The sequence below is a fragment of the Mobula birostris genome, chromosome 17 (assembly GCF_030028105.1).
Source record: "Mobula birostris isolate sMobBir1 chromosome 17, sMobBir1.hap1, whole genome shotgun sequence".
Taxonomy (NCBI): domain Eukaryota; kingdom Metazoa; phylum Chordata; class Chondrichthyes; order Myliobatiformes; family Myliobatidae; genus Mobula; species Mobula birostris.
Window position 1 is genome coordinate 43,393,584 of NC_092386.1, and position 1,153,433 is coordinate 44,547,016.

The window sequence follows — 1,153,433 nt, forward strand, 5'->3', positions numbered from 1 at the left end:
GCAAGCAGGCCCACCGGTGTGTGGACATGCCCTGGTGCTTAATAACCCCACTGCCTTGTGGGAAACCTCAGGAGAGATGAAGGTTATGGGAGTAAACCAAGACAGCAAATCCGGAGTGGAGCCCCTTAGGCAGCTGGACTTCATTGAACATCCTTCCGGCAGCTCCTGCAGCCATGTTGGTGCCAAACATATTGATTCATAAGCTTTCCTTTGGACTACACTGGTGAGGCTGAGAGGGGGATCTTGACAACTGAGCATCTCAGAATCTCCATACCTTCCTCCCAGGCTTGTGAAGATGATCATCATCACCCATTGACCGTCAAGACAGATGGATGTCAACTACAACAATATTTGAGTAATACTGTAAGTAAATTGTTTGATTAAGCATTCTTTGTTCATTTAAATAATTCATTATGGGTTAAATGTGAATGGCATACATCACCATGCTACCACAAGATAATGCGCACCTCTCTAAATTACAAAAGAAACTAAAACATGTTCTCCTGGGCTCCCGTCTTTTTATTTCAATTAGTTTTATGTTTTTGAGTTACAAAGCCTAACAAAGACATTTCATTGCAACCATGTGGTGCCCTGGTAAGACTCCACGTGGAATATTGTGTTACCCTAAGAATATACTTGGGATAAAGAAGTGTAATAACAATTTAACAGATTGCTCAAGAAGAACAGGGTGAGCTGCCTCAATAACTAACACGCAGTAGCACTCATAGTTACTGTAATGAAATGCTTTGAAAGGTTGGTCACGGCTAGAATTAACTCTTGCCTGAGCGAGTTCCTGGACCCGCTGAAATTTGCCTACCCCCACAACAAGTCAACAGTGGACAAAAACTCACTGGCTCTCCACTGGGCTTTGGACAACAGTAATGCATACTGTTTATTGATTACAGCTTGGCTTTTAATACCATCAACCTCTCAGTACTAATCAACAAGCTTCAAAACCTGCGCCCCTGTGTAACTCCCTCTCCAATAGTATTCCTGATTTCCTTATCAGAAGACCACAGTAGGTACAGATTAGTGATAAAATTTCCTCCTTGCTGACAATCAACACAGGCACACTTCAAGGAATTGTGCTTAGCCGGCTGCTCTATTCTCTCCACACGCATGACTGAGTAGCTAGGCGCAGTTTGAATCTCTACAAATTCACAGATGACCACGAGGAGGAGTACAGAAGTGAAATAGGCTAGTCGAGTGGCATCACAACAACAACCTTGCTCTCCAAAGGACTGTGAACTTCAGGCAGGGGAAGTCAGGAGAACACAGGTTAATCCTCCGTTGAGGGGTCAACAGAGGAAAGAATGAGGCAGTTTCAAGTTCCTGGGTGTCAACATCTCGAAAGATCTATCTTGGGTCCACCATACTGATGCAATCATAAAGAAGGCACACCAGTGGCTATACTTCATTGGGAACTTGAGAAGATTTTGTAAGTCAACAAAGACTCTAGCAAATTTCTGCAGATCTACCATGGAGAGCATTCTTACCGGTTGCATCATTGTCTGGTAAGGAGGCACCTGTCACGAAACATCATATTTCACAATTAATGTCAGGAACAATAAACCTGACTCTGATTCTGAATCTGATTTCACAATTGGGCGAATTGTCCTACGAGGAGAGATTAAGCAAATTAGGCTCTTACTCTACAGAGGTTAGAAGAATGAGAGACAATCTCATTAAACTTACAATATTCCTCAGCTGCTTTACAAGGCAGATGCAGGGATAATATTTCCCCAGCTAGACTGTCCCGAACAGGTTCAAAATAAGGAGCTGACAACTTGGGAGTATGTACGAAGTATTTTATTTTAACCAGAATGTACTAAGTCTTTAGAATTCTCTACCCGGAGGAGTTGTAGAGGCTCAGTGGCTGTGTAAATTCAGAACAGTGATCGATTAAGAGATTAATTAGTAGATGAGGACAGAAAGTGGACTCTAAGGTAAAAATCTGCTATGAGGGGGTGAGAGGGTGCCACAGTTATGACTGCTGCCTCACGGCTCTACAGAATCTGCTTGATCATGATCAAAATCTGTCCAGAGATTGCACTTTTAAATCCACTAGCTCAGTGTCTCTCTACTGACTTAGTTCATGTCACAATATTTGGGAGCTTGTCTGGGATGCGTTTGGCCAGCGATCACAGCAGTCAAAGTGGGTGAGTATTTTTTTTAAAGATTAGTACTCACACTTAGATCTGTTTGGTTCAGTGATCACAAGATCGTGAAGTATCATGAACACGGCGGAGAGCTGAACTAGTAGATATTAAGCTAATATGATGTGTACGCATGCATGTGTGTTTATGTAAGAGAGTAGACACTTTGTGTTAATTTGGCAAAATGGGACCACAGTTGCAAAGGGTGATTACTAACTGTTTGAGATGCCATTAGGGTGCATATATGCTCGTTTGGGGAAGCAGTATTTTAGCAGACGCATTCTTGAGTATGTTTGAGCATTTTAAGAATAAGTCTGTAACCTTGGTGTAAAGGGATATAACAGGCATTACAAGTTCAGACGCACATAAGTGGCAAATTGCAGAGTAAGTACCCTGTGGTTTTAAGTATGTACTGTTTAATTTTTATCAGTCATTTATATTTTGTGCAGTGTGGGAATTAGTGTGGAGATATTTGAGGGAGATGTTATACCCAGGTAAATCTGTCAGGATGGCACCGAATGAGATCAAGTAATGTCAGGTCGAGACCCCTGATAACCCGAGTCAGCCCGTGACTTTGATTACAACCATCCAGAAGCCCTTCACCCCAGGGGAGAAGCAGAGCATTTTGTCAGAGCTGCAAGTTGCCTGCGGGTATGCAGAATTCTGGCACAAGCTGGAGGAAATTACTGAAATTCACCAAATGCACCCTAAAGATATACATGTGTTGGTAAAAACGAAGTGCTTGAGAAATATGTGGGACAGTGTGGCAGAGTAGGGGGGTGCAGGATGGTATGTGGCAACTACCAGCAATGCCAGCAGTGAAGAGAGATATTGCTTCTTGACTGGGAAGTGAGACAGCGACCGGGCATGGTGAGAGTAAATGGGGAACGATAATGTCAGAGGTTCAGAGAGATGATGAGCCTGCCATGGATTATGCAGAAGGTAAATATCAAGTGTATGAGGAGTATTCAGGGTGGGATAATCTAAAGAGGGATGACCCAGTTTTCCTGAAAATGCTGAAGGAAGGCCTGAGCTTTGGAACTAGATGGGAGAATAGTTTAGCTCATGGTGGAGTGGCGGAGCAGACTCAATGGACCGAATGGCCTACTTCTGCTCCTTTGTCGTGTGATCTTGTGAGCTCAGCCCACCAGGAAGTTTTAGATTTGGAGTTAGCAGTGGGATCAACCTACTCCAGGACAGTATCATGGGCTGGTGAGATGGCCCAGAGGAGGGGGAAGTGGCTGTACTGAACATACTGTAGCTGTTGTGACATCACAGAGAACTTGCTTTGTGTGCCAGCAGCTGAGGCACATAGCAAGGAACTGCTGGAATAGGCGTGGGAGGGTAAAATGGATGATTTGTTACAGCTGTGGCTTCTTGGGCCGTGGTTAGAGGCAGTGTCCTGAAAGGAGAGCAAAGTGTGAGAATCACTCACCAAACCAGGCAGGATCCATAACAGCGCCTTTCCTTTCTGATTTGACCACTGACCAGATTGTACAGCTGGTGAGGTCAGACTGATGGCGTTCTCTTTTGCCATTGGTGGTCATCCACGGATGTACACAGGAGGTTTATTAGGAGGCCAGCAATGCAATATGTCAGTGGACAAGAGGTCATCAGTAGTGATAACTGATCTACCTTTGCCCATGACTGGAGAGGCAATTTACGTTACCAGTACAGGAGGTGAAACAATGAGGATGGAGAGGAGTCAGCGGCAAGTACTTGAGATTGAGGGAGTGCAGCTTCCTGTAGGTTTCTGGGTGAGCCCAAACAATGAAGGTACTATCCTGGGGATAGACACACTGAGTAAGGCAGGTGGTATCATAGACTCAGGAAAAGGAGAAATAACATGGACAAGACAGGGGCAGTGAACATATGTGACCCACAAAGCAGCTAACATGGCCCACAGAGAGACAGCAGCCCCAAGCAGGGAGGGGAGACAGGGTGATCGATGTGTTTGAATCATGTCAGGAGGTCCCAAGGGGAGGGCTGAGCGCAGTCAGGAGCTGTCAGAAGTGGTGCAGTGGCCTGAGGAGGGAACAGTGATTAAATTGAAGGCTGACCAGAAAGGGGATAATAAGGAGCCGAAAGGGAACAAGTGGGCAGACATCAGTGTGAACAGGGCAACAGGAGAGCAAGAAGCAACAGAAATTACAAGTGTACAGGAAGAAACTACAACTGCCAATTTAGGAAGATTACATAGAGACATGAAGGACCCCTGTAACCAAGGTAACACATTGAGGGATTGAGCAAAGTAGCAGCAACGTAATGCGGATCAGAGAGAGCCAGAGGGAGAGAGGATAGTTCCTCCACGGGTGACCAGGTCATGGTAAGGGGTAAGGGAGCTGCTTGAAAGGACAGGTTTCACTCCCAGGTGGATAGAACCACAGGTGGTTCTCCAGACAAATAACACCTGCATTGGGATACAGACCCGGCGAGGCAGCCAGTGGAAACACTGGACTCAGGTTAAACCGTGTGACCCACCTCCTTGTCGCCCCCACAGACTGAGCGGGAGATCAAGTGCACCCAGCAGGGAACTCAGGTGAAGAACACCAGCCGGCTGCGTGAGACTTTACCACACCCGATGGAGGCAGACAGACAGCAAACACAAAGGGAGAGGACACCGAGAGACTGTGACAGCAAGCCGTCAATAGCATGTTAATGTGTAACGGTAGCGGTACTCTGTCATGAAGGATGGTTGCTGAAGGTAGATGATTAATTTTATTACTCAGAATAAGAAAAATATTTGGGGAAAATAGATGGGAAGGGATCCAAGTTAAAGCAGAGACATCAGGTTCAACAACTTCGATGGTGTGGCAGACCAGGAAAGAAAAGACAGTCACCCCACCCGGAACGGAGAGTGAATACAAATGAGCTGGGCACTCTCAGCGGTTGGGCCAGTGATTGACTGGACAGTCTGGAAGGGGATGCCACAGGAGTGTGGGCCTTGCTGTCATTCAAATAGAGACCATAGAGACCACCCCAAGCCCTCCTGTACATCGATAAGAGGGCCTGTGTGCTGGTACATTTACCTTGCTGGTGCCCATGACCAGAGAGTAACTACTGACAGCCACTGAAGGGTTTTAACTATCAGAAAATGAAGGGGTGAAGATAAAGAATGTGATTAAACTGCAATCAGCCACCAGGGAAGGAATACGAATGACAAAGCTGCATTTAAAAACTGTTGGTTAATTTCCTGGAACAATCTCTACTTAAGAGTCTTGTAGAGAGCCACTATGGATGATAGAGTAGATGTAGGTGCACATAGGGATATGCCAGGTAATTGGGGAAAAGGTTCTGAAGTACAGGGCAATTTTGCTGCCTATTTGATTAGATCCTCCTTAAAGTTTGACCTTTCCCGGGAACAAACTTATTTTTGTCTAGGAAGGGCAACAGGAGGGACTGTTAGGGTGTATAGCAAAAACTAATTTCACCAGCAATCAATTTTCAGACCTGAACATGGATTGTAGATTGAATTTAAAATGCAGCCCTGAACAATGGAGCTGTGGGCTACAGTTGATTGCAAACCAGACAATGCTGATTAACATTCATTTGGGTGTCTGGAGTGTGGGTGCAAAGGAGGAGGTGTTTGCAAACTGTATGTAATTCAAAGGAAGCATTGTAATTACATTGTAACTTTAGAATTGTCCTGCTGTTACCTTTGATATTTAACATATAAAATGTCACGTAATATTGGGTCAAGGAAGCCTCTTCTTCCAAGAGTGTCATAATATGATGCCTGTTACTCGTTTTTGCTGAATAAAACACTTTTAATATCCACCATCTTTTTTTCCAGTCCACATGAAGTATCTCAGCCCAAAACATCGACTTTTATGCTACCTGACCTGCTGAGTTCCTCCAGCATTTTGTGTGTGTTGCTGGGATTTCCGGCATCTGCAGGTTTTCTCCTGTTTATATCCCACTAGCTTCAATGTCTCCCCGGTGACTATGTTCACGTTGCAACAGAGCGAGTGCAAAAATTCGACTCTAATGTAAAAATGAAAGGGGTGATGGGGAGGTGGAACAGTTAAGACTGCTGCGTCACAGCTCCACAGAACCTGACTTGATCTTGATCAAGCTCTGTGTGGAGTTTGTTTGTTTTGTAATGTGTGTGTTTCCTATGCTGCTGCTAAGTTAACAAATTTCATGTCACGTGCCGGTGATGGTAAACCTGATTCTGGTTCTGATTCTATGGATGCTCCACTTGCCTCCCACATCTCAATGCTCGGCTGCTAGGTTAGCTGGCTCTCTAAATTACCCTGGTATAACTAAGCAGCGAAAGATTCAAAGAGGAGTTGATGCTGGACAGAATAAGTAGCAGGAACACAAAGAAGGAAGGATATGAATGGAACTGGTCGGCTGGGGGCCAGAATGAACACAGTGGACTGGATGGCTTTCATCTGCATTAAAAACTTCAGATCTTATTGAATGCTGGAGAAGGAATAAGGGGATGAATTTCTCATCTGCGTTTGGCAAAGAATAACGCACAGAAATAAAATACAAAAGCAGTGAATTATCAGAAACAGAATCAGAAATGGGTTTAATATCATTGACATATATCATGAAACTTGTTGTTTTGCAGCAGCAGTAGTGCAATACATTAAAAAATGTAAATTAATAAATGTAATATAAATTATATTTAATATAGTATAATTTATAAATCAATTATATAATAAATATATACATAAAATTAAGTTAGATAATTAGTGCAAGAAGAGAGTAAAATAGAAAATGGTGTTCATGGGCTAGTTCATTGTCCATTCAGAAGTCTGATAGCAGAGAGGAAAAAGCTGTTCCCCTCTGTGTGTGTCTTCACAATCCTTTACCTCCTCTCGATTTCAAAACAAGAAGAGAGCTCGCCCTGAAGACATTTGTATCACTGCAGATATTCTAAAGCAACTTGAACTGAGATTCAATTCTTAACTGGTTATATATAGGGTGGGAAATGAAATCTGCTAAATGACTTTGGTCACTAAGCGCCCAAGGCTGGCCAAGCTAAAGCAGTAGCAGTCCGTGCTGTAAATACTCCACAGGCTGGGCCTCAGCCATGGGAGGAGAACCAGAGTCAACATTCCACGTCAGAGACATTTTGTCAACTCCTCTGAATTACAGATAGGAGAAAATTTGTCAGGCTTTGGACTGAAGATATGATTCCCTTCATTAGCAACTATCCGATGGAAATACTCAGAGGAGCAGAATCCCAACCTTCAAGCATGTTCATATCAATGTAAGTGATAAATAAAAGGCCAGCACCGGTAAATGATATTTAAGATTCTCAGTGCTCTAGGATTGTTTCTGAGCAATCTTTTAAGTGCAGAATATCTCCTTGTTAAGGAAAATACAATGGTGTAGATACAATATACCCAGGTGGTTGAAAACTGGCCTTATTGTTCAATCTGTACATCAGTAGAGACAGCCAGCTCTGATTACCTTTCAATCATGGACTTCAATATCTATTCCTTTCTCTGTGGTAATAGGATACAAATCAATACCAAAGTTCAGAGTTCATTTTATTATCAAAGTATGTATACTTTATACAGCCTTGGAATTCATCTTCTTGCAGGCAACCACAAAATAAAGAAACACAATACAATACCTTTAAAAAACTCACACAACAAAGGCTGTCAACCAGCCAATGTGTGAAAAAAGAACAAAACATGCAAACAATAAAAAGGTAAACCACAGAGTCCCTGAAATTGAGTCCACAGCCACAGAGCTAGTTCAGCGCCATGACGACTGCTGATGGTTGCAGGCTACAGACACAGAGCCGGTTCAAAGCTAAAGCGCTTTAATCAAAAACACAGGAAACATGAACTGCAGAGACTACAACTGCAGAGCCCATTCAGCGCTGAGGCAAATGAAGCCCGTCCAGGAGCCTGGTGTGGTTACTGGGCAGCAACATGCCTGAACCTGGTGATGTGTGACCCAATTCTCCTACACCTCCCGCCCAGCGATAGTAATGAGAAGAGGGGACGACCGGTCAAACAAAGGCAGACGGTGTGGATTAAGGATCTGACAATGGGTTCATGTTCTACCATCTGGCACGACGCAGCATACACCCCCAACGATGGCTGCCCCAGCTGTACCTGCAATCTAGATAGTCTAGTTCAGTGGTCTCCAATCTCCAGGCCGCGGACCAGAGGCTGGGGACCACTGGTCTAGTTCACCGAATCACCCAGGAGATTGTTTAGTTAGCTCAAAAGTACACCCATAAAAGGGAAATTACAGGCTGCAGTGTTCACGGTTCAGAAGAAATATATCTAGAAGATGAAGAGTATCAAGTAGTTCTGTAAGCTGAATGTAGCATATTGCTACTGGTCACTGGTGCCATCTTGCGAAGGATGGCAAACCAACAAAAAGAAAACATTTTAATTCCTTGGATGAATACAGCCATACTGTTTTCCTCCCACCTTTAGATTCGAGACCTCCAAGAGGACCACAAATTTATCGTAGGGTCTGGAGGCTTGTGTGCCTCAATGACCCAGAGTGCTATGGTGGCTAGAGTGAGGGCTTTGTGCTTTGGCGCTTGGTAGGGTCATCCATGCCAAATAGGTCAAAGGGTAGAAGCCACTAAGAGTGGCTCCTAAGAGTCTGGAGGTTCAGATCAGGGCTAACAACCCTGACTGGTAAAACAGAGTTGTTATGGAAACAGCAATGAAGAATCCTTCTACACTTGAGTACGATGGCACTCCTGAGTCTCCAGCAGGGACTTGCAGGGCTGACAGTAGTGAAGACCGAGAGGGATTGACTGACCTGATGAAGGAAGCCCTGAACACCGCCAGAGATGGAGAATCTTCATTGCTGCCCTAAGTACCAGCAGCGAAACAGGCAGTAAGTTAGATTAGAGTGTAAAGTTGTTATTTTTCTTGTAGTCTAACTGTTTCTATACTTGCTTTTATTTTTATATATCACCTACAGTATATGTGTGTAATTGTGGTATACTTTTCAGTAAACTTTCAGTAATTATATTGTAGTGGATTATGTATTTTTTATAAGTTTCTTTACAGTCAGCGTCACATCATTGAACTTGACTATTTTATAGATTGCTTCTCATCAATAGAATGTTCTTCATCTGTTCAGCTTGTATAAAATGACCACGACTTATTTGTTATTTGTTCTTGGCTTTGTCTTTGTTCTTTGTTTGTTCCTTGTTCATATAACATCTGATAAAACAGTGGTAATTACCAAGTTTTATGCCTCTGACTTCTGAGGAACATCTGGATCATAACATCTCCAGATCAAACAACAGCAAAAAATTGAGCTACCAAAGGACTCCATTTCCTTTGGTTAACCTTGTGGGCTGAGGCACAGATCTGGAGTGTGTGTGTGTGTGTATAGCATAGTTCTGCTCAGCATCAACCTCCTAAGTAGATTAGGAGATCCAATTCATGAAGTTTCAATAAATTTCAATCTCTTTTATCTTTCTTCATTCTCTCTACCAAAGTATGCCACCTCATACTTGTCTGTAGTTGATTTCTACCATGTGTTCACTGATTATCCCTGTCTATGTCATTTGCAACCTTTTTCATTGTCGGCTGTGCTTCCGAGTTTCGGGCCACCTGTGGGTTTTGAAACACTCTCGGCACCTACAAGTCCAAGTAATTCACATCCATCAAGAAACTCAACCCTTCCTGAAGGGAAAAGTAGGCAACACCACTGCACTGATACCCCTCTGTGAAAAATCCTTTCCCACTCTCGTTTTACATACAGTGCTACACATTTTATCATTGGTTTCAATTTTCCAAGCAAGATTAGAAAGTACATTTTATGAAATGCCATTCAAGCTTCCGTTTAAGCAACATCAACTGCAGTGCCCCGATTTTCACTTAACTTCACTTGGCAAATACAGGGATCAAGGACCCTCTCCAGTCCCTTACAACTCAATACTTTTGCCTCTCTCCTAATGCTGGTGCAGAGTATTTCACAATGGTTTATAGTAACATCCTATTTATTGTGGCTGTGACTGATACCAGCATGGACTACATTCAGCACAGTTTCGACCACTAGAGTCATATATTGCAAGGGCCTGACACTCTAGCACCCTTCAATATGCAAGAGGCACATTTGTCCCAGTTCATAATTAACCATGTGTTGCATTTGCGTGGGATTTCCTCTGTGCAATTGATTGACTGTTGAAGCTAATGATGCACAGAACATCCTGAAACAAAGCAGTCAATTACCAATCAATTAGCTAACGATAAAGGGATCCACTCTGCAACCAGGGTTTCAGAGCATGGGGTCAGCAGTGTGAATCCTATAAGTTAATGTTCAGATTTTCTCTTTGAAGGATATTCAATAATCAAATCTACTGATATACAATGATAGGCATAATTCGTCTAGAAAATCCTGCATTATAACTAATGGAACTGCCCATATTTACTTTTTTTCCACATGACAACAAAAGGAGTCCATTTGGCATCAGTATATTCTTATCAATGGCATTCCCTAAAAAACGGCCATAACCACCAAGTTTTATGCCTCATTCTTGAGATCTGAAGAACGTCTAGATCGCAATATGTCCCAGATACAACAATAATTTTTCTCAAATGCTCTGCTCTGATTCTCCAAACACAATTGTACTGTGGATAATTTCCATCCAAAAGTCTACACCGCTCCTCTCTTAACTCTACCATTATCACGCCTGTAGCATTTGCATCCTAAATTGTCCATCCTGCTCTTCCCCCAGCCATGCTCTGTTATGGCTGTAACATCTCAATCCTCAAAGCCAATCCGTGCTCTGATTTTATCTATCTGTAACCCTGTTAAACATTGAGCATTGAGATTTCTCTACCCTTACTGTATCCTATGTTATCCTGATTTGACTTGCTCTCAATGGCTACTGCTTTATTCCACAATTTAATCCTGTTCAGTCCCATCCTTCAAATCTAGTTTAAACCCTCTGTGTAGCATGATAAATGCTTTACTCACACAAAAGGTCCATTTCTGTCTTTTAGCTCTGTGAAAAACTTTGTATTAGAAACTCCACAAATTACCACTGAATAACCAATGTATTCCTGCCTTAACATGTTTCTAGCCTGTGATCAGACTGAAGTCAAAGCCAGTCACAGTCCCTAAAGAGAACAAACAGGCTGGGCCGTTTTCAACCTTTCCAACATTCACTGTTTCTGTTTCAGATTATCTGGATTTACAATTTCTTTTATATTCTAGAATGTGTGTTAATTTTTTATATTAAACCAGAGGACGTAGATGGCGCTGCCAAGGCAAGCTTTGATTGTCCACCCATAAATGGCCCCTTAACGAGCTGCCCAGCCTACTTTAGAAGTCAGTCAACAATCAACCACATTACAGTTGCAAATAGACAAAAGAATAAAGGCCATTTGTGAATCAGGTGAACTTTTACGGCAATCTAGAACGTGTCATTATTTAGACTAACATTTTATTCTAGGCCTATTTAATTACTAAAATTTAGATTCCCCTGTTGCCATTGTGGGATTGGAATACAAATCTTTGCATCAGCAATCCAGACCACTGTATGTCTAGCCTGGTAACTTATTCATGTCACATTCGGTATTATAGTGCAGAAGGACTTGCAGATTGGCTTAACATTGCTTTCTCTACTGCACACAATATATAAATACTTTTTTTAAAACATCAAAACATCAGAAACTATTATATTTGATCTAACATCTGCTCTGGGAAAGGGCAGGTTGGTACTCTTTCTTAATACAGAGTAAACAGGAGGACTACAATGAGATCTGTGCTGGTTTAGTAAATTTTGCACTGGCATTAAGAAGCAATGTGAATTAAAAGCATTACCCCATGATGTTACTTTCTCTTTGCTTAATACTCATAGGGTCCAAACTACATTTCTCAGAAATAAACTTTAGGAAGTACTTTAGGAAAGCAATAAACTAAATGGAAAGAGTATCCAGCTTCCTGTGCTTTGGAGCAGAGGTCAGTTCGGATGTCTTCCTCTCTGATGTTTCAACTAAAGCATATGAAATAGTGGGGTTGGCTTGAGGATCCTGGTGGCCTCCTTCTGCTCTTCTCAAATACTCTAATGCATAATCACAAGCAATTTTCTTCACTGGCCTTAGACCTGGCAGTGTGTTAAATACTTAGCACCCTCTAGAGCAGAGGTTCCCAATCTTTCCTATGCCATGAACCCCTACCATTAACCAAGGGGTCCGTGGACCCCAGATTAGGAATTCCTGCTCCAGCGTCTAGAGGGTGGTGCAACTGTGGAACAAGAAGACAACAAATGTGGGAGGTAACACACACAAAAAATGCTGGTGGAATGCAGCAGGCCAGGCAGCATCTATAGGAAGAGGTACAGTCAACGTTTCGGGCTGAGACCCTTCGTCAGGACTAACTGAAAGAAGAGATAGTCAGAGATTTGAGAGCGGGGGGGAGATCCGAGATGATAGGAGAAGACAGGAGCGGAGGGGTGGATCTAAGAGCTGAAAAGTTGATTAGCAAAAGGGATACCAGATTGGAGAAGGGAGAAGATCATGGGATGGGAAGCCTGGGGAGAGAGAGAAGGGTGGAGGGGAGCTCGGAGCGTGGAGAGCAGGCAAGGAGTTATAGTGAGAGGGACAGAGGGAGAAAAAAGAGAGAGGGGAAAAAAAGGAGGAAAAATATATATTAAATAAATAAATAAGGGATGGGTGCGAAGGGGGGAGGGGCATTAACAGAAGTTAGAGGTCAATATTCATGCTATCGGGTTGGAGGCTACCCAGACGGAATATAAGGTGCTGTTCCCCCAACCTGAGTGTGGCTTCATCTTGACAGTAGAGGAGGCCATGGATAGACATATCAGAATGGGAATGAGACATGGAATTAAAATGTATGGCCACTGGGAGATCCTGCTTTCTCTGGCTGACAGAGTGTAGGTGTTCAGTGAAATGGTCTCCCAGTCTGCGTTGGGTCTCGCCAATATATAGAAGGCTGCACCGGGAGTACCGGACGCAGTATATCACCCCAGCCAACTCACAGGTGAAGTGTCGCCTCACCTGGAAGGACTGCTGGGGCCCTGAATGGTGGTGAGGGAGGAAGTGTAAGGGCATGTGTAGCACTTGTTCCGCTTACAAGGCTAAGTGCCGGGAGGGCGATCGGTGGGAAGGGATGCGGGGGACGATTGGACAAGGGAGTTGCGTAGAGAGCGATCCCTGTGGAAAGCAGAAAGGGGGGAGGGAAAGATGTGCTTGGTGGTGGGATCCTGTTGGAGGTGGCGGAAGATACGGAGAATTATATGTTGTTTTCAGAAAAGTTTGGATAGGTACATACATGGATAGGAGGGGTTTGGGGGGATATGATATGGCCGCAGGTAGGTGGGAGCAGGCAGAAGATTGGGTCAGCATGGACTAGATAGGCTAAAGGGCCTTTTCTATTCTATAGTACTCTATAACTCTAAAGAAGGCTCAAGCAGCTTTATCTTCTGTCGAATCCAGCCAGCTAATTGTTCACCTGCAATGTGAGGCAATATATCTAAGCTTGAATGCATCCAAGGGTTTAAACTTCTCCGCTCGCTCAGAAGAATAATTTTGTGTTCAGAAGGCCTACCATAAGGAAACACTTTTGTCCTTTTGTCTTAAAAAGCCGATTCATTACTTTGACAAGTACTTCCCTTATCTTGAAGAAGTAAACTGAGATTAAATAGCCATTTAATACTCATCTACTTACTAAGTGCATTCTGGGTCAATCTTTTTCCCCATCATCTCGTTTTAGCTTCTGAAAAATAAAAATAAAGATAAAAAATATCAATGCTAGGAACACAATAGTTAAGGCAGAATCAGTGAAGAAAGGAACAGTTTATGTGTCAGGCAGATAACCATTCATCACAATATTTCCAGAATCTCTGGTTTTATTTCAGGTTTCTAACATTTATAGATTTTGTTTTTTCATTTTCTGATTTCAAATTAGCACTTACAATGGATAGGGAGGTGCAAGACAGCCATCAAACATAAAACTGCCAAAAGAGGAAAAGTGTTATGTCCAGAATTTTGAAAAATATGAATTTTGACATAGTGACACTTCAACTGAATTTATTAATTCTGATTTGTTAAAAAAATGACTGACAGATCAAGAATGAAAAACCAACCCTAACTTACATCCGATTCTTGTCACAGACCTTTGCTTTCACTGGCGGTCTGACAGCAAAATTCATTTAGAGTAGAATGATCACTATCTAGCATGACTACTGTTGCCATGGCACCTTAGGGACTTTTAACATAATTGGAGCAGTTCCGAAAACTTGAAGTTGCTGTGTGAAATTTTGGTGGTTTCAACAATCTACTCTCTGGATTAGGAAATGGAAAATGTGGAGTTCATGAGATAAATCTGCAACTCTGCCGACTCTCTGATAGCAGTTCATTTAACTTGTACCTTTTTACTTCTGGCTATGATTCCAATAGCAAATCCTGTTAACCATTGTGGTGAAATTCAGTATTGTTAGAAAATACACAAAGACGGTGAAAGAAATAAAAACTTAGCATGGTAACAATGCAGTAATATATATAAAAAAAACAGATGGTGCTGGAAATACAGGTCAGACTGCATCTGTAGGACGAAAAACAGAGTTTACATTTCAGATTGAAGACTTTTTATCAGAACCGAGAAGGAGAGGGAGAAAAAATTACTAAGCAGTGTAGAGGCTGGGAGAGAGAAGGTGTCCCTGCAGGGTAAAACCATGATCACCGTGCGATAGGCCGTAAGCAAGATTACCTGGTCAATAAGTGAATAGGAGCAGCCAGAGAGTGAGAATATGGATGAAAGAATGTAAAAGTTGCAAAATGCCGAGCAGGTGGACACGCCAGGCAAGCCAGGTTGGCCGTGTCTTCCACTTCTGGAGAAACAGAGAGCAAACAAGCTGAGCCAGGTGGACACAGATAAAGGCAGAGAAATCAATTTACCTTCAGTTGTAGAATTCAATATTGAGCCCAGGAGGCTGCAACATCTGTAGGTGCTGTTTCTCAAGCTTATATTCAGCCTAATTGTAACAGAGCAGGAGAGGGAGTTGGATGGTGAATTAAAGTGACAGGTAGCTGGGAGCTCAGGATCAGCCCCGCAGAGTGAACACAGACACTCTGCTAACCAATCTACATTTGTATTCTCTAGTACGTGGGAGACCACAGCGTGAATACCTGATATTGCACAGCAGACTGGAAGAAGTGAAGGGGATCACTGATTCACCTGGAAAAACTGGGTCTGTGGATAGTGGGAAGGGAAAATGGTGGTGGCAAGGGCTACTGGTAATCCCCAGAAATCTCTAGGACAGCCCTGACTCTGTGAAGTCAATAGTCTTTTGGGGTGGGGGAGAAGCAAATATTTTACCAGGAGTAAAGCAGAGGTCCTTTCATTCAAAAAGATTAAGAGCCACTGATATAGAGTAACAGTAATATTAGAAAATGTCTGTGCATCATGGTGATTATCAGCTGCTGCTGAAATTATACATTTCCATCTGAAAATTAACTGTGGAAGGAAACAATTATTCTTGAAAAATCATTATTAAAACATTTCCCTTTGCTGCTGTTAGATTTAAATTACATAAAGCAAATTATTACTATGTAATTCAACCGCTGATTGCTTTTAGAGAAGTCATTTGCTTTACTGAGATTAAAATCAGCATGCAGATTCTTTTTTTCTTTGGATTGAAATCTGTGCATCTCTTTCATGGGTCTTGACTCCAAATGGGAGGTTGATTGTAATCATTTCTAGTATCAGAATTAAAGGGATGAAGAGAATGGGCAGATCAAACTACAAGTAGTATGCTTGTTGGAACGTGCTTTCTTTTCTCAATATCACACGTGCAGTTGCTCGAAAGATGGGCACAGAGAACTGGCAGCCGTAATTTCACAAACGAGAACATCTGTGGATGCTGGAAATTCGACCAACACAGTCCTGGTGTGTTACCATGATTTCACCATCTGGATTCATGCACAAAGACCTTTGGAAATGTTAATGCTGGAGTAGAACCATTCACCAATCTTTCGATCTTTCATCTCCAACTGTCGCCGAGACATCAACTGTCTCACTTTCACCACTCCTCTCTCCTGCTCCAACCTCACTCCCTCTAAACACACTGCCCTCCACTCTCTCTGCACTAATCCCAACCTCACCATCAAACCTGCAGACAAAGATGATGTCGTAGTAGTCTGGCGTACGGACCTCTATCTCACTGAGGCCAAACGGCAGCTCTCTGACACCTCCTCTTACTTACCCCTGGAACAGGACCCCACCAAAAAACATCAAACCATTCTCTCCTGTACCATCACCGCCCTTATCAACTCTGGAGACCTTCCATCCTCAGCCTCTAAACTCATAATTCCCACACCCCGTACCGCTCGGTTTTACCTCCTCCCCAAGATCCACAAGCCTGACTGCCCCAGTAGACCCATAGTTTCTGCCTGCTCCTGTCCCACCGAACATGTATCTGCCTACCTGGACTCCATTTTGTCACCCATAGTTCAGTCCCTCCCCACCTACATCCGGGATATATCCCATGCCCTCCACCTCTTCAATAACTTCCAGTTCCCTGGTCCCAACTGCTACATTTTTACTATGGATGTCCAATCCTTATACACCTCCATTCCCCATCAAGAAGGCCTCAAAGCCCTCCACTACTTCCTGGATAATAGACCTCACCAGTTCCCCACCACCACTACCCTCCTCCGGTTGGCAGAACTGGTACTCACACTTAATAACTTCCCTTTTGGCTCTTCCCACTTTCTTCAGACCAAGGGTGTAGCTATGGGAACTCGCATGGGCCCCAGCTATGCCTGCCTCTTCGTTGGTTATGTGGAACAGTCTGTGCTCCAAATCTATTCTGGTAGCGCTCCCCAACTTTTCCTTTGGTACATTGACGACTACATTGGTGCTGCTTCCTGCACCCATGCTGAGCTCGTCAATTTCATCGACTTTACTTCAAACTTCCACCCAGCCCTCAAATTCACTTGGTCTATCTCGGACACTTCTCTCCCCTTTCTCGATCTCTCAGTCTCCATCTCTGGAGACAGACTGTCCACTGACATCTTCTACAAGCCCACTGACTCTCATAACTACCTCGACTATACCTCTTCCCACCCTGCCACATGCAAAAATGCCATTCCCTATTCCCAGTTCCTCTGTCTCCACCGCATCTGCTCCCAGGATGAGGCTTTCCATTCCAGGACATCGCAAATGTCCTCTTTCTTTAAGGATCGTGGGTTCCCTTCTACTGTCATCAATGATGCCCTCATCAGCATCTCCTCCATTTCCCACACTTCGGCCCTCACCCCATCCTCCCGCCACCACAACAGGGTCAGAGTTCCCCTTGTCCTCACCTACCAACCCCCACCAGCCTCCGGATCCAGCACATTATCCTCCGCAGCTTCCGCCACCTTCAACAGGACCCCACCACTAAGCACATCTTTCCCTCATCACCCCTCTCCGCTTTCTGCAGGGATTGGTCCCGCCACGACTCCCTGATCCACATGTCCCTCCCCATGGATCTCCCACCTGGCACTTATCCCTGTAAGCGTAAGTGCTACACCTGTCCCTACACCTCCTCTCTTGCCACCATTCAGGGCCCCAAACAGTCCTTCCAGGTGAGGCAACACTTCACTTGTGAGTCTGTTGGGGTCATCTATTCCTCCTCTACATCGGTGAAACCCGACGCAGATTGGGGACCGCTTCATCGAGCACCTCCACTCCGTCTGTCACAACAGACAGGATCTCCCAGTTGCCAGCCACTTCAACTCTGCTTCCCACTCCCATTCAGATATGTCCATACATGGCCTCTTCTACTGCCACGATGAGGCTAAACTCAGGTTGGAGGAGCGACACCTTATATACCGTCTAGATAGTCTCCAGCCCCTTGGTATGAACATAGAATTCTCCAACTTCCAGTAATTCTCTCCCCCTCCCTTCCCCATTGCTATTTCACTCTGCCCCCCTCCCCCAGCTGCCTATCACCTCCCTCATAGTTCCGCCTCCTTCTACTACCCATTGTGTTTTCCCCTATTCCTTCTTCACCTTTCCTGCCTATCACCTCCCTGCCTCCCCTCCCTCACCCCTTTATCTTTCCCCTTACTGGTTTTTCACCTGGCACCTACCAGCCTTCTCCTTCCCACCCTCCCCCCACCTTCTTTATAGGGCCTCTGCACCTTCCCTCTACAGTCCTGACGAAGGGTTCCGGCCCGAAACGTTGACTGATCGTTTCCATGGATGCTGCCCGACCTGCTGAGTTCCTCCAGTGTGTTGTGAGTGTTGCTTTGACCCCAGCATCTGCGGAGTATTTTGTGTTCACCAATCCTTCAGCATGCTGATGAACCCTGAACTTTTTCCATCCAGAGCAACACACACAAAATGCGAGGAACTCAGCAGGTCAGACAGCATCTATGGAAAGGGATAAAGAGTCAATGTTTCTGACAGAGACCCTTATCCAAAGACCTTTGTATGATAATGGTCAAATCATTGAAACAGAATATTTCCTTGAGAGGGCAATTTTAATTGCCTGACACAACAGGAAGAAGGAATCATTTCCATATGATTAACAGCAAGTAAACATGACTGAGATAATGACAGACCAAACAAAGAGCGGTGGTTCTGATTGAATTGTCGCAGGTGCAATGTTTACATAATAAAAAAGTGACTGTTCAGGGCAACATTTAGCAAATTGCAAGAAAACATCTAGAGTTAAAGACAGCAGAACATTATATGATGAGTGAACAGCGTATCAAACAGAATAGCAGACTAGTATTTGTATACTATTAGAATTATAGTAAACTATTACAGGAGCATTCTGAAACTTGACCAAACCCAGATTTACACAGACAGGTTCAAATCCAGTTGATATTATCTCTAAAGGACCTGAGGAAGATCACCTCACAGATGAGAATCGGATTTATTATCACCTACATGGAGTGAAATTTGTTGTTTTTGACAGCAGTACCATACAAAGACATAAAATCTAGTTCAAAAAAAAGGAATAACAAGGTAGTGTTCATTGGTTCATGGACCATTCAGAAATCTGATGGCAGAGGGGAAGAAGCTGTTCTTAAATCACTGAGGATGGGCCTTCAGGCTTCTGTACCTCCCCCCTGATGGTATTAATGAGAAGAGAGACTGTCCTGAATGGTGAGGGTCCTTAATGATGCAGGCTGTCTCCTGGGAAACCAAATCTTGAAGGTATCCTCAATGATGGAGGAAGTTGTTCCTGTGATGGAGCTGGTTGAGTCCTCCAGCTTCTTGCGATCCTTTGTGTTGGAAGTTCCGTACTGGGCTATGATGCAGCCAGCCAGAATGCTCTCCACCGTGTATCAGTAAAAATTTGCTCAACTTCAAGTTCAATTTCCATTCAACCAGATGCGTGAATACAGCCAAACAAGACAGTGTTCCTCTGAGGCCAAGGTGCAAAACACAATGCCACAGGCCCACAGTGAAACATACAGTGAATTCACCTTGAATTCTGAGCAGGAGAAACTAAAGTCAGATGTATCAGTATTACAGTGGAGTAAAGGGAATTACAGAGGCATGAGACAAGACTACTGCTACTGCTACGTCAACTCAGGCCTATGGGGCCGACGTCGGGCAGGATGACGGACTCTCCACTTCTCCCTCTCCCTCATCAGTGTGTTCAGTTCATCTACATTAGCCGCGCCACTGTCTTCTAGGAGTGTGTTGACCATAGTCTTGGGAGGGCACCCAGGGTTCATCCTCCCGTGCTTGGGCTCCCATGTGATGACTAGGCTGGCAGGTAGCTCGGGGTGGCATAGACAGTGCCCCGCTAGTTGCAGTCTTCTCGCCTCGATGTTAGTGGTGAGCATCGGTAGGTTGTTATAGAGCTCGACATTCGTCATGTGCTGTTGCCAACTCATGTCAAGAGCCATCCGGAGCATTCGTGTATAGCAACCATCTAGAGACTTTCACATCGTCTTGGTGAGTGTCCACGTCTCACATCCGTACGTGAGAATGGACTCTAAGACTGATATGAAAATCCTCTTTTTAAGCCCTCTGATCAGGTTCGACTTCCAGATTTTCTTCAAGTCATTCATAGCCCTCCACGCCAGCACCTTCCGTATCTTTATGTCCTTCTCCAAACTCACCATTCTTGACCCGAGGTACTTATAGTCAAAGACTTTCTTAATGGTATCATTCTTTACGGTCTTGAGAGTACCTTCGTCGCAGTTAAATGCCATGTACTCTGTCTTTTTAGCGTTTAGGTGAAGTCCAACTTTATTGCGTTCTATTTCCACTTTTGTCAGTAGCTGCTGTGCTTCCTCCATCTGGTCAGAGAGCAGGACTGTGTCATCTGCAAAATTGAGATCTGTGAGCGTAACTGGTCTGACCCTTTTGGTTCGCCCTGGTTTTATGGTAAAACCAAGCTTGTCATGATCTTTGGTAGCTTGTCGCAGAGCGTAATCAAGGACAGTTATAAAGATGTAGGGTGCCAGAGTGTCTCCTTGCAGCACACCAGCTCGGAGCTCGAACACTGCTGTTTCTCCATCTGGCGATACAACTTTTGCCATGGTTTTGGTATAGCTGGACTCTATTGCTCTCAGTAGATGGTCTGGCACTCTGTAAGCTTTCAGGATCTTCAGCATTTTACTTCGGTGAATGGAGTCAAAAGCTTTGCGAAAATCGATGTAAGTAAGCACAACTGGTAGGTTGTTCTTCTTGACTTCCTCGATGATCCTATGGAGAGCAAGTATTTGCATTACTGTTGTGTGCTTCTGCCGAAAACCATTCTGATTGAATCTTAACTTAGGGTTAATGGCGATGCGAATCCTGTTCAAGAACATCTGATTGAATAGCTTTGCTAAAATGCAGGTCAAGCTGATACCACAGTAGTTATCTGAGGTAGATACAATTGATTGGAAAAGAACACTGGCAGGGATGATGGCAGAGCAGTAATGGCTGGAATTTCTGGAAGCAATCTGGAAGGCACAGGATATATACATCCCAAAGAGGAAGAAGTATTTTAAAGACAAGATGTCACAACTGTGGCTAACAAGAGAAGTCAAAAGCCAAGGTCAAGAGCAAAAATGAGTGGGAAGTTAGAGGATTGGGAAGCTTTCAAATACCAACAAAAGGCAACTAAAGAGTCATTAAGAAGGTAAAGATGGAATACAAAAGTAAGCTAGACAATAATATTAAAGAAGATATAGAAGTTTCTGCAGATACATAAAGTGTAAAAGAGAAGTGAGAGTGGATATCAGACTGCTGGAAAACGATGCTGGAGAGGTAGTACTGATGGACAAGGAAATGGCGGATGAATTGAATAAGTATTTTGCATCAGTCTTCACTGTGGAAGACACTAGCAGTACGGTGGAAGTTCCAGGTGTCAGAGGTCATAAAGTGTGTGAAGTTACCATTTCTAGAGAGAAAGTTCTTGGGAAATTGAAAAGTCTGAAGGTAGATAAGTCACCTGGACAGGATGGTGTACACCCCAGGGTTCTGAAAGAGGTGGATGAAGAGATTGTGGAGGCATTAGGAATGATCTTTCAAGAATCTCTAGGTTCTGGAATGGTTACAGAAGACTGGAATATTGCAACTGTCAGTCCACTCTTCAAAAAGGGAGAGAGGTAGAAGAAAGGAAGTTATAGGTCAATTAGTCTGACCTCACTGGTTGGGAAGATGTTGGAGTCACTTGTTAAGGATGTGGTTTCAGCGTGTTTGAGGCACATGATAAAATAGGATATAGTCAGCATGGTTTCCTCAAGGGCAAGCCTTGCCTGACAAATCTGTGGGAATTCTTTGAAGAAATACCAAGCAGGGTAGACCAAAGAGAATTGGTTGATGTTGTGTATTAGGATTTTCAGAAGCCCTTTGACAAGGTGCCACAAATGAGGCTGATTAACAAGCTATGAGCCCACTGTACTTCAGGAAACATTCTAGCAGGGATAAAATAGTAGCTGATTGCCAGGAGGCAAAGAGGGGGAATAAAAGAGCCCTTTCCTGCTTGGCTGCCAGTGACTAGTGGTGTTCCACAGGGGTCTGTGTCGGGACTGATTCCTTTTAAATTATATGTTAATGATTTGGATGATAGAACTGATGTTTTTTTTTTGCAAGGTTTGCAGATAATATGAAGATAGGTGGAGGGGCAGATAGTTTTGGGAAAGTAGAGAGGCTACAGAAAGACCTAGACAAATTGGGAGAATGGGTAAAAAGGTGGCAGTTGGAATACAGTGTTGGGCCATGCACTTTGGCAGCAGAAATGAAAGGATAGACTATTTTCTAAATGGAGAGAAAATACAAAAAAAAACTGAGGTGCAAAGGGAGTTGCAAGTGCTTGTGCAGGATTCCCTAAAGGTTAATTTGCAGGTTGAGTCTGTAGTGAATGCAATGTCAGCATTCATTTCAAGAGGACTACAACATAAAAGCAAAGATGTAATGTTTAAATTTTATAAAGCACTGGTAAGGCCCCACTTGGAGCATTGTGAGCAGTTTTGTGCCCATTGTCTTAGAAAGGATGTGCTGAAACTGGAAAGTATTCAAAGGAAGTCCACAGAAATTATTCCTGGATATAACAGCTTGTCATATGAAGAGCATTTGATGGCTCTGGGCCTGTGTTCACTGGAATTCAAAAGAATGAGGGATGATTTCATTAAAACCTATTGATTGCTGAAAGGCCTTGACAGAGTAGATGTGGAGAGGATGTTTCCTATGGTGGGACAGTCTAAGACCAAAGGAGACAGCCTCAGATTAGAAGGGCGTCCCTTTAGAATGGAGGTGAGGAGGTATTTCTTTAGCTAGAGAGTGGTGAATCTCTGGAATTTGTTGCCACAGGCAGCTGTAGAGGCAAGTCTGTATGTATATACAAATTGATAGATTCTTGACTGGTCAGGAATGAAGGGATAGGGGAGATGGCAGGTGTCTGGGGCTGAGAGGAGAAATAGATCAGCCATGATGAAATGGCAGAGCAGACTCGATGGGCCAAATGGCCTAATTCTGCTCCTTTGTCTTATGATCTTATTGTCACAGTTAGTGGTCGCTCAGGTCATAGGTCGCCAGTCAAGAGTGAGACGACAAAGGCAACCTTGGCTCTTTCTGTAAGAAACATAGATGGCTGGAGCTCAAAGTATAAGATGCACTGGGACAGAAAGTTGTGGAATGGGGTTGAGGATAAATTGAAGCATTCAGGCACCGGAACCCAGGGCTCCAAGGGAGGAGGTTGACTGGTGTGGGGTTGCTGTATCAAGAGAGAGAGTTGGTCGAGAGATGGGTAATGGTTTCCTGCTGCTTCTGACTTGTGTGCTCATGTCAATGGGCAACTATCTTCAGGCAAGCAAACTCTGCTGAGTCAATCATTGAGTTCGTCCATCTTGTCAGGAATTGTAGATGAAGATTTACTCAAAAGCAGAGCAGCAGGGATGACTTAGCAGTAAAAGATTGTTTACTAATTAACTGACAAATAACAAGCCAAGAGTGGCCACAAAACAAGGAGAACAATACGAAGCATGATCGTCAACAAGGTAACTGAAAGTTGGGAGTGACTGGCTGAGGCAGGCTGGTTTGATGAGTGAACAAGGATCGTGGATGAGAACTGGGTTTAAATAGGCTGCAGGTGATGAGTTGGAAATGAGGTCCTGTTAGCTGGGTGGTGAGTGGAAGGTGTCTGCCTGACTCTGAGTGCACAGTGAATGGAATTGCAGATGTAGTTGCCAACCCAACTGTGTTTCCGGCATCATACGTTGTCTGTTTAGAGTCCATGTTTGTTTGTACTTCATTGGCAGAGTTTCAGGCAACTTAGTAAAAGTGAGGATTTAGATCAGTACAGGAAGGCACTCAAGTGTGATCCCACACTGAGGAGGTTGTTGCAAGTAGTTGGAAGAAATAAAGAAAGGTATGTTAGAGTGAGCCTTCACTTCGTGTATGCAGTAGTCAGGTTAAGGCTCACTCTAAGATGCAAGATTCTTAGCTAAGGAACTACTAAGATTTGCAGAATCAGATCAGGACAGATAATGCAGGTAAATTCATGGCTGTGAAGGGCAAATGACATACAAATCATATTCTCAGCCTCCATTGGACTTGCAAACAATATGACCAGAATACAGAAATATAGAATCTGGAAAGAATTGGATGAGCAAAGGAAGAAGTGGAATTAAGTTTTGTTATCCATGTTGATTTATTGATGAATATTAGTATCTCCCACATATAGGAGGCACAGCTTTGTGGTTAATGACACAGAGACCTATAAGAGCACGAGTGCATTGTTAATACCTGTTCCAAGTCAAAGACAGAAAGAGGAAGTAACTCAGAATGATTTATGAGAGTACGTAAATGACACTGGATTTCAAGTTGCAGAAAACATCAAAGCATTAGAATGAATCTGGAGCCACACAGGAATGGAAGATAACAAGAAATAATGTGTGGATTGGAATACCTGTACATTGAAATGCTGTACGTTAAGGAAAAAGCCAACCCAAAAGTGTAGCCTGCATTGCCACCTAAAATGCAAACATGGCTTCACATCAATCAAAGTAACTTGTACAAATCCCAGAGTAAGCAAAGGAACTGTGATGAGTGTTGTAGAGTGGAACACGAATGATGGTAATGTGCTGATGGCAATACAGCTGCAACATGCAAGCAAGACGAAACAGAAATAGCGGGTACTCATAGAAAAGGAGGGAGCCCAAGGGTGCTAGCTTAGAGGACTGAAATACACTTTGAGGAGTCCAGATCCCTCGTGTACAAATATACATTTTGCAAATATTATTCCTTTCTTCTGCTTAAAGTTTTATAAGCAGGAAAATTGGGACTGGATATGACCAAAGAAATGGTTCTGTAACTCTTTAAGAAATTTATGTGGATATGAGAAGTACTTAACATTTCAGCCATCTTTTCTTTATTATTGAATGTAATGAATGCTAAAATTTTATCTCACACTTAGAAAAAATTAAACTTTGCTGTGTTTGAAGTTATTTACAGAGTTCAACAGCAAAGAAAGCCAGTATAATGTTTTACATTTCTGCTTTAATCATCTTTTATTTCCTTTTCCTTTTATTTTAATGCTCATGTTTGTATTTTTATCTGAACAATTGGAAGAAGCGGAGACCTGAATTCCACAATGGTCTGGCTATTGTTGTGCGCTATGTAATCATTTTAATTCTGGGTACTACTTTCCCACAGAATAAAAATTGGCAATTTTGGAATGGTATTTTGGGAATGGGACTGACAAAATTTTGGGATAATTTGTGTTCCTTAACATGAATGGATCTTTACCCAAAATGTGCTCATGCTTTTTGTAGTTCTAGCTGATTATCTGGATCTTGTAAAACTTGTGAGAACTTCAAAAGGCCACTCAAAGGAAAGATAAAATATTAGTGGATCAACGATTTTTTAAAAATCCATTCTGTTTTGGTTTTAACTGTTCGCATATTCACTCTGTTGAAAGATGTGAATTATGTATGAAATTAAAGGAAATTCAATTGTTTTATTTTAACGAAAGGCGTCTTTTTTGTAGCATTTAAATACTTGTGACTGATCTGCGAATGGCTGAACCAAAACTAAAATATTCCTTGTTTTGATTAAGTTGTAACTATCAATTACTTCTGTGTCATAGAATGAATATTAAAACTAATTGTTCTTTATAGTACCAATTGAAACACTTACTAAAACAAAATCTAACTTGGCTACTGAGTTTTCATTAAATAAGAGTAACCAACATTATACATTACTCTGTGTGTAAAGTAAAATCTTTCCCGTATGGAAATAATGATATGTACAACTATTCTATCAGCATTTTGTATTGAGCCTGCTCATGTAGTATTGATAAGATACAGAATCCTAAAGCTCTTATACTCAGAACAAGAAAATAGTATTGATGTATCCGATTGACATTCCTCTTAGAACAAGGAAAGCTATGTTACCGAGTTGGCTCTGATATTGATGTGCTTGAGCTAGAGGTCAGGTTGAAATACAGATGACATCTTGCTGTAACTCACATGCATTGTGGGAATTAAAACAAAAGCAAAGTGAAGTGGAAAGGCTCACAAATCATCAGCTTTGTCTCACAGTGGCAGCAATTACAGAACTGAGTAATTACAACTGCAGTAAATCCTGGTGTTTACCGTATGAATTGCATGCAGTCCTGTGCTCACTATGATTTGCTAGCCCCAACTAGTGGAGAGGGAAATGCCAGTTAGAGGAAGTAATTAAGGTTGATGCCTGAAGTCTTTGTTCAGCAAGAAAAGGAGTAGATCTGAAAGCAAATGATTCCCTCAGAAGTCAGGATATGTCATTTAGGGGAAGAGACATACAACCAAACCGAAGTACATATTTAACGTAAAATAAATCAACATTAAAGGAGTCAGGTACTGTAAAGGTAGTTCTATGTTATCACAAAAGTTTTATAAAGCTTTTTCCAACATGCTGTGCTTTACAAATAGCCTTTAAAATTGGCTGTGACCTGAAAGAAATGCTGGAGGAACAATCCATTCAGAGCTACAGATGGACCATATACAGATCCTTCCCAGCTTATATGCGCCCAACATGTGTGCAGCCTGAATGTAGAACGAGTGTTTGGGAGGCTGTTGAGATGTATTTGCTGGTTGCTAAGGGGCTGCATGTATCTCCTGCTGCCTGGGAACTCAGTTCACAGCTGCGTTTCTGACTTGTAAACTGTTGGGGTTACAAATAGTTCAGAGGAATGGAACTCTGCTGTAAATTGGGGACAAGCTGTGTTGATTTGTGCTTGTTGAAAATTTAACTGTTGGTTTTCTTCTCTAAACCCCTATGGTTCATCTGTTTACCTAAAAGACATCTGCTGAGAAGTAATAACCTGGGTTCCACCTTATTGATTCACCCCTGAAAAACTTTTGAAATTGTAATGCTAAAATGTAATGCTAGAATGAATCTTGTTGATGAACCCAAAACTCACCCCATCCACAGATGTTTGTGATGTTAAGCAAGATGATGTTTCCTTGAAAAGGAACAGAGTAATTCATAGAAACAGGACTGAGAAGAGATCATTTATAGACCTTCAGCAAACAGACAAGATTAAGATAAAATGGTCAAATCAATAAGAAAGGTGATTTACTCCAATTAAGTTGTTACAGATACAACTTCTATATAACACTAGGAGAGTTCAGGGCAAACTTTAGCGACTTATTGGGAATTGATCCCTTGTACCCATGGGTACCGATTCCTCTAAGTAATTGTTTGAAGCTGTGCTATTCAAAACATTTAGAGTTTAAATGAATTGTATATGTGAGCAATGTTTAAAGTTAAAAGAGAACAGTTTGTTAAAGGAAATAGTGGACTACTATACTTACAATGGTTAAACTGTTAAAGTAATATTTGGCTGTAATGCATTGTTAGCCTTGCAAAGAGTTGCTGCTGTGGTTCCGGTTATAGTCATAGAGAACAGCCTTTCAGCCCAATCTATTCTTCTGGCTAGTCCCATCGACCTGCATCTGGACCGTAGCACTCTGTATCCCTCCCATCCATGTACTTATCTGAACTTCAAGTTCAAGTTTACTGTCGCCTGACTGTACATATATAACCAAATGAAACAACGTTCCTCCGGACCACAGTGCACCCACAAAACATATAACACACACAGCGCACTTCTCTTAAAAGCTGAGTTCAGAAATTATAGCTCCAGAAGCTGGAAAGGATTAGTTGCTGCAAAACTTCAGGCCAGAGAAAGCTACTTTAGTAATTGTTCATGACTTCATGCTGCCTGAAAACAGGAATCATTAACACACTTCAAGAGCTTGGCTTGGATGTTAACAGAACATATAAGGCAAGAGTGTGAAACACTGTATTCTTTCGTAGCTTGAATTATGAGATGTATCTAAATGTATCCTGTACATTATCCAGGCCATTTGATTGTGCAGATAAGAAATAAATCTGTAAATGTTCAAAAGCAGAATACAAAATGCTTAAAATAAAATCAAATTGAAAAGAGTGTAGCAATGACCCCACCTGCATGGTGATGTCAGGTGTATCACAAGTCTCCATTCTTGGCTAACTTCTTTCATTTTTCTGCATATTGTGAATGGAGAGGGAACTTTTCACATCCAACAAAATCTATTTCTACCAATCCTCCTCTATCTCAAACACCAGAAATTTATCAAACCACGAGGGAAAATTCTCCCCCGTGTGAATCTGATCTCTTCTAATCCAGTTGATCAGGCCAAGTCTTTGATTTTCAAACCCAGTTGTCCTAGTTCAATGAAGAGCCAAAACTACTTTTCATAATTCGTTTCCTTTACACCACTGCCAAACTGCTTGCTGCTAGATTCATCTTGAATTCAGTCTCATTGACTAGTTTAGAGATTATATTTCATCTACTCAAACTGATTTCTTTGATCTGTAAAAAAATGTTTTGGAACTGCACTGCAGCAACTAAGAGGAGACAGACAGAATTATTGTTTCAGATCAATGACCTATTTTTTAGCATCTTTAGTAATTTCATTTGTTTTACATAAAAATGCAAATGGCACTCTTGCCCCTGAAGGTATGTTCTAGGGTTCCACTCTCACCCAATTCCACCCCTTACCCCCGACCCCTTGCCTCCCAAATCCATGGCTGCACCAACTGTACTGATAATCTGACAAAGCCATTTCCTGGGGAGAAGAAAAATGAAAAGCTGTGAAAATGATATTCCAGTAGATATGACTAACATAAGTTTGCAAAGATTAAAAAACATTTTGCTAAAGCTTTTTGGCACACTATTATGTGTGGTATTAACATAATATTTTTCTAACACTACTGCTTCTCAAACTTATGAATTTAGTGAGAATACATTTAAATGATATTATACCCTTGAGTTGTTTATGTGTATTAAAACAGCACATTTGGGTCACAGATACAATTAGACTGCACAGCTGACATTCAATTTAGTTCATCCATTTCAGGAAACACGCTTGGATGAAACTTTGAATCTTTTTTCTGAACACAAACAAAATCAAAGGACAATCAATCTATCCTCAGTCCAGACAACCCCACCAATGTAAATTGGCCTACCTATTTCATTTCAGTTGCTAATGGTCCCTGCTTCTTCAGTTTGTGACAACTGCACTGTTGATTGAACTGAGATGAACGAAGTGATTGATCACACAAACAACAGGAATTCTGCAGATGCTGGAAATTCAAGCAACACACATAAAAGTTGCTGGTGAACGCAGCAGGCCAGGCAGCGTCTCTAGGAAGAGGTGCAGTCGACATTTCAGGCCGAGACCCTTCATCAGGACTGGCCAGGCAGCATCTCTAGGAAGAGGTGCAGTCGACGTTTCAGGCCGAGACCCTTCGTCAGGAAGGGTCTCGGCCTGAAACATCGACTGCACCTCTTCCTAGAGATGCTTCCTGGCCTGCTGCGTTCACCAGCAACTTTTATGTGTGTTGCTTGAAGTGCTTGATCAGTCTGTTTCCAGATCTCCAACAGTACTTGAAGCTGTACATATTGTGACAAAATCTGTTCTTTATATAGAATATCTCTTGTGTTTCTGAGCTAGAATTTTAAGATTGTTGAAATTTTGATTTTAAGGGCAAATTTTAAGATTGTTGAAATTTTGATTTTAAGGGCAAATTGGCCAAATGCACAGTGGTGGAATTTATTCTGGTCTTCTAATGAAACTTCATTATTTTAGCAATGAAAATTTAAATATTAGAAATATTTAAGTTTGTTCAAGATCTACGAAATACTTGGAAGGGAAATAAACTGCACAACTTTTCACCTTTGTTATGATAATTGCTAATAATAGATTCTATTCAATTGTTTATAGGAAACAATTTAGAATAAGCAAATTTCAGTCTACAATTAAAAGTTCAAAGTAAATTTATTACCAATGTACATATATTTCACCACATACAACTCCAAGGTTCACTTTCTTATGGGCATTCAACCAGTGTGCAGAAGACAACATTGTGCAAATACAAAAAGTGAGAAATAATAATAATTAATAAACAATATTTATCAAGATCATGAGATGAAGAGTCCTTGAAAGTGAATCCATAGTTCGTGGTAATATTTCAGTGATGGGACAAGTGAAGCTGAATGAAGATATCCCCACTGCTTCAAGATCCTGATGGTTGAGGGGTAATAATTGTTCCTGAACCTGGTGGTGTGTGTCCTGAGGCTCCTGTACCTTCTTTCTGATGACATCAATGAGAAGAGAGCATGGCCTGGTTGGTGGAGGTTCCCAATGATGGAAGCTGCTTTCCTGCAACAGTGTTCCATGTAGATGTGCTCACTGGTGGGGAAGACTTTACCCATGATGGTCTTGGCTGTATCCACTATTTCTGTAGGCCGTTCCACTCAAATGCATTAGGTAGTTCCATACCAGGCCATGATGCAACTAGTCAATATGCTCTCTCCCGCACATCTATAGAAATCTATCAAAATTTTAGATGACATGTTGAATCTTCACAAACTTCAAAGAAAGCAGAAGTGTTGCAGTGCTTTTTTCATAATGACACTTACATGGTGGACCTAGGACTAGTCCTCTGAAATGATCATGGAGGAATTTAAAGTTGCTGACCCTCTCCACCTCTCATTCCCTGATGAGGACGGGATCATGGACCTCTGGCTTCCTTCTCGTGAAGCTGATAATCAACCCCTCGATCTTGCTGACACTGAGCGAGAGGTTGTTGCTGTGGCACCACTCAGCCAGATTGTCAATCTCCCTCCTATATGCTGATTCGTCACCACCTTTGATTCTGCCAATGATAGTGGTGCCATCAGCAAACTTAAATATGGCATTGGTGCTGTGCTTACCCTCACAATCATAGGTATAAAGCAAGCAGAGCAGAGGGATAAGGACACAGCCTTATGATGCACATGTGCTGATGGAGTTTGTGCAGGAGCTATTGTTGCCAATCTAAACTGACTGGGATCTGTAAGTGAGGAAATTGAGGATCCAGTTGCACAGGAGGTATTGAGGCTTAGAGCTTGAAGCTTATCGATTAGTTTTGAGGGTATTCATCTTCCCTGTCCAGATGTTCCAGGGTTGAGTGAAGAGCCAATGAAATTGCATCTGTTTCAACCTGTTGTGACAGTAGGCAAATTGGAGTGGATCCAAATGGCTTCTCAGGCAGGAGTTGATATGTTTCATCACCAACCTCACAAATTACCACATTACAGTGGATGTAAGTGTTACTGGACAAGTCATTAAGGCAAGCTACCATGTTCTTCTTAGGCACCGGTATAATTAAAATCTGCTTGAAGCAGATGGGTACATCAGATTGCCACATCAGATTGCCAAGTGAGAGGTTAAAGATATTGGAGAACACTCCAGCCAGTTGATCAATAAGTGAATTATACTATAACACAAAACTGCAAAGTGGCCAGAAAAATGTTTGAATTTTGTGAATGCACAATCTAACATATAAAGTCAAGGAGACTGATTAAACAATTAAGACAATGGAAGTTGTCACTCTTGGGGATTGGGAGGGGGCTTAAGAGGACCTTCAAAATGTAATATTAGGAATCAATAACTGTACATCAAAGTACTTTCCTGGAATATAAAATATGATACTGATAATACTGTAACAAGATCAATGTATTTGTTACAGTCTAACAAAAATTGAAGCATAGTGGAAAACTAGTTTAGAGGACAACACGTTTTTATACATTATTAACAATAGGAACCTCAAGAATGAAAAGTGCGGCTGAAAAATCCAAATACCCTGAGAGCAATTATATCTGGTATGTAAGACATTCACTTGCTTTCCCTTCATTCTCCACACCATATTTTCAGACCTTTGGAATTACGTATGAAGCTTGGACTACCAAATTAGTGCTGATACATTTAAAGTACGCAAGTCAATAAAATCTATACAGAAATAATGAACTGCATTAGAAAAGAAATACTGTATATTGAAATGCCCCCATTGGCTCTGCTACGTCCTCAGGGAACGGTTGACTTGCACAAATGGTCACAAGTCATACAAAATACATGCCCCCCACACTGGATGCAGTAACATGATGCATATTGAAATGAATCTCAGACATTAAAATGCTTTCTCATGACAAATGATACATTCTCTTATCCTCCAATAGCGACAATCTTCTGAGAAATTTATCTTTTCTAATTCTCCATCCGAGTTTGCCAAAATATGCATAAATATGAACTAAGTATTAAAGCCATTGAAATATTTACAATAAAACATATATACATTTTATGATATTTAAATTAGTCAAACTCTAATGGATACTATATAATGATGGTAACTACATACTGTAACAGTAACATTCTCTGAATGTAATTCATGAATATACCTTGATACTTAAATAGAACATTAAACAAGTTACGTCCATTGTCCATTTAATTTTTTTTTCTTTAAATTATGTCATATTTTATGCTTTCAAATAAATCCACCCCATAGAATGTATTGGAGGTACCAATTTTGCTGTGATTTGTAAAACAGCAACTTTGATCATTAATAATTTAATTCATCCCATCATATCTCGCTACCTTTTGAATATTGCAGCATTTTAAATCTTTCATGGTATTTGTTGGGAATGCATCTATTTGGCAAGATAATGTATTCACACATTTTAAAGGATAAGCAATAGAAGTCAAATTCCTTCAGTAAGTTGCTAAATGCAGTTTATCAGATAAAGATCACCATGGTTTATAATTGTGAAATTAAGAATGACATATACAGTCATGTTTGCTGAGATTAACGAGGTGACTGGACAGTATTACATACACGCGTTATGTTATGTTATAATAGACAGCATATGCATAAACTGAATGATATTGCATAAATACAATGATCCTGTTCACTATTAGTGCACAACAGTATTAATAAGGATGCAGCAGAAATTCTGACTATTCACTTGGTTGGTCATTCCAATTACGTTTCATTGAATTTCCACATAACAGCACAGTCCATCAGAATTAGTATTCACTTCACTAATATTGAGTTCAATTTCCAGTGTTCAACTTTTACATATGTACATAAAAATATCCCATGACACGATTCTGAAAAGCGAGGGAGCTCTTCCAGAACTTAGCTAGTATTTGTCCCTTGAATTCCCACAGGACAGAAGAACCAGAATGTCCCACAGGACAGAAGAACCAGAATTTCCAATCAAAATAACAATGAAGATAAAGGTGCTTGCAATTATTAGTAACCAAATCTTGGACAAGGAATCACTGGAGGATTCAAATGCTACAGTCCTTTGATACTGACTACATCAGTTTACTGTATGATTATCACTGAAATATGGCTTATATAATTTTCTTTTAATTAAGTATCTTTAATTGATGACCCAAAGTTTGGGGGTGTTGTGGATAGTGTGGAGGGCTGTCAGAGGTTACAATGGGACATTGATAGGATGCAAATCTGGGCTGAGAAGTGGCAGATGAAGTTCAACCCAGATAAGTGTAAAGTGGTTCATTTTGGTAAGTCAAATATGATGGCAGAATATAGTATTAATGGTAAAACTCTCAGCAGTGTGGAGGATCAGAGGGATCTTGGGATCCGAGGCCATAGGACGCTCAAAGCAGCTGTGCAGCTTGACTCTGTGGTTAAGAAGGCATACGGTGTATTGGCCTCCTTCAATTGAATTTAGGAGCTGAGAGGTAATGTTGCAGCTATATAGGACCCTGGTCAGACCCCACTTGGGGTACTGTGCTCAGTTCTGGTCACTTAACTACAGGAAGGATGTGGAAACCATAGAAAGGGTGCAGAGGAGATTTACAAGGATGTTGCCTGGATTGGGGAGCATGCCTTATGAAAACAGGTTGAGTGAACTCGGCCTTTTCTCCTTGGAGCGATGGAGGATGAGAGGTGACCTGATAAAGATGTATAAAATGATGAGAGGCATTGATCGTGTGGATAGTCAGAGGCTTTTTCCCAGGGCTGAAATGGATGCCACAAGAGAGCACAAGTTTAAGATGCTTGGGAGTAGGTACAGAGGAGATATCAGGGGTAAGTTTTTTATGCAGAGAGTGGTGAGTGCACGGAATGGGCTGCCAGCAACGGTGGTGGAGGCGGATACGATAGGGTCTTTTAAGAGACTTTTGGATAGTTACATGGAGCTTAGAAAAATAGAGGGCTATGGGTAAGCCCAGTAATTTCTGAGGTAGGTACGTGTTCAGCACAACTTTGTGGGCCGAAGGGCCTGTATTATGCTGTAGGTTTTCTATCTTTCTATGTAAGTATCTAAATAAAGACTATGCTGCAAAGATGGGATATATGTTTCAAACTCATCAGAGTCAGATTTAGTTCATGACAGCAGATGTATCATTATAAAGGGCTGGATTTTCCACATAGCAGCAAACTAACTAAGCTGAAGCCCACCAAACCACTCTTATCTGGAGTGGACTTTCAAGCATAAACTTCCTCAAGACTTTCGACTGGCCCCAGGGGCCCAGCATGGAATAGACAAGTCCCACACCCCTCTCAATCGCCAGTTAGGTCATGCCCCTAGGTTTACTGATTAGAAAGAGTTTGATTGCTTGCAAACGCTTTCTTCAATTTTTTTCTGGAGGGGGATGTGGCCACTGCTGGCATGGCCAATACTTATAGCCAATTCCTAGATGTCTTAGGAAGGTAGTAGTGAACCAGCTTCATCAGCTCCTGCAATCCTTTAGGGAAACATACTCCGAAAGTGCTGTTACACAAGGAGTTGCAAGATGTAGGACAAGTAGTGTAATCAGGACACTGTGCAATTTGGAGAGGCAACCTCTAAGTGGGAGTTATGGCATTCACAAACTATAGTCATAAAATACTTTAATCCTCCTTAAAGGTAAATGTGCTTAAATTGACAGTGTTTTTAAAGATGCAAATATGGAAGACATTTACCCTTCATCCTAGCACCCAGTTGCAGTCTCCGTTGAGATTGTGGCTCAATCCTAGTTTTTTTAAATTCATGGGGATGGTTTTTGGGACAGAGATGGGAGTTAAGGATCAGATTAGAGCTTAGTCAGGGATGTTGGGGAGCTAGAGGTGAAGTTAGGGGTTAGGGACAGGGATGTGGAGGAATTAGAGGTCAGGCCACTGCTCTGTGCTCCAAGTCTAGCAAGGTGGATGGGTGATGAAGGACATCCATAGATGTTGGAGTAACCCAGGTTGGTGGGTGCCGGGATTGAACGCCTGTGCAAGCAGGAAGCATGAGGAAATGCAAGGGCCGGGCCGCTGGTGATCCTGGAGTTTGGGGTCCTGTCACCAGCTAGTCCAGGGTCAATACTGAAGATCGAAGCCCAAAAGGTTGATTGGAAGTCTGGAAGTCAAAGCCTAATGGCCCAAGACTGGATTCTGGAGGGCTGTATTGAAGTTGGAAGACTGCCCATGTGTGTGGGTGGGAGGGAGGAAAGGGGCTTGTTTTTGCTGTTGTTTTGTTGCTTCTTGCAATCTGCTTTGCTGTGCTCTGTGTTGTTCTGCTGAATGTTGTGGGTATGCTATATTGTGCCAGAATGTGCGCTGACGTGTGCTACCCTCACGTGTTTTGGTTGTTAACGTAAATGTCTCATTTCACTGTATGTTTCCACATGCACGTGATAAGCAAATCTGAATCTAAAACCCTCAATGGCATTCTTCTCCTTTCAAATGAATAGACTTGCCACTTTGTGTTAGGCCCAACCTGGTGCAGGAACAGTAGGAAGAATTTCTAATGCTACAGCTAAGAAACAACCGATGACCCAAAGTACAGGAGTTGTTAATTTCAGCCTTTGATGGCAGATTCTTGTGGAAAGCACAGCAGAAGATATGGCCATTGATGTGATTACATAGTCTTTGTTGCTGGATACCCGTAGTCCTCAGCATTACTTTATTCAGTGGTAGAGCCTTGTGCTATTGGTTTACAATTGTTTTGAAGATTTTGGAATCTAAATTCAAAACAATAAAAAATGGGGACAATCTGAAACACCCATTGTGGTTTATGGAACCATGTACAGTATATATTTCTTAAAACTGAATATGTATGTTTCAAACATACTTTATTCTTTTCCAAATACACGGGGACACGTTAAAATTATAAAAGGTGCCATGAAAGTAGCATTGTGAAATTATAATAGAGATAACTATTGTCAGACATTGCTGACACTTGACTAGCCTGTGCACAAAAATCCAAAACCATTTACAGAAATTTTACACAAATAGATTTTGACCCTCTGAAGTGTGGACCCATCTCAAAGCACTTAGGAGTTTACATGTGCAGATATGCAGCTACAGATTAGGAACCCTAAATCTGCACTGGAATGTAACCATTGTTGTACGTAGAACATAGCACAGTACAGGTTTCTTAAATATCCCTTTTGTATCAGCCTCTACCACCACTTCTGGCAGTGCATCCCAGGAACTTGCCACTTTCTATGTACCTCTGACCACTTTCTCCCATCTCACCTTAAAAGGATGCCCTCTGGTGTTGCCCATTGCCACTCTGGGGCAAGTCCACTCTATCTGTGCACCTCATAATCTCATCTCTATCAAGTTGCGTTTCACCCTCCATTATTCCACAGAGAAAAGCCATAGCTTGCTCGACCTTTCCTCAAAAGATATATTCTCTAATCCAGGCAGCATCCTGGTAAGTGTCTTCTGCACCCTCTTTAAAACTTCCACATCCTTCTTGTAATGAAGTGACCAGAAATGAACACAATATTCCAAGTGTGGTCTAAAAGAGTTTTAAAGAGCTGCAACATTACCTCACAGTTCATGCACTCAATGCCTCAATTAATGAAAGCCAGCACACCACCTGATGAACAACCTTCAGATGCTCCCTGTTATCCATTGTATGTAGCTCCAAGCATATTCTCACTTTTATAAATTAACTGTTGTAAATATTTCAAGTCATCACTAAAAGTCACAATAACATTATAATTGCTTCATTTTTATATATACTTATTGTAATTTAGTTTCTATTATGTATTGCAAAGTACTGCTGCTGCAAAACAACAAATTTCATGACATATGCCAGTGATATTAAACCTGATTCTGATCTGCACACTACACTACAGATTTTATTGTATGCCTTATTGTTGACACCAATAATTTATCCAAGGACCTGAGTTTCTTCAAACTCAAAAAATATATGCTTTATGAACAAGCTTTTGATTCTAGCTATTAGGTTTAAAAAGTTCACTTTGTAGTCATGCGCTTCAATTCAATCATGCAGCTAATGAGCTACCAGTATAGGAAACCAATTGCATGGTTAGGTGCAATGGCCAGTGCCTGAGGTCATTGCCCTGCACTGTAGTATGCAGCAGGCTCCCTGCTGATGATAGTGTATATTCAAATGTTGTCATTTGTGCACAGAGAGGAAAATGTACCAACATGCACATGCACTACACAATACAAAACTTTTAATTCATAGTCTGAAAATCAAAATTACATTGTTCCATTATCAATGAGAAGCCACTTACCATGGACTGTACATAGAGGCTACACATCAACATTGTGGATAATAAAGGTTATGTACTACTTAAATACAATAAAAGCCAGCTATTAATTTTTATATGATTTCAGAGCAAAGTGCAACATTTTTTCAAGTTAGATACAGTTCAATTTGATGTAACAGTAACAGTATTATTTAAATATTTGAACCTTGTAGCTGAAGCAGCATACTTTATTTCAAGCAATCCTGGAATCATGTCTGATACAACGATTTAAAAAAAGAGAGAAATAAATACATACATACATCATAGGAAGATGCAGCAGACAACCTATAACCAACTTCTCCACAACATTTTCAAATTTTTACTGGTACATATCTTAAAAACAATTTGTGCATACAGACAAACACAATGAAGGGAAGCAAATAAAATTGTGTTCAAAACCAGTGGGAACAATAATTTAGCCATGCAGCTGCTTTTTCCGGAAGTAAAAGCAGCAGAGCAGCATCTCCTGACTTACGGTATATAAATGCACCTGAAGTCAATGTTAAATAACACACAGTCCAATTTTCCAATGCTATCAGCAGTATATTTATTTTTTAACTTAGCCAATATGACTGAGTAGCTATCTCTTACTCAAGGCAGATATTTTAACCCTGATTTGTTTTCTTTGATTGACTATAAGATATTTTTTCAGCTTCTTTGGTGATTTATAACTTAAAGAAAGCTGTCTCTCTTTGGGATGTCAGAATCGGAATGTTGCTCCTCCTGTGTACTTGTGTCGAAGTACTGTGGGTCAAAGTCTGCTGTCTCGTTCAGATCAATGTCCTGCTCGTCACTGCTCTCAGCACTGTAATCAACCTCTTCAAGGCAACGTGGTTCATCCTCCTCAAGGACTTGTGTAGTAGGACTGGATGGGGGGATAAAAAAAAAACGTTTAGCGCACAAATCAAAAACTGTGTCTGAAACCATCAACCTCCAATAAAATGCATTTGCAGGATTTGGTTACTTGTGGTCTGTGCTAAAGCATAAAAATGATTTTTTTATGATAAGAAAATTCAGGTCACCAACTTCAACTAACACAACAGATGATGTCATTTCATATCAACACTGAATAAATTTGACTTGCACCATAAAAAGCCAAAGAGACAACTTCAACAACAGCCTGAATATTCTTGCCTCTTTTTACTGCAAAGGTACCGTTTAATCAAGAAGAACTGGCTGAACAAAAGCACTCAGAAATGTTCCATAATAATCAATATTTTATCATTTGATTGGCACAGAAAACATTCTACTTGGTCTCTAAGGTTCCAATGTATCAATGAACCAAAGAATTCTATTTCAGTGATAAATTATAATGCAACAATTAACACAGACTGTTCTGGATTTGTCAAAAGATACTTCACAAAAATAAACAGAGACACTTTTTGATAAACAGAAAGTTGAAACCAATGCTTCTGATGATATAATCCTGCTAAAAGAGAACAGTGTAGCCACCCAGAAAGCAGGGCATTGTATAATGATCCAAAATAGTGACTTCAATCTTTTTAAAAGCAGAAACTCAAGCCTTAGTCATAGAATGTGACTTGCAGAACAATAAAACAAAACTAACTTCACTCCCCAAAGAGTAAAACAGCACACGTGAGGACAGTACATAATTTAGATCTTCTTTTTGAAGAAAATCATCAATATTTGCACTGCATTTCATAAGCATTTAAAAAGGGAATTGTACTGTAGCTATCCCTGCAGACATGAAGAACCATGTGATAGGCTGAATGACCCACCTGTGTGTGGGCTTCAGGGTCAGAATTACAAAGTGCTTTCTTTGTAATTCCACTTATGGGCTGAGCCCAGGACAGGTAATCCCGAGAAATTTAAAGTTGCTGACCCTCTCCACTTCTGATCCTCCAATGAGGACTGACTCATGGACCTAGGACAGGTTCTCCGAAATAATAGCACTGAGGAATTTAAATTTGCTAACCCTCTCCATCCCCGATCATCCGATGAGGACTGGCTTATGGACCTCTTGATTTCCTCCTCCTGAGGTCAACAATCAGCTCTTTGGTCTTGCTGACTTTGAGTAAGAGGTTGTTGTTATAACACCACTCAGCCAGATTTTCCATCTCCCTCCTATATGCTGACTCATTATCACCTTTGAGTCGGCCTAAGAGAGGGGTGTCATCGGTAAATTTGAAGATGGCATTGGAGCTGTGCTTAGCCACACAGTCATAAGTGTAAAGCGAGTAGAGCACACAGTCTTGTGGTGCAGCTGTGCTGACGGAGCTGCTGTTGCTAATCCAAACTGACTGGGGTCTACAGGTGAGGTAATTGAGGATCCAAATGCACAAGGAGGTATTGAGACCAAGGTCTAGTTTTGAGGTGAACATACGAGCTAGCTGTTTGCAGATAATACACTAGGCCATCTAGATCTGTTTGCTTCTCAGAGCTCTACGGTTTCTCACCATTTAGATAATATACGGGCCAACCTTCACTAAATCGGCACCATTGGGACCTGAGGAGTTCTGGATTAGTGAAAATGCTGAATTACAGAAGGATCACATTAAGCATAATCAGTGCTGGATTATCGAAGGAACCGGATTACAGGTAGTCGGATTAGTGAAGGTCGACCTATACTTTGTTTTTCATCTAATGAGAGCATTTTTTCCATTTTCCTACATTATTTCCTATTTTCCATCCCCTTATCCTAACTACTTGGATAACTTGGAATTTCTTTATCTTCTCTTTATAATTTACTTTCCCACCCACCTTTGCACTATCAGTAAATTTAGCACATACCTTAGTACCTTTATCCAAGTCATTGATATAAATTGTTAAATGATTAAAGCGCAACATTCATCACCGCAGCAAACCACACATTACAGCTTGCTGACCCAAAAACGGCTCAATTATGCCTACTGTCCATTTCTGATTAGTCAGCAAGGATTCAATTTATTCTATCACAAACAGCAGAAAGTCTACAGAGGCTGGAAATCCAAAGGAGAAAACACAAAACGCTGGAGGAACTCAGCAGGTTAGGCAGTATCTATGGAAAAGAGTAAACAATCGATGTTTTATGTTGAGACCTTTCTGAGAAGGAAGGGCGAAGATGCTAGAATAAAAAGGTGGGGGGGGGCAGGAAAGAGGTTAGTTGGAAGGTGATAGGTTAAGCCAGGGTGGGAAAGCTCAAGGATTGGAGAAGAAAGAATCTGATAGGAGAGAAGAGTACACCATAGGAGAAAGGAAAGGAGGAGGGGACCCAGGGGAAGCAATAGGCAGGTGAGAGGAAGTAAAAGGTCAGAGTGTGTTCTAACTTGTTACTTATTGTAAGTAACATATTCTCTACACCATAGCTCTTATTTTCTGCAAAAATCTTTGATGTACTCTTCATTAAATTCCTTCTGGAAATTTAATGCTTCTGGAAAGTAAAGCTTAGTACAATCACCAGTTCCCCAGGACTCCAGACTCCAGCTGGGGCTGCGGGTTTATGAGCAGAGCACATAAAATGTTGAGTTGTTGTCATGTGACCCCTGCATTGGGGAAGAGTTGTCAAGCTATCCCTTGCAACACAACCAACATCAATAAACTTCCTTTCACACAGAGCTTTAGGAGGGAGGCATCTAACACTGCAGGAGAGATGCAAAGCTTTTGATACTTCAGAATGCAGGTCAAATCTTGAATATTTGGTTTGTATCTACGGCTGTGGGAAAACAACACTTTGGTTATATAAATATAGATTACTACCACAAGTTATACATATTCAACCTTTTAATGAAATAGCCTAATTAACTAAAGTTAAGGCATTGATTAGTTTTCCATACAGTTCCATGGAGTCAGATATGTGCGGCACCAAATTGAACCCTAGGATTCGCCAAGTTCACGCTAAGCTTTTTGCCCATCTGCCACCACTTACATTCTGTACGGTCAAGCATGTACAAGTGAAATTTTGCTTAAAATTACTTCTGATTTTTTCATCCTTTATTAGGCAGGGTGACGCTCTGCACATCTATAAACTTCCACACCCAATCTTGGCAGTAACATTAAGAATATTCATAACAAAGATGACAGCATCAAATGTTGGCTCTCAATATCTCATACTAACAAAAGTCAATTTTCTTTTATGTGTCTCCAAGACACTAAGGTAATGCAGAAACATGTAATGGCTCAGAGGCATTCTAATTGGTCCTTCTAGCAAAGTGGTAAAACACTTCTGAAGGACCTAAACTGATTATCAGCCATTAGTGAAAATGCAGAGGTTTGAGAAACAAGATTCCTGTTAAGACACCCTGAGCTACTTGGGACAGAAGCAAAAAAAAAACACCGGTTTCACTGGTCCCTCCTGGGAACTGCTAAAGATATTGGTTGGCTGCACTAAGTGCTTTTTAATTTTTCATTAGGCAAGTATAGTGGTTCAAAATTCAGCCTAAGTTGGCATTAGGGTCTACAACTTCTCAGTTTTACATTGTAATCAAATGAAACAAGATTCACATTAATTTTTGAAAGCAGATCACATGCCAAGCAGAGCAATTTTATTTTTAAACATAATTAGACAGACCTGCTTCAATTTCTATTTATTTATTTTATTTCCTACATCCAAGGGAGTAAAAATCTTTATGTTGCATCTCCATGGCAACGTACAAGCAATATAGTGGAAGGATATTGCCCAAACACTAAAATTGTATACACAATCAGATCAATGTACAGTAAAGGTATAAAGCTCTCTTTGAATAACATCTTTTTATATTTTTTTTGTTTTACCTGTTAATTGTGAAAAGTTATGAAATATTATTTCAGGTTGGCTACACAGAAGTGGTTGAAGTCCTGAACTTTGACCTCTCTACAGGAGCACAGGTGCAAGGCCTTGTCTGATAAGTGCATAATGTTGGAGTCAGATTTCAGCGCAATTGAATGTAGATTCAAGATTAATGAAAAAACTGCACTAAGAATTTAGCAGATGAAACTGATGAGGTGTGAACAGTCTGTCAAGAAAAGGCTTCCTGCAGTGATTGTAATCTTTCTAGACTCACCAGCTCTTCCAATTTTATGAAGGAACTTAAATGTAATTTAAATATATTGACTACAGATTTTAACTCAATAATATTTAACAATATGCAGGAAAATATACTCATACAAAACATCAATTTTTTTTGTCTTTAACAACCTTTGCATAAAAATATTTGAAGACGTAGATTTATTTTTCCTCTTCAGCAAGGCACAACTTAAATAACAACCCTGTTACATTTCTTTTTCAGAGCTACATAAAATCTTCATTTGGACACAAAACTATCACTTTTACTCAAAATAAGTTAGATTATCAAAACGTTTCTTACTGCATATACACTTTAAAAACCTACCTCAAATTTAAAGGAATACTAGAGTAAATATACAGATGAAACTAAATAAATATGCAATATAGCAAACAAATTATTTACAAAAACTTTATATTTGTATCCAAACTAGTTTGATTGCATCTTGCTCAACAGCATTACTGCCAAGAATCTGACTGACTGTTTTTTAAATCTGCAGCGTTCAACAGACATCTCCATTAAGAAACCTAACAAAAGAACAAGGAGGAAACTGACACCCTTGACATGAGCAATGTTCTACTTATCAGTCAGCAGGAGAAACTATAATATGATCTAGACCAAAAAAAATTATAAATTTTCTCTCAAACTCACATCAAATAAAATCAGCTAGGGGAGAAATAGGAAAGTGCAGTCATTAATTCTGGCATATTTCCAGAATAAAGTAGGCTGCCTTTCAGACAAGTCTGCAAGTACATGCATTAAAATACTAATTGGTAGTTTAATAGAGAAATCAAGATTCTAAACAGGAAACTAAGGCTGAAAATGTTTCTTAATTGTTTTTCAACAGGGACAAGATTTTTTTAGATTAAAATTATAACTAGGGCATAGATATAATTTTCTTGAAGTATGTTTTACACAGCAAAGGTTGACATATAAAAAATCTTGAACATTTGACATTTTACATGAAACATGAACCATATTATCCAGTGTGGTTTCTGAAAACTGTTATGTGATGCATTTGTTGTAAAAGATCAATTGTTGCTTTAAAGCTGTTTGTTACGGCTTTAAGCACTCTCAAGTACTCTTCCTCAGATGCTGCAGAAATCAATATATCCTCTTGATTACAGACACAATGAATAATGTACCTAACATTTTAGGACCAATATTACACTGTATAATCATTTCACGTATGCAGACAAGTGAAGCATTGGTTTGCATTGTCAACATTCAGCTGGGCATACACATAGAACAAACTATTGCTGCTAAAAAGAGAAACTTTGTCCCACCCATCTCTGCATCTAGATCCTGGAATTAGACAGAGAGTACTCTTCATCATCCTACATTCTGCTCAGAGTGGCCTCAGAGTCATCACAGGGATGGAACGGCTTGTTAGACTTTGGAATGACAATTATTGGCAACATGTCACCTTGTTCTCACCAACGTGCCATGGTTTTCCAACTTCTTGAGCTCCTATTCTATTTTAGTCTTGAAAGTTTTGGCAGTGATATATCTGTGCAATTTATTTGTTTCATATCTTGTCATAAAAACAGGTACTATGCCCTTCTGCACAGGTTTACATATTGAAAAAGAACCATATTGAAAAGAACACTCCCAGTTCCTAAAATGTGTGGTACTGTGACTATATTGCTAGATCCAGTTGAATTTAAAGAGTCTTCAGCCAACCTCTGTCCAGTATCATTAATCAACGAGTGTAGTTTGCAATGATCATTTGCAAGTTGGTTTCCTGATCCCTATGAAGAAGAGTGCACATCAACTGCCTTGCTGTCTTTAGCACTTCATCTCAAATAGGCCAATCAGATGAAATTTAATCCTGACAAGTGCAAGCTGGTGCATTTTAGTAAGTAAAAACTAGGGAGTGTTGATGAACAGACAAATGTACTGATCCAACTTCATTGTTACCCGGAAGTGGCAACACAGGTTCATAGCAGTGAAGAAGGCATATAGGCACGCTTTCCATCATAGGTCAAACCACTGAATATAGGATTTGGGACATTATGTTGCAATAGAGAACACTGGTTAGACAGTATTGTGTTATGTACTGTTCAGACCATCATGTTACAAGTACGATATGATCGTGCTGAAGAGATGTTCCCTGGATTTGCAGGGAGAGACTAGATTGAGATTTGATCAAATTAGATCAATTTGATTTCTCTTTGGTATACCTAAAATGTGTAATGAAACGGAAGCTTGTAAGACAAAATCGTATTAGTTTGGAATGTGGGGATGTTTCGACTAGTCTACAGCCATGTTTTGAGAACTTAGTGTGAATAGCAGTCTACAGTCTTGAGAGCAGAGAATGGTGAAAAACAGGCTTGTCTAAGGAAGTATTAGAGTTAAGTGTTTTGATGGATATAAAAGGGGTGAATTTCTTCACGCAAATGGGATTCTTCTCTGAGACTCAGTTGCAACTAATGCTAAGAGCTGGGAATTGAGACAAGGACATCAAGAGGGAGAGAGACACTGGAAAAACTGCTGAACACTTGCAGTTCCCTCTGACAGTATATTGCGTGGCGTGGCTTAGGACTGGTTGATAAGTATTTAATATTTTATTAACCATTTGTTTTCCTTCTGTATTTTATTTTTTATACTGTATAACTCTAACAAAGCAATTTATTATAACCTTTAACGTATGTACAGTGCCTTCTTTGCTTAGTTGCTGAATTAGTAAAGAACAAGGAATTAATTTTAAACTATTTTTGTTACAGCTGCACTTATTTTTCCTGGAACAAAGGATAATGTAGAATAACCTGATAGAAACAAATATGATTATGGGAAGTAATGGGCAGGGTAGATAGTCAAAACTTTTCCCCCAGTAGGCTAATCAAAAACAAGAGGTTTAAAGAGAGAGAACGGAGATTTAAATGGAACTTGTATGGAAAGAAGGCAGTGGTTGATATCTGGAACTTGCTGCTAGAGGTGGTGGTGGAGGAATCAGGTACAATTATAATATTTAAGAGGTATTTAGACATACATTTAAATAGGAAAGATAAGAGGTTATGATCCTACTGCAGCCAAGTAATGCTAGTGTAGATGGATAAAAAATTGGGATAGACATAGTACACCAAAAGTAGTTTTTCTTCATTGTAGGACTTCGTGCACGTGTCTCACTCCGTAAGTGAGCACCTGCAGTCCATAATTACTTCCAGAATTTGGCCTTTTACTCTGAGGTGGCTTTTGTTTTTGCAATCTATTTAAGTCCTTTTGTCATTCAGTCCAGTGTTGCGCAGAGGACATTCTGCCCAGAGACAAGTCAATCCCTCTCACTGCACACTCCTGGAACATATCAAAATTACTTTGCTGTGCCAAGTTCTTCAACTAAACAAAATTATCCAAAATTGCTCTTCCAGAGTTTTGCCTGTGGTGGTAGATTTATAGCTTTCAAATGTTTCTGAGACTGCTGGGTTAATGGTGATGATGATTTTGTTGAATGTGACATTGACTGTCCTGTGAGCTATCGATAAATTAACTAGCATTATATACATATCTCAGTATTTTTTTTGTACTAAAGTAGTCTTCCACTTGCAAAAGATTTCTACGTGTTCATTATTGTTTCTTTCCATTACTTCCATAAGATGATTAGCATGAAATAACACTCACTCATTCCAGCTACAGCTATCTGCTATTTTCTTGTCTTAGCAACTTAATCTTCAGATATATCAATTCTGAGTCGAGTCTGTCATTTTGTCCAAAGCTCTACTTCCACCCCTGATCTTGCACTCAGTTAATTCTAGGTCTGTCATTGGGAGTTTTCTCACTTTGACTGCAATCCTCCCAATTTCACACAGGCTCGCTTGCTGCTGTGTGAGCCTTTGCAGAATGAAATTTACATCATCAGCATAGTACCTAGTTCTGTTTCAGTGTAAGGTGTTATCCATCAAGGCTTAAGAGCTCCCACAAACGTGACTGCTCATTATAATGGCTTCACAAGATTAAGCAGAAAGTTGCGCAAAAAAGTGTTGGAACCCAGAGAACAGTCAATCATTGAATACTCTATTTAAAGATGTAACAACCTAACAGCAACCATGAACCTCTAACAATTGTGGCTACAAATATTAAAATAACTTTATACATAACACTAATTAATGCCTTGAAATATTGCTGAGATATTGCCTTTTGACATTACAATACTGTGAGAATATGACTGCATTTGCAAGAAATACTTCTCAAAAGTTGTTAGCTAGTTTTGGCAAAGCAATTGGCAATATGGTTTAGAAATTCTGCACTACATAAGAACACCTGCCAAAATGGACAACATAATTATTGTGTTTCATGATGTGCCAAGATTTGTATTGGAACTCTGTTTATTTTCTGATCCTTGGGGTTCTTCTGGGAGTCAAGAATCGCGAGCAGTTTTAACTCTTAATGACTGTCAATTTTAAAATACAAACAAACATACAAATACCAAGCAAACTAAATAAAGATCTGAGAAATGAAGCAGAGGTGAATGAAAAGCTAAGATGGCGAAAATAAAAGATGGCACCTCTGAAAAATCCATCACCTCTACAACTGAGATGAGAGAAATTCCTTAGATAAACTAAACCAATCAATGGTTACACAATTACATCATGTGGATAATATGCCAAATCTTAGCCAATGAAAAATGAGGAAGGTGATTAACCATTCGTTTAACTGTTATACTGCGTTCTGCCAGTAAATGGGGATGAGCCACCACATACTGTGAAAAACACATGAGTTTGTTAAAAAGTGTGGGCACGTGGCCAAGTGTTTAAGGCACTCGACTAGAGATCTGAAGGTTGTGAGTTCGAGCCACAGCCGAGGCGGCGTGTTGTGTCCTTGAGGAAGGCAGTTAATCACACAGTGTTCTGTGGCGACACTGGTGCCAAGCTGTCTGGGTCCTAATGCCCTTCCCTTGGACAACATCGGTGTCATAGAGAGGGGAGACTTGCAGCGTGGGCAACTGCTGGTCTTCCATACAAGCTTGCCCAGGCCTGCGCCCTGGAGAGTGAAGATTTTCCAGGCGCAGATCCATGGTCTCACAAGACTAACGGATGCCTTTATTATTTATTGTTAAAAAGTAAAAATGATTAAAATACAACTTTGGTCTTACATTAATTCATTGTATAAACAGTGGTTTCCAACATTTGGTTGACTCAGGGCAATGAAGCCAACTCTACAATGTTCTGCAATGTCAATCTGAATAACAACTGGAAGTAATTGAGTGGCTTGAGGTCACCTGTTGTAAAGAAAGGCGCAATGCTTCTCCAACACTGTATAATGAGGTGTCAAAGGTAGAGACCTGGGGAGATGATTATTGCACTGCCTACAAAATACTGTAAGTGGCCTCTTGCCTGCCAAAAGCTCAGAAATTTGCTCCATCACTGCATCTCAGTTGGAAACATTTTTGTCTTCTGTTACAGAGTTTCCAACAAGGACAACTTCAAGATTTGCTTCTATTAACAGCATTTTAGATATTCTTTCTTCTGAAGGACACTGCTTTACAGTCTGTGAAGCAGTTTATTTCTTACTCAATTATCTGAGTGACATACAATGGCTGACATCACTATTGAATAGGCACATCATGCCAATGGTTCCAGTCATACATTAAACCAAGCACTAAAACTAGGGAAAGATTGAATTTCTACAGCCTGTTTTAATTAGGTAGCATAATTGAAATGCTTTAGGAATCAAATTTCATTCTTGAAGTGGAATGATTGCATCTTAACTTAACTACAGCACACTGAAACAACATTTAAACATCATTAAGACTTCTGAAGGAGAAGAACCTTTACACAATCAAGCTTGCTATATAATGGAAAATTATGTTTAGTGCTCTTGAAGGCATGTATGTACTTAATATGTTTTAAGAAAATTCATCTATGAGCAAGGAAGCTAATATTTATCTTAATGTACATGTGGAAATTATGAATATTTGTCGTAAATGTTTTATTCATGTTTTTTCCTCAAACTTAAAGTAATTGACCTTTATTAAAATCATTTAAGAATTTATTCATATTATTTAACAATTACACTTCCATTTAAACTAGGTATAATGAGAGGAAATCTGCTCTTAAGTAGAGATGCGCAGAATTAAATGTTTGCGTGATAGCTCAAAACAACTCAAGCAGTTTCAGCAATCGTAAGTAGAACTGGTATAAATTGGAATGCTGCCTTGCCGTTGACCATTTTATGATACAGCCCAGGACCAATTTCATCCTGTAATTGCACTTCACACACTCGTGCAAGGACCTCCAAGTACAGCTAGAGGAGGAAAAGAAGTGGGAGATGCTAGATCCTACATCATTTAAATTATTTTAGAATAAATTGTGTTCTTTAATAATTGTATAATTCAATTTTCTTGCATTCCTTTATACTCTGTGGTTAAGTGAGTCTTCACATTTAATTCAATATTAAAATGCTTTCCAAAATACATAAAATTTCCAATGAGTGCACCAGATGTTTTATCTGCACCAGGTGCATTGAGATGCAGCTACTGAGAGACTGTGTTGGGGATCTGGAGCTGCGGCTTGATGACCTACTGCTTATTAGGGAAAGTGAGCAGGAGATAGATAGGAGCTACAGGGAGTTAGTCACCCCGAGACTGCAGGAGTTAGATAAGTGGGTGACTATCAGGGAAGGGATGGGAAGAGCTCAGATAGTAGAGAGCACCCATGTGGCCCTCCCCCTCAGTAATCATTATCTCGTTTTGGATGCTGTTAAGTGGGGGGGGGGGGGGTGACCTGACAGAGGATGACCACGGCAATCGGGTCTCTGGCATTGAGCCTGATTCCATGGTGCAGAAGGGAGAGAAGATGATGAAGAATGCGTTAGTCATAGGGGATTCCATAGTGAGAGGAACAGACAGGAGGTTCTGTCAGCCTGACAGAGATACCCGCATGGTGTGTTGCTTCCCAAGTGCCAGGGTATGGGATATCTCGGATCGGGTGCAGGATATTCTGAAGGGAGAGTGTGAACAGCCAGAAGTCATGGTACACTTTGGTACCAATGACATAGATAGAAAAAGGGAGGAAGTCCTGAAGAGAGAGTTCAGGGAGTTGGGTAGGAAGCTGAAAAGCAGGACCTCCAGGTCCCAGTAATCTTGGGATTGCTGCCTGTGCCACGTGCTAAAGAGTGTAAGAATAGCATGATCAGGCATATTAATGTGCGGCTGAGAGACTGGTGTAGGGGACAGGGCTTTGGGTTCCTGGATCATTGGGGCATCTTCTGGGGGAGGTATGACCTGTACAAAAAGGACTGGTTACACCTGAACTCAAAGGGGTCCAATACCCTAGCAGGCAGATTTAATAGAGCTGTTAAGGAGGGTTTAAACTAATTTGGCAGGGGGATGGGAACCGGAATGATAGGGCTGAGGAAGGGAAAACAGAAATAAGTCAAAGATAGCATGCAACAGAGATGATAGAAAGGACAGGCAAGAGATGAGGCATAATCACAGCCAGTGGGATGAGTTACAGGGCAAAAGAGGCGTAATGCAGTTAAAACAGAAAGCAACGAATACTGGACTGAAATTGTTGTATTTGAATGCACGCAGCATAAGAAATAAAACAGACAATCTTGAAATTCAGCTACAGTTTGCCAAGTATGACATTGTGGCCATCTCTGAATTTGGTTAAAGGATGGCTGCCATTGAGAGTTGAACGTCCAAGGACATACAGTGTAGCGGAGAGATAGGTTAAGTAGGTAGAGAGGGTGGTGTGGCCCTGTGTATAAGAAATAATATGAAATCATTAGAAAAGAATGACATAGGACCAGAAGGTGTAGAGTCTCTATAGATTGAGTTCAGAAATGTCAAGGGTAAAAGGATCCTAATGGCAGCTGTATATGGGCCTGTAAACAGCAGCCGGGATGTAGATTACAAATTACAGCAGGAGATAGAAAAGGCGTGTCAGAAGGGCAATGTCATGGTAATCGTTGGGGATCTTAACATGAAAGTGAATTGGGAAAACCAGGCCAGTACTGGACCTCAAGAGAGAGAATTTGTAGAATGTCTGAGGGATGGCTTTTTAGAACAGCTTGTTGTTGAGCCTACTAGGGATCAGCTGTGCTGGATTGGGTGTTATGCAATGATCCAGAGGTGATAAGAGAGCTTAAGGTTGAGGAACCCTTAGGGAACAGTGATCACAATATGATTGAGTTCACTTTGAAATTTGAGAAGGAGAAACTAAATTCTAATGTGTTGGCATTTCAGTGGAATAAAGGAAATTACAATGGCATGAGAGGGCAATTGGCCAAGGTTGACTGGAAAGGGACACTAGCGGGAAGGACAGCAGAGAAGCAATGACTGGAGTTTCTGCAAAAAATGAGGGAAGTGCAAGACAGATATATTCCAAATAAGAAATTTTTAAATGGAGAAGGTCACTACCGAGGCTGACAAGTGAAGTCAAAGCCAAAGTAAAAGCAAAAGAGAGGGCATACAAGGAAGCTAAAGCTAGTGGGAAGATAGAGGATAGGGAAGCTTTTAAAAACTTGCAGAAGGAAACGACGGTCATTAGGAAGGAAAAGATGAATTGTGAAAGGAAGCAGGTGACTAATATCAAAGAAGATACTAAAAGCTTTTTTTAAGTATATAAAGGGTAAAACAGAGTTGAGGGTAGATATAGGACCAATAGAAAATGACACTGGAGATATTGTAATGAGAATCGCAGAGATGGCAGAGAAACTGAATGTGTATTTTGCACCAGTCTTCACAGTGGAAGACATCTTCAGTATACTGGACATTCAAGAGTGTCAGGGAAGTGAAGTATATGCAGTGAAAATTACAACTGAGAAGGTGCTCGGGAAGCTTAATGGTCTGAAGGTAGATAAATCTCCTGGACCTGATGGAATACACCCTCCGGTTCTGAAAGAAGTAGCTAGAGAGACTGCGGAGGCATTAACAATGATCTTTCAAAAATCGATAAGATTCTGGCGTTGTACCGGATGACTGGAAAATTGCAAATGTTACTCTGCTATTTAAGAATGGTGGGAGGCAGCAGAAAGGAAACTATAGACCTGTCAGCCTGACATCAGTGGTTGGGAAGTTGTTGGAATCGATTGTTACAGATGAGATTACAGATACCTGGAGGCCATGACAAGATAGGCCAAAGCCAGCATGGTTTCCTGAAAGGAAAATCCTGCCTGACAAACCTACTGCAATTTTTTGAGGAAATTACAAGCAGGGTAGACAAAGGAGATACAGCGGATGTAGTGTACCTAGATTTTCAGAAGGTCTTTGACAAGGTGCCGCACATGAGGCTGTTTAGCAAGATAAGAGCCCCTGGATTTACAGGGAAGTTACTAGCATGGGTGGAGCATTGGCTGGTCGGCAGAAAACAGAGAGTGGGAATAAAAGGATCCTATTCTTGCTGGCTGCCAGTTACCAGTTGAGTTCCACAATTCAACGTATGTCAATGAATTGGACTATGGGATTAATGGATTTGTGGCTAAATTTGCCGATAATACAAAGATAGGTGGAGGAGCGGGTAGTGTGGAGGAAACAGAGAGCCTGCAGAGAGACTTAGATAGTTTAGGGGAATGGGCAAAGAAGTGGCAAATGAAATACAATGTTGGAAACTGTACGGTCATGCACTTTGGTGGAAGAAATAAACAGGCAGGCTATTATTTAGATGGGGAGAGAATTCAAAATGAAGAGATCCAAAAGGACTTGGGAGTTCTTGTGCAGGATACCCTAAAGGTTAACCTCCAGGTTAAGTCAGTGGTGAAGAAGGCAAATGCAATGTTGGCATTCATTTCTAGAGGTATAGGATATAAGAGCAGGGATGTGATGTTGAGGCTCTATGAGGCACTCGTGAGACCACACTTGGAGTATTGTGTGCAGTTTTGGGATGCTTATTTTAGAAAGGTTATACTGACATTGGAGAGGGTTCAGAGGAGATTCATGAGAATGATTCCAGGAATGAAAGGGTTACCATATCAGGAATGTCTGGCAGCTCTTGGACTGTATTCCCTGGAGTTCAGGAGAATGAGGGGAGATCTCATAGAAACATTCCAAATGTTAAAAGGCCTGAACAGACAGATTAGATATGGCAAAGTTATTTCCCATGGTAGGGGAGTCTAGGACAAGAGGGCACGACTTCAGAATTGAAGGACGTCCATTTAGAACAAAGATGCGGAGAAATTACTTTAGTCAGAGGGTGGTAAATCTGTGGAGTTTGTTGCCACGAGTGGCTGTGGAGGCCAAATCATTGGGTGCACTTAAGGCAGAGATAGATAGGTTCTTGATTAGCCAGGGCATCAAAGGGTATGCGGAGAAGGCAGAGGAGTGGGGATGACTGGAAGAACTGGACCAGCCCATGATGGAATGGCAGAGCAGACTCGATGGGCTGAATGGTCCACTTCTGCTCCTGTATCTTATGGTCTCATATATCAAATGCTTCAATGGTAGTTAACTAACTAGCGATGGGGCATTTTGGCACACTCCATCATTTGAATTGTTGAAACTACTTCAGAAGTAATAATATTGAATCAATAATCTGTCCCAATGGTTGGGTTACTGAATGCAAAGGTCAGTAGTTTGGCAAGGATGCCTACAGTTTCAATACCTGACCTGCGGGAGCTTGGCAATCTCCTAACCATCTCTATGTGTGCAGCACAGGTAGCTGTGGTAGAAGAGAGAAAAAAAATGGTCAGGCAATACACACAAAATGCTGGAGGAACTCACCAGGCCAGGCGGCATCTATGGAAAAGAGTACAGTCAATGTTTTGGGTCAAGACTCTTTAGGGTTCCTTTTTCTGATTGGATATTGAATAATACTGAAAGGAAAACTTTGCCTGAACTCACAGCTCATGGTTGTTGTGTAGGCCTCAGATAATAAACTTTAATGTTCTGTGTTTTCTCTTTGATCTTTTGATAGTCCACTGCTCTTTTAGACAATGATATGTCTCCATTTAAATACCGTTTAAATAGACACAAACATTTGAAAATTAATTCATAGAATTTCAATTCCTAAAAATTAAAAACATTTTGATAAAACACATACAGAAACACTGACATTTACCTCTTTACTCAAGGCCAAGAACCCATTCAAGTGAATGTGTTTGCCCTGCTGCTATAAAGCTGAGGGACTAGAGATGAAGGTCACTTTGGTCCCTCAGTCCACAGCTATATATACTGCTGGATTCTCAGAGTTGCAGGTCAGATACTCAGCTTGTTCCCAGTTTCAGAGATTCTTAAATCAGAGATGTGCTGATTCAGGAGGAAAACAATGTTGAAGATTTTAGACCTGGTAGAGGAGATCTGAACTATGGTTATCCTTTCAGGATAGAAAGCTGATCCCCTCCATGATTGGATAATGTGCTGGCACTCATTACCTTCACTCACACACAAGGAATCCGCACTTTTGTTTTTTTTAACTGAAAAGGATTTTTTTTAATATAGATTAGAAAGGATGGTGTAGTTAATTACAAAAGATGCTCAGCAGAACTGGAGAGGAGTGAGATATAAATGCGACAGGAAAGACGGATGCATTGACAGAGAAAAATGATCACATTTCTTTGACCCTTCTCTCACTCTCCTCCTCTTGCTCTCCCCCCTCCCCCATATGGAGGGACTAATCCACAGTTCACAGCTTCTCAGTGCAAGTTCTACTCCAAGGTCATTTTCTAGGGGTGATTTGCTGATTTTGGGAAGGCATGTTATACGGTATTGCATTGCATTTTGGTAATGCCAGTTTTCCCTTAAACTTTGAAGAATCTGCGAGCTGTTGGGAAAAATATTACTTTAGCCTATATAGTGATGGGCTTCAGGATCTATAATGTCACTATTCTTGGAGCTCCAGGCAGATGTTTTTTCATGTAGATGTTCAACACAAAATGCAATGTGGGAGGGTCATAACTATATCTAAGCAAGAGTGAGACGGATGTTTGGAAAAACATTTTAGCAACAACAAAACAGTGTACACCAAAGGCATCTCTGGCCGGGACAAATTTAAAGGGAAAGGGTTCAATACAGTTGAGGCACTACCAAGGGAAAAGGGAAGGATTATTACAATTGATTAAGGTAGAAGAGTAGACTTTGGTTCATTGGCCAGGCACAACATTCTCAAGAATGTAACCAGGCAACAATGACATTAGACTGTTTATCCTTTGAAAAGTTATGGGAACTACTGACACATCGTTGAGAGGAAAATTGCGCCATAGAAGCAATAGCAGTATTTCCTGTTTTTTTTTCTTCTAGTCCTTTGAAGCAGACTACTATTTCAACAAATACAGTATAAAGTGGCACAAAATACAAGCTGCAACCACACCAATGTATATTGGCATTTTCTATGGGATCACTGAAAGATTTTGTTGGTTACTCTTAGATCAGCAGGTAAATGAACAAATATGTAAATACTCTGGGTTTTGAAACGTAAGATCTGCAAACATATTCCTAAATACCTAATGCAACACACTATTATAAAAGCAACTGTAGAAAATAAAATAGTCATCTAGAACAGGGGTCCCCAACCTTTTTTGCACTGCGGACCGGGGTTTCATATTGACAATATTCTTGCGGACCGGCCGACCAGGGGCAGGGGGTGGGGTAGGGTTGCCAACAGACAACAGTAGCAGTCAAAGACGTTATGTTTACCCAGAGAAAGACTACAATGACCATGAAGCCTTTGCGGGCACTAGTGCGCATGTGTGACTTGCGCCGGTTAATTTTCTACAAATCGTTTTTGGCGATTCTATTCGGGGAGGGAGGGGGGTGTTAACCACGACCGGAATATAGGTGAGAAGTGACTAATACACTCAATTTCGTTTCTAGAAGGGTTTATCTAACGAATTTAATATTAAACACACAGCGCATATTTTCCTCGCATGAATATAGCAATAAGTCAATTATCAGGGTAGGACAGGTGAGCTTGAAGTAAGTGTTGAAAGAACTTCCAATAGAAGTGGCAGAAGCAGGTTCGATATTATCACTTAAAGTTAAATTGGATGGGTATATGGACAGGAAAGGAATGGAGGGTTATGGGCTGAGTGCAGGTCGTTGGGACGAGGTGAGAGTAGCGTTCAGCACGGACTAGAAGGAGATAGATGGCCTGTTTCCGTGCTGTAATTGTTACATGGTTATATAAGTCAATAGCATCATAACATTTTAGGTAACGTTTGGATATTAAACACACAGCGCATATTTTCACCGTATGAACATATAAAATCATTGCAACACACCAATATCGCTGAATCAGTGGGAGCCCTGGGCTTGTTTTCCTGCAACAAGACGGTCCTATCGAGGGGTGATGGGAGACAGCGATACTCGAATGTGGTTCCCTATGTCCAGTCTATTCCACAATTTAGTTTTTGTTACATTCATTGCAGAGATATGTTGGAAATGGAAGCAACGTTTTCGGTGCTTTCGTGGCTATCTCAGGATATTGAGCCTTGACTTTGATCCAGAATGCTGGCAGAGATGTTATGTCAAACATACTTTTCAGCCCGCCGTCATTTGCAAGCTCGAGGAGTTGATCTCCTTCCCGCGCTGACATGGACGACACATGCGTAATGGCTCAACAGTGGGCGTGACAGGGAATGAAGAAAGGTGCAGCTGACTCATATCGCCAAATCACATCGTTTCCTCGCGGCCTGGTAGCGCATGCTCTGCGGCCCTGTACCAGTCCGCGGCCCGGTGGTTGGGGACCGCTGATCTAGAATACTGCATATGCCTTATTTGGGATAGCAATAGCTGACACTAAATGGACAGGCATTTTCTTTGTGGAAATTTGATTATATTTTTGGACCAAACTATTAAGTATAAAAGGATGAAAGTCAGTTGATGTTCAGAAAGCAGCACTGACTATTGCCTACTGACATCCACAGACAATGGGTGGTCAACAACCAAAGTGTGGCTGTGATAAAAATTACACACTGATATCTCACAACTTTTTCAAAGGAACATCTTTGCAGCATTAAATAGAGATTTTGGTCACGCTGTTAACATATAGTTCCTTCAATATTATTAACAACTGGAGTACAGGCTGTAGTTGACAACATCCCCAGTGTACTTCCCCTAATTGAACATTACTTGAAAAAGTTTTGCTGGAGAAATAACTATACAGAATCAGAAATTAATATTTGTCCCATGTCTGAAACATGCATTACAATACTGGCTTCTTAAATTCATTCCAAAGTTAGGATATGCTGTCTGATAGATATCCCAAGACTCGAGAAGTGAATTGCATTAAGCCGCCGATGAGGAACCTTTCAATGAGTTAACAGATTAACGAATTTCAAATAAAAGGATAACATTAACCATAAATGATTAATCAAAGAAAAACAAACACTATCTCAAAATCCTGAAACTGGAGGTACTGGTGATGCTCCTGATCTACCCAGTTACTCCAACAATTACCCCAGACTTCCCTATTGCCCTATTTCTTTCCGCTCCATCTACCCATCACCCACACACTCCACTCACTCTTCTGAACTGCCCAGCCCACCTCCCTTACTTGGTTCTATGCTCCTCCTTCCTTTCCTATCATCTGCAACCCTTTGTTGTCCCTACATATCACCTCTCAGCCTCTGTTGCCATTTCCACTCCTCCCTGCTCCGTCTGCCTAATATCCTTCCTCACCTGGATCTACCCATTGCTTACCTGCTCTTGGCCCAGCCTTTCTCCTCAGCACTTTATACTGGTTATCTCCCCTCTATATTTCAGTCCAGATGAAGGATCTTGACCCAAAATATCAAATGTCCATGTCCTTCCACAAATGCTGCCTGGCCCATTGAGATCTTCTACCTTTTTGTTTCTACAAAACTAAACTGCCTTTCAGAAGCTGACTACCATCAACCAGGACTTGTATCCAATACTTACATACTCTACTGAACTCTTACACACTTCGCAAGGGTGCAAATCTCATTCCCAGCCACCACTGGAAGAATGATTATACTTGAGTAGGTATGAAATAGATCTGCAACATGCTGTCAGGACTGGCTCACTTTAACTTTGAGATGTGTTCCTCTGGACAAGAAAGAGAACATGAGATTTATTAAAGATGTAGAAAATTAAGGAGGGTCTGAAAAATGTAAGAAGCAAAAGGACATATTTAACTTAGCAGATCAGCAAAATGCAATTAGGCAAGTTGGCTCTTCTACTGTCACAATAAAAACATAATATGACAAATAACCTATTCGTGTGCTGATGGCTTGAATGATTCAAATCTCAATGCCTTCAAATACTGCCAGCTAATTAACCTTGACAGCAACATCACCCAAAGATGCTGCAAGAAACAACTCCTTCTTTGCACTCTGTCCAGCCCCCTCATAATTTTATGCATCACGATAAAATCTTTCCTCAACTGCTTCCACTTTACATAAATTCTGCTGCATCAGTCTTTTCCCATAATTAAACTTTTGCTTTCTTATCAACTTCTGTATAAATCTCCTTTGAACTACCATACCGCTCATATTATGTGGTGACTGAGACTGCATTACCCTAGCTGTGACCCGCAATTTTCACATGCCTTCTCAGCTCATACATATATTCAAAGCTTTAGTAGAAAATATAATAGAAATTGTAACAGAATCACAGAAAAATCAGGACACAGGAAGCAGCAATTAATCGACCTCCTAACCCTAACAAACTTTCCAGTTCTTGATCCACAGCTCTCGAGGTCATAGCTCTTTAACTGTACTGAGCACTTCTGTCTCTACCAAATTTTTTATCAATGAGTTCCAGACCCCTGCAGCTCTCTGGGTGAATCAGTTCATGCTTTGGTCAGAAAAGCATCTTGTGTCTTATGTATTGACTTGCACTGTCTTCTTCAGGGATAGTTGGAATTATTAGTTCTATTTTGTTTCTGTATATTACTCAGTATCCTATCAACGATCAGGCAAGATCATGTGCAATTCAGCCAACTTCTCCTGTTTGCCACTCATGCTATTTCAACTTTGAGTAACCTGTTGGTCCATCTGAACTCCAGGCTCACCACTGCAGCCATCCTTTGGAGTGAAATAATTCAGAACGTGGTCTGGACGTGGGTCCCGAGGCCCTGCTGCACTCCCCAGATTGCCTAAGTAGCCTTTTAGCAGCTCTTTGATTACATTAAAAAAATAGCTGAAATAGCATTAAATCTTACTTATAAGAAACTAAAATTTTAAAATAAATGTACTTAAAACATTAAACAGTAAGAAATTGAGAGTTTAGATTTAATCAAATAAAATCTAGTCCACTTCTTTACTGAACAGCTGCTGTGTTCAGGGCAGTGACACATTAACATCAGTGCATATCTGGCCAACAGTTCTGATGACTTCCTTTTGAATCAAGGTTGACAACCTCAGCACGTTCTTCATTCAGCTCAATGCCAAATCTACAATGGAGTCAGAAGTCAGAGACACTAGAACTGGCATAGAAGATGCATTCAAACTGAATTGCAGTCTGGCAGTTAGCAGTCAATATGTAATCTCCCAACATGTATTCCCCCAACATGTATTCCCTTGCCTAGACTCACCTACACAGACACCAAGTCATAGTCCATCTACCATTTTTTTCCTCTTTTACCTAAGAGCTCCATGCATTTCAGATCCAAGATCAACACTCTAAAATACAAACCCCATTTCCAGAAAAGTTGGGATATTTTCCAAAATGCAATAAAAACAAAAATCTGTGATATGTTAATTCACGTGAACCTTTATTTAACTGACAAAAGTACAAAGAAAATATTTTCAATAGTTTTACTGACCAACTTAATTGCATTTTGTAAACATACACAAATTTAGAATTTGATGGCTGCAACACACTCAACAAAAGTTGGGACAGAGGCATGTTTACCATTGTGTTACATCATCTTTCCTTTTAATAACACTTTTTAATCGTTTTGGAACTGAGGATACTAATTGTAGTAGATTTGCAATTGGAAATTTTGTCCATTCTTGCTTGATATAAGACTTCAGCTGCTCAACAGTCCGTGGTCTCCGTTGTCTGATTCTCCTCTTCATGATGTGCCATTCATTTTCAGAGTCAATGGTACTTTCACATACATGCAACTCACCCATGCTGTGGGCACTGATGCACCCCCATACCATCACAGATGTTGGCTTTTGCACCTTTCGCTGATAACAATCTGGATGGTCGTTTTCATCTTTGGCACGGAGAACTCGACACCCATTTTTTTCCGAAAACTAGCTGAAATGTGGACTCATCTGTCCACAGCACACGGTTCCACAGTCTTTCAGTCCATCTGAGATGAGCTCGGGCCCAGAGAACTCACCGGCGTTTCTGCATAGAGTTAATGTATGGCTTCCTCCTTGCGTAATACAGTTTCAAGTTGCATTTCTGGATGCAGCGACGGACTGTGTTGAGTGACAACGGTTTTCCGAAGTACTCCCGAGGCCAGGTGGCTATAATTGTCACAGTAGCATGACGGTTTCTTAGGCAGTGCCGCCTGAGGGCTTGAAGATCACGTGCATTCAACAGTGGTTTCCGACCTTGCCCTTTACGCACTGAGATGTCCCTGAATTCTCTGAATCTTTTCACAATATTATGTACTGTAGATGTTGAAAGACCTAAATTCTTTGCAATCTTGCATTGAGAAATGTTCCTTTTAAACTAACAATTCTCTCACGAATTTTGGCACAAAGGGGTGAGCCACGACCCATCCTTGCTTGCAAAGACTGAGCCTTTGATGGACGCTACTTTTATACCCAGTCATGATACCTCACCCGCTATCAATTAGCCTGCTTAATGTGGAGTCTTCCAAACCAGTGTTACTTGAATATTCTGTGCACTTTTCAATCTTATTTTAACTCTGTCCCAACTTTTGTTGAGTGTGTTGCAGCCACCAAATTCTAAATTTGTGTATATTTACAAAATACAATTAAGTTGGTCAGTAAAACTATTGAAAATCTTTTCTTTGTACTTTTGTCAGTTAAATAAAGGTTCACGTGAATTAACATATCACAGATTTTTGTTTTTATTGCATTTTGGAAAATATCCCAACTTTTCTGGAAATGGGGTTTGTAGTTTCAAGCAGGCTAACGATGGTAAACTACCTGAAGAACATCTAAGATAGCAACTTTATGTTTAAATACTAAATAGCTGATTATTGCTTTTTCTAATCACATGATATTATAATACAAAATATCTTCAGAAATGTTATAACAAGAGCTTCCCATCACATAGAAGAAACATTTTCAAAGGCCAATATTCATGCTAGCCATCTCCAAAAGATGCAAGAGTTTGCATCTGCGGCTGGTCTAAAGTAACATCAGCTAGGGGCTTGAAGATACATAAGGGTAGGATGATGTGCTTGAAGGAGACAAGACTGGGACCGTGCATCGACCAGTATTTCTTGAGGGAAAGGACGAGTAAGTCAAATGAAGTTCCGCGGCAGGATGGAACCCAAAGTCCGCAGAGCATCAGTAACCCAGGCGCCATCTCAGAAGAGTACATCAACACTACAGACCACTGCTCACAGGAAAGACAAGGCCAGCCAGCAGAAAGTAAGCTGCAGGTGAAGAAGCCATGTGTGAAGTGACGGAAACCCTGGAACAAGAAAGAGCTGGCAACAGTCAATGAGGATCTATGCAGACTCCTCAGCAGTCTAAAGGGCACAGTTGAGAAGAGAATTGAGAGGATGGGCGACCTCATACACAACTGTGGAGCAGAAATATTTAGAGTGGGAGAAATAATTAAGACAAAGCTGCCAGCACAGCCCAAATCAAGAAGACAAAAGGAGATAGAGGGCCTCATTAAAGAGAGGCATCAACTGAGGAAACAACGGAGAAAATCAACCATGGAGGAAAGAGAAGGAATCAACATCCTGCAGGCAAAACTAAAGGCACAACTGTCGACTCTAAGGAGCGCGAAAAAATCTCAGGCTTGGAAGAAAGAAGAACACACTCAGATATGATTCTATAAGGACCCCTAAAAGTTCGTGAAAAGTATTTTCACCAAGTCGATGAATGGAACTCCTAAGACGTCAGAGGAAGAGTTGGAAGATCGTCTGAAGTTGACATAGTCAGACAGCTGGAGAGCTGAACACATCTTCAGATATGCCACCCATCCACCCTCCACATCAGCAGTTTGACATCTGTCCCCCCAGATGTAGTGAGATAATAAAAATAGTAAAGCAGACAAGGGCTGCTTCAGCACCAGGGCCAAATGGACTTCCATACAAACTCTACAAAAATGCACCAAAAGTCCTGAACCTCCTATGGAAAGAGAGGAAGGTGGTCCAGAAGAATAAACTTATTCCTAGAGAATGGTGGCGGCAGGAGGAATTTTAGTTCCTAAAGAAAAAGATTCCTCAGAAATTGGACAGTTTTGACAAATACATCCTTTAAATTTTGAAGGGAAAATATTTTTCAGTATCAAAGCACAAAGGTTGTCTACTTAACCTGGAGAAAAACAACTTCATCGACACTCACGTGCAGAACGCAAGGACGCTGGGTTTCTCTGGCTGCTTGGAAGACACACGTATAATTTGGCATCAAATACAAACTGCTAAAAGGGCAAGAAGAGCCCTCCATGTCTTGTTCTTGGCCCTAGCCAATGCCTTTGGGTCAGTCTCACATAACCTCCTATGGTCTTCATTTGAATTCTTCTGTGCACCAGGATGTCTTACAACCCTGGTCAAAGCCTACTTTCGAGATCTGCTGTTCTCATTAATAACTGTAGAGTGCAACACAGCCTGGTAGTCTGTGGAGGTAGGCATAATGGCAGGTTGCACCATCTCTCCACTGGCCTTTACCATGACAATGGAAGTAATCATTAGAGCTTCTAAGTGGGTAGTAGGAGGAAAGCGACTGAAGTCAGGACTATACCTACCACTAATCTGGGTATTTATGAATGATTTAACCATCCTGACAACTACCATTCCATGTATCAAATGTTTGCTTGAGAAGCTCCATTCAAACATCAAATGGGCCCGAATGACGATTAAAACAAGGCAGTCTAGGAGCATTTCTATAGTCAAGGGAAGGCTGGTCGACTATAAATTCCACGTGGATGGAAAAGTAATTACTACTGTGTCAGAAATGCCAGTTGAAAGCTTGGGACGTTGGTACGATGTAAACCTCAGTGACACAAATTAAGTGAAACTGGTTTGAGAGAAGAAATCAGCAAAGGGCTTAAAGCCTTCGATATGAACTTGCTGCCAAAAAACCTCAAGCTCTGGTGCCTTCAGTTTGGATTGCCCCCTCGGGTGTTGTGGCCACTGACTGTGTATGAAGTCCCCATCACTCATGTTGAAAAGCTGGAGAGGACAGTTAGTTCCTTCATTAAGAAGTGGATGTGCCTACCAAGATGGCTAAATAACATCAACACGTATGGAAAAGGAGCTTTGGAGCTGCCTGTCACGGGGCTGACTGAAGAGTTCAAGTATGCCAAGGTGAGGCTTGATATGACTTCCTTGGAATCTCATGAAAGCATTGTCCATTATATTGCACCCAGGACCTTAAAAGGGAGAAAGTGGTGTCTAGCAGAGTCAGTAAACCAGACAAAAGCAGCACTCAGGTTTGCAGACATGGTGGGCCAGGTGCATTCTGGAAGAAGGGGTCTTGGCTCAACACAAAAGCAAGTGCGAGCTACGGTGGTGGAGGAAGTACAGGGACAGGAGGAGCAGATGAGGTATGCAAGAACAGTGTCTCAGGCAAAACAGGGACAGTGGGCAAGGTGGGAAAACATTGAGAAAAGACAATTCAGCTGGAAGGACTTAAGGGAAAAGGAAGGAAGAAAGATTAGCTTCCTTATAAGAGATGTTTATGATGTCCTCCCAACTGCCAAAAATCTGAACCAGTGGTTCAGTCAAGACCCAGCTTGTCCACTCTTTGGAAGAACAGCAAGCCTCAAGCACATCCTCTCATCTGGCAAAGAAAGCCTCACTCAAGGAAGATACACATCGAGGCACAACCAGATTCTCAGATGTTTGTCATCCAATGTGGAAAAGCAAAGGCTGAATAACAACCCTAAGCCCCATATGACTGGAAGAACCACCATCCCCTTTGTCCGGCAAGGACAGATAGTGCCACCCTCAGTGATACGGTTGGTGTCAGGAATATTGGAGCCTGCTCCTGACTGGAACATGGCTGTCGACCTTGGTAAAATGCTAATATTTACCCTGGTGAAAGCCACTACTACCCTCAGACCAGACTAGGTCTTGTGCTCCAGCAGCCTGAAGGCTGCAGTAATCTCAGAGCTGGAAAGATGCAGTCTGTGAGGCGCACAAGTGGAAACACGTAAGATACGTTGAGCTGGCAACAGATGCTAAGCAGCGTGGCTGGAAGGTGCAGATTCTTCCAGTAGAGGTTGGCTGCAGAGGAGTTGTGGCTACTTCCATGCTCAGATTGTTGAAGGGATTGGGAGTCGGAAGCCAGGGTTATAAAAGACCCCTCAGAGGTAGCCAAGCGAAGCAGCCACTGGTCATGGATGAAGAGGAGTGATGGCAGCTGGGCCCTAAAATGACCCATGGACGGCCAGATGTGAAGGGGGGTGCACCTGGGACGCTGGGTCACACTGTTGAGCCCTCGGGAGTTGTAGTGGGTTAAACTGAAACATCTAACAAGGGGGGTGCCCACCTGATGAGCCCTGCGAAGCATCTGCCACCTACCAAGCCCCACCTCAAGATTTCTATGCTATGACCTGAGTTAGAACCTGCTTATCAAAGGGATTGAAACACCTAGTCCTGTGAGCTCCAACAAAATATACATGCCAACATCAATACTCTAAAATAGTATCAAGCATCCTAATGATGGTATACTACCTGAAGAACATCCAAGATAGCAACTTCATGTTTACATATTAAACAGCTGAATATTGCTTTTTCTAGTCAGATTATATTATAACACAAAATATTTTCAGAAAGGTTATAACAAGAGCTTCTCATCATATTGAAGAAACATTTTCAAACGCCAATATTCATGCTAGCCAGCTCCAAAAGATACAAGGATTTCCAGTGGAATTATTATTTGCACAAGTTCGCTTATGATCTCAATGGCAAATACAAACAGAAAATAATCAAATATCTACCACATGAAAGATATGAATAGTCCAATCCATATCTTATACCACTCCACTGGTCCATACAAAGGATACTGTAAAGTAAGACTGTCATACTTTTTAAAAACAAGAAAACTGATCCTAATTGCTATTTAAATGTCAATTTATTAATTTTTTCTATGTAAGAAAGTTGTATATTAATGTTACATTCTAGCATGATTAGAGGTAGGGCATCACAAAATAGATGTTTAGACAATATAAAAGCACACACGTTATGAAAAATCTTACTTTATTGGTTAGCATTCTTTCCTCAACCAAAACCTACAACTTAATTTTTCATTCATCCTGTAAAATTATGTACCATTTCAACACAAACTATAGACTTTCAAAAAGAAACTCACAAGTTTGAGGGCATGAAAGGCAGTTTAATTCAAAATAATTTCTTTTATGGACATCATAGTATTAAACATTCTGTCAATACATACACGACGGACATCTTCTAGAATGGGTGCAGTATTATATGAAACTAGCAGCTGTCCGATGATTGGGTTTAGTAATCCTATTTGACAGTTTATCACAGAAAATGGGAAATTATTCACTTAGATTAGGTAATCATGCAGCAGAGACAATTTGTTGATGGCCATAGCTGTTATTCAGGAAAGCAGGAAGACCTCCTTGTAGACACTCCATAAGTGATCTGAGGGAAAAGGGTTCTTTCCAGAACAGAAGGGAATTGGTCATAGATCTGTTGTAAGTTTTAAAAATTTTAGAGATTGGAGAACACCAGTTAACAAACATGGCATTTAACAAATTACAAAGAAATATAGATTTGAAATTCTATTTTTATACAAAAACTTATGGTGTACTTCACCTTCCTAAGTTACTAGAATTTATTTTTGTTGACAAATAAAATAATTATGTAACCCAGGTAAATTAAACCTAAAGATGTAATGTTAGAAAGCTCCACCTGCAGAGGGATGAAAATGAGGTTTTCCGATTAAGGAAAAAAAAAGAGAATTTGAAAAAAAAATGCTATGCGAGAATGAGGCGTGGCTGTCGCAGGCGTGGACAAGGAAAGAAATGCAGCAACAATTAGAAGCTGAAGGCATGAACTATTAAGAGTGGAATTAGTAGTGAGTATCTTACCCTACTAACTTGAAAACCTCAAGGTGAAACCCCTGGAGGAGAGACAATAATGATAAAAGATTTATTGAAGCAATGGCTATAACACAGCAGCTATAACAAGACAATATCAGCGGAGACGAGTGTCCAAGATCCCTACTGTGTAGTCAGGAATTAATTCTGTAAAATCATACCAAGTGATTTGGTCAAGTTTTTTGTACAAGTTTGTGAGTTGACTTACCGTGGATGATAAAGTATTTCATTCCAATGAATCAAGAAAGAAGATGGCGAGCTACCCAAGATTCAATGAATCAGAACAGGAAAAAAATGTGTATTGACGCAGAGGATTTAATACGGTTGGATGTACAAGTTTATTTTCATTTGAAGAATCTGAATTTGATTTTCTGCAAGAACTGATTATTTTTGCAAAGACATTGATAAGCTACTGAATGAGATTTACTTTGTTTAAAAGTTGTGATCTTGAAGAATTGTCGTGAAGGAAGTTAAACTGTGTATATACAATTTTTGCATTTGAATTTAAACTTGTAGATGTACTGCCTGGAACTGAAACTGAAGTTAACTATAATACTTGAGAATAGGAATTATATTTGCTTTTCTAACTAACTAGGGATAAGTATGAAGGAAAGTGTAGTCCATAAACTTTTAAATAAGGAATGACACTAGTTCTAATTAGTTAGAGAAATTAGAGTAATAAAGGAACCTCACTGATTCTAATTAAAAAGGAATTTGTTTTGGTTTGCTAAGGTTTGGAACTTAAAAAGAATGTTGGAATTTTTAATTGTTCTTGCTCATGTAAATATTTTGTACATATTGTTTTTCTTATAAACAAAACTTATTTCCAGAAGTGTGTGGTTTCTAATCACTGCCTCCTTCAGATAACTAGAATCTTCTGATGGCCTACTAGCACCTAGTCACACACAAGACCAGTGCTACACTGGTGTTAAACTTACTCTAAATTTTATGTTGGCATGCTACATATCAAAACACAACATCTAGAAGTTAATAACTAATTCCAAAGCTATTGCCATTGATATTCTCCTTAATTGATTTCTCTGATCAATACTATATTAAAGCACTAATTGACATTTGTTTAAAGAAGATATTTTGTTACCATTTAGCATGATGAAACACTGTCAAGGTCAATAAATATTGATTATATTGTTTTCAAATAGCTGAATTGCAAATGATCACTTTATCAGTTCGGCTAAATGGCGTTTGACCACTGCTCCACAATCTAGATGATGAAAGCCCCTTAGTGCTGTATCAGTGTCAATCTCTAGTCAGTTTAATTGATGATCAATTAAAATTATTCTGTCATCTACTTTACACTGATCTACTACGAGACCGATCTCAACCAAAGAATTTGCACAACAAAGAGGTAATACATTTTAGAATCAAATCAAAATGGAGATTCAAACTTTGCATTCTAGATTAGATGTGCTACTTTCTGTACAAGTTTTTCCCATTGTTTTGTGATGTTTTTACTTTATCTGGTCAGTGAGAATTTGCAAGATTTAAAGATGTGCTCAAAGACTCCTTTAATAAAATGCAACATCCTAATAGACTCCTGGGAATAAATGGCTCCTAACCAATTGAAAAGGGAAGGTGCAGTTGGGTGGTTCTATGAATCTCAAGTGCATACATCAGGAGCACCCTCTAGCCTTGCATATGTGCTGAAAGGAAAGGACCACTTTACAGATTATCACTGTTGCCTCCTGCCCCACCTTTACAAGGTTCTGTGGTTCCCATAATGGTGTCATTAGTCACCTTAGAACACACAAAACAGAATGGAAAGCAAGTATTCTCAATCCCAAAGAACTGCTTAAGAAGATCTAGTTACTAAAATTAATTCCTACACGTTAAAAATAAAACAAGATTTAAAACATAGATAGCTGTAAGCTTATACACTACAGAGAAGGCAAATGTATAGTTATGAAAAGATCTTGCACAGTGTGCTTTTTTCTTACTAAACTATAGCGTAGTCAGCAATTAAGTAGGACTTGACCTCCTGTTTTCTTTTTTCGTCTCCTTTGAGTTCCACACAGTATGAGCTTAAAAAACTTTTAAGCTCACAGTGTGTGGAATACAAAGGAGATACTAAAAATGCACAACATTACACAGCAATAGTTTGCTACTTAAGTTAAAACATAATGAAGTGATTATATAAGGGGTGTGGCTGAAAGATCAGTTGATGCAGATGTAGGGGAAATTGCTAACAAGGTTACTGTATGTCATAATTTAAAACTGAGAAGCAGCTGCCCTTCATTTACTTACGGAAGTACTGATAGAGTTCTTTTCCTCCAAGTTTTATTCAAGATGCTAAGCCAAGTTTACGAACAATAATCTTCAAAATCCAAAATCCCAGATGTAAAATTTATAAGCAAAAATATCACTGGGAATATGTTTACTTATATGATCTGTGCTTTCTTGATTTGGTTATGTTTCTATGGCAACATCAATATTAAAAAAATTTGGATAGACATACAAAATAAAATATTGGAAATGGCTGGTACATTGACTGGGAGGAGACAATTTAATATGATACATTATAAAATCTTTGCTTGACCAATGAGCTTACTTTCATGGTCCCTTACTCTCCCCTCCTTCTCTCCTCAGACCTGAAGCTTAAGTACAGAAACAGATATTGTGACATTGTTCATCTTGCTGTCAAATTCAGAGTTACCAAAGTGAAGCTTCTCGTGATGCTGTTTTATATTCTGCAGATTAAATTATTTGTATCTGTGAATTCATCTTCAAAAAAATTTAAACCATCTAAAGTTATGAAGTATTTTCTATTTTATAGGCTGAATATGTAAAATGATATGAAAATCTTCAAGTTATGTTACACCCATACTACTTATTTTACTGTGACATATGGTTGATTAAATGGTACTAAAATTTTACAAGAGAAGTGCCAATATTTTTAACAGTTAAATGTGTTGTATTATATTTAATTCCCTACCCACAGCTGTTTGTATTTAGAAAAAGAATAATACATCTTTTTTCACTTTATGTGAATCACTGCTGCAAACAGGTATACAAAAATTAAGCTTCCATTTCAGGAATGCAAACCTACAGATCAACACTATTTCCATCATGAAGTCACCAAGGGAAGTGGGAAAAAAGTTGAATGGAGAGAAAAACCATTTGCTTGCTAAACATTCAGCTACACAAGAACTTCCTGAAAAGAATGCCAGTAACTATTCAGTATTTCATTCATCATCAAGAGCAGTGATAGTGAAATCAGTATGAGGGAAGAGAATCAAAATATACAATTGAGAATTGAAGCAATAGCTTCAAAAGAACTGGAAACAGCTGTATAATTTTGTAATTTGTAGTCAATCACTGACACGCTATGGAATCTCCAACATCTGTCCTGAATAGGCTAATACAGTCTTGCAAATTGGTTAATGAAAACCCATCAAACCCTAATCTGTTTTGAATTATGCACATCACTGCCAATAGAGTTCAAAAGTTATTTAGAGATTTGGCAGCATTTCTTCAAAAAAGTTTAGTTTTACAAATTTCTTCTCTTTCTTTTGCTAAATCTTTGTAGGAGCCTCCTATAGGAATTTATGCTCATTGTCAAACAACAATAGCCTCATGGATTTGTTTATGGAAAACAAAACTGTAATTCTAATGATTGTTTCACAGCAAGTATTCATTTTCTCATTCTAAACAGGAAATAATTTACCCTTGTGCCTGGCTTTTTATTATCATTGTGTTCCACCATCTTCACATTTTTGCTGCTCTGAAAGCAAGTTTGAGTGTTCTAACTAAAACTTTAACAGATTTGCTTTGAATACTGAATTATAATTGCTTCTTAAGAAACTTGTGATTACGTGAAAGGGAATAATTGAAAGCAAGGAGCAAATGTGTCATAAAAGAAAAATCAGGGCATTTCAATAGTTTATATGGTGGTCACTAACTGCAATATAACACTTAACTGTAATGAATAGAATTTTATGTGGATTTGGGATTTCTGACATGCGAGATTACGGGTGAAGCCTGGTGGTTTGCTATTTAAGAATTGCACAGAATTTCATAGTACTTTCTTCCAAATTATCTGATCGTAGCCTTCTTTTAAATGTCTACTGCTTTATTCACCAAACAACTTATTCCTATACTGAGTCCTGAAGAAGGATCTCGGCCTGAAATGTCAACTATTTATTTATTAATTTCCATAAATGTTGCCTGATCTGCTGAGTTCCTCCAGCATTTTGTGTGTGTTGCTTTGGATTTCTAACATCTGCAGACATTTTCATGCTTACTCCTATACATCTTACTTTCTCATTCCCACTAGATGCCTATTGAGCTTTCCAACATACTCAGTGATCCGGAATATCTTTCCAACACATAATAAATTCAAGTTGCTGCTTTTAAATAGAATGCATGATAGATCTCCTTTTCCCACACACATTGTGCATAATTCAAGGAAGAACTCCAGTATCTTTTAATTCTCCCAGCTAAAGTTTGGCATAAATATGGCCTGATCTACAATGGGAATATAGACAAAGAGAACATATATTCTTGCTCCCATATCCCTACAGCAGGACAGGTATCTGCCAGAGACCTTTTCCCATCTGGTAAGCAGCATTCTGTCTTGTTGAGTACCTGCATTTAAGTCAGTGGACTTTATTTTATGGACATAAGTTCCCACCCACATTTTCCTTGACTGAATGCAGAAGGTTCACCTTACTGGCCTTTCTTGCAAAGTTACTTAATTATTTACTTAGAGATACAGTGCAGAACAGATCCTTCCAGCCCAATGAACCGTGTCATCTACAACCCACCCACATCTAATCCTAGCTTAATGAAAGGATCATTTACAATGACCAATTAACCTATTAACCAGTACGTCTTTGGACTGTGGGGGGCAACTGGAGCACCCAGAGGAAACTCGCATAGCCAGGAAGAAAAAGGTACAAACTCTTTACAGACAGTAAACTGCAATACCCTGAGCTGTAATAACGTCGGGCTAACCGCTACGCTATTGCGGCACCTCCAAGAGTGATCATGTTCATAAATGATAAAAACAATAACATTAAAAGCCTGTTAAGAGCTCATGGTTTTCAAGGAGGCCAGTTCTTTCTGAACATTTCACACTCACAGAGTGATGCTGCCCTGCTTAATTAGCAATGTCAGCATGGTCTTGCAATATACACTGCAAATTCTGTGCAGAAATGTTTGACTATGAATCCAAGTCCCAAACTTGTTGGCATTTACAAGTGTGCTTGTCAGCAGTTCAAAGCAGAACAACATGCTTTTAGCAGAAATATCAGGCCAACATTCCTTTTATGAAGTTCAATTTCAACAAAACAACGACTTGTATAGCTCTTGCAGAAATTTCTTTTGGGCTCATTATCAAACATTTTTCCTAGTGGTCTGGTAAATAAATTCTATATTCCTGAGAGAATGATTTCTTGTGGCTTCAAGTGTCATTAGGGTTTGTGCACTCTGTGTGTGCTGTATTAGTTTCAGTCAAACAGCTTTTTTGTTCCATTCCCTCCCCCATTTGTTTTCCATTTGGCATACCTTCTGAAAAGTATGATTAAATGAAACACAGAATAAATTGCTCTTAAAAATTTGAGCTGGCATTTCATTACATTTATGCCCTCTGCAAATGTCAATTCTGAGAATGTCACCATTTATTTTGTGCAAATTGTTGGAAATGAAGGGTAGGAACCAATCCATAGGTCTAATCAATATAGAGTGCAGAAGCACACATGCACAACTGTCAGCAGAAGAATGCCTGATCCTAGTCTTCCCATTAGAAGTACAGTGTGACTAGAAGCCACTTACTATGGAACATTAGTTGGAGCGTGTTCTGTAGTATTCCAGCAGGCATCTCAGGAGTAAAGGTTTATTGATCGACTTCACTCCCACTGAATACAACAAAACAGGATGAATTCTCTCTTCGCTGATTTTGCTGCGACTCAAATGACAGCCATGCTCCAGTTCCTACACTACACCAGTAATGCACAGGAACAGCATCCACTGAAGGATGAGAGAACACTTATTTCTTCTTATCAAGTGAGATTGGCTGAAGGTGCGAGAGTGGGAAAAGAAAATGTATGGATAGACAGATAATATATAATTACCAGAACTGAAATGATTACAGTTTCAAATTCTGATACTCTGAAAGCCTCAACTTTCTTTGTTTTGTGCCTCTCGTACAGAAACGTGCTAATCAAACCTATGCTATCAAATCTCTATTTACACCAATAACAATTTGCCTGACTTGGTCCATTAGCTACTATGCCCTGGCAATTCAAGTGTTTCTTGAATTTCCTCTTAAATATTGTGTGAAGAGTTGATTTCACCACCCAATCAGGAAACGTGTTTGACTATCAGTTCTTCCTCAGCCTCCTGAGTTATAGGAAGAGGTTGAGCAGACTAGGACTTCATTGCTGTGCTGTAGAAGATTGAGGAGTGATCTTACAGAACTGTATATAATCATGAGAGACTTAGATAGTGTGAATGCACATAGTCTTCTTTCCAGACAAAGGGAGCTAAAAATAACAGAGCACAAGTTTAAGGTGAGAGGTTAAAGATTTAAAAGAGACCTCGGGGGCAACTCCTTCACACAGAAGGTGATGCACATATGGAATAAACTGCCAGAAAAGAGTGGTTGAGGCAGGTACAATATAAACATTCAAAAGGCTTTTGGATAAGTACATAAACAGGAGGGGTTAGAGGGTAATGTGATTGGTATCCACCATGGTCAGAATAATGAGATGGGCCAAAGGGCCTTTTTCCATGCTGTATTATTCTACGACTCCTCTAAAATGACTCCAGGTTAACTCATAAGTCTAAAACTCCATCTTAAGAAGGACATTAGGAGAGTCAGAAGGAGCCATGAGAAGGCCTAAGTGGGCAGGATTAAGGAAAACCCCAAGGCATTCTACAAGTATGTGAAGAGCAAGAGGATAAGACGTAGAGAATAGGACCAATCAAGTGTGGCAATGCAAAAGTGTGTATGGAACCAGAGGAGATAGCAGAGGTACTGAATGAATACTTTACCTCAGTATTTACTATGGAAAAGGATCTTGCTGACGACAGTGATGACTTGCAGCAGACTGAAAAGCTTGAGCATGTAGATTTTAAGAAAGAGGATGTGCTGGAGCTTTTGGAAAGCATCAAGTTGGATAAATCGCCGAGACCGGATGAGATGTACCCTAGGCTACTGTGGGAGGTGAGGGATGAGGTTGCTGAGCCTCTAGCAATGATGTTTGCATCATCAGTGGGGATGGGAGAGGTTCCGGAGGATTGGAGGGTTGCGGATGTTGTTCCTTTATTCAAGAAAGGGAGTAGAGATAGTCCAGGAAATTATAGACCAGTGTGTCTTACTTCAGTGGTTGGTAAGCTGATGGAGAAGATCCTGACAGGCAGGATTTATGAAGATTAGGAGAGGTATAATATGATTAGGAATAGTCAGCATGGCTTTGTCAAGGGCAGGTCATGCCTTATGAGCCTGATTGAATTTTTTGAGGATGTGACTAAACACAGTGATGAAGGAAGAGCAGTAGATGTAGTGTATATGGATTTCAGCAAGGCATTTGATAAGGTACCCCATGCAAGGCTTATTGAGAAAGTAAGGAGGCAGGGGATCCAAGGGGACATTGCTTTGTGGATCCAGAACTGGTTTGCCCACAGAAGCCAAGGAGTGGTTGTAGACAGGTCATATTCTGCATGGAGGTCGGTGACCAGTGGTGTGCCTCAGGGATCTGTTCTGGGACCCTTACTCTTTATGATTTTTATAAATGACCTGGATGAGGAAGTGGAGGGATGGGTTAGTAAATTTGCTGATGACACAAAGGTTGGGGGTGTTGTGGACAATGTGGAGGGTTGTCAGAGGTTATAGCGGGACATTGATAGGATGTAAAACTGGGCTGAGAAGTAGCAGATGGAGTTCAACCCAGATAAGTGTGAAGTGGTTCATTTTAGTAGGTCAAATATGATGGCAGAATATAGTATTAATGGTAAGACTCTCGGCAGTGTGGAGGATCAGAGGGATCTTGGGGTCCGAGTAAATAGGACGCTCAAAGCAGCTGCACAGGTTGACTCTGTGGTTAAGAAGGCATATGGTGTATTGGCCTTCATCAATCATGGGATTGAGTTTAGGAGCCATATGTTGCAGCTATATAGGACCCTGGTCAGACCCCACTTGCAGTACTGTGCTTAGTTCTGTTCACCTCACTACAGGAAGGATGTGGAAACTGTAGAAAGGGTGCAGAGGAGATTTACAAGGATGTTGCCTGGATTGGGGAGCATGCCTTATGAAAGCAGGTTGAGTGAACTCGGCCTTTTTCGACAGAGAATGAGAGGTGACCTGACAGAGGTGCATAAGATGATGACAGGCATTGATCGGGTCCACAGTCAGAAACTTTTGCCCAGGGCTGAAATGGTTGCCACAAGAGGACACAGATTTAAGGTGCTGGGGAGTAGGTACAGAGGAGATGTCAAGGGTAAGTTTTTTATGCAGAGAGTGGTGAGTGCGTGGAGTGGGCTGCCGGCAACGGTGGTGGAGGCGGATACGATAAGGTCTTTTAAGGAACTTTTGGATAGGTACATGGAGCTTAGAAAAATAGAGAGCTATGGGTAAGCCTAGTAATTTCTAAGGTAGGGACATGTTTGGCACAACTTTGTGGGCCGGAAGGCCTGTACTGTGCTGTAGGTTTTCTATGTTTCTATGCTTCTAGCCAACATCTTAGTGAACCTTTGCAACAACACAATAATGTCCTTCTTATAGCGTGGTGACTAGAATTTCACACAGTACTCCAGCAGTGGACTAATCAATGTTTCATAAAACTGCCCAATAACATCCCTCCCCTTGTGTCCTATGTTCCATCTAATGAAGGCAAGCATCTCATACACCTTTTCACCATCTTATCAAATTGTCACTCTCAGGGATCCTTGTACACCAAGGTCCCTCTGTTCCACTATACTCTCTAGGTCCCTACCATTCATTCTCCATGTCCTGCCCTTATTAATCCTCCCAGTGTGTATTACCCTGACACTTAGAAGGACTAAGTTCCAATTTTACCAACTGATCTGTAACCCAGCACCATTTCCTCACTGTTAAAAACACTAGCAATCTTTGTGCCATTTGCAAGCGTACTAATCATACTCCAACAATCATATCCAGATTGTTAATGTATGTATACGCTATACATTACTTACAGAGCAAGGGTCTCAGCAACAATGCCTGTGGGTACATCACTGGTCACAAACTTCCAATCACAAAAACAACCCCAATCTTCACCCTGTGTGCCTGCCTGGCCCTGTGTTCCTCCAGCATTTTGTGTGTGTTGCTTGCATCCTAGCACCCGCAGATTTTCTCTTGTTTGTGATTGTCTTGCTATCACCAAGCCAGTTTTGGATCCTATGGCTCCAACTTATTGGATCAGCCTTCCACATGGGACCTTATCAAAAACCTAGCTGACCTCCAGGTGGTCTACTACAACAGCCCTTATCAATAGATTTTTTTTTACCTCTTCAGAAATTCAATCAAATTGGTCAGAAAGGGTCTCACCATAACAAACGTCTACGTTCTGTCCGCCAGAGAATGCAGGATCTCCCAGTGGCCACACATTTTAATTCCACGTCCCATTCCCATTCTGATATGTCTATCCACGGCCTCCTCTACTGTAAAGATGAAGCCACACTCAGGTTGGAGGAACAACACCTTATATTCCGTCTGGGTAGCCTCCAACCTGATGGCATGAACATTGACTTCTCTAACTTCTGTTAATGCCCCACCTCCCCCTCGTACCCCATCCGTTATTTATTTATATACACACATTCTTTTTCTCCCTCTGTCCCTGTCACTATACCCCTTGCCCATCCTCTGGGCTTCCCCCCTCCCCCTTTTCTTTCTCCCTAGGCCTCCTGTCCCATGATCCTCTCATATCCCTTTTGCCAATCAACTGTCCAGCTCTTGGCTCCATCCCTCCCCCTCCTGTCTTCTCCTATCATTTTGGGTCTCCCCCTCCGCCCCCCCACTTTCAAATCTCTTACTAGCTCTTCTTTCAGTTAGCCCTGATGAAGGGTCTTGGCCCAAAACGTCAACTGTACCTCTTCCTAGAGATGCTGCCTGGCCTGCTGCATTCACCAGCAACTTTTACATGTGTTGCTTGAAATTCCAGTATCTGCAGATTTCCTCGTGTTAATGTGATGTTTAAATAACCACTGCCTTTTCAAATGCAAATTAAGTATGTCTCTCGGGGCCTTTCCCCAATAACTTCCCTATCATGGCTTTCAGACTGATTGGCCAGTAATAACCAGCCTATCCCTCTGGCCCTTCTTAAATATAGCCATCACTTTAGTTATTCTCTAATCATTTGGCATCACTTGTTGGCAGTGAAAATTAAAAATCTGTTGTATTCCAGAACAGTCTGGGATACATAGACTCATGCCCTGGGAATTATCCACCAATAAGACTGAAGATACCCAATATCTTCCTCTTTTTTAATGCTACCCAGTTCTAAAATTTTCCAGCTACAATGTCCTCCTTCTTCATCAATATAGAGAAGTAATCATTTATGACCTCACCGACTGTTATTTCCTTTGGCTCCAAATGCAGCTGTGAGTTTTTGTCCTTGGTTGTGCTTTTGCCCTTAAAATATTTTAAAAAATGCTTCAGAATTTTTCTTAAAATTGTTGCATCATGATAGCTCACGTCCCTTTGACCTCCTGTTCCCTTTTTTTTAAACACCCTGTACATTTTCCATACTTCCAAGGATCACCCCTGCTTTCAATTCTCGAGAGTGATTACATACTCGTATTTTTTTTCATCATCCAGCCCTCATTATTCCTTGAAGATCAGGGTTCCATGCGTTTTTCTCATTTCCTTTCACTCTTATGGGAACACATTAGCACTGAAATCTCACTATGAATTTCTCATTTTAATGTTTTGCACTTGTTGGCTGTTAATCTACCTGCAAGTAGCTGCCCCAACTCTACTGTTCCCTGGTCCTATATTATGATTGAAAAAGAAGAATGGCCTTCACTCAGTTCAGGACCAGGTTATCCTAAATCCATTCTATAACTACCTTGAAATTTACAGGGTTATGGTCACCAATTCAGAACTGCTCTCCTACCAAAATTCTAACCACTTGTCCAGCTAACATTTCCTAAAATTAGGTTCAATATCACCCCTTCACTCATTGGACAATCTACGTATCATCTCAAACAGCTCTCCTGGACACATTTAAAGGATAGTCAGAGGCTTTTTCCCAGAGCTGAAATGGCTAGCATGAGAGGGCACAGTTTTAAGGTGTTTGGAAGTAAGTACAGAGGACATGTCAGGGGTAAGTTTTTTACGTAGAGAGTGGTGGGTGCGTGGAATGGGCTGTTGGCGACGGTGGTGGAGGTGGATATGATAGGGTCTTTTAAGAGACTCCTGGACAGGTACATGGAGCTCAGAAAAATAGAGGGCTATGGGTAACCCTAGGTAATTTCTAAGGTAGGGACGTGTTCGGCACAGCTTTGTGGGCCGAAAGGTCTGTATTGTGCTGTAGGTTTTCCGTGTTTCTATATTTCTAATACCAGATCCTCTGGATTTTCACACTAAAATGTGAATGTTATCAGGACTGACGAAGGGTCTCGGCCCAAAATGTCGACTGTACCTCTTCGTAAAGATGCTGCCTGGCCTGCTGCGTTCACCAGCATTTTTATGTGTTACATAATCCTCAAATTGACTGCTCAGAAACATTATTAAAAGATCATTCAAAAATATTTTTTTCCATTGTCACTAAAGTAAAAATTGTCTCACATCTTCTTCTCCAGGCAATGGCTGGGATCAAGATAATACAGTGAGACAAACTCACTGAACCTCCAAATAAAAGAGAACTACAAAAGTATGAATGATGTTTTTATAGAGGACCATAGTAAAAGTCCAAAAGTTGATTAGATATTCGGCTTTGTATTGTAAAGCCCAGGGAGAGGTTTCGCTGCAAATGTAATGGTTTCTCTGTAGCAGCAATGTTTGGGTTATGACTGGAGATAACGGGGACTTTGGAATGTATACAGTCCAATGAAAGGAGTGGTTTTTCTTTCTTGTGTGCCCGAGAGCAAGGTATTCGTGGTCTTTTGCTTGGCAGAAGATGGAGAGAGAAGGTGCCAGAATGGAGAGGTCATAGACTGTAGGGCGGATTGGATGCGGAATGGGGCCAGGAGTCAACGCCACCCAGGGAAAATCAAAGGAGAACAAACGGCCGGGAAAATTGTGAGCTCCAACGTGAGCATTAGACTGTTTCATTAAAATGGGCCCCTTTCTTTTTGTTTTCTTCACTAACCCACTAGTCAAATTAAGAATGATAAAGCTAAATCGTTTAATCCACACAAACAAAAGATTTAACACCACAGATTACACACGTTTGGCGGAGCCAGAGACGGTCTTCCATAGACTAATGCTGCTGGCCGAACCTGAGGATTACAGTATTAGTTTTAACAGACAAATTAAAAATAGCCAATTACAACAAAATGGGATGAGAAAATGTATACCTTTAATATTAAGCTTGAAGACTTACACTTTTATTTTACACTTTCTACATTGAAATTTACACTATGAGTAGCAATCCTCGATATAGATTACTTGACATACAATGGCATGCAAAAGTTTGGGCACCCCGATCAAAATTTCTGTTACTGTGAATAGCTCTGCGAGTAAAAGATGAACTGATTTCCAAAAGGCATAAAGTTAAAGATGACACATTTCTTTCATATTTTAAGCAAGAAAACTTTTTTATTTCCATCTTTTTCAGTTTCAAAATAACAAAAAAAGAAAAGGGCCCGAAGCAAAAGTTTGGGCACCCTGCATGGTTAGTACTTAGTAACACCCCCTTTGGCAAATATCACAGCTTGTAAACGCTTTCTGTAGCCAGCTAAGAGTCTTTCAGTTCTTGCTTTGTGGATTTTCGTCCATTTTTCCTTGCAAAAGGCTTCTAGTTCTGTGAGATTCTTGGGCCATCTTGCATGCACTGCTCTTTTGAGGTCTATCCACAGATTCTCGATGATGTTTGGGTCAGGGGACTGTGAGGGCCATGGCAAAACCTTCAGCTTGTGCCTCTTGAGGTAGTCCATTGTGGATTTTGAGGTGTGTTTAGGTTCATTACCCTGTTGTAGAAGCCATCCTCTTTTCATCCTCGGCTTTTTTTTACAGATGGTGTGATGTTTGCTTGCAGAATTTGCTGGTATTTAATTGAATTCATTCTTCCCTCTACCAGTAAATGTTCCCCATGCCACTGGCTGCAACACAAGCCCAAAGCATGATTGATCCACCCCCGTGCTTAACAGTCGGAGAGGTGTTCTTTTCATGAAATTCTGCACCCTTTTTTTCTCCAAACATACCTTTGCTCATTGTGGCAAAAAAGTTCTATTCAAAAGGTTCAAAGGAACATCTAAACAAGCCTGATGCATTTTGGAAACAAGTCCAAAATGCATCAGGATGAAGTTAAAATAGAACTTTTTGTTAAAGATAAAACGGCAGCTCAGTCTTCTCAGACCAATAACTTGATATCATGTACTACTTAGATTTGCAATTACAACACTGTAATTTGAACTTTGTACAGGACATAGCCCTTGTATCCATACAGCTGGATTCTAGCATGAACAGCATTTCCAAGAAAAGTAGAACTTTGTTTTCATTTATACTTTATTTTGTTTTAATGCTTAGGAAAGAACTGAGGTTATCTGGCAAGAAAAGATTGGCAGTACCATTCTTAGATATAATCTCAAATAATAGATGAAGCATTTATGTAAACACGAGGAAATCTGCAGATGCTGGAATTTCAAGCAACACACATAAAAATTGCTGGTGAATGCAGCAGGCCAGGCAGCATCTATAGAAAGAGGTACAGTCGACGTTTCACGGCGGGACCCTTCATCAGGACTAACTGCAAGAAGAGATAGTGAAAGAAGAGATACTATCTCTTCTTTCAGTTAGTCCTGACGAAGGGTCTCAGCCCAAAACGTCGACTGTAGATGCTATAGATGCTGCCTGGCCTGCTGCGTTCACCAGCAATTTTTATGTGTGAATGCATTTATGTGCCTGGTATACGACTTCACATTAGCACTGGGGGAAGGTAAAAAGGGTTAACAGATAATAACACTCTAGCATCAGGTAGAAGTACTATTCAACTGAAGAATCTGGCATCTTTAACCCAAGCCAGATTCAATAATTGAAGAAAAGCACTTCATAATTTCTATTGGATATTTTCCTTCAATAAAGTAATTAGCACAAAGGTGATATGTTCAATATTCCCCCAGCTATTGGGAAGGAAGCATTCACAAAAATAAAAAACAATTATAATCCTGATACAGAGACTACATAGAAGTTTATTTTAACATTTGTCACTATACCAGATACAAATAATATCTCATGGAAGTTTTTAGGGTAATGATTTAGTTTTGTTTTCTGCCCATCTAGTCATGAAGCTTGGAGTTATTTCACTGAATATTGCCAAACAACTTGGGCAGATGCTTTAGACTAAATGTTTCAAAGTGGATGCTTACAAAACGAATCCAGTTTAATTTATCATTCCGCAGTCCACTACCAACCATACCTGGTCACATTGCATCTAGTATCAATCAAATCATTTTCCACATCCAGGAGGCTAGGCCGCAGCCGATATTCCACTGATGTCATCTTTTTCAGGCGCAGTAGACTAATGCAGAATTTAGCTCCCATCTCTTCTAGCTGTCTTGTCCCTATCTGTTGGCCCTTTAGAGAAGATGAGATAAAGAACATGTGTTACAAGACATACTGCTGCTGGTGAAATGCTCATAACTTTTCATTTATATTTTTTCATACATCTTCGATTTGGTTTGTTCTGGTATGTATTAGAATTAATGAGCAAAATGATTCTAGTGATTTTAGAGTGTGAATGCTCCGAGTATTTTAATGGTACATTGTGCTTCTTACGTACTGCATATTGTCAACATTCATCTTCTCCTGACATGGTCCAGAAGCAATTAGCATGGAAGAACAGAACCCCCAGATGTTGAGCGCAGGTTCTGAGTACGCTCATGGGGTTAATTAGGAAAAAGTGGATAACAAAAAAAAATAATCAGGGAAAGGAATAAACTACAGATGATGGGAAGTCAAAAGAGAAACAGGTCAAAAACATTAATCTGTGAAGTTAAGATTTCATGTTGATGTCCTTTAATCAGACAAAGGCAAATTAGAACACAAACATTTTACATTACAGAGCAGTGATCCAAAAATCGCAGTATTCACGACACATGGAATAAATGTGACAAAATCGATATTGTGATTATTTACTTCTATGGTAACTTGGTTTTGGAAAACAAGGATAAACCCAGTAAAACTTCTGTCTTGCCATATTACTATTCTGACAATGGGCATATTAACCAGAGCAAACTCTAATTCTATCTTGAGAAAAGCTTGCAGTCAGGAAACACCTACAGCCAAAATACCTTGGTGTCAGGGAACAGGCAGAATTGAAGGATTGGAAGCGCATAACATTTGATGCCAATTGTGCTTTAATTCAAAAATAAAAACTGAAAACTCTGTAGACAGTTAGAGGATGGGCAGCATCTGTGAAAGGAGAAACAGTTAATGTTTCAGGTCTAAAACCTTTGTCTGGTCCACAGATGCTGCCTGATCCACTGAGTACTTTGCACTATTTTCTGCTTTCATTTCAGATTTCCAGCATCTTTGATTTTCGTTACTGCTTTTATTCAGGCTGGTGGTATATGGGGGAGGTCATACGGATTTGTTCTCTGCGGTGGCATGAGCGTTAGAGAGTCAGGTGAATGGGTTCAGCTATCACAGACAGGACTTGTCAGATTACATAGGATACAGAACAGGAGGCAGCACAGTGCTCACTGACTAAAAGAGTAACTACATTTTTCAACAAATCATATTCTGATGAAAAATACATTGCTTATAATAGCAAATTGATCTCTGAGGTAGAAGACAGACAAAAGAAAAATCTAGATGTTACAGCCCTCAAACACTCATTTGCATTCAGATTAAATTGTTGTGGTCTCTTAAATCCAACCCTTCATTATCTGCTGACTTGCATTCAACTTCATCTATATTGCGTAGAAACCCAGCACACTATTCTATTCTATGCTTATCGAATCTCTAGTTATGCACAAGGTGCTATTTCTCCCAATGTGTTAGGGTCCAAAGAGCTGCCCATTGCTCAGCCCTATATTCTTCTTTATCAGACAGTCTGAGCACTTCTACAGCTTCAAAAATGTCCATCCATTGCTCGAACCCTTTTTGTACAACCAGATTCAACTATTGCAATGCTCTCTGCCTAACCTCCTACCATTCACCTTCCACACACTGGACCTCATCAAAAGTTCTCATTTTCCCAAACAATATCCATATCTTAGCTGATCTATATTAGCAGGAGATATGAAACCACTCAAATTGTAATTAAATGCCTCTGACATTGAACACCTTGTTACATTCAATCGTAACTTCTGTAGAATTGTTCCTCCATCACTGACAGTTGTGTCATCAGATAGCTGTCCCCAGCACTTGAATGGCCTCCCTATACTTTTCTGCCATTCTCTCTCCTTCTACTCCATTGAGATCCTACCTAAAATCTACCCCTTTGTAAATAGTCATTTCTATTTACAAAGCTTTGTCTCAGTAAGATTTGTGGTCTGATTATGACATTATGAAGCAGACATGTAACATCTTTTCATAAACTAACTGCTCAGATTGATAGTCATCTAACACATTTTATTCAGTAGGAAGCAATTTCAAATTCTCAATGATCAAATTCAGACTCATAAATTACTTGAAGGTGACTGGCTGCTTATTTAAAATACAGTTTCATTATATGGCAGTTGCCGATACCCTCCTCTCAATTGTCTTGGGTGTGATAGATAAATCCAATGATAATAAGAACAAAGATTAGGGGTTCCGCAGCAGATGGCCAGAAGCTCGAGTCATCATACAAGATTCAAAGATAGTATTAGTTTGTATTAATGATGGCATGAATATGTGCCTCAAACTCAGTTGAGGTTAAACATAACTCTATGGTTACATACACTGTGGAGACAAAGTAAAATGCAGAAGATGAAGCTAACAGGACTCCATATAAAGTGTTGTGACCAGAAATGTTAACTGTCCAATTCCCTCCACAGATGCTGCCTGACCCCACTGAATTCTTCCTGAAACTTGTTTGTCTTACACACAAACTGCTTTAGTTTCAGACATAAGGCAGACATTGGGATGGAATTTGTGGTTTGACAACATTCTGTGACTGCATTCCTTCTGTGACAAATAGCTGAACATAAATATCTAGTCCAAATCTATGGAGGCAAATTTCCTCATGGCAATGGTTTTTTAGAAAATACAGAACTCAGCATATCATAAACACGAGATTCTGTGGATGCTGGAAATCTTGAGTAACACACACAAGATCTAGTAACTCAGGCAGCATCAATGGAGGGCAATAAACAGTCAATGTTTCGGGCCCAGGCCCTTCTCAGGACTGGAAAGGAAGGGGCCAGAAGCCAGAATAGGTAGGGGGAAAGAGTACAAACTGGCAGGTGATAGGTGACAACAGGTGAGAGAGAAGGTGGGAGATGGTAAGTTAAGGAGGTAAAGAGCTGAAGGAGGAGGAATCTGACAGGAGAGGAGAGTAGACCGTGGAAAAAAGGGAGGACAGGCTGTCACCAGGCTTTCAGTCCTTGGCATTGGACTTGCAGACATTGATCCCCGATTACCCCAGGATTTCCCGATAGCAATAATTTGGCCTTGGGCCTTGGCCCCAAGACTTTGACCTCAACTTCCTGACTCACATAGACCTCCAACCCAGATAATCGCACATCAGGGGATCACCGGTCCTTGGAAGCAAAGTTGATGAAATTGATGAGATCATTATGGGTGCAGGAAGCAAACCAATGCAGTTGTCAATATAGCGTAGGAAAGAGTTTAGGGTGCATTACGAGTGTAGGTTTGAAACATGGACTGCTGTATGTAGCCAACAAAAAGGTAGGCATATCTGGGGCCCCTGTGGGTGCCCATGGCCACACCGAGCTTAGAGAAACTGGGAGGGGCCAAAAGACAAATTGTTGAGGGTGAGAACCAGTTCTACCAGGCAGAGGAGGGTGGTTAAGGAGGGAAATCGTTTAGGTCTGTCCAGAAAGAAGAGAAAACTTTAAGGTCTTCATTAAGGGTGGTAGTAGTGTATAGGGACTGGACGTCTGTTGGGAAAATGAGGCATTCCAGGGAACTTAAAGTGATTGAGTTTAAGTGTCACGGATGTAAGTACAAAGGGACTGAACCAAGGGGGACAAAATGGAGTTGAGGAATGCAGGCATGAGTTCAATTGGGCAATGGCAGCCAGAATCATTGAGCCTATCAGGATAGTCAGGCTTGTAGATCTTGAGTAGGAGGTAGAAACAAGCAGTGCAGGGTACAGCATTGCTCGTTCCAGCATATGTATTGTTTATACAATTTGTTTGCATAAATCTCTGTATATGTTACATACATACCATAGATAGGCGTGTGGTTGGCTTTGCAACACAATATGAGGGGTGATTGATAAGTGTGTGGCCTAAGACAGAAGGAGTCAATTTTAGAAAACCGAGCACATGTATTTTTCAACATAGTCCCCTCCTACATGTACACACTTAGTCCAGCGGTCGTGGAGCATACGGATCCCTTCTTTGTAGAAGTCAGTGTCTTGGGCCTCCAGAAAGTGGTCCACAGCAGGGGTGATTGATAGGTTCGTGGTCTAAGGTAGAAGGAAATGAGTTATACAGCTCTCGTTGCATGCACGTGCAGGTCAACTCTTTGAGTGATCATGCAGACAGTTTGAAGTTAATAACTCATCTCCTTCTACCTTAGGCCACAAACTTATCAATCACCCCTGCTGTGGACCACTTTCTGGAGGCCCAAGACACCGACTTCTACAAAGAAGGGATCTGTATGCTCCACGACCACTGGACTAAGTGTGTAAATGTAGGAGGGGACTATGTTAAAAAATAAAGGTGCTAGGTTTTCGAAAATTGACTCCTTCTACCTTAGCCCACGAACTTATCAATCACCCCCATTTCTAAATTCCCTAATTTATTTTGTAGCGGCATTATTACAATCGTTTATTCCAATCTCTGGAACTTCTGACCATTTATAAAAGTATCTGTATCAATTCCACAATGTTATTAGATGAATGCATAAAAATGATTTTCGAACTGTAATCTCATTTGTGTGTTCCAATGATAGATGCTTTTTCACTTAAAATGTGCATGTGAGCCCTTCAATAAGATTACTGTCCTTAGCAACTCCAAAGTAGCTACTCTCATGTTTCATGAATAGAGGCTGGTTTCTTTGAATGACTATCCATCGAGGACCTTTTTTTCCCCAAAGGGCACTGTTTCAAAAATAACCAACCCCTTTTTAATCACAGAGGCAATGTCTATTTTCTGTTAATTTCATTCTATTTTATTATTTTATCTTTCTTCTTCAGAGTAATATTGCAAGTAGAAAAATAAATTTAACATACTTAAAAAAAGAAGCTCATGACCTAATTTCTTACAAAGTGCTTAAAATACTAATCTTATCAGTTTGGACCATTCAATACAGATTGAATTCATAAGAGACAATATGCAATTTGGAATAGTTTGAAGTTAAAATACGGATGATGCAAAATATAGTTAGGACCAAGCTTGCAAGTACACAAAAGCAATTTAAAGCAGCAGTATTTGTACTTGGAAGCAGACCAAAATATACACAGTGGCTACTTTATTAGGTACATGAATGGAATCGGTGTGGTCTCCTACTGTGGTAACCCATCCACTGCAAGATTCAATGTGTTGCATGTACAGAGATGTCCCTCTGCACATCACTGTTGTAACACGTGATTACTTGAGCTGCTGTTGCCTTCTTGTCAGCTTGAACCAATCTGACCATTTTCCTCTGACCTCTCTGAATAACAAGACATTTTCCTTCATAGAACTGCTGCTCACTGGATGTTTCTTGCATCATTCTCTGCAAACTCTAGAGACTGTTGTGCGTGAAAATCTCAGGAGATCAGCAGTTTCTGAGATACTCAAACCACCCCGTCTGGCACCAATAATCATTCCACAATCATATTCACTTAGATCGCATTTCTTCCCCATTTTGATGTTTGGTCTCAAGAACAACTGAACCTCGTAACCATGTCTGCATGCTTTTTGCATTGAGTTGTTACAACAATTGGCTGCTTAGATATTTGTATTAACGGTAGTGTAGTGGTTAGCATGAGACTATTGCAGCTCAGGGCATCAGAGTTCGGAGTTCAATTCTGGCCCCGTCTGTAAGGAGTTTGCATCTCCTCCTCATGAATACGTGGGTTTCCTCGAACATCCCAAAGACGTACCAGTTAGTAGGTTAATTGGTCATTGTGATTAGGCTCAGGTTAAATACGAGGGCTGCTGGGCAGTGTGGCTTGTTGGGTTGGAAGGGCCTGTTCTATATTGTATCCCTAAATAAAATTAAAATTAAAATTAATGTGCAGGTATACAGTTGTACCTAATAACGTGGCCATTGAGTATATATTGGTCATTCGATCTTATTCTAAGAAGATCATAGTGAGCTTTGTTTGTGATCTTTAATATTAATTTTTGAAACAATTAGGTTGCTAGGCCGCTTCAGAGAACAGTTCAGTGAAGAGTCACATCTAAGCCCGTCCAAGAAAGGAAAACAAATATAACGTTAGTAGAGCTGCTATATTGCTACCCTCGCCCGGTTTCACCTATCACCTACTACCTTGTATTTCTTCCTCCCCTCCCCCCACCTTCTTACACTGACTTCTCATCTCTTTTTCTCCAGTCCTGATGAAGGGTCTTGGTCCGAAACGTCGACTGTTTACTCTTTTCCATAGATGCTGCCGGGCCTGCTGAGTTCCTCCAACATTTTGTGTATGTTGTTTGAATTTCCAGCATCTGCAGATTTTCTCCTGTTTGATAGTGCTACCAACAGCTTGAAACCTACACTCAATATTTTAGGGATAGCTCCTTCCTCTCTGCCATGAACACTACCTCATTATTCCTCTCTCAGACTATTTCTAATGTAACTTGGTATTTCTTTATTCCTACATTGTACTGGTCCACAAAGTAACAAATTTCACGACTATATCAGTGACAATAAATCTGATTTTGATTGAGATGCTCAAGTTGTCGGTTCAGCCTGCACTCAATGAAAAAACATTGGTTGACGTGTTTCTCAAAGAACAATGGTAAACGCAGTGGAGGTCACTGTTATCAAGGAGTAAAATCAGTGAACAAGCTCCAGAATGTGATCATGTACATGTTGACCATGGATTTCAGAAAACAGGACTTTGAATTGCTCTGCTCCATTGCCATGCCAGTAAGTCAGCAAAGAACTTAAAAATCACAAATAGAAAGGCTTGATTTATCATTACATGTAATAACAGGTACTCTCCAAACAGGAAGGGAAAAGCTATGACTTCTTCATTCAAATTTATATCAGTTCAGTTCGAGTTTAATTATCATTCAACCAAGCAGGAATACAGTCACACGAAACAGTGTTTAAAATATGGATTTGATAAATATGCTAAGTATAAATAACCAAGCAAAATCCCTAAAATCAAAATGTCATTACAGTTAAAAATGAAAGAATTAAAATACCCTTAATGTAATTTAAACCTAATGCTACTCACTCATTCTTTACTTAATGTTCTGTATACAATTTGGCATTGAATTCAACACCCTGACTCTTCCTAATTGGGTGGTGGGGGTAAGCGGGGGAAGAGGGAGGAACTAAATCTTGATAAAGTGTCTTCAAGCTGACTGGCTGTTTATACTGACATCTTTAGAGAGCTGGCTTGGAGGTGCTATTTCCCTTGAGATCTTTAATAGATTGTAAACCACAACAAGAAGTCCACAGAAAGGCTATGAGCAAATGCAAATATGATGAACGAATATTACTGTTAGTTTGATGTGGACTGCAAAACATCTGCAGATATTCCATTACAGATAGAAATGCAATTTAATAACTTATGCTGCTATTAACATTATGGGTTATCAGATATTGCAAAAGCTTTTCTGAGGCACAATTAAGTGAATATCTTTCTCAACAAAGCTGGACCAGTAACCTACACCTGCCCAGGTGAACAATTAATCATAATTACTGGCTTTTTAGGAACAATGAAGCTTTGTCACTGAAGCAGGTTTCTATTTCAAAATAAACAAGCAGTATATCTGGACAGCAGCTCTGCAGCATTTCGGTTATTCTATTCCATTACTTCACTATGTATAGAATGGGCAGTTAGTTCGTATCAAAGCCTTTAAAGATTCTGAAGATTGACTTACATCTTGGATTACTTTATCTTAAAGGCAAGAAATAAAAAGTATTAAATCTAGCTCCCTCTGTCTTTGGATATTTTAGGTACTACCTAAGCATCAGGTAGCAAGTATTTTATTACTTATTAATTGATTACCTTGAACAAAATGGATTGACAACACATTGTCTTTCTACTGAACTAAAAGAACTTAAGTATGTGGGCTACTGATACTGAACTCTGTTTCAAAGAAGCTTGTCAAGTGAAACTAAAATGGAGATAAACATTCAAGCAATCAGAAGAATGGAAGCTATAGACAATTTACAAAAATCAGATCACATAGGGGATGGAGTTAGTTACTTGCTTCAAATGGCTGCCAACAGATACCATCAAGGTATAAAATAATCAGAAAAATCAGCTGACACATTATAATTAAACATATTTTCTTTAATTATTTTGAACTAAGCTGATTTCCTCATTCAAAAAAGTGTTACGAATGAGAAAAGAGAAAGAAATAAAGTTAAAGAATACAAAGATGAACTCTTTTGCTAAACACGCTGATTAATGTTTTTTTCTGAGAAAAAGATAGACAGCGGATTTCAGCAAATTAGACCATTGGTTAATCGGGGCAGCCACTTATTTGGCGGCTCTTAAAGAACAAGAAGTAATGGAGAAAACAGCGGGATTCCCTTTGTTTATTTGAAATACTATGCCACTTAAATGAGACAGGACTCTGTTGCCGAACAGTCTCTAAATAACACCAGTCAAGTGCTCTTGTGTGCCCATTAGTCACTACACTGTGCTTATGGCAAACAGTTTTTAGATAGCATCAGTTGCATGTTTTGTGTTCAAAAAGCAATGATATTTGTCACTGCTAGTTAGCAAAAAAATAAGCAGAATGACAATTTAGAACTGTTTTGCTTACTGTACTTCCAAGCATTCAAGCTTGGAGATGCCAGAAACAGCTGGGAGTGAAAATGAAATGATTTCACCACTTCAGCAAGTTAAGCACTATGAAGTATTTGAAAGTATTGACAATCACCTTGAATATTACAATGAAAATGAAGATCTGGAGGACGCAATCAGCGAAAGCATTGTACAAAATCAATCGATGATCTGCACTAGGTGTCTATGCTGACTTTGTTCATTTACAGTCAACCAAAAGGACAAGGTAGTGTACACAGGATGAACTCCTCTGTCAATAACTACTAAGGACTAATACAGTACTGTAGTAGTATCGGTTGTTCTAACTTGTTCAGTACAACATTTAAATATATAACTTGTTACTCAGTTACCATTTAACTATTGTCTATTTTATACCTTCGCCTAACTGGGGCAACAACTTAACTGGGCCAAAATATACTGGTTCCAATGTGTTTCAATTAACTGGAATCCACTGTATATTGTATATTAAGTTACAAGCTACAGTAAGATCAAAATCAGCATAACACTTGGAAACATTTAGTAAAATAGTGTAAAATACATTTTTTCAGCGCAGGTGTTGAAGTAAGTTCTATAGTTAAAAGGAAGATCATCTATCTTTTTTAAACAATGACCTGAAACATTAACTCTGTTTCCCTTTTTATGAACCTGTCTGACCCATGTTGTTTTTCCCTGGAGTTTTCTCTTTTGAGTTTTGAATACAGGCAGTTTTGGTGTCAGACTTACGTTTTTCTTCTATTCTGGCTGTTCCTTGGCACCTTTTCACGGCAATACTAGAAGTTGCTCTGGGTAACATGTCATTTCCTTTATATCTTGTTTGATATGAACATATTTCAGGAATATTTAAAGAGAAGTAAATTACTATTAAGTACTATGAATCCCCCAATCAATTACTGAAAATCATTTCTAAATGGGGGAGGATGGAGTTGAATATAGTTTAAAAAAATGTAAAGTTCTAATCATACTTCCATGTAATGGGATGTTTCTTTTGACTCATGGCATTAAAAAAGATTAAAGATCCTGGGAGCCACTCTGAAGTTTACTGCTTAAAGAGCAATGAACTGAACTGGATCCCACAGAGTTACGAGCTTGAAAAAGAAACAGATTCTACAATTTAGAGACTGGGCAGCAAAATTAAAAATCATGCAATTTATTTATAATATTTTTGAATGAAATTTAAAGTTCTCTTTTACCTTGTACTTTCCCTGATCACAGCCACAGTATGTGCTTTCCATTGTATAGCTCCTCGTTACACCAACTTCACGCCACACAACGACCCGTGCAGTGGATTCCTTGGACTTTTCCACCACAAAACTACAGCTGCTCATGCAGAAGGCTGGTGCAATTTGGTTCAATACTTTTGGCAGAGTCTAAGTAGTCAGATGGCAAGAAAATAAAATTAGCTTCATGGAACAGAAGTTTCTAAATACAAATGATATTTTACCTTAGAACACTAAAGATAAATTTTGAATGTTCTGCCAGTTGTGGCACAGGAAAAGAAACTGGAGGCACATGATAAAATAGGTCATAGTCAGCATGGTTTCCTCAATGGAAAACCTTGCCTGACAAATCTGTTGGAATTCTTTGAAGAAATAACAAGCAGGATAGAAAAAGGAGAATCAGTTGATGTTATGTACTTGTATTTTCAGAAGGCCTTTGACAAGGTACCACACATGAGACCGCTTAACAAGGTAAGAGCCCATGGCATTACAGGAAAGATACTCGCATGGATAAAGTAGTAGCTGATTGGCAGGAGGCGAAGAAAGGGAGCCTTTCCTGGTTGGCTGCCGGTGACTAGTGGTATTCCACAGGGGTCTTTGTTGAGACCGCTGCTTTTTACATTAAACGTCAATGACTTGGATGATGGAATTGATGGCTTTGTTGCAAAGTTTGTAGATGATACGAAGATAGGTGGAGGGGCAAGTAGTATTAAGGAAGTAAGGAGTCTACAGAAGGTCTTAAAACAGATTAGGAGAATGGACAAAGAAATGGTGGATGGAATACTGTGTCAGGAAGTATATGGTCATGCACTTTGGTAGAATCAGAATCAGAATCAGGTTTATTATCTCCAGCATGTGACGTGAAATTTGTTAACTTAGCAGCAGCAGTTCAATGCAATACACAATCTAGTAGAGAGAGAGAAAATAAAATAAAACAATAATAAATAAACAAGTAAATCAATTAGGTATATTGAATAGATTATTAAAAAATGTGCAAAAACAGAAATACTGTATATTGAAAAAAGTGAGGTAGTGTCCAAAGCTTCAAAGTCCATTTAGGAATCAGATGGCAGAGGGGAAGAAGCTGTTCCTGAATCGCTAAGTGTGTGCCTTCAGGCTTCTGTATCTCCTACCTGATGGTAACAGTGAGAAAAGGGCATGCCCTGGGTGCTGCAGGTCTTTAATAATGGATGCTGCCTTTCCGAGACTCCGCTCCCTAAAGATGTCAGCGAAGAGGACGTGTAATAAATGAAAGAATAGACTGTTTTCAAAACGGAGAGAAAACTCAAAAACCTGAGGTGCAAGGGGACTTGGGAGTCCTTGTGCAGGATTCCCTAAAGGTTAATTTGCAGGTTGTGTCTGTGGTAAAGAAGATAAATGTGATGTTAGCATTCATTTCAAGAGGATAAAAATATAAAAGCAAGGATGTAATTTTGAGGCTTTATAAAGCACTGGCGCAGCCTCGCTTGGAGCATTGTGAGCAGTTTTTGGCCCCTTATCTAAGAAAGAATGCGCTAACATTGAAAAGAATTCAAAGGAGGTTTTCACAAAAATAATTCCAGGATTGAACAGCTTGTCAATGAAGAGCGTTTGATGGCTCTGGGCCTGTATTCACGAGGATTCAGAAGAATGAGGAGTAACCTAATTGATACCTATTGAATGATGAAAGCCCTCGATAGAGTGGATGCAGAGAGGCTGTTTCCTATGGTGGGAGAGTCTAGGACCAGAGGGCACAGCATCAGAACAGAGGGGCGTCCTTTTAGAACAGATATGAGGAGAAATTTCTTTAGCCAGGGAGAGGTGAATCTATGGAATTCATTGCCACAGTCTATTTAGTATATTTAGTGCAGAGGTTGATAGATTCTTGACTGGTCAGAGCATGAAGGGATACGGGAAGAAGGCACGAGATTGGAGCTGAGAGGGAAAACGCATCAACCGTGATAAAATGGCAGAGCAGACTTGATGAGCTAAATGGCCTAAATCTCCTACATTTTATGGTCTTGTGGTCTAAAATCAGATATCAGCAATAGTAACAGTAACAATTATGTTAAAAAGTTCTTTCAGAACATATATGGGCATCCTTATCTGATCTTGCCTAAGAATCCAGACCTATTAATATGATTCATTCTTAAATGCCCACTGAAATAGTCAGGGGAAATTTAGAATGAGAAATACTGTAAATACTAGCTTAGTCGGCGATACTGAAATCATTTAAATGAAAGACTGCAAATATTTTCTTAAAAGGCTTCATTTTAAAGAGGGCAGTATTTAGGGAACAAACCTCAGAATGTGCAGTTTATCAATGATCCATAGTAAAATCGTTAAATTCAGCATGAGCAGAAAGCTCAAGGTATTATGAGTATTCAGATGCCAACGTTGGGCAGAAAACACAAAGTTAATGGGTGAATAGGACACAACATAAAGATAAAATACAAGAGCAGAATTTTAGGTGACTTGGCTTTTATCTAAAATGGGTGGCTGAAGGAAGATCAGTCAGGAGTGCAGTTAGAAAGTCATAATAAAGTTATGCTTCAAGATTCCAGTAAGAAATGACTAAGGTACAAACAACGTTAAAGAGGGTTATTAATAAAAGATCTTTAAGGTAGTTCTGAACGTTTTTTCTGCCCTGAAAACTATTGAGAACTGAATACTGGGTAAGTGCATGTGAATTACAAAACATAATAACATGAGAAAGTAACAATAATCAGAAAATAAAATAAAGTAAGATTGCAACATTAAAGTCAAATATTACAAAAACAAGCTATTCTTGTTTTACAAATTGCTATACAATTTCAATCTTAGCTACTGAACTGCTAATAACGAAAATAATTACTTGTCTTGAAAATTTCATATGTAATATTGAAGTTGGACACATAGCACATGCAGTACACACCCTATAGCCAAGGTCTTCCTGTAGGTCACAAGAGGAAGCACTAATGTCAGTCTGCCACACTGTCTCCTTTATGCTGCAGCCATACATGAAGACATTTTTCTTCCGAGAGTGGCCATGATAGTCACAAAAAACCTGTTGAAACAATGGACAAAATAACTGTTATTAATTTCCAATTTCAAAGTTCAAAGTAAATTTATAACTAAACTACTTGTATGTCACCATATACAACTCAGAGATTTATTTGTTTCTGGGCATACTCAATAAATCTATAGAATAAAAACCATAACAGAATCAATGAAAGACCGCATCAATTTGGGTGTCCAATCAGTGTGTAAAAGACACAAACTGTGCAAATACAAACAGAAAAAAAAATAAATAAATGAGCAATAAATATTGAGAACTTGAGGTAAAGGGTCCTTGGAAATAAGGCCAAAGGCTGTGGGAACATTTAAGTTGAGTGAAGTTAACCCCTTTGGTTCAAGAGCCTGATGGTTGAGGGGTAATTACTGTTCCTGAACCTGGTGGTGAGAGTCCTGAGAATGCTGTACCACCTTCCTGATGCCAGCAGCAAGAAGAGAGCATGTCCTGGATGGTGGGGATCCCCGATGATTGGTGCTGCTTTCCTGTGACAGCATTTCATGTAGATCTACTCAGTGGTGGGGAGGGCTTTACCCCTGATGGACTGGGCCATATCCACTACTTTTTGTCAAGTTTTCCATTCAAGGGCATTGGTATTTGCATACCAGGATGTGATGCAGCCAGTCAATATACTCTCCACCACACATTGATAGAAGTTTGTCAATTTTCCTTCATTACATTCAAATGCAGCACCTGTTCGCATGATAAACTATGCCACAGTTTTTATGTCAATGCTTCCTTCCATAGAAATACCTATGCTTACGATGGAAAAGACTAAGGTAAACATTTACACCATCATTACATAATTAAACCACTGAGTGGCTGCCAGCTAACTTGTTAACAGTTTTTCTCAAGTTCGGATGCCAACTTGATTCTTCCAGAAGCCATGTTGCCTGGAATTTGTTTCATTTTGTTGCAGTTCACATTGTTTGCTTTAGCTTCTTAATTGATTATTTGTCAGCTTTGATCTCCAAACTCTCAGTCAAAACAAAGGTAGCCACATACAATGCTTGTGTCACCAGCACACTGCTGTACAGCAGTGAGACTTGGACAACGTACACTAAACAGGAGAAAAGGCAAAGCACCTTCCATTTAAGGTGCCTTCATCACATTTTGAGCATCTTCTGGATAGACAGAGTAGCCAAGTAGAGGTTCTCTCCCTTGCCGGTCTCCCTGCTCAGGCATTGTAGGCAGCTCTAGCTGGGCCATGTCTGCCACATGTAAATTGGCCGCATCCCAAAATACATCCTCAACAGTGAGCAAGCTGACTGCACCAGGTAGAGAATCACTCTGAAATAACACCTGAAGTCAGGTGAGGAAAAAGTGCTCCCTCAATACAAGAAACATCCTTTCCATGTCCACTCAATCTAGGCCTTTCATTATTCATTAGATTTCAATAAGATCTCCCCTCATTCTTCTAAACTCTAGCAAGTACAAGCTCAGAGTCATCAAATGCTCCTCATAAGTTACCCATTGCATTTCCAAAATCATTTTCATGAACCTCCTATGGACACTCTCCAATGTCAGCACATCTTTTCTTAGATAAGGGACCCAAAACTGCTCACGATACTCCAAAATTTATTATCAGAGTGCATACATGTCACCACATGTAACCCTCAGATTCTTTTTTGATTGATTGGAAGTTGACTGGAAGTATCCCCTTCCAGTCAACTTTGACCAGCTCCTCTCTCATGCCTCTGTAATTTCCTTTACTTCATTGTAATACTGATACAGCTGACTTTACCTTCTCCCTCTCACAGTGGAGGGTGAATTCTATCGTATTATGATCACTGTATCCTATGATATCTTTTACCTTGATCTTCCTAATCAAAGATGGCTCATTACACATCACCCAGTCCAGAATTGCCTTTGCCCTAGTGGGCTGGCTAAAAAGCCATCTTGTAGGCACTCTAAAAATTCTCTCTTGGGATCCAGCACTAACCTGATTTTCTCAACCTACCTGCATATTGAAATTCCCCATGAATATTGTAACACTGCTCTTTTCACACGCCCTTTCTATCTCCCGTTGTAGTCTGTATCCCACATCCTGGCTACTGTTTGGAGACCCGTAAATAACTCCCATCAAGGTCTTTTTACCGTTGCAGTTTTTTAATTCTTACCACAAGGATTCTACATCTTCCGATCCTATGTCACCTCTTCCTAAAGATTAGATTTCATTTTTTGCCAACAGGGCAACCCATCCCCTCTGCCTACCTGCCTATTCTTTGGATACAACGTGTATCCTTGGATGCTAAGATCACAACAATGATCCCCTTTCAGGCACAACCCAGTGATGCCCACAGCGTCACATCTGCCAATCTCTAATTGTGCTAAAAGATCATCTACCTTACTCCGTCGACTGTGTGCATTCACATATAACACCTACGGTCCTGTATTCATCACCTTTTTCATTTTTGCCCCCATGTTATACTTCAACTCATCCCACTGACTGCAATTTTGCCCCATCATCTCCCTGTCCTTCCCCAGTCTCACTAAACACTGCATCTATTTATATACCAATTGCCCTATTCTCCAGTTCCCAACAATTTAACTGTTGCAAAAAGAAACCAGCACTTTTACCCCTTTCATTCACAAAAAAATACAAATGTACAAACATTTTGGAACAAATCTGAAACATTTAAGGAAAAGTGAGGGGGAAAAAAACTGGCAGCAGTCTTCAAAATATACCAAAGGAAAGTAAGTATTTTCATTGTCCAAATAATTAAATGAGGGCTCTGGTTAGTTAGAATTTAGACTTTACGGCCTTCAAACATTTCAATACAAAAAAAAGCTGACCTGGCCTATGATCTGGCAATTAATTTTAAGAACAACTACAATTAGGAATAGATAGTGCAATGCAAAGATTATATGTATTTCATCTCAGTCACAAAAAGGGAAGATACCCATGTTAGACTGTTGTTCATTAACTACACCTTCACCTTTAATACTATCATTCCAAGAAAATTCATCACCAAACTCCAAGATCTGGAAGAGAACACTTCCTTTTGCAACCGGTTCCCTGGCTTCCTGACCAACAGACTGCAATCTATAAGGATAGTCAGCAACACCAACACCACGATCATTCTGAACGCTAATACTCCACAAGGTTGCGTCATCAGCACCCTACTCTACTCCCTGTACACTTATAACTGTATGGCCAGGTTTCGCTCTAGTGCTATCTACCAGTTTGCAGATGATACCACCAGAGTGGGCCATATCTCAAATAACGATAAGTCAGAGTACAGGAAGGAGATAGAGACTTTAGAGTCACGGTGTCATGTCAACAACCTTTCCCTCAATGTCTGCAAAATAAACAGCTGGTCATTGACTTCAAGAAAGTGGGTAGTGCACATGCTCCTGTCTTCACCAAGCGCTGAAGTTGAGTGGAATGACAGTTTAAAGATCCTAGGAGTGAACATTACCAGTAGACTGTCCAGTTCCAACTACATTGATGACATGGCCAACAAAGCTCACCAATGCCTCTACTTCCTCAGGAGCCTAGAGAAATTACACAAGTCCCTGTTGACACTTGGTAATTCTTACCGATGCATCCTCTCGGGACGCATCACGGCTTGGTATGACAACTGCTCAGCCCATAACTGCAAGAAACCGCAGAGATTACTTGATTTAGACATTGTGTACCTAAATGTATCATCTCATCTTCAGATGCTTGGCAGTGGTGTAGTATCATCACTGGCAGATGGGTGTCATTGCAGCATAACAAGTTTATAAAAGGTATTGTTCTGATAAATGCAGATCTAAGAATCTATGATGTAAATATAAAATGAAAGAACAAATGACACTGAAATACAGATACCATTGAGTTGATGTGAATATATACAGATCCAAATGAATATAATGCTCCTGTAAACTGATTAGCTATAATTTAATTGCAGTATTTTAACTACATTTATAAATTAGACATGTTATGGAACTTCCGCCTGCTGCCTAATGGAGTTACACACAATTTCTGTGGCTGCGTTTAATTCTTCCTTTTCCCCAGTTTAAACTCTGAATTATTAACTTGTATTTGTCGGATCTTAGAGGGGAATAGTTGTTATTATGTCACAATCTTTAAGAAGTGGAAAGCAGCTTTCTGAATCCAGCAACGGAAAGGGAAAAACTTTGAAAGAAAAATCAGAAGATATGCCTGTTTGGGCTGAGTGTTTAGAACATGCATTGATGGCTCTCGATGAGAAAATAGATAACAACATTTCTGAGATGAAGTCGTTTCGACAGAGTTTTCATTTCATAGAGGAAAGTATTATTTCCTTAAAATTCTGAACTTAAAAGAGTCGAAGCGTCAGATAGCGGATATTTCAGCCCGCTTGGAACAGTCTCAACGCAAGATTATCAATCTGGAAGCAAGATCTCATTGGAATAACATTCGAATTGTTGGACTGAAGGAAGGATCTGAGAGTGGGGATTTATTGGACTATTTTGCTAATTTGTTTCAATCCCTGCTTCCGCATATTTTACCTCAGCCTCCCGATATTGAAAGAGCACATAGAATTTTCACTTTGAAATCTCAAGATCCGAATAAGCCAAGGTCAGTTTTGGTCAGCTTTCTTCGTTTCAAAGTTAAAGACCAAATCATAAAATATGCAAGGAAACAGAGTTTTTAAATTCAAGGGTTCCGAGATTCGTTTTTATGAAGATTATCCACGGGAAGTCATGGAACAGTGGTTCAAATTCGTTCCAGCTATGAAGATAGCCCATGATAAGGGATTATTCCCATCACTTCGCTATCCAGCCCGATTAAAATTATTTCCTAAAGATTCGACTCCACGTGTTTTTCTAGATCCCAAAGCAGCATTGGACTATGTTAATTCTATTTTGGAGGTGGCCGAGGTTTGAATGGCATTAGGTCTGCTGAATAATTTTCTGAAAGAAAAAAAGCTTTGAAGATTTCTGGTATGTTGAAGATGTCCTTTGATATATATATAGCGAGGAGTGCTTAGTTAATAGATAAATAATTAGTCTCAGCTTTTCTTCTAAAAAGTTTTTTTTTATTGGGCAGTAAGTCAAAGGGATAATGGCACTGATTTTTTTTCATTAGAGATTACATAGACATTTTTCGCTTTGTTTAATTTTATTGTCTTAATTTTTGAGATTGTTTTTGCATTCCCCAGTTTATTTTTAATGATTAGGCATAAACATCTTTGTTTTTCCTCTGCAGGGCTTTCTTATTCTAGGGCCGTGTGTGTTCTTTTTGTAAAGGGGGGGGTGGAATTAAGGAAAACTTTTAAAATCACTATTATAAATTGGGCAGCTCGCGGAGTTCTGTTTCTTTTTTCCTCTTTTATGGGGACACATTCCGGCGTTTTCTTTGCCGGATTTCTGGCTTTTGGGATGGGGGAAGGATTGGGGTTAGTTTTGAACTATAGGTTTCATTGTAGGATTAATTTTAGTTTTCTTATATCATATTTTTTCCCATTATGGAGTTCCGGAGCATGTGTGTTTTCTATATGGTTATACTTATCATCGCCATTTTTGATTAGCCCGTGTTGGTATGCGTATATTTGTGTGTTAAAAAAAAAATTCATGGTAGTTAAACAGATAAACGTTATTAGTTGGAACGTACGTGGATGGAATCATCCTATTAAGCGAAAGGAGACTTTTTAAATTATTAATCAATTCCAACCCAATATAATTTTCGCTCAAGAAACGCATATCAGAACGGGCGATCAAAATAGATTTTTTAAAATGTCGAAGGGCCTTCAACATCATGCCACTTGTCAAAATAAAACAAAGGGAGTATCTGTTTTTATTAAATCTAACATTTTATTTATCCAAGAAGACATTGTGTCAGATACTAATGGTAGATTTTTAATTGTGAAAGGAACAATTTGTAATAGAAAAATTGTCCTGGTTGATCGATATGGACCTAATGTAGATAATCCTTTTTTTTTAAAAAACGTATTTGGTTTATTGCCAGATTTAAATAAATATGTTGTTAATGGGTGGTGATTTTAACTGTTGTTTAAATTGTGATTTGACAGAGACAGATGTGAGAGTACGGAGGAACATCTGGAGAAACTTCTGAAATGCCCGCTTCGCTGCCACTGCTACTGTGTGGTAACTGGAATCTCCGGAGCAGAAGGTCCCGAATCCTCAGTTTTGCTTGTTTCAGCAGCCGGAGCAAGGTCGAAGGCGCTCGGCAGAGGATGGTGCTCGGGAGGCTGTATCGGAGGGGCTGGTCAGAGGCTTGAAGTTTTCGGATGGACCGACTCAGTGTCGGCTGCTTCCAATGCATCAGCAGTTGTCAGTGCCTGGAGGTATACCGCAGGCAGTTTCTCCCTTTTGCTGCCTGCTATTGGGGACTCGGGAGTCAATCGGGACTTGAGATTTTTTTTTACCGTGCCCATGGTTTGTTCTTTATCAAATTATAGTATTGCTTTGCACTGCTGTAACTATATGTTATAATTATGTGGTTCTGTCAGTGTTAGTCTTTGGTTGTCCTGTTTTTCTGTGATATCACTCTGGAGAAACATTGTATCATTTCTTAATGCATGTATGCATTTCTAAATGACAATAAAAGAGGACTGAGTGTTCTCATAATCTAATCTAACCTAATCCTTTGATTGACAAGAGCTCAACCAATCAGCGGCTTCCGAGTTGTTCAGCATCACTTATTAACTTTTTTAATCAATTATGGTTTGGTCGAAATTCGGAGATATCTACAAATGTACATCCTAATGACAGAGATTATTCTTTTTATTCACATGTTCATAAAAAAATTCAAGAATCGATTTTTTATAGCTGATTTTTGATTTTTGTCCAAAGTCCAGAAATGTGAATATGACGCTATCGTTGTTTTGGATCATGCGCCTTTAAGCTTAGCTTTTGAATTGAATGATGTCGGTATTGCAAACTCGCCTTGGCGTCTTCCAGAAAATTTATTACAAAGTTCGGACTTTGTCAAATTTATTGAGACTCAGATAAAATATTTTTTTCTTTTTAACAATACGGGAGATGTGTCAAAATTGATTTTATGGGATACATTTAAAGCATATTTGCGAGGTCAGATAATCTATTTAGCTAAGCTTAAGAAACAGACAAAAATAGAGTTAGATAAGATTTCAAAACAAATTAAAGACTTGGATAATATTTATGCAATCTCTCCTAATATTGTTTTATTTAAACAAAGGATTGAACTTCAATCACAATATAATTTACTATTAACTTATCCTATTTGAAGAAATTTGCTTAAATTGAAAAGTCAATTTTATGTGATTAGAGATAAAAATAATAAGCTATTAGCATCCCAATTAAAAGCAGCTAGAGCTAAAAGACAAATTTTAAAAATTCGTAAGGGAGACGGTAGTTTAGCTTGTAATTAGGAAGACATTAATAAAATTTTTCAAGACTTTTACATTGAACTTTATAAATCTGTTTCCAGCTGATCCTTCTAAAATCTTTTTACAAAAGATTGATTTTCCTAGAATTTCTGTTGAAGATCAACAAACTCTTGATACTCCTGTTACTGAAAAAGAAATTCAGAAAGCTATTTTTTCAATGCAGTCTGGTAAAGCTCCTGGATTGGATGGTTCTTCTGTAGGATTTTATAAAAAATTTGAAAAATTGCTTTCTCCATATATGTTGGAAACACTTAAAGATTCTTTTTTGACAGGAGAGTTACCTTCCACATTTTATGAAGCTTCTATTTCTTTAATTCTTAAGAAAGATAAAGACCCTACTGACTGCGCTTCATATAGAACTATTTCATTATTAAATGTGGATGTTAAAATTCTTTCAAGAATAATGGCTAATTGACTGGAGAATATTCTAGCTAACATTATCTCTCAGGACCAAACAGGTTTTGTAAAGGGCCGTTATTCCTTCTCTAATACTCGGAGACTGTTAAGTGTTATATACTCATCCTTTTCTAAGACTCCCCAATGTGTTGTTTCTCTTGATGCTGAATAGGCATTCGATAGAGTTGAATGGAAATATTTATTTAACATTTTAGAGAAATTCAACTTTGGTACTAATTTTAATAAGTGGATTAGAATGATATATAAAAGCCCTATTGCTACTGTTATTACTAATAATTGCAGATCTCCTTTTTCTGAACTCTTGCGGGGTACGAGACAAGGATGTCCGTTAAGTCCCCTGTTATTTAATTTGTGTTGGAACCCTTGGCCATTGCACTTTGTGAAGCTAAAGACATCCATGGAATTTTCATAAATGGGACTGTTCATAAAATCTCCCTTTATGCTGATGATCTCTTAGTTTATGTTTCCAATCCTGAAGAATTCATTCCTAGTTTATTGAAATTATTAAATGAATTTGGAAAGTTTTCGGGATATAAACTAAACCTTTATAAAAGTGAATTATTTCCCCTAAATGATTCTGCTTCTATGTATGATGACATTCCTTTCAGAGTTATGGACTCTTTTAAATATTTAGGTATTATCATCACTAAAAATCACAGACACCTTTACAGAGCTGATTTGCTCCCCTTAGTGGATTTTATGAAGCAATTACTTTGTAGATGGAATCCACTTACACTTTCATTAGCTGGCCGAATTCATGAAGTTAAAATGATACTTTTACCAAAGTTTTTATATGTATTTCAAAATATTCCCTTTTTTTTAAACTAAGAAGTCTTTTGATCAGGTTGATTCTATTATCTCATCTTTTGTTTGGAATAATAAAAGACCAAGAATTGAAAAATATCATTTACAAAAATTTTAAAAGGATGGAGGTCTTGCTCTGCCTAATTTAAGAATGCAGTATTGGGCTGTTAATATACGTTATATGTGTTCTTGGTTATATTAGGCTGATAAAAATGAACGACCACCTTGGGCTGATTTGGAATTGAAAGCTGTGAAACAATTTTACTTAACCTTGTTATTAGGAGCTTCTTTACCTGTACAACTGGCCCAATTTTCTAATCTAAATTTATATCCTATGATTAAGCAGTCATTACGAATTTAGTACTAATTTCATAATTTTTTAAATCTCAAAAAATTTATCCTTCTTAGTTTAATTTATTGAAATTATTTATTTAAACCTTCATTAAGTGATCCTACCTTTTTTCTTTGGAGGAATAAAGGAGTCTATTCTTTCATGGATCTATTCCAAGAAGGCCGATTGATGTCTTTCGAGAAATTAGTAACTAAATACTCTCTCTCATACTCACATTTCTTGCAATATCTTCAGGTCAGACATTTCTTACAAGAATATTTAAGTCACTTTCCAAATATACAGGATTCTGACCTGTTAGACATTATTTTAAAAATTAATCCTTTAGTGAAAGGTTTTATTGAGAAAGTTTATAATTTACTGTTACAACAGTACAATTACCCTTCACTTAAGATTAAGCAAAATTGGGAAAGAGAGCTTAACATGACCTTGATAACAGAGGATTGGTTGCGAATTCTGAAGTTGGTTAACTCTTCTTCGATTTGTGCTAGTCACTATTTAATTCAATTTAAAATTGTACATCGTTACTATTTGACAAAGGAGAGACTGTCTAAAATGTTTTCTAATGTTGATTTGTTTTGTTGATCTTCAATAATAATTAATAAAAAAGATTTTAAAATGAAATAAATTAGACATGTTATGAAAAATTCAATTTGATTTGTTTAAAACAGAGGTATTTATTGTGGCAAGAAACCACAGATCACATTTAACAATAGTTCTGAAAGTTCCACTTAATAGTATTAAGAAAAATTATGGATTACACCTGAGCTGTTACAGCATGAAAAACATGACAGAGAAAGGCACCTCAAGATTGTATTTTCTGATAAATTATTTTAAATGGCTACGGGAAAAGAAAGAATCCCCTATATTAAAACATTTGATTGATCTATGGAATAAGATAAACATTGATGATGAAATAAAGAAATCTTTATTAGCAAGGAGAGTAGATATTATTATTCCATGTAACTAAGTTCGAAAACTCAATAAAAAAATTATATTAAAAAAGAAAAAAAAATAGAAGTTTAATGCCTGAAACAAATGCTCCATTTAGAACTCCTCATGGTGATCTATGAATTGAACACAAATACATGCAATATACAGCATAAATGGAGCTTTCTGACTTTGTATCCAAATTTAAAAGTAGAAGATGTGTGCTTAAATGGCACTGCAACTTAAGTTATTTTGCCTACCAATTGGACTTTTTGCTTGATGTGTATGGAATTTGAAATAAAGCAATCCAGTATGGTTTCCAGCTCCTTTACTACATACCAGAGGGGTACGTTGTATACTGGCCAGGTACTGCAGTAAGCCCTTGGTATGGTAAATTGTTGGATGAAGTTCAGGATGAGGGTTTGACCACTGACGGTTGAGATCTTCTCCACTTAATGAGCAACGATGGCTACAAAACAAAATTTAGAAGCGTGAAAATATTTCTTAGTAACTGTACCTTCTTAGGTTTAGCATTCATCGCTTCACCTCTCATCACCATTAAGTATTTTACAAGATGCTAATATAAAGGCTAAAACATCAGAATCAATCCCAACTATAATCAAATGTTAGCATAATTTTAAAAATAAATTTTTTACTATCTTAATCTGGTGATTTTGTCTATAGTTAATGTAAATGCACGTTTTCCTTGAAATACTTGAGTGCATATCTTCTGAAACAAAACTTTGTTGAATCCATCTGGTTTCTCAATTGTCATACTTGGAGACGTGTTATTGTTTTGGGGCATTTTTTCCTGTACTCAGCTTCCAGATAAACTCATGAATCTCATAGAAACAAAGATTAAAGCTCTCAAAAATGGGTACTAAAAAGCTGGAGGAAGTGTTTTATACTGCGCTCATCCTATAGCCTGTGCTGGTAAATGTCTATAAAGTACACAAATATTCAAATTCATTTTAGGTGCCTCTAGCTTGGTCCTAGCACAGAATGGATAGCAGTTTGAAAAATTCTATTGCCTGACTCGAAAGTGACCAGAAAGTGTCATGAAAGCAAGTTACAATGCAGGCAAGATCACATTAACATTTCCATTCAACTAAATTTAAATACAGAGATTCTAGGCATCTATAAGAAGACACCAGTTTGTTAAGAGCTTAATTTTTGTTAATATTTGTACAATGTATCATTGATTCCTTGTGTAAAAAGGAGAAAACTATGACTGTGCTTATAAGTGTTTTGGGTTGATGTAGGTAGTCCCTGATGAAGTATTTATTTACTTACAGAGACAGCACAGTAACAGGTCCTGATGGCCCAAGGAGCCCACACCACCCAATTACACTCATGTGACCAATTAACCTACTAACCCCTACGTTTTTGGAACGTCGGAGGAAACCAGAGCACCCAGAGGAAACCCGAGTGGTCACAGGGAGAATGTACAAAATCCTTACAGACAGTGGTGTTATTTGAACTCGGTTCACTGGTACCATAAAGCACTATGCTAACCACTTTGCTACCATGCCACTCTTAATAAAATTGTCCAGCTTAATTAAAATGTTTTGAAAATTTTCACTTAAAACCAAGGAGTAACAGAAACAAAGGATGAAGTAGGCTTTAAAAAGCTCTGTGCTGGCTTAAGCCTAGCCCTAAGAAGACCTTGACCCCATCCCTGAACATTACTGCTGCACTCGCAAGCTGAGCACCCGATCCAAGAATTCCATAAAATCATTTTAACAGCTCTTATAGATAATGAAAACTTATTAACAACTTGGGTTTTGATCCAGCTGCCACGTTTTCTTTGATTACAAAATTAAATTAATATAATAAAAAAAAACACCAGTACAATCCATTGGAACAGTGTCTGGCCCTGTTAAAACTATGCAAATTCTTCCCTGGTCAGTTAAACCACAAAACATAACTCATACAGAAGAAGCACAAGGCAATGATTGTCCAGTTTAAGAAAATATTCCACCAATAGGGGACCTCGTAGCTACTTGTTAAATAAAACCCCTCAACAATCTAAATAATTTCAGTTATATTGAAATATATAGTTCTCTAACAAAAGACAGTGAATCTCCATAATTCTTCAGAGACTTAAGAGATATCTAAAGAGGATGTAGATAATTTTTTTCAAAGTTTGCAGAGTTGCAGCTTTTTGGATCTCTAATAGACGTGGAGATGAACCTTGGGGCAAATCAGCTATGATCATGTTGAAAGGTGGCCTACACCTGCTCCAGTTTTCCAGTGTGAATTATTGTGCAGACAACTCTACCCTCAATCCATCTGCTGATGAAACACAGTTTTCCACATATTGTTATCTCTAGAAGATAATCTTCGAAAACAGAACACTCATTTCCTTTACAAACTTGGTTTAAAACCCTCCTGCCCAAATCTCATTTATTCAACACATTTCGGGAAACAGTACCGCAGCATTAAAGCCAGGACTAACAGGCTCCGGAGACAGCTTCTTCCACCAGGCCATCAGACTGATTAATTCACACTGATACAATTGTATTTCTATGTTATATTGACTGTCCTGTTGTACATACTATTTATTATAAATTACTATAAATCGCACATTTAGACAGAGACGTAACATAAAGATTTTTATTCCTCATATATATGAAGGGTGTAAGTAATGAAGTCAATTGAAATTCAATTCAATTTGGCTCTCCGGCTTTCAATAAGTTCTGATGAAGCAATGCATAGATTTTAAAACTCTCATTCTTTCTATTAAATCCAAGTTCTCAAACTTCTCTAGCCCTACAACCCATTGAGAAATGACAGTCCTTTTATGCTTTAAATCATTATGCCATATCTCCTGGTGCAAAAACTTGGGCTGTTTTGCAAGTTTAAAAGTGCAATATAAATGCACAGTAATGCTGTTGGTATTAGTATCCAGGGTACCCAAACTCCAAAAGGCAAATTAACACATATCTGTAAACTGCTTATACAATGTGATTCGATATCGGTAACCCATTTCCTAGGTCAAACAGAAGTTCTTAATAGTTCTTAATATTAACAGTATACTTAATATCTTTCTTCCCAATATTTATCCTAACTGATGGATTTACATTTTGCTTTTGGATATGTATTTAAGAACTGTCTTTTGTGGTTTAAATTTTCTCAGCAATATAACATTTAGTACTTACCTTAGTCTCCCAATTCACTTTTGGTATAAAAGTCCCCTTATACCATCTCTCTGCTTTCTTATTGCAGGAGTATAATTCTTAAGAGGCTTGATAGAGTAGATGGAAAGCTGAAGTTACTCCTGGCTGGGAGACTTAAAACCAGGGTCACTGTCTCAAGATAAAGGATCAGCCACTCTGAGGACTAGTGAATCTTTGGAAATCATATTTAGGAGAGTTGTAGAGTCTCAGCCCATGAATATATTAAAGGCAATGATTTTCAGATATAAAGAATCAAGGGAAAACAGAAAAGAAGCACTGAATTCTTTTAGTCATGATGTTATTTAATTCCAGAACAGAACGAGGAGCGGAATATTCTTCTTCTGTTTCTATTTCTTATGATTTATTTTAGAAATCTGGGTTGCAGGCTATAAAATCTAGAAAAATAAAGAAAAACAAAAATAAAGAAACAGAAAATGGTGGAAATATTCAGCAGGTGGGGATGCATCTGTGGTAAGAAAAACAGAGCTAAATTTAATCTCGACGATCATTGTCAGAAAACATGCAGATGTGATGTGTCAGCTCTGTTTTGCTTCCCAAAGATGCAGCCTGACCTATTATTTCCACCCGTTCCTGGTTTCGTCTTTTCCTCTCCATCATTGTCTACACAACACGTGTGCGTATTTTTACAATTTCAAAGAAGTAGATTGGAAGGAGGGATAGGTGCTCAGAGGAAAGATGTGACAGAGAAGTACTAACAGAATTTGTTTTTTAAATTATAAAAATGAAGCACATATTAGGTATATATTTCAGTAGTGATTAACCTCCACTTAATCATCAAACAGCAATATTATTCTCAACTTAAAATGTAGAAAATGATCATCTCACCTTCCATTAATGACTCCATCTGGGTTCAGCATTGGGACTATTTTAAAAATATACGAGTCCCGCAAGCTTTGAGCGGTCAAATTATTGGACATTAAATATTCCAAAGTTCCTTTCATTACCCAGCTGGAGTTACTTTCCCCAGGATGAACACGAGATGTTAAGAAAATGTAAGGTCGATTTCCTGCAAGAAATATTTATACATTATATTTTTAAAACACTGCCTTACTTACCTATGATTATTTAGTATATTTAATGATAGAAAAACAAGGATGTTCCAAAATGTTTCAGTGTCCCAAAGCAGCCTTGATGGACGATCATTTCAGGAAAATTGTGTAAGTGCCCAGAAAACATGAAATAATATGGCAATATGATTCATAATGAAAAATCTGAAAATACAGTATGCTTTAACTTTATAAAACTACAAGAGGAGTCACAGTACACATTTCTCTAGAGGTCTTGTCTGTTCGAGTACTTGACATTAAAACAAGGTGACCTTGTGGCCATTTGATGTCGTAGCAAATCAGATACACTGATAGTTCTCCCATTGTCAGGGATCATTCATTAACCGACGTAAGTGTAATATCATTTAATTCTCATGCTACTGTAGATATAATCACATTCTGCAGAGATTTTCTATTTAATCCCTTTGTACATTTGATAAAATGGTTGATAGTATAAGTAACTAGACAAAAACTTGCACTGAGGTTTTTTTTAAATTCTTTCTTTTCATGTAAACCTTTACACATACAAATAGGGGAAAAGTGGCTACACTAATTTATAAGTACTGTAATGTCTTGGTTAAGATTTCTACTGCTATGCTGTAAGGTATTTCATTTTAGTAGTTTTCTGTAAAAGCAGCGTGTCCTGCTAGTAAAATATTTTGGTTTCAGCTAAAGGGGGCATGTTGTTCAACTTAGGAATGTTGTGTCAGCCAATCAGGATGATGGGATTGGGAGAAGGTTCTGGAGAGAGCTGATGGAGAGAGATTTGTGGCAGACAGTGGTGGAGTTCTTGGTCTTGGCAGGAGATGTGGCAAAGAGAAGATCAGACGAAGCGCTCATGGGATTCGATCGGATGGGAAGACACGATTACAAGGAGTGCTTTGCGAGACGAAGGAGTCCAAAGTAGGAAGCTCAACCAGTGATTGGAGATGGCAATTCAGTGCTGTAAGTAATGGTTGTACCTAGCTTTTGGAAGAGATAAGCTCCAACGGTCATGTGCACATTTAGACTGGTCTAATTGTAATGGGCCCTTTATTTTTTCCCTTTCTTTTCGTTCTCTTAATAACTGTTTGATAAAGTTGAAATTCGTGATTATACTTTCTTTATAATCTTATACTGGTGTTTGATTTGCCATTTCCTGGCAACTGGTAATTCAGTATGGGCAGTACTTACACAGCATTAGCTCAAATCGAGGTTCCGGTAACCAGAACATTCATGTTTGGTTGAACCCCAAATCATACCAACCTGAGACACATATTGTTATAAAGGTGGCTTTCTCGCCCCTGAATCACGTGGCTGTTGGCAGAGTTAGCATCAAGCCAAGTTTGCATGAGCTCGGTGAGAGGGTTTCAGTACATTGTCTGTCAACTAATACTGACAGTTTTGTAAAAGAAGAATTGAACTGAACTGAATTGACGACTTTATTTCTTACATCCTTCACATACATGAGGAGTAAAAATCTTTTATGTTTCGTCTCCATCTAAATGTGCAATGTGCAATCAATAGTAATTTATAAAAAATAGAAGTGAATGTAATATAGAGTACACTCAAATCAGTGCGAGTTCATCAATCTGATGGCCTGGTGGAAGAAGCTGTCCCGGAGCCTGTTGGTCCTGGCTTTTATGCTGCAGTACCGTTTCCCGGATGGCACCAGCTGGAATTGATTGTGTTTGGGGTGACTCGGGTCCCCACTGATCCTACGGGCCCATTTTACACACCAGTCCTTGTAAATGTCCTGGATCATGGGAAGTTCACAATTACAGATGTGCTGGGCTGTTCGCACCACTCTCTGCAGAGCCCTGCGATTAAGGGAGGTACAGTTCCCATACCAGCCAGTCAGGATGCTCTCAATTGTGCCCCTATAGAAATTTCTTAGGATCTGGGGACCCATACCAAACTTCCTCAACCACCTGAGGTGAAAGAGGTGCTGTTGTGCCTTATTCACCACACAGCTGGTGTGTACAGACCATGTGAGGTCCTCGGTGACGTGGATGCCAAGGAATGTGAAGCTGTTTACCCTCTCAATCCCAGATCCATTAATGTCAATAGGGGTTAGCCTGTCTCCATTCCTCCTGTAATCCACAACCAGCTTCTTTGTTTTTGCGACATTGAGGGAGAAGTTGTTTTCTTGACACCACTGTGTCACAGAGATGACTTCTTCCCTGTAGGCCACCTCGTTATTGTTTGAGATAAGGCCAATCAATGTAGTCTCATCGGCAAATTTAATTAGCAGATTGGAGCTGTGGGTGGCGACACAGTCATGGGTATACAGGGAGTAAAGGAGGGGACTCAGTATGCAGCCCTGAGGGGCTCCTGTATTAAGAGTCAGAGGGTTGGAGGTGAGGGAGCCCACTCTTACAACCTGCTGGCGATCTGACAGGAAGTCCAGGATCTAGCTGCACAAGGCAGGGTCAAGGCCGAGGTCTCTGAACTTCTTGCCAAGCCTGAATGGAACTTTGGTGTTGAATGCTGAACTGTAGTCCAAGAACAGCATTCTCACATAAGCATCCTTCTTCTCCAGAGTCTTTTTTTGAAGCAGGAGGGCACTCTACACTGGGAGAGGGAGAGATTAAAAATGTTAGTAAACACACCTGACAGTTGTGCCGTGCACATCCTGAGTACTCGCCCTGGGATGCCGTCCGGTCCCACAGCCTTGTGACTGTCCACTTGTTGGAAACATCTACGTACCTCAGCCTCAGAGATGACCAGGTTGCAGGTTGTAGCGGTGGCTTTCCTCAGAGGCTCAGAGTTAATAACATCGAACTGAGCGTAAAAGCGATTGAGCTCATCTGGGCAAGAGGCTGCGATGTTGGCGGCAACACAATGTTTGGCTTTGCTGTCGGCAATGGTATGCAGCCCTCGCCACAGGTCATGTGTGCTATTCGTTGTGAATCTTGACTCAATCTTGTCCCTGTATTGTTGTTTCGCAGCCTTGATAGCTTTGCACAGATCATAGTTGCTTTTCTTGAGCTCCAGTTGATCGCCAGCTATGTAAGCTCGATGTCGCGCTGTAAGTGCTGCTTGCACAGAACTATTGATCCAGGGTTTCTGGTTCGGATGACCCACCAACTTCTGAGGGACAACATCGTTGATGCACTTCCGGATGAAGCACGTGACTCCATCTGCAAACTTGGAGACATCCTCATCATGGAAGACATTCCAGTCGACATCATCAAAGCAGTCCTGCAGCATGGAGGCCGAGTCAACTGGTACTTGAGTGAGGTATCAAAGTCAATTGGTACTTGAGTGAGGTACCATACTTCCGGTAAGATGGCAGCACATATACATACTGTAGCCTCTCAGAAGCCAACCAAAGGTGCTTTTTTTTATTTGTTAAGTGTGTTTTTATACACAGTAAGACTATTCTTGACTTCAATAACTACATGTACAGCAGGTCCACCACATCAGTGAGCTGCTCATTGTTCAGAATAGCCAGCAGGTTGTTCAGAGAAGGCAAGTCGGGCCATTGGGCCAAGGGATTTGAATTGGGCCTTCGGGCTGAGGCATTCAAGTCGGGCCGTCAGGCCACAGGTGGAGCCGGACTAGGTTTGGGAGAGCTGACCTGGGTGTAGACCATGCTGCTGCCTGCTACCTGGAGGTTGGTGCCTTCGAGCTGGCCCAAAGGCGGCGTGTAGTAAATGGTCAGTTGGGGGTGGCTCTCTTGTTGGTGCTGCCCTCCAGTGTTGGATCAGTGGAATTACAGGCTGGACTGATAGGAATCATCAATTTGCTCAGGGTCTTGGACTAAAAATGTGTTTCCTCATGTGACCATTTTCTCCCCCTTTCTCGACATTTTGAATGAGCTTGTATGTTTTTGCAGCTTGGTCCCAGAGGAATGGTCTCATGTATGGTTTTGTATGTTTCTTCTTTTATGTTACTGCTAAGGCTAATAAAAATGGCTTCATTGTTATGTTAACTGCTGAGAAAGTGCTTCTCTTTAGCAGCTTGTTTGGGTTATGATTACTGATAAAGAGAATTGTATTCATTTGCTAACCAATTGGGATAGATGTTATTCTTTCTTGTGTGTATGTAAGCTATTGTTTTCTCGGGCTTTGGGGCAGAAGACATGACAGGGAGAGAGAGAGAGGAGACGCGATGCTGTAAGCTGGGTGACGGAACAGACCCCGAGAGGGAGTCCGAGGCCCAGGGTTTTCGGGAGGAGAAATGAAGAGGAAGGACGTGCTGAACGCACTCTGGTCGACCACCGTGGTTGGTCCCAGGCAGCGAGCCGAGGGGATCGAATGGTGGAAAGAAGACTCCGTTAATTGAGCTCCAACGGTTGTGCACGAAGTGGTTGAACTCTGATAAGTTTGGCACCTTTTACTTTCCCTTTTATATTGTATCTCTATTAATTACATAGTTCCAGTAAGATTTATAAAGCGTAATCATTTAATCGCCTATGGTGTACTGTCTGTTAATTGGTGGGGCAGGGTACATCACACAGCATCTACACAAACTTGACTACCTAGTTTGGCAGGGGCGAAGGCTGCTCCCTCTAGACGAAAGCAAGTACAGCGAGCCTGAGGCTTAACCAGGGGCTACAGTTTAAATGACAATTAAACTTGATTTGATTTGAGTGTCTGTGGAATGACACTCCTTAGCGGTGAATTTATCTTCCTTTACATTGACAAAAGATAGAACAAGATTGTGACTAAGATCAAATTCAAAATGCATTTACAGCAAAAGTGAATAAACTGTAATGGTGAACTTGAGATTATATTTACAAATTACTTACTGAACTGGTACAGGTTCTCCCAGGACTTCGACTCTGGCATGGATGTAATGGTCAGTACAGGGCAAGGATTACCTCCCAAAGTTTCACATATTGAATCCCAGCGAAAATAAATTTGCTGAGGGTCATGTAGTGTCTCCAGTTTTTGAATATGCATCTTTGTTAGAAAAGAAAGAAAATTCTTACGATCATTTTATTCTTTTACCTTATGTTTCTATTCCGAATTTTCAATCCTTACTGCTGACCTTGTACTCATCAGGACGGATTGCATATAGACGGGAGGAATACGGGTTTATCATTTTACAAAATGAAAACCCCAAACAGGTTTCAGAAGGGAAAATGTGTACAATAAAATTCATGACTTTAATATAAATCACAATTTAATATATTATCAAATTACCTAAGCTCAACACTAAAATGTCAAACCCAGGCATTATGCATGCTTTGTAGAGTTCTGAAAAAAGTAACTTTCTGAAACAAAATTCTGAGTGACCATGCCAGACAGTGGCTATGAAGTCTTTCTCCTCGCGGAGGAGTCCAGAGCGATAGGATAATGAGTCAAGAGGGAACTCTTCCCAAAGAGGATTGCGAATCTTTGAAATTTTCTGCACCAAGCAGCAAATGACAATTTTTTTTAAGATATGGAAGACCAAGACTGAGAAAAGAATTATGGGGAAATAAGAAAGTGGAGTGGAGGGCCAAAGTTTAGTCCAATTATGATCTTATTGAATATCATGACAGACTTGAGGGTCTGGAAGGCTGTTCCTGATTCTTATGTTTGTTACAAAAGAATCTAAGTCACAGGTTTTGGACATTTTAATTGATCTTAGACAATAAACAAGTTTATTTCATAACATCAATGTAAGATAATATGCTTAATGTAGCGTATATGGATTTCAGCAAGGCATTTGATAAGGTACCCCATGCAAGGCTTATTGAGAAAGTAAGGAGGCAGGGGATCCAAGGGGACATTGCTTTGTGGATCCAGAACTGGTTTGCCCACAGAAGCCAAAGAGTGGTTGTAGATGGGTCATATTCTGCATGGAGGTCGGTGACCAGTGGTATGCCTCAGGGATCTGTTCTGGGACCCTTACTCTTCATGATTTTTATAAATGACCTGGATGAGGAAGTGGAGGGATGGGTCACTAGGTTTGCTGATGACACAAAGGTTGGGGGAGTTGTGGATAGTGTAGAGGGCTGTCAGAGGTTACAGCAGGACACCGTCAGGATGCAAAACTGGACTAAGAAGTGGCAGATGGGGTTCAACCCAGATAAGTGTGAAGTGGTTCATTTTGGTAGGTCAAATATGATGGCAGAATATAGTATTAATGGTAAGACTCTTGGGACTGTGGAGGATCAGATGGATCTCGGGGTCCAAATCCATAGGATGCTCAAAGCAGCCACGCAGGTTGACTCTGTGGTTAAGAAGGCATACGGTGTATTGGCCTTCATGAATTGTGGAATTGAATTTAGGAGCTGAGAGGTAATGTTGCAGCTATATAGGACCCTGGTCAGAGCCCACTTGGAGTACTGTGCTCGGGTCTGGTTGCCTCACTACAGGAAGGATATGGAAAGCATAGAAAGCGTGCAGAAGAGATTTACAAGGATGTTGCCTGAATTAGGGAGCATGCCTTATGAAAGCAGGTTGAGTGAACTCGGCCTTTTCTCCTTGGAGTGACGGAGGATGAGAGGTGACCTGATAGAGGAGTATAAGATGATGAGAGGCATTGATCGTGTAGATAGTCAGAGGGTTTTTCCCAGGGCTGAAATGGCTGCCACAGGATGGTACAGGTTTAAGGTGCTGGGGAGTAGGTACAGAGGAGATGTCAGGGGTAAGTTTTTTTACGCAGAGTGGTGAGTGCGTAGAATGGTGGAGGCGGATCCGATAGGATCTTTTAAGAGACTTTTGGATAGGTACATGGAGCTTTGAAAAATAGAGGGCTATTACCCTAGTAATTTCTAAGGTAGGGACATGTTTGGCACAACTTTGTGGGCCGAAGGACCTGTATTGTGCTGTAGGTTTTCTATGTTTCTGCTTTCAGTATCTGCAAGAAAAACTAAACAGACTTTCAACATGAAGCTAAGACTTCTTATAGGACTTAAAAATTGTATTTAGATTTTGAAGGCAGCAATGTACAACCACCACACACTACATAACATGCAGGTAACAGCTGCAATACCTACTTTACAAATAAAAATTGCAGTTCAACATTTTATGCACGTTACCTGCAAAGTAGAGTATGTATATGGATAGTGATAAGCAAAGTAGCACACATCATCCTTATGAGTAAAAGTCATTGTAAATGTCAGTGTGTAATATGATTTTCCTTTCTGACCACCTGCTGCAATTGAGCTTCTGGAGAAATGATTCCTACAAAGGAAAGGAATAACTATGTTAAGATATTTCACAATTTGCACTTTTCAGCGCATTGATTGCAGCTAGATAGCTAGATCATTGATTAATTTTTAGTTGGACAACAATTCATTATTTACCATGTTTGGTTCCATTGGAACAGATTGGATAATCAATTCACTCATACCAGGTTGAAATCTAATTTTCAGAAAGATATTTCAATTTCCTGATTAACATCTTGTACTAAATAAATTACTTGCTCCTTTTTATTAAAACATATTTGCCTCTGCCTTGCAAAACTTTAGAAAAGTTATCTTTTTCTGTTGGATTTTCTTAAGAATAATTTTCTGTTTAGCTTATAAACTGGCTGGGGAACGTAAAAATAAGGAAACATGGCAACTTATTGGTGTTTTGTCTTTAAAGTAAAACTGGAAAAAACACTTCACACCAGTGATTAGTGAATAAATCGCTGCCAATGGAAGCAGGAAGTCAGGGTAGGAGCAAAAATCAGTGCATTTTAAAGGGCTGGCATCTTCTGATGTGTTGGGGTAATGATCTTTTTTTTCCCAGTATTAATTCATTTATGGTTTCTACTTCTACCACTCTTTCAAGCAGAGAGTTCCAGAGCCCCTGCCCCTTTACTGATTTAGAGCAGCTTTACTGATTCTTCCTAATACCCAAAAATTCCCTGTTCTGACAACACCCTTATATATATTCTTCACAGTATCTGAGAAGCTGGGAACTACAAAGTGGAATAATGTAAACACTCATTTGACAAATTCAGATTGTTCCCAAGTAAATGAAAGGATGACAACTTGTGATAGCCTTGCGATGTCCCAAAGCATCAAGTATTTTGTGAGTTTAAATCACTAACAATCATGAAAGTGTTACAGCCAATTTGCCCACAAGATGATCAATAAATTGAAATGTGGTAACAGCCAGACAATTAGCTAACTGAAGCTCTAGGAACCTTCCTCTCCTTCAGAACCCATAGAACCTTTTATGTTCACCATGATGGTAAAAGAAATTTTAGTTTAATAACTCATCTAAAGAAGCATTGGTATTCCAGCCTATATATTTGTGTTGAATTTATTGGAAAATGGAGAATGTATTTATCATTGGAGGAATTGACATGTAGCCAGGGGGTAAATATGATTAAAATAAATCCTGGTAAACACGAAATATGCAGCATTTTGTTATAGATAATGTATACACTCGTGCACTAGAAAGGCTGGTTGATAATTACATTTTCTTTAATCATTACCAGTGCCACGTATGTTAACAATATACCAGCAAAATAGAAACCATGGAATCCAAACAAAAGCTAATTGTGCTAAATTGAGCAGTTCAAACCACAAGCAATTTATAATAAATTAGATACTTTGCTTCAGATAAAATTTGTGGTCAGTTGGAAAATGCTGTGCCCAAGGTTTTTTTGGGGCTATAAACCTCCTCTAATGTATTGTTGTGAACAGAAGAATAAAGTTCTGTTGATAATGTTGTGCAGCTCCCATGCCAATTATATATGCCATCCTATTCTGAAGGTCTGGCTGTTGGACTTTTACTATCTCAAAGGTGAATACAATTCAACTCATGTACTCACCCACCAGCGCCTTTACTTCCTGAGAAAACTAAAGAAATTTGGCCCGTCCCCTAAAGCCCCCACTAATTTTTATAGATGCACCGTAGAAAGTATTCTTCTAGGGTGCATCACAACCTGGTATGGAAGTTGTCCTGTCCAGGACCGAAAGAAGCTGCAGAAGATCGTGAACATGGCGCAGCACATCACACAAACCAATCCTCCATCCGTGGACTCACTTTACACCGCACGCTGTCGGAGCAGTGCTGCCAGGATAATCAAGGACACGACCCACCCAGCCAACACACTTTTCATCCCTCTTCCCTCCAGGAGAAGGTTCAGGAGCTTGAGGACTCGTACGACCAGATTTGGGAACAGCTTCCTTCCAGCTGTGATAAGACTGCTGAACGGATCCTGACCCAGATTTGGGCCGTACTCTCCAAATATCCGGACCTGCCTCTCGGTTTTTTTGCACTACCTTACTTCCCATTTTTCTATTATCTATTTATGATTTATAATTTAATTTTTTAATATTTACTCATTATAACTATTTTAATATTTAATACTTGTAATCTAGGGAGTGTGAAGCACAGAATCAAATATTGCTGATTGTACGTTCTAGTACCAATTGTTTGGCGACAATAAAGTATAAAGTACTGAGAAAGACAGAAGAGCAATCTTAATACTTGTAACACCAATTTACTATTTTCAGGAGTATGATTCCACAGTTAAAACTAATTTGACTGTGGTCTGCAGAAGTTGTTAATGGAGAAAATAGATATTATTAAAAAGATAATTGTGCTGTTAAGTATTAGCCTTAAATTGAGTTGAAGAGAAAATCTGAGGATTAGGTGAACAAATGAAACACTGTATCTTTAATCAAAGATACTTTGAAATAACAAGGGGAGTGAATCCTTTCTTATTAAAGATTAAAGGTCCCAAGTGTTAAAACCATTTCTAAAAGCACAGATATTGCCTGATCCGCTAAGAGTTCCTCATGTGCTTCTTATCATTTTTTAATCCTCCTCAATTATTGAACGTGAAAAGACTCTAATGCAAGTATATCCTCTTAAGAAAAGTGGATAATGTTTACATCAGTCAATTATTGCCAACAATGATTAATCTAAACAAAATAGCTAAGCCTGTATATGCTTGTGGATCTTAAATCATTGGAACTGGAAGTTTAGTGACTCGTATTCTGCTAAAAAAAAACAGCAATTTTACTATGAACTGTAATAAGGGCAATGGAGTCATAAGAGAGACCACAGATGCTGGAAGTCTGGAGTGACACAAGAAATGCTGGAGGAATTCAGTAGATTAGGAAGCAAATATGGAGGGAAATGGACAGTTGACATTTTGGGTTGAGACCTTTCATCAGGACTGGAAGGAAAGAGGTAAGATAGCCAGTATGAAAGGTGGGAGAAAGGTGAATCCAGATGACCAGAATGATAAGCAGATGTGGGAGGGAATGATGTAAAAAGCTGGGAGATGATAAGTGGAAGTGACAAAGTGACAAAAGCCTGAAGAAGATGGAACCTGATAGGAGAGGGTAGTGACCACAGAATAAGCAGAAGGAGGTGAGGAGGGGAACCAGAGGGTGGAATCTGAGTGAGATGGCTAGATCAAGAGGATGGGGAAGGGGAAAGTGGTGATGGGATCACTGGGATAAAGGAAAGGAAGAAGCTCACAGAGTGTCGTGGAATTTAGAGAAATTGATGTTCATGCCATCAGATTGCAGACTATCAAGGAGGAAAGTGAGGTTCTGTTCCTCTTATCGGTGTCTACCCTCAACTTGGTATTAGATGCGGCCGTGGACAGACATGTTGGTGTGGGAATGGGAAGTGGAATTAAAATTGCTGGCCACTGACAGAGCCTGGCTATTATAGTAGACAAGCAAAGGTGCTTGATGAAACAATCTCTCAATCTGTATCTGGTCTCACTGATATAAAGGAAGCCACACTAGGAACACCAGATGCAATAAATTATACCAAGGGACTGACGTAAAGATTACCGCACTTGGAAGAAGTGTTTAGGGCCCTGAATGGTGGTGAGGGAGGTGTAGGGGCAGGTGTAACATTTAGCATGGTTGCAGGGATCAGTGCTTTGAGGGGAATTGGCAGGGTAGGTCAAACAAATAAGAAAGTCATGGAGAGAGTGATCCCTATGGAAAATGGATAGGGGATGGAAGAGAGTGGGAACTTATGCCGAGTGGTGGAATCCCATTGGGGACAGTGGAACTAGTAAAGAATGAGATGCTGGATGTGAAGGCTTATAGGTTGGTAGGTGAGGATGAGGGAATCTCAATCCATGCTATGTCCGGTGAGGGCAGTATGGGGTGGTGAGGACAGAAGAGCAGGAAATAAATGTGATGCAGGCTGACTGATAGCAGTGGGGGGGGGGGGGTCCCGTTTTCTGCAAAAAGAGGAAATCTGAAATATCCTGGAGTGGACAGCCTCATCACAAGAATAGATGCAACAGAAATGTCAGAACAGACAGTAGGAAAATGTATTCTTGCAAACACAATGGACTCTTAAGATTAAGTAAACAATTTTATAATCAGAATTGCAATCAAGTTAAATATCACTGACATATGTTATGAAATTTATTGTTTTGTGGCAGCAGTTCACTGCAATACATAAAAAACTATAAATTACCATGTAACACAGTAAAAAATATTAAATAACTAGTGCAAAAAGGAAGCAAAAAAATACTGAGGTAGTGGTCATGATTTTGTTGTCCTTTCACAAATCTGATGGTGGGGAGGAAGAAGCTGCTCCTGAAACGTTCAGCGTGTGTCTTCAGGCTCCTGTACCTCCTCCTTGATAGTAGCAATGTGGACGGAATTAAGATGGCGCCAAGTGGCTGCCTCTTTAAGCTATCTGCGGAAACAGCTTAAATTCCTCTCTTTAAGCAACACACATAAAAAGGGTCTCAGCCTGAAACGTCAACTGTACCTCCTCCTAGAGATGCTGCCTGGCCTGCTGCGTTCACCAGCAATTTTTACGTGTGTTGCTTGAAATTCCAGCATCTGCAGATTTCCTCGTGTTTGCGTTCCTCTCTTTAATGTGGTTGGGGTTCTATTGCGGTCCTGATCTGCAACACCACTCAAACTGCATTTATTTTAACAGCAGTTGAGTTCCTACTCCTGGAGCTCACTGGCCAGCCGTTTTCGGACATTCTCCGGGCGGGGCGTGGATAATACCACCCCCAGGGTGCAACCCCGTGGACGACTGATTCCAGGCTAATGTTGCTGACTGAAGTGTCACAGGAGAAGACACATCAGGATTTTGCTACAGCAGATATGTGGACGGAGATTTCTGTTGTCAAGCGATTGCATTCTCTCTTTCTCTCGATGGTGGGGAGAGTTTACTGCCGATTCTTGAGTCAGAGAATCTCGGAATAACAAGTGACGCAGCAGATTGTAGCAGCATAACAGTGACTGTACTTCTACCCTTTTGCTGCGAAATGGGTGACAACTCTGTCCTTTGTTAGTGAGACAGAGTGAGTGAGCGTGAGTGAGAGAGAGAGCGAGAGCGAACGAGAGAAAGAGGGAGAGAACAAGAACACGTGCCAGCCAGCGACATATCGAACTATCGGGTAAACAACAGTTTTTGTTGACTGCAGATCATGCTCCTTCTTTTGGTGCTTTGCCATTGCTTGATGGGTGGTGGGCACTGATGATTTTTTGTTGAAATGAATGGGGGGAGGGGGAGGTTAATGTGTTCATGCTTGATGCTGCTTGTGTGAGGGAGAGGGGAGAGGGAACTTTGGAGAAATACTTTTCTGTCATTCATTCTTTTGGGCTTCTTCTGTTTTTCATGGATGTCTGCCTAAGTATTTCAGGTTGTATACTGTATACATTCTCTGATAATAAACAGAACCATTTCAAATGAGAAGGGGAATGCCCTGGGTGATGGGGGTCCTTAATGATGGATGTCACCATTTTGAGGCATCGCCTTTTGAAGATTTCCTCAATGGTAGAGAGGCTTGTGCCCATGATAGAGCTGACAGAGTTTATAACCTTCTACTGCTTTTTCCAATCCTGTGCAGTGGCCTCTCCATACCAGACAGCAATGCAACCAATTAGAATGCTCTCCATTTCTGAGAATCTTTGGTGACATTCCTCAAATTCCTCATGAAGTATAGCTGCTGTGGTGCCTTGTTTGCAATTGCTTCATGTGGGCACAGGAACATCTGCCTTTTTATCACTTGTGAGATCGCTCTGCATGGAGACAGGAGACTGCCTTTTTATTGCTGGTGAGATCACTCTGCTACGAAGAGGGAGAATGTTGGCCAGATTTTCTGCGTTTTTGATATGGACTTGGACTGTCAACTTTTTTTCAGTCTCACGGTTTTTTTGTATTCTGTGTTTTTCACCCGATTTTTCTCTTTTTTTGTGTGTGGGGGAGAGGGATTTGGAGGGTTGATGTGCCTGTTAGGTTTTAGTTCTTTTTTTTGTGCGGTGAGGAGGGATTTTGGGGTTCATGCCTTTCGTGCTACCTTTCTTTTCTTTCTTGGTTTCGTGGCTATCGGGAGAAGAAGAATTTCAGAGTTGTATACTTTGATAATAAATGAACCTTGGAATTAAATTAATTGTAAGCTCCAGGTAACACAGAAAATGCCACAAAATATAGCTTAATACACACCTACACACGGTAAACAGCTTAACTTCTGTCCTTAATGTGAACCAACTATCTACAAATTTTGTCAGTGAACCCTTAATTAGATTCTAACAGGGTTTTTCAGCTAACTCCTGCTTTTCTTTTTCTAATTAAATTAAATGCAAGATATATTATCCCTAAGAACCCGAAGGCTAGAAGGGAAGAATCCTCATCTTATCTGAAATCCTGAAGCTTCAGAAAGCTGAGATGAACCAAAAATGAAAATATTGTCAAGTTTTTGGAATATTAATCAGTGTGGCAGTGATTGTAAAATAGAGCCATGACCTTCACCAAGAGAGTGAACTGCAGATAAAATAATTATTTCTTCCTTGCAAAGAAGGCAAAATTAAACTAAATAAACTAAAAATCTATAATTTCATGGTTAAGAAAGGAACAAATTTCAGTGAGATAGTCAGCAGTAAACTGAAAAAGGAAAATAAAATTATGCAATGAAATATAGTCCTGTATATATACAGAAGAACACACACACACTCTTACTTGTAGTAACAGATGTCTGTTCCAGTTCGAACCCACTGTGGTCTTCCAAGCATGGCTTCTTGGACTGAATACATTAGGGGATGCATACCTTTCAAAAGAAAATGTGATTTCAGTGTACTTATGGATAGAAGTATAAATACCATTGCTCCTCAGTGCACTTCATAAATTAAACAATGTGAGATTTTCCTGTACTTTCTATTCTGTTGATTTTATCACGACAAAAGACTAAACCACAAAGAGAGAAATTTCTGATGGTGTTCAGAGCAGCTTGTGAACAGTATGTTTTTGGTCCGTCAAGAAAGAAGTTGGATCTGGTTCTGCGGAATGAAAGGGCCAATTGAAGCAAGTGTCGGTGGGAAAATAGTTAGGGAACATAGTCTCATAAGATTTAGATAGAAATAGAAATAGGTAAGAGGAATCTAAAGTTGAACTGCAATGAAAAATGTGGCTAGCTAGCATCATGTGCAACCATGGATTGGCATGTAAAATAGAACAGATGATCTACGAAAGATTGCTTCAAGTACAGAGTAAATTATATTCCCAGAACGATAGAAGGTGTAGGAAATAACATTAGAACTCACTGGATGGCAAAGAGGTAAAATAAGGAATGGGTAATACTGAAATACACTTTTCAAATAAAAAACTCATATGAAACCAACAGAATGGCCCAGAAGCAAGTAGAAAAGAAACAGGAAGGCAGTTAGCACACATTGGAATCAATTACGTTGCACAGGTATGTATTAACAAGTAGATAGTAGAAAGAGAGATAGGGTCAGAGGATGGTTGATAAACCTACAAGTCCTCCCCAGCTTATGTAAACCTGACTAATATGTACCACTCATACATATAAACAACTGGCAGGATGGAATAGCCAACTGCTGCAAGGCAATAGCAATCTTCTACCATGTGGAAACTTGACTCGTGATCCAATTATTGATTTGTGAACTGTCCAGATAACACACAGTTCACAGAAACAGAACCCTACCATAACATGGAGGGGGCCTGTATTGAGCAATTTTTAAATCACTTTTCACTGAGGAACTTAATGTTGTAAAGATCTCATAAGAAATGGAGACAGTTGAGATAACAGACAGGACATGCTAAGAGGAACATACTAGATAGGTAGCCAATACTTAATGACACTTACAATGGATGGAGTACATCCATGGCTGCTGAAGGAAACAGAAAATTGTAGACAGGCCTGTCATTATTTTCATTGTTCCCTACATACATAGAAGTGACAACCACCAGCAAACATGACACCCTTGACTAGTGTGTAACTATCGTCTGATCAGTATAACTTAATAGTGGGCAAGATCTTAGAAACATCAATCAGGGAAAAAGTGGAAATATTGAGCAAATAAAAGAGAGCCCACACAGATTTGTAAAATACAAATTGTGTTTAACTGTCCTCCTGCGGGTTTTTGATGTGATAACTGAGAAGGCTGAATAGCTGGTCAGCAAAATTGAAGACCAGGGATAAAGGTATCAATGACAGCATGGATAATGAATTGGCTTAAGAGCAGAAGGCAGAGTTGTAAACAAACTTCTGGAGGGGCTGGCAGTAAAATCAGTTTTTTAATGCTTATTAATAAGTTGAACATGGATTGTGCAGGGTAAAATTTCCAAACTTGAGATATAGATTGACAGAAAGTACTGGCAAGCAAGCAGCAGATGAAAGTTAATAGCGACAAGTATGAAGTGATGCAGCTCAGCAGAAAGGTCAAGAGTTAATAAAGTATAAATGATGCAGTTCTGAATGGTGTGAAGGTACACGGTGAGCTGGATATGTGTATCCTTTTTGAAAGTAGCAGTATACATTGAAAGCACAGTTTGTAAAAATGCAGAAAAAGCATAAAAGCAGGAAGGTTACGTTGAGCCTTTATGAAACATAGTCATAGACTAATACAGCACTAAAACAGCCCTTCATCACGACTAGTCCATGCTAACCACTGCATCGTCCCTTATAGTCCCAGAACCACCCCCCCCCCAAGCTCCTTCCCTCCATGTATTTATCCAATTAACTCTTAAATGTTGTAATTGTACCCACCACAATCACTATTGCTGGCAGCTCATTCTCGCTACTCACTACCCTTTGAGTAAAGAAGTTATCACTCAGGTCTTTTTTAAATCTTGTCCCTCTTGTATCTGTGCATTCTAGTTCAAGACTCCCCAACATTGGGGTGAAGACTATGACCTTCCACCTCATCCATACCCCTCATGATTTTATAAATTTCCTTAAGGTCAGCCCTCATTTTCCAAGCAATGAAGTCCCAGCATGGTCAACCTTTCCCTAAAACTCAGACCCTCTAGTCCAGTTAGCTTTCTCACAAATCTCTTCTGCACCCTCTCCAACTTGAAGTGTCTTTCCTGTAAATAGACTGTACACAGGTAGCAGGTATTTGTAGTAAGCACAAGGTGGACATAGCAGATATTTGTAGTAAGCACAAGGTGGAGATAGCAGGTATTTGTAGTAAGCACAAGGTGGAGATAGCAGATATTTGTAGTAAGCACAAGGTGGAGATAGCAGGTATTTGTAGTAAGCACAAGGTGGAGATAGCAGATATTTGTAGTAAGCACAAGGTGGAGATAGCAGATATTTGTAGTAAGCACAAGGTGGAGATAGCAGGTAATTGTAGTAAGCACAAGGTGGAGATAGCAGATATTTGTAGTAAGCACAAGGTGGAGATAGCAGGTAATTGTAGTAAGCACAAGGTGGAGATGGCAGATATTTGTAGTAAGCACAAGGTGAAGATAGCAGATATTTGTAGTAAGCACAAGGTGGAGATAGCAGGTATTTGTAGTAAGCACAAGGTGGAGATAGCAGATATTTGTAGTAAGCACAAGGTGGAGATAGCAGGTATTTGTAGTAAGCACAAGGTGGAGATAGCAGGTATTTGTAGTAAGCACAAGGTGGAGATAGCAGATATTTGTAGTAAGCACAAGGTGGAGATAGCAGATATTTGTAGTAAGCACAAGGTGGAGATAGCAGGTATTTGTAGTAAGCACAAGGTGGACATAGCAGATATTTGTAATGAGCACAAGGTGGAGATAGCAGATATTTGTAGTAAGCACAAGGTGGAGATAGCAGGTATTTGTAGTAAGCACAAGGTGGAGATAGCAGATATTTGTAGTGAGCACAAGGTGGAGATAGCAGATATTTGTAGTAAGCACAAGGTGGAGATAGCAGATATTTGTAGTAAGCACAAGGTGGAGATAGCAGGTATTTGTAGTAGGCACAAGGTGGAGATAGCAGGTATTTGTAGTAAGCACAAGGTGGACATAACAGATATTTGTAGTAAGCATGAAGGTGGAGATAGCAGATATTTGTAGTAAGCACAAGGTTGTGATTGTCAGAGATTTTAATTTCCCACACATAGACTGGAAAACCCATTCTGTAAAAGGGCTGGATGGTCTGGAGTTTGTAAACTGTGTGCAAGATAGCTCTTTGCAGCAATACATAGTGGTACCAACTAGAGAAGGGGCAGTGTTGGTTCTGTGAGGGAATGAGATAGGTCAGGTGACAGAGGTATGTGTTGGGGAGCACTTCGGGTCCAGTGAACACAATGCCATTAGTTTCAATATAACTATGGAGAAGGATAGGACTGGAACCAGGGTTGAGAGTTTTGATTGGAGAAAGGCTAACTTTGAGGAGATGCAACAGGATTTAGAATGAGTGGATTAGGACAATTTGTTCTACGGGAAGGATGTAATAGAGAAATGGAGGTCACTTAAAGGTGAAATTTTGAGGGTACAGAATCTTTCTGTTCCTGTTAGATTGGAAGGAAAGGTTAAGTCTGAGAGAGCCATGGCTTTCAAGGGATATTGGAAACTTGGTTTGAAAAAAGAGAGAGATCTACAATAAATACAGGCAGCTTGAAGTAAATGGGGTGCTCGGGGAATATAAAAAGAATCTTAAGAAAGAAATTAGAAAAGCTAAAAGAAGATATGAGGTTGCTTTGGCAAGTAAGGTGAAAATAAATCCAAAGGGTTTCTACAGTTATATTAATAGCAAAAGGATAGTGGGGGATAAAATTGGTCCCTTAGGGAATCAGAGTGGACGGCTATGTGCGCAGCCAAAGAAGATCGGGGAGATTTTGAATAATTTCTTTTCTTCGGTATTCACTAAGCAGAAAGATATTGAATTGTGTAAGGTAAAGGAAACAAGTAGGGTAGTTATGGAAACTATGATGATTAAAGAAGAGGAAGTATTGGCACTTTTAAGGAATATAAAAGTGGATAAGTTTCCGGGTCCTGACAGGATATTCCCTAGGACCTTGAGGGAAGTTAGTGTGGAAATAGCAGGGACTCTGACAGAAATATTTCAAATGTCATTAGAAACGGGGATGGTGCCGGAGGATTGGCATATTGCTCATGTTGTTCCATTGTTTAAAAAGGGTTCTAAGAGTAAACCTAGCAAATATCGGCCTGTGAGTTTGACGTCAGTGGTAGGTAAATTGATGGAAAGTATTCTTAGAGATGGTATATATAATTATCTAGAAAGACAGGGTCTGATTAGGAACAGTCAACATGGATTCGTGTGTGGAAAGTCATGTTTGACAAATCTTATTGAATTTTTTGAAGAGGTTACTAGGAAAGTTGACGAGGGTAAAGTGGTGGATGTTGTCTATATGGACTTCAGTAAGGCATTTGACAAGGTTCTACACGGAAGGTTAGTTAGGAAGGTTCAATCGTTAGGTATTAATATTGAAGTAGTAAAATGGATTCAGCAGTGGCTGGATGGGAGACGCCAGAGAGTAGTGGTGGATAACTGTTTGTCAGATTGGAGGCCGGTGACTAGTGTTGTGCCTCAGGGATCTGTAACTGGGTCCAGTGTTGTTTGTCATATATATTAATGATCTGGATGAAGGGGTGGTAAATTGGATGAATAAGTATGCAGATGATACTAAGATAGGTGGAGTTGTGGATAATGAAATAGGTTTTCAAAGCTTGCAGAGATTTAGACCAGTTAGAAGAGTGGGCTGAAAGATGGCAGATGGAGTTTAATACTGATAAATGTGAGGTGCTACATTTTGGTAGGACTAATCAAAATAGGACATACATGGTAAATGGTAGGGCATTGAAGAATGCAGTAGAACAGAGGGATCTAGGAATAATGGTGCATAGTTCCCTGAAGGCGGAATCTCATGTGGATAGGGTGGTAAAAAAAGTTTTTGGTATGCTGGCCTTTATAAATCAGAGCATTGTATAGGAATTGGGATGTAATGTTGAAATTGTACAAGGCATTGGTAAGGCCAAATTTGGAGTATTGTGTACAGTTCTGGTCACCGAATTATAGGAAAGATGTCAACAAAATTGAGAGTACAGAGAAGATTTACTAGAATGTTATCTGGGTTTCATCTCCTAAGTTACAGAGAAAGGATGAACAAGTTGGGTCTCTATTTTTTGAAGCGTAGAAGGTTGAGGGGGGACTTGCTAGAGGTATTTAAAATTATGAGGGGCATAAATAGAGTTGACGTGGATAGGCTTTTTCCATTGAGAGTGGGGGAGATTCAAACAAGAGGACATGAGTTGAGAATTAGAGAACAAAAGTTTAGGGGTAACATGAGGGAGAACTTTACTCAGAGAGTGGTAGCTGTGTGGAACGAGCTTCCAGCAGAAGTGGTTGAGGCAGGTTTGATGTTGACATTTAAAGTTAAATTGGATAACTATATGGACAGGAAAGGAATGGAGGCTTATGGGTTGAGTGCAGGTCGGTGGGACTAGGTGAGAGTAAGAGATCGGCACAGACTAGAAGGGCTGAGATGGCCTGTTTCTGTGCTGTAATTGTTATATGGTTATACAGAACTCCGTGCAATCTCACCAACAACTTGCATAATTGCACAAAACATTTCTATTCCTAAACTCAGTGTTCTGACTGATGAAGGCCAGCATGTTAAATTCCTTCTTCACCATCCTACCTACTGTGTAGCCTCTTTCAGTGAACTGTGCACTTGTACTCCCAGTCTTGCTGTTCCACCAACACTCCTGGCCATTCACTCTATAAGTTCTCTCCTGTTTTGACTGTCAGAAAATGCATCATCTCACAGTTATCTAAGTTATAAGTCCATTTGCCATTCCTCAGTCCATCTTCCCAACTGATCAAGGTCTCTTTGCAATTCATTGTAATCTGCTTCACCATTGACAAGGCCTCCTAATTTAGTATCACACTGGACAACAAATTTTTTCAAGAGTGTTGCTTCCTCAGAATTTTTTTTGTTTATGATAGACTGCTTGAAGATGAACACAAATATAATTTCAGACTACTTGTATCATGTAGGAATTTGGAGAAACAACAAATTAACTTTTATTGAATATAATCTGTTTAATTGCATAATGGTGTTGATGCTTTGCAATAGTTCAAATGAGTTAAACATATTTTGTTAATGATTTTTATTTGTACTCAGTGTCTGAGGCTTCTCGCTTAAGTGTCCAACAATAATTCGCCAGCATTGATGGATTCCAGTTGCCCTGGTATCTTTTCTCCATGACCGCAATGTCCTGGTGAAACCTTTCACCATGCTCGTCACTAACAGCACCAAGACTTGCAGGGAAGAAGTCTAAATGGGAATGCAGAAAATGAATCTTTAGTGACATGTTGCATTTCATGGTTTTATATGATTGAAGCATACTTTCAACCAGCTGCATGTAGTTTGGTGCTCTGTAGATGCCGAGAAAATTTTCAACAACTTCCTTGAATGCCTTCCATGTGATTTTCTCCGGTCCCACTAGAAATTCTTCAAATTGCCTGCCATTGATGACCTGTTTGACGTGTGGACCAACAAAAATGTTTTCCTTAATCTTGGCATCAGTTATTCTGGGAAGCATCTGTCTCAAATATCAAAATCCTTCATAGAAATTTCTGTGCCTGGAGATAGCAAATTCCACCCTTACAGTCCTGAACCCAATAATTATTACTAAAATCTGTCCTGCCATGCAGCAGCTGGGCCAACTAAGCACGCCCAAGCATGCCTGGACAAGATAGGAAACTTTCCAGCTTACATTGTAGGCAACATGTTAATTGACTTGAATTATGAATTGAAATAATAAACATAATTTTATTTTAAAAATGGTGCATGAGAGGGAAATTTCATGGTGATTTTCATGATCAGTAACCCAAAATTCATAAGATGCAACTAAAGATATTCAGGAAGCAAAATCATTGTTGTCCAGTGTCATCAGCAAATGTGCTAATTATGTCATGTACATAACAAAGGTTTCATCGCTGACCTTTTCTTCCTATCATTGAGCTAATTCTAATTCACCTTGCTATCTTCCCCTGAATCCCATGCAACCAAACCTTCCAGATCAGTCTGTAGGCAATCTGTGCCTTAGTTTTTTTGTCGTACCTGTTCAGGTATATGCATTGAAACAGATGCAATTTAAACCAGTGGTTCTATCTGCCCTTTCATTATAAACCGATTATCATGATTGCTAGGCTTACATGCTTAGGCTGTTGCACAAACCCTTATATTCTCACTGAGTTCCCTATCTCATCCCACCCCCCTGCCAATCTTACTTAAACCCTTCCTCATGGAAAAAGTAAATCTCCTTGCTCAGATATTGATCCTAATGCTGCTCTTGTACAGGTTGTCTCTACTGCAAAAGAAATCCCAATGATACAAGAGCCTGAATACCTGCCTCCTGCACCAGCTCTTCAGCCACACATTCATTCAGCCTACTGTTGTATTCTGGACCCACTAGCATGTGGCACCAAGACTAATCCAGAGATTACTACTCTCGAGGTCCTACAATCTATGCATCTAGAGTAGTGCACCCAATACTAGTTACCACACTTGAGAAAACACCTGACGAGTGGTTACAAGAATAATTTCAGGTAAAGGGCTCAGCTGGGGAATATGGGCTGCTCTCCTTGGAGTAAAGGCTAACAGAAATTTTGATAAAGATGTACAAGATCAAGAAAGGTTTAGATAAGCCAATGAACAGAATTGCAAGGAGGATGGATCAACGACCAGGGCACAGATTTTAATGATGGAAAAAAGATGCAGGACTAGATAGAAGAGCAGAAAATGGAGGAAGAACCTTTTTTGCTGCATACAGAGAGTGATTATAATCTGGAATTCTATGTTTTTATGTTAACTTGTAGCCTAATGTTGCATGCAAAATAAAGATGACCTACACTACCTCTTAAACGCACTGCTAAATGTAGGTTAGAGAGATCTCGATTAAATACTTTGAGAATGTGTGTGTGGTACAAGTGTGAGTTAGTAAATGGGGCTGCTGGCAGTATATTATAGTTTATGCCCTGTAAACCTATTTCAATAAAAATGATGTATTAAAAACCTCAAGGCAGTTATGATAAACATGAGATTCTGCTGATGTTGGATATCTTGATCAGGTTTTGAAACTGATAATGATATCCATGTCTGAAAACAGTGGGATTTTCTAGATTTCGATACCTGACAAATTTATTTTGCTGAGGATGTAAGTGGATGGAGACCCACACATTGGAGAGCCATGGCAAAATATTTATTCTCCTATTTAACAGCCATTTGAAAATCCTCAAAAAAGAGATATTAACTGATTTTGTTCTGACACAAGCTGGGCCAAATCAACAACTTCCAAGGTATAAATGCAAGAGATTCTGCAGTTGTTGGAAATCCAGAGTAACACATACAAAATGATGGAAGAACTCAGCAGGTCAGGCAGCACCTATGGAAAGGAATAAACAGTTGATGTTTTGGGCCAAAACCCTTCACCATGACTGGATAGGAAAGGGAAGAAGCCAGTAAAAGGTGGGGGAAGAAGTACAAGCTGGAAGGTGACAGGCTAAACCAGGTTCGGGGGTGGAGGTGGCAGGTGGAATGGGGGAAGAGGGATGGTAAGAAGCTGGGAGGTGATAGGTGGAAAAAGTAAAAGGCTAAAAAGAAGGAATCTGTTAGGAGAGGAGAAAGGGAAGGAAGAGAGTCAACAGTGGGAGGTGAAAGGCAGGTGAGGAGAAGAAAAGAGGCGAGAGGGAAGCCAGAGTGGGGAATGGAAAAAAGGGGAGGGGGAGGGGGAAAATTTACCAGACGTTAAAGAAATCAATGTTTATGCCATCAGGTTTAAGGCTACGCAAACGGAATATGGGCTGTTGATCCTTCAGCCTGAGAGTGGCCTTATCGTGGCAGTAGAGGAGGCTATGGACCAACATGTTGGAATGGGAATGGGGATTAGAATTCAAATGGTTGGCCATGGGAAATCCTGTATGTTGCGGATGGAGTGAAGGTGCTCGACAAGTCGGGTCTCATTGATGTAGAGGAGACTGCATTGGGAGCACCGGCAAACTTGCAGGCGAAGTGTTACTTCATCTGGAAGGACAGTTGGGGGCTCTGAATGGAGAGGAAGGAGGAAATGAATGGGCAGGTGTAGCATTTACCCCACTCACAGGGATAAGTGCCAGGAGGGAGATTAATGGGGAGAGACGAATGGACAGGAAGGAGCGATACCAGGGAAAGTCGCGAGATGGGGGGTGGTAAACATGTGTTTGGTGCAAGGTCCCACTGAAGATGGCAGGAATTGTGGAGAATGATGTGCTGGATGCTGAGGCTCGTGGAGTGGTAATTAAGGACTGGAGAAACTCTATCCCTGTTGACGAGGCAGGGAGATGATACTTCCAAGGTTATTTAAGAAACAAAATCATTAAAGCAGAAATCCTATCTATATATTAAATTAAATTGCTAAATACCCTTACATGATAATTGGCAACAATATCTGTACAAAGACAAAATAAAAGGTTTAGTTGGGATTTAGCAACTAGAATTATTTGAATCAGGTCATCTTTGAGTACTGACAAAGATATTCTAAGATCTCATACAAACTTAATATCACTGATGATTGTGACGAGTACAAATTTCAGATTGTATATTCTATACATCCGCTGATATTTAAATGAACCTTTGAAACTTTGAAATAGCTGCCGAGGAATATTTAATTGCAGTTCAGTTCAATGTCATAAGAAAAATGAATGTGCTTAAAATACGAACTGGAAAACCCAATCCAAAATACAAGAAAGTCATTGCAGTGATTAAGAGATTGATTATTATCTTTCACCATGTGGGGGTAAAATAAAATTGTGTCATAATTTAGATTAGATTCAACTTTATTGTCATTATGCCGAGTACAGGTACAAAGCCAATGAAATGCAGTTAGCATCTAACCAGAAATGCAAAGAATAGTGTTATTTACAAAATAACTGCACATAATTAGTAAGTGCTACAGCATACAAATATAAAGGTATTGAGACAGTACAACATGGGTGCAATACTGCTTAGCGCTATGATGTGAGGTTCAGCAGGGTCACAGTCTCAGGGAAGAAGCTCTTCCTGTGCCTGCTGGTGCGGGAGTGGAGGCTCCTGTAGCGCCTACCGGATGGGAAGAGAGTAAGAAGTCCATGGTTAGGGTGAGGTGCATCCTTGATAATGCTTTTCGCCCTGCCCAGGCAGCGTTTATGGTAGATGTTCTCAACGTTGGGCAATTGGGTGCCGATAATCCGCTGGGCAGTTTTCACCACACGCTGGAGTGCTTTGCGGTTCGATACAGGACAATTGCCATACCACACTGAGATGCAGTTGGTGGGTATGCTCTCAATGGTACGGCGGTAAAAGTCCGTCAGTATCCTGGGACAGAGGTGAGCTTTCTTGATGCTCCGCAGGAAATAAAGGTGCTGTTGAGCCTTTTTGATCAGGATGGAGGAGTTCAGGACCAGGTGAGATCCTCAGAAATGTGGACACCAAGGAATTTGAAGCTTGATACACACTCCACTACGGCTCCGTTGATATAGATGGGGATGTGAGTGTGGCTCCTAGCATGCCTGAAATCCACAATGATCTCCTTGGTCTTCTGGGTGTTAAAGGCCAGGTTGTTGTCGGTACACCACGTGGCCAGGTGCTGGACCTCATCCCTGTAGGGCGTCTCGTCAACCCCTCTGATCAGGCCAACCACCATGGTGTGATCTGCGAACTTGGTTATGGAGTTAGAACCATGTACAGGAACACATGTCAAGGGTGAAAAGGGAGTACAGAAGAGGGCTCAGCACTCTGAATCTCCTATCTAAACAATGACTGAATGCTTTAAAAAAGGATGTTTTTCAATTTTGTCGGGTCTGCATTTTGACCAAAAAGAAAATTAAATGCTTATAAAATAGTTAGCTACCAATAATTTAAAAATGTAATATCTTACCATAGTTGAATTGACTATTAGACTTTTCACAGTTGATAATATTGAATCGGTAAGGAATAGCATTCCGCATTCCACTCACTTCAAAATAAAACCATTGGTGATGATGATTGCTGTTTATATCAGAATTAAGGATCAGATCATATTCAAACCTAGAAACAGACAAAGGCAATTGAATAAATTTCCCTTGCAAGCTTCAGACAAAAGAAAGACATCAAGGGAAAGAAACCTCCAATAGTGTGAAATGAGCTCACAGTTTCTCAATCTCAGCTCCCCTTTATACAGTAACACAAGAAAGTCTGCAGATGCTGGAAATCCAAAGCAACACACACAAAATGCAGAAGGACTTTACATTGTCATATTATGCTTCCAATTCTTAGATTAATTAGAAAATTTACTTCAAAGTATATTTTATTGAAAAGCATTTTCAAATATCCTATGCCATGAATCTCAACTATGGTATAATGTAGGCCTCTCCTTATACTGTACCTACTCAGGACTGAATTATTTGATTCAAGAAGGAGCTCCAGTGAGTACGATGCCAACCGCTAGTCATGAAAGTGGATGGAGGATGAATTGCAAACATAAATAAAAGAATTAGGGTTATAAGTGGAGAAAATGGCATGACAGTGCTACTGGTGGAGGGGGATTCAAAGATCTTAGAGCTTGGAAGAAAAGATGCCTAGATTCATTGAAGGGGAAACCTTCAGTAGGTTTCTAGCTAAGGCACATGCAGTAATTTCAAAGGAGTAGCATATTAATTCTGAATGCTATCTTACTCAAATAATATTGTTTGTCCCACCAATGGAGAATCAATGCTGCAGGTAGATTAAAAAAAGTTCACACTGTAGCAATTGAACTTGAGAAGGGAGATGGGGTAAAATGAAGTACCATTGACTGTAGATTTTAAAAGGAAGATATTGTTCTATTGCCTCTCACTCATCACCACAAATATTCTGTTTAGTTGTTAACCTTGCTCATTCTAAATACCTCAGCTTTAGTATTTTGTTCATGTTGAGTGTATGTAGTGCAAGCGATCAAAACAATCATTGTTATCTTGCAGAGAAGCTGGCCATAAAGGAACAGCAGGATTAGTTTTACGATCAGAATAAACAAACAAAGATTTACTTTAATTGAAGAAAGATATAAAAAAGTAGAAGATTAGTTTGATTAATCCCCTCTTAAATGATGAAGTGACAACTCACATGGAGTATATCCAAATGGGGAAGAAAATAAGGCAGGATATTAGTATACAGTGTGATATACAACTTTTGACAAATTTCCACATAAAGTTATCAAATAAACTTCAGGATTGTGAATTTCAGACAATGTCATGTAAAGGGAAAAGCAATAGCTTTTGCCAACTAAGTTAATCACAGCATTTTACATAGAGCTTTTAAGTTAACTTTAAAAAAAAACAAGTTCAGCAATTCATTGCTGGCATCATAAATGAAGACCTCTGCTCAAATTGTGGTGTTGCCAATTTCATTGCAATATTTGAAGTAGTTTTGGTGTGGACAGTAAAGGAAATAGAGGAAAGGATGTTAGAAGGGCAGCCATTAATCACAAACTATAAGATATCTGAGAGCAAATGCCATCTCCAGACTCTGTTTTGCATATCTCTAAAAGAGAACAAGAGAAATTGGATTAAAAAGTAAATAATTCAAGATTTAGAAATATTCTAGATATTTCAAATGACTGAATTTGTTTCTGCCTGCTCCCAAAACAAAATCATCAATCTTACTTTCTAATTTGAACTGCTTTTCGAAGATTTCCAGACTCGAATTGTGAATTGAACCTCAGAGTTTCTCCATCTTCGGGTATAGGATAGCTAAGGGAAAAAAGGACAATACTTAAATACAATACATCTACAGGAATGGATTCTCAATATTCCTGGATTTCAGCGCTTTAAAAGGGATAGAGAGGGGGGAAAAGGGGGAGGGAGGGGTGGCATTACTGATCAGGGATACTATTACAGCTACAGAAAAGGTGGGTATTGTAGCGGGATCCTCTTTTGAGTCAGTATGGGTGGAAGTCAGGAACAGGAAGGGAGCAATTACTCTATTGGGAGTATTCTATAGTGCCCCTGGTAGCAACAGAGATACCGAGGAGCAGATTGGGAGGGAGATTTTGGAAAGGTGCAAAAATTACAGGGTTGTTATCATGGGTGACTTAAACTTAGCGAATATTGATTGGCACCTGATTAGTTCCAAGGGTTTAGATGGGGCAGAGTTTGTTAAGTGTGGCCAGGACGGATTCCTGTCACAGTATGTTGACAGGTCGACGAGGGAGACTGTCATACTAGATCTAGTATTAGGTAACGAACTGGGTCAGGGCACAGATCTCTCAGTGGGTGAGCATCTGGGGGACAGTGACCACCGCTCCCTGGCCTTTAGCATTATCACGCAAAAGGATAAAATCAGAGAGTTAGGAAAATTTTTAATTGGGAAAGGGCAAATTATGAGGCTATAAGGCTAGAACCTGCGGGTGTGAATTGGGATGATGTTTTTGAAGGGAAATGTACTATGGACATGTGGTCCATGTTTAAGGATCTCTTGCAGGATGTTAGGGATAAATTTGTCCCGGTGAGGAAGATAAAGAATGGTAGGGTGAAGGAACCATGGGTGACAAGTGAGGTGGAAAATCTAGTCAGGAGGAAGAAGGCAGCATACATGAGGTTTAGGAAGCAAAGATCAGATGGGTCTATTGAGGAATATAGGGTAGCAAGAAAGGAGCTTAAGAAGGGGCTGAGAAGAGCAAGAAGGGGGCATGAGAAGGCCTTGGCGAGTAGGGTAAAGGAAAACCCCAAGGCATTCTTCAATTATGTGAAGAAAAAAAGGATGACAGGAGTGAAGGTAGGACCGATTAGAGATAAAGGTGGGAAGATGTGCCTGGAGGCTGTGGAAGTGAGCGAGGTCCTCAATGAATACTTCTCTTCAGTACTCACCAATGAGAGGCAATTTGATGACAGTGAGGACAATATGAGTGAGGTTGATGTTCTGGAGCATGTTGATATTAAGGGAGAGGAGGTGTTGGAGTTGTTAAAATACATTAGGATGGATAAGTCCCCGGGGCCTGACGGAATAGTCCCCAGGCTGCTCCACGAGGTGAGGGAAGAGATTGCTGAGCCTCTGGCTAGGATCTTTATGTCCTCGTTGTCCACGGGAATGGTACTGGAGGATTGGAGGGAGGTGAATATTATCTCCTTGTTCAAAAAAGGTATTAGGGATAGTCTGGGTAATTATAGACCAGTGAGCCTTACGTCTGTGGTGGGAAAGCTGTTGGAAAAGATTCTTAGAGATAGCATCTATGGGCATTTAGGGAATCATGGTCTGATCAGGGACAGTCAGCATGGCTTTGTGAAGGGCAGATCATGTCTAACAAGCCTGATAGAGTTCTTTGAGGAGGTAACCAGGCATTTAGATGAGGATAGTGCAGTGGATGTGATCTACATGGATTTTAGTAAGGCATTTGAAAAGGTTCCACACGGTAGGCTTATTCAGAAAGTCAGAAGGCATGGGATTCAGGGAAGTTTGGCCAGGTGCATTCAGAATTGGCTTGTCTGCAGAAGGCAGAGAGTTGTGCTGGAGGGAGTACATTCCGAGTGGAGGGTTGTGACTAGTGGTGTCCCACAAGGATCGGTTCTGGGACCTCTACTTTTAGTGATTTTTATTAACGACCTGGATGTGGGGGTAGAAGGGTGGGTTGGAAAGTTTGCAGACGACACAAAGGTTGGTGGTGTTGTGGATAGCATAGAGGATTGTCGAAGATTGCAGAGAGACATGGACAGGATGCAGAAGTGGGCTGAGAAGTGGCAGGTGGAGTTCAACCTGGAGAAGTGTGAGGTGGTACACTTTGGAAGGACAAACTCCAAGGCAGAGTACAAAGTAAATGGCAGGATACTTGGTAGTGTGGAGGAGCAGAGGGATCTGGGGGTACATGTCCACAGATCCCTGAAAGTTGCCTCACAGGTAGATAGGGTAGTTAAGAAAGCTTATGGGGTGTTAGCTTTCATAAGTCGAGGGATAGAGTTTAAGAGTCGCGATGTAATGATGCAGCTCTATAAAACGCTGGTTCAGCCACACTTGGGGTACTGTGTCCAGTTCTGGTCGCCTCACTATAGGAAGGATGTGGAAGCATTGGAAAGGGTACAGAGGAGATTTACCAGGATGCTGCCTGGTTTAGAGAGTATGCATTATGATCAGAGATTAAGGGAGCTAGGGCTTTACTCTTTGGAGAGAAGGAGGATGAGAGGAGACATGATAGAGGTGTACAAGATATTAAGAGGAATAGGTAGAGTGGACAGCCAGCGCCTCTTCCCCAGGGCACCACTGCTCAACACAAGAGGACATGGTTTTAAAGTAAAAGGTGGGAAGTTCAAGGGGGATATTAGAGGAAGGTTTTTCACTCAGAGAGTGGTTGGTGTGTGGAATGCACTGCCTGAGTCAGTGGTGGAGGCAGATACACTAGTGAAATTTGAGAGACTATTAGACAGGTATATGGTGGAACTTAAGGTGGGGGGTTATATGGGAGGCAGGGCTTGAAGGTCGGCACAACATTGTGGGCCAAAGGGCCTGTACTGTGCTGTACTATTCTATGTACTTAGTAACATCATTAGTGAGCATTAAACTACATAGTTGAAAACTGACCACCTTTATTGAACTCACCTTAGAAAATCAAGATCATACACAGTTTTGTCAATTACATCATTTGCATGAATTAGTCTCTCAATATCCTGGAATATTTTTGTTCTGTAGAAAAATAATAGTTATATGCAGTTTTTTCATTTATTTGTTAACAGTTTCTTTGTCAAGAGTATTGTTTTAACTGCAGTTTAAAATAAAGGGAATTAGAAAAAGTAAACTATTGAAACAACATCAAGAATTTTCAAAAGCATCCCATGGATCTAAGTCATTTATTTAGTTTGAAGTTTAAATAACTAGGACACTTCTTTTAATAAATACAAATAACTAAAGCAGTTCATAACAATTAATAAAAAGTTAATGAATTACAATTCATCTTTTAAGAATGTTGTCTGAATAACAATTTTCTTTGTTTAAATCTTGGCATTCACCTTATGATTAACAGACTTGAGAATTAAACTAGAGCTGAAGATTACTGATATCCATATCTTATCTTTAAGAAGAAAGATTTATACTCATAATTCTGTGCATGACCAATAATATTATTCTAATATATGTATATTTTGCATTCCTGAGAGCTATAAATTGTAGTATGCTCTATTTTATTATTTATAGAAGAACTTGTGTGCATTACATCATACGAAGTCTTTAAAGATGAGACAACTTCAATCTCAAAATTTTTCTATTCTTCCATTTTAATGCTAAAATACAGGACAGTTAACTTCTCCAAAAATCCAGCTAGTGATCATTTTAAATGTAACCATACTTTCCTTTCAGTCTCCCCCTCTTTTTAGAGCATACTGACATATGAATCCATATTTTACATTGAGATTGCCTGATTTATCATTGCTCTTAGTCTGGCAGTGCCTTTTTCTTTCAATGAGGTTTCTCAATACAATGCTTTGAGATAGCAATCACTGGCATGCTCACCTTTGTACACCGTAGGGTCTTTCTATGAGAGGTTCCTTGAATGGAGGTGGAATATGGCCAAAATAATCAGGATAAGCCACTTCACCATATTCGGGAACAGATTTAGTCTTTTTAACAATTTCAATATAAAGATCAGGGTCATGAAGTGGTTGCAAGACCCCTGGCTCCGGTAACTCTGAAAATCCTGGTTCTTCAGAACTTAAAGAGGAGTCATCCTCGGCATCAGTGTCAAAGCCAGAACAGCACAATTGACCTAGCTGGGTACCAACCTGTTGCCAAGATGGAGGCTGACCAAATGATGAAACAAATAAAGACTTTCCACACCCTGAGATCTGCTGACAGGTTTTGCTGCAAGTTTCTCCCAGGGTCAAAAATCTGGGTTTGTTCTCAACTCCACTCTCACACCCAGGTTTGCAACATTTAACATCTTCAGAAGCATTATTACAGTGCAGTGACATACTATTGAAACCTTTTGTAATCTCACGGTTTAGGCATTCTGCAGGTGGATGCCCATTTTGTTTAGAATACTGACAGTTGACATTATTTTTGCTATTCTCTGTACTGTGCTGATCCATGTGTGTTACAGGTTTATGGTCCTGTCCAGCTCCTTGATATACTTTAGGTAGAAAGTGCTGGTTTTGTTTAATATCATTTTCTTTAACACTTGCCCTAATTGTATTACTATTTGATGATGGCTCCTCGGCTGTGGGCACAATAATGGGTCCTGTCCGCTTAACATCAATTGTTGATGGATTGGTGTTGCTTTGTTCAGCAAAATTATATGCCTAAAACAAAAAATAAATAAAAATTAATATTCATTCAACTGAATTGGAGAATTGTTTCCATACAAAATTTGTAGACCATAAAGCTGGGCAAACTAAGGTAAGTCATGACTGAACATGTCTTTATTTAAATCTATTTTTAATTATATGGATATCCCACAAGTTAACAGTAATGCCAACTTTTCTTTCATCTATCTGAAACACTGGTGAGGTAAACTAAAATATTTGGTTTAATGGAAAACAAGAATGTGGATTTATCCAGTCTCTATAAAATCCCTTGAACATCCCAGGTTGCTTTGCATCCAATAAACTGCTTTTTAAGATCTATTTTTATATTGCAGCCTATTCCAAAAACTGATCTGTAACACAAGGTTCTAGAAGGAGCAAATGAAAAAATAACCAGTTTCTGATAAATCCCGTGTTACAGCTGCTCATATTATAGAAATTTGCCCGTACAGGATCACAAATCACTACACAAAACTTTGAATAAAATTCACTCTCATTGAAAGTGTTAAAGAAATTAAATAAATCAACTCAAAGTTTCTTTTTGGCCTGCTTTCATGATACACCCATAGATGAAGTGGCTTTGGAGAGCAGAAACTCACTGTACGATCCGTTTTCTAGGAAAGCAAACTCTCACCCCCATTACATGGGGAATCACTCTAAAAATAAAAATGGTTAAAGCTGCATTGGTAGCCAGAGTTTGAGGTACATTTTTTGTTCTTCTTCAAATAATGTCAAAAGAAATTCACACAGCAGACAGGGCTATAATTTGATTTCTTAGTACTAAAGGCCTTTAGTATAGGGAAAGCTGTATTATCTGGATGTAGTATTACTACACAGAACTGTCTGTCCAGCAATTTCCCATGACATGACTGCACAAGTATCAAGAAATGAGAGTTTTCTTATTTGTGAATTCACAAGGGCAAATTTCCATTACCTGAACTGCTGTATTCAGATACAGGGTTACCTGTAAACTGTTTGACACTGAACAACTTCTCCACTTCTATCCTCAAATAAAAGCTGTTTCTGCAGTAACCTACATATGCTTGACTCATTCAATCATATATAGAGAAACCTTTGTTCCTCTTTCATCTGTTTTCTACTAAATTGATAAGAGCATTTGTACTACATTCTACTTTTGCCCTAATTCATAAAATTTCATCTATTTTTGCTCCCAGTTTCCATCTTTACCCCATCTTCATGGTCTATCACTGAGATGAGCTCTTTTTTTACCTTGACTACACTAAGCGAAAAATCAGCAGCAACACACATTTCAGCTGGCTGAGCACAGCATGAGGGAAGTGTTTAAGGAATTTCACCTACTTTTGGCTCAATAACCACTTGATTGTTTAATGTTGAGGTCCACAGAAAATAACTTGCTAATTCAATAGGTTTCAATAGGTGCATTTTATGTCAGAGAAATGTATACAATATACATCCTGAACTTTATTTCTTTGCAATTCTTAATTTATTACTGCTTTATCATCCAGTGAAAACAATTCTTAGTTCTTACCATGGATTTACTTGGCAACCACTACAAAGAATGCTGGACAATAATGGGTCACTAAGCATCAGCCTATGTGAACTAACCAGATGTTAGAGGTAATCAAGCAGAATTGGGAGTAATAATGGATCAATCAGAATGTTTGGAGTTCTCTCTCAAGGACTTTAGCTCATTATATTTACTATTATTTGGAAAAAATAATAGAAACACCAGTAGATTAAAAAGGAAACCATTGCTCATATATTCTGTTATTTATTAATCTATAATTATTTTTGGAAATTACTTCATCCTTTCAAATTTTGTTTGACCCTACACAGTAGTATGCAAGAAGCAGAAAAGAGAGAACAACAATCAAAATAACAAGCATATAAAAAAACTCCCCCTGGAAGCTAATCATAGGTGTTAGTAAAGCCAAACATTAAACTTTACATCAACAAACACTACATCAAAACAAGACGAGAAGAATACCATGCAGAACTCTGAACCTATTCACATTACATCACTTAGCCCACACAATTCTGGGCCAAACACGATCAACATAATTTTAAAATAGAAGTCATACTTACTTTTACTCATTAACTAATGATATGGCTCGTTACCTTAGTTTTTGCATTTCAATTCAAGTACCCAAGTGTGGACCAAAGCTCCAAAAACACCTGGAACAAGTGGTCCTGAAGGCAGCCACCCAGATCATCCCGTAACACAGTATTGATTAAATGGTACTTGAAATCACTATTGACACAGAAGATAAATATAGATGCTGGAAATCCAGAGAAACTCAAACAAAATGCCGATGGAACTCAGCAGGTCAGACAGCACTTATGGAGAGAAATAAACAATCAATGTTCAGGCTGAGACCCTTCATCAGGGCTCACTAATAACAACTCATTTCATCACACATAATGGGTGAACTTTGGGATGGAGCTGTTTTGCTTTCAATAGACCGGACACTGGTGCAACTTCACACATTGCTACATAGATTCCAGTATGATAATTCATTGAAACTATTCAGCTAGGAATCCAACTCGATTGGGAGCACAGAATGTCATCACTGGAGCTAGGATTTCATGGGGCCATGATCTAATCTGTGTCCACATATTTGTAGGTAGCTGGTATCAGCTAGCCAGCTGACGTGGTTAAATCTATTTTTATTCTGTTGCAGCATTTATAATGGTGGTTCTAACCCATTACCTCATGGAACTTGATATAAGTCTGTCATTTTCACTAAATGCTGCAGGTCAGATATGGCACCAAGTCTTAAGATTTCCTTTGGGTTAATATCAAGCAAGGAGCAAGCTGCAGAAACAAGCAGCACAAATATAAAGTAACTTTCACGTAATCTAAACCTTGTGCTCATGTCCTCAGTTCCTGAAATGTGTGTCACGTACATCTGACCGAAAATATCAAGCTGCTAAAGTTTACTAAGGACACTGAGAAGATCTGCTCAGACGACAACTGTTTTCAGTAATTTCTGATAGTTTTACCTTCAGCTCCCAACACCAGGAGTTAACATCAAGGAAAATGCATCCTCAAGGTAGTGTCATTCTGATCATTTTCATCTCTTTGCCACATCATTCAATGTAGAATGTAATGCGTTGCAGCTTTACTGAATAGGTGCAGGTGTCGCTGGCTGCTCTAATGGAAAACAAAGACTAACACCTGCATTGCTGCCTAGTTCTGAAATGTTTAACAGAGAAGTGCCCAAAGCAGAAAGGGTTGTTTTTACCTGAAAGTCTTCTGTGAGCTCTGGGAAAAACTGCTTGTATATTTCCAATTCTTCTATTGGCCGCCCTAAATCTTGCACTGGCTTTAACTTGCTAAGGTCAGTTTCAATATCATCATTCTGGGTAAAAAGTGTAAAGAACATGATTTATTTCTTATATTAATAGAGCTCCAAATATTTCTGCAGTCAAACAATGCTAATTTTTTTATACCTAACTTAAATACTTTTGCACCTTGTATTCATCCTGTTTAACTACTGTTTCTGGAAATATTTATCAAAATGATTGTTTTTTTTCCCCATATATTCTAAGTCATTAAGTAATAAGTTTTATAAGCAATGCTTAAAGAACGTGATTAGAATCATCCACCAAAATTTAAAATCTCCAAGGAATGTTACTGAAGAATTCAATTTAGAAATTCCATCAAATTATCTTCGAGTGTTATCTTGCATTGAAAATAAGCTGCTTCCTTTGAAATAAAGACAGTGACAAAAGTAGAAATTCTGAAAGCTATAGATTATACTTTAGCAAAGCAATTCACCAGATGGTTTGAAATACAAAAAAAACTAATTTCATTACAGGTTATACCACGAGAAATGTTAAAGGATATGAATATAATAAGTATTGTAAAATATTCACATTTGTCAGAAGAGATGCATTCAGAACTAGATTTCTGTAAAAAAAACGTCTCCTTTCACTACCTTCTGCCATTGCAGCAAAAGCTGACAGTGACATGGGCTTTTCCGACACGAGTACAAGTTAACAACAAATATATGTTCTTGTAATATTAAAAACAGATAACTCTCTCTACTATAAATCAAGGAAAAAAGTTAAATGGATGAAAAATTGAAGAACTTATGAACTAGCATCCCTACAAAGTATCTTGTCAATATAAAACATTGTTCTGTGAGGTCTAGGTAACATTTTCCATGTTTGCTTAGCACAACCTCTGAACTGAGAAATACAAATGTATATAGACACATCACAAACATCTCAAAAGATTATTTTGAGAAATACTATGATGTTTCTACATTAATCCCATGCATATGTACAAACCATTAATTTCAATAAAATGGTAAAAAAACAATTTAAAATTTGAGCTGCTCCCTTCCTGATTGTAAGAATCCTTTTGATGTATGATTTTACATTCCAAATATTTCCCTCTTTAATTTATTTAATTCATTATCGCCACACAACTGTAACAAAAATTTTATTTTAGCATCAGTCTTTCGAATTAGTTCATCTTATAAAACGTTGCTCCAGTACCTTCTGGTTTTCATTTTCTTCTTCTTCAGTTTCATTGTCTATTTCCACTTCAGTTTCATCAGTATCATCACTTTCATCTACAACATCATCAACTAAAATAGAAGAATTTTTTAAAATGCATATACTTTCAAATACATTTCCTGTTACTTTTATTTTAGGGCTGAAGAAATGTGTTACAAATAGTCAAAACCTACCTTCAGGAGCTAAATTATAGATCTGTGCAACAGGACCGCTTATTGGAATTACTGGCAACTGGAATTGGTAAACACTTTTAATAGTTGGAATGGGAAGACGATTTTTAGGGAAACATTTTCTCATAATGAGGCTAGAGATATTGACCAGAGGGTCTAGGGTTCTCACTGAAAGACAATCCTGAAAAACAAAATAACACATCAGTCAACTCTCTCTTTAAATGTATTATAATCCCAGAGTGCGGTTACTGATTCATAAAACAAAACACTAACACATTTGTTTCGTGTGACTTTTAAATGCATTAGTAATAAAAATGCTAACCTTCAATAGGAAACATTTAAATTATAAATTGCTTTACTTTTCGAAAGTTCATACAGTAAGCCGACATGTAACATTGGAAAGTAATACTTAAGTGTTACTACAGAAAAAAAATCATGAATCACAATAAACCGTCCTTGTCAATACCTTACTCTCCATTGACCTGCAATCTCTTTAACCTATGTAAAATAGATCCCTCACCTTTCATGCACAGACTTACAAGGTACTAATTCAGAAAATGAGGTTGTAGGAATTTGCCAAGTTGCCAGCATGAAACCAGGGTCCAGAGAGAATTAAGCTCAGCACCCCTTTATTAAAACTGAATAAAACATAAAACATTTTATTGAAATGCCACCTCTAGTTGAAAAGCCTGTTAACCTTCACTGATTGGGGACATTATTTATGAACATTAAGAACATTATTTATGTAAGGTCTCCACCATCCAAGAAATCATGAGGTGGCACAGTAGCATAGTGGTTAGCACATTACAGGTGCTCCAGATTCTTTTCCCAACGCTCCCTGTTTGCACGTTCTCCCCGTGACCTGGTGGCTTTTCTCTGGTTGCTCCTCCCACAAAGACATACCGTTTGGTAGGTTAATTGGTCACTGGAACTTGTCCCATGATTAGGCCAACATTAAATTGGTGGGCTGCTGTGTGGCATGGCTTGAAAGGCTAGAAGGGCCTATTCCACACTGTATCCCAATAAATAAATATGCAGATTTGAGACATTGTGATTTGCTCTTTGACCATCCTTCATATTCAAAGATGATTGTTTCAAGGAAATGCTTTATTTAATTGACAGGTTACTTTTGTTTTTATCTTCCAATCTATGCCCTTTCTATACTAATGTGCCCAAGCAATTTCCATGGTAGTCAATATCCTCCCTTCAATTTCCAAACCCAGGGTCTTCTATGATTTAGAAGATGCTTTTTTGTAATCTAAATATATGTACAGTCAATATAAATTGCAAGGAAAAAGTGTCTCAATATCCTGAATCTTCTCGTATACCTTATATCTGCTCACTGCTTTCTGTTCTACATCCACCTGGGTATCTATTCTATTATTTATCTCCCTTCAATTGCATGCATTCCTTACGGAGTACATTATCAAAGGCTTTTTGCCATCTTCGAAAATTTGCATGTGCTGCATTACACAGAAAATAAGCAGGTCAGGCAGCATCTATGGAAATGAATAAACAATTGATGGTTCGAGCCGAGAACCTTCTCCGACTCAAAACATTGACTGCTAACTTATTTCCATAGATGCTGTCTGACTTGTTGAGTTCCTCCAGCATTTTGTGTGTGTTGGTTTGGATTTCCAGCATCTGCAGAATTTCTTGTGTTTAATTTACTGCATTATCCTGAATGCTCTGTTACTTTTCTTAAAAATTAATGAGTTTGGTTGAGCATGACCTCATATCAATTTTGGTTATTCATTATTCATTTTTTCTAAGTTTCCAAATCACTGCTTTTTTTCTTTTTGTAGGGATTTTTGTTCTAGAACTAATATTAGACTCATATTAGGTCATTGGCCATCTTCTTGGAGCACCAGCACAATGTTAGGCATGCAATGCATACAGGTCTAATTTTTTCTTTCTTTCCAAAATTACATGGAAGATTGCTTTAAAACCTATATGCATTAGAAGAGTGCTAGAAAGTTTGTCACAGATTACTTACTGATGGGTTCTTTAGTCATTGAAGAGTTCATTATGGGAGCACATAAAAGATTTTATGTTCACCATTTGTTTAACAAGTTTAAAATTTCTAGACATATTTGATATATGTTTATTACTATATATTAAGATCATAAAGTATGAGCAGAATTAGGCTATTTGGCCCATCTAGTCTGCTCTGCCGTTCCATCATGGCTGAATTATTATCACCTCAACCCCATTCTCCTGCCTTCTCCCCATAACCTTTGATGCCCTTACTATCAATCTCTGCTTTAAATATACCCAATGACAAAGCCTGCACAGCCATCTGCGGCAATGAATTCCATAGATTCACAACCTTCTGGCTAAATTCCTCATCTCTTTTCTGAAGGGATATCCTTCTATTCCAATGCTTTGCCCTCTGGTCCTAGACTCACCCACAATAGGAAACATCCTCTCCACGTCCATTCTATCTAGGTCTTTCAATATTCAACATGTTTCAACGAGATACCTCCTCATTCTTCTAAATTCCAGCAAGTACTGGCCCACAGCCATCAAATGTTCCTCATATGTTAACCCTTTCATTCATGGGATCATTCTCCTAAACCTCCTCTGGTGTCTCTCGAATGCCAGTACATCCTTACTTAGATAAGTAGTCCAAAACTGCTCACAGTACTTTAAGTACAGTCTGACCCTCTCTGTAAAAAAGTTAACCTCCAAATACCTATTAAATCTTGCTCACCTTACCTTAAACCTATGCACTTTAGCTTTTATTTCCCCAACTCTGCGAAAAGGACCAAGTGCATTCATCCTATTAAACCTCTCACTATGGTTTACAACTCTTGTAGATCCACTCCTCAGCCCCCTATGCTCCAAGATAAAAAAGTCCTACCTTGTCCCACCAATCCCTATAACTCAGTCTCAAGTCCTGGCAACATTCTTGTAGATCCTTTCTGCACATTAATTTTAATAAAACATCTTTCTATAGTCAGGTGATCAAAACTGAACACAATTATTCAAGACCAGCCTCACCAACGTCTTGTACTATCACAACATAGCATTCCAATTTCTATATTCATTGCCCTGACTGATGAAGGCCAGTGTGCCAAAACCCTTCTTTACCACCCCAGAACCCTGTCAAAGTCCAAACTTAATCTGACTTTCCAAGATACACTCAACACTGCACATATCTGAATTAAATTCCATTTGTCACTCCTTGGCCCACTTATCCAACTGATTAAGATCCTATTGTAGTTCTTGATAATATTCTTCACTGTCTGCAATATCATCAGCATATTTACTAATGATAATAGTTATAAGGGGCTTAGCACTGAGCCAGGTAGGCACACCACTAGCCATGGGCATCCAGTCTAAGAAGCAACCTTACTCCATTACACCAAGCCAAATGTGTATCATTTAACCACCTGTCCTTGGATTCCATGCAATCTCATCTTCCAGAGCAGCCTATCATGTGGAACCTTATCAAAAGGCCTTACTAAAGTCTATATAGACTATACCGACCACCCTACCCTCATTGATCTTCTTCAAATAAATTCATAATACACAATCTTCCACACACAAAGCCACACTGAATACCCCAGTCATCCTGTCTTTCCATAAAGATGTATATTTCATCCTTCAGAGTGCTCTCCAGTAATTTACCTACATTGATGTGAGGCTTACTGGTCCATGGTTCTTTGCAGCTCTTCTTAAATAAAGGCACAAAATTCACTGCCTTCCAGATACATCCGTGACTAATGATAATACAAGTATCTCAGCCAGGGTTCTTGCAATTTCATCCCTAACCTCCAGCAGTGTTCTTGGATATAACTGGTAAAGCCCTGGATATGTGTGTACTTCATATATTTTAAGATGTCAGCATTTCCTCTCTGTACTATAAACTATCCTTAAAACACCATTAACTTTCCCAAGTTTTAATGTGTTCAGGTCTTTCTTCTCTGTAAGAAAGGAGGAGAAATATTCATTGAACACCTTGCCCATTTCTTGCAGCTCCACACATGGATGTCCACATTGGCTTCTCAGGGGCCCTTTTCTCTCTGTAGTGACTCATTTCCCCAGATGAGCTCAATACCTTTTATGCATGCCTTGACATTCTATGACATAACACACAAACCCACATATTTCCAGTTGACCTTGTAATTTCAGTCTCTAAGGCCGATGCTCAGGCATCCTTCAAGAGGATAAACCCACAAAAGGCGTCTGGTCCAGACAGCATATCTGATTGAGTGCTATAGATCTGTGCAAACCAGTTGGCTGAGTACTTACAGACGTGCATAATTTCTCACTCCTGCAGTCTAATGTTCCCATCTGCTTCAAAAAGACATCTGAAGTACTAGTGCCCAAGGAAAGTGTGGTGATGTTCCTCAATAACCATTGTCCAGTAGTGTTAATATCAATCACAACAGAATGCTTCAGAGTTTTGTTATAGCGTGAATCATGATGGCAACCATAGGTCGTACCTGGATTTCTTGTAGGGTTCTGGATCTCAAATGTCTGGTCTTAAATTCCACAGGTCTAGCCCTCAGCAGACTGTGAATCTCCTGGTTCATCCAAGGCTTCTGGTTTGGGACAACCTGGTATGCTCTCAAAGGCACACACTCATCCATGCAGCTATTGATGAAGCTGCTGATGGCCATGACATATTCATTCAGATTCGAAGATGAGTTCTTGAAGATGGTCCAGTCCACCAATTCAAAGCAGTCTTGCAAGCACTCCTCTGTCTCCCTTGACCGTGCCTTTACTGTCCTCAGCACAAACCCCAGTCTCCACCTGTATGCGTGGAGCAGAAGCACAGCTGGGTGATCAGACCTGCCAAAGTGTGGGCATGGGATGGCACGGTAAGAGTCCTCAGTGGTGGTGTAACAGCAACCAAGTGCATTGGCTCCTCTGGTCAAAGTTCCTTTGATGATCCGGAAGCATCAGAGTGCACTGTCTTGTGACTGTTGATCACAGTGCTTAGCTCCTCCTATGACAACTTGGCATTTTCCAGGGGTGAAACGTACACTGTTATCAGTACCACGGTGGATATTTCCTCAGCACATAGAATGGATGACACTTGACCACCAGATGTTCCAAGGCAAGGGAGCGGGACTGAGATAGAAATGCCACATCTGTGTGGCTCTATGCATTAATCATGAAGGAACCACTAGTGCCTCTGCCTTTACCTGATACTACCGTCAAGTCCAGGTGGTGCGTGGTGAAAGCAGTCCTGTGTCCGGAGTTCAAATTCAGATTCATTTATTTATCACATGTACATTGAAAGATATAATGAAATGTGCCATTTGCATTAATAACCAAGACAACCCAAGGGTGTGCTTGGGGCAGCCCACAGGTGTCACCACACATTCTACAGCCAACACAGGATGCCTACAATGCTCGGCAGAACAACATAGAACACCACAAGCAACAAAACAACAAGAGAATGACCCCATTTTCCTTCCACCCACTCACTGACACATCCACTCACATACATAGATTGTCCTTTAACCCAGAACAGGGCTCCAAGCCTCCAGTTTCCAGTGGTCTTACAGACAACTGGTCTCTGACTTTGCCAGTTTACTCTCAGACTCATAGTTCTAGGGCTTCCACTTGCGGACTTCCGATCAAACTTACGTCATGTCCCCCTATTGGCCCTAGTTCAGAGGTGTCAGGGAAGCAACATAAAAGCAAGTCCACCCTTAGTGTGGTGTGTTGTTTGTGCTGGGGAAAGGACAAGGCAGACAAAGGCCGTCCTTCTTGCAGTATATTTACATTATTGGCAGACACATCATTTTAGTCCATGAGTTAGTATTATTTTTGTTGTAAAGTCGAGACAAGTTTGTCCTTGTGGGTTGGGTGTTACCTGCATGCGCACTGTGCACCCATGTGCGATTCTAGTTCTAGCCAATGACAGGACCCCAAACTCCAGGCCTTAATCTCTGGACTCAACAACTCACATACTAGGGGGTCATCAGCCCTCATGCCTCCTGTTCGCAGGACATCCAATCCCAGGACCCACCAACCTGGTGGGCCAACAGACTTCGAACTCACTGGTGCTCATCCACAATGCTTGCTAGACTGAAATCCGTGGACGTCTTTTGTCACACATCCTCATCAATAGCCTTTGACAACGGAGCAGAGGCCTAGGCTCCGGATGTCCTTCGTCAAATGTCCATATCGCTGGGTTTTGAGCGCAGAAGAAAGGTCTAGAATCCAGAGATCCTTTGTCACCTGTGGATGTCATTGGCCATGATGTCCCTTTGATCTTGCTATGAGGTCTTCATTTTTATTTTCCTGAGACAGATGGTAGGGAGGGGAAATTTTAGGACCGTGTTTCAGTTTTACCTGGAGCCTCTCCTGGCAGCCACGTTTCCTGACACAATGGAGAGGATCCCTGAGCTTCCAGCTACTGCCCTCACTCCTGGGTAGTTTACAATACCGGAATCTGTCAGGCCTGAAAATTGCTAGTTCTTTTACATGACTTGAAACAATGTTACTTACTGCTGTCCCCGTGACTACAGAGTTCAGCTGTAGCAGTTGTAAATGGAAGCACCGATAACTCCCTTGACAGCTGCACACAAATTTGCCACTCTTCAGCACCATTTAATAGACCTTACAGGTGCACCACAAGACTGTGTGCTCAGCCCCCTTTGCAGTCTCTGTACACTTCATAAATAACCATAGCAGCAACGTCATATGTAACTTTGCTGACCAACGGCGGTGATGAGTCAGAGTACGGGAACGAGGTAAATGGTGCCACAACAGCCTTTCACTCATTGTCAGTAAAACTAAAGATTTCAAAAAAAGGGAGGGAGAAGATGCACCAGTCTACATTGTGGGTTACCAGTGGTGGAGAATCAGCAGTTTTAAATTAAAACATCAAATGACCTGTTCTGGGCCCAGAACATTGATGTAATCACAAATAAGGCATGCTAGAGCCTTTACATCTGTAGAAGTTTGTTACTCTCAGAAAGTACTGCTGAAAGTATTCTGACTGACTCTATCATGGTCCGGCATGGCAATTTGTATGTGCAGGAATATAACAAACTGCAGAGAATAGTGGAATCTGCCCAACATGTCATATGCCAAGCCTTATCCTCCATCATTAGTACCTACATGTTCTAACAGTGTTCTTTCTCATAAAAATTTGTTTAAAATTTGTTATATTAATTATGTTATATGGAGCAGTGTCTCAGAAAGGCAGCGTCCATTATTAAGGACACCCATCACCCAGGACATGCTCCTTTCTTATTGTTACCATCAGGAAGGAGGTACAGAACCCCGAAGGCACACACTCAGTGATTCAGGAACAGCTTCTTCACCACTGCCATCCAATTCCTAAATGGACATTGAACCCATAAACACTACCTCACTTTTTAACATATTATTTCAGTTTTTGCACTATTTTTAATCTATTCAATATACATATACTGTAATTGATTGATTTATTTATTTCTTCTTTATTATGTATTGCATTGTACTGCTGGGGCTGCTAAGTCATCAAATTTCACGCCACATACCAGTGATAATAAACCCGACTCTGATTCTGGTTTATGTTTTCCTTGTGAATGCTGCTTATAAGATGTCATGCCTAAAATGCGTCCTCAGATCCGAACCCCGGGGCAGCCCAGGGTTGGCTCAAAACCTCACTTATCAGTTCATCATATTAGCAGACACAGAGCACAGCAGCCGGGGAAGGCTTCATAGCACCATCACTGAGAACGAGCAAAATCAGCTCTCGTCCCGACCAACACCGTCTTTTCAGTCTATGTGGGCCACATTTAAATTGACCCAACGATGGGACAGGGAAAGGCTCCAGCACCCTGGAGGGAGGAGTGAAGATCACAGAGTATAAGCAAAATCGGCTCTTGCCTCCGACCTGGACCAGTGTTTAAACTGTCTAAACAGCACATTGTACCTAGCACTTGGACCCAGACACCCAGGCCATGTGCCTGTGATGCTGTTGCAAGTTTTTCATTGCATACATGTACTTGTGTGCAATACAATAAACCCAACTTTGATATACTTAAAAACTCTTCGGATTCTCCCTAATCTTCTCTGCCGAAGCTATCTCTTGCTCTCTTTATATCCTCCTGATTTCCTTCTTGAATATACTTATATTATACATGGATACATTAGATTAAAACATGCAGGTATTAAATTAAGCAAAGTAAAATTGACTGAAAAATTAATAATTCTTTCATTTACTGGTTCAAAATATTTTATATGGGACTTTTAAATATTAACTTTAAATAGCTGGTGATTGCAATGACAACCATTTAAAATGCAACATAGATTCTTATATTCAAAGACTTATCAAATGAGATGCTATCTACTTTTCAACACAGCACTCTAAGGTTTCCTCACACAATTGTGCATTAGCTCATCATCCATCAAGGTACTTACCTGAGACAAATTATATAAGATTTTTATCCCTTCTGCATCTACAAAAGCTTTCCTTCCCAATTTAATACTTGTCACATTTTTGATGCAGGTTAAAATTCCCTTACGAATCAGCATATGCCGATGTCTTGTGTCATGCCTATGCCAGTCGATATATATTGTAAGAAGAACAGGAAGGTACCCTCTCTCCACTGATCTCCTGGCATTGGTTTCTACAATAATAAAAACATATATTTACAAAACCTTACCTGCAAGTAAGGAAATGCATGAATGCTGTTTCTTAACTATGTGTACTGATTTGTTGTGATTATACAAAGAGCAGAAAAGAGTACAGAAACCACCTTCTTAAAAAAATTTCGTAACCTTAATTGGAGAGATTTCTCATATTTGGATATTGGGATAGATGAGGTTAAAATGATTTTTAAAATATATCCTGCAGAAAACTACACAGTATTTCTCTAAAGGTGCCCTTTTAAGGTTTACTATTACAAAATCTAACACATGAATCAGTTTTGATTTATATGGCTTCATAATGTTGTCAACTTAAATTCTATAGCAGTTTTGTGCAGCTACACGTGGCTTGTTTACATGGCAACTGCAAAAGTTCCAAACTATTTCATCATCGTGTTATTACCTGCAACATCTGAAGCTGGTCGATTGCTTATAATTAACAGATGTTTTAGAACAAGAATTTGCATATTTAGCCAGCTATAAGAAAATGAAAAAAACTTGATAAAGAGCCATTACTTCATCCCAATATCAAGCCTTAAAGCACTAAATTATCCATGAATACAACTGAAATCAAAGATTTCACTTTAAAGAAAATATTCCACCATAACCTGACCTCCATTAGCAGAATTTTGATGTTGCCTAGGAATGAAACAAATCAAAATTCTGCCAGATGCACAATAATTATGAAAGTGGTTGGGATGGGTCAGTCGGGTCATGCAAGTGTTGAAGCCACAATTTGAAGTACATCAGGTGGAATCAGATCAGATGTAGTTACTACTTAACAGCTTCGAGCAAAAGTCAAAACTGACAGGATCTGGCTTGTTTAGGAGTGTAACTGCAAAGGTGAGAAACAACAGTACCTTAGGTCAATGTTTAAAACGGAGTTTTAGCACTGTAGAATTATGTGCTTGAGATGAAAAGGACAATAAGAGAAATTGTACAATCACACTGTAATCAAAGAAAACACCTATTTTTAACAATTAAATTACATAAACATCTAAAACACTTACTCGATTTTAACAATGCTGCCAGTGTGTCTAATGCGACCCTGTGGAAATAACAGAGTTGATAAGATGTAATCATTAACAAATTGCTGCAAGAATTAAAGAAAAAATCCCTTTAAAATCTTCCATTTATGCTGCTAATGAGGAAACAGATACAATGAATTAAAAATATACATTTGTTATTTTACAATAAACTCAAAACCTGCTTCTGTTGTTGAATGAAGCTGACAATGTAGTCTATTTGATGTATAAAGAGCTAAAAATTTGCATGTTGAATTGAATTGATTTAACTTTATTTCTTACATCCTTCACATACATGAGGAGTAAAATCTCTTATGATAGGTCTCCCTCTAAATGTGCCACGTGCCATCATAGTAATTTATAATAAATAGAACAGTCAATGTCATGTAGAGTACACTTAAGTCAGCGTAAGTTCATCAGTCTGCGGGCCCGGTGGAAGACGCTGTCCCTGAGTCTGTTGGTCCTGGCTTTTATGCTGCAGTACCATTTCCCAGATGGTAGCAGCTGGAATAGACTGTGGTTGGGATGATTTGGGTCCCCAATGATTCTACGGTCCCTTTTTACACACCTGTCTTTGTAAATGTCCTGAATCATGGGAAGTTTACAACTACAGATACGCTGGGCTGTCCGCATCACTCTCTGCAGAGTCCTGCAATTAAGGGAGGTACAGTTCCCATACCAGGCAGTGATGCAGCCAATCAGGATGCTCTCAATTGTGCCCCGGTAGAAAGTTCTTAGGATTTGGGGGCCCATATCAAACTTCCTCAACCCACCATCTGAGGTGAAAGGGGCGCAGTTGTGCCTTTTTCACCACACAACTGGTGTGTACAGACCATGTGAGATCCTCGGTGATGTGGATGCCGAGGAACTTGAAACTGTTTACCCTCTCAACCGCAGATCCATTGATGTCAATAGAGGTTAGCCCATCTCCGTTCCTCCTGTAATCCACAACCAGCTCCTTTGTTTTTGTGACATTGAGGGAGAGGTTGTTCACTTGACACCACTGTGTCAGTAAGATGATTTCTTCCCTGTAGGCCAGCTCGTTATTGTTAGAGATAAGGCCAATCAATGTAGTGTCGTCAGCAAATTTAATTAGGAGATTGGAGCTGTGGGTGGCGACAGAGTCATGGGTATACAGAGAGTAAAGAAGGGGACTTAGTACACAGCACTGAGGGGCTCCTGTATTGAGAGTCAGAGGGTTGGAAGTAAGGGAGCCCACTCTTGCTTGATGCAATCTGTTTAAATAAACTGGAAATTTTATTTGCAGACCTTGCTCAATCAAATCTTGTACATTAACCACTTTTGCATGCAACACACACACAAAATGAGACCCTTTGGCAAGTCTCGGCCCGAAATGTCGACTGTACTCTTTTCCATAGATGCTGCCTGTCCTGCTGAGTTCCTCCAGCATACTGTGTGTGTTGCTTGAATACATAAAATGCTGGAGAAAACCAGCAGGCCAAGCAGCATCTATGGAAAAGAGTAAACAGTCAACGTTTCGGGCTGAGACCCTTCATCTCACCCTGAAATGTTTATTCTTTCCATAGATGCTGCCTGGCCTGCTGAGTTTCTCCAGCATTTTGTGTGTGTTGCTTGGATTTCCAGCATCTGTAAATTTTCTCTTGTTTGTGATTGGATAACTACATTTTCACATTGGCATTAAAATTGGAAAGTTACTAAATTATCTTATAATGAATAGACTAACTTACAATATCAAGCCGATAACAAAATGGACAGAAACCATTTGGTACAATATCTGAAAAGTTTGCAGCTTCAATCCTGTGGTTTATTTACCACAGTTGGTGCTCCTGATTTGGCCTTCTCTGCATAGGTGAGACGAGACAGACTGGGTAAGCACCTTAGCTCCCTCAGCAAACGTCTCCCAGTGGCTAGCCAGTTCAATTCCACTTCCCATTCCCACGTCGACACATCTGCCCACAGCATCTTCCACTTCAGGTCGAGGAATCTCATTCTGTGTGGGCAGTCTCCAATCTTGTGGCATGAACATCAAATTCTCAGACTTCTGATAGCTGCTCCCCCTTTGTTCCTTTTACCTTCTTTTCTTTACTATCTCATTTTGACCCCCACCATCCTATCTCTTTCTCTTCTCTCACCTTTTCCATCTGTCCATCATTGAGTCTCCTCTCATTGGTGTCCTTCCCCACCCTCCACCCTTAGTTCATGCTCCACCTTCCTCTCCTAACATTCCATCACATTCAGCCCTTTGTCATTTACACCTGTTACTTCATAGCTTCTATTATTTTCACTCTCCTGACTCCTCATCTAACTATTGCCTCCCTCGTCTGGATCCACTTATTACATGTCAGCTCTTGTGCCGCCCCTTCCTTCTACCATATTATACTGGCCATCTCTCCCCTCTCTTTTAGTCCAGATGAAGGGTCACAACTTGAAACATCGATTATCCACTTCCCCCAATGGATGCTTCTTGACCTCCTGGATTCCTCCAGCACTCATGTGTGTTGCTTTGTATTACAGATAATGCTCCCTCTGTCAAGTAGATATGAAGCTCTCTTTTAACCACCAAATTAATTGAAGCTATAGTCCTGGTATTAAAGAAAATTGTGATTCCTGTGCTAATTAAAAGGTCTTAAGGAATTAAACAACACAAAAGTAACTTGGAAAACGGGTATTAACAAAGTGTTGCATAAGAACATGCAGAAAATAAACATTCAATTTCATTTAATAATTGAAAAAAAGATGCTGAAGTGAACATCATAGTAAAAAATGCACTTAATTTCATAGCTTACGCTGATTGTAATGTTTTACTTGGGAAGCAAGTAAGAAGTGGATTCTGACAAATAAATTTTAACCAAAAGTTCAACTGTTGATTTAGAAAAGCGGTGGTAAAAACCTGAGGCTAGTTTAGGAAAACAATGTGAAAACAACATGTTCTGAACTTCCACTGACTTATTTACACATCTCTGAACATGAAACTGGACATCAATCAGCACATAAGGGCAATGTTTCAGAAAATAAATTTGGAAAAAAAACTTTGGATTCAACAATTATCCTTGATAATAGTGAAAAACTGTAGCTTCATGTAGTTTTATTTAGCTGAAATGGATTTATCATAAAAATGTATTTTTAATGGCAATCTCTACTCCAAAACAAGGGAAAACTCATTTATAAATTACTATAATGGCCATAAAATATTGAACTATTCCATTTAGGAGTTATGATTGTGTATACTAGTCAATTTCTTAGATTAAGAACAGAATCATTTAAAACATTTCTTTTATAATGTTGGGGGGGAGGGGGGAAGGGAGAGAATTCCATGATGAAAATAAATTCACTAAACAAGTTGACAATAAAAGGTTCATACCTATATAAGAGAAAAATAACTAGTCACTTGTAATAGAAAATGGAAATAAAAATAAGTCCAGGAAAAATGCTTGGCACATTTAAGGTTAATTGTACAACTATGTATATCAAAGCTTGTCCCATAAATTTCAAAATGCCACTCAGATACAAATTGTTTGTCATACACTAATGCTTCGATGGTTATTGTGCTGTAGCTAAAACTACACTAATAGCCTAAAACAAAAAATGCTTACTCAGAATATACGTGTCTTAGCAAAATGTCATTTGTTGGCTTTTGCTAATTTCTTCTTGAACTTTCATACAGCCAATATAGCAAAGATACTCCAGAGCAAAGGAGGGGAAACTTGGTGAAAGAACTACCCAGTACTTTGTTGCCCCAGTGTTTCACCCACATTAATCTCCACATACTTCATCCGAATCTACGCATTGACATCTTTCTTCACTTTCCACCTGACAATTCCAATATTCTTCAACTAGGCCACTCAGATCCTAAATAACCAAAAGTTCAGACCAAATACATTCACCCAAATGTTCTGTATTCATTAATCTGCAATCAACTCCCCTGCCAGGGAACTCATGGTTAAAATTCACATACCTGTTTTCAATTCAAAATACAGGCTGCGCACCATACCACTCCATCCAAACAATACAATCTTTGTAACTTCTTCCAGCCATAAAATATTCTGAGTAACCTGCACATCTTCAATTCGGTCTTTTTAATCTTACCAGATCTTAAAATCAATCCACCATTTGCAGGTCCAAAGCTCTGGGCTTACCTCCTGAAATCCAGTGTGGAAACAGTATTGTCTTATAAGCATAACTGTGTCACTAACAATTTTACGCATTTATATTGATTGCATTGAGCACTTCATTACTGGCCTGTTCTGCCTAAACCTCTCTATTTGCATCTCCTTCTTTAAGATATTTTACAATTGTAAATATTCTACCTAAATCATGTTTCTAATGCGGACACTAAAGGTGTGGAAGTTGATGTGGAAGTAAGCCTGAAACTTTGTTATAGTCAGAATCTTGGGTGAAAGTAAAAGTAAATGCAGTATAAAACGGCTATGGTAATTCCTGGATTTCTCCCAGTCAGAGCAAGGATAAGCTTTCTTTTATCCTCATCATCCAATTCAACAGATTCAACAAGTCTCCACATTCAACAGATCAACACCTCTGTACTTCTGACACCTTCAATAGGATTCCACGACAAGATACATCTTCCCCTTTCCTAACTTTTTCAGCATTCGAAAGAGAACATTTCTGATTCATTCTTCCCTCTGCACCAATCAGTGCCTTTCTCACAGTTCTTTACCATGCTGCTGCAAGAGGTGCATGCCAGCCCTTTCTCACCTTCCATTTCTATCCATCCAAGTCCAAGTCGTATGTGAAGCAGTGCAACACTTGTATTTCTTCCAAATTTGTGTTTTACTTTTGGCATTCTCCTCAACATTTGGGAAACCAAACACGGAATGGATGACTGTTTTGTGAAAACACCTCTGCCTAGTCAAGGGTAATTCCCAAGCTTCCAGCCATCTATCACTTGAATTATTCTTCCCATTTCTACTTTGATTTCTCTGTTTCAATCAACCCCAGTGCAAGTTCAAGCAATAACAATTCATCTTCCATCTCAAGACTCATCCTGAATTCAATGATCAACCATTCCCATTGTGCCAGAGCTGACCATTTGTGAGGTAAGCTGCAATATTATCCGCTTTTCCCTTGCCACAGATACACATAATTGCTGAGTATTTCCAGTAGTCGCTATTGGTTTAGTTTTCCAGCAACCACTGTGCTTTGTATCTCATGGTTCCAGCATGTTTTTTTTTTCCTCTTTGTCTTTGTTGCCCTTACTCATCTTCCTCTGTTTACACTCCTCCAGACAGATCAGCCATGATTAATGTCTGTTAGCCAGTAATCAGCTGATACAGCCCAGATGGCACAAAAAAATCCAGCTCTGCAACTCCATAAATTAATAAATCAATCTCTGACCCTATCACTTAAATGGTTTATCAGGTTTCTACTTCATCAAAAATGCAGCCCCACCATGGAGGTGTTAACATTAGGTAAAATTAAGAGCCCACTGAACATTGCAGGTGACTAGTCAACACTGCAGCAAATGAGGCCATGAGTAATAAACGTCTGATGTTCAACAGATTGGCAAAACAAATCACCTTTAATTCGGAGGTCACACGCAACCATTGCCAGAATAACATGAGATTACATACGATATTCAGCTGTTACAATTCACATAATTTTGAATATTCATCGAAAATATTACAAAACAATGTGTTTCAAATCAGAGTCGAATATCTAACCTGCCAATTTATAAGTCAAGTCAAAATAAAATTTTTTATAAGAGTACATGCATATGTGTCACCACATACAATCCTGGGATCCTTTTCCTGCGGGCATACTTAGCAAACCTATAGAACAGCAATTGTAAGCAGGGTCTATGGATAACAAACTGTGCAAATACAAGTATAAATAAATAGCAATAAATTATGAGTATTAAATAACAAGATAAGAGAGTCCTTAAATGAGCGTAGTTATACCCTTTTGTCCAAGAGCCTGATGGTTAGGGGGATAGTAACAGTTCTTGAACCTGGTGGTGCGAGTCCTGAGGCACTTGTATCTTCCATTTGAGGGCAGCAGAGAGAAAAGAACATGGCCTGGGTGGTGAGGATCTTTGATAATGGATGCTGCTTTCCTACAGCAATGTTTCATACAGACATACTCAAGGGTTGGGAGGGTTTTATCTGTGATGTACTGGGCTGAATCCTCTATCTTTTGTAGGATTTTCTGCTCAAATACATTGGTGTTCTCGTATCAAGCCATAACGCAGCCAGCCAACACACTTTCCCCCACACACCTATAGAAGTTTGCCAAGGTTTTTGATGATATGCCAAATCTCCGCAGACTCCTGAGGAAGTGGAGGTGCTGTCATGCTTCCTTCACAATTATATTTATATGATGGATCCAGGACAGGTCTTCTGAGATAGTGATACCAGGAAATTTAAAGGTACTGACCCTTTCCAACTCTGATCCTCAAGGACCAAGGACCTCTGGTTAACCTCCCCTGAAGTTTACTATCAGTTCCTTGGTCTTACTGACATTGAGTGAGAAGTTGTAATCATACCACTCAGCCAAATTTTCAATCTCCCTCCTGTATGTTGATTCATCATCACCTTTGATACAACCCACAACAGTGGTGTCATCAGCAAACTTGTATATGGTGTCGGAGCTGCACTTAGCCTCACAATCATGGGTCTAAAGTTAATAGAGCAGGGGGCTAAGTACACAACCCTGTGCTGATGGAGATTGTGGAGGAGATTTTTTTTTGCTAATTCAGACTTACTGGGGTCTACAAGTGAGGAAATCCAGGATCCAATTGCACATGGGGTTATTAAGGCCCAGGTCCTGGAGTTCACCGATTAGTTTTGAAAGAATGATGGTGTTAAATGCTGAGCAGTAATCGATAAAAAGCATCCTGATATGTGCATCTTTACTGTCCAGATGTTCCAGGGTTATGTGAAAAGCCAACGAGGTAGTATCTGCTGTATATATAAATAAAAAGCTCTTGCAAAATAAATAAATGCTGGTACTTTCATAAAATTAATGTGCACTTCTTCATACTTATTTGAAATATTTTGATATAATCTATCTCCTTCCGTCACATGCAGAAATCTGGAACAGTACTTTGAAGTTCCAACTACACAGTTGATGATTACTTGGATAGAAGACTTTCTGCAATTACAGACAAAATTCTGAATATAAATCTCTGCTTCAGTTTAGGAAGACTAAAATTTTAAAAATACAGTACTGTGCAAAAGTCTTAGGCACGTGTAAAAAAATTCTGTAAAGCAAAGATGCTTTCAAAAACAATGAAATGATAATTTTCTAAACATTAAAAAATTTACTATAAAGAGCAGTAAACAGTAAAAAACTGTATCAAATCAACATTTGGTGTGACGATCCTTTGCCTTTAAGACAGCATCAATTCTCTTAGGTACACTGTCATGCAGTTTTATAAGAAAGTCGGCTGGTAGGCTGCTCCAAACATCTTGGAGAGCTTACCACAGCTCTTCTGCAGACCTTGGCTGTCTTGCTTGCTTCTGTCTCTCCAGGTAATCCCAGACAGCCTCAATGATGTTGAGATCAGGGCACAAGGGAGCCCATACCATCTGTTGCTGAAGATAGTTCTTTATGACCTTGGCCGTATGTTTGGGGTCATTGCCCTGCCGCAGAATGGAGTTGGAATTGATCAGGCGCCTTCGTGATGGTATTGCATGAGGATGAGAATCAGCTTGTACTTCCCAGAATTCAGGATTCCATTGATGTGACTAGATTAACAACTCCATTTGCTGAAATGCAGCCCCAAACCTGTAAAGAACCTCCCCTGTGCTTCACTGTTGGCTACAGGCACTCATCCTTGTAGTGATCTCCAGCGCTTCTACAAACTGCCTTCTGCTTGAGCCTAAAATTTTAAAATTTGACTCGTCAGTCCAGAGTACTTGCTGCCACTGTTCAGCACCCCATTCCTTGAGCTTTCGTGCCTAGGTGACACTGTTGGTTTTATTTCCACTTCAGAGAGATTTTTTTTGGTAGCAACTCTTCCATGAAAACCATTTCTGACAAGACTTCTCCGGACTGTACAGGGGTGTACTTGAGTTCCAGTGGTTTCCGCCAGTTCAGAGCTGATAACAGTGCTGGACCTCTTCCGATTTAGAAGGGATGTCAGCTTGATGTATCTTGTTTGCTGCACACAGTTTCCGTGGCCATCCACTCGATTTCTGGTCCTCAACCTTGTCCGTTTCTTTGTGGTTCTTCAGAAGAGCTTGGACAGCACATCTTGAAACTCCTATCTGCCGCAAAATTTCTGCTTGGAAGAGACCTTGCTGATGCAGGATAACCACCTTGTGTCTTGTTGCTATGCTCACATGTGCCATGATGTAAGGTTTGATGATTTGAAGGTTAAGGTGTCACATCTGCCACAGTCTCACCTTTTAGTTTGGTTGTCCTTCTTTCAGTTTTTATTCCTTCTACACCCAGTGCTGTTTCAGTTAACCAGTTTAGTTCATTCAACTCAATATGTTCATGTTTGTTATCTTTGTTTAATCATGCACTGGGCTATATACCTACAAAGTAATCAAGCTTCTTTAACGAATTTCAAAAAAATTTCTGTAACATTTAATATTTTGGAAAATTAATATTTGGAAAACCAAAATTTGCTCATTTCCATTGACACGCAGATGCAGAAGACAAAATATAAACATCTAAAACAAAATTTATATTAAAAATCCAGAATGTCTTAGACTTTTGCAATAATCTGCATTATTAACTCATTCAATCATCCTAGTTACATCACCCAACTTTCTGCATCTGTCAAAGACAAATTTAACCCATGTAACATATTCTTTTGAGGTTGTTCTACAATTATTTGCTGATGTACAATGCTCATAAGTAAATGCAGAACTTAGATATTGTCACAATGTATTTCTGCATGCTGGAGCACAATTTCCAACCTTGGTTCTCCAGCCCTAGAGACTAGGCTATCATCCAATTAACCTTTAATATTGTTTTACACATATGCACACCAACATTTAATCATCTCTAATGTGAAATCCAAACCCTCCTGCTAATGCACAGTATATAGTTCCATGAATTTTTGAAAACACTATGATTCATCTTAAGTTCTGAAATCAAAAATTGGTACTCATACAATAGGTCTCAGGTGATCTACATGGAAGCTTGAAATGACTTTCAAAACCTATCACAAGGAATATAAATGCTGCAAAACAGTGCAGCACTTCAAAAGTTATTTCTAATTTCAGTGCACTTATGCATAAATTTTACTTACATTTTCAATGTACTTATGCCTTAACTATACATTATTTATAAGTACCTACTTTACAAGGCTTGTGTTCTTCTTACAGAAAGGACCAATAATCTTGAACATAAGTTCCACAACACCATTTTTGCCCAAGAAAACAGCGTTGACAGCTAAAAACACAAGTGGTAAAATGAAATGTACAAAATCATACACTGGTTACAAGACTTAAGCAAATTCCAGAAATATTTCAAAAGCAAGCATAACAAGGCATACAGTATATTTTGAATGGTGATTTTGGAACAAATTAGATTTTCCTTAATCTACTTTTCAAATAGTTTACATTGAAGGTAGGTGAGCTTACATTAATGTTTCTACCTGAGTCAATTCCAAACATAAATCAAAAGGAAAAATATTCTAATAGCCCCCCCCTCCAAAAAATGCAGCTATTTTCAAAATTAAGTTATTAATGTACAAACGTAATTGCCTTAATATTATTTTACTTAATGTGTATTTATCATTTTTAATAGTTAAAAGTTAGTTAATATCTGGATGAAAACTTGCACACATGAATGTTACCAAAGTCAGTCCAAGAACCCTTCAGTGAAATGAATTCGACAAGTGCCACACTCAATACTTACCATTATTAGAATACACTCGCAACAGATGCAAACAAGGTAAAATTAGCTTGAAGTTCTGCAGGTTTTGTTTCACTAAATTCAAGGTAATGCCCAAGGCTCCATTAATCCTGGCTTTGACTCCAAACTTTTTGTCTAGTAAAGAAAATTTTAAAAAATGATGTAATGTGAACTTCAGTGCATTCAGCTGAGATTTTTCCAGATCTTTTCAACAGATTTCTGACTGACTTTTCACTACTTTCTAATGCACTTGTCATTCAAATGTATTAAAATATATTTAAGAATAATTTCAAATTAACATTCAAAGTCAAAGTATGATGTTGTTCATTTTAATTCTCATGTATGCAGGTAATGCCCTCCCCACCACTGAGACATCTTCATGAAATGCCGTTGCAGGAAAGCAGCATCTAATATCAGGGACCCCCACAACCCAGGACATGCTCTCTTCGTGCTGTTGCCATCAGGAAGTAGGTACAGGAGCCTCAGGACTCATGCCACGAGGTTCGGGCACAGTTATTACCCCTAAGTCATCAGGCTCTTGAACCAAAGGGGATAACTTCACTCAACTTCATTTGCGCCATCTATGAAAAGTTCCCACAACCTATTGGCTCACTTTCAAGGTCTCTTCATCTCATGTTCTCAACATTTATTGGTTATTTATTTATTATTATTATTCTTTCTTTCTTTCTTTTTGTCTTTGCACGGTTTGTTGTCTTTTGCACACTGGTTGAGTATCCAAGTTGGTGCTGTTTGTAATGATTAATTATTTTATGGTATTATTGAGTATGCCCACAAGACAACGAATCTCAGGGTTGTACTTCATTTTCTGTGACCACCTCCAAGTTGCTTTTACTGGACACACAAAACATACATTCTTTTTAGTACCACAATAGGGTATAAAGTTAATGGAAAAAAATAAGGTACATCTCAATGTTTTTATTCCTAATATTATGTTTCTTTTCATGTTTTGTAGTGCAAATAATCCTTTTTCTCCTCAGTCATACTTCAAAGAGATTGATTTATCCTGCTGTCAGCCAAATGCCACTAAAATTATAAATGTATTTATATTTAAAGGTGCTATATATAAAAATACTATAACACTGCTGTCAATAAAGTGTGTGCATGAAACTGTAGAATAATAAAATTCAAAATGGCTGAGCAACATCTTTAGAAGGAAGTCTACCATCCTTATCTGGTCTGGAATAATGCAACTTCAGCTTATCATAAGATTCCATTCCAGATATTTTAGCACAAAAATACTGCAGTTCTACTACAGTGCAGAATTTGAGAGAGCTGCACTCTCAGGAGTGCTGTTATTCAGATGGGGTATTACAATTAGGCCATTTTCTCTCTCTGATGGTTAAACAGATTAAGAAACTGAAAATCTAATCGCCTATTTAAGAAAGGAGGAAGATAAAACAAGAAGTGACAGTTCAGTGAAGCTGGCATTTGACATTAGGGAAATGCTGAATTCCATTGTTAAGGAAGATTTGAGATTATATTCAGCAGGCGGATTTAAAAAAACTTCAGTAGGTGAGGATATCTGTAATTCCAGGATGCCCTTGATATAGTGCCACACAAAAGGTTACCACAGAAAGTAAAAGTTCATTGTATTCAAAGAAATAATCTAGCATGGAGAAAGGATTGGCTGAGAAAAGAATCAGGTTGGCAAATGGACTGCCAGAGAAATTAGTGCTGAAGCCTTAACGATTTGCAAACTACACCAATGGCTGAATAAAGGTACTGAAAAGTGCAATATCATTTACATGATACAAAGGAAAGTGGAAAAGCAAGTTGAGAGAACAATCCAAAGAGTCTTGAAGAGGATACAGAAAAATTAGTTACGTTAAGTGAATGGAGGATAAGAATAGCAATTGGAATATAATTTTGGAAAACGTGAAATTATTCACCTTGGAAGAAAGCAGAATATTGTTTAATTGGAAAGATACGAAAGAATTCTACTACAGAGGGAGAGTTAACAATCAAGAAGGCAAATGGAGTACAAAGGGGTTTGAATACAGAATTCTTTATCTGATGCTGGTGACTCTGTTCCTTGTGTACTGTGCACAGCTAGAGAGAGTTATCAGGTTGATCCCTCGGATAATAATTGGTTGAGCAAGTTGGCTCAACACTTGAATTGGGTGGTGAACGTACAGAAAGCTGTGAGGGAACTTGGTAAGTAGGAAAGGACCATGTCCCTTTCATGAGTGATCGAAAAATTGCTTGCATACTTTCATACTGAAGGATCACACATTAAGGGCTGACGTGAGGAAAAATTTCTCTTAGGGTTGTGAATTTTTGGAATTTTAAATAGTTAGATTTCACCATTTATTTTATTCCAGTCTTAGTTAGATTAACATTTTTGCAAAAAACAACAGGTGCTGGAAATATAACAAGAATAAACTGGAACAATCAGGTTAGACAGCACCTGTAGAAAGAGGAACACTGTTAATGTTTCAGGTCCAAGACTTTTGTCAGATCTTCTGTTATTATCAAAGTTGACAATCCTGAAGAACTGCCACCAAAGTAACTGATCCTAATGAGTGGTGGGAGGATCAAGGCCTATTCCTGCTCCCAGCACTTTTGTTTTTGTGTGTTTCAAAAGCAAATTGTTAGCAGCAATAAAAACAGTTTCATTTTGGACAATATCTGATGAAAGCCAGCTGCATTTTAACATTTAATAATCATTTTACAGGGCATATACAGTACTGTGCAAAAGTCTTAGGTACATATAAATAGCTACAGTGCAGAAGACTTTTGCACAATACCATAGTAACTTTACATATTGCACTGTACTGCTGCTGTAAAAACAAAAACAAATCTCATGACATAGGTGAGTAATGATAAACCTGATTCTAATATGGGTCTTTATTGTGGACTGAGTGTGGGAAGGGAGCAGAGAGAGGGGAATCATGGTTGGGAAAAGGGGAAGGGAGGGGGGAGAGTGTGGGAAGCACCAGAGAGTGTAATGATCTATTAACCAATTATTTGGAATCAAGTGACCTTGTTTGGTGTCTCAGGGCAGCCTTTATCTGCACCCATGCTACTCCACACCACTGGCGCTCCTGCCCCACAACCCTCCTGTGGTGCTCTACCCTTGCCATTCCGAACATCCTTTGCTCCCACCAGATTTACAAACTCGCTCTCCACTCCATGTTGACAATACCGTACTGTGCTAATAACTTCGGCACTGTGGCTATATATATGTGCCTAATGCTTTTGCACAGGACTGTAGTAGTATAGGGAAATAGTTGCCTATTTAAACCCCTAATTGAATTTGTATGGTCACTTTAGCTTCCAGCACATTTTGATAACGCTTAAAAGGGGAAAATCAGTCTGATGCTTTTTTGACAATCACAGGTGTACGTGTAACTTTATTACGTGGACAAGAATGACAACAAGCAATTTTATGTAGAGTACACACCAAGCTGGGTTGTAGCAAGGATGTAACATCATATGGGCTTTTCCTGCCTAATGTATTTGTTTTTCAATAAGAATTCATTTTTCTGCAGGATTGTTCCATATTTAGCAGTCAATTTGCAAGCATATGATAACGGAATATAGGATCATCGCATCTAAGTCTACACTGCCCACATTTAAAGTTCATGAACATACATGACAATACTGACTGATGTTTCCTCACAAACAAGGACACTAAGGCCAAGTGTAAATCATTAGATCAAGCCTTGGGCAGTACTTTATTTCCTGCGGAGCATCAAGAAAGCTCACCTCTGTCCCAGGATACTGACGGACTTTTACCATTGTACCATTGAGAGCATACTCACCAACTGCATCTCAGTGTGGTATGGCAATTGTCCCGTATCGGATCACAAAGCACTTCAGTATGTGGTGAAAACTGCCCAGCAGATTATTGGCACCCAATTGCCCACCATTGAGAACATCTACCATAAAAGCTGCCTGGGCAGGGCGAAAAGCATTATCAAGGATGCATCTCACCCTAACCATGGACTTTTTATTCTTCTCCCATCCGGTAGGTGCTACAGGAGCCTCCACTCCCACACCAGCAGGCACAGGAAGAGCTTCTTCTCTAAGGCTGTGACCCTGCTGAACCTCACATTCAAGCATTAATCAGCATTGCACCAATATTGTACTGTCTCAGTACTTTTATATTTGTGCGCTGTAGCACTTTTTAGTCGCAGTTATTTTGTAAATAACACTATTCTTTGCATTTCTGGTTAGATGCTAACTGCATTTCATTGGCTTTGTATCTGTACTCGGCACAATGACAATAAAGTTGAATCTAATCTAATCTAATCTAATTTATCTATGTGCCACAACTATTAGGCATTTTAACCAGCCATTAATATCATAATTTAATTAAGATAAACTATTTGCTAATTTCCCTTAATCTTGAAAGAGTTGACATTTGCATGCCTGTGGTTTATCATATTGATTTTCGGAGAAAAGTCCTCCCACTGACACCATGTGTAAAAAATAACCATAAACAAGTCAAACGTACATTAAGATGCAGAATCACCATTATCCAAAATTGCAAAATCAATGTTCCATTTTGTATGACGAATGTATTTCACTAAAATATTAATCAGCACAAAAGATGTGCTGACCTCAATAATGTATTATTTATAGATTCATGCTCCTTTGCAAATTCTTTGGATGGCATGCTTGAATTGTAAAAGAAACCTTCAAACAAAATTTCACGAGTTCTATAAAACAGGCAATAAACTTAGATTTAAACATCTTTGTGTATAAAAGCCATTTATTGCACATAAAGAGAAAATAAAGCATCTTATTAAAGAAAAGGTTACATGGAAAATATGTTTGATTGAATAACCCATGAGACAACATGACAAAAATCAGCTAAATAGTTGGACTAAATGAGTACAGATTTGCTCATTATATAGCTCTATTTATAAACAAATCATGCCCTGATCTAAAACTAAAATACAGTATTTTGTCTGCCATATACTGAAGAATATACTAGGCTAATTAAATACTTTACAAGTACATTATGAGTTTAGATTACTTTATACCAACAGAAATTAATTTTGGCATCTTGTCATTTAGTAAATCTTCCAAAATACAGTTGTCATGTTATCAATGAGAATTAGAATGGAAGGGTGTCTGAGATCATCATAGTGGAGTAATATATTAAAAAAATGGAACAATTTATCCATAATCCAGAGAAATAACATGGAAATTCAAAATGGAATTTGTAATCTTTTGTTTGGATCCATTTATGTTATCACACTATCACCCAATCCTTTATCTAAAACACAATGGAGAAAGGGATTACAATTTTTTTTAAACTTTAAAATTAAATATCAATGAACTTCATTGACAGAACTTTCACACAGTACTTAAAGGAAACCTTTAATAACCTATTCAATCATATGATGAAAATTCTTGATCTAATTTCTGTATGTCTTCAAATAAATCAACGTGACAATACCGTGTGGAAAACGAATGAGCTTGTATGGTGCAAAAACATAGAACGCAGATAAAAGACAAGGATTAAAAGTGCAGAGCTTGGTAAGTGGAGCTGGGGAGTAGGGATGCATGGGAGATGCTGGGGGAATTATTGTATTAGAAGAGGTCTAAAATTTGGGAATATTGTGGCCTGGTGGGGGTGGGGTGGGGGTTAATCATAAATATTAAGGAATAAACAGCTAAATCGGAGTGGTGGACATGGTATATGCCAGGATACAGTCAATCAAGGTTTGAAGTTAATTGCCAGAAGATGGAAGATGCAAAGCTTAGAAAAGACAGAATTAATAACAGATACTGTTTCTACATCCAATCTGCTGAAGCAGAAGAAAAGTTGAAAATGATGTAGTCAGACTCCGGAGAAAAAGAGCTCAACTCCAAGAGTAAATGACACCAAGATGGAAAAGAGTCTCAGACATGAATGCTGTTAGTGACAAAGACACAGAATACAGCAACAGCTTTCTTCTGATAGTCATTAGAAGCTGTAGCTCATTGTTTTTCTGACAGAGAAAACAAGCACCAATGTAAAACAGCCATTATCATTCGTGACTGACTTGCTTTTACCAATATTGTGAGAGATCCAGACCTAAGTGGAAAGAGAGTTTATGCTAGAGATGGGCACAGATCTTAAGGCAGCGTGATTAATAAATTGAAATTTTTTTAAGACCACGGGTCTTTTTACAAGAGGCTAGTTCCTTTAACATAGGGATTAATTTACAACTTCAATTAGCAAGAGAAGATGAATGGGCAGCAGTACAGATAATATGACTAGGGGAGCAAGAAGAAAACTTCAGGCTAGTGACACAGAAACCAACAAACTCCTGATATTTGGCGGAGAGGGCAGCGAAATATGGATAATGGGAAAATGTGTAGATCACAATAAAATAGCCAAGTTATCTTTGTCCCTTAAAATGAGCCAAAATCCTCAACAATTTTAAAAGAGGTTTAATTGCATACACAAAATGGATGTGATTCATGGCCAAGCCATTTGAGTAGCAAAAGTTTAATCTGCACTTTGACCACAGGGTCAAAGACAGAAGCCATAAAAAATAACCAAGATTTTCTAGGGACAAAAAGCATCAGAAATGGAAGTTAGTGAGTGACTGGGTAAATCAGTGCCTGCAGGTGGTTTTATTTTCAACCTCAGTAATGTCTTCAATGTGGCACTTAGCCAATAAAGAGATTTTTTTTACACTTAATATAAAACAGGACAAATTTCAAATGGACCACAGTAAAAGGTGTTTAAAAACCCACAAAAATAATCAGCATGATTTTAGTATGTACTATTTTTGTTTGAAAATAAAACACATTTTCCCCAGATCAAACTGTAGACCAAAGAGTAACATCACTTATCAAAACTGAACGAGCAGATTCAGTTACATTTTTTATCTACCTGTAATGTTAGTTTTCTACGAAAATTTGGAGGTCTTGATGGATTTGAAAGGTTGAGTGATTTGCAATGTACCAAGTCTGACATGGTTACATAATGCAAAATGAAATAAACAATATGCATACACAGGCAGACTTCCATGACAGTACACACTAAATTAAATGTTTTTACTAATACATCATAAAACATAGAGTTCATTCTGTGCTGCGCAGGGAAAAGCATACTGGCTCTAGATAATTTCAACATATTTCTTTATTAAACATGATATGTGATGTATGTTAGAGATTACAGATACAGCGCCTATAAAAAGTATTCCCCCCCCCCACCCCCCGGAAGTTTTGATGTTTTATTGTTTTACAACGTTGAATCATAGTGGATTTAATTTGGCTTTTTGACACTGATCAACAGAAAAAGTCTCTTTTCAGTCAAAGTGAAAACAGAACAGAACAAAGTGATGTAAGTGAATTACAAATATAAAACACAAAATAATTGATTGCATAAGAATTCACCCCCTTCAAGTCAGGATTTAATCGATGCCCCTTTAGTCTGTGTGGATAGTCCTCTATCAGCTTTGCACATCTGGATACTGCAATTTTTCCCCATTCTTCTTTACGAAAATGCTCAAGCTCTGTCAGATTACAGGAGATCACGAGTGAACAGCACAGCCCCAAATCCTCAATTAGATTGAGGTCTGGACTCTGATCTGGCTACTCCAAGACATTAACTTTGTTGTTTCTAAGCCATTCCTGTGCAGCTTTGCTTTATGCTTGGAATCACTGTCTTGCTGTAAAACAAATCTTCTCTCAAGTCACAGTTCTCTTGCAGACTGCATCAGGTTTTCCTCCAGGACTTCCCTGTATTTTGCTGCATTCATTTTACCCTCTACCTTCACAAGCCTTCCAGGGCCTGCTGCAGTAAAGCATCCCCACAGCATGATGCGACCACCACCATGCTTCATGGCAGGGATGGTGTGCTTTTGATGGTGTGTGGTGTTTGGCTTCCGCCAAACATAGCATTTAGTCTAATGGCCAAAAAGCTCAATTTTGGTTTGATCAGACCATAGAACCTTCTTTCAGTGGACTTCAGAGTCTCCCACACGCCTTCTGGCAAACTCTTGTCAAGATTTATTGCAAGTTTTTTTTCAAACAGTGGTTTTCTCTTTGCCACTCTTCCATAAAGCTGTGACTGGTGAAGTACATGGGCTGTTAAAGGCATCTCCCATATATGTGTGTGCTTTAATTTAATATACATGTAGTTGTACACAAATGAGCACGAAACTGAATGTCAGTGAATATCACGAACGGCACGGATAGTTATGGGACGAAACAGTGCGAGTTAAAAAGCACAGAGAAAGCCGAAGGATGCGCGAGTAACAGTGAAAGACACACTGAATTTAAAGTGAAAATAATGTGGTGACGGCTTCAGTCAGGAAAATTGATGAATTTGATAGTGCAAAATGAAGGCCAGGAGTTGTCTATCGAGAGGGCTGAACTATATTGTAACACGAACAACGTGGAGGAGCAAAAGAAAGTCCCTACACCTCTTAGCTTAATGGGTGCAAGGACATACAATCTCTTACACAACTTAGTAACCTCCGAAAAGCCAGCAAGCAAGACATTCAATGAAATTGTTACAATTTTACAAAATCACTTGAGTCCTAAACTTGCTGATAATAGCTAAGAGATTTAGATTTTGCAAAAGGAACCAGTCAAAAGATAAAAGACTTTCTGAATACATTGCAGAACTACGCAAACTTTCTGAGTACTGTGACTTTAGAAATGGACTTTCTGAAGCATTAAGGGACAGGTTTGCATGTGGAATGCATAGTCAAAGCACTCAAAACAGGCTACTGTCCAAAAGAGACCTAACCTTAGAACGGGCATTGACCATTGCAATATCGTTAGAGACTGTAGCAAAGGATGCAACAGAACTACAGGAAAGGAAGTTAGAATGTGAAATACACAAGATGTCCCTGAATGGTGCAAAAAGCCAAAAATGTTATCGATGCAGCAAATCCTTCCATGATGCAAATGTCCGTTTGTGCAAAGAAAAAGTCTGCAGAAAGTATCACAGTCAAGGTCACATGGAAAGAATGTACAAGACAGACAAAAAGCACAACCTAGTGAAAAGTCTCAAACACAAAACTAAGTAAAAGCATAAGGTTATTGAATGTAATGCAGAATCAGACCACATGGAGTCTGACAAAGGTGAACAGTCATAACCAGAACTGCATAGAATTACCGAAGCAGATCGCAATATAATATGGATCACAATAGATGGGTCTGGTGTAAAGACTTTAAATGGAGCTGCATACAGGGTCAGCTTTGCCTATAATTCCAGAGGCTGATTACAACACACTGTTTTCTAAGATACCATTAGAGAAGACCTCGGTGATGCTGAAGACCTACACAGGTGAAAAATTGTCTTCCAAAGGTAAACTGAAGGTGAATGTGATGTGTGGAAGACAAACACAGCATTTAGAACTTTACGTATTGGAAAGCGGAGAGCCAGCACTTTCTGGATGTGAATGGTTCAGAAAAATCCAACTGGATTGGCACTCAATCAGTATGGCATCAACAGGCAACTACAGCCCAAATGGTAGCACTCAACAGAGGCTGTCACAGCTTGTTTAATGCTAATCAGAAGGCGTTTGAGAGGGAAACAGATAAACAGATCGAAGACTTGGCCAAAAGCTGATTGGGATGCCAAGAAGATCAACATGCACCCCCACAGGCAGCGTTACACCTGTGGGATTGGCTGTTTTCACCATGGGAAAGAGTACATATTGACTCTGTTGGGTCATTCATGGACTCCATGTTCCTGATTGCTATGGATGCTCATTCAAAGTGGTTGGAGGTAATACTAATGAAGTCAACCACCTCAGCAAAGACTGTTTCCACTCTGAGGACAATCTTCATCAGAAAAGGCTAACCAAAACAAATTACAAGTGACAATGGGCCACAGTACATGTCAGAAGAATTCTGACTGTTCATGAAGAAAAATGGCATAAGACATTTCAAGTCAGCTCCTCACCACCCAGCAACCAATTGGTTGGCTGAAAGGTTTATCCAAACATTCAAAAAGTCCATTAAAGCAATGGACAAGAAGGACGTTTCTCTACAGCACAACGTGGACAACTTCTTTTTTTGTGTATCGGAACTCTGTTCATGTGACAACAAATCAAACACCTGCAATGCTGTTAACAAACAGGAATCTGAGATCACACATAGACCTCCTGAAACCAGATCTATGGAGGGAAGTGCAGAATAAACAGTTCAGCCAGTTGCCAAGTGAAGTAGCAAGGAGCTTCGAGATTGGACAGGAAGTCCTAGCATGTGTTTACCAAGAAGGCAAGTGGACACCTGGTAGGATAGCTACAAGAACTGGACCGCTGATGCACACAGTAGATGTTGGAGATCAGGCATAGAGACGTCTGTGAACCAGATACTAGATACTCAACCCAAACACACACTGAGTCGACTGCATCCAACAGGACAGACTCATTACAGTCACCTGACTTACCTCTCAGTGATTGTGACACTGACAGCAATGTGACACCAGAAACTGAGAACGTTGTCTTAGACAAGACACCTACCAAACCTGACGTCACTCCACAGGTGCAGAGGCGTAACAAGAATGCTATTGTTGATAAAGGCACCTGCCAAACCTGATGCCACTCCACAGATGCAGAGGCGCTACACTGGATCTTTAAAACTGTGAAGTTAGTTATGTTCTGTTATTGTGAAGGCATGCTTATTTGGTATATGGGTTTATGAAAGGGAAATGGAATGCTTTGTACATATACAGTTTTATGTTGCATTAATCTAAAGGGGGGGAGTGTAATGTATGGGTCTATTTTTTTGAGAGCAATGACACCCCCCACCACCTCAGCACTACATATTGATTTGTTCTCTGCCCATGCACTATTGTCTATGCATGTGCATTGCTCTCTCTCTCTCGCTGCAATGTGAATACACCCATTGAAGCCATTTCCCGTGTGCCTGCTTTTATGTAATATACACGTAGTTGTGCACAGACACAACAAAAACTTCCAAGGGGGGTTTAAATACTTTTTATAGGCACCATATAATGCACTGTGTGTTAAATGGAACCTGAACATGATTCATAACTACATAATACTTGAAGTGAAATGAACTTTCAAATAATTTAATGTGACTGACTCTTGATATCAGCATAGTCCCAAAAATACATGAGATTCCTGACTAAACCATGTTTTACCAACTGCGTATCAGCCTGGCACCATGGGAGTTTTAAAGTGACTAGATCAGTCCCACTTCAGGATTGGAAGACATGAACTTACCTTAAAACTCTGCATTGTTAAAAATACCATAGAATACAGCATGGAAACAGGCCCTTCAGCTCAACTCATCCATTTTGGCAATGATGCATATCTAAGCTAATCCCATTTATCTACATTTGGCCCATATCCCTCTAAACCTTTCCTATCCATGTACCTTCCCAAAGGGCAATAACATCTCCTCGGGCTGCTCATTCCATATATACACCCCCCATTGTGTGGAAACTGTTGTCCCTCAGCTGCCCTATAAATCTTTGCCCTCTCACCTTAAACCTATGGCTACTTGTTCGAGTCTCCCATAGGCCCACTTACCTTTACCTGTTCTGTTGCAATACCAGATGAGCTCAAATACTTTTAGTCTCACAATCATCAAGATTTTTTACATGAGATTTTGCTGTGTCAGAAGTCACTGCCCCCCTTGACAACATAACAATAGTGAACACATCAAAACAATTAACTAGCAATGCAGCACTTCGGAAAACTTGAAAACATAATGCCATTGTGGAATACTTCTTTTATTACTTCTACAGTTACGTGCAGACTGTTTGAGTAGATTCCTTTCCCTTGGAGTCTTTACAGATTTGGCTGGATTTCATTTACAATGTTGCAGCTTGAATGCATTTCCTAAGCTAAAATCAGCAAGCAAAATAGGTAATTTATTCAGTTCACTTTTGTGGCATATCATATGATTTTAATTGTGAACCCTGTGTTACCACTACAGAATCACCATTGTGCAGAGGATCCAAAGGTAAATACTAATTTTGGTACCACCGTAATCACTGTGAGATCTGTAGTACCACTGTAATCACTGTGAATAGTTAGGTTAGTTCCACAACTGAAAGGCATTCTGTTTTACTAGTTTACCAGTGTCTGGTGCTCTACAGGCTTTACCGAAGGCCAAGGAGCTAGTTAATTATCCAGATGTATACTGCAACGAACATAGCGCTTCTTAAAAGATCACAATCAATACTTTATAAAGGAAACACTGTGTCAAAAATGTACTTCCTTTGAGCAACTGATCTTCAAGTTTGGTTCAATGATTAAAAAAACAAACCTTTTGGTCCAATCTTTGCCAGAATAGAATGTAGCTGTATCATAATCTCTTCATTTGGTGGAAAATCCTTACTGGCACTGAACAGCAATTGAAGCAGAATCTGACTCCCTCCTTTGGAGACCAAAATGCTGCACCTGCGCCCTCCACCTGGAAAATACACATTACTTTTACAGAGTAATTCATCTATATGGGGCATGTTGCAAATAGACCTCGATGTATGTTTTATTTTATGAATCGCATGAATCTAATTTTCTGGATGTTGGCCTAGATTTCATTACACAATTATTTTTACACAAAGATATTTGTTTCTATCAATAACATTAAAAATTAGAACAAACATAAAACACCATCATGATATTCAAAACAAGAGTCTTGGTTGCCTGTTGTCAATGTTCTTCTCCAGAATTAACAACACCTGTACAAATTTTTTTCCAAGATTCTATCTCACATTAGGAGTGGCCCACCACTTCTTACACGAACAGAGACCTAACCAGATCCTCTCCACCAATGCAGTCACTTACCTGGTTGAATTTGACCACATGTTGAATAACAATTCCTCCTAGTCACTCTTCACAGATCAAAGATGTATCTACAGGCATTCACGTGGACTCAAGCTACGTTGGTTTTTGTTTTAAAAGGTCCAATGCTCCCAACTCTTTTTATGGTACACCAACAACAGCATTGGTACTACTTCCTCCAATTCAAAGGTTCAAGCGTTAATTTTATTGGCAAAACATGAATGTACAATATAACTCTGAAATTCATCTTCTCCAGATAGCCATGAAGTACATAAAAACCACGGGAGTCGTTGAAGATGTCAACACCCCCCCCCACATGATAAAGAAAAAGAAACAAAACTCGCAAACCCAAACCCTCCCTCGCTCAAAAAACAGATCACCCACCCAGAAGTTGGCAGCCCACACCTCACACTGCCTCCCTCACAAAAAAGAGCAGCACCAACATCACCAAACCCCCAACCCCCTCTCCTACATAAAAAAAACAACAGATCACCCATACCAAAAAACCAACAAGAAAATCAGACCCCAAATCTCCACCCATTCCCTCACACAAAAACCAACACATTGCCCACCCGGAACCCCAACTCGCCATTTGGCAGCAAGAAAGGAAACACAGAAAACTAAAGGAGAGCAATATAAACTACAGTCCAATAATCACATAGATCTCTCAATTTCAAAAACATCCTCCCGCCAGAACTGAAGAGAGCAGCCACTCGAACTCAGTCCTTCCACGAAGAGTTGACCACTGCACCGTCAACCTGCAGGCATCTGACTCCCGCGCCACCAACCTGTAGAGAGCGACCGCTGAACTCCTCTGCATTCACATTCATGCTTCAATCTTCCTTGGTGCTTCAAAATGGAGTCAATCATGGTGCCGCATCCTGTCTTTGATCTTCTGCACGAGACAGCTCTTGCTCATGGTCCTCTTCGAGGACAGCAGAGTGCCAGATCACTCAATTAACTCCGAACTGCACTTCATAGACTCCAGTAGTCTCCGAAACACAAGAAAGCAGAAGGCTTAGAAAAAGTGAAGTAATTTAAGAGATTTGCAATCTGGAAGATGACGCCCGAGGAATCGTTGTCCACTGGCGCCCTAGGTCTTGTATGGAACTCAAAAATTTCATCACTTGTTTTTAATTTCCACCCTGCTCTTGCCTTAACATTGTCCATCTCCAACTCTTCCCTTCCTTTACTGGTTCTCTCCATCTCTACCTCAGGTGATGGGCCAGACAAAAGTCCAAAGATTCCCTTCAGTTGGAGGTACCAAAGAGTTTTCTATCCCTCCATAATTCCATTTGAATTCCCAATCAAACAAATGGTCTATGGAGGTTCATTGAAATGCCAAACATGAAATTTTTCACTTTTCACTTGGCCTTCCACCACTACTCCACTTTTTTGTTAAAGTGCTGATATGGATATCAAACACTGTTGGAGTGCTGATATTGCATGGATCAGACTAGAGAGATAATCGGTGTAGCTTTGCTTTTGTGTGTTATCTTACTGACACTTAAAGCAATGGCATTACACAATCATTAAGATACTTAATCTAATAAGAGATGTATTTTTCTTAATTTTTACGTTATTCTCTAAACACCAAGTTCTCACTGAGCAAGCAACACCTTTCTGCTCTTGAATGGAAAAAACAAGCAATATTGTCAACTGATAGTTTTAGATCTCTTAAAACGCTAGTGCAGCCAATCTAATACCAAAAACCTTTTAAGAAATTACTTTGAAGTTGCATGTTCTCCTTGTTCAGGTCCTCTGGCTTCCTCCCACATCTCAAGGACATGCTGTTTAATTTGCCACTGTGAATTGCCCGTGGTGTAGGTGGTGCCACAAGCATCAGAGGGATTGATGGGGATGAGAAAAAGAATAGCTTACAGAGAAATACACAAGAGAATGAGATTGATGAGAATACTCAAGAAGCTAACAGAGTCAATGCAGTTCTCCTACATCATAAGAAAAAGCAATTTTTACATCCATCAAACAGAAAAGAAATAAAAATCACTTTTTTCACTTCAGTACATTGACATTACTGTATAAACATAGATTGATGTGGGATTAGCTGAAATTTAAAAAAAATAATTAGAATGATTGACGAAGGAAAGCTAGCAATTCTGCAATGAAGAGAACTGTTTTAGGTAAGTTTTTCTTTATTGCGTCCCCCATATAGAAATACAAAGGAAGTGAGAAAAATTATTTATCCGAATACAGCTTTGATATCCTACATCTGTATATGCATGTAAACCTATTTATCATAATTCAGAGTACATTACAGGAATTCTGCTCACTTTGACTTGATCCCAGAACAATACATTATATTTCCTTCCTGATGTTGTGTTTTTTTTAACTACTTGTTCATTCAAATTTCAAGCCAGAAAAACATGATTTAATTTAAGAAGGTTTGGGGAGTCAAACCATTAACATTGGGAAATTGGTAGGATAAACAGATTTTTAAAAACTTGCAAATATTCATATACACACAAGTATCATATATCACCATATCCAAGTATGGGGTAATGCAATTTGGGAAGTCAAATTCTGGAAGAACATGTACAGTAAATGGAAAATAGCATTGAGAACTTCGGGTGCAATTCCATAGCTCCATGAATGTAGAGGTAGAAATGCATAGAATAACTATGTAATTTGAGAAGATTACTTTCATAAGCCAAGATATTGTATATAAGAGTTAGAACATCATCTTGCAGCTGTATAAAATCTTCAATAAAAGAGGCTTAGACAGTGAGGAAGATTTTCAGAGCCTGCAGAGGGACTTGGACCATCTGGAAAAATGGGTGGAAAAATGGCAGATGGAGTTTAATACAGACAAGTGTGAGGTATTGCATGTTGGAAGGACAAATCAAGGTAGAACATACAGGGTAATGGTAAGGCACTGAGGAGTGCAGTGGAACAGAGGGATCTGGGAATACAGATACAAAATTCCCTAAAAGTGGCGTCACAGGTAGATAGGGTTGTAAAGAGAGCTTTATTTGGCCTTTATTAATCAAAGTATTGAGTATAAGAGCTGGAATGTTATGATGAGGTTGTATAAGGCATTGGTGAGGCCAAATCTGGAGTATTGTATTCAGTTTTGGTCACCAAGTTACAGGAAGGATATAAATAAGGTTGAAAGAGTGCAGAGAAGGTTTACAAGGATGTTGCCGGGACTTGAGAAACTCAGTTACAGAGAAAGGTTGAATAGGTTAGGACTTTATTCCCTGGAGCGTAGAAGAATGAGGGGAGATTTGATAGAGCTATATAAAATTATGATGGGTATAGATAGAGTGAATGCAAACAGGCTTTTTCCACTGAGGCAAGGGGAGAAAAAAACCAGAGGACATGGGTTAAGAGTGAGGGGGAAAAGTTTAAAGGGAACATTAGGGGGGGCTTCTTCACACAGAGAGTGGTGGGAGTATGGAATGCGCTGCCAGACGAGGTGGTAAATGCAGGTTCTTTTTTAACATTTAAGAATAAATTGGACAGATACATGGATGGGAGGTGTATGGAAGGATATGGTCCGTGTGCAGGTCAGTGGGACTAGGCAGAAAATGGTTCAGCACAGCCAAGAAGGGCCAAAAGGCCTGTTTCTGTGCTGTAGTTTCTATGGTTCTATTACACACAATTCTGGTTGCCACTCTAGAGCAGGGATCCCCAACCTTTTTTGCACCGCGGACCGGTTTAATATTGACAATATTCCTGAGGACCGGCTGACCAGGGGGGTGGGGGAGGGGTGTTCAAGTAGAGTTAAACTCACCTCAACATGTCTTTTACAGTTAGGGTTGCCAACTTTCTCACTCCAAAATAAGGGACAAAAGTAGCAGTCAAATCCCAGGAAACTTTACCCCAGAAAGACTACCATGACCATGAAGCCTTGCACGGGCACCGACGTGCGAATGTGATGTGCGCATGCGCATACCTGCCGATTTTTTTTCTCCACAAGTCGGTTTTGCCTTCACCTTCCTGACTATACTGTACATACATTATTTCTGCTTTATATAGGCTGTGTATTTATCATATCATTCCTGCTTTTACTATATGTTAGTGTCATTTTTGGTTTTATGTGTTATTTGGTATGATTTGATAAGTTATTTTTTGGGTCTGGGAACGCTCAAAAATTTTTTCCATATAAATTAATTGTAATTGCTTCTTCACTTAATGCCATTTCGGCACGGAAGGTTTCATAGGAACGCTCTACCTTAGCGGGGGAAATACAGGACAAGGGCGGTCCTGTATGGGACAAACCAGTTTAGCCCAATATACGGGATGTCCCGGCAAATACGGGTCAGTTGGCAACTCTATGTTCAAGTTCAACAGTGCGTAACAGGGAATGAGGAAAGGTGCAGCTGACTCATATCGTTTCCTCACGGCCCAGTAGCACATGCTTTACGGCCCGGTGGTTGGGGACCGCTGCTCTGGAGGAAGGATGTGGTAGCAACAGAGAAAATGCAGAAGAGATTCATCAGGCTGTTATCTGGAATGGAGGGTGGTAGTAATAAGGAGAAACTACATAGAAACACAGAAAACCTACAGCGAAATACAGGTCCTTTGGCCCACAATGCTGTGCCGAATACTAAGGTGACCCATAGCCCTCTATCTTTCTAAACACCATGTACCTATCCAGGAGTCTCTTAAAAAACCCTATCCTATCTGTCTCCACGACCGTTGCCGGCAGCCCATTCCATGCACTCTGCATAAAAAACTTACCCCTGACATCTCTTCTGTACCTACATCCAAGCACCTTAAAACTGTGCCCTCTTGTGCTAGCCATTTCAGCCCTGGGAAAAAGCCTCTGACTATCCACACGATCAATGCCTCTCATCATCTTATACACCTCTATCAGGTCACCTCTCATCCTCCATTTACTCAACCTATTCTCATAAGGAATGGTCCCCAATCCAGGCAATATCCATGTAAGTCTCCTCTGCACCCTTTCTATAGTTTCCATATTCTTCCTGTAGTGAGGTGACCAGAACTGAGCACAGTACTCCGAGTGGGGCATGACCAGGGTCTTAAGTAGCTGTAACATTACTTCTCGGCTCTTAAACTCAATCCTACAGTTAATGAAAGCCAATGCAGTGTATGCCTTCTTAGCCACAAAATCAACCTGCGCTGCAGCTTTGAGTGTCCTATGGACTTGGTCCCTCTGATCCTCCACACTGCCAAGAGTCTTGCCATTAATACTATATTCTGCCATCATATTTGGCCTACCAAAATGAACTACCTCACACTTATCTGGGTTGAACTCCATCTGCCACTTTTCAGCCCAGTTTTGCAACCTATCAATGTCCCGTTGTAACCTCTGACACTCTTCACACTATCCGCAACACCCCCAACCTTTGTGTCATCAGCAAATTTACTAACCCATCCCTCCACTTTCTCATCCAGGTCATTTATAAAAATCACGAAGAGAAGGAGTCTCAGAACAGATCCCTGTGGCACACCACTGGTCACCAACCCCCATGCAGAATGTGACCTGTCTACAACCACTCTTTGCCTTCTGTGAGCAAGTCAATATTGGAACCACAAGGCAAGGTTTTCTTGGATCCCATGCCTACTTTCTTTCTCAATAAGCCTTGCATGGGGTACCTTGTCAAATGCCTTGCTGAAATCCATATACACGACATCTACTGCTCTACCTTCATTAACATGTCTAGTCACATCCTCAAAAAATTAAACCACCTGCCTTTGACAAAGCCATGCTGCCTATTCTTAATCATGTTATGCCTCTCCAAATGTTTATAATTCCTGCCTCTGAGGATCTTTTCCATCAACTTATCAACCACTGAAGTAAGACTCACTGGTCTATAATTTCCTGGGCTATCTCTACTCCCTTTCTTGAATAAGGGAACAACATCCCCGCAACCCTCCAATCCTCCGGAAGCTCTCCCGTCCCCACTGATGATGCAAAGATCATTGCCAGAGGCTCAGCAATCTCCTCCCTCGCCTCCCACAGTAGTCTGGGGTATATCTCATCTGCTCCCAGTGACTTATCCAACTTGATGCTTTCCAAAGACTCCAGCACATACAATTTCTTAATGTCTACATGCTCAAGATTTTCAGTCCGCTGTAAGTCATCTTTACAATCACCAAGATCCTTTTCCATAGTCAATACTGAAGCAAAGTATTCATTAAGTATCTCTGCTATCTCCTCTGGTCCCATACACACTTTTCCACTGTCACACTTGATTGGTCCTATTTTCTCACGTTTATCCTCTTGCTCTTCACGAACTTGTAGAATGTCTTGGGGTTTTCCTTAATCCTGCTCGCCAAGGTCTTCTCATGGCCCCTTCTAACTCTCCTAATTTCATTCTTAAACTTCTTCTTGCTAGCCTTATAGTCTTCTAGATCTCTATCATTACCTAGTTTTTCAAACCTTTCATAAGCTTTTTTTTCTTCTTCACTAGATTTTCAACAGCCTTTGTGTACCACGGTTCCTGTACCCTGCCATCCTTTCCTTGTCTCATTGGAACGTACCTATGCAGAACGCCACGCAAATATCCCCTGAACATTTGCCACATTTCTGCTGTACATTTCCCTGAGAACATCTGTTCCCAATTTATGCTTCCAAGTTCTTGCCTAATAGCTTCATATTTCCCCTTACTCCAATTAAATACTTTCCAAACTTGTCTGTTCCTATCCTTCTCCAATGCTATGGTAAAGGAGATAGAATTGTGATCACCATCTCCAAAATGCTCTCCCACTGAGAGACCTGACACCTAACCAGGTTAATTTCCCAATGCCAGATCAAGTACGGCCTCTCCTCTTGTTGGCTTATCTACGTACTGTCAGGAGTCTTTCCTGAACACACCTAACAAACTCCACCCCATCTAAACCCCTTGCTCTAGGGAGATGCCAATCAATATTTAGGAAATTAAAATCTCCCACCACGCCAACCCTGTTATTACTACACCTTTCCAGAATCTGTATCCCTATCTGCTCCTCTATGTCCCTGTTATTATTGGGTGGTCTATAAGAAACACCCAGTAGAGTTATTGACCCTTTCCTGTTTCTAACTTCCACCCACAGAGACTCAGTAGACAATCCCTCCGCGATTTCCACTTTTTCTGCAGCCGTGACACTATCTCTGATCAGAAGTGCCATGCCCCCACCTCTTTTGCCTCCCTCCCTGTCCTTTCTGAAACCTTGATAGCCTGGCACTCAAAGTAATCATTCCTGCCCCTGAGCCATCCAGGTTTCTTTAATGGCCACAATATTATAGCTCTAAGTAATGATCCACGCTCTAAGCTCATTTGCTTCAGTATAGGCTAGGTTTACTCTCATTGGAACATAGCAGGCTGAGTGATGACCTTACGGATTTTCTTAATATTATAAGGAGCATAGATAGGATAGAAGGCTGAAGTCCTTTCCCCAGTGTAGTAAAGTTGAAAATTACAGATCATAGGTGTAGGGTTATTACGGGAAGAATTTTAAAGAATATCCAAGAAAGTTTTCTGACACAGAATGACCAATAACTGGAATGGAGGTGGTAGAGACTGATACTCTTAAAACAAATAAAAGGCATTTGTACAGGTGCTTGAAAAGGAACATTTGGATATGAGTCTAAAATAGGCCAATGAGATTAGCCCAGATAAGCATCATTGTTTGTATGGACAACGCAACCTGTTTCTGTGCTTTATGATTGAGTGATTCTACAAAAATCTGAAAATATAATTGTTCTGTAATTTTAATTCCATTGTTTAAGCTACCCTTTCCCAATTAGGTTTAGTTTCTCGTGCAAGTTCCTCCTGAAAGAATACCCAAGGTAGGTCTAGAGTTTATTTCAGAATCAGCAGTGACCTTGTGCATCCTCAACAATTAAAACTGGTGAAAAAGGATCAAGTGTTTTCCTGGCATATATGGTGAATAAACTATTCTCAGGCTTCCAGCCAGACAGAGATATCGATTTTAACTAATGTTTCAATGACAAACTCTGCCATCTTCATCATGGATTATGTCTACTCTGGTTATTTTTTTTAAATAAGCCATAAGATATAGCAGCAGAAGTAGGCTATTCGGCCCATTAAGCCTGCTCCGCCATTCAGTCATGGGCTGATCCAGTTCTTCCAGTCTTCCCCATTCACCTGCCTCTCCCCATACCCTTTGATGCCCTGGCTAATCAAGAACCTATCAATCTCTGCCTTAAATGCACCCAATAACTTGGCCTCCACAGTCGCCTGTGGCAACAAATTTCACTAATTTACCACCCTCTGACTAAAGTAATTTCTCTGCATCTCTGTCCTAAGTGGATGTCCTTCAATCCTGAAGTTGTGCCCTCTCGTCCTAGACTCCCCTACCATGGGAAATAACTTTGCCATATCTAATCTGTTCAGGCCTTTTATCATTCGGAATGTTTCTATGAGATCCCCCTCATTCCCCTGAACTCCAGAGAATACAGCCCAAGAGCTGCCTGACGTTCCTCATACGGTAACCCTTTCATTCCTGAAATCATTCTCGTGAATTTTCTCTGAACCTTCTCCAATGTTGGTATATCCTTTCTAAAATAAGGAGCTCAAAACTGCACACAATACTCCAAGTGTGGACTCACCGGTGCCTTACAGAGCCTCAACATCACATCCCTGCTCTTATATTCTATACCTCTTGAATTGAATGCCAACATTGCATTCACCTTCTTCAACACCAACACAACCTGAAGGTTAGTCTTTAGGGTATCCTGCACAATGACTCCCAAGTCCTTTTGCATCTCTGCATTTTGAATTCTCTCACCATCTAAATAATAGTCTGCCTGTTTACTGCTTCCACCAAAGTGCATGATCATACACTTTCCAACATTGCACTTCATTTGCCACTTCTTTGCCCATTCCCCTAAACTATTTAAGTCTCGCTGCAGGCTCCCTGTTTCCTCAACATTACCTGCTCCTCCACCTACCTTTGTATCATCGGCAAATTTAGCCACAAATTCATTAATCCCATAGTCCAAATCATTGACATACATTGTAAAAAGCAGCGGTCCCAACACTGACCACTATGGAACTCCACTGTTAACCGGCAGCCAGCCAGAATAGGATCCCTTTATTCCCACTCTCTGTTTTTTGCCCATCAGCCAATGCTCCACCGATGCTAGTAACTTCCCTGTTATACATATATACACACACACACATATATATATATATTCAGGATCCAGTATATATTCAGTAATACCATCTTACAAACCTGTAAAGAAGCTCAAATTACAGCTTATGTGGGTCAAAGATGACCTGGGACTCAGGACAGCTGGCTTTTACAGGATTCGCTGTGAATGCGGAGCAGGGTATATAGGACGAACAGGGCACAATATAGAAACCTGTATTTAGGAGCACAGGAGAGGTATCCGTTTGGGTTACTTGGAGAAATCGGTGGTAGCAAAACATTGCATTCACAATGGCCATTGACTTCGATGGCACAAAATTACTGTCCCACATCAATGGGTTTTCGGACCACCTGGTGAAGGAAGCTATTGAAATAAAACTAGAGGAAAAGAATTTTAACAAAGATGAAGGTCTCGCTCCAAGTAAGAACTGGAATTCGATTGTAAACAAAGTGGGGCAGCAGAACCTAAATTGGATGAGGACTAACCAATCAGGAGGGATGGATGATGGGGACTATTTATATCACAAGACTCGAAATAAAATCCAGACCAGCAGGAACTTGCGAGGAAAACTAAACCCAATTTCTAAACAGTTATTGGGAGAGGAATAAAAATGACAAAAAAATACATATTTTCAGACTTTCACAGAATCATTCATCATATAGCACAGAAACAGGTTGCATTGTCCATACAAACAGTGATGCTTATCTGTCCAAATCCCATTGGCCCATGTTAGACTCATTTATACGTTAATTAAAATTGATGTTTACAATTCAAAGCTCTTCATCAATATTTTTCAGTTGAAGATAAAAGTATCTTCCAATAAGTTATTTTAATGTTTTTTTCTTTCACTGAGAAAATTATTCACTTCAGTGTAAATTTGTAAACAGTAGATTAAGGATCTTCTTTTCAGATGATGAATTTACTGTTTTTAAACACTAGGTGGCACTAGGAGTTTATAGAATGCTTCAGAATTTTTGATATTTCAAAAATGTCTTTAGGTGGAAAAGGAAGAAAATAATCCAAACTCTGTTGTTAGTTTATTTGGAATATACTGTTTATTTATTATTGTTCCTAAAGAGTTCATACTGGTTTAGGTTCAGGAACAGTTATTACCCCTCAACCATCAGGCTCCTGAACCAGTGGAATAACTTCATTCAACATCACTTGCCCCATCACTGAACTGTTCCCACAACCTATGGATTCATTTTCAAGGACTCTTCATCTCATATGTATTGCTTATTTATTTATTTTCAACATCTCTCACCCCATTACCTCTTCCCACCCTATTACTTGTAAAAACCCCATCCCCTTCTCTCAATTCCTCTGTCTCTGCCGCATCCGCTCTCAGAATAAGGTTTTTCATTCCAGAATGAAGGAAATGTCCTCCTTTTTCAAAGAAAGGGGCTTCCCTTCCTCCACCATCAACACTGCCCTCAACCACATCTTTTCCATTTCACCTACATCTGCTCTTAACCCCATCCTCACGCCATCCTACCAGGGATAGTCACCTATCACCCCACCAGCTCAGCATCCAGCACATAATTCTCCGGATTCCACCACCAAGCACATCTTTCCCTCCCCCCCTCATCCCACTTTCTGCTTTCCTACGCGACTCACTTGTCCATTTGTCCCTCCCCACTGATCTTCCAACTGGCACTTACCCTTGCAAGCGGAACAACCACTACACCTGCCCCTACACCTCCTCCCTCACTACCATTCAGGGCCCCAAAAAGTCCTTCCCGGTGAGGTGACACTTCACCTGTTGGTCTGTTGGGGTCATATACTGTGTTCGGTGCTCCCGGTGTGGCCTTCTGTATATCGGTGAGACCCGACATACAAACAATGTAGATTGGGAGACAAATTTCACCAAGCACCTACACTCTGTCTATCAGAAGAAATGGGATTTCCCAGTGGCCACCCATCTTAATTACACTTCCCATTCCGATATGTCAATCCATTGCCTCCTCTACTGTTGCGATGAGGCCACACTCAGGTTGGAGGAACACCACCTTATATTCCATCTGAGTAGCTTCCAACCTGACGGCATGAACATTGATTTCTCAAACTTCCAGAAATGGCCCACATGCCCTTCACCATTCCTCATACTCTTTTCCCTCTCTCACCTCATCTCCTTGCCTGCCCATCGCCTCCCTCTGGTGCTCCTCTCCCCTTTTCTTTCTTCCATTGCCTTCTGTCCTCTCCTATCAGAATCCCCCTTCTCCAGCCCAGTACCTATTTCACCAATCAACTTCCCAGCTCTTTACTTCATTCCTCCCCCTCCCAGTTTCACATGTTACCTTGTGTTTCTCTCTCCATTCCCCTACCTTTTAAATCAAGTCATTTTTTTACCTCCAGTCTTGCCGAAGGGTCTCGGCCCAAAACGTCAACTGTACTTTCTTTCCATAGATGCTGCCTGGCTTGCTGAGCTCCTCCAGCATTTTGTGTGTGACAATAGACCCACCCCTGCTCTCCATGTATAACAGAGTTGCTGTGCTAGCCTGAAACAGCTAGTCATGCTTCAATAATTTGGTCTGACATTTTCAGCTATTTTACATATTATTTAAATAGACTGTAATGAATGTAAATAGACAATAAAGAATGTAAATGATGCACAATTTTTAAAAACTTTCAATTACCAGTTTATGAACCTATAAAATTTAAGATACACCATATGAATATTCATATATTGATCACGTGTGTAAAGACAGTACCTTTTATTTTTAATCGATCAAACAAAAATGCAATTAGCCACATTGGAGTTACCATAAGGTTAATAACTAGAGTTTAGAACATCTTAAGTAACTAACACATTAAATGCTTTCCTGATATTCACCACTACCAGCATGAGGAAGTAATACAGTCTATATGGCTACAACCTATAATGCTGTGTATCTGGAATCATTGTAAAGTAACATTTTACTGAACAAGTTCCCTTTCTCAAACACTTTTAACATCCAGGTAAAAATGGTATCATATAAGGACAACTTAAATTCAAAAACAAAAAATATGTTCTTGTATACACTCACCCACTGAAACCAATTCATTAAGTATGTTGAGAATATTCAATGTAATTTGCAGGTCACGAGTGTTCTGAAAAACAAATTTAAGTTTTCTTCACCATCAGTCAAAAGCATCCAACTGTGTAACAGCAGTCTCTTTTTTTTAAAAGAATTCTTAAGTATGCTGTAAAAGACCAGTCAAGACATAATTGTATTTAACTCTAATAGTTCCATGGGAGAACACTATTTTGTAGAAAACAGTGGAGTTAAGATTTTTTAATAAATTATTTCATGGAGAATTGTATACAATAAATGTCCCAAGGTTCCTCATTATTCAATGGATTGGGACACTAATCCCCAAAAGAAGATAATAGATATTGAAATCCCTGGTCCAGGAAGTAAGTTTAACAAAGCAATATGAAGACAGGGTTAAAATAATGACACAGAGGGATTAAGAAATTTCCGTGCTGACGGGTAGGGCTCAGGGCTTCGCTGGCACAGTCAGTGTAAGCCATTGTAGGGACTGTCTCGATCCTGTACTCTTTCTCATCCTCTCCTGTTAGATGCATTTGAAGTTGCTGTCTCCCTTTCATATACTTGACTGCACAGTTCTCTCCAGTCATTAATCCTTCAAGATTGTAATATAATGTTCCTTCATCTAAGACATTCCAGATTTAAGATTATTGTATTATTATTATATTGAAAGGAAAACAATGCATAGTTACAGAGCAAAGTCTCAATCAGAATTTGAATACATGTTTTTTGTTGACAGGTTGACAATAAAGGAGATCTTGCTTGGTCCAGCATTTAATGAGATAGTAAACAGATATCCTGTTTTATCAGTCCAAACGTTTTAGACCGAAATTGCCACTGGAATCAAGGTTTAATTCAAAATATTCAGAAGTATTTTACTTTAGAAGGGACAGGAAAAAAAACAGAAACAGGGGTGGTAGGGGCAATGTTGACAGTAAAAGCAGTAGTGAGGAATGATTTTGGCTTAGTGAAAGGAATTAGAATCAATTTAACAGAGACAAGAACTGACAAGATTATTAAAAACACTGCTCATGACAACTTATAGGCAATCTTACCACATCAAGAAAAAGGTTATGCAGCAAAGGTAATACAATTAATTGTAAATCTTTAGAGCAACTGGCCCAATCAATCTGAAAAAGCCTGAAGGATGATTTCATAGAATGATTGAGACAGCTTCCTAAAGCGATATGTCACTGAACACTCCATTTTAAACTTAGTCTTGAGTAATGAATGAGGAGGATTAATATGATATCAGATACCAAGGATCTTCAAGGATAAGATGAAACATGACAGAATCCAATATCGAGTGGCACAATTTAAAACCAAAAATTGTCCAAAATGGGTGTATAAAGCTTAAGTATATTGAGAAATTAGTTTAAAAAATCTGCAAAAAAATAAGAATAAGGAACATTTAATATTTTTCAAGTAACAGACATCACATTGAGAATAAAGATTCAACAAAAAAAGTCTACCCATGGCTGATAGAGAATAAAATGTTCGATTGAGGAACTAATTATCAGGCAAATAAGGCCAAGTTTGTTAAAATAGTACTCTTGTATTTTCAAAAGATGTGAAAAATATTGATATTAAACAGGGCTGTCAAGATTCAGGTAAAATATAATGGGTTGAAAATTGATTAAAAGACGGGAAACAGAGAAATTAATATATAGACCTTTTACATGTTGGAAGCTTTTATTAGTGGGGTTTCAGAAAGATCAATATACATGGAAAAGTGTGGTGTGGTGTACTGATAATTGCTGACAATACAAAACAATATGGGAAGGTGAGTTACAGGAATCAATCAGCTTCAAAGAGATGTATACAGGATACACAAATGACACAAATATGCAACATGGCATAGACTCATACAGCATGGAAAAGGGCCCTTTGGCCTAATGGCTGATGTTGGCCAAGATTCCCATCAAAACCAGTCCCATTTGTGCAAGTTGAGTCTATATCCCTCTCAGCCTTTGCTATCCATGTACTTGTCCAAGTTCCTTTTAAATGTTGCTATTGTACCTACCTCAGCCTCTTCCATGCACTGACCACCCTCTGGGTGAAAAACTTGCCTTTCAGTTCCTGTAATCTCCCCCCTTCTCACCCTAAACCTACTCACTCTTCTTCTTTATTCCTCAACCCTGCCAAACAAGACTGCATTCATTGCCTGCATCTATGCTTCCCATGATTTTATACACCTCCATAGGATCATTCTACCCTCTCCTACTCTCCAATGAAGAAAGTCCAACTTGTTCAACCTTTCTATAACTTGAGTTATCTTTAGTTGAAGGACTCTATTCACTCTTTAGGTGCTCCTTTTTCTTTAACATACTTACAGAATTGCTTTGGATCCTCCTTAATATTCACATTCAAGGTTATCTTATGGCCCCTTTCTGCCCTTCTGATTTCCTTCTTGAATATACTTCTGCATCTCTTGTACTCCTCCAGGGATTCACTTCATTGCAGCTGCCTGTATCTGATCCATGTCTCCTTCTTTTCCCTGACCAAAGGTTTAATATCTTTTGTCCTTGGTTCCCTGCTCCTGCCAGCCTCGTCATTAATTCTAGCAGAAACATGAAGATCCTGAACTCTTGATATCTCACTTTTAAAAGCCTCCCACTTGCAATATGTCCATTTGCTTTCAAACAACCTACTCCAATAAACTTTTGCAAGCTCCTGTCCGATATCAACAAAACTTTCCTTATCCTAATTTAGAAGTTTAACTTGTGGACCAGATGTCCCTCTCCATAACAAAATTAAAACTAATAGAACTATGGTCTCTGTTCCCAAAGTGTTCCCTACTGACATCTCAGTCACTTGTTCTGCCCTATTTCCCAAGATCAGGTCAAGCTTTGTCCACTCATTTGAAGGGTCTTTGATAGATTGCTAGAGGATAATCCTCAGGCAAAATGTAAGAAGTTAAGTTTGGTAGAAGAAAATAAAAGTTATTTTTAAATCATGAGAAATGGTTGATTGAGAGATTAGGATGTGGTGCTGTGCAGACAGTTAAAGTATAGGTACAGATTAAATACTACAAGGGCATTGGAGTACAAAGGATAAGACTAGTATGTGGGGGGGGGGTTGGGCAAGAGTACATATAGTGTGTGCATTTATTGCCTCTGTATCTAACGAAGAATAGAAGATACCTTGGAGTGGTGCATTGTAAAGTTACTAGATTTAATCTTGGGTTGGACTAGCCTACATTTTCTGCAATTTAGAAGAATGGTAGGTGACTTCATTGAGCCGTAGGAGTTTAAATAAACTGATAGAATAATTGCTGAAATAAAGACAAACTCAGGACAACATAAGGAGAACTTTACACATACTAGAACAGGTTATTAAGAACGGGACAGAGACAACGGTAGTGGGATCAGACGCTGAGAAAGCTTTTGATTCAGTTAGTTGGGTATTCCTATACAGAGTGTTAGGAAGATTCAGCTTTCAAGAAAAGTTTACTAAGGTAATCCAGACTTTATATGACAGTCCTACAGCTCAAATTAAGATAAATGGGGACCTCTCTGACTCTTTTATTTTAGAGAGAGGAACTAGACAGGGATGCCCAATTTCTCCTCTCCATTTTGCACTATACATTGAACCTCTTGCCCAACTAATAAGACAGAGCATAATTGTAAAAGGTATCAAGGTGGCAGGGATTGAACAGAAGGTGGCACTATACGCAGATGACGTTTTCATCTATTTGAGTGAACCAGAAAAATCATTAATAGGATTTTTTATACTGTTGGATGAGTTCAGGAAAATATCAGGTTATAAAATTAATGTAAAGAAAATGCAAGTTTTGTCCTTAAATTATACAGCATCCAAAAAACTGCAGGATACGTATGATCATAAATGGGAAGTTAAATCATTAAAATATTTAGAAATAACCCTGCCAAAAGATCTTTCAACATTGTCACAGGTAAATTATGGGCCATTAATTTCAGAGATAAAAGCAGATATACATAGGTGGAATCTTATCCCCTTTTTAAGTTTAAATTCAAGGATAAATACCATAAAAATGAATATTCTCCCTCGGTTGCTTTACCTTTTCCAGACTTCACCTGTGGAGGTGGATGATAATCAATTTAGGGAATGGGATAACTGGATTTCCCACGTTATCTGGCAAGGAAAGAAACCTAGAATCCGATTTAACACCTTACAGTTAGGAAAGGAAGGAGGAGGTATGGCACTTCCTTGTTTGAGAAATTATTTTGCTTCACAGATAACCCCTCCGTTATATTGGTGCAATAGGGAATATAAGTCTAGATGGAAGGAAATAGAATTTGGATTGATTGACAGTTTTCCTCTACAGGCCTCAATAGCAGGCAGAGGATTGATGGCCCAATCGGAAAAGATTAAAAACAGCTGGATAAATCTCACATTAAAAGTATGGCAGAAGGAGGCTAATTCATGTGGAATCAATAACATGTTAAAACTTTTCAGATGGTGTGCTTATGATAACGAATTTCTTCCCAGCAGAGGAGATAAAAGATTTGAACTGTGGATAAAGAAAGGTCTTACAACCTACCTCTCATTCACATGTAAAAGTGTATTACAAAGTTTTCAATCCCTGCAGGACAAACATGGCCTAGAACACAATGACTTTTTTAGGTACTTTCGAGTACGACATCATGTTAACCAGAATTGTAGATATACAGAATTATCAACAGTAGAATTAGAACTTTTCAAGATTCTGAATTCGGCTTACAGTTCAATACCAAGTAAATCAATTTCTCGATTATATAATGCCCTCTCTCATACCAAAAATGAAAACGCATTGTATGTTAAAGAGAAGTGGGAGAAGGAAGCAAGGTTGGTACTTTCAGAGGAGGCTTGGGGGAAAATATGCAGCTTCCAGTGGTCTTTGACTAACTCTTTGATTTGGAGAGAATATTGTTGGAAAAATATTATAAGATACTTCAAGACCCCATACCAAGAAAAATATAAAGACACAAACGTGGCGTGTTGGAGAAGGTGTGGCTCCAAGGAGGCAAATCATTTCCATATTTTTTGGGATTCCCCTAAATTAAGTTTATATTGGGAAGGTATTCACACAACATTGGTTAAGGTATTTAAGACTCAGATACCTCTGAACTTTGAGACTCTCTGCTTGGGGCATGTATTGTTTTTGGAACAGAAGAAAGATATAAAGCTGCTGCAGGCCCTTTTAGCAGCAGGTAAGAAGTCAATCACCAGAAAGTGGTTAAATCCAACATCACCTACATTAGAAGATTGGCATGAAATCATTTTGGAAATATTTAAAATGGGAAAGATGACTTACCCTCTGAGAATTCAAAAGGAAAAATTTTATCAAACTTGGAATAAATGGATTGAATTTATAATCCCAAAGTGAGCAGACTTTAGATGACTCTCCAAATGGTTTATACGGTGTCTCACCAACATAGTAATAGTGTTAACGTAAGCACCCTTGGCTCGAATGTTTACTGTTTTTTTTTTGGAAAATGTGGAATTAACACAAGTAAAGAAAAGATCTGGGGAAATTTTGGATCAGAAAGAAATGGACCAGAAGAGATACATGGAAATTACTATTCAACCACTATTATTAATATTTTGATAACAACTATTATCATTATTTAGTTTAATAGAGTGGAATTACAATTGCACATAAACATCTATTTGAGTGCCTAATTATTTTCTATATTATCTCAATGTGCACTTGTGATGTACAAATTAATATAGATTTACTCACATAAAAAAATGGAAAAGGTTATATATGTAAAAAAAAGTTTGTGTATTACTTGTGAATACCTTATCCAAATAAAAATAAAATTTAAAAAAAGAATAATTACTGAAATACGGTTTTACCCAGCTAGAGAGCATAGAATTTGGTATCGGCTATTTCAATAGAGGGATGTGAACACCTGTTTCTGATTTTTACATTTGTCTGTGTAGGGAGCAGAAAAAGAAATTTTGATAGTGTGACATAAACAACTCTTCCAATAGAATCTAAAGTGTACTAATTATTAACCAAAGTAGTTGACGGAATAATAAAGGTTATCTGTACCTCAAGTGCTGATAATATAATTTCCATTCCAGTTGAACCTTTGCCCATTATATCTTTCTTTGTTCTTTCTGCAAATTCAAATCAATCATGAAATATTTTAAAAACTCATAACATAGCTGTAACAGGAAGTGTATTTTTGCTTACAAGCTGTGATAAGAAAACAATCATTTGTGTATTTACTTGGAAATTAGTTTTTCCATTAAATACAACCGTACATGAATTATTTAATGTAATATTATACTGCAACTAATAATTTAGATTAATAAAATCCTATATATTAACAAAATTTTAAAAACTAGAAATCAAATACAATCCCAAAAGTACTGACTGTTGTCCTATATAAAGGAAATAAGAATTTTGACATTCCATTTTTTTGTTTGACCTTGGATGAGAATTTAATTAGAATTCTTTGGAAAAGAGAAACCATAATTTGAATTCCTTACCTTTGAGCAAAGATTAGAACATGCATAACCTATAATAAAGATAGCTGCAGAACACAACCTGAACAGAACAAATCTTGTAGAATACGAAAGTAATTCTTACAAAATATTACAATTGGCAATCAAAATACTATGGTCTTGAATACACTATTAACAATAACAGTGGGGGGGATCAGAATTCACTGTTAAGAAATAAATGGATAGCAACTTACAGTGATTGCAAATGTGTACAAAATCTGAAGCCTGCTGTCCAGTTTTATTTTTATTTAGGAATACTGCACAGTAGCAGGCCCTTCTGCACAACGAACCTATGCTGCCCGATTACACCGGGGTGACCAAATAACCTAATGTGTGTGTCTTTGGAATGAGAGAAGAAACTGCAACACCCGGAGGAAATCCATGTGATCCCAGGGAGAATGTACAAACTCCTTACAAACGGTGGTGGAATTGAAACTGGCTCACTAGCACTGTAATAACACTGTGCTAAAAGCTACACTACCATGCTGCCCTAATTTGATCCGTGACAGCTTTTTCTTGTCAACAAATTTGACAAGTTCAACTTCAAGTTCAACTTCAGTTATCATACAAATATACATGAATATAGCCAAATGAAACAGCATTCTTCAGGGGCCAAGGTGCAAAACACATTACCAACAGCACACTGCACATAGTACGTAGCATAAATAGCATATATGATAATGATTTCAGAAAAAAAAACATACAGTCCCAAAGAAAAAAGGTAACATAGCCGAAGTCCGAGTGGCAGGATTGTAGGTTGATGGTATGTTGTCCTGGTCCATCTTGTTCTTCCTCCTAGAGAACACTGGAGGGCAGTAATGAGCAATCGCCAAGTTGGTGGGGGGTTTACTGCACCGAACGAACACCAGACAGCATCACCAACAGGAGGGATCAGCCGCCAACCCAGTACAGATTCTAGCGCATCCACAGAGGTCCCTGCTCTCTCCCACACCACCCCTGGGTGACTGCAACACAGTAGTGTAATGGCTGGCACAATGCTTTTCAATACTAATGGCCCTGGTTCAATTCCCAACACTGGCTGTAAGGGGCTTGCACGTTCTCCTTGTGACCACGTGTGCTTCCTCCAGCTGCTCCAGTTTCCTCCCACAGTCAAAAAGGTACCGGTTGGTAAGCCAATTGATTATTGTAAACTGGCCCCTGATTAGGCTAAGGTTAAATTGGGAGTTACTGGGTGGTGTGGCTTGAAGGGCCAGAATTCAGGCAACAATGCAACAACAGGACACAATAAGTCCAGGCCAATCACTATTGAGCAACTCGCTAATGGATAGTCTTGCAGTACTTGATGTTCTTGGTACCCAGCAGTGACTTGCACTCACATGTAAGAACACATGAAAAACATGTAAAAACAAACAAATACATCTTTGATTGGACCTGGAGTGGCTGCTGAGTCCAAAGGCACCACCACCTTACCAGAAAACAAGTATCAGTTTGCAACAGTTATCTGTGGGACACCCAGCAGGTATATATAAAAACCTGTTAAGATCTATTTCTTTGAGTTCAGCAGAATTTTTGGCAATGTGGTATTCCTTAATTATTCCCACGCAACATCTCCAAGAAAGAAAAGTGTGGAGTGTCATTGCTTTAAATGGGTATAAGACAAAACTAATTTGAACATGTCATTTAGCCGTTGCGCTGATCAGATCATGGCTGCTGAATGACCCATCTGCAAATCCTGGGCTTCACAACTCAATAATCTTGATTAACTAGAAATTCATCTAAATTTTAGTATGCTTCAATAATCATTAATCTGTAATTTTATGATGGTTTGGCTAAATTTTGAAAAACGTTTTTCATTCTTTCCCTTAAGTTTTGTTGAAAAATAAATGGAAGTCAAGAAATTTTACCATTCTCCCCACCTAAGTATGTTGATATTTCATTTTTTATTTAGAGATATAACATGGTAACAAACCCTTCCAGCCCAATAACACCCATGTAACCAATTAACCTACAAACCCATATGTCTTTGAAATGTGGGAGGGAATCAGATCATGGGGAGTCATGGGGAGAATGTACAAACTGGCTTTGTAATAGCGTTATGCTAACCACTTAACTACTGTGTCACTCTAATTACAGATGGCTCTAATATTTTCAGTTGCTTCAAAGTATTCTTGTTCGAGTGTTAAGGTTAGGGAACTAGGGATGAGACCACAATCTAAGTAAATGATATGCAGCATCAAACATTAAAAGGCCTGCTGCTGTGGATTAGAGTATGCATATTTATTAAACTGATGCATTGATTATGTACGTCACACCTGTTGAGACTGCATATTTGTACGTCAACATTAGTGTTGCAATGAATATAGGAACAAAGGGCACAATAACTTTTTGGTGGACACCAAGTCTTTCCAGTTGACATTTTTAACGAAAACATTAAAAGCATTTGCTATATTCCATTAGAATCACACCAGGGGGAGTAAAAGATTCAAGATTGCGGGGGGGTGGAGGGTTAAGGGGGGGAGGGTAGACAGTAGTATTTCATGTAATCAAGTTTGAAAACTCAATAAAAATTATATAAAAAAGATTGGTGGAGGGGCAGGTAGTGTTGAGGAAACAGGATGCAGAAGACTGAGACAGATGAAGAAAATGGGGAAAAAAGTGGCAAATGAAATACAATGTTGGAAATTGCATGGTCATGCTCTTTGGTAGTAGAAATAAATGTGCGGACTATTTCTAAACAGGGAGAAAATCCAAAAATCTGAAAAGCAAAGGGATTTGGGATTCCTTGAGCAGAACACCCTGAAGGTTAACTTGCAGGTTGAGTCGGTGGTGAGGAAGGCAAATGCAATGTTAGCATTCAGTTCAAGGTGTAGTTAAGACAGAGATTGATAGGTTCTTGACATGGCATCAAACATTACAGGAAGGAGGCCAGGAAATAGGGTTGAGGAGGAGATGAAAAGGATCAGCCACGATTGAATGGCGGAGCAGACTCGATGGGCCAAATGGCATAATTCTACTCCCATGTCTTATGGTCATATGATTTGCTGAGCTTTTTTTTTAGTTGCTTGTGTTTAATTTTACATTCCCAGCATCTGCAGGTTCGGCATTTGGATTAATGCATGATTATAAAATGGTCAAATATCCTAAACTCCTGCACAAACAAAACCAAATTCCTTGTCATACAACAAAGGTCTTCTTACTACCCGACTTCTTTCAAAGCCCACATGATTTATTTGGTGCTTTACCTCAAGTTATTTAACTTCAATGTAAAACCAACAGGTGAACAAAGTGTTACTGCCAAAATAAATTTGTAATCATAAAAAAAAGATTGCAAAGAGTTCGATGTGGTTAAATCTAACAAGATTGTGCATGAAGATTTTCAATAGAAATACAGTACATCATTGTAAACTTGGTCCAACATTTCAGGTATAGTAAAAACTCTGCTTTCTGGTGTTTCATTGTTTGACTCCATTTTAGAGGGAGGGACTGAGGTGATAAAGGGACAGTCCCAAAGGAGTGACTAGACTGACACCGACATATTTGACATCACAGCAGCATCATAATTGCACTAACATTGGGTTAACTGGTATATTTGATCAACCTGTCAAGCTCAACACCAGATAAGCTTTAATAGTTTACTGAATACTTCTCTACTCTCTATACTTATGACTGTGGCTGGGCACAGCTCAAATACGATATAGAGGATTTGCCACTAAGGCTTCTTCCGACTGAGAGAAATGACACTGGCCAGAAAACGCATATCTCCTAGAGGTATGGAGGTTAACACGCGGGCACTCTGGTACGCTGGAATCCCAGAAGACATCTGTCTTTCAAATGTCTGCCCTCTTACAAATAAAATAGATGAGAATGCTACTCATCAGGACTAACAAGGATTATATCTGTATTTCTGCCCTTTGTTTTGTTGAAATGTGGCTTAACTCGGACATAGCAGACAACTTTGTTCAAATGCCTATACCAGCTACGTAGAGCAGATCGTAATAGTGCACATCATGGGGTGGTGGCTTGTGCAGGTTTATAAATAACGGACGGTGTAGGGACGTGTCAGTCATTCTTTCTTTTTCCCTGCTGACTTAGAGGTTCTTTTCAGTCACTGCAAACCATTCTGAATTTCACTCTGTTATCCTAGTTGGTATTTACATTCCCCCTCAGGCGAATGCTCAATCTGCACAACTGTTGGCTGGTAACATCTATGATCTGGAAAATAAATTTCCCAATACCGTCATTTTCATTGTGGGGGATTTTAACTATTGTAACATGAAATTATGACCCCCCTCCCATATCCCACCAGATGAATCGCTGCCCCACACGTGAAGACAGAACTTTGGAAGACTTCTATACCAACATTAAAGGGGCACTGTGCCATTTCCCCCCAAGCACCTCTTGGCAAGCCTGACCATGTCATGATCGTGCTTGTTCCCAGCAAGAATAAAAACTGGAACAGTCTAAACCAAACAGGATCATCAGATGGCAATGAACTCCTGAGGCCGTTGCACGGCTGAGAGACTGCTCAGGATCCATGGATTCGAAGGCCATGGAATGCTGGCGTTGTCACAAAGATGAGTGTACTGACACAATCCTTCTGTGATGATGTGAATCTTCCTAAAAATATCATTGTGAGGTATAACAATGATAAGCCATGGTTCACCAAGGAGTTGGGGACTTTCAAATCTGAAAAGGGTCATGCCTACAGGTCTGAAAACGGAGAGGGATATAGCTCTGCAAAATGGTATAAAGAATAGGCTAGAGAAAGACTTCAACAACGATAGCCAGACAAATATGGCATTCCTCGCAAAGTCTTACCGAACTCAAATAGAAGTGCTCCCAAGTCTCCTACTCCCTTACCTTGGCCAATCAGCTCAATGCATTTTATTGCTGGTTTGATAAGGACAATCAACATCTATCTCTTCTCACAGCCGATCCTCACATGCTGATGGCTCACAAGCACACCAATGCCACCATCCTCCCTTCATCCCAGCTTTATTTGTCTTCTTCAGCCCCCACTCCCCTCTTGCTCCCTCCCTCCATCCCACCCTAAACTTTCGGTGAAGCAAGAAGACATTTGCAAACTATTCTGGAAAAAGAGAACATTAGGAAAGCTGCAGGCCTTGATGGTGTCTCACCTGGTACTCTAAGGCACTGTACAAATCAGCTAACACCTGAGATATTTAACAACTCCCTACAATTGGGCAGGGTTCTGGACTGCTATAAAGCTGCTTCAATTGTTCCAGTTCCCAAGAAACACAAGATTACTGGACTTAATGTCATAGACGAGTCACTTTGAGTTCAGTAGTTATGAAAACCTTTGAACACCTGATGTTGGCCTTTTTTAGCTCCATTACTGATCCCCTTCTTGTCCCGATACAGTTTGCTTATAGAGCAAATCAACTGAGGATGCAGTTAACTTGTGCCTTCATTATGTTCTTTAACATTTTGACTCCCCCAAAACCTATGTGATGATCTTGTTTGTGGGTTTTAATTCCACCTTCAACACTATTGTTTGGGAGTTTCTCCACAGCAAGCTAACCCAGTTGGCTGTATTCTATAGTACCTGTCAGTGCTTTACTAACTTCCAGACAGGAAGGAAGGCCGGGCTCCTACTTATCCGATCCAATGTCTATAAGTACAGGCTCTCCCCAGGGATGTAGTCTTTCACCCCAATTCTCACTTTATATAAATGACTGTACTTCCACAGACAAATCCACTAAAATCCTAAAGTTTGCGGATGACACGACTGTAGTTGGTCTCATCCCTAATAATGATGTGACCTACCATCAAAAAGAGGGAAACAGCCTCGCAGCATGGTGTGCGCTTAATTACTTGGAGCTTAATGGTGTCAAGCCAGTGGAAATGAGGATTCAATTCCACCAACCTGACTCCCCTTGGAAATTAATGGTCAGGCTGTATATGTGGTTGACTCATTCAAGTTCCTGGAGACCACCATTACCAATACATTAAAGTGAACCATTACCAATACATTAAAGTGAGACAAGCACATTATGCTCCTCACTAGGAAAGCACAACAGAGGCTGGTCTTCCTACGTCACCTTAGGAAACTTAACATCTCAGGGCGTACCCTGATGAATTTTCACTCAGCTACCATTGAGAGTGTTGTGACCACTGTATCAACGTTTGGTTTCCCACTGCTTCATCCCTCTCCAAGTCTACGTTGCAGCGAGTGGTCCACACTGCGGAGAAGATCATTGGCTGTCAGCTACCAATAATAAAAGAGCAAAGAAAAGAGCTGAAAAAATTACTACTGACTCCATCCACTCTAGCAGTCAGCAATTCACCAAATTGCCATCAGGGAGATGCTACAGGTCCATCACCACCAGGACTACATGTCATCTCTGAAGCTCCTTTCCTGTAGCTATCCAGCTCCTCAACAGAACTTATGCAGATGGAATACCCCAACTGTCCCTGCCCAACATCTGTTAAATGGTCTTTCCTGCTCTCCTTGTTCTGTTGACAATTATTGAATCTGTTCATATGTTCACATTTATTTAAGTTTGATTATTGACATTTGCGCATGTGACTGTTCTGTTAATTGTTGATTCCTCATGGCCGTTTGCGCTATTGTCTTGTAAACTGTTGGTTGCTATTGTGTTGTCTGTTATGGCATTATCCCAAGTTTTACTCTTGGCACTGAATCACAATTAATTCTGGTATGTTTCACGTACTGGCAATAAAGTGATTCTGATTCTGATCATAATGTGCTATGTTTAAAAAGAACACTCCCCGGTTTATTCTATCTAAATATTCTATACTTTAGAACAACTATTAAATCTTGCCTGAACATCTGCTAGATGGAAAATTCCTAGCCTCTCAATGATTCTAATGGTGTGTTTCTACACACACTATGTAACAACCTACAAAGACATGAACAACTGATATCAATTTGGCAAATTTTATCACTCTCACCTTGAGCAGAAAATGCTACACAGTGCTGCTCTGAAAAATATGGTACTGACACTGTTTGGTACCATATTTGATAAAAACTTTCTAATAGTTCCAATGGATTTGGCACATATAATGCAATTAGTGAAAAAAAGGTTCTCCTGCTGCCTTACCTAACATTTCAAATCCTAGCACTAAAGATACTTTAATTAGTTTATTTGCAATTAATAAGGCATTCGTCCATGCAGATTGCCAACATAATGGAAATGTACTTTACAACTATCATATATGAATCTGTTTGAGGAAGTTTGGGAGTATGAAAGATGCTGCATAGCTGTATTCAGGTAATAAATACTTTTACCATTGCTTTTTGTGGACATTTCATTTCAAATTTCCAAGCTGCACAATTTTATATATTTTAAAGAATGAAATATTAGTTATCAAACCTTCACAACTAAATACAAGATCCCACCTTAAAAAAGAGTCAAGAATGCAACATGAAGAGAAAGGTAACGGTGAAAGGAAGACTAGGTCCCACAACATACTGTGTTATAGTGTGGAGAAAGAGAGAAAGACCAAAATTGTTGGTATGTCTCTTTTCATCAACCTAAAGAAACAAATCACAAAACATTAAAGTTGAAATGTGAAGAATAAGAAATATACAAGGGGTTGTCTATATTAATTACAGGTGTTCAAGATAAAATTATTTAGGTGATTCCAGCATACAAATAGTATCTTTTAGCTAACATAGACAGTCCTGTAAAGAATTAAAGTGATATAGTCAGGTGGGTGGAACAGATATACGTGGATGGGGAAATCTCATGCTGAGAAATGGCAGGGCATCAAAAACTAGAAGGCACATAATGAGAATCCTTGGCAGAAATAGCAAAGCTTTAGTACAGTGAATGATTAGGTTTTGGAATGCACTGCCAAGTGATAGTAGTGAGAGCAAATTCAATTGCAGCATTCAAAAGGAAGCTGATTAAATATCGAAGAGGAAAGAATTTGCAGTGCTAAGGGGAGAGGGATTAACTTATGTACAGCCAGTACAGGCTCGATGTTTTATTCTGCACTGTAAACATAGCAATTTTGAAAGAGCCAATATGCTCATGGCTACATTTACTCCTAAACTCAACATTCCCTTTAGAATGTCCTGTAAGATCACCACTGTAAGGTGTAGGGTTAGCACCTTTGGAAATAAAGACACAATAAACTGCAAACACTCAGCACGTCAGACAATACATGTGGAAAGAGAATTAACAGAATGACCAATTTAAATGGGGTCTGAGAATGCAGCTGCCAGGAGAAGTCTAAGCAAAGTGCAGGAAGCAACATTCTTCTTTAACCACTGCGACGAAAAACCAAGTTATCAGAATTGATGCTAATGAGAGAGAGATTAGTGAGACAATGGAGAAACATTCAAAATGCTAATAAGAGAGAAGAGAGAGATTAACGAGAAAGAAACACATTTCAGAATATTGACAGACCGGTTGCTTTGAACCTGAACTGCTTGAAGTTTGATGGACAGGTGATACCTCAGCAGTGGGATAAAAAGAACAGGTTCGCTAAGGCACGACACACACCACGAGATCAGGAGATAACGAGACCCTGGAAGAGCAGTGTGCCCCCACAAGTTGGTAGGAGTTGGAGGTCTGATTCGAGGGAACCGACCATAGACTGACAGGGTGAAAAGGGACGATCGGCGGGAACCTGGTGAGTGTGTCCGCCCTTGCCTGGGTGCCGGGTTCACCGCGGAAGAACGGTCGTATCCGGAACAGAGGGGTCAGAGTCGGTGACCACAGAAGACATAAAAGACAGAGTCGAAACCACCTGTGAACATCAAAGGTCTGCTGAATCAAATTTGCATTCTCTCTCTCTCTCCAACAGCACAACAGTGATTACTGCGAACTGTACTAAGCTGAACTGAACTCTGCGTCAATTGAGACTAATCATTTTACCCCTAGACTGCGGTAGAGCTTGGTTGATTCTTATTACCCTAGTTCTGTGTACATGTGTGTTTTATCATTGCTATCCTGTTGCATTTATATCTGCACGATTAGAGTACTGCGTTACTTATTTCTTTAATAAAACTTTATTAGCTTCCAGTAATCCAGACTCCAATTAGTGGTCCATTTCTGCTGGTTTGGCAACCCAGTTATGGGGTATGTAACACCACACAAAAGCCCGTAATTCCATCAACTACAGAGAACTATGAAGGATCCTTCTCAAACTTGGCTACCCACAAATACCTATCATCACTCTGCTCTGGAATGACATGCAAGCCACAATCCGTACCAATGGATTCATCAAATATCCAAATCCAGTTCAGCTTAGGGTCCAAGGCTATGTGAACACAACATCTTCCTCACTGAAATGCCTTACCAAATCTGCTGAATTTACAGCAGAAATTATTCAAACCTCATTACCTCTACTCCAAAACTAAGATCTCATCTACTTCAGACACCAAAGTACAAATATGTACTGTATTTGCACACTTAGAAAGCAAATCCTAAACCATCCTTGACTTCTTTGCTGAAGTGTTAAGAAGATAAGCCTGCTATTAAACGCCCATAAGAACATGGTCCTACTGCAAAACCCATCTCTACTGATCAAGAATCCTGATGTAACCTTGGTGAAAGTGGGTTTTTGCCATATGTCAGGAGCCAACCAGATTGGAGCAGATATAACTGTTGAATTATACCAGTGCTAATGTGCCAATACAGTTACCACTGCCTGGAGAAAAGAACATTTGAAGACCAATGTATCCAACTGACATCAAGCTCATGTCCTACAGTCAGCAGTGCCCCCACCCTCCTGTATTAGAGGCACTGTAAACTTCAGGCAATCATATTAGAGCACTTGAGAAGTACCATTAATGTTGCATCTACAAGATCCTCCAAAATCAGCAATAGAACCAATGTCCTCTCCCAACAATCATCAACACCACTGAGGTGCTGATCGCACTGTCAACTGGCTTGACACCTTACTCTTGGAGTTCGGCATAAATATCCAGAAGGACATGGAAAATGATTCAAGGTCATCCTTCTTGAAAATTGTAACAGCTTTGCTGATCCATGGAAATCCCTGGTCCAAGACTGCTCAAACTGGAAAAGTACTGAATACTTTGCATCCATATGCTCTCTTCAGAGATGCTCAAACACAAACAATGCACACAAGTTTCAACACCTAAAGTACCTGTAGCAAAGCCCATTGATCCCAACAAGAACTTAACTAATTCAGTGTGCTAGGAATGTAGCTATCTGCACCAGGAGAAATTTAGGGCATCAAATGAACAGGGTTCAACAGAGTCATTTTTTTAATGGAACATATAAGATTAAGTGTCAAGTGTTAATTTAATTTTAATTCTTATGAATAAAATTGGCATTGGAAAGGTGCATGTGATATTGATTTTTCAGTTATAAGAAGAATATAAGTCAGCAGTGACCTCTAAGTAATTTAATGAAGCTAGGTTATAAAATAACCACTCGGGACCAAGCAAGATTTTTGCAATGTCACAAGTGGCTGAAAAATTATTAGCTGGAACTGTAAAAAAAAATCTAAGTTACTGGACAAATACTGAAATAAGACTTAATAGTTGAACTGCTTTTGACGTAAGAGGATGAAACACATTAAGTTTCAATGCTGTTTAAAGATATAGCACCAGACAATTTATTCTAGAACTTGAACCTGTAGGAAGTGCTATTAATTCCTCTTCTACTCTAAGGAAGTATTAACCCTGAAAGGAATTTATATACTTGTGCTTAAGCTCTTTCCCAATGCAATGTGCAGTTTGGCACCATTTGTAAAGAAACCATGACATTCAGCGACAGAAATGTCACAATGCTGTACCTTGCGTATATGTGTTGCAAATAAACGCCAATAGTTTTGTAAAATAAAAAGGAGCAGCTGATCAGAACAAAACAATATACAAACTAGGAACAGGAGTAGGCCATTCAGCAGCTCAACCTTGCTCTGCTGTTTAATAAGAGCATAGCTGATTTATTTGTAACTTCAACTCTGCATTCTCAATTTTTCCTGCTCATTTATTACTTTGTTCATTAATAATCTATCAAATGCTGCCTTTAAAACATTCAAAATACTGTTTCCACTGCAGTTCGAGGGAAGTCAGTTCCAAAAACTCCTTGAGAGAAAAATTAAACATTTATCTCATAGAACATGGAACACTATAGCACGGTACAGGCCTTTCATCCCTGTCTTAATTGGACAACCCATTATTTTTAAACGATGAGCTTGCTTCTAGATTCAAGAGGAAATATCCTCTCCATATTCAAATTCAAGATCTTATGTTCCAATTAAGTAACACATTTTTTTTCAAAACAGCAGATACATGGCAAGCTTTGCTGAAAAAAATACAATTTTTCAATTTTTTACCGATATGATAAAAATCAAGATTCTCATGTGGGATTAAAGTAAAACTCAAATGTTCTATGCATTGAAAGCAGATTTTCTTAAAATGCAATTGGTGCTATTCTGAGGAAATTATACTATATGCATACATACTTAAATTTTTAGGGCCAGAGAAGTTTGTTCAGCAGTAATTATCTCATTTAACAAGGTAAACCTCTCTTGCTTTTTTTTTAAAAAGTCAGTGTGAAATAGGGTGTAACAAGCTGAAATCTCTGTCAATCAATGATTCTGTGCTGCAGAGCAACAGAATATCAGTGCCATGTGCTTCTGGATTTCAACTTTTACTATGCATGTACAGATGCCTGGATTTGCTGTGTAAATACCACTGGAAAAACAAGGGTTAAGCCATTGTTGTGACCACAGATTCACAACAATATCTGATGGCGAGTTCGATTAAAAGCAATCCATCCAGACCCTCTAGATCAAACACTTTGGGAATTAACAATATCATTACTGTAAAGATCAGTAAATGTACAGGGCCAAAGCTCCCTTCAAGAATAATATATATACTAGTGGGCAAAGTGATTCTCCACAACTTAAAGATGCTGTATCTTCATGGTGTTGCATTGAGGTGCCGGGTCTTACTTGATGTTTCTCTAAGTTCTTTGTTAATTTTTATTTCAGAAGTTCAAGCTCATACTTTATGGTATTGCATCAATTGAGCATGCAATAATCAGTAAAGGAAATCAACTTCATTTATCCAGAAAGGGAAAAATCTAAATCACTGAAGATTACACCTGTATGTAGAAATGTTCATTCCTTGTTTTGCGATTTAAAAATATAATCTTCTCAAATAAGATGATGAATTTTACAATTCAAATATAAACTTCTTTTCCCCATCTTCCTTCACTCCTTGAAATCTATTTCATTCCATATACAATTTGACTCTTAAGACACCCACTCCAGTTCTTCCTTCTCTTCCAACAGTACTGTAAAATTCTCATTTCTTAAATCTCATTTAAGATATTCACCTTTTGGTCCCATGATTCACAAATGCCTTGCTGCCCACAGTCACAATGTTTTTCTTCAAGCAAATTACTTTCAAGTTGATGGAGAGGGACAAGTCTAAAGATCAAGATGCTCCACTCTAGCAAAATTTGTCCTACACTCACAGTTTTTCCCCACTTCATATTAAAGCTAAGAACACCTAAAAGTTGAGCTGGATTTCTTGAGAAGTAACTTAACATTTAGTAGCTGAGAGGGTCTGCCAACTAGATGCTATCCTTTGCCTGTAGAATTATTTCAGAACTTCATCCCCAATTGGATTATCTCTAATTTCATGACTGTGATCTCCTAGTCCAAAACCTCCTATTGAATATTGAAGTCATTATGTTTACATCAACTGTTACAATATCCACTGACTTTATACAGTTACCATTGCTCCATTAGCATTCCAGACTACCTCCTTTGCTCCAGTTTGACATACCATTTGAGCATAATTTATCTTAATCTAAATTTCTGATCATGCATCTTCAGAAAGTGTCCATTGCTATAGCATCAACTACTGCTGGTGCTAGATTATACTTTTCTTCCAGTGAAATCTTCAACTATGCCATTTAAAAACTTTTCCAATGCTCCCCAGCCAATCTTCCATGCTCTCACTCTTCAGTGTCTGTAACCCACTTGTACACTCCCTGTCAGCCATATTAACATGGTCTCTGAACTACACAACCAAGCAATTAAAAGCTTTCTTCCCTTTGAGAACTCTACTGCAACTCTGGGCTCTATCTGTGATTAATAAAAGCACTTTCCACCACAGATCATGGCATGAAGGATTTTACTTGATATTTAATTGATAAGTACTAAACAGTAGCTACTTACTCAGATTGAACCTTGTTACTTTTGTTGCATAAACAATTGAACCAACAGCTTATAAATTGCCACACAACAATCAACTCATGCTAGTTTCTGAGAACCATGATAACATTAAGGGACCTAAATTACAGATTTTACTCATAGATCAATGATTACTAATGATGTTCCTCAACTCACTGGTGGAAAGTATTTTATTAAACATAGGTAGTGCACCCTGCACCCAGTGCCTTTTGATTTGGCATTACGGAAATGTTATAGCACTTTAAAACATAAACATGGAATGATGATGTTAATGTACATGAAAAAGGCAATGATAGAAAACCATAAACACAACATCAATGTGATAACTTTACAGTTGCTGCAGTTAAATTCTGTACCCCAGTATAAGCATTTTATGACAATATTAAGAATTTCACAAATTTAGCAGGTGCATGTAAAAATTTTAAAACCATTATTAAGATGCTGTAATATTACCTTTGGTATTTCAAAACACATTGATTGGAAATTCAAATCAAAATGGACTTTCAGTAAGAATTGATGTATCATGCAACACTAAATGTACAAGTGAAACTGTTAAGTTCAGAGAATTCAAAAGCAGCAAAGCCATGCAATGGTCAAAACTTACTAAGGGTTGGTAGACTACAAGTGACCCCTACATTATAGTCATTCGGGTATCAGAAATTCACCCCTGCAGAATTTGCAAATCACTGCCCAACAATTTATGATACGGAATAAAATTTACTCCTCCAAAACTTTTGTGAAAAAAGTAAATAGATGAATACAAAGCTTATTTTCCCCTCAACTTTCGTTGCTCGACATCTGCGTGAATGACGCAGCTTTTTATTTATGGAAGATCACTGTACTGACAGTTTTGTATAATGCAGGGGCCCCCTGTACCCAGAAAATGCTAGAAACAAGATAGCAAATCAGCAGTAAGTTAAAATTTTGTGCATTATCTCTTGATAAAAAGTTTTGATGAAAACCTCAAAACTCAAAATGCTCCAAACTTGAAATACTCCCCTGCATAGTTTTACAGTTTTCTGCTTTCATTTCAGAGTTCCAGCATGTGCAGTTTCTCTTAAATCTTCAAGCATTCAATTCACTCATTGTGTGATAATTTAGGCAAAATAAAGCTGAACATAATCTTTTTTGCCTGTGCACTCAACATTTTATTTTCCATTTTTCTATGTCAAGAGCCTGCACCTATCCAATTAATCTCAAATGGCACAGCATATCACCAATTCAATTTTTCATTCCCAAATTTAAAATTAATGATCTAATAAATAAAGTGAAACTATAATACCAGGTAGTGCCATAATCCTGATGCTATGCAATCACTAAAATTAATTCCAAAACAGAATCCTACCTGACACTTGTAGGACTGAGAAAGGGAATTCTGCTGGACAAAACATAAGCAGATTAAAAAGTGTCATTGCTTTTTGTGAATGCAACACTGCCTGAATATATTGACTAAACGTTATTCTGAATTAACAGAATTAACATTTTCAATGCAGAAGGGATTAATGTACACTATATAACGTAAGTGGAAGTTGGGGGACTATACTGAAACTATACTCCATAGTTTAAAAATTGTTCAACTATTTTCTAACAGACAAGATTAAGAATGTAAATACACCCACTAATTCACTTTGAACCTCTTACATCAGTCTTCTAATACGTGTATTTTAAGAGTGTGTTTTGAAATGAATACTAAAAATAATTTAACTCCACACCAAATAATATCAAATGGCTAAAATAAGAGCATACCCTACATTAAATATACATAACAGTCTACTATATGTAGTTTCCATTTCACATTCCCTACAATGTAAATAAACTCATTTTTGTGGGACACAAGAACCAGCAAGCTACCTTAATCGCATCTCCCTGTTGGAAATAAGATGGATATCTTCTCGTAAACACTATTTAGACAGTACAATTATGTTAAACCCATTACTTTGTTGGTCAATTCAGTCATTTGACTCAACCAATCACCTTTGAAACATTATGGAATTTTTAAAAATGTTACACCATCGGGATAACTCCAGCTTTTTTGCTACCATAAGCTGATTTGCATATTTAGAATTGAAATGTGTCATAGTGATGCTTAATAAAAAACACCCAAACAACAAGTAGCAATGCCAATTAACAGATAATTTAAATGAATAAAGTTCTTCTCTATAAATTCTTAGCATACCAGATTGCAGAGTGTCAACTAACTCTAAACTTCCTTAGGCATGTCCTTCTCCAAGGAATAAAGAGAGTAGTTCAATTTTGTAAAAGTTGACATCCAATGCATCATAGGAGAAAACATTTTTCTCCCTTTGAACTTTGTCATTGCCCTGAGATGTAAATCGATTCTACTCTTCACGCTCCATTTCTCTGCAACTATGTTACAACAACAAGCCATCCTTGGTGCAGCAAGCAAGCCATGTAATTTGAAGGAGGAGGAAATGTGTGAGAAGAAACCAAAAGGCTTGGTCAATAATAATCTCACATTTTTTTTTACAGTAAAAAATTTAAGTCAGACAGATTTACGAAGTGAATTCCAGAGAATTGTGGTTGAAGTACATCCTTGGGATGTGGGATGTGGGTTTCCTCCAACTGAAGCACCTGGAGGAAACCCACATGATCACAGAAAGAACATGAAAACTTCACACAAACACCACCTGAGGTCAGACTTGAACCATTCTCTGGCACTCCACTAGCTGCAGCATTGTGCTATCCACCTGACAATTTTTCTTCCTCCAATCAGTTGTTAGGACGCGAGTTGATTTTGCTTCAACTGCTGTCTCTCCAATTTATCCTCCAATATAGGCTGTAAGAAACTTGAGCATATTTGAAGACTGCAAGCCATCAAAAGCTCTGTGGGAGTGAATCTTATCATAGAGTATGCTTTGCACAGTATTTAAATTCAGGCAAACAAGGATCTATGGCTAAGCTTCACAAGCCTCCATTCAAGGCTTCCCTGGGAATATGTACAGACACTTTGACCCTAAATTTTCCAAAAGTCAATCTCAGCTTCCCAGTTGTAGAGATTGTTGTAGCATATGATCCAGCATGCTTAAATTCAATCTACTTTGAATGAGGGTTGATAAAAACTAAAATGTGTCTCTAGCTTTCTGCCCAAAGTATAGAGATGCTGCCTGGCCTGCTGCGTTCACCAGCAACTTTGATATGTGTTGCTTGAATTTCCAGCATCTGCAGAATTCCTCTTGTTTGTGTTTTTTTTTAAAGTCATTTTGGCCATTCTCATGGCTGAACAGGTGTCAGCATTAGATTTCTCTTGCACTGTTGTTGGACCACAACTATCAGCACTGCAACATAACAATACACCTTTTATATTTTTGACAATCTTTTCTTTAAGTGAAAAGAACAATCAGCTGGAGGATCGAGTAGCATCTGTGGGAGAAAGGAATTGTTCATCAAGATCTGTGTGTGTGAGGATGAGTGAGTGAGTGAGTGTCTTTGAGAACATACTAGACATACCCAAACCAAAAGCTGTGGATGAACCAGGAGATTTGCAGTCTGCTGAGGGCTAGATCTGTGGCATTCAAAACCCATGACTTCACAACTATACAAGAAGTCCAGATATGACTTATGGAAAACTATTTTAAGAGTGATAAAGCAATTCCCATTGAAGTTAGAGAGGGAATCATCTAATCAGGCAGGGCTTGCAGCCATTACTTCGTACAAGGCAAAACCTAACATCATGAATGGCTATGATGCTTCACTCCCAGATGAGCTCAATGCCTTTTATGCATGATTGAAAGAGAGAATAAAACTACACCTGTGCAAATCCTTGCAACATCTTGTGATCTCAGAGGCCAGCTTCAGAACATCTTTCAAGGGCTGAATCCCAGCAAGGGGTCAAGCCCTGATGGTGTACCTGAAAGGGCACCGAAAACCTGTGCCAACTAACTGGCGGGGAATGTTCAAGGACATCTCCAATCTCTCACCACCAAATATATTTTTTTTACTTCCTGCCCCCTTCCTTTGCTTTCTGCAGAGGTTGCTCCCTCTGTTATTCCTTTGTCCATTCATCCCACTAATCTCCCTCCTGGCACATATCCCTGCAAGCAGTCAAAATGCTACACTTGCCCATTCACCTCCATTCAGGGTACCAAACAGACCTTCCAAGTGAGGCAACACTTCACCTGTGGATCTGCTGGGGTCGTCTATTACATCCAGTACTCCTGATGTGGCCTCCTGTACATTGGTGGGACCCATCGTAAATTGGGGACCACTTCGTCGAACACCTCTGCTCCCTGTGCCAGAAGTGGAACTTCTTGGTGGTCAAACATTTTAATTTCAACTCCCATTTATGTTACAACATGTTGGCCTATGGCCTCCTCGTGTGCCAAGATGAGGTCACCTTCTTCAAAAGGGTAACAGAAGAAGAGTAGGATGAGCCGCCTCAATGGCCATTGCCCAGCTGCACTCACATCTACTCTGATTAAGTGCTCTGAGAGGATGGTCATATCAGCTCCTGCCTCACCAAGGACCTGGACCCACTGCAATTTGCCTATCGCTACAACTGGTCTACAGCAGGTGTGATCTCACTGACTCTCCACTCAGCCTTGAATCACTTGGAAAAAAGCAATACCTACGACAGGCTGCTGTTTACTGACTACACCTCAGCGTTCAACACCATTATTTCTCAGTACTAATTGCCAAGCTCCAAAACCTGGGCCTCTGTACCTCCCTCTGCAACTGGATCCTTGACTTCCTCATTGGGAGACTACAGTTAATGTGGATCAGAAATAATATCTCCTCTTCACTGACAATCAACACTGCTGCATCTCAAAGATGTGTGCTTAGACCACTCACTGCTTTATTCTCTCTACAGCTATGTCCATGTGGCTAGGCACAGCTCAGATGCCATCTATAAATTTGTCGATGACACAACTGTTCTTGGCAGAATTTCAGATGGTGATGAGGGGGCATGTAACGGTGAGATGGATCAGCTGGTTGAATGGTGTCGCAAGAAACAATCTTGAACTCAATGTCAGTAAAACCAAAGAATTGATTGCATCAGGAAGGGGATGTCGAGGTTACACACAACAGTCCTCATCAAGGGATCAACAGTGGAAATGGTGAGCAGTTTTAAGTTCCTGGGTCCAACTTATTGATCCAATTTCTAAGAAGGCACCAGTGGCTATACTTCATGAGGAGTTTGGGGAGACTTGGTATATCACCAAAGATTCTCGCAAATTCCTACGGATATATTGTGGAGAGCATTTGAACTGGTTGCATCACAATCTAGCATGGTGGGGCCACTGCACTGGATCGGTAAAAGCTGCAGAACGCTGAAAACTCAGCCAGCTCCATCATGGGTGCTAACCTCCCCAGCATCCAGGACACCCACAAAAGGCGATGGTTCAAAATGGCGATATCCATCATTAAGGGCCCCTATCACCCCGGATCATCAAAGAGGAAGTAAAGGAGCCTGAAGACACACATTTAATGTTTAAGGAACAGCTTCTTCCTCTCTGCCATCATATTTCTGTACGGACAATGAACCCGTGTACATTACCTTGGCAACACACACACACAAAATGGAACACTACCTTGGTATTTTTTTCACTTTTATTTGCTCTCTTTAATGCACTACTGATTTAAATTTTTAAAATATATTTCATACTGTAATTTATGGTTTTATTATTACTGCATTGTACTGCTGCCACAAAACAGCAAGTTTCATGACAAATGTCAATGATAATAAACCTGATTCTGATTTTCAGTTCCAAGCCCTGCATCGAGACTACTGCAGACTCTTATGTCTACTTTACAAGTTATTAGATTGGCCGCAGATTTATATTGCCTTATAGTCAGTAATGAGAGTACAATTATCCTTAAAAATATAGAACAATAAGATAGAAGAAAAGCCCTTCAGACCACAATATTGTGCTGAGCTAACTAAGATTTGTTCATTTTTCTGCAAAGCACCTCCAAGCATAATTTCACCATACCCATGAGGCTACTAATTTTTCTAATGATCTTTAAATTTTCTTAGCCCACCCCCCTTATCAACTAATGCTGGTTGATGGGGACAGTTAGCTAAAGCTATTGGCACTTCTAATTGTTTGCCAGCATAACAATGTTCATTGTTAACTTTAGTACTTCAAGCTGAGTATATCTTAAGACTGACTGTACTCTAGCACATGTAGATACCCAAAACTTCTTTTGTAACCCCTGATGGAACAACCCACAACTCTTTCTATTGATCTGTTTTCAGACCTTGTTATTTCCTGTCATTTCTGATCTAGAAACTTTGATTTAGCTTCATAATTCTGCAGATACTACCACTACTAAACAAAGTTCCTCTGTGAAGAGATGCATCTGTAAGACTTCTCTGGTTAGCCTCTGAGTTCAGATTGCATAACTCCATGTCCCTTCTTCTGACAAACATAACACTTTTCTTCCTTAAAAGAATGGAGCTGGGGTGAAAGGCTTCTCATGTTTGTAACAAGAATTCACATCATTTGCTCACCTGTAATGCTGACCTTACTTCTGAAATGAAGCTTTCACTGCTGTCTTTGTACCCGACGCTACTATTATTCCTTGAAATTCAATTTTAGAAGGTAATTGTTTTCGGCAAGGACTGAATTTATTGTGCATTGGCTCTTGAACAGTCAACAACAGTGGCCAGACAGAGTAGCAGACAAAATGGGTTTTGAAATATTTAATATTTTTGTCATCATCATTGCCAGCAACCAGTTTCTTCTAAATTTAAGAATGGTGAACGAATTTAAATTCCATGGTGTAAATTGAACTCTGATCTCTACATCGCTAGATCAGCTGGCTGGATTACCAGTCCAGTAACATAAATGCTGCACCATCATCATCGGCATCATATTTCCACTTGGTGATCGATAAAATTTGCCAATTTTCAACATCATTTCCATTAAGGATACAACTTTGCAACTAATCTGGTATTGGGAAATGAACCTGGTCAGGGGTCAGATCTCTCAGTGGGAGAGCATTTTGGAGATAGTGATCACAATTCTATCTCCTTTACCATAGAGATGGATGGGAGCAGACAAGTTAGGAAAGCGTTTAATTGGAGTAAGGGGAAATATGAGGCTATCAGGCAAGAACTTGGAAGCATAAATTGGGAACAGATGTTCTCAGGGAAATGTACGGAAGAAATTTGGCAAAGGTTCAGAGGATATTTGCGAGGAGTTCTGCACAGGTATGTTCCAAAAAAACAGGGAAAGGACGGTAGGACACAGGAACCGTGGTGTACAAAGGCTGTTGTAAATCTAGTCAAGAAGAAAAGAAGAGCTTACGAAAGCTTCAAAAACTAGGTAATGATAGAGATCTAGAAGATTATAAGGCTAGCAAGAAGGAGCTTAAGAAAGAAATTAGGAGAGCCAGGAGGGGCTATGAGAAGGCCTTGGTGGACAGGATTAAGGAAAACCCCAAGGCATTCTACAAGTAATGAAGAGCAAGAAGATAAGACGTAGAGAATAGGACCAATCAAGCGTGACAGTGCAAAAGTGTGTATGGAACCGGAGGAGATAGCAGAAGTACTCAATGAGTACCTTGCTTCAGTATTCACTACAGTAAAGGAAAAGGATTGCAGGGATGACTTACAGCAGACTGAAAAGCTTGAGCATGTAGATATTAAGAAAGAGGATGTGCTGGAGCTTTTGGAAAGCATCAAGTTCGACAAGTCACCAGGACCGGGCTAGATGTTCCCCAGGCTACTGTGGGAGGCGAGGGAGGAGATTGCTGAGCCTCTGGCGATAATCTTTGCATCATCAATGGGGATAGGAGAGGTTCCGGATGATTGGAGGGTTGCGGATATTGTTCCATTATTCAAGAAAGGGAGTAGAGGTAGCCCAGCAAATTATAGACCAGTGAGTCTTACTTCAGTGGTTGGTAAGTTGATGGAGAAGATCTTGAGGGGCAGGATTTATGAACATTTGGAGAGGCATAATATGATTAGGAATAGTCAGCAAGGCTTTGTCAAAGGCAGGCCGTGCTTTACGAGCCTGATTGAATTTTTTGTAGATGTGACTAAACACATTGATGAAGGTAGAGCAGTAGGTGTAGTGTATATAGATTTCAGCAAGACATTTGAAAAGGTACCCATGCAAGGCTTATTGAGAAAGTAAGGAGGAATGAGATCCAAGGGGGCATTGCTTTGTGGATCCAGAACTAGCTTGCCCACAGAAGGCAAGGAGTGGTTGTAGACAGGTCATATTCTGCATGGAGGTCAGTGACCAGTGGTGTGCCTCCGGGATCTGTTCTGGGACCCCTTCTCTTTGTGATTTTTATAAATGACCTGGATGAGAAAGTGGAGGGATGGGTTAGTAAGTTTGCTGATGACACAAAGGGTGGGGGTGTTGTGGATAGCGTGGAGAGCTGTCAGAGGTTACAGCAGGATATTGATAGGATGCAAAACTGGGCTGAGAAGTGGCAGATGGAGTTCAACCTAGATAAGTGTGAGGTGGTTCACTTTGGTAGGTCAAATATGATGGCAGAATATAGTCTTAATGGTAAGACTTAGCAGTGTGGAGGATCAGAGGGATCTTGTGGTCCGAGTCAATAGGCCACTCAAAGCTGCTGCGCAGGTTGACTCTGTGGTTAAGAAAGCATATGGTGCATTAGCCTTCATCAATCATGGGGTCGGGTTTAGGAGCCGAGGTAATGCTGCAGCTATAAAGGACCCTGGTCAGACCCCACTTGGGAGTACTGTGCTCAGTTCTGGTCGCCTCACTACAGAAAGGATGTGGGAACCATAGAAAGGGTGCAGAGGAGACTTACAAGGATGTTCCTCGATTGGGGAGCATGCCTTATGAGAATAGGTTGAGTGAACTCGGCCTTTCTTCCTTGAAGCGACAGAGGATGAGAAGTGACTTGATAGAGGTGTATGTGATGATGAGAGGCATTGATTATGTGGATAGTCAGAGGCTTTTTCCCAGGGCTGAAATGGCTAGCACAAGCGGGCACAGTTTTAAGGTACTTGGAAGTAGGTAAAGAGGAGATGTCAGAGGTAAGTTTTTTTACGCAGAGAGTGGTGAGTGCGCGGAATGGGCTGCTGGCAATGGTGGTGGAGGCGGATACGATAGGGTCTTTTAAGAGACTCCTGGACAGTACATGGAGCTCAGAAAAATAGCGGACTATGGATAACCCTAGGTAATTTCTAAGGTAAGGATGTGTTCGGCACAGCTTTGTGGGCTGAAGGGCCTGTATTGTGCTGGAAGTTTTCTATGTATCTATGTTTCTAAGGTCAACCCACCTGAAACTTTTTAGTTCCTTGTTTAAGCTACTCAAAATTTACCCTGCAATGCTAGGTTTTAGATATTCAAAACTGAATGTCCAGTTAAGTTGTTAATGCAACAATATGGTTGCAGACTCCTGCACTCACTTGTGTGATCCTTTGTTAAATACTTGCAATTCTGTTATTTCAAACAATTGTGGATTGAAGTAGTCCTCCAATTTCGACACTAGTTCTGTGAATGAATCATGTTTGGCTTCAGATTAGTAGGCATCATTACAATAGTATGCTGAATCTCTCCTATCGTACTATTTGCCTGCATTTTAAACATCATCCTCTCCTCAAGATTATTGCAAGGCATAAAGAATATTTCCATTCTTTACGTGCATACTGTTACAGGACCTCATGCGTGATTGTACATTCCTAAATTACCAAAGTAGCATACAAGTTTGAGCAGGGGTCTTGTCTTGTTTCCCCAAATTAATAGTGATCCTGCTCCATCACTCAAAGTTTCCCTATCTGGGGTTTAATCTTCCTGTGAAGAATTATCCCCTTTTTTATAAGAATTGTTTTTAGCTGTTCAATTTAGTGACTCACTGTACACCCAGGAAAAACTTTGGGTCTAAATATTTTTCATCCCTAAGGTTCTGCAGTCTGAACCATCGATCAACACTGTTTAGAAAATGTTTTGAAGAGTTCCACAAAATCCCTCAAGTTTCCCCCATTAGATCTGATTTGATATTCATCATTTGATGTGCATTAACAGCAATGATGTATCTGAAGGTGGGCTCAGAGATACCCTTTCAATGTTTCTGAGTCTGCAAGAGATTTAGAACATGGGCCTGAACCTTAATGCAGACCAACAAGTAACATGACTTTGCATTAGAACTATAAGATCATTCCATTATACTGAATATAGTCCATTTGCATATTTACACCTCAATATATCACAATTTGCAATTAATAAGAGAATACAACTGAGCTGGGTAAAGAAAGAAATCATTAGGATACCTACCCTTGATTGTTGTACCCTTGACTGCATCGACACTAATAAATAATAGATTTTAATTACAGACCCCATTTCCAGAAAAGTTGGGATATTTTCCAAAATGCAATAGACACAAAAATCTGTGATATGTTAATTCACATGAACCTTTATTTAACTGACAAAAGTACAAAGAAAAGATTTTCAATAGTTTTACTGACCAATTTAATTGTATTTTGTAAACATACACAAATTTAGAATTTGATGGCTGCAACACACTCAACAAAAGTTGGGACAGAGGCATGTTTACCATTGTGTGACATTACCTTTCCTTTTAATAACATTTTTTAATCGTTTTGGAACTGAGGATACTAATGTAGTAGATCTGCAACTGGAAATTTTGTCCATTCTTGCTTGATATAAGACTTCAGCTGCTCAACAGTCCGTGGTCTCCGTTGTCTGATTCTCCTATTCATGATGCACCATACATTTTCAATAAGAGATAGATCTGGACTGGCAGCAGGCCAGTCAAGCACACGCACTCTGTGTCTACAAAGCCACGCTGTTGTAGCCCGTGCAGAATATGGTCTGGCATTGTCCTGCTGAAATAAGCATGGATGTCCCAGGAAGAGACGTCGCCTTGATGGCAACATACATCTCTCTAAAATCCTAATATACGCCTCAGAGTCAATGGTACTTTCACATACATGCAACTCACCCATGCCGCGGGCACTGATGCACCCCCATACCATCACAGATGCTGGCTTTTGAACCTTTCGCTGATAACAATCTGGATGGTCGTTTTCATCTTTGGCACGGAGAATTTGACGCCCGTTTTTTTTCCGAAAACTAGCTGAAATGTGGACTCATCTGACCAGAGCACATGGTTCCACAGTCTTTCGGTCCATCTGAGATGAGCTCGGGCCCAGAGAACTCGCCGGCGTTCCTGCATAGAGTTGATGTATGGCTTCCTCCTTGCGTAATACTGTTTCAAGTTGCATTTCTGGATGCAGCGACGGACTGTGTTGAGTGACAACGGTTTTCCGAAGTACTCCCGAGCCCAGGTGGCTATAATTGTCACAGTAGCATGACGGTTTCTTAGGCAGTGCCGCCTGAGGGCTTGAAGATCACGTGCATTCAACAGTGGTGTCCGACCTTGCCCTTTACGCACTGAGATGTCCCTGAATTCTCTGAATCTTTTCACAATATTATGTACTGTAGATGTTGAAAGACCTAAATTCTCTGCAATCTTGCATTGAGAAATGTTCCTTTTGAACTGACTAATAATTCTCTCACAAATTTTAGCACAAAGGGGTGAGCCACAACCCATCCTTGCTTGCAAAGACTGAACCTTTGATGGACACTACTTTTATACCCAGTCATGATACCTCACCTGCTACCAATTAGCCTGCTTAATGTGGAGTCTTCCAAACCAGTGTTACTTGAATATTCTGTGCACTTTTCAATCTTATTTTAACTCTGTCCCAACTTTTGTTGAGTGTGTTGCAGCCATCAAATTCTAAATTTGTGTATGTTCACAAAATACAATTACGTAGTCAGTAAAACTATTGAAAATCTTTTCTTTGTACTTTTGTCAGTTAAATAAAGGTTCATGTGAATTAACATATCACAGATTTTTGTTTTTATTGCATTTTGGAAAATACTCCAACTTTTCTGGAAATGGGGTTTGTAAATAAATAACTAATAAATGCGATAAAATCAAATAACCTACAAAGCTAACTGACACCCTCTTGAAGCAGCTTCTTGGTTGACATATCAAGAGATTTCTGACATTTATTCAGCTTTCTTCTACAAAAGGAAAATAGAAAATGCTGGGAACATTCAGTAGGTTAAGCTTCATGTGGGGAGAGAAACAAAGAGAAATTGAGCTAATGTCTTATTTGAATGGAAATGTTAACTTTGCTTCTCTTTCCACAGATGCTACCTGACCTGTTGAGTGTTTCCAAGCATTTCCACTTCTCTACTGGATTTTTGGCAACGGCAGTTTTGATTCTCATGTTCTCCAAAGTTAGCGTCTCGATTTGAGGTGGAAAAACAGCACCGGCTTATATCCAATTCATTCTACACATAACAGGTTTCATCTGGCCACAAAAATAAATACAGTACTGGAAATCCAGTAACTTCTACTTCATGCAATTGAAAGGAGAAAAACAAATATTACAAGCATGTCAAATACAATGCTTAAGCAGCCCCACGAACATGAAGTTGGCATATAGTGTGAGAAGTAACAAAGAAAGTACAGAGAGCAAGTATCACATGAAAAGCAGATAGTAAATTACTGTCAGCACATCTCAAAAACCTATTGGATGTATCTAATTAATTATCAAAAGAAAGTCACCAACATGAGAAAACAAGTTAACTATATACAGTATCTGATCGATGGCTTCTGCAGGTAAATACAGATAATATGTAGAACATAGAACATTACAGCACACTAAGGGACCTTCGGCTCATGACGCTGTGCCGACCTTTAAATCTACTTTAAGATTAATTTAGTGCTTCACTCCTACACACTCCTGCTTCTGCAGTCTCTATGCCCTCTCACCCAACTCTTTCATTTTAAAATGAGCAATTTTTGCCTGGGGAAAAAGTCTCTGGCTATCCACTTGATCTATGCCTCCTATTATCTTGTACACCTCTATCAAGTCTCCTCTCATCCTCTTTCGCTCCAAAATCATAAGCACCAAATTGAGCGACATCTCTTATTAGAAAACTATTTACATGTCCGTAGCTCAGACAGAAAAGTAAACAAGATTTTTGCACCATTTCATTACTTTAACATTTACTAGTTTACATTATTTCATGATCTAATGAGACAAATAGCTCAAAGAATTACCTGTTAATATTTTTAAGAAAGCAGATTTAATATTACAGGCTGAATACCCCTTATCTGAAATGCTTGAGGCCAGAAGAGTTTTGGATTTTGGATTTTTTTGGATTTCAGAGTATATAACGAGATTGCTTGGGATCACCATAATTTCCAACTCTGAATTTATGTGCTATCAATTAGTAGTCTTTATCTTCACTTGTTCATCGCATATACTGTATGTGTTTAACAGTAAAAATTATTACATATCATTAATATAATGAAAATATAATGTGTGCAGTGTAACAAAAGGAGCACAGCAGTATCAGGAGAGAATACCTGAAACAGATCTTGAACAACACGAACAATGGCAGGCTTTCAGTCTGCACCTACAATGTCATGTTTTGATTAAAAAGTTGCAGTACACTGTATTTGTATTTTACTTTTTTTCAGGTTTTATGTAAGGTATAAAAACAATCATCATAGACTTGTTCTGGTGCTAGATTTTTGAGATCCGCAGACGCGTTAAAAATTTAATGCCATGCCTTTTCTTAAATTTCTGCAACCAGCCTGCTGAATATTCACAAGTACTTTCAATTTTCAGTTCGTTGTGATAGATCTTTGCTTGTTTCACGATCAGCATACTGCTAAGTGACATATGTTCACTCCAACGCTGACAAATCCACTCTTTCAATACACAATCAAGATACTCATTTTTCGCTTAAAAACACTGCATAGTGTTTTTTCTATTTTTCATTAATTTCTGTTCACAACATATGTGAGGTCACCTCCCATAACTGTCTGTACATGCAGAGACCTATGCATTGCTTGGACCCTTCCCAGTGTCTTGCGGAATTTTCCATTTGTGACGTCATGTCAGTGCTCAAAATAAATTCAGATTTTGGAAGTTTTCGGATTTTGGAATTTCAGATAAGGGTACCTGACCTGTATTAAAAAAATGCAAGTTCTCAAGGATCCAACATTAATTTGGGACGTACTTTCCTGCAGAGTACAGCCGTAGACAAAGTACCTGGGTATTAAAGCATACTTTCTGTCTACAGAGCTGCCCATCACTGCTCCAGACTGTCAGTTAATTTTGTTGGTGCACACTAGTAACAATTGCTGAAAACTTCATTTTATAGATTATAAAAAACACAGCAGAGGTCAGAAAATATCTTACCACATTTAAGAAGTTGAAGAAATAAAGATGGCCCTGTAAATTACTGGATATGGACAGCTGACTCAACAAATTATACTTCCAACTTGCTTGTCATGTCATGGTGCCAGAAATGTTATGGTTTGTAATGCCCAAACATAAAAAATAACTGAAAGCGAAACAGGAGAGTTGGGAGATAAGTTGTGTACTTCATTTTTACGTTAGCGAGGTGCACACATATCACGTGGTAGCATCATGGTGTATGCAATTCACTTATTTTTACATAAAACCATAATGAATTATTTAAACAAAGAATGCTTAATCAACATATTCACAAGAGTACTCAAATATTACTGAAATATTAAATATGCATCAAGAAAAATTTGAAATAAGAACATGTAGAGACTATCACAACATAACATGCGCGCACACACACACACACACACACACACACACAGTACATTTGATACGGTAATTAGCAGTTTTGGGTTTGGTGTTCCACATACATTTTATTCAGTATCAGAATTCTTCAAGATTGAAGTCAAACCTGACACAGACGGGGAGAGAGAGAGAGAGAGAGAGAGAGAGAAAGCATGCACAGCTGTCAAGTTAATGAACAATGGTATTCACATTTGAGGCAATATTACTGCATCCACCACTGCCAATACATTTGATCCCCAATATCTTACAAAGCACAAGACAATTGAAAATCACAAATACTGAAAAAGGAACTTGCCAAACAACTTCTGCATAATTAGCAGGAAATACTATATAAATGAATGTACAATTAAAAGTTATAGGTACAGTGTGCATCTTCAGAATGCACTCAAAAAGCCACCTAAAGTCTACAGCAACACATACAGAATGCTGGAGGAACTCAGCATGTCAGGCTGCAATCTATGGAAGCAAATAAAAACAGTTGATGTTTTGAGCCGAGACTCTTCATCAGCAATTATGCTTGAAACGTCTATAATGACAACTAGCCTCTGTCATTAACAAACAAAATGGTTTAAAATTGGAAAACAGCATAGCTAAACCAGCAAAAATAAATTCCTTTAACCAGAAATAAGACATACCATGAACATAGAACGTAAAACAGTATAGGCCCTTCAGCCCATGATGTGCCAACCCTTTAACCTACCCGAAGATCAATGCATCTCTTCCCAGCTTTCCATTTTTCTTTCATTCATGTGCCTAAGAGTCTCATAAATGCCCCTAATGTATCTGCACCTACATCTACCACCACCACTGGCAGCTCATTCCACACACCTACCACACTTTGTGTAAAAACCCTACCTCTGACATCCACCTTATACTTTCTATTAAACACATTTTCACACTCTTCTGGATTGAATTCCATCTGCTATTTCTCAGCATCCTATCAAATTCCTTTTGTAACCTACAATAATATTCAACACTATCCTCAACACCACCAACCTTCATGACATCTGCTTAATAATCCACCTTCTTTATCCAAGTCATAGAACAGGGGACTCTAAACAGATCCCTGTGGAGCAACACTGGTCACCGATCTCCAGTCAGTTATGTTATATCTATACTGCCCTCTGCATTCTGCAGTATGTGCAAGCCAATTCTGAATCCATGCAGCCAAGTTTCCCTGGATTCCATGCCGTCCTAAATGAGCATACCATGGGAAATCTTGACAAATGCCTTACTAATATCCATATACACCATATCCGCTGTTCTGCCTTCATTAATTTGCTTTGATACTTCCTCAAAGAATTCAATCAGGCTTGTGAGTGATGACCTGCCCCTCACAAAGCCACATTGACTATCCCTAATCAGACTATGAGGTCATCGTCAAAGGCACTGCAATCTCTTCTTTCACTTTGCTTAGTAACTTGGGGTATATCTCAACTGGCCTGGTAACTTATCTATCCTAACGTTTTACAAAAGTTACCGCACAGACCAAGTCTGCACTCCTGGTACATCTAGTTGTAAATGGCAGTGGATAATTAATCAGCTAAAAGGAGAAAACTGCAAAAATATCCCCATTAATGATGAAACAATTCAACATGCAAGTGCTTGAGTCAACGCTGCAGCATTAACAACGATCTTCAGCAGTTAAGGGGATCCATTTCCACTTCCTCCTAAAATCCCTTCAGCATGGAAGTTAGTCTTCAACCAGTTCAATTAACTGCAAGTGATAGCATGAAATGGATGAGAGTTCTGAATACAGCAAAGGGTACAGCACTTAAAAATTCTAACTATACTATTGAAGACTGGCTTCCAGAATTAGCTGCTCCTCTAATCAAGCTGCTTGTTTGAGCATATTTATAAAACTGGCAATATGGAAAATTGATGAAGTATTCGCTGTTCACAAAAAGAAAGACAAATCCAATCTCATTATCTATAGGTGTTGGAAGATGTCAAAAGCAGTGCTATCATGGGGCACTCACCCACCAACATCAATGCCGCATCTGGGGTTTGCTGGAACCATTCGGTCCAAACACCATCAAAGCTGTGGTCCAAAGATTAATAAAGAGCTGAATTCTTGGCATGAGAGAGTAATATCATTTAATAGCAAGGCACTATTTGGCCAAATAAAGCATAAGGCAATCCTGGTAAATTGAAGTAATTGGGCACTAAGTGAAAAATACTCTAATGGCTGCAGTCATACCTTGAGCAAAGGGAGATACTGTAATTATGGTTGTTAGAGGGCCCAGTAAATGAATACAGGAGTTTCGCAGGGTGTTGCCTTGGGCCCAGACAAACTCAGCTGCTTTATTAATACCTTCCTTCCATGAGAAGTAAAGGAAGTAACAGGAGAAGGTGAATAGAAGACCACGACTGACCCCTAGAAACCAAATCCAGTATCAAATAACCAATGAAGTAAAACTAGATGAGAGGATCCACAACCTCGATCATGTAACACCACTTCGTAGATACAATTTTTTAACAAAAGTTGCTCTATAACACTCATCAACTAATGATGCTAGTACAAAGAAACTTCCAAAGAGTGACCTGATAAAAGTACAGTGAATTCCAGTTAATTGGGACACATTGGGGCCAGTACATTTTGGCCCACTGAGCCAAAGTTTCATGGAAATAGTTAAAAGGTATAAAAAAATAGAAACTGAATAACAAATTATGTATTAAATGAAATACAAAACATATTAGAACACTACCAATAGTGATACAAAACTGATAGTACTATAAAACCGTGTATTAGTTCCTAATAGGTATCGACAAAAGAATTCATCCAGTGTATGCAATGAAAAAGATTAGTGCAGACATTAAGTGTGCTAACAGACTGCCTTCATACAATTGCATGACATATACGATTGCATCCTCCAAATCTTCATTTTCATTGTAATATTAAAGATGACTGCCAGTGCCTGAATTCTTTTTTGGTTCATAACTTGTTGAAGTAGTGAAATTGTTTCATTTTCATTCCCTGTCATTTCTGCCATCTCCAAGCCTGAATGCTTGAAACCACAGTGAGCAAACAGTTCTGAACTGCCTTACTGCTTATTTCTCACCAACTGTCAGTGACAAAAATCACTGTTTTTTGAACAGTGTGGAAAAAAATTAAGCCTGAGAATTAAAGGTTAACAAAATCATGAGAATAGCAGGGTAAGAAGGAGATGGAGTCCATCTACTTGTACTAATTAGGAATAAATCCTGTTAGAAATAAATAACTGATAATGCACAGATGTAATAAGTCCTGTTGAAAATGAAGAACTGATAATGCACTGATATAGCGTGTAAGGAGGAACCCTTAGCTCTCAAGGCTGTGTTACTAATGACTTACTTTCTTATAATCAGTGGGGAGGAACTATTGGCCTTTAAGACTATATGACTAACGGCTTGGTTTCTTCTAATTAATGGGGAGGTTCCTTCAGCCTTCAAGGCTACAGGAGAAACAGTTTGGTTTCTTCTAATTAATGGGGAACTGATTGAGTATGTGGGGACCCTACATCTAACTTTGTATAAGAAATAGAAGCACTCGGAACATTGCTGATAAGGTCTAAACAGGAAGTCTTTACCCCTGAAAACTGCTGAATTGTGTGTATTTTAAGGTATAAAAGAACATGCTCGTGCTTGCCTTAACAGAGTCCTAACTGGTTCTCCATGATCATGTCATAAAGTAGTTGAACCAAATACCAGGGCCTGTGTCTTTGTATAAGTCTAATTGGCAATGGTAATTTTCTCTGACAAACTTAAGCACATGCAACTGATGCTATTTAAAACCTGTTCTCTCTAAGCATGGTGTAGCTTCTAATGGAGACAGGGCTACAAATGCACCCGACTGATGCTAGTTAGAACCTGTTCGGCAACAGTCTCCTGCCCAATTAAGTAGCATAGTGTCCCAGATAAACGAGGGGAATCCCGGGAATTTTCTCCATTAGTTTTTGTTCTTTAAGAGTTGTCCGAAATAAGCAGCCGAATCAATTAACCAATGGCCTAATTTACTGAAACCTACTGAATTTAAAATTATGAGAGCCATAGATAGGGGAGATAATCCCTTTTCCTGGTGTTGAAATGTCAGCTAAAGGCATAGTTTGAAGGTAAGATTTAAAGATTTAAGAAGCAAGTGTTTTTTTTTATATATAGAGGATGGCAGGAACACATTACCAGGAACGAAGGTGAAGGCAATACGACAGCAACATTTAAGAAACGTTTAGACAGACATATGAAAATGTAATGAAGGATATATAGAACATGTGGTGATTAAATTAGCAATATGAACCACACAGATATCGTTAGTAGAAGGCACTGGTCCTGTGCTGTACTATGTTCTATAAAAGGGAACTCTTAATTTTATTCCTAAAACCATGTAATCATTTTTTCTCAAAATAATTCAACTTCGTTCCCAGAAGCAAATTTAAACAAAATCAATGCACATTTTTCCCCAATACTATCCACTCACCACCAAACATTTCCAACCATTCCATCCCAAGAAATACAATAGAGTCAAGCATTTTGAAACTAAAATATAGAACAGTAGTGTAATACCAGCCATTCAGCCCACAATGTTCTGCTGACCTTTTAATCTCCTCCAAATTCAGTCTACACCTTCCCTCCCACATTGCCCTTTATTTTTCTTTCATGCACTTCCCTAAAAGTTTCTTAGATGTCCCAATATTTGCCACTATTCCCAGCAGTGTAGTCCATGCACTTAAGATTCTTTTGTGTAAAAAAACCCATCATTGATATCCTCCCTATACATTCCTCCAATCAGCTTAAAATATGCCCTCTTATATTAGCCACTGCTGCCCTGGGAAAAATCTACCAGTTATCCATTCTATCTATGCCTCTTATACACCTCTATCAAGTCACTTCTCATCCTCCTCTGATCAAAAGAGAAAAACAAATGGGGTGACCAGAAATGAACATAGTACTCAAAGTGTGGTCTAGACAGTTTTAAAAAGCTTCAAGATTACCTCACAGCCCTTGAGCTCAATCATTTGTTAACTTAGCTCATAAACATCTCTGGAGCAGTACATTTAATCTATGGGCAAGAAACCTACATAACCAGATCCAAACAGTTTTTCTTGCATTCACAAATGTGTAAAGCAAGATTGTGATCAATTTTCCAATTATTGATGAACAATTATATTATGAGTGAGATGTCAAAAGTTATGTGTGTACTAACATTGGGTCAATTTATATAAGAACTGTAGCAGCTTAAATGTGCTACTTGCTATGGCTTTGAGTATCTAGAAATTTTAATTCTCATAACCAAAAAATCTTTAAGCCTGAATTGTATTATATAATTCAGACACATTAAATTTGTCAAAGACCAATTCCTTTCCACATCTGTGTTGCAAGTTTTACTACTTCTTGAAAACTATATATTGAAAGAATATTCCATTCAACATATACTAAAAGGGATGTCACATTCATTAGGAACAATAATATTACATCTGACTGATATCCTCCAAAGGATTTGCCATTGACTATTTTCAGCAGAAAGCAATTTCTTGTAATATCAGGAAACGTCCCCACTGTAAGTAACACGTTATCTCTAACCACGTCAGTTTGTATTTATTTACCAGTTTTAAATACAGGATATAAATTTAGTGTTTTGCATACGTGTAGTAGCTACAAGAAGAGGTCAGACGAACTTGGATTGTTTTATATGGAATATCAGTGACAGATTGGCAATCTGGCAGAAGTTTATAAAATTATGAGAGGCACTGATAGGACAGATAAGAGTCTTTTCCCTCCATATGTCAAATATTTTGCGGGCACAGCTTTAACAGAAAATTTAAATTAGACTTAAAAAGAATTGAAGAAAACAGTAGCAGGTACTTGAAATCTGCTATAGGGAAGGTGAGAGAAGCAAATATAATTGCAGCATTAAAAAAATCAATTGGACAGACTCATGCATAGACAGAGATAAGAGGGATAGGAACATGTGCATGCAGATGGGATTAGTCATATTGACATCACAGTCAGTACAGACAAGGTGAGCCAAAGGCCTTATCATTGAGGTGTACTGTTCTATGTTCTAATCAGAGGAACAAATTCCACCAGAAAACTCTTCCGAATTGAAAATTTACATTTTATAGCTGAAGCTCAGAGTTCTGCCACTGAAGTATCTCTGCAAGCCTTCTAGCAAATAGGGTGAGGTGAGTTTTATTTTCTGATACAAACCGATACTTTAGATAGCACTGCTACCAATTTAACTACCCTACCACTGATTTTGCCATGTGGAACCAGGACTCCGGGCCAAACAACCAACCATCATGCACATTTTGCCCAAAAGGCATCACTTACTCAAATGAAATAACTCTGAACTGAGGCTTCCAATGGAATATTTATAAGCTCACTGTAGTATGCACTTGGCAACAGGTACCCAGTGGTACCTGCAGCAAAATAGTTCTTCATCTATACTGTACTCCATGTGCTGTGACTTAACCACAAGATAACACAGGTTTAATCCCTTTGCTTGAAATTTAATGATTCGTCATTGGTTGAGGTCAGCAGTATCTGGGCCAGAAAAAAATTACCTAGAACCTCTCCAAATACTGAGAGAGTAACTGTGGAAAGAAGGGAACCAGCAACACAAAATAAATTGGCAATGTGTGCAAGACCAGGAATGGACCGAGAAAAAAGGAAAGCAGGAATGAAAGATAGAAGTCGAAAGAAGCAAAAGGGAATTGGAGAAAGTGATAGATCAATACTGCACAAAATAAACTCCAGAGGGGCTGAAATAGTTGACAGCAAGAAAACTACTATATTCAAAAGATCCTCCCTTTTCAATTTTGTCTACTGCCCATGCTCGCAAATGATTAGTTCACCTCATTCAATTCCCCTTCCCCTATACTCTGTTTCAATCCTATTTTGAAGAGAAAAGTTGGTTCAAGTGATTTGTTAGCATTGCCACCCAGTGGTATGATAGTAAATTTCAGCTGACAAGTTTGCTTTTGATATCATTCATAAAAATTGTGTGGAGGACTCTCTTGGCGGTGCTAGATGGCGTAGGTCATTTCTGGCTGGGCTCCGGACTTCTTTCAATTTTTCTATCACCCTTCTATTATATATATTAAAGTGTCTTTAATACAGGTTTCCCCCGCCATCTGAAGGTAGAGCATTACTATGAGACGGTTCGTAAGCTGGAATGTCGTAAAGTGAAGAAGCAATTACCATTTATTTATATGGGAAAAATCTGTGAGCGTTCGCAGACCCAAAAAATAACCTACCAAATCATGCCAAATAACACATAAAACCTAAAATAACAGTAACATAGAGCAAAAGCAGGAAAGATATGATAAATACACAGCCTATATAAAGTAGAAATACTATTCTACTATCATTGTATTATCTCCGTAGCAAAATTCTCACACAAGCACTTTTGGCAGAAACACTCTCTCCAGAAAACTTTAAGCTATGAAGCTGCCAAATCATACCAAATGACACATAAAAATACACAGCCTATATAAAGTAGAAATAATGTACGTATAGTGTAGTATCACTTACCAGAATTGGGAAGACAGCGCCGAGCACACTGATGATGGTGTGTTAGGCTGAATCGTCAGAGTTTGGGGTGGTGCAGTGGTCCCCAACCTCCAGGCAGCGAACCGATACCGATCCGCGAAGCATGCAGCGGTCCAGCGGTAACCGGGACGCACCCAGAACATCTTTAAGAAAAAAGCCGAAATAAACAAGCTAATTAATTCGGTGCCGGCACCGCATAAATGTCGGCCCAGATCAGAGGCGACGCAATCGGCAATCGCCTCTGATCTGGGCCGACATTTACATGCCGGGTGGCTCCTAATTAATTAGCATGTTTATTTCGGCTTTTTTCTTAAAGATGTGCTAGGTGCGTCTCGGCTACCTGTGCATTCTCCGCAGCAATGTATCGGTCCGCGGCCCGGGGGTTGGGGTGGTGGGACACTGGGGTGTCATCTCGTCGCCTGTTTCCATCAGGGCAGGCAGGTCATCTTCTTTTATGTCTGCCTGCCTCAATGCGAAGGTCGAGGTTTGTCGTCTGCTGTGGTTGATGTGAAAGGCTTGAAAAATGACAGTATGCTTGACTGCTTCGTCTTGCGTATTTTTCTATCATACAGTTCTTTGCAAGCACTCAAAACATTCTGCAAATATGCCCTAAACCGACGTACCCTTTCAAAATTAAAGTCGTACTTTCTGCAATAATTGCAGCGAAAATCTCACGCAGTTGCTTCACGTTCAGTTCCTAGACAACTTTACTTTCGCTACTGCATTCGGTTTTGATTGTTATCCTTTCCTCTTCCAATTGCATCAGCTCTTCATCTATCAGTTCTTGGTCATGGGATGCCAAAACCTCTTCAACATCATCTTCGTCAACTTCCACAAGCCAAACTCACTTCGTTCTTACTTCGTTCACCACGATTGAAATACTTAATTGTGTCTAGTTTTACACTAAGTGTAACACCCTTATGAGCTCTTTTAGGCTTTTCCGATACCTTAGAACTCATCTTGCTAACGGCTGCTCACAGGCACGTGTTTAAGCATTGCCAGCTAGAATGCAGTTCTGAGGGAGGAGCTTGGCTGCTCGGGGCACGCGCTGCCTTTTATCGCAGGCTGCTTTTTTTTTGTAACAGTGAAAACACCTTCCGTTAGCGAAAATAAGTAACTAATGTAGGTCTTTTGTAACAGCGAGGTTTCGTAAAGCGGACGCTCGAAAAGCGGGGGACACCTGTACCTTTATATGTTTGAATTTTGAACTTTAATCGACGGAAATGTCTAGACTAAGAAAGGCATTAGCCGAAGGCAAAGAAACTGAAAATGGAAACAGGAAGAAGGAAGGTACTTTCGAACAATCTAAACAGCCTCAACTTACTTTGCAAGCTATCTCGAATTTATTGGATGAAAAACTCGACAAGACATTGGAAGCAATGTTGAAGGAGAATCAAAGTAAATTGATAGCACTTGGAAAAGAGAGCAAAATTTCAGAGTTTACTGAAGCCGGGAAACAGAGAGATTCCAGAATGAACTCTTTGGAAAAGAAATTAAATTCGACTACAGCACTCATACATTTGGAGCAGTATAAAGCCAAGATTATTGATTTGGAGAGTCGTAGTCGCAGACAGAATTTGCAAGTAATAGGACTCAGAGAAGACTTTGAGATCGGACACCTTACTAAATTTTTCTCTCAATTTTTAATGGAAGTCTTTGGATCGGAGGTCCTATCTTCCCCTCCAGTACTTGATCGCGCCCATCGATCGTTAAAACAAAAACCCTCAAAAGAATTGCATCCATGTCCTGTAATTCTCTGGTTTCACTATGTGAGTACTAAGGAGTACTTAATTTGAATTGCTTGTCGGAAAGGAATTATTGTCCATCAAAATCTTAAGTTTCGTTTGGCTGAAGATTATTGCCCTGAGGTATTCCAAGAAAGATTGTGTTTTAGATCAATGATATCAGAATTATATCAAAGGAACTTTCGCCTGGCATTGTTATACCCCGCCCGCTTAAGAGTTATTTTACCCGATAATTCATTCAAATGGTTTAAAGCTGTGAAGAATGCACAACAATTTAATTTACCGTTCTTTTGAGTTTGTATACACCTGGTTTATTAGTTAATAATCAGCATATAGATTCCGACATTTTATGTTTGTAGAGCTTTGGCCTTGGGCTGATTCTTCTGGTACTTTGTTTTTGCATATGTCTACTCCATGTTAATATCCCTTTTCTTTTCCTTCATTATTTTCTTTTTCTTTTATTTTTAAATGTCCGTTTTAGAAAATTATTATGACTTTGACTTGGTGATTATTTGATTGTTCTTGAAATATTATTAAGACTGTACTCTGTTTTATTTCTTAAGACCAGGTCTTTTAAAATGGTCTGTAAAGGATTTTTTTTCATCTAACTGTGTTTAGCATTCTATTTGTAATGTTTAGACTATGGGTGGTTTTTATTTTATTTTTTATAATCCGAGATTTGCCGTCAGAGAGATGGGGGTTGGATAGTTCTTAGTTGTTTACTGGCTGCCTATTGGCCAGGGTTCGGGGCTTTGTGGGAGGGGGAGGGGATTAGTTTTACTTCAGTTTTTCTCACGGGCTGACTTGAAACTACAAAAATGTCTGTATTGTCGTAACTTCTGGTTCCTCTTTAAACTTTTGTTCCTCTTCCTGATTTGTAAGTTTCCTGTGCAATTTGGTTAACCCCTTACTTACCATATGGTTTATTTAAGGAAAATGGATAATATTATTAACTCTGTTTCATGGAACACGAATGGTTTGAATCATCCAATTAAACGGAAGATGATTTTTAAAGTTTTTCAGAGATTGAATGCTCAGATTATTTTTGGACAGGAGACTCGTGAGGAAGGAGGATAATCATCTTTTTTTAGATTTTGGAAAGATCAACAGTTTCATTCAAACTCATCGACCAAAGTGAAAGGTGTTTCTATTTTTATAGACTCTTCGATCTCATTTGTTCATTATGATATAATCTCAGACCCATATGGTAGATTTCTATTAATTACTGGTTTTCTTTATAACCATTTTGGTTAATGTTTATGCACGAAATATTGATTATCCAGAATTCTTTAAACATTTATTTGTATCTCTTCCTAATTTAAAAGATTATATATTAAAAATGGGAGATGGTTTTAATTGTAGTTTGAATCCTATGATGGATAGGTCTGCGCCTAATCAGGCACTTCCAAACATATCTATTTTTATTAATTCCTTTTCAGTCAACTCGGGAATTTTAGACGTTTGGAAATTTTTATACCCTAATGATAAAGAGTTCTCTTTCTTTTCTAATGTATATCATAATTACTCCAGAATCGATTACATTTTTATTGATTCTCGATTAGTTTCATTTGTCACTACCTGTGAATATGATACAATCGCCATTTCCAACCATGGGCCTTTGAAATTATCAATTAAATTTAGGCATGCAATTTTTAGTACCCGACAATGGCGGTTCAATTCTATTTCGCTTCAAAATTTAAATTTTGATAATTTTATTAAAGAGCAGATTGCATTTTACTTTTCATCTAATTCAACGGAAGTAATTTTCAGTGGGATATTATGGGATACCTTTAAAGCATATATTCGCGGGCAAATTATTTCATACTCTGCTGGAGTGAGTGAAAAAACATATTAAGAGTGAAATACGTACATTGGCTGATAAGATTAAAGAAATTGATAAAAAAAAATTCCATTGCTCCTAATTTGGAGCTTTATAAAGAGAGAGTTGAACTTCAGATGCAACACAGTTTGTTATTAACAGCTCCGATAGAAAATTACTTAAAACGAAGAGTCAATTTTACATACATGTGATAAATCGGGCAAATTACTGGCTAATCAACTGAAAGCTGTTTTGGCGAAACGTCAGATTAATAAAGTTCATAGACGGAATGGTAAATTGACGATTGATCATGATGAAATTAATAAATCTTTTCAAGAATTTTGTACCAATTTATATCAATCAGAATTTCCTGATGATCCTACCATAATGCATGAACTTTTAAGGAAACTAAATATTCCGAAATTACCAGCTGATGAACGTTTAATATTAGATGCATCCATTACTGAAGAGGAAATAAAGAAATCAATTTTTTCGATGAATTCTGGTAAAGCACCTGGCCCGGATGGGTATACAGTTGAACTTTATAAATTTTTTTCAGATGTACTTTCTCCCTGGTTATGTAGAATTTTTAAAGATGCCTTATCTGTAGGCAAATTACCACAATCCTTTTATGAAGCACCTATCTCATTAATTCCTAAAAAAGATAAAGATCCTACCGAATGTGCATCATATAGACCTATATCACTGAATGTGGATTCTAAAATTTTTCCAAAATATCAGCAATTAGAATAGAGAAGATACTACCACAAATTGTCTCTGAAGATCAGACAGGATTTATTAAAAATCGTTACTCACATTTTAATGTTAGGATAATGAACATTGTATACGCCACTTCAGTAAAAACTCCAGAATGTGTTATTTCACTTAACGTCGAGAAGACATTTGACAGATTTGAATGGGAATATTTATTTGATATACTTGAGAAATTTAATTTTATCTCAAAATTTATATCCTGGATTCATTTGATAGATCGTACACCTCTGGCTGCTGTGTTTTCCAATAATCAGAGATCCCCGTTTTTTACGCTTTTTCTAGGTACTAGACAGGGCTGTCCTTTAAGCCCTTTACTTTTTGATATTGCCCTGGAGCCCTTGGCAATTGCTATTCGTGACTCACCTGATATATTTGGCATTATTCGTGGGAATGGGACGCATGAAGCATCACTATATGCAAATGATCTATTACTATATATCTCTAACCCAGAAAAATCCGTCCCTGCAATAATAACACTATTTGCTTAGTTTACATAAAAGTCAGGACGAAGGGTCTTGGCCTGAAACGTCGACTGCACCTCTTCCTAGAGATGCTGCCTGGCCTGCTGCGTTCACCAGCAACTTTTATGTGTGTTGCTTGAATTTCCAGCATCTGCAGAATTCCTGTTGTTTGCTCAGTTTAGTAGTTTTTCTGGTTATAAATTGAATCTTAATAAGAGTGTGCTTTTCCCATTAAATATGCAAGTTCCAATTTATAGACAATCACCATCTAGATTAGTTACCGATTAATTTAGTTATTTGGGTGTTAAAATTACAAAGAAGCACAAGGATCTATTTAAAGTTAATGTTTTACCCTTAATTGATCATGTTAAACAACTGTTTACTAAATGGTCCCCTTTGTCCTTATCTTTGATTAGTCAAATTAATACTATTAAGATGATTATTTTACCTAAATTTTTGTATCTATTTCACGCGGTATCAATTTTTATCCCTATATCTTTTATTGATATTATTGATTCTAAAATTTCTTCATATATATATATATATATATATATATAGCAGAATAGAAATCTCAGGTTAAGTAAGAAATATTTACAGAATTCAAAAAACAAGGCGGTTTGGCTTTACCGCATCTTAGATTTTACTACTGGGCAATCAACATTCGATATTTAATGTTTTGGATGCAAGAATCGGATGAAACTCAATGTCCATGATGGATGAACCTTGAGTGGGAGTGTGTACAGGGTTTTTCGTTGGCTTCTATTCTAGGAGCTGCACTTCCCTTTGCACTTACTAAATTGAATAAACAAATGATAAATCCAATAATTAAACATACAAAACGAATACGGTTTCAATTTTGTAAATTCTTTGGATTGAACAAATTTATCCTGTCAAGTTCTATTATATCTAATTTTTTCTTCCAACCATCTAGAATTGATCAAGCTTTTCTTTTATTGAAAACAAAGGGAACAACAGGTTTTCATGATTTATTCATGTATGATTGTTTTATGTCTTTTGAACAGTTGTCTAATAAATATAATTTGCCTAGATCACACTTTTTCAGATTAGAAACTTTTTGAACACTACTTTATCTACCTTTTCGATATCGCATCAAATTGAAGTTACAGAAAAAATTTTAGGTTTAAACCCCTATCAGAAGAGTTTAATAGTAATTATTTATGATCTGATTGTGAAAATACGTCTAATCTGATAAAATTAAGTATGAGTGGGAAAGAGAACTTCAAATATCTTTATCTACAGAGAAATGGGAAAAAATTCTTCAATTAGTACTTCCTCAATGTGTGTCAGACACGCCTTGATACAACTTAAGGTGGTTCACAGAGCTCATATGTCCAAGGATAAGTTAGCTTGTTTTTATTGCCACATAAATCCTGTTTGTGATAGACGTAATTCTGAGGTGGCTTCCTTGACACATATGTTCTCGTCTTGTCCTCTTCTAGAAAAATATTGGAAAGATATTTTTGATAATATTTCAGTAGTTCTGTGTATTGATGTACAACCTCATTCTATTACTGCAATTTTTGGACTACCAGTGATAGACTCTAGTCGTTTATCCTTGTCAGCTTGGTGTCTAATTGCATTTGTTACATTGATAGCCAGAAGATCCATTTTATTTAAATGGAAAGATTCTAATCTCCCCACTACATTTCAATAGTTTTCCCAAATGATAGCATGCCTAAACTTGGAAAAAATTAGGACTGGCACCACTGATCCTTCGGTTAAATTTGAAGAAACTTGGAGGCTATTTATTCAATATTTTCATATGATGTAAGTGGACCCTTCCTGAATCTTTGGTAGTAATTTTTTGCTTGTGTATAGACGAGCAGAGTTAACGACAAATAATAATTTTAGCCGATGTAATATGACAACCCAAGCTTTGTTTGTGTTTTTTTTAAGTTTAGTTTTTCTTTAGTTTAGGTGGTTTTCTTCTTTTCTCTTTAGAAAATATCTTTTTCATAGTCAGTTACTTGAGATTGGGAGGCTAAACTATATTTGTTACTTGGAATCTGTGCTTGTACATGTTAACTGTTATTATTGTAATCCCGATCTCTATGTATCATTACTATTATTGTTATGTTTAATTTTGAAACTTAATAAAAACACTGAAAAAGAAAGAAATACTGCGTAGAATTTAGAACAGAAAGAATTTATGATAAAGCATAATAAAACAGTCATAACATTTTCCAGAGAGGAAGTACATAGAAATATGATAAATGGTTGCTCCTTACATTACATAACACTATATTAAATAAATAATTGATTGGTCCTTTTCATGCCACTTTCATCCTAGTTTATACACGTTCTGGAGAAATGCACAAGAAAAAGTTTGTAAACAGAATTAAGTACTTGTAACTCCTAAATGAAAAGGTATCAGTGACTTACAAGTCTATCCTAAAACATAAAAGTAGTTCAGCTAGGCAATTAACAAGAAAATCTGAGCAGACACAATACTATTCTCATGTGAAGGATGAAATGAGCCAGAAATTAGCTTACTTGTTGCAGTTCTATGTAATGCAATGTAACCAACTTAGTTTAACAGTTTTTACAAAAATTAAATTGTATCATTGGCTAATAAAGCAGGCAAAAATAGTGAAATCTGGTCCTTGCATTACAAAGACCATGTGACACGTTGATAGGGTTGTTAAAAAAAGCTTTTGGCACATTAGCTTTCATAAATCAATGTACTGAGTACAGCAGTTGGGATGTTATGTTGAAGTTGTGCAAGACATTGGTGAGGCCTAATTTGGAGTACTGTGTAGAGTTTTGGTCACCTACTGACAGGAAAGTTGTAAACAAGGTTCAAAGAGTGCAGAGAATATTTACAAGGATGTTGTCAGGACTCGAGGACTTGAGTTATAGAAAAAAGTTGAATACATTAGTATTTTATTCCCTAAAACATAAAAGATTGAGGAGAAATTTGATAAAGGTATACAGAATTATGAGGGATATAGATAGCGTAAAAGCAAGCAGGCTTTTTCAACTGAGGTTGGGCAAGCCTAGAACTAGAGATAGGGGTTAAGAGTGAAAGGTGAAATGTTTAAGGGGAACATGAGGGGGAATTGCTTCACTCAAGAGTGTGGAACGAGCTGCCAGTACAAGTTGTAGATGTGGGGTTGATTTCAAAATCTAAGAGAAACTTAGCTAAATACATGGATGGGAGCAGTGTGGAGGGCTATGATCCAGGTGCAGGTCGATGGGTCTAGGCAGATTAATGGTTCAGCATAAAATAGACAGGCCTAAGGGCCCTTTTCTGTGCTATGAATGCAAGATTAAACACAGATCAGAATTGGACTAGCACACTCTGCTGCACAAATTAGATTTGAGAGGGTAAACAAAACACAATAATAATGGCATCACACTGATTAATTCATGAAAACACTTGCCAACCCTTCTCAAAAATACATCTGCTCTTCTGTGAGGTTAATATTAGTATGCAGGCTAGTCCAATATCCACTATTTCACTACTTGGAAATGCAACTGTTCGGCACCTGGTTCCCAGTGCCTTTCACAGACTGAGGTCCCAGTTCCTGCGCTACCTTGAAACTCATCCTGCTATGTTTTCTATGCTCCCTTCAAAGTTACCGGTGTCTTCTTTGCTCCACTCTCTTTGGACTTACTGAGTTCACTGGAAAAGGTGTCATTCGATGACACGATATTTGTTAAAAAGTAAATTAAAAGTGTGTTGAATATTAACATCCAATAATATGTAAAATTAGCTACTTTAAAATCTCCAAGCTACCTAATTAATAGGCCTTGATTCTGTGTCTATGTGATAGAGAACAATGACTGTTCATTTTCAATACAGACACCGAGGTGGGTAGTTATTGTACATATACAATTTTCGTTGCTTTTTACCAGAGAAAGGCACTACTTCTTAATAAACTGTACTCTATTTAAAGATTATAAATTTTAATAATCTTACAATATTACCTTGAGTCTGAGCCAGATGCAGAAGTTTGGAAGTAACATAACGGCCATTCTCCACATCCTGCAATGACCCTTCTGAAGTAAGCTTCTCCAGCTGGGCTAACAGACTATGGATACGAGAATTCCTGAGAGCAAGACACAAATAATTCATTAAAACAGGGATTATAGACTTTTAGTATAGGCTATTTTTAACAATCTTAGTTTTGCACTCCATATTTTAAAAGGTAATTTAAAATGATTAAAAGATTAAAATTCACATGAGTAATTCCCAAGGAATTACTAAAAAAGTTTATAATTTGGAAACTCTGCATTTTTCAGCTGCCATATGTAGATGGTGTTTAAGAGGTATACCATCTGTTTCTAGTAGTAGAAATTATGTACAATTTTAAGAACCTTGGCTTCTTTCCACCATGATAGCCATTGAATAATTCTGAACTGTAAGATTTCCATGCTAAAAAATTATGAAATTATCTGCAAATTTTACTGTACATCTCATCATGTCCTGTCCTGTTGTCCTCCATCTACCAAGAGTATTCCTCAAATAACCAAACAAGGATAATTCATCTATCATACTTCTGTGGAAAAATAAGACCAACAGAAAATTATTTTTTTTATCTCCATTGTAATGACATCACAAAGACAAACTACATCACAAAACACCTTCACACTATTGCTTAGAGTTACACATTTACAATAATAAAATCAATGAATTTTCCCTAAATTTAATCCCTATTTTAAATGAAATGGTCCTTGAACATCCATTACAAAAAGCACAATTTGAGCTTTGAATGATGACATCCTAATTAGGGGAATCTTTTGGAGGCTTGCACTATTCAATTAGACCATAAAATTAAATGTTAAGGAGTTTACCAGATCAAGTAACATTAATAACCCAGATATCTTTTCCTTCTCTGTACCCTCTCTGTTCATACAGAACATCCAACATGTCTCAAGTGGTTAAAAAGCTGTTCCAAATAAATTGAATTTATTGAAATTTTTAATTGGAAAATTTAAAACCTTCAGATATTTGATATCCAAAAACAAACCAGAATTTTCAGCACTTAGTTTTATATTGGACTTGTACCCATGCACTCTATAAATAATACTTTTCTCATTCACCCACTCCTCCAAACAATTTAACTCAAAGTAGTTTGTAAGAAAAAAGTTATAGGAAATATCTACTGGATTCACAGTAACATGAAAAAAATGAATTTCTCGTGGTTACTCTGATAACAGAACAAACTGCAATCCAGCCAAATTCACTTATGTATTACGGTGAATAAAGAAAGAGCTAGAATAAGGAAGGGCAAGCTGCAAGAACAGTTTTGCCCTTGATAATAGAAAACGCCAGCACATAGGTGTCAAAAGAGAAGGCTGAAGCATTGGCAGCTTTATCCAGAAACGATGAATGGATGATCCAGCTCATCTCCTCCCACAATCCCATTCATCATTGAAATTGGTCTCCAATCAATATTGTCCCTTATGATGTCACAACAGAGTGTACAGGCAGAGAGAGAATGGATAACCATCATAGTGGAAGCAGCAGACATTAATTGAAGTACAGTTACCTGAGAAAATCTCATTCACCATCAATAACTTCATTGTTGGAATACCATTAGGTTGATGGCTCCACAGGGAAGTATTGTCCAAGTTGGAACCATAAAAAAAAATACCTTAGACACATGGGATAGGAGTGATAGAAGCAATGGTAGGGGATGCAGTAGGGAAGAGGACGGACAACATTGTTTGTGGCTGAAGAATTGACTCCCTGATTGCATGTTGCCTCTCTGGTGCTAGAGAACCAAGGATGTCACTGAATAACTGCAAAAGATTATAAAGAAATCTTGAGGATTATAAAGAAGCCAGTAAAGACCTCAAGAAGGGAACAAAAGAAAGCCAGAAGGGGCCATGAAAAGTCCTTGGCAAGTATGATCAAAGAAAATCCCAAGGCTTTCTATGCATACATCAGGAACAACAAGATAACTGAGGGAATGGGTAGAATCACTCAAGAATAAAGTTCCTCAAGACAATGTACGTTCCTTCCAGATACTCCAGTTTCTTCCCATGTTCCAAAGATATACATGTCAAGATTAGTAAGTTTTGGGCTTGCTACGTCAATGCTGGAAACATGGTGACAGCTACAGTCTACTCCCAGCATATCCTCAAACTGTGTTGGTCACTGCTGCAAATGATACATTTCACTGTGTTTCGATGCACGTGTAACAAATCTTTAAATCACTGAAGAAGGGAATATGTGCTTGGAGGCAGAGCGTGTCGATGAGGTCCTAAATAAGTAGTTTGTATCAGTATTTACTAAAGAGAAGAGCATGGAGGATAAGGAGATCAGTACAGGATATTTTGAGATAAAGGAGGTAGGAACCTAGGGAAATCAGTATAGGACGTTTTGAGATAAAGAAGGAGATAGTGTTAATGTCTCTTAAAGAACATTAAGCTATGGAAGTCCTTAGGGCTTAATGGAATATACCACAGGTTATTCAGAGAGGCAAGAGATGAGAGTGCTGGGGCTTTGACCAATGTCTTTGTGTCTTCTCTGGCCACAGCTGAGCTCCTGAGGACTGACAAGTAGCTAATATTGTTCCATTCTTCAAGAAGGGAAATAGGGATAATCCTGGAAAGAGTAGACCAGTGAGTCTCACACCAGCAGTAGGGAGGTTATTGGAAAAGATCCTTAGGGATAGGATTTAAAGATTAGCTTTATGTGTCTCATTTACATCAAAACATACAGTGAAATATGTCATTTGCATCAATGACTGAGAAAGTGCCAACATGGCATGCCTATAACTTACAAACCCTTACTAATCATATATTGTAAGTCTTTGGAATGTGGGAGGAAACTGGAACACCCAGAGAAAACCCACGCATCATGGGGAGAATTTACAAGCTCTTTACAGACAACGGAGGATTTGAACCCTGATTACCGGCATTGTAAAGCGTCATGTCAACTGCTGATTATCGTGCCATCCATTGAGCATTTGCCAAACCATGACCTTATTAGGGAGAGTCAGCATGGCTTTGAGCAGGGCAGATTCTTATCTTACTAACTTGATTGAGTTCTCTGGGAAGGTAAAACAGGTGATTGATGAAGGTAGAGCTGTGGATGTTGATTTTAGTAAGTTGATTGACAAGGTAACTCATTGGAAGCTCATTCAGAAGATTAAGATGCATTGGATCCACAGTGTATTGACAAATTGGCTTCAGAATTGACTTGTCTGTAGAAGACAGAGTGTAGTGGACAATGGCACCTATTTTCTCCGGAGGTCTGTGTTTTGTGGTGTTCGGCAGGCATCTATATTGGGACCTCTGCTGTCTGTGATGTATATATATATATAAATGACCTGTTTGAAAGCGTGATGGGTTAGTAAGTTTGCAGATGATAGAATATTGGTGGTGTCGTATAAGACAGGCAGAGGATACAGCAGGACATAGATCAGTTGCAAACATGGGTGATGAAAAGGCAGATGGAATTTAACCTGGCCAAAAATGAAGAGTTGCGCTTTGGCAAATCAAATGTCATAGGATAGTACATAGTTAATGGCAAGACCCTTAACAATGTTGATATGCAGCGGGATCTTGGGGTCGAAGTTCTTAGCTTCCTGAAAGTGGCCACAAAGGCTGATAAGATGGTAATTAGGGTATATGGCATGCTTGCCTTTATTAGTCAAGGAAATGAGTTCAAGAGTTGAAGTTAATTTGCAGCTTTATAGATCTCAGGTCAGACTGCACCTGGTGTATTACATTCAGTCTGGTTGTGCCATTATAAAATAGTTGTGGTTACGGAGAGAGAGCAGGATGCTGCAAGGATTAGAGGACATGTGCTATAGGGAGATGATGGACAAGCTTGGGTTGTTTTTCTTTGAAGCAGTAGAGGCTAAGGGGAGATCTGATAGGGGTTTGTAAGATTATGAAGGACATACATAGATAGCCAGTATCTTTATATCGGGTTTGAAATGTCTAATACAAGAGAGCATGCACTTATAGTGAGGGGTTAGATTCAAAACAGATGTGTGGACCAAGGGTAGGTAGGTGTCTAGAATGTGCTGCCTGCAGTGGTGGTGAAAGTAAATGCAGTTGAGGCATTCAAGAGGCTCTTGGACAGGGACACAAATGTGCAGAAATAGAAGGATTACAGATATTGTGTAAGCAGAAAGGGTTGGTTTAGTTGGCTATTTTATTACTAATTTATAGACAATAACAATAGACGCAGGAGTAGGCCATTCGGCCCTTCGAGCCAGCACCGCCATTCACTGTGATCATGGCTGATCATCCACAATCTGTATCCAGCTCCTGCCTTATCTCCATAACCTTTGATTCTGCTATCTTTAAGAGCTCTATCCATCTCTTTCTTGAAGGCATCCAGAGACTTGGCCTCCACAGCCTTCTGGGGCAGAGCATTCTATATATCCACCACTCTCTGGGTGAAAAAGTTTTTCCCCAACTCCATCCTAAGTGGCCTACCCCTTATTCTTAAACTGTGGCCTCTAGTTCTGGGCTCACCCCTCAGCCGGAACATGCTTCCTGCCTGCAGCGTGTCCAATCCCTTAATAATCTTATATATTTCAATAAGATCCCCTCTCAGCCTTCTGAATTCCAGAGTATACAAGCCCAGTTGCTCCAATCTTTCGACATATGACAGTCCCGCCATCCCCGGAATTAACCTTGTGAACCAACGCTGTACTCCCTCAATAGCAAGAAAGTCCTTCCTCAAATTTGGAGACCAAAACTGCACACAGTACTCCAGCTGCGGTCTCACCAGGACCCTGTACAGCTGCAGAAGGACCTCTTTGCTCTTATACTCAATTCCCCTTGTTATGAAGGCCAGCATGTCATTAGCTTTCTTCACCGCCTGCTGTACTTGCATGCTTGCTTTCAGGGACTGATGTACAAGAACACCTAGATCTTGTTGTGCTTCCTCTTTTCCTAACTTGACTCCATTTAGATAATAATCTGCCTTCCTGTTCTTACCACCAAAGTGGATAACCTCACATTTATCCACATTAAACTGCATCTGCCATGCACCTGCCCACTCACCCAGCCTGTCCAAGTCACCCTGCATTCTCATAACATCCTCCTCACATTTCATACTGCCACCCAGCTTTGTGTCATCGGCAAATTTGCTAATGTTACTTTTAATTCCCTCATCTAAATTATTAACATACATTGTAAACAGCTGCGGTCCCAGCACTGAACCCTGCTGTACCCCACTGGCCACTGCCTGCCATTCCGAAATTTAGTTAGTTTGGCACAACGTTGTGATCCAGACAGCCTATTCCTATGCCGAACTCCTCTATATTCTATTATCTAAAACTACAAAAGTCAATAGCCAGAGGATTTGGTCCATAATGGTAGCAAGGTGTATAAAAATACAAAAATAGCATAATTAAAGGCATTACAGTGCATTCCAGTTAACAGGGACACATCATGACCAATACATTTTGGCCCAATTAAGCAGCTGTCCCAATTAGCTGAAGATTTATGGAAATAGATAAAAAGGTATAAAAAAAAGACAAACAATTGTTTAACTGAGTAATAAATTATGCATTTAAATGAAATACAGAACAGATTAGAACACCACCAAAACTACTGCAGTACTATAAAACTGTGTATTAGTTCCCAAGTTATCAATGGAGGAATTAATCCAGTGTAAACTGCCGTGTTCTTCAGATTGACTGTAAATGAACATAATCAACACAGACACCTAGTGCAGATTATAGACGGCCTTCATTTTCTTCCGGCATAAAGTCAAAATAAAAAACAAAATGATCAAAAATCACTGCTTTTTGAATCAGTGTCTGTCGGCTCCAATGGATAACATTACAGAAGCACATGCAACTGATGCTATTTAAAAGCTATTCGTTCTAATGCCCACACAAGTGCATGCAGCAGATGCTAGTTAGAACCTGTTCGGCAACCGGCTGCTGTCCCAATTGAGTGGCTTAGTGTCCCAAATAAATGAAAGGAATCCCAGCTATTTTCTTGATTAGTTTTGTTCTTAAGAGTTGTGCTGAATAAGTGGTTGCCCTGATTAACCAGAATCCACCGTATATATATCAAACATTGACTACTTCCCCCCCCACTTGTAATGTATTGAACTAAAGATCAGTACTACACAAGAACCTTGATTATCTTTCATGCCTGTGCACTGAATATTGTGATATGTTTACATGGACCTGCTTTCCTTAAGAGGTTCTAATTTTGTATTATTAAGAAATCTATTTAATTACTATCTGTAACGGAAAGACTACAACTAATCATTGAAATATACAATCTTTATTTCAGCTTTATGAACATCTGAGTCTGATGTAATGGCAAAGTGGCATTAGAAGATTACAATTTACACAATACAATCCAGCTCACTTCAATTATTTCTTCCACCACACACATCCTCCACCCACATTATTCCCACCCAACTTCAGTTTCACTTTCATAGCAAATAGTGAAAAGAAAATCAGGCCTGACTAATCCAGTCAGTTATTTGAGGAGACCATAAGTAGTCTCAGGAACACTTCTTCATAAAGCATAATAAAAATTTGAAATATAAAAGGTATTTCATAACTGCCAATGAAAATGATATACTGTATATTTTCAACACATTTGTTGCCAAATTATACGATCAAAGTCTCTGAATTGTACAATCAAAACTGATTAAATGGACTTGAGATAGAGATTTGATTGTATACAGGAACAGGTAAAAGGGGTTGTTGGGTTGTTGCCAGGAGTTATGTCCAAAGAACCTTTACATTTGTAGTTTTAAGTGCATTTTACAGATGTGTTAATAATTTGTACCAAGAACAAACACAAATTAAACTCACAACATAAGATGTCTTTAAAATTCTACATTGTGTCCTCCTTATATATACTTACCCTTTTTCTGTTGACACTTTCACTTTGTTCATCTTGACTGAAGTTCCTTTTTTACTTTGCCATTTCAAATAATCTGGAAATAATTCATAAAATGTAAATCAGAACAACAAATCATGTGGAGCTTATTGCAATTTTGTGTATATATGAACATACAGATTAATAACAGGAGTTTGTCACTCAGCCATTCATGCCTCCTCTACCATTTCATAAAATTGTAACTAATCTAATTGTTAACTGGGCATTCTCATCTCCAACACTGATTTTTCACAATCCATCTAACTATTCTTTAAAAATATCCAATTCTACATCTATAACTATGGAGAATATATGACTGGTTCACAGGTTAGGATCCAGAGCAGCAGCAGAGCACATTTTGAAGCCATTAAGTGGAACTCTGCAATGATTGGTGAGCAAGATTGTTTGTAGGGAAAGCATGCCAAGTGGGAGGCCCTTATAAGTGTGTTGTCAGGAGTTCAGAGCCTACATGTTCCTGTTAGGGCGGAGGGCAATGCTGGCACGTGTCAGAAATTCTGGTTGATGAGAGTTATTGAGGTTCTGGTTAAGAAAAAGAGGGTGTTGCCTAATATGGACTTTAGCAAGACCTTTGAGGAGGTCCCTCGTGGCACCTCATCATTTGTCAGAATACATAATGTAACTAAGTACAGTAGTTTGTTTGATCCACTACATAGCGGAATCCCAAATTTATCCATTCCAAGTAACACAGTTATCTGGGTCACAATAATGCATTTGGGATCCACCTTTTGATAAATACTTGAAGTTAATAATAGCTGGCACCATCAATCCCCAAATCTCAATTTACTAGCTTGTCTGTATCAGTTTAGGCCATTAGACTATGAGACATAGGAAAAAATTGGGCCATTTGGCCCATCCAGTCTGCTCCACCACCCCATCATGGCTGACTTATTATCTCTCTGAATTCCATTCTCCCACCTTCTCCTCATAATCTTTCACACCCTAACTAACCAAGAGCCTCTCAACCTTGGTTTTAAATATACCCAATGTCTTAGTCTCCACAGCCATCTGATTCAACAAATTCACTACTTTCAGGACAAGGAAATTCCTCGCCAACTCTGTGCTAAAGGGACATTCCTCTACTTTGAGTGTGCTCTCTGGTTTGAGACTCAGCCACTAAAGGAAACATCCTCTCCACGTCCTCTCTATCTAGGCCTTTCAATATTTGATAGGTTTCAATGAGTCCCCCCCCCCCCCATTCTTCCAAACTCCGGTGAGTACAGGCCCAGAGCCATCAAATGCTCCTCATACATTATCCCTTTCATTCTCATGAACCTCATCTGGACCCTCTCCAATGCCAGCACGTCTTTTCTTAGATAAGGAGTCCAAAACTGCTCACAATACTCAAAGTGTGGTCTGACCAATGCCTTATAAAGCTTCAGCATTCAAAATGAATGCTAACATTGCATTTGTCTTCCTTATCACCAACTCAACCTGAAAATTAACCTTTAGGGAATCCTGCACAAGAACTCCCAAGACCCTCTGCATCTCTGATATCTGAACTTTCCCCTCATTTAGAAAATAGTCGATGCCTTTATTCCTTCTACCTAAGTGCATAACTATAGACATCCCTACACTATATTCCACTTGCCACTTCTTTGCTCGTTCTCCCAATCCAAGTTTTTCTGCAGACTCACTGCTTCCCCAACACTACATCCCCCTCCACCTGTCTTCGTGTCATCTGCAAATTTGTCCACAATGCCATCAATTCTGTCATCTAAATCACTGACGTGCTGTATAATGGGAAAAGAAGCAGTCCCAACACTGCAGAACACCAATAGTTACTGGCAGCCAACCAGAGAAGGGCTGCCTTTTTTCCATACTTAGCCTCCTGGCAGTCAGCAAACCTTGTATCCATGCTAGTATTTTTCCTAGCATGGGCTAATAACTTCTTGAACAGCTTCATGTGTGACAGCTTGTCAAAGGCCTTCTAAAAAATCCATGGAAGCAACATCCACTGACTCTCCTTTGCCAAATCTGTCTGTTATTTCTTCAAATAATCCCAACAGATCTATTTATTTATTATTGAGATACAGTACAAAATATACCCTTCTGGCACTCTGAGCTGCACTGCTCAGCAACCCCCGATTTAATCCTAATCTAATCAAGTGACAATTTACAATGACCAATTAACCTACCCAGCACAGCTTTGGACTGACAGAGGAATCCAGGGGACTGGAGAAAAACCCATGCAATCCCTGGGGAGAACTTACTGAGACTCCTTACAGAGGATGGCAAGACTGAACTCCAAACTCCGACGTCCCAAGCTGTAATAGCATTGCACTAACTACTACACTAATTCTCAGGCAAGATTTTCCCTGAAGGAAGCCACGTTGTCTTTGGCCGATTTTATCACGTGCCTCCAAGTATCCCAAAGCCTCATTCTGAATAATGGACTCTAACATCCTTCCAACCACTGAAGAAAGGCTAACTAGCCTATACTATCTTTTGCCTTCCTCCTTTCTTATAGAGTGGAATGACATTTGTAATTTTTCAGTCCTTCTGAACCATTATAGAATCTAGTGATTACTGAAAGATTGCTACTAATGCCTCCACAATCTCTTCAGCTACGTCTTCCAAAACCCTGTGGTGTAGTCTATCTGGTCCAGGTAATTTATCTTTCAGCTTCCCAAGCACCTTCTCCTTAGTAATAGCAACTACAGTCACTTCTGGCAATTGTTGGTGTCTTCCACAGTGAAGATTGATGGGAAATTCTTACTAAGTTTTCTTGCCATATCTTTTCCCCCCATTACTATCTCTCCAGCGTCATTTTCCACTGGGCTGATATCTACTCTCAGCCCTCTCTTATTCCTTATATAGCGGAAAAAAACATTTGCTATCCTCTTTTATGTTATTGATTAACTTCTTTTCTCTCCTTATTGCTGTTTAGGTGGTTTTAAAAGCTTCCTAATACTCTAACTTCCCTCTAATTTTTGCTACATTATATGACCTCTCTTTTGCTTTATGCTGTCTTTGACCACCCTTGTCAGCCACAATTGCCTCTTCTTCCCTTTAAAATACTTCTTCTTTGGGATGCATCTATCCTGTGCCTTCTAAATTGCTCCCAGAAACTCCAGACATTGCTGTTCTGCTTTCATTTCTGCTAGTGTCCCTTCCAATTAACTTTGGCCAGTTCCTCTTTCTCTCATACCTCTATAGTTCCCTTTTTCTCCACTGTAATGCAGATAAATCTGATTTTAGCTTCTCCCACTCAAACTGCAGCATAATATTATGTGCATCATATTATGATCACTGCCTCCCAATGGTTCCTTTACCTTAAACTCACTAATCAAATCTGGTTCATCATACAACATCCAATCCAGAAATGCCTTTTCGCTGGTGGGCTCAACCACAAGCTGCTCTAAAAAGCCATCTCATAGGCAAACTCCTTCTCTTGGAATCCAGCACCAACCTGACTTTCCCAATCCACCTGCTTATTGAAATACCCTATGACTATCATAACATTGCCATATTACGTGCCTTTTATATCTCCCATTTTCTTTTTCTAAAGAAAACATTTTAATGGTCCTCAGCTTCTATGCCACAGTCTCTGTCAGAAATGCTTTTCTCATTCCTTATGTCTATGACTTGTATGAGTCTTAACAGTGAGTGAGTATAGCAAGCCAATATTAAACTGAACCAAATCCTCTGACCATCCAGTATCCAAGTGTATACAAACACAAGAAAATCTGCAGATGCTGGAAATCCAAGCAACATGCACAAAATGCTGGAGGAACTCAACAGACCAGGCAGCATCTATGGAAAAGAATAAACATTTCAGGCTGAGATGAAGGGTCTCGGCCCGAAATGTCGACTGTTTACTCTTTTCCTTTGATGATGCCTGGCCTGCTGAGTTCCTCCACCATTTTGTGTGTGTTGATTCAAATGTGCACTTTAATCTCAAATTTCTTTTCCTAATTTAATGGCTTTATATTCAGGTGTTAATTATAGATCCACAGCAACAGCCACGGCTGAAATAAACTCACTCAACTTAGCATACTCATGGGCTCTATGGCACTGGCCCCAAGTGTACCAGCCATTCAGTAGAAACTTACTTCATTCACTTGCACATTGGGCTTTAGTGCAAACTTCAGAGGAGCAGCTAGTTTTATAAGATGGAACTTCGTAGTTTGGATTACAGTTACTTTGTGTGAAAAATTAGGCTGTTTTCAATAAATAGATCATTCAATTTCAATAAACGTCAATCAATAATCATCAGGGACATCTTAATAAAATGATAATTTAGTGGCATAGCATCTGGAGAATAAGAGATTTAATTCCAAGAAAGAGTCAGCTCCACTATAGCAGATGGAGAAGTAATCAAATTCATCCGGTATTAAAACCAGTGTCAACGACATTGGCCATGAAACTACTGCATTGTCACAAAACAACATCAAGTTTACGAAGGTCATTAGAGAAAGCAATCTGCTGTGCTCAACTAGTCTGGTCTACAAGTGACTCCAGACCCGCCAATATGGTTAAAACTTAACTACATCCTCAGTTCTGGGGCAACAACAAATGGACAATGTAAACACAGCGTACCCATCTAAAAGAAAGCAAGTACTCACAGAGTTCATTTTATGTGAGTTTTAATGTTCCCCAGTAGCCGGATTGTCTTTGTTTACCATCCTTCCTTTTATTAAGAGAATTTTCAAATATGTGGGACCACTTCATAATCTATTACACTACAGAAATAAAATTGGTGACCTTTTCTCAGAGTCACTTGCTCTACATACCATAGCAAAGTAAAAGGATAAACTCATTGAAATACAGTGAAACCCCACAATAATGCGATCGTTTGGGTCCATAAAATGTCATCGCGAAAAAAGCAGGGTCACGTTAAATCAGGGTTGTTGTTACTGTAGAAATTAAAACACAAATTAATTTTTAGTAAAGCTTTTTAATACACAAAACAACAAATAAAAACATTCAAGAATATTAGCAATCATCATTTACAGTTTATTTCTTAAAAAAGTGATCGAGTGTTCCTTGCTTGAACGTAGCATGTCGCTGGCTGCGAGCAAAATCTAGAATGCTTCTGAGTTGGAGGGTTTTTATGTGGTTCACCTCCTGGGTCTCCAGCCAATGGAGGCTAGCCTCGAGGTGTTCAATGGCTTCAGACACTTTTGGGAGTGGGGGTGAAGGCTCTTCATTATCATCTTCTTGTGGCTCAAAAATCGGTACACTTGCCTCCGCGGGTGCAATAGTTATGTTATGGGCGATCTTGGCGTCCGTCAGGTGCTGATATGTTGGGCATTTGTCGTCGGCACTGTCAGCTGAGCGAATTTCTCCTGACACTAACACTTTAGAAATCCCGTGACGGCATTTAAACCGGTCTAGCCATCCATTGCTGGCTTTGAACTAGGGCTCTCTATTGATCTGCTTGTCAAACTTCTCGGCTTGAGCTTTGAGAATAGGACCGGAAATTGGAAGGACTTCTGAGCGAGCTTGAACGAACCACTCATACAGGGAGTCATCGAGGCTGACATCTGTGGCTGTCTTCAGGCGCTTAGCTCTTAGTCCTGCTTCTTCAACTTCGCAAAGCGACGCGCGCAACTTTTCTTCGTGAGATTTCCAGCCACAAAGTGTTGATTCCGGTATCACGAGGTCTCGTGCAACTCGAGTTTGACTTTTAGTCTTGATCGTGTCAAGTGCGTGAAGCTCATCTTTCACAGAAAAATATTTTCTTTTTCTAGCAGTTCTTTCCATTTTGAACAAGAAACAGGTCCAATAACTCCCACAAAATGCTGGTGGAACCGCAGTAAGCCAGGTAGTATCTGGTCGAGACCTTTTGTCAGGACTAACGGAAAAAAGAGATAGTAAGAGATTTGAAAGTGGGGGGGGGGGAGAGATCTGAAATGATAGGAGAAGATAGGAGAAGACAGGAGGGGGAGGGATGAGGCCAACAGCTGGGAATTTGATTGGCAAAAGGGATACAAGGCTGGAGAAGAGGGAGTATGGATTGACATGGACATGGAGTCCAATGACTTATCACGTTATATCAGAATTCGCGTAAAATCGGGGTTTCACTGTAGCAGTAATAAAAAAGTTGACGATGTCACAGTGAAATGAATACCCACTACTGAATGCATTATTTAAGCCAATATTCCAGAAGGGAATGGATAATTCAATATCAATACTTCCATGTCAAGATATTTGGGCTGCATAACAATAAATAATAGACATTAACAATGGCTGCTTGCTTTGTCTTGGTCAAATCAGAATAAGGAAACAAGCAAATTTCTTGATGGCTCATATGCAGGAGTTTAGAAAATAATTGTGTTAGTTTGAAAAATCAAATTGATTTAGCAAGGCACATTTGTTTAGTATTTCTGCAACTAGACCATCAATAGATATAGAGATATTCCTGCCAAATCATTATTTATTCTCATATTACAAGCCTGCTCAAAGACTTACTCATGGAGTTACACAGCATGCAGATAAACCCAAGTTATCTTGACCAGAATGGAGTAGTATTTGGCATAGCTGAAATCCCATCTATAAATTTGCTGATGATACAACTATTGATGGCAGAATCTCAGATGGAAACGAGAGGGCGTACAGGAGTGAGATATGCCAACTAGTGGAGCGCTGTCGCAGCAACAACCTTGTACTCAACATCAGTAAGACAAAAGAGAAGACTGTGGACTTCAGGAAGGGTAAGACGAAGGAACACATACCAATCCTCATAGAGGGATCAGAAGTGGAGAGGATGAGAAGTTTCAAGATCCTGGGGGTCAAGATTTTTGAGGACCTAACCTGGTCCCAACATATTGATGCAGCTACAAAGAAGGCAAGACAGCAATTATACTTCATTAGGAGCTTGAAGAGATTTGGTATGTCAACATAAGCACTCAAAAACTCCAATAGATGTACATGGAGAACATTCTGACAGGCTGCATCACTGTCTGGTATGGGGGGGAGGGGGCAGGGGCAATTGCACAGGACCAAAAGCTGTAAAGGGTCGTAAATTTAGTCGGCTCCATCTTGGGCACTAGGCTATAAAGTACCCAGGACATCTTCAAGGAGCAGTGTCTCAGAAAGGCAGCATCCATTATTAAGAACCCCCAGCATCTAGGGAATGCCTTTTTCTCACTGTTACCATCAGGTTAGGAGGTACAGAAGCCTGAAGATACACATTCAGCAATTCAGGAGCAGCTTCTTCCCTTCTGCCATCCGATTCCTAAATGGACACTGATCCTGTGAACACTACCTCACTTTTTTAATATATATTATTTCTGTTTTTGTACGATTTCATTATACGTATACTGTAATTGATTTACTTACTATTTTTTCTTCTGTATTATGTATTGCATTGAACTGCTGCTAAGTTAACAAATTTCACAACATATGCCAGTGATAAATAAACCTGATTCTAATTCCATTTGCCTACATTTGACTCATATCCTTCTAAACCTTTCCTATCCACATACCTGTCCAAATGTCATGATCATCTCCTCTAGCTGCTCACCCATACACCCATAACCCAAGCCTATGCCCTCTTACTTGAGATTCACTTCTCTGGGAAAAGGACCGCAACTATCTCTACACCTCATAATTTTATAAACCTCAGGTCAACCCTCAGTCTCATGTGTTCCAGAGAAAACAATCCTAAACCTAACCTATTCAAGAAATACACACAAAAAATGCTGGTGAACACAGCAAGCCAGGCAGCATCTGTAGGAAGAGGTACAGTCGTTTCGGGCTGGGACCCTTCGCTCTGAACACCTACGCTCTGTCCACCAGAGAAAGCAGGATCTCCCAGTGGCCACACATTTTAATTCCACATCCCATTCCCATTCTGACATGTCTATCCACAGCCTCCTCTACTGTCAAGATGAAGGCACACTCAGGTTGGAGGAACAACACCATATATTCCGACTGGGTAGCCTCCAACCTGATGGCATGAATACTGACTTCTCTAATTTCTGTTAATGCCCCTCCTCCCCGTCACACCCCATCACTTATTTATTTATTTAATATGTTTTTTTATATATTTTTTATTTTTCCCCCTTTTTTTATTCTCTCTCTCTTTTTTCTCCCTCTGTCTCTCTCAATATAACTCCTTGCCTGCTCTCCACCCTCCGGGCTCCCCTCCTACACATGGACGGCCTGGGCGACCGCACGCCACCCGAGCTCATGAATATTATGCTGGCACTCATGGACGGCCATAAGCCGTGCCTTTTATTTGAACAGTTGTTCCTCAAGCAAATGCCAGAGGACATTTGCCTGCTCCTCGCGAGTGAGGATTTCAGCGACCCACGCAGGGTTGTGGCTAAAGCAGACGTCCTTTGGCAGAGCAAGCAACGTGGAGCAGCCTCCATTGGCCTAGCCACGATCACGCGCTCCAAAGCCCAGGCCCTGCAACCAAAGCCATCGAGACCCACGGGGGAAAAAGATGAAAGTTTGGATCAATGTTGTTTCTATTACCAAAGATGGGGCTCAGGCGCACGCCGCTGCTGTCCACCATATGCTTTTCTGGGAAACGCCAGGGTCAGCCATCATTAATGGCTACAACGGCTGGCCACCAAGACAGCCTCCTGTACCTCTGGGACCGACACTCCGGAAGGCGCTACCTGGTAGACACCAAGGCCGAAGTCAGCGTACTCCCCCCCCCACCCCCGAACATGGACACTCGTAACGCGGTCCCAGGCCCCGAACTCACCGCTGCAAATGGCACCAGTATTCAGACGTACGGCCCACAAACTATCTCACTGCATTTCGGGTCCAGCCGTTTCACTTGGACTTTCACGTTAGCAGCAGTGTCACAGCCACTATTAGGGGCAGATTTCCTACGAGCCAACTGCCTCCTGGTCGATCTAAAAGGCTGGCGTTTGGTCCACACTGAGACGTTCCAGACTTTCCAGCTCGGAGAAGCCAAGCTACCGGCCCTCCACCTGGATTCCGTGACCCTCTCGGGTAACGAATTCGCCAGGGTGTTGGTGGAATTCCCCTCCTTTGTCACTCCGCAGTTCTCCATGGCTGACCCCAAGCACGGCGTGCAGCACCACATCCCCACACAAGGACCGCCGCTGCACGCCCGAGCTCGCAGGCTCCCACCCGACAAGCTCCACATTGCCAAGGAGTTCCATAAGATGGAAGAGATGGGAATCCTACGCCACTCAGACAGCCCGTGGGCATCCCCGCTGCACATGGGTGCCCAAGTTCGCAGGAGGATGTTGGCCCTGCGGAGACTACAAAAGGCTCAATGACGCCACAACCGCCGATAGATACCCAGTACCCCATATCCAGGACTCCACGGTGAACCTGCACGGAGCGACCACCTTCTCGAAAATCGACCTGGACAGGGGATACCATCAGATCCCAGTGCACCCCAACGATGTGCCCAAGACAGCCCTCATCACCCCGTTCGGCTTGTTCGAACTCCTGAGGATGCCATTCGGTCTCAAGAATGCAGCCCAAACTTTCCAAAGGCTCATGGACTCGGTGGGACGCGGCCTGAAGTTCATTTTCATATACTTGGATGATATCCTGGTGGCCAGCAGTTCGCACCAAGAGCACGTGGCACGTTTACGCCAGCTCTGCCAATGCCTGAGCGACCACGGACTGGCAATCAATCCAGCGAAGTGCTAGTTCGGGCTGACAGAGGTCGACTTCTTGGGCCACAGAGTCAACTGACATGGCGCAGTTCCCCTACCGGACAAGGTCCAGGCCATCCGCCAGTTCCCCAAGACCAGTGCGGTCAAGGGCCCGCAGGAGTTCGTAGGGATGGTCAACTTTTATCATCAGTTCATGCCGGTGACGGCACGCATCATGAGACCCTTGTTCAGCCTGATGGCCGGCAAGGCCAAAGAAGTGGCATGGGATGCAGGGTCCACAGAGGCATTCGAGCAGGCCAAGGAGGTGCTGGCAAAGGCGGCCCTCCTAGTGCACCCGAGAGTCGATGTACCCACGGCACTCACAGTCGACACTTCCAACACAGCAGTCGGTGGAGTTGTGGAGCAACTCATCGGGGACCAGTGGTGACCACTCACTCTCTTCAGCCGGCACCTACGGCCACCAGACGTGAAGTACAGCATTTTCGACAGAGAGATGCTAGCGCTCTACCTGGCTGTCCGGCATTTCCAGTACTTCCTCGAGGGAAGGGAGTTCACTGTGTATACAGACCACAAGCCCCTCAACTTCGCCCTGGCCAAGGTATCGGACCCATGGTCGGCTCGGCAGCAGAGGCACCTGTCCTTTATTTCAGAATTCACCACGGACGTCCGCCACATCGCAGGGAAGAACAACGTCGTCGCCGACACACTGTCTCGCCCCTGCCTCCACTCAGTAGGCATATCATTCTCAGGAACAGACTACGCAGCACTGGCAGAAGCGCAACAGTCGGACACCGAGATCCCGGCTTACCGCACTCCCGTTTCGGGGCTCCAGTTGGAGAACATCTCTATCGGCCCGGCAGCCGATCGACTGCTGTGTGACGTGTCTACCAGCAAACCCCGACCTGTGGTACCAGCAGCATGGAGGTGCCGGGTGTTCAACACGCTGCACGGCCTGACCCACCTGTCCATCCGGGCGTCCGTCAAGCTGGTAGCAGACAGATTCGTCTGGCACAGTTTGCGCAAACAGGTCGGACACTGGGCCAGGACCTGCGTACACTGCCAGACCACCAAAGTCCAGTGCACGTGAAAGCTCCCCTCCAGCGGTTCCAGCTGACACACAGGAGGTTTCAACACATCCACGTGGACATCGTCGGCCCCCTGCCAGTTCCCTGGGGCGCCAGGTATATGTTTACCATGGTAGACAGGTTCACCAGATGGCCGCAAGCCGTACCGCTTGCAGACACGTCCACTGTGTCCTGCGCCAGGACACTCATTGCAAACTGGATCGCCATGTTCGGCCTCCCAACGGACATCACCTCCGACAGAGGGCCGCAGTTCACGTCTGGTTTGTGGACAGCACTGTCGCAGCTCCTGGGCACCCAGCTGCATCACACCACAGCATACCATCCCCAGTCCAACGGTTTGGTAGAGCGATTCCACCAGCATCTCAAGTCGGTCCTGATGGCACGCCACCGGGGCCCCAACTGGATAGATGAGTTTCCCTGGGTCCTACTGGGCATCCGCACAGCCCCCAAGGAGGACCTGGTCACCTCCTTGGCAGAATGGCTCTATGACACCCCCCTGACGGTCCCAGGCGAGTTCGTACCAGAGGCCCAAGGTTTGGAAGAAACTCCAGCAGCCGTGCTAACGAGGCTGCGGGACAAGGTAGGGACCCTGGCACCGGTCCCGACCTCCAGGCATGGTCCCACGCCATCCTTCACCTCTAAAGACTTCCGAGACTGTGAGTATGTTTTTATTCGCAGGGGCATGCACAGGTCCCCTCTACAGCGACTGTACAAGGGACCCTTCAAGGTGATCCGGCACAATGGAACCACGTGTGTCGTGGAGGTGGGTGGCCGGGAAGAGTCTTTTACAGTGGACCGCCTCAAACCGGCGCACTTGGACATTGAGCAACCAGTGAGGGTACCCGCACCACGCCGGCAAGGCCGGCCACCCAGGCAAGCCACACAGACTGGGGGCTCCACTCTCCCAATGGACGTTTCTTTGGGGGGGGGCGGGCAGCCCGCACACGCGGGACTCAAGCCGCCATCGGGAGCCGCGGGCAGGCACGCGGTAGCGCGTTCGGAACTACCCGCTTGGGGCGGACCTTCCGGGGACAGTCTGATGTCACGTCTGCCCCGCGGGTCGCAGAGGCCCATGTGAAGGGGGATTTAAGCGCGCAATTTTGAATCAGTAAAGGCATTCTGAGTTCAGCTCTCTCTGCCTCCATGTGTTTCTTTAGTAGCGCGTTTGTGCGTGACTACAGTGAAACGAAAAAACCATCCAGTAAACAACAGAGGAGAATGCCAGATTGGTTCAAACTGACAGGAAGGTGACATCAACTCAAATAACCATGCATTACACCAATGGCATGCAGAAGAGCATCTCTGAACGTAGAAGGCATCAGACCTTGAAGTGGATGGGCTACTGCAGCAGAAGACCATGAACATACCGAGTGTAGTTATACTTTAGACTCTATCCTAGGTTTAGTATGATCAGCAAACTTAGCAAGTTATCATGTGGTTGCAATAAAACTTAAAAATTTCTGAAAAAATATTCACAATTCTTCCTCCTGGTTAGTTTTAGTAAAGGTAATATATAATTTATAAATCTGATCATGTTTATTTTTCCATTATTCACTATCTATGTGATTACCATAATGTTCAAGTCATAAATATAGTAACAAAAGTTTCCATTCAACTCCTGCACTCCCCTACAATATTGGTGAGTGTGTATTCAGTGGAGCAAGGCACAGAACAGTCAAAAGATACAACAAATGGGTTGTAATTGCGTACTTAGTTCAGGTATGTATTTCCAGGAATCAATTCCATTAACAAGGCAGTTAAAAAAAAAAATTTGCTTCAAGAAAGCATGACTGCACTTGTGATTAATTAACTTTGGTATTTAACGTTCATGTGCTTATGTCACTAAAACTGAAAGCAGCCTAATGAATTATACATCTGCTACAATAAAATATTTTACCACAAACATAATGCTTCTCATTACAGTATATAGTGCTATAGTACTATACCATATTACTATAATTCCATCAACATAGTTGGAAAAATGGCAAATGGAATTTAATTCAGACAAGTGTGAGAAGGTCTTGTACTTGGGGAGGACAAACCAGAGTAGGACTTACACAGTCAGAGGTAGGGCACTGAGGAGTGTGGTAGAACAGAGGAATCTGGGAAGAAGACCACCAGACACAGGAGCAGAATTAGGCCATTCAGCCCATCAAGTCTGCTCCAAATAAGGACCCCTAATTCCTCAAAAGTGACACCACAGGTACACAGGTCGAAAACACAGCTTTTGGCACATTGATCTTCATAAATCTAAGTATTGAGTACAGGAGTTGGGATGTTATGTTGAAGTTGTACAAGACATTAGTGTAGCCTAATTTGGAGTAGTGTGTGCAGTTTCGGTCACCTAGCTACAGGTAAGATGTCAGTAGGATTGAAAGAGTACAGAGAATTTTTACAAGGATGTTGCCAGGACTGGAGGAGCTGAGTTATAGGGAAAGATTGAATAAGTTGGGACTTCATTCCCCTCATTCCCTAGAACAGTGGTCCCCAACCTCCAGGCCACGAAGCATGCAGGGATGCAGCGGTAGCTGGAGCGCACCCAACACATCTTTAAGAAAAAAGCCGAAATAAACAAGCTAATTAATTAGGTGCCACCCAGAAGCCAGTCTTCATTACAGAAACTGAGGTGGAGAGAGTCAATAACTTTAAATTCTTCGGCATTAAGGATCGACATTCCTTTCTCTGAAAAGTGTCAGAGGATTTGTCCTGGGACCAGCACGTAACTGTCATTACAAAGAAAGCACGGCAATGCCTATACTTTATTAAAAGTTTGTGTAGATTCAATATATCACCTCGATCCTGACAGCCCTGTCTTTTCAGCCTGTCTGGGCCGGCGTTTAAATTGACCAAACAATGGAACAGCTAAAGGCTCCAGCGCCCTGGAAAGAGGAGTGAACATCACGTAGAGCAAGTGAAATCGGCAATCGCCTCTGATCTGGGCCGATATTTACATACTGGGTGGCACCTAATTAATTAGCTTGTTTATTTCAGCATTTTTCTTAAAGATGTGCTGGGTGCGCTCCAGCTACCGCTGCACCCCTGCATGCTTCACAGTCCGGTATCGGTCTGCAGCCCGGAGGTTGGGGACCACTGCCCTAGAAGAATGAAGGAAGGTTTGACTGCGGTATACAAGGTTATGGGGGGGGGGGGTATCAATGGGGTAAATGCAAGAAGGTTTTTTCCACTGAGGTGGGTGAGACTACAATTAGAAGTTATGGGTTAAAGGTGAAAGGTGCAATACTTAAGGAGAACATGAGTGGGAACTTCTTCACTCACAGGGTGATGGGTGCGTGGAACAAGTTGTCCGCTGAAGTGGGAGATATCAGTTCAACTTCAAGATTTACGATTAATTTGGATGGGTACATAGGTGGGATAGATATGGAGAGCTATGGTCCGGGTCGATAGGACTAGATTGATTAATAGATCGGCAAGGACCAGACAGACCGAAGAGCCTGTTTCTGTGATATAGTGTTCTATGACTCGAGCATACAATAGCCTCCTATGTTAATCTGAAGTTGTGCAATATTTTAAACATTTTCTTAATATTGCCCATTCCCCTCAATGGTTTCCATCCTCATCTTTACATGCAAAATTATATCCAACATTTGGCTAAAAATTTAAGAAGGGAGATGGAATATATCTAGAGAATTTTAGACAAAGCATCTTAAAATTAATATTAGGAAAGGCAACAGATATCCAACATAAAGGTGACAAAATACAAATTAGAAACTAAGAGACTTTTAACAGTGAGCACGGTTTTCAAAAAGGACAATTATTTGAGCAATTTGAAGAGGAGAAGATAGAACTAACAGACAAGGACAATGCTAATACCCATATTTTAAAAGGGTATTTTGATAAGATCTTTCTCTCTATGCAGTCACTTGGGGTTGAGGAGGACTTGGTTCCAAATCCAGTTTGGTAGGTTCCAGAAGTGGTTAATGAGGCCAGTTTGGAAACTGCAAGTTCTTCCATAAACAAGTCAAGGGGGGGGTCACCTCTTAGGTAAGCAGGTACTTTGAGAGATGCTACCTAAGCAGGGCTTCTTTGTACTTCCACTACATCCTTCAACATAATTAATATCAAAAGTGCTCCTTCTCCATCTAGAGTGGTCAGGAGTCAATGGGCATGAGGCCTTTCTTCAAGGAGGCTTTAAGCACATCTTTGAACCTTTTTCCTTCTGCACCCGGTAATCTCCTCTCATATGGAGCTAGAATAGAATGGTCTGAATGGGTAATCTGGCACCAAGCATTTCAACAGTGTGATTTGATTGGCATTGCCAGCTAAAGATAACTAGGCCTTAGTGCTGAGAATGTTGGGACCATGACATAGGGGAGAATGCCGACACTGATTTATTTATGGTTCCAGTAGTTTGAAAGATTTTTAGAGATGTCACTGGTGATATTTTTCCAGTGTCTTGAGATACCCGATGTAGGTGGTCCAGATTTCAGAAACATATGCCCGGATAACCATGAGTTTGTACCAGGTTACCAGGTCTGAAGTTTTGATCCTTTTTTCCCTCATTTAGACAAAAGGTTAACCTAACAAATATCCTCACTAATGTCTGCTTTCCACAAGAGGTGGCTCCAGAAAGATGAGAAGTATCTTACTGTACCCCTTTATTATCTGAGAACAGTGTGGTGCAGTTGGCTCAGGTTGGTAGAGGCTTCCCAGACAAGGACCTAGCTTTTCACATGCATTGGTAAACAAATTGACAAATTGCAACTCAATCTCTGAACCAATAAGATACCACATTTTAGACAAATAAATAAAGACAGAGCCAACTGAACTGAAGGCAAATGGCAGAAGAGATAGCCCTGATTTTCTGGCTGGTTGAAAGACAGAAAAAGCATAGAGGCAGAATTTATAAATTCAAAATGAGAAAAAATGTGCACAGATTCTCATAAATTGGGCCACAGCTGTTTCCTAGTAACAAGTTAAATATGTGGAACCAAAAAGCATTTCTACTGTAAATGTCAAATTGGGAATAATATTCAATGATGAAGAAACAGTAAGATATTTCTAAATAATGGTGCAGAACATGTTGTCAGTCCACTACTGAGCTAAACGGCAACTTTTGACGATTGGCCACTGTGAACTGGCACTCAGAAACTATCCTGGTACTAAATGGCAAGATTTTATCACTTTCCTGAGGGTGATAGGCATATGGAAGGGTTCAGGACAAGTCCTGCCTCCAATGATTCATCAGTGATGTTAGACAAATCACTGATGGCAATGAGTCAGTTTGCTGGAGAGAAATAGGACACCTGATTGAGTGGTACCACAAAAAGCAGTGTTCCATTCTCCTAAATTTCAATGTTATGAAAACAGCTGCTGATTTGGGAAAGTATCGCAGAAGATTTAATATGTCCATTCAGATTTGATGCAAAAGGCAGAAAATTTTTCACTTTATTTAACACTTCTTCCAGAAAATATTCATTACAGTCATCTCATTCAGTGATAATAGCCACTAAGCTTAAATTTATAGAATGACAGCAGTCAGTAAGCTGCATTTCATCATCAAAATTTAAAGTCTGTTTCTTTCATCAATGTATCATCAAAACAAGACTGATATACAGAGACAGTCCTGTTGCATTAAGGAATGGAGATGTAAAGCTCCTTGCAGATCTTCTATCATAGCTCCAACTGACGCTCACAAAATCCATCATAAGAATATGATTCCAAGTTGCTTCAAGCATTCAAGCCTGAGAGGTAGATTATTTATTTCAACTAATTAAACAATAAAATTCCACCAGCAACACACAAGAAGCTGGAGGAACTCAGCAGGTCAGGCAGCATTTCTGGAGGGAAATGGACACAGCCATTATAACAAGTTGGAGGGAAGAGCTAGCAGGCAACAGGTAAATCCAGGCGAGGAAGGCAATAAGTAAACAAGCAAAGGGAAACTGCAGATAGCACCAGAAGCTGAGAGGCAACAGGTGGAGATAACAAAGGGCTGAAGCTGATGGAATCTAATAGAATGGTAGAGAATGGAATCAAGGAATGGAGTTGGGGATAGCAGATGATGTTTAAGTGTAAAATACCAATGTGTGATATAATGACTTTCAGCAGTTCTCATGCAACTGGCACCTCCTGTTTATGATCCATTGAATAATTGGTGCAGACACTTATTTGGGACAACTCTGAAAGAACAATCACTAATCAAGAAAATATCTGGGATTCCCTTTGTTTATTTAGGACACTATGCCACTTAATTGGGAAAGGAAATTGTTCCCAAACAATTTCTAAGTAGCATCAGCCAGGTGAACCATTGGACACTTCACCATGCTTAGAGTGAATAGCTTTTAAATAGCATGAGTTGCATGAGCTTATGTTCAAAAAGTAGTGAATTTTGTCACTGATAGTTGGTGAGAAATAAACAGCAAGACAATTTAGAATTGTTTGCTCACTGCAGTTTCAAACATTCAGGCGGAGATACCAGAAACAGCTGGGAGTGAAAATGAAATAATTTCACTTCTTCAACAGGTTAGAAACAATGAAGAATTAAGGTATCCGCAATCATCTTGAATGTTACAATGAAAATGAAGATTTGGAAGATACAATCATCAAAAGCATTGTATGAAGGCAGTCCACTACCTCATTAGGTGTAAATTTTGTCCATTTACTGTCAATCAAAAGAACTCGGCAGCATGTTGGTTGTCTGTCTTACCCAACGATCACAATGAAACCTGTGTGGCAGAGCTTTTAAAATGAAAAAGCCGTTCCAGTAGGGCATTTCCACTTTCTTGACCGTGTAATTCTGGGTCAAGAAATATGAGTAGTCATCACAAACTGGGGTGTTCCTTGGTTGCAGTGGATGAACATGTCTTCTTCTGAGCCTCATCATACTCTTTGTTCTCCACAAAGCTTGTAGAAATACCTTCTTGGCTGTTGGATCTCACTGTTGATCTCATCTGCCCAGTCCACCAGAGCTGACTTCACATGCTAGGACAGGCATGTCCCTTTTTCACTGGAGTATGAGGCCCACAATCTACCCTTACCTGGTTTAAACATCCTGCCAAAGTGGTGTACCAGATTGTGGCTGCTGCCACAGGCAAATCGCTACTTGGAATCACAGATGAGAGCTGAGTGTCTGGTGCGGATCAATGATGAGTGAGCTGCCTCAGAATGGACATGACAAGCCCCTCTGCCAGAGGTGCTAGCCCTCCCTGGACACCTCATGGACACCCCATACACAGTGCTGTACGATGGATGAATTCCTCTGTCAGAAACTATTAGGAACTAATACACACTTTTATGGTACTGTAGTAGCATTAGTAGTGTTCTAATTTGTTCTGTATTTCATTCTGGGAAATAACATCCTGGGAAAGGTTTCGCTGCTAATGTAATGGTCTTTCTGTGGAAGCAGTGTTTGGGTTATGGTTGGAGATAACGGGTGCTTTGGAATGTGAGCCGTCCAATGATGGAAGGGTGTTTTTGTGTTGTGTGCCTGACACCAGGGTGATCGGGTCTTTTGTTCAGCGGGAGAAGAGAGAAGATGCCAGAGTGGAGCCATGACCTGACTGAAGGAGAATTGGCGAAGGGCAAACCATGAGCTCCAACTTGTGCACATTAGACTGTTTCATTAAAATGAATCCTTTTCTTTTTTTTGCTTTTTCTTCACTAACGTTACAGTCAAATTAAGAATTATAAAGCTAAATCATTTAATTGTCTGCAGTGTACTGTCTGTCATTTCGTGGTACTGATTTGTAACGGGGAACAAATCACGCAGCATCCACACAACAAGTGGGTTTCAGGGTGGACTTGCATCTCAATCTCATCCGTTTGACAGAGCCAGAGATCACCTTCCCTGGACTTACACAGCCAGTAGAATTGAGGGTTACATACAGAATGTGTTATTCTGTTAAACAGTAGTTTATCTTTTTTTATACCTTTTTAACTATCTCCATGAGACTTCAGTTAATTGAGGCAGTTGCTTAATTGTGCCAAAATGTACTGGTCCTCATGTCTCCCAATTAACTGGAATGCACTATATCTGCTAGGAAAGAACATGGCATGAAACCTCAGTCTCCTTTGAACTGACAGAGGCATAGCAAAAGGCGATGCCTTAAGAAATCTGCGCTCGTCATTAAGTACCATCACCACCCAGGTCACATGTTGTCTTCTCATTACTACCATCAGGGAGGAGGTACAGCAGCCTGTAGACCCATACTTGGCAGTTTAGGAACAGCTTCTTTCCCTATGCCATCAGATTTCTGAACAGTCCATGAACCCATAAATACCATTTCACTATTCTTCTTCTGCATTATCTATTTTTGTTATTTATAGTTTTTTATATCTTGCACTGTACTCCTGCCACCAAACAATAAATTTTATGACATACTGTATGTCAGTGATAATAAATCTGATGCTGATTCTTATGAAGAATGTTTTTCATCTTTACTTGGAATACCAGACATGGCAGGCACACAGACAGCATGGTATAATTACATAAATCCTATTTATTTTGTAAGCAACTGTGAATTTCCATCAAGTTTAATAAATTCAAGATTAGTTATTTGCATTTTACACCCTATCACCTTCTGTTCTTTCCTGCTCTTACACATTTCTTGATATATTAAAACTTGTTATCTCTATTTTTTCCAGAACTGAAAAAAGGTTCATGATCCAAAATGCTAATTTTATGTCTACTTCCACAAACACTGTATGGATGCCCTAATGAGTATGTTGCTTTCTTTAAAATATATAGTTGTTGCAGTTTGCTGGCCGCTTGGCACTTGTTGACACTTTTGAGAAGCTATTATAAGATGATGAGGGGCATTGATCATGCGGATAGCCAGATGCTTTTTCCCAGGGCTGAAATGGCTAACATGAGGGGGCATAGTTTTAAGGTGCTTGGAAATAGGTACTGAGGGGATGTCAGAGGTAAGTTTTTCACACAAAGATTGGTGGGTGTGTGGAATGCATTGTCAGCAGCGGTGGTGGAAGCAGATACAATATGGTCTTTTAGGAGCTTCTTAGACAGGTACATGGAGGCATAGGAAAATAGAGGGCTAAGCACTAGGGAAATTCCAGGCAGTTTGTTGAGCAGGTTACATGGTCGGCACAACATTGTGGACCAAAGGGCCGGTAATGTGCTGTAGATTTCTTAGTTCTGTGTTCCGTGTGAAACATGAGCTGCAGAAGAACTTGAACTGTGTGGCAAAATAATTATTTGTCATGATCCAAATAGAAACCAATTAAATAGTCAGTAAAAACAAAAGAGGAATTGCACTGAAAAGTCACAAGCAGCTTAGGTACAGAGTCATGTACCCATGATCTCTACCTGTGTCACATACAAACCAAAATTGGATAAATTCAGATCACATTCATTGCTCAAGGATGGGCGTGATAGATGGTATGGTTATAATCCATGGACCATCGGCACCAGTACTGGGAAAGCGGGAGTAGCACTGCTGGAAGATTCCACTAGAATGGTGCTGGAAACAGTCCCCTAGTGAATAAAAGACAAGCTTTTAAACTAAATAAGGAAGTATTTAAGTATTTTAAACTAAATAAGGAAGTATTAAATAAGGGCTCACTTGAGACACAATTTTAAAGGTTAAAAGGAAACGATAGCTCAAAAGGTATAAATCACCAAATGACCAACAATAACCAGATCCTGCCACACTGGTCCAGCATCCATAGCAAACGTGTGCTAGAAATGTCTTTGTCCACGATAAGTTACCCCAAATGGGGGTGAGTAGCAGGGGAATTAGAAGGAATTAACAGGCATGTGAAAGGCAAAAGGTTACAGGAAAATAACTAGGGAAAGGGGGATCAATGGGAATGCTAAGGGACAGAGTATAGATTCAAGGCAACCTTTCATGTTGCCAGAAAATATGAGAAATGCAGGGGAAAATGGTCCAAACACAAAATTGAAGGCTCTTTATCCTTTAGCAGGATAAACAAAACAAGGGATCTGAGAGAAATAAATGAGCATGACAGAATTGCAATTATGCCTCTTTAATGGCTAAGCAGTCAAAATTCAAGGAAAATTTATTATCAACATTCATATACAGTGGTATGCAAAGGTTTGAGCAACCCGGTCAAAATTTCTGTTACTGTGAATAGCTAAGAGAGTAAAAGATGAATTGATTTCTAGAAGGCATAAAGTTAAAGATGCCACATTTCTTTAATATTTTAATCAAGATTACTTTTATTTCCATCTTCTACAGTTTCAAAATAACAAAAAAGGAAAAGGGCCTGAAGCAAAAGTTTGGGCACCCTGCATGGTCAGTACTTAGTAACACCCCCCTTGGAAAGTATCACAGCTTGTAAACACTTTTTCTAGCCAGCTATGAGTCTTTCAATTCTTGTTTGGGGGATATTCGCCCATTCTTCCTTGCAAAAGGCTTCTAGTTCTGTGAGATTCTTGGGCCGTCTTGCATGCACTGCTCTTTTGAGGTCTATCCACAGATTTTCAATGATGTTTAGGTCGTGGGACTGTGAGGGCCATGGCAAAACCCTCAGCTTGCGCCTCTTGAGGTAGTCTATTGTGGATTTTGAGGTGTGTTTAGGTTCATTATCCTGTTGTAGAAGCCATCCTCTTTTCATCCTTGGCTTTTTTACAGACAGTGTGATGTTTGCTTCCAGAATTTGCTGGTATTTAATTGAATTCATTCTTCCCTCTACCAGTGAAATGTTCCCCGTGCCACTGGCTGCAACAAAAGCCCAAAACATGATCGATCCACCCTTGTGCTTAACAGTTGGAGAAGTGTTCTTTTCATGAAATTCTGCACCCTTTTTTCTCCAAACATACCTTTGCTCATTGCGGCCAAAATGTTGTATCTTAACTTCATCAGTCCACAGGACTTGTTTCCAAAATGCATCAGGCTTGTTTAGGTGCTCCTTTGCAAACCTCTGATGCTGAATTTTGTGGTGACAACGCAGGAAAGGTTTTCTTCTGATGACTTTTCCATGAAGGTCATATTTGTGCAGGTGTCGCTGCACAGTAGAACAGTGCACCACCACTCCAGTGTCTGCTAAATCTTCCTAAAGCTCTTTTGCAGTCAAATGGTGGTTTTGATTTGCCTTTCTAGCAATCCTACGAGTTCTCTCGGAAAGCTTTCTTGGTCTTCCAGACCTCAGCTTGACCTCCACCGTTCCTGTTAACTGCCATTACGAACTGAGGAAACAGCTACCTGAAAATGCTTTGCATTCTTCTTAAAGCCTTCTCCTGCTTTGTGGGCATCATTTATTTTAATTTTCAGAGTGCTAGTTAGTTGCTTAGAGGAGCCCATGGCTGCTGATTGTTGGGACAAGGTTTGAAGAGTCAGGGTATTTATAAAGCTTTGAATTTGCATCACCTGGCCTTTCCTAATGATGAGTGTAAACAAGTCATAGCCCTAACAAGCTGATTAAGGTCTGAGACCTTGGTAAAAATTACCTGAGAGCTCAAATCTCTTAGGGTACCCAAACTTTTGTATGGTGCTTGTAGTGTTCTCGTGCAGTGTGTTGAAACTCTGACTAAACACCAAGTTAAACTGGAGCCAATGAAGACAGAGTCGTAGTAAGGTTAACCATTTACTGTTCGCTCTTCCACATTAACATTGTATGGTGAAAACTGTTGATAAAAAAATACAAACATATACAACGTCTGGTTCATTCTGGAGACCACGCACGCTCTCTTCTTTTAGCCAGTGTCTCCAGCTGCCCCGAGTAGTGAGTGAGGGGGTCCCATTAAACCGCCATCAGTCTCGAGCCCACCCCGCATTTGAAATCGAAAAGCCGGCACGTGCGCCGCCCCAACTGCCGCTTCCTTAACAGAAACCGCGTTAATATTTTTACTTCAAATACATTCTTATGAACTTACGGCGTTGCTTCTTATAATGTTTCTTTGTGGGTGGACACGGAGCTCTTCACGATCATGCTGCGCGCATGGCACCCACCTTCACACCTTCTCCAAACCGGAGGTTACACATAAGGCACGGCGAAACCGGAAGTGACGTCATCACATGCCACGATATACCATAGACAATGAATTTACCTTTGTTATACTGTAACTTAATTATCAACCTTTAAATTTAACTAGAAAATAGTTACAAACAAATCATTTAAAACGTAGACCCAACAAAGTCAAATAAATGCCTTAAGGGCAACACAGAGCTCCTTCCTTTTTTTCACTCTAAAATTGTACAAAACAAAAATAATACACTAATCTTGCTTAAAATGTTGAAAAGAGTGTTTCATCTTTAACTTTATGACTTTTGGAGATCAGTTCATCTTCTGCTCACTTAACTATTCACAGTAGCAGAAATTTTGACCGGGGTGCCCAAACCTTTGCATGCCACTGTACGTCACCATATACAACCCCAAGATTCATTGTCTTCCGGGCATGCTTAATAAATCTATAGAATAACAACCATAACAGAATCAAAGATTAAAACATCGGATTAAAAACATTATTAACAAATGCTTTTTTGGAGTAAAATGTGGTTAAATTTATATATTCTTTGATAATAAATGCACTTTGAATCTTGAACCTCAGTTAAAGACAGCACCAACTTGGCCATTCAACCAGTGTGCAAAAGACAACAAATTGTCGATATAAAAAAAGAACAAAATAATAATAATAAATGTAACACCCTGGTTAAGATTTTTACTGCTATGCTGCAGATATTTCATTTTAGCAGTTCTGTAAGAGCAGTCTGTTCTGCTTTCAGCCTGCTTGGGTTTGAACTGAGATAAAAGGCTTTGTTGTTCAAGTTAGGAATGTGGTGTCAGCCAGTTAGCATGGTGGAATTTGGAGAAGGTTCTGGAGAATGCTGGGTTGAGAGGTTTTGTGAAGGAAACTGGCGTGGGTCGAGGTCTTTTTTGGCGGGAGCTGGGAGAAGACAGGAGGGAAGATGGCTGAGGATGCTGTCCCTCTTGCACAAGGTGCTCTGTGTAGATGAATGGCTTCAAGGAGGAAGGACCAATACTCTCGTGGGAGACCCGTTTGTTCGAGATAGACTTCAAGCAACACTTGGAAGATGGTGTGTGTTTTCACGCAGACCGAGGGTCCAGCACGTGTTACAGACATGTTCAAGATGAGCTCCTACTTAAGTACACATTTGACTGTTTAAGAATAATGGGCCCTTTTTGTTTCTTTTCTTTCTTTCCTTTAATAACTGTTTGCTTAAGTTAACATTCTTAAATATACCTCTTTATATTTGAATGTAGTTTACGATGTTATTTCTTGCAGATGGGTGATTGCAGGGTGCAGTAAATCACACAGCACTCACACAAACCAGGCTTTGGATGGGCAAGACATCCTAATCTCACAGATTTGGTGGGACCGAAATCGTATACACGCGAGACCGACGAAGCCTGAGAAAGGTGGGTTTCTCACTGTGCAGTCCAGTGGCTGTTAGTAAGGGGCTAACAAGCTGCATTTCCAGAGATGTCTATTAAAAAGGGGTTTCATAAATAAATATCAAGAACATGAGATGATGAGTCCATAGGTTGTGGGAACATTTCAGTGGTGGGGCAATTGAAGTGGAGTGGCTATCCCCTTTGGTTCAAGAGCCAGATGGTTGAGGGGTTATAACTGTTCCTGAATCTGGTGGTGTGAGTCCTGGTGGTGTGAGTCCTGGTGGTGTGAGCTTCTTCCTGATGCAGTGGAGAGAAGAGAGCATGTCCTGGGTGGTGGGGGTCCCTGATGACGGATGTTGCTTTCAAGCAGCAGTATTTCATATTGATGTGCTCAATAACCATGGTGGACAGGGCCGTAACCACTACTTTTTGTATGATCTTCCATTCAAAGGAATTGGTGTTTTCAATTGAAGCTGTCATGCAGCCAATCAATATACTCTCCAGTACACATCTACAGAAGTTTGTTAAAGTTTTAGATGTCAAGCCAAATCTTCACAAACTCCTAAGGAAATAGAGGCACTGCCTTGCTTTCTTCATAAGTGCACTTATGTGCTGAGCCCCCGATAGGTCCTCTGAAATAATAACACCGAAGAATTTAGAGTTGCTAACCCACTCCACCTCTGATCATCCAATGAAGACTAGCTCATGGACCTCTGGTTTCCTTCTCCTGGTCAATAATCAGCTCCTTGGTCTTGTTGACATTAAGAGGTTGTTGTCATGGCATCACTCAGCCAGATTTTCACAGCCTAGTGATGCACCTGTGCTGATGGAGATTGAGGAGATGTTTTGTCAAGGTTATTTCTTCACTGGTTTGATTGGCGCACCTCTGCGCAAGCATGTGATAGTCAGCCAGGTAGAACAGCAAAAAGATTTTAAAAAGGAAACAGCTTTATAGGGTGGGTGACAGAGTAGAGGGAGAACAGAATAGCAAGACTTTGGCTCATCGGGGCTTCGGCGATAACGGGTCGAAGTGAGATAGGTTGCCTGCGTAGAATACAGACAGGAAGTATGTGTGTGAGGCTGCTGTTCTGTGCTTCGTGTCAGATATGGGAAGTCCAGGAGACTCTAAGCCTCTCGGACAGCCACATCTGTGACAGGTGCATTGAGCTGCAGCTCCTTAAGGACCAGGTTAGGGAACTGGAGATGTAGCTTGATGACCTTCGGCTGGTCAGGGAAAGTGAGGAGGCAATAGATAGGAGCTACAGGCAGGTAGTCACACCGGGTCCTCGGGAGACAGATGAGTGGAAAACAGTCAGGAGAGGGAAGGGCAAGAGTCAGATGCTAGCGAGTACCCCTGTGGCTGTCCCCTTAACAATAAGTACTCCTGTTTGAGTACTGTTGGGGCGGGGGGAGAGATGGCCTACCTGGGGTCAAGCAAACGCAACAGTGGCCGCGCCTCTGGCACAGAGTCTGGCCCTATGGCTCGGAAGGGTAGGGAAAGGAAGGAGGATGGCAACAGTGATAGGGGTCTCTACAGTTAGGGGGTCAGACAGGCGATTCTGTGGGCGCAGGAAAGAAACACGGATGGTAGTTTGCCTCCCAGGTACCAGGGTCTGGGATGTTTCTGATCGTGTCCATGATGTCCTGAAGTTGGAAGGAGAACAGCCAGAGGTCATGGTACATATTGGTACCAACTGCATAAGCAAGAAAAGGGAGGAGGTCCTGAAAACAGACTACAGAGAATTAGGAAGGAAGTTGAGAAGCAGGACCATAAAGGTAGTAATCTCGGGATTACTGCCTGTTCCACATGACAGTGAGTATAGGAATAGAATGAGGTGGAGGATAAATGTGTGGCTGAGGGATTGGAGCGGGGGTAGCGATTCAGATTTCTGGATCACTGGGACCTCTTTTGGGGCAGGCATGACCTGTACAAAAAGGACGGGTTGCATTTGAAGCACAGGAGCACAAACATCCTGGTGGGGAGGTTTACAAAGGCTATTGGGGAGAGCTTAAACTAGAATTGCTGGGGTGTGGGAACTGAAGAGACAGAGGAAGGGGCCGTTGGCTCACAAACAGAGAAAGCTTGGAGACAGTGCGAGAGGGAGGATAGGCAAGTGATAGAAAAGGGACACGCTCAGACCGAAGGTTTGAGATGTGTCTATTTTAATGAGTATTATGAACAAAGCAGATGAGCTTAGAGCGTGGATCAGTACTTGGAGCTATGATGTTGTGGCCATTACAGAGACTTGGATGGCTCAGGGGCAGGAATGGTTACTTCGAGTGCTGGGCTTTAGATGTTTCAGAAAGGACAGGGAGGGAGGCAAAAGAGGTGAGGGTGTGGAACTGTTGATCAGAGATATCGTCATGGCTGCAGAAAAGGAGGAAATCATGGAGGGATTGTTCACTGAGGCAACGTCCACACTAGACCGGATAATTCTGAAAACGCCGGTTTCACATAAAAATGATAGGCGTCCGCACCAGGCATTCTTGAAAATACCTCTGTCCACATTAAGACAGGTATTTGGGCGAATCTCCTCCTACTGGGCATGCACAGGACACATCTACAGAAAACAAGCAAAAAGGAAACAGTATACTTGGTGCACGTTTGTCCAGTTACAGACTAGAAAAACTTAAAAGGAAATTGCCAAACGACGGACAGCTGTTGGTGCTCGCACAGGAGGACTTAAAACTAAAAAAACAAATACTGGAGTGTATGGAGGTAACCGACAGGGGGTTCACAGACAGTACGACCCAGCTGATGACAAACATTGAAAAACTGACTAACTCTGTTGCAGAGGGATTTGCAATGATGAGGAATATGATGGCTCCCCCCAGTACTTTTCACCGCTACAATTCCAGCCTCACAGCCACTACAATAGTTACACATACGGACACACAGACCCCTGGGTGGCCCCACCAACATCTTCCCCACTCCCACAGAGCGATCACCTTGGAAACATTTCCTACAGCCATAGTCTCTTCACTGATGAAAGGGATGACAGCTACAACTAAATGCAATAAGGCTTGTTACTGGGCAAAAGTGAAATTTGTTGTTACCTCGTTTGTTTGCCTTTACTTTTGCCATATCTTTGTGTATTATTTTGCTGTATTTAACATGTGCAATAAAACGAGTTACTGGGCAAAAGGATTTTATTTTTACCTGAGTAAAAGTGAAACTTACAATTGTCCTTTTTTGGCCTTAACATTTTCACGTCTATGCCAAACATAAGCTACTACTTAAAAATGACATTTTGGAAGTAGTGACAATTGCAGCTATTGAATGTTTGCACAAGTAATACATTGATAAAGCACCTTGTTAAATGTATAAAACATGTCTGCATCAGTGTTATCTTGTATTTCCATACAATGTAACATTAGGCTGTTACACATCTATTGTCAGAGAAGTATTTGCATAAATAGGTAAACCACCTCCATACAAGCAAGGACAGAAAACAGGGCAAAGTGAAGTATTTATTCGGTATTCAGTAAGTTATGGGTCAAAGTATTTGGTGAGTACATTTCTAACTCTTCTGGCTTCAGTCTCATTGCCGTCTGTTCTGAAATTGTTAGGTTGTGTGGGGGGTTGAAATTAACGTAGACAATAAAGTAAACAACACACACATGAAGCCGTCCGCCATTGTTGTTGTGCTGTTGGAAGGTGCGTTCAAGAAAACAATGAAATGCCACGCTGCCGTCACCATCTATTCTGACACGTCATGACAGCATTTTTAAAAAGAGCTGGTTACCCCGTACACACTACACCGGCCATTAGGCATTTTCAGATTTATTCCCTCTGGAGAGCGTTTTTGAAAAGCTCCGTTTTCGGGAGAGGAAAATGCCGTTTCAGCGTGGACGGAGGGTCAAAACGAAGAGAAAAAGCTTCGGTTACGGATGTAACCGGTCTAGTGTGGACATAGTCTGAGTCTCTGTGGGTGGAAGTTAGGAATAAGGAAGAGGTCAATAACTCTTAATAGGTGTTTTTTATAGACCACTCCATAGACATTGAGGAGCAGATAGGGAGACAGATCCTGGAAAGCTGTAATAACAACAGGGTTGTCGTGGTGGGAGATTTTAATTTCCCAAATATCGATTGGCATCTCCCTAGAGTGAGGGGTTTAGATGGGGTGGAGTTTGTTAGGTGTGTTCAGGAAGGTTTCTTGACACAGTATGTAGATAAGCCTGCAAGAGGAGAGGCTGTACTTGATCTGGTATTTCAAAACAAACCTGATCAGGTGTCAAATCTCTCAGAGGGGAAGCATTTTGGAGATAATGATCACAATTTTATCTCCTTTACCACAGCATTGGAGAGGGATAGGAACAGGCAAGGTAGGGAAGCGTTTCATTGGTGTAAGGGGAAATATGAAGCAACCAGGCAGGAATTTGGAAGCATAAATTGGAAACAGATGACCTCAGGGAAACGTACGGAAGAAATGTGGCAAATATTCAGGGGTTATTTGCGTGGAGTTCTGCAAAGGTATGTTCCAATGAGACAGGGAAAGGATGGTAACGTACAGGAACCGTGGTGTACAAAGGCTGTTGTAAATCTAGTCAAGAAGAAGAGCTTACGAAAGGTTCAAAAAACTAGGTAATGATAGAGATCAAGAAAATTATAAGGCTAGCAGGAAGGAGTTTAAGAAAGAAATTAGGAGAGCCAGAAGCTATGTGAAGGCTTTGGCGGACCGGATTAAGGAAAACCCCAAGGCATTCCACATGTATATGAAGAGCAAGAGAATAAGACGTGAGAGAATAGGACCAATCAAGTGTGACAGTGGAAAAGTGCGTATGGAACCGGAGGAAACAGCAGAGGTACTTAATGAATACTTTCCTTCAGTATTCACTACGGAAAAGGAACTTGGCGATTGTAGAGATGACGTACAGCGGACTGAAAAGTTTGAGCATGTAGATATTAAGGAAGGGGATGTGCTAGAGCTTTTGGAAAGCATCAAGTTGAATAAGTCACCGGGACCGGACGAGATGTACCCCAGGGTACTGTGGGAGGCAAGGAAGGAGATTGCTAAGCCTCTGGCAATGATCTTTGCATCATCAATGGGGACGGGAGAGGTTCTGGAGGATTGGAGGGTCGCAGATGTTGTTCCATTATTCAAGAAAGGGAGTAGAGATAGCCCAGGAAATTATACAGTGGCATGCAAAAGTTTGGGCACCCCGGTCAAAATTTCTGTTACTGTGAATAGCTAAGCGAGTAAAAGATAAACTGATTTCCAAAAGGCATAATGTTAAAGATGACACATTTCTTTAATATTTTAAGCAAGATTACTTTTTTTATTTCCATCTTTTACAGTTCCAAAATAACAAAAAAAGGGCCCGAAGCAAAAGTTTGGGCACCCTGCATGGCATTACTAGGTAACACCCCACTTAGCAAGTATCACAGCTTGTAAACACTTTTTGTAGCCAGCTAAGAGTCTTTGAATAATTGTTTGGGGGATTTTCGCACATTCTTCCTTCCAAAAGGCTTCTAGTTCTGTGAGATTCTTGGGCCATCTTGCATGCACTGCTCTTTTGAGGTCTATCCACAGATTCTCAATATGTTTAGGTCGGGGGACTGTGAGGGCCATGGCAAAACCTTCAGCTTGTGCCTCTTGAGGTAGTCTATTGTGGATTTTGAGGTGTATTTAGGATCATTATCCTGTTGTAGAAGCCATCATCTTTTCATCTTTGGCTTTTTTACAGACAGTGTGGTGTTTGCTTCCAGAATTTGCTGGTATTTAATTGAATTCATTCTTCCCTCTACCAGTGAAATGTTCCCCGTGCCACTGGTTGCAACACAAGCCCAAAACATGATCGATCCACCCTCGTGCTTAACAGTTGGAGAGGGGTTCTTTTCATGAAATTCTGCACCCTTTTCATTCCAAACATACCTTCGCTCACTGCGGCCAAAGAGTTCTATTCAAAAGGTTCAAAGGAACATCTTAACAAGCCTGATGCATTTTGGAAACAAGTCCTGTGGACTGATGAAGTTAAAATAGAACATTTTAGCTGCAATGAGTAAAGGTATGTTTGGAGAAAAAAGGGTGCAGAATTTCATAAAAAGAACCCTTCTCCAACTGTTAAGCACGGGGGTGGATCGATCATGCTTTGGGCTTGTGTTGCAGCCAGTAGCACGGGGAACATTTCACTGGTAGAGGGAAGAATGAATTTAATTAAATACCAGCAAATTCTGGAAGCAAACATTACACCATCTGTAAAAAAGCCAAAGATGAAACGAGGATGGCTTCTACAACAGGATAATGATCTTAAACACACCTCAAAATCCACAATGGACCAACTCAAGACGCACAAGCTGTAGGTTTTGTCATGGCCCTTACAGTCCCCCGACCTAAACATCATCGAGAATCTGTGGATAGACCGCAAAAGAGCAGTGGATGCAAGACGGCCCAAGAATCTCACAGAACTAGAAGCCTTTTGCAAGAAAGAACGGGCGAAAATCCCCAAAACAAGAATTCAAAGACTCTTAGCTGGCTACAGAAAGCATTTACAAGCTGAGATACTTGTCAAAGGGGGTGTTACTAAGTACTGCCATGCAGGGTGCCCAAACTTTTGCTTCAGGCCCTTTTCCTTTTTTGATATTTTGAAACTGTAAAAGATGGAAATAAAAAAGTTTCCTTGCTTAAAATATTAAAGAAATGTGTTATCTTTAACTTTATGCCCTTTAGAAATCAGTTCATCTTTTACTCGCTTAGTTATTCACAGTAACAGAAATTTTGACCGGGGTACCCTAACTTTTGCATGCCACTATAGAACAGTGAGTCTTACTTCAGTGGTTGGTAAGTTGATGGAGAAGATCCTGAGATGCAGTATTTATGAACATTTGGAGGCGCATAATATGATTAGGAATAGTCAGCATAGGTTTGTCAAAAGCAGGTCGTGCCTTATGAGCAACACACACAAAATGCCGGTGGAACGCAGAAGAAGCACAGTCAACGTTTCAGACCCTTCGTCAGGACAAAGTGAAAGAAGAGATAAGAGATTTGAAAGTAGGAGGGGGAGGGGGAGATCCGAAATGATAGGAGAAGACAGGAGGAGGAGGGATAGAGCTAGGAGCTGGAAAGTTGATTGGCAAAAGGAATACAAGGCTGGAGAAGGGAGAGGTTCGTGGGATGGGAGGTCTAGGGAGAAAGAAAGGGGGAGGGGAGCGCCAGAGGAAGATGGAGAGCAGGCAAGGAGTAATTGTGAGAGAGACAGAGAGAGGAAAAAAAGAAAATAAACATACATAAATAAATAAATAAACAAACAAATAAATAAATACAAAAATACATACATACATAAATAAATAAAGGGGAGCGCCAGAGGAAGATGGAGAGCAGGCAAGGAGTAATTGTGAGAGAGACAGAGAGAGGAAAAAAAGAAAATAAACATACATACATAAATAAACACAAAAATAAATAAATAAATAAATAAATAAATAAATAAATAAAGGATGGGGTGAAAACGGGAGGAGGGTAATTAACAAAAGTTAGAGAAGTCAATGTTCGTGCCACCAGGTTGAAGGCTACCCAGACGAAATAAAGGTGTTGTTCCTCCAACCTGAGTGTGGCTTCATCTTGACAGTAGAGGAGACCATGGATAGACATAGCAGAATGGGAATGGGACGTGGAATTAAAACATGTGGCCACTAGGAGATCCTGCTTTCTCTGGTGGACAGAGCATAGGTGTTCAGCAAAGCGGTCTCCTAGTCTGCGTCGGGTCTCGCCAATATATAGAAGGCCGCACCGGGAGCACTGGACGCAGTATATCACACCAGCCAACTCACAGGTGAAGGACTGTCTGGGGCCCTGAATGGTGATAAGGGAGGAAGTGTAACGGCATGTGTAGCACTTGTTCCACTTACAAGGTTAAGTGCCAGGAGGGAGATCGGTGGGAATGGATTGGGGGGGGGGGGGGAACGAACGGACAAGGGAGTCACGTAGGGAGCGATCCCTACGGAAAGCAGAAAGAGGTGGGGAGGGAAAGATGTAATTGGTGGTGGGATCCTGTTGAAGGTGGAGGAAGTTACAGAGAATTATATGTTGGACCTGGAGGCTGGTGGGGTAGTAGGTGAGGACACGGGGAACCCTATCCCTAGTGGGGTGGCGGGAGGATGGGGTGAGAGCAGATGTGTGTGAAACGGGAGAGGTGCATTTGAGAGCAGAGTTGATGGTGGAGGACGGGAAGCCCCTTTCTTTAAAAAAGGAAGACATCTCCTTTGTCCTGGAATGAAAGGCCTCATCCTGAGAGCAGATGCAGCAGAGACGGAGGAATTGTGAGAAGGGGATGGTATTTTTGCAGGAGACAGGGTGGGAAGAGGAATAATCCAGGTAGCTGTGAGAATCTGTATGCTTATAGTAGACATCAGTAGATAAGCTGTCTCCAGAGATAAAGACAGAAAGATCAAGAAAAGGGAGGGAGGTGTTGGAAATGGACCAGGTAAATTTGAGGGCAGGGTGAAAGTTGGAGGCAAAGTTAATGAAGCCAACGAGCTCAGCATGCGTGCAGGAAACAGCACCAATGCAGTCGTCAATGTAGCAAAGGAAAAGTGGGGGATGGATACCAGTATAGGCTTGGAACATGGACTTTTCCACAAAGCCAACAAAAAGGCAGGCATAGCTGGGACCCATACGGCGCCCATGGCTACATCTTTAGTTTGGAAGAAGTGGGAGGAGCCAAAGGAGAAATTATTGAGAGTAAGGACTAATTCCGCTAGACGGAGGAGAGTGGTGGTGGAGGGGAATTGGTTAGGTCCGGAATCCAAAAAGAAGCGGAGAGCTTTGAGACCTTCCTGGTGGGGGATGGAGGTATATAGGGACTGGATATCCATGGTGAAAATAAGGCGGTGGGAGCCAGAGAACTTAAAATCATTGAAAAAATCCAGAGTGTGAGAAATGTCACGAACATAGGTGGGAAGGGATTGAACAACAGGGGATAAAACAGTGCCGAGGTATGCAGAAATGAGTTCGGTGGGGCAGGAGCAAGCTGAGACAATGGGTCTACCTGGACAGGCAGGTTTGTGGATCTTGGGTCAGAGGTAGAAATAGGAAGTGCAGGGTGTGGGAACTATGAGGTTGGTGACAGTGGATGGGAAATCCCAAGAGCTGATAATGTTGGTGATGGTGTGGGAGATAATGGCCTAATACTCCTTGGTGGGGTCATGATCGAAGGGTAAATAAGAGGAGGTATCAGCGAATTGTCACTGTGCCTCGGCAAGGTAGAGGTCAGTACACCAGACAACAACAGCGCCCCCCTTATCAGTGGGTTTTATAGTAAGGTTAGGATTGGTGCGGAGGGAGTGGGGAGCAGAGCATTCGGAAGGAGTGAGGTTGGAATTGGAACAAGGTGTGGTGAAGTCCAGATGGTTGATGTCCTGTCGGCAGTTAGCAATAAAGAGATCCAGAGCAGGCAGAAGATCAGAGTGAGGTGCCCATGAAGAGGAGGAGGGTTGAAGACAGGAGAAGGGGTCATCGGTGGGGGTGGGAGAGTCCTTACCGAAGAAGTAGGCTTAAAGACTGAGCCAGCGGAAGAAGCGTTCAGCGTCATGGCAAATGCAGAACACGCTGAGGTGTGGGCGAAGGGAGGCAAAGGTAAGGCCCTTACTGAGGACAGAGTGCTCTGCGTCAGAGAGTTGAAGGTCGGAGGGGATGTTAAAGACCCAGCACGGATGAGAAGTGGGATTGGGGGGGGGGGGGAGGGGGGGGTTGGCTGGTAGTGTCAGTGGAGAGGGGAGGGTTGGTGTGAGAGGAAGATGGAGCCTCTGAGGGCCCAGGAGTTGATGATGGGATCTGAGGGAGACAGGGTTGCAGAGTGGTGGTGGGAGAAGGGGAGACGGGAGTCACAATAGCAGCACGTGAAGACCGGGCCTGGAGTTCAAGGCTGGAGTTGCAATTGGAGGTTGCACAATCGCTTTGAAGGTGTCTTTGGTCATTGGAACCCACATTGACCTTATGAATTTTTTGAGGATGTGACCAAACACATTGATGAAGGTACAGCGGTAGATGTAGCGTATATGGATTTCAGCACGGCATTTGATAAGTTATCCCATGTAAGAAGGCATGGGATCCAAGGGGACATTGCTTTGTGGATCTAGAACTGGCTTGCCCACAGAAGGCAAAGAGTGGTTGTAGATGGGTCAGATTCTGCATGGAGGTCAGTGACCAGTGGTGTGCCTCAGGGATCTATCTGTTTTGGGACTCCTACCCTTTGCAATTTTTATAAATGACCTGGATGAGGAAGTGGAGGGATGGGTCAGTAAATTTGCTGATGACACAAAGGTTGGAGGTGTTGTGGATAGTGTGGAGGGCTGTCAGAGGTTACAACGGGACAGTGATAAGATGTAAAACTGGGCTGAGAAGTGGCAGATGGAGTTAAACCCAGCTAAGTGTGAGGTGGTTCATTTTGGTAGGTCAAATATGATGGCAGAATATAGTATTAATGGTAAGACTCTTGGCAGTGTGGAGGAACAGAGGGATCTTGTGTTCTGAGTCCATAGGACACCCAATGCTGCTGTGCAGGTTGATTCTGTGGTTAAGAAGGCATATGATGCATTGGCCTTCTTAGATTGTGGGATTGAGTTTAGGAGCCGAGAGGTAATGTTGCAGCTATATAGGACCCTGGTCTGACCCCACTTGGAGTACTGAGTTCAGTTTTGGTCGCCTCACCATAGAAAGGATGTGGAAACCATAGAAAGGTTGCAGAGGAGATTTACAAGGATGTTGCCTGGATTGGGAAGCATGCCTTATGAGAATAGGTTGAGTGAACTCAGCCTTTTCTCCTTGGAGCGACAGAGAATGAGAGGTGACCTGATAGAGGTGTACAAGATGATGAGAGGCATTGATCGTGTGGATAGTCAGGATAGTCAGAGGCTTTTCCCAGGGCTGAGATGGCTAGCATGAGAGGGCATAGTTTTAAGGTACAGAGGAGATGTCAGGGGTAAGTTTTTTATGCAGAGAGTGGTGATTGCGTGGAATGGGCTGCCAGCGACAGTGATGGAGGCGGAGACGATAAGATCTTTTAAGAGACTTCTGGATACGTACATGAAGCTTAGAAAAATAGAGGGCTATGAGTAACCCAAAGTAATTTCTAAGTTAAGGACATGTTTGGCTCAGCTTTGTGGGCCAAAGGGCCTATATTGTGCTGTAGGTTTTTCTATGTTTCTAATTCAAAATGACCAGGGTCTGCAAGTAAGGAAATTGAGGATCCAATTGCACAAGGAGGTATTGATACCAAGGTCATGGAGCTTATTGATTAGTTTTGAGGGGATGGTAGTATTGAATGCTCAGCTGTAGTCAATAAAGAGCATCCTGATATATTCTTCTTTGCTGTCCAGGGTTGAGTTAAGTGCCAAAGAGATGGCATCTGATGTGGACCTCTTGCTCCAGGAGGCAAATTAGAGCAGGTCCAAGTCGCTTCTCAGGCAGAAGTTGATATACTTCTTCACCAACCTCTCAAAACATTTCATCAGTACTACTGGACAACAATTACTGAGGCAGGTCACTGCATTAGTTTTAGGTACTGGTATATCTGAAGTCAAGAGATTGCCAAATAGAAGTACCTAGGAGAGCCCCTAATAGTAAACAATGTGATAAAGATAATAAAGAAGTCATGGTGATGTAGTGTATAATATAAATAAAGAAAATTGCTCTCCATACTGTAAGAGTAATGCAGTAATTACAGGGGTAATTAATCGTACATATAGACTGGTGAAACCAGTTAGGAAATTAAATTATTGAGCAGATGAATTCACAAAGTGTACAAGAGATTGTCTTCTGGATCATCATGTTTCAGAATCAACAAGGAAACAGCCTAATGAATAAATAAAGCAAACTATGAAGGCACAAGTTGGTGGTGACATTAAATGATATGATAACAAGCAATGGGAAAAATTTAAAGAATTGAAACATGGTTTATGACATACAGTGGCATGCAAAAGTTTGGGCACCCCTGGTCAAAATTTCTGTTACTGAAAATAGTTAAGTGAGTAGAAGATGAACTGATCTCCAAAAGTCATAAAGTTAAAGATGAAACGTTCTTTTCAACATTTCAAGCAAGATTAGTGTATTATTTTTGTTTTGTACAATTTTAGAGTGGAAAAAAAGGAAAGAAGCACCATGCAAAAGTTTGGGCACCCCAAGAGAGTTGAGCTCTCAGATAACTTTTACCAAGGTCTCAGACCTTAATTAGCTTGTTAGGGCTATGTCTTGTTCACAGTTATCGTTAGGAAAGGCCAGGTGATGCAAATTTCAAAGCTTTATAAATACCCTGACTCCTCAAACTTTGTCCCAACAATCAGCAGCCATGGGCTCCTCTAAGTTGCTGCTTAGCACTCACTGAAAATGTAAATAAATGATGCCCACAAAGCAGGAGAAGGCTATAATAAGATAGCAAAGCGTTTTCAGGTAGCTCAGTTTCCTCAGTTCATAATGTAATTAAGAAATGGCAATTAACAGGAACGGTGGAGGTCAAGTTGAAGTCTGGAAGGCCAAGAAAACTTTCCCAGAGAACTGCTCGTAGGATTGCTAGAAAGGCAAATCAAAACCCCCATTTGATTGCAAAAGACCTTCAGGAAGATTTAGCAGACTCTGGAGTGGTGGTGCAACGTTCTACCGTGCAGCGACACCTGCACAAATATGACCTTCATGCAAGAGTCATCAGAAGAAAACCTTTCCTGCATCCTTACCACAAAATTCAGCATCAGAGGTTTGCAAAGGAACATCTAAACAAGCCTGGTGCATTTTGGAAACAAGTCCTGTGGACTGAAGTTAAGATAGAACTTTTTAGCCGCATTGAGCAAAGGTATGTTTGGAGAAAAAAAAAGGTGCAGAATTTCATGAAAAGAACACCTCTCCAACTGTTAAGCACGGGGGTCGATCAATCATGCTTTGGGCTTGTGTTGCAGCCAGTGGCACGGGGAATGTTTCACTGGTAGAGGGAAGAATGAATTCAATTAAATACCAGCAAATTCTGGAAGCAAACACCACACCGTCTGTAAAAAAGCTGCAGATGAAAAGAGGATGGCTTCTACAACAGGATAATGATCCTAAACACACCTCAAGATCCACAATAGACTACCTCAAGAGGCGCAAGCTGAAGTTTTGCCATGGCCCTTGCAGTCCCCCGACCTAAACATCATCGAAAATCTGTGGATAAACCTCAAAAGAGCAGTGCATGCAAGACGGCCCAAGAATCTCACAGAACTAGAAGCCTTTTGCAAGGAAGAATGGGCGAAAATCCCCCAAACAAGAATTGAAAGACTCTTAGTGGGCTACAGAAAGCATTTACAAACTGTGATACTTGCCAAAAGGAGTGTTACTAAATATTGATCATGCAGGGTGCCCTAACTTTTGCTTTGGGCCCTTTTCCTTGTTTGTTATTTTGAAACTGTAAAAGATGGAAATAAAGAAGTAATCTTGCTTAAAATATTAAAGAAATGTGTCATCTTCAACTTTATGCCTTTTGGAAATTAGGTCATCTTTTACTCACTTAGCTATTCACAGTAACAGAAGTTTTGACCCGGGGTGCCCAAACTTTTGCATGCCACTGTATATCTTCAAGATATTAAGACAGGTGAAAAGTTCCAATATGCCTATTGTTAAATTAGCACTAGACCTAGGGGAAGGGCCTATACTGTTGCCAAAAATACAGTAAAGCTTGAGGAAAGAGAAAATTTCACAACACAGTAAATGAATATTTGGATAACAATAGGAAAGAAACACTACCTTATGATACCAGAGAACCAACAGAAATAAAAGCAAATGAAAAAGATTTTAATATGTAAAAAAGGAAAAGATTGGCTAAAGTCAATGCTGGTCTGTTATAGACTGAGATAAGAGAAATTGCAATGAAGAATAAAGAAGGGACACAGAAATTAACCAAATATTTGTCTCTCTTCACAGAAGATGAAGCGAAAAAATCTCCCAAAGTTGTCTATTGTAAATGAGAGGCTCAGAATGATTAACATTTGTTTAAAAAAAAAATGTACTGGTTTATCTAAAAGGGCAGAATTATGATAAATCCTCAGGATCTGATGACATGCATCCTAGAGTTCTGAAAGTAGCAGCTATGGAGAAAATGAATGCACTGGTTGTCATCTTTCAAAATTTCCTAAGTCCTGGAATAGCAACCGCACACTGCGAAAGGGCAAAAATAATTCTATCACTTAGAAAGAAAAGAAGAGAAAAAGGACCAATTATTGTGATATCAGTAGTAAAATGATAAGCAAATAATAAGACAGAACAATGTCAATGTTGATTATGAAAGGGAAATCATGTTAAGTTTTGTTGTAAGACAGTAAGTAACAGAACAGCTAAGCAGGGCATCAGCTGCTGTCTACTTGACCTTCAGAAAACTTTTGATAAATTGCCAAGCAGCCTGTTTAAAAATTAGACTGCACTGTACTGGGGTTACTATATTGCCACAGATTGAAGATTGGTTAAGACAGGGGTACCCAACCTTCTCTGCACCATGGACCGGTTTATTACTGACAATATTCTTGCGGACCGGCCGGCCGGGGGGGGGGGGGGGGGGGGTAGGGTTGCCAATGGACAAGAGTAGCAGTCAAATACGTTGTGTTTACCCCGAGAAAAACTACCATGAAGCCTTGCATGGGCACCTGTGTGCGCAAGTGTGTACGTGCTGATTTTTTTTCTACAATTCATTTATGGCAATTCTGTTCAGTGAAACTACACTGTACGTACATTATTTCTACTTTATATAGACTGTGTATTTATCATATCATTCCTGCTTTTACTCTATGTTAGTGTTACTTTAGGTTTTGTGTGTTATTTGGTAGGTTATTTTTTTGGGTCTGAGAATGTTCAAAAATTTTTCCCATATAAATTAATGGTAATTGATTCTTCACTTTATGCCATTTCGGCACGAAAGGTTTCATAGGAACGCCCTACCTTAGCAGGGAAAATACGGGACAAGGGCGGTCCCATATGGGACAAACCAATTTAGCCCAATATACGGGGTGTTCCAGCTAATATGGGGTCAGTTGGCATCCCGGGGGGGGGGGGGGGGGGGGGGGATGTTAATCACGACCGGAATATAGGTGATAAGTCAACTATAAGTCACTTATCAGTAGCTAATACACTCAATTTTGTTTCTAAAAGGGTTTATCTAATGAATTTAATATTAAACACACAGCGCTTTTTTCCTCGCATGAATATAGTGATAAGTCAATTATAAGTCACTTATAAGTCAATAGCATCATAACATTTATACTTTATTGTCGCCAAACATTTGGTACTAGAACGTACAATCATCACAGCGATATTTGATTCTGCGCTTCACACTCCCTGGATTACAAATATTAAATATTAAAAATACTAAAAATAGTTAAAATTAGTAAAGATTAAAAACTTAAATTATAAATCATAAATAGAAAATAGAAAAATAGGAAGTAAGGCAGTGCAAAAAAACTGAAAGGCAGATCCGGATATTTGGAGGGTATGGCCCAGATCCAGGTCAGGATCCGTTCAGCAGTCTTATCACAGTTGGAAAGAAGCTATTCCCAAATCTGGCTGTACGAGTCTTCAAGCTCCTGAACCTTCTGCCGGAGGGAAGAGGGACGAAAAGTGTGTTGGCTGGGTGGGTCATGTCCTTGATTATCCTGGCAGCACTGCTCTGACACCCTGCGGTGTAAAGTGAGTCCAAGGACGGAAGATTGGTTTATGTGATGTGCTGCGCCGTGTTCACAATCTTCAGCAGCTTCTTTTGGTCTTGGACAGGACAACTTCCACACCAGGTTGTGATGCACCCAGGAAGAATGCTTTCTATGGCGCATCTATAAAAATTAGTGAGGGCTTTAGGGGACAGGCCAAATTTCTTTAGTTTTCTCAGGAAGCAAAGGCACTGGTGGACCTTCTTGGCAGTGAACTCCACTTGGTTGAACCAAGTCAGGTCATTTGTGATATTGACCCCCAGGAACTTAAAGCTTTTGACCTGTTCCACTTGTGCACCACCGATGTAAATTGGGTTGTGCGGTCCGCTACTCCTTCTGAAGTCAACAAGCAATTCCTTCGTCTTGCTGACGTTGAGGGATAGGTTATTGTCTTTGCACCATGCCACCAGGTTCTTAATTTCCTCTCTGTACTCAAACTCATCATTACCTGAGATACGGCCTACAATTGTTGTGTCATCAGCAAACTTATATATTGAGTTTGATGAAAACTTGGCTACACAATCATGGCTGTACAGTGAATACAGCAGGGGGCTGAGTACACAGCCTAGTGGGGCATCGGTGCTCAGAGTGATTGTAGAGGAGAGCTTTTCCCCTATTTTTACAGCCTGGGTCCTGTCTGTTAGGAAGTTGAAGATCCAGCTGCAGATCTGAGTGCTAAGGCCCAGGTTCCGAAGCTTAGGAATCAGTTTATTTGGAACGATGGTATTAAACGCAGAGCTGTAGTCAATGAAAAGGAGCCTTACGTATTCGTCTTTATTCTCCAGGTGTTCTAAGGAGGGATGTTGGGCCAGAGAGATGGCATCTGCCGTTGACCTGTTGCTCCAGTAGGCGAATTGCAAAGCGTCGAGGTTGACCGGTAGGCCATAACCAATGATGCGGGCCATAACCAATCTCTCGAAGCACTTCATAGCAATTGATGTCAGAGCCACAGGTCGATAGTCATTCAGGCATGCGACCTTGCTCTTTTTCGGCACTGGGATTATCATTGCCTTCTTAAAACACAAGGGGATCTCAGACTGAAGCAAGGAGCAGTTGAAGATGTCAGCAAACACTCCAGCTAGCTTGCTTGCACAGGCCCGGAGAACCCGTCCTGGGATGCCATCTGGGCCCGTCACCTTCCTTGGATTTATCTTCAGGAAGGCCCTTCTAACGCCCTCCTCGGTGACGATGAATCTCGATGCCACCAGGTCCGGTTCATCCGGAGGGAGCGGGACGCCCCTCTTCTGTTCGAATCTTACGTAGAATGCGTGAAGTTCGTCAGGAAGAGAAGCGCCACAGTTATTGATATTCCCAGCCTTTTCTTTGCACCCAGTGATCTCATTTAGACCCTGCCATAGTCTATTGGCATCCCTTTGGTTAGCCTGGGCTTCCAACTTGGCTCGATATTGCCTCTTGGCGTCCTTAATGGCTTCCTGGAGTTCACGTCTGGATTCCATGCAGCGACTGGTATCCCTGGACCTAAAAGCTCTAGCCTTTAAAAGGGACTTGACCTCATAATTCATCCAAGGTTTCCGGTTAGGGAATACCCAGATCGTCTTGCGAGACACACAGTCCTCCGTGCATTTCCAAATAAAGTCCGTGACAGCTGAGGCATACTCATTGAGGTTAGCTGCTGAATCCTTGAATACTAACCAGTCCACCAATTCAAAGCAGTCATGGAGGACCTCATCCGTTTCCTCCGTCCAAAGCGACACTACTTTTGACACCATGACCTCCCGCTTCAGTTTCTGTTTGTAAGCATTTTAAGTAATGTTTGGATATTAAACACACAACGCATATTTTCCTCGTATGAACATATAAAATCATTGCAACACACCAATATCGCTGAATCAGTAGGAGCCCTGGGCTTGTTTCCCTGCAACAAGATGGTCTCATCGAGGGGTGATGGGAGACAGCGACACTCGAAGGGGGTTCCTTATGTCCAATCTATTCTGCAATTTAGTTTTCGTTGCATTCATTGCAGAAAACCTCACTTCACAGAGATATGTTAGAAATGGAAGCAACGTTTTCAGTGCTTTCATGGCTAACTCAGGATATTTAGCCTTGACTTTGATCCAGAATGCCGGCAGAGATGTTATGTCAAACATACTTTTCAGCCCACCCTCACTTGCAAGCTCGAGGAGTTCACCTTCTTCCCGTGCTGACATGGATGGCGCGTGCTTAATGACCTCGCGTGCGTTCAAGTTCAACAGTGGGCGTGACAGGGAATGAGGAAAGGTGCAGCTGACTCATATCGTTTCATATCGCCAAATCATATCGTTTCCTTGCGGCCCAGTAGCACATGCTTTGCGGCCCAGTGGTTGGGGACCACTGGGTTAAGAGACAGAAACGAGCTGGCCATGTTTGGGTTGAAGAATGTAACTGGTAAATGCCACAGGAATGATACTGGGCTTCTAGTGTTTACTACCCAAAGCAATAATTTGAAAAATATAATCGAGTAATATACGCAGGTTAGCTGTTGATACAAAGCTGGGTGGCACTATTGACTCTGAAAAGGTTGAAAGAAACTTCAGGGGATAAATGTTACGTGAACGTGCATGAACACATTAGATGCAATATAGTTTTTTTTTTAAATGAGATCACCCATTTTGGAAGAAGTGAAAGTAGATTACTTTTGTTTAAACTGGTAGAAGACAGAGAGGTGTGCTCAAAGGAAGCTGGGTGTCCTTTTGTATAAACCAATGAAAAGTTAAGTTGCAAGAAAACCAAGCACCAGGAAAGCAAACATTATATTGGCCATTATTCAAGGAGGAACTGAGAACAAGAGCAGAAACATCCTGTTACAATTACATTAGGTTGTGGCTGGAATGTCATGTACACCGATAGACTCACCAATTGAGGCAGGATATAAAGTGATTCACCATATTCCATAAGATGATAAGATATAGGAGCATAATTAGGCTAGTTGGCCCATCAAGTTTGTTCTGCCACATCATCATGGCTGATTCATTTTCCCTCTCAGACCCAATCTCCTGCCTTCTCCCCATATTCCTTCATGCCCTGACCAGTCAAGAATTTATCAACCTCATTCCTGGAATGGTTGGCTGTTTTATGAGGAAAGACTAAGCAGAATGAACACTTGAGTTGAGAACAGTAAATCTCACTCAACATCTAAAATGTTTACCAAGACTTCACAAGGTAAATGTGGAGGTAATATTTCTCCCTGGCTAAGCTGGTTAGAACCAAGGGTCACAGACTCAAGATAAAGAATTGGAAATTCAGGAATGAAATGAGAAGAATTTCTTTTACCTAGATGATAGCAATAATTATTTTTTTTTTTAGTTAAAAAGTGTTCTCTACCCAAAGGTGGTACAGAAGCTTAGTTACTCAGGAGAGTACAGAAATTGATAGATTGTTAAATATTGTAGGAATGAAGGAATATGATGCCAAGTTTTAAAAAAATCAGCCAAACTGCAACTGCTGCTTCTGTTTTTATATATTGTTACAAGTATAAAATTCATATTTCTTCTTCCTGATTATATACACAGTAGAAGAGATTCTAATGAGATTTTGATGAGCTTTTCAGACTATCTTAGTCACAGCTATTTTAAGACAGTCAGGTAGTTATAGCATCCTCTTTTGAGACAATAACAATTGAAAAGGAGAAAGAAGGGACATATTTTCAAAACAAGTCGATACAAACTTATCTAATTTATGCAATTCTCCAATACTTAAGGTACTCAAACATGGTTTTCATTAATTTCACCCACACACTATAGATTTCATTTTCCCCCTTAATAGAAGGAAGGGTTTTTGCTTAAGTGTGTTACAGGTATACAAGATTAGCCATTAAATTGCAATTTTCATCACTTCCCTCAGGGAAAGTATCGAGCCTGTTCTGTATCTTTTCGCTCCTCTTTTTGGCTCTGCCTACAGAGAAACATAATTGCCAACGGCCATAAACTTCAATCATTCCTCTGTGCAAACTGCATTCATTACACTGCCATACTGTTCCTTCAAGGTGCTCTATAAATTACGCTGTTTACTGAGAAAACAAAGTTTAAAGTACATTTATTATCAAAATGTGTAAAAGTTACACAACCTTGAGATTCGTCTTCTTACAGGCAGCCACAAAAGAAGAAACTGAAAGAACCCATTAAGAAAAAGACTAACAAACACCCAATGCACAGAGAGAGGAAAAAAACCACAAATCGCGCAAACAATAAAAGCAAGTAACAGCTTTCAGACTAAGGTGAGTCCATAGACACGAAGCCCAGAGCAGCTAGAGTAGGCCCATACCCTCAGCCTCAGTTCATCACACAGTGGAACAAATCATCTTTTAGGAACTTTCCACTTTTAGAGAACCTATAACTTTTAGGATAGAAACAGAAATTGACCAATCATTTTGCTTATTTGTATAACTTAGTCCAACAGCTTTTTATTCTTTTATCTTTTTGAATTTCATCTCCAATGTACACTTTCTTCCTATGTACCTTTAGCACTCTCAGCTCATACAATCAGCACCATGTACACTTTCATCATTTATTCTTCTCTCATCTCCACGGTATCACAGACATTGCCGTTTCATTTCCTCCTCCGTACTCCAACCATTGCAGTCTTATCACGTTACATTTCATTCTGTGCAACATAAAGCTCATGTCATTTCTAACTTTCCTACTTATGACGAAAGGTAATTGACTGAAATATTAACTTCCTTCTTCTCTTTCCTGTACCATACGCAGATATTACTTACCCTGTTGAACATTTACAGGTTTAATCCAGATTTTCCAGCAACTACAGTATATTATTTTGGCATTCTGCTTAGCTCTTTATATGGATAAAACAGATTTAATCAAAGCCACTATTCCCTCAAAATGCACTGAATTCCCAGAAACATTACAACTTCAATACTACCTCCTAGTAAACAGAATGCTTGTGGTCTTGAAATAGAAAGTCATTCATGTGTGAAAACTGATTTTTGTTTGGTGTACCAAAAGGGAAGGATAGACATGACACTGAATTTATTGTACATTACAAATACATCAGTTTTATTCTAGACTTGGAGTTTAAAATTATATTTCAGCAGTAACGCCATTAATGTCAATTCAAAAGCAATTAAATATATAACATACGTACATATTATAAAATATGTAGCATACATATTGTAAAAATAAGGTCCAGTTTTATCTGCAATTTTATCATATTCCTTCATTCCTACAAAACCTAATTGCAAGTACAGTGGATTCCAGTTAATTGGGACACATTGGACCAGCACGTTTTGGCCCAATGAAGCAGCTGCCCCAATCAGCCAAAGTTTCATGGAAATGGTTAAAAAGATATAAAAACAAATTATGTATTAAATGAAATTCAGAACAAATTAGAACACCACCATTACTTCTACAGTGCTATAACACTGTGTGTTAGTTCCCAATAGTTATCGAGAGAGGAATTCATCCAGTGTATGCTGCCATGTTCTTTTGATTGGTTGTAAATGAGTAAAATCTGTGCAGGTACCTCGTACAGATAATGAACTGTCTATATACAATGCTTCTGATGATTGCATCCTTCAACTCTTCATTTTCATTGTACCATTCAAGATGATTGTCATTACCTTCAAATTCTTCATAACTCCTAACTAGTTGAAGTAGTGAAATTGCTTCATTTTCACTCCTAGCCATTTCTGGCATTTCCAAGCATGAATACTTGAAACTGCAGTGAGCAAAACAGTTCTGAATTGTCAAACTGCTTACTTCTTGCCAATTATCAGTGACAAAAATCACTGCTTTTTGAACACAAGCACGTGCAACTGACAAATGCTATTTAAACACTGTTCACTCTAAGGACGGCGTGGTGTCTCATGGCCACACAAATTGCACATGACTCATGCAATTTATAAACTGTTTGGCAACAGTCTTCTGTCCTAATTAAGTGGCATTGTATCCCAAATAAACGAAGGGAATTCTAGCTATTTTCTAGATTAGCTGCCCTGATTAACTGATGGCCCAATGAACTGGGAATTCGCTGTATTAGTTACTGGAATTTTACTTAGCACTTTGCTTATAAGCAACTGGTAGTTTTTTTTTATTGCCCCTTCCTCTTCCGAATGAATTGTCAGTTCAGATGGAAAGTCTGTTATACTGGGTGGGATTTTGCTGGAAAATGACAGCCATTCCACGCTAAAGTGTTGCATTTACTCCATAAGTACCAGGAGATATGGAATTTATGTCCAAACATGGATAGCCTAAAGTGGTTAGTAAGTTCCTCTTGACATTTCATTACTAAGGAATGCAGCGGCGGAGCACAAATTCTCCAGGAACTATATTGGAAGAGTTTGATTTACTTTTTTTAAAAATAGTCGAGTTGGCTTTAATGTTTTTCAGCACTTAAAAGTGTTGAGTGATTTAAATCGATACATTTAAATAATTAATGTTGATATAGGCAACAATTGATTATATTTAATAATTGTGACAATTATAGTCAATGCCTGTAACAGCTTTGAGAGTAAGCAAAACCCACAGAACCTAGCTTAGTTGCTGTCACAAATTTTGCAGCAATATTTGTTTTGATCACTGGCCCTCTCGATCCCACATTTCACCTTCAACTGCCAACTATAGCACTGCCCAAAGTCCTGCCACTAAAATGGCCTCACTACCTTTCAATTAGAATAGTAATAATCAGTAAGTAAATAGTGGTGGCTCCAGAGAGTCCATAAATGTCAGTAGCAAGCACAGCCTGCATAGTTCTATGCCAGTAACTTTCCTTCATTCACTTTACAGATGCTGCTTGTCTTCCTGTGCACTTTTAAGCATAAAAATTATTTAAATTGACTTATAGCTGATAATACATCACTGCAACAATTGAATTTCTTGAGGAATATCCAGTAGATAACAGGAGAAAAAGAAAATCACTGATTTTTAAGAAGATAAGTGTTGAACTTCAAAAATGCTGAATCATACCTTTAATAGGCCGTGTCTTGAAAAGCAGCAGAGACTACGGCTAACCCTGAAAACAAAGAAATGGAATTAAAACTATATCTACTGAATGTAGAAACATCATGGCTCAGAGTACATAAAACTTTCTAAACTCAATTCAGATCAAAATTTACTTTGCCATTATTTGCCCATTCTATTTCTCATCTCCAAATTGGCTTTAGGATCATAGAAAAAAACGATGTCAATTTGGCTATCTACATAGTTCTTGATCCCTTCACTATTTTAGATGCAGACACAGTGCAACATTCTGTATTAGATGAACGGAAATTAACTCTAACTATCATAATGACTGAAATGTTCATCTTTATGCTTTGTCAGAAACTCCATCCCTTAGCCACTGGCAAGTATCTTGTAGCGAATCACACTATTTGCAATAATGGTGTCATATTTGAACCAAAGTTGAGTTTACTACCTATACTACTACCAGACTAAAATTGGCAATATCCATCTTCATCAGTCTCCACCCTGCCTCCACTGATTTGCTGCAGCAATTGTGACTCTTAGCTGCATTTTCTCTAGGCTTTGCGGTATTACTGCAGCAATACTTTGTTCTGCTCTTGCTAAACTTGATATCAAATAAAACTCTTCTACCCTTGCCCCTACATCATTCATCATCCTTCTGTTTGTTGATCTATATGGTTCTATGTTAAGCAATTCTACTGATTCAAAATCTTCATTCATGTTTTCAAAGTTCTCCACTGTCTTAACTCCCAACATCTCTGTAATCTTCTTCAATCGCATACCTCCAATATATCTGCTTTCCTCCAACTCTGATCTGTTGTATATCTCTAAATGGAGCACTGTACTCCACTATTGTAAATCATACTTTTAGTTGTCAAAGTCCTTTGTTCTTGGATCCTCTTCTGCAACATACCTGGCTCACTTCTTTTCCTTAAAATTCTACCCACACTTTTGGTCAACTCCCTCAATGTTGCTCCACGTCATTTCTTTTGATAAAGCTTGCGTCAATCAGTTCAGGGGCCTTCTTACTAATGCTATAAATGTTACAGAATGCAAGTTGCACCACTAGAGTTCTAATAAAAGCCACTGACAGACATCATTTCCACTTTTTACTTCAGATTTCCAGCAAAAGGCTCCAGTTTTTGTTTAGAACATTACTGGAGAAGCCACGCCTTTGCTTGCCCCTCTTTTTGTAAACCTCAATCTCACACCCTTTCCCATGAAGTTGCAAATTATATTAGTCTGCAGATAAATGTATAATGCCCTTAATGATTCAAATTCTGAAGGAGTATTTTCCAAAAAGTACCTTATTAAAATGTATGCTTAAAGCAGCAGTATCCTGGGTACCGTGCACTATTCTGTTACACAGATATTAGTATAAAAAGCAAATATCCCCAAGCACTGTATTTTCAATTAATTCTGTTAAAACTCTTTGGTCTTCATTCAGATACATTTTAGCTGTAATAGATATGGCAGATTTTTGCTGGTGTTCACAATTCCATTTCAAGATTGTATTCTTGCACTTACTAAAAAAATCACAAATCACAATGAATTAAGAGTCTATGGATTTTAATTAAAAGCCAATATTACACTACCTTCACTGTGAGAAATACACTCTGTGGGTGACAGTTAAGCTATTTGTTGCTAAAAGTGTATATCCACTTCATATGTCTTCGCACCTTTAATTGGGTAAATGGGGGAGGGAAGGGAGGGAGGAAGCTCAAAAAGAACATAAAACACCACAATGCCATGGACTGAGTAGCTGGTTTCTATGCTGTACATTTTCTATGAATCTGTACATTGGGAGCTTGAAACAATAGTCTTCTGCAGTTGTCTTTTTCTTGAAGTGGGCAGGAAGTGTTTTATTTACTACAGTTCACACAACAGGGCGGTTCTTTGACATAGTACAGTACTTCTAATGCATGAGTGTGCAAATTTTAGCTCAGAACAGACTCAACTTCCTTATTGAAACAGCAATTTTTGCTATTTAGCTTGCCGAATACAAACCAATTGCATAAGTTAAAGCTTTCAAATTGTATAACAAATTACATTTTAAAAGTCATGATTTTATTGAAAATTCTTTACAATCAGTGCATTAAGGTTTTCTCTGTTAAAGACATCCCCTGAGAGAACTGATTGCCAAAGGAATTCTCATTCTTTCCTACAAAATCAATATTTATTTAGGTTTTAACAATAGGAAAGACGCAATTTTCTGATTTACTAGGTTTTAATAAATCATAAAGCCATTCATATTTCCAGGTGTTCAATTATTGCGGGAAACAAAACCCTGACTGCCTGTTCAAATTGCTACAATGCCCACTGCAATAAATTCAAGGAAGTTCGGTCTTCAGACATTTTTTGTAGACTCCCTTATTCTTAATCTGCACATTACACTCGCTTGCAATCCCCAGGGTGTAAAACTCCAACTGCGCTCTCCCCGCAGTACGATCCACAATGGTATACAATAAGGAAATATTTTGACAAATGTGAAACTAGCCTGGGGTTTATATTGCATGTCATTTATCTCCAATGTTTAGGAAGTATGCTTTTGCTATTGAAATGACTAATTGCCGTCCGCGTTGATTCCGGGTTTGCTATGACATTACAGCGAAGCTCAGACAAGTGAACGGACACTACTCAAAAGGAAAATGAGGCCTGCCACTGACCTCCAGTCAGCATTTTTTTAATCATTGCCCAGCATTATGTAGAGGGCTATTGATTTTACCAAGAGTATATAACACTAAGATGGCCATTCAAAATCAAATATTTGAGTTCTAATCAAGGAGCTTCCAGCTGATCTTATCTAACTCAACCTTATTCTCTTCTTCTTACATTTATCTATGTTATCCTTTAATGCACCTGCACTATTTGCCAAGTTCTGACAGACATCAGTAATTGTTAAAGCAATCGAAAAGGCTACCAGAATTCGGTTAAGCAAATTCCTACCGTACATTAGAAAAGGTTGCTGCCGTCTTCCTGCCGTGCGTGCCCCAACAGTTACTGTACCAGAATGTATGCGCCGGAACGCCGCTGTTTTGATACAAACGCCTCCTAGCGCGGATCTACTTAAACGTCATCTCGCATCTGCGTCAAAATCCTCCCAGCACTGGAGCCCCTCGTCCCCCGAAAAATCCTTTCTGTGCGCAGCGAGAATACTATTGGTATCATACACTATTTTGACCAACCTGTTCTGAAAACGTTTTATATGTAGAATGGATATTGGATGATTTTGGTCTGGCTCCTTTTTTAAAAAAAATCTGGAATTCCACTCTTCGCATTTCTAGTGGCTGTGTGTGTGTGTATATATATATGTACAGGTATAGTATTTGTAAACTTAATATGCTAAAGTTCCAAAGTCCTTACCTGCTTTGGGGCGACAAGACGCTCCAATAGGTTATATAGTCATTACCATCATCACCAAGCTGATGACTGCCAGTTAAAGAAATCTGGCTAATTTCTCTTTGGTATTAATTAAATCAAAAGTTTCATGATCTCTAATAACCTAGTAGTGTTTTCTTGTTTTTAAATGGATATCACACTTTACAAATTGCAGCATTTGTAAGAATTTAGAGCATTTATTGCCTGTTGCAGTTTACTCCAAGAACATCTGTAACATGATGTCCCAGAACAACCAGAGTCCAGGTTCCGCAAACATAAACTCGCCTTTCATTCACAATGAATGAGTAGAAATTGAATTTGTTAAATATTTGCTCTTTGCCACAAGCTCTATTTCCCACACATTATCTTCACCACTCATCTTGGTAATCCCCAAGCATAAATTCCCACAGACACAAAATCTTTATTCCTTTATTATTGCTAGTCAAAATCCTGGAATTCCTAACAAAATTTTATAACAAGAAAGCATTCATCAGGAAAATTGCAGCAATGTAAGGATCACCAACATTTTCTCAAAGACAACAAAGGGCAGGTAGCTAATACTCTAATCCCCCAAGTGATCTTTCTGAAAATGACAGATGAATTTACCTGAGTCATTGGTTGCACAACTACTATAAGTAACAATGCAACAGTTGGTGCTACTCTTTCACAACCCTAGACTGAATTTGATTTTGACCTCCTATATTGTCTGTGAACCATTTGCACATTTTCCTCATGACCATCTGGGTTTCTATTTGATGATCTAATTTCCTCTCATATCCCAAAGATGAGGTTGAAAATTAATTGCAACTAGAATTTACCCTTTAGTGTAAGGAGGTGTTAAAAAGAATCACTAAAAGATGATGAATATGTGAGACAGAATGGATTGCAGGAAGAAGGCAAAAGGGACTGCTCTGGGATTGTTCTGCTGGGAGCCAGCATGGCAATAGTGGACTGACTGGACTCTTCTGAGCTACAAGCATATGTGAAAATACTTGCACCTGGAAGAGCAGCTTTGAAGTGAACTTTGATACTATTCAATAAGATCATTGCTAACCTGATGTTGGCACTTGCTCCATGTCTGATCCAGATCATCTTCAACCTTGCAAAAAGAAATCTTTGCCTTGGTCTTAAAATTCAAACTCCACATTCATCTAGGGTAGAGAATTCCAAAGATTCACAGCCAACCTCATCTCACTCTTAGATGGGTGACCACTTATTCTGAAATTGTGCCTCTTGATAGGGTAAAACTCACAACATTTACCTTATCAATTCCTTAACAGAATCTTATATTTCATTAAGAGCACTTTCTATTCTTCTAAACTAGAGTAACTATAGGTCAAATTAACTTAAAGTTTTCACAGAAGACAACTCCTTCATCCCAGAAAGAACCTTGTGAACCTTTTGTGAGCACCTTCTACACTAGTATACCCATCTACACTGTAGGCTGTACTCCTAATGCAATCTTACCAATTCTTTATCCATTTTGGAGAAACACTTGCCTGCTTTAATACTCTATCTCACTGAAATAAAGACCAACTTTCCATTTGCATTCCCAATTACTTGTACTTGCACAACAACTTTCTGTGCATCATGTATGGGCACACCCAGACACCTTCATGCATAAAGATTCTATAATCTCTCTCCGAGTATACAATTATCTGCTTTTGTATTCTTCCTTTGAGGTGGTTAATATCAAGGTCGTTAATATGCCAATTATTTACCCAATTGCTTAACCTACTTAGTAATTTTTGCTTAGTTTATAAAACTTCTATGATTTTTTTTCCATTGATAGTGCCTTTGTTCAGGTCTAAAATCTATTAATATAAGCAAAACAAGTTAAAAAATTTTTAAAGATTTATATGTGACCTAAAGTTGGAGGCTGACCTTAGAGTAAATCAGACACCATTACAGTCTCATTCAACCTCCAACAATTACCAGGATGAGAGGTGAAGATTTTGTGTAGAAAATGGAGCTTGTGGCAAAGGCGAATACAGTACAATGCTAATATTTAATGAATTTCTGCTCATCCATTCTGAATGAAAGCGAAGTAGTGCAACAATTTTGAAACAACTGAGAAGGAGATGGAATTGAGTGTTGCTTTTGAAAGATGTGTTCAAAGAACAATGTGTAAATAAGAAACAGGAAGGCTACTACAGGAGTTAACAGTGCAAGGAATTTAGATAGATAATCATGAAATTGTCTGGACAGTAGCCAAGAGCTTTTTGAAGACACTGTAGTTGAAACCTACAGATTGAGAAAGACTTCCAGGTCCAGGAAGTGAAAGTTACTTCTCAATAAAGTTTAAAATAAAATAATTTTTTAGGGGAGAAATTTAATAACAGCTCTGTTCTACGTCAAGATTTGAACTCCCAACTCTAGCTAAAACTTATCTTAGAGATTTGACCACAAAGTAATTTACTTATTTTTAATTTTTTTTTGCAGAATGCATATTATTGTGCTGATCAGTTTGGTTTTTTTTCATAATAAAATTATCACATTATTGTGTCACATTGTATGCCACTGTTGGTATTTTGGCAAATATTTATTATGTTGCTCCTGCAAAGAGTTCTTGAAATTTGACTAAAATTCACACTTTCGTAAATTTAAGACTCATCGCAATAACAAATTCCTTTCCCTATGTTAATTTTTTTTGACTTCGTATTCTCTTTCCAAAAATCTCTTGCTAAACTATGTGAAATAAACAAGCATCACATTTGGTTAATTTGTAACAATACAAACAAGATCTCACTGTTCCGTGACCTAAGGAGATCGAACTGTACAAAGTCACAAAACAGATCAAAATGGACTGTTGAATACATGCTTAGCTAAGAGACTGTGTACTTTACAAGCACAAGTACACTTACATTGCCACAGAGCTATGGGTTAAGCCGCAACCGGGGTCCATAATGCTCGGCAGCTGAATGGACTGTGTCGGCACTTTGGCAGCAAACTGGATTGTAATCATATACAAAAACCAAGTATAAAATACAATTTATCTGCAAAATTACAATAATGCCTTTCCAAATGGACACAGTAAGCAAAATTATGTTTTCTGATCTCCTCCTGCATGGGAGGCTGGTAAAGAAGGTTCAGTCGCTTGGCATTCAGGGTGAAGTAGTAAATTGGATTTGACATTAGCTTTGCAGAAGAAGCTAGAGAGTAGTAGTAAATAGTTGCCTCTCTAATTGGATATTTGTGATTAGTGATGTGCCGCAGGGAGTGGTTTTGGGTCCATTGTTGTTTGTTACCGATATCAACAATCAGGATGATATTGTGGTATTTGAGGATCTGAGTTATAGGGAAAGATTGAATAGTTAAGACTTTGTTCCTTGGAGCGTAGAAGAATCATGAGTGGTATAGATAGGGTTAATGCCAACAGGCTTTTGCCACAGACGTTGGGTGAGACTCGAACTAGAGGTCACAGCTTAAGGGGAAAAACCTGAAACGTTTAAGGGGAACATGAGGGGAAAGTTCTTCACTCAGAGGGAAGCGGGAGTGTGGAACGAGCTGCCAGCAGAAGTGGTGGAATGCATGTTTGATTTCAACTTTTAAAAGGTTGGATAAGTATAGGGACAGAAGGGGAATTGAGGGTTATGGTCCAGGTGGTGGGGGGGCTCAATGGGACAAGGCAGATAACAGTTTGGTATGGACTGGAATGGGCAATGGGCCTGGGGTTTTTTGTGCTGTAGTGCTGCATGACTCTAATCATTTCTATTCTTCTGTTTCTCTGGCATATTATTTTTATTATTTTAAAAACACCTGTGGTTACAGAAGTCGATGAACACACAAAAATGAAATCCTCCCTCCTTTCCTAATGGATCAAAGCAGAATTCTGAACCAAAATTCACTATTTTGCTCTCTCTTTTGCACTATTTATATATTTTATATACTTATTGTAATACATAGTATTTTTTTTTTAGGTATTGCACTGTATTGCTGCTGTAAAACAAGTTTGCTAGTGCTGCACGAGGGGGTTAAACTTGAGTTGCAGGGGGATGGGAATCAGAGTGCAAGAACAGATAGCGGAGTGGTTATGGACAAAGATGTTGTTAACCCGACATACAAAGTCAGGAATCAAAAGGTTGAGTATGGTGGGACTGATGTTCTAAGCTGCATATACTTCAATGCAAGGAGTACTGTAGGTCAGTGGTTCCCAACCACTGGGCCGCAAAGCATGTGCTACCAGGTCCCGAGGAAATGATATGAATCAACTGCACCTTTCCTCATTCCCTGTCACGCCCACTGTTGAACTTAAATGCACGCGAGGTCATTACCCACGCGAGGGCATCAGTAGGTCATTAACCTACAACTACTCGATGAGTAAAAAACAAACGTCGCTTGAGAGTTTCTTTGGAAGAAATGGTAGGGGACATGAAAGGCCCAACGATAATGATAACGCAGAGACAGCTGAGGCCGAGACTGCAAAAAAAAAAAAGAAAACTTCTTTCAACATAAAATACGACAAGTCATACATAAAATATAGCTTTATTGAGACCGGTGACTCACATGCTCCAAGCCCCCTGTGTGTGATATGTGGAGACAAGCTGTCTAATGAGGCAATGAAGCCCTCAAAACTGCTTCGGAACCTTGAGCCCAAGCACCCTGCACTTAAAGACAAACCCGCTGAGTTTTTTTGAGTGGAAAAAACGTGAGCAAGCAGGACAGAAGCAAGTGCTGAGAGCCACCACCTCCACAAATGCTGCTGCTCTGAGAGCATCGTACTTAGTGGCTAGCCGTATTGCTAAGGCTAAGAAGCCTTCCACTGTCGGTGAAGAATTGATTCTGCCTGCTCCAAGGACGTGCCGTGAACTGTTGGGAGAAGCTGCAGCTAACAAGATGGCACAGGTTTCTCTTTCAGCCACCACAGTTTCAAGGAGAATCAATGACATAGCGGAGGACATCAAAGCACAGCTGTTGGAACGGTTTAACGAGTCTGGTTTCATTCCCCGAGTCAAAGAGGTTGCTCCTGAATGCCAGTCTACACACTGTGTCACACACAGGGAAATGCTGGCTAGCAGAAAAATGTCACCTGATCTTAACAGCATATTGAGTGACGTTGTTGAAGTTATCAATTACATCAAAGCAAAAGCCTTTAACTCACGTCTGTTTGAGCAGCTTTGTGAGGAAATGGATGCACAGCACAAACGTCTTCTCTTACACACTTAAGTCAGGCTATCAAGGGGGAGAGCCCTGGCCAGGGTTTCTGAGTTAAGAAAACACCTACAGAGATTTCTTTCAAGAAAGAAGTCACCACTGGCAGCACACTTCAGTGACGAGGAGTGGATAGCAAAACTCGCTTATCTGTGTGACATCTTCAACCTGCACAATTAACTCGATTTGTCACTTCAGGGGAGAATGACAACTGTCTTCAAGTTGGCAGATATAGTGTCTGCTTTCACAGCCAAACTGAAACTGTGGGGACGGCGAGTGGACAGGGGCAGATTTGACACGTTCCCAACATTAGCTAGGAATTTGGGAGAGACTGAGGCTCACAGCTGGTGCGCAAACACCTATCTTTGCTGTCGACAGAATTTGAGCATTACTTTCCAACCGCAAATGACCCAAGATGTGCAAAGGAATGGGTCCGTGACCCATTTGTGAATGTCCCCGGTGAATCATCCATGTCAACGCGGGAAGAAGATCAATTCCTCGAGCTTGCAAATGACGGTGGCTGAAAAATATGTTTGACATACCATCTCTGCCAGCATTCTGGATCAAAGTCAAGGCTGAATATCCTGAGATAGCCACAAAAGCACTGAAAACGTTGCTTCTATTTCCAACATCATACTTCTGCGAAGAAGGGTTTTCTGCAATGAATGCAACAAAAACTAAATTGTGGAATAGACTGGACATAAGGAACCCCTTATGACTTATAATTCACTAATCACTATATTCATGAGAGGAAAATATGCACTGTGTGTTTAATATTAAACTCATTAGATAAACCCTTTTAGAAACAAAATTGAGTGTATTAGCCACTGGTAAGTGACTTATAGTTGATTTATCCCTATTCCTGTCATGATTAACACCACCACCCCCCCCCCACCCCCCGTCAGCTGGTCCACAAGGATATTGTCAATATTAAACCGGTCCGCGGTGCAAAAAAGATTTTGAACCCCTGCTGTAGGTAAGACTGATGAGGTTAGGACATGGGTCACCACGTGGAATTATGGCATTGTAGTCATTAGTGAGAGTTGGTTGCAGGAGGGACAAGAGTGGCAGCTCAGTGTTAAAGGTTCCATTGATAGACATGACAGAGCGAGGGGGATTATAGGGGAAGTAGTGGCATTACTAGGACAGGGAAAATTTCAAGGGAGTTCTCAGTCAGGATAGACTAGAGTTCATCTGGGGAAAATTTATGGGTAGAACTAAAGAATAAAAAAGGTATGATCATGTTAATGGTATATGTTATAGACACACAACAGCCTGCAGGATTCAGAGGAGCATATCTGTCGAGTGGTTGCAGACTACTGGGAGAAACATAAGGTTTGATAGTGGGTAAATTTAACTTTCCACATATTGACTGGGACTCCCATACTATAAAAGTGCTAGATGGGAAAGAGTTTGTCAAATGTGTTCAGGAAAGTTTCCTTAGTCAGTGCATGGAGGCCCCAACTAGATCTCCTATTAGGGAATGAAACAGGGCAAATGACAGAAGTTTATGTAGGGAGACACTTTTTATCTAGAGATCGTAATGCTATCAGTTTCAAGATAGTTATTGAAAAGGATAGGACAGGTACTCAGGTTGAGATTCTGAATTGGAGAAAGGCCAATTTGATGCCATCGGAAAAGACCTGGCAAAGGTATATTTGGTAAGTGGGATGCCTTACAAAATTAAATTTTGAGAGCACAGAGTTTGCACATTCCTGTTAGAATAAAAGGCAAGGATAACATGTTTATGAAACCTTGGTTTTCAAGAGATATTGAGGCCCTGGTTAAAAAGGAGTTGCACAGCAGGTATATGCAGGCAGGAAAAAATGAGATACTTGAGTAGTATAAGGAATGCAAGGGAACACTTAAGAATGAAATCAGGAGGGCTGAAAGAAGACATGAGGTTGATCTAGCAGACAAGGTGAAGGAGAATCCTAAGGGCTTCTACAGATATATTAAGAGCAAGAGGATAGCAAAGGACAAAACTGGTCCTCCAGAAGGTCAGAGTGGTAATCTATGCGTGGAGTCAAAAGAGATGGGGGAAGAGTTTAAATGGATTTTTTGCATCTGTATTTAATCTGGAGATGGACATAAAGTCTGTTGAAGTGAGACAATGCAGCAGTGAGGTCATGCACCTCATACAGATTACAGAAGAGGAGGTGCTTGCTGTTTTGAGTCAAATTAGGGTAGATAAATCTCTAGTGCCTGTCAGTGTTTCCGCAAACCCTGAGAGGCTAGTCCAGAAATTGCAAGGGCCCTAGCATGGATACTTAAAACATCCTTAGCCATGGTGAGGTGCTAGAGGATAGGCAGATAGCTAATGTTGTTCCATTGTTTAAAAAAGGCTCTAAGAATAAGCCAGGAAATTATAGACCAGTGAGCCTGACATCAGGTAGGAAATTTATTGTAAGGTATTCTAAGGGACTAGATGTATAAGTATTTGGATAGACAGTGGCTGATAGGGATCGTCAACATGGCTTTATGTGTGGTAGGTTGTGCCTGGCCAATCTTATAGTTTTGAGGAAGTTACCAGGAAAGTTGTCGAAGGCAAGACAGTGGATGTTATCTACATGGACTTTAGCAAGGCTTTTGACAAGGTCCCACATTGGATTGGTGGAAGAAGCCAGAGAATGGTTGTAGGTGGTTGCCTGTGACTAGCAGTGCGCTGCAGAGACTGGTGCTGGGTTTGTTGTTGCTGGTTATCTATATCAACAATCTGGATGATAACATGGTAAACTGGATCAGCAAATTTACAAATGACACCAAGTTTTGGGGGGTGTGGTGGACTGCAAGGAAGAATATCAAGGCTTACAACAGGATCTGGACCAACTGGTGAAATAAAATGGCAGATGGAATTTATTACAATTCATTGTGAGGTGTTGCACTTTGGGAGGACTAACCAGGGTAGGTCTTACACAGTGAGCGGCAGAGCATTGTGGTGTGTGGTAGAAGAAAGGGATCTGGAAATACAAAGCTATAATTCCTTGAAAGTGGCATCACAGGTAGATAGGGTGGTAAAGAAAGCTTTTGGGACATTGGCCTTCATAAATCAATGTACTGAGTACAGGATTTGGGGTACTATGTTGAAATTGTATGAGACATTTGTGAGAAATAATTTGGAGTTTGTGTCCAGTTTTGGTCACCTACCGACAGGAAAGTTGTAAGTAAGTTTGAAAGAGTGCAGAGAACTTTTACAAGGATGTTTCCAGGTGTTGGGGACCTGATTTATAGGAAAAGGTTGAATGGGTTCGGACTTTATTCCTTAGAACGCAGAAGACTGAGGGGAGATTTGGTAGAGATATACCAAATTATGAGTAGTATAGTTAGGACAAATGCAAGCAGGCTTTTTCCACTGATACTGAATGAGACTGAACTCTAGGCTTATGTCAAGGCTTAAGGGTGAAAGGTGAAATGTTTAAAGGGGAACTTCTTCACTCAGAGTGTGAACAAGCTGCTAGCACAAGTGGTGGATGCAGGGTCAATTTCAATATTTAAGAGAAATTTGGAAAAGTACATGAATGTGAGGTGTATGGAGGGCTATGGTCTGGGTACAGGTCGATGGGACTAGGCAGTTTAATAGTTCTGCATGGATTAGGTGGGGTGAAGGTCCTGTTTCTGTGCTGTAGTGTTCTACAACTCTAAATTTCATGACATACAACAATGATGGTAAACCTGATACTAATTCTGAAGTTATGAAGCTACCACTTCATACTTGAAGGACTTGGAGAGAATAAGCAGTTTCAAGTTCCTGGGTGTCAATATTTCTGAGGACCTAACCTGATCGCAACATATTGATGCAACAATAAAGACAGCAAGACAGTGGCAGTATTTAATTGAGAGTTTGAGGAGATTTGGTTTGTCAACTAAAACACTTGAAAACTTCTACAAGTCTTTCTCCGTGGAGAGCATTCTGATTGGCATGGGGGATAGGGGCGGGTTCTCCTGCACAAGACTGAAGTAAGTTGCAGAAACTTGTAAAATTAGTCAGCTCCACCATAGGTATTAGCCATCTTCAAGGAGTGGTGCCTTAGGACAGCGGCGCACATCATTAAGGATCCCCACCACTCAGGACATGCCCTCTTCTCATCGTTAGTTAGGAAGGAGGTACAGAAGTCGGAAAGCACCCACTAAGCAATTCAGGAACAGCCTCTTCCCTCAGCCATCCGATTTCTAAATGGACATCGAACCCATGAACACTACCTCACTGCTTTTTATTTGTTTTTTTTAACTACTTTTAGTTAAACAATTTAATATATATATAGAAATTCAGTTTTTTCTTTATACTTATCATGCATTTCATTGAATTGCTGACGTAAAGTTAACGAACTTCGTGACATATACCGGTGATATTAAACCTGGTTCTGATTCTTCAGAATACCGGCTGCTTCTTGAAATTGTTGCAAAGACCTTGAGCTGTATGAATAATATTTTAAAACTTTATGCGCAAATACCAATAGTAAAGCAGCATAGAAGGCTAGAGTATTTCAACAGTGAGACACAATAATTTCCAGCAGTAAGTTCTCGTTCCTCTGTAAACCACAAGCCGTTGCCGTTGTTACCGCAAGTTTTCAATAGCTATGAAGCACTTTTAGCCACCAAGTTATTAAAACGCTATTTATTTTTCTTTGATACTTATACCAATGAATAATTAATATCTACAAAAAATATTCCATCAATTCCCAGAATAAGGAAGGCTTGAAATGAATACGTACATGATTAACCAACCTCATACTCACTCAACAGCAACAACTTCCGTTGCTACAGGAAAACGACAGACCTCGCGATAAATGTTGATAATTACCTGCAATTATATAGCCTGATGGGATTTGCTGTTCTCGTAAGGATGGCCCAGGTTTGACAATAGGGGACCGTTTCTCAAATAAGACTACAATTCCCTGCAAACAGAGAGCGCCTTGTCGATTGGGAGTGGGTTGACCTCAACATGGTTTCAGCTGATTGTACATGCTGATGAACTCAAAGCAGCTTCTCTGTAAGGTAAATTCAATTTAAATGGGTGTTATTGGTGTACGATTTGAAATTATTCGGCCACATCTCCCGAGTGGAACCTCTTCTGCATAGACATTTAGCTGGCTTTTGACATTTTAATCGACCCTTAACTTTATACCTAGGCCTATGTGGTGGATTAGTGATGACATGAGTATGCTTTAATTTATAAAATATCCTACTTTATAAATTACCACCAGGTAAAAGGAAGAAAATATACATTCTGCAATTGAAAATGGTTCAGATTAATGTTTAATTACAAACAATTTGCTGCTAAAAATTTCAGTTAATTTTCAAATTTAATATGACCAACTGGCCGTTATTTATGAGCACGAGCCACAGTTTTATCAAAAATTGATTTTTGGATTAAATTAATGTAGCAAGAAATGTTTAAACAGGAGCATTGACACTGTGTTAATTGCAAGTATGGAAGAAGAACTACAAAACTTAATTGATGTATTTGTTGAAGAAAGTGCAAAAATGGGTCTATCTATCAATTGTAAAAAGGCAGAATGTACGGTGATATCCAAAAAGAAGGAGAATCCTATCTGCAGGCAGAGAATAAACGGGGAAGACATAAAACAAGTACAGAACTTTTGCTACTTAGGAAGCTGGGTGACATCAGATAGCAGGTGTGACATGGACATCAAAAGAAGAATAGGGATGGCAAAAGACACCTTTATGAGAATGAAGAGTATACTGACCAATAGTAAACTAGGCATGACAACCCACCTCAGAGTACTGAAATGTTACGTTTATCCAGTTATGTTATATGGCTCAGAATGTTGGACAATATCTAGTAAAATAAGGAAACGAATTGAAGCAGCAGAGATTTGGTTTTTGAGGAGGATGCAAAGAATATCATGGACGAAATGTATATCTAATGAGGATGTCACGAACAGCAAACAAAAAGAGAAATAATGTATGAGATCATGAAAAGGCAACGTGATTTCATTGGACATGTGATTAGGAAAGAGGAGTCAGAATGCATGGTAATTATGGGAAAGACTGAAGGGAAGAAAGCAAGAAGAATACAAAGACAAATGACGATGGAGACAGCAGCCAGAGAACTGAAAATGAATACCAATGAATTGATCCACTTGACCGAAGCACGGCACCTGATGATGATGAATGACCCTGCTCCCCATTCAACAAAAAGGCACCATCCATCATTAAAGACCCCCCCCCCTCCATCCTTCTCATTCCTACTATCAGAGAGCAGGTACAGGAGCCTAAAGTTCCAGCTTTTTAGGAACACCCTCTTCTCCTCCACCATCAGTTTTCTGAATGGACAATGAATACATGAAGACTACCTCACTATTTTATATATATGTTACTATAACTTGTACTATATTCTGTGTATTGCATTGTATGAGTTTGAGTACAGAGAGGAAATTAAGAACCTAGTGGCATGGTGTGAAGACAATAACCTTCCCTCAACGTCAGCAAGACAAAGGAATTAGTTGTTGACTTCAGAAGGAGTAGCGGACCGCACGACCCCATTTACATCGGTGGTGCGCAAGTGGAACAGGTCAAAAGCTTTAAGTTCCTCGGAGTCAATATCATAAGTGACCTGACTTGGTCCAACCAAGCAGAGTCCACTGCCAAGAAGGCCCACCAGCGCCTTTACTTCCTGAGAAAGCTAAAGAAATTTGGCCTGTCCCCTAAAACCCTCACTAATTTTTATAGACGCACCATAGAAAGCATTCTTCTGGGGTGCATCACAACCTGGTATGGAAGTTGTCCTGTCCAAGACCAGAAGAAGCTGCAGAAGATCGTGAACACAGCCCAGCACATCACACAAACCAATCTTCTGTCCTCGGACTCACTTTACATAGCACGCTGTCGGAGCAGTGCTGCCAGAATAATCAAGGACACGACCCACCCAGCCAACACACTTTTCGTCCCTCTTCCCTCCAGGAGAAGGCTCAGGAGCTTGAAGATTTGTACAGCCAGATTTGGGAACAGCTTCTTTCCAATTGTGATAAGACTGCTGAACGGATCTGGGCCGTACCCTCCAAACATTCGGACCTGCCTCTCAGTTTTTTTGCACTACCTTACTTTCTATTTTCTATTTATGATTTATAATTTAAATTTTTAATATTTACTATTGATTTGTACTCCAAGGAGCGGGCAGCGCAGAATCAAATATCGCTGTGATGATTGTATGTTCTAGTATCAATTGTTTGGCGACAATAAAGTATGTACTTCTGCCATAAAACAACAATATCACAGCATATGTCAATAATAATAAACCTGATTCTTATTCTGAAATCTTCGCTGAATGTTAGCCTTACATCTTTGCCCTGTACCCCCATCCATTGATTCCTCTAACACAGGGGTGACCAGCCATTTTTATGCCATGGATCGCGACCATTAACTGAGGGGTCCATGACCCTAGGTTGGAAACCCCTGCTCTAACATTAAGAAATCCATTCATTCAACTCTGAAATCTATTTGCTCTATTATGAATGCATCCAAAGACTTATTCTCTTCTCTTCTCCTCATTTCAATCTGTTAAATGGTTTAATCCTTATTTTGAGTTTCTTCCTCTCCTCTCCCTAGTTCTAGATTCTTCAGGTAAGAGTAATATCGTCCAATACCTGCCCTTAGGGGAATTTTATTTTTTTCAATGCGTCTGCCTTTTTCTTCTAAACTTTCAAAGTATAAGAACCTCGACAATGCAGTCTGTATTGTTCCCTTCCCAGTTATGAATTAAGTGGCTTTTCACTGTTCTCCCTTTGTGTCAAGTGACCAAATTTGTACACAATAATTCAGGTGTGGTTATACCAAAGATGAGTATAATTCCGATGAAATATATTTTATATTATAGAAGTTAGGCCATTATCATAACTTTGCTCAGAAATTACACTGTGTATGTTACATCTCTTTTGAAAATATCAAATCATTTGTGTATGCCTCACATGATGTATATATAGGCATCCATTAGTCTCATGAGACCATGGATTTGTGCCTTGGAAGGTTTCCAGGGAGCAGGCCTGGGCAAGGTTGTATCGAAGACCAGCAGTTGCCCATGCTGCAAGTCTTCCCTCTCCACGCCACAGATGTTGTCCAAGGGAGGGGCATTACGACCCATACAGCTTGGCACCGGTGCCGTTGCAGAGCAATGTGTGGTTAAGTGCCTTGCTCAAGAACACACATGCTGCCTCAGCCAAGGCTCGACCTAGCGACCTTCAAATCACTAGACGAATGCCTTAACCACATGGCCACGCTCCAACATACATGATGTATAATATTGTAGATTTTAAATGTAGAATTTTATAAGATTGATGATTCCAGTCACTGAGAAACAAATGCTATTGGAAATAAGATATACCCATAACCATTGAAGGGTCTCGGCCTGAAACGTCGACTGCACCTCTTCCTAGAGATGCTGCCTGGCCTGCTGCGTTCACCAGCAACTTTGATGTGTGTTGCTTGAATTTCCAGCATCTGCAGAATTCCTGTTGTTTGTTACCATTGAGAGGAGTTAAGGATTGAATATAAACCCAAGGATTTACATTTTTCTAAAAAGTAATGGATGACAGTATGTAAGGGGGGAAAAAAGACAAGATTGGGAGAAGTAAACATTATTCCTTTATAATTTCTCCTTTCTCTACCTCTAAAGAGAAATAAAGAAATGTCCATGTATATTGATACTTATTTCATTGTAGTGGATGGCAAACAAGAAGTTGCTGTAAACCAAAGATCTATTAACTATGAAGCATTTGAAGTAATTAAAATTAGTGGGGAAAAGGTAATAGAGAAACTACAAAGCACTCAAACCTGACAGACTCTACAAATGAGTAAACCCAAGAATTTAAAGAGAAGAGCACAGAGGTGTATTTGATTTTGCTTGTCTGTACATTTTAGATTCTGGAGAAGTCATTGTGGATTAGAAGGGCATCAAAGTAACCATGCTGTTCAATGTAGATGGGAGAGACAAAAAGTGAATCATGGGGCAGTTGGATTGATACCATTAGGGAAATACTATAATTTACTTCATTTCAGATTTGATAATAGCACATATGAAAATAACATCGGCTCAGCTGTTGTAGTGCTATGAAAAATGTTGTAGACTATGAAACTGTAATATACCTTATGATTACCCTATGAAACCACCAGTATAAGCATAAAGGTAGGACCAAGTCAATCAACCTCTCAAACCTGCTCTACCATTCAGTTTGATGATGGCTGACCTTTCAACTTTGTGTTATTCTCCTGTGTTTATCACTTTTCCCTTAATACCTATTCCCCCCCCACCACCCACCCTGATCCAACAATAAACATCCAATTTCTGTGAGCTGACTGGAATGCATGGTTGAAACTCCAATCGGATCAGCTATTAACTTATTAAATAGTGGAATAGGTTTGGAAGTGCTGAGTGGCCATCTATTCCTAATTTATCATTTGCTTTTTGAAGTCCATGCTTTCACGATTTAAACACATCCAACACATCATCCTCCACAACTTCCGTCATTACCAAAGGGATCCTACCACTAAGCATATATCTACCTCCCCCCACCCCACTCTTTCCATACAAGTCGCCCCCTCTGCGAATCCCCTGTCTATTTGTCCCTCCCCACTAATTTCCCCCCGGCACTTATCCCCGCAAGTGGTCTTAGTGCTATACCTGCCCATTCACCTCCTCCTCACCTCCATTAAAGACCCAAACAGTCCTTCCAGGTGAGGCAACATTCACCTGTGAATCTGCTGGAGTCATCTATTGTACTTGCTCCCAAAGCAGCCTCCTACATTGGTGAGGCTCGTTGTAAATTGGGGGATTGCATCGTCGAGCATCTTCACTCCATCCACTACAAATGGAACTTCACTGCGGCCAAGCATGTTAATTCCAATTCCCATTCTGAAATGTCATTCCATGGCTTCCTCTTGTGCCAAATGAGTTCACCATCAGTGTGGAGGAGCAGCACCTTGTATTCTGTCTGGGTAGTCTCCAACCTGATGGTATTGAATATCAATTTCTCCTTCCAGTTTAAAAAGAATCTTCCCCTCCTTCCATTCCCCACTCAGACCTTTCACCTCTTTTTGCCTGCCTATTACTTCCTCCTGAGTCCCTCCTCCTTCCCTTTCTCCTTTTGATCACTCTCCTCTCCTATCAGATTCCTTCTTCTCTAGCCCTTGAGCTTCCCCACCACCTGGCTTCACCCGTCACCTTCCAGTTAGCTTCCTTCCCCCTCCCCCCATCTTTTTATTCTGGCATCTTCCCCCTTCTCAGTCCTGAAGCAGGGTCTCGGCCCAAAACGTTGACTGTTTATTCATTTCCATAGATACTGCCTGACCTGCTGAGTTCCTCCACGTCTGCGAGGTGATTTTTTTTCAAGGTTATAAATTGTAGGGTGGACAAGGACAGTGTGGTTTATTTGATTACTTTAACTTTATAGTAAAGCTAGTCTTTAACAAGAGATTCTGCAGATGCTGGAAATCTTGAGCAACACACAAATTGTTGGAGGAACTCAGAAGTCAGGCAGCATATGGAGGAGAATAAACAGTCACTTCAGTTTCCTGTTACTACCATGCAATTTTTAAACCACTGATGAAGGTTTATTCTAGTTTCTTCGTGGATTAAGAATTTTGACTGCATGCTATTACCTGCTACCCTATAGTTTTTCAATAAAATAATTTACTGTCTTTGTATTTTAAAACTTGTTGCCTGTTTTAACATTGTTTAACTATCTTAATCAGTTTTGCTTCTTTTGCATTAGACTGTTTTAATGTCATTGATCTGTGTTTGATCTTACGTAATGCTGTATTACATTGCAACATTCATGTACATTTTGCAGATTTACAAATTACTGCTAATTACTTCTGATTACAAAATGCTAATCGAATGTCATGATCATTTTTGTATGAAGTCACTGCTGCACTATAGTGTGAATCAGAATCGGGTTAAGTATTATCACCGACATTATCACTGAAATTTGTAGTTTTGCAGCAGCATATAGTGGAAATTGTAAGAATTACGAAAAGTCGCAAAGTAAGTAAATAAATAGTACAAAAGGGAAAGGATGAGGTAGTGTTCATAGGTTTATTGGACTGTTCGGAAATCTAATGGCATAGGGAAAGGCTGTTCTAAAATGTTGAGTGTGTGTCTTCAGGTTCCTCTACCTCCTCCTCCCTGAGTAGTAATGAGAAGAAGGTAACTCCTGGGATGAGGGTTTTTAATGACGGATACTGCCTTCTTGAGGCACAACCTCTAGAAATGTCCTCAGCAGTAGGGTGGTTGTGCCGGTAATTGAAATGAGTCTACATCCCTTTGTGACCACCTCTGACCCTATGCATGGGAAGCTCCATACTAGGCTGTGATGCAACCAGTCAGAATGCTTTTCACCATATATCTGTAGACATTTGCAAGATTCTTTGATGATCAGCCAAATCTCCTTGATCTTCTAATGAAGTAAAGCTGCTGGTGTGCCCTCATCATTATCATATCAATGTGTTGGGCCCAGGATAATTTTTTTAAGATGTTATTGACACCCAGGAACTTGAAGCTGCATACCTTCTCTGCCTATGACCCCTCATAGTAATTTGTAAAATTGTAATTGAGGGATTATTACACATGGAAGCAGCAGTCATGTGTCATTTTTGTAGAATTTCTGTTGCTTTCCTTCTCCCTTGTGAATGTGCTTAGAGTACATGTCATTAGAGCCTTCAGAAGCTCACTTAGTTTCACTTAGCAAATATGTGAATATAGGAAGTGTGTACTTACACACCACTTGCACACAAAGGGATAGCTAAGCAGTACAATTTCCAACAAGGTGTCATGGGGTCAGGGCTTTGGTGAGAGCACTCCTAAATAGTCTGGTCATTCTTGTTCTTAAGACCATAAGACACAGAAGCAGAATTAGGCCATTTGGCCAATTGAGTCTACTTTCCGATCCTTTTCTCCCCCTCCTCAACCCCACACCCAGCCTTCTCCCAGCTACCTTTGATGTCATATCCAATCAAGAACCTATCAAGCTCTGCCTTAAATACACCCAACAACCTGGCCTCCATTGCTGTCTGTGGTAATAAATTCCACAAACTCACTACCCTCTGGCTAAAGAAATTTCTCCGCATCTGTTTTAAATAGACACCCCTCTATCCTGAGGCTGTGCTGTCTTGTCCTAGACCATGGGAAACATCCTTTCCACATCTACTCTGTCTAAGCCTTTCAACATTCGAAAGGTTTCAATGAGATCCCCCCCTCATCCTTCTAAATTCTAGTGAGTACAGATCCAGAGCCATCAAACATTCCTTGTATGATAACCCTTTCATTCCTGGAATCATCCTTGTGAACCTTCTATGAACCCTCTCCAATGCCAACATATCTTTTCTTGGATGAAGAGCCCAAGACTTCACAATTCTCAAGGTGATGCCTCATCAGTGCCTTATAAACCCTCAGCATCACATCCCTTCTCTTGTGTTCTAGACTTCTTGAAATGAATGCTAACATTGCATTTGCCTTCCTCACCACTGGCTCCACCTGCAAGTTAACCTTTAGGGTGTTCTGCACAAGGACCCCCCCAAGTCCCTTTGCATTTATGGATTTACTTTTTTTATGAATCATATGCAGTGCAAAGAGAATGGGATTAAAGCTAAAATCAGATCAACAATATGGCCACTCTAGCTATTTTGTTCTATTATTCTTCTTACTTATCCTCCTCTCATAATATGCTCTTTTTTCCCCAGTCCAGATTCACTGAGGCCAATTGTTGTATCCTTACTGCAATTTAAAAGTGAGACCTCAAATTCAGCATGTATAAGGAATTATGTTTGTGATCCAGTATATTTTTGCAGTTGAGAATGAAGTCCCCTAATTCGCATTGGGGAATCCACAGAAGTTTTAAGTAGTTTATTTAAATCTTTTTAAATGTGCTATTAGTTATCTTAAAAGAACAAGTTAATCACTTCCTACCAGTGGTTAAAGTCAAAGTGATTTTTCTTTCGACAACAGTTTGATCTGTTTCTCATCAGCTACAAGTATGATTTAATGCAGCGGTCCCCAACCTTTTTTGCACGGTGGACCAGTTTGATATTGACAATATTCTTGCGGACCGGCCGACTGGGGGGCAAGGGGGTAGGGTTGCCAACTTTCTCACTGTGTTTACCCCGAGAAAGACTAACATGACCTTGAAGCCTTGCGTGGGAACCTGTGTGTGCATGCGTGCCGTGCGCAAACATTCCGTGCGCATGTGTGTACGTGCCGATTTTTTTTCTACAAATCGTTTTTAGCGATTCTGCTCAGTTAAACTACACTGTACATACATTATTTCTACTTTATATGGGCTGTGTATTTATCATATTCCTGCTTTTACTATATGTTAGTGTTATTTTAGGTTTTATGTGTTACTTGGTATAATTTGGTAGGTTATTTTTTGGGTCTGGGAACGCTCAAAAAATTTTTCCCCTATAAATTAATGGTAATTGCTTCTTCGCTTTACGCCATTTCGGCACAAAAGGTTTCATAGGAGCGCTCTACCTTAACGGGGGAAATACGGGACAAGGGCGGTCTTGGAGGGGACAAACCAATTTAGCCCAATATATGGGATGTCCTGGCTAATACGGGACAGTTTGTAACCCAATATCGCTGAATCAGTGGGAGCCCTGGGCTTGTTTCCCTGCAACAAGGTGGTCCCATCGAGGGGTGATGGAAGACAGCAATACTCAAAGGGGGTTCCTTATGTCCAGTCTATTCTGCAATTTAGTTTGCATTGCATTCATTGCAGAAAATCCTGCTTCGCAAAGATATGATGTTGGAAATGGAAGCAATGTTTTCAGTGCTTTCATGGCTATCTCAGGGTACTCAGCCTTGACTTTGATCCAGAATGCCGGCAGAGATGTTATGTCAAACATACTTTTCAGTTCACCGTCATTTGCAAGCTCGAGGGAGTTGATCTTCTTCCCGTGGTGACATGGATGATTCACCGGGGACATTCACAAATGGGTCACGGACCCATTCCTTTGCACGTCTTGGGTCATTTGCGGTTGGGAAGTAAGAATTCTGTCGACAGCGAAGTTAGGTGATCGCGCACCAGCTGTGAGAAAGACGGTGTAGCCTCAGCCTCTCCCAAAATCCCAGCTACTGTTGGGAACATGTTGAAACCCAATTTCCCTCAGGATCAATAAAGTATATCTATCTATCTATGCCCCTGTCCACTTGCCGTCCCCACGTTCCAGTTTGGCCTTGAAAGCAGACACTTTATATGTCAACTTGAAGACAGTTGTCATTCTCCCCTGAAGCGACAAATTGAGTTCATTGTGCAGGTTGAAGATGTCACACAGATAAGCGAGTTTTGCTATCCACTCCTTGTCACTGAAGTGTGCTGCCAGTGGTGACTTTTTTTCCTGAAAGAAATCTCTGCAGCTGCTCTCTTAACTCAAAAACCCTGGCCAGGGCTCTCCCCCTTGATAGCCACCAGACTTCAGTGTGTAAGAGAAGACGTTTGTGCTCTGCATCCATTTCCTCGCAAGTCTGCTCAAACAGACGTGAGTTAAGGGCTTTTGCTTTGACGTGATTGATAACTTCAACAACATCATTCAATACGCTGTTACGATCAGGTGACATTTTTCAGTGAGCCAGCATTTCCCTGTGTATGACACAGTGTGTAGACTTGCATTCAGGAGCAATCTCTTTCACTCGGGTAGTGAAACCAGACAGCCATCCAGTCATAGCTGCAGCCCCGTCTGTGCACATTCCAACACAGAATGATCAGTCCAGTTTGCCTGACGTATAGTCATTCAAAGACTTGAATAGTTCTGCCCCAGTTGTGTTAGTTGGCAGTGGCAGTGCACAGAACATATCCTCCTGAACATCGTCTTGAAATATATATTGCACATAAGCCAGCAGCATTGCCTTGTTGTCGACATCGGTAGTCTCACTGACCTGGATAGCATACCATGGTTACTCGTTAAGCCGTTCCAACAGCTGTGCTTCGATGTCCTCCACTATGTCATCGATTCTCCTTGAAACTGTGGTAGCTGAAAGAGAAACCTGTGCCACCTTGTTAGCAGCTTCTCCCAACAGTTCACGGCACATGCCCTTGGCAGCACGCAGAATCAATTCTTCACCAACGGTGAAAGGCTTCTTAGCCTTAGCAATACGGCTAGCCACTAAGTACGACGCTCTCAAAGCAGCAGCATTTGTGGAGGTGGTGACACTCAGCACTTGCTTCTGTCCCGCTTGCTCACGTTTTTTCCACTCAAAAAACTCAACGGGTTTGTCTTTAAGTGCAGGGTGCTTGGACTCAAGGTGCCAAAGCAGTTTTGAGGGCTTCATTGCCTCATTAGACAGCTTGTCTCCACATATCACACACAGGGGGCTTGGAGCGTGCGAGTCACTGGTCGCAATAAAGCCATATTTTATGTATGACTCGTCGTATTTTCTGTTGAAGGAAGCTTTCTGTTTTTTTGCAGTCTCTCCCTCAGCTGTCTCTGTTATCATCATCGTTAGGCCTTTTATGTCCTCTTTCAAAGAAATTCTCAAGCGACGTTTGTTTTTTACTGGTGGTGCCTGACATGTGTAATGACCTCGCGTGTGTTCAAGCTCAACAGTGGGCGTGACAGGAAATGAGGAAAGGTGCAGCTGACCAATATCGTTTCATATCGCCAAATCATATAGTTTCCTAGTGGCCCGGTGGTTGGGAACCCCCGACTTAATGCAGGTAAGATTCGTAGAAATGTTAGAATAGCTTTGTGCAGTAACTCCCAAACCTGCAGAAATTGAGAAAATTTCATCTAATTCGTGCATTCTTATGCAGATCATTAAATAAGATATCATTTTAAGAAAGAAAGGAAAATGAAGATGCTGGAAATAAAAGGAACATTTCAATTATGGCGAGACTAAACAAGTCAACATGGCATTTGTTTGTATTATGGGTTGCAGATGGTCTCTTTCCTTTATGCATTCCAGGGACCCAGGCAGTTTGTCCAGTTGAAGCAGGTATTTACCTGCACTTCCAATCTAATCTGCAGCATTTAATGTTCACAATATGGCGTCTTCTACTTTAGAGACGCCAAATGTAGAAGTGGGGTGGTGGAATTTGTTTCATGCAGCATGTGCATTTAATTCACAGGAGTGACTGTGTTTCCTGTCATCTGCCATTTTAATTCCTTATCCTGATCCTACTTTGACACAACTATAGTTTATTTCCCATAGCTTTGTTATTAACAGCACAAAGCAAAGACGAAGGAAGTATAACACCTATCCCACTGTAATAACACTACTGAACAGTTCCCTAGTACGATAAAACTTCACAATCTACCTTGAAGCAGGAGGGCCCTCCACATTGAGAGAGGGAGAAATTAAAAATGTCTGCAAACACCAGCCAGTTGTGCCACACACGCGCGGTGAGTACCAGCCCTGGGAAGCCGTCTGGTCCCGCAGCTTCAAAACATCCACCATTGTCCCTGTACCTAAAGAGACCAAGGTATCATGTCTGGATGACTGGTATCCTGTTGCGCTCACCTCAATAATAAGCAAATGCTTTGAGAGGCTGGTCAAGGACTACATCTGCATCATGCTAACACCCACACTGGACCCCCTATAGTTTGCCTACCGACACAACCGATTGACAAATGATGCAATAGCCACAGCTCTGCGTACCATCCTTACACACCTAGAAAGGAAGGATGCTTATGTGAGAATGCTGTTCTTGGACTGCAGTTCAGCATTCAACACCATAATTCCCTCCAGGCTTGACAAGAAGCTCAGAGACCTCAGCCTTCACCCTGCCTTGTGCAGCTGGGTCTTGGACTTCTTGTCAGGTTGCCAGCAGGTGGTAAGAGTGGGCTACTTCACCTCTGCCCCTCTGACCCTCAACACAGGTGCCCCTCAGGGCTGTGTTCTAAGCCCCTTCCTTTACTCTCTGCACACCCATGACTGTGTCGCCACCCACAGCTCCAATCTGCTAATCTGCAGATGGTGCTACATTGATTGGCCTTATTTCAAATAATAACGAGGCAGCCCACGGAGAAGAAGTCATCACCCTGACACAGTGGTGTCAAAAAACAAACTCAAGTCACAAGAACAAAGGAGTTGGTTGTGGTCTACAGGAGGAATGGAGACAGGCTCACCTCTATTGACATCAATGGATCTGGGGTCGAGAAGGTGAACAACTTTAAGTTCCTCAGTACAGGTTTCCCCCGCCATCCAAAGGTAGAGCATTCCTATGAAACAGTTCGTAAGCCGAAATGTCGTAAAGCGAAGAAGCAATTACCATTTATTTATATGGGAAAATTTTGTGAGCGTTCGCAGACCCAAAAATAACCTACCAAATCATGCCAAGTAACGCATAAAACCTAAAATAACACTAACATATAGTAAAAGCAGGAATGATATGATGAATACACAGCCTATATAAAGTAGAAATACTTTTCCACAATCATTGCTGAACTGTTATCCGTAGCGAAAATCTCACACAAGCGCCGTCGGCAGAAAATCTCACGCAAGCGCTGTTGGCAAAAATACGGCGCAAGCGCTCTCCAGTAACCTTTAAGCTATGAAACTGCCAAATCATACCAAATAACACGTAAAAGTACACAGCCAATATAAAGTAGAAATAATGTATGTACAGTGTAGGATCACTTACCGGAATCGGGACAGCACCGAGCACACTGATGGTGTGTTAGGCTAAGTCGTCGCAGATTGGGGCGGTGCAGTGGCCCCCACCCTCCGGGCCACCAACCGATACATTGCTGCGAAGCATGCAGGGGTGCAGTGGTAGCCGGGAGGCACACAGCACATCTTTAAGAAAAAAAACGTAATAAGCATGCTAATTAATTAGGTGCCGCCCGACACGTAATTGTCGGCCCAGATCAGTGCCGATTTCCGACTTCGTCGTCTCTGATCTGGGCCAACATTTACGTGTGGGGCGGCACCTAATTAATTAGCATGTTTACTTCGGCTTTTTTCTTAAAGATGTGCTGTGTGCCTCCCGGCTACTGCTGCATTCTCCGCAAATCAGTACAGTATCTTTCCGCGGCCTGGGTGGGACACTGGGGTGTCATCTCGTCACCTGTTTCCAGGAGAACAGGCAGCTCATCTTCTCCTATGACTGCCCGCCTCGATGTCGAAGGTTGAGGTTCACCGTCTGCTGTGGCTGATGTGGAAGGCTTGCTTGACTGCTGAACCTCGCGCATTTTTCTATCATACAGTTCTTTGTAAGGACTCAAACCATCTTGCAACTATCCCCTAAACCTACGTACCCTTTCAAAATCAAAGTCGTACTTTATCATTACTCATTCGGTTTCGATTGTTATCCTTTCCTCTTTCAATTGCATCAGCTTTTCATCTATCAGGTCTTGGTCATGGGATGCCAAAGCCTCTTCAACATCATCCTCGTCAACTTCCACAAGCCAAACTCACTTTGTCCTTGCTTCGTTCACCACGATCGAAACACTTAATTATGTCTAGTTTTACGCTAAGTGTAACACCCTTACGAGCTCTTTTAGGCTTTTCCGACACCATAGAACTCATCTTGCAGATGGCTGCTCACAGACAGGTGTTTAAGCAATGCCGGCAAGAATGCTGTTCTGAATTCGGGGAGGGCGTCTGCTCGGGGCGCAGGCTGCCTTTTATCGTGCGCTGAATTTTTTTCGTAACAGTGAAAACACCTGAAAGCAAAAACAGGGTACTAATGTAGGTCTTTCATAACAGTGAGGTTTCGTAAAGCGAACGTTCGAAAAGCAGGGGGCACCTGTATACACATCACTGAGGACCTCACTTGGTCTGTACATACCGGCTGTGTGGTGAGAAAAGCACAACAGCACCTCTTTCACCTCAGACGCTTTAAGAAGTTCGGTATGAGTCCCCAAATCCTAAGGACTTTATATACAGGGGCACAATTTGGAGCATCCTGACTGGCTGTATCACTGCCTGGTATGGGAACTGTACTTCCCTCAATCGCATGGCTCTGCAGAGAGTGGTGCAGACAACCCAGTGCATCTGTGGATGTGAATTTCCCACTATTCAGGACGTTTACAGCAACAGTTGCATAAAAAGGCCTGAAAGATCATTGAGGACCCATCACCCCAATCACAAACTGTTCCAGCTGTTACCGTCTGGGAAACAGTACCACAGCATTAAAGCCAGGACCAACAGGGTCTGGGACAGCTTCTTCCACCAGGCCAACAGACTGATTAATTCATGCTGACACAATTGTATTTCTAAACTATATTGACTGTTCTGTTGTATATCTTACTGTACATATATTTATTACAAATTACAGGTGTCCCCCACTTTTCGAACGTTCGCTTTACGAAACCTCACTGTTACGAAAGACCTGCATTAGTTACCTGTTTTCGCTAACAGAAGGTGTTTTCACTGTTATGAAAAAAGGCAACGCATGGAAAAAGCAGCGCATGAGAAAAGGCAGCACGTGCCCCGAGCAGCCGCTCTCCCCCGGATTCGGAACTGTATTCTCGCCGGCATTGCTTAAACACGTGCCTGTGAGCAGCCATTTGCAAGATGAGTTCTAAGGTACTGTATCAGAAAAGCCTAAAAGAGCTCGTAAGGGTGTTACACTAGACAGATTTAAGCGTTTCGATCGTGGTAAGTGAAGTAAGGACAAAGTGAGTTTGGCTTGTGCAAGTTGACCAAGATGATGTTGAAGAGGTTTTGGCATCTCATGACCAAGAACTGAAAGATGAAGAGCTGATGCAATTGGAAGAGGAAAGGATAACGATCAAAACCGAATGCAATAGCAAACGGACCGAAGGTGAAGTCATCCAGGAACTGAACGTGATGCAACTGCGTGAGATGTTCACTGCAATGATAAAGTACGACTTTAATTTTGAATGGGTATGTCGGTTTAGGGCATATTTGCAAGATGGTTTGAGTGCTTACAAAGAACTGTATGATAGAAAAATGTGCAAGGCTAGCAGTCAAGCAGGCCTTCAGCAGATGACGAACCTCGACCTTCGACATCGAGGCAGGCAGACATAGAAGAAGATGACCTGCCTGCCCTGATCGACGATGAGATGACACCCCCCGTGTCCCACCACCCCAGCCCCCGGGCCGTGGACAGATTCCGATTCGCGGAGAATGCAGTGGTGGTCGGAATGCACCCAGCACATCTTTAAGAAAAATGCCGAAATAAACAAGCTAATTATTTAGGTGCCGCCCGGCGTGTAAATGTCGGCCCAGATCAGAGATGACTGCCGATTGCGTCGCCTCTAATCTGCGCCGACATTTACGTGCCTGGCGGCACCTAATTAATTAGCATGTTTATTTCAGCTTTTTTCTTAAAGATGTGCTCGGTACATCCCCGTTACCGCTGTACCACTTCTTTCTCCACAGATCGGTATCGGTTCGCTGCCCAGAGGGTGGGGACCACTGTACCACCCCAACCTCCGATGACTCGGCCTAACACACCATCATCAATGTCTTCCCGATTCCTGTAAGAGATACTACACTGTACATACATTATTTCTACTTTATATAGGCTGTGTATTTTTAGGTGTTATTTGGTATGATTTGGCAGCTTATAGCTTAAAGGTTACTGGAGAGCGCTTGCGCCGTGTTTTTGCCGACAGCGCTTGCGTGAGATTTTCGCTACGGAGAACAGTGCAGGCAATGATTGTGGAGAAGTATTTCTACTTTATATAGGCTGTGTATTCATCATATCACTCCTGCTTTTACTATATGTTACCGTTATTTTGGGTTTTATGTGTTATTTGGCATGATTTGGTAGGTTATTTTTGGGTCTGCGAACGCTCACAAATTTTTCCCATATAAATAAATAGTAATTGCTTCTTCACTTTACAACCTTCCGGCTTACGAACCGTCTCATAGGAACACTCTACCTTCGGAAGGCGGGGGAAACCTGTAACTTGCACATTCAAACAGAGATGTAACGTAAAGATTTTTACTCCTCACTGTATGTGCAGGATGTAGGGAATAAAGTCAATTCAATTAAGTAACTTTTACATTTTATTGTGCATTGTTATTACTTTAACTTACTCTAGCTCTTTGCCCTGTGTAATGATCTTACCTGAATAAACAGTTTGCAAGACAAACTTTTCCCCATGTCTTGGTAATAAACCAATACAGTGTTATTGTTGTACCTTAGACTTCCTCACTGCACTGTTGAAATGAATTGATCTATAAGCAGTATGCAAGACAGATTTTTCACTGAACCTCAGTACATATGACAATAATAAACAAATTTGCTCCCATGCTAATTCATTAGCTCTCACCCTTTCAGAGAAATTTTCTTTGTTCTTCCCATCCCATACCTTTTATGCTACTCTTTTCACAATTCTGATGACAATTTTTAAACTAAAACATTAGCCATTTCCCTTTTCAAGGATGCTGTCTGACCTGCAGAGTCCCAGCATTTTGTTTTTTTTGGTTGCTTGGATTCAGAATCAGGGCCTGGATTTGAAAGAGTACTGCTGGCTTCCTGTTTCCTGTTTCACTCCATCAAGAGTTTAATATGTATTAACATTTGAAGATTTGCACTTAACTATTATTTTTCTGTTAGATAATAAAATGACTGTTGTTTATCTTCATAGTTGACAATCTCTGGAAATGTCAGTAAAAAATTTACAGCTTTTCACTTGGTGTGTAATGAAGTAAGGCATTCAGCTTGAGTGGGATATTTTGAGGAAACAGGAACAGTGCCCTTTGTTGAACAGCTTAATTTATCTTGCACTTAGGTAATTTCATTCCAAAGCTATCATGGTCACTAAAGCATCTTTGGATGAAGACGATGTTGGCTGGGGGCTTGGCATCTCAGAAAAGATGGAAAAAAGTAATGCAAACTGGGTGGACCTTACCAGAGAATTCAAAGATTGCTGTAAAGGTATGTTTCTGTCTTAAGTGATTTCTGTAATAAAATGTGGCAATCTCTTGTAATATAAAAGTACAAATCCATATTTTGTATTTTCTTCAAGAAATTTATTAATATTCTGTTTTTGATAATCTAACCATGGTCCTGAAAGCTTATACCTTTTTGAAAAAGGTATAATGATGCTGAAAAATTACAAGCAAACGATATTTAATATTGAAAGTTAATATCCTTCTTGTCTTAAATTTGTTATTTATCTTTTTCCTTTTGTAAATGATGTTGTGGCCATTACAGAGACTTGGATGGCTCAGGGGCAGGAATGGTTACTTCGAGTGCCAGACTTCAGAAAGGACAGAGGGAGAGGCAAAAGAGGTGGGGGCGTGGCACTGTTGATCAGAGATAGTGTCACGGCTGCAGAAAAGGAGGAAGACATGGAGGGAATGTCTACTGAGCCTCTGTGGTTGGAAGTTAGGAACAGGAAGGGGCCAATACGACCAGGTGTTTTTATAGACCACCCAATAGTAACAGAAACATCGAGGAGTAGATAGGGAGACAGATTCTGTAAAGGTGTAATAATAACAGGGTTGTTGTGGTGGAAGATTTTAATTTTCCAAATATTGATTGGCATATCCCAAGAGCGAGAGGTTTAGATGGGGTGGAGTTTTTTAGATGTGTTCAAGAAGGTTTCTTGACACAATATGTAGATAAGCCTACAAGAGGAGAGTCTGTACTTGATCTAGTATTGGGAAATGAACCTGGTCAGGTGTCAGATCCCTCAGTGGGAGCGCATTTTGGAGATAGTGATCACAATTTTATCTCCTTTACCATAGCATTGGAGAGGGATAGGAACAGACAAGTTAGGAAAGTGTTTAATTGGAGTAAGGGGAAATATGAGGCTGTCAGGCTAGAACTTGGAAGCATAATTTGGGAACAGATGTTCTTAGGGAAATGTACGAAAGGAATGTGGCAAATGTTCAGGGGATATTTGCATGGAGTTCTGCATAGGTACGTTCCAATGAGACAGGGAAAGGATGGTAGGGTACAGGAACCGTGGTGTACAAAGGCTGTTGTAAATCTAGTCAAGAAGAAAAGAAGAGCTTACAAAAGGTTCAAAAAAACTAGGTAATGATAGAGATCTAGAAAATTATAAGGCTAGCAGGAAGGAGCTTAAGAATGAAATTAGGAGAGCCAGAAGGGGCCATGAGAAGGCCTTGGCGGACAGGATTAAGGAAAACCCCAAGGCATTCTACAAGTATGTGGAGAGCAAGAGGATAAGACGTGAGAGAATAGGACCAATCAAGTGTGACAGTGCAAAAGTGTGTATGGAACCGGAGGAGATAGCAGAGGTACTTAAAAAGTATTCACTACGGAAAAGGATCTTGGTGATTGTGGGGATGACTTACAGCGAACTGAAAAGCTTGAGCATGTAGATATTAAGGAAGAGGATATGCTGGAGCTTTTGGAAAGCGTCAAGTTGAATAAGTCACCGGGACTGGACGAGATGAACCCCAGGGTACTGTGGGAGGCAAGGAAGGAGATTGCGGAGCCTTTGGCAATGATCTTTGCATCATCAATGGGGACGTGAGAGGTTCTGGAGGATTGGAGGATTGCGGATGTTGTTCCATTATTCAAGAAAGGGAGTAGAGATAGCCCATGAAATTATAGACCAGTGAGTTTTACTTCAGTGGTTGGTAAGCTGATGGAAAAGATCCTGAGAGGCAGGATTTATGAACATTTGGAGAGGCATAATATGATTAGGAATAGTCAGCATGGCTTTGTCAAAGGCATGTCGTGCCTTACGAGCCTGATTGAATTTTTTGAGGATGTGACTAGACATGTTAATGAAGGTAGAGCAGTAGATGTATATGGATTTCAGCAAGGCATTTGACAAGGTACCCCATTCAAGGCTTATTGAGAAAGTAAGGAGGCATGGGATCCAAGGGGACATTGCTTTGTGGATCCAGAACTGGCTTGCCCACAGAAGGCAAAGAGTGTTTCTAGATGGGTCATATTCTGCATGGAGGTTGTTCACCAGTGGTGTGCCTGGGGGATCTATTCTGGGACCCTTACTCTTTGTGATTTTTATAAATGACCTGGATGAGGAATTGGAGGGATGGGTCAGTAAATTTACTGATGACACAAAGGTTGGAGGTGTTATGGATAGTGTGGAGGGCTGTCAGATATTACAGCGGGACATTGATAGGATGAAAACTGGGCTGAGAAGTGGCAGATGGAGTTCAACCCAGATAAGTGTGAGGTGGTTCATCTTGGTAGGTCAAATATGATGACAGAATATACAGTAGTATTAAAGGTAAGACTCTTGGCAGTGTGGAGGATCAGAGGGATTTTGGGGTCCGAGTCCATCGGACACTCAAAGCTGCTGCGCAGGTTGACTCTGGTTAAGAAAGCATACGGTGCGTTGGCCTTCATCGATCGTGGGATTGAGTTTAGGAGCCGAGAGGTAATGTTGCAGCTATATAGGACCCTGGTCAGGCCCCACTTGGAGTACTGTGCTCAGTTCTGGTCGCCTCACTACAGGAAGGATGTGGAAACCATAGAAGAGGTGCAGAGGAGATTTACAAGGATGCTGCCTGGATTGGGGAGCATGCCTTATGAGAATAGGTTGAGTGAACTCGGCCTTTTCTCCTTGGAGTGACGGAGGATGAGAGGTGACCTGATAGAGGTGTATATGATGATGAGAGGCATTGATTGTGTGGCTAGTCAGAGGCTTTTTCCCAGGGCTGAGATGGCTAGCATGAGGGGGCACAGTTTTAAGGTACAGAGGAGATGTCAGGGGTAAGTTTTTTACACAGAGAGTGGTGAGTGCGTGGAATGGGCTGCCGTTGACGGTGGTGGAGGCGGATATGATACAGTCTTTTAGGAGACTCCTGGACAGGTACATGGAGCTCAGAAAAATAGAGGGCTATGGGTAACCCTAGCTAATTTTTAAGGTAAGGACATGTTCGGCTCAGCTTCGTGGGCCGGAGGGCCTGTACTGTGCTGTGGGTTTTCTGTGTTTCTATGTTTTCTATGTAAATAAGCAAGGATGCATGTATTAAAGCATGGGTTAAACGTAATCCCACTAATTTATAGATAAATTAGTTTATTTGGTTTTGAATTTCTTGAATTTTACACCTGACCTCTTTGTCTGTCTTGATATTTAGAAAGACATATAACTTTTCATTATGATCTGCCCAGTAGTGTATTTCAGCAACACACACACACAAAATGCTGGAGGAATTCAGCAGGCCAGGCAGCATCTATGGAAAAGAGTACAGTCAATGTTTTGAGCTGAGCCCTGCCAGCAGGACTGGAGGGAAAAAAAGGTGAGGTGTAGATTTTAAATCCCCACCTTTTAAATCTACTCCTCGCCTTTTTTTTCTCCAGTCCTGTTGAAGGGTTTTGGCCCAAAACATTGACTGTACTCTTTTCCATAGACGCTGCCTGGCCTGCTGAGTTCCTCCAGCATTTTGTGTGTGTGTGTTGCTTGGATATCCAGCATCTGCAGACTTTCTTTTGTTTGTCAGCAGTATATTTAGTAAAGCTTGTTACATTTTAATTTATGTACAGTTTAAGAGAATAAACTGTTATAGAATTAGTTATAAATTATGAAATGTCATTGAATTTATTACTTTATTACTTTATTGTCACCAAACGATTGATACTAAAGTGTACAATCATGACAGCGATATTTGATTCTGCGCTTCGCAGAATTGTGCAATAAAGTGCAATAAAACTATTCCTGAAATTTTAAAAGGACATAAGTCTTGCCTCGTTGTAGATTGTTAGACTATTCCATAAAGTCAGTGCGTAGTTTTAGTGAGGTTGCTGCTGAAAAATTTGGGATCCTCACCCACTGGAAAAAAAATCCCATTTTTCATTTTTTGTTGACACGGAATAGTGTGAAGGATCCTTTACTTCATCATACACCTTGGAAGTTCTGATGATTACATCTTGAATCTAAAGGGTTTAGGAAGGGAGGGAATCACCTTTAAAAACAATTAGAAAAGCAAGTTGTACAGTTTGAAGTTTTTATCAGCTTGGTTTCAGAATTAAAGCACAAAGTGTTCCAAGGATGACAGATGGCATGTACGAGGAGAGACTGAGTGAGCTCGGTCTCTGTTAGAAATTCGAGGAATGAAAGACAGCGTTATTGAATGTTAAATATTGCTTAAATTAAAACATTTTATTGTTATTCCTAAAGCATAATTATTTCCCATAGAACTCATGTTAGACAAAGTTTAGTGTCTATCAGAGTTGTTTCACATTCACAACAAAGATATCAATAATCTTTTGTGAGTGTGTAAGCTGTTTCTGATGTGGAATAAGAAACCTCCTGTAGAGTATTGTATGTTTTGTTCTGGTGTCAGGACAGGTCCTGATTGTGGACTTGAACTGATTTCATATAACAACATCTATTTAAAATAAAACTAGTTCACTTTACATTGCCGTAAAGTCAGCAACATGTCTTTGATGCTAAATTTAGATTGATCTGTGCATCATAATAAAGATGTAATGATAATAAATAATTACATTTTTGAAATTGCTACTATGCTTAGTACTTATTTATATTAAACAAATGAGTGAAATGCAGCAGCAAAAATTAATTTCAAATCTGTTTTATTATAGAACTTAAGCTGGGTGAATTACTTCATGACAAACTGTAAGTATTACAGAGATTTCATTGAATATAATTTTAATTATTGGAACGCCTTCTGAGTCTTAATCAATCCAATCCACATACTTGTAACATTTACAGCATTGCTTTTAAAATTGCTTGAATACCATTCGATTGGTGTTACCTCGTTTGCTAGTATTTAATAGAATTTACTCCTGCTATGTAGTGGAGATTGTTAACTGTATTTTACAAAATTAAAATTCAATGTATTTAAAATAATTCTTTCAGCTTCGGCCTATTTGAAGCTATGTCCGCGATTGAGATGATGGATCCAAAGATGGATGCAGGAATGATCGGTAACCAAGTTAATCGCAAGGTGTTCAACTTCGAGCAGGCAGTCAAGGTTTGGCACTTTTATTTTAAAATAAAACTTAATCTTATTCAAGGCCATTTATGAGATTCTCATGAAAATGAAAGTTTTTTAAAAAATGCAGATGTTGGTATTTGCCTCAAAAGCATAATATACTGGAAACATTCAACAGATCAGGCCAACACATTAATCCTGATCTTTTTTTTCTTTGGAAACTGTCTGATCTGCAAAATGTTTCTATCGTTTTACACGTTTGTGCCACTCTCATGGTTGCTATTGTCACTTTTCACCTCATTTCTTGACAGCACCATAAAAAATTGGTGCATGATTACTGTGGCTGTTGTCAAATGAGAAAAAAAATGTGTAAAGTTCCAAATGTACATTTTGTAAAATTTTGAAAGAAGAAATGATTCACACAAAGAATTAAATAATATTATTTTAATCCTGTAAGTGGATTCTGGATTTGTTGAAGTGGTGGGGGCAAATAGTTGAAATCAGAGGAAGTATCAGGCTCAAATGTTATGTACTTCACGAAAATGGAAAAGTTAATTTCCTATGTTTTTATCTGAAAGCTTAAGAAATACTAGCAGCATTCAGATATGCAACTTTCCTATTTTAAACAATGATGATTTATTGAAACATCATAATCAATTCAGGTTAAAATTGTGTTGTATAAAATGTAAGTCATGTGTGTGTTTTTGCAATTGCTTCCCATAATATGAGATTTATTGGCAGAAGAACTTTATTGCTTTCCTTGATCATAATTTGGATTTTTTATCACAAATGTCTGATTGATAGGGTTAGGCAAGAGGGTTAAGAATCTTCAGGTCAGTATGAAAGCAAGATGGGTTACAAATGTGAGGTTTTCATCCCTAAAAATACTATTAACTCATTTGGCTGATTGGCCTACAGTAATCTGGCTGCATGTTGTGCACCATTGTGCAAAATGATGTGCACCATTTTTTGTTTCAATATTTTTTTTAAGTAAGTTCAATTTAATTCTTTTATAATTGATCACAAACTACTGATTTCTGTCTTTGTAGTGCTACTGGATTATTAAACCAATAATAAATCTGTTATACGACAATATAATGTAAATGTACATTTGAATTAGATTGGGGAATATGGTACTGTGACCTCCTGAGCTAGGTTCACCATTTAATAATTACCTGGCTGTTCTGATGTCACCTTGGTTCTTCATCCCCATTTCCTAATAGTAATTCACTGTTGTGCTGATCAAGTACTGTACCTTAAAATTATCAAAAAATACTGCTTTAATTATCCTGAGAGAAGCAAGTTTCAGAGACTCGTGACACTCATGAGAAACTTCACTTCTTTTGTGTTTTAAATGGATGGTGCTTTATTTTTTATCTACTGATTCTCCAGTCTACGTCCATCTTATCAATATCTCGTGGGTTTGTAAATGTTTCAATCAATTCCCATCTCACTCTTGTGCTGTGGCAGATACAATTCTAAACTGTCTCACCTTTCCAAGTGGTTAAATGTCCTCTGATGTGATGCAGCAAAACTACTTGGTTTCAAGAATTCTTGCCACCACTGTCAAGGGGAATTAGTGAATTACCTTGCAGCAAGGCCCAGGTCCTATAGTGATGAATGGCTACTCCCCTTTACTGGTAGTCCCTTTCCATTGCTGAGAACTGTGCAACAACTGATAGCTCCTTAAGTAAAAAAAATTCTATAGTAAACCATATTTTATAGCTTTACATATACTTGCTATAATCCTTTTATTTCATTCAGTGGTTACTCTTACCATTAGCATTAATGAAATATATACTGTATCCAGTCATTAATATAATGAAATATCTTATTACTAGCTGGAAAAATGCTCAAGGTGTAAGGGAGAAATTGATGCAATGGGATTTTCTTAAAGTCAGATTATTCATAAATGTACAGGGACTCTGAGAATTATGTATTCAGTTTTCTTTGCAATAAACAGTAACATTCTGTTAGTTTTCCAGATTACTTGCTGTTCCTATGTCCAGTGTATTAGAACATCCAGATCCTTCTGCATTTCACAACGCTGTAGCTTCCCACCATTTAGATATATTGGTTTTAATTATTCTACCAAAATAAACTATCTCACATATTCCCACTTTACTGGGAAGATTGATCGCATATTTTCCAACGAACTTTGCTTGCTCACCTCCTTCAGTATGGGGCTCATTTAAAATTTCATTTAAAACCCCTTGCTTCACAGAATGTTGAAGGAATCTCAATCAATTTTCGTATGTGAAGGCTACAAAGCCCTCTTTGTACAACTACTACTTGACAATTTAATTTAATTTGATTTGTTTATGAATTAAGCATGTTATTGCTGCAAACAACAGTCAAGACTAGAATTAACTGACCTAAGTTTCAACATCAAAAAGAAAGACAGGGAGAAGGGGATTAATAATTTAGAGATATGAGAATGTCTAGTGAGTGGTAAGCAAGCAGTGCACCTTTCTGTGAAGACTGAAGAAATAGAACATTGGATTTGAGATTGTTGTAAGAGTTGCTTTCAATTCTTCCAGTACCATTTTACTCCTAATTCAAAATAAATTCTAGTTTTCTTACTTCTAATTTGCCTTTACTTTTAACTAATGTGTATCACTTTGCAGAATCCATGAAAGTAAAGCGTTTATACTGTTTGCAATATTATTTGAATTTGAATGTTCATCAGTTTTAAAATACTTAGTTTTAAAAGTCTGAAATGGTATTTATTGCAGTGGATGAAGTTTATACTTTTAGTATTGCATTCCTTTTTAAATGACTAATTTCTTTGTTTCTCACTGAAGGATGGAACGATTGCAATCAAGGGTCTAACCTTGCCTGAACTTATAGGTGTAATGGACACATGCTTCTGTTGCTTGGTGAGTTTGATTTTATTTATTATGCTTTTATCTTGGTTTTTATTTTGGTCCCTTGCTCCTCTTTTTTTCAGGAAGCTATTCTATTCCTTTTTGGACTTGGTTCCTATCAGTTTCCCTGATTATCTAAAATTTGTTCATTCTGATTTCATTATTCCTGACTCCCGCATTTCAATAATTTACCTTCAGCTTTAAGATTTGTAAGGTTCCCCTACAATGCAAAAATCTATTCAACCTTGTCTCAAATATATTTACAGAGGTAGCCATCACTGCTTCACTGGGCAGAGAATTCCACAGACTCACCACCCTCTGGGAAAAGCAGTTCCTCCTCATCTCCATCCTAAATCTACTCCCTCGAATCCTGAGGCTATGTTTTTAAAAGAAATAAGTTGTTCCTCTGTGTCCGTCTGCATTTATTTTTATAACCTGTATTTATCTAGCCCCAGTCATGTCTTCATTGAATAAAGGAACTGCTTCTCGTGGTGTAAAGCACAAGCAGCATACACTATCTATACAAGGTGGAAGTTCTGAAAAAACTCTACAGTGGTGTGTCTGTAAAAAGCATATTTGACGTGTAACATCAGCTCTTCCACAGTTTATGATATAAAGAAGCAAAAAATGAAGTTGCTCCAGTTTTTTGCTGACAGTGAATCAAAAAAAACCAGATGTGCATGAGTTTGTTGAGCTTGCTAAGTTTGTTTCTGATGAAAATTTAAGTTCTGACAGGTCTACAATCTACAATGCAGATGAAACCACCTTATACTGGCGTTGTACTCCAAGATGAACACTTGACTACAGAGGATGCAGAATCACCTACAGTTATAAAGAATCAAAAGATCATGTTAACATGAGGAATTCTGCAAATGCTGGAAATTCACGCAACACACATCAAAGTCCCCTCCGCCTCCTGTCTTCTCCTATCATTTTGGATCTCCCCCTCCCCCTCCCACGTTCAAATGTCTTACTAGCTCTTCCTTCAGTTAGTCCTGACGAAGGGTCTGGGCCCGAAACGCCGACTGTACCACTTCCTAGAGATGCTGCCTGGCCTGCTGCGTTCACCAGCAACTTTGATGTATGTTGCAAAAGATCATGTTACTGTGTTGAGCTGCTTTAATACTACAGGAACCCACAGGTGTAAGTTGTTAGTTATTGGCAAAAGTTTATGTCATAGTGCTTTCAAAAGTATGAAGCAGTTTCCAGTAATTTACCATGCCAACAAAAAAAATGATGGATTACAAGTGACACTATGTTGGAATGGTTTGAATATTACTGTAAATCATTTAATCATATCTGGTGTATTGTCTGTTATTTGGGTGGGGTGGGGTACATCACACAGCATCCACACAAACTAATTACCTAGTTTGGCAGGGCCGAGGGTTGCTTCCCTAAATGACAGCAAGCTGAGCGACCCTGAGGGTGGCCAGGGGGCTACATTACATTGTTCCAGAAGTGAGAGCTCACGGTGACTTTGTTGATCTGAACAAAAATTGTAAGATAATGCTGATTTTAGATAACTGCTCTGTGCATCCAAAAGCAGAGCTCTCGGTGAAGAATAATGTTTACAGTATCTACCTGCCACCTAACTGTATGTCATTAATTCAACTGGACAGTGGCATGTTAGCTAAATATTGCTCCCTGTTTATGAAGAGGCTACTGAGTGCAGTTGATTCCAGCAGAGCAGTACAGGAATTTGTGAAAGAATTGCTTTTCATTTGTCTTTTCTTTATTATCCAAGGGTGAGGTGATTATCAAGTGGTGTTTATTTATTTAATCCTAACCTAACCATCTGCATTTCGGCAAAATCACCAATCCAGAACTGCACAGGTCCCAAATGTTCCAGATTTGTGGTGCTCAAGCTATATCTTAATCTGTACATATATACAGTATTTTGTTCATTCAGTGTTGTGTTCTTTCTCTTTGGCCAACCACTTGCTGAATATTGAGCAGGTTAGTTAGTTTGAATGAGTATACATTTTCTACAAGGACTAAAACTGCTCAATGTGGTGTTATTGTTGGAAGCATTAAATATCATTTCAAGTTGAAATCTTAACTCATTGCTTCTTCCAACAGATAACATGGCTAGAAGGACATTCTTTGGCCCAGACGGTTTTTACATGCCTTTATGTTCATAATCCAGACTTAATTGAGGATTCTGCAATGAAAGCTTTTGCTCTTGGCATCTTAAAGATCTGTGACATTGCCAGAGAGAAAGTAAACAAGGCAGCTGTTTTTGAAGAGGTAAGCACAGAAACAGCTGCCACAGGATAGTCTTTAACAAATAAATTTCACGTCCAGATGGAAAGATATTAGTGTCCATTATTAAGGAGGAAATTTCGGACATGACAAAATATGGTGAAGTCAGCACAGTTTCGTTAAGGGGAGCTCTTGCCTGAAAAAGCTGTCAGGATTCTTTGAGGAGATAACAAACAGGTTAGACAAAGGAAAGTCATAGAATGTTATTTACTTGGATTCTTAGAAGGCCTTTGACAAGGTGTTGCACATGAGGCTGCCAAACAAAACAGGAGCCGGTGGTGTTGGAGGCAAGGCACTAGTGTGAATAAAAGATTGGCTGACTGGCAGAAGTCAGAGAATGGGATGAAAGGGTCCTTTTCAGGATGGTTTCCAGTGACCAGTGAAGTTCTGCAGGGGATCAGTGTTGGGACCACAACTTTTCACTTTGTATGTAAATGATTTGGATGAAGGAATTGGTGGCATAGTGGCCAGGTTTGCAGGTGGTACAAAGATAGATGGTAGTGTTGTGGAAACGGGGAATTTGCAAAAGATCTCAACAAATTAGGAGAGTAGGCAATGAAGTGAGAGATGGAATAAAGAGTAACAAAAAGTGGGGTTGTGCACTTTGTTAGGAAAAAATAAACAAACTATTTTCTAAATGGGGACAGAATTCAGAAATTGGAAGTACAAAGGAATACGTGTCCTAATTTATGATTCCGTTAAGGTTAACTTGTAAGTTGAGCTGGTAGTAAGAAAGGCAATTGCAAAATTAGCATTCATTTTAGGAAGCTTAGAACATATAAGCAAGGTTATATTGGAGAGGCTTTAAAAGTCATTGGTCAGATTGCATTTAGAAATTATGAACAGCTTTGGGTCCCTTTTTCTGAGGAAAGATTTTCTCTCATGGAAACACTTAAGAATGATCATGGTAATGACGCCAGGAAGGAAAGGTGTAATGAATAGGGATTACTTGACTCTGGGCCTGTATTCAGTGGAGTTCAGTAGGATAGTGAGGTAGTGGGGAAGAATCTCATTTAAAACCTATCAAATACCGAAAGGCTGGATGAGGAGAGGATGTTTCCATTAGTAGGAGAGTCTAGGATCAGAGGACACAATAGCAGAATAAAACTGAAAAGAGGAGGAGTTTCATTATCCAGGCAGTGGTGAATTTGTTGCTACTGAGAGCTGTGGAGGCCAGGTGTATCTAAGGTAGAGATTGATAGGTTCTTGATTGGTAAAGAGGCTAAAGATTAGGGGGTGGATGTGGGAAAATGGCTTGAAGAGAAGGAAGAAATGGATTTAGGCCCATTGGTGATCCTTTGTTTAAAGCTCGATTAAGGTTACTTAATCATTTTAAAATTTGAAATTAATGAATGCATTCTTAGAAATAAATGATATATAAAGTTCTAAACTATCGAAAAAGATCAAACCAGTGTTGATGGAGAAGCACAACTTTTTGAGGTTAGTTTCCTTATTTGTTGAATAAATATTTTAATCAATATTTATTGACAATATTGTTATTGGTTTATTACAGTCACAAGTACCAAAATACAGTGAAAAACTTGCCTTGCATACTGTTAACACAGATTAAATCATTGCATGGTGCATTGTACGAGAAAAAGGTAAAATAATAACAATGTAGAATGAAGTGCAAAAACTACCAAAAAAAAGAACAGTGCAGATAGACAATAAAGTGTAAGATCATAAGGAGGTAGGTTATGAGGTCAGGAGTCAATATTGTGTCTAACAACAAATTGTAGATGTGGCTGGTCGTAATACTTGCCCAGCAAAACAGTTAAATTATTGGGGGGAAAAGAAATCCAAGGGCCGATAAAACATCAATTTCCAATCAATATTCACATTCTCGAATCTCTAAAGTACCCCTTCAGTGTGACTGGTAATCTTCTCAGAAGTAGACATATGTTTTCCTACATCAGAGTTTGACCCAGCGCATGTTGGATAAATAGTAGGGAGGCACAGTGAACTAGTTTTCCTTCTCCTTCATCATTGGGATCTTTTTCATACCATTAAAGTTTTCCTCAGGCCAGTAAAAGAATATATTGTGAATGGCCTAGCACTAATGAAGTATTATATTTTTTTAGTTGGTGCCAGTTGTTGTGTCAATTTATCACTCCTGATTTCGAAGTCATTTTTCTACTCCTTTTTCTCTTGTTCTAACTCTCCCCTTTTCCTCATCTTAACACTTCCTTTATTTATAATTTATTCCAGCTCTGATGGGAGGTTATCATCTTAAAGCGTTAAACTGTTTGCCTCCACTGATAGTACCTAATCTGCTGAATGGTTTCAGCATTTACTGATTTTATTCTACTTTAGAAGTTAATTAAGTGGTGATTGCAATTCTCACTGAAGGGAGAAGAATAAAATGAAAATAGAAATCCACAGGAGGGAAAAAATGGAGTAATGCATATTACTGGAATCTGTTAGTTGGAGGCATTCTCTCCCCCCCGCCCCCCCATATCACTGTACCTTGGTACATGTGACAATAGTAATAAACCAAGATACTAACTTTTACTTTTATTTGTATTTTCAGGAGGATTTTCAGTCAATGACTTATGGTTTTAAAATGGCCAATAATGTCACAGATCTAAGGGTTACAGGTGAGTATTTTTGACATAATTTTTAAATGCCTCTTCAGACGTAGAATATTTAGGATCAAATACCTTGCTTTTCTGCACATCTGACAAGTCCATTAGATATGTTCCTGGTGTCTGCAGCTATCAACATTGCTCCTATGTTGTATTATCTGCAAATGTTTAAAATGTGGCTGCTGTGTTTAAGTCTAATGTTATTGTCTGAAGTTTGAATAATTATTTCTATTTGGATAGAGGTAAAAGGTTATCCTAATTATTATAGCTCTTAGAAATCTAGTTTTGTATCGAAAGGTTTTGTATAATTGGGGGAAGGAGAAGAGTGAAAACCATATTTCAGTTATTGTTATATACCATATCATGTGGCATGGCAATCATAATCTTTCCATGACCATAATTGTTCTTGGCAAATTCTTCTACAGAAGTGGTTTGCCTTTGTGTTCTTCTGGGCAGTGTCTTTATAAGATGGGTGACCTAGCCAGTATGGATACTCTTCAGAGATCATCTGGCTGGCATCATTGACAATTATAACCAATACTTGTGATATGCACCAGCTGCTAATATGACCATTCACCTCCTGCTCCCATGGCTTCATGTGACCCTGATTTTGGCCTGGGGGGTGGTGGTAAGTAGATGGTACACCTTGCCCAAGGATGACCTGCAGACTAGTAGAGGGAAGGAGTACCTTACAGGGTAGAGATGTATCCCACTCTGCAACCCAAGTGTACCTACCCAGTGTAGACTGCGCTTTAATTTGAACTTTTTTCTTTAATTTCTGAAAGTGGTAAATTTTCTAAATTGCAGATTTATGAGTGGTTCAATTTCTCACTTATTTTTTTTCATGTGTCAGCATAGAAATATATTGTTGCAATGTGTCAGACTCCTGCTGTCCTTGAAGGCATTGAACAAGATGATTAAAATAGCACTTGAGCCCTGAGGAGCAAGAGTTTTAAAAAGGGAGCTAAGGCAATGAATATTTGCTTAATTAGCACACCAGGAAGAGTGGTCAGTGATGTAGGTAATCTATCTAAATTAAATTGCACTATTATAAAGATGCTAAATTTATTAGGTCAATGATAATCATTTTAGATACACTTACAGTGAAATGCATCATTTGTGTCAAATGAAATCAGTGAGAATTGTGCTGGGCAGCCCGCAAGTGTTGCCACACTTATGGTGCCAACATAGCATGCTCACAACTCACTAAACCTAACCTGTCTGTTTGGAACATGGGAGGAAGCTGCTACATCCAGATGTGACCCATGCACTCACAGGGAGAATGTACAAAATCCTTACAGACAGTACTGGAATATCTTATAGCTGCTACAATAATGCATTGCACTAACAGCGATGTTACCATGTCTCAGAGGATGGAATAGGGATAGCAATGCAGTTGATTTGCATCTGCAGCCTTTTAGAATTTGTGAGATCATCAGTACTTTGAAAATCCTCATTTGCAGTAATACCTGCAGCTCAAGGAACTTGAGTGCACAATTATTGAGCGAGAGTCCGAAGTACAGATACCATGAGGAATGGGGATAAGACCATAAGATATAAAAGCAGAATTAGGCTATTTGACCCATTGAGGCTGCTCTGCCATTTTATCATGGCTGATTCATTTTCTTTCTTAGCCCCGATCTCTTGCCTTTGCTCCGTAAGACTTCATGCAGGAATCTATCAACCTCTGCCTTAAATATACCTAAAGACTTGGCAACGAATTTCACAGATTCACCACTCTCTAACTAAAGAAATTCCTCCTCATCTCTGTTCTAGAAGGATGCCCTTCTATCCTGAGGATGAGGAGAATTACCCAGCACTTAGAATCATTAAGTTAGTTACATTCCTAAAATTAGGTTGTATTAGTAGTCATAAGTGTCACCAGTGTGGTTAGTGGTCAGAGACAGGAAGATGCTACTTGGAAACAGCCAGCATAGGGAATCCCAGACGTTCATTATTTGAGTTACTTGTTTTGTGCCACCCATGGGTATAAGAACAAAGTCTGCAGGGTGAATGACCAACACAACATGATATGGACGAGAGATACAGACAGGACTGTGTTCATAGTAGCAGTTGATGTGGTTGGATAGATAATTATTTTTCTCCCCAGGTGCAACCAGGATTTTTATAGGTAGTATTGCTAGAGTTTAAGAACTTCTCTCTGACTGCAAAAGAATTTGGAGTGGAGAGATAAGATCCATTTGTTGGCATTGACACAGTTATGATTGAGATATTACCGAGAAGTCAGTGAGCTAGAGCAGATGTGAAAATTCAAATGAAATTAAGATGCAAGTAAATTGTGATTGTTAAGTAACCCTCAAACTAGCATGGGGTCAAGATGATTAGATGGTTAAAGAAGTTGCAAAAAGAGTGGCGTGAATAGCAAGGGATTTGATTTGTAGAGTAATGGCATCTAATGGAGAGGTCAGTTCCACTGGGGAGGATTTCTCTTAAACTTGTTTGGGATAAGTATCTGCTGAGTCCAGTGGTGGCAAAGGTAGATTTGGGATGGTTTTGAGATGATTCAGGAAATACTCAATGTAATGCAGTCAGAAATATTGAAGATTATAGAGTAGAATAACAATTTGAGTGAAATTAATGGATGAATTAAAAATGCAAAGCTTGAGAGAGGTAATTGGATATAAGAAAATCACACCTCTTTGTATATATTTTTGTGCAAACCTATTATGACAAAACAGACACATTAACAACACAATGAAAATTGACTTGACTTGATATATAATATAGGTTTGCTTTCTAAGATCCCAAGTCGAGACCTCAATCCCATTGTTAAACATACATTAAGAATTTGGTTTCAGTTTCATAGATTTTTTTGAGCTTAATAACTTTTTCTTTCTAGTAAAATCCATCTTAATTATTTTTTTAAACCATCAATTTTGGATCAGACCTTTTTAATTTGGAAAACCAAAGGAATAATAACTTATTTAGATTTTTTTATTGGGGATTGTTTAATGTCTTTCGCTCAGTTAGTGGACAAATATGACTTATCTAATGCACACTTTTTTAGATATTTACAAATTAGGAATTCTTTACGTAGTTTACTTCCAAATTTTCCCTGTCCTTATCTACCCAAGGTGATAGGTACCATTTCAAAAAGGACTGATAGCTATAATTTATAAATGGTTATTGAATTTGCGAAAGGTATCTAACGATAAAATTAAAGGTGTATGGGAATTGAAATTTCGAGAGTCAGTTTCAGATAATCAATGGGATAAAATTTTTCATTTGGTAAATACTTCATCTATTTGTGCCCGTCACTCCTTGATACAGTTCAAGGTAGTACATTGGGCACATATGTCAAAGGATAAATTAGCCCGTATTTTTCCCAATATTAATCCTATTTGTGACAGATGTAATATTGAGGTGGCTACTTTAATTCGTATGTTTTGGTCTTGTATCAAGATATATAATTTTTGGAAAGATGTCTTTAAAACTTTATCAAAAGTCTTGAATTTGGACCTACAACCGAATTTATTTACAGCAACTTTTGGTATCATTCCACCAGAAGCAGAATATATTCCTGTTTCCACTCAACTGATGATAGCTTTTACAACTTTATTGGCTAGGAGAGCCATTTTGCTCAAGTGGAAGAATTCTAATCAACCTTTATTGGCTTTCCTCCATTCTGTCCTGTCTAAGTTTAGAGAAAATAAGAAGTCGGACATTTGATACATCCTCTAAATTTGAAGAAACCTGGCGACCTTTTATTCAATATTTTCATATGGTTTGATTTATTGCTCCTCCAGTTACTTTCTCAAAACTTTGGATTTGATCAGAAAGTTTCTCTTTCTTCTTGCTTTTACTCTCAGTATGGGCTGCCCAATCCCCTTTTATTTCTTTTTCTTTTTTTTTTACCTTTTGTTTTTGTTCATAGAGAGAAAAAAAAATTATAAAAGCTTCTTTATCTTTTTTTCTTTTTATGAAATGATAACAGGAGAATTGATTGTCTTATTTTTTATTATATATTATTAGATTAATACTATGTATGATCTTGATCATGTTTATTTTACCTTTTATATGTATTGTTATCGATATAGATATTTAAGAAAATTCTCCTCTTTGTATATATGTACTTTTTAAAAAATTAATAATAAGATTGGTAAAGAAAGATATAATATAGGGAAGTAGTTGATAACTAAATTTTTCAAGGTGTAAAACTTCACTAGACTATGAGAAACAAGGGTTACAGTGAAAAAAACAAAACTATCACCCTCATGATAAAGTTACAAATGTAAGAAGTAGAGATGAAGAATGAAAGAGTGATGAAGAAGTTTAGGAAAGGAGACAAAACAGTGTGAGAAAACAAGCAAAAAAAGTTTTTTTTAACATATCTGCACTAGTTTTTACAGAGATCAGCCAATATAAATGTTCAAAATAAATTTATTATCAAAGTACATATATGTCACCATATACGACCGACCCTGAGATTTGCTTTCCTGCAGACATGTTCAACAAATCCAATCACCATAATGTTGTTCTTTTTCATACCTTGTGGCACATCGGGCAGCACTTTTGCCATTTCCGTAGCGTTTGACTGTTTTTTTATGAGGCCAAGTTGCTGGCTCACCGCTCAACCCAGTACGGATGGAAAATGTATGAGGAGCCAGCTAGATTCAAACTAGGGATCATTTGCCTCAAAGTCCAGTGCTGATGCTACTACACCACCACACTACTGGCTGGCTTGGTAATAACCAGAATAGAGTAGATGAAAGAACACATCCAACAGGGCAGACACCAGTATATAATTTTAATAAATAAGGAATAAATATTGAAAACATGAGATAAAGATTCCTTGAGCCCATAAGTTGTGGGAAGAGTTCAGTGATGGGGCAAATGAAGTTGAGTGAAGTTATCCCCTCTGATTGAAGAGCTTGATTGTTGAGGGGCTATAACTATTCCCAAACCTCATTGTGTTGGCCCCGAGGCTTCTGTACCTTCTTCCTGATGGCAGTAGCAGGAAGAGGTCATGATCTGGTTGCTGCGGGTCCCTGATGATGGATGCTGCCTTGCTGCAGCAGTTCTCTGTGTAAGGTATGTGCAATGGTGGGAAGGGTTTTACCCTTGATGGACTGGTCTGTATCCACTACTTTTCATAGTATTTTCTGTTCAAGGCCATTGGTATTTCCATAATAGGCTGTGATGGAGCCAATCAGTATACTCTCCACCACACACCTGTAGAAGTTTTGGATGTCATGCCGAAGCTTCGCAAACTACTAAGGAAGTAGAGGCACTGCCATGTTTTCTTCGTAATTGCACTTGTGTTCTGGGCCAGGATGGGTCCTCTGGAATTATAACATCAAGGAATTTAAAGTTGCAGATCTTTTCCCACTTGTGATCCCCATGAAGACTGGCGTGAGAACCTCTGGTTTCCTCCTCCCAAAGTCAATAATCTGCCCCTTGGTCTTGCTGACATTGAGAATGAGGTTGTTGTTGTGGCACCACTCAGCCATATCTTCAATTTATTGAGTCCCTCACAGGCAGATATGGAGGAAGTACACACATCAAAGTTGCTGTTGAACGCAGCAGGCAAAGCAGCATCTCCAGGAAGAGGTACAGTGGACGTTTCAGGCCAAGACCCTTCGTCAGGACTAAGTTTTCTCGTCCTGATGAAGGGTCTCGGCCTGAAACGTCGACTGTACCTCTTCCTAGAGATGCTGCATGGCCTGCTGCGTTCCCCAGCAACTTTGATGTGTGTTGCTTGAATTTCCAGCATCTGCAGAATTCCTGTTGTTTGATGGAGGAAGTACAGTTGGAATAGGAAATGGCAAAGAAATAAATGATGCATATCATCCAATTGCTTTAAAGGTACTAGTATTTTTATAATATCCCCCCCCCAAGAAATGAAAATGCATCAAAATGAAAACTTGTAATTAATTGTATTAAGTACTGAAAAAGATTGGTATATTATTTGTCTCATTATCCCTCATGAAATTTCAGAGAGGAAGATGTCATATTGAACAAAGTATTTTTGAGCTACCACCAATCCTTGTGGGATTATTGTTTCATGTGGTGTGATTTATGACTGAGGATTTTTAATCTTCAAAATATGGTATAAGATAGTGTTTTTCAACATTTATTAAATTCTATTTCCAGGCATGTTGAAAGATGTAGAAGATGATTTGCAAAGAAGAGTGAAGGTACTTCATCATTTCAGAGTGTGAAGCATACATTTTACTTCAGCATTCCTATAGAATACATAATTGGGTAGATTAAGAACTAGTTTAATGACAAAGCAAGCAAATAAATATTCAAAATTTACAATAAATATTACTTTTATGAAACAAAACTTTATATATAAGATTCAGCTGTTGGTCAAAATAAATTAAAGATTAGTGTCAAATTAATGAGAAGAATATTAATTTTGCCATGTAGCGTGTCATCATCCAGAAGTGTGAATGGGACACTTACTCGGAATCCACCTCCACCATTGCTACAAGCTGCCCACTAGCTTCAGCAATGCTGCAAAGGAAAACAAGTGGAGCGAGTGACTATGGAAAAACTAAATGTGCCATTGAATCAAAAGTTGCTGGTGAACGCAGCAGGCCAGGCAGCATCTCTAGGAAGAGGTACAGTCGACGTTTCGGGCTGAGACCCTTCGTCAGGACTAACTGAAGGAAGAGCTAGTAAGAGATTTGAAAGTGGGAGGAGGAGGAGGAGACAGGAGGGGGAGAGATGGAGCCAAGAGCTGGACAGTTGATTGGCAAAAGGGATATGAGAGGATCATGGGATAGGAGGCCTAGGGAGAACGAAAAGGGGGGAAAAGCACAGAGGATGGGCAAGGGGTATAGTGAGGGGGAGAAAAAGGAGAGAGAGAGAGAAAGAATGTGTGTATATAAATAAATAACGGATGGGGTACGAGGGGGAGGTGGGGCATTAGCGGAAGTTTGAGAAGTCGATGTTCATGCCATCAGGTTGGAGGCTACCAGACGGAATATAAGGTGTTGTTCCTCCAACCTGAGTGTGGAATCATCTTTACAGTAGAGGAGGCCGTGGATAGACATATCAGAATGGGAATGGGATGTGGAATTAGAATGTGTGGCCACTGGGAGATCCTGCTTTCTCTGGCGGACAGAGCGTAGGTGTTCAGCAAAACGATCTCCCAGTCTGAGTCGGGTCTCGCCAATTGGCCTCTTCTACTGTAAAGATGAAGCCACACTCAGGTTGGAGGAACAACACCTTATTTTCCGTTTGGGGAGCCTCCAACCTGATGGCATGAACATCGACTTCTCAAACTTCCGCTAATGCCCCACTTCCCCTTCGTACCCCATCCGTTATTTATTTATATACGCACATTCTTTCTCTCTCTCTCCTTTTTCTCCCTCTGTCCCTCTGACTATACCCTTGCCCATCCTCTGGGTTCCCCCCCCCCCTGTCTTTCTCCCTGGACCTCCTGTCCCATGATCCTCTCATACCCTCTTTGCCAATCACCTGTCCAGCTCTTGGCTCCATCCCTCCCCCTCCTGTCTTCTCCTATCATTTTGGATCTCCCCATCCCCCTCCCACCTTCAAATCTCTTACTAGCTCTTCTTTCAGTTAGTCCTGACGAAGGGTCTCAGCCCGAAACGTCGACTGTACCTCTTCCTAGAGGTGCTGCCTGGCTTGCTGCGTTCACCAGCAACCTTGATGTGTGTTGCTTGAATTTCTAGCATCTGCAGAATTCCTAGTGTTTGTGTGTGTCATTGAATGGCAGGGCTGAGCAGAGGAGCTGAGGCGAGTGTCGTGCCACCTTCAGCTCGTCACAGGGATGAATGCACTGCCCCTGGCCAATACCACCAGCTCTTGTTTGCCTGCATTAGGTTTCTTTCTTTCTTTTAGCCAACCTTTTAAGACCAACTGATCGCTGCACCTTGTCTGGCTGCCCGCCACAGTAGTGTAGCGGTTAGTGCAATGCTATTACAGCTCAGAGCATCGAAGTTCAGAGTTTACTCCTGGAGTCCCCTGGAAAGAGTCTCTGTACGTCCTCCCTGTGGAACATGTGGGTGTTCTCCTGGTCCTCCAATTTCCTCCTAAAGTCCAAAGATGTACTGGGTAGATTAATTGGTCATTGTAAATTGCCCTGTGATTAGTTTAGAGTTAAATTTGGAGTTGTCAGTAGTGGCTGGGTGGTACAGCTCGAAGGGCCAGAAGGACCTATTCAACGATGTGTCTTTAAGTAAAATAAATAAATCTGCAAAGGATATCAAAAGTACATAAAACTAATGTTATAAATGCTTTCTCAGAGGTCAGAAGGAAGACTTGAGAAAGTGAAATGTATCTTTCAGAAGGGAAGTGGAAATCAAAGGTTGTAGTTCCATCTTTTGACTGTATGCTATAAATAGTGCCCCAGAGTAGAACTCCCTTCCTAACTACTCTGCCACAGAAAGTTTCATCTACTGAAGTCAGGTCAATGTGGGGAAAAAAAACAAAATACTTCCTCTATTTTCAAGTAAATTATTTTGTATATTAAATATTACTTGATTAAAACTTGAAGTCTAAAGATGTACTCAGAATCTGGTTTATTATCACTGACTTATGTTGTGGAACCTTTTTTTGTGGCATCAGTACAGTACAAAAACATTAAAATTGCTCTAAATTACAAAATAAATTAGTGAAAAAAAGAAACAATGGGATTATGTTCACAGACTGTTCAGAAATTTGGTGGTAGAGGGAAGAAGTTGTTTCTGAATCATGGAACGTGGGTCTTCTGGCTTTTGTGCTTCTCCCCTAACGTTGGTAACAGGAAGAGTGCATGTACTGGAGTTTGAGGGTCTTTAGCAATGGATGCTACCTTCTTGAGGTACCACCTTTCTGAAGCTTTCCTCTTGATTGGGGGATTATGCTCGTGGTGGAGCTTCTTGAATCTACAGCCCTCTCTTTCAGTGCTGTGCATTGGAGTCTCCATTCCTTGTTGTGATGCAGCCAGTTAGAATAATCTCTACTGTACGTTCATAGAAATTTGCTAGAGTTTTTGGTGATATCCTAAAGCTCCCTCCCACCTCTGACCCCCTCAGTGAGGACTAATGTGTGTTCTCCTGCAGCCTAAGAGTGGAATTTTATGAATTTACTTTTAGTAAGTGGCAATTTTTGAAGATCTTCATATTATTCTGAATCTCTGCAGGCTTCAGGAAATGTGGGATACCTTTGTTGAGGATACAGATTTTTAAAACACAAAAAAAAAGTTTCTCCAATTTTTTATGATATTTCTCTTTTTCCTGGCAGAGCACTAGGAGTCGACAAGGAGAGGAACGCAATCCAGAGGTTGAACTTGAAGTGAGCATATGTTGATTCTGAAGATTAAATCAGTATATATATTGTTTTTGTACAGTGGGTAGTGTTCAGGATTTGGGAGCAAATGCAATGCATTATTTAAAGATTCAATGCAGTAACAGCTTAATGTTCTGTGATTTCTGTTCATACTCATAAGTTTAAAGTTTTTATTTAGAGTATCTGTACTTTCCAAACACAGGTTTCACTCAGTGGCACACAAAGGCTTTACCAACTTGAGAAAGTACTGGAACACTTTCTGAGTACGTGTTAAAAAAGTTATTCAAGGTTCTAGGGAGACTGGTAAATGTTTCCAAGCTTGCACAATAAAGTCCTTTTCAGACAAAGTGGCAAGGAGAAAGACTCAAGTTAGCTAAGTGCTTTTTGGAAGGAAAACAAAAATCAAGTGCCATGACTGATCTCTTGACTGTCTAGGGAGCTGAGGGTGAGGGTGGAGGGTTATTTTTCTGATTGGAAATCTGTGGCCAGTAATGCACCATGAGGATTTGTGCTGAGATCTTTGTAATAACGTGAATGTGAACTTGGGAGGTATGATATGTAAGTTTGTTGATGATATGAAAGATGGTGGTGTCACAGATGGTGACTAAGGTCTAAGGCTGCACCATGATATAGGTCAGCTGGAAAGTTGAGAGGAGCAAGGACAAATGAAATGTTAATTATGACCGGTGTAAGGTCTGCCAACAAAGCCAGGATGTATAGTAAATGGTAAGGATCTGGTAAACAAAGATTCCTTGGAGTACAAGTCTATAGGTCCTTAAAAATAACGCATTGGTGCATAAAGTGATGAAGAATACATATGTTGACCGTGGACGAATATAAGCGCTAGGACATAATCTTACCACTTGATTAGGCCATATCTGCAGTATTGAGTGCAGTTCTGGTCACCCCACTGTAAGAAGGATGTGATATGCTGGAGAGGATACAAAGATAATTCAGCTATCTTTTGCTTAGGATAGAATGTATCTCTTGTAAGGAAAGAAACATAGAAAACCTACAGCACAATACAGTACAGGCCCTTCGACCCACAAAGCTGTGCCGAACATGTCCTTACCTTAGAAATTAACTAGGTTACCCATACCCTCTATTTTTCTAAGTTCCGTGTACCTATCCAGGAGTCTCTTAAAAGACCCTATCATTATCTGCCTCCACCGCGGTCACTGGCAGCCCATTCCACGCACTCACCACTTTCTGCATAAAGAAACTTAGCCCTGACATCTCCTCTGTACCTACTTCCAAGCACCTTAAAACTGTGCTGTCTCGTGTTAGCCATTTCAGCCCTGGGAAAAAGCCTCTGACTATCAATGCCTCTCATCATCTTACACACCTCTATCAGGTCACTTCTCATCCTCCGTCCCTCCAAGGAGAAAAGGCCGAGTTCACTCAACCTATTCTCATAAGGCATGCTCCCCAATCCAGGCAACATCCTTGTAAATCTCCTCTGCACCCTTTCCATGGTTTCCACATCCTTCCTGTAGTGAGGTGACCAGAACTGAGCACAGTACTCCAAGTGGGATCTGACCAGGGGGGTCTTATATAGCTGCAACATTACCTCTCAGCTCCTAAACTCAATCCCATGATTGATGAAGGCCAATGCACTGTATGCCTTCTTAACCACAGAGTCAAGCTGTGTAGCAGCTTTGAATTTCCTGTGGACTCTGACCCCAAGATCCCTCTGATCCTCCACACTGCCAAGAGTCTTACCATTAATACTATATTCTGTCACCATGTTTGACCTACCAAAATGAACCACCTCACACTTATCTGGGTTGAACTCCATCTGCCACTTCTCAGTCCAGTTTTGCATCCTATCAATATCCCGCTGTAACATCTGACAGCCCTCCACACTATCCACAACATGCCCAACCTGTGTGTCATCAGCAAATTTACTAACCCATGCTTCCACTTCCTCATCCAGGTCATTTATAAAAATCACAAAGAGTACAGGTCCCAGAACAGATCCCTGAGGCACACCATTGGTCACCGACCTCCATGCAGAATATGATCCATCTGCAACCACTCTTTGCCTTCTGTGGGCAAGCCAGTTCTGGATCCACAAAGCAATGTCCCCTTGGATCCCATGCCTTCTTACTTTCTCAATAAGCCTTGCATAGGGTACCTTATCAAATGCCTTGCAGAAATCTATATATACTACATCTACTGCTCTACCTTCATCAATGTGTTTAGTCACATCCTCAAAAAATTCAGTCAGGCTCATAAGGCACGACATGCCTTTGACAAAGCCATGCTGACTATTCCTAATCATATTATGCCTCTCCAAATGTTCATAAATCCTGTCTGTCAGGATCTCTTCCATCAACTTACCAACCACTGAAGTAAGACTCACTGGTCTATAATTTCATGGGCTATGTCTACTCCCTTTCTTGAATAAGGGAACAACATCCACAACCCTCCAATCCTCCGGAACCTCCCACTGATGATGCAAAGATCACCGCCAGAGACTCAGCAATCTCCTCCCTCGCCTCCCACAGTAGCCTGGGGAATATCTCGTCCAGTCCCGGTGACTTATCCAACTTCATGCTTTCCAAAAGCTCCAGCACATCCTCTTCCTTAATATCTACATGCTCAAGCTTTTCAGTCCACTGTAAGTCATCCCTACGGCCAAGATCCTTTACCGTAGTGAATACTTATTAAGTACCTCTGCTATCTTCTCCGGTTCCATACGCACTTTTTCACTGTCACACTTGATTGGTCCTATTCTCTCACGTCTTATCCTCTTGCTCTTCACATACTTGCGAAATGCCTTGGGGTTTTCCTCAATCCTGTCCGCCAAGGCCTTCTCATGGCCCCTTTGGGCTCTCCTAATTTCATTCTTAAGCTCCTTCCTGCTAGCCTTATGGTCTTCTCGATCTTTATCATTACCTAGTTTTTTTTGAAGCTTTCGTAAGCTCTTCTTTTCTTCTTGACTAGATTTACAACAGCCTTTGTACACCATGGTTGCTGTACCCTACCATCCTTTCCCTGTCTCATTGGAACATACCTATGCAGAACTCCATGCAAATATCCCCTGAATATTTGCCACATTTCTTCCGTATGTTTCCCTAAGAACATCTGTTTCCAATTTATGCTTCTAAGTTCTAGCCTGATAGCTTCATATTTCCCTTTACTCCAATTAAACGCTTTCCTAACTTTTCTGTTCTTATCCCTCTCCAAAGCTATGGTAAAGGAGATAGAATTGTGATCACTATCTCCAAAATGCTCCCCCACTGAGAGACCTGACACCTGACCAGATTCATTTCCCAATACCAGATTAAGTACAGCCTCTCCTCTTGTAGGCTTATCTACATATTGTGTCAAGAAACCTTCCTGAACACACCTAACAAACTCCACCCCATCTAAACCCCTCGCTCTCGCTCTCAGGAGGTGCCAATGGATATTTGGGAAATTAAAATCTCCCGCCACAACAACCCTGTTATTATTACACCTTTCCAGAATCTATCTCCCTATCTGCTCCTCAGTGTTTCTGTTATTCTTGGGTGGTCTATATTTAAAAAAACACCCAGTAGAGTTATTGACCCCTTCCTGTTCCTAACTTCCACCCACCTTTGTGGTCCTGCTTCTCAGCTTCCTTCCTAACGCCCTGTAGTCTATTTTCAGGACCTCCTCCCTTTTTCTGCCTTTGTCGTTGGTACCGATATGTACCACGACCTCGCTCTGTTCTCTTTCCCACTTCAGGATATCATGGACGTGATCAGAAGCATCCCAGACCTTGGCACCTGGGAGGCAAACTACTATCCGTGTTTCTTTCCTGCGCCCACAGAATCGCCTGTCTGACCCCCTAACTATAGAGTCCCCTATCGCTAATGCCATCCTCTTCCTTTCCTTACCCCTCTGAGCCACAGGGCCAGACTCTGTGCCAGAGGAGCAGCTACTGTTGCTTCCCACAAGTAAGCCGTTCCCCCCTCCCCCAACAGCACTCAAGCAGGAGTACTTATTGGTAAGGGGGACAGCCACAGGGGTACTCTCTAGCCTCTGACTCCTGCTCTTCTCTCTCCTGACTGTTACCCACTTAACTGTCTCCCGAGGCCCCGGTGTGACTACCTGTCTATAGCTCCTCTCTAACACCTCCTCACTCTCCCTGACCAGACAAAAGTCATCGAGCTGCATCTTGAGTTCCCTAACATGGTCCCTAAAGAGCTGCAGCTCGACGCACCTGGCGCAGACGTGGCCATCCGGGAGGCTGGGAGTCGCCAGGACTTGCCACATCTGACACCAAGCGCAGGACACCGGCCTCACACACATACTTCCTGTCTTTACTCTTTGCAGATAACCTACCTGGCCCTGACCCATTACTGCCGAAGCCCTGTTGAGCCAAAGCCTTCCTACTCTGTCACCCGCTCTACAAAGCTGACTCCTTTTAAACTCTTCTCGCTGTTCTACATGACTGACGTCCACACACTTGCACAGTCATGCCCCAATCAAACTGCTGAAGAAATAACTCTCCTTTTAAACTTTTCTTGCTTTTAAACTCTTCTCTTTGTTCTACCGTGCTGACGTCCACGAGCTTGCGCAATCATGCGCCGATCAAAACCTAGATAAGCTGGGTTTGGTTTCCATGGAGTAGTGGAGGCTGCTGAGTGATATATAAAGTATGATTGGTATAAGTAGGATAAATAGTGAAAAATCTTCTGGTTATCAGGTGCCTAAGGTAAGAGGGTGTGTCGGCAGGTACTCTCTTAACATTTACTTAAGAAAATTCTAGACAATACTTGCATTGCCAAAACATAAAAGGCTATGAACATATTGTGGGTAAATGGGATTTGTAAAAGAGTACAATTGGCAGTTTGGATATAGTGAACCAAAGGGCCTGTTTCTGTGCTGTCTGATTCTATGACATCATGGAAGGCATCTTGTTGTAGCACACTAGCCCCACCTAGGGTACTGCAGGAAATAGAATTTATTTAAGCAAATTTGCGAGGGGAGTAAATCTAAATAAAATGAGAGAGCATACTTTAAACATCATTAAAACTAACTTGTTTTGTTGCATATTGAATTAGCTATTTACAACCATTTTAACAAAAAGGGGTAAAATTTAAAGACAAAGAAGAGCCAAATTGTTGCAAGATGGAATTTAATGTAATCCATTATGCAAATTTTGTGATGGAGTTGTGTTCTGTGGAGGAATAATTTGTTTGCAGCACCATTCATAAACATAATTCAGTGAATAATGTTTAATAATTAAAGACAGCAAGTAGATTTAAGAAGACTGTTCCTTTAACATAGAAATTATGGTTTACATTCTAATGAGATTTCCCCTTAATATTTCAGCATCAACAATGCACAGCAGTTTTCAGCAGGATGAAGTTTACTCGATTGTTACTGACTGCCTTGATTGCTTTCACAAAGAAAGAGGTACCAACAGAAACAATAAACCTGCTTCTGGAATGATTTTCTAAATTGACTTTGGTTATTAATAGTGAAGTCATCAAAGAACTTGAATGGCAGTAAAGGATTTCTGTTTTGGAACTTTTGATGCAGATTTTGCCATGTGTTCAATTTTTGACTTGTGTTCAATGTGTTCAGTTTTGCAAAGTTTTCAATAACTTCGTTGCTTTCAGTCTCACAAATTTATTTAGTTTTAGTTGGGGAAACTAGCAAAAAGTGTAGCTTCAAACTAAAATATAACATTTTAATAGAAATTTACAAGTATTTGATGGAGCTAATAATTACAATAATGTGTACAGTAAAAATGAGAAGATTAAAGCAACTTCATACTTTTTTCACTGTTTTTCTTCACTGTTATTTAGGGTTTTTTTGGTTAAGTAATATTGCTGCATTGGAGTTCAAACCGTGGAAGCTTAGTGGACACACAAATGGAAAATATAACTGTTTAGAAGTTCAGGCACAACAAAATTTATTCCAAATTTGTTAAGTTATTTTTAGTTGCAGTGGTTGTCCTAGAATTTCAGTAAAGTAGGGATCTGTATTTTAAGCTGAGTAACAGTAGATTTAAGTACTGATAATTATGAAGAATGCACTGGCTCTGAATCTATTTGTGCAAATGTGTTTTATGTAACATATCTGCACTATTGTTGAAGTAAAATGAACAGAAATGTAACAGTTTTGTGTCATTGGAGATCCAAGTGTGCAGATGCTGGAATCTGAAACAAAACACAAACTGCTGGTTAACACCCTGCATCAGGACCAGTTTTTCTGACAGCTGTCAATAGAGTCTGTGTTAGATTAAGATGGGAGGCAGTAAATAATGAATTTACAAGTTGGTCAAAGAGAAGCAAGCTGACGTTGCACAGTGAGCATGGAAATTGGAGATTAAAAGCCCCACTAAGTTGTTGTTATACTACTGCCAATTAACTGCATAATGATATAGGCAGAATTATGATAGAAGGCTGAGTTCCTTCATTGATGTGCATTTCATGAATTAGGAAAGATCAGTGATATCATAAGCACTGCTTGTAAAGAAGAGAATGATTACAAACTAAAAACTGATTTTTGTTAATTTGCTAGATGTGTGCAGTGAGCGAAGCTCAGAAACTTATGACCCAAGCTGCTGATCTTCTACCTGCTATACAGAACTCGATCCATCATGGTATTCAGGCCCAAAATGATACAACAAAAGGAGGTGACAACATTTTCTGAATTTTCTTCAAACTGTTTACTGTATATTCTTTTGCTAAGAAAGATATCAAAAGTACTGGTATATTGAGTGAAATGGGACTTTTTCCTGTTTTGTTTCAGCTTTAGAACTAAGAATAATGTTAAACCAATCATGTCCATTTTCATTGCCTGAATCAGAAACTGGAAGATGTGGATAATTTTCTTTAACATTTAACTCATTTATGGGTGTTCTATGCTCCTGATGTGTGTAAAATTATTTCTTCAGTGGGTACTATGTTGTATAGTAGAACATTGTTTGGTTGTAAGGTTTGAATTGTATGCCATGCACAAATGTGCATATGTCATACTGTACTGATCCTAACTCACCGTGGTGTTCCAGTTTGCCTCCTTGCTTGGTGCTGAAGAATAATATCTTAGCCTGGATTTACAGATCACTGTAATTTTCTGTTTTTAAGGCTTCAATATTTATTTTCAAATTATGACTTTTGTTTGATAGATCACCCTATAATGATGGGATTTGAACCTCTGGTCAATCAGAGATTGCTACCTCCAACATTTCCTCGCTATGCAAAGATTATAAAAAGGGAAGATATGGTTAACTATTTTTCAGAACTTATAGAGCGAATTAAAATGGTTTGTGAAGTTGTCAGCTTGACAAACCTGCACAATATTTTGGTAAGTACGTGATTTTTATTGTATACAGTTTGCTAATTATTGTCTATTTGTTTAAGGACAGAATGATATTGTTTCAAAGTATATATCACATTCAATGCACATGTTTATATCATTGAATTCATGATAGTATTTTTCAGTTTGCTACAGTATCATAGTTTTCACCTGGGACTGACCAGAGGCTATCATGGGTTGAATTATAGTGTGACTGCATAGATACAGACCCAAACACATACAATTTCACTTGCTCCCTAAGAATCTTTAATCCATTTTTATCATGAAGGGTGAGGAAAGCCATTATATGTTGCAGTTTTTCTGTAAAAGTTTTGGTCAAAAATGAACTGCATGAAAATCTGTAGTAAATTTCTACATGTGATAAATTTTTAACCTGTTGTACATTTCTATATATGAAAGATAAAGTCCATTAAATCCAATATCATTCAGTGGGAAGGGAAGAGAAAAGAAATTTCTGAAGAAATACCTACCCCAAAAGTGTATGAACTCTATTTAATTTTCTTCCTCTATCCCAATTGTTAGCAAGTATTTTTTTTCTTGAATCACCTTTATAATGTAACCCAACATGCTTGTTCTGTTTCCACTTTTACTTGGGTATCCCTTTATCCCTTGGGTGTCTCATGAGACCATTCTTTCAGTAATGGTGGCCCATAGACTGCACCACAACATGGCAACTGTTAGTAGAATACACAGTAACTTCTACTTTAGAGTGCACTCTTAAAATTTTTGCTTTTAAATTAATATCTTTTCTCTTCACATAAACTGCATGAACTCCAATTATTGTCCAACGTTTTTGTGGTAGACTAAATATTGTTTTAAAACTAATGGAAATAATATCAATCAAGTTCTTAGTAAGAATTATGTGTTTTTCAGAAAGATATTCTGTAATATGCTATTAACATTTTTAAAACAGGTTTTATTTTTAAGTAACAGTTTATCAGGATGTCAGTGCTTTTAAAAACTTTATTTTTTAGGACTTCTTCTGTGAATTTAGTGAACAGTCACCTTGTGTTCTTTCAAGATCGCTGTTGCAGGTATGTAAGTTTTTGTTTAGTTTGGGACAGTCTTATTGATATTTTTTCCATTGTACTTGCCTAATATAAATTATCAGTGAAGGCCTCTGATAAATATCTTCGAAGTGCAAAATGTCAAAATCCAGGCACATAATACAGAACTGTCTGCATTGGGCATTTTTTTTTTAGAGATAGACAACCTAAATACCCTTTAAAACTAAGAATGATTATAGTTGATATTTATTTTACAGGCAACTTTCTTAGTGGATAATAAGAAGGTATTTGGTACACATTTGATGCAGGACATGATAAAAGATGCTCTGAGATACTTTGTCAGTCCTCCTGTGCTTTCACCCAAGTGAGTATATAAAATATTGTAACTTGTTTTACAAGAGCAGTATTTTTCACTCTTCAGCATCGGTTGAACAAATACTTTATTTCATCATCTATTGATTTCACAAACACAATAAAATAAACTATTGTATAAACTGTATTTTAATCTTTGGAGCAACAGGAAAAAGCTGATACAGACAGCAGTCAGGTAGTTTCTGTGGACGGGGAAACAGAGTTAACATTGCAAATGGAAGACACATGTCAGAATGCTGAGTATTTCAGAATTCCAGCATCTGCATTTTTATTAATTTGTACCAGCCTTGCAGTGCTGTTTTATTCCTTGTCATCTCCCATTAAAGAAGGGTTGATTTGATCCTTGGTATGTAGATAGGTTCACTTTTTTTTTTGTTTTTTAAAAAATGGCCGATGCTGGAATTCAGAAATGCTTAATTCTGACTAACCTTAGTAAGAATTCATTAACTCAGAATGTTAACTCTTTTTCTCTCTTTCAGGTTGCTGCTTTTCGAGCATTTTTTGCCTTTTTAGATCAAATTTCTAGGATACGCTTATGCCATTCAACTTGACATTTCTTCTGTTTGGAATAACAAATTTCATCAATGTCAACACTTCTCTAGTTTCACTTCCCTAATTCCAGCAGAAAATGATTATTACAAATGGAACAGATGTGCTGTAATATAAAATAATTCATGTGTAAAAACAAATGTTTTTTAAATGTTGAAAGCAAAAATCATACACTACATTACCAGCTTCACTTGGAGTGTTATCTTGGAATATGCTCATTTGCCCCGTAACAAAATTCTTCGTCTCCCCACCCCTACCTTATCATTTTCTCAGGCTAAAGGCTAAATATATCTGGATATAAATATACAAACAAATTTTGTTTGTACACATTTTTTGGTGCTGCATTAATTGGATTTTTGTATAGTTGTGGATTTTTTTCCTGCAGAGATGAGATTTTGTTTTCACTTGAGACATTTATTTCCTGAAAAGGCTTTATCTTCAATGTGTACTTTTTTTCAAATTAATACTAGTGGCTTTTGCAATATGAATAAATTTTGCAGCTTCATGCATTCTGCGCAATTGTCTTATTTCAATTAGCTGCAGGTGATAAGGATATTACACTTGGGCCGATCAGTGTAAATGGAAAAAAAACATAGAAAACCTACAGCACAATACAGGCCTTTCGGCCCACTAAGCTGCAAATGTTCTAGGTATTGATCTAACTAGTCACTGGAGAGAGCTGAACCATACATTTCTTTCAGCATGATTCAGTGTGATTAGCAGAATTTTAAATTCCCAGTATCTGGCTGCAAAGAGATATAACGCTAGTCCATAAAAGAACAAACTACTTGAGGCTGCATTTTTTTTTTAAAGAACTCCCTTTTCAGTGACACAAAAAAAAGAACATATACTTTTAAAACTTACTGTGCTGACCTGACTGAACCTGAGGAACTGTACTTAATCACTGCATCCTGCCTCTGCAATAGGAGAAAAGGAAAAAATAGTCTCATATTTGAAAGGGTCTAAAATTGTGGCTATTTTAAGTACAAGGGTGGTATTAACAGTTTAGCATGGGCTATCAAAACTCTGAAATGAGGTGCTGCAATTTTGATATGTAAATGGACTTTTTATTCTGCAGTAGGTGGATGAATTTCGTGAAATTGTTAGTATGACTGGAAGGTAGTTGCAGCCTAGAGACCTTATTTCAATAAAGGTCAGACAAAGTTGGTTGGGGCCACTTTCAGATGAAGGATTGGCATTTTAACTATACTAAATTAGGTTGGAGGACTCTGATTTGATCTGCATTGCAGATTTACTGTGCACAGCAGAATTTCCTAGGCCTTGGGGAAGCCAGCAGCTGCAATGAGGCAAGAACAATGTGGGGTGAAGGTAAGTGCTTCATAGAATTCGTTGTGAGCCAGGAGGAGCAGGAATCCTACCTCCCAGCCTGCACAGTATCCCTAGCTCCTGCATCTTCAGACCTCTCCCTACCTTGAGATTAGGTATCCAAGCTACCTGATCCTATTGCAACTAACAGAATGCCAAGATCTTAATCATACCGAGAGCCATCCAGGGAACCTGCCAAAGCCCAAGGACACTTGTTTAAAACCCCTGCCTGTTGTCATCTGCATCAGCATGATTGACCCCAGTTAATATGGGCTTTAGTATCTGGAGCTCCACTTGATAAATGCTAACATATGAAGTAATATGCAACAAAAATCCACCTAGATATCATCTTCCAACTGGAGGATTTATAGAATAATTGTCCTAAACTATTAAGTAATATTTTAATAATTCAACAGTATAAGTACATATCAAACTTCTTGATTGTGTACAGGCACTGTGTCTAGCTAGTAAGACTATTGAATCAAAATTTAAAACAAAAAGAATAATGTTATTTTAACATCTGATGAACAGTGATTTAGGACAATATAGTTGAACAATCTCTGAATATTTAAAAAATAGATATTCAAGATAAGTTTAAACTTAATATTGTTAATATTTTTTTAAAATTTTGAATGTTAACTTTTCATTGAGATGATTGTAGGTTTAACAGCCACATCAAGTAAAGTTTTCTTTGAACTTTTTGAATCACTTCTCCAAGAACTTGTATATCTTGATTTGGGAAAACATGACACTAATCTTGCCTCATTGTGGTAATTTCAGATGTTGTCTTTATAATAATCATCAAGCTAAGGATTACATCGACTCATTTGTTACCCACTGTGTACGGGTAAGCAAATCATGTTACTTTGAATGCTTAAGAATATATTTACTTGAAATAGCAGATTTTTTTTTTGCAGATTATTTCTAAATTCATATCTTTCACAGTAAGAACTCGTTGTTCTGTTGCTGCTGTTTTTCCCTTCCATTTTTTTCTTAAATATTGAAGGCCTTTTGCCTTTACCCAAGCAGCTTCATTCATCTGCAAGACAGGACTGGACAGTGAATGTCAATGAACCATTTTATTGTGTACAGAAAGATTTATGTGTGTGAGATTCAAGGGAAATGTGGGTGGTCCCATTCTAAATCTAAATTTCGTATTTGGTTATCCAGTAGGCAACTGTATATATAGGTGTGAAAAAGCAACATCTGAGCACTTTCTTCAGCCTAGGAAAGTTAAAAGTTTCCCATGACTGTCTATACTTCAAGTTGAGATCACCTTGCTATTTGCTCAGCATTCATCAATTGAATGTACGTATCCTTTAAAACATGAGGCATCAGCATTCAGTGAAATAATTTAACGGGTACAGCAAACAATATCGATTTTCATTTTATGACAATTGGGAAATTTGTGTTATTAAGAACATTGCCAATTTTTATGAACAATTAAGTCAATCTCCCCCATTTTTTAGTGTGCAGTGGAAAGAAAAGACAAACTTTAGTTATTCTTTTCTAGGTTATGGCATCTGTGAACACAGACATTCAAAATGGAAGTACATCCCATATTATTTTTATGAACAGGAATATTCCATTATTTCATTAAGGTTATTTTTCTACCTAGATGTGTACAAATCTATCCATAATTGTTTTATTAGAAATTAGTCATGTGCTTGTTGGAAATAACAAATATCATGGCGGGCTGCATTGAGATTGTAGCACAAGGCTGTCAATTTTTAGTTCTTGCTTGTGATTTTCAGTCTATATTGGCTACAATGAGCTAGACAAAGGTGAGAAATTGGCCCTTACACGAACTCTTTGAGATCTGTTATGCACAGATGCTTTGTGCAGAGATTATGTGGACAGGTCAGTAGAGTTCTATTTGTTCTTTCCATCTCTTCAATGGAGGAGGTTTTATTGTGGAAAAAAATTAGTTAAAATAGTAAGTATAAACTTTTAACAGAACAATTCTAACTTGCTGTCTTTAGTATAAAATGTGGCTTGAGAAAGAAAGCCTCTGCCATTTACTATGATTTGAAATGCTCAGATTCTAAAGGTAGTGGATCCATGTGATGCCAAAAGTATTATAGTGTCTGCTCTGAAGCATTCCATCAATTTATTGTTTGTTTTTCTTTTTGCTTGCAGCCATTTTGTAGTTTGATCCAGATTCATGGACACAACAGAGCTCGGCAGAGAGATAAGCTAGGTCACATTCTGGAGGAATTTGCCACTCTCCAAGATGAGGTATTTTCCTGAAAAATGAAAAGGGGACAAAAACATGAAGACTTTCATGACACATGGATATTTCAAGCATGCTGTTGTCATAGTAAAGCAATGTAATGGCCAATATTCCTATAGCCAGACCCCATAAGTAACATTTAAGTAAATAATTAGTTAATCTACCTTTAGTATTATTATTTGATGAATAAATTATTCTTCAGAATGATGCCATGATTTTTATTTTACTTTCAATTGACTATACTTAAAGGGTAATAGCTAAATATCTCATCTAAAGTTATGGCTATTCCTCAGCTTTAGGTGGTGACAAGATCACACTTAATATATTTGAAAGTGAATTTCATCTTAACTGCTCTTTGAGTATCAGTCAGCCAGTAAATAGTGTTTCTATTTACATCTAATATGTTATTTTTCTTAAACAAATACAAGGAATGAAAATCTCTGACATGGAACACTATTAAATTTGCAATTTTTACTAAAGATTACTAAACTCTTGCTTGCAGGCTGAGAAGGTGGATGCAGCACTCCATAGCATGTTATTGAAGCAGGAGCCGCAAAGGCAACATCTTGCGTGTTTAGGCACCTGGATCCTCTACCATAACCTTCGGATCATGATTCAGTACTTGTTGAGTGGTTTTGAACTGGAACTTTACAGCATGCATGAGTACTACTATGTGTACTGGTATGAAAAATTAACTACTATGTTTAAATTATACAATCGTAGGTGGTACTTTGCAACTGCTTTAGGTGGTGCTTTGATCTGGACTTTAGATTAAAAAATACATAATGGCTATTCAATCTATTGACTTTTTTTGTTTTTCACCCTGGTAATTGTGAACAGTGTAGGGTTCAAAAGCTTTGATTTGCACGATTCAGAAAAAACATGGTAGATTTTGCTCCATTAGTATAGTGTCACTATTATTTTTCTTTGATTGTTCTGAAATTTAATAGAATTGCTGTTGCAGTCTCTAGCCTGTTTGTTTCACGTGTGACTTAAAAATAAACTGTAGGGGACAGCTAGGTATAAAACCAAAGAAAATAAATATCTTTTAAAATCACTGGTTTGTACAATTGATTTTTACTTTTAATTGAATATTTCAATTTTTTAAGATGTACGTAAATTAATTTATTTAGGTAACATTGAAGGAATTGATAATGAGATGTGATTTTGTTTTTGCCCCCATATTTGTTACTGATTTTAAATCTTTGCAATATATTATGATAACATTGCGTTCTTCCCACATTCATGAAGAATCCGGGAATAATGCTGCATTGTATTCTTACATTATCATCAGCTAGCTAAATAGCTTTTTATAATGTGAAATGCATGCAACATTAGCTGATTTGATACAGTTGCTCTTTTTGAACAACTGTTCTTAATCTTTCCTCTGTAACATATTCTGTGAAAATCCATCTACAGTTGCTTGGTTTTGGCTGAGTATCCAAAAGGTACTCTACAATATGCATCTTTGATCATTTTCTGGTGTATGCTGCTGTACAGGTACCTTTCAGAATTCCTGTATGCCTGGTTGATATCGACACTGAGCCGTGCTGATTCCTCTCAAATGGCAGAAGAACGGATTGTAGAAGAACAACAGAAAGGTCGGAGCAGCAAAAAGACAAAGAAAAAGAAGAAAGGTGTTTACAATAAACTCCAATTATGTCTTCATTTGGGCGTAGGACTGCAGTGGGTTAATGTAAAAGTAAGCTTTATTAGAAATATCTTACCTGTCAGTTTGGGAAATAAGCTGTGGAAAATAATATAATATGTAAGTACATTTATAGTGTAATTGTTAAACTAATGTTGAAGCTTTAATGTGTTTTTAAGACTAAGAAATCAATAATTGCATTTTATTGGACTTTTAATTGGCCTTTCTTTGTCTTAAATACAGTTCGACCTCTAAACAAAGAAATCACTTTGAGCCAAGCTTATCATAATATGTGTGCTGGAATGTATAAGGTGAGGACTTCTTTGTAAATCTCAATATTGTTCGACTGTTATAATTCAGTAAAGCAAGAAAGGTCTTGTGAGCACAAATTAGAAAAGATAAGAATAATATAGACACAAAGAAGAAAACAGTTCTGCCAATACTCCCTGCCCAAAAAGTTAGTTTTTCACAGGAGAATTGCTCCTGCACATCAACCACTGAGGCTGTTTGCCCAAATGCCAAAATGTAAACAGCATAGATAATTTTTAGCTTGAGCAGTAAAAGTATATTATAAAGCTTCTGTCTTACTGCAACTCAATTGGTTTGGATTTTGCTGACTTCAGTGCTGAGGAAGACCAAAGCTTAAACTTTAGCAATTTCCCAAGCTCTTGCCAGCAGGGTTAGGGCTTGCTGAAATGGACTTTCCAGACTATCTAAAGTTTGCTTGGGCCTGCATGCATCAATATTATTAAGTCAACCCATGCCTTGTTGTTACTCAAAGCCTTGTAGTTTGACTCCAGAATTCTCAGCTCAACCAAGATCGGCCAACTGAAAGAAGCTGAAGTAAGTTTGGATGATGTGGCAGTAAAATGTGGGTTAATATCAATGTGTGCAAACCCACACTTTACCACTAGGTGGCAACAGTAATTACTACAAAGTAGTGCTGCAATACAGAACCTCCAAAGGTAAAGTTAAAGATGACTGCATGTTAGTCCACTTTGTACTGACAGCTGAGTCATTTCATTGTAGCCACAAGATGGTTCAGTTTGAAAACTTAAGGTAGAGTCAACTGAACTAAATGTAGAAGTTAAAAGCTATTTTGTCTTTAAATCTATGTTAAACTTTTTGTCAGATCTGTTTTCTGTTACTCTTAATTAAAACAGCATCAAATTACAACTGAAGTATTAGCATATAAATCAAAAGCAAGGGTAAAGCATCGAGAGTGGAAACTGCAATATGTGTGTGAAAATCAACAATCCTGAAAGATCAATCAAAGCAAGGAGGAGGAAAACAAACCTAATCAGTCTCAGTTTTTCCTGACATATTTCGTCCTTTGTTCAACTTAACCATATTTTCAGCAGCCCATCTTTTACGTCTGAACTATTAATGTTTAATCTTTATCTGCAAATTCAAACATTGGAATTGGGGAGTGATTTGTGTGATATCCAGTTTATGGGTAAAATTGACGTGGATTTTAATTTTAAAAATGGAACCCATTGTTACATGGGAATGGATTATTAAAATATTTTAAATATAGCAAGTAAATATATTAGATCTTAAGACCTATTGTTAGCAAATACAACTTTAAAGGCATTTTACAATTAAAACTAACTTCAGAACTGTGATATCCAGAATCACTGTGTCTTACAATTAACAACAGTTCCTCCCAATTCTTCTGAGATATTCTCATATTTCTGCATCACCCGAGGTGTGGATCCAAACTTCACCTTAAACTGTCTTAGGTCCCCTAGGTATTTGGTCTAGAATGTAGCTCTTGCAGCATTGAAAAATAAGCAATTAACTGCGGAAGCATTTTCAAAGCCGGACAATTAATGTTTAAGTCTAAAGGTGTCGGCAAGTTGATAAGTTGATGGAGGAAGAGGAATTTGAGCCAGATAATAACTTGTCCAAGGTTTTAGAGCTGAAAGAAGTTCCAAATAGCGAATGAGGCAAGACTATGATTTTTTCTTTAAATCCAGGGTCAAGAATTTTTTTAAAAAGTCATTTGTCTAGCAAGAGCCAATTTAAGCTGCCAATGGTTGAAATGATAAGATATGGATATAATGTAAGAGGGTAGAATAAGCCGAAAGTTTAAAAAGGGTAAAGGGTGTTAAACAGACCAAATGAGTACTGAAATCGTCTGGCACAGTAACAAAGGTACAAATTTTACCCGTAGTTTGATTACGAACCAAAGCAGACAATCTACAGAGGGCGTCTACAATTGTAGGGATATAAAATGTCTGAAAGTCTGATAAGAACACTGATACTAAGCAGCTAAATTTAGCCATATGGTGACTGGAATTGGAGCTGTGAACATATAATTTATAACCGGCAACAGAGGTAGTGGTTTTATTATTCACAATATGTTGTTAGTGAAATTGTCTCTCATTCACATACTGATGGAAAGAGAGATTGGGTGTTTTTATTATAGAGGAAGAGAGAGTCAGTTGGTTTCAGTGTAGGTGTTGATCCCTTATCTATGTGACGTAGTTAACAGAGGCAATGAAGAATTAAGGAGGTAATAACGCAGATAATATCATCTAACAGATTGTATGACAGATTATTGCTTTGTTAGTGCAACTAAATAAAGACAACTCTGAGCTGAAGTCAACGTAGAATATAAAATAAATGCATAGGTAACTAAGCAAGTAATGATTGTCTTAGTCATTCGTGCATCAATATATAATGTTTAAAGCACTGTTGGAATAAGTATTATGAATTAAAATTTTGTATATTCAGTCAAGATGTGATGCTACTAAATGCCAGTATATACCATATGTGTATATTTATCAATTCTTATTTACCAGATGGTATGCCATATAATACATTTAATACAAAAAGTAAATTCCTTCCCTTGTTTTTCATGGTCTTAAAAAGTTAGTTCTGTTCAGTCAGTTTTAAATCTTAATTACTTATATTTTACCCTCTTTTATTTTGCTGTAGACAATGATAGCCTTTGATATGGATGGAAAAGTGAGAAAGCCAAAATTTGAGTTGGATAGTGAACAAGTTCGATATGAACATAGATTTGCTCCTTTCAATGGTGTTCTTACTCCACCACCAGTGCACTATCTACAGTTTAAGGCAAGTTGTTTGGAATTCATGATTAATTTAATTATTTTTATACAGAATGGTAACAGGTCCTTCTCATCCATCAAGCCCGTGCCAGCCAATTACACCCATGTGACTAATTACACGACTAACCTGTACGTCCGCGCAATATGGGAGGTAACCCACGTGGAGATGGGAGGAATGTGCAAATTCCTTACAGACAGTGACACAACTGGATCCAGGTTGCTGGGACTGTAATAGCATTACGCTAACTGCTGCACTATCATATCATTACTACATGACCTGTCTTTAAATTGCAGAAATAGTAAAAACATTTGTCTTGGTTATTACTTAAGAAGCAATAATAAGTACATCGTTTTGGATACTGTTGATGAGGACGACCTACCAGGGACAAGTTGCAGTGGTTGCGTCAAGCGCACCGAGATGGGACCCTCAACTCAGAAGGGAAGGAGGGAAGAGAGGAGAGCAGTTGTGATAGGGGATTCGATAGTTAGGGGGACAGATAAGAGGTTCTGTGGAAGAGATCAAGATTCCTGGATGGTCTGTTGCCTCCCTGGTGCCAAGGTCCGCGATATCTCGGATCGAGATCTGGGTATTCTCAAGAGGGAAGGTAAGCAGCGGGATGTTGTGGTCCGTGTAGGGACCAGTGACGTAGGTAGGAAGAGTGAGGAGGTCCTGAAAGGTGAGTTTAGGGAGTTAGGCACCAAGTTAAAGGACAGGACCTCCAGGATAGCAATCTCAGGATTGCTACTAGTGCCACGTGCAGGCGGGTTTAGAAGTAGTAAGATAGTGCAGATCAACACGTGGCTGAAGACATGGTGCAGGAAGGAGGGCTTCAGATTTATAGATAATTGGGCAGTTTTCCAGGGAAGATGGGACCTCTTCCGGCGGGATGGTTTCCATCTGAACTGGAGGGGGACAAATATTCTTGCAGGTAGGTTTGCTAGAGAGGCTCCGGTGGATTTAAACTAAATATGAGGGGGGAGGGGAACCAGAGTGTAGGAGCAGATGTAGGGAAGAAGGAAGAAAAAGAAAATAGTAAAGTTGTTTGCACCGTTAGTGATAAACAGAGTAAGAGGTGGGAAAATTTCTTAAATGCATTTATTTTAATGCTAGGAGCATTATAAGAAAGGTGGATGAGCTTAAAGCATGGATTGATACCTGGAAGTATGATGTAACTATTAGTGAAACATGGTTACAGGAGGGGTGTGATTGGCAACTAAACATTCCTGGATTTAATTGCTTCAGGTGTGATGGAATTGGAGGGATGGGGGCGGGGGCGTGTTGCATTGTGTGTCAGAGAAAATATTACAGCGGTGCGCTGGCAGGATAGATTAGAGGGCTCATCTAGGGAGGCTGTTTGGGTGGAATTGAGGAATGGGAAAGGTGTAGTAACGGTTATGGGGGTGTATTATAGACCACCAAATGGGGAGCGAGAATTGGAGGAGCAAATTTGTAAGGAGATAGCAGGTATTTGTAGTAAGCACAAGGTTGTGATTGTGGGAGATTTTAATTTTCCACATATAGACTGGAAAGCCCATACTGTAAAAGGGCTGGATGGTTTGGAGTTTGAAAAATGTGTGCAGGATAGTTTTTTGCAGCAATACTTAGAGGTACCAGCTAGAGAAGGGGCAGTGTTGCATCTCCTGTTAGTGAATGAGATAGGTCAGGTGACGGAGGTTTGTGTTGGGGAACACTTTGGGTCCAGTGATCACAATGCTATTAGTTTCAATATAATTATGGAGAAGGATAGGTCTGGATCCAGGGTTGAGATTTTTGATTGGAGAAAGGCTAACTCTGAGGAGATGTGAAAGGATTTAGAAGGAGTGGATTGGGACAATTTGTTTTATGGGTAGAATGTAATTGAGAATTGGAGGTCATTTAAAGGTGAAATTTTGAGGGTTCAGAACCTTTATGTTCCTGTTAGGTTGAAAGAAAAGGTTAAAATTTTGAGAGAGCCATGGTTTTCGAGGGATATTGGAAACTTGGTTCGAAAAAAGAGAGGTATCTACAATAAGTATAGGCAGCATGGAGTAAATGAGGTGCTCGAGGAATATAAAGAATATAAAAAGAGTCTTAAGAAAGAAATTAGAAAAGCTAAAAGAAGATATGAGGTTGCTTTGGCAAGTAAGGTGAAAATAAACCCCAAGGGTTTCTACCGTTATATTAATAGCAAAAGGATAGTGAGGGATAAAATTGGTCCCTTAGAGAATCAGAGTGGACTGCTATGTGTGGAGCCAAAAGGGATGGGGGAGATTCTGAACAATTTCTTTTCTTCGGTATTCACTAAGGAGAAGGATATTGAATTATGTAAGATAAGGGAAACAGGTAGGGAAGTTATGGAAACTATGATGATTAAAGAAGAGGAATTACTAGAGCTTTTAAGGAATATAAAAGTGGATAAGTTTCCAGGTCCTGACAGGATATTCCCTAGGACCTTGAGGGAAGTTAGTGTGGAAATAGCAGGGGCTCTGACAAAAATATTTCAAATGTCATTAGAAATGGAGATGGTGCCAGAGGATTGGCGTATTGCTCATGTTGTTCCATTGTTTAAAAAGGGTTCTAAGAGTAAACCTAGCAATTATCGGCCTGTGAGTTTGACGTCAGTGGTGGGTAAATTGATGGAAAGTATTCTTAGAGATGGTATATATAATTATCTGGATAGACAGAGTCTGATTAGGAACAGTCAACATGGATTTGTGCGTGGAAGGTCATGTTTGACAAATCTTATTGAATTTTTTGAAGAGGTTATTAGGAAAGTTGACGAGGGTAAAGTGGTGGATGTTGTCTATATGGACTTCAGTATGGCCTTTGACAAGGTCCCACACGGAAGATTGGTTAAGAAGGTTCAATAGTTAGGTATTAATGTTGAAGAGGTAAAATGAATTCAGCAGTGGCTGGATGGGAGACGCCAGAGAGTAGAGAGTAGTTTGTCAGATTGGAGGCCGGTGACTAGTGGTGTGCCTCAGGGATCTGTACTGGGTCCAATGTTATTTGTCATATACGTTAATGATCTGGATGAAGGGGTGGTAAATTGGATGAGTGAGTATGCAGATGATACTAAGATAGGTGGAGTTGTGGGTAGTGAAGTAGGTTTTCAAAGCTTGCAGAGAGATTTAGGCCAGTTAGAAGAGTGGGCTGAAAGATGGCAGATGGAGTTTAATGCTGATAATGTGAGGTGCTACATTTTGGTAGGACTAATCAAAATAGGACATACATGGTAAATGGTAGGGCATTGAAGAATGCAGTAGAACAGAGTGATCTAGGAATAATGGTGCATAGTTCCCCTGAAGGTGGAATCTCATGTGGATAGGGTGATGAAGAAAGCTTTTGGTAAGCTGGCCTTTATAAACAGAGCATTGAGTATAGGAGTTGGGATGTAATGTTGAAATTGTACAAGGATTGGTAAGGCCAAATTTGGAGTATTGTGTACAGTTTTGGTCACCGAATTATAGGAAAGATGTCAACAAAATTGAGAGAGTACAGAGAAGATTTACTAGAATGTTACCTGGGCTTATCTCCTAAGTTACGAAGAAAGGTTGAACAAGTTGGGTCTTTATTCTTTGGAACATAGAAGGTTGAGGGGGGACTTGATAGAGGTATTTAAAATTATGAGGCGGATAGATAGAGTTGATGTGGATAGGCTTTTTCCATTGAGAGTAGGGAACATTCAAACAAGAGGACATGAGTTGAGAGTTAAAGGGCAAAAGTTTAGGGGTAAAATGAGGGGGAACTTCTTTACTCAGAGAATGGTAGCTGTGTGGAACGAGCTTCCAGCAGAAGTGGTTGAGGCAGGTTCGATGTTGTCATTTTAAAGTTAGATTGGACAGCTATATGGACAGGAAAGGAATGGAGGGTTATGGGCTGAGTGCAGGTCGGTGGGACTAGGTGAGAGTAAAAGTTCGGCATGGACTAGAAGTGCCGAGATAGCCTGTTTCCGTGCTGTAATTGTTATATGGTTTACGTAAGCACCACTAAAGCCATTATATTAAGGCTGTATATACTTAAGTTTTTAAGAGTTTTGTTAGTTACCTTTTTTATGTAGATTTTATTTTTATTTTTCTAATTTCTTTCACCTGGCATGGTAGTTCCTTTTTCTTTTGCTCCATGGGATGGAGAGGTGCAAAGATATGGTCGAATTCAATTTACTACATAGATAATCGAGTTTTGCCATCTTCTGCACTATTGTTTATACTTGTGTACCCCTCAAACCTACCCCTCCCCTCCTTTGAGCTCTAGCTAAAGCACATGTATATGTTTTTGTAATATTTTTAATATAGCTGAATGCTTTTTTTGCTTTTAATTGTTTTTTTTAAATGAAAAATTACTACTTTTATCTTTCAAATTCTGGGTTGGCCAGGCATAAGACTGAAGAGATTAGTTAAATTCCAGCAACATCAGGTTCCACCACTGGAATCCATGTGGTGTGGATCGGCACTCGCATGTCACCCAGCTCATCCATCCTTATTGCAGAGCTTCATAAGTCCAGGATTTAATTTACTTGCCATTAATTTGCTTTATGCTCGTTAAACTGTATTTCAGAGATTGATAGACTTTGTCTTAATGAACAACATTAATAAAACAGATTTATTTTAGTTAAAAGTCATCTTGAAATATTTTAAAATTCTGCCAAATAGGAAATGTCTGACCTAAACAAGTACACTCCACCACCTCAGTCTTCTGATCTGTATATAGCAGCCAGTAAGCATTTCCAACAGGCCAAGATGATATTGGAAAATATCCCGAGTCCAGACAATGAGGTATGGGACACTGTAGAGCATGTTTAAAATATGAAGTACTTAATGTTTTTGAATTTTAAAAAATGCTTAACTGTTAAATGTGTTGAGAGTCTAAAAAATACATTGTGTTTGTGTTGCTTTCGACTTCTGGGATCATAAGGGCTAAATTTTGCAGAACTTGATAAATGGTCTGTTTGTGCTTTATACCGTGTATATTGATTGTGCTTGTTAATTGTTTTCCACCCTAATTTGATCATCTTTTCAGTCATTTACGGAATTTCACTTTTCAGGTAAAGAGAATTCTAAAGGTTGCAAAACCTAATATAGTAGTGATGAAATTGCTTGCAGGAGGCCACAAGAAAGAATCTAAGGTAAATATTAATAATACTATGATAACTGCATTGAGAATTAAAGTTGTTAAATTAAAAATGTACTAAAATTGAAGAAATGTTAGTTAGAATTTATAAATACCCTTCGGTTTCAAACAAGATTGTCCAGGCCTGAAATTAAAAACTGAAAAGAAAATGAAAATCTGAAATGGGAACACAAAATGCTAGAAACACTCAACAATTCAAGCAATATCTGTAGAAGAGAAACAGGCAAGGTTTTTGGGTCAGATATCCTCCTGACCTGAAGCCTTAACTCTGTTTCTCTTTCCACAGATACCACCCAATCTGCTGAGTGTAGAATTTTCTGTGTATGAGGTACTACAACTGACTGTGGCCCTTGTGTGGATTGCGAGTCTCCGGATCACTGTAATGGAATCTTGCAGTTGGTAGCATGCATATGCAGCATTGACTTCTGCCTGACAAGCTTTTCAGTCAAACAACCTTGTGTAGGTTTTCTAACAGAGTGATAACCTGTAATACAACGTCTTCAACAGTCTGTATCCATTCCAACTTTATTCAGGAAGAACTTGCCTATTTTAGCTGATCGATGCCTATCAGATCATGAAGTGATTTTTTTAAATTTATTTATGCTGTTCTTCTGTCTTTTTGAGAAATCCATAAATCAAAAATTGTTGGATTTTGGAGAGACACAAACATGTACTGCACTCATACCTGCAGTGTATTATAAAATCAGTCTTTAATGCCATGCTGTGATACTCAATTCCTGGGCCGCTACCAATACAGTGAGGGGTGTCTCTTTGCTGTCCATCACAAAATTCAAGCAGATGAAGCCTTAACAAAAGTCAAATCCCTGGCTTCCTTAATGTATCTGCGTATGTTAGGCAAAATAATAATTCCATCTGTATCAGCCTTCTGCTATGAAACATTTGCAGAAGTTCACATTCAGATTTATTGTTGTGTATGTGTGTCTGTGTGTACAACCAAACAAAACGTTCCTCCGGACCACAGTGCACTCACAAAACATAGATGACATATTACCATAAATAACTTAATAAATTGCCATTCAAAAATGTGTGCAGCACAGGTAAATAATAAACTCCTAGTGATGAGACCTTGGTGGTAGCAGGACATTCATTAGTCTCACAACCTGAGGAAAGGAGCTGTTGCCCAGTCTGGCTGTCCTAGTCCTGATGCTCCTGTACCTCCTTCCTGATGGTAGTGGGTCAAAGAGATTGTGGAATGCATGGCAGGGATCCTCAATAATGCTTCAGGCCCTTCGTCTACAACACTTCCAGAAAGTATCACAAAGGGAGACCCCGGTGATCCTGTCTGTGCTTCTTACCGTCCTCTGTGGAGTTTTGCAGTCCTATGCCTTGCAGCCACTCCTGATGCTGCTTCTGTCGAAAATTGTTAGAATGGAGGCAGGAAGTTTTGAGTACCTCAAACTCCTCAAAGTGTAGACGCTGCTATGCCTTCTTGACTAATGAGGAGATGATCTACCTGGACCAGGACTGGCAGATTGGATAACAGCTTCGTCCCTCAGGATGTGAGACTAATGAATACCCTGCCACCACCGACATCTCATCACTAAAACAGTGAGCTGTGTGCTGTTTACTGTTTCCTCATACTGCGCACTACATGCATTTTGAATTGTATTTTGTTAACTTGTTTATGGCAATATTTTGTTTTATGTGCTGTGTGTGATATGTTTTGTTTGGCTGTATAAATGTAGAGGCAGACGAAAATAAACCTGGACTTGAAGTCATTGCCACTGGGGTGGTAATTGCTGCTCTCTTGGCCACTGGAATGCTGGTGGCTGCCTTGAAGCCATTAGGTACGTTAGGTATTGTTTCAAAGAGAAATTAAAGATGTCCATTAAGACCTCGATTAGCTGTGCCACATAGTTCCTCAGCACCTGACCAGGTGGGTTTACCCTCACTGGGATTCTCCTTACCTCGGTTGCAGTACACAGGTTGTCTGTCCCTCAGAGAGTGGGGGCTTTCCTTGATGTCACATCATCCATTGCGTCAAATCATGCATAGAAGGCACTCGGACTATCAGGAAGGGAGGTATCACTGTTGATGATGCACAGGATGGACTTGTAATCTGTTATGATTTCTATACCTTGCCACAGAGATTACATGTCACTGGTTGTCACAAAGGTGTCTGTGAATATTCTGTGAATTCTCACACTTTGCTTTCCTGATGGCATGGGAGAGTGTGGCCTTGCTGAAATCTGAAGGCAGCATCCCAGTCCCTAAGCAGTGCACGACCTTCTGCACTAAGCTGCGGTTTCTGGTTTGCCCTGGCAGTGTAGTGTTTAATCAGAGTAAAGTCCTCAATGCATTTTCACCAATCCCACACAATGCTGACATGATGATGTTAGGTAGCCACCTCCCTGAATATGCTCCAGTCAGTGCTTTTGAAACAGTCCTGCAGCGTAGAGGTGGCACCCTCTGGCCAGGTCCTGATTTCCGTTAACTGGTGTGACTCATTTAACCAATGGTCTGTATGCAGGGATTCCTTAAGGTTGTTATAGCCAGGGGGTGGTAATGGGAACAAGCTTCCACTACCTATTAAATGCTCCCAATGGCGTGCACCTTAAATAACCTCTGACAACCAAGTCCAGCTCCTGGCCGTCACATGTGGCTTAGCTACTAAGCCCGACGGAACCATTTCTACTGACAGAAGGGGCAAAGGTGGGATACGTGTGCCTTAAAACCAGTCACTTCGGGCAGATGGGTCTCATCAGCTTTGGTTGGCAGCTCATTTAGAAAGAAAACTCTGATCTCCTAGAGATGCTGCCTGGCCTGCTGCGTTCACCAGCAACTTTGATGTGTGTTGCTTGAATTTCCAGCATCTGCAGAATTCCTGTTGTTTCTGATCTCAAACCTCCGCTACCTTACGGCTATACCCGTTCATGGGGAAGGATTCAAGAGTAAACCCTGAGGGGAAAAATACAGAGCTGGAGTCCATAAGGTACTCCTCCATTCAGTTTAATGCTGACTGGCAACTCCTGCGATGCTGCTGGTACCAAACTGTATCAATCTCTGCCATTCCTTTGGGTTCATCAGTTGCACGGAGAGGGTGAGCTTGCTACATGGGCAACTACTTGCTCTCCATATCGTACTCCCCAGGCTTGCATATCTAGACAGTGAGGATGTGATATCCATGGTCAACTCTGACCAATGGAGGCTTCAGACAGACTGACTGACTGCAGGGATTAGCAAAATGGATATATGGTTTGAGTACTTAAGGTGAGGACAAAATGGATTTGTGGTCTGAATCTTTAGTATGTCTTGAGTTACCAGTAGTCATCCTAGGCTAGATGTGACACAACTCAGTCACATCTTTCTCTAAAAGCAAAAGAAGGACTACGAAAATGGACAGCAGGTTGAGCAATATTTGTGATGAGAGGGGCCAACTGGTGATTGGCCAAGATTAATGAAACAAACTATTGACTGTTTAAGCTCTGTCAGACTCTGGAAATGAGTGTTTAGGGGCCAAATCAAGCTGGCTGTAGCTAGTGATCCTGATGGGAATCACTTGCTTTTAGGTAAGATCAGTCACACAGCAGAAATATGACCTCTGAGCTTATTGTATTGTTAATTATATATGATTAATCCAAAAATCTTTGCATGAACAAAGTTCCTCGCTGACATACTGGAGGGCTGAGAAAAAATAAATGACAAGCTTAAAATAAAACACAAACTTGGATCATTACAGATTACTGCTGTCCCTTTTTTTTTGCATGTTTGAAATACTAATTTTGTCTCCTGGAATTTAACAAAAGTACAGACCATGTGACCAATACAAAGTATGTGGAATGTTTCCCCTGCTACTGTGCCCTCAGGTACAGAACCTAGCAGAGTAGAGAAACTGAAGATGCTACAATCCAGAGCAACAGGAAGAACTCTGCAGGTCGAGCAGCATGTGGAGAATGTGTGGCTGGGGTAGAACTGTCAGTGCTTTAGCTGGCAGAGCACCTCCCCCAACAAATGCCATGTGACCTGCTGAATTCCTTCAGAATATTTTGTTGTTACAGAATTTAACCCCTTTTTGTAAATATGACATTGTATAGGAAAGAATGAAGCACATTTTCAAATGTTGTTTCAGTATTTTTTTTAAATAAAGGATTAGTCTTATTTTGGAAATGCCATTTCAAATTTTACATTTGCTTACAAGCCATACTGCAACACTCGTTGCTTTAGTGTTTTTTTTAATATGTTTGGCATGTAGAACAGGCTTCTTGTAGGTAGAGATGGCAGACTGGAAGTTGTTTACAGTACCCAGTGGACATGTCCTGTCAGTATGACTAAAGAGAACTTTAGAGGAAGAGTTTTTCAAACTACATTAACATACATTCTGATCCTGTCAAAATTATGCAGTAATTATCTAACAAATGATGTTTCATGTACAGAACTGTTTTCACCACTCGACTCAAAGGTGTCCTTCCGCCAATTCCTTGTAAAACTCCTGTAATTACCAAACATTTTCTGTAAAATTGAAGGAGTCTGGATCAGAGATAAAGGTTTAGTCTGTTAAGAACCTCAATGGTTCAAAGACTTCATAATTGGCTGGATTTTTAAGATTATTTTCTCACTTCTCCTGAATTGGCTGAAGCAATGTAAGGTTAATTTCAGTATACTGGAAAAGAAGTGGTAACTACTAAAGGGCCCTTTTGAAATTTGTGTGGGTATTGCAGTGCTCCTTCAAGGCTGAAATTTGTCCCAAATCTCTGTCAAGGATCACATTTAAAAAATGTGGCCTTTCAGGAAAGTAGTTAGTCCTGTTCTGCAGAGACGGCAGCTTCAGAAGCTACCATTAATACACTTCTCCATAGTTGGCCATCATAACATTCTAATCTGTCAATCCTACCTCCATAGTACACACATCAAAATTGTTTACAAAGCATTGAATTGGAATTGCAGATAGTAGGGCCATTTGTTCTGAAATCCATATTTGTAAACAATCTAAGTGGTCCAGAAACCTAAAGGCAGGAGTCAAGTCCCACTGATTAGTTGGTATAAAAGTCTAATCAAACAATATTTCAATCATCATATGGGTAAATTTCACAAGTTGTCCTTATAGAGTAGTAATTTTGCAAATCTACATCCACAGCAATATTACTGGGTATAACAATAGTGGAGTCTTGAGTAGTGAGAACTCTAGTACCAGAAAATTGGCCAGTCAGCAATAGTTCAATCCCAGTTCCTTTATAGCCAATTAGGGATGATGGTTTAATCAATCCTAGAAATAGTGCCTATGATTACTATTCTGGACTACTAAAGATTTTTTTAAATGGTTGGCATTGGGAGAAGCCAAAAGGACAAGCAAAGTGACTAATTTGTGGTGGGAAGCTTTGTGATTCAGGCTGATGGGCAGGTTGCATTGTTGAAGAGTAGCTGACAAGAGAAAGCATACAAAACAGTTCTAGATGTTGAACAAGTGATTGATGATAATTCATGTAGAAATAAACTTTTTTTTCCAATTTCAGGTTCCTCCAGAATTTGATTTTTCTGTGCACAAATATTTTCCGGTCGTCAAGTTAATCTAATTCTGGTGTGCCCATGGATCCCTTTGTTTAATAACTGATTAAAAAACTGAATTGGTATTGTTTCAATGTGTCTTAGGTGCTCCAGAGTACTAGAAATGATTAAAGTTCAGAGCCATGAGACACGTTCTTTGTATATGCTGCTGTATTGTGTTAATACTGTGACCCAAATAAAAATATAACTTTTTAAAATGTTTGTTTGAATCATTCTTAGTAGCACAGCTATTAACACTCACCAACACTCAATATCTATGTAATGAATGTTTGAAATCTTTGAATTCTTAAGATCAAACTTATTTTACCTTCCCCAATTTAGAGAGAAAAATGTTCAAACAATTAATGTCAGGACAGCTGAGCATGAATGTCCTGCCTGTTAATATTGAGGGACCTTCAATTCAGCAGTGGGAACAATCACTGTTTAGATTGATTGCTTGCTAATTCACAGTAAAAGCTTTGTAAGGCAACCTACCACTTGGTATTGCTCATCAGGGAACTCCATTTAGTGTTTTATTTATCAAATAACTCCCATCTGTGTAGTGCAAGACAAAGTCTAAAGTTCTAATCTTTATTTCTAGTAACTTTACGATGGGGCAGGGGGTGTAGAACAGGCACAATATTAATTAAAAAGTGCACCGCTGTAGCAAGGAGGGAAGGTGGCTAAAGAGTCTACAAATGGGGCAATATATTAAGAGTTCAGAGACAAAACTGGAGTACTACTGCCTGGGGTGTACTACCAGCTTCCAAATAATCGAGGAAGGTAAAGTAAATATGTAGGTAAATCAGATGTGCAAACAGCATAAATTATAGAGGATTTCAACTTCCCAATGTTGATGTTGCCTGTGGAAAAGGTATAGAAGAGAGAGAGTGCATGCAAGCAGCTACGGTACTGGATCTAATCATAGCCAAGTTAATACAGGATGTGTGATACTTTCCAGGTTGATTTAGAGAAGGACACAGCTAGGCTTCTACAATTATCAGGATGCAGTCTTCTCTGTGTAAAATGAAAATTAAGCAAAGAAACATCAAATGAAGCAATAATTTTTTTTATTATTTTGAAGTAAGTATTTAGGTTAAACAGAGAACATTAAAGAATGTAAGCTCTTGCTCAGTAGAATACACCCAAGCTGGTAAATTGCATTTTTTTTTCCCTGTAGACATATATGGAATATGCCCAACTATGACATTCTCATTTCTATATAAAAATTAAGTACATCATAAATCATAACCAACATCAAAACAAAATCCAGTCCCAGCTGTTCAGACACAGTATAAATTGTATTAACTTACTTCATTTTAAGTGAGAAACCAAATCATATTTAGAATTACTGCTCAAAAGATAATTAAGTTGATTTAGTGAATACAATTATTCAACAAAATTACTTCTCTTAAAAACCCAACAAAGACTGTTAATCTGCAGAATGAAAGTTGGACATCTTGTCTTTCAGAACCAGTTTTAAAACATAAAAATATCTAAAACATTCATAAAAATGTCTATTAGAATTGTAAGAAAAATATGCAAAAACCATCGCATTCTGCAATGAGGCTGCCACTTATAAGCATGGCATGTAATAGTGCCTGACTAAGAATTATTACCGTGAGATAATCACATTTTAAAACAATTAATGTTTTAAGAGTATCCATTTTCAAAATGTTTTAATTATGCACTCAACTAATCAACATTTTCGGTACGAATTAAACACAAATAGTTACCTAATAGTTTATTACTTTTGTACAATTTGTAAGTCATCCATCCTTTTGCCTTCTAAACTACAGACCACATAGACATGGTCCTTTGATGGAGAGATCCACAGATCACATCTCATTGTGGGCATCAGTACATTGCTTAGTCAACCAAAAAAGTGCAATATCAACAAGTAAATCTATTTAAACTACTACTTTCAAGTGGTTTCCTTCACAGCATCTGTTTCATGGTCTGGTTTTCATTGTTCAAGAATTCTTTCCAGAGCTTCTTTAAGTCACGCTAAATGTTTAGAAATACACAGGATTCATGTAAACAATAAGCAAAGAGAGCTATAACAATTAATAGAAAAATGTATAAAATTGTTTTGAAATACATTTCTATATGGAGACTGAACTTCATCAAAACAGTGAGACCATCAGTTCAACATTCACTAATTTAAAATGTAAAGCATGTAATAAATAAAACACACCAGTTGGTTGCTATTCTCCACTCATTCTACACAATCTAATTTTGAAACTAAAGTTCTTTTAAAATGAAACAATGAGAAACTGAATGTGCCCTAAAGTGCATTTTATAAAGCACCTCTTTTTCCAGATATGATGGATGTGAATTTTTCAAAACTTGGCAAAACAGCATCACATACTGCACTTCCACTGATGACTATGTGAGAAAGGTGTGGAAATTTTTTCCAACACGTGTCATAAACAGAAGTCTCACTGGTTCCTGATACAAGGTGATCAATTAAAAGTCTCATTGGTCAGTGATGTAGGCTGATCTACAGAGTGTTGGTGGGATCGTATTTCAAAAAATTATGGACAACTACTGAAAAATACCATCAATAGTTGAATTAACCATAAGCACCAGATGATTACAGTATTTCTACACAACACCTATTTGTCCAAATAGAAAAAAACATTTGGAAGTTTGGAAGAATATTCCGCAATATTTCAGAAGAGAAGCATGTTAGCTGGAGTCTTGGAATGATGTTTGAAGAGTGTTTGATGGCTCTGGGCCTGTACTTACTGAATCTACTTTTAGAACAGATATGAGGAATTTTAGCCAGAGTGGTGAATCTGTAGAATTCATTGCCACAAGCAACTGTGGAGACCAAGTCATTGAGTATATTTAAGGCAGAGGTTGACAAGATTCTTGATTCGTCAGGGCATGAAAGAAAACCGGGAGAAGGCAGGGGACTGGGGCTAAGAGGGAAAATGAATCAACTGTGACGAAATGGCGAGCAGACTCAATGGGCCAAATGGCCTAATTCTACTCCAATATCTTATGGTCTTACAGAAATTATAAATGTGTCTATTGAGAGCAACAAAAGCAAATTAAGCTGAGGGTAACGGGGCTGGGATGACTGCTGACAGTTACAATTATTTTATACATGAAATAAACTTCTACAGGTGATCAACAACACAAATAGCCAATAATGACAGGAACATTTGCTGTGGTTCTTGAATAAGGTTTATGTAGAGCACTGGTTGCAGAAAACATTTACTCAGTAATCATACATATATGAATGGAAAAACATTTCATACGATGCACATTTTTTTAAAGAAAAAGAACTTTGGCTACATACCGTCTGTGCCAATCATAATCGTTGACTGGCTTTTTTTATTGTCTTCGACATTACTCACATTATCAATCTTATCTGTATTTCTCTCTCTCGTTGAGTTCAAGTGACCTTGATCATTTTCAACACCTTAAATTTTTAAGGAAGAGAAAATGCAAACTAAAATTTCTGAAGTTCAGTTATCAGAAAGACAAAACACTGTGACATCAATGATAATAACTGCACTTAAAACCCAAGAAAGAGAAGTAGGAGTAGAAAGACTGGTGCAGCTAGAAATGGGGTGATAGCACAAAAGAATGGAGTGGTAGACAGGGTTTCAAGTTACTGGATCATTGGTACCTCTTCTGTGGAAGGGTGTGACCTGTATAAGAGGGATGAGTTATACTGGAACTGGAGGGAAACCAATATCTCAGCCGACAGGTTTGCTAATGCTGTTTGGGAGAGCTTAAACTAGTTTGGCAAGGGGCTGGGAACTGGAGTCCCAAATCAGTAAGGAAAGAATCGGACCAAAAGGCAGATGTCAAGGAAGGTATTGAAAGGCAAAATCAAAATATGTATGATGGTTCAGATAGTTTAAAGTGTGTATATTTTAATGCTAGGAGTATTATGGGTAAGGGTAATGAACTTAGAGCTTGGATCACTACATGGAACTACGATGGTGTAGCTATTACTGAAACTTGGTTGAGAGCAGGGCAGGAATGGATGATTAATGTACCAGTTTTCTCAAGTTTTAGAAAACAGGAGGTAAAAAGCAGGGGAAGTGGAGTTGCACTACTAATCAGGGACAGTATCAGAGTTGCGCTCAGCAGAGACATGATGGTGGGGTTAGACAGTGAGTCCATTTGAGTGGCACTCAGGAATAGAAAGGGTGCAATCACACTGATGGGACTGTACTACTGAACCCCTAAAAGCCACCAAGGAAATGAGTAAGAATGTTAGGGTGTTGTCATGGGGGATTTCAACTTCCCTAATATAAACTGGGACCTTTTTAGTGCAAGGGGTTTTGATGAAGCAGAATTTGTTAAGTTTATCCGGGAAGGTTTCTTAAATCATTATGTAGATAGTTCAATGAGAAGAGAGTAATGTGCCTGGCCAGATGGCTGCCCTTTCAGTGGCTGAGCAGTTAGGAAACAGTGACCACACTTAACTTCCAGGAAAGCTATAAGGATAGGTATGGTCCTTGTGGGAGAGTTTTAAACTGGAGGTGGGAAAATTATGAGGGCATTAGGCATGCACTAAGAAGTGTTAATTGGGAATATCTTTGTTCTAGCAAATCCAATCAGACATGTGGAGAGTGTTTAAAGATCAAATGCACACAGAAAAAGTCTGTTCCTCTTAGAAGGAAGGACAGAGATAGAAAGATGAGAGAACCGTACTGGTGATGAATTTAGTCAAGATGAAAAAGGGAAAGTATGTAAAGTATTGGGAGTTAGGACCAAACGTAGCACATCGGAAGTATAAAGAAGCCAGAAAAGAACTAAAGAAGAGAATTAGGAAAGCCAGGAGGAGCCATGAAAAGTCCTTGGCAAGTAGGATTAAGGTGAATTCCAAGGCATTCTACACATACATCAAGATTAAGAAGGTAACTAGGGAGAGGGTGGGACCACTCAAGGATCAATGGGGAAACATTTGCTTGGATGTAGAGAATGTGAGGGAGGTATTTAATGATTACTTTGCTTCAGTATTTACCAAGGAAAAGCATATGGAGATATGGGTAACCCAAGGTAATTTCTAAGGTAAGGACATGTTCAGCACAGATAAGTTTTTTATGTTTCTAACTAGGAGATCAGTGCTGAGTGCATTAATATATTAGGGCATTTAGAGGTCGAGGAGGAAGTCTCGGGTCTCCTAATGAGTATTAGGATGGACAAGTCCCCAGAGCCTAATGGGCCAAGTTATTGAAGGAGGCAGGAGGCAAGAGACAAGGTTGCTGGGGCCTTGACCAGTATCTTTGTGTTCTCTCCAGGCACAAGTGAGGTCCTGGAGGACTGGAGAGTGGCTAACGTACTTCTATTTAAGAAGTGAACAAAGGGAAAATCCTGGAAACTATAAACTAGTGAGTCTCACATCAGTTGTAGGGAAATTGCTGGAGAAAATTCTTAGGGATAAGATATATGAGCAATTGGAAATCATGGCCTGATTAGGGGGAGCCAGCATGGCTTTGTGCGAGGAAGATCATGTCTTACCACCTTGATATTTTAGGCAAGGTGACGAGAGAGATCGATGAAGTTAAAGCAGTGGATGTTGCCCACATAAGGCGCTTGACAAAGTCCCTTATGGGAGGATAATCCAGGAGATTAGGATGCATGGGGTCTGCAGCAAATTGGCTGTTTAGATTCAGAACTGGCATGCGCATAGAAGACGGAGGGTAATAGTTGAAGTGGCTTAATCAAGCTGTAGGTCTGTAATTAGTCTGTTCTACAGGGATCTGTGCTGGGACCTCTGTTGTTTGTAATGTATATAATTGACCTGGATGAAAATGTAGTTGGATGGGTCAGTAAATTTGGGGATGATACCAAGATCAGTGGAGTTGTAGATAGTGTAGAAAACTGGCAAAGGATACAGCACGATATAGATCAGTTGCAGATATGAGTAGATAAATGGCAGATGGAGTATAACCCAGATAAATATGAGGTTCTGCACCTTGGCAGGGCGAATGCAAGGAGATAATACACTGTTAAGGGCATGATCCTTAACAGTGTTGCTGAGCAGAGAGATCTCAGGATCCAAGATCATTGCTCCTTGACAGTGGCTACACAGGTCGATAAGATGGTTAAGTAGGTCTGTGGAATTCTTGCTCTTATTAGCCGAAACATTGAGTTCAAGTGTCAAGAGCTTTACCAGGATAATACCTGGTTTAGAGGGCATGTGCTCTCACAAGAGGCTGGATAAACTGGGGTTGTTTTCTCTGGAGTGCCGGAGGTCGAGAGTAGATCTGATAGAGGTTTACAACATTATGAGAGACAAAGATTGGACAGAAAGTATCTCTTGCCCAGGACTGAAATGTCTAATACCAGAGGGCATGCATTGAAAGAGACAGGAGGTAGGCTCAAGAGGGATGTGGGGGGTAAGTTTTGTACTCAGAGTTGTGGATGCCTGGTATGGTGGTAAAGGCAAATACATTAGAGGCTTTTAGGAGACACTTGGATAGGCACATAGATGTAAAGAAAATGAAGGGATATGGACACGCTGGAGGAAGGAGGGATCAGTGTTTGAGTGATTTTGATTTGTTGGTTTGGCACAACATTGTGGGCCAAATGGCCTGTTCCTGTGCTGTACTCTTCTGTTCTATTTTATTCTACGTAGGCCATTCAGCACTTTCTCACAACTCACTATTGAAAAGATCTGGCTGATCTTTTATCTTAGTATCACTTTCTTGGACTATTCCCAAAATCTTAAATTCCCTTAATACCCAATGGGCTATTCATCTCCATTCTGAATGTAGTCACAGACAGAGCCTCCACAGCCCCCTTGAGTGAAGAAACATCATCTCCATCCTGAATGGCCAACCTCACTTCGAGGCTGTCCCCTCAGTTCCAAACGCATCAGTCGCGGGAACAACATCTTGCATCTACCCTTCAAGCCCTTGAACAATATCGTTTCAACAAGATCAATTCTCATTCAGGCCCAATCTTTCTTTCATAGATCAATTTATAATCCTATCCATCCTCAGTGTTTCATAAATATAGAATGGACAGTTTCTTTATACGATGTCAATTATCTTATAATTGTAAGATATGTATCTTTATATTCATAACATAAATCCAAGGACAGCTTTGGTCATAATAAGTTGTAAATATACCATTTCAGAAATTAATCAAATTGTAATAGAAACATAATTCAAAGGATCAGGCCTACTCCCGCCATAAAACATCACAACTGAATCTGCCTTGCCCACTTTTAATTTGCTCCATTTGGAGAAAATAAAGGTTAACCTCACCCTTCCTATTAAAAGAATTTGGCACGTACCACGACTACTTAGTGTGGTAGAGAATTACAAAGATTATCAACTCACTATATAAAGAAATTTCTCTTTATCTTGTATCTCTCAAATCCCTCCCCTCCCCCCCACCCCCAGGCTTACACCTTCCAGATATAAATTCTTACAACTACAGGGAACATTATTCTAGCTTCTATTGTGTCCATCCTCCTCGAAACGTGATATTTCTTGCAATCTTCTAATCATGTATGAAAATACACCCTCTTCAAAATAAAGTCTCACCAAAGTCTTGTAATATCAAGATTTCCTTACTTTAGTGCCCCTGCCAACTCCCTTGCAACAAAGGCAAACTACTTGCTTTCTTATTGGCTTGCTACATCCAGATTTTGCTTTTCATATCATATGAAAGAGTGGAACAAGAACCCTGAATGGACTACTTTCCATAATATGGAAAATATTCATTTATGCTATAAAAATGCATGATGTCATGTTTCCCAACAACATATTCCATCTGCCATCCTCCTTATCCTGTCTCTATGGAGGCTGTGATCTTCCACAGAACTCACTTTCCCATTGAAATGATCTACTCAAATACACACAGATTAACAGAGGATTAAAAAGTGCATAGTTTGACTTAATTAAGTGTACATTATAAACACTTTAATGTTTATTCTGTCATGTTTACTCAAGGAAAATTAATTTAAAAGAATAAATGGTTCCTTCTCAGAATGGCAGAATTGAAAAGAATAACATTTGCATTCCATGCAGAACCACAAGTTGGATAGATCTATCTGGATTTGGTTACAGGATGGGCATACCTCAAGTGATAACAAACCCTAATGCATGGTAGCACCGGGAAGACATAAATATTTCACAGATTAGGACAATTTACAAGCCTATCTGTAACAAATGAAGAGAAAGTTTAAAAAGACAAATCTTGTATTAACAAATTATTTCAAAACACATTATAATTAATGAGATCATTTAGCATCGTAATTGAGATATGTAAGCAACACATCAAAAACCTTTGTATATTCAAGGTGCATGAACATACATGGATGATTGCAACTTGATAGATAAAGTATTTTTTATTCAAATCAGAAATTCACTGTTCTGCCTCAAATATTATGAAGAAATCATCAATATCACTAAAGGAATAACTCCTTGCTCATTTACACCTCAGATGATGTGTATATTGGTAAGAATTTGGTATTTTCTCTGTATGTACTAAGATAGTAGCCTATATTTCACAAATATCTGAATCTACAACCTTCTAAATTAAATGCAACAGTACTATAAGCCAAGCTTATACCAAAAATAGTACATCTGACTAAAGTGGGACCTGACCAGCATACAAGGCATTACCATGCTTCATATATAACATTACTAATAAGTGGTCTCTTTCTCCTTAGAATTCTACACAGGATTTATGCAAACTATTATACCATAAATGGATAATTATACTAAACCTGGATCCACGTTGCTTTTTATTTCATTGTCAGCAATAGTTCCAGTTATTTCTTTAACGTCACCTGCAAAACAGACTCATGTTAACTCAATGATCAACACTTGAGACATTTGTGAACTTACAGCAATAAGGCAAAGGGACACTCATTTCTAGATGTAAAATCAGTTAAACAATAGCAACATAAAAAATGAGTAATTACTGAATTAGTTTTATTTAAAAAAAATTAAATCCCATTCATTAGCAGATCAGTTGACATATATCAGAACTGATTCCATTCTCCTAACATAGCAACCATGCACTAAAAGGATCAAAAAGACACTGAAGAATCACACCTTCTGTAACAAGATATATTTTACAATTTTTTCCAGCAGTTATTTTAAGAGAAAAGCATTATTTTGTTTTAACCTAATCGAACAGTTAGGGAAACAAATTCAGGAGACAGGTGGTTTATGCATCTACATGAATCGAACATGGTGTACTAACTCTACTATTGCTGACACTTATTGCTCTGCTGATCTGGAATACCTGATTATTAAGTGCAGACCTCTTTATCAACCACGAGAGTTTACATGCATCATTGCTGTCGTAGTTTATGTTCCACCGGATGCTAATGCTAAAGTAGCCATGAATGACCTCAGTGCCGCTATTATCAAGCTGCAGACATTGCATCCAGATGGAGCCTTTATTGTCGCTGGGGACTTTAATCATTGTAATCTACGTACTGTGCTTTCAAGATTTTACCAAAATGTATTATGCACCACAAGGGGAAATAAAACCTTAGATGATGTCTACACAAATGTGGCTGACGCTTACAAAGCCACTACCCTCCCCCACTTGGGACAGTCTGACCATCTTTCATTGTTTCTGCTTCCCAAGTATAGCCCGGTCATTAAAGGTGTGAAACCCACAATGAAGACTATTAAGATCTGGCTGGAGGGTGCTGACTCTGCTCTTCAGCACCAATTCCAGCACACAGACTCTCAGATTAACACTGATTTATATACCAACTCTGTCCTTGAGCACATCAATAAGTGTGTAGATAGAGTGACATCACAAAAAACAAATAAAAGTTTTCCCCAGTCAGAAACCATGGATGAACAGAGAAGTTTGCCTCCTGCTCAAAGCCAGAGATTGAGCTTCAGGTCTGGAGACCGGGATGCTTACAGCTCAGCCAGGGCCAACCTGAGGAGGGGAATCTCTCAGGCTAAACACATATACAAACAGAGAATTGAGGAGCATTTCAACTCCTCGGACCCCCGGCCCATGTGGCATGGCATACAGGTCATTACAGACTTCAAACCACCTAGTACTGTGCCCCCTTCCAGCTCTGCTTCCCTCCCTGATGAGCTCAATTACTTCTACACTCACTTTGACCCAGAGAACAAGGAGGTCACCCTCAAAGCAGATCTCCCACCTGGTGAACTGCCTCTCTCACTTTCCACCTCCGAAGTTTGCACCACCCTGAGCAGGGCGAATGTACGGAAGGCAGCTGGTCCGGTTGGAATACCTGGCCACGTGCTCAGAGTCTGTGCAGGGCAGTTGGTCGGGGTCTTCACGGACATTTTTAACCTGTCCCTGGCCCAGGCAGTTGTCCCCACAAGCTTCAAGATCGCCACCATTGTGCCAGTGCCAAAGCATTCCACTATCACGGGCCTGAATGACTTCCACCCAGTTGCACTCACCCCCATCATTGCAAAGTGCTTTGAGAGACTGGTTCTCTCACATCTGAAATCCTGTCTTCCCACTACCCCGGACCCCCATCAATTTGCCTATCGCACCAACAGGTCAGCAGAGGACACCATCTCCATGGCACTTCACTCTGCCCTGACCCACCTGGACAGCCCCAACTCTTACGTCAGAATGCTGTTCACTGACTTTAGTTCAGCATTCAATACTGTGATCCCCTCCAAGCTGATCACCAAACTTCGCCAGCTTGGTATCAGCTCACCCCTCTGCAATTGGACCTTGGACTTTCTGACTAACAGATCCCAAATCAGTTAAGTTAGACAACCTCTCCTCCTCCACTCTCACCCTGAACACCGGCGTGCCTCAAGGCTGTGTGCTGAGCCCTCTTCTGTACTCCCTTTTCACCTATGACTGCATTCCTGTACATGGCTCTAACTCCATAATCAAGCTCATAGACGACACCACGGTGGTTGGCCTGGTCAGATGGGATGACAAGACGGCCTACAGGGACAAGGTCCAGTACCTGGCTGCTTGGTGTGCCGACAACAACCTGGCCCTTAACACCCAGAAGACCAGGGAGATCACTGTGGACTTCTGGCATGCTAGGAGCCACTCTCACATCCCCATCTACATCAACGGAGCTGTAGTGGAGCATGTATCAAGCTTCAAATTCCTTGGTGTCCACATTTCCGAGGATCTCACCTGGTCCCTGAACTCTTCCATCCTGCTCAAAAAGGCACAACAGCGCCTTTATTTCCTGTGGAGCATCAAGAAAGCTCACCTCTGTCCTAGGATACTGACGGACTTTTACCGCTGTACCATTGAGAGCATATTCACCAACTGCATCTCAGTGTGGTATGGCAATGCGTGCGCGGCCACTTCGGTGGTGATGTCTGTTATCTGTCAAGTAGGGGACCGTGCACAATTCTGATTTGATGGAGATGGACGTGAGAGTGCGGAGGAACATCTGGAAAACTTCTGAAATGCCCGCTTCGCTGCCACTGCTACTGTGTGGTAACCGGAATCTCCGGAGCAGAAGGCCCCGAAATCCTAGGCTTTGCGTGTTTCAGCGGCCAGGGTGAGGTCGAAGGTGCTCGGCAGAGGATGGCGCTCAGGAGGCTGTATCAGAGAGGCTGGTCGGAAGCTCGAAGTTTTCGGACGGATGGACTCAGTGTCGGCTGTGGCTGGCTGCTTCCAAGGCATCGGCAAGTTGACGGTGCCTGGAGGTTTATGGCAGGGAGTTTCTCCCTTTTGCCGCCTGCTATCGGGGACTCGGGAGTTGATCGACTTGGGGGCTTCTGAGACTTTATTTACCGTGCCCATGGTTTGTTCTTCATCAAATTATGGTATTGCTTTGCACTGCTGTAACTATATGTTATAATTATGTGGTTCTATCAGTGTTAGTCTTTAGTTTGTCCTGTTTTCTGTGATATCACTCCAGAGAAACATTGTATCATTTCTTAATGCATGTATGCATTTCTAAATGACAATAAAAGAGGACTGAGTGTTCTCATAATCTAAAATTGTCCCGTATCGGACCGCAAAGCACTCCAGCGTGAGGTGAAAACTGCCCAGTGGATTATCATCACTCAATTGCCCACCATTAAGAACATCTACCATAAACGCTGCCTGGGAAGGGCAAAAAGCATTATCAAGGATGCATCTCACCCTAAGCATGGACGTTTTACTCTTCTCCCATCCGGTAGGCGCTACAGGAGCCTCCGCTCACACACCAGCAGGCACAGGAGGAGCTTCTTCCTTGAGGCTGTGACCCTGCTGAACCTCTCATCACAGCACTAAGCAGTATTGCGCCCATATTGTACTGTCTCAGTACTTTTATATTTGTGTGCTGTAGCACTTACTTTTTATTTGCAGTTATTTTGTAAATAACACTATTCTTTGCATTTCTGGTTAGATACTAACTGCATTTCATCGGCTTTGTATCTGTATTCAGCACAATGACAACAAAGTTGAATCTAATCTAATTCAAAACCATATATTTAAAGCCAACATATTTCAATCATAAGAAAACATGAATATTTATTGTTACAACTCTAACTGGAGCAATGGAGTATTTGAACTACATGTTTAAAAATTCTTACTTGTATTGGGCAGCTTGTTACTTTCATGTTCCGATACATTCTTGGTAGAGACAGCAAGTTCATTAGTGTTACTTTCCAAATGGTTTGTGTGATCATTATTTTCATCTGGAGACTGGGATGCATTTGATGGTTTTCCAACCTTTTGATTTTCTGTTGGCTTGGGCTCCTTCTGCTAACAATAAACAAATCAGAGATTTACTCAAATTTGAAGAAATCAGCAACTTTCGCAGTTGCCACATTCTATCGGTTCGGAAGTTGTTTTCTAGCCACACGAAGGAGCATGAGAATTTGTAATTTTGTATTAAAAAATTAATAAACCAAATTTTTCTAATGATTTAATTATTGCTATTCAATCATCTACTCTAAATTAATCCACCTCTAAAAATATGATGACTTTTATGGTGTGTATTTGTCTTCATTAGGAAAATAAATCTTTGCAAATATTATGAAGGCAAAAGTATTCTGTGGACAACACACCAGTGTGAAGAATAAACTTATTTGCATAACATACATTGTAGAAAAAAAATTGAATTCTGAATAAAAGAAATGCGAATCTACTCTACTTTGACATCAAACCATCCTTGTTGTCCACTAACCACCAACCTTGCTGTCGTCCACAAATTTGCTGATCCAGTTTACCACGTTATCATCCAGATCGTTAATATAGATTAACAACCAACAACACACCCAGCACCAATCATTGTGGCACTCCACTAGTTACAGGCGTCCAGTCAGAGAGGCAGCCATCTACCACCACTCTGGCTGCTCCCACAAAGTTAATGTCTCATCCAATTTACTACCTCATCTTGAATGCCAAGTGAATAAACTGTCACCTCCCATCGACCTGCACTGGGACCACAGCCCTCCATACCCCTCCCATCTATGTACCGATCCGAACTTCCCTCAAATGCTGAAATTGAGCTCACATGCACCATTTGTGCTAACAGCTTGTACCACACTCTGATGACCCTCTGAGTAAAGAAGTTTCCCCCGTGTTCCCCTTAAACTTTGTCACCTTTCACCCTTAACCCATGACCTCCAGTTATAGTCCCACCTAACTCAGTGGAAAAAAGACTGCTTGCATTTACCCTATCCATACGCCTCATAATTTTGTATACCTCTAGCAAATCTTCTCTCAACCTTCTACGTTCCAAGGATTAAAGTTCTAACCTATTCAATCAACACACACAAAATGCTGGAGGAACTCAGCAGGCCAGCCAGCATCTATGGGAAAAAGCACAGTCGACATTTCGGGCCGAAACCCTTTGGCACGACTGGAAAAAAAAAAGCTGGGGAGTAGATTCGAACGGTTGGGGGAGGGAAGAGAGAAAGGTAGGGGAAATTTGGAGGGGGAGGGATGAAGCAAAGAACTAGGAAGTTGATTGGTGAAAGAGACAGAAGGCCACAGAAGAACATAAAAAAGGGGGGATAGTAGGAGCTCCAGAGGGAGGCGATGGGCAGGCAAGGAGATAACGAGAGATGATGAAGGGTGGGGGGGCAGAGGCATTACTGGAAGTCTGAGAAATCGATGTTCATGCCATCACGTTGGAAGCTACCCAAACAAGGTGTTCTTCCTCCAACCCTAAGTGTGGCCTTATCACAAAAGTGGAGGCGGCCATGGATGGGCATATTGGAATGGGGAATGGAAAGTGGAAGAGACGGAGAAAGGGGCAGTTGGCTCACAAATCGAGAAAGATTGTAGACAGTGTGAGAGGGAGGTTAGGCAGGTGATAGAGAAGGGGTGCACTCAGACTGATGGTTTGAGATGTGTCTATTTTAATGCGAGGAGTATCATAAACAAAGCGGATGAGCTTAGAGCATGGATCAGTACCTGGAGCTATGATGGTGTGGCCATTACAGAGACTTGGATGGCTCAGGGGCACGAATGGCTACATAGAATGCCAGGCTTCAGATGTTTCAGAAAGGACAGGGAGGGAGGCAAAAGAGGTAGGGGCGTGGCACTGCTAATCAGAGATAGTGTCACGGCTGCAGAAAAGGAGGAAGTCATGGAGGGATTGTCTATGGAGTCTCGGTGGGTGGAAGTTAGAAACAGGAAGGGGTTCAATAACTCCACTGGGTGTTTTTTTTATATAGACCACCCAATAATAACAGGAACGTCAAGGAGCAGATAGGAAGACAGTGCGATAATAACAGGGTTGTCGTGATGGGAGATTTTAATTTCCCCAATATTGATTCGCATCTCCCTAGAGCAAGGGGTTTAGATGGAGTGGAGTTTGTTAGGTGTGTTCAGAAAGGTATTCTGACACTATGTAGATAAGTCTACAAGAGGAGAGGCTGTACTTGATCTGATATTGGGAAATGAACCTGGTCAGGTGTCAGATCTCTCAGTGGGAGAGCATTTTGGAGATAGTGATCACAATTCTATCTCTATTAGACAAACATTTAGGAAAACATTTATTTGGAGTAAAGGGAAATATGAAGCTATCAGGCAGGAACTTGGAAGCATAAATTGGGAGCAGATGTTCTCAGGGAAACGTACAGCAGAAATGTGGCAAATATTCAGGGGATATTTGTGTGGCATTCTACATAGGTACATTCCAATGAGACGGGAAGGATGGTAGGATACAGGAACCGTGGTGTACAAAGGCTGTTGCAAATCTAATCAAGAAGAAAATCATACAGAAGGTTCAAAATACTAGATAATGATAGAGATCTAGAAGATTATCAGGCTAGCAGGAAGGAGCTTAAGAATGAAAGTAGGAGAGCCAGGAAGGTCATGTGAAGGCCTTGGCGGGCAGGATTAAGGAAAACCCCAAGGCATTCTACAAGTATGTGAAGAACAAGAAGATAAGATGTGAGAGAATAGGACCAATCAAGTGTAACAGCGGAAAAGTGTATATGGAACCGCTGGAGATAGCTGAGGTACTTAATGAATACTTCGCTTCAGTATTCGCTACGGTAAGGGACCTTGGTGATTGTAGGGATGACTTACAGTGGACTGAAAAGCTTGAGCATACAGATATTAAGAAAGAGGATGTGATGGAGTTTTTGGAAAGCATCAAGTTGGATAAGTCTCCGGGACCAGATGAGATATACCCCAGGATACTGTGAGAGGCGAGGGAGGAGATTGCTGAGCCTCTGGCAATGAACTTTGCATATCAATGGGGATGGGAGAGGTTCCAGAGGATTGGAGAGTTGCAGATGTTGCTCCCTTATTTAAGAAAGGGAGTAGAGATAGCCCAGGAAATTATAGACCAGTGAGACTTACTTCAGCGGTTGGTAAGTTGATGGAGAAGATCACTTGGAGAGGCATAACATGACTAGGAATAATCAGCATGGCTTAGTCAAAGGCAGGTCTGCCTTACAAGCCTGATTGAATATTTTGAGGATATGACTAAACACATTGATGAAGGTACAGCAGTAGAGGTAGTGTACAGTGACATGCAAAAGTTTGGGCACCCCGGTCAAAATTTTTGTTACTGTGAATAGCTAAGCGAGTAAAAGATGAACTAATTTCCAAAAGGCATAACGTTAAAAATGACACATTTCTTTAATATTTTAAGCAAGATTACTTTTTTTATTTCCATCTTTTACAGTTTCAAAATAATAAAAAAGGAAAAGGGCCCAAGGCAAAAATTTGGGCACCCTGCATGGCAGTACTTAGTAACACCCCCTTTGGCAAGTGTCACAGCTTGTTAACACTTTTTGTAGCCAGCTAAGAGTCTTTCAATTCTTGTTTGAGGGACTTTCACTCATTCTTCCTTGCAAAAGGGTTCTAGTTCTGTGAGATTCTTGGGCCATCATGCATGCACTGCTCTTTGAGGTCTGGTTGGTTGGTTGTTCGTCCATCGTTGACGTCGATGAGGACCTCGACACCATTATGATGGTGTCAAGACTAGCGCGTGATTTGGATTTAAGTGAGGGAGAGTTGCACAGTGTCAGCCTCACTCTCTCTTCCCAATTCCCATCTGGATCCAGTGGCAAGACAGAGTCTAGATGGCTGGAGATGGGACTGGGCGCAGTGGATGACCAGGACGTCTTCTGTGTCTTGTCCTGCTCTACACGTTCCACGACGCTTACAGAGACCGCCTTCTTGACCGTTGGACCTTCCATAAGTCTCGTCCGCTCAATCCGCCGGAGTCTGTCTTCACATGCTGGGATAGACAACTCCCTATCACACCGAGGGTTTGAGTCCCGTCGGCTACCCTCACCTGGCTTAGCCGGCTTGTCGAAGCCGTTGCCCGGGGTGTGGCCGCCGTTGCAAGCAAACAGCTACGGGAAGCCACAGGTGAGAGCTGAGTGCCAGGTGGGGACCAAAGGTGGACTAACCGCCCTGAAAAGGACGCAACATGTTCCCCCACCAGAGGTGCTACCCCTCCCTGACACCCCATACACCCTATAGACCTTTGAGGTCTATCCACATATTCTTGATGATGTTTAGGTCAGGGGACTGTGAGGGCCATGGCAAAACCTTCAGCTTGCGCCTGTTGGGGTAGTCCATTGTGGATTTTGAGGTGTGTTTAGGATCATGATCCTATTGTAGAAGCCAACCTCTTTTCATCTTTGGCTTTTTCACAGATGGTGTGATGTTTGCTTCCAGAATTTGCTGGTATTTAATTGACTTCATTCTTCCCTCTACCAGTAAAATGTTCTATCTTAACTTCATCAGTCCACAGGACTTGTTTCCAAAATGCATCAGGCTTGTTTAGATGTTCCTTTGAACCTTTTGAATAGAAATTTATGGCCGCAATGAGCAAAGGTATGTTTGGAGGAAAAAGGGTGCAGAATTTCATGAAAAGAACACCTCTCCAACTGTTAAGCACAGGGGTGGATCGATTATGCTTTGGGCTTGTGTTGCAGCCAGTGACATGGAGAACATTTCACTGGTAGAGGGAAGAATGAATTCAATTAAATACCAGCAAATTCTGTAAGCAAACATCACACCATCTGTAAAAAAGCCAAAGATGAAAAGAGGATGGCTTCTGCAACAGGATAATGATCCTAAGCACACCTCAAAATCCACAATGGACTACCTCAAGAGGCGCAAGCTGAAGGTTTTGCCATGGCCCTCACAGTCCCCTGGCCTAAACATCATCGAGAATCTGTGGATAGACCTCAAAAGAGCAGTGCATGCAAGATGGCCCAAGAATCTCACAGAACTAGAAGCCTTTTGCAAGGAAGAACGGGCGAAAGTCCCCCAAACAAGAATTGAAAGACTCTTAGCTGGCTACAGAAAGCATTTACAAGCTGTGATACTTGCCAAAGGGGGTGTTACTAAGTACTGCCATGCAGGGTGCCCAAACTTTTGCTTTCTACCATTTTCCTTTTTTGTTATTTTGAAACTGCAAAAGATGGAAATAAAAAAGTTTTCTTGCTTAGAATATTAAAGAAATGTGCCATCTTTAACTTAATGCCTTTTGGAAATCAGTTCATCTTTTACTCGCAGAGCTATTCACAGTAACAGAAATTTTGACCAGGGGTGCCCAAACTTTTGCATGCCACTATATATGGATCTCAGCAAGGAATTTGACAAGGTACCCCATGCAATGCTTATTGAGAAAGTAAGGAGGCACGGGATCCAAGGGGACCTTTCTTCATGGATCCAGAATTGGCTTGCCACAGAAAGCAAACAGCGGTTATAGAAGGGTCATATTCTGCATTGAGGTCGGTGACCAGTGGTGTGCCTCAGGGAACTGTTCTGGGATCCCTTCTCTTCGTTATTTTTATAAATGACCTGGATGAGGAAGTGGAGGGATGGGTTAGTAAATTTGCCCATGACACAAAGATTGGGGGTGCTGTGGATAGAGTAGAGGCTGTCAGAGGTTACAGCGGGACATCGATAGGATGCAAAACTGGGCTGAGAAGTGGCAGATGGAGTTCAACCCCGATAAGTGTGAGGTGGTTCATTCTGGTAGGTCAAATATGATGGCAAAATATAGTATTAATGGTAAGACTCTTGGCAGAGTGGAGGATCAGATGGATTTGGGGTCCGAGTCCATCGGACACTCAAAGCTGCTGCGCAGGTTGACTGTGTGGTTAAGAAGGCATATGGTGCATTGGCCTTCATCAACCATGGGACTGAGTTCAAGAACTGAGAGGTAATGTTACAGCTATAAAGGACCCTGGTCAGACCCCACTTGGAGTACTGTGCTCAATTCTGGTCACCTCACTACAGGAAGGATGAGGTAACTATAGAAAGGGTACAGTGGTGATTTACAACGATGTTGCCTGGATTGGGGAGCATGCTCTATCAGAATAGGTTGAGTGAACTTGGCCTTTTTTCCTTGGAACGACGGAGGATGAGACGTGACCCGATGGAGGAGTATAAGATGATGAGAAGCATTGATCCTATGGATAGTCAGAGGCCTTTTCCCCAGAGCTAAATGGCTAACACGAGAGGGCACAGTTTTAAGGTGCTTGGAAGTAGGTACAGAGGAGACGTCAGGGGTAAGTTTTTTTATGCACAGAGTGGTGAGTGCGTGGAATGGGCTGCCAGCAACGGTGGTGGAGGCGGATACGAAAGGGTCTTTTAAGAGACTCCTGGATAGGTACATGGAGCTAAGAAAAGTAGAGGGCTAAAGTTAGTACATGTTCGGCACAGCATTGTGGGCCAAAGGGTCTGTATTGTGCTATAGGTTTTCTATGTTTCTAAAATGGGTGGCCGCTGGAAGATCCCACATGTTCTGACAGACGGAGCGTAGATGCTCAGTGAAGTGGTCTCCCAATCTGCATCGAGTCTCATCAATATACAGGAGGCCACTGAGAGCACCGAACACAGTACATGACCCTAACAGACTCACAGGTGAAGTGTCGCCTTACCTGGAAGGACTGTTTGGGGCACTGAATGGTAATGGAGGAGGTGGTGTAGGGGCAGGTGTAGCACTTATTTGGCTTGCAAAGTTAAGTACCAGGAGGGAGGTCAGTGGGGAGAGACGAATGGACAAGGGAGTCACGTAGGGACTGATTCCTGCAGAAAGCAATAAGTGGAGGTGGGGCACGGGGAGGTAAAGATGTGTTTGGTGGTGGAATCTAGTTGGAGGTGGCTGGAGAATTATGCGCTGGTCGTGGAGGCTGGTGGGGTGGTATGTGAGGACCTATTCAATATTTCCTTGTAACTCAGGTTCTCCAGTCATATTGCAAATGGATAAAATTTAGGTCGGGTTAGAAATATCAGTATCAGAGACCACAGCTTTAAAGTGAGAACGAGAGTTTAAAATGGATTTTTGAGGTACATTTTTCTGAACAGAGTGGCAGATGCCTGAAAAGTACTGCCAAGGAGGGTGGTAGAAGCAGATATGATGGCAATGTTTAAGAGACATTTGGACAGGCACATGAATATGGAGGGATATAGGTAAACTTTGTGCAAGCAGAAGGGATTAGTTTAGTTTGGCATCATGTTCCCACAGTTGGGCAAAGGGATTGTTCCTGTGCTGCAGTGTTCTATATACTAATAAGGTTTATGTACATGTTATACAATAGTGTGAACTACTCAGTACAATACAGGAAACCAGGTACACAGCTCAAGGATTACAAATATCTGGGGATACGTATTGACGATAAACTGGACTGGTCAAAGAACACTGAGGCTGTCTACAAGAAGGGTCAGAGCTGTCTCTATTTCCTGGGGAGACTGAGGTCCTTTAACATCTGCCAGACAATGGTGAGGATGTTCTACGAGTCTGTGGTGGCCAGTGCTATCATGTTTGCTGTTGTGTGCTGGGGCAGCAGGCTGAGGGTAGCAGATACCAACAGAATCAACGAACTCACTCGTAAGGCCAGTGATGTCGTGGGGATGGAACTGGACTCTCTCACGGTGGTGTCTGAAAATAGGATACTGTCTAAGTTGCATGCCATCTTGGTCAATGTCTCCCATCCACTACATAATGTACTGGGTGGGCACAGGAGTACATTCAGCCAGAGACTCATTCCTCCAAGATGCAGCACAGAGCGTCATAGGAAGTCATTCTTGCCTGTGGCCATCAAGCTTTACAACTCCTCCCTTGGAGGGTCAGACACCCTGTGCCGATAGGCTGGTCCTGGACTTATTTCATAATTTACTGGCATAACTTACATAGTACTATTTAACTACTTATGGTTCTATTACTATTTATTATTTATGGTGCAACTGTAACGAAAACCAATTTCCCTCTGGGATCAATAAAGTATGACTATGACTAAGTCCTATGAGTCATTCATTCTAAGCTTTTTACAAACATGAATATTGCTTTAATCTCAGCACTGTCACAGTTCTTATCATGTCTAACCAAGGAGTGATACAAAACATGAATTTCACCGAGCCCTAGGCTTTCCATTATAGTGCAAACCTAAAGATGAAGAGCAGAGATAAGTAAGCTGCTAAATGCTATAGGAAGGAAGACCACAAACTTGTACCACACAGCACTTACTGTTTTAATAAAATCAGTCTCCACCTGCAATTAATCAATAGGGTAACTAAAATACCCTCACATTCAGTAAAATATATGCATCTCAGTGAGTTTTTCCTAAACTAAAATGTCTGTTGAGTATACAAAGGTACTGGAATATATTTTCACTTTTTCAGCCATTTGATGCAATCTATACCAATCTAGTTCAAACAAGGTAAAGTAATAGCCTGATTTCCCACTAAAATATTGAGGAAAAAGGACAGAGGAAAAAGTAAAGATTCACCATCCACACCTTCACCCCATTTTTTTTTTAAATAGGCAAGGATACAATACATGGACAAACAATGATGTTGTTACCAATTTGTTTTGGTCAGTTGCTTCAGTGTTTCTTTTTCCAACCTGGGACTTTGTGGCATCAATAAGTTTCTTGTTTAGCTCCTTAATCTGTTCTTCATACATCTCTTTTTGATCTTTTATTTGATTACTGCACTGAGTACTAAATGGTCAAATAAAAAGAAAATTAGATATTTTTATTGGTTGTTGTAACTGAATCCCAATTAAATTATATTTTCTCGGAAATAAAAATTTAATTTATTTGGGCATACAACATATCCACAAACGTCAACTTTGGGTGGGGTGGGGAAACAGGGAGAAAAATATGCAAGTACAAAGATGTTTGCTGTTCTATATTTCTACACAATGCTTTTGAGGTTTTTCCACAATTAGAGTAAACTCTGGTCATGAAACAAAAAGACTGAAATGTCTTTGTTACACCAATTTTTCTGTTAGTCTTTTATGGAGAGGGTTCAGGAGATTTTCCATACTGGAGATGTTACAGAAATGATTTCATTTCTTCTTCATAGCAAGAGGATTCGAGTACAGGAGCAGGGAGGTACTACTGCAGTTGTACAAGGCCTTGGTGAGACCACACCTGGAGTATTGTGTGCAGTTTTGGTCCCCTAATCTGAGGAAAGACATTCTTGCCATAGAGGGAGTACAAAGAAGGTTCACCAGATTGATTCCTGGAATGGCAGGACTTTCATATGATGAAAGACTGGATTGACTAGGCTTATACTCTCTGGAATTTAGAAGATTGAGGGGGGATCTTATTGAAACATATAAAATCCTAAAGGGATTGGACAGGCTAGATGCAGGAAGATTGTTCCCAATGTTGGGGAAGTCCAGAATGAGGAGTCACAGTTTTAGGATAAAGGGAAAGGCGTTCAGGACGGAGATTAGGAAAAACTTCTTCACACAGAGAGTGGTGAATCTGTGGAATTCTCTGCCACAGGAAACAGTTGAGGCCAGTTCATTGGCTATATTTAAGAGGGAGTTAAAATGGCCCTTGTGGCTAAAGGAATCGGGGGTATGGAGAGAAGGCAGGTACAGGGTTCTGAGTTGGATGATCAGCCATGATCATACTGAATGGCGGTGCAGGCTCGAAAGGCCGAATGGCCTACTCCTGCACCAATTTTCTATGTTTCTATGTTTCTTCTATTTCACTGTACTGTCTTTTATACTGGAGGATTATATACTTACATGTCATAGTCTAACTTTTTCTGCAGCTCCTGCAGCTTCTGATTTAATTGGCTATATCCCGTTTGCAATTGTTGAAATTGTTCTAGGGAGGAAAGCATAAAACAATACAAGCAACAGGAAAGTCACACCTTTTAATCATTGTAACACAGCAGATAAAATTACACATTCACATTTTTGTAAATAAATTTCCCCAAAGCATTCAGATCAATTTTATTATTGTGATAACACTTTACTGTACACAAAGCTATTAAAATTATTGGAAGTTTGGCATCCAATATTCACAGATTTTAACCACGTACAGGTGTCCTTTCTTACACACATCCATGAACTTAAGTAATCAAGATATAGAATCACAAAATATTGAAGAACTTAATCCGACATTAAAGATGGTACAATAGCTACTCACTTGATCATGGATTTCAACTGATATATACTGATACAAAATTGTGCAACATGCCAATACAAATGATGGAAAAGGTTATTTATATTAATTCACAAAGCCAAAAACTTCCTCCCTTATCCAAGTAGAAAAGCTTACCACAAGAAAAATCTACAATTTTCCATTGTTAATTCCACTGCAGTTAACAATTTGCATTACAAGCATTTCACCCAAACAACAAACCATTGAATATGGTAAGCTTCTCTAATATAAATCCTTATAAAGTACCAATTTGAAAAGAGATGTCCATTTCAAGCACCTCAGAGGATGAAAGAAAATTTTATTAGACAGCTAATTGACAAATGAGCATTTTTCTCATTTAGATGTATGCTACGGCATTTGCCTACTTAATTAGCATTGCACATATATTCGAATCCTATGTTTTTAGTTACTAAGCACACTCCATACAATAATCATGTGAATATGCATTTACATGATGATCAAAATAAAAGCTTCTTTCATCCATAAAATTCTAAATGCCAGACAGGACCCATGTCAACTTCAACGAAACTATTGGTCTTTTCCAATGAAGTTATTCTTGTAAGATATTCTCACTCTGAGTTTTGTTATTCATGAAGAATTGACTTACCTTGCAGTGTATGTATAATCCTTGCGCTACTTGTAATGTTCTCATTCAAAGCATCCTTTTAAAATAGATGAAAAATTAGGAATTTTAAGTACTTGAATTAACACATAAAAATGTGTTTATTTTCATTTCATTCTATACCGAAGGGAGCTGCCATTCAGCTCATGGAATCTATGCTATCAGAGAAATTCTGTCAATCACATTCCTGCATCAATATATCCATAACCTACATTCTCTCTCACAATCTCATACCCATTAACCCCACTCCAGTGCTACTACATGGACTCCAGTTAACTGAGCCATTGATTAATCGGGGCAGCTACTTATTTGGGACAAGTCTTAATCAACAAAAACTAATTGAGAAAATAGCCAGTATTCCCTTAGTTTAATTGGGATACTGTGCAATTTAATAGGGGCAGCAAACTGTTACCAAGCAATTTCTAACTATCATCAACGCTTGGAAGAGGACTTTGAAAGGTCAGCAACTGTCAGCAGGCTGGATGGAGAGCGAGGTGTCTCCCAGTGGAGATTGGTTGTAGGGGATTCGCAGACCGTTCCTTAGTTAGAGCCTTCAGCAATTTGGGCATCGAGGGAGAGAGGAAGAGGAAAGCCATCTGCAGTACCACCGATGCAGCAGAGAGGACCTCAAGATGGCTGTGGCTCAAAAGAGGGGAGCCATGGAGTCATAAGTAGCTAGCCATCTGGACACAAGCTGGAGTCTGATCAGCCCCGGCTGGGTCACCTGCAGGAGGGTGTACGATGTTGAAAGACCCGAAACATCCGATGATTCCAGGAACATCACTGAAGATGTGTCCAGAAGCATCAATAGATGTATGTACACAACAGTGGCATGCACTTGCATGGCCGTTGGACACTACATCATGTTTCAAGCAAACAGCTTTTAAATAGCATCAGTTGAATGTGTTTGTGTTCAAAAGGCAGCAAATTTTGTCACTGATAGTTGGTAAAATAAGCAAGACAATTCAGATCTGTTTTGCTCACTGCGGTTTCAAGCATTCAGACTCAGAGATGCCAAAAATGACTGACAGCGAAAATGAAACAACTTTACTATTTCAAATTTCTTGCAGAGAGGAGTAAATAAGTGTCAGACTTCAAAGGAGGAATGTTAATAGTTTTTCTAATCTTACAATGGAACACTAGAAGCTGCTAGCTAATGGTCAAGAGTTTAAGAAACTTAGTGTAGATTTACCAAATAAACCTGTTGTTAAATGCGTACAGGAAAGCTGGTTGTTGAAATCTTGTCTAAGTATTAAGAGACAAGGCTACCTGTATATTGATTTAAAACACGATCGGAAAATGGTTAATGGAGGGGGAGTGGCTTCGTCGACAATGGGATAGCACAGAGTTTTTTTTAGATTATGAGGACACTCATATGACTGTCACAATATGCTCTTCACTGCCTTTTCTTTTCCTTTCTTTGGGGTATGATACAGGAAATGGGGGGAGTTAGAAAACTTGAAGCATTACTGATTTTGTGTGGTGGGAAGAAGGCTGCAGTTACTGACCAGAAAAGCAGAATCATTAGCAAAACATATGTCAGTGTACATAGTCCAGCCAATTTAAGTTAAGAGAGGGCTTAGAGAGAAATAGTTTTGGCAAGCAATCCTTTGATTGCCAAGGAAAAAAAAGATTCCATTTCCTGCTTGGATGTCGAAATTACATTGACTGAACTTAATAGGGCTATTAATGATGCTGGTCAGACACCACTTACAAAAGATGATATTTGTTACATCATGTTTACACAGATACAGTATTGGATTCAAAACTTCTGCTGATTTTGAAAGTCTTTAATACAATATGGGTTGAAGGGTAACTTCCTGCTTCCTGGAAATTAGTGGTTGTTATCCCTATATTGAAACCTGGTAAGGATCAATCAGATCCTTCTTGCATTAGACCTATTTCACCAACTTTGCATGTATGGCAAGATAATGGAACGGACAACACTTCCTTATTTTGTGGAGAGTTAGCTGTTTACCAATCTGGATTCGTAAAGGGAGAATGACAATGGACTCATTGTTGAGTTTGGAATCTGATATCCATAAGGTCCAAGTTAACAAAGAATCAGTGGTAGTAGTTTTCTTTGATGTAAGGAAAGCTTATGATATGTTATGGACACAAGGATTGCTGCTTAAACTGTAAAAAATGAGAATAGGTGGCAGAATGTTAATTTGGACTCAAGATTTTTTATGTGATAGGAAAATACAAGTTAAGGTGGGAACAACATTCTCGTAGGAGTATGAGATAGAGAATGGGACTCCACAGGGGTATGTGTGTGCAGCCACTCCCTTTTAATATTATGATTAATGATAATGATATTTTCTTAAATGTCGGCTCAGACATTTTCAAATCAGTATTTACTGATAATGGTGAAGCATGGAATAGAGGCAGGAATATACATTGTTTAATTAGGAAAATACAGACTGCTATTAATGAGGTAAAGGAATGGGGACATCAGTGGGGGTTTACATTTAAATTTGTAAATGCTGTAAAAACTCAAGATACATGGTAAATCTCTTAAACAAAAGTCAGTAGTAAGATTTTAGGTATGTTGATGGACACAAGGCTAGCATGGATGGTGCACGTGTTAAAGGCTTTTTTACACTTACTTATGCAAATGACTGATTGAATAAGTATTCACCCCCTTCAAGTCAGTATTTAGTAGATTCACCTTTGGCAGCAATTACAGCCTTGAGTCTATGTGGATAGGTCTCTATCAGCTTTGCATATCTGGGCATCCAATTTTTCCCCAGTCTTCATTGCAAAACTGCTCAAACCCTGTCAGATTGCATGGGGATCGTGAGCGAACAACCTTTTCAAGTCCAGCCACAAATTCTCGATTGGATTGAGGTCTGGACTCTGACTTAACCTTCTTCTGGCTGACTTCAGAGTCTCCCGCATGCCTTCTGGCAAACTGTAGCCAAGATTTTTTCTGAGTTTTTTTTTTGCAACAGTGGCTTTCTCTATGCCACTCTCCCATAAAGCTCCAACTGGTGAAGCATCCAGGCAACAGTTGTAAGCACAGTCTCTCCCATCCCAGCCACTGAACCTTGTAACTCCTCCAGAGTTGTCATAGGTCTCTTGGGGGCCTCCCTCACTAGTCCCCTTCTTGCACAGTCACTCAGATTTTGATTATTTTGCATTTTACATTTGTAATTAATTTAAATCATTTTGTAGAGATCTGATTTCACTTTGATACACTTTTTCTGTTGATCAGTGTCAAAAAAGCCAAATTAAGTCCATTGCGATTCAATGCTGTAAAACAATAAAACATGAAAACTTCTGGGGGGGGGGGGGTGAGTACTTTTTATAGGCACTGTAAATATATTCAGTCGGGAATGACGATGATGCCGAACAGCCACTGACTGTACATCTGGACGGCTGAGACAGTGATAGCTGAACTTTTTGATGGTTCGATATACACAAATTTATGCATAAAATTATTAAAATATTGTATAAATTGCCTTCAGGGTGTATTTATAAGTTGTTTATGCAATGTAAATGGATTTCGTGTTTAGACTTGGGTCCCACTCCAAGGTATCTCATTACATACATTTCACTCAGGCAGCATATGCAGAAGGAGAAACGGGGTCAACGTTTCACATCAAAAATCTTTTGTCAGAACTGAACAATTCTATATATTAAAAATCCCAAGTCAGGAGTCTGAATAGATTAGCTCTCCAGTTCGCATCACACAAATGGAGGGATAGGGGCTGTTGTAAATAACACCAGGGCAACTGCGTGAAATATCTCATATGCATGACAGTTTGTAAGATTTAAATTCCCAGAGGTCATTCCCAAATTACACTGAAAATATGCATCAAAATCTATGCCCACTTTTCTAACTATAATACACACTGAAATTACCTCCCAATTTTATTTCCATATGTACCAACTTTAAAAGCATTTTTTTATCTCCAAGTGCCAATGCAATAAAGGCACACAAACAATGAGGTCTTAAGAAACTACGCTAACTTCCGAGTACAAGTCATTCCTCAGAACAGACAGAACTGGGAAGGTAGTTTTTCTGGCCTGACTACTTAAATCAGTTGCTGCTAATTTGTCAGCATTTAGGGTTCCTCTTAAATCTACTTTGGTTGTGCCACCAATTTTACGAGTGTTACAAGAAGGCACCAAGAAACTGATTACCAGCTGATATCAGCGCCAATACCCCTGGACAGGAGACAAGAGGGGTCAACTCCTAGTGCTTCTCTGCAGTCAATTGCAGAAACATCATTTGAAATCGCAACAATCTTTGAGAAGAAAAAGTGGCAACATTTGTTCTTGCATAGAGACAGGTTGCATGCAGCCACCGATCTTCAGGATGAGGAGCTTTCAAAAAGTTAATCATGAAATACAGTGTTACTTTTTTGTAAAAGTTCCGTATGATTCATGTTTAATTTGTTCTTAAGAATGCTGCTTATGTGATGCCATCTGACTCCGATGCTGCTGTAAGATTTTTAAAGCAACTGTATATGACAAATTCGACTTTGATTTTGCGACCTGCTTGTTTATTTCTCCCCGTTTCCCCATTCCGAACGTGCACCGCCACCAACGACCAAGGGTCCTTACCTTCTCCACGTTACAGGCTCTGGCCGCGGACTGAAGCAGCGCCCGGCGTTGCTGCCCCAGCTGCTCGACCTCCTCCTGATGGCTCTCCGCCTGGGTCCGCAGCTGCACTAGCAGCTGCTGCTTCCGCAGCTGGACGGCGGTGAGATCCGCGGCGGCGCGCCGGACCGCGGCGTCCAGGGCGGCGAACCGCGACTGCAGCTCGGCGCCGCGCGAGCTCGACACCCAGTAGCTGAGCGCGAGGAAGGCCAGGCACGCGCCCAGCGCCACCAGCAGGAACAGGAGCGGCGTGGGTCGCGCGCTGCGCCGCCCGCTGCCCAGGCCCACCATCGGCGCTCTCTGCTCTGTCCCGCACTGCGGCAAGAGTCCGGCGGCGGCTCGGACCTCACTCGCGGGTCGCGGCCCGGCTGAGCGCAGGGGAAGTTTCCTTCGGTAACTATCGATCCACAGATACCCCCGAATATGTCCTGAAAGAAAGTTTTCTTGGGCGAGGCGGAAGTTGAGGGGATTTTTTTTAAAGGTTGTGAGAATCGACCGGCGGCCAATACCGATCTGGAACGAAACGATAAACGTGCATTGGAACGGCAACCTGCTACGTAAAGCGGGCTGAAGGCGGGGTCGAACCGAGCACCTGCGACACCGAGAGGGGCGGTGTGTGCGGCCTCCCGGGCCCAACTATGCGAACTGGAAGAGAGTTTCTGTGATAGACGGTCTTCAAAGGTCCAGCCCCCAAAACTGGTTTTGATATATAATACAACGAGGCAGATCTAAATAAATCGAGTAACTTGACAGCTTTGCTATGGTCGGTACAAAGTACGTCGACCCACTCAGTGGTACAATTCAGCTCCCGTATCTTTAATTTCCGATACGTTCTTTGCGTTCATAGAATAGCCTGTGCTGATTTTTTTTCTCTAAAAGTAGAGATTTATGACAGCTATTATTTCCCAAATGAGCTGTTTTCCAGATTGCTTCAGTCCATCAACAATGATGTTAAACCAAAATTATGCAAAATAAAACTCAAGAAAAAAGTCTTTTAAAAAGTATTGCAGTGCCCACCCGATGTTGTCAACTTACAGAGAACCTCTCCTAATGATATTAAATAAAACAATTTTAAGAATATCCTTAGGAGGAAGTGCTAAGGACGTCGACTATTTGCAACAAACACAAAATGCTGGAGGGGCTCAACATACCAGGCAGCATCCATGGAAAAGAGTAAATAGTTGACGTTTCCCTTCGGCCCGAAAAGTTGATTGTACTATTTTCCATAGATGCTGCCTGACCTGCTGAGTTCCTCTAGCATTGTGTGTGGTGCTTTGGATCGCCAGCATCTGCAGATTTTCTTGTGTTCGTGACGTCGACTGTTTACTCCTTTCTATAGATGCTGCCTAATTGCTGAGATCCTCCAGCATTTTATGTGTGTTGCGTAAGAGGAAGTACTGCTGACCATCTGTCAACGTCCTGATCGAGGTTAAAAATAACAAATGTTAGAGTGCCTTGTTCAAGCTACCATTAATTATGTGCGAGTGTAACTATCTCCGTTGTATCAGCTGGGGCATAACTAAAACGGTAACGTTTTGTTTTTCAGGTCACTGATATCAATGCTAGATATTGCTGTTAATGTTTTATACCTCTAAAATACGGGATGCCAGACATTCTATTCTTTATTACAGAAATTTTCCCACAAATCCAAACTATTATTTTTACCTTATTATAAGACAGGAAACAGTTATAGACGTAAGATAGGAAAATAGGTCTATAAATCCTGTTCAGTGAAATACTAACTAAATGTTACCCTCCATGAGACCTCAGTACTGTGTAGTTTTAATTGCAATGTAGCACAGCCGATATAATTTCTGAAATAAAAACAAAATGCTGGAAACACACAAGTTAGGCAACAACTGTGGAAGGAGATACTGAATTAATGTTTCATGTCAAACTCCTAATCCAGATGTCAACAAATTGAAACCACCCTCTCCTATCAATAGCAGTTCTCCAAACAAAACTGGATCTGAAGCATTAACACTGTTCTCCTTCCACTGGCATTCAGTAAATAATCAATTAATACTTCATGAACATTACACATACCCTTGATACACCAGCTGTTTCTGTCATGCCCAGTGTAGAATGAGAGGTTTAGCTTTTAAGTTGCTGGTACAACATGAAAATGTAGTGCTGAAAAGATATTTAAATTGCCAATTCCAAGATATATCTTTCTGTGGAATTTTTAGTTGGAGATATTGAGATGTTGCTTTGAGGCTCCGGGTGAATCAGTGCAAATCAGGTGGTAATGTGGTAATAAAGGCTACATCAACATTGTCTACTTTCTTACACTCTGAAAATATTCTACTTTTGTTTCGATGATCTCAAAATTTCCCACATTACATTTCCTCTGTCATGTTACTGCACAGTTAGCTTGTCTATGTTTCTTTGAAGCCTCTACATCCTCCTGTATCCGCAATCTGCAGTATCATCAGTAAACTTACAAAAAATTATACTTCATCCCAATGTCAAATCACTAATATACAGTAGATCTTGGATAACTATGGGCCAGCTTTCAATGATACCTTTCTAGTCACAGCCTGCCAGCTTGAGAGCCCAGAAACCAATTGTTGATCAGTGTACATCACCCCCAATTAATGCGCCCAGACTTTATTAAACTTCTGTGGAGGATGTCATCGAAGGCCTCCTTTAAGCCAAGTAAACTAAATATATTTATCCCTATTCATTTAATTTACCAGTCAAGCCCTCAGACCCTCAATAAAATATACAAGTTTTCTATCATAAATCCATGTTGATTCTGCCATATCCTATTATTCATTCCAACATGTTCTATTGTCATATCCTTCATTACAGATTCCAGAATTATTTTTTAGACAATCAGTGCTGGAACTAATGTCTGGCTTCCACCATTTACAAAGGGTCCAGATTTTGAGATTAGCAAAGCCTACCATAGAGTGGATATACAATTCTCTGATAATCATTGGTGCTGGATTCCTGGCTTCCAGACACACAAGAAAGAACAACATCCTGCTCATTGGCTAGCATGCCCCGTTATCTCTAGTCAAAAGGCAGTGACATAGCTCCCCAAAATGGTACAGGTCACACTCTGCTCCCCTGGTGCTACGTAAGCCAGCCTATCTGGTGGTCTCCGAATTCTCTGAGACTTCCACACCCCCTCACCTAACTCTTCAGGTTCTGACACTACTGGGGATGCTTCCGGTCTACCTGGCAAGGCCTCCCCCGATCTATCACTGGTGCCCACCTGCAACTCCGTCCCGTGGCCAGGCCCCACTTCCTCCCCTGCAGAGTCCCACTGCCCATAGATAGCCCTCCCCACTTCACCTGACTCAGTGGGAGAAGGGCCAGTAGTCTCTTCCTCAATCAATTGGGAGTTAGCGAAAGGCGGCATATACCACACATCCAGGTCCTCATTCTCTGAATCAGTATCCCTCTCAGGGGTGAGGGCTGGCCTATGCTCGTCTGCTGTGGGCCCTGCAGTTTTTCCGCAGAGTCCTCTTAATAGGTGTAGGTTCCAAGTTGGGCTCTGAATCTACCTGCCCCTCTTGTCCCAGGGACTTTGGGACTCAGTGAATGATCCCAGCTTCCTTCAACTTACACAAATGCTGCCAAGCGTCCTCTGTCTCTGCAGGGGCCAGTCGCCGCGACATTTCTCTGAACGGGGTATCCTCAGTCATCCGGATAGTGTGACGCGTGCTCTTGAAAAAACCCACATCAAACTCATCAGTGGAAAAGATACCTTCTAGCTTCAACATCTTCTCGACCAACCTCCTCTTCCAACCCGCAGGATCTGGGGAGTCCTTGAAGTTGAATGACTCAGCGGTCAACTTCCCCCCCTTTTCCAATAGTTTCTCCCTGGCTTGTCTCACAGGGACACGAGACATTACCGTCACCAGGAACAAATGCGCCAGACCATCCCTCACTTGAAGGCGACTTCCATCTTCATAGTGTTCCTAACAATCACTATCATCCTGCTTGCCTGTAAAACCGAGGGCTTCTGCAATTCAGACCTCACCAGTACCCCAGCAGGAAATCCTGACTCCCCCTCGTGGTCTTCCAGAGCGTCCAGTAAGAGGGCCTCGCCCACAGGCACTCCGGGAAATTTGGGGGTCCCCATCACTCTCACTACTTCCCTGGGCCATACTACCATTGGCTTCGACTGGGTGAACCACACAGTTCTTCGTCTAAATTCGGTATCCAACTTAGTGCAGTCACGCACTTCCTCAAAAGCAGCTTGAAACACTGGGTGAACGGACAATGTTCTCAGAAAGCTCTCGCCAGCCTTCTCCTTGCAGGCCCCCATAAGCCTCCTCACAAGAGGGGTGTTGGTCCCTACCAGGATTGAAACGCTGCCCTTCTCAACAGGGTCCAGACAAACCAGCACTAATGTATCAAGGGCCTCAGACACTCCCACATCAGCCTCCAAGAACTCCAACTTCACTGACAAATAACCGTTGTACAGATAATCACTAGCACAATGCCCCCAGATCTCCAGTGCCCCGAATGGGGTTAAGGGTAAATGCTTCAGATACCAGTTATAAATCGAACGGTACAACAATGTGACCTGCGACACGGTGTCAAGTATAGCTTTGGCATAACTACCCTCTATTCGTAGTGACACACTGGAGCATGGTCCCACTAAGCCTTCAGGGATTGGGCCTTTTGCTTTCGGGGAATATTGCTGGGAACGTGTTCCCCCAGAGATACCAGGCCGTTCCCTCACTGAGTTTCCTCTAAGTTTTCCCAATGACTTTCTCTGCTTAGGTACCCAGGGCTCACTCTCCATCTGGCGTGACACCTGCTGCCAGCAGTCCTCCGCATTGTTCGTCCCCTTGGGGGATCTGCCCCCCCCCCGCCATCAGCTCCATCATATGTGGGGGGGGGGGGTCTCACCTGCTGATAACAACCAACATACCTCCATTCTCAACTCTGCCACAATCTCCTCTACCGCTCCCCGGGGTAGGTTGTCTGTGGTTACTTCACCGCAGGGGACCACTACACCAAGGACTGTAACCTGCAGACGGAGCCCTCCTGTGCCTCTAATGTGTTCTCCTCTTCCCGTACCTCTCTGATCAGCTCAACAAAAGATGGAGGGAAGCGTGTCTTACAAAATTGTTGGAAACTCCAAGCAATCAGGTCATGGGACTGGGCGCCCCTGGCTATCTGGTCCATTCTTAACTGATCCACCTCAGCTGCCTGAATGACCCCTCTGTGCTGCAAGCAATTTAGCTGCCTCTCTAGCCGAAAAATAAAAGCTGAAAGTTTCTCCCCCTTCTCCTGATACATGTTCTGAAACCCCACCATGAGCTCCATTTAGCTTCCTGTCAGGCCAAAAGAGCTTTCCAGTGCTCGCAGTTAATTGCTCATGGTTGCTGACGGCTTTCACAATGTCAGTGGCCCGCCCATTCAAACTTTCAATCAATCTCTGTCATTTTACATCATCAGAGCACTGCCACTCATCTGACAACAGAGAGGTCCGCTCTGCCCAAGTCTCATACTCCTCCTCCCCTTTATGGGTGGGCATTATTCCAGAGAATAGGCAGAGCATGCCATTGCAGGGTCTTTGAACCTGATTTTTCCATTTATTCACCAGAGAGGTAAGGGCAGATACTAACTCAGAATTCTCATTCTGCCCTGGGGGGCGTGGACTAATTAGACAATTCATATCCAACCACTCCTTCCCCTCACTCCCCAGAAACGATAGAATCCTATCTTTGAAATCTCCGCCCCCAGCTACCCTACATCAGTGCTAATCTGCATTAAAACAAGAGATGCGCCCGCTATATATCAAACCTCCGCCCACAAACACAACTTTAACAGTACTTAACAGGCAAATTAACAATTCATCCGGAGTACAAATATCTACCCCACTGGTTCAATGCTCAGGGTAATCACACAGCATCCAACAGAATCAATCCCAGATGAGCCCCCACAATTGTAATTCTCACTTCGGCTAGCAGGTTAATATACGGGATGATAGCCCTGGCCCGGCCAAAGTTAAAAAATCTTGTTTGGGTGGATGCTGTGCGACGTGTTCCCTGTTATAAATCAGTACCACGAAATAACAAACAGTACACAATATGCAATTAAGCAACTGAGCTTTATCATTCTTAATTTGAATACAGGTGTCCCCCGCTTTCCGAACATTCGCTTTACAACATTTCGTTTTTACGAAAGACCTACATAAGTACCTGTTTTTGCTAACCAAAAGAGAATTTTCGCTTTTACAAAAAAAGACGCCCGCTTTAAACTTGTGTTGACCCCAAGGAAGACTACCATGACCATGAAGCCTTGCGCGGGCAGGTGTGTGCACATGCATGTACCTGTCAATTTTTTTCTACAAATTGGTTTTGGCTCAATCTTCCCGATTCTGGTAAGTGAAACTACACTGTACATACATTATTTCTACTTTAAACAGGCTGTGTACTTATCATTGTCATTCCTGCCTTTACTATATATTAGTGTTATTTTAGGTTTTCTGTGCTCTTTGGTATGATTTGGTAGGTTTTTTTTTGGGTCTGGGAACGCTCAAAAATTTTTCCCATATAAATTAGTGGTAATTGCTTCTTCACTTTACACCATTTCGGCCTACGAACGGTTTCATAGGAACTCCCTACCTTGGGATAGCGGGGGAAATCTGTATATGGTTAGTAAAGAAAACAAAAAAGGAAAAGGGCCCACTCTCATGAAACAGTCTATTTTGGAATGTTAGAACTCACTGATAAGGCCGTTTGTCCACCATCAACCTCCTATGATCTTCACTGAACTTTGGACCCTGCTCCAGGTCCACTCCGTCCAAGGTCTACCAACTCTCTCCATTCGCATCTTCCCTCCTCATCTCCCCGGCAAAAGACCCGCAAATTCCCGGCTCCCAGACGCACAAAAAAGAACAACATCCTGCTCATTGGCTAGCATGCCCCGTTATCTCTAGTCATAACCCAAACATTCCTGCTACAGAGAAACCATTACCTCAGCAGTGGAACATTACAGAGAAGCCAGTACATTAGCAGTGAAACCTTACAGCGTGTTACAATATGGTTACAATATTGTCAGCTACTGTCAAAAGTGGAAATTGAGTGCAATAAAGTTGGACTTCACCTAAGCGCTAAAAGGACAGACTACATGGCGTTTAACTGCGACGAAGGTACTCTCAAGACCGTACAGAATGATACCCTTAAGAAAGTCTTTGACTACAAGTACCTCGGGTCAAGAATGATGAGTTCGGAGGGACATAAAGATACGGAAGGCGCTGGCGTGGAGGACTATGAACGACATGAAGGAAATCTGGAAGTCGAACCTGACCAGAGGGCTTAAAAAGAGGGTTTTCATAGCAGTCATAGAGTCCATTCTCACGTAAGGATGCGAGACGTGGACACTCACCAAGATGTTGCGAAAGTAACTAAATGGTTGCTATACGCAAATGCTCAGGATGGCTCTTGACGTGAGTTGGCAGCAGCACATGACGAACGTTGAGTTCTATAACAACCTACCGATGCTCACCACTAAAATCGAGGCGAGAAGACTGCAACTAGCGGAGCACTGTCTACGCCACCCCGAGCTACCTGCCAGCCTAGTCATCATATGGGAGCCCAAGCACGGGAGGATGAACCCTGGGTGCCCTCCCAAGACTATGGTCAACACACTCCTAGAAGACAGTGGTGCAGCTAATGTAGATGAACTGAACACACTGATGAGGGAGAGGGAGAAGTGGAGAGTCTGTCATCGTGCCCGACGCTGGCCCCCTGGGCCTGAGTCGACGTAGTAGCAGTAGTACAATATTATCAAATTAATTGGACTCAGAATTCCCACGGCCACCAAGCTAATAAATAAAAAGCACAAATTAATACAGTATGAAATATCAAAATTATTAAAATAAGAAATATTTTGATGTCTATTTGGAGTCGTTTTCTGAGGTAATTTAAATAAACGTTTAAGCTGTCTTTACGCTGGAAAACTATGCTCCTCTGAGGAAGGAATTTCAAAGGATAGAAATGATATTTCCTATAGCACGTAAACATATTGCTCATTTCACTGATGACTAATTCTCATCAGTTTCCTAAACTCTGTTTTCAGGAAGCTAAGTCTAACCAGGTGAGCTGAAGAAGGTAAAACTGAAAGACCTCATTTGAGTACTCCCAGAGTCAGCAATCTAGGTAATTGAGGAGCTTTCATGCCAAATATTAACACATAGGAAATATCAATGCTGGGCTTGACAAGTAAAATAACTCAGTGACTAAGCGCACTTTGTCTTTTATCTCAATTGCAAATTGCTGTCATCTACACAGTAATTGAAAATGTTTAAATGTTGTTATAATTTCCAATTCCAGCCCATGTTCCACTTGCTGTGTATAGTGTCCAAAATTTCTTGATTATCATATGTTGATTGAACATCTCACTGTAAGCATATTGTGTGGGCAACACCATGTCCGTGTTTTTTCAAAATCAAAAGTGACACATTGTCATATCCACAAACCATATTAGCTGCACTCATGGATGTCTAATACGAAAATGGAAGGTAATACTTCAGATACTTCAGGAGCCTTGTACTGCAGATCCATGAAATTCATAGTCCAATGCAGAATCCCTTCCAAATCAATTTGGAAATATATCACCAATTCTTCATCATGCTGGCTCTAAATCTAAAAACATTTTACTTAAAGGCACTGTGAGAGTACTTTCACTAGAAGAATGTTTCAGCACACCATCATCTTGTCAAAGTCAGTTGTAGCTAGCTTTTCAGTGGAGCCCAGAATGACTGTATATTTAAAAAAAAAGCAATGCATTGTAAATAATAAACACACACACACACACACGCACGCAATTTGGGTACTGTTGAATTTCCCACTCATTGTTTTTACTTTGATTTCAATGAGAAAATTTTAGATAGGTTTTTTTAAACAAATCAAGTAAAATTAATAATAATTGAAAATGCAGTAGAGTGCATTGTAAAATGAATTGTTTCAGATTTGTACGTTAGGAAAATTTATGACATTTGGTTCTGGTGAAATTAATATCATAAGCAATATCACAATTCTATATAAAGGACAAGTTGGTTTCAACCATTCATAGAAATGGACAATCACATGAAAAGCTATTATAGAACATAGAATAGTACAGCACAGTACAGGCCCATCGGCCCACAATGTTGTGCCGACCCTCAAACCCTGCCTCCCATATAAGCCCCCATCTTAGATTCCTCCATATACCTGTCTAGTAGTCTCTTAAACTTCACTAGTGTATCTGCCTCCACCACTGACTCAGGCAGTGCATTCCACGCACCAACCACTCTCTGAGTAAAAAGCCTTCCTCTAATATCCCCCTTGAACTTCCCACCCCTTACCTTAAAGCCATGTCCTCTTGTATTGAGCACTGGTGCCCTAGGGAAGAGGCGCTGGCTATCCACTCTATCTATTCCTCTTATTATCTTGTACACCTCTATCATGTCTCCTCTCATCCTCCTTCTCTCCAAAGAGTAAAGCCCTAGCTCCCTTAATCTCTGATCATAATGCATACTTTCTAAACCAGGCAGCATCCTGGTAAATCTCCTCTGTATCCTTTCCAATGCTTCCACATCCTTCCTATACTGAGGTGACCAGAACTGGACACAATACTCCAAGTGGGGCCTAACCAGAGTTTTATAGAGCTGCATCATTACATCGCGACTCTTAAACTCTATCCCTCGACTTATGAAAGCTGACACCCCATAAGCTTTCTTAACTACCCTATCCACCTGTGAGGCAACTTTCAGGGATCTGTGGACATGTACCTCGAGGTCCCTCTGCTCCTCCACACTACCAAGTATCCTGCCATTTACTTTGTACTTTGGAGTTTGTCCTTCCAAAGTGTACCACCCCACACTTCTCCGGGTTGAACTCCATCTGCCACTTCTCAGCCCACTTCTGCATCCTATCAATGTCTCTCTGCAATCTTTGACAATCCTCTACACTATCTACAACACAACCAACCTTTGTGTCGTCTGCAAACTTGCCAACCCACCCTTCTACCCCCACATCCAGGTTGTTAATAAAAATCACGAAAAGTAGAGGTCCCAAAACAGATCCTTGTGGGACACCACTAGTCACAATCCTCCAATCTGAATGTACTCCCTCCACCACCACCCTCTGCCTTCTGCAGGCAAGCCAATTCTGAATCCACCTGGTCAAACCTCCCTGGATCCCATGCCTTCTAACTTTCTGAATAAGCCTACCGTGTGGAACCTTGTCAAATGCCTTACTAAAATCCATATAGATCACATCCACTGCACTACCGTCATCTATATGCCTGGTCACCTCCTCAAAGAACTCTATCAGGCTTGTTAGACACGATCTGCCCTTCACAAAGCTATGCTGACTGTCCCTGATCAGACCATGATTCTCTAAATGTCTATAGATCCTATCTCTAAGAATCTTTTCCAACAGCTTTCCCACCACAGACGTAAGGCTCACTGGTCTATAATTACCCGGACTATCCCTACTACCTTTTTTGAACAACATTCGCCTCTCTCCAATCCTCCGGTACCATTCCCGTTGACAACGAGGACATAAAGATCCTAGCCAGAGGCTCAGCAATCTCTCCCCTCGCCTCGTGGAGCAGCCTGGGGAATATTCCGTCAGGCCCCGGGGACTTATCTGTCCTAATGTATTTTAACAACTCCAACACCTCCTCTCCCTTAATATCAGCGTGCTCCAGAACATCAACCTCACTCATATTGTCCTCACCATCATCAAGTTCCCTCTCATCGGTGAATACTGAAGAGAAGTATTCATTGAGGACCTCGCTCACTTCCACAGCCTCCAGGCACATCTTCCTACCTTTATCTCTAATCGGTCCTACCTTCACTCCTGTCATCCTTTTTTTCTTCACATAATTGGAGAATGCCTTGGGGTTTTTCTTTACCCTCCTCGCCAAAGCCTTCTCATGCCCCCTTCTTAAGCTCCTTTCTTGCTTCCCTATATTCCTCAATAGACCCATCTGATCCTTGCTTCCTAAACCTCAGGTATGCTGCCTTCTTCCTCCTGACTAGATTTTCCACCTCACTTGTCACCCATGGTTCCTTCACCCTACCATTCTTTATCTTCCTCACCGGGACAAATTTATCCCTTACATCCCGCAAGAGATCTCTAAACATCGACCACATGTCCATAGTACATTTCCCTGCAAAAACATCATCCCAATTCACACCCACAAGTTCTAGCCTTATAGCCTCATAATTTGCCTTTTCCCAATTAAAAATTTTCCTGTCCTCTTTGATTCTATCCTTTTCCATGATAATTATAAAGGCCAGGGAGCGGTGATCACTGTCCCCCAGATGCTCACCCACTGAGAGATCTGTGACCTGACCCGGTTCATTCCCTAGTACTAGATCTAGTATGGCATTCCCCCTGTCAGCCTGTCCACATACTGTGACAGGAATCCATCCTGGACACACTTAACAAATTCTGCCCCATCTAAACCCTTGGAACTAATCAGGTGCCAATCAATATTAGGGAAGTTAAAGTCACCCATGATAACAACCCTGTTATTTTTGCACCTTTCCAAAATCTGCCTCCCAATCTGCTCCTCTGTATCTCTGCTGCTACCAGGGGGCCTATAGAATACCCCCAGTAGAGTAACTGCTCCCTTCCTGTTCCTGACTTCCACCCATATTGACTCAAAAGAGGATCCCGCTACATTATCCACCCTTTCTGTAGCTGTAATAGTATCCCTGACCAGTAATGCCACCCCTCCTTCCCTTTTTCCGCCCTCTCTATCCCTTTTAAAGCACTGAAATCCAGGAATATTGAGAATCCATTCCTGCCCTGGTGCCAGCCAAGTCTCTGTAATGGCCACTACATCATAATTCCATGTATGTATCCAAGCTCTCAGTTCATCACCTTTGTTCCTGATGCTTCTTGCATTGAGGTACACACATTTCAGCCCTTCTACCTTACTGTCTTTACACCATTTATTCTGCTTCTCTTTCCTCAAAGCCTCTCTGTATGTTAGATCTGGCTTTACTCCATGCACTTTTTTCACTGCTCTATCGCTCTGGGTCCCATCCCCCTCGCAAATTAGTTTAAACCCTCCAGAACCATGCTAGCAAACCTACCTGCAAGGATATTGCTCCCCCTCGAGTTCAGGTGCAACCCATCCAATCTGTACAGGTCCCACCTTCCCCAGAAGAGATCCCAATGATCTAAAAATCTAAAACCCTGCTCCCTGCACCAACTCCTCAGCCATGCATTCAATTGCCATCTCCTCCAATTCTTACCATCTCTGTCACGTAGCACTGGCAGCAATCCTGAGAACACCACCCTTGAGGTCTTATTCTTCAGCCTTCTGCCTAATTCCCAAAACTCACACTTCAGGACCTCATCCCTCTTGCTGCCTATGTCGTTGGTCCCAACATGTATCACGACTTCTGGTTGCTTTCCCTCTCGTACCAGGATGTCGTGCACCCGGTCAGAGACATCCCGGATCCTGGCACCCGGGAGGCAACAAACCATGCGGGTGTCCTTCTCACGTCCACAAAATCTCCTGTCTGCTCCCCTGACTATAGAGTCTCCAATGACGACAGCTCTCCTCTTCTCCATCCCACCCTTCTGCACCACAGGGTCAGACTCAGTGCCAGAGGCCCTGCCACTGTGGCTCACACCGTGTCCCCGCCGACAGTATCCAGGACGGTAAACTTATTATTCAGGGGAATGGCTACAGGGGTGCTCTGCACTACCTGTCTGCACACCTTTGCTTTCCCCCCTCTGACTGTCACCCAACGACCTGTTTCCGACAGCCTAGGTGTGACTACCTCCCTGTAGCTCTCATCTATGACTGCCTCATTCTCCCTTATGAGTCAAAGGTCATTCAGCTGCTGCTCCCGATTCCTTACACGGTCTTCCAGATGGCCCAGCCACATGCACTTCTGGCAGATGTGACTCTGCAGGAGAGGGGAGTTCCCCCAAGACTGCCACATCTCACGTGAGAGGCACATCACCAACTCAGGAGGCATTGTAAAGACTAACTGCGAGCTAGCTTGTCCTCCACCTCTTCTCATCGAAGACTCTTGAGTCAAAGCCTCAAGGCTCCACTCCTTCACTGGCCCACTCACTCACTGGCCACTTCGCTTGAGCTATCCCTCTATTTATCTGTTTGAGCTTTTCAAAATGTTTGGTCACCTGACCTCGACTGCCCAATCAGCTGCTTTCTGCTGAGTCTGAGCTATTCAAATCTTGATTGTCTAATTAACGGCTTACTGCTGATCTATTCAAATCTTGATTGACTTTATTGCACAGACCAACTGCCAAAACTGCCAGAATCTCTTGAGTCAAAGCCTCAAAGCTCCACTCCTTCACTGGCCCACTCACACTCTGGCCGCTTTCCACTGACTGCTTCGCTTGAGCTATCCCTCGATTTATCTGTTTGAGCTTTTCAAGATGTTTGGTCACCTGACCTCGACTGCCCAATCAGCTGCTTTCTTGTTTAAGCTGTATTAAACATGTATTTTTAATTAAACTGCCACTCCTTGATCACTGAAGAGCAAATATTTGAACAAAATAATGAAAACAAAAGGAAATCATTGTAAACTGTTCACTCATTGAGCCTAATCTGCCATTAAGTACCACCAGGCCTGATCCTCTATCTCAGCAGTATAGTCCTGTGCTCTTCCCATACCCCTTAATGATTTTTGTGCTTGGAAATCTATATATATGTATCCTATAAATTGATATCCACCAGTAGCAGAGAAATCCACAGGCTTACCACCCTCTCAGTGAAGCATTTTGTCTTTATCTCAGTTCTAAATACCTCACTCATATCCTGAGAGTGTGACCCCGTAATTCTATATGCCTCACACAATGGAAACATCCTGCATCCAGTCTATTCAGCCCTACAGAAAATTGTATGATTCAAGAGATCTCTGTTTATATGACAATCTCACCATTTCAGAAATTAGTCTGGAGAATCTTTGTTGCACTTCCTCAATGGCAAACACATCCTTTCTATGGGTAAATTTTATGCTTTTATCCAAGATAACCAGTATTTGTAGATTTTTTTTTGTTTCTGCATTATTGATGTTTTACTCAATTTTAGTGTCAAGGAGCCAATGAAAGTGATGAGAGTGGTGTAAAACATTAAATCCACAGTTTTGTTATAAGATACTTAAGGAGCAAAGCAAAGATTCTGTTTTTTTTCTGGTCCTATATATACTCCATCTGATTGCACAGTAAAGTTGTTAAAATTAAGTTAAAATTAGTGCTTTAAAGGAGGAAAATAGAAATATTTGTAGTTTTGAACATTACAGCTGAAATAGACCCCATACTGACAACTTGCATCACTGGATAATGATAAATTGTAAGCTCCTAGGCCAATTTTATCTTTCCAAGTTGAAGAACTGAGGTTGGTGTAGGTTGGAACTTCCTCATTAAAGCATAGGAGAATGAGATGATCTCATACAGGTGTATAAAATTATGAAAGGCATATACAGGGTGAATGCACAGTATTTTTCCTAGGATTAGACAAACGTGTGTTGCAGCCAATCAATATACTCTCCACGACACATCTATAGAGGTTTGTCAAAGTTTTACATGTCATGCTGAATCTTCATAAACTCCTAATGAAGTAGAGGTGCTGCCGTGCTTTCTTCCTACCTCTGTATCCCAGAAATATGGTACAACAGACAACAGTATGAAATGTTCCTTGGTTTAAAATAAGAAATTTACCAGACAATTCAGATTTTCAAAGAACTATAGTTTATTATTTGATCAAATAAAATGAAAGGGATCAGATGAAATGTGTACTCTAGAACTTTTCTATATATTTATTGCCTTTACAAATCAAAGGAACAGGAAGAGCTTCTTTATCCTGTCTCCCTATTGGGATGGGTTGTAATACACATTTATGTTTTTCTGCTACCATTTCAGAAGCTCTTTTGTTCAAAGATTTTTTGAATAGCTTCATCTGCAAATCTTCTAAATCAATAAATGGTTCATGGCGTGGTGCTCCTGAAAGTAAATGCAAACACCATAGTTTAGGGAATGACTCTGGGCTTCTCCTCTATAATCACTCAATTGAGTGGAATAATTTGGCTGAAAGATGAACTGAAAAGTAATTTTGTGTATCCAGGTTCCCTCCAATCTTGTATTGAAGTTATGTCAGTCAATTTGCAAACTCCAAACTAAAACTTCAAAATGAAAGCTGAGACATTCAGGAATTCACATTACAAACAATGAGAGGCTAGTATTTTTGAAATGCATAAAGATGGACAAATCCCTGAGGCCTGACCAAATGTGTCCTAGGGCATTTGGGAAAGTAGGAGAAGAATCACTAGAACCCTGCCAGAGATATTTCTCAGGTGAGGTGCCATAAGAATGGAGGGCAGATATTACAGTGGATTCTGGTTAATTGAGACAGCTGCTTATTTGGAACATCTCTAACAAAAACTAATCAAGAAAATAATCGAGATTCCCTTCATTTATTTGGGACTCCATGCTGCTTATTTGGATCAGGGGACTGTTGCCAAACAGTTTCTAACTAGCATCAGTTACATGCACTTGTGTGGCTGTTAGGCACTACTCCGTGTTTGGAGTGAACAGTTTTTTAAGTAGTGTCAGTTGCGAGTATTTGTGTTCAAAAAACAATGAGTTATGTCACTGATAGTTGATGAGAAATAAGCAGCAAGACAATTCAAAACTGTTTTGTTCACTGCGTTTTCAAGCATTCAGTATTAGATATTCCAGAAACAGCCAGCAGTGAAAATGAAACAATTTCACTACTTCAATAAGTTAGGAACTATGAAGAATTTGAAGGTATCGACAATCATCTTGAATATTACAATGAAATTGAACATTTAGAGGATGCATTGTATGAAGTTTATTATCTGCAGTATGTGTCTGCACTGATTCTGGTGAACGCAGCAGGCCAGGCAACATCTCTAGAGGTGCTGCCTGGCTTGCTGCATTCACCAGCAACTTTGATGTGTGTTGTTTGAATTTCCAGCATCTGCAGAATTCCTCATGTCTGTACTGATTCTGTTCATTTATCTTCAATCAAAAGAACACAGGAACCTACACTGGATGAATTCCTCCATTGATAAATATCAGGACCCAATACACAGTTTTATAGTACTGTAGTGGTATTGTCAATGTTCTAATTTGTTCTGTATTTCATTTAAATACATAATTTGTTACTCAGTTAAACAGTAGTTTGTCTTTTTTTATACTTTTAAAATATTCCCATTAAACTTTGGCTGGCTGGGGCAAAATGTACCAATTAACTGCAATCCTCTGTATTGTGCTTTTATTTTAGGAGGGCTGCAGGGACAAACAGGAAACTACCATCAGGGATGGGAAAATTACTAGAGAGAATTCTGAGAGGCGGGATCTACCTGAATTTCGAAAGGCAAAGGCTGATAGGTGATTGTTAGCTTGGGCATGTGTGTGGGAAGTCATCATCTTATGAATTAGGTTGAGTTTTGAAGAGGTGACCAAGAGGATTGACAAGGGCAAAGCACTAGATACTGTCTACATGGACTTTGGCATTGTGTTTGACAAGGTCCCACATGGTAGGCTGGTCCAAAAGGTTAGACAATGTGGGATCCAGGATCAGCTTACCAATTGAATACAAAATTGGTTTAGTGGAAAGACTCAGATAGTGCTTGAGGGTTGTTTTTCAGATTGAAGGCCTGTGTCTTATACAACAGGGATCAGTGCTGGGTCCACTGGTGTTTGTCATCTATATTAAAGATTTACATGAGAATGTAGTTGGCATGGTTTGCAAGTCTGCAGATGACAACAAAATTGGTGGTATAATGGAAAGTGAAATGGTCATCTATGATTACAATAGGATTTGGATCATCTGGAAAACTGAGCCAAAGAATGGAGGTGGAATATAACTTGGACAAGTGCAAAGTGTTGCATTTTGAGAAGTTAAAGCAAGACAGGACTTAAGCAGTAAATGGCAGAGACCTGGAGAATATTTTAGAACAGAGAGACCTAGGAATGCAAATACATAGTTTCATGAAAATGGCAACATAGATCAATAGGATGCTGAAAAAGGTGTTTGGCACTGAGTACAAGAATTGGTACATAATGCTACAACTACATGAGAGGTAGGTAAGACCACACTTACTGTGTGCAGTTCTGGTCATCTAGATTTAAGGAGGATGTCATTTAGCTAGAAAGGTTGCAGAAAAGATTCACAAGGTTCTTTGCTAGACTGGAAGGTTTAAATTATAAGAATAGGCTGTTTTTCACCCCCCCCCCCACCCCCCAGCATGTAAGCAATGGTGGCCTGATAGATCTACAGTTTATAAAACTATGGGGAGTATAGATAAGGGAAATAGGTTCACAATCCTTTTCCTAGGATAGGGGAATCTGAAACTATAAGGCATAGATTTATCGTGAGATGGGAGAGATTTAAAGAGGATCTCAGGGCAACTTTTTCACACAGTGAGTGGTGTGTGTGTGGAAAGAAGAAGTGATTGACAGAGGTTGACAATGACATTTAAAAGACCTTTGCAACAGGAACGTGGATAGAAAAATTTTACAGGGATATGGGCCAAATGCAGGCAAATGGGACTAGCTCAGGTAGGTAACTTGGTCAGCCTACTTGGACAAATTGGACAGAGGGCCTGCTTCCACACTGTGTAAGTCTATGATCCTAACTCCACGCTTACCTGCTAGTGTTGACCGTTGACTGTGTAGATAGAATGAAGATGATTTGCTGTTTAATACAGAGCTTCGAACTGGATATGTTTTGTCAAGTGATACCCTTCTTTTCTTCATTTTTTTTTGTGAAAATAGCATTGAGAGGGATTGTGGCGTGTGTTCACGTACCATAGATTTTTTCTTTGATTGCTTAATCCCGTGATCAAATTGGTTATCAAGTTTTGTGAGCCAGTCATATTGCAGTTTGGGTTTTTGTGTGGCCTGTGGATTTTTATACATTTTGAGTCTGGTCATGTTGCATTCAAAAGTGCTTCGTGGAGGGCACTTTATAAGTATAGTTCTTTTGGGTGAAGTAATTCCAATAGTTCTGTTTCCCAGTGATTTTTCATCTTTGGTAAGTTGATTCTGATGGGTAGTTTGTTTCTCTGTCGTGAGTAGCAGGACCTTTTCTCCTTTTGTTACTTTTTCTACACGTTTCTGTTCACTGTAAGGCTTTGGTTGTCCTGCAGTTAACCGTTCAATGGCAAGTAATAACTCTGACACCTAAAGACAAATACAGACTGGGTTTCCATTAACTGAAATCTTGAAGAGATCAACTTTCCTGATATTGTCATTTTTAACAACTGTTGTATCATAAAGAAACACTATTGTATTTTAGTTTACCCAGCAACAAATCCAACTACAACAGATAAGAAACTTCACACCAACTGCTTAAGTTTCTGAAAAATATGCATTTAAGTAATATACTATGTTGTACATTTTGTTCCCATGCTCTACAATTTGCATCTTAAATCCATTTGATAAATTACATCATACTCTAGTATGCCCTTAAACCTCCTTTGGCTTAATGTCAAACTTTGTGTAATTAAGTTTTCAAAATAAACAAAAGTATAAAAGTTTAGTTAAATGTATTTCAACTGAACAGGACTTTATCGGTCCAGTTTAGTGAGAACAATGACTTACTCGATGATCTTTAAATGAAGGTAAAGACAAAGCGTCTTCACTTCTTGTGTGACCTGTAGTAATGTGACACATTCATATCTATCGGTGGCATTTTTCTTCTATGACTGTGGACCATATTTTAAGCCTGGATTTATAAAAACTCATTTAAGATGTTTGCTCAGAATGGTCTATGGACAAACTGAGTGCCAGGATCAATTCTAGTTGATGCAAAATAAACAAACATTATTTGACTGTGATGATATATAAGCAGTCAAAAACAATAGGCATGGTGATGGCATATTAAGGTGGAAGTTAAAACATTGGCCCAGAAATTTAATTATGTCCTGAGAACAAAGTGAAATCAATTTGACTTTCATTAAAATACAGGTAGGACTAGTACAAATAACAACTTAAAGGAAGACCTGCTGTATTGCTGAAGTTTTAGATATTTATTTAGTGGCATATACACTCTGTGGCCACTTTATTAGGTACGGGTGTATGTTTGCGGTCTTCTGCTGCTAGCCCATCCACTACAAGGTTCAACACGTGCACACCACTGATGTAACGTGTGGTTATTTGTAGTGTCACCTTCCAATCTGCCCATTCTCTCATTAACAAGGCATTTGCCCACAGAACTGCTGCTCACTGAATGTTATTTTTGATTTTCGCTCCTTCCTCTGTAAACTCTAGAGACTGCTCTGTCTGAAAATCCCAGGAGATCAGCAGTTCCTGAGATGCTCAAACCACTCCCTCTGGCACCAACAATCATTCCACGATCAAAGTCACTTGGATCACATTCCTCTGGGTTCCCCCCCTCCCCCTTTTCCTTCTCTCTGGGCCTCCTGTCCCATGATCATCTCATATCCCTTTTGCCAATCACCTGTCCAGCTCTTGGCTCCATCCCTCCCCCTCCTGTCTTCTCCTATCATTTTGGATCTCCCCCTCCCCCTCCCACTTTCAAATCTCTTACTAGCTCTTCCTTCAGTTAGTCCTGACGAAGGGTCTCGGCCTGAAACATCGACGGTACCTCTTCCTAGAGATGCTGCCTGGCCTGCTGCGTTCACCAGCAACTTTGATGTGTGTTGCTTGAATTTCCAGCATCTGCAGAATTCCTCGTGTTTACGTCTTCCCCATTCTGATGTTTAGTCTGAACAACTGAACCTCTTGACCATGCCTACATTGAGTTGCTGCCACATGATTGGCTGATTAGATATTTGCATTAATAAGCAGGTGTACAAGTATACATAAGGAAGTGGCCACTGAGTATACATTGTGATTATATCTTTATTTAGAACTAAACATAGTAATTTGTATTCTAATTCTCTAGTCATTTTATAGACACCCCTTAAAACAAAACATGATTTTGGGATTTCGGCTATGTTCTAGTGTACCAAACTTAAAAACAAACAAATTTCTGGAGGAGATCACCAGTTATTATTTCATTTAATGTTTCCACATCCAGTTTACATCTTATACAAAACTCTAATATCCTTCAAACTGTGTTTTTCTCTGTTAAACTTGAACTTGTCAAAAGTACCACCCATCTCCAGTTACCAATGCCTAAAGATGCTTCATCTTAACGTGCTTCATTATTAAGTTTACAATTATGGAGTTATGTCCATATATTACCAAAATGTCAAAAGCTGACAGAATGAAATGTTTTAATATTCAATGTTCAAAAACTTCTTTGTACCAGGTCTCTTTGATTAACTTCCCAAGAAGATACTTAAGGCAATTATTTTTCATGAGAGCTCTATCACTGGAAATGGTTTAGTGGTACTCCAATACATCAATCATTACATAGGCTTCCTGCAGTTAAATTTCATTGTCCTTATTCATAAGATAGTGTTTTAGTACAGTTGAATTTCGTATGGAGCATGAACTGCCTTAGTGCTTGGCCTACTCAATTACTACAACTTCAGCAGAAACCCTGTTGATGTGTACAGATAGTTCATTGTTCTACTGAAGTTAGACATACATGAACATTCAGTGTGAAGAATCTAACATTTAAACTTTTATTCCTACTTAATTGAGAGGCACACTTTAAAAAAAAACTACTTCCAAAATGATAAATTACATTCAGAATGCATTTCAGTTGAACTTTGCATTATTTTTTTTTTCTTCATTTCACTGCTGGAATTGTTGATGAGATGTTCTGTGACACATACTTTAGTAGCTATATTTTTTTTGTAAATGAGTTGTTGTCTCCCTTCATTTGTTTATTACATTAGTGCTTCATGTTTGAGGGTTATGGCTGGAACTGTACTTTAAGTGGTGTGTATTAGGCCTCAGGTAGACCTAGTTTTCATTCAGGATGGTCATTTATTGCAAATGAGATTTCAGACTCCCACTGGATCTCTTATTTTGAGATGATAAAAAAAAGGGGTGAATACTTATTTCAGTGATAGGGCCTGGGCACCAGTTACTTACTACACCAATATACTGGCACAGGCTTCTGATTTGCAATGAGTGTGCATGTTTTATCTGTCGTATTGGAGATATAAATGCTGCAATGGAATTCTAAACAAGGTAATACATTTCTAGGTTGGAATCCTTCAATTAACTAAATGGAGTGACTATCTTTTCTCATGACTCCATCTGTCTTATCCAACAAGGAAGTAAACTATTTGTTGTCTGAATGCATTATTTACATCTAGTGTTGTGTTATTGCTCTCTTTTAAAGTTCCTGGGAAACTGATTTCCCTGGGAATTTTCCACTTCCCACTCTACAACAGTAGAACTGAAGTGAGGCTGCTGTTTGAGACAGAACTATAAAATGGAGGCACAGGTATATGCGCCCAAGCCAAAATTATAACACATTATGCAAAACACAAATTAATGGGTCAAAAGTTACTTAATATTAGTTAATTATATATTAATTTGGCACCTTCCTTGATACTTACCCTAAACGAAGAATATTCATTTTCTGTGTTCTCTTTGTTGCTTTCTTCCTCTTCATTTTCCTTCATTCCAAAGTTCTCCAAGTATTCAGTAATTAGCCGTTCCTTCAGCAAGCAACCAATATAAAATTAGTACAACATAATGAAAATTAACAGGCAATACTGCTTTTAATAATTGAATTACTATAAATTTTACATTTACTGTAATTTGCTACATAACTATTTTATTAGCAATACAAATGAAAATGAGACTTTAGTTTCCTTTTATTTGGCAGCATTGTTTATTGATAACTGCAAATAACGAAAAAAGAACTATGTCCAATAAAGAATTCAAATGATATGAATTTGTACAGTTTGGATTAATTAACAAAATGCAACTGATTAACATGTAAATAGTTGTAACTTTAACATTACATAACAAATTCTCGCTGTTAGTGAGAATTACTTGAGGCTTAAAAGGCACTGGTGGGGCTTCACTTGGAGTATTATGAGGAATTTTGGGCACCTTATCTAAGAAAGGATGGGCTGACATTGGAGAAGGTTCAAAAAAGGTTTATGAAATGATTCCAGGATTGAAAGGATTATCATGTGAGGAACCTTTGATGGCTGTGGGCATGTACTCTCTGGAATTCAGTGAGGGTGGGATCTCGTTGAAGCTTATTGAATATTGAAAGGTCCCAATAGAGTGGATGTGGAGAGGATGTTTCCCATAGTGGTGTAGTCTAAGACTAGAGAACACAGCCTCAGAATAAGGGACATCCATTTAGAACAGAGATGAGGAGGAATTTCTTTAGCCAGTGAGTGGTAAATCTGTGGAATTCATTGCCACAAGCAGCTTTGAAGACCAAGTCATTGGGTACATTTAAGACAGAGGTTAATAGGTTCTTGATTAGTCAGGGCATGAACGGTTTTGGAGAGAAGGCAGGAGATTGGGGCTGAGAGGGAAATAGATCAACCATGATGAAATGATATGAAATTATCCAGAAACGTGGAACATTAATAACTGCTTGTAAGCTATAAATTTCAGTTGTAATAACCTGTAATCACCCACTTTTACACTAATTCTACCCATACGCATTTTATTCTTCCCATCTTCTTATCAACTTCCCCCAGATTCTAGCACTCACCTACACACTAAGAGCAATTTACCGTGGCCAATTAATGTACCAACCCACAGATTTTTGGGATGTGGGTGGAAATCTATTCAGTTACAAGAAGAACATACAACTCCACACATGCGGTCAAGATTCTGCTATCTAACACCACTACTCTGCCAGGTAAGTGATCATAACATGTCTCTTGATGTACACATCCCATCAGTGAAACAACTTCAGCCTTATATCTAACACACACTTACCTAGCACCGTACGAGGAAATGCATGAATAGATTGTCCAAGGTTTTCAAGCCTCTAGGTCGTACGTGTAACAGGATAGGCTTTGTTAAGTAAACTCATTACATTTCTTATAACAAGTTCTTGCTGGTCTACTTCTTACTGCATGCCTACCCAGTTAGGAGAGCACATTCCAGAGGCTACATAGTCCTGTGTCTTTGTATATCATAGTCATTACGTTCCTGAGCTACAGCTTTGTTGTGAACAACCTTTGATATACAGTATCATTTTTCATACTCCAGTGAACTCCTACTCTTTCAATACCCCCTACTGTGATGAAACAGCTCAAACCAAACAACTCTGACACTATTAACATAATCTATGTAAGCCTGTTTTTACAGAAAACTGTGCCTTTAATTCCTGAATTCTTCCTTTTCAATGTTGTCAGTAGCAATGAGGGAAAAAGATAACTTTGGAAACAGTTTGAAAAAATCAGAAAAAGCAGTGTGTATTGCTTTTTGTGTTAAAATGATTTCTAAATATATACATAGAATCCTCTCAAACTCATTCCTCCACACGTTGATGTAATCACATCTGGTTATCTTTTGCCCTCCTAAAAGTCTAAGTAAATTGACTCTCTCTCCCTCTCTCTTATATATATATATATATATATATATATACACACACACACCTTGCCATTAATAAGATACCAGGCCAGCACTGGTTGCTGCTGAACATCACTGGTTACTGACTTCTAACCAGAATAATACAGTTCCACCATTACCCACTGTTTTCTATGGGCAAACTAATTCTGAATCCAGACTACCAAGTCACAGTTGATCCCTTGCATCATAATTTTTTTTGGAGCCTACCATAAAGGACTTGACAAGTGCCTGACTGAAATCCATGTAGACAGTATCTATTGTGCTATCCTCATCAATCATTTCCATCACCTCCTCAAAAAAATCAAGTTTCTATGACATAACCTGTCTTGCACAAAGCAACGCTGACTGTCCCTGGCCAGCCTATGTTTTTACAAAATTTACTCCTCATGTATGTAAAGGATGTAAGAAGTAGTCAATTCAATTCAAATGCATGTAAATCTTAATCCTGAGAATCCTCCCCAGCAGCTTCCCTGACGCTGATGTGCAGCTCACTGGTCTATCATTTCCTATTATTATTCTTATTACCCTTCTTGAACAGCATTGGCTATTTTCCATTCTCAAGTGAGGATACAAAAATCTTAATCACACGACCAATAATCTCTTTTGCTTCTTTCATTAACATGGGATATGTCCCATCAGGCCCTGGGATTTATAAATCCTGATGCTCTTCAAAATACCAAATGATACTTCCTTCCTGATCTTAAAATGCCCTAGGATATTAGCATGCTCCACACTTCTCTCACTAACCTTCATATTGTTCTCCTTAGTGAATACTGGTGCAAAGTACTCATTTAGTAGTTCAACCATATTCTCTGACTCCATGCATAAACTCCCTCCTTTATCTGAAGATAAAGAGGCAGCACAGCAGTGTAGCAGTTAGCGCAACATTATTAAGCGCCAGTGACGGGGTTCAATTCTGCTGCTGTCTGTAAGGAGTTTGTACATTTTCTGGGTGATCCAGTTTCCTTCCACATTCCAAAGACGTACAAGTTAGAAGGTTAATTGGACATATGGGTGCAATTGGGCAGTGCAGGCTCACTGAGCCCAAAGGCCCTGTTACTGTGCTGTCTCTCTAGACAATAAAATATAAAGCTTGAGTCTTCTTACCTAGTTATCCTCTTGATTTTAATGTAAGTTTAAAATACCGTGGTATTTTCTTTAATGCTGCTTGCCAAGGATATGTTGTGGTCCCATTTGGGCATCCTAGTATCTTGCTTGAGCTCTTTCCTGCATATTGCTCTAGGACCCTGTCTTCTTTTTGCATCATAAGCCTTACATACATTTCCTTTTTAAGTAGGTTCATAACTTCTCTCATTAGCCAAGATTCCCCTCCCTGGCTACTTTCATTGTCCTTCCTGCTTACTGGAACATGCCGGTTTTGAGCTTTGATTATCTAGTCTTTAAATAACTCCCACATGTCATACATGGACTTGCTTGATAATAGCCACTCCCAATCAACTCTCGCAGTTGCTGTCAAACAGTGTCATAGTTTTGCCTCTCCCAATTTAGTACTTTCCCAGCGGGAATAGACTTATCTTTATTCATAACTATTTTAAAACAAGGAGTAATGATCAATATTCTTAAAATAATGTCCCACTGAAAGGTCAATCAACTGTCCAGGCTCATTTCCCAAAACAAGTTCCAATATAGGCTCTCCTCTAGTTGAACTACTCATGTACTGTTTCAAGAAACACTCTTCGATGCACTGAAAAATTCTGGCCCATCTAAGCCTCTTGTTAAGGTAACTCCAGTCAATATTGGGGAAGTTTAGTCACCTACCATAATAACCATGTTGATTTTACATCTTTCCACAACAAGCTTTCATATATGTGCCCCTCTATCCCCTAGTGATTACTGGGAGGCTGATTATATAACCCATCTGAATTATTACATCTTCTTATTCTTGAGTTCTATCCACTTTACCACAGTGAATGAGCCCTCCAGTATGTCCTCCCAGATTAGTAATTCAACTCCACCAACCCCCTAACCTTCCTGTCTATCTTGTTGAAAACATTGAAACACAGGAATGTACTGCCAGTCCTGTTGTCCTCATTACCAAGTATCTGTTATGGCTACAACATAAGAATTTCACACACTGATCTATGTTCTGCATTTAATTAGCTTACCCATAATACTCCTTGTACTAAAATAAAAACACATGTCCATCACGTTCATTAACCTGGTTCCACCATTTAAACTTAATCTTCATAATAGCTATCTTCCCCTCAGCCTCTCCACCTATTGCTCCTGTGCTCTTTCCTTACCACCCTGTCACTCTAGGTTGAGTTGCACTACCAAATTTCCCAATAATTATATTGGTTTTCCTCTGGTTCAGGTGCAACCCCTCCCTCTTGTACAAGTCCCACCTGCCCTGGAAGGGTGCCCAATAATCTGTACCTAAACCTCTCCCACTTGCACCAGCTCCTTAGAGATATTGAAATGCACTATATTTTTATCTTTGCTCACTATTGTATAGTACAAGTGAGATTACAACTCTGAAAATCCTTTATAATTCACTACACAACTCCCTAAAATCAGTTTGCAAGGCATTATCTCCTTCCTGCTTATGACATTAGTTCCCATATGGACCACTATCTCCAGCTGAACACTCTCCAATTTCTGAACGTCTTCTACCCACTCTTGTCCCTGACACCAAGAATGCAACACACCATGTTGAAGTGTTGCTTGTCTCCTAACTATCAAGTATCACTATTGCTCTGTCTAAATTCACTTCTCCCTGCTGAGTCTCAGAGGGGCCATTGTGCCACTGACCTTGCTGCTGCTGCTGCTTTACTCTGAAAAGCCACTTCCCCTCCCCTGCAGTATACAGAGATAAAATTCAAGTCCCAATAGCTGCAATATTACAGACAGAAAATGAAGCACAGTTCTTCAGTGTACCTACAGCAACATTAGAGCAAGTGTACTCTAATAAAATAAAGAAAGGTAAAAGTGGTGACTTAAAGTGCCAGGCAGCTGGAAGTCTGGGGTCACCCTTGTTGGCAGAATTTAAGTTCTCTACAAAGCAGTCAACCAATCTGTGTTTGCTTTCTCCAAAGTAAAGAAAACCGATTGTGAGCACTGAATGCAATATATTAAACTGGAAAAAGTGCAAGTGAATTGCTGAAACACGTGGAATGATTGTTTGGATGCCTGGATAATGTAAGGATGAGCTAAACTGACATGTGTTGCTGCTGTTGTGGATGCTCAAGAGTGGTTGCTGTTCCTGTGGAAGTTTCCAGAGTTTAATTGCCAGTCACCTTAATTCTCTGACTATCCTCTCTGCCTTTGACCTTCAGGATGCTGCAGCAATCCCCATATGGGCACTTTGCAGCTCTTGGGACTCATTAATACACTCAACGGTCTTAGAAAACCTTTTTAAATTGAACATTTCAGATACAAATTATCCCTTTTCTCTTCTATGTATAACTATTGTTATTTTAAAGACAACTTTATTGGCTACCCTAATACAATCATTTCCTATGTCCTTTCCACCCTTCCCTCTACCTGCAGTTTAAAACATGATAGTTCTTATGAACTTTTCCAGTTCTGATGAAGGGTCATTAATCTGAAACATTTGACTGTTTCTCTCTCCAAGGACTGCTGCTGACCTACTGAATGCACTTGGTATTTTCTGTCTTATAAGGACAGTGACACAAATTAGTGGTTTAGCAACTATATATCTCGTCTATATACTACTAAAACTCTTATACTCTGTCCGTCTGTTTGTGACCTCCAATTAGCGCAAACGGTGCATTACAGCGGTACTTTTTTGGCTAAATCGAATTAAAATGCGCTAACTTACAGAATGCACACAAAGTTCAGGGTTATATATTAGTATAAAATTGCTCATTCGCCAAAAATTAAGGTCTCGGCCTGAAACGTGGACTGCACCTCTTCTTAGAGATGCTGCCTGGCCTGCTGCGTTCACCAGCAACTTTTATGTGTGAGGCTGGTTTTAAACCCGAGAGCCAACCCATCTCCATGGAAATCGGGACGCGACAGCCCGACGCATGCGCACGGCCAGTCTCAGCAGCGACACCTACCGGAGCGAAAGGGCAGGGCAGCTCTATTTGGAGGGGTCACATTCTGCTATCTCCATCAGCATGTGCAGGATCGGGACAGATCTAACTGAGATCAGTAATCCCATCAATACGACATAATTAAATCTTATTGTAATGACGTACTTCCAGACACCCATAAAACACTTTGCTGCAGTCAAAGGACAGCGGTGACTATATCACGTCCATTTAGGAGAGCACGAGCCACATCATCAAGAATAATCAGCATCCTTTGGTATTACTGCTTCGCATCTTCTATCTAGCATTAGGGTAAAAAAAAAATGGTCAGCCTAATTATGCCGCGTGGAAAGGGAAGGGGGACATTATGGTCAAGAGATGATGCCAAACGTCGTCGGAAAGCGGTAAGGAGAGGGAGAGAACAAGAATCGGATGTGGCCAGGGCCGCACGACTCCAGGATCAAAGAGTCAGGACAAAAAAAGATGAGAGGAGACAAACGAGGAGAGGCATACACGTCTCCAGGATCAAAGACAAAACAGCAGAAGAGATGAAGAGACGGGGATGAAAGGACTGTACGTCTCCAAGATAACAACGGTGGCAGAAAAACCAGAAATGATGCCATTAAAAGTGTCCTTCGTTAAACGAGGAGCAGCTATATTTACTTTGCTATGCGTTGTTCTTCTTTAATAAACTGAGGTTTTCTACTTCAGTTTCCAAAACAAGGCGATACCAATAGCATTCAGGAACATTTAATGTTCATTCTGCTCACATCAGACTGCACTACCCTTCTCTCAAAGGGTGTCCCAACGGGTCACCCCGTTGTCTAGTCTATCTTATTAGCAGCTCACAAAAGTCAACACTGTTGCACATATTCAAATAGTGACATTGAGGTCTTTTACATGCACCTGAGGAAAGTTGGTGCTGTGAGATACAGGGACTCCAAATTTTAAAAGATTATTTCAAATTAAGAATGTTTGTTGCAGAAAGGCAAGCTGCAGCTAGTTAATTCAAATACTACTAGTCTTCCAAAGAAAAACTTTCCCGCAGTAATCGAGCAGATACATTGTTTTAAGGATACAGCTGCCTCTTTACAGCACATACTCACTGGAGATTTGTTTTGCAAATGTACAAGGCAAATCTCCCCTGATTACACTTCCAAGATAATTTATCAATGAAGAGAGTCTTGTTGGAGCTACATGATCGCACAAGGTGTGTTGTGTGCAGTTCTGATCACCCTATTATAGGAAGGGTGTGGAGACTGGAAACGTTGCTCAGAGATTTACCACGATACTACCTAGATTTGAGGGTATGAACTATAAGGAAAACTGGGACAAATATGAGTCGTTTTCCTAGACATTGGAGCCTGAGAGGAGAATTAAAATTGTGAGAGGCATAGATAGCGTAGACAGAATCTTTTTCACAGGGTAAAAATGTTTTTAAGGCGGGGTGGGTAAGCTTTGTAAGCCAAGAGTGATGGGTATGGGTTATCACGGTAATTGTGGAAGCAAACAGTTTGGTCGAGTTTAAGACGCTTTCAGATACACACATAAGTAAATGGAGGTATACGGATGATGCACAGGAGATGGCATCAAGATCAACACAATATGGGCCGAATGCTTAGTGCTGTACAGTTATATGTTCCGCTTCGTTCCAGTGATACTCCTTTGAAACTCGCCAATAGAATATAAATTCGAGAGCCACGCAGAAATAGTTTTAACTGTTCTGATGGGAAAATAGACGAGTAAAAGACTTTAAAAAGTAACGGGAAGCATTCATGGGGAAAGGGAAAACCATATTCTTTGACACACCATTTTCAATAGGCGTGTAAGTGGAGCTGATATCGTTCCCGTCTTACCCGCTTTTCTTTGTCCCTCACTCCAAATAACACAAGTTACTGGTTCCAATCATCGTCATAAACAACAAACGTCATCAATCAAGCCGTTCACGCCTTGGAATCCGTTCTTGCTAGTCGTCAGACCTGATTGTTGAGTGTTACGGAAGTCATTTCTGGCAGGGTTGTAGCTTGCGGCTACTGGCTCATTTATCTCCCCGTTGTAAAGTTTAGGGAATCCCGCTCAAGGACTTCAGAGTCTCTTTACAGCGGTTGTTATAGCCGGAGTTGGTAATGATCCCACTACCTATTAAATCCTACCAATAGCATGCACCTCTAAAGCCTCTGACAACCAAGTCCAGCTCCTGGCTTTCACGTGAGGCTCAGCTACTAAGCCCAACAGAACAGTTTCTACTGACAGGAGAAGGGGCAAAGGTGGGTTAGTGGCTCCTTAAAACCAGTCGTTTCGGGCAGATGGGACTCAGCAGCTGCGGTTGGCAGCTCATCTCAGAGAAGGAAAACCAATTCTTCATCCATATATTTATCTGCCAAATCATCCTATTCTTATCCTCACTGGCTTGCGGCACAAGTAGCAATCCAGAAATTGCTTCTTGCGAGGTCCCGCTTTTCAGCTTTTTATGCAACTCCTTATATTATCTCTTCAGGGCTTCATCCCTTTTCTTACCTGTCGTTGATAGAAATATGTGCCAAAACTTCCAGCTATTCACCCTGCCCCCCACCTCCGCTTTAGAATGACGTGGACCCAATCAGAGTCTGACTCTGACCCTGGAACTTGAGAGGCAACATAACATTCAGGAATCTCTTTTACAACCACAGACTCTCCTGTCTGCTCCTCTTAAATATGGAATTCCCTATCATTACTGTCCATGTATCCCATTTCCTTACCTGACAGTCACAGAGCGACCTGCCTCCTGCAACTTCGGGTACCTACCTCCCTGTAACTCCTATCTATCACCTCCTCATTCACCCATATGAGCCAAAGGTCATCCATCTGCAGCTCAAGTTTCCCAGAACTGTTTGTAAAGAGCTGCAGCTGGATGCACCTCATGCAGATGTAGTTATCAAGGAGACTGGAGGGCCCACATCTCATAGAAAGGACATACCACAGGCAACTAGACCTATTCTCACTGCAGTAGCTTTCTATGCCCACCGAAAGGTCCAGAAAGCCCCTGAGCTTTTTAAATCTTGCACTGCCTCACCACAAGTTAAGCAAGGGCCATAAGACTGGATTCCAGGAAAATATTCAGTGTAATTTTTCTATAGTCATACTCTTAACAGAACAACTTATAAATTGTTTAAAGCACTGCCAACTTTGCATGATTTTCTTGAATTTTCTTACATGTAATATTTTCAGTGACATTTTTCCCATGACATGTTGCAGCTTTATAAAACTGTGGTTAGACCACATCAGGATTATTACATTCACTTCTGGTCACATTACAGGAAGGATGTGGAGGCTTAGAGGAGGGTACAGAAGAGATTTACCACCATGCTAACTGGATCAGAAGGCATGAGGGTTGTTTTCCCTTGAATGGTAGAAGCTGATGAAAAGCCTTCGATAAGCTTTCATGAAGGGTCTCAGCCCAAAACGTCCACTCTTTATTCCTTTCCATAGACGCTGCCTAATTTGCTGAATTCCTCTAGTGGTTACCTTGATATAAGTTTGTAAAATTGTGAAAGCCAAAGCTAGACAATAGTAATTTTTTAAAATTAGGGTTGAAATGTCTGAACTAGAGGGCATATGTTTAAAGTGAGGGGGAGAGTTCAAAGAAATGGTGGGTGGCTGGAATGCTCTGCCATATCTGGTGGCAATATGATATAGGCACTTAACAGGCTCTGAGGCACATAAATATACAGAGAATGGAGGGAGAGAGAGACCATGTATGGGCAGAAGAGATTAGTTTATTTAGCTGTCATTACCTTCATTTGTTCAGCACAGCATCTAGAGGCCTTTTCCTATATTACCAACCACGCTGTATATTTAAGAAATAGGAGCAGGAGGGCAGTCAATAAAATTATGGCTGATCTGATCATGGACTCATCTCCACCTACCGGCCTTTCCCCTATTAACTCTTAATTCCCTTACTATGCATAAATCTATCCAATCTTGTCTTAAATATATTTACTGAGGTAGCCTCCACTGCTTCGTAAGGCAGAGAATTCCACATATTCACCACTCTTTGGGAAAAGCAGTTCCTCATCTCCATCCTAAATTTACTCCCCCAAATCTTGAGGCTATGTCCCCTAGTTCAAATCTCAACTACGAGTAGAAACAACTTTCCTGCCTCTATCTTATCTATCCTTTTCATAATTTTCTATGTTTCTATAAGATCTCCTCTCTTTCTTCTGAATTCCAGCGAGTACAGTCCCGGGCGACTCAATCTCTCCTCATAGTCTAACCCCCTCATCCCTGGAATCAACCTGGTGAACCTCCTCTGCACTGCCTCCAAAGCCAGTATATCCTTCCTCAAGTAAGGAGAGCAGAATTGAACACAGCACTCCAGGTATGGCCTCACCAGTACCCTGTGCAGTTGTAGCATAACCTCCCTGCTCTTAAATTCAGTCCCTCTAGCAATGAAGGCCGACATTCCACTTGCCTTCTTGATAGCCTGCTGCACCTGCAAACTAACCTTTTGCGATTCATGCACAAGCACTCCCAAGTCCTTCTGCACAGCAGCATGCTGCAGTCTTTTCCCATTTAAATGATAATCTGATCTTTCATTTTCCCTTCCAAAGTGGATGACCTCGCATTTACCAACATAGTACTCCATCTGCCAGACCCTTGCCCACTCACTTAAACTATCTATATCCCTCTGCAGACTCTCCGTATCCCCTGCACAATTTGTATTTCCACTCATTTTAATGTCATCAGCAAACTTCGATACACTACCTCCCTGTAATTAATATTTAATTATGGTTTTGTGCTAGTTGTGGGAACAGGTTATGATACATTCATCAAACACCAATTTTAAGTTATCTGTGGATAATCAGAATGCTTTCACAGCTCAGGTCTCTTTTGTGCTAAAATTATTACAATGAAGCACTGCTAACTACAATGAAAATTTCATATATAGATTAATTCTATGTAAATAAATTCTACTCATTGTTCTGAAAACAGGTAATTGTACTTACTGATTTTCCGTACTAAAATTAATTCTAGCTGATTATGAAGTTGCAAATATCAGCTTTTCTATTTTCCTTACTGATTTTTAATTTAAGTTAAAATGACATTTGAATGTCAGATAGTTTCATACAGCAATCAGAATGAGTTCTAATGTAAAGGAAACCAATGTTATGGGAGATTCTTTCTAATATTTATTTCAGTAGAAAATAAAGCTACTTCATTTTATGTAAAACAACACTGAAGATATGTCAATATCTCACTTTGTTAGGTTTCCTTATCGGCATAAAAGCAATTTTACTGAAATTCAAAACTTGCACGTGAAACAATAACATTAAACTTCCCACACAAATTAAAAGAAGCTCACAGAGGACCAAAAGATTAAACATTTTTTTAATAATTAGATGCAAAATTAAGTGGTTTACATTATAAAGATGAAAAGCTAGAAAGTTACAGTGCCTTGAAAAAGGATTCAGCCCCCAGCCCTTTGTTCACATAAATGAGTATTATAACCAGGAATTTTGATCAATTTAAATGAGAATTTTTATTTGTGAATCATATGCTCCTTCCCCCACCCCACCCACAGTAGAGCCCTAAAAAACAGGGAAAATTATAAAGCATAAAAAACTAAAAACTCAAAAACTAAAATGTCAATAGTTCAAAAGTATTCATCTCCCTTTACTCAGTGCTTGGCAGAACCACCTCTCACAGATATTACAGCCAGTAGTCTTTTCTGAATGAGTCTCTTTTAGCTTTGCACTATCTGATGGAGCTAGATTTGCCCATTCTTCCTTGCAAAATTGTTCAAGCTGTGCCAGGTTATTTGGGGAGCAGTGGTGGACAGCAAAGTTGAGGCCTTGCCCGTGATGTTCGATCGGGTTAGGGTCAGGACTCTGACTGGGCTACTCAAGGACGTCAATTTTCTTCATTTGAAGCCACTCATGGTTGCTCTGGCAGTGTGCTTTGGGTCATTTGTCCAGCTGAAACATGAACTTCCTCCCTAGTTTAAGCGTTCTGGCAGAGGCTAGAGGGTTTTTATCTGGGATATCTCTGTATTTAGCAACTTTCATTTTCTCAATTCTGACCAGATTTTCAATCACTGCTGCTGAAAAGCACCTCCTTAGCATCATGCTACCTCCACCATACTTTACAGTAGGGATGGTGTTATGTGGGTTGATGCACAGTGTTAGATGTATGCCAAAAGTACCGCTTAAGCATGGAGCCAAGAAAGTTCCACTTTCATCTCAATAGACCATGGTATCTTCCACATCTTTACAGCATCTTCTAAGTGATGCATGGCAAAATCTTTTTGTGCAAGGCTGTAAGAGATTGTGGAGGCATGAACTTCATCTCCAGTTGCAGCCACTGACTTCTGCAGCTCACTTGGATTGCTGTTGGTGTCACAGTGGCCTCTCCTACAAGTGGCATTCTACTCCAGCAGCTAAGTTTAGAGGGACGGCCTGACCTAGGCAGAATGGCTGGGATTTCATATTTTTTCCACTTTTTCATGATGGACTGCATTTGAGGTGGTCTTGTACCCTTCCCCAGATTTGTGCTTCTCCATGATCATTTCTCTGACTTATCTGGAATGCTGTTTTGTCTTCATTTTGGTTTGTCCCATTGAAAATCTACCATAATGTTGGACCTTACAAAGAAAGGGCGTATTTATTCATTGAAAACAGGAGATCCTCCAAATTTCTACATCAACAAATTTGGACCTAAGGATACTTAGTGTAGTAATTACAAAGGGGGTGAATATTTTTTCAACCTCACAATTTTGGTTTTTAATTTTTAGTAAATTGGTGACAGGCTTTGTATTTTTCCTTTTGATTTGACATGATGCACTATATTTTGTAGATTAGCTCAAAAACCCTACTTCAATACACTTAAGATTTAGAAAACGAGACAGTAAAATCTGAAAATAGTTGGTGGGGCTGAATACTTTTTCCAAGGCACTTTATCATGTTTACAGGAAAGATACAAGTGTGGATAGAAGATTGGCTGACTGGCAGGAGGTGAATAGTGGGAATAAAGGTGGTCTACTGTAGATGGCTGCTAGTGACTAGTGGTGCCTTGCACGGATCAGTTTAGGAGTACTTGTACAGGGTTCCCTAAAGGTTAACTTGCAGGTTGAATTAGTGATAAAGAAGCAAATGCAATGTTGGCACTAATTTCAGGAGAACTAGAATATAAGAGCAAGAATGTTATGCTGAGGCTTTATAAGATATTGGCCAGACCACACTTGGGAGTATTGAGAGCAGTTTGGGCACCTTGTGTAAGAAAAAGATGTGCTGGCATTCGAGAGGGTCCAGAGGAAATTCACAAGAAAGATTCTGGGAGTGAAAGGGTTAATGCAGAGGAGCTTTAGTTTTGGCTCTGGACCTGTACTTGCTGGAATGATGGAGGATCTCATTGAACTCTATCAAATATTAAAAAAGCTAAGATAGAATGGATGTTGAGAGGATGTTTCCTATAGTGGGTGAGTTTGGACCCGATGGCACAGCCTCAGAATAAGAGTGAATCTGTGGAATTCATTGCTCGGACAGCCAAGTCTGGAGGCCAAGTCATTAGCACATTTAATGTGGAGTTTGTAGGTTCTTGCCTGATCAGGACATCAAAGGTTACAGGGAGAAGGCAGGAGAATGGGGTTGAGAGTGATACAAATAAGCCATGATGGAATATTGGAGAAAACTTGAGAGGCCAAATGGCTGATTTCTACTCCCATATCTTATGGGTTTATCCCAAAATAATTAACTTTAAAGCATTATCAGCTTGGTTTAAATGACCATACCTTGTCTGCATTCCAAAGTTACCTGAACAGAATTTTTAAAAAGTGATAAAAGAATATGGAGCAAAGAAGGAGGAAAGTGGAGGCTATAATTAAGGGGTTTATGAGGAGACAATGAGGTAAGGTAACAGTTGATCCAGTTGGCCTACCGCCAAGAAAATGAAAACACATTTTCCTTCAAAAGGATGAGATTTAGAAAATATTTTATTGTACATGCATTAAACACATTTCATCATTAACATTTCACAGTGTACCAATCTTTTAATTGATAAGATTTCAGTTCCTTTCAGAAAATATATCCCATTGTTTATGACTTTGTTTTAAATTTTCCCAAACTACAATCCTCCAATTTAACCAGAAAACAAAGTATAAATAAAATTTCAAAGGAAAATCTCACATTTTGTACGATACTGAAGAGTACTGAACACCAAGAACTACAGATACTGGAACAATGCACATAAAATGTTGGAGAAGCTCAGCAGGTCAGGCAGCATCTATAGAAATGAATGAACAGTTACATTTCAGGCCGAGACTCTTCTTCAGGACTGGAAAAGTGGGAAGGCACCAAAATAAAAAGGTAGGGGGAGGGGAAGGGAGAACTAGTTTGGTGATAGGTGACGCCAAGTAGGTGGGAAAGGTAAAGGTTTAAGAAGGAATTTGAAAAGAGAGGAAAGTAGGCCATAGGAAAAAGGGAATGAGGAGGGGTACTGAGGGAGGTGATAGGTGAGGAAGAGAGTTAAGTAATCAGAGTGGGGAATAGGAAAAGAGGGAAGGAGGTGGGAAAAATACAGTAAGGAGAAACCAATATTCATGCCATCAGGTTGGAGGTTACCTAGACAGAATATGAGATGTTGCTCCTTCACCCTGAGTGTGGCCTCATCGTGGTAAATGAGACAACCATGGATCAACATGTGGGAATGGGGATGGGGATAGGAATTAAAATGGTTGGCCACTGGGCAATTCTGCTTTTGGTGGATGGCGCAGAAGTGCTCGAAAAAGCTGTCCCCCATTTTAAGTCAGGTCTCATCAATATAGGGGAGGCCGTATCGGGAGTACAGGATACAATAGATGACCCCTACAGATTTGCAGGTGAAGTGTTGCCTCACCCAGAAGGATTGTCGGTGGTCCTGAATGGAGGTAAGACAGTAATGAATGGGCAGTGTAGTATTTCTGTTGCTTGCAGGGATATGTACCAGGAGGGAGAGGAATGAAGAAGGATGAATGGACAAGGGAATGACAGTAGGAAGTGGAGAGTGGGGGCTGGAGGTAAGGATGTGTTTTGTAGGATCCCATTGAAGGTGGAGAATCTTGCAGAGAATGATGTGTCAGATGCAGGGGCTCATGGAATGGTAGGTGAAGACAAGGGAAGTTCTATCCCTGTCAAGGTGGTGGGAAGATGAGATGAGCGTGGATGTTAAGGAATGGAGGAGATGTGAGTAAGGGGGCATCAACGAAGGAGGAAGGGTAACCTCATTCTTTGAAGGAGAAGGACGTCTCCGATATCTCTGAAAGGAAAGCCTCATTCTAGGAACAGATGTGGCAGGGATGAAGGAACTGAGAAACGGGAATAGCATTGTTACAGGCAACAGAGCGGGAAGAAGTATAGTCAAGATAGCCATGGAAGTCGGTAGGTTTATAAAAGATGTTGGTAAACTGTTTGTCTCCATATGATTATGAAGACATGTAATCCTCTTCTATTGTCATTTAGTATTGCATGCATTAAGAAATGATACATTATATGGAGGCATAGAGATCGTGAGAGGTGTCAGAAATGAATGAAGTGAATTTAAAGGCAGGGTGGAAGTTGGAGGTAAGGATGATGAAATTGATAAGCTCAGTGAGGATGCATGAAGTAGCACCAATGCACTTGTCAATGTAATGCAAGAAAAGTCGGGGACCATTACAGGGAAGGCTTGAACACGAACTGTTCTATGTAGCTAGGGCCCATGCGGATGTCCCTGGCTATCCCTTGAGTTTGGAGAAAGTGGGAGGAACTGAAGGAGAATTTGTTGAGGATGAGGATCAGTGCTGTCAGACAGAGGGTGGTGATGGTGGAGGGGAACTAGTTTGGTCTTGTGTTGAGAAAGACGCTGAGAGTTTTAAGGCCTTTTTCTTGGGGGGGGGTGGATAGAAGTATATAGGGAGTGGGCATCCATGACGAAAATGAGGTAGTCAGGGCAAGGGAACTGAAAATTGTTGAAGAGATTGTAGGCATGTGACGTATCGCGAATGTAGGTGGGAAGGGACTGAACCAACAGGGATAGAACAGAGACAAGGTATGCAGACACAAGCTCCTCGGGGCAGGAGCAGGAAGTGGAATCCTGAAAACAAAAGCAGAAAATATTGAAAATATTCAACAGGTCATAAACGTATAGAATAAGAAACAGGTCAGACCTGGGAGAGAAAAAATTTTTCACCTGCAGTGATACAGTGAAAGTGTGGGGGGGGGGCAGTGGAGGAGGAGAGCAACAAAGGGAAAAGAGAAACTCTTTGATATAGCAAAACCAACTAAGTTATTGTGGAAATGAAATAGGCAGATTTTCCTTCTTTATCCGTATTGTGTTGCTAACATCTATGGAGCATGTCCAACAGGCCAACCTATAGCAATAGAATGAAGAAGACTGGGACAAAACAACACCATAAATGGCCAGTTCTGGTACAGACAGACAGAGTGGGAAAAAAAATATATATATAATAAAGGAGAATTCACTATATTGCTCTGAAGGCTTCAGTGTTTCCAAGTAAAAAAAAATGAGGTGTGTTGTTCCTGGAGAGTGCAATAGACCTTGTTTAATGGTGCAGGAGTCCACAGACAGAAAGGTTAGTTTAGGATTGTTAATTAAATTGCCAGGCAATCAATGCTCAGGGTCACTCTTGCAGACTGTTCTTTACAACTGTAAAGAGTCAAATGGTTTAATGCTGTAACTTCTGTAAATTTTACAAGTTTGGGGGATTTGTAACTCCCCTATCTTACTTATTTATATGCAGTTCACTTTATTAAACTAATGTATTGGTCTGCTTCTAGTATTGCCTGCCGTTTTACTAACCTGTACACAATCGGCCTTCAATTTTGGTGACATCAGCACGTTCTGAGATTGAAAGCAGCATTATTTTCAATTCCAAACTTGACTTTTGCCAATTCATTAAGTTTTGCGGATCAACTATTTCTACAAATATACTTTATAAACATTAATTTTTGTTTAGTCCTAGGATTTCCAGCTGATGCGGTATCTCATTCAAGATACCTAAGTAACTTATTATCATGCATCTTTAAAAATTTAACATATCTGGAAAAACTCAATTCTTCAATTCATCGTCACAATTTGCGACAGTGAAGGAGAGTGGCTGAAGGTCAGAACCTCAAGTCCAGCACAATTCACAGTCTGCCCACAGCAGTGATTCTTGCCTTCCTATATGTTCCTGAGACTTGGACTGACATAAGCAGTTATCTCAAGACACTGGAGAGATACTGCCAGTGCTGCCTCCACAATGTTCTCCAAATCCACTGGCAGGATTAGTGAAGCAATGCTAGTGCCTTTTCCAGAGAAACATCACCATAATCGAGGCCCTGATTACACTCAGTCATCTCCAGGCAAGTTAAAATCACTCACGTGTCTTACACCAGACTCCAAAGAGAGATTTCTTGTGCAGGAACAGATCACCACGAAAATAAAAGAACACATTAAGGTATATGCTTAAAACCTCCTTGGAAAAAATATTCAACAGCCTTACTGACTCCTAAGAATCCCTGGTCCACGGACACACAAAGGTCAGAGGGAGCATTCCTAATAGCACTGAGATCCTTGAGCCCATGCCTTAGTTCTCACAGGTGGTTAGTATAAGAGGTGGAATCCGGGCAACTTGAACTACCAACTTCTTCGCTCCCCTCAAGCACCTACTATCCCAAATGTGAAACAGTCTGCAGATCCACAAAAGCATTATCATCTACTCCAGAATCTAAAGAACTGGAGTGGAAGTTAGACATCAATTCCAAGGTACCACCTAAGAATATGAGTGATGGCAATTTCAATATGACTTGTAAGCAACCTTCAGATTTCTAAGTTCCAGGTTATAGTTTGGCTGTTACAGCAGTGTTACCTTCTGCAAAGCAGGGAAGATTATGCCACAAAAAGTGCGTGTCCAGCAACATAATGATTAGCATTGCCCATCTTTCTGTCTGAAAGCCAACTGCACACTTAGTCCACAAAAACAACATGACCTCTACGGATCTTTCCAATGAGTCACCTTCACCATGTGCCATGTCTTGACCATGATTGTTCTTGGCAAATTTTTCTACCAAAGTGGTTTGCCATTGCCTTCTCTGGGCAGTGTCTTTACAGGACAGGTTATCCCAGCCATTATCAAAACTCTTTAGTGATTGTTTGCCTGGTATCAGTGGTTGCATTACTAGCACTTGTGATATGCAGCAGCTGCTCATATGACCATCCACCACCTGCTCCCATGGCTTCACGTGACCCTGACTGGGGGGCTAAGCAAGTGCTACACCTTGCCCAAGGATGATTTGCAGGCTTGTGGAAAGATGAAGCACTTTACACCTCCTTTGAGAAAAATGCCTTGAATCATAAATAAAATTCACATGAAAACCCTTTAAAGAAAATGCATATGCAGACACTGATTTATGATGTTACAGAACCTGTTTCACAATGTAAGCGGGCCAAATTTCAACAATAAAAACATGAAATATTACATGCTATGAGTCAACAGAAATTTAACACTTAAATGTAGGCACACCTAAACAGTTTAACCTAAATTAATGGATAATTTGTCTTAGTTACCAACACTGACAATTTCTTCCTGCTCCATCAATCAGTCAGATCCACATTAAACTTCAGATGCTACACAATGCTACCAACACAAGATTTCCACTAAAGAAAATACAAACTTAAAAATAATAAACAAAATATGAATCAACACATTGCAAAATCTCATGACAAAAATTATAATGTGCGCATTAAGGTACAAAATAATTAAATTTTCAATTCCTTAAAAATACACGTTATACATGTAGTTATTGAAAGTATATCTAAATATTTAAATTAGCTCAATGGTTAATATTCAAGCTACAGCTACACTGGAGGAAAAAATAGAAATTTAAAAACTACACTAAGATTTTTGATATATTAAAGAAAGAATAAATTGCAAATACCCATTGATTTACAGTCCTCTACTAAGAAGAACATCATTTTTGACCTTCCTGGTCATGAGAGTTAAATAACAAAGCAGCTTGTCTTATTGTAATATCTTCATCTCAAATGTGTTTTTACCTGATTTTTAAAAAACTGAAATGATCCAGTTCTGAACAACTCTGACATCTTCTACGAACAATCTTGAATTTTGATTTGGTGGCGATGTCGTACAGGCAAAGTACAACATAGATACTCCATTTGGGCTCCAACATCAACTTTATATTCTTGCACATTCTTAGTAGTTGGTAGTGGAGAGCGAAATCTCCAAATGGCATTAACAGTCTGGAGACTTTTGTACCAGGATCTTAAAAAAAAGTGAACTTTAGGCTTTGTTACCAAATAAACCTCCTTCTATAAAAAGAAAAAATGACTTGTGGAGCTTGAAAAAGGAACAGCAACATGGAGCTAGTTGCAGCCTATGAGTAATTCAGAATTTACATTAATAAAGCTCAATGATAAACCAGTTGTACTTTTCCAAATATCTGACTTTGACAGTGTACATTTGATAATACCAAATACAAGATTTTCTTTTTTTCAGATGAAAAGCAGTTGTATTTATCTGATCCAGGCATTTCACTCCTTGCACAGTTAATAAAGTTAACACTACCCATGGTTTGACAATTGAACAAAAAAATAGTATCTTATTCAACACAATAACTCCTTGTGCAAAATTTCCCCTCAGGAGAAAGATCCATTGTTAGTGGCTACATACCATCAGGGATGCAATTTCAGTTTCTTCTCCCTTGAAGTTACAATATAGATTCAGCTACACTCAATGGCCTAAAATGGAATATCAGTGCCTCACCACACACGACGCCCACAATAATGTTCAAGCAAATTGTTGGTTCCCATTAAACATGAAAACTTTCTCCACAACCACAGGTTCCTTTTATATTGGGATTGTGAAAGACAAATTCACTTGCAAGTTTATTTTCTGTGTAGTCCATTTCTGTTCCTAGGAGTGTCAACTGCGCTTTCTTTTCAATGAATATTCGAACACCTCAAAGAGAAAATTAAAGCATTATATGACTATCAGGGGAAAAGTTCAAATGTACATTTAGCTATTTGTATACTGTACAACAGAATTACCACTAGAATCCCCACACGCCCCAGGATCAAGTTTTGACGTCCTATATGTTATCCATATGCTGCCCCCTAGAGGCTTCATCTGAATATCAAACCAGGTCCCAGCTATAAGCCTGTCCATGGCAAACCTCAATACCAGGAAAGAGTGTTGCCATGATTTCAGGGTAACTGCTTACATTTAAGTTCTATGTCTAAATGCTCAGTTTTTAGGTCATTCTAATAGATTCTAAAAACTCCAGCAAAGCTACAAGCAGAAGTACATTACAGTTTCGTTGACAATATCTATTAATTCCTTAGCAGCATTTGTCAGATTTTGAAAATGTGAGGAAATGTGATCGAGATCAATTTCTGGTGTATGCTAAAGTATTTATAAAGTATCACAATACACAACCAATGTAACAAAACTGATGGAAAATATTTTAAGAAATGTACACAATAAGATTACTTACCATCCTGGATTACTTCTTCATCTGAATCTCTTTTTTCCTTTGTGTATTCCAAAGTATAGGACAGACCATTACACCCTCTGGTTCGCACTCCAATCTTCAACCCAATCTATCACAGAAGATAAATGGTTTTTTTTGTTCAAAATTTTCAACATTTTCAATTCTATAGAAAATATTTAAACATGTTTAAGATATATTTCAACACACTCTTGTAAATGGTTTATTAAGAATTCAGCTTTAGTAACAGCAATTTTCTCCACAATTAAATAATATTTCTAAAACATTTCTTAACTCCTTTTTCAATTTTTCTAAATGGATATACTCAAAATAGGGATACTTAAAATGAATGTTTATTCCAATGATCAATTTTGAATTTACAATAAAATCTAATTTCTGAAACAACAGCTTTAACTATTTCTAACAATGCATTATGTCCAATGATACTTACATATTCAGGCTTTTCCCGAAGCAGTTGCTTAATTTTATTAACAGCCAGAGGGGTCTGGGTAAGGAGAGAAAACAATAATTCAATGTAGGTTTCAATTTTACTGTATTTCCTATACAATTGAAAAGCTTCATTACTATGTTTCCATTTAAGTTGATTAACTATAATATACTTTTCCTCTTCTTTTAGGCTATGCACTGTGGAAATTCACTTGTTCAAATGATGACTAGAACTTTTTTTAAGCTAGCTCCCAGTTATTTTCTCAAAGTATGTGCTGTAGCTGTAATTACTTTCTCATTGTAAAAACACTGATGACTAACAGGATAGAAACAAACTTTCAGAACAGATATATGTTTATATTTATAAAGTAACTACAAAAAGTAATTACAGATTTAGAATTTATATTTGCTAATAATGTGTGTGTAATGCAGCAGAGACATAACATCAAATGCATTTGAGTCCAGAAGTATTAGCTACAGATTGATAGAACTAATTACTTAGAAACTAATAAGAATGTAATATAAATGTAACTCCAAGTCCAGCTGAAGGTTCAAGTCCGTTTCCCAACGCTTACCTAGTTCTTCACAAGACTACTGGTTGGTGCTTTAAGAGCAATGGAGAGTACATTGACTGGTTTCATCATGGCCTAATATGGGAACACCAATGCCCTTGAACAGAAAAGCCTACAGAAAGTAGTGGATACAGCCCAGTCCATCATGGGTAAAGCCCTCCCCACCGTTGAGTGCATCTACATGGAGTGCTTTTGCAGGAAAGCAGCATCCATCAAGGACCTCCAGCATCCAGGCCATGCTCTCTTCTCATGGCTGTCATCGGGATGGAGGCACAAGAGCCTCAGGGACCACACCACCAGATTCAGGAACAGTTATTGTACCTCAAACCAGAGGGGATAACTTCACTCACTCCCATTAATGAACTGCTTCCACAACCTAAGGGCTTACTTTCAAGAACTCTTCATCTCATGTTCTCAATATTGTTTGTTTATTAGTTGATTTATTATTTCTTTTTTTTCTTTTTTTGTATTTGCAGTTTGTTGTCTTTTGCATACTCGTTATCTGTCTATCCTGTCGGGTGTGGTTTTTCATTGATTCTATTGTGTTTACTGTGAATACTCACAAGAAAATTAATCTCAGGGTTGCACATGATGATGTACTTGTACTTTGATAATAAATTTACTTTGAACTTATTAAGGCTCACAAAAAAACCGTTCTGGTCTCCAGTAACCAGTTTACCACTTACGGCTCTCAGTTTAGATTTGTCAGAGAAATTATGAACTACATCTTGGAGTAAGGCAGGTCCCTCTGAATCAAGTTATCAGATAACATCAAAGACTAATGACTTTGCATCCATATAAGAGATTATCTTTAGGAGCCAGTTTAACAACTTAGCTATGCTGATGATGAGGCTGAACTTGAATCACAATTTTAAACTGTATCAGAATTTGTATTCACTTGTTAGCTGCTCATGAGGTTGATTAATAAGACTGTATTTGAGCAACTTCTAGGCCAGAAGGTGCACAACTTAGCACAAAACGGCACTGTGAATAGCATGACCAATCATTCTATGCATGAATGCAGAGTCACCACAGCTACAGAATGGATGCACATAATATTCCACAGGAGGGCAATCCCCCCCAGCTACAGAATGGATGCACATAATATTCCACAGGAGGGCAATCCCCCACATGCTGCATTGGCAAAATCTATTTTCTTCTGAAGCCCATTGACTTAACAAAGTTCTAAGCTCTGGATACTGGCTGAACACTTCAAACCTAACCTTTAGATAATACTTTCAAAGTCAAAGTCATGCCAGCTTAAGTGTTCTTGAAAATTTAAAAATTCAAAATCTTGCAATTTCAACAGCAAGATATGTTATTAAAATACTATATTGTTAGTTTACGTCGCAGTAAATGTTTTTTTCATAGTGCTCATTTTGGACTTGAGTACACCTCTGCTTGGGCCTCACCTAATAGTTAGATACATGCACATTCACCAACTACAATAATGATGCTAAAATCCCAATTTTTCCCAATCCTTAATGAAGCAAAGGTGCACAGCTGCAGAGTCCAACTAGGATGAGGAATCATCCCTGCATCACTCAATAGGTGTAGATACTAAATCATCTGTGATCTCAGTCTCAAAGGCCAACGTTAGACTGTCTTTAAAGAGAGTGAACCCTCGCAAGGCAGAAGGTCCCGATGGAGTACCTGGTAAGGCTCTGAAAACCTGTGCCAACCAACCAGTGGGAGTATTCAAGGACATTTTCAACCTCTCACTGCTATGGGCAGAAGTTCCCACTTACTTCAAAAAGGCAACGATTATACCAGTGCCCAAGAAGAATAATGTGGGCTCTCTTAATGACTATTGCCCAGTAGCACTCATACTGACAGCAATGAAATGCTTTGAGAGGTTGGTTATGACTCAGACATCCCACTCTCACGCATATTAATAGCAGCTCCCTGACACCCGCAAATTATATACAATATCTTGGAAATGAGAGGGAGAGCGGGAGCGGGCATCCTGATAGGTCTACTTAGCACAAAGAGAGAACAATCAGTTTTCTCTGTGGGCGGGCTTTACAGTCAACCTCTGTCTCTCCATCAGTTCAATTTAGTGTCCTGCACTGCCATGGCAGAGTGTTTCAAAAAAAGAAAATACAAAACGCACTTCAGCCCAGACTACACTAAAGTGTACCCCTGCCTAATAGGGGTCAAAAATAATGACAGTGTTGCTCGCTGCACTGTTTGCAACAGTGACTTTTCTATTGCCCATGGTGGGTTAGGACTGTAAAAGACATGTTGAGGTGAGTTTAACAGGTGTCATTCGTTCATTAGCATAGCTAACGTTATTTAAACTAGCTGGCTAGCTGCTAAGGAGCTACTCTATTGCAGACATCCCACCTCTCTGGGAAGATCCGGGAGTCTCCCGCAAATTGATGGTGCTACATCCCTGAAATGAGTTTTTGCAGGGTGAGATGTCTGATGACTAGACTGAACTCCTGCCTAAGTAAGGACCTGGACCCATTGCATTTTGCCTACCGCCACAATAGGTCAACGGCAGATGCAATCTCAATGGCTCTCCACACCGCTTTAGACCACCTAGACAACACAAACACCTACATCAGGATGCTGTTCATCGACTGTAACTCAGCATTTAATACCATCATTCCTACAATCCTGATTGAGAAGTTGCAGAACCTGGGCCTCTGTACCTCCCTCTCCAATTGGATCCTCGACTTCCTAACCTGAAGACTACAGTCTGTGCGGACTGGTGATAACATATCCTCCTCGCTGACAATCAACACTGGCACACCTCAGGGGTGTGTGCTTAGTCCACTGCTCTATTCTCTGTATACACATGACTGTGTGGCTAGGCATAGCTCAAATACTATCTACAAATTTGCTGACGATACAACTATTGTTGGTAGAATCTCAGGTGCTGGCAAGAAGGCATACAGGAACAAGATATGCCAACTAGTGAAATGGTGCCACAGCAACAACCTGGCACTCAACGTCAGTACAACGAAAGAGATGATTTTAAATGCAAACAACAGGAATTCTGCAGATGCTGGAAATTCAAGCAATACACATCAAAGTTGCTGGTGAACACAGCAGGCCAAGCAACATCTGTAGGAAGAGGTGCAGTCGACGTTTCAGGCCGAGACCCTTCATCAGGACAGAAAGAGATGATTGTGGACTTCAGGAAGGGTAAGATGAAGGAACACATACCAATCCTCATAGAGGGATCAGAAGTAGAGAGAGTGAGCAGCTTCAAGTTCCTCAGTGTCAAGATCTCTGAGGATCTAACCTGGTCCCAACATATTGATGTAGTCATAAGGAAGGCAAGATACTGGCTATACTTTATTAGGAGTTTGAAGAGATTTGGCATGTCAACAAATACACTCAAAAATTTCTATAGTTGTACCGTGGAGAGCATTCTGACAGGCTGCATCACTGTCTGGTATGGAGGGGCTATTGCACAGGACCGAAAGAAGCTGCAGAAGGTTGTAAATCTAGTCAGCTCCATCTTGGGCACTAGCCTACAAAGTACCCAGGACATCTTTAGGGAGCGGAGTCTCAGAAAGGCAGCATCCATTATTAAGGACCTCCAGCACCCAGGGCATGCCCTTTTCTCACCGTTACCATCAGGTAGGAGATACTGAAGCCTGAAGGCACACACTCAGTGATTCAGAAACAGCTTCTTCCCCTCTACCATCTGATTCCTAAATGGACATTGAAGCTTTGGACACTACCTCACTTTTTTAATATACAGTATTTCTGTTTTCTGCACATTTAAAAAAATCTATTCAATATCCGTAATTGATTTATTTATTATGTTTTATTTTATTTATTATTTTTTTTTCTCTCGCTCTCTCTCTCTGCTAGATTATGTATTGCATTGAACTGCTGCTGCTAAGTTAACAAATTTCATGTCACATGCCGGTGATAAAAAACCTGATTCTCATTCTGCTGTGAACACAAATATTAAAGTTACATTTGTTGCTTTGAGGATTAGGCCGAGTAACTCTTTGAGCTGGATCTGCCATTCAATATCATAGGTAACCTAGCTGCTGGATGCATTTCTACTTCCAGTTATTCCCTGAATAACCCTTTATTCCCTGAAAGACTAAAAATTAAGTTTGACCTTGGATATATTCCACAATTCAGCATCCCCAGGTCTCCTAAAAATTCATGATATTCAGAAGAAGAAATTCCTTTCTTTTGTAATCTTTTTTATTGAGTTTCAAATTGATAAATATAACAATGATAATGATACAAAGAGATCGGGATTACATTAATAACGGTTAACGTATAGACACAAGTAACATATTTAATTTAAACCTCCCAATCTCTAATAACTGAACATGAAAAAGATTCAAAAAAAAGTTTTTATACCCTACACTAAAAAAAACAAAACAGAAACTGGGCTGCCATATTTCATCGGTTAAAATCGTTATTTGTCATTAACTCCGCTCCTCTATACACAAACAAAAAGTTATTAAAAAGAATTCGGAAAAAGGTCAACTTACATCATATGAAAATGTTGAACAAATGGCCTCCAAGTTTCTTCAAATTTAACCGAAAGATCAGTGGTACCACTCCTAATTTTTTCCAAATTTAAACATGTTATAGTTTGGGAAAACCATTGAAATATAGTAGGGGGATTAGAATCTTTCCATTTAAATAAAATGGATCTTCTGGCTATTAATGTAACAAATGCAATCAAACGACAAGCTGAAGGGGGATAAATGAATAAAGTCTATCACTGGTAATCCAAAAATTGCAGTAAAAGGATGAGGTTGTAAATCAATATGTAAAACTACTGAAATAATATCAAACAACACGCATCAAAGTTGCTGGTGAACGCAGCAGGCCAGGCAGCATCTCTAGGAAGAAGTACAGTCGACGTTTCAGGCCGAGACCCTTCGTCAGGACAAAGGGTCTCAGCCCGAAACGTTAACTGTACCTCTTCCTAGAGATGCTGCCTCGCTTGCTGCATTCACCAGCAACTTTGATGTGTGTTGCTTGAATTTCCAGCATCTGCAGAATTCCTTGTGTTTGCGAAATAATATCAAAGATGTCTTTCCAATATTTTTTCCAAAAGGAGACAAGACCAGAACATATGTGTCAAGGAAGCTACCTCAGAATTAATGGGAAAGAGAACTTCAGGTAACTTTACCCATAGAGAAATGAAAGAAAATTCTCTAACTAGTCAACACTTCTTCAATGTGCGCTAGACACGCTTTGATACATTTTAAGGTGGTTTATAGGGCCCATATGTCTAAGGATAAGTTAACTTGTTTTTATGGTCATATAAATCCTGTCTGTGACAGATGTAATTCAGAAGAAGAAATTCCTAATTTTTGCCTTAAGTGAGAAATCCTTAATCTAGAGCCCGTGCCCGGCAGTTCACACCAAGGAAAATAGCTTTGCAGTATCCACACTGTTAGTGACTTTCAGAATCTTACATTGTTCACTAAGGCCATTCTAATAAACTCCAGTGTACATGGACCCATACTAACTCAATCTCTGACCCTTAAACAGCCATATCAAGCAAGAATTTGCCTTGTGGGCCTTCTCAAGGCAAGTATTATCATTTCTTCAAAGTTGCTGGTGAACACAGCAGGCCAGGCAGCATCTCTAGGAAGAGGTACAGTCAACATTTCAGGACGAGACCCTTCAGGACGAAGGGCCTCGGCCTGAAATGTCGACTGTACCTCTTCCTAGAGATGCTGCCTGGCCTGCTGTGTTCATCAGCAACTTTGATGCGTTGCTTGAATTTCCAGCATCTGCAGAATTCCTGTTGTTTGCGTTATTATCATTCCTTATAAGAATAGTACAGTGCTCCAGATGTGGTCTAACGAAAACCCTATACAGCTTCCGCAAGACTCTCCTACTTTCATACTACAACCTTACTTACCATTAAGGTCAACGTGCCATCTGTCCTTAATTACTACTATAGCAACATGCCATTTGTGTTTACAGTACAAGGTCATCCAACAGCTTTTATTAGTTTCACAAATTTAAATAATCTCTCTGCAAAAGTGAATATCCTCACATTTCCCCATGGAACAGAATATCCTACTCACCCTCATTCTACCGACTCAGTTAACTTACCTACAATATTATTGCAGACTTAGTCTCCTCACAAACTACTTCTCTGTCTATCTTATATTGGAGGAGCAATTGATAAGTTTCTGAATGGAGTTGACATAGTTGTGTCCAGAGCAAGAAATTTAGTCAAGACTAGAATTAATAAAGTGCAGTCTTTAGCTAGCTAAATCAACAGTTTTGTATGTGCACTGCTGATCTGTGCTAAAAATTTCAGAGTGTGGTTAAGTGGATTTGATGCTCATAGAACTGACTGTATGCAGGTCAAAACTGAACTAAACAAAGAAAAATAACACTGCAGCACAATCATGTTACTTCAGATCATCTCAAAGCATCCCATAATTTGACACAGGACTGACTGCAATATAAATCCCACATAGTTAAGCAGCTTTAGAATACAACAGTTTCAAATCTTTAATAGAAGAGCAAATAGATTTTATATTCCTTCCTCGGGTCCCTAAGCCCTAACCCCAACTAGGCTGCCCCCTCCACCAGAACACCGTTCCTGTTATGCCCCCAGCAGACCCCTATCACCACCACTCCCAAATACCCATCTCCAACAGCTCCATCCACCATGATATCCCTCTTTCTTTCTCTCCCCCACAAGAACACATATCGAAAATACTCCATCTCCCTACAGTTTACATCCCCACACTGTGTAATAGAGCTGTCACCTGGAAATCTGCCCTCCAGGGTGAAGTTAGAGACCAGAAAGAGACCCTATGCCCAATTCATTCATGCAGACCAAGGTGCCTACTGAGCAAGTCCTATTTGCATGCATTTGGCCTATATACCTCCAAATCTTCCCTATCCACATATCTGTCTAAATGTCTCTTAGATATTGTAATTTTGCCCACCTTTACCCCTTTCCCCCTTGGAGCTCATTTCATATACCCAACACCCTCTGTGGAAAAGTTGTATCTCAGGTCCTCTATCTTGGGGGAAAAAAACTGCAACCTTTTATCTATGGCCCTCATTATTTTATAAACCTCTAACTGGCCACCCTTCCACCTTCTCGCTCCAGGGAAAAAAAGCCCCAATCTATCCTTGTAGTTCAGCTGCCTAATCCAGGTTAACATCCTTGTGAATCGTTTCAGCATCCTTTCCAATTTAAGGACATTCCTCCTATTGCTGTGCAACCAGAACTACACACAACATTCAAAGTATAGTCTTACTGACCGCTTGTACAGTTATAATATCCTAACTCTTATATTCATTGCCCTGACTAATGAAAGTAAGTGTATCAAATGCCTCCTCCATCACCCTTTCTATTTGTGTCGCCAATTTCAGGGAACTACTTACTTGCATTCCTCTGTTCTGCACTACTTTCCAAGGCCCTTTGCATTTACTGTTCAAGTCCTATCCTGTTTTTCCTTTGCAAAATGCAACACTTTGCACTTGTTCAAGTTAAATTCCAGCAGTTAAGTCTTTACTTCACTTTCCCAGTTGGTCTGGATACTGTTGTATTCTTAAGTAACCTTCTCTATTCATTAAGCTGCCAATTTTGATGTCATTTGCAGAGTTACTAATCATGCTATAGTTACATTCTCACCCAAATCATTAATGCAGGTAGATGATGAACACTGATCCCTGTAGTAATACTCTGAAAACAACCTGCTATTATCACTCTCTGCCTCCCACCACCAAGCCTAATTTGTATCCAACTGGCTCACTAACCCTGGATCCCATGTGATCTAATCTATGACGTGGGACCTCATCAAAAGCCTTTCTAAAGTCCACATATAAAATCTCTACTGCAATGCCCTCATCAATCCCCTTTTAAAAAAACCTCAAATTTGTGAGATATGATGTTCCACACACAAAACCCCCACTGACTATCCTCATCGGTCCTTACTTTTCCAAGTGTAATCAGATCCTCTCCCTTAGAGTCTCCTCAAGCAATCTTCCCACCCCTGATCTGCCGTTCCCTGACTTGTCCTCGTAGCCCCTCTTAAATAATAGTTTAATATTAGCTACCATCCAGTCTTCCAGTTCCCCCATTCCTTCCTGAATTCCCTAGCTTCCATGACCTTCTTCACAGTAATACATACGAGATATTACTTGAAGCCTCCACACACATAGTACCACATTGATCCTTAAGCAGACCCATTTTCTTCCTAGATACTCTTTTGTTCTTAACATACTTATAGAATATTTGAAGATTCTTTATCAGATTATCTGTTAAAGCTGTCTCATGTCCTCCTTTTGTCCTGCTGATTTCCCTTTTAAAAGTACTCCTACGTTTCTTAAAACTCCTCGCAGGATCCACCTGATCCCAGCAATCTTTTATTCCCAAACAAATCATTAAGATCCCTTGTCAGCCTGATTTCCCTAATCTTTCCAGTTTTGTTCTTCACCGTAATAGAGACATGCTGGCCCTAAACCCTCCTTAACTTAGAATTAAAAGATTCCCTTCACCAACAAAACAGCTTTTCCCGAACAACCTTTGCAGGTTCCCATGTGATGCCATTAAAATTAGCCATTCTCCAATTTAGGACTTTAACTTGTGCACCAGTTCTAACTATTTTAAAAGTAATAGAGTTACTAGCACTGGTCACAAATAGTTGTGCAATTTGAGTACCCCTTATCTGAAATGCTTGGGGCCGGAAGTGTTTCGGATTTTGAAATATATAACAAGTTAAGCTTGAGATCACCATCATTTCTGACTCTGAGTTATATGCTGCCGGTTAGCTGTCTTTACCTTTCACTTGTTTGTCATGCATATGTACTGATAGTCGTTCAGCCTGTTAAGATTTTCATCAGTGATGATCTTAGCAAACTCATCAATAATTTCTCTGCTGCTTTGTGATCAGATGTGTTATTACCACAGATCTTTAAAAATTCAATGCTGTGCCTTTTCTTAAATTTCTGCAATTAGCCTGCTGAATATTCACAATTACCTTCAAATATCACAAATGACCTGACTTGGTCCAACCAAGCAGAGTTCACTGCCAAGAAGGTCCACCAGCGCCTTTACTTACTGAGAAAACTAAAGAAATTTGGCCTGTCCCCTAAAACCCTCACTATTTTTTTATAGATGCACTGTAGAAAGCATTCTTCTCGGGTGCATCACAACCTGGTATGGAAGTTGTCCTGTCCAAGACCGAAAGAAGTGGTAGAAGATCGTGAACACGGTGCAGCACATCACACAAACCAATCTTCCGTCCGTGGACTCACTTTACACCTCACGCTGTCAGAGCAGTGCTGCCAGGATAATCAAGGACATGACCCACCCAGCCAACACACTTTTCATCCCTCTTCCCTCCGGGAGAAGGCTCAGGAGCTTGAAGACTCGTACGGCCAGATTTGGGAACAGCTTCTTTCCAACTATGATAAGACTGCTGAACGGATCCTGACCTGGATCTGGGCCGTACCCTCCAAATATCTGGGCCTGCCTCTTCATTATTTTGCACTACCTGACTTTCCATTTTTCTATTTTCTATTTATGATTTATAATTTAAATTTTTAATATTTACTAATTTTTACAATTTTTAATATTTAATATTTGTAATCTAGGGAGTGGGAAGCACAGAATCAAATATCACTGTGGTGATTGTACGTTCTATTATCAATTGTTTGGCGACAATAAAGTATGAAGTATTTCAGTTTGTCGTGATAGTTCTTGGCTTGTTTCATACTCAGGATATCGTTAAGTAGCATACATTCAATGATGAATCCACTCTTTCAATATGCAATCAAAATATTAATTTTTCACTTTATACAGCGATTTTCTATTTTTCATTAACTTCTCTTCATTACATATGTGAGGTCACTTCTCAGACTGTCTGTGATGCGCAGAGACCTGCACATTGCCTGTGAACATCATGTCACTGCTCCAAAAAATTGTATTTTGGAGGCGCTTGGATTTTGTAATTTTGGATAAGGGGTACTCAACCTGTATAACCATCTTAAAACTAATAGAATTACTGGCATGGAAAAAGCAACTGATACTTCAGTCACCGAACACACATCAAAGTTGTGGTGAACGCAGCAGGCCAGGCAGCATCTCTAGGAAGAGGTACAATCGACGTTTCAGGCCGAGACCCTTCGTCAGGACCCTTCTTCAGTCACCCGTTCGGTCTCATTTCCCAACAGATGGCCATATGTTGACACCTTGGGGCTTGTGAAAGCTTTACTGGACACCCGCAACAAATTCTGCCTCATTTAGTCTCAAACAACATTAGGGAAGATATCACTATTACCACCCTATTACTCCAACATCAATCTATTATCTCCCTACACATTTGCTCCTCTAACTCATGCTCATCCACATCTTATTTCTGAGTTCCACCCAGAAAGCTTCACCAGATCGAAAGCTTTTGAAAAGCATTGCAGTTCGTGACAAAAGGAGTCGCTCTCAACGTAAACAAACCCAGCTCCCGTAACGAACTAGCACTGTTCCCCATTGACACCTGTCCGAGCAATTGGCACAAAAGGAGTCGCTCTCACGTAAATAAACCCAGCTCATGCGACGAAGAGCAAACAAATCCTCCCTGACACCCCTCCTGCAATCCAACATTGCTCCCGTTCAATCCCAGCTCTCCTTCCCAATCTCTGGAAAGCCGAACGCCCCCCACCCCCACCTATCTATGTATTCAACACTGAATACAACCCCACACCTCCATCCACCGCCTGTTTCGTCCCGGGCTTCCCGAGCCTGAAAACAGCGAGATTTAAATCGAGGGAGGGGTCTCCGAACTCACCAGCGTTAGCGCTGCTCTGGTCGGAACCAGGCGTCTCCTGGCGCTCACGGCTTTGATAGATGCTCTCAATATGGAGCCGGACATACTGCTGAGAGCAGCAGGACTGGAGAGAGCAAGGGGAGAAGGGGGGATGAGGGATTAGGGATGGGCGCCCTCGGCCCCCAGAGCATCCGACAAACTGATTGGTGGTGCCGATAATCAGCCTCGGACTCAACCTATGAGGAAACTTGATAGGAAGACATCTGAAAATTACAGAGCGTCACGATTGTCAGCATCAAGTCCGGCGCAGCGGCGAAAGCGCCAGCTGGAGGCGGCGCCCAACGTCATGTTTGACACGCACGTCAATGCTGCAAAAATGTTAACATCAATATTATCGCCCCGAAAGGTTAATACACTTAAATGAACTCAATTACATCACATAAGTCAGCTGAAAAATCATCCACGATACTGAAAATGTAAACAAAACTGCGCTACCCTTTACGTGCACGTGTTCAAACAAATGCTACCTCTCTGTAGGGCTGGAGGAACCAAGTATTTCCAATATTTTCGCACTTTATTTCAAATTCCCGCATTTTTATTTCAGACATGTACTATTTTGCTAGTGTGGAAAAACAGAATCGTGACAATTGGTTTCTCCCATTGGTTGTTTGTCCTTCGTGCTTTTCAGATTCTATTGTGTCTGTGTCTCATTCGAATGCCCGCAAGAAAATGAATCTCGGGGTAGTATCATGATAGTGTAATGTTTAGCACAAGGCTTTACAGTACAACAGCTCGTGTTCGATTCCCATCACTGCTAATTTCCTCCCACAGTTATAATAACCAGGTAATTTATTTTTGAGCTGAGATAAATGCCAGCCAGGATACATGGAATAACTTTACTCTTCTTTCAAACTATACAATATCCATTGCATTTTACCTGAGCGTCCTCACTAGATTTATGTTTAAGAGAATCAGTCATTATTTAAAAAAAATTAAAGCCTCTTGGCCCAAAACAATGACAGATTGTTAACAAAAAAATTAAATTGTTTTCACACCTTAAATCTTTATGCTTTGGGATGAGAACGCTGGAGTTACAGCTCAGAAATATATATAATACAATTTTAAGCATTTTCCAGCTGCAAGTCTGAAGGAAAACATAAGTTGATGTTTTGGGTGAGAACCTTTGGCTGACCAGAGTTCCACAGGTTGTATAAATAAGATAGATTGTTGACTGTGAATAACCAAATAAATATTTTTCCTTAATGAGTATGGTGGGTCAGTAGGTTTGGAGGCAGACCAAGAGACAGATGGAAGGGCCATAGGATTAAAGTGCTAATGTATTAAATACTAGATTGGAGAGCCATGGTCTCCTTTTAACACACATAACATACCATGCCTTGCACTTGAACATTCTATAATAACTTTGCCATTTATTTCAATGGACTTGGAAACACAAAGTTAACATGACATTAATTTGCATAAGAGTAACTAGAAAACTTAAAAGGTTCCAAACAGAAATCCTCCAAAGACAGAATTTCTGTGGTGCAATTAATAACTGCTGGACCTACTTAAAATGGTTTTGTGGCAGACCAGTTGAAGTTTATGGGAGATTTGTCTCTCAAACCCAAAGAATGTCTGTTCACTGTTCGTAGGGCTGATTTACAGCCTATACCCATCTAGAACAGTTAGTGAAACATCCATTCCAGAAATAAAATGTGTTTATGCACTAATTGTTCATTATTGTTAGATTTTGTTTATAACAAAAATGTGAATACAATTCCAATTATATTTTCCTTTTCTCACAAAGCAATCGTGTTTAAATTTTTCTAAGAATTTTATTTTTCTTCACAAGACTTTACACACAGCAGTTGATTGAATGTACATTTACCACATATGTACAAACACAAGGTACCTGTCCACATTTCCTTTATACAAGCATTGTTTCAACATCTGAGTAATTAAAGCAGCAAATCCTCAAAAACATATCTATTCCAAAGCAACAAATCACAAATATCACAATCAAACAGTTTCAAGCAGGCTCATGATTCCTTTCGTTTGTTATGCCACATTCAGTAGATTACACAAAACGTGTCACTGTATTATGTTCTTGGATAATACTCCACTCCTCCAAAAAAAATCCAACAGCACAAAAATATAATTGATAAAATTATTCAAATTAGATATTTTTTGGCTCTAATTTGTGGGTCAAGCTAATAAACGGAAATCCATTAATTTGGTCTTGCCAAAGCAGCAGTATTTAAGTTTAATTTGTTAATAAACAATGATGCATTTATGTAACTCCATGCAAATTAAAGGACTGTTGAGTAACTGTTGTGATATTTGTGTTTTTATAATTGTACCAAAAGGACCTTCTGTATAAACTGCCCCTCCTTCTCCATTACAAGGATTTGTAAATATGGCACTACAAAACAAAGACAATAAAATCCTGAAAATTTGATGTTTTCGTCGAACAAAATGCATATTTTCTGGACTACGTTATTACATTAATTGTTCTGAAATAATTTAAAAGTTAAAGTGCCAAAATATCTATTTTATTTGAACAATGATTAGTAAAGTTGGTGATTTATAGAAAAGGCATTAGGTCGAACGATTAAAATAATGCTCAAAAATTACACTAAGTATCACAACAAAATATTCTGAACAGAATATGGTCTAATTAAAAACATTTAAACTCAGTAAGATCAGGGACATGTGACAACATTTTATTAAACATAAAATCACTTTATTCTTTCAAGAACAAGCATAAAACCTTCATTAGGTTTTCTTAACTATGGGAGAATTGAGGAGGATTTGCACAAAGTTGACAATTTATTATCAAACTAAAGTACAATTTAAATCAATTTTCAGCATCCTTTAATATTCATTCTGATTGCATCTTTTTCTGTGGAGATCTTCCCTGAGTTGAATTTGTAGACACTTTGCTAGAGAGACCTGCAAATAAATTTACTTATAAAAATGATAAATTTAAACAAAAAATTATTGCATCAAGCTGTTAGCCAAAGCAAAATCCAGTTATTTGGACTGAAGAACGTGAAATTTGCTGATCAGAACACATCTCAAAAGACAAGGGAGGGATAGAAGTTACAAATACCAACTTACAATATTTTTTTTTTAAAAAGTGGGCATTTCAGCTAAGTACAAGTAAGTTACTATTTAAAACACCGCTTCTGGTCCCGTCTATGTGGCAAAGCAGAGCTAGAGGTACACTTTCTCAAAACACACCACCTAGGAATAAGGAGTATTTTAACGTAACTCCTCAGTACAAATGCTCCGTCTGCATCCTGTTGGCTAGAGAGCATTAGCTATAGGAGATTGGACAAGCTTTGTTTTTAAAGCGTCAGAAGCTGAGGGGTGACTTAATAGAAGTTGTGTGAAACACAGAAAAGGTAGAGAGTCGATCCCCCCCCCACCCCCCGTGAAAATGTCAAATATTATAGATCACAGTTTTAAGAATAAGGAATGTTCAAGGGAAATTTATGAGGCAAGTTTTTTTAAAATGTAAACACAGGGGCGTAGGTACATACCCCTGTGTATATGGGAAGTGCTGAGGTGGAGATGTTAGAGACATTCAAATTCTTAAGTGTAAACACAACAGCTTGCACTGTTCCAACCACAGTCTTTATGACCAAGTACACCACCTCTACTCCCCAAAGGACAAGAGAAATTCTCCATGTCCCCAAGAACCCTCACCAATTGTTATATGCACCATACAGATAATTCTATCCAAATACACAACAGCTTACAGCAACTGCTCTGCCCAAGAACATAGAAATTAAATGAGAGTTGTGAACACAACCCATGGAAACCAGCCTCTCCTCCACTGAAGATGTCCAAACTTCCTGTTGCCCCAGAAAAGCAATCAACACAATTAAAGACCCCCCCCACCCTAATCATTCTCCCTTTACCCTCACCTTCCATCAGGGAGATGATATAAAGTTTGAAAATATATTCCACCAGGCTTAAGTAAAGCTTCTAACCCACTGTTAGAGTCACAGAAAACTACAGCACAGAAACAGGCCCTTTGTCCCATCTAGTCAGTGTCAAACCATTTAAATTGTCTGGTCCTATCAGTCTGCACCAAGACCACTGCCCTCCATACCGTTCCCATGTACCTATTCAAACTTCTCTTAAACAATGTCATGCACCACTTGCGTGGCAACTCATTCCACACTCTCACCACCATCTGAGGGAAGTAGATTCTTTTCACTTTCCTCTTAGAAAACTCCATTTTACCTTTAACTCATGATCTCGAGTTGTAGTCTGAACATCAGTGGAAAAAGCCCACTTGCATTTACCCTATCTATACCCCTCAATTTTGTATACATCTATCAAATTTCTCCTCAATCTTCTGCAATCTAGGGAATAAAGTTGTAACCTATTCAATCTTTTCCTATAACTCAGATCCTCCAGTCCTGGCAACAGCCTTGTAAATTTTCTCTCTACTCTTTCAATGTTATTTACACATTTCCTGTAGGTAAATGACTAAAACTGCACACATACTCCAAATTAGGCCTAACCAATGTCTTATATAAGCATAAGCACCGGCCTGATGGGCCACAAGGCTCATGACAGACTTATAATCTTTAAAAATGTCTTACGTATCTTCAACATCACATCCCAACTCCTGAACTCAATACTTTGATCGATGAATATCAATGTGCCTAAAGCTTTCTTCATGACCCTATCTACCTGTGATACCTCTTACAACGAATTATAGACACAAATTCCCAGATCTTTGTTCTATCGCACTCCTTAGTGCCCTGCTGTCCACTGTGTAAGACCCGCTCTGGTTAGTCCTCCCAAAGTGCAACACCTCACACTTGTCTGCATTAAATTCCACCTGCCATTTTTCCAGTTTTGATAGTTCTCCTCACTATTCACAATACCCCTAATCTTGGTGTCATCTGTAAATTTACTGATCCAGTTAACCACATTGTAATCCAGATCGTTGACCTAGATGACATCCAAATGACCTATAGCACTAATCCCTGTGGCACTCACAGACCTCCAGTCGCTAGCTTCTCCTGCAGAGCCAGTGTCTAATTCAACTTACTACCTCATCTTGAATACCGAGCTACCGAACCTTCTTGACCAATCTCCCATGCGTGACCTTGTCAAATGCCTTGCTGAAGTCCATGTAGACAACATTCACTGCCTTGCCTTCAACTTTCTTGGTATCTTCTTTGAAAAGCTCATTTAAGATTAGTCAGACATGCTCTACCATACACAAAGCCCTGCTATCCCTAATCAGTACCTTTCTATCCAAATACTCATATCTACAAAGGGATCTGTATGCTCCATGAGCACTGGACTAAGTGTGTACATGTAGGAGGGGACTATGTTGAAAAATAAATGTGCTAGGTTTTCTAAAATTGACTCCTTCTATCTTAGGCCACAAACTTATCAATCACCCCTCGTAAGGTTCCCCAAGCCTGTTACCCTTGCCTTTTATTCTGACACATACAAGCTCTGCACTCTCAAAATTTCACTTTAGAAGGCCTCCCACTTACTGAGTACACTTTGACAGAAAACAACCTGTCCCAATCCACACTTCCCAGATCCTTTCTAATACCATCAAAATTGGCCTCTCCAATGTAGAATCTCACCCAGAGGACCAGATGTATCCTTTTCCACAAATACCTTGAAACTAACGTCATTATGATCACCAAATCCAAATTGTTTCCCTCCGCAAACTTCTGTCACCAGCCATCTCACTCCCTTGATAGGAGATCAAGTATTGTACAAACTCTATTCCAGGGATCCTCAACCTCTTTTGCACCGTGGACCAGTTTAATATTGACAATATTCTTATATTCTTGCAGACCGGCCGACCGACTGGGGGGTGGGGGGGGGGGGGGAGTGTTCAAGTAGGGTTAAACTCACCTCAACATGTCTTTTACAGTTAGGGTTGCCAACTTTCTCACTCCCAAATAAGGGACAAAAGTAACAGTCAAATCTCGGGACACTTTACCCCCAGAAAGATTACCATGACCATGAAGCCTTGCGCGGGCATCTGTGTGCGCATGCGCGTACGTGCCGATTTTTCCCCCACAAATCGATTTTGCCATCATCTTCCCGACTATACTGTACATACATCGTTTCTACTTTATATAGGCTGTGTATTCATCATATCATTCCTGCTTTTACTATATGTTAGTGTTATTTATTTTCGGTTTTATGTGTTATTTGGTATGATTTGTTAGGTTATTTTTTGGGTCTGGGAACGCTCAAAAATTTTTTCCATATAAATTAATGGTAACTGCTTCTTTGCTTCACGCCATTCGGCACGTAAAGTTTCATAGGAATGCTCTACCTTAGCGGGGGAAATACGGGACAACAGTGGTCCCGTATGGGACAAATCAATTTAGCCCAATATATGGGATGTTCCGGCTAATACGGGACAGTTGGCAACCCTATGTTCAAGTACAACAGTGCGTGACAGGGAATGAGGAAAGGTGCAGCTGACTCATATCGTTTCCTCACGGCCCGGTAGCACATGCTTTGCGGCCCGGTGGTTGGGGACCACTGCTCTATTCCACTTAGTCCTTTTACAGTATGAGAGTCCCAATCAATGTGGAAAGTTAGAATTTTGTGATAGATTATTTTATTTCCTGAAACAGGCTGTGATCTCTCTATAAATTTGTTCCTCTAAATCCTGCGGACTGCTGGGTGTTCTATTATGTAGCCCATTAATGTGATCATACCTTTCTTACTCCTCAGTTCCACCCACAAAGCCTCACTATACGAGTTCTCCAGTCTGTCCTGACTGAGCACTGCCGTGACGTTTTCCCTGACTGGTAATGCCATCTCTCCTTCTTCAATCCTTTCGGCTTTATCACGTCAAAAAAATGAAACCGCACAATATTGAAGTACCAGTCCTGCCCTCCTGCAACCAAGTCTCACTAAAGGCTACAATATCATAATTCCATAAGACCATAAGATATAGGAGCAGAAGTAGGCCATTCAGCCCATCAAGTCTGCTCCACCATTCAATCATGGGCTGATCCAATTCTTCCAGTCATCCCCACTCCCCTGCCTTCTCCCCATACCCTGTGATGCCCTGGCTAATCAAGAACCTATCTATCTCTGCCTTAAGTACACTCAATGACTTGGCCTCCACAGCCACTTGTGGCAACGAATTCCACAGATTTACCACCCTCTGACTAAAGTAATTTTTCCTCATCTCAGTTCTAAAAGGACATCCTTCAATTCTGGTCATGCCCTCTCGTCCTTGAATCCCCTACCATGGGAAATAACTTTGCCATATTTAATCTGTTCAGGCCTTTTAACATTCGGAATGTTTCTATGAGATCTCCCTTCATTCTCCTGAACTCCAGGAAATACAACCCAAGAGCTGCCAGACGTTCCTTATATAGTAATCCTTTCATTCCTGGAATCATTTTCGTGAATCTTCTCTGAACCCTCTTCCATGTGTTGATCCATGCCCTGAGCTCATCTTCCTTTTGCATTGAAATTTACACAACCCAGAACATTAGTCACACCATGCTCAACCTTTTGATTCCTGACCTTAACAACATGTCTCCACAACCTCTCCACTATCTGTCCTGGCACTCTAGTTCCCATCCCGCTGCAACTCTAGTTTAAGCCCTCCCCCCACCCCATGCAGCATTAGCAAACCTTCCCGCTGGGATACTAAACCCCTCCAGTTCAGGTGCAAACCATCTCTTTTGTACAGGTCCCACCTTCCCTAGAAGGTGGCCAAATGATCCAATAATCTGACCTCCTCCTACACCACTCCTTACCCATATGATAAACTGTATGATCTTCCTATTTCTGGCCTCACTAACACCTGGTACGGGTGGCAATCCTGAGATCATAACCCTGGAGGTCCTGTCCTTTTTAACTTAGCACCTAACTCCCTGAACTCAATTTGCAGAGCCTTGTCCCTCTTCCTCTCCATGTCTTTGGTAGCTCTGGCTGATCACCTTCTCACCCAAGAATGCTAAGGACTCAATCTGAGACATACCAGACCTTGGCATCCGAGAGACAACACACCATCCAGGAATCTCATCCTCGTCCACAGAACCTCCTTCCTCTTCCCCTAATGAATCCCCTATCACCGTAGTTTGCCTCTTCTACCCCTTCCCTTCTGAGCTACAGAGCCAGGCTCTGTGCCAAAGACCTTCTGCCAGTTGCAAGACTTTTGAATGGATTTCTTGTATGATAAAGATGAACTTTTGATCTCTCAACCTACTTCATCATAGCTCTTGCACTTTGTGTCTCACTGCTCTCTCTCTTTAACCGTAACACAATATTCTGTATTGTTACTGCTTTTCCCCTTTGACTACCTTGATATACTTATGCTTGGAACAATTTGTCTGGATGGCACACAAACAGTTTTCCACTGTTACTCAGTACATGTGACAATATTAAACCAATTATGAATTAGGTGCCCGGAACTCACTAATAAGCAAAGTAATAAAACAGGAGCAGCAATATTTGAGGCATTTAACCAGGCATGGAATGGAAGGATATACAGCACATGAAGGCAGATGATACTAGTTTAAATGGATATCATGTTCTGTACAGACACAGTGGGCTGAAAAGCCCATTTCTGTCCTGTACTGTTCCATGTTGTGTGTAGCAGCCAACTTGTGCACAAGGATGTCTCACAAACAGAATATGAAAGAGGATTGAAAAGAAATGCAAGTACTAAGTAAATTAGGCAACTTCTGAGCAAGAGAACAAATGCTGTTTGGCCTGCTGAGCATTACCAACAGTTGGTTTTTATTTCAGGTTTCCAGCATCTGCAGATTTTTGATTTCCATTTACAATGTTTTACTAAGATTTAAGTCATCATCCTTCTGATTTAGTATGTATTACTACAAAGCCAAAGGTTCAGTTTAGGATAGCTATGTTTAAATACACAGTTCCATGACTTTAATGAAGATTTTTTAACATTAATTTTATAATTATTACCATAGTTTTATATGGTGAAATTATTTACATTGTGTAGCAAATTAAAAACCACAAAAATAATGATCGGGACTAAATTTCGGGTGTTGAACTTTACAGACATGAATAAAAGGAAAACAAAATAATTTAAATTTTGTAAAGTAGCCAAGAATATAAGTTAGTTATCCAGTTGAAAGTCTGAAAGAGAAAGATAAGTTAATGTTTTGGGTGAGGACTAGAGATCCACAGCCTGTATGAATGAGATAAATTGTTGATTATGAATAAGCTAATTACTCATGCCCTTTTATTTTAACTTGACACACACTTCTACATTCTTGCACAATAATGTCCACATCTACTCTGCCAAGGTTTCTCAGGATGTTACATGTTTTAATCATATGCATTAACACCTTATTGTAAATAAGAAAATCAACACTGTACACAGTATTCCAGATATAGTTTTACCAACACTATAGTTAAAGCATAACATCCCCACTCTTGTATTCAATTCCCCAGCAATTAACAATAGCATTCTGTTCACTTTCCATCATGCTTACTGCATCTACATACTCTGCTTTCTCAAGCCATGAAACAGGCTATCCAAATCCCTCTACATCTGAGTTGTACAAGTCTATTCTATTTAGATAATGTACTTCTAATGCGCTTATTTAAGGTACATATTTTTCTTGCCAAAATAGAAATTGTCAAATTTTTTCTCACATTATTCTCTATCTGTAGCATTTTGACACTAAAGAAGCCGGAATAAAGGAAAGAAATTGCTTGATAATGAAATTCAGCGACCAGTGATCTGTAACTGAAGGTGCACATAATCGTATTACACATGTTGATACAAGTATATACACTTAGTATTAAAAATGAAATGTCCTAACCTGATTGGGAATTTCCTTTCTGTTTTTTCTTCTGCAAAGAAGGTAAAAAAAAAGTTATTGACAGTTAAGTTTTTCTTTCTAAGCTTCACCAAATCTTCTCCCTTCTTAAGAATTTTGAACTCACAAATATCTGGTATCAAATGACGACATAACTTTTGCATTAGTCTACTACCAGTGTTTCCTCTGTTGCTTACCACATTTCCTTTGGTGTTCTCATTTCCAAAGTTAGATATTGAGGGGGATGCATTTACAGCAAATTCGGTACTTTTTTCTCCTGTAGCAAAGCAGAACAAACTCAGACAAATATTGAATACAAAGATGTTAATTCTGCAACACGACATCATGATAAAAAGTCTCAAATACAAGACTATACTCATTTATAAATAGGTTTGAAATAGGTTTGAAAATTATTTCAAGAAAGGCACGTAGCAATGCTCCAATATCAATGAGGCAGTGTTATTTTCTCCAGAAACAGTGACCCTGCTTAAAAGTGAATTACTGCAGTGCTCCAAGTAACCTCTTTCACTGGCAGTGTAAATACAAGCAAGCTGCTACAATCTTTTCTAACATTTGGAAAGTGGCTACACTTCCCAAAACTCATGTAGATCTACCATTGTTTGATAAGTAAAACAATGTTATATTATGTGACTTTAGAAATGAATATGGAAATGTATTTAATCATATTGTAATCTAACTGAATCCTATCAGTGCAGTATTTCGGTTATCTGGCCATCAATGGAATCACTCTGTACATACATCTATTGATGCTTCTGGACACATCTTCAGTGATGTTCCTGGAATCATCGGGTGTTTTGGGTCTTTCAACATCATACACCCTCCTGCAGGTGACCCAGACGGGGCTGATCAGACCCCAGCTTGTGTCCAGATGGCTAGCTACTTATGACTCCATGGCTCCCCTCTTTTGAGCCACAGCCATCTTGAGGCCCTCTCTGGCGCATCGGTGGTACTGCGGATGGCTCTCCTCTTCCTCTCTCCCTCAATGCCCAAAATGCTGAAGGCTCTAACTAAGGAACGGGCTACGAATCCCCTACAACCAATCTCCACTGGGAGACACCTCGCTCTCCATCCAGCCTGCTGACAGTTGCTGACCAGTCCTGCGTACTTGGAGAGCTTCCTTTCAAAGGCCTCTTCCAAGCGATCTTCCCTTGGGACTGTCAGCTCCAGCAGCACCACTTGCTTAGTCAACTCAGACACTAGGACAATGTCTGGTCGCAGGGTGGTGGCTGCGATATGGCTGGGGAACTAATAAAGAGATGGGCATTCTAATTTTATGTGGGTTAATTAAATAACTTTGAAATAAAAACACAGCATCAGTCAAAGTGACAGATTGTTGTACAAACCCTGTTTAGCTCATTAATGACTTATGGGGAAAGGAAATCTACCATATTTGATCAAGTATTTATGTATACATGCAGAAAAATGAAACATTCTTGCAAGTCAGTTTTGTGAAGTGATTACTATTAAACATAAAACCTGGCATCAAACTGGACAGTAAACTTGATAGAAACATACCAAGTCAAACTGATCCTGATCACTGGCATCATTCCAAAAACGTTCCAAAGTCTACTGAAGCAATTGATGCACTGTACTCAATACCAGTTTAATTTTCTAAACTCCAGCGGCAACATTCTGTTCCATAGCAAGACAGACCAAACAAGGGTGATACACAATTTTTTTGAAGAGCGAGTCCCATATTCACTGAGGACAATCTTCTAACATACTATGGGTTCCTACTATTGTGCTAAATGGCAAACACAAAGATAAATGCCACAGCCACAAGTGAATTCTCTTCCAAGACACATCATTCTGACTTGGATAAATATTCATTATCAGTGGGTTAAAATCCTATATCTCAATGACAAAAAGCACTGGAGAAAGTACACTTAGTACCTTAAAATAGCAAAACTACTGGCCTTTCCGCAAGGCTGAGAAACAATCCCATCAATGTTTAAACAATAATATTGTATGCATACCTTTGTGCCAAGGACATTCCTTTTTGATGTGGCCTTCTTTACCACAGATAAAACAAATTCTCTCCTCCTGTTTCTTCCTTTGTTCGGGATACTGCCTAGGAGTTCTGTCCCTGAGCATCTCATTTGCTGCTCTTTCTTCCTTTGACTTCCTAGGTGTATGAATCTCTGACATCTCTACTTTTCCTGGAGAATCTTTTAAACCTTGCCGATACAACTTTGGCACTTCGTTTTTTGGAGAATCTTTCTCGATCATTCTTCTTGCCTTTTCCAAGAGTTTTTCCGATTTGCCAGCATTTATAAAACGGGTATTGTGATCATCGATATTTTGCTGTTGTCTTGCTTTACTGCTAAATTTTTAAAAAGTTACAAAGCAATTATTTTTGGCAATTGAATTAAAGTTACTTTTGCAAGATCGGTGATAATGTAGACTTTTGTCTTTGAGCAACACAAAGATTGGAAACTGCTATCAGGACCAAGATCACATGGGTAAAACCCCTCAACTTCTTACTGAGTGGGTAAAGAAAAAACTACTTATGACAGCAACACTTAGCTAATCCCATATGCAAGAATATGAGTGAAGAACCTTTTAAACAGCAATTGTAATTGCATTTTCATAAGCTTCCCCTGAGGCACAGAATAACAATTTAATTGTAACAGACACTGGAGTTATTCTATTGACTCTCAGCAATGTCGGTAATTTTGTCTTGATTATTCCTCCTCTCTTAAAATACTTGTTTATAATAGATAGAATCACACACTTTCTGGGAGTTTGCTGAAATGCCTTTTACTTTTAAATCTCTGCTGGCACTTTGACCGATATCATCTTTTTCCCACTGTAAGATACTATTTTAAAAGTCAAATGAATAAGAAACTTTTAGAGGCAAATATAAATATCTATGTTGAGTGCAGAGGCTGCCAATTTTTACTTTGAGATTCAATTTGAAGCAATTACACTAGAGCTTCATCAATTATTAAGATAACATAAAAAATGAGAGGAGTAGGCAACCTGACCCAATGAGTCTACTCAGCCTTTCATAAAGACCATGACTGATTTTCTCTCTTAGCAACATTCTTCTGCACTATCCTCACATTCCTCATTTTCTTAAATGCATTTGTACTATTTCAATCTGCAAAAATCTACCAACCTTTGTTTTGAATGATCATCTGAAATAGGCCTGCGTAATCCTCTGGACAAAGAATTTCAAAAATCCACACCTTCTGAATAAAGTAATTTTCCCCTACCTCAGTACCAAACAGTCTATCTCCTATTGTGACTGTGATCACGGATTCTAAACTCCACTTCTTACAAGCTCCTATAAGAAGTTTCAATTAGATTTCTTGTATTCATTCTAAACTTACTTTCTCACTCTGCAAATCCACCTTCCCCGGAATCAAAATCAAATTTATCGTATGTGTACAAGTACATTACACTCCCTTTATGGCAAGAACATTTCTCCTTGGGTAAGGCAATCAGTCTCACCGAAGTACTGGACAACTGCAGCATGGCTTCCTTATTCTGTACAGAGCACTTCAAATGTAGTCTAACCAAAATTCAATATATTAGATAAAAGTTCTCCACTTCTACCCCTCTAAAATTAAACTCTACTGCTTTTGATTTGGCATCATTTACTAATGCAACAGATTTTAGAAGTTCACTCATTTACAGTCCCAGTTTCCTGTGCTCTTACACTTAATTTTAAATGTCTATTTTCTAACTACTTCTGGTAAGGCTTCACTAACTGGGCACAACTGGAATAACTTAGGATACAAATTTTGATTAATTTTAAAAGGATGTCACAGAAATGGCAATATCAAGGTGGCACTGCTAGTAGAGCTGCAGCATCACAAATCCAACATTTTAGGTTCCATGAACTCTGACCTCTGCTGCTGTCTGCGTGGAGTTTGCACTTTCCACCTGTTACTGCATGGGTTTCTCCAACATCCTAGAGATGTGTGTGTTAATAGGTCACAATAAATTGTCCCTAGTACATCGATGAATAGTAGAATCTGGAGCGAGTTGACGGGAATACGAGGTGAAGAAATTGGAAATTTGTGTAGGATTAATGAAACTGTTAAAGTTAAAGTCTGTCCCGAGCCTTGTGGCCCATCAGGCTGGTGCTTATGCTGGTTTCTGTGGCGTGAAGTGACTGAGAGTGACTCCCCCCCCCCCCCCCAACCCCCTACCCCGGCTAGGACGCCAGTCTATCGCGAGGTTAACCCCCAGCATTTGCCGGTACCCATTTTCTACTGGGTGGACTGGAGCAGTGTATGGTTAAGTGACTTGCTCAAAGACACAACACGCTGCCCCAGCCTTCAGATCGTGAGCCCAACGCCCTAACCACTTGGCCATGCGCCACACTAATGAAACTGGGTGCTCAATTATAATCCCAGAGCTATTGGATGAAGGGTCTATTTCTTTTCAGTTAGCTCATGGCATTCTCTATGATGCTAAGAAAGGGACTTTCTGTTATGAATAGAGACTAGAGAAATAGGGACTGTGAACACAAGAGACAGGATTAATGTAGGAAATAGGTGTACAGCTTTATGCTCACTGCACTGTAAATTCAGACCTGGATAATAATCCACTGTACACAAATTCAAATTACAGCATGGTGCTTTGAAGATAAGAATTTAGTTTAAATAAAACTGAAAATCAAAAAAAGGGAATCAGTAAAAATAAACAAGAAACTATTGGATTCAGGAAGAATCTTAATGAATTCACAATGCCCGTAAGTGAAGGAAACATGCCATTCATGCTACACTTAGTATTCAATTCCAATTCACCACTCGTATTGTTAACTCTTAATTGTCCTAAACAATGATCCAACTAAACATTCCAATCACTACAACACAATATGTTCAATAGCCATAAATGCCTACTTAGAACAGAGGTATGAATTGTGTACTTATCCACATTTGAGGAATTTTTCTTTTAAAGAAATGTTTTAAGGAACATCTCTTTTGCTGGTAATACAACATGTTCAAGTCATAAACATAAAAAAAAAAGAGAATGGCTAAATATATATTGAAGCACAAAAATATGTGTTCATTAAATGAAAGCTCTAAATGGAAGCTCAAAATCTTGACAAATATCAAATACTTTCCTTTTTAAAATGAAAGTACTGAGAGAATTCAGTGACCAGGATTAACTATGATGGATCAAACAGTAATTTTTTTTTCTCGCTGCATAATTCTTTGATTTCTAAAATCAGCCATTATTCATTGAAACATAACAATTGAAATCAAATGAATTAAGGTGGAACTTTGAAGAATTCATTAATAACAAATGTGCAGTAAAATCAGCTTCACTGTAAAGTAAAACAACTTATTTCTCTTACCCTCTCCGCATTGGACAATCTTTCATAAAATGTCCAATTTTTCCACAAATTCTACAGCATCTGTCATTTGGAGCTCCCTTCCCCTCAGTCAGGATTTCTGGATCAAAGAAATACTCCTTGAATATATAAAAAAAAGTCAGTTACACATACTAACAGTCACAGCATCGGCAAAACTGGAAATATTTTTCCTAACAGTGATTTTGGTAAAGGCCAAAATGAAACTATTTACAGTGGCATGCAAAAGTTTGGGCACCCCGGTCAAAATTCATGTTACTGTGAATAGCTAAGTGAGTAAAAGCTGAACTGATTTCCAAAAGGCATAATGTTAAAGATGACACATTTCTTTAATATTTTAAGCAAGAAAACTTTTATTTCCATCTTTTAGTTTCAAAATAACAAAAAAGGAAAAGGGACAGAAGCAAAAGTTTGGGCACCCTGCATGGCAGTACTTAGTAACACCCCCTTTGGCAAGAATTCAATTAAATACCAGCAAATTCTGAAAGCAAACATCACACCGTCTGTAAAAAAGCAGAAGATGAAAAGAGGATGACTTCTACAACAGGATAATGCACCTAAACACACCTCAAAATCCAGGAATGGACTACCTCAAGAGGCGCAAGCTGAAGGTTCTGCCATGGCCCTCATAGTCCCCTGACCTAAACATCATCGAGAATCTGTGGATAGACCTCAAAAGAACAGTGCATGCAAGAAGGCCTAAGAATCTCACAGAACTAGAAGCCTTTTGCAAGAAAGAATGGGCGAAAATCCCCCAAACAAGAATTGAAAGACTCTTAGCTGGCTACAAAAAGCGTTTACAAGCTGTGATACTTGCCAAAAAGGGTGTTACTAACTACTGCCATGCAGGGTGCCCAAACTTTTGTTTCAGGCCCTTTTCCTTTTTTGTTATTTTGAAACTGTAAAAGATGGAAATAAAAGTTTTCTTGCCTAAAATATTAAATAAATGTGTCATCTTTAACTTCATGCCTTTTTGAAACCAGTTCATCCTTTACTCGCTTAGCTATACATAGTAACAAGAAATTTTGACCAGGGGTGCCCAAACTTTTGCATGCCACTGTATAAATTAACAAATGAACTGAAAATTTCAAACATTTTCCTGCATATCAGATAGGCTCTGTGTTAAGAAAAGCTTTATGGTATGCTGATGCTTGATATTCTTGGAGTTGTTGCCATGATTACCAATGTGTAATACCATTCAAATGTATTGCAATTCAATACATTCAGGTGGATTTGAGTATTACGACCAACTTCCTGTCTATCTTGCAAATATTAAGTCACTGCTTAGATTCTGACCAGCATCAGGATTTACTTATCTTCATGACAGCAATGAAGTGATGGCAATTACTTCTAAAACTAAGATGACTTAAGCTTGAATATAAGCAGCAAGGGACATTTCCAGCATGCAGACATTTAGAAACACAAACGCCCATGAGCTCTCATGTAAAAAAAACTGTCAGCTGTTGTCCGACATTTAGACTACACTGTTTCCCTTTAAACATGTCACAGATTTAAATATTACTCAAATCCCTGTATCATTTTAGGCCAACTGTACCTCAAGGCTGATTTCCCTTCTAAGGCTGAACTCTTGCTGAGGTTAAACTCCATACTCTTAGCCTTTTGCACTTCCTTGGTCTCTCGCTGCTCAATGGCGAAAGGCTGGTGGCATACCAGATGGCACTAATTAAAAATTAGGACATTAGAAATAAGAAGGGAAATGGAATGTCTAGCAGATTTGTGCACTTGGTTACCAAGGAAGGCCACTAAATCAAATACTGTATAGTGCTTATGGAAAAGGGATACGATCAATTTTGTTAACCAAGCTGATCAATCAAAAAAAGGATACACATGATGGTTTTCAATAGCTTACAGACCTTTGCATTTCTTCTGACGCTAATGATAAATACACAGCTGGAATTTTGGACCTGGATTTGTTTGTTTCATTTTTCAATTGATCTTGAAGAACAGGCAGTGAGAGTATAAAGAATTGCTTTTTGGAATAAAATATGACTTATTGAATTAACCAATGCTTATCTTTTCCAAAATAAAAATAACTAATTATTCTATTTAAAATAGAAATCTTTTATCTTATAATTAGATAAATCTCATTAATATGGAACAAACTTACTCCATTACAAAAACAGGTGATGTTCAAAAAAGTAAATATAACTATCAAACACAAACATATAACATACCATAATCGTAGGATATTGCACTGGGATGCACTTAATCGGTGTTCCAAAAACTTTCCTCCCATTGATGAAAGCTTTCATGATAAAATTTGTCACTGAAAAAACAAAACAATAATTTTTTTACATCAAAGAGACATCACTGTTAGTGTAAATAAATTTGATGAAATGCAAAATGGAACTTACTCTTTCGGGACAATCCAGCTCCAAGATTATGGTTGAGGTCAAACGGATCTAATTCAAACAAAATCTATTGATTACACTTTGAGAAAACTACTTGACTTTATCATTAAAATTACCTCTAGATTTTAGAAGATCTATATGCAATCCATGTTCAAAACTGTGCGAAAAGGCCAAAACTACTTAGCACTCATGGAAAAGTAAAACAAAAGAGCAGCAATTAAACGATATACAGCCCATCTCAAAAACAACAAAAACCTGTCGAGAGAGAGAGAGACAGACGGACAGATACAGCAAGGAAATAGGTACTTTGGCCAACCAGCCTATGCCAAACAAGATTCCCATCTAAGAGGAGGAAACACATCTGGTGGGTCCCATCCAAAATTGATAATTCAAATTTTTACAAGAACCAAGAAACACCATCTTGAAGTTATTACCCAGGACAAGCTTGTAATGTTGTAGCCTTCCCTTTCATGCTTATCTGACTGCTGTGACCTCACTGTGCCACCTCCACTTCAGCATCTAACTGGTGAGACAGGAGGGGATGTGGTGCAGCAACTTTGCAGTAAGTGAACTATTTTGCCAGCCTGCATAAAACGGCAAACCAGTTGTGTTCAGGGCTAAAAATTGTGAATTCCGGCACTAGTGTATTCCCTAACTAACTGAAGCTCTTACTGCTGTAATTGCACTTGGGTTCAATTTCACAGTGGATCAGTATTTGTAAACATAGGCAGTGTGCTCCATCCAACTCTACTGTTGGTTCGGGGTGTATGGGGTGTCAGGGAGGGGTAGCACCTCTGGTGGCGGAACATGTCGTGGCCTTTTCAAGGCAGTTAGTCCACCTTTGGTCCCCACCTGGCACTCAGTTCTCACCTGTGGCTCCCCGTAGCTGTTTGCATGCGACAGCGGTCACACCCCGGGCAACGGCTTCGACAAGCCGGCTAAAACAGGTGAGGGTAGCAAATGGGTCTCAAACCCTTGGTGAGATAGGGAGTTGTCTATCCCAGCATGTGAAGACAGATTCCGGCGTATTGAGCGGATGAGACCAATGGAAGGTCCAACGGTCAAGAAGGTGGTCTTTGCAAGCGTTGTGGAATGTGTAGAGCAGGACAAAACACAGACGACGTCCTGGTTATCCACTGCGCCTAGTCCCATCTCCAGTCGTCTCGACTCTTGTCTTGCCACTGGATCCAGATGGGAATTCGGAAGAGAGAGTGAGGCTGACGCTGCACAACGCTCCCTCACTTAAATCCAAATCATGCGCTAGTCTCGACACCATCATCATCATAATGGTGTCAAGGTCTTCATCGACGACAACGATGGACGAAGAACAACTGTTGGTTCTGGGATTGACATTGAATTGCTTGGTATAAATCCAACAAGAAGGCAGCACGCAGATAATTTATTTTTCAAAATTGTGTTTATTTGCCATGGTGCATTAGAAATAGTATTTCCATTTAGTATAATTGTTAATAATGTTAATAGCTATTAAATTATAACCTTATTTTTAAACTTATTTTCCCAGCGCCATTTGAATAAAATTATCATCCCTAACTTTTTCCAGTGCATCTGCTACTCAATGAACTGTCTTTAATCAAAGTTCTGACCAACTAGTCTAATTAAAATCCCTTATGGAATCACACAAAATGACAATAAATTATACTTATAAGACTTACCTTCTATAACAATATATTTGGACGTCCATTGCTTTTTAAAGGTTGTGAGCAGAGACTTTCGCCTGATACTAATGACATGTTCTTTAAAGTCAAACTCCTCCGTGTAGAATCTGAGAAGTCCCAGCCAAAGCTCTCCAAGGGACTCCTTATTCTTTCCATAGTCTGGCCACGTATTTTTCTACAATTTTAAAGTAATAGGACACTATAAATTTTCAGCCATCCAATGGCTTCTTAGAACACGAACTTAACAATAAGCCCAGCCAAAAAAAAAACTTCAGATATCACTGAGTGAAGAGAGGAACTCTGTAAATATAAGGCTGCTTTAAGGATGACTCACCAGTTCATCCAATTTATCAAAATAATACACATTCCAACCATCAACAAAGTGCTCTGGCTTTTTTATCCCAGGATATATCTGAAAATTAATGAAATATTTAATTGTTATCATTCTATAGAACAAAATGAGTTTTCCAATAGGAATTCATTATTACATTAGACTTAATATTTTATGAGCAGCAGGTCTGATAGTTACTGAAAACAATTTCAGATATCCAAACTATATTCTTTTGTACTCATGACAAGACTATTTGTTCCACTGGACCCATGTCAGCTATCACCAGGTAATCCCATCACTCCTACTGCTCCCTCCTTATTTCACATTTTTCAAAAAGGTTGTTTTGGAATCTTTATGGGTCCAAGTGATACCCGTCTTTCATTCTTTGTTTCACTCCTATTCAGATTCTGCCCTTCACTTACATCTGTATTGACAGTGTTTTCTCTTTTAGTCCCAAATAGAAAATTTTACCAACTTTGCTTCTAATTTTCACTTTTCAAATAGCTAAGGAGGGAACAACCAGAGATGGACTCATTCCTATTCTGGGATTGGCCATTCATCAAATCTACCATTAAAGTAGTGCTGAGGAAGCAGGAAGGATGCAGAGGACTTAAGACAGATTAAGAGAATGGGCAAGTGGCAGATGAAATACAATGTTGGAAAATGCATAGTCACGTACTTTGGTAGTAGAAATAAATGTGCGAACTGTTCTCTAAACGGGGAGAAAATCCAGGAATCTGAGATGCAGAGGGACTTGGGAGTCCTTGTGCAGAACACCCTGAAGGTTGACTTGCAGGTTGAGTCAGTGGGGAGGAAGGCAGTTGCCATGTTGGCATTCATTTTGAGAGGTCTAGAAGACAAGAGCAGGGACGTGATGCTGAGGATTTATAAGGCACTGGTGAGGCCTCACCTTGAGTATTGTGAACAGTTTTGGACACCTCATCTTAGAAAAGATGTGCTGGCATTAGAGAGGGTCCAGAGGAGGTTCACAAAGATGATTCCAGGAATGAAAGGGCTATCATATGAGGAACGCTTGATGGCGCTGGCTCTGTACTCGCTGGAAGTCGGAGGGATGGGGGAGGGGGGGAGAGAGAGATCTCACTGAAACCTTTCGACTGTTGAAAGGCCTAGACAGAGTGGATGTAGAAAGGATGTTTCCCATGGTGGGAGAGTCTCAGACAAGGGGCACAGCCTCAGGATCGAGGGGCTCCCTTTCAAAACAGAGATGTGGAGAAATTTCTTTGGGCAAATTCTTTGTGAATTTGTGAAATTTGTTGTCACATGCAGCTGTGGAGGGCAGGTCATTGGGTGTATTTAAGGCAGAGATTGATAGGTTCTTGATTGGACATGGTATCAAGGGTTATGGGCAGAAGGCCGGGAACCGGGGCTGAGGATGAGATAGAAAAAAGGATCAGCCATGATTGAATGGCGGAGCAGACTTGATAGGCCAAATGGCCTAATTCTGCTCCTATGTCCTATGGTTTTAAATCAACTGAGTCTCCTATTTATCTTCCATCCACCCAGCTTTCCCCATGGCCTCAATTTCATTCTCTCAGTTTTACTATCTCCTTCACTAGTTTACAGAATTACCATTACAGCCCATTCACCTAGAACTTTAGTAATCTATGGCCTTCTCATCCTGACGACCTCTAGCCCTAAGTCTACTATATTTTTCCAAACCTGAATGCAACCTTGGAAAAACAGCTTCCTAACAGAAGTACAAACAAGAGAAAATTTGTCGATGCAGGAAATCAAAGCGATAGGCACAAAGTGCTGGAGGAACTCAGCAGGCCAGGCAGCATCTATGGAAAACAGTCATTGGCCTGAAATATTCACTCTTCTTCTCTCTTAATGCTGCTAAGCTTACTACCTGCTTCCAACATTTCTCTGTTTCACGTTAGCATTTTCTTTTAACTTGCTTTATCATTTCTTTTGTTAGGTAATCTCTCTTGCAAACTACTGCATCACAATTCTTTCTCCACTTTTTCTGGACTTCGTACCTACTTAAGATTCAACTTGTGTCTTTTATTCAAATATTATCCCCTTAAATATCATCTTCTTTCTCAACTGACTAAGCTGTTATGTATTTCCAGAATAATCTGTACATATTGTTTACCTAATTCCAATTGCATACATAATTCAGCTTTGCTCTAATGTATAAAAATTCAACAGATGTTCACACAGTAACACTAGTGACACCTACAATAAACAAAGTGTATTCGCCATACAACAGCTTGTAGCAAAAAATTATGTCTAAAACGCAAACACAAAATTGCTCCTTTCAAAAATAAGTTCATTTATATGTACCTCTTGAAGGACAGGAATTACTGGTGGCTTCCGTTGCTGTAGGTAATAAAGTGCCATTAAAGTATATGCATATGATGATAGGCTGCCTCTTGATGCATCACCAATATCACAGACCTGTTTAAAATGAGAAAAGATTTCTTGTACACTATATGCATTTTTTGACACCAAAAACAGTTGCTCCAAGAGAAATATAATGGTGACCTGCAGGCAATATGCAATTCAACTGTCCACAGATTCCACTTATATATTTATGGAATATGGGCATCACTAGCACGGTCAGAATTTATTAATGGAGGCCCAAGAGACTACAGTTGCTGGAACCTGGAGCAAAAAAAACTTGTGAAGGAAGTTGATGGGTCGAGCAGTATCTGTGGGAGGAAAGGAGTTGTCAAAGTTCTGTGTTGAAAGCTTGCAGCAGGAACCTGTTGCAGTCCTTAAACTACAACATCTTGATAATTAGTCACATAAATCCTTTGACCTCCTCACTGAAACACAGCTCTTCTTCTTAAGCCCAACACCCGTACTGGGGCATAGGTCACCAACAGCAGCTCACCAGAGTCTTCTGTCCTGGGCCAGTCTTTCCAAGTTTTCCCAGGAGTAGCCCATCTTCTTAATGTATCCTTCCTCTCCCAGGGATGAGATCTTTGGAGCTTCTGTTGGCATTTCTGAACCACTGAGTTTTTAACCAGATGGGGTTTCTCCCCATACCCAACACTCCTCCATTTGCAGCCAAGCCTGGGACTGTCCATGATAGAGTTGACACATTTTATTTGAACTGAATAAATGATGCCAGTAAATTATTTGTACTAAATAGTACAAATTGTACTAATTTGTACTGTGGACAGGTCATGATTCTGGCAAGCCGCAGTAGCCTAGGTGAATAACTACAGAGCATTTTGCAGATTGTGAACACTGTAACCATCATATGCATGAGCGAGTTAATATTTTGCAAGCCAATTAAGTATTTTCCCTGGATGATAAGCGGACAATATTCAATCAAGTGTAAGTCAACTACTCAGCCTTTGAACTTCTCTTGCAGTCGTTAGACCATAGCCTTCTGCTAATTAGCGACCCAAATGCTTCGGCCTCATCACTGACACTTTGTGTTTTTAAAATTTTTTTTTGCATTGGACTTAAAATATTTACTCAGAATACTATACGAGATAACTATTTTAAAGTCTTTAAAGCACAGACACGTTAAATGATATAAAGCCTAAAAACTCCATCTTTAAAACCACACAAAATTTTAATCAGTTCTGATATGCAAAAAAAAAGTTACCTTGGCAAAAACCTTCATGGTATAGCCTATATATTTCACCCTTGGATCAATTGCTGCATAACAATCTAACAGTCCAGTGTTGTGCAAGGCCTGCAGAAAGAACATACATTTGCTTTGTTCAGTCAAATTAATGAGACTGCAATCAATTAAGATTGCCTCAAACATAGTAAATATGAACCACATTCTACAAAGATGCACAAACTTGGTTGGTCTTAAAATAATGCCAATGGTGAAAATGATTAAAATCACAAATCTATTTTAATTTAATGGTCTTTGACAAATATATCCAAACCTCAAATGTACAAAAATAAAGCATTTAAACCTTTAAGGGACTATATAATAATCTTAATTAATGATGCATGTACGTGAAATGTCACATTTCTTACCAGAATGTTATACAAACTGATGTCTCCTTCAAGGCCACTTCTTACATGGAGAAACTTAACAATTGGAACTTTGGCAGTTGTAATGGGCAAAATGTTCTTTAAATCTAGGGTTACAAAATGGAATTAGAGATTACAATATCAAAAAGGCATTCAAAGTGATTATGATCATAAATGATAAGGTACCAAAAAGCTAAGAGTGATTTAAAACTGATGAAAAGCACGGAGATATTAGAACTATACAGAACACAGTGCAGAAAATAAGTAGCACCTACAGTAACCAACTAGCCTAGTTCACAAGAGTATCCGTGATGGGTAAATACAATAGACTGAGATGAGATTCCTGGTTGCAGATGAACATGCAAGTAGAATCCGTAATTGGCTAGGATCATTCTACCTATCGAATGACATACTTTGGCAAGATGCATGCTTTTAGAAAGCTAAACTACAAATTGTTTAGAGGCAACATACAAACAAGTTAATAGTATTGAGACTTTACAGTGAGGGGACTGGGTTTAGAGAGCTTAAAGAAGCTGGGCTATTCAGTTTGGAAGACAGTAACGTTCGGAATAATGTGCCAGAGTTAAAAGTAATGAGCATATTGACAAGTTCAAATTTAAAGAACAATGCCAAGCATTAACAGCAATAAGAACATTTTATGAAGGCATTTCTTTAATTGTTTCATTCCTTTATTTTTGTTTTGAACAGAATATTTGATGAACAATTTCTGCATTAATATATTTAAGATGGAGATTCTGGCCCCATTCCAATACAATTTGGGGGAACAAAGTGAAAGTAGATTTGTTCTCATTACCCGACAAGACTCTACTTGAACTACAGAAATTTAGCTACAGTGAAATGAAAGACATTTCACTTTCTAATATCAAACTCTTTCACATGGATGAATAAACTTTGCTTATTGAAAACAGCATTTTAAGTGATATTGACAGGAGGTGTAATACCTGGATTCTTTCTGAGCACTCTTGCCAAATTCTCAATGATCTTGATACAATTTAATCCCTGCAAGATATTAAACAATAAACACAAGAAAATCTGCAGATGCTGAAAATCTACATACATCATTATTAAACAAAATCAGTTTTCAGTTTGCTAATGTTCTTAAATTTCATTTCATAACTTAATAACACGGTACTCAGACGTTCAAAATTAGGGATTAAGAGCTATGAGGAGTCATGCAAGTTGTAAAAGACTCAATTAATAACCTTCTTAGAAGATGCATTTTTTTTTATAGATACAACCAGCTAATGAGCCAAAACAAATAATGAGAAAATGCAAAGCAATTCAGGTAATTGGCTTTGTGATGTAAATGTAATTAGTACAGAGCATGAAATCAAAATCTAAAATAGACACCTACCCATCATGCACATACAAAGAAAGAGCTTATGAATATTTTGGATAATGCTTCACTGCAGTACAATATATAAAACAAAAATTTCAAGTTACACTAGCAGAATAAAATACAAAGCCAAATATAATAACGCTATTGGCCAATGCTCTGGTCATAACCCATCAAAACTGTCTAAATTTCTGGCCAATTAACTCCAGGGCCAACACAATCCATCTTTGGGAGGCATCACATTGAATTTCATTATCCTTATGGTGAGAAATCAATTCTGAGCAAAGTTTGTGAAGCTTGACTTGTTCTCTTTGGAAGATACAAACGTTCAAGATGATATACTAGAGTTTAAAATTTTGGAATAGATCAATGAAATTCAACTTTAAAAAGGATAAAATTTAACATTAACAGGGAATTAGAACTTTTCAGCAAGGCAACTATTATAAGTACACTTTTAATTTAAGAAAACCAGTAATAAACATACCTCTGCTGTTTCCCAGTCTTCAAACGTCATACAAATGTCAAGATCACTTTGCCTAAAACCAAACCCATTCTTGGAAGACCCAAACAAGCAGAGTTTTGCCTTAGCTGTAAAATAATAAACTGCACTAAATTTTTCATAATACTTGAAAAACTGAGAGTAAACTCTATTTGTACAATGTCAAACATAATGCAAAACAATGAGGACAGTTTCTGCTTTCAGCAAAACTCATCAACCATTGCTTTTAAATAGTATAAACACACTTCAATAATACAATTCAACTGAACTTTATTTGATTGAAAGTCAATTTCTAGGTCTTATTCTAAGAAAGGATTCTCATCTTCAGAATATATGCATGGACCAAATTTGTAAGCTCATTCATCAAGGGAACTTGGAAAAATGGAAAGGCACAGTTTTCAAAAGGAACAGGTCAGATGTAGCCATCTTTATAAGCAGAAAAGCTTTTTGTAGATGCTATATGCACTCTATGACCAGGTACTTATAGGATGATTGTGTCCTCATTTTCCTCTTTGCTGAGAGTCCTGGAGTACATCCAGACTACAAACCACCAGATTTTTGCATTTCAATCAGTCTCAACGTCAGAGTTCGAAGACAAATGTGTGTTGGGTTGCCCTACAGCATTCAAAACAATGTGCTTTATGGAAATGAGCTTTGAACGTTCCTCTTTGAGTCAGTAGCCAGAAAGAAGGGCCAAGAAAATTATCAGCAGTTGTCTTTAAAAAGGTTGACAGTTTTCATGAGATCACACGTTTATACTGTAGCAAATACTATGATTCCTGGTATATCATTAAATGTTATATTTCATAATATTTTCCAGCTTTACCTAATATTTTCTGAAGGATAATTCAAACTTATCTGAATCAGGCCTCCAAATTCCAGTCCACCAACCAAAACATTTGCTGATGAAATTTGCTTGCATTACACTATTTGCCTCATATATAGTACTTTGTGAATAAATGAATAAAACAAATGATACCATTAAGTTCCCTCCTGATAAACGACTGCAGATCCACGAGAATATGCTCACGTGCTTGAATTTCCAGACGATCTGGAGAAAAGTCAGCTGCGATGAAAAAGGAAGAAATTTAGTTTCAGTTAATTATTTGATGCCTTGAGAAATATCTTTCAACTTCCAGGTTATCAATTAAAGGCGCATTACACGCCTGATACCTCTGAAACATCCAATTGTTCTATCAACACTTAGACTTCTTATTTTGGGGAGGAAATTATGTTTAACCAATGACAGTCTTGCTTGGCAAATGAAACAACTTATAAAAACAAAGATCTTTTAATTATTTTTCACAAATCATGATCGTCACTATGATCTTGTAATGCACAGATGTTGTTTGGATAAAGTTCTTATTCCTTTACGTTTTAGGGTGCTGATAAAGTTCATCCCATTCATAAAGCAAAATTATAACTAAAACACGTGAGGTTGATTGATGACCATTTCTAACACACAGTCAAGCTAGGGATCAACTCATTTTCAATGATGAGAAAAGGAATACAAAACTTCAGTTAAGCCACATTTGGAATTTTGTGTGCAGCTCTGATTGTCTCATTACAGGAAGAATGCAGAGGCTTCAGAGAATGCACAGAATTTCACCAGGATGTTTCTTGGATTATAGAATATTAGCGGTAAGGAGAAGTCAGTTAAACTTAGATTGTTTTGTCTGGAGCATCAGAGGCTGAAGGGTGACCTGATCAAAGTATATAAGATCATGAGAGGCAAAGACAGGGTAAGATAGAATCTTTTCCCCAGGATGGAAATGTCAAATACTAGACAGCATCCTTTTAAGGTAAAGGGGAGAAAATACAAATACTGTATTTTTTTGGTTTGTGTTTTTTTTTAATATACAGAGTAACTGGTGTCTCAAACACAGCCACAGGTAGTTATGGAAGCTTTATGACCACAACATTTAAGAACCATTTAGATAGGCACATCAACAAGCAGGAAACAAAGGGATACAGATCACATACAGAGTTAGTTTAAATTGGCATCATGGTCAGTGCTGACATATTGGCCTGAAGGGCTTGTTGCTGTAGTATACTGTTCAATATTTTGAGTGCAGCTTATACCCGTAGCAGCATTACAACCTGGTGAACCTGCAATACTAGATTAACAAGAGTGTTGTTTTTCTGACAGTATACTACAGAGCAAAGCCATTCTGAAAGCAAAGATTCAGGTCAATAGCTAATGGGAGCAGAAAGAGCACATCGGTTCTGCTTAGACACTATTATTTTCTGCATGATAGCATATCCATTATTATCAATACTAATATTTTCCCAACCACCATTATCAAGCCAATGGTTCCCCATTTTTTCCACTTATTTTATAAAAAATGAAATGATTGCACTTGCTACTTTCCAATTTGCAAGCGTCCCAGAATCTACTGAATTCTGGAGTGTGATAACCAAAGAATCCTCTATCTCTAGCTACTTCTTTCAAATATCTTAGGTAAATCAGGTAGTTCCAAGGATTTATCAACATCAGGTTCATTAACTTATTTACCATTCCCAGCATCACGTAACTTTTTGAGTAGGACTTTTGGCTCTAGGTATTGTCCAGTGGAGATACTTTTTGTTATGTCCTTAACAACAAACCAATTCTTCTCACTTGTGAAACTTCCTAGTCTAATCACAGGATGTACAAATGTTTCCATCAACTGTTGATAAAGATAAACATCCCTCGCTATATTTACATCGAACACATTCCCTTGCAATCTAGAACTTTGCATTTTTTTTTTAAACTATGACTGAAATTTTATTAAGGGGAATGGGTGGGAGAGACCATTTTCCCCTTATTTGGGGAAAGTGTCAGTTTGTACTTTCACTTGCTTACTCCAATCAAAATAATCAAGTTGATAATGCACCCTAATCACTTCTCCACTCCAGTGGCCTTTAAAACTGCATCACGCTGTTAAATCATTCTGACCTACTGCTTGCCCACTGCATTCTGATTTTGCCACAGATATATCCATCTCTAGCATTATATTGAATGATTCTTTGCACTCCTGATTTAAATCACCATCCCATGCCTTGTTTGCAGTAAACTCGATGCTCTCCTATCTTCCTAAAACATCTCCATCTATGCAAACCTGACTATCTACATTCATAGCTATAATCTTTATCGTGCCACTTTCTATAGCAGCTAACATCGCATATTCCTCATGTCACTCATCATTTCACTTCCACTTTTGGACTCAACTTTTTTCAACATCCATGCATGCAAAGTCCTCTCCAACTTAAAACATAGAACATAGAATAGTACAGCACAGTACAGGCCCTTCAGCCCACAATGTTGTGCCGACCCTCAAACCCTGCCTCCTATATAAGCCCCCACCTTAGATCCCTCCATATACCTGTCTAGTAGTCTCTTAAACTTCACGAGTGTATCTGCCTCCACCACTGACTCAGGCAGTGCATTCCACGCACCAACCATTCTCTGAGTAAAAAACCTTCCTCTAATATCCCCCTTGACTTCCCACCCCTTACCTTAAAGCCATGTCCTCTTGTATTGAGCACTGGTGCCCTGGGGAAGAGGCGCTGGCTATCCACTCTATCTATTCCTCTTATTATCTTGTACACCTCTATCATGTCTCCTCTCATCCTCCTTCTCTCCAAAGAGTAAAGCCCTAGCTCCCTTAATCTCTGATCATAATGCATACTCTCTAAACCAGGCAGCATCCTGGTAAATCTCCTCTGTACTCTTTCCAATGCTTCCACATCCTTCCTAACTACTAACATGTAAAACTCTCAAGTCTTTAATCTACTTGCAGAGTAGGTCTACCTATTTGTGTATTCCCTTATCTCTACAGCTTGCTTTAATGGAATGTTTGATCCAGTGCAGGGCCTCCTCCATGGTATCAGTGGGCAGGGAAGAGACAGCAAGACCACTTAACTAAAGAATTATCACACCAGATTTTGTCAAACTATATGGATGCTTTTGTTGCATTTAACACTATGAAGTAGTTAATTGCTGAAATAATCTGTCCAATCCACAATATTTAAATTACTTTATACAATTACCATAAGCAAGATTGTTTGTGGAAAAACAGAGACAAAATAAAAATTGACAATTATACACAATTCTAATAAAATGTTGTTTTTAATAAGGCCAAAGAGGAATTATTTTAAGTATCAATTATAATGCCATTAAAAATTCACTTCCTTTTGAAAGCATTAATCTCATTATTTTTCTCTGTCAAATCTAGACACTTGTTGACACATTGGATTGATTTTAGTGCAGTCGTTTGGTGAACAGTTATAGCTTACCTCAGAAAATGCAAGTTACCCCCGGCAGCTGCTCCTGGAATTTCAAGGTTAAATATGCAAATCACAATGCCAGAGATGATGCCTAACACACATCATGACAAGCGCTTTAAGTATCATCACCATAACTGATATAAAATTTAATTCATAGTTATACTTAATGTTGTTTATTGCTTTTCAATATAGCTCTTCAGTTAACCTTCATTTATTAGACAGACTTTGTATTTTACCTAGGATATTATATTCTGTTCAAAAGTCTGAACTTTTCAGTACAAGTTTTTTTTCTCTTAAATAAAATTAGTATGCTCAATTTGAACAGATATACAAAGCCAATCCAGAAGGCTAAATGGCACTATGAAATTAAAAGATCTTACATACAATAGACAACCTGTGAGGACTGTACTTTGGCCATAGAATTATACAATTGTTATTCAATAGGAGATGGTCGTTCAGTTCAGAGTTAATACTGGCTTATTTTGAAGGAGGGTAACAACATTTTGATAGCACAGCAGCACAGTAAACTTGCCTCCAGCTCTGGCAACCCAGGTTCAATTCCAACCTATGGTGTTTGCACATTCATCCTTAGACCACTGGCTGTCTGCTGGCTGCTCTAGTTTCCTCCCATATCTCTAGATGAAATGGCTGTTAGTTAAAATGCCCCAGTGAAGATGGATAATAGGAGATGTGGGGTGGGCAGGAGTTGTGGTTGCAGGGGTAGAAAAGAGGTTAAGGGGAAAGTTGAAAGAAAGAGGGAAGTAAACAGGGGACTGGGATTATTCTGAGTGTGGTATGGACTTGATGGCTTCCTACTGTACGAGAAATAAAACAAGAGAATGCTTTTCAAACACAAAATTGTGACACAACTTAAAATATGAAGATTACTTCCGTGAATTATTTATCCACAATAAAGTAGAACTGTTACAGGATGATGATAGTACAACAAAAATGATGGTGCACAACTTTAAAATGGAATGTTTTTTAAACGACGATTTGATTTTTAAAATTTGGAAAATATTTCAAAACGAAGGGAATAAACAAAATATTATATACTTACAGAAACACTGGATACAAACTTTGTTAAGTTCTTCCAGAAATTTTGGTGTCATTTGTGGCAACGGATCAAGATCAACTTTTTTGAAGTCTTCTGGACAATCATACTTTAAGTGGCCTTCTCGCTTGCATAAGCTACAAACAATTATGGATGCCTATTTAGGAGAAAGTTGACAGTTTTTTTTAGACAATTATTTTATACTTCTACTTCAGCACAGATTACAGTAAGCTTAACCAAATGGTGAAGGTTTATCCAAATTATTTTCCATGTTCTAACTCCTCTGATGTGATTAATTTCAAGTGTGATTAAAATGCAGCAGTTTTGAGAACAATAAAAATCTATAGATGCCATTACCTTTCCCTTTGTAAAGGACAATTTACTGAATACATAAAGCATGTTGTCCTCGATCTGTGATTCACATCGATGCAAGGTAGGGTCAGTCTTTCCAACAGTAACTTCCCTGTGTTTTTCATTTTGAGCTTCCTGCTTTTGAATCTTGCTTGGAGCATGTTTGTTTGCTTGAGAAGTCACATCACTATGACTTTTAAGTACATGTTCTTTCCAGTTTCGCAATTCAATTATTTCATCTTCTTCAGACTGATTATCTTCCTCACTAGACTCTGTTGATATAGTCACAAATTCCTCTTCAGCTGTAAGACTGTCAAGATGAGCTCGAGGTGTGATATTTAGATCCAATTCATCAATATCGATGTCATCTTCCTCCTCATCCTCTTCATTCCTGTTTAAAGTCCTTTTCTCATGCTGCATTGCCTTTTTAGGGAAACCATGCAGTTCCTCGGTACTGTCAGAGCTTTCTCTAACTTCATTTAATGTGACTTCATCAACTTTCATTTCTAGTTGATTAGAATCTTCAATGTCAACATCAGCACCTTCAATATTCTGAGAATTCAGAAAATTCTCGGAGTCTGAAAGACTTTCTGAATTAAGGTGATCTCTGTAACAAATCATGTGGTTCACACAAGACCCAATTTCATCATCACTGGAGATCTCATTATCTGCTTCTAATGATTGTGCAAATCTATCTTCACTTAGTATCCTGCCCGCAAGTGTTGAATCGTCTTTCTGTTGTTCAGATATATTAAACAGTTCTTTATGATTTGCACTTTCCAAGAGTTCATTACCATCTTTACCTTCAGTTTCGGATTGATTTTCATCACCCTCCGATAAGTCATCTCCAGTAATTCTGAACTTTTGCATTTCAGATATCATTTCCTCCTCTGTGATGCTTTCACCCTCACACTCTTGTAATGTTTCGGAGTTTCTGTAGGAATTTTTAGAAGGTAGTTTTTCACTATCATTACATGGAGCACCATCATGGATCCGTTGCCATTCTCCATTAGGAAGTTCTGCTGAACTGGCAGTTGTCATTTCTGGCAGCTTCACCACTGAAGTACAACAGTCAAGCAAATCCTGCTGCTGTGCCATAAAAGCAGACTCTGCTTTAGAAACAATTTTCTCATTGTTTTTTTTGTTGAATCTTGCTGATTTGTATCGAGGTATTGCAAAGTACTTGTATGTTGCTCGCAAACAATGAATGAAATAGTCAAATACCATTTGGCTACTTAAGGTTCGTGCAACATTCCTCTTTACAGCATATGGATCTGGAGAAAAGTACACAATTACAATTTTTCATAAAATAACACTGTGTCCATTGTACAACTTTAAATAAGTTTTTTGTAGACTGAGGTTATTACATTTAGGTAGGGGAAAAAAAACCCCCTCAAAGTCCAAATTGGACCTCTATGCGCTGTGCGACAGAAGATGGGCAAGGTATTAATTGAATATTTCTCCTTAGAGGGATATGAGCCAAACACAGGTAAATATGAAAAGCTTAGATGGGTATCTTGCCAAGGACCCTGTTTGCACTACAGCTCTGCGTTCAACGCTAAATAAAACTTATCAATAAGCTCCAAAACCTAGGCCTCAATGCTCCTCCTGCAACTGGATCTTTGATTTCTACACTTAGACACCCATCAATTTGCATTGTCAACATCTCCTCCACAATTACCACCAACACAGGTGCACCTCAAGGCTATGTTCTTAGCCTTCTGCTCTAATTGCATTATACTTATGACGATGAGGCTAACTAAGTACAACTTCAATGCCATACTTAAGTTTGCTGACAACATCATTGGTATTGGCTGAATCAAAGGCGGTGATGAATCAGCACATTGGAAGGAGATTAAACATCTAGCCGAGTGGTGCCACAACCACCACCTCTCACTCAACACTAGCAAAGAGATGAATATTGATTATAGGACAGAGAAACTGAAGGTCCATAAGCCAATCCTGGAGGGATCAGAGCTGGAGAGGATCATTTCAGAGGACCTATCCTGGGTGCAGCATTACAAAGATGGCATGGGAGTGCCACTACCTTAGGAGTTTGCAAAGATTTGGCGTGTCATCTAAAACTCTGACAAACTTTGATAGATGCATGGTGGAGAGTATACCGACTGGTTACATCATGGCCTGGTATGGAAACACCAATGCCCTTGGAAGGAAAACCTACAATTAACAGCTCAGTCCATCACAGGTAAAGCTCTCCCCACCACTGAGTGCATCCTCAAGAAGCGCTACATCAGAACAGCAGCATCCATCATCAAGGACTTCCACCATCAGGGCACGCTCTCTTCTCACTTTTGCCATCAGAAATGAGGTGCAGGAGCCATGGGTCATACACCTCAACCATCAGACTCCTGAATCAGAATGGATAACTTCACTCACCCCAACACTGAACTGATTCAACAACCTATGGTCTCACTGTCAAGGAGTCCACAACTCATGTTCTCAATATTTGGTACTTACTTATTATTTTTATTTTTCCTCCTTTTGTATTTGCACAATATGTTGTCTTTTGCACATTCGTTGTCAGTCTTTCTTTGTGTGCAGTTTTTAACTGATTCTACTGTGTGTTTTTGTATTTACTGTGAATGCACAAAAGAATCTCAGGAACGTATATGGTGACATATATGTATGTACTTTGATAATAAATTTACTTTGAACTTTGTGTGTAGGGAGGAGGGGGATTTGGGGGGGTCGATGTGCCTGCTCTGTATTTTTTTTGTGGGGGAGGAGGGATTTGGGAGTTGATAATCATGCTGCTGTTGTTTCCTTTCTTGGTTTTGTGGCTATCTGGAGAAGAAGAATTTCAGAGTTGTATACTTGGACAATAAATGAACTTCTGAACACAATTCCTCCATTCAAAGCTGCTCATGCCAGTCTTTAGCAAAACCAACATAATATACAGGTCTAGAAATACATACTAATCATGCCCCCTAATTCCCACTATTTTCAATGTAATTACTACATGTAACAAGAGGTGTCAACCACTGACTGCCTTGAATAGGCAAGCACAATTGGCTCAGGACCGAATGTCAACTAGCCTCTGATCAGACGGATTATGGGAGTAAAGAGTCCTTACCTCAAGCCTCTGCCTCCACAGAGGTCCCATATGCAGAGATTTATTTTAAGTGAACAGTAGGTTATATTTTAATTTTAAATCTACATTTAGCAGGTTTCTGATAAGTAAGGGACTGGGCACACAGGGGAAAAAGGTAATTATGAGATTAGCTATCTTCTTAATCACAGAAGAGTTAGAGCTCCAAATGGTGCACTTCTACTCACACCTGGAGTACTCAGAATTAGGACTAGACTACACTTCATTTATCTGTTTATTTTTTAAAGCACAACTCACCACTATTTTGTCAATGCCACTTGAGATAGATGGCACTCACAGTAACATACATTAAAAGTACCATCCAAACTATTCTTTTGTACAGAGCAACAATTTACAGAAACACATGTTATATAATTAATAATTTCTTTGCTTTCACAGACATGTCTGAAAGCCATCTAACAGTACAAGAAATTTACATTCCCTGCCAATTCCATTTGTGTGGGACAGCTGGGAACAGGTAATGATGTGAAGGAAGAACTACGACTAGGCTCATAAAGTATTTCAAAATTTGTATTTCTATGCAGACCTTCCACGGCAATTCTCCTGTTGGGCCAGTCTTTAGCTTCTCGAGAAAGTGGTTCTCCGATTCGTATATTAATAACGAAGTAAGTCACTGTAAATTCAATTGCATAAAATCGAAGTAGTTCAAACCACAGCTGTCCTACAGGTAGAGAACTTTGTTGATCAAAGACAAGTGGAACCTACAAAAGGGAATATGTGTGATAAAATAGTCAACAATTTGATTGTTTGCCAGGATAGAATTAATGAAATCCATTTACGCTAGAGAAACATACCTTCCCTTCATATGAAACATCATTCTCACTCGATTTATATGCCCAGATAACCTCATTGTTTTCTACTCCTTTAAGATAGAAGTCGGTCAAGTTATCCATCAAAAATCCTTCAATCTTTAAAAAAAAAGATAAACAATTTCTATTAAATAATTATTATGGTGCTTCTACTTTCCAAAAACCTTACCAACAATTATAATGAATGTCCAAATTTTAATGCACCATACAGGACCAGGTTTTTTTTCTTAAAAAGCACAGGCTGGATTGCCCTGATGAACATTTTGGCAAGACCTCAACTTTAATCAAAGCGTTTTTAAAAATGAAGTCTTTTACAGGTTGGTTTTTAGTGTGTCACACCAAATAGTCAGCCATTCTTGTCTGGTGTGTGGATTCAGGATTGGTCTCCTTTTGGATTAACCGGGTCACGATATGAACGTTCCTGACCCGACCCTTTTTTTTTTTAACGAGGTCGAGTGGCTAGCTCGACGCTCAACCCAGCACGGATGGAAAGTGTGCTCGGGAGGTGGCTCGACTTGGATTCGAACTCGGGAGCCTTTGCTCCAGAGTCCAGCGCTGATGCCTTTGCGCCACCAGCCAGCAGATGAAAATATATTTATATAGTACTCTTTAAATAGAAGATAAAATGAAGCAAATTAGACATTAATATAGCACCTATTTCCACATATCAAATGTTTCTTGTAATTATGTTGATTCACCAGGGAAGCAATCCTCCAAGAGGACCAGAACCTTGTGATTTTTAATGTTTGTGTGCCTCAATGATCCGGAGAGCTATGTTGTTGGAGTCAGGGCTTTATGCTTTGGCTGTTGGTTATGGACATCTATGCAGAACAGGTCAAAGGTAGAGGCTAGACTAAGAGTGTTCCACTAGTCTCTCAGGTTTGGGGGTTCAGCTCAGGAATAACAACCCTGACCGGTCAAACAAAACTGTAACCGAAACAGCAATGGAGAATCATTCTATGTTGGAGTGGCAAACGTCAGTCAGGACCTTCATTGATGGAGAACTTCATTGCTGCCCTAAACGCCAACAGTGTAACAGGCAGTAAGTAAACAAGTACCAGAGGAGCAAATAGGAAATAATAAAATTCAAGCAGATATCTTACCCATAATCCAAGATACACAGGTAGCACACATTCTGTCCTTTGTTGAAGAAAGAATATTACCATCAAAGCAAAAGCATAGGGTGGTATCCCTCCTTCCTCGGGGCAATCAAGATGACAAAGCTGAAAACATTAAGAAGTTGGTTTGATTTTTTATTAAGTTCCTAAGTTATCATAAAAATCAAAGTGCAGAGAAGGCACCTGTTTAGCCCACCATGTCTGAGCTGTTCTTTGAAAGTTCCATGTTCTTTTTACATGTGACCTTGTAAAACAACTATTCTTCAATTATTTCTTCAACTTTCATCATTATAGGTAGAGCTTTATAAATCCCTGCAACCCTAGCCGAAACAGAGGCATTTGTAATCTGCAATCTAGATATTTGGCAGGTTATTTAAATTCATGAAGCCTGTTACTAATTCAGTTACCAAAAAGTTTAATACCGACTGCTGCATCAAAACCTCACATCCTGAAAAGTTCTCAGGTCATTTCTCAACCTTCTGTTCCTCAAAGTTAAGAATACTGAATCAGAATCAGGCTTAACATCACTGGCACATGTCGTGACATTTGTTTTCCAGTAGCTGTACATTACAAGAATAAGTTACAGTAAGAGATACATACAAATTAAATTAATGCAAAAAAGAGCAAAAAAATAGCAAGTTAGTGTACATGATTTCATTGTTCATTCAGAAATCTGATGGTGGATAGGAAGCTGTTCTTGAAACTTTGAATGTGTATCTTCAGGCTCCTGTGCATCCTCCTCGAGCAAAGAGAAGGGGGCATGACCTGGGTGATGGGGTTCCTTACTGATAAATATCAACTTTTGGGACATCGCCTTTTGAAGGGGACATCGATGTTCAGAAGGCTACTGCCCATAATGGTGCTGACTGAGTTTACAACTTTCTGCAGCTTTTTCTGATCCTGTGTAGTGGCCCTTCCATACCAGACAGTGATACAACCAGTTGTAATGCTCTTTGCAAGAGTCTTTGATGACATACCAAATCTCCTCAAACTCCTAATGAAAAATAGCCGCTGTCATGCCTTCTTTGTAAATTTATCAATATGTTGGACCCAGGGTAGATCCTCATATGTTGGCACACAGGAACATGAAAATGCTTAGCCTTTCCATTGCAGATCCCTCAATGAGGACTGGTATGTGTTCCCTCAACATCCCGTTCCTGAAGTCCACAATCAATTCCTTGGTTATGTGCAAGGTTGTTGTGACACCACTCAACTAGCTGATCTATCTCACTCCTGTACACCTCCTCGTCACCAAATGAAATTCTGCCAACAATAGTTGTGTCATCAGCAAATTTATAGATGGTGCTTGAGCTGTGCCTAGCCACACAGATGGGTGTAGAGAGAGTAGAGCAGTGGGCTAAGTACACATCACTGAGGTGCACCAGTGTTGATTGTCAGAGAGGAGCTGATGTTATTTCCAACTCACTGACCGTAGTCTCCCGACAAGGAAGTGAAAGATCCAACTGCAGAGGGCTTCTGGAGTGTGTTAATTAGTACCGAGAACATGGTTGCATTGAATGGTGAACTGCAATCAATAAACAGGAGGCAGTAGGTATTGCTATTGTCCAGGCGATCCCAGGCTGACTGGAGAGCCAGTGAGGTTACACCCACTGTAGACCTATTGTGGCGATCGGCAAGTTGCAGCGAGTCCAGAGAATCGCTTAGGCAGGAATTGATTCTGGCCATGACCAACATCTCAAAGCACTTCATCACAGTAGATCTGAGTGCAACTGCATAGTAGTCATTGGGGCAGCTCACCATGCTCTTCCTGGGCACTGTCAAGACTGTCACCTTATTGAAGTAGGTGGAAACCTCTGACTCCAGCAGTTAGAGATTGAAGATGTCCTTGAACACTCCTCCCAGTTGGTAGGCACAGGTTTTCAATGCCCTACAAGGTACACCACCCAAGCATGAAGCCTTGTGAAGTCGGCCTCTGAAGCAGGTCACAGGGTCACCAGTTGCTATAGGGATTCGCGTAGGTGTAGTTTTATTCTCCCTTTTAAAGATGCATAAAAGGCATTGAGGTTATCTAAGAGAGAAGCATCACAGCCATTCACGATGTTAGGCTTCATCTTATAGGAAGTAATGGTCTGTAAACGCTGCCAGAGCTGATGTGCATCAAATTGTCTCCAAATTCAATCAGAACTGCTTTTTTGCTCTTAAAACAGCCTTCTGTAGGTTTTACCTGGACTTATAAATCCCGATCAGTGTTCTTGAATGCCACAGACCTTGCCCTCAGCAGACTATGAATCTCTTGGTTCATCCACAGCTTTTGGTTTGGGTATATCTGGCATGTTTTCGAATGCACGCACTCATCCATACAGGTCCTGAAGTTGGAGACAACTGTGGCGTATTCAGGTCTGAAGATGAATCCCTGAATATTGCCCAGCCCACAGACTCAAAACAATCCCGTCAGCACTCTTCTGCTTCCCTTGACCATACATTCTTCGCCCTCGCCACAGGTGCTGCAGTCCCCAGTCTCTGCCTGTATGACGTGAGTACAGCCACGTGATCAGACTTTCCAATGTGTGGCGTGGTCTGGCAGTATAACAGTGGTCAAGTGTGTTGGCTCCACAGATGATATACTGGTGGTAGTTGTTCAGGGACTGTTTTAAATCCTCCACATTGATAGAGAAGGCATCAGGCTGTATTGCTTTATGACTGCTGATCATGGTGCTCAGCTCCTCCAGTGCCTGCCTGACGTTTGCCGAAGGTGGAATGTAGAACACTGCCAGGATGGCAGCAGAAAACCTCTTAGGCAGATAAAATAGATGACACTTGACTACCAGACCGGCGAGAAGAATTTAAAAGGAAGTCATTTTTTCTTCAGCGGTTTGTTTGAGGCACGACTGCACAGGCACATGGATGTCAGCCAGTTAGACTGGCGGGAAGAGTATAAAAGGTCATTTTTTCTTCAGCGGTTTGACTGAGGCACGACTGAGCAGGCGTGTGGACGTCAGCAAGTTAGACCAGCGGGAAGAGTTTAAAAGGAAGACAGCTTTACAGACCCCACTTGGAGTACTGTGCTCAGTTCTGGTCACCTCACTACAGGAAGGATGTGGAAACTATAGAAAGGATGCAGAGGAGATTTACAAGGATGTTGACTGGATTGGGGAGCATGCCTCATGAGAATAGGTTGAGTGAACTTGGCCTTTTCTCCTTGGAGCTGCGGAGGATGAGAGGTGACCTGATAGAGGTGTATAAAATGATGAGAGGCACTGATCGTGTGGATAGTCAGAGACTTTTTCCCAGGGCTGAAATGGCTACCATGAGAGGGTACAGTTTTAAGGCACTTGGAAGTAGGTACAGAGGAGATGTCCGGGTTAAGTTTAATTTTATTTATTTGTTTTATTACGTGGACAGAGGTGAGTGCATGGAATGGGCTGCCAGCGACGAAGGCGGATACGATAGGGTCTTTTAAGAGACACACATAAAAGTTGCTGGTGAACGCAGCAGGCCAGGCAGCTTCTCTAGGAAGAGGTGCAGTCGACGTTTCAGGCCGAGACCCTTCGTCAGGACTAACTGAACGGAGTGAGTAAGGGATTTGAAAGTTGGAGGGGGAGGGGGAGATCCAAAATGATAGGAGAAGACAGGAGGGGGAGGGATGGAGCCAAGAGCTGGACAGGTGATAGGCAAAAGGAATACGAGAGGCTCATGGGACAGGAGGTCCAGGAAGAAAGACAAGGGGGGGGTGCCCAGAGGATGGGCAAGGAGTATATTCAGAGGAACAGAAGGAGAAAAAGGAGAGTGAGAGAAAGAATGTGTGTATAAAAATAAGTAACAGTTGGGGTACGAGGGGGAGGTGGGGCATTAGCGGAAGTTAGAGAAGTCGATGTTCATGCCATCAGGTTGGAGGTTACCCAGACGGAATATAAGGTGTTGTTCCTCCAACCTGAGTGTGGCTTCATCTTTACAGTAGAGGAGGCCGTGGATAGACATGTCAGAATGGGAATGGGATGTGGAATTAAAATGTGTGGCCACTGGGATATCCTGCTTTCTCTGGCGGACAGAGCGTAGGTGTTCAGCAAAGCGGTCACCCAGTCTGCGTCGGGTCTCGCCAATATATAAAAGGCCACATCGGGAGCACTGGACGCAGTATATCACCCCAGCCGACTCACAGGTGAAGTGTTGCCTCACCTGGAAGGACTGTTTGGGGTCCTGAATGGTGGTAAGGGAGGAAGTGTAAGGGCATGTGTAGCACTTGTTCCGCTTACATGGTTAAGTGCCAGGAGGGAGATCAGTGGCGAGGGATGGGGGGGACGAATGGACAAGGGAGTCGCGTAGGGAGCGATCCCTGCGGAATGCGGGAGGGGTGGGGGGAGGGAAAGATGTGCTTAGTGGTGGGATCTCGTTGGAGGTGGCGGAAGTTACGGAGAATAATATGTTGGACCCGGAGGCTGGTGGGGTGGTAGGTGAGGACCAGGGGAACCCTATTCCTAGTGTGGTGGCGGGAGGATGGAGTGAGAGCAGATGTACGTGAAATGGGGGAGATGCGTTTAAGAGCAGAGTTGATAGTGGAGGAAGGGAAGCCGCTTTCTTTAAAAAAGGAAGACATCTCCCTCGTCCTAGAATGAAAAGCCTCATCCTGAGAGCAGATGCGGCGGAGACGGAGGAATTGCGAGAAGGGAATGGCGTTTTTGCAAGAGACAGGGTGAGAAGAGGAATAGTCCAGATAGCTGTGAGAGTCAGTAGGCTTATAGTAGACATCAGTGGATAAGCTGTCTCCAGAGACAGAGAGAGAAAGATCTAGAAAGGGGAGGGAGATGTCAGAAATGGACCAGGTAAACTTGAGGGCAGGGTGAAAGTTGGAGGCAAAGTTAATAAAGTCAACAAGCTCTGCATGTGTGTAGGAAGCAGTGCCAATGCAGTCGTCGATGTAGCGAAGGAAAAGTCGGGGACAGACACCAGAATAGGCACGGAACATAGATTGTTCCAAAAAGCCAACAAAAAGGCAGGCATAGCTAGGACCCATACGGGTGCCCATAGCTACACCTTTAGTTTGGAGGAAGTGGGAGGAGCCAAAGGAGAAATTATTAAGAGTAAGGACTAATTCCGCTAGACGGAGCAGAGTGGTGGTAGAGGGGAACTGATTAGGTCTGGCATCCAAAAGGAAGCGTAGAGCTTTGAGACCTTCCTGATGGGGGATGGAAGTATATAAGGGACTGGACATCCATGGTGAAAATAAAGTGGTGGGGGCCGGGGAACTTAAAATCATCAAAAAGTTTAAGAGCGTGAGAAGTGTCACAAACATAGGTAGGAAGGGATTAAACAAGGGGGGATAAAGCCGTGTCGAGGTATGCAGAAACGAGTTCGGTGGGGCAGGAGCAAGCTGAGACAATAGTCTTTTAAGAGACTCCTGGATAGGTACATAGAGCTTAGAAAAATAGAGGGCTATGTGTAACCCTAGGTAATTTCTAAAGAAAGATATGTTTGGCACAACTTTGTGGGCCAAAGGGCCTGTATTGTGCTGTAGGTTTTCTATGTCTCTAGATGTTCTAGGTTGGGTGAGCAGGTTTGAGATAGAACTGCTATGTCTACCACGATGAGTTAATCATGAAGCATACTCTATCTCTCCTATCTTCAAAAGACTGAGCTATCCTGTCTTTGTGGTGGATGGTGAAACCTCTGGGTTGCAGCACTGCATCCGAAATGGTGGGTGTGAGCCAAAGTACACAGCAGTCCCTGATGTCCCTCTGGTAACGCAATCATGCTGAGGTCTTCAGCTTCAATCTCCAGAGATTGTACATTCACCAGCAGGATAGTAGAATGCGGGGCTCTAAGTGCTCCACATTTCAAAAGTACTTGCTTCCTTTTTCTTAAAGTGGAACAACACACACAACCTGAGTCTACCGTCTGGGGTTTGGTAATTTTGAGGATCAACAGATTTTTTTAAAAATTGTCTTAAAATGATGTTGCTTACTGGAGTACCCATGGATTTCAGCTATTGTAGTCCTAAACAGAAATATTTGATGATTCCCATTGGAGCTTCATACAAAGAGTAGCCACTTATCACTGCCATCTTGATGCTATCTTTGCTGAAGAGTGCAGCTTTTTTAAGTTGTTTCATGATGTTCTACATACTATTTTTTTAAAAAAATGTTATATGCAGAAACAATTAACATATCACTGTAAATCAATTTACCAACCTACTATCCACCTTTAAGGAGTTACCAAGATTTCCCTGCTCACTGAAACACAAGAATCAAAATTCATGAAATGCAGTATTTCCATGTTCTGCTTCCCAAAAACATTTCTTCAGTCATATCCTACTTTTATAAATTGAACACCACTCATTACATTTCTCGTTTAAACATCTTATCAAATCTTTAAGTTCAAGTTTCAAATCAATTATAATCTTACTTCACCTTTGACTTGAAACAAGAATTGGAAAAACCTGACATTTATGAAAAGCCATTGTAAATTATCTCCCAGCCTGAAAATAATCTTTACACCTACCCCTTCATTTCTGTTTATAGACCAATTATACAATTTTAATTATAAATCTCATAAAATAATGCTCTCTGATGTGGCAGAATGGCATACAAGGGCAAGACCAGATGGCAAGCATTTTCTCAATAGATCTTCAACATTTTTATTCACCTATCTCTAGAAAGGAATAAAAGAATACTGTGGATAAATCTGTTGTCTTGCTGGATACATAGTTATTAATTATAATATCAGGATGGCACAATTCAGTTTTAACTATAATGGTAATTGGAAGTTGCTTTGGTGTGATATATTCAACACATAAAAAAAATTACATCAAAAACTTGAAAGAGATCCCAGCCATGCAATGAATGCAAAATCTGATAGTTTAAAACCAGCTGATTGCTGTAATGATAGAAAAATATTTCATGTAAATTGTTCTTCCATCTTTCATTCAGTTTCCCATTTGGTTCAGCAACAGTTTCTAAATATAAAGGTACTAATCCTCCTCTTTACAGCAAAATTTACAGTGAAAAATCAACTATACAATTGGATAGTACGTCTTTGGAGCCTGTTGCCACTCAATAAGGTCATGTTTAATCCTCGATGTCAAGAACACTTCCCTGTCTGATCCCCATAATTTTGGATTCCCTTCAAGATCAAACACTATTAATCACCTCGAGTTAGTGACTGAGTAACCAGTCAGCAGGACTGGAAAATTTCAAAGATTCACAGTGCACATACATACCATTTGCCTTTCTCCTTCCTATAATTGTATATTAACTATATAGTTGAAGTGCAAGGTTAACCATAAAGTGAACTCCAGCATGTATATCTTTATAAATATATCATTGATCATGAAAATATAAAAAAATTAAGAAATTCCCATTCAACTTAGCAACATCTGTTTTATTTTCAGTCTACAACTTCCTGAAAATCAGATTCACTTTTCTCTAGTTGCAGCAAAAATCCCCAATACAAGACACCATTGGTTTGATTCTGTCATTTCCAAGTTTGCCATCTGAGCTCATTCTCTTCAAAGTTGAATTTGCCCTCTCTTCACTTTTTACCCTTCTCCTTTTCACCCTGCTTTTGTTCACCTCTCAGTAAAACATTAGGAATGTTTTATGATGTGAATGATAACATACATAAAAATCATAGGATGCCCCCAGGTGACAAACAGGTTCCATTTTTACAAGTTGAAAAATCAAAAATCAAAAAAGATTCAATATGGTAACAGTATTAGACTGAATGGAATTGAAAGTGCAGAAGATAATAACAACTACCACCAAATTTGGAGAGTAAGGGAAAAGTTGTTCTGTTGGTTGTAGGCATGGATGTAATCAAATGTACAGACTTCTGAGTTTAATAATACAATGGGAGCTAGTTTGTATGTACAATTGTCCATCATTTGGGTGTTCATAGCCTGTTGATGTCATGCATTGTTTTTAACGATAGGGATTATTGAGTTTTAATTTCAAATTTAATTTCAGTGGTTTGATCACTTCATAACTACTGACAGAAAAAAAATGCTAGTTACCTGAAAATTCTTATTTTGAGGTATATTATTAAAAATGAAGTCAAAAGCAAACAAAATACAAAGTTTCAAGGAGAAGCAATTGTCAAAGAATAAAATTGCTAATAAGTACAGGTAATGAAACATACATACTTGTACTTAATAACTATTTAATTTCAGAATAAGAACTGAATTTCTTACCTTTGCCCAAGTCCTAAAGGCAATAACCAGTGGAGTAAGAGAAGGTTCAAACTTTGCCAAGGCAGCTAGGTGACAAGTTGTCAGCCATGCATTTTCATTGCCTGCACTTACTTTACACAAAAGGCCACTGAAAAAGAGTATAGGATGAAGATCAAAAAATTATATAGGTTAATTCATAACTGTACAATGTTCTCAGAAAGAAGTTCATACACCGATTAGTACATGGCCTCTTTTTTCCCGTGAGCAAGGCTAATATACTCCTGACGCTCAGCAGGCCAAGCAGCATCTATGGAAAAGAGTACAGTCGACATTTCAGGCGAGACCCTTCAGCAGGACTGAAGAAAAAAAGGAGTAGATTTTAAATTCCTATCTTTTAAATCTATTCATCTTTATCTCTCCAGTCCTGCAGAAGGATTTCGGTCTGACATATCAACTGTACTCTTTTCCATAGATGCTGTTTGGCCTGCAGAGTTCCTCCAGCATTTTGTGTGTTGCTTGGATTGTCGGCATCTGCAGATTTTCTCTTAGTGATTGGAATACTCCTGATTCTGTTTGCTACATTCTGCATATATCAGACATTAGTTAAAACTCATTTTCACATCATAAAGATGTCACTATTTCAGAAACACTTTGCCTTGTAGTTTGCCTGTTGCAGTTGCAGCCTGATAAGAGAATTTTGATAACAGGCCATTCAAAGAAATTGTGATCTATCCATGAATAAATAGTATCAATACAATTCACAATTCTACTGAATCTGAGAGTCTTACTGGGATAGTGATCCTGATTGACATATGTGCCCTTGTAAAGACTTAGCACAGGGGCACACCCAATTGGTAATATCTTTGAGTGACAGCTCTCTGCAATTAGGATTTAAGACTTCGGTGCTTGCTTGCAAGTCAATTTGAAGTAATTAGAATTATTAACATGCAGAATCCCCAGCAAAAAGCCAGTGACCTTCACAAAGGATGATTTTATTTAAGAATACAAGAAAGGTATCCATGCTGTTTTACAACAGAAAGGGATACAACTACATAAGCATACCACCTATACAGAGTAGTATTTCTTGATGCATTTAATGTTGTAATTCAATAGATAACTAGTCTGCTTATATCTTTGTTTGATAATGTTGTCACATATACTCTATCGTAGTCCAGAGATATTCAGCCATTGATTCTACTCCGTCATTCGATCATAGCTGATTTATTTTCCCTCTCAACCCCATTCACCTACTTTCTACCTGCAACCTTTGAGCCCCTTACTAATCGAGAACCTATCGACCTCCACTTTAAATATACCCAATGACTCAGCCTCCTCAGTTGTCTATGGAAATGGATTCCACAGGTTCACCACACTGTGGCTAAAGAAATTCTTCCTCATCTCTCTTGTAACATGATGTCCTTCAATTCCAAGGCTGTGCCCTCAGGTCCTAGATTCACCCGTGAATGGACAACTTCTGCATATCCAGTCTATCTAGGCCTTTCAATATTCGATAGGTTTCAATGAGATCCACTACCCCCCCCATACGTCTATAGTATTGTGGTTCCCAGCCAATACCATTAAGCAAGGGGGTCCATGGACTCCAGGTTGTACTCACTATAGTATTGACTCATCACTATAGTGAGCACAGGGCCAGAGCCATTAAATGTCCCTCATATGTTAAACTTTTCATTCTCGTGAACCTCCTCTGAACCTCTCCAATGCCAGAACATCCTAAGGATATGGGGCCAAAATCTGCTCACAATATTCCAAATGTAGTCTGACTTCATCATCATTATGTGCCGTGTCGTATTACGTGGACGATCATGGTCTATCCATGACAGACCATGATTGCTCTTGACAAATTTTTCTACAGAAGTGGTTTGCCATTGCCTTCTTCTGGGCAGTGTCTTTACAAGATGGGTGACCCCAGCCATTATCAATACTCAGATAGTCTGCCTGGTCTGCACCAGCTACTCATATGACTATCTACTACCTGCTCTCATGACTTCATGTGACCCTGATTAGGGGGCTAAGTAGGTAAATCATCTTGCCCAAGGGAGACCTGCAGGTTAGCAGAGGGAAGAAGCACCTTGCACCTTCTTTGGTAAGGGACACATCTCCACACCACCACTTAACTAATGCCTTATAAAGCCTCCAGCATTAGATTCTAGCTCTTACATTCTCACAAAATGAATGCTAACATTGTATTTGCCTTCCTTACTACCAATTCAACCTACAAGTTGACCTTCAAGGGATCTTGCACCAGGAATCCCAAAAATATTTGCATCACCAATTACTAAATTCAATACCCGTTTTGAAAAATAGTCGACACCTTTATTCCTTCTATCAAAGTGCATGACATATATCTTCTACTACTATTCCATCTCCTAATCTGTTCAAGTCCTTCTGCAGACCCCCTGCTTCCTCAACACTACCTGCCTCTCCACCAATCTTTTATCATCTACAAATCTGGCCTCAAAGTCATCAATTCTATCACTCATATCATTAACATTAAGATGAAAAGGAGCTTATCTAACACCATTAGTCACTGGCAGCCACTCTTTGCCTCCTGCCAGTCAGCCAGTCTTTCACTATACGAGAGAAAACCTGCATTTGCTAGAAGTCTATGATGCTGCCTGGCCTGCTGAGTTCCTCCAGCATTTTGTGTTTTGCTTTTATCCATACAAGTGTCTATCCTGTAATACCATGGGCTCCTATCTTGTCTAGCAGCCTCATGTGCAGCACCTTGAAAAAGGCCTTTTAAAAATAAAAGCAAGCAACATGGACTGACTCGCCTTTGTCTATCCTAACTGTTATTTCTTCAAAGAATTCCAACAGATTTGTCAGGAAAGATCTCCCCTTAAGGAAACCGTGCTCACTTCAGCCCATTTTATCACATGTCACCAATTTTCCTGAAACCTTGCCCTTAGTAATGGACTCTAACATCTTGCCAACCACTAGGCTAACTCGCCTCTAATTTCCTGTCTTTTGCCTTTCTTCCTTCTTATAGGGTGGAGTGATATTTGCAATTTTCCAGTGCTCTAAAACCCTTCCAGGTTCTAATGAATCTTGAAAGATTGCTGCTAATGCCTCCACAATTTCTTCAGCATTCACACTTCCCATGGACAAAGACGTACTCTAGCTCAATGGAAAGGAGTCTGCTTATCAGCATGGCTAATAATTTACTGTCTGAGATCCTCAAAGCATTTTTAAAAATTAAAACAGCCTTTTACAGAAAAACATGCAAATTGACATTTATTGCTAAAGGCATGACAATTTTTTTTATGTTTCTACTTCCTTGTATGACACTTCAAAAGAACCTATCGATTCACAGGTTTAATATCTCAAAAGATCAACACGCATGTCACAAGTTTTGATTCTCCACTGTAAAGGAAACTGAGAAAGTGCACATCAACTTATTAAACAGCTACTGTTAAGCTAAGTAAGTTTATAACAATGCAGGAAAACCATTAACACTAATAAATCTTAAATTTGTACAAGTGCAGGAAATTACATTGAATTTAAAAAGGTTATTTTCATAAACAAACATGAATCCAAAAATGATTGGAATATTTCTTTTAATCCCATGAAATATTGCAATGAATGCATTAAGAAAATAGGAGATAAAAGAATGTGGATTTTTATATCTATTTAAATTGCAAGCATAAATAAACTGTTTTAAGACTGGTACTGGTTAAGGGAAATAATGCAGCCATGTGTTTTTATCCCCTCTCCTATCAGTTAATTGTTTATCATGTGCTGTGACATTTAATCATGAATAAGAGAAGAAATTATGTACTGTAAGTAAGCGAGAGTCTTCCTACATATCAGCTCAAAATTGCTAAGTTTCTATGGTAAACCCTCTTCTCAGAGGACAGCGGAAGAGTAAGGGGGGGAAAAAAGGATTAAATACACCAAAATGTTACAAGGAAATGAATTTAGTTTAATATTTGGTATGTTGAAAAATATGTACATTGTTAGACTTATCAGCAAACAATGGTTTCATCTTTTATATAAATATAAATCTCAATGCATGTTACATATATTTATGTTACTTACATTCAACTGAAAAAAAAGTACCAACGTACCTTTGCTTGTCTCTGCATAGTATGACAGGCACTCTGGCATGGAACTCCGCCTCAACATCAATGAAAGAAACTGAATAAATTTGGGAAGAGCAAAAAAATCTATTTAACAATTCTTCTGTCTATTATTACTGTTCTTTCTGCTCATCATTGGAAGCGATGGGGTTAGAAGGATTGGCTGAAAAGGTTAATACTTTTGAATAAAAACCACAACTAAACTAATCTGAACAGCTCAGGACTGTACGGGTATTCAAAATGCAGATCCCCCAGAAGGAACTACTTCCTTTTCCAAGTACAAATCTTATATATGGCAGAAAATTAAGCATAACTGGTATGTAGTCACTGTATATATATGTGTTAATTCCCTTTCAGAGGTCAACAGTTAGCTATAAAATTCTGAGGCCCCATTTTGATTTGCAGGACAACTAATGATTAATATTATTATTGTAAATATAGGTCTGTTCGTTACATATGAAATTTGACCTAGAAGACCCTAGGCTGAAAAGTATTTTGAAATATGATTGCTTTTTAATCTGCTATCAGTTTCAAAGAAAATTTATATCCCTACATGGTCTTTTTGAATCATGAGAGATGCATCAAACAAGTAGGTGGCTCTTTGGCCCACCAAGTGTACACTGACTATCCGACACTCGCCCATTTTATTCTCCCCATATTCTCATTACTTTTGTGGATCCCACCCATTCATCCACACAATAGGGGCAATTAGTGACTCGTTAATCTATCAACCTGCAAATTCACAAGGACAAACTTCTTACACATAATACCATAGGTCAAGATTGAATTTGGATCACTAGTGCTGTAAAGTAGAGCCCTGTTCACTGTCTCACCTGTATTGTACACTATACTGTCCATGCCAAACTCTTAAGAGGGCAAGGTATATTATAATATCTGTCTGCTTTAATTGAGGCAAAACGTGAGTAAAATCATTTCAAAAATTGAGATGCAAACTGACTGCATAATTGTAGTTACATTCTTGTATACATAAGGCAACGTCTAGAATAAGGAGGGCCTTAAAGGCAGTACAGGCTAATTATGCATGAAAAACTGAATCCCACATAATTTGAAAAACTTACTGCTATTCCTGAGGCTTTCCTGAACTTGCACCAGCACATCTGGTTGATTCATCTGAGGAACAAAAAAAAATCTAACTTATGAAACAAATTCATTTACAGTGTTTTCAAACAAAAGCTACTTTCTTGGTTGTTTATATTATTTGAAAATTGTGCTATTACTCCAATTTTTAAAAACATCTGGCTGTCTGCAACTATAACTTCTATGAGTTTGCAATATACCAGTCCTACGCAGTTATAACTACGTATTAAATGTCTTCATTTTTTGTGAACTTAACAGGATTTAATCAAAACTATTCATTTTTTAAAAAGTTATTCCAAAATTGTAGATTATCACAGTTTTTGTTGATATATAGGCTAATTTAGTTATGGAAACCAGTTTGAATCCTGGCAGAACTGTTTTTAAGAGAGATTAAATAAACTATAGATTATGAATAGGTGTGTGGAGCAGGTGAGTGAATGTAAAATGTTTGATACAAGGCTAATACAGCTGCAACAACGAAGTCTTTTGTTGCACTTGTGCATATTCCAATAAACTCAACTTTGGAAAAACAAACAATCCCTGCTAACTATTAAACATATAGTGGTGCTAGAAAGTTGGTGAACCCTGTAGAATCTTCTCTATTTCTGCTTAAATACGACTTAAGATGTGATCAGATCTTCATGCAAGTCCTAAAACTAGGTAAAGAGAACCCAATTAAATAAATACCACAAAAACATTGTACTTGTTCATTTCTTTAGTAAGAAAAATGTTCCAATATTACATGTATTTGTTGGAAAATGTATGTGAATCTTTGCTTTCAGTACTCATGTGACCCCCTTGTACAGAAATAACTTCAACCAAACGTTTCCAGTAACCGTTGATCAGTCCTGTACCTCGGCTTGGAGAAACTTTAGGCCATTCCTCCTTCCAAAACTGCTTCAACTCTGAGATGTTGGTGGGTTTCCTTGCACGAACTGCTTGCTTCAGGTCCTTCCACAACATTTCTGTAGAACTAACATAAGGACTTTGACTCGGCCATTCCAAAACACAACTTTTCTTCTTTATAGACCATTCTGTGCTCTTGATTTATTCTTGTCTTTCGGATCATTGTCTTGTTACATTATCCAACTTCCATTAAGCTTCAGGTGATAGACTGCTACCCGGACATTCTCCTATAAAAGGACTTGATACAATTTTGAATTCATTGTTCCCTCAATGACTGCAAGCTGTCCAGGCCCCGAGGCAGCAAAGCAGTCCCAATCCATGATGTCCCTTCCACCATGCTTCACATTTGAGATGAGGTTTTGGTGTTGGTGGGCAGTGCCCTTTTTCCTCCAAGCATAGCAATGTGCATTTCTGCCAAAAAGTTCAACTTTTATCTCATCTGTCCACAGAACGTTGTCCCAGAAATGTTGTACAACATCCATGTGGTCTTTTGCTAACTTGAGACATGCAGGAAATGTTTTTTTTTGGACAGCAGTGGTTTCCTCTGTGGTGTCCTTCCATGAGCACCATTCTTTTTCATTGTTTTTCTTATAGTGGACACATGAACAGAGACTTTAGCAAGTTCTAGAGATTTCTGCAGGTCTTTTGCTATTACCCTTGGGTTCTTTTTCACCTCCTTCAGCATTGCACATTGTGCTCTTGGTGTGATCTTTGCAGATGCCCACTCCTAGTGAGAGTAGCAACAGTACCGAGTTTCCTCCATTTGTAGACAATTTCTCTTACTGTGGACTGATGAACACTCAGATCTTTAGAAATACTTTGGTAGCCTTTTCCAGCTTCATGCAACTCTACAATTTTTCCTCCAAGGTCTTCTGAAAGTTGTTTTGATCTAGGCATGGTGCACATAAACAGATCTTTCTTGAGAAGAGTAGGCGCTTTGAGTAACCTGACTTTGAGTGTCTTTTTTATAGGGCAGGGCACCTCTACAACACACACCTCAAATCTCATCTCATTGATTGAAACACTTGACTCCAAATAGCTTTTGTAGAAGGCATTACTCCAGAAGTTCACATTTTCCAACAAATATATGTAATATTGGATCATTTTTCTCAATGAATAAATGAACAAGTATAATGTTTTTGTGTTATTTATTTATTTTTTTCTTTATCTGGTTTAATTAATTAGGACTTACATGAAGATTTGATTAAACTTTGTTAATATTTATGCAGAAATAGAGAAAATTCTACAGGACTCACAAACTTTCTAGCACCACTGTATGTGTTGTTAGAATCTGTAACTGAGATCAGAAGCCCATGTTTTGGTGAGAAGGCAAACCTGCCTTACAGAAACAGGAATTCACAAAATATATCAGGTGAAGTGCAGATCCGAAAAGGTGTGCATATTTTGCAAATGAAGAAAGAATTTAAGATTCAGATGGTTAAATACTAAGGAATGCTTCTAATCTGTTATATTGTCCCAACTATAACAGTTTATTTAAAACCTGATTGTATATATAGTACAAAGGTTTTTTTTTCCCCCAATCTATAATAACTTACATGAGCTGGAAATTGAATATCAATGTTAAGGTCAGAATCTCTAAAGCCAAATCCTGTGCAAGAAGAGCCATAGAGTCTCAGTGAGCAGTCTGGATGATTTAAAAAAAAAGAAATACCAATATATAAATATCATACAAATGTTTATTTAAAGTACTATTACAATGTGAAATAGAATCAGTATTATGGTATATTTGTATAGAAAAGGATTTTATAGTAAGCCTGAAAAAAAAAGGTAGAACTGAAATTAGGCAACCTGTGCCCTTTTCACATTCACTGAGAACATGGGGTACTCTCGTTCAATAATCTCATATCCCTTGAATCCACTAATATGTAAAGATCTACTGAACTCTTTATTGAATATATTCAGTGACAATGCTTCCAAATGGCCAACTATATATAGAATTTAGTAATTCGTGTACAAACAAACCTTATACCACCTTTCTATTCTTTCTACCAAAATGGATGACTATCTTTCTACATTATATTCCATGTTGTCACCCAATCACTGAGCTTATCTCAAGAAACCTTTCTATATCCTCCTTACAAAACACACTTCATATCATTATGTTAGTAAATCAATGAACTTGGATAAATTAAACCTGGCCTTGCCATCCACATTCATTGATACATTGAGGCCCTAGTACCAATCGCTGTGATCTCGCTGGTCACAACTTCTCAATCATTGACTCAATGTCTGCTGACCAATCACCAATCTTCAACTTCGCTACATTGCCCCAAGTAACATGCTTTATAATTTTGCTAAGTGGCACCTTAAAAGCATTTTGAAAGTTCAGATACTTTACATCATGTCAGCATTATATACTTCATTGGCTACAACCTCAAAAAACTAAGACTTCTCAGACATGATTTTTCTTTTCCAAATTATTTACCAAGTGCCCTGATACCAATTCCTTAACAAATATTCCAGCAAGTTCCCTTCTGCTAACGTCAGATCATCTGATCAACAATTTCTCTTTCCTATTTAACAAAAGCCCCATGCATCAAGACATTGCATTACATTAGAAAAATACTGTACCTGGCAATAAGTGCTGCAGAACATTTTCCATTTTTCTTGTAATTTCATGTCTCTTTTTCACATCATCTTCAGTTAGACCATTCGTCTGAACAACCTCATCAATGGCAGCTTCAATTGCTTTGATTTGTGAGGGACTTGGACGTGGAATAGAAGCGAGCATATTTTTTTCTTCAAAATCCTAACAGCAAAAACTCCAAATTAACTTACAAAATTTTAATTGTTCCAAATGCCGTATTACTTTCTCTTTATTCAAGAACCTTTCAGAATGACTTCTTAAAATGATTCATATTTTAAATAAACTTTTAATTTCCAATAATTTCATTATATTGAGCTAGTTTTCTTTTTATTTATCATTTTTTTTCAGGCTGTTAGGCTTTCTGGTAAAAACAGCATTTATTGTCTACCCCTAGTTCTCTTTGGGAAGATGGCAGTGAGCCATCTTCTTGAACAGCTGCAATTCTCCCGGTTAAAGTGCTCCTATAATATTGCCAAGGAGGTAGCAAGTTCCAGGAAACACAATGAAGGAACAATGCAGTCCCATGTCAACAAAGTGTACAAATTGGAGGAGAACCTGCAGGTTTTAGTATTCCCATGTACATGTTGCCCTTGTCCTTTATAGTGGTAAAGGTCGAAACGTGAGAGGTGCTGTCAATGTAGCTAAGGTAAGTAACTGAAATGTATTTTGTATATGGTATGCCACAGTGACGGTTTATCAGCAGTGGCACAGTAACATGTAAAATAGCAAATTTCATGCCAATCAAGTTTCTGAAATCTTTTCAAAGCCACACTCTTCCAGGCAAATGTTGAACAGTCCATTATAATCATGCTTTGTTGACGCTATCAGGAGGCAAATCACTTGTGGAAGATATCCAGCATGACCTGCTTACTTTTGTATCCCATACCTTCATCTAAAGCATAAGCATACACGTCGGTACCAAATTCCCTTTTCTTGTGATCCTTTTTCTCCCTCCCTTGCTAGTTTTTACTGCGAGGGAACTTACAGGCATATTAGTGGTTAATGTCCACTAAAGACCCACTTTAAAGATTTCAATTATGTAATAGCAGTATTCAATGGGCATATTGAAACTGAAATTATCGAACAGCCTTACTTATGCTGCTATAATCCAGTTTAAAGATGTCATCTTGTACCTCCCATAATTCTTATTGCCTCCACACATAATCCACCAGTAACAAAAAGTTATTTTCCTTTACTCTATAGTAACCATTAGGTATTATCATAGGTAGAGTGGATGTGCAGAGGATGTTTCCTTTAGTGGGGAAGTCTAGGACCAGACAGCACAACCACAAAATAGAGGGGCATCCGTTTAGAACAAACATAAGCAGGAATTTCTTTAGACAGAGGGTGATGAATCTGTAGAATTCACTGCCACAGGCAGCTGTGGAGGCCAGGTTACTGGGCGCATTTAAAGCGGAGATTGACAGGTTCTTGATTAGGGAGGGCATGAAAGGTTATGGGGAAAAAGGCGGGAGAATGGAAGATTGACCAGCCATGATGAAATGGCAGATTGACTTGATGGGCCAAACGGTCTAATTCTGCTCCATGTCTAATGGTCTATTATGTTTATTATGGTTAATTTTATCACAATAAGGACTTCGGGACGAAAGATCCCGAGTTCGAATCCAGCCCGCTCCCCTGCACACTTTCCATCCGTGCTGGGTTACGAGCTGGTGATCTCTTTGGAAACTCACCCAGCAGGAAGACAATGGCAAACTACTGCTGTAACTTGCTTCGTACGCAGTTCCCCACTACGTCAGAGAGGCGTGGAGGGAAATTGTCCATTAACCGGAGAAACTCCGGATGCAACGTACCTTTCCTTTCCTACATTGCTGATGTGTTTTCCTTGAAAATATTTTAGCAATAATTCTATAGTTATGATTCATAAAACAGTTTTCTAACTCACTCCCACTTCCACTTGTATGCAGTAGATATCTGAACAGGCAACCAACAAAATATAAAACAGCATGGACTCACCTTGAGGCACTTCTTGTGTCTTTTCTCCTTAATGTGTTTATAGGCAGATGACACAGATTCAATCAACGCACTACAAAGTTTGCATTCATACTTTGCATTTGGACAACTTCGGACCCGCTGGAAAACAAAAAGACTTAGCAATACCAAAAGATACAGCAGTATGTATCACACTGGGACTGCAAAGAATTTCAACTGTGACCAGTTCTGGAGGGCCAAGCTTAATATACTTAATGTACAGATATTCACAAGTCCCTGGGACTAATGAGCTGTGCTGGAAAATTTTCAAAGAGGTAGCTACAGAGATAGCTGAGGCTCCGGCAGTCATCTTCCAAAGTTCCATAGATTCTACAACAGTTCCCAAAGTGGAATGCAGCATATTGAATGCCACCATTTATATCAGTAAGACAAGAGTGGTAGGGAAAATGCTAGAATCAATTATGTTAGTGGTAACAAAGTAATTAGAAAATACTAATAGAATTGGGGAGAACCAACATAGATATAAGAGAACAAATCATATTTGACAAATCTGAAATGAGTGTTCTTTGAGGCTATAACTATCACATTAATAGTTGATGTAATGTATTTAGACAAAGTATGCCATCAATGAAGAAGCACACAAGAATTTATTGAACAGAACTTGAGCATGTGGAATTGGAAGCAACATCCTGATGTGATTTGAGAAATGGCTAATGAACAGAAAACAGATCATAGGAATAAAAAAAGTCTTTTTTGGGTTGGGGTGTAGATGAGAAGGCATACAGAATTGCACTGTTCCACCTGGCTTGAGACTATATATTTCTTATACATACATATATCACTAATTAAAACAAAAACTTTGTTTAACCAAAATTCCAATATTTTAAGTATATTAGTTCCATCATGCAATCTACAAAAATAGCCACCATTGTACCTTTTCGAACCTGAAGATCAAATCTTCTTTGAGCCTTTCTTCGGCCAGATGTAGTTGAGCTTCTTTTGTTAATTTGGATTCATCGATAACTGATGTTTTAGAGTTTTGCATTTGTTCATTTCTTTTCATTCTCTTTAATTTCTTTTGGCCTTCAAATAAAATATAGACTTTAAACATTCTCATTGCACTGGGGTAGCTTACATGGTTATAAATAATTAGAATTTATAATATTAATATTTAATAATATTTAATAATAAAATAATAATAAGATACGAGGCTGCTTTGGCAAGTAAGGTGAAAATAAATCCAAAGGGTTTCTACAGTTATGTTAGTGGCAAAAGGATAGTGAGGGATAAAATTCGTCCCTTGGAGAATCAGAGTGGACAGCTATGTGCGGAGCCAAAAGAGATGGGGGAGATTTTGAACAATTTCTTTTCTTCGGTATTCACTAAGGAGAAGGATATTGAATTGTGTAAGGTAAAGGAAACAAGGGTAGTTATAGAAAGTATGACAATTAAAGAAGAGGAAGTACTGACACTTTTAAGGAATATTAAAGTGGATAAGTCTCCGGGTCCAGACAAGATATTCCCTAGGACTTTGAGGGAAGCTAGTGTAGAAATAACAGGGGCTTTGACAGAAATATTTCAAATGTCATTAGAAACGAGAATAGTGCCGGAGGATTGGCATAGTGCTCATGTGGTTCCATTGTTTAAAAAGGGTTCTAAGAGTAACAATTATTGACCTGTGAGTTTGACGTCAGTGGTGGGTAAATTGATGGAGAGTATTCTTAGAGATGGTATATATAATTTTCTGGATAGGCAGGGTCTGATTAGGAACAGTCAACATAGATTTGTGCGTGGAAGGTCATGTTTGACAAATCTTATTGAATTTTTTGATGAGGTTACTAAGAAAGTTGACGAGGGTAAAACGGTGGATGTTGTCTATATGGACTTCAGTAAGGCCTTTGAGAAGGTTCCACACGGAAGGTTAGTTAGGAAGGTTCAATTGTTCGGCATTAGTATGGAAGTAGTAAAATGGATTCAGCAGTGGCTGGATGGGAGACGCCAGAGAGTAGTGGTGGATAACTGTGTGTCAGATTGGAGGATGGTGTGTAGCGGTGTGCCTCAAGGATCTGTACTGTGTCCAATATTTTTTGTAATATATATTAATGATCTGGATGATGGGGTGGTAAATTGGATTAGTAAGTATGCAGATGATACTAAGATAGGTGGTGTTGTGGATGATGAGGTAGGTTTTCAAAACTTGCAGAGAGATTTAGGACAGTTAGAAGAGTGGGCTGAAAGATGGCAGATGGAGTTTAATGCTGAAAAATGTGAGGTGCTACATTTTGGTAGAACTAATCAAAATAGGACATACATGATAAATGGTAGGGCATTAAAGAATGCTTTAGAACAGAGGGATCTAGGAATAATGGTGCATAGTTCCCTGAAGATGGAATCTCATGTGGATAGGGTGGTGAAGAAAGCTTTTGGTATGCTGGCCTTTATTAATCAGAGCATTGAGTATAGGAGTTGGGATGCAATGTTGAATTTGTATAAGGCATTGGTAAGGCCAAATTTGGAGTATTGTGTACAGTTCTGGTCACCGAATTATAGGAAAGATGTCAATAAAATTGAGAGAGTACAGAGGAGGTTTACTAAAATGTTGCCTGGGTTTCATCTCCTAAGTTACAAAGAAAGGTTGAACAAATTAGGTCTTTATTCTTTGGAGCGTAGAAGGTTGAGGGGAGACTTGACAGAGGTGTTTAAAATTATGAGGGGGATTGATGGAGTTGACGTGGTTAGACTTGTTCCATTGAGAGTGGGGAAGATTCAAACAAGAGGGCATGGGTTGAGAATTAGAGGACAAAAGTTCAGGGGTAACATGAAAGGGAACTTCTTTACTCAGAGAGTGGTAGCTGTGTGGAATGAGCTTCCAGCAGAAGTGGTTGAGGCAGGTTCTATGTTGTCGTTTAAAGTTAAATTGGATAGATATATGGACAGGAACGGAATGGAGGGTTATGGGCTGAGTGCAGGTCAGTGGGAATAGGCTAGGGTAAGAGTTCGGCACGGACTAGAAGGGCCGAGATGGCCTGTTTCCGTGCTGTAATTGTTATATGGTTAATATAGACCACAAGATGTAGAAGCAAAATTAGGCCATTCGGCCCAACAAGTCTGCCCTGGCAACTATTTTCCCTCTTAACCCCATTCTCCTGCCTTCTCCCTATAACCTTAGACACCCTTGCTAATCAAAACCTAGCAACCATTGCTTTAAATATACAGGTTTCCCCTGTTATTTGAATGTAGAGCGTTCCTATGAAATCCTTCGTAAGCCAAAATGGCGTAAAGCGAAGAAGCAATTACCATTAATTTATATGGGAAATCTTTTTGAGCATTCCCAGACCCAAAAAATAACCTACCAAATCATAGCAAATAGCACATAAAACCTAAAATAACACTAACATATAGTAAAAGCAGGAATGATATGATAAATACACAGCCTATATAAAGTAGAAATAATGTATGTACAGTGTAGTTTCACTTAACAGAATCGGGAAGTTCAAGCCAAAATCGATTTGTTGGAAAAAAAAAAATCGGCACGTACACGCATGTGCATGTCACGCATTCGCACGTACCCACACGTCACGCATGCACACGTACACGCATTCGCACGTCACGCATGTGCGCACACCAGCCCACGCAAGGCTTCATGGTCATGGTAGTCTTTCTCATGGTAAGCACAAGTTTAAAGCGAGTGCCTTTTTTCGTAAAAGCGAAAATCCTCTTTCGGCTAACGAAAACAGGTACTAATGTAGCTCTTTCGTAAAAGCAAAGTGTCATAAAGAGAACGTTCGAAAAGCGGGGGACACCTGTACTCAATGACTTGCCTCCAAAGTTTTCTGTGGCAATGACGATTTCCAGAGATTATCATTGACTAATCATCCCTGACTAAAGAAATTCCTCATCTCTGTCCTAAAGGGAAATACTTTTACTCTTAGGCAGTGCCTTCAGTTCCAAAACTCTCCCACTATTGGAAACATTCTCTACATGTCCACTCTAACCAGTCCTTTCAATATGTGGTGAGTTCTAACAAGATTCCCCCTCATTCTTCTAGACACCAGAAAATATAGGCTCCGAGCCAATAGACAATCCTCATACATTAAGCCTTTCATTCCTGGCGTCATTCCAGTAAATCCCCTATGGACCTTCTCCAATGTCAGCATATTCTTCTTTAGATATGGGGTCTAAAACTACTCACAATACTCCATATGTGGTCGATAATGTCTTATAAAGCCTCAGCTTTACATCATTGCTTTTATATTCTAGTCCTCTCAAAACAAATGGTAATATTGCATTTGCCTTCCTTACTACTGACTCAACTTGCAAGTTAACCTTTAGGGAATACTTCACCAGAACTTTGAGATAGTACCTTTGCATCTCCAATTTCTGGATTTTCTCCTCGTCCAGAAAATATCTTTGTCTTTATTCCTTCTAACAAAGTGCAAGACCAGAATTCCCTATGCTGTGTTCTATCCGCTATTCCTTTTCCTATTCTCCTAATCTATCCAAGCTTTTCTCCATACTTCCTGCTTCCTCAATACTACCTGCCTCTCCACCTACCTTTGTATCACCTGCAAACTTGGCCAGAAAGCCAATTCCATCATCTAGAGCACTGACATATAACATGAAAAGTAGAGGACCCAAAACTGACCCGTTCAGAACACCACTATTCACCGACAACCAACCAGAAAAAGACTGGTTTATTCCCATTCTTTAGATTCTGCCAATCAATAAATCTTCTGTCTATGCCATTATCTTTCCTGCAATATCATGGGGTTTTATCCTGTTCAGCAGCCTCATGTGTGGCACTTGGTCAAAAGCCTTCTGAAAACTCCAAGTAAACAACACCCACTGGCTCTACTTTGTCCATCCTGCCTGGTATTTCCTCAAAGAATTCCAACAGATTTCTGCCAAGATTTCACCCATCAAGAAGCCATGCTGATTTTGGTCCATTTTAACATGCACTTCCAGGTACCCTGAAACGTCATCCTTAATGGATTCTTACCAACCACTGAAGTCAGGCTAACTGGCCTATAATTTCCTTTCTTTTGCCTCCCTCCCTGCTTAAAGAATGCAGTGACCTTTGCTATTTTCCAGTTCATTGGAACCAATCCAGATCTAATGATTCTTGAAAGGTCACTACTAATGCCTCCACAATCTCTACAACTACCTCATTCTGAACCCTAGGGTGCAATTCATCTTGCCCAGGTGACTTATCTACCCTTGGATCTTTCAAAGCACTACACAAGGTTGATCAACATGTTGCACGGGTGACGGTGGGTTCCAAATCCGTCATTAATGTAGTAGTTAACAAGTTCAGTTTGAAAATATGCTATTGTGACTCAATGATTAAGGTCTGTACTTGCTGCTGGGAGCTATGGTACAGCAAGATGGAGATGGCCACCAGACATGGGGAAGTGCTTGCTTGTTGACAAGTTGACCACATTTTAATAGCTTCTATGCAACGCTTGGAGCTGGAACCTACAAGCTTTTCCATTGGGACGAAGTTCCTAACATTCCAAGATCCTGAATTGTGAAGATTTCTCACCACAACTGGACCACTAAGTGGCAAGAAGCCTCTATTCAAGTGAGAGCTCTGCCTCTGCCAAGTCTCTGACTCACTCCCGTTCTCCTGGGCGAGAAGTGTCAGGGAAATGAATTTGGTTAACGTTGCCAAAAAAGTTGTTCACTCAAAAGAAAATAATGGATTTTTTTTTTTAAATTCTTAAAGCATTTTTCAAATTGCCATTTCCTTCTAGATAACTGAAATGTAAACCAATGTGATATTTCTTATCTCTCCCCTTTTTAGAGTGGGGGCTGGACTCAAAATAAAGTTATCCATGAAATCTTTCCAAGTCAATTGTTTTGAAACAACGAAAGCTACATCATCAGTATATTTCAGCCAGGTGTTCGATAGGCCTATCACCAGACAGCAAGCAGAACATGTTGCAGCTCTAAACTACCAGGAAGTTGTGGGCAGAATTCCAGTTAGATTATCTAGTCAAATGGAATGGGCAACAGAACTTTGGGCAAGGGAAACATTAAAAAAAAATATGGTGCAAGATTTGTAGTGCAGTAATCTTAAGTGCCATACAATAACAAATCCTATTGCTATTAATCTGAGCTTCAAATTTGGCAGTGACCACTTAAGCCATGTCAAAATAAGACTTACTGCCAAAGCACTTAAATGAAAAATCAAACATTAGTAAAGCTTCATGAATTGGATAGGTTTTTGGCAATGATTTAAAGCACGAGGTATAAATGTGGATGGATTTTCAAAGACATGGACAACAATGAGAGTTGATTGAATATTGAAACACTCACACTCAGAAATGGGAGGAATCCAAATGTCACAGAAGGTGTTATATCTTTAGGGATAGGGATAAGAGTTATAGGGATAAAGGTAAGTGAGAATTATACATACATGTGTTCTTTAACTAAGAGTCAGTACAGATCAGTAGTTATAGGTTTGAACGGTTAGTAAAAACAATTATTTTTCAAAGACAACACTGAAAGAGGTACATAAAATAGACAAACATAACACTGTCCCTATAAAAGTGTCACCTTGTTCAAATGTTTTCGATACATTACCCCCCTAGGCCAATCTCTCTCTGTCTATCTTATTTTGTCCTCTTCATCATACATGATGTTTACCATTCCATCATTAGTGGTCATAACTCTGTCAAGTTTCTTTTTTCCTTTAAGACCTGCTTTTCTCACCAAACTCCTGATCATCTACTCATTAATAGCTGCTTAAAATCTGGATCCCTGTTAAGGAAAATGTAGTAAGATCAGTAACTAGAAAGTATAGATTTAAAGTTATGGGAAAAGGAACCAAGGGAGATAGAAAATATTTTTAAAATAACTAATCTATTCAATAGTATTCTTCAATGGGAAATTATTAACTTAAATTAACAATTGAGGGATAGTATGAAAGAGGGAATCGATCCAAATGGTGACTCTTAAAACGAAATGGAGCAGTTTAAACAGGACAATCAGGTCTGTATGACTTAACAAAAATTATCCATAAATTTAACATACCTTCTGTTTGTTTTCCAAATAGTTCATTATTTATATATTCCTTCTGTAGCTGTCTTCGAGTGTGCCGGACTTTACTGCCATTATTTTGAGACCTGGTCCATTCCGTTTTACCGTGCTCCATGCCTTTAGGCAGAAACTTATTTTTCAACTCAGAAGCATTCACCTTCTCCTTCCTCTCCTTCTGAACTACAGAACCCTGTTCCGCACCAGATACCCACTTCTTATTTTTTTCCTTACGTCTATCTTTGGACCTAGTCCCTGGGCTGTAACCAGCTCCTGTGAGTGCATTTGAATTATTTGTGAAGACTTGAACATGCTTCTTTGCACTGGGACCACTGCTCTCCCTTTGCTTTTGACTTTCTGTCTTTCTGTTAAAATGCTTTGAGTGACTTCCAGATGCAAAATTATTTTCTTGGTGCACGGTATTCCTCCAATTAGTTTCTTCTTTGCCAATGACCAGCTCCTTGTTCCTTTTGGGAAAAATGGGCTTTTCTTCCATTTCACTTCATTAAGTGCAGGAACCTATAAATGAGGAAAGAAAATAAAAGTAGTTTTCTGTAACATTAACTTGTACAGCAGCTTCTAGATTAATTGAAAGTGAGCAATTATCACAACAGAGCCTTTGTATGCTTGAAGCCTTTAGAAATGATTCTAGGAGTCCTCAACAAAGACCAATCACAATTAAAGACTGCTTGAATTTTTCCTCTCCCTGCTAAAATCAATTGTGAAACAAACCTTTTACAGATCACATAAATTTGATTGTAATTTGTAAAAGGTATCAAACATTTGATAGGTTCTTGATTAATAAGGGGAAAGGTTAGAGGGAGAAGGCAGGAGAATGGGGTCGAGGGGGAAAATAAATCAGCCATAACAGTGGAGAAGACTCACTAGGCCAACAGGCCTAATTTTGCTAGTCTTACATATTACATATAATGATGGAACTTTATACTTGGAACATGGGAAATGAAAAGTATTATTCCCTTAAACCAAAATCACGGAACTGATAGCTTTGTGGAAGGCCAGGCAGTGTTGAGGAAGCAGGTCTGTAAAAGGACTTGGACAAATTAGGAGAATAGGCAAAAGAGACAGATGGGATACATGTAGGAAAGGGCAATTGAGTAGAAGGAATAAAGGTGTAGACTACTTTCTAAACAGAGCGAATTCAAAACCAGAGGTGGCAAGTGACTTAGTGCAGGATTCTCTAAAAGTTAAGAAAGGCAAGTGTACTGCCAGCTTTCATCTTGAGGACTAACATACAAAAGTAAGGACGTATTACTGAGACTTTATAAGGCATTGGTCAGATCACACTTGGAATATTGTGAGCAGTTTTGGGCCCCATATCTAAGAAAGGATGTGCTGGCATTGGAGAGGGTCCAGAGGAGAAGACGTTCACAAAAATGATTCCGGGAATGAAAGGTTTAATAATACTTGATGGCTCTGGGCCTGTACTCACTGGAGTTTGGAAGAATCAGGTGAGATCTAACTGAAAAGTACCAAATACTGAAAGGCTTAGACTAGTGCAGAATAGTGGAAGAGTCTAGGTCCAGAGGACACAGTTTCAGAATACAGGAGTGTCCATTTAGAACAGAGATCAGGAGGAATTTCTTTAGCCCGAGGATAGCGAAACTGTTGAATTCATTGCTACAGATGGCTTGGATGCCAAGTATTTGGGCATACTTAAAGTGCAGGATGATAGTTTCTTGATTAGTAGGGGTATCAAAGGCTATGGGGAGAAGGTAGGAGAATGGGGTTAAGAGTGAAAATAAATAAGGCATGATCAAATGGTGGAGTAGACTCAATGGGTTGAATGGCATTCTGCTCTACATCTTAATTTAATTAACATAATAGATTTTAATGATGACAGAGCTTTATTGCAATATACTAGGAACATGGGACATCCAAGTTACTCATCTCCTTCAACTTGTCACACCGCTCACTTAAATTATAGCAGATCTGCATTTTAACTTCAGTTATCTGCCTTAGTTTCACAATTATATAGGCTCTATAAATATCTATCTAGTTTTCAAATTTCTCTATTTTTCCATTCTCTTAGAACTTTAGAAAACTGTTCTGGGTATTTACCACACACTGAATGAAAATACACTTCCAAACGTCATCCATAAATAGTTTCCTCTGTCCTATCGATTGTCTTTGTTTCTATTTCTCTAGTTTTTACTTCAATGTTATCTCAATCTTTTCAGCTTTTCCTGCTATCTTCACAGATTAATTTAAATACAGCCCACATATTTCTATTTCAGCACATTTTTAAAGTATTCTATTTTGGTTAAATTGCTCTGTTTCATCTCATTCTTTCTACTGAAATGTATCATTTCATACCATTTTTGAAGTTGATCTGCCATGTCTAAATTAACTGGGTGTGTAAATACTTATAATTTTTATCCCTTAACCCAAGTAAAAGGGAAAATATACACTTCAGGCAAACACTTCAACTTTATCACTTTTCTTTAAAGCATCGGAGAACACTTGGTTCCTGTGAATGATTTGCATTTGCAACTTCTCAAGTCCGGCAGTTCATTCTTCTTGATAACTTATCAACAACATTGTAATGACAGCACTAAATCTATCATCCATCAGCCCACAATTTCTCTGTAATCTACATTAGAAAGTAAAAACATGAGAATCATAGAAAAGTACAGCACAGAAACAGGCCCTTCGGTCCATCTAGTCCATGCAGAACCATTTAAACAGCCTACTCCCATCGACCTGTACTGGGACCATAGCCCTCCATACCCTTACTATCCATATACCTATCCAAATTTCTCTTAGACATTGAAATCGAGCTTGCGTGCACCACTTGCGCTGGCAGTTTGTTCCACACTCTCTGAGTGAAGAAGTTTCCCTCTCATGTTCCCCTTAAAAATTTCAACTTTCACACCTAACCCACGACCTCTGGTTGTAGTCCCACCCAACCTTAGTGGAAAAAGCCTACTTGCATTTACACTATCTCTACTTCTCATAATTTTGTATACGACTATCAAATATACCCTCAACCTTTTATGTTCCGAAAAATAAAGCCCTAATCTATTCAATCTTTTTTTATATAACCCAGGTCCTTCAGACTTGGCAACATCCTTGAAAATTTTCTCAGTACTTCTTCAACCTTATTCACACATTTCCTATAGGTAAGTGACCAAAAACTGCACACAATACTCCAAATTAGACCTCACCTATGTCCTATACAACTTCAACATAACATCCCATCTCCAGTACTCAATACTTTGATCTATGAAGGCCAATGTGCCAAAAGCTTTCTTTATGACCCTAGCCACTTTCAATGAATTATGGACCTGGATTCTCAGACCTCTTTGTTCTACTGCACTCCTCAGTGCCCTATGTTTATTGTGTATGACCTACCCTGGATGGTCCAACCACAGTACAACACCTTGCACTTGTCTGCATTGAATTCCATCTGCCATTTTTCCAGCTGATGCGGATCCCACTGCAAACCATCATAGCCTATCTCAATGCCCACTAGACCCCCAACCTTGATGTCATCCACAAATTTGCTGATCCAGTTAACCACATTATCATTCAGATCATTGATATAGATGACAAACAACAACGGAGCCAGCACCAATCCATGCAGCACTCCACTAGTCACAGGCCTCCAGTAAAAGAGGCAACCCTCTACTACCACTCTCAGGCTAGTCCCACAAAGCCAATATCTAATCCATTTTACTATCTCATCTTGAATGCCAAGCACCTGAACCTTCTTGACCAACCTTCCATGCAGGACCTTGTTAAATGCCTTGCTAAAGTCCATGGAGACAACATCCACTGCCTTGCCTTCATCCGCTTTCCTGGTAAATTAGAGGTAATTAATTTCAAGAAAATAGTCACTGCACATTCTTCAGACAAGCTATGAACCAGGAGAGCTTTTCTGTGCTTTTACCGTTCCCAATGGAGCCCTTGAACTACAACACTGTTTTGCTGTTCTTCAAGTTACAGTATTGCTTGCATTGTTGTAACTGTATGTTATAATTATGTGGTTTTTGTCAGTTTTTCAGTCATGGTCTGTCTTCTGTTTCTGTGATATCACACCGGAGGAATATCGTATCATTTCTTAATGCATGCATTACTAGATGACAATAAAAGAGGACTGCGTGTCCTCATAATCTAATCTAATTTTACACACAATTATTTTCATCATAATAACATCACGAAAATGATGAATGAAAATCTGTAACGTTATTGTCATATTATTACTGCTACTTTGAAAAACAATTTGCCCAACACATACTTTGGAGTGTGCTATAAACTGATGAACTAGACCACTGCCTATTTACATACCAAAAGTAAATAATAATGCAAGCAAACACTTCTGTGAATCGTCATTGTGTTTATCTATTGAACAGGCTTGTTTTACTCATGATATATTAGGTCTAATCAGAAATTAGTACCTACTTAGCTGATCTCAGCCTGTATAAATGAGAGAATTGGTTTTGGCAACAATAAGGAAAAAAAGAAACAATAATAATAATAAATAAATAAGCAATAAATAGGTAACATGAGATGAAGAGTCATTGAAAGTGAGTCAAGTGCAGTTGGCCAGTATAGTGATGGGGCAAGTGAAGTTATTCCTCTGGTTCAACAGCCTGATGGTCGAGGGGTACTAACTGCTTCTGAACCTTCTTCCTGACTGTATCAGTGGGAAGAGAGCATGGCCTGGATGGGGGTCCATGACGAAGGAAGTTATTTTCCTGCGACAGCACTCCAGCTTAAGGAAGGAAATCCATCAGAACCAGTTCTTGACTACGGAGCTGTCAGCAGTATTCTGTGTTTAACAAAATTTGTGTGTTTTGAGGGGAGAATTATGGTTGGCTATTATATATCTACATTGCAAATTATCTGTTGATATGAACTCAAAACTCATACTTGAAAATTGGCCTTGACTGCATATCTGAGTCTTGCGCACTTGTACCCACTCAGTTTGTTGTGACTCAGCAGCAGAGTCAAGTTTACTGATAAGCTAACCAATAGGCAAAGCTCAATATCAAAAAGTTTAGTTCACAGACAACCAAAATGTATGGAATTTCAATCTAAAGAAACTGGCCATATGAATATGGATAAAACCTTTATTCAATAATTTTCAAGTTCATAAATAAAGTCTCTACCAAAACTATGCTTTTACTAGTGAGAAACTCCAAGATCTTAATTCCTACAGTAACATCCAATCCTGTGATCTCTATAAAAAGGTCAAGGCTTCAGATGCATAGAGACACAGCACCTGCTGATTCCTCTCCTAGTTACACATTAACCTGACTTGGCAGGATATCACAGTTCCTTCTTTGTGACTGGGTCTCAACCTGGAATTCCCTTTCCACCATTATTTTGTTAGTGCATTCTACAGCAGCTGATGGCACATTAGCCCATAGTCGCCAAATGAAGGAAGGGAACCACAGAGAGCATTATCCTCACAGAGGCCAACAGCATGATTTTCAGAAAGAAAAGCAGCAAAAGGAGATTGCTGATTGGTCAGTGCAAGTCAACTAATTCCAGCAACATAAGTGATTGTTGGATAGTTTGTCAAGAATCTAAAATCAGGGGACATTTATGTCCTAAAGTGGTAAAGGTTAACATAAACTAATTCAATTAATCAAATAACTAGTAGTGACACAAGCTTCAATTAAGCATTTGTCACTCAAGAAGCTTTGGCTCAGATCATTGAGGTGGAGTCCAAATTCCAAACACTATGACTCATCCGGAAGGGTGTAATTACCTAACAGGAAGCAGTCACACCACTGAGATTAACAACCTCTAAATCATCAAATGATAAGGGACAAGATGGTGTGACTGCATAAGAGGCAGGTAGGGGGGGATCCAGAGGCTAGTTCTGGAGGAGGTTCAGCCTTTACTCTCGCTCCCTGCCAGGCTGAGGACGTGCAAACTGTCAAAGCATTATGGCATGGGAAGCCAGTGATGGCAGGAGAAAAGAAAACAAGTCCATCATAATGTTATGAAGGCAAAAGGCACTTTGCTCTTTATTACAAAAGGATTGGAATTTACAAACAGGGAGATTATGTTGCAATTGTTATTGTGGGCTCACCTGGAATATTATGTACAGTTTAGGTCTCCTTAAGACAAAAAACAGTAATCCTGGAGGCAGCACAAAGGAGATATATCAGGGTAATTCCTGAGATCAAGGAAGATTAAATAGTTTATAAGAATGAGGATGACCTTATTTAAACAAACAAGCAATGTTCCCTCTATTTTTTTTACAGCCACCCAGACCAAGCATTTCTCCAAGCTGGAAATTCTTACATGGCCTGAAAACCGTGCGGCACATTATATAGAAGAAAATTCCTATGTAGGTGGGAGCATTTCAGTTACTGTGTGCAGCAGCACACCCCCACGGCTCAGAGGGAACAGTGCAAACAAGATCCTAAAGAGGTTGACAGGGTAGATTTGGAATGTTTTCTCCACTGTTGAACAAGGGGACACAACAAGGATCCAGTCATTTAATAATGAGGGACAAAGAAATTTTTCTGAGAGAGGATGGTGAATCTCTGGAATTCTCTGCCACAGAGGATGATGGAAGCTGGACCATTAGAAGGATTTAAAGTACAACTGGATAAATAGTTGATAAATCGAGGGATAGCTCGGTATGGAGTAATGACAAAGAAAGAGTTGAGACTGGCATGGAGTAGCCGTGATCATGTTAAATGTTGGGCGGATTGAAAGGGCTGACGACCCTGCCAGTAATACACAGATAGGAATCGCAAATATAACATTGTCCACCAAATAAGGAGGACATTAGCACATACAGTGATAACTAGGCTGAGTCAAAAAGCATGCAACACCAAATTGAAAATAGTTCTGCTACATTCCAGTTCAATGATCCTCCAACCTTGCACTACTAAAAAATGTCTTCAACAGCACAAAGCAATTCCAACTGGCTCAACAGAAAAGAATAAATTTATTTACATTAAGTGCAGACTCAATTTTATCTGTGCTTGATACTTCCAAATGTCTTAAAAATTCCGATGTTTTATGGGGACTGAAATGACATATAGAAAGTTCCTATTGATAGATCAAGAAATAGCTCCGTATGGAGTAATGACAAAGAAAGAGTTGAGACTGGCATGGATTAGGTGTGATTATATGAAATGTTGAACTGTCTGAAGAGCACTATATGAGTTCGTTCTTACCCTTGGCCATTAGGCTCTATAAGTCAACCTATAGCTGGGGAGTGATGACCCCCCCCCCACCCCCGTTAGACTGTTTGTGGAAACTTTTAATTCTTTCTACTTCTCTTCTAATTATTTATATCTGTGCACTTGTAATGCTACTGTGACACTAATTTCCCTTCAGATCAATAGAGTATCTCTCTATATTAACTTTGTCTCCTACAAAACTATATCTGTCATCCTTAAATAACTTAGTTCCTTCCAAACTGTAACCTTGTTCCAGAACATTCTTTTTAAGTTATCAACTAATGCCATTGTTTAGACAACACAGAATTTCCTAATTGATGACAGCAGCTTATCAACTTTTTTGTTTAAATAGTTGGAAATTAAATCATAGAAAATTTATGACACAGGAGGCCATTCAGCCCACCTAGTCCATGCCAGTCAAAAACAGTTGCAAAGATGTTGTTTTGACAGATCTTTTACCTGAATGTTAACCGCTTCTCTCCAAAGATACTGCCTGACCTGCTGAATGTTTTCAGCATTTTCTGGTTTTACTTTAGATTTCCAATATTTATAGGTGTTTTTTTCCATTTTCAAAAACACTTACTACCTGGCCTAATCCCACCTTCCAGCATTAAGTCACTACCCATGCACATTACAGTTCTTCTCACACATATACTTGTACCTTTCAAATGTCATAAGACTTGTGTCTTTACCAATCCATCAGGAAATAGGTTCCAGAACTCCCACCCTCTGCTCAAAGTAATGTTCTCATCTTCACTTAAACCTTCCCCCAATTATCTTAAGACTATGGTCCCTGGATTTTTATATGGAACAACTGTAATTGTAGTCAAGAACTTTGCTCAAACTGTATTGAAGGTTTATGATCAATGAGAGGTAGAAAAAACTCATTCATCCAATTAGCTTACTTCAATATTGCTACTAGTATTCTGACCCCATTACTTACTTTGAATCTAAACAAATAAACTCGATAAGGTGGATTTATCCACTGAGTAAACAGTCTGTTGGAGGAACTCAGTAGGTCTGATGCAGGGTTTCAACCGGAAACGTCGACACTTCTTTTCAGCCCACAGATGAAGTTCGACCGAGTTCCTTCAGCAGACAATGTGCTAATCCAAGTTTCAGCATCTGCAAGCCTGTGTGCCTCCATTATCCAACGAGTAATTCCTCCACAAAGTTCCCCATGTGTCAGCTCCGACCCCACTCTCTAATGGACCAGCTCAAATTGCGAAACTATTACAAGTGGCCCCAACAGACGTAAAGCGAAAACAAATCTAAATCCGGACGATTTTACTGCAATAATGTGCTGGTGAAAAAAAAGAAATGTTTATGTAGAGAACGATCGAGGACACAATTGGACTTTAGTTGCGATGCCCCAGTCTTTTTTCCCCCGAAATTTAGTTGGTACAATCATTCAACAGCCGGGCGCCTTGAGAACTGTACCCTTTTCAAATAATGAAAACAAAAATAAAAGACAACGGAAACTGGCATAATACCATAGCCAACATCAAATCTTTAACTGCTGCCTCCGTTCCAAATAATTAAACACAGAGCACAGCCTTCCCTCTCTCTCACAAAGTAATGTGGCATTAAAAATATCGAAACAACCAAAAGATAACCATTACCAATGAAACATTTACGATGTCAAACGATCGCAAATTTCCCCGTTCATCTGTGCCGATATCATTCACCGGGATGCAATACCAAGGGTAACTTCCCTGACCCTCTTACTACCCATAAACGATAAACCTCCCACTCCTTCATGCAAAAGTAAAGACACAGTTTTTATTTGGCTCTGTTCAGCACTCTTATTGAGCCACGTGGGAAAACCCTTATTAATCCGCGTCGTCAGAAGTGAAAGACACAAAACGGGCTGGCGCGCCAAGTAGAAGCAGTCCATAGCTCGGATATCAAGGGCCCGGGCCTAGCGCCCGCACCACAATAACCGGCCTGTGGTTTAAATCAGCCGCCCGCACCCTCCCGTAGTTGGGGTCGCTGCACCGCTGGATACGAGCTCGGGCGCTAACCTGCAACTCCGGTCCTGACGTCCCGTCCCGTCCACCCCTCCGTTGGCGCACACTCGGCGGAACCCCCTACTGACAGGCGTAGGCACAGGCACCCGCAGGACAGTGTCTGGGGAAGAGCTTTCCCTTTCGCGCCAACCTCCAGGCAGGCTGTCCCTGCAGGCCACCCACCGAACTACAGTGACCGAGCGCAGGGAGAAGGCTCCGTGGAAAGGAACTCGCGTGCGACGTGAAGTGATACACCCCATGACCTCAGTTAATTTCTATCTGGTATTTACATGCATTGATATTTGCGTGACTCGTTTTGGACCTTGCTCCTTGGTCAGAATTGTGTACCCTCGAATTTGAACACATTGTTTGATAGGTCTCAGTTCCATTAGCTCGAAATATTTATGACTTTTTTTTGAAAAATAACGTTTTGCATAGTCAGAGCAGAAAAGGTGAATGTTAAAAGTGCATATTATCGAAAATGACTGCTAATTAATGACATCAGCTACCGGTGGTATATTGCTCCATTGCAATTGACAAGAAGCAATCGACTTACCGGTAGTTGGCTGCAGTTACCACATTCACAGAAGACGGATTTGTTTGTTCAGCCAGCACACCATCTCTGCCTAGTACGAAATCTACGCTGTGTGGTTTTCAGCCGGCACCACCGATCAATTTACCTTGGTTCCATCCTCACACGGGCCTTCCCTGTTATCTTCATCATACTTCAAACTCCTTTCACTGTCACATGAAACCTATTTAATTTCTATTTTTTTTTCCGAATGCGATGAAATGTTACCAACGTAAAGAAAGCATTAGCCTCACTTTCTCTCTGCACTAATGCACCCTGACCTGCAGCATTTACTGGTTTCATTACGGGAACCGGCTGAAAGGAGTGGACACTTCTGGGTGAAAGAAGGAGTTGAGGACGTCACAGATATTAAGAAAAAATGTACATCGACTTAATTTATAGTTGACTGTATCTGTAAATATTCAACCTAATATACATGAATATAAAAAATGTTTAATGTTAGTAAGGTTTGTTAATTCTTTTAAAGGAAAGCTATTATACATGATTGTGTTTATACTATTAAGAAACTACTATGTGGTACTTTTGATATTCTGTTACATCAGTCATTGCTGCTAGTGGAACATTGACTTTCTTTAATAAAATACATGTTATCCATGTTACTTACTAGATACAACACAAAAGAACTGACAGAATTCATGGCCGTGACCAATGTTGACCTTGCAGGAGGAAAACAAGAACTCGGTGATCAAATACAGTGGATTCTGGTTAATTGGGAGACATCGGGACCAGCACATTTTGCTCCAATAAGCTGAAGTTTCATGGAAATAGTTAAAAGGTATAAAAAAGATAAAGGGCATAAAAAAGACACACTACCATTTAACTGAGTAACAATTTATTTATTTAAATGAAATACAGAACACTACCGATACCTCTGGAGTACCATAAAGCTGTGTTTTAATTCCTAATAGTTATCAACTGAGGGATTTTTCTGCCGTGTTCTTATGATTGGCTGTAAATGAGCAAAATCAGTGCAGACACCTAGTGCAGATAATGGACTGTCTTCATACAAAACTTTAGACAAGTGCTTTCTTCGAATCTTAATTTTCATTGTAACATTCAAGATATCGTCAAATTCTTCATAGTTCCTAGCTTGCTGAAGTAGTGAAATTGTTTCATTTTCATTCCTGGCCATTTCTGGTATCTCCAACCTTGAATACTTGAAACGACAGTGAACAAAACAGTTCTGAATTGCCTTACTACTTATTTCTCACCAACTATCAGTGACAAAAATCACTACTTTTTGAACACAAACTCACACAACTAATGCTAGTTAGAAACTGGTAACATTCTCCTGTCCCAGTTAAGCACCATAGTGTCCCAAACTAATAAAGAGAATCTTGGTTAGTTTCTTGATTTAGTTTTTGTTCTATAAGTGTTGTCCCAAATAAATGGCTGCCCTGATTAACTGATGTCCCAATTAAATGGAATCCACTGTATTTATGAAATTTTGGTGAATTTTGTAATTTTGTGATCAAAAGCCAAGATCTTTTCCTTTTTTCTAAATGTCAAAAGTGCAGTTGCTGCCAATCTCTATACTCAACAGTTTGATATTTTCCAGTTCAAACTCGATCTCCTTACCTCAATGTACCCTATCCAAGCCTGCTGTCTTTCTACATATGCCCAGAGTAGCTTTCCAAGATGTTTACTTACTGTCTGAAATCATAAACTCTGTATTGGAGAAACTAAACAAAGGGTAGATGATTCCTTTGTGAATCATTTACATTCATTTCACAGGAGTGATCTTCACATCACCTGCCATTTTGACTCTCCATCTCACTCCCACTCTGACCTTTCTGGCTGTGGACTCCAGCAGTATAACGACACCCAATGTGAGTTTGAGGAACAATAGCTCATCTCCTGCCTGGGTATCTGCAGCCTTCCAGACTCAAGATTGAATTCTCTAACTTTGGCTTTCACTGGCTGTATCAGAATTGGCCATTTCTGCTGTGAGTCTGCAATATTGCTTAAGTTTTCCTTCCTCCATTATTACAGCCTGACCTGCCAGACATGTCCTACAGAATTGCTACTAGCAACACATAACAGAGACAAAACAAGTGTAATCAGCTTGCAACTGCCCATGTGTATTACCCCATTTAACCTTGCTTCACTTTAAGATGGCTATTCCCTTTGTCCTGCTCAGCATAGCCAACTTTCATTTTCTCTGAAACTTAAAATTAACTTGTTCTCTCTATCCCAGTTCTGACAAAGGATCGTTAACCTGAAACATTACATTTGTTTCTCTTTCCACTGATGCTGGATGACCTGCTGAGCATTTCCACCATTTTCTGTCTTTAAACTGTAATACGAAGGATGATAAATTTGATCCAAAGTATTGGCTTTTACTTCTGCCCCACTCAGTTACAATTATACTTCATGAAAGAAAGATGACACTAGTGTCATTTTATTTATATATTAAACTGCAACTATATAAATTAAAAACTACAAGATTAAAGTTTGAAGATTCAGTACACGAGTGTAAAGGAGAACAGAATGATTGTTACTCCGGATTCAATGCAGCACAAAAAAATAAGCGTAAACAGGTAATCTTCTAAAAATACATTCAGACACCTTTCAACAGGCCAAAGCCAACATTAAATTTTTGGAAGTATTTTCAGTTTCATTTCAAGTTATCACTGAATTAAGTGAGGTTGAGAGCAGAGTGTGTGGCCTAAAGGCAGAGTGTGGACCAATGATTGGGCTTATTACTCCTCACCGATTAAAACGTCAAGCAAGAATGAAATCGAAGAGGATGAGAGCAGAAAGTGAGCGAGTGTTCAGTGCTGCCTGCCTGCAATTGACTGCTCTCCCTCTCCCTCTCCCTTGCTGCTGCTGGAGGAAGGTGCAGGAGTCTTCCTCACACTACAAGATTTGATCAGCATGGGTCCTGGATGTGGGCTCATTTTGGAGAACTCTGCAGTTCACGTTACATGTCTTTTTGGCTTCTGGTTACTTTTTTTTTGCCAATTTTACATGATTTAATTGGGGCACTTCAGTGCACACTGGAGCACTTTGGCCTGCAGTCGACAAATGACGCAGCACTAAGCTTGATTGAACTGAGCCAAACTGAACACTCCTAGACCATTTCAAGGACTCTGTGGTTTTATATTTAATATTCTGTGTGTTATTTGCTTGCTTTTTGCCATTTGTGCAATTTGATTGTGTTTGATGTTTTCTTTGAATGGGTTCCATGGAGTTTCTTTGTTTTGTGGCTGTCTGTGGGAAGATGAATCTCAGGGTTCTATGCTGTATACTTTGATGATAAATGTACTTTGAATCTTTGAACCTCGTCTCCTGCAGAGAGGATTCTTACTTCAGGGTATGCTTATTTCTTTTCTTCAGCAGGGTTATTGCCAGATCAATGGGTTTGGCTTGTATTGGAGAGCAAACACTGAAGAAAAGGCCACTAAAACAAAATATTAGAGAGTTCTTGAGAGGCTTCTATCTCTCAATATGATCTTAAGGCTGGAATAGTGGAAGTTGGGTACAATGTAGAGGATTGTCGGATGAGGATGAGTACTAAGAGGAGATCATGACTGAAGGTTCTTGGTGGTGGGGTGATGTTGGTTGGGAAATCTCAGCAAGGGGACTCCCGACCACCAGGAAGTCACTTGGAGGGCTTGCAAACTTTGACCCAGCTTTTCTAGACCCCAGGAAATTATGTAAATTTATTTATTTCTTCCATATAATCTCACTCTTTGGTTGTCAAGTTTCAAGATGCTCCAGAAACTAAATATTTAAACATAGAAATAATGAGTGTGTACCATTAAGATGTCTATAATAATCTTCTCTAAATGAGTTGGTTACCAGCCCTCATTCCATTCCAGTAAAAGGTAATGGAGCTGTGGACTCAATTTTGAAATTAGAAACATAGAAAACCTACAGCATAATACAGACCCTTCAGCCCACAAAGCTGTGCCGAACATGTCCTTACCTTAGAACTACCTAGGCTTACCCGTAGCCCTCTATTTTCTAAGCTCCATGTATCCATCCGGGAGTCTCTTAAAAGACCCTATCGTTTCTGCCTCCACCACTGCCACTGGCAGCCCATTCCATACACTCACCACTCTCAGTGTAAAAAACTTACCCCTGATATCTCCTCTGCACCTACTTCCAAGCACCTTAAAACTGTGCCCTCTCATGCTAGCCATTTCAGCCTTGGGAAAAATCCTTTGACTATCCACACGATCAATGCCTCTTATTATCTTGTACACCTCTATCAGGTCACCTCTCATCCTCCATTTCTCCAAGGAGAAAAGGCCGAATTCACTCAACCTATTCTCATAAGGCATGCTCCCCAATCCAGGCAACATCCTTGTAAATCTCCACTACACCCTTTCTATGGTTTCAACATCTTTCCTGTAGTAATGCGACCATAATTGAGCACAGTACTCCAAGTGGGGTCCGACCAGGGTCCTATATAGCTGCAACATTACATCTTGGCTCTTAAACTCAATCCCACGATTGATGAAGGCCAATGCACGGTGTGCCTTCTTAAATGTAGAGTCAACCTGTATAGCCGCTTTGAGTGTCCTATGGACTTGGACCCCAAGATCCCTCTGATCCCCCACACTGCCAAGAGTCTTGCCATTAATGCTATATTCTGCAATCATATTTGACCTAACAAAATGAACCACCTCACACTTATCTGGGTTGAACTCCATCTGCCACTTCTCAGCCCAGTTTTGCATCCTATCGATGTCCCACTGTCACCTCTGACAGCCCTCCACACAATCCACTACGCCCCCAACCTTTGTGTCATCAGCAAATTTACTAACCCATACCTCCACTTCCTCATCCAGATCATTTATAAAAATCACAAGGAGTAGGGGTCCGAGAACAGATCCCTGAGGCACACCACTGGTCACCAGTCTCCATGCAGAATATGACCCGTCTATAACCACTCTTTGCCTTCTGTGGCAAGCCAGTTCTGGATCCAATTGTTAGTTTTAATAGTCCAAGTCTACCTGTTTATGAATTAAACATTACTCTGAGAATATTAAAGATTACTGTATGTGTTGGAAAACTAAAAATATGTGATTTTATATCTGAAAGTACATAATTGTACTTGTCATTTCAAAGCACCATTTCTGAGACTAAGTTTGAGCTGAGCAAATTAATTTAGGAGGATTCATGCCACAGGTGCAGGTCAGGGGCTAGTGAACTGTAACTTGGCACTAGGCTTAAGAGGCTTGTTCAAAGGTGAGAAGCCACATTAACGTATTACCCCTGAAGATTCATGGAAGTGACAAGTTTGGATACTTCCATACCAAGCTGATGCACATTGATTTGGTGAGCACATTGGTAGGCTGCCCAGCCAAATGCAAGAAATGACAAAGAGAAGGGAGATTCCATCTCTATATTCTCAGGGCAGGTTGTGCAAAACCTGGAAACCACTCTGGAGGTTATGTCCACTTAGTTTTAAGGGTTCTGTAATAATACCATGACACAGAACCTACTAGAGTAGGTGGCAACTGTCATGGAAGCACAGAGATACTTAAAATCTTTTTTGCTTCATTGCAGTCTGATTCTGATCCAGCTGCAGTTCTGGTTTCTGGCACGGGGCGCTTGGAGGTTTAAATAAAGAAACATTGGCAAAAGTTCATTGAGAAACAAGATGCAATCCATAAGCAAGTTTGAGTAAGATAAACTACAGGGGTAGACTAAGCAAGGAGTAAATGGGAATAAAATAATTAATCTGTCATGGTCCGGTCCGTGATGTCCGCGTTCTGGTACACGGTCTGCTCCATGGACTCTGGACTCCAGGTCTTCCAGCTGTCCCTTGTTTCAGTTGGGCTTAATCATAGGCACCTGATGCTCGTCTTGGGGCTGGGAATATAAGTGGCTGTGGGTTCGAGTGTTGTTGCTGGTTTGTCTCGTCAGTATCCTGTCCTCACCTCTGTGGGGTAAGTCAGGCCGTCTTTGCCGTTACCCTGCAGGTGGATCTGTCCCTTCCTGTCCTTGCCTCCGTTGGGTAAGCCAGGCCATCTTTGCTGTTACCCTGAGGCTGGACTCTTCCCTTCCCCTTCCTTCTGGAGCCTTGCCTGGAACCTGTGTCTGGAGCCTTGCCGGCAACCTGTGTCTGGAGCCTTGCCTGCAACCTTGTCAAGTTCTACCACTGGAGTGAGACTGGAGCCTTGCCGTGTCAAGATAAGGAACTGTCTATCGTTGAATTGGAACTGTCTCTGTGTCCACGCCTTCGCTGGGTAGGTACGGCTGTTTGCCGCTACCTAGTTTTGGGAACCGTCTCGTCGTGTTCAGCATTCTGTGTAGAGCTCCGGCCCCAAGTCCTGTTCCCAAGGAGGAATCCTGGCTCTGTGTTCCATGTCCCTGTGTTCCTGTCTCTCAAGTCCAAGGCTCCGTGTTCCTGTCTTCCCCAAGACCAAGGCTCTGTGTTCTGCGTTCCTGTTGTCTCAAGTCCAAGGCTCGGCTGTTCCTGAGTACCAAGTCAATGCTTCGTGTTCTCGTCCTGTCCGTGTGCCTCATCCTGTCCATGTGCTTTGTCCTGTGCTGGAGTTCCCTCATCCTGTACTAGTGTTCCCTCATCTTGCCCAGGAGCCTCTCGTTCTGTCCTGTAGCCTCACCTAGTCCTGTCTCCCAAGACTACGTCATGTCTTCACCTAGTTCTGGAGTCCAAGCCCGAGTCAAGACCCAGGTTCTGGGTCCTTGTCCAATTCTTGGCTCGGAGTCCGAACCCAAGCCTTGTCACGTCCTCGCCTCGAGGAACCCAAGCCTCATCATGTCCTCGCCTCGAGGAACCCAAGCCTTGTCATGTCCTCGCCTCAAGAAACCCAAACCATGTCCAGTCCTGTAGCCATGTCATGTCCTCGCCTAGTTCCGGAGTCAGAACCTGAGTGAAGACCCAGGTTCTGGGTCCTTGTCCAGTCTCCGGCTCGGAGTCCAAGCCCAGGCTCCTCGTTCCCAGTTCCTTGTCCTGGTCCAGCTTGCTTAGCCAATGTCCTAGCCCAGGTCTGAGTTCTTGTTCCAGCTCTCTAGCCAAGTCCTGTTCCTAATGCTTCAATATCTTTGTCTTGCATTTGGGTCCTCTCAATGACGCCCCCCCTCTATGACATAATCTTTGGAACCTGTAGGCTAACTGATCTTTTGTGACACTACAAAAAATAGAACAGAGATTGCGGATGATACTAAAATAGATGGTATTGTACTGTATAGAGTGAAGAAGGTTATTGGAAATTATGGGAATGGGATTCTAATCAGCTAGGGAAACGAACAGAAGACTGACAAATGGTTTTGAATTCAGATATGTGTAATATGATGAATTTTGGAAAGTCCAGCCAGGATAGGACTAGTACAGTGAATGGTGGGCTCTGCAGTGTAGTGTCAATGGTCACGAATCAGCAAATAGGAGGGAGATTGAAGATTTGGTTGAGCAGTGCCACAGCAACAACCTCTCATTCAATGTCAGCAAGACCAAGGAGATGATTTTTGACTTCAGGAGGAGGGAACCAGAGACAGTCCTCATCGGGGGGTCAAAGGTAGAGCAACACTCGCAATACGCTGGAGGAACTCAGCAGGTCGGGCAGCATCCGTGGAAACGATCAGTCAATGTTTCGGGCTGGAACCCTTCATCAGGACTGAAAAGGGAAGGGGGCAGAGGCCCTATAACAAAGGTGTGGGGAGGGTGGGAAGGAGAAGGCTGGTAGGTTCCAGGTGAAAAACCAGTAAGTGGAAAGATAAAGGGGTGGGGGAGGGGAAGCAGGGAGGTGATAGGCAGGAAAGGTGAAGGAATAGGGGAAAACACAATGGGTAGTAGAAGGAGGTGGAACAATGAGGGAGGTGATAGGCAGCTGGGAGAGGGGGCAGAGTGAAATAGGGATAGGGGAAGGGAGGGGGAGGGAATTACCGGAAGTTGGAGAATTCTATGTTCACACCAAGGGGCTGGAGACGACCTGGACGGTATATGAGGTGTTGCTGCTCCAGCCTGAGTTTAGCCTCATCATGGCAGTAGTGTTTACGATCAAAGGTAGAGAGTGTCAGTAACTTAAAAATTTCTCAGTGTTATCATTTCAGAGGACCCGTCCTGGGTCCAGCAAATAAGTGCCATTATGAAGAAGGCACGGCAATGCCTCTACTTTTTTTTAGAATTTACAAAGTTTTGGCATGTCATTTAAAACTTCGACAAACTTCTATAGATGTGTGGTGGAGAGTATATTGATTGATTGCATCATAGCCTGGCATGGAAACACTAATGCTCTCGTGCGGAAAAGCCTACAAAAAGTAAGGGATATGGCCCATCCTTCATGGATAAAGCCCTCCCTACCATTGAGCACGGCTATATGAAGCGCTGTCACAGAAAAGCAGCGTCCATCATCAAGGAGACCTACCACCTAGGCCATGCTCCCTTCTCACTGCTGCCATCAGGAGGAAGGTACAGGAGCCTTAAGATTCACTCCACCAAGTTCAGGATCAGTTATTACCCCTCAACCATCAGGCTCTTGAACCAGGGGGGATAACTTCTCTTAACTTCACTCACCCCCATTACTGAACTGTTCCACAATTTATGGACTCACCTTCAAGGAATTTTCATCTCATGTTCTCAAAATGTATTGCTTATTTCTTTATATATTATTATTTTTCTCTCTCTTTTTTGTGTTTTCACAATTCATTTTTATTTTGCACATCGGTTGTTTGTCCATCCTATAGTGTGCAGTCTGTCATTCACTATAGTGTTTCTTGACATTACTGTGATTGCCCACACCCCACACCCCAAGCAAAAAAAAAAATCTCAGGGTTGTACATGTACACCAACAATCAATTTACTTTGAACCTGCAACTTAGAACAGAGATCTAGGAGGACAAGTATGTAGCTTGCTGGAAGCAGTTTCACAAGCAGACAGGATGCTGAAGAAGGCATTTAGTGTGTGGAACTTCTACACTCAAGGCATTGAGTATAGAAGTTGTGTCACATTTGTAAAACATGTTGGTGACAGTGCACTTGGGGTATTGGGTACAGTTTTGGTCACCATGCCCTTGGAAAAACATCATTAAGCTGGAGAGTGCAGAGAGGAATTAGAAGAATATTGTAAGGACTCAAGTGCCTGAGTTACAGGCAGGCTAGGACTTTATTCCCTGGAGCACAGGAGATTGAGGAGTAGATATATAGAATCATGCATTATAACCATAAGGTTAATGTTGAAAGGGAACTTAAAAACTAGAGTGCATAGACTTAAAATGGTGGCTGAAAGATTTAAAGGGTATTTGAGAGGCAATTACTTCACAGAAAGGGTGGTTTGTATATGGAACATATGGGAGGGAGATTGAAAATCCACAACAACAACCTCTCACTCAATGTCAGCAAAAACCAAAACGCTGATTATTGACTACAGGAAGGAGACATTGGAGGTCGATGAGCCAGTCAGTCTCATTAGGGGATGGGAGGTGGAAAGGGTCGGTAACTTTAAATTCCATGGTGTTACCATATCAGAGAATCTGTCCTAGGTCCAGCACATAAACGGCATCACAAAGCGTCTCCACTTTCTTAGAAGTTTGCGCAGATTCAGCACGTCATCTAAAACTCTGACCAAGTTCTATAGAGACACAACAGAGAGTATCCTGACTGGTTGCATCATGGCCTGGTATGGAAACAACAATGCCCAAGGATGGAAAAGCCTACAAAAAGTGGTGGATACAGCCCAGTCCAACACATGCAACCGGGCCCCCCCCCTCCAAATGAGCACATCTACAGGGAATCACACTGTCACAAGAAAGCAGCATCCATCATCAAAGATCCTCACCATACAGGCCAGGCTCTCTTCTCGCTGCTGCCATCAGGCAGGAGATACAGGAGCTTTAGATCTCACCAGGTTCCACCAGGTTCAGGAAGAGTTATTACTCTTCAACCGTCAAACTCCAGAACCAGCGCGGATAACTTTAATCACCTCAATTCTGATGTGATTCCACAACTTATGAACTCACTTTCAAGGGCTATACAACTCATATTCTCAGTTTTATTTTTTAAACTTAATTATTTATTTGCACCGTTTCTCTTCCTTTGCACATCAGTTATTTGTCAGTCTTTGTGCAATTTTTCAGTTATTTTACGGTATTTTTGTTCTGCTGTGAATTGCTGCAAGAAAATGAACCTCAAGCTAGTAAATAGTGACAATATTTACATTGATAATAACATTTACTTTGAACTTTGGAATGAGCTACCAGAGAATGTGATTGAGGCAGATCCAGTAACAACATTCAAAAGCCATTTGGATTAATGAATGGACAGTGGACATTTAGAGGAATATGGATGTATTGCAGTCAAATGAAACTAGTATGGTAGGCACCATGGTTAACATGGACAAGTTGGGCCAAAAGGTCATCTTCCGTGCTGTACTCTATGGTACCAAGATAAGATCATTGCTCTCAATAGATATTGAGAGCTGCAACTGTGAGCAGGTTACAGTTTTTCAGGAACAAGAGGGTGCTGTGCATCAGTAGATTGCTTACGTTGTTAGTGAAGATATTGTACATGAACATACAGTGGTTTCTGGTTAATTGGGCCAATGGTTAGTCGGGGCAGTCACTTATTTGGGACAACTCTTAAAGAACAGAAACTAATCGAGAAAATTGCTGGGATTCCCTACATTTATTTGAGATACTATGCCGCTTAAATGGGGCAGGAGACTGTTGCTGAACAGTTCCTAACCAGCAGCAGTCGTGTGGACTTATTGTGACTGCTAGACACTACGCTGTGTTTAGAGAAAACAGTTTTAAATAGCACCAGCTGAGTGTGTTTGTGTTCAAAAAGCAGTGAGTATTGTCGCTAATAGTTGGTGAGAAATAAGCAGTAAGACAATTTAGAATTTTAGAATTGTTTTGCTCACTATGGTTTCAAGCATTTAGGCCTGGAGATGCCAGAAACTTTCGGGAGTGAAAATGAAACAATTTCACCTCCTCAACAAGTTAAAAACTACAAAGATTTTGAAGATATCAACAATCATCTGTGATGTTACAATAAAAATGAGGATCTGGAGGATATAATTGTCAATAGCATTGTGTGAAAGTGTCATAAGGGGGCGATGGGAGCGGACTCAAATGCAAGACACAGACACTGAAGTACTAGGAACTGGACTATGCTTATTAAGAATGCTAGGGAAGTCAAGGAGCGAGGACAAAATGATAACATGAAAGTAGATGAAGAGTAACAAACTGGAAAATCTGGACCTGGACTTGGGACTTGAACTTGGCAGGGAACTCAGGTCATGACTTGGGACTCGGGTCTTGGCAGGGACTCGGTACCTGGGTCTAGACTTAGCTCTTGACTAGAACTTGGCTTGGCCACTGGGAATGGGACCTAGATTAAATGAGTGGCCACTGGGAATGGAACCTACACATACAATTACACCTACGCTCTGTCAGCCAGAGAAAGCAGGATCTCCCAGTGGCCACTCATTTTAATTCCACATCCCATTCCCATTCTGATATGTCCATCCATGGCCTCCTCTGCTGTCAAGATGAAGCCACTCTCAGGTTGGAGGAACAACACCTTATGTTCCGTCTGAGTAGCCTCCAACCTGATGGCAGGAACATCGACTTCTCAAACTTCCGCTAATGCTCCACCTGCCCTTCTTACCCTATCCCTTATTTATTTATTTATTTATTTACTTATTTACTTTTTTTCCCTTTCTTTCTCTTTTTTCTCCCTCTGTCCCTCTCACTATATCTTCCTCTGGTGCTCCCCTCCCCCCTTTTTCCTCCTAGCCTCCCGTCCCATGGTCCTCTCCCTTCTCCAGCCTCGTATCCCTTTTGCCAATCAACTTTCCAGCTCTTAGCTCCATCCCTTCCCCTCCTGTCTTCTCCTATCATTTCGGATCTCCCCCTCCCTGTCTCAAATCTCTGACTATCTCTTCTTTCAGTTAGTCCTGACGAAGGGTCTTAGCCCGAAATGTCGACTGTACCTCTTCCTAGAGATGCTGCCTGGCCTGCTGCGTTCACCAGCATTTTGTGTGTGTTGTGAAAATAATATACTGATTTTTAAAAGTAGGCTTGAGCAACACACAAAATACTGGAGGAACTCAGCAATTCGGAGAGCATCTATGAGGGGTATAAACAGTCAATGTTTCAGGCCGAGATCCCTAATTGGGACTAGAAAGGAAGGGGGCAGAAGTCAGAATAAAAAAAGTGAAGGGAGGGGAAGGAGTGCAAGCTGGCAAGTGATGGGTGAGTGGGAAGGTGAATGGGAGAGGGGGATTGCATAGTTGGGAGGTGATTAGTAGAAGAGATAAAGGGCTGAAGATGTTGTTCTAATATGTCTAATCTTGGTCTCCTCTACTGCCACGATGAGGACAAACTCAAGTTGGAGGATCAACACTTCATATTTGTATGGATAGCCTCCAACCTGATGGCATAAACATTGATTTCTCTAATTTACCATAAACTTCCCCTTCTTTCTTTTTCAATTCCCCAGTCAGCTTACCTTCTCACCTCTTCTCCTCACTTTCCCATCACCTCCTTCTACTCTTTCTTCCTTGGTCCATTTTTCTCTCCTGTTAGATTCCTTCTTCAACACACATCAAAGTTGCTTGTGAACGCAGCAGGCCAGGCAGCATCTCTAGGAAGAGGTATGGTCGCCGTTTCGGGCTGAGACCCTTCGTCAGGACTAACTGAAGGAAGAGTTAGTAAGAGATTTGAAAGTGGGAGGGGGAGGGGGAGATCCAAAATGATAGGAGAAGACAGGAGGGGGAGGAATGGAGCCAGGAGCTGAACAGGTGATTGGCAAACAGGATATGAGAAGATCATGGGACAGGAGGCCCAGGGAGAAAGAAAAGGAGGAGGGGGGAAAGCCCAGAGGATGAACAAGGAGTATAGTGAGAGGGGCAGAGGGAGAAAAAGGAGAGAGATAAAAAGAATATAGATATATATAAATAAATAAATAACGGATGGGGTACGATGGGGATGTGGGGCATTAATGGAAGTTAGAGAAGTCAATGTTCATGTCATCAGGTTGGAGGCTACCCAGACAGAATATAAGGTGTTGTTCCTCCAACCTGAGTGTGGCTTCATCTTGACAGTAGAGGAGGCCGTGGATAGACATATCAGAATGGGAATGGGACGTGGAATTAAAATGTGTGGCCACTGGGAGATCTTGATTTTCCTGGCGGACAGTGGAAATGGTCTCCCAGTCTCCGCGTTGCGAAATGGTCTCCCAGTTTCTGCGTTGTGAAGCGGTCTCCCAACGGTCTTCCATTATTTACATATGTATATATAGCGAGAGAGAGAGAGAGAGAGAGATAGATATATTTTCTTTTTTTCTCTCTCTCCTTTTTCTCCCTCTGTCCCTCTCACTATACTCCTTGCCCCATTCTCTGGGCTTCCCCCCTCCCCCTTTCTTTCTCCCTAGGCCTCCCGTCCCATGATCCTCTCATATCCCTTTTGCCAATCACCTGTCCAGCTCTTGGCTCCATCCCTCCCCCTCCTGTCTTCTCCTATCATTTCGGATCTCCCCCTCCCCCTCCCACTTTCAAATCTCTTACTAGCTCTTCATTCAGTTAGTCCTGATGAAGGGTCTCGGCCCGAAACGTCGACTGTATGTCTTCCTAGAGATGCTGCCTGGCCTGCTGCATTCACCAGCAACTTTTATATGTGTTGCTTGAAATTCCAGCATCTGCAGATTTCCTCGTATTTGCGTGTTTAGGTTCCTTCTTCAGCCGTGTATCTCTTCCATCTATCACCTCATAGCTTCTTACTTTATTCTGTCTCCCTCACTGTGGTAAACCATATTTATGTTGTAACTGGGTTAACTGTCTGGACACGCCCCTCTGCTGACTGCCCCTGTGGCTCCTCCCACAGATTCCTGAATAAAGGTGATTTCGCCTTGCCCCTCACCCTCAGTCCGGGGGGCAGACACTCAGCATGGAGGTGAATAAAAGCCTTTCAGTATTTTACCCAACTTCAGTCTTTTGGAGTTATTAAAGGTGCTTCAATTTTATTCACTGTAAATTTTAAAGCATGGAACACGCTCTGAGACCCGACATGTTAGACCTCGATCCGCAAACGTCTGAAGCTGGAAATGCTTTTGAACTCTGGCTGGCCTGCCTTGAAGCGTACCTAGAGGAGATTAAAGCGACCGACCCCATAGCGAAGCGCAGAGTTCTACTTTCCAGGGTCAGTCCACGAGTCTATTCGCTGATCAGAGACCAGCTGAGCTATGACAGCGCGATGAGCGCCCTCAAAGGACAATACCTACGGCCGATAAATAGAGTCTATGCACGACATCACTTAGCGACACGGCAACAACGGCCCCGGGAATCAAGTGCTGAGTTTGTCCAGGCCCTACAGACGTTCCTGCGAGCCTGCAATTGCCAAAAACTGACAGCAGCGCAGCATGCAGAACTCCTAGTGAGAGACTCCTTCGTCACGGGGACCAGGTCAGTGTATGTGCGCCAGCGGCTGTTGGAAAAAGCTGATCTTACCTTAAGTTTGGCGATCGAGCTGGCCGACACACTGGAGGCTGCTCTGCATAACTCTGAGGCTCTCCAGGCACGCGATCCCCCAATGGCCTCGTGGGTGCTGCAGAGACCGCAACCTGCCGGTGAATCGACCTCGGCTGCTGCCAGTCGCTAGTCCGCGAAGTGCTACTTCTGCGGACTCAAGAAGCACCCCTGGAAACGCTGCCCGGCCCGAGAAGCTACCTGCTCCAGCTGCAGAAAGAAGGGCCACTTCGGCAAGGTCTGTAAGTTCAAACCGTGAGCGGGATCGAGTAGCACCACGTGCGAGACATGGGGGTTGCCATCTTTCCTGCCGCCATCTCCCCTGCACGCCGCCACCACGTGCGAGACATGGGGGCAGTCATCTTCCCTGCACGCTGCCACACGTGCGAGACATGGGGGCAGCCATCTCGGTCGGCGCCACCTCCCACCGCCTACGACCAACGGGTGCTCACAGGGCACCCCACCGCGCCGGACCAAGACAGTGTCTTAACCCTGGCTTCTGTGACCCTCAACCAAAGCGCTCCCCACAAGCTCGCAAGGTCAATGATGGACATCCTGGCAGAGGGGCGCAGGACAAGCTTCCTGTTTGACACAGGCAGCACGGAGAGTTTTATCCACCCAGGCACGGTGCAGCATTGCGGACTCATGATACGGCTGGTAAGTCAGAGGGTCACCATGGCTTCTGGGTCACATACAACAGACATCCGGGGGGGGGGGTGTTGTGTAGCGACGCTAGTGGTGCAGGGCACAGAATATCGAGACTTTATGTTACTGGTGATGCCTCAACTTTGTGACCCTGTCCTGTGCTATTGGGGCTCGACTTCCAGAGCCACCTGAAAAGCGTAACAATGAAGTATGATGGGCCCCTCCCACCAATTACTGTCGTAAATCCCCAGTTTTGTAGAGATGTCACGTACCCCGCTACTGACCACACACACACACACACTGACCCGCACATCTCACCCAACACCATGCCAACAGCCGCACTACCGACGCCACTTGTGGCCTCTCCACCCTCAAGATCCCTCCCCCACCGCTGTTCGCCAACCTGACCCCCGACTGTAAACCTGTGGCAACTAAAAGCAGGAGGTACAGTGCGGGGGACAGAGCCTTCATTAAGTCTGAGGTGCAGCGGCTGCTCAGGGAGGGGGTCATTGAGGCAAGCACAAGTCCTTGGAGGGCGCAGGTGGTCGTTGTTCAGAACGGGGAGAAGAATAGGATGGTTGTGGACTATAGCCAGACCATCAATAGGTTTACGCAGCTCGACGCGTACCCTCTACCCTGCATCGAGGATATGCTCAATCAGATAGCACAGTACAAGGTGTACTCGACCATAGGCCTAAAATCCGCTTACCATCAGCTCCCCATCCGCCGGGAGGACCGCCCTTACACTGCCTTCGAGGCGGACGGCAGGCTTTATCAATTCCTGTGCATCCCCTTTGGTGTCACCAATGGTGTATCTGTCTTCCAGAGGGCAATGGACCAGATGGTGGACCAGTGCCAACTGAAGGCCACATTCCCATATCTGGATAACATCAACATCTGTGGTCACGACCGGCAGGATCACGACAAAAACCTCCAAAAATTTCTCCAAGTGGCCAAAGCTTTCAATCTCACCTATAACAAGGACAAGTGTGTGTTCGGGACCACCCGACTCGCTATTCTTGGGTGTGTCGTGGAGAATGGAGGCATTGGCCCTGACCCCGACCGTATGCATCCCCTGTTGGAACTCCCCCTTCCCAACACCCTCAGAGCCCTCAAAAGACGCCTGGGCTTCTTTTCATATTACGTCCAATGGGTATCTAACTATGCAGACAAGGCCCGCCCCTGGTCAAGTCCACCACATTCCCCCTCTCAGCCGAGGCCCGCGCGGCCTTCAGCCGCATAAAAGGGGACATTGCCAAAGCAGCAATGCATGCAGTGGATGAGGCCATTCCCTTCCAAGTAGAGAGTGACGCCTCTGACTTCGCACTGGCTGCTACCCTCAAACAGGCGGGAAGACCGGTGGCATTCTTCTCCCGTACCCTTCAAGGCCCTGAACTTCGGCACTCCGCGGTGGAGAAAGAGGCCCAGGCCATAGTGGAAGCTATTAGGCACTGGAGGCACTATCTCGCTGGCAAAAAGTTCACCCTGCTGACTGATCAGCGCTCAGTTGCATTCATGTTTAATAACCTCCAGCGGGGCAAAATCAAAAATGATAAAATTCTGAGGTGGAGAATCAAACTCTCCACCTACAACTATGACATCGTGTACAGGCCTGGGAAGCTAAACGAGCCCTCTGATGCCCTATCCCGGGGAACGTGCGCCAGCGCGCAGATCGACCAGCTATACGCCCTACATGTAGACCTTTGCCACCCGGGGGTCACACAGCTTTTCCACTTCGTGAAAGCCCAGAACCTTACTTACTCCCTTGAGGAGATCAGAACGGTGACCAGGGACTGCCAAGTCTGCGCAGAGTGCAAACCGCACTTCTACTGACCTGAAAAGGCACAACTAATCAAGGCCACCCGCCCCTTTGAGCGACTGAGTGTTGACTTTAAGGGCCCCCTTCCCTCCACCGACCGCAATGTGTACTTTCTTAATGTTATCGACGAGTACTTGCGGTTCCCCTTCGCCATCCCCTGCCCTGATACCACTACTACGTCAGTTATAAAAGCCCTGCGCAAGCTCTTCACTCTGTTCGGATACCCATGCTATATCCACAGTGACAGAGGGTCCTTGTTTATGAGTGACGAGCGGCGCCAATACCTACTGGCTAGGGGTATTGCAACTAGTAGGACCACGAGCTATAATCCCCGGGGGAATGGACAGGTGGAGAAGGAGAATGCCATGGTGTGGAAGGCCACACTCTTAGCCCTCAGGTCAAAGGGACTGCTGGTCTCCCGCTGGCAGGAGGTCCTTCCCGAGGCACTTCACTCCATCCGCTCCCTGTTATGAACGGCCACCAATGCCACCCCTCATGAGTGGCTCTTTTCTTTTCCCAGAAAGTCGACCACTGGGACCACCCTACCAACTTGGCTGACGTCTCCGGGGCCAGTGCTGCTCCGGAAACATGCGAGGAGCAATAAATACTTACCGATGGTCGAGAGGGTTCACTTACTTCATGCGAATCCCCAGTATGGCTATGTGGTTTTACATGATGGGCGGGAGGACACGGTTTCCATCGGCGACCTGGCGCCCGCAGGAGCACCGGGCCCCTACCCTGAACACTCCATGGTGACTATTAACCCCGTACCCACCGATGTACGTATCCACGAGACACCGCGCACTCCAAACCCTACACAGACACCACACGGCACTCCCATACCGGGCGCAACACACAAGCACGAGGGAGTACCAACGCCTAATGTGCTGGGACCTCAAGTCAGGCCGGAGCCAGCACAGCCGCCATCGCCGATGCAATCACCACTGGTGCTACGTAGATCACAGTGACGGACTCGACCGCCTGATAGACTTAACCTGTAAATATATTTATTTTAAATATTGTCAGTTACTTCACCCCACAGGACTCTTTTTTTTAAAAAAAAAGGAGGGGTGAATGTGGTAAACCATATTTATGTTGTAACTGGGTTAACTGTCTGGACAAGCCCCTCTGCTGACTGCCCCTGTGGCTCCTCCCACAGATTCCTGAATAAGGCGATTCCACCTTGCCCCTCACCCTCAGTCCGGGGGCAGACACTCAGCATGGAGGTGAATAAAAGCCTTTCAGTATTTTACCCAACTTCAGTCTTTTGGTGTTATTGAAGATGCTTCTCTCACCCATCCACATTCTCCCTTGACTGGTCTCACCTATCACCTGCCAGCTTATATTCCTTCCCCTTCCCCCACCTTTTCCTTCTGGCTTCTGCTCTCATCATTTCCAATCCTGATGAAGGGTCTCGGCGCAAAGTGTCGATGCTTATTCCCTCCACAGATGCTGCCAGACTTATTGTTCGTTACAGAATGTATGTCTGTTGTTTCCCACTCCCTTCCCTTTTTCTCAACCAAGATTCCCACTCCCAGTCCACAATAGATACCTGTATCAGAATCAGGTTTATCATCACTCACATATGCCATGAAATTTATTTTGCAGCAGTATAGTGCTATACATAAAATTAGTATAGTTCTGTGCAAGAGTCTTAGGCACCTTAGCTATCGATATGTTCCGAAGACTTTTGCATAGTACTGTGATTGTGTATATTTTTTTTCCTATGTGAAAGAAGCTGATTATGAAACACACTTCTTTTGCAGTTTAAAGACAAAGAGACTGTTGTCATTTAAGATAGTCAGGATCCCACTCCAATTAGAGGCTTCGTGGGACACTTTATCTTTATTTCGTTGGTCAAAGTGTGCAATAGTCCTCTGTAGTTTAAAGATTAATACAGGGAAATTCTGACACTTTATTTTGTAATTCCTCCAGCTTTTCAATTATGTTGTTAAAAGTGGCTCGGTGGGTTGAGATAGCAGCTGAGAAAAGCATAGAGCACTCCGGGCGTTTTTAAATAAAGACAAAGGTTACAAAAGCAACAAGTCATGCCAATCCTTGACAAAGGGCTGGTTTGGACATAACTGGAATAATTTATCCATTTCAGGACACCACACTTTAGGAAAGATGGGACGGCCTTAGAGAGGATGAAGAAGCAAGTTAAGAGACTGATTCCTGTAGTTCTGGAGAGCTGATTTTGTTCTCTTTGGAATGAACTAGGTTGAGAGGACATCCGTTAGAGTTACTTGTGATCATGAAGGCCTGGACAGAGCAGGGTGAAAGAAACAGTCCCCATTGGTGAAGTGGGATGGGTGCAAGAGACAGAACGTTGAATGACAGTCATTGGTAAATTAATGTGATGACAATTTGATTTATGCAGTGGGTGGATAGGTTTGGGAAGGCACTAGTGGGGAGCAGATTCAACCCTGGATCTCATAAAAGAATTGGATAAATATCTGAAGGAAAAATTGCAAGGCCATGGGGAGGAAATGGGAGAGTGAGACTAATTGGATTGCTCTTGCATAAATAAGGCTTGTACAGGATTGTTAAGACAAAAGGCCTTTTGTGCTTTAATCATCATTTTTATTATTGTTTATTTATTGATTGCCATACGGCGCAAAGTAGGTCGTCCCAGTCCTTTGAGCCACGGGGCCCAGTAACCTCCATAGATGCTGTCTGACCTGCTGAGTTCCACCAGTGTGCTGCTCAATTGGCTTGTCTCCTTTGTAAGTTCACCTGTGTGCGGGACTTACATTTATCTTTGCTAATCTTTTTCCATTTTTGCATATTTGTTGAATCTTTTACGATGTGTTCATGTGTTCACAGCATCGGCCCACAACGTTGTGACATCCTTTTAACCTACTCAAAGATCAGTCTAACCCTTCCCGCCCACATAAACCCTCCACTTTTCTTTCATCCATGTGTCTGTAAGAGTTTCTTAAATATCCTTATTATACCGTATCTGCCTCTACTACTGGTCCTGGCAGCACATTGCACACTCCCACCACCTCTCGCAGACATCCATCCTAAAGTGCAAACACCTTAAAGTTATGTCCTCTTGTGTTAGTCATTTCTGCCCTGAAAAAAAGTCTCTGGCTGTCCACTCTATCTACGCCTCTTATCATCTTATACACCTCTCTACAGTTACTTCTCATCTTCTTTCGCTCTGAAGCAAAAAGCACAAGCTCACTTGTAAATCCTGGTAAATTTCCTTACAGCCTCTCTAAAGCTTCCACATCCTTCTCATAATGATTAGGCCAGAACTGAACACAGTATGCCAGGTATGGTCTAACCAGAGTTTTATAGAGCTGTAGAATTACCTTGTGGCTCTTGAACTCAATCCCCTGACTACTAAAGGCCATTATACCATGTGCCATCTTAACTACCCTATGAAATTGCATGGCAGCTTTGAAGGATCTATGGACGTGGACACCAAGATCCCTATATTACTCCACACTGCTAAGAACCCTACCTTCAAGTTTGACCTTCCAAAGTGTATTACTTCACACTTTTCTGGGTTGAACTCCATCTGCCACTTCTCAGCCCAGTTCTACATTCTATCAATGTCCTGCTATAAAATTTGACAACCTTTTACACCAACCACAACTCTACCAAACTTCGTGACTTAATAACCCATTTCCTCATCCAAACTAGTATCACAAAAAGCAGGTGTCCCTGTAAAGATATTTATGGAACACCACTGGCCACCAACCTCCAAGCAAAATGCCCTCCATCTATTCCCACCCTCTGCCTTCTGTAGTCAGGCCAATTCTGAATCCATGCTGCCAAGTTTCCCCAGATCCCATGTCTCCTGACTTTCTGAATAAGCCTACCTTGGCAAATACCTAACTAAAATCCATATACACCACATCCACTGCACTACCTTCATCAATTTGTTTTGTTGCTTCTTCAAAGTATTCAATCTGGCTCATGAGGCATAACCAGCTCCTCACAAAGCCATGTTGACTATCCCTAATCAGACCATGCTTCTTCAAATGCTTGTAAATCCTCACAAGAATTTTCCCACCACTGATGTAAGACTCAATTGTCTATAATTGCTAGGGTTATCCCCACTACCTTTCTGAACAAAGAATAACATTTGCCACCCTCCAATCTATTAGCGCTACTGCTGTGGCCAGTGGGGACACAAAGATCATTGCCAAAGGTGTAGCCAACTCTTCCCTCACCCTCTGTGGTAACCTGAGGTTAAACCATCTGGCCACAGGGACTTATCTATTTTCATGTTCTTCAAAGGTTCCAGCACATTCCCTTTCTTAACGTTGACATGCTTCAGCATATGAGCTTGTTTTACACGGTCCCTACATTCGTCAAGGTCCCTCTTACTGGTGAATACTCAAGCAAAGTATTCATGAAGGACCGGTATGTGTATCTACAATGTTAGAATACTTGTATGTGCCACCAGTTCCAGTTTAAGATGATGGTATTGAAATTCGAAGACAGCTTACTGGTAGTTCAGAAGGAAAGAAATAAGACTAAAAAATATTCAAACTTTCCTCATAACTCAGGGTCTCCAGACTCAGCAACATCCTTGTGAATTTTCTCCATACTCTTTCAACCTTGTTTACATCTTTCCTGTAGGCAGGTGATGAAAACTACACACCATACTCCAAATTAAGCCTCACCAATGTCTAATACAACTTCAACATAACATCCCCTCTCCTGTACTCAATCCTTTGATTTATGGAGGCCAATATGCAAAAAGCTTTCTTTATGACCCTATAAGACCATAAGACACAGGAACAGAATTAGTCCATTCAGCCCATCAAGTCAGCTCCACCATTCCATCATGGCTGATCCCAGATCCAGCTCAATCCCATACACCTGCCTTCTCGCCATATCCTTCGATTCCCTGACCGATCAGGAAATGATCAACTTTCACCTTAAGTATACACATAGACTTGGCCTCCACCACAGTCTGTGGCAGAGCAGTCCACAGATTCACTACTCCCTGGCTAAAAAAAACTCTCTTTACTTCTGTTCTACAAGGCCACCCGTCAACTTTCAGGCTATGCCTCTACTTCTAGATGCCCCCACCATAGGAACCATCCTCTCCACATCCACTTTATCTGGTCCTTTCAACATTTGGTAGGTTTCAGTGAGACCCCCCCCTCCCCCAACATTCTTCTAAATTCCAGTGAATACAGGGCCAAAGCTGCCAAACACTCCTCATATGTTAACCTCTTCATTCCTGGAATCATCCTCGTGAACTTCCTCTGGACTCTCTCCAATGCTAACACATCCTTTTTCAGACACCACTTTCAATGAATTATGGACCCATATTCCAAGATCCCTTTGTTCTACCACACTCCTCAGTGGCTTACAGTTCACTGTGTAAGACCTACCCTGTTAGGTCCTACCAAAGCGCAAAACTTCACACTTGTCTGCATTAAATTCCATCTGCCATTTTTCAGCCCATTTTCCCAGCTATTGCAGATCCCTCTGCAAGTTATGGTAGCCTTCCTCACTGTCCCCTACACTGCCAATCTTGGTGTCATCTGCAAATTTGTTGATCCAGTTAACCACATTATCAACCAGATCATTGATATAGATGACAAAAAACCAAGGAATCAGCACCAATCCCTGCAGCACTCCACTAATCGCAGACCTCCAGAGAGGCAACTATCTACCACCACTTCCTGGCTTCTCCCGCAAAGACAATGTCTAATCCAATTTACTACCTCATTCTGAATGCTGAGTGAAGAAACCTTCTTGACCAGCCTCCCATGTGGGATCTTGTCAAATGCCTTACTAAAGTTCATGTAGACAACATCCACTGCCTTGCCTTTATCCACTTTCTTGGTAACTTCCTCAAAAAACTCTGTGAAATTGGTTTAACATGACCTACCACACTTGAAGCCATGCTGACTATCCTTAATCAGTCCATGTCTATCCAAATGCTTGTATAATCCAAGCAACATACACAGAATGCTGGAGGATCTCAGCAGGCCAGGCAGCATCTATGGAAATGAGTGAACAATCAATATTTCGAGCCAAGACCCTTCATCAGGACCTGATTTCCCCTACTTAAAAATTGTCACCTGCCCTGCCTCATTCCCTAATAGCAAATCCAGTATTGCACCTCTGTCGTTGGGATTTCTACATACTGATACTCTCCTGAACAGATTTGACAAACTCTACCCCATCTTGTTCTTTTACAGTATGGAATTTCCAGTCAATATGTGGAAAGTTAAGAACACCTACCATAACAACCTTATGTTTCTTGTAACAGTCTGTGATCTCATTACCAATTTGTTCCTCTAAGTCCCTAGGACTGTTGGGCAGTCATAGCTTTCTTATTTCTCAGTTCCACCGATAATGCCTCACTAGTCGAGTTCTCCAGTCTGTCCTGACGGACCACTGCCATGACGTTTTGCCTGACTAGTAACGCCACCCTCCTCCATTAATTCGTCCCACTCTGGCACATCTAGAACAATGGAACCCTGTAATAGTGAGCTGCCAGTCCTACCCCTCCAGCAACCAAGTCTTACTAATGGCTACAACATCATATTTCCAGGTGTTGACCCATTCCCTGAGCTCATCCACCTTTCCTATGATACTTTTTGCATTGAGATATAAACAGCTCAGGACACTAGTTGCACCATGCTCAACCTTTTGATTCCTGACTTTTTCTGAGGTCTTACAAACATTTGCCAACACAACCTAATTGTTCTGGCACTCCGGTTGCAATCCTCCTGCAACTCTAGTTTGAACCCCACCATGCAGCATTAACACACCTTCCCATTAGGATATGTCCCCTTCCAGTTCAGATGCAAACCATCCCTTCCGTACAGATCCCACCTTCCCTGGAAGAGAGCCCAGTGATCTAGTACCGTCTCTCCTTCATAGCTACATGTTAAACTGAATGATCTTCCTAGTTCTGGCCTCACTAGCACATGGCATGGGTAGCAATCCTGAGACCACAATCTTAAAGGTCCTGTCTTTTAACTTAGCACCTAACTCCCTGAACTCCCTGTGCAGAACCTCACTTGTCCTACCCATGTCATTGGTACCTGCATGGACCATGACCTCTGACTGTTCACCCTCCCACTTAAGAATGCTGAAGACCCAATCCGAGATATCCCAGACCCTGGCATCTGGGATGTAACATCTAATATGGGAATCTCGTTCTTGCCCACAGCACCTCCTGTCCTAACTAACAAATCCCCTATTATCACACTGTGCTCCTACTACCCTCCCCTGAGTCACAGTGCTGTAGACCCAACCGCTGTGATTTTCCTTTGTTAGGTCATACCCCTAACAGTATCCAAAGTGATATACCTGTTGATGAGGGAGATGGTCACAGGGGTACTCTACACTGGCTCCTTAACTCCTTTCCCCTTCCTGACTGCCACCCAGTTTCCCATGTCCTGCACCTTGGATGTAACTACCTCTCTGTATGTCCTATCTTTCACTACTTCAGCCTCCCGAATGATCCAGAGTTCATCCTGTTCCAGCTCCAACTCCTTAGTGCAGATTGTTAGAAACTGCAGCTGGATGCACTTCTCGCAGTTGTAGTCATCAGTGACACTGGAGTTCTCCCTGCCCTCCCACATCCCGCAAGAGGAGCATTCCACTATCCTGCCCGGCACCTCTACTGTCCTAGTTGAACAGGTATAAAGAAGGGAAAGAAAAAAAATAATTTTACTTAGAATTTTTCTTTTTTCCTTTCTCTGAGTGAAGCCACAAAGAGCCAAAGCCTCAAGATCACCATTCTAATTCTGTCAACCCTGATAATGGCTGTTGCACTTGTCTCTGCCTTCCTTTAATTTGCTCTTGCTAATCAATCCCAAATATCGATTGGTCTCTGGTCAGAGCTCAATTACACTGCTGCGATCTGATGCTCCCTTTTTCTCCTTGGTCAGTGGACCTGATTCAAATCACCTCCTCACAAACTTCTGCTGTCTGTGTTGGTCATTGGTCAGAGCTCATTGCAAACAACGATATGGCAAGTGAAGGCGAAGTGGACTCAAGGGATGTGCCTTGCTAGTGCAATGCAAAGTTGAGGTGTAATGTGTTTGAGCCAGGGTCGCAGACAGAGATGGAGTTGGAGTGAGCGATTCATAGAGGAGTCGTGATAGAGGAGTCTAAGACCCTGAGAGAGGCTCTATTGGTCTTAGCAGAGAACTGATTTGTAAAGGTCGAGAATGGCCTCAGGCTGGGCAGTGCGGTCTAGGCCCAGAGTGTATCGCTGTGGCAGGGCCCAGGTCCTAATGCGAGGCACAGTCTGGTGTTTGGATGATTTAAATGCTGGCCCTGATTGACTGGAAAGGCAAGGATTTGGGAGCAGAGGCAAGGGTCGGGCTGGTTCTGCTGGCTCTTCCACGATGTTCATTCCTCTCTCTGCGGCGCTGAGGCCTTGAGACTGCTCCAGCTGCTATGTGCTTCATGCTTGTGAGCTTTGTGGCAACTTGCCCCACTATTTGATGAACTAGAGACTGATGCTATGGGCCTACTTTGGCAGCTCCAGCTCCGGGTCTCAGGACTCAATTTGTTTTGGAATACTGTTGCTTGCTTCTATTGTTTGCATGATTTATGTTTTTTATCCTCTCTCTGCAACTGGGTGTAGGTCTTTTTTTTAAGTTGGGTTCTTACGGTTTTCTTGCTTTATGGCTGCTTGTAAGCAGATGAATCTTAAGGTTGTATAATTTATACATCCTTTGATAATAAGTGTACTCTGAACTCGAACTTGAATTTAATTTATTGAGGCTGGAGAATTAATTTTAGTTGAAATTGTGAAACAACAATGGTTGTATTATTTGGCTGTAAGTTAATACTTCCACTTTGCATGTACCAATTCATACTACAGCATCCTCAATTGTAACTCCAAGTTAGAGAACAACCACAATTATTCAGTGTTTACATATACTTGTGTTTTTACAATCAGGCAATCATAAAAGAAAACAACACCCCTTGCATTTATTAAAAGTATCCATCATGATCTTAGGACGTCCTAAAGTGTTTCCTGGGCAATGAAATGCTTTTGAAGCATAATCACTGTTGAAATGTAGGAATTGTTTGCCATGCCCACAAAGACCACTAAGTGAGTATTGTTTATTTAGATGGCTGCAAAAGCAATAATTATATAGAATTAAAAGATTTTTTTCTCCATTTAGATGTTGTACCAGGAGGTATCTAGATCTTAAACAACAAATTGATAGTTAGAGACTGAATGTTCCTGTAGTGCCTAGTCATTAGTTTAGTTAGAGGTATTCATTTTAGGCACATGCATACCATTGGCTTATGTTTGATCTGACCAGAGAACGTTCAGGCTAATGCCAAAAAGCTACACACTGTAATGTACAACATTTTGATAATATCCATCAGTCTCATTAGAATAGTAGCACTTTTGTTTGAGGATATATATGAATATTCATTGTATTATTGAATTCCGTAAACAGCTGATTTATAAAAGACCATAAGACTGTAAAATATAGGAGCAGAATTAGATTACTTGGCCACTTAATTTGCTCCACCATTCATAATTCATGGCTGATTTATTATCCCCCTCAACCCTATTCTCCTGCCATCTGCCTGTAACCTTTGATGCCCTGACTAACCAAGAACCTAGCAACCTCCACTTCAAATACACTCAATGACTTGGTCTCTGCAGCCATCCACAGATTCATCACCCTCTGGCTGAAGAAATTGCCCCTCATCTTGATTCTAAATATACGTCCCTTTATTCTGAAGCTGTGCCCATTGGTCCTGGACTCTTCCATTCTTGGAAATATCCTCTGCACACCCACTCTATCTCGGCCCTTCAATATTTGATAGGTTTCAATGAGATTCCACCCGCCCCCCACCGCCCGTCCCCCCGCATTCTTCTAAACTCCAGTGAGTACAGGCCCAGAACTATCAAATGCTCCTTATATATTAAGCTTCATTCCTAGAATCATTCTCGTCAACCTCCTCTGGACCCTCTCCAATGTTAGCACAACTTTTCTATGATAAGGGACTCAAAACTGCTCACACTACTCCAAGTGCAGTTTGACCAATGCCGTATAAAGCCTCAGTACCACCTTGTTGCTCTTATATTCCAGTCCTCTCAAAATGAATACTAACATTGCATTTGCCTTCCTTACCACCAACTCAACCTGCAAGTTAACCACTAGGGAATTCTTCACAAAGATTCCCAGTCCTCTTGCGCCTCTGAATTTTGTATTTTCTCCCTGATTAGAAAATAGTCTATGCCTTTATTCTTTCTACCAAAGTGATGGCCATATACTTCCCTACATTGTGTTCCACCTGGCACTTCTTTGCCCATTCTCCCATCCTGGTCTAAGTTCTTCAGCAGACTCCCTACTTCCGTAAAACTACTTGTTCCTCCAACGATCTTTGTATTGTCTGCTTGGCCACAAAGCCATCAATTTCATCATCTAAATCACAGACATGGTTGGTTGGTTGGCCTCAGTGGGTGATGATCATCATCATCACAAGCCAGGGCGGAAGGTATGGAGATTCTGAGATGCCCAGTCGTCAAGATCCCCCCTAACTGCCTCACCAGTGTAGTCCAAAGGAAAGCTTATGAATCAATACGTTTGGTACCAGCTTGGCTGCAGGAGCTGCCGGAAGGATGTTAAATGACGTCCAGCCACCTTAGGGGCTCCACTCCGGATTTGCTGTCTGGCTTTACTCCTGTAGCCTTTGTCTCTCTTGAGGCTGCCCACAAGGCAGTGGGGCTACTTACCCATAGCTGGGGACATGGTCATGAGCACCAGGGTGTGTCCACACACTGGTGGGCCTGCTTGCTGCCTGTGCAGATCCCAGACCTCCTCCCTGGCCTCTGTAGTTTAGCCTGAGTCTGAAAGGAGTTCAGTTTCCATGTGTCACCAGTGAGGAGTCCTTACAAAACCTTACAAAAGGAAACCAAGAATGTCATTAAGAGAGAAAAGGTTAACTATGAAAGGAAACTAGCAAATAATATCAAAGAGGATACTAAAAGCTTTTTCAAGTATATAAAGAGTAAAAGACAGGTGAGAGTAGATATAGGACCGATAGAAAATGATACTGGAGAAATTGTAATGGGAGATGAGGAGATGGCAGAGGAACTGAACAAGTATTTTGCATCAGTCTTCACTGAGGAAGACAGCAGGATACCGGCCACTCAAGGGTGGCAGGGAAGAGAAGTGTGCGCAGTCACAATTACGACAGAGAAAGTACTCAGGAAGCTGAATGGGCTAAAGATCAATAAATCTCCTGGACCAGATGGAACACACCGTCGTGTTCTGAAGGAAGTAGCTGTGGAGATTGCGGAGGCATTAGCGATGATCTTTCAAAAGTCGATAGATTCTGGCATGGTTCCGGAAGACTAGAAGATTGCAAATGTCACTCATTTAAGAAGGGGGCAAGGAAGCAAAAAGGAAATTATAGACCTGTTAGCTTGACATCGGTGGTTGGGAAGTTGTTGGAGTCGATTGTCAAGGATGAGGTTACAGAGTACCTGGAGGCATATGACAAGATAGGCAGAACTCAGCATGGATTCCTTAAAGGAAAATCCTGCCTGACAAACCTATTACAATTTTTTGAGGAAATTACCAGTAGGCTAGACAAAGGAGATGCAGTAGATGTTGTATATTTGGATTTTCAGAAGGCCTTTGACAAGGTGCCACACATGAGGCTGCTTAACAAGATAAGAGCCTATGGAATTACAGGAAAGTTACATACGTGGATAGGGCGTTGGCTGATTGGCAGGAAACAGAGAGTGGGAATAAAGGGATCCTATTCTGGTTGGCTGCCGGTTACCAGTGGTGTTCCACAGGGATCAGTGTTAGGGCCGCTTCTTTTTACATTGTACATCAACGATTTGGATTATGGAATAGATGGCTTTGTGGCTAAGTTTGCTGACGATACGAAGATAGGTGGAGGGGCCGGTAGTGCTGAGGAAACAGAGAGTCTGCAGAGAGACTTGGATAGATTGGAAGGATGGGCAGAGAAGTGGCAAATGAAGTACAATGTTGGAAAGTGTATGGTTATGCACTTTGGCAGAAAAAATAAACGAGCAGACTATTATTTAAATGGGGAAAGAATTCAAAGTTCTGAGATGCAACGGGACTTGGGAGTCCTCATACAGGATTCCCTTAAAGTTAATCTCCAGGTTGAGTGGGTAGTGAAGAAGGCGAATGCAATGTTGGCATTCATTTCTAGAGGAATAGAGTATAGGAGCAGGGATGTGATGTTGAGGCTCTATAAGGCGCTGGTGAGACCTCACTTGGAGTACTGTGGGCAGTTTTGGTCTCCTTATTTAAGAAAGGATGTGCTGACGTTGGAGAGGGTACAGAGAAGATTCACTAGAATGATTCCGGGAATGAGAGGGTTAACATATGAGGAACGTTTGTCCGCTCTTGGACTGTATTCCTTGGAGTTTAGAAGAATGAGGGGAGACCTCATAGAAACATTTCGAATGTTAAAAGGCATGGACAGAGTGGATGTGGCAAAGTTGTTTCCCATGATGGGGGAGTCTAGTACGAGAGGGCATGACTTCAGGATTGAAGAGCACCCTTTCAGAACAGAAATGCGAAAAAATTTTTTTAGTCAGGGGGTGGTGAATCTATGGAATTTGTTGCAACGGGCAGCAGTGGAGGCCAAGTCATTGGGTGTATTTAAGGCAGAGATTGATAGGTATCTGAGTAGCCAGGGCATCAAAGGTTATGGTGAGAAGGTGGGGCAGTGGGACTAAATAGGATAAAATGGATCGGCTCATGATAAAATGGCAGAGCAGACTCAATAGGCCAAATGGCCTACTTCTGCTCCTTTGTCTTATGGCCTTATGGTCTTATGGAGTCACTACATGAGGCTTGCTGTTGGAGAGGCTATGTACTGGCAGGGAGAGACTTACACATTCAGTTCTCCTTTTCACAAGACTGCTGCCAGCACTGGAAGCTGAAAATGAGAGCAACAAGCACTACCCACTACCCTACCACACTAGACGTGACACAACAACCATTTTGACTCCACCATACTATGACACGAAAAGAAACGGTCTAATACTGACCACTGTGGAAGACTACTAGTTGCTATCTGACCTGGCCAGTCCTGACAAAGGGTCCCGACCCAAAGTATTGGCTGTCCACTTCCCTCTACAGATACTGCCAGACCCACTGCATCTGGCCAGCTCCTTTGTGTGTTACTCCAGATTTCCAACATCTGCAATCTCCTGTGTCCCTAGTTTTCTGGCAGCTTTTCAAATTAAGTTTGTGACTTCTGTTCTCAATATTGATGAGGTTGCTTTTTAATTTGAGTGGGAGGTCTGGTAGGGTATCTTGGTATCTCTTCACCTTGAGAATTTTGTATGGAGGAAAACTTCAATCTTAACTTTCAGGAGCTGAACAATATTGTGTATTTCTTTTGTACCTTGAAGTAGAGTCACTTCACAAAGCACATCTCTGTTCTATTAAACAAAATCTAACTGAGAAATATAAAAAAAATCTTACAGAAAGAAGAAGTGAAGGGACACAGGGTTTTAGAGAAGTGCCTTGATTGCTTTGGAGGCTTGGCTGTTGAAGGTCTCTCGCTGATGTGGCATAATTAATTATGGAGACAATTAAGAAGCAAGAATTAGAAAAGAAATGATATATTGGATGTTTGTGAAACTGAAGAAGATTACAGAGAAAGAGAGGAAAAAAGTCATGGTGGTATTTGAAAAGAAGGATGAAAGATTAATGTATAATCAAACACTATGCTTGAAGAATGAACTGTATTGTACAAGTTAGAACACAGGGAGTAGATTTTGTATGACCTTAGGCTTATGGAGGGTGGGATAGAAAGGATAGCTAAGACTATATTCATAAACAAATCTTAAGATAACAAAGGTATTGATAACTTTTTCAGCAACTGTTGATCTGAAGCAATGTTGAAATGGGTAAGATTTCAGAAAGGTTAACTAGGATAACTTTGAGGTGATAAAGTTTTGTAATTCAGCCTTCAACAGATGCCTTTGTCTTGGCTCCATGGAACTCCATGAGATTGTCCAACAGACCATGTAAAGACTTATATTACCAGATACTTGTGCCTGGGTAGTATGGGGAGTTGTGTGATGGACAAATGTGACTGAAGTAATCCGATCTTCATAGTTTCAACAGGTACATTTAATGTCAGAGAAATGTATACAATATACAACCTGAAATTCTTTTTCTTTGCAAACAACCACGAAAACAGAGGAGTAGCCCAAAGAATGAATGACAGTTAAATGTTAGAATCCCAGAGTTCCCCCAGCTCCCCCCCACATATAAGCAGTAGCAAAGCAATGACCCCCCCCACCAGCAAAAAAGCATCTGCACCCTCTACCGAGCACTCAAGTGTGCAGCAAAGCATCAATAAAGACACAGACTTGCAGTACCCCAAAGACTACTTGTTCACCCAGTATTTGGCATACCACAGGCTCTCTCTCTAGCCTGTTGTATCGCTTTTTCCGAGCTCTGTGCTCAAAGAACTCGGATCTCTGGGCACACAGTCAGCAACCAGCTTGCTGCTTTTGGTCTTCTGTGGACTCCCATGGCATATCAGGCGGCGGCACCGGCCTTGAATCAGCCCGTCTCCAGAGCCACGAAAATCTAGCACACTGAAGACGCACTAGTCTTCCAGGCTGCGCCCTTGGCATATTGAAAAGCGGCTGGTCGTGAGGCCCTGAGAGCGGGTCCATTTCCACAAAGAACCGAAAGCAGAATGTAACTCCAGGTCAGGGTCTTCAAAGAAACCCTGAAAAGGAAAAAAAGAGATTTTAAATATAGAAATAGAGCTGTTTCTGAAGATGCAAGCAAAGGAGTTGCCATTAGGCACCATCATCCTAAGCTCTGCCCCTCCGTATTCAAGGCATGTCTTCATTGACCTTCTCTTTTCTTTTCAATTCTGTATTGAAATAAGGGATACAGCCAACCACATTAATTTTAAATTGGTTGCACTTCCAAGTTTGGTGATATCTAACATATAATAAAAATCTAGATTGGAAGAGAGATGCATTTTTTCACCTCTAGTCCCTTATGGTGATATGCAGGATGACCAGGATTTCAGAGCTATCACCTTCTGCAACTGTTAGGTCTCGGCAATAACCACTCTACGTTCTGGGAAGGTGGTAAAATTACTGGAGGGAACTCTGAGGGATAGGTTCTACCAGCATTTGGATAGACCAAGTCTGATTAGGAGAAGTTAGCATGACCTTGTGCCCGGAAAGTCATGATTCATGAATCTGTTAGAGTTTTCTTGAGGAGGCAACCAAGATAAAGAAGGTAGAAGAGGATAGGTTGGTGGATGTTGTCTATTTACACTTTACAAGGGCTTTGACAAAGTCCTTCATGGTAGGCTAGTCTGCAAGGTTAGTTCTCATGGAATCCAGGGAGACCTAGTTGGATGGGTTCAATGTTGACTAGGAAGTAGGAAGCAGAGGATGGTGGTATCTGTACCACTCAAATACCTGGAATGGAGGCTAGTGACTCATGGCATGTCACAAGAGTCAGTGTTGGGACCCTTGTTATTTATTATTTATATAAATGACTTTAATATGAACACACAAGGCTTGATCAGTAGGTTTGCAGATTACACAAAATTAGGAGGTGAATTGTTGATAGTGAGAAAGGTTGTCATAGATTATAGGGGATCGTGATCAGTTAGAGAAGTGGACTGTGGAGTGGTGTGTGAATCTCAGCACAGGTAAGTATGAGGCGATGCATTTTGGAAAGCATAAGGCTCATGCTACGAACGTTAGACACTAGGGAGTGTTGTGGAAAAGGGAGACCTAGAAGTATGGGTGTATAGTTCATTGAAAGTAGTGTCAGGGTGATGAAAAAGACGATTAGCATGCTGACCTTCAATAGTTAGGACACTGGATATGGGAGATGGGACATTATATGCAGTTGTGTAAGTAACTGTTGAGCCCTGCACTTGGAATATTGTGTACAGCTTTGGTCACCATGTTACTAGAAACTGGAAAGAGTTCAAAAAAAAGAATTACAAGAACTAGAGGGCCTGAGTTACAGGGAGAAGTTCGCCAGGTTGCGTCTTTATTCCTTGGAATGCTGGAAAACCTTATAGAACTGTTTAAGGTTATGAGAGGTATTTTGAAGTGGGTCATGACAGTCTTTTATCCAGGGCAGGGAGTCAAAAACTAGGGGTCATAGGTTTGGATTGAGAAGGGACCCGAGGGGCAACTTTCTCATGCAGCTGTCAGAGGAAGTGCTTAAGGCAGGTACAACATTAACATTTAAAAAACACTTGGGTAAGTCCATGGAGGGGCAAGGCCCGGTGAGATATGGGCCAACTGCAGGAAATGAGGATTAGCTGGGTGAGCAGCATGGTTGGGCATCGACTAGTTGGGCTAAGGGCCTGTAACCATGTTGGTATTGCCCTATGACTAATAGTAACATGCTGCTCTGTGTACAGATGTCACAAATTCTATTTGTATATCTAAATTTCAGGTTTTGTTTAATATCTGCAGCACTCAAATACCTGGAAACTGGAGTTACCATACCATAGAACCATAGAACCATAGAAACTACAGCACAGAAACAGGCCCTTTGGCCCTTCTTGGCTGTGCCGAACCATTTTCTGCCTAGTCCCACTGACCTGCACACAGACCATATCCCTCCATACACCTACCATCCATGTATCTGTCCAATTTATTCTTAAATGTTAAAAAAGAACCCGCATTTACCACCTCGTCTGGCAGCTCATTCCATACTCCCACCACTCTCTGTGTGAAGAAGCCCCCCCAATGTTCCCTTTAAACTTTTCCCCCCTCACCCTTAACCCATGTCCTCTGGTTTTTGTCTCCCCTTGCCTCAGTGGAAAAAGCCTGCTTGCATTCACTCTATCTATACCCATCATAATTTTATATACCTCTATCAAATCTCCCCTCATTCTTCTACGCTCCAGGGAATAAAGTCCTAACTTATTCAACCTTTCTCTGTAACTGAGTTTCTCAAGTCCCGGCAAAATCCTTGTAAACCTTCTCTGCACTCTTTCAACCTTATTTATATCCTTCCTGTAATTTGGTGACCAAAACTGAACACAATACTCCAGATTCGGCCTCACCAATTCCTTATACAACCTCATCATAACATTCCAGTTCTTGTACTCAATACTTCGATTAATAAAGGCCAATGTACCAAAAGCTCTCTTTACGACCCTATCTACCTGTGATGCCAGTTTTAGGGAATTTTGTATCTGTAATCCCAGATCCCTCTGTTCCACTGCACTCCTCAGTGCCTTACCATTAACCCTGTATGTTCTACGTTGGTTTGTCCTTCCAACGTGCAATACCTCACACTTGTCAGTATTAAACTCCATCTGCCATTTTTCAGCCCATTTTTCCAGCTGGTCCAAGTCCCTCTGCAGGCTCTGAAAACCTTCCTCACTGTCTACTACACCTCCAATCTTTGTATCATCAGCAAAGTTCATTCCTTTTTGATGAGCTTAAATGGGTGCCACTTGTAATCTTCCAGAAACTGGGATGGGGTGGAAAACCCAACTGAACTACTCACTTCTTCTGAGCAAAGAAGGTGTGCAGGTTTTGCAGTGGCAGCCTCAGAGTTCATATTGGCCATTCATTGCTGCACTCTCCTCTGGAAGTGAGTCAGCACATTGAAAAAATTCAATGGCAGTCACATAACAAGCAGCGTGCCACAGAAATCAGGGAAATTGGGGACAGAGTGGTAGTATGGCACTCATCTGTGCCTCAGTGCACCCCCTAAACAAGGACCTGTTTCTATGAGCCCCAGTGCTGGAAGTGCGTGAAAGTCAGGAGATTAACAAGGGTAAACATTGAAAAAGTCTGTAGATGCTGGAAATCCAAAGCAACACAGACAAAATGCAGGAGGAACTCAGCAGGTCAGGCAGCATCTATGGAAATGAATAGACAGTCAACGTTTCTGGCTGAGACCTTTCTTCAGGCCCAGGAAGAGCAGTATTTACATTGAACTGCACCAATGAGATGTTGTGATCTTTGCTATTGATGCTTTCTGATGAAAGCAGAGCATAGAAAAATAAGCTTGACAAAGGCAGTGGGCAAGACATTGATGTTTGTCCACGAGCTCTTTAATTAGTGTCTATTTGTTGTGAGTGAAAAATACTGGTTGATTTTCACTCAGCAAGATGATACAAATTTACTGTAACAGCCAATTTCTACTGGTAAATACAGAAATGACCACTGCACACCTAATGACATCATTATATCTACGACTAATACTGTACAAGCATCAGATGCACTAAAGTGAGTCATTCCAATTGTAGCAAGGCAAATTTCATAACAGTTATTAATTTACCTGCAAATAATTGCTTGGATGAACCTATGATTTTTATGTTTAAATTACATATAAAAAGACATGCGCAAGTAGATTCACTCTCGAGGCAGAGATACAAATTTTGATGATATCCCCTAGATGGCAGTAAATACAAACACATAAAATGCATTACACTTAGAATCAGAATCAGGTTTATCATCACCAGCATGTGATGTGAAATTTGTTAACTTAGCAGCAGTAGTTCAATGCAATACATAATCTAGCAGAGAGAGAGAAAAAATAATAAATAAAATAAAACATAATAATAAATAAACAAGTAAAACAATTACATATATTGAATAGATTATTTAAAAATGTGCAAAAACAGAAATACTGTATATTAAAAGGGTGAGGTGGTGTCCAAATCTTCAAAGTCCATTTAGGAATCATATAGCAGAGGGGAAGAAGCTGTTCCTGAATCGCTGAGTGTGTACCTTCAGGCTTCTGTACCTCCTACCTGATGGTAACAGTGAGAAAAGGGCATGCCCTGGGTGATGGAGGTCTTTAATAATGGACGCTGCCTTTCTGAGACACCGCTCCCTAAAGATGTCCTGGGTACTTTGTAGGCTAGTGCCCAAGATGGGGCTAACTAGATTTACAACCTTCTGCAGCTTCTTTCAGTCCTGTGCGGTAGCCCCTCCATACCAGACAGTGATGCAGCCTGTCAGAATGCTCACCACGGTACAACTATAGAAGTTTTTGAGTGTATTTGTTGATATGCCAAATCTCTTCAAACTCCTAATAAAGTATAACCGCTGTCTTGCCTTCTTTATGACTACATCAATATGTTGGGACCAGGTTAGATCCTCAGAGATCTTGACACCCAGGAACTTGAAGCTGCTCACGCTCTCCACTTCTGATCCCTCTGAGGATTGGTATGTGTTCCTTCGTCTTACCCTTCCTGAAGTCGCAATCAGCTCTTTTGTCTTACTGACGTTGAGTGCCAGGTTGTTGCTGTGGCATCATTCCACTAGTTGGCATATCTCATTCCTGTATGCCCTCGTGGGATTCTACCGATAATGGTTGTATCATCAGCAAGTTTATAGATGGTACTTGAGCTATGCCTAGCCACACAGTCATGTGTATATAGATAGTAGAGCAGTGGGCTAAGCACACACCTCTGAGGTACGCCAGTGTTGATTGCCAGCGAGGAGGATATGTTACCACCAATCCGCACAGACTGTGGTCTTCCGGTTAGGAAGCCGAGGATCCAATTGCAGAGGGAGGTACAGAGGCCCAGGTTCTGCAACTTCTCAATCAGGATTGTGGGAATGATGGTATTAAATGCTGAGCTATAGTCGATGAACACTTGTTCTCTTTTCTTTGATTTTTTTGTTTTTAAATCGTTTTTATAACTATAGAATGCACTTTCAATTTAATACACCCAACAAGCTGTGGATGCAGAAACAAAGATGATATTAAAGGAGCTGGTCAAAGAGATGGGTAGTAAAGTGAGTCCTCATGAAAATAGAAAGCTTTAAAGGTGGTGGAAGTTACAGAGATGCTCTAGTGGCATCTATTAGATGGATGAAAAGAGGGGAATAAGACAGACATAAATGAATGGATGATTACAAAGATCATAAAAACTGAGGCCATGAAGAAGTTTAAAGTCAAAGATGAAGGTTTATAAAGGGTTAATTGACCACATGATCGTTGAGAGACTTTCAAAGAAGAATGGTTTTTTAAATGATAAGATAGTGTATCAAGATCAAAAGTGATTTAGTTCAATTTTAAACAGGATTTATACATCTAAACACAGCGAAAATGAACTTCGGGAATGAACTGGTAGATGAAAAAAACACCAGTAATTAAACAGTGGTTAAAAATTAAATAAATAATACATAGTCTACAACAGGTCCTTGTATGATACTAAAGCCCTCTTGGAGAAATGTCCCAACCATTCCTAAATGGTTAAAATAGTATTCAAAATTAAACGATAGTATAGAACAAAAAATAATCTTAAAATGTTGCCAAACAGAACAATAAATATGCAGACTGGGTAAATTTCAGATTTCATCAAAAAAGGTCAAAGGCATTGATAATGAAAGGAAAAATAGAATTCACGTGTAAACTTGTCCATACAAAACAAGTGTCATACAACAATGGATAATATTATAAAAGAGTGGGAAAAGGAGTTGGGTACAGAGATAGAGGAGGTTATATGGAATGAGGCTTTGGCGTATGTTAACTCCTGTTCCATCAATGCCAGGCATTGTTTAGTACAATTTAAAATCCTACGTAGACTACATTACTCAAAAGTAAGCGTTCATAAAATATTCACAGAAGTGTCCCCAATGTGTGAGAAATGCAAGTCCTCGGAGGCAGATTTGTTACACAGTTATGCTTTATGTCCCAGGATACAAGAGTATTGGAAACGAATATTTGAGGTCCTATCGAAGGTACTAAAGGTTCAGATAATACCAGACCCCATTTTAATAATTTTTGGAACTTCTGCAAGGTCAAATAAATTCCAGGCTACCCAGCAACAACTCCTGACCTATGGCATACTTAACCGTAAAAAACTCATACTGATGTTCTGGAAAAAGGAGGAAACTCCATCACTCAGACAATGGCTGGCTGCATTAATGGATACTCTGCATCTAGAGGGGATAAGATACGTTATCAAGGACAGACTCAAGGAATTTGAAAAAAATCTGGCAACCATTACTGTTGTATTTAGAAGAGACCGACAGCTGAACTAAGTGTGGGGGGCGGTAGGACCTAAACAGCACATACGGGACAGGTGAGGGGAAGGTAGGGCTGGGAAGGGGAAAGGAGATGGGGTGGTAGGGTTTCCTTTGCTTTTTGCTTGTTCACTATACATACATTCATTTGACTTTCATTATGTTGTTATAAGAAAGAAAAGAAAAAAGAAGCATTGTACTTTAGGACATTGTCAGTTGTGGTTAAGCTGATGTTGCTTCACAATAAAAACATTTGAAACAACAACAAGTGTAAACTTGTGAACAGAAAAAAAGACCATAAATGTTTCAGTTATGCAAAAAAGAACATAGGTTATTGGGCACCCTTTACTTAACAAAACAGGAGAAGTAATATTGGTAAACAAGGAAATTGCAGAGAAACTTTGTTTTTGTGTTCTCGATGTACTAGCTAAAAATCACCTGGAAATGGTAAGCAAAATACATGTCCAGGGTAAATAAGAAGATGAAAGAAGTTTACATTAATAAAATGACACAGGATAAATTAATGGGAGCTTTGGAAGATTGTAGCAATGGAAATAATGTACGCATCTTCCAAAATTTCATACTATTATACTTGGGAAAAAGTCACCGACTCTGACTATCTAACATCAGCCAAGATTTTATTGAATTGTACAGCAGGTCCTTCTGGCTAAATGGCCAAAACCCGCATTGATTTATATTCTAATGTTGTTGTGTTTCAGACTTGGCACAAGGCAGTCTTTGAGTTATAATGAAAGATCTTGGAACTATAATGTGTGGCACGTGGCAAAGTGGATGTTGGACTGGTGATCTGAAGGTGGTGGGTTCGAGCCTCGGTTGGGGCAGCATGTGTGTCCTTGAGCAAGGCACTTAACCACACAATGCTCCAGTCTACCCAGCTGAGAATGGGTACCGGCAAAAATGCTGGGGGTTAACCTCACGATAGACTGGCGTCCTATCCGGGGGGGGGGGGGGGGAGAGAGTCTCCTACTCCCAGTCACTTCATGCCACGGAAACCGCCATAAGCAACGGCCTGATGGGCCACAAAAGCTCGTGACAGACTTTAATTGGCGCTATAATGATAATTCTTTTTTATACAATTTATTCTTTATTGAATTTCATCATTAAACAAACATTTCCATAAGATGTATTTCAGATACTGTACATATATATCATATAATCATATTTGTCACAAATCTCCACATTATATTTGTCTGAGGTATACACTAGTGAAAAAGGAGGGGAAAGAAAGAACAATCGAAAGAAGAAAACTATGTATAGAGCAGGGAGTGATCTTTTATTTTACAACATATTCATTGACTTGTGAGAATAAAATCAGGCCTATGAGGTGTTATGTAGTTAAACCATTTTTTCCAGTATGAATAAAATTGTTCCAACTTATGATTAACAGATGCTGTTATCTTCTCCATTTTATAAAAGTCCATTGTAATTTCCATCCATGCATTTAAAGTTGGGCTCTCCTGTGATAACCATTTCCTGGTAAGGGTCTTTTTACCAGTGACCAGCAGTATATTCATTAAATATTTATCTCTTTTCAACCATTCTTGAGGTATATACCCAAAATATATGGTCTTACTCTCTAAGGGTATTTCACATTTAAAGATGTCTTGTAGGGCATTATGTATCCCACTCCAATAGTCTTTGATAATGGGGCATTCCCAGAAAATATGATAATGGTTTGCATTTTGATTTCCACAATTTCTCCAGCAAACAGGGAAGTTACTATCACAATGGGATTTCTGAGAGGGTGTAATAAAATATCTTACCAAGTTTTTCCACCTGAACTCCCTCCATTTCTGTGAACTGGTACACTTCCATTGATACCTCCATATTATTGTCCAGTCTTCCTCAGATAGTATTATCCCTCCTTCCCTCTCCCATTTTGTTTTAATGTATGAAGTCGAATGTGTTTTAAGATTTGACAAACCCTTATCCAGCACACACTTGAAATTATTCTACTACCATTGTCTGAATTATATGTTTTTCTAAATAGCTCTGTCAGACATGTACTTGCCTTGGTTATATTTTTAACCATCCTATTAACATACTGTTGCATCTGTAAGTACCGGTAAAAATCTTGTTTTTCTAATAAGTGTTTCTTTTTCAGCATTTCAAAACTGAACAGTGTTCCTTCTTTCATTATATTGCAAAGAACTGTTATTCCTTTAGCTGTCCAGACCTTAAATCTAGCATCCAGTTTATTTGGCGTAAAATCCTTGTCATATGCACACTATTTAAGAATTGCAATGTCTCTTTCTAGTTTATATTCTTTTATAATATTTTTCCATATTTTAAGAGTCCATTTCACCCACGGGTTGTCAATATTATTTATGTAACTTTGTAGGTTATTATCAGCCAGGTTATTATCAGCCAAAATTGCCTGTAAGGGAATGGAAAGTATCCTCTCCTCAATGTTTTTCCATTGAGCGTCATATGATGGGTTGCACCAGCATATCACGGCTCTCAACTGTGCTGCAAAGTTATAATCTCTAAGAGAAGGTAGGCCCCATCCCCCCCTTTTCCTTGGCTAATTGCAAAGTTTTGAGACGAACCCTAGGCCTTTTACCTTGCCATATATATCTTGATAGCATCTTGTTCCATTCATTGAATTGATTTTGGTTAATCTCTATTGGTAGGGTCTGAAACAAACGACGATGAGGAAGCAGTGTACATGTGACAAAATCTGCAAGAACAATCACGGCTTGAAGATCCACCAAGCGAGGATGAAATGTTTGGTGGGAGCAGGAGCAGCACAACGTGCAGGTGTCCAACCTGGTGAGACGAAGGAGGGGCCAGGCCCGGAGTCACCCCATAGTGGCCGGAACCTCCAAGTGTTGCAAACTAATCCCTCGAACATGAAGTCTAACAAGAGGCGGATCAAATGGCCTGCAGCTAACTTGACTTCACTGTGGAAGCAGTTTGATGAAGATGTTAACCAAATTCTGGAGGCAACGGCGAAGGGAGGGATTGATAGGAAGCTGCAAGCTCCCAGTGAAGGTTGGTTGTAGGGGATTCGTAGCCCATTCTTTAGTTAGAGCCTTCAGCATTTTGGGCATTGAGGGAGAGAGGAAGAGGAGAGCCATCCGCAGTACCACCGATGCGGCAGAGTGGGCCTCAAGATGGCTGTGGCTCAAAAGAGGGGAGCCATGGAGTCATAAGTAGCTAGCCATCTGGACACAAGCTGGGGTCTGATCAGCCCTGGCTGGGTCACCTGGAGGAGGTTGTATGATGTTGAAAGACCCGAAACACCCGATGATTCCAGGAATATCACTGAAGATGTGTCCAGAAGCATCAATAGATGTATGTACACAGAAAGAGATATAATAGTCTGGGCAGTATATTCATTTTAATAGATTCAATCCTTGAGCTGAGACCAAGAAAAGGAAATAGGTTCCGCCTTGTTATACCTTCCTTAATTTTTTATATATAGGTTGATAATTGCATTCTGATAATTTTGCCAAATCTTTTGGCATAATGATGCCCAAATATTTGACGGACTCTGTTTGCCATGCCCAAGGATATCTACTTTCAATTTCTCTTGGTGGGCTATAGTTATATGAAAGTAGTTGGGTTTTATCTATGTTGATCTTGTACAGGTTTCCCCCACCATCCGAAGGTAGAGCGTTCCTATGAAACGGTTCGTAAGCCGAAATGTCGTAAAGCAAAGAAGCAATTACCATTTATTTATATGGGAAAATTTTGTGAGTGTTCGCAGACCCAAAAATAACCTACCAAATCATGCCAAATAACACATAAAAACTAAAATAACAGTACAATATAGTAAAAGCAGGAATGATATGACAAATACACAGCCTATATAAAGTAGAAATACTTCTCTACAACGATTGCCTGCACAGATCTCCGTAGTGAAAATCTCACGCAAGTGCTCTCGGCAGAAAAGCTCACGCGGGCACTGTTGGCATAAATGCGCTCTCCAGTAACCTTTAAACTATGAAGCTGCCAAATGTACCAAATAACACGTAAAAATACACAGCCTATATAAAGTAGAAATAATGTATGTACAGTGTAATATCACTTACCGGAATTGGGAAAACAGCGCCGAGCACACTGATGATGGTGTATTAGACTGAGTCATCATAGGCTGGGTGGTGCAGTGGCCCCCACCCTCCGGGCCACCAAGCGATACATTGCCGCGAAGAACACAGCGGTAGCCGGGAGGCACCCAGCACATCTTTAAGAAAAAAACCAAAATGAACATGCTAATTAATTAGGGGCTGCCCGGCACATAAATGTCGGCGCAGATCAGAGGCGATTGCCGATTGCATCGCCTCTGATCTGGGCTGACAATTACGTGCTAGGCGGCACCTAATTAATTAGCATGTTTATTTCGGCTTTTTTCTTAAAGATGTGCTGTGTGCCTCCCGGCTACCACCGCGTTCTTCGCGAATCGGTACAGTATCTGTCCGGGGCCCGGGTGTTGGGGTGGTGGGACACGGGGGTGTCATCTCATCGTTGATCAGAGCAGGCAGCTCATCTTCTCCTATGACTGCCCGCCTCGATGTCGAAGGTCGAGGTTTGTCATCTGCTGTGGCTGATGTGGAAGGCTTGCTTGACTGCTGAGCCTCGCGCATTTTTCTATCATACAGTTGTTTGTAGGCACTCAAACCATCCTGAAAATATCCCCTAAACCTACGTACCTTTTCAAAATTAAAGTCGTACTTTATCATTGCAGCGAAAATCTCCCACAGTTGCTTCACTTTCTGCATTCGGTTGCATTCGGTTTCGATTGTTATCCCTTCCTCTTCCAATTGCATCAGCTCTTCATCTATCAGTTCTTGGTCATGGGATGCCAAAACCTCTTCAACATCATCTTCGTCAACTTCCACAAGCCAAACTCACTTTGTCCTTGCTTCGTTCACCACGATCAAAATGCTTAATTATGTCTAGTTTTATGCTGTGTAACACCCTTACTCTTTCAGGCTTTTCCGACACCTTAGAACTCATCTTGCTAACAGCTGCTCAATGTGCTCAATGCAACGTGTTTAAGTAATGCCGTTCCGAATCCGGGGGAGAGCGGCTGCTCGGGGCGCGTGCTGATTTTTTCACGCGCTGATTTTTTATTGTGCGCTGCCTTTCTTCTTAACAGTGAAAACACCTTCTGAAAGCGAAAACAGGGTACTAATGTAGGTCTTTTGTAACAGTGAGGTTTCGTAAAGTGAACGTTCGAAAAGTGGGGGACACCTGTATCCTGATAATTGGCCATATTGTTCAAAGGATTGCATCAATTTAGGTAAAGAGTATGTTGGTTGCCCTGGATAGATCAAAATGTCATCCACGTAACAGGCCAATTTATGCTCTGTCCCTTTAATAATAATTCCCCTGATACCTTCATTTTGTCTGATGTATTGAGCTAATGGTTCCAGATATAATGCGAAGAGTAGCGGTGACCATGCACAACCCTGTCTCGTGCCCCTTTCCAGGGTAAAACTATTAGATAAATGTCCATTGATTTTAATCCTGGCAGTAGGATTGTCGTATAGTGCCTGTATAGTTTTAATAATTGTGTCATGTAGACCAAATCTATGTAAAACTCTGTGAAGAAAATTCCAATTAACCGAATCAAATGCCTTTTCAGCATCCACACTTATCACTATTGATTCAATTTAATTTTTTTCATATGATCCATAATGTGAAGTGTCCTTCATATATTGTGTTTGGCGTTGTTGTATAAAACCTGTCTGATCATTATGTATCAGTGTGGATAGAAACTCTTCTAATCATTTGGCCATGATGGAGGTAAATCTTCTATAATCCACATTAAGAACAGATATTGGTCTAAATGACCCACATTCTATTTTATCCTTGCCTTCTTTCTATAATGATAATTCTGTTTCCACAGATGCTGCTTGACTTACTTATTGGTTCCGGGATTTTCTGTTGTTAGTTTTCAGTTGTTTCAGTTTTAGTTTTTAGTTTTAGTTTTCTGTTGTTCAGTTTTCGTGTTGCTAATATTTTCAATTTATTAGCAACTGCATTTCAAATATGCAGTCCAACAGTGTAATGCCCTAGACAATGAAGAAATGTAATGGAGCTATCCCATGTATTAACTGTGTTCTCTGTGAAGCTGACTTCCTTTGAGTAGATTATGTTACTAACAAAAAGCAGATAAGTAAGGCAGACTTATCAGCAGGCAATGTGTATTGATTCAACTGATAAAATGGGAACTATATAAACACAAATCAAATGACACGTGAAGGAAAAAGCAGCTCATCTTACATCTTCTCTTTTCCCATTATTAGTTAGTGCCGATTACATAGCTGCCGTTTAGAGCAGCAACAAAGGATAGGATTCTTCATTACTGCTTCCGTAATAAGTTTTTTTGACTAGTCAGGCCTGTTGGCTCAGAGCTGAACCCCCGAAACTAAAAAACTGGTGGATCACTCTTAGTCTGGCCACCACCCTTTGATCTGTTTGGCATGGGTGACCCTACTAAGAGTCAAAGTACAAGGTCCTGACTCCAGTTAATATAGCTCTCCAGGTCACTAAGGCGTGCAAGCCTCCAAACCCTATGACAAAGTTGTGGTCCTCTTGGAAGTGTCATTAACTTAAGTTTGTATTTATTACTTACTGGCCTTCCTACATTGGGAATAATTTCTCCTAACTTACTTGATCAAGTCTCATTTTGACTTTGCACGCTTTATCAAAATCCATCGTAACCATCCCTGCTTTATAGAGAATGATGCAGCTTCCTAGTTCCACAATATAACTGAAATCCTTTGTTCATAATGGCATTCTAATGCATTTTCTCCACAACTTCCAGATAAATGGCTGACCGTCAGGAGAGGGATGGGAGAACATCAGATAGTGTGGCTGTTCCCCCCAACAGTGAGTACTCCATTTGAGTACTGTTAGGGGGCACCAACCTGGGGGAAGCAACAATGGCCGTGACTCTGGCAATGAGTCTCACCCTGTGTCTTAGAAGGGTAGGAAACTGAAGAGGATGTCAACAGTAATAGGGGGCTCTATAGTGAGGGGGACAAATAGCGATTCTGTGGACACGAAAAGGAAACATGGAATGTGCCAGGGTCTGCAATGTTTCTGAATGTGTCCACACTATCCTGAAAATGAGGGTGAGCAGCCAGAGGTCATGGTACATATTGGTACCAACAACATAGGAAGAAAAATGGAGAAATTCCTTAAAACAGAATACAGGGAGTTAGGAAGGAAGCTGAGAGGCAGGACCTCAAGGGTAGTAATCTCAGGATTGCTGCCTGAGCCACGCTACAGTGAGGATAGGAATAAAATGAGGCAGTGGATAAATATGTGGCTGAAGAATTGGAGCAGGGGGCAGGGATTCAGATTTCTGGATCATTAGGATCTCATCTGGGACAGGTTGTACATGAATCTGAGGGGAACAGTATCCTTGGGGGCAGGTTTGTTAGAGCTGTTGGGGGTGGTTTGAATGTATATAGTAGGGGGATGGGAACCAGTATGATAGAGCTGAGGATGAGCCAGCAGGTTTACAAGCAGATGTTGGGTGTTACATGAATATAAGGAAGGACAAGCCAATGACTGAGTACAACTGCAGACAGAGCAAAGAGTTAAATTGTACCACAGAGGCAAAATTCATAAGGGCGAAGAATGCAACACTGAAGGTGTTGCATTGAAAAGCACGTAGCACTTGTGGCACAATTAGACATTGGTTGGTGTGAAATTATCGGTATAACTGAGTCGTGGCTGAAGGAAATTCATAGTTGGAAATTTAATGTCAAAGGATATACTTTGTATCAAAGGACTGGCAGGAAGGCATAGGCGGTGGTGTGGCTCTGTAGGTAAGAGATGGAATTACATCTTTAGAAAGAGGTGACATAAGGTCAGAGAAAGTTCAATTTTGTGGGTGGAGTTAAGAAACTGCAAGATTAAAAAAACCATTATGGGAGTCATATATAGGCCTCCAAATAGTAGCCAAAATGTGGGGTTGAGATTGCAAAGGGAGCTGAAAAATGCGTGTAATAAGGGTAATGTCACAATTGTAATGGGGGATTTCAATATGCAAAGGAATTGGGAAAATCAGGTTGGTGTGAGATCAAAAGAGAGGGAATTTGTGGAATGCCTGTGAAATGGCTTTTTAGAGCAGCTTGTGCTTGAGCCTTCTCGGGGAAAAGCTATCAGATTGGGTGTTGTGTAATAACCCAGATCTTAATAGGGAGCTAAATGTAAAGGAAGCCAAATGTAAAGGAAGCCTTAGGAGGCAGTGATCATAATATGATTGAATTCATCCTGCAATTTCAGATGGAGAAGCATAACTCATATGTATCAGTATTGCAACAGAGTAAAGGGAGACATGAGAGAGGAGCTTGCCCAAGTGGTTTTGGGGGCGGGTGTGATACTGGTGGTGATGACAGCAGAACAGAGGTGGCTGGAGATTCTGGGAACGGTTCACAAGGCACAGGATATATGCCACAGAAGGAGTTGTTCTCAAATGGCAGGGCTAGGCAAACGTGGCTGACAAGGGAAGTTAACGACTCCATAAAAGCCAAGGAAAGGGCATAAGTGAGTTGTAAGTTGGATGATTGGGAAGTTTTTTAAAATCCAACAAAAGGCAACTAAAAAAAAAGCTATAAGAAGGGAAAAGATGAAATATGAGGGCAATCTAGCCAATAATACAATGTAGGATACTAATTTTTTTTTCAGTTATATAATGAATAAAAGGGAGGTGAGAGTTGATATTGGACCACTGGAAGATGATGTTGGTGAGGTAGTAATGGGGGTCAAAGAAATGACAGATGAACTTAATTAGTACTTTACCTTGGTCCTTACTGTGGAAGACATTAGCTGTATGCCAGAGGTCTGTAAGTGTCAGGGAGCAGGAGCGAGTGCCAAAGATATTACAAAAGAAAAAGTGCTAAGCAAACTCAAAGGTCTTAAGGTGGATAAGTCACCTGAACCTGATAGACTACATCCCCAAGGTTGCTGAAGAGATAACGGATGCATTGGTCATGATATTTTGAGAATCACTTGATTCTGGCATGGTCTGGGAGGACTGGAAAATTGCAGATGTCACTCCACTCTTTAAGAAGGAAGGAAGACAAAAGAGAGAAAATCATAGGCCAGTTAGCCTAACCTCAGTGGCTGGGAAAGTGTTGGAGTCCATTATTAAAGACATGGTTTTAGTGTACTTGGAGACTAATGATAAAATAAGCCAAAGTCAGTCGAGATTCTTGCTGAAAAATCTGTTAGAGTTCTTCGAGGAAGTAATAAACAGGGTGGACAAAGGAGAGGCAGTGGATGTCATTTACTTAGATTTTCAGAAGGCATTTGATAAGGTACCTGACATGAGGCTGCATAACAAGATAAAATCCCATGGTGTTACAGGAAATATACTGGCATGGGTAGAGGAATGGCTGACAGGCAGCAGGCAGAGAGTGGGAATAAAGGGCACCTTTTCTGGTTGGCTGCCAGTGACTAATGGTGTTGATCAGGGGTCAATATTGGGACTATTACTTTTCACATTGTTTGTCAATGATTTAGATAGTGGAATTGGTGGCTTTGCGGCAAAGTTTGTGGATGATACGAAGATAGGTGGAGGGGTAGGTAGTGCTGAGGAAGCAATACGATTGCCGCAGGACTTAGACAAATTGGAAGAATGGGCAAAAAAGTGGCAGATGGAATACAGTGTTGGGAAATGTATGATGATATATTTTGGTAAAAGGAACAAAGGTGCAGATTTTTATCTAAATGAGGAGAAAATTTGAACATCAGAAGTGCAAAGAGATTTAGGAGTCTTCATGCAAGACTCCCAGAATGTTAATTCACAGGTTAAGTCTGTGGTAAAGAAGGCAAATGCAGTGTTAGTATTTATTTCAAGGGGAATAGAATATAAAAACAAGGAGATAATGCTGAAGCTTTATAAGATATTAGTCAGGCCAGACTTGGAGTATTGTCAACTGTTTTGGGCTCCATATTTCAGAAAGGATGTATTGTGAGTCCAGAGGAGGTTCACAAGGATGATTCCAGGAATGAAGGGGTTAATATATGAGGAGTGTTTGGCAGCTTTGGGCCTGTACTCACTGGAATTTAGAAGAATGCGTGGGATCTCATTGAAACCTACCGAATGTTGAAAGGACAAGATATGGTGGATGTGGAGAGGATGTTTCCTCTGGTGGGGGTATCCAGAACTAGAGGACAGAGCCTCAGAATTGAGAGGCAACCTTTTAGAACAGAAGTAAGGAGGAATTTTTTAGCCAAAGAGTGGTGAATTTATGGAATGCTCTGCCCCAGACAGTAGCTGTGCATGGGTGGGACTCATATTCTAAGTTGTATATATTTCAATGTGAGGAGAATTGTAGGAAAGGTGGATGAGCTTTGGGCATGGATCAGCACCAGGAAATATGACATTGTAGCCATTAGTGAGATTTGGTTGCAGGAGGGACAAGACTGGCAGCTCACTGTTCCAGGGTTTCATTGCTTACAACGTGATAGAATGGGAGGGATTTAGGGGGAAGGGTGGCATTAGTAGTCAGGAAAAATATTGCGCCAGTGCTTAGACAGGACAAACTGGAACGCTCGTTTACTGAGGCTATGTGGGTGGAACTGAGGAATAAGAAATATTGTGTCTAGTGATCATAATGCCATTAATTTCAAGGTAATTATGGAGAAGGATACAGTATGTCTGGTACTTGGGTTGAGAATATAATTTGGAAAAAGGCCAATTTTGATGGTATCAGAAAGTATCTGGCAAGTGTGGATTGGAACAAGTTGTCTTCTGCCAAAGTTATATCCAGTAGGTGGAAGGCCTTCAAAAGTGAAATTTAGGAAACCTTGGTTTTTGACAGATATTGAGGCGCTGGTTAAGACAAAGAAGAACGTACATACAAGGCATTGGCAAGAAGGAGCAAATTAGGAATTGAGGAGTATAAGAAATGCACTTAAGGAAATCTGGAGGCTGAAAGAAGGCATGAGGTTTTTCTAGTGACATGGTGAAGGAGAATGCCAAGGGCTTCTACAGATATATTAAGAGCAAAAGGATAGCGAAGGACAAAATCGGTCCTCTGGAAGAACTGAGTGGTCACTCATGCCAAATTTTGTCATGCATAATAAAACCATGGAAGTTATTAGAGGGAATTTTGCTCAAATGCCTAGTAACACTATTCTTCAATTACCGTATGCTTCTGATCATGATCTAGGGGAGTAGAATTAGGCCATTCAGCCCATTGAGTCTGCTCTGCCATTCAGTCATGGCTGCTTTAGTATCCCTCTCAACCCCATCCTCCTGCCTTCTTCACATAACCTTTGACACCCTTACCAATCAAGAACCTGTTCAAGTGTACCAATGATTCTCCTCCATAGTTGTCTGTGGCAATGAATTCCACAGATTCAGCACCCTCTGGCTAAAGAAATTCCTCCTCATCTGTGGTCCAAGGGAGCATCCTTCTATTCTGAGGCTGTGCCCACTGGACCAAGACCCTCCCACTGTTTGAAACCTCCTCTGTACGTCCACTTTATGTAAGCCTTTCAATATTCAGTAGTTTTTAATGAGATCCTCCTTCATTCTTCTAAACTGCAGCAAGTACAGGTCCATCATGGTGATAGAAGGGGGAACTTTCCTGCTCTGAATTTAGTTAAGAGAGAACCATAAAATTGATCCCCTACGTTGGAGGGCTGAGGTGTGGGGGAAATGGGAGAAACTTCTGAGTTTCCAAATTTGAAAGAGATGGCAGATATGTTGAAAAGACTTTGAACAACTAATCCGGAAAAGTACATCAAATACTTCTTCGCAACATCTGATATTTTGAGATTCCACTTTTGACTGATTCTCACAATAGCAAAAAGTGAATCTCAAAATGTCAGGAGGCTTTCAAAATAAGTAATATACATCTGTATAGAGTAAAAGTGAAGTAATTGTAAACTATGAGTGGAGGAAGGGAGATAGAAAGAAGGGTTTATCAATTAACAAAATGGTTGACCTCAAATCTTATTTGCACTCTTATGTTTATCTGGATGACATAGACATTGAATAACCTTCTTGTACAGATAAATGTTGCAAGGTTAATAAAATGTAACAGGAACTTTCAGCAAATGAAGGTAAGTATTGCGCTGTGTATAGAATGATAAATTGCTTGGCTGATAAGCTTCACTTTCTCAGCAACAAACAATCTGCTGGAGAAAATCAGCAGGTCCAGCAGCATCCATGAGAGGAAAGGGACAGTTGACATTTTGCGTTGAAATCCTGCATCAGGACAGGTACACAGTTGTGGCTTGACCTGTGGAGCTCCTCCAGCAGTTTGTGCATTGCTCCATCATTCAACATCTGCAGTCTTCACCTTCTCAGACTTGTAAAGACAGAAAGTCAGCTGGAGGGCACAGTCTGACACCAGAACAATCAATGGAGACCATTCAGAGAGATGTAAGCAGAATCAGATTAAATAATGGATAAATACAAATCATAATTTGCATCCAAATTATTTATATATTTTCTCCCTCAAAATTCAATTTTCCTTCTTTTGAGTCCTTTTTAAATTGACTTTTTTGAAGAAGTACATTTAAGCATTAGGAATAGTAATGGTGGTTCTCATTGCCCACTTAATAGCATATTTCAGATCCTAATGACACCCTGCCATGCTCCTATTCTCTCAGCTGCAATAGTCTCAGTGAGAACCATGGCAACCTTCCCAAATAAACCTCTGGCGCAAGGAAAGATTTGTAGGTTTGCAATTAAGTAACGCTACAGTGTGGGTATTTCAGCAAGCACCAGATGTTTGTAACATATAAGTAATGTACAGGATGGAGCAGAGTTGGATAGATGCCAGGTAAACATCATACCCAAAGATTTTTTTAAATTGGGGAATGGAAATTGTGTCTTGGGCTGTTATTTGTCATACAGCAATAACCATTATTGCAGACTCCCTGAATCTTCTCGGGAAACTGATTCCACTGCAAAGATCTGGATTGCAGTCTTTCTGTAGTGTTTTGACTACTTTGTTCTGAAATCAACCAAGCCATTTTGTTTCAGGGATCTCAGGATAATTGTTGACGAGCTGCCAGAACAAAGCTGTATTCCCTATAAGCCAACTTGCCCATCTGGCCTTGGGAAATTGGGCTGGGGCAGCCAAGTTTGAAGTTTTTGCAGCAGTTCTTCACAGGGAAGACTGGAAACATGGGACTAAAAGGAAACAATCCCAGCAGATGACATTTTTGCATGACTACACCAGCAATCATTAAGCGTGGATGCCTAAGTAGCTTAAATCCCATAGGGGGACAGCAGTACAAATAAGTGCCAAACCAACATTTCAGCTTTCCTTGCCCATATTTAAAGACCCTCTTTTAATGATTAATGAAAATATCTGTCCTCATATGTGTACAGCCAACCTTTGCTGGCGGATCAGCAATTAAATGAGGAGGGATGGAAAATATCTTGAGAGACTTAACTGTTAGAATCCAATTGATTAAACCTCCACTTGCTTCTGGCAGGATCTCTGATTACCTAGCACAACCTTGTCATGGGCAGGCCCCTCACCATAAATAACCATTTCTGTTGAGTGTAATACTTCGACGCAGTAACCACAAGAAACAGCACCCTGAGCAAGAGGAAGAATCATAAGCACAACAAATCCTGCAGATGACGGAAATCCAGAGCAATGCACACAAAATGCTGGAGGAACCAAGCAGGTCAGGCAACTTCTGTGGAAATGAATAAACAGTCGATGTTTCAGGCCGAGACGCTCCATCATGACTGAAATGAAAGTGGGAGGAAGCCAGAATACAAAGGTGGGGAGAGGGGGAAGAATCACCCTCACAGCTCTTTACAGATTTACCAGTGCCAGTTCCTATCCATTCATGGATGACATCCACATTTGCCATTGCAGCCCAAGTTATTGCTTACTATTTTAGCACAGTGCAGAGATATGGCTCTGCTGACAAAGCAGGGTGTGCAGATGTCCACCTATGAACCAACCGATGTCCACTGCACCACTGAACCTCTAGTCTTAATGGAGAAGGGGAGAGAAGCAGACTGTTTCCCTGCTGTTTCGACTGGAGAGTGGTGAAGACCCATCCTTAGAATTCCTTCCCAGTGACAGACACAATGCGAGACCCAGAACCTAAGATCTCATGGCTCCAGATGGTGCACAGTTGGGAGAGATCAAAAGGAAAAAGTGAGGGGGAAAAATTAAAAGTTAAACATCAGAAACAAAAGAAAAAATTCTTACATTCCTTTGTTCCTCAGAGATTAGCTGATAAACTGAAAACTGGAGTCATGCACAAATTACTTTCATATGTCCTCGTGGAATGAAGGGCCCCAAATGTGCTATTTGTGCCGATTGCTGATTTTACATTGTAATCTGGAGGTGAAGTGCAGCATTTTCATCTTTGTATGAAATTCTCCACAGAATTTTAAAACCTATATACTGTATTTATAACTTTAAGTGAGGGTGAGGGATTTGCACACAGAATTAATCACTGTTCACAGCTTCAGAAATAAGACCCAGCAAAACTTGGAAGGCATCCTTTGTCGCATCCATCTGAAATGTTCGACAGTCTAATACAAAAAGTTTCTTTGTGTGTGATATCCATATATTGCCAACTTTATGTCATGGTCTGTGACTCGAAGGAGTTGGCTGAGAAGACTCGAAACTAATTTCCCAACCGATTTATAGTGGCCATAATTAAAGTCCTAAGGCAGGAACAGGGGATTAGTGTAGATGGGCAAAAATGCTGGCATGGATATGCTGGGGCAAAGGGCACAATTCTGTGCTGAAGAGCCATAGAACCCTGTGAGAGGTGCAATATTTGCCCCTACATTTCCTCTGTCACCACCATCCAGGTCCCTAAACAGCCTTTCACGCAAGGCAGTCTTTCATATGAAAACTCCCCCGGGACCAGATGCAAACTAGACATTGCTCCACCTTCCTTTTCTATCAAATTCCATTATCTTCAGCCCTTTGACACTTCCAGCCATCTCTTCCCAGCTTCTCACCCCTCATCACTTGAGTCCCACTCTCACCTGCCAGATCTTGCTCCATCCCCTCTTTCCACCTTTTCATAATGGCTATCATCCCTCTATTTTTCAGTCCAGATGAGTGGTCTGGAACTAAAACATCGACTGTGTATTCCCCTCCATAGATCCTCCCTGACCTGCTAAGTTCCTCTGGTATTTTGTGTGTTGCACCAGATGCCAGCATCTGTAGTCTCTTGTGTCCCCATGACCGTATGATCCTGGCTTACCTGGCTAGCATAAAGAGGATGTCCTTTCTCCATTGGTCTGCGTGACAGTGAGCTGAATGGAATGGAGGTTCTGACGGTTTTTCACATTCACCCACTGTCAAGTACATGGCGGACTGAAGTGATGGCGCTAAACAGCGACTCCTTTGCTAGCATCTTTGGAAACAGCTCTATTTCTATCCTTAATATCTTTTATTTTCCTTTTTCAAGGTTCTTTTGAAGACCCTGACCTGGGGTTACACTCTGACTTTGGTTCTTTGCGGGAATGGGACCCGCTCTCACGGCCTCATGACTGGCCACTTTTTGATATCCCAAGGACGTGGCCTGGAGGACCAGCATGCTGGATTTTTGTGGCTCTGGAGATGGGCTGATTCAAGGCTGGTGCCCCTGACTAAGGCATTGCGGAAGAACAGAGAACAGCAGGAGCAGTGGGTTAGTTGCCATGGGGTGTGTGTCCAGAGATCTGAGCCATTTTGGGGCCGACTCTCTGGGCGCAGAGCTCAGACAAGGTGATGAAACAGACTTTTAACATTGTAAATCAGTGAGTTGTTTGTTATGTCTTCCCCTTCGCTATGAAATGGGGACACTTCTTTTTCCCTTATTAGGGAGAGCGAGAGCCTGTGGTATGTCAAATTACTGGATGAATGAATAGTCTTTGGGGTACTGCAAGTCTGTGACTTTATTGATGCTTTGCTGCATGCTTGAGTACTTGGTGGAGGGCGCTGATACTTTTTTGCTGATGGAGGGGGTCATTGCCTTCCTGTTGCTTGTGTGTGGGAGGGGGGAGTTGGGGGAGGGCTTTGGGGTTCCAAACGTTTTAACTGTCATTCATTCTTTGGGGCACTCCTCTGTTTTAATGGATGTTTGTGAAGAAAATGAATTTCAAGATGTATATTGTATACGTTTCTCCGACATTAAATGTACCTATTGAAACGTATTGATACTCTTTCAATAAAAAAGTTGCAACAATTTTTATATGCCGCTTAACAAACTCTGAAAAGTTTAGGCAACAATTTAAAAGTTAGAAATTATGAAAGAAAGTGAAAGAATATCAATAAATCTATTTAAAATCAATTACAAACAGTTCAAATATTGAATTAAGTAGAAATAATTAATAAAAAAGGAACAAACCTTCTGTATTCTACTACTTGGACATTCCACAATCCCCAATGAATTCAACAGGACCACAGATTCTAAAGAAAATAGAGGCAATTATCCATGTAAACGCTGTGTAATTTCAGTTAAGTAAGCTCCATTGGTTGGGAACAGGTGGGTGTCCAACAGTGAAGCACACTAACAGATTTCAACTTCTGAATTTGTTATTAACTTTGGGACCTGTGTTTTAACATGCATCTATTTCTAATTGAACAGATTAAATGCCAATATCACAAATTCTAAAGCCTACTCAGGAGCATACTGTGGTTCAGATCACCATTCAGTAATAGCTACCATCAAAACAAAATTAAAGAAACTGAAACGTGGAAAAAAGAGAAAGAAGTATATGTTGGGAGAACTTAAAAGTGATAGCATACTTAAGCAACAATTCAAAACAGCCGTAGACAAACATCTCAACAAAAACGAAACAATACCTATTTGGGACAGATTTAAATATGCTATACAGCAATCAGCAGAGGAGATAATCCTAGTACAAGAAATCCAACACACCAACAAGGGGTGGATAACCCAAGAAATTCTAGATCCGATGGAACAAAGAAGGTTAGTGAAGATTAATGAAGTACAATACAGAGAGCTAGACAGACAGACCAGACAATTGTGCAATATTGCAAAGGAAGAATAGTTGAATCAAAAATGCAATGAAGTAGAGGACCATATTAACAACAACAAAGAAATGCACAAGAAAATTAAGGAAATTACTGGAATTAAGAAAATCTCCTCTACAGGATGCATAAGATCAGCAGACGGATCCATACTAACAGATCCAGATAAAGTATGTGAGAGGTGGATTCAGTATATAGAGCAGCTTTTTGAAGATAATAGCGGGGAACCCCCAGATATTAAACACCCTAATTCTGGCCCACCTATTACCAAAGAAGAAGTAACTAAAGCAATGAAAAGCATGAAACATGGTAAAGCCACTGGACCTGATGAAATTTCAGTGGAAATGATAGAAGCACTAGAAGATCTGGGCATAGATATTCTTTTTGAACTGTTTAATGGCATATATGAGTCTGGTGTATTGCCTGACAATCTCTTGAAATTAGTATTTATAACTCTGCCAAAAATTCCTGGAACTGTTGACTGCAAAAATTATAGAACAGTCGGTCTTATGAGTCACATAATAAAGATTTTGTTGAGAATTGTTCTGAGTTGAAATTAAAACAAGTTGAGACCAGAAAATTCTAAACTGCAATATGGGTTTATTGAGGATAGAGGAACTAGGAACGCAATTTTCATACTATGAATGCTTTCAGAAAGGAAATTGAATATCAAAATGATGCCTTTTTATGTTTTATTGATTTCACTAAAGCATTCGACAAAGTGCAACATGAAAAATTATTTCAAATTCTCGCTAAACTAAACATTGACGGAAGGGACAAACAACCGCTTCAAAATTTATATTGGAATCAAACAGTGGCGGTAAACATTGGTGATAATATAAGCAGTTGGACTAAAATTCAAAAGGAGTTAGACAGGGATGTGTTGCCTCATCAGAATTATTTAATAGCTATAGTGAAATGATTCTCAGAGAAATAGAAGACCTAGATGGGATAAAAATTGGAGGTGTTAACATCAATAATATAAGATTTGCAGACGATACCACCCTAATAACAAGTGCTGCAGAAGACCTACAAATCCTCCTCAATAAAGTAGTACAAACAAGTGCAGATTTTGGTCTAACAATCAACTGTAAAAAAGCCAAATGTGTAGTAACATCAAAATAGCAGGATACTCCCAACTGCCAATTGTACATCGGTAACCAAGAGGTTGAACAAAAGACCAGCTTAATTACCTTGATAGTTTTATATCACAAGATGCTAGAAGTAAATTGGAAATAAAAAGAAGAATTGCCATTGCCAAAACCAACTTCCAAAAAATGCAACCTATTTTTAACAACAGACATATTTCTATGACAACAAGGCTTAGGCTCCTAAAATGTTACATCTGGTCAATCTTGCTGTATGCTTCTGAAACATGGACTATAACACCAGAACTCCAAAGAAACTTAGAAGCAACAGAGATGTGGTTTCTTAGAAGAATGCTGAAAATATCACATAGAGATAAGGGTAACCAATGAGACAGTACTCCAACGTGCCCATATATAAAGATCTTTAATGAGAACATTAAATGAGAGGAAACTTAAATTCCTGGGCCATGTCATCAGAAAGGGAGAAATAGAGTGCCTTACATTACAAGGCCGTATGCCTGGGAAATGCGGAAGAGGAAGACAAAGAAGAAAATATATGGACACTGTGAAAGAACTAACAGATCTAAGTGTGCGAGATATCATTGACACTGTGAGGGATCATTCGATGTGGCATGCCATGATCGCCCAAGCGTGTAACATGCAAGGCACAAGAAGAAGAAGAAGAAGTTCTGTTCAGAATTGCCAGCACTTTCCAGCAAGATTCAGGTCATTGGTTTTTATTTACCAGATCTTTTAATGTTTTAACGTGCTATACAGTCGACCTCTGGTCACCATGCACTGACCCTTAGCAGGGAAAGTGCCATGTAGAACTTACCAGGTATCTGACTTCGCACTTATATCACGTGGCATCAGATTTACCTCAACAGCTTTCAAACGTTTAAGGACAAGGGAAGGTAATCCCTGCACTCCTTGGTTTCTGTTTCCATATTGCTCATTTGAAGTCTCTCACTTCTCTCCCATATGAAATCCCATATTGATCAGTCTGTGTAAAGCCTAGAAAATGTTGTTTTTTTAATTTCTAGGTCCTTAAGCATGAAATGGCAGTTATTCTCAACCGCTAATTGGCCCTGAATCAAGGTAATCCTGCGCCACCCTTTTTAGTGATGTGGAGTTGTATATAATGTAAGTCTGATTAGTAAGCATGACCGATTTCCTTATCTGAAGGGGATTAGTCAGCTAGTTCGGTTTTATAACAATTCAGTCATTTTATGGTTACCAATTTGAAGAAGTTCCTTCTTTTAAATGAGACTTGAAGCTGAAGTCTCATCTGTCCAATCACAACAGATCCCATGCCAGTAAAGAACTCTTCTGGTACCCATTTAAATTTAGAGTTTAGATCCCATTATCATTGTTACTAAAGCACATTACCCCATCATTTATCTCAGGGATGCTTGTGTGATTGTATGGTGTGGTCATTAGTTTTCCACCAGCATTGTTTTGAACTTCTCCAGATGTGTGATAGAAAGTATCCTAACGGGTTGTGCCTCAGCTAGGTATATCAATTACTCTGGTCTGGGCTGACAGAATCCCAGAGAGTCATGAACATAGCTCAGTCAAAGGTTTCAAAGGTACATTTAATGTCAGAGGAATGTATAAAATATATATACTGAAATGCTTTTTCTTTGCAACCATCCACGAAAAACAGAGGAGTGCCCTGAAAGAATGAATGACAGTTAAATGTTAGAACCCCAAAGACCCCCCAGCTCTCCCCCCCCACGTGTAAGCGGCAGCAAGCAACAATCCACCCTACCCCACCCGCAAAAAAAGCATCGGCACCCTTCACCGAGCACTCAAGCGTGAGCAAAGCAACAGCAAAGACACAGACTTGTAATACCCCAAAGACTACTTGTTCACCCGGTACTCGACATACCACAGGCTCTCTCTCTTTCTCCCTAATAAGGGAGAAAGGGATGTCTCCATTTCACAGCGGGAGGGGAGACATAACAAACAACTTGCTGGTTTATGATGTTAAAAGTCCATTGCGTCACTTTTTTCAAGCTCTGTGCCCAAAGATCTCGGGTCTCTGGGCACACAGCCTTAGATCCTCCATCTCTGACCCATGACACTCGATCTCCTACTGGGACACCGACTTTCGATCCGTCTGTCTCCAGAGCCACGAGATCTCGGCCTTCCGAAGGCGAGCTGAGCTCTTAGGCCGAGTGCTTGGCGTGCTGAATAACAGCCAGTTGTGAAACCCCGAGAGCGGGTCCCATTCCCTCAAAGAACCGTAGTCAGCATGTAACTCCAGGTCAGGGTCTTCTAAAGAACCTTGAATGGGAAAAATAGAGATATTAAGGATGGAAATAGAGCTGTTTCTGAAGATGCAAGCAGAGGAGTCGCCGTTAGGTGCCGTCGTCTCCTAAGCTCCTCCTCCTCACGGGTTCGCCACTACCTTCCATCTTAATAAGGGTGAAGTTGCTTCAGGAAGGTTAATAGTATTGTCAAGGATGCTTGCCACCACAACAATTCCCTTTTCTCTCTTCTACCTTCTGGGAGAAGATACAAGAACCTGAAAGACCAGATGACTAGACTCAAGAAAAGCTAATTCCTACTGCTATCAGCATTCGGAACCAATCTCTTTTACATCCCCCTTTCCAGTGATGCTGATGTCTTCCTGGTCTCTTAATTCCAACTCTCTTGGTTATTTAATTACTGCTGTTTTACCATTTCCTTTTGCATTATTCTACACTGCACTATCTGGGACAATTTTTGCACAATTTGAAGTACTGTGCACCGTTCTATCATGTTGGTCACTGTGTTTATTGTATTTGTTATTAGTGTGTATTGTCTGTTCTGAAAGCTTCATGTCAGCGAGGAATTTTATGTATACTGCATGTATATGCATACATTTTCATGTATGACAGTAAATTAGTCTGAATCTGGTAGCTTCTATTGTCTACAAAGTAATTCAGTTTAAAAGAAATTATTTTTTATAAGTTTTGTTTTCAACAGCCTAAGGACAAGGAAACTGATGTAAATATGAATAAATTTTACTTTAAGTTGGCTTCATTGTATACATATATTGAGGTTTTAAGGACTGTTGCTGGGAAACATATGTAACACTCCTACATAAATTACACTTGCTATGTTAAATAAGAAGTTATAAAATAGACTCAAATAATCTTAGGTCAGTACTTAGCAAACATAATCCTCAAATTCATACTTTGCATTCTGACATTTTGTGTAGATAAACCAGATATACTGTATGAATTCAATATTCCTTGGTGACAGTGCACACAAATACTGAATAATGTTAGCCTGATGAGCCAATGTGATTCAGAAAAGTTTGGAATATGTGATACTAATTAACTTACATAATTCAACATTTTATATAGTTAAAAACCTTCCTAAAGGCAGAACGTGCATAACTGCAAAAACGAAACAAACTGAACCGAGGGAATGTTATTTAATTGCTTGCAGTGTTTGCATTCACACAGCTACCTGAGGAAAAGAAAGCAGATTCTATTTAACTGGACCAAGGGTGAAACCAAAGTAAACAGCCAATTTATTTATGGTGTCCCAGACTATATATATGACATATAAAGCCATCACTGGTTAATTGAGGTCTTTCTATTGTAATCTGTCACTGGTGAACATATGGAATTCTTTTAGTCCTAGTTTTATTGCCAAGCCTCCCCACACATATCTTTCACAAGACATCTCTCTGGTTATAATTTAAACCTGGAGTCTGAGGGAAGTTAACAACCGTCATGCCAAAGTTCACAGTGACCAATATTCACAGTTTGATGGATTCATACTTTTAGCATATTTCAGAAATAGAAAAGTGGCTGGGACAAGCCAAATGCAGATAGAAATGCAAGGGCAGCTGAACGGATATATTTAACGATTGGCTGACCTGATTTTTAACTCTGTTTTTAAATGGCTCTCATACACGGGCGGGTTTTCGCTCTCATTGTTTAGTAGAAATTGGAGGTTCCGCTAAATAGCCAGTTCTTCCTTTCACTTCTCCAACCAATCAAAATGCTGGAAGCCTAGCAGATGAATCTATGGATAACAACAATGTAGGCTTTCAGAAAGCATTTGATTAAGTTTCTAATAAGAACAAAATTAAAGTTCATGGAAATTAAGACACATTGTTGACTTGCTTAGGAAATACTACAAGAGTGCAGCAGCTGGAAACACTGTGGAGCTAGTGGAGTTAAGTCCACTCTTGCATGTGAGTGATATAAAAGCTCAGATAAGCTAATGATAAATGCTTGTCTTGTGATGGGGCACACTGAGAGGATGTGACTAGATCTGTGTTTAGAAGTCAACATTTCACCATAATTCTAAGATGAGCCAGAAAGATGCACATACTACAATTCTAATGACACATCAGCTCACCTTTGCAGTCATTGTATGCTCATCTTCTTGAAGCTCCATCTATAAATCTCTGTGCTTACAAATTCTGCCTCAACATCTCCTGTTTTGACTGTGATCTTGTCCCAAATTTGTGGTCTGCCTTTAATTATTACATTGCCCATTCTTTGCATTGAAATATTTCTGTATGAGAGAAAAGCATTGAATTTGTCACTGTAGCAGGGCTTCCTAACCTCCTTTATGCCATAGAGCAATACTATTACAAATGGGGTAGTGGACCCCAGGTTGGGAACCCTGTGTAATGGTTTTATGCTTTAACGGCCACTTTATTAATTGAGATCCTATTATTCATTCTCTGGTCCTCAAGAACTTGATGTGAGATAAAAGAGATGTTGATGGGAGTTTGCATTTGCCCATAATTTCCCAAAGGAAATTGGCTAAGCAAACGTCCTGAATTTGCTGCTGATAAAACATAACTATTTGTGCCTTTGTTTACTCATGATGTCATCAAATCCTAAAAGTTAGTTGGTAAATTAATAGTGACAGATGTGAAATAACAGGCTTTCTAATTTCATGCATTCCCAAAATTATGTGACATACATGAATTGGCTAATAATCTGACACAGTCAACAAAGCTCTTTATATAAACATTTCTATTCTTTGTTTGACTTAACTAGAATTAAAAATCAAACAAAAGGTATTGCTAAGCCCTTGTAAAAACAGTTACTGCTGGATAACAAACTTGACAAACTGTAGTCCCAAGGTGACTGCACTCCAATGTGAACTCCTGGATTCTCACACGTAATTGGGCACCTGTCGAACTTGGCAGGCCTGCACTAAAGGACATATGGACCCTTAAAACTACAGTTCAGCAGAATTGATGGAACAACCACCCTTAAAACGTGATTAATGCAAAATTAAGAATTTAAATTAATATAACTTGTATTTATCAAGGATTGTTAAACATACACATTGCATGGTATAAGTAAGATTGTCCCGAAGCCTCCTCTGTGAGATTTATTTACCAGAACACCACAAGGTGGCAACACTTACCCTATGGCAGTTTAAATATATCAAAAAGTACTTTTAAAGTTATGCATTTAAACTCATTTCACATTGCTTTTTTCACATAAGTTATACTTTAATGACTGTTCTATGAATGATACTGGCTTTTAACTTTAAGGGGCTTGTCTATTCTTCATGCTGCATATCTCTGGCTAGTTTGAAATGTATCCCGTTCTGAGCGAGAATTCTCTCTGTAGATTGGAGGCGTTGGTGATCAAAGGAACTTATTCAGTTACATAAAGAAGTGTACATAACATGAATCCTAATAACTTAACAAGCAATGCATTGGAGTCTTGGAAACAATCAATACTATAAAATATGTTTGAGCTGCAAGAAAGTTTGCAGATACTAGAAATCAATAGCAACACACAAAATGTGATGGAGAAACCCAGCAGGTCAGGTAGCATCCATGGAAATAAATGAACAGTCAACATTTTGGGTGAGGTCCTCCATCAGAACTGCAAAGAAAGAGAGTAGAAGCTAGAATAAAAAGGAAGGAGCAGAAGGAGTATGAATTGAATTGACTTTATTTCTTATATCCTTCACGTACATGACGCGTAAAAATCTTAACGTTACGTCTCCGTCTAAATATGTCATGTGCAGCCATAGTAATTTATAATAGTTTATAATAAATAGAACAGTCAATGTAATATATAGTACACTCAAATCAGCATGAGTTCATCAGTCTGAGGGCCTGGTGGAAGAAGCTGTCCCGGAGCCTGTTTCCTGGCTTTAATGCTGTGGTACCGTTTCCCGGATGGTAGTAGCTGGAATAGATTGTGATTGGGGTGACTCGAGTCCCCAATGATCCTACAGGCCCTTTTTACACACCTGTCCTTGTAAATGTTTTGAATCATGGGAAGTTCACAACTACAGATGCGCTGGGCTGTCTGCATCACTCTCTGCAGAGTCCTGCGATTAAGGGAGGTACAGTTCCCATACCAGGCAGTGATGCAGCCAGTCAGGATGCTCTCAACTGTGCCCTTGTAGAAAGTTCTTAGGATCTTCCTTAAACTTCCTCAACCGTCTGAGGTGAAAGAGGCGATGTTGTGCGCACACAGCTGGAGTGTACAGACCACGTGAGGTCCTCGGTGAGGTGGATGCAGAGGAACTTAAAGCTGTTTACCCTCGCAGCCCCAGATCCATTGATGTCAATAGGGGTCAACCCGTCTCCATTCCTCCTGTAATCCACAACCAGCTCCTTTGTTTTTGAGACATTGAGGGAGAAGTTGTTTTCTTGACACCACTGTGTCAGAAAGAAGACTTCTTCCCTGTGGGCCACCTCGCTATTGTTTGAGATTAGGCCAATTAATGTAGTGTCGTCGGCAAATTTAATTAGCAGATTAGAGCTGTGGGTGGCGACACAGTCATAAGTATACAAGGAGTAAAGGAGGAGGGGACTTAGTACACAGCCCTGAGGGGCTCCTATATTGAGAGTCAGAGGGGTGGAAGTGAGGGAGCCCACTCTTACCACCTGCTGGTGATCTGACAGGAAGTCCAGGACCAGCTGCACAAGGCAGCATCAAGGCCGAGGTCTCTGAGCTTCTTGTCGAGCCTGGATGGAACTATGGTGTTGAATGCTGAATCCAAGAACAGCATTCTGACATAAGCATCCTCCTTCTCCAGATGTGTAAGGACGGTGTGTAGAGCAGTGGCTATTGCGTCATCTGTTGATTGGTTGTGTCAGTTGACGAATTGTAGGGGGTCCAGTTTGGGTGGTAGCAAGCTGCAGATGTAATCCTTGACCAGCCTCTCAAAGCATTTGCTTATTATTGAGGTGAGTGCGACAGGACGTCAGTCATTTAGGCATGTTAACTTGGTCTTTTTTGGTACAGGGATAATGGTGGACAATTTGAAGTAGGAGGGTACTCTACACTGGGAAAGGGAGAGATTAAAAATGCCTGTAAACACACCTGCCTGTTGTGCTGCGCACATCCTGAGCACTCTCCCAGCTCCTGCAGCCTTGCGACTGTCCACTGGATAGGTGACTCCAGGTGAGAGGGGAAAGGGAGGAAGTGGGAATGATGTGAGAAGCTGGGAAGTGATAGGTGGGAGAGGCAATGGGTTGAAGAAGATGGGATGTGATAAGCGAGAGCGAGTAGACCACGGAATGAAGGGTAACAGAAGGAGGAGGGTGTGAGTGATGGACAGGTTCTAAAGTTGGTGGGGTGGGAGAGGTGATAGGGATTAGGAGAATAAGGAAAAGCAAAGGAGAGAGGGAGAGAATAGAGGAGAATAGTTATCAGAAGAGAAATTGATGTTGATGCCATTTGGTTAGACCCTACCAAGATTGAATATGAGATGTTGCTCCTCTAATCTGCGTCCAGCCTCAACCTGACAGTAGAGGAGGCCGCGGACAGCAGCACATATATGAATCCGTTTATTGTATAGCATGCTCATGGTTTACTCCTCTCTACATCAATGAGACCTGATGCTGATTAGCTAATTGCTATCTCAGGCACCATTGCTCTATCCACTGTCACAGCAGGATCCCGTGATGGTCAGCTATTTTAATTCCACTTCCCATTCCCACACTGACATGACTGTCCATGGCCTCCTCTACTGCAGGCACAGATTAGAGGACCATCAGCTCACAGTCCATTTTGGTAGACTCCAACTTGGCAGCGTCAACATCAATTTTTCTAAATTCCAGTTGCCATTCCCCTCTGCTGCTCCTCCCCTTCCCTTAATTCCATGGTCCACTGTCTTCTCCTTAGATTCCATCTTCTTTGACCTTTTCCACCTTCCAAATGTCACTTAAGGCTTCTCACATCTTACACACTACTCCCCTCCCCCACCTACCCATCTTCCCCCTCTCACCTGGATTCACCTTTCACCCCCTAGCTAATACTCCTCCTCCTCACCCCACCTTTTTATTTTAGCTTCTGTCCTCTTTCTTTCCACTCCTGATAAAAGTCTTGATCTAAAACGTCGACTGTTCATTTCCCTCTGTGTCACATTTTCCTCCTTCAGCAATTTGTGAGTACTGTGTAAAATATATAAATAAATTTCCCTAATTTGTAATGATCTTCAATGAAAACTGTAGGAAAAATTGTATCAATGCAAGTAGGAATGAAAGTGCAGAGACCATATTCCCAATTTAAAGCTAGAGTGCTCCCTCCCTCATATTTTCCAAAGTTGGGACTTTGTGATGCAGAGGCAAATGTCTTACAATATCTCCAGGTATGTTATGCATGGTTTGTAAATGTTGGTTCAGAATAACCCCACTGATGTGATTGCATTTGTAGCCCTTGTAAATTTGTTTTCATCGTGGAATCCAAAACGAACTCCTTAAAAGAAGCAACTTGCCTGCAGCGAATGCTTTAACAGAGGCATCAACCGATACAGCACAGAAGTTAGGTTAAAAAATGTTGAGGAAAAAAAAAATTGACATCCTTCACAGCGTTGGATGTATGTGCAAGAGGTCAACTGCAATTCAATTCAAAACATTTCCACATATTTTCTTTACTCTTGGTAAAGAGAATTAACTTTAGGGATCCAACCTCACTATTATTACGTAGTTAATTTTATTGCGTAAGGAGAGCACCTCCAGATAACCCGAGCAAGATATACTTAGGTAATTATTTTAAACACAACCTGTTGCAGCCTTTCTTTGGGTGATATTTTTCTCCTGCTGTAAATCACCAACTGCATCAATTTCATTCCCTGACGCTGTATTTATTTCTGCATCTTCTCTAAAGCCTCCACATCCTTCCTATGATGGGGTGCCCAAAACTGAATGTAATATCCCAGATGTAACCAAACGCGAGTTTTGTATAGCTGCAATGTAACTTCCTGATCAACGAGCTTAGTTCCTCAACTAATAAAGGCAAGCAGGTCACTTCCTATCAAATTCTATGGATGTTTTCAGGGAGCCATAGACTTGGACTCCAAGATCAACGATCATACATCAACGATGTTAAGGTTCTTGTCTTAAACTGTGTACTTTCCATTACATTTGATCTCACAAAGTGTAATACTTTACACATACCTGGATTAAACCACATCTGCCATAGTCTGCAGCTGATTAAAACCCCAATGAAACTTTGGCGATCTTCTACATTAACCACATGCCACCAATCTTTGGAAACCTCAAACTTATTAACACACCAATTCACGTTGCCATTCCAGTTATTATATATGTCTCAAACAACAGAGGTCCTAGTACAGATCCCAGCAGAGTCACCGACCTCCATCCATAATAATTGACATAATCTTCTATGGACAACCAATTCTGAATCTAAGTCACATAGATCCCTTCTATCTTAATCTTCTGAATGAGTCCACACCAGCTTATAGTATCAATCGTTAACATATAAGTTGCAATCAACACATGGCAGGTAATGTCTGACCAATAATCTTTATCAAAAGACATGTCAGCCCCCTCTTTATGATTTTCAATAATTGTCCCCATTTGAGCGGCTAGAAGAGGAGAAAATGTCTGTTGAGCATTTTTGAAAGCACATTTTAATGATGGAATATGTTATAATTGAATCAGGATTTTTTACTTAAATATTTTACTTGGATATGACTTGAGTACAACTGGGAATGAGAATAAGAATGTACAGGAAATGGGTTGTTATCATGAAATTCCACATTTGAATTAGGTAGGTATGTACTTGTTTTCAGAATAAAACTTGCACATGTGTAATGCCTTTGAGGCCTCATGCAAAATTGAACTAATTTTGCCATGAAGCACTTTTGGAAAGTAGGAAATATGGCTACTAATTTTTACAAAGCAAAGTCCCATAAATATCAATGATATAAAAATGAAATGACTTGTTTCATTGCTGGTACTTGAATGATAAATATTGACAAGAACACCAAAGGGAGTTCCCCTCTAGTTCTTCAACTGTCTGAGAGATATTTTACGATAATCTAGAATGCACTGTCTCAGCTGACAGTGCTCCCTTAGTTCTGTAATAAAACATCGTTGTTCATTTTGTGGAGCAAGCTTTGAAGACATACCTTGACAGAGTTAAGCGTGCTATCACAGAACCACAAGAGACAGTAGCTAAAATTGTCAGGGTAATTTCAGGAGCAGTACATGCATGTCCATGAATTGCTTACATTGCTGCTTTAGCATATTACTTAAATTGTAAAGCGGGAGCTGTGAAGTTAAATAAGCACACAGCATTGATTGTAAAATGTAATCTTGTTTTGATGGCTGTTGTACTTTCAGTGCTAAGGGAGTATGAACAATTCAGCAATTTGCATTGTTCAGCCCTTTTTTCTGCTGCTCATAGACTTAGGACGCAGTAAATACAAACGTAGATCAGGCAGCCTACATAGCATTGACTTTGGCAAACTTTACTGCTCTTTAGTGCTGCCCTGAGAATCACACTGAGGCAATCCCTTATCTCACATATTTTTTTTTTGTTTCATAGAATAGACTCTGATTTTTCAAATAAAAATTATTTGTATAACAGTTTCAAAAGTCTTTAAATTGCAATGAAGAGTGCAGCTGATAGAACTGCAGCCTCATGGTGCCAGAGACTTGGGTTCAGTTCTGACCTTGGGTGCCATCTGTGCAGTTTCACATTTTCTCTGTGACTGAGACTTTGGAGCAAGGAAAGGTAAATAAGGAGGTCTTGGGAAAAGTCCACATTACAGTACAGGAAGTGCTGAATAATTTAAGAGGTATGACACCAGACAAATCTTCAGGGGCTAACTGTAGACAGTACATACCAGAGCACTATCGGAGGGTAGAGGAGAAATCGCAGGTGCCATGGCTGAGATACTCATCATGGGTGAGGAGCTAAAGAATAGGAGAGTTACAAATGTTGTGTTTTTATTTTGGAAGGACGACAAAGAAAACCTGGGGACTATAGAACAGTAAGCCCAACATCTGTTGTAGGCAACTAACTGAAGAGGATTCTGAGGGATAAGATAAACATACATCTGGAGAGACAGGGGTTGATGGGGGGCTTGAAAACTCACTCATGTTCTTAAGACATGGCCTACATAGTGCTCTGGTATGTACATGGGCAATCATGTCCTATGAGCTGGATTGAGTTCTTCATGAGATGATCAAAAAGGTTATGAGAGCAGTGCACTAGACGTCAGCAAGGCCTTTGATAAGGTTCCACATGGCAGGTTGTAGTGGAAGGTTAGATTGCATGGAATCCAGGGGGCAGCCAGCTAACTGCATACCCAGTTGTCATTATAGTAGAAAGCAGTGGGCGATGGTGTAAGGTTTTTTCTCAGACAGCAGGTGAATGACTAGTGGTGTGCTTCAGGGGTTGGTGCTGGGCCCTTGCTTTTAGTCCACTTTATTGACAAATTGGTTAAGGATGTATGGGTAATGCTGGTAAGTTTGGAGATGACACTAGCACCACAAGGCTGTGTACTTAGTCCCCTGCTCTACTTGCTTTACACCTATGACTGTGAGGCTAAGCACATCTCCAATGCCATATTTAAGTTTGCTGATGACACCACTGTTGTAGGCTGAATCAAAGGTGGTGACGAATCAGCATTTAGGAGGGAGATTGAAAATCTGGCTGAATGGTGCCGCAACAGCAACTTCTCGCTCAATATCAGCAAAACCAAAGAGCTGATTATAGACTTCAGGAGGAGAAAACCAAAGGTTCATGAGCTAGTTCTCATCAGCAGATCAGAAACGGAGAGTGTCAGCAACTTTAAATTCCTCAGTGTTATCATTTCAAGGGATCTGTCCTGGGCCCATAATGTCAGTGCCACTACAAAGAAAGTACGGCAATGCCTCTGCTTCCTTAGAAGTTTGCGAAGATTCAGAATGACATCTAAAACTTTGATAAGCTTCTATAGAAGTATGATGGAGAGTATATTGACTGGTTGCATCTTAGTCTGGTATGGAAAACTCCAATGCCCTTGAATGGAAAATCCTACAAAACGAGTGGCTACAGCCCAGTTCATGATGTGTAAAGGCCTTCCCACAACTGAGCACATTTAAATGGAGTGCTGTCGCAGGAAATCAGCATCCATCACAAACACCTAGGCCATGCCCTCTTCTCACAGCTGCCATGAGGAAGAAGGTACAGGAGGCTCAGGACCCACACCACCAGGTTCAGGAACAGTTATTATCTCTCAACCATCAGGCTCTTGAACCAGAGGGGATAACTTCACTCGCCTCAACAGCAAAGCTTTCCACAACCTATGGACTCATTTTCAGTGACTCCTCATCTCATGTTCTCGATATTTATTGCTTATTATTTATTATTATTGTTATTTTTTCTTTTGTATTTGCACATTTTGCTGTCTTTTGTGCATTGGTTGTTGTCCATCCTGTTGGGTGCTGTCTTTCATTGATTCTACTGTGTTTCTTCGATTTACTGTGTATGCTTGCAAGAAAAAGAATCTCAGGGTAGTCTATGGTGACATATAGATACTTGGATAATAAATTTACTTAGAACTTGAACTTTGAAAATAGGTGGAACAGTGGGCAATGAAGGTTATCAAAATTACAGGGGACCTTGATCAGCCGGGGAAGTGGGCTGAGGAATGGCAAATTGAGTTTAATTCAGACATTTTTGGCAGATTGGCCTTCATAAATCAAAGCATTCACTACAGGAGATGGGATGTTATGTTGACGTTGTATACAATATTGGTCAGGCCTAATTTGGAGTATTGTGTGCAGTTTTGATCACCTACCTAGAGGAAAGATGTAAATAATGTTGAAAGAGTACAAAGGAAATTTACAAGGATGTTTTTGGCACTGGAGGACCTGAGTTATAAGGAAAGATTGAATAGGTTAGCACTTTATTCCTTGGAATGTAGAGAATTGAGAGGAGATTTGACAGAAGTATACAAAATTATGAGGGGTCTAGACTGGGTATAAATGCAAACAAGCTCTTTCCACTGAGGTGGGACTATAGCTAGAGGTCATAGGTTAAGGGGAACATGAGAGGAAACTTCATCAATCAGAAAGGCGTGAGAGTGCGGAGCAAACTGCCAGCATAAGTGTTGCAAGTGAGCTTGATTTCAATGTTTAAGAGAAGTTTGGATAGGTACGTGGATGGTAGAGGTATGGAGGGCTATGCTCCTGGTGCAGGTCAATGGCAGTAGGCAGTTTAAACGGTTTGGCATGGACTTGATGGGCCGAAGGGCCTGTTCCTGTGCTGTATTTTTCTATGATTCTTAGCGTGAGGAATTGCATTTTGAAAGTCAAATGCAGGCGGGCAGAACTCTGTGAAGTGTTGTAGGATTGAGGGACTTTGGAGTCACATGTAGACAGGATGGGGAAAAATACCTTTGGCAAGCCGGCCTTAATAGGTCAAGGCATTGAGTATAAAAGTTGGGAAGTCATAGTGCAACTGTGTAGGATGCTGGTGAGGCTGTATTTGGAATATTGGATTCAGTTATGGTCACCGTCCTAAACACTGCAAAGAGTGCAGAAAAGATTTACAAAGATCCTGAGGGATTGAGTTAAAGGGAGAAATTGGATAGGCAAGGTCTTTATTCCTGAGAGCATAGGGGAGTTAGAGGTAATCTCATAGAGGTATATTAAACCATGAGGGGCATAGATAAGATGAATGTATCAAGTCTTTTTTGCGGGGTTGGAAAATTAAGAACTAAAGGTCATTGATTTATGGTGACGGGGAAAGACTTAAAAGGAATTTAAGGGCAGCTCTTTTTTTTATACAAGGAGTGGTATTTATGAGGAATGAGCTGCTGGAGGACGTGATTTAGGCAGGTACTATGAAAAGTCTTAAAAAACAGTTGGATAGTACATGGACTGGAAAGGTTTAGAAGGTTGTGGGTCAAAGACTGGCAAATGGGACTAGCTTGGATGGGAATCCTGATCAGCATGGGAAAGTTGGGCCGAAGGGCCTGTTTGCATGCTGTACAACTCTATGAGTCTGTGACAGCCAGTGTTTCTTTCAGCTGCTCCAAATTCCCAAAGATGTGCAGGCTGGAAGGTTAATTGGACATTTTGAACTGATCTGAGTGTGTGAGTGAGTGGGGAGGCGAGAGGGTAGCTGATGAGAATGTGGGAAGAATAACAAATGGATTAGTGTAGAATTAATGTAAATAAGTGTTTGATGTTTGGTGGGGACTCCATGGGCCAAAGGACCCATATCCATGCTGTGTTTCTCCATGAATCTAAAATAAACTAGTTTTTGGTGTGATAGCATGGAGAATTTTAGCTTCAGCTGATCATGCGCAGTAATCTCATTGAAAGGTATAATGCTTGGTTCTGGATCTTCACTCCGAGTTTTAAAAATGTACTGTGATCTATCATTTTCTGTTCCCAAACCTTTGTATTTTCCACACAGTCTGAAGGCTTCCTTTGCCTTTTCTATACAAAGTTCGCCAACTAGTTTAGTGTGAATGTAATACAAAAAAGTTCCACTTCTAGTCAGTCTGGCTTGAGTAATAGCAAGTCCAGAATTCTATTCACTATTTAGATTTCACAGGAAACCTGGCAAACTGCACTGGCAGCTGCTTGTAATGATTTCTATGGTAACTTGATCCAGTTTTTTGGCATTACTTTAAGGGGATTAATTACTTGCACTAGAGATTATGTGAGTAAAGCTGGAGCATCTCTGTTCCCAGGGCAGTACTGGCATGGCATTTCCTGAACTGAAAAAGTAATAACACTAGTGGAAGGAAAATGGAAAAATGGGTCTCCCTTCTTCAGATGGTGATGGATTCAAGACAAGAATTTGATTCGGCCCTCCCTAAAGATCAAAGATTAAATTATTTAAGATTACAAGAACAGGAAAAATAAGATGACAATGTATTACAAAGCTGAAGAAAGAGAAAGACAGAAAGCAATGAAGATTATGGAAAGCACAAAGAAAATGTAACGCAGTTGGCAATTTTGCTCAGCATTACAAAATGTCAATTCTAGGTAAGGGAACAACCAATTTCTAATTTACATTTGAAAGGGATATTGTCTTTGAAAATACAATAAACTTGCTTTGCATCTTCGTCTTCCTTGATGATCATCGTCAATCAAGACTTTCAATTACACTTCATTACTTTCTCCATTATTAAAATTCGCCACAATTGCACAATCACACCTGCAGTAGTAGGCATTTTATTGCCAGTATGAATTATATTGCTTCATTAGATCTCTGAAAGGTTTCACTGATTCTTTTAATAACTTAAATTCTTTTCAATTATGTTTCTAAATTTTTAGAGGATTTGCACCCATCAGGCACAGGAAAAAATATTCAAACACTTTTCACTCAGGCTTCATGTTTTAGAGGCACGACGATTATTCTCTCTCCTTTCTCATATATTTCCGGTCCGTAGGCTCCTTCAGTACCCAATCTATTTTATATATAGTGTACGTATATTTAAACACAGAATAGGCATGCAACATGAAGTGTGAGGGAAAAGTGTTTGGATATTTTTCATCCTGCACTGTGGGTGAAAACTCCCAATAATTATGATTGTTCAACTTCTCGTGGGAACAAATCAGAGCATTGAAGTTAATTTAATGCTAAATCAATATTCCTGCAGATAACACAAGGCTAACCCCATGTCGAAACATGGACGAAACTTCACGAGCTTCCACAGCCCCCGATAACCCTGTGATTTCAGTCTCTGAGGCTGAGGTGAGAGCATCCTTCAGCAGGGTGAACCCTGACCAAGTATTATAAAACCTGTGCTGATCGTCTGACTGGCGTGTTCATTGATATCTTTAAGCTCTCACTTTGGCCGTCTGAGGTACCCACCTGCTTCAAGCAGGCTTCAATTGTGTTGGTGCCTAAGAAGAACTTGGTAACCTACCTCAATGACTGTTGTCCAGGAGCACTAACATCCACAGTAATAAAGTGCTTTGAGAGGTTGGTAACGAAATATATCAACTCCTGTCTAAGAAGTGACTTGGATCCGTTCCAATTTGCCTCCCGGCACAGCAGGTCTGTGGCAGATGCCATTTCATTGGCTCTTCACTCAACCCTGGAACATCTGAATAGTGAAAATGCATACATTAGGATGCTCTTCATTGATTTCAAGCCATCATTCAACACTATCATCCCCTCAAAACTAATCAATAAGCTTCAGACCTTAATCTCAATACCTCCTTGTGCAACTGGATCCTTGATATTCTCACTCGCAGACCCCAGTCAGTTCAGATTCGCAACAGCATCTCCTCCACAATCTCCATCAGCACAGCTGCGCCACAAGGCAGTGTGCTTAGCGCCCTGCTCTACTCACTTTGTACTTAGGACTGTGAGGTTAAGCATAGCTCCAATGCCATATTTAGGTTTGCTGATAACACTACTGTTGTTGGCCAAATGAAAGATGGTGTCAAATCTGCGTACAGGAGGGAGATCGAAAATCTGGCTGAGTGGTGCCAAAACATCAACCTCTCACTCAATGTCAGCAAGATCAAGGAGCTGATTATTGACTTCAGGAGGTCCATGAGCCAGTGATCATCAGAGGACTATCCATAACCACAAATTTCAAGTTTTCATACTCGTCTATAAATCTCTCTGTACTTCACCCCACAATTTATTTAGTTTCTTTGGCATTGGATGAATTTTCTGATTGATCTATTACCCACCCCATTTCTCTGTAATTCTATGGTTTCAAAATACTCATCAGCAATTTTCTTTCTAGCAATGTATTTTGTCAACTCTTCTAAAGGTTTTCTTTGTGATAGCTTTTCTATGAAGTCATCTGGGCTATATCTAACTTCAAAGTAACTACAGTGAAATCACGTAAAATCAATTGACTCCAAAAATTGTTGGAATTGCCCGATCAGCAGTATCTTCAGAACTCATTCAGAACTCACAAATCACTACCATAAATATGAAATATGGAATAAAAATATGCTCCTAGTGAATTTATGTGAGGAAAAATAACTACTTAAACACGAAATACAAAAGAAACAAAAATTTGTGAACACGAGGAAATCTGCAGATGCTGGAATTTCAAGCAACACACATAAAATTTGCTGGTGAATGCAGCAGGCCAGGCAGCATCTCTAGGAAGAGGTACAGTCGATGTTTCGGGCTGAGACCCTTCGTCAGGACTAACTGAAAGAAGGGCTAGTAAGAGATTTGAAAGTGGGAGGGGGGAGGGGGAGATCCAAAATGGTAGGAGAAGACAGGATGGGGAGGGATGGAGCCAAGAGCTGGACAGTTGATTAGCAAAAGGGATATGAGAGAATCATGGGACGGGAGGCCTAGGGAGAAAGAAAGGGGGGGGGGGGAAGCCCAGAGGATGGGCAATGACGGATGGAGTATGAGGAGGAGGTGGGGCAGTCTGCGTACTGACCTCTACCTTGCCGAGGCATAGCGACAACTCGTGGATACCTCCTCTTATTTACCCCTTGATCATGACCCCACTAAGGAGCACCAGGCCATTGTCTCCCACACTATCACCAGCTTTATCCGCTCAGGGGATCTCCCATCCACTGCTACCAACCTTATAGTTCCCACACCCCACACTTTCCGTTTCTACCTCCTACCCAAGATCCACAAACCTGCCTGTCCTGGCAGACCTATTGTCTCAGCTTGCTCCTGCCCCACCGAACTCGTTTCTGCATACCTCGACACGGTTTTATCCCCCCTTGTTCAATCCCTTCCTACCTATGCTCGTGACACTTCTCACGCTTTGAAATTTTTTGATGATTTTAAGTTCCCTGGCCCCCACTGTTTTATTTTCACCATGGATGTCCAGTCCCTATGTACTTCCATACCCCACCAGGAAGGTCTCAAATCCTTCCGCTTCTTTTTGGGTTCCAGACCTAACCAGTTCCCCTCTACCACCACTCTGCTCCGTCTCGCAGAATTAGTCCTTACTCTTAATAATTTCTCCTTTGGCTCCTCCCACTTCCTCCAAACTAAGGTGTAGCTATGAGCACCCGTATGGGTCCCAGCTATGCCTGTCTTTTTGTTGGCTTTGTGGAACAATCTCTGTTCCAAACCTGTGCTGGTATCTGTCCCCCACTTTTCCTTCACTACATCGATGACTGCATTGGCGCTGCTTCCTGCATGCATGCTGAACTCGTTGACTTCATTAACTTTGCCTCCAACTTTCACCCTGCCCTCAAGTTTACCTGGTCCATTTCCGACACATCCCTCCCCTTTCTAGATCTTTCTGTCTCTATCTCTGGACACAGCTTATCTACTGATGTCTACTATAAGCCCACAGGCTCTCACAGCTATCTGGACTATTCCTCTTCTCACCCTGTCTCTTGCAAAAATGCCATCCCTTTCTCGTAATTCCTCTGTCTCCGCCGCATCTGCTGTCAGGATGAGGCTTTTCATTCCAGGATGAAGGCGATGTCCTCCTTTTTTAAAGAAAGGGGTTTCCCTTCCTCCACCATCAACTCTGCTCTCAAACGCATCTCTCCCATTTCACGCACATCTGCTCTTACCCCATCCTCCTGCCACCCCACTAGGAATAGGGTTCCCCTTGTCCTCACCTACCACCCCACCAGCATCCGGGTCCAACATATAATTCTCCGTAAATTCCGCCACCTCCAACAGGATCCCACCACTAAGCACATCTTTCCCTCCCCCCTGGCTTTCCACAAGGATCACTCCCTACGCGACTCCCTTGTCCATTCGTACCCTCCATCCCTTCCCTTCCCACCAACCTCCCTCCCGGCACTTATCCTTGTAAGTGGAACAAGTGCTACACATGCCCTTACACTTCAATATAACCATATAACCATATAACAATTACAGCACCTGTAAGTCGGCTGGGGTGATATACTGCGTCCAGTTCTCCCGATGCGACCTTCTTTATATTGGCGAGACCAGATGCAGACTGGGAGACCATTTTGCTGAACACCTATGCTCTATCCACCAGAGAAAACAGGATCTCCCAGTGGCCACACATTTTAATTCCACGTCCCATTCCCATTCTGATATGTCTACCCACGGCCTCCTCTGCTATAAAGATGAAGCCGCACTCAGGTTGGAGGAACAACACCTTATATTTCGTCTGGGTAGCCTCCAACCTGATGGCATGAACATTGACTTCTCTAACTTCCGTTAATGCCCCACCTCCCCCTTGTACCCCATCCGTCATTGCCCATCCTCTGGGCTTCCCCCCTCCCCCTTTCTTTCTCCCTAGACCTCCCGTCCCATGATCGTCTCATATCCCTTTTGCCAATCAACTGTCCAGCTCTTGGCTCCATCCCTCCCCCTCCTGGCTTCCCTTATCATTTTGGATCTCCCCATCCCTCTCCCAATTTCAAATCTCTTACTATCTCTTCTTTCAGTTAGTCCTGACGAAGGGTCTCGGCCAGAAACGTCGACTGTACCTCTTCCTAGAGATGCTGCCTGGCCTGCTGCGTTCACCAGCAACTTTTATGTGTGTTGCTTAAAAATTTGTGAACATTTTTGTCAAGGATCACTCCACTTTTTAAGAAGGAAGGAAGGCAAAAGAAAGGAAATTATAGGCCAGTTAGCCTAACCTCAGTGGTTGGGAAAGTGTTGGAGTCTTTTATTAAGGATGAGGTTTCGAGATATTTGGAGACCGATGATAAAGTAAGTCAAAGTCAGCATGGTTTCTGTAAAGGGAAATATTGTCTGACAAATCTGTTAGGAGTTCTTCAAGGACATAACAAGCAATGTGGACAAAAGTGAGGCAGTGGATGTTATTTACTTGGATTTTCAGGAGTTTGATAAGGTGCTACACAGATGCTGCTTAACAAGATAAAATTCTATGGTGTTACTAGAAAGATACTGGCATGAATAGCGGAATGGCTATCAGGCAGGAGGCAGCAAATGGGAATAAAAGGGGCCTTTTCTGGCTGGCTGCCAGTGACCAGTGGTGCTCCTCAGGGGTCAGTATTAGGACCGCTACTTTTCCCATTGTTTGTCAATGATTTAGATAATGGAATTGATGACTTTGTGAAGTTTGTGGATGATACAGAGATAGGTGGAGGGGTAGATAGTGCTGAGGAAGCAATGCGATTGCAGCAGGACTTAGACAAGTTGGAAGACTGGGCAAAAAAGTTGCAGATAGAATACAGTGTTAGGAAATCCATGACAATGCATTTATGTAAAAGGGACAATAGTGCAGACTATTACCTAAGTGGGGAGAAGGTTCAAACATCAGAGGTGCAGAGGGACGTAGGAGTTCCTGTGCAAGACTCCTAGAAGGTTAATTTACGGGTTGAGTCTGTGATAAAGAAGGCAAATGCAATTTTTGCATTTATTTCAAGGGGAATAGAATATGAAAGCAAGGAGATAATGCTGAGTCTTTATAAGACACTAGTCAGGCTGCACTTGGAGTATTGTCAACAGTTCTGAGCCCCATATCTCAGAAAGGTTGTGGTGTCATTGGAGAAAGTCCAGAGCAGGTTCATGAGGATGATTCCAGGAATGAAGGGGTTAACATATGAGGAGCGTTTGGCAACTTTGGGCCTGTACTCACTGGAATTTAGAAGAATGCGTGGGGATCTCATTGAAATGTACAGAATGTTGAAAGGGCTAGATATGGTAGATGTGGAGAGAATGTTTCCTATGGTGGGGGTATCCAGAACTAGAGGGCACAGCCTCAAAATCGAGGGGTGCCCCTTTTAGAACAGAGGTAAGGAGGAATTTTTTTAGCCGGAGAGTAGTGAATCCCTTGAATGTTCTGCCACAGACTGAGGTGGAGGCCAATCCATGCATATATTTAAGGCAGAAGTTGATTGTTTACTGATCGGTCAGGACATCAAAGGATATGGCGAGAAGGCAGGTGTATGGGGTTGAGTGGGATCTGGCATCATCCATGATGGAATGATGGAGCAGACTCGATGGGCTGAATGGCCTGTCTGCTCCTATGCCTTATGGGTTTCCATATCCAATTGGACAGGTTTCTAAGGGGCAACCCTTCCATTTTGTGGTGTACTGTACTTGTGTACTAGTGAATGACCCCACAGTATTAACAATTGTGCCACATTCAATAAATAATCTACACAGATCTTAAAGCTCACTAAAGTGAAAAATTGCATTTCTTGATTTTTTATGGATCAGCCAGGTTTTACTAATCCCATGTCCAATCACATTAGGAACCATGTTGCTTAAAGGAGCAGCTTTCAAACTGCATACTTTCTCTTCACTGAGATCTCTGACTTCTTAATGACAGCAAATGCATTCCCAGTCTGCTTTGCCTGTTGGAGCTCATGTTCTGGTCACTTCCAGGTTTCTCATCGCAGGGGCATTCCAGACTCCTGCTCATCTCTGCCACATCTCAGTGTATGCTGCTAACGCTGCACTCTAAAGATTATCCCAACTCTTTCAATCTAATTTTCCTCAGTGTATAGAAACACGGAGAGGTGATTGTAATCTTCCCAAACGGGCAGGCAATGAGGGACTGTACTTATGTCTCAGAGCGTGCCCATGACCCCAAGCACAAAGAACGTGCATCCTGCAGGCATTGTTCTTCATCATTGTTAGTCCCCTCCAAATTCTTTGGCGCCCTCTCCCACCCCTCTCATGCATCCATTCAGTATCAACACTCCCTAGTAGTTGGAAGAGTGTACTTACACTATGATATGTCTTTTTAAGAGCTGCCTGCACAGATCATTCCTGCTGAGTTAACGGGCCACAGGTGCAGGACCATGCCTGCTCATCAGCAGGGAATGCTGCACAGAGACCAAGGATATTTTTAGTGCAGTATTATGCAGAAACCAAACAACACCTTTCTGTGCAAACAGTGTGTCTTGTAATTGAAATTTTTGCTCCAACTACATGTAATGCCAAAGGTGACCCATAAGAGTGTTGAACACTATCATAATTACAAATACCAACTTCTAGGCTGAAGTGAAACTCATTACTTTCATTCGAAATGAATAGTTGAAAATTTGAAATGAAAATATATAAGTTAATACAACAAAAAATGTTAGTTTGTACAACTTGCAACAGAAGAGATTATATTACTAAACAACACTTGTATTTTAATTAGAAAAACAAGATTTTGAATTGAGATTAATTCTTGAAATATATGTTTAGTCATTGTAGTTATGTTGAATTTAAAGATGACAGCAAAACAAGACAAATTTGTTGCTAATTTTGGTCTAATAATTAGATTTTGTTTTTCTTCATGAAAGATTCACATGTTGAATTCATCAGTCTCTAACATAGAGTAAGCTGGCAGGAAAATCCTCAGTGATTTTTAAGTCATTGAGGGAGACTCAAAGGGTTAGTGGTTAACTCCTGGCTATAAGCAACCTGGGAGAAAAATCTTCGAGGACGTTCAAATCATTGGCATTCTTTGTTACTTTCTATTTTGTTTATTGGTTAAAACAACTCATAGATGGAACCCAGGTTGCTTGACTGACATACAGTACAAGAATCAGACAGTTGCTTTTCTAGCTGGTGTGGATTGACAAGTGTGTCGCAAGGATATCCATCCTGTAACTTATAATAGGACTGTGTGGGATAATGAATTCAAAGTGAAAAATCATGCAGTAAAGCATCCACAAATACATTGGTGGCAATTCTGGCATAGTGGCCTCTCATAGTGAGGGTCCACACAGTGCATCTCCAAAGGGAGAATGTGAGTGAAATTGGGTTGTGCCTACTGGTAGCAAGGACAAGGTGACAGTGGTGGAAGCAGTCCTTAAAGAACAAGAAATTCCACACAGAGCCATTCTCAGACAATAGGCCTCCTAAAAACAGGCTAATTTCTTTAACACAAGATGAGTTTAACAGTGTATTGGATGTTTACACAAAGACCAACTTTCCAAATTTTGCCACGGTAACTCCTTAGTTTCAGTTTTTAAGTGATGACAAATTGCTAAATCAGAAGGAAGTCCTGTGCAAGTGTCCTAACAATAATGGCGTTTATGAAATTTGAATATTTTACCAATTTCCAGCACTTTCACAGAAAGTCATCTGCCATCTGTGCTTCATACAGGTCAGTTCACATCAAGCCTGGTTCATTTCCAGCAAGCTCCTGGAGAATGGGTTCATAAAAACCCATCTGCCATGACGGACGACACCATTTTTGTCTGGATGTTAAAAGACACCTATTAATCTACGAGATTCATTTCATTTACCATTAATTTTCAAACTCAGGAACTCAGCTGCCAAATTCAGAAAACCCACAGATGCCACAGGAATGACAGATAATTTAATTCGTTTTAGTTTTTCAGTTTGCACAGACAAGTAACTCTGATTCTGTTCCAGAGATCTATATGTGTGTCAGAGATACTTATTCTCTTAATTTTTCCCATGGCTTGTCACTCAGCCCCTTTGTAATGATCTGTTTGCATAGAATGGAAAAAATGTATTTTTTATGTATCTAGTACTTGTGATTCCCAAATACCAATTTGACTTTAAACCACATCAATGTTCCTTCCATAGAATTAAAATTTTCATGACATGAGTGTAAATGTAAGTAACTCAGAAATTAACCTGTTGCAAAAACTAAAGTATAAGCAATGTACAAAGCCCCTGTGATTTTGTTTAGCCCATTTTTGATTTATTGAGCAGCAAACTGCACTTTTGTGCAAAAGAAGTAGTTGAACCTTGATTCATTACAAGTATGCATATTGAATCTGCAGACAGCAGTTACTGTAAGACAGCATTTATACGAATTTAAAAGCCTGACCTGACTAAAACAAACCATCTCCATTATTGGTATGCTCAACAAATCATTTTGAAATGTATGCTCTGTTGAATCACACATCTCCCATAAATGTTCCACGTGTAAAACAGCTCTGAATTACCAAAGTATAATGATTGACTCATACTGTGATTCAATATCACATGTATTTGTGAATTTTGAAGTGGTCTACGATTTTTGCTGTAAATGGAAATTACTTTCAACCTTTCTATCTGATTGGCTGGAATACTTTAGCTTGCTGGAAGAATAAAGTTTTCAACTTAATATGAATGGGAAATGGTGTTCCAAAAATATATATTAAGATCATGCATTACTGATTACTGTATGGTTTACCTTCTGTAAGATGGGGTGATTTTTTATATTCATTTGATTATAATCTAGAAGATAATGGAGAGTGGAAGAAATTAGTGCAATACAGAAATTATAACTGAAGATACTGGGTCATTTTCCAAACAAATTTTTGGAAGGTTACCTTTGTTGTTTGCACTTAAGCCAAAATTGAATAAAGAGCACTTTATGAACTTTCTACCTCTTTGAATTCCATACAGCCTTTGTGCAGGGTAACAGTCCTTGAATATGCCAGAATACTATTAGTTTTAAAAATTGTTTTTTTGTACTATTCATATGATTCATTTTCTTCTGAAATGAATGCAAATTTACCCATATTGCTGATAAAAGTAGCTGGGAAGTGGATATAAAATATTACAGCCTAATGGTTGTTCATAGTAAATGGCTTCAATCTATGAGTGTTAGTGTGCTGATACTGGGTAAGCTTCCTTGACACTTCATCGTTGACTTGATGATGTTAGCTGTCATGTCCAGTTAAGTGGTATTCTGTTTAAAATTCAGGGTCACAGGAAAGTTGACATCCTAAACCTGCCTCTGGTAAAGGTGGACACTCACAGAATTAGTTCTATCACTGAAAACACACATGGTTCCTTGGATTCTCTGATGTTCTAGATACTGGTGACGTTGAACAATTGTAGTGAGAGAAGATTGTCCTTGCCATCACAAATCCAGAGAAAGTAACAGATGATTCAAAGAGTTATTGGTCAATATTTCTGCTTTGCATTGCCCACAAGCTCAAGGAATGCCTTATTTTCAAAACTTGACCCATGGCCTATGATTTTTAGCCCCCTCCCCCCTCCACTGCCAACCCCTACCTGTGAGTGTGCTGGTTACCGCCTCTGCCCCCCGTCCCCATAAACTTGTGGCAACCGATGTCTTGGGGTGATGACGAATATTGAAATTTGATTCTACTGGAGCCGTAAGACAGGGGATTCATTGAACAGCCCATCTTCGGGCTATATCATGTTGTATCATGCAAGGGCTCAGGGCCAAGGTATCCAGGCTGCTGCTATGTACAAATTGATCCAGCTACTGTCAACATTTTTAAGGAACTGAGAAACAAGGGTTTACTTGTGGGAGAAGACCATCAAGACCTCAACTATGTACTCCCCCCCCACCCCAAATGGAGTGTCTTTGCCTATATGCACAATATAGTTTGGCTGCCACAATATTTAGTTTATTTGCCTACACTGACAAGGTGACATTTGTGATCCAGGCTAAAACCTCCAGGAATCTGGAGGATACTACAGACACTCTGATTTAATGGCTGAATACTTAGAGATGTGATGTTGAGACCAAACCACAGTCTGTCAGTTTGTTTTTGTTTTTCAGTTTGTGAAATAAGAGAGAGCTTTTTGACTTTTTTCCTTGAAAAACCTGATGACCTCATCCAAAACTATTTAACAACCCCACCGAAAATAAATTGCAAAATAATAAGTCCTGTGACTGAAAATATTTCTAAGCATCTGACATTAACTACTAATGAAACTTCAACATTCTTTGCTCCTCTAAAAACAAATTTGGATTTGTTTTGGCCAAAGAAGGTGATAATGATAATGTAGAAGTGGGATAAACATATAACCCCAGAACTCCACAGTCTGGATCTGTGCTCCTCAATCACTTCTCCACAGATCAGAAGGCCTTGAATAAGAATTAACTTACAGGATTTTGGTTAATAATGGTTATAATATTGATTGCTGTTTGATATCAGCATACTATTTGTGATGTACAAGAGAACTCCAGGTTTTGAAAAAGGAAGACTTTCAGTGCCGAGGAGCATCTTTGTATTGTGCTGGAAGGTGCCCTTTTGTGTCTTAAGATCCTGCGCAGATCAGTTGATGGGGCATTTGCAGCCATTTATAATCTCTCCCTACTCCAATCTGAGCTTCTCACCTGCTTTAAGAAGACCGCTATCATCCCTGTACCTAAGAAAAATGAGAGAATATGCCTTAATGACTGCCACCCCAAGTGGATGTGCATCCACTCAGTACGGGGCTCCCTGGTTGCAAATAACCTGACGTTTGGAAGCCCAATTTAACACAGGTTCTCCAACACTTTCTTAAAGTATTTTTCAAGCTAGTTTCAAAAGTAAAATGTTTTGTGATATTTATTAACGACAGCACACACTATATATTCGGGATGGCCTGCAGGTAGTGAACACCGAGCTGAACTGAATATGGACCCTTTCAATTTTTTTGCTTTATATTCTGTGTTTTCACTTGTCCTTTCTTGTGCAGATCGATGTCTTTTTGCCATTTGCACTATTTGGTTTTTGCATGTGGAGGGTGGGGTGGTTTGATGTTCTTGTTGCCATTCGGTTTGACTTGTTTTTCTTTGAGTATGGGGGTTGATGTTTTTCTTTGAGTGGGTGCCATGGTTTTCTTTGTTCCGTGGCTGACTGTGGAGAAGGTATATCCCAGGGTTGAATACTGCATACTTTCTTTGATAATAAATGTACTACGATTCCTTTAAATATTCCATTAGTTTAAATATGGGTAGTGTTGGGATGATTATTCACTGAAGTAACAGGAAGAATGTGGAGGTTTTGGACAGGGTGCAGAAGAGATTTACCAGGTTGCTTCTATAAGGGGAACTTGAACAAACTTCGGTCATTTTCTTTAGAGCATCAGGGGTTGTAGGAAGACCCCTGTTAGAAGTTCATAAATTTACGAGAGCGCAGTCAAGATAGACAGAATAATTTTCCAAGAATAGAAATATTAAGTACAAGAAGTATGTATTTATGGTTAGTGGGAGAAAGTTTAAAGGAGATGTGTACAGGTACTTTGTTTTCAACAGAGAATTGTAGGTATCTGGAATGGGCTGCCAGGGGTAGTGGCATTTTAAGAGATTGTTAAGTGAATATATAACTATGTGGGGAATGAAAGATATTGATCACATAAAGGGAGAAGTAATTAAATTTAATTTAGTATGGTGTTTAGCAGACTTTGTGGGCTGAAGGCCCATGCTTGTGTTCTATGCTCTTGTTCTTAGGCATGGATGCAAACACTTCAGCGACCATAACAGTTTATGTATCACCTTTGAAACACAAGCTGTTTGATATTTTTTCACAATAAACTGGCTTGAATAAAAGGTACCAAACCCCTGCGAGAAACTTTAGGGAGAGTAGCAGAAGGCCAGGTTATAATTTTGTAGTTTTCAGTAGCCAGGTGACTAAGGGATAAATGTCTGCATGCAATAGGTTCTTCTGAGTTGGAATGAACTTCCTGAAAATTTGATGGATACAGACTCAAGTTAAGTAAATTCTTGAAGACTGAAGGATTTTTATTGCTGTGGGGGTCAAGTGGTGGGAGAAGACTGACTGAGTTTCCCTACAAAGGACTAAAGGGGCTCTCTCTGTGATATATCTTTGACTCTGGAGATTTAGGTGACAGAGAGAACAATTTGTGGTCGGCGCTGACAACATTAAAAAGAAACTTGATAGGTTCATCCAACAGCTGGTTTTGGGCAAATAGTCTAACAGTACAGAGATGGTTGATCAGTTGAGAGGAGTGATAGAGACCTCAGCAGATGGAAACTGAAGCCGTGCCTAAAGATGGTGGAAATTCCATCCCTGATGGCGTTCTGAATGTCATCATGAACTTATATCTAGGTCACAGTGACCTTTTAAGGAGCATAGTGATAATCCCCAGGGTTCTGGCCTCTTGGTGACATCATCATCATCAAAAACCATTGCAATCAGATAAGAGTACTTCATCAAGATGCTACTGAAAGAGCAACAAAGACTCATTTATCTTCAGAAACTGGAATGACACACTGAAGCAGATTAGCTGAAACAGTAGAAGCTTTATGTGGTTAAGTAACAACACCATTAGTTTTTGGATGAATAGATGATTGATTATAAAAAGAATTTTTCCTCCTTTCTATATTCTAAAATATTAAAGTAATCTACTTCTTGGAATCAACACAGGCATACCGGTGAAACACTAAGCATTACAGGAGATTGCACATTATTTATATTACTATGAGTAATTGTATCATTTATGGAAACTAAAATACCTTAATAAATGGGGCATTCCTAATTCAGAACACATATTGGTTACCTGGAGGTGTTTCCTCTCCATACACAAACTGTTTGAGGTGGTAGGAAAGTTAGAACCCATTGATAAAATCTTACAGAAAATGAGACTAATGACAAATTACATGCTCTCTGCTTCTGGGAATGATGGATGATAACCAAGCAACAGGAGGGTATAATATGTTTACATTTCAACTACTGCTTTAATCTGCCTTGAAAATTCTCCATAAATCCATTGAATGTTGAACTGGTCACAAGACAGCAAGGTAGAATAGTAAAGGGGCACACGCCAGTGGGATATTAAGTAGTGTTACCTGCAATGCAGAAAACTCCTACTGACCATACGATATTTATCCTGTGATGATTTACCTATCCACTATTTGATGCTGCATCTAAAAGGAATTTTAATATTAACAACTGTCATCGGCTACCTCAGTAAGTGTGCAGATGACGTTGGTACCTCAAGACTGGTTATCTCATGATGCAACCAAAGGCCCTGGCCGAGCGCTGAGGTGCACTCCCTACTGAAAGCTCAGGATGCTGCTTCAAGTCTGGTGACGGGACAGCTCTCAGAGCAGCCAGAGGAAACCTCATCTTGGGCATCAAGAGGGCAAAGATGGCCTACGCTCAAAAAATCCAGGAATGCCTGTCCGATAACGATCCCCTGTGCACTGACAGCACTGACTGTGCCAGTGACAGCTCTCCCCCGCTCTAAACAACGTTTATGCGTGCTCCAGGGCATGCAACACAGCACCAGCCTCAAAAGCTAAACCCCTCCCAGGTGAGCAGCCAATGACTGTAACAGCAGCGGAAACGAGAAGGACTCCACAAACAGTCAACCCCTGTAAGGCAAACGGGCCTGACAACATCCCAGGCCAAGTACTTGGGGAGTGTGCACACCAGCTCACTGATGTCTTCACAGAGATCCTCAACACTTCGCTCACCGAGGCTGCGGTCCCCACGTGCTTCAAGTCAGCCGCCATCATCCCTGTACCAAAGAACTCTGCACCTTCAGAGCTAAGTGACTACCATCCGGGTGGCACTGACACCAACCATTGTGCAGTGTTCTAAATGGCTGGTTATGGCACAGATCAAAAACTCCATTTCTGCCACTCTGGACACTCACTAATATGCTAACCAACAGAACCACTCAACGACAGATGCCATAGCATCTGTCATGCACCTGGCCCTGCTACAGTTGGAAAACAAGGACACTTATGTCAGAATGCTGTTTCTGAATTTCAGTTCAGCATTCAACACTATTGTCCCACAGACCTTGTTGAACATTGATCGGGTGGATAGCCAGAGGCTTCTTCCTAGGGCTGAAATGGCTAACATAAAGGGGCATAGTTTTAGGGTGCTTGGAAATAGGTACCGAGGGGATGTCAGGGGTAAGTTTTTCACACAGAGAGTGGTGGGTGCGTGAAATGCATTGCTGGTGGCAGTGATGGAAACGGATACAATACGGTCTTTTAAGAACCTCTTAACTGGGTACATGGAGCTTAGAAAAATAGAGGGCTACGTGCTAGGGAAATTCCAGGCAGTCTCTAGAGTAGGTTACATGGTCAGCACAACATTGTGGGGCGAAGGGCCTGAAATGTGCAGTAAATTTCTATGTTCTAACTGGATTTCCTGTATCCAGATGAAAGTAAGTTGATATTACATAAAGTCAAAACCAAGATGGGTTCTACTTCCCTTCATGAATGAACCGTTGGTGCTTGCTAAAGATTATTGCCATCTGCTATTCCCCTGCATGCTAGGGTCTCCAGAGCAAAAGGTGTTAAAAAAATCAGAGAATAAATAAATGGTCTAACTTTCATTATGTATCACAAAATCAGTGCATGTAATGCAAAGAAATGTTTTCTTTCTTTCTTTTTCAATCTTTTTATTAATTTCGAAGTATAGAAACAAAACATAGCAATAATACAAATAGTAGGAGAAATATTGTTACACTTAAGAAAAGTACTTGTAAAATCAAATAGTGTAAGTTAACAAAGCTCCCAATCATGTAGAACTGACAACGGATAATACAAATAAAAAAAAACTGAAAAAAAAATCACGAAAAAGAAAAAAAAGCAAAACCAAAAAAAAACCCCATCCCCAAAGAAAAACGGAATTAATCAACTAAACTAAAAGACTTGGGCAAAACTAACAACTTAAAAATGGAAAAGAAGAAAACCTTAGTGCCGACGACTCCATTCCCCTCCAACAACAGTACAGAGAGACAAAACAAGTTTGGAAATGATCAAATTACATCAAGTGAAAATGCTGAATGAATGGCCTCCAAGTTTTTTCAAACTTAATGGAAGGGTCATAAACTGCACTTCTAATTTTCTCCAAATTCAAACACAGCATAGTTTGTGAAAACCAATGAAATACCTTAGGAGGGTTAATCTCTTTCCAATTCAACAAAATGGACCTTCTAGCCATTAAAGTAAGAAATGCAATCATCCTTCGTGATGAAGAGGTTAAATTATTTAAGTCTTTCATTGGTAGTCCAAAGATAGCAGTAATTGGATGAGGTTGTAAGTCTATGTTTAGGACCGTTGAAATAATATCAAAAATATCTTTCCAATATTTCTCCAACAAGGGACATGTCCAAAACATGTGGGTTAAAGAAGCTATCTCAAAATGACATCTGTCACATATTGGATTAATATGAGTAATAACGAGATAGTTTATCTTTGGACATATGAGCCCTGTGCACTACTTTAAACTGTATCAACCTATGCTTAGCACATACAGAGGATGAATTCACCAACTGAAGAATTTTTTCCCATTTCTCCGTCGGTATATTAATCTCAAGTTCTCTTTCCCAGTCAGTTTTAATTTTATTAGAAGCATCAGGACATAAATTCATAATTATATTATATAAATTGCTACTACACTTTTCTGAGAGAGATTTAAATCTAAGATTTTTTCCAAAATGTCCATTGGATATGGGTGTGGAAAATTAGGGGAAACAGTAATTAAAAAGTTTCTAATCTGTAAATATCTAAAAAAGAGAGATCTGGGTAAATTATATTTATTAGAGAGTTGATCAAAAGACATAAAACAATTATCCAAAAATAAATCGCGACAAGATATTATACCTTTGGTTTTCCAATCAAAGTAAGCTTGATCCATCGTGGAAGGTTGAAAAAGAAAATTTGATATAATGGGACTTTCTAGAATAAATTGATTAAACCCAAAAAGTCTTCAGAATTGAAACCATATACGTAAAGTATGCTTAACTATTGGGTTATTCATTTGTTTATAATTTAAAAGAAGTAAAAGGAAGTGAAGTTCCTAAAACCAAACCCAAGGAAAACCCTTGTAATGAATTAGATTCAAGATTTACCCAATGAGGGTTTAAAGATACGTCCAAATCTCGTAACCAAAATTTTAAATATCGAATATTAATTGCCCAGTAATAAAATCTAAAATTCGGGAGGGCGAGCCCCCCCCTCCTTTTTAGATTTCTGTAGATACCTTTTACCTAACCTAGGATTTTTATTTTGCCAAATATATGAGGAAATTTTTGAATCTACGTTATCAAAAAAAGATTTTGGGATGAAAATTGGAACCGATTGGAATATATACAAAAATTTGGGCAAAATGATCATCTTAATAGCATTAATCCAACCAATCAAAGACAAAGAGATTGGCGACCATTTGGTAAATAAAAGTTTAATCTGATCAATTAAAGGTAAAAAATTAGCTTTAAAAAAATCTTTATATTTTTTCGTAATTGTTATCCCTAAATATATAAATGAATCAGTAACCAATTCAAATGGTAAACGTCCATAAGTAGGTACATGCTTATTTAAAAGGAATAATTCACTCTTATTAAGATTCAATTTGTAACCAGAGAAGTTACTAAATTGAGCTAACAGATCTAAGATAGCAGGAATTGACTTCTCCGGGTTAGAGATGTATAACAACAAATCATTTGCATATAATGATAATTTATGTATTTCGTTTCCACGGGTAATACCAACAATATTTGGCGAGTCACGAATAGCAATTGCTAAAGGTTCAAGAGCAATATTGAATAGTAAAGGACTAAGAGGGCAACGGAAAAGACGAGAAAAGGGACATCTATAATTACTTGTACAAACTGAGGCTACCGGGGAGTAGTATAACAATTTAATCCAAGATATAAATGTCAAATTAAAATTAAATTTCTCAAGAAAATTAAATAAATAAGGCCATTCAACTCTGTCAAAGGCTTTCTCAGCATCTAAAGAGATAATACATTCTGGGGTAGTAAATGGGGGCGTATAAACAATATTCATTAACCTCCTAATATTAAAGGATGAATAGCGATTTTTAATAAATCCAGTTTGATCCATAGAAATAATTTGAGGTAACACCTTCTCCAATCTAGTTGCCAGAATTTTTGAAAAAATTTTAGAGTCTACATTCAGAAGAGATATCGGTCTGTATGATGCACAATCAGTAGGATCTTTATTCTTTTTAAGAATTAAGGAAATAGAGGCTTCGTAAAACGATTGTGGTAATTTACCTAAACTGATTGCGTCCTTGAATATTCTAGACAACTTAGAAGAAAGAACGGAGGAAAAAAATTTTAAAAATTCCACTGTAAACCCATCTGGACCGGGTGCTTTACCGAAATTCAATGCTGAGATTGCAGTTATTATTTCTTCCTCTGAAATGGAAGTTTCCAATGATAGGGACTCTTCGGTTGATAATTTCGGAAAACTCAATTTACCTAAAAAATCATGCATGAAATTAGAATCATGAGGAAAATCAGAGTGATATAAAGAGGTATAAAATTCTTGAAAGGTTTGGTTTATCCCAACATGATCAACTGTGAAAGTATCATCCTGTTTGCGAATCTTAGTAATTTGACATTTAACAGAATCAAATTTCAATTGGTTGGCCAGTAATTTACCTGATTTATTGTTATGAATATAAAAATCACTTCCAGTTCTCATTAATTGATTTTCAATCGAGGATGTTAATAATAAGCTATGTTCCAATTGGAGTTCAACTCTGTGTTTGTACAGCTCCTTACTGGGAGAAATAGCATATTTTTTATCGACTTCTTTAATTTTATCAACCAACAAAAGTATTTCATTGTTAACTCGTCTTTTCAAACCGGCCGAATAGGAAATAATCTGACCACGGATATAAGCTTTAAAGGCATCCCAAACAGTTCCATTGGAAACTTCTTCCGTAGTATTAGTTGAAAAGAAGAAATCAATCTGCTCCTTTATAAATTTGACAAAGTCCTGATCTTGAAGCAAAATAGGGTTAAATTGCCATTGTCTGCTAGTACAAGAGGTGTCCATTAACTTGATGGAAAGTTTCATTGGAGCATGATCTGAAATAACAATACTGTCATAATTACAATCAACTACATATGGAATCAAACGAGAGTCAATCAAGAAATAATCAATTTGAGAAAAAGAACGATGAGCATGTGAAAAAAAGGAGAATTCCTTATCATTTGGATGTAGAAATCTCCAAATTTCTGAAATCCCAGAATCTAACATAAAAGAGTTAATAATAGTAGCCGACTTATTCGGTAAAGCCGGACTAGCTATGGATCTGTCCAACATGGGATTCAAACATAAATTAAAATCACTGCCCATTATCAACATATACTCATTTAAGTTAGGAAAGGAAGTGAATAAGTGTTTAAAAAATTCAGGATAATCCACATTTGGAGCATAAACATTAACCATAGCGACCTTTTTATTAAAAAGTACCCCAGTAATTAACAGAAATCTGCCATTAGGAGCTGAAATAATGTCTTGATGAATAAATGTAATTGAAGGAAATGTTTTCATTAAATACCGCATAGATATTTTTTCACACTGGTCAATTCTGATAGCAGGCAGTTAAAGAGATTGCAAACTGTACAGAGTTTAACCAGGATATTCTGTAGTGTAATTGATCTAGTTGACAATGGGCAGACCACATTTGTACACATAAGTCTGGATCCTATTGGATATTGTTGAAAAGATTGGATGTACTGCAAAAAAACCGACGGAAGGAAATTGTATTCCAAAATCAAAGGAGTTTTCATTACAATTTGTTTGAAATATGAGTGCATTGGGCTTGAAATTGGTATTAGAGTGCATGCACTGTTCATTCTTTTGACTAACATGTTTCACTTTGCTGATGAGAAGGTAATTCAACCAGATGTTTCCATTAAACATTCTATAGTAGAGGACAAGTTGGAAAGGTTAAGTGAACTGTGAGCAACAATTCGTATCTGATAACGAAATTTCTGTTTTAACATCACAACTACAGGCACTGAATAATGAAAATGGTGATTTCTTCCAGATCTCTTTCCATGTAAACAAAAAGAGGAAATAAAGTTACTAGAAATGCAAAATAGATTTATTTGTGTGATAAGAAATAAAGAAGGTCTTCTCATTAGTCAAAGCTTAAATCAAACTCAGATTCCAGAGGTGCATAATTTCCTAACTCATATCAGGAACACAACCAGATGTTAAAGATAAAGGTAACTTTGCAATAGACTGGAAGTCAGAATCAGAATTAGAATCAGGTTTAATATCATTGGCATATGTCATGAAATTTATTGTTTTGTGACATTTGCATGGTAGATGTGAGTGCAACTGGGAGATAGTCATTGAGTCAGTTCACCCTGCTCTTCTTGGGCAGAGGCATGAAGCAGGTAAGAACCTCCAGCTGCAGCAAAGAGAGATTGAAGTTGTTCTTAAACACTCCCTTCAATCGGTTGGCACAGGTTTTCAATGTCCTACAGGTACACAATCAGCCCCGACACCTTGTGAAGGTTCACCTTTGTTACGTTTTGCAACTCCAAAACATAAAGCTAGTTGAAAGAAAAACATGGCGCCAGGGGTAACTCGTCTACGTTTAGTTTTTACTGTTAGTGAGGTGCACACTTATGACGTGGCGACATGATGACGTATGCCATTCATGTACTTTTACAAATAGCCCCTAATGAACTAATAATTATGTAAACAAAACAATGCTTAATCAAAGAACATATTTACAAAATTAATCAAATATTACTGAAATATTAAATGCACAACATTCCTCTCTGTTTAGCTCTAAAGTCCAACTTAATATAGAATGTATCTCAACTCAAATATGTAGCACATTGTTCTCTAGTCATCATAGAAGACAGTATATAATACGACTACTATATAGACATCCACAGCATAGTAAATTTTAAATTGTCCCATTCACACCTAAAGATTTAGTTGCTGTGGAGGATTTCTTATTCTTGTGGGATAAAATCTTTCCTGACAAGGAGGAATCACTCTGCTTGACTGTGAAACAATCTCAAGTTTTGGGACTTCCTCCATGATGGTTGTAGGAGTTGACCCTGGAACTGCAGGATGTGGTTCTGACAGCTCTGGCCATCTTTTTTCACTAACAATTGATTTTGTTCCGCTCAGCTGATCAATGTATTATTTCCGGGTGACATCAGACACAATCTCCGCCATGTAGGAGGGTGGTCCAGTTCTGTCCTTAATGTTTCCAAGTGCCTACTTTTGATCACCTCTGGAGTCATTTGCCAGCACTGCTCATCCAGGAGTGAAACATTGAACCTCCTTGTTTGAGAATCTCTCAGTTTGTCTGAACTGTTTATCTTTCATATTCCTTCTGAGATTGGATTTGAGGAGATCCAAGCGTCATGGCAAGGGATGATCCAGGAATAGTAGGATTCAGTGTCAATGTAATGTGTTCTGCTGACATTGGTCACAGTGCTAAGATTAGAAAATGGCCAGACCCTTCTACCAAACCATTTGTAGCTAAGTGGTATGGTACAGATGTATATTTTCGGGAATGATGGACACTATTCCGCAACAAACTGTGGTCCATTGTCCCTGACTAAGTGTTCTGGAACACACCAACAGTGTTCAAGGCTGTAGTGGAGGCAATTGGGAACACACTTCTGTCCATGCTGTAGCTGTGTCCATGACTACCAAGAAACTTATGCCCAAGAATGGTCTGGCGCAATCCACATGAATCCTCTGCCACGGCGAATCAGGCCATTTCCAGGGATGGAGAGGCACAACGGCTAGCAGCTCAACCTGCTGATCTATCCCAGGCCACCAAACAAACTTCTGAGCCAACGCTTTCATTTTGACCATACATAGATGACCAACCCTGCAGCTCCTTCAACAGTTTAGCTCTCAGCTTTGATCTTACAACATCTCTCAATCCTCCATCAAGGGCAAATTCATCCCAGCGCTGGAACTGGAGTTTCTGCTGCACATTCCAGCTTTTTGGATTACCATGTAGACTTGAGACTGTGTGGGGTCTTTCCTGGCTTCCCTTTGGATCATCTCTGGTGTAATAGGAAGATTTTTGATTTTTTTAGGTCAAGTGGACTGTCGTCTTTTATAAATATTTCTGGTATTTCCTTTCCCATGGGTAAACAGGGAATCCATCAGCATTTCCCTGATTAGTCACCCTTTTGAATTCAATCCTGTAATTGTATCCTGTAAGAAACAGAACCCACCTCTGCTCTTGTGCTGCTGCTGTTAGTAGGACACCCTTCTGTGGATTGAACATGGACACCAGTGGTTGGTAACCATAGTAAACTCTCTTCTATTCAAGTACTAATTGAAATGTTTTACTCCCCAAACAAGACTCAAGGCCTCTCTGTCAACGTGTGCATAATTTTTCTCGGCAGTGGTAAGGGGGTGTGATGTAAACGTTATGGGACATTCACTTCCATCACTTATAGTCATAGTCATACTTTATTGATCCCGGGGGAAGTTGGTTTTCATTACAGTTGCACCATAAATAATAAATAGTAATAAAACCATAAATAGTTAAATAGTACTATGTAAATTATGCCAGTAAATTATGAAATAAGTCCAGGACAAGCCTATTGGCTCAGGGTGTCTGACCCTCCAAGGGAGGAGTTGTAAAGTTTGATGGCCACAGGCAGGAATGACTTCCTATGACGCTCTGTGCTGCATCTCGGTGGAATGAATCTCTGGCTGAATGTACTCCTGTGCCTACCCAGTACATTATGTAGTGGATGGGAGACATTAACCAAGATGGCATGCAACTTAGACAGCATCCTCTTTTCAGATACCACCGTGAGAGAGTCCAGTTCCATCCCCACAACATCACTGGCCTTACAAATGAGTTTGTTGATTCTGTTGGTGTCTGTTACCCTCAGCCTGCTGCCCCAGCACACAACAGCAAACATGATAGCACTGGCCACCACAGACTCATAGAACATCCTCAGCATCGTCCGGCAGATGTTAAAGGACCTCAGTCTCCTCAGGAAATAGAGACGGCTCTGACCCTTCTTGTAGACAGCCTCAGTGTTCTTTGACCAGTCCAATTTATTGTCAATTCGTATCCCCAGGTATTTGTAATCCTCCACCGTGTCCACACTGACCCCCTGGATGGAAACAGGGGTCACCGGTATCTTAGCTCTCCTCAGGTCTACGACCAGCTCCTTAGTCTTTTTCATATTAAGCTGCATAACGTGTAACATGACTGCACCTATACCGTAAAATGATGCATCACAGAAAAGCTTCACTGGACGCTGTGGTTCATAATGTGTAAATGCAATGTTGATGCTATCATTTCCTTTGCCTTTTGGAAAGCCAGCTCACACTGCCTTGTCCATTGCCATTTCTTCCCGATCTGCAGTAATGAGTTCAAGGGGTGGAGCACAGTAGTCAGGTTCGGCTGGAACTTGCTATAGTAATTGACAAAACCTAAAAAGGGAAACAACTGTGACAACTACTTTGACCTTGGGGCATCCACCACTGCGTGAATTTTCTCAGCACACCTGTGTAAATCTTGTGCGTCAATGGTGTGATCACAGTAGGTGATGCTTGGTTTAAAGAATTCACACTAGTTGCATTGTGCTCTGAGCCATAATCTTCTAATCTATTTACACTGTCCTGAGATTTTGGAGAGTTTCCTTGTCATCCTCACTGGTAACAATGAGTCACCAGGTAACGCTGAGTGCTTGGACAGTCCTGCAGCACCTGGTTCATAGCATCCTGCTGAAGTGCAGGAGCAGATGCTATCCCCAGAATAAGCCTTTATAGCGATAAAGCCCTTTGTGAGTGTTTATGGTGAGAAACATTTTGTGCTCTTCTTCCATCATTATATGTAGGTAGGCCTCAGCTAAGTCCACTTTGCTGAAGTGATTTCTTCAAGAAAGGTTTGCAAAGATATCCTGTATCCTGGGCAACTTTCAGTTCTACTTTCAGTACTGGGTTCATGGTGACCTTAAAGTCACCACAGATCCTGACAATTCTTCTTGGCTACTGGGACCACTGGTGTTGCCATGGGCTCCACTCTGTGTTGGAAAGGGTTTCTTTAGCTTCCATGCGAGCTAGCTCACTGACTACTTTATCACGGGTAGTATAAGGAACCTGAAGGGCATTGCAAAATGTTTTTATTTAACACTATTTTACCATTGATATGTTTGTTTTCCAATGCCATCCTTGAAAGCTGCTGTGGCATTATTCTGTTCCTCTCTTAATTCACTTTCAGTTGACTCTATTGCAAGGGATAAAGCATGCAACTGCTGGATTGATCCTCAATCAAGTTGTAGTTGTCTCACCCAATCATGTCTTCACTATACTGGCCTTTCTGCTTTTACCACATACAAGCCCAATCTGGCCTGTTGGTTTCACTGTTAAAAATGTCATTCCCACAGGATTTATCTTTTCTCCAGTATAAGTTCTTAGTTGGATATCTGTAGGCTTCCATTCAGTATCTTTGAAATACTGTTCAAACTCACTTGTGTTATGACTGAAACAACTGAGTAGTGTCCAGTTCCATTTTAATTAATTTTCCACTCACTTCTAGTGTAAGTCAAATTGCTTGTGCACTGTTAGTTTTCATATTGTAAATCTTAAGGCTACTCAGTCCTGTGTCACTCACATCATTATCAGATTTTTCATCAACAGCATGAAGGTTAGTGATCTTTTTGAAACTGCAACTTGACTTTTTATCTTTTACTTTTCCCTGTGCAATCCATTTATTTTTGTCTTCCCTGCACGCTCTTTATATGTGTCCTAGTTTGTTGCATTTTCTAAGTTTCACCTTTAAACCTGCTTTGGTCTGTGGTATGTGAGACGGACTACTTGTTGATTACTCCTGCTCCTCCTGGCCAAAAATAAAACAGGAACACCAGTGGACAAGCAATTCAACTTGGAAAATCTGGCTGTCTGCAGTTAAAAATAGAATAATTTGAAATGAAGTCATGCATATTAATGATAATAATACAACAACCAAACTGCTTCCTGGATGTGGTTCTTATCTTCTTATTCCTCCACCGCTGGAACTGGAAGTAGGTGTAATTCCTATTCATCTGATTAATTTTAACTAATGTCACCGCTTTTGTCACAAATATATGAGGTCCAGCCAACTGACATGCAAATTGGCAATTCTGGAATAAACTTGAATCACTGAAGGATGCTTGACACCTCTGGCAGGGCTTGAATGCTATCACCTCCTACAAAGTGAAACCAAGCCACATAGGTGACGAAAACGTTTCACTTCCAGATGAGCTCAGTGTCTTTTATGCTCACCTTGACTGTCAAAGCATGGAGGCAGCTTCTTGAACTCCCAAAGTCCCTGATGATCCTGCGATTGCTATTCCAGATGTGAGAGCATCTTTCGGGAGGGCGAACACATGGTCCAGGTGGGTAGCTGGCCGAGCACTAAAGACCTGTTCTGATCAATTGGCTGGACTGTTCACCCGTATTTTAACCTCTCGCCTTGGCAGTCTGGGATACCCACTTGCTTCAAGCAGACTTCAATTATACTGGTGCCTAAGAAGAACGTGGTAGCCTGCCTCAATGACTGTCATCCTGTGGCACTTACATCCACTGTGATGAAGTGCTTTGAGACGTTGATGATAAAATATATCAACTACTGCCTGAAGAGTGACTTGGATCCGCTCGATTCCACATACTATTACAACAGGTCACCAGTAGATGCCATTTCACTGGCTCTTCACTCAACCCTGGAACATCTGGTCAGTGAAGGTGCTCTTCAATGATTACAACTCAGCATTCAATACTACCGCTCCCTCAGAACGAATCATTAAACTTCAAAACCTATGTTTTAACATCTCCTTGTGCAAATGGATCCTCATAAAGAAGGCAAGACAGTGGCTGTACTTTATCAGGAGTCTGAAGAGATTTGGCATGTCAACAAATTCACTCAAAAACCCCTATAGTTGTACCGTGGAGAGCATTCTGACGGGCTGTATCACTGTCTGGTATGGAGGGACTACTACACCGGACTGAAAGAAGCTGCAGAAGGTTGAAAATCTCATCAGCTCCATCTTGGGCACTAGCCTACAAAGCACCCAGGACATCTTTAGGGAGCGGTGTCTCAGAAGACAGCGTCCATTATTAAGGACCAACGGCACCCAGAGCCTGCCCTTTTCTCACTGTTACCATCAGGTAGGAGATACAGAAGCTTGAAGGCACACACTCAGCGATTCAGGAACAGCTTCTTCCCCTCTGCCATCTGATTCCTAAATGGGCATTGAAGCTTTGGACACTACCTCACATTTTTTTCAACAGTATTTCTGTTTTTGCACATTTAAAAAAAATCTATTCAATGTATGTAATTGATTTACTTGTTTATTTATTATGTTTTATTTTATTTATTATTATTATTTTTTCTCTCTCTGCTAGATTATGTATTGCATTGAACTGCTGCTGCTAAGTTAACAAATTTCACGTCAAATACCGGTGATAGTAAACCTGATTCTAATTCAGTTCCCTCACTTGCAGGCCCCAGTTAGTTTGAACTGGTTTAACATCTCCTCCACAGTCTGCATCAGGCCAGGTGCACCACAAGGCTGTGTGCTTATCCCCCTGTTCTACTCGCTTTATATTTATGACTGTGAGGCTAAGCACATCTCCAGTGCCTTATTTAAGTGTGCTGACAAGACCAATGTCGCATCAAAGGTGGTGACGAGTCGGCATATAGGAGGGAGGTTGAAAATCTGGCTGAGTGGTGCCACACCCACTTCTCAGTCAATGTCAGCAAGACCGAAACGCTGATTATTGACTTCAGAAGGAGGAAACCAGTGGTCTATGATCAAGTCCTTATTGGGAAATCAGAGGTGGAGAGAGTCAGGAACTTTAAATTCCTTGGGGTTATCATTTCAGAGGATGGGTCCAGCATGTAGGTGCCATTACGAAGAATGCGCAGCAGTGCCTCTACTCTCTTAGAAGTTTGCGAAGATTCAGCATTTCATCTAAAACTTTGACAAACTTCTGTAGGTGTGCCTTGGAAAGTATATTGACTGACTTAATCATGGCCTGGTATGGAAACACCAATGCCCTTGAACGGAACAGCCGACAAAAAGTAGTGGATATGGCCAAGCCCATTATGGGTAAAGTCCTCCCCACCGCTGAGCTTGCCTATGTGGTGTGCTGTCGCAGAAAAGCAGCATCCATCATCAAAGCCCCCCACCATTCAGATCATGCTCTCTTCTCACTGCGGCCATCTGGAAGAACGTACAGGAGTCTTAGGACCAACACCACATATTTTTCAGACTACTTCTTCACTTGCCCCATCACTGACGTCTTCCCACAACCTATGGTCTCACTTTCAAGTACTCTAAAATTATACTATCATTTTCTTGACATTTATTTATTTATTATTTAGTTTTTTGCCCCTCTTGTTTTTGTATTTTGTTGTCCTTTGCACATTGCTTGTTTGTCTATCTTACGACAGGCAGGCCTTTCAGTGTGTTTCTGGTATTTACTGTGAATGCCCACGAGAAAATGAATCTCAGGTCTGTGTATGGTGACATATATGTATTTTAATAATAAATTTACTTTGAAGTTTGGACTTTGAATACTTCAATCCAGCTGTTCTTAGGAGTTTCAGTTCCAGTCCCATCAAGTCAAAGTCAAAATTTCATTGGAATTAGAAATAGCTTTGGAAGTCTTTCTTGTCAACAAGTAAGAAACTTTGGTCTAAAGGAATGTCGAGCAAAAGATTCGCTACAGTAATGAAAAGTTAACCAGCCTTTCCAATTTGGATGTTGAATGGATTGCTATACTCTTGCAACATCTGCTGAGTTTTACTCCGAAGTGAATCAATTTAGAGTTCCCTTACACAAGTCAGATATTTGTGGGTCCAAATCTGACTCTAGTGACACAGTAACAAATAACTCTGCTGACAATCCAGTTCAGGACTCATAGGATTGTATTTTTTTAACTAATGCTACATAAGTGCAATGCAATTTGAAAAGGAGTACAGTACTTACCTGTCGTTTAAAGCCAATGAAACCATTGCTTGGTTAATATCATATTTGCAGCTTGCTATTTTGAAATAGATTGCCATAATTGCTAAATAGTTCCTGCAACAATGAATATATTTTATTGTAGAAAAAAAAGACAAAATAATTTTAAATTATGAGAGATTGAAAGACATTGGCATTCTGGTACTAAGATCACATAAGATTGCAACAGGCAGTTAGGGAAGTGAATAGTTAAATCACAAACAAGAGAAAATCTTGCAGATGCTGGAAATCTAAGCAACACACATTAGATGCTGAAGGAACTCAACAGGCCAGGCAGCATCTATGGAAAAGAGTTAATAGTTGACGTTTTGGGCCAAGACCCTTCATCAGGAAAACAGTTAATTGGCATTTAGTACAAGAGATTTTAAGAGTAATTAGGCAGAGGCTCTGGTAAGCCCGCATCAGGAAAGTTGCATACAGGTCCAGACAGGTCATGCACTTGAGCGAGGACAACTAAAGTTTACTAGATTGACTCCTGGGTTGGCGAGTTTGTTGAACAGGAGAAGATTAAGTAACTTTCTCCCGTTTAGAAGAAAAACAGGTTATGTGATTGAAAAACCAAAAATTCTACGGAGCCTGACAGGTTGATGTAGGGATGATATAACACTTGTTCAGGTCAGCCGTTCAGAACAGAGATAAGAACAGATACCCAGACAGTAGTAAACCGTTGGTATTCTCTGTCCGAAGGGCTGTGGAGACTTAGTCAGTGAGTGCATTCAACACAAAGAGATCAATATTTTTAGAAATGGGTGGAGCTATGGGGTTAGTTCAGGAATGTGTTGAAAGACTAGAAATGATCATTTTGAATGGAAGAGCAGGCATGAGGGGTTAACGAGGGGTTAATTGCCTACTCCTGCTTCTATTCCTTATGTTTTTAAGCACTGCAATAGTGGTGAAGCTCTTTTGGACAAGCGTTAGTGTCAGAGGGAGACACAGCACAGTAAAAGGTTCATTGGCCCACCAAGTCAATGTGATCCATCAACTATATATTTATACTAATCCTACCTTAATCCCATTATTAATTCCAGAGTCCTGCTGAAGGGTCTCGGCCCAAATCGTTGACTGTACTTTCTTCCATAGATGCTGCCTGGTCTGCTGAGTTGTGTGTGTTGCTTTGATCCCATTATTTTAATTTTTCCCACATTTTCAACAATTCTCCCCATATTCTAAGATTCACCTTCTCCCTAGTAACCTTCACATTCAGTACAATTTACAGTGGCTAATTAACCTATCGACCTGTGTGGGAAGAAACTGGAGCACTCAGGGGATCACAGGGAAAATGTTTCTCCAAGCAGATAGCACTCAAAGTCAGAATTGAACCCAGTCCCTTGTGATAGGAGACAGTTGCTCTATGCACTTCACTGCCCAATGTAAAGAAATGTTTTATCAAGATTCCCATCAATTTCTGAAAATAGTCAGTCCTGGAAATGCTCAGCAGTTGAGCAGAGAGAGAAAGAAAGTAAATATTTCAGATCAATGAAAGGATTCTGCTTCTGATGTAAAAACAATTACTTACTGCAGCTTTTCTCACATTCTTTTTTAAATTCAGATTTCAAGGATTGTTGGTTTTCTGCATTTTTAATCAGTATCTTGTGTGGTTTTGAGATGAATATCAAGTAGGAGTGACATGGCATGTTGTCTGGTAGCCCAAATAAATCAGGAAACATTGTGACTTAAGATGTTTTCATCTGACATTTTACCTATATTAAGTTTGGATAAAGATTCCTTGTCCCTGAGCAAAGAGTCTCCATTTATGGTCACAATTTGTCTCATTGTTGAATTAAGGTTGATTTAATCAAGGCTATTTATGGATCTGCAGAGTGTTAAGCAGTTTCTCTAAACGTGACAGATTATGGAACTTCTCAGACTAAACTGATTTCAGCTTCACACCTCTGAAAAATATTTTTGAACTCAGGGACATATAAATTAAAGGCAGGTGGTTAAGATCTCTGTGCATGTCATAACAGTAAATGGAAGGAATGCCAAAGAATTTCTCTGCTGGTTCTCTTCAACTTCATAGATTGCTTGAAATGCTGTTCGCCAAACATTCCCAATCACTTTCTTCTATGTCCTCTTTCCATAAGGACAGGTCTTCGTTACAAGAATTAAAAGATATAAAGTTCAACACCCTTCTGTGACTTGAGATGGAACCACTAACTTATAGTCAAACTTATAACATTTTATAGAAATCTGTTGTGCAATTACTGATTTCAAAAGTAAAAGGTCAAAATGATCTCATAAAAAGTTATGATTTGTAATTCCAAAACATAAAATTAATTGAAAGAAAAACACAGAGCCAAGGTTATGTCATGTACGTTTTATTTTTGCTTTAGTGAGGCACACAGATATAACATGATGGAGTGAAGAACTCTGCCATTGATGTACTTTTACATACAATGTTTAATCAAACAATATATTTACAATATTACTCAAATATTATTGAAATAGTAAACACACCACAAAAGTGAAACAACATCTCCTAACATTTAAATAGTCCAAATGAAAATGAAAGTACATTTAGTGCTGGATTCCCCAAAAAAGTCCTATTCTCTTTTCATTGAAGGTTATCCCTTCCATCATAAAGACTGTTCACTTTCTCACCTGTAACTTCTCCCTCCTCTATAACTCCTCCATAACTTCGTCACCTATAACTTGGCCCTCCTCTGTGGCCATATCGTACCATCTGCCAACAAAATTCTAATTGATGAATTTGCATTTCCACTGTTGGTCATTCCAACACTCTACTGGATGGACTGCTATCCTCCACACTTTGTAAAGACAACCAAAACTCCTTTTCCACTCCAGGATAATAATTTAAATCTAACTTTCCTGGAAAGAACGTATTAGTTCCATATTTCTCACATTGACTCGAAGGAAGTGTAAAATGTATGGCAGTGCTCAAAATTATCTTCCGTGCACAAGTGCTGTTTGTCCTCTAGTCTTGTTCTTGTTAAACTGTGAAGGCTCTCAGTTTCCTAAACAAATACCTAAACATTTATAATGTTATTTTCTGGACTTGGTTCTCCCAGTCTCTCTTTCCTCCTTTAGACCATAAGAACGTAAAACATAGCAGCAGAATTAGGTCACTTGGCCTATCGAGTCTGCTCCACCATTCCATCATGGCTCCATTCTCCTGCCTTCTACTCATAACCTTTGGTCCTGACTTATTAATCCCCACATTAAATATATCCAATGACCTGGTCTCCACAGCCACTCATGGCAATGAATTCCACAGATTCACTATCCTCTGGGTAAGGAAATTCCTCCTTTCTCTGTTCTAAATAGGCCTCTACTCTGAGGCTCTGCCCTCTGGTCCTAGACCATTATACTCTCCACAACCGCACTACCTTTCAATATTCGATAGGTTTCATTAAGGTCTTCCTCATTCTTCTAAACTCCATCATACAGGCCCAGAGCCATTAAGCGCTCCTCATATGTTAACACTTTCATTCTCAGAATCATTCTTATGTACCTCCTCTGGACCCTCACCATCTTAGATAAGAGGCCCAAAACAGCTCACAATACTCCAAGTGCAGTCTGACTAAATGCCTTATAAAGCCTCGGCATTACATCTTTTCTCTTATATTTTAGTCCTCCTGAAATGAATACTAACGTCTCATTTGCCTTCCTTTCCACTGACTCAGCCCTAAAAGTCAATCTTTAGGGAATCCTGCACAACAACTCCCAAGTCCCTTTGCACCTCCAATTTTTGAATTTTCTCCCCACTTAGCAAATAGTCTATGCCGTTATTCATTCTACCAAAGTGGATGACCATACACTTCCCTGCACTGTATTCCATCTGTCACTTCCTTGCCCATTCTCCCAATCTGTCTGTCCTTCTGCAGATTCCCTGCTTCCTCAACACTACCTGCCCCTCTACCTATCTTCATATTGTCCACAAACTTGGCCGTTAAGTCATCAAGTAGCTCAATAAGTCTCCTCCTGAACATTCCAGTCAGCATTCATCATACTACCAGTTCCTTTGTGGTCATGGCTTCAGTTCCCTTTGTATATGTTTCTGACTCATTTGTAAGCCATTCTATTTCTTCTTCTTTTTAAAATCAACCGCTTTAGCAAAGGTTTTGACCACTCCTTCTTAATCTTTCCCTCCAACTTGTATCCACTTATACTGCTGAAAAAACTCAGGCATTTTTTGATGTTAAAGTGCTGGATAGAATTGTTATATCAAAGTGAAATAGTAAAGTGATACATGATTTATTGATGAAGTATTTGTGATTTTCCATAATATTGATGAAAACATTTAACTTGAACTCTTTGGCGAAAATTGGTCAATTGTGTTCAAACTTCCAGCAAAAAAAAAGGTTTCCCCCGCCATCCGAAGGTAGAGCGTTCCTATGAAATGGTTCGTAAGCCGGAATGTCATAAAGCGAAGAAGCAATTACTATTTATTTATATGGGAAAAATTTGTGAGCGTTCCCAGACCCAAAAATAACCTACCAAATCATGCCAAATAACACATAAAACCTAAAATAACAGTAACAAATAGCAAAAGCAGGAATGATATGATAAATACATAGCTTATATAAATTAGAAATACTTCTCCACAACGATTGCCTGCACTGTTCTCCGTAGCGAAAATCTCACACAAGCGCCGTTGGTAGAAAATCTCACGCAAGCGCTCTCCAGTAACCTTTAAGCTATGAAGCTGCCGAATCATACCAAATAACACATAAAAATACACAGCCTGTATAAAGTAGAAATAATGTATGTACAGTGTAGTATCACTTACCGGAATTGGGACAGCACCGAGCACACTGATGATGGTGTGTTAGGCTGAGTCGGAGGTTGGGGCGATGCAGTGGCCCCCACCTTCCAGGCAGTGACCTGATACCGATCCGCGAAGCATGCAGGGGTACAGCGAATCGCCTCTGATCTGGGCCGACAATTACGTGGCGAACGGCACCTAATTAATTAGCTTGTTTATTTCAGCTTTTTTCTTAAAGACATACTGGGTGCCTCCTGGCTACCGCTGCATTCTCTGCAAGTTGGTATCTGTCCGCGGCCCGGGGTTTGGGGTGGTGGGACACTGAGGTTTCAATTGTTATCCTTTCCTCTTCCAATTGCGTCAGCTCTTCGTCTATCAGTTCTTGGTCATGGGATGCCAAAGCCTCTTCAACGTCATCTTCGTCAACTTCCACAAGCCAAACTCACTTTGTCCTTACTTCGTTCACCACGATCGAAACACTTAATTATGTCTAGTTTTACGCTAAGTGTAACACCCTTACGAGCTCTTTCAGGCTTTTCTGATACCTTAGAACTCATCTTGCAAACGGCTGCTCACAGGCACGTGTTTAAGCAACGCCAGTGAGAATGCTGTTCCGAATCCGGGGGAGAGCGGCTGCTTGGGGCGTGCGCTAATTTTTTTCGCATGTTGCTTTTTTCGTAACAGTGAAAACACCTTCTGTTAGCGAAAACAGGGAACTAATGTAAGTCTTTCGTAACAGTGAGGTTTCGTAAAGCGAACGTTCGAAAAGCGGGGACACTTGTACTGCAGAATTTGTGCCTCTTTGTGCCTTACCAGTAAGAAAGTACTTCAAATTGCTCGGCAGTGCAAACAAAACACTCAGCAAAATTTTAGGAATGCTTGCTGAAAAATGGAATTAAATTTTATAAGGCTTTTTATTTCTGGGAAGCCTGCAATGGTTGCAATTCCACAAACCAATCTGCTTCATCATGTGTGCTGAAGGAAAATTAAATGAAGCCTCCTTGAATATTGAAGGTCAGTGATTTCCTCAATAGAACAGCAAACTGTGAAGCTAAATACAGGCTGCTGGAGGAGCTCAGCAGATCAGGAAGGAAATAGACAGTTAATGTTTAGGGCCAAAGTCATTCATCTGGACAGTCTATTTATTTCTACAGATCCTGTCTGACCAGCTGCTTTCCTCCAGCACCTTGTTTTATACTCAATAACCCATCATCTGCAGTCTCTTGTGTCTCTGGCCAAGTGTGAAATATGACAATGTTCAGTAATAATTGCCTAGAGTGGTCCTACAGCTGGGAGCTTGAAAGAATTGGCTTTCCTTTCTGTGAGAACAGCCTAGCTGATGGAAGAGTCTGTATTTGAGGTCACAGATCTCCAAGGATACTGGTTCAGTGAAGCATGACCAGTGTAGGCATTATTCTACAGTCAAATCATCTGTCACTTTCCTATCAGTGTCACCTTGAATGCAATGGAAAAAGAGAGAAGGGGGAGTGGGTAGAAAGTATTGGAAGTTAGAGAAATCAACGTCATCAGGTTGGAAAATGAGCTGTTGCTGCTGAGGCAGAAGACAAGGCTATGGATCAATGTGCATTGCTCTGGAATTCCAGCATCTGCTGAAACTTTTGTGTTTATGATTAACAACAGTTGCTTTTTTTCTGTGTGTAAGCAAAGTCTGTTGATCTTCAGATCAGTGAATTTCATGCTGGAAGCATGTTTCTGGCAATAAAAATTTCAACATAAAGCTGGGCTTTCAATTTCCAGTCAGATGTTATATGGATGTAATTTTAGTCTCCCTGGTGAAACCTCCTTTTTAACTGCATTACAGCAGTTTCTTTCAGAGAAAGAATATGTAGATCTTGGTGTCCCATAAAAGATCACCAGATGAAAGTGGAGAATTGAGACTGGGGATAGTGGGGACAAGATTCTTGGTCTAAACAGGAGAGCTTTCTGCTAAGCATGGTGAAATCAAGTAGATTATCGCAACAAATGCCTGTACCAAATTAGAGGGAACCTCTGAAAAAAAGTTGGAAGATTATTCAGAATGTAAATTATTGTAAAGCTGAAGATATATCAAAGAAAGGAGTTGGTCTCTGCAGTGACTCATCTTCTTTCTTACAAAATCAACCTAATCACTGTCCCTTTCTCTATCTCACACACACACACACACACACACACACACACACAGACATGATACCTTAATTATACACATGCAACTGCTCTCGATAGTTTCTTAAAACAAAAGATCTTTCTGGAAATTTGCTCATTAGTTCATATTTTCAAATGTAATAATCATGTTATTAATTCACCAACCGACATTCTGAAAGAAAGGGACTTAGTTATGTTTCCATTGTCAGAAAAAGTGACTAAATTGTGGCTATTCGTTCCTCCGGTTTGTTACAGGTTCAATGGTTCCTTTGCTACATTCTTGTCAGGACTGCCTGATTTATCTAACAGTAACTCATCAAAAAATAACCCAGCAAAGTGATTATCAGAACCATTAGCAGAACGATCGTAAACCTGGCAACACTGGCTAAATCTAACCGTCTTCACATTACTGACTCCAGCTTCTCATTCCCAGTTAGCTTTCTTGTAGGTCATCTATAATCATCAAGACCTTTGGTTGAATCATATTATCAGATGCTTGTTAACACAGATGAATTGTGAAATGCCCGTGAGCAAAATACAACAATACTTAATCCAACTTAATGAAGAATAACTTCTGCTGCAATACATTAACAATGCAGCCAAGCCATGCACTGTATTCCCTCAGGTTTTAGTAATTGTTTTGATTACTCCTATTAAATTGTTATAAAGGTTAAGTAATTCCAAAGCCATGCTGTGTGGAACATGATGTCCTGCACTGTATATGGTAAGGGGACAGTTGTGAGGGCAAACTTCATGAAGTTGTGAAGATGGGTAGGTGGGTGGTAGCATGTGATGTTTTCTTTTCCTTTTGGAGCCGTTTATTTTAGACACAATGTAGGAGGTTTATGTAGCTGATGGTGCCCACAGATCACTTGCTGCATGGGACTGATGAAGGCAGCCTGACAGCTGAATAAATCACTGCTAGATGCCAGCAAAACATTGCTGCATAAAATCCACGTGGGACCACCCATGCAGATGGGAGAGCTGGTTTGGAGCCTCGCATATGAATAGCAGCAGAGACATATTTGGAGTTAACTCCTTGCCTCCTAATCCAATATTTTATTTCTCAGCTTTTAATAAACACTTTAGACCCTCTCCCTACAGAAATCCAGGTGTATGTGAGATTGTGGAGTATCAGGGCCCACAATAATGTCATGCAAAGACAGTTGCAAGTTTCTGAGTTTGTGTACCAGGTACAATTTGTGTGTGCAGATATGTCTGCAAGGGAGAGAGAGAAAAGGGGAGAAAAACAGAGAGAGTTTGAATCCAGAAAAAAGTGAGTGAATGAATGTGTTCTCACATTAGCTCTGTTTGTGATCCTATCTCGAATACACAGGCATGAATATCCTTACTGCTTTAGACCAGAGTTCCCTGGTAAAAACAGCACAGAGTCAAAGCAGAATTTGTTTTGAGAATACCTTGAAGTTGGAACATCTTCTGAGAACAGGAGACAGCTGGAAAAACTGTCAACCTCATTAAAGCTGCTTTGCCTGGTGGGATCTTACAGGCTGACAGGTCTCCCACTTTATCCAACTTCTCTGCCCTGAATGAACTGGAGACTGGAGCAGCATACACCAGGTCTACAGAGATGCCAGTCAGTGATGATGGGCCTGGAGCAAAGGAGGAGATTGGAGGCAACCACAGTAAAATCTCATCATTTCATTCCTGCCTCAGAGCTGATGATTAAGTTAGATTTATTTTCTGTTTAATACAAAATCCACAGAGATAGTGCATCCCCATTGTCTGCATATTCTGCAGATGCTAAACAGATTACACATTTTTGCATTTTTAAAATGATAATTGTAATTGAATTATGTTAATAGAAGCCTTCAAGGAAAATATTCTACAGTAAGAACTAAATGCAAGTGAAAACGAGAAACACAACTTAATTGAAGTTTGAATTAGGTGAGTTAAGGCATGAATCACCAATAATAAATATCTTCTTTATAGTTAATGGTAATTTAAAAACAGGAATTAATTGAGGATTTTCATGAACATTTTAAAGATTCCAGCCCAGCATGCAATTTTAAACTATACTATTTTAGATTGAATTCCTGAGATGGTGTTTGGAGTTGGTTCTCAGTACTTATGCTACTAAATCAGGCTCTTATGTTCCAGAGCCAAACCCATGGTTGGCAGAGGCCCTAAGGTGGTTGACATTGTTCAGCCACATCTGGCAATGGATGGCCAAATGAATTGTGCACCAGATGCATTCCAGTCAACATACTTTGGATTATGTGGTTGATGGGAAATTCTGTTGCTCTCTGTCAAGTTATTGCAAAGAAACTCCTATTTGTGTTCCTGCTCCCCCGCCATCAATTCTGGAATACTTTATGTTTGGGTTACTGACCCTGACCCTGCCTTCAAATTCTATGTGTTGCTTCTCATAGATATCAATCAAAAGCATAGTGTCAGCTTCACTCATTGACACACCACATCCAGCTCTATCACTCCTAAATTCTCTATTACTTCCAATTTATCTTTGTGCTTGTGATTGAGCAGTGTTTTATTCACAAGTGAATAGACAGTTTGAGAAGCAATGGGAAGTGTTCCTCTATTTAATTTGCAAGTGTTGTCCAAGAGGATAATTACGTGTGGGGCTAACGGGACTGGAAGTGGGTAGGTTAGAACATCCTGGGATGGAAGTCAGTGACAGAGGAACTGAGTTATTCAAGGCTACTGTTTGTAAGGAGCCCTGAAGAAAATGGCAGCTGATGTGAAGAGGTTAGTTGTAAACCAATTAGTCCAGGATTCCAGCCTGGAGTAGCAAGGTGGAGAAACACTAATGTGTTAAGTTAGGGCATGGGGAAGAGGTGGATGGAGAGAAAGCAATGATCATGATAGATGTGGAATCAAGAAGGAGGAACGTGAGTCAAAGGGAGACCAAGGGAAAAATTAACAGAGACAAAAGAAGTGGGCTTTGGTCCAGAGATGCAGCCAAGACATCAACATAAAATGGAAAATTAGTTTATAAAATGCATACAATGATTAAAAGACAGTAGCCAAGTCATAAGTATGGTGCCTTACTCTAAGTGCCTTATATTGAATGAGTAAAGGTAAATTTGAAATGTAAGGTGGCATACGTTTAGTTATCTGAGAAGTACTCAATAGGAATACAGTTTCTGGTTCCAGCCTCATACATCAGATTGCTTGCTTCACCCAGAGGCTAAAGCAAACAAAGGAAATGAGTGTTCATTGATTGGTTTTATTTTGTAAGGCTTTGGAAAGTTGTTAAAATGGGAACATAAAGAGTCAAGTTCTTGCGATGAGGTTACATGGGAAAACAACAGAAAGAGTATAAAACAACTGATGATAAGATTTTGAAGGAGTTACAGTATGTTATTAGAATTGCATAATGTCCCCTGTATATGGGCTTGTGGCTTGTGAAAATTATTTAAAACATTTTGGAGACAACAAAAACGTATCAGTGTTTGCATTTAATTAGGTTCTATCAAAGTAAAATATTTCCATTCTCAGCCATTTTATAATTGACTCAAAATAAACATTTTGCAGATATATTTTGCAAACTCCATTTCAATCTGATTTTTGATCATTTGGTGAGAGTTCTAAATGGCTGAATACCATGTGATGTCATTTTTCTTAGCAAGTACTTCCACTGGACAGCTAACATAATCTGAAGATGTCATGGTCCGGATCGGGGTCCCTTTAAATTTACTTTGTTTATGTTACGATCCGGACCGTTGACTCCCTGTTTCCCTTTGGTTCCCTGTTTTCCCGTATCCCTCGGCTTTGGTGATTGGAGGTAATTAATTCTCGGCTGAACTGGTAGTTTATAGTCTCCGGCTTTCAGCCATTCGGCGCGTTTGCAAAGTCACCAAGGTACGGTGTGCCAATGTCAGCTGGCCACAGCAAGCCTAGTCTCCGCCCAAAGCCTTTCCTCACCGGAGCAACCCTGTCAAGTTACCTCGCCAAAGCGAGCCTGCAAGGTTTCCTCACCGAGGTGGGTCTGTCAGTTAACCTGCCGGAGGGAATCAAGAACCGCTGTCTACTCGAGAGCTCGCCACTACCCGGAGGCTCCAAGTCAAGTCCTGGCTCCAGGGGCATCCAAGTACCGAGTCAAGTCCTGGCCCTGGCGGCATCCACGTACTGAGTCAAGTCCCAATCCTGGCAGCATCCAAGTACCGAGTCAAGTCCCGGCCCTGGTGGCATCCAAGTTCCGAGTCAAGTCCTGGCCCTGGCGGTCTGTGATTCCTGTCCTAACCCCCTGTCTGAATCTCTTCTCTGCCCCTCTCGCCTCTAGCTCTCATCTGCAGCCCTCACCTGCACCTCGGTCTAGTTCTATCGCCGGAGCTAGATAGATACTGTCTGGTGTTCTTTCATGTTGGTCTTGTCTTGTCCTCGCCTCCGTGGGGTAAGTCAGGCCGTCTTTCCGTTGCCCCGCAGGGGGTCATGTCTTGCTTGTCTCGTCCTCACCTCCGTGGGGTAAGTCAGACCATCTTGCCGTTGCCCCGCGGAGGGTCATGAGTCCCCACCCTATGTCCTGTACCCAAGGAAGGGTCCCAGCTCTCTGTTCTGTGTGTGAGTCCCGGCCGTATGTCCTGTACCCAAGGAGGGGTCTCGACTCTGTGTTCTGTGTATGTGTCCATGGTTCCACGTACCTGCTGTCCCGAGACTGAGGCTCTGTGTTCCCATGTTCCTCCTCTCCCTAGCCCATGTCATGTCCTTGCCTGGTTCTGGGGTCCGAGCCCGAGGCAAGACCCAGGTACTGGGTCCTTGCCCAGTCTCTGGCTCAGAGTCCATACCGTAGCCTCTTCATGTCTCCTCTAGTCCTGGGAGCCGATTCCGAGTCCAAGCCCAGACCCTTGGTCCCAGCCTAGTCGTAGTCCTGAGTCCTTGTCCAGTTTGCTATTCCTGCTTCTGCTTTGCCCTCCTGGTATCAAACAATAAACCCAATTTAATTAACCTCACAAGATGTGTCTTGCATTTGGGTCCACCCTTGCTCCCAATGCCCCCCCATTGTGACAGAAGAAATGGGTATTTAAGCCAGACAGTTTTTTTTCTAAACTTGGAGGGCGATTTTTTATGCTCTCATTGAATCCATTAAGTAGTTCTGAGTACTGAGCTTCATTTGCACATATGAATGAACAAAACAACCAAGGCATTTCTGACATGGTTTGTCTAGAGTCTAAGTGGAGACAGAATCAGATGGGTGTCAATTCTGGCAGGGTTTGCAGGCCATTACTGCCTACAAAGCGAAACCTTCACTCCCAGATGAGCTCAACGCCTTTTATGCTCGTTCTAAAGGGAGAATAAAACTACAGCTATGAGGATCCCTGCAACATCAGGTAACCCTGTGATCTCTATCTCGGAGGTTGGCATAAGACTGCTTATCAAGAGGTTGAACCGTTGCAAGGTGACAGGCCCCGATGGAATACCTGGTAGGGCCCTGAAAACTTGTGCTAACGAACTGGTGAGTGAGCTCAAAGACATTTTCAATCTCTCATTGCTATAGTCGGAATTTCCCAACCTGCTTCAAAAGGGCGACAATCATATCAGTGCCCAGGAAGACTAGGATGAGCTGCCTTAATGACTATCGTGCAGTGGTACTCATATCTACAGTGATGAAGTGCCTTGAGAGGTTGGTCATGGCTAGAATTAACTCCTGTCTCAGCAAAGACCTGGACCCACTTCAATTTGCCTATTGCCACAATAGACCTATGGTGGATGTGATCTCACTAGCTCTTCATGCAGTTCTGGATCACCTGGACACAATTAATATCTATGTCAGGATGCTGTTTATTGACTACAGTTCAGAATTTAACACAATCGTTCCAACAGTTCTTATTGAAAACCTCCAAAACCTGGGCCTCTGTACCTCCCTCTGCAACTGGATCCTTGACTTCGTAAGAAGACGATCAGTACGGATTGGAAATAATGCTTCCGCCTCACTGACAGTCAACACTGGTGCACCTCAGGGATGTGTGCTTAGCCCACTGCTCTACTCTCTCTATACCCATGACTGTGTGGCTAGGCACAGCTATAAATTTGGTGACAACACAACTGTTGTTGGCAGAATTTCAGACGGTGATAAGAGGGCGTACAGGAGTGAGATAAATCAGCTAATTGAGTGGTGTCACAGCAACCACTCAACATCATTAAGACCGAAGAACTGATGGGGGATAAGATGAGGGAACACACGCCAGTCACCATTGAGGATCAGAAGTGGAAAGACTGAGCAATTTCAAGTTCCTGGCTGTCAACGTCTCTGAGGATCTATCCTAGGCCCAACATATCGATGCAGCTACAAAGAAGGCACAGCAGTGGCTATATTTCATTTGGAATTCGAGCAGATTTGGTATGTCACCAAAGACACTTTCAAAGTTCTACAGATGTACTGTGGAGAGTATTCTAATTGGCTGCATCACTGTCTGGTATGGGGGGTGATGGGGAGCAGTTACTGTACAGGATCAAAATAAGCTGCAGTGAGTTGTAAACTTAGTCATCTCCATTATGGGTACCAGCCTCCATAATATCCAGGACATTTTCAAGAAGGGATGTCTCAGAAAGGTGGTATCCATCAATAAGGACCCCCATCACCCAGGACATGCCTTGTTCTCAATGCTTCCTTTAGGAAGGTGGTACAGGAGCCTGAAGGCACACACTCAACGATTCAGGAACAGCTTCTTGTCTTCTGCCATCTGATTTCTGAATGGACATTGAACTCATGAACATTACCTCACTGCTTTTTTAATTTTTAAAATTTTTGCACTACTAATTTAAATAATTAACGTGTTGTATAGGGAAGTGTATGGTGTATAGATGTGTGGGTATGAAAATTGGCACGGCAGGGAAATGGTTAACAGTTAGGAATTTGTGGGCCTGTTATGTTGTTGGGCAGATTAACCCTTGATACTAGATAAGGGGAGAAAAATATGTGACTCTGGTCTACTGGATAACATGCCTGAGTGAAAGCTAAAAGTGCTGATTTGTATGAAAGTAATTAATCACCTTGTCTCTAAAGAACATTTTTTTACATTGTTTGGTTGTAAGATTAATAGGATGCATTGTCCTTGAGGGGGCAAAGGCCGGTTGTTACAAGTACCCGACCGTGGTACTTGCGGGTATGGAGGATGTATGTTGGCTTAATATGTGGCCAGGACTTGGATTGGCCCAAGTTAGGGTCGTGTAAGCCTCGGATTGGCTGCCTGGCCCCTTCCAGCTGGACTGGGAGGTGGCGATAGTTCTATAAAGGTGGGCAAGTTCTTTCTTGGGCCGACCACTCGCCTGGGCCCCACCTTTGGGCCGAGCAGCTGAACTGTCACTAAGAACCTTCACTCTAGCCAGCCCACGGTCGATCGCCTGCTTCAGAGACCATGCAGACATTGCTAAGTATACTCGGCGGTGTAGACCACTAGGGGTTGCTTAAGTTAGCCCTACCTATTAGTGGTGTAGGCAGTGTACAATATAAAGCATTTCTCACAACTCTCTATTTTCTTCTCTGTACTAACAATAAAGTGAGTCTCAGAGGAACTACCGAGTCTGGGTCCATTTGTTCAAGCGAAACCAAATAGTTGCAGCGTCCACCCATCACGGTTATTCTTATTGGGTATCAGTTTTGTGGAACACGTGTATTCACTTATTGTGATTGACAGTTTTTTTCTCTATTATTATGTATTACAATGTACTGCTGCTGCAAAGACATTTCACAATACATGCTGGTGATACTAAACCTGATTCTGAGTTGTCATTACTGTAGTATATCAATTATTCTTCTGAACTGCATTGATAGTTTTACTACATTGAAGGTGCTTTTTAAATGTAACCTATATAGCTCATATTCTGTGTCTTGCTCTCTGTTAACATTTAAAGGCTTCTGCTAATATTGTCTGATCCCCTACAGCTGGTTGCAGACCTGTGTGCAGCCATGGATCATTTCACACAAGCCCTGAGTTACATTGAGTGGCAAGATACTCTTTTCTCAAGTCTGCCAGATCCCACCAATATTTCTTGGCTCCTCCCATCTTTCTGTGGAATGTGTCAAAGCCAGTGATACTGGAGATGATTTGTGGTTGTTGATAAGCATTGTTGCTACATTGAAGAGCATATTTGGACTCATTTACAGTGAGCGTGATGAAGTTGAATCATAAGTGAATAATGAGTGGTGGTATAACTGAACCATGGAAACAATCTTTGGATCTTGTGCTATGCATGGGCACAGATAGATCACATACCCTATCTAGTCTGGGTATGGCACGGGTGGTGGTGAAGTTGGGAACTGATGAACTGTAAGTTAAATTCAGGGTGTGGTAATGTTTTTTTTGAACAACTACTCTTGTATGTCTTCCCTCCTCCTCCTCCTGCTCGGCTGTACAGTCTGGAACATTTCTCCAAAATTATCCTCCTTCACAAAATCTCTCCTCCATCTAAATTGATTTGAAAACCTACATTTTTGCTGACTTGCTTGATTAACACCTTTCTGACATGAATGCTTATGATTTAGTTCTTCAGTGAACATTACATTTATGATAATTAGCTGTCTGCGTATTGGGTAGGTCATGACGGCTGAGATCGGCCCGGTGTTTTGTTCCTCCTGCAGCATGTGGGAAATCAGGGATACTTCCAGCGTCCCTGATGACTATGCTTGCGAGAAATGTGTCCAGCTGCAGCTTCTGGCAGACCGCATTGAGCGGATGGAGCTGCGATTGGATTCATACTGGAGCATCCGCGATGCTGAGAAAGTCGTGAATAGCACATTCAGTGAGTTGGCCACACCGCAGGTAAAGGCTACACAGGCAGAAAGGGAATGGGTGGCCACTAGACAGCGTAGCAGCAGGCAGGTAGTGCAGGAGTCCCCTGAGGTCATCTCCCTCCTAAACAGATATACTGTTTTGGATACTGTTGGGGGAGATGTCTCATCAGGGGAAGGCAGCAGCAGCCGAGTTCATGGCACCATGGGTGGCTCTGCGGCACAGGAGGGAAGGAAAAGGAGTGGGAGAGCTATAGTGGTAGGGGATTCGATTGTAAGGGGAATAGATAGGCGTTTCTGCGGCCGCAAACGAGACTCCAGGAGGGTATGTTGCCTCCCTGGTGCAAGGGTCAAGGATGTCTCTGAGCGGCTGCAGGACATTCTGGAGTGGGAGGGTGAACAGCCAGTGGTCGTGGTGCACATAGGTACCAACGATAGAGGTAGAAAATGGGATGAGGTCCTACAAGGTGAATTTAGGGAGTTAGGAGATAAACTAAAAAGTAGGACCACAAAGGTAATAATCTCTGGATTACTACCAGTGTCATGTGCTAGTCAGAGTAGAAATAGGAGGATATATCAGATGAATATGTGGCTTGAAAAATGGTGCAATGGGGAGGAATTCAAATTTCTGGGGCATTGGAACCAGTTCTGGAGGAGGTGGGACCGGTACAAACAGGGCGGTCTGCACCTGGGCCGGACTGGAACCAATGTCCTAGGGGGAGCATTTCCTACTGTTGTTCAGGAGGATTTAAGCTAATGTGGCAGGGGGTTGGGAACAAGTGAAGAGAGACAGAGGGGTGTAAAATGAGGGTAGAAGCAAAAAGTAGTGAGGTGAAAAGTAAAAGTGGTAGGCAGGCAAATCCAGGGCAAAAATCAAAAAGGGCCATAATATATAACTGTATAAGGGCTAAGAGTGTTATAAAAACAAGCCTGAAGGCTTTGTGTGTCAATGCAAGGAGCATTCGTAACAAGGTGGATGAATTGAATGTGCAGATAGTTATTAATGAATATGACAGAGTTGGGATCACAGGGACATGGCTCCAGGGTGACCAAGGATGGGAGCTCAATATTCAGGAGGGATAGACATGAAAGAAAAGGAGGTGGGGTAGCATTGCTGATTAGAGAAGAGATTAACACAATAGAAAGGAAGGACATTAGCCGGGAGGATGTGGAATCAATATGGGTAGAGCTGCATAACACTAAGGGGCAGAAATCGCTGGTGGGAGTTGTGTACAGGCCACCTAACAGTAGTAGTGAGGTTGGGGATGGCATTAAACAGGAAATTAGAAATGCGTGCAATAAAGGAACAGCAGTTAAAATGGGTGATTTCAATCTACATATAGATTGGGTGAACCAAATTGGTAAGGGTGGTGAGGAAGAGGATTTCTTGGAATGTATGCGGGATGGTTTTCTGAACCAACATGTCGAGGAACCAACTAGAGAGCAGGCCATTCTAGACTGGGTATTGAGCAATGAGGAAGGGTTAGTTAGCAATCTTGTCGTGCAAGGCCCCTTGGGTAAGAGTGACCATAATATGGTGGAATTCTTCATTAAGATGGAGAGTGACATAATTAATTCAGAAACAAAAGTTCTCAACTTAAAGAAAGGTAACTTTGAAGGTATGAGACATAAATTAGCTAAGATAGACTGGTAAATGATACTTAAAGGGTTGACGGTGGACATACAATGGCAAGCATTTAAAGATCGCATGGATGAACTACAACAATTGTTCATCCCAGTTTGGCAAAAGAATAAACCAGGGAAGGTAGTGCACCCATGGCTGACAAGGGAAATTAGGGATAGTATCAATTCCAAAGAAGAAGCTTACAAATTAGCCAGAAAAAGCGGCACACCTGAGGACTGGGAGAAATTCAGAGTCCAGCAGAGGAGGACAAAGGGCTTAATTAGGAAAGGGAAAAAAGATTATGAGAGAAGGCTGGCAAGGAACATAAAAACTGACTGTAAAAGCTTTTATAGATATGTGAAAAGAAAAAGATTGGTTAAGACAAATGTAGGTCCCTTACAGTCAGAAACAGGTGAATTGATCATGGGGAACAAGGACATGGCAGACCAATTGAATAACTACTTTGGTTCTGTCTTCACTAAGGAGGACATAAATAATCTTCCGGAAATAGTAGGGGACAGAGGGTTCAGTGAGATGGAGGAACTGAGGGAAATACGTGTTAGTAGGGAAGTGGTGTTAGGTAAATTGAAGGGATTAAAGGCAGATAAATCCCCAGGGCCAGATGGTCTGCATCCCAGAGTGCTTAAGAAAGTAGCCCAAGAAATAGTGGATGCATTAGCGATAATTTTTCAGAACTCTTTAGATTCTAGATTAGTTCCTGAGGATTGGAGGGTGGCTAATGTAACCCCGCTTTTTAAAAAAGGAGGGAGAGAGAAACCGGGGAATTATAGACCAGTTAGCCTGACATCGGTGGTGGGGAAAATGCTAGAGTCAGTTATCAAAGATGTGATAACAGCACATTTGGAAAGCAGTGAAATCATCGGAAAAAGTCAGCATGGATTTGTAAAAGAAAAATCATGTCTGATGAATCTCATAGAATTTTTCGAGGATGTAACTAGTAGAGTGGATAGGGGAGAACCAGTGGATGTGGTGTATTTGGATTTTCAAAAGGCTTTTGACAAGGTCCCACACAGGAGATTAGTGTGAAAACTTAAAGCACGCAGTACTGGGGGTATGGTATTGATGTGGATAGAGAATTGGTTTGCAGATAGGAAGCAAAGAGTGGGAATAAACGGGACCTTTTCAGAATGGCAGGCTGTGACTAGTGGGGTACCGCAAGGCTCAGTGCTGGGACCCCAGTTGTTTACAATATATATTAATGATTTAGATGAGGGAATTAAATGCAGCATCTCCAAGTTTGTGGATGACACGAAGCTGGGTGGCAGTGTTAGCTGTGAGGAGGATGCTAAGAGGATGCAGGGTGGACTTGGATAGGTTAGATGAGTGGGCAATTTCATGGCAGATGCAATTTAATGTGGATAAATGTAAGGTTATCCACTTTGGTGGCAAGAACAGGAAAACAGATTATTATCTGAATAGTGGCTGATTAGGAAAAGGGGAGGTGCAACGAGACCTGGGTGTCATTGTACACCAGTCATTGAAAGTGGGCATGCAGGTACAGCAGGCGTTGAAAAAGGCGAATGGTATGCTGGCATTTATAGCGAGAGGATTCGAGTACAGGAGCAAGGAGGTACTACTGCAGTTGTACAAAGCCTTGGTGAGACCACACCTGGAGCATTGTGTGCAGTTTTGGTCCCCTAATCTGAGGAAAGACATTCTTGCCATAGAGGGAGTACAAAGAAGGTTCTCCAGATTGATTCCTGGGATGACAGGACTTTCATATGATGAAAGACTGGATTGACTAGGCTTATACTTGCTGGAATTTAGAAGATTGAGGAGGGATCTTACTGAAACGTATAAAATTCTAAAGGGATTGGACAGGCTAGATGCAGGAAGATTGTTCCCGATGTTGGGGAAGTCCAGAACGAGGGGTCACAGTTTGAGGATAAAGGGGAAGCCTTTTAGGACCGAGATTAGGAAAAACTTCTTCACACAGAGAGTGGTGAATCTGTGGAATTCTCTGCCACAGGAAACAGTTGAGGCCAGTTCATTGGCTATATTTAAGAGGGAGTTAGATATGGCCCTTGTGGCTATAGGGATCAGGGGGTATGGAGAGAAGGCAGGTACAGGGTTCTGAGTTGGATGATCAGCCATGATCATACTGAATGGTGGTGCAGGTTTGAAGGGGCGAATGGCCTACTCCTGCACCTATTTTCTATGTTTCTATGTTTTAACTACACTTTAAGATAAAATAATAAATGAGCTTCGTTTAAGTTCAGTCTGATTCCATCTTGTTACTAATAAGACCACAGATCTTGTATTCTATCTCAAAACTTCAATTTTTCTTGCCATCTTCACACGTTCTCTAGAAACTCTGTGCCTGCACCTGCTTTAAAATTATATAATTCAGTTTCAATTTTCTGGAATAATTTTTGTTATTTTTCTTGCTTATCATATCTTGACTGTCTGCTCTTTGCTTTCTGGTAAAATAATTCATGCAAGGGGTTGAGAAAAGAAGAAAGGGCAATCTCTGAAATGTAGTAAATTAGCTTAACTAAAGATATGACAGCTGAGACAGATTTTCTTTTACTGCCTTTAGATTAGATTACATCCTTGTATTTTGTATGAGATCAGAAATATCTTGGAGCGAATGATAATCATTTGTTAAACTATTTCTTGTTATAAACTATGTTAACCTGATTCACAACAGCTAAATTTGGTCAACTAACATAGAAAACCATAAAAAACCATAGAAACTACAGCACAGAAACAGGCCTTTTGGCCCTCCTTGGCTGTGCTGAACCATTTTCTGGCTAGTCCCACTGACCTGCACACGGACCATATCCCTCCATACACCTCCCATCCATGTATCTGTCCAATTTATTCTTAAATGTTAAAAAAGAACCCGCATTTACCACCTCATCTGGCAGCTCATTCCATACTCCCACCACTCTCTGTGTGAAGAAGCCTCCCCTAATGTTCCCTTTAAACTTTTCCTCCTTCACCCTTAACCCATGTCCTCTGGTTTTTTTCTCCCCTAGCCTCAGTGGAAAAAGCTTGGTTGCATTCACTCTATCTATACCCATCATAATTTTATATTCCTCTATCAAATCTCCCCTCATTCTTCTACGCTCCAGGGAATAAAGTCCTAACCTATTCAACCTTCTCTGTAACTCAATTTCTCAAGTCCCGGCAACATCCTTGTAAACCTTCTCTGCATTCTTTCAACCTTATTAATAACCTTCCTGTAATTTGGTACCAAAACTGAACACAATACTCCAGATTCGGCCTCACCAATGCCTTATACAACCTCATCATAACATTCCAGCTCTAATACTCAGTACTTTGATTAATAAAGGCCAATGTACCAAAAGCTCTCTTTACGACCCTATCTACCTGTGACGCCACTTTTAGGGAATTTTGTATCTGTATTCCCAGATCCCTCTGTTCTACTGTACTCCTCAGTGCCTTACCATTTACTCTGTATGTTCTACCTTGTTTTGTCCTTCCAAAGTGCAATACCTCACACTTGTCTGTATTAAACTCCATCTGCCATTTTTCAGCCCATTTTCCCAGCTGGCCCAAATCCCTCTGCAAGCTTTGAAAATCTTCTTCACTGTCCACTACACCTCCAATCTTTGTTTCATCAGCAAATTTGCTGATCCAATTTACCACATTATCATCCAGATCATTGATATAGATGACAAATAACAATGGACCCAGCACTGATCCCTGTGGCACACCACCAGTCACAGGCCTCCACTCTGAGAAGCAATCCTCTACTACCACTCTTTGGCTTCTTCCATTGAGCCAATGTCTAATCCAATTTACCACCTCTCCATGTATACCTGGCAACTGAATTTTCCTAACTAACCTCCCATGCGGGACCTTGTCAAAGGCCTTACTGAAGTCCATGTAGACAACATCCACTGCCTACCCTTCATCCACTTTCCTGGTAACCTCCTCGAAAAACTCCAATAGATTGGTCAAACATGACCTACCACGCACAAAGCCATGTTGACTCTCCCTAATAAGTCCCTGTCTATCCAAATACTTGTAGGTTCTGTCTCTTAGTACTCCCTCCAATAACTTACCCACTACCGACGTCAAACTTACTGGCCTATAATTTCCTGGATTACTTTTCGATCCTTTTTTAAACAACGGAACAACATGAGCCATTCTCCAATCCTCCGGCACCTCACCCGTAGACACCGACATTTTAAATATATCTGCCAGGGACCCTTCAATTTCAACACTGTCTCCTTCAAGGTCCAAGGGAATACCCTGTCAGGTCCTGGGGATTTATCCACTTTAATTTGCCTCAAGATAGCAAGCACCTCTTCCTTTTCAATCTGTACAGTTTCCATGATCTCGCTACTTGTTTCCCTTAATTCCATAGACTTCATGCCAGTTTCCTTAGTAAATACAGACGTAAAAAAACCATTTAAGATGTCCCCCATTTCTTTTGGTTCCGCACATAGCCGACCACTCTGATCTTCAAGAGGACCAATTTTATCCCTCTTACTCTTAACATACCTGTAAAAGCTCTTTGGATTATCCTTCACTTTGACTGCCAAGGCAACCTCATGTCTTCCTTTAACCCTCCTGATTTCCTTCTTAAGTATTTTCTTGCACTTTTTATACTCCTCAAGCACCTTATCTACTCCTTGTTTCCTATACATGTCATACAACTCTCTCTTCTTCTTTATCGGAGTTGCAATATCCCTTGAGAACCAAGGTTCCTTATTCCTGTTCACTTTGCCTTTAATGCTGACAGGAACATGCAAGCTCTGTACTCTCAAAATTTCTCTATTGAAGGTTTCCCACTTACCGATCACATCCTTGCCAGAGAACAACCTGTCCCAATCCATGCTTTTTAGATCCTTTCTCATTTCTTCAAATTTGGCCTTCTTCCAGTTTAGAACCTCAACCCTTGGACCAGATCTATCTTTATCCATGATCAAGTTGAAAATAATGGTGTTACGATCACTGGAACCAAAGTGCTCCCCTACACACACTCCGTCACTTGTCCTAACTTGTTTCCTAATAGGAGATGCATCCCCTCTAGTTGGTACCTCTATGTATTGATTTAGAAAACTTTCCTGAACACATTTTACAAACTCTAACCCATCTAGACCCCTAACAGTATGGGAGTCCCAATCAATATGTGGAAAATTAAAATCCCCTACCAGCACAATTTTATGTTTCCTGCAGTTGCCTGCTATCTCTCTGCACATTTGCTCCTCCAATTCTCGCTGACTATAGGGTGGTCTATAATACAACTCCACTACCTTTCCTGTTTCTCAGCTCCACCCATAAGGACTCAGTAGACAAGCCCTCTAATCTGTCCTGCCTGAGCACTGCTGTAACATTTTCCCTGACTAGCAATGCTACCCCCCCACCTTTCGTTCCTCTGCCTGTATCACATCTGAAACATCAGAACCCTGGAATATTAAGCTGCCAGTCCTGCCCCTCCTGTAGCCAAGTTTCTCTAATTGCTATAACGTCAAAATTCCACGTGTCAATCCACGGCCTCAACTCGTCTGGCTTCCCCGCAATACTCCTACCATTGAACTATATACACCCCAGAAGATTTTTACCACCACTCACAATCTTTCTATTTGCGGCTTTGCTTGAACTTTTAACATAATTTATTTTCACCCCAGCCCCACTGTCAGCTGTGGCACTCTGGTTCCCATCCCCCTGCAAATCTAGTTTAAAGCCTCCCCAATAGCACTAACAAACCTCCTGAAAGGATATTGGTCCCCCTGTGGTTCAAGTGTAACCCGTCTCTCTTGTACAGATCCCACCTGCCCCAGAAGAGGTCCCAATTATCGTGAAATCTGAGACCCTGCCCCCTACACCAGTTCCTCAGCCACTTGTTCATCCTCCAGAGCATCCTATTTTTACCCTCACTGGCACGTGGCACAGGTAGCAATCCTGAGATTACCACCCTCGAGGTCCCACTTTTCAACTTCCTACCAAGCTCTCTATACTCACTCTCCAGGACCTCCTCACTCTTCCTTGCTATGTCATTGGTACTGATGTGCACCACGACATCTGGCTGGTCACCCTCCCACTTCAGAATGTCATGCAAGCGATCAGAGACATCCCTGTCTCTATTAATTAATACGTATGTCCCAAACACAACAAGGGTTGATAATGATAAAGATGTGATAATGAAAGATGTGCAGAACAAGCCTCAGTGAGCTGAATTGTTTACTGAAATGTGAAAGTAATCACTAAAAATCCATTAGTGTTGATATTTGTCATGTGTTCAATTCTATAAAATTCAATTTAAAATTAATCTTTTTTTCTCAATTATAACAAATTCAGCTGAATTTTTTCAAGCAGTTTATTGTCAAAACAGTATATTATTAACATTTCTTTACTGTAGCATTTGAATTTTTGTGTTTCATGCACGGGATGGTGGCTTGGCTAATATTTACTGCCATTCCTTAGTCTGAGAAGACTATTTGTGGCTTCTTTTCTAATCATTCCAGTCATATTTTCTGTAATAACTTCTCTTAATCCTTCTGATCATTTGCCAAGCTAAATCAGATGTTAATTAAGACTCAGTTACATTTGCAAGGGGTGAAACTACATACTGGGTGATATTAATTTCAGTATAAAAACACTTACATTTTCCTAAGTGTACAGTATAGTAATTTTGTTATTATGGACCACAATAAGAGATGCAGACCAGCGATACCATTTTTTAAAGGTTGTATTTTATCTGTGTAACATCCTGGGAAAGGTTTCACTGCTACTGTAATGGTCGTTCTGCAGAAGCAGTGCTTGGGTTATGGTTAGAGATAACGGGTGCCTTGGAATATGAGCTGGGTCCTTTGTTCGGCGGGAGATGAAGAGAGAAGACACTGGAGAGAACCAGTCGTAGGATTCGACCCGGTGGGGGACCGTGATTCGACGGAGCCAGGCCACAGTCAAATGAGGATCGGTGAATATGACTTTGGAAGAGATGAGTTCCAACTTGTGCACATTTGACTGTTTAATTATAATGGGCCCTTTTTGCTTTTTTTCTTTCTTTTCTTTACTAACCCTTTAGTTAAGATTCAAGGAGGAGAAGATGGCGGCGTGACGCAGCGCGCGCGGCCATTCTGATGGAATATCGATTATGTGTAACTAGGGGCCGTGCACAATCCGGATTTGATGGAGACAGCCGTGAGAAGCTCAGAGGAACATCTGGCGTAATTTCTGAAATGCCTGCTTTGCTGCCGCTGCTACTGTGCGATAGAGAATCTCCGGAGACGAAGGCCCCAAATCCTTGGCTCTGCCTATTGCCTGTTGCCGGGTCGAAGCGCTCGGCAGAGATGGTACTCGGTGCTCTGTGTCGAAGAGATGGTCGGAGGCTCGGAGTTTTTGGACAGACTTGGAGTCCGACTGTGGTCGGATGCTTCCAGGATGCTGCATCGGCAAGTTGGCAGTTCTGGAGGTTTACCGTCTGAGTGAGATGATGGGACTTTCGAGAGACTTTGAGACTTTTGCTGTGCCATGGTCTGTTCTTATCAAATTACGGTATTGCTTTGTACTGTTGTAACTATATGTTATAATTACGTGGTTTTTGTTAGTTTTTAAGTCAGTTTGTCATGTGTTTTCATGATATCATTCTGGAAAAACATTGTATCATTTCTTAATGCATGCATTACTAAATGACAATAAAAGGGAACTGCATGTCCTCATAATCATAATAATAATAAATATAATTCCTTTAATTTTATGTAGTGTGCTGTCTGTTATTTCTTGGCAATGAGTTGTGACGGGGTAGCAAATTACACAGCATCCGCACAAACGGGTGTTTGGGATGGGAGAGCCGTCCCAATCTCATGGGTTTGGCAGGACCAGAGTGTGTCTTCCCTAGACTTACATGGCCAAGGAAACCAGTGGGGTTTTCATCTATATATTTTAATTTTTTTTGTGAGGCTTCTTGAGTAGAAGTGCAGCAGGTCAGTAATTCTCTCCTTTGCCAAACTCACCTAGTATGGAGTTTACACTAAGTGTTGGAGAGGAAAGAGTTATCTCTCAAATTAGCAAGAGAAGTGAGGTGCAATAGCAAATAAATATCAAAAAAAACTGCAGATGCTGATCCTAAAACAAAAACAGAAGAACCGGAATAACTTATTTTTGTGTTCACCAGTGTTAGTAGCTGTGGCTGAGAGCTGAGGCTTTGTAATGTAGCAGTAAACAAGCAAACAGAAGGCTGATTTACTTTGTCATACTGGAAGAGTAAATGTCTGAAGCAGTAGAATGGAAAAAAAACACAGAGCTTGGTTTTAGACATGAGGGTACAGGAAAGCAGTTTTTCATTTTCACTAATCCTGATATTGAGTTTTTCTGATAGAAGCTGTCGAAGAAAATAACTCTAGAGACCAGACTTTGAGCTGTGCTACCTTTATTTAGCATGATATCATGGAGAGCCTGCAGAACGGTACAAGACTCGGAGCTACAGAGCAATTTCTTCTTAGTGCCTAAAATAGTATTCACCTCCTTTTGAAGTTTTCTTGTTTCATTGTTTTACAACATTGAATCACGGTGGATTTAATTTGGCTTTTTAATACTGATCAACAGAAAAGACTCTTTCGTGTCAAAGTGAAAACAAATTTCTACAAATTGGTCTAAATTTATTAAAATTATTGAACACAAAATAATTGATTGCATAATTACTCGCACCCTTCAAGTCAATACTTAGATGCACCTTTGGCAGCAATTACACCCTTGAGTCTGTGTGGATAGGTCTCTATCAGCTTTGTACATCTGGACATTGCAAATTTTCCCCATTCTTCTTTACAAAACTACTCAAGCTCTGTCAGATTGCATGAGTGAACAGCCCTTTTCATGTCTAGCTATAAATTCTCAATTGGATTGAGGTCTAGACTTTGACTTGGCCACTCCAGGACATTAACTTTGTAGTTTTCAAGCCACTCCTGTGTGGCTTTGGCTTTATGCTTGCTGGAAAATATACCTCCCAAGTTGCAGTTCTCTTGCAGACTACGTCAGGTTTTCCTCCAGGAATTCCCTATATTTTGCTGCATTACCTCCACAAGCCTTCCAGGGCCTGCTGCAGTGAAGCATCCCCACAGCATGATACATGCCACCACCATGCTTCACAGTAAGAATTCTGACTTTCTAGTGATGTGTGATGTTTGGCTTCTGCCATACATAACGTTTAATCTGATGGCAAAAAAGCTCAATTTTGGTTTCATAAGACCATAGAACCTTCGTCCAGCTGACTTCAGAGTCTCCCATATGCCTCTGGCAAACTCTAGCCCAGTTTTCATGTGAGTGTTTTTGCAATAGTGGCTTTCTCTTTGCCACTCTCTCATAAAGCTGTGATTGGTGAAGCACCTGGGCCACAGTTGTTGTATGCACAGTCTCTCCCATCTCAGCCACTGAAGCTTGTAATTCCTCCAGAGTTGTCATAGGACTCTTGGTGGCTCCCTCACTAGTCCCCTTCTTACACGGTCACTCAGGTTTTGAGGATGGCCTGCTCTAGGCAGATTTACAGCTATGCCATATTCCTTCCATTTCTTGATGATGGACTTAACTGTACTCCAAGGGATATTCAGTGACTTGGAAATATTCTTGTATCCATCTTCTGACTTGTGCTTTTCAATAACCTTTTTGTGGAGTTGCTTAGAGTGCTCTTTTATCTTCATGGTGCAGTTTTTGCCAGGATACTGACTCACCAGCAATTGAACCTTCCACATACAAGTGTATTTTTACTACAATCAGTTGAAACACCTTGACTGCACACAGGTCTCCAGAAACAGACTTCTATGTAACTTATATAACTCACTTCACCTGTGTGACATACTGTGTCCGGTGCTCCCGGTGCGGCCTTCTATATATTGGCAAGACCCGACGTAGGCTGGGTGACAGTTTCGCTGAATACCTACGCTCTGTCTGCCAGAGAAAGCAGGATCTCCCAGTGGCCACACATTTTAATTCCACGTCCCATTCCCATTCTGATATGTCTATCCACGGACTCCTCTACTGTCAAGATGAAGCCACACTCAGGTTGGAGGAACAACACCTTATATTCCGCCAACCTGATGGCATGAACATTGACTTCTCTAACTTCCGTTAATGCCCCTCCTCCCCTTCTTTTTTATTTTTTCCCTTTCTTTCTCTCTCTTTTTTCTCCCTCTGTCCCTCTCACTATACCTTCCTCAGATTCTCCCATCCCCCTTTCTTTTTCCCTAGGCCTCCCGTCCCATGATCCTCTCCCTCCTCCAGCTTCATATCCCTTTTGCCAATCAACTTTCCAGCGCTTAGCTTCATCCCTCCCCCTCCTGTCTTCTCCTATCATTTCGGAACTCCTCCTCCCCCTCTCACTTTCAAATCTCTTACTATCTCTTCTTTCTGTTAGGCCTGACGAAGGGTCTCGGCCCGAAATGTCAACTGTACCTCTTCCTATAGATGCTGCCTGGCCTGCTGCGTTCCACAAGCATTTTGTGTGTGTTGCTCTATGTAACTAATTATGTGATGTCTAAATCCAATTGGCTGCACCAGTGATGATTTGGTGTGTCATACGAAGGGGGTGAACACTTATGCAATCAATTATTTTATGTTTTATATTTGTAGATCACTTTATAGAGATCTGTTTTCTGAAAGAGTTTTTTCTGTTGATCAGTGTCAAAACAAGCCAAAATAAATTCACTGTGATTCAATGTGCGTGATAAGGAACTGCGAATCATGGAGGTAAACATACGTGGGCTCCGATCAAATATAGGTGAACTTGCCAACCCGTGCACCGAAGAGAAACCTTCCATCATTATTATTGATGAACCATTCCTCGACTCATCAGTCCCAGGTGGAGAGGAACACGTTACCATCCCTGGGTACTCAATGTGTTGCCACAGGGATCGGGAGGGAACATCAGGAGGTGGCATTGCTATTTACTGTTTGGAGGGTATTGCGATACACCACGACCCTAGGAGAGATCTGAAAGACCTTGAACTCATGTAGTTCACTGTGGCTCTTCAATCACAGAACCTACTAATTGGTGCCGTCTACCGACCTCCTAGTGCCAACAATGATGTCCTTGAATACCTGGACAGTAACACCTTCCCCAAGTTGACAGAGTTCAGTGCACAGTCTGTGATGCTTATAGGGGACTTCAATGTCCATCATCAAGACTGGCTGGGCAGCCGAACAACTGACAATGCTGGCCGGCACACGCTACAACTAGCTGATAGTCTTGGTCTGCAGCAGATTCTGTCAGATCCAACATAGGGGGAGCAGATCCTTGATCTTGTCATGACGGATCTACCCACTAAGGCAACAACTATGGCTCCAGTGGGTTCTTCAGATCATAACCCTGTGCTAGTGAAGTTGGATGTTCCAGTTTACCATGACCAGCCATACAAGGTTTTCTCGCATTCTCTAAAAACACCGGGTCAGGCTTGTCCATAAAGTTGTCAACATTCATTGCTGCCAAATACCACTCACACACCAATCAAAATAAAAAAAATCGGGTATTTCCCTTTTCCAAATCAGAATGGCAATTACCAGCACTTAAACTCAAAATCGGAACATATCTTAGCTGAGCCCCCACAAATTATGTTACGTAACTGGCAACAATGAATATCAATCGAGACAGGTCATATAAAAAAACCAAACATTTATTAAACACGGATAAACAATAAAAACAAACAAAAACCTTAACCGGAAGTTAACCGCTATGCAGCTGTTCAACAAATCGTCGCTCGGCACTGGTTCTTAGAGCGATAAATGCAAAAACAGTTCTTTAAGCGGTAAAGTCAAAAACAATTCTTAAAATGGTAAATTCGAAAGTCCAACAGATTTATACATTCAATTGGGAGAGACTTCTCTGGAGAAGGACTTCTTCATGGATGCTACTTTCCTGCTGGTTCAGTCCAAAGGATTCACAATGAAGGAAATAAACGGCTTAAAACAACTGACCTTAATTTCTTCTAGAGAACAAATCCCGCATGAACTACCTTGCTCTTTTGACAGGAGTTATCTTTAATGCAGGTCACTACTCCTTCAATGAAAACTCAATAAGGTCGATCCTTTATTAAACTGGCAAACATTCCTGACTCCTCTAAATCCTTCATATCCTGTACTTCGATGAACTCTTCACTCTCCAATACTGCTGGAAAAAGGTACATCAACACATCTAGCAAAAGTTGCCAGTCCAGCACTATTGTATCTTGCAACAGAACGTAACACTCCATTTTAAAAATGAAACTGCATCATAAAATAAATACGCAACAGAAACAGAGACACAGACACACATTCTAGCTGGAAAACTAAAAACTAACTGCGTCATCGGAGGTCTTCCCTTATATACCCATGGTGAACATGTCACCACGTGACCTCACATGGGTGGGAAAATTACATCAGGTGACCTCCAAAAGACCATTACATCATTCTCACAAAAAAAATCACAAGATCTCCTTGAGGCATGTAACACCTCCCTCCCCAAAAAAATTGGTCTCTTAAAGAACAAAATTTTAACAATTAGCAATTTACACAAAAAATACAAAGGTATAAAATTTACAACATATACAATATATACAGTCTTATCTTTTAGCACTTTATAAACTAATATACAGTAGGAGTGTTACAAATGTTAAAATACCACTCCATAAAAAAATTTCCATTGTACATTTAACATCTAGATAGACAATCAGCGATCACATTATCTTTACCCTTAATATGAGTGATCAAAATATTATACTCCTGTAACATTAAACTGTGTTACTAAATTGGAGTTTGATTTCCTTAACCCTTTTCCTTAACAGTCACAGTGGCATGACCAAATTCACTTTTAGCTAAGTTAATAGTTAAGTTAGCTTTTGAAAGTCTCTCAAATAGTTTCTCCACCGCAGTAATATGTGCTTTCCACGTATTAGTTCCTGTAGCTAAATCATCAATATAGGCATCTGTATCTTTTAATCCCTGAATCACGCCATTAATCATCCTCTGAAAAGTTCCTGGTTCATTCTTCATCCCAAATGGAAGAACATTATATTCATATAACCCAGATGGGATTACAAATGCAGAGATCTCTGTACCTCTATCTGTCAATGGAACACACCAATAACCTTTTAACAAATCAATCTTTGTAAGGAATTTGGCTTGTCCAACTTTATCCACACAATCATCTACCCTAGGGATTGGAAATGCATCAGTTTTTGAAATAGCATTCACCTTCCTGTAATCTGTACAAAACCTAATTCTATTGTCTGGCTTAGGCACCATAACATATAGTGAACTCCAATTCGAATTTGAATGTCTAATAATATCATTCTCTAACATATACTTAATTTCTTTTCAGCAAGTTCACATTTTTCCCTGTTCATTTGATACAGATGTTGTTTTATGGGTTTTGCATCTCTAACATCTACATCATGTGTAGCTACGGTGGCTCTTCTAGGGATGTCTGGAAATAAATCTCTATATTTAAAAATTAACTGTTTCATCTGCTCTCTCTGCTCTGGCTGTAAATGAGCTAAATTTTCATCAATATTTTCTAGAATTTTTGAATTTGGTAACCTGGCTGAAATAATGTTGGTTTTAAAATCAGTTTCAGATGAATCATCTATTAAGTTTTTATCAAGATCAGACTCATTATTGATCACAACTGTCATAGTAGCAGCTTCTCTCTCATAATACGGTTTTATCATATTTATATGACACAGCTGTGTTGGCTTTCTTCGATCTGGGGTTTTTATCACGTAATCCACATTATTTACCTTAGATTTAATCTATAAGGACCATGAAATTTAGCTTATAATAGGTTCGTTTGCACTGGGAAAAGAACCAACACCTTATCCCCAGGCTTAAATAACCTAATTCTAGCTTCCTTATCGTACCAATTCTTCATCTTCTCTTGAGCCAATTTTAAATTTTCCTTGGCCAAGCTACAAGCTTTATATAATCTTTCTTTAAATTTTAAAACATAATCTAGCAAATTAGTGTGTACCTCTTTATTAATCCACTGTTCCTTCAACAAGGCCAAAGGTCCTCAAACTCTATGTCCAAACACAAGTTAGAAAGGACTAAAACCTAATGATTCCTGTACTGCCTCCCTTACTGCAAAAAGTAGTAATTGTACACCTTCATCCCAGTCCTTTTCACAATATGTCCTAATCATAGTTTTTAATGTAGAATGGAATCTCTCCAAGGCTCCTTATGATTCTGGATGATAGGCTGATGAAATAATCTGTTTTGCTCCCAGTTTATAAATTAGCTGCTGAAACAATCCCGACATAAAATTACTACCTTGATCCGATTGTATTTCCTTAGGCAACCCAAAATAAGTGAAGAATTTTATAAGAGCCTTTGTCACAGTTTTGGCTGTTATATTTCTAAGAGGTATTGCCTCTGGAAACCTAGACACTGTGCACATAATAGTTAACAAATATTGATGTCCAGTTTTAGATTTTGGCAACGGCCCTACGCAGTCTATAATGATATTTGAGAATGGCTCACCAAATACTGGAATTGGTGGCAGTGGGGCCACTGGAGTAACTTGATTAGGTTTACCCACAATTTGACATGTATGACATGTTCTACAAAATGTCGCCACATCTTTTTCTTAAACTAGGCCAATAAAAATATTTAGAAACTTTGTTCATAGTTTTCTTTACACCTAAATGACCACCCAAAGGAATACTATGAGCCATAGTTAAAATCTCATTGCGATAAACTTTAGGAACTACTACCTGATGATTAACTTCCCATTCCTCACTAGCAGGAATTTTAGGCGATCTCCACTTTCTCATTAATACTCGCTTTTCAAAATAATATCCTACTGGTACTTTTTCAATTTCACTATCTGGAAGAGCTTGTTCTTTTAATTTAACTATCTCAGAATCTCTACCCTGCTCTGCTATCATCTCCTTCTGAGATAAAGACATATCTTCCTGGTCAGTCTTACTACCAAAATCCTGATCAAATAATGTAGGTAAGAAAGTTTCTGATACATCCTCAAAATTCAAATCTTGAATTGAACAGTCATGGGTAACAACCTCATCCTTTACATCAGTCTTTTTAGCCATAGCTTCTGTTACAACACAGGAAGAATCTGTGTTAGAATCCCTCTGTGGTTCCTCAGAATTAGGATTTATTGTTAAATGCACTTCAGGAAAAACTTGTCCACCTGCTAAATCATTCCCTGACAAAAGAGAAACATCATTCACAGGTAAACTGGATTGTAGTCCAACTTTACCAACCCCTGTAACTAATCCTGACCTTAAATTTACTCTGTGTAAATGTACTGGCATAAGGCCACTCCCAACTCCCCTTATATAATTTACCTCACCAATGTCAGACTCATCACTAAACTTTAGCACACTGTCTAATATTAGTGATTGAGATGCTCCAGTATCTCTAAGTATTTTTATTGGTACTGAATTGGATCCTTCTTTCAAGGATACAAATCCTTCTGTTATAAAGATTTCATTTCCCGACTTAACTTGGTCAGAATCTGACAAATCTTTATTAGTATTTTCTAAACCCTGTGAATTTACAGGTGTTTCAATACGCTGCACACAAGCATCTGGGACTGCTTCTTTCTCTTTCTTTTTCAATTGAAAACAGTTAGCTATTACATGTCCAGGTTTCTTACAATAATTACAAATAATACCAAAATGTCTTTCCTTCACATGTCTCCCTTCATCCTTATTTTTCTCACTAACTTCAGATTTAATTTAGGGTTTACCTTGACTCTCTGTGCTATTTTTCCTTTTAAAAGTTCTACCTGGAGAAAATTTTATTCTTATGAATTAAAGCATACTCATCAGCTAGTTTAGCAGTCTCCTGCAATGTAGCAGTGTCCCTTTCATTTAAGTATGTTCTCACTTCAACAGGAATGCTTCTTTTAAATTCCTCCAGTAAAATCAACTCTCCTAATTTATTATACTCCTCATTCACATTTTTAGAGGAAACCCTAATCTCTCAAAACACACAGATTTCTCATAGGCAAATTCCACATAAGTTTTTTCCACAGATTTCTTCAAATTTCTGAATCTTTCTCAATACGCTTCCAGAACCAACTCATATGCCTTTAATATATGCTGTTTAACAATATCATAATCCAGTACTTGATCAGCATTTAAAGCTGTATAAACTTGCTGTGCCTTGCCTTTAATTACACTTTGTAACATCACTGGTATTGCTCTTTCAGCCACCCTAAACTCAGAGCAACAATTTCGAAATGCTTGAAATATTTGTCCACTTCAGCTTCATCAAATGGAGGAGCCAAAATAACCTCATGACTAGCAATAAACTGCTTCTTGGAACCAGAAGACTGATTTCCTATCCTTAATTTCTCCACCTCTAACTCAAGTTTTCTCTGGTTTTCAGCTTCTTTTTCTTTAAATTCCCTTAATTTATTTGCCTCTCTTTCATCAAATTCTCTTTATTTATTAGCCTCTCTTTCGGCCATTTCCTCTTTAAATCTTTCAAACTTTATCTGTTCAAGATGTAACTGCATTTCCAGACTACTCATTGGAAACCTATCTAACACCTCAACATCAAATATTTTCAAACTAATATAATGCTCAGTGATTTTCCTGTGTATTAAAGCCTTTATGGTTCCCTTTGTAATTCCCTTAATATCCAACTTCCTTGCAATCTCCAATACAACCGGTTTTCTCACATTCTCTAAAAACACTGGGTCAGGCGTGTCCATAAAGTCATCAACATTCATTGCTGCTGAATACCACTCACACACCAATCAAGAAAAAAATCGGGTATTTCCCTTTTCCAAATCAGAATGGCAATTACCAGCACTTAAACTCAAAATCGGAACATATCTTAGCCGAGCCCCCACAAATTATGTTACGTAACTGGCAACAATGAATATCAATCGAGACAGGTCATATAAAAACAACCAAACATTTATTAAACACGGATAAACAATAAAAACAAACGAAAACCTGAACCAGAAGTTAACCGCTATGCGGCTGTTCAACAAATCGTCGCTCGGCACTGGTTCTTAGAGCGATAAATGCAAAAACAGTTCTTAAAGTGGTAAAGTCAAATACAGTTCTTAAAATGGTAAATTCGAAAGTCCAACAGATTTATACATTCAACTGGGAGAGACTTCTCTGGAGAAGGACTTCTTCATGGATGCTACTTTCCTTCTGGTTCAGTCCAAAGGATTCACAATGAAGGAAATAAACGGCTTAAAACAACTGACCTTAATTTCTTCTAGACAGCAAATCCCGCATGAACTACCTTGCTCTTTCAGCAGGAGTTATCTTTAATGCAGGTCGCTACTTCTTCAACAAAGACTCAATAAGGTCGATCCTTTATTAAACTGCCAAACATTCCTGACTCCTCTTAATCCTTCATATCCTGTACTTCGATGAAGTCTTCACTCTCCAATACTGCTGGAAAAAGGTACATCAACACATCTAGCAAAAGTTGCCAGTCCAGCACTATTGTATCTTGCAACAGAACGTAACACTCCGCTTAAAAAATAAAACTGCGTCATAAAATAAATATGCAACAGAAACGGAGACACAGACGCACGTTCTAGCTGGAAAACTAAAAACTAACTGCGTCATTGGAGGTCTTCCCTTATATACCCGGGGTGAACATGTCATCACATGACTTTACATGGGCAGGAAAATTACATCAGGTGACCTCCAAAAGACCATTACATCATTCTTACAAAAAAATCACAAGATTTCCTTGAGGTACGTAATAGGTCTTAAAGGAATGCAGTGCAGAACTTGTAAGTCCTCTCTGCTGCCTCTTCCAGCTATGCTTCTCGAGTGGTGTGTTCCATGAACAATAGAAAATAGCATCAGTAACACCAGTACACAAGCAGGATTTCAGAGCTGATCCTACAAATTACTGCCCCATGGCCTTACTCAGTGTCATCAGCAAGGTAATGGAAGCAGCAGTCCACAAACAAGTTCAGAACTACCTACTCTGTAACAACTTAATTTCAAGTAGGCAGTATGGATTTAGACCTGATCACAGTACAGCCGATCTCCTCACCATCTTATCTCAAACGTGGAACACCTTCTCAGACAAGGGTGGAGAAGTGTGTGTCATAGCCCTAGATATCAAAGGAGCATTTGACAAGGTCTGGCATAATGGACTCTGTATTAAGCTGAGATCCAAAGGAATATCTGGAAAGCTGCTTAGATGCTGCAGAGCTACCTTCATGGACGGACCATCAAAGTTGTTATCTCTGGTCAGACTTCTGGTTCTTCAACCATCAATGCACCTGAACCACAGGGTTCAAAACTTGGGCCACTTCTGTTTTCCATCTTTATTGACGACTTGGTTGTTGCATGCAGTAATGAGCTATGCTTGTACGCTGATGACTCCACACTATTTGCACCAATTAGAGCAGGAGAGAGTAATACAGTGGCAGCAGGCCTGAATGGGGATCTTGACAGGATGAAAGCCTGGGAAGACGACTGGAATGTCACCTTTGAGCCTACTAAGTGCAAGGCGATGGTGATGTCTAGGAAGAGGAATCCATCTATCCCCAACCTGTATTTTGGGAACTGCAAGCTGGATTTAAAGAAGGAGCTGGTAATCCTTGGTGTTAATATTGACAGCAAGTTGGTGGGATAAACATCTTTCCACTATTTCAAACAAGGCTGGACGAAGGCTTGGAGCTCTGCAGAAAGTAGCATCCAAACTAGACAAAGAGGGCAGAGCCACCGTTTACAAAGCCCAGGTACGAAGTATCGCGGAGTATGCCTGCTTATCATGGATGAATGCCTCACAGAGTGTCCTCAGCCAGCTTGATTCCATTCAAAGAAAGGCTCTCAGGATTATAGGTGTAGATGAAGCCACAGCTCGTGAGAAGCTAGCCATCAGTAGCTCACACCACAGACAACAGGTTGCTGCAGCTACTGTGCTGTACAAAATGCACAGCAACCACAGCCCTGCAGACCTTCGCACCATGCTGCCTTCACCTTATGAGAGATGGCGCACCACACGATCAAGCTTATCTATGCCTGCTCTTGCTGTTTCTATGCCTGATGTGAGAACCTACACACTGGATAGAAGCTTCCTTCACTGTGCTATCAGAATTTGGAACAGCCTTCCAGATGCTGTGGTTGGAAATATCTGCGACGATGGGATCTAAGCCTTCAAGAGTGGAGTGCACAAACACCTATCATCTCTGGGAGGGAAGTCACTTGCTTCTTCATAAGCTATCATGAAGGGGACCAGGATGGCAATGCTTGGTTGTTGGTAGGTAGGGTTAATACCTGACTTTCAAGAGCACTTGTGAGTTATGTTCCGGCTGGACTTAGTCCTTAAACTGCTGGAGAACAGTGCGGAAAGAACAGGTGCTGTTTGCTCCCGATAGGGATTAGTTTTTAGTTCCATGTGCTCCTGCCACGTTTTGTCACCCTGTAACCTTATCCTTCAATCTCTTTGAATTATGGAGGACAGCATGTGTATAAATGTCTCTCCAGCAGACTTCATCATGATCATCGTGACTCCAGTATTTCTACTATTTTTTAATCGTACATATGATTTTTTTTTGTGTTCTATCGCTGAGCAGCAGTGAACCATCTGATTGGCCTATCAGGGTTCTCTTTGGGAACTAGTTGACTTGATCAACATTTCTGATCTGGCTATTGCTCACGATTGCACTTAATAAAAAAAAACAATGAAACGTGAAAACGTCCAAGGGGGGGTGAAGGAGAAGATGGAGGAGAAGATGGCGGCGTGACGGCAGCGCGCGCAGCCACTTTGGTGATGATATCTGTTATCTGTCAAGTAGGGGACAGTGCACGATTCTGATTTGATGGAGACAGACGTGAGACCACGGAGGAACATCTGGAAAACTTCTGAAATGCCCGCTTCACTGCCGCTGCTACTGTGTGGTAACCGGAATCTCCGGAGCAGAAGGCCCTGAAATCCTCGGCTTTGCTTGGTTCAATGGCCGGGGCAAGGTTGAAGGCGCTTGGGAGGCTGTATCGGAGGGCTGGTTGGAGACTCGAAGTTTTCGGACGGATAGACTCAGTGTCGGCTGTGGTCGGCTGCTTCCAAGGCATCGGCAAGTTGATGGTGCCTGGAGGTTTATGGCAGGGAGGTTCTCCCTTTTGCCGCCTGCTATTGGGGACTCAGGAGTCGATTGACTAGGGAACTTTTGAGACTTTTTTTACTGTGCCCATGGTTTGTTCTTCATCAAATTATGGTATTGCTTTGCACTGCTGTAACTATATGTTATAATTATGTGATTCTGTCAGTGTTGGTCTTTGGTTTGTCCTGTTTTCTGTGCTATCACTCCAGAGAAACATTATATCATTTCTTAATGTATGTATGCATTTCTAAATGACAATAAAAGAGGACTGAGTGTTCTCATAATCTTAAAAAAAATTATACTCATAAACAAACAAATGTGTATGACTAGTATAATGAATGGATCTATTTCTTTTAGAGCAATAACTCCCCCACTGCACCCCCTACCCCAGCACTACATATTGACCTGTACAACAACAAATACTTCTTAGCATGATGGATGCAAGGACATACAATCTCTTATGCAACGGAGTAGCCCTTGAAAAGCCAGCAAGCAAGACGTTCGGTGAAATTGTTACAATTTTACAAAATCACTTAAGCCCTAACCCGCTGGCAATACCTGAGAGATTTAGATTTTGCATTACATTAACCCTATTGGGACTTTCCTTCCACAGAAGCAAACTTCCTCAACAAAGATGCATCCGTATGATTCTTATCCCAATGAAAGTCAGTGCTAAGAGCTTCAAAGGAGCTCTGTCCCAGGAATGTGTGAAATACTGTACAGTACTGTGCAACAGTCTTAGGAACATATCTATAGCTAGGGTGCCTAAGACTTTTGCACCATACTGTAACTTCAATTAAGTACTTGCAATTTACAATTTACATTAAGAAGTGAAGACTGTTTTTTGCTTGAATTAATACCTGTTATATTTACATAACTCCAGACTATTCCCTGACTGCAAGCGTAAAAGGCAGAAAGCTCATCAGGGAGCAAACCTCATTGCCGTTTATAGTACTGAGCAAAAGTCTTAGGCTCCCTACCTATATAGTCATAGTAGTCATAGTCATACTTTATTGATCCCGAGGGAAATTGGTTTTTGTTACAGTTGCACTATAAATAATAAATAGTAATAGAAACATAAATAGTTAAATAGTAGTATGTGAATTATGCCAGTAAATTATGAAATAAGTCCAGGACCAGCCTATTGGCTCAGGGTGTCTGACCCTCCAAGGGAGGAGTTGTAAAGTTTGATGGCCACAGGCAGGGATGACTTCCTATGACGCTCTGTGCTGCATCTCGGTGGAATATGTACATTCCTGAGACATTTTGCACAGTACGATCAATATTTCCTGGGTTTAAGTGACTGGTTATTCAAACCAGAAAAATGCACCAACTATGATCTAAAAAATGAATGATATGTTCAATGTTGTTTAAATTTGAATTATTTCCAGCATTTTCTGTCTTATATTTGAGAATTATTCATGAATCTCAAAGTAGTATATGGTGACATATTCATAATTTGATAATAAATTTACTTTGAACTTTAAAAAAAGTATTTTCTGTTTTTGATTTCAGTATCTGCCTGTGATGTTAAATGGCTGCTCCTCAAGCCAACACAACATGAGAAGAAATCTGAATGGTTGTACCATAATGGAGAAGACAAGACAGGACATACGGTGTCTGTGAAAGAGAATCTTCAAGGAAGATTTGCCAAGCTAATTTCTGGGATGGCAAGGTTACAAAATGAGGAAAGATTAAGCATAATGAACTGTAAATTTTCTGTGTTTTGAAGAAGAGATGATCTCATTGAGAAGTATAAGATTCTTGTAACAATATATGTGCAGTTGATGTTTCCGTTAGCTGGGCTGCCTGGAAACAAAGGGCACAGTCTCAAGAAAGAAGTCAGCCATCCGTGGGTCGTGTATTTTTGGAAATCTCAAGTCACAGACTGTGGAGGTTCAGTAGGTGAGCACATCCAAGCTATGTATCCATAAATTTTCAGACATCAAGGGATCAAGTGATTGGGGATTAGTATAGAAATTTAGTGCTGAGATACAATAGATAACCAGCTGTCAATAAATATAGAAACACAGGAAAACAGTGCAGGAGTAAGATACTTATTCTCTTGATTCTGGCTTGCCATTCACAGGACACAGATCACAGAAGAGAACAGGCTCTTTGCCCCGTGACGTTTGTGCTGACCATGATGACAAATTGTATGATCATAGCTGCTTCTCTGTCCTCTACACATTCCTCTTGATGCTTTTGTGTCCAGAAATCAGTACACTTCTTGATGATATATGTAATCAATGCATTGGCCCCGCATCCTCTTTTGGAGTAGAATTCTATAGGCTCACCAACCTCTGAGTGAAGAAATTTCTTCTCACCTCAGTCCTAAATTTTTACCCCTGTGACCTCCCAGCCAGGAGTAATATCTTCCCTACATCTAACCTACTAATCCACGTTAAATATGTATGTTTCAATGAGATGTCATCTAATTGTTTAAAATTCTAGTGAATGTAGGTTCTGTCAATCCAATTCCTCCTCATATGGCAATCCGACTATCCAGTATCTTTGTTCAAATCTCTCTAAGACATGTATATCCTTTCTTAGGCAAACGACCAAAAGTGCATAGAATACGCCTGGCATGGTGTTTCTGAGGCTGTGTATAATTGTAGTAAGACATCTTTTCTCCTATACTCATAACCTCTGGAAAAGGAAGCTGAAGTTTTAGTTTGCCTTCTTAACTGTTTGATTCACCAGGATGTTTGTTTTCAGCTATTGGTGAACAAGAAACCCAGATTCCTTGCATATCAACATCTTGCAATCTGTCACTATACAAATAATAGCCTGCCTTTCTGATTTTCTTATGGAAGAGGATAGTGTAACTCAACATCTATCCAGCTATGTTGCATTTGCCTTTTATTTGCTGCTCCCTCATCTTAATGCTATCATCCTGAAGCCTCACTGCATCTACCTCACAACCCATAATTCCACCCAGTTTATTGTCATTGACAATCAGCAAAATTAGAAATATTATGTTTGGTTTCCCCTTGCAAATTGTTGATACAAATGGCGTACAGCCAATCTACTGCCCTTTCAGTGTGGATATAAAAAGCTGTGCAGTGAATTAAACACCTTCTCAAAAACCGAGACAGAGGCTTTCTTCACGATTTTAAGTGAGATCTTACTTATGAAGAGATATTGCTGTTTCAAGGGCAAATAAAGAGAGGGTGGATGGATGGAGATGGAGGTGCTTCAAAATGAAATCCAAATGTACCCGGCAGGAAATGATATAAAAACCGGTTTACGTACAGGAAATGATGTTCATTCTAACTAGTCTGCAGTCCCCCATTTAGCCTTGCCATCCTTCTTATAAAAGAAGATGGAGTTAAATCTGCTATCCTCCAATTTGCAGGGATTATTCCAGGTTCGAGAGAATTCTGGAAGGTGACAGCCAATGCATTCATTATTTGCACTGCCTTTTAGTATTCTGTGAGGTAGATTACAGGTCCTAGAGATTAGATTGGTATCAATCCTATTAATATCTCAGTAGTTAGTTGGAAAGCAGATGACAAGATTGCTTTCCAGAACATATCAATCATTTAAACTTGTTACTAAGACTGCATATCTCTAATTTCAGTGTAGTTTTTAATTTAGTGATTGTGAAAGGGGCTTCCCAAGTTCAGGAGACCCACAGCTGCAGGGCGATGCATCCAGCTAGTGCTGAGTGCCTTCCTAGAATGAGGGTTTGTATGAGATGCCACATCTAGCCCACAATACAAGCCATTTCTCACCATGAGATTAACCTCTCTCCCATCCCAACCCACAGGCCCAGAAATCCAACCAAATGAAAACTGGTTATTTCCAGAGTGGAGCACGACTGAAACAATTTCCAGATTGAACTGTGACACTGAAACTTTGACCGGACACTTCCTGTTACAGATTGTGCATACAGTGTGTTGATGATGCACAGAATTCATATCATACCTCAAAGACTGCTCCTTCAGAAAGATCCCTGGAAACTGAGGTTACATTGTTCCAGGGTGGTCCTGTGAGCAAGCACTTCCAGAACAAACAGATTTCAGAGGCACTGCACAAGCTAACGGAGGCTTCACGGCCTAAAACTCATAATGCCATTAATCTAGAAAGTTTCCCTTAATGCCATTACTTATTGGCTCATCTCAGGCCTTGCACTGGAGTACACCCCTCTCCTACAAATATGGACCATCTTACCCAGCCCAGATCATAACCCACAAGCTCACAGCTGCCAGACCCTAGTCAGCCACCCACTCAAGCTTCCAGTCTCCATGACCTGACTATGCTTCCCCTACTTCCTATGCTCTGGTTGGACTTCCAATTCCCTTTTCTGACCCTGATTTTGATTCAGTGACAGTGCTGCTCCCCCACCATTTACTTTCATCTCCTGGGATCCAGTATGACGTCCAACAGCACCGCACACAAGTCCCATTCCAAGTTCACTGCCTTGCTCTCACTCTTACCCCCTATTGTGCAGGTAATCAAAGTAGGCTGGGAACAAGAATTAGGACAATCCATCAAAATGAAAGAACTCTGGAAATTGAATTGAATTGACTTATTTCTAACATCCTTCACATGCATGAGGAGTAAAAATCTTTACATTGCATCTCTGTCTGAATGTGCAATGTGCAATTTATAGTAATTTGTAACAAGTAGTATGTACAACAGAACAGTCAATATAGCTTAGAAATATACTCAAATCAGCGTGATTTAATCAGTCTGATGGCCTGGTGGAAGAAGCTGTCCCAGAGCCTGTTGGTCCTGGCTTTAATACTGTGGTACCGTTTCCTGAACGGCAGCAGCTGGAACAGTTTGTGGTTGGGGTGACTCGGGTACCCAATGATCCTTTGGGTGCTTTTTACACACCTGTCCCTGTAAATGTCCTGAATAGTGGGAAGTTCACATCTACCGGTTTGCTGGGCTGTCTGCACCACTCTCTGCAGAGTCCTGCGATTGAGAGAAGTACAGTTCCCATACTAGGCAGTGATGCAGCCAGTCAGGATGCTCTCAATTTTGCCCCTGTAGAAAGTCCTTATGATCTGGGGACTCGTACCAAACTTCTTCAACCATCTGAGTTGAAGGAGGCACTGTTGCGCTTTTTTCACCACACAGCCGGTAAGTACAGACCATATGCGGTCCTTGGTGATGTGTATGCTGAGGAACTTAAAGCTATTCACCCTCTCAACCCCAGATCCATTGATGTCAATAGGGGCTAGCCTGTCTCCATTCCTCCTGTGGTCCACAACCAGCTCCTTTGTTTTTTGTGACATTGAGGGAGAAGTTGTTTTCTTGACACCACTGTGTCAGGGTGATGACTTCCTCTCTGTTGGCTGCCTCATTATTATTTGAGATAAGGCCAATCAATGTAGTATCACCTGCAAATTTAATTAGCAGATTGCTCCATTAGATGAAAATCTAAGTTTCAGGAAGCAACACTGGCCCACTCGATATATCCCAGGCTCAATCTATACGGAGTGACGTCACCTTCCCCAGAAACATACCTAGTTCACTTCTGAACATCTGTATCAAATCTGCACCCAGCCTGAGCTGACAGCCTGTTTCAAAAATCAGTGATTCTCCGGGGAAGCAAAAGCCTCTTGTTGCCTAACCTATTCCTGCACACTTCATCAATCTCCCCAACATACAGTATCTAAATGAAATGTTCTTTCCTCCAGAGTACTTCTTGAAATTTGAAATGCACTAACCAGGCTTTTCTGATCCTATAAGATCAAAGGAATTCAAGACATTAGTGCCAAACATAATTTGAGTGTTTTTATGCCATAAATTATCAGTGAAATAGACAGTGACATCACGAGTATTCATCATCCCTTGTGTTTTCTTCCTAATTAATGTATGAGATTTCTCTGGGTAATTAGAGCTGGCATCTTACGGCACGAGAGACCTGGGTTCAATCCTGAATTTGCCTCCTGTCTGTGTAGAATTTGCATGCTTTCTCTGTGATTGAGTTTCCTCCTAGCGTTCTGGTTTCCTCCTACATCCCAAAGACGTGTGGACTGGTAAGTTAATTGACTGCTGTAAACCTCCCTTCATATGTAGTTGAGTGGAAGGACCTGGGGAGAGCCAATAGGAATGTGTTGGGATGGTTGGCACGGTAATGCTATTACAGAGCCAGCGATTCCAGTTCAATTCCAGCACTGTCTGTAATGGGCGTCTCCATTCTCCAGATGATCTCCTCCCAATACTCTGGTTTCCTCCCACATTCCAACAATTTACAGGCCAGTATGTTAATTGGTTGCATAGGTGTAACCGGGCAGTGTGGGCTGGTTGGGCTGGAAAAGCCTGTTACCAAGTTGTATAGCTAAAAAAAATAAATAAAATGGAATTAATGCAGGATAAGTGTAAATAGGTATCTGATGGTCAGTATGGATTTGTGGAGCTAAATGGCCTTTTCCTTTGATGCATCCTTCCATGACTCTATGAATGCTTTTCAATGTGTTGAGGAGAACAGGATGCATTTGAATTCAGTCAAGCCTTGAAAGTGATTACACAGAGGTGGGTACACCCAGGAGCCAACATTTGTGTATGGTATTAGCTCCAGCAACCAAAGGCAAATTTCTCTCCCATCACGTCTACAAAAAAAATTATGTAAAATCTGTTCCATTTGTTCACCCAAACCATTCAAGTGTACATTGGTGCATCTCTCTTTTCTCTGCTCTAATGCTGCCTTCAGTGTGTCCTCTTTATCCCTCATCCTACAGGAGCAGGAAGTCACAATGCGATGAAATTCCAGGAATACTGGCAGTTCTCTGTCATCTTTCCGCGACAGCTGCTTTCCTCTTTGAACCTGGGCAGTGAACATCTGACGATATGGATTCAAGGAGGGACACCCAGTCAACCTCCACACAAAGGCCAACCAGTAGAGGTCACCAAATAGCAGTCAGAATGTTTTGCCTTCAAGCTGTGGGATATTGAGGTTACTTTTACTGCCCATGGATACTGATGTCATCAAGACAACTTTTGAACTTTGACCAAATGCTTTGAAAATTATGGATTTTTATACCTAAATTAGAATCAGATTTAACATCACTGGCGTATGTCATGAACTATTTTGTTTTTTCAGCAGCTGTACATCGCAATACATAATAATAAAACCTGTAAATTACAATAAGAAATTTGTAAAAATATGTATATAATTAATTAAATAAGTAGTGCTAAAAGAGAGGAAAGAGATTGAGGATTTAGTAAAGTTCCATTTTCAAGCACACAAGGTTCTTGGATGGTACTGGGCTAGTAGATCTTCTACAAAATTGGATATCATTCATATTATTATACACCTTTCGTTCACTTTTTCTTTGTGGATACTATGCAGTAGAAAAATAAATTTTCCAGTGAACCCAGTAAAAGGAGCAGGGGAAAGAAGTTCTTTGTAAGTTTCTAGAGAGCACAGGGGATCAAATTAGCTGAGTTTCAAGAGTACAAGAGGTTCTGCAGATGCTGGAAATCCAGAGCAACAAACACAAAATGGAGGGGGAGCTTCAAACTGAGTTTCAAGGAGGACTAGGAAATAGAAGCAGGTGGCTTTAAAGGGAGTGCAGGACTTGGGGCACTGGCAACTTCAGAAGCAGGGCCCTGACGGCCTCAAAGAGGGTGCATAAACTGTGGCCGAGGTATCTAAAAGGGAGCAGAGGAACCAGGTCCATGGTGTTTTAAAGAGAGTAGAGGAACCAGAATAAAAGGATCTGGTGGGGGGGGGGGGTATGCAGGGAATCAGCTCCCAGTGAGTATTTTGCTTTTGAAGATCTGTGACCTGGGCCAAAATACCTCTTATTGGAAGGAGGGATTATCACAAAAACAATGGGCCAAAAGGCCACATCCTATATTGCAAATGTTCCGAACTGCAGTCACTCAAGCTACTCTACTTTTCAATGAGATTGGGTCTGATCTGCAGCTCTGTTTGCCTTGAGCTCCGATCCTTTTGGGATTTCGGAATAATTGGATAATAAATTGTTGAGTTTTATTATATATGGAAATTGGAAATCTTTAGACCATAAGACATAGGGACAGAATTACATCATTCAGCCCATCAAGTCTGCTATGCTATCCCATCATGGCTGGTTAATTATCCATCTCAACCCCATTCTCCTGCTTTCTCCCCGTAACCTATGAAACCTTTATTAATCAAGAACTTATCAACCTCTACTTTAAATGTACCCAATGACTTGGCCTCCACATCTGTCTGTGGCAATGAATTCCACAAATTCACCACCCTCTGGTTAAAGAAATTCCTCATCATCTCTGTTCTAAAGGGATGCCCTTCTATTCTGAGGATGTGCCCTCTGGTCCTACACTCCCCCACTATTGCAACCTCTCCACCTCCACTCTATCTAGGTCTTTCAATAGTCGATAGGTTGAGTCCCCCCCGCTCAATCTTTTAAACTCCAGTGAGTACAGGCCTAGAGCCATCAAACACTCCTCGCATTAATTCCTGGGATTAACCCTTTAATCCCTGGGATAATTCTTGTGAACCTCTTCTGGACATCTTCTAGTGCCAGCACAATCCTTCTTAGATAAGGGGCCCAAAACTACTCATGACTCTCCAAGTGCGGTCTGACCAATGTCTTATAAAGCATCAGCATTATGTCCTTGCCTTTAAATTCTAGTCCTCTTGAAATGAATGCTAACATTTCATTCTTGTTATGTATGAAGCAAGAGTTAAATGTTATGTTGCAGTAGGTATTGAAGTTTGCACACTAAGGTGGCACCGGTGATATATGGCGATGTTTACGGGTAGCTCATGAAACTACTAGATATACTTCTGCATGATGATCACTGCAATCCACAGACTGTTCTTCCCCTTTAGGAAGTGTACGTTTGAACCGTGATGATTTTCCGAACTCCTGAAGGACACGGTGAACTTGGCCGTTGAGAATGCTGGTATGGATTTTGCTGGCTCGACCATCGCCGAGCATGCATCGAGGCCACAGGGAGGGAAGCAAATCTGTGCTCAGCTCCATTACACCGTGCTGGTTAAAGCATCGAGCCAGATCAAAACAGAGTGGGAATCAAGCGGGTGTTCTTCTCCGTGCCAGCCAAGATCCGCCACCTGAGCCCATCCGTCTTTCTGCATTTGACCGGCCTCCCTCGGGAGGTGCAGGCGTCTTGGCTTCCACTCCGCCAGGTTCAGAACCAGTTGTTGCCCTGGACTGCTTTCACTCGCCTCTGTGCTGAACTGACTCCACAGCTGTGGACTCACTCTTGGGGACTCGACAATTCATGCTCCGTCTCCTGTTTGTTTATTTTTTTTACTATTTATGCAATGCGTCCTTTTTTGCAAGATGCATTTCAAGGTTATATATAGTATACATTTGAAAAATAATTTGAACTTTGAACTTTGAACTTGGACGAAAATATGCCTGTATTTTGTTTCAATGAATACTGCAGATATTCAGTTTCACTTTAAGAGATGGACCATTTGTCTTTTTGATTCTTATTATCAGCCTCAGTACCTACTGAGGCAATAATGAGCTGACGCAGAGGAAAAACACTTCAAGAGAATCTGCTTGTCTCAGACACTTCAGACCATGATATTTACATAGTTTCATCACAGAGTGTTAATCCCCAGGGTCTGTTGACAAATTCAGTTTTCTGTTGTCTACTTACTAGCTTGTTTCGTTTGTCAACACACATAAAAGTTGCTGGTGAACGCAGCAGGCCAGGCAGCATCTGTAGGAAGAGGTGCAGTCGACGTTACAGGCCGAGACCCTTCGTCAGGACTAACTGAAGGAAGAGTGAGTAAGGGATTTGAAAGTTGGAGGGGGAGGGGGAGATCCAAAATGATAGGAGAAGACAGGAGGGGGAGGGATGGAACCAAGAGCTGGAGAGGTGATAGGCAAAAAGGGATACGAGAGGATCATGGGACAGGAGGTCTGGGAAGAAAGACAAGGGGGGGGGGACCCAGAGGATGGGCAAGGGGTATATTCAGAGGGACAGAGGGAGAAAAAGGAGAGTGAGAGAAAGAATGTGTGTATAAAAATAAGTAACAGATGGGGTACGAGGGGGAGGTGGGGCATCAGCAGAAGTTAGGGAAGTCGATGTTCATACCATCAGGTTGGACCTATGTGTGTTGCTTGAATTTCCAGCATCCGCAGAATTCCTGTTGTTTGTTTGGTTTGTCACTAAGCTCCCGCTTCACCTGATATACCTGCAGTTCCCTCCTGCGGTCAGAAGTTAAGGTGGCAACCGCTGCTGTTGGCTTGGACAGAATTCACTTGCATGGGCCGCTGGAGGCAATAATTTAACCAGATGATTACATACAGTCCATCAAGTAGGCCATTCTCTTTCGAAACACTATGCCCCCTTGAGTTAGTCACTTCTGGAACCGATCAGAACTAAAACAAACAAGTATGTCAGATAAACATAACAGGAAAATCTTCACTGAGTTTTGAAGCTATTAGTTGTTATTTTGAAACTGGAAACTGTTTATTTTTTCCAGATCTCATCAGTCAAATTATTCTGTACTTGATTTGAGAGCAGGACCACAAGGCCATAAGACAAAGGAGCAGAATTAGGCCATTCGGCCCATTAAATCTGCTCCTCCATTCCATCATGGATGATTTATTATCGCTCTCAACACCTTTCTCCTGTCTTCTCCCTCTGACTTTTGACATCCTTATTAATCTGAACCTAACAACCTCTATTTTAAATATACCCAATGACTTGGCCTCCACAGCTGTCTGTGGCAATGAATTCCACAGATTCACCACCCTCTGGTTAAGGAAATTCCTCTTCATCTCTGTTCAAAAGGGACATCCCTCTGTTTTAAGGCTTTGCCCTCTGGTCCCACACTCACCCACTATAGGAAAATTCCTCTCCACATCCACTCTATCCATGCTTTTCATATGTCTTTTCTATCTCCCATTGTAATTTGTACCCCACATCTTAGCTGCAGTTCAGTGGATTGTATATAAGTCCCATCAGTGTTTTTTTACCCTTGCAGTTTCTTAATTCTACCCACAAAAACTCTACACTTTTCAATCCTACGTCATGTCTTTCTAAGGACTTGATTTTATTTTTTGTCAACACAGCCAGCCCCACCCCCTCTGCCTACCTGCATGTCCTTTCAATACAATGTGTATCAGTGGATGTTAATTGTTTGTGCCACAAATTTTCTGAGCAAGGCTTGATACAAATTGGGTCTAGATCTTCATCTATATAACAGTGGGTGTGAGTCAAATGTTCTGATGCAATACATAGTTGGAACCCAAAGATACTTGTCACTTTGGTGGAGAGGATGCCTCCAAGTTAGATCTGGAAGTGCTTGAGGGGTAAGGGCAAGATGGCACTTCTCAGGCTGAGGTAGAGAAATCTCAGGGAATGATAATGTATAGCTGACGGCTTTGTTCTGGCACCAGAAGCTGCAGTCCTCCTTCCTCTGACCCCAGACTGACGTATGTGAACAAAAACTGCTGTCTCTCCGTTGGCAGCTTTCTGCTGTTCCTAACTAGTCCTCTGAGGAACTGGAAAATCTCTGCTGACCAAGTTCAGCTATAAGGGTTGGACAGAAAGAGCAGGGAAAGCACAGGAAACCAGAGTAAGTGTGAAGGATATGAACCAAGCTGTCTAGGCAGATGTATAGCTGGTTAACCAGTCTGTCAGACACAAAGCTATTCACACACTTAGTGAACTATAAGGTCAGTCAGTTAATCACCCAAATAGGCCATCACATAACTGCCAAGCCTATGCACTACACAGTCAGTTTATCAGCCACATATCCAGGCCAGGCACACAACTACCTCACTATCCACAAAAGAGGCTAAAGATGCTGGAAATATGGAGCATCACACACAACATGCTGGAAGAACTTAATAGGTCAGGCAACATCTATGGCGGAAAATGAGCAGTCAACATTTCGGTCTGAGACCCGATGAACATCAACTGTTCATTTCCCTCCATAGATGCTGGTTGACTTGCTGAGTTCCTCCAGTGTTTTGCATGTTTTCTCTCTATCCACACAGTTAGTTAGTGGCATGGTTAGTCAGCTATCTTGTTATAATCACTAGGTGAGGATGTACAATTTGTGCATAGTAATCTCCCACATCATACAATGTGATAATTATCACATAATCTGTTCTAATTATGTTGATTGGCAGACAATGGGAGGGCCCATTAAAATCCTAAAATGATTGAAATAATGCAATGGAATGTTTTACAGCCATTCCCCAATTTACAAAAATAAAGATAGGTTTCTGGAGAATATTTCATAAATAAAAATTTAATAAATCAAAAAGATTGGGAAAAATAAATAATGGTAATACTGGTACATCTATTTCTGTGCACAAAGCATGATGTGCCATTTGTTGTAATATGAAATCGCCTCGTAAATCAAAGATTAATAAAGCCAATTGTGTTTTAGTAAACTTATGTAAATTGGATATTCATAAATAGAGAACCACCTATCCATTCAACTGAGATGCTAAGCAGTGACCCATTTCAATATTTCATCTCGAAAGCATAAGTAATAACATTTTCTGACCTGAAGAATTATGGAAATTTTACACTGAGGATATTAAAGTTGATCTTTTGTAAAGCAATATTTTAATGCAAAGCAGAATAAATTTGGAATCATAAATAAACAACAGTGGCTCTCGGGTTCAAAACATAAATAATCAACAGAGGTTCATGGGTTCAAAACGACCCTGACAGTTCATGTGATCTTTTCAGTGCTGAGAGATGCTAGGTGAAGATAATTCACTGCAGAAATTCTTCTGAAAGTAAAGGCAGCATGCAATAACTGTCAACTGTCTATAATGCTACTCTACTCTTGCACTAAGAATAAATAACCCCAAATCCCCAAATGGTCTGCTCAGCTATCTATGACATATGTCTTTATCAGTAAAATGTTTTTGACAAAATATTTTGACAATTTGTATCTAGTTCACAATGGTATGGTTATTCTAAAATGCAGCCCTAATTTTGCAAGAATTGCTGGGAAAGTTTGTCACCGCTGAGACACCCTGGAAGATTACATATCATTTCCTGCCCAATTGACACTTAAAATGCTTTTAAGTATAACTCAATAAAACTACGCTGAATTAAATTAACCAGCTATACACTATGAATAGCTTAACGTGCCTCTAGGCACCTGTCATGCCTTGGTCTTGTTAGCTTACTCTTTAGTTCAGCTAACGATGAATGGCCTTAGAGCTTCTCTTACTCCTCATTTAGGCTTAATCCTTTGTGATGCTTTTGTGTTGCTAAAACGTTTGTTTAAACCTGGCAGAAACTGTCTGAAGTAGGATCCATTCATATTTGGGGTAACGTCAAAGGACATTTCTACATTGAAAACATTAGAATACCACTATTCTTTGAAGGATTAAACAGGAATCATTTCCTGCAAATGGTGCCCCACCCACAAAGCCAATCAGTCATACCGAGCCGAAATAAATACCCTTTCTCACACCACCTGTCCCTTCAGTTCTCAGTATTCTCACTTGGCCACATGTCTCCTACGCACTTTTGGATGTGAATTGATTCTGGCTTCTCCGGTTTTATGGTTGAAATTGCTTTGCCTTGTTCGGTTGTGAATGGTTACCCACACTCACAGAATTTTACTATTAACAATGGAAAATACTCTGGCATTGACTTTCCTTTGGGAAGTCTTCACTGCTGTGTCTTCCGCCTATTATATATGTGAAAACTGATACCACCATAATCAGTAGCCATTTGTGCTCATTTTAATCATCACCTTGAATAAAAGCAAACTTGTGAAGTTATTACCGGTAAAGGGAAGCTAGATCAGTGTACAAGGAAGTTAGTAAGATCATAAGAAATAGGAGCAGAAGTTTGGTCATTTGGCACTTTGATCCCGCTCTGCAATTTGACAAGGTCATGGCTGATTTTCTGCCAGTGCCATTATCTAGACCTATCCCATTTCCCCAGTTCCACAAATATCAAGAAATCTGTTGCAACACACACAAAGTGCTGGAGGAACTCAGCAGGCCAGGCAGCGTCAATGGAAAGGGATAAGCAGTTGATGTTTTGTGCCGAGACCTGTATTCCATTGGTCTGTGTTTTGAGTGAATTAAATGACTGATTCTCCATGTCCCTCTGGGATAGAGAATTGTAAAGATTCACTGCCCACTGCAGAAAGAATTTATCTTCCGCTCAGCCCTCCTGTGTCTTATGCTTCTGGGTTCCTCAACCAGGGGATACATCCTGACTGCAGAAAGCCTCTCAATTTCTATACAAACTTTGTATGTTTCAATGAGATCTCCCCTCATTCTTCCAAACCCCAGTGAATCCAGGCCTAATCTTCTCAATCTTTGCACCCACAGCAAAACTACAATTCCTGGAGCAACTCAAATGAATTATCACTGCAGTCTCCCTGTGGTATAAGTATCTCTCTTTAGGTAAACAGAACCAAACCGTAAACAATTCTCCAGGAGCGTTCTCACCAAGATACATCTAATAGCAGCAAGACATCATTGCTCTTACTCAAATCCTCATGTAAAGGTCAACAGGGCATGTGCTCTTGTTATTGCTTGCTTGGTAAAGAGCTATTAGGGCAAGATAAAGTGGGTAGTTGATTGTAAAGCTTGCCCCTGCATTGTTATATCCACTGTATGTGGTATTCTGGATCTCAGTTACCCTGGAAGTTTATGCCGAAGTTTTCTCATATGGCATAGGTTTTCAGGTACTGGTGAAATGTAGAACAAGCCTACATGGACTTGAAAGCTATCCCAAGGTGTTTCTCAGGTGCAAAGGAAGAGACTAGTCTGCAGAATACTCTTCCTGCACGATCAAGGAAGTTAGTGAACCTCACTGGTTCCCTGATGACTATATCTACAGGAAGTGTAGCCAGACAAGGTCAAGGAACGGGAGCTGGCTCTGGAGGTACTCAGGATTGTCCAGGAATCATATACAAGACTTCTACTAAAGTGCTCACAACCAAGGTACACACTTCAGATAGATGGGTGACCACCAGAGGAAGTGAGGGGAGGAGGCAGTCAATGCAGGATGCACCTGTAGCCATTCCCCTCAATACTAGTTATAACCCCTTAGCTACTGTTGAGGGTGTGTTCTTACAGGGTACAGTAGCAGCGGTCATATTTCTGGCACTGTGGCCAGATTTGAGGCTCACAGGGAAAGGGTGCATTCAGTTAGTGAAGGGAGACCTGATAGAGACAAGAGATTCTGTGGCCTCAGACAAGATGCCAGGATGGTGTGTTGCCTCCCAGGTGCCAGGGTCAGGGATGTCTCTGGAGAATATTTTCAAGGGGGAGGATGAACAGCCAGAGATCATTGTACATGTTGGTAGAAACAACATGGTTAGAATGAGGGATGAAGGCCTGCAGAACGAGTACAGGGAGTAATGTTAAGACAATAACATTCAGGACCTCGAGGCTAATGATTGCTCTTTGTAAAATCAGAAGTATCTAGTCTGGTATTGTTATCCTTGATTCAGATTTGTATTTTAAATCCCACAGAAAGAAAGTGACCAGGGCAGCATTTCTACTCTTAAGAAATATTGCAAAGGCATGTTTGTTTCCGTCACATAATGGTGCTGAAAAACTAAATGATGTCTTTGTATCATATAGACTAAATTACTATAATGCACTTTTTACTGGCCTTCCAATGTAATCTATTGACAAACTTCAACTCATTCAGAATAACACTGCTATTCTTTTAACCAAAACCAGGATGAGGGAACATATTACTCCCATATTTGCTACTCTGCATTGCCTTCCTGTATATTTTAGAAATGATTTGAAAGTTCTCTTACTTGTTTTTAAAACTCTTAATGGTCTAGGACTGGAGTATCTCACAGAATCATTTTCGTTTTATAATCCCACTCAAGGTGTCAGGACCTCTTCTGCCGGTCTCTTAAATTTAAACATTCTCCCTCAAAAGATAATTGACAGGTCAGCTTTTGTGAATAACACTCCTAAACTGTGGAATTCAGCACCTAAAACTATCAGGGATGCAGACAGTTAACACTTTTAAACACCAGCTCTAAACCTATTTACTTAGCCATGCTTTTAGCTAACATCTTTTTGTCTTGTATTTTCACGCTTATTTTTATTTCTATTTGATGTTCATGTTTGTACCTTTATCCCATTGTGAAGCAATTTGAACTACATCACCTGTATGAAAAGTGCTCGATAAATAAAGTAATTATTATTACTCCTGGTGCCACGTGCTAGTGAGTCCTGGAAGGGAAATGCAGACCGAATGAAGGGGTAGGGGCTTAGGTTCCTGGATCAGTGGGATCTCTTCTGGGCTAGAGGCAAGCTGTACAAGAGGGATAGGTTGCACTTAAGCCAGAGGGGAAACCAAAGAAATAAGGGTAATAAGTAGTGAGGTCTTAAATCATGTGCATATTGTGAGGAAGTGTTGGGGATCATGTCTGACAAATCTTTTGGAGCTTATCTAAGTGATAAATGAAGGTAGGCAGTAGCTGTTGTCCCTTTTCTCCCTCTGTCCCTCTCGCTATACCCCTTGCCCATCCTCTGAGTTTCTGCGCTCCCCACCCCCCTTCCTTCTCCCTGGGCCTCCTGTCCCATGATCCTCTCATATCCCTTTTGCCAATCACCTGTCCAGCTCTTAGCTCCATCCCTCCCCCTCCTGTCTTCTCCTATCATTTTGGATCTCCTCCTCCCCCTCCCACTTTCAAATCTCTTACTAGCTCTTCCTTCAGTTAGTCCTGACGAAGGGTCTTGGCCCAAAATGTCGACTGTACCTCTTCCTAGAGATGCTCCCTGGCCTGCTGCGTTCACCAGCAACTTTGATGTGTGTTGCTTGAATTTCCAGCATCTGCAGAATTCCTTGTGTTTGAGCTGTTGTCTATAAGGTTTTTGATGAGGTCCTTCATAGCAGGCTTATCTGGAAGTTTAGGTCCATTTCTAACTGTGAACATGGGCAAATCCCCAGGGCCTGACCAAGTCCAACCCCGAATCTTATGGGAGGCCAGGGAAGGAATTGTAGAAGAGCTTGAAGAGAAATTTTGTCTTTATTCGCAGGTGAAATTCCAGAAGACTGGAGGGTGGCTAATGTGGTTCCATTGTTCAGGAAAGATAGCATTGACAGGCCAGGAAACTACAGGCTGGTGAGTCTGACCTCAGTTGTTGGGAAGTTACCGAAGAGAATCCTGAGGGACAAGATCAGACATGACATGAATAATCAAGACCTGATCAAGAAGAGTCAGCATGGTTTTGTGTGTTGGAGATCATGCCTGATAAATTTTTAGGAGTTTTTTGAAGTGGTAACTTAAGGGATAAATGAAGGTAGGGATTGGCATTAGTAAAGTCTTTGACAAGGTCGTAGATGGCAGGCTGATCTGAAAGGTTTGGTCCCATGGGGCTCAAGGGAGGATTCAGAATTTGCCCGATGATATGAAGCAGAGGTGATAGTTGAAGGTCGATTCTCTGACGGGAGGTTTGTGATCAGTGGCGTGTCCCAGGGGTCAGTGTTACAATCTCTATTCATCATTTATGAAACCAATCTGGATATGAGTGTACATGGCACAATGAACAAGTTTGCTGGTGATACTGAATTAGGGGCCTTATTGATAGCTGCCAATTAACTGCAAGGAGATCCTGATCAGTTATAGAGATGTGCTGAGGAACGGCAAATGGATTTCATCTAGATAAGTGTGAGATGAGGCATTTTGGACAGTCAAGCCAAGGCAGGATTCATAGAGTGAATGACAGGGCAGTGATGAGTGTTGTGGAACAGAGGGACCTGGGAGGACGTGTACAGTTTGTAAAAAATGGTAGCAGAGTAGACAAGGTGATGAAGAAGACGCTTTAGCATACCAGCCTATGCAGTCAGGGCAATGAGTTTAGGATCAGGGACATTATGTTGCCGTTATATACAGTACAGTAAGTCATTGGTAAGGAAACACTTGGAGGTTTTTGTACAGTTTTGGTCACCCTGTTATAGGAAATACATTGACAAGTTGGAGAGGTGCCTGGACTACAGGATGGGAGTTATAAGGGAGAATTTTATGTTACGTGCCAGCAGCAATAGACCACAGACACAGATTTTTAATATTAAACAACTATATTTTCAATTTAATAGTCAATTAAAACCATTACTCCTCTAACCAAAAATTAACAGTGCAATGCATCTTAGCTTACAAACTGTGGAGGTCTGGAAACAGTTCTTCCCAAGTCTTACTCAAACCAAAATATAGACAATTTAAACAGAGTCCAAGGATAGCAATCCAGAAGGTTCTGAAATCCATGGGAACAGGTACAGGTATCCGTGAGGTAGGTTTCATAAGTCCACATTACGATGACACAAGTGACAGTCACAGAAGATTCCAGAAGTTGAGTGGTCGTCACTTAAATGCTACAGTCCACACAGGGATAACAAGGTGACACCTAAGTTCCAAAAGCCACGTAGGGATATCACAAGGTGACAGTCATGGAATATTCCTTAACACAAGTGGTCGCCATGTAACACACCGGAATCCATGTATAGGTTAACAAAAAGTGGTCGCCACAGAATGCTCTAGAAATCCAAGTACGGATCATACAAAATGACAGTCAAGTATCCAATATGCACTGTGTGCTGCAAATTATCACAATCTTCCGACATGGAGAAATATCGGGACCACCCACTGCTGTAATGAACTCTTCAACTCACTCAACTCAATTCACTCCCTCGCTGGTAGCTCACGGTCCGTTGAATCGTTTAACTGACCAATTTTTCCAGAAACTTCTTGAATCAAATAGAAAAAGCCTCCACGCATTTGTTATAATGTTGTCATCCCCCCCCACCGCCTCGTCCAGGCGCGCCTAAATGACGCTTACGGTTAATAAAAAAAACGTTGACATGTAGCATTACTAATGCTGGCTCTTTATTCACTCGAGAGCAAGAAGGGTGATATCACCCTTCACCCAAGGGTGTCAGAATCCTGTACATTGATTTCAGTTCAGCGTTCAATACCATCATCCCGCAGAGACTAGTGGAGAAACTGTCGCTGCTTGGCCTTAGCACTGCCATGTGTCGCTGGATTCTGGATTTCTTGACAGAGAGACCACCGTCGGTCCGTGTTGGCAGGAACATCTCTGACTCCATCACACTGAGCACTGGATCCCCACAAGGCTGTGTGCTTAGCCCATTGCTGTTTACACTGCTAACACATGACTGTACAGCTAGATTCAAGGAGAACCTGATCATTAAATTTGCAGATGATACCACAGTGGTGGGGCTCATCAGCAAAAATGATGAAACAATGTACAGGGAGGAGGTCAAACAGCTAGAGAGCTGGTGCAGGGATAACAACTTGATGCTTAATGTCACCAAAACCAAGGAGATGATCGTCGATTTCAGACGGTCTCAGCCTGAGCACACAACCCTCAGCATCAGTGGCTCCACAGTGAAGAGAGTGGAAAACATCAAGTTCCTTGGGGTGCAGATCTCGGACAATCTCACCTGGTCCAGGAACACCAATGGGATTGTGAAACGGGCCCAGCAGAGATTGCACTTTCTGAGGAAGCTTAAACAAGCATCACTCCCCACTAACATCTTAACTACATTCTACAAAGGCGTGGTTGAGAGTGTGCTGACCTTTTGCATCACAACCTGGTACTCCAGCTGCAGTGCTGTGGACAAAAAAGCCTTGCAGAGGGTGATTAGGGGAGCAGAGAAGGTTATTGGGGTCTCCCTACCTTCTGTCCAAGACCTCTTTCAGAGTCGATGCCTCCAGAAGACACGGTACATCATTAAAGACCCCTCACACCCTCTCCATGAACTGTTTGTTTTTCTGCCATCAGGCAAATGTTACAGGAGCATCAAAACTAAAACCACAAGGCTACTAAACAGCTTCCTCCCACAGGCAGTCAGACTGCTAAATAGCTGCTCTACCTGACTCTGCTTTGGACACTATTAACTTGCACTGGAGACTTATAACTTGATTTTAACTGACATGTGGCTGTTGCATTTTACTATTTATTGTTATGTTTATTATTTAGTGTTGCGTTTGTTATGTTATGATTGCACTGCTCCTGGGAAACGCTGTCTCATTCTGCCCTGCAGAGCTAATGTATGGTTAGAATGACAAAAGTTTTTTGAATCTTTGAATCTTGAATTTTGAATCAAAGAAGAGTATAGAATCATGAGGGGTATGGATAATGTGGACATTCATAGTTTCTTCCCCAGGGTTGGGAGTCCAAACCTAGAGGGCACATAATATAATAAAAGGGGAGAGCTTTAAAAGAGGCCTGAGAGGTAACTTCTTACACAGAGAGTAATAGGTACCTAGAATAAGGTGCCAGAGGACATGCTCAAGATATGTCCAATTATGATTTTAATAAACACTTTAATAAGTACCTGGAGGAATGGTCTTAGTTGGTAATGGGCCGAATGTGCACAACTGGGACTAGCAAGGAGGTTACAGTGCACTACATGGACCATTTGGGCTCAGGGCCTGTTTCTGTGCTCTATTTTACTATGATTGAATTATTGCAGGAGCTCTGATGAGATTTTACAATAGGTGGAAGTATGAGAAAACTGGAGAGTAACTAATGCTCCCATGTTCAAGAAGAGCAGTAGGGTTAAGACAGGAAACTACATGCCAATGAACTTTATGTCAGCAGAAGGAAACTATTGGAAAAAATTCTTAACAATGGGATTCATAATCAATAGGAAAAGCAGGAAATGACTAAGGGGAGTGAGCATAGTTTTATGCATGTGAAATCCTGCATCAAAAATCTGATTTTTTTTTTGAGTAGGTTGGTAAGAAAATTGAAGAAAACAAGGCATTAAACATGTTTTACATAGACTTTAGTTTAGCAAGGCTTTTGACAACATCTGACATGGAAGGCCTGCCCAGAAAGATAAAGAATATCCAACGTATTCTGGCAAACTTGACTGATCTACAGTTGGCAGAAAGTAAGGCTGCCGGGGGGGGGGGGTGCTGCTCTTCTGACTGGAAGTCTATAACTAGTGGTGTACAGAAGGGATTGATGCTGGGACCTTCATTGTTGGTCATATATATCAGAATCAGAATCAGGTTTATTATCACTGGCAGGTGACGTGAAATTTGTTAACTTAGCAGCAGTAGTTCAATGCAAAACATAATCTAGCAGAGAGAGGAAAAAAAAATAGAACATAATAAATAAACAAATAAATCAATTACGTATATTGAATAGATTATTAAAAATATGCAAAAACAGAAATACTGTATATTAAAAAAATGAGGTAGTGTCCAAAGCTTGAATATATAAACTATTAAGATGAAAATGACTGTGTAGATGACATGAAGATTGGTGGAGTTGTAGATAGTGAGGATGTTTGCCTAAAGATAGATTGGCTGGTATCAGCTGGAGTTTGATCTAAACAAGTGGAGGTGATGTATGTGGAACCATCTAACACCTGTAGGACATGCACAGTAAATGGCAAAGACCTTAAAAGCTTTGAACAGAGGGAGCTTCATCCTTGTAATTGGCGACACAGGTAGTGCAGAAGGTGCCTTCACTGTCTAAGAGTTGGGACATCACGTTACAGCTGTACAAGGCATTGGTTATGCCACTGTCGGAGTGTTGTGTGTATTTTTGGTCACAACATTATCAAAATGATGCAGTAGCAGGAGAAATTCACAAGGAATGAGGGCTTTAGTAACAACAGGTGATGAAATGCTTTGGGAGGTTGGTCATGACTAGACTGAACTCCTGCCTCAGCAAGGACCTGGACCCATTGTAATTTGCCTATCGCCACAATAGGTCAATGGCAGATGCAATCTCAATGGCTCTTCACACGGCTTTAGACCACCTAAACCTCCTTTATCAGGAGCTTGAAGAGATTTTGCATGTCAACAAATACACTCAAAGGCGTCTATAGCTGTACTGTAGAGAGCATTCTGACAGGCTGCATCACTGTCTGGTATGGAGGGGCTACTGCATAGGACCAAAAGAAGCTGCAGAAGGTTGTAAATCTAGTCGGCTCCATCTTGGGTACTAGCCTACAAAGTACCCAGGACATCTTTAGGGAGCAGTGTCTCAGAAAGGCAGCGTCCATTATTAAGAACCTCCAGCACCCAGGGCATGCCTTTTTCTCACTGTTACCATCAGGCAGGAGATACAGAAGCCTGATGGCACACACTCAGCGATTCAGGAACAGCTTCTTCCCCTCTGCCATCTGATTCCTAAATAGACATTGAAGCTTTTTAAAATATACAGTATTTCTGTTTTTGCACATTAAAAAAAAATCTATTCAATATACATAATTGATTTACTTGTTTATTGATTATTATGTTTTATTTTATTTATTATTATTATTATTATTATTATTTTCTCTCTCTGCTAGATTATGTATTGCATTGAACTGCTGCTGCTAAGTTAACAAATTTCACGTCACATGCCGGTGATAACAAACCTGATTCTGAGGTGATAGGGTAGGCTGGGGCAGCACACACAGAATGCTGGAAGAACTCAGCAGGCCAGGCATCGTCTATGGAAAGGAATAAAGAGTCAATGTTTAGGGCCAAAACCCAGCTAGACTGAGTTTGCTCTCAAGGTTCTCACAGGCGGCTGAGGGGTGACCTTACAGAGCCTTATGGAATTATGAGAAAGGTAGTCACAATCTTTTACTATGGCTAAAGGAGTCTAAAACAAGGATCTTCATTTCAGGTGAGAGGGGAAATGTTTAACGGAAATCTATGGGGCAAGCTTTTCACACAGTGGGTGGTGGGTATATGAAACGAACTGATAGAAGAGATGGTGAGGACATTCACCATTCCAGCAGTATATGGAATAACTGTTAAAGGAGATGGTGGAGGCAGTTTAAACATTATACAAATAGGAAAGGATGGAGGGGTCAGGGCCAAATGCAGGAAAGTGGGATTAGCATAGATGGATATGTTAGTCTGCGTGGACAAGTTAAGCCAAAGGTGCTCTTCCCCTCCTGTATGACTCTATGACTACATGACCCTGTGATCACAGCTACTGTATGTGCGATGAAATCCCAGACAGTACCTCATTATTTCCTAGTTACTTGAGTGAGTGTGGCAGCTGTGATGAGATGACAATGTTGGACAGCAGTGAAGCGTCATCTCTCTGCTCTCGGGAGGCTGGTGTCACTGACAAGGCCGGAATGCCTTGTCCACGGTGCAGCTGAATAGCTTTCTGCCTCAGGTCAAAGGAGAAGGCAAGTGTTAACCATTTTAGGTGTGGGACTGGAATCACAAAAAGGCCGGAATGTGTAAAGGCCTCTTTGAAATATTCAGTAAGCTTGTCATTTTCACTAATATGAGCTTTTCAATGTCAGATTTATTTCAGCTGAATTTGAATGTAAAAAAATGACACGGCTGGATTTAAACTCATATTCTACTAGGTTATGACTTCAGTTTGGTGCCCGATGATGTAACCAAAGCATTACCTTATCCAGCTTTTCAAAGGGAATCATAGTTTGTGGCTGATGAGTTGAAGGCGTTGGAAAATCCATGCAGTATTATGCACAGCTATATTCATGGAACAGGATACAACCATCATGCTTAGAGTTCTGACTCAGAATTTCTAAACTCATAAACTGACTGCTGGTAAACGAGCTGATCCTAACCCTGTACAAAGCAATAGAGAATCCATGTTAGCTATAGTAACCAGGCAGATTCTGCTCAATTCTCCCTGGTGTGGCTGCTTTGCATTAACCCCCACAGAAAAACCCAAGAATTTAAATTCAAATCATGTCAGCTTGGACTTGAGCTAAATGACATAAGCCTAATGTGGCACCGTCTTCGAAGTGCCATGGCCACCATCCACCCTTTTCTTTCAACATTGATGTTGACATTAAACAGAAACAACATGATTTACAAGAGAGGCTTAAAAAGCTTGCAAGGATTGAAGCTTTGGAAACATTTGGCTCTTCTCCCAGGAACATTAACGTCCAATCTCAGATACATTTTTAGGCTTGGTGAGTGTTTGTAAAATATCTTCAATAAATTTGTGTTCAGCAGTGAGTTAGTCAAAGTTAGTTTCAAAGTCTTTTGAAAAAAAATCTTCAAAAACTAAAAAACGATTGTTACTAAGAATGAACAAACTAACAAACCAATACCATTGTTCTGACATACCCCATTGTTTGGGTGAAAATTGTCACTGTGTTAATGTTGACGTGTTTGGTTCATGGTGCTACTGAGCTACTTTATTCTGCCCTAAAGTGACACTGACGCCATTTCATTTTGAATTGAAATATTTCACTGGGCTTCATGTGCTTGTTGTTTAGACAAGTTGAACACTAACTATAAATCAAAATATTAATATTTATGCTTCTGTGGAATGTGATAAATGCATTTCGATGATGATGCGCTTATGTGGTGTTGCTCACAGAGTGTTTACGTTACTAATTTTTAACCTAGCATTGAACGCACTGGACTGCAATTAAACAATTTTGAGAGGGTTAGGTAGAAACCTGCTCCTGTTGCTGTGTGAAGTTAATGAATCTTTTGATGTATTGATGAAGTTACTTTCAAGAGAAGTTTTAACATACTGAATATGCATTTTTCATGATCGATATTTAGCCTCATATTGTTTTTAACCTTTAAGTGCCACAGCAAACTTTGTCAACACCAGTGTGATAATGGCTGGGTAATTTGTCTTAAAAGCGTTGATTGATGGAAGCGTATTGGACAGAGCATAGGGATAACTGTCCTGTTCTTCTTCAAATTGGTCCTAAGGGACCTTTCACAACTAATTAAAAAAAAAGCAGAGACGGGCACCATCTGAAAGACATCATTTTCTCCTATGTAGTGCTATCTCAATATTGCACAGGAGTGTCAGCCTGGGTACTTGTGCTGAAGTCACCAGAGTGAGACTTGAATCCAGGGTATATGGACAACTTTCCAGCAAAATTGTTGTGATTTCAGCCTTGCATGCATAATATTTAGAATAAGAACACTGTCAGCATTGGCTTTCTTGTAATCTGCTCATTACTGAATCAATTGTTTGTAGATTTAATCAGAGTTCCAAGACTTCACTCACAAGAGAAAATCTGCAGATGCTGGAAATCCGAGCAACACACACGAAATGCTGGAGGAACTCAGCAGGCCAGGCAGCATCTATGGAAAAAAGTACAGTCAACGCTTCCGGCCGAAACCCTTCAGACAAAAAGTTGTACTGAAGTCCCAGCTAACCAGTCTAGTGAAATATAAGATAAATCAGCATTACTCAAGGAGGAACTTGAGAGGGCAGTTGAAGAAGTTATCTGATCACCACCATCTCAAGGCCTATGTCTCCCCCTTATTGTCCCATTATTTTCTAGGGCAAAATTATTTTCTACAATGATGTTCATCACCTGCTATCATTAGCAATCTCTTTTACTTTAAGAGATCTAGGCTGGCTCCAGCTGTAAGTGGTGCTTCTCAATCACATGATTGGCAACCTGATGATGGTTGTAACCAATGTGATTAATGTTATCTACATGCATCAATTATGTAAATGAGCAGGCAGCTTGATATTAGCATATGTTACTTGTGTAAGACAATCCCTATGACTGTTCATGGATCGATCAAATTTAGATCTCTAAATGTTTGTAATTCTTGGAATCGATGGATGTAGAGTTAAGTGTAGGGAAAAAGGTACAAAATCAGCCAAAATCTTATGGAATGACAACATTGGCATAATCCTTTTTTATTTTCTATCTGGAATGCTTTAATACAATCACAGAGACCATAGAACACATTAAATTCTCTGCTGTCTTTAAATATTGACTAACTTGGTGTTGTTCTACACTTGGACATCATTTTGGTCTTTCAATTAGTTTGGCTTACAAAGTTATTTTTGTAAGCTTCTTCCCCTCTGCCATCTGATTCCTAAATGGACTTTGAAGCTTTGGACACTACCTCACTTTTTTAATATACAGTATTTCTGTTTTTGCACATTTTTTAATAATCTATTCAATATACGTAATTGATTTACTTGTTTGTTTATTATCTTTTCTCTCTCTCCGCTGGATTATGTATTGCATTGAACTGCTGCTGCTATGTTAACAAATTTCACGTCACATGCCGGTGATAATAAACCTGATTCTGATTCAAATGGAAGTCACAAAAATAGGTTTGTCCTTGAATTGCTGGTGCATATTTTTTTCCGTAAATGGTTGAGAAAGCTGATAGTGAAAAGCCAATGTACTTTGGCAGTTGTTGGCTGATGACAAGTGGGCCCATTGTTTTGCTACTTTATCTCGAATATATTACCCCTTCAAAGGTTCTAATTTTAAATAAGTCACTTACAAATTGGTGCTAAATTACCAAAGATAGTGTTCTGCTTTTCCAGATCTTCCATTAGGTTTCAAGAAAGGAAGGGAATAAATTTAAATACAATTACTGCCCCCCCCCCCCAATCTGGGGAATTTTAACCTCTTTGTATTGTTTACCAAGGACACATCAGCACCAGTTTTAAATGATGGATCTAAATAGCTGTTGCCAATAAAGCCCAGTAAGAAAGTTTGCAAGCAGACCAGGTACTTTTCCTATAATTTATAACGTGGAATGGTCCTGCAATAATGATGTGAAAGTAATTTTCTGTTAGCTTTATGAAGAAGAGAAAATCAACAGATGCTGGAAATCTGAACAGCACACACAAAATGCTGGAGGAATTCAGCAGGCCAGGCAGCATCTATGGACAAAAGTATAGTCGATGTCTCGGGCCAAAACCCTTCAGCAGGACCTCATCTCTGTGGTCTTTTTCAATTAAACCCCAATAGTCACTCTGCAAGTGTGGTGACACATCCTCATTGGTAATGTGAAGGATGCAATGCATTCCACAAAGCTGTCCTGTTGTTCATTATCGAGTGATTTTTCAATGAAATACTGAAAATCCATGCCTTCTGAAAATCCTGCAGAGTGTCTCTTCTTCCATTTGTGAGCATGTTCCTTTTGTTGAGCTTCAGGCTCATTAGGGATGTTTTCACCACTCTCAGAGATTACCTACACGTGTGTGAGGTTAAATCGCCAAACACACACAGTCTGCTCCTTTCCTTCCTCTACAACCTAATGTTTTTTCATTATTTATCACAAAGCCTGAGCTTCCCTGTTTCTGCAGACTTTAAATATGTGTACCTGATGATCAGTTCCCCCGAGCACTTATTGGTTCAGAAAGAACACCTTGCGATCCTTTCCCCAACTACCAGCCTTTCTGTCCAGAGATATTTGCTTCAATAAAATGAAAATGACTGGCACTCTTGGGTGATCACCAGCAGCAAAACAGAGAGGCCAGCAGAAGGGAACGTGGATGAAATGAGCTTGGAGAAATCACTGAATAAGGTCTCTGGAAAGGGAGAGAAGGGGTTAAGGCGGGCCTGACTGAGGCATACAAAATTTTAAAAGGCATAGTTCAGGTGGACACAAAGAAGATATTTCTCCACAGCAAAGTTGCCCAAGACTTGAGGATGTCAGTTTAGGGTAAGGAGGAAGAGACTGAGAGGGAATTTGAAAAGAATGTTTACATCCAGAGAGAGTTTGGAATCTGGAGCACACTGCCTGAGTGGTTTGTAGAAGTAGGCACTCTTGCAATGTTTAAAATGCATTTGAATTGCCAAAACATAGAAACCTGCAGACCAAGTGCTGGTAAACGAAATTAATGATAATGGTTAATCGATGGTCAGCATGGAAATGGTGATCTGAAGGGGTTGTGTCTGTACTCCCTGACTCTATGACTCTGTCTAGGATTTGACCTCAGATATAGAGCTGGGGTGAACTTTGGATGTGTGGTCTAGTGACTCAGCAGTTGTCAGATAAACTGACTGATACAAATCTTATTGACAAAGATTGTACAATACATTAGTGAGGCTGTGTTTGGAATATCTTTCAGTTTTGGTTATCTGCTATAGGAAAGATGCTATTAATCTGGAAGGAGGGCAGAGGAGATTTGCCAGGATGTTAATGGAACTCGGGACTGAGTTATGGAGAAAGGTTGAGCAGCTTGAGATTTTATTCATTAGAGTGTAGGAGAATAAGGAGCAATCTTACAGAGGTATATAAAATCTTGAGAGGCACAGATAGAGTGAAAGTAACTGTAGGATGGGAGCGGAGAGATTTAATAAGAACCAGAGGGGCAAATTTTGCTTAGAGGGTGTTCTGTATATGGAATGAGCTGCCAGAGATTGTGATTGAGGAAGGTAGGAGGTGTAGGTAGGTGTCAGAGAATGAGAATGGAGTTGGTGGATATGTGAGGAAAAATGGGTTGCAGTGAAATTGGTGGGGAAAGGGATTTCTGGGATTGCTCAGAGAGCTGTCATGGACCTGATGAGTCAAAAAGCCTCCTTGTATGTCATAACAAAGTACGAAAGCAAACATGAGAATGGAGGAGATAGGAGAGGGAATTTAAGAAAAAAGTTTGCACGTAAGAAAGGAAGCCAGTCCAGGCAATGGATGGTCTGAGGGAGCAGAAATGATGGTTTTATTGAGGGGAATCATCCAAGATGAAATCGAGTCAAGCTTTTCATGGGAACAAGGGCATCAAACATGCAGATAAGGATGTGGCTAGCTGCTAGGTGGAAGGCTAAATCATGAAAAATTTTGAAACTCAAACGTGAGAAATAAATCTATTTTGGAAGGAATTAGGACTGGGAGAAGCAAAGGGTTTCACTCTGATGTGAGAGAGGGTCACTGGACAGTCATTAGAAACTGTAGTTGATATTTTTTAAACTTTCTAAGCCTGGAGCTGATGTGACCAATTAGTGTGGATCCATCACCAATGCTGCCTTTTCCACTAACACACTGAGCGTAAAGAATTGACCTTTGCTCTTTCTGATAAATACCACAAGCTGTAATAATGTTTTACAGAGTACAAGTGTGCCTTCTCCTGCATTACAAGTGTGACAACACTTCATCAATTGTGATGCACTGTGGGCATCCTGTGCTCATGAAAGGTACTATCATAATATGCCTTACTCTTCTTTAAATGTAATCTCTTCCACTGGTGGTTGTTGTGATGCAGGATCATGAGATTAGCTTTGAATTGAACACAATTCCTTTTTGGTTGAATATTTCTGAAGCTTCATTGCAAAAAAAATCAACTATTGAATCAGCTAGAAGAGGAAGTCAGCCAAATAACCAGCTTGGGCAGGGATTTTAGGAAAATGAAAAGGAAGACCATTTAAGTAGGAAATTGCACTTCTGATCTCCTTTTACAAGGAATTTATTTCTTTACAAAGCAATTATTTGCTTAGAAATTAACTGGATGTGTTGTACTTCAGACGAAACCTGCTCACAATGTGGCCATACACCAGAATTCATGCCAGGTTGCTGTTAAAGCTTAAAGTTATTTCAGCAGAATTATTTGACCATTTGCATTTTGTAATGTTCTGAGGCTGCCGAGTGCATTGTCTAGAGGCAAGTTATTTTTGTCATTATATCAGTTTGACATGCACCATTTAAGTAGATGGTCTCCAGAAAAGAAAAGAATATCATTATTTTTTAATCTCCTGGGTGTGGTGAAGCCAATATTCCATTACATGGGGTTGATATTACAGAATTCTGAATAAATCTGTAACACAATTAAGTGTAGAAAATATGCAGTATAGTTACATTTTCATGAGACATGGGAGCAGATTTAGGCCACTTGGCCAATCATGTCTGCTCTGCCATTCGATCACTGCTGATTTATTTTCCCTCTCAACCTTATTCTCCTGACTTCTCCCTGTACTCCTTGATGCTCTTACTAACCAGCAACCTATCAAGCTCCGCTTTACGTATACCCAATGACTTGGCCTCCATAGCTGTTGTGACAGTGAATTCCATCACCGTCCAGCTAAAGAAATTCGTCCCTGTTCTGTGGGGTTGTCTTTCTACTCTGAGGCTGTGCCTTCGGGTCCTGGATCTCTGACTAATGAAAACATCCTCGCCATGTACACTGTATTTAGGTCTTTCAATATTCGACAGGTTTCAATGAGATCACCTCTCATTCTTCTGAACTCCAGTGAGTACCGGTCCAGAGCTAACAAAGATCTCCTCATACATTAACCCTTTCATGCCTGGGATAATTTTCGTGAACCTCCTCTGGGACCCTCTCCAATGCTGGCATATCTTTTTTTAGATAAGGGACCAAAACTACTCCAAATGCGACCTGACCAACGTCATAAAGTCTTGGCTATGACGAATATGAACTAAGTTATTGCAAAACCGTATTGGGTTCACTCATATCCTTTTGGATGAGAGATCTATTGTTGATTCCTGGTCTACTCTGGATCAAACTCCAGATGCACTGAGATCTCTCGATCACAACCATCCCTATATAAGCTTGGACTGTAAAAGGGTAATCAATAAATGGGTCTTCACAGTGGTCTTCACTGTCATTTTTGATGTCACTCTGTCCAATTGTTACTCCAGCAACAGAGCAACAACTGAGATCCAGCAGTGATTTGTGCCCTTGAATGTGCCAGAGTGACAAAGGTTAACTTTATGTCAGGTAAAAATATATGATTACTTTCTGTGCCAGTATGAGCACATCTGAGCTGTAGATATAAAACAAGATAGGAATGCCTCCTCATCTTTGAAGATGCAGCTTATTATTTCTTCAAAACTATTGTTGCGGGCCAGGCTGAATTTTATCCCAGGATGGTCCTTTGGTATCATATGAAGGCACAGAGCCAATCATCTGGGTACAGAGGGACTTCTGATAAGTGTCCCACAACCAACTATTCCTGCTTCCTTTTCCAGATTTTCAGAGTTTCTACAAATTATAGCCTCCAGTACTGACACCACTATATCATTTCAGATCCCACCTCAGTTTCACGGCAACCAAACTTTCCCGGTCTTCCTTGTCAGTAGATCTTTTTTGAAGGAATTAACAACACAGGAAACCTCGGTGAGCCATACTAAACTAAGTTGTAATTGGCAACAGGATGGTTTAGGAGCTTTTGGATTTCTCTGCTTGAACAATATACCTAGTTATTCTTTTACTCCATTCCACTGGACAATTTTTGTCCATGTAGCTCCTGCATTACAGCCATTCAAATAATTTAACTTCACCCTTATAGAATTCACAACTCATAATCCTAAAATCTGAGATATGGAATAAAATACACCCTTATAGACTTATGTGAGAACAATAAAAAACAAATAAATAAACTTTTTTTAAAGCTCCTGTTTCCTGATGCATGCATGGATGATGCACCTTCCAGTTATGGACCATTTTCTGGGAAAGCAACCACTCTGTGATACATGTGTCACTCACTTGTAATCATTTAAAAATGTAATAGCAGATTCAAAGTGTCTGCTGAGCAATCATCTCATTAGGTATAATTTCATTGCAGGGGATAAGGGTGCTAATTTAGACTTGAGTTCGCTACTATATTTCTTCCTTATCTGACTAAGACCATTTAATCAGGAATAACAGTGATTTAGGAGGAAAACTGGCATCAGAAAATGTTCTTCTAAGACCAATAGGAAGGCAGATCTGGTGTCCATACTCTGTAAGTGTATATTCTTCATAAGTTAATAACAGACTCTGGAAAACTTTTGCAAATGAATGTACTATAAACACAAAGCAGTATCTCTAAATATTGAGTAACACTATTGGTAAGATCTCTGTAATCTCACAAGTAAATGGACACTATGAGGAAACTGAGCATTCAGTCAGGAATAAAAGAAGGAGAAACTCCAGGGAATTGTTAGCCTAGACAACGATGTACTAGACGATATGGAACTCAAACTAAGGGAGGATGCCTCTTGGTTAATTGACTTCAGTTTAATTTATGCTAAACATGTTTATCTCTATGAGCCTTACCTCAAAGGCAGGTTAAGGCAGACATCACCTTGGAGATTTCATTTCTTTAAAATGCTTGGCACAAAGTGTGCCAAGCAATCAGCCCTCCTCTGTCAGTGTTTCAGTGGTAATGGCACGTCTGATCCCCCTGCCAAAAGAACTGAAATGAGGCGATGCTGAGAGTACCGTGTGCTGGCAGGGAGAAACAAGATGAGCTGCTAACTCCTCTCGTTGCTTGAAAGCGCTTAAACAGCAGGCTCAAGAACAGCCTCTATCCTGTTGTTATGACTGTTGAATGATCCCCTAGTATGATAAGCTTCTCCGTGGATTGTCACCTTGTCGTGGTGGAGAAGCTTGTGTGGTCCCGAGATCCTGAGAGCGATGCCGTCTGGAGCTATGCTCCTGGTAGGGTCATCCATGGTGGTAAGGTCGAGGGTGAGGTCCCTGACAGAGAACAATCCAACCAAGACCTCAACAGTGGAACAGGCGGACGAAGTTACTTCAAACTCAACGGCTGTGAAGGCGGATGAAGGCTGCAACAAATCCATCAGCTCCAATCGTCGTGGTTACCATGCTATTGGAATCAGTTGGTTGATTTGTAAAGTATCGTGTGCTTCTTGGAGTGCAACATCAAGTACATGTTAAACAAATATATGCACAGGCGTCTTCACTCTGTGGGCCACTTCTTCAGAACGAATACCATCATCCTCGACCTCGAGGGATAGCCACGACAATGGAGTATGATAAGATGGACTCTTGACCTCACAATCTACCTCATTATGCACCTTACCGTCTGTCTGCACACTTTCTCTGTGAATATAACACCTTACTCTGTATTCTGTTACTGTTTTTCATTGTACTACTCAATGAACTGTTGTAATGAAATGATCTCCGTGGATGGCAAGGAAGAGATGTTTTTCACTGTACATCAATTCATGTGAGAATAATAAACCAATCCCAATTTTATTCTTTATTCCAACACTTATGCTGTTTAGATAACTTGTCTCAGTTTAAGCATGTAATAACACATGATCTATTTCTTCCTTCAATGGGTTGTCCTCTGTGTTACGTTGTGTTGCAGCAATAAAATCTTGCAATGATTTCAGTTTCTAATTCTGGTTCAATTTTTTTTTCAAAAACATTGGCAGGACTTTTTTTCCACTCCTTTCCATGTTCGAGTCCACAGGTTAATTAGAGAATTCTAACTAATAAAAGATATGCAATTCTGAGGTGATATCCCCTTTCAACAAGCCAAAGTAGTGGAAACAAACACAGCAATTTAAAAACAAATCTGGGAAGGAGGCTTGACAACACACATTTAAAGTACTAATTAAGGGGGAGGTGAAGTGCGGAAGAGCATGCAAGAAAGATTTTCTATTGAGAGCAGAAAGTCCATAGAAAGCATATAATTTAACCTCCTGCCTCTGTGTATTGAAAAATCTGATTAGAACGGGTTTAATTGCAGGCTGCTCTGGCTGTGAGGAGGGGTCCAGCGGAGCACACCAGCCCCTGGCACAGGATTATGACTGCAAACACTGGAAACCTTTCCAGTCTGACCTCAGAAGGCATCAGTCTGTAGCAGAGTTCTCGCTGACAGCTATTCAGGGGCTGTGACATGGTGTCAGATTAAAAAGATTCCCCCCCAAGGCCTCTTTTCCTGCAGCACATTGACTAAATGATCAGTGCATTATGTATTGTTCTACTTATAAAAAGATGGGCACCCACTGGCAACTTTATGATAATAATGGAACTAAAACGGATTCCTCATTTAAATAGTTGTTCAAAGCATGGGATGCATAAATCTACTATCGATTAAGTAAACTTGCAACTGAATCTGGCACATCTGGGGGGAGCAATGTGGAAGACTTGAGTCACTTGAGCTTCATGTCTCTGCAAGTTAAAGTGGAGATATATTACTCTGGCAAATGTTTCATGCATGCTGTGTACCTATTGTCAAATGAAGGTAAGACAGCAAACTGACGGCGTTCCTAAAACGTATAAATGTTAAGCCAGTTTGAATCTTAATCACAGTCTGCCCTGCTTTCCGTGGTACTGCATGAGGCATACATTCCAGGGTGATCAAGATCCTGGGTAGGCTGATTAGTCATAGTTGGCAATATGCCATAAGCCGTTCCTGGTATACCTCTTGGCAAAAGCCATAATGAACCGTCTCCTCAGCAGTGAAGCAGATGGTGTGCAGTGCTAGCTGTAACGGGAATGGTTAACTGTGGCTAACATATGTTACCAATAAAGCCGAATGACAAATGGGCATCACTGTGAATCTGACACCCTGTAAGTTAATATCCCCACGACTGCAGCCAGGAAATAAAAGCTGCATGCGTTCCATTCGTTGCAGCTGATTCATACCTCCACTCTGCAGTTGCTTCTCTTCCATGTTTCCCTTTCACTTCGCTTCGGGTTCCTATGAATGCCTGCAAGAAATTGAATCGCAAGGTGGCATATGGTAACATAAACAAAATCTGATGATAACTTTACTTTGAACTTTGAACTTTGGGTTCTTCAGGCTTCAGAAAAGATGAATTGCTTCAGATTCCTTTTCAACAGACTGAGTTTTTTTTTTGCCTCCATGCATTAATTTTCTCTTACAATTTTCCGCCTAATAGGTTAGATTTACCACAGTACATAATTATCTATTTAAATGTTTATTTTCCTTTTATATCATCTCAATGTGTACTTAAGAATGTATAAATAATTGTAGTTTTATACATATAAAAAAATGGAAAAGGTTATATGTGTGAAAAAAGTACATGATATTTGTGACTTCCTTATCCAAATAAAAATAAAATTTAAAAAAAACAATTTTCCGCCTCAACATCTGCATCTGTCATGATTTCCTGGCCCTACATCTGTATACATGTTAGGAGTCATGTGCTTCTAACACCTATAAAATCTGCTCAAAAATATTGGATGTTAACAGTTAATTTCCCTTTCTCTGTAAAACCTGACGACAGCATGCTGGTGTCAATGACACCATTTACCTTTTTGACAGGTTCGTTATGGAGCCGGGCTGGAACATCCATCTGTATTCATTTGGCACCTGACTCTGAACTCCAAGTTGGGGTCGAATGACAAATATTCCAGGGGATAAAGAACAGGTTAGTCATATTTCTTGAAAGGAATTGCTGCCAGAGAAGTTGAAGAAAATTTTGAAGAGATTTTATCATGGCTATGTGAAACATAAGTGTTCCTCCTGCGACATTTTTAACCAGCTATTACCCGCTTTCCCACTCTTTAAGTCAATATTCCAAGGACCCTTCCCCCAGGTCACTACACCTGCCGTCCCACTGTGAACACCAGGCATTAACCTGCTCAGATCTCCATAGGAGCTGCTGCAGTACACATTACGCCAACCCGATAAGTTGCCTTGTTGCAGGTTTTCCATATCAAATTCATCACAAGTCCAAATCATTTCTGTGTCTCAGCGCAAGCACTGGAGGCACTGTGAATCCTGTGGGCTGAATTTGGATATTGGTGTGGTGAAGGGGCTGGGGTTAATTTGCAGCCACCAACTTTCCACCCCATTTAACTCATAAATACCATCTGCAAGAGCATGTGTTCTTTTACATACCAGAAACAGTGTCAGTTTTGAGATGTTGCTTGGACTGTGTGTACTTTATTATAGCACCCTTACTCCAAAAGTGTGGAAATTGCTCTGGGAAAATATACAAGAAAGGAATACATAAAGAAGAATCTCAAGGTAATTTAACTGAGATAGCCAGAGGTTGCTCCAAGATTCCAGGGCAGAATAGGAGAAATATCTTGGTGTATTACAATTGCTGTCTGTCACCCACTCAGTGATATGACTGCCATCTCCATCATGAAGGACTTCCTTCACAGATCTGTGTGATTCCAATTAACAATTCTACTCCATTCCTGTGCACTAATCAAGTCTTGCTTGAGACCCAATTACTTGACCAACTGGCAAACAGGAGATTCCTCCTTCAATAGTTCTGCCATTTACCTCACTAGCTTGCTTAGAATTCAGAAGGGTCATTTTTAATTTAAGTGACATCAAGTCGGTGATGAATGTTCAAATTCTGTCTCCCAGGCAACCTCACTTGTATAAGGTCGACGAGTGGTGAAAGTGGCTGCTGTGTCTGCAAACACACAAAAATCTGCCCATGCTGGAAATCCAAAGCAACACACACAAAATGATGGAGGAACTCTGCAGGTCAGGCAGCATCTATGGAGAAGAGTAACCAGTCAAAACAGGACCATGATGAAGGGTCTTGGACTGAAAATTGGACTGTTTTACTCTTTTCCATAGCTGCTGCCCGGCCTGCTGAGTTCCTCCAGCATTTTGTGTGTGTTGCTCGGATTTCCAGCGTCTGCAGATTTCCTTGTGTTTGTGATTCTACCGTTCTACTGCAAAGTCTATTCGAGGAATGCCTACACTGAAGTTTAAATCTTCCCTTCCATGAGAGTTCAGTGATACTCTTTCTCACACTGCACCCACTCTGTGATCTCAGCGGTCCTCCATGGTTTTCAGGTCAGCTGAGAAATGTTATCTTCTCACCACAAAACCACGCTGGACTTAACAGGAGACAAATGAAGGAGGTGGAGGGGAGGAGAAGAAGAATGAACTATGAAAATTATCACAGCTGGGTTATTAGCTGGCAACACAAGATACTTTTAACGCTCATAAAAATGTGGGAAAAATTACAAGTCACCTATTTTCATTTAAGGATACGTAGACATTACCTCAGTATTTTTCCTCTCTTTTTGCACTATTTGTTTAATTTAAAAATATATATACTGTATGAATGCTTATTGTGTTTATAATTTTTATAGTTATGTACTTCATTGTACTGCTACTGCAAAACAGAAAATTCCATGACATATGCTGGTGATATTAAACCTGATTTGACCTGATGAGCTTGTTGCCCACGTACCTGATGATGAAGCACGCACAGTGTGGTGTAGGGCAGCATGCACCAAGCCACTCTCTTTGAGGCTCAAACTCGAAGGCTATAAACTCCAAAGAAAACCCAAACCATACTATTAAAAAATTTAGGAGCCAGGCAACAAATTTCCTATTGAGATATTATTTTGGAAACATGTCTAATTCAACTTTATATTATAAAGAGTAACATTTATGCATTGTAGTATTCAGTCTCTGATGAAATTCATTGTTAGTAATTATAGTTCTTGCTATTTTACAAATACACACCAATTAAGTATTAACATTAGGTTAAGTAATTAAAAAACTGTTATCCAAGATTAGCATTTGGAAGAAATTTGCTAACTACTATTGGCAACACAAACTAAATTGCACCTGAGAGTTTAAGACAAACTGCCGCGAAGAACAGCAATAACGTCCAATTACTGACCTTGGAGGAGTCAACATTCCAGAGATTAGAGTCACTGGGAATCTGCTTCAGAAACTCACTTCTCATAACTTAGACAGGCATTAATCTGGATTTAGTCAGTCAGCAAATAAGATATGACGAGAAGCAAAAGGATTGTGTGCAGGAATAGAAGCTGAATTGCTAATTGGAATCATGTTGCTGTGTTGAGAAAGCACTGCCGACAGTGGAATCTGTAAGCCCACACCCCTTGTTGCGGTGTGACGGGAGGTGAAATTTGGATCTCCTAATGAGAAGGGGGTTTGTTAACAAAGACATGGTACTGCTTTTAACCTAGTGCAGTGTAATTCATGAGAAAAACTAGAAAAGTATGGCAAGTACGAATTATTTAGGTTACAAAATCGCACTGTAAACACAGTGGTATTCTTCAGAGAATCCCATTTGTCATTATTATATTTTTCTCCAATTACTCTCAATTTAGTTCATCAAATAAAAAAAATTCCACCAAACCTTAACTATTTTGAGTTGTAATTTCTGGATGACTGCAAAGTCTGTGGTTTAATTACCCCTCATACCATCTCTTACAAGTTTTAACAAGTAACTTCAAAGCTCCGTGTTTATTTTAGTTGGGTACTTTTACTTCCAAGATCCCCTAATATTATACATTTAAGAAAGCATGAAAGTAGAAATTAGCAGTAATTGTCCAATCAGTGGGTAAAAGTGGTGCCCAGAGTCGTGTATGTGGAACCGACTGGGCCATAAAGGATTTGTGCTGTTGACTGCTCTCACCAAGTGTTGATGAGCTCAGCCTCAATGACCTCATCAGGAATGTAGCACAAGTAACACCCATGGAACTTCAATGTGAGTCAACTCCTTCAATGTGGAGGGATGAAAATTATGTAATTACTTTTTTAAGGATTGCCAGGCTCTGTTTAATATCACTTAGAAGGTAATAAATAATCAGAAGTGAGATTCTCGCTCCCCCTACACACACAATCCATTTTAAAATCTGTGCTATTTTGCAGAGACACTTCTCAAGTTGTTCCATTTCAAATCAATCAGAATAAGTTGTTTTAACATGCTTGATCTCTGTTATTTTTTAGTCCTGCAATTTATCAGGTTCTGTCTGTTTTCTGGCAGGACAGAGAAGAAAGGCAACAGATATTAACTTCAGCTTAAGTTTACCGTTTCACAGGAACAAAACTGGTTCGGAAAACCTGATCTGTCCCTTTGGGTTTGACATTGCCCGTATCATATTAAAAAAAATCATCTGAAAAGAATTGATTCAGTTGGACTTTGGTTAAGTGCATATCATATAATGTAGCCATTCAAAAAGAAGCATGTGTGTTGCTAGATGCAGCAACTAGACTCAATTAAGAAGAACAATACAGTGAAGTTCAATTAACTGGGCCATTGGTTAATCGAGGAAACCGCTTATTTGGGACAACTCTTAAAGAACAAAAACAAATCAAAAAAGGTGGGATTAAGTTGAGACACTATGCCACTTAATTTGGGCTTGAGACTGTTGCCGAACAGTTTCTAACTAGTGTCTGCCATGTACATGCCGTGATGGCTGTTAGACATGATACCGTGCTTAGAACGATCAGTTTTTAAGTCAGTTGTGTGTGTTTGTGTTCAAAAAGCAGTGATTTTTGTCGGCGATAGTTGGCAAGTAATAAACAGTCAGACAATTCAGAACTGTTTTGCTCACCGCAGTTTCAAACATTCTGGCTTGCAGATGACAGAAATGGCCCGAGGTGAAAATGAAAAGGATTTTGCTACTTGAACAAGTTTGGAATTACAATAATTTGAAGATATCAACAATCATCTTGAATATTACAAAGAAAATGAAGATTTTGAGGATGCAATCATTGATAGCATTGTATGAAGGCAGTCCATTATCTGCACTGGTTGTCTGGGCTGATTTTATTCATTTACAGTCAATCAAAGGAATGTGGCAGCATACACTGGATGGGTGCTTCCATCGATAACTATTAGGAATAATACAGTGTTACAGTACTGTAGTAGTATTGGTAGTATTCTAACCTGTTCTGTATGTCGTTTAAATACATAACTTGTTACTCAGTTAAATGGCAGCTTATCTTTTTTATATCTTTTTATTTATATTCATGGAACTTTGGCTAATTGGGGCAGCTGCTTAATATGCCAGAATATGTTGGTCCCGATGTGTCCCAATTAACCAGAATGCACTGTGTAAAACATCCTATAGATTAAAGAATAGTGCCTCGAATAAGTTTTAGAAAAAGTAAATAACCTCAAAGTTTATCATATTAACATTTCATTTTAAAGGCCACTAGTTTAGTTGCCAGTATATATGAACAGACTTTCTTTAACTTCATCTGTAAACAGAGCAGTATTAGTTATGGAGTATTATGAACTATGCAATATGTTGCAGAAAACTTCAGCTCAATAATGTGTTAATATCTAGAAGTCCTTATTTCCAGGCAAAATGGTACTAGTTTAAATTTACCTTGGTTTATGTAGATATTACAATAGCTGCTGTCCCAAATAATCCTGAGGTAAGATAATCCTGCAAAAGAATTAAATACTGAGTAGAGTGGAGATGATTTAGTATGTACTGATTTTTCACTTAACTTACCTTCATATCTTGTTACAGGATACCCTGATACCACTGTATTGATTTTCTGGTAACAGGACAGCCATGGCGAAGTCACGATGAATGAAATTGGAGTGGGGGTCAATATCAAACCTCTCCGGCTAAAGTCACCATGGCAGTTGAGAAATCTCAGCTGTATCACACATGAGCAATCCATAGGACAAACTTAATAATATATCTCTCCAGTACAATATAAATTGAATGTTAAATCAAAATAATTCAAACATGAAATAAACTAATTCACGGCTGAGGCTTTCTATTGGGTGGCACTTGAAATATATGAAGCACCATTATTCCAAATCAGGAACGTTAGTAGCATTTGAGCTCCTGGTCAACCGGTGCTCTGTAAAAACACTTATCCAAAGGACGTCAAACCTCTTTCCTTCTATTCACCAGCCAGCATGTCATTTCCCTTCTTCACCATGTTATCTTCAAATCCTAAAACACATGACCCACTTACCATGAATTAAAAAATTAGCATGTGGAAATGAAATACAGTGGATTCCAGTTAATTGGGACACACCAGGACCAGTACATTTAGGCCCAATTAAGTGGTTGCTCCATTTAATTGAAGTTTCATGGAAGTAGATAAAAAGGTATAAAAAAGACATACTGAATGACAAATTATGTATTTAAATGAAGTATAGAACAAACTAGAACACTACAAACAGCATTACAGTACTATATAACTGTGTATTAGTTCCTACTAGTTGTTCATGGAAGAATTCATCCAGTGTGCACAATGAACAAAAGCAGCGAAGATAATGGGTTGCTTTTATACAATGCTGTCGATGATTGCATCCGCTAAATCTTCACTCTCATTGTAACATTCAAGATGATTGTTGATACCTTCAAACTTTTTGTATTTCCTAATTTGTCGAAGGGATGTAATTGTTTAGTTTTCACTCCTGGCCATTTCTGGCAACTCCAAGCCTGAATGCTTGAAACCACAGTGAGCAAACCGTTTCTGAATTGCCTTACTGCTTATTTCTTGCAACTATCGGTGACAAAAATCACTGTTTTTTGAACACAAACACACAAAACGGGTGCTATTTGAAAACTGTTCACTCCAAGCACACTGTAGTATCTAACGGCCATACAAGTGCAAGTGACTGCCGATAGTTAGAACCTGTTTAGCAACAGTCTCCTGCTTCAATTAAGTGGTATGGTGTCCCATATAAATGAAGGAAATCCTGGCAATTTTCTCCATTAGTTTTTGTACTTTAAGGGTTACAGTTGTCTCCCACTTCTCGAACATTCGCTTTATGAAACCTCACTGTTACAAAAGACCTACATTAGTTCCCTGTTTTAGCTAACAGAAGGTGTTTTCACTGTTATGAAAAAAGGCAGTGTGCGAAAAAAAAATCAGCACGTGCCCTGAGCAGCCGCTCTCTCTTAGATTCAGAATGGCATTCTCACCGGTATTGCTTAAACACATGCCTGTGAGCAGCTGTTAGCGAGATGAGTTCTAAGGTATTGGAAAAGCCTGAAAGAGCTCGTAATGTGTTGCACTTAGCGTAAAACTAGACACAATTAAGCATTTTGATCATGGTGAATGAAGTAAGGACAAAGTAAGTTTGGCTCGTGGAAGTTGACGAAGATGATGTTGAAGAGATTTTGGCATCCCATGACCAAGAACTGATAGATGAAGAGCTGATGCAATTGAAAGAGAAAGGATAACAATCGAAACCGAATGAGTAATGATAAAGTACGACTTTAATTTTGAAAGGGTATGTCGGTTTAGAGCATATTTACAAGTTGGTTTGAGTCCTTACAAAGAACTGTATGATAGAAAAATGCATGAGGCTCAGCAGTCAAGCATACTGTACTGTCGTTTTTCAAGCCTTCCACATCAGACGACGAACCTCGACCTTTGACATCGAGGCAGGTGGAGATAGGAGAAGATGAGCTGCCTGCCCTAATTGACGATGAGATGACACCCCAGTGTCCCACCACCCCAACCCCCAGGCTGTGGACAGATACCAATTTGTGGAGAATGCAGCGGTGGCCGGGAGGCACACAGCACATCTTTAAGAAAAAAGCCGAAACAAACATGCTAATTAATTAGGTGCCTTCCGGCACGTAATTAATTAGCATGTTTATTTCGACTTTTTTCTTAAGGATGTGCTGAGTGCCTCCCGGCTACCGCTGTACCCCTTCATGCTTTGCGGATCGGTATTGGTCGGCTGCTCAGAGGGTGGGGGCCACTGCACTACCCAAACTCCGACGATTCAGCCTAACACACCATCATCAGTGTGCTTGGCGCTGTCTTCCAGATTCCCGTAAGTGATACTACACTGTACATACATTATTTCTACTTTATATCGGCTGTGTATTTTTACGTGTTATTTGGTATGATTTGGCAGCTTCATAGCTTAAAGGTTACTGGAGAGCGCTTGCATGAGATTTTCACTATGGAGAACAGTTCAGGCAATGATTGTGGAAAAGTATTTCTACTTTATATAGGCTGTGTATGTATTTATCATATCATTCCTGTTTTTACTATATGTTACTGATATTTTAGGTTTTATGTGTTATTTGGCATGATTTGGTAGATTATTTTTGGGTCTGCGAACGCTCACAAAATTTTCCCATATAAATAAATGGTAATTGCTTCTTTGTTTTACGACATTCCGGCTTACGAACCGCTTCATAAGAACGCTCTACCTTCAGATGGCGGGGGAAACCTGTATTCTAAATAAGCAGCTGCCACGATTAACTGATTCCCAATTAACTGGATTCCAGTGTATTTAAATATGCTGTCTGTCCATCTAAAGTGGATTGGTTTTTAATCTTGTTGTGCATTTAATATTTGAGTAATACTGTAAATAAAGATTACGCATTCTTTATTTGTTCAAATAATTCATTAGGGGTTATATGTAGAAATATGTGAATTGCATACGTCTGTGCCTTGCTTAAAGTAAAAATGAGCACCCTCGAGTTACCTCCTGGCTCCCTAGTTTTACTTTCAATTAATTTTTATGTTTTGAAATTACAAAACATAAACAAAAGTTCCTCCAGCATTTTGAGTGTGTCTCTTGTTTGTGATCGAACACTTAGGAACATGTTCCTAAATACCCATACACTGGCCTCGAAATTGGATTTCACTCTATTCCAGTGTACCAAAGTGCTGGATGTAGTATAACCATCCCTACGGGGCTGCTCAAAAAACTCATGGTATTAGGAAAACTTAATTTAAAAAATTCAGTTTCTTTTTACTTTGTTCTTTAAAGATGCATTTGCACCTTCCCAGTGGCAGCTACCTGCAGAGATTAGAGTCAGTCTGTTCTGAATTACTGATAGTTGTTCTGTCTGCCATTATGTCATGGGGAATATCAAATCAACCAATCATTGAATGCCATGACTGACATCACTCTCCACTGACTTTTAGTGAAAAAAAGAATTGAATCGGATTTCATTTATGGCACGTTGCTTACAAAAATATAAATGAAATAATAGCAGCAAATACTGGAAATACTTAGAGAATATCCATCATCTGTCAAAAGAGAACCAGAGTAACAATTCTGGTTGGAAACCCTTCAGCAGTTAAAGGCTTCTGATGAAGAGTTTATGAGCTGAGATGTTAACCCTGTTTCTCCTTCCATAAAATCATCCTCATTCTGCTATGCTCTGATGAATAAGGTCCCAGCCGCTCAAACTCTCTCCTTAACCCAGTCCCTCAACTCTCGGCAACATCCTAGTAAATCTCCTTTGCACTCTCTGCTTCCTAATGTCATCTTTCCTATAGTAGTGCAACTAAACCTGAACATAATCTTCCAAATGTGGCCTTGGTAACATCTTGTACATCTTATAATGATAGAGTAGGCACCTCAAAGCTCTTGAGAGTTATCATCAAAGCTATCTCATCAAACATTTCCAAATCCATTGGAAGAATAAGTGAATCAATGTTAGCATCCTCTTCCAGGCCAACATCTGCAGCTTTGAGGCCCCAATTACACTCAGTGGTCTTTAATGGACAGATCAAGTTACTTGCATGCACCAGACTTCCAAAAAAGATAGTTCTGTTCCAAACTCTATCATGGGAAGTGAGTATCATCAGGTCAAAGGAAAAGATTCAAGAATATTCTCAAAGCCTTCTTGAAGTAGTGTGACATCACAATCGACCTGAGGGAATTCTTGGTCCAAGAAACATCCAAAATAGAAAAAGAGTACTCAAGGAAACATAAAGAATCTTGAGTGTATTTATCAGGAGTACACAGCAGCTTATCATAAATGGTGGTGAGTCTGTATCACTTTCCAAGCTGCCCTCTCCTGCTGGCCCCATCATGTGCCTTCAGCCCCAGTTCCACAGATCTCACATTTGCCTCATTAGCCACCATAACACTGGAGTGGAAGGAAATTGTCCCAGCATCTGCAGATTTTCTCTTGTTTAGAAGGAAATCGTCTTCATTCATGAGGAATGGCCTGAGAACAATGATTGCTGAATCAGCCACTGTGTTCATATGGCTTGAATTGTTCCAATTTCCAATGTTATTAGAAGCTTTCAAACATATACCAATGTATGTTGGCAATATGTAGGAAGCCAACAACAGACCATCAAGTTAGTTTTTGAGGTACAGTAGATGCAACTGCAAAGGTCCAGAGGGCGTTCACCAGAATGATCCCGGGAATGAAGGGGTTAACATTTGAGATTCGTTTGATGGTTCTGAGCCTGCCTTCACTGGAGTTTAGTAGAATGAGGGGAAGAGGATCTCCTTAAAACCTATCGATTATTGAAAGGTCCAGTTGGAGTGGATGTGGCAAAAATGTTTCTGATAGTTGGGGAGTCTAGGAGCAGAGGGCACAGGCTCAGAATACAAGGATTTCCCATTAGAACAGAGATGAGGAGGAATTTCTTTAGCCAGAGAGTGGTGATTCTGTGGACTTCATTGCTGCAGGTGGCTATGAAAGCCAAGTTAATGTGCATTATTAAAGGAAGTTTGATAGGTTCTTGATTAGTAAGAGTATCAGAGGTTATAGGGAAGGGAGAAGGCAGGAGATTGGAGTTGAGAGTGATAATAAAAAAGCCATGATGGACTTGATGGGCCAAATAGCCTACATCTGCTCCTAATTTTTATTACCTATGGTCTAACATACATGGAAGCATTGGGAGCATAAAGGGGTTGTGTGAGGTAAGTGGTTTGAACCTTAGTTACTGAGAAAAATGAAGCATGTCAAGCAGGCCTTTTCTTGGTGTGTATTTTCAGCTCTGGGGAGATTTGCACCAATGTAAAAAGGGGAAACCACACCATCTTCTACACAGCATTCTTTGGGCATGGTTTTCTAATGCACTCTTAACTTCCAACAACCATCCCCACATCAAAAAAGAATTCATTAATTTTAGAATGAGTCATAACCTTCAGATGGTTGGAAAAAACAAGAAAAACATGAACATATAGGAAAGATTTAAATATTCTTGGCAAGTTTTATTACGGCAGTAATTAGACCTTCAGGGTGAGGTGAGACTCTGGGAACAGTCAAAACTCCTTTCACAGTTTATGATGTCATGAGAACTTCTTCAATGCATTTACTGCCTTGTAGCATGCTGCTAGTCGTTTATCATCCTTCAGAAACAGCCACGCAAGTACACCACAACTTTGTTTAACTCCTTTGTTTTCAGTGAGGTAGGGGATTTGCCACAGATTCAACTCTTGAATAAAGATAGTGTAAATGACAATTGAAGTAATAACTCCAGCGTTGAAGGCCAGTTTAAGAGTCAGTCATGGATTTCAAGCTGGTTACATTGGAGTAAAGCCAGTGTAAATGTCTCCTGTAGACCCCAGACTACGCACTGCCAGGTTTTTCTGTTGCCTAGTGAAGCTAATACAAGCAGGCTGATATCAGTGATGCATGACCACCAGTCTCTTGGCACCAGGTTATTTTATAATTTAATTCAGGTGTGTGAAGTTCAACCTTGTTCTACTGTGACTACAGCATCAGGGCAACTACATAGTAACTCAGTATCAAGCTTACTAGAAATTAATCCCTGGAATTTCACCAACTTAGCAGCCTGCAGTTGTCAGTCTGCTTCAACATAGTCGTTGTTAGGACGTGGCGGACGATTTCCTTCCACGCTGCTCTGAGATATTGGGAAGTCATGTACTCGGCAGGTTACACAGTGGTTTGCCTTTGTCTTCTGCAGGGTGAGTTTAAAGAGATCACCAGCTCTTGCAGTGGATGACCAGGACGTCTAAGTGCCTTGTCGTGCTCTTAGCGCTCCACCACACCTGCTGGTCTGCCTTCTTGACCGTTGGACTATTAATTGGTCTCTTCCACTCAATCCGCCAAGGCCAGACTTCACACGCTGGGACAGGCAGATCCCCTACCTCACCGAGGGTCGAGGACCTGTCGGCTACCCTCACCTGGTTTGGCCCGTCTGCGGAGACGGTTTACCGGGGTGTGGCCGTTGCATGTGCTACAGCTACTTGGAGCTGCAAGTGAGAGCTGAGCGCCATGTGGGGACCAAAGGTGGACGAGCTGCCCTGAGAAGGGCATGGCAGCCCCCCCCCCCCACCAGAGGTGCTACCACTCCCTAGACACTCCATACACCCCAACATAGCACACATAGATTAATTTGCAGAGTCTTGGTAAACTTTTTGGATGAAGTGGAAAAGTAAGAGTTGCTCTCCAGAAAGTATTAACAGATTCGTTGTAGATTTCCCCAAGGGAATTACTTTAGTCTATTTTGTGTTGGTTTTGACTTGTTTGCATGGTTATGCAATAGCTTTTTCAATGCATAACACAAAACCTAGTGTGAAAATCCAGAACAGGCCTATTTCTGAATACTCACATTCTTTTTTGGCGGCTGTAATGCCGGCTGACAGACTCACTGTTGGTATCAGTGAAGGGAGTTTTTGCTCATAGTCATCAATGGCATTCTGATTAAGAAAGACAATTCTAAATGTCTATAAATCTTCAAAGACAACAATGCATACTGCTTAAAGAACTGGTGGCCACTTGATACCAGTTTTATGGGAGATATTTGACTGATAATCTTTGGTGATATATGTGGCACTATAAGCATTACATTTTCTTCATGTGTCCTTTTATCTCTGCAGATCAGCCTGACGCCCTCAGATTCTACAGATAGCAATAACTTAGCCCAAAGTACCAGCATAACCTGCAAGTTCACCATCATGACTCGCTCATGTGCTATTCAGGAATCTGGCCTTACAAGAACTGAGGATCTAGGTCTCGATGGCCAACACATACAACCCTGATCTAACAGTTATGAAATTGTTCAGACTAGTGACTGGCTTAATGCTACTCAAGTCTGAGTGCAACAACAATAACTTATTTAGAAAATATAATCCAATAACATGTGCAAAATAATTTTAAAGTGTGGTTACTGCTGCAGGGCACTGAATGCCGCAGTCAATCTCCCACACATAACAAAGTGATAATGACCTACAGTGCAGTTCTGTTTCTCCACATTGACCAGTTTCTCCGCAAATTCCGCCACCTTCAACAGAATCCTACCACTAAACACATCTTTCCCTCTCCCCCACCTGCAACCCACTCCTGATCTCCACTTTCCATAGGGATCACTCTCTCTGTGACGCCCTTCTCCATGCATTTTTCCCCATTGATCTCCCTCCTGGCACTTATCCCTGCAAGCAGGACAAGTGCTACACCTGCACCTTCAGCTCCTCCCTCACCACTGTTCAGGGACCCAAACAGTCTTTCCAGGTGAGGCAACAATGTCCCATTTGAACCTGTCAGGGTCAGCTAGTGTATCTGGAACTCCTGGTACAGCTTCCTCTATGTCGGTGAGAACCAAAGTAGATTGAGGGACCACTTTGTCGAGCACCCTTGCTCCACCTGCCACAACAAGCGGGATTTCCCAATGGCTACCCATTTTAATTCTACTTCCTATTTCCATTCTGTCATGTGGGTCCGTGGCCTCAGTTGCTGTGATGAGGCTATGGTCAGGATGGAGGAGAAACAGCTCACATTCCTGCTTGAAGGCATGAACATTGATTTCTCTAGCTTATGGTAATTTCTCCCCCTTCCGCTTTCTCTTTTGCAACCCCCCATTCTAGCTCTCCTCTTTCCCCTTCCCTTCTCAACTGTCCAGCACCTCCCTCTGGTGCCCCTTCTCCTTCCCTTTCTCCCTTGGTCCACTGTCCTCTCCTACCAGAATCCTTCTTCATCAGCTTTTACCTTTTCCACCTATCACCTCCCAGCTTCTTACTTTATTCCCCCTTCCCCACTCACTCACCTTCTCCCTCACCTGCCAGCTTGTTCTCCTTCTCTACCCCCAGCCTTCTTTTTCTGGCTTCTTCCCCTTCTTTTCCTCACTGATGAAGAATCTCATCCTGACCCATCACCTGTGTATTCCCCTCCAAAGATATTGCCTGACCTACTGACATAATTTGTTTATTCCTTTCTACATTCTACAAGGACCGATCTTCCGTCCTTGGACTCACTTTACACCACACGCTGTCAGAGCAGTGCTGTCAGGATAATCAAGGACACGACCCACCCAGCCAACACACTTTTCGTCCCTCTTCCCTCCGGGAGAAGGCTCAGGAGCTTGAAGACTCGTATGGCCAGATTTGGAAACAGCTTCATTCCAACTGTGATAAGACTGCTGAATGGATCTTGACCCAGATCTGGGCCGTACCCTCCAAATATCCGGACCTGCCTCTCTGTTTTTTTGCACTACCTTACTTCCCATTTTTCTATTTTCTATTTATGATTTATAATTTAAATTTTTAATGTTTACTATTGATTTGTAATCCAGGGGCGGGAAGTGCAGAATCAAATATCGTTGTGATGATTGTACGTTCTAGTCCCAATTGTTTGGCGACAATAAAGTATAAAAGTATATAAAAAGTATAAAGTACATTAGTGTACAAGGTCATCATTCTATAGTGTTTATGCTGAGTTTTCTTACACTGAGGAAAAAAGACTTTATTAATATATTTATAACAATAAATTTTACGTTATCTCAGAGGATAACATAAAATTTATGTTATCTCAGAGAAATGTGTGGGCACGTGGCCAAGTGGTTAAGGCATTGGACTAGCAACCTGAAGGTCGTAAGTTCGAGCCCCAGCCAAGCGAACATGTTGTGTCCTTGAGCAAGGCACTTAATCACACTAGTGCCAAGCTGTATGGGTCCTAGTGCCCTTCCCTTGGACAACATTGGTGTTGTGAAGAGGGGAGACTTGCAGCATGGGCAACTGCTGGTCTTCCATACAATCTTGCACAGGCCTGCACCCTGGAGAGTGAAGATTTTCCAGGCACAGATCCATGGTCTTGCAAGACTAACATGTCTTTACTATCTCAGAGGACCTGTCACATAAACATAATTGTGAAGAAGACTGTACCTCTACTTCCTCAGGAGTCTGTGGAGATTCGGTACGTCATCAAAAACCTTGGTAAACTTCTATAAGTGTATGGTGGAAAGTGTGCTGACTGGCTGCATTGTGGCCTGGTATGGGAACACCAATGCCTTTGAGTGGAAACTCCTACTGAAAGTAGTGGATTCAGCCCAGTACCTCATGGATAAAGCTCTCCGAACCATTGAGCACATCTACATGAAACATTGTTGTAGAAAGGCAGCATCCATCATCAAAGATCCTCACCACCCAGACCATACTCTTTTCTCACTGCTGCCATCAGGTAGAAAGTACAAGAGCCTCAGGACTCACACCACCAGGTTCAAGAACAGTTACTACCCCACAACCATCAGGCTCTTGAGCAAAAGGGCATAGCTACACTCATTTAAGGAGTCTTTTATCTGGTTATTTCATGCTTGTTATTTATTGCTATTTATTTATATCTGCATTTGCACAGTTTGTTGTCTATTGATCCTGTTTACAGTTACTGTTCTATAGATTTGTTAAGTATGCTCACAGAAAAAAAAATGAATCTCAGAGTTGTATGTGGTGACATGTATGTACTCTGATAAAAAATTTTACTTTGACTTTGACAGCAGTATGGTAAGTCCCAGGGATGGAAGCAAAGCAAATAATTTAGATATACATACAATATGTAATCAGCACTACCCTCAGTGTAATTTTCATACTGAAATGATTTTCTTCTTTGTCACGGGATGTGAATTATCACCTGGATACATCTTTGAGAAGAAATTTGGATGCAGGATGTTGTGTACCTGAAACAGATATTGATTGAAATGTTGTCTATTTAAATAGAAGAACGATTATCTGGGTTCCAACCTGAAGCTTGATCTCAATCTTATCCAACAGGTAGACAGGATGTTGAAGAAGGCATTGGTCACGATTGCCTTCATCAGTCAGATGATTGAGTAAAGTAGTTGGGACTTCATCAGTCTGGCTGTTGAATATAGTAGTTAGGACTTCATCGGTCAGGTAATTGAGTATACTAGTTAGGACTTCGTCGGTCAGGTAATTGAGTATAGTAGTTAGGACTTCATTGGTCAGGCTGTTGAGTATAGTAGTAGGGACTTCATCGGTCAGGTCACTGAGTAACATACGTTGGTAATAAATTTACTTTGAACTTTGAAATGGGACTAGTTTGGATACATATCTTGGCTGGCATAGCAAGTTGGGCTGAACGGCCTGTTCCTATGCTGTATAGTTTTATGACTCTACTTTGCACATTAGCAATTTGGTGAATCACTCTCCACATAAACGAATGGAGCTACAGCTCTCAGAAAACTTGATATGATCCTGATCAAACCAGCATTAAGTAATCACCACTTCAACCATCTATGGCTGCTAGATGCATTGCAACAACATGCCAGTATTACTCTGACAGCACCTCTTAATGCACCGACTTCCACCCATCCAGGTGAACATTAGCAGGGGAGGCTACTCTCTCGCATGTCACAACACCATGCAGACTTCATCGCTGTTGCATCAAATTTTGAAGCATATTTTGGGGAAATAACTCGAAGACCGATGAGTCCTGAGGTTGATACCTAGATTTTTGCGAGTCTGATAATCCCTGTCCAAGCACTGGGGGCCAGGAGATGGCCTGTACTATGGTTTGAGGCCTGTCTTTGTGTGTGAATGAGTGGGTGGGTGGGTTCGAAGGTGGTAAAAGGGCTTGTTTTGCTGTTGTTGTCTTGTGTTGTGTTGTTACTGTTTTTGCTGTTGTTCTGCTGAACATTGCGGGCATGTTATATTGTTACTGCAATATGTGTGGCTTATGCCTGCCCCCAGCACATCCTTGGGTGTGTTGTTTGTTAATGTAAACAATACATTACCATGTATGTTTCAATATACATGTGGCAAATAAATCTAAAATCTGAACTCCCTATAACTTTTCAAGGGCAATGGAGATGGGCAATAAATGTCTCTCTTGTCCCTGTGCCAGCAATGGCTCCTACTGGTAACAAACACACATTTTGTTCACTACTGACATGGCTGTAAACTTCTGCTTGTACTCATGCCACTTAAATCCACTTCATCCAAATCTTTCATTACGCCGAAGCTTAGCTTGTCGCAGACAAATCTAACTCAATTAATTGCTTTAGTTTGGGATATTTTGTGGATCAGTGATTTCATCCATTCATTGCGCAACTGAGAAAATTGAAGCGCTACAACAATTTCTGCCAGAAGTTGGATGAAACTTTCAGGATCAATAAATGATCAGTTGGAAGTTAAGTTTTGATTTTTAAGAAGAAAATTGGGCAATCCCAGGCAATGTTCCCTCTAATTTTTAGTAGTCAGTGTGTGCAAAAATCTTATGTTGTGCAAATTTTTTTCCTGTGACAAAAGTATGTGCGCACTGAATGCACACATGGGACAGATTATGTAGGTTTACAAAACATTTGACATAAAACTGCACAGAATAACAACAACATAACACACATACTTAAGTCACACACACACAAAATGCTGGTGAACACAGCAGGCCAGGCAGCATCTCTAGGAAGAGGTACAGTCGACGTTTCGGGCTGAGACCCTTCGTCAGGACTAACTGAAAGAAGAGATAGTAAGAGATTTGAAAGTGGGAGGAGAAGGGGGAGATCTGAAATGATAGGAGAAGACAGGAGGGGGAGGGATGGAGCTAAGAGCTGGACAGGTGATTGGCAAAAGGGATACGAGGCTGGAGAAGGGAGAGGATCATGGGACAGGAGGCCTAGGGAGAAAGGGGAGGGGAGCCCAGAGGATGGGCAAGGAGTTATAGTGAGAGGGACAGAGGAGAAAAAAGAGAGAAAAAAGGGGAAAGAAAAAACATAATAATAAATAAATAAATAAGGGATGGGGTATGAAGGGGAGGAGGGGCATTAACGGAAGTTAGAGAAGTCAATGTTCATGCCATCAGGTTGGAGATATTTAATTTTTATCATATTCAAGTCACTCAGTTATTTTTTCTCTCTCCTGTCTTTGGCATTTTCCCATTCTTTGTAAACTCTATCTTGACTAATAGAACTTCCATCCCATTGATAGCTTTTGATTCTCATTAACATATCCCAATGACATTCACCTAAACGGTTTCTCAGCTTGTTTTTGAGTTGATTCATTAGGCTAAAATCTCGTTCACAGTCTGCACTAGACGCAAGAAAGGTTCCCCCAATGTCCATCAACTGTGCAAGGTCGCAAAACTGTTCATTTTGAAGTACAAATGCCATTTGAGCAAAGTTTGAAATCGGTTTGGATTTAATTTTTTCCTTGCACGGAAAATTTGAAATCATTAAACTGTCTAACTATTACAATATTTTCAGCTAGAAAATCATGATATTTTAGACATAAGGCATTAACTTGTTTGTCACCAAATGTGAAGTCACAATCTGCAATTGTGGAGAAATCAAAAGCTGACCATTCTTGTACCCCAACTTTGATCTCCTCTGGGTCTGATCGTTTTCGCTCTTGCTCATCTGCACTCTACTGTAACATGCGTAGCGCTCATGTAACGGGTAATGACGGGTTCTGTTGCCTGAACTTTTGTATACCGTCCAAATGCGATTTACTTGCCAAATGACGCTTCAAAAAGTCAAGTTTCCAAATATCATCCCACTTCTTTCCACTAGCAAATTCTCCAGCAACTTTCGCTTCACGAAAATATAAGCAGATAACTCCAGTTTCCGAATCATAAATAAATATTTCTCGTAGCTGAACGTTCATGACCTCATGAGCTTTCCGTGTAACAGTTTCTAATATTTTGTTAAGCCATTCAACTTTAGACAAATTTGCTGTTCTTTTGCGCTTCACACCCTTCGCTTCTTTTGAATTCGACATAGTGAATCAATATTTTTTCCAATAAAATCTTAGTAAGCTATCTACAGGATTTGAAACAGATCTTTGTAAACTTTACAATATGAACACTGTCTGCCAAACATGGCTGCCGCTGTGATGCAGCTGTACAAACCGGAACAGGTAGGTGGGGTGACGTAAATTAGTGACGTGCATTGTGGTATTTGAAAAACCGACTAACTAGTTAACAGAAGCAGTGAGCTAAAAGATTATTTTCAATAAGTATAATTATTAACTACTACATTATTTTAGGTAACTAACCTTTTGTGTGTACATTAATTTCCTTTGTGCACTGGTTGAAAAACGTGTGCGCGCGCACACACGCACAGCTTAGAGGAAACTTTGCTCCCAGGTTCCTTTACAAAACAAAAGTTGATTTAATCATCTGCCTAAAAATCTGATCAAATGAGCCTCTTAAATTGCAATTTTAAACAGCCTGAACACATTGTTTAGTGAACCTCCAGTTCTGTTAAGCACTGCCTGCAAATCACACATCTGAGCACAGATGTTAGCCCATAGTACTCAGACACTGAAAATAGTGTATATATGACCTTGACACCATTGGCAGCACTTCAGAAGCATTGAGACCTCAAAATTTACACCCACATTCTTTTGAAAGTTGAACTAGTAGTCTGAAAAGTCTTACATGAGTAAACAGTTGTTGCCTGTATTCATTATCATCGGATTCAGATCCCAGATCAACCTTACAATTACTGAGGGCAAATCTAAATTAAAACTTCCAGATGGTGAAGCAGGTCAAAGGCAATGAGGGCAAAATGTTATCTTGAGAAAAAAAGTATTCTGATCATGATGGATGTACAGAATTCAAATCTGTCCTCTCCCCTATACCCTCTCCAAAGAACCATTTTGGAACAACACTTGTAACAAATAATAGCATTCGATTCATCGTAGCACTGATGAATAATTTCGAGAAGTGATTCACGCTTGTTATAAATTGGATGTGATGCCCTGGTTCATATTTTTACAGATATGCTATATGTACAGTATTTAATTTTGGCCGTTCTGTAAGAGCAGTCTGTTCTATTTTCATGCTTGTTTGGGTTATTGTTGAAGATAAGAGATGAGGAGAAACGTGTGCCATCTAATTAGGATGGTCGAATTAAGGGGAGGTTTCTCTGATGAGAGACACTAAGGTTGGGCTTGGGGCTTTTGTTCAAGAGGAGATGAAGAGAGAAGACGCTGTGGAGAACCGGTAGTAGCATACGATCCAGTGGGAGACCTGTTTGTTCGAGATGGATTGTGAGCAATGTTCGGATGGTGGTGTGTGCATTCACAGTGACTGAGGGCCCAGTGCATGAGTGACAGAAAAGTTCAAGATGACCTCCAACTTGTGCACATTTGACTGTTTAATTAGAATGGGCCCTTTTCTTTTTGTTATTCTTTACTAACCCTTTAGTTAAGATTCATTAATATAATTCTTTTAATTGTATGTAGTGCACTGTCTGTTATTCCGTGGCATTGATTTGTAGCAGGGTAGCAAATTACACAGCATCCACACATACAGGGGTTTGAAATGGGAGAGCACCTCAATCTCACGAGTTTGGCTGGGGTTGGAGGTTGTCTTCCCTAGGCTTATGCAGCCAAGGAAATCAAGGTGTTTCATGAGCAATTGATTCTATAGCAAAATAAAAATGTGAAGTGCCTGTGTCTACAAAATACATTAACATTAACAAAATTGTGCAAAAAATAAAGTAGAGTTGAGATCCAAATCCAATTAATTATCACTGTCTCATATGATCTGAAATTTGTTGTTTTGCGACTGCAGTACAGAGCAAAGACATAAAATTACAATAAATTGAAAAATACTAAATATGTAAATAATGCAGATAAAAAAGGAATCATGAGGTGGTGTTCATGGACCATTCAGAAATCTGATGGTGGAGGGGAAGAATCATTGAATGTGGGTCTTCAGCCTCCTGTCCATTCTCTCAGAATAAGAGGCCATGTTCCGGATGGTGAAGCTTCTTAATGATAGATATCTCCTTCTTAAGGCACTACCTCTTGAAGATGCCCTTGATGGAGGGGAGGATTGTACCCATGATGGAGCTGTCTGAGTCTACAACCATTTGCAGCTTTCTGTGATCCTGTGCACTGGAGGCTCCATTCTAGGCTGTGAATCAACCAGTCAGAATACTCTCCACCTTATATCTATAGAAATTTGCAAGAGTCTTTGGTGACACCCCAAATCTTCTCAAACTCCTAACAAGCTAGAGCTGCCGGTGTGCCTGCTTTGTTATTGCATCAATATTTTGGACCAAGGATATATTCTCTGAGCCACTCATGAACTTGAAGCTATATACCATTTCCACGATTAACCCTCAATGAGGTCTGGTATGTGTTCCACTGACTTCCCCTTCCTGTAGTCCATGATCAGCTCCTTGGTCTTGCTGACAATGAGTGCAAGGTTATTACAATACCTCTCATCCAGCCGATCTGTCTCACTCTTGTACACTTCCTTGTCACCACCTGAGATTCTATGAACTTGTGACTTTATGAATTACCTGCAGATTTATAAATGGTAGTGAGTTGTGCTTAGCCACACAGTCCTGAGTGTACAGAGAGTAGAGCAGTGGGCTAAGCATGCACCCTTGAGGTGCGCCTATGTTGATTGTTAGTGAGGTGGAGATGTTATTACTGATCTGTACTGACTGTGGTCTCGCAATAACAAAGGATATTCAGTGCAGGGCAAGCATAATGCAAAATTGCAACACTTTATTTTATTTCACAGTTTTAGAGTCTCAGAAACTGCTTTAACTTTAAATAACCAGAGTTCATCTCAGATATTTTAAATATATATTTTTATGCTTACGTTATCCTGGTATTATATTGTGAGTTTTTAGAATAACCTTTATTATCCAAAAATCCAGGTCCACTGTTCCAGAGGGTTAAATATTTTGACTGGACCACATCCCAAATATAAATCTGTCACTGGCTAGTTTATACCAGACTTTTATTTCACTGCTTCATATTTGAAATAAAAGATAACTTCTTACATTGTACAACAACAAATATAAATTCATATATTTTTACCTGGTGGGTACAGACTATTCCCTTAAGCCACATGTACCCTCGTGGTCTTTCAGTTCTTCAAAGGTTTAGCAATTCCGGACCTATGGACAATCATGTAGTGTCATGTGAAGAAACGTTTCCGTTTGATTTTTTAAGTTGTTTATGAGGATCTTCAAAAAAAAAGAAAACATTGGAAATGAGCAGCATGCCTATCAATCTTTGCAGTTGAAAAGTACACATTTGTAAAGTACAGGTAAGTGTTCTAAATCAAACAGATGAGGATTGACACACTTGAAACATCAAAATATCTCTTTTAGCTGGCTCACTACTTGCTGCATATTCATGATATTTTCACTTTTACTTCAGATTGGATTGTACTTTGATACTCATTAATCTGCGCTCCTAGTGTTTCATTCTGTTGTTGAGAGTGAAATAAATTGCAGTATTAAATCCAGTCCCCTTCCCTGGTAGAAGACTGATAAATCCAATTTATTTCTTTCTAGAAGGAAATGCTAAATGGTGCCAATTAAAATATAATACTAATTAGTAGCCATTCTTATTTTGTACAGATTTAAACTGTCTTTCTCTACCAGAAAAGAAATTATAATGTCAACTTGATTCTAATTACATCAGTAATGATAAATAGCAAGAAGACTGTAGACAACAAGGAGTTCTTCTCTTTTAGAGCTGTCAATAAAAAGACCTTCATCCCATCAGAGGAGCTAACAAAGCAGTCCTTTAATGGCATTAGGGAGATACAATGCCCTTTATTGCAAACAGCAGCTTGTAAATGGGATTTGTCACAACTATTGCTTTTCGAAAGAATAAAGGGCTAAGAAATCGGAAGTGAATTATTTACATCTCTTTATTACAAATGACAACAAGAAATTTTCAGGAATTGGAAATAAAGATTTGAAATGAAAGAGAGGTCACCAGACTGACATATTGAAAGAGCCCACTCCTAGAACTAAAAGTATTATTTTATTTTTAAAAGGACTTTATTCATAACCAAAGTATATATATAAAGGAAAGAAAGATACTAAAGGCTTCGGCATTTGTGGTTGACGCATTCAGCAGTGTAAACTCATTTATTAAAAATTTTAAAAAATCTACGTAGCACCATGCTGCTCCTGTGGCCCCATGGAATGATCTACACTTTTTATTGTTCGAGATGCTTCTCCACCAACTCTGCCCCTCCATGTGTAGGAGTCAGAAGGAGCCTACACTGTGGGACTTCCCCGTGGCATTGGCTGCAGCGAGTCCCAGTGCATCCCTCAGTATGTAGGCCTGCAGCCTGGACTGTGCCAGTCTGCAGCATTCCTTCACAGACATTTTGCTGTGCTGAAACACCAACAATTTCAGGCAGACCAAAGTGCATCCTTCACTGTGTTGATGACTTTCTGGCAGTACTTGCTGCCTATCACACTATGTTTCTGGGAACAGCCTGTAGATCAGAGAGTCTCTGTTATGTAACCACTGGTGTTGAAGCGCATCATGTATTCATCTCCTCATATTCTTTGCAAATCCTCAATTTGGAAAGAGGTGGCTGATCATCTCTTCTCCACCGCAGCCATCCCAAGAGGACGATAGGTCATCTGTGACAGTGAAGTCCCCTCTCACCACCAGCCAGTCTCCAATTTATTACTTCTCTCTGCTATTTTTTCTCCATTTTTTTGTCTCCCTGAAGGTGATAATCTGTATTGGACTCTGGATTCTCAAACATCAACTGGCCAACCTTCATATCACCAGATCATGAACTTAATTAAACAAAATTCATCCTTGTGGAAGAGCACGGTAACCAGTCCAATTAAATTATGATACCCACACATTTTGCACAATAGCTAGAAACAGGAATTTTGGGGAAGCTCGGGATCTGTGAGGTTAATTATCATACTGCTACAGTATGCAAGCTGACAGCTTGTTGGTTGCAAATCCAAGTCCACACCATACATTTACTGAGGCATTAATGAAGTCCTGTCCTTGAAGTTTTCAAATTAAAAAGTACAAGCCCATATTTTCCTCCTAAGTCGTACATATTTTAGACTCCCTAAAGCATGGTAATGAAAATCTGATATCAGCGGTGCATTTTAACTCCCTGGGCAGAAACCCATGAGATTGGATAGAATGCATTTTTATTTTGTAACCATCCAGCGAATATGAATGAAAAGTAAAAATTGACAGAATGTGAAACAGAGCCTTCAACTGGGTAGTGCGGTAGTATAGCGGTGAGCGTAATGCTATCAAAACGCCAGGGATCTGGATTCAATTCTGCTGCTGACTATAAGAAGTTATGACATTCTCCCTCTGGGTTCCTCTGGGTGCTCCGATTTCTTCCCACATTGTAGGTTAAACCATAACCACAAATACTATAACAGAATACCCTATCAGAAAATTAAAATTGTGAAAACTGTCAAAACATAATGATTGATTCTGAGTGTCAGAAATGTTCTACTACTTTTAAAGATTAATTGAAATGTTAAAAATGTTCTTAAAAAATTAAATATTTAGCAAAGCATCATAATTAAATGCATACAATTCTGTGTACATACATCTATTGATGCCTCTGGACACATCTTCAGTGATGTTCCTGGAATCATCGTGTGTTTCGGGTCTTTCAACGTCATACAACCTCCTCCAGGTGACCCAGCCGGGGCTGATCAGACTCCAGCTTGTGTCCAGATGGCTAGCTACTTATGACTCCATGGCTCCCCTCTTTTGAGCCACAGCCATCTTGAGGCCCTCTCTGCCGCATCGGTGGTAGTGCGGATGGCTCTCCTCTTCCGCTCTCCCTCGATGCCCAAAATGCTGAAGGCTCTAACTAAGGAACGGGCTATGAATCCCCTACAACCAACCTCCACTGGGAGACACCTCGCTATCCATCCAGCCTGCTGACAGCTGCTGACCAGTCCTGCGTACTTGGAGAGCTTCCTTTCAAAGGCCTCTTCCAAGCAATCTTCCCATGGGACTGTCAGCTCCAGCAGCACCACTTGCTTAGTAGACTCAGACACTAGGACAATGTCTCGTCGCAGGGTGGTGGCTGCGATATGGTTGGGGAACTTCAGCTGCCCTTCGAGGTCCACCAACAGCTGCCAGTTCCTTGCAGAGGTCAGAATGCCTGCAGATCTTCTTTTGGCAGGTATTGGCTGCTCCCCAGCTCTGACAAAGGCGATGGTCTGCTTGGAGGGTCAGGACTGCTTCGCCCACTCAACTCCTGTGCTGACGGCTTCAGCGATGGTCTTCAGGACCTGATCATGCCTCCACCTGTACTGTCCCTCACCAAGTGCCCTTGCACAGCCGCTGAGGATGTGCTCCAGGGTTCCTCGCTTGGAGCACAGTGGGCACGCAGATGACTCTGCCTTGCTCCATGTGTGCACATTTGATGGGCTTGGAAGCACATTGTACACTGCCTGGATGAAAAATTGGATGCGATGTGGTTCGGCTTTCCAAAGATCAGCCCAGGTCACTTTCCTCTCAACCACATTCTCCCATCTTGTCCAAGCTCCCTGTTGCTTCATTCCCACCACCTTGCGGGCTCTCATCTCCTCCACTACTGCTCTCACCTCCTCCTGAACTAGACGACTCCTTTCCTTCCCTCTGGTGTCCATTTGGGGAGTTGGAAAGGATCCTAGCCCAGCTCGGCCTCGTGTGACCACTCCCACCAGCCTCCTGTGACGCAGCCTCGCCTCTGCCTCCTGAACAGCTTCCTCTGCCCTCCACTTCCTGCCAGTACTTACTTGGATCCCTGCTCTAGCCACCTTCGGGTCACTTGAGTCCCTATACTGTAGCACTTCTCTGGCTCTTGTTACCTTGAACTCTTCCTCCAAGGATTTGAAGGGCAGTTGCAGTTTATTGTGGTGTCCATAGAGTGCGATGCTGCTTAGGCTCTTTGACAGCCCCAGCCATCTCCTGAGGTGGTTGCTAACCCTCCTCTCTAAGGTTTCGGCTGTCGAGATCGGAACTGCATAGACGAGGAGGGGCCACAGGATTCTGGGAAGAATGTCATGCTGATACACCCAGACTTTAAACTTCTCAGGTAGGCCAGACTTGTCCACAGATTTCAGCCAGCCATCCAACCCGGTGCAGGTTGCCTGAATGGATGTTGTGTCCCTTAAAGAGCTGTCAAAAACTTGGCCTAAGCTCTTGACTGGCTTTTCTGTGATGGTTGGGATGGCTGCGCCTGCGATGCTGAACCGGAACCTGTTCTCCACCTTCCCTTTCCTCAGCACCATCGATCTTGATTTGGCAGGTTTGTAACGCATCCGGGCCCACTCCGCCAGCTTTTCGAGTCCTTGCAGAATCCTCCGGCAGCCTGGGACTGATTCTGTGGTGACTGTGAGGTCATCCATGAATGCCCTGATAGGTGGTTGCCGTTGAGCGGAATTCATTCTGGGCCCTCTGCACTCTGGTTCAGCAGACTTAGTGAGCATGTTCATGGCTAGGGAGAACAGTGTCATTGAGATAGTGCACCATGTAATGATGCCGATCTCCACCTTGTGCCAGGTTGATATAATTGCTCCTGAAGAGACCCTCATCCTGAAGTTGCCGTAATAATCAGCGATAAGGTCTCTGATTCTGCTGGGGACGTGATATTTGGTCAGTGTGAGCTGCACCAGCTTGTGCGGAATGGAGCCATATGCATTTGCCAGGTCGAACCACAACACTGACAGGTTGCCCTTGTTCTCTCTGGCCTCCCTGATGAGCTGTGTCACCACACCGATGTGCTCCAGACAGCCCGGCATCCCTGAAATGCCACCCTCCTGGACTGATGTATCAATATAGGTGTTCTTTGCTAGGTAGGTGCACAACCGGTTGGAAACTGCACTGAAGAAGATCTTCGCCTCGACACACAGCAGGGAGATGATGAGAAACTGATCTATCTGGGTGGCATTTTCCTCCTTCGGGATCCACACCCCTTCAGCCACTTTCCACTGTTCTGGGATTTTCCCCCTTCTCCAGAAGGTTCTCAGGATCTTCCACAGACGCAGCAGGAGTTTGGGGCAATTCTTGTACACTTTGTACACAGTGTTGCTTGGTCCTGGAGCCGAGCTTGCCCTTGCTTTGCGGACGACCTCTCTGACTTCCTTTAGTTGCAGCTCTGACATGTTGAACTGCACATCCGGTTCAGGTGGGTCTATTAGGATGTCGCACTGTCCCAACTCCTGCTCTCTTTCAGGATCATTATATACATTCTTCAGATGTTTGTCTATGTCTTCCTGCGAACAGGCCAGTTTCCCATTGCGCTTCTCCCCCAGCAACTCCTTGGTAAACTTGAAGGGGTTGGCGATAAGGGCAGCACGTTTTCGGGCTCTTTCACACCGCCGCCTCCGATGCCACTCTGCCCGGCGGAGGACCCTGATCTTCTTTCGTAGTATGCACATCAGCTGGGCCAAGCCAATGCGCTCCTCTTCTCCTGCCTCCTTGTATTGGGACTTCAGCGCTTTCATCTCCTGCCTGATGTTGTGGATCCTCAATGCTCTTTGGTTCTTCGAGTAAGATGTTTTGGAGCCTTCCTTCTCCTCTTCTCCGAACCGTTCAGCTGCGATACTGACAATAATTGTCATGGCTTGCAGCTTCCTATCAACCCCTCCCTTCACCGTTGCCTCCAGAATTTGGTTAACATCTTCATCAAACTGCTTCCACGGTGAAGTCATATTAGCTGCAGGCCATTTGATCCGCCTCCTGTTAGACTTCATGTCAGAGGGATTAGTTTGCAACACTTGGAGGTTCCGGGCACTATGGGGTGACTCCGGGCCTGGCCCCTCCTTCGTCTCACCAGGCTGGACACCTGCACGTTGTGCTGCTCCTGCTCCCACCAAACACTTCATCTTCGCTTGGTGGATCTTCAAGCCACGATCGTTCTTGCAGATTTTGCCACATGCACACTGCTTCCTCATCGTTGTTTGTTCATTGCCTGGGTCTGATGTCGTTGTGTCCATCTGACTGGGGTGCTCATCCTCCCCCCTCTCGGGCACCCCTGGGGGTATCTTTTCCTTAGACTCTTTGTAGCTTTTATGGGGGTCCTCCTCTCTGAGGACACAGATTGGGTTGCCAGCCCGTTCTGCCCCCGTTGCCGTCTCTCCGGGCTGTCACTGACTCTCCAGTCGTCACCACTCTTTTTGCAGTTGTCACCCAGTCTTTCCTGGTTGTCACTGACTAACTCAGGGTGTAATCTGTGTACATACATCTATTGATGCTTCTGGACACATCTTCAGTGATGTTCCTGGAATCATCGGGTGTTTCGGGTCTTTCAACATCATACACCCTCCTCCAGGTGACCCAGCCGGGGCTGATCAGACCCCAGCTTGTGTCCAGATGGCTAGCTACTTATGACTCCATGGCTCCCTTCTTTTGAGCCACAGCCATCTTGAGGCCCTCTCTGCCGCATCGGTGGTACTGCGGATGGCTCTCCTCTTCCTCTCTCCCTCAATGCCCAAAATGCTGAAGGCTCTAACTAAAGAACGGGCTACGAATTCCCTACAACCAACCTCCACTGGGAGACATCTCACTCTCCATCCAGCCTGCTGACAGTTGCTGACCAGTCCTGCGTACTTAGAGAGCTTCCTTTCAAAGGCCTCTTCCAAGCTATCTTCCCATGGGACTGTCAGCTCCAGCAGCACCACTTGCTTAGTCGACTCAGACACTAGGACAATGTCTGGTCGCAGGGTGGTGGCTGCGATATGGTTGGGGAACTTCAGCTGCCCTTCGAGGTCCACCAACAGTTGCCAGTCCCTTGCAGAGGTCAGAATGGTAAATAAACACAAACAATTCAAAAAATCTCAAAATGCTCAAACCTTAAATCCTTTGTTCTCCACTACAAAAAACCCCTGGAAATCTTCACAGTCGCAGGTTCAATGGGTACATCAGCAAGTGTAGGTGTTGGAGAATTGTTGGCACTCGGTGCTCTGACTCTGGACTCTGTGATGTTCACATCAGCGTGCACAGAAATTCCAAAAATATTCGCACCTACTTATAGAACTGCAACTGCTGGTATTTCACTGCCGAATCCAGTATGTTCCATTAATGCATCTTGTCAATGCAATCTTCTTCCCATTCTTTTATAACACACATCAAATGCTTCTTGCTAAAAGTCCTTATTTCTCAGAATGTTGTACCTTCAGTTCTATCTTCTCTAGACATGTGGAAGGTACAGTAGCACAGTGATTAAGTTTCTGGACTAATGTCCAGAGATCAGGATTATTGACCTGACAAAATGAGTCATATCCCAGTGTGGCAGGATAATTTCAACCAGGATGACCTTGGAACTACTGAATTGTCATTAAAACCCAACTGCTTCAATAATATCTTTCAAGGAAGGAAGTCTGCTGTCCTTAAATGTTGCTTATTGTGATTTCATACCCATCAATGTGGTTGAGTCTCACTGTTCAGGGATGCGTAGGGATGGAAAAATGTGTCTGCCTTGCCGCTGAGGTCTACATCCTATAAACTACTAAAAATTCATGCCCCCTCCAAATATTGTTATACATATTGGACCTCAATGGTAATGCACAGAATTGCACAATCACAGAATGGTTTTAGCTACCAAGAAGGTCACGCAGCCTGCTGATTCTATATGTAAGAACAATCAATCCAGTTGCAATCCCCTGCAGTTGCCCCTTAGCCCAGAGAATGCTTTCCTTTCAGATACTTGTCTTCCTATTCAGTGCTACAATTGAATCTCCGTCTGCTACAGGAAGTGGCAGGGATATACAAAAAACAGGATTCCTCATATCTATTTCATTTCTTTTGGTAATCATCTTCATTCATGCCCATCTGTTTATTCTCAAGTTCTTTCAGAGAACCGTTTTATCCCTCTATGCATTCATTGTTTCCTTTCATGATTCAAAATACCTTTGTCAGACCTCCTCTCAATTTCCGATATTCTAAGTAGAACAACACCAGGTTCTCCTGTCTATTCAAATAACTACAATTGTTTATCCTCAGAATCATTTAACTCATCCTCTTCAACAAGTGGCTATCGTCAGTGCTAACCTGCAAACTGCGTTGGATACTCAGCAGTGAAAATAGCAGGGCAAGTTGAGAAAGTAAAGCTAATAGAAGGACTTGGATAGCTACATGAATGTCAGAAATTGGAATTAGCTAAGTCAGCAGTAACTTGTTGAGCCAAAAAAACCCGATCCATGCTGTCTTGCTCAATAAAGCTATGACTCCATGACGTTTCTTCTCACTTTCTACAACACTTACATTTTTCCTAATATTTGGTGCCCAGAGCTGGGTGTAATTCTCCAGTTCTGGACATAAAAGGTTCATGATAATTTCTTTGCTCTTGTATTTCATTCCATTATTTATAAAGCCCAGGATCCTGCTTGCTTTATTAACCATTTCTCAGCTTGCCTTACTACTTTCACCTTTGATGCCCAAGGCCGTTTACAGATCAGCCCTCATGCCCTCATGACAGCCATTTGTTGAAGCGGATGAAGCTTCAGCTGGTGAATCAACCTTGTTCCATTTTGTACCTGGCATTGATAAATTCTTGTCATTCATATACAGTGCTGTGCAAAAGTCTGAGGCACATATCTATATAGCTAAGATACCCCAGACTTTTGCACGGTACTGTATTTGTTATGTGGAGTGGAGAGCAAGTTTGTAAATCTGGTGAGAACAAAGGATGTCGGCAATGGTGAGGGTGGTGCGCCGCGGGCGGGGTGTGGGCCATGTGGCAGAGACAGAGTGCCAGGAGCAGGGGATGCAGACAAATCCATCCCTGAGACACTAGAGAAGGTAATATGATTTCAAATAATTGTTTTATTCATCATTACAGAATTTTTTTCTGTTGCTTCCTGCTTCCTTCCCTCTCCCTTCCCCTTTTCCCCACCATGATTCCTCATCCCTGCTCCCTTTCCAGTCTCTGTCCAGAACAGAGACCCACCTCAGAATCATGTTTATCATCACTCATATATGCCAGGAAATTTTTTACAGCAGCTGTACAGTGCAATACATAAAATTACTACAGTACTGTGCGTAAGTCTCAGGCACCCTAGCTATATATATACATAAGACTTCTGCATAGCACTGTATTTCTGTAATAATACTTACAACCCAAACTTACTGCCAGTCATTTTATCTATGACTGAACTTTCTGTGAACTGACAGCTGAAAAATTAATCATCCTTAAGCAAAGTGGATGACCGTAAAAGGAGGATGAATGATAGCTTTAGCAATATGTGGATAGCAGAAACCCACAGATGACTCACATGTAATGGAATTAAACACAACTTTCCTTAACAGAGGAGACACAAGACATTGCACTAGACACTAGAATACTACAGCACAGTACCGGCCCTTTGGCCCTCGATGTTGTGCTGACCCATATATCCTTTTAAAAAGGTACTAAGCCCACACTACCCCATAACCCTCTATTTTTCTTTCGTCCATGTGCTTGCCCAAGAGGCTCTTAAATACCCCTAATGTTTTAGCCTCCACCACCATCCCTGGCAAGTCACTCCAGGCACCCACAACCCTCTGTGTAAAAAACTTACCCCTGATGTCTCCCCTAAACTTCCCTCCCTTAACTTTGTACATATGCCCTCTGGTGTTTGCTATTCATGCCCTGGGAAACAGGTACTGGCTATCCACCCTATCTATGCCTCTCATAATTTTGTAGACCTCTATCAAGTCCCCTCTCATCCTTCTATGCTCCAAAGAGAAAAGTCCCAGCTCTGCTAACCTTGCCTCATAAGACTTGTTTTCCAATCCAGGCAACATCCTGTTAAATCTTCCCTGCACCTTCTCCATAGCTTCCACATTCTTCCTGTAATGAGGTGACCAGAACGGAACACAATACTCTAAGTGTGGTCTCACCAGAGATTTGTAGGTTTACAACATGACCGCTCTACTCTTGAACTCAATCCCCCTATTAATGAGGCCTAGCATCCCATAGACCTTGTTAACTATTCTATCAACCTGTGCCGCGACCTTGAGGGATGTATGGATTTGAACCCCAAGGTCCCTCTGTTCATCCACACTCTTAAGTAACTGACCATTAACCCTATACTCAGACTTCTGGTTTGTCCTTCCAAAATGCATCACCTCACACTTATCCGGATTGAACTCCATCTGCCACTTCTCTGCCCAACTCTGCATCCTGTCTATATCCTCTTGTAACTTTCGACAACCTACAACTCCATCCACAACTCATCCAATCTTCGTGTCATCTGCAAACTTACTCACCCATCCTTCCACCTCTTCGTCCAGGTCATTTATAAAAATCACAAAGAGCAGGGATCCCAGGGCAGATCCTTGCAGCACTCCACTAGTCACCGACCTCCAGGCAGAATACTTTCCTTCCACTACTACCCTCTGCTTTCTTCCTGTAAGCCAATTTTTTATCCAAACAGCCAAGGTTCCACTGATCCCATGCCTCATGACTTTCTGGATGAGTCTCTCATGGGGGACCTTGTCAAATGCCTTGATAAATTCCATGTAGACCACATCTACCGCCCTACCCTCATCAATTTCTTTTGTTACCTCTTCAAAAAACTCAATTAGGCTCGTGAGGCACGACCTTCCCTTCACAAAGCCATGTTGACTATCCTTGAGTAGGCGGTACTTCTCCAAATGCTCGTAGATCCTATCCTTAAGAATCCTTTCCAATAGTTTGCAGACCACCGATGTAATACTCACCAGTCTATAGTTCCCAGGATTCTCCCTATTACCTTTTTTAAACAAGGGAACTACATTTGCCATTCTCCAATCCTCTGGCACCTCCCCTGCAGCCAAAGAGGTTTCAAAGATCATAGCTACTGCTCCAGCGATCTCTTCTCTCACTTCCCACAGCACCCTGGGGTATATCATGTCCGGCCCTAGGGACGTATCAATCTTGATGTTTTTAAGAAGATCCAGCACTTCTTCTTCCTTAATCTCCACATTGTCCAGCACGCAGGCCTGTTCTATTTCAATCAGACCCTGATCAAGGTCCTTTTCACTTGTGAATACTGAAGCAAAGTATTCATTTAGGACCTCCCCAACCTCCTCCACCTCCAGGCACATGTGGCCTTCTTTATCCTTTAGCAGCCCCACCTTCATTCTTGTCATCCTTCTGTTCTTCACATATGCATAGAACACCTTGGGATTCTCCTTAATCCTACATGCCAAGGCATTCTCATGCCCTCTTCGAGCTCTCCTAAGTCCTTTCTTAAGCTCCTTCCTGGCTACCCTATATTTCTCATGAGCCCCTCCTGCTTCCTGCTTCTTATATCTAATATATGCTTCCTTCTTCCTCTTGACGAGTTGCCTCACGTGTTTGGCCAGCCACAGTTCCATTTTCCTACCATTTTTTTCTTGTCTCAGTGGGACAAACCTATCCTGAACCCAGCACAAGTGGTCCCCAAACTTCCTCCACATTACTTCTGTGCTTTCACCCTTGAACATCTGTTTCCAATTCACTCTCGCTAGTTCCTGCCTCATCCCTTCATAGTTAGCCCTTCCCCAGTTAAGCACTTTTCCCATTTTGTCTGTTTTTATTATTTTCCACAGCTATGCTGAAGCTAACGGAGCTGTGGTCACTCTCACTCTGCAGAAGTTGGAATCACAAACTGCACGAAAAGAACTAGAGGAACTTAGTAACATCAATGGTGGGAAGTGAACAGTTGATGTTTCATGCTGAGAACTTTCATTTGGACTGGAGAGAAAGGCAGATAACCAGAATAAATATGAAGAGATAGGTGGAGCAAGAGCTAGCAGGTGATAGGTGGATTCAGGTGAGCGAGGATGTTACTGCTTGCCTATACTTATCACTTGAATACAATACTTTTAGCTTTAATTTTGTGTTTGACCTGAATTCTGCCTAATTTCATCTTGTCTTGTTGGAGGCCATAAAACTCTTCAGAATGGCATAAAATGGGTGCTATTGATTTGAAAGACCTACCATCTGTCGTAAACTGGAGTTCAGTCCACCCCATTAGATCTCTGATAAATTTCATAAGTTACTGGAAACTTTGAGTCAAATCCATAGAGCTCCCGGGTGAGTGAATGAGTAATCCAAAAGGAAGCAATAAGTGGGAGAATGTGAATGTGTTTCCAGTCCACTGGCACCTGTTTCATGCCATTGCATTCCATGAAGAAATGCCAACACAACAATATCAAAGTGCATTTATCTTGTGCTTTAAAACATAATTGAAGTGTCATTGCATAAACAGTTTGAAAAGTGTTTTCCTGAGCTTTGTTATGTTTGTATCACTTACATATCTAGTTTTCACTGGCCCACTGTTGAATAAAGCCGATGACCAGACTGGTGTAATGACAGCAAGATTCGCACAGTGAAAGCCAGTGCGGGCTGAAACATCATGGATGAGAGCATCTACCAGCATTAGCTATCTGCCAACTTGAATCAGGTCCTTACCTGCAAATATTTGCATGTAGATAGAAAAAGGATTTAGGAGTACTTTGAGAGGATTGCTAACCAGGAGCTATTTCTTCCTATTACTATTCTTCCTACTAGAACCTGCCTTTTGTGCCCAAGTTTTCCTATCATTATATCTCCAAAGGCTGGATATGAAGGAATTTCGCACTGAAGGAAACTGCAACAACTTTCACTTACAAGTGTTTCACTGGCTAGAGATTTTGTGTGATTGGTGATGATATATTAAAATGCTAAGGCTGCAGAATTGTGGACAGATGTGAGTGCATATTTCCAGCCAGACAAATGGAGAAAAGACAAAAAAACAATAAATGGCATTTCCTCTGATCCATGTGATCTGTGAAGCCTGACTCAAGCCTAACCCCTGACTGAGGCTTGAGCTCCCATTTTCAGATCCAGGCCCCAACCTCTCACCTCTGACCGAGATCCCTGGGCTTCATGCCCAAACTAGGACCTGTCATGCAATCTTGACCAATGAACTCCTCTCTATCCCTGGCAGATTGTTGACAGTGTCTATGTGAGGGCTGCAGCAGGTAGAGCTGCTACCACACCACTCCAGTGGCTTGGATGTTCAGTCCCAACTTTGGGTGCTGTCTTTGTGAGGTTTGTATCGTCCATGGAACTGCACGGTTTCCTCTGGCTGCTCTCGTTTCTTTCCTCATCCCAAATTTGTGCATCTTGCTAGATTAATTAACCACTGTAAATTGTCCCAAGTAAAGCCTGGGCAGAGTTGCTGGAAATGTGTGTGGGGGGGGGGGGTGGTATAGGATACAGGGAAAACTAATTGGGGTGGGATTGTTCTGTCAATGGGTGATTGGGCCTTCTTCAACTTTCAAGATTCAAATTTATTTATTAAGTGTATATTGAAATATATAGTTTGCTCTAACAAACAGCGTACCTGAGGGCATGCTTGAGCCAGCTCAGAAGTGTTGCTACACATTCCATTGCCAACATATCACGCCCACATTGCTTGGCAGAACAACACAGAGCACAACAAAACAAAACAAAACAAGACTGTCATGTTTCCTAATTCCAAAACATTGAACTATTGAAAGGAAACAGAGATCTGGGAATATGTGTCTTAGGTTAGTTGTCATTTTAAGTGAGGAATTCACATATGACATGGTGACATGATGACGTATGCCATTCACGTACTTTTACATATAACCCACAATAAATAATTTAAACAAACAAGAATACTTAAACAAAGGTTATAGTATATTTACAATATCACTCAAGTGTTACTGAAATATTAAATACACAACACTCCTCCCTGGTTAGCTATAAACTACAACTTGATATAGAATGCATGTCAACTTACACACACACACACACACACACATACTGTGCACCCTATCCTCGTTATATGCGGGGTATACGTTCCTCACAGTTGACGTATAATGTGAAATCACATAATGTGAATAATTATTTAAATGGAGAAAATAGGGATGCATTCCAGAGGGCTTCCTAAATATGTTTTATCTGTAATTTATTCACATTTTCATACCAATACGACACAAAAGCAGTACCACAAGACAACATTTGTATTATGTTTCATCAATTTAAGGTAATGTTCAATGTAACAAATCATAGAAAGTTAACATCCTCTGGTGTACAGTACTCACCAACAGTGTCAGGTGTGTTCGCTGCAGGAGATGAGTGGTGGTTGTGGTGTCGGGCAGCTTTACCTGGATAAGGTGAATAGTTGTGTTTGTCAGGATCATATCAAGCACAGCAAGGGGTGAAGGAAGACTCACAGAACTCTCAGAACTGCCAGCAGCAGGAGATGACACCGATTTGAAGAAAGTGGTGAGGGTTGTTTGCTTGGCAGCATTTTGTTTTTCAGCATAAATTTGCTTGTAGGGAAGAAGGGTTGACGGCAGGGAATGACTGAAATGCTGACTCCGTTCTGAGCTTGGGTCCATGTCCATCACCATTTGTGCCAAGTGTTCCGACTTCCACCATTCCCTCACCATTGGTAAAATCCCGGGATTTTCAAAATCATCTGTTGCTTGCAGCAGCTGAGAGATAATTCGCTGTAAAAAAATATGTACACCTTGAATGTGGATCACACCTTGGTCGAGCGGTTGAATCAGCAATATTGTGTTAGGTGGCAGGAAACTCACTGTTATATTAGGATGAATGCTGTCCAACTGTTTAGGATGGGCTGGCGCATTGTCAAGCAACAAAAGAACTTTAAAGGCAAGATTCTGTTCCTGGCAGTAGTGTCCCAGAGCTGTGTTACCTTCAGCTGATGCCGCGCTGTTTATAATTTCCAACTTTTTTTTCCAAGTGTTAAAACGGTTCTCTGTCGCTCTGCTGATGGCCCAGGGCATGACATCGGATACTTAGGAGGCATAGTTAAATATTTCAAATACAAAATCACTGCACCGTAGGTAAAACCAACAAAAGTTTAAGAGCACAAGATTGCGTATCCACACCTTGCCAAAACCAATGCGAGACTGGCGGGAGAGAGATTGTGAGGCGCGCGCACATGACTTGTATTGGCGGGAAAGCGGTGCTTCTCATCCCAACAGTGAGACTGTGAGGCGTGCGCACGCGACTTGTATTGGCGGGAAGGCTTTGGACGCATATCACAAGATGCTGGTAGAAATAGGTTCCTCACATAACTGTGAATTCTGCACCCTTTTTTCTCCAAACATACCTTTGCTCATTGTGGCCAAAAAGTTCTATTTTGACTTCATCAGTCCACAGGACTTGTTTCCAAAATGCATCAGGCTTGTTTAGATGTTCCTTTGAACCTTTTGAATAGAACTTTTTGGCTGAAATGAGCAAAGGTACGTTTGGAGAAAAAAGGGTGCAGAATTTCATGAAAAGAACACCTCTCCAACTGTTAAGCACGGGGGTGGATAGATCATGTTTTGGGCTTGTGTTGCAGCCAGTGGCACGGGGAACATTTCACTGGTAGAGGGAAGAATGAATTCAATTAAATACCAGCAAATTCTGGAAGCAAACATCACACCATCTGTAAAAAAGCCGAAGATGAAAAGAGGATGGTTTCTACAACAGGATAATGAACCTAAACACACCTCAAAATCCACAATGGACTACCTCAAGAGGCGCAAGCTGAAGGTTTTGCCATGACCCTCACAGTCCCCTGACCTAAACATCATCAAGAATCTGTGGATAGACCTCAAATGAGCAGTGCATGCAAGACGGCCCAAGAACCTCACAGAACTAGAAGCCTTTTGCAGGGAAGAATGGGCAAAAATCCCAAACAAGAATTGAAGGACTCTTAGTTGGCTACAAAAAGTGTTTACAAGCTGTGATACTTGCCAAAGGGGGTGTTACTAAGTACTGCCATACAGTGTGCCCAAACTTTTGCTTCGAGCCCATTTCCTTTTTTGTTATTTTGAAACTGTAAAAGATGGAAATAAAAGAAGTTTTCTTGCTTAAAATATTAAAGAAATGTTTACCTTTATGTTCATCTTTAACTTTATGCCTTTTGGAAATCAGTTCATCGTTTACTCGCTTAGCTATTCACAGTAACAGAAATTTTGACCAGGATTGCCCAAACTTTTGCCTGCCACTGTATATAGACATCCACAGTGTAGTAAATTTTAAGTTGTCCCATTCATTTCTAAAGACTTAATCACTGTGGAGGATTTATTACTCTTCTGAGGCAACGGCTTTCCTGACAAGGGGGTTCAGTCTGCTTGGCAGGTGAGACTTGTGGCTGTGAAACAATCTCAGGTTCTGGGGCCTCCTCCATGATGGTTGTAGAAGTTGACTCTGGGACTGCAGGACGTGGTTCTGACACCCCTGGCTACCTCTCCTCTGGACATGTTGTCATCTGAAACCGTGCATGGCAAGCTTCACTGGGCGATGTGGATCATAATATGTGAGTACAATGTTTGATGTCACCATTTCCTTTAGCTTTTGGAAAGCCACTTCACATTGCCTTGTCCATTGGCATTACTTCTTGAACTGTAACGAGTTCCAGTCATGAGTTCAAGGGTAAGCATGGTAGCCAGGTTTGGCAGGAATCTGTTATTATAATTGACAAATCCTAAGCTTGGCCTCAACTGTGACACATTCTTTAGCCTTGTGACATCCAGTACTACTTGAATCTTCTCAGCACACTTGTGTAATTCTTGTGTGTTACTGGTGTGATCACAATAAGTGATGCATGGTTTAAAGAATTCACACTTGTGTCATGTTCTGAGCCCAAAATCTACTAATGTTTTTAACACTGCCTTGAGATTTTTGGAGATGTTCCTTGTCATCCTTACCAGTAACAATGATGTCATCTGAGTAACACTGAGTGCCTGTGTAGCCTTGCATCACCTAGTCAATAGCTTTTTGCCCGAGTGCAGGTGCAGATGCTACTCCAAAAATAAGCCTATTATGGTGATAAAACCCTTTGTGAGTGTTTATGGTGAGAAACATTGTGAAATCTTTTTCCAACTCCAGCTGTAGATAAGTCTCAGCTAAGCCCATCTTACTGAAGTGCTTTCCTCCAGAAAGGTTTGCAAGGATATCCTCTGTCCTGGGCAAAGGGTATTGATCTACTGTCAGTACTGGGTTGATGGTGACCTCAAAATAATCACAGAGCCTGACAGACTCATTCTTCTTGACTACTGGGACCACTGGTGTTACTCATAGGCTCCACTCAACCTTGGAAAGAATTCCTTCAGCTTCCATGTGATAGCTCACTAATAAAATAGCTCACTAGCTATTTTATTACGGATGGCATAAGAAACTGGGTGGGCTCTATAAAATTTGGGCATGGCATTTTCATTTAACATTATTTTACCCTTGATATATTTCGGTTTTCCAATGCCATCCTTGAACACTGCTATGGCCTCATCCAATATCTTTCTTAATTAGCTTTCAGTTGACTCTATTGCGAGAGATAAAGCAGGCAAAAGGGCTGATAGGTTTCCTATCAAGTTGTAGTCGTCTCAGTTATTCACAGCCCCACAATGCTGGCCCTTCTGTTTTTACCACATACAAGCCCAACATTACTTGTTTGTTGTTGTATTTCACAGTTACATATGTCATTCCCACAGGAGTTATCTTTTCTCCAGTATAAATTCTTAGTTGGATATTTGCATACTTCAGTTCAGTATTTTTGAAATGCTGCTCAAACTTATTTTCTGGAGTGACTGAAACAACTGAGCCAGCGTCCAATTCCAATTTAATTAATTTGCCATTCTCTTCTGGTTTAAGCCATATTGCTTGTCTCTTGTTAGTTTTCACATTGTAAATCTCAAGGCTACTCAGTCCTGTATCACTCTGATCATTATCAGATTTTTCATCAGAAACATGCAGGATAGTGCTCTTTTTGAAACTGCAACTTACCTTTTTCTCTTCCCTGTGCAGTCCATTTATTTTTGTCTGCCACTACAGTAACACAGTTTGTTCAGATAAGCTGGTTTCTGTTGAGACATTGCAATTTTGTTCATACTTACTTTCATTCCTGCCTGTAACCCCATTGCACCTCTACTGTTTCCATTGATGCAGTCATTTCCACTGCTCTTTTAAATGTAAGTTGTGCTTACATTTTTGAATGTAAGGGGCCATTTTTCAATGCTTTCTTGCAAGATTCCACAATCTAATTGATCCCTCAGTGCATCACTAACTGACAAGGCCTCAGGCAAATTCTTCAATTCAGCTACATGCATTGAAATGGACTCCCCTTCCCTTCATAAGTAGACTTCCAATTACAAAATCTAAAACATTCTGAAATCAACATTGGCCTTGGTACTAAATGTTCCTGCATTACTTTCAAGAGATCAGCAAAGTTCACTTTGGTTGGAGCAGTCAATGCACTCAGTAAAACTGACACTCACTTTTAATTGACTTTTTTTTGCTTTAAAATACTACTCAGTTTGCTCAGTAGACAATAACCAGTTATCTCTTGTGCAGTCAAAAGTGTCTGTCTTTCTGATGCAGCCACTAATTTCTGCTTTTTAAAATTTATGATTACTATCACCTGGTACTCACTGTTATGAACCCGTGAATTTGTTTGTCCTCATCCTTTTTTTTTAACTCAAATGTCTTTGTTCTCTTGCAAAAAAATAATGTGCTGTCACATTTTTTTTACTCTAACATCTTGTTGTGGTTCAACAGGTAGGTAGTCGTCACAGATTTGTTTAAAATTACCTTGTTTGCTGCTTTTATGTTTTGTAATTCCACAACATTAAACTAATTGAAAGGAAACACAGAGCTGGAATGTATGCATTAGTTTTGTTTTTACTTTAAGCAGGGTGTGCACATACGATATGATGGTTGATGACATATGCCATTCATGTACAAATACATACAACCTGTAATGAATAATTCAAACAAGAATGCTTAATCAAACAATGTATTTACAAAATTACTCAAATATTACTGAAATATTAAATGGACAACAGTGACAAGCAACAAAACATCAACAGCAAAACAAACTCTGTTCCTCCCTCTCATCCATTTACATAGACAGCTCTGCAACACCAGAACAGGCTGACTTCTTCAGCCTCCAGTCTCTACCAGACTCGGATTTGAACTCAGACTTGCAGATATTCGGCCTTCAACTACCCCAGTGGACTCGCAGATATTTACAGGCATTGGGTGGAAGCATGGAATGTGTAATATGAAAATTCTGCCTCTCTCTTCAGAGGTGGTGTCTTCTAACAGCATGGAAATTAATTTCAAGGTGCACTACACTGTTCCTACACCAATCTTCTCTCACCACCCTTGCACTTCCAAAAATGCTCAGAACCCGGTTTCTGTCCTATTTATTCCCTGTTCCCTGGAGGATTCCCAAGTAGAGTGTTGGTAGTGTACCTTCAGCTACATGTTGACAGGTTGAAATATTTTTGTTTGGCTAAATGACAGAACTAGATGCAAGTTGCTTTTGAACAAGATGATCTCTGTCTTAAAAACTTGTTTGAATGTTATGATAACTGTGGTTTAAAATCATTGCTTCAGGTGATGGTTGCAGAGAAAGAAATCTAGTACTTGGCACTGGTAGCTGAGCAGATATTTGTGTCAATGGTTATATTCGTTGTCACCAAACCATAGGGGCAGGTGTTTAGCAGCTCTGCTGTGGAAACCACAGAAATTCCACAGTAAACCACATATGTACAACATTAAGACAGTATTCCCTCCTTCACATTTGGTGTGTATTCCCTTTCACAAGCAATTTAACATGATTTATGGCATTACTGAGTTCACCATACATTTCCCAGTAACAATGGACAACCTTTTGTTTTCAGAGTTATAAAACTGTTTAAAGTGTCACACCAGCAGGGATACAGGTACAGGAATACAGGTTATTAATCAGAAATAATGGCAGAAAAGAATTCAGCAAAAATGGTTCTCACATTCTCATGTTACATCCAAACATCACTGCCAGAGCTTTTTCTTTAGCTGGCCAAGCAACATACTTCAATTAACTTTCTAAAAATTGCTTCCTTGTAATAAAGTGTGTAAGTGGGGTTGATTGCAGCTCATTTTCAGCTCCAACTCTACCGGTGACAGTCAACACTCTTGTTTATCTCATTTATTTTTCCTATACTTGTCATTAATGTAACATTTTTTCTTTCCTTCAGACCTTTCTCTCTCTTGTCTTTGTGTTTCTGTTCCACACACTATTCTTCATTTGTAAAGGGAAACATCCGCAAGGTAAGAGAAAATTCTCCTCTTTTGTTCCTCTGCTATTGTCTACAGTGCCATATCTTTTAATTTTATATTGATCTTATTTTCTATTATCTGATTTGTTTCTCCTTTTCCATTTTATTTCAATGTTTCATTTTTACTCACTGACTTCGTTCTCTAACTCAAGATAATATCACTGTCCAGTCTTTTTAATGTATGATTTCCTAGAGAGCGGTAGCTGAAAGGTTCCCTTTCAAGCACTGGCAAATCCATTAGCCTCCTCTAAAACAGGAAATATTGGGGCCAGGGCAGGCAAAAATAAAAGATCCAATTCTCAACCACAGGAAATCCCGGCACTCATTTCTGAAAAAGTTGTACAAGTTTGATTTCTTCACCTGAAAAAGGAAATACATGGAGTGCAGTGAAGTTCCACTGGGCTGGTTCCAGCAATGAGAAATGGAGTTGACTAGGACTGTATTCTTCAGAGCTTGGCAGGTTGAGAGGAAATCTCATCAAAACTTATATAATTCTTCTGGGGCGTGACTAGCTGTATCCAGGGAGGAATTTTTATTTTACCTGTCTGAGGAGTCCAATCCCAGGATCATGACTTCAGAACAAGGGGTAGGCTATTTTGGAGTGAGATGAAAACTTTCCTACAGGGCAGTGAACCTTCACAATTCTGTACCCTGGATGGCTATGGAAAAGGAGTCACCATATTCCTTTTGAACATCGATCACCAAGTGAAACAAAGGATAGAACTGGAAAATGGTACCGGGGTAGCAGATCTTGATGAATGGCAGAGCCTGTTTGAAGACCAATTGTTCACTACTAGTCCTATTTCTTATGTTCTTATGATATGAAGAAAAATGCCTTCCGAACAGGAGGACTGCTTCTTGGCTCAGAAGAAAGCAATGAGTAATTTCTAAACACGAGAGGTTTTTGCAGACACTGGAGACCTTGAGCAACATGCACAAAATGCTGGCAAACTGAGCAAGTCAGGCAGTATCTATGGATGTTTCGGCCCTTGACCCTTCATCTGGACATTAAGTTCCAAATCAGGATTCTAAACAGCTAATTCCAAAACAGCTCTCCTCCATCCCTATTAACTGCCTATCCTTGATGCTTTAAGTGTTAGCTATCTGGATGACAGCATTGAAACCTCCCTGCCTAGGAGAGACAGCTCGCAGCCGCCACTCTGGTGGTGATGTCTGTTATTTGTCAAGTAGGGTGCCGTGCACAATCCTGATTTGATGGAGACGGACGTGAGAGCACGGATGTACATCTGGTGAAACTTCTAAAATGCCTACTTCACTGCTGCTGCTACTGTGTGGTCCAGAATCTCCGGAGGAGAAGGCCCGAGTCCTCGGCTTTGCTTGTTGCTCGGTGGCCGGGGCAGGGTTGAAGCGCTCGGCAGAGGATGGTGCTCGGAGAAGCTGTGTTGGAGGGGCTGGTCGGAGGCTTGAATTTTTCGGACAGACTCAGAGTCTGCTGCGGTCCAGTACCTCCAATCGTGCTGCATTGGCGAGTTGGCGGCGCTTGGCGGCTGCCACCTGCAGGAGATGATGAGCCTATCGGAACTTTGAGACTTTTTTTACTGTGCTCATGGTCTGCTCTTTATCAAATTATGGTATTGATTTGCACTGTTGTAACTATATGTTAAAATTATGTGGTTTTGTCAGTTTTAGTCTTGGTTTGTCCTGTGTTTTCTTGTGATAGCATTCTGGAGGAACGTTGTATCATTTTTTAATGCACAGATTTCTAAATGACAATAAACGAGGACGAAGTGTCCTCATAATCTAAACTCTGTTGGAGACATAGAAATTAAAGTAGCCGTGATAGTGAACTAAGTCACAGTGACAGTATCCAGAGTGATGTCCCACCAATATCTGGGAACAATTCCCATGAGACACACTGTAGGGTCCTGACATTATGTGTAAGTCTGCTGTCCACAGCATTGGGTGTACATGAGCCAATGGAAGGCAGCAGTCTGAGACCTGAAATACCTGAAATGGGACGTGCATGCAGGTGTGAGTTCCACAGTCCTGGAGACTTGGCATTGTGATGATTTATTGAAGATTTCTAATCAAATCTATAAAGTTTACAGGTATTGTCCCACTTCATAGCCAACCTTATGTTTACTAAAAATAGTTGTTTGTATTAAATAATTTCCATCATTACATGCTTAAATCAAATATTTTTGAATAATCAATAAAACAAGTGAAATTCAAAGATGAGAAAATCTGCAGATGCTGCAAATCCAAGCAATGCACCCAAAATGCTGGGAGGGTCTCAGCCCGAAACATCGACTGTTTATTCTTTTCCATAGGTGCTGCCTGGCCTGCTGACTTCCTCCAGCATTTTGTGTGTGAAGCACGTGAAATTGTTTTGAAATAAATTGCAGAGAATAACAAAGTTTAAAAACACTGGCTTTGCTCTTTAATCAGTGCAAATAACATAACCACAATGGACCCTGAAAGGCAGGAAGAATCAAATGGACTAGGAATCTCTTTTGAGATTGCTAAATATGTTCTGATATTTTATGATGTGCTCATTTAATACAAAAGCTTAAAGACATGCCAACATGGCAAAGGCTTTTGAATGAAATTTTTTTGCAATGATATCAGAAATGTTAATCTTCTTTGAATTAATTCTTTCTGCTAAACCTGCAGACAATGCTGTTTGTACAAATGCAATAGACATATGTACATACTTCCATTCTGAACACACACTGAACACAACATCAGATACTTCAATAGCCAGAAAGCTTCAAACAAGGTCTAACTGCATATGCACTTCAGGTACATTGTGAATGGGGACAAAGCAAGTTAGCTCAGGTGATTGAGAAGCAAGTTTGTACCTTGGGACATCGAAATCTCAAAAGTTTCATGCAACATATCAGCAAAGTAAAGATGCTATTGGCAGGGCTTAGGGTTAGAGCTAGGTCAACAACAAAGTACAGTTATTGTATCGCTCAGTAATTAATCAGAGCAACATTTGGTGGATACTTCATACCTAATGGAGACTGACCTCCCCCAGATAATCTGTCCTTTCATCAGGTTTGTATGTTAAGTATATCTTTTACATCTATTTTTTCCCACAGAACTACAAGACTGAGTTCAAAATTATAGGGCTTTTGTGTTTAACTGCCATTATTAAATACTATGCAGTTAAAGGCATCTGGTACCAATAGAAGCTGACTCGTCAGGTAACCAGCACTGCAAGGATTACAGCCTACTCTGATTAATCATGATTTATAGCCAATTATGGGTCAATATATTAATAGTTCGATCATTGCCATTTTTATAGATATTTGCTTCTTGATTTCCCGAAAGAAACACTTTGGAGGGAAAATAATCCCATAAACTGAATGCTGTCTCTTAATTGGACTTGAGTTGTGAAGAAAAGTAAGGAAGGGTCTGAGTGAAAGTTCAAGTAATGATTTTGACACATGACTGGCGTCTCCCAGTAACTTTCAGACTTCAAAGACTGAGACAGGCAGTTGTTCAAGATTCCAAAAAGTGGTCTTCATTAGACAAAGCAGGGAAAATGTGAAACAGATGATTGATTATTATAGCACTGCCCTTGAAATGCCTACTACACTGTGTATAAGGAATTCCACATGTTCAGGAGCTTTACAACCAGTACAGCAGTGTGTACAACCTTCTCCCATTAAGCATAATGTGCATTGCCAACAGCTTCAGAAAGAAAAAAAATCCAAATCATTCTTAGCATGGAAGGGGGCCACTATTTCCTCTCTTACTCTCCTCTGCCCTTTAAATCCTTGCAACGGCAAGACCTCTGGGTCTTCAGTGAATTCCACATCATACAAGAATGCTTACAGTTGGTTTGCACAATTACCCTGGACAAAGGTAATAGGCTGTAAGAATCAAAACTGAGGGGTCTTTTCAGTGATGAATTTCAAAGCAGGAGCAAAGTATTGAACAAGAAGTATTTATTATGGGAAACACCGCAGCACATTTGCAGTAATTTATTCTATTTGAACGTGTTTGGTTTCTGACAAACTCATTTGGGAAAATGCTCGGGAACAAGTATGAGCGCTTTAGAGTCTGTTGTGAATTTGAAATAGGCAGTAGGACGAACTATGTTTGTGAGCACAATAAAAATAAATTAAGAAGAATGGTCAAGGGAAAAGTTAAGAAACAGTAGAAAGATTTTGTATCAATAGGGAAATAACTTTCCCTTGTGAACATAAGGGGAACGTGCTGGAAACATTCAATATGTCAGGCACATCTGTGGAAAATGAATTGGAGTTAACGCTTCTGGTTTGAGGCCACTCATCAGAATTCCAGCATCCACAGCTTTTTTTGTTTTTGTCATTTCAATGGATGGCTGGAAGTTTCATTCAGCTATTCTGACTGGGATGTTGATTTATAAGAGCATGTTATGTCTAACTAATTTGAACTTTTCATGGAGTTCATCTGGATGGCCGTTAAGGGGAGGATATTTGATGCAGTCCATAAGGAATTTACAAGTATATGATGCATCACAGGCAGATTGACCAGAAAAAAAAATAAAATGCCATGTAAAAAGTAAAAAGTTGGATGCAAAATGGCTCAGTGAGAAGAAACATAAGCTAATTAATGATTGACTGGTGTTTTAGTGATGGGAAGACAGTTTGCAGCTAAATTCTGCTGGGCTCTGCTTGCTTTTCATGCATATAACAATGACATAGTTGGAGGCATGATTAAAAAAATTGCAGTTGATGCAAACACAGGCCAATGAGACCTATAAACTGCAGGAAGGAACTAATGGATTGGTGAAGTGGACAGAGAAATGATAAATGGAATTCAGTCTGGAATTCAGTGTGCCTGTGGGGACCAAACAGGGTAAGAGAATATACAATAAAAATGGAACACTCAGAAAAGCAAAGGATTAGGCAGATCTTGGAGTACATAATCGTAGATCTCTGATAGTGGCAGGCATGTAGATACAATGGTTAAATATACATGGAATACATTTCTATATTATTTGTATCATAGAATGTAAGTCCAAAAGGCTATAGCAAAACTATGCAAAGCAATAATAACACTTGTGTTTCATTTTGTTTGAACTGGAAGAATTCATAGTACCAAAGAGAGTGCAAGTAGAGGTTCGAGAAGATGAAGGGGGGCGGGGGAGAGCAGGAGAAATTTAATTATGAAAACAAGATTAGCTGAATTAAGGTGGTTTTATCCAAAACAGTGGAAGCTGACATACAAGGGGTGATTGATAAGTTTGTGGCCTCAGGTAGAATGAGTCAATTTTAGAAAACCTAGCACATGTATTTTTCAACATAGTCCCCTCCTACATGTACATACTTAGTCCAGTGGTTGTGGAGCATGCGGATCTTGGACCTCCAGAAAATGTCCACAGCAGGGGTGATTGATAAGTTCGTGGCCTAAGGTAGAAGGAAATGAGTTATTAACTTCAAACTTTCTGCATAATCACTCAAAGAGTTGAACTGCATGTGCATGTAACGAGAGCTGTATAACTCATCTCCTTCTACCTTAGGCCACGAACTTATCAATCACCCCTGCTGCGGACCACTTCTGGGGGGCCACCCCACCAACTTCTACAAAGAAGGGATCCGTATGCTCCACGACTGTTGAACTAAGTGTGTAAGTGTAGGAGGGGGCTATGTTGAAAAATAAATGTGCTAGGTTTTCTAAAATTGACTCCTTCTACCTTAGGCCATGAACTTATCAATCACCCCTCGTGTGTACATTGAACAGAAAGACACCGGTGCTGATGCTATTTTTGCTGGTGGGAGGGCAGGGGGATCGTTGCTTGCTGCCGCTGACTTTGGGGTTCTTACGTTTAATTGTCATTCATCCTTTGGGGCACTCTTCTGTTTTCGTGGATGTTTGTGAAGCTCTGACTTTAAATTGGACCTTTGAATCTTTGAAAAAAATATAACTTAAACATAAATTATACAGTTTTTATTAGATAGAACACACTTAGAACAAAAAAAGTCCATTTTAGTGCAAAGTATCAAAATGGTCAAAGTGTGGCTAAATTATAGTGATTGGGTTCAAATTCTGAATGACTGAAGAGAAGAAGATGTCCTTGAACCTTGCGGTGTGGGACTTCAGGCTTTTGTACTTTGATGATAAACGTTGCCTTCTTGGGGCAATGCCTCTTGTAGGTATTAACGTTAATAAGATATATGGTTCCAAAAGGGTTGAAGACGCAGATGTTGAAAGGATGTTTTCTCTTATAGGGTGTCAGGAAATAATGGATATTGTTTCAGAATAAGTGTAATTGATTTAAGATGGAGAAAATGAGGAAATTCTTCTACAGAGAGCAGTAACAGGGCCCTTCATCCCACTATGTCTGTGCCAATTACGATGCTAATTTATACTAATCCCATGCTCCGTGTCCCTCTATTCCCTGCCTGCTGATGTACCTGTCTAAATTCAACTTAGATGTTGATATTGTACACAGTCTGCCACCTCCTTTGAACTTTCCTCCCTCATGTTAAACCTATGCCCTCTAGTACTAACATTTCCTCATTGACTTTATGAAAGTAACTCTATTTACCCTATCTGTACCTCTCTTAATTTTATATCCTTCTATCAGCCTTCGATGTTCCAAGAGAAGTGATCCAAATTCATTCACCCACTCCTAATAGCTAATATCCTCCAATTCAGGCAACATCCTGCTGAAACTCTTCTGCACCTCTCTAAAGCTTCCATGTCCTTTCTGTAATGGGGCAACAGAACTGTGCATTATACTCTAAACTTTTACACAGTTGCAATATGTCTTGCAAACTTTTGAGCTGACCAATGAAGGCAAACAATCCTTGTGCCTTCTTTACCACTCAATCCACTTGTGTTGCTATTTTTAGGGAGCTATGGACTTGCATCCTTAATCCACCAATGCTCATCAATCCTCCGAAAGAATCAGAATCAGGTTTATTATCGCTGACTTGCTTTCTGGTTTAAGGTGGCACTGCTGAAGCTCAGCGACCACTTATTGGCTACAAGCAAAACAAAGAAAGCAACTAAATATTTTATTAGTTACACCCCGAGAACGAGGAAAGACATGATCGATTTCAGCGCTGGGCCAAACTGGAAAGGCTGCATACGGGCCGAATCGTGGCAGCAGAGTCCAGATCACAGAGCGTACTGAAGCAAGCATGAGGAACAACCCAGTGTTTGGATCAATTAAGCACTGTACCAGATTGAAAAGGTCAGGGTGTTGGGACAGGAAGCGAGGGATGGACCAGTTCAGCTTGCTGCTCCTTGACATTTATTTGTCTCTGCGTTGAACAGAGGCTCTGGCTCTGAGTGTGGGGACGATCTCACTTTCACAAACTTCAGTTTTGAATGCTATTTGCTGACTTTCATTGTTTGATCGATTTGTTTTATTTTCTCCCTGCACTTTGGGTCTTTGACAGTTATTGGAGTAGTCTGAGTCAGAGTAGTAAGGCTTTGGCTCAACAAAGTTTCAACGAGAACAGGCAAAGTATGTAGATAAGTTCATTCATAATTTCTTCTTGTTTTTTTTTTAATTAACTCTTGAGAGAATAGTGGGTATGTCTACAGAACCAGTGTTCTGTTCTGGGTGTCAGATGTAGGATTTCAGGGAGACTACCAGCCTCCCCGATAGCCACATCTGCGCCGGGTGCATCAAGATGCAGCTCATTAGAGACCATATTCCGGAACTGGAGCTGCAGCTTGATGACCTTCAGCTTGTTAGGGAAATTGAAGAGGCGTTAGACAGGGGCTACAAGGAGGTAGTCACCCCAAGGCTACAGGAGGTAGATAAATAGGTGACTGTCAGGAGAGGTAAGCGAGAACGTCAGATAGTGGAGTGCACCCCTGTGGCCATTCCCCTCAGCAATAACTACTCCATTTTGAGTACTGTTAGGGAGACCTACCTGGGGGAAGCAACAGCGGCCGTGCCTCTGGCACTGAGTCTGGCCCTGTGGCTCAGAAGGGAAGGCAGCAGTAATACGGGACTCTACAGTCAGGGGGACTGATAGGTGATTCTGTGGATGTGAAAATGAAACATGGATGGCAGTTTGCCTCCCAGGTGCCGGGGTCCATGAGGTTTCTGAACACTTCCACAATATCCTGAAAAGGGATGGTGAGCAGCCAGAAGTTGTGCTACATATTGGTACCAACGACATAGGTAGAAAAAGGGAGGAAGTCTTGAAAAGAGAATACAGGGAGTTCAGAAGGAAGCTGAGAAGCAGGACCTCAAGGGTAGTAATCTTTGGATTGCTGCCTCAGCTACGCGACAGTGAAGATAGCAATAGAATGAGGTGGCAGATAAATGCGTGGCTGAAGAATTGGAGCGGGGGGCAGGGATTCAGATTTCTGGATCATTGGGACCTTTTCTGGGGCAGATATCATCTGTACAAAAGGGATAGGTTGCACTTGAATCCGAGGGGCACCAATATGCTTGCTGGAGCTGTTGGGAGTGGTTTTACTGACTATGGCAGGGGGTGGGAACCAGCATGGTAGAGCTGAGGATGAGCCAGCAGGGTTATAAGAAGAGGATGTAATATGTAATATGAATGTAGGAAGGACAAGCCAATGATTGGGTACAACTGCAGACAGAGCAAAGAGTTAAATTATACCACAGAGACAAAATTCATAAGGGCAAGGAATGCATGTAGCATTTGGAATAAAGTGGACGAACTCGTGGCACAATTAGAGATTGGTCAGTATGGCATTGTGGGCATCACTGAGTCACGGCTGAAAGAAGGTCATAGTTGGGAGTTTAACGTCAGAGGATATAGTTTGTATCGAAAGGACAGGCAGGAAGGCATAGACAGTGGTGTGGCTTCATTGGTAAGAGATTGAATTACATCTTTAGAAAGAGGTGACATAGGGTCAGAGAACGTGGAATCTTTGTGGGTGGAGTTAAGAAACTGCAAGTGTGTGAAAAAACATCATGGGAATCATATATAGGCCTCCAAATAATAGCCAAGATGTGGGTTTGAGATTGCAAAGGGAGCTGGAAAGGGCATGTAATAAGGGTAATGTCAAAATTATAATGGGGATTTCAATATACAGGTGGATTAAAAAAATAGGTTGGTGTCAGATCACAAGAGAGGGAATTTGTTGAATGCCTATGAGATGCCCTTTTAGAGCAGCTTGTGCTAGAGCCTACTCAGGGGAAAGCTATCTAAGTCTGGGTGTTGTGTAATAACCCAGGTCTTATTAGTCAGCTTAACATAAAGGGACCCTTAGGAGGCAGTGATCATAATATGATTGAATTCCTACTTCAATTTGCGAGGTAGAAGCATGAGTCACATGTATCAGTATCACAATGGAATAAAGGGAATTACAGAGGCATGAGAGAGGAGACAAGGATTGGACGAAAACACTGGGTGGGGGGGGTGACAGCAGAACAGAGGTGGCTGAAGTTTCTGGGAATAGTTCTCAAGGTGCAGGATAGATATGTCCCATAGGAAAAGAAGCTCTCAGATGGTAGGGGTAGGCAACCATAGCTGACAAGGGAAGATAAGGACTGCACAGAAGCCAAGGAAAGGGCATATAAGGCAGCAAAATTGAGTGGATGATTGGGAAGCTTTTAAAATCCAACAAAAGGCAACTAAAAAACTATAAGAAGGGTAAAAATGAAATATGAGGGCAAACTAGCCAATAATATAAAGCAGGATACAAGAAGATTTTTCAGTTATATAAAGAATAAAGGGGAGGTGAGAGTTGATATTGGACCACTGGAAAATGATGCTGATGAGGTAGTAATGGGGGACAAAGAAATGGCAGATGAACTTAATAAGTACTTTTCTTCAGTCTTTACTATGGAAGACACTAGTAGTGTGCCAGAGGTCCATGAGTGTCAGGGAGCAGGAGTGAGTGCCATTGCTATTACAAAGGAAAAAATGCTAGGCAAACTGAAAGGTTCTAAGGTGGATAAGTCACCTGGACCAGATGGACTACATCCCAGCGTCCTGAAAGAGGTTGCTGAAGAGATAACAGATACATGGGTCATGATTTCTCAAGAATCACTTGACTCTGGCATGCTTCTGGAGATTGGAAAATTGCAAATGTCATTCCACTCTTAAAGAAGGAAGGAAGACAAAAGAGAGGAAATTATAGGCCAGTTAGCCTAACCTTGGTGGTTGAGAAAGTGTTGGAGTCCATTATTAAGGACAAGATTTGGGATACTTGGAGACCAATGATAAAATAAGTCAAAGTCAGCATGGTTTCTGTAAAAGGAAATCTTGCCTGACAACTCCATTAGAATTCTTCAAGGAAGTAACATGCAGGGTGGACAAAGGAGAAGCAGTGGATGTCATTTACTGAGATTTTCAGAAGGCATTTGATAAGGTGTCTCACATGAGGCTGCTTAACAAAATAAAATCCTATGGTGTTTGTTACAGAAAATATACTGGCATAGATAGAGGAATGGCTGACAGGCAGGAGACAGCGTGTGGGAATAAAAAGAGCCTTTTCTGGTTGGCTGCCAGTGACTAGTAGTTTTCTCAGGGGTCAGTATTGGGACCACTACTTTTCGCATTGTTTGTCAATGATTCAGATAGTGGAATTGATCACTTTGTGGATGACACAAAGATAGGTGGAAGGGATAGGTAGTGCTGAGGAAGCAATACGATTGTAGCAGGACTGAGACAGATTGGAAGAATGGGCAAAAAAGTGGCAGATGGAATAGAACATAGAATATAGAATATGGAACAGTACAGCACATTACAGGCCCTTTGGCCCACAATGTTGCACCGACCCTGAAACCCTGCCTCCCATATAACTCCCCCCGCCCCCGACCTTAAATTCCTCCATATACCTGTCTAGTAGTCTCTTAAACTTCACTAGTGTATCTGCCTCCACCACTGACTCAGGCAGTGCATTCCACGCACCAACCACTCTCCGAGTAAAAAACCTTCCTCTAATATCCCCCTTGAACTTCCCACCCCTTACCTTAAAGCCATGTCCTCTTGTATTGAGCAGTGGTGCCTTGGGGAAGAGGCGCTGGCTATCCACTCTATCTATTCCTCTTATTATCTTGTACACTTCTATCATGTCTCCTCTCATCCTCCTTCTCTCCAAAGAGTAAAGCCCTAGCTCCCTTAACCTCTGATCATAATGCATACTCTCTAAACCAGGCAGCATCCTGGTAAATCTCCTCTGTACCCTTTCCAATGCTTCCAAATCCTTCCTATAGTGAGGCGACCAGAACTGGACATAATACTCCAAGTGTGGCCTAACCAGAGTTTTATAGAGCTGCATCATTACATCGCGACTCTTAAACTCTATCCCTTGACTTATGAAAGCTAACACCCCATAAGCTTTCTTAACTACCCTGTCTACCTGTGAGGCAAATTTCAGGGATCTGGGGATATCCCCAGATCCCTCTGCTCCTCCACACTACCAAGTATCTTGCCATTTACTTTGTACTCTGCCTTGGAGTTTGTCCTTCCAAAGTGTACCACCTCACACTTCTCCGGGTTGAACTCCGTCTGCCACTTCTCAGCCCACTTCTGCATCCTATCAATGTCTCTCTGCAATCTTCGATAATCCTCTACACTATCTACAACATCACCAACCTTGGTGTCGTCTGCAAACTTGCCAACCCACCCTTCTACCCCCACATCCAGGTCGTTAATAAAAATCGCGAAAAGTAGAGGTCCCAGAACAGATCCTTGTGGAACACCACTCGTCACAATCCTCCAATCTGAATGTACTCCCTCCACCACGACCCTCTGCCTTCTACAGGCAAGCCAATTCTGAATCCACCTGGCCAAACTTCCCTGGATCCCATGCCTTCTAACTTTCTGAATAAGCCTACCGTGTGGAACCTTGTCAAATGCCTTACTAAAATCCATACAGATCACATCCACTGCACGACCCTCATCTATATGCCTGGTCACCTCCTCAAAGAACTCTATCAGGATTGTTATACACGAACTGCCTTTCACAAAGCCATGCTGACTGTCCCTGATCGGACCATGATTCTCTAAATGCCCAGAGATCCTATCTCTAAGAATCTTTTCCAACGGCTTTCCCACCACAGACGTAAGGCTCGCTGGTCTATAATTGCCCGGACTATCCCTACTACCTTTTTTGAACAAGGGGACAACATTTGCCTCCCTCCAGTCCTCCGGTACCATTCTCGTGGACAACGAGGACATAAAGATCCTAGCCAGAGGCTCAGTAATCTCTTCTCTCGCCTCGTGGAGCAGCCTGGGGAATATTCCGTCAGGCCCCGGGGACTTATCCATCCTAATGTATTTTAACAACTCCACCACCTCCTGTCCCTTAATATCAACATGCTCCAGAACATCAACCTCACTCATATTGTCCTCACCATCATCAAGTTCCCTCTCATTGGTGAATACCGAAGAGAAGTATTCATTGAGGACCTTGCTCACTTCCACAGCCTCCAGGCACATCTTCCCACCTTTATCTCTAATCTCTACCTTCACTCCTGTCATCCTTTTGTTCTTCACGTAATTGAAGAATGCCTTAGGGTTTTCCTTTACCCTACTCGCCAAGGCTTTCTCATGCCCCCTTCTTGCTCTTCTCAGCCCCTTCTTAAGCTCCTTTCTTGCTTCCCTATATTCCTCAATAGACCCAGATGATCCTTACTTCCTAAACCTCATGTATGCTGCCTTCTTCCACCTGACTAGATTTTCAACCTCACTTGTTACCCATGGTTCCTTCACCCTACCATTCTTTATCTTCCTCACCGGGACAAATTTATCCCTAACATCCTGCAAGAGATCTCTAAACATCGACCACATGTCCATAGTATATTTCCCTGCAAAAACATCATCCCAATTCACATCTGCAAGTTCTAGCCTTATAGCCTCAAAATTTTCCCTTCCCCAATTAAAAATTTTCCTGTCCTTTCTGATTCTATCCTTTTCCATGATAATGCTAAAGGCCAGGGAGCGGTGGTCACTGTCCCCCAGTTGCTCACCCACTGAGAGATCTGTGACCTGACCCGGTTCATTACCTAGTACTAGATCTAGTATGGCATTCCCCCCAGTCGGCCTGTCCACATACTGTGACAGGAATCCGTCCTGGACACACTTAACAAACTCTGCCCCATCTGAACCCTTGGAACTAATCAGGTGCCAATCAATATTAGGGAAGTTAAAGTCACCCATGATAACAACACTGTTATTATCAACACTGAATACAGTGTCGGGAAATGTATGGCAATGCACGTTAGTGAAAAAGTTCAATAGTGTGGACTATTATCTAAATGAGGAAAGAATTCAAACATTAGAGGTGCAAAGGGACTTAGAAGTCCTTGTGCAAGATTCCCAGAATGTTAATTCACAGGTTGAGTCTATGGTAAAAAGGCAAACGTAATGTTGGCATTTATTTCAAGGGGAATAGAATTTAAAAACAAGGAAATAATGTTGAAACTTTATAAGACACTAGTCAGGAGTATTGTCAATAGTTTTGGGCCCCTTATCTGAGAATGAATGCATTGTCTTTGGAGGGGGTCCAGAGGAGGTTCACGGGGATGATTCTGGGAGTGAAGGGGTTAGCATATGAGGAATGTTTGGTAGCTTTGTGTTTGTACTCACTGGAATTCAGAAGAATGCGTGGGGATCACATTGAAACCTACCAAATGTTGAAGGGAGTAGATAGGGTGGATGTGGAGAGGATGTTTCCTGTGGTGGGGGTATCCAGAACTAGAGGACACAGCCTCAGAATCAAGGGGTGACCTTTTAGAACAGTAGTAAGGAGGAATTTTTTAGCCAGAGAATCTGTGGAAATGTTCTACCACAGACTGTGGTGGAGGCCAAGTCTGTGGGTATATTCAAAGCAGAATTCGATTGATTCCTGATTGGTTGGGGCATCAATGGATATGGTGAGAGGGGAAGTAGATGGGGTTGAATGGGACCTGGGATCAGTCATGATGAAATGGCGGAGCAGGCTCGATGGGTTGAATGGCCTAATTCTGCTCCTATGTCTTATGGTCTTAAGAGTTTCTTTGTTTTGTGGCAGCAGTACAGTGCAATACCTCAATTACACTATAAATTAAAATAATTGACCTGCGTTGTGGGAGTCTATAATGATGGATGCTGCCTTTCTGAGGCATTGCCTTTTGAAGGTATCCTTGATGCAGGGGAGGATAGTGCCCATGATGGAGTTGGCTGAGTTTATAACCTTTTGCAGCTTTTTCTGATTGTGTGCAATAACCCCTGCATACCAGCTAGAATTTTCCCCACAGTGCATCTGTAGAAATTTACTGGAGTTGTTCAAGAGATTCCAAATTTCTTCAAACTCCTATAGCCAATGACATGCCTTCTTCACAATTGCATCAATATATTGGGACCAGGATATGTTTTCAAAGATGTTGACGTCCAGGAGCTTGAAACTGCTCACCCTTTCCACCGCTGACCCCTCGATGAGGACTAGCATTTATTCCCTTGCCTCTCCCTTCCTGAAGCCCAGAATCAGCTCCCAGTTCTTATTGACGTTGAGTGCAATACCTCTCAAACGCTCAAATGGTCGGCTCATCTGTCTCACTCCTCTATGCCTCCTCGTCACCAATTGAGATTGTGCCGACAACAGTTTTTATCATTGGCAAATTTATAGCTGGCATTTGTCCTACCCCTAGCCACACAGTCATGGGCATAGAGATAGTAGGGCAGCAAGCTAAGCACACATCCTTGAGGTGGCAACAGTGTTGATTGTCAGCAAGGAGGAGAAGTTATCTCATCTGGATCCTTGGCTTTCTCACTAGGAGACCACCGTCAATGGATCCAGTTGTAGAGGGACTTACAGAGGTCTGCCTATTACTGTACACAATTTAACACACACAGAATGCTGGAGGATCTCAGTAGGTCAGGCAGCATCTGTGGAAATGAGTAAGCAGTTGGCATTTTGGGCTGAGACCCTTCTTCAGGACTAATAAGGAAGGGGAGAGATACTAGAATAAAAAGGTGGGGGGAGGGGAAGGAGGCGAACTGGAAGGTGATAGGTGAAGCCAGGTGGGTGGGAGAGGTCAAGGGCGAGAGAAGAAGGATTTAGATAGAGAGAGGGGGAGTGGGCCACAGGAGAAAGGAAAAGAGGAGGGGGCCCAGGAGGAAGTGATAGGCAGGTGAGAAGAGGTAAAAGGTTAGAGTGGGAAATAGAGGAAGGAGGAGGGGAGGTTTACTGGAAGAAGAAATCAATATTCATACCATCAGAGTGGAGGCAACCCAGACGGAATACAAAGTGTTGCTCTTCCACCCTGAGGGTGGCCTCATCGTGGTACAAGAGCAGGTCATGGAACGTGAACGGGAATTGGAATTAAAGTGTTTAGCCACCAGGAAGTTCTACTTGTGGTAGATGGAGTGGAGGTGCTACTTCAGTAGTCCCCCAGTTGTATACAATTGCTGTTATTTGTACCTATTCAGCAGTCCTGGTGGAGGGTTTTCACTTGAAACATTGACAGTCCTCCCCCACCCTCCCACGGATACCACTTGACCTGCTAAGTTCCTCCAGTTAGTTATTGGTTGCTCTAGATTCCAGCATTGGCAGTCTCTTGTGTTTCCAGATAACAAGATAAAGTTTCCTCAGCTGAGAACCCACGCCAGGACACTTATTGTAGCTATCAAACTAAAGGCCAGGTTTTAAAACAAAATAATCTATTTGGAGCCAACCCCAACCCCCTAAAAATCTAAAGAATGTTACATCAAGCCCTGTTTTCCAACCTATAACCCTGCTCCACTAAACCTTTCAGAAGGAATTTTTCAGAATACCTTCTAAGGCCATGTTATGTAGCTGGTCAAAAAACAGATCAGAATCTAGCACATGTGGAAGTGTTTGAAAGGGGACAGAACTACTCATAAAACTATGAACTTTCAGCACACCTTCATGTCCTTGTAAGTTTTATCCATTATAAAACTATTTAATCCTGTCATTGTAATACTAGTTTTGACAAGGTATTCCACGTGATGAGATTTCCAGCAGATCCTTCCCACTAACTCTGCAAATGGGAAGAAGGATATTTGTGGATGCATTCCAGTGTAGGTAATAGGGCCATTGGGTCAGGACAGTTCTGCTCCACAAGTATGTTGTGCTATGGCATAATGGGACATAAATGCGCCTTGAGCTCTTTAAATGATAAGTTATGATCTAGCGCTTCCCCCCCCCAAAGAACAAAAGATATATCTAAAGAGAGTTTACTGCAGGCTCCTTTTATGAGCATCCTTTTGTAGATTGGCACCAGCAGAGGCAAGAGAAGAGAACAAGACTGACTAAGCAGGAGATATTGACAGAATGAGGCAGTCAAAATAATTTTTAAAAGCAACCTTTCCCCACGTGCAAAAGAGGTGCCTCAGGCACATCCACACCACAGCACATTTTTAATTGTCCTCTTGGCTCTAGTTTTCCATCTGAATTATTGCTGGTTTGTGGCACATACATATGAACGATTCAAATTCTCTGCTGTGATTATTTTGATGGCAGCTCTCGACTTGTTATTGACAACTGAGCAGCCGAGGATATTAGTCAGTGCTTGCCAAAATAAGTAACTACTCTGCTTTCAGACAAGACTTCTCAGCCTTTGGCGAGGTTTGGATTTTATTTGGCAAACTGGATTGAGCAGGAAAGCTTCTCAGAAAACTGAGCTGCTCACAGTGAAATCATTGCATCTTTCTGTGTGGTGAGACATTAAAGCCCAAATAATGCTGATTGGACTTTTTATGTACTGGAAATAATCCAATATTCCCAGACATTTCTTCTATTTTTCTGCATTTCTGATTTATCAGATGATCTATGTATATAAAAGTTAAATACTTGTTACAGTATTTATATAAGTTAAATATTGAAAAGAATTTCATTGATGAATTGGATTGAAATGGTTTCATCTTTACCAGTCATTCAGACTAGTTTGCCCTAGTTGTGATAATTAACTGTTTTCTCATTTGCTTTGGGATATTTTGTGACTGATAATAATAGGAAAAGATAGTAGTTGGCGTGAGGTGGAGAGAGGAATGGAGAGGTCGTAGACTGGACTTCCAACAAGGAACTAGGAATTCTGAGTTTCCAAAGAGGAACCATTGATTTTAATGGTAGAAGCCGTGTTTTTTCTCTCAAGGGGTTTTCAGCCATGCATAATAGTAGGCTAGATGTTTAGCAGATTGGTAATAATCGTCAAATATAAATGTTTAATATCAATGAGAGAGTGCTGGAAGAAATGTGTGGAGTCAGATGGGGGAGAGAGGTGGAGTAAATAGGCCATCGTGTCACGATTAGCAGACCGTCATTCTAAGGTTATTTCTGTTTGATTCATTTGCTAAAACTTAACAATCCATCCATCCTATGATGTTTAAATTCTGTTTCTCAGCATATTGAATCTTGCACACAGGAACTTTTCAAGTATTAAAAAGAAACATAAAAATAAGTGAAAACATAAAATACTGGAGAAAATAGGTCAGAGAAAATCAGCTGGAGAGAGAAATGGAGCTAATATTTCAGCTGAGTGATTCTTCGTCCGTACTGACTAACAGGCTTGGCATTGCTGCTTCTGAGGAACCAAATGATGTAAATGAAAATCACAAACTGCAGGTGCTCAAACCCTGAAATAAAGGCACAAAATGCTGGCAGCATTCTACAGCACTGGCAGAAAAACAGAGTTAACACTTCAGGTCTGAAAACATTCATCAGAACTGCAAAAGGTAAAACAGGTTGGTTTTCAGTTGCAGAGAAGGTAAGGAAAGAATGGTTAGAACAAAGGCAATATTTCTAATGTGAGATCAAATGGGATAGTATTGCGAGCTTTTCCCCTTCTATTTCCTTCTACTTGTACAAGGGATTGGGAAGACCACACTTGGAGTATGGTTCATTCTGTCATAGGAAATATGTTATTCACTGGAAAGAGCGCAGAGAAGATTTACGAAAATGTTATAGAGTCATGAAGTCATAGAAAAGTACAGCACAGAAACAGGCCCTTCAGCCCATTTAGTCTATGCTGAAATTAGTTAAACTGACTACTCCCATTAACCTGCATCGGGACCATAGCCCTCCATATCCCTACTATCGATGTACCTATTCAAACTTCTCTTAAACATTGAAATCGAACTTGCATGCACCACTTGTGCTGGCAGCTCTTTCCATACTCCCACAACCCTCTGAGTGAAGAGGTTTCCCCTCAGTTCCCCTCAAACTTCCCTCACCTATCACCCTTAATCCATGAACTCTGGTTGTAGTCCCACCCAACCTCAGTGGAAAAATGCACGCTTGCATTTACCCTTTCTACACCCCTCATAATTTTGTAAACCTTTATCAAATCTCCTCTCAATCTTCTACATTCTAAAGAATAGAGTCCTAATGTAATCAATCTTTCCTTATAACTCAGGTTCTCCAGATCCTGCAACATACTTGAAAATTTTCTCTGCACTCTTTCAACCTTATTTACATCTTTTCCGTAGGGAGATGACCAAATCTGCACAAAATACTCCAAATTAGCCCTCATTAACATCTTATACAATTTCAATGTAACATCCCATCTTCTGTACTCAATACGTTGATTTACGAAGGCTAGTGTGCCAAAAGCTTTCTTTACGATCCTATTTACCAGTGACTTCTTTTTCAATGAATTATGGGCCTGTGTTCCCAGATTCCTTTGTTCTACCGCACACCTCAGTACCCTACCGTTCACTGCGTAAGACCTAACCTGATGGTCCTACCTCACTTGTCTGCATTAAATTCCATCTGCCATTTTTAAGCCCACTTTTCCAGCTGGTCCACATCCAGCTGCAAACTATTCCTTGCTGTCCACTGCACTCCCAATCTTGGTGTCATCTGTAAATTTTCTGATCCAGTTTAACCGCATTATCATCCAGATCATTGATATAGATGGCAAGCGACAATGGGCCCAGAACCGATCCCTGTGGCACGCCACTAGCCACAGGCCTCCAATCAGAGAGGCAACCCTCTACTATCAATCTCTGGCTTCTCCCACAAAGCCAATGTCTAAATCCAATTTATTACCTCATCCTGAATGCCGAGCAACTGAACCTTCTTGACCAGCCTCCCATTTGGGGCCTTGTCAAGTGCCTTACAATGTAGACAACATCCACTGTCTTGCCTTCATCAACTTTCCGGGTAACTTCCTTGAAAAAATTTATAAGATTGGTTAGACATGACCTACCATTCATAAAGCCATACTGACTATCCTTAATCAGTCCATGTCTATCCAAATACTTATATATTCAATCCTTCAGAATACCTTCCAATAACTTTCCCAGAGCTGATGTGAGACTCAGTGGCTTATAATTTCCTGATTTCTGCTCAGAAACTTTTTGAAACAGTGGAACAACATTGGCTCCTCCAATCCTGTGGCTAAGAATGTTTTAAATAGCTCTGCTAGGATTCCAGCAATTTCTGCACTTGGCTCCTGTAGAGTCCAAGGGAACACCTTGTTAGGCCATGGGGATTTATCCACCCTGACTTGCCTCAGGATAGCAAACATCTCCTCCTCTGTAATCTGTACAGGTTCCATGAAGTCGTTGCCACTTTGCCTCACTTCTATGGACTCTATATCCACCTCCCGAGTAAAGGCAGAGGCAAAGAATGTATTTAAGATCTCACCCACCTGTTTTAACTCCACACGTGTACTTACCTTTCTGATCTTCCAGAGGACCAACTTTGTCCCTTGCAATCCCCTTGCTGTTAACATATCTGTAGAATCCCTTGGGATTTTCCTTCACCTTGCAACTTTGTGCCTTCTTTTAGCCTTACTGATTTCTTTCTTAAGTGTTCTCTTGCATTTCTTGTATTCCATAAGCACCTCATTTGTTCCTACCTGCCTTCACCTGCTATGCATCTTCTTTTTTTGTCTTAACCAGAGCCTCAATATCCCTTGAAAACCAAGTTGCTCTATACTTGTTATCTTTACCTTTTATTCTGACAAGCACACACAAGCTTGGTATTCTCAAAATTTCATTTTTGAAGGCCTCCCACTTTCCAAGTACATCTTTGCCAGAAAACAACCTGTCTCAATCCATATTTGCCAGATCATTTCTGATACCATCAAAATTGGCCTTTCTCCAATTGAGAACCTCAACCCGCAGACCAGTCCTATTTTTTTGAAACTATTGGCACTGTGGTCACTGGATGCAAAGTGGATGAAGGAAATTTCCCTGAGCACATCTGACAAACTCTAAGCCATCTAGTCCTATTATAGTATGGGATTCCCAGTCAATATATGGAAAGTTAAAATCATCGACTATAACAACCTTATGTTTCTTGCAACAGTCTGTGATCTCTCTACAGACTTGTTCCTCAAAGTCCCTCAGACTGTTGGGTGGTCTGAAATATAGCCGCATTAACTTTCTTATTTCTCAGTTTCACCCATAGTGCCTCACTAGTTGTGTTCTCCAGCCTTTGCTGACGAAGCACTGCTGTGACATTTTCCCTGACTGGTAACACCACCCCTCCTCCTTTAATCCCTTCTGCTCTGTCATGCCTAGAACAACAGAACCCCATAATATTGGGGCTGGCAGTCCTGCCCCTCCTGCATTAACAAACCTTCCCGCTAGGATAATAGTCCCCCTCCAGTTCAGGTGCAAACCGTCCCTTCTGTACAGGTCCCACCTTCTCTGGAAGAGAGCCCAATGATCTAAAAATCTTATGCCCTTCCTCCTACACCAACTTCTTAGCCACGTGTTAAACTGTATAATCTTCCTAGTTCTGGCCTCACTAGCACGTGGTGCAGGTAGCAATCCTAAGATCACAACCCTGGAGGTACAACATTGCTAGGTGTTGAGGGCCTGATTTAGAGGGAGAGTTTGGGCAAGTGAGGACTTTATTTCTATGCAGCATAGGAGATGGGGATGGAGGGAGGATGACCTTAGAGAGATGTATAAAATAAAATGGGGCATGGGTGAATAAGAGTGAATGCAGATTTCTTTTTCCCAGGGAAATGGGTTCAGAAAGTAGAGGGCATAAGCTTATGGTGAGAGGGGAAAGATTTAAAAGTGACCTGAAAGGCAACTTCTTCACAAGTATGGAACAAGCTGCCAGAGGAAGTACTGTAGTTAAGGCAGATACAATAACTACATTTAAGATCTATGTATATGGATTGAAAAGCTTCAGAGGATATGGGTCAAACATGGGAAAATAGGACTAGCTTAGTTGAACACCATCAGACTCCGTCAAGGATGCAGCTCAGATTTAGTCGAGTTTTCATTGGTTTTTAGGTCCATAGGGATCGTTTTGGGGACAGTGAGGGGAGTTAGTGGTCAGGTTAGCTGGCAAAAAGTTGCTGGCTGCCTTTCCAATGCACACATTAAATTCTTCACTAAGATAAATCTTGTCTGACACAAGTTCTCTTGAATGCTTTTATTGGATTGCTGTTGGTGTAGCGATGCAATGCTTTCCTCTGTAGCTGCAGTAATGGGAATGGGCCACACAAGGGCTAACTGAGGATGAGAATATAACTCCACAAAAATAACATTTAAAAACTTTTATGATATTATTTATAGTAGACTGTGAAGTCATTTAAAGGATTATATACTTTGAATGCTCTATACTCAAATTTCCCATGGTATGAGATTTAAATGAAAATTACAAAGGTATTAAAGACTCATTATTTTCCATAGAGTGGTGATTTTTACGGGTATGTTTTCAAGAGCCAGAGGCCTTGGGCTCACCAATTCCAATAAAGACTATTCCTTCCCTTTAGTTCTAGACCCTAAAGACACTGTACTCTTCCTCTGTTTAATCTGACATTTTTAACACTGTTTCAGAAAGCCTACTGCAGAACATTAGGTACAAATATTGATTGGTCTATTACTGCTAGGTACTCTGTTGAAGTGCACTTGGAGCCTTTCATGTTTCTGCATCATTTCAACAGAATACCAAAGGCGCATAATCCATTCCATCTGGTTTTACACTAACTGAAGGAGCTCAGTAAACAAACACTCTTTGAAATGGGTAATGTGTTAAAGCCTGCTGCTTTAAGGGATTGGTTACAAAGAATATGGTTTTCAGTTTACTGTGGCCAGTAACACTGTGCACACACATGTAATCTCTCTTAATTACCGTGAAATGAATACCTGAACTGAAACAGATTTTGGCAAAAAATCAACAATTCCTCAGCAACGAAATTTATTGTTCATCTGCCATTAAATTTAGATGATACATATTTTCCATCTATTTACCAGGATTGGTTTTTTCCCTTTTCTTATCTGATCTGCTTTTCTATTTTCACACATGGAGAGGCAAGAAATATGTGTTTCATTGGGATCAATGCAAAAGTGGACCTGAAATTGTTGACTTGAAGTTCACTATAAAATTGGGCGTTCTTTTCTCCATCGAGCTGTAAAATTAATGATTTCAATGCAGCTTTTTGCTTTACAATATTTATCCAGCTCTGGCATGAACAACAGGATGGTTGACCGTATGGGAAGAAGCTAAACAAAGAGAACTTGAACCTTATTTAAAGTCGTAAGTGGGAGAGCAACATCTTGCAGAGTGGAAGCCATTTGAAAACAGCAAGTCTTGTTGAGGGTGAGTCATTGTTTGAAGTAGCAAGTGAGACATAGGAACAGAATTAGGCCACTTGGCCTTTTGAGTCTGCTCTATGGTGGAATGTTCGAATTCTGCTCCTTTGTTTTATCATCTTACGTTCTTATGGTCTTGCATTGACTTGGAGGTTTTGCTAATCAGGAAATTAACGACTCAGAAGGTTCACTTTCTTTTTGTGTGGCAGTTTACAACCACGTCTTTATGGCGTATTGGCTAAATTTATGAAGACAAATGGATCATGGACATTTGATGCAGTACAAAGTAGCACGGACAGTTAAACAAGTACAAACCAGCCCACCAATCATAAATTACAGCAACAGATAGAGCTACACATACTCCCATTTGAAAAGACTCATTTTGAAGCATAAGCATAATTACCCTCGAGTTTGTAAGCGCTGATTATCAACACAGGTTAATTATAAATGTATGGTCATGCACATTGGTGGAAGAAATAAACGGGCAGACTATTACTTAGATGGGGAGAGAATTCAAAATGCAGAGATACAAAGCGACTTGGGAGTCCTTGTGCATGATATCCTAAAGGTTAACCTCCAGATTGATCTGCTGGTGAAGAAGGCGAATGCAATGTTGGCATTCATCAGTATAGAATTCAAGAACAGGGGTGTAATGTTGAAGCTCTATAAGGCACTTGTGAGACCATACTTGGAGTATTGCGTGCAGTTTTTGGCTCCTTATTTTAGAAAGGATACACTGGCTTTGGAGAGGGTTCAGAGAAGATTCACGAGAATGATTCCAGGAATGAAAGGGTTGCCGTATGAGGAACGTCTGGCAACTCTCGGGCTGTATTTCCTGGAGTTCAGGAGATTAAGGGGGGAATCTCATAGAAGCATTCTGAATGTTAAAAGACCTGAACAGATTAGATATGGCAAAGTTATTTCCCATGGTAGGGGAGTCTAGGACAAGAGGGCACAACTTCCGGATTGAAGGACGTCCATTTCGAACTGAGATACGGAGAAATTACTTTAGTCAGAGGGTGGTAAATTTGTGGAATTTGTTGCCACGAGAGGCTGTGGAGGCTGAGTCGTTGGGTGTATTTAAGGCAGAGATAGATAGGTTCTTGACTATCCAGGGCGTCAAAGTGTACGGGGAGAAGGCAAGGAAGTGGAAGAATTGGATCAGTCACGATTGAATGGCGGAGCAGACTCAATGGGCCAAATGGTCTACTTCTGATCCTATATCTTATGGTCCTATGGTCTTAAGTTTGAATTTTCATTAACTTTAAAATTTGTTCACTTTGAGCTATATCTAAAAACTGTATAGGGGCAATACCACTTTTGGAACACCTGCAAGTTCCCAATACTCAGAGTCTTGAGTCATCCCTATACCAGTTTGCACCGAAACATACGATAGATTATGAAGGCACAGCAACTGTTGTGTATGTGTAGGAACTTGAATCAACGGATACTTAAAACTCTTCTTGATTTGAAGCAAGCCAGGACTGCCCCAGATTCACAAGGTTGACGTGATGATGAAGTGTACCAAAGCAAGAACATGAACGGTGGCTTTTTCCAAAGAGAGCAGAGAATCTTATGAAAACCACAGGCACTGAGTTAGACCAGTCGGAAACCTGCCTGGATTCCAGGAATGAAGACAGTCACATTAATCAAAAACTGATTGTCACCTTTGTAAACACATTACTTTGGGAACTTGTGGAGAACTTGCATATCCAATTAATTTATGTCCATAAGACATAGGAGCAGGATTAGGCCATTTGGCCCATTGAGTCTGCTCTACCATTCCATCATGGCTGATTTATTATCCCTCTCAATCCCATTCTCCTGCCTTCTCCCTGTAACCTTTGATGCCCTTACTAATCAAGAACCTATCAACCTCCACTTTAAATATACCCAATGACTGGACTTCTACAGACACCTACGGCAATGAATTCCACAGATTCATGACCATCTGGCTCAAGAAATTCCTCCTCATCTCTGTCCTAAAGAGAGGTTCTATCTGAGGCTGTGTCCTCTGGTAGTAGACTTCCCTACTTTCAAGAACATTCTCTCCACATCCACTCAATCTAGGCCTTTCAATATTTGATAGGTTTCAATTAGATCTGCCCCTCATTCTTCTAAGGTCCAGTGAGTACAGGCCCAGAGCCATCAATCACTTGTCATACATTTACCCATTCATTCCCGGAATCATTCTTGTGAACCTCCTCCTGACCCTCTTCAATGCCAGCACATTTTTTCTCAGGTAAGGGGCCCAAAACTGCTGTCCATACTTCAAGTGTGGTCTGACCAATCCCTAATAAAGCTTCAGCATTACATCCTTATTCTAGCCCTCCCAAAATGAATGCTGACATTGCATTTGCCTTCCTTACCACCAACTATACCTGCTACTTAACTTTTAGGAGACCCTGCACGGAGATTCCCGAATCCCTTTGCACCTCTCATTTCTGAATTTTCTCCCTATTTAAAAAATAGCCTATACCTTAATTCCTTCTGTCAGAGTGCTTAATCATACACTTCCCTACACTATATTCCATCTACCACTTCTTGCCTATTCTCCCAATCTGTCAAGTCCTGAAAACCCCCTACTTCCTCAACTCTACCTGCCCCTCCACCTATCCTCACATTGTCTGTAACTTGGCCACAAAACTATCAATTCTGTTATCCAAATCATTGACATATAAAGTGAAAAGAGGCTGATCAATGATCACTGCAGGCCACTACCAGCCAACCAGAAAAGGCCCCCTTTATTCCCATTCTTTGCCTCCTGACAGTCAGCCAATCTTCTATCCATGCTAGTATCTTTCCTGTAATGCCATTGGTTCTTATCTTGTTTAGCAGCCTCACGTGCGGTACTTCATCAAAGGTCTTCTGAAAATCCAAGTAAAGGACACTCACTGACTCTCCTTTGTCTACTCTGCCCGTTATTTTCTCAAAGAATTCCAACGTATTTGTCAGGCAAGATTTCCCCTTAAGGAAACCATGCTGACCTTGGCCCATGTTATCATGTTGCTCTTCCTGTCTTGTAGATTTCAGCCCTGTGTTCTCTAAACCCTGTTACATATTCTCATTCATTTTTCCATTCTCTCCTCTTCTTCTTCACTTTCCGTTTGGGGCTATGACTTCTTCCATGCTCTCTTTCTGAAATGCTTTCCTACAGCTTCTGCCTTCACCGACACACCTCATTTGCCATGCTCTGGTGACAACCACATTGTTGATGCCAGGTATCCTGTGGACTAGATTATGAAGAACTTGCTGAACTTCTGTTTTGCCTGTGGCTTCTTCCTATAATTGAATGTTTACAATCCAGAGGTTCATACATGATGAATAATTGGAATACTAGGAGGCAATGTCCTTTTTTTTTTGACTGCTCAAACACCCATCATTTTTGTTTGCATCATGTTTGCCACTGTGTGTCTTTGTGCTCTGGCTCAGAATGTTCACTTCTTCCCAGTCCCGTCTGTAGTACCAACACCAGCACTGCCTTTAGTCCTGGAGTCCAGACGGGTTTTAGACCGTATCACTCATTACTGGTTGCTTTCATAAAATTCTATGCTTATTTTGGCAAATTCCACTGTTTGTGTTCTTCCTTTGGCACACGTCATGATCATCTCAATCTTGCAAAGCCTGGCCTGTTTCCAATCAAGAAGGGTCTGTTTGTAAATATTAGTTATAGTGATCCTTAGGGATTGGTAATGGGCCTTCTGTGTTTTGAAATCATGTGTATTCGTCTTGTGGCTCATCTTGTCCTACTCAAGTTTCCAGTTCAGGAATAGTTATTTCCCCTCAACCATCAGGTCCACAACTATGGTTTCTCACTTTCATGGATTCTTCATCTCATGTTCTCAATATTGTTGCTTATTTATTTATTATTAATATTTTTTTCTTATTGTATTTGCACAGTTTGTTGTCTTTTGCACACTAGTTGTCTATCCACCTTGTTGGGTGTGGTCTTTCATTGATTCTGTTCTTGTATTTACTGTGAATGCCCTCCAGAAAATGAATCTCGGCATTGTATATGGTGACGTATATGCACTAAACTTTGAACTTTAGATATCCTTGCCAATTCATATTCCATCTGTCAAAGGTGAATGATACTCCATCACAAACATTTCAAAGCATTAGACCAGGTTCAGGCTTGCTGTCTCATCTGCAATAAGTATCCTCAAACCTTGCCATGTTTTTCATATGCCAGGCCAGTCCTCAAAATCAATTTATTTATTGGCATACAGAGTGGAACAGGCCCTTCTGGCTCAATGAGTCACATTGCCCAGCAACCCCAGATTTAAGGCATTCGTTAGTCTTATTAGACCATGGATTCAGCGCCTAGAAAGTCTTCACTCCCCAGGCCACAGGCCTGGGCAAGGTTGAATTTAAGACTGGCAGTTGCCTATGCTGCAAGTCTCCCCTCTCCATGACACTGATGTTGTCCAAGAGAAGAGCAAGGGCCGATACAGCTTGGCACCAGTGTCATTGCAGAGCAACGTGTGGTTAAGTGCCTTGCTCAAGGACACAACACGCTGCCTCGGCTGGGGCTTGATTTCACGACCTTCAGGTTGCTAGTCGAGTGCCTTAACCACTTGGCCACGTGCCCACACTTAAACCTCTGATTTAACCCTAGCCTAATCACGGGACAATTTACAATGAACAATTAACTTATTCAACCTGAACATCTTAGGCTGTGGAAGGAAACTGGAGCAGCTAGAGGAAACCCATGTAGTCACGGGGAGAATGTACAAACTGCTCACAGTCAGCAGTGGGAATTGACTCTGGGTCAGTAGTACTGTTAAGCATGGTGCTAACCACTACACTACCATGCCTTCTGGATCTTAGGTCAATTCTCACCATTCATCTCATTCCCAAATTCAACAAGTGCTGCACCTTGAGATCATACAACAATCTGTGAACCTAATTTCCAATGTTTTTAGTGGTATTCAAATTTTTCTCATGATCATTGCAAAAATCTAATTCTGCATCCCCTTCATGTTTTGCCTTCCCTGTTTCTTGCATCTACCACCTTCTTTCAAATGTGGATTTTGTACCTTCTTCTCAAGTCCCTCTCTGTCATTGCATTTTCCTATTGCTGGGATTTTTCCTATTGCTGTGATAGATTCTAATTTCCCCATTAATTGGTCTATTGCTGTTGCTCTGTCCGGCGATCTCAATCTCTTAAATAACTTCCGAAGCTTCATCTTCTGTTTCAGTATCATTTCAGTCAGGCAACAGATGCCCTGCCTTCAATAACTTCTGTAACTCCTACCCTGACTGGCTGCCTCCTGCCCTATCGCCTTGGCATTGCTCAGTTTCGTCATGGCTGTAAGATTACCACTGGTCCAGACTGAACCTCCTGCTCCTTCTGCTGGCTCTGTCACAGTACCTGGCAGTCTCATACTGTTTGCTTCCCGGATATCTGCTTGATGGTGAGGGATTCAGAAGCAAAATCCATACCTGTGCAATTAGGGCCACCTGAATGTCTGTGCTCAGTGATTAGAATGGAAAGCATACCCCCTAAACAAAATGTTCTGCATCCAGTTAGAAACAGTCCGGGTATAGCTTGCTACAATTGCTGGAAGCCCCCACCTCTTGCATACCTTGCCAAGGTACAATTCTCCTACTGTTCTAGACGACTTCTCCCAACTTCTCTGTGCATACGACCTTACTCTCTGCTAGTCAAGTGTGGTGCCTGTGGGTAACACACTGTAAGGCTGAGAAGTTGGCTGTCACTATAAAATCCTGACAACTACTGGTGAACTTGCTGCAAAATTTTTTCATATTGCTGTCCATGCCATGGATACAACTGAATGTGCATTCTTTTGTATCTTTTTCAGTTTCAGCAGTATTCAGAGCATCTCTCTGGGGGAATTCAGTGGGCATATCCTTGCCCCTATGCAAACTGTGGACTGCAATTCTCTCTTTCAACCATGTCCTGTTTTCTTCCACCAAACTGTTGCCAGATGTCCAATTTTATCGCAACAGTGGTCTGCTTCAAATCAGCAGATGGAAATCGCATGGCTTCCCCGACATCGGTAATAGGGCCTTCTGCCTTTTGATTGTGTGAACTTTGTGATACAGGAGCTAGTTGTTTAGGTTAGGTAGAAACCTATGTTTTAGTTCCCGTTTCTCTCAAGTGCTTTTCAAAATTTATGGAATTTACAACAATAAAACTGAGAATACAAACTTATTGCTGACTGGAATTCACTGGTTTGTAAATTTAACATTTTCCCTTTTAACACCTGCTTTGCATGTCTTTCAAGCTGTCAATCATGTACTAAATCTAAACCAACCAACTTTTCTTAGGTTAGCTGCAAGTCAGACTCTTGAGACTACTGTAATCCCTGTAGTTGCTGAAACTGGAGATGAATATGGGGAAAGTAGTACACAGAACTCTTGCCACATTAAAGATGCACCAAGACCCTAGAAAGGAGGAAATCCTTGACCAAGCCATGAAGGGAAGTTTACATTATTTAGAACAAACAGAACTCTGGGTTACATTCGGCTCCATGGGGAACGCCAAAGGATTCCTGCACATTAAAGTGGAATTGGCTTACCACTTGGATCAAATCCCATTAAGACAAAACTCATCTGTATTTTGCAAGGATATTTTTCCATGACTTCCATTGTTTGTGTTGTAAAGAAGAAAGATATTTTCACTGAGAGGAAATAAAGGGGAAAATGATCAGGTTGAAAGCATTGGGGCAGTTCAATGTGTTCAAAAAAGCTGAGTGATGCTTTGAGCAGACATTATATTTGCTTCAATACCTTTTCCCAGTGAGCCTTAATATAATGAAGGTAGATCCTACATTTTTGCCATCTTTCAACGCACTCCAGCCATAATCCAGGTAGAAAAGCAGCAAAATGTCAGGAATTACTTTGGTTTACATTTATATATTGTCACTTTCAAGGGCGTATTTTTTTTGCTGTTGTAGATCCACCTTTCTCAAAGAGAAATATTCCAATTAGAAGAAGAATAACCAATTCCCAGACCTGCAGTTGATTCATCTTCCAGCTTTTGTCATTACGCCAGGTGAGAAGGAAAGCACTGGCTGTTTAGCTGGTAGAAGTGGGTTCAGCAATGTCCAGACCTAGGTCTTAAAGGAATAAATGAAGCCTATTGTCCTCAGTCAGAAGACCTCCGGCTCTAGCATTTCATTCTGCTAGATCTCCATTACTATTTGCTTTCCCTGCTTCGTAGCGGCCCAGGGTGCAGCTCTGGTACTAGTGCAGGCATGAATGCCTTGATGTAATTTGGAAAAGGTGATAGGTTTGACAGTTAAGCTAAGTCATTTTGTGGAGTCTCTTGTTTATGCCCCTGAAGGGTCTTGTGACCCTTCAGATCCAGTGAGGTCCACGGGATAAGCGTGGGGATCCAAAAAGGCCACAGGTATGTCCTAATAATCATTCAAAACAGCAACACAGAACATACTTGTTGCAATTTCTCTCTAAAAGAGATCAGATTTAAGTTCCACTGCAGTCCCAGCTTAATGTTGGCCGTGGATGGTCTTGTGCAGCATTTATGCCAAGTTGTTCACCTCACTTTTTCATGGAAAACATCTTACATCATGCACTTGCAGCTTGAGTAGTCAGGGTGAATGATGTTCCCAAAATTCCTGTCAAATAGTTTATTTGGATCCTTTAGATTTATTGATCACTCTGACAGTGACAGTGTGTGACCTTAATGCCATAATATGTCTGACAGTACAAATATACAAACATTTGTGCTTTGCTGTCAAAAATCTAACGTTACCAGCAGACATTCACTCAACACCTAAATATCTGCGTTACGTGCTGCAGGCAACATCATGCCCGCACATTGCTTTTGCTATGAATGGTTGGCACCAGATTGGCACTGTGGGCACTCGTTCACATATTTCAGCTTCACATCTGCTGTAATATTTTCCTGCCACAAATTATTTCTAAGAGGAAGTGTCTGGATTGAATTGTTGTGGAAAGATTCAGAGCCACACAACGAATCTGGCATTTCGCTTCCAACTGAGTGTCCAGACAGTCAGGAAGTCTTACAGCAGCCACAAAGAGAGTAAATTGAATTATGCCTCCCACTGATTTATTTCTCTCAATTCCTATTTTCTAGCCACCAGGAAAATACCGCAGAAACAATGAATTGATTAAAGCAGCATTTATAGAACATCCTTAAAATGATAATAATTGTTCTGGTTTCAGATCACATAAGGTGGCAGTGGGATTATCAGATTAGCCATAATATTTTGAAAATAAGGGTATGAAACTGATGAAGAGTTCACATGAATTTGTCTTTTTATAAGCCATGTATGCTCAGTGGCCTCCTACACCTAATAAAGTGGCCACTGCTCTTCCGCACACCACTGGCGTGCATGGTTATTTGAGTTACTGTCACCTTCTCGTTAGTTTAAATCAGTCTGGTCAGTCTCCTCTGATCTTTCTCATTAACAAGGCATTTTCACCCACAGAACTGCTGCTCACTTGATGGTTTTTTTTGTTTAACACCATTTTCTGTAAACTCCGTTTTGTGTGTGAAAATCCCAGCAGTTCCGGCGATACTCAAACTACCCCATCTAGCACCAACAATTATTCCGTGATTAAAGTCACGCAGATCACATTTCCTCCCCAATCTGATGTTTGGTCTGAACAACAACTGAACCTCATGACCACGTCTGTAGGCTTTTATGCGTTGAGTTGCTGCCAAATGGCTGGTGTACAGGTGTACATAAGAATGGGGCTACATAGTGTATAATTATAGCCACTTTAATAATATTTAAATTTTCACTTAGATAAAAAAAAATGTGGATAAATGGACATTTTAAGAAGTTCAACTTCAAGCCTAGGTAAACTGAATGAGCAGGGTGCATTCAGTAAAGTGTGCACTCGGTAGTGGAGATACGATATATATAGCCTCCAGGATCAGCTCTGCAACTAGCAGAATCCAGTGTTCCATCCTCTGATACCCTTCTGTTTCTCACTTCTAGAGCCATGAGCTCATAACACAATCCTTCATCTTTAATGGGCGATTCAATAAACTGGGGGGAAATGGTACTAGTACTGATGATTCATTTGCGCAGTTCAGGGGTGAACTGGGCTCAGGTGATTATAACAATTCGTTTCTGCTTCTGAATGATTTGCCACAAGTAAGAAACATTTCAGGGAAAGGCAATTCTGAGGGATGAATGCTTCAATAAGTCACGTCAGCTCCATTTTGACATACTGGCTTTACCAAAACATTGCCATGTGAGCTAGACGGGAGTAGAGAAAGGCCATTCAGCCCATTGAGTCTTCTCCACCATTGAATCATGGCTGATTTTTTCAATCCATTGTTCCACTTTCTTCTCAAAGTCCTTAACCCTCTTTCTAGTTAAGAGTCAATTGATCTTTGCCTCAAATATACCAAATAACTTGGCTTTCACAGCCTTCTATGCCAATGAAGTCCACAGATTCACCACCATCTGGCTCCAGAAATTCCTCTTCCTCCATTTTAAAGGGACATCCCTTTATTCTGAGGCTGTGCCCTTGGTTTCTAGACTCGCATACTAATAGGCACATCCTTTCTGTTATCCACTTTACCTTGGCCTTTCAGTATCTGGTAGATCTCAATGAGATCACACCATTACTCTTCTGATCTTCATCGAGTACAGGCCCAGACACATCAATGTTAAGCCTTTCATTCCTGGGATTATCCTTGGAGACTCTCCAGGGTCAGCACGACCTTCCTCAGATACAGGACCAAAAATTGCTCAGAGTATTTGAAATGTGGTCTGACCAATGCTTTATAAGACCCCAGCAGTATATCCTTGCTTTTATATTCTAGACCTCTTAAAATGAATGGTAACATTGCATTTGCCTTCTTCACTACTGACTCACCAGAGAAGTTAACCTTGAGGGAACCCTGAACGACCAAGTCCATCGGTAGCTCTGATTTCTGCATTTTTCTCCTCATTTATAAAGCAGTCTACATCTTTATTCTCCCTACTAAAATGTATAGCTCCACAGTTTCTCCACACTAAAAATCTGCTACTTCTTTGTCCAAGTCGTCCTGCAGAAACCTGGGCAATGATTATGGTCTGCTGGTGTGCAGAACTAGGCCAACAGTCTCCAAACCAACAAAATGGTAAAGCAATTCTCAAGTGAAAAGCCATCAACCTGAAACATTAATTGTTTCTCTTTCCACAGATGCTGCCAGAGTATTTCCAGCATCTACATACATCCTACTTGTACCAACATAAGAGCAGCCAAATGCACACAGAATTTGTTGGAATATAATCAACCAAACCACAGAGTTTATTGAAGCTGCTTCCTGTTGCTTGCCAACAATGACCGCCCTGCCTTCTGGGTCTTTGGATTTCAGAGTAATCCAGAGCCTAGAGGAAATGGTTCCAGGCTCCAGTGATCCCAGTGCACTTCTCCAGTTCCCATGAGTGAGCTAGGCCAATCAGTGATTCAGCAATTAAAAGACTTTTTCAGAAATATGAAAAATATGGAAAAACATACAGCAAAAACACATGTATTGTTAGCTAAAAAATCTGAGTAATTAATTCCTCTAAGACCTTTCACCTATTTTATTAAAGGTTCTGAACCAGGTTACCATGAGATTTTTGTTCCTTCTCCAAAATCAACAGATCTGTTGTATGCTTTCAGTTTCCACCGTTTTTTTTTGAATGGCCTACCCTTTTCATTGTCCTGAAGTACCGAGGAACAACCTATTCATTACTAAAATAAAATAAAAATTGAAAATGCTGGAAACGGATCAGGCAGAATCAGAGTAAAGAGGAACGATTAATGTTTCCAAGTATGGGATCCTAATCTAAGCTTTACTTTTACCTTTGCCTTTACTGGGGTTGATGCAGTATTACTTCAGTAATTGTTTTGTTGGTTAAGGGTATTTTCAGGTAAAGTTATTAAGGATGTGGAGCAAAGGTGGATGGATAGAATTTGTCCAAAGCATGCACCTATAGTAGCAGACACACAATGTGCTTGCTTCCAAAATTTAGTTATGTTGATGGTTTTAGAAGTGAATTTCAGAAGCAGAACGCAACATCTACCTGCATTATCGGGAAAATATGAATTCTTAGACTCGGGGCAGTTCAGCCATAACTTAATGGAAGGTGGAGATGAATAAATCTGTCCTACTTCTGTGTAGTAATTGTGATCTTTGGAGGCAATTTGACAAAACAACCAGTTGTTTTGATGTGCTGAGTACCTTTCAATTCATGGGTAATAATATATGGCATGGGTGGCATGGTTTTGTAGCATTAGCATCTGGTCTAAACATTTCTAAACAGTTTAGAACGTTTGTCAGATGCCCATCTGCTAACAGTGTGTTGGTTAGCAGAATAACTGGCGCAATACATTGCTCCTGGTGTATGTGGGTGGCAGCACAATTTGGAGTGAACGGAAATGTGAGAGAAAAGGTAGGATTAGTGTCGGTGGGTGTTTGTTGGTCAGCATGGACATAGTGGGCTGAAGGGCTGTTCTATGGAGCTCGGGGAGTACTGCAAGTTTTGTTCTGCCTTATATATATCCTCCTCATATACGAATTTCTGCATCCTTCCCTTAAGAACTCTGAATATCTTACATTTAAAGGCAAAGGTAAAATGCACATAGTGTCCAATATCTAATAATAATATCGGAAGAGGTGACAATGGTGAAGGAGTGTGTAATAGCAGGACCCAGATGTAAAGGAGTAATTCAACTCACACTAGTTCATTTGCTTGGATGGGAAAACATCACTGAATTGGTAGATTCCAGAGAGGTTACCAATACAATTCTCATTAGGTTTATGAAATTCTCTGGAAGTGGGGAGGAGCAAAGGGCCTTTGCCATAATAGTAGTTTACTCCGTCTCTCCACCACAACTACTCTCAGGATGAGGCTTTTCATTCCAGAACTGAGGAGATAGAAACATAGAAGCACAGAAAAACTACAGCCCTTTGGCCCACAATGCTGTGCCGACCATGTACTTACTTCAGAAATTACCTAGGGTAACCCATAGCCCTCTATTTTTCTAAGATATCCTCCTTCTTCAAAGAAAGGGGCTCCCCTTCCTCCACCATCAACGCTGCCCTTAACCGCACCCCTTCCATTTCGTGCACGTCTGCCCTTGCCCCATCCTTCAGCCACCCCACCAGGGATTATGTGTCCTCTTGTCCTCACCTACCACCCCACCAGCCTCTGCATCCAGCAAATAATTCTCCGTAACTTCCACCGTCTCCTACGAGATCCCACCACCAGGCACATCTTTCTTTATCTGCAGTCCTGATGAAGGGTCTCGGCCCCAAACGTTGACTGTTTACCCTTTTCCATAGATGCTGCCTGGCCTGCAATGTGTGTGTCTTTTCTTACAGGTACATGGTATTTTTCATGGTAAATCTTCATAAACCCTTCAAAGCTTTACGTAGAAAAGCCATAATAATGCAGCGGTACTTGGAAAGTTGTGTGCAGTTCTGCTTAGCACACTATAGAAAGGAAATGGTGGCATTAATTGAATGCAGAAGATATTCACCAGGATGTTGCCTGGAATGACGAGCTTTAGATACAAGGAGAGACTGGGTAGGCTGGGACTTCTCTCACTAGAGCACACAAGGCTGAGGGGGCAGCCTTATAGAGGTTTATAACATGAGGGAATTTGAACAGGGTAGATATTCACAGTCATCTTCCAAGGGTAGGGCTATCTTAAATTAGAGAACATAGGGTTAAGGTGTGTGGGGGATTGTTCAAAGGAGATCTGAGGGGACAGTTTTTCACAGAGGGTGCTGGGTATATAATACAAGCCACCAGAGAAGGTGGTAGAGGCAGGTGTAATCATCTTGTTTAAAAAACATTTGGACACGTGCGTGGATCAGAAAGGAACAGAGGGGTGTGAGCCTAATGCAGGAAAATCAGATGAGCACAGATAGGCATCTCAATGCGTGTGGACAAGTCAGGTAGAAAGGCCTGATTCCATGCTGCATGACACTATGACGATTTCAGAACAGGAAAGATTTTGCTTATACATTGTGCAATGAGGCATCTCTGATAGTGTCAATTGTGGCTCATCTGGAATCACTCTCATCTTTAAGTCAGAAGTCATGGGTTCAAACCTCACTCCAGAAGTTTAAGCAAAATAAAATCTAGATTATCATTCAAGTGCAAATCTGCAGGACTTTTGTTTTTCATTCAGGTGATCTCTTGAAGTGAACCCCACAGCACGATTTGAGGAAGAGCAGGAAAATTATCCCCAATTCCCAAACAATATTTGTCATACTCTCTACTTCACCAAACCTGTTTATAATATCATTATCACATTGATGTTTGTGTCACCTTGTCTACAAAAGGACTGCCAAGTTTCTTACAATAGTGATCACAATTTAAACGATATCTTATTTGCTATGAATTGCTTTGCTTTCCTACACCAATTGAATAGAGTTCTGACTCTACAAGTTTTCAGTGGAGTCCAATAAAGATAACTAAGCAATCACTCTGTTAAATCAGGTCCTGTTGTTTGTTCTCAATCATATAAATTACAAATAGTAAAGGTTATAATACATGCCTTTTTAATGTTATGCTCCACTGACAGTAGTGGTCAGTTGCGTGATTTTAGTTCCTCTGGTTAGATGTGACACTTTGCGTTTGATCTTTTTAAATTTTAATTTATATCCATCCATCCATCCATCCGTCCATCCATCACTGGCTGTCATGAGCCCTGTGGCTTGCCATAGAACATTGAGCTTCCATGGTTCTGAGCACCTGTATTTACAAGTCATTATCTAACTAGAGTTTTTAAGCCTTGTGTTTTCAGTTTAATCTTGTCAAGTTAATTGTGTCCGGCACACGTTTCCCGCAGTCCATGTCGGTGCCTGAATTGGGGTTATTGTGTTGGAGAGGATGAATTCTCATGGTGCCCCTCCCCCCCAAAAAAGCTCTGTTGGTATTCCTGTGTCTAACCCTTTGTTTTGGTCTCTTCCTGTGGATTCTGCGGTTCTTCCACTCCTGGTTCGAGTTGTGAGCCTGCTGTCCTCTGCTCCTGGTCTGGAGTAATTTCATTGCCCGCACTTCCCATGACTGAGAGCACTTGGGCCCAGCCCTGCCATTACTGAGCCTACCATGACACCGGCACTCTCCGCCAGTATTTATTGTCAGCGCCCAAAAGCACTCGATGTGGGGAAGAAGTTAAACATCAACCATTGTGATAGATTTGAAGCTGCATACAGAGTGAGGATGGCCCTGAAGGACCATGGTGAATCAGATGGATTCTTACAACAACCTAGTAGTTTCAAGGCTGCTGTTAATACAGTCATTTAATTACTTGATTAAAATCCCACAACTACTATGATAGGGTCTGAACAAGTCTCTGGAGATGAATGTTCCAGAAATTTTGCTGCAAGCCTAGGTTACTTTTATACTACCAGTAAGAGATGTGAAAGACACAATATAAATGTAGGTCTTTCTCTTCCTTCAGATTGAAATCACAGAATGATGTCAACTTCTGGCATTAGTCCACAATTACCATAGCCCCAGCCCTTCTACTTTTGCTCTGTGTAGACAGCCGGGTATCAGTTTAACTGCTTAATCTATGCCTTAAGCAAACATGTCAAGAGACCTTCTCAAAGCATGAAGAGATCCTGGGGAGAGCTGCAGCAAGAACTGGGCTTCTTCCAACAATCCAATCAAATAAATGATTGGTAGTCCGTGATGCAGCTTCGTCAGATAATCTAAATGAAACCTAAGGCCTAATTACAGGCTGCCTTGGGTTATGTGGTTTACTTTCATGCCATGATTGCATTTCCATTTTTATGACAGAAGCTTGGAACCAGTATCTCTAGCTGATATAATTTGGATAAAATACTTGCCTCAACATGAAGAATGAGACAGGAGTTTAAGTATGTTTGTAGCTGATCAGCAGTTTATTTTACTTTGTGCGGGATTTTCTTTTCTACGGAACTCACAATCAAATTGCTTTTGGCAAAGATCGGCTTCACTACACTCTGCCTCCATTTTCATTTCTGTGCAAAAATTAAACAAATGTCCATTGTAAGTGGCATAAACTCACTTAGAAATGTGTGAAAAATTGGCTGATGATGTGATTGCGTGTTCCTTATCAGCCTTTTGAACATTTTGCTCATAAGATCAAAGGTCACTTATTTTAGAACATAGAACATAACCTGCAACTGAACAATTACAGGTCAATAATTCATTGAAAGTGGTGCCATGGGTAGATAGGTTCATAAAGAAAGCTTTTGGCACATTGGCCGACATAAATCAATGTACAGAGTACAGATCGGATTTTATTTTGAAATTGTGTAAAATATTGGTGAGGCCTAATTTGGTGTAGTGTGTATAGCTTTGGACACCTACCTACAGGATAGATTTAAACCATGTTGAAGGAGTGCAGAGAAATTTTACAAGGTCTGGAGGGCATGAGTGATAAGAAAAATGCAATAGACTAGGACTGTGTTCTGAAGTTTGAGACGAAATTTGATAGAGGTATACAAAATTATGAGGTGTACAGATAGGGTAAATTCAAGAATCCTTTTTCCACTGAAGCTGGGTGGGACTACAACCAGAGGTCATGGGTTAAGGGTGAAAGGTGAAGTTTAAGGGAACATGAGGGGAAACTTCTTCATTCAGAGGGTCGTGAGAATGTGGATTGAGTTGCCAGCACAAGTGGTGCATGCGAGCTCGATTTCAGCATTTAAGAGAAGTTTAGATAAGTACGTGGATAGTAGGAATATGGAGGGCTATGGTCCTGGTGCAGGTCGATAGGAGTAGGCAGTTTAAATAGTTTTGGCATGGACTAGATGGGCTGAAGGGCCTGTTTCTGTGCTGTACTTCTCCATCACTCTATGAATATAACATAGTACAATATAGCCCCTTTGGCCATGGCGATGTAGGTTTTAGTAAATAAATTGGCAGACTCATTTTAAGTTTAAGGGAAACCTTAAACCACTTTATTGACAGCCAAATGCAGAACGTAAAACATGGTAAAAAAGACTTCACATCGCTACATCATCACGTCAGATCAACCTCTCAAGGTGAACCCCAACTGAATATCGGTGGTTGTGAATTATGCATATACTTTCCCCCCTTTGTTACCCTGCAATGTAATGCTGACCTCTCAGCCTAATCCAAGATCAGCCTAGCCTTCTCTCCGCATAGCTTTAAAAATAAAAATTTATTTTTATCCATGTATCTATCTAAATGTATCTAATGAACCTGCCTCTACCACCACCCCAAGGCAGTGTGCTCCAAGCACTGGCCCCTCTGTGTGTGAAAAACCTACCTCTGACATATCCCCTATACTTTCCTCCAATCACATTAAAAATTAAAAATATATCCTCTCTTCTTAGCTATTGCTGCCCTGGGATAAAGGTGCTGCCTTCTGCTCTATCTATACCTCCTATCATTTTATACACTCCTATCATGATGCCTCTCATCTTTTTTCACTCCAAGGGGCAAAGCCTTAGCTTGCTCAATCTTTCCTCATAAGTCGTAGAACCATAGAACCATAGAACATTACAGCACAGAACAGGCCTTTTGGCCCTTCTTGGCTGTGCTGAACCATTTTTCTGCCTAGTCCCACTGACCCGCACCTGGACCATATCCCTCCATACACCTCTCACCCATGTACCTGTCCAAGTTTTTCTTAAATGTTAAAAGTGAGTCCGCATTTACCACTTCATCTGGCAGCTCATTCCACACTCCCACCACTCTCTGTGTGAAGAAGCCCCCCCCAATGTTCCTTTTAAACTTTTCCCCCTTCACACTTAACCCATGTCCTCTGTTTTTTTTCTCCCCTTGCCTCAGTGGAAAAAGCCTGCTTGCATTCACTCTATCTATACCCATCATAATTTTATATACCTCTGTCAAATCTCCCCTCATTCTTCTACGCTCCAGGGAATAAAGCCCTAACCTATTCAACCTTTCTCTGTAACTGAGTTTCTCAAGTCCTGGCAACATCCTTGTAAACCTTCTCTGCACTCTTTCAACCTTATTAATATCCTTCCTGTAATTTGGTGACCAAAACTGAACACAATACTCCAAACTCAGCCTCACCAATGTCTTATACAACCTCACCATAACATTCCAACTCTTATACTCAATACTTTGATTAATAAAGGCCAATGTACCAAAAGCTCTCTTTACGACCCTATCTACCTGTGACGCCACTTTTAGGGAATTTTGTATCTGTATTCCCAGATCCCTCTGTTCTACTGCACTCCTCAATGCCTTACCATTTACCTTGTATGTTCTACCTTTGTTTGTCCTTCTAAAGTGCAATACCTCACACTTGTCTATATTAAACTCCATCTGCCATTTTTCAGCCCATTTTTCCAGCTGGTCCAAATCCCTCTGCAAGCTTTGAAAACCTTCCTCACTATCCACTACACCTCCAATCTTTGTATCCTCAGCAAACTTGCTGATCCAATTTACCACATTATCATCCAGATCATTGATATAGATGACAAATAACAATGGACCCAGCACTGATCCCTGTGGCACACCACTAGTCACAGGCCTCCACTCTGAGAAGCAATCCTCCACTACCACTCTCTGGCCTCTCCCACTGAGCCAATGTCTAATCCAATTTACTACCACTCCATGTATACCTAGCGACTGAATCTTCCTAACTAACCTCCCATGCGGGACCTTGTCAAAGGTCCATGTAGACAACATCCGTTGCCTTCCCTTCATCCACTTTCCTGGTAACCTCCTCAAAAACCTCTAATAGATTGGTCAAACATGACCTACCATGCACAAAGCCATGTTGACTCTCCCTAATAAGTTCCTGTCTATCCAAATACTTGTAGATCCTATCTCTCAGTACACTCCTCCCAATAATTTACCTATTACCAAAGTCAAACTTACTGGCCTATAATTTCCCGGATTACTTTTAGAGCCTTTTTTTAAATAATGGAACAACATGAGCTATCCTCCAATCCTCTGTGCCGGAGATACCGACATTTTAAATATATCTGCCAGGGCTCCTGCAATTTCAGCACTAGTCTCCTTCAGGGCCGAGGGAGTATCCTGTCAGGTCCTGGGGATTTATCTACACTGATTTGCCTCAAGATAGCAAGCACCTCCTCCTCCTCAATCTGTATAGGTTCCATGACCTCACTACTTGTTTGCCTTATTTCCATTGACTCCATGCCAGTTTCCTTAGTAAATACAGACGCAAAAACACCATTTAAGATCGACCCCATTTCTTTTGGTTCCATACATAGCCAACCACTGTGATGTTCAAATGGACCAACTTTATCCCTTACTATCCTTTTGCTCTTAATATACCTGTAGAAGGTATCTTCGGACTATCCTTCACCTTGACTGCCAAAGCAACCTCATGTCTTCTTTTAGCCCTCCTGATTTCTTTCTTAAGTTTTTTTTGCACTTTTTATACTCCTCAAACACCTTATTTGCTCCCTGTTTCCTATAAATGTCATACATCGCTCTCTTCTTCTTTATCAGAGTTCCAATATCCCTTGAGAAACAAGGTTCCTTATTCTTATTCACTTTGCCTTTAATCCTGACAAAAACATACAAACTCTGCACTCTCAAAATTTCTCCTTTGAAGGCCTCCCACTTACCAATCACATCCTTGCCAGAGAACAACCTGTCCCAATCCATGATTTTTAGACCCCTTCTCATTTCTTCATATTTGGCCTTTTTTCCGTTTAGAACCTCAACCCAAGGACCAGATCTATCTTTATCCATGATCAAGTTGAAACTAATGGTGTTATGATCATTGGAACCAAAGTGTTCCCCTACACACACTTCTGTCACCTGTCCTAACTCATTTCCTAATAGGAGATCTAATATTGCATCCTTTCTAGTTGGTACCTCTATATACTGATTTAGAAAACTTTCCTGAACACATTTTACAAACTCTAACCAGCCTAGACCTTTAACAGTATGGGAATCCCAATCAATATGTGGAAAATTAAAATCCCCTACTATCACAACTTTATGTTTCCTGCAGTTGTCTGCTATCTCTCTGCAGATTTGCTCCTCCAATTCTCGCTGACTATTTGGTGGTCTATAATACAATGCCATTAATATGGTCATACCATTCCTGTTTCTCAGCTCCATCCATATGGCCTCGGTAGACAAGCCCTCTAATCTGTCCTGCCTGAGCACTGCTGTAACATTTTCCCTGACTAGCAATGCCACAACCCCCCCACCCTTCATTTCTCTGCCTCTATCACGTCCAGAACATCAGAACCCTGGAACATTAAGCTGCCAGTCCTGCCCCTCCTATAGCCAAGTTTCACTAATGTCTATAATGTCATTATTCCATGTGTCAATCCACACCCTCAGCTTGTCAGCCTTCCCCACAATACTCCTTGCATTAAAATAGACACACCTCAGAAGATTATTACCACCACACACAACCCTTCTATTTGTGACTTTGCATGAACTTTTAATGTCATTTATTTTCACCCCCGCTCCACTATCTGCTCTGGCACTCTGGTTCCCTGGTTCCCATCCCCCTACAAATCTAGTTTAAACCCTCCCCAAAAGCACTAACAAACCTCCCTGTAAGGATATTGGTCCCCTTGTAGTTCAGGTGTAACCCATCTCTCTTGTACAGGTCCCACCTGCCCCAGAAGAGGTCCCAATGATCCTGAAATCTGAAACCCTGCCCCCCTACACCAGTTCCCCAGCCACGTGTTCATCCGCCAGAGCATCCTATTCTTACCCTCACTGGCACGTGGTACAGGTAGCAATCCTGAGATTACCACCCTCGAGGTCCTGCTTTTTAACTTCCTACCAAGCTCTCTATACTCACTCTCCAGGACCTCCACACTCTTCCTTCCTACGTCATTGGTACCGATGTGTACCATGACGCCTGGCTGATCACCCTCCCACTTCAGAACGCTGTGCACGTAATCAGAGATGTCCCTGACCCTGGCACACGGGAGGCAACAAACCATCCCGGAGTCTCTGTCACGACCTGGATTTTTTAATCCAGGCAACATCCTGGTAAATCTCCTCTGCACCTTCTCTAAAGCTTCCAGATCATTCCTAAAATGAGGAAAACACAAATGAACACAATACTCCAAATGTGGTCTGAATCTATCTATGGACATGAACCCCAAGACTTCTGTTCCTCCACCCTGTTGAGAACCCTGCCATTAATCTTGTAATTTGCCTCCAAGTTCAACTTTCCAAAGTGTATCACTTCTCAGCCCAGCTCTGCATCCTGTCAATGTGCCATCGTTACCTATGACAACCTTCTGTACTATCCACAACTCCAGCTTTCATGTCATAATATTAAAAATGATAATAATAACTTTATTTATTTAACACCTTTCATACATTAAGATGCAGGCTCAAAGTACTTTGCATAGATTGTAAAGATAAATCAATACAGTCATAAAAATATGAGACAAAATTTAAAAACCATAAGTAAAGACAAACTTTACCTAGAATAAAATGTAATTGAATATACCAAATTATATAAATGTAATCAACATCAGCAAGCATGAATTAATCGTATAAGTAGGACAAATTTTAAAAAGTAGGTTGCAAGAAGTGGTTTTGAAACATCCCACATTACAAGCCTGGTAGAGTATTCCAGATTTTTGGTGCATAAGAGCAAAAGTCCGCATCACCAGTTCTTAAATGCTTGATTCAAGGAACACTAAGCAAACCAGTATTTGTGGATCTAAGATTACAATTAGGGATGTAAAGAGGTAGACACTCCAAAGTTTATAGGTAAACTAGATTATTCGGAGCCTTATGTACAATTAAGAGTATTTTAAAATTGATCCGAAAGGACACTGGCAGTCAGCATAATGATGACAAAACTGGTGAACTGTGCTCAGATTTTCTTCTTTCAGTTAAGATTCTTGCTGCTGCATTTTGAACAAATTGCAGCTGATTTATACCTTTCTTCAGAAGTCCTGAAAAGGGTGCGTTACAGTAGTCCAACTGGCAAACACAAAAACGTGTTTTATTTTTCTGCATCTTGAGATATTATAAGAAATCAAACTCTTGCAATGTTCCTTAAATGAAAGAACGCAGTCTTAGTAAAATGATTAATACAGTATGTGATTTGAAATTTAGCTCAGAGTCAATAATAATGCCTAAATTCTTTACCTCTGGCTTGATTTGTAAGGCTAGATGGTCAAGTTTATTTCTAAGTGTACGGGGGCTTTCTTTTATTGCATTTAAAATGGCGATTTTGTTATGTTAATCTGGGGAATGCGGCTTTGTTGTGTTTTACGCTGCAGAGAGTTTGCGCTAACAGTTTGTTTTACTTTAAAATGATGATAACAAGGTTCTATTAGCCAATGGGTGGTTATGTATCGTTTTGTTTTCGGATGCCATGCTGTATGATATGACTGTGGACTGGGTTTTGGCGGGGAGTCGAGGAGAGACGAGGAGGACGGTGGACGTGCGGAGAGGCTCCGGTTGATCACTCAGGGTGGTCCCGAGCCATGAGTCGACGGAATTCGGGTGGTCGTCTGACGTCGTATTGAGCTCCAATGGTAGCGTGCGAAGAACTTGGACTTTGATAAGTGTTGGCGCCTTTTTTTTCCATTACTTTCCTCTCTGTATCAAATGCATATTAATGTCATAGAATTAGTAATATCTATAAAGTGTATTTGTTAAAATTTACTGGGTGTGTTGGCTGATGATTGATGTTTGTGGTTGATTCGGGTGGCGACTGACCCTGAGGGGAGTGTTGAAGCAGGTGCTGGGCGGGATTTCCCCTAGACATACACGAACCAATATAACGGAACGTTACATAAGATTCACAGTCATCTGCAAACTTATTAACCCAGCTTCCACTTCCTCATCTAACTCATTTACAAAAATCACAAAGAGCAGGGGTCCCAGAACCGATCCCTGCAGAGCACGACCAGTAATGGACCTCTATCTACAGTAGATGATGCTCCATTTACTATCACACTGTTCCTTCTGTGTGCAAACCAATTCCGAATCTACACAGCCACAACTCCCTGGATTCCATGCCTCCTAACTTTCTGAATGAGCCTACCATGGGGAGCCTTATTAAATGCCTTACTAAAATCTACATACACCACATCCACTGCTTTCCCTTTATCAATAAGTATTGCCATTTCCTAAAAAAAGTCAGTCACATTCCTCAAGCATGTCTTGCCCCTCATAAAGCCACATTGACTACCCCTAATCAGACTATAATACGGAGTAGTAAATGGAATAAGGTAGATGAGCTTGTAGGGCAGTTGCAAATTGGCAGATATGACGTTGAAAGATTATGGCTGAAAGATTATAGCTGAGAGCTTAATGTGCAAGGATACACATTGTATCAAAAGGATAGGCAGGAAGGGCATTGCTCTGTTGGTAAAAAAATGAAATCAAATTATTAGAAAGAGGTGGCATAGGGTCAGACGGTGTTGAATAATTGTGGGTAGAGCTCAGGAACTGCAAGGATAAAAATACCTGATGGGAGTTGTATTCAGACCCCCAAACAGTAATAAGCCTACAAATTACAATGGAAAATGTATGCCAAAAGAGCAATATTACAATAGTCATGAGGGACTTCAATATGCAGGTAGATTGGGAAAATCAGTTTGGTGCTGGGTTATAGGAGGGGGAATTTCTAGACTCCTATGAGATGGCTTTTTCAAGCAGCTCATGGTTGAGCCCACCAGAATTGATTAGAGAGCTTAAGGTAAAAGAACCCTTAGGGGAAAGTCAACATAATAAGATCAAATTCATCCTGAAATTTGAGGAGGAGAAGCTGAAGTCAGATGAATCAGTATTACAATGGAGGAAAGGGAATTGCAGAGACATGAGAGAGGAGTTGGCCAGAATTGATTGGAAAGGAACACTTGCAGGGATGACAACAGAGCAGCAATTACTGGAATTTCTGGAAGCAATTCAGAAGGCAAAAGGTACATACATTCCAAAGAGGAAGAAATATTCAAAAGGAAGGGAGGAGAAGATGGTGGCGCAACATAGCGCGTGTGGCCGTTCCGAATGAATATCGTATGTGTAACTAGGGGGCTGTGCACAGTCCAGATTTGATGGAGACAGCCGTGAGAAGCACAGAGGAACATCTGGAGAAACTTCTGAAATGCCCGCTTTGCTGCCGCTGCTACTGTGCGATCGAGAATCTCCGGAGGGGAAGGCCCCAAATCCTTGGCTTTGCCTATTGCCTGTTGCCGGGGCCGGGGTCGAAACGCTCGGCAGAGATGGTGCTCGGTGTCGAAGAGGTGGTCGGAGGCTCAGAGTTTTTGGACGGACTTGGAGTCGGGCTGTGGTCGGATGCTCCCGGGATGCTGCATCGGCAAGTTGGCGGCGCTGGCGGTTTACCGTCTGCATGAGATGATGGGACTTTCGAGAGACTTTGAGACTTTTACCGTGCCATGGTCTGTTCTTATCAAGTTACGGTATTGCTTTGCACTGTTGTAACTGTATGTTATAATTCTGTGGTTTTTGTTAGTTTTTAAGTCGGTTTGTCATGTGTTTCCATGATAGCATTCTGGAAAAACATTGTATCATTTCTTAATGCATGCATTACTAAATGACAATAAAAGAGGACTGCGCGTCCTCATGATCATCATAAATATGACACAACTGTGGCTAACAAGAGAAGTTAAAGCCAACAGAAAAGCCAAAGAGAGGGGATTTAATAGAACAAAAAATAATGGGAAGTTAGAGGATTGAGAAGCTTTCAAATAGCAACAGAAGACAACTAAAAAGTCATTAAGAGGATAACGGTAGAATATGAATGAATGTGAGCCAATAATATTAAACTGGATACCAAAACTTTCTTCAGATACGTAAAGTGTAAAAGACAGCTGAGAGTGGATATTGGACCACTGGAAAACTAAGCTGTACAAGTAGTAATGGTGGACAATGAAATGGCGGACAAACTGAATAAGTATTTTACGTCAATCTTCACTGTGGAAGACGCTAGCAGTATGGTGGAAGTTCCAGATGTCAGGAGGCATGAAGTGTGTGAAGTTACCATAACTAAAGAGAAGGTTCTTGGGAAACTGAGAAGTCTGAAGGTAGATAAGTCACCTGGACAGAATGATGTATACCCCAGGGTTCTGAAAGAAGTGGGTGAAGAGATTGTGGAGCCATTAGTAATAATTTTTCAAGAATCACTAGTTTCTGGAATGGTTCTGGAAGACTGGAAAATTGCAAATGTCACTCCATTCTTCAAGAAGGGCGAGAGACTGAAGAAAGGAAACTATAGGCCAGTTAGTCTGAATGAGGTCTCAGTGTACGTGGAGGCACATGATAAAATAGGTCATGGTCAGCATGGTTTCCTCAAAGAAAAATCTTGCCTGACAGATCTGTCAGAATTCTTTGAAGAAATAGCAAGCAGAACAGACAAACGAGAATCAATTGATGTCATGTACTTGGATTCTCAGAAGGGTTTTAAGAAGGTACCACACATGAGGCTGCTTAACAAGCTATGAAACCATGGTATTACAGGAAAGATTCTAGCATGGATAAAGCAGTGACTGATTGGCAGGAGGCAAAGAGTGGGAAGAGAGGAAGCCTTTTCTGTCTGGCTGCCGGTGACCAGTGGTGTTCCACAGGGGTCCCGGATGGAACTGATTATTTTTATTTTATATGTCAATGATTTGAATGATGGAATTGATGGCTTTGTTGCAAGGTTTGCAGACAGTATGAAGACAGGTAGAAGGACAGGTAGCTTTGAGGAAATAAAGAAATCAGAGTGTTGACTATTTTCTAAATTGTGAAAAGATACAAAAAACAGAGGTGCAAAGGGACTTGGGAGTCCTTGTACAGCATTCCCTAAAGGTTAATTTGCAGGGTGAGTCTGTGGTGAGAAAGGCAAATGCTATGCTAGCAATCATTTCAAGATGACAAGAAATATAAAAGCAAGGATGTAATGTTGAAATTTTATAAAGCACTCGTGAGGCCTCACTGGGAGTATTGTGAGCAGGGTTGGGCCCAATATCTTAGAAAGAATATGTTGAAACTGAAGAAGGTTCAAAGGAGATTCACAAAAATGATTCCAGGATTGAATGGCTTGTCATATGAAGTACGTTTGATGGCTATGGGTCTGTATTCGCGAGAATTCAGAAGAATGAGGGATGACCTCATTGAAACCTGTTGAATGGTGAAAGGTCTTGATAGACTGAATGTGAAGAAGATGTTTCCTATGGTGGGAGAGTCTCACCATATTCCACAGCCTCAGAATAGAGGGATGTCCTTTTAGAACAGAGATGAGGAGGAATGTTTTTAGCCAGAGAGTGGTGAACCTGTGGAGTTCATTGCCATAGGCAACTGTGAAGGTCCAGTCCTTATGTATACATAAGGAAAAGATTGAGAAATTCTTGATTAGTCAGGGCATGAAGAGATATGGGGAGAAGGCAAGGAGATTGGGGCTGAGAGGTAAATTGGATCAGCCATGATGAAATGTTGGAGCAGACACAGTGGGCAAAATGGCCTAATTCTGCTCCTATGGCTTATGTTCTTGTTGTACAAATGTTTGTAAATCCTATCTCTAAGAATCCTCTCCAATAGTTTGCCCATCACTGATGTAAGGCTCATTGTCCTATACTTCACAGGATTACCCCGTTACCTTTTTGAACAAAGAAATAGCATTGCCACCCTCCAGTCATCTGGTACTATTCCTGTAGCCAGTAGGGGTGCAAAGATCATCATTAATTGCATAGTGATCTCTTTTCTCACTTCCTGTGGTTACCTGGGGTATATCTTGTCTGGCCTCAGGGAGTTATCTCTCCAAATATTTTGCAAGTATTCCAACACATCCCCTTTCTTAACCTCAACATGTTCCAGCACATTAGTTTGTTTTATGCTGAACTCACATTCGTCAACATTCCTCTTCCTGGTGAATACCGAAGCAGAGTAATTATTAAGGACCTCCCCCACCTCCTCCGACTCCAGGCACATTTCCCGTTTCATCTCTCTTTTATTTTGTTAAATTTCTCATTGTGTGGTAAGAGATTTGGGATGAATTTGTTCTTGTATCTCCTTCAGCAGACACTCAGGATCGAGAATCCTTACTTCCACTCATGCTTTGGGGGTCTGACCTGCCACACAATGAACAGCAGACTTCACTGCCAGTGGCCAGGAGATGCCTGATGAATCAGGCATGGCAGATAGATTGTGAATTAGGTTATTCCTCCCACCTCCTTGAATTTTCAACCTGAGCAGATTAATGATAGGTCCAGCAGAGTCACACGTGCGTTGTAATATAGTGGATGGACAAGAAGATGACTAACAGTGAAAACAAAGAGTGAAGAAGATTTTGAACAGGTGCCTTTGGAACACTTAGACAGATTAGGAGAATGGACAAACAAGTGGTCGATGAAATATGGTGTTAGAAAGTGTAAGGTCATACATTTTGGTAGAAGGCAAAAAGGCATAGAATATTTTCTAAATGGAGAGAAAGTTCAGGAATCAGAGGTGCAAAGGGCCTTGGTAGTCCTCATGCAGAATTCCCTAAAGGAGAATCAAGCTGGGTCAGTGGTAAGGAAGTCAAATTCAATGTCAAGATTCATTTCAAGAGGACAAGAATACATAAACAAGGATGTAATGCTGAGGCCTTAAAAGTTGTTGGTCAGACTGCACTTGGAATATTGTAAGCAGTTCTGGGTCCCTTATCTAAGAGAAGATGTGCTGACAATGGAGAGGGTCCAGAGGAGGTTCATGAGAATGATTCTGGGAATGAAAGGGTTAATGTATGAGGAGCTTTCTTGATGGCTCTGGATCCGTACTCACTAAAATTTAGAAGGGTGCAAGGGGATCTCATTGAATCCTATTGAATATTGAAATGCCTAGATAGAGTGAATATGAAGAGGATATTTCCAATAGTGGGGGAGTCCAGGACCAGAGGGCACTTCCTCAAAATAGAGGGATGTCCCTTTAGAATGGAGATGAGGAAGAACTTCTTTATCAAAAGGAAGGTGAAACTGTGGAATTCATTGCCACAGATGTCAAGTCAAGTCAGGTTTATTGTCATTTCGACCATATGCTGCTGGTACAGTACACAGTAAAAACGTAACAACGTTCCCCCAGGACCCTGGTGCGACATGAAGCAACAGAAAACTACACTAGACTATGGAAACAGCACAAGGCTACACTAGGCCATGTAAAACAACATAAAAACTGCACTAGACTACAGACCTGCACAGGACTACATAAAGTCCACAAAACAGTGCAGGGCAGTACAATAATTAATAAATAAGACAACAGGCACAGTAGAGGGCAAATTACAATATAATAATAAATGATGTAGATGTCAGTCTAGACTCTGAGTATTGAGGAGTCTGATGGCTTGGGGGAAGAAACTGTTGCACAGTCTAGTCATGACAGCCCGAATGCTTCGGTACCTTTTGCCAGATGGCAGGAGGGAGAAGAGTTTGTGTGAGGGGTGTGTGGGGGCCTTCACAATCCCGTTATCTTTGCGGGCGTAGCATGTGGTGTAAATGTGTGTAATAGCGGGAAGCGAGACCCCGATGATCTTCTCAGCTGACTTCACTATCTGCTGCAGGGTCTTGTGATCCGAGATGGTGCAACTCCCGAGCCAGGCAGTGATGCAGCTGCTCAGGATGCTCTCGATACATCCTCTATAGAATGTGGTGAGGATGGGGGGTGGGAGATGGACTTTTCTCAGCCTTCACAGAAAGTAGAGACACTGCTGGGCTTTCTTGGCTATGGAGCTGGTGTTGAGGGACAAGATGAGTTTCTCCGCCAGGTGAACACCAAGAAACTTGGTACTCTTAACAATCTCAACAGAGGAGCCGTCAATGTTCAGCGGAGAGTGGTTGCTCCGTGCTCTCCTGAAGTCAACAACCATCTCTTTTGTTTTGTTCACATTCAGAGACAGGTTGTTGGCTCTGCACCAGTCCGTTAGCCGCTGCACCTCCTCTCTGTATGCTAACTCATCATTCTTGCTGATGAGACCCACCACAGCGGGTGTGTTCAAAGACATTTTCAATCTCTCATTGCTATTCGGAATTTCCCACCTGCTTCAAAATAGCAACCATCACGCCAGTGCCCAGGAAGAGCAAGGTGAGCTGCCTTAATGATTATCGTCCAGTAGCACAGGTGATGAAATGCCTTGAGCGGTTGGTTACGGCTAAAATTAACTCCTGCCTCAGCTAGGACCTGGACCCACTGCAATTTGCCTATCGTCACAATAGGTCTACAGCCTCAGCAATCTCATTGGCTCTTCATGTGGCCTTGGATCACCTGGACAATACGAATACCTATGCCAGGCTGCTGTTTATTGTCTACAGCTCAGCGTTTAACACAATCATTCATACAGGTCTGACCAACAAGCTCCAAAGCCTGGGCCTCTGTACCTCCCTCTGCAACTGGATCCTCAACTTCCTAACCGGAAGACCACAGTCTGTGTGGGTCGGAAATATCAGCCGGTTGAGTGGAGTCGCAGCAACATCCTTGCACTCGATGTCAGTAAGACCAAAGTATTGATTGTGGACTTCAGGAAGGGTAAGACGAGGAGCACAAACCAGTTCTCATCGTGGAAAGAATGTGCAGTTTCAACTTTCTGGGTGTCAACATCTTCCAGGATCTATCCTGGGCCAAACAATATTGATGCACTTACAAAGAAGGCAAAACAGTGGCTATATTTCATTAGGAGCTTGAGAAGATTTAATATGTCACCAAAGACACTCACAAATTTCTACAGATATACCATGGAAAGCACTATAACTGGCTGCATCACCATCTGGTATGGGTGTGTGGGGGTGTAGCACAAGATTGAAATAAGGTGCAGGAAGTTGTGAACTCGGTCAGCTCCATCATGCTAGCTTCCCCAGCATCCCGGACATCTTCAAGGAGCAATGCCTCTAAAAGGTGGCATCCATCATTCAAGACCCCATCACCCAAGACATGCCCTCTTCTCATTACTACCATCAGGGAAGAGGTACGTGAGCCTGAAGTTAAATACTGTATATACTGTAATTCACACCTTTTGTTACTATGTAATGCAATTTACAGCTGTGATTAACAACAAATTTCACAACATATGCCAGTGATGTTAAACCTGATTCTGATGTGGCTGTTGAGGCTATGTCACTGGGTATATTTAAGGCAAAGATTGATAGGTTCTTGACTAGTAAGGGAGTGAAAGGTCGTGGGGAGAAGGCAGGAGAAAGGGGTTGAGGGGGATAATAATTCAGCCATGATAGAATAGCAGAGCAGACTTGATAGGCCAAAAGGCCTATTTCTGCTTCTATGCCTTATGGTCTTTGAAGGAGATAAGGGTACAGGATGTCGTGCACCCAGCGTTATGTCCAGTCACCTGTATTGGTCAGGTCATGTCATTCACACGTCTGACAACTGACACCTGTAAGCTCGGACAAGGGAACAGATTACTAAGCCTGACTTCTGGAAATCCCTGGCCCGTGACTTCTCAAAATGGGGAGCAGGGATGCAAGCTGATACCGAGAACCTTGAGCCCATATATTAAAAGCACTGAGAAACCTTATGTAAACTTGGAAGGAACACGTATTTCAAGCATTACATGTCCATCCCATAAGGCACTTTCTATCTCATCTGTGAAAGAACTTTCTGTTGCCACTGTGGTCTCATTGGTCACCTCAGTGCCTGCAAAATCAGAATTGAAGCAAATCATCCTCCACCTCTAGGAATAGTTTCTGAAGAAGGAGAGCACACTTAATCCGTAACAGGTGGATTGGCCCATGGAACTGCTACTCAGGCATTAACTAAAATAATACCCACAGTACTTTGAAAACTATTACTCAGACATCAGTCAAGGCTTCCTTGATTTGTAGAGAGACTCAATGAATATCATCAAGTGTAGGTCATCACAGGATGATTCCAGAAAAGGTGGAATTAATTGGTATAAACTTAACATTTTTCACTATTATTTTATGATCTTAGAATTTAGAGAAATTATGTCGCAACACAATTCAACAGATTTCTAGAATAAATAATTAGTTGCTGATCAAGTTCCTTAAAAGAACAGTCCAGTCAAACAACACTAGATATAAGCATGTTGTGTGACTTGAGATAGGTGTCTCTTAGGTAGATTTTTGAATTAATTATGCAATTGTTAAAGTTATACATGTGTCTAGTTTCTGTTTTTATGGGGATATATCATCCTACCATGTCTGAACAATTAATTTATATAGGCTGAGATATTATAGAGTGCTGCCTGGATCCTTTTTAGTGAAATTTCTGAGAATTGTTGGTTATCCAGAATTAATTTAGTGAGAAGATAAAAAATGAACACCCATTGAAAAAATTGGAATTTGTAAACTCTTTTTTAAAGTTTTCTAGCTTTCATTTCTCTCCCTCCATTGCAGTCAATGGCTTCTGTTGTCAGACTATTTGTGCAAGGAAAACCATAACTTTCTCTTGCTTAAGATTGGAAACACCTACGTCATTGGAGGAGAAATCCACTTCTGGTAATTGGCTTTAATTATGTGCTTGAAAATTGTTTGCGATTACACTAACTTCTGCATGCTCAGCTCCGCTAAGTTACTGGAATCAGCACAGAAAATAGCTGCAGCTTCCAATACTCGCTCAATGAAAGATCATTTTGATCCAAAGCATTAACTTTGTATTATGTTACTGATTCCTTCTACCTCTTCAGCTCTCTCCTCAGGAACAGGTCTGCTTACTATTACACTGTTCTGTTGCACCTTGTGTAAGCTGCTGACTCCACATCCTCTCAACACCAACAAACATCTATTAGACCATAAGTTATAGGAGCAGAATTAGGCCATTTGGCCCATCAAGTCTGCTGCACCTTCTCATCATGGCTGATCCATTTTTCCTCTCAGCCCCCATCTCCTGCCTTCTTCCCGTACTCCTTCGCGCCCTGACCAATCAAGAATCTATCAACCTCGGACTTAAATATACATAAGGACTTGGCCTCCACAGCCACTTGCGGCAGCAAATTCCACAGATTCACCACTCTCTGGCTAAGGAAGTTCCTCTTCATCTCCATTCTAAAAGGATACCCTTCTTTTCTGAAGCTGTGTCCTCTGGTCTTAAGACTCTCCCGTGATAGGAAACATCCAATCTACCAAGCGATAGATTTCACCATTCGATAGATTTCAATTAGGTCACCCCCATTGCTCTGAATTCTAGTAAATGTAGGCCCAGAGCCATCAAATACTCTTCATATGACAAGCCAGTCAATCCTGGAATCATTTTTGTAAAACGTCCTTTGAACCATCTCCAATTTCAGCACATCGTTTCTCAGATAAGGAGTCCAAAGCCAGTCATAGTCATAGTCATTGTCATACTTTATTGATCCCGGGAGAAATTGGTTTTTGTTACAGTTGCACCATAAATAATAAATAGTAATAAAACCATAAATAGTTAAATAGTAATATGTAAATTATGCCAGGAAATAAGTCCAGGACCAGCCTATTGGCTCAGGGTGTCTGACCCTTCAAGGGAGGAGTTGTAAAGTTTGATGGCCACAGGCAGGAATGACTTCTTATGACGCTCTGTGTTGCATCTCGGTGGAATGAGTCTCTGGCTGAATGTACTCCTGTGCCCAACCAGTACATTATGTAATGGATGGGAAACATTGTCCAGGATGGCATGCAACTTAGACAACTCCTCTTTTCAGACACCACTGTGAGAGAGTCCAGTTCCATCCCTACAACATCACTGCCCATACAAATGAGTTTGTTGATTCTGTTGGTGTCTGCTACCCTCAGCCTGCTGTCCCAGCACACACAGCAAACATGATAGCACTGGCCACCACAGACTCGTAGAACATCCTCAGCATCGTCCGGCAGATGTTAAAGGACCTCAGTCTGTTCATAATACTCCAAGTGAGGCCTCACCAGTGCTTTATAAAGTTTCACCATTACAGCCTTGTTTTTACATTCTAGTCCTCTTGAAATGAACGCTAATTCCACATGTATTTCAAGTGTCCAGCTCCATCCCAGTCTCAGCTGATTGTTGCTGAGGTTATGAGTCTATTCACAAGAGTAGGAAGGAGAATACAATAAATCTGGCAAGTTATGCACTGGCACCAGAGAACACAATGATAGAAGTTGCCAAATTGCTGTAAAAACACAGCTTGTTTACTAACATCTTTCAGAGAAGACTTTTTCCACCCCAACCTGGTCTGGCTTACTGATTCTCTATGGCTTCAGGTTATCCGAGGAAGTGCAGTAAATGCTAACCCAACAGCTTTGTCCATATTCATTTAAAAAAAGAGGCCTAGTAGAAAGGATGATGACTGGGGAAGTATTATTTGATGGTTAAAGCCATCCTTATGTCATTAATATATCACAAACCATAACAATAAAAAATGTGAAAAGCAACAGCTGTATGTAAAAATGATCCTTTACTTGTTGTTGCTAGCGGAATTCTTGTATTTGTTAATGGGTTCAGCATGTGGCTGATCAAAGGAAAGATCCTGGGGAAAGGGTGGTTTGAGGTAGTTTGTGATATACTGATAGTGTGTGTGTATTAACCCTTTGAGGCCACTGAAGAGGATGAGCAGAATGTTCAGACCTCTCTGTTTAGGATGCATTTTTTAAGATATTGGTCCCACTTAGACTGGACTTAATAGTTTTCATAGTTTTCATAGTCTTACTTTATTGATCCCAGGGGAAATAGTTTTTCGTTACAGTTGCACCATAGATAATAAATAGTAATAGAACCATAAATAGTTAAATAGTAACATGTAAACTATGCTAGTAAATTATGAAATAAGTCCAGGACCAGCCTATTGGCTCAGGGTGTCTGACCCTCTAAGGGAGGAGTTGTAAAGTTTGATGGCCACAGGCAGGAATGACTTTCTATGACGCTCTGTGCTACATCTCGGAGGAATGAGTCTCTGGCTGAATGTACTCCTGTGCCCACCCAGTACATTATGTAGTGGATGGGAGACATTGACCAAGATGGCAAGTTAGACAGCATCCTCTTTTCAGACACCACCGTGAGAGAGTCCAGTTCCATCCCCACAACATCACTGGGCTTACGAATGAGTTTGTTGATTCTGTTGGTGTCTGCTACCCTAATGAAACAGATTGTGTACAAGTACAACCTTTTCTATGCAGCTTCACCACTGGATGTGGGTAATTCTGGAGAGCTAATACCTATGGTGTTTTCGTCGTTCACCAGTAAGGCAAATTAAAGTGACACTTCTGAATTGGAGGCCCTAAATACTATTTTGCTTAAACCTGCCCCCTCTAAGGGCCTCACAACAGCAAAAGTATAAATTCTTGTCCCAGTCGCAACTTTTATCAGTCCATTTTTAATGGTGGGAACCGTACATTAATCCTTAAAGTAGTTATTCACTTGATTAATTTCCACAAAGCTGTCGCGAGTGAAAAATAATCAAGTCAATAAATATTTCAAGTTAGCAGACAGAAATATCCCCTTTGCTCTGTGTCAGTGATCAAATTTTTAAAAATCAAAAAGAAGTGCGGAGGCGAAGTCTGGTTCTAACAGGTTAAATGAAAATCAAGAGGGTCTTCAGCTGTTTGCAATGCTTGCAACAGTGCCAGACATGCGGTAACTCATCAAGAAAAAACAATTGACTACAGAATCTGTTGTCCAGTCCTCTGCACCAACTAACCCCAAACAGCTGCATTTTAAAGCAGTTGGAAAGAAAAAGACGTGCTGCTGTTTTCCCCAGCTGTTTCACCACAATCTTCTTCTGGCTTTTGTTTTTTGCACTGAGGTTCAGTGTATAATTATTACACAAGACCCCAAAGCCAGGAGTAAGCAAGATGCTCTTTATCTTGTTTGGTTAACTAATTGCTGAGAACTCAGCTGCATGGATTTAACATTTGATACTCATTCCCAGCAATTTTTATATCTTCTCTGGTTGTCAATTTTCATACAACACCAAATTATAGGCACATCTTCCTTTCAGATCACAGCTTTGTTATTGCCCATTTTAATTGGCCATGGCAGTCTCATCCCAATCAGCTTCTTTACACCTAATAGAGAGCAAACCCTCAACCCATCATCTGGGCTGCACTCAGGTCTAAGTGGCACAGATAAAAAGGACATTAATGCTACAATTAAGCTCCAGCTTTATAAATATTTTAAATTGACATTTCAGTCCCCCTGGGCTGTTGCTAATCATTTTGCACCACGATGCGGTAACCAAAGTGATGGTTTATTTTTTAAGACAAATAATTCATTATTTCAGAATACTGTGGTGAAGTCCAGCTAAAACAACTGGTTTAGAAGTTGGTTAAGCTGTGAAATAACCATTGGATTCCATGAGGAAGTGCAGCCAATTCTAGGGTTGCAATCAGATATTTTTTTGTTTTGTAGTAAGTTGTGATTTCATTCACTGGGGTAGAACATCATCCAGAGGTACATATTATAGCATTAAATGCGTGTTTTAGTCTGATTCCAAAATCCAGTTCCACTGAAGTAAATAAAACCAAATAAAAGGAGCAGAGTGCAAAGCACGGACTCCAATTTAGTGGAGGTAACCAATGATGGCTCCACTGTCAGCCCTGACTGCCTCCACTAAATTAGAGCGTCATAATTACCCTGCAATTATCTCAGCGCTGGACTAACAATTAGAATCAGGTTTAATATCACCGACATTTGTCATGAAATTTGTGGTCTTTGTGGCAGCAGTACCTTGCAATACACAGTAATGGGGAAAAAAAACCATGAGTTACAGTAAGTGTGTGTGTGTATATATATAAAAAATAGTTAAATTAAATAACTACTGTAAAAATGGAAATTAAAAAGAAGTGAGGTAGTGTTCATGAGTTAAATGTCCATTCAGAAATTGGATAACAGAGGGGAAGAAGCTGTTCCTGAATTAAGCCAGAACCCTGCAGGAGGACTGGAAGGGAAGAGGGAAGACAACAGAGTAAAAAAGGTGGGGGAAGGGGAAGGATAACTAGCTAGAAGGTGGGAGGTAAAGCCTGGTGGGTAGGAAAAGGTAAAAGGGCTGGAGGGGAAGGAATCTGATAGGAGAGGGGAGTGGATTCTGGGAGAAGGTGAAGGAGGAGGGACCCAGGGGAAGGTGATAGACAGGTGAGAAGATGTAAGAGGCCAGAGTGGGGAATAGAACAGGAGGGGAAGGGTGAATAAGTAATCGGTGTGTTGGCTGTTAACATAAAAGATGCACTTCATTGTTCACTGACCGTTTGAATGCATACATGATCAATAAACCTGGATTTTGAAGGAGGTGTATGCCATGCTTTTCTTTATTAGTTGAGACAATGAGCTCCTTGAATGTTGAGTCTTAATTACTTGTTTATTGCTTGTCACGGTGCTGCATCCATTTAGCCTGATGGTTCAACATTGATACAGTGAGAGAGTAAAAATCATTCTTAGCCCATGCTCATGTCTATATTTCGAGATATTATAATGAAAAGTTTCAATGAAATGTACAGAATGTTGCCAAGCAGCTTCCAAGACCCATAAGAAGAATGGCAGAAGACATAAAGCCCAGCCACCAGGTTTTGATCTAATAGGAAAGGCTGCAACATTTGCTCGTTGGCAACCTTTCACCTTTCCCAATGAATTCCTGACCATGTTCCAGCAGTGAAGGTGATGCTGCAGTTGTCTCATTGACACGTGGGGGAGGTCAAATAACTGCTCCTTGTGCATACTGATAATGTTATCCTTCAAGGCATATTTTCTCCCAGAACTGATTTACAAGGTCCTTACAGTTTGGTCAGAGATTCAACTCCTGGATTAGTTTTTATTCCTACATCATGAAATGCACAAACTGCCACAAGCAGAGAGGTAAAGATTGGTCAGAGGAAATGGAGGGAGCCCTTCAACTTTACAAGAATAGGACAAGGAATAAGCCCAAACATTTCTAATTGCATCAGAACAGGTAGCATTATTCACCAAGCAGTGCCTTCCTCTTTATACAGATCCAGAGTCAATAGACTATTTCGTTGAGTAATATGACTCTTCGTGTTTCTTGCAGGAAAATAATTTTGACATGCATTTTGGGATAACTCAGATTAAAATAATATAAACAAATAAATGATATAAACAAAAAATGTTGGAAACATCCAAAAGATCAGGCATCACCTGTGGAAAGAAAAGAACTTACCACTTCAGATGCTGGGTCCACTGCCAGAAAAGAAGAAGCAAGCAAGCAGGAGTATAAGGTGGGAAAATGTGAGGGTATTAAATTTACGTAATACCCTGGTAAAGGTTTCACTGCTGGCGTAATGGTCTTTCTGTAGAAGCAGTGTTTGGGAGATAACGGGTGCTTTAGAATGTGAGCCATCCAACTAGGGGAGTGAGGTTTTATTTTTGTGTGCCTGACACCAGTGTGAGCTGGGGTCGTTGTCTGGCGGGAAATGAAGAGAGTAGACGCTGGAGAGAACCGGTTGTAGGATTCAACCCGATGGGGACCAAGATTCAATGGAGCAAAGTATGGAAGTCTACTGAGAATCAGTGAATATGACTTTTGGAAGAGTTGAGCTCCAACGTGTGTACATTTGACTGTTTAATTATAATGAGCCCTTTTTGCTTTTGTCTTTCTTTTCTTTACTAACCCTTTAGTTAAGTTAACATTCATAAATATAATTTCTTTAATTGCATGCAGTGTGCCATCTGTTATTTCTTGGCACTGACTTGTAACAGGGCAGCAAATTACACAGCATGTACACAAACTGGGGTTTGTGGTGAGAGAGCCGTCCCAATCTCACTGATTTGGGGGAACTGAAGTGTACATTCCCTGGACTTAGGCAGCCCAAGGAAACCAGGGTTTCATTTAGAAGGGAGAATGAAATGAGAAAGGAAACTAATATTAAAATGAAGTGAGATTGCAAAAATTGCAAGACAAAGGGATGTGAGATTCTAGCACATGAAACAAAAATGGTAGCATGTAGAGATACAGCAAGTAATTAGGAAGTCTAATAAACAGGTTAGCTTGACAATAAACTCAACTTGGCTTGACTTGACTTATAATGCTGGTTTTTTTAAGAGTATAGAGTATTAAAATAGGAGATTTTTGATCCCGGCTTATAGGGTGCTGTTGAATGGGAATATCGAGTGCATTTTTTGCTTTCATATTGAAGGAAAGATAGATGTACTTGGATTGGAGACAGTGCAGAGAAGTTTCACTTGATTGTCTCCCAGAATGAAGGGGTTAATGTGCAAAGAGAAGTTGAGCAGGTTGAACCTATAAACATGAAAGTTTAGAAGAGCTGGAAGTGATACTGTGCCAACGAATTGTTTGGAACTTTCAAGGGCATCTTCAATCTCTCACTAGTACGGTTTGGTGTTCCCATCTGCTCCAAAATAATCATATCAGTGTGGAAGAAGAACAGGGTGAGATACCTCAATGACTATCACCCAGTTGCACTCACATCTACTGTAAGGAAGTGCTTGCAGAAGTTGGTCATGGCCAGAATCAACTCCCTCCTAAGCAAAGAACTGAACTCGCTGCAATTTGCCTATCAGCACAACAGGTCTACAGTGTATGCAATCTCACTGACTCTGTGCTCGGCCGTGGACCACCTGGATAATAGCAATACCTAGGAGAGGCTGTTTATTGATCACAGCTCAGCATTCAACACCCTCATACTGTCAATTCCAATCAACAAGCCTCAGTACATGAGCCTCTCTCCCTCCCTCTCCAACTGGATCCTCGACTTCCACGTCAGGAGACCACAGTCAGAGTGAGTCTGTCTGCCAGTCTGTCTATTTTTTTTATCTATCTATTTATTTATTGACATGTAGTGTAGAACAGGCCCTTCCAGCCCTTTAAGCTTCCAGCCCACAGCCCACCAATCCCCCAATTTAACCCTAGACCAATCATGGGACACTTTACAATGACCGATTAACCTATCTGTCACCAGGTTCGGACATGGCCCAAGTGTGGAGTGACAGACACTGAAGTGGGTCGATAGTTCACAGACTTTAATGTGAGCAGTCTTAAAAGAGGAAAGAAAACAATAAACTCTGGGCCAAACAGGGCCGCTAACTGAAACTCTCAAATGGATAGACGAAGCCTATACTGCAGCTGAAAAGAACAACTAAAATATAAAACGAATACTGCTAGTCTTCAGAATCAGTTGACTCGACAGTCCAATTTCTCAGGCAAGGCTGAATGCAAACAGGCAGCGAAGCATTGCTCTGTTGTGTCCAATGATCGACAAGCACTATAACGACAAGTATGGAGTTAAAAACTATCACAATGAAATAATAATTAGCTGACACGTGCATTTTTACAAGCGCAATTGCCGTATCTACTGCGCTGCCATGAATGTGACACTATCAACTGGTACGTCTTTGGACTGTGGGAGGAAAGCAGAGCACCCGGAGGAAATCCACACGGTCATAGGGAGAATGTACATACCCCATACAGGCAGTGGCGGGAGTTGAACCTGAGCCACTGGAAATATCATCTCCTCCTCACTATCAACCAGTACTGGTGCACCTCAAGGATGTGCGCTTAGCCTATTGTTCTACTGTCTCTACATCCATGACTAACCACAGTTCAAATGCCATCTATAAATTTGCCGATGACACTACTATTGCTGGCAGAATTTCAGATGGTGACAAGAAGGCATACAGGAGAGAGATAGATCAGCTGGTTGAGTGCTGTTGCAACATCAAGCTTGCACTCAATGTCAGAAAGACCAAGGAATTTATTGTACATTTCAGGAAGGGGAAGATGAAGGAAAACACACCAGTCCTCATTCAGGGATCGGCGGTGGAAAGGCTGAGCAGTTTCAAGTGGCTCGGTGTCGAGACCTATCCTGGGCCCAACATATTGATGCAATTACAAAGAAGGTATGACAGTGACTAAATTTTATTAGGAGTTTGAGGAGATTTGGTATGTCACCAAAGACTCGAGCAATTTTCTACATTTATACCATGGAGAACATTCTAACTGGTTTGATTGATGTCTGGTATGGAGGGGCCACTGCACAGGATCTAAAAAAGCTGCAGAATGTTACAAATTCAGCCATCTCCATCATGGGCACTAGCCTCTCCAACATCCAGAGCATCTTCAAAGAGGGGGCAACCATCATTAAGGACATTCCCTCTTCTCGTTGCTGCCATCAAGGAGAAGGTACAGGAGCCTGAAGACACACAGACAACATTTTAGGAACAACTTCTTCCCCTCCAGCATCAGATTTTTGAATGGACAATGCACCCATGTGCACGACCTCAGATTTATTACTTTTGCTCTTTTTTTCCACTACTTATTTAATTTAATTTTTATAGATATATTTCAAATTGTAATATGTAGTTTTAAAAATTATAATGTATTGCACTGTTCTGGTGCCACAAAACAACAAATTTCATGATGTATGCCAGTAATAATAAGTCTGATTCAGATTCAGAAAGATTACCCCTAGTGAAGGTACTACTGTGAGAATCAGTGGAGTGTTAGTGGGCATGTGCAGGAAAATGTGAGATGGATGTAAGTCACTGATCGGAAATGTAAGAAGACATAGGTCACTCAGGTTCACCGATTGAAGACATAAGGCATCGATTCGTGGCAGATTGGTGTTGAGCATTGGCAAATCAGTGATCAAGATTGATTGGCAAGTGGATTGGCCATTGTTGGAGTGGACAGTGTTAGAGTGGTTATTCAAGGCACTAGCTGTTCGAGGCTTCAGTAAGGAGAGGTTTGAGTGAGAGAGGGTGAAAAAGCTGTAGGAAGATTTTTCCTAGTTTATTTATTGTTTTCTTCTTTATATTTGAATAGTTAGAACAGTAGAAGTGCAAGGCAGGATAGTTAAATGCTTCTCTTGTGGGAAGGCTGGGAGACGTCCGATGTCCCTGACAAACTCACGTACAAAAGGTGCATCCAGCTGCAGCTTCTAGAACTCTGAGTTAAGAAGCTGGAGCTGGAACGGGATGAAATCCGGATCATTCGGGAGGCTGAGTGGATGATAGATAAGATATTTAGGGAAGTTACGCAGGACAAATAATAGAGCAAAAATTAGAAGGTAAAGATGGAATAGGAATGTAGTCTAGCCAATAATATTAATTCCATCACCCCTACCTCTCTATATGTTCTATCTATCACCCCTTCAGTTACACAGGTAGTTACATCCTGTGCAGGACACAGGAAACTGGGTGACAGAGGGGAAGGTGAAAGCGGTTAAACAGGTAGTGCAGAGCACCCCTGTGGCCATCCCCCTCAACAACAGGTATACCATTTTGGATACTATTGGGAGGGATGACCTAACAGAGGAAAGTCACAGAATTCAGGTCTCTGGAACTGAGTCTGGCTCTGTGACTCTGAAGGGAAGGAGAAGGGGTGAGCTTTGGTAATAGGGGATTCATTAGTTAGGGGAACAGAAAGGAGGTTCTGTGGACAAGAAAAAGATTTCCATATGGTATGTTGGCTTGTGGTTGCCAGGGTCTGGGATATATCGGACTGAGTCCTCAGCATTCTTCAGTGGGAGGGTGAACAGCCAGAACTCAATGATATGGGTAGGATGAGTGACAAGGTTCTGCATAGGGAGTTCAGGGAGTTAGGTGCTAAGCTGAAGGCAGGACATCCAGGATTGTGATCTTAGAAATGCTACCCATACCACGTGCCAGTGAGGACAGAACTAGGAACTACATGGTTAAGGAATTGGTGCAGGAGGAATCCTAGGAGGGATCTCTTCCAGGGGAGGTGGAACCCGTATAGAAGAGATGGTTTGCACCTGAACTGGAAGGGGACTAATATCCTTGCGGGAAAGTTTGCTAGTACTGCACGGTGGGGTTTAAACTAGAGTTGCAGGGGGATGGGAACCAGAGCACAGAACAGATAGAGGAGAGTTTGTGAAGACAGACATTGTTAAGATCTCAGACAATGTCAGGTATCAAAAGGTTGAATAAGGTGTGAGTAACGTCCTGAGCTATGTATCTTCAATGCAAGAAGCACTGTAGGAAAGACAGGTGAGCTCAGGGCATGGACCAACACATGGAAAGATGATATTGTAGCTATGAGTGAGACTTGATTGCAGGATGGGCAGGATTGGCAGCTCAGTATTCCCAGGTTCCATTGTTTTATACCCGACAGAGTGGGATAGGATTAAAGAGGGAAGGGTGGCGTTACTAGTCAGGGAAAATGTCACAGCAGTGCTCAGCCATGACAGACTTGAGAACTCATCTAGTGAGGCTTTATGGGTGGAACTGAGGAATGAGGAAGATAAGACCATGTTAATGGGGTTATATTATAGACTACCCAATAGGCCGTGAGATTTAGAAACATAGAAACATAGAAAACTACAGCACAATACAGGCCCTTTGTCCCACAAGGAAGTAGCCCAAGAAATAGTGGATGCATTAGTGATAATTTTTCAAAACTTGTTAGATTCTGGACTAGTTCCTGAGGATTGGAGGGTGGCTAATGTAACCCCACTTTTTAAAAAAGGAGGGAGAGAGAAACCAGGGAATTATAGACCGGTTAGCCTAATGTCAGTGGTGGGGAAACTGCTGGAGTCAGTTATCAAAGATGTGATAACAGCACATTTGGAAAGCGGTGAAATCACCGGACAAAGTCAGCATGGATTTGTGAAAGGAAAATCATGTCTGACGAATCTCATAGAATTTTTTGAGGATGTAACTAGTAGAGTGGATAGGGGAGAACCAGTGGATGTGGTATATTTGGATTTTCAAAAGGCTTTTGACAAAGTCCCACACAGGAGATTAGTGTGCAAACTTAAAGCACATGGTATTGGGGGTAAGATATTGATGTGGATAGAGAACTGGTTAGCAGACAGGAAGCAAAGAGTGGGAATAAACGGGACCTTTCCAGAATGGCAGGCAGTGACTAGTGGGGTACCGCAAGGCTCAGTGCTGGGACCCCAGTTGTTTACAATATATATTAATGACTTGGATGAGGGAATTAAATGCAGCATCTCCAAGTTTGCGGATGACACGAAGCTAGGCGGCAGTGTTAGCTGTGAGGAGGATGCTAAGAAGATGCAGGGTGACTTGGATAGGTTGGGTGAGTGGGCAAATTCATGGCAGATGCAATTTAATGTGGATAAATGTGAAGTTATCCACTTTGGTGGCAAAAATAGGAAAACAGATTATTATCTGAATGATGGCCGATTAGGAAAAGGGGAGGTGCAAAGAGACCTGGGTGTCATTATACACCAGTCATTGAAAGTGGGCATGCAGGTACAGCAGGCGGTGAAAAAGGCGAATGGTACGCTGGCATTTATAGCGAGAGGATTCGAGTACAGGAGCAGGGAGGTACTACTGCAGTTGTACAGGGCCTTGGTGAGACCACACCTGGAGTATTGTGTGCAGTTTTGGTCCCCTAATCTGAGGAAAGACATCCTTGCCATAGAGGGAGTACAAAGAAGGTTCACCAGATTGATTCCTGGGATGGCAGGACTTTCATATGAAGAAAGACTGGATGAACTGGGCTTGTACTCGTTGGAATTTAGAAGATTGAGGGGGGATCTGATTGAAACGTATAAAATCCTAAAGGGATTGGACAGGCTAGATGCAGGAAGACTGTTCCCGATGTTGGGGAAGTCCAGAACGAGGGGTCACAGTTTGAGGATAAAGGGGAAGCCTTTTAGGACCGAGATTAGGAAAAACTTCTTCACACAGAGAGTGGTGAATCTGTGGAATTCTCTGCCACAGGAAACAGTTGAGGCCAGTTCATTGGCTATATTTAAGAGGGAGTTAGATATGGCCCTTGTGGCTACGGGGATCAGGGGGTATGGAGGGAAGGCTGGTGCAGGGTTTTGAGTTGGATGATCAGCCATGATCATAATAAATGGCGGTGCAGGCTCGAAGGGCTGAATGGCCTACTCCTGCACCTATTTTCTATGTTTCTATGTAAAACTGTGCCGAATATGTACTTACTTTAGAAATAACCTTGGGCTACCCATAACCCTCTATTTTTCTAAGCTCATGTACCTGTCCAGGAGTCTCTTAAAAGACCCTACCATATCCGCCTCCACCACCGTCACCGGCAGCCTATTCCACGCACTCACCAGTCTCTGCATAAAAAAACTTACCTCTGACATCTCCTCTGTACCTACTCCCAAGCACCTTAAAACTGTGCCCTCTTGTGCTAGCCATTTCAGCCCTGGTAAAAAGCCTCTGACTAACCACACGATCAATGTCTCTCATCATCTTATACACCTCTATCAGGTCACCTCTCATCCTCCATCGCTCCAAGGAAAAAAGGCCAATTTCACTCAACCTATTCTCATCAGTCATGTTCCCCAATCCAGGCAAAATCCTTGTAAATCTCCTCTGCACCCTTTCTATATTTTCCACATCCTTCCTGTAGTGAGGCCACCAGAACTGAGCACAGTACTCCAAGTGGGGTCTGACCAGGGTCCTATATAGCTGCAAAATTACCTCTCAGCTCCTAAACTCAATCCCACGATTGATGAAGGCCAATGCACCATTTGCTTTCTTAACCACAGAGTCAACCTGCACAGCAGCTTTGAGTGTCCTATAGATTTGTACTCCAAGATCCTTCTGATCCTCCACACTGCAGAGTCTTACCATTAATACTATATTCAGCCATCATATTTGACCTACCAAAATGAACCACCTCACACTTATCTGGGTTGAACTCCATCTGCAACTTTTCAGCCCAGTTTTGCATCCTATCAATGTCCTGCTGCAAGCTCTGACAGCCCTCCACACTATCCACAACACCCCCAACCTTTGTGTCATCAGCAAATTTACTAACCCATCCCTCCACTTCCTCATCCAGATCATTTATAAAAATCACGAAGAGGAGAGGTCCCAGAACAGATCCCTGAGACACACCACTGGTCACTGACATCCATGCAGAATATGACCCGTCTACAACCACTCTTTGCCTTCTGTGGGCAAATCAGTTCTGGATCCACAAATCAAAATCCCCTTGGATCCCATGCCTCCTTACTTTCGCAATAAGCCTTGCATGGAGTACCTTATAAAATGCCTTGCTGAAATCCATATACAATACATCTACTGCTCTACCTTCATCAATGTGTTTAGTCACATCCTCAAAAAATTCAATCAGGCTCGTAAGGCACAACCTGCCTTTCAGAAAGCCATGCTGAGTATAAATCCTGCTTCTCAGGATCTTCTCCATCAACTTACCAACCACTGAAGTAAGACTCACTAGTCTATAATTTCCTGGGCTATCTCTACTCCCTTTCTTGAATAATGGAACAACATCCACAACCCTCCAATCCTCCAGAACCTCTCACGTCCCCATTGATGATGCAAAGATCATTGCCAGAGGCTCAGCAATCTCCTCCCTTGCCTCCCACAGTAGCCTGGGGTACATCTCATCCGGTCCCGGTGATTTATCCAACTTGATGCTTTCCAAAAGCTCCAGCACATCCTCTTTCTTAATATCTACATGCTCAAGCTTTTCAGTCCGCTGTAGTCATCCCTACAATCACCAAGATCCTTTTCCGTAGTGAATACTGAAGCAAAGTATTAAGTACCTCTGTTATCTCCTCCAGTTCCAAACACACTTTTCCACTGTCACACTTGATTGGTCCTATTCTCTCATGTCTTATCCTCTTGCTCTTCACATACTTGTAGAACGCCTTGCTGTTTTCCTTAATCCTGTCCGGCAAAGCCTTCTCATGGCCCCTTCTGGCTCTCCTAATTTCATTCTTAAACTCCTTCCTGCTAGCATTATAACCTTCTAAATCTCTATCATTACCTCATTTTTTGACCTTTCGTAAGCTCTTCTTTTCTTCTTGACTGGATTTACAACAGTCTTTGTACACCATGGTTCCTGTACCCTACCATCCTTTCCCTGTCTCATTGGAATGTACTTATGCAGAACTCCATGCAAATATCCCCTGAACATTTGCCACATTTCTTCCGTTCATTTCCCTGAGAATATCTTTTCCCAATTTATGCTTCCAAGTTCTTGCCTGTTAGCCTCATATTTCCCTTTACTCCAATTAAACGTTTTCCTAACTTGTCTGTTCCTATCCCTCTCCAATGTCATGGTGGAGGAGATAACATTGTAATCACTATCTCCAAAATGCTCTCCCTCTGAGAGATCTGACACCTGACAAGGTTCATTTCCCAATACCAGATCAAGTACAGCCTCTTCTCTTGTAGGCTTATCTACATATTGTGTCAAGAAATCTTCCTGAACACACCTAACAAATTCTACCTCATCTAAACCCCTCGCTCTAGGGACATGCTAATCGATATCTGGGAAATAAAAATCTCCCACCATGACAACCCTGTTATTATTACAGCTTTCCAGAATCTGTCTCCCTATCGGCTCCTCAATGTCCCTGTCACTCTTGGGTGGTCTATGAGAAACACCCAGTAGAGTTATTAACCCCTTCCTGTTCCTAACTTCCACCCACAGAGACTCTGTAGACAATCCCTCCATGTCTTCCTCCTTTTCTGCAGACACTATCTCTGATCAACAGTGCCATGCCCCCACCTCTTTTGCCTCCCTCCCTGTCCTTTCTGAAACTCCTGGCACTCGAAGTAACCATTCCTGCCCCTGAGCCATCCAAGTCTCTGTAATGGCCACAACATCACAGCTCCAAGTACTGATCCACGCTCTAAGCTCATCTGCTTTGTTCGTAATACTCCTTGCATTAAAATAAACAAATCTCAAACCATCGGTCTGAGCGCGTCCCTTCTTTATCATCTGCCTATTCTCCCTCTCGCACTGTCACCAAGCTTTCTCTATTTGTGAGCCAACCTCCTCTTCCTCCGTCTCTTCAATTTGGTTCCCACGCCCCTGCAGTCCCCGTTTAAGCTCTCCCCAATAGCCTTAGCAAACCTCCCCGCCAGGATATTGGTCCCCTGGGATTCAAGTTCAACTCGTGTCCTTTTTGTACAGGTCACGCCTGCCCCAAAAGAGGTCCCAATGATCCAGAAATCTGAATCCCTGCCCCCTGCTCCAATCCCTCAGCCACACATTTATCCTCCACCTCACTCTATTCCTATACTCACTGTCACGTGTCACAGACAGTAATCCCGAGATTACTACCTTTGTGGTCCTGCTTCTCAACTTCCTTCCGAGCTCCCTCCAGTCTGTTTTCAGGACCTCCTCCTTTTTCCTATCTATGTCGTTGGTACCAATATGTACCACGACCTCTGGCTGTTCTCCTTCCCACTTCAGGATATTGTGGACACGATCAGAAACATCCCAGACCCTGGAACCTGGGAGGCAAACTACCATCAACAACACACATCAAAGTTGCTGGTGAACGCAGCAGGTCAGGCAGCATCTCTAGGAAGAGGTACAGTCGACGTTTTGGGCCAAGACCCTTCGTCAGGACTAACTGAAGGAAGAGCTAGTAAGAGATTTGAAAGTGAGAGGGGGAGGGGGAGATCCAAATTGATAGGAGAAGACAGGAGGAGGAGGGATGGAGCCAAGAGCTGGACAGGTGATTGGCAAAAGGGATATGAGAGGATCATGGGACAGGAGGCCCAGTGAGAAGGAAAAGGGGGAGGGGGGAAAAACCCAGAGGATGGGCAAGGGGTATAGTCAGAGGGACAGAGGGAGAAAAAGGAGAGAGAGAGAAAGAATGTGTGTGTATATAAATAAATAATGGATGGGGTACGAAGGGGAGGTGGGGCATTAGCCATCCCTGCTTCTGTCCTGCGTCCGCAGATTCGCTTATTTGACCCCCTAACTGTAGAGTCCCCTATCACCGCTGCCATCCTCTTCCTTTCCCTATCCTTCTGAGCCACAGGGCCAGACTCTGTGCCAGAGGAACAAATTTGTAGAGAGATATCGACAATATGTGGAAAGTTAAAATCACTTACTATAACAAACATAATATTGTTATTGTGGGTAGCCTTAACTTTCCACCTATTGACTGTAACTCCCATACTGTATAAGAACCAGATGGGATACAGTTTGTCAAATGCATTCAGGAAAGTTACTTTAATAAATACATAGAAGTCCCAATGAGAGTCTGTGCAATACTTAATCTCCTATTAAGGAATGAGACGAGGCAGGTGACAGAATTTTGTGTAAGTGATCATAAAACCATTAGTTTCAAAGTAAATATGGGAAAAGATAGGTCTAGTCTACAGGTTGATATTCTAAATTGGAGAAAGGCCAATTTTGATGGTATCAGAAAGGATGTGGCAAGTGTGGATTGGGACAGATTGTTTTCTGGCAAAGGTGTACTTGGTAAGTGGGAAGCTTTAAAAGTAAAATTTTGAGAATACAAAGCTTCTATGCACCTCTCAGAATAAAAGGTAAAGATAGTAGTTTTAGGGAGCCTTGGTTTTCAAGAGATATTGAGGCCCTGGTTAAGAAAAAAAGAGGAGGTGCTTAGCAGGTATAGGCAAGTAGGAACAAATGAGCTACTTATGGAGTACAAGAAGTACAAGAGACACTTAAGAAAGAAAGAGAAGGTGCTTGGAAGTAGGTACAGAGGAGATGTCAGGGATAAGTTTTTTACACAGAGAGTGGTGAGTGCATGGAATGGGCTGCTGGCAGTGGTGGTGGAGGCAGAAACGAGAAATGATAGGGTCTTTTAAGAGACTCCTGGATGGGTACATGGAGCTTAGAAAAATAGAGGGCTATGGGTAAAGCCTAAGTAGTTCTAAGGTAGGAACATGTTCGGCACAGCTTTGTGGACCAAAGGGCCTGCATTGTGCTGTACATTTTCTTTGTTTCTATGCTTCTAAATCAGAGAGGCTAAAAGAAATCATGAGTTTGCCCTGGCAGACCAAGGTGATGGGAAATCCAAAGGGACTTTGCAGATTCATTAAGAGCAAAAGGATTGCAAGAGACAAAATTGGTCCTCTGGAAGATCAGAATGGTTTCCTATGCATAGAACCAAAAGAGATGGGGGAGACATTAAATGAATTTTTTGCATCTGTAGTTACTCAGGAGTTGGACACAGAGTCAAGGCAAAGCAGCGGAGAGGTCACGGACCCTAAAGTGATTAAAGATCGCAGAGAAGTGTTTGCTGTCTTGAGACAAATTAGGGTGGATAAATCCCAAGAGCTTGACAAGGAGTTCCATCAACCCAGTGGGAGGCAAGAGCGAAAATTGCAGTGGCCCTAGTTAAATCATTCCTAGACACAGGTGGGGTACCAGAAGATTGGAGGATAGCTAATGTTGTTCTACTGTTTTAGAAAGGCTCTAAACATAAACCAGGAAATTATAGGCTGATGAGCCTGACATCAGTGGTGGGAAAGGTATTGGAAGGTATTCTAAGAGACTGGATATATGAATATTTGGAGGTACGTGAACTGGTTCGGGATAGTCAGCATGGTTTTGTGCGTGGTAGGTCACGTCTAACCAATGCTAATAGAATTTTTTAAGGAAGTTACCAGAAAAATGCATGAAGGCAAGGCTGTGGATGTTGTCTACATAGATCTTAGTAAGGCATTTGACGAGGTCCTGCACAGGAGGTTGGTCAAGAAGGTTCAGTCGCTTGGCTTTAAAAATGAGATAATAAATCGGATTAGACATTGGCTTTGTGGGAGAAGCCAGAGAGTGGTAATAAATAGTTGCCTGTCTGACTGAAGGCCAGTGACTAGTGGAGGGCCGCAGGAATCGGTGTTGGGTCCCTTGTTGTTTGTCATCTATATCAATGATCTGGATGATAATGTGGTAAACTGGATCAGCAAATTTGTAGATGACACCAAGACTGGGAGTGTAGTGGACGGCGAGGAAGACTATCAGAGCTTACACCTGGATCTGGACCAGCTGGAAACATGGGCTAAAAAATGTCATACGGAATTTAGTGCAGACAAGTGCAGTAGGACCAACCAGGTTAGGTCTTACACAGTGAACAGTCAGGTACTGAGGAGTGCGATAGGACAAGGAGATCCGGGAATACAGATCCATAATTCATTGAAAGTGGGGTTAGGGTAAGTAGGGTCATAAAGAAAGCTTTTGGCACATTGGCCTTCATAAATCAAGGTAATGAGCATAGGAGATAGGATGTTATGTTGAAGTTTTATAACACATTGGTGAGGCCTAATTTGGAGTATTGTGTGCAGTTTTGGTCACCTACCTACAGGAAAGATGTAAATAAGGTTGAAAGAAAACAGAAAATTTACAATGATGTTGCCAGGACTAGAGGACCTGAGTTATAAGGAAAGATTGAATAGGTTAAGACTTTATTCCTTGGAATGTAGAAAACTGTGGGGAGATTTGATTGAGATATACAAAATTATGAGGGGTATAGATAGGGTAAATGCGAGCAGGCTTTTTCCACTGAAGTTGGATGAGACTACAACTAGAAGTCACGAGTTAAGATTGAAAGGTGAAAGGTTTAAGGGGAACATGAGGCAAAACATCTTCACTCAGAGGGTCGTGAGATTGTACAATGAACTGCCAGTGCAAGTGATGCATGCAAGCTCAATTTCAATGTTTAAGAGAAGTTTGGATAGATACATGGATGGCAGGTGGCTATGGTCCCGGTGCAGGATGACGGGATTAGGCAAGTTAAATGATTCGACATGTGCTAGATGGGCTGAAGGACCTGTTTCTGTGTTGCACTATTCTATGATGCTATGACTATGACTCAAAATGGAGGAATGGGATCAATGGGACTGCTCAGAGAACTGACATAGACCCAGTGTGCTGAACAAATTCATTCTATATCATAGGAATTAAGAAAAAAAGATGTTTAATTTTGGTTGATAATAGTCCTGGGGCATCACTACTGTGGTGGAGGATTATACAACTCCTAGGATTATCCAATAATGTATGTTGCTCATTGCAATAACAGAAACAAGAGAACAGTTTGGATAACTAGAAAACCTATCCAGAGATGACAACATATACTGACAAAATCACAGAGGGGAAGCCAGAAAAACAAAGCAAACTGTAATTACAGGGTAGGAAAAGAATAACAAAAGTGCAGAGAGAAGGAAGAAGTGTCAGAGATATGGCAAGACTGACATCTCTATATTAAAAATTGCTTCTTGTTCACGTTGCCTGTTACAAAAAATGAATAAAAACAGAAAATTAATCAAAAAGAAAGGAAGAAAAATAAAGGAGAAATAAGCTGACAAAGAGAAAAGAACATTGAGTCTACAAATAGTATCAAACTCATTTCTTAATTTGAAGGTTGTGGGTTCGAGTCTCGGCCAAGGAAGTGTGTTGTGTTTTTGAGCAAGGCACTTAACCACACACTGCTCCAGTCCACTCGGCTGAAAATGGGTACCGGCAAAATGCTGGGGGTTAACCTCACGATAGACTGGTGTTCTATCGGGGGGGGGGTGTCTCGTACTCTCTGTCGCTTCACGCCACAGAAACTGGCATAAGCACCACAAGGCTCGGGCAACTTTAACTTTAACTTTAACATTTCTTAATTGAGTACACCAGTACCACAAATATTTTAGAAGGTGAACTAAATATTCATAGTGCTGCAAATAACTTGTACTTAAAAATGTATTTACTTATTTTACGCAAATATACTTGAGGATCTGCCAGTTTTTGCTACTTTACATGGAAAATATTGGATATTCCAGAAATGCATCTCCCTCTAGATTTAGGCCACCCATCCTGTGTTTTATTTGAATGGAACAAGAGAAGAGGCTTTTCTCAAGCTGGCCCTGGGATTTTACATTGGCTCCTACAGACAGATAACCAGCCAGCACCCTCTGTCATGATTCACTAATGAAGAGCCATCATTTGTGAAAAGTCTTGGAGAACAACAATCTATCCCAGGAGAACTCATAGGATCATCTTGTCTTTCTAGCAGAGACGTATACCATGTGTGAGAATGACAAAGAGATAAATAAGGGAAAACATCATTGTAAATAAACATTCTTTTTATCATATGGCAAAATAGACAATAGAAAAGTCGTGGATTCATAACAGTACGACATTCCAAATCTATTCCTAAGCACGACATCTGACAAACTGTTTGGTCACTGCAGCTAGAAAATCAATAAATAAATCTGCACAGCAAAGCCAAATATCAAAATGGGTGAATCATGGAATTATCACAGCATTGGTGAAGATGATTCAGCCCATTGAATCAATGGCAGTGAACATCAAAAATAGCTGGATGGTGTTGGCCATTGGATAAAGGATACTTGTTAGTCAGGACACAAGGAGTCTCCTTGCTATACCTCAAGTGGTTCCATTAGATCTTTTATCAATTGAATAGACAGTTGGGACCCCTGTTTAAGAACACCTTCATTAATGAAATACCCACTCAACATGAGAATATCAGTAATCATGGGCAAAATTCCCTGAGTTGAAATCTGATCTTCACAACAGGATCATTGTGCTCACCGGTACCACCCATGCTGGCCTCTTCAAATACCATGGGTCAATGGATGCCTTTGCCAGTACCTTGGAGTTTAGGATGTCTTTGCACACAAACACACTGCAAAATGTGGCCTCAGTAGCCACAGTTCTGGGAAAATGTAGAGCTCCCTCATTCACTGATAGTAAGGATGTGATCCTGCAGATTTTTCCATTCAAGTCAAGTTAATTCTGTCAATCATTTGGAATAAGAATTGGCAATATTTGATAAAGCATGTTTTCAGTATAGTAGTTTGTACTTCATGACAAAATTGATGTTATTCTTGATTAGCTTGCTGCTTTGTAAGACCACGCCATTATAAAGTGGCAGTGAGATTTAAATGGACGGATAGAAAGATAACCAAGCAGCAATCTTCCTCCAAAACATTCCCTCATTGACAATCACTGGATGAAAATTACAGTTGTGGAGCAAATGCCTATGGTTTTTACCAGAACACACAAGGTGCATAAAATTTATTTTTATGTCTTGAAAGTAAATAAATGAGAATAAAAATTGACCTTTATAGACTACTTTCCATAACACTAGGATTCTCTAATACACTCTTCCGCTAATGAAGCAATTCTGAAGTGCAGTCAGTGTTGTAACATAGTGAGGTTACAATGCAGACCATATAGTACAAACGGGTGCCTGTCCTGGCTGGAACTAGACAATGGGGAGCCTTGCTCCACACCATCCACCACAAGTAGGACATCCCAGTGGCCAAGAACTTTAATTCCCATTCCCATTCCTGTCCTGACATGTCAATCCATGGCCAAAATGAGGCCACCCTCAAGGTGGAGGAGCAACACCTTATATTCTCTCTGGGTATCCTCCAACCTGATGGAACGAATATCGATTTCTCCTTCTGGTGAATAAAATTTCTCCTCTCTCCTTCTTGTATTCCCTGTTCTGAACTTTTACTTCTTCTCACCTGCTTAATACTTCCCCCTGGGTCCCCTCCTCCTTCCCTTTCTCCTATTGTCCACGCTCCTCTCCAATCAGATGCTTTCTTCTCCCGCCCTTGACCTTTCCCTCTCACCAGGCTTCACCTATTACCTTCCAGCTAGCCTCTTTCCCCTTTCCTTACCATTTAATTCAGGCATCTCCCCTCTTTCTTCTCAGTCCTGAAGAAGGGCCTCGGCCCAAAACATCAACTTTTTCATAGATGCTGCCTGACATGCAGTATTTTGTGTGCGTGTTGCTCTTGATGATACTTTTCTGTTTGAAACTGAAAGCGCCCAGTTCATTAAAATGTAGCCCTAGTCTATCCACGTGCTGTAAAAACCAGAAGATACCTAATAAAATAAAGTCTGCAGAATCAGTGCAGGGAATCCATCGAATAATAGATAAACAATGTTTTTAGAATTTAATATCCCTACAGTTCTATAGGTTGAGAAAATTGTGTTTGATCTTTGCCATGACAGTCACTTGTGTTTATTTCTGGAAGCTCACAGTTCTGTTAGAGGTACTCTTTTGCTTGCAATACCTTTGTGCTTATACCTGACATTAGTTACTGTGTAGTTCGGTGTAGTACAGAAAGTAGCACCTGAAATTTGAGAAATAGGAGAATGCTAAAAAGAAAAAAACCAAAACCAGTACCTGATACCAATTAAGCCGGGAGAGTTATTGCCAACCTGGAATCCTGGATGGGCTGTAGACCGTCTGCTTACTACCAATATATAAAAAACCTTATATATCACAGACATCAATGGACTTGAACAAAAATTTGTTGCAGTTTCACACCAGCTGACATCCTTCTGAAAAGTAGCGTGATTGTAGGTTCTTAATCAGATTAGTTCAGAAGGAACCATAGGAGTTCTTTTATTTTAAATTGTGGAAGTGTATGAATTTTCAGAATCTGGTTTATTATCACCGGCACGTGTCATGGAATTTGTTAACTTAGCAGCAGCAGTTCAATGCAATACATAATATAGAAGAAAAATCAATCAATCAATTACAGTATATGTATACTGAATAGATTAAAAGTCGCTCAAAAAGCAGAAATAATATATATTTAAAAAGTGAGGTAGTGTTCACGGGTTCAATGTCCATTTAGGAATCGGATGGCAGAGGGGAAGAAGCTGTTCCTGAATCATTGAGTGTGTGCCTTCAGGCTTTTGTACCTCCTACCTGATGGTAACAGTGAGAAAAGGGCATGCTCTGGGTGCTGGAGGTCCTAAGTAATGGATGCTGCCTTTCTGAGACACTTCTTCTTGAAGGTGTCCTGGGTATTTTGTAGGCTAGATGGAGCCGACTAAATTTACAACATTCTGCAGCTTCTTTCAGTCCTGCGCAGTAGTTCCCCCATACCAGACAGTGATGCAGCCTGTCAGAAGGCTCTTCATAGTACCTCAAGAGAAGTTTTTGAGTGTATTTGTTGACATACCAAATCCCTTCAAACTCCTAATGAGGTATAGTCGCTGTCTTGCCCTCTTTAGAGCTGCACCGAAGCAATAGGACCAGGTTAGGTCCTCAGAGATCTTGACACCCAGGAACTTGAAACTACTCTCTTTCTCCACTTCTGATCCCTCCATAAGGATTGGTATGTGTTCCTTCGTCTTACCCTTCCTGATGTCCACAATCAGCTCTTTCGTCTCACTGACGTTGAGTGCCATGTTGTTGATGTGACACCATTCCACTAGTTGGCATATCTGATTCCTGTACGCCCTCTCATCTCCATCTGAGATTCTAACAGCAATGGATGTATCATCAGCAAATTTATAGATGGCATTTGAGCTTTGCCTAGCCACACAGTCATGGCTATAGAGAGAGTAGAGCAGTGGATAAGCACACACCCTGGAGGTGCACCAGTGTTGATCGTCGGTGAGGAGGAGATATTATCACCAATCCGCACAGATTGTGGCCTTTCAGTTAGGAAGCTGAGGATCCAATTGCAGAGGGAGATACAGAGGCCCAGGTTCTGTAACTTCTCAATCAAGATTGTGGGAATGATGGTGTTAAATGCTGAGCTACAGTCAATGAACATCATTCTGACATAGGTGTTTGAATTGTCCAGCTGACTTGAGGCCGTGTGAAGAGCCACTGAGATTGCATCTGCCGTTGACCTATTGTGGCAATAGGCAAATTGCAGTGGGTCCAGGTCCTTGCTGAGGCAGGATTTCAGTCTAGTCATGACCAACCTCTCAAAATGTTTCATCACTATAAATATGAGCGGTACCGGGCGATAGTCATTAAGGCAGCTCACATTATTCACATTATTCTTCTTAGGTATTGGTATAATTGTTGCCTTTTTTAAGCAAATGGGAACTTCTACCCGTAGCAGTGAGAGGTTCAAAATGTCCTTGAATACTCCTGCCAGTTGCTTGGCACAAGTTTTCAGAGCCTTACTAGGTACTCCATTGGGACCTTCTGCCTTGCAAGGGCTCACCCTCTTTAAAGACAGCCTAACTGATAACATCAGTGAGAATAACTAAGAGAACTTTTGCTATGTTCTGAATTGGCTTGAGAGGGAGTGATGAGTTCGAAGATAAATAGCAGAAGATATTTGTTAGGACTTGTTTGAGAAATAGATGAAGGAGAAATTGTATGATCACATGGCCTTGGCGAGGAATTGGGGTACAGAAAACTGTGGAAGAGGAGATAAAGCAGCTGTGACAACTCACAGGTAGGTTCACAAATCTTTATATCAATAAGATCCATGTTTTGTTTTGAGGACCTTGACTGTTCAAGGTACATTGACACTAGAAATGTAGAAAGTGAGGTGATAGGCATTTTAAACCAATCTCTATTGTTAATCTCTACATATATATATATATACACCTTGCAGAATTGCTCAGTCTATTTAAACAGACACAGAATGATGTTCACTGCATTCCAAATGACAGGGTTCATCTTTCATTCTTACTCACAGGCACAATAATGTACATGTATACACATGTGTTGATGCATTTGCATATCTATACGAGTATAAGGTATAATTCCTGAAAAATCTGCTGTAAATGTCAAAAAGAAAGACCTGTTCCAACGAAATCTTAAAGAAAGAAAAGCAATCCCGTGCAGCACATAGAATGTGGAAAACCAGCTTCATTCAGTCTCCTGAAGGATCAGATATTGTTTTGTATCATCAGTGTGCAATATTGCCCTATCTTATAATATCTGACTTCCTCAAAATCATCCTTCTTCAAATCTTCCACCAGGCTATCAGATCTTTTATTAAAACTCCCAGAATTATGACAGTAAACTACGCACACCAAAACTAAAGGCAAGGTAGCTGACAATGGAAAACCTGGCACAAGGAAAGAGAATCAAATTTTCTTCCAAGTTATTCTGTACTAACATTAGAATAGTGCAATATTCACAACACAGCATGGACAAAATAATCAGGCATCGCCTAACCTGATTCATGTCCCGTTAGGTGTAGTCAAGAGCTTTTGCAAACATCTGTGGATGTGTCAATGTAATGTCTTTGTAATAATGCAGAGCAGCTTTGCTACGGTGGTTTGATTAGAATGAGATTGCATTGAAACTGCAGCTCTGGGTTATTTGGATATTATAATAAAAATGAGAAAACCGTGTGAAAACAGGGCAGCTTGCAGATATACAAGCATACATTCATTCACTGTAGTAACAATAAAAAACCAATTCTGGCACTGTTTACCATTTTCACAGACCGCATCCAAGCATGTCCTTTTATATGGGTAGGAACAGTAGGAGAATGCAGGAGATATGCAGTGCAATAGGTTACAGCACATACATCTCAGAACTGACAGATCAACTGCTTAAGTAACATTCTTACGCATGGTGAGTCAAATTTAGAAGCATTCAACTGTTAAAATCAAAGGATATTAAAGATGAAGAATACATAGATTATTCTGTTCACATAAGTGACTGGTGATACCACATCACTTAATTTTTATTCTATTTTAAACCAATTTTTATTCAATATTTTGTAAATAAATAGTGCAGAAAGAGGGCAAAATAAGGAGGTACTGTTCACGGTTCATTGACTGTTCGGAAATCTGATGGCGGAGGGGAAGGAGCTGTTCCTGAAATGTTGAGTGTGCACTCTTAGGCTCTAGTACCTTCTTTCCTAATGGCAATTATAAGAAGAAGGTATGTCCTGAAAGGCAAGGGTCTTTAATGATGGAAGCTACCTTCTTGAGGTACTGCCCTTTGAAGACGTCCCCAGTAGTGGGGAGGCTAGTTCTCATGATGGAGCAGGCTGAAACTACAGTCTGCCTCAATTGTTCTCGTCCAGTAGCACTTACAACCACTGTGATGAAGTGCTTTGAGAGGTTGATCATGAAGCATATCAACTCCTGCCTGAGGAGTGATTTGGATCCATACCAATTTGCCTACCGTCACAACAAGTCAACAGCAGATGCCATTTCATTATCCCTTCGCTCAGTACTGGAACATCTAGACAGTGAAGATGCATACATCAGGATGCTTTTTCTTGACTAGAGCACAGTATTTAACACTAGCATCCCCTCAAGGCTAATAAATAAGCTCCAAGACCTAGGCTTCGATTCCCCCTTGTGCAACTGGATCCTCTAATTCCTCATTTGCGGACCCCAGTCAGTAGGATAGGCAAAAGCATCTCCTCCATTATCACCATCAGGACAGAAACACCATGTTGTGGTAGTTAATGGGTTAAGAACGTAAGAAATAGGAGCAGGAGTAGGCCATCCGGGCCATCGAGCCTACTCCGCCATTCGATAAGATTATGGCTGATCTGTCCGTAAACTCAGCTCCATCCACCTGCCTTTTCCCCATAACCCTTAATTCCATTACCATGTGAAAATCTATCTAACTGTTTCTTAAATATATTTAGTGAAGAACCCTCAACTGCTTCCCTGGGCAGAGAATTCCACAGATTCACCACTCTCTGGGAAAAACAGTTTCTCCTCACCTCTGTCTTAAACCTTCTCCCCTGAATCTTGAGGCAAAGTCCCCTAGTTCTGGTCTCACCTACCAATGGAAACAACTTTCCTACTTCTATCTTACCTATCCCTTTCGAAATTTTGTGTTTCTATAAGATCCCCTCTCATTCTTCTGAACTCCAGAGAACTCATTCACTGTAATAACAATAAAAACCCAATTCTGGCACTCAATTTCTCCTCATAAGTTAACAGGCAACTCAATCTCTCCTCATCAGTTAACCCCTTCATCCCTGAAATCAACCTGGTGAACCTCCTCTGCACTGCCTCCAAAGCCGGTACATCCTTCCTCAAGTGTGGAGACCAGAACTGCACACAGTACTCCAGGCACAGCCTCACCAGTACCCTGTATAGTTGCAGCATGACCTCCCTGCTCTTGAATTCAATCCCTCTAGCAATGAAGGCCAACATTCCATTTGCCTTCTTAATAACCTGTTGTACCTGCAATCCAACTTTTTGCAAATTCATGAATAAGCACTCCCAAGTCCCTCTGCACAACAGTATGCTGCAATCTTTCACCATTTAAATATATAATCTGCTGTTCTACTATTCCTTCCAAAGTGGATGATCTCGCATTTACCAACGTTGAATTCCATCTGCCAGACCTTGGCCCACTCACTTAACCTACCTTTATCCCTCTGCAGTCTCTCCACATCCTCTGTACAATTTGCTTTTCCACTCAGTTTAGTGTCATTAGCAAATTTTTCTATGCTACACTCAGTCCCCACTTCATCAATGTAAATGGTAAACAGCTGCAGGCCCAACACCAACCCCTGCGGCACCCCACTCACCACTGACTGCCAACGGAGAAACACCCATTTATACCGACTCTCTGACTTCTATCGGTTAACCAATCCACTATCCATGCCAATACACTTCCTCCGACTCCATGCATCCATACCTTACTTATAAGTGTCTTGTGCAGCACCTTATCGAACTCCTTCTGGAAATCCAAGTATACGACATCCACCTGTTCCCCTCTATCCACTGCACTCTTTATGTACTCAAAGATTTCCAGTAAGTTTGTCAAACAGGACCTGCCCTTTCTGAATCCATGCTGCTTCTGTCTATTGGAACCACTCCTTTCTAAATGTTTCGCTATTTCTTCCTTAATAACAGCTTCAAGCATTTTCCCGACTACAGATGTTAAGCTAACTGGCCTATAGTTGCCCGTCTTTTACCGACATCCTTTTCTAAAAAGTGACATGACATTTGCTGTCTTCCAATGCGCCGGGACCTGCCCAGAGTCTAGAGAGTTTTGATAAATGATTACCAACGTGTCTACTATAACCTCTGCCAATTCCTTCAGCACCCTGGGATGCATCTCATCAGGACCAGGGGACTTATCTACCTTCAGGCCCTCGAGTTAGCTCATCACTATCTCTTTAGTGACGGTGATTTTATCGAGGTCCTCACCTCCCATTTCGTCCATAACATCCTTCTTTAGCATATTAGACGTGTCCTCTACTGTGAAGACCAACACAAAATAGTTGTTCAATGCCTCAGCCATTTCCTTATCACCCAATATCAATTTCCCCTTCTCGTTTTCCAGGGGACCTACATTGACTTTAGCCACCCTCTTCCACTTTATATATTTATAAAAACATTTGCTATCTGTTTTTATATTTTGTGCTAATTTACTTTCATACTCTATCTTCCCTTTCCTTACTTCTTGTTTAGCTGTTCTCTGTTGCTTTTTAAAGTTTTCCCAATCCTCCGGTCTCCCACTACTCTCTGCGATTTTGTAAACATGAGCTTTAATTTGATACTATCTTTTATTTCCTTAGTTACCCAAGGCTGGCTCTCTCCACACTTACTGTCCTTACTTTTGACTGGAATATACTTTTGTTGAGCACTGTGAAAAATCTCTTTGAAAGTATTCCACTGTTCCTCAACTGTCCTACCAAATAGCCTGTGCTCCCAATCCACATTAGCCAACTCCTCCCTCATCCCATTGTAGTCTCCCTTGCTCAAAATACACTAGTTTTAGATCTATTTCATCCTCCATCTGAATGCAAAATTCAATTATACTATGATCACTCTTTCCAAGAGGATTCCTGACTACAAGACTGTTAATCTTACCTGTCTCATTGCGCAAGACTAGATCTAAGATAGTTTTTTCCCTTGTAGGTTCACTAACATGCTGCTCAAGAAAGCTATCACAGATGTATTCTATGAAATCCTCCTCAAGACTTCCTTGACCAACCTGATTCACCCAATCTATGTGGAAGTTAAAGCCACCCATGACAACTGCCGTTCCGTTCTTAGAGAGTTATTTCTTGGTTAATCGCCTCTGCCACTGCAATATTTTTATTAGGTGGCCTATGGACCACACCCACCAGTGATTTTTTTTCCTTTGCTATTCTTAATCTCTACCCAGATGGACTCAACATTCTGCTCCTTAGATCTTATATCGTCTCTCACAATCGCCCTGATCTCATCCCTAATCAAGAGTGCCACCCCACCTCCTCTGCCTTCCTGCTTATCTTTCCGTATTTAATTTCTAGCCATCTCCATCTTGCAACCAGGTTTCTGTAATGGCCACTAAATCATATGCCTTGGTACTGATCTGTGCCACAAGTTCACTAACCTTGTTTCTAATACTATGGGCATTTAGATAAAGTGCCCTTACACTCATTGTCCTTTTCGAATCTAGTGACCTATGCGATTTTTGCTTTTTTACTTTTATACATTCTACTCTTACTTTTTTCTTCACTAACTCTAGCTTTGGTCTCTGCATCACTTCCCTTTTCTTTTCTGTGTGGGTTCCCATCCCCCTGTCACATTAGTTTAAAGCCTCCGCAAAAGCATTAGCAAACAATCTCCCTAGGACATTGATCCTGGCCCTGCCCAGATGTAGACCATCTGGACGGTATTGGTCCCACCTCCCCCGGAAGCGGTTCCAAAGCCCCAAGAATCTGAAACCCTCCTTCCTGCGCCACCGCTCAAGCCACATATTCATTCTAGCTATCCTGCTATTCCAACTCTGGCTAGCACGTGGCACCGGTAATAATCCTGAGATTATTACCTTTGAGGTCCTACTCTTTAATTTATCTACGAGCTCCCTAAATTCAGCTTGTAGAACCTCATCCCACTTTCTTCCTATATCATTAGTACCTACATGCATCACGACAGCTGGCTGCTCACCCTCCCCTTTCAGAATGCCCTGCAGCCTCTCCGAGACATCTCTGACCCTTGCACCCGGGAGGCAACACACCATACGGGAATTCCATTTGCAGACACAGAAGCTCCTCTCTATTCCCCTTACCATGGAATCCCCTACCACAACAGCTCCGCCACTCTTTTTCTTGCCCTCGTGCGCAACAGAGCCACCCACGGTGCCATGATCCTGTCTACTGCTACCTTCACTTGTTGAGCCATCTTCCCCAACAGACTCCAAAGCGGTATATCTCTTTTGGAGGGAGATGACCACAGGAGACTCCTGTACCACCTTCCTGCTACTACTCTTCCTGTTGGTCACCCATTCCCTATCTTTCCTTATATCCTTAAACTGCAGTGTGACCAACTCACTAAATGTGCTATCCACAACATCCTCAGCATCTCGGATGCTCCAAAGTGAGTCCACGCGCAGCTCCAGTGCCGCCATGCGGTCTATCGGGAGCTGCAGTTGGACACACTTCCTGCACACGTGGTCTTCAGGGACACTGTCAGCCTCCCTGAGTTCCCACATGGCACAGGAGGAGCACGGCACGGGCCTGAGCTCACCTGCCATGACAGAGCAACAGATGTTAGCAGAAGAGGAACACGGGAGAAAGGGAAGTCGAAGACTGTTATCTGAGTCTCTGCAAATCAGTTCTTCGCCTTGACCCTTCTTTGTCGAAGCCCTGTTTGAGCCAAAGCTCTCTCACTCTGAACGCTGCTACCCTCTCACTCAACGCTGCTACCCTCTCATTCTGAATGCTGCCCGCTCTATGTGGCAGTCTTCTTTTTAAACTCTTCACACTCTCTACTGGCTGACATCACGCGCCTGCACAGTCTTGCCTCTCTTTACCCCGAGTAGTAAAACGCCTTCGCTCTGAAAATCCCTTCAGACGTTCCACTCGCAGCCTTCTTGCTTCGAATCATGTTAATCCTATGCCACTCAGTTAGAAGATCCACACATGCAAGGAGTTCATATATTGTACAAGCAGTATTATCAATGAAGTTCAGTTGAGAAGCCTACATGCTGGTATCCTTGTGGTCTCTGCACTCTCTCTCAGTATCAAACACAACGTGGTGTCTGAAGTGATTGATTGTTGATGAAGTCAGGCTACAGACCAAAGGAGATCACCAACAAGAAAGAATTTACAGTAAGACTCTTCTTGTTTGTATATACCTATGGAAAACACCTAAAGTCATAACAACCTACACTGCCTATGCAAGTTTCTAAATGTTTGTGCATTAGCTGAGATTTGACTAGTGTTGCTAGGCAATGTCATTGAGCTGTACCCAAAAGTGGATACATTGTAATAATTTGTGGGCCACTAGCCTGGAGAAGTGCACAGAGACAGACACAGCAGAGAAGTCAGAGAAGTCACTCAAACCCTCAGGGAGACAGAGAAAAAAAGATTTTTGCAGCCCAAATAAATAAAATAATAGACAAACAATCTGAAAAATGGCACAAATACTTGCAGTACATATATCCACTTACCTAATGAAGCCCTCCAAGACATTTGATCCTCTAAACCAGAAGACTTCGAGTGAGGGCTCAGACTCTTTGAGAGATTTAGGGTTGCAAGCAATTTCACTCAGGCTTCAGAAGAACAGCAAGAAAGCACACTGATATACTCCATGGGGAACAAACCAGAGGACATCATGGGTAGATTAAGACTGACAGATGCTCAGGAAAAGGAGCACAAAACAGTGCAGAACAAATTCAAAGAATATTTCACAAGAAAGTGAAATGTGATAAATGAGAGAACAAATTTCAGCTCCAGAAAACAGGAGCCAGACGAAAGTGTAAATGACTTTTTTTTATTAAGTGCAATCGTGAACAATAGCCAAATCAGAAATGCTGATCAAGTCAACTAGTTCCCAAAGAGAACTCTGATAGGCCAATCAGATGGTTCACTGCTTCTCAGCGATAGAACACAAAACAGGCACATGAGTCGCTAGCCCCTGTACCCCAGAAACACACCTGAGCGGTGCGGCGGAGGTATGTGCTATGCATGACCTGATCTGAAAGCATCATGTTGACTCATAACAGATCGTGCTCACGGTGGAACAGTTTAGTCAAGGATGGAGTGATCACTATAGATGGACAAATTATACCTCCACTACCCCACTACTTCATCACAACATTGTATGCCCTGTCGGACAACAGTGCACATGGAAATCTGAGAGATGAGCTCATTGGAGACAGGAATGTTGTCAAGCTATGAAACACCAAATTGTCATTTGCAGGCAAATCTCACACTAGAGAAAGCTATTACTATGGTCAGGCAGAGTGAGAATGTTTGTCAGCAACAGACAGAACTCAGGCATGGAAAATGCTTGAGGTGGAGCTAGAAGCTGTACAATAAGGATAGAAACAAGGTGCAGTCAGAAAGACTACAGAAGGAGGTGACAATAGAGCTCAGCTCAAACAAACCAGAAAAGTGAAACAAAGAGCAGGTAAAATGTCCAACTACAGGAGATGAGGCAAGACTCCATTCCACATCAAAGAGCTCTGTCCAGTAAAAGAAGCGAATTACCAAAAATGCAATAGAGTTGGGCATTATAAAAGCCAGTGTCACTCAAAAACAGTTCTTCAGGAGGTCAAGGAAGACCATGAATCAGACAAAGAGAAGCTTTACTTGGAGGTCTAGGTTCAAATGGACAAGGCTGGTGTTCCACAGTTCAGTTGCAAAATGAGGTAGTGACATTCAAAATGGACATGGGGGACAGATATCACAGCCATCCCTGAATGTCTGTTAACAAAACTGGTGAAGAAACCAGGCATTACACTAAACCCAGCAAAGAAACTGTTCCAGGGACTAGGGAAAGATAAGCTCAGTGTGAAAGGAATATTGACCACTTCCATCCATAAACATGAGAAACAGCTAAAAGAGGATGTCTATGCTGATCAATATCTTTTATCTGCACTACTAGGATGACATGCTATTGAGGAACTGAACCCAATTGTAAGGTTGGATTCGTAAAACAACGTTCAATGGCAGGAGAAGGACCCAAAGTTTTTCACAGGCCTGAGGGTACTGAAGGAAGAGCATCTTATCCAACTGAAGCCTGGAGTGACACCCTACTCTCTGACCACAGTGAAGTGTATACCAGTCCCATTGATGAACAAAGTCAAAGCTGAACTGAGAGAATGAAGGCATTTGACACCATAACCAGTATGAATAGACCTACGGACTGGTGTGTGGGCATTGTTCCTGTTCCCAAGCCAGATGGCTCAGTGAGGATCTGTGTTGACCTAACAAAACTTAATAATGCAGTGAGGCAGGAGAAGTTTATTCTGCCCTCTGTTGAGCATACATTGGATATGCTGGGTGGAGCAAAGTTCTTCACCAAACTAGATGCAAACCCATGGTTCTGGCAGATCCATTTAGCTCCTGAGTCACAGAAGCTTGCAAACCTTATCACACCATATGGATGCTATGCCTTCAAGAGACACCCTTTTGGCATCTCATCAGCCCTTGAATTCTTTCAGATAAGGATGAACCAAATTTTAGAGGGACTGGACGGAGTACTCTGCCACATGAATGGTATACCCATCTTCGGAGGCTCAAGTGAGGAACATGACAAAAGAGTGGAAACTGCCTTGGAGAAACTGAAACAGGCTGGAATCACCCTGAACAAAAAGAAATGTGAATTTGCAAAGTTGGAGATGAAGGTCTTAAGCCGCCAACTATCCTCAGAAGGAGTGCAAACAGAATCATACGAACTGGCAGGAGTTCGGAACATGGAACAACCTGAAATAGTATGAGAGATCCGCAGTTTCCTTGGCATGGTAAACCAACTGGGAAAGTTCATTCCAGATTTGGCTGAGAAAACAAAGCCACTTTGTGACCTCCTCTCTCAGAGAAACATTTGGACTTGTGGCGCATTTACAGCAGAACTTATCTCTCCACCATCATTGGCGTACCCTGATCTGAACAAAGCAACCAAGGTCTCAGGAGATGCCTCTTCCTGTGACCTAGGGGGAGTGCTCATGCAACACTGCAGTGGTGTATGGAAACCAGTGGCATGTGCATCAAGAGCACTGGCTCCCACTGAACAGCATTATGTCCAAATGGAAAAGAAGATGCTGGCTCTTACATGGGCTTGTGAATGCTTCAGCTGCTACTTGATAGGCACTAAATTCCTACTGGAAACAGACCACATGCCATTTGTCAGCCTCCTCAGCTCAAAGCACCTCCATTAGAGTTTGTGTTTTTTTAAAGAGTTTTTATGTTGAAAACATTTCACAAAATGCAAATTCTTTTAAAAATAAGGAATTTTAAAAAAAAGGAGAACAAAAAAAAAGGCGGTTATGATGTTGGCAATTTTTTTATACAAAGACACTGAGAGACCATTAAACGAAGAGAAAGATAGTTATAATATTTTCACATCCTTTTTATGTTTATGTAGGGAGTATAAGTTATGTGTTATAGGTAAAGTGAACTGAATTGCCCTATTTCAATGACTATAATTTCAATGCAGTTCTATAGAAAAGAAGTACGTACCTAATTTTTCCTTTTTTCAAGAAGGGGAGATGTTGTGGCAGTTAATGGGTTAATCCTGTGCCACTCAGATAGCCGCTCCCACATGGGAGGAGTTCACATATTGTGCAAGCAGTGTTATCAATAAAGTTCAGTTAATTAGCCTGCATGCTGGCTTTCTCGTGGTCACGGCACTCTCCCTCAATATTGAACACAACACACCACAAGGCTCTTACCCTGTGCGCTACTCGCTTTATACTGATGACTGTGAGGCTAAGCTCCAACATCATACTTAAGTTTGCTGATGACATCACTGTTGTTGGCCGAATTAGAGGTGATTATGAGGCGGCATATAGGAGAGAGATTGAAAATCTGGCTGAGTGGTGCCACAACAACAGCCTCTCACTCAACATCGGTAAAGTCATAGAGCTGATTATTGAGTACCGAAGAAGGAATTTGGGCCAATGCTCATTAGGAGATTAGAAATGGAGAGGATCAGTAACAGTAAATTCCTGGGTGTTATCATATTAGAGGATCTGCCCTGCGACTAGCACGCAAATACCAATTCAAAGGAAATACAGCAGCGCCTCTACTTTCTTAGAAGCTAGCGCAGATTCAGTATGTCATCTGAAACTTTGACAAACCTCTACACATGCACAGTGGATGGCATCCTGACTGGTTGCCTCACGGCCTGATATGGAAACACCAATCCCAAGGAATGGAAAAGCCGACAAAAAGTGATGGATACAGGATACAGCCTAGTTCACTGCAGGAAAAGCACTCCCCACCACTAAGCACATCTACAAAGAGCACTGCCACAAGAAAGCAGCAGCTAACATCGAGGACCCGCACCATCCAGGCCATGTGCTCTTCTCGCTGTTGCCATCAGGAAGAAAGTCTAGGAACTTCAGGGCCCATACCATGAGGTTCAGGAACAGTTATTACCCTTCAACCATCAGGCTTCTGAACCATCACTTACCACAACACTGAACTGATCACTGCACACAAACCATGGACCCACTTTCAAGGATTCTACAACTTAGGTTCTCCATTTTTAATCAATTTATTTATTAGTTCTTTCTTTTTAGTATTTGCACAGTTTGCCTTCTTTTGCACATTGGTTGTCTCTCCATCTTTGTGTGTAGTTTTTCGTTGATTGCTCTACTCTGAGTAGCTGCAAGAAAATGAATCCCAGGGCGGTATTTAGTGACGTACTGTGCATGTGCTTTGATAATAAATTTACTTTGCACTTTGAACCCTCTGCAGCATTTTTTGATCCTGAGCATTGGAGCCTCCATACCAGGTGGAGATGCGACCAGCCAGTCTGCTCCCCATGGGACATTTATAGAAATTTGCTAGAATTTGTCTGCTGAAGAAGAATAGCAATGCCTTCCACCATGAGTTATTAGGAGATGATGAAGTTACCCCACCAGTTTACATTCTGTATTCTGTAGACTTGCTTTAGAGTTTGGAACCTGAGTGCTAACTGAACTGTGGCACGTTTTATTATTGATAGTAATCCTATGTCTTTGCAAACTAAAAACGTCAGGTCACATAAGACAGTGATTCAGATTCATATTCTGATTCTATCAGGAATAGCAATGGGAGTACTTTTGGTAAATCATTCAAAGGGGAGCTGGATACGTACTGTAACTAAAAGGAAAGATCATGCAAAGCAGTAAGAAACATGCAGGGCATGGGGCCCACAGAATTACTTTTGCAGGAAACTAAAATGCACTCAATTATTTTGCGATGAATTCATTCTGTGATTCCATGATCCTGAAGAGAAGTTTTCTTGAAAATCAAATGATAAATGATAATTAAGCTTATAATCTCACTCAGCCTTGGCAATGGTGGTGTATGTGGAAAAGCAACAATGATTGCAAACTGCTGAAGCCCAGCCATACCTCACCACTCTCCTGAAAATCACCATTTGAAAAATGCACTCGTAATTAAATCAACAAAACAGGAAGTGCCTTCTTAACATTTTCAGGAGCAGAAAAGATGAAAAACACAAATTGTATAAATATAGGAGCAAAAGGTTTGGAAGAGTGAGTAGGAATATATGGTTAACATTGATGTGTTCTTTGTCGTGCATGGCATTTTGCATGGTGCGATGGTATGCTGGGAAGCAGGACACCTAAAACGGATGTGGCTTGCTTTCTTGATAGCAAAGGGGGAACTGACTCATAGGCTGTTTTTATCAAAAGTATTTTCTTATCGGTCTTGTTAGATCTAATTTTCAGTACAAAGACAGCCACAAGGCACAATTTTTAGACTTTCTTTGCCTTTCTTTTTTCTTTTGTACTTACCGTAGAGTGAGATGGTTATTGTTATTTCTTTCTTATAAATATCTAATAAAGTGGCTGTAACCACATGACTTATGCCATGTTCTTAACTCCCAAAGAACCTTCTGCACACTAATAGCTTCAAATCCAAAATAGCCAATCCTCATCAATCTCCAACTCCCATGAGCTGACTCAGGCATAGCATTGTTAAAGTCCTATCTCATATTGGACGTAGAGAAACAACAGTACAGCAGAAAATAAGCATGCACTGCCCAACATGATCAAAACAAAATGTATAGACAATTTAAAGTATGTGGTAAAGTGTAAATCAGCCAGCTACAACACGTTGCTGTTAAACTTAACCAGTCCAGTCCATTCAATATTCAAAGGGGTCATATAATTAAGGAAAGTGGTTGGTTGGCATCAGTCTGCCTCGAAGGACGATGGGTGATAATGATGATCATCACCACCAGCCTGGGCAGAAGGTATGGAGATCCTGAGATGCCCAGTCATTAGATCCCCCTCTTGGCCTCACCAGTGTAATCCAAAGGAAAGCTTATGAGGCAGTACGTTTGGCACCAGCTTGGCTGCAGTAGCCGCTGGTAGGATGTTCAATGAAGTCCAGCTGCCTTAGGGGCTCCACTCTGGATTTGCTGTCTGGGTTTATTCCCATCCCATAGCCTTCATTTCTCCCAAGGCTGCCCACAAAGCAGTGGGGCTATTTACCCATAGCTGGGGATGTGGTACACGAGCACCAGGGCAAGTCCACACGCTGGTGGGCTTGCATGCTACGTCTGCAGGGGCCAGGCCTCATCCCCGTCCTCTGTAGTTCAGCCTGAGTCTGAAAGGAGCTCAGTTTCCGTGTGTCGCCAGTGAGGAGGTACTACATGAGGCTCGCTGTTGAGAAGCTATGTACTGGCAGGGAGAGGCTTACACGCTCAGCTCTCCTTTTCTCAAGACTGTTAGCCGGTGATGGAAGCTGAAAGTGAGAGCGACAAGCACTACTCATTACACTACCATACTGGATGCATCACAACAACCATTTTGACACCAAGGTAAGTAAGCTTTCTTCAATAAAGAAAAGAATGGTATAGGTGAAACATCCTCTGATATGATGGCAGTCAGTATATGATTATGAATTGGTATTATTTTAACATCATTTTCAGGCAAGGTTCTTGCTTCCATTTTAAAAAATTAACTCCAGGTCTGAACAAACTCACCTGCCAGACCAGACTTTAACCAGCCTATCTCAGAAAATGTACATTTTACCCCTAAACTGCATTTTGGCATTTACTCTACAGCTTATATTCTGCTACATTGTTCCTTATTCATGTCTTTTCCCTTCAGTAAATTTCCTTGCCATCATTGTAAAACTCTTGAAAAAGGAAGAGTGGGAGGACTGTCTTCCTCTCAGGCATGAAAATGGTTTTCAAGTATTTTCATACTTAGATGAGATACTGATTGGGATCAGATAAAACATCATAAAACCTAATACTGGTGCAATGGCTAGGAACACTCACTTTTAAATTTGTAATAGAAGGACTTTAATATTTCACTCTGGCTTGAATATGATATTAAAATGCTAAAAGTATAAAAAGAACATACGATATAGGAGCAGGAGTAGCCTATATGGCTCCTGAAAGCACACTTTGCCATTTATTAAAATCATGGCTGATCCTATCTTGGCCCCAACTCCAGATTCCTGTCTGTTCTTCATAATCCTTTACTCCCATTTAGTCCAACAATCTGTCAATCTTGGGAGAAAGAATTGCAAAACCTCTCAAGAGCAGAACGTCTTTCTTGTCTACCTCTTAAAGAGGCAATAGCTTATTTTGAAACTGTGTCCCCAGGATTTGGTTTCCCCAGTCTTCCCTTTCCTTTCAAAAACTTATTTGTTTCAATTTGATTATCTCTGATCCTTCTATACTCCTGCTAGTATAAGTTCAAATTTGCTTAACCTTCCTTGTAAAGCAAGCCTCCCCCCGCCCCCCCCCCACCGCCAGAAACAACCCAGTGAAGCTTCTTGCGTTAAGGAGGTATATTCCTTTAACGCAAGAATATACCTCCTTAATTAATCCACCAAAACTCGGTGCTGCTATCGAAGCGTGATCTCATTAGTTCCTGAACAGTTGTAGCTGGGCTTTCCCCTTTTATACTCCATTTCCCCTGCAATAAGGGACAAAATTGAATTCAGTAATTGCAGAATCCTAACAGTTTACATTCTGTGTACAGATCTGTCCATTCAACGGAATTCTATAGTTTAACTCGATCTTTTACCTATTTTCTTAACTTGTTTTTATCACTTTACAGACTCCTTGTGTTTTTCTTCCAGATTGTTTTCCCAAACAAATAAAAATAGAAAATGCTGGTGATAGTCAGCAAATCAGGCAGCACCTGTGGAGAGAGAAAAACAAAGCTTCAAGCCAATGGCATTCATCATAATTGTATTTTCTGTTTTTATTGCAAATTGCCAGCAACTACAGATACTTTCTGTTTGCAGTTCAGTTATTTCACAACTATCCTTGCACTGTCAGCAAATCAGGAAGCAATATACTTGAACCTTGAAATTGGATTCACCATTTTTTGAGTGCAGTAAAACTGTTATTACCTTAAGCGCTAATGCCCATGCTGATACTTAAATAAAACTGGATGAAATTGGTCAAGAAGATAGGTGAATTTAGATGGTTTGTATCCAGAAGCATATGCTAGAACAGGACATGTGGTTCCTAATGAAGCCATAATGAATTTACTGCAGTTTCAGGCTGTTTTCTGGCTACCATTTTGAGAGGGATGTCTCCGAGATAACAGCTTACAGCCTTCAAAAGGAATTGCAAGTCATTATCAACAAGATGTGTGCCAGCAGAAAGTTCCTGTGTGCCAGGGAGCCTAGAAAACTCACCAGTGCCAACATAAGAAGATCTTTGCAAAAACTGTTTACATTGTCTCTTCCAGATGTGAGATTCCTCAATTAATTGACCAAAGCACAAATAAATTTCATGTCTTCACAAAAGAATATCAGGGTGAGCTGCAGACGATCGGGTATAATGTTAGAAACTTGATAGGGACTGAATCATAAATAATGAGGTTCAATAGTTCAAAGGTTCATTTATTATCCAAATATACAACTCTGAAATGCTTCTTCTCCAGATAGCCACAAAACTAAGACAGGCAGCATCATTATCAAACCCCAAATCCCCTCACACCATACAAAAAAATGAACAAAAATGGAACAAGTACATTGACGCCCCAAATCCTACCCCCACCCCACACACACACACACACACAAAACAAGAAAGATTGGGCAAAAAACACAGAGTATAAAAGACTATAAGACTGAAAGAAGTCTATAGTCCCAGTTCACACCATAACACAGAAAACCTGGGTAACATTCTCCAGGCACGGCAGCTGGCCTTTCCCTCTCCACAGCAAGCCCATCCCATCAGTGATCAAAAGGCAGTCCACTCCCTCTGGTAGCAGAGTGATCCCCCAGCGATCAAAAGGCACTCCCCTCTAAGTAACAAAGCGACCTCACCAGTGATCAAAGGGCAGTCTCCCCTCTCTGGCAGCAGAGCGATCCCCCAGCGATCAAAAGGCAGGCAGCTGGCGCTCACCTTCTGCACTCGTCTCGATGTTTCAATCTCCCTCATGGCTTTAATCGGTGAAATGGAGTTGAACATGGACTCGCGCACCACCCCCTCCCCAACAACCTTTTCACCACGAGATTCGCACACATTGCCTCTGCCTCCTGGAATCCTCTCGGAGACTGTAGAGTACTGAAACACCCAAACGATCTCCAAACTACAAACCCCAGGCTCCAACAGTTCTGGAATCACATTCAAGATGACAAACAAATGCAAAGTACATAAAATAAGTGAAATATATGGTTTCATGATCTATCGAGAAGATGCCGACCGAAGGAATGTTGTACGCAGACTTGAAGTCATTTATAGGCTTTATTAATGACTATCAATGGGAGGGGTTATCCACTACTTTCAGACTTGCTGTTATTGGTGACCATGATTGCAATGTGGAGACAGACTTTAGATTTGCTATGAGATCTATGATTATGCAGTCTCGCCTCCCAAATACAAGAGTCCCTCTATAATGGAGACCCATAGCCCCTGTGGCCAAAGCCTCCCTCAACTATTCAGCTGGGAAATGAGGGCTGCATGACATCCATTGATCACCTTCTTCTTCATTCTGCTCTTCTTACTCTTCACTATCTGACTCATGGACTTTTGGCTCTAGCTGACCTTGCCACTTTTCCTCAGGCACCTGCTGTAGTCTTCTGTTTTCCAGATTGTGCATCTTGCAACACCCAGGCTGACGCAGGCAGCAGAATCTTATTTTTTAGAGGAACAACTGTATTGTTGATTCACTCTGGCTATATCTGTGCTATGATTGGAGAGTTTACTGATGTGCCAGGAGCCCAAGATTCATCCTTTCATATTGTGCTGGTCATTGTAAATATCCAGTTGCAGGTCTCCATACAAAGTATGGAGTAGGCATATGAGCTGTTAACTATGAAGCACCATGCGTGGTTTCAACAAAGGAAATTCTGCTGACACAAAAAAGAAATCTTCCCTATTGGTGAATAGGTCCAGATGATTAAAGGATGTTAATCTTTAATCAGGTTGCCTGCTTTTAACCTCAATGCCATCCCTTCTGTGTCATGTATCAATGAAATGCATTTTGGAAATCAAAATCTACTTCATCTATGGTCCCCTTTAATCTGCCTTGTTTCTTATATCTGCAAAGGACACCAATACATTTGTTAAACACGATTCCTATTTCACTTAATCGTTGTGTTTGAATGTATTGTTATTTTCTAAATGTCCTGTGATTATTAATGGATCTAATATTCTCCTAATGACAGATGGAAGGCTAACTCACCTGGAATTTCTTGCCACTTGTCTCCCTTTTTTTTCTGAATAGAGGTATTTCTGAATAGAGGCATTTCTGGGTTTTCAGTTTTCTGAGAGCCTGCCAGAATCTTGGGAGTTTGAAAGATCACAACTAATGCATCCTTCATCTCTGTATCTACTTTTTTAAAGATACATTTACTAGATTGGTGGAGAGGCAGTTGGTATTGAGGAAACAGGTAGACTGTCGAAGGACTTAGACAGATTAGGAGAATGGACAAGAGAATGGCAAATGCAATACAATGTTGGAAAATGCATGGTCATGCACTTTGGTAGAAGGAATAAATGTGCAGACTATTGTCTAAATGGGGATAAAATCCTGGAGCCTGAGCTGCAAAGGGACCTGGAAGTCCTTGTGCAGAACATCCTAAAGGTTACCTTGCAGTAGAGTCGGCAGAGAGGAAGGCAAATGCAATGTTAGCATTCATTTCCAGAGGTCTAGAATACAAGAGCAAGGATGTGATGCTGAGGCTTTATAAGGCACTGGTGAGGCCTCACTTTCAGTATTGTGAACAGTTTTGGGCCCCTCATCTTAGAAAAAGTGTGCTGGCATTGGAGAGTGTCCAGGGGAGAGTCACAAGGATAATTCCAAGAATGAAAGGGTTATTATATGAGGAACATTTGATGGCTCTGGGTCTGTACCTGCAGGAATTCAGAAGGATGAGGGGGGATTTCATTGAAACCTTTCAAATGTTGAAAGGCCTAGACAGTAAATGTGGAAAGGATGTTTCGCATGTGGGGGAGTCCTAGGACAGGAGGGCACAGCCTCAGGATAGAGGTACATCCAATTAAAATAGAGATGTGGAGAAATTTCTTTGGCCAGGGGGTGGTGAATTTGTGGAATTTATTACCACAGGCAGCTGTGGAAGCCAGGTCATTGGGTGTAGTTAAGGCACCTTGATAGGTTCTTGATTGGACATGGCATCAAAGGTTATGGAGAGAAGGCCGGGGAGTGAGGCTGAGAAGAGGATCCGCCATGATTGAATGTTGGAGCTGACTTGATGGGCCAAATGGCCTAATTCTGCTCCTATGTCTTATGGTCTTATGGTCTAAATCAATAGCAATAGTGTTCTGGGTTTTTAATTGTGATATATGTGGGGTAAGTATCTACAATGACATGCTACTTTGGATTACTTTACCCATCACCTTGGAATGATCTACAAACACGTGAAGCAAATTTGTTTCATAGAAGTTCATGCCAACCAAATTCAAAGGCCATTTTTCTTGAAAATGGTTTTGTATTCTCATGGAAATAGAATGTTGGCATTTAATAAAAGATATGGATACATTAATCTAACGTCTGCCATATGCGTGCATAGCTGTACTCTTCGACTGAATCACTTATGTTCAGAGTAGGCTTTGAAGTTTATCAGAGCTTCATAAAACTCTTGGCAACTGACCAGTCTGCATTAGCTCCCAGACCATGTAATGCATTGCAGATCTTCTCCAGCCTCTTAAATTAGGGTCAGTTGGGAATATATTCTTACAAGCAGTCTGTTTCAGTTCCCTTTTCCAAAAGATCAGTTAAAATGGTCTTTTTTCAAAAACCATGACGTGAAGGAGAACATGAATTCCAGCTGGTGCAGATGGCAAGCATAAAAACTGTCCTAATTTCCCAAAAGAATGCAAGAATCTTACATTTTTACATGTAACAGTCCTGGAAATGCATTTAACTTTGAGAATTCCTGCTATCTCCACAGATCACTGCGTCAGAAATGCTTTGAAGATTACTTGAGAGTCTGTGATCATTAGCAAATTACATCTTATAAAAAATAGCCTCATTCACATTGTTTAGTACAACAGTGTGTGTTAGAATGTAATAAATGAAAGCAATCACTACTTATTTCTTTGTTTCACACCGGTACCCAGTCAACATTAGTCTATGTTAAAGCACTGTAGATTAAAAGTTAAACATTGGAACAATACTGTTTATTTCCCTGATCGCACATAATAATATATTATCTAAATAGGCATCCTGCACTCAAAAAGGAAGTTCTGGCTTCCTTGTATAATTAAGGAGAATCTTATGCAACGAAGGATTATTCATAAAGAAAAAAATGGAAGAAACAACGAACTTAACGATTCATAGAAAGAAATAAGCATCATTTTGGAACAACTAATTATCGTATCATTTTATCACTGACAATATATTTTTTAAAATATCATGACATATGTATATCTGCACCAATTTATGTTTAGATTATCCTCTGGCTTTGTCTACTCCCACTTATCTCATTCAAATCACATAGTCTCAATGAAGCATAGACTGGTTACCCTTGAGTACCTAAGTACCTCCCACAGGCATCCAGCTGGTCAGGTTGCATTCCACAACATGACTGGAGGACCTTTGGGTAAGTTTTTCAAGCACATGTGGAATAATCCTTGCAGCCTTTTTGTTTTTGCTTTTGAAATGGACTGTTTCGTTCTGCCAAGATGTTCAACATTGTGAGCGGTGTTTCAGAGCAGCGGTAGAAGTGAGAAAATCAGTTACTGGAGGCCATTGCTCCTCCTGTACATTTGGTCCTTTCCATTCACCTTTAGAGACAAATTAATTTCTCAAGAGAGCAAAGAACCACATGTGCAATTGACTTCTTCCACCAGGGAGAAGTTTCCCAATGAATGAGAATGTGAGGAAGCACTTAAACAACCAGGGAAATCAAATGTGATAACTGATTCCACGTAAGGCCTTGGGCTAAGGACTTAACCAGTATCATATAAGGGTGGACAAAAATACATTCAAAATCAAATCAGAAAACGTGACAATATTGCTCTTCAAAAACATTTGGGTGTTGAAATTGATGTGGGATAGGCTGGGGTTTTCACCTTATCAGGAGATCTAGTTTGGTGACTGATGTTTAGAGATAGCTGCAGCTTCTGAGAAAAGTTTTCTGAAGCAGCATACCTGTACGCAAGGTCTAGTCCCCATACCAGACTTTGCCCTCTGACTATCTACCCTTTCTATGCCTCTCGTGATTTTATATACTTCTACCAATTCAGAGAAGACCAGGTTTATCCAGCTTCTTCTTATACACTCTATTCTGAGCTACATCCCAGTGAACCCCTTCTGAACCCTCTCCAGAGCGTTCATATCCTTCTATGGAGCTACAGGGTCAAGAGAACAGAACACATAAGACTTAGAAAGAGGCCATTAAGCCCATCATATGGAATTTAATTGAATTGACTTTATTACTTACATCCTTCATATACACGAGGAGCAAAAATCTGTACGTTACATCTCTGTCTAAATGAGCAATATGCATTTCATAGTAATTTATAATAAATAGTATGTACAACAAGATAGTCAATATAACATAGAAATACAATTGTATGAGCATGAGTTAACCAGTCTGATGGCCTGGTGGAAGAAGTTTTCTTGACGCCACTGTGTCAGGGTGATGACTTCTTCTCTGTCAGCTGCCTCGTTATTATTTGAGATTTGGCCAATCAGTGTAGTGTTGTCAGTAAATTTAATTAGCAGCTTGGAGCTGTGAGTGGCAACACAATTGTGGGTATACAGAGAGTAAAGGAGGAGCCTTAGTACACAGCCCTGAGGGGCACCTGTGTTGAGGGTCAGAGGGGCAGAGGTGAGGAAGCCCACTCTTACCACCTGCCGGCGATCTGACAGGAAGTCCAGGATCCAGCTGCACAAGGCAGGGTGAATCCAAGGTCTCTGAGCTTCTTGTCGAGCCTGGAGGGAATTATGGTTGGCCAGTCATGAAAGAACTGCCCAATTTCCTTTCATCACTTGTTCCACAGCCCTGTAGATTACAGCTATCAATGTATACGTGCAGATAATGTTTAAATATGATGAATATGTCTGTCTGTACGATGCTTTCAGGCAACAAGTTTCATCCCCTTTCGCCCTCTGGGTGAAAATTCTTTTCTTCGTAAGGAAGTAGAAGGATGGACTAATAATTTTGCAGATGACACAAACGTTGGTTGTGTTTTGGATAGTGTAGAAGGTTGTTGTGGGTTACAATGGGAGATTGACAGGATGCAGGGCTGGGCTGAGAATGATAGAATGACAGATAGCATTCAGTCTGGAAAAGTGTGAAATGATACACTTTGGAGAGCTGAACTCAGAATTCAGAATCAGAATCCATCTATAAGTTTGCTGACGATGCAACCATTGTTGGTTGAATCTCAGGTGGTGACGAGAGGGCATACAGGAGTGAGATACGCCAACTAGTGGAGTGGTGTCACAGCAACAACCTGGCACTCAACGTCAGTAAGATGAAAGAGCTGATTGTGGACTTCAGGAAGGGCAAGACAAAGGAACACACACCAATCCTCAAAGAGAGATCAGAAGTGGAGAGAGTGAGCAGTTTCAAGTTCCTGGGTGTCAAGATCTCTGAGGATCTAATCTGGTCCCGACATATCGATGTAGTTATAAAGAAGACAAGATAGTACTATACTTCATTAGGAGTTTGAAGAGATTTGGCATGTCAACAAATACACTCTAAAACCTCTATAGTGATACAGTGGAGAGCATTCTGACAGGCTGCATCACTGTCTGGTATGGGGGGGCTACTGCACAGGACCGAAAGAAGCTGCAGAAGGCTGTAAATCTAGTCAGCTCCATCTTGGGCACTAGCCTACAAAGTACCCAGGACATCTTTCGGGAACGGTGTCTCAGAAAGGTGGAGTCCATTATTAAGGCAGAGAACCAGATTAGTGGCAGGATTCTTAAAGGAATAGAGGGATCCTGGGTCAATCCCCTTAGATAGGGTGGTCAAGAAGGCACACAGTGTGTTGGCCTGCATTATTAGGGGGACTGAGTTAATTTTGCAGCTCTGTAAAGCTGGTTAGACCACACTAGGAGTATTGTGATTTACCAGGATGTTGCCTGGATGAGAAAACATGTCTTATAATGAAAAGACTGAGCAAGCTAAGCTTTTCTTTTTAGAGCGAAAGAGGCTCAGAGGCAATTTGATAGAGTTGTATAAGACAGAGTTTACAGGCACCACGTTTTTCCTAGGGTGGCAATGGCTAGTACCAGAGGACATACTTTTAAAATGATTGAAGGGAAGTATTAAAAATGGCAGATAGAATTTAAAGCAGACAAGTGCGAGGTTTTGTGCTTTGGTTGGACAACTGGGGTAGGTCTTACACAATGAATGGTAGGGCACTGAGGAGTGTGGTAGAACAAAGGGATCTAGTAATACAGGCACATAATTAATTGGAAGTAGCGTCACAGGTAGATAGGGTCATAAAGAAAGCTTTTGCCACATTGGTCTTCATAAATATATAGAGTACAGAAGATGGGGTGTTATGATTGGGAGCAATTGAGAGCATCCTGACTGGCTGCATCACTGCCTGGTATGGGAACTGTCTTCTCCTTCTTCTTAAAGCCCTTAACTCCGAGTGGAGTACCTCCCTTAATCACAGGATTCTGCAGAGAGTGATGCGGACAGCCCAGCGCATCTGTAGTTGTGAACTTCCCATGATTCAGGACATTTACAAGGACAGGTGTGCAAAAAGGATCATTGGGGACCCAAGCCATCCCAACCACAATCTATTCCAGCTGCTACCTTCCAGGAAGCGGTACGCAGCAGGACCAACAAAGTCTTAGACAGCTTCTTCCACCGAGCCATCAGACTGACGAACTCATGCTGATTTGAGTGTACTCTAGATTACATTGACTGTTCTATTTATTATAAATTACAATGATTACACATTGCACTTTCAGATGGAGATGTAACGTAAAGATTTTTACTCCTCATGTATGTGAAGAATGTAAGAAATAAAGTCAATGAGTATTGTGTGCAGTTTTGGTCACCTGTCTACAGAAAAGATGGAAACAAGGTTGAAAGAGTACAGAGAAAATTTACAAGGATGCTGCCAGGTCTGGAGGACCTGACTTATAAGGAAAGATTGAACAGGTTAGGACTGTACTCTTTAGAACATAGATTAAGAGGAGATTTGATAGAGATACAGTACACAAAATTATGAGGGGTATAAATAGGGTGGATGCAAGCAGGCTTTTGTGTCTGAGGTTCAATGGGACTACAACAAGAGGTTATGGGTTAAGGGCAAAAGGTGAGAAATTTAAGGGGAACATGAGGGGAAACTTCTTCACTCAGAAGGTTGTGAGAGTGTGGAATGAGCTGCCAGCACAAGTGGTGCATCAATTTCAATGATTAAGAGAAGTCTGGATAGGTACACGGATAGTAGGGATGTGGAGAGTTATGATCCCAGTGCAGGTCAAGGAGAGCAGGCAATTTAAATAGTTTTGGCATGGACTAGATGGGCCGAAGGGTCTGTTTCTGTGCTGTACAGGTGTCCCCCGCTTTTCGAATGTTCGCTTTACGAAACCTCACTGTTACGAAAGACCTACATTAGTTACCTGTTTTCGCTAACAGAAGGTGTTTTCACTGTTACGAAAAAAGGCAGCACACGAAAAAAGCAGCGTGCGATAAAATCAGCGCATGCCCCAAGCAGCCGCTCTCCCCCGGATTCGGAACTGCATTCTCGCCGGCATTGCTTAAACACGTGCCTATGAGCAGCTGTTAGCAAGATGAGTTCTAAGGTATCGGAAAAGCCTGAAAGAGCTCGTAAGGGTGTTACACTTAGCGTAAAATTAGACATAATTAAGCATTTTGATCATGGGGAACAAAGTAAGGACAAAGTGAGTTTGGCTTGTGGAAGTTGACGAAGATGACGTTGAAGAGGTTTTGGCATCCCATGACCAAGAACTGATAGATGAAGAGCTGATGCAATTGGAAGAAGAAAGGATAACAATCGAAACCGAATGAGTAATGATAAAGTACGACTTTGATTTTGAAAGGGTATGTCGGTTTAGGCAAAATTTGCAAGATAGTTTGAGTCCTTACAAAGAACTGTATGATAGAAAAATGCACGAGGCTCAGCAGTCAAGCAAGCCTTCCGCATCAGCCACAGCAGACGACGAACCTCGATCTTCGACATCCAGGCAGGCAGAAATAGAAGAAGATGACCTGCCTGCCCTAATGGAAACAGGCGACGATGAGTTGTCACCCCAGTGTCCCACCATCCCAATCCCCAGGCTGTGGACAGATTCGAGGAGAATGCAGCGGCAGCCGGGAGGCACACAGCACATCTTTAAGAAAAAAGCTGAATTAAACATGCTAACTAATTACGTGCTGGGCGGCACCTAATTAATTAGCTTGTTTATTTTGGCTTTTATCTTAAAGATGTGCTGTGTGCCTCCTGGCTACCACTGTACCACTGCATGCTTCGCGGATGGTATCGATCGGCGGCTCAGAGGGTGGGGGCCACTGCACCACCCAAACTCCGACGACTCAGTCTAACACACCATCATCAGTGTGTTCGGCGCTGTCTTCCCAATTCTGGTAAGTGATACTACACTGTACATACATTATTTCTACTTTATATAGGCTGTGTATTTTTATGTGTTATTTGGTATGATTTGGCAGCTTCATAGCTTAAAGGTTACTGGAGAGTGCTTGCACCCTGTTTTTGCCAACGGCACTTGCGTGAGATTTTCGCTACGGACAACAGTGCAGGTAATGATTGTGGGAAAGTATTTCTACTTTATATAGGCTGTGTATTTATCGTATCATTCCTGATTTTACTATATGTTACTGTTATTTTAGGTTTTATGTGTTATTTGGCATGATTTGGTAGGTTATTTTTGGGTCTGTGAACGCTCACAAAATTTTCCCATATAAATAAATGATAATTGCTTCTTTGCTTTACAACATTCCAGCTTACGAACCGTTTCATAGGAACTCTCTACCTTCGGATGGCAGGGGAAACCTGTACTTCTCCATGACTCTATGGGAGGGATAGCAGAGGTAGGATTTTTACACAGAGAGCTGTCAGTGCATGGAGCACACTGATGCACATTTTCCAGATGGTGCCAGTGAACAACGCGATCAACAGCGATGTTCTGCGGGCAGTTCATGAAACTCCTTCTTTTCCTTCTTCTTTCAGATATGATACCTCTGATAAGCTGCAGGTGATTGGAACCTGTTATTTACATTTTGATGGTGTGTTTTCGGACCAATCGAGAGATCTGGCGCTGTGCTGTCTCTGAGGGAGTCGGGTGAGTTTTGGAGCAGAGTATGTGACGTGGAGCCTGGATGCCCGGAGACAGGGTAGAGCCCACGATCGACTCCGTTGCATTCAAGCAAGGTTGAATTTGATGAGGCCGAAGTTTAGGACAGACCGCGCCATCTTCCTGCTTTTGACCGTCCTCCTCTGCTTATCACTAGCTGTTGTCGGAAGAAAGTGCAGAAGTCTTGGGGATCATGTTTCAAGGACTTATTGGAGAAGCTGAGGACTCGTTTTGGGGGACTTATTTAGGTTATTTAGGGAGCAGTGGTGGACAGCAATCTTGAGGTCTTGCCAGCGATGTTTGATTGGGTTAAGGTCAGAGCTCTGACTGGGCCACTCAAAAGGCATCAATTTTCTTCATTTGAAGCCATTCCATGGTTAATCTGGCAGTGTTCTTTGAGTCGTTGTCCAGCTAAAAGATGAAACTCCTCCTCAGTATAAGTTTTCTGGCAGAGGCTAGCAGGTTTTTATTCAGGATCTCTGTATTTAGCTGCATTCTCATCAATCCTGACCAGATTTCCAGTCCCTACTGCTGAAAAGCATCCCAATACCATGATGCTACTTCCACAATACCTTACCATAGGGATGGTGTTACCTGGTTGATATGCAGTATTAGATTTATGCCTGACGTGCTGCTTAGTGTTGAGGCCAAAATGTTCCCCTTTAGTCTCATACATCTACAAAACCTTCTGACTCATTTTTGCAGCATCTTCTAAGTGACACTTTGCAAAGTATTTATGGGCAAGGATATGCTTTGTTTTTGGCCAAGGCTTCTTCCTTGTCACTCTTTCATAAATAACCTTTTTGTGCAAGGCCTTAGAGATTGTGGAGCCATAAACTTCATCTCCAGCTGCAGCTCACTCACAGTGACTGTTGGCATCACAGCACCATCCTGTACATACACTTACAACTGCCATTCTTCTGCACCAACTAAGTTTAAAGGAGCGGTCTGACCTAGGAAGTGTGTTGTTGGTTTCATATTTTTTTCCAGTTTTTCATGATGGACTGCACTGAGCTCCAAGGTATCTTCTGTGCCTTTGAGATGGTCTTGCACCCTTCCCTAGTTTTATGCTTCTCTATTATCGTTTCCCTGACTTGTCTTGAATGCTCTTTTGTCTTCATTTTGGTTTGGTCTGTTGAAAATCTACCATACTGTTGGTAGACCCCCTTACAAGGAGAGGGGGTATTTATTTTTATGGATTCATTGAAAACAGGAGATGCTCCAATTTTCTAAATCAAGGGCAGGTGGTGCCTTATGAGCCTGATTGAATTATTTGAGGATGTAACAAATCATATTGATGAAGGTAGAGCGGTGGATGTATTGCATATGGATTTCAGTAAGGCATTTGATAAGGTTCTCCATGCAAGGCTCATTCAGAAAGTAAGGAGGCATGGGATCCAAGGAGACCTTGCTTTGTGGATCTAGATTTGGCTTGCCCACAGAAGGGAAAGGTTAGTTGTAGATGGTTCATATTCTGCATGGAGGTTGGTGACCTGTGGTGTTCTGCAGGGATCTGTTCTGGGACCTCTTCTCTTCATGATTTTTATAAGTGAGCTGGATGAGGAAGTAGAAGGGTGGGTTAGTAAGTTTGCTGATGACACAAAAGTTCAGGGTGTTGTGGATAGTGTGGAGGGTTGTCAGAGGTTACAGTGGGACATCGATAGGGTGCAGATCTGGGCTGAAAAGTGACAGATGGAGTTCAACCCAGATAAGTGTGAAGTGGTTCATTTTGGTAGGTCAAATCTGAAGACAGAATATGATATCAATGGTAAGACTCTTGGCAATGTGGAGGATCCTGGAGATCTTGGCGTCTGTGTCCATAGGACACTCAAAGCTGCTGCGCATGTTGACAATGTTGTTAAGAAGGCACATGGTGTGTTGGCCTTCATCAACTGTGGGATTTCGGGAGCCGTGAAGTGATGTTACAGCTATGTAAGACCTTAGTTAGATCTCACTTAGAGTACTGTGTTCGGTTCCGGTCACCTCAGGAAGGATATGGATACTGTAGAAAGAGTGCAGAGGAGACTTACAAGGATGTTGCCTAGATTGGAGAGCGTGCCTTATGAGAATAGGTTGAGTGAACTTGGCCTTTTCTCTTTGGAGCGATGGAGGATGAGAGATGACCTGATAGGGGTGTACAAGGTGTTGAGAGGAATTGAACGTGTGGATAGCCAGAGGCTTTTTCCCACGGCTGAAATGGCTAACATATGTTCAGACTGAGTGAGTTAGTAAGGTATATTGCACCTGAGGAAGGTTAGTGTTGTAATTACAAAGGGGATGAATACTTTTACAGCCTCACAATTCTGGTTTTTAATTTTTAGTCGATTGTTGACAGGTTTTGGAATTTTTTGACATGATATGCAAAAAATCCAACTTCAAATCCAAATTAACTTTAGAAAATGAGACAATAAAATGTGAAAATAGTTGTGGGGGCTGAACACTTTTTCAAGGCACTCTACAGTACATAGATTATTTGTATGCCCACTAAGCACAGAAGTGGCTATACATAAAGGTGACTGATGGGAAGTGATAAAGTAGTGGTGGGGGGGGTGGAGAGTTGGGTGGGTGGATGAACATGTTGGTCATCCCTATTGCATAGGGGAAATAATTGTTTTACTTTCTGCTGGTCCTGGCACAGGTGCTGTGCAGCCTATTCCCTGATGGGAGTGGGACTAACAGTCCATGAGCGGGGTGGGTGGGATCCCTTATGATGTTACTGGTCCTTTAGCGGTACCTCTTTGTTATCCGTCTTTGATGGCAGGTAGGCTGGGGCTCTGTCCTTGCTTAATTTGTGCTTTTTTAAAGGAAGGTTTATATTATTTCCAAGAATGATTTTTAATCATATTTCCACCATAGAGGGTGAAATAACTTAAGTTACTTTTATAACAACAGCACAGCGTTGCCAGTCCTCCAATCCTCTTTCTTTGGAGAGTTGACGCTGCAAGGACAAGTTGGACAAATCTAGAATGATGGAGACTTTGGGTGAGTAACCTGATAGAAATGAGAACCGTAGAGAGAGTAAGCAGTCAGAATCTTATATCCATTATGGAAATGTTTAATACAAGAGGGCATAGGTTTCAGGTGTGACATGGAAAGTTTAAAAGAGATATGCAAAGCAAGATTTTTAACACAGTGTAATTGGTGCCTGGAATGGACAGATATGAACAGATATGATAGCGATATTTAAGAAGCACTTAGATAAACACATGCAGGAAGGGATTCACAGACCTCATGGGATTGCAGTCAGAGATCAGTGCCTGACAAGTACAGATGAAGGAGATGAGTACAGATAAATCCAGTGGCTGGTGTCAACAAGGTGGGCTGAAAGGCCTGATTTTTGGATTGTATAACTTTCATGACTCTCTCAAGATTGTTTCCAAAGTGCTGTGGACACAAAAATAATGGTGCTTGCTTTGGGTTTCCTTCATGACAGCTGGTCTCCAAACAATTTACTGATGGTTTGCAACAGAAACTTATTGACAGATAAAGAAAAGGACGAATTAAGACCTTAGCAAGTATAGGATGGCAGAATACACAGACAGCTGTCGAGCTATCACACTGTCAGAGGCAGCAGAGTTGGAAATTTGAAAGTACAGTCAAGCGATTTGAGGGAGACATTAACACAAGAGTTTCTGCAGATGCTGGAAATCCAGAGCAACACACAAAAACGCTGGAGGAACTGTGCAAGTCAGTCAGCATCTGTGGAGGGGAATGAACAATTGACTTTGAGCGGAGGCCCCTCGTCCGCACTAGAAAGAAAGGAAGCAGAAGCCAGAATCAAAAGTGGGATGATAGCGTAGCAGTTAGCGCAACGTGATTACAGCTCGGGGTATCAGAGTTCAGAGTTCAGTTCCAGCGCTGCCTGTAAGTTGTCTCTGTACGTCCTCCCCGTGGAACATGTCGGTGCTCCAGTGTCCTCTCACAGTCCAAAGATGTATACTGTGGAGTAATTTGTCATTGTAAATTGTCCCGTGATTAGGCAGGGTTCATTGGGATTGTTGGGGGTTGCCGGGGCGACATGGCTCAAAGGGCTGGAAGGGCCTACTGTGCGCAATATCGTTAAATAAATAAACAAACAAATAAATAAATAAATAGATACAGACTGGTAAGGTGATGGGTATTGTGTGGGATGCAAGAAAATGATCAAAGATGGCTTTGTTGGCATTCATAGGGATAGAAACATAGAAATTTTTCAGTCCAGTAAAAACAATTGGGGTTTTCCTGTTGCAATCTAGCTTGTAATCGAGGTCGCTCTCAGCATCATTCCCAGCTGCTGCCGTCACACCTCACAGCAAAACCACATCATTTCAGGAAGCTCTTGCACAATTCTGAACTACTTAGAGGGAGTTGAATTGTCTCAGCTCATTTTCCTGGCCTAAGTCTCCCCAGCTAACTTTGCTAAAACGCTATCTTCGTTGTGAGTTTCTTTCTCCCTGGTTTGGAAACGAGCAGTTCTTATTTACTCACAGGACAACGAGCATTGACTGGCCTTCCTTCTGAACAGCCAACACTTGGACTACATTTTCACTGGTTACTCTCAGCTCTTGTTAACTCCAATACTTGTGCTGTCCCTGAAGGAGAGTGTCACTGCCACTCTCTACTTCCTAACCTCCGGTTCATTCCATGTTGTTGTCGCTGCCACACCTCACAGTTTTTTCTCCTCACCACTAGGTTTGAGTGGTCACACAAACTGTACAGTATATTCAAGGACAGGAGGCCTTAGCGAATTTCCCCTCAACTCGGAGGAGTATGCTGGATGAGCACGGATACCTCTCTGCTTGCAACTTTCCCCAAAGTGAAGGCATTCACTAGCTGTGCTCGTATATAATTTACCTCACAGAGGCTTCCTGGTAACCTCCAGGGAGCAGCACCTGGCTGGAGCTCCAGCGAGCTTCCATAACTCCCTTGTACGTAGAATTTGCTTTTCACAGGCTATGGACTTCACCAATTCATCCAGATCCCTCTGACTCCCTGGTAACACGTTCTCACTCGCAACTGACTACCGCAGCATCCTTGCATTAGGCAGCAATTTACTTATTTACTTAGAGATACAGCACCCTTCCAGCCCAACAAGCCAGCACCACCCATGTGACCAATTAACCTACTAACCCATCTGTCTTTGGCATTTGGAATGAAACTGGAGCACCAGGAGGAATCCCGCGTGGTCACGGAGAGAACATATGAACTCCTTACAGACAGCGGGGGGAAGTGAACCTGACTCGCCGATGCTGTAATGTCAGCACTAGCTGCCATGTCGCTGTGCCACCCCGAATCCTTTCCAATCACGGAGGAGTACATTATTGTGTCAGGCGGTTGTACAACAGAGAAATGAGCTATTCAGGCCCAAATCCTTACTTTTTGGCCATCAACACTAATCTGATCTTCCCACATTAGGACCATCTCCCCCTATGCTCTATGCTTGTCTGTCTAAGTTGGTTGAGTGGTGTCACAACAACGACCTTTGCACTCAATGTCAGTGAAACCAAGGAAGTGATTGTGGACTACAGGAAAGGCAAGTTGAGGGGACACACAGCAGTCCTCATCGAGTGATCAGCAGTGGAAAAGGTGACCTGTTTCAAGTTCCTTCGGGTCAACGTTTCTGAAGATCTATCCAAGAAGCAACATATTGATGCATTTCCAAAGAAGGCACAGCGGCAGCTATATTTCATTCAGAGTTTGAGGAGAATTGGTATGTCACCAAAGACACTCGCAAGTTTCTACAGATATACTATAGGGAGTATTTTAACTGGTTGCATCATCACCCGATATGGAGGGGCCACTGCACGCGATCAGAAAAAGCTCCAACAAGTTGTAAACTCAGCCAGCTCCATCATGGGTACTAGCCTCCCCAGCATCGAGGATATCTTCAAAAGGTGATGACTCAAGAAGGCAGCTTTCATCATTAAGGACCCCCATCACCCAGGACATGCCTTCATCTCATTGCTACCATCAAGGAGGAGGTACAGGAGACTGAAGACACACATAAGGTGTTGGAGGAACAACACATTTGAGTAACCTCCAACCGAACGGCATGAACATTGATTCCGCAAACTTCCGGTAATGCCTCCACCCCCCAACCCTTTTAATCATTTCCCATCCCCTTTTCCCTCCCTCACCTAATCTCCTTGCCCGCCCATCACCTCCTTCTGGTGCTCCTCCCCCTCTTCTTACTTCCATGGCCTTCTGTCTCTTTCACCAATCAACTTCCCAGCTCTTTACTTCATCCCTCCCCCTCCCAGTTTCACCTATCACCTGGTGTTTCTCTCTCCCCTCCTTCACCTTTTATATCTACTCAGTTTGTCTCCAGTCCTGATGAAGGGTCTCAGCTCAAAACGTCGACTGTGCTCTTTTCCATAGATGCTGCCTGGCCTGCTGAGTTCCTCCAGCATTGTGTGTGTGATATTAAACCTGATTCTGATACTGACTCCCTAAAGTGACATTTTGCTTTGAGAACTGGCTGTAGAGGTTGAACTTGCAAATCTAGAAATCTCAATGGTATGTCACACTAAATCTGGTCCCCATGATACCTGACATGCCTAACATTGCTCGTAAGTGAACCTCTCAAATGGTCTGTATTAGGGTGTCTTTCTTTAATATTGTAAAGTGGCAGTAGAACAATTTCTAAATTAGGGAGTGCAGAATTCATTGAAATACTCCTCTATCAGACAGCATCCCACCTATCCCCATACCCACATCCATCCTTTTTCCTTTTTTTCTCACTAAAATATGAATGAAATGAATGTTCTTCGTTAGTTAACAACCGCGGGCTTTATTAGCTTCGTGCATTAACTGCAAGGAATTGCAGACCAAAATCAGTTTCTACACTGGGATTCTCACTACCTAACAATGGAAGGAAAGCAGTTGTCATTTTCTCAGGTAGTGATTATCAGGCATTAGCCAAGCTGTTACACAGGGAGCAGGAGTTGTGTTGTGTACTTAAATTGATGTACCTGAAATGCAACTGCTGACCTATGTCAGTCCCTGCTACTGTCCCTTCCTATACAGAAATAGTCAGCACATTCTTTGTACTTTTTCTCATTCTCTCTTGCCTATATTTAAGGTAAATCTGCAAGATATTGAGGATGAAACTCCATTCCACTTGGTCCTGGGAAAATTAAAGTCCTGTATTTTTCTTAAAGTGATAGTTTTTGCATCAAATTCCCTGAGGATGTTGCTTTTTTGTTCAGAATGGAGAACAAAGGACCTTTGCTTTGTTTCACAGAGACATTGTGTCCCTAAAGCCTAACATTCTTTGGTTGGTAATGCAGTGCTTTGAAATTTAAAGTATAGCACACCTTGAGCAACAGACATCAAGATGAATGAACTCCTGTTGTCTTCTGATTGAGATGCTTCCGGGCTGCTAACTTTATCTGTGGCTTCAAGCTAAACACCAAAACTCATCTCTTTTCTCCAGGAATGACTCACATAGGTTTTACTTTCTGTGAAGCAAATAGAGCAGGCACCTGCTCGTGAAGCACAGGGATCGCATTTCTCCATGTGTCAATTAATCTGACCATCAGGGTGCCAAAGGGGCAGAACGAATGGCTTCTGAACAGTGATATCACTAGTGAAGATTACTGCAGAAATGGAACAGATACTGACAAAGAGAGAGAAGACACACTTGGAACAAAGGTCAGTAGTTGATTCTTTAACGTGAATCTCTTGCCATCTTTTCACAATTGTTTCTCAAGAAAAACAATCAGTTTGATCAGAGCATTGAATCACTGCTGATTTCCTTTAAGAGTGTTGGCGCATTATTGCAGTGATTTCCACAATATGCATGACTCCAGCCAACAAGAATATTACCAGCCTGGATTCCATTCAGCTTCCCAATGTTAATGTGGGTTAATAAAAATCACTTTTATCCACAGGAATTTAGTACTGGAAAGTCCGTTGATATTAAAAATAAAGATAACTAAAGATCTGCACTGAAAAAGAAAACAAACCAGTTTATTGAAAGTCAATAAAATGAAATGGCTTAGTACTGGTGAGTGCAGAATTCACAAAGACCACATCTCCAGCTGTGCTTGTTTCACTTCATGCCCCAGTCTGCAGTTTTCCATCTCATTGGAAAAGGCATTGCTCCCTACACTCCCACTCAGGACCAAACTCTCGTCTGACCCACAGAGTGGGTTTGAGGGATTAGTCACTAAGAGTTGAAATGGCAAGCAGGAGCTGAAATGGCCTTGCAATCAGCAGATGACCTGAATAAACTTATCTTATTTCCCTGATGCTCAAGATGGTTGGCACCTTGAATTTCAAGGTATCACATTACTAAAAACCAATATTCGGCTTCAGGAATACAATGGCTCCGTGAAACAAGTCCTTCACGAGCTCTATCCTGAGTGGTTTTGAGGAAACGCTGTGTCAGATGGTTACAAGAAGGAGGAGGGGAGTGAGTAGCAGGTGAATGACTGGTGAAGAGCTTTGTGGCCCTGAAGGAATGGGAGGACAGGCGAGCTAGAGGATTCGATGGCTTTGAAGATCAAGGAGTTGGAGCCAGGTTGGGGGAGTCCTGTGACAAGCAGCAGAAGAGAGGTTTTATGAAAGATTTACAGCAATCCCAATCCAACAGAACAATATTATATAACAACATAAAATACAGTTTCAGTGCAGTTAACTTTGATTCTTTCTTAACGTATGCTGCCTGACTACTAACTATTTCTATCAAATTCTGATTTTATTGCAGAATTACATCAACAGCAGTGTCTTGTTTTGTATCAATAGTATTAAAATCTAGTTGTTCCGAGAGTGATTAATGATGGTTGCACCCGTTCTATGTTAACATTCTATGGGCATGGCATGATGTCATCCTGTTACATGATTGGCACCCAAATCAGGTCAGGTTCAATTAACTCTGGGAGCTAAATTTTCAAAGTAAAACAAGTAACCCAGAAATTGTCATTATTGCATTTATTAAAATCAAGTTTCATTTGCATAATGCTAAAATAAACAGTGCCATATGATTGAATTTCTAGTAAATATATTGAAGATATACTTCTCTGCTCTTTCCAAATAAAAGAGAAGTTAGAAAGTTCTAAATCATTGTCGTTAGTAAAAGTATATTAAGAAGCAACTAGAGCTTTAAAAAGAACAACATTGTTTTATAATTACTCTCAGTCTAACAGAAAATGACATAACGGATATTTATGGCAGCAAAAATCAACTAAAATTGAAGATGCTAGCAATCAGCAAGTGGTTAGGATAAGTTTGAGAAGAGGTTTGAGTTAAGGGATATATGGACTTGAGGAAAGAGGAAAATTCAATGTAAGCCACCTGTCTTTTTGGACTTTTTCTTATTTTACATTCTCTTTGTGCTGAGTTAGCCTGATTGTTCAGTTAAGATTGTTATCTTGTTCCCTGTTAACCACTTATAATATCATTAAATTAATGTCTACAAGTGTAACAAATATAACTTGCTGAAGATGCTCTTGCCTGTTTAGCAGAACATGGAAAATTTACAGTGGAAGACAATGGGTTTGGTACAGATTAGGCAAGTGATCATTTGCATTAATTGCCCATTTGGCTCCCATAGAACTAAGGAGACAGAAGAGACTGTAGATGCTGGAATCTGCAGCAATAAGCATTCTGCTGAAAGAACTCAGTGAGTCAAGAGGATGTGTGGAAGGAAGGAAATTGTTGACATTTCAGGGTTTTGACCCAAAATATCAACAATTCCTTTCCACCCACAGATGCCTCTTGACCAGATGAGTTCTTCCAGTAAATTTTTCATTGTTCCCACTGGACTAATATTGGACCTATGCATTAGTTTTAACTTTAAAAATATATTTAATTTTTGAAGTTTATGAAAATAAGCTTTCACATGTGAAATGAAAACTGGTTCTGAAATCCAACATGGGGTGTGTGGGGGAGCTATGATTTTGGAACCTTGTCAGGAACAAGAAAGAAGAACATTATACAGCACATTTCAACCCCAGACAGCACAAAACACATTTACGGCCATTGAAATTATTGTCACCTTGAATTCGACATCATACTGTTTGCAGCTAATATGCACATAGCAACTTCCCAGTAAGAGAGGTTGATGATGACCAAATAATCTCTTTTTTATTATTTTAATTAAGGAATGACCATTGGCCAGAACACCATGGCCAATTCCTTTGTTTTTCTTCTAAATCATATCCTGGGATTTATTACTGCCTCCTGAGATGGAAGCTCAGCATAAATCTTGTGCAAAAGACTGAAGAGTACAGTTAGATTTTTCAGTTAGATTTTCATGATCTGACTCAGAGACATGATTGCTGTCAACTGAGACAAACCTGGCTCCTTGTTGTTCCTTCACAAATAGTAAACTAAGGAGCTATTTCTAATCTATTTGTGGACACAGCCAACCCAGGAGGAATGATTGCATTCAAAGGAACTGCACAAACCAAGTAACTGTTCTGAGGAATAGATCTTAACATTGATAAACATAGCCATGCACATGAAACAGGAAACATATGAAATGTGTACACATCAATTGTGCCTGGTAGTAAGGATGGAAAAGGAAATGGATTTCAGTGTGATTGTTAGGCATTCACAGCAAAGCATTCAGTTATTATGAAGCTGTCATCAACAAAAGTAATCTAGTAGAGAATGTAACTCAAGGGTGTTTTATTCTAAGTAAACCCACTTTAAGTTAACCCTCCATAACTCTCTATTTTAGCTGTTAACAAATCACAAATCTGTATGTATTGTTACCAGGCTCTGAGGAACTTAACTAATAATTAACCCTCCACTTACCTGTCAATAACTTCAAAATGTTAGTATATGTGGAACAAAATATTTGCTTAAGTTATATCAACTTGATCTTTGCAAAATATAACCTGCTGAAATAGATGGAATGCTGAATCCGTAACATGATCTGCTGTATTGTTTTCCATATCATTTCCACAATCGATCCTTATTCTTCCCATCTACTTCCTCCACTTAGCTTCCATTCTTTGCTCAATGTCCATGGACAAGCACCTCATTAACTTGCATGTCAATGGATTGGTATTCAATGAATATGGGGGCATGGAAGTTTTTTGATCTAGTGACTTGTACAGCAATTGTTAGGCCTGCAAATGCGGTGCACTTCAAGAATTTAATCTTACCCACGTGATTAGATTAGTCCTTTTATTTACATATATGCCTATTTTACTTGCCATTCACTTAAATAGATGGTATTATCAGTCAAGAAGTGATCTGGGCAGCCAATCCAATCCCATGGTGACCTTTTTTGGGGAGAAAGGAGATGATTGGAATAATAATTACTCACCTTTCTGCATGTTGTTTGTCTACAGAATGTTGTGTTATGTTGGAGCAATAGAACAACCTTTACGAGTAGCTGTGCCTTGATTGCTACGCTAGGTTCTCAGCAGCCACCAGCAGGTCCTGTGATTAACCGGGAAAGTCAATGAGTTGCTACTGGTGGCAGCAACTGGTGGCAGCAACTCTGCCTTTGAATATTGGTCCAAGTGAGCTTTGAGTGCATCCGTTTTACAACAAGGGTTATGCAGAAAGACCGGTGTGGCAAGTTATAACAAGCTTGGTTGTTGGATAAATTCATCCAGAATTTACCCGCCCCAGCCGGAGAAAAGACCCCATTCTGAAAAGCAGCACATGATGGACAGAGACCAATTTTATTAAAATTACCTTTACCTGATAAGGTATAATGAGAGCCAGGTGCATGGTCAGCATAACCACAGCATCCCTTAAATCACATAGCCCTGAAATTTGATAGATATGCTTGTGTACTCACATTGGCTTTCTAATAGGCATCTGGCTGAACTACCAAATCCTCCAAGAGAACCATAATCTTGTCTTAGGGTTTGGAGGCTTGCATGCTTCAATGACTTGGAGAACTACATTGGCTGGAGTCAGGGCCGTGTACTTTGGCTCATAGTACAGTCACCCATGCCAAGCAGGTCAAAGAGTAGAGGCCAAACTAATAGTGGTCCACAGGTCCTCCAGGTTCAGGGGTTCAGCTCAGGGCTAACAACCCAGGCTGGTCAAAAATATTGCAATGGATACAGCAATGAAGGACTTTCTATACAGACAAAGATGAAGGATCTTCATTGTTGCCCTAATCACCAATGGCGTAATAGGCAGCAATAAGTAAACTACCAAAAATCTGTTTCACAAAAGGTCCTGCAGATGTTGGAAATCTTGAGCAACACACACAAAATGCTGGAGGGACTCAGCAAGTCAGGCAGCATCCATGAAGGGGAATAACGACACCATAGGTAGCTGCCTTACTTGCCTGAGTTCCTCCATCATTTTGCATGTGTTGCTCAAAGGTCAGGCTGCGGTTTTATACGGGAGGATTCACAGTATCCTGCTGGAGACAGAACATTTCGTCTTCCAAAAAGGTCATCTTTGCAAAGAGGTCTTTTGTGAAAATGTACAGACTTGAGGTGTTTATATGCTGAATCCTGGATGTTCAGGGGGCAGATATATGTGTGATACCATTTACAACTCTGATACCCGACTCTTATGTCTGAAAAGTATAAGGCTACGATGTGGAAAGAGTTTGTTACAAGCACCTCTCAAAGAAGGTCATGTTCTAGTGCTAGTGTTCCTAGTCTTCTATCCACCTGCACCTGTCTTCTACAGAGGTAGCATCTGGAGGTTGAGGACGACTGGCTTCTACTCCAGTTCCGCAAACCTTGTCACAAGTGGGCCAGGCAGTTTTTACATCCTCAGAGGTTGTGCATTCTTTCTGTGGTTTGCACCTGGTCGCTAGAATACAGACTTGAGGTGCTTAGGGCTTCCTAACCCCATTTGCAGTGGTCATGAACCAGGGATTCTCAGAAGCCCGTGAGAAGGGTACGTTTCTTGAAGGAGCCTTTGAGGATGTAACCGAAGAATTTTCTCTACCTTCTGGTAATTTGATGTGATAGAGTCAAGACTAGGATGCTTATGTGCGGAGTTCTTTTGTCATGCACACAGGAGATGTTTCTGGCCCACCATTGCTCAGCATTGCTCTTACAGTCTTTGCAATTTCACTGGAAGTAATTCTTAAACAGTTACAAGGTCATTCAATATTATTATCAGAGGAAGGCACATTCTATTATTATTACCTCTTGGAATCAACTTTTTAATATTTCATCAGGTGAAGCAGATAAAAATCACAGTTTACCAACTTAGTCAGAAAAATAGTCTCTACAGTGGAACATTAAACCAGTAATGCACCGCAAAGGAAGTCTGAGATCAGGAACATCAGAATATAAAAAATGGGAAATAAAAGTATGCCAGATAGTTCTGCACTCACGGGACTTTGATTGAGATCCACCAATCACTGAGATTCTGATCCTAATTTACATTCTGCCAGATCTTCATGTCCTGAAGGTATCAATATCTAAAACCCTATTCATGTAAATCTCAAGGATACATAGCAATCCACCAACCACTCCACGACAGAGAATCCAAAGATTTATAATTCTCTGAGTAAAGATATTTCTCCTTATCTTAGTCCTAAATGGCTACCTTTTCCCACAGCGACCATACGACACTAAGATTTATATTCACCACTTACCCTGTCTTCTTCTGAACTACAGTAATGTTAGGCCAAGCTTTGTCCATTTTCACTTAAACTAAGTTGCCAGGACCAAGGTATGTCACAAAATTCCTAATTAAGATGGTGTTTCTTTTTTTTTACAGCATCTGTTCAGGAATAACAATTATTTCATTCTCCTTTACACTTGTGTGCTGGAAATGACTTGAATTTGAATTTGATTTGAGACCCATATGTTAGTTATGAATTTGTACAATAGCATAAAAGATCTGAGACTGATTAACTCCTCTTACATTGAAATTAATGGAAATAAGCGAGTGAGCAAGAGAGACGGTTTCCAATTGCGTTTTACTCTATTGCACTGTCATATTTACACACCATGTGCAATGAGAGGATAAATTAAACAGTACCAAAATGCACAAGTATACTAGCAAAACACAATGCCAGAAATACTTTTTATTTTATATATGTTCAGTAAGGAAAAACTTCTCTGAAGAGAAGTCCTAAATTGATAAAACATGTCTTAATGCAGAGCTATATCTACTTTCAGCTATATCCTGTGGCCTGTTTACCTTTTCACTTTCAACAGAGATTGTCGAAAAAGCATGCCAAAAAATGTCAGGATCCCTCAAGAAGAAACAGTTTTCGCACATTAATCAGGTTCTGTGTAAGTGCAGTAAATGTCTGCCAGCAATGAGCGAACGGTAGCTGTGAACAATTCCAATTACAAGGTCTGAACTGCAATTCATAACTCAAGGGGACAGTCTGAAAAATAGGGGTACTGGAAGTTCTTTCCATATCTCACTTGTGCTGAATATCTATGGGTCTGATGGAAATGTGCAGAAATAGCTTAACCACCACAAGAGCAACCAAAGGACTTAGTTAACACTGGGGTGCCACTGATAGGTACACTGCATACAATGTAACCGGACGATACTGATTAAGTATTCCAAGTGTTATCCTTGCTCTGTATGGAGATAGGTGATCTCAACAGAACAATGGCAGAAGTCTACAAATGGTCAGTGTCTTGAGGCTGGAAAGGTAAAAAAACGTCAGCCAGAGACCCAATGCTCTGCACAGCTTCTGGAATCACACTGCATGTGTGAATGAAAGTCAATTTTTCAGTTCAACCCATGCAAATAATTTTGTCATCAATATTTAAGATTTTGAAAAAAAATACCATTCATTTGGGAAATAATTACCTAATTTTACTTGTTTTATTATTAAAATAGAGTAGTCATATTGTTTCTTCTGAATTGTCAAACGGTTTTGTTTTGAAATACATCAGCTTTGAGAGCAGTGGCAGCATTCTACTACTATTACCAATTACTTTTCCAGGACTGAAAGAAACAGTATGAAAGAAATTATGCACACTGTGGAAGTTATCAAAGTCGTCTCAATTTTTTATGATGTGATACTTATGGGATAAAAAGGCTTGTATTTACATTATATACCACCTTTCATGACTTGGGATAATTCAAAATGCTTTATGCTCATTTTGAAATGTAGTTACTGTGTCCTTGTGTGTGAATTACTGCAGGTTAATAAGCACGTACACACACAGCAAATAATTATGAAGGCCAACTATTGGCCTTAAATGCATGAAGATATAAAAATGAGGATGAAGACATGTTGCTTCATTTGTATGCAAGTATTAATATGCACAATCCAGTCTTCCTATCAAAAGATGCACATATCTGTGACTGTGAGTGTGCAGCAGCAGTCTACCACGGGGTTGATTCCCAGGAAGGCAGGTTTATAATATAAAGACCTATTTAAAAGATTGAGCTATACTAAATGACAATAAAAGAGGACTGTGTGTCCTCATAATCTAAAAATAATCTAAAAAAACCTCTAGGTTTTATAAGAGTGAGAACTGATCTCATTAAAACATGTAAATATATTGAGGAGCTTGATTGAGTGGATGCCAACTTGATGCTCCTCCTTGGTAGGGCTGTGTGGATCTGCAGAAACATCAAAAAATAAGAATACAGTAGTCCATCCTTCCCTTCAAGTCTACACCACCATTCAATATGGCTGATACTCTATGTCAAACTGTAGTAAGACATTCTTACCCCTGTACCTCGAACCTATTGCACTGAAGAGCAACTCACCGTTCACCTAAACTATTTACCACACTTGCATGTTTGCTTTCAGTAACTGGTGGACAAGAACACGCTGTTTGCTTTGGGTGTTTCCTTTTCCCAGTCTCTCATTATTTAAATAGTTCTCCTTTCTGTTTCACTTATATTTAAGAAAGAGATCAATCGATTCTTACATATCAGGGGATATACACTCAGTGGCTACTTTATTAGGTAAACATCTAATCAGGCAATCACGTGACAGCAACTCAATGCATAAAAGCATGCAGGCATGATCAAGAGGGTCAGTTGCTGTTTAGAACAGACATCAGAATGGGGAAGAAATGTGATATAACTGAGTCAGACTGAGAAATGATTGTTGGTGCCAGACAAGATGGTTTGAGTAGCACAGATTAGATTATGAGGACACGCAGTCCTCTTTTATTGTCATTTAGTAATGCATGCATTAAGAAATGATACAATGTTCCTCCAGAATGATATCACAGAAACACAAAACAAACCAAGATTGAAAAACTGACAAAAAACACATAATTATAACATATAGTTACAACAGTGCAAAGCAATACCATAATTTGATAAAGAACAGACCATGGGCACGGTAAAAAAAAGTCTCAAAGTCTCTCGGAAGTCCCATCATCTCACGCAGATGGTAGAAGGAAGAAACACTCTCCCTGCCATGAGCTTCCAGCGCCGCAAACTTGCCAATGCAGCACCCTGGAAGCACCTGACCACAGTCCGACTCTTGAGTCCGTCCAAAAACTTCGAGCCTCTGACCAGCCCTCCGACACTGAGCACCGAGCACCATCTCTGCCGAGCGCTTCGACCCCGGCCCTGGCAACAGGCAATAGGCAAAGGCGAGGATTTGGGGCCTTCCCCTCCGGAGATTCTCGATCACACAGAAGCAGCGGCAGCAAAGCGAGCATTTCAGAAGTTTCTCCAGGTGTTCCTCCATGCTTCGCACGTCTGTCTCCATCAAATCAGGATTGTGCACGGTACCTACTTACAAATACGATATCGCTTCGGAGCGGCCGCGCACGCTGCGTTGCATCGCCATCTTCTCCTCTTTGCCTATTCACCTGGGATTTTCACACAAACAATGTCTGAAGGTTGCAGAGAATGGTTTGAAAGCAAAAAATACATCCAATGAGTGGTAGTTCTGTGGGGGAAAAAATGCCTTGCTAATGAGAGGGGTCAGAGGAGAATGGCCAGACTGGTTCAAACTGACAGGAAGGTGACAGTAACTCAGATAATTACATGTTCAACCAGTGGGGTATACAAGAGCATTTCTGAACGCCCAACACGTCAAGCCTTGAGAGACTGAGCTACAACAGTAGGAGACCATAAACATAGTCTCAGTGGCCACTTTATTAGGTACAGTAGGTGCCTAATGAAGTGGTCACTGAGTGCAAGGCAAACTCAGGAAAATGGTGCTGAGGTGAAACATCAGCCATGATCTTATTGAAAGGTAAACAGGCACAAGTAGCTAAGTGATCTACTCCTGCTGTGCTTTAAGATGTCTTTGCATACAAAGTACAACGTACAAAGCATGTCTGCCAAAGTGGATGCAGCAAGCTCCAGTATGTTTGCTGAGGAGAAATTAAGTGGTCAAACCAATAGGTAGAAAATTGACTCGGGCAGTTGGGAGAAGGTACTTCAGGGCAAGGGAGAAAATTGGGACCAGGACCACAATGAGAAAATGGATCAGAACAACAGAAGAATGTAAGCAACAGGAGTTAAGCCAGGAGCAAAGGGAGAATATTGTCCTGAAAAATGGGGAGCACTTGGGCCATAGTAATACAAAAAGTACTAATTGAGACTGTGGGGAAGATTATTTTATTTAGAGATACAGCATGGTAACGGGACTTTCTGGCCCAACGAGCCCACGCCACCCAATTACGACCATGCCACACAAGATACGAACAACTGAGAGAATGCGCACAAACACAATAAATAGAATACCAGTCAGGACAATGTGAAATAAGGGAAGAATATGGGCTACAATTACAGGGAGAAAGTATGCTCAGACAATGGGGAGAATAAAACCCAATACACCAAACCACAAAGGTACTGACGGCTTCGGTTACAGGCCTATAGTTAACACTAAAAAAATGTGGACAGCAAGAATTTGCAGAAATAAAAATAGTGATCTAATATTTTCAAGATGCTTCAAAATAATTGACTACTTTAGCAACATCACAAATCTCCTTGAGACTATAATGATTATTTTGGGCACAAAGTGAAATTTTCTTAGTAATATCTATTCCATTCTGTAAGTCCAACCAATTTTGCTTTCATTTTTTTAGTCCCATTTACTTGACAGAACTTGACTGCACAAGATGTAGATGGTAATATTTTATTCAGTTATTACAAAGAATACTATTAACTATAAGACCTTAAGACCAAAAGACAGAGGTGCAGAATCAAACCGTTTGATCCATCAAGTCTGCTCCACCATTCCATCATGGTTGATTTATTATCCCTCTCAATCCCACTTTTCTGCCTTCTCCCCGTAAACTTTGGCACCTTCACTAACCAAGAACATATCAACCTTCATTTTAAATATACTCAATGACTTGGTCTCCACAGCTGTTTGTGAATGAATTCTTTTACCTTAAGCTCCTTAGTCAAATCCAGTTCATTACATAACATGCAATCCAGAATTGCCTTTTCCCTAGTGAGCTCAACCACAAGCTGCTCTAAAAAGCCATCTCATGGGCATTCTATAAGTTCTTCTCTTGGGATCCAACACCATCCTGATTTTCCCAATCTACGTGCCTGTTGAAATCTTTAATAACTATTGTAATATTGCCTTTTTAACATGCCTTTTCTATCTCACATTGTAAGTTGCACCCTATAGCCTGGCTACTGTTCGGAAGCCTGTATACAGCTTCAATAGGGTCTTTTTTACCCCTGCAGTTTCTTAACTCTACCCACAAGGACCCTACATCTTCTGGTCCCATGTCACTTCTTTCTAAGGATTTGAGCAACACACATCAAAGTTGCTGGTGAACGCGGCAGGCCAGGCAGCATCTGTAGGAAGAGGTGCAGTCGACGTTTCAGGCCGAGACCCTTCGTCAGGACATTCACTGGCAACTTTGATGTGTGTTGCTTGAATTTCCAGCATCTGCAGAATTCCTGTTGTTTGCGTTCTAAGGATTTGATTTTGGTTTTTGCTGACAGAGCCATCCTTGACCCTTTGCCTGCCTACCTGCCCTTTCGATACAATGCGTGCACTTGGAAGTTAATCTCCCAACTACGATCATCTTCTAACCATGACTCAGTAATGCCCACAAAATCATACCTGCTAATCTCTAACTGCGGTACAAGAACATATACCTTATTCTGTATTTTGCATGCATTCAAATATAACACCTTCAGTCCTGTATTCATCACCCTTTTTGATTTTGCCCCCATGTTACACTTCACCTCATCTCACTGATGACAAATTTGCCCTATCATCTACCCTCCCTTTCTCACAGCCTCACCACTCACTGCATCTACTTCTATACCAACTACCCTTTCCTCTCCTCTCTCATTCTGGTTCCTATCCTCACTGTCAAATTAGTTTAAATCCTCCCCAACAGCTCTAGCAAATCTGTCCACAAGGATTTTGTTCCTCCTCAAATTCAAATGTAAACCATCCTTTTTGTATGGGTCCTACCTTCCACAAAACACATCCCAGTGATCCAGAAATCTGAGGCCCTGCTCCCGTACCAATTCCTCAGCCATACATTCATTGGCCGAATCATCCTATTCTTACCCTCATTGTTGCATGACAGAGGCAGAAATCCAGAGATTACTAGTCTTGAAGGCCTGCTTTCCAGGGTTCTACCTAAACCCTTATATTGTCTCTTATATTCCGTCTGGGTAGCCTCCAACCTGATGGCATGAACATTGACTTCTCTAACTTCCGCTAATGCCCCACCTCCTCCTCGTACCTCATCCGTTATTTATTTATATACACACATTCTTTCTCTCTCTCTCCTTTTTCTCCTTCTGTCCCTCTGACTATACCCCTTGCCCATCCTCTGGGTTTTCCCCCCCTCCCCCTTTTCTTTCTCCCTGGGCCTCCTGTCCCATGATCCTCTCATATCCCTTTTGCTAATCACCTGTCCAGCTTTTGGCTCCATCACTCCCCCTCCTGTCTTCTCCTATCATTTTGGATCTCCCCATCCCCCTCCCACTTTCAAATCTCTTACTAGCTCTTCCTTCAGTTAGTCCTGACGAAGGGTCTCGGCCTGAAACGTTGAGTGTACCTCTTCCTAGAGATGCTGCATGGCCTGCTGTGCTCACCAGCAACTTTGATGTGTGTTGCTTGAATTTCCAGCATCTGCAGCATTCCTCATGTTTACAAATTAGCAGGTGTTGTGATAGTGAGGAAGATTATTGAAGATCACAAGGACGTCTTGGTTAGTTAGAAAGGTAGACTGATGAGTGGCAACTGGATTTTAATAGAGATATGCATGAGGCGATGCATTTTAGAAAATTGAAACAGCATAGGACATACTATGAATGGAACAGAAAGACTAGGGGTACAAGTGCATAGTTCATTGAAAGCATCATAGATAGACAGAGTGGTGAAAAAGGCCCTTACGAACTGATCTTTATCAGTCAGGGCGCTGAGTATGGAAGCTGAGAGATTATATTGCATTTGTATTAGTCACTGGTGAGGCCACACTTGGAGTACTGTGTGCAGTTCCGGTGACTCTGTTATAGGAAAGACATGGTTAAATTGGAAAGAGTGCAGAAGATTTACAAGGATGTTGCCAAGACTAGAGGGCCAGAGCTTAGGGAGAGGTTGGTCAGGCTAGGAATGTAGGAGAATGCAGGGGTGATCTTATAGAAATGTTTAAAATTATGAGAGCATAGGTAAGGGGGATTTTTGACAGTCTTTCCCCCAGGATAGTAGAGATCAAAACTAGGCGGCACAGATTGGGGTGAGAGGCGAAAAAAATTAAAAAGCCTGAAGGGCAACTTTTTCACAAAGAGAGTGGTGAACATATGAACAGAGCTTCCAAAAGTCTATGCAGGTATTTGTCCTATTAGTGAGGAGTGTTTTGTGTTCAGCAGGTGTACTGTGACTGTACACTTGGATAGTTTAGAGTCTCAACTGTAGTCCTGTTGATGTCAATAGGCCCTAGCCTGTCTCCTTTCCTTCTGGTCAAGAGTCCAACTTGTCATACGCGAGGTCTTATCATCAAGAGTCTGATAACAGTAGGACAGAAGGTACCCTTGAGCCTGGCAGCACATGTTTTCAGTTGAGGCAGACACAATACTGTATTATCAGTTAAGAAGCACTTGGACAAGTACTTGGAGGGGTCAAGCTTAAGGGTATATAGGCTGAACACAGAGCATTGGGACTAGTTGGGTGGGCACAATGGTCGACTTGGGCTCATTAGGCCAAATGGCCTGTAACTGTGCTGTATTGTTGAAAGACTCTATTACTATAAGAAGACCAAAAAAATGTTGTTGCAGTCGTGGTGGTGCTGGGTTTGATGACACTGTAAATGTGAGTCAGTGGTTCAGTGATGTTAGATCATTGAGAAAGATTCTGGAGAAGGAAGAAGTGAGGGAGACATTAACAAGGATGTTGCTCAGCCTTGCCATTGATGACCATATTAGGGTAGTGCAGTGAGCAAGAATGAAATGGCACTAAAAGGAATTGAGGGTATAATGCAGGAATTCCCAACCTGGGGTCCATGATTCCCTTGTTTACTGGTATTAACCATAGCATTAAAAAGGTTGGGCGCCTCTGGTGTAATGGTTGAAATACCTGGTGCTCTACAATGATAATTCATTTAAAACCTTTTGAGAGGACTTCAAAGTTTGAGAATGAGAGATGAGTGAAAAGATGGCTAAAACTGAAAAGAATAACATTTTGGTAACAAATCAAACAAAAGAAGGAAGTCCAAACTTGGGATGTTTCTGGCCAAACTAAAGGTCCAAATTCATGTAAATCTCAAACCAAACGAAGCCTTAGGATTAAAAATGCCTTCGAAATGCTGAACATTAAAGTATTTGCCATACGATACTGCGCAAAAGCTTGAAAGTTCTTGAAGAAATGTGATACCCTTCAATAAATGACCACAATAATATGTTTGAGTGTAGGAGAAAGAGACACCTGGCATAAAACTGGTTTTGAGTGGAAATAATCAAGGTTGTGAGGTTTCTAATGTCTTGATTAAAATAGTTTTTCCTTGTCCTAATTTCCAGTTCTCTCATCAGGTGAATCTTCGGAAGCCACAGACCTGATAATTACCTCTGATTTCTTTCCTATCTTTCATCAGATCCCATAATGAAGGACAGTGAGTTGAGCCCTGATCTTGGATGCATAATGGAATCTGTCTGAAGCTGAAAGCTGACACCATTGCTAAAGCAAAGCTGCGGCAAAGGATGTAACCATGACAACTTGTTTTTCTCTCTCTATGATGTACTTTAAAGATCAAGGAAGAACTACTGTGACTGCAACTGTTCAAGTGTTGTATAACTTCCAGTCTTGGTATTATTAAAGGATCGAATAATTTGCAATGCCGAGCTTCTAATAAATTACAAATAGTTAGCCTGTGGGAAGTCTACCTAAATAATTATTGCACTTATGCAACCTAACACAAAGGAGCAAACCACTCCTGTCAGGAACAACATCAATTCATTTGTAAATACTCAATTCTTTTCAGCAATTAAAAGAAGCAAATGTGGATTGAATTTCATTGCATTGTTAGTGTATATTCAATCAGTATTTTATGATCTCAATAAGATTTTTACATCTTTGATGTTATTCATTATTTGGTTCCTAGAATTAAGCAATTATAAAAAGGATTAAAGGGGAATTGAAAAAAAGAGATTTCATCCTATGAGAGGTAAGTTTGTGGAACACACTGCCTTGGAGGACTATGCAGGCAGAAGTCAACATTATATTTTAAAATACCAGTAAACAACATGGGTATTATAAAACCATAATTTGTATGAGCAGAATTAGGCTACTCGGCCCATCAAGTTTGCTCTGCTATTCCATCAAAACTGATTTATTATCCTCTCAATCCCATTCTCCTACCATCTCCCCGTAACCTTTGATGCCCTGACTAATCAAGAACCTATCAACCTCCACCTTAAGTATACCCAATGGCTTGGCCTTCACAGCCGTCTGTGGCAATGAATTCCACAGATTCACCGCCCTCTGACGAAAGAAATTTTTCCTCATCTCTGTTCTAAATAGACATCCCTCAAATCTAAGGCTGTGCCCTCTGGTCCTTGACTTCCCACTATAGGAAACATTCATTCTCTCTAGGCTTTTCAATATTCTATAGGTATCAATGATATCCCTTCTAAACTCCAGCGAGTACAGGCCCAGAACCATCAAACACACCCTTTCATTCCTGGGGTAATTCTCGTGAATGCCCTCTGGACCCTCTCCAATGCCAGCACATCTTTTCTTAGATAAGGGGCCCAAAACTGTTCACAATACACCAAGTGCAGTCTGACCAATACCTTATAAAGCCTCAGAACTGCTTTTGTATTCTAGTCCTCTTGAAAGAAACACTAACATTTGCCTTCCTTACCACTGACTCAACCTGCAAGTTAACTTTTAGGGAATCATGCACGAGGACTCTCAAATCCCTTAGAAAATTTTGAATTTTCCTCCCATTTGAAAGTAGTCCATGCCTTTATTCCTCCAAACAAAGTGCATGACTGCACTTTGTGGATTGGTGTGAAAAGAGCAACCTAGCCTGAACTTGGAGCAGATAAAGGAAATCATTGTGTACTGATGGCTTGCTCATAGAGGGACTAAGTTCCTGGGAGTTCACATAATAGATTACCTCACCCATTCCCTTAAAATCACCTCCATGAACAGGAAGGCACAGCAGCCTCTCCACTTCCCAAGAAAATTGAGGCAAGCAAGGCTCTCACCCCCCCACCTTAACTGTGTTTCACAGGATCATCATTGAGAGCATCCTGACAAGTTGCATCTCCATCCAGTATGGGAGCGGTCGAGCATTGAACTTGAAGTTCCAACAAAGGACTGTGAGAACAGCTGAAAGGATCATAGGGGTCTCTCTACCATCCATTAGGGACATTTATCAGGAGCACTGCATACACAGGGCCCTTAGCGTTATCAATTACCCCACCCATCTATCCAGCATCCTCTTTGACTTTCTACCATCAGGCAAGAGACTACAATAAATAAAAACAAGAATGGTCAGGATGAGAAACAGTTTCTTCCCCCAGGCCATCAATCTTCTGAACTCCCAGGTACATTGTATTCGAAGTGTCACTGGTTAATCTGTTCTGTACCTTACAATATTTAATATTAATTAACACTTTGCTTCAGTATTCACTACGGAAAATTATCTTGGCAATTGCAAGGATGACTTGCAGCAGACTGTAAAGTTTGAGCATGTAGATATTAAGGAAGAGGATGTGGTGGAGCTTTTGGAAAGCATCAAGTTGGATAAGTCACCAGGACTGGATGGGATGTACCCCAGGCTACTGTGGGAAGTGAGGGAGGACATTGCTGAGCCTCTGGCGATGATCTTTGCATCATCAATGAGGACGGCAGAGATTCCAGAGTATTGGAGGTTTGCGGATGTTGTTCCTTATTCAAGAAAGGGAGTAGCGATACCCCAGGAAATTACAGACCAGTGAGTCTTACTTCAGTGGTTGGTAAGTTGATGGAGAAGATCCTGAGAGGCAGGATTTAGGAACATTTGGAGAAGCATAATATGATTAGGAATAGACAGCATGGCTTTGTCAAAGGCAGGTTGTACCTTATGAGCCTGATTGAATTTTTTGAGCATGTGACTAAACACATTGATGAAGGTAGAGCCGTAGGTGTACTGCATGTGGATTTTAGCAAGGCATTTGATAAGGTACCCCATGCCAGGCTTATTGAGAAAGTAAGGAGGCATGGGATCCAAGGGGGCATTGCTTTGTGGATCCAAAACTGGCTTGTCCACAGAAGGCAAAGAGTGGTTGTAGATGGGTCAAATTCTGTATGGAGGCCGGTGAACAGTGCCTCAGGGATCTGTTCTGGGACCCCTACTCTTTGTGATTTTTATAAAAGACCTGGATGAGGAAGTGGAGGGATGGGTTAGTAAATTTGCTGATGACACAAAGGTTGGGGGTGTTGTGGATAGTGTGGAGGTCGAAGGTTACAGCGGGACATTGATAGGATGCAAAGCTGGGCTGAGAAGTGGCAGATGGAGTTCAACCCAGATAAGTGTGAGGTGGTTCATTTTGGTAGATCAAATATGATGGCAGAATATAGCATTAATGGCAAGACTCTTGGCAGTGTGGAGGATTAGAGGGATTTTGGGGTCCAAACCCATAGGACACTCAAAGCTGCTATGCAGGTTGATTCTGTGGTTAAGAAGGCATACGGTGCATTGCTCTTCATCAACCATGGGATTAAGTTTAAGAGCTGAGAGGTAATGTTGCAGCTATATAGGATCCAGGTCAGACCCCACTAGGAGTACTGTGCTCAGTTCTGGTCACCTCACTACAGGAAGGACACAGAAACCATAGAAAGGGTGCAGTGGAGATTTACAAAGATGTTGCCTGGATTGGGGAGCATGCCTTATGAGAATAGGTTGAGTGAACTTGGCCTTTTCTCCTTGGAGTGATGGAGGATGAGACGTGACCTGATAGAGGTGTACAAGATGATGAGAGGCATTGATTGTGTGGATAGTCAGAGGCTTTTTCCCGGGGCTGAAATGGCTGTCACAAGAGGGTACAGGTTTAAGGTGCTTTGGAGTAGGTACAAAGGAGATGTCAGGGGTAAGTTTTTTAAGCAGAGAGTGGTGAGTGCATGGAATGGGCTGCCGGCGGCGGTGGTGGAGGTGGAAATGAGAGGCTCTTTTAAGAGACTCCTGGAGGATACATGCTTAGAAAAATAGAGGGCTATGGGAAAGCCTAGGCAGTTCTAAGGTAAAGACATGTTTGGCACAGCTTTGTGGGCAGAAAGGCCTGTATTGTGCTGTAGGTTTTCTATGTTTCTAATGCACTTTAGCTTGTTATTTATTTGTGATTCATCTGTAGATTTTATCCTTACCTTCATAAGTTATCGTGTGTTATGTGCTTTAAACCCCGGTTTCCATGTTCTCGTTTCCATATATATTATATACATTATATACATGTATGTGTGGGCACGTGGCCAAGTGGTTAAGGCATTGGACTAGCTACCTGAAGGTCGTGAGTTCGAGCCCCAGCCAAGGGAACGTGTTGTGTCCTTGAGCAAGGCACTTAATCACACATTGCTCTGTGATGACACTGGTGCCAAGCTGTATGGGTCCTAATGCCCTTCCCTTGGACAACATTGGTGTCTTGGAGAGGGGAGACCTGCAGCATGGGCAACTGCCTGTCTTCCATACAACCTTGCCTAGGCCTGCGTCCTGGAGAGTGAAGACTTTCCAGGCGAAGATGCATGGTCTCGCAAGACTAACGGATGTATGTAGTTAAATGACAATAAACTTCACTTGTCTTGATTCTGCACTTCCTTACAATATATTCCATCTGCCATATTTTTTTACCATTCTCCCAATCTGTCTAAGTCCTTCTGCAAACACCCTGCTTTCTCAACACTACCTGTCCCTCCATCTATCTTCATACCATCCGCAAACTTGGCCACAAAGCTGTCAATTCCTCTGTCTAAATCATTGCAACATAACGTGAAAGTATTGAAAAACACTTAATGGAGTAAGTTATTCTAGCTTGTTCTTTCTTGGCCAATGTGCACAAAATGGATTGAATGATCTCCTTCAAAGCCATAGAATTCAATGATGCAAGGGATTTGCAGGACTGTGCCATGTGATTTATATGAGACAATCATATTTTATATATTGAAATATAATGTATGATAAGACACATCTTTATTTACAATAATATAGCGACTTAGATAAAACTGAAAGTTTATTATCAAAGCAAATACAGTATATGTCACCATATTAACTTAAGATTCATTTTCTTAGAGGCATTCACAGTAGAACAAAGAAATACAATAAAACTAATGAAAAACTACATATTAGCAATCAACCAATGTGCAGAAGAAGACAAACTGCAAATACAGAAAAACTAATAATAATAATAAATATTAAATACATACATAAATAAGTCAATAATTCTGAGAACACAAGTTGTAGAGTCTTTAAAAATGAGTCCATTGGTTGAAGAATCAGTTCAGTATTGAAGTGAGTGCAGTTATTTACAATGGTTCAGGACCATGATACTTGAAAGGTAATAACTGTTCCTGAACTTAGTGGTGTGGGACTTAATGCTCCTGTACCTCCTTCCCGATGGCAACATACAAGAAGAGAGTATGCTCTGGATGGTGAGGATTCTTGTAGCAGCACTCCTTGTAGATGGTAGGGAGGGTTTTTTCCTGTGATGGACTGGGCTGTATCCACTAAATTTTAGGTTTTTCCATTCAAGGAGATGGTGTTTCCATGGCATGCCATGATGCAACCATTAAAGATACTCTCCGCTCTGCATCCACAGAAGTTTGTCAAAGTTTTAGATGACACGCCGAACATGTGTGAAGCTCGAAGGTGCTGCCTGTAGTGTTAACTATAAACACAAGAGACTACAGATGCTTGAAATCCAGAGCAACGGATACACAATGCTGAAGGAAGTTAGGGGTCATCTATAGAGAAGAATAAATAGTCAAAAGTTTGGGCCAAAACCCATCATCAATACTACACCTTTACTTATTTGTTACAGATTCCATGGCCTTGCTGATATTAACTTCTCAGATCTAGTTAGCAATGGGAATGTGTCAGAGCTGAACTGAGAACTAGGCATAATATTAAAAACCACTCAAAGCACCCATATTTCTCAAAAGTAATGGCATTAATTTTTTGTTCAGAATAAAAACATTGGCAGTGCATTGTGCATGGTCAAGCATTGAATATTGTTACTTTCTGGTTGGAATAATGTCAAATATTGCATTATCCGAAGCAAACTACATGTAGAAGTTCTATTGCTGGTTTCTCTTTCGAGATTTCATGTGAAGAAAGTTTACACCAATTGAATATCGATAGCAATAAAAGCATTACTGAACAAATGAGACAAAACCCAATGAATCCTCATGAAGAATCATCAACCAAATCTTTAAAAACTTAAACAGGAGGAATTCTGCAGATGCTGGAAATTCAAGCAACACATATCAAATTTGCTGGTGAATGCAGCAGGCCAGGCAGCATCTCTAGGAAGAGGTACAGTCGACGTTTCGGGCCGAGACCCTTCAGTTAGCCCTGACGAAGGGTCTCGGCCCGAAATGTCGACTGTACCTCTTCCTAGAGATGTTGCCTGGCCTGCTGCGTTCACCAGCAAATTTGATGTGTGTTGCATCAACCAAATCTACCCGTTACCTGTTCATTTGCACATATAATGGAAACACCAGCCTTACCTCATTCCTTTATCCCTAATTGCAAAGCTATTTTCAATATCATTGCACCATACTGGTAATATAATGTTAGCCAATTACTTGATAAATCCAAGATCGTGGCCAGTACAGTGCCTGTTACAGTACTACACCCATAAGTTATCATGTTAAGCCTACTACACTAATCTATAACTCAAGATACAGTTTGAGAATAATTGGTAGCTACATTTTAGACACTTCATTTTCCAATCATTAATAACTAGTTTTGATTTGCTCCTTGTCATACAAATATTGAGGCAGACAATTGATCTCTGACCATGATCTGGAGTCTCTTTCCATTTGACAAGTCAAGTCTTCCCATCATCTATCTGAAACAATTTAGAACTGTGGTTGGATAGGAGGTCATTTGGAGTCAGGGGTTTGTCAAAAATGTGGTAAAGAAGAAAACAGAAAGAACGCGAAAGATAAAGGATGCAATCAGTAAGTGAGAGGAAGAGAGAACAGAGAAGATGGGAGTAAATGAGAACATTCAGTGGAGGAAAGGGAGCAGTGAAAGGATGTATGACAAATCTTATTTTGTCACAATATGGACAAAGTTGTCATCAGGAAATAGAGTGAATGTCTTTTTTTCCTGAATAGGGAGGAAAAAAAATTACCTTTACTCATTGCTGAAGGATATGGAGTAGAGAGTATGGGGGAAAATGTTTAGATGAATTCTGCTAAGTGTATGGGGATTTAAATATTGATTCATTTTGAAGTGGGTCAAGTTGTTAAGGATGGGAAAGGGGATTTCTTTCCAATAGGATTTCTGAATGATCTCAGAGAAAAGTGTTAACCTACCGAATACTGCTCTGATTTATTCTTAATTGGAGAAGACAGAGTGTGATTGTTCCAATTATTTCTGCTTGGTGGGTGGAGAAGAATGGCCGTATTTCTGTTCACTTGTAGATGATGATGTGGGGGTGGTGGGAGTGGGAGAGTTGTGGTGAGAAATTTATAAATTTACGTAAAAGTTGTAGCTTAATGAAATGTGAAGGAAAACAATTGCCACTTGCAAATGGGCATCACTAAATTGTGTTGAGTTTGATTGTGGGGAATTGTATGAACTAAATTACTACCCACGTTGTGAGATAAATATTATAATTATTACATAATTGTTATTATTACATAATTCATAATAAAGCTAGTCAGGTTTATGTAGCTCTTTGAGTTTCATAAATAATTACACACAGTGATCTTCAAGGTCATTACCAATATTGATTGATTACTATTAAAGGAGGACAAATGGGGGAGGAACACACATCAAAGTTGCTGGTGAACGCAGCAGGCCAGGCAGCATCTCTAGGAAGAGGTACAATGAGGACCTATTTTGTCTACGGGTGTCAGCCATGGGATCTTGTTACACAGGGTCTTGTTACAGCAGACTAGTGGAAGAAGAAAGCTCTGATTTCTTTCTTCCAAAACTCTGCCGGCACTTTTAGTTTTGTCCTGTGTTTTTTTTTCTGAAGACTGACACCACCCAGAGTTTATTTCCTTCAATGTCAGCAACCACTAATTTCTCATCAAAGAAGATATTAATTAGGGTTAAGGACAACCATTAGTCATTGCCATCCTCTGAACTAATAAAACAATGGGTGGGAAACAAACTAAACTTGTCTATTCCTGATCTCCATGGATACCCTCCATCAAGACCCATTGGTTGGTGATCAGGAAAAGGAATCAAGTAGATTTTCAGTGCCTCTTTTTATCCAGGAATATTATGACCAACTAAATTACTAAAACTCTGGTACAAGCTTTGAATGTTACAGATCTTTATACATCAGTACAACACCATCTTAAACATCCCTTCAGTCCATCAATACTTTAGCTGTGGTGTTTAGTATCTCTTAGATATGCTGCATAAATTTCACATGGGATCTGCCAAATCTATGACCTCCAGAACCTATGTGGATATAAGCTCCAGGAATATGAAAAAAACACTATCACCTCCATGTCTATCTGCAAGTCACAGATTTCAGCTTCAAAATGCTTTGCAATTCCTTCTCCTTCATTGGGCTACTGCTATACTTTTAACACACTATGTTGTCTTGTAAGTCTTTTTTTTGTAATCACAAGCTATTGCTGGATACTAAGAAGATCAAATACAACATTCTTCAGCATGTTGCTTGATAGTGATGGAGCTGGACATATTGCATACCGTTCCTGTGTTGTCACCTGAACTTGCTCTGTACCGTTGTGCTGAGATAGTGCAAGGTGCGAGTGATTATCTTAGGCATTTTTATTGGGATGGCAAGACCCTGTTGGACATTGGTAACATAGAAAACCGCAGGCCTGGTTCACTGGTTCATTGGTGAGACTGACGGCAGGGAAGCTGTGGCAAGGGCAAGGCATAGGCTGAGGCTGCTGGGTTGCCTGTAACAGTCATTCATAGCGGTGCTTCTCTCTAGTGTTCACTCGGTGCTGCTCTCCAGTGTTTGCTCAGTGGAAGTACAAACTGGACCAGGACGATTGTTCATCCCAGTTTGGCAAAAGAATAAATCAAGGAAGGTAGTGCACCCGTGGCTGACAAGGGAAATTAGGGATAGTATCAATTCCAAAGAAGAAGCATACAAATTAGCCAGAAAAAATGGCTCACCTGAGGACTGGGAGAAATTCAGAGTTCAGCAGAGGAGGACAAAGGGCTTAATTAGGAAGGGGAAAAAAGATTATGAGAGAAAACTGGCAGGGAACATAAAAACTGACTGTAGAAGTTTTTATAGATATGTGAAAAGAAAAAGATTGGTTAAGACAAATGTAGGTCCCCTACAGACAGAAACAGGTGAATCGATTATGGGGAGCAAGGACATGGCAGACCAATTGAATAATTACCTTGGTTCTGTCTTCACTAAGGAGGACATAAATAATCTTCCAGAAATAGTAGGGGACAGAGGGTCCAGTGAGATGGAGGAACTGAGCGAAATACATGTTAGTAGGGAAGTGGTGTTAGGTAAATTGAAGGGATTAAAGGCAGATAAATCCCCAGGGCCAGATGCTCTGCATCCCAGAGTGCTTAAGGAAGTAGCCCAAGAAATAGTGGATGCATTAATGATAATTTTTCAAAACTCTTTAGATTCCGGACTAGTTCCTGAGGATTGGAGGGTGGCTAATGGAACCCCACTTTTTAAAACAGGAGGGAGAGAGAAACCAGGGAATTATAGACCGGTTAGCCTAACATCGGTGGTGGGGAAACTGCTAGAGTCAGTTATCAAAGATGTGATAACAGCACATTTGGAAAGCGGTGAAATCATCGGACAAAGTCAGCATGGATTTGTGAAAGGAAAATCATGTCTGACGAATCTCATAGAATTTTTTGAGGATGTAACTAGTAGAGTGGATAGGGGAGAACCAGTGGATGTGGTATATTTGGATTTTCAAAAGGCTTTTGACAAGGTCCCACACAGGAGATTGGTGTGCAAACTTAAAGCACACGGTATTGGGGGTAAGATATTGATGTGGATAGAGAATTGGTTAGCAGACAGGAAGCAAAGAGTGGGAATAAACGGGACCTTTTCAGAATGGCAGGCAGTGACTAGTGGGGTACCGCAAGGCTCAGTGCTGGGACCCCAGTTGTTTACAATATATATTACTGACTTGGATGAGGGAATTAAATGCAGCATTTCCAAGTTTGCGGATGACACGAAGCTGGGCAGCAGTGTTAGCTGTGAGGAGGATGGTAAGAGGATGCAGGGTGACTTGGATAGGTTAGGTGAGTGGTCAAATTCATGGCAGATGCAATTTAATGTGGATAAATGTGAAGTTATCCACTTTGGTGGCAAAAACAGGAAAACAGATTATTATCGGAATGGTGGCCGATTAGGAAAAGGGGAGGTGCAATGAGACCTGGGTGTCATTATACACCAGTCATTGAAAGTGGGCATGCAGGTACAGCAGGCGGTGAAAAAGGCGAATGGTACGCTGGCATTTATAGCGAGAGGATTCGAGTATAGGAGCAGGGAGGTACTACTGCAGTTGTACAGGGCCTTGGTGAGACCACACCTGGAGTATTGTGTGCAGTTTTGGTCCCCTAATCTGAGGAAAGATATCCTTGCCATAGAGGGATTACAAAGAAGGTTCACCAGATTGATTCCTGGGATGGCAGGGATGGCAGGACTTTCATATAATGAAAGACTGGATGAACTAGGCTTATACTCGTTGGAATTTAGAAGATTGAGGGGGGATCTGATTGAAACGTATAAAATCCTAAAGGGATTGGACAGGCTAGATGCAGGAAGATTGTTCCCGATGTTGGAGAAGTCCAGAACGAGGGGTCGCAGTTTGAGGATAAAGAGGAATCCTTTTAGGACCGAGATTAAGAAAAACTTCTTCACACAGAGAGTGGTGAATCTGTGGAATTCTCTGCCACAGGAAACAGTTGAGGCCAGTTCATTGGCTATATTTAAGAGGGAGTTAGATATGGCCCTTGTGGCTAAAGGGATCAGGGGGTATGGAGGGAAGGCTGGTGCAGGGTTCTGAGTTGGATGATTAGTCATGATCATACTGAATAGCGGTGCAGGTTCGAAGGGCCGAAGGGCCGAATGGCCTACTCCTGCACCTATTTTCTATGTTTCTATGTTTCTATGATTTACCATAAATCTAGCCACCCAAGGTCTTAAGCTATATCCTTTTTTCTCTTTGTGACTGCATGTTTTTTTCTGAAATTATAACCATATGTGCTATGTGCAGTGTGTTGTGTGCTGTTGGTAATGTGTTTTGCACCTTGGCCCCAGAGGGATGCTGTTTGATTTGGCTATATTTAAGTATGTTTGAATGATAGCTAACCTGAATTTGAACTTGAAGAGTACTTTCACTGTACTGCCTACAGCCAATCACACAGAAGGATCAACACTACCTTTTCAACCTGACTAGAGCTGGGTATTAAATGCTTTTATTGCCAGCACTGTCCTCACCCTAGGACCAATCATTGAGAAAACTGTGATATAAATTTACTTTAAGAGTGTTTCACTATTTTTGTTAGAGCTTTGCTTTGCACTGTTTCCTATATATATTTGATGCTACTAACTTCTGACTATAAAGATTCTGGCCCAAGATTTTGTTGTGACCTGTATGGCTGAATCTGTAGATGTTTCCTTTATTGCCCGATATTCTGATCATTCCTCTTGCACCTAGTTATTAATTGAAGCTCTTTATAGCATTGATTCATATGATATTTCTTTCAAGTTGCAGTACAGACTGATTGATCTCCAATATTTTGAAGTTATTCCTGATATGTGTAGCTTAGATGACTACCCAGTTTAACTATAACACCAAGAATAATGAGATTTTCTTGCCACTTTACCTTAGTCTATTTTTTTTATCAAAATGTTTCCTTCAGTCTTAAATTGGAATATCTGCTGATTAAATTTGCTCATATTCTCCAGAGTCAGTCATACTGCACAGAGGCGGGACCTTCAGCCCATCTAGTCCATGCCAAAAACCATTTAAGCTGCCTACTCCCAATGATCTGCACTGGGACCATAGCCACCCATATCCCTACAATCCATGTACCCATCCAAATGTCTCTTAAATGTTGAAACTGAGCTTGCATGCACCACTTGAGCTGACAGCTCATTCCATCCTCCCACAACCCTCTGAGTGAAGACATTTCCCCTCGTGTTCCACTTAAACTTTTTACCTTTCACATTAACACAAGGCCTCTGGTTAGTCCCATCCAACCCCAATGGAAAAAGCCTGCTTGCATTTACCTTACCGATACCACTCATAATTTTGTATATCTCTATCTAATCTCTTCCCAGTCTTCTATACTCTAAAGAATATAATGCTAACCTATTAAATCTTTTCTTATAACTTGAGTCATCCAGATCCAGCAACATCCTTGTAATGTCATACGGGGGTGGGGGGGGGCGGAATGCAAGACACAGAGCCTTCGTAATCTTGGGAGACAGGAACGCAGAACACAGAGCCTTGGTAATCTTGGGAGACTGGAATGCAGAACACAGAGCCAGGACTGCACGTGGAACTCCTGCACAGGATGCGGCACATAGACAGAACAAGAGCCCAAAGCCTTGACTTGCTCTTGGGAGAACAGGAAACAGAACACAGAGCCTTGGTAATCTTGGGAGACAGGAACGCAGAACACAGAGTCGGGACCCCTCCTTGGGAACAGGACGTAGGGCTGGGACTCCTACACAGAACACAGAGACAGATCTCCACTCAAGGTAGTGGCAAATGGCTGGACCTACCCAGCGGAGACGAGGGCACAAAGAGACGGTTCCCTACACAAGGTAGCAGCAAACGGCCGGACCTACCCAGCGAAGGCGTGGACACAGACAGTTCCCGACTCAAGGTAGCGGCAAATGGCCGGACCTACCTAGTGAAGGTGTGGACACAAAGAGACAGTTCCAAACAACGAAAGACATTCCTCACCTAGACATAGCAAGGACCCGAGCTTTCCCTGGCATTTGAACCTGACAGCATTACAGGCGAGGACACAGGCAAAGGTAGCAGGCGAGGCTTCAGGCGAAGGTAGAAGGCCAGGCTTCAGGCGAAGGTAGCAGGCGAGGGCACAAAGAGATGGTCCCAAACAACAAAAGACAGTTCCTTACCTAGACACAGCAAGGCCCTAAGCTTGCCCTGGTGGTTGAACCTGACGGCATTACAGGCGAGGACACAGGCGAAGGTAGCAGGTGAGGCTTCAGGTGAAGTTAGCAGGCGAAGCTTCAGGCAAAGGTAGCAGGCGAGGCTTCAGGCCGGACCTACCTAGTGAAGGCGAGGACACAAAGAGACAGTTCCAAACAATGAAAGACAGTTCCTTATCTAGACACAGCAAGGCCCCGAGCTTGCCCTGGTGGTTGAACCTGATGGTATTACAGGCGAGGACACAGGCGAAGGCAACAGGCGAGGCTTCAGAAGGAAGGGGAAGGGGAGGGAACAGTCCACCAACTGAAGCTGAACCCAGGAGCTGTTTATGTAGCCAGCCCAATATGTGAATCATGTGCCTCAATTAAGGCACACAAGAGGACAAGGGAAAACCGGAAAACCTGGAATAAGGATCAATGGACTGTACCGTGAACCGGAATGCGGACTTCACAGACCAGATCATGACATGTAAATTTTCTCTGCACTCTTTCAAACTTGTTTCAATCTTTCCTGTAGGTAGGTGACCAAGACTGTGCACAATACTACAGATTAGGCTTCACCAACATCTTATACAACAATGTAACATTCCATTTTCTGAATTCATACATTGATTTATGAAGGCCAATATGCCAAAAGCTGTCCTTGAGACCCTATCTACCTGTGATGCCACTCTCAATAAATTATGTACTTGTATTCCCAGATCCCTTTGTTCTACGACACTCCTCAGTGCCTTACCATTCATTGTGTAAGAACTGCTCTAGTTGGTCCTACCAAGACCTTTCACTTGTCTGCATTAAATTCCATTTGTTATTTTTCAGACATTTTTCTCATGGATGCAGATCCCTCTACAAGCCATGATAGCCTTCCTCACTCATCCACTTCACCCCCAATCTTGGTGTAATCGGCAAATTTGCTGATTCAGTTAACTACATTATTATCTTTGCTATAGATGACAACCAACAAAGGACCCAGAACTGATCTCTAAAGCACTCTACTAGTCAGAGGCCTCCAATCAGAGAGGCAACCCTCTACAACCACTTTCTGGCTTTTCCCACAAAGCCAATGCCTAATCCAATTTACTACCTTCATCTGAATGCTGAGTGACTGAACCTTCCTGACCAGCCTCCCAAGCAGCACTATGTCAAATGCCTTACTAAAATCCATGTAAAAAACTTCCACTGCCTTGCCTTTATCCTCTTTCCTGGTACATGACCTACCATGCACAAAGTCATGTTGACTATTCTTAATCAGTCCACATCTATCCAAATATTTATATATCCAGTCCCTTAGAATACCTTCCAATAACTTTCCCACAACTGAGATCAGACTCATCAGCCTATAATTTTGTGGTTTCTGCTTAGAGCCTTTTATAAACAGCGGAACAACTTTGGCTCTCCTAACCACTCTTACCTCTCCTGTTGCTAAGGATGTTTCAATTATCTCTACAACACAAAATACTCTGCAGATGCTGGGGTTAAAGCAACACTCACAGCACTTTGGAAGAAAGGGCATCTGCCCCTTCCCTCTTCAGACCTGACGAAGGGTTCCGGCCTGAAACGTTGACTGATCGTTTCCACGGATGCTGCCCGACCTGCGGAGTTCCTCCAGTGTGCTGTGAGTGTTGTTTCACCTATCTCTGCTAGGGCCCCGGCAATTTCTGCACTTGCCTCCCATAGGATCCAAGGGAACACCTTGTCAGGCCCTGGGGATTTATCCACCCTGATTTGCCTCAGGGTAGCAAGCACCTCCCCCCCTGTAATTTGTACAGGGTCCACAAAGTTGATACGACTTTTCCTCACTTCTATAGTCTCTGTATCTGTTTCCTGAGTAAATACAGATGCAAAGAATGCACTTAAGATCTTCCCCATCTGTTTTGGCTCCAGACATGCATTACCATTCTGGACTTCCGGACAACCAATTTTGTCCCTAGTAATCCTTTTGCTCTTTACTTACCTGATTCTCTTTCACCTTGTCTGCAGGAGCAACTTCGTGCCTTCTTTTAACCTTACTGATTTCTTTCTTAAGTGTTCTCTTATACTCCATAAGTACCTCATTTATTACTACTTGCCTATACCTGCTATGAACCTCCTTTTTTCTCTTAACTAGGGCCTCAATATCTCTTGAAAAGCAAGGTTCCTTGCAATTTTATCTTTACCTTTTATTCTGACATGCACATAGAAGCTTTGTCCTCTCAAAATTTCATTTTTGGAGGCCTCCCACTTTGACAGAAAACAGCCTGTCCCAATCTACACTTGCCAGATCATTTCTGATATGATCAAAGTTGGACTTTCTCCAGTTTAGAATCTCAACCTGTGGACTAAACCTATTTCTTTGCTTATTCATTTTGAAAATGATGGCATTGTGGTCACGGGATCCAAAACGTTCCTCTACACAAACTTTTGTGGTGTGCCCCGTCTCATTCCCTAATAGCACATCCAGTGTCATATCCTCTCTGGTTGGGATTTCTATTTACCGATGAAGGAAATCTTCCTGAGCACATTTGACAAATTCTATCCCATAGTCCTCTGACAGTATGGGGGTCCCAGTCAATATGTGGAAATTTAAATTCACCTACTATAACAACCTTTATGTTTCTTACATGTCTAAACAATATGGTATTTTAAGTATTTGAGAAAAGAGATATGCTGCATTTCCTCTTTAAGAATTGCAGATTTCAAATGCCATTCTGATCCAAAAAAATATTGTAACGGGCTGCAAACCACTTGTAATAATTTGAAATAATAAAAACATTAATATTGTGAAATATTAAGTATACACAGTCCACCATATACATTGCCCTGTGCCATTGTAATACTAATTGTAAGAATCAATATTAAAGTTTTGTTTTCAAAGATTGACGATAGATAATTTTGGTGTAATTCACTCTCCCCAACTCCTCCCCCTCCCCGCCTTGTTTTATCGGTTCCCTTTCACCTGCTCACCACTCTCCTGTTATTCTTTTTCCAGTCTTCCTTCTCCCCTTTTTCTGACCCTAATCCTAACCCAGTGACCCTTTCTAAACTTAACACCGTGACTTTTACACTTGATTTATGGCGCGCCTGTGAAGGGTCAGGCCTGGTTTTAATGCTAAGTTATTATCACTACTAATGTCTTTATTGGGCTACTGTGTTTCCAACACAGGAAGTTGACATTAAAAATGTTACTTTTTAAGTGGTGTTATATGTTTATACTGTTGTCAATAATTGGGAGAAGTCTTAAGTTGAGGATTCATTGCCTGCTGAGGAGAGAAAAAAATATACAAGTCTTTCTTAGAATGTGCTACTTTACATCAGGCTATTAGAATTTAACAAGGGCGTGTAGTTCTAGGGAAGATTTTAGGGACTACTGGCTTGAAATAACCGCACAACTTCGAGAATCTGTTCTGTGTTTTGTGATAACACTTCCAAAATAGTTTATTTTCAAAATATAGTCTAGTCCTCTACTGAAATTCCAACGTCTTGCAAGCAAATTGTCCCACTAATAATTCAATAACCCAGGTGATCAATGCACTAATTTGAAAACTTTTGGAACTGTGTTTAAAAGTTTACTATCTTCCATTCCGCAATGACTGCAATTTCAATAGTTCCATGTGCACTCATTTCGGGATGCTAAACATTTCTTACAAAAGAGAGAACTACCTTTTCCCCCTTTTTAGACTCCTTGCCTTGCTCTGTTTCTTATTCATTAATTACTCTAAGGGTCTATTTATGTAGTTTACAAAGCCACTTAAACTACGCACCAATTTAACATATTTATGACCCCGTTTTTCTTTCTTTTCTTGGAGACTGTACGGTGATTGTTCTCCGGACCCGAGGACCCCGGAGCGGCGTAAATGATGAAAGAAGACACATAAAGAAGGAAATGAATGTGTGAATAATGAATACCTTCGAGAAACAACTGGCGCAATTTGGCCCATGGCCCAGGGGGGTCACTTTAATAGAGTCTCGCCTCAGCCCATTGAGTGCATGAGAGACTATTAAAAAACAAGAGATCATCGGCGTAGGTTGATCACTCTGGATCTCGTTTTCTTTCATCCGCGTCCAGGCAAAATTATAACGATCACATCTGTAAAAGGAACTGGGAGATTGTTGCAAGATTCTGTATTTTTTTTTGATGCCGGCTCATAAATCGTGGAGATTGAGTCCCTTTCAAAAGCTCTCCATGGTCTAGTTTCGCTTCTGGGTCACTAAAGGCATTGAAGTTTTAATGGCATGCCACGGCAGATTACACGATACAGCTGTCCCGGCACCGTGAAAATTAAGTTATGCCCCGTGTCAGCAAGTTTTTATTGGCAAAGCGCTGAGAAGTGCGCATCCAGGAGTGGAGTCAGAGCTCGGAGTGCTTACTCACTGTCAGCAATGGAGATGATGGGGGAATCCGAGAGAAATGTGCTCTTTGTTCTGCTCTCACACAGAGGTCTCACCCCATAGACTTTCTACTATAGACCCAGCCTCTTTATTAAAACACTTCACTCCATCTTCAAGCCACTATACACTTCATGGAACAATCGCCCAAAATCTGGCTCTTCACATCCAGCTGCATTTTCAGACTTGCCTGCTGGTCATGATTTCTGTCTCAAAGCACTCCCCCTACTTAAAGTCTCCTTATTCATTACAAGTTTCCCTTTTTTGGGGCGGGGGAGGCCAAATCTTTTCAGGGTGTTATGAAAACCAGCATCAAGGTCATTTTGTTAGGCCGACGAGTGCGTCTCTCAGTACATTTGTGCGTGTATCTTGGATCTTTGTAACTGTAGCTATACAGTTGTTTGTGGCTCTGTGTGTGTGTGGGGGGGGGGGGGGGAGATCATGTTCCGGCAGAGGAACTTGACCAAGGAAAGAAGATACACGTTTCTGAAAGTTGTATTTTGTGTCCCCTGCTTGATTCCGATCCTTGCTCAGTCATCGGATTGCTTCAGTTCAATAAACCTAAACAACACTCCACAATAGAGAATGTCAGCGCACAGCAATGTCAAAGTAGCCAGGCTGTGAAATCATTGTTTTGTGCATGGGTGAAACAATGTTTTATTAATCAAGGGCGCTCGGTGTAAATGCTAGGAACACCTCTGGGGATCGGCATTAATCATTACAGAACTCCTATCAGTTCCCTTCTTTCCTCTCACACAGAATTAAACTGTATTTCCCCCGATCCTAGACAGTTTACATATCTACATAAATAGTGGCTCCGAACATGTAAATTTGTTTAAATGCAAATCCAGTGATCTTTTATATAAAAAACTTTTGTCTTCTTCAAATTTGTTTTTGTCTTCAGCATACATGGCACAATTAGTATATTGTTTCAAATCTCACGTCTCATCCACTCTGTCGTTAGTTGTTCCTGTTTGAAACGTTCATAAACAAATGCAATGCATACATGAGCAGGTCATTTCAAAATAAAGCTTGCTCGAAACCCTCTATTACTGGAGAAAATTCATTAGTGTTTCGTGCTGTCAAATGACCATCATTTATCTTCACTTAAAGATAAACAAACAGAGAGGTACAAGGACAAGAACTCCCAAATAAATCTCCCCCTCCTTCAACCTTGACGTCTTCTCCTCCCAGGAGAACAACTGGATCAACATATTTGGGAAAGACACTCAATAAGCGAAAGCCTGGCCCGGAATTTATAGCACATAATACCTGTCTGCTTGCCCCCTGAACCCATTTCACAGGTCACAGAGCAGCAAAATGACCAATTTGAGAAGACTTCGGGACCGAAATGTGCTCAATAATTTGATGCACTGGAGACCTCTAACCTCCCTGTCACAAAATTAAAATGTTTATCAGCGTTGTTAGAAACATGAGTGCGTTTGCCAATCTGTTTTCAGTAAAGAGAGGGAAATGATCAACATATTGGGAAAAGAAAACATTTCGCCAGCTATCGTTTGCATTTTGGGACACACGTGTGTGTGTGTGTGTGTGTGTGTGTGTGTGTGTGTGTGTGTGTGTGTGTGTGTGTGTGTGTGTGTGTGTACGTGTAACATTATTTGAGAGAATAGTGGTTGGGACATCGTCTTGAGAATTTTGGGGAAAAAAATTAGAATTTAATGCCATGAAAGGGGATTATGGTCCCAACACTGTACAAAATGAGTGCATTGAAATAACTTGCAATTACCGGCCCAGAGGACCATCTCTGATCATTTTTTTTTGCAGTGTAGGGCACTCTGCAAATAACGATTGCTTTGAATGTGGCGGCTGGGAATAAATATAACGAGGCGGTTTACTCATCTGTCAAAATAGTTGTAAAACAGTGACGGAAATAAATTATAGAAAGCACAATGAACAATAACACAGGACTGAGCAAGTGAAGGACTTACGGAAACACACAAGACTTCAAGGAAATACCCATGAGCAATGTGAATTATCGGTACTACTTCACCTGTTTTACGTGGATTTGTCAATTGGCAAATATCCAAAAGAGCATGTTCATCATAAACTTCATCAAACATAGATTTATAATGGACAAATGTCCGCAGCAATGATTCGCAGATCTTATTCTCGGATTTCAAATCATTGTTAAAGCTTGAAATGAAACGTTTTTTTATCCAATCTATAATCCCCAACCCCCACCCACGCCACTGTCTCTTGCTCCAGAAAGTGGAATGCTCCCAGGACACGGGGAGCCGGACACCAACCATTCTAACTGGATTAAAAAAAAATCTTTTCTCGTTTCAAAGGTTTGATCGTAGCATGTTTTAGCTGCGATTAAATCAAAGTGGCAGCTTTGACTTAAAAATAGAATCAAAGGAGAATTTTTTTGTGTCAGTAAACCAAATGCTTATGCTGGGATTTCTTCTTAAAATAATTGATGGTGTTTCGATAGTCAATATGTTTACTTGGTACCTGTTTTATATGTATAACATGAGAGAAATCTTCACTCCAAACCAGAAACTTGATAGTCACGCAATCTCTCTGCCGGGGAACAAGTTCCCAGATATTGTAATTGTCACCCGCCCGGCCTGGGTATTTGTTGGCAGGAGAAATGGCGAGAGAACTGTACGGGACAAGAAACAAAAACGCACTGTTGATGAGTTCAGTTCGGGCAGAGGGAAGGGAGAGGATAGAGGAGGTGAAAAGTTGAGCAAAGGTAGGGAAGAAGATGTTTCTGATTGGCCTAATCTTTCAATATGTGAACCTTAGATTCGTGTAATTTCGTATTTCTGCACAAATCGCAATGAATTCAATTTTTTTTGACCATGAGTGAAGTTTAACCCTATGTTTTCTTTCAGTTCGCTAATATTTATCTCCTTTGTTAATTGACAATATATAGCAACCAACGCTCCCTAAAGCGTCAATTTGGGGAGATACTGGGTGAGATTAAGCGTTAATAAATTTTGACATCTAAAAAAATCGTATCTGTTGAAAACAGTAAGAAAGAAACTGTAGGAATCTAACGGTATCAAGGGCATTAGTAGTCATAGCTATTGAAATGCCAGAAGTTCGAATATTGCCAGTGACAAGCAGTTAATCACTGAATGTCTCGGCCAAAGCAAACTTTGTTCATATCTCATCAAATCATTAGTCACTGCAAATCCCCAAGAGTCGCTTCGTCCCAGTAATCAATAAAGGACTTAAACGCTGGACAGAAATCGTTGAATTATTATGCGCTTTTTAAATGAAATTCCTCTCCTGCTGAGATCTTCCCTGCCGCTTTTCCATATTTCAGCCTGGGAAACGTTTGGCTCTCTCCTGCAGTTGCCAAACGTTAATTGAAAACATTTCAGGGAAAGTCAGATTGAGTCGTGCATTGAGAGTGCAATTTAGAGCTGAATTCTTGTCCCGTCGAAGACTTAGGGCATCAGCCACACAAGTGCATACAAAGTGAGCCTTGATTTCTTAAAGGAGCAGTCTTTAACCCCGTGTGCTATTGAAAGCGGTGGCAGGGTTATTTACTCAAATGTATTCATCAGCTACAACCGCAATCAAATAAGGTTTGGATATCTTGACAATTGAGTTATAGTCTTGATAAGGGGTTCACCTACTTTGTTTTATTACAAGAAAGCAATCTAACCCAAACTATACCTAATTGTGATGGGGAAATGGAAAAGAAACCACAAGAAATTGTCTCTAATGACCGTGACTAGGTGTTCACTTGGTTACTGCTTAGTATTATTTTTTCAAGCACATGCCTTTCTCCCACCCGCCCCCCCCCCACATCTCTAGCCAAACTGTGAAAATGTTTTTTTTATATATTTATTCCCGTTGTTTGATTTGGGGTATGGGACAAGACCTGCATTTATTTCCCATATCTAATTGCCCTAGGTAGTGATGACAAACCGGAACTGCCACACTCCTTCAGACTTCCTGAGAGAAGTTTCAGGATATAGTGAACAGACATATTTTTCCAAGTCTACATGGTGAGCATCCAGGAGAAGAGAAATTCGTAGCCTGTCCGTGACGCCTGCAGTGCTTGTCCTTTGTGGTGAAGCTCATAAATTTAGGAATTTTTGTCAAAATAAAAACAACCTGAGCAACTGCAGTCTATTTACTTGCTGGAACAGTGTCATATAAGGCATCAAGAGGTATGACGGAGAATGTAAGAATATGTTATATTGCATTACGCTCAGTGCCCACTTTATTGGGTATACTTGTACACCTGCTCGTTAACGCAAATATCTAATCAGCCAATCATGTGGCAACAACTCAATGCATAAAGGCATGCTGACATGGTCAAGAGGTTCAGTTGCTGTACAGACCAAACATCAGAATGGGGAAGAAATGCGATCTAAGTGACTTAGACCATGGAATGATTGTTGGTGCCAGATGGGGTGGCTTGTGTATCTCAGGAACTGTTAATATCCTGGGAGTTTCATGCACAGTAGTCTCTAGAGTTTACACAGCATGGTGCAAAAAGCAGGAAACATTCAAAGAGCAGCAGTTTTGTGGGTGAAAATACTTTGTTTTTGTGAGAGGACGGAGGAGAATGGCTAGACTGGTTCAAGCTGACAGGAAGGTAACAGTAACTCAAATAATTGTGTGTTCAAACAGTAATGTGCACAAGAGCTCCTTTGAATGCACAACATATCAAACTTTGGGCGACTGGGCTACAGCAGCAGAAAACCACACTAGGTTTCACTCCTTACCTATTCAACTGAGCGTACATTGGAATAGAAAATTAACCATAATTGTATTGAATGGTGGAGCAGGCTTGCAATGCTGAATAATCTATCCCTACTCCTCTAATGTTATGTGTTCCTGTGGTACATACTGCAGAATGATGCAAGACTAACTATGTCAGTCCTGAATTGGGAATCAAGATGCAGGTGAGATTCAATGCAGAATGGTGTGAAGTGACATAGTTTGGAAGAAATAATGAGAGGCAATGGGGTTTAATCACGAATCTAGAGATTCAAACACAATGAGAGTTAAAATCTAGGGAAAAATATTTTAAGACTGTAGAAAAGTTGAGAAAGATACTGACAAATCATAAAGGACTTATATTTATAACACACAAGAAGGTCTTCAGAAATTAATATTTAGTCCTCAGCTCGAGTATTGTCCTCTCAAGGAACCCAAGGAAGCAAACTAAGAAGACAATTAAATTTTGAATTAAAGTTTGTTCTCAAGCTTGTCTAGATAAGTATTTCTCAAGACTCAGGTCATGAGGGTGACATGATAAGTTGCAGATGCTGCCTTGCTTGTGCTAGCTAACAATAGCTAGAAATAGATCTTGCCAGTGATGAGATATTGCTAACCGTTGTCCGTGATTGTCTAGCTAATAGAGGAATTGACTGCAGATGTGCAATTCTAATTTTGTGTATCGCATGAGAACACTTGTAGACTTACCGATAACCAAGTATGTTTAGTGGTTGGCTATTGCCCAAAATTTACTGTATAAATTTTAGATGTAACCTGACATTAGCGGAGTTATAAGGCGACAGGTCCCCGAGATCACATATTAAAGTGTTAATCTTATACTTTATTTCCTTTCCCTAACAGAGCAAAGTCTCTTACAGTAAATTAGTGATGAAATTCTTTTACAGTAAAAAAATGATAAATAAGGGTAAATTCTTTGACAATAGATTTGGAGAGGCATAATGTGATTAGGAATAGTCAGCATGGCTTTTTCAAAGGCAGGTCATGCCTTACGAGCCTGATGGAATTTTTTGAGAATGTGATCATTTCATCTCATGTGTACCTAACCATATCATTGATGAAGATAGAGTAGTAGATGTAGTGTATATAGATTTCAGCAAGGCATTTGATAAGGTACCCCATGCAAGGCTTTTTGAGAAAGTAAGGAAGCATGGGATCCAAGGGGACCTTGTTTGTGGATCCAGGATTGGCTTGCCCACAGAAGACAAAGAGTGGTTGTAGATGGGTTATATTCTGCATGGAGGTCAGTGACCAGTGGTGTGCCTCAGGGATCTGTTCTGGGACCTCTACTCTTTGTGATTTTTATAAATGACCTGGATGAGGAAGTGGAGGGATGGGTTAGTAAATTTGCTGATGACACAAAGGTTGAGGGTGTTGTAGATTGTGTGGAGGGCTGTCAGAGATTACAACCAGACATTGATAGGATGCAAAACTGGGCTGAGAAGTGGCACATGGAGTTCAACCCAGATAAATGTGAAGTGGTTCATTTTGGTAAGTCAAGTATTAATGGTAAAACTCTTGGCAATGTGGAGGATCAGAGGGATCTTGGGGTCCGAGTCCATAGGACACTCAAAGCTGTTGCGCAGGTTGACTATGTGATTAAGCAGGCATACTGTGCATTGGCCCTTGTCAGCTGTGGGATTGAGTTCAAGAGGTAATGTTACAGCTATACAGGACCCTAATCAGACCCACTTGGAGTACTGTGCTCAGTTCTGGTCACCTCACTACAGGAAGGATGTGGAAACCATAGAAAGGGTGCAGAGGAGATTTACAAGGATGTTGCCTGGATTGGGGAGCATGCTTTATGAGAATAGGTTGAGTGAACTCGGCCTTTTCTCCTTGGAGCAACGGAGGATGAGAGGTGACCTGATAGAGGTGTACAAGATGATGAGAGGCATTGATCGTGTGGATAGTCAGAAGCTTTTTCCCAGGACTGAAATAGCTAACACGAGAGGGCACAGTTTTAAGGTGCTTGGAAGTAGGTACAGAGAGGGTGTCAGGGGTAAGTTCTTTATGCAAAGAGTGGTGAGTGCATGCAATGGGCTGCTGGCGATGCTGGTGGAGGGAGATACGATAGGATCTTTTAAGAGCCTACCTATCCAGGATAGGTACATGAGCTTAGAAAAATAGAGGGCTATGGCTAATCCTAAGTAATTTCTAAAGTAAGTACATGTTCAGCACAGCATTGTGGGCTGAAGGGCCTGCATTGTGCTGTAGGTTTTCTTTATTTCAAATATTTCATTTCGGGGACTCAATTACAAAAATCAAGGCTTGCACTTCATGTAGTATATCAAAAGCAGAACCACTGACCTGTATCATGGAATTTATTATTTTGTGGGAGCAGTACACTCCAAAACATTAAATTTACTATCAGTAAATATTGCCAAAGAGGAATGGCGAGGATGTATTCATGGGTCCATGGACCGTACAGAATTCTGACAGGGAGAATCTGTTCCTAAAATGTTGAGTGTGGGTCTTTATGCTCCTGCACCTCCTCCCCAGTGGTAATAATGAGAAGAGGGCATGTCCCAGATGGTAAGGATCCTCAATGATGAATGCCACCTTCCTGAGACACCACCAATTGAAGATGCTTTTTATGGTGGGGAGGGTTGTAACTGTGATAGAACTGGCAGGGTCCTCATTCAATCCTGCTCATATTGGAGCCTCCATACCTGGTGGAGATGCAACCAGTCAGAAAGCTCTCCATCATAGATCCAGAGAAACTTGCTTTAAGTCTTTGCTGACGTACCAAATTTTCTCGCATTTCTAAGGAAGTATAGCTGCTCACCTGCCTTTTTCATGTGTTGGGCCCGGGATAGTTCCTCTGAGACGTTGATACCCTGGAACTTTCAGCTGCTCACCTTTTGCACTGCTGACCCCTCAAGAAGGAATTTTGTGTGTTCACCTGACTGCCCTTCCACAATCAATTATTTGGTTTTGCTGGCATTGAGTGAAAGTTTGTTGTTATGCTATCACTCAACCAGCTGACCTATCTCACTTCTGTACACATCCATCTCACTATCTAAGATTCACTAACAACAGTACTGCCATTGGAAAAATGATCAGTTATGTTTGAACTGTGCTGAGCCACACAGTCGTGAGAATATAGAGAGTGGGGCAGCAGGCTAAGCATGTATCCTTGAGGTGCGCCTCTGTTGACTGTCAGAGAGGTGGACATAGTATTACCAATTTGCAATGACTGGTCTCCCGATGAGGAAGATGAGGATCCAGTTACAGAGGGAAGTTCAGGGGTGCAGGTTTTGAAGCTTCTTGATTAGTACTTATGCAATGATTGTGTTTAACACTAAGCTATAATCATTAGACAGCATCATTAGGCTGGCATATCTATTGCCCCATCAAGGTAATCCAAAGAGTGGAGAGACAGTGAGATTGCATTTGCTGTCGACCAGCTGTGATGTTAGGTAAATTGCAGTGGGTCCAGGTCCTTAATCAGAGAGGTGTTAGTTCTAGCCATGACCAACCTCTCAAAGCACTTCATCACAGTAGAAGTAAGTACCACTGAGTGATAGCTATTGCGGCAACTCACTTTGTTGTTCTTGGTGGAATTAATGCCCTTCTGAAGCAAGTGGGAACCCTGAACTGCAGCAGTGAGAAGCTGAAGATGTCACTGAACGCTCCAGTCAGTTGATCGGAACAAGTACCCTGCCATGTAGACCACCGGGCCTGATGAATTGCAAGGGTTCACCCTCTTGAAGGAAGTTCTTACATCATCCTCCAAGACAGAGATCATAGGGTCACCAGATGCTGTAGGGATTTGCACTGGTGTAGCATTATTCTCCCTTTCAAAGTGTGCAAAAAAGACACTGTGTACATTAGGGAAGTATTGCTCCCATTTGTGATGTTAGGTTCCAACATATAGGAGCAATGCCATGCAAACCCTGCCACTGGTGTCTTGCATCTGATTGTGATTGATCAGTTTCTTTGCCAGAGGTGCTGTCTGTCAGGTGTAAAGTTAAACTATGGATCCATTTACTCTCGTAGGTGGACAGAAAAGATCCCATGACATTGCTTTGAAGAACATTGTTGCTGTTTAGGCCAAAATTTGTCCTTTAATCATAATTAATTAAAAATATAGGTTCAGAATTTGTGCAACTTTACTGGCTGCTCCATGCAGAAAGCTCTGAATATTTCTCACCAAGTTCACTTAAGCTAGGCAGTCACTGTCCACAATTTCCTGACTGCTCCTGCATTGGACTGTTTGTGCAGTTTAGCAGTGAAGTTGCATCATTCTCCTCACAGTTACGCTGAATCAGAATTGGCATCAGGTTTATTATCACTGTCCTAAATGACAAGATACTTGTTGTTCTGGACCATGGAAAGCCGTAAGATTATCGTGAATTACAAAATAAATAATCCTCACTAAAAACGGAATAATGCAGTAGTATCCATGGACTTATGGACAGTTCCGAAATCTGATGTCCAAGGGAAAAAAGCAGTTCCTGAACTGTTGAGTGTGGGTCTTCTGACTCCTATATCTACTGCATGATGGAAGTAATGAGAAGAAGGCCTGTCCTAGATGGTGAAGGCTTTTAATAAAGGAAGCTGCCTTTTTGAGGCACCACTTCTTAAAGATGGAGTATTGGGCCTGTGCTGGAGTTCACTGAGTTTACAACCCTCTGTAGACTCTTGCCTTATACATTGGAGCCTCCAGACCAGATGATACAACCTGTCAGAACGCTCTCCAGTTTACATCCATGGAAATTTGCAGAAGTCGGTGCTGATATACCAAATCTCTTCTAAATCTTAACCACTTTGGCCTCTTCTTTATCAAAGTTTTGAGTTCAGGACAGATCTTCAGGGCAGTTTACCTGTTTAATATTGCACTCTGCAATGATAAAGCTCCATAAATTAAAGGTATTTTTCAGTGTGAAGTGTGTATGTTACACACAATGCTTCTTCCCTCACAAGATAGTTGTTGGTTAATTGCCCACCAACATGTCAATGTGACTTTCTGTGAATCAAAGAATTCCTAGGGCATAGAATTTGAAGCTTATGAATGTGATCAATCTTACAAAATTTATTATCAAAGTACATATATGTTTGTACTACTCTGAGATTCATTTTCTTGCAGGCATTCAGAGTAGAACAAAGAAATACAACAGAATCAATGAAAAACTGCACACAAACAAAGACGGACAAATAACCGGTGTGTATGAGACAAATCGTGCAAACACAAGAAGAATAGTAAATAGAAAGGTAGATAGACAGACAGACAGATAGATAGATAGATAATACTGAGAACATGAGTTGTAGAGTCCGTGAAAGTGAGTTTGTGAGTTGTGAAATCAGTTCAATGTTGAGGAGAGTGAAATTTATCCCTGTGGTTTCCGAGTCTGATGGTTGAAGGGTACTAACCGTTTCTAAACCTGGTGTTGTGGGACATAAGGCCCCTGTACCATCTTCCCTGTTGCACGAGCGTGAGGAGAGCATGGCCTGGATGGTAGGAGATGCTGCTGTCTTGTGGCAGTTCTCTTTGTAGATGTCCTCAATGGTGGGGAGTGCTTTTCTGGGGATGGGCCGAGCTGTGTTCACTACTTTTTATAGGCTTTTCAGTTCTTGGGCATTGGCGTCTCTATACCAGGAAGTCTTTCTCACGAAAGATGCCTGCGAAGTATTTGTGAAGTAGGAGAGAACAACTAGTATACTGTATGCACCACCAGATCAATAAACAGAGAATGTGAGGAGAACCACAGTTTAAATGGTGTCACTGTGTACGTTATAGTATATACTGTATGTGTATTAATGAAAGCTAGCTATAGTGAGATGAAGAGAAAAGAAATATACAAATAAAAATCCAGAATGGCATAGTGATGAATACTGCACACTGCAGCAGATAGATGGTAAAAAGCAGGAAATATTCAATAAGAAAGCTAACAAATTATCCCATGTAATAAATGCTATGATGATTAATACTATTATAAATGAAAAACCCACACAGTACAATCATGTTTTCGAATAGATCAAAAGCAAAGCAGCTATATCAATTTAAATTGATAACTTACAAAATAAAGTTATACAGAGGCAAGTAGTGAGAGGAACTGAGCGTATGCAATGCACCAGACTAAAACAACCTGTGTACATTGTGCTCATAAATAATAGTGTTGTTATCCTTGCATGAGAAACTCGGCTCACACACAAGATAAGGGCAATGCTGTGCAAACCCTGAGCTCACGAGGTCTAGTCAGAAGTAGTTGCCACAGAAGAAGCTGGTGGATTTTGGCTGGATTTCCAGTAACGCAGTGCTCACCTGGCACAGGATTGACAAGAACAGCTGTGCAGCTGTGATCGTACATCGAGAAACAATAATCAGCAAAATACGGAAGTGATGCATCAGAATTGCAACCTCCAACTACAATAACAATGCATCTTCCCATAACACGCCAACAAAATGGGGGGAAGTTAATGCTTCAAATTCAGAGATACGCTGGGGAGAAGAGTATGCAACAAATCAGAACCAGAACTCACAATACAGCATTATATCAGCATACTTCTCAAGCCATTCACTAATATGCATACACTAAAGCTAAAAGACAGACCGCCATTATGTAGAAAACTAAGAACAATGTTTTTGTTAAATGTTGTGAAGGCCAAGCACCAGGTTCAATGTTAAAGGAATTTTATTAATAGATTTATATTTTGCTTGCATGTTAGGCTTTTAGCTGTCACAAAACTCATCGCTGACCCAAAGTAACTAGAGGTAAGAGTTTCTTAAGTTTCATACTGGTACAGCCATGTCATTAACAATGCCAATTTAACCCATTTGGACCTACTTCTTACTAATATACTTTACTGACCCTACAAGTTGGCTCATTTTGTAAAACGATGCACATAGCAATATGGATGGATGGAAGGTGATGTGGGTGCTATTGAAGATATATTTGGAGGAGGTACTGCAAAACCATTACAGGGAACCTAAACACCTCAAGCATTCTTTAAACATTCCAAGTGCCTTGTCACTGAGTCTCCAGAGCATGTACCTCGAGTGGTTAAGTTCTATTAAACTGACAGAGTTCTGTTAGAGATGCCAGGCAGATGCAGCAACAGCAGCTTGCTTTCATATAGCACGTTTAATGCAGTAAAATATTATGGGACTGCTTAAAGAAATGTTATAAAAAATGACATTGGACTACTTAATAAGATTTTCGGTTGGATGATAAAAGCATTGTCAGAGAAGTAGTTGTTAAAGAGTATCTTAAAGGTGGAGAACAAAGCTGAGAGGCAGAAGGGTTGGGGAAATAATTCCCAAGTCAGGTGAATACCATTCTCAAAATGATGAAAGTCAGCAAAAAGCCAGAAACCTAAAAGGAGAACAGACACAACACTGAGTAATAATGCTGGACTAAACTGGTAAAAGGATAGGCAAAAGGATGAAAACTTTAAGTGGAAGCATTGCTGGATCAGCAGCCAATGCAGATCAACAAACAATCATTGGACTTTGTGTGAGACTGGATGCATGTGAAGTGTCTTGAAACAGCTTAAGATTCTAGGGAGTGCAAGGCGTGATGCATCCCAGTAGGGCAATGAATAGTTACGGTAACTTTGAAGGTTAAAAAGGCAAGCATGATGGATGCCTTTGTTGTTTTTGGGAGGGGGATATGGTTAAATTCAGCTACAAATAAGCTTGCTACTATTTGGTCCATGTCATCTCCAGCAAGAGCCATCCCAACAGTCCAAGAACATAGAACAGTGAACATTTACAGCACAGTACAAGCCCTTTGGCTCATGATGTTGTGCCGGCCTTTTAACCTACTCTAAGATCAATGAAACCCTTCCCTCCTGCATAGCCCTCCATCTTTCGATTATTTATGTGCTGATCTGTGACTCTTAACTTCCCTAATGTATCTTCCTTTATCATCACCCCTGGCAGTGTGTTCCACCCACCAGCAAATTTCTGTGTAGATACCCCATACTTTGCTCCAATTATCCTAAATTTATGCCTCCTTGAGTCAACTATTTCTGCACTGGGAAAAAAGGTCTCTGGCTATCTACTCAATTTTTGCCTCTTATCATTTTGCACACCACTACCAAGTTACCTCACATCCTCCAATCTCCCTCTTCTTAATACTCTTTAAATATGAACCCTTATTAACTAGCCAAGCAGGAATTCACAGTAGCCAGTTGAACTACCAGTATACAGTATGATTGGAGTTTGAGAGAAAACCAGACGAGCTGGCAGAAATGCACACTGGCATGAGGAGACCATGTAGACTGCACAGAGATAGCACCCAAGTTCAGGACTGACCCAAGTGCCTGGATCTATGACACAGCAGCACCAATTGCTCTATCACTGTACTCCATCACTTAGCTGAGATCTGGGTAGAGACCATGGATATTGTAGTGGTAGAAGCAGATGATCCTGGTGATGGAAATATATAGATAAATTGAGAAATATGGTCTCTTAAGCAACATGATCAAATATCTACGCTCTTCAAAAAAATGGAGCATGAAAAACTGTATTGGAATGTGTTCACTACCAAAAAATGCATAGTTTTCATTTGTTACAAATTATTTGCATGTTTATGAAACTTTACACCCTATTGTTAAAACATCAAATGGACGACGTTCATAATGTAGTCAGATTAAAAATGAAATTTTTGTGCCTTAGTGATTAAAACTGTGAAGCATTTATTTGCACCTTCTCAAATTAGTTGATGCAATAGTATGCATTGATATTTGAATTTTACAGAGTTTAACTGCAAAATTTTGTTTTGCAACAGTGTATGGTAGTTCATCTGGTGATATAAATTTCTCCTGCAGAAAGATCCTGTGATATTGAAACTGAAAATGTTTGTGAGGCTTACTGAGACATTAGACATGAAAAGATTGGATATACGCGATGTCATATCTTAATAAACTACTCTATTCTCTATCTTGGTTTCCTTAGTCAGTAATGTTAGTTAATAACATCAACAATTTTCCACTCTGAAGAAAGGATCAATCTTGGTGATCTTATCTGTTCGGGAAATCTCTGTTTATTACTGTCATTGATTAATGTACCAATTAAACCATCGAAAATCCTGTTGGCTGCAGAGAAGAAAACATGCTTCAATGTTTGAGCTGCTATTCTATACTTCCTCCCCAACTTTCTTCATTCCTCCAAGCCTAAACTCAGATTACACACAATGTGCCCACAATTTCCAAGTGTTTACTGTATATGTGACAACATTTGACTTTTGTAGGCATAATCAGCTTCTCAGAAATTATTTTAAGTTAAGGAAAGTTATAGTGGTAAGCTTTGCAGGTAGAGTGATCTTGCCCACTGAGGTAAAAAGTCGAATGGGAAATGTTTGAAATGATAAAAGTTCGGGAATGGCAGGAATTTCATTTTGATACAAACTATGGTCATTGTCTTAATTGTATTGACTAAATCATTATTGAGGTTTCGGATTACATTCTTTAACTACTATCAGCAATTAAAATGTTCCAATCTTTTAAAAATTTTGTCTTGATATCTTTAAAATTCCTAATTGTGAAGTATTGAAATCCATTATAGGAGGCCCACATATATGGCCCATTTAAAACAATATGGTACGCTGCTTGGCAGCAATTATCTGGGTAAGATTAAGAACATCTATGCCAAAGTTAAACTCTCAACTAACAGGTCAGTGCTAACTTCTTGTCATTGCTGACAATCAACACAGATGCACCTCAGAAATGGGCCTTAACCAATTGCTCTACATTCATGACTGTTTGGCTAGACACAGCTCAAATGCTATTTATAAGTTTGCCAATGGCACCACTTTTGCAGCAGAATATCAGTTGGCAAAGAGGAGGTGTACAGGAGTGAGATAGACTGGCTGGCTGACAGGTGTTACAACAACAACATCACACTCAACATCAGCAAGACCAATGAACTTGTGGAAGTCCAGGAAGGGGAGGTCGGGAGAACACAAACCCGTCCTCATTGAGGAGTCAGCGGTGAAAAGGGTGTGCAGCTTGAAGTTGCTAGGCATCCACATCTCAGATGATCTATCCTATCTACACATTGATGCAATTATGAAGAAGGCACGCTAGCAACTATACTTCATTAGGAGTCTGAAACAACTTTGGTAAGTCACCAAAGACTTCAGCAAGTTTTTACAGGTATACATACAATGGAGAGTATTCTGACTGGTTGCATCACCTCTGGTGTGGAGGTGCCAATGCACAGCATCGATAGAGGCTTCAGATCTTTGTAGATTCAGCCAGCTCCATCAAAGGCACAACTCTTCCCACTATCAAGGACATCTCCAAAATATGGTGCCTCAAAAGGCAGCATCCATTATTAAGGACCCTCACCATCTGGGACATGGCCTTTCTCATTACTATTGGAGCTTGAAGACTCACACTCAATGTTTTAGGAATTACTTCTTCTCTTCTGCAAATCAGATTTCTGAACAGTCCAACAAGTACTACCTCGCCAGTGCTCTTTTGCACTATTTATTTATTTATTGGAACTTATACAGTCATAATTTTTATGTCCTGCACTGTAATACTGTTTTAATTGTGAATGAAGTCACCAGGAGACATTAAAGCTGGTGATACATATTAGATTATGAAGACATGTGGTCCCCTTTTATCGTCATTTAGTAATGCATGCATTAAGAAATGATACATTATTTCCTCCGGTGTGATATCACAAAACACAGGACAGACTAAGACTGAAAAAACTGACAAAACCACATAATTATAACTTATAGTTACAAACAGTGTAACAATACCATAACTTGATGAAGAAGTCCATGAGCACAGTAAAGTTCAGAGTTTCTCAAATGTCCCACATCTCACGCAGACGGGAGAAGGAAGAAAAACTCCCCCTGCCATGCTGACCACAATCCAACTCTGAGTCATCCGAAAACTTCGAGCTCTGATCAGCTCTCTGACACCGAGTACTGAGCACCATCTCTGTTCGAACAATTCGACCTCCTTCTCGGTTGCCAAAAGCAGGCAAGGCCAGGGATTTTGAGGCGTACCCTCCGAAAGATTCCTGACTGCACAGTAACGACAGCAGCAAATGGGCGTTTCAGAAATTTCTCCAGATGTTCCTCTGTGCTTTCATGTCCATTCTCCATCAAATCAGAATTGTCCACAGCCCCTATTTAATGGATACAATATAATTTTTCACCGGAGGGCTGTGCACACGCAGGTGCGCCACCATCTTCTCCACAAAACGACATATTTCATGACACATGTCACAGCCAATAAGCCTGATTCTGATACTAAAAATAACTCAGAAAATGTGTAGCTGGTTGATAGTTGGGTTGAGTTGTTCTCTAATCTTGGCAATCCACTTGCAAACGTTTCTTAATCTGAAAAACATAAATAAAGTTAATAGAGCCAGTAAGTACTTTAAAGCAGCTGCATTTTTTCTTTATCAATTCAATACAAGGAAATTTATATTGTTTTGCATTTAGTATCAGCACACCTGAAGCATTTAGTTCTGTACCAATTAATTACCCTGACCACGAAATTGGTACCTCTACTGTTAATGCAGCGTCCATCTAAAATAATTCTTTCTTCTGCACTCTACAAATAATTTGTTGTTCATTCTTGAGTCGTAATTGCATTGACTTGATCATTAATTCTTTGTGCAAGCTGCTGTGGTCACCAAATCTGTCAGAGCCAAAGTATCAACCCAACCTTCCAATGACATATTTACTTATGTAATCAGTGGCCACTTTATTAGGTACAGGAGTGGAACCCAGTGAGGCCTTCTGCTGCTGTAGTCCATCCAAGCCTGTGACAGGGGAAAAGTATACAGTGTATAAAGGACAAGGGCAAAATTAATGATCATTGTGTTGGTTACATGATCATAGATGGGATTTGACAACTGTAAAGGAATAAGGAGCTTTGGTTACAAATGTGAATAAAGCAGCTAAACACGAAACCTTCATTGGGTCGTAAAGCGGAAGTTATGTCAATGTGTGTAAAGATTGTAGGGTAAAAAGCTTGAGGAAAGATAAGGATTTGGTGCCAAGTATTGTGGTGAAACCTTGTGATGAGGAGTGATGAGGCTTATTAGCACTGACAAATGTTGTGAAATTAGTTGTTTTGTGGCAGCGGTACAGTGCAAGACATTAAAATTCCAATAAGTTGCAAAAATAAACAAATAGTGCAAAGGTGGAGTGATGAGGTGGTGTTCACAGGTTCGTGGACCACTCAGAAATCTGATCGTGAAGGGGAAGAAGTGATTCCTAAAAAACGTTATGTTTCTTCAGGCTCCTGCACCACCTCCACAATGTTAGTAACGAGAAGAGGGTATGTCCTGTTTGGCGAGAGACCTTAGGGATGGATCTGTCCCTCCTGAAGATGTCACTAATGGATATCATTAAGATGTCATTAATGTCATCAATTGTGTCCATGATTCTGCACATTGGAGTCTCCACACCAAACAGTGAAGCAACCAGTTAGAATACTTGCCCCTGTACATCTGGAGAAATTTTCAAGAGTCTTCAGTGACATACCTAATCTCATCAACTCTTAATAATGTTGAACTGTTAGTAAGTGCCTCCTTTGTGAATGTGATATCCCCAAGAGTAGGTTAGTCAAGTAAGTTGACAATATCAACAATATACACCCAGTGAGCGTATGTTCGTGGTCTTCCGCTGCTGCAGCCATCCACTTCAAGGTTCGATGTGTTGTGTTCAGAGATGCTCTTCTGCACACCACTGTTGAAGCAAGCATGGTTATCTGAGTTTCTGTCAGCTTGAACAGTCTGGCCATTCTCCCTTGACCTCTCTCATTAACAAGGTGTTTCCACCCACAGAACGGGCACTCAGTGGATGCTTCTTTCTTCTTCGCACCATTCTCTGTAAACTCTAGAGACCATTGTGTGTGAAAATTCCAGGAGACCATCAATTTCTACAGTAGTTAAGTCACCCCGACTGGCACCAACAATCATTCCATGGTCAAAGTCACTTAGATCGTATTTCTTTGGTCTGAACAACTAAACCTCTTGCCCACGTTTGCAGACTTTTATGCATTGAGTTGGCTGATTTTCATTAACGAGCGGGTGTACAAGTGTATCTAATGAAATGGCCACTAAGTGTATTTAAACCTGAGTATCTTTGTCTACAGGTACTCAAAATGTGAGTTCACTCAACCACTTCCTGGCATGAACACCAAGAACACATTTGTATCAGCATATCAATAAAAATAGACATCTGCAAACTGTACATTGTCATATTGCCACAAGTCAGCTTTTATTATCAGAAATACAGAATACACATAGAAAACAGCTTTAGATACCATCAAAAAATAACATCAGTATTTCTCATTTATCCTTTTTCATATATTAGGTTAAATGTTTTTAAGATAGAGAACCATTTGACATACTTTGTCAGTTTTAGATAATATTAGGTCACTCTGGGAAAATACGGCGTTCACCCAGCTGGCATTTGTTTTTTGCATTTTCTTATCCCAAGGGACCACATCTGGAAGTAGAAGACTCTGTATGCATTTCTGCTGTTTCATCTACTCATGTCAGCATATCTTCTGTTCCTTTTCTCCCTTATACTTCACAATGATCCTTTGAAAGGATCTAAGCTCTTTTAGCAAGTTGCAGATTCTAACTATACTTATTAATAACGCTTTGCTTATATAGTCCATAGATTTGATTCGAGATTAGTGGAAATATTCTTATTGCATCTTCTCTGTCCAACCCACTTATCATTTTAAAGATTTCTCCCAAGTTTTCCCTTTTCTGAAGAGAAGTGCTAAAGTCTGTTCAATCTTTCCCAATAGCTGCATTCTTTCAGTCTGGATTGTTCTGGTATTCATTATTTTACTTTTTTTCCTTTCTTCTAAGTCTTTTTAATGGCAAGGAGAGCACATAATATTCCAAGTTCACATTTTTCAAATTCTTAAGTTGTTCCAAGAACTATACAAAGGAATTCAAGCCTGATTTACAGAAATATTGGAACATGGAACATAGAAATCTGCACCGCATTACAGGCCATTCAGCCCACAATGTTGTGCTGACCAGGCAACCTACTCTAGAAACTGTCTAGAATTTCCCTACCGCAAAGCCCTCTATTTTTCAAAGCTGCATGTACGTATCTAAGAATCTCTTAAAACACCCTATTGTATCCACCTCTACCGCTGTCGCTGGCAAGGCATTCCACACACCCATCACTCTCTGTGTGGAAAACTTACCTCTGACATCCCCCTTCTACCTGCTTCCAAGCACCTTAAAACTATGACCCCTCGTGTTAGCCATTTCAGCCCTGGGAAAAAGCCTCTGGCTATCCACACAACCAATGCCTCTCATTATCTTACACCTCTCAACCTCCGTCGCTCCAAGGAGAATAGGCCAAGTTCACTCAAACTATTCTCATAAGGCATACTCTCCAATCTAGGCAACATCCTTATAAATCTCCTCTGCGCTCTATAGTAGCCACATCCTTCTGGTTGTGAGGTGACCAGAACTGAACACAGTACTCCAAATAGGGTCTGACCAAGTTCTTATATAGCTGTAACATTACCTCATGGCTCTTGAACTCAGTCCAAAGGTTGATGAAGGCCAACACACCATACACCTTCTTAATAACACTGTCAACTTGCCCAGCAGCTTTGTGTGTACTTGGACACAGATTCCAAGATCTCGTTGATCCTCCACACTGCCAAGAGTCTAACCATTAGTATTGTATTCTGTCTTCATATTTGACCTACTGAAATGAACCACTTCACATATATCTGGGTTGAAGTCCATCTGCCACTTCTCAGCCAAGTTCGGCATCCTATCGATGTCCTGCTGTAACCTTTGACAACCCTCCAGACCATCCACAACATCTCCGTTTGTGTCATTATTGAAATATTGGAACATTTCCCAAGAGAAGATGGTTGAAGGACTGACTAGAGGGCACAGATTCAGAGATGAATGAAAGATACAGAGGTGAGGAAAAATATTTTTAAATGCAAAGTGGTTATGATATGGAACATTGCATGAAAGTGTAAGTTATTAGAAACAGAGCCAATCAGGGCTTTCAACAGGATATTCAAAAGGCATATAATGGAAGATAACTTGTAGCGTTATGGAGAAAGTTGGGGATTGGGACGGCCTTGATCTACAAGTCGTCGGCACGAACTCAATGTTGATTAGTCTCCTGTGCCTTAACCATTCCAGGAGTCTGTATTTAAGATTCCACACCTTAGAGCCCATAAAAATGGGGGGGGGGGCGGGGAAAGGTGGTATAACAATTTTACTTTGGATGTGTTCAATTTCCAATTATGAAACTTCAATCATATCATATTACAATTGCCATCTTCAGCAAGACACACAAAATGCTGGAGAAAATCAGCAGGCCAGGCGTTTTGTGTGTGTGTGTATGTGTGTGTGTGTGTTGCTTTAGATTTTCAGCATCTGCAGATTTTCTTGTGAATGCAATCTTCAGTCCTGCAGCAGTGCAAAAATAGCTGGGATAATGCAGGAAGATGTCTCAATATGCTCCAGAATACAGTGATGTGTGAAGTCAAACTGGGAGTCAGGAATAGGACTTCACATAGTATAAATCCTATAGCATGCTAGAAAGATATTTTAAGAGGCAAGCTTCTGAATATCTTATAATTTAGATGCCTTTGTGATTTTTTTTAAATGCTTAAGATTCTGTCCATGCTGTTGAAAACATTCTGTTAGTGAATCGGGTGTATACATGCACAGAGTTCCGTCCTGGTACCCAGAACTAATGCTGAATCAGGGGCAGTCAGATGTTACCAGCTGTGCATCATAGTTAGGATGCATTTCCATTACAACTCCACAATTTTGTAGGGTAGGTCTCTTTCCTCTGCGGTGTTGGTTTGGATTCAGTGTTTGATTATTTTCTTTATCAGTTTTGGATTTGGGCCATTGCAGTTTTAATGCACAATCAAGCTACCTACTTCAAACAAGTTATGGAACAAAAGTTCTTTAAATCACATTAAGCTAATTAGAAAATTCTATGAAACTGTATAGAGTGTCAAGGAACGTTCATGAATATTATGTAGGTTTTCGTGATACCTTGATTAAATATGATATCTACATCGTTGTTCTGTGTGTTACCATTAGACTACAGGTTCCAATTTCCAAGAAATTTCTATTGCTATTTCCCATATAATTAAGGATAATAAATTGCTTATAATGTTTGCACTTTATTTTGCTGTAATAAGAATAAATTCGGCCTTTAAGATAGATGTTGCCAATCCAACGTAAAACAACAGACCAGTACATTGTCAGTCATTCCATCGATTTTAATTCACCGCTCATTGCCATTAGTTTGCTATCCATATTTGTTACTTTCCAATTTTGTTCTAAAATATTTTGATAAAGTTGTTTCATTTCAGCATCGTTTTAAACACTGGGGTTTTGTCTATTACTCCAGCAGTAAACTATAGTGTTATTTCCGTAAGACATTGAAAACAATGGGAAGTTGTAGCATTGTGGTAATTCAGACGCTTCTTCCTAAATTTCTTCCCCAACATCCTTGCCAACCAGATAAATAAAATGTCATGCATCTGCCACATTTATAGGGTTTGCGATCTCTATCTGGATATATGTTTCTGTTTCATATTTGTTCACTATATAAAAAATAAGCAGGTGCATGATGATAACCTAAACCAGCGTATGCGGCCCAGTCCAGCTGATGCGTTAGACTTATAATATTCTTCATATTTTAACTGCAGTCAGGTTTTCTCCAATGATTGTCTTTATTTTAAAAGAATGACTGGATTCCGTCACTGAGCAGATATTCAAAAAATCTTCATCAGCCCCTTGGCGCTGCACCTCCCTTTTGATATAACATACACTTTAATACCAAACCTCCAGCACAATTAAAACGAAAGTTCCCGTAAATTTAAGTGGAGGGCGAACTCTGAAAAAACGCCTGTCAAGGTGGCGATGTTTCCCACGTCATTACTTTCAGTGTCCTGTCAAGTGCATTATTCTTGCACTTTGTCCTTAAGTCATTTTTCTCTCACACCCGCACCTTTTGTCTCTAAATAAAACATTTCCACAATAAGCAAATCTAATTCCTACACGTTTATGATATAACAGGGACCGCGGACTGCCACTGTGCGGATAATCCCCAAGCAGTGTCACTGTATTGGTTTTGTAAAGGGTCACCTAAACATTTACTGGCTGAAAGGGTTCCTTCCACAATAACAATATCTCAAGCCCATACATTTATGATGCGCTAGAGGCTGGGGGTTGCCAGTGTGTAGATATTTCCCACATAATTCCCTGCAGTTTCCTGGACGTGTAGCATGCTAGAATGAAGTGCCTGCCCATTGTTTGACTGAACTATTATGTGCTTAACATTTACATAACAAAAGTGCCACTCGACTTCCCCGATTAATGCAGCTGAAGGGCTCTTGTGGACCCGTAATAAACATTGTTGAAATAATTTATTTGGAGCCCTGGTTACTCGTGGGAGAATGGCCACTGCGAGTTAGCTGATTGGATAGTCAATGTTGTTGTCATGATGGTTTCATAAACACCAAGTGCTATGTTTTTCTCTATTGTGCCTTGTATACAAAAGGACTGCTGTCTGCCGGGCTGATCAGTGGACCAAGAGACCCTCTCGCCACATACTGTATGGTCACTGTCAATTAAATGAACTGCTCCTTGTTCTCTGGTATTGTCCAGGAGTCCCTTAAACATTTTGTCACAGAGAACGAGAATGAGAGAGAGGAAAAGTCCCTGCACTCTCTCTCGACGCTGTACCTCAGGACTCTCTCTGTTCTATATGCCGACATCCGCCGGAGTCGATCGTTTTTTTTTACCATAATGCCTGGCAGCATTCGTTCAATTGATCTTTAGTCAGTGTGGGTTTTCCTGCGTGCGGTCGATATTACTTCAACAGACCGCTGAGCTAACAATCTCAAAATAGTTACTTCGGTTGCCTGGTACCAGGGAAAATGCAATCCTCAATTTGCTGTTCGAGCACTGTAGAAAAGTACCGTCATGCTAATAAGACATTTTTTGGTGCGGATTTTGAAAATAAAATTGTTATCGTTTCCTATTGAAAAGGTACCCCTGTGAGATACCAAGACAGTGCCAACAGTAATAAGCATCGAGGGTAAAATTATAATGCATTAAAATAATTTAGAACGTAATAATCCAGTTACTGAATTAAAGTAAAACATGAAGATGATTGCCTCTATAGGTCTGTCTCCCATGCCCATTGGCACTCTCAGAGCGAATCAGCGTTACATACAGCGGCAACTTTACCAGGCATTTTGGCTGGTGATTTATTTTAGGCAGATGCTATTGACAGGCGCTTGTAAACCAGTCCCCATTTATCCTCTGGGTTAATTATCACTCCAGCTGCTAGACCCCAGGCTTTGCAGTGCTAATATCTCCACTCTTTGCTGGGGAAATCTCCCTATGCCTCGTGCATCAAAATGACTTTTCAGTGGAAATTGGAAAGGTTCAGTCGTAAGACTAACGTAAACAGCCATTAGTCCAACTATGTACACAGAAAAGCAACTAAAAGCGCCTGCACAGTAGCTAGCAAACAACGATTTCACTTCGGGTCAATAGGTCATCTTTAAAACATAATATATTTTCCAGATTTGTCAAAATCACAGGTAGTTAACAACGTCTTCTATGATTCTATTTTATAGCGGGACTTTCTTCCCATTGTAATTTACAAAATGGGCAGGCTGTCAAAGTCTGTATTTACAATTAATCCGTCGATGCAAGAATAAAAGTTACCCAATCAAATCGACTCATTACGTGAAAAGAGCTGCTACTTGCAAAAGATTAAAAAAATAAATTACCTTCAATCTGCAGGCGCGGCGAGGAAAGCTGCTTCCGGGAAGACCGTAACCATGTTAAAGTACATTTAAAGAGGTGTGCAAATAACTACTTACAGCGGTTACAAATGTAAGCATACAGGTTTCCCTTTATATAAAATCCGCATAATAGGGTTGCGGTCGTTACTCAAATCCGTCAACCAAAGTAAGTTTATTTGTGGGTGCAGTTAAACTTTTGACTGGGCTTCCAACCGCAACATTGAAGAATAAAATAAACAGCAAGAGAAAAGATAAATAAACTTTTTCTGCAAGCCTGATGTGGCGCGACTTACTTGAGAAGGCATGGGCAATCCCCCAGAGGACCGGGCCTGCTTTGTGTTAAATGTTTAAAGATTTCAAACGATGGAATTTATTCTTACTGCAAACACTCTTATTTACAAGGTCAAGTATACCAGCACTCGACGGGTGCTTAAGAGTGTAATTATTTATCTAAGGGCGTTTGAGTGAGGATCTGGAGCCTTGGCAGGAGCCCAGGCTGAATGCCCTCAAAGCCACTCAGAGTAGAAGACATTACATTATATGCATGGGTTGTCCGATGTGTTTTGCTTTTTTTTTGTGGTGATTCTCATCTTTGACCCTTTTCCCCCTCACTGCCGAGGAACTAAGTAGACATCTCGTGGATACACATGGGTCAAACAAGTGGGCCGGCTGCATTCCATAACACAAACAATTGGCAGATTTTTTGTTAAAATATGAATTGCAATAAATGTTCCTATACATTGTGCTCAAAGATATCCACACTGAAAGATAGGTCAGCGAGCCTGCTCTGGTCGGCATTTTGCAGCGAGTGAAGACTAGTGGCCGAAATATAATAACGAGAAAATTAAATGATTTTTGAGGGTTTTTTTTAAGACGTCCAGTGTACACTGCGCATGTTAATTAATACTGCACAGTGAGCAATGGCTGTGTTGCACCTCCCCTCGCATAACAAAATTAACTTTTTTTTAAAAGTAATCACTCTAATAATTCCTGCGGCAACTTGTAAAAAGATGTAATGCAGAGGAAACTCAATTATTCAAAAGCCAAAACACGACCCAGCCGTCAGCAGTGAAAACAGCAAAAGTGAAGGGCCTGGAAGTTTGGGAAAGTTAGTTTGTTATACACTCAAACACAAAGTTCGCGAAACACCTTATTAATATTAACTGCGAAACGCCAGCGTTTTCACTTGCACCCAACACAGGCACACACAAAGTCTTAGGGCATAGTTTTTAAACTAGACGACTCTTTATGGCTTCTATGAAAATACAATGTTAATGGCAGCCTTACAAAATATTTTTAAAGAACAATTTCTATCGAGGCCAAGTTTTTTATATATCTTTCGCTTTCCAAAAATACATATTTAAAGATTTTTCAAATCTATGTCGCACCTTAAATTGTTCAATTGGGATCGTCGATCGGTCATAATAAATCAATTTCCCTTTAGTGAAAAGTACTGAAATTCTGCACCATAGCCGGTAAAATATTAATGCATTCTCTTACTGCTCGATGCAAAACCAAAGCCATGTAGTTAAGTCTATATTTCAATAAATTATTCTCCAAATGTAACTTTATACACAGACACACAGCTACTGGTTAAAAAATACCAGTCATATAAGATTTATACTAGTTGCACCAGGGATAAATTCAGTATCTCGGATGCAAACAAAAATACAAACAAATCTTACCAGAATTAAAATTTATATAAAAAGTCTATGAATTGTCTTTTTTATATTGAAGATGGCAGTGCAGAGCTTCTTTATTGAAGAAGAATATAAAAGTTGCATTGTTCAATTATAACTGGGCGATCAGTAGTAGTAGTAAAATGGATGCCATCAAAGTCAAAACATTAGGCACTTGGACGGTAGAGGAGCCTCTGGGGCTTGAAGTGTACCCTTTTGTGCCTCTATTATCATCATCATAGCTGATAACGTTGTCTGTTGGATCATCTTCATAGTCCCAGTATTCATCTGGCTCCATGTCCGACCCGCTACTGCCTGAGCTATGCTCGGGTCCAAAAAAGCATAGCCTGGCCATGTTGTCCTTAATCGCCTCGCAAATGGGTCGATCGGCTCCGTCGCAGACGCACTCCTTGAGAAGCAAGGCTTTAGGGATAACCAGCATGCTCTCGATTACTTCCCGGCACTGATCTGTGCATTTGATGCCGTTGAAAAGTTTGCCGCAGTTATGGAGGTAGCGGTGCATGGCGTTGTTGCACTGTTGATCCATCTCGCATTGCAGGCGGGCTTCGGTGCAGCCCATTACCCCGTCCCGGTTGCGAGTCCTCGGCAGGCAGGGCTCGATGGCACGCTTGGTGCGTTTGCACAGCTCGTCCTTGACGCAGTCGCAGTTCTCCAGCATGGGTCCGTTCTGCGTTTGGTTGAGGTGGATGAGAGCCGAGAGGCAGTGGCTGGGACACCGCCTGGTCTCCAGGTTTAACACTGACCTGCAAGCCTCAGTATACTGCTCGTAGGCAAAGCTGCAGTCGGGCTCGACCTGACACTGCACGATGGCTTGCCAGCAGATCCGCCGGGCCAGCGATCCAGAATAGCTGAAAATGATCAGTAAACAGACGAGAAGATGCCCCTCGAATCGGATCAAGCCAGCGAGACTTGCCATCATCTTGGTGTCTGAAAGTTTTGAAGTTTGCTATTTTTTTGCATAAGGGATGGCTTATGTCACGCATCCATTCAAAAGTCTTCTGCGATCGCAGTGAAGAGTTTCTTTCTCAGTACTTCCCCCACAACATAGTAGGCTATGTTCTTCTCGCCTGTTTTTCCGTCAACACACTGCATGTAATGCTTCGAAGAGTTTGGCTCCGTTTCTTTTTACAGCAGACTTCCCTCCTCCTCACAAAAAAAAAGCCAACGTGCTCTAATTACTTCGGCAGCGACTCCTAATATATTCAACAAGCTGCGAACAACCAGCAGAACTACCCCGCGACATGTCCTCCCCCATTCCCTGCCTCTGATGTTATACAGCGATCTCCAATTGGCTGATGGTTTCAAGTCCCACCCTCTTTACTTGGAATCCAAGCTATTATTGGTTAACATTTCTAACTCACGCCCACTTTACTTGTACTCTGTGGTACCATAGGCTCATAGTTATTCATCCCGCCCCTGTATTATCTTGAGTGACACCACCGGCTGATAACACCGTTCCCGCCCTCAATACATACTACAAGATAGTATTGGCTGGTATCTCCACACTCTGCACAATCTAATTATTGTAAGGAGGAGCCTATGAATGATTGTTATTTTAGCAAATCCGATTCCAGGATTCTGGTACCGCGGTAGCTTCCTGCGGAGTCTGCATTCTTTGTAAATTCCCGCCGGATGCTATGGTCCGGCCCCAGGATCTTGCGCAGTGCTGTGTGTGTTCATTCCCGGAGTGTAAGGCTGGTATGTGCAATACTGTAACATGTTCAGTTCGCCATGGGATTGCTGTTTTCCCGGCTTTCTCCACAAGGCTGGACCCGTTATCTTTCATGCTGAATTTCCGGTTCCATCTTTTCTAGGAATAAACAAAAAACAAAGATCCAAAGGAATGTTGCAAAATGGCTCTAAGTTTCGTAACAATTTTTAAAATGATGTAAACTAACGTCTCACAATACACATGCTGCCTATTTAGAAAATGGAAGTAATTTGGATTAAAATCTGATTTAGAAACTTTGAGTGTACTTTGCTAGTTCTTTGATCTTATCGTGATTTGTTTACTAATTCGTGACATTTTTCTCATTTCACGTTTTCTTCTGTTGCATCTCTCCTTTTCTACTTACGCTTGTTTTTCAAAAAAAATCTCATTCATTCCTTCTCTCCCCAGTTGGTTCCGAACCCCAGGTAGATTAACTTCCACGGAAACGGCCTTGCGTGTTGTGACGTCGCTGGTGCCGTCAAAGTTTTTCAATTCACAAATTCGATACTGCTTGTGTGCCGTTTTTGTGTTGTTTGAGAAGAAAAGAAATGGAAAACAATAAACAAAACAGTCTTCAAGAATTTGCGCGATGTTCTTAACAAAATGTGGTTTGAAAGCTACTTGCTCCAGATGAGAATAACGCACCCCGAACGCCAGGGGTCTATTTTTAACCATTTAACGCGAGAACGCCGGAAAGAGAAAGAGTTAATGTTTCAGGTCAAAATCTGAAGTAAGTTGAAAAGAAAGTGAATGATTTTGCAGCAATTGTAAAATGCTCCAAAGTTTTTGTTAAAACAATTAGATGTGGCTGTAAAATCTCCTGAATAATGAGATGTTTTTGAAGCTCAAACGAGCAAACAGTCCCTATAATAAATACATATATTGAAACTAGATTTAAATTACTTGTAAGTTAGTATACTATTCACACACACTCTCAATTCGATTATAAATAGTAACATTTTCAAAGCAAGTTACGTTGTCGCTAAATAGTTGTTTATACTGATTTACAATAATAAATGGTTAACCAATATTAAGGACTCTCAGAGAGCACCTGTATTGTAATACACACTTATATCATGAACGAGTAGAGTTAATATACTTACTTTAAAATACCATCCAGTTGCAGAATTGTGAATTTAATTTCAAACAGCATTCTACTTTGTGAAAATAATAATTACGCTCTGTTTCTTTATTTAAACACCACAGTTGATTAAGTACGTGAAAGCAACAGCAGCGGATGGATGTAATTTGATGCCATGCATTTAGAATGAACTTCCTGTGGTGATTTGGCTGCAGGGGTTGTCACTTGGGATTTGGAAATTAGATAAGTACACAGCTTGATGATAATGGCACAGTCCAATAGGACTGCACAATAATTGGTTTCATGTAACTTAAAACAGGTGAAAGGAGATAAATATTGTACGTTAACCAAGGAATCTGTGGAATCCAGGGGTCTATTTTTAACCATTGCAACAGTATTCCAGTCATGAGTTTTAAGGATATGAAGATTTAGCAGATTACGTGACTTCATATAAAAATACACCAAATTTAAAAAGGCAAACAATTATTGTTACCTTTGTTTTTTGACCGCAATTCAAGTTGGTCATGTTTATTTGACAGTAATTGTAAATTGCACTAACATTCATGGGCATGGCAGCTTGACACAGTATCATCCATTTAATATCTGCAATAAAATGACTGATTTCCAATCCGCAGGTCACCAATGAAACACTGCTGTGAAAGAAAACAATGACAGATTTCTGTCAGCTGTATGGTATGAGCTGCCACAAACCCAAGGTTGTACTGTTCTCATTAAAACATAGGCACTTGTATAAACAGCACATTGCTACGGTAATTGTTTCCAAATAAAACATAAAAAAGGCTTCGTTACATATGAAAGAAATTTAATTTGCTTGGCAACTGTAGTAGTCATTACCATCTGATGTATTGTCAATTTCAAAAATAGTTTACACCAAATGTTAATAAGATTTCTACAGTCTCTATGTACTTAGAAACTTAAATGTCCTGTTGTTGCTCAACCAGATTAGGCAGCATCAGGGGAAAGAGAAAGAGCTCATGTTTCAGGTCAAAAACCCTCCCTCAGAGCTGGAAGTAGTTGGTCAAATGGTCAGTAAGCCCTTTGCTATTCAAAGGGTTAACCTATTTTCAGCTTTAAAAGAAAAGAATGGAGAAAGGCCAACTTGCACCATTAGGAGTCTCTTTTCCAAAAATAACATGCTGAGCAACTGGAGGCTTTCCTGACTAATGGGAAGGGGAGAACAAGAGAATGAATAGTGGAGTTATCCGAAGATCACGAGGAAAGGTGTTTTAGAAAATTTATTAAGGTGATAATAGTTATTTTAAGAGTGCATGGGTGATAGATAACTTGATGTGTAAGAAGGTGCAGGATTTTGGGTCAGGTAAGGATGGATGGATGGTCGGGGTGTTGGAGAAAGGGTCCGGAAGTGACACCACCACTGGTGAGGATTTCAGAGACTGAGAGGCCACAGTAGACACAAAATCTTCAATGGAGACTGATGCACAATCAATAACTCCAAAAGACTGAAAGCAGAGTAAATACTGAAAGGCTTTTATTAACAGTAAAATGGGACCTCGTCCCTGCTGAGTATCTGCCCTGGACTGAGAGGAGGAGCAGTGGCACAATCGCCTTTATTCAGGGGTCTGTGGGAGGAGCCACAGGAGCAGTCAGCAGAGGGGCGTGTCCAGACAGGTAACCCAGTTACAACATATATGTGTGTGTATATATATATATATATATATATAGTTTACCACAAAGACGATAAACTATAGAAGATCCTTAGGAATAGGTCCTTAGAATTCACTTAAAATTGACCAGAATGGCAAATACTTACACAGCCAGATTTATGTTGAATAAATGACCGAAGAGGAGAGTGGAATCAATGTTAGTAAGGATAATTTATGGTGGCACTTCTGAATGGGCAGCAAATTAATCGTTTTAAACTGCTGTTTATTCCTGAGTCCATTATCAGTCTGATTGCCTGAAAGTATTTGAAGAATCAGTACATCTAAACTACTGTGGCATCAGCAATACTGGAAAGAAGGCCGATGATGCTGGGGGAACTATTTGGTTTAATTGGCATGGGGAAAAAGGAAGAGAAGGCTAATATTTCAGGAAATATTTTTGAAATTCTGAAGTAAACAGCATGACAATTATTGTATCTCTGAGATCCCCTGATTTTTCTCCCTCTGTCCAGCTGTGGGCAATGTAAATTCATGACTAAAGCTTCTCATAGCCACGTTGTAGAACATTGACGGGGATGCTGTCCAGCCTGGAGATCTGGTTGTTTGTTTTAGATTGGATATTGCTGTTTTAATTTCTCGGCAGTCTGGTCCAGTGGCAAAGCTGGATTTCATCAGTTGCTGTGTGATGTAGTCCAGGAAGGAAACCTGACGGGGGACTGAAATGTACCAGCTGATGTTGGTTGCCTCTTTGTCCCTGATGAATTCACTCCTGCCCTTGCTTTTTAGTCAAATGGGGCTAGGGTTCTAGATGACCTTGACAGCATTAAAGAATTTGTGCATAACATAGTTGTCAGTGATTTACAGATCTGCCTGTACTCTCTCCATCCACCATCAATAATTGAAATGAATTGGATTGAATTGACTTTATTTCTTACATCCTTCACATACATGAAGAGTAAAAATCTTTAGGTTACATCTCTGCTTGAATGTGCAAATTAGTAATTTGTAATAAATAGTATAGCAAATTGAATAGTGTTTGTAATAATACAGTAAGAAATACAACAGAACAGTCAGTATAACTTAGAAATACAATTGTGTCAGTGTGAATTAATCAGTCTGATGGCCTGGTGGAAGAAGCTGTCCCGGAGCCTGTGGGTCCTGGCTTTTATGCTGTGGTACCGTTTCCCAGATGGTAGCAGCTGGAACAGTTTGTGGTTGGGTGATTTGGGTCCCCAATGATCCTTCAGGCCCTTTTTACACACCTGTCACTGTAAATGTCCTGTATGGTGGGAAGTTCACATCCACAGATGTGCTGGGCTGTCTGCACCACTCTCTGCAGAGTCCTGCAATTGAGGGAAGTACGGTTCCCATACTAGGTAGTGATGCAGCCAGTCAGGATGCTCTCAGTTGTGCCCCTGTAGAAAGTTCTTAAGATTTGGGGACTCATGTCGAATTTCTTCAGCTGTCTGAGGTGAAGGAGGCACTGTTTTGCTTTTTTCACCACACAGCCGGTATGTACAGACCAAGTGATATCCTCAGTGATGTGTACACTGAGGATCTCAGCCCCAGATCCATTGATGTCAATAGGGCTTAGCCTGTCTCCATTCCTCCTGTAGTGCATGACCAGCTCCTTTGTTTTAGCAACATTGAGGGAGAGGTTATTTTCTTGACATCACTGTGTCAGAGTGATGATACCAGTCGTTGGTCATGTTTATTTTACTGTATGAGGTCAAATTGGCCTGCTACACCATTTATATGATTGTGGCTGATCACCCATTTCATTAGCCCAGTCCCCCCTTGTCCCCGTAATCCACTGATTCCTTTAGCTTCAAGAAATATTTTTCTCCTAAAATACTTGACCTCCACTATCTTCTGTGATAGAGAATTCCACAGGGTCACCATTCTCTGACGAAGCAACTTCCTCTAATCCCAGTTATAAATAACATACTGCATCTTTGCCCGTTGGGAAAACGTGTATCTGGACTGTCTACTAAGTGAGAATTTTAATAGGTTTCCACGAGGGCCCCTCTTATTCTTCTATAATTCAACAAATTGAAGGCCTAACAGATCCTCTCACTCCTGATACTTAAATCCTGCTATCCCAGTTTTTGTAACATTCCTTGAATGACAATAAAGTCCTTCCTTAGAAAAGGGGACCAAAACTCTAGATGCAGTCTGACCACGGCCTTCTACAATCGTATTAAGACATTCTTATTCTTGTACTCAAAACTTTTTCCAATAAAGACCAACACACCAGTTGTCTTCCTAATTGATGTCTGGAGCAAGAAAAATATTAAGGTTTTGGTGGCATTTGAGCTGAGGTAATATTTGTAGAATGCAATATTGTGAGGTTTACAAAAAAAGTCTTTGTATTTGATGAGGATATTCAAAGTGCAAACACAGAGTACAAAGTAAATCTATTATGAAAGTATATATATATGTCACCGTACACAACCCTGAGATTAATTTTCCTGCAGGCATACTTGTGAAGACTTCCGGTTACGATGACGCTACTGACCGAACGTGTGTGTCATCTTCTGGTAGTCAAAAGTATAAGAAATCCAACTAAAAAGAACTTTTCTGTGGTAAGTTATGTTAAATTATTGCCGTAAGTAGTGAAGGAGCAAGCGATGACGAGGCGAGTTCTGAGGATGAGCCAAGATGGTTTGTTGCAGAATTATTGCAGTTGGAGTTCCAATGCCCGTACTGCCGGCCTGGCAGCTGGCCCACGAGTGAGGTTGGATCAGTCTGGGTGTCAAAAGAAGGTCGATGTCTGGGCAGAAAAGTTCCGATGCTCGTTCAACTGGCCTGGGAGAGAGGTTGGAACATTCCAGGCACCAAGCTGATCTGAAGAGCTTGAGAGCAGCTTCGGGCTGGGTGAAGAATCTGGGCCCAAAGCGAGTCACTGGGCGACGTGGTCTGGGCTTGGTGCCTGGGTCGTAGTGCAAGGTATCTTACACTGTTTAGACAGTTTAAATGCTGACCCAGATCGGAGGCGAAAACTGATTTCACTCACTCCCCACGATCTTCACTCCTCTCTCTGGGGCACCAAAGCCTTTCGCTGTTTTGTTGTTTGGCTAATTTAAACGCTGGCCCAGATAGACTGTAAAGACAGAGTGTCGAATGGAACGAGAGCTGATTTCACTTGATCTCCGCGGTGATCATCTCCATGGCGCTGAGGTCATGAAGACTGCCCCGGCTGCTGTGCTCTGTGCCCAATAATATGATGAGCTGATAAACGAGGCTTTGGGCCTACTCTGGGCTGTTCCGGGGTTTGGATCTGAGTACTCAATTTTGGTTTGGAATGCTGTTGTTCAATTCAATTGTTTGCATGTCTCGTATTTTCTTTCTTACGCATCAAGTGTTGGTCTTTTATTTTTCGTTTTTATCCTTTTTTTCCTCTTAAATGGGTTCTTTTGGGTTTCTTGCTTTGTGGCTACCTGTGAGCAAACAAATCTCACAATTGTATAATTTATAGATTCTTTGATAATAAGTGAATTTTGAATCTGAATATTTATTAAATCCATAATAGAATAATAATCATAATAGAATCAATGAAAGACCACACCAAATTGGGCTTTCAACCAGTGTGCAAAAGACAACAAGTTATGCAAATACAAAAAAAAGAAATAATAAATAAGCAATAAATATCAAGAACATAATATGACACTGAGTCCACAGGTTGTGGGAATATTTCTATAATTGGACAAGCGAAGTAAAGATGATGGCTTTAGTCTTCTGAATGTGTAATTGGAGAAAGTTCTCATCCAAGGCAGAATGCCAGAGATTTACAAATATTGAGAAGGTTAGGGACAAGATAAAGATGGCCATCATCATTTTATACATGAATTTCACTTCTTTATCAATGGGTAATGTCATAGGTCAGCAGAGAGAAGCATTATTCTAGAAAATTATCTACGTTGATCATTGGTGGATTGTAGTGAACACTTGTCTAACCCTAAGATGTGGAGATCATGGGGCCACCTGCAGAATTTAGATGGTCATGTCAACAAAACACGCTACAAATGTTAACATTTTTGCCACGAAGAAGGAAAAAACAAAATTGAAAAATAATTCTTGTATGTAAGGTTAAAGCAAAATATCTAGTAGATCATAAAATAGTCAAGCAGTTTTATGTCCTTTATGAAAGGGAAATAGTGCTTCACAAAAGGGTTCCTGAGGGTTGATAAAAGAGAACCAGCAGTTGCTGTGTATTGGATTTAATAAGGACATTTAAAATGTTGCCATCTAAAAGTTATTTCATAAGAGTGCATGTAGTTGGGAATAATGTGACCAAGTAAGCAGAGGACGGATTCACAAATAGAAGACATTTGGGAGAATTGGCAATAAGAATTGGCAGTTTGGCAATAAGTTAAATAATGGAGAGCAACAGAGATCAGTGCTAGGGCTTCAACATTGTAATCTGTGCAGGGACTGGTGGTTTGTATTCCAAATTTGGTGAAAGTGCAAAGTTAGCAAGTTGTGAGGAAGTCATAACCTGTTTTAGAAATGCAATGGATTTCAGTTAATTGGGACACATTGGGACCAGAACATTTTGGCCCAAAGCAGCTGCCCCAATTAACCGAAATTTCATGGAAATAGATAAGAAGGTATAAAATGACAAACTACCATTTAACTGAGTAAAAAAAAAAGTACTTAAATGATATACAGAATAAAATAGTACATTACTAATACTACCACAGTACTATAAAACTGGGTATTAGTTTGCAATAATTATTGACGGAGGAAGTCATCCAGTACACACTGCCATGTTCTTTTGATTGACTGTAAGTGAACAAAATCAGTGCAGATATCCAGTGCGGGTAATCGACTGTCTTCATACAATGCTATCAATGACTGCATCTTCCAAATCTTCATTTTGATTGTTAAATTCAAGATAAGTTTCAATACCTTCAAATTCTTCATAGTTCCTAACTTGTTGAAGTGGTGAAATCATTTATTTTTCACTCCCAGCTATTTGTGGCATCTCAAAGTCTGAATGATTAAAACGGCAGTGAGTAAAACAATTCTGAGTTGTCTTACTCCTCATTTCTCACCAACTATCAGTGACAAAAATCACTGCTTTTTGAACACAAACACCCAACTGACACGATATAAAAACTGTTCGCTCTAAGCATGATGTTGTAGTGTCTAACTGCCACACATGCACACAACTGACCGCTAATTAGAAACTCCTTGGCAACAAAATCTTGCTCTAATTAAATGGCATAATAATATAAACAAAGGGAATCCCGGCTATTTTCTCAATTAGTTTTGTTCTTTAAGAGAACATAGGAATGTGCTGACTTGGTTCTGGCCCTGTGGAATGAGACATGTAAAATTAGCGATCTTGTAGTTAGGGATCTTCTTGAAAAGAGTGATCACAGTATGATTGAGTTTCTCATACAAATGGAGGGTGAAGTAATTTGATCTAATGCCTAAACAAGGGAGACTACAATGGGATGAGGGAGGAGTTAGATAGGGTAGACTGGGAACACAGGCTATATGGTGGGACGGTTGAGCAACAGTGAAAGTCTTTCAAAGAGATTTTTCACAATGCTAAAATAAAGTATATTTTATTTAAAAGCAAGGACAGTAAGAGAGGGGAGAGCCAGCCACAGAAAACTAAGGAAATAAAGGAAGGCATCAAACTAAAAGCTCATGCATACAAAGTCACCAAGAGTAGTAGGAAACTGGAAGACGGGGAAAACTTTGAAAAGCTACAAAGAACCACTAAGGGAGCAATAAAGAAAGGGAAGATAGATTATGAAAATAAACTAGCACAAAATATAAAAACAGATAGTAGAAATTTTTATAATTGTATGAAGTGGAAAAGGGTGGCTAAAGTGAACATAGGTCACTTGGAGGACAAGGAGGGGGAATTGATATTGGGTAATGAGGAAATGGCCAATGCTTTGAGTGACTATTTTCTGTCGGTTTTCACAGTGGAGGACGTCTAACATGCCGGAAAGAGATGATATGGATTTGATGGGAGGTGAGGACCTCGATACAATAGCTATCACTAAAGAGGTAGTGCCGAGCAAACTTGTGGGCCTAAAGATAGACAAGTCTCCTGATTTTGATGGAATTCATCCCAGGGTACTGAAAGAAATGGCAGAGTTTATGGTAGAGGCTTTGGTGATAATTTACCAAAATTCTCTGGAATCTGGGCAGGCCCCAGCAGACTGGGAGAAGGTGAAAGTCACGCAACTGTTCAAAAAAGGATGTAGGCAAAAAGCAGATAACTATAAACCAGTAAGTTTAACATCTGAAGTTGGGAAAATACTTGAGGCTATCATTAAAGAAGAAATACTGAGGCATCTGAAAAGAAATGGATTTATCAACCAGGCACAGCATGGATTCAACACAATAGGTCCTGTTTGACAAACTTACTGAAGTTCTTTGAGGATATAATGAGCTCAGTGGATAGAGGGGAACAGATGGACGTTATTTACTTGAATTTCCAGAAGGCGTTCGATAAGGTGCCGCATACAGGACGTATCCATGAGATAAAGATGCATAGTGTTGGGGGTAATGTATTAGCATAGAGGATTGGTTAACCAATAGAAAGCAGAGAGTTGGGATCCATGGATGTTTCTCTGGTTGGCAATCAGTGGTGAGCGCTTTGCCACGGGGTCAGCACTGGGCCGCAACTGTTCACGATATACATTGACAATCTGGAAGAGGGGACCGAGTGTAGTGTATCTATGTTTGCTGATGACACTAAATTGAGTGGAAAAGCAAATTGTGCAGAGGATACGGAGAGTCACAGGAGAGATATAGATAGGTTAACTGAGTGGGCAAGGGTCTGGCAGATGGAGTACAATGTTGGTAAATGCGAGATCATCAACTTTGGAAGAAAAAAGGAAGAGCAGGATATTATTTAAATGGTAAAAGACTGCAGCATGCTGCTGTGCAGAAGGACTTGGGAGTGCTTGTGCATGAATCGCAGAAGGTTGGTTTGTAGGTGCAGCAGGCTATCAAGAAGGCAAATGGAATGTTGGCCTTCATCGCTAGAGAGATTGAATTTAAGAGCAGGGAAGATATGCTGCAACTGTACAGGGTACTGGTGAGGCTGCACCTGGAGTACTGTGTGCAGTTCTGGTCTCTTTACTTGAGGAAGGATATATTAGCTTTGGAGGCAGTGCAGAGGAGGTTCACCAGGTTGATTCCAGAGATGAGGGGGTTAGGCTATGAGGAGAGGTTGAGTCGTCTGGGACTGTACTCCTTGGAATTCAGAAGGATGAGAGGAGATCTTATAGAAACACATAAAATTACGAAAGGGATAGATAAGATAGAGGCAGGAAAGTTGTTTCCACTGGTAGGTGATACCAGAACTAGGGGACATAGCCTCAAGTTTGGGAGAGTAAATTGAGGATGGAGATGAGGAGGAACTGCTTTTTCCAAAGAGTGGTGAATCTGTGGAATTCTCTGCCCAATGAAGCAATGGAGGCTACCTCAGTTAATATACTTACCACAATGCTGGATAGATTTTTGCATAGTAGGGGTATTAAGGATTCTGGGGAAAAAGCAGGTGGGTGAAGATGAGTCCATGGTCAGATCAGCCATGAACTTATTTAATGGCGGAGTGGGCTCAATGGGCCATATGGCCTATTCCTGCTCCTATTTCTTATGTTCTTATGTCCCAAATAAGCATATGCCCTGATTAGCCAATGGTCCAATTAACCAGAATCCCCTGTATTTATGTAGATAGGCTAACTGAGTAGGCAATATGATATCAGATGGAATGTGAGAATAATGAGGTTGTGTATTTGTGGAGGAACAATGAAACCAGCGAATTATTATTTAAATGTAATAAATGTTGCAATACACAGCGATCTGGAAGTCCTAAAATCTGAAACACAACATTTTAACCTATAGGTACAGCAAGCAATTAGAACACTTATTCAAATGTTGAGCAATACACACAAAATGCTGGAGGATCTCAGCAAGTCAGACATCATCACTGAATGACCTGCCTTGCTGAGTTGCACCAACTTTGCTCTGGATTTCCAGCGTCTGCAAAATCTCTTGTATTTATTCAACTGTTGGGTTTCATTGCAATGGATATCATTATAAAAGTGAAGACATTTTGATCCAGATTTCTAGGCTACTCGTGTGGCTGCACCTGGAGTGTAATTTTGTTTTTCACATTTAGGGAATGTTATCCTTGGCAGGGAAGGTTTACCAGGTTGATTCTTGGATGAAGGGATTGATATATGAAGAATGCTTGAGGAGGTTGAGCCTATATTCATTGGAGCGGTGATTTCATTCAGAGAGGAACTGATAAGGTGGATGCTGAAATAATATTTCTCTTGTTGGGGTATCTAGAACTGGTGGATGCATTTTGAAAATATATGTCATGCACTTAGGGTAGTGATGTGTAAGGTAGGTTGTGAACACCTACTTTTGGAATTGAAAGTAATCTATTCTCCTGGTTCAGAAAAGTATAAAATATTCAGCAGGTCAGGCCACATCTGTGACAAGCAAAACAGGGTCAACAATTCAGGTCGGAGACTGATTGTCAGAGCCCTTCTGTTCTGACAAGGGGTCTCCCAACTGAACTGTTGACTTCTTCTCTTCTTACAGATGTGGCCTGACCTTTTGAGTAATTCCAGCAACAGCTGTTTTTTTTCTTACCTTCATTCTCCTTGTACAGCTTCTTAGGCTGTTAAAGGTAGTAATATTTCACTTCAGAATCGGAATCAGAATCAGGTTTATTGTCACAAATTAGTCTTGAAATTTGTTTTTATGGCAGCTGTCATAACAAATTGCTATAATTTACAATAAAAATAAATAAATAGTGTGGAAGAGGAATACAGAGGTCTTGCTCATAGACTGTTCAGAAATCTGATGGCTGAGGGGAAGAAGCTGTTGTCAAAATATTGAGTGTGGGTCTTTGGGCTCCTGTACCTCTTCACAATAGACAATAGACAATGGACAATAGGTGCAGGAGTAGGCCATTCAGCCCTTCGAGACAGCACCACCATTCACTGTGATCATGGCTGATCATCCATAATCAGTACCCTTTTCCTGCCTTCTCCCCATATCCCTTCACTCTGCTATCTTTAAGAGCTCTATCTAACTCTTTTTTGAAAGAATCCAGAGAATTGGCCTCCACTGCCTTCTGAGGCAGAGCATTCCACGGAACTACAATCCTCTGTGTGAAAAAGTTTTTCCTCAACCCCGCCCTAAATTCCATCGTAATGAGAGAGGGCGTGTTGAGTGGTTAGCATCCTTAAAGATGAATGCTGTTTCTTGAGACATCACTTTTTGAAGATGTCATAGAAACATAGAATCACAGAAAATCTACAGCACAATACAGGCCCTTCGGCCCCCAAAGTTGTGCCGAACATGTCCCTACCTTAGAAATTACTAGGCTTACCCATAGCCCTCTATTTTTCTAAGCTCCATGTACCTATCCAAAAGTCTCTTAAAAGACACTATCGCATCCGCCTCCACCACCGTTGCCGGCAGCCCATTCCACGCAATCACCACTCTCTGCATAAAAAACTTACCCTTGACATCTCCACTGTACCTACTTCCAAGCAACTTAAACCTGTGCCCATTTGTGGCAGCCATTTCAGCCCTGGGAAAAAGCCTCTGACTATCCACACGATCAATGCCTCTCATCATATTATACTCTTCTATCAGGTCACCTTTCATCCTCCATCGCTCCAAGGAGAAAAGGCCAAGTTCACTCAACCTGTTTTCACAAGGCATGCTCCCCAGTCCAGGCAACATCTTTGTAAATCTCCTCTGCACCCTATCTATGGTTTCCACATCCCTTCTGTAGTGAGGCGACCAGAAATGAGCACAGTACTCCAAGTGGCGTCTGACCATGGTTCTTTATAGCTGCAACATTACCTCTCGGCTCCTAGATGTCCTCAATGGTGGGGAGGTCTGAGTCTGTAATGGAGCTGTTGAAGCCGGTTATGATCCTGTGCATTGGCACTTCCATACCAGCCAATGATGCAATTAGTCAGAATATGTTACATCCATTCCTGGCTGTATCCTGTGAGCAGATAAGTTGGTTACCAACATCACTTTGACTGGAAAATTTGGAGGTATGGTGACGAAACCATCAGCAAAAATTCTTCTTTAACCACAATGATGTGTCCTTTGATGTTTAGACGTACCTTCCTAAACTGCTGCAAGTATTAGTTTGCATGTGCAGTCATGCAGTCTGCACAGCAGAAATCTAGTTTGATACACATCAGAGTTGACCAGATTATGAAAGTAGGTCAGAAAATTAAAAACACAAGTACAAACCACAAGTACATAACTTCATGAATAATCTACAGCAAATAGGTACATGCAATTGTTAACTCAAACTCTTTACAACAATATCACTATGGATCTCAAATTGAGAGTGCTTAAGCGTCAGAAAGTCCAACATAAAAAAAAACTGGATTAAAATGTAGCAGTGTTGCTGGATGTGATCAGCCAAGCTGAGCTTCCTTTAATATTGACGTTACAAATTAATGTGATAGTGTTGACATGCATTGAACAAATTTCATATTAAAAATCTGAATTAACCTGAATTTACTACTCACAGGCTCATGCCCAAAGTAACACTGCCTTAAAAGGAAAGTGGCAGTTATTGTAGAGCATATTTAAATAAAGAGTCCACATATATAGCTGTTCACTTTTTTTTCAAAAATACATTTTATTCATAAAATATGTGAATACACAAATATGACATCATATAATCTTCATTGACTATACCAAGCACATTACATCTAATTACTATCTTTGCATTATGTCAATGTATCACTAGCATTTCAACCCCAAGTATTCAGTTAGTGAAATGTCTGAGGGGTTATTACACAGGGTCCATACCCAACGCTGATCTCTCCCCACAAACCTTTTCTATAAGTACAGTGCACTCCTCATACCTGCTCCTGAATCTTGCAATGTGCCTCTCAGCAGCATTTGGTTGTGGACAACTTCTTCTGTTGGAATATAAACAAGTTTATGGGAAGACCAAACTGCAGCTTTCACTGAGTTATTATTGCTTTCTTTGTGAGGATGCCTAGCAACAGCCCCTAAAGCACAAAATCCTGTGTTATGTATCTGTTCAGGGTAATCCTGATAAAGACCATCGCATCCCTTTCAAGACGTTCTTGACAAATGAAACAAGAAGGTGGATAACGATCTCATATACTGCATAGCCAGCTCAAGGGCAGTATAAAGGACAGGAGTGCTTATGTTTTGGGTTTCATACATTAGGGCCCCCAGATTGCAAACATTTAGCAGTACTGTTTCCACTTCGAGTGTAACTGCATTTTTGTCCAAATTATGCCAAAAATTATACCAATTTTAAAAGCTCATTTCTTCCACCACTATTGCCAACCGCCTCTGCTTTTCCTTATGAGCAAGCAAAAACCTGCTTCAATAATTGTAACCACGAATCATTTTAAAATAATTAAAATATATATCCTTCTACATTTCTGGATATGTTTAGAAACAAAAATAATAAATATAAATTACATTAAAACATGGATTTGTTAAAAAGTAAGCATTTTAAAAGACAATGACAATTCAGTAGTATGGGGTAAATCAAATTTTAAATTTCAGGACGTAAAAATGTACAAAACTAAGTTCTAATTAGTTTGAGTGGCTGTAGTGTACACAAACCAAACTTTCTTTTTTGTGCAATTTTTGTCTTGCGTATAATTTAAATAAATTTAATTCATTTAAAATCTCACTTGATAATGTACTATTTTTGAGAATCTTTGCTAGCAAATCAAAGACTACATAATAGTTTATAAAGTAGACAATAGATAACAAGGAGCTTCAAGTTCAGAGTTATAGCACAAAACATGGATGTAACAGTGTAGTATTCCTACAAATACTAGGTAAGCAAAATATACATTAGATTCACAAGATATACAGGTGGAGGTAATTAGAATCAGAATCAAGTTTATTATCACTAACATATGTAAAAAATTTGTTGCCTTGTGGCAGCAGTACAGTGGAAGATGTAAAACTTACTGTAAATTACAATTAAAAAAATAAGTAAACTGTGCGAAAGAGGAATGGGGGAAAGTGTTCGAGTTCATGGGCCATTCAGAAATTTGATGAGAGAGGGGAAGATAGGAATTAATAAATATCCTAACGTAACTTATAATTTTAAAAGATTGTCTCTGTATTGCAGTTGATACAAAGATGTTATTGCTGGATTTTATTCTGGATTGCCAATAGCATCAGGCTGGGGAGCAACAGACAAATAAATAAATCTCTCAACTCCATTCTGATCCTTCTGTTGACGGCCTAACTTCCTCTCCTGGTCCTTTTGTTTTATAATATTGTTAATAATTTTCCCTCCTTGGATATTGTCCCTTCTCCAAATCTTTTGCCTTACAACATTCCATTCCAGCAGCTTATTGTCCCACATCTAACATCCATTTCCTCTCTGAAGTCCTTGAGTGTGCTTCACCCTCCCAAATACCTCCTCCCTCAGCTCCATTCAGAGCCCTGAACAGTCCTTTCAGGTGAGGGAACACTTCACCTTCAAATCTGATAGAGGCTTCAAATGTTTCCAGCGCTCCTAATGTGGTCTCCTCTACATTAGTGAGACTTGATGTAAATCGGGGCAGTGCTTTGTTGATCACCTCTGCTCCATCTGCCAAAAGCAGAATTTCCAGGTGGCCAACCATGTTAATTCCTTTCCACATTCCTGTTCCAACATGTCACTCCATGGCCTCCTCTTCTGTCATGATGAGGCCACCCTCAGGGTGGAGGAGCAACACCTTATATTCTGCCCAGTAGCCTCCAACCTGATGGCATGTAAGTTGATAACTCCTTCTGGTGATTTTTTTTCTTTTTTTCTCCCCCCCCTTCCTTTTTCTCTTCCCCACCTTGGTCTCTTCACTCTTCTTTTCACCTGCCTACTACCTAAACTCAGTGCTCCTCATTCTTTCCTTTCTCCCATGGTCCACTCTCCACTCCTATCAGATTCCATCTTCTTCAGCCCTTTAGGTTTCTCACCTACCTGGCTTCAGCTATTACCTTCTAGTTTGGCCTCCTTCCCCTCCCCCCACCTCTTTATTCTGGCATCTTCCCCCCTTCCTTTCCAGTCCTGATGAACCGTCAACAATTTGTTAAATTTCATAGATGCTGCCTGACCAGCTGACTTCCTCCAGCATTTTGTGTGTTTTGCTCTGGATTTCCAGAATCTGCAGAATCTCTTGTGTTCATGCCCACCTTCCTCCAATTGCTCGTTTGAATTCCATTAATCATATTTTACCCTGTGACAGTTTTGAAGCAGCTCTGAAGATACTGTACTACATAATCTATCTCTTCTCCTTCGTGACCAGTTTGCAGACTTGGTTGACCAAGTTACTTTAAATATAAACCCATTGTTGTCCGCTCATCTGCTTCCATTCTTCTTTATCCATTTATAGCTGGAGAATTGCCTGCACAGCACTTTTTCCAGTTCCGAATGTCGTGCCGATGTCTCCCAAGACATCGATGGATTATCTCCCAAGGATCTGTCCTTAGCTCCCTCTTATTTTTCACTACTGCCCATGAATAGCACCTGAAACAAGTCAATCTGTCAAACAAACAGTGACATAGGAATAGAAATTTATTCCACCTAAATATTATAAAGGAGAAACTAATCCCCTTAGTCCCTATTACAATTTAAATCCCTACTCAAAGACTCAATCTCTCACCCTTGTACCTCTTTATATCTGAATTTAACTCTTGGCATTGTGCTTCATCCTAAGATGAGCTTCAGACAACAGAACCATATAACTTTCTAGGTATACAGTTACTAATAAAACCACTATTATGTGGCACGATTCCATTTTCATCTAAACCTAGCTGAAACAATCCATGTCTGTTATTTCTGGACATAACTATTTTAAAATAACCCTGAGTGGCTTTCTATACTTAGTAAATTGAAGTTGTCTAATTCTCTGATACCCATTGTCCTAATTTGCATTTGCCTATCCATCTATCACTAATGTTCTTTTTTTAAATCTACATTAGTTCCTGGTTAAGCCCTACCTAGTTTTTAAGTGCTTTGCTCTTCAAATCTGTCAATAGCTTCACTCTTGTATCTCTGTAACCTTCTCCACCATTGTAAACACTGGCAATACTTGTGCACCTCTAATTTTGATTTCTTAATGACCCCTACATTTAATTGCTTCACCATTGGAGCTTTGTCTTCATCTGCCAAAATCCAAAGATCAGGTATGTAGTCTACATCTCTACATCTCTACCTTGCTTTCCTCCATTAAGACCCTCTTCAAATATTATTGACAAAACATTGTTTTTTGCTATAATATTTTTCCATGGGATTTGGGGTCAATTTTTCTTTAGTAATGACCCATGAGGCACCTTGAGACGCTTTGCAATGCTAGGTTGCGACATAACTGGAAGTTGCTGTTGGAAATATCCCGGAAACATGGGGAAAGAAACTTTCTAACAGAGCTGAACCATCAACTCTGTTGGTCACTCCGCAAATGCTGCCTGCCTTGCTGAACGTTTTCTTTTATTTCCATTTCAGATTTCCAGCATCTGCAGGTTGCTTTTTGACCAGTTGCCAGTGTCAATTTTGGCATAGCCCTTGGTCTCATTTGGGCTGTCTGCTTAATGTGTTTGAGCAACTTCAAAGAACTTGTAATGGAAACAAAAAAAATCACTTTATATAGTGCCTTCCACATCCTTTAGGTATCTATAAAGTCTTTACTTGAAGAGTAATAGTAATGCAGGATTTGAGTTATGGTGAGATCTTACAACTAGTTCCAGAGTATTTACCAAATTATCTATGTCAGTTATGCTAATTTAGGAGATTGAAAAATAATGCACAAGTACTGGTTGCACATGTTGTCAAACAAATGAATATGGAATTGTATAGTGATGCCACTTTTTCACAGAAATAGATCTGAGTGCCTTCTGTGCGACATTGTGTTAAAGTCAAAGATATCCTGTATTCAGTACAGGAAAACTGCAGAATTCTTCAGAAAATGCTTGTTTAGGAAGAATGTAATTGATGCTGCAATCTCCACAGAATGAAAGGTTGCTTTTCTGGAGGTAATAGCCAAAGAATTAGGGAGCAACATGCAAGCTATATCAAATCTTCGTCAGATTGCTGCTTCCCAAAATTCACCCGATCTACTCAGCTGTTACACCATCTGCCTGACTCAGCGGTAGTGCTCTTTCGTCTGTGAACAAAATCCTGGCTAATACACCAGCACTAACTGAAGGACTGCCATAATGTCAGAAGGCATTGTGGCTTTCAGATAAATTAATAGTTTATTGCAAAAGAACAAAACAGAACGGTAAGAAGCCCTTTGGCTCATGACATTGTGTCAAGCTAATTAAACTTGTAATTACAAACTATACCATGACATCATTTTGAGAAGAGCAGTTCTGGATGACATTTATATATGCATTAGAACCCTAGAATTTCCCTCTTTGTGTGTGAGTTAATTGCCACATTTTCCATTGAAAAAAGTAAATCATTGGGTGTTATTGTGCAGATTGACCTAGACATTGTAAAAAGCTCAATGTAAAAACAAATCTTATTTTCACTGGGGCAGTCAGAGGGATATCTACCCGGGGTCTAGTAAAATGGCAATAGCTGGAGTTTGTACTCGAATTCTGCCTTTCAGAACAGCTGCATATTGGTCATATTTGTCTTTCTCATTGGAGTATCTACCCCAATGGTAAATGGGAGATGGCCAGTTTGTCCAAGGAACAAGCAAAAGAATTGCAGCTGGTGAGCAAGCACATCCCGCGAACTGATGCATTTTACAATTGTCATTCGACCTTATGCAAGGTGCTTTGGTCATGAACAAGAAGGAAATGGGAAACTGTTAAAATGTATGTATATTTGGGCATACAGCGAAGGAAATTCCAAGTGTTTGATTAAGGGATGGAAATGCTTCTTGAGACATTTCTCTGCAAACATCCTACTTGCTTAGCAATATATTAAAATGTTTGAAAAAAGCATAGACATTTTATCTTGCATTCATAAGCATTTATAAATGGAGTAAATTTATATATGTTTATGAATGCAAGATAAAATGTCCATGAGTTATTTGCTCATGTTTACCAAACCCTGATGCAATGGACTTACTAAAATTAAGAAAAAAACATAAAGCTGGGGCTTCCAGATCAGAATCAGTGATGTCCATTTATGGCCATTCTTGTTGAGAGTGAAATTGATTTCAGTAGAAGTTGAAACCAGCACAAGTCATCTGATGTTGCCGTCAGACACGTCTTGGCAACCATCCACATCCAGCAGTCATCAATGGCCCAGGTAAGGGACCAAAGAGCCAGATCATCGGAATTTAAACAGCTTGTCCCAATATCACAGAGTCATAATCATAGACATAATATTAGATGTAAACTTTCCATTGTAACTAATTTAGAGCATAGGATAGGAGCAATCCCTCCTCCCTGAGAGAAACAGAGTTGCAGAATTCACTTTCAGAGTTAGTGGTTGAAGACTGAAGGTCAGATTAAATAACTGGACAGAATGTGATGAAATAATGACACAGCATTTGAAGAGGCAGTCATCCCGCTCAGAAGAGGGAAGTGAGCTGGAGGTGTAATTTGTAGTTACTGTATATTAAATTTTAAGGACTGGAATGGTAGAAATTAGTATGGCATGTGTGTTGAGATGGAAGAAATAGAAACAGAAGGAAGGGAGAGCAAGTAGGCCTAGCCATTGTCGAGATAATGCTGACAGTGCAAACATGTGATGGAGATCAGAGAAAACTCGCCATAAAGAAACAGCATTCTGAGAATCTCATTGTTAGTTAGTAAATGTTTTTGTCGACACTTTCTGTGTGTTTGTAACAGGGTCACAGCCCTCTGAAGAGTATCTTTTAAAGTTTTTCACAAGAAAATATTAGCCGTCGGAATTCTTATCTGGGTCATTTGTCTTCAAAGTTGTCTGCAATGACAGATTGGTTATTAAATTTGTTGATTATGTTGCTGAACAATGCACTTTCTTTGAAGCAGGATAAGGAGGCAATTGGGTGGAAAAGCACAGCTGCAGAATAGTTACTCTTCCCACATTTCTCATTTGGAATTTGGCACCACACCAACTGAACATTAATTTTTAAGTATGTGTGTTTCAGCCTCATCCAGTGATCACACACAAGCCAGTCTGCAGCTGCCATTACTGTATGGTGATCAGAAACAGACATCACGAATGTTACTTCCCCCTTCAGAACCCGTGGGACAGCTATTAAGCCTCTCCACCAGTAAGGTCAGCTAACATTCTGCAGTTGGGTATTGCTTGTATTACCCGGAGGCACTGAATGCAGTTTACTCACTAATCCATTGAAGGACCTAAAGTGAAAGTTTTAATTACATTACTAAATTATTGCTTGGTAGAATTGGAGTATTAATTTCACCAAGACATCATTCCCTTGTAGGGTACATTTTAACTTCGTTTAAACAATTTCAGAGCAGGTGTTCTATTACACATGCAACAGTTCATGACAGAAGTGTGTGTGCAGTGCCACATTCTAGTAAATTACAGGAATAATTTAGGGTATTTCTATTTCTTTTTTTTGCAGAAAATTTCAAGCTGGATGAAGGCATCTTTATAAGTGTCATTAAGATCTCAAACACTGAAAATCTTTGGATGCAGTAAGTACAGTTAACTGGGACACACCAGGAACAGTATATTTTGGCCCTATTAAGCCCCAAAAAGCCAAAAGTTTCATGGAAATAATTAAAAGGTATAAAGACAACTACCATTTAACTGTGACAATTTATGAATATATATGAAAGATAGAAAAAATTAGAACACTACCAATACTTCTACAGTACTATAGAACTGTTCCCAATAGTTATCGATGGAAGAATTCATATGCCATATTCTTTTTATTGACTGTAAACGAACAAAATCAGTGCAGACACCTAGTGCAGCTACAGTGAGCAAAGCAGTTCCAAATTGTCCTACTGCTTAGATCTCACCAACCATCAGTGACAAAAATCAATACAACACACAAACATTCACGATTGACACTATTTAAAAACTGTTCGGTCTAAGCCCGGTATAGTGTCTAATAGCCACACAAGTGCACGCGACTGATGTTACTTATAAGCTGTTTGGCAACAGTCTCCTACCCCAAATAAGCGCCATTTTATCCCAAATAAACAAAGGGAATCCCAAACACCAGATGCTGGAAATCCAAGCAACCCACACAAAATGCTGGAGGAACTCAGCAAGCCAGACAGCATCTATGGAAAAGAGTAAACAGTTGACGTTTTGGGCTGAGACCCTTTGTCAGGACTGGAGAAAAAAAGACGAGGAGTCAGAGTTAGAAGGTGGGGGGAGGGGAGGAAGAAACACAAGGTGTCGGTGAAACTGGGAAGGGACGAGGTGTGAAGTAAAGAGCTGGGAAGTTGATCGGAGAAAGAGATACAGAACTGGAGAAGAGGGAATCTTGGTTGTTTTCTCTATCTAGTTTTTGTTATTTATGAGTTTTCCAGATGAATGGCTTCCCCGATTAACCAATAGCTCAGTTAACCAGAATCCACTGTATTTGTATACAGCAGACTTTACCTTTCAGTAAAAGTTGTCAGGAGCTGAACCCCTGTTATTTGCCTTTTAAACAACAACTGGTGATTAGTTTGGAAACATAAAAAATGATGAACCTACTTGAACTACAAACCATGGACTGTTTCTCATATGAGCATGTTATAAAAATCCTGAACGGACATTCAGAGATTTTCAAGGGTTACTTCTTAGGAGAGTGCAACTAGGGTTGAAAGGTTGGTAATGGTGAATGGTCTTGGCCTGAAATGTCACCTGTTTATTTTTCTGTATAGATGCTGCTTGACTTGCTGAGCCTAATTTTTTTTGTGTGTAGCTCAAAATTTCCAGCATCTGCAGAATCTTCTGTGTTTATTAATTTAAAACATGGATTTTTCAGGTGACACACACAAAATGTTGGAGGAACTCAGCAGGCGAGGCAACATCTATTGAAAAAAGTACTGCTGAAGGGTTTTGGCCCAAAACATCAACTGTGCATTTTACCATAGACGCTGCCTGGCCTGCTGAGTTCCTACAGCATTTTGTGTGTGTTGCTGGGATTTCCAGCAACTGCAGATTTTCTCTTGCTTGTCTTTTCAGGTGAGACAAATTCTAATGTGCAAGCAGAGAGCAAGTCCACAGAGCAATGGTGGCATTGTTTTCCTCTTTGATGTTGAGTCCTCTGGATGTTAAACATGGGTTTGGTTGGAAACCAATAGATCACACAAGTAAAAAAAAACTGTGGAAAGACAGCAATTCAAGTGGGTGTAAAAACTGGGCGGCCATGCCACTCATCTTCAGAATGCTTGTCCATCATAACCTGGTGCTCTAATTGAAGGTGGAAAAAGCATTTTGTATGGGCAGTAGGTCCCTGTGGAATGTAACTCCTGATAAAGACAGAACTGAAGTGTAGAGGGATAAGGGCATAAAATAGACCTGTCGTAGTACAGTGCGCATGATAGAGTTGGATAATAAGGAGGGAGAATTAAAAATTTCTCAACAGTATCTGTTGAGAAGGATGATGTATGTGGTGCATTTGTGCCACTGCATTAATTGAGAAAGCATTGATAAAGGTGTCTATTGATAGCAAATCTGTTTGGTCAATTGAAGTCCAGGATATATCTACTGACAATTGAGCCATCATGACATGTTATGGTCTCTCGCATTTACAAGTTTGTTAATACTCACTTTTTGCAACTGATGCTTAAAGATGGCCACTTGAATATTTTATTGGAAGGTTTCAATATGCTGGAACCATTCTCCAAAATGTTCAGAAAAGTAGAGAAATTTAAAGAAAAAGAACCATGACTGTTCTTATAAGATATTGTAGAGCATAAAAATCCAAGGAAATATTAGACAATGAATGGGTAAAGTACTGATAAAAGTCCTACAGAATGTACTGTTTCATTAGAAAATGGATTTGTTTTGGTTAGCTAGATATCTGACCTATTCATAAATAGGGTAAATAGTCATTCATCCAATCTTCTCAAAATTCACAATCCATCCAAAAATCTAAAGAGCTCTTATAGTTCGAAGAGAGTTTATATTGTTAACTGTTGTTTTTTTTTATATATTGTTTTCTTTTAGCTAAACAGACCCAAAACAGATGTTTTGTTGGATTAATGTCTTATTTAAAGTTGTCGATTTTCTGACCATATAATTTTGATGTAGTTGATCTGGATGAAGAATTAGGTACAGTACATTTAAATATTATTATCTCTGTAATGGTAAGATCTCACTGCACAATGCAGGCATTGTTCAGTTTTGACATTCTAATAGTTACATGTCATTTTATGGCAACCATCCTTATTTTTCAAGTTGACTCAAAGATGATAGCAAGTTTGCATAATTGGTTAATTGATTCAATGCATGCTCATACATGAAAATACTTTCAATATTAAGAATGGCTACATTAATAGTAGATGTGGAAAAGCCAATGCACAAAGGGCTATTGATTAGTCTTTTCAAATGTAGCTTTAGGGAAATCATAGAATTGTGTAGAAAATAGTTCACCTACTATTTACCATTACTTATTAACTATTAAAGGTTGGTGTTTTTTAATCATATTTGGAATCTTAAGGCTGTTGGGAATTGGACAACTCTTGCAAATTTATGCTTGGCCTATCAATTGTCACCCCCAGAACACAGCTGAGCAATTGACTTGTGTGACAGCCTTCAATTATTCTGCATAGAGGTCTTCAAGCGTGTTGGCAGCAGTCTGAGCTTGCATCTCATCCAGCTGAGATACCCATTATTAGATGCCAATTACAATTGAGTCCACACGTGTGATAGTGGTGCTAGAACCCCAATGCCGGGCTACAAGCTCTGTGCAAGACCCCAGATTGAAGGTATAGCTGAACCTCTCCAATCATCTTGATGTTGACCAAGTCCCGTCATTGCATCAAGCAAATTAGACTTTGCAGGAATCATTTAGTTAGTTTACAGTTTAGCATGAGCAGCGGTAGTTTTCTTGAAAAGTTAGCTAATGATTTTTATTGACCAACGACAAAATGGGTGGATTTAATCTTTCACTAGGGAACATCTGGTAAATGTGTTTCATTCAAATCAACTATGCAAGTAAGGTTCATTAAGAAAAATCCGTACTAAAAGAAATCAGAAGTCACAATACTATTCCCTGACTTATATTGAACAGAATTTATATTGTCAATAGGCATTTAGAACAAATATCAAAATTCAAAGAATTTGCAAAATATCATGAACTTGAATGGATTAAGGCTTAGTGGAAATATTTAAACGATTAGCATGTTCAGTCACGTATGTTGTCATTTTCAATATTCATCAGAAATGCATCCAAATCGAAAATGGTTCAGCTAAGCTATGTAGTATTATTTATGATTCAACAGCTTCTTTGTTATGGATTGTATTGTGCAGTCTAATTTAATGAACAGAGGCCAATTAGTCTTATGGCTTTTTTTGTTTAACAACACAAGAAATGCATATCTGACTTAGGAAGTGATTCAAGTTGTCATGGTTCATTTAAAGTTGGATTGAAGTCCTTGTTTACTGACAAGTCATTTTGAAAATATTTGTTCAGATGACCAAAATAACTTGCTCCTTGTCCAGTTCTTTCCATGAATACCATGGGAATGGAGAGTATGACTTGCTTTAAGTGCTTGAAATTTTAGTCCAAGTGTAGTAACATGCCGAATGACTGGAAAGTAAGATCTTTGCATGTTGCTCCAGGACTACACCGCAATATAACCGGTCTGGTCTCCCTAGAGTCACATTATGAGTTGCTTCTGATCTCTTCCTATGCAACAGAACCAATTTTATTTTGGTTTTAAACTTCCATTGAAATTTCATGTGTAAACATCATATGATATATTTGTTTTTGTGAGAATTTATCAGAATCCTGAAAGTGTCATCGTGGAATACACAACTCTTAGGCAAAGAACAAAAAAGGGACAAGAAAATAAAACAGAGTTTTAGTAATAGGATCATGTTTCAACTTGTTCTGATGTTTTAATTTGAAAAGATGGTCTATCATTGGAAAGCATCTGTAGCTCCTTTGAAACATCTATAATGGTAAAAATAATGGCACCTTACAGAGCAATGCATTACCTCCAACATTTAGTATTTACTTTTTGATTGTCATTCATATTAGGGAATAGTATGAACGCCTTCAGAGAGTGGTAAAGAGATGTTATAGGGAAAAAAAGTCATTGGGGTGGTTCTCAGCTATGGAGAGATGGTGATTGTTCATGCCCTTGGTTTCTGCAGGGATTAATTAAACATTTGCTACACATATTGCTGGTTGGAGATTCAGTAATATCTCAGGTCCATAGATTCCAGAAAATAAAATTATTTGGGGGTAGTAACAGAAGTAGCATGTAATTGTCTGGAAAATTCACTAGTCCAGCACCATCAGAGATTCTGTCTCTGAGGTTGATGCGTGAGCAGCCTTCAGGAGGGTGAATCCATGAAAAGTATCCAGCCTAGATGGGATACCTGGCCAAGTACTAAAGATCTGTACTGATCAACTGGCTGGAGTGCTTGCTGAGATCTTTAAGCTCTCGCTTTGGCAAGTCTGAGGTACCCACTGCTTCAGGCAGGCTTCACTTAGCCTGGTGCCTAAGAAGATCGTGGTTACCTGCCTCAATGACTATCGTTCAGTATTCCATACATCCATAGTGATGAAGTGTTTTGAGAGGTTGGTGATGAAACATATCAACTCCTGCCTGAGAAGTGACTTGGATCCGCTCCAATTTGCCTACCGCAGCAACAAATCCACAGCAGATGCCATCTCACTGGCTCTTCACTCAACCCTGGAACATCTGGACAGCAAAGGTGCATACATCAGGATGCTCTTTATCAATTACAGCTTGGTATTCAATACCATCACCCTGTCAAAGCTAAACCATAAGCCTCAGGACCTCGGTCTCAATACCTCCTTGTGCAATTGGATGCTCAATTTCCTCACTCACAGACCCCAGTCAGCAACACCATCTCCTCTGCAGTCTCCATCAGCACAGGTGCACCACAAGGCTGTGTGCTTAGCCGCTTGCTCTACTCGTTTTACATTTATGACTGTGCGGCTAAGCACAGCTCCAATGCCATATCCAAATTTGCTGATGACACCACTGTCGTAGGCCAAGTCAAAGGTGGTGACGAATCAGTAGATAGGAGGGAGATTGAAAATCTGGCTGAGTGGTGCCACAACAACAACCTCTTATTCTGTGTTAGCAAGATCGAGGAGCTGATTACTGACTTCAGGAGGAGGCATCTAGAGATCCATGACCCAGTCCTCGTTGAAGTATCAGAGGAGGAGAGGGTCCGTAACTTTAAATTCCTTGCTGTTAAAAGGACGAAGTTTAGGAGGACGATGGCACCTAATGGCGACTCTTTTGCTTGCATCTTTGGAAACAGCTCTATTTCTACCTTTAATATCGCTATTTTTCCCTTTCAGGGTTCTCTTGAAGACCCTGACCTGGAGTTACACGCTGACTTTGGTTCTTTGCGGAAATGGGACCCGTTCTCGGGGTCTCATGACTGGCCCCTAGTCAAAATGCCAAGGACACAGCCTAGAAGACTAGCGTGCCCTCAGGGTTCCAGGATTTTGTGGCAGTCAATTAACCTATGGCCAATGGTCTTTCCACAGTTCAACATTTTAAAATAATCCCATGTTACTTTGTGCTGTGAAGTCAACTTGCCATGAAAATTTTTGAGTGAACACAAATTAGGAACTAACTAATTCAGAAAGCCGTGATTTTTGTTCAGTTTCCTCTCTACATCTGCCATATTTATATTGAAGGGCCTGAAGCTACAGTGGTATTCAAAGGTGTGCACTATATGTTCACACAAAATCTGAGGCTCTCCTTTGGAATGGATAAACACGAGATTTTGCAGATGGTGCTTGGAAGTAGGTACAGAGGAGATGTCAGGGATAAGTTTTTTACGCAGAGAGTGGTGAGTGCGTGGAATGGGCTGCCGGCGGTGGTGGTGGAGGTGGAAACGATAAGGTCTTTTCAGAGACTCCTGGATGGCGACATGGAGCTTAGGAAAATAGAGGGCCTAGGGTAAAGCCTAGGTAGTTCTAAGGTAGGAACATGTTTGGCACGGCTTTGTGGGCCGAAGGGCCTGTATTGTGCTGTAGGTTCTCTATGTTTCTATGTTTATGCTGTAAATCCAGAGTAACACATCCAAAATGCTGGAGGAACTCAGCAGGTCAGGCAGCATCTATGCAAGGAATAAGCAATTGACATTTCAGCCAAGGGTCTTGGTCTGAAATATCTACTGTTTATTTCTTTCCTTTTCAATGGAATTGCCTGTGCTCGCCACAGCTCAGAAGTCTGCAGAAGTAAAGTTCTAAGTGCCTGTGAAGTTGCCTTCTGCATGGTATTTATTGGTTTGTTTGTTTAACTATTTGTCAGGATATTTGAGAACCAGTTGGTTCTTTACAAGATTCCGGTAATTTTTATCATTACTGAGACTAACAATGCACATCATTAACTGAATTTAAATTCCATAGCTGTGCTGGCAGGATTTGATTGGAATCTCTGGATTGTTAGTCTCTGGATTACTAATCTAGTAATTTACTGTAACTGTGCTGCTACCACTGTACCCACACAACCTGTGTTGAGTTATGTCCCATGCCCTGCAGGAACAAGTCATTAGGTTTGAAAGCTACAAAATAATTACTATAAACTTCCCTTCATGGAGAGAGTATAATTTATTCTCTTGTGGTTAGCTCCAAAGTAATATAAATATTTGAAATTCTCAGTAGGTGTCCTGCCCAGAAGTGTTAATTGTCGATTTAATGGGCGCCTAAACCTGGAATTGCTAGTGGTATGCAACATTGGGTTGCTGAAGATACTTGGGTAATTAAAATCAACAGATTGGCCAAAATTAGCAGTCAATCTAATGGCATACTTTTTGCCCCATCATAAAGCTGTAAGCAACAGCTCATTTGTTTCTGAATGCTATTGGTCAAAATGTTTTCTAGGGTGCCAGCTATTGCAGGAGTACTGAAACTAGAATATATAACAGTTTGAAATTCATCAGCACAAGTAAACAGTGTCTGAGATGGTTGTTCATTCACATTTTGCCTGTTCAATTTGGAGACTGGAATGGTATTTTCAGCACAGTTCAAATAGGCATGATCAGATTCATGGAAAAGCTTACAGATTTTAAGAACGAATGAATTGTGCCACAGCCATTCATGGATCTGCTGACTTTTATTTTAAATTACGAGTCAATTTATGAATCGGACCATGCTGAATAAACTGGACCCACACCCCAAGTTGAAATTACAATTGTGCTGGTTAGGGAAGGTTCTGACTTCTCAGGTGCATAGGCACAAATAAGTTTACATCAAAAACAAAATTGAATTTATCAATAAGCCTAAATAGTTCTTTCTTGTTTTAATAAATAAGAGTAAGTGAATTTGATTAAGTAACTATTGCAAAGTTATGACTGTAGATCGACATGGATTAGGATTTGAACGTTAAATCCTTGGTCAGACCCCACTAGGAGTACTGTGTTCAGTTCTGGTCATCTCACTACAGGAAGGATGTGGATACTATAGAGAGAGTGCAGAGGAGATTTACAAAGATGTTGCCTGGATTGGAGGGCGTACCATATGAGAATAGTTTGAGCGTACTTGGCCTTTTTTCCCTGGAGCGACGGAGGATAAGAGGTGACCTGATTGAGGTGTATAAGATGATGAGAGACATTGATCATGTGTATAGCCAGAGGCTTTTCCCCAGGGCTAAAACGGCTAACACAAGGGGGCATAGTTTTAAGGTGCTTGGAAACAGGTACCTAAAGGATGTCAGGGGTGAGTTTTTCGCACAGAGAGTGATGGGTGCGTGGAATTTACTGCCGGTGGCAACGGTGGAAGGTTCTTTTGAGAGCCTCTTAGATAGCTACATGGAGGGCTATGCGCTAGGGTGATGATGTGGTCCAAGTAAAATAGGGCTATGCGCTAGGGAAATTCTAGGCAGTCTCATGGTCAGCAAAACATTGTGGGCTGAAGGGCCTGTAATGTGCTGTAAATTTTGATGTTCTATGTTCTCTATTAAAGGCTATATGATATACAGGGAGAAGAGTAAGCCAGGAAAATATGTATGAGTGGTTTCACATTAGAGACGGTGTGGGAAAATAGGGTGTGAAACAAATATGGCAAATTGTCACAAGCAGCATTGATGAACAGCTGCATTAACAATAACCACACTTAAAGGAATAAATAATAGGGGATTATCAGAAACATACAGTGATATTCACAGAAGAGCTATATTGCCTTGACTTGCCTTGCGCCCTTAACTCCTGGTGGAGCCGTCAGCGAGCTGTCATGACGAGCTTTGCGCCAGTCTGTTCCATCTGTCGCGGTTGTGTGCCAGAGCCTGGGTCACTGCAAGTGTTTTCCCTGTCCATTCTTTAATGTTGTCCGTCCATCTTTTCCTTTGTCTACCTCTCCTTCTTTTCCCCTCCACAGTTCCCTGTAGAACGGTCTTTGCGAGGCCACTGGATCTTGTTACGTGGCCGTACCATCTCAGTTTTCTTTTCTTCATCGTTGTGAGAAGGTCTTCATGGGGGCCAATGTGGTGCTGGAAGGTCTTGTGGACCTGCTCGTTTGTGATGTGGTCCAAGTATGAGATGCCCAAGATGTTGTGATAGCATCTCATTTCCAATGCCTGTATCTTCCTCTGTAGCTCTGCTGTGAGTGTCCATGTCTCACATGCGTACAGGAAGATGGAGAATACCAATGCACGCAGGAGTCTGATCTTGTACTTCACGGTGATGTTGCTGTCCCACCATATTGTCTTGAGTTTGGATAGTGCAGTCATTGTCTGTGCAGTTCTTGTCAGGACTTCTGGTCTTGATCCTTCATCACTGATGATTGCCCCCAGGTATTTGAACAGCTGCACTCTCTCAAGTTTCTGACCATGGACTGAGATGTCTGTTGTGATGGCACTGTTGGCATTTGCCATGAGCTTGGTTTTCTCGGCACCTATTTCCATTCCAAACTTTGTTGAGGCTCTGTCAAGATGGCTGACCAGGTTGGCCATTTCGTCCTCTTTTCCTGCAAGTCCATCAATGTTGTCAGCAAATCTTAAGTTTGTGATGTTCCTCCCTCCGATGCTGACTCTGCCACATGATCTTCAAGGGCAACACTCATGATTCATTCCAGGAAGACGTTGAAGAGAGTGGGGGAGAGGAGGCAGCCCTGACGGACTCCTACTGAGGTATGGAACCACTCCCCGATGGTGCCCTGAGTGAGCACTGCACTGGTTGCCTTGGTGTAAAGCTGATGGATTGTATGAATCAGCTTCTGCCCCATGTTGAATTTCTTCACCATGAAGAGTTATATATAGAATGGAAAAATAGATGAGGAGCTCACAGAAACTATCCTAATACAAACCTGGTACAGACCTGGTATGGTGCAATAGGATCTGATCATTTTTAACGAATGAAATAATGAAAGACGGGAGGAGAAGATAGCAACGCGCCGTGCACGTGCAGCTTTCCGGTGAAAATGATATCGTATCCATTAAATAGGGGCCGTGGACAATTCTGATTTGATGGAGACAGACGTGAAAGCACAGAGGAACATTTGGAGAAATTTCTGAAACGCCAGTTCGCTGCCGCTGTTACTGGGCGATCGAGAATCTTCCGGACGGAAGGCCTCAAAATCCTCGGCTTTGCCTGCTGCTGGCGACTGAGACTGAGGTCAAATCGTTTGGATAGAGATGGTGCTCGGTGCTCGGTGTCAGAGGGCTGATCAGAGGCTCGAAATTTCCAGACGACTCAGAATTGGGCTGTGGTCGGGCATGGCAGGGAGAGTTTTCTTCCTTCTCCTGTCTGTGTGAGATGTGGGACTTTCCAGAGACTTTGAATTCTTTTACTGTGCCCATGGCCTGTTCTTCATCAAGTTATGGTATTGTTGCACTGTTTTAACTATATGTTATAATTATGTGGTTTTGTTAGTTTTTCAGTCTTGGTCTGTCCTGTGTTTCTGTGATATCACACTGGAGGATTATTGTATCATTTCCTAATGCATGCATTACTAGATGACAATAAAAAAGGACTGTGTGTCCTCATAATCTAAATTTACTGTAAAGGCTCCATTCAGTAACAATCATCATTCAGCTTGAGGGAGAGAAAATGGGTTCCAAGATTATTATTAGGAAGATAATGGTGATTATGAGGGAATTAGAATTAAATTAGTCGAAGGTAACTACCAAACTTAGTATAAGGAATCAATCATTCGAGATACAGAGACAAACATTTAAGGAGATCTTTGCACATATACAAAATAACGGTTAAGACCATAAAACGAACATATTTCAATGAGGAAGCAAAATTCCAAGGGGACAACACATGTTATCTACTAAAAAAATTAAAGATGGCAGAAGACTTCAAGGAATGCATACAATTGTGCTAAATTGGGTGTAAGGTCAACAAATCGTACAGAATATAAAAAACCTAAGTGAATGACTTCAAGGTTAATGAGTAAGGAAAAAATAGAAGACAAGATAAAATTAGACATAAATGTATGAGCTTTTATAGATATTTTTAAATGAAATGAGTTAACAACATGAGCATTGGTCCCATAGAATGTGTGCTTGGGGAATTAATGATGGAAAACCAGGTGAAGACAGATGAATTAAGCAGGTGTTCTACATCAGTGTTCACCTCAGAGGATACAAGTAACATTCCAGAAGTAACCATAAATTAGGAACTGGGATGGTAGAAGAACACAAAGTAGTGGTATACTGCAAATTATTGGGCTGGGCTAACAAGTCTCTGGGCCATGTGGTCTTAAAAGAAGTGACTGGTGAAATAATTGATGCTTGGTTTCCAATTTCCAAAGTTCTGTAGATTTGGGAAAGGTTCAATTTACATAAGAATTACATTTGATTGGAAAATAACAAATGCAACTTGTTTATTCAGAAAGCCACACATTAGTTTGTTTAATATCCATCATATGGGAGAATATTTAAAGTTATTATTAATGATACAGTTGCATGGCATTTAGAATATTTCAAGGAAATCAGGCAAAGCCAACATGGTTTTCTGAAACTGAAATCATGTTTGACCAATATACTGGAGTTGCTTTGATGAAGTAACATGGGTAGACAAAAGAAACCTGATGGACGTGTGTTTATATATCCCAAAGGCAATTGATAAGATACCATGTCAAAGGTTATTATGCAAATTAAAAGTTATTAGTATAGGAGGTAACACCTTGGCATGTAGAAAGTAGTTTGGGAGAAAGTGAACAAGGAGGCGTAGAAGGGTCATTATCAGCTTGGTAGTTTGTAATGTTTGACATGCGATTGGGATATTTTCCAGTTTATGAATGAAGCATGTAAGCCATGTGTGTAAGATTGACTGATGATGGAGACAGGTAACAACGTAAGTTTTGAAGAGGATGTAAGTAAGTTACAAAAAGATGGATAAAGGCTAAGGGTTGGCAAAAATCAAGTAAATTAAATATCATGTGGGCAGGAATGAAATTATAGAAGGAAAATTAAAACAACATATAAATTGGAGAATAATAATTGTATAGCTCTAAGATGCAGAAGGAACTAAGTATCCTAGCTCATTATTCACAGGAGATTAGAATGTGGATACAGCAAATAATTATGGAAGCTAATAGAATATTTTTATTTATAGCTAAGGGAATTAAATGTTATTACTAATTGCTAGGGGAATTACATTCACCAGGATGCTGCCTGGATTCGAGAGCATGTGGTTGTTTTCTCTGAAGCAGCAAAGGCTGAGGGGGGAGATCTGAAAGAGGTTGATAAGATCATGAGAGGCATTGATTTTCCCCAGAGCTGAAATGTCTAAAACCAGAGGGCACACATTTAAGGTGAGAGGGGATAATTTCAAAGGAGATGTGAGGGGCACGGTTTTTGACACAGAGAGTGGCAGGTGCCTGGATTGTGCTGTCTGGGGTGGGGGTAGAGGCAGAAACATCAGAGACTTTCAGCAGATGTTTAGGTAAGCACATACATGCGAGGGAAATGAAAGGCATTGTGTAGGCAGAAGAGATTAGTTTAGTTTCCATTTAATTGGTTTGGCACAATATTGTGAGCCGAAGGGCCTGTTCCTGTGCTGTACTGTTCTGTGTTCTATGTGCAACTAGACTGGCTCATGGAAGAGTTTACTTTTGCAATTATGCAGAAGATTAATTTTGTTGAAAACTGAATCTGTAGCATAACCAATGTATTCTGTGAACAATTTCTCAATCTACATCAAGGTACTATTTTTTGCATTTAAATTGTTTGTCAACTGTCTCTCCATGAGCATTACATGATGATTGCTTCCTGTAATCACTGAAGGCTAGGAACTTTTGGTTAGGTGCCTTCTGAGGGCTAAGTTGTGAGTCGCTCAAATACTTCTGACAAATTACTGTCTGTTTGTTAACATCCCAATATGTTTTTTTTAGTCTATGATCTCATGGGTTAGAGATTAGACAAAACTGTCCACCAGAGCAAGGAGGAAGCATTGGGCGAAAAGTTAGTTACATCACTTTCATGTGACACAAAGAATGTTGGTTGCACATATTCAAGTCTTTTCCCAAATTTTTTCTTGTGATTGCAATATTTAGAGTAGTCCTATAATTAGAAAGTATGCATAAATTGTAGTTTAGTATCTGTGGAAGTTGGTGTTTTGTACTATGTATATGTGCATAAGAGAATCATTTGTTTAAATGTATCTGGAGTGAAGAGCTAAAGCACGAGACTTCTGAGCAGTCTAAATATTTCAGGAGCTGCCTTCTTGTCCTCACTGCCTTTCACCCTTAATAAGTTATGGAGGAAGTAGATGGGAAAGTGATATCATCCTTTTTATCAAATCACATGATGGAAAGCGCATTTCACATGAGCAGGATATTCCTAAGCCCTTGAGAGTCAATCAATTACTTTTGGCATTATGCATTGTTAAGTAGACAGAGTGACAGTCAAAGAAGGCACAGCAAGCCAACTTACCATGTCTTGTTAGAATTAGCTGAAATGGCTGACATTGGCAAAGATACCATGTTCTTCCCCAAAAGAATCCCCAGCTTAATATCTTACCTGAAAAGACAACACATCTAACACTCTTGATCTAACTGAGAACTGCTGTGTAAATGTTTAACTTCTTCATATGTGTTTGAATCCATATCCTAAAATTCAAAGTGATGTTTATATATAAATACTTTACTCCCCCTGCTGTAGAATTGAACCTTGGTCTCCTCCGTATCAGTAGGAAAACTAATCATCATACCACGTAGTCCCTAAGAAACAGTCACGGTGACCTTGAATACCTACCATTACAGGGAAAGGCAGATTGAGAGAGGAGGTTTTGGAGAGAGTGAGGTAGTAGAGGGCAAATTGCATTAAAAAAGACTACTAATCTGTCAAGATGTCTTCAAGCACTATTTCAAGATATTATGGTAATTTTAGTTGTCATGTTAATGTATTTGTACTTCTGTGTGTGACTACCACTAGGAACCTAACATAAGAAATAGGAGCAGGAGTTGGCCATCTGGCTCATTGAGCCTGCTCCACCATTTAATAAGATCATGGCTTATGTGGCCATGGACCATCTCCACCTACCTGCCTTTTCTCCATAACCCTTAATTCTCCTACTATGCAAAACTCTATCCAACCTTGTCTTAAATATATTTACTGAGGTAGCCTCCACTGCTTCATTAGGCAGAGAATTCCACAGATTTGCCACTCTTTGGGAAAAGCAGTTCCTCCTCATCTCCATCTTAAATCTACTTCCCCTGAATCTTGAGGCTATATCCCCTAGATCTAGTCTCACCTATCAGTGGAAACAACTTTCCTGCCTCTATCTTACCTATCCCTTTCATACTTTTACACTAGAGATGAGAGGTATCCATTCAGTCTTTCGAAATGACTGGAATCGATCACTGTTTCAAAATATAAACCTTGTAGGTGATGCCAGGGAATTTGGCATAAGTTTGTGTAACTTGGCAGTGGCAGTTCCAGAGTAATGAAATAATAATATTTCCAATGTGGACAGGATTGGCAAAGACCACGTATGCCGTCCAGGATCTTTATTCATTTATTTTTCAGGATCTGAGCAACATTGACAGGTCAGCATTCTTTGCCCAACCTTATTGTTCTTGAGAAGTTGTTGAGTGATCCATTTTTTGGAACCTCTGCTGTTCTTCTAGTGAGGGTACTCCCACAGTTCTGCTGAGAAGGGATTTACTGGGTATTAACTCATCAGTGATGAAGGAACAGTGATATATTTTCAAATCTGGTTGAGGTACAACCTTAAGTTCAAGTTCATATTTATCGTCACAGCCATACACAGGGTATTGATGCTATGATTTTTTTTTTGCAGCAGTGTACATTACAAACGTGACAAATATAAGTTAACATAAACTTAAGTTAGCATAAATTGGTAACAGACACCAACAGAATCAACAGAATCAACAAACTCATTCGTAAGGCCAGTGATGTTGTGGAGATGGAACTGGACTCTCTGACGGTGGTGTCTCAAAAGAGGATGCTGTCTAAGTTGCATGCCATCTTGGTCAATGTCTCCCATCCACTACATAATGTACTGGGTGGGCACAGGAGTACATTCAGCCAGAGACTCATTCCACCAAGATGCAGCACAGAGCATCATAGGAAGTCATTCCTGCCTGTGGCCATCAAACTTTACAACTCTTCCCTTGGAGGTTCAGACACCCTGAGCCAATAGGCTGGTCCTGGACTTATTTCATAATTTACTGGCATAATTTACATATTACTATTTAACTATTTATGGTTTTATTACTATTTATTATTTATGGTGCAACTGTAACGAAAACCAATTTCCCCCGGGATCAATACAGTATGACTACTATTATACAAAACATAAATGACAAAGTAAACGTAATGAGATTAGTTTACACATTTTAATTCCACATCCCATTCCCAATCTGACATGTCTATCCACGGCGTCCTCTACTGTAAAGATGAAGCCACACTCAGGTTGGAGGAACAACACCTTATATTCCGTCTGGGTAACCTTCAACCTGATGGCATGAACATTGACTTCTCTAACTTCCGCTAATGCCCCACCTCTCCCTCGTACCCCATCCGTTATTTATTTATATACACACATCCTTTCTCTCTCTCTCCTTTTTCTCCCTCTGTCCCTCTGACTATACTTCTTGCCCATCCTCTGGGTTCCCCCCGCCCCCCTTGTCTTTCTTCCTGGGCCTCCTGTCCCATGATCCTCTCATATCCCCTTTGCCAATCACCTGTCCAGCTCTTGGCTCCATCCCTCCCCCTCCTGTCTTCTCCTATCATTTTGGATCTCCCCCTCCCCCTCCCACCTTCAAATCTCTTACTAACTCTTCCTTCAGTTAGTCCTGACGAAGGGTCTCGGCCTGAAACGTCGACTGTACCTCTTCCTAGAGATGCTGCCTGGCCTGCTGCGTTCACCAGCAACTTTGATGTGTGTTGTAATGAGATTACAGCAAGATGAGAGAGAGAAATATAGTCTGAGGCAGTATTAGGGTTTTCAAGGTCAGTTCAAGAACCTGATGGCAGTAAGAAAAAGCTATTGTTGAACCTTGAGGTGTGGGTCGTTAGGCTCCTGTACTTCCTGCCTGATGGCAGCATCAAGAAGAAGGCATGGCCCAGATAGTTGAGGTCTTTAATGATGGATGTAATTTTCCTGAGACAACCCAGGAGGGAAGCCTGGTGATGTGATGTCTCCAAGTTGCTGAAGATCTTGGTTTTCTTGGCATGGGTTTCAGAGATCCCTGCAACAAACTGCAGTACATTTTGTAGCTGGTACACTTACAGACATTCTGCTATTGTGAAGGGGATGAACGTTTAGTGGCTTACTGTGAGACTGCTTTGTCCTTAGTATTGTTGAGTTCTATGAGTTGACAGAGCCATTCTCATCCAAGCAAGTGGAGAATATTCTATTCCACTCGTGATTTGAGCTGTGTAGATGGTGGAAAGGCCCTGAGTATCAGGAGGTGAGTTACTTGCCACAGCATAACAAGCCTGTGACACACTCTTGTAATCACAGTATTTAGAGAGAGTGTCCATTTGAGTTCCGATCAGTGATCATCCAGGATGTTGCTGGTGGGTAATTGTTAAGAGTAGGTTAGTAGGCAGCCTCTTGTTAGAAATGATCACTGCCAGACAGTTCCATGTTGTAAATGTTACTTGCTACTTATCAGCCCCATGACTGAATATTGACCAGGTCTTGCTGCAGGCATATGCAGTTAACTTGGTGAGGAGTTGTAAAGGAATTGAACCCTGTGCAGTCATCCACAAATATGCCCACTTCACAAATACAGCAGCTCCTGTACCAAATCAAGCAATGATATTAAAATCTTCATAATCTTCAACATTATCTCTGAAATGATGTTGTTCATACTCCTCTTAAAGGGAGTTAATTGATCTTCCCTACTGACCTTTTTTCTTAAAGCTTTTTTTGCTGTGGGGAAATGACTTCCTCATCTCTATCTTTGCTGGTGGCATTTCTTTGTTGTAACCCAGGGGTTGATTGTGGCCTCCCATCTCTGTGTTAACAGGTGCCTTTCTTCTTTTCCCATTGATGTTATATTTTATTTCCATAGCAACGAGAGGTTAAGGATATTTGCATTATAGAGATTTGAAGACCTAAGCTAATGAAATTTCAACATGGACTTTGAAAAGAAGTATTTCCCAATTTCAATCCTTTTCTTGTTAAATAGTGCCAGCCATCCTGGACTTTCCAAGAGCAGACATAATTCATTTCAATACACGCTCAAAATAATGCTATTCAGGATAGCTACCCTTTTATTCCTACTCTTGCAGTCAACTAGCTATCCATTCTGCTAATCAAACCTCTTTGTGAACATCTGATGTTATTTCAGAAGTCCTGTGGAAGTCTTCATTTGTCACATCTACCGCATTGTCCTGTCTACACTCTTATATCTCTTCAGTTCATTGAGATTGATCAAGTTTACTTTGACTTTTGAAATCATCCTAGATATTGACTGTTTTTGTTACAAGATGTTTTTCTATTACCTCATGCACCAGAGATTTTATTATCTTTCCTACTGCCAACACTTATGGTCTGGTCGACATTTTCCCTCTTATTTCTTAGTATTCGTCCTTTACCAATTCCCTGATACTGTAACAAATTCATTAAAAACGTATGGATGCATTCTGCATAAGAAAGTTATCCACATTTCTTTTGATCATTTTAATTGATAAACAGTATAACATTTCTGATTCATCTTTTGACTGTCCTGATACGAAAGCAAAATAATTATTTAAGTATTTCCTCCTTTTTACTGCCGTCTGGCATTTTATTCTTCTTCTTCCATTGATCCTACTTACTTGTTTGTATAACATAGTTTACTCTTCAGTGTCATTTAACCTGATAATTTAAATTGTTTTCTTCTTTGTCTTCTAATTGTTTATCTGTACCTTTCTCTCATCATGCTCTCCCCTGATTTCAAAATAATTTATCAAGTCTCTTTCCTGGCCCTTTGCTTCTTAAACATTAAATCGATGGTATCTGTTTAGTGTTTGTCTTGTTGTTTTTTTTTCATGCTGATGTATTTTCCTAGACATTTTCTCTCTGCTGTTCTACATCAGTGTGCTAATATTGCTCTACATTTTATTTTGCATATTCTCGTCCCTTTAAAATCAAATTTCTCTGCACTTTTGTCTTGGCTTTTGTCATACTTTGTCAAACTAAAATATTATCCTAAACCATTTTATACTATGGTCCAGTACAATATTAAAACAACACACTGAGAGAACGTCATTCATTTTTCACTTTCTAAACATGATGAATATAAAAGGTGATTTATCATTTTTCCTTTTCAGGAACTGTGGCCATGTAAGTATAGACCTCAAGTGGGAAATAACTCTTGCCAGATAGCTTGAATGATTTTTTTTTTTGCAGACCTGTTATTGAATTGCCCATATATCCAACCATTTCCCAACTGTCTGAGCCAAAACCAGCTGGCAACTTCCCACAGAAAATAATGAAAATTCCTTAAAACCATGGCAGGAAAAGAATTAACTGCGGGGAGGGGAATAAGAGGCTGCCAACAATCTGGATGCTTGACAAAAGAAACATATCAAGGTTTAGGAACATTGAAACATCTATGCAAGTAAAGACCGGGACACACTTTACAACATGCAGAAGATCAACTGAAATAGCCTTAATAAGCGGTGAACTAATCACTGTAATCAAAACATAAAGCCAGACATAAAGTAAGAACTAACACCAGGAAGCCATTTCTAAAATCACCTGTTGTTCCTTGCTATCCACATGAATTATTCCCTGGCTGTTCTCACTGGATTTAGATTGGTTTATTGTCATATACACCAGGCTGCAATGAAATTCATTGCTTGCATGAAGCTACCCTAATAAACAATACAAGTGGAAGTAATAAATACAACAAAAAATACAGTACCAAGAGCAAGCCGACAGAACAGTGTAAAAGTTGGTAGTGTAATCCGAGGTAGTGCAAAATGAAATGCTGGAGTGATAACAACAGTGGTGGAATTAAGCGAGGAGCTGCAGGCAAAATGCCACCACACTTGCACCATTTTTACTTATAATTATCTCTGTATTGAATATTATACGTTTTACAATTATAATGGTACTCATCAGGTCTGCATGTTTTTCATTAAATCACCTTGTTTTGCATATTCTAATAGTATATACAGATTCCATTTCAACATTTAAGAGAAGATTGGATAAGTACATGGATTGGAGGGGTATGGACGGCTATGGTCTAGGTTCAGGTCTATGGGACTAGGCAAAATAATAGTTAGGCTGGACTAAAAGGGCCAAATGGCCTGTTTTTGTGCTGTAGTTCTCTATAACTTTATATATAGAAATGTTATCCTAGTGTCATTGAGCTATAGATTAGATTAGATTATGAGGACACTCAGTCCTCGTTTATTGTCATTTAGAAATGCATGCATTAAGAAATGATACAATGTTCCTCCAGAGTGATATCACAAAAAAAACAGGACAAACCAAAGACAAACACTGACAAGACCACATAGTTATAACATATAGTTACAGCAGTGCAAAATAATACCATAATTTGATAAAGAGCAGACCATGGGAACGATAAAAAAAAGTCTCAAAGTTCTGATTGACTCCCGGTAGTCCCCGATAGCAGGCGGCAGAAGGGAGAAACTCTCTCTGTCATAAACCTCAAAGCACCGACAACTGTCGATGCATTGGAAGCACCCGACCATAGCCGACTCTGAGTACGTCCGAAAACTTCGAGCCTCCAACCGGCCTTTGACACCGAGCACCGGGCACTTTGACCCCATCCCGGCCACCGAGCAACAAGCAAAGCCGAGGATTCGGGGCCTTCCCCTCCGGCGATCCTGGATCGCACAGTAACAGCGGCAGCGAAAAAGGCATTTCAGAAGTTTCTCTAGATGTTCCTTCGTTCTCTCACGTCTGTCTCCATCAAATCAGGATTGTGCATGGCACCCTGCTATAGAGAGACAAAGATCAGAGTCAGGCACTTTGACTCAATAAGTTAGTGTCAACCATCCGCCACCAGTTTGTGCTAATCCTGCATTAATTCCAGTTTTTACTCTCCTATATTCTCATCAGCTCCTCCAGATTCTACCACCCACCTACACTAGCAACAATTTACAGTGGCAAATTATCCTCCAAGCCTGACATTGTCAGGATGTGGGAGAAAGCTAATGTACCCAGAGGAAACAGATGTAGGAGAACATGCAAACTCCAGGCAGATAACATCCAAGGTTAGGGCTGAACCAGGCTCTCTGGTACACAACTCCACTAGCTGCGTGGTGATGATAGTGGAGCTATGGGTGTGTGTTTAAATCTGTCAATATAATATTACAATTGCATAGTTCCCATACAATGCTTTGTGCTACAAGTTAATCTCCATATTCTCCACAAAGTGTATTCAAAAAGGCAGAGGGCTGGGGTGCCTTCGGCTCTGATGGGTAAGGACATGAAAAGGGCATGAGTTCACCGTTCCCAATGCTCTGAGGACAATTGCAGTCTTTGACCGTCATTTTCCTTTCTAGTCCTAACCTTCCTTCCGATTTTCAGGCCGGAACAAAGCAGCTGCCTGTTCAAAAATGGAATGCCAAGCACGAGGCCCAGTCATCCCACCATGAAATGTTGGACTTCTCCAGCTGCTGATTTGGCTGGCAGAAACTTTGCGTCTGGATATATACTGTGGGGAATTTAAATGACCACGTTATATATCACGGTCTGTACAAAGTGTTTGGAAATTTGGTAATGCCATTTGATGCAAGTATTTACATGAAAATTATCCGTGATTTTTTACTTTCATTTGAATCTGTAGTTTAGTTTTAAAATGTTGTTATATCCTTCGGATTGAGCATAGTCTATATCTCTCTTGTATCACGGAGACAACACAGTTTTATCAAACCAGGAGTTGACTTGATAGATGAAGGCAACAACAAGACATTGTCCCACGTGTTTTCCTTGATGGAGCGGTAAAGACTGACAGAACCCTCACTACAGGAAATTGTTCTTGTTTTTGGTTGCATCTTGGTCTTGTGAAAAGAATGTGCAAATCACCTCAGTTCGCTTCTTTGCCAGTATATCCTATCCTGATGCCACTGGCTGGGACACAGCATGTCAATCCTGCACTTAGAGCTTTTTGGAGTTGATTCCATATGTTTGGAATAGTGCTAGAGAAAATGGAAACATATTAAATGATATTCGAAGAATCCTGTGGGGAACTGAACATTATGGTTAAGTAGCAATAACAGTCCTGTAAGTATACTTTCTGGCCTGCAGTAATGAAGCTGGAAAATATTACATAGTTTACCACAAACTGTCACCTACAGTTAAAGTTGATGAAGTCTTCTTTTCCCTTTCGGTTGCCAGATAACTAGCTTTCTTTTTCATTTAAACATCCTGAAGAGTTGTCTGTAGAATGTGGAAGGTTACATTTCATATCATCAGTCTGGAAGATCTCTCCACCAGCAAATGTGCCTCTAAAACCTCAGAGCGCAAGCAAGTCTTCTAAAAAATATCATTGCCGTGAGTGTCTGAGGCCAGCCTCAAGCTGAATATATCCTGATAATCCTTGGCATAACTATGCCCTTCTATGTTCTAGCTACTCTATGGTAGTCGGATGGTCTGCAGACTGCCCATGAGGCACGGTCAGTGTGCAAGCAAACACATACAAACCCCTAACAGTCCATATGACTATTTTCAGGTTTCATCTTACCATCAACTTTATAGAGTAAACGAACGGCTGATTAACTGTTACTTTATCAAATCCAATTTAAATGTCTATCAATGTCAATGTAACAGACAAGAGGAAAGCAGCTTCACTGCGAAAGAAAAGCAAACTATGCTGTGCAGCTACCTTGCACAATAATATTTCTTTATTTGGAGTGTATATTTTTGGAAGCTTTTGCTTACAACGATCTCCTGTTTCTTTTTCACCTTCCTCATGTCTCATCTATTTTAATCATATCAGATTGATTCACATTATTTCTATTTACTTTCTTGTCTCATTATGAAATTTTTCATGCTTCCTATTTAATTCTTGTATTTTCCTGTCATTTAACACCATAACTTTGACCAGATTATGCACTAATTACCTCAGTTCCATGTTCAATTGTGATACTTCAAGAGCCTCCTGGTCAAAATGGCACCAGCATACGATGCTCCCTTAGTCACATCTTCCAGAAAACTCATGAAAATGTCTGCTTTACTTCTCTTATGTCTGGTTTTTTTCATCTTAAATGTGTTTCTGGGACTGCTAGAGGCTGCGATTTACAGCTTGGAAATTGTTTGAGTGATCCGGCACATTGTTGTCTCCAAGAAGATTCTGGGAAACGAGTGCATGCTCGCATGGACACGATGCGATGAAACTTAGAGATGGCGCGCGAGCTGGTGCTCGACTCCATTTCGCCAATTAAAGCATGCATTAATCACCGATTAAACATTGAAGAAGACTGAGGCATTGAAGCGAATGCGGAAGGCGAGTGAGAGAGCAAGGGATCAGTGCTGACTGCCCGCCTTTTGATCACTGCTGGAGAAGGACTCTGTGAGCGGCCTATCGCTGTGTGGCATACTGTGTCAGGTGGATAGGCCTCTGCCTCGTGTGGTGTCCCCTCTTTCAATGAATGTCGGTGATGTCGGAGGATGTATTGTGGCTCTGTATTCATGGATTGGACTATTCCGTTTATGGACTGTGGACTTTTTCAGACTTGTGGTTTTTATATCCTGTGTTTTTCGCCTGTTTGTTTTCATTTTGGAAAGGGGGAGGGGTTTTGGTATTCTCATTGTGTTTTGTTAGTTCTTTTGTGTGGGGGAGGGGGTTTGAGGGTTGATGTTCTTGTTGCATTCTGTTAATTTTTTTGCAGGGGAGGGGTTTTGGGGGGTTGACATTTCTGTTCTGTTCTGTTCGCTTTTTTGTGCAGGAAGGGGTAAATTTCCTTGTATTTTTGTACAGTAGAGGGGGTGGGGGGGTCAATGTTCTTGTTGTGTTTTGTGCACGGAGGGGTCTTTGGGGGTGTTGGTGATCAGAATGCCATTCTTTTTATGCGGGGGGCGTGGGTTTGATGTTCCTCTCTAAATGGCTTTCATGTTCTTCCTTTGTTTCGTCGCTAGCTGGAGAAGATGAATCTCAGAGTTGTATAAGGATATCTATTTTGAAAATAAATTAAACTTTGAGAGAATAGAGGGGAAGTAATCTAGTTCTGCATACCATCAGAATTTTTGCACAAATGTGACTAAAAGCTTTGGGTTGTGTTGTCTTCATATTGTAGGTAAAATCAGGCACCCAAGTGTTTAGTATAGGGTGTGGTATGTGTGTACATTTATACTGCAACAGAAGCTTCCTGCCATATTGATAAAAGCTATTTCATGGACAACAATGGTACAAGTCAGAAATAGTTATAAAGCTTCTTTCATAGATAAATGAGAGCCTCTTTCATATTTTGAAGGGACGAATGCAAAATTCAATTGTACATAACTTAAGCATTTTCTTTGTACGTCTGGCAGGCAAGTATCCAGTGATTTAATTAGAAACACTACTAGAATTTGTTTAGTGCCTGCAAAACCATGTTAAAAAGATGCCGTGTGGTAGGCTACCAAAGGTTAGGCACAAAGGGGTGAGGATGAGGTAAAAATATCACCTGGTATGTAGAGGTTTGAGCAGTGTGAAGATTGGTAGAGTGGGGTTCTCAGCAACTGGCTTCAATGAGTGGGAAGTTGGAGAAGGTGGATGAAGTCAAACAATTTGCTCTGTAAAATTCTCCAAATTCACTGGAAAGATAAGAGAACTGAAGTCAATGCCCTCTCCAAGGCCAACATTTACAGCACTGAGGCTCTACTTGCATCCACTCAGCAAATTGGGAAAACATTGTCTTTCTTACGGCCAACAATAGGCTTCGGAAACATTCACTTTATTGCAAGCTCAGTCATGAGAAGGGATGGCCATTTATTGCTTATCTATTATTGTTCAAGGATGGGCTCACATCCTCCTTGGGGAAACGTGAGAATCCAGGTCATGTAACCACTTAGAGTGGAAAAGGAGCAATCAAGATGATATTGGGAATGTCAAGCTCATGCATGGGAAATACACAGAAGCCCTGCAGATCTTGCTGAAAGAGCAGACCATTTTACAGATTCACTTACTCACCTTCTGCCTTATCGGCAGTTCTCATATTGGTTTCACGACTTGCTTCAGAGCCATCAGAAACAACACTCACAGCACGCTGGAGCAACTCAGCAGGTCAGGCAGCATCAGTGGAAACGATGAGTTGACGTTTCGGGCCGGAACCTGATGAAGGGTTCCAGCCCGAAAGGTTGACTCATCGTTTCCACGGATGCTGCCCGACCTGCTGAGTTCCTTCAGCGTGCTGTGAGTGTTGCCCAGAGCCATCAACTTTGCCACATGAACATTTAAATATCAACATTTCCTAAACTGCCTATCGCCACAACAGGTCAATGGCAGATGCAATCTCAATGGCTCTTCACACAGCTTTAGACCACCTGGACAGCACAAACACCCATGTCAGGATGCCGTTCATCGACTATAGCTCAGCATTTAATACCATCATTCCCACAATCCTGATTGAGAAGTTGCAGAACCTGGGCCTCTGTACCTTTCTCTGCAATTGGATCCTCGGCTTCTAACTGGAAGACCACAATCTGTGCGGATTGGTGATAACATCTCCTCCTCGCTAACGATCAACACTGGTGCGCCTCGGATGTGTGCTTAGCCCACTGCTCTATTCTCTCTGCACCCAAGACTGTGTGGCTAGGCATAGCTCAAATACCATCTATAAATTTGCTGATGATACAACCATTGTTGGTAGAATCTCAGATGGTGACTAGAGGGTGTACTAATTCCAACTAATGGAGTAGTGTTGCAGCAACTACCTGGCACTCTACATCAGTAAGACAAAAGAGCTGATTGTGGACTTCAGGAAGAGTAAGACAAAGGAACATATACCAGTCCTTATAGAGGGATCAGAAGTGGGGAGAGTGAGCAGTTTCAAGTTCCTGAGTGTCAAGATCTCTGAGGATCTAACCTGGTCCCAATACACCAATGTAGTTATGAAGAGGACAAGACAGTGGCCATACTTTATTAGGAGTTTGTAGAGATTTGGCATGTCAATAAATACACTCAAAAACTTCTATAGTTGTACCCTGGAGAGCATTCCGACAGGCTGCATCACTGTCTGGTATGGGGTGGCGGGGGGGGGGGCGGGGCTACTGCACAGGACTGAAAGAAATTTAGTTGTAAATTTAGTTGGCTCCATCTTGGGTACTAGCCTACAAAGTACCCAGGACATCTTCAAGGAGCGGTGTCTCAGGAACGCAGCGTCCATTATTAAGGACCTCCAGCACCCAGAGCATGCCCCTTTTCTCATTGTTACCATCAGGTAGGAGGTACAGAAGTCTGAAGGCACACACTCAGCAATTCTGGAACAGCTTCCTCGCCTCTGCCATCCGATTCCTGAATGGACGTTGAACCCTTGGACACTACCTCACTTTTAAAATATATATTATTTCTGTTTTTGCATGGTTTTTAATCTATTCAATATATGTATAATGTAATGATTTACTTATTTATTTACTATTATTATTATTTTATTTTTTTCTTCTATATTATGCATTGCATTGAACTGCTGCTGCTAAATTAACAAATTTCACGAGACACGTAATAAACCTGATTCTGAATCTTGCACTATTTTAGGAATACTTTGCCTTTCTGTTTCTCCTACCAGAGTATTTCTACATTGTGCTCTTCAACAGTTTTAGTTTGATCTAATAACACATTGGAATGTGATGCACTTGAAAGGCTGTCTAATGCAAGTTGTGATTGCCATTGTTTTGTGCAGAGAGAGCCCAAAGTGGAGAGGAGACAGCAGGTGATTAGAGTCTGAACATATGTTTGACATTGACCCCTTTCCCCGATTGACTTTCCTGCTAGTGCTACTGGTTATATGGGTTCACGGACAATGGTAACCCCTGTAAACTGCACAGGTAAACACGCCTCACACATATCCACAAGATGGTGGATTTAATTCCCATCTGAGCAAGGGTTCAGATGGGAAGGGTAGGTGGTGCAATTACCTGTTCCATCGGAAAACAGGAGGTCATAAAATGTTTTTGATCTACAGCTATTCAACATCCTACTTAGAACTGAATAAGGTATTACAAAAAGGCAAAGGTTGAAATGTCTAACATCTTGCCAAAGTGTGAATTGCTCGATTAGCATGTAAAAACCTTAACAATTAATTTAATTCTTTCTGTCTTCTTTTATAGCACTTCCACAATACTAATCTTCCTGTTTTTTTATATATAGTCATTCCTGTGCATCTGTTGTTTTTTATTTTCTTTTTGATTTGTCTTTTGTTTTAAATTCACTTTCTCCAGAGTCAGTTCCTTACCACCACCCCACCACCCCCCCACCCCCCGGATCTGCTAAGTAGCTTTTTGGCAAATGTGAGCAGCCTTCAATCGCAAACATAATGTTCTCTGCTAAATTGAAAGAATGCCTGTAACACCCCATTAGAAGTCTTATGTCCTGTTTATTCTGTAGATTCACTCTTAAACATGTTCTGGAATGTGTTGCTTGGGAAAGAATGTTAAAGTCATATTCCACAAGTTTTGACAATAAATATTTATCATTTGAAGGGATACTTTCTCGAGGAAAAATCAGTTCAGCAGACTTTTCTTGACTACAAATGAGAACAGACTCATAAATTATGGTGACAAAGTGACTTTAATGCCAGACATTTGATTCTTGAAATGTGCTAACATCATTAAACGTAAACAGAAAAGACTTATATCAATCACAGTTTGTATGCACCACTGGTGATTATTAAGTTGCATAGTGTAATATTCCATTGTTTATTGCCTACACGAGTAATTAACCAGAATGCCTCATAGGCAAAAGTTAATCCATGCATTGATTTCTGTCTTGTCATGTAAACACAGATACCTTATGATATTCATTATATTCCAACTGACTGCTGTGAGTTTTTATATGTTAGCATTCGTGGTCTCTGCATACTAATGCCGGTATATTGCAGAGGAGCAACTTCCATTTAAAATACTGACAAGCTGTGTAATAGCTATGGCCATGATCTCAGTTGAAATTGAGGCTGTGGTTTCCATTCAGGGGAAGTACTTTCTGACTTTGAGAAAATCAACTAAGAGTTTGCTACTTACCTTGAGGCAGGGGCAATTTTCATCTGACAAGCCTATCAGTCCTTCAAATTGCCCAAGGAAAAATTTCAGCCTTTGGCACAAGTGAGTCCAGGCAAGAGGATCAAAAGCCCAAAAGAAAATGATTCTAACCTGTCCCACTAGTTTATAGTTTCGCTTTTTATTTTTTTTTTGTAATTCTTCATCCAAGGTATTTTAGCTTCATACCACAATGATTGGGGGGAAAAAAATCAGTTACATTGTGGACCATCACTTGCAAAATGTCAAAAGAGAACAAAAACTCTCCCAGTCTGTGGGGGTGGGGGGTGAAAAGAAAACTGTCCCATGCTGCCGTTACTTTGCATCTCAGAATTTCATTAATATTTCTGGTGATGTTTTAATGTAAAATTATATTCCTTTAGGCCTAATGTTCCTATTTCCATTAATAAAATCATTGTCATATGTCAATGACATGGTGCTGGTGTAAATTGACGGGAATGAAATGGAATGAGTGGCAGTTTTGCATGGTAATATATTTAATTGCTTATTTATTGAGTTGTAAATGCCCAGTTGCCTGTAATTATCCATGAATGGTATAGCAGAAAAAACAATATTTACTTTTGAGACAGTGGGATACCAGATGTTATAACATAATTAGTGACCTTCAAAGAATCACTAAACATACAAATGATACACTTCAGAAAGAAGTGAAATCTGTTTGTGCTTTTTGGTCAACTGGAACACGCAGTGCTCCATCACTATACTTAAGAGATTCCAAAACAAAAGCTCCTAAAAAAAATCATATGCATGCTAGATTCTGATCCTGGCTTCTCCTTTACTCTCTAGTCCTGAAGAAAGGTCCCAGCCCAAAACGTCACTGTCTATTCCTCTCCATCGATGCTGTCAGCAATGTTGCCTTTACGGAGAGCACGTGCACGCGCACACACATGCTTTTGCTGCTAGCGCACAAAGGAATTTAAACTGCACGCAAAAGTTTTCACCCTCGACCTCGTTGGCATGATATTTCACGAATGTATACAATCACATTTCATTTTCCAGTCTCTGATACGGATGGTGTTGACAACATGGAATTTACGATGATTTTTCTGTAGACTTTAGATCTGGCTTATTTATGCAGTTTTTTTTGAAGAAATTATTCAGTGCGCACATATTGTTGTCACTGGGCAAAAAATTGCACAGCGCAAGATTTTTTGCACACACTAGTCATTACAAATTAGAGGGAACATTAGCTGTCGGGCTTGTTGAGTTCCTCCAGTATTTTGTGTGTATTGTTCAAGAATTCCAGAATTTCTTGTGGTGGGTAGAAGAGTCATTTCCTAACGTGTTGACTTTGTGTCCTTTCCACTGCTCCCACCTTCCCCCCCCCGCCCCACCCCAAACAGACGTATAGGATTAGAGACACAAAGTCTGGAAGAAAAACATCAATTCTACAAAATTATAGAGTAAAGAACACAGTTAGATCAATAAAAATGACTATTGCAATGTACAAGTTGTCAGAGTGTTGCTGTTCCAAGGTAGTAAGCAGGGTAGTGCATGTTGGTGCAAACACCAAATGGTTAAAGGGAAGCAGCTGCACTTGGCTTTGATTGTGTGAGATTTCAGGCTGTGGGAAGACAGCATGGTCCAGATTATGGGGATCTCTTCTAATAGATGTCGCTTTCATTCGGCAGTGCCTCCTGTAGATACTGCTGATGGTGGGGAGGGTTTTGCCCATGATATGTTGGGCTAATTCCACTACTCTCTGAAGTTTATATTCCCACACATTCAAATTGCCATACCAGACCATGAAGCAACCTATCAGCCTACTTTCAACAGTAGATTTCCAGCATCTACAAGTTTTTGCTTTTTAATCAGTTCTGCACAGTTTAAAGTCCAAAGTACATTTATTATTAAAATATGTATAAATTATACCAACTTGAGATTTGTCTCCTTAAAGGCAGCCACAAAACAAGAAACCCAAAAAGAATCCATTAAAAAAAAGATTAACAAACACCCAATGCGCAGAGAGCAGCAAAAGACCCAAATCATGTGAACAATAAAAGCAAGCAACAGCATTCAGAACTAAAGTGAGTCAATAGGTATGAAGCCTGGAGGAGTCGGAGCCGGCCCACAGGCTCAGCCTCAGTTCATCACACAACGGAGCAAAGCCAGCGCACAGACACGAAGCCCAGAGCAGCCTGAGCAGGCCACAACTTTAGCCTCAGTGCTGCAGAGGGCGGTGTAAACATCGCGGAGCACCAGGCAGAACTGGCCCAACCCTTGCCCCTGGTCCCGATGCCCTACCTTTCCAGTCCATCCAGCCCGGCATTTAAGTTGTCCGAACATTTGTCTACTGCTTCAATACACTCTGGGCCTGGACTCTACCGCCACTTTCCAGCCTGTAGGCAAACTTTCCAAATCAACCCAGCTCTTAGATCAACCCAACCTCACTCTTGATTTAGGTGGACGGGTTCCAAAACTCCTCTGCTCTGAATTTTCTCCACTTTGCTCGACCATGTCTTGACCTTGCTCTGACTGCATCTCCTTGAACATGCCTTGACCTCACTCCAACTTTACATCGTACCCGCATGCCTCGGCCCTCGAGTCAGTCTCGCCTTCGCTCACCTCTTCATTGTTTATGGTGATCCTTCACCACAATTTCCCACAGAAAGAGTGTTATTATTTAAGTATTCAATTGTATTTACTGCTTTATGAACCAACAGTAAGTTTTCACCCATCTTCAGCAACGCCATTTTAAATAGGAAGAGATGACAGTGAGAAAGGCAGGGATTAAATATACCCTGAATTCTAATAGTTGCCCAAATTCATCTAATCCCCTCACCCTGGTGGAGGACTCAATACAGATAGCAGTGCTCATTAGGGAATCCAGCAGTAATACCTGAGAAAGATACTATGCTGTTATCTGTGGCATCATAAACAGCTGCAATTGTCAATACATCCTGTGTATGAAGTTCAAGTTCAGTCTAGAGTTATTGTTTAGAGACAATCGGAACTTTCATTGATGAAGCAGTTGAAAATGTTGCGACTAGGACACAGCAGTGAGAAGTTCCTGTGGTAATGTCCTGGTGCTGGGATGATTGACTTCCAACAAACACAGTGGTCTTCCTTTGTGCAAAGTAGAAGTCCTCTCCAGCCACCGGAGTGCTTTCTCTTTTATGCCCATTGATCTCAGTTCTACCAGGGCGTCTTTGTGCCACAGGTCAAATGCTGCCTTGATTTTGGGAGCAATTACTCTCGCATTACCTCTTTGTGATGCATGGTTGGATCAAGGCTTTGTTGAAGCCTGCTACTGAGTGGTACGAGTGAAACAAAAATTGGGCATCACTGAAAAGCTTCTTGGTGAATAAATTCCACTTGGTAGCATCCTCAATGACAGTTTCCATTACTCATTGAGAGCAGACTGATTAGGTGGCAATCCAGTCACAAACAAGAGAAAACCTGCAGATGCTGGAAATCCAAGCAACACGCACAAAATGCTGGAGGAACTCAGCAGGCCAGGCAGCATCTACGGAAAAGAGTGCAGTCGACGTTTCGAGCCGAGACCCTTCAATTCACCAGATTAGACTCATAAGCCTCTTTTAACTGGGACATACCTGGATAATTCTCTGTATTATTGGGTAGATATCAATGTTGTACCTCTACTGGAAAGGTTTGGCTAGGGGAACAGTAGCTTTGGAGCATGGGTACCACAGTTGAGATGTTACATGGTCCGGTAGACCTTCCTATATCCAATGCTTTCTGGCTTTTTCTTGATATCGCATGGAGTGAATCAAATTGGATGGACACTGCTTATTGTCAGAATCAGAATCAGGTTTAAAATCACCAGAATATGTCGTGCAATTTGTTAACCTAGCAGCAGCAGCAGTACAATACAATACATGATAAATATAGGAATAAAATAAATAAGTAAATTAACTACAGTAAGTATGTGTGTGTGTGTGTGTATATATATATATATTAAATAGTTAAATTAAAAATAGTGCAAAAACAGAAATAATATTAAAAAAGTGAGGTAGTGTTCATGGGTTCAATGTCCATTCAGAAATCAGATGGCAGAGGGGAAGAGGCTGTTCCTGAATTGCTGAGTGTGTGCCTTCAAGCTTCTGTACCTCCTTCCTGATGGTAACAGTGAGCAGATGACACGTCCTGGGTGATGAGGGTCCTTAATAATGGATGCCGCCTTTCTGAGGCACCGCTCCATGAAGATGTCTTGGATACTATGGAGGCTAGTACCCAAGATAGAGCTGACTAATTTTACATCATGGTGGGGATGTCAGGAGGTACTTGAGCTGGATCATCTGTTCAGCATTTCCAGCTGAGCACGGCTGTGAGTGTTTCAACCTTTTCTTCAATACTATTTGTTGAGCCTGACCTCACTGAGGACGAGAACGTTCTTGGAGTCTCCTCCTCTTGCTAGCTGTTACATCACCTAGATGTGGGAGGACTGCAGGAGCTCTGGTCTGTTTTGTTAGTTGAGACAATGCCTTTCTGTGTGTCAGTCAGTCAGCCAGTGGGTGCCGTCCCGAATCCGGGGTTGATGGCTATGCACCTCCATCTTCTTCGATCTTGCGCTCTTTTTCTGGCCTCAGCATAACTCAACCCAGTCCAATGCCTCACATTATCGTACCAAGTGGTTCGCTGCCTTCCTCTTTCCCTCTTTCCTTCTATCATCCCTTCCAATAACAATTTCTGCAGTCCACCACCTCTTAACAAGTGCCCAGCATATTCCAGCTTCCTTTTCTGCACATTCTTCAGCAACTCCTTTTCTCTCCTCACTCTCTTCAACACTTCCATATTACTGACCTTCATCACCCATCTAATTTTCTGCATTCTCCTTAAACACCACATTTCAAATGCCTCCAGTCGTCGTTGCACTTCCTTGCATAAGGTTCACGATTCGACTCCATACAACAGACTGCTCCAGACGTAGCATTTCCAAGTTCTACAACGCAGCCCAAAGTCCAACCTCTTGCCACACAGCACGTCACTCAGGCTCCAGAACGTTGATCTTGCAATCTCAATTCTTTGTCTAATTTCTGTATCACATTTCCCATCCTCTGTGACCATCTGTCCCAAGTACACAAACTTCTTGACTTGCTCTATGCCTACGCCGTTAATTTTGATACTGATTTTGGGGATTTCTTTCTTCTGTGATACTATCATCATCTTCGTCTTGGCAGTATTTATTTTCATTCCAAATCCTTCACCTTCAGCATTTATCTTATCTACTATTCTGAGTAACTCGTCCTCAGTCTCGGCTAACAACACTGAATCATCTGCATACCTCAAGTTGTTCACCGTCACTCCACCGATTTGGACACCAGCTTCATCGTTCAATAACCCTGAGGATGTCTGTGTGTACTGAATGTTTAATTGTTGTTTAGCATGCATGTGATCCTGTTTTGCAGCTTTACTGACACCCTATCATTTATAGGCTTGTCTCTGTTCTACTCCAAGCTCGTCTGTACTTATCATTGGACTAGGGTCCATCCTCTGGCATGATAACAACGACAGTTGGGGGAATATTTCAAACCATGAAGTTATAGCATTTCAAAGTCTTCATTTGTCAATGCTCCATGACATCAAGTCAACACCTCAACTACACACACAAAATGCTGGGGGAGCTCAGCAGGCCAAACATGCCTAAGGAAATGAGTAAACAGTCAAAGCTTCGGGCCGAGGCCCCTTCTTCAGAACCGGAAAGGAAGGGGGAAGAAGCCAGAATAAAAAAGGGTAGGCAGGAGAGGAAGGAGGCTATCTGGAAGGTGATAGGTGATAGGCAAGTTCAAGGACTGGAGGAGAAGGAATCTGATAGGATAAGAGAGTGGACCATAGGCGAAAGGGAAGGAGCAGGGGATCCAAGGGGAAGAGATAGCAGGTCAGAGTGGGGAAGAGAAGAAGAGGGGAAGGGGAGGGAATTTTTTTACCAGAAGGAGAAATCAACAGTTATGCCATCAGGTTGGAGCCTACCAAGACAGAATACAAGGTGCTGCTCCTCTTCCCAGAGGGTGGCCTCATCTCAGCACAACATTTCAGAATGGGAAATGGAATTAAAATGTTTGGCCATCTGGAAGTTCTGCTTTTAGTGGATGGAGCGGAGGTACCCGATGAAGCGGTCCCCCCAGTTTACGCCAGGTCTCACCCACGTAGAGAATGCCGCATCAAGGGAACCGGACACAACAGACGGCCCCAGCAGCTTTGCAGGTGAAGTGCTGTCTGACCTCGCTATGTCCTCTCATTAGTCAGTGGCATTTAGTTCCAGAGCCTCGCGCCCTGTCCCACGGCCCGTTTGCGCTAGCCACCTCTGCCTCCCAGAATCCTCTTGGAGACTGTAGAGCACTGGAACACCCAAGTGATCTCCAAACTGCAAATCACAATCTGCAACAGTTCCAGGATCACATCCAAGACGAGAAACAAATGTAGAAGACATAAAAGAAGTGAAATATATGGATTCATGATCTGTCCAGATATTGACAGAAGGAGCATTGTACACAGGTAGGTGGTCACGGTGTCAAAAGTAGTGTTGCATTGGACGGAGGAATCGGATGAGGTCCTTCGTGACTGTTTTGAGTCGGTGGACTGGTTAGTATTCAAGGACTCGGCAGCTAACCTCGATGAGTATGCCTCAGCTGTCACGGACTTTATTTGGAAATGCACGGAGGACTATATGTCTCGCAAGACGATCCGGGTATTCCCTAACCGGAAACCTTGGATGAATTATGAGGTCAAGTCCCTTTTAAAGGCTAGAGCTGTGGCTTTAGGTCTGGGGATACCAGTCGCTACACGGAATCCAGGCGCGAACTCCGGAAAGCCATTAAGGGCGCCAAGAGGCAATATCAAGCCAAGTTGGAAGCCCAGGCTAACCAAAGGGATGCCAGTAGGCTATGGCAGGGTCTAAATGAGATCACTGGGCACAAAGAAAAGGCTGGGAATATCAATAACTGTGGCACTTCTCTTCCTGACGAACTTAACGTATTCTACACAAGATTCGAACAGAAGAGGAGCATCCCGCTCCCTCCGGATGAACCAGACCTGGTGGCATTGAGATTCATCGTCACCGAGGAGGACGTTAGAAGGGCCTTCCTGAAGATAAATCCAAGGAAGGCGACGGGCCCAGATGGCGTCCCGGGACAGGTTCTCTGGGCCCGTGCAAGCGGGCTAGCCGGAGTGTTTGCTGACATCTTCAACTGCTCCTTGCTTCAGTCTAAGATCCCCTCATGTTTTAAGAAGGAACGATAATCCCAGTGCCGAAGAAGAGCAAGGTGGCATGCCTGAATGACTATCAACCTGTGGCTTTGACATCAATTGCTATGAAGTGCTTCGAGAGATTGGTTATGGCACACATCAACCACAGCCTACCGGTCAACCTCGACGCTTTGCAGTTCGCCTACCAGAGCAACAGGTCATCGGCAGATGCCATCCCTCTGGCCCTACATTCCCCCTTAGAACACCTGGAGAATAAAGACGCATACGCAAGGCTCCTTTTCATTGACTACAGCTCTGCCTTTAATACCATCGTTCCAAATAAACTGATTCCTAAGCTCCGGAACCTGGGCCTTAGCACTCAGATCTGCAACTGGATCTTCAACTTCCTCACAGACAGGACCCAGGCTGTAAAAATAGGGGAAAAGCTCTCCTCTACAATCACTCTGAGCACCGGTGCCCCACAAGGCTGTGTACTCAGCCCCGTGCTGTACTCACTGTACACCCATGATTGTGTAGCCAAGTTTCCATCAAACTCAATATATAAGTTTGCTGATGACACAACAATTGTAGGCCGTATCTCAGGTAATGATGAGTTTGAGTACAGAGAGGAAATTAAGAACCTGGTGGCATGGTGCGAAGACAATAACCTATCCCTCAACGTCAGCAAGACGAAGGAATTGGTTGTTGACTTCAGAAGGAGTAGTGGACAGCACGACCCAATTTACATCGGTAGTGCGCAAGTGGAACAGGTCAAAAGCTTTAAGTTCCTCGGGGTCAATATCACAAATGACCTGACTTGGTCCAACCAAGCAGAGTTCAATGCCAAGAAGGCCCACCAGCGCCTTTACTTCCTGAGAAAACTAAAGAAATTTGGTCTGTCCCCTAAAACCCTCACTAATTTTTATAGATGCACCATAGAAAGCATTCTTCTAGGGTGCATCACAACCTGGTATGGAAGTTGTCCTGTCCAAGACTGAAAGAAGCTGCAGAAGATCATGAACATGGCGCAGCACATCACACAAACCAATCTTCTGTCCATGGACTCACTTTACACTGCATGGTGTCGGAGCAGTGCTGCCAGGATAATCAAGGACACGACCCACCCAGCCAACAGACTTTTCATCCCTCTTCCCTCCGGGAGAAGGCTCAGGAGCTTGAAGACTCGTAGGGCCAGATTTGGGAACAGCTTCTTTCCAACTGTGATAAGACTGCTGAATGGATCCTGACCCGGATCTGGGCCGTACCCTCCAAGTATCCGGACCTGCCTCTCGGTTTTTTTGCACTACCTTACTTCTCATTTTTCTATTTTCTATTTATGATTTATAATTTAAAATTTTAATATTTACTAATTTTAACTATTTTAATATTTTCAATATTTAATATTTGTAATCCAGGGAGTGTGAAGCGCAGAACCAAATATCGCTGTGATGATTGTATGTTCTAGTACCAATTGTTTGGCGACAATAAAGTATAAAGTAAAGTATAAAGGTGCCATCTTGACCAGAAAAGTGGACTACCTGGGGAAGAATACACTTTTTGAACTGTTTGCTCACGTCTACTCCATCATTTTATATAGATAAGGTAGAGACTTTTTGAAGAGCAACTACATCTGAAATGTATTTGTAATTGCGTATTACACCCCCAGAAAAATACTATCAGCTCAATAGTAACATTGTTACAATGTGCCCTGGCTCACTCTTGACCTCAGTCTCTCCAAAGGGTAATTTGAACTATGCTTCAATAATTTAAAGATACTTTGGATTATTAAGTTTAAAATTGCTCAATAAATTTTTTTTGTATGGCTAAAAGGGTTCAGAAATCAAAGATAAAACTTACTTATATTGCACCACAACAGTAGATCTGTTTTGAAGATATCAGCAAACACTCCAGTGTTCAGAGTATGGCAGCTACCATTTGTTGCTGCTCACTTGACTGTGTTACCCCCTTGGGAAAAGTCAAATCACATTCCTGCTTCCGAGGCAGGCATTAGAGATCAAGATCCTATAGCAGAGTTTGAAATCTTGGCTTCTGTCTAAAATCTCTCATTCTGCTGAAATGATGCTTCCCATTTGCAAAATCGCCTGTACTTCTGAGTGGAGCCAATGTAAACCTGACCAAGGGCAGAGCCTAATGAAGAAGGTCAAGGAAATACGTCGAGAGCGGTAAGCATTTGCATGCTGCTGATCATAGTTCTTCTATGGAAAAAAAAAATCAATGAATGAAGATATAAAACAAAATTTGTCCTTGTGCAATTTTGTTGTTAAAATGCTCAACAATTAATAATTGTGATAATTTCTTTGCTTGCATTCATTTAGAATAGCAAAGCTGATTGTCTTTGCTATTCTAAATCAATGTAAGCAAAAAATTATTACAATTGGTAATAGTGCAATTTTGGTGTTAACATGCTCAATCTGGGCCATATTTTGTACTATTGTCAATAGACAATTCAGATTAGAAAAGTATGTTGTAAAAATGCTGGAAAATTACTGCATAATCTATTCCTGGATACTTTACTGTTTAAATATGGAAGTGTTGTCATTTGAATCAAAGTAGGGCAAGGTCTTGGCACATCCCTGACGTTTTACACATATTTCTGCTCAGAAGTACAATAAGGTTGTTTTCAATGAGCATAAACTGTGCACTTGACTCAAGCACAATTTTACTAACTTTTGGCTCATAGGGAAACATTTGAATCACCCAACAAAACAATGACTTCTTTTAAAATAAACAAAATATAGAAAGGCTTTTGAAACTCTCCAGAAACTGGTGCACACTCTCCACAGCTGCCGCTTACTACAACCTGCCCACTATATTGGCTGCAGCAAGCAGATGTTATCAGTGAAATAGTTAGGCCCCATAATTGCATTTCATTCCTGACTCCTGAAAAATAATGAATAAATCCTCCCACGGTTTGAACTCAGCACATGCAGAGAAAATAGTGCTGGCTTCGGAAAATTCTATCCAGATGCTAACAAGCATTTCTCAGAAAGAGTACTAAAAGCACTTCATAACTCTGTGGACACATGTTAGAAAAAGAAAGGATATCTCTTGTGAGAACGTGTGCTCAGACAGGTTCCTAATGGGCAAAACGTCTGGTCCGATATCTTATAAGTGTCAGCTTCTACAAACCCACCATCTTTTTGAACTCGCTCTCCAACACAAATTCTGGTGAAGACTATGTAGAGCTTCCTCTTGAGAAGATTGAATGTGCAATCAGTTTTCATTCCTTCAAGTGACATTTTACATCTGTACAATTTTGAGCTTGTAAGCATATTTCAAAACGCATGCATATAGGATAAAGTTGAAAAATATGGCAATATGTTTTTGTAAGCCCGGTGAAGGTAAAATGTGTATGTAAGAAAACCTCAAGTATTGGTTGGATTTGTTTTATAAACCACAAGGAAGCATGAAGACAGCAAAAGATGAATGTATTGCAATGCGATAATGAAAAAAAAATGAGACAGTAAGTTGGCTCAGACCAATAAATATGACGTGAATAATTTCAAAATTGTCCATTTCCAGTAGATTTCAGTTTTGGCAGTCTTTTTGCCAATGGAATACATTCCAAAAGTGTATATCAAATTACTATAGAACTTAGAAGTTATGCTGATTTTTAGGTTTAAGTGCAAGTTTTAGCAAAATGAAAAGGAATTTTGTTTTTTTTTAATTTGGAGCTTTAATTTTTAGGATACAGGCATTTTTATTGTCAAGTACAAAATGATATCCTGTGAGTTCTTAGACCTATGATGGTACAGACATGAATAAATGTTGTGTTAAGAAAGCAATTTACTGATAGGAATGATGTGATTACTATTAAAAAAATTCAGTAACTACAGTCTCAATTTAAGATCAAGAAGTGAATGATGTTTATTTTGGTTGCCTCATCTCTGCTTTTCTCTCATCCTTTGCAGTCCTCCTGGAATGCTAATGATTTGTGAAGAAGTCAGGATTATTCCTGGCTGCGGGTAAGATATCTGGCATTACCTCTTTTACTGCTGTGTATGTTGAGATTATTAGAGGATTCTTGCATTACTATCAGTTATGACAGGAATATATTACAAGTTTTCTGACAGTTATTGGTGCAATTTCCGTGTTTTACCGATAATTATGATGGAATTAAAGACGTAATTTTTCAATCTCCACAAATAAATTTAGATCAGAAAGGCGGGCACCACTGAAGCTAGCAACTAATTGCCTTTCAATTAACGTTTCACTAATTTGCTTGATCCAACTTATCATTTTCTCTCCTCCTCATTCTAATTCATTGTATTTGGAAATGCCTATGGTTCCCCCCAAGATGGCCCTTCCTAGCTTCCTCATTAGAATCTTTCAGATTTTCTCTCGTGTCTTATGATATCTCCTCCTCCTGCCAGAAGTTGGCGACTAAAATCACAAACAGCATTTCACAGCTGACATTTAAGCTCTCTCCAGCTGCCTAGAAAAATCAGGGTTAAAATTATACTCATCAGGGTGCATGGATGAGACTAGATGCAGGTCGCATGCAACTGGAAGCTGTTGGCTGTGGGCTGCAGGTTTGTGATTTTGTGATATGGGCAGGTCAGGGTGGCGACATCCTTTGTCAGTTGTGTGCAACAGTCAAATTATCAGTAAGAAATCTAGGAACCTAAGAATATCTTGGCTTTGGGAAGGTTTTAAAAACCAACAGAAAGTAACTAGAAGAGTCATAAGGAGAGAAAAGATGAAATATGATGGTAAGCTAGTCAGCTATATAAAAGAGGGTACCAAAAGTTTTTTTTCAGATATATAAAGAGTAAAAGAGAGTTGAAAGTGGATATTGGTCTGCTGAAAAACGATGCTAAGGAGGTAGTATTGGGGGACAAAGAAAAGGCAGATGAAGTTAATCAGTATTTTGCATCAATCTTCACTGTTGAAGTCACTAGATGTGTGTCAGAAATTCAAGATTGTTAGGGGGCAGAAGTGAGTGTAGTTGCTATTAGAAAGGAGAAGGTGCTTGGGAAACCGAAAGGTCTGAAGGTGGGTAACTCATCCGAACAAGATGGACTACACTCCAGAGTTCTGAAAGAGGTAGCTGAAGAGATTGTGGAGGCATTAGTAATGATCCTTCAAGGATCACTAGATTCTGGAATGGTTCCAGAGGATTGGAAAATTGAAAATGTCACTCCACTCCTTAAGAAGGGAGGGAGGCAGAAGAAAGGAAATTATAGGCCGGTTAGCCTGACTTCAGATGTTGGCAAGATATTGGAGTCCGTTATTAATGATGTGGTTTCAAGGTATATGGACGCATATAATAAAATAAGTCAAAGTCAGCACGGTTTCCTTAAGGGGAAATCGTGCCTGACATATCTGTTGGAATTCTTTGAGAAAATAACAGCAGGATAGACAAAGGAGAGTCAGTGGATATTGTTTACTTAGATTTTCAGAAGGCTTTGACAAGGTGCCGCACATGAGGTTGCTTAACGTGAGAAGAACCCATGGTATTACAGGAAAGATTGACAGAAGATTAGCTGACTGTCAAAAGGAAAAAAGTGGGAATAAAGGGGGCCTTTTTTGGTTGGCTGCCAGTGACTAGTGGTGTGTTGCAGGGGTCAGTGTTGGGACAGCTTCTTTTCGCGTTATATGTCAATGGCTTGGATGACGGAACTGATAGCTTTGTGGCTAAGTTTGCAGATGATACAAAGATAGATGGAAGGGTAGGTAGTGCTGAGGAAACAGAGAGTCTGCAGGTCTTAGACAGATTGGGAGAGGAAGGGCAAATAAAATATAGTGTAGGTTTGTGTATGTTAGTGCACTTTGGAAGAAGGGAAAAAGGTGTAGGCCATTTTCTAAATGGGAAGCATATTTAACAATCAGATGTGCAGAGGGATTGGGAGTTCTTGTGCAAGATTCCATAAAGGTTAACTTGCAGGTTGAGTCAGTGGTAAGGAAGGCAATTGCAATGTTAGCATTCATTTTGAAAGGAGTAGAAGGAGCCAGGAAATAACACTGATACTTTATAAGGCATTAGTCACACCATACTTGGGATACTGTGAACAGTTTTGGGCCCCTTATCTAAGAAAAGGTGTGCTGGCATTAAAGACAGTGCAGATGAGGTTTATGAGAGTGATAGACTCAAATTATTTAACCTCTTCAGCATGCCGGATGATTGCATTTCTTACAATAATGGCTAGAAGATCCATTTTGCTGAATTGGAAAGAGATTAACCCTCCTACTGTATTTCATTGGTTTTCACAAACTATGTTGTGTTTGAACTTGGAAAAAATTAGAAGTGTGGTTTATGACCTTTCCATTAAATTTGAAAAAACTTGGAAGCCATTCATTCAGCATTTTCATATGATGTAATTTGACTATTTCCAAACTTATTTTACTTCTCTGTGCTGTTGGTTGAGAGGAATGGAGTCGTCAACACTAGGGTTTTCTTCTCTTCCATTTTTACGTTGTTAGAATTGCCCAAGTCTTTTTAGTTTAGTTGAGTAATTCTGTTTAGTTTAGTTTTTCTTTTGGGGTGGGGTTTGTTTTTTTTTCTCTATTTTTTTTCTTTTTCATGATTTTTCTCCAGTTTTTTTTTTGTTCTGTATTATTCATTGTTATCCTACACGATTGGGAGTTTTGTCAGTTTATGCTATTTGGTTTTATAATTACTCATTTTAAGTACAACAAAGTATCTCCAACTACTTGTATTATTGCTATGTTATGTTTATATTTTATGAAATGAATAAAAAGATTGAAAAAGAGAGAGAGTGATTCTGGAAATGAAAGGGTTAATGTATGTGCATTTGATGGCTCTGGGCCTGCACTCAGTGGAGTTCAGAAGAATGAGGGGTAATCTCATTGAAACCTATTGAATATTGAAAGGCCTAGATAGAGAAGATGTGGAGAGGATGTTTCCTATTGTGGCTGAGTCAGGACCAGAGGGTTCAGACTCAGTATAAAGGAACATCCATTTAGAACAGAGATGAAGTGGAATTTCTTTAGCTAGAGAGTAGTGAATCTGTGGAATTTATTGTTATAGATGGCTGTGGAGGCCAAGTCATCAATTATATCTAACGCCGAGGTTGATAAGTTAGAACATAGAACGTGGAAATCTACAGCACATTACAGGCCCTTCAGCCTACAATGTTGTGCTGACCACATAACCTACTCTAGAAACTGCCCAGAATTTCCTACCACATCGCCTCCAGTTTTCTAAACTCCATGTACCTATCTAAGAGTCTCTTAAAAGACCCTATTGTATCCTTGATTAGTTCTTGATTAGTTGGGGCATCAAATGTTACAAGGAGAAGGCAGAAGAACGAGGTTGAGAGAGATAATAAATCAATCATGATGAAATGCCGGAGCAGGCTTGTGGGCTGACAGGGCTAATTCTGCTCCTTTGTCTTCAGGTCTTATGGAACCAATATGGGCTGTTACGCTGGAGTTACCAAGAGGTAATGAGAAGTTCGCTGCTGGTAAATTCTGTGTCATTTGTAATGAAGACAGGAATATTTTCTGATATTAAATGACATAAAATTTAATTTCCAGCTGGTATGCATGAAGTGCTTCAACGATAGAGAGTTTACTGTATGCAAGAGTTATTCGATTGGCGAAGTGATTATGGACAACACCACAGGGAAATAACAAACTGCTGCTGTACATTGTACAGGATATTAAATGGGGGTGGACAGTAATGTGAAAAACATTTCCATGAGTGAGACAGTCTGATGACTCTAGAGGGACAATGCTTTGTGTGAGATATCAAATGGCACTAGATGTGGGAATTACACTCCTCCTTCACTGAGGTATCAAATTTTTAAAAATCATGCCTTTTTAGACTGTGGAACTTGATGGTAAAAGTGATTATGACTGCTGCCTTGAATAAAGCTGAAGATGCAGCTTGGCATTTGGGTAAAGTCATCAATGCTAGGCTGAAGAGCAACACATTCGTTAGAGACGAAGTGTTAAAATGAATATGAGGCCGCAATAAGTGAATTGAACAAATGAGAAACCTGTCATGGTCGCCAACAGAAGTCAACAGGAGCCTGTGAGCTGCGAAAATGGCCAGGCTTTTTGTTAAATGTTCAAAGTTCAAAGTACATTTATTATCAAAGTATGTATAAATCATACAATTTTGAGTTTCGTTTGTTTACAGGCACCCAAGGTGCAGAGAGAGAAAAAAAATCAAGCAAACAATAAAAGCATGCAACAGTGTTCAGAATGAAAGTAAGTCCATAGACACGAAGCCCAGAGCAGCTGGGGCCCTTTGAACCAAAAAAGTTACAGGATTTTCACTTGGCAAGGTTGCATTAACAGGTTTATTACTAAACACGAGTGGTGATAGATTATATTAAAAGAGAACCAGCTATAGACATCTCCCTGTTTTGGGCAATACATTTGCTCACTGTGCAAATTTTCCGTTTTGTCATACAGCACAGAAATAGGCCCATCACCCATTCAGTTTGCACTTGCCATCCAGCACCCATTGACACAAATCCTATAATAATCCTATTCTTTTCTCCCCACATTCCAATCAACTCGTCTGAGATTCTACCGCTGGTCTTCACACCAGGGCCATCTATATCTGTTGCCAGTTATTCTGTCAGTCAGCATGTCTTTGCGACGTAGGAGGAAACCAGAGCAGCTGGCGAAATCCCACACAGTCGCAGAGAGAACGTGCAAACTTCATACCGTGCCAGAGGTCAGCAACTGGAGCTGTGAGTGAGAAACACAAGAGATTCTGCAGATGATGGAAATCCAGATTTCCAAATCCCAATCCACAGCCAGAGATCCATCGGCATCTCAGTCTGAAACGACAACTCCTTATTCCTCTCCATAAACACTGCCTGACTGGCTGAGTTCCTCCGGCACTTTCCGTGTGGAGCTGTGAGTTAACAGCTCTACAGAATGCAACACTGTGCTGCTAATTTGAAATTGTTAACAACCTGATAGCAATACTGAGAGATGCATGGTAAATGTTATATATTTATATTTAGAGATACATCACAGAAAGATTCAGTCCTTTCCTTTTCTCTTTCCCCCCCTCTCGCTTTCTCACTAATATATATGTATGTGTGTACAAATTATCTCCTCAATGACCAATTCATTTCCAAACTTCTTCAGCACAAAACCAGCATTCCCAGTTCTGATATCTGTTTCTTCTTCCATTGATGCTGCCTGACATGCTGATTGTTTGACGTGCTGGAGAGAGTGCCCACTGCAGATGAATGACCTTTCATTGCCTGCACCTCCAAAACAGGATGGAACTAAGCACAGGTCTGGACCTCAACCTCCTGCGAGAAGATTCAGACAAATCCATTTGATTGTGCACTCTGCCAAGATCATGTCATAGTTAGTATACAACATCCACTCTACATTAAAAGAATTCACAGTCAGATATTCTTCATGCTTTCGTGCTAGATGAGCCCAAAACCCACAGTACTCTCAGGTAAAGATTTCACAGATTTACAATCCTTGGAATAAATAACTTTGTCTTACCTCTACAGAATCAGTGCCCGAACTCAAGTAATGGGGAATAGAGTATGAAAACAGGCTTTTCAACTCAACTTGTCCATGCTGACCAAGGTGCTCACCTAAGCTGGTCCAATTTGCCTGAATTTGGCCCATATCCCCCTGAACCTTTCCCATCCGTAAACTTATCCAAATGTCTTTTAAATGTTTCCTTTTATATATTGCATCTGCCTCAAATACTTTCCCTGACAGCAGTTCTATATATGCATGAAGAAGTTGCCCCCTTAGGTCCCCCTTTAAATCTTTCCTCTCTTACCTTAAATCCATGCCCACAGTTTCTGTTTCTCCTTTCCTGGGAAGAAGACTGTGTATATTCATCTTATCAATGCCAAACTGTGGAAGTGGTGTTTGGTGCATAATTGTTAAAGAATGTGCTTTTGAAAATGCTGATGCTAGGTGGTGTTGATTTTTAATTGAAATAATTCAGCTCCTTCCTTTCTGTTTTTCTAAACCCCCTTTAGCTTCATGATCACAATGCTGATCTCTCCATTAAAGGCTTTATATAAATACAGATTAGTGTTGTCAGACAAACTAAAAGGTTAGAATTCAAATGTGCTTACTGCTTCACATTCCAATAGAATTTTACCATCTCGTGGTCCCTTCAAGGACAAAGGAAATTCTATCGTAGCTGAATCATGTAAAACTGGAATTGGAAATCTGCTCAAAGAGGTTCCAAATGGCAATCTTTTTAGAGGTAAAGGGTTGAATTTCTTTAAATGTTCTCCTGATCATCTGTGCTAGTTGTGTAAAACTTTGGAGAAAGCAGCTTCCAGTAGGATACTTAAGATTATTTGCTAATATCACAGCAGACAGTTGTCTTAAAAATCAACACCCAAACGTGATTGGAAATTTGTAACCTAGTTTTTGGAAATCATTGAGCTTCAAAATCTAGGTTGCCCAGTCAAAATTGTATTGGTTGAATTTTTGCCATACTTAAAAACGTGAAAATGGTATGAGATTTAAACTAGATAAGTAGTTAAAGCCATTTTTGTATAAAGTGGTCATTGATTCTTCTGCTGTAGATACTCCTGACATGCTGTGTATTTCCCTTACTGTGCGACTTAATTTCAAATGTTCCCTATTAATACTATTTTGATTTGTAATCACTGACGGAAATAGCTCCGCATCAAATATAATAGAAAATAGCTTAACACTGTTTTAGGTACACGAGCTGCAACAAATACATGGAGGGTTTAGAAGAACAAGAAGGTTTATCTAGAGAAGTGGGTACAGCTCAGACAAATACTTTGTATGAATAAATTGTTCAAAAGCTAAGGGCAATTACTTGATAAGGCAACTCAACAAAAAAAGCCCTTAAAATGAAAGAAAATGCCAAACCTAGCAGCATCTTTTGAAGGAAGTATTAACATTTCAGATTAAAGATCCTTCATCAAAACTGACAAAGAATCTTCAATTAAAATGCTAATTCTGTTCCTCTTCTGATAGGTGTTGCCTGACCTGCTAAGTATTTCCTCCATATTTCATTTTATTTCAGATGTCCAGAATCTACTTTTTTAATTTTGAGTTCTATAATTCCAAATATCCCTGGAAAAGACATCAGCATGTTACCAATGCTAGTTATTATCGATAGTCCAAAGGGGTCAGCATTCTTTGAGAATCAAGAAATAATGTCATTGGTTCACAACTATTGAATATGTTTGAACTGCATTTCTCAGTTACCTGCTTCTTTAAAAAGGCACTTTGCTCTCCCATTGTTTGAAGAATTTATTAGATTTGTGCAGTAATTGTCCACTAATTTACTTACTTGGGCCCTTAGCTCCCATTGGAGCAGAGGCCATCAATGACCTCCCGGCTCCATCTTCCTCTGAAGTCGATGGTCTGGTTGGAGTTCATCAATGCTCCTACAATCCATTGTATCCACTGTACAGGGGATTGGCCTCTACACCTTCACCAGAGCCCTGTTGGCCGGCCTTACCCATTTCCACACGTCACAAAGGGTACGTAGGCTTGGACTTTGACAGGCAATTGTCCACTAAACTCCTCCCATAAAGTTGGGGCTACAACTGTGTCGTAACAACCTATCAACAACATGATGATTCTGTTTTAATACATACCAATTAATTTCCTAGCGCAGCAGGAAAGCCTTATAAATATTACTACATGAGCTAAGCGTTGGAAATTTTAAGAACAGTTGAAATTCATTTCTTTCACTTATTTTTTCTCCATACTTTCTTACTCTAATCTCTTTTGTTTTGGTTTATGATACTATGTTTTGATTCTAATTCCCTCCCTATTCCCCTGTTTCTTTTGCATCCTTTAATCGAGTTGACGAAGGGAATACAGTGCTGGTCCGGCCATTCATCTGTGCTCCATACACCCCATCACTCTCAGTTTCTACTCAGGCGAGTTGCCTTTCAAATGTTTCCAACGGAAGATCTAAGGATCTAACTAATTGCCACGTGAGCGGCACTGCTTCCCAGATTTTAGCCCTATAGTAATCAGGAGAGGTAAAAAAGAAACACTAAAAATAAACTTTGCCAGATTAATATTGCTCTTTTGTCTGAAAGCAAAGTAATAACTACCACTCCCACCTCTGGTAGTGGTTAGGGTGTGGAGGCTTGGGAAAGGGCGTAAAATGTTTAGAGATTACCACAGCTATTTTGTTAAAGATAGTTTGCACCACTCTGTCATTGTGCAGCACCATATTATTTTCTTGTTTTTCTGAAAAAACAAATAGATTTTGCCAAGTGCTTGGTATCTGTGGTTGAGCTAAATGTTTTCTTTTGTGGCAATTTACTACTGCTTTCTTGTTGTTTTAATGTACATATCCAGAGGGATTGCATGGCCATGGCTCATCTTCTGGAATACCGTCCATCTGTTTATTCCTCTTGTGTGACCTTATGATATGAATGTAAACATCCCAGTATACCTCAAAGGGGGAGAGGGATCATGGATAAATTTTATCTTAATCCATGAGAAGTGAAGTTTCTTAATCTTAATTATCTTAATCCATGTCAGGGAAGTGAAGTTTGTGCAGTGAAAATTACGACTGTGAAGGTGCTCAGGACCTAATGGTCTGAGGGTGGACAAATCTCCTGGACCTAATGGAATGCACCCTTGGGTTCTGAAGGAAGTAGCTGGAGAGATTGCGGAGGCATTAACAATGATCTTTTAAGAATCGATAGATTCTGGCATTGTACCAGATTAATGGAAAATTGCAAATGTTACTCCACTATTTAAGAAGGGTGGGAGGCAGCAGAAAGGGAACTATAGACCTGTTAGCCTGGCATCAGTGGTTGGGAAGTCGTTGGAATTGATTATTAGAGATGAGATTACGGAGTACCTGGAGGCACATGACAAGCCAGAGCCACCATGGTTTCCTGAAAGGAAAATCCTGCCTGACAAACCTACTGCAATTCTTTGAGTAAATTACAAACAGGGTAGGCGAAGGAGGTGCAGTAGACATGGTGTATTTGGATTTTCAGAAGGCCTTTGACAAGATGCCACACATGAGGCTGCTTATCAAGATAAGAACCCATGGAATTACAAGGAAGTTACTAGCATGGGTGGAGCATTGGCCGGTCGAGAGTGGGAATAAAGGAATCTTATTCGGGCTGGCTGCCAGTTACCAGTGGAGTTCCATAGGGGTTGGTGTTGGGACTGCTGCTTTTTACGATGTATGTCAATGATTTGGACTACAGTATTAATGGATTTCTGGCTAAATTTGCCAATAATACAAAGATAGGTAGAGGAGCGGGTAGTGTTGAGGAAACAGGGACCTTGCAGAAAGACTTAGGTAGTTTAGGGAAATGGGCAAAGAAGTGGCAAATGAAATACAATATTGGAAAGTGTATGGTCATGCACTTTGGTGGAAGAAATAAACAAGCAGACTATTATTTAGATGGGGAGAGAATTCAAAATGCAGAATTGCAAAGGGACTTGGGAGTCATTGTGCAAGATACTCTAAAGGTTAACCTCCAGGCTGAAGTGGTTGTGAAGAAGGTAAATGCAATGTTGACATTCATTTCTAGAGGTATAGAATATAAGAGCAGGGATGTGATTTTGAGGTTCTATAAGGCACTTGTGAGACCACACTTGGAGTATTGTGTGCAGTTTTGGGCTCCTTATTTTAGAAAAGGTATTCTGACATTGGAGAGGGTTTAGAGAAGATTCACAATAATGATTCCAGGATTGAAAGGGTAACAGTATGAGGAGCATCTGGCAGCTCTTGGGCTGTATTCCCCGGAGTTCAGGAGAATGAGGGGGGATCTCATAGAAACATTCCAAATGTTAAAAGGCCTGAACAGGTTAGATGTGGCAAAGTTATTTCCCACTGTAAGGGATTCTAGGACAAGAGGGCACAACTTCAGGATTTAAGTACGTCCTTTTAGAACTGAGATGCGGAGATATTACTTTAGTCAGAGGGTGATAAATCTGTGGAATTTGTTGCGATGAGTGGCTGTGGAGGCCAAATCATTGGGTGTATTTAAGGCAGAAATAGATAGGTTCTTGATTATCCAGGGCATCAAAGGGTATGGGATGAAAGCAGGGGGGTGGGGATCTGGAAGAATTGGATCAGCCCATAACTGAATGGTGGAGCAGACTCGATGGGCTGAATGGCCTACTTCTGCTCCTATATCTTATGGTCTTATGGTCTTAATATGTAAACCATAAGATGTAGAAGTAGAATTAAACCATTCAGCCCATTGAGTCTGCTCCACCATTCCATCATGGCTGATTTATTATCCCTTTCACGCCTTCACCCCATAACCTTTGACAGCTACAGGAAGGTATATAAAGGCAAGCTGTGCATACTTTCAAGATAATTGAAGGATTGAAGAAATTATGGCTAAATTTTCTGTGCAGTTCTCATCATCTATTAAACTTACAAGAGTGCAGAGAAATTTTATAAGGATGTTATAGGGAAAGGTTAGATAGGTTAGGAATTCATTACCTGGAGCACAGGAGAAGAAGGGAGACCTTATAAAGGTATACAGAATCATGAGGGGCATGGATAGGTTGAGTGCTTATAGGCTTTTTCCCCTCGGGTTGAACCTAACGATCATAGGTTTAGAGTGAAAGGTGAAATATTTAAGGGGATTCAGAGGGGAAACTTCGCTCATGTGTGGAATGAGCTACCACCAAAAGTTGTAGCTATAGGTTCAATGGTAACATTTATGAGAAGCTTGGATAGGTAAATGGATGGCAGGGTTTGGATGGATATGCTGTAGGTGCAGGAAGATGGCACTAGGTAGAAGATCAGATAGGCATGGACTAGATGGGCTGAAGGGCCTGTTTCTGTGCTGTAATACTTTATGACTCTCTTTCCGAAATACAGAGAGACAAGAACAAATTGTGATACTCCTATAGCATTGATTCACTCAGTACAAACCACAGACCAAGACAGGTATCCACAACCTTGTCTGTTATCCTCTTTTCTATTGATATTTAACAAAGTGGAAATGGTACAAGGACAACCCAAAAACAATGATGCAATCCAGTGATTTGATGGCAAAACCTTGACTTTAATGAAAATCAGTTTGGGTGCTGATCACTAAGAATGTGTTCATAACTATCTAGTGTTTAATGTCACTTTAATATTCGATCAAAATTATTTAGTCTGCTGATGGACTATTCAAATTCACAGTATTTCAATATTTGACAAAGCTTATATATGGTAAGTGTTAATAGAAAGTAATATTGAATAAATACACCCAAAGTAGCTATGGGAAAATCCAGCTTTTATTACCCCTCACTTTCACTTTAACAGAGTATTTTACTAAGCCAGTTCATCAGCTAGTTCAGACCAGATTGCTGTGGGTCTAATGTCACAAAAAGGCAAGGTTGGATTTGGGCAATAGATTTCCTTCTGTACATTAGTGAACCAGACAGGAGGCTAGCTACGTGATCCAAGCCCAATGGGATCTGACCAAATGCGTCTGGTTTGGTTCAAGTGTCAAAAAAAATTATAATTCTTAGACGTAGGTTGGATTGGACATGTTCTAACTTCCTAACTGAATGCACTAAGGATCAAGACCAGAACCTGATGAGATCAGACTGTCTGTGCTGGGTTGGATCAGCTATCGGAATCATCAGACTTCTTGGAATAGGTTCAGATTAACTATGGTCAGGTAAGCAGATCACAAAACCAGATGGAATTTTAAAACAATCCAGTACTTTTATGATCACCATTTCTGATACTTGCAATGAAATTCCATATTTATTTAATTAACAATTTAATATCGCAGCGGCTCTGCTGAATTTAGAATTCTCATCTCAGGATGATTAGTCTGTGTCTCTAGATGCTGCTACAGTAACTCAACCTATCTGCCACTGCACACATCCAGCAGATGGTAAATTTCAATGAGAACACTTCTTTAACACATTTCTCACTTCCATAAACGTACCCTACTTTCAGTCCTGAGATTCAGATATGCAGTCATTCATTCACCGAACGGAAACTCTACTGATGTCTTCTTCTCATGCAGTCTCTTTGGATCTTCATAAACCAATGCACTAAGAATCAGTATTTTAAATAGAATGCAGCAATCCGACCCAAGCTCTGGGATTCTGAAGTGGCTAATTAGGCCAGTGAGACTTGAAGATTCTGAAAAAGTTGAGGCAGAAAGTACTCGATGGGATGGAAGGGTGGTTAGTTTGTAAGTCGTACGTTTTCTCCACTGTGTACCACGGGCTCCTGTAGTGAATGGTCTCTGAGTCTCAGTACTAACTGGTATGTTCCTTTTCCACTCTGAGCAATCGTAGGCCAGGAATGCTACATTCTCACAAAGGAGTTTTCAAAACATCTTTGAATCTTCAGTCACTCTGGTACTCTCTCGCCATGTCCGAACTCCCAACAGGGTGCCCGTTATGTGGACTGGTGTCAGGAATGAAATCGACAGAGCTGTCCTTTTGAGTGTGATTAGGGAGTCATGCTGGAAGTGTTGGCCTGGAAGAGACAATAATGTTGTTTCACGTATCAGCTTCTAGCACACTATTTCTTGTAGACTTTAGGAACTCTAAAGAGCTATAGAAGGATCATACATATATAGAATTTTAGCAACTGGCAGTAAAAAACAATTGGCAATTAATATAGCAGTGGCTTATGATCACTTTTAGTACCCTTGATGAAGAGTTTCTATCCTTGCGCCGGTCGTGCATGCAGCCTGGTACAGCCGTTCCGATCTATTCTTACTTTCTTCTTCTTACTCTTTAATTAATGTTATTTTTTGTATTTTTTTTCTCTTACGGTAACAGGTCGAAGCTGCACCCTCTCTAACATGCTGGTAGAGAGATTTTATTTGGGTTTTTTTAGCGCTGGAAATGGTTACATCCCGACACGTGGGACAGAAGCAAGGTTGCATTGTGTATTCCAGGGACCAACTAATGCCGGCCGGTTTAGCGAGCAGAGCGGCGGACACCCCTGCTGAAATCCGGAGGAAAACACACAGAGGATGCAGAGGGGGATCACAAAGTCGAGGAAAGAGGACCGGGTCGAGACAACAGAGACTTATGGAGAAGAGGAGTTCGGTGAGTAATACCGTTCCGGCTGACCGGAAGTGCACTGAGAGTGAAGCGTAGAGGAGTTGGGTGCTTACTGATCTGGTTAACAACAGATGGTGCAATCCGGGGCATATTACCATCGAGGAACGTGTTTGCAGACTGGATATTGAACTTTTTACCGTTGGACTTCGGCCACATTCCACCGTGATACAACACTTGGCGGCACGGGAGGTCGTTCCTGCCTGTGGCCATCGAACGTGCAGCTCCTCCTGTGGAGGGTCAGACACCCTGAGCCAATAGACTGGTCCTGGACTTATTTTCCATCTGGCATAGTTTGCATTTTGGTGTTTGATTGTTGGTGGGTTTTGTTTTGCTATATTTACGCTCTTTTCTTGGTTGGTGTGGCTGTAACGAAACCAAATTTCCCTCTGGAATAATAAAGTATATCTATCTATCTATTTCTGCTGAATGCATGATAATCTGTGCAGAGTTAATGAAGTGAGCATTGTATTCCAAAGTGGCAGCATTGCAAGATAAAAGCCTAACAAAAGAAATTAAACCATTCAGTACCTTATACCTGCTCCACAATTAAATAAGATTTTTTATTTAGCTTCACTTTCCTGCACTAAACTCATACCCTTAATTCCGTTCATGTCAAAATAACAATTGGTCTTTATTCTGAATATATTTAATAAGTAAATCCCACATCTTTTTTGGAGAGACGATTTTAAAGATCCACAACACTCAAGGTGAAGAAATTTCTTTTCCTATCAGACCTAATTGCTGAGCCCTGATTTTGAGACTGTGATCCCTAGTTTTAGACAACAAAGGCTGCATTCTCTGTGCATCTACCCATGCAGCAGTTTGTAAGTTTAAATGAGAGCACCTCCCGTTTTTCTAATCTTTGGAAAATTTGGGTCCAGGTCAGCATCAGACATCATGGTAGAACATGTCTGTATTCTCCAGTGCACACTAACACTCACATAATAAAATCCTTATAACCAGTAGATCACCAATGTATCAGATGCCCTTTAAAAGCATGTTTGCTCTCAGGAAAATGGAACTTTTATCAACATGGGTTATTTTGTATAAAGATTAGACATGATTTAGCCCAGGTGGTAATCAGACAGGGAGGAGCTGAGGCCAACAGCAGATTTCACCTCATGGGCTTCATCGAGGGTGACTCCTGCCTGTTGTTCATCCAAAAGCCAATGATAGAAAGCAAAATGGTAAGCTGGAGATTGGTGACCAAAAAGTGAAAGTACAGTGTTTAGTGTTCAGATTAGTTGCATAGTTGGGATTCCATGTTCAGGAAGATTGGATTGGGAGATCTAAATTCTTCTAGAAGAGCGCAACTTCTGTTCCTCCCAGCCCACAGAAATAAACAGTCTTACTTCATCTCTACGTTATTTCTCTTTTTCTTTGACAGCCATTTGGTATTGAGGATAACTTGCTTCCACTTTAGTTCTGAAGAATAGACGATCCCTACACATGAATTCTTCTAGTGCCAAGATAGCTGTTGCATAGCAGCTATTCCATGGGCTTATTAGAGAGGTCTTGCTCCAGTGGCAAGGATATTTAAGGTCAATGGAGCCAAGCTCTGCTGCAGAGACTGAGCATGCACCAATACAGACATGCATGAAAATATAAACGCTGTTCAAAGTTCAAAGAGAATTTGTTATCAAAGAACCCTGAGATTCATCTCCTTGCAGAAAATCATGGTAAATACAAGAAACACAATAGAATCAATGAAAGACTGTACCCAACAGGAGGGACAACCAACCAATGTGCAAATACAAAAGAATAAAAAAAAATAAATATTGAGAACATGAGATGAAGTGTCCTTGAAAGTGAGCCCATAGGTTGTGGGAACAGTTCAGTGATGGGGTGAGTGAGGTTGAGTGAAGTTATCCCCTCTCTGGTTCAATAGCCTGATAGTTGAGGGTTAATAACTGTTCCTGAACTTGATGGTGTGGATCTTGAGGTTCCTGTACCTTCTTCCTGATGGCAGCAATGTGAAGAGAGCATGACCTGGATGGTGGCAGGCCTTGATGATGGATTTTGTTTTCCTGTAGCTGTTCTCCATGTAGATTTGTGTTTCCATACCAGGCTGCAAATCAGTATACTCTCCACCATACATCTATAAAAGTTTGTCAAAGTTTTAGATGACGTGTCAAATTTTTGCAAACTTCTAAAAAAAAGTAGAGGTTTTCATATGCACTTTCTTGGATCCCCCCCTTTCCTCCCAACCTAATGTTCTCCATCCTTCTGGTCCACTTTCTCTAGCTGCTTCTTTTAGTCCCCTTCCCTCCCTTAGGCCTTCTCAGTTTCCCCAATCTCAGCTCCCTCCCCTTCACTCACTCTACCATCTCCACATCTTCTCTTTCATTCCGTTATCGTTTAGTAAAGGTCAGATGTCCCTCCTTTAGAAATCTTAATTCATTTTCGAATTTATGTTCAAGAAAAAAGGGCCATATGATATGTCAATGTAAAAACCACTGTCAGAAAGTGGTTTGCAATCAACGCTTAACATGTTTTGCTCAAGCAAGTTACTAGTGTTAAGCCATTTAGAGGGATGAAATTTCTTTTTCTAATGAATAACACGGAAGTGTTTGCTTTCTTCCATAGCTACGTTGCTTTGGATGCTGTTAGATTATACATCGGTGGAACACACTTAAGGAAAATGCCTGACGAAGGGTCTCGGCCTGAAATGTTGACTGTACCTCTTCCTATAGATGCTGCGTGGCCTGCTGCGTTCACCAGCATTTTGTGTGTGTTACTTGAATTTCCAGCATCTGCAGATTTCCTCGTGTTTGCATTTTTAAATTCACTACTGCAAAGCCTCTTCCAGTGATGCCTACACTGAAGAAGTTTAAATTTTCTCTTCGACGGGAGTTCAGTGAAACCCTCTCTCACTGCTCCCAATCTATAATTTCTTCGGCCCTTCAACTTTTCGACCAGATTTTGACTCAGACCCGTTACTACAGCCATACATCCTTTCTTGGAATGTGTCTTCGCCGCCAACTTACTCCAGTTGGCTTCAGGATTCATCTTTGAACCTCTCAATTTGGATCTTCTGAGGATCCCAGGTGCTCACATTTTATTGACTCTGCCTCCTGTCACTTCTCCCGTCAAGCTCTGAAGGCGACCCTCTCTGCCATGAAGGGGTACTTGGTGTCCCTATCCCAGTCCCTTCCACACCTCCGGGACACTTTCTTTGCCGTTTGTAATGGACCTGCCCGTTATTTCATCCTCCATCGGATCCACGCCTGCAATCGCGTTTCTTTGACTTTGACATGTTAGGCAAAGATCGCAAGACCATCCATCTGCAGACCCCAGAGCCTGCTGGCTCCGATGCTAGCAGGCATGAACTTCGGATTGTGGCCCCCGCCGTCGATATCGATGGCTCTACCAACCCAGGGCATATTCAAAACCCAGACTCCAGCTCCATCAATGCGGGTTCCAACGACCATGGACACCTTCAAAGCGATTGCACAACCTCCAACTGCAACTCCAGCCTTTAACTCCAGGCCGGGTCTTCATGTGCTGCTATTGTGACTCCCGTCTCCCCTTCTCCCACCACTCTGCAACCCTGTCTCCCTCACATCCCATCATCTGCTCCTGGGCCCTCAGAGGCTCCATCTTCCTCTCACCCCAACCCTCCCCTCTCCATTGACACCCCCAGCCTCCCCCCTCCCCCACCTCTGATTCCAGCTCTCATCCGTGCTGGGTCTTTACCATCCCCTCCGACCTTCAACTGTCTGAGGCAGAGCGCTCTGTCCTCAGTAAGGGCCGTACCTTTGTCCCCCTTCGCCCACACCTCAGCGAGTTCCACGTGCGCCATGACACTGAACTCTTCTTCCGCCAGCTCCGTCTTTGAGCTCACTTCTTCAGCAAGGACTCTCCCACCCCCACCGATAACCCCTTCCCCCACCTTCAACCCTCCTCCTCTTCATGGACACCCCACTCCGGTCTTCTGCCTGCTCTGGATCTCTTTATTGCTAACTGCCAATGGGATAGCAACCATCTCGATTTCACCACACCTTGTTCCAATTCCAACCTCACTTCTTCCAGACGCTCTGCTCTCCACTCCCTCTGCACTAATCTTTTTTTAAGAGTCCTGACGAAGGGTCTCGGCCCAAAACATTGACTGTATCTCTTCCTATAGACGCTGCCTGGCCTGCTGTGTTCCACCAGCATTTTGAGTGTGTTGCATAAAGAAAATGCCACTGTTTTGATCAAAGTCCAAGAGTTAACTGTACAACACAGATTTAGCTAGGGAAATAGGGTCAGGGCAACTGAAAGAAATGAAATATGTTTACTTGCCTCTCCAATCATTTACTTCTCTGGGGAATATTTTAACCTGGTGATGTATGTGGGGTTTGATGCGGATGGGTTTAAAACTGACAAAATGAAAGGAAGCCAGTTCCAATCCATTGACTTCCGCCTTTAGCTCAAGTACAATAGGCTGTGAGCAAGTAGCTCCCTTGGGAGATCTGGGTTGCCTGTTAACATGTTATTTACTCAGTAGAATGACTTCTACGTTTTTAATGTCATAACCATAGTCTTCCTGGACTTCCTGAAGCTCAGCATTGAGAACAAGGAACAAGTACAGTGGTATTAGGGATGCTCTGGAGCTACCAAAATGAACGCTAGAAACCCACGGCTGCTTTCTTATTTGCTGAGAGTTTTCCTTGACTGCTTCCTGAATTACTTCAGGATGGCTAGTCCTGTGACCGCCTTAGATTGCAGCTCAGACAGAAATAAAGGACTGTGACTGTCAGTGCAAACAGCAGTAAGAAAAACCTGCAGTGAGGGACTTGGAGTTTCAAGAAAGAGGAGTAGTAGAAGAATACAGAATGCATGACACTGGAGGTAGACAAAACAGCCTTTGTAATCGCAAGTTATCAGGTCAAGTTAACATCCACAGTCTTTATTTTGCCTCTGGGAATCAGAGAACACTACAGGACATAAACAGGCTCTTCAGCCCATCTAGCCTGGTCTTCTGCCGCACCCAGACTACAGCCCTCTAAACACCTCCCATCAATGTACAATAGTTCAATGGTTCCATTTAATATCAGAGAATCCTGAACAGGTGTTCAGACAACGACCCAGTGTCAGTGTGGAAAAGGCTCCAAGAGATCACCAACTGCAAGAAACCATTCCCCCAGGCTGTGGAGAACCATCAACCGGCTGATGATCTGAACAAGTTTTATTGTAGATTCGACACCTTCATTCCCCCCAGCCAAAACACAGACCTACCTGCAACCCCCATCATCCATCACCCCGACATCTCAGTATCCGCTTTCTCACCCCACCTTACAAAAACTGCTCCCTCTACCCCCCTTCACGTCAACCCTCTTGTACCTGCACTCTAGACCAGGAAAGCTCCAGGCCCAGACGGTGTGTCGCCTTCCTGCCTGAAGACCTGCGCTGATCAGCTGGCCCCCATCTACACACGGATCTTCAATAGATCACTGGAGCTGTGTGAAGTCCCTCATTGCTTCAAGCGCTCCATTATCATTCCAGTCCCTAAGAAACCCACTATCAAGGGACTAAATGACTACAGGCCTGTTGCCTTGACATCTGTGGTCATGAAGTCCTTTGAGAGACTAGTGCTGGCTCACCTGAAGGACATCACCGGCCCCCTGCTGGACCCCCTGCAGTTTGCTTATCGGGCAAATGGGTCAGAGGATGATGCAGTCAACATGGGACTGCATTACATAATACAACACCTCGACAACCCCAAAACTTCTGCGAGGGTCCTGTTTGTTGACTTCAGCTCGGCATTCAACACCATCGTCCCAGAAATCCTCCACTCCAAACTCACCCAGCTCACTGTCTCCCCCGCCATCTGTCAGTGGATCACAAGCTTCCTGACTGACAGGGTGCAGCAAGTGAGGCTGGGGAGCATCATTTCTAGCACCCGGACAATCAGTACCGGTGCTCCCCAAGGATGTGTGCTCTCCCCACTGCTCTTGTCCCTTTACACTAATGACTGCACCTCACAGGATCCATCTGTTAAACTCCTGAAGTTTGCAGATGACACAACTGTCATTGGCCTTATCCGAGACGGTGATGAATCTGCATACAGACAGGTAGTGGAACGGCTGGCCCTCTAGTGTGGTCAGAACAATCTGGAGCTAAATATGCTCAAGACTGTGGAGATGACAGTGGACTTCAGGAGGAGCCCCCCAATACTCCCCCCACTCTACTCAACAGTATTCTGTCTGCTGTGGAGACCTTCAGGTTTCTGGGTGTCACAATCTCCCAGGACCAGAAGTGGACACCCAACATGAATGCTCTTATCAAAAAGGCTCAGCAGAGGTTGTATTTCCTACGTCAACTCAGGAAGTACAACCTGCCTCAGGAGCTGCTGATTCAATTCTATTCAGGAATAATCCAGTCTATTCTCTGTTCATCCATCACTGTCTAGTTTGGATCAGCTACCAAACAAGACAAGAATACACTCCAAAGAACAGTCAGGGCTGTGGAAAGGATTATTGGTGTGAAGCTGCCCTCGATCCAGGACTTATATGCATCTAGAGTCAGGAAGCGAGCAAGCAGCATCATTATAGACCCATCACACCCTGGACATCACCTGTTCCAACTCCTTCCTTCTGGTGGGCGCTTTAGATCACTGTATGCCAGGACAAATAGGTACAAGAACAGTTTCTTTCCGTATGCCATCAGTCTTATGAACACTTGAATTTTAGTCTATTATAAACCAAGTCCACCTGTAAATACACAGGTATACCTCATTGTATATAGTTCACAATTATTTGCACTATTGTTTTGTTTGCTTTTTGAATTCTGTACAGCGAGAGCTCAGGGAAACCAGCATCAAATTCCCTGTATGTGTCCACATACTTGGCGATAATAAAGGATTCTGATTCTGGTTCTGATTCTGAAATTCTTATTCGTCACAGACATCCACAAAAGCTGAAGTGTGCCCCAAAGAATGAGTGACAGTAAAAAGTTAGAACCACAGATCTCCTCCCCCGCACACAAACAGCAGCAAAGCAATGGCCCTCCTCTCCCCCACTTACTTTAGCAAAACAATCACCAGCACCCTCCACTTGCCAAGCCAGAAACGGCAAAGCCCCCAAGAAACACTATGATCTGCAGTGCAACAAAAACTAATTGTTGACCTGGCAAGTTGACATATCACAGTCAGTCAGTCTCTGTGTCTCTCTCTCTCTCTCTCTCTCTCTCTCTCTCTCTCTCTCTCTCTCTCTCTCTCTCTCTCTCTCTCTCTCTCTCTCTCTCTCTCTCTCTCTCTCTCTCTCTCTCTCTCTCTCTCTCTCTCTCTCTCTCTCTCTCTCTCTCTCTCTCTCTCTCTCTCTCTCTCTCTCTCTCTCTCTCTCTCTCTCTCTCTCTCTCTCTCTCTCTCTCTCTCTCTCTCTCTCTCTCTCTCTCTCTCTCTCTCTATCTCTCTCTCTCTCTATCTCTCTCTCTCTCTCTCTCTCTCTATCTCTCTCTCTCTCTCTCTCTCTCTCTTCCCCCCCCTTAATAAAGGGACAGAGAGGTTTCATCTATCTAAACTTACTTTAAATCTTTAAATGTTAGAATTGAATTTGCGTCCACTTGTTCTGCTGCCAGCTTGTTCCACATTTGTCCTATCCTCTGAGTGAAGAACTTTCCGCTCAGGATCTCCATAAATATTTACCTTTTGCTGTAAATCTATGACTTCCAGTTCCAATCTCACACAACCCAAGGGAAAAATCCAGAAGCATTCCCCCTACCTCTACTCCTTTTAATTTTGTATACCAAAGGTTCCCCTTATTCTCCTGTGCTCCAGGGAGTAAAGTCCTTACCTACGGTACTGTACAAAAGTACTGTACAATAGCTATATAAATGTGCCTAAGACTTTTGAACTGTACTGTATTTAATATTTCCCTGTAATTTAGGTGTTCAATTCCCGACAATATCCTTATACGTTTTCACTGCACTCTTTCAAGCTTATAGATATCTTTCACGTAGATATGTGACAAGAACTGCATACAATACACCAAGTTTGGCCTCAACAACATCTTATACAACTTCAATATAATATCCCAACTCCTGCACTCAGTGCCCTGATCTACGAAGGCCAATGTGCCAAACTATCCTTTTCATCACCTTTTCTTATGGTTATTGCAGTGAGCTTCACTCTCAACTATTTTGCTTCCGGATCACTTCATGGTTCTTTTAAAGACACATCCAAGATCTCTCGGTTAGTATTTCACAGATGCATAAAACTGGTGACCTCTGGGCAATCGGCCCAGCTGTATGGTGACCCCTGCTTATGATCACACCTCTAAGAATTTATGGTCTCAGGCTTGCATTGGTGGTGTGTCCCAGATTTGAAGGTCCTTTTGAACAGCATACAAGTGACCACCTAAATAGCTTCACCAGCAGGATTTGTAAGGGTTTCAACTCTAACAATATGAAATTAGTAAAAATGAAAAATATTGAAAGCCTGAGATAAAACACAAAATTTTGGATGTCTCAGTGGACCAGGTGGCATTTATTAAGATAGAAACTACAGCGGTGCAGCTAATGGAGCTGCTGCCTAATAGCTCCAGTGAGCCAGGTTCATTCCTGACCTCCAGTGCTGTCTCTGTGGAGTTTGCACATTCTCCCTGTGACATCATGGAGTTTCGCTGCATACTGCAGTTTCCTCTCATTTCCCATGCCAATTGGTAGGTTAATTGGGTACCATAACTTTCCCCTATGCAGGCGAGTGGTAGGAGAAGCATGAGAGGATTGTTGGATGTGTGAGAATGAATGGGCTACAGGGAGATAAGTGGGGGAATGGAACAGAAGGAAATGCTCTGGGTGTCAGCATAGATTCAATGGGTTGAATGATTTCCCTCTTTGTTGTGAGAAAATATGAGATGAATTGAATGTACTGGACAGAATAATAATTCAGCATGGACTAGATTAAAGTCATGAAGAATTAGCATGCTGAGATTGATAGAGCGGGAGGATTGTGGGAGAGAGGAGGGTGATAGAAATGTGTGGAGAATAGGACACAGGGAAAATTAATGGGAGAATGTGATTGCTCTGTGATTTTTTTTAAAGATTGGTGACCTTTCAGCTGAGAATGTTTAGAGAATACAGAAAGTTGCATACTGTGTCAGTAAAGGGTGGAGTGAAGGAAAGAACCAAAGAGAAGATCAGATGACTTCATGTGCCAAGGAGTGAAGTCCCGCACCACCAGTTGTTTCCCTTCAACCATTGGGTTCTTGAACCAAATGGCAAAATGCTAGACATTCTCTCTAGGAAACTGAAAGAGCATCAAGTAATAGTGTAGTGTTAACAGAGAGACTCTCAAGTCGGTAGGATTTCACGAACAGAGCTGTGCCTTTGCAATAAGTTTATAAGTTATTTAGATGATGCAATAGAAAGCCATTGATGGAAGTTTGTTGTTTGTACAAATGTGTGTGGCACTCTGAGCCATGTAGATGGAAGCATTCATCTCGGATGTAACACAGTACAACAAACTTCGTGACATATGTCAATGGTAGTAAACTTGACTCTGAAATCTTGGAGTTTCAAAGAGGCAGAGGTCTCAAACATTAAAATGTTGTGGCTGAGGATCCAGAAATAATCAATAATGCTAAATAATGCTGGCCATTATAGCTTGATTACTGGAACAGCAGGGAATATATGTTAATTTCTCACAATACCCATTGCTGGGTTAGATCACACCTGGTGTGCTGTAAATAGTTCTGGGAACCTTACTTCAGAATAATGTAATTGGCTTGAAGGAAGTGCAGAGTAAATTTGCCAAAGTTTGAACTTACGAGGAGAGTTTTCAGTTTAGCATGCTGTTCCTTGGAACTCAAAAGGTGAGGTGTGATTTGCTTGAAAATTTCAAGTTATATAAGGACTTGAAGCAAACTATTCCCACTGGTTAGGGAACCTGAAGCTAGGAAGTGAAACCTAAAACAATCAGAGGAATGGTTAAAAAAACACTTCAACAGATTAAAAAAGAGTGTTATAGATTTCACGTTCCCTTGCTGTATATGGAAATTGATGACAAATTGATCAATAATTATAATTCAGAGATTATTTGGATTTTTGGAAGCCAACGGTATTAATGGACATAGGGGAAAGGGAGATATATTAAGGTAATTTAGATGTCAGCTATGGAATGTAGAATAGAAGCTACTAGACCTTTTCCTGTTTCTACATTTGGAGGCCACTTTATTGGATACACTTGTACACCCGCTCGATAATGCAAATATATAATCTGTCAGTTTTGTGGCAGCAACTCAATACATTAAAGCATGCAGGCATGGTCAAGAGATTCAGTTGTTATTCAGATCAAACATCAGAATGAGGAAGAAATTTGATCTATTTCTTCTGACTGTCAAGTGACTGTCAAGGGGTTGTTTGAGTATCTCAGAAAATGCTGATCACCTGAGATTTACATGCACAACAGTCTCTAGAGTTTAAAGAAAATGATGCAAAAAACAACAAAACAAAAGCATCCAGTGAGTGGCAGTTCTGTGGGTGAAAATGGGTTGTTATTGTGCGAGGTTGGAGGAAAATGGTGAGACTGGTTCAAGCTGGCAGGAAGGCGTCAGTAAATTAAAATAACCACAGACTACCACAAGAGCATCTCTGAATGCAAAACATATCAAACATTGAAGTGGATGGATTACATCAGCAGAAGACTACTCAGTGGCCATTTTATTAGGTACACAAAATGGCCACTATGTTCCTTTTCATCCAAAAACAAATTTTCCCAAAGATCCTGTCCTTAAAAAAAGGTCAAATATGTTTATCTCCTTCATGAAAGATTAGCTACTGTTCACCAAGTTATTTTACATGTTTCTGACAGGAATGCATTTTATCTCTATAGTTTCCATTCATTTTTTTCTTGTTATTTATAGCCCTTGACTTTCACAGCGAGCTATTTAAATATCAGTACTATTTTTCCAAGTACCAATGACGGCTCTTCATTTTAAATCTTGTTTTCATTGTGCAATTTGAGATCACTAGGATCAAAATGATGAAGCTTCTATCCACCAAAGCACTTATTTTCCTATGTCTGACGTCCAAAAGTGTGTTCACTCTTTCCTCGGGTTTAGATCAACAAGTAAGCATGGACAAAGATATGAACGAAACCATCACTACAGAAGCAAATTTAAACAATATGTGGCCGATTTTGAGTTGTGGGCACCATAAATGTCAATGCCTGGGCCTCAACTATTCATAATTTATGCAAATATCTTGGCTGCTGTCAAGATAAATATAGGTGGGAATGTGAGTTGTGATGAGAATGCAAGGTGGCAGCAGAGCGGAGCAGCAGCTAGTGCTACTGCATCACAGCTCCAGGGACATGAGCTTGATCCCAACCTCACCTGTGCGGTGCCCAGTTACGCGAACAAGTCCCTCAGTGAATACTTCTTATTTGTATTCCCCAGAGAAGGACATTGAGACTTAAGAATCAAGGAAGGAGTACACTAATGTTTTTGGCTCATGTCCGCATCCTGAAGGTGGAAGTATTAGAAACAATGGTACACATTAAGCTGGAAAAATCCCCAGGTGCTAACAAAACAGGAAAGGGAGGAGACTGCTGGAGCTCAACAAAGTTTTTATATGTTTGTTAGCCACCGATAAAGTGCCAGAAGACTGGAGGATAGCTAGTGTTGTTTCCATATTTATGAGGGCAGTAGGGGTAAGTTTAGGAACCACAGGCTTCTGTGCTTTACATCTGTGGTAAGGAAGTTGTTGGAGAAGATTCTGAGGGACCTGATTTATGTTCACTTTGACAGAGATTGATCTGGAGGAATCAGTGCGGTTTGTGGAGAGGAGATTATGTCTCACATATCTGATTTGAGGCCATTGAGGAGAAAATTCATTGAAGGCAGAGCAGTGACATGGTCTACATGGACTTCAGTGAGGGTTCTGACTAAGGTCTCCTGTAGCACTCACATCCACTGTGATGAAGTGCTTTGAGAGCATGGTCAAGAAGCATATTAACTCTTGCCTGAAGAGTGACCCGGATCCACTCCAGTTTGTCTACTGTCACTACATGACAACAGCAGGCAGCATTTCATTCACTCTTCATTTGGCTCTGGAACATCTGGACAACAAGGGCACACAATACATCAGGCTCTTTATTGTCTATAGCTCAGCATTCAATGCTATCATCCCCTTGAAACTAATCACCCGACAGGAGTTCAGTGATGGCCCAGTACAGAGGGAGAGACACAGACGCAGAATGAACAGGTCTCTGAGTATTAATAAAAACCGTTCAGAGCGATAATACACACTTGGACAACAGGGCTGCTAACTAAAAACTCAAATTAATTAAAGCCTAAACCCATCACTGAAACTCAAGAGCAGAAACCTAGAGCAGAATTACTACCTTCGTTTAACAGTGTTTATCTAAATCACTAATCTTCTTTCCCAAAACATGGTCTAAGGTAAGCAGGGAGCATTGTTGTCACTGTGCTTCAATCAAGACTTATAAGACTGAAGCAAAAGGAAACGAGTTAAATGCGGTTACTAAGAACTCTTAGGTGGCTGGAATTTGTGTACTTTCATGTGCGTGATTCCCATTTTCCTTCACCTGCCCACCCAGGAGAACACCAGCCTCCACAGCAGTGTCCATGGTTGTGACATCACATAGGCCTCAGTATCTCCCTGTGCAACTGGATCCTCAATTTCCTCACTTGTGGATCTCAGTCAGTACAGATTGGCATCACAAGTCTGTGAGCTTAGCTCCCTGCTCAACCTATTTTATACCTACTATTGTGTGACTAAGTATATTTAAGTTTGCTGATGACAGCAGTGTTGTTTACCAAACCAAGTGTGGTGACAAATTGGCATATAGGAGAGAGATTGAAAACCTGCCTGAATGGTGCTATAATAACATCTCACTCCATGTTCGCAAAACCAAAGAGCTGATTATTACAGAAGCTGGAAGTCCATGAACCAGTCTTTATTAAGGGATCAGTGGTGGAGAGAGTCAGTAATTTTAAATACCTTGGTTTTACCATATCAGAGAATCTGTGCTGGGACAAGGACACAAGTGCTTTCGCAAAAAAGCACAACATCACCTCCGCTCTCTTAGAAGTTTGCATAGAGTTGGTATGTCATCTAAAACTTTAACAAACTTCTATAGATGCACAATGGAGAATATCTTGGTTGGTTGCATCATAACCTCTATGAAAAAATCAATGCCCAGGAATGGAAACGTCCACAAAAAGTGATGGATACAGCCTCATCCTTTATAGACAAAGCCTTCCCTACCTTTGAGCACACTTACAAGGAACACTGCCACAAAAAAGCAGCATTCATTACCAAGCATCCCCACCAGCCAGACCATGTTCTCTTCTCACTACTGCCATCAGGCAGGAGATACAGGAGCCTTAGGCACACACCATCAAGTTTAGGAAGAGTTATTATTCTACGAGCTTCAGCTTCCTGAACTGGCATGGATAACTTCACTCACCTCAACTCTGAACTGAATCTATAACCTATAGATTTTCTTTCAAAAACTCTACAATTAAGCTTCACTGTATTATTTATTTATTTTGTATTTGCCCAGTTTGTCTTCTTTCGCACATTGGTTGTTTGTCAGCCTTTGTTTTTCATTAATTCTATTGTTTTTTTAAATCTTCCTGTAAATGCCTACAAGAAAATGAATCTCAAGGTAGAATCTCAAAGTATATGGTGACATAAACATAGTTTGATAATAAATTTACTTTGTCTTTCACTTGGATAGGCTGGTCTAGAAGCTTAAGGCATAAAGGATCTGAGGTGTGCACTTCATCATTCTTGCCAGTCACAAAGAGGTCATCAAGGTAACACTGTGTTCCTGAGATATCTCGGAGCATTTGGTCCAAATTGATGGGGTTGCTGCAATGCCAAAGATGAGATAATTATACTGGAACAGTCCCTTGTGTGTGTTGATTGGGAGGAACTTCCTGCTTGACTCCTCAATCTATATTTGCAGATAGGCTTGTGACAAGTCTACCTTTGAAAACCTCTCCCTGTCTGCAAAAGATGCAAAAATGTCTCCGACCTTCCCTTTCTTGAACACCAGGACAATGGGCATGGCCCAATCACTCCACTCAACCTTGGGGAGAATCTCAGACACCTCCAAGCTTTGAAGCTCAGCATCCACTTTAGAAGGTAGTTCCAAAGGCACTGGACACACTTTATGGAATTATGGTGTTGCTGCTTTATCCAGTTCAATTCTGGCCTTCGTGCCTTTGAGCTTACCAATACCCTTCTCAAACACCTTCTCATTTGCATTAAGCAGTTGTGCCAGTTTCTGGTTATTGCTGCCATTTTGGCTGAAGTTGCCTGTTGATGACAAATTTAAAGCTTTGATTGTATTAGATTAGATTAGATTAGATTATGAGGACACGCACTCCTCTTTTATTGTCATTTAGTAATGCATACATTAAGAAATGATACAATGTTCCTCCAGAATGATATCACAGAAACACAAGACAAACCAAGACTGAAAAACTGACAAAAACCACATAATAATAACATATAGTTTCAACAGTGCAAAGCAATACAGTAATTTGATGAAGAACAGACCATAGGCACGGTAAAAAAAGTCTCAAAGTCTCTCAAAAGTCCCATCATCTCACGCAGATGGTAGAAGGAAGAAAAACTCCCCCTGCCATGAGCTTCCAGCGCTGCAAACTTGCCAATGCAGCACCCTGGAAGTACCCAACCACAGCTGACTCTTGAGTCCATCCGAAAACTTCGAGCCTCCGACCAGCCCTCCAACACCAAGCACTGAGCACCATCTCTGCTGAGCGCTTCGACCCTGGCCCCAGCAACAGGCAGTAGGCAAAGCGGAGGATTTGGGGCCTTCCCCTCCAGAGATTCTCAATCGCACAGTAGCAGTGGCAGTGAAGCGGGCATTTCAGAAGTTTCTCCAGGTGTTCCTCTGTGCTTCTCACGTCTGTCTCCATCAAATCAGAATTGTGCATGGTCCCCTACTTACAAATACGATATCATTTCGGAGCGGCCGTGCACGCTGCATTGCGCCGCCATCTTCTCCTCCCCTCCTTTTTTTTTACCAGTCTAGTTGGATTTTTCTCAACCATTCACGTCTGAAAAGTGTTGGCCCTCATCTCAACACATAAAGCTCTAACTGCTGTGTTTTGCCTCCACACTTTCAGTTTGACTTTGGGAATCACTTTTTTTTGCCTGTGTAAGTCACCAAGGTCTTTTCTAATAATATCTTAGAAAACAGTCTGTTGACATCAGCCTCTGAAATTATAGCAAAGCTGACCCTCTATCCAGCTCCATTTTCAGTTTTAGTCCAGACGCATCTGTTGTGATCCATGTGATTTTGTGATCTGTTTCGCTAATGCTATGCAGTTCTAGGCATGACAGCTCACCTTTGTCAGACTCTGTGTTGTCTGATTCAGTTTCATATTCAGTCACTTAATGCACGTGTAGTTTTGTGTTTGAAATGTTTCACTCTGTGTGGTTTTTCTCTTCAGTTCTGCTTTTTACCTGACTTGCACATTTTCCCTTTGTGGCCTTGTCTGTGATACTTTCTGCACACTTTTTCTTTGAATCAACAGTCATTTGCATTATGGGAGGATTTTCCACATCGAATACATTTTTGGCTTTTTGCACCTTTCAGGGTCTTTTTGTGCCTTTCACATTCTAAACACTCTTCTATAGTTCTGCCAAATTCTTTGCTGCAGTTTCCAATGATAATTGTAGTAGTCAGTGGTCAGTAGTCAGTAGTCAGACACCTAAGGTTAGGTCTTTTTCTGATAGAAGCCTCTTTTGAGCACTTTAACTATGCATGCCACATACAAGCCGGTCCCTTAATGCATCAGAAGGTCCATCGCTAAAGTCACAGTATTGGGAAAATTTGCACGGATCTGCAATGTATTCAGTAACACTTTAACCTTTTGTCTGTTCCTTTTGTAAAATCCAAATCTTTCAGCTATTACTAGTAGTTTTGGGCTCAAGTGATTTTGCAAAATTGCAACAATTTTGTCGAATATCTTGCTTGCCGACTTTTCGGGAGGTACTAAATTGCATAAGAAACTCTACGTTCTACCACCTATTAAACTAAGAAATGTGGAGAATTCCATTAACTCATCTACATCATTAGCATTACAATACAGTTCTTCCCTCTCGATATGCATTTCCCAGCCCTCATTAGTACCATCAAATTCGTCAATGTTCCTGATTAAGGCTACTGTGATGTTATTTTTACTTTACTTCGCTAGTTCTGTGCCTCTCATTATGTACCGTACTGGTTACTCACTTGCCCTTCTCTGGCATCCATGACTGCCTTCTCCATACTGCTTCACTCTTCCCCCTCGCTGTCCCTCTGCCTTCCTCCGAAATCTGTCATCTTATACCTATCAGTGCCGTTGCTCATATTTGCTGACACTCAGGTTCATGTTCATTGCCAATTTGTTGTGTCTGTACAACTACATATCAAATAAATAAAGGCACACATTCAGAGCAGAAGTTAACTTGTGTATTCACTTTGCAGAGAGAGCAACATATCAATGGACATGCATAATTCATTAGTCAATAGTTCATGCTAAGTGAAGTCATTGTGCTCAAAGAAGTAGATTCATACATCACAGCGGAGGAGTTTGTTTTCTGGTTCATAGATGTCTGAGAAGAGTAAGAATTTCAGACTGTATACTGTATACATTCTCTGATATTAAATTGAACCATTGAACCATTGAAAGCTATAAGAGGAGGTGGTGGAGACAGATACAATTGCAACACGTAAAGGGCATTTGGACAGGTTCTTGGATGGGAAAAGAGTAGAGAAATATGGGCCCAAACACACAAATGGTTTACTATACATACAGTGGCTTTCCTGGTCAGCATAGACGAACTGAACCAAAAGAACCCATTTCTATGCTGTACAATTCGATAATTCTGGGTTTGCTCTCCAGGAAGCCTGCATGGACCTAGTTGACCAAATGGCCTCCTATGTTATGAGAAAACTACAGGAGAATCAGCTAAGTACACTGGTAACAATATGGCAGATGGAGTGCAGCGTGGAAAATGTGAAACTATCCACTTTGATGAAGAAACAGAAATCCAAGTTTTTCTTTTATACAGCATGAGGTAGGGAAATGTTGATGAATGGCATTTGGATAACCATTTATTCGACTTATGGAAGCCCTCATGCAAATCCACTGGGCATATGGATTGGCAAATGCGATATTTGTCTTTATAGCTAGAAGATTTGAGTATAAATGTAAAGATGTCTTAGAGTACATAAAGCCTTAATTAGATCATACCTCGAATATTGACTAAAATTTTAGTGTACTTACCTAAAAAAAGGAAATCCTTGCTATAAATGGAACATACCAACAGATCACCCAAGGCAAGTTCCGGCAACAGTGAACCTGTTAAAAGAGACTAAGTACAGTAGTTTCCAATGATTAGACACTAGAAGGATGAGACCTTAAATAAAAATGCAAAATAAAGAAAAGAGAGGATGAGGCTGAGGAGTATAAAACAAGGGATAGAGGATTTAAAATCTGAAATATAGAGAGATTTCTGCATTAAAAAAATTGAAAATATTTGGAATTCTCTACCCAAGGGACTCAGTTGACTCTCAGATATAGAGTTCATTCAAAACAAGTAAATAGATGTTTAAATATTAGAGGAATGGAGGAATATCTGTGGATAGGTCAGGAAAATCAAAGTTCAAAGTAAGTTTTATTATCAAAGTACGTATATATCACCATCACCATATACAACCCCGAGATTCATTTTCCTGCAGGTTTACTCAACAAGTCTGTAGAATAGTAACTACACCAGGATCAATGAAAAATGAACCAGAGAGCTGAAGCCAACAAACTATGCAAATGCAAATATAAATAAATAACGATAAATAATGAGAACAGGAGATAACAAGATAAAGAATCGTTAAAGTGAGATCATTGGTTGTTGAAACATCTCGCTGGATAGGCAAGTGAGTATAGTTATCCCCTTTCATTTAAAGCCTGACGGTTGAAGGATAGTAACTGTTCTTGAGCCCTGTGATGTGAGTCCTGAGGAACCTTCTACCTGATTGCAGCAGCAAGAAAAGAGTATGACCTGGGTGGTGGGGATCTCCGATGATGGATGCTGCTTTCCTACGACAGCGTTTCATGTAGATATGCTCAATGGTTGGGAGAACTTTACCTGTGATGTACTGGGCCGAATTCACTACTTTGGTAGGATTTTCCATTCAAAAGCATTGGTGATTCCATGCCAGGCCGTGATGCAGCTAGTCAATACCCTCTCCACCATACGTCTATAGAAGTTTGTCAAAATTTTAGATATCATGCCGAATCTCCACAGACTCCTAAGGAAGTAGAGGCACTGCCATGCTTTCTTTACAATTACACTTACATGGTGGGTCCAGGACAGATCCTCTGAAATCGTAACAACCAAGAACTTAAAGTGCTGATCCTGTCCGCCTCTGATCCTTTGATGAGAACTAACTCATGGACCTCTGGTTTTCCTCTCCTGGAGTCTACCATCAGTTCTTTGGTCTTACTGACATTGAGCGAGAGGTTGTTATGCCACCAAATCCTCAACCTCCCTCCTCTATGCTGATTCATCACCACCTTTGATTCAGCCCACAAACTTGAAAATGATGTTGAGGCAAAAGAACATCTCTGGGGTATTAAATGGCAAAGCAGGCTCAAAAGTGGCTGAATGGCCCATTCTTTCTTCTATTTTCTGTTCCTTTGCTGAGAAGTTCAGAAACAATTATAATGAATTGTTCTCCCACCACTTGGCTAGCCTGTGTTTGCAACAATAAAAATGGTAGAAACTCAAAAGTATTATTTTGTGACAAACATTTTTCAAGTAGAAAATACATAATTTGATGTGAATGGGCAGGATTTTTTTTCCATTTTAAATACGTCCATGAACGTGTAGTCAGGACTGTAAAGTCTAGCCTAATGAAGTGCAGGAAACTTTGCATCCAGCACCCAGTTGAGTTCCACCTGATCATAAAAGGAATTACGAGCTCTGACCATAAAAGCAATGGAACAGCGTCTCCGATTTCAACGTCAAAAGAAAGTGAAATAAAACCGAGCCTGATGTGCTGCTGGTAATGAGCACTAAACACAATAACCAGTTTACAAGCAGAATCAAGCTCAACTTCTGGATTGGAATTGGACAATTCAGATGCACTCAAATGGCTGATGTTCAACTCTTGAGCTCCTGCTGCTGATTCAAAGGAAAAAGGGAATAAGAGATTTCATTCTGGAAGGTTTTAGTATTCTTTTTGTCTCAGCATAATTTGACTTGGATTGAAAGCAAAATGTGAGCCCTTCACATTTGGCAGAATGTGTTAACACCTGTGATAGCAGTGGGGTTCAATTAGTTTTAATCTTTTCTTTATTAGCAAAAGAAAGTAAACCTTAATTTTGCTGGAACATTCTCATGGTTATGAGGCAAAAACTAATTACAATCATTTCCAAAATCAAGATCTCCTTACAGAATAAATTTTACTTTTGATGAAATACAAATTACCTCCCTTACATTTGCAATTCATTACTGAATTAATTGATTCCTCCTGTTATTAATGCAAGATGTCTTCTTTTAACGCATGCTGGATTAATCTTTCAACGAAAATGAGGAGGAGACAAAAAAATTCTTCAAATGAGTCATTTTTTTTCCAGTCCTGCCTAATTTAAAACTTGCTTAGAATCGTAAACAAATGCCTCCATGCTGGTATTTTGCAGCATAGTTCCACAGTGTCTGGTTTCAGGCAACAATGCCAAGGCCATAATTTTTGGTTGCTGACAGGGTTCCCAGATGTCTTTAGTAAAATTAATCGCACTTTGCCCGGAGGTCATCAACAGATAATCTATCAGGAAGTGATTTTAAATCACACTCTATGGCAAAAAAACAAAACATGGCCATTTTGGTCTAGTTCATGCAGAGGTAACATGAAAGCAAACTCACCTCTCCCCTTTTCCTGATGTTGGTAAGTTTGCTGTATGTTTTTATGATAAATTTTGTATGTTAAAGGCCATAAATTAAAATTAACCCCCCACACACACTCTACCCATTACCAACCTTCCTCCACGTTTGTTCATATTTGTAATTCAATATCTTTTTTCTTAATTTCTCACCATTTTAATTCCAGTAAGTTGTAATTAAAATATAATATTGCAGTACTATGAATCAAGATCGCGTGAAAGCCTGGATAGTGCTTTTAGCCTCCAAGGCATACTTCACTTGCCCTGGTACAGCCTCCACTTGTCAATTAGCCTAATGTGATCTCAGCTCCGAAATGCCTGACTCTTGAAAGTTCTGTCAGGATTTCTGCAATTATTTCCTACACTCATCAATGATCAGAAATGTATGCACCCATTTGAAATGGATGCCCAGGGTACAGGGGCTGAATTGGGTTGGCATACCGCCTCAAAAAATAAAGCTATAACATCAGAACTGCTTGATTTCTGCACCATTTATTGTGCCATCTTTTTCAGGGATGCAGGGACGTGAAAGTGGTTACTAGAAATCTATTTTGTCCATGAGGTTTATTAGTACAGGGTATGAGTTTAAGTCCTTGACTTGTTGGATTCTGCGAAATAAAGGTAACTCAGAAGCCAGTTGTTACCTTTTCATGTTACTGATGCGCTAATTTCATTATTGGACTTGGTCTAATAAGACTAGAAGACCATAAGATATAGGAGCAGAATTAGGCCATTTGGCTCATCGAGTCTGCTCCACTATTTCATCATGGCTGATCCAATTTTAACATTGTTTTTCAGTGGCCATCTTTAAATTTTGTTTTTAATCTGTGGAGTGCAAATCTACCACATGGTTGAAGAATACTGTCCCCCAACCCCATGACATCTTTTTTTTGTCATAAACTAATTTCAGCTAGTAAGGTATTAGGTAGGCCTTGGGCTAGCTGAGTTTGAACTAGGTTTGTTTTGAAATCATTGCCGCTCCAGTCTCGTCTCCCTAACCCTGAGTTAGAGTCAGGGAAGAAGATGCTGAAAGTAAACTATAGAGATGTCACTACAGACCAATTGTTTAATAGCCTTTGCTAGGATGTCTATAGGTGTCAGTTTAGCTGAGATTCAGCTGGGGTGGAAAAGATGCAAAGTTGGAGCATCCATTAATTTTCCACTCTAAAGGTGCTGCAACTCACTCCCATTGTAGACTAACCATTGGCAAATCTTCAGGAAAATAGGAAAGAATATTTCTGATAGGGGAAACAATAATTTGCTTGTCAAGTTCAAGATAAACAGGGCATTAATTGTTTGACAAATCGGGCCCGCATTTTATAAAGATGCCTGATTGCTAGCATGAAGTAGTAATAAAATATATCTCAGGGCCTGCAGTTATCCAAAAAAAGGAGTGGTTTTGGCTCTTTTCAAAGTTTCAAAGGACATTTAATATCAGAGTACAACCTGAACTTCGTCTTCTTCACAGGCAAAAGAGCCCCACAGAATGATAGAAACATCAAACCCAGCCCCCTTTACAGTCATCTACTGCATGCAATGTCAAATCACCCATCAATGCAAGTCACAAACAGTAAAACCAGGAGAGATGCACCCTGAGCAGCCCTTTTACACGCGATCTATTCACCCCTTTTATACTCTACAGTCACAAAGCAACAATTTTGTCCCAAATGATGGAGGTTTACATTTTTGAACAATATGAATGGTCCACAGACCAATAATCTGAAATATCTTATATAGCTGTGTTTATTGGAGCTACTGATCTGTCAGTTGAGTGGAAATTTAGGTTAAGGTCAGACCTTTATTAAAGGCCAAAGCCTCAAGTGAGGTGAAAGTACCACTACAACAAGCAAAACAATATACTGTTATTTTTCCTTTCAGGAATTTTAAGTGAAGCAAAACCCGCAGAGATGAGATGATGGAATTTATGTTATATTTTGTTTTGTTTTAAGAAAAATATATCCTTCTTACCTGTCTTATCTGGATGCTGGATCTAACTGCCAGGCATGTAGCTGAAAGTTCATTTTAATAAAAAAAATCATGGCATTGACAGACTAGCTGAAAAGTAGAGGCAGTCAGGAAATGGAAAGGTGTTTTCTGATGACTTAATCTACTGTACACACTGTAAAGTTACCAAAAAAGTGAAAATAATTGCATTATAAGTATTTTCCCAGTTTTGAAGAAATGAAACAAAAATTGTAATGTAATCCATTTACACAGCTGATTATAATTTGTACTGCAACAGATGAAAGAAAAGCAATTATCTTGATCAGCATACATGTTGATAACCAAGTGATTTACTGCTGTAACATTCTGTTTTAGTTCACCCAGTACCCAGAACTTAATGGAACAGAGGAATTTAAAAGTAGATTTCAAGATTGCCTCAGAGGCAGCTTTTTTTCATATTTGCTCTCAACAACTGCAACTTAATTATTGCAATAACACAGATAAATGAAACACAGATACAGGTAGAAATTGTTTTTATGAGAATTAATATAGGTACATTATAGTCTCTACTCCAAATTTAGATACAGTGCAAACCATATCTACATTTGCTAATCACCTGAGGATTCAGACTGTGTTGGTTTTGTTTCATCATACGGTCACAGCAGCCAGTAAATAATCTTTAGCCCATAGAGTCATGCACCAACCATCATATATCCATTTACTTTAATTCTAAACTTTTTCTGTTTTATTCTCCACATTTCTGCATTACTGAATTATTTAGGAATAAAGAAGATTTTCAAAACTGTTTGGTTCCTGTTGCCTATGTCACTACCTAAGTGCAGCCAAGCTCTCTGGAAAAAGTTTAATAACTTCATAAGGTTGACTGTGGTTAGTCAAGACACTCATGTTAAAACACATCTTGCTCTACCCGTATACTTTCAATCAGCCACTTCCCTATCATATTCCTTTTCTATCCAGACATCAGGGCTTCAAGGGGTAACACATGAAGGAAAACCTGAAAACACACATGCATCTCCCTTACCCAGACCAGCACACCACTTAGCATTGTGGTCATTGCTAACCTTTGTCACCCAAGCACACAATCAAGTTCTACACGTCCTCATCAGAGTACACCTCATTAGATGAAAAGAGAAGGTGCCGGTCACTTACTCTAAGTGCAATCCCTCCTTCCCAAGGAAAAGATGGCCTGCAGCAACTGTTAATGAAATAGAACCAACAATACGGAAACAATGAAGAGCAGATACTGCTGTAAATTGTGAAATACGGATGCGAAAGGAGATACTCTGAATGAAGGTGAGATAGCAGAAATTTGGGAAAAGATAGCTAAAGGTCACCTCTCCGGAGAGTGACATTGTACTGACTGTTCAAGACCTATGCAGATGCTGAAACACCAGAGTGTTTAGGAATTGGATGAGCCACACCTTGTGAATACACTAGGAAAGTGATTAGGGTCTCATCCCACTAACCAGTACTCCGACATTTCTATCTGAGAGGGAAGGAGGATCAAGCAGGCTTAGCAAATATGAATACTGCAAATCCATATTTAAATTCATCAGTTATGCCCCTGAAGTTTCAGACAGGAGGCTTGACTATTTAAATTAAGACCAGGCAGACAATTAGAATGAGTCAATTTCTGGCAGTAAACTGATGCCTTGCTTTTTATGACTTTAATCCTACAACTGGCCATTTCCACCAAACATTGGAGAGGGTGCAAGTTGACAAATAGCCCCCATATCTTTCATGTTATTGTTGACATCCTTCGCATTTGATTCCTCTCAAGGCTAAAGCTCTTTTCTAATCTTTAATTCCTGTGACCTTGGGGACCAGCTGCACCATGTTCAGACCCTGAATGATTTCACCGGGCCTCAGTTCATGGGAACTTCACAAAATAGAATGTTTTGATGGCAGCCTGGCAATCCAATTATACAAATGCTTTTTGTGTTGACACCCTAAAACTGTATAAACAGCTCCTTTCAACCATCATAAATATCACAACACTTGTGCAAATTATTGTCTTTTCCTGAGATGTAGCTGGTGACTAAAAAAGAGTTGCAACTATTGTACTTTGAAATTTTAATAAATTTAAGATTGATTGCCACTGAAAAATTATGAATGTTGTGTTATTTTATAAGAAACACGACACTTAGCTCCCACATACTCCCATGAGAATAGAGTTTGACATCTGAGCTTTCAAGGCTTTCTGTGCACATGGAGTAATGAAATGGGAGGTGACTTCAGCATCACTGGTCTGAACATTTGACTCATTTGAGCCTCAGTATATGTAAACAAGATCGTTCCATGGTGTGAGGTTTCAGAAACTGCTCAAAGCTGCCGGAGGAGTCCAAGCTTATTAAATGTATATCATTTCCCATTGAGTTGTCTCGTGCCCCTTCCAGGTGATTCTGCTTATTAGTTAGATCAAGTAACTGTATGCTAACTAACAACTACATTTCTCATTTCTGGGGCTTTTTGTAAAATCACTGCAGCACTTTAGTTCTTTGTTTCAGAATGTAGGGGAGTTGGCAAAAGACAAGAATTATCATCAAGAGACTTTTTGTGGTTGAAACCAAAAATCTGAAAGCAAAGAAAATGCCACATGCAGTTTAATGTTATTATCAGGATAGTTAATGATTAGTGTTTCACCAAATTTAAAACATGCTTTCACTGATTTTCATCTGAAAATTAACTAGCTTGATATACCATGGAATTCTCAGGGCCTTCATAATCTTTGTGACTCCCATGAGGTGTTGTTCCGTGTGCTTTTCCAGATGTACATAGCTGTACTGCATGGACAGGGTATCCGGTGCACTTAGCTTCTGAGTTTCACATTGCCTTTTCTCTGCCATTAAAGACAACAGAGAGAAAAAAACACCAAAAGAAGAAGCCCACGTGGAGTTTTCTTGGGATGCAGTACTTCAAAAAACAAACGGTAGTGAATAAATATCACTGTGTACCTCACCTTTAATGTTGCAGTAGAGTCAAATAGAGCAATTTCCCAAAAAAACCAATGAACAATGATTGTTACTTTAAGACTGTCCACCATTTATGTTTGAGTCATGTGACTAACTGCTGAAAGCATTGCTTTGTTGAAAGCTCCAGAGATGGTCTGCAAGGGCCTCTGAATAACTTATACACTCTTGCTTGGCTTGTGTCAGTCTATACATTAGAACATAGAACACAACAGCGCAGTACAGGCCCTTTGGCCCATGATGTTATGCTGACCTTTTAACCTACAAAGATCAACCTAACCCTTCCCTCCTACATTGCTCCTTTCCCCTGTTATCCATGTGCCTGTCTAATAGGTTCTTAAATGCCCCTGATATTTCTGCCTCCATCACCACCCCTGGCAGGGCATTCCATGGATTTACCACAATCTGTGTAAAGAGCTTTCCTCTGTCATCCCCCACCCACACTTTCCTCCAATCACAAAATTATGTCATCTGGTATTAGCCACTTCCATCCTGGGATAAAGCCTCTGGCTATCCACTCTATCTGTGCCTCTTATCATCTGGTACCGTCTATCAAGTCACCTCTCATCCTCCTTCGCTCCAAAGAGAAAAGCTGTAGCTGGCTCTGCTTTTCCTCATAAGACATGCTCTCTAATCCAAGCAGCATGCTGGTAAATCTCCTCTGCACCCTCTCTAAGCTTCTAATCCTTCTGATAATGAGATGACCAGAACTGAACACAATACTCTTAAAAGGACTTGGGTTATAAATTATAACTATCAACCTATTCGTAGTTTTACACTATTAAGTTAAAACTACTTATTTTTCACACACCTAAACCAAGATCCCACAAAAACCTAAGTGATAGAAGCCCAAGTTTGAAAATGCCGAATTACTTGCCACAATGCCTGACCTTTTTCAAATGCCGACATTATGCCCAAGCTGCGAACCACACCAGTCCTGAGGAGTGCAAGTTCGAAAAGAAAAACACAGCAGAGACCTGGGGATCCAGTTTAAGGTGCTTCTCTGCTGGGTGTGTTGGACGAGCTTATGAGGTGAAGAGTGGGCAGCACAACTGATAACCAGAGAAGTACCTTACCTCAAGGGGCCTTACCAGTGTTTGGTTTCTGAGGAACGGCTTGACACCTTTAAGATGAACAGAATAAGTGTAAAGGGTGTAGTAAAAGTCTGCATCTGGATGAGTGATGTGTGGATGGTACAGGTCAGATGCATAATAAAATCTGTGAAACTGCTACCCAGACCATTGGTTACCTCTACCCTCTCCCAGCATCTCCTGAGCATTTGTGTAACAAACACAAAAAACGCCGGACTGAAAACCACGGACTTCATGCATCTCCCTCAATGTCCCTAATTCTCACATAAGTCTGATTTTTCATTGAAATTGTGGCAACCTGCAATCCACACTTTTGTTTTGGAAATAGACAACATGCAGCCCGATGATTGATTCCAATTCAGATTTATTTATCACAGGTACATCGAAACGGACTGTGAAATGTGTCACTTCCAATCAACACACCCAATGGGGCAACCCACAACTGTCGCCACACATTCCATTGCCACCTTGATGTGCCCACTATGCTTAGCAAAACAACACAACACAAGAACACAGAACTTAACGAGCAACAAAGCAGCAACAGCGAAACAAGCCCTGTTTCTCCCTCCATCCCTCCCACTCACCCACATACAGGAACAGTCCTCTAGACCCAGGACAGGCAGAACTTGGAGATTAATGGAACATTGCACTTGCAACGAAAACCTCATTAAATTAATTACCATTTGCCAAAGGAACAAGTCTTACCAAGAAGCGATTTATGTTCAAATTTCAAAGTAAATTTGTAAAAAAGTAAAATGTCACTATACACAACCTTGAGTTTCATTTACTTTGCAGGCATACTCAATAAATTCAAGAACCGTAGTAGAATCAATGAAAGACCCCATCAACAGGCTGGACAGCCAGTGTGCAAAAGATATCAAACTGTGCAGATACAAAAAAAGAAATAAAAGGACCATTAAAGATGTTGCAAAAAAACTATTTGAAAGGAGTAACCAGAACTGGTTTGAGCATGGAAAAATATGATGGCCAGAGCTGGTGTATTCAGTGCCAATTAATGTGTTTACACAAGTTTAGGAATGAGTAACCTGTGTGAGGTTTTATTTCCAGTATGTAAGCAAACTCTAATAAAAATGTTTGCTTAAGTAACTGACAACACAGAGTGAAACCAAACTGGCAATTCAAATCACATAAATAACATACAAAGGAACTCACTTCCACTGTTTATATAAGACAATTAATTGTTTGCTTGTGTTAAACCATGAATTTATGTTAGTGTTGATAATTATGTAAAAGTGGACAATCCAATAATTTAAGAGAAATTCAGACAGTGACTTGCAACAATGTTTGTGCTGTAGTATTAAAATCCATGTCTGACTAGCAATTCATTCTAAGTTATTCCTGTTTTACCTGTTCGTTCCTACTTAATTTGATACCCCAGCAAAGAGCAAGCTTTTAGCAAGAGTATTTTCTGATATGGAACTGAGCCATATAAATCAAAGGATATTGTCCCAGCCTCTGGCATGTTTGTTCCAGGCTAGTCTTCGGTGGGAGGATAGAACATAGAATACAGAAAAGAACAACACAGAAATAGGCCCTTTGGCCCACAATGTTATGCAGAACAAATTAACGTAGTAATTAAATATCTAATTAAACAGCCCTTCTGCCTGCACAATATCCACATCTCTGTGCCTAAGAGCTGCTTAAGTGCCTCGATTGTATTGCTTCACTACCACCCAGTTAACACATTCCAGTTACCCACCATCCCTGTGTAAAAATATCTTGTCCCACTCATCTCCTCTGAACTGACCCCCTCTCACCTTAGGTGCATGCCTTCTCACGTTAAACATTTCAACCCTGGGAAAAAGATACCAGCTATCTATTCTATCTATGCCTCTCATAATCTTATATATTTCTATCAGGTGTCCCCTCAGACTCTGAACTCTCCAGAGAAAACAGCCAAAGTTTATCCAGCCTTTCCTTATAACACTAGCTCTCTAATCCAGACAGCATCCTGGTAAATTGGTTTATTCCTGTCACATGTACCAAGGTACAGTGAAAAACTTGTCCATCAAAGTACACAGTAACGGCAGCATGAGCAGGAGTAGGCCATTCTGCTGTTTGTGCTGGCTCTGTCATTCTCCCTAACTGTGGTTGATCATCTTCATATCCTTAACTTTCCCCACACTCCTTAATGCATATTACATCTCAAAATGTGGCTACCTTCTCTATAGTTCACTGTGGTAACAAATTCGATTCCCATCCCTGTGAAAGAAATTTACAGTGGGGAATGCTCTTTCGACTACCAGCAACTCCTGATTTCACCCCAGCCTAATCACGGAGCAATTTATAATGACCAATTAACCCACTAACAGGTACGCCTTTCGACTGTAGGAGGAAACCCACACAGTCATGGGGAGGACATACAAATTCCTTACAGAGGATGCTAAGATTGAACTCCAACACCCTGATCTGTAATGAACTCATACTAACTGCTAAGTACCATGGTGCCCTCCTCATCCTAGTCCTAAATATCTTGCTGTGTGACCCAAGACCATTCTAGATATGCAACCCAGGGAAACATCTTCCTTGCGTCTACTCTGTCCGGTCCCGCTAGAGTTTTATTCATTTCAATTAGATCCCTCTCTTCCTTCCAAACTCTGCTGAATCTCCGTCCAGCTTTGGGCACCATTCCCACTCTCCACTCCCCCATCTTCCCCCTCACCTGGACCCACCTAGCTCCTGCCAGCACTTGCTCCACCTTTTCCCACCAATTTTCTAAACTGGCTTTCTCCCTGCTATCATTCACTCCAGATGAATGGTCCCAAACCAAAATGTCAACTATCTGCTTTCCCTCCACAGATGCTGCCTGACCCATTGGGTCCTTCTGGTGTCCTGTGTAACTAACTAGTGAATACAAGCATAACTGAGTTAAACTCTTTTCATACCCCTGTCCCATTACCTCAGGAATTATTCTGGTGAACTTTGCTGTACTCCCTGCAAGGCACGTATAATACTTCTTGGAGAAGGAGAAGAAAACTGCACAGAATATTTCACGTATTACCCTGTGTAATTGTAGCAAGATATCCTTGTTCTTATACTCAACCTCCTTTTGTTGTGAAGGCCAACAAATTATTTGCCTTCAGTTATTTGCCACAACTCACTCAGTGCTCATGACAATGGCAGTCCTTCAAAAGCAACTGAATATGGTATCAACCCCGGAATCTTTACCTTCTTTGAAGGTTATGGAGGTTCAGGATGTCGCCAAGTACTCTAACAAAGTTCTACAGAACTACTGTTGAAAGTATCATGACTGTTTGCATCATGATCTAAAATGAAAACCAGAATGTACATAAGCAGAAGAAGCTGCAGAAAGCAGTGGACTCTGCCTCATGCTCATGGACACATACTTCATACTTTATTGTCGCCAAACAATTGATACTAGAACGTACGATCATCACAGCAATATTTGATTCCGCACTTCCTGCTCCCAGGATTACAAATCGATAGTAAGTATTAAAAATTTAAGTTATAAATCATAAATAGAAAATAGAAAAATGTAAAGCAAGGTAGTGCAAAAAAACGGAGAGGCAGGTCCGGATATTTGGAGGGCACGGCCCAGATGCGGGTCAGGATCCGTTCAGCAGTCTTATCACAGTTGGAAAGAAGCTGTTCCCAAATCTGGCCATACGAGTCTTCAAGCTCCTAAGCCTTCTTCCGGAGGGAAGAGGGACGAAAAGTGTGTTGGCTGGGTGGGTCGTGTCCTTGATTATCCTGGCAGCACTGCTGCAACAGTGTGTGATGAAAAGTGAGACCAAGGACAGAAGATTGGTTTTTGTGATGTGCTGCACCGTGTTCACGATCTTCTGCAGCTTCTTCCTTTCCTCATCCCTCCTTTCCATCAAGAAGGCAACATCAATCATCAGAGATCCCCAGCATCCATGCCATGCCATCCTCTCTCAGGCCAGGAAGTATGGAGGCCTGAAGTCCCACACCACCAGGTACAGTGACAGCTACTTCCAACCATCCTTAAACCAACCTGCACCACCCTAATCACAACCACAGCATCCAAACACAATGTCTACTTTGATGAACTTGCACTACAATTTTTTTATTTTTTTCTAATTGTGTTCTTTCTTATAAAAGCTGTGTATATTTAATGTGTTTTTCTCATGAATGATGTTTCTATGATGCTGTTGTAAGTAAGTTTTTCATTGCACCTGTACATACATGTACTTGTACTAATAGCAACAAACCTGATTTTGACAGACGACTTTGCGATAAAAAGATCAGCAGATCAGTAGCAGTATAATTGTAAAATGATGAGGTTGGAAGCTGAGCTTCTCAAATCAGCGGTGAGTAGGGTTTATCTGCCCGAAATGTGCCAACAAATTGACAGTAAAACTTTCTTTCCAAACTATTAAACAAAATAAATATTTGACACAATTTTGCTTTGGCTAAGTCAAACTGTGTTCAGTATTTATTTTGATAGCTGTGCAAATGTTAGTAAGAAAACCAACATCACTTGTGACTGTCTACTGTTCACTACTGTGGTAGGCCAGAAGGGGAAGTTTAGTCCTGGTTTTCTCATACATTGTCCTTCTATAGTGACAGAGATCTATTCCTTTTAATCCAGTCTTTCTGCTATTAGCCATTAAAGAAAGCTGAACTATTTTGTTTGTACAATAGGAAGTCAATGCTAATAACCTCAAGGGATATTTTCAAAAATTATACGGGATAGGATTAAGACAAAGAACACATCATACCTAAGCAAGAATAGTTTGAATTATTCTTGATAACAGTTCAATAAAGTTTGGATGTAGACACAAAGCAAATTGAACCCCCTGCAACTTCACTTTTACTTTATTTTACATAATGCTCCAGCTATTGCTGACCTTTACTATACTGATGATGTTTTAGTCCCTAAATCTTTAACTACACTTCAATAGTACTTCATTGTAGTGGTCAGTTTTGCATGTCTTGAGGGACTATCAACCTTTGCACTACGGAGGGATGGATATCAGATGCATCTTCATCATAACACTTACACTTGCCCTTTTCAACACTGTCCAGCCAATCTATTAGCATTTTGTGATGAGAAAAGGCAATATTTTGGAGTGCGTCAAGTAAATTGTGATTTTGTTCAGAGCAAAACAGTGTTGAATAATTTTTAGCTAACATTCCTTTAATGGAATGTGAAAGACTATTGATGCTGGAAAATTTAAATAAATATCTATTTCTAATGAAGGGTCTTCAACCTGAAAAGGTAACTCTGTCTCTTCCCACAAAGGCACAAGAGTTTCTGCAGATGCTGGAAACCTTGAGCAACACACGCAAAACGCTGGAGGAACACAGCAGATCGGGCAGCATCTATGGAGGAAAACAAACAGCTGGCATTAGAGGCTAAAACCCTTCATAAGTTCTGAACAGATGCTGCCTGACCTGCTGAATTCCTTCAGCATTTTGTGTATGATGCTCTCTTCCCACGGTATCTGCTGAATGAGGAAGGCTCCTGAAGTAGCCAGGTGCTTTCTGGAATATGGGAGGTGACCATTGCTGATAGTTCTTGACTGTCATTGGACTTTCTCACATTGGACTTCATTTATTTTGATAACAAAATAAATTGATAAGTGTGTAAAGACTCAGACACATCTAAGATAATCCACCCAAAATATTCTTGTCTGATTCAGCCAAGGAGCAATATTGGGCAGGCTTGGTTTGGCAACTGGTCTGTCCATGTCTGCAGGAAACTGCAGAGAGTTGTAGACTTAGCTCAGCAGATGACAGAAACCAGCCTCCCAGACGTAGTCTCTTCTCTCCCTCCCATTGGACTGATGATATCAAAGTCTGAAAGCACCTACCACCAGACTCAAGGACAGTTTCTGTCTTGCCATTATAGAACTATTGAATGGTCTCCAGGTATGAAAAGGCGGACTCATTATTACTTTGTACTTTATTGTCTAACTGCAGATACAATAGGATCTTTTAAGAGCCTCTTAGGCAGGTACATGGAGCTTAGAAAAATAGAGGGCTATGCACTAGGGAAATGCTAGCCAGTTTTTAGAGTAGGTTACATGGTTGGCACAGCATTGTGGGCCGAAAGGCCTGTACTGTGCTGTAGATTTCCATGCTCTATGTTCTATGTTCTATGTTCTATGCTTTCTCCATAACACTTCATTTTGCTTTCTATTATGGTTTTACCTTGTAATACTTCAATATACTGTTGCAGTGAATTGGTTTGTATAAACAGTGTGCAAGACACATTTGATTGTACCTCCATACTTCTGACACTTATAAACCAATTTACCAACTTATTAATTGCCAGACCTCTATCTCAAGCTCAATCCAAAATATTTAGAGCACAATTCTAGCCTTTGTGCTCTCGCATCCTTCTAGGTTAGTTCCACTGCTATGGTCAATTATCAATGAACAGATTCAAAGTTATGATGGTGAGTCTTCCTGGTACTTTTATGTCTTTACATTGCCAGAGGATTTCTGCAGATTGATTAAGTTTCAAATAAGCGCAGGCATGAATGGTTTGGGGAGAAAACTTTGACTTCCTTTCTCTGTTCCCAATAGCATGCCAGATGGGTGTCAACAGCACCCACACCTAAGGTTACCCAGCAGGTCAGCCACTAAACACAGATGTAACAAATTGGAAAACCAGATGTGGCCAATGGAATTTCTGAACTGTAAATAAAAAATTCATGGCAAGAACCATCTGGGAATGCAATATCTGTACTCACACATATTCTTAATAGTCTGCATTTTTGGAAGGTGAATAATAATATTTATTCTTAGTTGTTACTTCTTGAATTGCATATTGATGATAGCAAATACTAATTATATCTATCTATATCTATATCTATATATCAGTATCAATATATATATATTCTTTTCATCCCCTATGGGTGATGTGTATATGTATTTTTCTACCCGAGACCTGGGAGCTTGAGGATTTGGCGCAGTGTCCTTGCTTTTCCTAGTGTTGCACTTTTCTGGGCCAAGATCTCAGGTGTTGTTCCCAGGATTTGTTGGAGCCACTCTCCCAGTCCAAATGTCACAACTCCAGTGCTCCTATCACTTCTGGGATTACTCTGGCTTTAACTTTCCACATCTTTTCTATCTGCTGTTTCGAGCCCCGGTATTTCTCCAACTTCTCGTATTCTTTCTTCCTGATGTTACTGGCTTTCTGGATTGCCACATCTATTACCATTGCTTTCTTCTGTTCCTTGTTCAGTATTACTGTGTCTGTTTGGTTTGCCAGTACCTGCTTATCAGTCTGTATTTGGAAGTCCCACAGGATCTTAGCTCTGTCACTCTCCACTATCTTCTTGGGTGTTTCCCATTTGGACTTGGGAGTGTCCAACTGGGAAACACTCAGTGCAGATGTTCCTGTACACAATTCCTGTGACCTGGTTGTGTCATTCGGAGTATGCTGTCCCTACTTGCACCTTGCTCCCTGCTACTAGGTGTTGGATGGTTTCAGTGGAATCCTCGCATATTCCTCATCTGATGGTCACTTGTGCTCTTGGCTTTGAGTAAACTTCTAGCATTGTCCTCCAACAGCCCACTGAGTTCTTGTTGACCTTGTACAGAGACGGGCATTCCAGGATCTATGTGTGGGGCGTTGAGTCATATGCTTTCTGACAGTCGATCCAAGCTGTGCTTAGGTTGGTTTGCCTGGTCTTGGAGTCTCACTCGACTGCCTTGTCTACCAGTAGTTGGTGCTTGTAGCCCCTTGGTCCATTACCAATCCCCCTCTGAGCAGGGGTCAGGAATTTACACCCATGTTCCTTCAACCTGGTAGTCAACTTTCTTTAAATATATACTTAGTGAAATTGCCGAATGTGGTGTCACTCTACAACAGAGCTGATAATTATATCAGAGCTGATAGTTAGCTGATAATTTATAACCTACTGTTTTAAAAATGGAGACCCTGTCAGTAAGGTCTGGAAATTCCTGCACTATACACGCACATAAATTCGGGGAACACACAGATGCCCAGCACATGTTACCCAATAATACACCGACTGACACGTTGTTCCATTCTCCCCACAATCCAGCAGGTGGCAGCTAGCTGGTCCCTCCACTCAGTCACACTGGGCCACTCCCAAAAGTAGGGTTTATCCCAATCCTTTGCTAAGTTCCGGTAGTTGTGCTGTTGAGGAATAATCTTGCTATTGGTAACTACTGCCTAGACAGTGGGATTTCTACTGTGTGACAATGTATCCATCTAAGAAAAATTCATAGACAGTCATCTTCCACTTCCCGAATTGAATTTTGGGACATGGAACATCAGTGCCTCCATTGACAGTCACAACTGTAACTGGATTTCTGCTCCTTTGGCATAGCACAGGAATTCAGAGGGATCAATACAAAACCAATGAACACAGTGAGATCATCATTGGCAGGAAGGGTCAGTTCAAGGAAAAAAGTTTGTCGTCAGTCTCCATGAGGTTGACTTAGCATTCCTAAGCAAATTGTCTGACACCTTAATGACTCCCCATGTGGGATAAATGAAAACCTCTCGATCCTGTTTCATTCAGAACTACTAAGCTGTAGTTACTAGTACACTGAATGATGCTAATAAAGCATTACTTTCCGAACCTGAGGAATACCTGGTGCAAGTTCCAGAAGATGATTCTGCTAGGCAATGCAAATGTCTTAGTAGGATAGGACAGGGACCTCCGAAAAACTGATAGAGGAAGGTTTGGAAAGCTAACTGGAGTCGATTCCTCCACCTCATGAAATATATAGGTGTTCTTGTCAACAACAACATCCAGTGTCATCCGACATACAAGGCCTTGTGTTCCTTGCTCAATCCAGGCATTGGTATTTGTAAATTTACATCATCATCAAAGTGATAGTTCAAGGATAGATGCTTCACCTGTGTCGTGGTAATTGCTGATGGCAGCTAGACTATCTGCTGCCTTAGTTACCCAGTCACCTCTGTCAACCAGGCCCAGGCTCTATTACAGTTTTAACAAGAGAAATACTGCCGGAGGGAAACTGATATCAATGAACGCTGAGGCTCAATAAAACACTTATGACTTAAAGAACTGATAGGAAGTGGAAAGAAGGCAGGGCATCTATCAATTGCCAGGGCGTGTTTGAATCCACCAGTGCTATCAAGGCTATTGGTGGGCCATAGATGCACCCTAGCAAAAAGCCAAAAGCACAGGAGATCTGATCAAAGAAAGCAAGGCAGTCAATTGAATTGTCTTTATTATTTACATCCTTCATATGTATGAGAAATAAAAATCTTTACAGTACCTCCCCGGTTTAAATGTGGGACGTGCAATTTATAGTAATTTATAATAGATAGTATATACAACAGGATAGTCAATATAACATAGAAATACAATTGTGTCAGCATGAGTTAATCAGTCTGATGGCCCGGTGAAAGAAGCTGTCCCGGAGCCTTTTGGTCCTGGCTTTTATGCTGTGGTACCATTTCCCGGATGGTAGCATCTGGAACAGTTTGTGGCTCGGGTGACTCGGGTCCAGAGTGATCCCTTGGGCTCTTTTTACACATTTGTCTTTGTAGATGTCCTGAGTAGTGGGAGGTTCACATCTACAGACGTGCTAGGCTGTCCATACCACTCTCTGCAGAGTCTTGCGATTGAGGGAAGTACAGTTCCCATACCAGGCAGTGTCACAGCCTGTCCTGACAAAGGGTTCCCGAAACGTCAACCGATCTTTTCCACGGATGCTGCCTGACCTGCTGAGTTCATCCAGCGTGTTGTGAGTGATACAGCCAGTCAGGATGCTCTCAATTGTGTCCCTGTAGAAAGTTCTTAGGATTTGGGGACCCACACCAAACTTCCTCAACCGTCTGAGGTGAAAGAGGCGCTGTTGTGCCTTTTTCATCACACAGCCGGTATGTACAGATCACGTGATATCTTCGGTGATGTGTATGCCAAGGAACTTATAGCTGTACACCCTCTCAACCCAGATCCATTGATGTCAATAGGAGTTAGCCTGCCTCCATTCCTCCTGTAGTCCACAACCAGCTCCTTTGTTTTTGTGACATTGAGGGAGAGGTTGTTTGTTCAAAGGAGCAAGAGTCTGTCTTTGGCATGAATGTTGTTGCACAAATTCATTAAATTTATCATGAAGAAGAAAGCATTCCAGTGGGCATAAGAGATGGCATGGTTATGACCGTTTTCATAAAGGGAGGCACAGCTAATTGTGACATTTACAGAGGATCTTCTCTGCTGCCCTCCAAAGAGAATATCGTTACAGGAATCATCCTCATGGTGGTCAAAGAGCTTACAGGGTTGAGCGTTGACTTTTCCCATCAAGCGAGCGATGTTAGGATTTATGTTCAAAATGAGCTGATAATTGAATCAGCATCAGAATCAGGTTTAATATCATTGGCCTATGTCGTGAAATATGTTGTTCTGCAGCGGGAGCACAGTGCAGTACATAAGAAAATCTATAAATTACAATAAGAAATAAATATAGTGAAATAGTGTTGATGGGTGGGTTCATTGTCCATTCAGAAATCTGATGGTGGAGGGAAAGCAGCTGTTCCTAAAATGTTGGGTGTGTCTTCAGGCAGCTGTACCTCCTCCCTGTTGGTAGAAATGAGAAAATGGCATGTCATGTGTGATGGATGCCAAAATATAGCTGCTGTCATGCCGTCTTTGTAATTGCATCAACATGTTGGGCTCAGGATAGATCCTCAGAGAAGGTGGCACCCAGGAATTTGAAACTGCTTATCCTTTCCACTATTGATGAGGACTGACTTGTGTTCTCTCAACTTTCCCTACCTGAAGTCCACAATCAGTTCATTGGTCTTACCGACATTGAGTGAAAAGGTTGTTTTTGCTACACTATCGAACCAGCTGATCTATCTCACTCCTGTACACCTTTTCATCATCATCTTAAATTCTGCCAACAACAGTGGTGACATTGTTAAGTTTATAGATGGAGTTTGAGCTGTGCCTGACCACACAGTTGTGGGTGTAGGGAGAGTAGAGCACTGGCTAAGCACACACCATTAAGGAGCGCTAGTCTTCTTTGTCAGTGACGAGGAGATCTAATTTCCAATCGACACTGACTATAGTCTCTCTATGGCCTCCAGTTGCAGAAGGAGGTAGCAAGGCCCAGCTTTTGAAGCTTGTTGATTAGTACTGAGAGTATGATGGTGTTGAACGCTGAGCTGTAATCAACAAACAGCAGCCTCATGTAGGTACTGCTGTTGTCCAGCTGGTCTAAGGCCGAGTAGACAGCCGGTGAGATGGCAATGGATTCCTAATGTAACCTTTTGTAGCGTAAGGCAAATTGCAGTTGGTTCAGATCCTTGCTCAGGCAGGATTTGGATCACTAGCTGTGCAGGGAAGTCCTAACAAACAATCTTTGTTAGTGAATACCAAATAAAACTGAAATCTTTATTGAAATATCTTCATTTGCTGCTCAGAGATTAAAATGACCTCATTATGGCAGCTGTTACATCTTTCTCTCTCTTTGCCTGTATGCTCAAAGCAGAAGCCTACATGTAGTCTCATTGATCCTAGTGGAGCTCAGTCTGTTGATGGTCTACTGAGGGACAACTCTGTTCACCTCTTCTTGACTGCTTCCCTCGTTTCAGTGTTCCACCTGTCAACAACTCCTGAAATCTGACCAGGTCGCTCTTTCTGCCTGCAGTGCCCCTTGTGTCTGGGAAGTCTTGGTTTGAAGGAAAGCGCTGCCGATTTGAAAAGCTGAACTAGTAGCTTTTCCTTTTATTAAAATTTCTCCCTCTCCCTAAAATGGCCAAAGAAAGTAGGCCCTTTCCCTCTTTCCTGGCTGATATCTGTTTCAGCCTTTTTGATACAATGTTTAAATCATTATAGCTAAATTGCATTCCAGATGGTAAAACACCATTTCATGAATTATTTCAATAAAGTTTCAAGTGGAAGGACCATTTCAGTGGAAATACATAATCATAGTCGGGTACCTATTAAGTAGAAATTGCAAACCTTAACAGTTTCCCTACAGCTGCTCTTTGTTCAAACTGAACTAACACCACAATGATATGAATTGCCATATGTACACAACAGGTTATTCATCTGTTTTATGGGCTTTAAGTTAACTCAATACTTTTAGACTATTAGTTTTTCTAAAATCTCTAAGGACAGAACTGATATTATTTTATAATAACAGAATATTAAAATTCTCTGGGCCAAAGGTTCCTAAGAGATAGTGGAGATGTTGCACTCCTGCAAAGGGGCTTTGTGCATCCTCTTGAATCTTATCCTCTGTCTGCCCTGTAATCCCCTCCATGACAAAGCCAGGAATAGTGAGCCTGCTTTGCAAGTCTCTTGTTTTCCATGTGAGCAATTAATGCGTGGCTGACTGCAAGTAATGTGATCTTAAAATTGGTTTTCTTCCAAAATGTTCCACCCTCCCTTATAAACTTTGACCCCCACTGTGTTCCACTGCAGGCCCAATCCACTGCAGACTGGGGTCAAGCAAGGTTGTGTCATGATGATATCCCCGATTCAGTCTTCTCTACTCCCATAGTTGTTCACTACTTGCTGAAATAGAGATATCCTAAAGGATGTCAGGAGCCTGGGACCTTCATCAACTCCATTCCAGAACCAAAATCATTAAATAAAGTTATTGTTTAATAAAGTTATTATGTAACAGCTGCCACTGCTACTATGCGATCAAGAATCTCCAGAGGGGAAGGCCCCAAATCCTTGGTTTTGCCTATTGCCTGTTGCCGGGGCTGGGGTCGAAGCGCTCGGCAGAGATGGTGCTCGGTGTTTGGTGTCGGAGGCTCGAAGTTTTCGGACGGACTCAGAGTCGGCTGTGGTCGGATGCTTCCAGATTGCTGCATCGGCAAGTTTGCGGCGCTGAAAGCTCATGGCAGGGAGATTTTCTCCCTTCAACCGTCTGCGTGAGATGATGGGACTTTCGAGAGACTTTGAGACTTTTTTTTTACCGTGCCCATGGTCTGTTCTTCATCAAATTACGGAATTGCTTTGCACTGTTGTAACTATATGTTGTAATTATGTGGTTTCTGTCAGTTTTTTTTAGTCTTGGTTTGTCCTGTGTTTCTGTGATATCTTTCTGGAGGAACAAATTGTATCATTTCTTAATGCATGCATTACTAAATGACAATAAAAGAAGACTGCGTGTCCTCGTAATCTAATCTAATCTAACCTGATAATCTAATCTATTAAATACAGATGATGTTTGTAAAGGCCATGCTTGGAGTACAATGCAGTTTTGATCTCCTTATATGAGAGAGGAGGTATTTGAATTGCAAATTGTACAACCCTTTTATTCCTGGGATGAGAAGATTGTCCTCATAATGAACAGCTTGTAGAAGTTAGATCTACCGCATGCCCTTTGGAGTTTAGAAGACGTGGGGTGACCTTATTGAAGCACATAAAACCCTGAGAGGACTTCATGTGCTTCAAATAGATTACCACACTTCTTACCTTGAGAAGTCTCCACTAATGGGAGAATTTCAAACAACAAGATCATAAGGCAGTCATTTCAGAGCTGCTTAAGAACTTCTTTACACCGAGGGGAGAGAATCTCTGGACTTCTTTACCCGAGAGGGTTGTGCAAGAAAAATCATTGGGGGACCTTAAAAAGGAAGGAGATAATTTTTTGAAATGATTGGGGAATTGAGTGCTATGCGGAACTGATAGCGGCGAGGAGATTAAGTTTTCCACCATCATATTGAATAGCAGGACTGACCTGAGGAGCCCAGTGGTCTACCCTGGCTTCTAGTTTCTTCTACCCTTTTGAACACACCCACAATTTGAGCTTGAAATGGTTCTTTCACCAAAATAAATTAAAAGACAGATCTAAGAACTAAACATGAAGAAGCCAGTGGCCCTTCACCAATCTGCCCGCTCTGCCAAGCACTGCCTCTCTCTAAAAAGATGCCAGGTGACATTCAAATATACATGGGTCACTTCTCATATATTGGGAAACATCTCTCAGTGAGGATGAGCATGTAAGAAAAGGATCTTCGTTATTTCCAGTGCACTAGTGCAATCTGTGAAACAGAAGTTCTGAAGACCAAGATCTTAAACCTAGCAACAAGCTCATGGTTTTCTAAGTTGCAAGAAATCCTGTTCTTCTGTTTGCATTAGAGAATGGACAATGCAGAGTAAGCCCTGAAGAAATACAACCAACTCTGCCTCTGCAACATCATTCAAATCCATTGGCAGCCCAAGCTCAGTGTTCTCTCCCAAACCAACTATTTCAGCTTCAAGACTACAAACGCACTCATCCAAACCAGAGGAAGAGACTGCATCATCCTTATTCCTGATGCCAGACTCCTGAATCAAGCACTCTATGTCTGAACCTTGTTATGGCAATGGATTCCTAAGTTAATAAAAATAGTGCTTCAAAGACATCATCAAAGCCTCCTTATAATAACATAACATTTCCATTGTCTCTTGGATGTTCCCAGGACCAAGACCATTCAAACAGGCATAGAAACATCCAGGAAGGTACTGAATACTTCAAGTCTGGAATGTGACAGAGGAGCCAAGAGCAAATAATGAAAGGAGCACACAATAATTCAAACAATGCACACACACATCAAGTTTCACTTGCCTCACCTGTGGCAGAGTAGGTGTCAATAGTCACTTCTCTACTCTTACAACACTGTTGTGGAAGTAGGTCATTCTGAACTCCAAAGGACTGCCTGAAACAGTACCAAATCCTACTCCTGCAGAGCTTTTGGGCCAGTAAAGGACATAGTTTTCCACCTGGAAGACATATAAGACACAAACCACAATGACAGTGAAACTCTTGTCCAAGTGAAGAGAAGAACAGATGGATTTAGATCAACTGGAGAGAGAAGGGAGGGTGGACCCAAGAGATGGTGATCAGGTGATTATTTTTTAGGTCTAATTCCACTGTTGTGAAATTTGTTGTTTTGTGGCAGCGGTACATTACAATGCACAATAATAAAAACATTAAGTCAGTAAGTATTTATAAAAAAGTAAATTAAATTAAATAAGTAGAGCAAAAGAGAGGGGACAATACTGAGGTGGTGTTCATGGGTTTATTGTCCCTTCGGAAACCTGATGCCTCCTGAGGGTAAGAAGCTGTTTCTGAATTGTTGAGTGTGTGTCTCCAGGTTCCTGTACCTCCTCCCAATGGTAGCAATGAGAGGAGGGCATGTCCTGCATGATGGGGATCCTTAATGATGGATGCTGCCTTTCTGAGGCATCGGCTTCTGAAGATACCCTGGATTCTGGGGAGGCTAGTGACCATGATGGAGCTAGCTGAGTTTATAACTTTCTGCAGCTTTTTCCAATCCTGTGCTGTACTCCCTCCCTACCAGGTAGAAATACATCCAGTTAGAAAACTCTCCACGGTACACCTGTAGAAACTTGTGAGTGTCTTTGGTGACATACCAAATCTCCTCAAACTCCTAATGAAATATAGTCGCTGACATGCCTTCTTTGTAATTGCATCAGTATTTTGTGCTCAGGATAAATGTTCAGTGATGTTGACACCCAGACACTAGAAACTGCTCACCCTTTCCACTGCTGATCCCTCGATGAGGACTGGTGTGTGTTCCCTCAACTTCCCCTTCCTGAAGCCCACAATCAATTCCTTGTCACTCAACCAGCTGATCTATCTCGCTCCTGTGCACCTCCTCACCACCATCTGAAATTCTGACGACTGTAGTTGTGCCGTCAGCAAATTCATTGATTGCGCTTAGCCACACAAACGTAAGTGTAGAGAAAGTAGAGCTAAGCACGCATCCTCGAGGTGCGGCAGTGCTGGTTGTCAGCGAGGTGGAGATGTTATTTCTGATCTGCACAGACTGGGGTCTCCCAGTGAGGAAGTCAAAGATCCAGTTGCAGAAGGAGGTGCAGAGACCCAGGGTTTTGAGCTTGTTTATTAGAACTAGGGGTATGATTATGTTGAACGCTGAGCTGTGGTCAATGACTAGCAGCCTGATGTAGGTATTACTATCATCCAGGTGATCCAAGCCTGAGTGCAGAGCCAATGGCTTCAGTGATGGATGTTGAGGGAAAAGGGCCCCAGTATTCTCTCATTTCATTCAGTTAAAAAATGTGCTTTAAAAGGTCACTTCAACAAAGATGGGCCTTCATATCTTGCTGAAGGATTGTGAAATGATTTGCACCACTGCTTTGTCTTTGTGCTGGGAAGTAAAAACTTGCTTCATTTCGATGGTCAACATTCTGTTGTGGTTCCACTGCTAAATTGGTAACAGAAAAGCAGATTGTTATGGCTGAAAAGTTACAACAACTTGCATTCTCCTGGGGTTTATAATGACTAAAATCAGGATTCTGGCTTATATATATCCATCATGGTTAGACTTTGATTCCATCTTGTTCTCATTGTTTTACTGCTTTTGACTTAAAGCAAGGCAGTTGAGAAAGATGCTTTATTGTCAGAGAGTCAGATGCAAACCAATCCCTTCATTACAGGATAAAAAGGATTAATTCTACCACACTGCTACTTCATTCTGAGCACTAGGTAAAAGGTTACATCCAATCACATGGTTAAATGACATGTTCTTCCCATACAAGCTCAAGAAAAACAGTGTTTAAAAACAAAATTCTATGAAGAACAAGGGTTATTTTGGATCATGCTGCAATCAGGAATAATCGTAAACATTTAAAGTGCACTTGATGTTTCACATGAAAAGGCAATTATTTAAATTCCTTCCAACATGGCACTAGGGTCTAGATTACATTAGAGGATTAGAGAATTCTGAGTTTCATATGAGCACATTTCTTTTATCCCTCTAAATCTTTCTTCTCCACGAACCTGTCCAAATGTCTTTTAAATATCATAATTGTACCGTACACTACCATTTCCTCTGGCAGTTCACTGCATACCCATCACCCCCTGTGTGTTGCACAAACACCTGGCATTAGACGGTTTCAGAATGACTTGCCCACCTTCCTGACATCCACCTCTTGAAAGGCCAGCAGGTCAATTTTGAGATTGTTGCTGACCCACTTAATTTCAAGTAAGGTCAGTGAAAGTCAACTCTATGCTGTCCTAGCAGCAAAATGTACACTTTGTGCTGTTTCAAGCTATTGTTCCCTAGATGATGCAACAAGACCTGAGTATATTTTTGACATGGTTAATTAGATTTTGATTGCTGTTTGCTACCCTATCACAGCACACTTAAGCAGTTACCGTGTGAAATATGGTAGATTGTGATTGGCTTCCTCTAAAGAACTATCCTGCATTATGTTGATATCTTCGTGTTATTTGAGGGGTTTTTTTTGTACTCGCTAGCTTTGGGAACAGGAAATGACGTACTGTACATACCAATCCTTTGCCAGTGTCAACACCAGCCTTAATGCTTGTCTGTGTATAATGATCAGAGCAAAACACCATAAAATGCTGGAGGAACTCTGCAGGTCAGGCAGCATCTATAGAGAGGAATAAACAGACGGTGTTTCCAGCCAAGATTCTTCGTCAAGATTTACAGCGTCTGCAGAATCTTTTGTGCTTATAATGATCAGATGCTGCTTATTGACTACAGAACATTTCTGGCAGCATCTAACCACACTGGAATACCTGCATCATTCCTCATCATAATTTTTTTTAAATCTTGAATTCTCAACAGAAGACTAATTGTTGATGTGACTATTGGTATCAGTGAAACTGGAAGCAGCAGAATTATTGCAATAAAGGTTCAATAACATATTAAAATTATCTCTGAGGTTTAGAAATAAACATCAGGAAATATATAAAATAAGCAGCTATCTTAATATTCCAATCTCACAAGCTACAAGTCTTCTGAGCTTCTGTGAAATTTGTGTTAGTATATTTTTTTTGCAAGACAGCAAACAGACAATACCCCTCAGTTTGTTCCCTGAGCTATGCAAAAGCCTGGATCGTAATTTCAATGATAGCAAGGTAATTATATACACCAGTAATGCTAAATTGGTGCATTGTTGTCACAGGCACTAAGGTACATGAAAAGTCTGTCTTGCATACCGTTCATACAGAATAATTCATGGCAACAGTACAGTGTGTTGAGGTAGTACAGGGTAAAGCAATAACAGATTTCAGAGTAAAGTGCCACAGTTACAGAGAAAATATGGGCAGCATGGAAGTGTAGAGATTAGCGTAACCCAGTTACAGAGCAAGTGACCAGGCTTCAGTTCCGGCTACTGCCCGTCAGGAGTTTATACATTCCACGGCTGACCTCATGGGTGCTCTGGGTTCATCCCACACTCCAAAGACAAACGGGTGAGTAGGATCATTCGCCATATAGGTGTAACTTGGCAGCGTGAGCTTATTGGGCTGGAAGGGCCCATTACTGTGCGGTATCTCTTAAAAAAAAGTGCAGCGCAGTTAGACAGTAAGGTGCAGCAACAACATGAGGTAGACTGTCTGGTCTAGAGTCCAACTTATCCGTACTGGATCCTCATATTTCAGCATCTATATGTACGCAGGGAGAAGAAGCACAGGCTAGTGGTCTGATACAAAAGTGTGAGGGAGTGGTGGCCTCAGTAAATCGTGAATGGTTGTGTAGCAATGGTCAAGGGTGGTTGGGCCGCTGGTGGGACAGGAGACGGGTTGGTAGTGTTTCGGCAACAAACTGTAAGTTGGCCTGGTTAAAGTGGATGACGTAATTTGGGGGCAGTTGATCTGCCAGGTTGTCTTCTAGACATTGAGGCTACAAATAACTGGCTCATTTCACTCAAACTTGGATATATTCAGTAAACATTGTAGCTGAAATATATTGAAAATAACAGCTTGTTAACAAAGTAGTATTAAATTTGTAATGTTGATACCACATAATACAAGATAGAGCAGTCCTAATTTACAGCTTATTGATTAATGAACACAGTCACAGTACAAACCAGGTGTGTTCACAGTATGAATATGATCACAGTATTACCAGTCGGAGAAACACCCCAAATCCAGGTGAACAATATGGGGTGGCGAGGTAGCATAGTAGTTTGCACAATGCATTACAGTACCAACGACCCGGGTTCAACACTCACCGCTGCACGTAAGGAGTTTGCACATTCTCCCCACGACCACATGGATTTCTGCCGGGTGCTCTGGATTCCTCCTAGCCCGAAGATGTACTGGTTGGTAGGTTAATTGGTCATTATAAATTGTCCTGTGATTAGGCTGGCACAGTTCAGAAGCGCCTACTCTGTGCTACATCTTAACAAACAAGCAAACAGGTAAACAAGTAGATAGATAAGACATGGCAGTCATATTTGGTTCTGGCAAAAGGAATGCATGGTTTTTCATTAAGCAGTTATGTTTTGCACCTTCTGATGCAGCCACAAGACCATAAATTTAGAAACATACAATGGAACAAGCCAACGAGACTCCTAACCAATGTCATAAATATCAGCAATGTGTTAATCCAGATATTCAATGCACAAAATATCAAATTAAAATGTAATCAGTCCAGTTTACGGATCACAACTAGTTACTATTACTGGATGGGGGTTGGTGGGGGTGGGGAAAGCATTTCCAAATATATGAGTGGAAAGGACAGAAAAAAATCATGACAAACAAGCTTATGGAGCACAACCCGTGAAAATTACTGTGTAGTGACTGCACAGAACAGCAAAATGAAAGAATGGTGGCAAAAATGGACTCAAAATGCTGCAAGAACACAACAGGTCAGACAGCATCTATGTAAGAAATAAACAGTCTGCGTTGTTTTCTCTTTTGCCACAGATGAGCCTGGACTTTTCTGATTCAATTTGCTTTTCTTTCTTTTCAGCCTCCTACAGCACATTTTTAAAAATAACTGTTATCTTTCCAGTAAGCACAATGTTTAGGTGCCAAATCCAGGATTTACGTTTGCATTGAAGTTGTTCACATCATTGTGGGCGACAAATGTAGAAACAAGTTTCCAATACGCCTGTCAAGTCTACTCTTGCATGGCTTAATGCCATGTTCTATCAAATGGACTTCAAGACCATTTCAGCTTGACATTTTGCACATTGAACATCTGGATTAATGTGCACTTTCCAATTTATCACATTAGTCAAGAGGCTTATTGGCTGCTTGAAATAGTAATTCGCTTCCATATTTACAATACATTTGCCATGGGTAGTTGGGCAGCCATATTAAAGTAGTGGCAATGATTCCAAGTTGTTCCCTATAAATCAGTCCTCACTGTGAATGTTTTACGTAGCTAAAATGGCACAAGGTCTAATTTGTACTGCAGGAGTGTAATAGCACGATCATGGAAATTGCATGCTGTGATGAGAAACAGAGCAAATCAGCTTATCTCATTCCCAGTTGTACTTTTATATTGAAAGCCAAAACTTACGTCTGTGTGTGGAGCACAATGTAAGGCAGCTGACGAATCTATTAATCCGAAAACAAATTATGATACTGAAGCAGAAAAGTAAGATAAAATTATTCTGCATAGAGAGAAAGGCAGACATTAGGAATTTGGATATGTATAAACTATTGCTGTGTACTATATATTTGCATTCTGTGAGTGAGAATATTTAATTTAACTATACAATTTTAACTTGTATGCATTCTTCAGGGAAGAGAAAGATGAGCCTTTCTGAAATACTAGTTCAGCTACTGCAAGAAGGTTGCACCACACATTAGGAGACCAAGACAGGGTAAATGAGATTTAAGCAAAATGATTCAAAAAGACAGGAGATCTTAGTTTTGTCAATGGAGTGGAGAGATTGTGCCTGTACAGCCAAGTGGAGGAAGTTGAAAGGAGACCTGATGGAGATATTTAATATTATGAATGGTATTGACAGAAAGAAAACCATTGGCAGAATAGTTAAGAACTAGGGGGCAGAATGAAGATGATTTACAGAAGAACCAAAATCAACACGATGATTTTCTTATTTAGTCAGGGTCCACAATGCTCTGCCATCAATAGTAAGAGTGTTTGCTTTTATTATAATATCTAAATGGCAACCGAATTTGTGGGGCAGTGGGGAGAGAGCACCCTGCTGGATTGCTCTTCAACTGTTATTTGATGAACTAAATGGTTTCTTCCATGCTATAACTGTGATGAATTTGTTTCAGTAATATTTGAGTGATATTGAAAATAGATTGTTTGATTAAGCATTCTTAGTTTATATAATTCATTATGGGTTATACGTGAAACTATGTGAATGGCATATATCATTATGCCACCACGTCAATGTGTGTGCCTTACTAAAGTAAAGCACAATAGACACGTCCTTCCTTTTCCCATGCTTTCCTTTTGATTAGTTTTTAGAGTTGCAAAACATAACAGTGGAGAGGAGGAAGTTTTAAAATCAATCCAAGTTAGCCATCTACCTATTGAGTGACAGAACATATTTTTCTTTACAAGGGACATTTGAGGTAAAAAAAAAAGGGTAGCACATGTTTCTTCAGAAAGGGGACAGAGACAATTGAGTTAAAAAAAGGTGGAAAACAGATGAAATGCACAGGTTGATAACAGAGAGTAGCGGGTGATAATAAATAATTAAAAAAGCAGGAATGGCTGGTTACATCGGAAAGATAGACACGTTCAACTGAATAACAGATAACTGACTGAAGTATACTGATCGTATCGAGCAGTATTTTGATGCAAATGAAACAGCCAATGAAAAGGAAGTGCCAGTGTTACTGAGTGTAATAGGTGGAAGAACATACTGTCTGCTTAGAAGTTTGAATGCTCCAACCAAACCAGCCAAAAGGAGCTTTGCTGATATCAAGCACAGAATGCAGGAACGTTTAGAACTGAAACCATTGTTGATTGCAGATTGATTTAGGTTTCATAAGTGGAATCAAAAGGAAGGGGAGTCCATTTCAGCTTACATGGCTGAATTGAAAAAATTGCCTGAGCATTGTCAGTTCAGTGATGGAGTTAATGATGCACTGAGAGAAGATTGTTCTATTTGTGGAATCTTACAAGAAAGCATTCAAATATGGCTCCTAGCTGAAGCACAACTCACATTTAAAAAAGCAGTTGAAATTGTTGCATCTATGGAAGCAGCAGCCAGAGATGCAAGTGAGTTAGAGTCAGAAATGAAAGTGAACGTGAACAAAATTGCAGCATGTAAACAGAAACTGGCCTGGCTGAACAGATTATTGCCATTATTGCAGGGGCTCACATACACCAGAACAATGCTGGTTTAAAAGCAAAATGCAGAAACTGCAACAACATAGGGCACAGACGAAAGAGCATGTCGGCAGACAAGAATAAATAGACTAAAAATGAAACAAAATTCAAGTTGCAGTTTCAAAACAAGCACTAATCTGTATGAAAAATGTGATAATGACAAGATTGACACAGGACTGAGTAGCCTTAAGATTTACAATGTGAAAACTGACAAGACACGAGTAAAACAAGAGAAAGTCTGCAGATGCTGGAAATCCAAGCAACACACTCAACATGTTGGTGGTGCCAGGCATCTATGGAAAAGGAAAACAGTTGAGGTTTTTGGGCGTACTCTTCATCAGGACAAGCAATATGGCTTACACCAGAAGTGAATGGCAATTTAATTAAAATGGTATTGGACACTAGTTCGGCTGTTTCAGGCATTCCAAAAGTGATGTTGACTTGCATTTCAAAGATACTGAACTGAAGCCTGCAGATATCCAACTAAGAACTTACCGTATATGGGAGAAAAGATAACTTTTGTGGAAGTAACATTCATAACGGTGAAATTGAACAACGAACAAGGCACATTGGGCTTGTGTGTGGTAAAATCCAGACAGCCAGCATTGTGGGGGTGTGATTGGCTGACACAACTCGATTGGAGATCCATTCACCAATTGTATGCCACATCCCTGCAATAGAGTCAACTGAAAGTGAAGTAAGAAAGTTACTGGATGATGCCACAGCAGAGTTCAAGAATGACATAGGAATATTCAAAAATATCAAGGGTAAAATAGTGTTAAATGAAAATGTCACACCCAAGTTTTACAAAGCATATCCAGTTCCTTATACAATCTGTGATAAAGTAGCCTGTGAGCTAGGTAGCCTGGAGACTGAAGGAATTCTTGCAAAGGTTGTTTGGATCCAGTAGCCAGGGAGGTTGGGTCTGTCAAATCTCTGGTGATTTTAAGGTCACCATCAACCCAGAGCCAGAAGAAGATTAGTACCTATTTCCCAGGATAGAGGATATCTTTACAAACTTTTATGGAGGGAAACAGTTCAACAAAATGGACTTAACTGAGACCTACCTACAGATGGAGATGGAAGAAGAGTCCAAAGTTTTTCTCACCATAAACACTCACAAATCACTTTATCGTTATAATAGGCTTTTTTTTTTAGAGTAGTATCTGCACCAGCACTCTGGCAGAACACTATGGACCAGGTGCTGCAAGGATGCCCAGGCACTGGATGACATCATTGTTACTGCTGAGGCTGACAAGTGACATCTCCGGAATCACAAGACAGTGTTAAAAAGATTAGAAGGTTATGGGCTCAGAGCACAATACAACATATGTGAATTTTTAAACCAAGCATCACTTACCGTGGTCACACCATTGATGCATAAGTATTACACAAGTGTGTTGAAGAAGTTCAAGCTGTGGTGAAGGCCCCCAGACATATCACAGCTGTGGTGAAGGCCCCCAGACATATCACAGCTGTGGTCCATTTTAGGATTTGTTTATTGCTGGTGACTAGTGGTGTTCTGCAGGGGTTGCAGTTGAAATTGCTTCTTTTTACATTATGTGTCAATGATTTGGATGTTGGAATTAATGGCTTTGTGGCCAAGTTTGCGGATGATATGAAGATAATTGGAGGGACAGGTAGTGATGAGGAAGCACAGAGGCCACAAGAGGACTTGGAGAAATCAGGACAATGGGCAAAGAAATGGCAGGTGGAATACAGTGTTTTGCACTTTGGTAGAAAGAACAAAACTGTAGACTATTTTCTAAACAGGCAGGAAATTCAGAAGTCAGAGGTTCAAAGGCACTTGGGAGTCCTAGTGCAGGTTAACTTTCTGTTAGAGAGTGGTGAGGAAGGCAAATACAATATTAGCATTCATTTCGAGAGGACTAATCGTGGCTGAAGGATGGTTGTAGTTGGGAGCTGAATGTCCAAGGTTATACATTATATTGGAGGGACAGGAAGGATGGCAGAAGGGGTGGTGTGGCTCTACTGTTAAGAATGGCATCAAATCAGTAGAGAGATGTGACATAAGATCGGAAGATGTTGAATCCTTATGGGTTGAGTTAAGAAACTGCAAGGGTAATTGATGGCAGTTATACACAGGCCTCCCAACAGTGGCCGGGAGGCGGACTACAGATTACAACAGAAAATAGAAAAGGCGAGTCAAAAGGGCAATGTTATGGTAGTCATGGGAGATTTTAACATGCAATTCAATTGGGAAAATCAGGTTGGTAATGGATCTCAAGAGACTGACTTTGTTGAATAACTAAGAGATGGCTTTTTAGAGCAGTTTGTCATTGACCCTACTAGGGGATCAGCTATACTGGATTGGGTGTTATGTAATGAACCAGAGGCAATTAGAGAGCTTAAGGTAAAAGAACCTGTAGGAAACGTGATCACAATATGATTGATTTCAACTTGAAACTTGATAGGGAGAAAGTAAATTCTGTTGTAGCAGTATTTCAGTGGAGTAAGGGAAATTACAGTGGAGTAAGAGAGGAGTTGGCCAAAGTAAATTGGAAGGAGCTGCTGGCAGGGATATCAGTGGAGCAGCAATGACATGTATTTCTGGGGGAAAATGAGGAGGGTGCAGGACAACAGGAATTCTGCAGATGCTGGAAATTCAAGCAACACACATCAAAGTTGCTGGTGAACGCAGCAGGCCAAGCAGCATCTGTAGGAAGAGGTGCAGGACATATGTATTCCAAAAATGAAGAAATACTCAAATGGTAAAATAGTGCAACCATGGTTGACAAGGGAAAAGATGAAATATGAAAGCAAGCTAACAAATAATATCAAAGTGGACAGTAAAAGTTTTTTCAAGTACGTTAAAAATAAAAGAGAAATGAGTGTGGATATAGGACTGCTAAAAAATGAGGCAGGAGAAATAATAACAGGGGACAAGGAGATGGCTGATGAACTAATTGAGTATTTTGCATCAGTCTTCACCGTGAAAGACACTAGCAGTATGCCTGATGTTGTAGTGTGTGAAGGAAAAGAAGTGGGTGCAGTTACTATTACAAAGGGAAGGTGCTCAAAAAGCTGAAAGACCTAAAAGTACATAAGTCACCCGGACCAGAAGAACTACACCCTAGGGTTCTGAAAGAGGTAGAGTTAGAGACTGCGGTGTCATAGAAATGATCTTTCAAAAGTCATCGCACTCTGGCATGGTGCCAGAGGACTGGAAAATTGCGAATGTCACTCCACTCTTTAAGAAAGGAGGAAGGCAGCAGAAAGGAAATTATAGACCAGTTAGCCTGACCTCAGTGGTTGGGAAGATTTTAGAGTCAATTGTGAAGGATGAGGTGATGGAGGATCTGGTGACACAGGACAAGATAGTACAAAATCAGCATGGTTTCCTTAGGGTTTCCTTGAGAAGATTACAAGTAGGATAGATAAAGGGGATGTAGTGGATGTTGTTGTCATGGTTCGGTCCGGTCCGCGGACTCTGGACTCCGGGTCTTCCAGCTGTCCCTTGTTTCGGTTGGACTTAACCATAAGCACCTGATGCTCATCTTGGGGCTGGGAATATAAGTGGCCCTGGGATTGAGTGTGGTTGTAGGTTTGTCTTGTCACTCTCCCCTTAGAGTAACCCACTGGTGGAAGGCTAGTGCAGTCATTGAGATATGGATTTGGCTGTTCCGTAGCCTGCTGAGATTACCAGCTGCTTCGAGTCTTGGAGCCACCCTGGACTTAGCTCCCTTCCTGTCCCTTGCCTCTGTCAGCTAAGCCAGGCTGTTTGCTGTTACCCTGTGGTTGGGTCTATCCCTTCCTGTCCCTTGCCTCTGTTGGGTAAGCCAGGCTGTTTGCTGTTACCCCGTGGTTGGTTCTGTCCCTCCCTGTCCTTGCCTCCATGGGGTGGAGCCCAGTGTGCTGCCCAGGAGTTGCCTCAAAGTACCCTTGCCCTGTCATGTCCTCGTCTAGTTTCCAAGAACCCGAGCCTTCTCACGTCTTTGCCTAGTCTCCAAGAATCCAAGCCTAAGAACCCCAAGAACTCCAAAGTTACTAATATGGTTAGAGTATTGGCTGATTGGTTGGAGGCAGCAAGTGGGAATAAAAGGATCCTTTTCTGGTTGGCTGCCAGTAACTAGTGATGTTATGCAGGGGTTGGTGTTGGGACAACTTCTTCTTATGCTGTATATAAATGATTTAGATGAGGAATAGATGACTTTGTTGCCAAGCTTGCAGATGATATGAAGATTGGGGGGGGGGCAGGTAGTATTGAGGAAACAGGTAGGATGCAGAAGGACTTAGACAGATTAGGAGTGTGGGCAAGAAAGTGGCAAATGCAATACAATGTTGGAAAATGCATGGTCATGCGCTTTGATAGTAGAAATAAACGTGCGGACTATTTTCCAAATGGGGAGAAAATCCAAAATCTGAGATACAAAGGGACTTGGAAGTCCTTGTGCAGAACACCCTAGAGGTTAACTTGCAAGTTGAGTCGGTGGTGAGGAAGGCAAATGCAATGTTAGCATTCATTTCAAGAGGTCTAGAATACAAGAACAGGGATGTGATGATGAGGCTTTATAAGGCACTGTTGAGGCCTCACCTTGAGTATTGTGAACAGTTTTGGGCCCCTCATCTTAGAAAAGATGTGCTGGCATTGGAGAGTGTCCAGGGGAGATTCACAAGGATGATTCCAAGAATGAAAGGGTTGTTATACGAGGAACATTTGATGGCTCTGGGTCTGTACTTGCAGGAATTCAGAAGGATGAGGGGGGATTTCATTGAAACCTTTCAAATGTTGAAAGGCCAAGACAGAGTAGATGTGGAAAGAATGTTTCCCATGGTGGAAGTGTCTGGAACAAGAGGGCACAGCCTCAGGATAAAGGGGTGTCCATTCAAAACAGAGATGCAGAGAAATTTCTTTAGCCAGAGGGTGGTAAATTTGTGGAATTTGTTGCCACATGCAGCTGTGGAGGTTAGGTCATTGGGTGTAGTTAAGGCAGAGATTGATAGATTCTTGATTAGACATGGTATGAAAGGTTATGGGGAGAAGGCCGAAAACTGGGGTTGAGGAGGAGATAGAAAAAAAGATTAGCCATGATTGAATGGCAGAACAGACTTGATGGGCCAGATGGCCTAATTTTGCTCCTATACAAAACAATGATGTAATGCCAAGGCTTTATAAGTCACTGTTGAGGCTTCACTTGGAGTATTGTGAGCAGTTTTGGGCCTCTTATTTAAGAAAGGATGTGCTGATATTGGAAATTGCTTAGAGAAAGTTCATGGGGATGTTTCCAGGAAGGAAAGGGTAATTGTTATGAGGAGTGTTTGAAGGCTCTAGGTTTGTACTTGCTGGAATTTACAAACATTTGTAGGAAAATGAGGGGGGATCTCAGTGAAACCTATCAAATATTGAAAGGCCTTGATAGAGCGGATGTGGAGAAGATGTTTCCTGTAGTGAGTGTCTTGGACCAGAAGTCACAGCCTCAGAAAAGAAGGATGTCTATTTAGAACAGAGAGGAGGAGGGATTTCTTTTGCCAGACTCTGGTGAGTCTTTGTAATTCATTGCCACTGGCGGCTGTGGTGACCAGGTCATTGAGGGTATTTATGGTGGAGGTTGATAGGTACTTGATTAAGGCACACAAAATGATAGAGAAACTCAGCAGGCCAGGTGAATCTGCGGAAAAGAGCAAGCAGTCAATGTTTTGGGCTGAGCCTGCTAAGTTCCTTTAGCATTTTGTGTGTGTTGCTTTAGATTTCCAGCATCCACAGATTTCCTCGCATTTGAGATTCGTTATTAGTCAGGGCATTGAAAGGTTACAGAGAGAAGGCAGGAGAATGGGATTGAGAGAGAAAATAGATCTGCCATGATGAAATGGTGGAGTAGACATGACGGGCTGATGGCTATGGTCTTATGGTCTTTAAATTTGGAAAAGGAAATACCTGAAAAATTTACAAAAGAAACTACTCCTCTTGATATATTCTCGCTAATGCAAATAGAAAATCTGCCTTTTATGGCAGAAGTGATCTAAAGGGAAACCAGAAAAGACCCCACACTCTCTCAGGTCGACATTTCAACTCAACGTGGCTGGAACGTGCAGAAGAAATTCCAGCTCCCCCATTTTTAGCAGTGCTGGGATGAACTTGCCCTTGACGAGTGTTGTCTTATGTGGGGATTGAGAGCTGTGTACCATCCAAGCTGAGAGCTTCTCCAAGTGTTGGAGAAGCTAATGCCAGTCATCCAGGCATGGTCAAATTGAAAGTGTTGGCTCGAAGCTTTGTCTGGTAGTCTGGGATAGATCAGAAGATCGAGCAGCTCACCATGTTCAGGATGCCAACAAGTCCAGAAGGTGCCAAGAGCAATGCCTCTCCATCCCTGGGAATGGCCTGCATTGCCCTGGCAGAGAATTCATTTGGTTTTTGCTGGACTTTTCATGGGCACAAATTTCTTGGTAGTAGTGGATGTAGCTATAACATGGCCAAAAGTGTTTCCAATGCCTCCCCTGCAGCATCACACACTGTTGATGTGGTTTGAAGTCTCTTCTCAAGGACTGGTGCTCCAAAACACTTAGTGACAATGGATCACAGTTTGTTGTAGAATGGTTTCAGTCATTCCTGAACATGAATGGAATATGACATATTACATCTGCACCATACCATGACGAGATCCACAATCTGCTGAGGGTCAGATCAGTGGCATTCAGGTCTAGCGACCCAGTCAAATACAAGAGGTCCAGGTATGATTTCTGGAAAGTTAACTCAAGTGTGAATTGGCAATTCCAGACCAAATGAATCACTGAAGGATACCCAACATCTGTAGCAGGTCTTGAGTGCTATCACGTCCTACAAGATGAAACTAAGCGACATACAATAGTTGACAGCAAGGCTTCACTCCAAGATGAACTTTTACGCCCACTTTGACCTCATCAAAACATGGAAGCACATTCATGAATTCCCACAGCCTCCAATGACCCTGTGATTTCAGTCTCTGAAGCTGTCATGAGAGCTTCCTTCCGGTGTGTGAATCCATGGAAAGCATCCAGCCCTGAGTCTGTTTTGTTTTGAGCAGCGGCCAATCAGCGATCCGAAATGTGAAGACGTAGCTCACTCAGGTTGGCCAACTGAGTACATAAGGCATTGGTGAACGGCAGTTTGGTGTTTTGAGCAGCGGCCTATCAGCAATCTGAAGTGACTGGAAAAAACAAATAAAATAAGGTAGGGACAAGCGGAGTGGACAGTGATGGAGTAGTTCTTTGAGGATATAGTCCTCCAAAGTTTCAGCTCTTCAAGGCTTCAGTGCAGAGAGGCTTGAGTAAGAGAAGGTGAAAAGGCTTGAATGATAGAAGGTAAAAGGCTGTAGGTAGATATTTTCCCCCATTTTATTTATTGTTTTTCTTCTGTACGTTTGCACAGTTAGACAGAAGGGATGCCAAGGAGGATAGATGAATGCTCCTCTTGCAGGATGTGGGAGGTAGGGAGACCTCCAGTGTCACTGGCGACTACACCTGTGAGACGTGCATCCGGCTGCAGTTTCTAACGAACTGCGTTAAGGAGTTGGAGCTTGAACTGGATGAACTCTGGATCATTTGGGAGGCTGGGGGGGTGGTGGGTGATAGACAGGAGATATAGAGAGGTCGTTACACCCACGGTACAGGACACAGGAGACTGGCTGACAGTCAGGAAGGAGAAAGGAGTTAAGCAGCCAGTGCTGAGTACCCCCGTGGCCATCCCCCTCAACAACCACTTTGGATACTGTTGGTGGGGGGGCGGGTGTCCTAGCAGAGCAAAGTCATAGCGTCCCTGGCATTGAGTCTCATTCTGGGACTCAGGAGGGAAGGGGAAGGGCGAGAAAAGGCGAGCTGTGGTGAAAGGGATTTTTTAGTTAGAAGAACAGAAAGGAGGTTCTGTGCATGAGAACGAGATTTCCAGATGGTATGTTACCGCCCGGGTGCCACAGAGTCTGGGATATCTCAGATCAAGTCCGCAGCTTTCTTAAGTAGGAGGGTGAGCAGCCAGAAGCCATGGTCCCTACATGATATAGATAGGAAGAGTGACAAGGTTCTGCAAAGGGAGTTCAGGGAGTTAGGTGCTAAATTAAAGGACAGCACCTCCAGGGTTGTGGTCTCAGGATTGCTACTCATGCCACATGCTGGTGAGGCCAGAACTAGGAAGATCATTCAGTTTAACACATGGCCAACGAGTTGATGTAGGAGGGAGGGCATCTGATTTTTGGATCATTGGGCTCTCTTCCAGGAAAGGTGGCACCTGGACAGAACAGATGGGTTACACCTGAATTGGAGGGACACTAATATTGTGGTGGGAAGGTTTGCTAGTGCTGCAAGGTGAGGGTGTGGGGGGGGGGGGGGGTTAAACCAGAGTTGCTGGGGGGTGGAAACCAGAGTGACAGAACAGATAGTGGAGAAGCTGTGGAGACAGATGTTGTTAAATCCTCAGACAAAGTCAGGAACTGAAAGGTTGAGAATGATGCAATTAATATTCTGAGCTGTGCAAATTTCAATGTAAGAAATATTGCAGGAAAGACAGATGAGCTCAGGGCATGGATCAACACCTGGAATTATGACATTGTAGCCATTACTAGACTTGGTTGCAGAGGGGCAGGACTGGCAGCTCAGTATTCTGGAGTTCTATTGTTCTAGATGCGACAGAAAGGGAGGGATTAAAGGGGAGGGGAGTGGCATTACTAGACAGGGAAAATGTCACAGCAGTGCTCAGTTAGGACAGACTGCAGAACTCATCTAGTGAGGCTTTATGATGAACTGAGGAATAAGAAAGTTATGACCACATTAATGGGGCCATATTATAGACCACACAAGTCTGAGGGATTTAGAGGAAGAAATTAGTAGAGAGATCGCAGACTGTTGCAAGAAGCATAAGGATGATATAATAAATGCCTTTAACTTTCCACGTATGGACTGGGACTCTCATTCTGTGAAAAGCGTTCTGACGGGCTGCATCACTGTCAGGTATGGGGGGGGGGCCTACTGCACAGGACCAAAAGAAGCTACAGAAAGTTGTAAAATTAGTCAGCTCCATCTTGCGTACTAGCCTCTGTCGTATCCAAGACATCTTCAGGGAGCGGTAACTCAGAAAGGTGGCGTCCGTCATTAAGGACCTCCATTACGCAGGTCATGCCCTTTTCTCGTTGTTACTATCAGGAAGGAGGTAGAGAAGCCTAAAGGCACACACTCAGTTATTCAGGAATAGATTCTTCCCCTCTGCTATCCGATTCCTAAATGGACATTGAACCTATGAACACTACTTCACTTTTATTACTTCTGTTTTTACAGTTATTAATTTAACTGTTTAATATGCATATATCTAATTACTGTAATTGATTTACTTATTTATTTTTTCCCTATATGATCATGTATTACATTGGTCTGCTAAGTTAACAAATTTCATGACAAGTGCCAATGATATTAAACCAGATTCTGATTCCAATTCGGTGAAAGGACTAGATGGGATAGAGCTTATCAAATGTGTTCACAAAAGTTTCCTGAATCAGCACACAAACATCCCAAAGAGAGAGTATATGATATTCAGGAATGAGACAGGACAGGTGACAGAAATTTGTGTAGGGCAACATTTTGCATCTGTTGACATTATGCCTTTAGTTTCAAAGTAAATATGGAAAAAGATGGGTTTGGTCTGTGGGTTGAGATATTAAATTGGAGAAAGGCCATTTTTGATGGTATCAGAAAGGATCTGACAAGTGTATATTGTTTTCTGGCAAAGGTGTACTAGGGATAAATGGGAGACCTTCAAAAGTGAAATTTTGAGGGTACAAACTTGTATGTACCTGTAGGAATAAAAGGGAAAGATAACAGGTTTAGAGAACCTTGGTTTTCAAGAAATATTGGGGCCCTGATTAAGAAATCCATGTATGGAGCCAAAAGAGATGCGGGAGATTTTAAATTAATTTTTGCATCTGTATTTCCTCAGGAATCCTATCTGCAGGCTGAGAATAAACGGGGAAGACATAAAACCAGTACATAAATTTGCTACTTAGGGAGCTGGGTGACATCAGATGGCAGGTGCGACATGGACATCAAAAGAAGAATAGGGATGGCAAAAGACACCTTTACGAGAATGAAGAGCATACTGACCAATACTAAACTAGGCACAACAACCCATCTCAGAGTACTGAAATGTTACGTTTATCCAGTTATGTTATATGGCTCAGAATGTTGGACAATATCTAGTAAAATGAGGAAACGAATTGTAGTGGCAGAGATGTGGTTTTTGAGGAGGATGCAAAGAATATCATGGACGAAACAAATACCTAACGAGGATGTCATGAATAGAGCAAACACAAAGAGAAATAATGTATGAGATCATGAGAAGGCAACGTAACTTTATTGGACATGTGATTAGGAAAGAGGAGTTAGAGTGCATGGTAATTATGCGAAAGATTGAAGGGAAGAAAGCAAGAGGAAGACAAAGACAAATGATGATGGAGACAGCAGCCAGAGAACTGGAAATGAATACCAATGAATTGATCCACTTGACCCGAAACAGGAGTGTGTGGGCCATGGCAGTCAAAGCTCAAACTGGGCACAGCACCTGATGATGATGATGATGATTTCTTCAGGAGACGGACACAGAGTCCATTGAAGTGAGGTGAAGTATCATCAGTTTCATGGACCCTACACAGATTACATAGAAACATAGAAAACCTACAGCACAATACAAGCCCTTCGGCCCACAAAGCTGTGCCGAACATGTCCTTACCTTAGAAATTACCGAGGGTTACCCATAGTCCTCTATTTTTCTGGGCTCCATGTACCTATCCAGGAGTGTCTTAAAAGACTCTATTGTATCCGTGTCTACCACCGTCACCGGCAGCCCATTCCATGCACTCACTACTCTGTGTATATTAAAAAAAAAATTACCCCTGACATCTCTTCTGTACCTACATCCAGGCACCTTAAAACTGTGCCCTCTCATGTGAGCCATCTCAGCCCTGGGAAAAAGCCTCTGACTATCCACACGATCAATGCCTCTCATCATCTTGTACACCTCTATCAGGTCACCTCTCATCCTCCGATTACAGGTAAGGAAGTGAGGCAAATTAGGGTGGATAAATCCCAAGGGTCTGACAAGGTGTTCCTTTCGAACCTGTGGGAGGCAAGTGCAGAAATTACAGGGGGCCTAGCAGAGATATTTAAATCACCTTAATGACAGGTGAGGCACCAGAGGATTGGAGGATAGCTAATGTTCTGCTGTTTCAGAAAGGCTCTGAAAATAGACCAGGAAATTATAGGCAAGTGAGCCATACATCAGCAGTGGAAAAGTTATTGGAGCGTATGTGTGTTTGATCAACATGGACGGATGAGGGATAGTCAACGTGGCTTTGTTCATGGTAGGTGGTGAGTTTTCCGAGGATGTTACTGGGAAAGTTGATTAAGACAGGGCAGTGGATGCTCTCTACATGGCATTTGATAAGGACCTGAATGCGAGGTTGGCCAAGAAGTTTCAGTCACTTGGCATTCAAGATAAGGTATTAGACATTGGCTTTTTGGGAGAAGCCAGAGAGCAGTTGAAGATGGTTGCCTCTCTGACTGGGGGCCTGTGACTAGTGGAGTTGCTGCAGGGATCAGTGCTGAGTCTGTTGTTGTTTGTCATTTATAATAAAAAAAAATTAACTGGATCAGCAGAATCAGGAAATAAAAGAAAGAAATGAAACAACCTTTTTAGGTAACTTCTATGATACATATAAATACTGCTACCACAGAAGTTCAAAGTGTAAATTTATTATCAAAGTGTGTATACCATATACAACCTTGATATTCATCTTTTTGTGGGCAGCCACAAAACAAAGAAACAAAAGAATCCATGAAAAACCACTTACAACATAGAGAGAAAACCTCCAATAGAGGAGAAATCATGGCAACAGTGAAAAAGGTAAACAGATCATAGAACGTGAGTTGCAGGGTCCCAGAGAGTGAGTCTTCAGCTGCGGCCTCAGTTCATCGCTGGGGTGAGTGAAGCTGGTTCAGCAGCCCGATTGATGCCATGCTGCCAGGCTCTCGGACCTGGCAGCATGGCATCAAAGACTTCTGCACTCTGCTTCCAATGGTATTAGTGAGAACGGGGCGGGGGGGGGGGTGCAGGCCAAACACAGGCAGATGGCACTGAACACCAGTTCCTTTTCTGCTCTCAGGCCACGACACTTTAATCGGCGTGGAATTCGATGCCTGTTCAGTATCCCACTGTTTCAACATGGTCAGAATAGTTCGGCAGTATCAGCAGTGATTAAATGATCTGTTTATTGACCACACAACATCATTCTCACTCTCGAATCCTAACGTCACAAAAGCATATAGTATATAATAATTTAAATTAGCCAGTTTTGTTTTCATCTGAATGTAAGTGAAAGACATTTTTAATTGACTTTCTATTTGACAATTTTAGCCTTGTACTCAAATAGCCGATTGCTGCATCAAAACCTAACAGCATCTTCAGCAAGTTGTGCTATATAAACAGTCTTGTTCAACATTTTCCCACCATAAAATCAATAGGCACCGTAACACACCACAAAAGATTGCAAAGTAGCCAGATGTGTGTGGTATTTATCTGCATTCAACACTTGGAAATCAGTCCAACAAAAGATTTTCAAGAAGGCACTTTTTTTACTCTTATTTTTGCACCAGATGCAAGTTTGATTGAATAATTCATATTTTACCAATTCCCAAAGTTGTCCTTTTCCTTTCCTTTTTCTTATCTATACAGGCAAGGTAAGTATTCATTATGTAAAACGCAAGATTCTATAGTCAATTACATCTTTTTTCCCTTGTGATATGTTTGTAGTTTTTGCTTTTTTAAAAAAATATCTCATTGAAATAAGAGAATTAACAGGTAATTTTGATAACAGCACCCAGCACAAAATTCCAGCATCGCCATTGAACATAGAGCAGAGGAACAGGAGATTTCTAGATAACACTCTTTAAGTTACATTTTCACAGACTTGTGCTTCTGTGTATCTTGTATTTATTGAAATTGGCCTCTGGATCTGTGAATAATTGATCCAGTAGTCTGACCCTATGGAAGTGAAAGCCAGTGCCATCTTAATTAGGGCAATACCAGTTCCTAGCCATTCAGCACTGACTTACACCAACAGATCTATAATATTTGTTCAAGCCAAGTACCTGAAGTCTGTGGGTTCAAACATAGAATCTGAGTCAATGGCGCCTAAATCTGAGGACTATGTCTGGGATTTCTTCAAGTGGAGAGGTCTGGAATCAGGCTGTTTCCATACTGAGCGGAATAGTTTATTGTCTACCATCTGTTTCAGGCCATTTCAAATGTCGTCAGATGGAGAAAAGAAATACAAACCTTTAAATTCACGGAGGCATTCAGTATCAAACTGAATGCTATGTGTTTTCACTGATGTCTTTTCTTTCTCCTTACTAAGGTGGATTTTCAACCTTTCTTCAAGGTGCAAGAGTTTCCAAATCTTGCATGCTGAGGGTTACAAACAAGAGAAAATCTGCAGATGCTGGAAATCCAGGCAATATACACAAAATGCTGGGGGATCTCAACAGGCCAGGCTGCATCTATGGAAAAGAGTACAATCGATGTTTTAGGCTGAGACCCTTCATCAGGACTGGAAAAACAGAGGGTTATTTCACGTTAGAGTTCCCAATCTATACTGTTGGCTTGTCCACAGTAAGCATCTGTATTTATGAGGTGAAACATCCTGAGGCATTTACCATGTCAACAAAGCAAAAGTTGACATTGTCACAAACAATATTGCAGTAGGTAACCAAAGACATGGACCAAAGATCTAAAGTAATGTTTTAAAGGGAAAGTAAGAGCTAGAGAACAAGATGTTTAATAACAACCTATCTACAACTGTCCAGGAGTTTCGATAATTGAAGAATAATCTCTGAGACATATTCTCAGGAAACCTGTGAGAAACCAAAAGTGGGATCAACAAGAATTCTTTTCTTTACAGTTTCTTCATGAACTCTTTAGAATAGTTGCATATTTAATTCACTCGGTTAGTAATAAGTCTTGGATGGCGGGGTAGAGATCCGTCTCTACCAATGTAGATGTAAAGCACCCCTTCCCTCCGCTACCCTGCAGGTCACCCTTGGACAGGGTATTGCACCTGTTAGCCCCCGTCTCCCCCGATCAGGGTCACATGAAGCCGCAGGAGCAGGTGGTGGACGGTCATATGAGCTGCTGGTGCGTAGCAAAAGTCCTGGTTATACAACCACTGATGCCATGCAGACAATCTTTGAAGAGTATTGATAATGGCTGGGGTCACCTGTCTTGTAAAGACACTGCCCAGAAGAAGAAGGCAATAGCAAACCACTTCTGTAGAAAAATTGTCAAGTACAATTATGGTCATGGAAAGACCATGATCAGCCACATCATCCGACGCGGCACATAATATGAATGAATGAACGAACGAATACTACAAATGCTATTGTGGGTTCTATGGTACCTAGTATGGTCAAGTGGGGGTCTACAGACCCTCCTTCAGGTGGAGCAGAAAGAGGTAGGTGTCCATGAAGTGCTCCCTTCCCTGCTTACAAAGGTCTTTGGGTGCTTATGAACAGCCTCAAAATTCTGAATACCTCACGTGCACTTAAAGCTATCGTGGACTAGAGATCCAGGAGTCAATGGGGATGTTATATTTGCTTTGAACACTTCCTGATTCCCTTCCTGTGGCAGAGCTCAGAACAGAGTGCTTGGGGGTTTTATGGCAAGCATGCAAATGGTGTGACCTGCCTGGCAATTGAGTAAAATGAGAGCCTTGGTGCTGTGGTTGTTAATTCACTTATCCAGTCCAATGACAGGCATAAGTGTAAGTGGTTTAAGGTAGAAAGTCATGCAGCAACAGTTTTACATGAGTACCCCAGCCTTAATGTATTAAGACTGAATAATTTTATTATTTTGTTCCTGGTTGTACTGAAATCATTTATGGAATCCCACGCCATTGAATGTGTTTTGCACATCACACGCTTGGCTCCTACATAAAAAGCGTGTAAGCATCAAGAACTCTGGTGAAATTGGAAACTTATAGAGGCTAAAATATTAAAAATATATTGAAAAGAGGTGTTGTATTTTATGCACTAAATAAGTTTGGTTTGTGTATTTGACGTCTGAACGATGTCCAGCTACAACTGTATTTCTGCTGAATCCCAAGGAAAATATTCAAAAAATATTGTAAAGTGGATGCCAGAAGCAATCAGCTGACTCAAGTCACAATTTTAGAATTGACCTTTTTCCAAAATAAACGTGCACTGAGATATCTCAGTTTTTATTTGCTACATGTCTATCTGTCGTCATTAATAAAGATGGTTTTGCGTCAGATATTCTGCTCAGTTAAGGTTTTTCCCATCTGAGGGCCCTTGAGATAACTGGCTATGTTAAATAAAGGAAGATAAGAAATAAAAAAATGTTGGCCTGGGAATTATTTTCTGTCAGTCTGCTTGAATAATACTGTGCTTGAACTAATAGACCCAAGGAACACCCAATATTAGCTTAGAAATTGTAATGCTGTAGGCTGACTATCTGTGACAGTGTAATTCAATATCATGAGTAACTATAGAAGATCCTGGTCAGGTAAGGGGAGGAAAGTTGCTGAGGCTGGCTAGGGGGTGGCTTTGACCATTGCAAGATCAGGGCAAGGGTGAGGTACTTTCTGTCCTTACAGGACAGGGATCAGAGGGTATTCAGCCATCAGAAAGTTTGATCTAGTGGGCTTGTTTGGGAAGGACAGAGACATAGAGTACTAAGAGTAGTGTCTTTGTACAAACCCCATTTCCAGAAAAGTTGGGATATTTTCCAAATTGCAATAAAAACAAAAATCTGTGATATGTTAATTCACGTGAACCTTTATTTAACTGACAAAAGTACAAAGAAAAGATTTTCAATAGTCTTACTGACCAACTTAATTGTATTTTGTAAACATACACAAATTTAGAAATTGATGGTTGCAACACACTCAACAAAAGTTGGGACAGAGGCATATTTACCATTGTGTGACATCACCTTTCCTTTTAATAACACTTCTTAATCGTTTTGGAACTGAGGATACTAATTGTAGTAGATTTGCAATTGGAAATTTTGTCCATTCTTGCTTGATATAAGACTTCAGCTGCTCAACAGTCCGTGGTCTCCGTTGAGTGATTCTCCTCTTCAAGATGTGCCATACATTTTCAGTAGGAGATAGATTTGGACTGGCAGCAGGCCAGTCAAGCACGCACTCTGTGTCTACAAAGCCACGCTGTTATAGCCCGTTCAGAATGTGGTCTGGCATTGTCCTGCTGAAATAAGCATGGACGTCCTGGGAAGAGACATCGCCTTGATGGCAACATATGTCTCTCTAAAATCCTAATATACGCCTCAGAGTCAATGGTACCTTCACATACATGCAACTCACCCATGCCGTGGGCACTGATGCACCCCCATACCATCACAGATGCTGGCTTTTGCACCTTTCACTGATAACAATCTGGATGGTCGTTTTCATCTTTGGCACGGAGAACTCGACACACGTTTTTTCTGAAAACTAGCTGAAATGTGGACTCATCTGACTACAGCACACGGTTCCACAGTCTTTCGGTCCACCTAAGATGAGCTCGGGCCCAGAGAACTCGCCGGTATTTCTGCATAGAGTTGGTGTATGGCTTCCTCCTTGCGTAATACAGTTTCAAGTTGCATTTCTGGATGCAGCGACGGACTGTGTTGAGTGACAATGGTTTTCCGAAGTATTCCCGAGCCCAGGTGGCTATAATTGTCACAGTAGCATGACGGTTTCTTAGGCAGTGCCGCCTGAGGGCTCAAAGATCATGCGCATTCAACAGTGGTTTCTGACCTTGCCCTTTACGCACTGAGATGTCTCTGAATTCTCTGAATCTTTTCACAATATTATGTACTGTAGAAGCTGAAAGACCTAAATTCTCTGCAATCTTGCATTGAGAAATGTTCCTTTTGAACTGACTAACAATTCTCTCACAAATTTTAGCACAAAGGGGTGAGCCACAACCCATCCTTGCTTGCAAAGACTGAGCCTTTGATGGCTGCTACTTTTATACCCAGTCATGATAACTCACCTGCTATCAATTAGCCTGCTTAATGTGGAGTCTTCCAAACCGGTGTTACTTGAATATTCTGTGCACTTTTCAAACTTATTTTAACTCTGTCCCAACTTTTGTTGAGTGTGTTGCAGCCATCAAATTCTAAATTTGTGTATATTTACAAGATACAATTAGGTTGGTCAGTAAAACTATTGAAAATCTTTTCTTTGTACTTTTGTCTGTTAAATAAAGGTTCATGTGAATTAACATATCACAGATTTTTGTTTTTATTGCATTTTGGAAAATATCCCAACTTTTCTGGAAATGGGGTTTGTATGTATTTAAAGCAGAATTACATAGATGCTCAATAAGAAAGGGTGGGAAGGTTACTAGAGGTAGTCAACAATGTGGAATTGAGTTTACAGTCAGATCAGTGCTGGTTTTAGTGGCGAAATGGCCTGTTCCTTCTTTGAATTAAGATGTTTCTCTCAAGCCCATTTAAAATCTATGCTAATTTATGATTGTCTTTTCCACCTCTCTACAGCCTTTCCATAACTTAGATTCCCAAATCCTTTACTCTTGCACTGTTCCTGTTTTCTCACAGTTTAGAAACTGCCCAGTATTATTATTTTGAGTGTGTATCCTCTGCGCACACTTGATTGGACTATCACCCTGTGAAACTTCCTGCTCCCATCTATACCACTGACTTGTATATCATATGCAGACACAGAGACAGAAATCACCCAAATGCTCTTTTATATGTGATTGCTCACATTCATACTAAGTCTAAACCTGCTATTTTATAGGAATACGCTTTTCTGACATTAATGATGAAGCAATTGTCTGTTTTCTTTCAGTATCTGAATAAAACTACAAATCAATTTAAATTTTAAATTCACACTGATGGGAGACAACTGAAAAGTTTTCATCCAACAAACTTAAATGATACCTTAAATATAAACATTCACTAAAAATATAACTTTAACAATAAAATATAAAAAATAACTATAACAAAAAATTATTTTGTTAAAACATCAGCATTTCAAACAACCACCTTGAATGAACATTTTACTGAATATCATAGAATTGAAAGCCATCTGTCAAAGTAGACTTGTATCAGTTTACACACATAGTGATTCTTTTCTTCTTCATGTTCCAGGAGAGTTCAGTGATGTTCCCAGTCCTCATATATTATCGGACTTTAAAGATGCACCTTAATTACAAAGGGCAGAACTGTTCTATGTCCCCTTTGTCTACCTACAATAGAGATGCCTCCTGATGTTTTTAACATGCCTTAAGAAGGTCAAGAGCTAAATATAGAGAAATAATGTGGCTTCTCATTGAGAAATAAAGCTAATGTTCTTGTCAAAGCCAAGGTATTTATTTTTCATCAAATTAGCATTTGCTAACTGCTTAGTGAATAAGAAATGGTGGAGATGCTACATTTAGTTGTTGAGAAAAAAATGCCCTTGGTTATTTGAAAATCACAGAAGCATTTGAAGATCCATTAATGGCAACTCCGCCAATGAAAATAAATGTTTAGAGCACTCAATTTTAAGACTACAGAGAGAAGCCAAAGCCAAATGCAGATATCTTCCTAACATCTGTGAAAATTAAAAAAACAAAACATTAATCACCTTCCTTTTAAAGATATACACGAATAAACAATTTGAAAATAATTCCCAAGATTATCACTATCCCCACTTTCGTTGTGATATTTCCAGTTTATTCATGCAATGATTTTATTTGCAGCCACCACAGCATTCCAACTCAGCTGAAACATGGTGCTGTTGACTCTTTGCTGAGACGACAATTGAGGATTGTATTCTTTCTCTTAACCTGAAGCAATATTAGGCAATACCCTTAACAAGGCAATATTCAGACATGAACTAAAAGCTACAAGCAACATTCATACCAGCAGAGTTGCTAAGCAATGATCATCTCCAGTTGAAGAGAATCTAACCATCTATCCTTGACATCAAATGGCATTGCCATTCCTGAAGCCCCCACCAACAATATTCTGGAGCACACCATTCAGGATAAACTTAAAAGACTCGGTCACTTAAAGACTGTAGTTACAAGAGCAGGTTCAAAGGTCAGGTGTCCTGTGGTGAGTGACTAACCCCTAATGCCCCTTGGCCTTTCCTTGGAGTTCCAGTAACCACGTGAAATAAAGATAGATACAAAGATTAGCTTTATTTGTCATATGTACATCGAAACATCAAAACAAACAATGAATCGCACCATTTATGTCAATACCCAACACAGTAGGAGGATTGTTCTGGGGGCAGCCCATTAGTGTAGTCATGTATCTGCACCAGCATTGTGTGTCTACATTCAAATACTTGTCACAAACAAGAGAGAATCCGCAGATGCTAGAAACACACACAAAATGCTGGAGGGACTCAGCAGCCCAGGCAGCATCTTGGAAAAGAGTAAACAGTTGACGTTTCAGGCCTACCGAAGGGTTTCAGCCCGAAACGTCGACTGTACTCTTTTCCTTAGATGCTGCCCAGCCAGCTGAGCTCCCCAGCATTTTTGTGTGTTGTTCAAGTACTTCTGCAATGTTCAGATAATGAAGGGCACTTTTTCCTCAATAATTAAATGAAGCACATCTACTCTGTGCCGTTCACTTGCTAGAAGGTTAGCAAATGCTAATCCGGTGAAAACTTTGTAACTTGAAATTCGACAGAACACAAATCAGGTGCATGATGGCACTCCATTAACCTCCCTGAACTTTCATCCCCTCCACCACTGACGCACTAGCTGCATGCCAGATAATCTATTGAAGTGATATTGGTCAGGCTAAATATTGTCTAAAATGTTAGAAAAAGACTCTTGCCACTGACTGAAAGAACAGGTATAGCTTTGGTTTAATACCTTATCCAAAAGCTACGCTCAACAAAGTAGCATGTCTCCATGCTGGCCTGGATGGTCAGCCAAGCTTTCTGTGTTCAGGTCTGTGGACTGGTATTCTAAGCCACAACATACTGGGTCTGCTGGCATAATGAATGCTGATTACTTGTGTAACAAGAGTATTGTCTCAAAGATCTGCAAAGATGTAATAAAGAATGTCACTCAATGGGGAGTGATGAGAAATTGTAACACTACTCCACACAGGGATTGTAGCAGATCACTTTTGTTTAAGGGATGACTAGATACACAGCACTTATGGGGTCAGAGTTTGAGAAGGTGGCCAGATTAGGAGAAGCCTGATATGGGATATAAATAGCGGCAAAAACCAAGGGGTCTATATCCATACCGCAAATTCTACCTCGTATTTGAAAGGTGCAATATAGATAAGTTTTTGTTCCTTATGTTATTCTGCATTTTCTTTAGATCAAATGACTGACAAGGACATAAATTTTAATTCAGTCCTTTACAGAGCCTCATTTAAGATATGAAGATCCTGACATATTTTTGTACATGCCAGAAAGTTCACACTTTTCAGGGTGCTTTGTATACATTCAGGAAATCTTGACTTGCAGTCCAGAAATTACTTACTTTATATAATAAAAAATAAATTAAATTCAACAAAACAGGAATTAGACAAAATTTATTCAATGCTATCAAATATTATGAAAGGCATAAACTATTATTAATTTCTATTAGCTTCACAAAAACAATCTGATAATAATTTTAATTACAATTAATTAATGGCACACTTTGTGAAACAATGATTTAGAGATACAAACTTTTTCCTCTATTTTCTCATTTTTCTACTTCTTCTGTATAACAGTTCCATGGGTGCAGGCAACCATCCTACAATGAATCAAAGTCCTTACTTCCTCCTAGATCAGTTAATTCAACTGTGAGAACAGTCGCAGCCTGGTCTAACAGTGCCCTCCCTCAAACACACTTTTCAAGAAATGCCAATTGTCCTTTATCTATCTATCCCAGTACTAACACAGCATATCCAAACCTGTTCTGAAATGATCAGAAAGATTATGATAAGCACTTATTAATTTCTTCAAAAATTTGCTTCTTATTGACAGATTTTGCCATATCATTTCCACATAACATTGCACACCTTCTCTGCCACATTCTTAAACAAAATCAGTTGACAGAATCCATTGCCATGAAGATGTTATCTATCTTGTGAAATTTATAAGCACAATAAAAATATGTAGTTGCAATTAGCTGTAGCATTGCATTGTTGAGTTACTGACCAATGTCCATTTGATGAATATTTAAAACATTTCATTTTAATTTACAAGACTTAATATCTGATATTAATGCATATATTTTTATTATTGCAGATAAAATCCATTATAATATTGGTCTTGCTCCAATGGCTTTCTTTATTACATCAGTATTAGACTCAGAACATTGCAGTTAGAAGGCAGTATTAAACTAAGATCACTGAAGATACAAGGTAACAAATCTATTAGCTGCTCTGCTCAGAAGAATACAGATTACTTCTATTACTGTAAACCTGAATACACTCCACATGAATGAAAATGTCCCAAATTTTCCCTTCTTGATGCTATTCAGACCACAACTTTTATATCAATATTCCATAACTATGTTATGTGAACAAATGGAGCTGAGTCTGCAGTAGGTTCACAGACTGGCCTTTTGCACTCCACCCTCTCCAACTATCCCCATTCTCTCCTGGGAGTTAACATATTCTGGGATTAAGCCTCCGATCACCTTCCAGCACCTCACCTGAGTGGTGACACCATGTGCGAAACTGCTCTCAGCAGAGAGTTGTTTGCTGTTATTTTACCAGTGAAGGTTCGTACAGTAGATGATGCAGCTATCTCTGATGAGCTGGAGCTCGGTTAACTTTCAACAACGTTCATCTCTGGCAGAAATCACAGGGTAACAGTCAGGAGTGGGAACTCCAACTTGTGTTTCCCTAACAGTAATGAAGTGTACAATTGTACACTACACAGCCACAAATATACAGGGTACTGGTGAGGCTGTACCTGGAGTACTGTGTGCAGTTCTGGTCTCCATACTTAAGGAAGGATATACTTGTCACAGTCCCGACCGTTAATTCCCCATTTTCTCCTAATTCTCTTTGATTGTGCCACAGTTCCAAACATTAATTCCCCATTTTCTCCTAATTCCCTTTGATGACGACACACATGGTTTTCATCAAGACCTGCAGCATAAGAAACCCAACTTTGCACCCACTAGTCGCCAGATCGTTGGTTTTGCCAATGCGGTAAGTAATGCTTCCTGGCCGCTTAGGATTGTGTATCCTAAGTTTTGCTTCAGTACCGAGGTTTATCTCTGAAACTCAGTCTCTCCGTGTCAAGATAAATTCTGCCTGTTTCCTGCCTTCCTGCTCTCCCTCCTGTTTAGGGTTGCCAACTTTCTCACTCCCAAATAAGGGACAAAAGTAGCAGTCAAATACAGGACACTTGTGTTTACCCCGAGAAAGACTACCATGATCATGAAGCCTTGCACGGGCACCTCTGTGCACATGCATGACGTGCACATGCGTGTATGTGCCGATTTTTTTTCTACAAATTGGTTTTGGCTTAGTCTTCCCAATTCTGTTCAGTGAAACTGCACTGTACATACATTACTTCTACTTTATACAGGCTGTTTATTTATCATATCATTCCAGCTTTTACTATATGTTAGTGTTATTTTAGGTTTTATGTGTTATTTGGTATGATTTGGTAGGTTATTTTTTGGGTCTGGGAAAGCTCAAAAATTTTTCCCGTATAAATTAATCGTAATTGCTTCTTCGCTTAACGCCAGTTTGGCACGAAAGGTTTCATAGGAACGCTCTACCTTAGTGGGGGAAATACGGGACAAGGGCGGTCCCGTATGGGACAAACCAATTTAGCCCAATATACGGGATGTCCCAGCTAATACGGGATAGTTGACAACCCTACTCCTGTTTGCCGTTCAACGCTCACGCCCGCGTCTGCATCCTAACTAAGTCTCTGTGCCTGTGTCCTGCGCTTGGGTACGCCTCATTCGCTGCAACAATACTGGCTTTGGAGGCAGTGTAGAGGAGGTTCACTCGGTTGATTCCAGAGATGAAGGGGTTAATTTATGAGGAGAGATTGAGTCGCCTGGGACTATACTCTTTGGAATTCAGAAGAATGAGAGGGGATCTTATAGAAACATACAAAATGTTGAAAGGGATAGATAAGATAGAAGTAGAAAAGTTGTTTCAATTGGTAGGTGAGACTAGAACTAGGGGTCATTGCCTCAAGATTCATGGGAGAAGGTCTAGGACGGAGATGAGGAGAAATGGTTTTTCCCAGAGACTGGTGAATCTGTGGAATTCTCTGCCCAGGGAAGCAGTTGAAGCTTCTTCACTAAATATATTTAAGATACAGTTAGATAGATTTTTACATAGTAGGGGATTTAAGGGTTATGGGGAAAAGGCAGGTTGATGTTTACGAGTTTACGGACAGATGTTTACGAGTTTACGGACAGATCAGCCATGATCTTATTGAATGGCGGGCCAGGCTCGATGGGCCAGATGGCCTGCTCCTGCTCCTATTTCTTATGTTCTTATGTAGGTGACTGGAGGACAGCAAATGTTATTCCTTTGTTCAAGAAAGAGAATGCTGATAACTCTGGGAATTATAGATCATAGTGTCTTACTTCAGTGTAAGGCAAATTGTTGGAGATGATTCCTAGAGACAGGATTTACAAGCATTTGAAGAAGCAATGTCTGATTAAGCATGGCTTTGTGAGGAACAGGTCATGGCTCCTGAGCCTGATCGAATTCTCTGAGGATATGACAAAGCACATTGATAAAGGTAGAGCAGTGGATGTGGTTTATATGGAATTTAGTAAGATATTTAAATAGTTTTCCCATGGTAGGTTTATTGAGAAAGTCAGAGGCCTCAGATCTATGGAAATTTGGGGATTGAGTTCAAGAGCCATGAGATAATGTTGCAACTCTTTAAGACCTTCGTTAGACCACGCTTAGAGTATTGTGTTCAGTTCTGGTCATCTCATTATAGGAAAGAAGTGGAAGCTTTAGAGAGGACACAGAGGAGATTTACCAGGATGCTGCCTGGATTAGAGAGTATGTCTAATGAAGATAGATTGAGTGAACTAGGGCTTTTCTCTCTGGAGCAAAGGAGGATTAGGGGTGACTTGATAGATTGAATGGGTTGCCAGAGACTTTTTCCTCGGGCGGAAAGAAGGGATAATATTATGGTGCTTACATAGAAGCAAGTTATTTTTTACACAGAGAGTTGTGAGTACCTTACCAGGGGTAGTGGTAGAGGCAGATACATTAGAGGCATTTAAGAAACTCTTAGATAGGCACATCGATGATAAAAAAGTGGAGGGCTATGTACACTCAGTGGCCATTTTATTAGGTATCTTCTGTACATGATAAAGCAGCCTCTGCATGTATGTTTGTCGTCTTCTGCTGCTGTAGTCCATTCATTTCAAGGTTCAACATGTGTGTTCAGAGATGCACTTCTGCACACGGCTGTTGTAACACATGGTTACTTGAGTTACTGTTGCCTTCCTGTCAGCTTGAACCAGTCTGGCCATTCTCCTCTGACCTCTCTCATTAACTAGACATTTTTGCCCGCAGAACTGCTGCTCACTGGATTTCTTTTGTCCTTCACACTGATCTAGGTTGTGATGTCGGCACAATATCTTGGGCTGAAAGGTTTGTACTGTGCTGTTCTACTCTATCTCCCACCTCCAATCAGGCCACTCACCACCACACGCATACACTCATCCGGGCTCAAGGAGGGTGGAGGGATTCAACCCTCAACTTCCAGATCAGTGAGACTCAGGTCTTCAGTTCCAGAGTAGAATATTTTTCTTTGACACATCAAGATCACTTGTTAACTTCTTGCCTTGGCTGAAGTTGAGGTGTAGCTTTAGTAACTTGTACGCATAAATGAAGATTCGATGCTTCATTACATTGAGAAATGAAAAAAATGTTGCTATGTAAATAAATATGATAAATATTAAAACATTCCTCAATTTGGTATTAGAGAAAGGCACATTGTAAGACAAAACATAAGGTGCAATTTGTCTGCTCTGGATGCTGTGAAGTGAAGTAATGCCAAAAACTAGTAACAGAAACTATTAATCAATTTACTGATTTAGATTAATCAGATTGTAATCATGCATCTCTTCGGGAAACAATAGTGAGGTTTGTCTGCTTCTTCACATGAAAGATGCAGGTTAATGAGAGGAGCAGCTGTCACTCATAATGCCTTCCACTGGGAAACCTGTAACATCATCCGAGCAGCAGCTGTTAACCCGTATTGGAGGCATTCAGCATTCGTCAGTGACTGGCACTTGAAGGAATCTGTGCAGCTGGCCAGCAAGCTGCAGGAATCTCTGACTGTGCAACAGCACCCTAGATTGTATGATATGGCTTCCAGCCTGGAGTATGTCTCTGTCGTTGGTTAATTCATTATCCTGCATGGGTTTCAGAAGACTAACACTAGGATGGGGCGGGGGAGAGTGGTATCGCAGCGACGAAATGTGATCCTCTTCAGCTGCCATCTATCCCCTCCCTCAGGAAATACCTGTCATGGGGGGAGGGGTGGTGGGGCCGAGTGTTACGGGGTTAAAGAAGGAAGGGAAACAGACAGAGTGAGTATTGTCAGTACAGGCCAGTGTGTCAGGGCTGTGTGACAGACTGCTATTTCCTACAGGCACATTCTTTGGCAATCAGGCTTTTAGTCCCTGCATGTCAAGCTGGCAACTAGCATCATCTCCACCATTCCTCAGTGAAATCTGTCCATTTCCCCTCCAGGTACAGGTGTAGTTAGTGCTGCGGGTAGAGCCAAGTTTTCTAAAATAAATAAAAATACATGCAGAATATTTACATTTTCGACGTTTAGATACTGTGTTCCTTGGTAATGTGGTAGATGCTATCAGATGAGTTATTTTGTCTTGTTCTGATGCAAACAGAATCTATGTGCTTGTGTCTAAATGCTGACAAGTCCAAAGATTTTTTTTAACACATTCATGGTCAAAAGAAGTGTGGAAGTCTGCCGCTGTCACAGAAGTGAGCATCTTTATAGTTAGGACATTCTCTACACCAATTCTCTCTGTGGATCATCAGGGGATATGCTTTCCCAGGCAGTGCTCAATATCTTTATCAAGTAGCCATTGTTCATATACAAGTCTGAACAGAACTTAATTTATCAAATTACCCTGACACTGACTACACTGTATTGTTTCTGCTTTATAGAAGAAATGAAGTCATAGAGGTCACCAATTATTTGCACACAACTTATATGTTAGATGTTTATGTACAGAAGCATAATTATTGATGCATCCAATTATGAATGCAGTCAGTCTACCTTTTTTTTGATCTCTGATATCTCCTCAATTGGCAAGGTATATTTCTCAACCCTCAAGTGTCAGCTCCAGGTGCCCCCAGTTTTGGTGGCTTACTTCTTCCTGTGAGTCATGTGCGTCCTTTCAGCTTCGGTTCCCCTGTGCAACCTGATGCAATCTTACGCTCTTGCTCACCTTTCTTGCTGTTTTTCCTCCACCTGTTCTTCCAAGTTAGTTTGCACCAACTCGGTCAAGCATGCAGCCATCAAGCCAATGGTAACTCATCTGAGGAATGCCCTTGTCCTGCAGTGTGGGATGTGCCAATGTATTGCATGAATCGATATCAGTCAATGATTGCTGAGCTGCCTGCATTGCTTGTCCATTAATAATTGTCTTGTAGTTTCCTTTAATGTTTGAGCTGATCATCCAACTTCCACACTGGACATTGGGGAATAGGTTGTGTTACATTCCATTTCAGTGAAGGACTCAGTGATAAACTGTGTTGACTTGAACTGTGGACCACTCGAGGAAGCCGGTCCTTAAGGAAGGGTGCTGATTACACAAACTGTCTTAGAGTTTCTACAGTACGTTCTGTAGAGTTGCACAATCCATATGGTATCTCTTTGAGTGGCTATCAACGAACAGAAGGAAATAGTCCTTGCCCAACTGGAGGTCAACACACAACAGCTGAAAGCATCCACCAGATTTGTACTGGTACCATGGGCATCTGTGACCTGCAGTCCCAAAATAATGAACAGGACTTCACCAGGTCGTCAGTCCTAGGTCAAGACACATTTGGCCTCTGCCTTCATGTAGGCAATTTCCATGTGCTAAACACAGATATCCGTCTGTCGTACCTTCACTCCATGCCCCCATTTTATGTAGATAATCTGACCTCTTCCCTCACTAACATATCTGATTCACTCCACCTGATATCAACTCATACACCCACCTCAGATGAACAATAGTTACATCTTGTCAAGTATGGTCTTGAAAATCTCTGCCAGCACTCAATTAAACTGTAGCTTTAATTTTCATCATGTCTTCATGAGATCTTGTCTGTAGTTTGTGGCACAAGTCAACTCAACACCTCATAGGTCACAGACACTCCGATTGTCAATAATATTACCTTCCTCTTCTGCTGTTTCCTGTCCATCCCTGGGACATTGACAGCATTGTCCACCTCCAGAGATAATTCTACTCATTCCCTACAAGGAACAGACGGCTAAGTCTTCTTGTATCTCTCAAGCACACACACGTATTCCCCCACGTCAGTAGTCCAGCACTGACACTCTTCCACCAATCAATAGTCCACGATTGACGCTCTACCTTCATGTAGAAAATTCCTATGTGCTAAGCATAGACATCCTTCTGTCATACTTTTGCTCCATGCCCCCATTTCATCCACTGTGCAGGAAAGAGAACCCAGTTCTCTTTCCTTCACACTGGATCATTGACCAAACTATTCCCTCAAACAACAACATCCCAAATTTGTTACCAGTACAGTGACTGATGTCTCCTTCGTACTCCGGCATACAAAGGTAAATAATGAGAGGTGACCTATCACAGGTCTCCTTTAATGAAGGCAGTAAACCCTAAGCTTACTAAAAGTAAGAGATTATGGATGATAGATAAGATTGATTCTAGACACCCCAGTAAAAGGCAATGTCATCCTCAGCTCCCCTCAGAATTTTTTACATTTCAATGAGATCACCTCTTGTTCTAAACTCATGGGAGGACAGGCCCAGTCTACTCAATTTCTCCTCATTTGACAACATTGGCAACCAGTTTAGTGAACTTGTATTCCCTAATACAAGTATATACCTGTACCTGTGATGAGACTCCTAGCTACCACCTTGAGTGATTTAGCAAGCCACCCAACTGCATCAAACTGTAATAGTAGTTCATTAGTGCACCTAAACTGAAGGAGAACAATATCCTGGCCAGGAGGTTTGCTAGTGCGACTTAAGAGGATTTAAGCTAGTTTGGCAGGGCTATGGAAACCAGTGCACAAGGTCAGAATGTGGATGGATGGCTAGGAAGGTAGATGTCAGGTCCAGTAAAAAACAGACTGAAGCAAAATAATAGATATGATGGGGTGGATAGTTTGAAATATGTGTATTTTAATGCTAGGAGTATTATGGGTAAGGGTGATGAATTTTAAGCATGGATCAGTACATGGAACTATGATGTTATGGTCATTAAAGAGACTTGGTTGAGAGAGGAACAGGAAGGGGTGCTTAATGTCCCGGGGTTTCAATGTTTTAGAAAAGACGGAGAGGGAGGTAAAGAGCTGGGGGAATTTCATTACTGATCACATCTACACTCAGAGTGGACATAATGGAGGGCTTGTTCGCTATCCATATGTGTAGAACTCAAATATGGAAAAGATGTAATCACTCCATAAGACCATAAGACCATAAGACAAAGGAGCAGAAGTCGGCTATTCGGCCCATCGAGTCTGCTCTGCCATTTTATCATGAGCTGATCCATTCTCCCATTTAGTCCCACTCCCCCGCCTTCTCACCATAACCTTTGATGCCCTGGCTACTCAGATACCTATCAATCTCTGCCTTAAGTAAACCCAATGACTTGGCCTCCACTGCTGCCTGTGGCAACAAATTCCATAGATTCACCACCCTCTGACTAAAAAAATTTCTTCGCATTTCTGTTCTGAATGGGCGCCCTTCAATCCTTAAGTCATGCCCTCTCGTACTCGACTCCCCCTCATGGAAAACAACTTTGCCGCATCCACTCTGTCTATGCCTTTCAACACTCTGATGGGATGGGATTGTACTACAGGCACCCCAATAGCCACTAGAACACTGAGGAACATGTATGAAGGCAAATTAGAAAAGTTGCAAAAAACAATAGGGTTGTTGACATGGGGTCTTCAATTTCCCTAATATGAACAGGGACATTCCAAGTGCAGGAAATTTAGATGGGGCAGAATTTGTTTGGTGTATCCAGGACATTAAATCAATTTGCAGAGAGTCTAACAAGAGGAGGAGTTGTTCTAGACCTAGTATTGGGTAATAAGCCTGGTTAAGTGACCAGTTAGGGGACGGTGATCACAAATCCTTAAGTTTTAAGATAGCTATAGATAAGGATAAGTATGGACCTTGCAGGTGAGAATTAAATTGAAGCAGGGCGATCCTTGATGGAAACCTCCTTGTCTCATTACCCAGAGTTAGCAACAATAGGACTGTGGCAATCGAGATCGGGAGGCAAAGCAAGACTGCAAGTAAAACGGTCTCCAGCATTATTTATTACCCCAGAATGAGTGGAATTCTTACAGTAGATTAGACTGGTACATGGGTCCATCATGGAACTCCTACACCCTGACAGAAAGGGAGGTGAGATGTATTAACACGATAAAGCACAAATTAAGATCTGAAAAGAAATGAAAAAGTTCCTATTCATTTTAGGATGAACTCATAGGTACATTACCCACTGATAATATATCCAGAATAATTTTGTTGACAGACTCAAACTCCAGGAAGAAATATTGCTTTTGCTGTGTTTTACTTTTATTATTTGTGCTTATAATAATATTATTCATTGCTGCCTTACTTACCATTTGCTTTTTCGCAGGCGAAGTTACACTTACTACAGGAATTGTCTCATCTGGCTCTGATACCCCTGAAACTTAATAACTCAGAGAATATTAGATTAGGAGATCTGCGAGCTATGATAATTCTAATTTAACTATCACTAAATTACTCTTATTTATTCAAGATTAAAGATTCAAGTTTCAAGGTTGTTTAATGTCATTTCCTGTACATGAGTGTAAGGAGAACGAAATAATTGTTACTCCAGATCCAATGTAGCACAATAAATCCCAGAAAAAGATACAGAACACAATAATAATAAAAAAACACAAAATAAATATAAATATATATGATTGCTGATATACGCGGATTGTAGTGGTGGAGTTAGTGGGTGGAGGTGTTGATTAGTCTTACTGCTTGGGGAAAGTAACTGGTCCTGGCGTGGATGCTACATAGCCTCCTCCCTGATGAGAGTGGGACTGAGTCCATGAACAGAAAAAATCATGATGTAACTGGCCCTTACCCAGCACCTTTCTGTCTTTCCTATGTCTTTGCAAATGGGTAGGCTGGTACCAATGATGCATTGGACAGTTTTGACTACCCGTTTTCCAATGAAACTGTCAGATTCCAGACAGGCTTTTAAAGTAAACTAATAGAGGAATCCCTTGGCATGGATCCCTCTGCACTTGAAGAAATGTATAGACTCTGCTATGTTATTGAATGCTCACACTCATGGGAGCATGACATTGAAACCATTAGACTACAAAACTGCTCACAATACTCCAAGTGAGGCCCCACCAGTGCCTTATAAAGCCTCAGCACTACATCCCTGCTTTTATCTTTTAGTCCTCTCGAAATGAATGCTAACATTGCACTTGCCCTTGTCACCACCAACTCAACCTGCAAGTTACCCTGCACAAGGACTCACAAATCCCTTTGCGCCTCTGATTTTTGAATTTCCTCCCTGTTTTGATAATAGTCTCCGCTCCTAATCCTTCCACCAAAATGCATGACCATACACATACCAACACTGTATTCCATCTCGCAAACAACAGGAATTCTGCAGATGCTGGAAATTCAAGCAACACAGATCAAAGTTGCTGGTGAACGCAGCAGGCCAGGCAGCATCTCTAGGAAGAGGTACAGTCGACGTTTCAGGCCGAGACCCTTCGTCAGGACTAACTGAAGGAAGAGTTAGTAAGAGATTTGAAAGTGGGAGGGGGAGGGGGAGATCCAAATTGATAGGAGAAGACAGGACGGGGAGGGATGGAGCCAAGAGCTGGACAGGTGATTGGCAAAGGGGATACGAGAGGATCATGGGACAGGAGGTCCGGGGAGAAAGACGGGGGGGGGGGACCCAGAGGATGGGCAAGGGGTATAGTCAGAGGGACAGAGGGAGAAAAAAGAGAGTGAGAGAAAGAATGTGTGTATAAAAATAAATAACGGATGGGCTACGAGGGGGAGGTGGGGCATGAGCGGAAGTTAGAGAAGTTGATGACTGCATTTCGCACTGCTTCCTGCACGCATGCTGAGCTCGTTGACTTTATTAACTTTGCCTCCAACTTTCACCCTACCCTCAAGTTTACCTGATCCATTTCCGACACCTCCCTCCCCTTTCTAGATCTTTCTGTCTCTGTCTCTGGAGACAGCTTATCCACTGATGTCTACTATAAGCCTACTGACTCTCACAGCTATCTGGACTATTCCTCTTCTCACCCTGTCTCTTGCAAAAATGCCATCCCCTTCTCGCAATTCCTCCGTCTCCGCCGCATCTGCTCTCAGGATGAGGCTTTTCATTCCAGGACGAGGGAGATGTCTTCCTTTTTTAAAGAAAGGGGCTTCCCTTCCTCCACTATCAACTCTGCTCTCAAACGCATCTCCCCCATTTCACGTACATCTGCTCTCACTCCATCCTCCCGCCACCCCACTAGGAATAGGGTTCCCCTGGTCCTCACCTACCACCCCACCAGCCTTCGGGTCCAACATATTATTCTCCGTAACTTCCGCCACCTCCAACAGGATCCCACCACTAAGCACATCTTTCCCTCCCCCCCCTCTGCTTTCCGCAGGGATCGTTCCCTACGTGACTCCCTTGTCTCTTTGTCCCCCCCATCCCTCCCCACTGATCTCCCTCCTGGCACTTATCCTTGTAAGCGGAACAAGTGCTACACATGCCCTTACACTTCCTCCCTTACCACCATTCAGGGCCCCAGACAGTCCTTCCAGGTGAGGCAACACTTCATCTGTGAGTCGGCTGGGGTGATATACTGCGTCAGATGCTCCCGATGTGGCCTTCTATATATTGGCGAGACCCGACGCAGACTGGGAGACCGCTTTGCTGAACACCTACGCTCTGTCCGCCAGAGAAAGCAGGATCTCCCAGTGGCCACACATTTTAATTCCACATCCCATTCCCATTCTGATATGTCTATCCACTGCCTCCTCTACTGTAAAGATGAAGCCATACTCAGGTTGGAGGAACAACACCTTATATTCTGTCTGGGTAGCCTCCAACCTGATGGCATGAACATCGACTTCTCTAACTTCCACTCATGCCCCACCTCCCCCTCGTACCCCATCCGTTATTCATTTTTATACACACATTCTTTCTCTCACTCCCTCTGTCCCTCTGACTATACTCCTTGCCCATCCTCTGGGTATCTCCCCCCCCCCCGTCTTTCTCCCCAGACCTCCTGTCCCATGATCCTCACATATCCCCTTTGCCAATCACCTGTCCAGCTCTTGGCTCCATCCCTCCCCCTCCTGTCTTCCCCTATCATTTTGGATCTTCCCCTCCCCCTCCCACTTTCAAATCACTTACTAACTCTTCCTTCAGTTAGTCCTGACAAAGGGTCTTGGCCTGAAACGTCAACTGTACCTCTTCCTAGAGATGCTGCCTGGCCTGCTGCGTTCACCAGCAAATTTGATGTGTGTTGACTGTATTCCATCTGTCACTTCTTTGCCCATTGTCCTAATCTCTCTAAGTCCTTCTGCAGTCTCCCTGCTTCCTGAATACTACCAATCCCTCCACCTATCTTTGTATAATCTGCAAATTTAGCAACAAAGACATCAACTTCATCATCCAAATCATTGATATATAACATAAAAAGAACTGGAATACCACTAGTCACCGGCAGCCAATCAGAAAAGGCTCCCTTGATTCCCACTCTTTGCCTCCTGCCGATCAGCTAATCCTCTATCCGTGCTAGCTTCTTTTCTGTAATACCATGGGCTCTTAACTCCTTAACAATAGATTCCTACAACTTTCCAATCAGAGGTCAGGCTAACTTGTCTATAATTTCCTTTCTTCTGCCTCTCTCCCTTCTTACAGAGTGGAGAGACATTTGCAATTTTCTAGTTCTCTGGAACCATGCCGGAATCTAGCAATTGTTGAAAGGCAATTACTACTGCCTCCACAATCTCTTCAGCTACCTCTTTCAGAACTCTGAGGTGCAGAACATCTGTTCCAGATGATTTATCTATCCTTAGAGCTTTCAGCTTCTCAAGTACCTTCTCCCTAGGAATAGCAATTGCAATCACTTCTGCCTCCTGGCACTCTCAAACTTCCGAAATACTGTTAATGTCTTAAACAGTGAAAATGGATGCAAAATACTTACTTAGTTCATCCACCATTTCCCTGTCCCCACTTACTACCTCTCCAGCACCATTTTCCAATACAGTATTTACTCTCGCCTCTCTTTTACTCTTTATATATCTGAAAAGAAATCTTGGTATCTACTTTGACATTATTGGTGAGCTTCCTTCATATTTCATCTTTTCCCTTCTTGTGACTTTTTTTTCAGTTGCCTTTTGATGTTTTTTAAAACCTTCTCGATCCTCTAACTCCACTATTTTTTGATCTATTACATGCCGTCTCTTTTGTTGTTATGTTGTTTCTGACTTCCCTTGACAGCCACGATCGCATCATCCTACCTTGTTCTTTTTTGGAGTGTATTATCCTGTGTCTTCCGAATTGTTCCCAGACAGTGCAGCCATTGCATTTCTGCTATCATTCCTGTTCGTGTCCCCTTCCAATCAACTTTGGTCAACTCCTCTCTCATGTCTCTGTAATTCCCTTACTCCACTGTAATACTGATACATCTGACTTTATCCTCTCCCTCTCAAATTGCAGAGTGAATTCTTTCATATTATGATCACTCGCTACTAATGGTTCCCTTACTTTAAGCTCCCTAATCAAATCCAGTTCATTACACAACACTCAGTCCAGAATAGCCTTTCACCTACTGGGCTCAACCACAAGCTGCTCTGAAAAGCCATCTCAGAGAACATAGAACATAGAAATTTACAGCACATTACAGGCCCTTCAGCCCACAATGTTGTGCCGACCATGTAACCTACTCTAGAGACTGCCTAGAATTTCCCTGGCGTGCAGCCCTCTGTTTTTCTAAGCTCCATGTACCTATCTAAGAGAGTCTTAAAAGACCCTGTTGTATCTGCTTCCACCGCTGCCTCCAGCAATGCATTCCACACACCCAGCACTCTCTGTACCTATTTCCAAACACCTTAAAACTATGCCCCCTCATGTTAGCCATTTCAGCCCTGGGAAAAAGCTTCTGACTATCCACACAATCAATGCCCCTCATCATCTTATACACCTCTGTCAGGGCACCTCTCATCCTCCATCGCTCCAAGGAGGAAAGGACAAGTATGTACATTCAACCTATTCTCATAAGGTATGCCCTCCAATCCAGGCAACATCTGCACTCTCTCTATAGTATCCACATCCTTCCTGTAGTGAGGTGATCAGAACTGAACACAGTAATTTTCTACATACTTTGTACACCATGGTTCTGTAACTCTACCATCCTTTCCCTGCCTCAATGGAACATACCTGTGCAGAACTCCATGCAAATGTTCCCTGAACATTTGCCACATTTCTGTTGTGCATTTCCCTGAGAACATCTGCTCCCAATTTATGCTCCCAAATCCCTGCCTAATAGCATCATATTTCCCCCTACGCCATTTAAATCTCATAGGCATTCTACAAACTCTCTCTTTTGGAATCAAGCACCAACACAATTTTCCTACATTATCTACTTTTTGAAATCCCCCATGACTTTCATAACACTGCCCTTTTTACATGCCTTTGTAATTTGTAGTCCTGGCTACTATTCAGAGGATTGTATATAACTCCCATCTAGGCCTTTTCACCCTTGCAGTTTATGAACTCCTCCTACAAGGATTCTACATCTTTCAATCCTATGTTACTTCTTTCTAAAGATTAGATCATAAGATATTCAGGCAGAATTAGGACATTTGGTCCATCAAATCTGCTCCACCATCTCACCATCACTGATCCATTTTCCCTCTCAGTCCCAGCCTCTTGCCTTCTCCCCATATCCCTTCATGCCCTGACCAATCAAAAATCTATCAACCTCTGACTTAAATAAATGTTAAGACTTGGCCTATAGAGCTGCCTGTGGCAACAGATTCTTCAGATTCACCACTCCCTGACTAAAGAAATTCTTCCTCATCTCCATTCTAAAAGGCGCCCCTCTATTGAGGCTGTATTCTCTGGTCCTAGATTCTCTCACCATAGGAAGCATCATCTCCACATCCACTCTATCAAGGCCTTTCAACATTCAATAGGTTTCAATGAGGTCACCCCTCATTCTTTTGAATTCCAGTTCAATCTGTTCAATCCTGGAATAATTTTCATGAACCTCTTCTGAACCCTCTCCAGTGTCAGCACATCCTTTCTAAGGTAAGGGGCCCAGAATTACCCGCAATACTCCAAGTGAGGCCTCACCAGTGCTTTATAAACATTACCTTATACTCTCGCTTTTATATTCCAGCCCTCTTGAAAAGAATCCTAACATCGCAATTGCCTTCCTCACCATCGAATCAACCTGCAAATTAACTTTTTGGGAATCCTGCACAGGGAGCCCAAGTCCCTTTCCATCTCAGGTTTTTGAATTTTCTCTCCATTTAGAAAATAGTCAACCCTTTTATTTCTTCTAACAAAGTGCACGACTATACACTTCCTGACACTATATTCCATCTGCCAGACATTTAGCATATATCTCAGCATTCATCATAAGCTATATTACTTAACTAATGATTTAATCACCAGATGTTAGAAATCCAGGAAGTTCCTGCCTAAGAGCTTTGCCAGAAGAAAAGCAGTGATTCAGAAAGGTATCTTATTTTGAGCTACCCATCAAGTGCAGTTTGAGCTGCCCACAGGAACTGCTCTTGCCAGCAATACCCACAAGCCAAAAAATGAATAAGTTAATAAAAATCAGTTATGGGACCAATATTAGCAAACAGCAAAATGAAACACTCAATTTATGTCTGTTTTAGTAAAATACTTCACTGATCCATCACTTTGTACACCTTGTATCAGATAACCAGATGAAGAAAATAAATCATCAGATTTTAATTTTCACCAGCCGAGCCATGCCACCTTCTCTGCCTACCTGCCTGTCTTTTCGATACGATGTCTATCCTTGGCTGTTAAAATCCCAACTATAATCTTCTTTCAGCCATGACTCAGTGATACCCACAATGTCATACCTGCCAGTCTCTAACTGCACTACAGGCTCATCTACCTTATTCTGCCTACTGCGTGCATTCAGATATAACACCTTCAGTACTGTATTTGTCATCTTTTTCAATTTTGTCCTACTGAATGCAATTTTACACTACCCTCTGCATGTCATGAAGTCATAGAAAAAGTACAGCACAGAAACAGGCCCTTCTGCACACCTAGTCCATGCTGATCAATTAAACTGTCTACTCCCACTGACCTGCACCCGGACCATGGCCCTCCATATCCCTCCCATTCTATACTTGTCCAAACTTCTCTTGAACGTTGAAATCAAGATCACATCCACCAATTGCGATGGCAGCTCGTTCCGCACTCTCACCACTCTCTGTGAAGAAGTTTTCCCTCATGTTTCTCTCAAGCATTTCACCTTTCACCCTTAAACCTGACCTCCAGATGTAGTCTCGCCCAAACTCAGTGGGAAAAGCCTTCTTGCATTTACCCTAATAATACACCTCATAATTTTGTCTACCTCTATCAAATCTCCCCTCAATCTTCTACATTCTAGGAGATTCAAAAATTCAAACCTATTCAATCTTACCTTAAAACTCAAGTTCTCCAGTCCAGGTGACATTCTTGTAAATTGTCTCCGTACTCTTTCAACCTTATGTACATCTTTCCTGTAGGTCGATGACCAAAACTGGACACAATACTCCAAATTATATCTTACCAATGTCTTAGACAACTTCAACATACTATCGCAACTCCTGTGTCAATACTTTAATCTATGAAGGCCAATGTGCCAAAAGCTTTCTTTATGACCCTATCTATCTGTGCCACCATTTTCAATAAATTATGGACCTTATTCCCAGATCCCTTTGTTCTACAGCACTTTTCAGTGCCCTACAGCTCACTGGTTGGTGCTCCCAAAGTGCACACCTCACACTTGTCTACATTAAATTCCATCTGCCATTTTACAGTCCATTTTACAGATCCTGTTGCAAGCTTTGATAGCCTTCCTTGCTATCCACTACACCACCAATCTTGGTGTGATTGGCAAATTAGTTGATCCAGTTCACCACATTATCATCCAGATCACCACATTATCATCCAGATCACCACATTATCATCCAGATCATTGATGTAGATGACAAACAACAATGGACCCACTACCAATCCCTGCAGCGCTCCACTCGTCACAGGCCTCCAGTCAGAGAGGCAACCCACTTCTACCACTGTCTGGCTTCTCCCACAAAGCCAATATTTAATTCAATTTACTACTTCATCCTGAATACTAAGCGACTGAACCCTCTTGACCAACTTCCCATGCATGACCTTGCAAATGCCTTGCTGAAGTCCATGTAGACAACATTCACTGCCTAGGTCTCATCAGTTTTCCTGGTAGCATCCTCAAAAAGCTCTATAAGATTGGTTAGGCATGACCTACCATGCACAAAGCCAAGCTGACTATCCCAAATCAGTCCCTGTCTATCCAAATACTCATATCTTCATTTTTTTAGAATACCTTCCAATAACTTTCCCACTACTGATGTCAGGCTCACTGCCTATAATTTTATGGTTTATTCGTAGAGACTTTCTTATACAGCAGCTACAATATCTCTTGAAAACCAAGGTTCTCTAAACCTGTTTTCCTAAAAGTCAATGTTGGGAGTGCTTCTTTTCAGGTTTTATGTCAATGATTTGGATGAAGGAATTGATGGTTTTGTGACTGGGTTTGCAGGCGATAGGAAGATAAGGGGAGGGGCAGGTAGTGTTTTGGATGCCCGGGGTCTGCTGAAGGACTTAGACAGCCTGGGGGAAATGGACAAAGAAGTAGCAGATGAAATATAATGTAGGGAAAGGCATGGACATACACTTGGGAGAAGGAATAAAGGTGTGGGCTTGTAGGGTAGCATAATTGGGAGAAATGTACATAATTCACAACCACCGATATTCAATAGGTGTTTCACTTTAAGAAACTGGTCTGACGTGATGGTGTTATTACACAAAGAGTTTTAGCACACTTTTGTGTATGGTTTTGGAGTTCAAAAAATATGTCACGGGTTTTATTAAACCTCAAATGCCTCACTTCGTTTTAGTTGCAAAATCCTACAGACTGTTTTCTAAGTGGGGAGAAAATTCAGAACTCAGAGGTGCAAAAGGACTTGGGAACCCTTGTGCAGAATTATGATCTTGCAATTCCCTGAAGGATAACTTGCAGGTTGAATAGGTGCAGGGAAGGCAAATGCAGTGCAGAACTAGAATATAAAAAACAAGGATATCATGCTGAGCAACACGCACAAAATCCTGGAGGAACTCAGCAGGTAAGGCAGCATCCATAGAAGTGAACAAACTGTTGACATTTCAGGCCAAGACCTTTCTTCAGGACTGGAAAGGAAGGGGCAGGGGAAAGCAGAATAAAAAGGGGGAAGGGGGTGAGGGGAAAGAGGATAGCTGTGAGATGATAGGCAATAGTGAGGCTTTATAATGTATTGGTCATGCTGCACTTGGAATATTGTGAGCAGTTTTGGGCCCCTTATCTAAGAAAAAATTGGAGAAAGTCCCAAGGAGGCTCACGAGAATGATCCGAGGAATGAAAGGATTAACATACAAGCAGCGTTTGATGACTCTGGGCCTGTACTGTCTAGAGTTTAGAAGAACGAGGGGGGAACTCATTGAAACCTATCAAATATTGAAAGGCATAGATAGAGTAGATGGGAGAGGATGCTTCATATAGTGGGGGAGTCTAGGACCAAAGGGCACAGCCTCAGAATAGAGGAATGTCCTTTCAGAAAAGAGGTTAGGAAAAAAATTATTTCACCACAGGATAGTGAAGCTGTGGAATTCCTTGCCACAGATGGCTTTGCAGGCTAAGTTATTGGGTATATTTAAGAGAGAGGTTGATATGATTTTGATCAATCATGGTGTCAAAGGTTACGGGGAGAAGGCGGGAGAATGGAGTTGAGAAGGATAATAAATCAAGTATGATGGAATAGCGGAGCAGACTTGATGGGAAATGGCCTAACAATGTTGCTATGTCGTAAGGTTCACCCTGTTGAAATATTTTCTGAGGTTTGCCTCTGAGACAGAGATCACAGGGTCACTGGATGCTGCAGGAACTTGCAGAGGTAGAGTTTTATTCTCCCTTTAAAAACATGCAGAAAAGGCATAGAGCTCTTCTGGGAAGCATCACAGTCAATCATGGTGTTAGATTTTGCTTTGTAGGAAGCAATGGCCTGCAGTCCCTGCTAGGGCTGACTTGCATCCAATTCTGTCTTTATCCTCAATCGGAATTGTTTTCTCACCCTTAAAATGGCCTTCCATAGATCGTACCTGGGCTGCTTTTACAGTTCAGGATCACTGGTCTTGAATGCCACAGATCTGGTCCTCAGCAGACTTTGGTTCATCCGTGGTTTTTGGTTTGGATATGTCCGGTATGTTCTCAAAGCACACACTCATCCACACAGGTCTTCATGAACTCAGTGACAACTGTGATGTTTCCATTCAGACTCGAAGAAGAATCCCTGAATATTGTCCAATCCGCTGACTCAAAGCAGTCCTGTAAGTGGTCCTCTCCCCCCCTTGACCATAGCTTCTTTGTCCTTACCACTAGTGCTGCGGTCTTTAGTCTCTACATTGGGAATAGAAGTACAGCCAGGTGAGTGGACTTTCCAAAGTATGGGCACTGTAAGTATTCTTGATGGTGCTATAAGAATGGCCAAGTGTGGTGCCTCCTCTAGTTCCACAGGTGATATGTTGGTGGTAGTTGTTTAGAGATCTCCTCAAGCTAGCCTGGTTGAAATCTCCCACCATGATAGAGAAGGCACGAGGGTGCACAGTTTCATGCCTGCTGATTATATTGTTCAGCTCCTCCTGTGCCTCCCTGACATTGGCCTGAGGTGGAATGTACACTGCTACCAGGATGATAGTGGAAAACTCTCTTGGCAGATAAAATAGATGGCACTTGACTACTAGATGGTCCAGGTCAGATGAGCAGGACCAAGACAGAACTGCCATGTTTGTGTCCCTTTGAGGACTTAATCATAAAACATACCCCATCTCCTCTGCCATTAAAAGACTGAGCTGTCCTGTCTTTGCAAAGAATGGTGAAGCCATCAGACTGCAGCACTGCATGCAAAATGGAGAGGGACAGCCACGTTTCCGTAAAGCAGAGTGCACAGCAGTCCCTGAAGTCCCTCTGGCGCAGCAATCTTGCCCTGAGGTCTTCAGTTTTATTTTCCAGAGATAGTGCATTCACCAGCAGATTTGTCAAAAGTGGAAGTTTAAGGCACTGTGTTTCAGTTCCAGTTTTACCTGTAGACCAGCACGGCATCCCTGCTTCCTCTGTATTAAAGGGGAACTGCACTTGTGACCCAATTCTGCTGTTTGAGGTTTAATGACTTTGAGTACTGATAGATTTTCAAAGTAATGATGGCTGTGACTGTGGATTTCAGCTGTGGTAGTGTTATACGGGCAGACTTGATGATTCCAATCGGAGCTGCACGCAAATAGTCACCACTCAATGGCGCCATCTTTTTAACTTAGGTGGCTTTTTATTTATGTGGCTTGTAAGATGTTATATAATGTACCCTGTAATGTGCTGTTTCCTGGTAATGATGGCATTATACCATTATGGTTTACACACCTTTGACTTTTAAAACCATCAATCTCACTATATTTTGTGTGTTATGTTTTGCAATGGTAAAGACTTACCCGGAGGAGAAAGATGGCTACCTCTGAGGACAGCTCCGCTCCTGATAAACATTTTACCTATTGTTGTGATTTCTTCAGAGATGGTGATATAATCATAGGGTCTCCAATGTCTACAAAGTGTTTTACTGTCACAAGGTGGAACTATTTGAATATGTTTGCTGTTCGCACAGTATTTGGGTATAAGCATGTATTGCTATATGGTACTCCTATAACAAAGCAAGAAGGATCACTAAGCCTGTCAGTACTGCTATTTGTGTTATATTTAATTATACTACTACAGTTAGTATATTTGGTTGATAAAGTCCCATTGTTTAAAAAAGCCAGCTGAATAGTCCTTGCTCAATTAAAATTTACTGGGAAAACACAGAAGTTGGGAAGATCTGTCACTTCTTCCCAGTTAGGCCTAATCTTTAACAAAGTAAAAGAGGAAGACCTGAACAATTATATCCAAAGTCCAGATTCACAAACATTGGGAGAAGCTTATGCAAATGGTATCGGAATGCTAAATTACAGCATACCAAGGGCTGTTCACTCCCAGAGGAAGGACAGAACCAACACCTATGTTTTGATAGCTTTCTTTCTGGGAGCTTAGAATTAAAGATATAGACAGAATTTCCAACAGAAGAGCTGTACTCTCTCTTACTTTTGTAAATGTTTCATTTTTATGTATATTATTATATTGTGAAATCATGTAACTAATGGATATAATCTTCGAAAACTGAAATTCTTGCGCAAAAGAAGACAGCAAAACACAATCGGCAACTTGTTTACAAAACTCATTTTCAGGAAACCTGAGTAAAGTCATGTACCACACTGAAAGCAGTGCGAACACCCCTGTGAAAGAGATGGACGATCTTAAGTTTAATGAGAGACATTGCCAGCTGATCTAATGAACTAACGACAAGAAAGACAGTGATTCAAACTTGCATCAAGGAAATGACATGAACTGTTAATGGGGAGAAGATTTTACAGATGGACTAATATGGATTTACAGTATAATGTCAACATAGGTGCATCGTTGTGTGTTTATGGAAATTTATAGTGCTGACATTTCTTTGAGATATGGGAAATGTATACAGCTGAGATTCAGGAAAGTAGTACTCTAATGGAAAAATCATACAGAAACCCCCACAGTGGAAACTACTCAGTTAGTTCTTTGAACATTGAAATGAAGAGAGCTGCTGTAGCACTGGTAACTTACTGGAAATGGATGGAGAAGTGATAGTCTATTCCCAAGAGATGTCTTGGCAGGAGTCTTGATCTTGAACTGATGTCTGCAGGAAGAAGCTGGGTTAGAAATCTTTGCTTAGTATGAGGGGGATGTGATGGATGTTCACTACTTGGCCAGTGCGCCTCTTGGTTTTTAGCTAATCTTGGATTTTTAAAAACAGCAGCTGCCACTTGTAAGATCAAGACTGATGTAAGTGAACTGCCGGCTATATTGCTTTGTTTAACTTCTGGTTGTTAGTGGAAGGGAGCCTTTAGTTCAGTTCTTCAAATGTAAGTAGAAAGCTATAATCAGCCTGAAGTTTTAAAAAATGCTCAGAGATGCAGATGCTGTGTCTGAGAGCAGTAAAATGTAGCTCTCTGCACATATTGTATTACTACTCAAGAGGTCACAATAAGACAATGGGTTATTTAATTTAGTTTGCTTCAAAACAGACAATCTGATTCTGTGGCTTAATTCAAAGAAGTTTGCAGACCAGATGGATAATATCATTTAGCATATCAAAGAACTAATTGATTAATGTTAGGAGTTTTATGTACTCAAGTAAGTTAGATTTACAGTTTTAGATGAGCTCTCTGTCTTCAAGATGCTTTAAGACCTTTTGTGTTAAAAGGGTATCAGAGAAAATATAATATATGTGTGAAGTCATCCAAATGGGAGAAAACTGATATAAATGTAGAGAGCAGTTCAGGCGTATTAGGAATAGGGTAAAGGAACATCAAGAGCTATGGAAGAAACATGAGATAACTAGAATCCATTCCCATGGTTTCGATTTCTGCGACAGATGATTTGTTCAACTGCAACTCACTGGTATGTCTTTTTAGTTCATAGGAGTTGTACCTATGTTTTAGAAATTATTTATCCTTCGTGTTGTGGAAATCCTTTATGCTTTGAGCTTGAGAAATGCTTTGTGTTTTGGAAATGTTTAAGATAGAAATTCTTTATGAGTTTTAAATGTGTTTTAAGAATGTTATTTTGATTTAAATATGGATCATTGAGAACAAATGATTTATGTTTTAAAGGACTTTCTTAGCTGAAAGTATATCCCTTATGGTCATGAGGAGGGACCCAACTGTCAAATAGTGGGTATTGGCAGCTAAACTCACTGTTGGAGAATAAACTGGGAAGTCAACCACTCTTTGAAGATTGAGTAGCTACAGTATAATCTCCCTTTAGTGAGAGTATTTGTGGCTATTTATATCCAATAGGGCTTAACATCTTCATATAGGTTTCAAATTTTTCAGTCAGCAAACCCAATACCATCACATCAGGGGGAAGATAAAGAAGAAAATGTGGAAAAAGACTTTTGTGTTATAACTCATGTATATATTTGTACATTGACACTTAAACTGTGAACGGAGTTTGGCCTTCAATCATCTTGGATTTCTTCCAATGAACCAAGACACTGATCTGTCAAGCCCATTTGATATCAATGTGCAATCCCTGCACTACATGAAAATAATTCACATCCAGGAAGCCTTCTCCTCCTGAGAACCAGAGAGAAAGTGAGTAATACTTGATCTGAGAGGCTGCCAAGAAGCTTGAATGTAGAATAAAACAGTTCATGTTCTAAACCAAATATCCTCATATCTATTGTGTGTCAGGCCTGCCATGAGAAAAATTAAATGGTACACATGCTTAAACTTCAGAGCTGCGATCCAAAGCACAATGAATTACATTGTCCTGCGTCTCACAGTGGAACTAGCAGATAAATAGCAATGGAAGTTGACTTTTTTGGATAAAAATGCTGCCAACTCTAAACCAAAGCAATTAATAACAGTTAACTGCAATAGAACCAAACTAAAACATCCTGTAAATTGGACTCGATCGACTTTCACAAACACAATCCATTCTATTAAATTCTAAAAGCCGCATATATACTTCTGAAATCTCTGTTTGCCAACATCTCTTCCCCAACACTCACAGAATACTTGAATTATGATCTGATACATTCAACATATATTGACGACTACGTACTCAATAAAAACAACTGTATAAGGGAAATGTTTTGCTTATGACTTGGACCTTCTTACTAAAAGACCTGCTCTCATTGTTCATGTGCACAAAAGGATTATTCTTATAAGATTTCTGTTCATTTTAGTCAAGGGTTCAGTTTCTCAAAGTTAACAACATTATTTACACAGTGTGGTCTGTAAACTTGATAGTTTTTGAAGAAACCACATCACAGTACATCCTATTTATTAGTCACACACTAATAATTGAGCAAATGAGTCATAAGTAGCAGCCTGCCTTCCCATCCAGTGGACCACTCAGAAAGTATCATCAAAATGGAAAGGTTAAGGTACGACTGTGCTCACTTGAATAAGATTTTTTTCAGATAACTTTAAATAACAGTGATTTTCTGCAGTCTTTTAATGCTTTTCTTAACTCTCATCACCAGAATTTTAGAAAGGAGCCTCATTTATGAATTATGCAGAGACACACTTCTCTGTTCAGCGTGTTTTCTGAAGTTCACAAACCCCATCAATGTACAGGCATTTTTCAACTCTGTTTCTCATGCAACTGAATATGGATTATAAGGCACTGGTCAGACTACACTTGGAGTACTGTGGGCAGTTTTGGGCCCCTTATCTAAGAAGAGATGTGCTGGCATTGGAGAGGGTCCACGGGAGGTTCATTAGAATGATTCAGGAAATGGAAAGATTAACATATGAGAAGCATTTGATGGCTTTTGGTCTGTACTCACTGATGTTTAGAATAATGGTGGGGGGGGGATCTCATTGAAACCTATTGAATATTGAGGATAGATAGAATGGTAGTGGAGAGGATATTCCCCATAGTGGGGGAGTCTGAGGCCAGAAGTCATAGCCTCAGAACAAAGGGACATTCATTTAGAACAGAAATGAGGAGGAATTTCTTTAGCCCGAGAGTAGTAAGCCTATGGAATTCATTCCCACAGATGACTGTGGAGTCCAAGGCACTGAGTGTATCTAAAGTGGAGGTTGATAGGTTCTCGATTAGTGATGGTGTCAAAGATTACAGAGAGAAAGAGGGAGAGTGGGGTTGAGAGGGATAATAAATTAGCCATGATGGAACGGTGAAGCAGACTCAATGAACCACATGGCCCAGTTCTGCTGCTATGTCCTATGGTCTTGTGGATAATTTGTCTATAATTACTATATGACTAGTCGCAAGAATCTCTCATAAGAGGTGGCTAGGAACAGACTCAAGTACAAGACACAGACACTGAAGTACTAGGGACAGGACTAGAATACAGGCCGATGGCAAGGACATGGACAGGAAAACCAGGAACCTGGAACAGGACTGGACAAGAGAGCTAGGAGCCTGGCCTTGGACTCCGAGCCAGAGACTAGACAAGGACCTGGGTCTTGCCTCTGGCTCGGACCCCAGAACTAGGAAAAGACGAGGTTAGGCTGGCAGGCAGGACGAGGCTGGAGTCTTCAGGCTTGAGGCCAGAGGCGAGGCTTGGCAGGAGGCAGGAGGCTGGAGTCTACAGGCTTGAGGCTAGGCAGGAGGCTGGAGTCTTCAGGCTTGAGGCTAGAGACTAGAGGCGAGGCTTGGCAGGAGGCAGGAGGCTACAGGCTTGAGGCTAAGCAGGAGGCTGGAGTCTTCAGGCTTGAGGCTAGGCAGGAGGCTGGAGTCTTCAGGCTTGAGGCTAGAGGCGAGGCTTGGCAGGAGGCAGGAGGATGGAGTCTTCAGGCTTGAGGCTAGGCAGGAGGCTTGAGTCTTCAGGCTTGAGGCTAGGCAGGAGGCTGGAGTCTTCAGGCTTGAGGCTAGGCAGGAGGCTGGAGTCTTCAGGCTTGAGGCTAGGCAGGAGGCTGGAGTCTTCAGGCTTGAGGCTAGGCAGGAGGCTGGAGTCTTCAGGCTTGAGGCTAGAGATTAGAGACGAGGTGAAGCTTGGCAGGAGGCTGGAGACTTGAGACTAGAGGCGAGGCTTCACAGGAGGCTGGAGACTAGAGACTTGAGGCAAGGCTTGGCAGGAGGCTAGAGACTTGAGACTTGAGGCGAGGCTTGACAGGAGGCTGGAGACTTGAGACTTAAGGCAAGGCTTGGCAGGAGGCTGGAGGCAGGAGACTTGAGGTGAGGTGAGGCTGGAGGCTGGAGGCAGGAGACTGGAAGCTCCTCCTGGGCAGGGCGCGGATCTCCACCCGATGGAGGCAAGGAACAGGAAGGGACAGAACCAGCCGTTGGTAATGGCAATACAGCCTGGCGTATCCGACGGAGGCAGGGGACAGGAAGGGAGCTAGGTATGGGGTGGCTCCAGGACAAGACAGGAAGACAAGACAAGGCTTCAGGCAATGCAAGGCAAGACAGAACTTCAGGTGAGGCAAGAGTTACCGGCAAGACAAGGCAGGGCTTCAGGCATTGCAAGGCAAAACGAGAACTTCAGGCAAGGCGAGAGTTACCGGCAAGGCTTCAGGCGAGGAAACAGAAGGCAGAGGAAGGGGTACAAGAAGTAAGGACAAGAACAATCCAGCAGCCACGCCCTAGTCACTGAAAGTATTTATGCAGCCAGCCCCAACGAGCTTCAACTGCCTCAATTAGAGCTCAACAAGAACAGAAACAGGGTAGACAGAAAAACCTGGAGCAAGGGTCGATGGACCGGATCGTGCACCGAAATATGGACTTCACGGATTGGACCATGACAGAATCGTACACTGTTCATGTCAGGAACAGGTTCACTAGCAAAGGTAGAAAGGGAAGAATGTCATTGTTTCTTGGCTTATACCATTTCACTTATTAGCTACTGAGGAAAGGCACTGAGATCAAGATTACTCATTCAGCTACCATACTGCCCTCTGATGCCACTTAAGATACTTATAGCTTTTGTGGCTTTTGCTTTTATCTTTATTTAACAACTAAAGATTAACCTTTTGTAAAATGTCGGCCACCTTTGACTGTATTACACTGTCAGGTGAGGAGTTGGAGAGTGATTTCCACATATATGTCCACAATAATAATTTATAGTATGATCTTCACCACCACTAATTGTTCACTTAGGATTTTCCATCTGCCATTTGGAAACTGAAGCTTATAATATATACATCCATGATTTCCATAGTTCTTTGAGTGAATAAATGGAGAAGGGTTTTACAAAGGTTTTATCCTGTTTTGTTTTAAATCTTCTCAAGCACACTGAGTATTTGTACCATCTGTACAGGCATAATAAAACTGACTAGAAGGTCTGATGAAGGGACTCAGCCTGAAATGTTAATTGCTTATTCATTTCCATAGATGTTACTTGACCAGTTGGCCGGAAAGCCTGTTTCTAAGCTGTCTGATTTTATGACTATTTCACTATGATGGAAAGTCATCAAAACTAGTACAACTGACCAAGCTGATTTATATCAACCTGATTTAAATTGAGTAGATGTAATGATACTATAATTGATACTATATTACTTGGTAAAGCAAACACTGGCAATGGTCTCCTTCTGAATATTTATCCTATGATCTTTGCTGAAGGGTGTTACAAAGAATTTGAGCCTCTTTTGAGGTGGATCTTTGCCACTGGCAGGAATTTCAGACCACCTCCCCTCAGGTGTAGATTTACTGTATTCAGAAGTGGAGGTTCATTGAGGGCAGAAATCCTGGTCCCACAGCATAATGCCATTTCAATATTTCTTCATTTTCTTTAACTGTGTATTAACTCTGCTTCTTGAACAACACAACACAAAGCGGCCAGAGCGTGAGTGGGCCAGTGAAGGAGTGGAACTTTGAGGCTTTGACTCGAGAGATTCTGGCAGTTTTGGCAGTTGGTCTGTGCAATCAAGTCAATCAAGATTTGAATAGCTCAGACTCAGCAGAAAGCAGCTGATTGGGCAGTCAAGGTCAGGTGACCAAACATTTTGAAAAGCTCAAACAGATAAATAGAGGGATAGCTCAAGCGAAGTGTCCAGTGAGTGAGTGGGCCAGTGAAGGAGTGGAGCTTTGAGGCTTTGAGTCAAGAGTCTTTGACGAGAAGAGGCGGAGGACAAGCTAGCTCGCAGTTAGTCTTTACAATGCCTCCTGAGATGGTGATGTGCCTCTCATGTGAGATGTGGCAGTCTTGAGGGAGCGCCCCTCTCCTGCAGAGTCACATTTGCCAGAAGTGCATACGGCTGGGCGATCTGGAAGACCACGTAAGGAATCTGGAGCAGCAGCTGTATGACCTTTGACTCATAAGGGAGAATGAGGCAGTCATAGATGAGAGCTACATGGAAGTAGTCACACCTAGGCTGTCGGAAGCAGGTCGTTGGGTGACAGTCAGAGCGGGGAAAGCGAAGGTGAGCAAACAGGTAGTGCAGAGCACCCCTGTAGCCATTCCCCTGAATAATAAGTTTACCATCTTGGATACTGTTGGCGGGAATGACCAACCAGGTGTGAGCCACAGTGGCAGGGCTTCCGGCACTGAGTCTGACCCTGTGGTGCAGAAGAGTGGGACGGAGAAGAGGAGAGCTGTCGTCATTGGAGACTCTATAGTCAGGGGAGCAGACAGGAGATTTTGTGGACGTGAGAAGGACACCCACATGGTTTGTTGCCTTCTGGGTGCCAGGGTCCGGGATGTCTCTGACCGGGTGCACGACATCCTGGTATGAGAGGGGAAGCAACCAGAAGTCGTGATACATGTTGGTACCAACGACATAGGCAGGAAGAGGGATGAGGTCCTGAAGTGTGAGTTTCGGGAACTAGGCAGAAGGCTGAAGTACAGGACCTCAGGGGTGGCATTCTCAGGATTGCTGCCAGTGCTACGTGACAGTGATGGTAAGAATTGGAGGAGATGGCAGTTGAATGCATGGCTGAGGAGTTGGTGCAGGGAGCAGGGTTTTAGATTTTTGGATCATTGGGATCTCTTCTGGGGAAGATGGGACCTGTACAGATTGGATGTGTTGCACCTGAACTCGAGGGGGAGCAATATCCTTGCAGGTAGGTTTACTGGCATGGTTCGGGAGGGTTTGAACTAATTTGCGAGGGGGATGGGACCCAGAGCGATAGAGCGGTGAAAGAAGTGCATGGAGTAAAGCCAGATCTAACATACAGAGAGGCTTTGAGGAAAGAGAAGCAGTATAAATGGTGTAAAGACAGTAAGGTAGAAGGGCTGAAATGTGTGTACCTCAATGCAAGAAGCATCAGGAACAAAGGTGATGAACTGAGAGCTTGGATACATACATGGAATTAGGATGTAGTGGCCATTACAGAGACTTGGCTGGCATCAGGGCAGGAATGGATTCTCAATATTCCTGGATTGCAGTACTTTAAAAGGGATAGAGAGGGGGGAAAAGGGGAGGAGGGGTGGCACTACTGGTCAGGGATACTATTACAGCTACAGAAAGGCTGGGTAATGTAGCAGGATCCTCTTTTGAGTCAGTATGGGTGGAAGTCAGGAACAGGAAGAGAGCAGTTACTCTGCTGGGGGTATTCTATAGGCCCCCTGGTAGCAGCAGAGATACAAAGGAGCAGATTGGGAGGCAGATTTTGGAAAGGTGCAAAAATAACAGGGTTGTTATCATGGGTGAATTTAACTTCCCTAATATTGATTGGCACCTGATTAGTTCCAAGGGTTTAGATGGGGCAGAGTTTGTTAAGTGCGTCCAGGACGGATTCCTGTCACAGTATGTGGACAGGCCGACTAGGGAGACTGTCATACTAGATCTAGTATGGTAATGAACCGGGTCAGGTCACAGATCTCTCAGTGGGTGAGCATCTGGGGGACAGTGACCACTGCTCCCTGGCCTTCAGCATTATCATGGAAAAGAATAGAATCAGGGAGGACAGGAAAATTTTTAATTGGAGAAGGGCAAATAATGAGGCTATAGGGCTAGAACTTGCGGGTGTGAATTGGGATGATGTTTTTGCAGGGAAATGTACTATGGATATGTGGTCGATGTTTAGAGATCTCTTGCAGGATGTTAGGGATAAATTTGTCCCGGTGAGGAAGATAAAGAATGGTAGGGTGAAGGTGACAAGTGAGGTGGAAAACCTAGTCAGGTGGAAGAAGGCAGCATACATGAGGTTTTTGGAAGCAAGGATCAGGTGGGTCTATTGAGGAATATAGGGAAGCAAGAAAGGAGCTTAAGAAGAGGCTGAGAAGAGCAAGAAGGGGACATGAGAAGGCCTTGGCGAGTAGGGTAAAGGAAAACCCCAAGGCATTCTTCAATTATGTGAAGAGAAAAAGGATGACAGGAGTGAAGGTAGGACCGATTAGAGATAAATGTGGGAAGATGTGCCTAGAGGCTGTGGAAGTGAGCGAGGTCCTCAATGAATACTTCTCTTCGGTAGTCACCAATGAGAGGGAACTTGATGATGGTGAGGACAATATGAGTGAGGTTGATGTTCTGGAGCATGTTGATATTAAGGGAGAGGAGGTGTTGGAGTTGTTAAAATACATTAGGACGGATAAGTCCCCAGGGCCTGACAGAATATTCCCCAGGCTGCTCCACGAGGCGAGGGGAGAGATTGCTGAGCCTCTGGCTAGGATCTTTATGTCCTCGTTGTTCACAGGAATGGTACTGGAGGACTGGAGGGAGGCGAATGTTGTCCCCTTGTTCAAAAAAGGTAGTAGGGATAGTCCAAGTAATTATAGACCAGTGAGCCTTACATCTGTGGTGGGAAAGCTGTTGGAAAAGATTCTTAGAGATAGGATCTCTGGGCATTTAGAGAATCATTGTCTGATCAGGGACAGTCAGCATGGCTTTGTGAAGGGCAGATCGTGTCTAACAAGCCTGATAGAGTTCTTTGAGGAGGTGACCAGGCATTTAGATGAGGGTAGTGCAGTGGATGTGATCTATATGGATTTTAGTAAGGCATTTGACAAGGTTCCACACGGTAGGCTTATTCAGAAAGTCAGAAGGCATGGGATCCTGGGAAGTTTGGCCAAATGGATTCAGAATTGGTTTGCCTGAGGAAGGCAGAGGGTCATGGTGAAGGGAGTACATTCAGACTGGAGGATTGTGACTAGTGGTGTCCCACAAGGATCTGTTCTGGGACCTCTACTTTTCGTGATTTTTATTAACAACCTGGATGTGGGGGTAGAAGGGTGGGTTGGCAAGTTTGCAGACGACACAAAGGTTGGTGGTGTTGTAGATAGTGTAGAGGATTGTCGAAGATTGCAGAGAGACATTGATATGATGCAGAAATGGGCTGAGAAGTGGCAGATGGAGTTCAACCCGTAGAAGTGTAAGGTGGTACACTTTGGAAGGACAAACTCCAAGGCAGAGTACAAAGTAAATGGCAGGATACTTGGTAGTGTGGAGGAGCAGAGGGATCTGGGGGTACATGTCCACAGATCCCTGAAAGTTGCCCCACAGGTGGATAGGGTAGTTAAGAAAGCTTATGGGGTGTTAGCTTTCATAAGTCGAGGAATAGAGTTTAAGAGTCGCGATGTAATGATGCAGCTCTGTAAATCTCTGGTTAGGCCACACTTGGAGTACTGTGTCCAGTTCTGGTCGCCTCACTATAGGAAGGATGTGGAAGCATTGGAAAGGGTACAGAGGAGATTTACCAGGATGCTGCCTGGTTTAGAGTATGCATTATGATCAGAGATTAAGGGAGCTAGGGCTTTACTCTTTGGAGAGAAGGAGGATGAGAGGAGACATGATAGAGGTGTACAAGTTAATAAGAGGAATAGATAGAGTGGATAGCCAGCGCCTCTTCCCCAGGGCACCACTTCTCAATACAAGAGGACGTGGCTTTAAGGTAAGGGGTGGGAAGTTCAAGGAGGATATTAGAGGAAGGTTTTTTACTCAGAGTGGTTGGTGCGTGGAATGCACTGCCTGAGTCAGTGGTGGAGGCAAATACACGAGTGAAGTTTAAGAGACTACTAGATGGGTATGTGGAGGAATTTAAGGTGGGGGGTTATATGAGAGGCAGGGTTTGAGGATCGGCACAACATTGTGGGCCGAAGGGCCTGTACTGTGCTGTACTATTCTATTTTCTATTTTAAAATGTTGGAGGAGCTCAGCCAGTCAGGCAGCATCTGCAGAGGGAAGTAAATGTTTGACATTTTAGGCCGAGGTCCGTCATCAGGATTGATCTGTTTCTTGTGTTTTTTTATTCTAATTGTGTTCTTTTCTCGTAAGTATTGTGTTCACATCTTTTTGTGAATGCTGTTCATAGGATGCCACGTGCCTGTGAAGTTTTGGCAAGTAAGTTTTATTATTGCAATTGTGCATACATGTACTTGTGCGCATGACAAAGAAATAAACTTTGAATTTAATAAATCAATATTAGATTGTCTTCCATGAATAATCTGCTATAAATCTAACTAGAGGCAATTTATGCATGGAAAAATAGCTGCTTGGTTAACTACAGTACTGAATTTTGAGCTGTTCGTTGTTTGCAACACTGTACCTTTGTATTGCACGAGTACAACTTTCCCCTGGCTTCCTGGCACAATTGGTAAAGCAGGCACAGGACTATCCCACTACGTAGCTTAATGTCTAGTGCCAAGGCTGGCAATGCTGAACATCACTACAAATAAACAATACAAAGGAAAATCTAACAATGACCAGATACAGACAGCATTATGCTTATACATAATAGCAACAGGGCTTTTAAAGCAGCATAGAAGTGTGGAGCCACTAAATACTGTAGACATTAAACATGCAATACTGTGCAAAAGTCTTAGGCACATTTATATAGCTAGGGAGCCTAAGAATTTTGCAAAGTACTGTAAATGGCAATAAGGTTCACTCCCTGATGAGCTCAATGCCTTTTATGCTTGCTGTGAGGGAGTATCCTGGAGATATGTGAATATAGCAGATATTAATTCAAGCAAGAAACAGTTTTCAGTTCTTAATGTAAACTGTAAATCGCAAGCAGTAAGTTACAGTGCTGTGCAAAAGTTTTAGTCACCCTGGCTATAGATATGTGCCTCATACTTTTGCACAGTAGCATATCATGTAAATTTTTATGTAATTCTAAGGCTGGGATTGACAGATTCTTGATTGGTCGGGGCATGAAGGGATACGGGGAGAGGGCAGGAGATTGGGGCTGAGAGGAAAATTGGATCAGCCATGATGAAATGGCAGAGCAGACTCAATGGGCCAAATGGCCTAATTCTACTCCTATAATTTATGGTCTTAGGGTGAATCAAATACCGAAATAACTAATGAGATTATAAAGAAAATGTGATTTTTCTCTTCCTAAACCTGGGTGTTGAAGTCAGATACAGAATTGCAGTACCATCACGAATCTAGTCAGCTTTCCTAGAGAATAGGGATTGAACCCTATTCACTATTGCCTTGTTGCTCACTTAACTCACTCACTCAACATATTTATCTATAAGCAGAATCCTGAGCAGATGGTTGGTGTTCAATTGTCACATCAAAGGGCACAGAAACTCCTCAAAGTTCTGTTGCTTCCTTTATTATATAAACAGTTTCTCCGGTCTGCAAAAGTTACAAATAGCACTTGTCCAGATAAAATTAAAGTGCTTAAATCTGCTTGGTAATATCAACCTTTTTTTTAAGTTTTTTTAATCACATGGGAGGTGGTTCAGGGTTCATGTTGCGACAAAATAAAACTCTAACAGCCACAAAAGTAACGGTTTAACCCCACCCGTGGAAGAGCATTTTCAATTGAACTCCTGAAGCTAGGTCAAGCATTACTGGGCTAAAAAGCGGACAGTGAATTGGTTCAAATTGACAATGGGCTCGAGGAAGCTAAACAAGGTGGATGATGTATGAATGGGGCACACTCAGTTTGTTTGGATGGAGGCTGCTCTTTTGAATTGATTGGAACATTGATCTAAGGCCATTCTCTAAGCTTGTCAGGAGAACACCAGACATACCATATAATAACCAGGTCATATCCTATTGCAGTATCGAAGTATTTTCAACAGTAGGTTTGAACATCAGAAATGGCAATCAGCACAGAACAGAAGGGGAGCACAGCTAGTAACAAAGATTATGTACAGATGGTTTGATGGGGCTTATCTTCACAGGAGAAGCCCTCCTCACCATTGAGCTCTACAAGGTATGCCACCACAAGAAAGCTACATCCATCATCAAGGATCCCTCCCATCCAGGCCATGCTCTCTTCTCGCTACTGTACTGCCATTGGAAAGGAGATACCGAGGCCCTGGGACTCACACCAACAGGTTCCAGAATCAGGATCCTGAACCAGTGTGGATAACTTCCCTCACCTCAGCACTGAACGACTCCACAACCTATGGGCTCTACAAGTCATGTTTTCAATATTTATTTATTTATTTGCTTGTTTATTACTACTATTATTATCATCATTTGTTTTTTATATTTGCACGGTTTTTCTCCTTTTGCACATTGTTTATCAGTCTATGTTTGAGTGTAATTTTACACTGATTTTATTGTATTTTCTTTGTTCTAATGTGAATGCCTGCAGAAAATGAATCTCAGGGTAGTAAATGGTGGCATATAGTTAATTTGATAGTAAATGTGGTTTGGTGGAGCAATGTTTCTACTTGACAGGGGGATGCAGTACATGTAGAGGTTTTTTAAGGGATGTCTGGCACAATTCTTCATTTTTGCTTCCCCATCTTCACCCTTCATTTCCTACATTCTACTCTTCCCACTGCCTCATCCACCACTTTTAACCTTCTTTCATATGCACCTTGGATGGACTCCTGGTATTTACGTGCAATTGACCAGCTCCCTTTACCTAGAGAACTTGCTGTCTTCAGCCTCAGAGGCGCAATCCCAGCATCTGAAGTTCAGCTATATATACCCAATTTCCACTTCCATTATGTTTCTTGTTACACAGTTCCTTAATGTCAATAATAGATTAATGACAGCACTATTTTTCCTCCCACAAAGGCAGATGGAAGTTCCTTACACAAGCATTGATATCCCTCACAATAAAACCCACAGGCCTTCACATTGATACGGGAAAAAATGGAACAAAATGATGTTTCAAAAGGCTGCTGGTTGAAAAACACTTTCCATTGTCAAACTTCAAATGAGTTTGGTTTAAATTAATGCAATTGTGTAGGCTTCACTTAATTTAACATTCTGATTCATTCCCATTTTGAACAGATGTCTTTTAAACTACTTTTTCCCCCATTATTCATAACATGTTTTGTTGAACAAAACATATTTTACAGGGAAGCACAGAGATGTGCGGCAATAATTTACACAAATTTCCTAACTCAAATGACAAAAATCAATCAAACCCACTTATATCACTGAGCTTTTCATAATTAGAGCCCCAGTTATTATTGAGATTTTTACAAACATTTTCCGGAGCTAATTTGTTCAAGCAATTAACTCTGTATCTAAATGATTGTCCACTACACATGTTTGTTTTACTTTCATAAACCACTAACAGTTACCCAAGAGGTAAATGCTGCAGAATTACCCATTTCGGGGAAACAACATCTAGCCATCTGTAGATGTCTAATTTTGACCTGTGAATAAATTAATCTTGAAAAGTGGCATTGTACTTGATAAATGTTCCAGTTTTCTCCCAATCAATTTAGTAAATTTTGCTTATTTAAGGATTGTCCCTTGTGGTAGCAGGTCATAAAATTTCATCTAACAGTCAGTGGGTATTCGATCTGAAGCAAATCTGTTGCCATTTAAGGGGCCTATTCAGCTTGCAGTACAAACACCAGCAGCGGTTCGATTTTATTATACAACCCCACAGTATTCAAAATGTAAAGGGGGAGGGAAGATGAAAGAAGATCATACTAATACATTCTAAACTTTGTTTTTACACCAATATAAGAGCACAATAGGTCTTTGTTACTCTGGTGTTACAAACTGCATGCTATTTATAACAGTATTACTCACTTAAAGTTTTGCTGAGAGTCACAAGCCCAGCCAAAGTCTTGCTCGTACACCACTCTATGGAAAGATTGATGAGATGCAGGTCTGTGCCTGGGATTCTCCACACAGTTTCAATCATGTCATTGTGGATGGTTGCCAAGAGAGGCCACACCATCAGTCACAGGAAAAAAAATAATAAATTTAACTTTAACAATCATTCTTTTAAAAAAGCTTCATACGGGCGTGGTTCTTTATAATTTTTTGTCTTTATTTTGCATCTTCTCCCAAAGGTATGACTGCATCTACAGATTTTTAATATGCAGATTATCCTCTAATCACAAGTGGTTGTACTTTGTGAGTTAACCCAAAGTACCCCAGTAGGCTGTTTAACCTGGGTGGTGGAGATATCACCTTCAAAGATTAATTCTGAATTCCTTTAGGATTTATGGGGCATTTGGGGATATTACTGGGATGGGCAGGGAGGGGCAGAGATGAAAATTGAGATCAGATCACTTGCATAAAACTAGTCCTTTTCAATTGAGAAACTGATTTTAAAAAGTTCCAAAATGTATACAAACGTACCAATATTAAATCTGCACCAACATTTCCAAGAAGTACCAAATTTTCATTCACAGCTAACTAGTAGAGTAAAACCCCAGTGGATTTGTTGTATTTAGACTTTCAGAAGTCCCTCTAAAGTGCTACCTGAGGTTATTAAATAAAAGTAGAGACCTTGGGATTGAAGGTAATTGGCATGAAATGAGGTTAATGAATGAAAAAAAAACAGAGTGTCGGAATAAGAAGATCTTACCACAGGGATCAATGCCAGGGTTCAAATTTCTACAAACCATGATTTTGATGAAGAGACCAAGTGTAAAATTCCTCGATTTGCTGACAGGAAAATAGAAGTCTATGTAAACTGTGAATGAAATGCAAATAGGCTTCAGGGTGGGATATGACCATAATACATAGGAGCAGAATGAGGCCATTCAGCCCATTGAATCTACCCCTCCATTCCATCGTGGCTGATTTATTATCCCTCTCAACCCCATTCTCCTGCCTTCTTCCCATAACCTTTAACATCCTTACTAATCAAGAACCTATTAACCTCTGCTTTAAATCTACTCAATGACATGGCCTCCATTGCCATTTGTGGCTTTGAATTCCACAGATTCACCACCCTCTGGCTAAAGAAATCCCTCCTCATCTCTGTTCTGGAGGGACATCCTTCTATTCTGAAGCTGTGCTCTCTGGTCCTAGATTCCTCCACAAAAGAAAACTCCCTTCCCCATCCGCACTACCTAGGCCTTTCAATACTTGATAGGTTTCAATGAGATCCTCCCTCATTCTTCTAAACTCCAGTGAGTACAAGCCTAGAGCCATCAAGCACTCTTTAACTGCTGAATCAACTGGAATATAATTATAGTGTCATACAGGTGCTTTGACCCACAAAGTTGATGCTAACCATCAAGCAGCCCATTGTGTATTTAATATTTCAGTAATATTTGAGTCATATTGTAATTATGTTGTTTGATTAAGCATTCTTTTTTGTTTTCATAATTCATTATGGGCTATATGTAAAAATACATGAATGGAATATGACATCATGCCATCACGCTATATGGACGCACCTCATTAAAGTAAAAATGAAGTGTACACATTCTCCTAGGCACCTGTGTTTTTCTTTCAATTAAGTTTATATTTGAGTTACAAAGCATAACAGTGGCAATGAGTAAGTTTTAAAGCAAACCCAAGATGCCTACTTACCTGTTAAAGCGCACCATGTTTTTCTACTTCAAAAGGGGAAGAGAAGTGCTCGAGTTAAATAAAGGCCCAGCATGTTTTTTCTTTGGTGGGGAAGAAAGATGTTTGATTTTAAAATAAGGCAGAAAGTGAATGAAATTTATGGATTCATAAACAGTGAGTACCAGGTGATAATAATAATAATTATTCAAAAAAAATAGCTAGCAGAAATGGTTGGCTACATCAGAACGATAGTCATGTTTGATTACACAACAGATAAATGGATCAGGTACGCTGAAAGAACTGAGCAGTATTTTAAAGCAAATAGAATAGCTGGTGAGGAACCAGAGTCAGTTTTACTCGGTGTAATAGGTGGAAGAGCATACAGTTTTGCTTAGAAATTTGACTGCTGTAACTAAATCAGATGAAACGATCTTTGCTGATAGCACGAATGTGATGCAGGAACATTTAGAACCAAAAACATCGTTGATTGCAGAACACCTTAGGTTTCATAAGCGTATTCAAAAAGAAGGGGAGTCCATTCCAGCTTATGTGGCTGAAATGTAAAAATTGTCTGAGTATTGTCAATTCAGCGATGGGATTAATGATGCACTGAGAGATTATTTAGTCTGTGGAATCTTACAAGAAGGCATTCAAAAACGGCTCCTAACAAAAGCACACTCACATTTAAAAGAGCAGTTGAAATCACTGTATCAATGGATGTAGCAGCTAGAGATACAATTGAGTTACAGTAAGGAAGGAAAATGAACGTGAACAAATTACGTTATCATTGTGTCATGGGCTCTCATGCACCAGACTAACGCAGCTTTAAAGGTAAAGCTCGTAGAACATGCAACAAAGTAGAACATATACAAAGACCAACTTGGACAGACAAAATTAAATGGATGCACAGGATAGAGAAAAAGATAAAAAGTCAAGCTGCAGTTTCAGAAAGAGCACTAATCTTCATGCTGTTGATGAAAAATCTGATAATAATGAGTGATAAGGGACTGAGCAGCTTTGAGATTTATATGTGAAAACTAACCAGAGACAAGCAATATTGCTTACACCAGAAATGAACAGAAAATTAATTAAAATGTCATGGGGCACTGGCTCAGCTGTTTCAGTCATTCCACCAAATGAACGTCTGCCGTTACAAAGATACTGACCTGAAGTTTGTAGATTCCAACTAAGAACTTATACTAACAAAAAGATATCTTCTGTGGGAATAACATACTTAACAGTGAAATACAACAATCAACAAGTCACATCGGGACTGTATGTTGTAAAAACAATATTGTGGGCTGTGATTGGTTGAGACAACTACAACTAGATTGGAGACCCAACCTCTATTTGAATGCTACATCCCCTGCAATACAGTCAACTGAAAGTGAATTAAGAAAGGTATTGGATGATGTCACAGCAGTGTTCAAGGATGGCATTTGAAAATTCAAACTTATCACGGATAAAATAGTGTTAAATGAAAATATCACACCCAAGTTTTACAAATCCATCCAGTTCCTTATACCATCTGTGATAAATTAGCCAGTGAGCTTGACGGCATAGGGTCAAAAGAAACCCCTTCCAAGGTTGAGTGGAGCCCATGGGCAACATCATTGGTCCCAGTAGCCAAGAAGGATGGGCCTGTCAGAATTTAAGGTCAGTATCAGCACAGCACTGAAGGTTGATCAATACCCTCTGCCTATAGTAGCAGATACCTTTGAAAACCTTTCTAGAGGGAAGCACTTCAGCAAAATGGACAGCTGAGGCCTACACGCAGATGGAGATGGAAGATGTGTCCAAAGTCTTTCTCACCATAAACACTCACAAAGGGTTTTATCACTATAACAGCCTTATTTCTGAAGTAGCAGCTGCACTGGCACTCTGGTGGAAAACTATGGACCAGGTGCTGCAAGGCTGCCCGGCACTTATTGTTACCTGAATGACATCATTGTTACTGGTGAGGATGACAAGGAACATCTCCAAAATCTCAAGACGGTGTTAAAAAGATTTGAAGATCATGGACCCAGAGCACGATGCAACTATGGTGAACTCTTAAAGCCAAGCATCTCTTACTGTGGTCACACCATTGATGCACAAGAGTTATACAAGTGCGCTGAGAAAATTCAAGCAGTGGTGGATGCCCCAAGTTTAAAGGACACATCCCAGTTGCAATCCTTTTTAGGATTTGTCAATTACTGTAACAGGCTCCTGTCAAACCTGCCTACTGTGCTTCATCCTTTGAACTCATTGCTACAGATCGGAAAGATGGAAAAACAGCCTGAGGTGGCTTTCAAATTGGTAAAAAAGGTCATAATATCAGACACTGTACTTACACATTATGATCCACATTGTCCAGTGAAGCTTGCCTGTGACGCCTCACCTTATGCTGTATGTGCAGTCATATCACATGTTCTGAGCGATTGAAGTGCCTTTGTATCACATTCCCTTCCTACTGCAGAAAAGGTATGCACAGATCGACACAGAGGCCTTGAGTTGGGTCTTGGTACAAAATGTTTCTACAAGTATCTGAGTTCCCTTCATTACCGATCAACAACGACTGGTGTTGATGTTCAATACACAGAAGGGTGTTCCACTCATAGCAGCAGCTCAGGTACAGGGATGGGCTCTGTTTCCTGGAGCACCCAACTACAAGATTGAATTCAAGAGGACAACTAATCATGGAAGTGCTGCTGGGTTGTCTCATTTACCCTTGGAAAAGGGAATACCTGAAAGATTTACAAAACACTGCACACCTCTTGACGTATTTTCCCTAATGCAAATCGAAAGCCTCCCTGTTACGACACGGATGATCTAAAGACAAACCAGAAAAGACCCCACACTGTCTCAGTTGTCCATGTTAACTCAAAATGGCTGGATTCCATTTCTTACCAGCGCCAGGATGATCACCACCAACTGCGGAAGAATTCAAGGACATTTTCAACCTCTCACTGTTATGGTCAAAAGTTCCCACCTGCTTCAAAAGAGCAGCAATTATACTGGTGCCCAAGAAGAGTACTGTGAGCTGCCTTAATGACTATCATCTTGTAGCACTCACATCTACAGTGAAGAAATGCTCAGAGAGGTTGGTTATGGCTAGGATCAACTCCTGCTTCAGCAATGTCCTGGACCCACTGTATTTGGCCTATCACTACTACAGGTTTACAGCAGACACAATCTCAATGGCTCTTCACATGGCCCTAGATTACCTGAACAAAACAAACACCCATGTCAGGATGCTGTTTGTTGACTATAGCTCAGCGTTTAACACCATCGTTCCCACAGTCCAGATCGATAAGCTACAAAACCTCGGCCTCCGTACAGCACTTTGCAATTGAGTCCTTGACTTCCTAACTAGAAGACCAGAATCTGTGCAGATTGGTAATAATATCTCCTCCTCGCTGATGATCAACACTGGCACACCTCAGGGATGTGTGCTTAGCCCACTGCTCTACTCTCTCTCTACACCAATGACTGTGCCGCTAGGCATAGCTTAAATGCCATCTATAAATTTGCTAGTGATACAAGCATTGTTGGCAGAATTTCAGATGGAGATGGGAGGGTGTACTGGAGCAAGATACAGCAGCTAGTTGAGTGGTGTCACAGTAACAACCTTGCACTCACTCCACATCAGTAAGACCAAAGACCTGATTGTGGACTTCAGGAAAGGTAAGACAAGGGAACACGAACCAATCCTCATAGAGAGACCAGAAGTGGAGAGAGTGAACAATTTCAAGATCCTGGGTGTCAAGATCTCTGAGGATCTAACCTTATCCCAACATATTGGTGCAGCTATAAAGAAGGCAAGACAGTGGCTATATTTCATTAAGGGTTTGAGGAGATTTGGTTTGTCACCTAAAATACTTGAAAGCTTCTATAGATGTACTGGGGAAAGCATTCTGACAGGTTGAATTTCTGTCTGGTATGGGAGGGGGCAACTGCACAAGATTGAAAGATGCTCCAGAAAGTGGTAAAATTAGTCAGCTCCATCTTGGGTACTAACTTCCACAGTATCTAAGACATCTACAAGGAGCAGTGCCTCAGAAAGGTGGCATCCATTACTAAGGACCCCCATCACCCAGGACATACCCTCTTCTCATCGTTTCCGTCAGGAAAGAGGTACAGAAGCCTGAAGGCACGTACTCGATGATTCAGAAACAGCTTCTTCCCCTCTGCCATCTGATTCCGAAATGGACATTGAATTCATGAACACTACCTCACTTTTTATATTATTTCTGTTTTTGCACTATTTTTAATTTAACCATTTAAAATACATATATACTTACTGTAATTGATTTACCTATTTAATCTTTTTTTCTATATTATCATGTATTTCATTGTTCTGCTGCTGCTTGGATAACAAATTTCACAACATATGCCGGTGATATTAAACCTGATTCTGATTTTGCCTTATGTAGGGATTGAGAGATGTTTTATCATCCAAACAGTGAACTAAAGTGTTGGAAGAGCTAAATGCTGGTCACCTAGGCATGGTTTAAATGGAAGTATTGCCTTGAAGTTTTGTCTGGTGGCCAGAGATAGACCAGCAGATCGAGCAACTCTTCATGCACTCTTTGGGATGGCAACATGTCCAGAAGATACCAAGAGCAGCGCCTCTCCTTCCTTGTGAATGGTCTGCATTACCCTGGCAGAGAGTTCATGTGGATTTTGCTGATTCGTTCACAGGCACAAATTTCTTGGTAGTAGTGGATGCAGCTACAAAGTGGCCGGAAGTGTCCCAATAGCCTCCACTACAGATTCATACACTGTTGATATGTTGACAAGCCTCTTCTCAAGAAATGCTGTTCCAGAACACTTAGTCAGTAACAATAGATCACAGTTTTGATGTGGAACAGCTTCAATCATTCATGACCCATGACTGTGTGGCTAGGCATAGCTCAAATACCACCTATAAATTTGTTGATGATACAACCATTGTTGGTAGAATCTCAGGTGGAGACGAGAGGGCGTGTAGGAGCGAGATATACCAACTAGTGGAGTGGTGTTGCATCAACCACCTTGCACTCAACGTCAGTAAGACAAAGGAGCTGATTGTGGACCTTAGGAAGGGTAAGACAAAGGAACACATACCGATCCTCAGAGAGGGGTCTGAAGTGAAGAGAGTGAGCAGGTTCAAGTTGCTGGGTGTCAAGATCTTTGAGGACCTAACCTGGTCCCAACATATCGATGCAGTTATAAAGAAGGCAAGATGGCAACTATACTTCATTAGAAGTTTGAAGAAACTTGGTATGTCAACAAATACACACAAAAACTCCTATAGATGTACTGTGGAGAGCATTCTGACAGGTTGCATCATTTCTGGTATGGGGGTACTACTGCACAGGACAGAAAGAAGCTGCAAAGGGTTGTAAATTTTGTTGGCTCCATCTTCAGCACTAGCCTACAAAGTACCCAGGACATCTTCAAGGAGCGGTGTCTCAGAAAGGTAGCGTCCATTATTAAGGACCTCCAGCACCCAGGGCATGCCTTTTCCCACTGTTACCATCAGGTAGGAGGTACAGAAGCCTGAAGGCACACACTCAGTGATTCAGGAACAGCTTCTTCCCCTCTGCCATCTGATTCCTAAATGGACATTGAACCCATGAACACTACCTCACTTTTTAAGTCTGTATTACGTTTTTTGCACAATTTTTAATCTATTCAATATATGTATACTGTAATCGACTTACTTATTTAGTTATTATTATTTTATTATTATTAATTCTTTCCTTCTTCTTCTATATTATGTATTGCATTGAACTGCTGCTGCTAAGTTAACAAATTTCACGACACATGCCGGTGATAATAAACTTGATTCTGATTCCGATTCTAAAAATAAATGGAATAAGGCATATTGGAGAAGGCTGGGTATTGGGGCTGAGGAGGGGAAAAAAAAGGATCATCCTTGATTGAATGGTGGAGCAGACTCAATGGGCCAAATGGCTCCTATGATTTATAGCCTTATATTACATCTGCACCGTACCACCCAATTACAAATGGCTTGGCAGAAATGTTTGTCTAGAGTCTAAAGAACACACTTCAAGCAATGTCAGCAGAACACACTACACCACTGACATTGAATGAGAAGATTACCAATTTCCTTCATGCATTTCACAATGTAACACTCTCCAAAACCAGCAACTCACCAGCTATGCTGTTCCTGGTTCATCTCTTGCGTTCACATTGTGATCTCCTCAAACCCAGTCTCGGAAGAAGTACGTAGGACAAGCAGCTGAGACAAATTGAAGGCTCTTCAAATTAGGACGTTCAATGTTTCACTCCTGGACAAGCAGTCTTGCCAAGGGCCTGCAGTGGAGATCAAAAGTAGGTACTTGGACAGATCAAGGACAGAATTGGATCACTCTCTTACACCATGGAGATTACATCTCATGTCATCTGGAGATGACTCATCGATCAGCTGAGGAAAGCAAAGCCAATTGTTGGAGAAGAAAGTTGTCCAGAGCTGTCAGAACTATTTCCTGCTGTCCCAGAGACAACACCTACAACGTCCACTGAGGAGGACCCAGAAACTGAGATTACTTTACAGCCACAAATCTCACTTGCCAAGCAAAGTAACCTCCCCTTGTCAGGAAAGCAGGAAAGATATTATCCCACAAGAGTAAAATATCCTCTACAGCAATTAAATCTTCAGGGCTGAATGGAACAATTTAAAGTTTACTATCCTGTGGATGTATAGCAGTTGTATTATCTAGTATACCGTATACTCGATAATACATTATCATGCCACCATGTCATAAGGGTGCACCTCACTGAAATAAAATTGAAGCGTACACATTCTCCCAGACTCGCATGTTTCTCTTTCAATTTGTTTTAAATTTTGGAGTTACAAAAGTTAACATAGCCATTTACACTAATCCTATTTCCCCCATACATTCCTATCAATTTCCCCAGATTCCACCACTCGCGTGCACACCAAGGACAATTTGCCATGGCTGGTCTGCCCATATTTGGGGTATGGAAGGGAACCTCTTTGATTCTATTATATTTCAGCTGTCATACCACAAGAACAGAGAAACACCTCACAAACAGCGTTTAGGATCAAGATGGAACTCATGTAGCAGGATTTGTGCTGCCCAAACTTGTAAAGTGCATTGGTCATCCAGTTTGAGAAAAAAGGTGGAAAAACTGGGTAATCTTTAAATACTGAGTGATTGAACTGTGTGCATCAGTTTTCGGAGAGCATTTGTGTTCTTACCTGCTTACTGGAAATTAAGTCGCAGGTGCAAAGGTCAACTAGGAAGGTGGACTGTATATAGGCAGGTATTGAAAAAGATGTCTTCCTGCTCTTTGATTATTATTTATACGTCTGGTCTCCTATGCAAATTGACAATATACAGTACTAGTGATGGAGGGATGGAATGAACGCTCACTTCTATGATTCCTGGCATGGTGGCATTTATCCCGCAAATTGAATTTACACACTTTAGAGTTAAAGCCAAGGTCAAATCAAGTTTATTAGTATATGCACAAATGTTCAGTATGTATGCACAGGTGCAATGTAAACCTTACCTGCAGTAGCATCACAGGCACATAGAGTAGCATCAAATAAGCAACATTCACAAGGAAGAGGTAAATTAAACATGATTACAAACAATTTTTACAAGAAAATAATGATTAGATTGGAAATAAAGTAATTTTAGTACAAATGGTCATAATGCTACTAAACTACAGTGATTACAGCTTTGAAGAACAAGAGGTGATCAGATTGGAATTCACAAAATTCTTACGAGGCTTAAGCAACACACACAAAATGCTGGAGGAACTCAGATGGTCAGGCAGCATCTCTGGAGACAAATGAACTGTCAACGTTTTGGGCTGAGACTATTCAGCAGCTAATGTTTTCAGGCCATGAAGATCTCGCTCAAAACATCAGCTGTTCATTTCCATCCAAAGATGCTGCCTGTCCTGCTGAGTTCCTCCAGCATTTTCAGCATGTCGCTCTAGACTTCCAGCAACTGCAGAATCTCTTGTGTCTCTGTTTTTACAACATTTGACAGGGCAGGTATAGGGACAATGTTTCCCCTGACTGGCATGTCTTGTGCCAAAGATCACTGTCTCAAAATGAGGGATCAGTCATTCTGCACAGATTCAAGGAGAAATAGTCTCTATGCAGGAGAGTTGTAGATGCTCTGTAATTCAATATATTTCAAGGGGTCAGTGAAGAAGAGTGAAGGTGGGGTAAAGTTCCAGCCTGTGTACAACACTCCTTTGGTCGACATCTTCTGGATAGACCATGAAACCATATATTTCACTTCTTTTATGTCTTTCACATTTGTCTTTCATCTCGGATGTGACTCTGGAGCCTGTGATTTGCTGTTTGGGTGTTCCAGCACTCTGCAATCGCCGAGAGGATTCTGGGTGACAGTGGCAGTGTGCACGAACCTTGTGGCAGGCAGGCTGCAGGATGGGGCGCGAGCGATGTTCAAATCCATTTCGCCAATTACAGCTTCCATTTTTCACCGATTAAAGCGACGAGGGAGAATGAAACATCGAGGCGAATGCAGAAGTTTAGAGATCGTTCAGGTGCTTCAGTGCTCTGCAGTCTCTGAGAGGATTCCAGGAGACAGAGGTAGTGTGCGTGAACCTCGTGGGGGCAGGCTATGGGACAGGGTGCAAGCCAATGTTTGACTCAATTTTACTGATTAAAGCTTCCATCGTGCACTGATTAAAGCGACAAGGGAGATTAAAGCATTGAGGTGAGAGCGGAGGGTGAGCACCGGCTGTCCGTCTTTTGAACACTCTGTACTGGAGAGGGAAAGGTGTGCCACTAGGCCCAGAGAGTGTTCCCCAGGTTTTCTGCGTTTTGATGTAGACTTGGACTGTAGACTTTTTCAGTCTGTAGTCTATGTGTATTCAGTGCTTTTACTCCGATCTTTCTTGTTTTTTGTGTGGGGGAACTGGGATTTGTGGGTCAATGCACCTGTTCTGTTTTGTTCGTTTTTTTGTTCAGGAGGAAAGATTTGGAGGTCAATGTGCCTGTTCTGTTTTTGTTCAGGAGGAGGGATTTGGAGATTAATGAGCCTGTTCCATTTTTGTTCGGGGGGGGAGGATTTGGAGATTGATGAGCCTGTTCTGTTTTTGTTCAGGGGGGGGATTTGGAGATTAATGAGCCTGTTCTGTTTTTGTTCGGGGGGGGGGGTGGGATTTGGAGATTAATGAGCCTGTTCTGTTTTTGTTCGGGAGGGGGGATTTGGGAGTTGATATGCCTGTTCTGTTTTTGTTGTTTTTTTGTGTGGGCAGGGGGGATTAGGGGTTGATGATCATGCTACATTTCTTTCCTTTCTTGGTTTCATGGCTACCCGGAGAAGAAGAATTTCAGAGTTGTACACTTTGATAATAAATGAACTTTGAACTCTGAACCTTTGAAGTTCAGGCATATTCTTATTGCAAAGCACGAGGGGCCAAAAGACCATTCCTGGTTTTCATATTTCAATGCAAAAAAAATGCAGAAAACCTTCTACCCCTCTTGCTGAATTTTGATCCAAACTTGGAGAAGGAGAATCTAATAGGCCAATGTAAATGTTCTTGTGTTTGCATGCAAGAAAGAAATAAATAGCCTCTGATTTTCGTCTTCAACTTACCCATAAACTTAAAGTTTAAGTACTTCTCAATGAGAAGTCTGAAACCTGTAGTGATAACAGCAGTGTGAAGTATGGCTTTTGGTGAGACAGTTACTGTGGTGACCACGCTTTTCTATGTGCTGCCATTAAATGTTAGTGCTTCTTTGTCTACATGGTGATCTTTATCATTCATTTTAGTACATTTCAGCTTGAACTATTGCTTTCCTCTCTGGATTTCTGATTGCTCGCGGAGAATTACTTCAAGTTCTATTTAAGTTTTATAAATATGATAAAGGTATGGAGTAGGCAGACTGGATAATTCATCCTTCCAAGCAGACAGAAGATCATGTTTATTTGCCTGTTATTCACCCCTTCTGCAACCACTCTGAACACCACAGGTGTTCTCTATATTACTGTCTTTTTTAATCTAGCAGCACTCTGAGGAAGTCCAGCAGGCGTCAAAAGAATGATTTTTCAATGACACTTTCAGTCTCTGAAGCGAAAATAACATCTATTTTCAGTATTTTAACTCACTTGTACTTGGCACATGAAATTCAAACTGTCTGTGTAACATTCCAGCTAATCTTTCAAGTATTGATTGATGCCACTTTGAAAGCTCTACATGTCTTTAGAATTTCAGCCTGACATGCATTTTACAGCTCGGGAGCAAGGCATTAAGTCATGTTGCAGACGTGCTTGATTGACCTCTAGTTTTCTATTATTCTCATTGCATCATTCAGGGATTAATACTACTAACTTCTTTTGCCCACTTCATTGCTGTGATCCATATTCATATTTCCTTAGTCAGGACTTGTTTGTCCTCAATCTGTGAAGGAATTTCATTCCCAAGCCTTCATTTTTATGGTGGTTAGTGTCAGCTCTGATGGTCCAATTACTTTCTTGTGAGTAGCTTTCTATACAGTGATAAGGAAGGTAAGACACTGCTGATGCTGCTTTAGGTATGGACTTACCTATGAACTCATTGGGATAGTTGGCCTTTTTCTCTAGTGCCTGTACAAAATCATATTTAATGGAGTGTGGTTGAACTTTCAAATAGAAGTCCACCTGCCATGTCTTGGCCCAGCTCCGGATCCTATCAATGTCCTGCTGTAACATATGACAACCTTCTACAGTCTTCTACCCTCCTCTTCCTTTCTAGCCATTACATATAAACTATAAAGAATTTTCATTTATGCTGCACAGTGAAAGAACATAGGAACTGCAAATTCAAAGCAGTGACAAATAAGTGCAAAATTATTCAAATCTATCTTAAGCAAAAAATAAAATGAGTCATTTATTTCATTACAGTTAAAACAAATCTCATCAACAATTTTAGAGTGTACATTAGTCATCCAACTATTCACTACGTCATTGCTTTTTCACCTTTTAATGAGATGGATAGGCTTGGTGCAGTGATATCAGCTTCTCAACATCAGACTGAATGCAACTCTGAAGTCAGCTTAGATCCCCACGTTCAGTAACTTGCAGTGTATTTCATTGTTTTGAAAGAAGTTAGGCAACTGCACTGAAACTGCGCTCCACTAAGTATGATGTTGGAAAGGCAATAGAGAAAATCTTGACTTTTTCCAAAGTGCAGGATAGTGTTTAGAGATTTCTTTCTGCATTAAAAATCTTGATATGACTTTCTGAATGCCAGCTTCAGCTCAAAGCCATCTTGTAGCAAGATCAGTTCTTCTTCTATCCTTCCTGTTAAATCCTCATTACAAGTGTTCAGAAATTAGTTTATTATCCAATCTGGAATTTGGATAGAGGGAACATCCTGAAATTTCTTTAGCATGTTATCATGCAGTTCACCCAGGTGGGTACAGTATACTTGAAGATCATCATATGTATTCTTTCTTTCTTTTCCAACTCAGAGAGGCTCAGAAATTGGAAAAGGCAGGACTGCCAATGTTGCACTTAAATAGGGTTGACTTGTACAGAAATGTGTACTGACTTGACTTTGATAAGATTCACATTATTTCCTTGCAACTGAAGACTGATTTCAGTAAACATTGTGAATAATTCTGACAAAATAGCAGTGTCAAGCCTAATATTCCTGAGTTGATTACAGAATGAAGCATTTGTGTCTTCAAAGAATTTTATCACAGTTGCAAAAATGCATAAAAGTGTCTCAGGCAACTTCCTTTTGAGAGCCATCTGACTTCTGTCTGGAACAGCAAGCATTCAAACTCTTCATCAGTCTCAATACAAAGCTCTCACAATAGTTGAGAATTGAGAGCTTGATTTTATTTACCACTCTGACAACAATATTTAATGACTTGCGTAGCCGATAACTTAGATTTTTTTCAACAAGATGTTGTCTGTGAATTACAGTGAATGGTAAATATGTTAAGTACAGCTTTTTCAACAACGTAATAATCTCACAGTGGATCCTGTCACTGATGGTGCCCCATCTGTAGCACAACCAAGAATGTTGTAATCAGAATGTCTTCTGAAAAATTGCTCAACAACCCAAAATATTGACTTCCCTTTCGTACCCGTATTTAGTCCCCTTACGAATAGCAACTGTTGAACCATGATTTCATGTTTTATGAAGCAAACATAACCAATAGGCAAAGGTTGGTTGCCTGGTAGAGTTATCCAACTGCAGAGAAAATTCAATTGTCCGAAGTATGTTGTACAATGTGTCTTCCACATTCTCAGACATTTCTCCTTTTCGTCTTTGAACAGAGTTGTTGCTGAGCAGACTCACTTTAATTATTTGGTCTGATGACTTCGGCAAAACCATCATCAGAACCTCCTTTACTGCTGGCAAGATCAGTTCTTCTCCAATTGTATGGGGCTTTCCAGATTTAGCAATGAGCAATGAAACGCATAAACCATCACTGTTTTGTTTTGATGTGATGTGCAGGCAAACATGTTTTGAAATGTTTTCCATTTCTGAAAGCAGCAGTACAAGACAAACTTACAGAAGGAGAAAGCAATAGCTAGTATGCAAAACAAAGTGGAAGTGCTAAACCAGCGATGTGTAGCATGGGGCAGGCTATCTGGTCAGCCCAGACTCAGGCTACAGAATTCAAGGTTAAGTTTAACTGTTATTCAACCATACACATAAGTATAGCCAAATGAATTAGTGTTCCTCTGGGGTCAATGTGCAAAACACAGAACCAGCAGTCACTCACAGCATAGCCCATCTAGCACATTTAATTATCACAGCAAATAAACACAGGTACAAAAAAAAACATAGTCCAAGTCTCTGAGTGTCATGGCCTGTAGATTGGTGGTGCAGGGACATCATCTTGGAGCCATGCTTCTGCAAGCACAGCCTAGAGCAGTTCCTCATATTGCATAGTGCAGTTGCAGGTGAATACAAGCTTGTTTCCCACCGAGCAAACAGAGGAGAGCTGCAGTGATTGGAGAGTCCAGCCTGCAACCCAGCATGAAGTCTGGCATCTCCTTCCTTGCTGGCAGCAACGGGAAAACCAAGGCACGAAGGAGTGCCGATCCACTCCACAACCAAGGCCATACATCTCCCCCATCATTGGTCTCACCGATAAACCAGTGAACTGGATTTGCAGTATTCTATATTAACAATGTTCCAAGACAATCACCCGCACCATCTGTAGAATTATGCACCACCTCTGACACCTTCTCCACAAGGTGTCTGAAGCAGGCTGCAACGTGGTGTGCATCAAGTCCGGCTCTACCGCTATCCAGCAACTCGCTCGTGGGGTAGCCCTGCTGCACTTGATGTCCTTGACGACCAGCAACGTCTTGTGATCATGAAAAAGACATAAAGGACAAACAGTTGCACCTGTAGTTGGGCCCAGAGAGGCCGCTGTGTTTGAGCACACCACCTTCTTTCCAGTATTTTAGATTAGAGGAGTACAGAGAAGGCTTGTTGGCTAGTAAAGGTACAACAGTTAGAAGTCGCTTGCAGGGCTAACTGGTGACTGGATCCCATTAAGGTCTGAGCCCTGATATTGCGGGCAGGCGACATAGGATGGGAGCATTTAGGTAGATAGCGAGGATGGGGGAGAGAGGTTAAAAGAGAGCCCTGGTGTTCCCCCTCTGAGTGAGTGCCGTTCTCCCTGTGTAGCCGCATTTGTACAGGCCAGACCGGTGACCACACAGTCCCAGACCCAGAAAGGGGGCTGCTAGCCTATATCCTTCCAGCCTCCATGGAACAGGGTCCAGAAGAGCAGCAGGCTGGGGGTGGGGCGATAACGGGGGAGGGTAGTGAGGTAGGTCTCACTGAGATGACCACCATCCGAGGACCTGGGATTCGGCGGGGGGGGGGGGTGCGGAGGTGATGGTGGTGGGTGGTGCTGGAGTCAGTTTATTCAACAAGGAGATTGCTGTCATGGGAGAGCTGTTGTCCCACCATGTGATTAACCTTGAGAGTGCCACCCGCTTCCCACGGGGTTGATGATAGCAGTAGTTAAGGTCAGGATTCCCTCACTTTTCAGCTGTAGATTTGTAGCCCTGGGAGGAGTGAAGCACAGTGGAGGAGGAGACCAGTGGGTTCTGATCACAGGAATCTATCACTAAAGCAACATCCCACTGGATCAAAGGTTAACCTTGACCATGGTGGAGTATTCACCACCCGCTTTAAAGGGAGTGGTGCTGCCCTTACTGGGAAGCGATCAGGGATACCGTAGACACTGCCATCAGATTATTGGAGGGATTAGAGTACATGGGGGAAGGTCCCCATGGTTGGGTATGCAAATTAGACAAGCAGCTTGGGGGTGGATGGCCTCATATAACTCCTAAGGAAAAGTTTTTGGCATGATCAGAGCCGGGGTCTGAAGGGATCAGGTGGATGTGGCTCCCTCTCCCATCCTCCATGCCATGTGGAGTGAGCAGTGCCAGGGGAAGAGAAGCAAGGAAGCCATTATGGGAGAAGGGTCATTCTCCAAGCCCTCCCCAGTAAAGGCTCTTTAGCCCAACTATTTATACTGCCTCATCCATTAACCTGCACCGGGACCACAGTCCTCCATACTCTTATCATGCCTGTGTTATTATGTGTGTACATAACAAAGAACTTCAATTCCCAGTGTGCAATGCGGGCGTTTCACCCGGAACTGGAGGTGAGGCGGGAACCGGAAGTGATGTTGGGGAGCTGGTTGCTTGCACTCATGTTGAGCTGAAGCCACTGCTGGAGTATCCTGTGAATAAATATGTGTTTTTACCTACACTGTTTGTCTTTATTAAGAACAAATGTAACGTGGTGTCAGAAGATGGCGTGAGGACTAAGCACGGACAGCAAATGTCCAGTGAACAATTAAGAAATAGGTGCTCAGTTCTGACAGAGAGAAGCTGCCGGTCAGAAAGCACATTGTGTCCTGAAGCTGCCATTGTTCACCGAATTCACCAAGAGAGGTTCAGGTGAGAGCCCGAAAATTCAGTCATAGAAAAGCTAATTCCTCCAGCCCTATGCAATCTAACTGATAACTGGAAGTTGAACCGGAGATGCGGATGCAAAATTGAATGCGTCCATCTTCCTATAGGTAATTGGCAAAAATGCTTTGGACATCTATAACAGCTTTCGAATTGATGAGACAGCTTTGACATTGGACACTCTGATGGCAAAATTTGAGCAGTATTTTGTCCCAAGTAAAAACATCACGTTTGAAAGATTAAGTTCTTTTCCTGTGACCAGAAACAAAGTGTTAGCTTTGACCAATACTTGGCCGAACTTCACAATCTGAGTAAATCCTGTGAGTTTGGAGGTTTGAGAGACTCACTAGTTAGAGAAAAAGTAGTTTATGGAATCCCAGATAATGCACTTAGAGGAAGTCTGCTCCGTGAAAAAGATTTAAGGCTGGAAAAGGCTGTGGATACGTGTAGGGCAGCAGAGACCACACAAGCACAAGTCAAGGAGCTGCACAGAGTAGAAACAATAGTCCATGCTGTGAAAACAGCGCAGCAGAGCACAAAGTGGTTGCCAAAAAGCAACAGCAAAGCAGAGAGGTAAGTTCAAGCAAGAAATGCAGCACACGTGGAGGGAGGCACATTCCAAAGACATGCCCTGCCTATGGAAAGTCCTGGAATAATTGCAGGAAGAAGAATCATTTGCAAAGTGCTGCAAAGCTGGGACTACCAAGAAAAAGATGCACACGGTTGCTGTTGAAAAGGGGAAGTCTTTGTAGATTCTTTACGGACTGCTGGTCTGGTAAAACAGAATGGATTGTTCCAGTGACTGTGTATGAGACAGTAATTCTATTCAAGCTTGATGCTGGAGCCCAGGGGAATCTGTTATCCGTCAATCATTACAGGACTCTCAAAGTTAGAGGCAAGATTTACCCAGTGAAATTAAAAGTCACTGACTATACTGGAGAGAATGTTCCAGTAAAAAGGAGCTGTATCGTGACCTTCAAGCACAAGGGGCAGCAACTAAAGGCACAGCTACTGATTGTAGAAAAGAGAGTACAGCCAATATTTGGTCTAGGTGCATGTGTAAAGCTCAAACTGGTGGAAAGTGTTTTCATAGTGGCTTTGCAGACCAAAGATAATCATTCACGGAATGAGTGTCTTTGTGGTGCTCAGATGCTTACCTGATGTAACACTGGAAACTTGCAACAGCATTAATGAGAGCTCCAGGGAGGTTATGCAACAGAAGCACAAGAACTCCACCTTCCATAGACATCCATACCAGCGGCACCAGCAGGACAGTCAGGATGCCAGTGCTAGACAGAGTGATCATGATGAAGATGTCACCAGTTTTGGTTCCACATCATGCAGTTGTGGTTCAAAATCTGTCTCTCATTGATTTCCAGTTAAAGACTGGAAATCAAAAGTATCTCCATGATCCTCACCAAAGTTTAAGAGGAAAAACAAAAAGGAAGATGGGGAGACCATGTAGTCCCCAAGGTCAGGACAACAGCAACAGTGCAGCACAAACCATAAGGAGGAGTTACTATATAAGATACACAGTCAACAGAGGGAACTCCGTGAATTGAGACAGAATCATTTGGAACTTGTGCAAAGACTCACTGATCAAATGAATGTAGTCCACAGCTCCATGCTAAGGCATGTAAAGTGAATTATGGTCACAAAGCAAGATCAAGAACAGAAACGAACAGATAGGGTCTTGGTAGAAGGGCCAATGTATTAATCAGAGTTTTCAAAATGACACTAATATTAATGCATCAAATGAAAGCAATATATCCGTGAAAACAAATAGCAGACCAAAAGTGATCAGAGATGGACTGAAAGTAGATGAGTGAATAAGGGACTGCATTTGCTCATTACAAATGAAGTTAATATAAATATCTTTGTTGGAAAACATTATTGATTCTTGCAGGTTTATGAAGACATAGTATTTTGTTTAGCCTGTCTTTAAAGGGTGAAGATGTGTTATTTTGTGTATACATAATAAAGAACTTTAGTTCCCAGTGTGCATCCAGAACTAGGGGTGACTTTGGTGAGCAGGGAACCAGAAGTGATGTTGGGGAGCTGGTCGCATGCACTGATGTCGGGCTGAAGCCATTATTGGAGCATCCTGTAAATAAATATGTGCTAGCATTTTTAGCCACACTGTTATCTTCATTAACAATAAACATAACAATGTCCTCTGCAGGATTCCACACATTCTTCTCATGGTTCCCTGTATTCCTTGCTGGAGGCTCCAAAAAAGGTGCTGGTGAACCTTCAGTGGCAGAAGGGGACGGGAGGTGGGTGGCATTTTCCTGCCCCAGTCCTGTAGGTAGGGGTCCACTTATCCTGCATCCCTCGCCACCACCACAACAAAGTGTGAATGGTTTCAGTTTGAAAAATGTTGTGTGTGGTGTAGTAGTGCAAAGTCTGTCACATGTTTATTAAATCTGTATCAGAAGGGTGTTTGAATTATTCTAGAGGAGGGTGGTGTTTCTTGGTGAAGTGAATTTGCAAGAGCCCTAATTTTTTAAGAGGACTGTGTCATTAAGTGGTTGTGTGAATGTGTTAATGTCTCAGTGGCCCCCATGCAGCCATCTTTTCTTTACCTTTGTTCATTTGAAAGTTTCCACTGTGCAAATTAACTGTTTGTTCTAAATTTTGCAGTTACCTGTGATGTCTTGGAAGGAAGAAAAGTACAAGCATGGATTTTTGTTTTGTCTTTATTATGTTTTTAGTTTGTGTTCCTTTATTTGTTTTCTACAGAATGCATTTTTGGAAATTGTTGATTAGTGAGTACTCATTTTGGGAATCTGAAAATTTTGGGAATCTGAAATTTGGGATTGGAGGGAGATTGGAACACTTGGGGAATGAACTGAAAGTTTCCCGTTCTTTCAAGAATGTTTCATGAAGTTAAGATACATATATTGGGTATTGTCCAAACATCAATGTTCAAAGTACATTTATTAAGTATGTATAAACTATACAGCCTTGAGAATCGTGTATTTACAGGCAGCTACAAAGCAAGAAACCCAAAAGAACCCAAATTAAAAAAAAGACCAACACCCAGTGTGCAAGGAGGGGAAAAATAACAAATCATGCAAATGATGATATCAAGCAACAGCATCCAAACCAAATTAAGTCCAAAGACCCAAATCCCAGTGCAGCCGGAGTAGGCCCATGGCCTCGGTGTCGTTTAATCATATAGCAAAGTAAATCACTGCGAAGCTCACAGACACAAAGCCCATCGCAGCCAGAGCAGTCTCACAGCCTCAGCCTCAGCGCTAAGGAGAGTGGAGTAAAACATTGTGGAGCAAGACCGACTCAACCCTCACCCCGAATCCCGACACCCTTGCTTTCCAGTCCTGGCGTTTTAAGTTGTCCAAGCATTGGGTCGTCCCCGCACTCGGATCTGGGCCTCATTCAATGATACATTCTGGGCCACCTCTAGCCTGTACTCGACCTAGCCAAATTGGCACGGGGCTTAGGTGGATCAAATCTTGCTCCCGGTTTACGTGGGCAGACTCTGAAACAACTCTGCTTCAACTTTTCTGCACTCTGCTCTCTCCAAAGTTCCAACTTCTCCACTTCTCCAACTTCTCCTGGAACATGCCTTGACCCTCCATCTCCGTCTTGCACCCGCATGCCTCAAGCCTCGGATTTGCCTTGCCTTCACTCAGCTCTCCATTGTTTATAGTGATCTCTGCTCGGTATTGTAGACAGCAAATTAAAGATGACAGATAATATCGGTGTACTGTAGGTACTCATAGGGACATAATAGTTTAGTAATTGGGAAAGGAATCTGAGGTGAAGGACATTTTTGCTGCCCTGCTTAATCAGATCCTCCATAAAGTTTGGCTTTCCTAGAACAGATTTCAGTCCAAGGGCCATGAGGAGGGTATATTAGGGAATATTCAGGAGTTATGTTATGAATATAGCAGATATTAATACATGTTTTGCATGTAGCATAGTGGGGCATGCACAGGGATTATACTAGCACGTGGACTGGGTGTTATGCAGTCCTGTCTTTTGAGGAGTAGATTATTGCAGTTATCGTCCATTTTACCTGTTCGTCGAAAGCTGCTCCCCCTTGCTCACTAGGGATTGACCCATTTAAGGAGCATTGCAGCCCTACCATTATCTTCCATTTAGCTGGTGACATCATTAAGCTGGTAGAGTTTAAATCTAAGTAACTAAGTGGCCTCTTTTCACACTCTGGATCACCAGGGGCCAGTTAGTCAAGGATGCCAAGGAAATAGTAAACAGTGGAGGTGTGTAGCAGTAAAGAGGTCCCAGGTGCACAAATCTGGTAAGTATTTGCCACTGTGTTTATGATCCTACCTACCAATAGTGAGTCTCTTCTGTCTCTACTCATGGAACACAAATCAGATTTCACACAACAAGGGGAAAGTTGTGACGTCATCACAGCTCAGGCAAAACACGGCTGTCTCTACCTGAAGGTACGTAAAGTGGGCAGTGATCCCTTGACCAGGTCTGGGCTAGAGAAATGCACTCAACTCCATTCAAAAGGGGTGGTTCTGAACTTGACCTCATTGAGCACTGTTGTGTATTTAATATTTCAGTAATATTGTAAATATATAGTTTGATTAAGCATTCTTTGTTGCAACATAATTCTTTATGGGTTACATGTGAAAGAATGTGAATGGCATACATCATTACGCCACCAAGTCATGAGTGTGTGCCTCACTAAAGTAAAATGAGAACAAGCATCTCCCAGCTCCGTGTTTTCCTTCCAATTGTTTTCTTTTTGTTGGAGTTATAGTGGTGAAGAGGTAGTTCTAAAATGAACCTGAGACGACTACCTACCTGTTGAAGCTCAGCGAGATGTTTGAGTTTAAAAAAAGCACAGCACGTGCTTTTTAAAAAAGGTAGAAAATAGATGAAGTTCATGGGTTCATAAACAGACGGTACTGAGTAACAGTAAGAATAAAATTTTTAAATGAGTGGCTACATTGGAAAGATAGACGCATCCTGAACAGCTGCATCACTGCCTGGTTTGGAAATTGCACCATCTCGGATCACAAGACCCTGCAGTGGATAGTGAGGTCAGCTGAGAAGATCATCGGGGTCTCTCTTCCCGCCATTAGAGACATTTACACCACACGCTGCATCCGTAAAGCAAACAGCATTATGAAGGACCTCACACACCCCTCATACTAACTCTTCTCCCTCCTGCCATCTGGCAAAAGGCATCAAAGTATGCGGGCTCTCACAACCAGTTTCTTGCCCCAAGCCATCAGACTCCTCAATACCCAGAGCCTGAACATGCCCTTGACATTGTTTCCCCTGCATGGAGATTGAGAGTTGTACCATCCAATCTGAGAGCTAATGCTGGAGGAGCCACATGCCAGCCATCTCAGCATGGTCAAAATGAAAGACCTGGCGCAAAACTTCTTATGATAGGATGGGATAGATCAGCAGGTCCAGCAGCTTGCCATGCACTGTGAGGAATGCCAACATGGCGAGAAGTTGTCAAAAGCAGTGCCTCTCCACCTTTGGGAATGGTCTGCATCTCCCTGGCAGATGTGACACCCCCCCACCCCGGTTAGTAAAGACATTAGTAAGAAATCCTCCATAGTAATTAAATCTTTAGGCCTGAATGGGGCGATTTAAAATTTACTCTGCTGTGGATGTCTATGTAGTAGTTGTATTATATAACATACTGAATATATGTAGTTTAATGTCCTTTCATGTACACAGGTGTAAGGAGAACAAACTAATTGTTAATCTAGATCTGAAGCAGCAGAAAATGAAACAGAAAATATAAAGAACACAATAATAATTAAAATACACAATAAATATATTTCTATACATAGATGGTTTTATGTCCATACAGTGACCCTAAGCTCTACATAAGGTGACTGATGGGAAATAATAAAGTAGACGTGTTGTTCAGTCTTACTGCTTGGGGAAAGTAACTGGTTTCGAGTCTGGTGGTCCTGGCATAGATATTACGTACCCTCCTCCCTGATGGGGATGGGACAAACAATCCATCAGCAGGGTGTGTGGGATACTTCATGATTTTACTGGCCCTTTTCCGGTACCTTCCTGTCTGCCGCAGTGCAGTTTCCATACCAAGCAGTGATGCAGCTTGTTAAGATGCTCGCTACTGCGCATATGCAAAATGATCTGAGTATGTCTCTTCAGCGTCCTCAGAAAGTAGAGGTGTTGGTAAGCTTTCCTGACTGTGTAGGATGTGTTCTGGCACCATGAGAGTTGTGAGTGATTTGCACTCCCAGGAGTTTCCACTGCTGTGTCGCCATTGTAAAGGGCTGGGTAAATGGTGTAAGTCCTCCTGAAGTCAATAACCATCTCCTTTGTCTTGCTGATACTAAGGAAGAAGTTATTTGCCTGGCACCAAGTCTTGAGCTCTTCTGTATCCTCTCTGTAGGCCATCTCATTGACACCGTTGTGTCATTGCCAAACTTGACAATGTGATTGCTTGGGTGTTTGATCGTGCAGTCATCTGTGAGCAGAGTATACATTCATGGGCTTACTACACCCCCCTGGGGGCACCTGTGTTGAGGATGATGGGGAGGGAGGAGCTGTTGTGCATCCTAACTATCTGAGGTCTGTTGGTCAGGAAGTCCCACGCCCAGCTGCACAGTAATGTATATAGACTGAGAAGTAGGACAATAGTGATTAGTGCTGGACTGAAATCCAGAAACAGCTTTCTAACATAAGTCCCACCCCATCATCCTTGTTTTCTAGGTGTATCAGGGCCAGGTGACTGACAGGTGCTATGGCATCTGTCGTAGAGCGGTTCTGTCAGTAAGCATCCAATTCAAGCAAACATGTTGATTGGCATCAGTCATCTACTTCCCTGTAAGCTATTCTCTCTCACATGGCCTTTGTTTTCCCTGATTCATTTAACATCCTTTACACCAGGGGGCAATTCATGGCAGCCAATTAACTCAAGATTCAAGATTGTATGACGTCATAAACATAGAGAATCTGCAGATGCTGGAAACCCAAGCAACACACACAAAATGCTGGAGGAACTCAGCAGGCCAGGCCGTATCTGCGGAAAAGAGTAAACAGTCACTGTTTTGGGCCAAGACCCTTCGTCAGGATGGATGAAGGTTCTCAGCCTTAAATGTCAACTGTATACCCTTATGACATGGGCAATCATGGTCTTTTGACAATGATTATTCTTTGCAATCTTTTCCCTTGAAGTGGTTTGCCATTGCCTTCTTCGGGGCAGTTTTTCTACAAGATGGATGATCCCAGCCATTTTCAATACTCTTCAGAGACTGTCTGCCTGGTGTCAATGGTTGCATGACTAGGACTCACGATATAAACCAGCTGCTCATATGACCATCCACCACCAGCTCGCAAGGCTTCACCTGACCCTGACTGGGGGGTTAGCCAGCTGCTACACTTTGCCCAAGGGTGATCTGCAGGCTAGCAGGGGGAAGGAGTGCCTTTTACCTCCTTTGGAAGGAACGTGTCTCTACCCCACCACCCAATAGATTAACTGTATGCCCATAAAGAGACACTAGGCACAGGAGTGTCTGTTCATAACTTGACTGACAGGAAATGATAAATTAGTACTGTATACCAGCACGTACTGTATACATTCTGGCAGGTAGGAGGAAACTGGAGGACTGAGAGAAACAAACACAGCTGTAAGCAGAACGTACAAGCTCCACGCAGAAAGCAATGGAAGCTGTGAAATAATAGCTATTAATGCCATCCCTGTGTTGCCCTTATTCCACCTGAAATGTTCTGCCTGGTACTTGCCATCTGAAGCACATGGTGTTCTACTTCCCTTGCACCATATGTCTTAAGGGTAATTTTGCAAGCAAGAATACAGAGCACCAGTTTTTATGTATGCATCACTTAGCTCAATGCAGGAATGCTGAAAACCCACAGTAGATCATGTAGAACGTGAAGGTAGAGAAACATTAATGCTTCAGGTCAATAACACATATCAAAAGCTAAGAAAGTACCAGAAAGGCCAACATTTAAGTTGAATAGCCTTTTTTATTTCAGTCATTTGAATACGTTTATTCCCTTTTTGAGGTGGGAGTAGAGGGCAAAAAAATATGTTTGTATATGGATAGAATTGTTCATGGTCGTTCACAGCGTGGGAGAAATTACATCACAAAATGTACATATTTGAATGATTTGTAACCTTTCAGGAATATTTTTGACTGGGACCACTGTTGGAGCCTGTGCTATGTTGCCTGACTTCTCCTAGATTAACAGAACTTTAAATCAATGTTATGCTGAACTTTTGCCAGGGTTCATGTTATTTAGAAGATCTACTGGCAACAGGACAAAATTACTTTGTGTATGGCTTGATTGTAATACAAGTCGTTCTTTACATGCTTCCCACTTGATGAATGTCCTAACTGATATTTTTATTTTCATTAAATAAATGCCATTATTAAGCAAAATAGCACAATGGCATTTTAATAAATCATGTTCTATTAATTGTTTCTAACAGCTACCATATTGACCAGTTATGCACCAACAGCATTCTCTGGGGATATCTATGAAACAACATAAAATATTTTGCTGATACCGTTTTTGTCAAAAATATACTAGAGAATGTGTTTAACTGTTAAGTGCATACAGGCCAATAATAATTGCCTGATGTTATAGACTCAGCTTCAAGCAATTAGATCCAGTACCTTTAGCTGGGAAAGGGAAATGAACTAACGTTTCTGATTGTGGTCCATTAAACATTAGTTAGGGGACTCAAGTGTGGGGGATACAAAATCTTCAGCTTCTCTGGTATGTACACCCTATCTCCCAGCCCCCACAAAGGCAAATGGTCTGAAATACATAAAGAGCAAGCTCACTGCTGAAGAGTAAGTGCCCTCGAGACACCAGTAGATACCTAAGGATACAAGAAATGGGGAAAGAAACAGAAAAAGCTATTCAGTCCTTTAAACACACTCCACTTAGAGTATGGATGACATTCACACATCTCTATTTTCCTACGGCCTTATGTATTTGTTGCAAGAAATCTTTGTGTCTTCAAATCCTCTTGCGAAGAAGATGAGCTTACCATCTGCCAGCTTAATTGCTGGTTTGCTTTCAGTGGTGTGTACAGGAGCATGCAGAACCCTTTGAATATCAACATTTCCCAATATTTCAAGAGAAACTTGTACAAAACAAAATTACAAATTTGTCAACATCATAATGCAAAGACAGTACATTGTTTGAAGATATTTTCTTTGTTCCTGAGGCCATGATTCACGGTGAGACATTATCCTCGGGTGTAAGCATTATTTTGCTATTTCCCCTTGTGATATCTTGACCAGATGACCAGCACCACAGCAATTCAACAGCATAAGTCAGCTCATTCTTACCTTCAGTCAGCATACACTGTACAGCATAATATCTAAACCGTTGTGCTGATTCTTCCTTCTACTTACTTCATGTATGGTAAAACAAATTGCACTACGCCTGTTAGAGTCTCTGCTAAGATCAAAAAAACATGGATCAGAAATCAAATCTGGATTTAGTTTGAGTTCTTTACAGAAGTAAATCAAATATTTCCATCTTCTGGAATACAATTTATTACTGAAAATCTTTAATGGCTATAAAACTTTAAATATTAGTTTCCTGTGGGTTTCACTGGATTATTTGAGCTGGTAACAATGATGGTGATTATTTTTAATGCAGTAATTAGAGAAAAAGATTGTGATAACTAATGGTGAAAGAAAAACGTGATGTTATTTCTGTGGAATCTTGGGAAGCTGGAAGCACTTAGCTGCAAGAACTACATGTGCAGAAATAGCCAATAATTTGTTCAATGAACCCACATCTGGTTTGTCTGCCTTCAAGTGGGGTTCATGATCTGACAGAAAGCAGCCTTGACACTGTGTCAGTGGCAAAAGTAGGTTTTTGTACAACAGAAATTTTCAAATGCAGGAAGTGCATTTGTTACATTAACAAAACAGTTTGGACTGGCCATCAACCAGAGGAGAAACAGACTTAAAAGGAATTGTCTAAGATTTTTAAAAGAAAGTATAAATTCAAGTTCAAATGTACATGTACAAAGCTGTCTCCCATTTGAAATGTTGTTAACTATTTTGTACTGAATTATAATGTGACTAAAAATAACAAACATTGATTATTTTTACACAGTTCAACAAAGAAACTATAAACTATTTCGAATTTGAAGCTACATGGTGAATTAGGATAACTGTAAAATCAGAGACAACCCAAGGCCAAGCATTCACTTCCTATATTATATGCTAATCTCTCTATGTACTCTCAGTCTAATCAGACCATTCCAGTTCTTGTCATCTCCACTCCTCAAATCTCTTGAATTTGCTTTACCTTGATTATGGAGATTATAAGCACACGTTGGGGAGTCAATGCAATTGTTCAAGTATATCCTTCTGCGAATGATAAAAATATAATTGAACTTTTCTACCCTGGCTGCTGCAAAAGTTTATTTTTTTCTGCCGCTTTCACAATATTACACAAGGGGCATTTTAATACAATATTCTGAGATGACCCAGAAACCAGTAGAAAAGAATGAGCTGGAATAGGACTTGCACAGGGCACTGGCTCAAACTGTAGACCTTCATTGATTTAAGTGAACTGGTACCCAAATTAGCAGTCACTTGCACAGTGACAATTTGTTATAATGTAGTACTCTTGGTCCTTCTATACAGCCCCCATACCTTTCCTTGGACTCTGTGCAGCCATGCTGGGAATCTGGGATGAATCCCTGGCTACCCATCAGCAATGAATTGCCCACAACTTGACATTGAGAGATGGGAGCTAAAAACTAGTGATGGATGGGCCTGCACAAGCAGTACAATACCTTACGCTGAGATGCAGGTCTCAACCCCTGCACCCTGACTGGCTTGGCAAGTGTGTTCCATTGCTAGGAACTGGATATACCTCCTACCTGTATTGCCAGGATCTATCTCTCATCACTTCCCACGTCAATGTACGCATCTATTCATCTCAGAAATGGGCTGGTTTGAGGCAAATTGCAATCATGAGATTAATTCATTTTACCTTCCCGCTAGTACCTGTAGATTAAAATTCTCAGCAGATATTTGGCCCTTTATTTAATACTCTCCCAGATGTCTGCTTCTCCTGGCTTGCTGTTACCAGCTGCCATTTCCAGCAATTTTTTCAAATCAAATCGTTTAATTATCATTCAAACCATACATAGATAGTGCTGAATTTTGAATACAGCGCTTTTTGGACATTTTTCTGAATAAACAAAACATGCAATTACAGTCCAGCTAATGGGATATGCTTCAGGATGCATAGATCCAGCATAATTTGGCCCATTAAGTAAAAATAATAAATTAGAATGAGCAACTGGAAATAATTTAATAAGCAAAATCTTTTAAGAATTTTTAGAGTGTTAAATAAATAAATCTGATTATAGAATCAGGACTAAGTCTAATGTATGCAACATGTGTGATGCCTAGACCTATGCGCAGAGCAGGGTGAATAAGTATATCTAAAGTGTACATGACTGCTGACCTTTAACAGAAAGTTGTACTTTGAGAGTCATCTGGACAAACTCAGCACCATTTAGAAGATAAGGAGTTTCCAGTGCATTTTTTCAGCCTGGGGCCTCCTCACCAGACATTGGGTGTAAAGAGGCCAATAAAGGAGACCGAGTAACCGTTGGCCAAAAGAGCAGTGATAGAAAGAGGGTGATCTGCACAGTTCAATTTGTGGAATGCCTGAACCTATTCATATACTGTATATGTGATGAGAGCAAAAAATGGTTGATAGTGAAAGGGATAACCAAGAAGGGAGTGAGTGTATAAAACTGGAAATAGTACAGCCTATGTACATTCATCCCCCACCAGGAAGGCCTCAAAGCTCTCAGTGTCTTTCTGGACACCAGACCCAACCAGTTCCCCTCCACCACCACTCTCCTCCACCTAGCGGAACTTGTCCTCACTCCAAATAATTTCTCCTTTGGGTCCTCCTACTTCCTTCAAACAAAAGGGGTAGCCATGGGCACTCGCATGGGTCCCAGCTATGCCTGACTGTTTGTCAGCTACATGGAACAGTCTATGTTGCAAGCCTACACTGGTGACCATCCCACATTTTTCGTATGCTACTTCGATGACTACACTGGTGCTGCTTCCTGCACCCGTGCTGAACTCATCAATTTCATCCACTTAGCCTCTAAATTCCAACCGGCCCTCAAATTCACCTGGTCCATTTCCGACATTTCCCTTCCCTTTCTCAATCTCACTGTCTCCATCTCTGGAGACAGCTTATCCACCGATGTCTATTATAAATGAATGGACTCTCACAGCTACCTGGACTGTACCTCATCCCACCCTGCTTCTTGTAAAAACGCCATTCCCTTCTCTCAATTACTCTGTCTCTGCCACATCTGCTCTCAGGATGAGGCTTTTCATTCTAGAACAAAGGAGGTGTCCTCTTTTTTCAAAGAAAGGGGCTTCCATTCCTCCACCATCAATGCTGCCCTCAACCACATCTCTTTCAATTCACGCATGTCTGCCCCATCCTCCTGCCACGCTATTAGGGATAGGGTTCCTCTTGTCCTCACCCACCACCCTGCCAGCCTCCGCTTCCACCACATAATTCTCTGAAACTTTCGTCACCTCCAACTGGATCCCACTACCAAACACGTCTTTCCCCCCCTCCTACTTTCTGCTTTCCACAGGGGTCACTCCCTACGCAATTCCCTTGTCCATCCGTCCCTCCCCACTGATCTCCCTCCTGGCACTTATCCTTACAAGCAGAACAAGTGCTTCACCTGATCCTATACCTCCTCCCTCCCTACCATTCAGGGCCCCAAACAGTCCTTCCAGGTGAGGCAACACTTCACCTGTGAGTCTGTTGGGGGTCATATACTGTGTTCAGTGCTGCCGGTGCGGCCTCTTGTGTATCGGTCAGACTCGACGAAGATTGGGAGATCACTTCGCCGACCATCTACGCTCCATCCGCCAGAACAAGCGAGATCTCGCAGTGGCTATCCATTTTAATTCCACTTGCTATTTCCATTTCTGATATGTCCATCCATGGCCTCCTCCACTGTTGGGATAAGGCCATATTTAGGTTGAAGGTACAACACCTTATATTCCATTTCGGTGGCCTCCAACCACATTGATTTCTCAAACTTACAGTAATGCCTCCAACTACCACCCCACTTCACCATTTCCCATCCCCTTGTCCCTCTCTCGTGTTATCTCCTTGCCCACCCATCCACCTCCCTCTGGTGCTCCTCCCCCCTCCCCCACTTCTTCTTTCTTCCATGGCCTTCTGTCTGTTTCACCAATCAACTTCCTAGCTCTTTGCTTCATCCCTCCTCCTCCAAGTTTCACCAATCACCTGGCATTTCTCCCTCCCCTCTCTCCCCACCTTTCAAATCTACTCCTCAGCATTTTTTCTCCAATCCTGCTGAAGGGTTTCGGCCCGAAACGTCTACTGTACTTATTTTCATAGATGCTGCCTGGCCTGCTGAGTTCCTCCAGCATTTTGTGCGTGTTGCTTGAATAGTACAGCATGTCAGCTAACCTAAGTGTACAAGAAGCTTGACATCACACAGGACAACACAGCTAACCTAATGGACACCCCATCTACGACCACTCACTCACTCCACCACTAAAGCACAACAGCAGTTGTTTCATGTGGCAGGCATTTTTCTCTTCACACTGCTAAATGGTTTTTGTCAAGCCACTTCTCCAGCTCTTGGCCGCAACGGTGGACTGCGGAAAAGCCACCTTGGATCTTGGTGAGAGGGCATGTTTTTACCAGGTGGAGGACACTGGGAAATCTCGCTTGTTTTGGCGGATAAAGCATAGATGCTCAGCGAAGCGGTCTCCCAATCTACGTCGGGTCTTACCAATATACAAGAGGCCACACCAGGAGCATCGATGTAGTGTTTGCATTATTTTGACATGTCAACTTCTGAATCTATTTGCGGCTGTTCACTTGGACAAAGTGAGCAAAGGTACTCCACAAACATCCTACACACAAAATGATAAAGTTAACAACTGAACTAGTCAATCAGAAGCTCAATATCTAGTTTAAAGAATATCAAAGTCAAGGACTGACAAACAACCAATGTATAACAGAAGACAAATTGTGCCTGCTGCCCCAAGCATGGCCTGGATTGTGGGGGTCCTTGATGATGGATGCTGCTTTTTCATGACAGTGTTTCATGTGAAGTTGCTCAATGGTGAGGGAGGCTTTGCCTTTGATAGATTAGGCTTTGTACACCAAGTTCTGTGTATGTGACAATGGTAATCTTTATGGAAAAGTCAGCTGATGTGGCTGTGCGATACGGAACATGGAATTTTGGAAAGGAATTCTGAAGGGGAATATGGATAATGCAGCTTCTAACCATGGCAGGAAGAGATGGATCATGGATTCAAGGACTGAAAGTACATTTATTTTCAAAGTCTGAGATTCATCCTCCCACAGGCAGACACAAAACAAAGAAACACCATAGAACCCATTCAAAGAAAACATGAAACCCCAACACATGAAAAGAGAACAAATTGTGCAAAAGGCCAAAAGCGAGCGGACAACACATAGAATATCAAACATCAAACCCGGAGAACAGGAGTATTCAGTTTGGTTCAGTTCTGCGACATGCCGCTAACTGACTGCAGAGTGCAGAGCCAGTCTTTGCCAAGGTGCCTCAGTCCTCACAGATTGTCCCAATCAAACCACTCAAAAAGAGTTATAGAATACAGAAACCTGTGCAATATGAACCTCAAGGTCCCCTAGAATGAGGTAAGAGCAACAAGCCTGTCCGATCAATCATTGCAATGCGGAACCCAAGACTCTGCACTTTCCTCCGAGGGAGAGGGAAACCAGTTATTCGCAAACAGATGACTCCAAACATCTAGCTATCCTCCACTCTCGCATTCATCAACTTCAACATTGCTCGACACCTCGATCGGAAAGAAGCAACGGAGCTAATTACAGGCTCATGCCCTGCTTCCAGGTCTCCAGGCTTCCAGGCCATCCACTGCACTCCCAACCTCACCGAACACCCCCGGAGACAGCAAAGCAGCAGATCGCTCAACTGGCCCAAAAGCACATCATCAAAATGTAATTCACAGGTTCCAATCACACACAGCTTTGCAGTAGAATCATATTTGAAAGAAGAAAAAGTTAAAGAAGTAGTTTCATGAACTGTTTACAGGCTGTCACCATTGGTTACATTATTCACTGGCACCATCTTAGAATGTTAAAAGAGAAAGAGCATTGAATTTGTCAGTGGTAGACCTATATTAAGACACTCTGATCCAAGTCCTGGTCACAGCTGTTGCAGTACCTGACTTACAGTTTAGCCATGGGACATAATATTTCACATGGTGCAGGTGTTCCCATTCCTGCCAGAGGTGTCCTGATCAGCAGATAAGGTCACATTTCTCTGTGGGAATTAGAAATATTTAAAACCATACACTGAAGTTTTAACTGATAGGCCTGCATATTTTGGAAGTTTGTGAGGCTTGTGAGTTTGTGAGACCCAGTAGGCCTCTCAATGCAGTACAGCTGCTCAACAATTCTTGGAACTGCTGTGAGAAGCTCTCAGCAGTGCACATTCAATGATTCATCTGTTTAAAATGGGTTAGTTGTTGGTTTGTGGTTCCATGGCTAGAAATAATGCTTGGGCTTCTTTCTCTCACAGGTTTCTGAACATTAATCTGTTGATACTGCCTTGCTTTCAGTACAATTTTACTACACCCATAAATTTCTGTTCAGGTTGCATTTGGGGCTGAGAAACAAGCAAGAAGAGTTGGATCAGGTGGGACCAAAGGGAGAAGGAAGACATCGAGCAAATGGCTGTAACCTTACTTTGTATTCAATGGGGTTCTTTTGTATCTGAACTTCACCGAGGAGCAACTTCCCTGGTGTTTTCACTGAGGTGACAAGACTAGATCACCCACTCTACCCTTAACTTGAGCTCAAACCGAAGTATGGAGAGTGTTGCTTGTGGCTGTCAAGAACCTATGACTATGTTATTTACCGAGCTAGCTTCTTCCACTTTACAATGAGTCATTTCCGTGGCGGCTGCCAGTCTACTGATATATCAGACACTCTGCCAATGCATTTTACAGAATGAGGAAGGGTAGAATGGTGTTCCAACATGCCAGTATTCCCATTGCTTTCTGCATTCACCCACCATTATCTATTGACTTTGTTACGTACCCCGTAACTGGGTTGCCAAACCAGCAGAAATGGATCGCTCAGTTGGAGTCTGGATTATTAGAACTAAGAAAGTTTTATTAAAGAAACAAGCAACACAGTACTCTAATCAAAAGGATAATGAATGCAACAGTTCAGCAATGATAAACATACATGTACACAGAATTAAGATAACAGGATCAATCAAGCTCTATCGTTGTCTAGGGGTAAATGACCGGTTTCAAAATGACGCAAAGTTCAGTTCAATTTAGTTCAGTTCAGTTTGCGGTAATCACTGCCGTGGCGATGGATGGTGGGGGGAAGGAGAGAGAGAGCAGAAACGAATGAATATTCAAAACTTCCACACAGACCTTCGCAGTCAGCTTTCGGGCGAGTCCTTTGTGATGTCATCTGAGGTCACCGACCGTGACCCCTCCATTTCCAGATACAATCGTTTTCCTGCGATGAACCTGGCACCCAGGCAAGGGTGGACATACACCAGGTTCCCGTCGATCGTGCCTTTCCACCCTGTGCGTCTATGGCCCGGTACTTCCCACCGACTTGTGAGAGACGCACCGCTTCCAGGGTCTTGTTACCTCGGGTGTCGTGTGTGTGTCCTGCCTTAGCGAACCTGTCCCTTTTTATCCCCCTGCTGGGGTATCACCTGTCCATCACTTCAAACAGTTCAGGGTTCAAAGGGGGAGCCGCTCTTGACAACTCTCCTTCCCTTCATTACACATCTCCAAATGCTGCTCCATTGTTTTCCTTATCTCTCTCTCTCCTGAAGTCAGGTGGCAGACCAACTGCTTATTCCACTGGTGCCAGCTCAGGCCAGTTACATCTTAATCTATGTGTTTTCTTGTCACAACTTAAACTCTGACTTACATGCAACCACATGCAGCTCACTCTGCATGCTTATGCCCAGTTTCCATAAGATCATAAGACCAGAAGACATAGGAGCAGAATTAGGCCATTTGGCCCATCAAGTCTGCTCCACCATTCAATCATGGCTAATCCTTTTATCCCCTCCTCAACCCCATTCGCCACTCTTCTCCCCGTAACCTTTGATGCCGTGTCCAATCAAGAACCTATCAAGCTCTACCTTAAATACACCCACAACCCGACCTCTACAGCTGCCTAAGGTAACAAATTCAACAAATTCTCCACCCTCTGGCTAAAGAAATTTCTCTGCATCTCCGTTTTAAATGGATGCCCCTCTACCCTGAGGCTGCGCCCTCTTTTCCAAACCTCCCCTACCATTTTCCTAGCAGCATCGCGGTTCACTTATACCCCACAAGAACTCCTTACTAGCATTTTCCAACCGGGCCCTCTGAAGTAAAACAATGGCTGATGAGGGAAAACAAGTTGCATCACCTTAATTATTTTTTCTCATTCCTTACTTTTCAGCTCCTTATCCTGTTTCAAAGGATAGCTTCCAAAGGAGCAATCCTTATCCAATCCTGACAAGCACATTCTCCATAAACCTTGGCACTGTAAAACCTGTCATAATGAGGGCTCCATAAGCTCATGTTATCTCCAGCATCTACAGAGGGAAGTAAGGAGTTGACGTTTCATGCCAAGACCATTCATCTGGACCTGATGAAGGGGCACGGCCAGACACATCAACTGTTCATTCTCCTCAATAGATGCTGCCTGACTTACTGAATTCCTCCACCGTTTTGTGTGTGTTGCTCAAGATTTCCAGCATCTGCAGAACTTCTTGTGTTTTTCATTTCAACTAATGCAACTCAGTTTCCTAATAGGGCAAATTCCTCAAGAACTGGCTTCAAGAATTCCTATAACTCAGTGTAGTGCAAACACTTCAGATTTCTGGCACTAATTTCTCCTTGTGTATAACGATTAATATGCAATATTAACCCAATTTACCTGCTGCCTTGGAGTCTAGACATCAGTCAGATTTCTGTGGTTAATGCTGTCTGGCATGTAATTTAACGTTTGGAATCAACTTAATTCATGTAGCTGGTTATAAAAAATAACATTGCCGAGAAAATCTAATAAAAATATATGCATAGATTATGAAAAAGATTAAAAGCAAAACTACAGAATGTAGTGCACGATACATATTTTTGAATAAATGTTCAAAATGTCTCTGTCATGTCAAACCATATTCCTCTTTGGCATATGTCTGCATGTTGCTCATGAGTATTGGACCCAATTAACTATTACATTTGACACCATAAGACTTACAAAACACAGTAAGCGACACTTCTAGGTATCAGAATACAGCCGTGGTCACATAAATGCAGAAACACTTTCACTTACTCACTAATATTCTCATTATCTTGCCATCTCCATTAACATAGCACCAGGGTGGGAGGGGGTATTATTGAATTCTGTCTGCAGGCCATAGTTCAAAATGGTTCACATTTCATTATAGTGTGGATGAATTCCAGATGTGGTTCTGTGAGTAATCAGTACAGAGTCTAAAGCAGTGAATGTGTTTTAAGCAGTTGGGAGAAGGCTGTCACTAAAATATGACTAACGGTTGAGTAGTGCACTTATATTACAGATTAATTCACATTGTCTCAGCCAAGAAACAGCAAAAACAATGGGAAATTAATTCACTTCACTCTGTTTTTGTCAATAATAATATTCAGAAATCTTAATGATGTTTTATGATGTATATTTTATATAATAGTTTTGTTTTTTTGAATTACTAAGGCTTGCAATATTATGGTGATTTCAGCGTGATTCATTTTTGATAATTTTATGTAATGGGTTTAAATGAGAAGTGATTTGATATGTTAAAGCTTTCTTGAGAATACTGTACAGTCAGTCTCCACAGAAAGTCAAGTGTGTTTCCCTTCGACTGGAATGTTGGACAGATAAATGGTAGCAGTAAATAACAGGGAGAGAGAGAATAACAGACACAATCAAGAACTCAACCATGGGGGAATGGAGGTGACGGAGAGAAATGTAATGGCAGAGTGAGTAAAAGAAACGGCTAGAAAAGTTAAAGACCTTTTGAACATCTGAAAAAGTGAGTAAGAGGGACAGGGATTTAGAGATCAGTTACTACAGAAAGGAATTGGTTCAAACACAGAACAGAGTTACTCAAATAAGAACAGAAGGGGCGGATCAAAAAAGGCACGAGTTATTGGTAAAGCAAGTCACAGTTGGAAGGGGTCAGAAAGGGGCAAGAGGGATTCGACACCAAGATAAGTGTTATTCGAAACAATTCTGGATAGGCAGATCATTGGGGCCAAATTACTGGAGACTGAGCAAAAGAGATGGAGCACCAAGTACAAGAGTATAGAGGTCAAATCTGCTAGAATAGGTTTTTTTAAACTTGTGAACTTGAAGTGATGTTGTGGGTGAAGAAAACAGATAGAAATTACAGTTGATAAAAAAGGGTCTAAGTCTTAGATTGGAACTGATTTCATAAAATTTTACATATGATAACTTCAATAAAATATCATACTCTAAACACTAATGAGATTAGACTTGAAATGTAAGAGATATCACAGCTGCTAATAACCAAAGTACTACCTTTGCTTAATTCAGAATAGGCACCTTAATTTATTAGACCTGACTAAGCTTAAATCATCAGAGAATGTGCATTATTGAAGCTTGTTGGAAAACATTGAAGTAGAACATACTCCCTTCATAAATTAAGCAGTCAGCAACTTTATCTCACTCATAACATTAAACTACCTCAGGTAAACCTACAAAAATGTACAAATGAGATTATATTTTAAACTTGTTAAACTTGCAAATATACTGTATATTACCTTCCTTGGAACCAAATTTTGGGAGATGAGTACCACCAGCAATCAATTCTCTAGCACTTATAGAGGACAAGTTAACGCTGGGAGAATTGTCTCCTAAACAGAATGAGTAAGGTATCATAAATGTAAAGGTAAAATCAAATGGGCCTACATTGAAGCTGTAAGCTTGCTGAATGCTCTTTCTAACAAGTGAAGAATTTGAAGAATTCTTCAATATTTGAATAGCCATATGTATACCAAAGCAGGGCTGGAACTTATAGAAAACTACATCTGAGCATATTCAGTGTCAGCGGGTTTAAAAAGGACAAGAAGGATGAAGAAAGAGTCATTCCTAATTTGATGGCTGTCCTAGCTAATATAAATGCAGGACATGAGTACTCCTGTATAAAATAACTTCTTTAAATGATTAACAGCAGGGAATGCCTCAGGCAATCTAACACTTTTCTTGTGTCTCTGTTTCTCTTGTGGCTGTCTACGTTTACTTTGACATGTGGCAGTCGGTTCTGAGTTGCCCATTGGTACTGAGCTGATTACAGATTTGCTAAACAACACTAGGGTTTAGTGGGACATCTTAAGGCCTTCCGACCATAATACATAGGAGCAGAATTAGACCTCTCAGCCCTTCAAATATGTTCTACCATTCTATCGCCCTTACCAATCAAAATCCTGCTAACCTCCATGTTATGTTTTGTAACTTCAAAACATTAAACTAATTAAAAGGAAAACACGGGAGTCAGAAATGTGAGTATAACATTTCTGGAAAAAAGGTTTAATTGCTGTGGAGGCTTTCTTACTCCTATGGATAATGTCTTTCCTGACAAGGGGCGGGTGGTCTCGCCGCTTGGCAGGTGAGATTTGCAATTATGAAAGCTATCTCAGGTTCGGGGCCTCCCCCATAGAGGTTGTAGGAGATAATTCCGAGACTGCAAGAAGTGGTTCTGACTGCTCTGAATGCCTTTCTTCTACTTCCTTTCACTTCTTCTTCTAGTCTGTGTATTTTGAGCTTAGGAAGGCCCATTTTTTTCACTGTACTATTTTCTTATTACTCCTTCTATTGCTCCCTTTAGGATCTGACCTCTCCTCTTGGTTTCCTCATCGACAACGTCGCCTGACGAATCCTGTTTTTGTATCTCCGTTGACTCCTTTCTTTTAGGCTTTCCATTCATCCAGATGGGCTTTGGTCTTTGCATCTACCTTTATGAGCAGCTTTTTGTCTCCTATTTGAAGTTCGTGCAATAACTTTAATTCATGCAGAGTAGAGTCTGGTTCTTTATACTCACAAAAGCCAAAAGCTTACAATTTTCCTGCTGCCCCTTGAAACTCCTTCCAGCTTAAAATTAACCACATTTGAGAAGAACTGCCTGATTAAGATATCAGAGGCTTTCTCAGATATGTTACCTACAAAAACTGTTGTAGTGAGAGATCACTTTTACATTTCCCCTGAGCGGAAAGGTCCTTCCTTGGTCCAACATGCTTTCCAACCACAGGCACATAGGATGGCACCAATACCTGTTGTCCTCTGTTGGGCAATGGTTCATGGAGTATGGTATGGAGACAGTTGTGGCATCATCCAGCACATTTCTTAATTTGCTTTCAGTTGATTCCATTACCGGGGATGTGGATGGCTCGCCAATCAAGTTCTAATTGTCTCAGCCACTCACAGCCCCACAATGTTTTTCCCTTCTGTTTATACCATATACAAACCTAATATGACTTGTTGGTTGTTGTATTTCACTGTTACAAATGTCATTCCCATAGTGTATATTCATAGTTGGATATCTGCAGGCTTCAGCTTAGTTTCTTTGAAATGCCATTCAAACTCATTTTGTGGAATGACCAAAACAGTGTCCAACTCCATTTTAATTAATTTGTTGTTCATTTCTGGTGTAAGCCATATTGCTTGTCTCTTATTAGGTTTCACATTATAAATCTCAAGGTTACCCAGTTCTGTGTCACTCACATCATTATCAGATTTTTCATCAACAGCATTCAGTTTAGTGCGCTTTTTGAAACTCCAATTTGACTTTTTATCTTTTCTTCTTCTCTGTACCGTCCATTTATTGTTTGTCTGCCCAACATGCTCTTTGCATGTGTCTTACTTGATACATTGTCTGCATGTTTCACCTGCAACGGTCTGGTGAATGTGAGCCGCTGTCACAACGTTTGTTCAGCCAGACCGGTTTCTGTTTAACCACCACAATTTCGTTCACATGCACTTTCATTCCTGACTGCAACTCAATTGTGTATGCTGCTTCCATTATTACAGCAATTTCAACTGCTCTTTTAAATGCGAGCAGTGCTTCAGTTAGGAGCTGTTTTTGAAATTTTTCCTGTAGGACAATCTAAACAATCTCTTCATGTATCATTATGCCCATTATTGAACTGGCAATGTTCAGATAATTTCTTCAATCCAGCCACATACGCTGAAATAGACTCCTCTTTCCTTTGATTGCACTTATGAAGCCTAAAGCATTCCGTAATCAACAATGGTTTTGGTTCTAAATGTTCCTGCATTAATTTCACAGTATCAGCAAAACTCAGTTCTGCTGGTTAGGTTGGAGCAGTTACATTTTGAAGCAAACTATATGCCTTTAAACCCAAATCACTCAACAAAACTGGTACTTGTTTCTCATTGGCTCTTACATTTCCTTAAAAATATTGTTCAATTAGCTCAGTATACATGAGCCAGTTGCCTGCTGAGGAAATCAAACACATCTCTGTTTCCAATGTAGCCAGCCATTTCTGCTCCTTTTTAAATTAATATTATCATAGTTACACAATATTCATGATCCTGTAAATTCTTCCATTTTCTTTCTTTTATTTACTCAATCGTGTCTTCTCTTCCGAAAAACATATGCTGCCCTGCTTTTGTTTAAACTGTAAGGTATCACTGCAATTTTACAGATTGGTAATCATCATTTTGGATTTGTTTTAAAAGTACCTCATCGCCACTGTTAAGTTTTTGTAACTTCAAAACACTAAACTAAATAAACAGAAGAAACAGGACTCCAAAATGTGAGTCAAACTTTATGTTTACTTTAAGCAAGGCACTTATCACTTGGTAGCATCAAGATGTATGCAATTCACGTATTTTTACATAAACCCATAAAGAATTATTTAAACAAACAGGAATGCTTAACCAAACAATATATTTACTCAAATTACTCATTACTCAAATGCTACTGAAATATTAAATGCACATCAGTCTGCTTTACATACACTCAATGACTTGGCCTCCACGGCCGTCTGTGGTAATGAATTCCATAGATTCAGTACCCTCTGGCAAAATAAATTCCTCTTCATCTCTGTTTTAAAGGAACATCATTCTTTAAGGCAGTTTTGACCACAAATCATTCATTGGATCTCTTTCAGAAAAAAAAACTAATTAAAACTGGACAATTTAACTATTACAAATGATAGTCATTCTTAGGTGTCAAACCTATGTTATTCAATGCTGTAAAGATTAATTAACCCAGAACTCAGTCATAAAATTTACAGTGATTTTTTTTTGAATACTGAAACAACACCCATCCTTTAAGTTGTTATTAATGGATTTTAGTCATTGAACTGCAAACTATTTATAACACATAGTTTCTTTTCTTTCTAGTTTTGTATAGCTTTGTCGTTATTTTGTTCTTATTGTAATGATGGAGCACTCAATGGCAGAATATTATATTGAAAAATAAAGAAACCTTAAAAATTGAAGGTCCATTGAATTGTTTGGCGTTTCTCTCCAAACAGCTATCAGATCTATATCATTCATCGTGTTTTAGGTTTTTTTTTCAAAAAAAAATCTTTAAAGTTTTGTGTAACAATCTACTGAAATTTTTAAGACATTTTAATCCCTCCAAAATAAATGCAAAAAAATTGAGAAGTAAACCAGTGAATTAGAATCTGTCCAACAGGGACACTACAGCAAAATATGTTTGAAGAGTCTTATCAAAGCTTAATTCTCACTTTAGTTTAGTTGCCTCACAAATCTTAATCAGCTTGTGGCTCCCATTAGACAGGGCCCACTGGCTTATGTCCACTCCCTGGAATTGTACCCATGGTGCCCACCTGACTGTAACAGCTCTTTTCCACATCTAGAGGGCCAAGTGACTGGACCATCTGCATCCAAGAAGTATCCTGCTAAGCAAAGAGTTGGGAGAAAGAAGGAAGCCTCGGACTTTACTCCACCAAGGCCTTATTCTTGAGTTCATCCAGATTGCCTTTGATAACTCACTGCTTCCAGAGTGTGGAACTGTTTGGACATGCCCCTGATGGCTAACTGCATTAGCAAATGGCTCAAGTAGATTAAAATAATTACAAAAATAGTTTAAAAGATGTTTTAAAAATAAATCAAATGCTTAGCTGCTCTTTTCTATTCCTACTAATTCAGCAACACCATACAAATGAATCTGGTTGCTTCTTGAACGCCAATGGCCCAGTGTCAATACTAGCATCTGGCTGTCAGCTGTCAAACAATTTGAAGTGTCCAGTTTGCTCTTGTATTTTTGTTGCTTTATTCTGGCTGGAGCAAGATTTGGAAGAGCAGCAGCAGCCTCAGGTAGACTTCTCAGTCAAACTCTGTTTAAAACTGTTAATTGCTCTCCAAGTTGGTGCCCTTCACATTAAGTTACTAGACTTATTTGTTAAATACAAAGAATTAATCCCAATTCTAAAATTCACAAAGCAATCAGAAGTCAGAAATGAATCCCTGTTTTTCAAGTAGATTTATATGCTACTGAAGGCAAATTATGTTTAAGACAGACTTGGGAAACTGGTGCAAAATCAACAAGCTTGCACGTGCCGTGCATTGCCAAGCTTGCATGCAGTTGCTGTCAGTGAAAGTTTATGTAAGTACAGCAGCACCTGGAAGACTGTGGTTAGTGTATGGATATGTATGTCAGCTGCAGTCAGCAGCCTGTTATGTCAAGTCATTGAACTGTCTATAAAGAAATAATATTGTGCCATCAGATAACAAATCACCATGGAGGATATGCACTAAACTTTCAACCTGCTTGCACAACCTAACGTAGAATGACTATATGAAGATAGCTGACTATAATATTGATCACTAAAGCAATTCGCATATTCATGTTGCTGGATTTCTCCCTCTGCCTAGTTGTCAATGTTTGGATTTCTAAATGACAAATGTCAGCTCCATCTCTTCAGGGCTTCGTTTGCTGTTCTCTGCATTTTTGCTCTTTATTAACCTTGGAGTGAAGTTTGCATTCGTTGACGCAGGGCAACTGTTATAGGTGTGAAAATGATAACATCTTTGCATGCACTCTATTTTCAGTTAGAGGGCAAAATAATCTCATTATTGGTTTATTACCGACACATTTACCAAGGCAAAGTGAAAAGCTTGTCTTGCATGCTGTTGATACAGATCAATTCATTGCAATGGTGCATTGCGGTACCACAAGGTAAAACATATTAAAAGTGTAGAATAAAGTGTAACAGCCATAGTGTAACAATGGGATAGAAGCTGGGGTACATGCTTTCAGACTTTTGTATCTTCTGCCTGATCAAAGAGGGGAGAAGGGAGAACGTCCAGAGAGGCGAGGTGAGTGGAGAAGTTCGAAGTTTTGACAGAGTCCGTGGATGAGAGGCTGGTTCCTGTGATGAGCTGAGCTGTGTCCACAACTCTCCGCAGTTTCTTGCAGTCACAGGCAGAGCAATTGCATTATCTATCTGCATAATCTATCTGCAAACCACACCAGCCACAATTCAGTTCTCGTGCATCTCTGAATTTAGCAGCAGCCAGAACTCCTTAAAAAAAATAAGGTTTTAAGAAAGGTGCTTGGCAAACAGAAATAAGAGTACTCAGCTTTATATTAGTTCAGAAGTGTTACTTGGTAACTGGAAAGACATAATATCCAGTACTGCGCAAAAGTCTTACACACCCACTATACGCATGTGTCTGAGATTATTGCACAGTACTGTAAGGTAACAAAGTAATGGTGGTTAGGGGTGTGGAGGTGTTGATCAGCTTTACTGCTTGGGGGAAGTATTACCCTAAGGGAAAATGATTGAAATAATTTTCTAGGAGATACAATTTCCACTCATATTTTGATAACGATTTTATTTCCATTTAAGTTTTGTAATCTGGGCTAATGGTGAATACTTGTAATATACAAAGTAATGATTTCAGAAGAAAAAATGGTGCATTTGCTTATCAGGTGGCTGAATCCTTGGAAAACATCTTCTTCTTTCCTAAAGTAGCTTGGACTCCTTATTGTTAATGGCAACTAAGTAGATCTTTGCTTACAGGATTCCTTGCTTTTCATCAGCATTTATTCAAGATTATTTGCCCTTTCCTACAATAAACATTCCCTTTGCAAAAAAAAATGAGGTTTTGCCCAAAGTAGCTGAGGCACCCTTTGTAACCGCACAACTGATGAAGCAAAAGACGTAGTTAGATCTTGCTTCCATACCATCACTGCACTGCCCATAACATGTAAATGTACAAACGTTTGTAGAAGTTTCTGTGAGAAACCTTTGAAAGAGGAAAGGATGAGCAACCTGTGGAATTCTAATTACCTTTCAGCGAGTGGAATCTGGATCATAAGCCAGTGCAGGTCTCCATATTCAATCGGATGTATAATAGAGCTAACTTAAAGCCCACTTCTTGCCCACTGGTAGATTACTGTGGAGTAAACTGACCAGCATCATGACCCCAGCTGGGTCTTTTACTTCACCTATTGTGCAATCACAAAGGATGTCTCAGTGGGGCCCAATATGTCAAACAATGTGCTTCAAGATCTCCTATCAGGGGTATTTGTTTGCAGCACTGAGAAACCTATAAGCAGGCTTGGGCTACTGACTGCCACAACTGCCCTGGAAAATAGGTGAGACAGTAGTTCGAAATCACCCTCAAGAGCATTTTGAGTTTCTAAAGGCTGACTCGTTACAGGTACAGGCCTGAAACCGAGTTGCTCACAATGAACGAAAGATGTAAATCTAAAAGATCTAGTGAGGAGCCTGGCCTAGTATGTGAAAGAAGGATAGATAAGCAATCTTTGGAGAGCCACAAAGGAGCTTGAATAGGAGGCATCATATCTAAGTCTCCTCCTGAATCCTCAGAGATAACTTTTAGTCCAAATACTAGTTATGCTCAGATGACTTTCATCCCACTCTTTTTCAGAGGAGCACTGTTCTTAAAGACTCTACTGAAGACATCTTTAATCTAAAGCACCATTATCTGACCAAATAGGAAAATAACATTTTCAAAATAAATAGATTTAGTCTGGGTATTCATCACGGCTCTCCTTCAAAACAGCACAGCCATGCCAGGAATTGTTAAATGGATTTTCGCAGTGTGCTATGCCCCAAGTAGGGAACATCCATCATAAGAACCCTCACTATCTGGGTTATGCCCTCTTCTCATTACTAACATCAGGGATGAGGTACGGGAGGCTGACGACCCACACTCATTGATTCAGGAACAGCTTTTACCCCACCACCAACAGATCTCTGAAGGGTCCTTGAACCCATCCACACTAGCTCATTACTCCTCTTTTTACACAATTTAATTATCTTTTAATTAATAGTAATTTTATGCATTTGCATTCTACCACTGCCACAGAGCAACAAATTTCACATGTGATAATAAAAGTGATTCTGATTCTTATTGCAATGTGGCATGTTTTCAATAGAGTCCAGAGGGAGCATTTTCATCACAACCATACTTCACAATGTATCATTAAGAGAGAAGAGTATTATTCAGAGTTACCTTTAAAAGTAGTGTCCTTGACAGTTGTTCAGGTTGACAACAGTGATCTATTATCCTAAAGCATTATCTTAAGTGCTAATGTGGTGCCCATCCTGACCTCCCCCTCCATGAATTGCAGGCTGAGAATGTAGTCTTGTGGTCTAAATACCTTTAATGGGCAGGAGATACCACTCAATAGTCCAGATAATCCATCTGAAGAGATCTGAGACATGAGGGGTTTGATTCATGGAGTGAAACTTCTCGTTGCTGGTGTTCTAAGATTCCCATGAAAGTCACTATTGGTAACAAAGGCTTCAACCACAAGGCCACAAGATAGCCATATATCAGGTGTTATATGCCTAGACTAAGTGTCCAGGCACTCTCCTCTGAAGGATACTCAGGTCCAGGAAATTTGACGTTTGGAATTCATCCTTCCACCTTATCTCAAAGGTCTTCTAAGAGCAGGGGAAAGCTCTTGTGGTCTTTGCCCTTGACAACTCTGAATTAAAAATGGGAAAATTAACACTTCCAAGCAACTCTGAAGTTCTTCCAGAAATAGCTCTCTAAACTTCATAGTGAAGCACCTGAGACGGAAGGTTTAAATTAAGACAAGTAGCATAAGCTTCTATTATTCTTTAATGTACCTGATTAAGAGATGAGGCTGGATCAATTAAAAATTTGAACACAGTAATAAGTGAGAGACTTAAGGATTATAAGTAGAAGAGACAGGAGATAGATAAATTTTAAGACCAAAGATTGATGGCCTAATTAAATGGTGAAACAGATCAAAGGACTGAATAGCCTTCTCCTGGTTTTCTGTGAGCATTGACCATTTGGAATAGGCGCCAGCAGATTTTCAGTCTAAAGCTGTAAAGAGCCAGTGCCTTCAAGAAAGGGGAATTGTGGTTGATGAGGTACCATTAGAAGTTGCAAGCAAGCCACTGTCATTATTTCATGCAGCAAATGAGCTTCAGTTCACAACTAGCTGCCTGTGCCTTTAAAAGAAAACAGTGACCATTTTGCATGGGTGGAGTAGAACGAAGAGTTGCCATGTTCTAGAAAGGACAACGTTCGAATGCTTTTCCCAGGTTTAGTGAGGAAGATGAATAATATTTGATAATATCCATGTAAATTTGTTTATACTTGTTTGTAAATCCAGAATATCAGTAATTTGACATGTTTTACATGTGGATGCTTTAGATTTTCGTGAGTAAATAGATCAGCACTGAATAGCATGATTGCGAAGTTCCTTAATTGGCCTACTAGCGTGAGCGAGGAGAACTCATTTCAAGGTTTAGCCTATATGTGTTTGGAAGTTAAGCACATGTGTGCCAAATGTGAGTATATCTCTTAGTTACAATGAAATGTATTTATTCATATTTTTGATGTTGTGTATAAGGTACAGGGTTGGTGGGATTCTAACATTGTTTGTCTTGTTTTTTTTTAGATTTGCCACTACTGTATTGGTTTTGTATATTTTGTTTTAGTTATTTTCATACTGCATACATAACAAGGATGTGGTCTGATGTTAAACTGAGATTGTAATGGTGGGAACTGTTTTTTTGAATTTATTTTGTGGTTTTTACTTTGATACTCTCTTTCTGCAATAAAACATCTAAAACAGTTAAAGGAATTTAAGACCCGAAAAGTATTTGTTGTCCTACGTGTGTGTTTTTCCCCAGGCTACAAAATATAGAACGGGAGATCTCACTATGATGATGCACAGTAGAGCAGCAAATGCTTTTTAAAGTGCTCACTGCCACAACTTCTAAAGCAGGTTATGAAGTTAACCCTATTGCAGAATAGGATTATTCTCTATTGCAGAATGTGCAAAGGAACACAGGAAAGTTGTCAATGTGGATTGTAGGGACCTGGTGGGGTCAGTGATGCTCTCAAGTCTTTCTCTCCCTCTCTTCCAGTTATGATCCACTCTAAATCAACTGCATGCCCAACCCTTGCCACCTTCCTGTGTCCCCCAGTATAAAGTGCATTCCTATTCCACTACATGTGGGAAAATCGAATCTCTACTTCCTGACACTGGGGAGGAGGAACGTGCTTCTCCACAGTTCTGTAGTATCAGCTCAAAAACTTTGTTCTGTCAAATATCTGATCAGAAGAAGTCAAGTTCGTGTCCTTTATCCAGTATTGGTGGTTTAAATTCTTCACCTAAATTTAGGAAATAGAACATAGTAGAGTAAATTTACGTTTCTCATAAATGCAAAATGGGTAAGGGTGAATTAGTGCCTGTTTTAAACTACTTACATTGAAATCAAGGGATATGAAAATCAGGGGAGATGCAGACTGCGATGCTACATCATTTCACCTCCTTTCATGCCAGGTCCTAAATAGTTACTTATGATCATCAGGAAGGCAGTTGAAAAGCTATCCAGAATACCGGAATACCAGGAATCAGAAGTTATGTTACAGTTCTATAATGTCCTAGTACGACCTTCCCTGGAAAAATCTGAACAGTTGTTAGCATCATACAGTGCAGTGCAGAATTCAGTGCAGATTTACCAAAAAGATACTTAAATATTGAAGGATTATATTATTTGTGATTACAAAAAGTATGTTTCATTGTCTCTATAGGACTATTCGTAAATTCCTTCATGATATTAAGAGGAAATGGTCATGTTGATAAAGAGAAAATAATTGGATGTAAACAATTAAAGCTAAAGATCACTTAGGGAACTATTCTACATTTGAAGGGTAATAAAAATTTAGATCTCATTAATACAAAGGGCAATTTATATATGATTAATTGGGAATTTTAAATCTGAGTTTAACAGATTTTGATAGTATGAGATTTGGGGCAAAATTGGAGTCAATGTAGTTAGATCACAGATTGGTTATTCTCTTTCTAAAGAGCAAATGAGGCTCAAACAGCCAATTGACTTGTGCTGTATTATTCAGGAAAAAGTAATTAAGTACCTTGTGACTGATAAAGTGATGTCTGCAAACCACTGTACAATCACTGCCACAGAGGAAATGAGGGAAGGGAAGTGAGATTGAGATCACATAGAACTGATTGAGTTCTATAATGATGGCCTAGATTGGTGCACCGGAGTAGATTATGACATTACTGGCTCTTTGCTGGAAATGCAAGATCAGATGTCATAAAATTTATAAACCACAAATGTTAACACAGTGTGGCAAGAACTTCCCAACTCAGACAAAGTCAAATCCAAACTAAACCTGTAAGTTAAAACAAACTGAGAAAGTGTAAGATTATACAAACATCTCGCTCACTTAATGATAGCCACACTGCATCACCACCCTGTCACTGTTTATGTGCCCCTGATCAGAGCAGTCGTTAATCACAAAAGATGAAGATCAAGGCACTTGGGGATAGATCTTGGGTGTGTGCCAGAATCCTCCATTCAGTAGCAATTTGATTTCACAATGACAGCACGGTTGGATTTCTGAATGGGAAAAATTCAAGATTGACTTTTCTCTGCTTGAGATGAAATTGAACATCGTCATTGAGTCATAGAGTCAGAGTACTACAGCATAAAAGCAGGCCTTTCAGCCTATCTAATCTGTGCTGACCTGCTCTTCTTCCTGGTTCCATCTAGTTGCACCTGGTCCATAGCCCCCAAATCCCTCATAAAGATGCATCTATTCAAATGTTTCTTGAATGTTACAACAGAGCATGTATTAACACTTCCACTGGTAGCTCAATCATCTATCAACCACCTTCTGAGTGAAGAAGTTCCCCCTCAGAATCCCCTTAAATATATCACCTTTCACTGTTCATTAATGACCCCTCGTTCTAGTCTCACCCAACATGAGGGGAAGAAACCTGCATGTGTTCATCCTATCTATACCCCTCATAATTCTGTATACCTCTATAAGATCATTCCCCCTTTTCCTGTACTCCAGAGAATAAATTCCTACCTGATTTAACCTATCCCTGTAGCCCAGATCCTCAAGTTCCAGCAACATCCTTGCAAATTTCCTCTTTCAATCATAACATTATCTTTTCTATAGGTAGGTGACCAGAACTGCTCACAATATTCCAAATTCAACTTTACCTATGTCTTAGAAAGTATTAACATAACATCCAATTTCTGAGCATAGTTCCCTGATATATAAAGGCCAATCTGCCAAAAGCTTTCTTTATGACACTATCTACCAGCGAAGCCACACTTGTGGAATTATGGATGTATATTCCTAGATCCCTGTGTTCAGCTGCACACCTCAAAGCCTTACCACTCACTGTGTAAGGATGAAATAGGTCTTTGGAAATACTTGGATCTCAAAATTCCATCATGTTTATCAACATTCTCGTATAACACGATAAATTCAGCATTGGTGCCTGAGGCATCCCTGTGTAGCTCTTCATGGTCCTCTGATTCACCTGTGCACAAAGATTGCTTAGCAAACAGCAGCAAGCAGGAGCAGTTACTTACCAGAGTGGTAAAGCCTGCTCCAGCTTTAGTTAAAGCCAATCTTTACTTGAGTCACAGGCTTGGGAGTCCGACAGTCAAACTAACCCAAAACCCTCACCGACAGTGCCTGTGTCACTGGTAAGTCTTTCTTCTTTCCTTGGACGTTAGGTAGAGATTGCATTTTAGGTTTACTCAACTTTGCTACAATGGCACAGCCTCTCAATGTGTGCTTTCCAGGATCCACTGAATCCTCAAAAGGTAGATTTAATCACTTACCACATTCTTTATAATTCATGACAACAGACAATAAAACACGATGAACACCACATTCATTTATAGAGTCATAGAGAAATACATCATGGAATCAGGTTCTTCAGTCCTATGAGTCCAAACCAACTATGGTACCAACCCAATTAGTCCAAATATACTGCATTCAGCCCAACTCACATTAAGCCCCACCCCTGTATGTGCAATGGATATTCACTTCCTGGCAAAGGGGGTTTTATATTTGCTAAGTTCCTTTCTTAACACAACAGTTGCAAATTGTAAATTTACAACTGACATGCTTTGTTTAGTTTCTATTCATAAACAGGTCTCAGCCATCAGTTCTTGAAATGTAAATGGTAAATAGTAATCAGTTTGAAGTTAAAACAAGCACTGTCTATAGAGTAGCTTCACAACAAGTTCTTTATATAGCAGACCCTCTGTCTGCAGAAGCAGATGTAGCTCACAACACCTGACTTATTGCTGCTGAAGAGTTGCAATATAGGAAAATGGATTAGTTAATTTGGCTTATTTCAAAACAGCCAAAGCTGACAAAGTTGCTTAGTTCAAGGAAGCTTGCAGACCAGATGGAAAACATTATTCAGACTATCAAATAACTGATCTATTAATATTGAAAAGTTTATGTACTCAAGGAAGTTAGCTTTACAGCATTGATTATGAGAGCTGTGATCCATATCCCCAAGAAGCTTTTAAACCTTTTCCATCAAAAGAGTATCTGAGGAAACATCATATATGTTTGAAGTCACCCAAGTGGTAAAGAAAAACTGTATAAATTTAGAAGGTTCAGTCCTATTAGGAATGGGGTAAGGAACGTCAAGAAATATGAAAAATAGCATAGGGTGAACTAGAATCCATTCCTTTGGCCTCAATTTATGCAACAGATAATTCATTTGTCTGCATTGTTGGCATATCTTTTTAGTTTATAGGAATTGTACCTGTGCTTTGGAAGTCCTTTGTGCTTTCTGTTTTAGAAATGCTTTGTGTTTTAAAAATGGTTTCTGTTTTAGAATTGCTTTGAGTTTCAAAAATGGTTTGTGTTTCAGAAATGGCTTGTAATTTGGAAGTGTCTAAGTTGGACATCCTCTGTGAGTTTTAAATGTGTTTTAAGAATGGTATTTGGATTTAAGCATTTATCACTGAAAATAAATGAACTGTTCTTAAACAAGTTTGTTAGCTGCAAGTATCTTCTTGGTAGGAAAGAAGGACTAATTCACTATGGAGAATAAACAGGGAAATGAACTAGTCTTTGAAGATTGAGTAGTTATAGTATAACTTCCCTTTAGTGAGAATACTCATGATTATTTATATCTGATAGGGCTAAAACCTAATATCTGAAATTTGCGATCAGCAAACCCAATACTATCAAATATGTACCTCTCCAAGTGCTTCTTAAATGACAGCCTTGTGCTGGCTTCAATCACTTCCTCTGGCAGGTTGATCCATGTTCTCATCAAGTCCCTTTTAAATCTTTTCTCTCTCATACTGAATCTTTGTCCATAGCTTTTGTCTCCCCTACCATGGGGAAAAGATTGCAACTACTAATCTTACCAAATTAACAAATTGAAATGTGTTATGTGTGTCCAGGAAGGATTCTTGACACAATATGTAGACAGACCGACTAGGGGAGAGGCCATACTGGGCCTGCTGCTAGCAAAGGACCGGGTCAGGTGATAGTTCTCTTGATGGGTGAGCATTTTGGAGACAGTGACCACAAATCCCTGACCTTCACCATAGTCTTGGAGCGGGATGGGAGCAGATGGTATGAGAAAGTAAGCCAAGCCAAATAAAGTGACATTAGGGCAGTTGTCTGCCTGTTTGAAACTGAAGGAGAAGAGGGCTGTAGAGAAGCAAAGGAATTTAGGGAGGGAATTCCATAGTTTAGGATTCCATTGCTTGAAAAATGTACTACCGGGGTGTGCTGGAGTGAAAAACTGGGGTTGAGAAAAAGGTCAGTATTAGAGAAATTGAAGTATTTCTGGAAAACTGTGGAGCTGAAGGAGATTGGAGTATTGTTGCTTAATTCTAAGACATAACGTTTCGTGAGAGATTTAAAATGAAAATGAATAAGTAGAATTGAGCTATATATCAGCTTTGATCTAATTTAAAGGAAAACTGGCTCAGAGGGGCTGAATGGCCTTAACAAAATTAAGAAGTAGAAAATAACAGCAAACTCCCTCACTTACGGATGCCCTATGGATCCCTGATGTTAGACAAGTGGCACAGTGGCTCAGATGTACAGCTGCTGCCTCACAGCACCACAGATCGATGTTCAATCTTGACCTATGGTGCTGTCTGTATAGAGTTTACACATTCTCCCTGGTACATGTGGATTTTCTTCATCTGCTCTGGTTTTATTCATATACCTAAGAAGTGCTGGTCAACAGGTTAATTGGCCACCATAAATTGCTCCTGGTATGCAGGTATAATCTTGGGGGGTGGGGGGGGTGGAGGAATTGATCAGAAGACGGGGAGAATAAAAAGGGAGTCATGAAGGCTTAACGTAAATGGATGTTAGAAAGTTACTAGAAAGAAGATGGGCTGAAGGCTCTGTCTCCCTGTTCCTTGACTCTATGTAATGCCTTGAACCTCAAGGAGTTCTAGTGAGAGGTCTCGACCCGAAACATCAACTGTTTATGCCTCTCCATGGATGCTGCCTGACTTGCTGAGTTCCTCTAGCATTTTGTGTGTGTTCCTTGAGTCAGAAGCAACTCAGAGAATCCATGCAGCACGAGCCAATAAGTTAATAAATGTTAAGTCTGAAAAAAATAAGTTTATCACTAGAATATACAGATTTTTAGAAACTTTATTTCAGGATTGGCTCCTAATGGCGACTATTATTTTTCCTCTCAGAGCCATTGAATTATCTTGAATCAGTTTACGTTTATTTACTGAAATGCACAACTTGGCATAAAGCAAATAATCCTGCAACGACAGGCAGGGCAGCCTTTGTTTTACTGCATACACACTGTTGTAAATTCTAAGCTGAATGTTTTTCTTTTCCCTCAGACAAAAAGACCATACAGTTATGGTTGATTAATTTTCCAACCATGCTAGCATATTTTTTGGATGCACTACACAGCAGCTGAGAAGTGGCGCCACTAAAGCCAACAATAATCAACATCGCACAAACAAATCACTGGCAGCAGTAACGTGGTACTCCTTAAGAAGGAATTTACAATAGTTCTGTGTCCGTTGGTTTGTCAAAGGACACAGAAAGCTAGCTTCAGTAACATGTATCATCTTCAGCTCCAGAGAGTACATTTGAAGGAGATGAGTTATACACTATAATTTGGATTGCTAATATGAAACATTTCGTGATAACTTCCAATTATTTTCAGTTGCCCAGTAATGTTGCAACCAAAAGCCTGCAAACAACAATGCCAACACACCCTTTTGTTCTTGGGTTGTTGCCCAACCTATCCAGAAATATGTAGCTAAAACCTAATTTAAAGGGATTAATCCTGGCAGAGCTAGGAGGTGATCTAGATTAATAGCAACAAAGGACGCTATTTGTGAAGTCTCACACCACACTTGTGCTCCCAGCGCCAGAAAAGTAATTGAAAGCTCACCTGCTGGGTTTCATTTGTTGGAAACTGGGCAGAATGAGTGTAGCTGTCAACATGTAAACAAGCAGTCCTATATTGCGGACAGTGTGCACATGAAAAGGTCCCACGGACTAATTTAGCTGAGCACCCTGGGCATCCAGTGCTAGGACTGGAAAAATGAATGCCTGGTGCGTGGTCAGCAGGTATGGGATGTCTATCAAGTCTCACCATTACAGGAATACATCACCCATTTTGAATCAGAGAAGCTCCCTGAAAATCAGCTGCAAAACAGTCGATGATAATATATTTCCTGTATAACATTCCTCTGTAGTTTGTTTTAAGAAACCTTTTTGCCCATTTATTTTATTAAGAATTTGTTGATAGAGCACTTGCATTCGTGTTAGTTACAACAGAAATTTGAAAAATTGTATAATCAAACGATATTTCATTATAATGCCCCTTTACTTAAAATGGATTGAGATCTGAGAAAAACAGTGGGGGACTTGTTGCAGAAGTTATTTCTCCATTGATATTTCCAACAATAAATTTACAGCCCTAATAACCTACTATTTCCATTCCCTATTTGAAAGTCTCTTTACTCTCAGAATGATGGCACATTGAAGAGTATCACTTAAATCAAGGGAAACAGCAGATGACAATTGAAAAGCTAAATTCCAGAAGTTTTTCTTTGTAGCTAGCTCAGAATCAGAATCAGGTTTACTATCATCGGCATGTGTCATGAAAATTAACTTAGCAGCAGCAGTTCAATGCAATACATAGTATAGAAGAAAAATAATGATAATAGGAAATAAATAAGTAAATCAATTACAGTATACGTATATTGAATAGATTAAAGATCGTGCAAATAACAGAAACACTATATATGAAAAAAGTGAGGTAGTGTCTAAGGGTTCAATGTCCATTTAGGAATCAGATGGCAGAGGGCAAGAAGCTGTTCCTGAATCACTGTGTGTGTACCTTCAGGCTTCTATACCTCCTACCTGATGGTAACAGTGAGAAAAGGGCATTCCCTGGGTGCTGGAGGTTCTTAATAATGGACAATGAAATACAATGTTCTTCCATTCTTCTCAAAATTAATTTGACTCAGCGCTGCCTTGATCTTTCTCACCACAAATTCAAGAACAACCTTCATTCCCCCACAATAACCACTCCCTGACCCTAGGACTAGAACATCTTCTTTGGATGGACTTGCTGCTACTCAGGTAGCTCATTTTAAATGTTCAGCTCATGGATAATATGTTATTAAGGCGTAACCATGAAATTTCTCAAAAAAGGTGCTCAGAAGTGTTTTGAGCACATTCACTAATCCTCACATGTTTTTGATTTGTATTTCCTTAAAGACTTCCATGACAACTTTTGCATTTATTGTTAGGCTCATTGGCAGAGTGATAAAAATTAGATATATTGTATAGCAAGTGTCTTTATATATACCAAGCGTTAGATAATTTAACCTCTCGTACAAAAGATGAGACGTTCTTTCAATATAGCATTGAAATGTCAGTTTGATTTAAGCTGCTCGTGTTTCTGTTGCAGGATTTGAACTCATGACCTTCTGACTTGGAGATGAGTCTGCCAGCACTGAGTTATAGCTGTCACCTTTAGCCTTTGTAAGAGGAGCAGACATGGCTCAGTTCATACTTCATCTTTGCAAACAATCGCATTCATTGCTTCCACTCCAGCTCCCTGGCTCTGAGGTCAGCGGCTGGTGAATGATTTGTGGGAACTGAAGGTGCTGCCATGGCTGGAGCAGGTTGTGGCTGGATTTGGGACATTGCACACTCCTTCCAAAGATTGTAGACAACCTCTGTGCACTCTCCTTGACAAAATCCAAGCCTATTCCATTTTGAAAAGTCACAGACTGGGGCTCTCTTGAGACTTTGAAGACATTCTTGATGCATTGTCTTTTTCATCCTGGAAATCTGTTCCAGTAACCATGCTCAGAAAGCTTGTTTCGAAGGTCTGGTACCAGACGTGTAAAACATGCCCTCCCAAACTGTTGAAGGGTGATCTGGGGTGATTTGGTTTGATAAAGGATACTGATATTGGTTCAGACTTTCTACTAATTTTAATATTGGCAAGTTCAGCTATCACCTTTGGCGCTTATAAGAGAGCTATGCATGGCTCAGTTGTCTCTATGTTATTAAGGAGGTTCCTTTCCACTTATTGTTTCAAGACTGGTTTAAGAGGTTCTAAGGTGTCCTAAAATGGATAGGCTTTGATTTTCAGCTCATAAACAAAACAAAACCCATCTTCAGTCTCCAGTGCCGATTACAGACCAGGAGGGAGAGGAGGCATGTTGATATGCTGCAAGATGCCTGAACCCAGGAAAGCTCAGAAATGCCTGGAATGTGAAAAATTTCCTCAAAGTTAGCGTGGATCAGACTGCTTGTGTTTTATCAACAATTAAGAGAAATGTGGACTATATATTCTGCAGCTATTTCAGGACACCTACATTCATTTTCCTCTAAAGCAAAGGTAGCGGTGTATGTATAGTGCTAGTGTACTCTCTTTGAAGAAAATAATGGATGTTATGCTGTTCATTTCATTCTCAATGAATGTAAGGTCAGGATTAGGAGTTAGTATCAGATATATAATCCACAAGCAATGTAACAAAATTCTGAATTCATTGTTGAATTCAGTGTGAAAATCACCTGGCTTCTCATTTTCATAAAGTTGAGTTTATTTTCACGTGCACGTGCAATGAAAAACCGTACTTGCAGCAGCATCACAGCCACACAACATCATACAAGCAACACTCACAAAAGAAAAAAATATTAAACATAAATTATACACATTTTTATAAGAAACCACGATTAAACCAAAACAATCATTAATTTTAGTGTTCAAAGTGGTTATAAAGCAGCGAAACTGTAGTGATTAAGATTTTGTCTGTTGCTTCAAGAACTAACTAACCGAAAATAAATCAAAGTTCTTGTATTTGGTGATGTGGTACTTTAAGCACTGGTACCTCCTCTCCTGTACCTTTCTGCCCATGGAAATATTCATATTACATTTAGTGTCCCTCACAGTTCTTTCCTTAGTCATCTCCTATTTCTCAACTGCATGCTATTCCTCAGCAACTTAGTATAAATTTTCACACGTCCAGTGACAAAACCCTTTGCACCAACTCTCTTTACCTCTCCACAATCTCAAAATTATTGAACGTTAAGACAAATGCGTTTAGGTTTGGTCCCTGCCACATGGTCTGTTCCCTAGCCACTTGCTCTAGTGCTTTTCCTGGCAATGGTCTGTGACTGAACTGGATTGTTCACTGTTCTGGAGATATACAATAGAAAATGTGCACCACATGTCGGCACAATTTATTTCCACGTTATTAACATAATCCAACTCTATCCCTATCTCAGCTTATCTTCTGCTGAACCCATCATTTATGCTTTATTACCTTTAGCCTTTAGTCCACCAGTGGCACTCTAGGCCAGTCACTACCCATATCCAGTAAGTTTAACAACATCCAAACTCTACAACATCCTCCATTCACTCATCACCCTCCAGTTGCTTGACTACAAACACTTCTGGTTCAGCAATGCCTCAGTTTTAAAATCTATCAACTATCTGCCACCCTACTTCAGTAACTCTTTGATCTTGAGCAATCCCAATTAAAATAGTTTTGCCAAATAGTTTTGTGATCTTAACTTCAACTGCCAGGGCCGTCGTTTTAAATTCCCCCCCGTAAATATCTTTGCTCCACATCTTCTCTCACCACCTTTAATACGCTCCTTATAAACTACTTATTAAGAAAGTCTGACAAATATCTCTTTACTTGATTTGATATCAAATTTTCTTTAATATTACCTTTTTGAAGTACTGTTTGCTTGTCGGCCTGGTATGGAGGCTCCAATGCATAGGATCAAAAAAGGCTACAGTGCATTGTAGACTCTTGCCGTTTCCATCACAGGCACAACCCACAACACCATCGAGGGCAAATGGCGCAAGAAGGTGGCATCCATCATTGAGGAACTTAGCCATCCGGAACACATCCTCTTCGTCTTACTACCATCGGGGAGGGATACAGAACCCTTAAGACCACACTCAATGTTTTAAGAACAGATTCTTTCCCTCTGCCATAGATTTCTGAACAGTCCATGAATGCTATCTGATTATTTTTATTTATTTATTTATTTATTATCTATCTATTTATTTTTGCAATTTCATGTGTTGCACCATACAGCTGCTGCAAAACAACAAATGTCATGACATATGACAGTGATAATAAATTTGATTCTGATCTAATTCTGAAGGACATTTTGCTCTGTTGTAGGCATGATATAAATATGCAGTTCCACTGAATCACCAGCTTCATCGCCATTAATTTTCTTAACCATTTGTTCTGCGGCACAATACCATGGGAAATGATCAGAATGACAGTCCCGCCCAGATTTTTTTACAAATGAATGTCTGTCTAAGAATGAGAAGTGAACAGTCAGTCATTGCATAGAGTTAACTTCTTGTCCTAATTCTTATTCAAATTATTACTGCTGCCTTATTATTATCTGATGATCTAGTTGAACATTCTTGGGACTATTTCTTTTCCGCTATGCCACAAATGAATGTCTGGACAAAAATTTGTTTAACATCTTACAGATGAAAGCATTTTAAATAAGCAATTGTCAACCAAAATAAAGTACAAAAATGGCAGTAATTTTCTAACTTACCATTTATTTACTTTGAAATGAATAATTAGCATAAAAACATTACCAAATTTCTAGCTGAAACCTGATAAAATTCCCCTTATTTCTTAAAGGGAGAGCAAGTTGGAATTAAGTTTTATAGTGAGATTATGTTCCTGGAATAATCTGGCTTGGCCAATTGTAGAAAAAAAACAACATTCAAATTGCTCACTGAAGTACTTTAATTTGCAGTGTGAAGTATAGCATTAGTTTTCTTCTGTCCGTTTTGAACTGAAGTTTGAAATCATGGAAACAAGAGTTCCCTAGTAGATGAATAGATAAACGTCAGTTTAATCCTGGTACTGACAAAAGGAGAGGATGAGTGAGAGAAAGAAAACAAATTTATAGGCCATCCCAGGTTTTTGTCTGCTCAACTTATAGATGCCTATAAATACGAATGAGTTCCCATAATATTCTAAAATTCAATAGTCTGATGACATACATAAAATTGTTTCAATGAATAGCAGAACTAGTTTCCTCTCTTTCCCTTATAGTAACTGTTCATTCTTATCAGTCTTATTGTCCCCTCCTACCGTCAGATTTCTGAATGGTCCATGAACCCATGAACTGTACCTCATTATTTGTGCTTTGCACTATTTATTTATTTTGTAACTCATAGTAATGTTAACGTCTTTGCACTGTGCTGTTGCCACCAAACAACAATTTTCATGACATCTTTCAGTAATAATAACCAGATTCTGATTCCGATTCTGATTCATCATTACAATACTGGGGGTATGGTTACCATGTTGAGTGATTTAATTTATTTTCCAACCAATTGACAAAATCAACTTATGAAGATCTGTAAAATGGAACCCATTTGTTACCTGGGGAAGGACCTTAGACTCATGAAGTACTCCTGAAGTGTAATTACTGAATAGGAAATGTGGCAGCTAATTGGAGCAATATAATAATGAGCAAATAAATATTTGTTTACTGATATTGCTTAAGAAATAACCTTTGACAGGGTAAGTAGGGATTATTTCCCTGCTCTTTTTGACAATGCAGCACTCTCTAAAGAACACATTAAAGTGTCAACTTTGATGTTTTTTCTCATCAAGTCTCTGAATTGATACTTGAACCGAGTAGAAAGCAACAATGTCCGAGGCTGTATCCTTGATTGGTGTTGTTAGTTAATCACAGTCTGGAAAGTCACGATCCTCTGGGGAAAATCACCACGACTGAGTTCTGATTGTTAACTAACAACCTCGGCAAGAAATCCCATTATCCAATTGCCACGAAAGAGCAAATTCAGTCTTGATGCGATGCTCTCTAGGACGAAGTGACTAAGTGACTCGTCATTGGACCTCTCATAGGAAGAATAGTCATCTGGATAAGGTATAAAAACTGTGTATGTAGTTGCGGCATTTTCAGCAGCACCTTCAGTAAAGAGATGAGAGCTTTGAAGACTAATATTCCAGTGGCTGGGAATGGAGCTGGATCGCTCAAAATTGACACCTCTTTCTCAGTCTTTAAATTAATTGAAATCAAATATTTCATTTCTGAAGATGTCATTCAAATAATTCACCAGACAATATCTTTACCATTAAATAATACAGGCACTGTGAAGTAAAGCCAGTATGAACTTACATATAATTATAACAGAAACTATTAGTCTTCCTACGTGCAGCTTGAACCAAAGCTAACCTTTTGTTATGTGCCAGCTGCATTCAATGATATCATGAGCTTAGATCACAACCAGGCACTAAAACAACCCACTTAACCTGCCTTCAAGGTGATTAAGGAGAGAAACAATCTTCAGCTATTCAAACGCCAAGGGTCACAGCACACATTCAACCCTCAAGGTAGAGACTAAAAGTAAGATACCGAAATCAGTTCCCTCAGGCTATCTCTGTCATTATTGTTATGCCATAATTGTTCAAAAAGGAAGTAATAGCTAGCAACCAGTTTACCTTTAACAATCTTTAGGATTTTTCATACCCTTCTTAGTTTATATTTATTAAATATAATTTTATATTACACTGAAAATAAATTAGTTGTGGTTGTTTATATTTCTCTTATCCCAGATCGCTGCTGCTTTACAGCCTATAATCTGCCATCAAATACTCCATATTTCCCAAGCCAGGTGTTACAAATCCTCTTATCAAACTTAATCTTCAGCCATCAACCTTTGACACAAGAGGTAGTTTTTGCCCCCAGGTTTAGCCTCCTCTGCTAAAACAGTCATTATTCTTACAATATGGCCTGTCAAGAAGGTTTACACATAAATAAGCTTGTGCCAGATACGTTGAACCATAATTTCAATGCGTTCTCAGTAATCTTCATCACAGCCTTTATAGGGTCATTGCTGTAATAATTATGAGCTTAAACCTATCACACCTTATATCCCTTCCAGACAGAGATATGAGATAATTGTTACAGCACAAATTATAGCAGTAATAATACCAAAATGTTGTGATTGGTTTGAGGAACGACCAAAAATCTAACATATTAAATTCAGAGAGGAAATAACTGAAGAAAATCTTTAAGTTTGCAACTGAATGAGATTAGGCGTATCATATAATATTTTAAAAATAATAACACTTGCTTATTGCTACCTCAGATAACCTCAATAGTAAATGCTTGACAAACCTGAAGGATATTCATAAATTATTACATTAAAATTAACCAAACGAACATTTAAAATGAACCATACAATAACTCAAGAGCAAAAGACTTTTATCAGTAAAATAAAGAATGTTTCTAGTAGTTTGTCTTTTAGTTCTTGCAGCATTGCATCAAATGTTGTTGGACGTCAAAAAAGGGCAGGATTAGGCTTGGCATGGGATGTTCCCTGAGGCAAATACCCCACTGACATTAATTGTGAAGGGTGAGCAGCAAGAGGAAATAAAAAAAAGCATACAATGTTCATACTTCAGTGGAAAGCCTAAAGTGAATCATTATTTTTCATATCAATTACGGAGATGTGGATGTCACTGGCAAAGCCTCCTTTTATTGCCTGAGCTGAATACCTTTGGGCTGTTTGATAATGGAACTACTCCCTCAGTTAGGTATGGAGCTTTAACATTTTGACTGGGCAGCAATAAAAATTCAGCAATAAATTTTCAAATTGGGAAGGTGAAATGCCTGCGTCCTGGATATGAGGTACGCTTCTTACCAAAAGTAAGACCAGAGAGAAAAGACCAGTCATCATAGAGGGATCAGAAGTGGAAAGATCGAGCAACTTCAAGATCCTGGGTGTTAGTATCTCTGAGGATCTATCCTGGACCCGACATATAGATGCAGTTACAAAGAAGGCTCAACAATGGCTATATTTCATCAGGAATTTGAAGAGATTTGGTATGTCACCAAAAGCACCCGCAAATTTCTACAGATGTAACTGGCTGCACCACTGTCTGATATGGTTGGGGGGAGTCTACTGCCAAGTGGTTAAGGCATTGGACTAGCGAAAGTCCTGAGTTCGAGCCCCAGCCGAGGCAATGTGTTGTGTCCTTGAGCAAGGCACTTAATCACACAGTGCTCTGCGACAACACTGGTGCCGAGCTGTATGGGTCCTAATGCCCTTCCCTTGGACAACGTTGGTGTCGTGGAGAGGGGAGACTTGCAGCATGGGCAACTGCTGGTCTTCCATACAACCTTGCCCAGGCCTGCGCCCTGGAGAGTGAAGACTTTCCAGGTGCAGATCCATGGTCTCGCAAGACTAACGGATGCCTTTAATCTTTAACTGCACAGGATCAAAATAAGCTGCGAGAGCTATAAATTTAGTCAGATCCATCATGGGTACAAGCCTTTGTAGAATTCAGTACATCTTCAAGGAGCAATGCCTCAAAAAGGCGGCATCCTTCGTTAAGGACTCCCATCACCCAGGTTGTGCCTTGTTCTCATTGTTACCATCAGGAAACAGGTACAGAAGTCTAAAGGCACACACTCAGTAATTCAGAAATATCTCCTTCCCCTCTGCCATCCGACTTCTGAATAGACAATGAACCCATGAACACTACCTCACTACTTTCTTGTATTTCTATTTTGCACTACTTATTTAATTTATCTATTTTATATATATATACTTATAGAAATTCATGTTTTTCTCTTCTATTATCATGTATTGCTTTCTACTGCTGCCACAAAGACAACAAATTTCACAACATATGCCAGTGATATTAAATCTGATTTTGACCATGATTCTGAAATCAAAAACAAATAATTTCAAATCTAAATGAAGTAATTTCAAATGTAAGTACCATTATATCAATGTGCTAGATATCAATTATTGTCAATTGAGTGTTCTGAAACTGCAAATTAAGTATTCTGAGTATGGTGTTCAAGCCTTAATCATTTTGGAGATTTTTTTTGCTTAAAATGAACAATATAAATGATTGGGAATAATATGCTTAAATTCCAAAGCCAAAAGTAAAACTTGTCATGTATTTGCTATTGGTAATGGAATCGCATATTGTAAAGAAACTACCGTTCAGAAAAAAAACTAAATAAATAAATGGTTAAAGAGGGAAAAATTCCCAAAATTGCCAAATCCTCAGAGGTCAGGAATGGGCAGTAAGATTGGATTACACCAGGGAGTGGAAGCACTCAAGCAAGGAAAGCTTTACTGTGTGCAGGAGGATTTATCAGAAGCCACAACAGGTCCAGGGCACACTACGGTCCCAGATGGGCCAGTATGTCTGTAGCCCTGTAGCCGTTACTCCCTTTTGTTTTTTAGCCTCCTCACCTTTAAGTTAGTGCATTGTAAGTTGTGGCCTTTTTAAAAACTAGGGGGAAAAATCGGGTGATTCAAAGCTGTACAGTTCCAGGTGCATTCTTTCTTAAGAGATATTAAACTGAGTGCCATCTGTTCTCTCAGGGTCGGTCCTATGGCCCTATCCTTGAAGAGTAAACCTAGTTTTCAAGTTAAAATGTCTCTGCAAATTGGCATCAATAAAACCAGATCTGACCTTAATAACACAGCTGGACCTGAAGGCTTCTTGTGTGCAAATTAGCTGTTGTGTTTTTCTATGTAATTACACTTCAAAAGTACTGCATTGGTTGCTTATATATCTTATAGTCTGGGTCAAAAAAATATCCTTTGCAAAATATTTACACTTATACACAATATTCAGGAGACCAGGATAATCAGGTTCTACAATGGTGCATAAATGCCAAATTTAATTTGACATTTCCTCTGAATTTATTTATTTTTATTTTCCTTATCTTTTCTAAAACTTACTTTAAACATCCTTATTTGTTAACGTTGCACCGAGTATTTTGTAAGACTGATATAATTGTGAAGTGAAAACTAGCTTTTATTGGTTGAACCAAATTAAATTCCAGATTGTAAACAATTTTCTATAAGGGCCAGCAAGGATAAAAGAATAACATGACATATTTTTCTTTAATTTGGTAAAGATGTTTCTTATTATTTTAGGAATATAGTATAAATGTTAGCATCAAACTCAGTGGATTTTTAATGTATTTCCACCATTAAGCATCATAGAACACCATCCATATCTACTTATGTTGTCCTTTGTGTTGTAGCCAATATTTGTGCCTGCCATGGAATCCTTACCATGTCCAAATTGCTGTTCTAATACTTTAACAGTAACATATTTCAATTTTACATTATTTCCTTGAATCATGAAAAGTTTTAATCCAAGTTTAACTTCATTCTTTTAATTGAAGGAATTTCAGATTCATTTCTCTTTGCAGCTTTTTGGTTGTTTTCTTATAGAGAACCATTTAACTTGTCTGTTTGTCATAGCAATTTAATAATCATGATCAATGCAATCATATTATAAATTCAGAGCAGATTATGATCTTTCATAACTCATTAGATTATTTGAATTCCAATGTAAATTTGTGTATTGCTTAATACACACTGGGATTTTATATTCTTGTAACTGTGGAGATATGGTTGCTGTATTCATTTCCTAGTATGTATTCTTTGGTGTCACTTAATTGAAATAAAAATTCCAGCCCTCCTTTCTTAGCATATCTGTTTTTAGCCTCATTACAGTCCCTGGTGATGGACAAAACAGGCTTAACTGATTTTGACCAAGCATGCCCTGCTAAAGAGATGACAGGAGTGAAAAACGAAACGGTCAAAGGAATTTTTACCACTTTCACTTTGCACAGATGTGAACAGAAAAATGCTCAGAGGAAACTTAGGAAAATAAATTGTTTTTACTTAAAGTTAGTTAAAGAAAAGATTGTCAGAATTCTGATTTTCGGAGGATAAAGTGTAAGTACCAGATGTTGTCAATATTATTTTATAATAAGCAAATAAAAATGGCTTGTTTTGTAGTTGTCCTGCAATTTTCAAACTATTCAGAGTGGATGAATAAACTCTTCTCGGGCTTCCAGACGGGTACAGGTATCGATTATAATTGATGTTTTAATGACAGACTCTGCCATCTTCATCAGGGATGGTGCCTGGGCATGTCTACTCCAGTGGTATATATATATGCCCGTTGTCCATCCCTCCTAAATGGTTAGTTCTCATCCAATCAGGTTTCTACACTCCCACCTTGCTTATAATTGAATTCCAGTTCTGATTTAGAGAGAGACCTTTGTCTTTGTTAAAATTCTTTACCTCTAGTTTTATTTCAATGGCTTCCTTCATCAGGCAGTTACAAAACCCATAGGCACGGCACTGTAAATTTGAGCCGTCAAAGTCAATCCTATGGCCGTTGCAAATGCAATATTCTACTACCGCCAATTTCTCCAGGTAACCCAAACGGATACACCTCCTGTGCTCCCTGATGCGGGTTTCCACCGTACAATCCGTCTGGCCAACGTATGCTGCTCCGCATTCACAGTGAATCCCGAAAATGCCAGCCGTCCTGGGTCCCTGGTCACCTTTGTCCTCCAGAAGCTGTGGTTTGAGCTTCCTGATGGATCTGTGGGTGGTATTAATCCGGTATTTCTTCAGGTTCCTGGTGATCCTTCCAGAAGCCATGGAAATACAGGGAAGACATGCAGTAGCGATGGGTTCCTCCTTGTTGTTAGGTTTCCTGGTTTTTCCATTGGCTCTCTTAAAGGCCCAGTTGGTTTCCTTCACCTTGTAGCCATTCTGTAGGAATATCATGTATAGTTGGGCACCCTCCAGGTCCAAAATAGTTTTCACGCGGTTTATCAAAGTAGAAAGAACTGCTCCATGTTGGGAGGCGTGATGGTGGCTGTTATTGTTGAGGTACAAGTGAGTGGGTTTCCAATAAGTGTCATGTCTGAGGCTACTGTCCAGTTTCAATCTTATTGGAATGTCCAGGAAAGGGAGGCAATCATTCTCCTCCATCTCCATCGTAAGTTGAATGTTTGGATGTATGCTGTTCAGATGGCTGTGGAACTGTTGGAGTGCCTGCAGTCTATGAGGCCACACTCTGAAGGTGTCATCAACGTACCTGAAGAAGCAATTGGGGTGTAAGAGTGGTGAACTCAGAGCCCTCTCCTGAAAGTCCTCCATGTAGGAATTGCCAATAGCCGGCCACAAGGGCAAGCCCATGGTCACTCCATCAGTTTGCTCATAGTAGATCTCCTGATAGAACAAGGGTGTGTTTTCAAAGATCAATGGTACCCTTATCAAACCTTAAGTGCAGGAGGACCAAGCTGTCCTTAATGGGAACTCTCATGAACAGGGACACCATGCCAAAACTGACCATTATGTCTTCCAGGGTCAGCTGGATGTTAGTTATCATTTTTACAAAGTCGGTCAGATTTGTGGTGTGATCCTCACAGCCGCCAACAAAGGGAGAAAGCATGGTCATTAAATGCTTAACAGGGTAGTAAGTTGGAGAATCCATTGCACTGATGATAGGCCCCGGGGGGGAGCCCTCCTTCTGCATCTTAGGGAGCCCGTAAAGTCTTGGTGGTACCGGCACCTGAGGAAGAAGTATTTTGTATATGTGCGCTGGCAGTCCAGATCTCTTCAGTACAGCAAAGGTCATCCTCACAAATGGATCCATGGGATTCCACTGTAGAACTCGGTAGGCGGGTTTGTCCAGAATTTGTTGGACTTTCCTGTGGTTCCTCCGAAGACATAGTCATAGTCATAGTCATACTTTATTGATCCCGAGGGAAATTGATTTTCGTTGCAGTTGTCCCAAACCAAGAATAGAGTATAAACATCAGGACTGTGGCATTTCCTTTGTCTGCTGGTAAAATCATGATGTCTGGGTTTCGCCGTAATGCCTGGAGGGCTAGTCGCTCTCTTTTTATAATGTTTGGTCTCGGCAAAGCAGCCCTTTTGAGGGCCTCGCAGACCTCTGTCCTTATCCCCTCCACGGTATTCAGCGATAGGTTTAGGATTGTCTGCTCTACTCTGCCAATGTAGTCCCGATAATGTATGGCTTAGGGGGCCGGAGTGAAGTTTAGCCCCTTGGCGAGGACTGATCTAGTTACCTTGTCGATGCTTTGCCCAGTTTGATTAACGATAGTCCTTTCTGGGTCCAGTGGTGGGATGACTGCACTCTGTCGGGATAGTTTGTTGTACTTCCTGACCTGCCTTGCAGTGTTCCTTTGTGAATCTAGTTCACCTTGGGCAGCGGTGGACATATTGATGTACTCCCAATCACTAGGACACAAGAGGGCAGACAGTTCCAGGTGAAGAGACAGTTGTCTGTTCACATTGATCTCCAGAGTGGATCTAATGTAATGGATGCATTCCCTAATCAATACTTAGCTAGCTCGTCATTTAGCAACCTCCTGAATTTAGGAATGATGTCCTTGTCCCAGCATCTCAGAAGGAAGGCTAAAGAACAAAGCAGTCTCGCCTTCTCTTTATGCAATGATTCAAAGTGACGAATATTGCAGTGAACTTCCTCCCCAAAGAGGTAAGTGAAAAAGGATTTAGTGTTTGCCTAGCATATATGACAAGTAAACTTTTCTCAGCTTTCCAGCCAGGTATATGTATCAATTTTAACTGACTTTTCCATGACAGACTCTGCCATCTTCATCAGGGATGATAACTGGGCATGTCTGGTCCAGTGGCATTTGTACCCTTGTCGCCCTTCCCTCCTGGTTGGTTAGTCCTCATCTAATCAGGTTTCCGCGGTCCTACCCCGTCCTTCAATCAAATTCCAGTTCTTACTTAGAGCAGGACCTTTGGCTTTGTTAAAACTCTTTCATCTCGTTTCATCATACTCCGTAGCAAACGATGGAATTACCTGGCTGATACACAGTATTAGATTTACACGTACCGCTTAGTGTTGAGGCCAAAATGCTCCACTTTCATCTCATCAGATCAGAAGACTTTTCCCACATCTTTACAGTATCTTCTGAATGACACTTAGCAAAGTTTTGATGAGCAACGACATGCTTTTACATTTACCCAGGGCTCCTTCCTTGCCACATTTCCATAAGTAACCTTTTTGAGCAAGGGCTTAGAGATTGTGGAGCCATGAACTTCCTCTCTGGTTGCAGCCGCTGACTTCCGCAGCTCATTGAGAGTCACAGTAGCCTCTCTTACACATCCCATTCTTCTCCGGTGACTAAGTTTATAGGGATGGCTTGACATAGGTAGTGTGGCTGTGGTTTCATATATTTTCCACTATTTCATGATGGACTGCATTGAACTCCAAGGTATGTTCAGTTCCTTTGAGGTGGTCTTATACCCTTCCTCAGCTTTGTGCAAGTGGAACAAGTGCTACACCTGTCCCTACACCTCCTCCCTCGCTACCATTCAGGGCCCCAAACAGTCCTTCCAGGTGAGGCAGCACTTCATCTGTGGGTCTGTTGAGATCATATACTGTGTCCGGTGCTCCCAGTGTGACCTCCTGTATATCAGTGAGATCCGACCTAGATTGGGAAACCATTTTGCTGAGCACCTGCGCTCCATCCACCAGAAGGAGCAGGATCTTGCAATGGCCACCCATTTTAATTCCATTCTGATATGTCAACCCATGACATCCTCCACTGTCATGATGAAGCCAATTTAGGTTGGAGGAACAGCACCTTATATTCCATTTGGGTAGCCTCCAACCTGATGGCATGAACGCCGATTTCTCAAACTTCTGGAAATGACCCCCAACCCCCTCTCCTTCACCTTATCTCCTCGCCTGTCCATCACCTCCCTCTGGTGCTCCTCCCCGCTTCTCTTTCTTTCATGGCCTTCTGTTCTCATCCATCAGATTCCCCCTTCTCCAGTCCTGTATCTCTTTCACCAATCAACTTCCCAGCTCTTTACTACATGCCCCCCCACCTCGGTTTCAACTATCACCTTGTGTTTCTCTCTCCCCTCCCTCACCTTGTAAATCTACTCCTTATCTTTTTTTGTCTAGTCCTGTCAAAGGGTTTCGGCCCAAAACGTCAACTGTACTTTTTTCCGTAGATGCTGCCTGGCCTGCTGAGTTTAACCAGCATTTTGTGTGTGTTGCTTGGATTTCCAGCATCTGCAGATCTCCTCTTATTTGTGCTTCTCTATTATCATTTCCCCAACTTGTCTTGAATGCTCTTTTGTCTTCATTTTTGTTGGGTCTGTTGAAAATCTACCATACTGTTGAACCTTACAGAGAGAGGATTTATTCTTGTGTATTCATTGAAAATAGGTGATATTGCAATTTTCTACATCAACAAATTGGGTGAGCTGGTAAAGTAAAATACAATATTGTACCTGAGGGAAGTTAGCATGGTATTTACAAAGGGGGATAAATACCTTTTCAGCCTCACAATTTTGGTTTTTAATTTTCAGTTAATTGTTGACAGGTTTTGGAATTTTTCTTCTGCTTTGACATGATGCACAATGTTTTGCAGATTAGCTCAAAAACATCATGCTTCAATATATTTTAGATTTAGAAAATGAGACATTAAAATGTGAAAATTGTTGTGGGGGCTGAATAGTTTTTCAAGGAACTGTGTATTGATGTTTTGATATCCATGTGACAAATAAAAATAATATTTAATCTTATATCGGAGTCAGCTGTTTCTGCCCGCTTCATTATAGCTTAGTATTTTTTTATTTGTATGTTCTGGCCTGCAGGGAAACCCACAATGGCATGTGACATAGACAAGTAAGTATAATCTGATTCCAGCTGCCATTCTAGCTCTTAAATTTATGGATTTGATCTCACTCTGTCAGAGATTTCCCTTCCCCATCTCCTTTATTGCTGAAACTGTCATTTTCTCTTTCCCATCTCTGACAAAGGGTCTTTGACTGGAAACATTAACTGTTTCCCTTTCCACAGATGCTGCCTGACCTGCTGAGCATATCAGGGTTTTATGTTTCTATTGCGGAACTGTTCACAAGTGACATTCTTGGAGTGTCTTTAGATTGGAAGAGTCTACTCCATATTCCCTTCTTTTCCCAGAGATACTGAGGCTATTTCAAGCGCTTTACTTTCATTCCTGTTGAGATATGCAAGCACAATACAGAGCAGGCAATCAACCATAAATTTGAAAGCAATACTGCACGAACGCAGCTGCTGCCAGACCTGCCACCAAATACAACGAGATGATAAATGAGTTGTGCACACTATCTTTTATTGTTTTGAATATCAAATGCAATGAACCATTTATGTTTCCCAATTCCTTACTGCCATACACAAACTATTTATTGTGATTTAATTATGACAGATATTCCCTCCTATAAAACAGCAGGCCCCAGAGAGTATCAATTATTGACACTCCAGAGTTTTGTAAAAAATGTGAAACCTCTAAAAATTTGCCATTGTGTTTGCTGATGTAGTTTCAGATAAACAAGTATGATACAAAGGCACGTTTTCCATCAGTTTCTTTAAGATTAAAAGTTGAGCCCGAAGCTGCTGTATTGATTCAATGCACTAGATCTATTCTTCACTTTTGAAGTATGGACATGGCTTAAACTTCAAGACAGCACAAGGTTATTTTAGTATGTTATGGGCACTCACTGCTTATTCACACTTACAATACCTGTCCAAACAGCAAAAATCTAAAATCACGGACAAACTGGAAATAGAGCTGAACTGTGTACAGGAGATTTCTCTGGTAAAGTCAGCACTGGCATTCTGGGGATAAATGGTACCATTCTGCCCTGCCCAGTCTTGGTCCCCACCACTTACAGGGCCTATGCATAGACATGAATTAACTTGATTCTTCTGCTATCAGTATCCTGATAACACTGATAGGTTTTTCTGGCCTTTGGATAAACTCAGGGTACGATTCCAGCTACTGCACTAAGTTTCTGTTTTCAAAAGATATGATTTCTGCTTGAATTTCAGCATTCCTTCCTGCCCACAACAAACAAGCCTTTTTTTCCCCAGTGTCTCTGATCCTATTGTCTCCCACCTCAGAGGACATTGCACTTGCTGTTCAGGGAAACAGGTAGTACATTTTATTCTTAAATAAAGCAATTTAATTTGATAAATATCACTTATGTTTCTGAAATTTCTGGAAGAGGGAATGGTTGTGAAGGTAGAATTATTATTTTAATGCAGAGGGTTTGGGAAGTTATGGAACGGACTGCCAGAGATCATGTAGAAATAGAAACCAGCAGAATTCTGAAAAGAGATATGGACCTGCATTTCAAAGTGAGGTTACACAGAAATATTAGGTCTTTCAGATACATCACAGGAAAATAAATGAAAATACAGCTTCTTGTTCTGTAAAATTTAATGTTCTTTGTTCTGATGAGACCTTAGTTTGAACTGACAATGGCTCACATGCAATGAATATATGAATGAGGAGCAGGTGTAGACCACTTGCTTATTAAATAAGGTCATGACTAATCTTATGTTAACCTCAGCTCTGCATGCTTGTGTACTCCAGTCATCTTCCAGGCCCTTGTTTAACAAGTATCCATCCAACTCTCCCCTTACCACTGCCTGTGAGGAAGAGCCTACCAAAGACTTGCAATCCTCTGAGAGGAAAATAAGATCATTTCCTCTCTGCTTTAGCTGTGAAAACCTTTATTTTCTGATTATTCTACAAGAAGAAACATCCTGTCAAGGCCCTCAGGAGTTTTCAATCATCGCCTCTCACTCTCCTAAACACCAGTGGGTACAACCCTAGCCTGTCCAGCCTTTCCTCATAAGATGGAAGAGAATGTTAGAGCTCCTAGGGAGAATAGATCAGGTTACCTGTCCGGGAGCATGTCTGCTCCGACTGCTGTAAGAGATTCGCAAGTTGAAAACATAGATCAAACTACCATATAAGCTCTTTACATTTCTTTCACAACAGATCAATCAGGACTGATAAGGTTCAGTTAACTAATTCCACTCACTAGGTGACATTAACCTAATACCTAGTTAATTAGATTTAGAATGCAAGTGTAATCTTGAATTTGCAAGTAATCATGAAATATTGCTTTTCTTAAAGAGTCGTAAGACATGCTAAACAATGTATATATCACAATTCTATGATATTATGTGTTGTTATACTTCCGTCTGTAGCCTGAATTGTCAGTTCTGTTTACAGTTTGGATTAATGAAGCTGCAGGCTACTTCATGTTTTTTCCTCCTTCACCAGTCATACAGCAGCTTCCTCACAAAAGTAGTTACCAGACTCACACACATGCTCCACTGAGCAGGAATCTTAGCACCTGAATTCTGAAGTATATGCATTGCCCAACTCTCACACAACAAAATGATGAATTATCTTAGAATGAAACCAATGGATTTCCATATATTCTTATATCTTAATGTCAAATAATAGAAGGTTTAAGATTTTGTTGTGACTGTGAACTAAGTAAATGGAGAGACACTGAAGATGGTGATAGAGAAGTCACAACAAGCAGGAATTCTTCTGGAGACCCTCTCTGTGAAGTCTCCCAAACTCAAAAGCACATCGCATTTAAGATCAAAGGTAACAGTAGGTGATTCAACACTATTTCAATAGTTACAATGGCATTGTTTATTTCAACACTTTTGGTCGACAACGCTTCTTTTGCGTTCCCTATCTACAGTGGGAGACATTTCTGTTTAAATACCTTTGCTGGGACAAACTAATTGCAAGTTTTCCTGAACTTATTTATAATGGTGCAAGTTACACAATTTACACCAGTTGCCTGGATTGACACAAGCCAATTAACACAACCCCATTGTCTTATTGTTTGGATGATGCATATGCAAGCATCTCAAGGTGACAAATTTTGCAAACCATACCTCATAGTCTGTGGCCAGCCTGTGAATTTAACCTCAATTTACTACTTGCAATTTACAATAAGAACCAAAGACTGACTCTTGCTTGAATTAATTTCTGCTATATGCATATTTGGGTGGCGGGGTGAAGATACGTCTCTACCAATGGAGGTGTAAGGTGCTCCTTACTCTTGGGCAAGGTGTAGCAACTGCTTAGCAGTGATCAGGGTCACATGAAGTCGTGGGATCAGGTGGTGGATAGTTGTTTGAGCAGCCGGTGCTTATCCCAAGCCCTGGTTATGCGACCACTGATGCCAGAACTTTGTGGAGTATTGATAGTCAGTGTGGCCACCTTTCTTGTAAATACACTGCCCAGAAGAAGGCAATGGCAAACCACTTTCTGTAGAAAAATTGGCCAAGAACAGTAATGGTCATGAGACCATGATCTCCAATGTCATATGACATGACACATAATGATGATGATGATATTCACATTACTCCAGAATACTTGCTAACATACCCTCCTGTTGGCTTCTGGACAGAAATCTGTCCTAGGAAGGCCAAACTTTAAGGAGGAATTCAACTAAGTAGGGCAGCCTCACTTTGGACCCCTTCCCCATTACTAACCTATCACGTCTCCATGTGCACCTACATCTACACTATCATCCCTAACTGGCTAACTACAAGACCAAGCAGAGGTGGCAATAAAATGTTCCAAAAATTTGATCACATCCTCTTCTTGGACACCTTGTCCTCTCAATGTCAGCCAGTGTTTAAAATGTGCCTTTGTCATTCATGTGCGTGTTGCTTCCTTTCCTGCCGGCCTATTGTGGTCTACATATCCTTAACTTCTCCCCTTCAATATTTGATAGCTAAAACTATCAGTAGTGGCTATCAGTGGTTACTCTGTGGACAGGGTCACAGCAAGGTAACTTTGTTTCCAATCACAAGGAAGGGTTTACATGACAGGGGATTGTCGGGATAATCAGACAAGTCTCTTAAAGTTCAAAGTGCAATTATTTATCCAAGTATGTATACTGTATACAACCTTGAGATCCGTCTTCTTGCAGGCAGCCACAAAACAAAGAAGCACAATTAGAACCCATTAAAAGCCCCCCCTCACACAACAACGACCGTCAAACACCCAATGTGCAAAAAAAGAACAAATCATGCAAACAACAGAAAAGTCAAAGAACAACATATAGAATATGAACCGGGGAGTCCCTGAAAGTGAGTCCACAGCCAGGGAGCCAGTTCAGTACTGAGGCAAGTGAAACCAGCCAGGCGCCCAATGGTTACAGGCCATAGTCTCACAGCCAGTTCAGCACTGGGGTAAGTGAAGGTGGACTAGGAGCCCGATGGTTACAGGCCATAGTCTCACAGTAGTCACCGCTGAGGCGAGTGGACCTCGCTGAGTAGTGAGCTGAATACCTGTTCATCCTTTGCCTTTGGCCCTGATCAAATCACACAAACAGAAAAAAACAGAAAACAAATATGCTTGGAACATGAACTGCTGAGATCCCGAAAGTGAGTCCACAACTCCTTAGTTCAGTGCTAAGGCAAGCGAAGCCAGTCCAGGAGCCCAAGCTACAGGAAAACAACTGCTCCTGAACTTGACAGCATGAGACCCAAGGCTCCTGCAACTCCCGCTTGGTAGCAGCAAGAAGAGAGAAAGACCAGTCAAACACTGGCAGCCGGCGCTGAATACCTGTTCATTTTCCATTCTCATCCTCAACGATTTTCATCTTACTCGATGCTTTATCAGCACAGAGTAATAGAG

The 1,153,433-nt window shown here is 40.7% G+C and overlaps 6 protein-coding genes and 3 long non-coding RNA genes across 27 annotated transcripts; 1 reads left to right on the forward strand and 8 right to left on the reverse strand.

The window, feature by feature from the left end:
- Positions 1 to 37,335: 37,335 nt before the first annotated feature.
- On the reverse strand, positions 37,336 to 304,609 carry agtpbp1 (ATP/GTP binding carboxypeptidase 1). Of its 8 annotated transcripts, XM_072281606.1 has the most exons (29): positions 294,257 to 294,333; positions 291,309 to 291,354; positions 244,772 to 244,844; positions 237,893 to 238,014; positions 208,344 to 208,373; positions 193,404 to 193,471; positions 187,379 to 187,442; positions 174,747 to 174,893; positions 162,522 to 162,653; positions 161,960 to 162,053; positions 152,694 to 152,731; positions 151,456 to 151,664; positions 143,083 to 143,260; positions 142,889 to 142,980; positions 141,628 to 141,744; positions 137,613 to 138,397; positions 136,707 to 136,790; positions 133,784 to 133,870; positions 132,043 to 132,191; positions 120,862 to 120,949; positions 113,997 to 114,141; positions 111,774 to 111,927; positions 106,818 to 106,998; positions 103,132 to 103,261; positions 92,794 to 92,925; positions 89,874 to 90,050; positions 80,029 to 80,186; positions 65,465 to 65,496; positions 57,255 to 57,343 (listed from the first exon to the last, which is right to left on the reverse strand). In XM_072281606.1, exons 3-28 carry the CDS (start codon positions 244,801 to 244,803, stop codon positions 65,469 to 65,471), a joined length of 3,621 nt encoding a protein of 1,206 aa, XP_072137707.1. In that variant the 5' UTR covers positions 244,804 to 244,844; positions 291,309 to 291,354; positions 294,257 to 294,333; the 3' UTR covers positions 57,255 to 57,343; positions 65,465 to 65,468. The 8 variants fall into 8 exon arrangements, with proteins under 8 accessions (XP_072137702.1, XP_072137704.1, XP_072137701.1 ...); XM_072281601.1 differs by lacking the exons at positions 57,255 to 57,343; positions 65,465 to 65,496; positions 294,257 to 294,333 and adding exons at positions 37,336 to 38,291; positions 304,547 to 304,609; XM_072281603.1 differs by lacking the exons at positions 57,255 to 57,343; positions 65,465 to 65,496; positions 294,257 to 294,333 and adding exons at positions 37,336 to 38,291; positions 304,560 to 304,580.
- Positions 304,610 to 304,728: 119 nt separating this feature from the next.
- naa35 (N-alpha-acetyltransferase 35, NatC auxiliary subunit) lies at positions 304,729 to 371,915 on the forward strand. 3 transcript variants are annotated; one of them, XM_072281611.1, is made up of 24 exons: positions 304,795 to 304,829; positions 319,064 to 319,314; positions 321,495 to 321,640; positions 326,255 to 326,288; positions 326,532 to 326,646; positions 329,412 to 329,486; positions 331,554 to 331,721; positions 334,267 to 334,333; positions 340,436 to 340,479; positions 343,541 to 343,591; positions 348,893 to 348,976; positions 350,090 to 350,204; positions 350,697 to 350,875; positions 351,862 to 351,921; positions 352,152 to 352,258; positions 354,922 to 354,988; positions 356,281 to 356,379; positions 356,877 to 357,055; positions 357,875 to 358,011; positions 358,266 to 358,333; positions 360,966 to 361,106; positions 365,732 to 365,854; positions 366,124 to 366,204; positions 371,681 to 371,915. In XM_072281611.1, the coding sequence occupies exons 3-24, from the start codon at positions 321,517 to 321,519 to the stop codon at positions 371,738 to 371,740; spliced, it is 2,178 nt and encodes a 725-aa protein (XP_072137712.1). In that variant the 5' UTR covers positions 304,795 to 304,829; positions 319,064 to 319,314; positions 321,495 to 321,516; the 3' UTR covers positions 371,741 to 371,915. The 3 variants fall into 3 exon arrangements, with proteins under 3 accessions (XP_072137710.1, XP_072137712.1, XP_072137711.1); XM_072281610.1 differs by lacking the exon at positions 319,064 to 319,314 and adding an exon at positions 315,252 to 315,499 and having other exon boundaries at positions 304,811 to 304,829; XM_072281609.1 differs by lacking the exon at positions 319,064 to 319,314 and having other exon boundaries at positions 304,729 to 304,829.
- An 849-nt stretch (positions 371,916 to 372,764) lies between these two features.
- Positions 372,765 to 401,000, reverse strand: LOC140211641 (Golgi membrane protein 1-like). 3 transcript variants are annotated; one of them, XM_072281613.1, is made up of 8 exons: positions 399,711 to 401,000; positions 395,124 to 395,178; positions 394,096 to 394,177; positions 392,914 to 393,052; positions 384,212 to 384,380; positions 380,425 to 380,487; positions 375,080 to 375,144; positions 372,765 to 373,718 (listed from the first exon to the last, which is right to left on the reverse strand). In XM_072281613.1, the coding sequence occupies exons 1-8, from the start codon at positions 400,035 to 400,037 to the stop codon at positions 373,650 to 373,652; spliced, it is 969 nt and encodes a 322-aa protein (XP_072137714.1). In that variant the 5' UTR covers positions 400,038 to 401,000; the 3' UTR covers positions 372,765 to 373,649. The 3 variants fall into 3 exon arrangements, with proteins under 3 accessions (XP_072137714.1, XP_072137713.1, XP_072137715.1); XM_072281612.1 differs by having other exon boundaries at positions 384,212 to 384,383; positions 399,711 to 400,998; XM_072281614.1 differs by having other exon boundaries at positions 375,022 to 375,144; positions 384,212 to 384,383; positions 399,711 to 400,991.
- A 13,445-nt stretch (positions 401,001 to 414,445) lies between these two features.
- On the reverse strand, positions 414,446 to 453,784 carry isca1 (iron-sulfur cluster assembly 1). 8 transcript variants are annotated; one of them, XM_072281618.1, is made up of 5 exons: positions 440,900 to 441,035; positions 440,266 to 440,491; positions 421,210 to 421,311; positions 417,373 to 417,907; positions 414,446 to 414,700 (listed from the first exon to the last, which is right to left on the reverse strand). In XM_072281618.1, exons 2-5 carry the CDS (start codon positions 440,311 to 440,313, stop codon positions 414,498 to 414,500), a joined length of 888 nt encoding a protein of 295 aa, XP_072137719.1. In that variant the 5' UTR covers positions 440,314 to 440,491; positions 440,900 to 441,035; the 3' UTR covers positions 414,446 to 414,497. The 8 variants fall into 8 exon arrangements, with proteins under 8 accessions (XP_072137719.1, XP_072137720.1, XP_072137721.1 ...); XM_072281619.1 differs by lacking the exons at positions 440,266 to 440,491; positions 440,900 to 441,035 and adding an exon at positions 441,723 to 441,804; XM_072281620.1 differs by lacking the exon at positions 440,266 to 440,491.
- Positions 453,785 to 455,289: 1,505 nt separating this feature from the next.
- Positions 455,290 to 524,757, reverse strand: LOC140211642 (terminal uridylyltransferase 7-like). Its single transcript, XM_072281615.1, has 29 exons — positions 524,605 to 524,757; positions 515,406 to 515,927; positions 509,305 to 509,453; positions 508,395 to 508,511; positions 506,402 to 506,579; positions 505,366 to 505,454; positions 502,885 to 502,936; positions 501,794 to 501,863; positions 497,727 to 497,853; positions 489,569 to 489,688; positions 488,451 to 488,564; positions 488,183 to 488,357; positions 484,533 to 485,800; positions 484,182 to 484,332; positions 479,832 to 479,918; positions 478,838 to 478,941; positions 477,959 to 478,016; positions 477,000 to 477,103; positions 476,614 to 476,703; positions 475,335 to 475,448; positions 473,031 to 473,108; positions 472,694 to 472,871; positions 471,024 to 471,071; positions 470,844 to 470,935; positions 468,634 to 468,749; positions 465,296 to 465,642; positions 463,496 to 463,575; positions 463,302 to 463,332; positions 455,290 to 456,426 (listed from the first exon to the last, which is right to left on the reverse strand). Exons 2-29 carry the CDS (start codon positions 515,902 to 515,904, stop codon positions 456,356 to 456,358), a joined length of 4,707 nt encoding a protein of 1,568 aa, XP_072137716.1. The 5' UTR covers positions 515,905 to 515,927; positions 524,605 to 524,757; the 3' UTR covers positions 455,290 to 456,355.
- A 168,809-nt stretch (positions 524,758 to 693,566) lies between these two features.
- Positions 693,567 to 696,120, reverse strand: LOC140211399 (uncharacterized). Its single transcript, XR_011889447.1, has 3 exons — positions 695,558 to 696,120; positions 694,926 to 694,990; positions 693,567 to 693,763 (listed from the first exon to the last, which is right to left on the reverse strand). It is a non-coding gene; the product is annotated as an uncharacterized lncRNA (long non-coding RNA).
- Positions 696,121 to 865,773: 169,653 nt separating this feature from the next.
- LOC140211400 (uncharacterized) lies at positions 865,774 to 877,915 on the reverse strand. The gene is made up of 3 exons (XR_011889448.1): positions 877,562 to 877,915; positions 873,644 to 873,797; positions 865,774 to 866,300 (listed from the first exon to the last, which is right to left on the reverse strand). It is a non-coding gene; the product is annotated as an uncharacterized lncRNA (long non-coding RNA).
- A 24,845-nt stretch (positions 877,916 to 902,760) lies between these two features.
- gas1a (growth arrest-specific 1a) lies at positions 902,761 to 905,349 on the reverse strand. The gene is made up of 2 exons (XM_072281625.1): positions 905,313 to 905,349; positions 902,761 to 905,047 (listed from the first exon to the last, which is right to left on the reverse strand). Exon 2 carries the CDS (start codon positions 904,154 to 904,156, stop codon positions 903,329 to 903,331), a length of 828 nt encoding a protein of 275 aa, XP_072137726.1. The 5' UTR covers positions 904,157 to 905,047; positions 905,313 to 905,349; the 3' UTR covers positions 902,761 to 903,328.
- Positions 905,350 to 974,834: 69,485 nt separating this feature from the next.
- On the reverse strand, positions 974,835 to 1,038,033 carry LOC140211401 (uncharacterized). The gene is made up of 5 exons (XR_011889449.1): positions 1,037,825 to 1,038,033; positions 1,025,011 to 1,025,201; positions 1,021,424 to 1,021,592; positions 1,017,026 to 1,017,175; positions 974,835 to 975,957 (listed from the first exon to the last, which is right to left on the reverse strand). It is a non-coding gene; the product is annotated as an uncharacterized lncRNA (long non-coding RNA).
- Positions 1,038,034 to 1,153,433: the final 115,400 nt, after the last annotated feature.

Excerpts from the sequence above, each read along its gene's own strand:
- naa35 (XM_072281609.1), top strand. The coding sequence starts at position 321,517 with ATGGTCACTAAAGCATCTTTGGATGAAGACGATGTTGGCTGGGGGCTT. Across the intron at positions 326,647-329,411 it reads ACTTCGAGCAGGCAGTCAAG|GATGGAACGATTGCAATCAA; the intron begins GTTTGGCACTTT and ends TTCTCACTGAAG. Across the intron at positions 361,107-365,731 it reads TGCACTATCTACAGTTTAAG|GAAATGTCTGACCTAAACAA; the intron begins GCAAGTTGTTTG and ends TCTGCCAAATAG.
- LOC140211642 (XM_072281615.1), bottom strand. The coding sequence starts at position 515,904 with ATGGAAGAAAAGCCCATTTTTCCCAAAAGGAACAAGGAGCTGGTCATT. Across the intron at positions 509,454-515,405 it reads ATTTGGAAAACAAACAGAAG|GCCAAAAGAAATTAAAGAGA; the intron begins GTATGTTAAATT and ends TTTTATTTGAAG. Across the intron at positions 497,854-501,793 it reads CTATGCAGAGACAAGCAAAG|TGGCCTTTTGTGTAAAGTAA; the intron begins GTACGTTGGTAC and ends ACTCTTTTTCAG.
- agtpbp1 (XM_072281601.1), bottom strand. The coding sequence starts at position 244,803 with ATGAACAAAGTGAAAGTGTCAACAGAAAAAGG. Across the intron at positions 143,261-151,455 it reads TCTTATATAATTTGTCTCAG|GATTGTCTTTCAGTGAGAAC; the intron begins GTAAGTACCTTG and ends TTTGTTTTTCAG. Across the intron at positions 138,398-141,627 it reads AGCTCACAGAAGACTTTCAG|GCATATAATTTTGCTGAACA; the intron begins GTAAAAACAACC and ends TTTTTGTTTTAG.
- gas1a (XM_072281625.1), bottom strand. The coding sequence starts at position 904,156 with ATGATGGCAAGTCTCGCTGGCTTGATCCGATTCGAGGGGCATCTTCTC.
- isca1 (XM_072281618.1), bottom strand. The coding sequence starts at position 440,313 with ATGTCAGAGTTGTTCAGAACTGGATCATTTCAGTTTTTTAAAAATCAG. Across the intron at positions 421,312-440,265 it reads TTCAGTTTTTTAAAAATCAG|GAACGGCTAATTACTGAATA; the intron begins GTAAAAACACAT and ends TGCTTGCTGAAG. Across the intron at positions 417,908-421,209 it reads ATGAATATTCTTCGTTTAGG|GTGTCAGAGTTATTACTTGC; the intron begins GTAAGTATCAAG and ends ATTTGTCTTTAG.
- LOC140211641 (XM_072281612.1), bottom strand. The coding sequence starts at position 400,037 with ATGGTGGGCCTGGGCAGCGGGCGGCGCAGCGCGCGACCCACGCCGCTC. Across the intron at positions 394,178-395,123 it reads GATTATACATACACTGCAAG|AACAATTTCAACAATTGCAA; the intron begins GTAAGTCAATTC and ends TTTCCTCCCTAG. Across the intron at positions 384,384-392,913 it reads CAACTGACCAAAACAAATTG|CAGAAGGAGCCCAAGCCAAC; the intron begins GTAACAACATCA and ends GTTTATTGTTAG.